The 1153433-nt window shown below is 46.8% G+C and overlaps 1 protein-coding gene across 2 annotated transcripts; it reads left to right on the plus strand.

Moving 5' to 3' along the window:
• Window positions 1-53199: 53199 nt before the first annotated feature.
• On the plus strand, window positions 53200-964033 carry POLA2 (DNA polymerase alpha 2, accessory subunit). 2 transcript variants are annotated; one of them, XM_069644974.1, is made up of 19 exons: window positions 53275-53425; window positions 70701-70953; window positions 120889-121010; window positions 204012-204103; window positions 215153-215210; window positions 249802-249911; window positions 254499-254692; window positions 367066-367154; window positions 459620-459775; window positions 589217-589279; window positions 665193-665235; window positions 766354-766478; window positions 782558-782596; window positions 850770-850843; window positions 851824-851932; window positions 897892-897998; window positions 928048-928107; window positions 932466-932592; window positions 962992-964033. In XM_069644974.1, the coding sequence occupies exons 2-19, from the start codon at window positions 70896-70898 to the stop codon at window positions 963139-963141; spliced, it is 1776 nt and encodes a 591-aa protein (XP_069501075.1). In that variant the 5' UTR covers window positions 53275-53425; window positions 70701-70895; the 3' UTR covers window positions 963142-964033. The 2 variants fall into 2 exon arrangements, with proteins under 2 accessions (XP_069501074.1, XP_069501075.1); XM_069644973.1 differs by lacking the exon at window positions 70701-70953 and having other exon boundaries at window positions 53200-53425.
• The last annotated feature ends 189400 nt before the right edge of the window (window positions 964034-1153433 follow it).

Raw genomic sequence — 1153433 nt, forward strand, 5'->3', positions numbered from 1 at the left:
ACATGCGATGGATGGAATGCATCGAACCGATAGAAGGCATGAAATGGACATTGTGCAAGGATGGTTGGAGTGCATTGAACGGTTGGAGTGCATAGAATGGTTGGAGTGCATGGAACCGTTGAAGTGCATGGAATGGTAGAAGTGCATGGAATGGTTGAAGTGCATGGAACGGTTGAAGCGCATGGAACGGATGAAGCGCATGGAACGGCTGAAGCGCAGGGAACTGTTGATGAGAATGGAATGGTTAGAGTGCATGGAATGGTTGGAGTGCATGGAATGCATGGAGCATGAAGGTGCTCGATCTCAAGCACCTACTGAAAACCACCATATCACATCACCATGCTTACTCTCTTCTATACACCACCACTCAACTAGAACACAGCGATACTATGACACATTCAGTATAGCTGTTCTCATACCAACACCTGCCACATACTAATCCTAACTAAACACAGCTGGCTGCACACCCGCCAGCCTAGGTGTTCTCCTCAGGCCTAACGCAGCCAGAATCTGTCTGGTATCACCCTGCTAGAACGAACACATACTCCTGATCTCCCAACCACCACACCTACCGCTAAGAAGCAGCTATCATAAGAGTGCCACTCCTGCTGCACACATATCCGGTGCACACACGCACCTTATGACTCTCTCTCTCTATTGACTTGAACTACGGTTTCCGAGGGCGTTCAACCTACCAGCACCCTGAGATCATACCAGTGGTACATAAGGCGCTATATAAATGCAAAGCAACATAACATAAGATATGGTGGCGATTCTCCCTTCTCACTATACGATCGTCCTTGGGTACCTTCTGGATACAGTGTGGCATATGGTGTCCTATCCTTAGGTAATTCCAAATCCGACCATCTTACTTCTTTATCTAATTGCAAGCTTCCTTCGGGGGTGCTCCTGCCTTGAGGATAGACTCCCTTTCTTCATCTGACTTTTCTCATCCCCCAACTAGTGTGACTATCCTCCCCTTCACCTTTGCCTAGATTCAGTCTGCTTAAAGACAATGCTCCATGTTCAAGACGGAACAGATTTTCTTCACTTCGTAACTGAAATGCTAGAGATTGATCTCTCTTCCCTTGACTTCCATAGTTACTGCCTTCCTTTAATTCTTGATAGACCGTATCGATCCTATTCCTGATGCTTCCCACATCAAAGTTTTCTTCTTCCACTATTACTCTAGATTTTATTTTATTTGATTTATTGATTTATAGAGCGCTTTACACCAAGGTGATGTACAGTGGAACAACATAATACATAACAACATCAACAAAATAACGGTGGAAGCAAAATTACATCATGAATAATTTGACAAAACAGTGAAAAGAGCAATTAACTAAAGGGGAGGCGGTAATAGGGGAGTGGGATCAGTGGGGTGGTGAAGAGTTGGAGGAGGGAAATGGGAGGGAGAGACAGGAGGGGTAGGATAGGGGAGAGAGAAAATCAAAGGGAAGAATGAGGGGGGAGGGGAAGCAGAGAGGGCAGAGGGGGAGGTTGGAGGAGGAGGGATTTAAGGGAAGTGCGAAATGAGGAGAAGGTCATGGTAGAGCGGATTGTGAGAGGGAGTGAGAGGGAGCAGAGGTGCAAGGAGTTGGAAGGACCAGAAACGGGAGGATGCACAGGGGGATGGAGGTACAGTGAGAAGGAAATCATCAGCGGAACGAAGGGAACGGGAGAGGGAGTAGAAGGAGAGAAGGGAGGAGAGATAAGGAGGAGCAAGACCATGGAGGGATTTGAAGACAAGGCAGAAAAAGTAACATTTTAGCTGTGATTGAAATGGTAGCCAGCCAAGGTAAGAGAGCAAAGTAGAGATGGAGTCACAGGAGGTAAGGAGACAAAGGGTACGAACAGCAGAGTGGTAGATGGATTTAAGGGGGGCAAGATGAGATGCAGGTAGTCCAAAGAGTAGAGAAGAGCAATAGAAGAGGCGGGAAAAGATGCCCCTGGCATTACTTCCTTTATTGGAAGGAACCCTTCTGTTCTATCCCATCGTATTTCTGGGCTTGGTCTTACTGATTCTTTACAAATAACACTGGCATCAAGACCCGCTGTCTTCTCCCTTGTTCTATTTCTTCATCCAGCTTGCTTTGTTTTCTCACCTCCCATCTAATTCTGTCGTCCTCTTGCCTTCGTTCTTCCCTCCTTACTCCTTGCCTTCGTTCCTCTTCTTCCCTTTGTCTCTGTATTCTTTTGTCCCTTAACGTCTGCACTTCCTCCTCTTCTCTCTTCCTTTCTCTTCTATCCCTGTCTTCCATTGCTCTCTGCCTATTGTCATACTTTCTTTGCTCTTCTGCCCTTTCCTTCTTTTCTGTTGCTCCTCTTGATCCATCTGTTCTTGTCTCTCCCTGTTCTTTCTTTTCTGCTCATCCTCCTTCAATCTTTTATCTCGTTCCTTGTCCCTTCAATCTAGCTCATCCTTATCTTCCGTTTGCCTAACTTCCTTGATGCTTTTGCCACTCAATTTTAAGTAATATTTGTCCACCCATCCATTCATTCTGCACGAGTGCTATCTTGTCAGCTTTATCCTTCTCTCCTTTCCATCTCCTGATTTCTCTTTCTATTTCTGTAGATATATTTGACCGCTCACTCTTTTCCTCTTTGTCTTGCATGATTTTATATATTTTTCTTTCCTCTTATTCTCCTCTGGGCTATCATCGCTGCTATAAGCGAACAGTTCGTATATTGGATTACTGTACCCTGTCGCTGCTTTCAACTCCTTTAAAGGATACAACCATATTTCTTTCATACTAACATGTCAAGCTCACCTGATTCCCACGGAGGCGCAGGTCTGGCTTCGAGTGCTGATGCTTCTTCAATGGTGAAGCGCAGGACTCTGATGATGGACAGGAAGGGCCCCTCTACTCTGGCTTTTCTGGCTCGCAGGAATATTCCCCTGTGCGTGAAAAGGGAGTATTACCTACTGATGGAATAATGCTCAAGCCTCCCACTCCCTTCCAACCCTCCTCGATACCCTTCCACGATTCCCCGTGAAGTCTCACCTTAGGGTCTGGAAGGATGAGTTCTCCATCCTGCTTCTGCTGCAGGGGCGCGTTGAAACCCAGTTACTTCACTGGATTGAGGTTTGATGGGAGTTCAAAATAAGCTTGACTATTCAGGTGAGGCGCTGTAAGAGTTCTGTTGCAAGTTCAAAAGTTCAAGCTTAATAATAATGTTCATTGTCTTATTGCAGCAAGCGCTAATGCTTATGTCTTTTTCCCCTTAGGGGCCGGGGTTCGGAATGCCGGAGATATGGCGCCGACCCGAAGTGTAAGTTCCGGATGAGCGTTCAGGTAATGTCTTTGCATTCGCTCATTCAATGTCTTTGTCTTTTTTCCCCATTGGGGCCGGGGTCCGGAATGCCAGGAAGCGGCAGGACCCGAAATGAAATGGGAATGACCCAACAGGTAAAGCCTAGAAGGAAACTGAGCTTTTCCTATTTCCCTTCCTTCTCTCACCTTGTTTTCTTGTCTTTTCTCTCTAGGCTCTGGGAAGTGGGTGCGGATCCGGATGATCGCTGCTGAAGATGGAGGCGCCCAGGAAAGGTGAGTGAAATGCAGCGCTGCAGCGATCGAAGCGAAATGCTTTTAAAATGATGTCTTCCCTTTCAGGATCGTCGGTGTGATGTCCCTGTGATGTAGCTTTAGCAGGTAAGGTCTTCTTTCTCTGCCAATTCTCTCTTTTCTCCCTTTGCAGGCGACCCAGGATGCTGACAGGCGTGGCTGAAGTCCAGATGCAGGAGCTGACACGGTGAGCGTCCAGCTGCGAGGAGCAGAACAACGCGAAGCATGAGTTGCTGATCGGGTGTGGTTTAAATAGCTTTGGAAGAAGTTCCAGGCATGTATCCTTCCACCGATCAGGTATGTATCCTTCCCCGACCACACCCAGGTGGAAAGTAGTCCCACAGGTAAAGTAGTTCCATTCAGGCCTCAAGAGGGCCTGGATGTAGCAGCATGGTCTGCATCAAGGAAGTGCACATTAAAACACTTGAACACATGTCTAGCTTTATGAGCCTGGCGCCTAAGGCGCCAGGACAGGGGTCTAACATGAGCCTGGCGCCTAAGGCGCCAGGACTGTGTCCAAAGGGCCCCAGCTTGGGCCCGCTGGCACTTCCCTGGGGGGAATGATGCCTGCCTCTGGGGTTGCTGGGTCTGACCTGGCTCCTTGGAGGTAGGCATCATGACAGTACCCCCCCTCAAGGCCCCTCCCAAGGTTGTTCCCTCCGGGGGTTTTGGCTTGTTCGGAAATCTCCGGTGGAACCTTTGTATTAATCGAGGTGCGTGAACATGGTTACTAGGCTCCCACGATCTCTCCTGAGGTCCATATCCCTTCCAGTCAACAAGATAGAAGAGTTTTGACTTTAACACCTTGGAGTCTAAAATGTCTTTAACTTCGAATTCTAATTCCCCTTCAATTTGAACTGGGTCTGGAGGCTTGGACAGTCGGGTCCCTGGTTGTACTGGCTTCAAAAGTGATGCATGAAAAACTGGATGAATACGCATGTTAGACGGTAAATCCAGTTTAAAGGCCACGGGATTGATTATAGCCTTGATGGGATAAGGTCCTATGAATCTGGGATTGAAGGTTTGCGGGCCCTTGAGGGGTAAATGTTTCGTTGCTAGCCATACCTGGTCTCCTACTTGGTATGGAGGAGTTTTACTTCGGTGCAAATCAGCATTTTATTTATACTTTTTCTTGGCTTGCTGTAAATGAGTTGCAGCTTCTTTGAAGGCCCGGATTATTGTGGAATGCAGATGATTTACTGCGGGCATTTCCAGGGTCAGAGGTGGATCTAGGTCAGAGGTCCGAGGATGGTGACCATACAAAGTATAAAAAGGAGTTTGTCCGGTTCCAGAATGCACTGAATTGTTGTATGCATATTCTGCGATCCAAAGGATGTCTTTCCAATTTAACTCGGATTGGTGTAACATGCACCGAAGATATTGCTCGAGAGTCTGATTGGTTCTCTCGGTTTGTCCGTCGGTCTGGGGGTGGTGGCTGGTGGATAACCGCACATCTATTTGTGCTAGTTGGTTACATTTCTTCCAAAAATGGGAGATAAATTGACTTCCACGATCCGAGACTAATATGGAAGGAAAACCATGTATGCGAACTATATTCTCCAGAAATTCCTTGGCCAAGGTGGAAGCTGAAGGCAAACCTTTCAAAGGGATAAAGTGGGCCATTTTGGAGAATAGATCCACAATTACAAGGTGGAATATCCAAGGGTTGAAGTAGGCCGGCTGGCCTTTTCTTTTGACCCTTGTTTTGGGCGCAAATTCCGCAAGACAATACGAAAGACTTTATGTCTTTTCTCCAAGAAGGCCACCAGAAGTGGCGTTTGATTTATTCCTCCGTTTTAGCGATACCAGGGTGTCCTTGCATTAATGATTCATTTTGATGGGCAATAACAAGTTCTTGCAATTCTTTACTTGGCAGAAACAACCGCTCCTGGAAGTAGGGTAAATCATCCTTAACGGTGTAATGAGGACCCTTTTTACTCCATTCCAGTAAGGCTGAAGAGTCTTGAAGTTGTTTTACTTGCGTTTGGATGTCCTCGATAGTTTGCAATTAAGTTAGGCCTAAGATTCTTTGTTCAGGTATGATTGGCACAGGTTCTAAACTCGAATTGGGTTCTTCCATGCCAATCCGGGATAAGGCGTCCGCTTTACCATTCTTGCAGCCAGGGCGATAGGTAATTACGAAATCAAATTCCGCAAAGAATAGAGCCCATCGGAGTTGTCGTGAAGATTGAGCTTTGGCCGTCTTTAAATATTGTAAATTTCTGTGGTCCGTAATTACGGTGATGGTGTGTCTTGCCCCGAGAAGGTAGTGACGCCAAGCCTTGAAAGCAGATTTAATAGCCAGTAACTCCTTGTCGGTAATTGCGTAGTTGATTTCAGGAGGAGAAAATTTCCTGGACCAAAAGGCCACAGGGTGTAGTTGGTTAGTTTCTGGGTCTCTTTGCGACAGGACAGCTCCAATGGCCAAACTGGATGTGTCGGTTTCCACAATGTAAGGGAGATCTGGGTGCGGGTGCCTCAATACAGGTGCAGAGGTGAATTTGGTTTTCAGGTCCTGAAAGGCTTGTTCGGCCTCAAGAGTCCATTCAAAGCATTTGTTTTTCTTTAGGAGAGCTGTGATGGGTTGGACTGTTCGGGAAAATTCCGGAATGAATCTTCGATAGAAATTGGCGAAGCCGAGCATGCTCTGAACTCCCTTCACCGAGCTAGGAGATGGCCATTTGAGGATGGCGTCCACCTTTCGCGAGTCCATTCGGACTCCTTGAGGTGTCAGGATGAATCCGAGAAACTCAACTTCTGTGGTATGAAAAACGCATTTTTCGAGCTTTGCAAATAGTCTGTGCTGGCGCAATTTCTCAAGAACTCCCCTAACATGTTTTCTGTGATCGGATTCTGAAGAAGAGTACACCAGGATGTCGTCAATGTAAACAATGACACAGTCATCGATAAGTTCCCGAAGAACATCATTCATAAAGTGCTGAAAGGTGGCAGGTGCATTGCACAAACCGAAGGGCATCACCTGATATTCGAAGAGCCCAAATTTGGTGCGGAATGCAGTCTTCCATTTGTCGCCTTCTTTTATACGCACCAGGTGATAAGCTCCTCGGAGATCTAACTTGGTGTACACACAAGCGTCTTTTACCTGGTCGATAAGCTCAGGGATCAGGGGCAGAGGATAACGATTCTTAATCGTTATTTGATTCAGGGCGCGATAGTCTATACATGTTCTAAGGTCGCCCTCTTTTTTCGGCACGAAGAACAGAGCTGAGGAGACAGGAGACTTGGACGGGCGAATAAAACCATTGGCTAGGTACTGATCTAAATACTGACGCAAATGCAGGTTCTCAGGTTCCGTAAGAGCATAAATCCTACTACAAGGTAGTTGAGCATTGGGTACCAGATCGATTTGGCAATCATAAGACCGATGGGGAGGTAACGTGTTGGCCTGTTCCTTCTGAAAAACGTCTTGGAATTCTTGGTATTCTGACGGTAGCTGTACAGGGGTGGAAGTTGCTGAGGCTAGACCCATAACTGGATTTCTTGGATAACAAGTTGGTTCACAATCAGGAAAACTTATCTTCTTTGCTCGCCAGTCGATTCTGGGATTATGTGTTTCTAACCAAGGAATTCCAAGAATTACTTGAAATTGTGGGGCCTTGATCACATCAAACACGATTGCTTCCCGATTCCATCCTGACCCACCAGTGTCATTTCAACAGTGGAATGCGTTACAGGCCCTGAGGCTATTTCGGTTCCATCTACTGTAGTAATGACATCTTGGGTTACTTTCGGGTGGAGAGGGAGCTTAATCCTGGAAGCCAATTCACAGTCTATGCAGTTTCCAATAGCTCCACTGTCGATGTATGCTTTTACAGCATGCAACTGCTGAGGCTGTTTTGGGTCCACGAGCACCATTGGCATGACAAAATGCGAGGTCAAAGAGTTTGTTTTCAAGCTTGGCAAGCGGACCCCTACGCTTGTCGGGCTAGGTCGTTCCCGAATCAGGTGTCAATAAATCGTTATTAGTGGCTCCAACCACCTTCTTAGGTGGTTTAACCGGACAATTTCGAAGAAAGTGACCGGAAGTCCCGCAATACAGACAAAGTTGCATTTGCCGCCTTCTCTCTCGTTCCTTCTGCGTTAAAGGTCCGTTAACACCGCCGATTTGCATAGGTTCGGATACGTCGGTACTCTTGGAGTTAGCGTGGGTTTTGATTGGTACTCGGGTTTCGTACTTGAACCGATCTGCTTTTCTATTTTGAAGTCTGTGATCAAGTTGAACCACCAAGTCTATGTAGTCTGCGCAGACCTGGAGTGGATCTACTATCTGAGCGAGAACATCCTTAAGCTCTCCGCGCAGGCCTCGATGAAACAATGTGATCCTTTTGTTTTCTGGCCATCCAGTTTCCACAACCAGTCTATTAAAGGTGGCAACGTAGGACAGGAGATCCTGATTACCTTGTCGTAAGGATAGCAGTTCGTTATTAAGGGCCTGTCCTTGAGAGTGTCGAGCAAACAATCTTTCCATGCTGGCCTGGAAGCCCTGAAAATCCTGGAGAATGGGATCATCCTGATTTACCAATGGAATAGACCAATCGGCAGCACTGCCACTGAGGTAAGATAGTATAAAGGCTACCTTGGTCTGGTTGTTAGGGAAGGCCCCGGGTCTGCATAGAAAGTGTAAACGACATTGGTTCATAAAGACGGCATATTTCTTGGGATCCCCCGCAAAACGTTCAGGCGGGGCCAAAGGCATGTGTCCAGGTAGATTGATTTGTACCGGGTTATTCAAACCCATTGATGTGGAAGTACCTCCGGAATTAGGTAAAGGAGTGTGCCCTGCCTGGGCCTGCAATAACCTTTTGGCTAGGTCATCAGTTCTTTCCTTGGATAGGATCAGTTCTCTTTTGAGAGCGTTAGTCTCCTGGCGGGCTGAGTGCACTTCTGCCCGTAATTCCCCCAAAAGCTGGGCCAGCTGATCTGTCTCGGAAGTCTCCATAGCGCCCGGGTGGGAAATTGTGGGTAGGCTTCGCGTTCTTTCAAGCTCACCTGATTCCCACGGAGGCGCAGGTCTGGCTTCGAGTGCTGATGCTTCTTCAATGGTGAAGCGCAGGACTCTGATGATGGACAGGAAGGGCCCCTCTACTCTGGCTTTTCTGGCTCGCAGGAATATTCCCCTGTGCGTGAAAAGGGAGTATTACCTACTGACGGAATAATGCTCAAGCCTCCCACTCCCTTCCAACCCTCCTCGATACCCTTCCACGATTCCCCGTGAAGTCTCACCTTAGGGTCTGGAAGGGTGAGTTCTCCATCCTGCTTCTGCTGCAGGGGCGCGTTGAAACCCAGTTACTTCACTGGATTGAGGTTTGATGGGAGTTCAAAATAAGCTTGACTATTCAGGTGAGGCGCTGTAAGAGTTCTGTTGCAAGTTCAAAAGTTCAAGCTTAATAATAATGTTCATTGTCTTATTGCAGCAAGCGCTAATGCTTATGTCTTTTTCCCCTTAGGGGCCGGGGTTCGGAATGCCGGAGATATGGCGCCGACCCGAAGTGTAAGTTCCGGATGAGCGTTCAGGTAATGTCTTTGCATTCGCTCATTCAATGTCTTTGTCTTTTTTCCCCATTGGGGCCGGGGTCCGGAATGCCAGGAAGCGGCAGGACCCGAAATGAAATGGGAATGACCCAACAGGTAAGTCCTAGAAGGAAACTGAGCTTTTCCTATTTCCCTTCCTTCTCTCAACTTGTTTTCTTGTCTTTTCTCTCTAGGCTCTGGGAAGTGGGTGCGGATCCGGATGATCCCTGCTGAAGATGGAGGCGCCCAGGAAAGGTGAGTGAAATGCAGCGTTGCAGCGATCGAAGCGAAATGCTTTTAAAATAATGTCTTCCCTTTCAGGATCGTCGGTGTGATGTCCCCGTGATGCAGCTTTAGCAGGTAAGGTCTTCTTTCTCTGCCAATTCTCTCTTTTCTCCCTTTGCAGGCGACCCAGGATGCTGGCAGGCGTGGCTGAAGTCCAGATGCAGGAGCTGACACAGTGAGCGTCCAGCTGCGAGGAGCAGAACAACGCAAAGCGTGAGTTGCTGATCGGGCGTGGTTTAAATAGCTTTGGAAGAAGTTCCAGGCATGTAACCTTCCACCGATCAGGTATGTATCCTTCCCCAACCATACCCAGGTGGAAAGTAGTCCCACAGGTAAAGTAGTTCCATTCAGGCCTCAAGAGGGCCTGGATGTAGCAGCATGGTCTGCATCAGGTAAGTGCACATTAAAACACTTGAACACATGTCTAGCTTTATGAGCCTGGCGCCTAAGGCGCCAGGACAGGGGTCCAACATGAGCCTGGCGCCTAAGGCGCCAGGACTGTGTCCAAAGGGCCCCAGCTTGGGCCCACTGGCACTTCCCTGGGGGGAATGATGCCTGCCTCTGGGGTTGCTGGGTCTGACCTGGCTCCTTGGAGGTAGGCATCATGACATAACATCTCTTACTTCAGGTGAGGTAAGTGGAGCTGAGGGCACAACACCTTCCTCCTTCCGCTGACTAAGCATCCACTCTTCAGGTGGTGGATCCTCTCTCTTTTCCTGGTACATTTTCCAGAGCTTTAGAATAGCTAACCTTTTCTCTAATTTCTTCCCTGTGTACGCAGCTTGCAAGTATATGGTCATGTGTTGCAATACTGCTTTTGACAGAAATCCCCCTTGTGGCCATAGCATGAACATTCTATCTGCTGTGCCTTTCACCCATTACGCCCTATACTGTTTGAGCTTGGGCATGTGGTTTGGCAGTGTCTTACATAAGTGCATCAAAGGAGTATCTCACATAATGACAAGTCTTAATTGACTGTCAATACTTACCAGATTTATAAGGCAACCTTTAAATCACCTTCCTTTCAATACCTCAAAACAACAAATATGAACGTGCACCATCAATCGCTGCTCAAGCCTCTAATTTCTAAATTTGATATCTCTATCTCTGGATCGGTACCAACATCTTCACTTAGGTAGTTACTATAGCTCCTCAACTTTTCTTAATGACTTCTTAATTTCTATCAATCTTCAATATTCATACTCAATAAACAAACAGACAAACTAATTGACTTTACACATTAAACACTGTGATCACACGTTTTCCTTTGTCTCACCTTTTCTTATACTGTGTACAGGGTTTGAGAGGTCACCTTACATGGACCTGTCCATGCGTTACATTTTTCTGCTCTATCCCCATTGGGATTTAAGACGTCTCCTTCTGAAACTCTCTTGAGTTTAGGACACTAGGCGCTCATCTCTTCTTCACACAATATTTCCTGTTGCTTAAAAATGATCACAATCCCATCCCCATAATTTGCCATTCCCCTTAGTCTACTCCCCATTCCTTTGTTAATCGACTCAAGGACTTCGGTGTCGATTCCTCCTCCAATCGACCACTTTGCCTTCTGTCCGCATAGCGCCTGTTGAAACCAGGCAGGGATTTTGTCAAAGGGGGACCTGCCCACCCTCTCGGTTCTTCTTGCAAGTTTATTTCTATTCAGCCGCTCTCCGCAGGAAACCCTGTGATCATCCGGCTAGATGGCAGAGGATACTCGATTGTCTGAAAGACTAGGGAAAGACTAGTTTGGATCTTTTAACCATCCACACTGCTACCACGTGGACTTTAGAGCCCTTTAGATAGCACACATGCAATGGATGGGATGCACAATAACTCTGGCACCAAATAATCGAACCAACTCAGGAAGATGGCAAAAGCTTTCTTTTTTATTATCAATTGTCTAAAACAGGGAGTTACAATGGACATCAACGGACGTTCACTCATTTCTCTCGTACATTTCATAAAAAGTCACAGTTATGTAGTACACATGTGTCATACGTGACATCATAGTATGTGGCAAATATGAAAAACCTACGAGGGATTATGATACGCTCAAGGGGAACAACTAAGTATACCTTCTCTACTGGGTGGGATTATGATTGGGTGCCTACTGTCAGGTGCACAACATGTGCCCACCACTAGTGCAAGTCATCTTCAACTTTATTAAGTACACGGTATATCATTGGCTCTCAAACTATAAGGCCCTTTGTTATATGGCCTTCTACAGTGGTTGTCATACTCATGCCATCATGCCATGTCTCGAACATTCAGTTCACTTAGCAGCACGTAAGCTCATACTCAGGTAGAAGGAGGTGGACATGACTTTACCTCCCCAACCAATTACCCCAACGTCTCTCATCACCCATGCCTTCTGCCATGAAGATCTTCTTTGAACTTGGCCTTGCAAAGTATCTTTGTCTGTGAGAATATATGGGAGTACAGGCTCTCACTATTGTTTTTCTAGGACTCCAAGCTCAACTCTATTTCCATCCTTGGCTCACGTGACAGGAGACCACAATATGGTCTATTCTGCGGCATTTGTCTTAAATGAATAACACTTGGCACTCTTGGTGTTCTTTCTTTGCTCCTTAATGAGGGATGATTCATCCTTCTAACATTTATTGCATTCAAGAATAGATAAACGACCTTGGCTGCTTCTGGTTTGATGCCAGGCCACAAAGCCTCGCCAGGCACTTCCATGATTTCAGCTTATTCTTGCTGCAACACAATTCTTGGTCTTTCTTCTCCATGGGTTCTGGCTTACTAACATTTATGACACTGATGTCCAGCCTCTGTACAATGATGGCTTTGCCTGCAGTCTACTCACTACATATAGCCAGCTTCTATGATGACTTGTGACATGGTCTGCTTGCGTTTCAGCGTCTGTACACTTTTTGAACAGTTGATTTTCTGTAGCACTTTGCACATGTGCAACCTTTTTCTCGCACATGAAAGTTTACTTTTTTCTTAACTTCGTCATCAGGTTTTGTAAGGTCTATGCATTCTCTTCAGCCAGTATTCTCGGGGCATCACCCTTGTCTCTTGTGATGTCACTAGCCTCTTCTTTTACTCCTTTTTATATTCCTTCAGGGAGTTCCTCCCTCAGATTGTCATCTCTTCGGAGATACATTCGATAGTGTTTCCTCAATGGATACCTTTTTTCAAAGATTTGCTGTTGTATTGGCACAACTGCTGGTGTCAAACATGGCACAGTCTCAGACTTCCAACATATAGGAGGTAGGGAGTGCTATTTCCTGCAGAGGCATTCAGCTGCTCCTCTACATTCTCCCCTCAAGTTGAGTCCTCGACCACCTCTTCAATGGTTTCTACATTTTGATATTTTCTCTTCAAGAAGTGCTTCTGCGGAGTCCAAATCTTCATCACCCCCCTCAGGGTGCCGGCTGACTTAACATGTTCATCTACACTCCAGGTTATATAGTTGCACTGTCCATTTGGATTACAGTAGACCCATTGTCCCACGTATGTCTTATGTTTCTTTGGATACAGTACAGGAACTTTGTTCGTTCAGGTGCTACAATGCTGGCCTTTATGTATTTTCAGACATATTTATCCTTCAATTCCTTCGGTCCAAATCCAGATTCGACATCGATCATGATCTTCATTCATACCGCTTTCTTCACTGTCTTCTTGCATTGGGCACTTATTATCCTGATCACACAGAATCCAAACATTACCATCACCAATATTGCTCCAACAATCTTAAATATGTTTGCCAACCACTGTGGAATCCACGAGAATATGGAAGTAAACCAACTGTCATCTGTAATGTCCTCTGTCTTGTCTTCCATCTTGTTATGCAGGTTTGTTAACAATGTTATGGCCTCTGTCAAGGTCCCATTCTCATCATTATAAGAAGGTACGAACGTGCAACATCAAGGCCCGGTTTTGGCGCAAACCTCTCCTTCCGTCGCTGTGATCATGTCAAGGACATATCTTTTCTGCAGGGTCATTAGTCGTATGGCCCTCAGCTCTTCCTTGAGAGCATTGAATCCCTTTATGGTGTTACTGATTGTCTGCAGGAGCTCCCATCTTGTAATCTGCAACCATTTGGCTTTGGCCATCGTTTGGATCCCAGGCATGAAAATAGTCATAAATATTGAAGCAGTCTTGCTGAACAACCTGTGTTCATAAGGAATGGCATCATATGTTTCTATTGATTTGGCTGAGGAGTAATTCTCTCTTCGGGTTCGATTGAGAAACTCAAACGATCTTCACTTTCTCAAATGGGCATCTGCTTTTTGAAATTCTCCATTGTTCAGGCCACTCTGAGGAATCACTAATGCTGGTACATGAATGAGCACCAAGGAGCATACTCCACCCCAATACTTTGGCAGCTTCATGTAAGCCCCTGATGCACAAGGACAATATCGATCCATCAGGACGGCTGTACCTTCTCCCATCCTGGAAATGTCGACTGTAGTTCTGCAGTCCTTGTTGTCTCCCACATGATTCTTTCCATGTTTCCAGAAGCACAATGTTGCATTAGCCAATAGGATTACAGCCATGGAGCCTGATTCATCTTCTACCCATGTCAGCAATTTGACATGCTTCCCCATGACTTCAAACACCCATTGTTTACTCTCTGTACCTCTTGTACCCATTCTGGCTTCAGTAGATGAGCTGCATAGAACATCAGTCCTTCCTTCCATCCCTTCTCGGACTAAGACTTGAGTTTACTCCCAACATCCAGGTCATCCAGCTATTTCTGTCACATCGGGACAATTCATTTTCTTAATTTTCTTCATCCGTACAATGTCCACCTCATCCTGTCCTGTTGCAGGATACACAATCATCTTGCTTTTCCATCCAGGTTCCTTTTCCATCTGTGTGGTCTTAATATGGTCATCCAGGTATGGTAACGACCATTTTGATCTCCATCGTAAAGTGGCCCAAATTCTTTGAAATTGTCCTCTGGTCGTACATGCTACAAGATGGCTGAGGCACCTATCTTTGTGTTCTGGAACTTCTCCGTCAATGAAAGTTCATACTGTATTCATGGCATAGGGTATGAGAGAGCAGACGTAGCAACTCTCCTTAGATGTTTATTCTCCCACTTTTCACATGTGCTGATACCACATGTTATTCCCCAAGTGTGCTGCATTATCTAGATATGTATTTATCCCCTCACTATCTTCCTCTGCATCTCTCTTGTGTTTTCCAAAGGTTGCATAATGATCATGAAACAAATCAAAAGTAGATATCATAGTGGGGAGAACTATAGGGACATATCCTTCAGTGGAAGTACTAACATTATAGAGAGTGTGAAAGATGAGGAACAGAAAGACAAAGAGAACAATGATGCAGGCATATATTATGCATAAGAACATAGGCATCCATCTTTCGCGCCATCCTACTATTCGTTGGACTCTTCTCCTAGAACCGTGCCATTTTCCTCTTTAATCATTTTTAAACCAATCATCAAAATTATTTTATACTTGTAACTGAAAAATCTGCTCGATGATGGCAATAAGGAGCCTCCTTATTAGTGGGCAATTTTTGGGATCCTGTAAGAAAGTGTGAACATCAATGTTTCTTCTCACAAGAGCAGTGTACGATTGAAGTATAAACACAAAGACAGCAAGCAAAAGTCGATGAACATCACTTTCGGTAAGCACCATGTGATTACCTGTTTAAAACAAGTATTCTCCACGAAATGAATCTGGATACTGCTCTTGTTTCTAATTTCTAATCAAGAACTGACATTTAGGCATAACTCTGAAGCTTCAATGTGTATTTCTGAAAGTACATTTTCAGCCTATTAGAATTCTCTGCAAGCCTTTTCACTCTCTGATAAAATATCTATAAGGAGTGCCCACTTGAATTTCAGTCCAACATAAATCAGTCCAACATAAATCTGTATTAACCGCTCATTGCTTTATCGTCCTTCTTCGTCATCATTCGAGACTGCAGACGCTGAAATTCTTCCTGTCTTGCTTCTGGATTGGCAACGGTGGGAGGGTGGGGCTCACCTTTATAGGCTTTATGTCACCCAGGTGAAGCCAAGCTCATCTCCCTTGGACCTTCACAGCTGAAGGGGTTAAATTCCCAATACAAAAGGGACCATTACAACATGGCTCATTCCACTTTCTACAAAAAATCTTGATTAGGACTAGGTCTCCAACATATAACGTAGGTGCCAATAGTAGTTTAATTGGGTCGGTTGATTTCACCCAGAAGTGACTTGGGAGGATAGCTCAGGGGCAACGCGCTCGCCTTGAAAGCAAGACGACACAGAGCAACACAAGTTCGATTCCCATCATATAAGTGGCATGAGCCACATTTTCATGGCCCCTTTTGCGTTGAAAATATAACCCCCTCAGCTGTAAAGGTCCAATGAAGACGAGCTTGGCTTCACTTGGGCAATGGGAAGGCATATAAAGGAGAGACCAACCCTCACCAACGTCTAAGGAGAGTTGCTACGTCTGCGCTCTCATGCCCTAAGCCATGAATGCAGCATGCACTTTCATTTCCACAGAGATTCCAGAACACAATGCCAGATGCCTTATTCATTTTGCAGCATATATGTTGCGAGGACAATTTCAGGGAAGTTGGGCTACACTGCGATGGAGATCGAAGTGGTAATTTTCATTTCAAGATGATTATACCAATACTTCTCAGATGGAGAAACAACCTGGATGGGAGAGCAAGATGCGTGTGTATCCTGCAAATGATATGATATGATATGGCATTTATAACGTGCCTATACACAAGTGTTTCAAAGCGCAAACCTGTGCATGAATGGGCAGGAACATGTAGTCATGAAAGAAATAAAGAGAATATAATACCCTGACATATCAGAGATAGTTGGATTGCCTGGATGTTGGGAACAAACTCACGTTTTAGTCTATGGGCAAGTGAAAACCAAGAAGGGATGGGAAGCAGGACTAATGTCCTGTGTAGCTCATCTACTGAAGTCAGAATATGTGCAAGAGGTACAAAGAGTAAACAATGGATGTTTGAAGTTATGGGCAAAGCATGCCAAACTGCTGACATGGGTAGAAAATGAATCAGGCCCAATGATTGTGATTCCATTGGCGAATGCAACATTGTGCTTCCGAAGAGAAGGAAGATTTGTGTGGGAAATAACATAGGCTGCAAGATTACAATCGGCGTGACCAGAATGGGAGCAGGGACAGCCGTCCCAGTGGATCAATATTGGGCTTGTGGGCCTAGAGCCTACATGAAAATGCCCAAGGATTGGGGAGGAACATGTTCCTTGGTGCTCACCCATGTTCCAGCATTAGTAATTCCTCAGAGTGACCTGAACATTGGAGAATTCCCAAAGGTGGATGCCCATTTGAGAAGGAGAAGATCGCTTGGCTTTCTCAATCGAACCAGATGAGAAAACTACTTCTCAGCTAAGTCAATAGAAGGCTTTGAGGCCATTCCTTATGAGCATAGGTTGTTCAGTCAGACTGCTTCGATATTCACAACTATTTTCATGCCTGGGATCCAGACGATGGCCAATGCTAAATGGCTGCAAATTACCAGATGGGACCTCCTGCAGACAATGAACACCACCATAAAGGTATTCAGTGCTATCAAAGAAGAGCTGAGGGTCATTCGACTGATGACCCTACAGAATAGATATGTCCTTGACATGATCACAGCAATGGAAGGAGGAGTTTGCGCCAAAATCAGGCCATCATGTTGCACGTTTGTACCTTCTCATGATGATGAGAGACAGAGGCCATAACTTTGTTGTTGAATCTGCACACCAATATGGAAGTCGAGACAGAGGACATTATAGGTGACAGGCTGTTTGCATCTATATTTTCATGGATTATGCAGTGGATGGCAACATCTTCAAGTTCCTTGGAGCACTATTGCTGATGGTGATGGTTGGATTCTGTATAATCAGATATTAATCGCCCAGTGCAAGAAAACAGAAAAGAAAGCAGTGTGAATGAAGATCATGATCGATGTTGAATAAGGATTCATACCCAAGGAATTGACTGATGAAGATGTCAGGAAGTACATAAAGGCCAGCATCAAAGTTCCTGTATCCGAAGAATCATAAGAAGAATGTGGGATGCTGGGTCTATTGTAATCCAAATGGATGGTGTAAGTACATGACCTCGAGTTTGGATAAGCATGTTAAATCAGCTGGCACCCTGAAGGGGGTGATGAAGCTCTGGACTCCAAAGAAGCACTTCTTCAAGAGAAAATATCAAGATGTGGAAACCGGTGAAGAGTTGCTCGATGGCTTGACCAGAGGGAAGAGTGAAGAGGAGCAGCTGAATGCCTCTGCAGGAAGTTCCACCCCCTACTTCTGGTATGTTGGGAGCCTGAGATTGTGCCATGCCGGACACCAGCAGTTGTGACCATACCACAGAGAATATTCAAAAGAAGATATTTTCTGAGAAAGCCTTATCAAATGTATTCCCAAAGAGATGATGATCTAAGAGAAGAACTCCCTGAAGGAATATGAGAAAGAGTGAAAGAGGGGCTAGTGACGTCACAATTGACGAGCGTGACGCACAGAGAAGTCCAGGCCCATGAAGAGGGAAGGCAGAGAATTGTGTTGCAGCAAAGAATTAGCTGAGATCACAGACTTGAATGGTGAAGCTGTCTGGCCTGGTATCAAAGTTGAAGCAAGCCAAGGCTATCTATTCTCAAGGCAGTGAACATGAAAAGCTGAATCATCTCTTGTTAAGGTAGGAAGAAAGAATGCAAGCATGCCAAGTTGTATCCATTCAAGATGTTTAATTACTGCAAAACATACCAAATCGTGGTCTCCTGCCACGTGAGCCAAGGATGGGAATAGAGTTGGGCTTGGAGTTCTAGAAAAAGCGATAGTGTGTGCCCACACTCCCTTATATTCTCACGGACAAAAATACACTGCAAGGCCAAGTTCAAAGATCTTTTTGGCAGAAGGATTGGGTGATGAGATACGTTGGGCTAATTGGATGGGGAGGTAAAGTCATGTCCACCTCCCGGTACCTGGGTATGAGCTTACGTGCTGCTAAGTGAACTGAATGTTCCAGGCATGGCATAAGTATGCCAACCAATTGTAGAAGGCCATATAACGAAAGGCCTTAACGTTTGAGACCCAATGATATGTTGCGTACTTAATAAAGTTGAAGATGACTTGCACTAGAGGTGGGCACAAGTTGTCCACCTGACAGTAGGCACACAATCACAAACCCACCCAGTATAGAAGGTATACTTAGATGTTCCCCTTGAGCGTATCACAATCCCTCATAGGTTTTTCTTATTTGCCACATAGTATGATGTCACGTATACTACATAAATTGATTTTTTATGAAATGTAGTAGAGACTTAAGCGAACGTCCATTGATTTCTGTTGTAACTCCTTGTTTTAGACAATTGATATTAAAACAGAAACCTTTTGCCATCTTCCTGAGTTGGTTTGATTATTTGGTGTTGGAGTTATTCTGCATCCCATCCATTGCATGCGTGCTATCTAATGGGCTCTAAAGTCCAATTTCCTAATGGGAGATTGATCACAGAAACTAAAAACACAGGATTCTTGGGCCTGTTCCCATCAATATATATCACAGATAATGTCAATATTATTATAATTATTATTAATGTGTGCAGTGAACCAGGATTAATGGCTAGAGCTCTGCCAAACAGTTTTTACAGTATAACTGTGCCCGTCAGGTATTGTTTTTATTTTGCACTTTGTCTACGGCCAGTGGCGATGTTTCACTCCACTGAACATTCGGACAGAAGCCTGAGGCTTCGTTATGCACACACGCTCTGCACGCGTTGGCCAACTCACTTATCTTGAACGAGGCACGCGCATCCCGTGATAACGATCAAAGTATCAAATTTTTCTTTATACCGCCACTTGGAGTTCTCTGACGTGTGCACCACTAACGTTCATGGAAGTCTGCACAGAGGCGCGTTGGAACTGCATTGCTCCTGACGCGCGTCCGACCTGTACTCCAGAGACCCCTGGCTGGCCCATAGAACCGAGGTTTGCTCCGAAGTACTTTAAGACGAAATAGCTGCATCCTTGAGATGGATGGGGGTGCAGATGTATTACTCCAACACCAATCAATAAGGACAACTCAATGGTTTGACAAAGGGAGTCCATTTAATGACAAGCACAAAAAACAGGGAGTCATGGAAATCAGCAGTGATGCGATCGTCCGTCTCGCTTCAAGTCCAACGAACTTCATAAAAGCGGTGACATTTATACTCAAAACTCGTCATAATTTACGTATAACACCCAAAAGTTAATATGCAATTCTATTGGTTAGGAAAAGGTATTTTTAATATAGGTATTATATCTGAATATGGTAACAGAGTGAGGGGATTGTGTAAAAACAGTCACTAAAAGTACGACGTCCCATTGGTTCTACTAACTATAGGACCCTAGATTATTTGGTCCATTGTGATTGGGTTGGCACCAACCCAATGCATGCATTTCCGCTTTGCTTAGCAGCACGCAGAATGGTCAGCCAGGTGCAGGGTGCCCCCTAGTTACCCGGTCTTCCTCCAATTAAGGTTACACTCAATCATCGCTTCAGCAACTATGTGTCAATTATTTCAATGTGGTTGGCCTTGAAACTGTATCTTCTGTCTGGAAAGGTTCTGATATCTCTGCCTGGGCGGATGCCAAGGGTAGGTGTGAACCCGTGCTCCTTCTCGCTCGGCTGGTCACGTGATTCCCACACCGTGAATTTGTCTAGTTTCTCTCAATTTGTGCATTTGATTCTTATTCAGCTTGCCACCTGCTTACGCCTCCTTATCTCGAACTTTCAGAGACAGGATATTCTGTCCTTAAGTTTCAATTATATGTAGCTACTGTTAGTTCCTTCTATTGGTAGGACCTTAGCTCTCCTGGCACAAGTTGCATCTGCCGAGTTTCGATTCAGCCATCTCTTCTCGTTTTGCTAGAATATGAATCTTTGCTCATGCAGCCTTTAGTAACCTGGGTTGATTCTGCTTTTCATGCAAAGTGGAATCGCACTTATAATACTGTGCTTTGTTTTGAGGTAGATTATGTATAATGGCGCTTGCCGCACTATTCTTCTACTTAGCATAGCAAGCTGTACTGTTTTCTTAGCCTTCTTGCAGTTCCAAGCATATGTACAGGTGTTAGCTGGTTGAATATTTTCATCCTGTTTACAGCTTAAGCTTCTTGGTATTTCAACATTGTTCTCCCTTTTAGGTTAACAATATCCTTATTCATGGAGTTTGGTCTCTTTGTGTCATTCTTGGGTCGTTATTTCTTCTATCTGTACGCCTGTCCGGGTCCCCATGACATCACCATTCGTCTTTCATTAAGACCTTTTTGGTTACTTGCGGGACTGTATTTAGGCGATCTTCATTTCATCTCATTTGCTTGTAGGGTTTTTTTAATGGATACCTTACTGTCCATGGTTATCTGGGTATCGGTACATCAATAGGTGTTGCTTTTCTGATAGGTACGGGGCAGAGTCCTACTGCGGCTCTCTGCTGATTTATTTGCTCATCATACGCCACATATCTTGGTGTGAACATTCCTGGTACTTCAAAATGGGCGACTGGAGTGCAGGCTTTATTCGCAACCTCCTCTACAATCCCCCCTCTGGGCGATTCATCGACCACTTTCAACTCTGTCTTTGGATTCAACTTACTTGATTCTTCTGTATTTATCTTCACTCCATCACCTGGGTTCATTCCTTCTTCATCTTCTGGGTCTATACATGATGGTTTGAAGAAGTGTCTCTTTGGAGTCCATATCTTTATTACTCCTTTCAGGCTTCCTCCCGTTCTTACATGTTCATCTTTATTCCATGTCATTAATTGACATTGTCAATTTGGGCCACAGTAAACCCATCTTCCCACATAATTTCTGTGCTTCCTGGGATAGAGAAACTTTGTTCCTTCTGGTGTGTGAATACTGGTCTTCACAAAGACTCTTATTTCTTCATCAGTCAGGTCTTTGGGCTTCCATCCTGGCCTCACGTCAATCATGATCTTCATCCCTATGGTTTTCTTCGCAGATTTCTGACACTGAGAGATTATTATTTTGATAACACCAAATCCTAGTAATATCATCACTAGCAGGGCTCCCAAAAACGTGAATATGTCTGCCATCCATTGTGGGACCGACGAGAATAGTGATCCAAACCAGCTATCATCATCAACTTCGTCGATCATCTGGTTCTGTAGCTTCATCAGCATACCTATGGCTTAGGTTAAAGTTCCATTTTCCTCGTCGTGAGAAGGTGTAAATGTGCAACATGATTCTCCAATTTTTGCACAAACTCCTCCATCCATATCTGTGATCATGTCAAGGACATATCTGTTCTGGAGAGTCATCAGTCAGATGGCTCTTAACTCTTCCTTAATCGCATTGAATCCGTTTATGGTCGTGTTGATGGTCTGCAGTAACTCCCATCTGGTTATCTGTAACCATTTAGTATTTACTCCAACTTGGATTCTTGGCATAAAAATCGTTGTGAACACTGATGAGGTGAGGATGAACAGCCTGTGTTCATATGGGATTGCATGAAATGCTTCTTCTGATTTAGCAGAGAAAGAATTTTCTCTCTTCATTCACGTCAACAGTTCCACTGATCTCTTCTTCCTCAGGTGAGCATCTGCTTTTGGGAAACTGTCAATATTCAGGTAACTTTTCGGGATCGCCAATGCTGGAACGTGGACGTTCACTATTGTGCATATGGCTCCCTAGTCTCTTGGCAGTCTAATGTATGCCTTGGATCCACATGCCCATTAATGATCCATAATTACTGCAGTTCTGTGCACCATCCCTGGAGCATCAAAGACTTGTCCACAGTTCTTATTCTCTCCTATCTTTCTAGTGCCATTATTCCTGAAGCAGAATTTTGGGCTTTCTAGTGGGACTATCTGCAAGGGTCCTCCTCTGTCTTCAACCCATGTCAATAGTTTTGCAAGTTTCGGCCACAATGGCTTGCAGCCATTCTGTATAATGTCAACAGTCTCTTTGTAGAGTCCAGTGATCACCCAAGCTCTGCAAATCACCACTCCTTTTTCTCACCCATCTGGTGAAAGCACTGTTTCCCAAATTTGCATTTGGGCTCTATTCTTCCACTTTCGAGCTTTCTCTGGTGTTTTACCTTGGACATTTAGTTTCAGTTTCACTTCCCATCTTATTCCTGCTCCTTTAACTCCAGGCTTCTCGTACCTGATCACATGATTCATAGTATGAGCTATGTTTCTTGTCTTAATGTCTTGAACATAATCATCTTCGTCGGGATAGGCTGTTTCAGTTGCCCATATTAATGAGGCATCACTACCCATGAACTGGCCTCTGGTCTTGCACATTGCTATGTGTGACAGACAGTGTGCTGTCTGGACAGTGATTTCTACAGCTACGAAGATCTTGGATTTCCCCATGCTATATGGTAGGAGTGCACAAACAAAGCATTCTTCTTCTGAATTTCGTCTTCCAACTTCCTTCATGTGCTGGTACCAAATATCATTTCCCAGATGTGTTGTGCTGTCCAGGTAGTCGTTGAGTTTGTTGTCATCTCCTCTTGTTCTTAGGGCCTCATCACACGTCTGGGGGGTAACCCTTAAATGCGGCGGTAGCGCTATTACTGCCGCGTTTAAGGGTCCGCCAGATCATGGGCTCGGCGCATTTGCCAACAGCTCTGAGCTGGGGGCAAATCTGCAGCAAATTTGCCCATCTCCGGTGCTTTAACCGCCGGCGGGAAATCTGCCGGCGGTAATAGCGCAAATATTCCCCATTGTGCCGAATGGGGAATGAGGAATTCCCAAATGGGCTCAATGGGGAATGGGAACCAACCGTTACGCCAAACCCGTGATCCGGCGGGGGTTTGGCAGTAGCGCTAATAGCCCCGGCGGTAATAGCATCGGGGCTACCGCCCCAACTCGTGATGAGGCCCTTAGTGTTTTCCTGTAGTTGGCTATGACTACATCCCTAAATGCATCTGTATGGCTTTTTCTTGCTGGAGGATTCTTAGGCATCTTGGTCCATGGAGCAGGCTTCCTCATCTGCGCCATTTGAGTGGACAAGCGTCTGGCAGCTCTTTCCCTCTCCTCATACATATTTCTCCTGCTGGTTACAAATGCCCATACCAACCACCCTGACACTGGTCCGGTGTATGGTTGTATTGTAGAACTGGTACTTGTCCCTTGTGTTGGAACATATGTGCTTGGCAATACAGTCTCTGCGGTTTTGTTTTTTAGTTCCTCTTGTATTTTCCTCGCTCTGGCTATGGACGGCCATAATGAGTCTACTATCAGTTGTGTCCGTGCAGAGAGTTTCTCCGAGTTGGTTCTTGATTTCTTAAGGGTTTCTGGTACGACTGCTTCTGTTGGGTTTCTTTTTAACTCTTCTTGTTTTCTCACAACATCTGCTGTGGAGTTTCTTATGGCAGGTAGTCTCTTCTTCTCTACTGCTTTGGTTTGTGGTTCTGCAGTTATTGACAGTAGGCCTGTTTCCTGTGCATTCAGTGTTTGCATGTGTGTAGTTGTCAGTAACCTTTCTTCATTCATTCCGTGACGACCCTGGCTTTTCTGTTTGTTTGTTAACACAAGTGTGTGTGTATCAATGCTAATCACATCCATTTCAAGTTCATTCATTCCTCCATCAGATCTTCTAGGGACTGGAATGACTGTGTAAGGTCTGGGTGATTTTGTGGGTTTCAAACGTGCATCATTAGGTGTGTGCACTGGAATTGGAACGCTATAAAAAAAGGCAGTTCTGATTAATGACAGTAAAACAATGATGGATATGATACATAGATACATTATGCCTCCGTATGTCAGGCGGCAGCATTTACTTCCAGAGAAGCGTGGTCGTCTCTCCTCCTGCTGGAGGACCAGATTGCTGGTCTGGACCCCGATCTCTATCATTTGCCAAATGTCAAATTTATTGTATTCCCTTAACCAATATCGCCTTTTGAGTTCTGTGTTTTAAGAGTGTCAGGTGTTCCACAAGTGTCCCCCCTCTTGCGGGTGATGGATTGTCTCTTATCTCAGGATACAGTTCCTTTGCTAGGCTATGGAAAAAATCAAATTAAATAACACTTCAGTAAGTCCTTTTACTGTGCATGTTCAAAAGTACATGTTCAAATGTAAGTAAGCTCCCAGTCCACTCCTCGGATTTGCTTCAGCCTTGAGGACATATTATGCACATATTATGCGCTGATCAGTATGAAGAAATTAGGACAAAATAATAACAAATGTAATAAGTGAAATTCTTGACACGGCTTCCTCGATCTGTCCCTCAGCGGAAGGCTTTTAGAATCTCCTCAGATAGCTCAGCTGATGGTTAGAGAGTTCCACTTGAAGCACGATTCCATGCAAGAGCATTCCCATCTGTGCAATATTGGCTGGATCTCTGATGAATGTGAGTACGTCAACATTGATTGGTTTCCCCACTAGCTCTGGAAAGTCAGTGACTAGGCGAAAGAGGACATTGTGGGCCAACCTGCTGTCTTCTGGTGACAGGGACATCTATACTGTCTTGCTGATGTTCAGGATTATATTTTTTCTCCTTAATGTAAACAATGTCTGCACTGTCCAGTCACGTGGAGTGCAACTAAGATTACCATTTTATTTAAAAGATGGCTTAAATGTTCTGTATTTGCTGGGTCTTGAAGAAGACAGTCTTCGATTAGGCGGAAGAACAGTCGGTTGATAAGCTCATTTATTTCTGACTGGGTTTGGGACTTTTGGTTCTTTCTCACGGAACTCAGGAAGTAGGAGAAATTGTTCAGCAAAGACAGTGAGCAGTTGTCTTATTGTCTTTTCGTTTTCAGGAACTTGAGGAAAGTCACTGACATTGGTAAGCATCCCTACCAATGACGGGTATGATCTTAGCACTAGATCACAATAGGTGACCACATCCTTGGCGATGTCGCAACTGCGGGACACCATAAGTGATTCCGAATAGGGTCTCAGTATGGAATGAGTCGGGATACTGTATTTGCTTCCAATGTAAGTGTCCTCGGTCAAAATTTGGCATATTCTTTTCTCATCAAGGCTTACGTGTGCCTCAGGCCAAAGTTCAAGTTTCACAGGCTATGCGTGCAATTCTTCTTCTTCACCCTGCAACTAGGATGCACAGAGTGTTTGTTTTTTATGTCCTTATCCCCTTTTTTGCTTAGAGGAGGTGTCCAATTTAAGCCACAACTTTGTCTGGCTGGTCATGCGTCCTTCTTCCTCAACATGGATCTCGTCTGCATGTGCTGTGGTTCTTCCCTATTGCTCGTCGATTCCTCTCATTGGGTGCAGGCAGTGGGCCTTCTCCAATGTAAGTTTTCATATCACCGAGAAAAATCTACGCTCTTCTACCTTGTAGTTTCACTGCGGGTGGAGTGCAGTCCTCCACTGTGAAAGGGCCGTTGAATCTTGGCTCATCGCACTTTTTCCTTGTATGATTCCTTACAAGGACGCTGTCTCCAGGGAAGATGGATGGAACACAAATTCCTTGAGCTGCGTCTGTAGTAGTATCTCCTTCTGTGTTCCGTGCTGCCCTGCACCCCTTTTCGTCGTCGCTGCAGCTGGTCTGAAATTACAGTAAGGCAAGATGTCATGCAGTTCAGATAGTTTTGTATCTCAGACCCTAATATTTCTCCTGTTGACTGGGCATCACGTCTAGCTCTATCTCGGGGTGTCAAAGGAGTTCTCATTCTTCTTCCTGTGGCTATCTCGTGTGGCGTAAGATGATGGTTGCAACCGGGTTGGTTCTGAAGTGCATATAGTGCCAAAGGAAGACAGTGCAACCATCCCTTTCTTAGAGTTAGCTTCAACTTGGCTATCCCTTCCTTTAACAAGCCATTGAGCTTCTCACAGATTCCGTTACCTTGCGGATGATAGGCTGATGAGAACTTGTGCTTTATACTAAGCAGCAAGCTAATCTGTTCAAATGTCTCATTGACAAAATGAGCTCTGTTATCTGATCTCATAACTTCGCACACCCCCCATCTGAGGAACACTTCTCTCACTAAAAATGTGGCCGCGCAGGTATAGTCTGGGTGTGTACATGGACCTGCCTCAATCCATCTAGAGAATGGACACACCACACCGATTAAGTATCTGTACCCGTTACATACTTGAATCATGTTGACCTTATCGACATACAAGTGCTGAAAAGGCCCATTTGGCCTGGGGATGACTCCTCTCATTATTTTTAATGTGTGCCCAGCTGTGAATTTCTGGCAAATTATACAGTTCACTATAAAGAATGCAACATGCTCAGCTAAATTCGGTATGAACCAGTCTTCTGCGAGCGTTGCTGCTAGATTCTCTTTTGTCATATGTGCCAGATAATGTAACTGTTCCAGCGCTATTTTTAATAGGGCTACAGGCATTACTGGTTTACCAGTGCTGTCTTGTCACCACAAGCTGTCAGAGGGGTTTAAAGAACACCCTCAATGTTTCCACAGGTTCTTCTCTTCCTGTGGTGCCTCCCCTTGGAGTTCCATTAGCTGCGTTTGCCCCAAATTACTGCAACTCTCAAGTGCAGTTCGTGTAACCATCATTCGCCCGTTGGCATGAATAACTTCAACTGCCATGATCATCTCACTTTTGGATGCCATGCCCTTGGCTTCCGTGTCTGCTGCTTGATTTCCGTGTGAGATAAAAATCTGTCCCTTTCGTGTGGGCGGCGCATTTCACGACCGCTATGCCCACTGGGAGCTGTAGTGCCTTGATTAGCCTGTCCAATAAGGCTGCATGCTGCACTGGCATGCCGTCCGCTCAGAGGTAGCCCCTCCTTTTCCAGCACGCTAAGCCTGCATACACTGTTGATGTCACATAGGCAGAGTCACTGTACACCGTTACTTCCTGGTCTGCGTGATTCTCAATGGCGAGTATCAACGCCAATAATTCTGCAGCCTGTGCTGAATAATGAGATGGTATTCATGCACTGAGAAGCACTAGAAATTCTCTTTTTGCTGTGTGTTTCATCACAGCAATGCCTGTGTATCTTTGCCCGTCATTTTGATCAAGGCCTTTTCTTTCACCCTGGGAATTTCATCATAGAATTCTTCATAATTTGCACAGTCATGTATCGGCTCTCCTTCAGTGACTGGCTCTGCTATAAACATAGCTGGGTTCACTATCTTAAATCGGACTATAAACAGAAGCTCTCTGAGATGTCAGTGTTCCCTTTGGTTTCTCTAGAATGGCAAATAGTGAGTGCTTGACGTACAACGTCATGTAGAATCCCATCACAATGGTTGTAGCCTTCTCTATGGCGAACGCTGCAGCAGCTGAACTTTTGTTCGCAAGGAAAATTACCTCTCATTACTGGGTCCAAATTCCCACTGTAGTATGCCAGGGGCTTGTACCCCAACGTGGTTCTCTGTGTGAGTACTGCTGTCATAACGCTGCCCTTTGTGTGCCAAAACAGGTAAAATTCCTCTGCATAATTGGGAATCCCGAGAACTGGTGCTGTGCAAATAGCTCTTTTGAGTTCAGCAAACCCTTTCTCCATGGTCTCAGACCATTCAATCTTTTCTTTCGTTACTTGGGCCTTCTTTAGGACCTGAAACAAAGGCTTAGTGTAAGAGCTATAGTCGAAGACACATGCCCTAATGTAGTTGCATAGGCCTAGAAAGCTCTGCATCTGTTTTATCGTGTGTGGGTTAGCCGGGTTAGCCGTGTTTAGTATGGCTTCAGCCCTTTCTGGGGTTACTCTCTTTCCTTCATGTGAGATCATCTGGCCTATGTACAGCACTTCTTATTGACAATATTGTAACTTTGCATTGTCAAATTTATATCCTTTCTCAGCCAGTATAGTCAATAGCTGAACAGAATCGTGCCTCCATTATTCTTCTGTTGTGCTACAAATTAGGATGTCATCCACATATCGCAGAACAACACTTTTTAGTGCAATATTGCTAAAGTCCATCTGCATGACTCTGATAAAAATAGACGGAGACTCACAATACCCCTGGGGTAGTCTCGTGCTTTTCAGACGCATCTGTCTGAATGTGAATGACGTCAGATCTTGTGAGTCACGGTGCAACGGGACTGAGAAAAATGCATTTTTCAAGTCAATCACCGTGAAATATTTTGCCTCAACAGGTATGTTACATAGAATTGTAGACGGGTTAGGGACTAGAGGGAACTTGGCCTCAACAATATCATTTATTGGGCTTAAATCCTGGATTATCCTCCAAGACCCCCCCTTTGATTTCTTGATTGGATAAACCGTAGTATTGCATGACGACTCATCATTGCAGAAATTGTCTTAAAAATCCCCTCATCTGCCTCTCTGGACATGGGATATTGTCGAGCTTTTGGTAGAATTGCTCCTGGTTTCAGTTTAATCTTCACTTCTCCAACCCCCTTCAAAGGGCCTACATCATATGGTCCTGTGGTCCACACTGAGACAGACACCTGGACCATGTCGTCATCAAAATATTCAGGACGGTTTCATGCCAACATCATTCTCTGAGGTACTTCTCTTTTGATCATTTTTACCCAAAAGGTAAGATTCACTTCCACCATTGTCTCTCCCATATCTGCTTGTTCTTCAAACAGATCGTTATCGGTGACGTCAGTCACTCGATATCCTTCTTCAATTGTAATTATTGCGCACCATTGTCGGCCCTCGTCATCGTAACTGTTTATCAAGGCCACCCTCCCTCGTACTGCAGCTGTGTGTATCATCAAGGGAAATACTTGTCCCTTCTCCTCGTGCATCGGTATTCTTGGTCTAAAAAAGAACTCATAAGGAGTTCACATGATTTGGTTCGCAAGGCCTGGCAATCCTGCCATAAGCACACGCATACCATATGCAATTATTTCTGGCTCTAATGGTATAGCCCTCATGGCTGTGTGTCCTGAGTATGCTTTGATCATTTCGGATACCTTTGAATAGTGCATTCCTAGAGTTGAACATAGTATGCCCTCATCCGTGAACGAGATTGTCATGTTTAACTTTGTCATTAAATCTCTACCCAAAATGTTTACTGGGGTCTGATGTGAATATAGTAAAGGCACATTCATTTCACATTCTCCTGTGGAGACTGGAAGTGCATTTGTGAAGGGAACACGACTTGTAGCTCCTGTAAAACTCTGAGTATTTATGGCCTTGCCGGACAAGGAAAACCTGCCTTCACGTATGCACGAGCGTGTTGCCCCCATGTCAACTAGGAAAGAATATTCTTTATCCCCTATAACGACATCCACCTTAGGTTCCCTGTGAGGGTTTGGTGTCACAGATAGGATAGAACACATCAGGGTTCCCAGTGAGCTGTCCTAGTCCATATACAAATTTGGCCCAATTGCGCTGATGGATTTCCCCCATTCCCATTGTTACCTCCAATTCCAAGGTTCGCGGTCTGCCCTGCGCTCATCATCTGTGATAATTGCAACGGTGCCTGTTGGGATTGTCCTTGTGGAAAATTCCCCATGTTCTTAGGTTGCAAGCCTTGTTGCACTCCTGGCGCTTGTTGTTGCACTGTGTGATTCTGTACAACACCCTGCTGTAAAACTACAGGTGGATTTGCCATGCCTGCTCCTGTCCCTTGGCCGTTCTGCATCATGCCTTGATTTCTGCATGTGCGAGCTAAGTACCCTGTCATTCCACACAACCAACATACTGGCAGTGGTCGGATCATTTGCCCGTTTGACATATCTTGATTACCTTTTTACGTATTCTGGAACCCTCCTTGATTATTTTGGAAACCTCCCTGATTACTCTGCCATCCTCTTCCCCTAAATCCTCCCCCCCGGGATAAAACCCAGTACTGCTTTGATTATTCTGCTGTGAAATAGTCACCTGCTGCATGCTCGATTCAGCTGTGCTAGTTATCATGGCTCCCTCAAGAGCATATTTTGACAATTTCTTTCGCACCAATTTCGCCTCCTCACCCTTACGCGCAGCTTCCTTATTTGTGAGTCTTTTCTTGTAGCAGTCTACAATAGTGTGCGATGGTCAACTGTATTTCGGCCCAAGGCTTGGCCTCAATTCCCATCAATTTCTTAAGATGTTTCTGGACCGGCTCTGGCAGCCCTTGGCATAATATATGGTAAAACACAGGTATAGATTTTGTCCAAGATTCATGAGTCTCGAGCACCGATGTGTCTTGAAAATTCTTTATGTAAATTAACGGCTCCTCAGACTCCTTCATTGTTCGTGTCATTATAGCTCCCATATCAGAAGTGTCTCGATACACCACTCGTAGCGCTTTCCATACTGCGGCTCTACAATTGTTAAATGGAACTCCGTCATGCGCGGTATTAATTGTGGTTACACCAGGGTCGCCTGCTCGTGCCCACACATCATCTGCTCTCTCACCAAGTATGGTGATTAGGAGACCCTTAATGTCCCCTATAGCTAACGTGTTTCCTCCTGTCATTTTTTCTAACTCATGTATCCAGTTTCCGGCTCCCGATGTCAGCATTGGAAGCTTGTTTTTCAAATGTTCTCGATCCATGTATGGCCATGGAATATATTGCGGTCTTACTTCCCCTTTCTCGAGCAATGGAAATTGGGATGCATAGCCCTCTCTCTCTTCTGTCATTGTTCTCCTGTCTATTGCAGGGGTAATATTCCCGCATCGCTGTCTGCCAGGCCATGTCCTGAGCCTGTCTACATAGGGCGGTGAAGACACCGTCCCCTGACCATGAGATACTTCTTCTTGTCGGTCAGACTGCGTGGCTGACTCTGATGCCCTCGGTTCAGACTCAGTAGTGTCTGACCATCTTATTCCCTTATCCCTTGGGAGTCATCTTTCGCTTTGCCTCCCTTCTTCATTTTCCTCACACTCCTCGCTTTCCGAGTCGGACATTGTCTGTCCTCAATTTGCGCAACTTCTTGTAGCTTCATTGTTTCTACTGATATCTAATCTATCCAGGGATAGTTCCCTATTCCCACTACTTCGGGTGACATCCTCAGTGTCGTAGAGCTGGGTGCTCTCTAGGCGCTCGTCATCCCCCTCCCCTTGGGGTTTTTGTTCCAGCCCCATTTCATCATATATTTTATCGATCGTTTCTCCGATGCTTCTGGTGTCGAAGTCATCTTCCATATTTCCCCCAGATGTGCCTGGTACTGAATCGTACGCAGGAAATAATTCTTCTATGTCTTCCCAATCTGTTACTGGAGCAGGTTTTCTAACCTCTCTCCCCAGATATTCAAGATCGCGTGCTCTCTGTCTCTGCTTACTTTCTATGTCGTCATCAAATTCTTTGTGCTTCCTCGACTCTTCCCTGACTCTTTCTTCTTCCTTTTTCTTTTCATTTCTATATTCATCTGCCCTTCGAATTCCCTCATCTCTTCGTCTCTTTATTCTTTTCTCTCGTATTCTTTGCTCTTCCTCTGACCTTAGCTGTTCCTGTCTGTCTTGATCATTGGCTGCACTTGGTTTGCGATCGTCTTTCTTGCTCTCAGTGATATAGCTGTTCTCGCCTTTGTCTTTCTTTCTTTCTTATCCTTTCGTCTCTCAATTCCTTCTCTTTTCCCTTTCTCTGTACACCCTCTATCCTTTCCTTTTGTTTCATGTCATCAATGCCTTTACCATCAAGTTTCAATAAAATGTGTCCTCCCATCCATTCGTTTTTTGCGAATGCTATCTCATCAGTTCTATCTTCGTTTCCCTTCCATCTCTTCCCTTCTCTCTGCTTGTTGAGAGATGCACTTGTCTGTGCCTGATCTCTTCTTTCGTCATCATGTCTCTCCTTGTCCCTTGGGACCGTGGAGGTGATTTCCTATCCCTATCTTTCCCTTGATTTTTGTCACTACTTTGAGTAGGTGACTCGTATGCTGGATTGATGTACCCCGTGGCTCCTTTAAACTCTCTCAGCGGGTATAATCCCTCGTCTTTATTTTCTTCAACCTTTGTTTCGCACGGGACGGGTGTGCGCGGTAGGCGTCTCACCCCCCCCCCCCGTGAGCATATATTAAGTATCCAATCTACTGGCGGCTCCTCTCCTTTCTCTTGTTCGAACATTTTCCAAAGCTCTAGCATAGCAAGGCGTGTTCCTAGCTTTTTGCCCTTGTATGTGGCATGCAAATTTGTCGTCATGTGTTGCAAAACTGCTTTAGATAAGGACCCACCCTGTGGCCATGCTATAAACATTTTGTGGGCGGTTCCCTTAACCCATTCTGTACTGTATTTCTTCACTTTGGGTGCGTGTTTCGGCAACTGTTTGCATAAGTGTGTCAATGGAGTTCTGTCCTCCATGCTCAAATCTGGTTCCTTTCCTCTTATATAACACTTGTCAATACTTTCATGTGACTTAAACAGTTCCAACAATATGAGCAAGCACCAAACACGCAAGCTTCAATCCCGATTTTTCACAAAATGTTATACCTTCTATTTTACTCCAAAAACATCAATTCGTATGCAATATTATCTCAGCTATTCAATCGCGTAAAATTTAAATCAGTTTTCTCCAAGAAAATGTTTTGATGTATGACGTCACAACAGAAAACTTGTAAAACAGACGCTTGACAGACTAGACGAACACCAGCTGGTCACAGATATGTCTGCCTCTAATCATTACCCCTTCATGGAGTCTAAACGTACCCCTTTCACAACGTCTTTAACCATCGTTCTAGTCTAATCGTTCCCCCTTTAGCTGGCACTCTGGGTACACGTTTCTTCTAGCCGCTTGTATTAAAAGCATAGGAATAAGGCGAATCCTCTCACTTCTCAGGCGTCCTCCCCGGTAACCTCTTTCTTCTCGGGTGTCCTCCCCAGCAACCTTTATTTACTTAATTATTATCGAGTCATTATCCCCATATATATATATATATATATATATATATATATATATATATATATATATATATATATATATATATATATATATATATACAGTCTTCTCTACCGCTAACTATATTTTGTTTTACCACCTCCCTCGGTTACCTTCCCTTACTTGTTCTAAGGCATGCACTTTTGCCAAAACACTAATCTTTTTCACTCACCGTTCCCATGGTTCCTCTCTGGACCCTCGGGATCACCGCCTTCGTTACCGCTTTCTTCAGCTTTTCACCCACTCAGCTATCCGTAGGAATGGGAAGGGATAGCGTGGGGAACACGGGTCCCTTCAGACCCTGGTCTGCAGTTTTTCTTACACTACCACTGTCTACGGGGAGCTTCACGGTCTACTCGGTCAACTGGCAAAGGACTTGTGATACTGCCGAAGGACTCATAGTTACTTTATGTCGACGGTCAATGGGTGTCTTATTCTAATCAATAATCGATAATCGATAAACCATCCTCTGCTACCAAGTGTACTCCAGAGACCCCTGGTCGAGCCATAGAGACGAGGTTTGCTCTGAAGTACTTTAAGACGAGATAGCTGCACCCTTGAGATGGATGGGGGTGCAGATTTATTACTACAACACCAATCAATAAGGACAACTCAATGGTTTGGCGAAGGGAGTCCGTTTAATGACAAGTACAAAAAACGAGAAGTCATGGAAATCAGTAGTGATGCGATCGTCCTTCTCACTTCAACTCCAGCGAACTTCATACAAGCGGTGACATTTATACCCAAAACTTGTCATAATTGACGTTTAACACCCAAAAGTTAATATGCAATTCTATTGGTTAGGAAAAGGTAACTTTAATATAGGTACTATATCTGTATATGGTAACGAGTGAGGGGATTGGGTAAACACTGTCAGGTGAGCGTCTAAGCCCTTCCTTCAAAATGACTACTATAGACCTCACTAAAAGTATGACGTCCCATTGGTTCTACTAACTATAGGATTCTAGATTATTTGGTCCATTGTGATTGGGTTGGCACCAACCACATACATACATTTCCATTTTGCTTAGCAGAACGCAGAATGGTCAGCCAGGTGCAGGGTGCCCCCTAGTTACCCGGCCTTCCTCCAATTAAGGTTACACTCAATCATCGCTTCAGCAACTATAATTATTTCAATGTGTTTGGCCTTGAAACTGCATCTTCTGTCTGGAAAGGTGCTGATATCTCTGCCTGGGTGGATGCCAAACATAGGTGTGAACCCGTGCTCCTTCTCGCTCGGCTGGTCACGTGATTCCCACACTGTGAATTTATCTAGTTTCTCTCAATTTGTGTATTTGATTCTTATTCAGCTTGCCACCTGCCTATGCCTCCTTATCTCGACTTTTCAGAGACAGGATATTCTGTTCTTAAGTTTAATTATATGTAGCTACTGTTCGTTCCTTCTATTGGTATGACCTTGGCTCTCCTGTCATGAGTTGGATCTGCCGAGTTTCGATTCAGCCGCCTCTTCTCGTTTTGCTAGAATATGAATCTCTGCTCATGTAGCCTTTAGTAACCTGGGTTGATTCTGTTTTTCCTGCTAAGTGGAATCACACTTATAATACTGTGCTTTGTTTTGAGGTAGATTATGTATGATGGCGCTTGCCGCACTATTTTTCTACTTAGCATAGCAAGCCGTACAGTTTTCTTAGCCTTCTTGCGGTTCCAAGCATATGTATAGGTATTAGCTGGTTGAATATGTTCATCCTGTTTACTGCTTAAGCTTCTTGGTATTTCAACATTGTTCTCCCTTTTAGGTTCACAATGTCCTTATTCATGGAGTTTCGTCTCTTTGTGTCATTCTTGGGTCGTTATTTCTTCTATCTATACACCTGTCCGGTTCCCCGTGACGTTACCATTCGTCTTTCATTAAGACCTTTTTGGTTTCTTCCGGGACTGTACTTAGGCGATCTTCATTTCGTCTCATTTGCTGGTAGGGTTTTCTTAATGGATACCTTACTGTCCATGGTTGTCTAGGTATCAGTACTTTTCTGATAGGTACCTGGAGGAGCCCTAATGTGGCTCTCTGCTGATTTATTTGCTCATCATACGTCCCATATATTGGTGTGAACGTTCCTGGTTCTTCAAAATGGGCGACTGGAGTGCAGGCTTTATTTGCGACCTCCTCTACAGACCGACTTTCGCTACCATAATGCCCTCTGCTTGTCGGCCTTGAGCTCTGCAGTCCTCGGAGCCTATGCTCCGATGGGACAATGTGAATAAAGTAAACAGACTGCAGATATGCTCTGCTAAAGCTAACAAAATCGCTGTGCTTGCGCTGAAACCCCAACGTTAGCGCAGCCACAGAATCACAATAAGCACAATGTTTCCTGCAAAATGAATACTGATAAGCGAAAGTGTATTTCACTCGCTACCCAAGCAGCAAAGACAAAGGATGAGTTAAGATGGTGGACAGTGTTTATAAGACTGTTTATGGACTATTGTTTAAAAAAGGTCACATGTTTTAAAGGACCAATAACAATATGAACTACCAAAGACTGAGACTACGTTAGGGATTGTAGTTTCATGCTTCCTTAATATATTGTTTATTTTTGAAGTTTTGCTGCTCGAGAAAGTAAAGAAGAGAGAAAGCACAATCTGAGCCTCCGAGTCTTGACATAGAACTCAGAACCATTTCAAAAAAGGTAGCAGGCGCTCCTCTTCAGAAAGAACATGGCATGATAACCTGTTCTGAGATGAGAGGTTGCAGCACTCGCTTTTTGCTCACTGTACCTTTCACAGATGGGAAATAACCATTTGCATATCAGTCTTTGTCCCGCCCACAAGGGCAGTCCAGCACCGAAATGCTATGGCAATTCCTCTCTGAACAAGAGTACCAACACCAACCCCATACACGTGTTGCAGCCTTGTTGGGCCTCATCAGTGAGGTGAAGCTGTGCCTCTCTGAGCACAGTGAGCAGGGAGTCCACGTCTGGTTGCCCCCAGGTAACTCAGGGTGACCAACCCCAAGTTCCTTGCAAAGATTTCAAAAACTCAGAACCATCCCTGTGATTTTATTGACTAAGTTACAACTGCAATTCAGATTTTCCGTACATACGTTACAGAAAGTCATACATCTTTAAAAGACACAGAGGCAAAGGATTACGGTTTCTTACAACTTTACTGTTCGAGCAGCATCATTAAAACACAATGGCCCTCATTACGACCCTGGCGGAAATCGAAAAACGATGGCGGAAATGCAATACCGCCATCGAATACCGCCCGTTGCGATTATGACCCGTCACCGTAAAGTACGATGCCATTAGCGACACCGTAGTGAACGCCAACGCTAACTGCACCAAGTACACGCATGCGCGCACTGCGAAATCGTAATTACCACCATGGCGCAACGGTACGGGAATTCTGACCCTAGCGGACATGTACCTAACGCCATCAAGCATGGCGGAAAGTACCATTCCGCCATGGTGAGAAGTACGGCATCGCAAACCAACCGTAAAAGGCCTTACTGAGTGCCTGTACACCACTCCCTGGCCACATTGCACAACTCCACGTAGGTGCAATGAAGTCAAACAATGCAACCAGTGAAATGTACAAGTCACCCATGCATGCCAACAAACAAATGAATGTAGGGGCTCCAAGTGCCTTGTGAGTGGCCATCCATATTAGCCATGGCACCATTGCCGTACTGATGCAGCACAGGCATGTGAAGCTCCAAGTACAGCAACATGAACTGAAAACTGAGACAAACAAAAACAGGCCCCCCATCGCTTGACACCAGTGCAAGGCAACATACAAAGCAGTATCCTGAGTGAGACTGCACCAGCCCTGTACTCCTGCCAGTAAACAAACCAACCAGCAGCATAAGCATGTACCACACAAGTTGGCAGAGTGACTGAGCAGCCAGGCACATCTCAAGAGGGGCCAATGGGAGCAGCAGGGCACAGATGGCACGAATACAGAAGCCATTCCAATGGACATGACCTCAGTCTCCCTCAAAGAAACGCACGCAAACACAGGCACCTGTGACCAGCCATATTCTGAAAATCACATCATTCCACCAATCCACCTGGCTGACCGGCATCTGTTACACAAAAGCCAATCCCCCTCCCATGAGCATGACATCATTAAAACAGTCATAATGGCAGCCCCTATCCCTGACCTTACTGGCCTTCGTAGGCAAACGCGCCCAGTACAGTACCACGCGACTATGCTCAGAAGGCCGAACCCAAAGCAGATCTCCTCACAATACATCGCTCCACAAATAGGAATATGCTACATAACTTGCAAAGAATAACGCTACAAGGTCAATATCATAATCAAAATTTAATGCACAACCAAATCACCCGGGCCATACAGCTATTAGGTCATGAACTCCAAATCATATCTCATAATTGTGGGCTGCATCCGCAATAAATGACCAGCTTCTTCTTGTGTGACGCCCTGTTCCTCCATGGTACACAGGGGCTAAATCCACGTTCAAAAAGGCAACATGGAAGCGCCTAGAACCGCAGGGCCGTCCCATTAGGTAGCCACTAGTCCAGCTGAAAGCTCGAAATGTTGCTCCTAGCCACTAGTACTGCGTAAAGGCATGTGGGCCATTGGCGATCGTCCCATAAGATCGTAATGGTGCTCCACTGATTAACACGAAGCAGCAGGTGTCGGGAGTAAAAGCCATCTGCAGGAGTGGCATACAGATGGCAGCGGCAAAAGGGGAGGAGATACCTGTCACCCAAATGAAACGAAAAAGAATAGTATGGGCATCTGAACTCCATTTGAATTACTCACTTCAAAGATCACACTAAATCCACAGCCATATGCATGCTAGCCCACTCAAAAGGATTATTCGCACCCAATAATCACTTGCGAATCATAACCATATAAATCGAGGTGAAAACACTATTACAAACGAGTGTTTGTGTGCATGCGTCTGTTAAAACAGAATCCATTAGATGGGATTAGTAACGTGCATAGACACAAGTGTTTGAAGGCGCGTCGAGACAGGGAGGGTTCAACAAGGACAGATAGACGATGGTCCCACTATGGCAGCCCTGCATCACATAGCGCAGAGGAAGTTGATAGATTCCAAAAAGCCATGTACATGGCAGACTCTCTATAAAATCATCTGTCCATGCATCCATACATCATTCCCTCATCCCGGTATAAAAACGCCTGATTATTTACTCACATAACATTAGAAATTTCCATTGATTCTGTGCTAAATGCAGTCTGCAAAATCCACTGTGCTCCAGGCCGGAATTCTAGTGTTGTGAAGTAACATGTATTTGGGAACGTCCTGCCTTATCCTCCACTACGCTATTGCGCATCCCATACTATTCATATCAATCATTGCATTCTCGGCATGGCCCCTGTCCCAAGGACATTAAACAATAGAACTTTCTATCTGCAGTCAGACCTGTGGGCGTCTCCTCGCCGCTAGCTGGAAACCGAAAGCGCTGTCCTTCGAATTCCTCATTTGCAACATCACGTCGAAAAGGCATCTGTGACCGTTAGAAATCACAAATCCATCCATTTAGTGCGGCACTGTGTGAAAATGGCAACTGGCTACACTCACAAATGGGACGCCCCGCCCGTCGGTGAACCGCGGTACAGCGCTGCATGAGGGTCTACCGTTAATCGAGTACTACATTCCACGGACCCTTCACAAGTATGTTCCCGACTGCAAAGATAGTATGTGAAACAATGGGAGCATAGCAGATTTAACATATGAAGCAAGATCTCACTGCCATCGGGATGAAATACATGATTGTAATAGCAAGATGCCATGCGTCGATTTGCAGCGTTGTGTGCGGGACGTGCTCGCCCAAAGGGGATTGCAGCTTGCACAGGTGGAATGAATCACCACAGGTGGAGGCTATACAGCTTGGAAACACATAAATTGCACACCCAACCCCCTCCCACAACCACACCCACTCCAAAATCCTACCGGCCGGACTTGCGGTGTTGGCCCTGGGGGACCTGATAGCACTGCAAGTACTCCAGCTACAAGAAGAAGACGAACACCAACTACTACAACAACCGCCCGCACAGAGGAGACGCAGGAGGAGGAGGGCAAGGCATGGCCAGCAAGGCCCACCAGCACAGCCACTACCACCACGCAGGCAGCCCGCAATCCCACGCCTCCGAGCACATCCGTTCAACCTCACTGATGAGAAGATCCACACCCTCTACCGTTTGGACCGGGACACCATAACCGCCATTGTGGACATGGCACACGCTGACCTTGTCAGCATGATAGATAGCCCAACCGCCATCCCACCCCTACTGAAGGTGGTGTCTGTACTCCACTTCCTGGCCACAGGCACCTACCAGCACACAGTCGGACAGTTGCATGACATTTCACAGCCACTGTTGTCACGGACACTATTGCAAGTGCTCGATGCCCTCCTGAAGCACGCAGACGACTACATCTCTCTACCACGCTCGGAGCAGGAAATTACGAACACAAAAGTGGGATTCCATGCACTTGCCGGCATACCGGGTTGCATTGGTGCCATCGACTGCACCCATGTGGAATTGGTTGTCCCACATGCCATGGAGGCCCAGTACCGCAACCGAAAACAATATCATTCTCTTAATGTACAAATGGTGTGTGACTCAAACAGGATCATTACACATTGTTGTGCCCGATTTCCTGGATCAACCCATGATTCCATGGTCTTACGGAACTCTACAATACCACGCTACATGGAGCGACATGCAGGGAACAGATCCTGGCTACTCGGTGAGTCTCATTTCATGCATGATAATGTGGGGTATGTGATGCGGCAATGACCTGCCAGGAAGGGGGGGGGGGTGCTTACGTAGCTATGTCATTCCTCAAACATCCTTTATTGTCCACATACAGGTGATGCCGGGTATCCACTGAAGAGATGGCTCCTTACACCACTCCGGAACCCACAGGACCAGCATGAGGAGGACTACAACCATGCCCACTCACGTACCCGTGTAGTCATAGAACAGGCATTCGGCCTACTGAAGGGTCGTTTCCGCTGCCTCAGCAGGTCTGGCGGTGCACTCCTGTACCGCCATGAGAAGGTTGCTAAGATGGTCATGGCATGTGTCATGCTACACAACATGTGCATACGTAGAAATGTGCCCATGCCCCCTGACGCAGAACTGCAAGCACCAGAATATGGTCATGATGTGGGTGGGGATGTGGCAGAACCTCAAGGAGTCCGCGAGGCACAGGAGGGCCGTGAAATTTGTCAGATTATCATAGATTCATGCTTCTAGCACTCACGCCTGGTGGTTGATACATGGACACGGGAGTTGTGGCACTGTGTGTGTCTGGAACATGCACAATATGAACTGTACGCCTATGATGGCCTCGTACACAAAGATCAATGTCCACACATCTCATTGGATGATTGTGAAATGTTTATAGCAAATGTGAAATTGTGTTACACACCCCATCGACCCGCCACCCAAGTAAGCCCAACACACCCCCTCCACCCTCCTACCTCCCCCCCGAACACCAGTGTCCAAGGATGCTCATTGTCAGTGGGCAGACGCTATTGCAAGCCCCCTCTCCGGGTATCAGAGGCACCCCTGCCTGTGGAGCGCAGGTTTCTCCCAGATCTACGTTGGGGGCTGCCCTGGACGGAACTTGCAACGGATGATGTCTCTGCCTGCTCACGTCCATGCATGTCCCTAAGGGTTTGTGAGAGCTCAGTGAGCACACGGCGCACAGCGGCAAGTTCAGCACATACGTCTTTGGACGTCGCATGCAGTTCCCCCCTCAGGCTCTCGGTGCTTCTCTCCATTTGTACTCTCAGGCTCTCGGTGCTTCTCTCCATTTGTTCTCTCAGGCTCTCGGTGCTTCTCTCCATTTGTTCTCTCAGGCTCTCGGTGCTTCTCTCCATTTCTGCCCTTAGTGTCTCTGTACATGTTTCTATGGCTGCCTTGGTACCCCCACATTCATCAGCATGGTCCTTGAGGAGCGTGGCCAGTTGCTGCTGTTGCACAATCACCTGGTCGAGGGACTGTTGCCTCTGCTGGGCCATGGCCATTTGCGGTGGTGTCACAGAGGGGCTGATCACCTCATGTTGGCTTGACACAGGGCTTGTGGGGGATGGCCAGTCGTCGTCTTGTGAGTGCCCCTGCGTGGTATCCTCATGTTGTACGGGATGAAACAAACAGGGGGATTGAGACAGGTCATGGATGGATCGTACATCGACATCACCGTTTTCTGTGTCGGAGCATGCTGCCATTAATGCAGTGTCACCTATGGTGCTGCTACCACCAGAAGCAGTGCCTTCTGTGGCATCCATTGGGGGGGCCTGTGGTGGTGGTGGTGTTGTGGCCATGCTGGCTGCTGGGGTGCCTGTTGAAGTTCCCTCCTGTGTGCTGCCACTTGATTTGTGCTGCTGCCGTGTCTTGATGCGTGCAGCTGAGGTGGAGGGTCTTTGCCCGTTGGTCTTGGCCCTCTTTGCAGGTGTGCTGGTAGGGGTGTCCTGGAGCTCGTCGTTTGAATCGGACCCTGTGGTGGAGTAAAGGAGGGCGAGCGTTATTAATGGGTCTGTGGAAATTGGAATGGCAATGTATCACATGCATTGGGGTGGTACCTGAGGGTGATTTGGGTCAGGGCCTTGGAGGTGGTTTCATTTTTGTGTGGATTGAGGGTGCAGTTGTATTGCAGCCTGCAGTTAGGGGGTGCCTGCTGCACGTGTAGAGGGTGTTTTTAGGAATTTTAATTATTTATTTATTTATTTTGACTTTTAATGTCCGCTATCAGGCCAATGTGAGTGGACGTTCTCCTGGACATGTGTTTCTGTTGCACTATGTGGACACATGGTACTTCACATGATTGAACATTGTGGTTTTAGCATAGTTTTATTTGGGCCACCTACCTGATTCTTCGGATGTCTGCACTCCTTTCTCCATCCCTCCGACTCCCTCTATGGTCTCCATTCCAATGGTGGAGGCACAGATTTCTTCCCAGGGGGTCAGCTTGATGGGTGATTCCGATCCTCCCCCGGTAGCTGTGGCAATGTTACGGTTGGCGGATAGTATGCTCCGTACGCGTATCCGCAAGTCGTCCCATCGCTTTCTGCATTGCTGTGGGTTGCGGGGTGCGGTCCCCACCGCACTTACCCGCTGTGCCACCAGGGCCCATATGGCCTTCTTGTTCGCAAGTGCCGTCCTGGTCATTTGCGTCGAGAAGACGACGGCAGCATTCTCCTGGAGGGTCTCTGTGAGCACCGTGAGTTCCTCACGTGAGAAGTGGACCTGCCGCTTGCGGTCGCACGCTTTTTTCGCTACTTTTCCCATTGTTTTGGTATCACTAGGGTGGATGACGGGTTGGGATGTCTCTCAGGGTAGTGTTTTTAATGGTTGTGTGAATGTTCTGGTTTTATAGGTGTACGGCGTGCTGTTTCCCGTTCCGGGACCATGTTTTTGCTTCCGTTTCCGTATATTTACGGTCACCGTATTTTCCGATTGCCGCTCTTTACGGTGACCGCTATGTCCGGTGGCGGAATTGCACCTAGGTCGCCGTACGACGGCGGTGAGGGGCGTTTTGGGGACTTTTCCGCCATCGCGGACTTTGCACTTCCGCCAAGGCGTAGTGCTCGTGCCCGATGGGTCAGAATTAGCCGCACTTTACTCTGTCGTGCCATGGCGGAAACGCTATTTACGCTATGGCGGTCAGGTCAGTTGCTTTCCGCCAGGGTCGTAATGAGGGCCCAATGACTGGCCCTCAAGACGAATTGGTCAATTTCTTTGACATGATGAATCGGATGAATCCACGCATTAGGTTTACTACAGAGACAAGTACAACAACCATACATTTCCTGGATGTGGAAATTTACGTGGCTGGAGCTAAATTGGAGACCAGGATTTACACTAAACCAACTGACAGGAATAGTCTATTACTCGCCACAAGTTTCCATCCTAAACGAACCATTGACAGTGTGCCACTGAGTCAATTTCTACGTTATAGGAGGAACATCTCAGAACCCACTGAATATGAACGTCAGGTGATTACACTGGGAAATAAATTCACAGCAAGAGGATACGACTCTACATTGATCTCAGATGTATCAGGAAAGGTCCGTGAGATAAACAGGGACTCACTACTAGTACCGAAGCCAACAAAATCTCGAGAAGCACTGACATATGTTACCACCTACTCGGTCCAGAGCACAAGAATTAAGAAAGCCATCAAAAAAAACTGGCCCATGCTACAATTGGACCCACAATTGCAACATCTTTTCCCTGATCCTCCAACGTTTGCCTATAGAAATAGCAGATCTATACGAAAGACCCTAGTGAAAGCTGAGATCCCAGTTGGGGGTCCGTCCACCCAACACAAAGGCACTATTCCATGCCACAATTGTCAACACTGTGGCAACATCTTAAAGGGCAATCACATTACACACCCCCATTCTGGCAAACCTTTACAATTAAAACACTCCTGTACCTGTGATGCTCAAAATGTGATATATGCACTGAAATGTCCATGTGGACTCTATTATGTAGGAATGACTACTCGGAAAGCGAAAATAAGATGGACTGAGCATAAGTCCAATATTCGGAACAAGAGTCCCAAATCACCTGTTTCATTGCATTTTACAGAGGCACGCCACACGGTGGCGCAGTTAAAATGTGTTATTTTAGAACAAGTGACATCAGGTACCAGGGGGGGAGATATACAACGGAAATTAGCACAACGTGAAATACTATGGATTGATCTTCTAGACTCACTGCACCCTCGGGGGATGAATGTTGAATTTGATTTAATGTGCTTTGTATAAATTAGCCTGAATCGCCACAATGTCCGCCCAGCTGCAAGGGTAACTGACATATGATTGTTTCATGGACTACAATGCCTCACCCCAAGCGGTAAATAGGGTTGTCCCCACGTCATTGTGACTCTGAGCTCATATTTCCACTCTCTTTATTCCTTATTAGGTTTTCGTTTTCAAATACCTAGAGCCTGTGTCCTTAACAACTAGATTGTGTGATATCACAGATTCCCCTCTTTGTCCACTCGATTCGTCACCATGGACTTGTCGATACATTTACTCTATGACTTTGTCATTTGGTGATTAGTAGATTACGAATGCACATAGCTATATTGGCTTGACTCGCCAGTTCAATACCTCTTTTTAGTACAGAGATGCGGCCACCTGAGATACCCCCCATGGAATTGTCATTTATATTGATGCGAGATGGGGGCACCCCGCGAATCCTATTGGTTTCGCGGTGGTGCCCCCACTCGCATCCCAGAGTAATCAATTTCTGTTTGAGCGCTTTCCTCTACATATTTAATATAGAGACCCCACTACATGGGTTATATTGATTCTAAGGTGCTCTTACCTATTACTCTATGGAGCTCCTCCCTCTGCGATGAGTGGCCCACACCAATATGGCGGATTTCCCGGCTGGCCCAACGCGCATGCGCGGGGTTACCGGGACACCAACTAATGCCTACCGTAGTGGAGCCGCTACGCTTACAGCGGTCGGCTCACTCGGTGTTTATCTGCAACCTAGGTAAGTCTTTGGACTCCGTTTGGACGGCGCACCTGCGTCTGCACTTGTTTGCACCCGCCTTTTTACACTTGGCGTGATGCTTTGAACTTTATGTATCTCGTAGCGAGATACCAGGCTGGCGCTCCTACATACATTTAATATCTGTTTCTATCCCCTCGGTAGATAGCTTAGACATAGCTCGTTGAGAAAACTTTGTTATGACCATCCAGATGACTCACGACTGTTTGGTCTGATCATTGCTCTGTCATTATTCCTTATAGGGTGTCCTGGCCGCATTCTGTCACTTCCCGGCCTCCGGCGCATTTCAGCTGTTGACTGGGTCTGAATTGGAACTTTATCAGCCTCTGATTGAGGTTAGTACCCATTATCTCTCTACTTATTTCGGCTTAAAATTATATCAGTTAACCTCACTGATTAGCTTAAATGGTAATGTTTATTCTTTTGAATTTCCCGCAGGAAAGGCTTTTAGAACGCATTTAACAATCACTACTCTACTACATACAGAAACCGTGAAGTCCCCACCCTGAAGATGGATCATTCGATCCGAAACGCGTTGGTTACCTATGTCACCTATTAAAAGGGGCTTCCCTGAATGGTGTTACTTCACAATACAAAAACCCTAAGAGTGAATTTATTGCTGTTTGTTAAATTTATATCGCTGGTTTACAATTTGTTAATGAAATGTATACATGTCCCTTTGAACATTTATAGGATGTGAATAATAAGGCTAAGCTTTGAGCTACTTGCTTTCTGCTTTTGTTACATTTATGTACCTTTACAAACCAGGTTATACTCTGTTTGTTAATTGGAATGAGAATTCCTGGATGCTTCACCATTGTCTGAATAATTCTTTTGTACATTGTTTATTTGTTTGAAAAAACAGACCCTGAGAGGTCTATTAAAAAGTATCAAAAAGTATTGGTCAGTACCAGATCTGTATAATTGGTTACATAAGTGATCTTACATGCCTGATTTATCCTTTATTGATGTTATCTATTTTCTATTTTGTAATATGTTAAAGTCAAGACTCAATTAACACTCTCTCCACATGAGAGTATTAATTGATCAACTAAGAGCCAACATTTAACTCCCGAACGAAGATTCGGTAGGAGTGCATTTGGGCTTACTGCCTAGCAATAGGTAGTTTAGGTTGTTTAGATATTTTGTCCCAAGTGGTCTTGTGACGTTAGCCCGCCTGCACCCGAAATTTTACCATAAAATTCATTGACATTATTTCTTTATTTAATAGTGTGAACTAACACCTTTGGTGTGCTTCTACTCCACATCAATTATCCTGATTTACATGAGCTGTGCATTCCCACCCCATAGTTCTTTTGTGTTTTCCTTCTCTGGCCAATAACAATAACTCACAAAGCTAAAAACTACAAGTCCCATCCGTTTATAGTCTTTTGTGGTTCATCTGTTATTGGACTTTAAACATGTGACTTGAATTACCAATCGCCATAGTTCATCCCTATAAATCCAGTCCACCATTTTGATTCCTCCTCTTTCTTTGTCTGGTCTCTTGTAAAATGTAGCGTCCCAACCGATCAATGCTCTAAAATGGTCCCTTAGGATGACATAATGATCCTGTTAATTTGTTATCTGCCATAGAACATGAAACACAAATCATATTTCAGGCTTCTGTCGCAAGGGTGGGTAATCGACATGAGTAAAAAAAAATCCATATTCATTTTGACAACATATCATTGTTACATTTTTATCATCAAAAGAAAACATCTCATTAACAATTTATGACAACGATTACTGGGTGGGATAATCCTTCACCTCTGTGTCTTTAATAGAATTAGGACTTTCTGTAACGTAAGTATGGAAAATCTGAATTTATGTCAAGACACAGAGGCTCGTATTATGCTTGTTCAAAGCTTACTTACCTCCAACGGTCCCACTTTTTCCACTGGATTGAAATAAAATGTTTTAAACGTTGATTCTTTTTACCAGTCTACTGCCTTCATGATGTCTTCTAGTATGGCCCCTGCCTGAAATGCCTTAGAGGCCATTGTTCCTCACACTGAGTGTGTCCCATAGCAATCTGTATCTATTCCTGCTGGGGCCATAACCCATCTAATCCATCTAGCTACCGTGGCTGACGCTACTGCCCGAAAGGTTTCCTTATGGCTATAAATAACTGATTCAACCTGGGGTTCTCATTTCTCTGGTCATGGACTCTTAGGTTGCAATGCATCTCACTGGACATAATTTAGGTTGATCTGGGAATGCTTGATAAAATATTGATCTCACCCAAGTTTTTGTCCTTTTTAGGATATCAAATGTCATTTCCTGAGGGTATAAGGTTTTCCTATTTAACTCTAGATCTCTGACGTCTGATACTCTATTGCACGACACAAAGCATAAAAGCATAGGCAATTTGGCTGATAACGCCTTCCTTGTCAGTTCGTCATTATCTGCCCTAAGATATGAACATTCTTAGGACTTTATCCACGTCCCATACATGATCATGTTTTTTGTCTTGGGGTCTAATTATTCTAACCCCTTTCAGAAGTCTGCAAATTAGAAATTTTCTCCCACGGATATCCCCTCTATTCTAGGATGTCCCGCAGAAATAGCTGAGCGGGCTGAGTTGATCGTCCTGTATGCTTTGCCCTGTGTTGTTAACTGTGCTAGAAAATTGGCTATGTGAACCACATCTGTTCCAGTGGGATGTATGTTCCTTTCCACACACCAAGTGTGCTAGCCTGATCAGGCTGTTCTGTATGCCTTCCTGGTCCCAGGCGCCCATGCTTCTTCGATGATCTGTTCAGCCTCATCCCATAATCCTGGCCTAGCCCAGGATCCCCTGAAATTGCCCACGTAATGGAGCTGAGGCTGCCAGTCCTCACCAGAGGATGACCCACAGTGTGGGGTCCCTCACTATTAGGTCTAACCTTGGTAGGGCTAATGGGTTGTCGTAAGCCATCTCTAGCAGGTCCGGGAACCATGCTTGACCCCTCTAATCTGGCGTAATCAGTACCATGGATCCCCACTGTCTCCTCACCTGCGCCAGAGTCCTTGTGATCATCGTGGATGGAGGCAAGGCACAATCCTTGGACAGACCCCACAGTTGCAGGAATGCGTCTATCGCTTCCGCCTCCGGGTCTGGTCTCCAACTTAAGAAACAAGCAGTTTGCCTGTTCAATCTCAATGCAAAGCGGTCTGTCCTGCTTGGACCCCATTTCTCCATCAGCGTCTGGAAGACCCTTTTGTCCAGCTTCCAATCGCTGGCGTCCCTAAGGAAACTGGAGTTCCAATATGCTACCTCGTTCTGACGGCCTGGTAAATATTCTGCCGTCAGTGATATCCCTCTCTGCAGGCAAAGGTGCCAACATTCTTTCGTTAGCACCTCTAACATTCCTAACTTTGTGCCTACTAGTCTGTTTATATGTCAGACTGCTGACACGTTGTCCATCTTGAGGAGCACACAGCATTGTGCATTCTCTTGTGTCCAACATTTCACCGCAAAGGATTCTGCGAGGAGTTCTAGGCAGTTTATGTGAAGATTCAATTCTTCTTCTGATCATCTGCCCCCTGTCGACAGATCTCTGCATCTGGCTCCCCATCCCCACCTGCTGGCATCGGATTCTATCACTAGGTCGGGGGATGAGCCAAATATGCCCTTCCATTCCAGGCATCCATGCAGTGTAACCACCATTCCAGTTCCTCCTTCGCTTCTTTAGAGACGGTGGTATACTTTGCTCGTAGGATGTGACCCTCCTGAGATGTTGGATTTTTTTTTATCTCTGAAGGGCCCTGTAGTATAGTGGACCCGGGAAGATTGCCTGAATTGATTATGTCAGGCGTCCCACTAGCCTTGCATTCTCAGAGATATCATCTCTGATGCTAATCTGCTCCTTATCACTTTCTTGATATCGTTCACTTTGTTCAGAGGGTGTCATGATGCCTACCTCCAAGGAGCCAGGTCCGACCCAGCAACCCCAGAGGCAGGCATCATTCCCCCCAGGGAAGTTCCAGCGGGCCCAAGCTGGGGCCCTTTGGACGCAGTCCTGGCGCCTTAGGCGCCAGGCTCATGTTGGACCCCAGTCCTGGCGCCTTAGGCGCCAGGCTCATAAAGCTGGACATGTGTTCAAGTGTTTTTATGTGCACTTACCTGATGCAGACCATGCTGCTACATCCAGGACCTCTTGATGCCTGAATGGGACTACTTTACCTGTGGGACTACTTTCCACCTGGGTGTGGTCGGGGAAGGATACATACCTGATCGGTGGAAGGATAAATACCTGGAACTTCTTCCAAAGCTATTTAAACCCCACCCGAACAGCCACACGTGCTTTGCGTTGTTCTGCACCTAGCAGCTGGACGCTCACCGTGTCTGCTCCTGCTTCTGGACTTCAGCCACGCCTGTCAGCATCCTGGGACACCTGCAAAGGGTGATAAGAAGAGAATTCGAGAGGAAGAAGGCCTTACCTGCTAAACCTGCATCACAGAGACATTTCACTGACGATCCTGAAAAGGAAGACATCATTTTTAAAAGCATTTCGCTCTGATCGCTGCAGCGCTGCATTTCACTCACCTTTCTTGGGCGCCTCCATCTTCAGCAGCGATCAACCGGATCCGCAGCCACTTCCCAGAGCCTAAAGAGAAAAAGACAAGAACACAAGGTGAGAGAAGGAAGGGAATAGGAAAAGCTCAGTTTTCTTCTAAGACTTACCTGTTGGGTCATTCCCATTTCATTTCGGGTCTTGCTGCTTCCAGGCATTTTCCGGACCCCGGCCCCTATGGGGAAAAAAGACAAAGACATTAGATGAGCGAATGCAAAAACATTACCTGAGCGCTCATCTAGGACTTACCTGATCTTTACTGGAACTGCACTTTTCACTTCGGGTCGGCGCCATATCTCCGGCATTCCAAACCCCAGCCCCTATGGGGAAAAGACATCAACATTAGCGCTTTGTTGCAAGAAGTCTCCAAAGGAATCTTCATTCATCACCTGAAAAAGACAATGAACATTATTATTTAAAGCTTGAACTTTTGAACTTGCAACAGAACTTTTACAGCGCCTTACCAGTATAATCAAGCTTACCTGAACTCCCACCCAACCTCAATCCAGTGAAGTAACTGGGTTTAACGCGCCCCTGCGTCAGAAGCAGGATGGAGAGCTTGTCCTTTCAGACCCTAAGGTGAGACTTCACGGGGGATCGTGGAAGGGTATCGAGGAGGGTTGGAAGGAAGTGGGAGGCTCGAGCATTATTCCGCCAGATTGTAATACTCCCTTTTCACGTACAGGAGGATATTCCTGCGAGCCAGTTTAGCCAGAGTAGAGGGGCCCGTCCTATCCATCTTCAGAGCCCTGCGCTTCACCATTGAAGAGGCATCAGCACTCGAAACCAGGCCAGCGCCCCCGTGGGAATCAGGTGAGCGTGACAGAGGGAGATTTAATGTTCCCCGTACTCTGTCTAACCTGAATGCCAGAAATGCCATGTTCTGTTCCACCTGTAGGCTTGATTTCTCCCAGTTTATTATAAACCCTAGTTGTTGAAGGAGGTCTAAAGTGACTTCCACCTGTTCCTTGATCAGCAATTTGTCTTGGCACATTATACAAATGTTGTCCAGATAAATGATCAGTCTGACTCCTCTTTCCCTGAGGAATGTCACTAATGGTTACATCACCTTCGTGAAACACCATGGGGCCGATGCTAGCCTAAAAGGTAGGCAAGTGAACTCCCAAATTTGACCTTGCCACAGAAACCTCAGAAATTGTTGCTGTTCTATTGCCATAGGTATGGTCAGGTAAGCATCTTTGATATCAATCCTTGCTAGCCAATCCCCTTGTTGTAATATGTCTCTCAGGAGGTGTATGCCCTCCATCTTGAAATTTCTGTATATTATAAAGGTCGTTTAGTTCTCTTAGATTTATTATCAGTCTCGTCTTGTGACGGCCTCTCACTAGTAACATGTTGCTTATAAAGCTGCCCCTCTTATCTGTTGCTTGCCTTATAGCGTCTTTCCTTACTAGTTCTCCTATTTCTGCATCTAGTAACTCTTTGTCTGCTGTGCCTAGTCACTACTGCCTTTGGCCATTTCTCGTGTCATGGTGAACTTTGCCAATCTATGTGAAAAACCTGTAAGGTGTCTAACACCCAAGCAACTGTAGAAATCATTCACCATTTTTCTACAAACTTTGCTACTCTCCCCCCTACTGTGGGAGTTTGCTTCTATGTTATCTGGGCTTGCACGCTCAATCTCACCTGCGTTGGGTTGATGTTGGTTATCTGTGTGTCTCCAACCTTGCCCCCTTCATCTACCTCTTAAAAGGAAGAACAGCTTAGGTTTCCTTTCCTCTTGCTTTCAATGGTATCTGTCGGCATGGGACCTGTTGTTTGTGAAACGGCTGGCAGGGAGGCCCCTGCCTCTTCCAGTCCTGCCAAATACCTTTCTTTCGAAAACTCTCTTTAAGGACGCCTGGGCCTTATCAATCACCGCATATGAATGCACACATTTTGTTAATTCTTTTATAAATGCATCTCCGAAGAGTTTCCCTTTGGAGGACGCTGCCGCCTCTGATGTGGCCAACTCGCTGAGCTTGGGATCGATCTTAACCAGAATTGATCTCCTTCTTTCTGCCATGATAGCACTATTGGCATTGCCCAGTAAACAGATTGCTCTCTGAGCCCAACCAGATAGTATTATTATTATTATTATAGCTGGGTCTATCGTCTCAATCTTTTCTTTAGCTTCGTCTGCCACCTCCATGATTTTTGTAAGGGGACCACTCACGTCTAGCATTTGTCCTGGCATGATCGCCAGGACCTGTATAGACCTTTTTTAATGTCTTTGACGTACCTCCCCATGAATGTGACCAAGCGGTAGTCAATGTCTGGGGTCTCTGCAATGCCTTCCGGCAGGTGTGGTCTTGGGCACTTTGCCCTCAGTTTATTTCTGGTTGCTTTTGCCAGCGGGGTTCTAAGCCTTTTCTTTATGTATGCCGCTATCTTAGTTGGTGGTTCTCATTCTGAGGAATGTGGATGTTTCAGGGGGTCTGGCTCAAACTCGTCCCCGGCTTCTTCTTCCTTTTCTTCCATTTTCTTTTTCTTGGAAGCTCTATTTGTTTCCTCTTCTTCCAAGGATATAATCTCGACTACTTCTTCTGAAGATTGACTCCCCTAATCATCCTCATCATATTCCTCTGAACTGTCAGAGGTTGCATCTCGCCATTTGCGCTCTTTGACTTTTCAGCTTGCCGCCTTTCTCTTGCCCTTTCTTTTCAGTAGCGAGCCTGGGGGCGGGGACTTTTTGGCCTTGCAGGCTTTCTTTGTTCCCCCTTTCTCGAATCCTTGAGGACCTGTCTCTCTAAGTTCTCCCATCCCTTTGGAGAACTTTATCCAGTCTTCCATGATCGCCATCTGCTGTGAGCTGTGTCCCATACTGTGACCCAGGGCTTGGTGTAATATTTCCCCCATGCTGGGTTGTATTCTTTTCTTGCTCACTTGAGCTCTTCCCTCTTCACTTCACCTGGACATTATTGTGTTTGGTTGGGGACAGATGTGCCACTGTTCAATAAACCAGGTATCATGAGCCTGTACCCATCTTTTATATATTTCTTAGGGCAGAATATGATTTATTTAGCGCTCTGGAGGCTCTGTATACAGTATGAAACTTTTTAGGCTGTTTTGCATTTTTTCAGCCACTAGGTGGCCCTGTTCTTGGTCCACTGTTACTGCTGGGATACCGCCCAGGCAAATAGCATTACCGCCAACTAGCGCTATTAGCGCCGGATCAAGGTTGGGCAGTAATGGGTATTCCCCATTAGAGAATTTTTCAGTGAAATAAGCGCGCCCTAATAGCGCTGCGCTAATTGCGCCTGGACATGGGCACTAAATTGGCGCATTTACCTCCAGCTTACAGCTGGGGGGTAAATGCTGCCAGACGCGTGATTGGACGGACCATTAAATGTGGCAGTAATACAGACATGCCAACATTCTGGAACCACTGAGAGGGAGATGTCACCACAGAAATCAGAAGAATTAATTTCCCCCATAGGATTGCATTGGGGATATTGTTATTTTAGGTGGGAGACAATAAAAAGAGCACTATTTTTTATGTAAAAATCGTGAGACTCCCGCCTAAAGCGGGAGGGTTGGCATGTATAGAAATACTGTTACCGCGCATTTAATTGCTGCACAACTCCTGATGAGGCCCATTGTCATTTTTTATTGATTGTTGGAATGTATTGCATATTTATAACCACTAGATGGACTCTTGGTTTCTAATACGAGCTTTTATATTAAGTACAGGGTTCTATATATTTAAATTCCCACTTGATTTTATATTTATTGTTATGAAGTTGAGTAATTTCCTTATTTTTTTAAGTTCATTGCCTTTTATTTACATTTTTTTCTACAATGTGTATACGGAATGAATGTAGTCCTAGTAACACGCATTACTTATCTGTATATCAATTGTTAAGCCGACTGCTTTATTTCATATGTATGTTGTTATATATTTGTTCTGCTGTTATGTTTATCGTATATTCAAACTAAAGCATGTTCATGTGAAAATAACTGTGTTTGTCTGTCTGTGTGGGGGCGGGGATTACTTGTCCATTCTCTGTGTTGACGTTTAACCCTTGTCCTTCCTCTGTGTCTATTGCTTTACTTTATTAGAACTTTGTGGTTTTACGAATAGATTTCTCTCTGTAAACAACACTCGCTTGTCCTTTCTTTGTGTCATTGACGCGCGGGAAGCTTGGAGTGTCTGCGGAGCCGGCTTTTAGGGGACTGGGCACGCAATGGCCGTAATCAGCGTTAGCAAAGAAAAGCTTGAGCAGGAGCTAGAGGTCTTCGGAGTGGAGTACAGCGACGATGGCGTACCCGAGAGAAGTAAGCTCTAGGCATTTATAACCGAAAATGAATAATGGTGACACACGACTGGCAAAGTAGAATCAGTGCTGATGCCCGCTAGAGCGCTGAACAAGTTGACACGAGTGTGCGGTTTTTACAGGGAGAGCAGTGACAAGCGGGAGTGTGCGAGGTTGAGTGGTCCAATGTCTGTCAGTTCAGTGCGTGAGGTTGTCATACCAGGGATCGATGACTGATTGGCTCTGACTCGAGTAAGAGGGATGCCAGGAATGAGTGGCCGATTGGGAAGGTGTAGTTAATGAACAGTGAGCTCCCAGGAATTATATGAGCCATAAAGGAAAATCGTGATCGCAGTGTTGCCAGAGCTGAAGTAAGACCACATGAGCCCTACGCCGCTGCGCGTCGTTGCCAGGTCGGAAAGGAAAAATAAAAAGCTCAATACCCTTAAAAACAAGCCCAAAACAAGTCTACTCCCATACAAATGAACAAATAAAACGATGCAAATGGATCTCAAAAGTAAGACACTTAAAATAATGACATAAAGAGGTCAAGTCCTACAAACAAATTGGGGGTGGGCGGATTCATTAACATTGATCGTTGGAATGTGACCTCACCAGAAACTAGCATATCCAGGTGAAATATGCAAATCTTATTCATTTGGTTTTGCATAACCATACAAACTGCACAGGACAAATGGGCGTTGTCGTTTATAAAATCAACATACACAAAAGAGGATATTTTCTTCTAATATGGCTTGAAACTGTTAAAGTGTGCATATTTTAAACCCCACGAATCAATGCCAATGTTTTCCCTAGAGAGTGCAGTCCCGAAATGTTACATTTCACCTTTTTTAGTTGTTTATTTTTCACCAGGTTATGTGGTGTGGTGCCTGACCTATGAACCTGGCAACTGTGGTCCGAATCCCCAGGTCGCACTTAAAATTGTTATTTCGAACAGAAGTCTTGTTTTTTTGTTTTATACAAGGCCTCTAAAATACCCTGGGCGTGTCTGGCATATTAAAAAGTGTGGGGGCAGCTCCGGCCATCCGTGTGCATCTTTTGATTAGAACCCTGCATACAGACCATACATGCTTATTAATGTTAATGAAGGCTTTTATCATAAATTGTGGCAATTTGTATCTTTGCTCAATTCTCGAAAATGCCCTGGGTAGTGGTTATGGCAGGTGGCCTTTTGACCACTGCACCTGATAAAAAGCACAGAAGTGACATTGCAGGAGTGAACAAAAACTGCAATTACCAAGATTGGTCAAATACAACGATTATTGAACCAGATAGTCTATTTCACCACACTTTTGGAAACCCTGCCTGCCGGGGGTGTATTCATAATATTCTTGGACAGGGCATTTATCTCCTGCATAGGGCTGAGAAGAGCCTGGTTAGCTTGACACCAACAGCCCTGTAGCTACATATAAGCCATTAACTTATACCCATCTGAAATGAACAAGGTGTGTGAATTTGCATAAGTTAGAATAATTACTGCTCTCAGACATGTAAAGCATGAATGGTAATGTGTACTAGACAGTTATAGTTGCATACTGTGAATTAGAACACCATTCTGCAGGAGAAAGTGTCAGCAGAAATAAAATGTGGCAGTAAAGAGACAGTAACAGTAATTCAGTTAAAAAAAAGGCAAAACAATTTAATGAGACATTAAAAAGCGAAGACCTGTAAAGCAACATGGTCAGAGGATAAAAAAACAGCAATAGAATACAGGACTTACCAACACCGCAATAGAAAGATGGGCACACGGAATGTGCATGTATGGGTGCATGCAACAGTTTGACAAAGGAGCTAACATTGCCATCTTTCAGACATACCGTTCACAAAGCTGGACTTTAGTAGCTCCTGGCTCATGATGAGTAACTCCTGGTCTGAGGAAAATCTGAAACTCAGAAGCTGCTTCCAGCGCCTGCACCATGAATTTCAATTTAAACCCCTCTAGTGTGAGCACACCTTAAGCTTAAGGGCATTCTTTTGTATTCTTGCCTGTGCAACTGGCTGCACAGAGATCCTTCCAGGACCCTGCTTTTGAAGCACGTTCAAAAGGTGTGTGTGTGTAGCTTTATCACTGAGCCAGAAAGTCACACTGGTCTCGGGTATTGATGATTCACCAGCCATCACATCTCGCGCTGCACCACCTGACTTGTTTGACGCCGTTTGCCCCTCTAATTCCCGCCACCCTGTACAGCTGTACCCCTCCTCTGTGTCCCCCTGTATGCTACCTACAGCTATACATATGTCCTGTTGTATACCTTTTGTAAAAGCGCTCCATTGCTTCTTAAAGCTAAATCCCCGCTCAGTAAATACCATAATAATAATATGTTAAGATTGCCCTGGGAGATTGTTGCTATCAGGGAGAGCAAAGGTTCATTCAGTACCTGTACAGCCCTGACAAAATAAACTCGCCCCCAGATTTCTTTGTCAACTCTTTAGTTTGGTAGAGTGGCCAACAACTGGGCTCTTGAGATAATTAATAATATTTTCATATAGTCTAAAGCTCTTTTAGATGGGACATATTTACATACGTCACTATTGTTACCCAATCGAAAATGGTGCTCAGCCAGAAAGATTTTCAGCCTTTGGTCTAAACTGGTAAGTAGCTGGACCTGGTATATTGTTGTAACTATTTCTTCATTTTGATTGCACCGTTTTGTTATTATTGTACAGCGCTTTGGTGACGGAGCTTTATAAATTCAATAACATCCAAGAGAAAAAGGGCACATGAATGTGTTGGAATTGAAGGCCATCATTTTGGCTGAACGCCTTGTCTGCCTGTTCTTTTGGGGGAAATGGTATCAGTTCACAGATCTGCAATGTTCTATCTGAACAAGTTGAGGCCCTCCCTCACCCACTGTCCACAATGGCAGTCCAGCTTTGACTTGACTCTATGGTTGCAGCAAATGTCATTTTTCCAGAGACTGTATGTGCGTCGGATAGATCAAGATGATTCCAGTCGCCATCCCTCTGCCCCTCCCCCCGCCCTCACTGGTTGGCACAGACCAGAATGTAGTTCTTAACAGTGTGGTGTCCTCAGAGTGCCTTTGTTTGCCGCAAAGCACAAGTGGTCTTAATTATCATGGAAGCGCGAAAGGTCAGAATTTCTTGGAGGATGCTGTCTCATTCTTTCAGTCCTGTGGTAATGCAAGAACATGTCAGTGATGTTGTGTAAAATGTTCTGTGGAACGTGGGTACATTTTCTGCCAGTGCCAGTTAGACTTGGAGTGGATGCTCTCCATCATGCCAGTTTTTCCTGTAACTGTAGACCTATACCTAAAGGCCTGCATGGAATTTACCTAGAAGGGTCATGAATACACGGACATCCCAACTCCCAAGATGAGCAGCCTCCAAAGATCGGGTGCTAGGGGTCTGCAGCAATCTCAAGGGATGGTCTAATCGATATAAAGGAGCAAGTGAGTCAAAGTGTTTTGCTACTTGGACGTTTGCCTCTGTCTCCTCATGGCTGCTGTGCCTTTAATGCACATTCCCAGAAGACGGTGCTGCGTTTAAATACTGGACTGTTGGTGAAAGCGCACTGAAAAGTGAGGCAAAGTGTTCAGCGGTATTCGGCGGGGCAGGCAGAGACTAGGCACAGGAGGATCGGATGAACACTCTACCCCATTTTGGAAGGCAAATCCTACAAGGCTCCAGGTAAGCACGGGGGGGCTAGGGAGTGAAAGGCAAGAAGTCTGCATAGGGATCCTGCAACCGAGAATTCCCATAGCCCCCTCCCTGTACTAACATGCTGTGAAGAGAGGTTGGTGTGTTTCCAACTGTTTTAATCAGCAAACTGGAATGATCTGTTCACGAGGTGATCGTAGCAAAGCTGGTTGCCGTTTGAAATAAGTGGCTATTCTAATTAAGACATGAAATTTAAGAAGTGAGGCCAAGAGAGGAATGCAATATGAGGACTTCCTTAACTGCCTACCTGAATCAGAGACCGAAAAAGCATGTCATGATTTTGACATACTGCACGATTGTGATCAAATGGCTGAGGCCAATCAACTGAGAATAGGGAAATGAATTGGCCCCGAGTATGCCCTGCAAAAACTCTGAATTTTGTTTTCACAATAAACAGCCTCTCGATTCACATGAAACTAAGGGAATGCTTTACAATAAATGCGGGCGTAGTACCTAAAATAGCTCCCCTACAAACCAAGGATGGGTTACTAACTTCGGAAGGTCTGAATGTCTTTTCTTCCTCTTCTACCCAGGGCAGGGAATACTTACCCAAGGTGAAGTGCCTTCTGAGGGCTACTCGGACAGAGACTGCCTGTCTAATACTCCCAAACTGTTTAATTTACCCCCATGGAGAAAGACCGTCCCGGTGACTGAGTCATCGGTTAACTCAAATTCCTCAGTGTGTGGCAATCCAATCGAATCCTGCACAAAACATCAATCTCTAGCTGCACTGAACTTTGTACTAATGTCACTGGTTAAAGTGTTTGACATTTTAAAACAAGCCAATAGCAACACAGAGCAAATAAAAAAAATTACCTCTATTTTACAATTATTACCAAGAAGAGATGAAGTATGAATTTAAAAATAATTGCCCTACCTAAACCTCGAGAATGGAAATCCTCTTCAAAACCCGAGTCGAAATATATGGCTGTTAGCTCTGCTGATTTTATCCTATAGAAGAACATGCATCCGTTGACCAATCTGCCTGGGTTTTGCAGATCTCTCGGCAGGATGGGGATTGAGGCCAGAACAAACAGAAGGGTGACCTGGCCACAGGTTAACGCCTCAAACGGCAAATTTATTGAAAAAATGGGAAGGAGAACTATTTAAGCTGTGGACTTTCCTTCGATTGGGGGTGAAGAATGATACTACATAAAAACCAGTAACAAGAAGGTTCTTCCTTAGCTAGACACACAAATGGCATCAATCCCCAGGGCCTTTCCACGAAACCTAATGAGCCTACTAAACAGGATTAATTGACAATGGAGAAACAAGCAAGCTGGAAGGAATCGGACATAAATAAATTGATGGCATCTGTAACATCTGAAATAAAGAGGGGTGAGCCAGCAGTCAGTGAGGTCCCATGTACACAAAGAATCCCATGGCAGACCCAAAAGAGGGCGGTGCGGACATATGGAAGAGAAACTTCCCACTGAACAACTCTGCCTCCCCTTAATGGAGACATGCAGCCTTGCAGGAACTTCAGGAATCTTTCATCGCGGAAGCTACCTTTGAGGACCAGGACCTAAAGTTCCTAAACACTCCTAGGATTTTGACAATCGGGCATGGCATTCCGTGTCCACAGACATTGACCGGGTGGAATTTTGTGACGCAGAAAGATGGGATGTTTCAAAAATCGCGGTCTTTTCTAGACTAATAAGAGAACTGTTGCATTACATTGACGAAATTTGCCTGTGAGGTTTCGACATTTGCATTGAATTCCTGGCAGTGCCTAGTGAAAGAGTTTTCTGCAAACGTCTGGGGAAACACACAATCTGGAAAGACGGGCTTATTGAGTCCCCAATGGAAAATAAAGGGGAGAGGGAGAACTCGGTACCAGATGCTAGAGACTGGCTGTGGTTGTCACAACCCTTGTGTTCCAAGAGGGGTATAACATTTAGCTTTGTGTCCTGGAATACGAGGGGCTTCTGCCACTTGATTAAGCAGGGAGGCTTCTCTAAAGATTTGTCCAAATAAGATATTGTGCTGTAACAATCCTTTCTGATGCAAAAGGTAATTTTTGATGGTTATTCTATCCTTCAACAAATGTCAGTAGGTGGTGCAGCCGACCAAAAGGTGGGAAGAGTTAGCTTATCGGGGTAAAAAACGGCATTATAGCGAAGATAGAAATAGTGGACAAGGCCATGCAAGGAATACTGTCGGTATGCTTCACTCTGAAGGGATGTGATTTGCAGATACTGTTGATAAATGTCTATTGCAACTATGGAGATCATGAACAAGTGCCTTTGATGGACAACATAAATGAGACACCGAGTGGGTGGAAAGAATCCAGACCAGAAACCCAAATTATAATAACAGTGGATTTTAATGCAAACTGTCTTGATGCAGAAAATTATTTGACATATTAACAAGGTCTCAAAGTAAAAAGTGCACTAGACAGTAAGGGGTCGAAATGGTATGATTTAGAGGGCTGGAACCGAACTAGCTTTAGAGAGAATAGTAACTTGAGGGCACCTCACTCCAATACCTACCTGGAATAGTGGTAAAAATACCTAGACTTTGCATTTTAGCAATTACTCTGTTGTGAAACAAATACAATTGTGTAGCAAATGGCACCCCAAGTGACCATGAGAGGTTATTGGTAACATTTTATGACATTCTGATTTTAGCCCATGCAACCTATGACTAATGTAAAAGTACCCGCGGGGGAGGGGCGTAATCCTCTCACACCGAGGATATCTGGGGGGGGGGGGGGACACCAGAAACCTAACTATCCAGTTAACTAAAAGGGAGTACAGGAAAGCATTCGTAAGGACGATTAAAATGGGAGGAGACACTCTCCAACCTAAAACGGGCCTATAAAAATGAGCTAAAATTAAAAGCAAAGTCCTACTAAAACAATAAATATGAAATGATTGTAAGTACTGGAATTGGATACAATTTAAAGGACAACTATCAGAACGAGATCCTACCCCATAAAGGAATAGAGTTGGATTTCTCATTTTTCTCAACTATATAATAAACCAGTATATTGCAAATAGCTGGGAAAGCCTTAAAAGGATAGATTGGGCTATCGTTTCTACAGCAGAATCTATTAAGAATATTATAACCACAAGAAGCAACTTGAGAGCCCCAGGACCAAATAGCCTCTGTAACAAGGTATAGTGCCTAGGGAGATGGAGAGGCACTGGAAATAATAGACCAGTTGCCTTATTGGATGCCGATGCCAACGTTTTCGGAGCCATGCTATCTTCATTTGAAGAATGGGCAAGTGAAAATAACATCTTCAAGCCAAACCAGCTGGGCTTTCGACTTGACGTGGGCACAAGTTTAGCAGGATGGGTCCTGAATTATGCACAATGTCTGGCATGGTAAGGCGTACACAAAGAAATATATGTGGCATCAGACGATTATCTCTAGCTTTCGATCGAGTAGTTAGAAAAAACTATGGGAAAACCTAGCTAGTTGGGGTCTCCCAAATGGCCTACTAGACCCTTTGATACATTTACATGATTACTGTCATCTGAACGTGCCTGTATCAAGAGGGACTTTTATCAAGTAAAATACGAACCAACAATGGCCTCCGCCAAGGCTGCATTTTGGCACCTTTCCTTTTTAATGGCAGACATGGGAAATCTGAAACGGGCTTCTTGTATTGGCCCTAAAATTCTGGGCACAGTCTTTTGGATTACCTATGCAGACAATATCATCTTGTTAGATTGCACTAAAGTAGGAATCCAAAGACTACTGAATAGCCTGACAGAATACTGCCTTGAAAATGCAGCAGGAAAACGAGTTAAAATGAGACCTGCCTGGCTTGGAGGAATACAGGTGAAACAGGGCAACAAAATGAAATATTTAAGATTTGACATTCTAAATACCCCCTCAAAGAAAAAAGTAATGGGGGCGGTTTCTATACAAAAGCTGTAAAAGCGGTAGTACAAATGAGTAATTTCAATAAAAAAATTTGGCAAATTCTCTATTCCGCTAGTCAAATTCTATAAAACGAATATCGTCACTATGGTGAGACACGGGTCCTAGATTCACCATATTCCTCTCCAAGAGGACTTCTGTCATCTCAAGGGTTTTATTTGGAAAAAGGTATTAAGGCTTCCAGGAGCTATACCTTTTAGCGTAATCCGATTTGAACTAGGATTGATTTCGTTGGAGGCCCATATATGGAAAATAATCAATTGTTATACATTTAAATATAGGCCGGAAAAAACAATGTTTGCAGTATTTAAAGCGAACCAAGCGCACCTTGGTAACAATTAAATTGAGTCTACCTTAAAATCGCTTGGGGACTGGAGGGTTCTTTGCTCAGGTCCTGGGGAGCTTAAACACAGATTCTGGCAAGCGGACTGGTGAAAAAACATGTGACGTAGCAGGGTGCTTTGAACAATAACAATGTGTCCTGCAACCATAAAATTGGGTGTTTGCTCACAGTACCTTTTTTATGAAATACCAGTCATGGAAAGTAGGATCTACTCTAATGAGATTTAAAATGAATATCCTACCAACAAGAATAAACTTGGTGAAATGGAGAAAGGGTGATTTGGAATGTTGTGGATTCTTCTTAGAATTAAGGGAGTCAATTGAACATTCCCTCTTAAGTTGAGGGATATATGTACTGTTTAAAAAGTGTATAGACCGATATGGGAGCAATACTGGGTCTATAAATTGGAATAGGTGCCGATCAGAAATACCTCATTGATTTAGTAAAGCACTGTTCTAATTTTTAACGATTGTCAAATTAGTAGAGTACCCAACTTGAAAAGTGGAACCCGTACGAGTACATTTAACATTGAAATATCAATCTGCACAATCTCCTTTTAATGATTTTAAATGTATGTATTTAGTACATTTGAATTGGGTTGAAACCTTTTTAAATGTAGGAGGGGAATACATTGCATGTGTTTAGTTTAATTTGGATGACTTTAATGTTTAAATTCTGAATTTTGAAAAATGTAAGGTTTTAATGTATTTTTAAAACAATATGCACAATAAAGAATTATATGAAGGAGCAAGTCAGAACCGTTGCTGCTCCTTAGAAGCCGACAATCCGGCCACAGGTTGACTGGTGCTTCCCTGCAGTGCCAGCAACTACTGGAAAAAGTCTGACCTGCAGTTGCAGCCCACTGTAACTCACAAAAATAGAATGAAATGCATTAAGTGGCCACATCCGTGGTCACCTATAAGCATGCGTGCACACTCCTGCACATTGCTATGCATACAGGTGAGCTGGAGTATCACAAGACGGGTTACCCCTGAGGGATCTATTTTCTCCTATCTTTGGCAATAGGCCCCACTGGAGATGACTACTCGGACCAAGCTTTACCTACGTGTTCTTGGCATTATCTTGCCGCACATAGCCTTGTAAGCCACGGACAACCCAAGGCCGTTTCACCACGTCTCCCTTGGTTTTCTGTGTGTCTCCAACTCTGTGCATGCTTTTGTTCCCCTCCTTGCATGGCGCTCCTGAATGGCTCCTCCTCCAAGCTTCCAGGTTCCCTCAGCCCTCTCTTGCAAAGTGCAAGGGCCCCTCCTACGAAGCTATGCAGATGTCAAACAGGTGGTGGAAAACTACAAATGCTGTCACTCTGGACATTGTATTACTCCTGTGGATTGCCTCGCCCCCAGTTTTCTGCACGTTGCATGCCATGTCCTTTTCTTCCACTTGGCCACAAATGATCTTTCCAAGCATTGTGATGAACATCTGAAACTCCATCGAGAGTATGGCATCCCCTCTTCTATCCCCATAGCCACTCGCACTGCAGTGATCGCGCTGTCTGGATCCCGAAACACGGCACTCCCCTCTGAAGGCCTGCAACAATTGAGCCTGCTTTGGTTTCTTGATGTTTGTATAGCTCCTACTGCCATTGGTGTGGCCTCGAAGCGCTGCAGTGGATGAACCCCCTCTGGAAGACCCTAGTCTGCGTAAATAAAAGGAGCAATACAATGCAAGCGAGCAGTAAATGACATTCTGTGATGAGCAGAGATGACTAGGTAGCAATATGCGCTGCATGATTTTAAAAGGCTTAAGGAAGACTGCTGTCAGTGGCCATTTGACAGCTGCGCTGAACTTTCCGTGGTGCAGTAGGGCTGCTGCTACAGGTTCTTGTGCCACGCAGTGCAGCATATACAGTTAAAATCTATTGGGGGTAAGATGTACCCTCCTCTCACTTCTCTGTCCACTTTAAGACCTTGCCTCCAGTGACACCATCAGATATGCAAGACGACCAGATTACCCCCAATAATGGACATCACTGTACTACTCGTGCAAGTTGTTTCCGTGTCTCTACCTGCACACTGTCTACCCAAAATGTTGGCACTCTGATGCACTTCCTTGTGGCTACATAATTTCTGATGCGATGGGGTGGAGGGTGAGGACTCCTGGACTGCTTTCTGTAACGCATGTTACTTTGATGGACAAGGTGACTGAGGCAAGTAGGCTGCTTTAAGCATTCACAGCTGTCCTTGGGGTGGTCTGAACCCCCACTTTACATTGTGACCCACCTAAAGTTCAAAAAACACTTGTTAGATCATGATGGATCAAGTGTTAGCCGCTTTGTAGATGAACAAACATAATTTTAATTGGTTTTCTCTATTAAGCGGGTACTAATGTTAAAAAAACAAGAGACAAGAAGAATAACTGGGTATTCTTCAGTTGATTTCTCAATTTTCTTTTTTCTCTCAATTTTTGTTAAAAATACACAAGGGATCCACAGAGATGATTGTATTGGGGATCCAAAGAACCAAATGCACTGACTCCAGGTAGTTTTGTTGTACTCTTGGGTCAGGTCATTTTATATTCGACCGGTTTCTGTGGTGAAAAGTGGTTAAACCACATTCATCAGGGCTCAAAGTGTGGGCCGGTAAGTAAATGCCCTCTCCATTACTGGTGCAGCATTTATCTGCATTAATAATGTTCCTCTACCTGTGGGATGACAGGAGGGGTGGGAAAAGAGAGACAGGGATGTTGCCCAGTTTGCACGCTCTAATGTAGTGATTGCATTACATATACATATAGCACATTGGGTAGATGAAGGAAGGGGAGTCTTACCCTGTCCATGTTGCTGATTTTGCACGTAGGGTAAATGGCGGCCTGAGACTTAAGGGCCACTGGGCAATATTTTAGTATCGTCATGTTATGTGCATAAACACAATTACTAGAAAACAAGCTGATATCTATATCGATTTTCAAAACCCAAGATCGCAGTAAGTAAACTGCTGGAGAGGCCGCCGGTGGCGTGCCCGCTCCTATTTACACATACACGTGTAACATTACTATTACACACAGTCGTTTTTCCAGTTCGTATACATGATCTGTGTTAGGCGAGACGTGTTTTGATGGGTCTCATTGTCATGCCCACATATCGTTTGTTGCAAGGACAGATGATGACATAAATGACATTGCTGCTGTTGCAATTTGTCAGGTTCTTCTGTGTCCATGGAAAATGCCAACCAATGTCTATGCTCGTTGATCTGGTGGTGCTGGAACAGGCGCTACATGACCCACATGGTGTGTGGCCAGTCGCTGGATTTTGGCCCCATAGGGTATTCAGTTTCGGTTCAATGTCTTTGTAAGAGTGTACCAAGGAGTCTCTCAGATTTTTGCATCTTTTTATAGCAAATCTAGGAGTGTCCAAACGTGAGTCGCCAACATTCAGTATAGGCCAGAGTTTTACGACTTCCTTCTTGATTTTGTTGGTCAGAGGTGAAAAACTGAGCACAGCCGTGAGCGCCAACAACTCGGCCCCAACAGGTCAATACATCAATCAGCACAATAAAAAACTGATCCAGAACAACAGAGCCAGACCCAACAATTGGTCGTTCTCAAGCGGAAGCTCAGGGAGTGGTTCAAACTCAGTCGGCCTGAATAGCTCCATGAATAACACAGGCCCAGCCAACACTGCTCACCCATCAAAACCTTTTTTTCAAGGAGGGCCGAAAAGAGGCAAGAACAAAGGCAGAGGCAACTGGCAGCCACAGGTCCACTGGCACAATCAGTCGCCAATTGTAACCCGCAGCAGAGGCCGCGGGCGAGGACAACAGGGACACCCAGGACCTCCAGGCGAGTAAATCCCACGATTTGAAGGCGAACTAGAGAGACATGACCAACAATAACAAAGTCTCGTCATGAACCTATCGAAATACACATTATTGCCAGACGAGAGAGATCTACTGGAGAAAGGCCTCTCGTTTGTACCATCGGCAGAGCATGACCCTTTCCAGGCTCGACTAGAAGTGGCCCAATTGGTGAGAAAAATCCGTCTTAAACAATATTATGGCTCCATCACTACCATCACAAGAGAGAAGGGTGCTACCAATCTACGAGGCAAGTCGACTTTCTATCCTCCACCTAATGGCATTTCCCCGGAATCCATCACATTTGAAAAGGCCCTACTAAAACGACTTGAAATACTGGAAGCAGATCTAGTCCCAGGTTACAAGAACTTCTCGAAGAACAACAGACGAGCACTTCAATCACTAACAACTAATGAATCTATAACCATAAAATCGGCAGACAAAGGTGGAGCCACTGTCATCATGGACACCTCAGCATATAACTCTATGGTCCAAAGTAGGGATGTAACGGTATACCGTTAAAGATACCGTGAACCACTCAATTGAACAATAATAACCGTCACATTGTTTATACCAGTATACCGTTTATACAGTTAAGTGTGCTTTTCAATCTGATTTGGAAAGCTGCAGTAAGCAAGTGCTGCGCAGTCTTGGTCTTGCACTGTTGGATGTGCCATCTGTCGAGTAGTTTCAGTTGGAGCAGTTTTTAATGCCATTCCATAAACCACACGTGCCTGACACAAAATCAATGTTAGCAATAGGAAGAATAAATACAGTGCCAAGAAGGAAAAGGGTTTACTTTGGGTTGGCGGCTTTTGGGTTTATATATTTATAATGTATAATGTGTGCTAAACATATGACAATGGAAGATTTCCCTGGTTCTATCATTGAATTAACATATAATAAGTCACACTGCAAAATTCAATCATATCCGTGGGTATTCCCTGCTGTCATACCAAAGGGTAATGTTCGTGATTACTGACCTTTTGGCTCACAAGTAAACTAAAGGCTGTAACGTAAAGAGTGTGCGTGTGCGAGTATGCGCACAAGCTTATTCTACAATCGGCCTCCATTGATCTGTGGCATGCAGGTTATAAATATGGCAACATGTTCATCTTCACCAGTAGCCGGTGGGGGAGCTAAAAGCCTAAATGACCACTTAAGAAAAGCTATTCAGTTTGCTTTGCCAGTCGCAGCAGGGCTCTCCCCCCTCCTCCTCTCCACACATGTTTGTGTTTGGTGGAAGCAAGGGGTTGCATTTCAGTGGAAAGTATGTTGAAAAGCCCAATTCTGGCCCTGGGTGCCTAGTTTTGTTTGTGATGATAAATCTGACAATTTATGACCTTTGTTAAGATTGGTTAACTCCACCTGCTATACCGCGATAACCATGATATACCGTCATTTGGCAAGAAGGTTATCGTACCGTCATAAAACTAATACCGTGACACCCCTAGTCCAAAGCCTCTTACAAGACACTGCTAGCTACAGACAACTCGGGTCATACCCAACAGAATCAATCAGACAACTAATATTGCCCATTCTGGAGGAAGCCAGTGCCGAAGAACTCGTCAGCACCAAAGAATGAGTTTCTCAACCCTAGGACTCCAAGGAAGCCAGCCCTTTATGCACTCCCCAAAGTACATAAAGGTATCACCCCTCCACCAGGAAGACCCATTGTCTCTGGAATAGGCTCCATTCTGGAACCTTTGTCCCAATTTGTGGATTTCTTTCTCAAGCCTGAAGTGACACAAATGAGATTGTATCTCAAACACACAACAGCAGTCATAGATCTCATACAAGAACGGCCCTTCGACTCATCCTGTGACACTTTAATGACCCTAGCCATCGAGTCACTTTACACTAGAATCCCTCAGACGGCCACTCTGAGAGTCATAGAAAAGGTCCTACAAGAAAGGGAACCACCAATTAGGATCCCGGTCACTTTTGTGATGCAACCTGCGGAGATTGCATTAACAAAACATCTATAACATGTACTATGAACAGATATCCGGAAAAGCAATGGGCGCCACGTTTGCTCCAAGCCTCGCTAACCTGTATGTGGCCAATTTTCGAGGAGGAGAAGATTTCCGACCCAAACAACCCTTGGCTGACCAAAATAAAACTCTGGTCGAGATATATTGATGACGTGCTTTTGATCTTCACAGGTAGCGAAATAAACCTCCGAGGGTTCATGACATGGCTCAACAGTCAAAATCCCTTTTTGAAATTCTCGGAAACTCATAGTAAAAACACAGTACACTTTTTGGACTTAACATTGGAAATCGGGAACGAGATGATCATGAACACTGTTTTCAATAAACCCACAGACAGAAACTCACTACTCACATATAAGAGTTATCATCCGGCTAGTCTGAAAAAGAACTTACCGTTTTGGCAGTTCCTTAGATATCGAAGAAACTGTTCACAACTAAGTGATTATAACCGCCAATCATCAGCCTTGGCGAACAAATTAAGATTGAGGGGTTATCCAAAACGTCTGGTAAAACAGACTCGGAAAAGAGCTATGAACATTCCCAGAGTACAAACTTTGGAACATCACGTCAAACAAAAAGAACCAGACTATCAAATCACGGCTGTGCTCAGTTTTTCACCTCTGACCAACAAAATCAAGAAGGAAGTCGTAAAACTCTGGCCTATACTGAATGTTGGCGACTCATGTTTGGACACTCCTAGATTTGCTATAAAAAGATCCAAAAATCTGAGAGATTCCTTGGTACACTCTTGCAAAGACATCGAACCGAAACTGAATACAATATGGGGCAAAAATCCAGCGACTGGCCACACACCATGTGGGTCATGTAGCGCATGTTCCAGCACCACCAGATCAACGAGCATAGACATTGGTTGGCATTTTCCATGGACACAGAAGAACCTGACAAATTGCAACAGCAGCAATGTCATTTATGTCATCATCTTTCCTTGCAACAAACGATGGGCATGACGATGAGACCCATCAAAACACGTCTCGCCAAACACAGATAATGTCTACGAACTGGAAAAACGACTGCCCCGATGGTGACACATTTTCTTCAACTCGAGGACAACCCTACGGACTTCACATGGTCCATCATTGAAGATGAAAGTACCCACGAGGGGTGGCAAAGTACATGACCTGCTCTTTAGAAGAGAGCAATTGTGGACTTTTCGCCTGAAAACTTATAAAACAGGTTTGAATGAGTCAACAAGCTGGCAAACTCTGGCCACACTTTGATCTGAGATGTGTGACTTTGTTAGTTTTCCATTTTCATGATCATTTTCAAGTGTTAGTTTTCTCATTTTTCACTTTCATTTTCAATTGTCATTGTCATTTCTTATAGCAATCTGTACTTGGAGGCCTCTGCCAATCACCATCCTGGATCCAGGCCAAGCGGGGCGGTCTCCACATACCCCCTTGAACGCCTTGCTCTCATAGCGGCGTTGCGCTACCTGAGTTCAGCCTGACCCCATAATGGAGGACCTACGGTCCATTTGGGGCGGCCATTTTGACAAACTCACGTGACGCACTTTGGCGCCATGGCAACAATATACAGAAGGGTCTGGCGAGCAGCAGTGTCGAGAATCCTCGCGTGCGGCTCGCCAGACCCTGACTCAAGCAGCAGGTGAGCCTTCGCTAACGCACCTGCCGATTCAGCAGACGCTGTCCCCACTTGGCGGGAGACGGCTCTTTTGAGATAAGCACACGGACGGGTCCGCGATGCCGGATCCGTCCGCGAAATGTATGTGTAAATGAGAGCGGGTACGCCACCGGCGGCCTCTCCCGCAGTTTACTTAACTGCGATCTTGTTTTTTGAAAATCGATATAGATATCAGCTTGTTTTCTAGCAATTGTGTTTATGCACATAACATGACGATACTAAAATATTGCCCATTGGCCCTTAAGTCTCAGGCCGCCATTTACCCTCCGTGCAAAATCAGCAACATGGACAGGGTAAGACTCCCCTTCCTTAATCTACCCAATGTGCTATATATATATATATATGTATATATATATATAATCACTACATTAGAGCGTGCAAACTGGGTAACATCCCTGTCTCTTTTCCCACCCCCTCCTGCCATCCCCACAGGTAGAGGAACATTATTAATGCAGACAAATGCTGCACCAGTAATGCAGAGGGCATTTACTTACCGGCCCACACTTTGAGCCCTGATGAATGTGGTTGAACCACTTTTCACCACAGAAACCGGTCGGCTATAAAAATGACCTGACCCAAGAGTACAACAAAACTACCTGGAGTCATTACATTTGGTTCGTTGGATCCCCAATACAATCATCTCTGTGGATCCCTTGTGTATTTTTAACAAAAATTGAGAAATCAACTGAAGAATACCGTTATTCTTGTTGTCTCTTGTTTGTTTTAACATTAGCACCCGCTTAATAGAGAGCCAATTAAAATGATGTTTCTGTTCATCTAAAAAGCAGCTAACACTTGATCCATCATGATCTAACAACTGTTTTTTAGCACGGCACAGTGCATTTACACATGCTTGTAAGTTCATTGAAGAGACCTGTTGCTCTTCCAAAACTTTTACTTCAATAAAGAAACTGTGTTTCTTAAGTGTGAATATCAAACTGGGTATCCCACAGTAGGCAATCCTGAAACAGTCCTCTTTGTTATATACACCACCTAGTCCAACCACTACACTGCCATGCCAAATTGCTTGGTTTACTATCCCCTTCTGCACATAGTTGCTCTTGACACTATGTACCTTCTGTGAGCATAGCTAGTGCACACATCTCTTGGCGCAACCTTTGAAGAGAAATCTGCTTTGCACACTATTTCCTTGCTCACAGCCATGGCTCCCGCTCTCCTTGTTCAACTGTGCAGTAGGTGTCTCTTCATTTTATATCCGTGCATGACCTTGTTTTCTGTAGCACCACTTTAGCAGTGGTCTACCCTCCTGTTTCCCTATTTTTGACGTGGGGCCACCCAATGTGCTACCCGTTTTGTGTGGGTTCTGTCTTCCTAGCATTCTTAAGTTAGATGGGATCCTACCCTTCTTATCACCCCGCCTGACTGAGGTCTACATGCAGAGAGTCCTTAATTGACCAGGCCTGCCTACGGATCACTCCTCTTCCCGGGATCTCCCCTGGCGTGTCCCTCTTGCAAAAGTGATCTACCTCTCTTAGCACCCTCTATACTGACGTCTACAGTCTTTTATTTTTTGTAAACTTTATACTTAAGTGCCATTGTACTGCGAACAGACAGTCATAAGATGCAACTTAACCCCTAACAAACAAGCTTGAAACTACGTCCACTCCCCTTTCCGCTATACTTGTGGGACATTCCGTCCTTCGGGGCGGGACCAGAGCCATTTGTAGCACCATACAAAAAATGTTGCCTAATTTTCTGTCCCAGGATCGAGCACATGCATGGCCACAGGCTTCACCTCCCCAAGCCAAGCCTCTGGGCCTCGCTCCTCGGTCCTTTTTCCCTGTTTGTCGGGAACGGACGCTTCAGCACCAGCAGGCACTTTTTTTTTTTTCCTGCCCTTTTTCTTATGTCACAATTTTGTTCCCATTTCAGGTTTCGCAGTGTTTCATCTGCTTATGCTGTGACTAAAGGGATTTGCCTCCTGCACTTTGTTTAATTGAAGTTACTTGGTGTCAGATCCTCACATGCTCTGCTTGGAGTGCCTCGGCCCGGATCGTGGGTGGGACGCATGCTTTGCCTGTGATGCACTTTCAGCACTGGCCCTAATTCGACGTCAACGCTGGGAAGATGTCTTCCGCCAGGAAGTGCCAGAGCGCATTCGGAGTTCGACTCTGTGAAGAGACTGGTAAGTGATTTTCGTTTTCAGGCTACCCTGGGCTGGTGGTTCCTCTTGCGAGGTCCCAGTCGCAGTAGGAGTCTGTCACAGCCTACCACTAACGGGACTCGTCCAGAGGCCCATGTGGCTAAAATGGATACCCAAGCTTGCTCCCAAGGATCCCCAAGTAAGGGACTCAAGCACATACTGGCAAAGCAGAGCTTTACCCCTTTTGTGGGCTAAGGTTACTGGGGTTCTCCCCTGAGGTTATCTTTAGAAGGGCTAATGTTATTAACCGAAAGGCTGAGTTTCCACTGTCACAGGTTAAATCTACCGTGGAATCCCCAGAGGTTCCCTGCAGCAGGGCTAAGCTTCTTCACAGCGCTGCTTTGGTTCCGCAGGCCGGGGCTAAATACACCAGGGTTCCCCAGAGTTTCTCTCACTGAGGGCTAAAACCGATACCAGCACCACTGAGGTTCCATGTTCGTGGGCAAGGCCCAAACCAGGACGACCCTTTTGGTTGTCACTTTACAAAATGGAACCGGCTCCTTCGGACACTCCACCCTCTGTGACTGACTTCTACAACATCTTCTGTGCCAAAGGAGCCGCCCAGATCCACTCCCAGTGATTTGTTTGGACGGGACCCTTCGGGGTCCTTTCATAGAGTGCCTTTAGAGGGTGTCCGCTTCACTCCAAGAGTAGAGTGGTCGGCACCTACATACTCTGCCCATCACCTCCTCTCCATTCTATTATGTGGACCCAGGCCTCCCGATCAGGTGTGTACCAGGCCTTTTTACGCATGAAAATCTTGTGAATACGAAGGCTTTATTATTTTCCTGTGTTCATTTACACAAGTTTATAGCAGAGGGAAGTGCAAAGGTCAGGTTACTTGACAGAAACCAGAAGGCTTCTTTTGATTTTTGTCTACATGAATGTAATTGCAAGCCCTGGATAAAAGCCAATGAAACAGAATACATTTTTCTGAAACCTTTTTTTAAAAAAAAAAAGAAACTGCACGCTATGATAAAAGGAATGGTTTATTTCCATTCAGCTTCTGCTGTGTTGCTGTTCGTGGAGCAAACAGAAGCACTGTGCTTATTTCTTTTGCTAGCATTTTAGGATTGTAAAATTAATAAGATGGAAAACTAAGTTGCTATTGAGAATTAATATTTTGCAACATATTATGCTTTTTTTTTCCCCAGTGAAAGCAAACCAGTATTGCGCAATTGTATTTTTCAGAGTTCCTGTGCTGTGCGCATAATCATGCGGAGGCAGATCATTTTTACACTTATAATTTAATTTACACTCCAGTTATAAAAACAGTGTAAAATGATGAGTATGCACAATTTAGTTAACATCCATTCAACCTTGCAGTCAATGGGCTACATTACTATAAATGGTAAGTTGCAGCAGAGTCTTTGCTCAAGGGTGAGTGATTTGTCATTACACCATCAGAGGTGTTCTAGCCTCTCAAATATTCAAGAATACAATTAAAACATCCAAAACCTAACTTTCCAGGAAGTGAAGCGCTGTGCAAAAATAAACAATTGAAAATTATATTTGTAATTGAAATGGAAACTCAGCAAAACCTGTCCCTGTTATAATCCAGATGGGTATTTAACTTTATGTAGCACTTCGTACATGGTTCGTCCAACATTTAGGCACTGTGATTATTCTACCTCATTCGATACTCGGTTAACTGACCTCTTAAGGATGTTAGCCAATAAGATAGCTGAGCCGGTTGAGCACTTGTTGCTGTGATCTGTAGATTGGAGGTGCGAATCCCGGCAAGGCCAAATCGGCCTTTTATCCTTTCGAGGTTGCTAAAGGAGTACAGACTTCGGTTTGGTGATAATTGCGATTAAATATGTTCTATGTACAGGGCTTTGTCAAAAGCGCTATACAAATAACCATTTGACCATGAGATTAGATATAGAATTTAGCATGGAGTCCTTGCCTCTCTGCACTGTTGTATCATAACATTGGCATACCATTAGGTAGTAATAGCTCCAGGAAATGAGGATTTTCATTGTACATTGAAAGACAATTCTGTTATTGAACCTCAAAAGACACAATACAACTCATGGTTGCTTTACTATGTAATTGGCTAGGTTTTTGTGTTTTCAACATTTAAATATATACGGGAGAGATCAAATGGCCAGACCTTAGAGAAATAATGAAAGGTGTATTCTGTGTCAATGCCGAAAGCTGATTTTTCTATATAGTTTTTGCACATGTCCGCTGGATGTCGCATACATTTTACTCTCCTGCAAATGAGAAGTCTCTTAAAATCACATTTACTCTGGAAGTTTAAAAATGGGGAGTAAAATACTACCACCTCAACTGGAGCACTGCACGGACCCATGGATGTCCAGACCAACTGGGCAACCTATTTTTACGTACTAATTGTCGAGGCCTAGTCCTCTGCAGCAGAGACCACATCAATCTGAGTATGCTTTCTTTCAGAGATTCCATACGCTAATGCATTCAAACCCTATGAGGGAGTACTTAAAGGGCATTTTCAAGGAAGAAATGAACCTGTAGAAATCCCTAATCCTCCTCCTTCCACCTGCGGTGGAGTCCGAGCCACCTCCATCACCTGAGCCTCCTACGGTCTTTCCATTCGAAGATCTGGTCCCAATGTTAGCTGACTTGAAAGTTCCAGCAGATCCTGATCTGACGGAGGAGAGGGAGGAGATCCCACTGTCGGCAACAGCCTTTCATTAAAGGCTTATGGACTCGATGGAATTCCTGGAAATCCTGGGCCTTGACCACCCACCCTTGGAGGGAGGAGTACTAGTAGGGGCCCAATCCATCAAGAGGTTGGAAAGAACGGGGATACTCTGTCAAAAGGATGTACTAGCAGAGGCGAAAAAGATCTGGGTTAAACCTCTATGGCACTCACTAACAAAATAATCTCTTTGCTATTGGCTTCTTCAAACGGAGGAAGTCTCGCTGTCGGCAGTCGTCTTGTCGGTGGTTGTAGCGGCCATTGTGTGCGAAATCAGCATTATCTACCTCAGCCGCATCACAATTGTTCAGCAAAGAGGATCGTGCTCTCAAAGCCCTGAGGGGGGCAGGGGGGGGGGAGGTCTTCACAAACTTTGCCCTTCATTTTAGACAAGCTAACACAGCTCTGTAGCACCTGCAAACCAAAGGCTGTGGAAGGTCCTTGTGAAGCTTGAGAAATTCATTCTGCCTGATTGGCAAGATGAGTTTAAAGGCAGCCTGGCAGATGCTAGAATGGTTGCACAAGATCTATTTGAGGCAGCGTCGCACCATGTTGGCAATTCAGCGAAGAGGGGTGGTGATGCGCAGATGTGTGCAGACAGGCGTGGCTTCATCTCACAAAACTGCGGTACCAGACAAAGTTCTAGACCTCCTGCTTAAAGGGCGAAGTTAGTTCCACAGCTCGACGGATGATGAGCTGGAGAAAAAGGCTAGTACGCTAACAGCAAAGTCACTATCTGTACTTGCGGGCACCAACGTTTAGGGCTGATGCGTACACCAGATCTTTCTCTGGTTTCAGGAGCGAAAGGTGAGACTACAGGACAGGTCGCCCATCACCCAAAGGAAGAAGCAGCAGAAGACCTCTACTAGAGGTTTCTTCTCACACCAGGCCCCTTCAACTAGTTCTTCTGCTGACAAAGCAACTAAATCATGTTCTGACTCTGTCCCACAGAACTTCATTGGGGGGGGAGAATTTCCCTACATTTGGATGCCTGGAGGACCATAACTTCAGACTCTGTTGTCAGTTACCAGTAGGGTTTCTTCTCCCATCTGTTAATAATGCCAATGTCCAGCCAGGCACCATTCTGGGTCTTGTAGACTTTTTTTTTTTAATTTTATCTTTTTTTTTTATTTTTTTTTTTTTTCTTCCCCCCCTCCCTGAAATGCAAGATGATTACCCCTGCACAAATCCGATCAGCCTTGCATCTGGAGTATTGGATCTATGCTGTAGATCTGAAGGATGCTTACCTACATATTTTTATATGGCCCACACACCACAAACCTCTATGGGGGAGTCCCAGTTCTGAGTCCTCTCTTTGGTCTCAATTCAGCACCCAAAGTGTTCCTGAAAATGATGGGCGCAGTGGCCTCCTTCCTCCGTCTCTAGGGTATACATGTCTACCCATACCTGGATACTGGTAACTGAAGGGATAGCCCGACTACGTCAGAACAATGGGCTAGAAATACTTGGTCAACAATGGGGGTCTGTTCTGACGTGTAGTGTTTTCTGGGGACTACTATTGTACTAGAGTAGACCTGGGTTATTTCTATTATGTCAAAACAGGTACATAAACACTTTAAATGTGAAAAATGCACAGGAAGGAATTTCAGACACAAATAGATATTGAGCCGTCAGCTTTTTAAATTTATTTTGCTGCTGGATGCATTTATTAATCATGCATCAGTATTTGTTGAGAAAAAAGGTATATTGTTAAAAAGAACAGTTGGGAACTGCAAGAGGTTCAATCACAAAAACAGAGTTTGCAGAACGATTAATTCTTAAAATTTCCTCAAACAGCTGTTTATGGCAAAACAAATTTGCAAGACAAAATAGTAAAGGAACACTGTGTAACCACCACCTAAAGTGACTAGTGATTAGTATGTAAAACATACATAACGTACATAACAACCAAAACAAAAGCAATAAATGGAAAAGCTTTGGGTTATGTGTATCCAGGCTGGAGGGTGACCTAACAGGTGGTCGACGTCTAGATATGGATCAGGGAAGATGTTGAGACCAGGCGAAGTATTGCGGTACTGGTCGAAGAGACGTTTCGGCTTGGAGCCTTCATCTAGGGCCTGGGGTAGGTCTCCCTAAAAATGGAGACAGGGGGACTCCATTAGTGTCTAAGTGGAAAGTTAAAAACTTTTGTTTAAAAAGAACAAGACATAATATTCTCCGTGAATGTGGTACACCACTGGCCCTAGATGGATTTCACGACCTCTATACAGTTTCTACAGGTCAGCAATACAGGGTGAGCCAACACTGAACACAACAGACCCCGGCTAACTTTTGACGGACTTGCCACTCCGTCCCATAATGGACATGCGCAAGAGACTAGTGTCTCGCATTGACATGCACCCACGGCAACGCTACTCTACAGCGGGCCGGCACATGCGCACTCGCCAGTTATAACAACACTACTCCAGATGCGCATGCGCACTCAGCACAGCCGTGCAGTGCTCGGCTCATTTCAGTTCGCCACCCTGTACGCAGCGATCCAGTCGCAAAAAGCATACGCGGACCCACACGCCAGCCTGCAGCAAGCCCGGGACCTAAATACCAGGTAAATCCTTTTCCTACTTGGTCACACAATACAGACCCTTTCCTCATAAATTATCTTAACTGGCGCATACATATCGTTTCCCCTCATAGGACGACTACAGACCAGAAACTATCACCCAGCCACCATTACGTGCTGGTCCACACTTTAATGATCAGTTGCTAAACCAACCGGCACCCTGCACACTTCCTGAGACTCTTCGCGCAGTTACAACCTAGTCAGGTGAGAACATGCCTTCTAGGTACACTTGGGTAAATATCTTTCTGTTATTGACCTCCACTAACAGTAATATTACCCAGAACTACATGTTCCTTGATTTTTGCAGCCATCCACAGCCGACTGCCAGAAGACTAAACTAACTAGCATCTCTTGCTATTCATGTGTCACATTAACTTCAGATCCTGACAGATCTGCACCCCCCAAGGTCAGTCCCGTGTCTTCCTTGTCCTTGATTTTAGAGTGGTGTACCACATTCACGGAGAATATTATGTCTTGTTCTTTTTAAACAAAAGTTTTTAACTTTCCACTTAGACACTAATGGAGTCCCCCTGTCTCTATTTTTAGGGAGACCTACCCCAGACCCTAGATGAAGGCTCCAAGCCGAAACGTCTCTTCGACCAGTACCTCAATACTTCGCCTGGTCTCAACATCTTCCCTGATCCATATCTAGACGTCGACCACCTGTTAGGTCACCCTCCAGCCTGGATACACATAACCCAAAGCTTTTCCATTTATTGCTTTTGTTTTGGTTGTTATGTATGTTATGTATGTTTTACATACTAATCACTAGTCACTTTAGGTGGTGGTTACACAGTGTTCCTTAATCAACACTATTTTGTCTTGCAAATTTGTTTTGCCATAAACAGCTGTTTGAGGAAATTTTAAGAATTAATCGTTTTGCAAACTGTTTTTGTGATTGAACCTCTTGCAGTTCCCAACTGTTCTTTTTAACAATATACCTTTTTTCTTAACAAATACTGATGCATGATTAATAAATGCATCCAGCAGCAAAATAAATTTAAAAAGCTGACAGCTCAATATCTATTTGTGTCTGAAATTCCTTCCTGTGCATTTTTCACATTTAAAGTGTTTATGTACCTGTTTTGACATAATAGAAATAACCCAGGTCTACTCTAGTACAATAGTAGTCCCCAGAAAACGCTACACGTCAGAACAGACCCCCCATTGTTGACCAACTACCCATACCTGGATGACTAGTTGGTAAAGGGTCAATCCCTGGAAAAAGTAGAAGCTCGTCTCCACTACCTCCTAGGCTTGCTTTACAACTTGTGCTGGACAGTCGACTGGAAGATGTCTAATTTGATGGCAAGTTAACGCTTGATTTTCATAGGTTTCCTCTGGGACACCCGACTGGCAAGTCTTTTCAACTACCTAGAGGAAACAGACATTCAGCAGACCTGCTCTGTTTCTTTCCTCTGACAACACCATGGCCTGGTGGTTCCAAAGGCTGCTGAGATTAATGGCGTCCTGTGTCCAATCTGTGTCTCTGGTCAGGTTGAAAATGCAGAGGCCCCAGCTAACGCCAAGACCCTCCTGGTCACAGGGTTTAGATTCTGCCGGAACTGATACAAATCCTCAAAACTTGACCCAGGCCTTGCTTTGATGGGCAGACCCTTGGGATCTAATACAGTGGGTTCCCTTCTGCAACCCTTCACCCCCAGTGATTTTTCACAACAAATTCTTTTCGCTCCTGGGCTCGGCAACATTTAAAAACCTTCATGTCTTCGACTTGCTGATGGGGGAAGACCGCTCCCAGAACATCAGCTACCAGAGACTGAAAGCCATTTTCCAGGTATTGAAACCCTTTCTTTCCAATTTTCATGGCAAGTCTGTTTGAACATCAACAAAACACGAGGACAAGACATTCATCTGACCTTACATTTGTGGGAATAGGCTGTTCATCACAACATATAGCTTCAGGAAGTCCACATACCATGTCCGTCAAGCACAGAATCGGATCAACTGAGCCGCCTTATGGAAGCCAACTACGGGTGACGACTCCACCCTCAAGTGGTGAAAGATCTGTTCACCGGTGAGGATTCCCCTACAAACTTTTTGCCACCAACCTGAACAACCACTGTCCTATATATGTGTTAAGGGGAGGACTGGGAAAGGATTCCATGGGAGGGGATGACGGCGTTTCTCCACCCCCCCACCCATCATCCTGTCTCCCTTTGCCTTTAATACACCGGGCTCTGTGGGCATTAAAGGAAGCAGATTGCTGTACATCCATAATATAGTTGCACCATGGTGGCCGGCCAGGTTCTGGTTCTCAGTTCTAGTGAACCTAGCCAACTGACACAATATATCTGCCATTTCGCCAGGACTTGCTGACTACGGAAGAGTAGATTCATCACCCCTCCCCACAATGGACGATGTCATTTCTTTTATCTCTCATCTGGCTGCTTCAGAAAATGAGCCTGCAACCTGCAGCACCTATTTGTCAGCACTGGCTACCTACCTAAACTTGGGCGATGAATGTTTCCGGGAACCCACTGGTTAAGCGGCACTCTGATGGTCTGTGCCATCTATTTCAGTCAAGCCTCCTCACCCCAAATCGGATTTAAATGTAGTCCTAAGCGTTGTTCCACAAGCCGTTTGAACCAATGGCCTCTGTACATCAGGCTGGTGTTCTGGAAGACTGCATTCCTAGGGACAATAACTTTGCCAAGGCGAATAAGTGAGATACAGGATCTAGCAGCTGACGAGCCTTTCATCGCGAGGTAGTGCTACGCACACATCTGTAATTTCTCACTAAAATAGTATAGGGGTTCCACATCAAGCAGATTTGCTTCCCAGTATTTTTTCCAAATCAATATCTGAATCGGAGAGTCCTCCACGTCTTGTATGTCGGGAGGGCCTTGAAGGTTTACCTAGACAGGAGCAGGCAATTGAGGAAATCCTCCCCATCGCCCCCCCACCCAGCTCGTTGTCACGTTTGGAGGTGCGAATAAGGGGTCCTCGCCCTCAAGTGACCATTACTAGATGGATTTTGGCAGCGATTTTGTAAAGTTGTAATCTACAGAAGCAGCCGCACCGAAGGGGCTTCACACCGACCTTGTCGGGGCAAAAGCAGCCTTGGTTGCTTTTCAGAGGCATGTTCCCTGTGACACTTATCGATCGCAAAAGCAGCGATTTTTGCCTCTCCTTTGGCCCTTTGCAGACACTGTTGACTGGGCATGAGTTTGAGAGCAAATGCTCAATTCGGTCGGCTCTGCTGAATAGCTGAAGAAGATTAAAGTTACAAATGGAACCTTTCACTCCTTGGGAGACAAGTGCTAGTGAATCGCCCACAAGTATGGAGGAAGGGGGATGGGACATAGGAGTGAGGTAAAGTTACTCACTGTAATGACTACTATACTCTGTCCATCGTCCCCTTTCCTCCTTGCATCCTCCCTCATCCCGCAAAATAATTCCTTAGTTTTATTAGTTTCAGCCTGACCTAGGCTAGTTGAAAAGGACTGAGGAGCGAGGCCCAGACGGAAGGGCTTGGGGAGGGTGATCTGTGGCCATGCATGCGTTTGGGCCAGCAACATAAAAATGACAGACCATTTTTTGGATGGTGCTACAAAAAGCTTTGGTTCCGTCCAGAAGTAATGTCCCACAAGTATTGAGGGAAGGGGACTATGTATTAGGAGTACAGTAGTCCCTACGAACGTTTCCGTACTGCGATATTGCACTGCTCAGAAATCTCGGGTGGTCATGAATTCATTGTCATTCAAAAGATGAATGTAAAACGTCAAACCATGTTTCAAGTAACAATTCCCAAACGTCCATTCCCCTCATTGTGGGTTTAGATGAGTGGTGATTGTTCACTTTCCCTTAAAAAGCAGGCTCCAAATAATGTACAGCATGTCTTTAGTCCTAGCTGCTTTTTTTTGTCCCTATTAACTCCTGATGGGATTCCTATTTTGTCAAGTACCCCCACCTCTGCACGGTAGGGCACGCTAGTTCTCTTCACCTCTCCCCCACCAAAATGGGCTACCTGCTTTGACCGTATTCATTTCTAAATTTAACGTTTTTGTTGGTCTTAAGGCATGTCATAATTGTACATCTATAGTCCAATTAGACATCAATAAGAGAAAAAAAGTATGCCGAGCAACAATACCTTTAAATACGACTGCTCCACAAGTTCCTAGGTAACTACAACATGTATTTTTATCGCCCTTCCCTTGATGCCCCAGATCCTCAGTATTTATTTTATGTTTCAGACCGAGCCTGCTCTGCCTTATCCAAACCCTCAACATAATGGTCCAACAACCCCTTACAGTCACCTCTATACTGACCCAGGCATGTTTTTTGTAATGAAGGGTATCCTTTCCTTGTGCATATTCTTCAAGTGTGTTAATGATTCCAGTAATGTATTTGGCCATGGCAACCCACGCCCTGGTGGTGGGGAATCCCCTCCTTCAGCCATGCTCTTGCAATAGCAATCCTTGCCGCCAATAATAGGTTGTGCACGTAGTTATGTACTGCTCGCTTTCCAATTCCAATCCAAGCTGATTCAGGCGGGGAATGGGAAGCTTTTTATACCATCCAGATTCCTATACATAAGAGCACCTCTCTCCAGTATACCTGGATCTGACTGCAGGACAAACACATTTTCCAGAAGGTCCCCTGAGCTCCATAGCCTCTCCCAACACCCTGGGTTCACATTGGGGTACATTCATGCCAGCCTCGTAGATGGTAGTTGACACCTGCATAGTATTTAATGGCGTGGTGAATATGTTGTGGCGATATAGAAACCGTTTTGGTCGAGCGACACATTTAACCAGGTGTCTTCCTTCAACCGATTACCCAAATCCCGTTCCCACTGCTCCCTGATCGCGAGTGGTTTTAAGGGTTTGGCTTTTAGTATTGCACAGTACAATCTAGAAATGTAGCTTTTGTCTGAACCTCCCCTGTATCGAGTCTCAAACCTGGTGAGATCCCTCGCCAAGTTGTCACCTACTCCCAACCCCATTTCCTGTCGTTGAGTGCTCCTTTAAGCCAGAGGTATAAAACCTGCTGAGAGATGCCCCATGTGGAGAAGATCTTCTAGCTGTTGGACTTTCCTAAAGTCCCAGTTGTCCTGCTCTACTTAGTCCTCCCTTGTACCACCTTTTTTGGTATGTGTTTGGATCCGGTGTATTGTCTCTGAGCGGTTTGGAGCCCATATAGCGCTCAAGGGCGATGGTCAGGGTGATGGTCACGATAACTGTCTAGTGCCTGCTTTATTTTCTCTATATAGTTTCCACTGGAACCTCAGGGCTTTGTGTTATTTGTTTGAGATACTAGCCTGTTGTACCTGTAACCACTCATGTAGGGGTATGGGGAAGAGGATCTAATTTTCCAGGGCAATCCATTGTGGAGTGGGGGGTCTATATTTTCCACTAACGCGGGGTCACGTTGGTATATCTTATGCTATTCTCAGTTTTGCACCCGTCCACATAGTATGTTAGTAATTGACCCAAAGAAGTTCTGCGCAGCCGGATAGCGAGCATCTGGAACAGGTACAGATATCTGGGCAAGATAGTCATCTTGATTATGTTGAGTCTGGCCACCCATGTCTGACCCATGACAGTAACATTCTCCCTCAACTCTTAATGTCGTTTTTCACTTCTTTCCATAGTGGTGGGTAGTTTGCTTGGTATAATTTGCATATTTATTGGCTATTTGTAAGGCGCCTATACAACAAGACAGCCGCCACAAGGCAAAAGGGAAGGCAGCGGGGAGTAAATGTAGCCATAACAATGAACACGAATGATTAATAAAACAATACTGGTCCTACTAGGCCTTGCGACATTCGGAACGTGCAAGTGCAGTGAAGGAGGGTGCAGGAGCGACGAGAAGGGGCTAGGGAGGACAGGATTGGGGATGTGCTGGCAGGGGCCCCCCCATAGGGGAAGTGCCAGATGGGTGCCCTTGGAGGAGGTGTAGATACTCTCAGTAAAAACATTAACAGGGACCAAGGATGGTTAAAAAGACAATATCAAATTTTAATAATAAACAATTCATTCAGATTAAAACCTCAATTAAATAAATAGGTTAGTAATACAGGCATTGTCAAATCCCATGTGCAAAGGCAAAAAATAGGGAATACATAACAGGCTCGGTGGCCAGTTAGAAAGATGTTGTAACAATCATACGAGCACTCGGGGGTACTTTTCAAAGTAACAGGGTACCCTATCCAGGTATGGATAAATGTGTCATCAAGGGGCAGAGGCCAACCTGTAAGACGGCAAAGTAATGGAGGTAGGAGACCTAATCAGGGTCGTTTTTTATACCAGGCCCAGAACAGAAACAATTGGAACGACGGTTCGAGACAAACCAGAAGCGGGAGTCGCTTCTAATTAACCTGTCGAACTATTCACCCACTATGACGGAACAACAAGTGCTTAATAAAGGCCTAAGTTATGTCATAACGAAAGAGCACGACCCTTTCGAATTCCAGATCGAATTCAAAAAATTGATGAGAAAAATCCATTTGAAGGAATTTTTTTCTTCCCCTGATGACACCACGGTTGAGGGCCCCATTAATTGTACTGGGCTACGTAATCCATCGACATTCTACCCTCCTCCCCAAAGCTTCTCTCCAGAGTCATTAGTATTTGAAAGGAAAGTTATTACTGAGGTCACGGCCCTTGAAGCTAAACGCCGTAGAACCTTTCACAATCTATCTAATCAGGAACGCAAAGCTCTTGATTCTCTATCCTCTAACCCTTCGATTGTCATTAAGAAGGCGGACAAAGGTGGAGGGATTGTCATTCTCAACCGCTCAGATTATATTGATGAATGTGAAAGACAACTAAGCAATACCTCTTACTACCACCTACTTACTCATGACCCTACACTTGAACTCCAACACCTCGTTGCTGACAAGGTGGGCAAAGCGAAAGATCGGGAATGGATCTCTAAACAGGAAGCAGACTTCCTTGTTAATAAGAAACCTAGCATTCCCACGTTCTACACCTAGCCTAAGGTCCATAAAACTCTTCTGAACCCTCCTGGTCGTCCCATTGTAGCTGGTATAGACTCTGTCTTGGAACCACTCTCTACCTTTGCGGACCATTATCTTAAAACACACGTACAAAAGATGCAATCTTATCTAAAAGACTCCAGAGATGTTATTAACAGCTATGAAAATCTCGAGTTTGACCCTCTATCCAACCTACTTATAGGTTTGGATATTGTTTCTCTCTATACCAACATACCTCAACAGGCGTCACTTGATACTATTGAAGAAATATTACTGACCCGAGAAGATAATGACCCAGTACCTACCTCATTTATCCTCTGGTGTGTAGAACTCGCTTTGAGACGTAACTACTTTGAGTTCAATGGGAAATTTTATCAACAAATTGAAGGCACAGCGATGGGGGCCACGATGGCCCCGAGTGTGGCTAACCTCTATGTCGAAACATTTGAGAAATTATATATCTACAACATCAATAATCCTTTCAACAACAATATTACCAAGTGGAGTCGTTACATTGACGATATCCTCGTATTGTGGAAAGGTTCACGGGATGATGCTAACAATTTCTTCACCTGGCTCAATGGTCTTAATCCCAATCTACAATTCACTATGACTTGTAGTAATGAGTTTACTAACTTTCTGGATTTAACCATCTACCCCCTAAATGGGATCTTAAAAATAAAACCTTATCACAAACCCACGGATAAGAACTCTCTCTTGGATTATTCTAGTCACCATATTAAACATCTACGCGACAACCTCCCTTTTGGACAATTTCTCCGTCTAAAGAGAAATAGCTCGGATAAAGACACCTATGAGGTTGAGGCGTCAGCCATCAGTAAGAAGCTTAGACAGAGAGGCTACCCCAAAAAACTAATAAACAAATCAGCTAAAAGGGCATTCAATAACAACCGTGAGGCGTTGCTAGAACCCAAACCCAAGAAACCTAAAGAGGATAGGATTGTCTGTGTGAACACTTTTACGAACCGGAGTTTTGAAATTACCAATATCATAAAGAAAAACTGGAAAATCTTCAGAACCTCAACTCAACCGATTCCTATGCCTATTTTCGCCTACAAAAGAAGTACCACTATTGGCAATATAGTGAGTAACAGTAAATTGAAATTGGTCAATACTTTGGAACCCAAATTAACCTCACTCTGGGGGCTCCCAGAAGCCACGGGACACTACCCTTGTGGCTCATGTGGCGTTTGCAAATTAACCATGAGAACGAAAGAAGTTGATGTTGGTCTTTCAAAACCCTGGACCCAAAAAAGTTTAACTAATTGTAACACTGACTTTGTTGTATACATGATACCTGTAGATGTGGATTGCACTATGTTGGCAAGACTATTAGAAAAGTAAAAACCCGCATAATGGAACATCGGAGCTGTTTGAAGAACAGAATTGAGAACGCCCCCCTTGTGAAACACTTCAACCTTTTGAAACACAAGTATGAGGATTTTACCTGGACGATCCTGTTGGTTGTGAAAGGACTTAAAAATACAGCACGAGAAAAGAAATTGTTGAAATTGGAACAAAAGATGATTTTCACACTACACAGTGATGTTATTGGACTCAACGAGTCGATTGATTGGCATAATATATAATGACCCTGCTATTGATCTGTGTATATATTGTTACAATTTTACTATCATTTTTTTGACACTAATGTTGGCACCTCTATCGTGTAACTCGTTGATTCCCTGTTCCCCCAGTGAGCCCACTACACTCTTGCCCCCAGTGATTCGTAGTAATCTTCGAAACGGGGTTGCACCACTAGTTTATTGGGACACGCTTTACACCTGGGGATTCAATTTTATATTCAGTTTGATGTTCCCCACTGGCACTTTCTGTGTCTATCATTCCCTTGCATGATGGCCGCCGTGTTCGACTTACTTACAATACTCGTCTCCAGATACATTAACATAATAGTAGGACTAAGCCGGAGTTTTCCTTGACTACGAACCTGCATCGGCAGCTACATGCAGATAGCGGACACTTAGTTTAGTTCCTCGCGAGCGAAATAACTGCTTGCCTCTCACTCCTCCGCGTGGGGTAAGTTACCGCACTGAGTATGGCTCAACAGTATGTGGCTCTCTATGACTCGTTTACCTACTAAAGATGTTGCGTAGTCTTCGCATCTCCGTATATCTTATCGCACGTCTCTATTGTATTTTATCTACAGTGCGGAGAGTAAGGAATCGCCCTCGACGACACTAGGTTGGTCGTCTTAAGGTATGATCCCTCGTTACATTCTTGTATCTATGGCTACAAGGGCACCCTGTTTATCACCGCGATCACGGTACTCTATGCTAGTCTGTTTTGATTCCTTTCTAGGGTCACTTTGATTCATAAACCCCAGTCTCATGGGTGTTTTCTCTATTCATTATCACATAGTGACATACATTCTTTCTAAATTGCTTTGCATGAATTTTTGGTCACTACCTGGACTCCTACACCGCCTTCCATCACGGGTTTATGTCCCTTTTACAGGGTGTTACTGGCGCCCACTGCTGGCATGGGGTTTTTTACCAGGGAAGTTTTCCCAATTCACGCTGTTACACTCATCTGGATACTTTGTGTCCTTCGCCATTCTGGCTGCTGTTGTTTGTTTTTGAGTACTACTAGGCTTGGTTATAGCTTATTTTACTGGCTATTATCCCTTTGTTGTTGTTTTAGGGTCGAGACTCGGACTACCCTATACCTACTAATGTTAGTAGAGAGCCCCCACAGGCACACTATAAGGTAATTATGTCCCCTTAATAGTTGCCCAGTTCATACTCTGAACTTTCCAAAATATACAACTATTTAATAGTGAATTTTTGATGATTGTTGTTCTTATTCTCTTGCAGGTGCTATGATACTGTAGTGGCATTTTTGCTCTCGATCCCAATTGTTAAATAGGCGATACTGTTATGTACTTCCTCCTGATGAATGTTCCACACTTTGCTCTTTAGGAACAGAAACATGTCGAGACATATCTCTGAACCCTAGACAGAGAGTATAATTGATGACACATTTATCCATACCTGGATAGGGTACCCTGTTACTTTGAAAAGTACCCCCGAGTGGTCGTATGATTGTTACAACATCTTTCTAACTGGCCACCGAGCCTGTTATGTATTCCCTATTTTTTGCCTTTGCACATGGGATTTGACAATGCCTGTATTACTAACCTATTTATTTAATTGAGGTTTTAATCTGAATGAATTGTTTATTATTAAAATTTGATATTGTCTTTTTAACCATCCTTGGTCCCTGTTAATGTTTTTACTGAGAGTATCTACACCACACACTTCTAATACCTGCTATATAACTTTGTCTCCTGATACCTTTATCATTATCCTCCCGGACATAGACAGAGTATACACTGCTAAATTTTTTTTATGAGTACAGTGGTATACCGGGCTTCCTTTCCTTGTAAGTAGCCCTTGGAGGAGGCCACAGGTTAATTGCTAGGGTGGAGGTGTCTGCTGCCCAGCAGTTCCAGTGTGGGCCTGGAGGGCAGTGCTGAGGGAGGTGCTGGTAGCAACTGGGCAGAGTGCCTGTTCATTTGTAAGGTTCATGAGCGACCAGGCCGCTAGTCTCAGCCGCAGTGGGGAGGTTAGCAGTGGAGGAGGGAGAAGGAAGGAGGTAGAGCAAATAAACATTTGAGAAGTTTCTGGAACTTGAGGTGGTCTGGTTCCAGACAGAAAGGGGGAGGAAGGATGTTCGAGAGGGTTTTGCCTCCAGCTCTCTACTTGGAGAAACGTTTGATCAGCAGAGAGCTGGAGCTTGAAGAGCCAAGGGATCTAGAAGGAGCATTCTGTCGGCTCCTTCATTATAACCGGTATGGTAACATGGCCAGATATATAGTGAAAGGTTATTGGCAAACTGGGCTAATTTGTACTGGTCTCCCCTGTCTTGAATGCCTTCTTTCTGTTCTCTCTTAGATGTACATCGAGCGGCTCCATCAACATGGCACAGAGAAAGGGCGAGGGATAGGCAGCCCTGGCCAGGATCCCTTCCAAGAGGAAAGGGTTTTGATAATGTGCCATTGACAAAAACCTTTGCTGTTGGAGTGGAATAGAGCTGTTTGAGCCAACTATGACATTGGTCTCCGAAGCCATATTTAACCATTACCTCAATTGACCATGACACAGGCCTTTTTGGTGCCCATGGTCCGCAGGGACGAACTGTTCTTGGGCTGGGCCATGAGATGAAGGGTCTTAAGGTTATCTGCCCCCCCCTGCCTGTTTTTAACAAAGCCCACCTGGTCTGGGTGGTTTGATTTGAGGAGGATGGACTCTAATGGAGAATGTTCACTAAGGTCCTAGCCTCTATATTCAATAAAGATATTGGCCTGTAGGTGAGGCAGTTGGGTGGGTCTTTGCCCTCTTTTGTTATCGTCACTATAATGATCTTGTGGAAAGAGGGCAGGAGTTGTCGGGCTTTATCAAAGCTATTGGAAGGGCAAGAGGGTTCCCAGGTAGGTTTTATAGGAGTGCATCGGAAAACCATCTACCCCGGGCGCTTTCTCCACTTTGAGGGTTTTTATAGCTGCACTGACATCTATTTGAGGAAATGGTTTATCCAAGTCCAGCGCCTCTCCTGAGTTAAGGCTTGGAGGGTTCTTGCGGGGAGACGGTATGAGAGTTTGGTTTCTTCAAAGAGGTCTTCCGGGGTGTATGACTCGTAGTATTCTGCAAAGCAATGGGCTATCACATTGGGTTCTTTGTGTGTATTACACCCCTGACCGGCTTCTTTCACCTATTCAGTGTGTGCTTCTTTATCCTGTTTGCTTGTAGTCCCTGCCTTGTTTCCTTGTTCATAATAATTCTGCTTTAGCCCTAACATTTTATGGATCTTGGCCATACCGATCTGTCGGCTCCTGTCTATTGGACAACAAACTCTTCTCCTCTGGGCCCTCTGTCCCCTCTAACCTCACCCTTCATCTTTATTTCATATGTGAGACTTGCTTCAGCCTTCTCCCTCCCTTTTTTTTAAATTTATTTTTTTTTTAATTTTTATTTATTTATTTTTGTTTTGTTTTCCTCATCTCTTTCTGCTATGGTCAGTCCCCTAAAGGTGGCTTTTCCCACTTCCACAGTGTACTTGGGGTCAGAGACCCTGGCGTCATTGGTCTTAAAGAAATGTTCTAATTCTTCTTATGCTAACCCCTGAAAACCTGTTCTGGAAATAGTTACACTGCCATATCGCCCCTGTCGAGCTGGGCCTTTCCCATAGCAATTCAATCTTTATTGCTTCGTGGTCTGACCAGCTGACCACCATTACCACCTTGTGCGTCACCAAATGTACCTCGCCCGGGTCCATGAGTATTCAGTTCTTATATAAGACCTGTGCTGGCTCGGGTTGGTGCATCCGATTTTATATTTCACATGGGGGGTAAAAGCCCCCCTCACCTGAGACGTTTGTGTCCTGTCCTGTATCTTGTTCTCTTCTCTTCTCTCCCCTATTTCGGACATCCAGTCCATTCGTGGGTCTCTGATGGCATTGAAACCCTACCTCCCCTTTCCCCCCGCCAGCTTGGGTTCTCAAACCCTCTCCCCATGTCTCCAATATCTGGAAGGCTTCCTCCGAGTTACAGGGTTTGTTAGGAGTGTATAACTTGGCTATGGGGACATTTCTTCCCTTTACTTTGCCCATCAACATCTGGAATCTCCATTCCCTGTCTCTTAACTTGAACCTTGGAAAGTACAGCCTCTTTGCTCAGAGGAATCCCCACTCCCCTTCTTTGCCAACGCCAATATCCAGAAGCATTGGCCAATGTGCTTACCGAAAATCTTTGCCTCGTCCCCTCTCCTGAAGTTGTTTCCAGAAACCTAGTCCCCTGCTCCCCTTCGGGGGGGGGGGGGGGAGGTTTTCAGTGTTGTGGGGGTGTCCCTTGCATGTTCAATGTAGTAATGTCCCTGAAAAACGTCAATGTTCTGGTGACTATCTTTTTGCCACATGCTTGTAGTGGTGTTATTGCATGGAACCCTCCTGGGGGGTCTTGGAATACCTGGAGCTTCACCCCTGCTCACCCCTATTTATATATACATTCCTCTACCCGGCCTTTGTTAGAATCTCTACCTTGTCATTGTAGTAGTGGCATTTGGCCTGGACAGACCAGGGCACTTCTATTGGGCCTCTGCCGCTGAAAGTGGTCATACTGCACCAGCTTTGGTGCTTCCTTTCCATAGAGCAAGGCGATGACCTCTGCCCACGTTATTTTCTAGGGCTTGCTGTGATTCCCTGTCACTGTAGCAAACACCACATTTGAATGTTATTCCTCCTCTCTCTGTCCTACACATCTTCGAGCTTGGAGGTGCAATCTCTGTCCCTACCCTCTGAACCCTTGAGCTAGGCTACCTAGATGTCATCTATCGAAGCTGGATTGTTTTCGAAGGCTTCCACTTTAGTAACTCTTCCCCCTTGAGTTCTGAGAGGGAGGATTGTTTGTCAGATCTCGGGGCCTTTCTTGTAGAATGCGAAGGATGACTGTTTCAGCGCCTCTTCGCCTCCCTGTTCGTTACTTCGCTGACCCTCGGCCACCAGTTCCCTGTCTTAACCCTGAGCCCTCGCGTCCCACTGCCACCTCTCCCTCCTCTCCCTCGTGATTTCTTTGCTTCTCTAGCCACCTTTCGTTTATTTTGGTCTCTTTTGGGGCAGGGGATGTTGGGTTGTGTGCAGCTCACCTCTCCCATGATCCCGAGGTAGCACTTTTTTTGATGGTCTTGTGCTTTAAGACTATGTAGGGGTTTATACAGGCTGCGTAAAGCCTTCTACTGCGCACCCTGTGTTTCTGGTGTTCTTGTTGGGTGTTCCCCATATATGCTTTGATTGGGAGTGGGCCCTTGGGGCTCCCTGACTTAAAGGTACCGCTGAATCCCGTTAGGAGGAATGGGGGGGGATGGTGACGGGAACCGTGGAACCCCTCCTAACCCCCAATGTGTCTGGACCTCTCTCGGCACCTCCTGGGTGCCCTGTCTCCTAGCAAGGGGACACCCACATCATTGTTGGTTGGAGGGCAGGGACACAGGCCTCAGCTCAGTCCTCAAGGGCTAAATGGGGCTGTGTCCCGACCTTTTCGTCAGGGACAGGATTGCCCCACCCTGTAGCCTGCCCTACCTTGGCACCGGAGCACAGTCTACAAGTCTGGCATCCTTGTTCCTGCTCCTTGAGCCGTGTGTGCCGGTCTATGCTGCCTTTCGTCACTTGGGTCCCAGTCCCTCGCCTTGCTCTGCGCTGGGGTGGCGACTGCCTTGATGCACGGGGAGTGTCACAGGTCTGCTCTCATCCCATCTCCGTCGTCAAGGTTTTCCTCCAGGTTCACCCCAGTAGGGGATGGGTGGGGGGGGTTCCTGGACGATCCAGGCCACCACCTGGACATCTGCTTCAGCAGAGGGTCCTCTTGCGCTAGGGTTGTTACTTGTCCGTTGTCCATCTTGTCCACATCTTCTGGTGGTCTCCTAAAGGTACATTTTTACTTTTGTCATTTCTGCTGTTTCCTCAGTGACACGAGTGTGGTACTGGGAAAGTGCGCACATTTTTTCTGTTAGCTGGTGGGTCTTAGAGGGCCATTCTTTCTACTGACTGTCCCTCCATCTTTTCATTGTGTCAGATGAATGTTCATCCCGAGAGGATTTGGTGAGAAATAATTTCTAATTTCTAATTTGGGATATGTGCCTTGTGTAAGTGAGCAGATGTTACCGGTGAATGTTATCCTGTTCTGTGGCTTTCTCACCTTTTCCTTTGTTCAAAAGGTAAAGTAGAAACCAGTGCCTCATTCTCTCTCCTCCCTGTGGCAGGTGAGAATATCCAAGCAGGTGTAAAAATGTCTTGTTGCAAGGAAATAGCTAGGCATAAAATCACTCAGTGTGCTCTGCATGCACCGCACACTGTTTCTTACCCACCAAGAGTCCATTATCACTTGCCAATGGCACATTTTGAGCCCTGGTTTTGTCATGTGCAGTGGTGTATGGAACCTGTGTGAATGATCGGTATCGGACCTAGAGATGCTGAGGAGGGGCTATGCCGATTGGTTCCCCTATCGTACGTGCCTAACTTGTTCCTTGAAGACCTGTACTGAACGTACCTGCAAAGGTACTCCATAAACCAGTATCCTACCAAACTGCAATTTGTCTCCAGGACCGGACTGCCTTCTTAGGTGCACTTCTGACAGGAGGGTGAGTGACTTTTGCAAGGGCTCCACACTGTTTCATTTTCATAAGATGGTTATAGGGATAGTTCTGTCCTTCAACACAATTTCTTGATCTTCATTTCAACCAGGAATTTAATTTACCTGTCTTCCACTCCTGTCTGCATGCTTCTTCCACAATTTGGATGTGAAAAGAACATGGAAGTTCTATTTGGACAGGACTGGATCACTTTATAAATTGATAATGTATCGTGATGGTTTTTCTCCCCTGGAGTCAAGTCAAGGCCACCGTGTACAGACTAGAATATCCGTAAGTCTATGCATGTGTATTATGATGTAGCAAAACCGAAATATTGGATTACTGAATGTATGTATTATGTGTAAAATATGTGCAGGCGTGTACATAACCTTGTATCATACATACTGTAACTGTGCCTTGAGAAAGCCCGGGTAAGGGCTAACAATCGCACGTGCCTCCAAATGGAGTATGTTGGCATCATCTAATTGAAATTGATCTTGGTTCAACACCAATAAAATATGTATACATTTCACGTGTAGCAAGTTTTGCTTTAACGAAAGGGTCGGGCTCAAGGAACCCAACATACCCACAATGTTTTGCAGTTCAAATGGGATGACCACTCTTCGGGTGAGGGCAGTAGTGCTCTAAATTTTCTTGGCATCACAGAACCCCATGCCCTGATTACAAGAATTTTGACCTTCAAAGGGTGCATCTCTACCCCTCCTCCCTGGACCCAACATTGCTTTCCCAGCTCCTCCAAGCTCTCCCAGCCCCTCAGAGCTCTGCAGCTGGACTCCATTATTAACACAGCGCAGCTGCTGTGATCTTGACATGACCTTTCTCTGGGGGTGGGAGGGGAACTTGTCTCAGGAATAACTGGACAGAACCGCAGCTCCAAGCTAGGCCTGTTTCTCATACTTTCATAACTGCATCCTGTAACATGCCTTAAAATCCAACATGGTGGAACTCCTGCTACCTTATCTCCTGGACGTCGCTTTTACCGCAACACTTCTGACTCCATCTTGTACTCCTACTACTCACGCAGCCCTTAAAACATCTGTACACCACCGCTAAACGTGCAATACATCACCCAAACTTTAAACTCTGTAATCTCAGCATGAATGCATTGTTGCTCTTTCTGTATATGGCGTTTCTAATATATGTTAGCTTTAACACAAATGAGTACATGCGCATTCTGCCGCGCCCAATGAGTACTGCTAGCCCTAGGTCGCCTGCTAATATATTTTTTGCAATCTGAATCTCTTCCCTGACTGGGATGTTGCACTTGCATCCCAACAATATTCCATTTAACAAATGCAGCCTCCCTTCTTCTATAATTGTCATCTTTGGGCATCCACACTTTGCATACGTGGCGCAAACCTTCCCCCATCCAGGCATATTCTTCTGGGGTATATGTCATAAAGCAACATCCTCCATCTCCTGCCAAAGCTACGCAATGCTCCACATCATTTTCTGGATCGGTGGCAGGGGGTGGGGTTGGTCCACCATCCCCAGTGGACCAACTGGTTGCTTTCCTCTTAACATCCTGTGCTCGATTTCACCATCTCACTGGTCGGTCTGTGTGTACATGTGTTTTGTGAGGGTAGCAGCTTTACCTGTTATGACCCCATCATTGCAATCTTAGGCAGTGTCTTGGAGCGGTACTGTAGAATCATTTAACACAAAGATTTTTAAGAAATACTGCAATGGGATCCAGCATGTTTACGGCTATCCCCACCAAGTCTGGGCACATAAACATTGAATCGGACTAGTCTTCAGCACTCAAGCCAGCTTCTTTTGGCATGCGGTCCATTGTCTGCATCATTTGGGGTTATGTATGCGCAGCAAGAAGAGCCTATCTTATTGCTCAAGCCCCTTTTCATTGCCATCAGTAAATGCAGAACATACTGGTTTTGAATGGTCATGAGACTAATAGCCTGCAATTCTGAATTGATGTGATAGGTTATTTATAACGCGCTTAATATCCAGAGGTTTCTAAGCGCGGACCCGGGGATCGAACCTGTGTTGCTGAGTGTCTTCTTGCTTCCAAGGCGAACATGTTGCACCTGATCTATCCTCCCGAGACAATATTTATTGAATTGAGACCCTGCTATGTCTGGTTTGCTATCTGGAACATCGGCCACCTTGTTATCTGCAACCACTTCACATTGGCTGCAGTCTGAATGCCGGGCACAAGGCGGGAAGTGCAAAATGGTTCTGTGTTTGTAAACAGACTGAATTGCTTTGGGATGGCTTTGAGCTTGTCAGAGGACTCTTGGGACCAATAATTTGCCCTCTTGTCGGCTGGCTCTTTGTGAGCGGTGAGCATGCTGATGGGGTACAGTTGCAACTGGGGGTGGCACTTTTGACAGTCAAATGCGAGTCTGGCACTATGAGAAAGGCCGAATGCAAGGTGGTGAGCGAGCAGACACTTCTCCAGGATGGGGTAAGGTGGAGATAAGTGTATTGTCTGCACACCCAGTAGCAATCCATGAATGCGGATGTGCCATTAGTCGGGTTGGGAATAAAGTCTGATTTGCACCTTTTTAATTTGTGCCTACAAAGTACAGTGCCATTTCCTCTGAAGCAAAAGAAGTGTGCCAGTATTGACAACTTGGCAGGCTTTTAGTTCAATTCGATCCAGGAGAGTTTTGACACATAGACGTTCCAAGTTTTCGAACATTTGTGATTGACTTGTGCCACTGTATCCTCTAAGAACCCCAGTAGCCTCCCACCCCCAAACCCTGCTGCACAGCTCATAGTCCTTTCACCCATCTCTTGTTGGAAAACGGCACACCTTCCAATTCCAGCAGTGGTCTTATGTGACAACGTGCTTGCTCTTTGTTTTTGGCACACTCGCTTTCATGTCTGTCCATTAGAACTGCAGGCTTTGTATTCTGCAAGGGCCAGGTTCCCTAAGCGAGGTGGCATTTCAAGCGGGATAAACAATTTGGGTGTGCCTGTCACATGGGTTATAACAGCGCAAATGTAGCAGCTCTCATTTGACTTTGCTCTTCCCACGTCCCTCATGTGGTTCGCTACTCCCTAACGTGGTTGTTCTACATATGTTTCAAGGTGGTGCGCATCTGCAACAGTAACCAAAATAACTGTTATATTCGTTATTTTATGCTTCCCCTTTATTTCGTGCCACCCCTATACTAAATATTTCTCATTGCTATACTCCCCTTTATTTGCACAAACATATATAAAATTACCTTCAAGAAAGCAAAGAAGACGGAAATAAAAGCATCCTACATATAACAATATATACATTTATCCTTTTATCTCTGGAAGCTGTGAGGAAGAAGAAAACTTGGTGTCATGGTCCCCGCAGGAGTGCATCTATTGCAAGAATGTCAATATAAAAGTCACCACATTCACTGTTTAATGTTAAAGTTCTTGCGGACCTGCAGGAGGTGGGGCTGTGCCAGTTCCTTTTAGAACATCTGATAAATGTACCCAATACTGCAGCTCTTTCACTCTTGCAGCAGACGGAGTGGCATGCACAGCCTTGAACGGTCCTTGGTACCAACAGTTGTTTCGCTTCTTCACGAAGGACTGCACATATATGAAATCTCTGGGGTAGAGCTGAGGCTCCTGTAGTTGGCTTGACTGTAGGTGTGGCAGCTGTTTCTTCTCTCCTAGGAGTGAGCTGTTGGATATTATGTTTATACATTTTTTTCAATCCCTTAAATACCCCTGAAACTCCTGCAAAATCTCAGCTGCCCTTGAGCATCTGATGCAGTGCATGCAGGTGTGAGTGGTGTGTGCACCCCCCAACCTCCTCCCACTATCTTGTGCTTGGACAAGTGGCGGTCCTTACCTGGCTGGAACAGAGCCAGAGGACGACCATGCAGCCAGTTCCTCCCTAACGTATGACACAATTTTGAGTTTTTGTTTCAGTAATCCATTGAGACGTTCCATGAACCCCTTTACTTGAGGTTGTTAAATCAAGCACAATGTAGGTTTTTAGTTTTTAATTTCTGCTTAGTTAAATTTTCAAGAAAAACACTTTACTTCACATACAAAGGATCCGCTAAACAGGGATAAGCAGTATTTCCACAAAAATGGCATTAAATGTCTTTCTACCTACTCTTCCCCCCCCCCCCAGCCCCCACCACCCTAAAGTCGACCCCCGCTCTAATAACATCTGTATGCACTCACGTGTTCATTCTCACTTGTCTACCTTTTTTAGGGGTTCATTGTTCTCTAAGATGAGCTGCATCTTCAGTTGGAGTATCATTTCGTAACCTATAAAGTACTTGAGTGTCGTGGCTCCCTCCTCTGCCAGAAGTCGGGTTGGGTTCCCTTCATCCCTGATGAATTTACAGCAAACGTCTGACCGTACCATAAACCGATCCAGGGTCTCTGTGCATTGCCGCTGTTAAGCGTTGCATTATATACTAGTTTCGGGCTGTGTTAATCCATTCTTTCTTTCTGGGCGGCAACTCTCTTCCAGTGTGCCGCCAGGAATGCCCTTCCCGCAAGAAGTAAGCCATGGACCATTTTCGGTAGTCTTTATTTTCCCTGAAGTTCTTGTAAACTAAACAAAACCAACATCTGAGTTTTCCCTCTCATGATCCCGTCCATGTCCCTAATCCAGTTTAAGACATCATCCCAGTAGGCTTGAACCGCAAGACATCCCCACCGCATGTGCCAATAGTCGGCCTTTGATCCACACTCATGCTAGCACATCGGACTCGCATTGATGCATTCTGGAGATCCTAACTGGGTCATATTGCCATTTGTGCAATAATCTAATGGCCTGTATTTTGTACTGACAAGAAATTGATGTCTGGATGTTACCCCTAAACATTCTTTGCCACGTTTGATGCTCAAGCTCCATCACCAGGTCTCCCTATCAGAGGAACCCCTTGTCGCCACTAGAGCCCCATATAATGCACCAATCAATCCCTTGAAATCAGACGCAGTATCTAAGATCTCTCAAGGGTGTGAGCTCCCTCTGTACCCTTTCTCTCCATGCCTCGCTCGTTAGTACCCCCTTTAACTTGTATGAAAAAACGAGAGCGTACCTATTCCCAGGGCCTCTTCTAGCTCTGTTACTGTGATGAACCTACAATCTCTCCACATTTGTCCAACCCTTTCTAGTCCTGCTTCAAACCAAGTTTGGAGCCGATCAGGATTCAGAATAGTGTCCTTGACTCCGGTACCCAGACGTCCCATTGGTGAAGGCCATGATGGAACGCCACCCAGCCCTGCTCCTTTCGCCAGATAATCAAGATGGTTCCCAGAATGCGGTGTTCCCATATCCTACATCGTAACCTTGCTCTAGGAACCCACAACCATTCTCCAGTGGCCGGTTGTAAATGAGTTGTCCAATCCCACCCATTGTAGGCCTCCTTGCAATCTAAGGTGTAGATCAGAATCCTAAACTGAGTGGCCTTATAAAACAAATGTACGCCTGGCAATCCCACTGTCCTTGGGAAGACCTTAAGAGTTCCATTAGTTACTTTGAAGTAGGAATCGGGAATCTGAATGGGCAGCATCTGGAACAAGTATACAATCTTGGGGAGAACCGCCATTTTAAGTGCATTCAAACACCCCAAGCAAGAAATTGTCAGCTTGTTCCATTTCTCTAGTTATTTATCCAAATCGGACATCAGCGGGGAAAAGATTTGCTTCATACAGTCGCCTTGTGACGTTAATACCCAAGTACTAGTGTTCCCAAGTTAACTTTCATGATAAGAAACACCCCATATCGTCATCCTTATTTCTGTCCAAGGGGAAAAGGACTGATTTGCACATGTTAATTTTAACCCTTGCCATGTGACCATCTTGTTCAAACTAACTGCAACCATGAACAGAAGTCTGCAGGTTCACCGCATGCAGGAGCATGTCGTCTGCATACAGTCCAATTTTGTATATAGTCCCTCCCACCCCAAATCCCTCTACTCGGCGATCTTCTCTCAACCAATGGGCCAGGGGTTCCAAGGAGAGCACAAATTGGGCCAGAGGAATCGGGCAGCCTTGCCTCATCCCTCTGCCCAGATCAAACCATTGTGAGTATCATCCTTCACCTCCACACATGCCCTTGGGGAGGAATAGATTGCCATTATATCACGTAGAAGTCTCTTGCCCAACCCAAATTTGGTAAGGACTGCCTCTAGGAAGTCCCACTCTATCCTATCAAAGGCCTTCTCGGCATCAACGGAGAGGAGTGGCATCGCCCGACCAACCTTGAGCCTCATTTATCAAATGCAATTTCTGCCTCCTGGCATCCCCTGGATAAATCCCACCTGGTCGGAATGCACCACTCTCAGTAAGTGTGCCTCCAACCTGGCCGCCAAGACCCTAGCATATGTCTTAGCATCTATAGTTAGGAGAGAAATTGGGCGGTAAGAGAACTGCAGGACGGAGGGCCTCTGCCCTCCTTTGGCATTACTGTAAGGAGGGGCTGGACAAATGAATCTGGGGATCTACCGGTCTCCGTAATATCGTTGAACAATTTTTGTCAGGAAGGGGAACCGGACCAATGAAGGATTTGTAAAATCCAATCCTGATGTGGTGAAAGTCTTCTCATGATGCTTTCCCCAGCTGGAGGCAGCCTATAGCATCCTTGATTTTCCTCTCCAGTGATTAGAGCATCCAAAGCAGATTCCTTTTCAGTTGGCAATGGGAGGCGCGACTCTTGTAAGTAATTCTTAATCGGCAGTCCCTTCGCTCTTATATAGAACTTTCATAAAACGTGGCAATTGCCCCCTGGATCCGTTTTACTAAAACATCTGTCCTCCTCCCCTGCCTCTATTTCACTGTAAGTAGTTGCGAACTATTTTCCCTTCTTCCAACAGTCTCTGTTCCTCTCTCGCTCCCCTAGTCTCCATAACGTGGTCCTCCCTTTCCCAGAGCTCCTATTTTATTCCGCAGCTCTTTCTTAATAAGGGTACGTTCCCTCTTTTTATCGGCCCCCTCTGATCAACATGCCTCTCCACGTGGCCTTTGCTGCATCCCATACATTTCCCTTTCTCACCTTGCCTGTCATTAATAATGAAACATTCTTTGATTCCATTTTCCATTTCTTTTTTAAACGCCAGGCCTTTCCACAGGGATTTATTACACCTCCATTAGATTTCCTAGGGCACAGACCACTCCCTCCAGTGTCGGCTGACACCATGTCATGGTCCGACCAACTAACTGGGTGAATCCCTGATTCCAATGCCAGGTCACTGAAGTCCCTCGCAATATAAAGATAGTCTATTCTTGCTGAGGTTCCATGTAGGGGAGAGTAGAAGGTAAAGCCCCTTTCTTGTGGGTGGAAGTAACACCATATGTCCCGCAACCCGTATAGTTCCATACCTCTACCGAACTCCATAACACCCTGTTTCTGGGATTCCTGTCCCTCCAAATGCTTGGTCTGCCTGTCCAAATTGACATCCACCAACTATGATGTCCCAGTCCCTCGTTCATTACTTTCTCTAGGGGTCTCTGTAAGAATCTCCGTTTTGACCCTGATTCGGGGTGTAAATTGTGGCAAATGTGATCAAACTTGAGATCAACACAGCCCTTCCCTCCGTGTCTGACCACACCTTAGTCATTTCCATCATGAGTTTTCTATGGACCAAAATCCAAACTCCTGCCTTTCTCGTTATCCCTGATCCCCAGTATTTGCATCCAATCATGCCACATGGGAAGTTGCGTTCCTTGCCCCTCAGATACATAGTCTCCTGAAGGAAAAGGACATCTATCGCAGACCTTCTAAATTCCTTGGCAACTAAAGACACCTTGGTAGGGGAGTTGAGCCACTTTACATTCAATGTACATACCTGCGAACTGTCTCCCCTGGTCCTATCCGAGTCAGCCATAACAAGATCTTTCTCCCAAACCGGGTCTCTGAATAAGTCACCCCCAACACAATATGCTGAATACGTCCATGAGTGAACATTGCAAGAGCCAGATCAGTTCTAGTCCCCTTGCCCCCCTGCCCCCCAGCCACATCCCAAGACACCTGGCCCCTCCCACTTACCATCACTAAGCGAGTGCCGAACCACCAGACGAGCCAGATATCCAGGCCCCAGCCCCTATCACTTCAATCTCTGAAGCCCCTACCCCAGCCCATACAAATGTAACCAATGCAATATCCACAACGCTTTTGTACATCTGAAGTCCCGCATTAACCAAACTAGTAATCAATTTCGCCCCCTCAACCAGTCACAATCCACCCCTCCCCTATGGATCCTACTAGTTATCTCAACCATAAAAAAAACTTGCATTGTGACCTTCACGTCCCCCTCCAGGAGTTCGTTCAAGATGTGTTGGCCGGGGACGTGTTCAGCTTCCTAAATTTCCTTGAGCCTGGGATTCTTCTCCTATCCGGGCCCTTAAGTCTCCATTGTCTATCTCCTCCGCTATCCTTGAGATCCCAAGGTCGATTCTTCACTCCCAAGTAGCTCTCCTGTGACTTTTATTTCTTCTTCTGTGACCAGCCTGCTGTACTTGTGTCCTTCCAACTCAAACGAGATTGAGAACAGGAATCCCCATCTAGATCGTACTCTTTTTCTTTCCCATTCAGCCATTTCGTCAGCGGCAGACACAACCGCCTCTTTGTGAGGGTGAGGGAGGATAGGTCCTGGTAGACTGTAATTCTCAATACCCAGCATCACTGGGCCCTTAGCCTTCTTCAAATCTTGAGCCTATCCAGGTAGCTGTGGAAACACGCAATAATCTAGGCTTCGACGCCTCTGATCGTAAAGCGAGCGCTCTCCACTCCTCCCTCACTGACCTGAACTTCACACAAATTGTGAATGCACCCACTCATGTCAAGGGCAGAACGCTAGATTGGATAGCCCCCAACCCCCCTCCACGTAAACCTAATAGACACTATCTCAGTCATTAATTGGTCTGATCATCTCATCTGTTTCCAAAACAGTAATACAGGATTTGACAACCCTCAGCTCCATCGAAATTAGAAACACGAAAAAGCTCTCAGCCAAAACCATCACCCCCGTTCTACTAGAGGCACTTGCCTCACAATCCTCCTTAGACACTGACCCTAGTTCCCTGGCAGATGCTTACCACACCTCACCATTACTATCAACGCACTTGCACCTGTCAAATCGAAAATCCCATGGCCTGCCAAACAGTCCAACTTTTGGTTTAACGAAAAAACTGGTCGTGTTAAGCCTTAACAAAAGGGTGCTGGAACATATCCATACCAAATCCAGAACGGTAAATTCGGCAGAAGCCTTCACCAAACCTAACAGAATCTACAAATCCACGTTAATTGAACAAAAAGCCAATGCCCTCAACACACACATTGCGTCAAACTCCAAAGTTCTCTTTGCCATTCTGAAAGAATTGGAAAACCCATATCCATCTCCACCCCCACAAACAGCAAAGCATGGTGCACTACCATACAAAATCCACTGGCATCTAAAATTGACACGCTCCTAAACAAAACTACAGCCAAAAAAACCCCGATATTGTCAACAAAAAACCTCCTGTCCTACCTCCGGACCCAGACAATCGGGCTTTCGGCCTAACCACAGCATTGAAACGGCACTCCTAGATTTAAAAATCCAAATGGATGTTATGAGACAGGAAACCTGAGTATCCTATTACTATTAGACGTATCTGCTGCATTCAATCTGGTGGACCATGACAAACTTTGTGATACACTGCTTAAGAATTTTAATTTCTCCCAAGAAGCCGCACTCTGGGTCAAGTCATTCTTATCTGACCGCACTTCCAGAGTCTGCATCGGAACGGAAGCAGCTGACCCCATCTGAGTCCCGATGGGAGTGCCACAAGGCTCCTGCCTCTCACCCACCTTCTATAATGCCTACACTAAGTTACCTTTCACAGCACTTGACGCCATGGGTGTCATCTACACAAATTTAGCTGATAAGCAGATCCTGATACCGATCACGGGCAACCATGAGCAAGACACAATTACAGTCAACAAAATGTATGCTATTGTCCAAAATTGGATGGCAAACAGTCTCTGCCTAAATGATGAAAAGACAGATTCTCGTAGTGGGGATTCTGGCTAAAATCGAAGCTTTACACCAAGACGATGAATCCATCACCATCGATGGCACACCTAGCCCCATTCTCCGCCATGCCAAAATGCTTGGGGTTCACCTTAACACTAACCTCACACTGAGCAAACATATCAACGCCCTATCAGCCACTTCCTACACTTCTTATCGCAGTCGAGGTTTTGGATTTTTTTTTTTCTTTTTCTTTTTTCCCCCTCCATTCCCCCCAAAACTTTATCACCCTAGACGGAGCTCTCATTTTGTCTCAGTTGGATTACTGCAACATATTAATGCTAGGTACCTCCGAAACCAATGTGGCTAAACTCCAACTCTTACTAAACAAAGCACTAAGAGCTGCACTAGGCATAAAACAAATCGGACCATATCTCTAGGGGAGGCCCTTTGGCTCCCCATCAAAGCTAGAATTTCCTTTTTAAAACACTGCATCACCCATAAGTGCTTTAATAAAGCTCCCACCTACCTCCAAGAATGCTAGATCCACCAAAAAAAAACCCATCAGATTCCTCAGATCCAGCAACAACCCAGTACTTCTAGTTCTGCGTTACCAGAGTTCTAGGCCAGGAGGACATAGTTTTACGGTTCTGGCCCCGAACTATGGAACACCTTCCCTCCCAACCTTAGAATTGAACCGTCCCACCATAAATCCAAGAAAATGTTAAAAACTTGGCTCTTCTATTTGTACAAATGAATTGAAATAACTACTCCCCTCAGGAACACTAGACCCACACCTCCCGAGGTGTCCCAATAACACTTACTCAAACATGATCATAAACCTTGTATTGTCCATACCTGTAATCTGAAAAGCAGATTTACTGCAAATGTTTTTGATTTATCTCCTATTGTAATCAGAACTGTAATATTCACACCTTGTAACCTGAAAGCTAACATCCTTCAATTCATGTATTAACCGTGTATTGTAACCAGAAAAGTAAGCATGCATATAATGACCCTACATTGTAACCAGAAAAGTAAGCCTTCTGTAACCTACGCCGTGATACCTCTTGGTCTGGGCATATAACAAATAAAAAAACGTTCTCTGGCCCCTGGCCGAACCTCCGGCCATGTGGACTCAATTTCCGTTTCATCAATCGAGTCGTCATCAAAGAGGAGTTTTTTAACTTCATGTAGTATTCTCCTGAGATCCCGTTCAGTCGCCCCTTGCTTCTCTGCTATCCCAAAGAATCTGAGGTGGTCCCTCCTTTTGAGGTTTTTAAAATCGTCCAGCACAATCTCCACTTCCCTCCTATTTCAACCATCCTCGCATCTATTTGGGTCTCCAAAATGTCCAGGGAGGATTAGTTATATTCCACCACCTGTAGTCTCGTCTTCATTTCATCAATTTACCACTAATATCAGCCCTTGTGCCCCAGATTTCTTCAAGAAATGAGGCTACATCCTTCTTAGTTGTCATAGTCCTCCTCACCAGTCGTCCGTGTCCTCCCTGTGTTATTGTCTGTCACTTCAGGCCTGCCTGGGTTTTCAAATTCAGCCAGCTTAGATGTAGACTCCATATAACACCGGGCCAAAGTGGAACAGTTCACATCAAGCAACCCCTGGCTCTTGCAATTCGGCTTGGCTCACAGGTGCCAGGCGTTCCACACAAGGCAGGTTCTTCCCCTCTTTATCACTCGTTTGGGGAAGACGACCCTCGTGACTTGTGAATGGCGGGTGGAGAGTAAGTCACAGCTTTACTCTATCGTGGGCTTCCGGGGCCCCTTCTGGTTAACTGGAGTGAGCGATTCTCTCCCGACTGTCTTCCTTCAAGTCTCCCTGTGAGCTGACGCCTTCAGGATGCCCTTCACGTGAACATTGCATCTATTTGTTTAGGATATAGTTGAGGTGGGCACACCACCCCTACAGCCCATTCTTATAGCGGGCCCAGTGTGGCGTCACCTGCCTATTCACGAGGGTTTCTGGGGACCCACTTTCCTCCTCACACCTACTAATCTCCAAATTGTTACTCCCGGACTCTCACGTTTTTAATAGGTCTGCCAGCGTAATATTCCACAGGCCCAGTCCTTCAACTCCCTCTCCAACTTGTATCCTTCAAGCTTCCCACAGCTGCCTATGTCTCCTGAGCTCCAACAACCGTGAGACGGGCCCACTCCCCAATTCTGGGGGCCCACACCTCCTCGGGTTGTTCCTCCTTGGTGCTTTCCAGTCAGCCTAGCCACATGGAGCAAGCTGTCTCCACCCTTCTCGACCTGGGCTCTACTCTGCAGCTACAACCCCTCACACCTTGTAGAGCGTTTGGTGTTCCTGCCCGGAAGTTTCCTCCAGCAAGGGCCCTGCCCAGACTGCACAATTCTCCCTGGCGCCACTTTGCTGCACGCCTCAGCAGGGGCCGGGCCTCACAATACCCTCAGCCTTTACCTTCCTGTTAAGCGCTCTTGCCCTTATCCTCTCCTTGCGTCCAACGGGCTCCGCAACCTGCCAGCGACACCCTCGTGGGGTTTCTTACAGGGGTGGGGTTGGTGACTCAGTTCCCTACAATCCCTGTGGGGCCCGGAATGACACGGATGTACTAGCTCATCTCTGCGCCCCCTGATGGCCACATAAGCACAGTGTATGGTATGGTAATGCTTATTTGTAAAGCGCTTGTACACAAGGTGCTCAAGAAGGGAGGGAAGGGGAGAAAAACAGTTATTCTGAGCCCTTGAGTTTCTGAATGATCAGTCTGCCCAGGCAGAGTAAGTGCATAAATACAGTTTAGATTACGACAATTTGGCAGTTTTTTGCAAGACCATAGAGGGGAGCAGGAGGGGAGAGCATGATGCATTCAGATCGTGCAAGTGCACAGATGGTACAAGAGGGGAAAGGGGGGGGGGGTCAAGTGAAGGGGTTGTGGGGGCAAGAATTCAGATGTGTCCAGTTGGTCAGAAACTTGGTAAGTGCTGAGAGATGCCATGCTCAATGGGTAACTGATCAAGTGCAGTAGCAATGAGACAAGTGCAGTCCCTGAAGCAAGTGTGGGAGGACTGGTGAGGGTGCCGGGTACCTGTGGGGGGTCTGAGATTTTTTTCGGCTGCCAGTCGGCATGCTGTGTGGAAAAGGAGGGGGATAGAGAGGAGGGAGGTTAGCAGGGTAAAGAGAGGGAAGGAAGAAGAGAAGAGAAATGTCTTAGGAGTTTCCAGAACTTAAGGAGATCAGGCTCAAGACGCAGGGTGCCAGGGAGGCTATTCCAGAGGCAGGCCCCTGCTGAGGATAAAGTTCTCCCTCCAAATCTCTGCTTGGAGAACCGGCTCACCTGTAGAAGGTTGGAGGTAGATGAGCGGAGGGCTCGGGAGGGACAGTATCTAGGAAGGCATCAGTAAAGCTAGTTGGGTCACAGGCCCCAGAAAGCCTTGTGGATAATGTAGAGGGTCTTGAATTTGATCCTTGCAGCCACGGGAACGAGTGGAGGGATTTTAGCACCAGAGATGCGGTCCCAGGGCTTGAGGCCAAGGAGAAGTCTTGCGATTCTGTTCTGGATGAGTTGCAGAGGCAGGGAGGTTGAGAGGCTGTTGCAGTAGTCAAGCCTTGAGAGAACCAGACCTCTGGAGACGGTGAGAAAAGGTAGAGTACCTCTGAAGAGGTGCAGCTGATGGTTGGACTTTTTACAGATGTCTGAAATGTGAGTGGAGCAGCAGAGAGGAGTCATAGATGACCCCAAGGTTTTTTGCCTCGCATGTTGGTGAGGGTGCAGGGCCAAGAGAGGCTGGCCAGACAGAGTGGAAGGCGGGAGCAGGCGTGCCAATGCAAACAATCTGTCTTACTGGCGTTGAGGCAGAGATTGTTTGCAGCACACCAAGACTGAATTGCAGACAGTCGGATATGAGCAAGGTAGAGGAGGTGGCTGAGGGTAGCTTAAAGAAGAGTTGTGTGTCATCTGCATAATACTGGAAATTAGAGGGGAAACTGGAAATCTTCCGTGCCAGGGCAGCCGTGTCAACATTGACTGAACCAGGGGGAAAGGTTAGAGCCCTGGGGCGCAACAGGTTGAAAGAGTGATAGTGGAGAGAAAGGGGCAAAGTTCCACCTGGGATGGGCGGTCAGACAGAAAGGAGGTTAACCACGCCAGAGCCTGACCAGTGATTCCCAGATTGTCACGGAGACATGCGATTAGGATGTTGCGGTTTACTGTGCCAAAGGCAGAGGAGAGGTCAAGAAGAATGAGGACAGAGGGAGCGTTGGTGTCAAGATTTGAGAGCCGGTCTTCACGGGCGTTCAGAAGAGCAGTTTGTGCCTCTGGATGCACTAAAGCCAGACTGATTGTTTTGGAGGCAACCAGCAAATTCAGTGTGGAGGGTGACCTGAGATGGCCAGCTTCTCCAGTAGTTTGCACAGGAAAGGGGTGATAGAGAGGGGGCGGTAGGTTGTCGGAATGGAAGGGTCGCAGAGGGTTTAAGAAGAGGGTGCACAAGGGAGTGCTTGAGAGAAGTTGGGAAAACTCCAGTGGCAAAAGAGAAATTGCAGAGATCAGCCAAGGCAGGAGCAAGAGAGTCAATGTTGTCCTTTAATGGTTTTGTAGGGGCAGCGGTCTACCTGTTTGGACAAGGCCTTCATGGACCGGACTTGTCTGACGACCTCATCAGGTGTGACTCGAGTGATAGGAGATGGGGGGGGGGGGTGGAGGGGTGGGAGTGGAGGAGGGTCCGAGTAAGGCTCCAGGGTCGTTGGTGTATAATGAGGTGTGGAAGTGAGGGAAGAGAGGATGTCATGGGTTTTTGCAGTGAAGTGAGAAGCCAGGGTCGAGCAAAGTTCCTGGGTGGGTGTGACAGAAGAGGCTGCAGCAGGGGTGGGTAGTTTCTGGCATACTTTCTAAAGTTTGGCCGTGTTTGATGCAGGCTTGAATAAACACACTTTTCTTGGTGTGGATGCAGAGTCGATATTGTCTTTGAAGGAGACGGCAGGCCAGTTTGTCAGATGGTCCGCCTGACTCATTCCATTTCCGTTCAGCTGCCCTACACTTGCTTTTAAGGGCAGCTAGATCAGAGTCTTACCAAGAGTTGTACTTTTTGGGAGGCTTCAGTTGGACCCTCGTGACTGGGGCAAGAATGTCATGTGTGTTGGCGATAAACAGATTGAGGTTAGCAAGGGCTGTGTCAGGGTGGGAGTAAGCCGCAGGAGGCGCAGAGTAGGTGGAGGCAAAGGCGGTGGCTGCCATTCTGTTCATGGGTCTAGTGACTTTGAATCAGGGTGGCTGCGCTGGGTGTGCCGATGCAAGAGGAGAGGATAGTTTTAAATGCAAAGAGAAGTGGTCCTCCAGGAGAGAAAGATTGTGGAAGGGGTAGAGTTAGGGATGAGAGCATCTAGAGTGTTGCGCACTGTTTGTGTGGCCAGAAGGTAAGCTAGAGAGGGAGAGGGAATCTCATGGGTTGTGTAAAGGTCCTGAGGAGTCAGTCCAGATGTATGTTGAGATCACAGCGCAGGAGGAGTTGAGGAGAGGCCAGGTCAGCCCATTCCTGGAGGAAGAGAGTGGACTCTCCTGGTGGCCGTTATGTTTAATCCCCCATAGGAATGGAATCTTTATTCCACATGTCTATGTGGAGCTCTGGAAAGGGTCCTGTTGGATGGGGCAGTGTGCCATGCAATGTCCTGAGGGTGTGTCCGGTGCTGTAGAGGTGTCTGGTAGTGCAATTTGCCACAAATGTCTCAATTTATTCTTGAAGTTTGGGGACAAACCCTTCCTCGGAATGCAACTACTGTTTAGACATATGTGTTTGGTAGTGCAGTTGCTCAGGAGCAACCAGAACCCATTACCGCTTCATTACTAAGATCCGTCTGACAGTGAGTGCCCACATTTAACCCCAAAATCCTTCTCTTCTTGGGGTGCCTGATCTTGCACTTATTCAATCAACCATTCATCCCTATATGTTTAATGCATGCATCCCAACACTATCATATGCCCTTAACTTTCATTCAGTCATCTTCTGACTCTTTAATCCCTACAGCACCATACCCTTACTCATTTATATGCATTCATGCGCCTCAACGGCAACCTCTGCCACTCTTGTCTACTTCCCCTGGACATATTCGCCATCTGCCTAAGTGTGTCTGTGTGCATGAACACAGAACATGTGTTCACATGCCACAGTAATAGCTATTGGCTTTGTCGATGCACGTTTACTTTTTGCTTGGTGACATGGGATATTGAACTATCTGCATGAAGCAGGACTGCTGTGCAAGGCACAGCTAGATGCAATTGTTGTGTGGCACCTCGGGATATGTACATAGGGTGCAAAAGTTCAAGTTTCAAGCTACTAGCCAACCATTTAAAGTCCCTTGCCACCTCAATTCTATGCATACACATCACACCATTTCCTACTTGCCAACTGTCAAATATCTCTAGCCAATAGCTAGTGGTGAGCGCAAATTTTGTACCCTGGCGTAATATGCTATGTTTTTAGCGGCCCCATCTGTGGCATTACCGAGTGAAACAGTCTGTGTCCCAGGTGCGGACGGTGCATTTCACCACCCCTACTACGGCGGGGCGGGATAAGGCATAAATTAATCATTCTAACAATGCTGTGTGCTGCACAGGTGTGCTGTCAGACTTCTTGAACTCTCTCCTTTGCCATCTGGACAACCCTGAATGTACTGTAGATGTGGCGCCTGTCAAATCCGAATATATCCTTACTAGACGCTCTTCTGATGCTTCTAGTGCTTTAATCTGTGCAATAGTTTTGCGTGTACAGAATGTGTTGATAACCTTTTTTAATTGTTGCTTTGTACAGTCTACAAGGTGCTCCACTGTATGCCTTTTGGCAGGTCTCCTGCTCAATCGTTGATGAACCATCAACAAAGAGCACCTCTGCCCTCTTCGAGAGCATCCTCCCTGAATTGGGTCATCCTCTGGACCTTTGTATGTAACAGTCATGCACCTCCGTCCCTGGCTCAGTGGGCACTGCAATGAATTTGGCAGGGTTTACTGTGCAACACCTTACAATATGAATGGAAGGATTGATAGTATGATGTCATAACCAGTCGCTCTCTGGGTAGTGAGGGTTGATTTGGACCTTTCCAGAATGGCAAAAACGGTGTGCTCAACAGATCATTTTACTGAGCACCCCATGGTTTTTGCGGACAATTTTTAAATTGCAGAAACTGCCGCTGCAAACGCCTGTTCGCAAGGGATGTCTAAGATCCCGCTGTAATAGGCCAAAGGCTTGTGCCCATAGATGTTCGGACGTCAATAATTCCCCATTAGAATGTGAGGACAAATGGAATTCCTTTGTGTAATCAGGGGTGGGTAACACTGGAGCGTTACTCATTACATTAATTTCTTGAAAATATCTGTTCATTTCCCTTGTCCATGTGGGTGACCCCTTAAGTTTCTGCTCCTTTGTCCTTGAAACAAGAGCTTTGTGTAGCTAAAGTAGTCGAAAATCCACGCTCTACAGTAGTTAAACAATCCTAGGACTGTTGCATCTCTTTCATGGTGGGAGGCTGTGGTGTTTTGTACTGCAGTTGCTCTGTCTGGGGTAACCCTTTTCCCTGATGAGGATATAATTTGCCCCAAGTATACCACTTCCGTCTGGCAATACTGCATTTTGTCCTTGTCCACTTTGTACCCATTTTCTGCAAGTAACGTCAACAGTGCCACGGAGTCCTCTACACTGCTCTTTGGTATTACTACATACTGAATGATGATGTTCTGAAAGTGTATGTTACCTAAATCCATATGCAGTACCCCTAAGGAATCCTTGTGTGTTGAAATTGCTGCCTGCTATACATAAACGCAATGAGCTACTGAGAATATGGGTGCAATGGGATGGTGACAAAAGCATTTTTCAGATTGATTACAGTAAAATGTGCAGTCCCAGAGGGTATGTCACAAAGGATCTTGGCTGGATTTGGTACTACCAGGAATTCTGTCTCTACAATATTATTCAGAGTGTGGAGGGCCTGTATCATTCTCCAACTTGAACACTTTGCTTTCTTGACAGGATATATAGCTGTGGTGCAGGGGGATTCTGATGTGATGCCATAATGCCATAATGCCACAATGGGGTCTCTGCCTCTCTGGATAATGGGTATTGTCGTACTGTAGGAAATACTGCATTTTGTTTCATCTTTATGTGAACGGCCCCTATGCTCTTCAGTAAACTTACATCTTGGGGGTTACTAGTCCACAAGTTGCTAGTTACTTTTGCCATATCTTCCTTAGGCAAGAGGTTACTAGTCTAGCAATAAGTGTAGTGCACCTTTAAGCAATTCCTCATCAGACAACCCCTTTAATGACTGGATGGGATCTATACACACATCTGTGCACCACTCGCGTCCTTCCTCGTCAGTCTCCAACAGTGCCTGCTTATCCTTTCTTGATTATTGCCGCCTCTAGATCTAGTGTGAGGATGGTACCTGGGGCATGTTGAGAGTGCCAGCAGAGTTTTTGTTTAGGCCAGCAGTCCCTCTACGTTTTGCCTTTCATTTCTGGCACCCATCCCACCAACACTGCTAATCCATATAGGAACAAATCCGGATCTATTGGCACCCCTCTGGTAGCAGCATCACTACTAAGTGTTTGTATTATCGCAGCGGTCCTAGCATGATATATTTGTGGGGCTGAGCATACTACACTGTCCTCAATAAATGCAATTGTCATATTTCGCTTCCTCAGGGGCTTCCTACCTAGCAATTTCACTGGGGTATCTTTTGAAAATAACTGGGCTACCACCTCTTGCATACCTACCTTGATGGGTAAGTCTTCTGTAAACTGAACCGACATTATTGCCCCAGAGATCCCCTGCATGTCTAGGACTTTTCCTGATAAGGGAAAGCGACTTTACTTAATACAGTATTTATTTAGCTCCATGAAGGTGAGTGTTTTACTACCCATCATCGCTCCTATCTGGGGTTCCTCTTCCAGGTCGGCAGTGACTGACAGAATGGGGTACGTCAGGGCTCTGTGCGCTTCTATTGGGGATAAGTGTTTGACCTTGGAAGTGGAAAACGCTTCCTCCTGTTAAGCTTGCTCCAGTGTAATGGGTTACTGTACCATGTGGCAGGAGTTCCTTGTCCCAGGGCTGAGGTGGGGGCGTGCTGCTGCATATACACTTGTGTGGTATTTGGACCTGGATCTGCATTTGCTGGTGTGGAGGTGTCGGATACTGTGGTGGTTGTCCAGGATTAGGCGCCTGTAGGGGGGCTTGGGGCAAATGGGGGCATCGTCTTTGATGGCGGGTGATATGTAAGCATAAACGCGGGTCCACTAGGACAAGCGCAGGGATCCAAAGACTATACTGGTCTGCTCCTACACTCTCATGTAAAGGGTCCTCTGTAAAATAATGGAATAATGCTCTTCGTACTAGCAACAGGTAAATGGTGAAATCGTAGCTTATTTTAGATTAATTTGTGTTGTGGAAAACTGTAATTGTTCTCTTTTTAGGTCGATTTTGTTATTTTGGTTTCCTTTGGGTTGTATAACTTGTGATCTCTTTTTGAGATTTTGTTTTTTCTTTGTAAAGGTTCATGGTAGAACCTTATACAAATAAAAATTGTAAAGTTTCCTGTCCTGCCACATGTTCAACACGGTGCTGGTACCCCAAACCCCAGCCTCACCCCCCTCCCCACCCCCCCGAACCTCTCTCCGGAGTACACCTCATCTTCTCCGATAATCTCCCATATCACTTATATTGTCTGAATACCCTTGGTAACTCTCCGTCCATTCTGGTGTTTGCCTTGTGTCCCTCTGTCCCTCGTTGGAGCTGGTAATCTGCTCTCCTTCTACACCTGACTTTGACAACTTCTTCTGTACTAACTGTGCTTCAGCCTTCTGTGCCTGCTCTGCTGTTTCCTTTTTCTTCTCCTAGAATGATGCACTGCGATTGCCTGGATCTCAGCCCATCCCTTCACTTCAATCCCTACTACCCTTTTCTCAATTTAGCACATCCTTGGTAGTCCCTTCTGTAGCATATGATAAAATATCGCTATGGGCTCCCCTGTCTCCACCCTTCGCATTTCTTGAATCTGGTTTGTATACAATAAGCGGTCTTTATCTAACTTCATGCTATGGGCCATAATCAAATTCCTGTCAAGTGTGTCTAGTGTGAGAAAGGCATGGTGCTCAGCATTAGACACAATTTACACATTTTGAAAACTTTTAAAATAGTGGGGTTTGAAAAATGCCTATCTTATCCTATTCCTAAATGGGAGTAGTCACGACTATAAAAATAAAGAAGGAATAGTCCAAAAGGTATGTCAAAATTAAAGAAACTGTCAAACCTGTGCTTGCCCTCACTCTCTAACTTAATAATGTGTAGGGTTTCAAATGAAGTATAGAAGTGCCTCAAAAGAATATCAGGATGACCAAGGAGCTTCTTTTTAACCATCTACCCCAAGTTGAAGTCACTTTGGATCTTCAAAAGTTCAGTTCATCCCAAACAGTTCACAAAAAGGCAGTTCAATAGTTTTTCTTGTACAGTACACTGTGTACCCATCTCTGGCTTCCCTCGCCTGATTCATGTTCTCCAATATAACAGTTCTGTTTTAGCAATGTTTTCTTCCTCGGCGTCCATTGCCTGTTTCAATGCTCTCTAGCACAACACTGTTCTGTTTTAATAATGTTATTGGTTAGATCTTTCAGGCCCTACTCACTGGAACTTAGATCCTCTTTATTTGATACTTTTCACTTCTAGCAATTCATATTACAACATAGCATCTTTATTTACAAGGTTCCCTTCCCCAATCTTCCTGCTTTCACCATGCGGCTCAGGTCAAAGACTTTCGAAGCAGCATAGACTTACTCATTCCTATGCCTACCACTCCGACACTGTTGCATTCTATTTGTTTTGTATTTCTTTTCCTTTATCATTCTTTTCTCAAGCATGCCTTAAGCACCAAGTTCCACTTGCTTGTCAGTTCAATTACACATTCAGTTCTGTTTCATCCGATCCCCCTTGGGATCCTGCTTCACTCAATATTCTTTTCAGTAGCATTTCCCATCGGCTTTCACTTTCATTAACTTTGCTTAATTTGCTTTTCACCTCAGCGATACTTTGGTTACATTCTTACATTTCACAAAGACATTCGACAGTGCAATATTCTACAGGACCACTCTGTTACTTGGTCTTATCAAAGTTCAAACAATCAAAGCTTTCTTTGAACACGTCTTGCTTCTTATGCATACTGCTGCTTGCAACTTGGTAATCTCTTGCATCTTTACAAACTGGACTCTCATCACCTTGAACTCGCTGGTTATACTTTCTTTAATGCATCCTTCATGGTTCTTTTATCCGAGATTAGGGTCTCTCCCACCTGCCATTCATTCAGACCTTCCTGGGCGGCTTTCCTGCCCCAGGGAAACGAGCAATCTCTTGGCACGTAGTTCAGAGAAATTAACCAACTCTGCGGCTTCCTTTTGATGAATCCTTTCGGCTTCTTGAAGACACTGCTCCCTCACCACACTCCTGCTTTTGCCTGCAGCCTTGCATTGTCTCTACGTCCTGCTCTCACAAGCCTGGTTCTCACTAGCCTCTGCTCAGTTGCTCACTTTGCTTCTCGGACTCGCTCTTGCCTTCCTGGCTTCTCCTTCTTGCGCTCCAGCTCGTTCGTCTTAAACGAGTCTGGGTTTTACCATTTTATGTTTAGTTTGGTTCTCAATTGGATTCAGGTGTTTGTGATTGTCGCTAAACGCCTGACCTTATTGGAGGGAGCTTCATGGAAGTTCCCTTGAGTGTAGTTGTTCTGTCGGGATATCGTGCCGTCGGGAGAAACATTGGGGAAACTGGGGGTCTGGCTTGCAGTAGGCTGAGGAAACGTCGGGTTGGGCGGTCATCTGAAAGGTAATCTCTCTCAAATCCCAAAGGACCCTCCACCCAGGTGATCCTCCCTCGCTTGTCCACCTCTAGGTCTGTTTCCAAAAGTGATGGCACTCCCCTGGCTACATGTTTGGAAGATCCCATAGGAGTGGGAAGGGAAAAACTCACAGGTTTTTCACACTAGGTATGCTAACCATAAAGCATTCGATACTCTCGCCCAGCAGTTATTAAACTGTGCTCCATTATGATTCATTATTTATTCCTATTCTCTAGCAGCGCAGCAAATACACTTTCATGTCTCCCACTTCTAATGTAATTCCTGCATCTGTTTTTCTAATGTACTATATCTATTTGCCTGCTCCCGCTGTAAGTGAGGGTAATGGGTTAATTGCATCGTCTGTCTCTATCCATGTGTGGCCAGGGCATGTATTGTGCCCTCCCATGTCATTTGTATAGTAACGGAAGCTATGTTCCTGACTATTTTTAATCTGTCCGGTACTCTTTCCTCTCTGGCCTTTTTGCTACTGCCATATGACCTGCTTGTGTCCGAAGCCTCGACTCTTCCTGCCCGAGCCCCCCCACCCGCCACCACACCCCAATAGGCTCTCTGCCCTCAGTGTTGGTACTGGCGGTTTTCTCCCAATGCACCTCATCTGACGTCCACTCCTCCTCTGCATCTCCGGCAGTTCGGATTGAGCCACAATCTACACTGACTCATGCAATGGACCCTCTGGATGCCACCGGCATTGGGGTCGACTTCGTTTGCAGCTACTTGCATGTCTCTAATCACCCTACTAGAAATTCGAAACAGAATTTCACCTGCTCTCCTAGTCTGCACCTATCGTCCCTTTCTGTCCTTTCCCCTGCGCTGCTCACGCCAGCTTTGTATGTGTCCAGTGGAGCGCTGTTTTGAATTCTCTCTGCGCCCTATTTTCTAATTCCATAACAATGGGTCTTGTGTAGAGCGGGAGCTTCCTTCTTTGGTGCAAGTTGGGGGTATATACTGGGTTTGGTATAACCTACGGTGGGTTGAAAGTGGAAACACTGGTATGGTGGTGGGGCTGTGGGGCTAACGCTAGGTGTAGGTATGGTCTCCTTTTTGTCCTTTTTTTATTTTAATTTTTTTTGTTCAAGGATACTCTGCCTACTTCTCAATTTTCAACCTTTATACTTTCCAGTCAGATACATATGTCCCCACACATCCCTGTTATTCTAGCCCTCTTCGGGCCACAGCTTGTACGTTCCCCCTTTTTTTTTTTTGTATCTGCGACACAGCCAAATGGTATTTGAGAATCTTTTCCTGGTACCGCGGAAGCACGGAACACATATACTTGAGTGGGGTACTTACTCATAACTCTTCCCACTTCTCTCCTTACCAAAAATACGGATTTCTCAGATGGCTGATCCAGTAGCACCATTCTCCCGCACACTCCCTGCGTCCCCTCCATTCAAACCACCCCCATTCTCTCCTCCTGTCCACAATCACCACTACACAGCCCTATTCATACAACTGGACAACCATCACTCCACACTGCCAAAAATTCTATATACACATTAAGCCACAACTAATACCAAAAACATCAAATAAAAACAACACTTATTTACACAATGGTTTGGACACTTCCTCTGTCTCCTTGCATCACGACTAGGGAATTTCCCCTCCTCACATCCCCTTGTGCCAAGCAGAGGGATCCCTGGCCTTATTTATAATGGACCACTAGTCTACTTGCAGCGCTGCCTTCCCCCTTGTATGCAGGATCCCGTTTCCTCTCTTCTTTTATGACTGTTATACTACTTAGGACACCCTCTTTCCTCTTGCCGGAGGAGATCCCTTTGGCCACTATTATAAAACTATGGTCTTCTCTCACCACACACTCTAACACTGAACTTTACATTCCCCCCGCCCCGTTATTTTCTCTTGCAAAGGTGCACTTAAGTCTCTGCGTTCTCCCAGGGACCTCCGATGCGGCGGGTCCCCTTAATTGTCCTGTACAGCTGGGCTCAGCACCCTGCTTGAAGGAACATGCAGGCGTTCTGGCAACATGGAACCTGCAGACAAGCACTGTGACCCAGGATGCGTGGCGGGCTGACCCTGCCTCACGGAGTCTGGGATCAAGTCTAGCTCACCAGTTTTGTAGGATGACTGACCCAAAACCCAAAGGATAAAAACCATCCCAAATGGGCCAGATAATCGATGCACCGTTTGCAAAAAAAACATATTGCATGCAAAAGTATCAGACCGTCCCGTAGAACCAAACTAACAGAGATCACTGCACCCAAAGAAGTGTATCTTTTATAGCAGGGGTGGGGGGTGGAAACAAACATAAAATGATGACATGATCCTGCACTCCCCATTGGCTAAAACCTATATGGAACTCTATTTATCCCTTATAGTCAATTACCCTATTGGTCACATATTGTCTAAACAGACTCTCCTAAACATGTGAACTACTACATCGTCACTAGGAATTGATAAACTACCAGGTAATATTCTTGACCATCCCATAATGTGCACCCCTCTGTTGGTTTCTGTGTGAATAGTGAGGCACGCTCTGATTTGATAATACAGTGGTCCTCATTATACCAGAAACTGTGGCACACACAAACGGCGCCCTGCCCTTGTAGATAAATGTATTGGCATCACCTCTGCTTCTCCCATCGCAAATCACAGTACAGCTCTAGCAAGTCTCCTCCCTTGTCTCTTTGGGAAACCAGGTGCCCATGCATGACGTGATCGGGGCACCACTCTGTTTGAATTTCACTTATTTATTGATCCATAGTGTGTGGTGCCTGCAGTTAAATAGGATGACCGCGCTTCGAATGAGGGCAGTAGTGCTCTAAATCGTCACACAGCCTCTTGACATCACAGAACCCCCATGCCCTCCTCACATGAATTTGACCTGCAGAGGCCACATCCCTACCCTTCCTCCCTGGACCCAACATTCCTTTCCCAGCTCCTCTGAGTCCTACAGCTGGACTCCATTAATTGTTAACATATGGCGCCTGCCTTTGACCTCAACATCATACATTTTCTCTGGGGGGGTGGAGAGGAGGGGAACATAACTGGGAAGAGCTGAAGCCCCACGTTGGGGCTTTTTCTCATACTTTACAGCAGACTCCTGTAACGTGCCCTAAAATCCCATGTGGCACAACTCTTACCTTAGCCCCCAGATCTCTCCTTTATTGCAACACTTTTCTGACTCGTCTCATATGCCTACCTATGTCCACTACCTACTAGCACATCCCTTAAAACATACCTCTGAACAGTACTGCTAAATACACAATACACCCTATATTTAACCTCTGCAACCACAATGTGAATACATTGTTGCTCTTTCTCTATGGCTCTTTCTGTATGGCTATATGGTGTTTCTAATATGTGTCGAATATAACTACAAATGAGTACATTCTGCCACGCCCAACGAACTGCTAGCACTAGGCTGCCTGCTAATATATTTTTCTGAATCTCTTCCCCTGACTGGGACTTTGCACTTGCATCCCAACATGCCCTCCTTTAGCTAAAAATTAATTTTACTAATGCAGCCTCCTTTCTTCTATAATGTAATCATTGGGGCGCCCACACTTTGCACATGTGGTGCAAACTTTACCCCATTGGGGCAACATCCCCCATCTCCTGCCAAATCTACCCAACGCTTTACATCATTTTCTGGATCAGATGGGGGAGAGGGGAGGGACAGCGTCCCCTCCTCTTACCATAGTGCTCTATTTCACCATTTCACTTGTCGGTCTGTGTACACGTGTCTTTGCCTTTTGCCTTTTGCCGTAGATTTCACCTAATACGATTTCACCTAAGGAGAAGTGAAAACATTTATTTGACTGAAATAGTAGGTAATGTGGTATATGTATAGTGCATAATGGGTGGGGTGTGGGGTAGGGGTGTAAGGCGGGGCTGCAAGGGGTCTCCCTGTATTATAAAACAAACGAAAAAAGTGAAAAGGGAATTTGTTTTTAGGTTAAACAAACCCGGTCACTTCTCCATTAGGTGAAATATTTTTGAAAAAATCACGGACATCCATTTTTGCCTGACTGGGACATAGCACATGCATCTCAACAGCTTAAATCCTTACAACATATGCTGAAACTCGTTAATGTTTTTCTGTGTGATCTTTTCCCATAAAGCCTAATGGATGAAGGAGTAACAAAATATTACTTTCACATGCTTGGCAACATTTTCCATTTGGGGACACTAGTCCAGTCCTGGTTTTAAATTTGCATTTTTGGACTTGCAGTGCTCCTTTTTTGAGGCAACCAAGATCTACAAGTGCTAGAATTCAAAGTTAATACCAGGGCTCGGAAGCATGATTTCCCAACAAGGGAATTACTGTGACAGATAGTGAGTCCCCCAGCAGCTTTTCTGGATTTTTGGGGTTTGTTTTTTTTTTCTCCTGCTAAGAGTGAGACTTTTTTACTCCCACTCTTAGGCCTGATTTGAGGTATGTCTCTGACTATTTGTAGGCTATAGGGTCCTTTACTCCATAGTCCCTCAGTGCAGTAACACAGGGGTGTCATAATGACCCCCAAACATAGACTCCATACCCTGGGACTGACTACTGTCTCCCAGGGCATGTAAAGTCACCATTGACTTTACTAGTCCTAAATTGTGAACAGAACAGTACAAACCATCATTGTGGAAGTACTGGAAGGGGTTAAGTATATTGCCCCTGGGTCTGTTTTCAAAGGGGCACTGTCCAGTCCCCCCTTGTCGAGTTTCTGGCTGCTGGCAGTGATTACCACGCAGAATATTCCACCGGAATATTTCCTATGGGATTTTCCCATTGATTTTAAACGCACGACTTTTTGGTGCAGTGTTAAAGATACCGCTGGTTTATTTATTTAATATTAAATCCACGGTTGGGTCTTTTTGCCAGAACTCTTTTCTAAAATGGCGTTCGTGTCCGTCTCTGTAACTCTGACCAAGGTCGAGCCCTTTGTTCCACTTTTTGGCGGGCTTCTCCACAGAAGCCCTCCAAATGGTGCCACTCTGTCTGGGTTCCACAGGATGTGTGGGGAGGAGGAATTGGCACCCTGGACTGCGTTGCCTTAGCAACTCAAGTTGCACTCTATTCTGATTGGCCCAGTGGTGAGCCACCCGTCTCACCACTTAGCATGTTTGAGAGAGAGCTAGGCTGTTGAATGGGGGTTTTTCTGCATAAAAGCAGGGCTTTTTGGACTGGAACTTGAGCAGTCGCCACAGGACCTAAGAATCCGAAGAGGGAAGAAGCTGAGCCATCTGCAACGACGACACCACCGGTGGAGCCCTGCTGCAACGACCTCACCACTTTCCCGACGACAGGAGATCTTCTGCTGGAAGAGTCTTCTCCTTCTGAGCTGGTAGGATCAACCAGTTCGCCACTTCGCCTTCCAAAGACGTCTCTTGGTCGACTCGCCCGTGCCAAGCACCCCGGCGGCCGGATAGCCAAGCTTCACCACTTTGACTGCGAATAAAAGGAACGCACCTTTTACCGACCAACTCCGCGGCTGGTCTCTTCCCTGGGCAGTGCAACGACTACAAGGTTCCTCCTCGACGAGATCTTCTCTTCCCCCTGGTCGAAACCACGACTTGCATCCACTGCCAGGAACAACTGCCGCCGCTGGAGCTTCCTCTCTTTATGGTACTGTGTTCCACCTGGCCTCCCTTTCTTCAGATTGCTGAAGGTGACCCTTGAATCCTTGGCTTTCCAACTGGGTTGGCTCCAGACCTTCTAACTTTACTTCTCGAATCACCCCAACCTCTTTGAACACTCTGCAAAGACTTTTAGTGCATTTTAAACTGTGTGATCCTGGGCACATTTCGCTTTGCTCCATTTAAAGTGGGCCTGGCCTATGAACTTTGGCTCTACAGTGTATACTGCCTTCACTGACTTGCTTTGGACTTAGAAAAGTGTTGAATTGTTTCATTTTTATGCTCTGCCTTTTTCTGTCCCTTTAACCTAATTATTGGAGTGCCATCTAAGTTACACGCTCACCTCTGTTTTGACAAAGTGGTGTTTTAACTTAGACTTGCTTAGTATTTGCTAGGGGAGGTGTACATACTTTTCTGATTGTGTTTTGAACTTGCTTTGACTTATAGTGCTAGTGTATTTTCTAAAGTGTGTTAAATAATTATATACTTTTGATACAAAGCTCTGGTCAGTGTTTGCTTGTTCCACTGTGTATTTGGCCCTATTGTGTATACTCTACATACTGCCTTAATCTTCTTGAAAGAAGTCCGACTGCTCAGCCACAGCTACCAGGTAAATCTGGGTGGTGCAGACTGCTACCAATTGGGTTTACTGCTTACTCCTGTAGTCTTAATCTTTTTGCAGTGTTCCCCAAGGGAACTGCACAGGATTCTGCCTAACAGGCATTTGTTTGTGTAGGTCACATAGAACAGGTGATGTACAGTATAACTAATTATGGTGAAGTGACAAGTTCCCTTCACTTAAAACGGGCAAATTGAGTGAATACAAGTTTTTTTAATTTTTTGATTTCTTTTTAAATGTATAATATTTGACAAACAATAGTGAACACAGGTGCGGGGTGGGGCAGAACTTGAGCATCTAGCCAGCCATCAAAAAGTCACTTGGCACCTCAATTCTATACATACACAGTACCTCATTTCTTACTCGCCAAAAGTCAAATTTCATTAGGCGATGGCTAGTGGTGAGTGCAAATTCTGCACCTTGGTGTGATTGCCACATTTATTGTGCTAACAAGTTTGCAGAATGCAGTTGGATATTTTGTGATAATACTTAATCGACTTTGAAGGCAGATATGGACTACCTGGACCAGACGATCTTGCTAATTTAAATCCTGGCTTCTACAGCATGTTGGACTCCAGTCTGTCTCCAGCCCGCTTTTGCTCTTGCATCGCAAACCACTGTCCTTCCTTTTTTAAATGTCTTTTGACACAACCATGGGCAAGACACATTCTCCTATTTTCATTGGCAAGTGTTAATTGGCTCGTGGCAAGTAAGAAATGGTTTGCTGTGTGTGGAATTAAGTGGACGAGTGGCTATTTTGGCCTGGATAGTTTATATCTTGAAATCTTAACCCTCTTGCAACAATACACTTCTTGGAACACTTTCTTGCTAAACATCGTTTTACACAATAGAAAAAACTTTGCTTTCTTTACACCTGCTCTATTATAAGATTGCCAATACTTTCGGCTTTGAGGGAAGGCTTTAATGGCGAGAGAAAATGTTTCTAAAGTATATGGTACTTTGTGAGCCATCCATAAGTGGCGTAGGTAACGCTCTTCCTAGTTTTTCCACTTTATCTGGGAGGTTTATGGAGGTGCTGCTGTCATCTGCAGACTCGAAATATGCTGGGATTTAACAAATTTGTCTTTCTAACCCTCGACCTGGAATCTATGGCACTCAGTTAATTTGTAAAATCTCTTCTGCAAAGGTGAATATCATGTGGTACAATATATGACCTGGCAAAAACGGGGTACCTGATTGCCTCTTGTGTAGAGATGGTAAATGGAAGCGGTCATTGAAATTTACAGACGTTTGACATTTGTGATGTGTTACGCTGCACACAACCTTGCTATTCACTTCAGTTTTGATTACTGCATATTCTGGTAGAGCAAGCTGCACATTTTTGTACATTTCTGAACTCCCGCAATTAACCCCAGTATTTCAACTGAATGGAGAGCTTGTCCATTTTGGACTCTGCCTTTCCCTCCTAGACGTGGTGGAACTTTGTTGCTGCACATTAGTTCTTACTTGGAGTTGTTGTGTGACTTTATATTTTTGTTTGTTTTTGCAGTGCTTGAGCTATGCGTGGCACACAGACTCAAGGAAGAGAAAATTGCCAATGAATGGGTCGCTTACAGCACCAGTAAAGGGTTGTCTCTCACTCTGGAACACTTGAACCTTCTTGAGCATGAAGTAAGAAGCCAGCTATCCATATAACATGGTGAAAAATAGAGTTGCAAGCTACTAGCTAGGCATAAGTCACTGTCACGCCTGGCATGAATGCCATAGCGCATCATTACTTTCTCACCAGAAGTTTAATTCTGATTTAGCTTGCAGCAAGTGGTGGGTCTATCATTTGTTTGTTTTTTAAATCTAGCCACAAGAAGTCTACGAAGGTTGGGAATACCAACATGAAGGATTTCCCTAATGCAGTCCATCACCAAAACGTAAACCTTAACTCTCACTACACCACTGTCCTATACAACTCTATAACATGTAGTTTACTGAATACTTGGTGTGTGTTGTGAAGTAGTGGTGTAGTGAGTTAAGGTGACGTGTCATGGACTTTGTATTGTACTTCTTATTATTCAGTGTTTCTACTTTAATGTTGCCATTACCACTATATTTAACCATACCTCTTTTAATCCCTTAACTGCCATGGGTTCCCCCCTCCCCCCTGCCAAGGCCTTTTTTGCTTATTTTGGTATGTCGCTGTTCAATGCCTTCTAACTTTTTTGTTACATGAGATATCTCGGCCAAATTTGGCCCCCTTTCCCCCCCCCCCCCCCCCACATGTAGGCGGTCGTAACTACCCAAGGAATCCTACTTTGGTGAGAGAAGATGATAAAAAAAAAAAGTGAGAAAATCGTGGTTTTTCTCAAATAATGCCAATAAAATGTACAACGAAACTTTTTCTTTTTTTTTTTCTTTTCTTTTCTTTTCTTTTCTTTTCTCCCTTGTAAGTACTAGGAACAGACGGTTTGCTGTGCTGAATTACCCATTTTCCAGGCTTTCAAGAACAGGTTGAGTGGAAACCAAAAACACTATTTTGATATGGTTATCAACCATTTTTTGAGAGGTAGGCTATTTGGCCTTTTTTCCAAAAGGGCATGCGTGGACGGAATGGAAGAAAAGGGTAGGAAAGCTGAATGGGAGGACAGAAAGGCATACATTTCTGAAAGGTAGACCAAATTCCAAGTTTAGGAAGGGGTGATTTGCTCAGGGCAGGCAACAACTATATAGGAAAAAATGTCAGTTTGGGGAAAATTACAGAGAAAAAGGTATGTGGTGGACATGGTTGGCCCGGTAAGGCAATGGCTTCTGTGATTTTTGAGGAAACCATGAATGCTCTGCTACATTTCCCCCCCCCGCCCCCCAGACTCTTCCAGTTAGAAAATCACACATTTTTCTAATGTTTCACAAAACAAGCAATACCACAAGTCAAACAGCCATGGTACACATGCTTACGGCCTAAACAGATATACTTGGATTTAGCATGTGTAAATAAGGAAAGCAAATGTGGTGAGGAAGGGCAAGCATACATTTTTTGAAAGCACAGGCAGACGTTTTGAAGGGTAGGTGACTTGTGCAGGTTTCAAGTGTATAGTGCCTAAACGTAGGTCACATTTGGGAAATGAAAGGGTTGTGTGACAAAGGGTGAGTCGAAATGTTATGAAAACCACGCAAACACAACAAATGTTGTGCCTTCCCACAGGTGTCCCAACGTGTGCAGTCCCTGCGTGTATTGTGTGGCGTTGTGTTTCAACTGTTAATGTTGTGTGTACAGTTTGTATCCGTGCATGTTACTTGGAGCTTGTTATTGTGCGGCTCATGTTTGTGTGATGGGTCCTGAAGCCTGGGGCGATTCTGCTCCATTGTGTGATTTCTACATGGTGCTAGCGTTTATCTATTGTGCTGGATTGCATTACGCACATGCTAGTTGGTGCATTTTGTCATGTGTGTTTGTAGCCACATGAATTTCAGGAAAAATACCATACAATTGGCACTTATGTGTTATGACGCTTGTCAAAAGAAATTGATGCATCCCATTTTGGAAAAAAGGGAATATCTTGACCCGATTTTTGAAATTTAAGTGGCACTCACCAGTCTAAGTTGATGGTTAGGGGTGCACCAAAAATGTCAAAGATCAAAGCAGGTAATTTCGAGAGTATGCTTTTGGAGTGTCTTTTTAAAAACCGGATGCAAAGAACGACCCTTATCAGCATTGTTGTGCATGAAAATGCTCCAGGGTGTCCAGTTGTGGTTAAATAAATAGCGTTGGTTGAAACAAAATCACGCTTTCGCCTGTCCCCCAATCTCGAAATTGTCTAGTTCATTTCCCCATGTTGGCGCACACCTATGCTTAATCCTGAAGTTGTGTATGCTGAAAAAAATATGAAAATCCAGGTTTACACAAAATTTTTAAGTAGTTTTTAAGCATAGGAATCTATAGCCATGCAATAGGTGCAAAGGGACCATGCACAAAGCCCCACACCACCCATTGTAAGGTGCAGTATTGTCAGAGCAACACAATGAAGTGAAACACAAGCTGATCAGCATTACCAAACATGCAGTTTACCACCTATGAAACGTTTGTCTGCAGACGTTGGAAATACAAAGTTCAAGTTTAACCTATTACACATTTGAACTTTGTTGCAATGTGACGCGCCCTCACAAATAGCAAGCCGAAAAGTAAGATCCAAGCATATGTAGATCTTTACAACAAATCAAGATGCAGGCCACATTCTAAAAACCTACATTAATATTTAACAAATAGGCCTGATTTACACATTAAATAATCCTACTCCCTCTTACCTAAAGAACTCACCACATACTCTTACCATCATCTTCATTTCACATCAAACGGTAACTAACATCCTCCTAAGTGTAAAGCAACACACATACCAACTACAGCATCATATACAAAAAAACTCAACACCAGTGGTCCAGATAGGATTTTGAAGTGAGAGTATTTTACTCACAATTTTTTTGAATTGGAGTAAATCCAATTTTAAGAGTAAAAGAGTTTCCTCCTTCGAAAGAGTAAACATTTTGTGTGTAAAATTTCAACTTTGTTCAGACATTCGTGACTAAACAGCTGTATTTCAAAGTGGTTCTAAATGTGTTGCGCCTGTGAAACATTTTCCTCACACGAAACTTGTAGGTGCATAATACCAGCTTCATGATACTTTGGCACAAACTCTGTTCAGTGCTACTACAGATGCCAGCTATTTACATCAGGTGATTCATAAATAAAGTCCCTCACTCTACCAGCATCACTTCTCTGCCTCTCGAGCCTACTGTTGCTGCCTGCTTGACAGCCACTCCATGTTTTCGATCCATCTCTCCTTCTCTTTTCTAATCTGTGTCCCTGTCTCTCACTTTCTGACGCTCTGCTTCTCACTCTTAAGTGTTGCGATGCCACATTTTGTGGTGTGTTTCTCTGTCACTCTTCCTCTCCCATCTCTGCATTCTATTGTTGCTGTTTCCCTCATAGCTCGCTTTATTGGTTTATATAACTCCTTCCTCTCATGTCATTACTCTGGCTACACCTGTTCTTGTTGTGGTTGCTACTCATTTCTTGCACTGTCTCTTATGTTATTGGCCTGCCCTTCTCTGGTCATGCTTTTCCATTTCCATCTCTCCCCACCTGCTGTTCTGTATCTTATTTTACTGTTGCTAAATGTCTCTTGCTTAGCTTCTATCCCTCACTCCTATTGTGTTTTTGTCCTATTAACTCTGTTTGCCTTCTCACTTTATTTGTTGCCCTATCATGTAGCTCATGGCACTCTTCCTGTTGCTCGAATTCCTGTTTTGGATTGTCTAGTATGTCCTCTGTCCACTAGCAACCTTCCTGACTTACTGCCCTCCCCCCCCCCTCACCCCCCCCACCCACACACACACACACCTTTGTTTTCCTGTATTGCTAAGTTTGAGTTTCTCTTCCTCTCCTATTTTTCTGTTTGTCTTTTAACATAGCACCAATAAATATCCCAAAAACTGAACAAGCCTTTTCTAATGGAGAATTAAGTGCAGCTTTACCACATGCTGCAGAACGACAAAGGGCAAAGAGGCTGTCCTCTTGAAAGGTGATTGCTCAGAGGAAGAGCACCCTGCCTGCATGAAGGTGTTGAGGAACGATGACATGAATATTGTTTTTTCGGAAGAATTACTACAAATCACAAAGTTGCAGACTGTTCTCCTTTGTAGATGTGGGCAACCCTTCCTTTGGCCATTAGGCTGGAAATTAGAGTTGGAGGTTTGTCTGACCAGATGCAGCAGTTGCCTGAATGCAGATTCTTTACCAACACTATATCAAATATAAGAGCCCACATGAGCGGTGCGCTCTGAGCCATTGCAAGTATAGCAGCCCAACTGAGCTGTCTATTCTGAGCCATTACAAGCAATGCAGCCCTGATGATTTGTGTTCTGAGCCATTAGACTTAGCAGTCCAATGACCTTTGTGTCTTCTGAATCACTAAACATTTAGTAGGCCTTTTGATAAGTCAAAAGTTAAGTCAACTCTGTTACAATTGGACATTACCTGCATCTTAAACGCACACCTCTGATGCAGACTCATTAACTCGCCTATCAACAGGATTTGAACTAACAGGTTACACAATTATCTCTGCAGCAGGGTTATTCACCCACTGAGCTCTTTCCCAACAGGCTGTTGACACAAAGGCCCATATGGGTGGGGGCACTGGCAGTTCCATGTGAGGCTTGTCAAAATCTCTAAGCCTGTTTGAACTATCCTACATGAGTCAGGAGATTCATAATGAGGCTTTGAAATGTGCTCGATTTTTGGCAGTGGGACTTGGTAATCGGACATGGGAGAAGCAGAACCTTTCAAAAGTGCAAGACTGAGTAGAAGGGATTGAAGAATGACAGCAAAGCCATCTTCTCACACTCTGCCAGTGTGCATCACACCAGCTCAAGAGATTGGTGGAAAAAGCTCAGACACTGTTCTTGCTCAGTACTTTAGCTTGCTGCAGAAAATGCCTACACATGTTTGTACTTTGTCATTACAACAGCTCTGGTAAGAAATTCAGGTACTGTTCCAAAATATAGCAGTCCTGCTAAGAAATGTGGGCATGATGCATCAGCCCTGCTATATTTGGTATTGTGCCATGACGTGTGTATAGCCTGAATATATAGCAGTCTCGTTGAGGTACCGGTACAATCTATGCCACGGAAAATATATACAGCACTGCTTCTATCTGTATCCATTATACCTGCTTGCGGTGGGTGGTCAGGAAGGGAGTTAATGTTCAGACCACATGCTTATCTATTTGTTGCGCTCTAAGAAAACAAACCGTCTAGTGCTGTTTCATGCATGCAAACACATGCAATCTTAAGAAAAAAAAAACGCCTTCATATAGAACACCCCAAAACATTTCCTTATCGCAAAAGCCAAACAACTTCTTGCTGGGAGGCTCTTTTAAAACTTCACAAGATCAAGAAGTCCAAGCCTTGAAATGCAATTGATGTGCTTCTGTCATGAAAAGAAAGCAACGTATGAAATGCCCATGCTGCTGCAACTGCACTGCCTCTATTAAAGCGGATTAAGACTGAGGACAATGAAGCAGAAATTCAGCCCTTATTTAAGACCATTTTCATTTTACATAATACTACGTGTCCTAAAGCAAAGTGAAAAGCATGTTCCTGATTCAAGATGCTTTAATAAAACTGTAACCTACAAAATGCAAGCAGTTGAACAAAGTGAACGAAACACACATTCCCTTTTACATTACTCAAAGTATTATCTTGATAGACTCATTCGTTTTTTTAACACTTTCCTCTGCTAAACAGACCAGGACTCCCAGTTGCTTCTTTGGATTGCTAAATTAAAGAGTGGATTTGCAAACTGCTGCTAGCCAGGCGGTCTCCAGTGATCTCCATGATTTATGGGGGTGCTGTCATAAATAGCCTGTGTAAGTGGTACGCAAGGAATCATTAAAAGGGCCGTATTGACAAGATTTCTGTGCGGAAAAAGGCCCAATATGCACCTTATCTGGCGGACTGCTCAACACAATATGAATCCTGAACCAAAGGTGCCAACAATGTTTGTTTAGTGTTTAAAATATGTTGGCCATGAAATGTTTTAATGTTGGAATTACCAATGTTTGTAGACTTTAACTTTTTTTATAGGTGGCAGCCTTAACATTTTTAACAGTTCTCAAACACCATTAGCATTATGGTGGGTTCATAAAATGCATTATAAAACCCTTGTACCTAAAATCTGATTAGAAAAGGCAATTTCTGCTAACAAACCAAACATGGTGGCTCCACCCATCGTCGCAATACATTGCTTTAGTGTCTCTAAACTGGAGGTGAATTTCAGGGATGGCTACCGGGTGGCACTGTCTGGATTTATAGCTGAAATTGCCATTTCTATATCATTTTCAGTGAAAAAACGAGTTGAAAGGATGTTTGAATTTTGCAAAATCCAGAGAACACTGAAATTTGCAAGTTATGGTTAGCAACACAACTAGAACGCCCCCCCTCTATCTGATGCTCAGGTGGCTGTGACGGCCCTTTTTCTCGTTCTGAGGTGCTCCGCTGGGATGGCCAGGGGGGCAGGGTGCCTCACCAAGCTTGTGGATGATGGGGCAGGGGTTGATATAAGGAGGATCCTGTGGTCACTCTACTTGGTCCCCATTTCAGGGCAGAGTACCGTCCCACAGGGTCCCTTTATGGGAAGCAAGGAATGGTGGTTTAGTGGACCGAGCTCTGCTTCCCTCCCGCAAGTACACGCCCATCTAAAGGAGGAGACCTGAACAATGGCAGAGACTTGGTCAGCTATCCTTCGCACAATACCTCCACTCTCCTACAGTTGGGAGCAAATAGGATGAGGAAATCTACACTGGGCAGGGTTAGAGTGTGACGACTGTAGGGAGGACGTCCAATAGGCCGGACTCGCCAGTTTGTAGTCCCATATCCTTAATGGTGTGGGCCCACCAACCAATCTACACCAGCTGTGAGGGGACTCGCTGAGGTCCCTTATCCCACAGAGGTTGAAAGGTGGGGACAAGGTGTGGGAGGGCAGAGAGTATATTGCCCAAGGTGAGGGATAGGCCAGTGCGTCCTCAGAGGGCAAAGTCCATCAGCCAGTCCCCACCCTAGCTTAACGGACCAGAAAATCATTTCTCCAGAGAGGCTGAAAGGCAGGAATACAGCATTATAACAGCACCTGGACAGTCTGCCAGTGTGGGTGTTTCGAGTAGGAGCTGTGTTTTTTGGCGGAGGAAGCAAAAGGACCTTGAGTTGGCGCAGAGTCTAGGAGGCTGGATAAGAGGACCAGAAGGCTGACCAACCGTGAAGTCTAGTAGCTGGAGTGGAGACCAAACTGAAGAGCCAAAAAAAACTGGAACTTCAGGTAAGGAAAAAGGAGAGTGGTGGCCAAACTGGGCGGAAGTAGTAAGGGTATGGAAGGTGATGTTCAGAGAAGCAAAGGGAATGCCCAAAGGGGTGGAAAGGTGGATACAGGAGGAGAGCTGGGGCACAGTTCTGGAAATCTCAATAGAATAGTGTGCCATTTGAAGAGTGTGAAGGAGAGCTGCAAGAGCGTGAAGGGCGGGGGAGGAAGCCTGGGAAATGGTGGCTTAAAGAAATTGAGAGCAAAAAGGAAGCCTTCTCAGTGGGAATTAGGGGTTCAACAGAAAAGGGAAGAGTAGTTGGCCACCTCCCCACCTTGCCCCGATCCCACCCATGCCTGTGGGACGTCCCCCTCTCTCCCTTGCCAGGGGAATCCAGTGCTTAATGGATGCCTACATCACTGAGCAACTGGTGAACACCACATGGTGGGGGAGGCGAGCAGACAGACAAAAGAATGCCATGGCCATAGCAGGCAGGTAGAGAAGAAAGGAACGGGAGAGTTCCCCAATCCCTATTAAACAGGTGCTGCCTAGGACTGTAAAAAAGTCTGGAGCAGGCATGCACTAGAAAACTGCAGCCTTTTCTTTAAGATACTTTGCAGCACTTTTTTGATCTGCAAAGGGGACCCTAGAGGCCGAGGATCCTGAAGAGAAACGACTTGATTGCCCTGCACATCTGGTCTCAAACTTGGAAGACTTATCATACCTTGTACACTTTCTGCCTACCCAATGTGGTAGTTTGCCCACACAGTAATAATTCCAAAATAAAAACTCTTGGCGTTCAAGCTACGGAGTTTGTTTGGTCAGTTGATCCCAGTCACTGACCTGACATGGACTGACCTGAATGTGTGCCCAAAATATATTTTTTTGCACTTCTATCGTTCCTTTTTGTTGGTTCATTTTTGCATATTGATGTGAAGGTGTTAAATATTGTCCATTAGATGACTGCCAAGTGTATTAATTCATTCTAGAGGGCTAGAAAATGTATCATTGTTGATGAACCATATGAATAACTGCAGGTGAGAGACCATGCCCTTCCCTCGCCCCACCTGTCCCGTTCTACGTGCTGGATGGACTGGAGCCTCCACTTCACTGTGTGGTTTTGTTTTTTCATTATTTTTTTCCTTGCACTTTTTCTTTTCTTTTTTCCCCCTCCGGTGCCCAGTGTTGCAGCAGTTCCCAGTCCATGCAGATTTACCCAGCAAAAGCACATTTCAATCCTGCATTAGATGCAACCTGAAAGTTTTCGCTGTGGACCCCACTCCCTGTCTCTGGAGTGCTTCAGGCCTGACGACGCTGCTGGTCCTGCAATGTTATTACGGTGCAGGCACACCAGTCTCGACACTCCTTTCAAGAGGTTGTTCAGACTGGTAGGGCCTCTGATGGTCCTTGGCACCTCCAAGATTTCCCCATGGGCTTAATCTGGAGTTGAGTTGGAGGTTCCCCGTAAAGGAGTTCATTCCTGGCTAAGGTAATTTCTTCCCAGCCTTGGCCTGAGGCTGAAGATCCTCAAAAAGGGGCAAAGGCAGGAATAGTTTGAGGTTCCTTTTTAAAAGGGGCTAATGCTGGTATTGGGCAAAAGGATCTGCATAAAGAGGGCTAAAACTGAGCAGGAGTCTGATGTTCCCCAGAAAGGGGCTAAATCTGGTCCTAAGGTTTGGCAGTGCCCCCAAAGGTTCCAGGCTCTGCACATCAAGCTCAGTTTGCTGCACGTTCCTCTTGGTGCCTAGAACCTCATCAGTGCGCTCTGGGTCCAAGGTGCTTGGCAAAGATGGTTGACAAAATTACCGAGCCTCAAACGAGATGGAAGGCCTGCTAGCCACTTCCTCTGCTCCTTTAATTTCATGGGAGCTTCCGGGGGCCTTTGAGAGTGTAGACAGTGAGGGATGTGTGTGTTGGCAACTATGGGGTGGGGCCCCTTTTCCCTGTCGGTTCAGTTGTCTGACCCAACCCATGATTTTTGTATTTTAACATTTGTTTGTTTTTTCATTTGGTCTTACAGCTGCAGATCTTCACATCTGGCATACTCGGACCACTGGCTGTCTAGTACACTGGGTCCCTGCCTTTGGCAGAAGGCTTCTTTACCAAATTTCTGGTGATCATGTAATTCCATGTATAAAGGAGTACTTCTGAAATTTCATCGGGGGGTATCCTACCCCAGGCTCCTGGTGAGTCTAGTCTCAACGGGCTCCTGTTCCTTCACCTTCCACAGCCCAGGAGGAGTTTGCCGTTTCCACCATTGGTTGTGGTATTGGCTTCTGCCCAGGGCTGCTTGTCCTTGCATTGATGTTTGCTCAGCAGGCCACTTTTGGCCCTTCTCTGCAATCGCTGACCACTGGATCTCTTCCCGTGCCCAACCCCAGTGGCTATGTCACCTGAACCTCTTCAGATTGAACCTGACCCAACAAATACAGGGGATAGAGATGACTGGACAACAGAAAGACTGGCCGTTGTATGTGCAGAGTGACAGACTGCTGGAATTTCTGGACAGGGAGGCTGTACATGGAGCAAGGTGTTTTATCTATGGTGTTGGCATTTGTGAGTTTGACTGCACTAGAATCCCCTTTCAGACTGATTTTGCTTGCAGAGGCACCGGAGTTGTGGCAGAAACTCCACTCTGTGCAGATGTCAGTTGGGTGGATGTTCATCATCGACAGAATCTTGGAAGATCGCATTGGTCTTGCACCCATGGCTCCTTTCGTCAGTGATGGCGGTTGCTAAACCTTTTTCAAAAGTTACTCTCAGGACTTCATCTTCCTCACCCTGAGGTAAGGTAGATCAGTACATGGAAGAAATAGAAGCAAGGGCCTACAAGTACTTGGCAGGTGAATACTTGCACTCTTTTAACTGCATTGAACAAGCGGGGCTCTGGTAGGAGGTGGCAGGGTTTGAGGAGTTCCTTCCTCAGGCAAGAGGACCAACTTCACTGCTGGGATTGCAGAGCCATGCCAGGGGCTGGGGATCTGATGCTGTCTGCAGTGGATCACATTGCCACCACAGTCCAATGTTTGCTGATTTGCATGGCTTATGAGGGCAGTGAAATCCAATGTGGCTGTAGAGGACAAGATAGGACATGTGACTATGGCCACAGAATGGTCCCTTGCAGTGTTGGTAAAGCTTCTGCAGTGTCCCGTTCTGTGCTTGCAAGTCCAGATCTAGATCAATTGGAGGATTTAAAGCAAGTCGGGCGAGAACCTAAATGGTCGGCGGCACAAAGAAGCAGCAGCGCTCCACCTTTTTGTGGCTTCTTTCAAGACAAAGCAATGAGGTTGGTGCCCACTCATGCCTTTTCATTGGCCGCGAGAATCTCGTTCCACCTGAAGTCTTGAAGGGCTAGCCCTATGAACCTCTGGATGTTAGAGGTGAGCTTTGCACCTCCCATGCTCCCCTATGCCAGTTCAGGTCCATGCTTCCACTGCAGGGGATCCATAGGTTGTTGGAGCTCCAAGAGGTTCGCCTACTTAACCTGGAGAAACTGTTCCATGTTTATTTACAGTGCCCCTGTCCAACCATGCAGGCTTGTGTACGCTCTTGGATCGTTGCACTTTGAACCTCTCTAAGGAAAGAGAGCAGTTGATCATGCCAGTGAAGATCTGGTCTGCCCTCAGGACGACTGGCTCTGCACAGTAGACTTGCAGGAACCATCTCCATGGTTTAATCTGGGAGCCTCCTCACTGATTCCTTCTGTAGCAGGGTAATATTTTCAATGCACTGGATGGGGATAGTGGTACAGGTGGGGACATCAATATGCTCTATTACTTTTAAATACTTAACCCACTTCCTACGTGGGTGCTGGATCCCTCTGTGGGGCTTGGACGTGCTAAGGAAAGGCAGTGGATGGGATTCCCCAAACTTCCAAGAAAAGAAACTGGGCCTTTCTGCTGCAGGTCTTGATTGTTGTGGCTCCTGGGTGTTCAGCAGCCAGGCAGTGCAGCAGCTGTCTGTGTTGGTGTGGGTGGTGCAATGTTCTACTAGGCTGGGCTGCGTATGTTGGGAGCAACCCATCACATTACCTGGAGCATGTGGTCCCTGTATTAAGGATATGCCGGGCTGCGTATTTAAGGTTCAGGCCGGTGTTGATGGCGGGGCGAGGCGGGGCGGCGTGGGGCGGCGTGGGGCGGGGTGGGGTGGGGTGTGGTGTGGTCTGGACGGGGGGGGGGGTTTCGGTACAGTCCTTTCTCTCAACCCGGGCTGCATCTGACTGCAGTGGCATGGGGACTTTTGGCAGGACTTCCTTGGCGGTGGCGGGCCTAGTACCAATCGCGTGGCGCTGCCCTTCCTGTTTAGGGAGAGCCACGTATGCAAGGAGTAGCCTGGGACGCAGCAGTGTCGTTGGGCACTCCCTGTCCCCATGAGTAGCACTCGTCAACGAGAGCTGGGCCGTGGCAGTGAAGGCTACTTGGCGCCGCCCATTCAACCTGGTGCCGTGAGTATGAAGAGCCTGGGCCGTGGCAGTGAACATGCAGGCAGGATGAACCAAGTTAACCCTTTGTGGTTCACAAAAAATATTTAATTTTTTTTTTTTTAAAGGTCGGGCTATCTAACACTTCAAGAGCGTGCCACTGCAAGTGTTTTATGTATTTTTCTCTTGTTTGAAGGGTACGCCGTGCACGGTGGTGGGGGTAGCCTTCACTTTTTTTATTCTTCCGCTACAAGCTCCCCCCCCCTTTTGATCTTCAGGCCACCATGTGCCACCTAGTTCACTGAATCTCAGGCAACAGGTATTACATTAATTGATATTTTCTGTCTGGAGTGAACCATTTAATACGGGAAATATATTTGTATTCTCTTTTACATATGAATTGTATTTGTAAAAATACAAATTGAATGCTTTAGATAATAATATTAATTGTCTTTTTGAATGAACAAAATGTTTTATTTCAATAATGGAATTGTTGTTGCATTGTCTCACATTTCCATAAGAAAATCTAAATGCATTATTTTTAGAGTTGCATTAGTTGAATGAATGTATGAATGCCTGTGATATAGGATGTTTTTTACAAAAATGAATTAAATAAAGATGTGTAAAATGATTTTTTTAGTTCAATTTATAATAAAAAGAAATTGATGATTTAATGTAATACCTCTTGCCTTATCCTTCAGTTGCTCTCTTAATTCTGGCACCATCACCTGTTTCATATGTATTGCTTTACCTCCAGGTGCCAGTTGTTGGAGGTTCCCACCATTTCTTGTTGATTCACTGAATCACAGGCACCTGCAACAGTACCTCCTTAACTCCCTGCTGTTCCCTGGGTTCCACTCGACCAATGTTCCCTGTAATTATTTGTGGATGTGTGCACCAAAGAATAGTTCTGTGCGGGCTATTTCAGTCATGTGCCCAACTGAGTGATGTGGTGTTGGTCGGCGACTGCAGGCCCGCCACAGCAAGTATTCAGTGATCCACTGTGCAAGCAAGGAATGTAAATTTGCGGCACAACCAGCTCTACTTAGTGACATTTGTGTGCTCTATTCTCCAAGACTTTCTTGTCTGAAATTATCTTTAAATCTCAAAACATTAGCAAGATTTTTTGTTGTATAATGGATTGGTACAAGAAGGGAGTCTGGTTCTTCTGGTGTAATAGATTCTGCCTAACAAATTAATATGGGCAGTAGCTCCTCCATTCTCATTTAACTAAACGTATGGAATATAAAGGAAATGCTTTTTATTGGTTAAATGAAATAAGCAATACATGAACATGATAAAGACTAAAGAGAGGATATGGATGGACGGTTAACTAAATGGCTAAATCATGTAATGTTGGATTGCACCGGAAGTAACTGCATTTTTTTTTTTTTTGAAGATCAAAAAGGGATGTTGACATGGGCGTGATTGTAACACTATCCCTAATGTGACGTGTAGTGTACCCATGATCCTTCGCGCATCGAGGTCCCACCAAATTGTTTTTTTCCACCAACCTAGTTGGTCGCAAAAATGCAGAGCTCAGTTATATATAATCTATCAAAATTGCTGTTAATTTCGGTTGTCATTCTCGGTCTAGACGCTTGATCTGCCGACGTTTCTTCCTGGGCTGTTCGGCCACTGTTCCTGCGTGACTTCTGCCCCCGGCCTAGCCTCCACAGTAGGGAGAGCCTTTCTCTTGCCCCTTCTCTTCTTTTTCTTTCTTTCAGTCTGGCTTCCGCTTCTCTCTTCTATGGAGTGGACGCCCTTTAAATTTTGCATATCTTGCAATGCAAAGTTCGCCTATGCAATCGGGTGTCTTCCTTGTGATCACAAGCACTTGTGCAAAGCCTGTAAACTCTTCAAACCGGCTCTGATTCGGAGGCCGTTGACCTTTCGGGGGAACATTTGCACTCCCACGTGTCTGTCCCTGGCTCAACAGGCATGCTGCCGGCAGTGCTATGGGGAAATCACACCCCAGCGACAAGGACTCGCACACCATATGTTTCTAAACACACAATCCCTAACCTTTCATTGATTCTACCGTTGAAGGTTTGCGTGCCCGCAGGCCGGTCCAAACTTTCGACTAAACCTTCAGAACCTTGCGGTTCGACGCCCTCTGCATTTCCGTAGTCGCGGTCTTTGCATGGTCGGAAACTTTACTGTTATAATCAGCGCCTCTTCTAAAATGATGAAAGACGTGACTGCGCCGAAAGACGCACCGAAAGGGGGCCAATCGATAATTGAGCTTCCAAAACTACGGGAGAAGCTTTTCGAGGCTAATCCGCATGTTTCAGACTCCGAACCCCTTTTTACCGGAATGCTATTCTGGTGCCCCCCTTCCTCTAAGGCCGTGCCTAAGGGCTCGATTTCCTTTTCACCTTCAGCCTCCAGAATGGACTAGGGACAGTTTTGAGGCCTGTAGGAATAGAATGGCAGAGTTCATCTAGTTCTCAGACCTGTTTGATACATCTGTTTAAAAGACGTAGTGAGGTGGACTCATGCCCCATCCCTTCTAAGTCCCAAAGGGTCTTTTCTCTAGGTGACCGGTTTCCCGACTTTGAGGAATCCAATTTAGACCCCCAAGTTAACGTTTTTGGTGCTGACCAGGATGAACTGGATAAAGATGTACACATCAAGCTATAACCAAGGAGGTCCTGTTCCCAGCTACCGGGACACAGACTGGAACCCTGTAAATGATCAGGGTACATGGCATCCCCACCCCATGATCCGGATACAGACCATATTTTCTTAATACTCAGTCCCCCAGCCAAGAGACACGTCACCTGTCAAATGAAATTCAACGCCTTCTTTAAGGGTGCTGATCACTTTAAAATCATTACACGAGAAACCGTCCCTGATTCAAACTTTGTAGAGGATATTCTTGAGGAAAAGGCCAGTGTCAGCCAGGCCATTACTCTATTGAACTCCATCAAAAAAACACCTGGCTCTATCGTTGCTTATTCCTTCACTTACAAGAGCAGTAATCCCAGCGTGGAAATTTTTTTTTTTTTCCTGCCGGCGCCTTCTGACCCACTGTATATCCGGGGCCACACCATACCATGACCTGGATGAGGGCAGGGGAGTACCACTGTCCTAGGTGGAATCTCCTACAGACAAAGATTGTAAAATGCTGTCCGCCCTCGGCAAGAGTTACTACCTCTGCGGTGTACTCTACCTGGATTGTGGCATACTCTACCAAGATTGCTAACACTACACTCCTCAAAAGCTATAGTGACGTCGAGGAGGGTCCTATCCAGGACGGCCTCCAAGAAGTCCCAGAACCTACTTGCACCTGCCTTCTGGCGGTAGTTGCAGAGGGAAGGCAAGTCACCCAAAACATTCTCAAGAGCACCTCGACTCTGACGAGACTGCAGTACACGTCCTTGCCCAGAGAACCCTGCTTAAATGCCACACTTGGTTAAAAGTAGGTTTCAAAGCAGAGACTCTGACTTCTTTAATGAATAAGCCGGTAGATGAAACCACCCTCTTCAGGAAAGCAGTCGATGAGGCTTTAGAGACCGCTAAAGAGCACGAGACCCTAAAATCACTCGACCAGATCTCGGGTATATCCTACATCCAGCACAGCAGTTCCAACACACGCTGGTCCTTTCGAGGACAGTATTTCTCGCTCTCTCCAGGCATAGTACGTCTCGTGGTGCTCCAAATGGACATCAGGCCAAGGTTCCTCTGGTAAATATCTGCCTCAGCATAGTGGTTCACGTCGGGGAAAGGGCATAGGCCGGAACTCTGCTTCCAGAGGCTCCCCGGCCTCTGCCTTCAAGTGACTAGCTGGTACAGGTCCCCTCCCATCCGTAGTTTAACATCTTTTGGCCACGCATGGGGCAAGTATGTGAAGCCTCAAAAGTTCAGAATGACAACTTCAGTAAGTAATCACTTTGCTACAGGGATTACATGGCCCCATTGGACATGAAGGATGCATACTTTCCTATTTGCAATGTTGCGCACAAGAAGTACCTCTGGTTCACGATCGCAAACACTCACTATCAGTTCAGCATCCCCTCAGCCCCAAGGGTGTTCACGAAAGTACTGGCAGTAGCGGCAGCTCACCTGCGCAGACAGTCAATTCCTGTGTATCCCTACCTCGACGACCGACTCATAACAGAGGACTCGTTGAGAACATGCCTAGTAAATACTGAGGCCACTGGATCGCCTATTCAGCCTGGGATTCTCGATTAACGTAAAGAAATCCAGCCTGGTCACCAGCCAAGTCAAAAAATGTCGGATTCAGACAGAAGATGGGCTTGTCTTCCCTCCTACCAGAGGGTTCAAAACCTGCTGTTCCAGATCCCTCACTATGTAGCCACTCATCTGGTTACCCATGCAGCTCTTGGGGATCATGGCTTTCTGCGTCTTCCTAGTTCCACAGGCTCGTTTGCGCATGCGCCCCATGCAGGAGTGGCTCTCGAGCCAATGGTGTCAGACCAGTGGGATGATCTAGTGGTTGTCTCAGCAGCCCTCGTTCAGTCTCTGCAGTGGTGGTCAAGGAAAAAGGAAAAACCACCTGCAGGGGAAAACCTTCACCTCTGCCGCAGTAGAAGCCACTCTAACCACAGACGCATCTGTCGTGGTGGTGGGGGGGGGTAGCTTACCTCCTTCAACAGACAGCGCACAGCACATGATCCGTAGCAAGAAGGTCCTGATCCTCAAAACAGCACTATGGCTATGTACTACCTGAACAAACGGGTGCACACTGTCTATGGGACTATCCAGACTGTCCAAGAGCATCTGGAAATAGGCACTCACACACAATGTTCCTCTCACCATGTTCTAGGGGAACTCCATCTTCTGGCAGACAGGCTCAGCAGGGATTTCCCCTTACCGGTAAAGCATGAGTGGCGGTTGCTAGAGCACATTGTACTCAACGTCTTTGCTGAATGAGGCTTCCCAGAGATCGACCTGTTCGCAACTCTGGAGAACGCCCGATGCCCAGACTACACCTCCAGGTACCCTCAGCCGTGCTCCAAGGGGAACAGTCTCTGGATAACATGGAAATGTGTCTATGCCCCCCCTCCCCCACACCCCTAATCAACAAGCTAGTGTACAAGAGGCACCAGGAACCAGCTACAATGATTGTGGTGGCACCAATGTGGGCCCGACAACCTTTGTCCTCCCGTCTGAGGATTTCCTCCAAGGAAACTGCCATGCCCTTAAAACGTGCTGTCTCAAGACCAGGGACAGACCTTTTGTAAAGAAGGCATAGCAACAGACTCACAAGTGATCACAGTTCAAGGGTGTTTATTGGACTTTAACAAGGGTGTGATAAACGCTTATTTAATCCTAAATCTACAAATGGGAGCAAGCTACGACAGTCCAATAATAATGCAGTCCTAGTGGAGTCTTGTCAAAATAAAAATCGACTTCTGTCAATTCAACATTGCATGCAGAAAGTTGTCATAAAAATCATGTAAAGGCTAACATTCCGAAAGGTGAGTTCATCCGCGCTAAGAGGAATTGCTCTAATCCCAAGGATTTTGACAATGAAAGTATCACCATTAAATCGCGCTTCCTTGAGAGAGGCTACCATCATAGCTGTCTCGATAAAGCATTCGCTTCAGTACGCCAGCTAAAGAGAGCAGACCTGCATGTTCCTAAAATTCATGACAAGTCTCCCGTCACTCAGAAAATTAGGTTAATCACGAAGTTCAATTCGGACAGTCACAAGATCCATAATGTGCTGAGGAAACACTGGCACCTGTAACACCTTGATTCTGACATTGTCAACTGGTTAGATCCGACTGCTAGTATAACATTTAGCAAAGGCAAATTGCTCAAAAATAAACTTTGTCCTTCATTTATGAGTATGCCCTCTACTAAATTGACTTGGCTACATTCAGCTCAGGCCACTGGGTTTCATAAATGTGGCTTTTGCAACATGTGTAAATTTACTTTGGAAACATCACCGGTCTCCTTTGGTACTAGAGTAAATCACACAATTGATTCTTACAACAAATTTAGAATTACAGTTGATGAGTTTTGAATAATCTGTACCTGTGGTCTGAAATATATTGGGAGCACTATTCGCCCCTTGAACATTCGCATCCGCAAGCACTTGGCTACAATTGGTAGTCAAGAGTCCAAATATCCTTTAGCCAACCACTGGCAAAAAACTCATCAACTAGACTGTAAGGATGACATACGTTTCGTTGGCCTATGCAAAGTGTCCTTACCTCCGAGAGGGGGCAACCTAACCTTGAAATTACGACAATTGGAAGCAAGACTAATCTGTAAATACGTACTGTCTTTAATGGATTAAATTCGGACCATGATTTTGCTACTTTCCTGTAACAGCAGGCTGTCCCTATTTTTGTCTCTGCCAATTTGGTGCCACTGCCCTCACTGTATTATGGAATTTTTGTTTCTTATGTGCCTAACCTCTTATTCTTTGGCACACATTTTTATTAACCTCTTTACCTATGGGGCCATTGTTTTATTGTAAATTGGTCTCCTTGTGCAACCTGTACATGTTCTTGCAGCAGCGCACTCGGACAGTACCTGTCCCTCTTAATTCATGATGTTCCCTCTGTTCATTTATCCAAAATTCTCCATTTCACTTATGGTACTCTCTTGATTTTTTACGCGCACACTTTTAATTTAGTAATGACCCACTTTGCCCTCACTTTCGCTTTCCACCTACTATTTTTTTAAAGAAAAAAAAAACAAAAAAAATATACTTTCTTTTTCATTCTTTAGTGGCTTTCTATTTCGCATTTTTCTCGTGTGTGCACTGAGCATTTTTTAGGCAATATTAGTTTCATTTAATATCCCTTACTTACCCATTGAATTGCCTTGTATTTTTAGGCAGTTCAAACATGGCAGCTCTGTTGGTTCCTTCCTTCTGCCATGTTTTTCTGAACTGATGCATTTATCTAGTCCTCTTTCTAGCTTCGCGACCAGCGCTTTGATTTTTTCAGTCTGTCTAAACAGCCGACCAGGTAAGACGGTTTTACATGGCGCCCCATTCACTTTGGAATTGTAATTCAGTGTTATTGCTCATTCGAGTGGGAGGTTTAACCTCTTCAAGCCCGCTCAGGTTAGTGCTACTAATGGGGAACCTCTTTTTGATAATCGCCTCAGGTGAAGAGCCGTGGAAGGCTCGAGACACGTGTTAGGCTGTTGCTTGTACTAAACCTTGGACTTTAAAGGCTGTTCTTTCATACAAATCACTTGGACTTCCAATTTTTATTTTGCTATACTTGGCGCAGTGAAACTGGGACTTGTTTGTGTTGCATAAAAAAAACTGTTGCCAATCCTTAACTCTAAATACACATAGTGTGTGGTAGTGCTTCTGAAAAAGAAAGGTGTTAACAAAAAAGATATGTCAGCATGTTCTGGCCGTTGGCCTCCCTTCCCCATGTTTTCAGCACAGGACCAGGCGGTTCACTGTAGCATAGCGCACTCTCTGCCTTTGTCGGCACAAGGATACAGTTCAATGGCCAATATCGGGGCCTTCTGTGCCCAAGTCTCTTTACTTACCAAAGGCTCTTGATTCAGAGGGCCTGATGTACCAAAATGTACAAAGTTCATTTCCTCTTATAAATACTCCATTCGGGTGATTCACTCTTCACCCTAGATCCCCCTCAGCCGGGCTCAGATCCTTCCTCTTACACACCTCAGGCTGTCCCTGATCAATTACAGTTCATATTAACTATCAAAGACTTTCGAATGTGCACAGGGTTTAGCTTGACCCGTTGCAGGACCACTTCCTTTCACAATTCCTTTTTACATTTGCCAACCTTCAGTTGGATACTTAACAGAAACCTTTGAAGGAGCACCCACGTGGTGCTGAACCAGTCTGTGTACGGTATTTATCTTGGCTTCAAAAGTTAAGCCATTCCTTTGCTGTTCAATTATATTTGCATCGCTCATCTCACACACTGTTCTCTTCAGATTTCTCCATACAATGTTGAAACTGCCACCGTGGTTCTAAACTGACCAGTCTGGTATCAGTCTCCCCGACTCACTGGCTGCTGACTTTCCTTGGCTCTTACAACAAAGCGGCGCTAGTACAGTACCATGGCAGCAAACGCTCCTCCCCGCCTTGGCTATTGACGCGGAAGTGCCTTCGGTACCTCTGACACACACTGCACAGTTCTTCAGCTTTAATTCCAGGTACTATGTTTCTTATTCCCAAAGGTTCATGAACCTTTTTCTCTGAAAAGGTCATGGGCACTTCCCTCCCTGCAACCCTCTGGTCTTGCCGTCTTCCTCCTTGTATTAAACTGCCGTCTTGGAACTGCTGCTTTCTTGTGTGCTTTGCCTTGCTCGGAGTGTGCTTTCGTGCTCTGCCTTTTATCCGTGTGGCGAAGTGTCAAGGAAGTCAGGTGTGTGTAATGTAATGATCAGTAATTGCCTGACTCTGCCTGACCATTGTGATGGGACATGTCAGGTATACGGCTCGGGTGTTAGTCCGTTTTCTCTCACAGTGAGCTGTCTGTGAGAAAGTGTTTGTCTGGGAAGTGGGGTTGAGTTCCTAAGTAAAAGGTGTTGCAGGGAAGGGGATACCGTGTCTCACCATCCACTGTCCCACTCCCCGAGACACCTCAAGGTGATCCTCCCACACTGGTCCACCCCTAGGAACTGGATCCAAAAGCGATTGGCCATCCCGGCCACCTGGATGACAGATCCCCGGGGACTAGCGGGTGAAACACCTTCAGGTTTCTCACACTTTGCACCCTTACCCCCAAACACTCCTTAGAAGCCTGGCTCCTGAAGTCTTAGTGCTTGGACACCTTCAACTCCCACAGAGATGTATGGACATACGCAGGGAAGCACGTAAACGCACCACTAGACATTGCTACTCCAACAAGTGGAAGCACTTTTTTATGTGGTGTAATTCTAACCGCGTCAATCCAATCGTCTGCTCCCCTAAAGATATTGCCCTCTATTCAACACACCTGTTTGACTCGGGACTTGTTTTCAACTCCCTAATCTTTTTTTTTTGTTTGTTTTTTTTTAACCGCTCTATCTGCGTATAGCACATCAGAGCAAGGTTTCATGGTTGAAGGTTCGTGTCATTATAGGCTTAATGGAGGGGGTGAAAAGACTCCATCCCCCAGTTTCCAACCCAACTCCTGGATGGGACTTGAATGTTCTTTCAAGGTTAATGGGACCTCCCTTTGAGCCCATGCACAAGGCTAGCCTTAAGGCCCTCACCTATTAGACTGCCTTCCCAGTGGCCATCACCTCCACAAGAAGAGTTGGCGAACTACATGCTCTTTTTGTTCAAGACCCCTTTGTTACTGTTCACAAGGACTCAGTAGTTTTGCGCACACACCCGTGCTTTGCGTCTACATTTATCTCAAAAGTTCCAAGTGCATCGATCGAAACTTCCCAACTTGTTCCAAAATCCGTTTGATAAACGCTCCACACACTAGATGTGAGGAGGGCAGTAATTTACTACCTCGAAAAAACAAAACCACTAAAAGACAAGACAATTCTTTGTTAGTGCGCGTATATAAATATCATTTAACCTTATCACCACCGTACTGGTCCCCTGGCGCTCTGGTGGGTCTGAAAGAAAGAGGGTGGTAGGGTAGGGGGCGTTAGTAGGATTTGTTTGGAGAGAGAGCAAGCAAAGGAGCTGTGATGTGCTGTTGGCAGCTTCAGTTCGGTTAACTGTTCGCTGAGCTTTTTGGTGTGCTCTTGTAAGGTTCCGTGTAGTGTTGTTGTGAAGTGCGTGTGGGTTGCTGTGGTTTAAGAGGTATGGTTGTATTTAGTTAAGGTTTGAGAGATGTGAGAAGAGGGATGAGGTTTTAGTAGGGTTTGTTATTAGAATTGTCTGGTGCAACGCATACTCGTATTGTGTCTTTCGAGATTGAGACAATTTCTTCCTTATAGTGATCTAGTTTCAGCATTCTCATCTCTGTCCATATGTTGTGTTTCTCTAGAATTCTATCTTTGTTTTTACTCGCACCGGCCCCTAACATCCCAGTCTGTGGTTGATGCAAACAGGCACCCGCAGATGTGTCTAGTAGCAACCCATGCCTATACTCATCGCTCTGAGTGCGAGGCAGTACAGTTCAGTCCTTACCAAGAAGTCTGGATTGGCGCAAGTGAATCACCATATCTAAGTTTCAGATTATTTTGTTGCGTGTGTGTTGGGTTAATTGTTAAGGAAGCAAGTACAGTTAAAATAATACTGCTCGGGTATTGTGTATGTCGGTGTAGTGCATTTTTATTTCTTCTATTTACTTGCATGGTTGTGGGTTTCTTAGTGTGGTGATAGTGGTCTCATTGGCTGGTGGCTTAGCTTATATGGAGGGTTAGTTTGAAGATGGTTATCTTGTGAGCGTGGAGTATTAGTTGGATAGTGCGGATGCACCATTGCGTTGGGACTTTACACATGGTTCATGTAGTTATGTCTGTCCGGGGATGCTCGGTAGTGTTTAAGGTCGATAGTTGTGCCTGTTTGTGTCAGGCTTGTTAGCTATTCTGCATTGTCTGTTCTTATGGGTGTTCCCCCCCCCCCACCCCACCCCCCTTCTTTCGCTTCTAGGTGTTATCTGTACCATCTCGGGTTCTGTCAACTAGTTCACTTTGTATTTTGGGTTTTATTGTTAAAGTTGTTTCCGTCTGGTTTGGAGGTGTTGAAGATGCAGGTTTTTCGTAGTTTTCAGAATTTTCGGTGGTCTGTGTTGTTTCTTATTCCTTTTGGGAGGTTGTTCCAGGTTTTTGCTTCCAGGTGGGAGAAACGGGGAGAACCCATGGTTTTTCCTGGCGTATGGCTTTGGCTCCAGGCGGATTTCATTGCTTGATCGAAGGAGACTTGTCGGTTTATAGATGTTTTTTTTTTTAAATATATTGTCCTCCAACATATTCCACATCTTTGACATGTAATGCCCCTTGCTGTATTACTCTGGACATTTTTTCGGCAGAGGGTGTCCATGGGGTTGGGTCAATGTCCCTTGAAGGCCTCTGTCGAGGGTGCCGTCGCCGGATGCTACAAATACGACGCACAGCACCCGTATCCTCAGTTCATTTTTTTCCACAAACGTGTTTGCTTCGAGAACTCGATGCGCCTCGTGAATGTCTTCTTCGACCCCTCCGACTCTGGTCTGGCTTTAAGACTTGCCGGGACTGCAAGTCTAAGATGTTGATTATGGACACGCACCGCATTTGTGTTTGGTGTCTGGGCAAGAGTCATGACACCGACGACTGTTTGAAATGCCAGTCGCTGACTGCTAAGGCCTTGCGTGAGCGTAAGGGGAAGTTGCAGGTTGGTAGGGGGTTCTAAACCCAGTAAGTCCTGTAAAGCTGCTAAGGGAATGTCAGCGACGATTCAAGGGGCTACACTCGTCGGGACCGAGATCCCCGGGACTCCTTCCGGAGTGGTTCCCATCATTCGTCGTCCTTGTCTCGGCATTCCCGGAAGCGCAGTCACCGGTCTCCTTCCCCGTCCTCAGAGGATGGCGCCGTGAGGAAAGTGGCTTGTCCCACTAAGTCCTCGACTCCGGAGAAATTGGCAGCCTTCAGGGAGCAGATGGCAATTTTTCAATCACAGGGCACAGTTCCGTCCGTGCCTTCAGAAGAAGCCGGCAGGGAACGGTCTCGGTCCGTGGCTCGTGCGCCTTAGGGCTTGGGGCCTCTGCACAATACTCATCGGCAACCTTCGAGGTCCCGATCGGACAAGGTTCAGGGTGATCGCCAGAGATGTGCTGCATCCAGGTGTCTGTCTTTGTCCCCGGCGAAACCGCAGAAATCTGGTAAGGGCTCAAGGTCAGCGCCGTGTCCGTTGGATACGGATGTCGAAGCTTTGCCTTCACACCATCCCTCAGCGCCGTTGTCGCCGAAGCAGTCGGGGCCTTTTGGCTGGAATTTACCGATGGAGGTCCCTGGTACTGTGGATCCTCCAAGGAAGGCTACTTCCAAGTTTGTGAGCCCTGTTAGGATTCCATACCCTCTTCTGTCCCTAGGCAGGTCTTTCATCCTCTGAATAATACCAATGAGGAGAGGTCAAATTTGGATTTTCGCCCTGATTTGGCTCTGTTCTTTTCCGGGGACAGTCAGTTGGAAGAATTACGCCAATCTCTTCATGATGCCAGTGCCTTGGACACTTCTCCTGAGGTGGAGTTTGGCAGGCCTGAGCCTGGGGCTCATGCAGAGTCCTCTTATAGGAGACTGATGGCTAGGGTCACTGAGTATCTTGGTTGGTCTAGTCCTCCGGAAGCATTAGTTCAGGATGACTTGATGGATATTTTGGATCATGGTCTGGCCTCTGACTGTTACCTTTTCATTTGACGTTGCAGAAAAGGGTGGTGGCTGCTTGGCAGACTCTGATCACTTCCGACGGTTAAGAAGTCGTTCACTAAATTCACTAAAAACATGCTGCCCTTCCAGTAGCGACCCCCAGCTACCCATCATCTCACCCCCACTCCTGAGAGTTTGGTGGTTCAGGTGGCTACGGCCACCTCGAGGCAGGTGGCATACCCTACCATCCATCCTGACGGTGACGACAAACACTTCGATGGTTGGGCACGCAAGGTCTCTTCTGCAGGGAGTATGGTGCTGAAGTCGGCCAACTCCACTTGTACCTTAGCAAGATTTTCACACACTCTGTGGAATTGTTTCTCTAGCGGCTGGGCATATTGCCGAGGGGGGAAGACTGGGATGGGTTCCTTGCTCTCGTGCAAGATGGCAAGGATGGCATGTGTGAATCTTTTCAGTCAGGATTGGATACGGCTGACCGTGTTAGCCGGTCCATGGCTGCGAGCACGTTCTACGCAGATTGCGTGGTTGCGGGAATCTGGTTTTGCGCCCGATGTACAAGCCCATCTTCTGAATATGCCCTTTGATGGCGCACATTTGTTTTGCAGCAAGGCTGATGAAAGCCTTGAGAGGTTGCAGACCTTAAAAGCTGCGGCTAAATCTTTGAGCGCAGCTGTGCGTCAACCTCTGCCTTTTCGTCCTAGGGGACAGCAGTGGAGGGGAGGTTCCTTTTGTTACTACTCTTTTGGTAGGACACGAGGAGCCGTTCGTCAAAGGGGCTAACGTAAAAGTACCCGTGGTGGTCTGGAAAACAGAGGTGCCAAAGCCGTTCAAGCAGCTAGGCCATGTTCCATTGTTCGCCGGTTGGGGGCAGACTGTCCCAGCATCTCTAAGAATGGCGAGCTATTACTTTGGATGCGTGGATTCTGGATACAATAGCCCATGGCTACTGCCTTCCCTTCCTAAAGTGGCCTCACGACAATCCAAGATGGTCACTCTTTCTCAGGTCCTCCAGGCCCTTTGACTTCAGAATTGGTTGGTGTCTCTGGACCTACAGGATGCTTACGTTCATGTGCCGATTCATCCAAAGCACAGAAACTACCTGAGGTTTGCGGCTGGCAGTTCGCACTTTCAGTTTTGGGTCCTGCCATTCGGATTGACCTCCGCCCGAGGGTCTTCACCAAGCTAATGGTGGCGGCTGTGTATCTCAGGCGAGAGGGGGATTCACGTCTACCCCTACCTGGACGACTGGCTGATCCATGCGTGTTTTCCCAAGCAAGCAATGGATCTCAGTCTCACCTGCCGCTCCCTCCACAAGCTGGGCGTCTCCCTTCCCACCAGCTCCAGTACATCGGGGCTGTGTTGGACACGTCCTTGGAAGTGCTCGCCTCCCAAGGTGAGGGCTCATCACATTGTGCAGATGGTGGACAGATTTCAACATGCCCAGCGTCTCCTGGCTTTCGAATTCTTAAGGTTGCTCAGCCTCATGGCATCCTGCATTTTTCTGGTGCCAGAGGCCAGGCTGCGGGTGAGATCCCTGCAATGGGTCCTCAAGATGCAGTGGTCACAATTCTCAGGCAAGATGTCGGATCCCGTCCGAATTCCACTCTGTCTCGCAGGATCTTCTGTGGTGGGCCAACGATGGGAACATGATGAAGGGGGAGTCGTTTTGGCAACCGTGGCCGGAGGTGACGGTAGTGACGGGACGCTTCCCTCACAGGATGGGGAGCTCATGTTGACGATCTGACGACCAGCGGTCGTTTCTCTCTGTCAGTCAAAGCTCCACATCAACCTGTTACAGCTGAGGGCCATCAAGCTGGACCTGAAGGCTTTTATGCCATCTGCGGCAAAGTTTGTCCTCATCATGACGGACAACACAGTGGCCATGCATTACCTCAACAAAAAAGGGTGGTAGGGTCACTCCTGTTGTGCAGAGTGGCGACGCAGCTCTGGTTCTTGGCAATCCAGCAGGGAATATCCCTCTCGGCAGTACATCTGTTCTCCATCCAGAGGTCAAGACTCCCAACCTTCATGCTTGGTAGCTGAAAGGTTGAGATACAAGGATTGGGACCTCCTGGATGACGTGATGGAGGTGTTGCTTTCGGCCAGGTGGCCGGCAACCAAATCCCTGTACCATTGCCGTTGGCGTAAGTTTTGCAACTGGTGCAGAGGACAAGATGTCTATCCTTTTCAGTGTTCCGTTCCCATGGTTCTGTGTCGCTTGCTTGCTTTGGCCCACAGGGGCCTTCAAGTAGGTACCATTAAAGGTTACTTTGCGGAGCTGTCTATCTTCAAGCGCTCGTCTGAAGAATGTTCTTATTTTAAGATTCCTTCGATTTCCCAATTTCTAAAAGGGCTCACTAATGTGTTCCACCGTCCCCAGTTCAGGTGCCGGTTTGGGATCTGAATTTGGTCTTGAAATTCCTGATGGGTGCTCCATTTGAACCTTTGCACTCTTGTCCTTTTTGAGACTGTTTTCTTTCAAGACGGTTTTTGTTGGTTGCGGTTACATCCACTTGCAGAGTGAATGAATTGCAGGCACTTTCATCTAAGCCGCCCTTTACTGTGTTCCACAAGGATAGGGTTGTACTGAAGGAACTTCCTTCCTTCCTTTCTACCTAAGGTAGTGGCTGAGTTTCATTTAAGCCAGAAATTGGTACTTCCTGCTTTCTATCCTCATCCTGGTAAGGAAGAGGAGTGACTCATAGATTGTACCCTAGGAGAGCTCTGAGCTTTTATATTTGTAGGATGTCCAGGGTCAGAGTGGATGATCAACTCTTTGTGGGGTACGCTGGACACTGATTGGGCCAGGCTGTTAACAAACAGACCTTGTCCACATTACTGAATGTTACAGATTGGTGGGCAAGGACCCTCCTGAAGGGTTGCGAGCTCATTCCACTACGGGCGTGGCTACTTCCACAGCCCTGCAGCGGGGAGTTCCTATTAGGAATATTTGTGACGCAGCGACATGGGCTTCTATCCACACCTTTGTCAAACATTACTCCCTGGATACGCTCCATGGTCAAGATATGGCCTTTGGTAAAGTGGTTCTTTATTCTGCCATCTGATTGTGTATTCTAAATACTGTTCCCTCCTCCATTTTCTGGTACTGCTTTGGGAGTCTGTGAAAGATGTGGAATACGTTGGAGGACACAATCCATTCGAAAAACAAGTTACTTACCAACTGGTAAAGTTCTTTCGAGTGGATGTTCCTCCACGTATTCCACATCGCCCTACCAGCCTGCCCCTCTGAAGAATTTCCTATGCTATTGCAGCTTGCTTTCCCTCAAGACTATGTGCAGTTAAGCAGGCATTGTGTATGAGCCTTTCACACGTTATGGAGGAAAAAACATAATCTGAGGCTACGGGTGCCATGCGTCCTATTTATAACATCCGGTGATGTCACCCTCGAGAGAGTTCTTTGAGGGACATCGACCCGACCCCATCGATGCAGGACGCCCTCTTACGAAAAAAATTACAAAGTAACACAGCTGTGGACTGCATGTGAAAGATGTGGAATACGTTGGAGGAACATCCAGTCGAAAGAACGTTACAAGTTGGTAAGTAACCTTTTTTTTATTTTTTGGAATTCTGCTCCCTGGCCGCTGATTGCCCTGTGTGTTATGCACATAGTTTTGAATGTGATACGTTGTTTGATTGGGAGGCAATGTAGCATTTTTAGCACTGGTGTGATGCAATCTCTTCTGGATAGTTTGAGGCACTATGACAGAATCACCAAAGCCACCAACACACAGAAAGAAATGTTCAACATCATAAACGAAATGAGAAACCCACCTGGTTGCGACAACAGTCACACAAACTATGCAACAACCTAGCAGACCATTAAAAAAATCAACATCTGACCAAAATCATACAAAACAGACCGACCAATCCTAACACACAACCAACTGGATCCAACAAGGAGCCAGAGCACAAACTCAAACTTGCAAATATCAGTGGAGACATTCATCAAGCTGGTAAAACGAAGCAAGAAAGCAGGCTTGCCGATGGATGCCCACCCCCTGCCCCCGAAACTCCCCCAGACATCTACAAATGAATCCTCACACAAGGAATGCCATCAGAATATTTCAGAAATGTTATCTGTTGCTCACGACAGGGACCGAACAACAATCCTTCAAATCAGCGTATATTAAACCACTACTTAAGGACACAGGTGGTGGCATGGAAGACCTATTCAACTACAGACTTATTTCAAACATCACCTACCCAGCAAAACTTCTAGAAACCTATGTATACAAACTAACCCAAGAGCACGTAGAAAAACACCAGTTGCTGGACCAAGCAAAAGTCTGTTTCAGACCTGCAAGAGGAACAGAATCGGCACTCCTATCCATCTGGGACGACCTAAAGACAAACGCTGATTCAACACCACCTCAGCCCTTATTCTGCTAGACCTCTAGGCAGCATTCGAAACAGTAAGCCATGACACCCTCCTCAAGAGATAGAGGATATAGGTATAACGGACTTAGCACTACTCTGGGTAAAATCATTCCTAACAAACAGAACAAACTCTGGATAAAGACCTTCAAATCTGCTCCACACGTTAATGACTGCGGTGGTACCACAAGGATCCTCACTATCACCACTTTACTTCAACATCTACCAGACTCTGCTAATAAAGATCTTCAAAAAATACAACCTTGCGTGCTACAACTACGCAGATGACACTCAAATCATCTACAAAATCGAAGATGCACAAGAACACTCAACTCTAGGAGAATGTCTCAGACATCTGACTGGATGAACGCCAACAACCTAAAAATCAACCCAGGAAATACAGAAATCCTGATTATATCCAAAAACCAAGAGAACACCTACATACCCTGGCTGATGGAACTAGGAAGCACGCCCAAACGATCTAACTTAGTCAAAAACATGGGAGTCCTAATGGACCACGTACTAACCTTAGAACCACAAGTAAATGCAATAATTCAGAAATGCTTCTTCCTCCTTCACTCAACAAAAAAGAATGCTACCCTACCTGTCCTTCACCCACAAAACACTGAAAATCATCGCCCTCCTGTCAAGAATAGACTACGCCAACTGCCTCTACCTCGGAATGCCGGAACACCTTTGTCTCTGTGGCAGCTGGTAGAGAAGGGGACCCTGTCTCTAAATTGGCTATTTCCAAATGGATTGTAAATTGCATCGGACTGTTAAACTCTTGCCTACAGCTCACTCTACTTGGGGCACAGGTTCTACCATAGCATTTATTGCGAGTTCCTCTAGATTATTTGCAAAGCAGCAACCTGGAATTCCATTCACACTTTCACCCAACATTACTGCTTACACAGTCTGATTCTCCGGTGGGACAACCAATAATACCTCTTTGCTACTGTTCCTTCACACCTCCCACCACCATCTCTGGGTACTGCTTGCTAGTCTATGCACAGCATGTAATTCTAAGCCGAACAGACATCAGAAGACCTACATTACTCAACATAACCGTATTTCTGATGTTTTTATCTGTTTGGATTCACATGCGCCCACACTTCTCCCATCTTGTAGTGGAAGGAACATAGACCTCTTAAACATTCTCTTTTCTGTAGTCGCTCACACATTCTGTAAGGCTCCCTCACGGCAGAACAACCACCGGTGGGACCTTAACGTGTGAGGGATCTTGGGTACACTACACGTCACATTAGAGTTAGTGTTACTCGCGCCCATGTCGACGTCCCTTTTCAATCTTCTTAAAAAAAGGTGCAATACTCTGCGATTGCCACTAGATGTCGAACTATATGCACAGCATTTGAATCTAAGCAGATACATTAGATTACGGTGAGTAATGTATGTCTTAATGTTTCATTCAACATAAACCTATTTCTCATCAGATAGGAGAGAAACAGGGCAGAGAGCACCACCAGTTTTGCCATATATTGTTACTTTAAACTGATGTTAATATTACCTACCTAGAACAAATATACACATTTTCATTTAAACAAAGGGATGTGTGAATGCCATGCATAATAAACAAACATGAAAAGTTTCAGTAACATTTTACCAGCATAAACAGGTTTACATTGAAAGCTTGTTTCTAATGAGCATTTGATTTTAAAAGGCAAAGTTCTTTCTGATGAGCAACCCATCAATAACCTCCAAGTCAGTATGTGAGAAGTCCGGCCAAGTGTCAGCATTGATGAGAAGTTAAGTGGTTAAGTTCTCACACTTCAGAGTTGCTACCACTACCATGGCTAGGCCAGTGGCACTGCTAAAACTTGTTGGAGCGCTCAGATTCTCCCTGATTTACATGCTTCTCTCACCTGTCATTGCTGTTCTTTCAATGCTGATGCGCATCAAGATTCACTTCATTATTTAACAGGTACACCTTTGTTCGCATGAGCATGTCAAGGTGACTTTCTTTCAGTCTATTCCTTGATTTGGTCTTAATGCTGTTAATGAGACTACATTGTACTCCATGGCGTTTGAAATTCACCATATCTTGAAAACATTTCAAAGAACCACACTTGTTGTTCTCTGCTACCACGTACCTCAAGGCATTACATTGCGTAACAATGGAATCCACCACAAGTATGCTAGGGCCTGATTCTAAACAGTCTTTGAAATCTAAAATGTCTTTGTATTTTTCAACAAGATGCTTAACATTTTCTATTCCAAACTCAAGTGCATTAGTGGCTAGTGAATCAAAACTGGCCCTGTCCTTCAGTTCATTTTCTGGAATCCTTTTCTCCATATGCTCACACACCAAGCCAATGAAACTCTGAATAGATGTAGTCCTTCTCGTTGTCAGTATGTTTTGATCAGATCTCTAACTGTGCTGCTCCAGAACACTTCCTGACCAAGGTACTGTTACCTAATTTGGTTGATCTTGCCTCGTGCAAACTGCATGGCTTCAATTGTGGTAAAAATGCTTTTTTTGTAGTAACTTGGACAAATCTGCTAGATTGCGAAGAATATCATTTAACACTGACAATGAAATGTGATAAATGGGGTCAGACAGTTTCTTTAAACAGTATTTCACTATAGGATAATTTTCCTTGTTCATTTCCTGATCAAAGTATTTTAGCAACACCTCATAATTGCGCATTAATGCATTCACTGCAAAATGTCTAGATAACCTTTACTGCATTGAGGGGTCGAAATGATAAAGCATCACGTTCATTGACTGATGCCATTTCTTCAAATTATGATTTTTCTCAAAGGAGATCTGTAAAATGCAGAATAAACTCTTATTAACAAGGTTTCTACTTCACTGATCATTGGCACCTTTTTCCTAGCATCCCCAAAGCCCAATTCCTCACAGTGAGCTACAGTGTTGCTCATTTTACTATGTAATAGAGGGTTTAAGCCTTGTAGCAACACTGTTGTTTAGCCAAGCATAACAGATGCACCATCTGATTATCCCCATTTTCAGCAGATTCAGACCATTCTCAGAGTAAAATTCAGTAATGGCAGAAGTGATAGCTTCCGAATTGCAAGACGTTAACGTGACAATTCTACCAACAGTTGTGTGCATTGAATGTGATGTTGCCGCAAGTTATGTGATATTAAAGTAAATAACATTTTAGGGACTGAAATGTCAGTGTTTTCATCAACAATCAGTGTGTGAAATGGAGCAGTCCCAATTTATGCTATGATTTCTGATCTGATTACTCCAGGAATTCAAAAGCCTAATTTTTACTTCTCTAGCTAACTGGTGTTCTGGTGTAGTGTGCTATGTGATTGTGGATTTCTTGCACAGCTAGCATGCAGTGTTTCATTTTACAGCTAGCAATACACATTGTGTAGTAGAACTTTGACCTCTTCAGGCTTGGACTGTTGCTCAACCATGACCAATCTATTAAGCTTCTCAGTAGAGGTTTGTACCACCATACTAAGCAATCCAAACCACAGTTTCGTAGCAGAATTATTGTGCTGGAGAACCTGTACAGCAGAGAAATTGGACTACACGAAACACCATTTACTTGGTAAAGTCAATTTCCAACATTGGCCTTTTTTTTTTTTTTTTTTTTTTTTTTTTCTTCCCTGAAGAAAATTCACCCGTAACTTTTTCTTCCACACATAATCTACAGATCAGGCCCCCATCAGCATTGTACTCCAAAATCTCTCTACCTTATCGTGTGATTTCTGGGACTCTGTTTCAACACTTTCCTTTAACCAATCCTCTTTGAAAGCAGCACAACATTTTTTCTTAGGTGGTGCTGTAGCATCACTCCATTCCTTTGAAGACTTGGATCTTCTGAAGTTGAAAAGTTTGTCCATAATCTGGTTAAAAAAGAAATGGCAATCATTTGCATGCAGATAAAGTGCTGACTATGTGCAACTGGAGAACTTGCGTTCAGGCCAGGAGCAGATGCCTTTTATGCCACGCTATTAGCTTGCGACTTGAAATGTTTACCCAACCCAGAATGCAAGACTACAGGTAGCAACATGCTTTTCTAATAGGAGCTACAGAACCCATGATGACTAAATGAATAGCTTACATCTCAGATGGACTCAACTGACTGCCCATAAACTGCAATGGGGATGCACAGTAGCATGTGTTCCAAGGCTGGCTAGAACTGCATATACTAATTATACTGTTAAAAACAAAGAGCACGTTGTGCTGTCGCTGTGCCTACCATTTGTGCAAATAGAATTGCACAGCACCCAGAGTCTTCTCTAGGGACAGAAATGAAAATCAGCCACGTGAAATCCCCCATAATGTATGGCCTCTTTTACGCTTACCTGGTACCCATGGGGATGCCACCCAGCCCTGGTTGGATGATTTGCACTCTCGAACCCTCTCCCGGTCCCTTGGTAAGGCCTTTTGGCAGGTGCGCGTAGATGTGGGGGGCGAGCAGCGACCAAGTTACTTCACTGGTGCAAGCCCCCCTGTGGGAATCCAGGCCTGCTGTGACTCCGTAGGTTTACAGTCTTTATATGCAGTTCTTATGTTTCCCTTAGTTTGAATAATGTCTTGCTTCTTTCCTTTTAGGTATGGAAAGGTATTTTGGTGTTATCATGCAGTTTGAAGATGAGCATGGTCCGGTAGGCGAAAGCGCAGTGTGAGCAATGCTGTCCGGTGAGTAATGCGCACCGCTGTTTTGCCTTTTATATTGCTAACCTGTGTCTTTTCTCTCCTTGTAGGTCGCGTTGTTCCTCGCCGAGCGCTGTAATGTTCCAGCAATGATACTGACCAGGAGATGACTACCCAGGTAAGAATTTAGTGGCTTTCTTCGATCGGGAGGAAACGTGAGTAAACTCTTGCTAATGCTGTATTTCTCCTCTTTCCAGGTTGTGGTATTCCAGGATGCATGCGGTGCCGGATGATGGAGTTCGTACCTTCAGGTGAGTGGAACTGAAGTCGGCGATGGATTGAAGACAGAATACTGTTACAGGTAAGTTTCGTAGTGTTCTCTCTCTGCAGGTCCTTGGTTTCAGGTAAACTGGCATCAAAGAACTGGACACGGTGAGCGTTACGCTGCCCACAGCAGAATAACGCAAAGCATGTTCTGCTGTTTGGGTGCGGTTTAGTCTTGGGTAAAGTAGTCCAGGTAAAATAGTCCCAGGCCTGCCACACCCAAAACACTAGACCGCATAGCTCAGTTCCTTGTAACTGAGCAATGTGTGTGCCTCCATGTTGGCTGAACTGCCTATACACCCCCCCCCCCCCCGGTACCCCCTTCCTCCCACGTTAAATAGTCCCAAGTAACTAGTCCCATTCTAATGTTACCATCTTAATGATAGTAATGAGCCTGGCGCCAAAGGCGCCAGGACTGACTCCAAGAGAGTCTTAGAGGAGGTTTTAAGGCCTTTGACCTGGCCCTCACTGGAAGGCTGACTTGCCAGTGAGGGCCAGGGGTAAGGGTCATGACACCACTGGCAGAATGTGGCAACAATTGAAAAGATACCAGCATACTCAATACATCTATTAAAATAAACCTTCCACCAACACTCTTGGATGCAAGCAGGCAGTACTGTTAACAATAGAATGATAACATTCAGCCACCTTCTATGCCCCGGACAAGCTTACAAACATGTATCCTAGTATCCTCAGCAACTCGGGTGCATGCTTGCTAAAAGAGCATTTACAGTGTGCAAAAAATGCAATACATTACATTTTATTTATTTTTAATCTTTCTGTATCTGCTTTGCGTGTAGAAATGCATGAGAAAAATGTATATGCTTAAAAGTTCATAGCAATGGATGGGTTGGGCAGGGCATCTGTGTTAATCAAATGCACTTGTACATTTCAGCAAATGTTATGTCATCATGATCATGTAGTAATGATATAGCACCTGCCTGCTGCCATTGGTATGGCCTTGAGCTGTGAAGATGAACACATTGTGGTGAGGCTCGGGCTCCGCTCTATTCTATGGGTGGTGGTATGACAGCCTGTGGACACGTACATAGCGCACTGCATCCCAAAAGGGTACTCGAGGCACCAGCGTTGGAAGCGGAGTAGGATTGTTAAATTGTGTTCGGTAGGAGGCAACGGAATAAGAAGAGGGTGGCCATGGGCAGCATAATAAGGTGTGCGATGGGGGCTGGGGGGATTGTATGAATTGTACATTGATGTGCAGTGTGCTCAAGTGAATTATGTTTCTACTTTTACAGAGCGCGCCACGGCTGCAACCAGCTTCATTAGTGTCGTTGTGATTCAAATGATCTTGCATACACTACTGAGGGAGGCTAGTATTACCACTCAACACTCTGCCCGGTGCCCACTCTCAAGGCCATGTCTGGTAATCTTTTCTACGTGGTGGGAGACATTGATGAGGAAGCATTGAATTACATCTGAAAACAATTGAGGTTTTAATTTTGAGGACTGTGGTCCTCCTGGTCTGATATTCTAACACATGGTCCAGGAGCAGTAGATTGGATAATCCAGCTAACCCTACTAAAGTTTGGTCAATATCGACCAAAGGCCATAATTCAGATTTTCCACACATTTGTTACAGAACGTCATAATTCTATTAAAGACACGGAGACTAAGGATTATGCTTTCTCCACAACTTTACTGTTCAGCAGCAAAGAAAAACAATACCAAATGAACATGAATACAAATCTAATAAAACTACAATAACCATGTTTTTTTGAGATTTCGTAGTCCATTTCAATTGGTCCTTGAACTGACCATGTGACAAGTCCATTAACCAATAAACACAGTCCTCAGTACACAAAACTCCTGTCCTCTTTCCCTTCCTCCTCTTTCTTTGTTCTTGCGAGGATGAGTTCTGAACATCTTTGGCTTTTCTCTCCTAGTTCATATTCTCGATTTTTGTCCGTCGCCATCCCTATAGAAATATAAATTAGAGAGGTGACTATAGACCGAAAATAGGGTGGGTCAATCGTAAAACTCAACTATATATTAAATAATTTGTATCCACATTGAGCATTAACAATATCTTCATAAATATTATATTAATATTATACATCCTGCATGTCTCCTTAAACATCAATATCAACAATACATGACATGTAAATATCTCATTCATACGATTGATCGGGTGGGATAATCCTTCGCCTCCGTGTCTTTAATAGAATTATGACTTTCTGTAACGAATGTGTGGAAAATCTGAATTCTATGTCAAGACCGGAGGCTCGGATTATGCTTGTTCAAAGCTTACTTACCATTAACGATGTTGCACTTTCCATGGGTTTAAAATAGAAAGTTCTGAAAGTCGATTCATTCGACCAGTCCACAGACCTCATAATGTCCTCTACTCTGGCCCCTATGTTATAAGCTTTAGTAGCCATCGCTCCTCTAGCTGAATGAGCGCCATATCTCTCAATATCGATGCCTGCTTGTACCATCACCCATCTAAGCCATCTAGCTATGGTAGCCGGCCTAACCGCTTTAAATGGTTTACAAATTGCTATTAGTAATTGTCTTACCCCCTGGGGCCTTACTTCCCTTGTTATATCTTCGTATGCCGTTAAGCATCTGACTGGACATAGTTTTGGTTGATTTGGAAAAAAACTCATAGGAAATCGATCTCAACCCTGTCTTGGTCCTCTTTGTTATAAGGAATGTCACTCCGTTAGGTGATATAATTTTCCTATTAATCTCCAGGGCTCTAACGTCGGAGTATCTCTTACATGCTAAAAGACATAAGAGCATGGCTAACTTGCCTGAAATTGCCTTACGTGTCAGATCCTGATTATCTGGCCACGATAAAAATAACCTCAAGACCTTGTCTACATCCCATAATTGACTATATTTCTCAGTAGGAGGTTTGATCATCTTTACCCCTCTTAGAAGTCTACAGATTAGTGGATGTTCCCCAATCGCGAAGCCTTCAACTCTAGGATATCCTGCCGATATCGCCGACCTGGCCGTGTTAATGGTTCTATACGCCTTTCCCTGGGCTGCCATCTGCGCTAAAATAATTTGCCACATTAACTACATCCGTTCCATCGGGATGAATGTTCCTCTCCAAACACCAGCTACTCCATCTAACCCAAGTGATCTATAAGCCTTGTGTGTCCCTGGGGCCCAGGATTCGTTAATGTTTTCAGCTTCATCCGATAGTCCTGGCCTAACCCAAGATCCCCTGAAATCGCCCACGTTAAGAGATTGAGTCCTCCTGACCCCACCAAGGGGTGACTGAGGCCTCTGGGGTCTCGAATGATTAATTCTATGTTGGGTAAAGCCACTGGGTTCTGATGAGTCAATTCCAGTAAACTGGGGAACCACACCTGACCTCTCCAATCCAGTGTTATTAGGATTAGAGATGCTCTGACGTCTCACTTGAGCTAGCGTCCTCGTTTTCGTGGAGAAGGGAGGAAACGCATAGTTCTTCTGTTGGCCCCATGACTGCAGAAATGCATCCGTCGCCTCTGCTTCTGGGTCCGGTCTCCAGCTGAAGAACCGGGGTAATTGCCTGTTCGATCTGTTTGCATCCAGACTGATCAGACATGGACCCCATCGAGACATCAGTTCCTGAAACACCCCTTCGTCCAGTTTCCAATCGCTGGCGTCTGTTATCTGGAGTTCCAATCGGCCACTTCGTTTTGTTGGCCTGGTAGATACTCCGCCCTCACTGAAACTCTTCTCTCCAGACAGAGTTCCCAGAATTCCTTAGCTAGTTCTGCTAGTATTCTGGATCTTGTCCCTCCCAGTCTGTTGATATATCTGACTGCTGAGACATTGTCCATTTTTAACAGAACGCAGCATTGAATCCTCTCCTGGGTCCAGCATTTCACTGCAAAGGACCCTGCCAGTAACTCCAGGCAGTTTATGTGGAGGCTCGTCTCCTGTTCCGACCACCTGCCCCCTGTCGACAGGTTCCCGCATAGGGCTCCCCAGCCCCATCTGCTGGCGTCGGATTCTATGATCGGGTCCGGGGATGAACCAAATATTGCTCTCCCGTTCCATGCATCCATATGAATGAGCCACCATTCTAACTCCTCTCTCACCTCTTGTGAGATAGTCACTCTTGACTCGTATGAAGCACCCCTCCTGGGGTGATATATCTTCAACCTCTGGAGTGCCCTGTAGTGTAGAGGTCCTGGGAAGATTGCTTGTATTGATGCCGCCAGTCGGCCCACCAGTCTCGCAATGTCCCTCAATGAGAGTTCTCCCTTCGCTAGAGTGTGCCTCAGTTGTTTGTTGATATCGTTCACCTTGTGTAGGGGTAGACTGAGAGTTCCCTGGATTGAGTCCACTATGAAACACAGGAATTCCATCGTTTGAGTAGGTACTACACTGGATTTCTCCCAATTTATCACAAAACCCAGACTCTCTAACAAGTATATCGTTACCTGTACCTGCGCTATCAGGGTCTCCTTCTCCTGGCACATCAGACATATGTCGTCCAGATATATTATAAGCCTTATCCCCTGCGCTCTGAGATGTGATACCACTGGTTTCATCATCTTGGTGAAGCACCATGGTGCCGATGCCAGGCCGAAAGGCAGGCATCGGAACTCCCATGTTGATTCTCCCCAGATGAATCTCAGAAATCTGCAGTGCTCTTCTGCTCTGGGAATAGTCAGATATGCGTCTTTTAGGTCTATCCTGGCTAACCAATCTCCCCGAATCAGGGTATCCCTTAACAGATGTATCCCTTCCATTTTCAAGTGTCTGTACATCACGTAACCATTTAAACCTCTCTGGTTTATGATGGGTCTTGTCTTGTGCTTCCCTCTTACTAGAAACATATTGCTTATGTAACCTCCAGTCTGACTTGATGCAGGTCGAATAGCTCCTTTGCTTTCCAGCCCTCTCAATTCTTTTTCCAGCAAGCTCTCGTCTTCCCTGTTCATCACTAACCTTTTTGGTGGTTTTACCTGATGTGGTCTATCTAGAAAATCTATATAAAAACCTTGAGCTGTCTGTATTACCCAGGAATCCCCAGATATGTTCAACCAATTTTGTAAAAATTGAGCCATCCTCCCCCCTACTTCTAGGGTATTTGTACGTGGGAATGTTATTCTCACCTGGGTTATTTTGCTGACGTTCCCCTCGCCAGATTCTGCCTCTTCCTCTACCCCTTGATGGGAAGAAAGGTGTCTGTTTACGGTCCTCTTGTTCTCTCCATTGAGCTCTGTCCTGGTAGGATCGATTGTATTGGAACCGGCCAGCCGAACGACCCCTTCCTCTTCTGGCCCGTACAAAAATCTGCCTCCCGAAAACCCTCTTAAGTGAGGCTTGCGCCTTATCCAAGGCAGCGTAGGAATTTACGAATTTGGTGAGCTCCTTGATAAAGGAGTCCCCGAATAGCTTTCCCTTCGCCGATGTGGCAGATTCAGAGGAGGCTAATTCGCTTAACTTAGGGTCGATCTTTGCTAACAAAGATCTCCTCCTTTCCGTGGTTATAGCATGATTAGCATTCCCCAAATATGCATATCGCCCTTTGGGCCCATCCGATAAGAATTGCCGGGTCTATCGGCTCCCCTTTTGTTTTCGCTTCTTCTCCCATCTGAAGAATCTTTGTGAGGGGTCCAGTCATATTAAGCATCTTATCCTGACCTGAGCGCCAGGATCTGTCAAGACCCTTCCTCACATCCTTTGTAAACTTGCTCATAAAAGTTATCATCTTCTCATCTATATCAGGTGTGTCTGCCGCACGTTTGGGGAGGAGTGGTCTGGGGCATTCCTCCCTCATCTTGCTTCTAGCCTCTTTGGCTAGAGGCACCCTCGGGCGCTTTCTTAAATATGTCGTAATTCTTTTGGGAGGTTCCCATTCTGACGATCTGGGATGTATTAGTGCTTCCGGATCGAAATCCTCCTCATCAGCACCATCTTCCTCCTACTTCCTTTTCTTTAACGCCTCATGGTTTTCATCCCCTGATGAGGATATTGATAACACTTCCTCATCTTCAGGGTATTCTTCCTCCCAATCTTTCTCATCCTCCTCTGATGTATAAGAAGATGACTTGTGTCCCCTGCTAGGCACCGCCTTACCCTTTCTCTTCCTTTTACCACCTTTCTTCTTCGGTGGGGAGCCCGGGGGGTGTGGGCTTCTTCCACCCTACGGGCTGATTTACTGCCCCCTTTAGATTTCATATGTGCCTTAAGGCCTTCGACATTCTCCAGACCCTGAGAGAATCGGAGCCAATCCTCCATCAGCGCTATTTGCTGAGGATTATGTCCCAGTGAAGCCCCCAGGGCTTTCTGGAAAACATCATTCATGTCTGAATGGTTCCTCTTTTGGCTAACACTAGCCTTCCCCTCATCACTGGAGGAGCTCATGATTCTCAGGCCCTGGGGAGTATTTATGTTATGAATAACAGTATTCAAATATATACCAGGGCTTCTCAGTTCGAGATTGTAGGTAATTTGATAATATCTCCCTGGCTCTGATTATATCGCGGATATAATGCTGATATTAACACAGGTTTTACCTGGGACTGTGCCCGTATGAGGTGCGGTATCAGCTGACAGCCTGCAGGGGCCCTGTTGAGTTCTTCCACCGGACGCTACGTTCGTACGATGCGTGCTGTGGCAACTCGTATTTTTAATATAAAGCTTTTGTTGGAGTAAATAATCTCTCGTGCGTATCACCCACAGATCGAAATCGCAATGAAAACGAAGGAGAGGGCGCCGGAACTACGAGGTCCCGTCGTACTCTCCCTTCCATTATACAGTGCCCTCTCTGACGGGTCGGAGGAGCTGCGGCCGCTGGTGCCCCAGCCCCGTCGCGGCCGCAACTCCTTGGAGCCGCCTGCACTTAGCGGATATGCTCCGCCAATCACATAAACAATGCGCGTGTCACTCGCGTGCTAAAAGTAGTCAAAATCACATTCACACACACACTATATAGAAATAACAAAATTGTACTTAACTCGTTGCCGAGCAGCAAAGAAAGAGGAGGAAGGGAAAGAGGACAGGAGTTTTGTGTACTGAGGACTGTGTTTATTGGTTAATGGACTTGTCACATGGTCAGTTCAAGGACCAATTGAAATGGACTACGAAATCTCAAAAAAACAGGGTGGTTGTAGTTTTATTAGATTTGTATTCATGTTCATTTGGTATTGTTTTTCTTTGCTGCTGAACAGTAAAGTGGTGGAGAAAGCATAATCCGAGCCTCCGGTCTTGACATAGAATTATAGCAAACTAATTGAAGTTGTGGTTTGACGCACTTTGCAATGAGGCCGGATGACCCATTCACAACATGGTTATTTCACAACTATGCATAAGCATTAGGCTAATAATTCTAATTTGCATTTCTAGCACGTTGGCGGCCAGTGGTGCAGCACCATTGAGCTGACTGGGCTTCAGCCCCACCCTGAAATGTTGGGCTATGTTGACTCGACCTGGCCGACATTCAGACCCGTTGCCGGACAGATCAGGACACAGAGGTTAAACGGTGCCTGGGCTTCCCTGTTAACAAAGTCCCTGCAAATATTAACATCACTGCTAGCACCTAATGCATACGTTTTTTTGCAATTGAAATCGTGATGTGGGATTAGTACTTGGATGCTAGTGGACTGATTGGAAGCGGTTCTCCCGACATTTGAAGTGTTTAGGCTCCCTGAAATTTTGATTTTGTTGCGCCCCTGTTAGTAGCACTCTTTACAACTTGCTCCTAGATTGAAGGGAGTCCACTGACTACTAACATCCATTCTTGCGAAGAAATGAATTTTATTAACCTATGCCAATAGCAGATTTTGCGATATACGGGACCCACGAGGAAAAAGTGACAGGGAAGATTAATCCAAACACTATTTACAAGACACAAAGCAGCCACAACTTCAAGCAACAGCCCCTTCAGCTGCCCTGAACATCTCAAATAGTGCAAATACCAACACTATTGTACTCATCTGTACTCACACCAACAACTTCCTAGACGGCACACAAGAAAGCATCCACATTCCTGAACAGATCACTGACTGCACTCCACCCATGATGATTTCACAGTGTCCTACATCATGGGCAGGTCTCCTTGGGTCTATATTTTGTTTTCAAGCAAGCTTTGTTCCTGAAAGCACTAGGTAATACTGATCATTTAGAGCCCAAACCCCTGACTTGGCCTGCGCACGGGGGGAGGGGAGGTCAGAGCAGAGACTCTGGGCACATGGAGGAAAAAAGGCTCGTCTTGATGAGTAAGCAGTGTTACCTGCTTAGCCTGGGATTATCTAGGAAATAATGCTATTGTGTGGCCAGGTGCTAGTTGCAGTGAGGCATGTGCAATCAAAAAGAGAAAATGACAGAGCAACATTGGGGGAGGACTGGTGACCAACCGATGCACGGCGACCTGGCTGTGCCATTCCCTTTGGATTGTGTTGGTGGCGTAGGACAAGCAGCGAGGGATGGCACACAGAGGAAGAGTATAGTTAAAGCACGTCAGTGCAAGTTGAGGGCTTGAGACTGCGGGCTGCAGAGAGGCAGTACACCAGAGAAGGGCGCTCGTAGGAGGGTAGTGGTGTGAAAAGGACATTAAGAGCAGAGATATCTGCACGCCGGCGACCAATGTGACACATGGCATCCTGGCTGCACAACTACATTACTGCCCAGAAGTAATGTATTCGGTTTGGCTCCTCCAGGATTTCAATGTTTCACCCAAGGCGGTAACAGAAATGAAATGATGGCGGCAAGCTTTGAGCTATATGCAAAGTTAAAAGTAGGCATTATCCTGCATTTGCACAATCTAACTTTCCCATTTTTTTTTTGTTTTTTTGTTTGTGTTTTAAATGCATTATTGTAGAGCGGAAACAAACCTTTGGAAAGCAGTGGGCGCTGTGCACAGGACACATACTAGGTGGGCTTGTGTGAGTACTTGGGGCATCTCTCCGAGAAGTGAGGGAGAAGGGTGTGGTAGGTGAGGTGAGACAGTCTCTAGTCGGGTTGGGTGTAGTGTAGTCGGTGTGTATGGTTCGGGTGCTGTAGCGGAGGACTGTCGGTGAGTGACTGTGACAATTGGCAGTCTTTTTGCTTTGTTCCTCGTCATCGCTGTGCAGGTTACAGCAGGGGCAGCCGGCAGGGAGGACTGGAGCTCTGGAGCTCTGGAGTGGGGCTTTGTGAGAGCCGGCGAGGGAGAAGTAAAGGTACAGGGTAGGGATTGCACAGTAAGAATCAAGCAAAAAGTTTAATTGTGGTCTCTCAGACATAGGATAGTCATGTAAAATGTCTCTATCAGTGCTTACGTTATATCGATGCACTTTTTTCCTAGGTGTTCTTTTTTTTCTTCTCCACTCTGGGCCCTGACCCTGGTCTCCCTTTTCTATATTTCCTTGTGCGTTGTATGGACTTGGAGTGGCAAGCTCTGACAGCTTCCAGTTCCTACTTCTTCCTACACTTTTACATTTAAAAGGAATCTGTTCCGAATGGTTTTTTTTCAATATAAAACTACAGCAAGGGTAAAACCTTTGTGCAAAGTAAAGCAGCATAGTAAATCCCAACTAAAGTCAATGGGTTAGCAATCCTGTCTTTGACCCATGCATTGTTATAACACAACAAAGACAGAATATATTTATTCCAATTATTCCCAAGACTTGGTTCCCTACAAATAGCTCACTGTTCCTCCAGAAAATCTCTTTATCCCTCAAGTGAATGTCCTCGCCCTAGTGGTGCGCTGGTGCATCGCCTACTAAGGTTAGGGGATGGAGAGATCTCGCCCTATCCTCTCTCAATACTTTGCTGATTTACTAAAAAAGGTGCACACTACTTCCGGAAGTCAATGTATAACATTTTAATGTTATTGCTTCAATTTCGTGTGGCTTATCACAAACTTTAAAAGGCTTATCCCATATGAATAGTCATTTTATTCCATATGTATCTCGATGTCAAATTCTTAGTACTCTGCCAATCAAGAATAAAATGACATGGTAGTTATACAGGCCCATTTTTTTGTATGGGTTCTGGGGGTTGGATCGTCAGGCTAGCCCACTTATAGTCTACCGGTTTCAGCGGATACAAATTCACACTCCGCTTTCTTCAGGACTTCCCTATGGCAGGTGTTAGCCCACGGCTAATCTTTCATACAACAGTACTCTTCTCAATTGTTGTCTTGTGCTCCTTTTACTTCGTGGAGAGCATCTCAATATGAATTTTGGGACTTCAAATTCTTCATTCTTCCTGTCCCTTGAAGGGAATATGTACCGAAGGGCAACTATCGATATTGTCTCCGTCTATAGATACCCGTGTTGGGGGAGATGCAAAATGAGGATGGCTTACCTCCTTAGATGTCAAAATAGAGGTGATGTGTCATTCCTCTTCGGTTCTATATTCTGTGCAATTCATTTATCCCCTCATGTGTATTACATCTGTAGATAAATAGTAGTTCTTAACTTTCTGGGTTGTACAACCTGTTTATGAACACATATAGACTCTAAATATAGTGCTGCCTGGTGGCATGCGCAGTACTCTACCCTAAGCGGTATTCTGATCTCATTTTTAATGTGATGTGGAACCCAATTTCTGGTAACGGTTTGCTGGTATGTCTCCAGAAAGGTGTTCTGTTCTGTGTTGCCTTGCAGCACCTAGTTATGAAGAATATTACATCAGTTTCACAACCACGCTATTTCAGTATGTACAGTGGTTGTCACAGATAATGCTGGCCAGAGTGGTATTGCTGGATGCATTAAAACTACAATGCCCATGATGCATCATCATTCTCTGACATTCGAATGTCTGTCATATCGGTTCGGGTGTTCTTTGCCTTGTGTGGATAATAAGTTTCACAGAAAGTGTGATCATCCTTTTTACCATTACTCAAATACATTCTGCATGTGACAGACCTTCTGTGTCTAAAAATCTGAGTGCGCTATATGGCGGTCAGTTCATGCAATCCAACTGTTCCCATAGGGTATGCTGGACTATACGGCTGTATGCGCGTAATCGGCCCTCTGTCTATTTAGCAGGCTATAGAGTGGTTTAGTATGCTCCGGATTAGGCGGGGCACATAGATGGTATTCTTTCGATTCTCACCTTTTGTTTTTTCGTGGTCCTGTCGCAGTCTGTCTCTCGGCCAGTGTATGCTGCGATTGATGTGACATCCGCCATCTTGGAGATGCCGGATTTATATTCATTGACGCTCGCGACATGCATACATCACTAAATTGGTCCTTTTGTTTAGTGTTTCTTAGTGGAGACGTTTGTTCTTCTCCAATCCGAGTGCTGTCTCGCGGCCAGTGTATGCTGCGATTATGGCGTTCGCCATCTTGGAGGTGCTGGATTGTTGTTTTATGGTACTAGCAACATCCCTACATTGCTAAATTGATCCTATTTTGCGGTGTTAGTAAGTAATACTGCAATACTGGATGTGTGTAGGTGTCTGATTACTGTGCTAAAGGCAGTCGTGTCTTACTCCCAGAGTAATACTGTTTTAAATAGACATGAGACTTATTAGACGTTAGTTCATGCAACAGATCTGTCCGTTTGTACCATTATATGGTTTTTTGTTCGTTTACATGTCCTTCACGTGCTTGTTTCCTTTATCCGGTTGATGTTATTTTAATATTCACTTATTTTGTACAACTGTCATAAGCGTGATGAGACATTGCTGGTTGGTTGCGTCTTAATTTGTGGTTTGACTTAAATTCCTTGTACGTTTTCAAGGCTGGAAATAACGTGTTAGCCAGGACACACTTTTTGGGCTCAGCAGAGTTGTTGCCACCTTATGATTTGGAAAACCTAGTCTGTGCCATTGTTCCCGAACCTCATGATTCCGCTGGGGAATAAATGCTCTTTGAGCTGCACAAGCAGGGATTTTCCAATGGGAGCTTGCTGTCCATACTTGGGCTGATTTGAAGTTTCTTTTATTCTGTTGTGCTATAACTGTGTAATCCAGGAATGTACTGTATGTCAAACATGGATTTCACTTTTGGATCCTACTAGTAATGTGAAGCTTACTGGGAATGCTGTATGTACTTTGGAATGTGAAGCTTACCAGGAATGTCATGGCAGGAGTGTGCAGATGTTCAGTGTACTCTTCCTATCTCCACAGATCTGACTGCTCCGGCCCCTTTAATAAAAAAACATTTGCACTTCTCATGATTGTTGACGGGCACACAATTTTCTTAATCCGTAAATTAATTTCAGCACACACCAGCACAGTAAGTCTTTTGGCGCCTAATGTTGTTCATTGGCTGCACCACGTTGCCATATGTGGTAAAGAAAAGGAGCGGTAGAAGCGTATATGCGACTCCCAGAAAATGTTCAGATTGTTTACTTTTTTGTGTGTATATCACACCACTGGGGACTGATTTGTGTTAACAAACTGTGCTGATTTTGTTGAATTTGTCGCATCAGTTTGGTAAGCCTGTTTGTAGTCATGGCTGGATATCTTGCACTTTGACAGTCTCTTTGCTTGTAAAGCGTGGATTTGGGCAGTAGATTCGTCTTGTAATAGATGTCCGGCCATGGGTAGAGGCATGGTGCGGAGGCAGGTTTTGTAGTCTTAAACACTGCTGTTCATGTTTGCTTTGTATGTGGTACATTTCACTTATGATTCGTTGTTAGTACCTGTCTAAAGCTTTCAAAGTGAGTGTTCTGTTTTCATACCTTCGATCAGTCTGGTTGCTTATCCGGTCCTTTTGGTGTCTCTGAACAGTTTTTGCTATGACCATGTACATGGTGTAAAATCATAAAACTAGGAGCGATTCAGCGCATGTTTAACTGCTGCTAGAATATGGCATCTGGTTCACCTTTTTGTTTTATGTATAGGGATCATCTTGGCCGTATAATGCATGTAGATGTTGGGGGATTCGTGGGAGCAAGTACTCTGATAACTTGCCATGGCTTCTCGCGGCAATTATCTTTTTGGTATTCTCACAGCTGATTAGCTAATGTTGCTTCCCCCTGAAATTACAGGGTGCCTTTTGTGCAACACAATTTCAATTTTAATGTGGCCTGGTATTAGGGCTCATAAGAGGAAAAGGTTGGTGAATCATTTCGGCATAGGCAAAAAGATCAGGAGGCTTTTGACATATCACTGACTTAAGAAAAGGAGGGTATGGAAGGCTTTTGGTCTGTGAGATGGCAGTTTCCTCTTTTACATTTACTAACACAATATCAGCCGTCTTCTAAAACAGAGCCACACACAGCACTGCCGATCAGAACGAAAGCACAGAGTGCAGTATGCAGCGAATCTGCATTTACATGGCAAACAATATTACAAATATGCCTTTTAAAAATAGGGAATTTCTAGGTAGGAATTATTTTCTGTTCCAGAATTACACTGTGAAGGGGGCGGGGGACATGTGGTCTAAGAGAATGATGCTTTGCAAATACATTTTACGTGGAATACACCTTTGAAAGACTCCAATCCCAGGCCATCTGATTAGTGGATGTGTGCGGATGGGCCTTTAATCACCTTAACCCAAAGCAGGCCAACCACTTAAAGAACGAGTGAACATTTGTATGTAAAGCAAGTTGTACAATAAACTGGGAGGGGCTAGATGACGCTGTACAGTCAAACTGGAGTCTCCAACTACACAAGTTGACGCATTATATAAATTTGTGCAACAGTTTAAACACTCCCATGTGTTTTGTTGCAAGCCACTACCCACATGTGATTGGTGAAGACCTATACAAAAGAAACTCAATCTTTCTCCTATTCCCTTGTTCTCATTAGTCACAATAATATAAACTACCATCTGCAGCTCATGTATACAAAACACCCTCTTTTAGGATTTGCAGTTTTCGGTCTTGACAGCATCAGTTTTACATACAACTAATTTATTACAAGTACCAGATGGCCTGAGACCGTCTAACGGTAAACGTAATTGCACACGGTTTACATAAATACTTGGGCAACATGAGGAGGGGAAGAATAACCAGGTTCTCTTTGAACTAGCGACACCCATCTCACCCACCCCCCGACTTGCTGGCGTCTTTGGAACACTTTAATCTGAACGACTACTAATTCAACACGCATTGCCTCTGGTCACGCATTGCCTTGAGCGTTACTTCACCCCAAGCGTAAATGGCTGGATCCCCTTGAACAATAAATATAAAGCTCTCATGCACTAAAAGATTACATCTTCCTTCTGCGATACTGCCAAGCCATAAAAACCCTGGGCCGACTTGTTGGCTGACAAACTGCTTAAGGTTACCGTTAATCATTACCTCTCCTTCAGCCTCCATCACTGCAAAACCATTTTTTCCTCAGTCACTCAGAATTCACCTTGCAACCCCTGAATGCAGAGTTTAACGAAATTATGAAAAGAGTATGGTGCATATAGATCTGTAAATTCCTCATGTACCCTGTACGTATATCGATGTGCAAGCATGTTAAAAAAAAAATTGTCTTCTTTACAGTGTTTGCTTCATAGCAAATCGGAAGCACATTATGAAACTCCTCGTTTTCCAGCTTCTATTCTCTTCGTAGCACCCCATATCTAGAATGGGTTTGTATTTCATTAGCAATCTTGCTGCGCACGTGCAATCTTAAATGTATTGACTTAAACACAAAGTAACACTTACAGTAACGCATATCCCATTCACATTAACTACGCTGGATTCATTTAAAATTGTGACAATGCACCAACTTCGCTGCTCCATTTTCACAAATATGCTGCGCACAACGTAAAACCTTTCCTGACCACCCCAACAGATGTCACTCTCCAAGGTACTAATTCCAATTGACATCTCAGAATGATACATTGGGAACCCCTGTGCTTGTATCACATTCCTATGTTTTCTTTTTTTTTTTTTTCACAGATCACCACAATGGAGTGGCCATATTGCCACTCCGTTTTAAAAAGAACATTGTAGAGGAGAACATTTGGACATGTGTGTTAACGCCCCTATAACATTGTAAAAGATTCTATGGCAAAACCGGTGGTGAGCATTATGCTAAACTCTTTTGGTGCTTACTCTTAAGTCCACTATGTTGTATAGTTTTGTCCCGTCTTTTCATCCACCAATCCTGACAAAGCTTTGCTTATGACTCATGTACTGCCTGGTTGCAGAAGGGATGTGACTTAGCAGTTCGGGCTTGACTGTCCCTTTTGGGGAGGGACCAAGCCTGATTTGCATATGGTTTTTCCCCTTCTGTAATGGCTTGGCATGCGAAGAACGATGGTCTGGAAGGTTGCCCAGAGCAACGCCAGTGACTAAGATTCAGTTTAAACCTTCCAGCCATCACTTCTTTGTTTTTGCTCTGCCTGGGTTCCTGACTTTCTTTTACTGCTCTTCAAGCAGTTATGTTCATGTTTGTTAGCTCGTGTGTTTAAATGTTTGTGTTAATATTCCAGTCTGTAACCAGGGTTGACTGTGTAAAGAGGATCATGCCAGTGTAGCGTGACGTTTGTTCAGCTGCTTTTAGTGTCTTTAGTACTCATTGGTGCGGGGTCTTTGCACAAGCCGAATAATGGTAGGGAAAGCACTCTCATTCAAGCATGCGCAGCTGCCCTGCTAATCAAGGCGGACCAGAGCTGTGAGCGATCGTGCTCACTCGAGGCAAATGGTTCACCTTATTTGGTAAGGACCGGACTGTTAAGGTAAGCGCTGCTAAAGAAGGATGCACGCAAGAGCGTGTGTACGTGTCACACCGTTGGCATGTATTTGGAGTAAAGGACCCTACATTTCGGAGATCGAGCGTGAGAAAGGCTTCTGTGCAATCTTCCAGTAATGCTCGCAGTTTGAGACAGTTGGAAAAGCAGACTGTCCTGGGCAGTCCACAGCTCTACTGAATTTTTTTTTTTTTTTTTTTTTAACTCTTTATTTATGAAACAGTGAAGATCAACTTCCACAATGCACACATGAGCAACATTATGTCATTAAGATATTGTCACAACATAAAGAAAAGCAAAGCATTAATAAAAATCAATGTCCATGGGTCACGATGATCACCATTGGGAATAGATAATACAAAATGGAATAATCAACTACATACACCACTAAACATTTAATCATGCAAATACTCTAAGAATGCCCCCCAGATGTTTTTACGTCTGCAGGATGGTGCAACTAATTAGATGTTTCTTCACATTCACAAACATGAGTCATTTCCTTCAGCCACAAATGAATCCCCAGTGCCCCCACAGACTTCCATTTCATCAGAATACATTTTTTGGCTATCGGCACCCAAGATTAAACAACTGCCTCTTTTGGGTTGATGCCTTTCCAATATCGCCAAATAAATACTTGGGAATCAGTAATACCGGAGATACACTGGTACATTCATGTAGAATCTTTGCCACCACCTCCCAAAACCATATAACCAGAGGGCAGTTCAGAACATATGTGCGCCAGCCTCCGCAGCCCCACATTTGACACAGCTGGAAGAGGCTGAAGGAGCAAACCTAGCGACCTTCACAGGTGTATAATGCAGCCTATTAAGCAGTTTAAATTGGATTAAACTGTGCCTCACATTCGAGACCTCCTTGGTTAGCTTGCACCACCGCGCCCATCTAGCGGACCATCCAAATGCTTCTCCCAGTAAAGCCTGGCAGTGCCAGGTGGTCCCGGCCCCTCCTGACATCTTTTATATAATGCGGAAATCAGACCACGGGTATAACCAGTAGTGATTACAGATTCCAAAGGCTGGCACTCAATGGGCTCCGTTGGAAATGATGTCCACTTAGATCTAACTGCAGCCCTAACTCTGTAGTATTGTAGTGTACGGGTGGGGCCTCCCCAAACTCTTTCCACATAATCCGGTAGAGCGATGAAACTGCCCCCAGGCAAGAGATCCCTTAAAGTCATCCCACCGTCCGGGTCCCAACCGTCCTTAATGGTTTTATCAAAGGAGGGAAGACCAGGGCATCGCCATAGGGGGATAGAGCCTGCATATGGCTCAGTGAAGTGCAACCTTTTAAATATACTAGCCCAGGCGTTGACAGTGCTACGAAACCAGGTCAAACGTGCAAGTATCTAAATGTTTATTGGCCAGAACAATGGTATGTAGACAAGTGGGGTCAGAACTGAATCTCTCCAATCCCGTGTGGACAGGGCGGGTGTTTAAAGCATACCGGTGGCCCGCGAAATGGGCCTGGGCCACTTCATAATATAGTTCAAAGTCAGGAGCCTGCAAACCGCCCTGCTCAACAGGCCTAGTCGTAGCCTCCCACTTCATGCGTGGCGTACCCAGCCCCCAACAAAAGCCTATTGCAAGTGTTTTAAGATTATCAAAAAATGTCCTACCCGGCCACAAAGGTATATTAACAAAATAGTAGAGTAACTTGGGGACCACAACCATCTTAAGGAGAGACAGCCGACCATATAGCGAAAGAGGCAACCTAGACCACAAATTCAGCCTGTCAGTAAGTGTAGATAAGTATTTCCAATGATTTTCAGTGAGCAATGATTGGTGCCGGCGTGAGACTATAATACCCAGATATTTCAATCCATCCTGTGCCCACTTAAAGCCGAGGAGATCCATCGGCGGAGTCGTAGATTCATTTAATGGGAATAACTGACTTCTTTTCATTAATGCGATACCCTGAAAATCTAGTGAACTTATGCACTTCGTCAAGTATAGGGGCCAAGTTTACAGACGGATCTCTGATAAACAATAGGGAATCATCCGCATATAAAGAAATGATATGAGAAAGGCCAGTCATGCGGAGACCACGATGTATATGTCTGGAGTGCATAATGCAAGCCAGAGGATCAATGGAGAGAGCAAAAAGGAGCGGGGATAGGGGGCATCCTTGCCTCGTGCCCCTGGCAAGTGTAAATAACGGAGATATTGTCGACCCGGTCCTGACCCTTGCCATCGGAGAGGAGTAAAGCAGTTATAACGCACAGAATAAAAAAAATTCGCCAAAGCTCATTCTCCTGAGGACCAAGAACAAAAATTGCCAGGGCACGTAATCTAACGCCTTTTCCGAATCTAACGACGCGGCCACAGCCTGCGCATCTGGGTTAATCTGGGCAAGTACTCCAAAGAGCCTACGCAGATTATATGCAGTAGTGCGCCCAGGGATGAATCCCGATTGGTCCGGGTGGACCAACTCAGTCATATGCGGGAGCAGCCGCAGCGCTAATATTTTGGCCAGGATCTTTGTGTCTGAATTGATCAAAGATAATGGACTATTATAGCCTATGTTTTCAGGAGGTCTATTAGGTTTCAGAAGCACTGTTGGTAGTGCTTCTGACATCGACGAGGGAAGAATGTGACCCTGCAAAGATTCCTCCCAAGTACTGAGCAGTTGAGGGGCCAAAAGAGAACTCGGTTCCTTAAATAATTAAATCCCAAGGCCATCAGGGCCAGGGGCCTTGCCTGAGGGAAGGGACTTGATGGCCTCTACAATTTCGTCAGTAGTGAGCAGGAACTCCAATCCCAGACGGGCCTCCTCAGAGTTTAGGGATCTGTATAGAGTCGAGGTAATGGTCCAATTCAACCTGGGAGCACTGGTCTACATTGGAATAAAGCGACTTACAGTACTTGCAGAATTCTGCGTTCACAGCCTCTGGCTTGCTAAGAACGTCACCCGACACTCCCTGAATACCTACAATGTGACACGATCTTGTGTCCCCCCGCACAGCGCGAGCCAGATGCCGCCCTGGTCTATCCGCATCTCCATATCTCCTAGCCTGAGTAGGGCGATGCAACAAACGGACCTCTAGGTCTGCAAGGTCATTATACCTCAAGAGTTTATCCTTAACCCTGCCAAGTAATACCCTGTCACCCGTACGAGCATATCCATCCTCCAAGTTCAACTCCACCTCAACCTCCGCGTTTCTCCCTAGTTTCACGCAGAAACCCAGAGGCCTTGGATATTATCTCCCCCCTGACCCAGACCTTATAAGACTCCCAAACTGTACCCACCAGGTCCTCAGACTCTAAGCGTAAACCTTCGGAGAACGCTGTATCTAATAGGCAACCCGGTGGCATGTGCCACAGAGGCCTTGGCCGCATCACATCAAACCAGGAGAGTGTCAAAGCGATGGGAGAATGGTCAGACAAGGTGCGTAGGTAAATTATGGAGTCAACCACCTGCCCCATAAGTGAATCAGGGATTAGCCACAGGTCAATTCTAGAATGAGCGTCATGTGCAGTGGAATTGAACATATATTCACGCTTCGATGGGCTGCAACTGCGCCAAGGATCAGCCAACCCCAAGTGGTTCATTATGTTCACTACCATTCGGCCTGCTGCAGTAAGCTCCCTCTGCATGCCTCGCGAACGATCAAGAGTGCAGTCTAGTGTAAGATTGAAATCGCCCCTCCCAAATAATATACGGGGATGGGTCCCTAATCAAAAGGCCTAGGATATTAGAGTAAAAATGAGGATCGTCTACATTAGGACCATAGGAGTTCACGAGCACAACACTAATCCCAAGCAATAAACCCCAAACCACCACATATCTCCCCAAATGATCCATCTCCCGCCTGTGCTCCTGAAATGGAATGAAGTATCCTGGTGAGCACCCCACGCGTCTGAGATGAGTAGCTAGTATAATATCGCTGGGAGACCCACGCTTTAGCAAAACCTTCATTAACAGGCCCGAGAGCATGTCTCCTGGAGCATGACTATTTTGGGGGAACAGCGGTTCATATAGGCAGACACCTTCCTGGCCTTAATGGGATGATTGAGGCCCCGCACATTCCATGAAAAAAGTTAAATTAACATGCACTGTACTCATTAACAAGGCAAAATATGTATCGCGACAGACAGCTCATGTGCAAATAAGAACCAAACCAACACATTGGGAGAGACCTTCACTCGTTTTCAAAACATAGAAAAACAAACCTGACAGCGGGCCATAGTGGCCCACAGAAGCCAGATTCACATTAGCTTCCAACATAGAAACCAAAGAAACAAACATTGCCCATCCCCACCCCCACCCACATCACCCAAACATTGATGATGAACCCCCCCAACACCAGAAAACCAAACAAACTCCATGGGGTGCACTGCGAGATCGCCTAAGAAATAGCCTACATGGCCAGACATAACAGCCTAGTCATCACGCCAAAGTAAATCGCACCATTTTTGAAAGTGCGATCCGGATTATGTTGCCAGCCGCCTCAATCTTTATCCATAGTGACAGGGGAACCATCCAGGGCGGGGGAGCCACCGCGTTCCCCGTGCGGCAGAGTGATGGGTATATTGACCTTGATGTATGCCAACGCTTTACTGGGCTCCTCAAAAAAAAAAAATAGCTCTGCCACCATGATGCACCCGGAGCTTAGCCGGGTACACCAGAGCGTACTGCACCTGTCGCATCCTCAACATTTTCTTAACGGGATCAAATGACTTCCATCGAGAGCACAGCCGTCGCGAAATCTGGATAAATGTCTCTGTCCCGATAATTTAACAACCTGGCAATAGTAGTGCAGGGAGGAGCGCCAGGCTTAGGAACCGGAGCAAGAACTCGATGCGCCCTTTCAATCAGAAAATGCTGCGAGAATCCAGCTGGATCAAACCGGGTCTTGAGCATGTTTTCAATATACTTCTCCATGGGGCCTTTACAGGCTGCCTCGGGAATCCCGACGATTCTGATGTTGCGTCGCGACCTCGATTCAAGATCGTCACACTTATTGCGGACTCTGTTGAACTCCTGCTGAAGATGGGCAATGTCGCAATCATGCTTTACCAATTGATCCTCCATAGCACCAACTCTGGATTCGACCTCAGTGATGCGAGTTCCCCCCTTTCTAATTTGGACTTCAAGGAGCTAATAGAGACAATATCATCCAGTTTAACATTTACGGCGAGAAAACTGTAGTCGTCAGCAGGTGGTCCTCCCACGACGCTGCAGGGGAGGAGGATTGATAATCGGCTGGAGGGTCCACCCCAGGGGCAGGGTATTTAGCAGGAGTATTCGCATAAGTATCCATTGGGCCCCTCTTCTTCGCAGCTGCCCCCTTAGTCATGATGCATAGGTTCAGTCATCAGGCCAGCAATGAACAGATGTGGGGGTAATATGTACACCAAAGAGCCAGTGCCTCCAAGACAGCAGCAGGGGAGCCAACTAGCCAGTCACACCAACACAGCGCACATGAGTGGCCACGCAAGCCCTAACGTCGGCGTGCGCCACAATTTAAGGACCAGCAGTGAGAGACCGACACACCAGGCACAGGACCGCGCCCATCAGCCACCAGAATATACAGAGCAGGTATCCAGAAGGGCAGACAATGCATCCGGGTGATCCACAGCAAATGTTCACCTAGTGCACGGGCACTAAAAGAGTAGATGTCGGTCCCGTCCCCACCAGCCCCAGACAACAGGCCTGGAGTCCCAGCTGCAGATCCTAGGCACAGTCTGCTCACACCAATCTGCTTCAAATATGCATGCAGTTACCAACCACCGGGTTGCCCCAATGCACCTGCCGTGGCCAGCTCTGTCATACGTCCATCCCCATCAGCTGCCACAACGTACAGGTGGACCACCAATCACCTTCAAAGTAAGAGGGCCACAGGACATCCACAGCTCCAACTAATATAGCACAGGCTCACCTCAGCGCCCCACCGGCACTGCCTCACGAGGCCCCATGATTGCAGCCATGGCGCACCGCACCAACGGGTCTCCTCCTCCAGGGCAGGCAGGCGATAGTCTGCAGTCAAGTCAAGCCTCCCGCGGCTCCGAAACCCAGCGGCCGACACTGACTAGAAGGGGCAGCACCTCCTCTCCTCCCGCCAGTCATGGGGCGGACAGCTCCAGCCCAGCCGCCCGCACAGAATGCCACGAAGCTCCCGGCTGCCCAAGCAAGCACCACGGACAGCGGCCCCTCCCGCTCGCCTCGCCGGGTGTTCAGTTTAGGCAGGATTCCCCACAGCAGGGGCCGTGTGAGTTCAGCTCCGAGAAAAATCCGCGCCAAATGGAGTACTCGTCACCTGCCTTCCACAACACTCTAGCGTCGCAGACAGGGCACAAACTCCAGCCTCGTACAAAATGCAGCATGCAGTGTCTACAGCCGCTCCCCCAACCAGCAAGAGCAAAACGAGACCGCAACTTTAGGTGTAAACGGATTTATCTTAAGACGGATTCTGCTCGGCGGGAGCTTACAGTTTAAGCGGCCATCTTGCTTGGCGGCTCAACAGCGCCCCCCGGCTCTACAGAATTTTGAAGCTTGCTGTGTTCATGCCAAGGCACACATCAAATTGATCTCAGCAGGCTGCTATCAATTGTCAAGAAGCCTCCATGGAGCCTGAAAGCACTTTACTAGAGTTGATTGAAGGGGACATTGAGGAAGAGATGCCTGATGTGGTTGGAGACTTGTTCCTTAGGAGAATCCAGAGTCCCTGTCGCAAGGGGTCAAGCCCTTACAGGACTGTTTAAAGATACTGGAATCTCTGATAGCTAAGAGAGGCTCAAGGGAGCCGGAGGGAACAAAAAGAAAAAGGAGAGCAAGCAGCCCAGGTGAGGTGACCTCTGCTGGACACCCTAAGAAAGGGGTTGAGAGTAAGTGGAGGATGAGCCCCAAGAGATAGCCGATGCTTTAAGTTAAAGAGCGCATTTCTATCTGCAGTGGCAACCCCTCCTCTTCCTCTCCCCTCTAACCCCCCCCCCGCATTCATCAGGGGCAAAAAATATAGCAAGGCAGGCAGAGACCCTACACCTGAAGAGTATGAAGATGATGGTAAAGAGGTTCAAAGAAGTACAGAAAGCTGCACAAGCAAACATCAAAAGAACCTAAACACTGCAAGCCTAGTGAATGTAGATGAGGGGGAGAACATCCATGACATGTTTGTCCCAGAATCCATTAGAGACCCCATATGGACTGACTGGTTTCCCTTGCCTAAAGCGGTGTTGCACATGGTACAGGGCAGTAGGAAGACAATACAGAAAAGTGAAGGTTTTGCGTGAGTCAGAACTTTTGAGACCGGAACTTCCTGGCAAAGTGACAGATACACCAGAGTTGGAGTCAAAGATGGTGATGTTTGTAACTAAGGCAACTAAAGGCATCAGGAAGGGAGTTGATCGATTCTGGATTCTGGAAGGGATGCCAGGACAAATTGCTGGACTTAGCTGGCCCAATTGCCAACATTATGGACCTGGCTGAGAGGTCCAGGGACACTGGTGAGCCTGTGGATGTGCAGAAATTAGCTAGCTGGGTCCAACGATCTGTGGGTCTCCTAGGGAATGTCCATGGCGCTCTCATCAGAAAGGAGACGTAGTTTACTGTTGAAATAGACAGGAAGTTAGATCTGTCAACGTGAAGCGGGTGAAACTGCAAACGGCATGCTCTTCGGAGATGCAATTGCCAAAGAAATGTTTGTGTGCACATACACAGCTTTAGAGAAGGCGTAATCATCAATTTTTTTTTTAAATTTTTTCAGAAGGGTTTTTGGCGGGAACGGTTGATGACAAGCCGCTCGGCCAGTCATTTCAGCTCACAGCAGAGGCGTCAAGGGCCCAGAGCCCAGTACTGGCAGTCCAGACAACAGGATGACTACTTCCTTGGCAGAAGATGGAATGTGAGCGGTCATAAAGGTCATGGTAGGTTCAGGCAGCAGAAGGCTGACTGTGGTAAGTGTGCAAAGCAAGGGTTCTCCTGCAGTGGGGTGCAGGACGAGACTATTCATAGAGAAGTGGCACGAACTGTCCAGCAACTCTTGGGTTTTGCAGGCTGTGACGGGGCTACAGCTGGATTTTGCGAGCAAACCCAAGCAGAAAAAGAACCCCATCCCATCCCATGCAGTTTGCATGAGGGAGGAGGGTCCATTGTAGGCAGAGCAATTGAAATTGCCAAGAAAAGGTGCGATAGAGCGCAGTACGCTATACAAACCCACATTTCTAAGCAACATGTTCCTAGTGCAAAGGAAGGAAAAGTCGAGCACAGTAATCAACTTGAAGGAGCTCAACGGATGGTTGTCTTGCGGCATTCCACGATGGAGTGGATTCATCTCCTCCGAGATTTACTCAGAGAATCAGACTGGCTAGTTCGATTAAACCTAAAAGATGCCTACGATACACATTGCAGCAGAGCATCGAAAGTTCCTGCGTTTTATGCTGTTAAGTTGGCAATTCAAATGTCTCCCTTTTGTCCTAGCCTCAAAGCGCCATGGGCTTTCACAAAGGTTGAGGCCAGTAGTGGCAGCGATAAGAGAAAGGTGCAGGTCGATCATAGTGATTCTGGACGACCTACTAATTCTAGCGCTGGACAAGGTAGCATTGTAGGAGCACGTGCGCTGGGTGAGTTCCCTGATTTGATCAATTGGGAGAAGTTGGCGCTCAGGCCAAATCGGCGGTTGGAGTTTCTAGGGTTTGTCATGATTACATCCAGGGTTCCTAGTCTAGATTCAAGAGATCAGGCCAGGTGGGATTCTTTGAATAGATCAATAGGCTTTAGGTGGGTGTTAGCTTCTTGAGCCCTGCGTCCGCAGTAACATGCTCTTCGTGTTGGGTCCGCTGACAGCAGTGTGACGCTACCGGCGCTTCTGCGCACAGAATCTGTGAAATCAGAGAAAAGTAATATTAATAACTTGAAAAGCTCTCAGAATATCTACCGACCACAGACCAGTATCACCTTTCTGAAGTTTCAGCTGCCGCAGTTTACCTGTAGAAGAAATGTCTTCCGTCCAGTGTAGTAACTTTGCTGAAAATGTTGGGGGGGACATGACCTCTGAAGAAAAGGTGCCCCAGCCAAATGAATGGGAACAAAATGGTGTGCCATGAAAGTTGGGGGGTGGGGGGGACAAACACCCCTGTCCCCCCCCCCTAAAATTACACCCATGCTTCCGTCACAGTTCCTCTTCAGTCATCAATCTTTGTTCGCAGCAACATTCCGAGGTTTATCTCCGCTTCCGAAGACCTGCAATACAAATGTACCTTAGTTAAAAAACAAACGTTACAGAATTTAGAGTGAAGATATTTCTACGCGCATACATACCTGGAGCTCCCATTGAGGTTTTCCTCACAGTTGAAAACCGTGCTTCACAGTGGGAGGCAGTACTTTTCGGACAAGACAAATTCACACTGTGCAGTGTGTGTTTCTGATTACGCTTGCATACTTAACACAGTAAAAGTCCCTTGTCGGGATACCAAAGTTTTGCGTGCCTCATCTATAGTAAGTGCGCCAACTTGCCTCAAGAAAAGGTTTTCATATTCATTCCTTGCAACCCCGAACTTATCAGTTAGTTTTTTTTCTTCAACAGAACCTACAAAATGAAATGAGAATAAATTGGTTAGTAAGATCTCTCCAACTTGGAGAACGTTTACTCCTCGGTGACATCTGTTATTTCTACTTGGTTCTGTCAAGATACTCATTTACATTTTAAGACACTTGCCTTCAGAGGTTTCCAAAGTTCAACAGCAACTTAGTCTTCAGAACCTCAACATCTACGCGCCTCTGTGTGATGGCAGGATGGAGAGATCCCTAAACACAAAACACAGGTGAGGAGAGTGGACGGGGAACTAAAAGGCGAGTTGTATCCGGGTGAAAGACAGAATAGTCCTAGTATTCACAGTCCATTAATCACAGCAACACCTTTTCTTTTTTCTCTTTCATGACAGGGAGAAACCCTTAAGGCATCAGTTTTAGCAGATCAACAGGCTCTGGGATAATTACGCTCCTGTGGAGTCCAGGCAAGCGTTACAGGTTGTGATACATGCCAGCTCAGAAGATGAGTGATCACAAAAGAGTTGTGGACGACTCTCATGGAGACTAGTATTGCCAAAATAGTGGGTTGTTGGCGTACTCCATTCAGGCAATCTTTCCAAGTCTTCTGTGTTACAGAGCGTTTCAAAGGCTAAAGATCAGGCATCAGCGAGGAGGAGTAAGGTACCACCAGTTGGTGCCGCTGAACGAGGAAGCGAAGGCAGAATTGCAATGGTATTTGCAGAACATGGAAGCCTGGAATGGGCATGCCATATTTGGAGATGTTCCGGAGCTAGTCATAGAGTCCCAATGCGAGCAGGACCGGTTGGGTTGCCATGTGCGGAGAGCTAGAGACGGGAGGCAAGTGGTCCGGAGAGGAATTGGAGCTTCACATAAATTGTTTTGGAGCTGCTAGCAGGGTCTTTCGCAGTGCAGATGTTAGCCTGGGACAGAGTCGGTTGTGGGTTGCTCAAAATGGACAACCTCTCAGCAGTTTGATCAAGCATCTGGGGAGAACAAAGTCAACAATGCTGGCAGAACTGACGAAAGACGGCAGGCATTGCTGTCTAGAGAAGATGGTGGTAGCAGCCGAGTACCTTCTGTGGGAGCAGAACGTCATGGAGGACTGGAACTTGCGCTTTCTGGTCGACTCCAGCGACTGGAAGTTGCAACCAGCAGTGTTTGAGATTCCAGGAGATATGGGGGCCACTGGACACACCTTTCTGCATCCAGATTGAACACTCAGACTCCCAGGTACTTCAGTTGGAGGCTGGATCTGGATGCCATTGAACATGGACGCTTTCCGGCACAATTAGGTAGGCGCTGTCCATTCCCTCCCCCCCATTCATTGTGCTGATTTGAGCACTAGCAAAAGGTTTACAGGAAGAGAGTGGAGATAGTAGTGCTGCTGTGGAAGTCCCAGCCCTGGTTTCAAGTTGTGATGGAACTTTCTCTGGATTTTTCGAGGATGGTTCAGTTACAACTGGACCTGCTACTGAACCTGGCGTGTTGGGAGAACCTTCTAGTGACATTTGTCAGCCTGCATTGTTTCAGGCAAAGATGGGATCTGCCTGGTATTTCAAGTGTCGCAAGTCCAGGTGAACCTGGAGGTCCATGAATAACTCCAAAACCACTTAAGTTTCACAGAAAGAGCTGATTGAACAAAGTCCTGGTGACTCTATCCTAGAGTCCCAGTAACTGGGAAAGCGGGAGACCCAGAAAGGGGACCAGAGAGCTAGCATACTCGTACTAGTCAAGGTCAAGTCTTCAGATTTTCTGAAGACTGAGAATCATTACTGGAAAGCTCCTACTCATCCCAGTCCGAATCGGATATCAATATTGTATGCAGAGAGTAAGAATCACACGTAACGCTTCTGCTCATCCTAGTCAATCATAAGGGTCAAGAGTATATGAAGAGATTAACAATTATAATTGTGACATGCAAACTGCTCCCAACTAAGATGAAGAAAGGGCATTGAGAATAAGAGAAATCTTGAGTCGCTGATAAAGAGGAAGATGGCAATTTATAAGAAAGTGGAAGAGAAGGGGTAACCCCTAATAAAGAGGAAGGAAAAGAGTAAAAAGGAAAGGGGCAGGAAACTAAAAAGACACTTGCTATCCTGAAGTATCCATTATCTGAACAGTATGATCTAATAGAACAGTTGTCAAGAACTATCTGGGGATATGCTTGAATTGAACGTGGTGGAAGACCGCCTTACAGAAGAAGAGAAGCATTCTCCTGTGCTTTAGTTCTAATAGTGGTAGGGTCCTTGCCCAAGGGTTTACCACAATGTAAAGATTTGATTTCATATAATTCAATAATATATACTGGAGATATTCCCTAAATGTCTGTCATCCTGATCTCCCTCCTATCCTCTGTGTACCTAAAAAGGACACAGGTGTAGGCCTCTGGGCACCAGCCATCTCCATGTACCCCTTTGTTTGTCGCCAGCCTCCACACCCACAGATATGGTTTTTCTGCCCACTTGGTGAGTCTGGATAGTCTGCTGTTCCACAACTCCTCCCTTTCTGTCTATTTTTTTTCTTTTTTTTTTAATTCTTGGTTTTCTTGTTCTTCCCATTTCAATTGTTTTTAGAACAATATGCTTTTATTATGCCCATCGCTGTGCTGGGCGAGGGTTGATTAACCCTAACCTGGCATTTTGAAGTCCTGTGCAAGTGACTTTGGAGCAGTGTATCGTTAGTGGGGCCCAGAACAATGGCCAGCATTTCATGCACAGTAATGAAGACTCTCCTACGAAAGGACAATCCTTTATGCTAGTGGGTCTCATTCCTCTCGGTTTGCCTTGCCTCAGTGTGTGCCACGGGTAGAGGGGGGCTGGGTCTATTTGGTACTTGCTCTAAATTCCTGCTCCTATGGCCCCCTTTATGAACTGCTGCGCTGCTTTTCTCTGTAAAAGTGTGCCGATCGAGATGTCCTACTCCATAGGGGCACACGCTTGAAGCTGGCATCACCCACGCCAGTGTCTCTATCCTTTATGAACTACTGAATCTCTCATACATGTCCGTAATCCAAGTATTTTTTTCCCCATTTGATCAGTGATAAAACTTGGGGTAATATTTGGGTGCAAAACTACACCTACTCGGGATGTACCACAAACGGCGAATGTATGTTTAAACTTTGATTCTGTTGACACCTGTCCCAGGTTAGGCTCAATATAATGACTAAAGTATTCCGCTAAGCCTTGTCGAGAATGTGAGGAGCAGGTTGACACGTTCAATATGGTGGACTTTTCACAAGGTTTGTGGGTTTTCGAAGGAGATGCTGGCCAGGATAAGGTTGCTCTGTGGAATTGTGTTGTCTGAAAACCCATGGTTTTATCCTTTTGGGGGTGGCAAGGAAGGATGTATAACCACATACTGGTGGCATGGCTACAGTTATCGCTCATCTTTTGGTTGCTGCCAGTATTGCCATTGCAAGATGTTGGAAGTACACAGATTGTCCCATACTGTGTGTGGTGGAGAAAGCTGTGGGACCCATTAGTGGCTGAGAAAGTTACTGCACTCCTACATGCTCATATCACACAATATTTTAAAAACTAGAGTACTGCCAAAAGAACCCTTTATCTACATTTAAACCATCTCCCCAATAAAATTTCACATTTATTTGACCCTCAGTATATTGATTGGTCACTATTTTGAATGCTGTTCTGTGGAAGGGGTATAGCTGAGTGGATGCATGTTGTATCATCAAGGGACCATCTCTGTTCATCAGCGACTGGGGAATGTTGTTTTTGTTTGCTCTACTACTGACTGTATAGTTCATTTTGTCACAAAGGCAAATATGTTTAAAAAACAAATTGTTGGTACCAACTAAGGTAAAAGCACTGGTTACTTTGTATCAGTACTTTGTCTCGGTACTGAATGTATTTATTTTATTTATTGTGCATTTATAAGGTGCTTATAATTTGTGTTTAAAGCGCCCACAGGGCAGCGGTGAGGCAACAGGGGAATGAAAGGTAAATACAACAATGAAAGATAAATACAACAATGAAAGAGGAAGACTGTCCTACTAGGCCTTGTGAGCATTCAGAACGTGCAAATGCAGAGGGAGAGGATGTGGGAGGGGCGGGTAAGTGCTAGGATTACCATGGAGGGAGCCAGCAGAGGAGATAGGCCACCAGCTTGCTGTTTAGCGAAGCGCTTGACACGCCTCCAATTAGTGTGCCTCCAATGATCTCTGCCTAAATGCCAGCAAAGACTGAGATCCTTCCCGTTGGGACGCCTGCTCCCCCCCTAACTCTGGCCACCCTCTATGGGTACATGCCACCCCCCCCCCCTTCATCTGAAGCAAAAAAAACTTGGAGCCACATTCGACTACTCTCTTTCCTTCCTCCCTCCCCATCCAGGACCTTGTGAAGGAAAATCACTTTGAACTGTACCCCCTCAAAGGAATACTTCCTTTCCTCACTTCCCTCAGAAGCTCAATGTCCTCTTCCTTAATCTACACTCTTCCTTTCTACATCCCCTTAAGCTAATTCTGAATAGGGCTGCAAGACTTATCCTTGGCCTCAAGCCCAGGTACTGCATCTCTCCAGCACTACAATCGCTCCACTGGCTCCCCGTCGCTGCACGGATCAAATAGACCCTCTGCATTGTCCAAGGCTTTCTGGGGCCTGGAACCTACTTACCTTCAACGTTGCCTTCCAAAATACTGTCCCTCTCGAGCCCTCTGCTCATCTACCTCCAACCTTCTGCAAGTGAGCCGGTTCTCCAATCCCCTCTGTCTTGAGCCTGAAATTCTTAAGTTCCGAAAACTCCCAAGACCTTCCGCTTCTCCTCTTCCTTCTCTCACCCTACTATGCTAACCTAGCTCTCTGCTCTTCCTTCTCTCCCTCCTTCCACACAGCTTATTGACTGGCTGCCTGGTGTACCTCAGTCTTACAGGTCCCAGGCATCCCAGTCCTTCTGCACTTGCTGCAAGACCCTGCACCCAATGCACTTGTAATAGAAACCATGAACTTCTTGCTCTGCACTTCACCAGTCTCTACTGAATGAGTGAACTTGGACCCCTGACCCTCCCGCACTTGTACAATCTGTGTACAGCCCTGCCTGAAGATCGTTCTGCCTGTTCTCCCTTGTCTCACACCTTAATGTGCACTTGGAAAAAACTGCAGAATTGCTGTCGGGCCTATTTGCTGTATCTAAATTGTCAAATGTATCCTATTCACTTTATCTGCTTGTGCAGACCTTTATCGTCTCCGAAATTCAAGGGCTCTGAGCGACTTGTTTTTCCCCCCATGTTCCTGCCCTCTTTTATTTTTTTTAAAAAAATGTATTGGCAGAGGTTTACAACAAACACACATGTCAGAGCACAAAATACAATCAATACACGCGAAGGACGCAATGCGCCCGCAAATGAAATGGTAAATCAACAGGAGGAAGAACAGTTAATTGTGGGACACCATGGCATTCGAGATCAATTCTGTGGGACTGGGGGTGAGTCCCTTTCAGATGTACTCTGCCTGGCTGATTAGGTAACTGTTGAAAGCAGACCATATGTTTTTGGGGCGAGAGTGAGCAGGGAGCATAGTGAGATTCTAATTCACAATTCCGGGACCAGGTAAGTGCGTTGAGCCACTTCTGAAAGGTCGGGGGACGGTGGGGTTGGGGGTGGGGGTTCGGGCTCTTCCAGAACATATGTAGATGGTCTGCCCTCTCTGACTTGCAGCGAGCACAGGTATGTGTGGTAGTGCGAGCAAACTTGCAGACTTTGAGAGGAGTGTAATACAACCTGTTCAGCAATTTAAACTGCATGACTCGTTAACGGATATTGAGGGATACTCTATTAGTGTGCAAGCACATCTTTTTCCATAATTGGTCAGAGACCTTGTGGGCCAGTTCATCAGCCCATTCGGTGCGTGCTTTGGAAGGCTGGGCTGGGGTACCCACTAATAGCATTTTATATAAAGGAGACCACGCCGCGGGGGCCGTTTGAATTAGCAATGTATGCAACCTGTGGGGTGTCAGGAGGCTCATCAGGAAAAATGGGCCATCTGGCACGGAAGGCAACACATAGCCTATAATACTGTAACATCTCAAGTACAGACCCAGAGTGGCCCTGTCTCCATGTCTGTGGATCAATGAACCTCCACTCAGGAAAATAAATCGGTCAATGCCTGATAACCTAGAGTACCCCAACTTCGGGCCAAGGCTGTGCCGTGTGTAGGTTCCAGCCCAGGCCTCCCCCATATGGGGAGCCATTTATAATGGGGGTAGGATACAGCAGTTGCGTTCAATAGACAGCCCCAGGCAAGCAGGATAGTTGCCACAGTGCCAAGGGGTGAATCTGGCACATAATCTCGATGTAGAAGGGACATAATGTTAACTTCAAGTGCCGCCAGGGTTTCCAGCTTTACATGCGGGCGAGTCAGAGAACTCGGGTACCAATGAGTGGCCTACTGGGCCTGTGCGGCCATCCAGTACAGTAGTAGGTCAGGAGCTGTGAATCGCCCCCTTCATATGGGAGAGTCCTATCTAGCCATTTCTTACGCACCGCACCTGAATGCCATAAGAACAGAGCACATGATTTGTGTAGTCTCGCAAAGTATTGTTTCCCGGGCCAGATGGGTACATTGCTAAAGATGTGCAGCTTGTTTGTTTTATTTATTTATAATGTGCTCCAGACCCTTAGGTTACCGGGCGCAGCAGCAAGTATATGCGAGACTTACAATGTTACATGAATGAATTTACAATATTACAAAATTACATGAATGTACAATTAGCAGTTGCAGTATTAACATGTATGTACAGTTAGCAATATACAGAGTTAGCAGTTATAAACATAAGGGTTACTAACGCATCTGAGTGCATTAAGTAGGGCTACACTTGTGAAGGTTCAGGTGTCTAGTCGTTGTTAGCGTTAATATGTTTGAAGTTCCTTCTGAAGTGTGGGAAGGGTTGGTCTACTCTTAGGTTGTGTGGCAAAGCGTTCCGCAAGTTGGCAGCTCTCACAGGGAAGCTTGCACCACCGATTTTAGCAAGTCTAAATCTGGGTACTACCAGGCGATTGGAGTTGGCGAGTCTCATGGGTCTATTAGATGTTTTTCTTTTTATTTTGTCCGTCGAGTAACTAGAAGCAGCATTGTTTAGGGCCTTATGGGTCAAGGAGATCATTTTTAGGTGGATTTTATTATCCATGGAGAGCCATTTGTGTTGCCGCCTAAGACGAGATATGCTCCCTCTTCTTTATGCCTAATGCGGCTCTAAGAGCATTGTTTTGTAGAGTTTGGAGTCTTTGGGTAGTGGCTTTATTGGCACCACTGTATAGGGCATTACAATAGTCGAGTCGGGAAAGTATTAAGGCTCTAGCCAAGATTAGACAACTGGTATTGGACAGGAAGGGCTTGCCTGCTCTTATCAATTTACAGGTGTAGGCAATAGTGGAAGCTAGGGAGTTGACCTGTTTAGTGAAAGACAAGGTAGAATCAAGGTAAAAACCGAGTGTTTTTACTTCCCTCGAGACTTTGATAACATTTCCATCTATGCTGAAAGCTGAGTAGTCTGGGCCCAATTTGTTAATATTGGCTTGTGTACCCAGAATGATCAACTGCCTTATCGTTCAGGCAGAGACCATGAGTAGCCATCCATGCCTGAATGATGAGATACTCTATTCACCAACTCCCTGTCCTTGCTATGATCCCCAGAAGGTGGGAGGAGAATCTGTGTATCATCTGCATAGTTGGTGTAGGTGATACCAAGATTGTCCAGATCATCGAACAGAGGTTTGGTGAATATATTGTATAGAGTCGGGGAGACGCAGGATCCCTGAGGGACTCCACAGGTGATGGGTATGGGGTCTGCTGCTGCCGTTTGGCAGGGGGGGGGACTCTTATAGTTCTAACTCAAAGGATTCTATCCAACTGATAGCTTGGGTGGAGAAGTGAGCGGCAGAGTCGAAGCGTCTGCAGAGGACCTTGTGGTCCACAAGGCCAAACGCAGCTGAGAGATCTAGTAGGAGGAGGGCTGTCTTACCTTGATCTCTCAATTCGTCTATTTGGGTCTTTAAATCAATAAGGGCTGTTTCCGTTCCATGTGGTGGGCGGAAGCCAGATTGTCTAGATCCTAGTAGTTTATGCAGTTCAAGGTATTTTTGAATCTGTATGTAGGCCACTTTGTCCAGGATTTTCAACAGAAATGGAACTGTAGTGATTTGACGGTAGTTAGTAGGGATGAGAGGGTCTAGAGTTTGCTTTTTGAGCAACGGGAGCACCCAGGATTGTTTTAAATTGGCTGGGATGATGCCTGTGGAGAAGGATGCGTTGACAAGTTTGGAAATAAAAGGTGATAAATCTCTGGCAGCGTCTTTTATTAACTGTGCTGGGCAGATGTCACCTTTGCAATTAGATGGTTTGAGGGTAAGGATGATTTTTTCTATCTCTAGTGTGGTGGTTTTGGTGAAAGAGAATTTGCTAGACTGGGGCATGTGGGTAGCCTTGGGTGGTGACAGAGTAGGAAGGGTAAGCAAATCTTTTTTCAGTTGGATTTTATTTTGGAGGGTGTTCATTTTATTGGTTAGAGCATGTTGGATGTCTGTGCACCAGGTCTGATCTTTAGTACAGGTGTCTGGTATGGCAATAGGTGACTCAAGTTCCTTCAGTATGGAAAAGAGTTCCTTCATACTTGAATTAGAGTTGGCGATACGAATATTGTATGAATGCCTCTTAGCCAGACAAACTGCATTTTTGTAGTGTCGTGAAATAGATGTTAGGTTGGCCTTGTTCTCAGCAGCCGGGCATAGTTTCCAGTTGGATTCATATTTTCTCTTGGTGAGGCGTAGGGCCTTGAGTTCAGGAGTAAACCATTTATTTAAATGGGCTTTAGGTTTACTTGTACGCATTTTAACTGGGGCAATTTTGTCCATAGTATCAGTCATGATTTTGTTATACTCGTGAACTAATATGCTGGGGTCTAAGTTGTCAGGCAGTGCATTTAATGTTGGAAGAATAGCGGGTATGACATTGTCTATTGTCATTCTTTTTGTTTCTTGTTGGGCATGAAATTGCCATGGGGACGACTGTAGAGGATGGTCGGGAGGTTAGGAGGTTGAAGGACACTAGTGAGTGGTCAGTCCATGATAATGCCGAGATAGATGAGAACTGCTGTACAGTTTGAGTCAGCGACCCAGTCTAGTATTCTACCTTTCAAATGGGTGGGGTTGTTGACTTTTTGGGAGAATCCTAGGGAGTTGATGGCGTGGGCAATAGTCACGGCGTGCGCATCTGCTTGGTCATTAAATCCTAGGTTAAAATCCCCTAGTACCAGCAGTTGTGAAGTGGTTTTAGCATTGAGGGTTAGTAGCTTGTGCAGATCCTCTTCGAAGGTCCCAAGCGGACCTGGAGGTCTATAGATTAGGTGAATGGTTAGGGATTGATTGTTTGAGGTGTTTTGCAGTGAGGGCTTCACAAGATTGTAGCGTTTGGGCGAGGGCTAGCCTTAGCGAAAGACTCTATTTGGAGATGGCAATTCCGCCTCCGCGGGTGCCCTCTCGGTCTTGCCTACATATAGTGTAACCGTCAGGGATGGCTAGCATAAGTGAAGGGCCTGCTGCTGTGTGTAGCCAGGTTTCGGTTATTGCAGTAAAGTCCAAATTCGCCTCAGTGATTAGATCAGCTATATCAAGGGCATGTGCAACTAATGACCTGGCATTGAGAAGCGCTCCTTTGTAGGAGTGAGCCTTGGTTTCCTCTTTAGGTTGTGTGAGATTAGGAGTATTTTTCGCACTAGATTTTATCAGTAACAGCAACTTGGGGACCAAAACCATCTTGATGAGGGAGAGTTTACCAGCGAGTGACAATGGGAGAGAGCGCCACTGTGCCATTTTCGATTCAGCAAGTTGTGTTACGGCCAAGTAGTTATCTGCTAGCAGGGTGGCTCTGGACAGAGACATCTGGACACCTAAATACCTGATTCCGCCAGGGAACCAGTGAAGTTGATACTCAGTCAGGCTGTTGGGTGGAATTGGTGAGTTGGAGAATCTCAGACTTGGAGTAGTTGATTGTAATACCCGAGAGGGTGCCCACACGTGTGATATCTCGTAGTATGGGGTCCAGGTGGGTGGCGGGGTCCCTGATGTATAATAACACCATCGGCATAGAAGGATATTATCTCAGGGGTGTCCTTCAATCGTACTCCCCTGTGGGAATGGCACGCTCTGATATGGTCCGCCATTGGTTCGATCACAAGTGTGAAGAGGATAGGGGAGAACGGGCAACCCTGTCGGGTACTTCTAAATTATTTACATTCTTCAGATGTTAGGGAATTGACCCGCACCCTTGCCATTGGTGGTGTGCACAGCAATTTAATGTATCCGATCGTATTGGGGCCAATCCCCATCGTCTCCAGGACCAGCCACATGTATTTCCACAAGACCATATTAAATGATTTTTGAGCATCAAGTGTAACCGCAAAGGCGCTCACGTCCTGGTCAATTCTGGCCATCACATTGAAAAGCCGCCGGATATTGTGAGAAGTGGATCTCCCGGGTACAAAGCCCCTTGGTTCTCGTGGACCAGGTGTGTCATGATCGGAAGGCAGCGGTTCGCTATAACCTTAGCAAAGATGTTGGTGTCTATGTTCATGAAGAGGGGCCTATACAAGCCGCATTCATCACTAGTTTTTGTCGGGTTTAAGCAACACCGTTAGGACGGCTTCACGGAGAGAGGGAGGGAGAACAGACACACTGAGCGATTCGTCGTAGACCTCCAATAGTTTGGGAGCAAGAATATCGACGTGTACCTGGTAAAACTTGGGGGTGAGTCCGTCAGGACCCGGTGCCCTGCCTTTCGGGAGGTCCGAAATGGCTTTGACTATTTCTTCCAGCTCGATCGGGCAATCCAATTGGTCCCTAGTCGAGGAGGAGATGCATGTTGTGGGGATCTGATCAAGTAGATCTCTCATGTGTTGTCCACTATGTTCAGGGGGTAAGTGTTGGTGTAAAACTCAGTAAAGATATCCAATATTTGCTGGTCCGACCATCGTGGAATGCCCTGCGCGTTCTTGAGACACAATCTGGGCCTGCCTCCATTCCCCCCTCTCATTAGTTTCGCCAGTGTTTTACCTGGTCTTTAACCCTCCCCATATTTCTGTGCAGCCTGTGGGCGACTAAAGTATCGAACCTCTCTCGTGGCGTGCGTTTCGAATGTTTTAAGTTCTTCACTGATTTGTGCGAGTTTGGCAGGGTCAGCTGCCGTCGAGCAATCTTGTTCCAACTCCCGCAGCTTGGGTTCGGAACGACTGAGGTAGTTTCATATAGTTTTTTTTTTTAGTACTCCCGCCTCCCTCGAGATGGACATCTCTCTGATATATACCTTCAAAGCATCTCAGCGGACCCCAGCAGTAGTAGCCTGTAGGGAGTTGCATTCAAAGAAGGTCTCAATATCCGCTGGTATGTTGGCCTTAAACTATGTCGAGGAGGGCAGCAGGCTTGAAGTGCCATGTGCTCAAAGTAGGCACGGGTGCACCAAACTCCGACAGAGTAATCGGGGCTTCGTCGGACAGCGTACGGGTAATTATCTGCGCCTTACCAATCCTTCCCATCAAGTCGCTAGATACCAAGAGAAGATCAATTCTGGAGGAACTATCGTGAACAGATGAATAATAAGTATATTCACATAGCTGAGGGTGGAGAGCCCTCCAAGCATCTCAGATGCCAAGTGATGTGCTGTGCATGTGTAGTCTGCGTGCTGCACGTGACTAGGTTCTGGGTGCAGTTCCTGTCCTATCCAAGCTGGCGTGCTCCTTCCCTCCTTGAAATGTGTATAGGCGCTGTATAAATAAACATCATATAGCACTGGAAGTAAGGGGGGGAAGGAGGAAATGAGGGGTGCAAGCAGAGCAAGATTGACGAGCCAGGGAGAAAGGTTGGAGCCCTGGGCAACGCCACAGGTGGAGATAGATGTGGAAGAGGAGAAAGAGCACGGGAAACCCTGGGGATGGACAGTCATTTAGGAAGGAGGTTAGCCAGTCCAGTGCCCGCTCTGAGATACATGGGGTATTGTGGAGCCATTTTATGGGGACAAAGTGTTTGACCGTGGAGAGATCAAGTAGAATGAGAGCGGCTGAAGAGTTATAATGAAAAGATGCAAGCGTGTTCTTCATGGGTGTTCAGAAGAGCAGTTCCCGTGCCTCTGGATGCTCGAAATCCAGATTAATGGTCGTGTAGGCAACCAACAAGTTCACTATGCTGGGTCAGTCGGGGCAAGACCAACTTCTCCAAGAGTTTTCCCAAGGAAGGGGGTGATGGAGATGGGGCGGTAGTTAGCCGGACCAGACATGTTTGCAGAAGGCTTTTTCAGGAGGGGGTGCACAAGAGTGCTTGAGGAAAGAGGGGTTGGACCCAGCATCAAGATAGTGATTGCAGAAATTGGTACAGGGGCAAGAGAGCCAATCTTGTCCTTAATAGTTCTGGAAGAACAGAGGAAGACCTGTGTGGATGAGACCTTCAAAGAGTGGACTACTCTAGTGACCTTGTCAGATGTGATGGGAGAGGAGGAGGAGAGATGGGCAGAGGGGCGGATGGGACACCATAGGTGGCAAGGGGGTCGGTGGGAAAGGTGAGGGGGAAAGGGAAGAGGGTGCTCAGGATGTTCTGAGTTTTTGCAGTGAAGTTGTGGCCATTGCATTGCAGAGGCCCTTTTAGGTGAACAGGTGAGGTGGAGACTACGGAAGGGTTGGCGAGTTCCTTGCAGAGTTTAAAGAGTACAACCGTGTGTTAGGATTGAGAGTCTTGGGAAGCACAGGTAAGGCAGAACGGATTACTTTATTTACTTACATCAATTGGGCACATAAGATGACAGAGCAAGTGTAGTAGCGGGGAGGAAGCCCACTGACTCCCACCACCCAGGCTACCTGGTTTCAACTGCCTTGGGTGGAACACTCGCACAAGACAACATTCCAACTCCTCCAACAGAACACACTCCAGTCCAGTCATAACACTGTGTTGTTGGATGCACCACAGACGTAAGCCTGGATGTGGGCCCTTTTCTTGCAGCGAATGTCGGTGTTGACTTTGGACATGGCGACATGCCAGTTTGTCAGAGGGTGAGCCTGAGGTCTGCCACTTCCGTTCCACAGTTCTGCACTTGCATTTCAGGGCTGCAAGGTCAGAGTCGTACTAGGGGTTGCGCAGGGAGGCATGTTTCATGACTGGGGCAACGATGTTCCAAGTATTAGTGATGGCAAGGTGGAGGTTGTCGAGAGCGGAGTCAGAGGTAGTCTGAGGGGCGGGGAAGAGGGTAAGATGAAGGTCGATGGAAAGCAGCAGCTGACACTCTTACGCTCACCTGGTCTCCACAGGGGCGCCAAACAGAGCTGGATGGTCCGGTGTTGAGTGGTTCCTTTTGTCCCCCTCTGATTCCCTTTTTCGTTACGAAAGCAGGTTGCCTAAAATGTTAAATCAAATGTTACCCAACCATAAAGACGAGGGCAACTCCCGCCTCCCGTGACCTCTTCCTGCACCCCTCTCTCACCTTTATGTTATGAATGGCGGACTGTCCACCCTGCGACTTTATGCAGGAGTGCCTAGTAGTTCAAGAATCCAGTTCCTTCACTGATCCTGCAGAGTTCCAGACAACAGTGACTCAATGGGTAAGTCTTTATTCCAAAGTATGGATTGCTTAAGAGTTCAAGTTGCCAAAAGTTCACTCCTGTGCCTCTTCCTTACAGCTTTCCCCTTGGTGCTTAATATGGAGCGGGGTCCCTTCCGGAAATGGTAGCTGGCTTCCAAGGTAGGTCTAGCGCCAGCGTTATGCAATAGTCTTTTCACACGGTATTGTTCTTTCCTCAACTAACCTGCTGTTCTTTGTATTCTGCAGGTGCGGTATATCCAAGACAGATTGCCTGGTGAAGTCTTGCGGGACCGCAAGGAAGTGCTGCCTTCAGGTGAGTAGCAGCGCTGCGCAAGATTTAAAAGTCTGAATGAGGCCTTTCCCCACTGCGCGGCTGACCTGATGTTTTCTTTTGTGTTCTACAGATGCGGCAGCTCCGGAGCGGTGATCGGGTGATGGTGCTTCGATGGATCGCTGGAATGAGCAGCCTTCTGGTAAGTATTAGCGTTTGTCAGAATTCCTCTTCACTGGTTGACCCCATAGTGTAGAAGAATTATTATTCCCACCAATGTACCCCTCTGAATGGTACAAGCACACATACAGAGGGATCAATTAATTGAAAGATGTTTGGATTTCCCTCCGAGACCAACGTAGCTGTTCAGTGAAAGAACTGATCCTAAGAAGATTTACCATGATCTGAGTACGGGCCGTATATAGTAGAAATATCCAGAGGGATTCCAAAATGGTGGAGCACGAAGTATAAATGGCAAATGTTATTGATGAAACGAGGAAACCAAACTTCCGTCTGATTTACAAGGAATACGTAAGCAAGAATATCCGCGGTATAGCAACAGTTGTTACAACTCCCGCGATGCAGCAGATGCTGTCCCACGGTGCAGCGGAGGCTTTGTCGCGGGGCGGCGGATGCTTTCCCACGGTGCAGCTGATGCTGTTAACCAGTAAAAGAACGTACGAACAGAAGAACAAGAGTTACGTGAAGTTAACGCTATCCAAAGAAATCCTTTAAGCAAAGCTGGGTCGGAAATCACATGGGCAAGACCAGACTGAGGAGCAGGCAAAACAGAATCCAGGGGCGGAAAGAGGAGGTTGAATACCAGAACAGCAGAGTTGCCTAAACACACTAGGAAGATCCAAAATCAAGGTCTGGTCCAAATCAGGGGGTCAAAGTTACCAGGTGGTCAAAGAACAAAGTCAAACGAGTAGCGCCACAAAATGCTTGATCAGAAGCACTGAGCAAGCAGGGAGGCGGGGTTAAGTATCCAGGATCACATGATCACCGCCGTGATCCAGCACGAACGTTGCGTCTCCTTAGCAACGTATTGCCTAACTTCCATGGCAACCTCCAGCCGCCTCGGAAAGCCGGGTTTGAAGTAATCTGCCCCGCCATCCACTGCCTGACTTTTGGTTGGTTCTCCTGTGTTTTTTGGTTACATGAAACGTACGTAGACGTTACGAAAATCTGTACGCATAACAGCGTTGCGCAGCTAACCTGGTGTCTTTTCCTTTGCAGCTAAGCAGAAGCGGAGACTCCAGAGTGACCGAGGTGGAGCATCTGGTAAGAGTCTTGTTCTGTTCTCTTCTCTCGCTTCCTTGCAGGTAGCTCAAGAGAACGGGACGGGCGTGGCTGAAGACAGGCCTGGAGTTTGCAGACACAGTGAGCGTTACGCTGCAGGAGTGCAGAATAACGCAAAGTGTGTTCTGTACTGAAGGCGTGGTTTATATAGCCTTCAAGTAGTAGTCCCCAGGTAAAGTAGTCCCTCCAACCACACCCTAGCAAGTAGTTCCTTGGTAAAGTAGTCCCTTCAGCCAGCCTCAGACTGGTCTGCACGTGGTTCTCTCCCTTTGAAACCTGCCTTACTTGAGATGGCAGCATGAGCCTGGCGCCAAACGTGCCAGGACAGAGTCCAGGAAGCCCTTGGGGAATCCTTTGTGGCCTTGAAGGTCCCCATGGGTGCCAATACCCTGGGCTGGTTGGTCTGTTCCTGATGTCTGGGGGCAGGTACCGTGACACTCGTTTTATTTAATGGATGTTTGTAAACGAGGTTGGGGGAGGTGCGTTGGGACGGCAAAGAGGAGCCAGGTGAGAGGAGAAGAATTGTCTGACTGGGCGACTGGGGTGGTGAGTGGGCAGGAGAGCAAAAGATCAGTGTGGATGATGGCATTGAGTGTCCAGCCGAGTGGGTAGGACCAGAGGGGAGAATGGAGAGGGAGTGCGAGGTGCAGAGGTCACGGAAGAGTGGATGCCATGATTGAAGAGCCAAGGTGGATGTTTAAAGCAGGAGAAGGAGATAGATATGAGGAGAAATCACCCCATTCAGAGAGGAACAGGTAATAGCCAGGTGACGAGATGACCAACTTGCAAACCGGGCTCTCGAAGGAAGGCTGGGTGGGTATGAGGGAAGAAGGGACCCACTCGGGGAAGATGATGGCAACCCCACTGCCTGCACGCTTAGGGCGAGGCTTGGAGATTATCTTGTAGCCATCATGAAGAAGGGAGTCAAAAGCAGTGACTGAACTGGCATTGAAATATGTCTCAGAGCGGGGATATCTAGGTCAAGGTCTTCAAGCAGGAGACTGACTGCAGAGTGCTTAATAGCAGAACGAGCATTAAGCGTGGCTTTCTGAGGAGGGGCACAGGGGTGTGGTACACCAGTTGGAAGGGGGGGGCAGAGAGCGAGAGGAGGAAGGAGCAACGGGTGTGGGAAGGAAGTTGATGAGGGACGGCAAGTGCTGGTCAAAGGAGGTTGAGTTGAGGACCCTGAGCCATGATAGGGACCTTACGATAGACCTTGATATGCCTGGATGATAAGCCTGCCAACAGTACTTCCCATCTAGTGCCACCATAAATGGGTGAAGATGTGCGAGAAGTAAGAGGCCATGGATCTGGAGAGGGGACCGAAAAGAGAGTATCTGAAAATCAGTCTGGAAGTTGCGCTGACGTAAGTGTCTGCAATGGGTAGGCGGGGGCTAGTGGTCAGGATTTTTATTTTTTTTTCTCTCTAAAGCTTTTTCTTCCAGACTTCGTGAGAGGGAGGATAGGTGATAGTATAGCAGTTAGAATAGGTAGGGGCGATGGTGAGTGTCATAGGGGCGGCAGAGGATAGGATGGAGAATGGAGGGACTGCACAGCACGCGCACAGACTCGACAAGGCAGCCTAGTAGCCAAGGGAAAGCAAGAAAACTGATGCAGTGGAAACACTTCAGTAACAAAAATGGAGCGAAGAGTTGTTAAATACACCAGGATTTGAGTTGCCAAAATCACAGAAATACAATGCAAGCCTTTGAAATTAAAGTCTAATAAACGCATGTATAGGAGCAAGAACCCGCCCTTTCTTTCCCAAATTTTCTCCCTGATATTGATCTAATCTGATTCCTACGCATTTGATTCCTCAAACTACTTTTCAGTGCCACCAGACAATCTTCAGATCATTGGCAATGTCCGCCATAATGTTTTTTTTCTTTACCGGATTAATCTCCTGGTGCCCCAAGTCCTGCTCAGGAGCCAACTTGGCAGTCTCCTCCTCCACTTTTCTTAACTAATGCAAGGTACACGGGCCTATAGTCATTAAACATCTATGATCAGATAACTGATTGTACACTTCCAGTGAAGTGCCTCACACTTCTGATACATCCACTTTGCCTATCCTTAGTCTTGCGCTCCCCAGATGGAATCTTCCCACAAACGCAATTACAAAATCTGTTCAATGTTATCTGAAACCTTTCCAGATGTTCCAGGAAGAGGTCTCATCCTTTGTTAAAGATGGCCTTAAGAATGCCAATACTCCAGAATATGGTTCAAGGTATTTATTGTACAGACCTCCCACAAATTAGACTGGCTGTTGGTTTCCCTTATATACTGCCTCTTGTGTGGTATTGCCTCCTTCAGTCGGCTGTTATGCTCACCTGGTTCCAGGGCCAATCTCTACCTGACTTTCCACAACGGCCCGGTTACTCGGGTTCATGCAGAGAGCCATCTCAAAAGGCACTGTTTCAGACCCTGCAGCAGGAACTAGCACTCTAGCCCAAACCAAATCCTGACGTCAGATCTGACCTCTACACCTGTGACTACTGGCTTAATCCCTTTTTGGGCAGCAAAGGTCCCGTTCCTGGTGGCTTCCGACTTCCAGTCAGTTGCAGCCATCCTCTCAAGCGTCTTGGTGCTTTGTTTGTAATCCTTCAAGGCCTTCTTGACTGCAACATTCAGTGCAACAGTGTTTGGCTCATCTCCTGCAATTCTTCTGTGGGCCTATGACATCGAATCTGGATCTTCTCTGGTGGCCTCTCCAGTCCTTGCCAGACAGAAGGCTGCCTCTTCTGCAGCTCCACTGGAATTCTTTTAACACTCACCATACATTTCAGCATAACTGCAGGCCTTCTACATAATTTTCCCATTAGGCTTTGGACATACTTTAAGCACTATCTAAGTACCTTCTTATAGTTTTACTCCTCTGTGAAATTGTACGGAGTGCTTGGAATCAGGGTAGCATATTTACAGACACTGTTCCAATTTTAACTATTTACCTTGATGGACTGTTTTATGTTTACACATTTTCTAAAACTTGAATCTATTAAAATAGCTTATTTATTGTACTTGTGTGTGCTACTGCTTTGACTGGCTTTAACTCGCGTTGGGTAGCTTTTCTTGACTCTTACTGTTTTTCTAATACCTGAGTATTTTTAAGCACTTACCTGCACTGTAATATTTCCTGATGCTCGACTCTTATTATAGAGTATGTGTTTCAGTAACTATTTGTAGAGTTACTTAAGTTCTGATTTGACTATACCTTACTACTAATTCCTCTATTCTGTGAGTGAAGTCAGCCTACTGAGTCACAATACCTTTATGATCTATAAAAGCCTGGCGAAAACCCTACATGTACTCCAAGTTGTTCTTCACAAGCCCTCCTTGGAAAAACCTCTCGCATAACCTCTTGAAGCATTGCAAATGGTAATGGTTATAGAGCCAAGGAAGGTTTATTAAAGGATATAAGGGAAACACAATTACCACTTAACCGCTTTCCTTCCTAGGGTAAGCAGAATTGTTATGCAAATGTATTAGATTGCCTATATTCCCCTTTAAGATGTTTGACTGGATAAAAAAAGGGTTCAAATGGGAATAGTTATGTTAATGTTGCGAGTAAAATAGTAGTAGACAACCCAGGCCAGGGCCCATATTTGGGCTGGTACAATGTTAGTCAACCATTTATTACAGTAAATGTCTGCACCAATTTATTACAGAAGGACAGACATGAGGCAAGACAAATTAATTATGCTGCTAGAGCAGTCGGATACTAATTCTAGGTACTCTCAATTGACGGCGAGATATTTGAATGTCGCTCTGGCACTGAACACTTTTGTACAGACAGTGCTAGAAGTGAACTATTAAAACAGATCACAAATCACTAGTAGAGGTATTGAGAGTGAAAGCAATGTTAAAAGTTGTCATTGAGAGCTATGTTAAGGGTACGGCTATAGGTCTAGGAGTATGATGTGGTGTATGTTGAAGGACAGGTGGATAATAAAGTTGTGTAGTAGCTGGAGTACTTATCAACATTTTTTATATTGGTGGACACATGATGAGCCCTTGGCTATCCTCACGCTTTGTCTCCCATGCTTCTCTGCCAAAATACTGAAGGGTGGAAAACAACTTGTTCGAGACTGGCAGCTATCCTGGAATGGTGATCACTGTTGGTACTGCATATGCCAAATCATTTACTTTATTCATTTGTTAATTCTCGACTGTGCATTTACAACTCCTTTTCTTGAACAATTGTAAGTGTTATAAGACCACAACAGTGATAATTTGCACAGTATACATGCTTTAGAAGTGAACATAGCATAAGCTCTCTTTTATGCGAGTTGGGTTTTATTTTAAAAATGATTTGAAAAAAAAAAAATTCGTATCTGCATTGGGTTGAAGTTGGAAAGTGCCATGGTGCATATCTTGTTAATTCAAATGTGACTATGCTCTGTTCTCATACTGAATATTTTATTAAATTTGTGAATCAACACATGAGTCCAGTATTGTGCTTCAGAAATAGAACTGGCATTGTATTCCTTTTTCGATTGCAACCGTTCAAATCGCAAGCACAGACAATAAGTGGCATTCCGTATTAACAGTTCACATGTTCAAGGTTGCCATATTTCCTAGGGATTTCTCCCATTGTTTTTTTGGGGACTCACATTTTGATCAAGTGAGGGAGCATGCACAGTAGCTTGGGACCAAACGTCCATGGAACAGGATGATCTGTTGCAAGTAGTAAATGCATGGATGAAAAAAAGATGACCAGAATGTTTTTTTTTTTTTCATAGCCTTCCTTCCTTTTTGAAGTTTGCACGCTTTGCAGTTTTGTTTGTCATGCATTCAATCTGTGTTTTTTTTTTGCTTTTTTTTTTCTCTCCAATTGGGTGTAGGGGTTTGGGGGAGTCCATGCTTCCACACCCTCTCCCTGCCTCATGCCCTAGCCTCCTACACCTCTAACCCCCACATACATATACATGTGCATGTAATTGGTTGAATTTGGGCCAAACCGCAGACTTTAAAAAACAACCCGTATTATGCTGAAAAAACATGTAGAAGAGAAGATGTTGAATTGTTGGGAGGATGCCGAGTGCTCCATAGTAAGGTTTGAAATTAGCAACTCATTCCCTAGAAATTGTATTCAGGGATATATTTACACAGACAACATGAGGGACATCTGGAAGCATGGCCATGAAGAGTAAAGTACGCAAACATTGTTGCCCAGGATAGACATTGGTTTGGAAAGGGCATTCTGAGATTGTTGTCCCAGTCTTGTGTCTCAGAAGTGTCCTCTTGCCTATACACGAAGGCCCATGGAAACCACTGGTTATTCTTTCAGGGTCCATAAAGTACCTTGGGACAAAAGAAAACGTGTGTGTGTGTGTGTGTGTGTGTGTGTGTGTGTGTGTGTGTGTCTCTCTCACAAATCCACTTCCGGGGCACCAGTGGTCCACTGATGAATACCTGTTTCTAAACTATCAATCCGCCCCATACCTCTAGTACACCAAAAGGGATCCAAACAGATTGGAAACGCAAGTTAGATTATAAACCTCCTTGTCCAATGTTGGTAATGTGGCTGGAAAGACATGCTGATCTCTGCAAGGTTGTAGATTGTTGGTTAGTTGCAACACCGCGAAAATACAATTTATTACCCAATGATAAAAGGAACTGTCCAGTCAAAGTTGTATAAGATTATCTACTTTACTATTATTTTAACAGACCGTTTTAGCACACTACAAAATACAACCCACCCTGTAAAGGAACACAAAGGACAGTTTCACGATGGAAAGGGATGCACTCTGGTTACTGACAGCAGGGTAGTCGATAAAGCAATCAGTCTTAACTGTTCAAGGTTATTTGGTGTCCGCACCAAGGGGGCAAGGGGTCGTAAATGTCACTAGGAGCCTTTGGAGAAGGACCAGGGGTACAGAACAACAGTGTCCCTGTAATTGGGATGATCTTGATGCTCAACAGCTTCAAGTCTGTTCCAGGACGCTTTGCAGCTCCTGCAAGAGTGTTCCAGATGGGAGACGGCTGCCAGTATCAGGCGGCGGGCAGTTCGGCAAGCGAGGCTTGACAGCCAGTTGCAGGCTGGCCTACACAGCTGCACGCGGTCAAGAATCAATGTTGCTATGCTGGTTGGATCTGGAGTGCAGGTCGAGGCGTTTCGGATGGCTTGAGTGACTGCAGCGTGACAAGTCAGTGGTGTTGCGGTTCGAGGACTTGACTGCCACAAATGTCCTTAAAAGATGGTTGATGCTTGTTGTGGCTTTCCTCCTAGCTTCTTCGCAGGGCTCGTCCTTTAAGACGGATGGCCCAAAGCTGAGGAGCGTGTTTGCAGAGAGCAACCTTGTCCTTTGTTCAGAGACTCTCTGCCACTTCCTACCTAGGAAGCTTGCTGGCAGAACCTAGCAGGGCATGCTGTGTGCTGGCTGGGTACTGGTTCTGCGGCTGCTGGACAGGTCCTCTGAGGTCGGTATCTTCCTTTGTTCCCTAGGAGATGTTTAGGGGAGGGATCTTGCTTCCCACTTAATCCTGACCTCCCTTCACTGGCGGAAGCTGTAAGACAGACTACCTTCAGCCAGGGTCCAAATGAGTCCGTGCTGCTTTTCAAAGTTGTCAGATGATCTCCGAAGAGGGGCTCAATCCTCATCTAAAGCCAAATGAACCAATCCTGGGTCCCTACCAACAATCTTCTGTTATGCGTGAGGTCATAATTTGAGTGCTTTGCAACAGTAAAGGTATGGGGTGACATGTACTAAGTCCCCACCCATCTTCCTATCTGCTGTGGATCAAATTGGCTCTCTGGTTAATCGAGCTTTCTGTGACTCATGATCAAAGCACATGTCTCCCTTGAAGTTTGTGGCTAGAACAGACTTTGTCTCCATCAAATCACATACTACTTCCCTCTGAAAGGGGGTTCCCTGTAGGGGTTGTCTACTGTAAACAGTTGTTACAGACCTGACATTCACTGCCCTTCATAGAGAAGGGTGGGGGCTAGCTTCAAGCTGACACATTGCATATCAAAGAGGTGTTGGTGTTTCCAGTCCATTTTGTTAGTTCTGTGACCAGTCCTCTTTGCAGGTCTGCCTCAACTCAAATTAGTAAGCGCTGCCACCACACAGAACTTTGACAATGGAGAAAGGCGGATACATGGAGCCTTATATATTTAATTAGGCTGCCCATGGCAGTAGGAAGGTGTTGCCTTCCCCCTTCCTGGAATGCTTTCATGTACTCCTGGTTGTCATATTCCAGCTAAATGTGACCGGGAGTACTGTGCATGTAGGCTGTGTCCCCCCCAGAGTACACTTGACTATGGGATTGTTGTGCTGCGAGCATAGGAAAATGTGTGCGGATTAGCCACACACATTTTCTGAGGTTCATCTCCCATCATTCTATTTCTTACAAAATGTCAAAGTCCAGGTGAGCGCTAGGGGTGTCACGGTATTAGTTTTATGACGGTACAATAACCTTCTTGCCAAATGACGGTATATCATGGTTATCGTGGTACAGCAGGTGGAGTTAACCAATCTTAATAAATATTTTCTAAAAGGTCATAAATTGTCTGATGTATCATCACAAACAAAACCAGGCACCCAGGGCCAGAATTGGGCTTTTCAATATACTTTCCACTGAAATGCCACCCCTTGCTTCCACCAAACACAAACACAGGTGTGGAGAGGAGGAGGAGGAGTAGGGGGGGGTGGGCCCTGCTGCGACTGGCAAAGCAAACTGAATAGCTTTTCTTAAGTGGTCATTTAGGCTTTTAGCTCCCCCACTGGGTACTGGTGAAGATGAACATGTTGCCATCTTTATAACCTGCATGCCACAGATCAATGGAGGCTGATGGTAGTATACGCTTGTGCGCATACACACACGCACGCTCGCTTTACTTTACAGCCTTTAGTTTACTTGCGGGCCAAAAGGTGTTCAGTAATCAAAGACATCTTACCCTTTGGTATGGCAGCAGGGAATACCCACAGAGATGAGTGCATTTCGCAGTGTGACTTATTATATGTAAATTCAATGATAGAACCAGGGAAGTCCCCCATTGTCATATGTTTAGCAAACATTATGCATTATAAATATATAAACCTCAAAGCCGCCAACCCAAAGTAAACCCTTTTCCTTCTTGGCACTGTATTTATTCTTCCTATTGCTAACATACTGATTTTGTGTCAGGCATGTGTGGTTTATGGAATGGCATTAAAAACTGCTCCAACTGAAACTACTTGGCAGATGGCACATCCAACAGTGCAAGACCAAGACTGCGCAGCACTTGCTTGCTGCAGCCTTTCCAAATCAGATTGAAAATCACACTTAACGGTACAAAACGGTATACCGGTATTAACAATGTGACGGTTATTATTGTTCAGTTAAGTGGTTCACGGTATCTTTAACGGTATACCGTTATACCGTTACATCCCTAGTGAGCGCACACTCGCCGTGCGGATGGTTGAATACCTCAGTGATAGTTATTTTAAATGTCCTAAGTAAAATTGGTAGACTAAGTGTCATGTTAAAACTGTTTCTAGAATGGATTTACAGGAGAGGATGATCAGAAGTGATACGAAGTGACAACGGACCACAGTTCACTGGAAATCGCATGAGGCAACATTAAGAGTAAAGGTTTATAACTTGAAATACATTTGAGTATCATCTTTTTCCTCTATTGAACCTCTCTCCTGTATCATAAGTGATAATCCGGATAATTGATCAAGATACATGGAATGGATAAATGGTGGTGAGAACGCGCCAATGGGTCAACATCAATGCGAGTTTCAGTTTTTGGGCAGTAATAAAAAAGAGAACCCCAAATTCACAATGCCAATAAAAGTGACTAAATATTTCCACAGAGTAGAATGGTGAGTTTTATGCAATGTTGAAGTGCAGAAGTGAAAAGACAGTATGCAAAAAAAGTAAAGGAAATGATGGAAAGGGTAAAAGAGAAAGCATGAAATTCTGATTGGGGCAAACATAAAGGGGAAAGGGACCTAATGATCATTCCTGAAGAGAGGAGGCTATATCCAAGATGAGGGAATTGAATGGCAGCCAATGCCATTTGAGATTAATGGAGACACAAACAACCAGGGCAGTGTAAATAGCAGTGTACATCGTAGTGATAATGGGAAGGGAGGGCAAAGGTTACAAGGCAAAACAGCATTGGAGTTAGGAACACCTTTACTAGCTTAAAAAACGAAAGTGTATTAAATCTTGATTTTGCAAGAAAGAGGTTGTAGCAACAGAAAGTTGAATCGCCCATCTTGGAATGTAATGGGGTTCAACCTTCTGGGCAGATCAACTCTACAATGTGAGATAGGAGAAACTGAGAAACACTTAAGTTGATCTTTCGGTCGAGGAGTGTTTCAGGCAGAGTCTTGACCAGATGCACTAATGGTTTATGTCCAGATAAACCAGATGGTTTAAGAGCAAGAGACGATGTATGGAGGTTGTGTTATCATGGAGAACACCACCTACCTCTTAAAATCATAAAGTGGTAACTGGTTGTTTTTTCTGTACTAATGTTGGCTGTTCAGCTTCACATATGTATCATTACTAAACCAGCCTTGCCCATTCGCCTTTCACTGGAAACCGGAGTCTGGCATCTGAATGGACTCAGGCTGACCTACTTCCTAGAAAGATCATTTGTGTTTTGTGCAGATTACTTTTTGTGTGTAATTATTCTCCAAGGTATGGCTCAGTCTCCCCATAAACCTCTTTTACATCCCTCAGGTACTCAACAAGAAAGCTGCTAAGGCACGTCAAAAGGTGATGAAGCGGGAGCAACATTCTGGGACCAGGGACATCCACTCCATCCAGGAACTGTATCCTCTACAAAGCTTTTTTTCAGGCCTTCAAAGGCCCAGTATTAGTTGAATGCGGTGAAGGGGCACTGGCCGCTGCTGGGTGAGGCTTAAAACTCGAAATATTTAATAAAAAATGTAACAGTCAAATGAGTAGCATAGAAAACCAATCCAATATCAAATTGCAGATTGATCTGTTGAATTCTGAAATGAACATGCAGAGGCTGCATTAAATGGGAAGGAATGGTGAAGCAACTAGATACAGTATTGTTTTGGAGCAGTTTACAAGGGGGATGCAGTGGGAGTGTGTGGGTTGGTTACCCCCAATTTTATGCCATTTGAGTAGTTAAGCAATCTAGGAGTTGGAATGAACCATTGTTTTAGATAACAATTGCATGAGAATGTATTTTAATTATTTTCTTGAAAACCCAAAATCTAATTTTCTTTAAACTATTCTATTCATATTTCGGCTTCTATTGTGCTTGGTAATCTCCAGTTTTTAGAATTTAAAATTGTTTTCTTTCAATGTACTCTATTGCATCTTTGCATCTTTTTTCAAGATTTTCATAGGGATCCTTTCAACGACATCTCAGTAGCACACAACCGCTTTCACCTCATCAGTACATCTCAAGTTGGCAAGAAACCTCGAAATTAAGGATGAAGTGGAAATGTAGTGTAAAGTTTCCCGATTTCCAATTGGGTGTGTTTGGCTTAGAGCATGATATTAGCAGTCCATATATCTTGTGGAGAGAAAAGGTTTCAACAATGAGCTTACCTTCAACAATTTTTACGTCTGCATACCCTTGCGGTGTCAAATGACAAACTGCATGAATGGTGGCGACATATTTTTTTCATTTCCACATTAGCTGTAAGCTTGACTGTTGCTAATGCATCCCGTAGGTTTGCCCACCACAATTGGCTTGGTAGCAGTTGTTACAAATCAAAAGGCTTTGTCCCTTTTTCCCTGGAGGAGCAAACTTCTTTGAGGCTAGGAATGTGAGCCAGCTAAGCAAAACCCTCTTGGGGTTTGGGAATTGGGACCTCACTGGGAGTGACTCCTGGGGCAGGTCGGAAGGACACTGACTCGATTGGACCTTTCACTGTTTTCTTTATTAAAGAAAGGGAATAAAGTCTGTATTTCCCTGTTCTACAAGCTGTCCCTACCTAACAAAACTAGCTTCGGTGCTCGTCGGTGAATGTCTATGAATGAAACCGCCCGACTCTAGCCTATCTGACCCTAGCACTATTTTTAGCAACTAAAAACCTGGAGAAGGGAGACATTTTGCTGGAGTTTACTGACTTTCCAATAGATTGTCTGTCTCTAGTGATTACTTTTTTATTTATTTTTTATTTATTTGTGTATAATTGCATTTGCAATTTTTACAAAACTGATGCTGGTCATCTTACAAGAGCCACACAATGAAAAGAATACAACAGTTGAAGATCTGACAGGGGAAAATTCCTCCCTGACTACCCGCTCTTCCCTGTTAAAGTGCTTGTTCCACATCAGGGACCTCATAGTCTGTCATCATCGTAGTCTTTGAGGCAATTAATTGAAATGCACTTTTCAGGATTTTTACAGTCGCTATGGTTCATTTTGTTTTCTCCCCCGACATCAGCCTGTTCCACCAAGTTATGTCTGCATCTTCTAATGTTCCCGAAAGATCTGTACACAGGCTAGTCGTGTATGTGGCTCTTGCTTTTTTTTATCTCTGGACAGTATAACAGCAGATGTTTTATCGTTTCTGGCTCATTTAGTTGGTTGCAGAGTCGACAGGCCTTCGCATTGGTTTGTCTCCTGGTAGCCTGAATTTCACGGGTCGGGAGGAGATTAAAGCGCGCTCTCATGAACAATTTTCTTAGTTGCTTATTTGGAAATTTAATACAGTATCCCATTGGTTCCTTTAGTTTGTTGAAGTTTGGTGGAAGATCTTTGGTCCATTTATTCACCTGGGCTTTTTCCAAAGTTTCTATCCAGTCCTGTGCTTCCAATTTTGATTTCACTCTCGTTGGGTTGTTTTTTAGATCCTCTTCAGTGCAAGCAATCTCAGTAAGCTTTTCTCTCAGTTTATCTGTCCATTTATTTAAGATATCTAGGTGACAGTTTATTTCATCAGCGACTATCTTATAGATAGGCAAGCTGTCCTGTATAAGAGTGTTCCTCCAGAGTTGCATAGCGTTTAGCCCCACTGTCTCTTCTAGGGAGAGTAGGCCCAAATCTCTTCTGATCAGCACCTTTGAGGTTGCGTTGGGCAGTCCTAGAACCGTTTTCCAAATATGGCTCTCTAGTTTCCGCCAGATGTCCTTTGGCATGCTCAGAGTAGCTCCCATGCCATAGGTCAAGGTTGGCACCACCTTCCCTTTATAGAACTCTATCGTAGGGACTAAGGAGTATTTGCCATATTTTCGGTCTACGGTTTTCATTTAGACCAAGATTTTTTGTTTTTTTCCCATTCTGCATTGTTACTTCCTTTGCCGAGTGATCAATGTGGACTCCTCTAAGTATTTAAAACTTTGGACCACTTCAATTTCTACTTTGTCCAACGTCCAATTGTAGCCAGCCTGGGGCGGCTTTGCACTTCCCAAAAATCAGTATTTTCGTTTTCGATTTATTTTTAGGTTGTTCCGCTCCATATATTGCGCCAGGTTGGCAAGTTGGCGTTGTAGGCTGATTGGGTTTGATCTAGTAATATTAAGTCATCTGCATACAGTAGGCGTGATATGTTGACCTTACCCAGCTTTGGTGGCAAGGCTCTTACTGCTTCTTCCGACTCTTTGAGGTCCCCCAAAAAAAGCAGTGAACAAAGCCGGGGCCAGAGGGCAGCCTTCTTTACTCCTTGCTCCACCGGTATCTCTTGCGACAGAAGGCCTTGATTGTTTAAACAAACTCTTAGTTTGGTGTTAGTATGTAGAGCCATCACAGGGTCCAACAGTTCCCCAGGGCAATTCCATTTTTCCAGTTGGATCCAGAGGATCCGCCTGCCAACTCTATCAAAAGCTTGTGACAGATCCACAAATGCCATGAACACAGTCGGCGACCCTTGCTTAACCTTAGCTTTTATCAGGTTGAGAATAAAGATGTTAACTGTTGTGCTTCCTTTCTTTAGGAAACCCATTTGGAAATCTGTTTTAAGTCAATATTGCTTAATCCGTCTGTACCCAGCGCTCTTGATTTCTTTAATTTCCTTATGACATTCTTTGTCATCAGTTGATGAGATGTCGATCCAAGGAGTTTTAACTGGATTTTCGGCCCTCGGTATTTGATGTGGTGGTGCTTTAAACAGATTTTCGAAGAATTTCACCCAGGCACTTTCACTCACTGCGTTTGCTATTTGATTTTCCATCTTCTGATCTGGTTTATTGATAAGTGCCCAGAAAGCGCCGTTTTTTTTTTTTGTGCTTAAGGTGCGCAGCATTTCCTCTGCATCTTTTTGATACATTTTGTATCTATGACCTTGTATCCAGGTTTTGTAGTTTGAGCTTTCCTGTTTCAATGTATTCCATGCTGTTGGCGAGTTCTCCTTGATGGTTTGTCTCTTTAGTTTTCTCAGGGTTATTTCTTTCTACGACCTCTTTGTCATATGTATGTATGTTTTGCCGTAGCTTATGGTTGTTTCCCTGCGGCTTCATCCTGTACTGCAGTAAGAGAGGTAAATAGTCCGGGCTTTGCTTCTTGTCTCCTCGTGACTGAATACCTGTTTTGTACTTTTTGGTGATGCATTCAATATTTGCTGCAGTGAGCCGAATGCGGGTTTGTTGGTTATTCAATTCGATTGAATTGCTGTACCTCTGGGGTACAGATCGTCGTGATTTCCATTTTATAACCACAAGATTGTGATCGCTTTCTTGCGTTTTGGTCACCGAGTAGTCTTCTATACTTGCCAGTAGACTATGGGAGATGAAAGGGTAGTCAATATCGGCTCTGGATACGCCCCTTTCCCATGTGGGAATCTTTAACTTCCAAGATTTCAATGCTGCCACATTGTGGAGGTTTCTCGATTTCATGAGCCTCAGCCAAGATGTTCCTCTTTCTTCGGCTGGGGATTCATCTTCTTTGGCGAAGTTATCACCCTATCCGTGCTGCAATTTGCATTTAGATCTCCACATGTTATATGTGCCAGAGGGTCTTCCACAATGATGTCATCGATTGTTTTTGCTATTTATCTGCAGTCGTGGTTCTTTCCGGGTTCCAATATGTTATAAGGGCAATTTTCGCTTTTTCAATTCCCTTTCCTCGAGTTTCTTCCTGGGCCCATATCGTTAAGTCTGCCAGTATGCCATATGTTTCCACTATGGTTTTTATACTTGATATTCCGACCCCCAACTTTATGGCTATCGGGACCCCTGAGGACGCCGTCTAAACAGGCCCTTCGATGCTGGCGAAAATGCAATTTCAAAGCCGTCCAATGCTGGTTTTTCTGTTAGCCAGTGTTCCTGAAGACATAAGATGTCATCCGCCCCTAGATCCTGATTCTCCTTCTCCTTTTCCTTTTCTGCCATCTTTTTCTGAAACTTCTTTGTCCGGGTCGCCTGGGGCTTGGTGGGAGATTCAGCTCTGTGTCGATCCCTTCTATCACGTGACTGACCTCCCCTCTCCAAGTGCTTTTTATTTTGATCTTCGGTGACTTTAGGGTCTCTCCGTCTGTCTCTCATTCCTTGGTTCTCGTTTTTCTTACTCAATGGCGATCGCTTTCATAGCCCGCGTGATTGATCGGTGCCTGTCTCTTACTGTTATATAGATCTTTCGTTTTGGATATGCAATGCACTTTGTGGTCGCCACTTTTCTTTGTGGGCTGTGCTTTTCGATCTGCCTTAGATGTAATTCTGTCAGGGTATACCCTGCTTGTTGTATCTCCTTGTATGCTTCATCCGGGACATCTTTTATTGCCTGGTTTTTAATGTGGAGGTACGTTTTTTGCCTTTTGGTCTCTGTGATGGGTTCTATTAGTATGACGTCTTCAGTCTTTAGATGCTGCAGACAGTGTATTTTACTTAATATAAATAGTACTGTTTTCCTGTTCAGCACAATATATTTGGTTTTACACAAAGTTTGCTCTAATTTGAATATGCTTGACTCCTTGTGAGGGCTATGCGAGATCTTGGATTTCTCTCCCTGTGGTTTGCAAGACTTTGCCCTGATCTCCCACTCATCTCTTCTCCTTAAATTTTCTTCATGATGACGCTGTGGTTGTTGCTTCGATGGAGTTGATCCATGAGCGGGATTCCTCTGGGTTTGTGGCGAGTCTTTCTCCTCAAAAGATGTTGGTCCTGTTTTTCCTGTCACCTTTTTGCCTCTAGTTTCCTTTCTACTATGAAGATCACAATGGAGTTCCTTTGTAGGTCCCTCTGGGCCCCTGGGATTTTCTCCTCCTACTTCCGTATCGAAGTGTACTGAAAGATCCATCAGTGGGCTTGTTCTCATAAATTCCTCCACCGTTTTCGGCGATTTTTCTGTCATTTGCTGACTTTTCGCTGTGACTTCGCTTGTGCAGGTTGGTATTGTGTGGCTTTGTATTAGATTATTTCCACTTCTTTTTTTGAATTGGAGATCTCACTTTTCTTATCTGTTTCACCTTTGTTGGTGTCACTTGCCAATCGTAACGTCAGTTTTTTCTTTTGATTTATCACTGCCGGTGAAGTTTTTGTTCCCAGATTGGTACTCTGGTTTTGTTGCTCAAGGAGCTCACTTGGGTTTGTCATTTTCTGTTTAGTAAAGATTGGTTCCATCTCTCCCATCTCCTTCTTTGGAGTTGTCTGGGATGCTCTGTCCATGGTCTTTTTTACCATCTGTTTTTCTCTTATAGCTTCTTTCCTTTCTGCCTCTAGAATGGCCAATTTCTCCGCCCATTTTGTATCCTGCTTACTAGTTTTAGCCTCTATGGCTGTGATATAGCCCTCTAAGAAATCCATCTTAGATTGGATCTTACATAGAATCGTTATCTTTTGTTGCGTCTCCGATAGTTTCATATAGTTTGCAAAATGGTGCAAGGGCAATTGTAAGTGCCGCCATAATTGGGGTCAAATCTTGTTTTTTGTTTGGTGATGGTCTTTGATGGTCAGGTGTAATTTCACTCTATCTCCTATGCTTACCCGGCGTGTTCTGAAATTCCCTACTGGGGCAGGTGTTGAATTGTTGTGTTAAAGTTACACCAAACGAACGCCCATTTATGACTTCTGATGTTTCAGAGCAATTGAGCGAGGTTCTGAAAGGATTAGAGTTGGATGTTATTCCCTCTTTGACTGTTTTTTTTCATCTTTTCACCTCTTTCTATAGGCTGCAGATGGGCTTCTGTCCACAATTGGTCACTCATTTGCGTCTTTGCACCTGAATCACGGTCGTGGGATCTCCATGGCTCTGTATTTATTCCACTTCCCGTCCGATTCTCAGGTCTCAAGTTGTGCCCTACACCAACGTCGGACTCGTATCTCCGTCTCTTCCATTCTGGGCGTCTTGTATGGGGAATGGGGCTGTTTATCATGGGTCTTCACACGTTTAGGTTGGGAGATCACCTCTTGCTGTGGCTGAGAGCAGGTTTCAACTGTTGCCTCGTTCCTTGATGAAGCCTCCGGACTTAGTCTCTGAGGCTGTATTTCGGACGTGGTTCCACTCCTAGACGTCTGACTCAGTTTGGGGGAGCTTCCCTGTAGCATTGGTATTTTCAATATTGACAGATTTCGGGCACGGGGCGGCCTCCTCTAGTCTCTGCTGGGGTTGACACTGCGTTTCATTAATTTTTCGGGGGGGGGGTCTTTGCGCACTCCTCAGTTTCCTTTGAAACTCCCATATTGATGTGCTTTTCTCTGACGTCTTTAGTCAGGTTTATCGAATCGATGACAACTGCTTTTTGTTCGATCTGTTTTGGACTCTGTCACTTTAAGCGTTATGTGGTTTCGCGTGGATATTTCAGCAGGGTTTGCTTCATGCAGTTTGTTTTTCCTTGGGCTTATTCCCAGCTTATCCACTGTTGGTGGCCCCCTCTCCTCATGTCTTGTTTCTTCAATATCTGTTTCCGTTTTTCTTGCTTTAATTGCCGGGAGCGATCCCTCAATCACCTCCAAAATGTCGGCGTCAGATATTTCATCATCTGGCTCTAATTTTCGTTTTTTCTGGTGGGTCTTGAAGTTGAATACAGCATTTGATAATATGGATTTCTGGAGCGTGCCTGTGCCCGCGACATGTTTTTTGACTACCACACAATTGATTTTTTTTTTATTTCTTTAGTGCTTGTGGTGTTCCCGTTCTGCTTCGATTCTCCTTCATCTTGACGATTTAGGTTTGCAGGGCACCTTTGGGTTATTTGCTTTCCGCTTTGTTTCTTGATATACTGTCGTTTTGTTGCACTTGTCTTATTGATCTTTTTTGGGCCTTTGGCAGTTTCGCCTACCGGGTGGCATAGATCCACCCAGTACCCCGGCTCTGAGTTCATTTCCATATTAGTGCTCTCTATAAACACAGCACTAGAGTCCATGCTCAGACTTTTTTCGATTGACCTCGTTCGCCCAGGTTTCGACTGATCCGTCTTTGATTGCCTGGGGCATGCTGCTCCCGACAGGGGATTTAAGTCTGGCTTCCACTTCTCAGTCTCTAGTATGGCCGTGTTTGTATGGATTAGTGCCCTAGTCATGGTCAGCGGTTTATCTGTCAACCCTGACGTCCCCAACGTGTGCGGCCCCAGCCCGTTTGCTCCAGCGCATTCTGTTATTTTAATGTCTATGCTTTGGGTCTGGCTGGGTTTGGACAGGTTCCCCTTTGTCTCCAGAGTTGTACTCATTTACGTTTGCCCTTTCTTGGTGGTTGCAAAAATCGATAGAGACGGCACCTCTATTATGTTGACTCCTAGATTTCCCGTATGGGTATTTTCTCTATGCTTCAGATCTTTATAAGCCTCCATGATCCCACAGCACTTGTTGGTACGCAGGGCAAGGTCCAGGTCAGTCCACCCTCCGGCAGGCTGAGCTGGAAGACCTCTCGCCCAAGCGGCGCTCTGGTCCTGTATTAGTTCCGCATCATCTGAGCGGTTGCGCCTGGGGGCGGCGGCAGTCTCCTGAAAGGGGGCCATATCGATCTCAGCCGGATTCTCGGCCGTGTCTCCACTCGGGAGTTGATTAACTCTGCTCCCTCCCCTTCCATTGTGGCCAGGGGATGTAACGGGTGCGGTGGCTGCCATGGGCTTAGGATCTAAGGCAGCAGTCTCGAGGTTCTTACCTCTTTTCAGCGGGGATCTTTGTTCACGTTGAGGAGCTGACTTGGAATTGCTCCGAAGAAATCTTGGAGTATACGACGGCTCCAGCGAGTCCAAACGTTCTAATTCAGGCTCACGATGCCAGTCATTTCTCCCGTTGTCTGGGACAGGCGGTCCTTCTCCCTGCATTGTCTGCAAGGACTGCAGGACTGCCAAACTTTTCAAACTTTGCGAGCTCTGCGTTCTGCTCCGCGGAGGTCTGCTGGGCTTTTGTGGATCCTCCCACAAACGAGCTGAAAGGCAGACTCAGCTGCAGGACTGCCAAACTTTGCGAACTTCGGGAGCTCTGTGTTTTGGACTTTTGATTCTGCACTTGTTGCCTTCTAGTGTTGATCCTGGTAAATCTATCTAAGAATTATCTTTTCCTTTTTGGGCTAATTTCTATTTTCCTGAATAGTTCATAATCTTTGATTTCCTTTTGCTCTTGATCTGTTTTTACAAATCCCAGCTTGTTCTCAGGTTTCCTGTTTATAACCGGATTCAAGATTGAGAGGGAAGGGACTGAATGATATGAACAGAGTGGTTGTAAATGGATCAGATAGGAGCCACACGCTATGCTAGGCCAACCAAATGGGAAGAGCACTAAGACGAGAAAACACGCGCAGAAACCATATTTTTTTGCAGAAGATCTGGAAGAAAACAGTCTGATTTTGCAAATGGTAAACAATTGAAAGCAGTAGTTCTGAGAAATAATGGCGATGTAGGCCGCAACGGTTAGGGTGGAATCCATGGTCACTCCGAGATTGGTGCAGTGTCAGGAAAAAGGGGGATTAACAGGACAAAAAAGTTGAGATGTAGAGCTAGAAGATGGAAAGAAAAACGTATTGTTTTAGAGGGGTTAAAGTGCAGGTAACTTGAGTGCATCCAATTTTGGATGTCAAATCGGCAGGTACAAAGAAGAATTATGGTTATCAGAGAAGTTCGAGATTGATAGGTGTTGTGAATCATCTGCATAAAAATTAAATGAAAAGCCATGTTTATCAATATTGGTAGATGGAGGTTGGGGGTTTGAGGGGTGGTGTAGGGAGTAGTCCAAGAACTGATCCCTGGGGAACACCGAAGTGAAGACTGGAGCGGAGTGAGTGCCCGACCAGTAGACCGAGAAAGGGCAATCTGAGAAATAAAAGGAAAACGAAGAAAGAGGGGTGATAGACTGTGTCAAAAGCTGCAGAAAGATCCAGAAGAAAAAGAGGAATGTTTAAGATGTTGTGCCGAGAGCAAAGAGTATGAGCTGTAGCGTAGACCTGTTTCTGTTGAGTGCGTAAGCCAGAGTAATAAACATCGATGTAGAAAATCAGTGTGAATAACCCCCTCTTTTAAGAAGTTGAGAAAGGAAGGAGGAGGCAAGTAGTATGGTAGTTTGAAGGGAGAGATCGGCCAAGAGTAGGCACTTTGAGAATTGGGATGATCTTGGCTTGTTTAAAGGCAGAGTGGAAAGGAAGGAGTTTGAGTGTATTAGAGAAGGGAGAACTTGGGGAAAAAGAGCAGAGGATCATCCGGAGAGGAAAAGGTTGGCTTGTGATTGAGCAAGGAAGAAGTGTTTGTGAATTGGGATGAAAAGATGAGCGTATTCAGACAGGAAAGGGAGACAAAAAAAGCAGAGGAAGTTGGTGCGGAGGACAAGGAAGAGCTGGAGGACGTTATTAGTGAAGTAGTGAGCAAGATCAGCTGAAGAGAGGTCGGGGGATGAAGGAGAAAGTAGGCAATTTTACTAATTGAAATAATCAGCAAGAGTGAGGCGAGTAAGATCTAAAAGTGTTTATTTATTTTAAGCAACAGTGTGGACCGTATCAAACAAAATGAATAGAGGAGCAAGAGGTGATCAGAGACAGATTGCGATTTCCTCTGTCTCAGTATGGCGGAGGGAGGGACTTGAGAGCTAGTTTCAGGTGACAGCCATGGTTGTGGTGGTTTACGAGAAGGTATAAATGGACAGAGAGGATAAGATGAGAAGTCAACAGTAGAGATAAGAGGGGAGTTTAAAGTAGTAAGAGCGTCATTAAGAGAAACTGCATCCCCCAACCCCTTTCGCTTGTCCTGCAAGGCTTCAGCTGGTACAGGCCTAACGCCTCCACAGGCAACACTCTGTTATTATGCCTGTGAGGGTCAGTTAAGCTTGTTGGCTTGGAGTTGGTGAAGCTTTCAAGGCCTTCTCATCAATGCACAGCTGACCCAACCCCCAGTTCCAACTTGCAAAGATTACTTTCCTCACCAGTGCGGCCACCATTTTGAATTGGGAGCATGGGGTCCAGCCACACCTCCGATTCCCTGCCATCATTTTTGGATCGTTCTTCACTACATTTTCAGCCACTGCTGGTGACCCAAGGGAGGGGATGGCGGGAGTCCTCCAATTGCCACCTGAGTTGACACGCTCTGGTTTGCTTTTTAGTCACTGCTCCACTGGCAGCTTCAATGGGTAGGTGCCAATTTAAGGGTCACTATGCCTGCCTCCCCAGGTTTAATTTTGTCTGACTGTAATGGGTGTGTCTGCAATGGGGTAAACTCTGCCGGACTCAAAAGGATCACATTACTTGTTAAGGAGTGGTGGCCCAAAGAAGGCTGCTGTACACTGAACACATTTCAACATGCCCCTATCCCAACATAGCATATGATTTTATTCCAAGTCGCAATTTCTGAAAATATTGCTAGCTACAACCTTCATCCAGTTAATTGTCCTTGTTATCTGCTTGCATTTCAGTCATTCCATACTGGGAAAAATAAAAATGTTCTGTTAAATGAGTGGTTGTGGGATGGTTTATTTGGCACTCACTCTCAGCCCTGTTTTGTTGGGCAGCAAGCATCATTTTTCCTTTATAAACTCCTTTAGCCTTGAAGTGGAAGTTGCTGAAGAGGATCTGTTGGACTCTTATGGAACCCCATCAAAGGTGAGTATGGTGCGAGTTTGTAGTCCGTATTGTCCAGTGCTCCAGAAAAGTGACAGTATTTTACTCCCTATTTTTTTTAAAGTTGGGAGTAAAATGATTTTTTTTAGGAAGTCCAATTCCCAATTTTAACTGGGAAACTAAAATGTTTTTGTAATGATTATTTCTTTGCATCTCGTTACTCATACACATTAAAAGATAAATGTTTACGTCTTTCAGGCAGTAATAGCAATGTCTTCCTGTGGGACTGCTGGTCCAAACCTATCCATGGAGCACAAGGCCATATGTGTCTGTTCTCCACATTTATTTTGTCAGTATTTGCCTATTTTTCGGGAGTAAAAGTGGCCGATACCCCCCTTATATGTAGAGCTGGGCTGGTCCAATGTACTATTTAAATCCTTGAGTGATTATGTAACTTCAATATTTACCTTGTATTTTCTTGTTTTAATGTTTTATTTGCATTTCAAATACATATACAATTTAACACCCTACTACCCCTCCCTAACCTCTACCCCTCTAAGCCCACCCCGTCCCCCTCTTTCCCATTTTAACTGATAATCGCACAAAGAAAGGTGAATGTACTTCCAACAAATATGCTTCACATTTACATAAGTAAATCGAAGCCTAATATGCACAGTTTTTGCGGGCAGTATATCACATTATAGTCCTGGTGTAGGAAATCCAGCACTTTGCGTCAGTCCTTTAAGAATGCATTCTGATCTCCCTGTATCGAGTAAGTTGTCCACTCCAGCGCCAAAAAGTTCCATACTTTGAACTATTTCGAAACATGCAGTGTTCTTGTTTCTTTCGAAAATAGTCTTCTAACAATATTAATAAACCTGTATGTTGCGATTTTGATCTATGTAGGGGGAACATCATGTGCTCGCTTACTGCTGCCCAATTTTTTGTCAGCTTAGGACAACTCCACCATATGTGTTCTCATTGCACCTCTCCTCCAGTCTCGGCAACAGTTAGCTGATGATTGGTTCAAATGAAACTATCGGCCTGGGGTGTAGTGCCATTACATCCGTTAATACCAACATTCTCAAATCTGTAGTGATCTGGTAAGCTTGGGGATCATTTTCCATAAATATGTCCCCCCTACCCTCCAAGGTCGTTTGCCAGCATTGTGCATAGCTAGGTGTACCATTGGCTTCCTCCTCCCACATCGACTTTGAATAATTTGGAAATAAGAGCTTTGTCCCCTGTATCTGATGTTACAAATGTTTCTAATGGCGTTGTTTCTCGAACGGCTGCCACGTGGACTGGTGGGGCAAGAATCCAATGTCTCACTTGAAAGTATTGGCATCTTGATTTTTTTTTAATCAACTTTATTTAATTTTAAACCATGAACAACATTAAAACATATTGGTGAGTAAAAAAAAGCAACGATATGCATAACCGTTCCTTTGACAATAACCATCAGTCAACAGCAATTCCTTATCTGAAAATCTCCCCTCCGACTCCAATGTGAACACAAACAACACTTATACACATACAAGACTAAAGGCAAAGACCCATTACATCATCCCCCACCCCACTCCAATAATCCACCAAGCATATTAATTCTACACCTTACTCAAACAATTCATCTTGATTTTTCTGATGATCCCAAGTCTATCTTGCATTGTATAAACGACTTAACTTCCTCCCCCTGAAACATATCTCTAAGCTTTACACATGCTTCCTTGTTATCATTTCCATAAATGCATTAGTTTCAAGACCTGGAGTAAATTGTGGGTTAAAGAAAATGGGGGGGTTGTAGGGGGGGGGGTAAGAGGAGAGGGGTATATTGTACTTTTTACAGCTATATCCCAAACCTCCCCTGTGACCCCTGGTCTAGTCGTCGCATGTGTATAGGGAGGCCTATCTTTTTTCGTGAGCCACAGTATTTCCCGGAGCCTGGCAACCCCCCACCTACCCCCACCGCTTGTTCCATCGGTATCCATCTTTTTTTCCGATTCGCCCATTGACCATACCTTAATCACCCTTATTTTGGCTGCACTGTAATATTTTTGAGAAGTTTGGGAGCCCCATCCCTCCCCTATCACTCGGAAGCATTAATGTAGTGCAATTCTCTGGGGTTTAATCTGCCAAATGAAAGCAGAAACAGCTTTAAGTATTCTATGAAAGAAGGACCTGGTTACCCTGACTGGAAGTGCTTGAAATAGATGTAACATTTTAGGAAGGGTCACCATTTTTATTGAATGTATTTTTCCCAGCCATGAGATGGTAAGTGGGTCCCACCTTTTTTTAGTTGTGCTTCTGTCGTCTTTAACAAAGTGGGATAGTTACCTATATTTTGTCAAGAATGGTTCTAGGTTGAGTGCATACAGCATTGGGGACAAAGGAAACCCTTGTTTGGTTCCACGTTGTAGATAGATGGGAGGAGAAATGTGACCGTTTATTGATGGGCATGCGGTTAGATTATTATAGTTGGCTTTAATCGTGTGTATACGTTTTGGGCCAAATCGCATACTATTTAGGGTTAGATAAAGATATGACCACTCTACTCTGTCAAAAGCCTTTTCGGCATCTATAGATACTAAAGCAGCTGGGATCTGTTTCTTTTCTACCTTTTCCAAAACATGGCATACCCTTCTAATGTTGTCATGTGTTTGCCTGTCTTTGATGAAACCCATTTGATCTGAGCTTATAAGAAAAGGCATATATGCCACTAATCGGTTGACCAGAACGAAAAGTTTTGCATCCACATTTATTAATGCTATGGGACGGTATGAACCGCAATTGGTGAAGTCTTTGCCTGGTTTTGGAAAGATGATTATTTTCGCTTCATCCATGGGGGAAGGGGGGCAGGGTGGGGGTAGATGTCTGGAGTCTAAGAAGGAATTGTACAGTGTGGTCCAGTATATTGCTGAATGTTTTATAAAAACTGTCTGGAAAGCCACCTGGGCCTGGTGACTTATTCAAGGGGAGATCACGGATAATGCGAAGTACCTCTTCTTGGGTAATTTGTGCTTCTAATTATTGGTTATCTGACGATAGTGGAGGACGAGTGGAAGACGCTAATAGTCGACTTGTGATTGAGCATCTGGGCCTTGTGATTGATATGGAGTAGAAGAGGTGGAATTGATGTAGTTTGAGGTAAATTCCCCTGAGGGCAATTTAATCTGTTGAATTATCCTTGAAGTCTCGTTTTAGCAAAGCTTTCTAGCTAGTAGCCGGTCTGTTTTATTAGCTTTTATGTAATATTTCTGTTTGAAGTACCAAAGGGCTTTATCAGCTTTTTTTAAAGTTGTATGCAAGTATAATTTCCCTGCAGCGGCTCTATAGTCTTTCTGTACTCGGGGATCTTAATTCCTCTCAATTTTCTTTACGATTTGCGCTACTTCCCGCTCCATTCTAGCTCTAGGGCAATGCTCCTCTTGCGTCTATTAGCCTCCGCTGCTAGTGACACTCTTAATATTGCTTTAAAGGCATCCCATATGGTATTCATTGAAGTTTCCCCCAATTGATTTAATGCGAAAAAGGATTTTATTTGCCGTGCTGTTTCATCTTGAACCACCTGATTGTGTAGTAAAGCTAGCAGGAATCTCCATGACCATAATTATTTATTTTTTGGGATTTTAAGATCGACCACAATTGGGGCGTGATCTGAGAGGGTGATTGTATGGGTCTGAAATCTCCGAAATTAGGCCCAGGGTTGGAACATAATCTATTCGAGAGAATGATTTATGTACATGTGAATAGATTGTGTATCCCTCGTACCCCCGCTTAGTTAACCAAGCGTCCAGTGAAGGCGTTCATTCCCCAAATACAAATCCCAAACTCGGAATAAATGGATACACCCCAGTAGGGAATGAGACCAGGAGAAAGATTGCAAGTTGATCAAAGTTTATATCCGGTAAAAGATGTATGCAGAGGACGCTGCTGCTCTGAGAGTGCTCTGCCAGATAATACATAAACGTTACATTATAAAGCGAAAAAACTTTGACATACAGTGGGAAGAAACAATGTTCATTGGTGGGCCCCTAAGGCTCAGTATGTAGCAATATACAGTGTCAGACTCCAATTGGTTGCCGTGGCACGGCTCATCTCTGCGGGGTGAAGGTCCGGTTGGGTCCACAAAATATAACTGTTCTAGCTAATCTACACAACAAATATTGGCATGCAAAGAGTAATGTTGGGCATAAAACGTATTCCAGAATGAGGGGTCACCTATAAATCGTGGGCAAACATAACACGTTCTTAACCTAAGCCTGTGATGGGGCACGGGTGCGGTGGTCCTTGCACATTCTTAACCTGGGTGTCCCCGCTGTGGGGTTTCGATCTGCGATTCATTCTCCCTGGTGCCTCATGGTTCAAACTAATGGATTCATGGGTGTTAGTCCATGGAGAATATATGATCACACAGGATTGGTTATATGGGGGGGAGGGGCAATCTAGGGTGGCCCGTGGGGAAGGGTCTCGCAAACAGTTGCATGAAAGGAGATTAGAGGAGCAAAATGTTGTGCAGGCAGTCATTTCTAAAGGTGGGGTCGATGGGGCAGGAGCAGGTTTGTGGAGATGGATGAATACACAAGTCAAGATATGCCCTGGTCACACACAGGGCAATGAGCTCAGAGGAAGAGAAGGAAAGCTGTATCTGTTTGCAACAATTTGCGCCTTGGCTTCCGTGAGGAAAGGGCCTGTGCGGCGCAGACCAGGAAGGAAGTGGTGGGGATTGTCAGAGCTGGCTGCGCTGGACGATGGGAGAGGAGGCTTTTTAGAGATCATTGTGTGGCCTAGTACAAAGATGGAATATGGGGTGACACAAAATGGAGTCAGAGTATATCGTCGAATGGCTTCCTTTCACTTTCGTCGGAGGAAAGACCAGGGGATGTCTTCCCGCGATGGTATGAGCAATATACTTCTTTCATGCAGAATGTGCGGGGGCAAAAAGACCCTTATTCCCTTACATTCCCCCCTTTCGTTACTCCTAAAGTAGCGGATAACCTTTGTTATTAGTGTGCCTACGTTCTTCTGCCTCAATTACCACTTCAACCCAAGCAGAAGTTCCCTTTATTGACATCCAAGCCGTGCATGCCGATCTTAAGCTTTGACCCCTTCTTGCATATTCATCAGGAGTGCAAGTCGTGTATATGCACCTACCATCCCCAGCGAGATATACCCACACCTGCTTATACCATTCTAGTTCATGGGGTTCTTTGATGGTTGTATGATATAAATTATCCAATCTGTCCCCTGTGTTGTACACTGATGTCATGTGGTATTTGGGCTCTTGGGTATCCCCTGTTTGAACCTGTGCATCTTTCACATCATGGGGTACCTTTGTAGGGCTGCCCTCTGTAACCATCATCATTGCACTACTACGCATGGATTTTGCACAGCATCAAACCCCTACCTTGCACACGCAAAAATACTATAATGGGGACAAGTAGCTTCATTACAGTGCCAAACCAGGAAGGAACCCAGTCAATTGTATCGAACCAGTCACTTAATTGTACACTGCTTGCCTTCAGTCTTTCTCTGAGGTTGTGAACCGCAGTTATTACTTTTGATAACGTCCTGTTGTCGGCATCTGCAGAAGGCACAAACGTGCAACATGCACTCACGTTTTATCGGCAAACACTGCCTTCGATTGCTGTGAGGAGGTCCAGGACATATCGGTTTTGCATGGTCATCAACAACAGGGCTCTAAGTTCTACCTTGATGACATTGAACCCCTCTTCAGTGTCATTTGCGAGTTGGATCAGCTCCCACCTCACAATTTGTATCCACTTGGCGTTTGCTCGTGTCTGGATGCTTGGTATGAATGGCAAAACATTTCTCAGCTGAGTTTAACAGCTTAAACTGGTCCCGTATCTGTGCCAAAAGTTCTGAAGAGAGTTTAGAGATATAGTTTGAGGCTCTCTTTTTGCGTGACACTCTTGTCTTGTAGCTTGTCTTCCGACATCACATCGTATGTCGGGGGTTCTTTGGTTGTTCACTGGGGTGCTGGGGACATTCTGGCAGGTACCCTATCCCCCTGGACATGACTCCGGAATCGCCATCAGGGACAAATGCATCATAGCCAGGGCACAAGTACCTCTCCATGACAGGGAGTGGGGGGTTAGGAGGTGCAAGTACTCCTGTTTGCCGCACACCCAATAATTGTCCATCAAGGCAGCTGTTCCTTTCTTCATGTCGGGGAGGATGAGTTTTGTTGCAATGTTTATTTGACCCTATGGGCATATTCCCTTCTCCGTGGAAACAGTTTATATTGCCCTTCACGTTCTATCTTGATCGGCTGTTCGAGAGCTGTCCCCATGTTAGTTTGGCAATGTGCTGAGACCATGTTGGAGTGTGAATTTTTCTTACGACAATCCTCATAGTACTTCTGCCTTACACATCACTGTTTCCTCCTGCCGTCTGTTTTCTGCAAACATTGTCCCTTTTATGACAAATGGTTCTTTTACACAAAGTACTCCTTGAGGCTTGCTGTGGCGGGTTTTCTCGTTCTAGATCAGTTGTAACGTTGGTGTGTGCCTGGAAGGTACTTTGAATTCTACAAAGTGCAAGATGAATGAGACACTGGGCATCCGCTAGAGGGGTTTCCTGGGGCAATAGAACCTTAGGTGTTCCTGATGCATGGGGTATCGCGGAGCACATAGCAACTTTAATTTGTTGCTTGTTTATCCATGGCACTCATATCAGAGTACCTTTTGTTAGACTGATAGGGTTTTCTACCGCATCCAACCCCAGGCCATGGTATGCATCATATCTTCTGTTCTGCTTCCCTTTTCCTTCTGTTAAAACCCCCCCCCCCCAACCCCACTTCATAATTCTTTGACAGATATATTTTCACTTTCACTTTGACCATAATTATGTTGCCAATACTGTGTAGTAGGCTGGGTACGTGGGGTGGAAGTTGGGGACATAAAGTGCATGTAATCGTCATTTGAAGTAGGTTCAACAGTTGTTTGTGTTTGAGCATATGACATTAATACATCAGAAATTGAATGGTCTTCATTGTAAGCATTTAGTACATTTTCATCACTATGATTTGTTGGGTACGTAAACAGTGGGGCTTTCATTGTACGATTTTCATTGTAAGGTTCTTGGAGACATTGTGGGCCCATATCAATTTTAACCCATCCCATACTAAGTGGGGTCCCTCCTGTACCTGTTCCCCCCCCCCCTTCTTTTTATACCTTCTAAAATACCTTCTAAAATAAAAGATGGGGTCCAATAGAGGCCTAAACACAGTAATATTGTTGAGAATACAATGGTCGCAAAGTATAGGCCACCCTCCTACGAATACGCTCTAGTACCGACAAAGCAGCCTCGAAGACCTCACAGGCTCCAACGGTCTCGAGAGCGTCGAGGGACCAGGACCTGGAACGGGCATGTATAGAGCGACCATCCTTGTCCGACCGGGACCTCAAAGGTGCCTGGTGATCGCGACGACTGCTCGAGGCGAAGGCGCGCGAGTGGTGTCTCTAGCACGGTCACGGCCGGCGTCTTTCGACGGCGCGGACGGAACAGAGCCCTGTGACTGAAAAATCACCAACATCTCCTGTCAGAATTAATCCCATTCTGCAGGGGTGAAGTGCTTGTTGGGACAAGCCACCCGCCGACGGGCGGAGTCCTCGGACGGGGAAGGCGACCGATGCCGGCGCTTCTGTGAATGCCTCGAAGAGGCAGAGGAATGGTGGGACCTACTCCTGGACCGAGACCCCCCCCGGACTTACGCTGACAATGCTGAGAGTCGCCCCTCGAATAGTCAGTCGAAAGCCCAGTGGATCGCGACTTCCGGGGCTTGGCCAACTTACCTACAGAAAGCTTCTTCTTACGCTCCCGTAAGGCCTTCGATGTAAGTGACTGGCAGTCTACACAGTCATCTGTGTCATGGTCTTCACCGAGGCACCAGAGGCAGGCGTTGTGCAAATCTGTCAACGACACCTTGGACCCACAGTCCCGACACTTCTTAAAACCCGGCCGCGGGGTGGAAGAAGACAAAGACATCATGGAAATATACACAACGAACCGGTTCGAAGAAACGAAAAAACGGAACTCTGAAGAACCGAGGCGCGCTAAGATCTCCGAAGCGAACTCGTTTACAGAAAAAACGGAACTGAGGCTACTGGCGTTGTGCGTCCTACTTATAACATCCGGTGACGTCGGCTTGACAGAGGTCCTCTAGGACAGCGTATCGATGTCGACGCAGGACGCAGATGCCAAACATTTTCCAAAGCAGCACAGCTGTGGTGATTACTGTCATAGATATGGAATACGTCGTCGGACCATCCCATCGAAAGAACGTTACCAGGTAAGAGTAACTTGTTCTTCATATTGAGAGAGAGAGGTAGCACTTGCAACATATTTATATACATTCCATTTTATTCACTTTCATCTCATCAATCACTTTGCTGCACCTATATTTACATTTCTACATCGTGCTGTCCCATTCAAGTATTTCATTTCACCTCAATTAACCTCATCAGGGTACAGCCACTTCTTGCTAATTTGGCTGTCCCCCTTCGGGCACTGTTCTGCCATGTGCTTTTCTAACGTCCGAGGTGTAGCCAATATTTCAGGCCCATAATCTTCACTGCGGAAGGGGTGCAATACATCACCTCGTAGGGGCTGTGAAAACTTGAAGAATTCCATCTCCTCACAAAACTTCGCACATACACCAATTCCCCGGTCATTAACTGTGTATCGGGGACGGACTGTTGCTGCAGTGCGTGTGTCAGTTTGACTTTCCCTCGTGAAGGGTGGGGCCCCTTGCTTAGCTATGCTCCCCACTGCTTGTGTAAGCTGTGTCAGATACTCCCTGAATTCCTCCCCCAGAATTGTGGCAGTCCTGTGAGTATCTGGTGCTCTTCTTATTGGGGATATTGGTGTTTGTATGTGTCTTCCTGTCACTATTTCGTGCAGGGGCAAGTGGTGGTCTTTGCTTGGTTGTGTTCGTAATTGAAATAATGCCAAGGGCAAGAAATATATGCAATTCTTTTTGAGGGTGTGGCATAATTTTGACAATATACTTTTGAGGAGACTGTTGATTTTCTCGACCACTCCGTTCTCTTGCAGGTGGTAAATGGAACATAGCTTGTCTAATTCCTAGAAGGGACGTAACCTCTTTAAAGAGGTTGTTAACAAAGTGTGTGCCGTTGTCGGAGCGTATGACATCGCAAATGCCCCAACGTGGGATCAATTCTCGTACAAAAAATGTGAAAAGGGGCAGATCACCTCTATTAAGTATCTTGCACCTTTCTCCCATATCTGCATAGTCGATGTGCAATTCCGGGAAGGTCCGATGGGGCGGAGCAGTGTCCCTCGCAGTGTTCTGAGGGTCATCCCAGAGTTGTATGTTTGACAAGTTACACATTCAATAGTCATTTTTGTGAGATGCTCGTGGAGACTTGGGACAAACCACTTATCCTGGATGTCAGCAGCAATATCTTTTGTTGTGTGCTGGAAAGTGTAGTTGTTGGAAGGCAAGGTGGGTGACTTTGTGCAACCCCTTTGACCATGTATTTTGTTCTTCAATTGGGGCTCTTTAGTAAGTCTATTTGTGTGATGGGTAGTGAATTATACTCCACTTCTTTTTTCCTCTTGCGTGTCACTTTTAGCAAATATTCTGTTGCTTGAGACTTTTGGAAGTATGCTGCTTGTTTTGCAGTGGCGTCTGCTGCTGCGTTCCGTAGTGAGATTACATCACTGTTATTCGTATGTGCCTGGCATTTTACCAACGCCCCTACGGAAGGTTCTGCGAGAGCTTCTATCAGTTCATTTAAAAGTTCTGCATGTTGTACTGGGGACCTGTCTGCCCTCCTGAAACCTCTCCTCCTCCATCTGGACAATCCAGCATGTACCATTGTGGTTACGTAAGCTAAATCTGAATAAGTTGTTACTGCACATCCTTTCGCTGCAGGCAATGCTTCAATTAGTGCTACTAGTTCTGCTGATTAATGCATAGGTAATCTTTTTTGCACAATGATCTCCTACTCCCCTTCCTTCAAACTTACTACCGCTGCACCCACATGCTTCTCTCCTGTATCTGGGCAAATGGATGTCGACCCATCCACAAAATACACTTCACCTTCCTCTAGGGCATTTTCATTTGCTTTGGGAATGTCATCTCCTCCCCCTCATATGTGGCACACAAGATTTTGCATGTCTTCCATTGTGCATGGCTCGGTGAGGAATGTAGCTGGATTTAGTTTTTCAATGTATAATGTGAATGTTTGAGCTAGAGAGTATTATCTCATAAGAAGTTGCTCTTTGCATGGTGAGGGTAGATTTGGATTGTTCGAGAATTGCAAACAAGGAGTGTTCAACAAATGTAACTGAGCACCCCATTACTATGGTGGTGCTTTTTTCAATTGCAAAGGCGGCGGCTGCAAGGGCTTGTTCGTATGCAAAGTGCCCTTCCATTACCGAGTCTCGGGAGCCACTGTAATAGGCAAGTTGCTTGTGCCCTTAATATGATTTCCGTGTTAGGACAGCTGTCATAAGTGTTTCATTGCAGTGTGAAAACAAGTAAATTCCCGTTCATAATCAGGGGTTGCTAGAATGGGGCTTGTTAGAGATCAGTTCTTTTAGTGTTGTGAAGGCTGTGTGCATGTCTTGTGTCCGTGTGATAGTTGTGCTTTCTTTTTGGGCTTCTTGTAGTGCTTGCAGGGGCCTTGTGTATGCTGCATAGTTGAGTATCCATGCTCGGCAATAATTACATATGCAAAGAAACTTTTACATGTCTTTCACTGTGTGGGGCCTGGCTGCAGCACGTACTACTGTTGCCCCGTCTGGGAGTATTCTTTTGCCGTCTTTGGATATCAGTTGTCCCAGATACAGTACTTCAGCTAGACAGTACTGCAACTTTCCTCGGTCTACCTTGAAACCCTTGTGTGCCAACAAATTCAGTAATGTTATGGAGTCAGCTCTGCACTGTTCCTCATTTTCACAGCAAACCAAAAGGTTGTCTATGTATTGAATCACTGTACTCTTTACATCAATATTGGCAAGATCTTGATGCAATATCCTGTTAAAAATGCATGGGATTTCGCAGTATCCCTGTGGTAATCTGCAATGTTCATATCTTTTCCCTCCCAGGGTAAATGCAGTCGGGTATTGCGAGGAGCTTGGATCGAGTGGTACCGAGGGGGGGGAAAAAAGCATTTTTCCAGTCTACCACTGGAAAGCATGTGGCTGTTTTTGGAATGCTGCACAAAATCGATGCAGGATTTGGGACGAGGGGAAATCTCTTGCTGTATGACGCCATTAAGTGGGCGTGAATCCTGTATCGTCCTCCAAGCCCCTCTTTGCTTTCTTAAATGGATAAATCGCAGTATTGCAAGGGGAATTGAATTTGATGGCACAATGATACCCTGCTGTAGCAATGCATGTTTAGTTTCTTTTATCCCCTCCTCTGCTCCCTTGACCAGGGATATTGTTTTACCCGGGGTAGCACCGCACCAGGCTTGAGTTTAATCTTAACTGGGGTTACCTCCTGCAGGAGCCCTATATCGTGGGGTTTGGTTGTTCCCCATTTTGTAGGTACTTGTTGCATGTCCTCATCAAAAAATGACGTTGGTGCACTGACAATGGCCATGAGGGGGTTCGTTACTCGTCTGTTTTGGACCATCATGTCACTGGGCATGCATAGTTCTATTATCTCCCAGTCATTGTCGGTGAACAGCTCCTTGACTGTCAGACCGCGGAGCTCTGTTTGGTTCTATGCATAACACTGTCCTCCATTCGCATCAGTGCATGTCCAGACCTATTGCCACACTACGTCCAGCTGATACTTGTACTCCCTGCAGATCTAGGGAGAGGATGGTACCCGGTAATATTTTATGGACGGCTATGGGGTGGAAAACAAAGTGAGGGGGTTTTCTCAAGTGTTTTTTTTTTTTTTTATTTTTTTTACATTTTTTTTTTTCTCGGGTACCACCCTTGCCAATACTTGTATCCATACACAAACATGTCTGCATTTGTGGGCACCCCTCAGACGGCGATTTCATTTGCTATTGTATTAATCAACAGCATTTCCCAGAGGGAGCATATTCCTGGAGTTGAGCATACTATGCCCCTTTCAGTAAAGGAAATGGTCATGATGAGCTTACTAAGGAGGTCCTTACCTAGCAGGTTTATCGGTCAGTATTCATGGTATAATTGGGGTGCTCGCACCGTTTTCCCCACTTCCGTTATAGCCGAATCTTTAGTGTATGGAAGCGTGACCACAGCCCCAGAAAATCCCTGCGTTTTCGCATTTTTTTTCCCAACCGTGGAAACCTGCCTTCTATTAGGCATGATTTCTCCCGAGTCCACCATGAACATTAACTGTCTCCTATCTCCGACCCCACCAATTTGTATTTATTTATATAGCGCACAAGCAGCCCAGGGGCATTGAGGCACTGTTACTTGCAAGAACTTAGTTACACAGGTACAGGCATGGTAGTGGTCGTTGACACATATGAATACTACAAAACATCATACTGTTAGATATTCCACATGGTCATTATATTACAAGTTATGCAACGGGTCATATGAGTATTCATGCTGATGTGAAGGGCCTTATGCGAAGAGGATGGTTTTCAAAGCTTTGCGGAAGGTGGTGAGGGAGGCCGCACCTCGGATAGTGGGAGGTACGGCATTCCAGTGAGTGGGTGCGAGATAAGGGAAGCTGGATCCGCCCGCTCTGGCTCTTTTTACTAGTGGCACAGAGAGCATGTTGGTATACGGTGATCTGATTGGCCTGGTAGTGGAGACTGGGTTGATCCTTTGTGAGAGGTAGGCAGGAGCAGTGAGGTAAATGCACTCAGGGCTTTGAAGACTATACTTTCCTTTATTGGGAGCCAGTGGGCTAATTTTCTGGCCTCAGAAATGTGTTCTCTTTTAGCAATGCCTTGGGCTGCCTGGAGAGCATTGTTCTGTATGGCTTCTCTCTAGGTTTTTATTGGAGGTTCCTAGAAAGAGTATATTGCAATAGTCTAGCCTAGAGCCAGTGATGGCTCTGGCTATGTTGGTGCAGTTCTCTTTGGAGAGAAAGGGTCTGACTGCGTTGATTAGCTTGGCATGATATGCAGCTGCGGAGGCTATTGCGTTGACTTGTCTATCTATGGGTTCTTCGTCTGGACGTAGGGTAGTTGATGGGACTAGACACGCGTGCTCTCTGTGGGCTGTCCTAGTCTGGGTATGTTTGTCACTGTGAAAGAATATGTTTCCCCCAACCATGGTTGTCCCCTGAAACGGCGATGATGGCAAAAGGATTTGTGTGCGTTCCCCATTTGACTTTGGCGTGTTAATCATTGGTGTGTCCCTTGTTGTGGTACCCTGGGGCCCTTGCGTGAACCGGGAGTCAGTTTGTTCTTCCTGTCCGTAACCCCCAAGGGCTTCCTCGGTTTGGATGGCCATATTGCTGTTCATTATTGAATCTGTGTTTTGGTAATATGCCATGGGAAGAGTACGACCTTCCCTTGCAAAATGGCCTCACCTCCCACATGACCAACATGCTCCTTGTCACCCTCCTCTGGGCCCTTGTTCTCCGTAGCCCCCTCTGTACCCACCTCTTCCTTGCCACTGAGGCCCTCCGTACTGCTTCTCTCCATCCCATTTTTTTTTTCTTGCCCATTTGCTGTCCAGGTCGCTGCCATTCTAGCCTGCAGTGCTATTGGCCTCTCCTCCCTGTCTGCTGTTCTGAGGGTAGGGCAGCTGTTACTGCTGCGACCTTCACCAGCTTATTTTGCACAAGTTTAGTTTTGTCTGCCAAACTTTTCTGTGTGATATTTTGTTTTAAAAAAATATTTTTAAATTTATTTTTTCTCCCTCTTTGATCCTTCTACAATGATGTACTATGATGCTTTGTATTTCTGGCCAACCCTTGGCTTCTATCCCAGCTATTTTATCTACCGCCTTCTGCACCTCCTTCGGGAGGCCTCTCGTGATAATGAAGTAAAAGAGGGAGGTTAACTGGTCCCAGGCTGCGCCCGTCTCCGCCCTCCCCATATCCTGCACCCGAAGAATGTACTGGGCAGCATCTCTCTATTTCCCCCCCATTGTGCATTACATCACTGGGTGTAAATATTGTGTGTCATGGAAGGTTTTCCGCAGTGCATTCCACAGCTGTGTGCTCACATTATTAAATGATGCCCCATCATAGCAGTCAGTCTATTTTCACTCCCGGGAACACCGCCTTCACCCACACCCAGTCTGCTTGATCACACACTGCAGGCACTAATAAGCTTGTGACATCCCCTATTGCTAACGGAACCCCTGCAGTATTTTTCCCAAAGGAATATATCCATTTACTCGCACCCCCGGAGAGCGTGAGTAGCCCCTTCAAGAAATTGGCTTTATCCATCAGCGCCCAAGGCACGTAGTGAGGCCTTCCTGCCCCTTTATGAATGAAAGGCATCTGTAGGTTTGCTCTCCCCTTCCTTTACTTACCTTTGTTCCTTTTTTTATTTGCCATTCTCCACATCCTGTTCCTTAGCCTTCCCTGCCACCCTTCTCCTCCCACCTGTGGAGTCGGATACTGTACTTGCAGACCCCCCTCCTGTCGCTCCTTCCTCGTGCTCCTCAATATCACTCCAACCCTCTTCTTTCCTGTCGGATGTCACACTACCTTGTCCTGTACTCAACTGCTGACCTTCCCACTTTACTCGTATTACCTTAACCGGTGCACTAGCAATGTGGAAGAGGAAGTCCCCGGACTTCCATTCATCCTCTGCTCTAATGGAGGAGTTTTTTGATGGTAGCAGGCGGGGTGTTGGCCCTCCCCTGGGCAGCAGTAGTGTATCTTCACACAGAGCTCTTAGTCGGCCCAGTTCCTCTTGGATATTGGTGATGTGATCTTCTATATTTCGGGTGATGCGTTCTGTGTGGGCTGGGTTTGTGCTTGTTGGACCATATAGACCCTTGGGGTCATAAGGGGGGAGGTGGTGGGGGGGTCTTTTGCCTGTGTAGTTGGTGCACTTGATCATGGTAAGTACAACGGATCACAATATCCCTCAGCAGGTTTTGTCAGTAATGGGTACAGCTTTTTAGGTCCCTCTCCTCTCTACACTCACCCCCCCCCCCCCCCGCCCGCCCACATCCTGGTTTGTGGCCACTGCAGATTATGACTCCCTTTCCTTATTATTCGCAGGAGCTGTTTCTTCAAACATCCTCCAAAGATCCAACACTTCCCTTCTATTCTGAAGCCGCTTCCCTTTATATTTGGCCATTAAATATGTTGCCACAAGGTCCAACACCGTTTTATCAAAATATCCTCCTTCTGGCCATTTTTGAGCTGACCCTTCCCTTTTAATCTCTGTTAACCATTGCCCATGGTACTTTTTTATTTTTTCTCTGTACAAGCGGAGGTGTTGGCATGGCGTTTCTGCTCCCATCATTTCTTCCCACTGTCTAGGTGCGTGCGTGTACGTGTCAGTTACCACGGTCAGTACTTCAACTATTTTATATCTTCTAGCATCTACTTTGCAAATTGCATTTCAAAACAATTTGCTTACACCTTACTTTCACTTTGACCACTTAACAAGAAACATAGAAACATAAACCACTTAACAGGCAGACCTGACAGACTGACGTACCTTACTGACAACAAAAAACATGAAACATGAAACTCTTTCAAGAATGCCAGATTTTCCCCTTCATTCTCTCCTCACATTCACCTCACCCTGGCCTGACCCAAAAAAAAAATAGTTTTTAATCCGTTTCAAAAGAAAGTATCACTACTATTTTCTGAGTCTACTCTATACACAAGACTTGTGCTTATTCCTTTTTCCTCACTTATATTCCTGCACTGGTCGAGACAGTACTATGCGGTGCCGCCTTCCACCTCCTTTCGGAGCTATGTTTTCGTACCTCCTCTTATTTTCTCACCTTATATAAAACCTAATGGCCAGAGACCACCAGGGGGCGCAGGCAGGATGGAAGCCTGAAAACCCAGCTCTCCACAAGTCTCCGTCCATAGGCGAATTTTACATGCCTAACCAGCCTGTATGTTAAAAGTTGCTGCTGAGCAAGAAGGGGTCGAGACCACCGGACCCAAGCTTCACTGGAAATTGAGTAATTTTACTGGATAAACGACCGTGCTGAGGCGGCACCCCCCCCCATCCAAACGGGCCTCTGACGTAAAGGAGTGGCGTCGGATAGTAAGGCACAGTAAAGCCGATCGCAGAACACATCGAGCCGCGGAGCAACTGGAGACACAGCAAAGTGGCCGTGCCTTGAGGGGGACTCCCGCTGGTGTTGCCATCCGGAAGCGAAAGTTGGAACCGCGTGGCGCTGGTGGGGGCAGGCTTCGGGCACACGGTGCCTTGCTGAGGGGTAGGAGGTGCAGCGCCCGCGGAGGAAGTGCCCTGAAAATAGATTCGGAGGTTGAGCCTTTCCCCGACCTCCGGGTCCTTGAGACTGGAGCCCCGCATTGGCAGCGAATAGGAGGCGCCAAGAGGAAGCGGCCCTCCGACTCATATAGCTGACTGCACACAACGCGGCTTTGCGTTTTCATCTGAGCAGTGAAGCGTAGATCGCGAGGACGCGGACGCCCTGTGCGGAGCAATCACCTTAGCATAGCTGGAGATGGGCTGGATCCGGTGAGACATCGAAGGGGCGGACAAGGGGCACAGAGTCCGGATGGCCCCTCTGGTGCCTCTCTAGCAGTGCTGATCCTTCATAGCAGTCCTCGGCCCGTGAGGAGACGGCCTAAGGTAAGGAGGGGGTGCGAGCTTGCGGGCCGCTTGAGGTATAGCGCTTGCTGAGGACTTTTGAAAAATCAAGGGTGCTGCCCTCCTCCACACATTCCATTGGCCACCAGCCTCTCTGGTGCTCTCCCAGTGTACAAAACTTGGAGCCGGATCTCCAATGTTGTGATGTGTGTGACGGCGATAAGGCCGTGGTAAGCGGAAACCACACAGAACGCTGGTAGATAAGCACATCTACTGCCCAATCACCCGCTTCTGCCTCGACAGGAAGGGGGCATGCCTCATATACCCATTCCGGGGGTGAACTGCTAGAACCCTCCCCTGGAGCAGCAAAATCGGGATTTGGAGGCAAAGGTCGACGACCTAGAAAACAGAACGCAGAGCAAATGTAAGGATTCAAGGCCTCAAGGAATCTCCAGGCGAAACACCGGCCTCCCTCGAAAGGAGAGTAAAAGACCTTATTGCGGCTATCCTCCCCACCCCGTTAGTACCCGGACTGGAATTTGAAAGAAAACAGAGCAGGAGGTCCACCAGGGGGCTCAAGGTCGTTACTGGTAAGGTGCCACCATTAAAAGCCACCATTAAAAGCACAAGACTGAGATCCTCCAGAAAGCAAGGGAACTGGACACCATTGAGTTCGAGGACTCTAGAGTAAACATTTTCCAGGACTTGTCAGCAGCTACCCTGGCAAAAAGAGCATGTCACCCCCTTACAGCTTGGTTACGAGACGAGGGGACTAGGTACCGGTGGAATCATCCGCTAGCACTGGTTTTTACCTACGACAATGAAAAATACAGGGCTACCTCGGGGAAGGAAGCAGAGGGGATTTTTGAATGGCTTGCAGACGAACCCGGACAGAGAGGAAGAGCAAGAAACACCGTCGTCCCAATCTGAGCAAGCACCAACTGACCCATGGCGACAAAAAAGCAAATCCAGAGACGGCAAAATTTAAGCGGCTGAATACCGCATGATTTGGAAGTAGATGACATGAAAGACATAGTGGAACATTCTGCGTCTCTGAAAAACAAAAGCCGGCTGCGCAATCACATCAGCAGACATTACGCATTTGCTAATTAGCAGCAGTATAGTTGAATAACAGCATAGGTTTTGTGGAGGGCACCCGTTGGTGGCCCTTTGTTTATACTTGGGACATCTCCGATGTTATGGAGGGAGTCTATTTATTCTTTTCAAATCTTCATTCTTTTCTATTTTTCAACTTTCTTAGTGGGGAGGGTAGGGGTGGGGTACACATAGCCGTTCTACTCAGGGGAATCAATGGGGTCGAACACTGTATTTTTAAATAGCATAACAGCATGGCTGCGGAAAAACATCAAAGATCCTGAAGTGACTTGCAACAACGACATCGATGGTGGATAAAACGATCAGAGTGGGATCATTGAATGCGAAAGGACTAAACTCACCGCAGAAAAGATCAATGCTGAGGCGGACATTTCACCAAGCTCACCTAGACATTCTATTTGTCCAGGAAACGAAGTATAAACATTCTGGGGAATTTGATATTAAGTGGAGTAACATAGGAGGGTCAATATGGGCCTCTGGAGCAGAGAAGAAGGGAGGAGTGGGTATATTGTACCGCTCCACTTTGGGTCTCCGAATCACACGCGTCCGGAGAGACCCAAACGGCGCATTTTTGATTATCCAAGGCGAGTTGGAATCCACCCTAGTAACATTGTGTTCGGCATATGCTCCAAATGTGCAAAAGCTTCTTGCAAAAATGTATCGGCGGTCTTGGAGGGTGAAAGAGTGGGCCCTCTCCTTTGCGGGGGAGATTTCAACCAAACAACACCTCCATCCCTAGACTGGCGGTCATTCCGCCTTGGCGCGCGTTCCCTCCCACCCCACCCCCCGACAACACAGTTTCAGTCATTAATCTCAGAGCACCACATTATAGATGCCTGGAGCGCCATACACCCCACCAAGAAAGCATACACTTTCTACTCGCATCAAACCTATACACATATTGATTATGTACTATAGGATTCTAGCTTGGAACACCTGATTAAGGAAGCTGATATTGCAATAGTAGGCTGATCCGATCACAATATGGTGGTCGTCGATTTGAGTATGAGGGGGGGTCAAAGGCCAATGGGGAGTCGATGGACGTGCAGTGATACTGTTCAAGGACACATTGTTCCGAGAAAGTTTAGATTAAGAAATAGATTTTTTTTTCATACGAAACACCGACGACATTCCTAGTCGCACGGTCTGGGAAGCAGCAAAAGCAACCATACGGGGACTTATAATAGCGCAGGGTGCCTCAGTTAAGAGACTACAATTGTTGGAAGAAACGCGGGTCACAAAATTAATAGACAAAAAAGAACGACACTTGATAGATGGGCAGGGGGATTCCCAGAAATTAAAGCTCTTAGGCAAGAATTGAAAGGCATATGGATGAGCAAAGACTTGGCTAGTCTAAGATTTGTTAAAAATATCTTGAAAGGGGGGGGGACAAGGCCCACACACTACTTGCAGCAAGACTAGGAAAGGAAAGAATGGAAAAAGCCATACTTAAGGTTAAGTCATCCTCAAATATGATCTTAACAAACCCGGCAGAAATCGCAACACGGTTTGCTCAATTCTACGAACAACTTTATGCTGCCGATACACCACCAGCTCTCGAAAGCACTGCAGAATTTATGTCAAAAATAGACTTTCCTCTGCTATTGAACGTGGATAGAGAGCTACTAAACGGCCCAATTACAGCAGAGGAAGACTGTGCCATTGGCGCCTTGAAGGCATGCTCGGCACCGGGCGCGGATGGCTTCACCCCAGTTTTTTATACAAAGGTTCAAGGGCGCTCTAACCCCGTTCCTTACTATGCTATTTAATGGCATCAGGGAGACTGGTATTGCTCCTCTGTCATTTACGGAAGCCAGAATAATAGTTCTCCCTAAGGAAGGGAAAGACAGGTTAGAATGCGGCTCCTATCGGCCGATTTCGCTCCTGAATGTTGACGCAAAGGTTTTTGCCAGTATTCTGGCCAAGCGACTGAGCAGGGTCTTGCCCCAACTGATCCATAGTGATCAGAATGGGATACGTGGTAAACCGCCAAGGGGCAGACAATGTCCGTAAAACGTTAGACCTCATGGCCCCTTCTCTCTCTCTCAAGAAATCGAACTCGTGTTGGTCTCGATCGATGCTGAAAAGGCATTTGACCGCGTGGAGTGGACATTTATGACAGACGTTCTGGAGAAAGCAGGCCTAGGCCCAGAGTGGATTCGAGGAGCCAAAGCATTCTATAAAAACACCAGAGCAAAAATAGTGGTGAATGGTATCGCATCACAGGAATTTGAGTTGACCAGAGGGACGAGGCAAGGCTGCCTCTCTCCCCTTTAGTGTATATCCTTGTCACGGAACCACTAGCTCAAAATGTTAGGCGGAATCCCAACATTCAAGGTTTCGTTGGATATGGAACTGAATATAAGCTTGCGTTGTTTGCAGATGACGTATTGGCATAGATCACCTCCCCAGACCATTCCATACCAGCACTCCTCCATGAGATAAAAGAATATGAGGCGCAATCTGGATTTGGCAAGTCATCCTTCCTCTCTACGAACTTGGCCCACTTGCCACAGCTACACCCCAGACATGGGGTTTTCAAATGGCACATGCAAACCTAAAATATTTAGGATTAACGATCACTAAAAATCTTCAAAACCTGTTTCAAGCAAACTACAAAACACAATGGGCCTGGGCAACTGGGACAAACTTAAGTTGTCATGGGCTGGAAAACACCAGCAATTAAAATGAATGTCCTACCACAACTTTTTCCTTTTTCAGTCATTGCCAATCATCCTCCCGCGTACATTTTTGAAGGAGATTAAAAACACTTTGCTATTGTTTCTCTGGGACAAAGGCAGACCCCATATTGCATATAAAACCCTAATTTTGCCTAAGCAGAAGGGAGGCCTTGCCTAGCCAGACATTTCTTCCTACTATGCGGCAACAGTGCTTTGTGTTTTGGTTGATCACATTAGAGAGTCAGTGGCACCCTACCCCCCACCGTATGGCTAAAATGTACCACGACGGAACCCCCTATTGTTGGCGTGGATGTGCACAAGTTTGTACATACTGGCATCAATGGTGGGCTTGCTCACAGATGCAGCTGTTCTGGAAGGAAATCCTGGGGTGGATTTATGAGATTGAGGGTATCCAAAGAGTCCTCACTCCTCTTGTGGTCCTTTTCGGAGTGGAGGAAGTTGAAGAGAGATACATGCTCCTACCACACATGCCAAGAAATCTCTTATTAGCTGCCCGTGTCTGTGTGACAATTAAATGGAAAGCATCCTCCCTCTTTAAAGGCAGAGTGGCTTCATAAAGCAAAATAAATGTATGAAATGGAGAGCCTCACAGCCATTGTGAAAGATATATGGACCAACAATGGTTCCTGTTTCTCCAATTCTAAAGGAAGAATCAGGCCACATAATGTATGTCAGCTTTGGGGCAGCGCTAGTTTCCTGGCCCACGCATAGAATGCAACGGGATGCGCTAGAAAACAAACCTTAGGGGCGGGAGTCTGGCACTGACCCATCTTGATGGGGTATTCCCCCAGGTGTTTACACCAGATCGATCCCTCACCACACATCATTACACAATGTTAATGTTCCCCATCGATGACGCAGCCACATACTATTGTTGTGTGACCGATTCCACCACATTCAGTGCTTTGACTGTTCATCTTTTTTATGAATGGCCCTGGGCAGGAAAGGGGAGGGGGCGGGAATGGGGAACGGGCTTTCTTCTTTATATTTGCTCTTTTACAACTGTTCTTCCTCGGTCCTCCCTTTACTTCTCTGTCAAAGCTATACGAAGGACAAGGGTTTTTCTTCAATACTTCTTTCACTATCTGTATTTTGAAAATTAGAAAATGTTCTTAAAGTGACTGCATTGGTCAATAGGTTAAGTTTGTTGTTTGACACTTTTTCGTTGGCCGATGTAACTCTCGGTCACAATAAAAATAGATTAAAAAAAAAGCCTAATGGTCATGTGAAGAAGAAACGCCTTAGTCAGCAATCACTCAATCCCACTCTCACCCAATCCAACCCGCAGGCTGTTCTCCTCCCCCCCCCCCCCAATGTTTAATCTGACCCTTCTCCCATTAATTGTCCCTCCTTTAATTCTTTGTGCAATCAATACTGGCATGTCTGTGGTGATCAGAGAGCCTCCATTTACGGTCTGTCCACAATTGGGGTGCCGCCTCAACCAAGCCGACACCGGCTTCGGTGAGCAGTTGGGTATTCGCAAAGCCAGCACCCACAGAAACTGCTCAGGAACGTACGCTTTTTGAACTACCGGTCGGCCGTAGGTGGCGTTCTTGATGGGGGTGCACCGGATCTCGCCGCAGAGTACGGGGGTCTTCCCAGACCAATCACGTAGTCTGGGTCAAGTAAAGGTGTTCATTCTCCAAATACAAATCACAAACTCAGAATAAATGGACACAAGGAGAAAGATTGCAAGTTGAAAAAAGTTTATCGGGTAAAAGATGCATACAGGACTCTGCTGCTCTGAGAGCGCTCTGTCAGATAATACATAAACGGTACATTATAAAGCGAAAAACGTCATGACATACAGTGAGAGGAAACAACGTTCATTGGTGGGCACCTATGGCTCAGCATGTAGCAATATACAGTGCCAGACTCCAATTGGTTGCTGTGGCCGGGCCGGTCTGCAGGCACGTGGGTCAGCTGGGCTCTTCTCCGTGGGGTGAAGGTCAGGTTGGGTCCACAAAATGTAACTTTTCTAGATAATCTAAACTGCACAATTATTGGCATGCAAAGAGTAATGTTGGCCATAAAACATATACCAGTATGAGGGGTCGCCTTTAAATCGTGGGCAAACATACACATGAGGGGCGAGGATTTGGTAGTCCTTGCACATTCTTAACCTGGATGTCCAGCTGTGGGTTTTTGATCTGTAATTCATTCTCCCTGGTGCCTCATGGTTCAAACGAATGGATTGATGGATGTTAGTCCATGGAGAGTATATGATCACACAGGATTAGGAATATGGGGGGCAATCTAGTGTGGCCCGGGGGGGAAGGGTCTCACAAACAGTTACATGAAAGGAGAGTAGAGGAGCAAAATGTTGTACAGGCAGTAATTTCTAAAGGTGGGGGTCGATGGGGCAGGAGCAGGTTTGTGGAGATGGGTGAATACACAAGGCAAGATATGCCCTGGTCACACACAGGGCATTGAGCTCAGAGGAAGAGGAGGAAAATGGTATCTGTTTGCAACAATTTGTGCCTGGGCTTCTGTGAGAAAAGGGCCTGTGCGGCGCAGACAGGGGAGGGGGTGGTGGGGGTTGTCGGAGCTGGCTGTGCACGGTGCTGGACAATGGGCAGAAGGCTTTTTAGTGATCATTGTGCGGCCTAGTACAAAGATGAGTCTGGGGTGACACAAAATGCAGTCAGTGTATCATCCAATGGCTTCCTTCCACTGTCGTCGGAGGAAAGACCAGGGGGACGTCTCCCCGTGAGCCTTCCTACCTTACACTACCAATGACAGATCTGCAAATTTCTTCTTCAGGGTTACCAAGGGGGAAGGTGTGCCAAATCTAGTTAACTTGCTGCAATCGCGATCTGTATCCCAGGCTATATTAAAGTCCCCCATCAATAACAATCCCCCCCCCCAACCCCTTCCATAAAAGCGTCTAATTGCTCAGCAAAATTTTTCAAAAAGCCCTCTTGGACAGTATTTGGGGCATATATGGTAGTTAACGTCATCTTCGTGGCCAACACTTTTAGTTTTGCAAATGCAAATCTTCCCTCTTAATGTCATTTGTGCTAACAACCTGCATCCCCCAGGCCTTGCTTTATTGCTATATGCACACCCGCCACTTTACGATCGGCTGACGCCTGCAATATAATCGTGTATTGCTGTAGGCAGTTTTCCCCTGTCCGCCTTCCTTATCTGGGTTTTTGGAGTGCCACCAAGTCAGGTTGTTGACCCCTCAAGAAGTGTTCCACTTTCCTGTGCTTCTGTGGGGTATTAAGTCCCCTCACATTCCAGGATAAACATTTGAATTGTGTTCTGCATGCATTTTAAGCATTCAGCATGATACACAACAATGTGTAGCTTTTGCAGTGTTCGCCAAGACGACCTGGTCTTCAATCACGTGTTGGGTTTATGAGGTGGGCCTCTTAGTGAAGCTCTCCTGTCTGCTTTTTGTATGCATCGACAGGACCTCTTTTGATTCATGGTGGTTCATTCACCTGCCTTAAGATTCAACGTTTGTGTCATTGAATTTTGCCTGAGCTCCTTCTCTGGGGTCGCCTTGAGTGTCCTCTTCGATATTTAGTAGCCCCATTCCCGATTCCCTTGTGGTAATCCCGAGTCTTCCTTCAAGGTTGAAAGTTAAGCCAATGGGAAAAGTCCACCTGTATCAGATTCTGCGTGTTTGGAGTTTCTGCCCTAGCTCGTACATGTCTCTGCAATTTTGTAGGGTCATCCTGGATAGGTCCTGGTATAGTTGAATCTCTGTGCCATTGTGCAATATTGTTACGGCCGTTCTTGCTTCTCTTAATAGTTGTTGTTTTTGTGGGTACCGGGCGCTTGCCGCCAGTACATCACAAGTCCGGGCACCTGGTTCTAAGGACCTAGGACCAATTCTATGAACCCTGTCTAGGAAGATATTTTAGGAATCATTTTCTGCAATTCTGACAGCAAATATTTTGATGACTTTCTTTCAGCTCTGGGTCCAGCACTGTTTCCAGGAGGTTTTTTATTCTAATGTTGGAACACCTTGAGCAGTTCTCCAGATCTTCTTGTTGAAGTTCCAGATTGTAAGTCTTGCAAATTCCTCTAAAGCTATGTTAGATTGTATATTCCCTTCAGTGAATTCTTGGGTAGCACGTTCATTGGTGTCCACTCTTTCTGACAAGAGCTGAGAGTTCCTTGGTGAAATCTGAGTGTCCGTCTAATTTCTGAAGTAAATGTGATAACTGTTGCTGAAAGGACAAGGTAAATTTATCTTGAAATTCTTGTAAACTTTTCAGGAAATTGTACTTGGATGCTGCCATGTCTTGCATTACATGTCGCGTTTCTTGCTGTACTTGATGTTTTGGTATTAATTTAATCCCAGTCTGGCTTTTATTTGTTGCCCAAAGTGTTTCCAGAGACTTGGTTGTTTTTGTGAGGAATCGGATTCTCCCAGTTGATTTTCTTCCTTGCTTCAGACATAGGACTGTTGTACCGGATTTCTGTGATGAGGCGGGTTGGGGGATGCAACCTACATAGCGTTGTTTATATTGCTTTATATGTGACTTCCGGAGGCCAACCTGCTAGAGTTCTATATGGCAAGTGCCCAAGTGGCTAGCGAGGCTTATATCTGGGAGCAAGTGTGGGTCTTTTGGCAGGGGCTCCGCGTCTCTTAGGCCAAACCCCAGGTAGTGGGGGAGAAAGAGCTAGTTGGCGATCTTATGTTTCTGCTCTAAAGCTTCCATCCGGGAACCTTCAGATGCAGTATTGTGTAGGTCGCTTTCTCACCACCTGCCCTTGTTCTTATATTCGTGGTGGATTCTATGAGGTTTCCCCTGGTTGCTGTGTCTGGATGACCGTGTCCAAGCCCTAGAAGCTAATCAAAACTCTGTGGACCTCCTCTAAACTCAATTCGATATGCACGAGAAAGTCGCCCTCAAGCTGGATGACTTGGAAAATAGAGCGGCGCTGAAACCTGAGATTCCTGGGCGTTGCTGAATCTACCCGGATCTCTCTGCCCTTATACTGGCGCGCAGGCGGCTCTGCTTTCCTTTATCGAAATGGCTCCAGTCCAGAGCTGTGAGATACAGGTCGGGTCATGCATTTTCGCTCCGTTTGAAGTGGAGGGCTATAAATATTCCCTTGTTACGGAGGATGACATACAGAGGGTGTCTGGGGAGCTCCGGGGGATCACCCCCTGAGTGATGGCGAAGAGAGGAAAGGAAGGGGTGGAACCCCGTAAGTCAAACGGATTTGCAGAGGGACGCTGCGTCCGGGGCCACAGAAAACATAGAGTGGCGCTGTCATCTCCCAAACAGCCGGCTACTTGACCTGGTCCTGTGTTTCTTTTGCTATGGAGGAACTTCAAAGGGAGCTCAGGGTGGGGGGGGGGGCCTCCCCAACGTGTCTTGGGGACACCCCTGTTGAAGAGACTCTATGATGGGGGGGGGGGGGTTGGTTTATGCATCCTGTTGTGATTCCGGGAGGGAGGGAGGGAGGGAGAGAGATGGAGGAAGCAGTTGGTGTTGCTTTGTAAACTGGGGGGGAGGGGGCTCGGAAAATGGTGTTCTTTTTGTGGTTAATCGCCCTGGTGGAGGCAGTCTTTGGTGGCCTGGCCGTGCGGCAGGTTCAATGTTGCAGGGAATCCAGGTGCACGGGGGGAGGGAGGGGGGGGACAAAGGTTTTTTTTTTTTTGTCTTCTTGGAATTGGGTTACAAATGTTTGCAACAACCATTAGGAGTTACAGTTTGCAGGGGTTTGTTCTGTGTAACAGGGGACCGGAGGGGAATCAGCCAGGGGGTTGCTTTGGTGGAGCCCACCCTCCTGTTGAATTAGAGCATACACAACAATCTCCGATGGTTGAATTTAGTCACTCGCTGATCTTGGGCTCTTTGAATGTGTGGGGGTCTCAACTCTCCATTTAAGAGGTCTCCAGTTGTGGAGTTCAATAGGTTGAAGCTTGATTTACTGTTTCTTCAAGAAACCCACTGGGTGCGGGGAGGTGAACCGACCCTTAAACCAAGGTTGATACAAAGTCTACCATGCTTCATGCCAAGCCAAGAAAATAGGGGTGGTGATAGTGGTTTCCTCGAATGCGCACTTTGTCCTGAAAGCCCAATGCAGGGATCCTGAGGGGCGTTATATAATGGTCAAGGGAGAGATTGGGGGGCACTAAAGGTGACCATGATTGCTATCTATGCCCCGAACGAAGCCCAGGACCGCTTCTGGGTTGAGATGAAGTCCAACATTATTACCTTCACTGAGGGTGCAATTGTGGTGGGAGGTGATTTCAATATTGTCCTGGACCCTGACCATGATAGAAAATCTGATCGCCCCTTTATGGACTCTCTTGCGCAGAGGCGAATGGCGACAGCCTTCCAGTGTACAAACGACGAGTTAGGGCTTAGAGATTCTCACTCAGCTCGAGAGGGCCAAGACCCGCTTATTTACCTTGTTCTCGGGAGCCCATACAGCGTTCTCTAGAATTATCTCCATCCTGGTGGATAAGTCTTTTTGAACTGATCTCAGCAGTGAGGGTGGAAGCAACTCCCTGGTAGGTCCACGACCTAGTTAAGATCCAATTGGGGTTCACCTTGAGAGCTCCTGGGCCTGGGAGGTGGACTTGTAATGATCTCCTCCTGAAGGATAAATAGCTGTCCCAGTCTCTCCTTGCTACCATTAAGGAGTACTTTGTAATGGGTGACGATGGGCAAGTGGGGGTGGCAGGGGTCTGGGAGGCATTTAAGACTACAATCGGGGGTGTCCTAATAGGGATGGGGGCAGGGAGGAGAAGCTTCTTGGGGACAAAATCAAGGCTATTCAACCAGGAGGCAAAATAAAGTCCCAGATGGCTCTGGGCAGGTGGGCTGAGCTCCAGCAACTAAAGGCGAAGCTTGCCGCTCTTTTAGTAGAGCAAACTGAGAGGAAACTGTCCTTTCTCAAGCAAAGAAACATGGAGAGGGGGAGAAAGCTGATAACATTTTAGCCTGGAGGCTGCCAGAGCTCGAATAGTAGGAGGGTGGATTCGCTGGTCCTTTCGGGCGGGGTGAGTTGTAGGGATGACCCCGGGATTGCGGAGAAATTTCGCTTATTACGAGCGCTTGTACAGGATAGAATACAGTGGGGATGGAGCGGATATAGATAGCATCCTGGACTCAGTGCCAATCCCTTTTCTCCCACCCGAGAAATCAGATTCTCTAGAGAGGCCCATTACCCCCAAGGAGGTGAGCGATACTATTGGCTCAATGAAGTCAGGCACGACCCCGGGGGATGGTGGGTTCTCGGTACTCTTTTATAAATCCTTCAGTTCCGCTCTTGCCACTTTCCTGTCCAAACTCTTTAATTCAATCGTGGACAATGGCTCCCTCCCGCAATCTATGCTATCTGCCCGTATTGTGGTTATCCCCAAGGAAGGAAAATATCCAAAATACTGTCATTCTTACCACCCGATCTCCCTTAACACGCACGTGAATGTCTTGGCCAAGCTACTGGCTAATAGACTGGCCCAGCATCTCCCCTCGTTGGTACATGGCGACCAAGTGGGTTTTATCCCTGGAAGGCAAGGGGGGGGATAATATCAGGAAATCGTTGGACTTGATGCATGAAGTAGGTATCACAAACGAGGAGGCCTACCTCCTATCATTGGACTCATAAAAGGCCTTCGACCGTGTTGAGTGGGCCTACATGAGCAAGTTCTTGCAGAAGATGGGGCTGTGGGTTAAACTCTGCAGGTGGATAGCAGCCCTATATAATGACCCAACGGCCAGAGTGGCAGTTAACGGGACGGTTTCAGCTACGCTCTCCCTCTCCAGGGGAACTTGGCAGGGCTGCCAGATTTCGCCCCTTCTCTACGCCCTGGCGATGGAGCCCCTGGCGATAACTATAAGGCATCAAGGGATTACGGAGGTCTGGTGTGGGGTCTCGACTTTAAGCTTTCACTATTTGCGGACGACATACTGGCATATATAACTAACCTTCAAAGCTCTCTCCCAAATCTACTAGATCTGATCGATTCTTATGGAGCCGTCTCTGGCTTGGAAATTAACTTTGGGAAATTTTGTTTGATGCCAATGGGTAGACCCGATGCTGGGATTGAGAGTAGAGACTCGGTGGGAGGGATCAGAATTGAGCGGAAGGTTGTCTTATCTGGGGGTTCTCCTACCTAGAGACCTGTCCCTCCTTTTCGAAGTAAACTATCCTCCTATCCTCGATAAGATTGTGTGATTTACTGCGGTGGGCTCCCTTGACGCTCTCCTGGTTTGGACGGATGGTTTCTGTCGAGATTAATATTCTTCCTCTGCTCCTCTACCTCTTTTCCTCCCTCCCGGTCGCAGTGCCTGACCTTCAATTCCCTTAATTCGATGGTTCAGCGCTTTGTTTGGAAGGGCAAGAAACCTGGGGTTATGCTGGCGACCCTGATGCTCCCGAGATCCTGTGGGGGGATTTGGCTTGCCTGGCTCCCGCCTTTATTATAAGGCTGCGCAATTAAGGGTAATGTTGGAACACTCTATGACATTGGTCCTATATCGAAGACGTCCACACCCATCCCAGAAAAGTGCTGGACCTCCTATGGGCCTCTAACAAGAGCATCCCAAGTAATGTCCGGCATCATCCCATCTTGTCGGTTTTATGGGCGCTATGGAGGGACGACAGGGAAAATCTTTCTCTTCTTGGCCTCCCCACCCCCCTTGCCCCTTATCTTCCCTGTAGGGTCCCCCTCTTGACCTTGGCAAAACAGGTTTTCGTGGAACGCAAGGGTGGTCGGATGCTGGCCTAGAGCGTGCGGCGCAGCTCTTTCGTCGCAGTGCATTCATTGATTATAACAACTTGGCGGAAGCCTTTGGGGACGCTCCGATGTCTGTTTGATTATCCCCCGGTGAACGGGATTCCGATACCCAATGGGTGGAAGACCTGGTTCGTCCTCTTACATCACTAGAAAAGGTCATTGTGGAGACCACATCAAGGAGAGGGTCCCTACCTAAATTCTACAACTTGTTAATCGCAGCAAACGTGGAGGGTAAGCAGAGTTTTAAGAAGCAGTGGGAGACTAGGGTTGGGAAGGAGGTGGATGAATCTATTTGGCTTACTATCTTTAAATCCCATTTTTCGGGTTCCCTATACACGGCGGCTATGGAGCACAACTTTAAGATACTTCACGCTTGGCACCTCACGCGAGAGAGGCTGGCGAAAATGTACCCTGGGGTGTCTCCACTTTGTCAGAGGCAATGTGGCCAGCGCAGAACGTGGTTTCATCTTTGGTGGGGGTGCCCAGAGATACAGGCGTATTGGTCAGAGGTGCTGGGCTGGATTAAGGAGATCACAGGTGCTTCCCTACCTATGCTACCCCTTGATCTTCTCTTTGGCGTCCTGGCTTCTGAAGAAGACGGAGTTCCTGCCGTGGGTGGTACAGGCAATGTTGCGGGCAGGGAGGATAGCCCTGGCTCAGAAGTGGAAATGCGATTCTGTGCCCTCCAAGGCAGATTGCCTAGCCAAACTATGGACAATATTTACTTACGAAAAACTCCCAGCCCCGACCCACGATACCATGAAGGCTTTTCTTCTAGATTGGACAGTAGTCTTGCTCCACGAAGTCTGTGAATCAATGAGACTCTGAAGTCTGCTGGAAGGGGGTGAACTATGCTTTGTGTATTCCTTCCAACAAATGGATTCTCTTATTTACTTGGGTTAAACCCAAGGTGTCAGCCCTTGGAAATTGCTTGGTCCCTCGTAGAGTTGTTACTGATTCTCCTGCTTCCTTAGGGGTTCGGTTATTGTGCAGGGGGTGGATGTGGGAGGAGGGAGGGGGGATTATTTGCTGTTCTTTTTGTGGTTGTTGAAATGCACTTATTTGGAAAATGCCTAATAATAAAATTGAAGTGGAAAAAAAAGAATGGTGGCACTAAGTGTCTCTACTATATTTCATGCATCCGAATACAGACCTGTGTTTCACTGGTTATTGAATCAACAGCTTTCTAATTTCTCCAAGTGATGAATGTATAGATCTGTTTTTATAGTAAGTGTGAGACAATATTTCACGAGAGGTTTTACTTGCTTAGTGTGTATTTTAAAGGCCTAATCAATCATTGTATGTTTGTCCTTACCTGGCTAACTTGAATTGGTGGTGTTCTGTGTGGACTCGTAGCGCTAGACTAATACCACAGCCCTCCTGAGACTAGTCTTTCCACACTGCTACCTTATCTTTGATTGGGTTTGGCTAGTCTGCAGTTTCCCCTGTTTACCATAATGGATCAGCCTCACAAAATCCTCACCATTGCTGATTTTGGAAACCCATCTTAATAATTAGCAATCACTGTCACCAACCCAAATCTGTGCAAACTATATTGGCGAGGTTACTACGCCAAGGAGATTAGGGGACACTTTTGCAGTGAACGCCTACGGTGAGGTCCATAAATGCTTCCTAGGATGCACAAACGGTCATGTCCATGACCGGAAAGGAACTTGTGGGGAGCAAAAAGGCATTGCATAAAAAGAGCCAACAAGTTTACGAGACTCGGATAGAGATGCATCATACTTAAGTTCTGGATCTGCCCAGCTGCAGTTAACCCCACTAGCAAACCAGTCCACTGACCTGCTGCTACTTTTAGGTACGCTGTGCAAGGGTTTGGGCCCAAAATTGCCTGTAATCTAGATCATTCACTGTCTTCCTACTGACCCAACTTAGTATTGTATTAGGTCTTGGAACTTTTTTGTTTTCCAGACTACCTGATGGGCTCCATCTCAGCACAAAGTAATATGTCAGTATTGAAGTGCATGCTACACATGTTTTTTTTAAAAAAAGTGATTGGGGAAATGCGGTCTTTTGTACTCGGACCAAATACATACCCAGGTGAACACTGCCATCTTTGCACACAGACCTTGCATGGTTAGGCCCCTGCTCTCGATCAGCCATGCACCTCATAATTGCATTGCGAAATAGAGGGAGACGGTGACTTTTCCCCCACCACCTTCCTACTTCGCTCACCCCACCTTCTAAAATTGAGGGTTATCCATTTCTGCTCCCAAGATATCCAATGAAATAAATGTCCCCTTGCCCTGCACTTCCCAGCATATGCCCCTCCACTGCAACTACCCCCAGCATTACCAGTGCAGTCACATCAAAGTCACAATAGGTGTAGGGGGACATTCTCAGGTTATTCCCCCTCTTGTCTGAAGGAAGGTACAACCTCCCTATGCTATAGAGGTAAGCACCTGACCTTTAAGCTTTAACTACAAGTTAGTAATATTACTAATGACAGTACTCTGCTAGTCCTACGGGCATGCATCCCACCTTACAGAAACGTAAAACCTCCCATTGCCTTAAACTGCTTCCCTGTGTTACTGATGGAAGGAGAGTGAGTTGAAGTGGGTATATTGCCAGGGAAAGAGGCCTCTGGCAGTGGTCTGCAATGATTGAGCCTCATATTCTGCTGTGCACTTGCTCTGGCATTGCTCAATAACATTGGTCTTCTGTGTATAACCGAAGAGGCTAAAGAACTAGCAGGCCTGTAGTTACTGTGTTGAGTAAATTGTACTCTATTTTCATTCACCATAGTTTTGTGTTGAAGCTTGACTTTCTTTTACATATCTTTTGACCTTCAGGCCTGTCCTATTTCTTATGTTGGCATTGGGCTATCCACGTATTGTGTACACATTTTGTCTCGTACCCGAATACAAGAAGTGGATATTTTGGTCACAGTAAATATTCCTAAATTGAGATGATGCGCATTTCTCATTTCTCATTTCATTGCACATCTGGTGCAATATATGCTGATCTACGCAAAACCAAGATGCTAACTCGATTATATCTAGTACCACTGAATTCTGTTAGGGGAAAACCTGTATCTTCTCCACAGTCGGCTAGCAGACCTTGAAAGGTGAGAGACAAATGACAAACCCAAGAGACTGCATTGCCAGGGATTCGGGCTACACTACCGGGACATCTTGGAGTGCTACTGTGAGGGCTGGGAAAATTGGCTGACCTCTCGAGCGAGAGGCTGTGGCTGCAAGAAACTTGCAAGTTGACGAACGGCAGAAAGAGCAAGTACAGAGAAAAGATGCAAATGCACGATAAACCAAACACAATGCGTTCTTCTGCCAATTCTGGAAAAAAGTAGCTAAGCATCCAAACGGCATGGTGTGACAGAGAAAGGCCCTTCTACTGTGACGGTCATATTGTGACTGAGCTTTCTGCTGAGGGAAGGGCTGGGAATGTCCACTAGCTTTTATGTGCTACCTGGAAGAGGTACAGGGAAATTTGCTTAGTTCCATGCCAATGCCCTAACTATCCTGCTTCCTACAATCCAGTGTAGTGTCTGCCCAATCTGAGCTCCACACGCAGGGAGATGGAGACGCGGGGTGGCGGGACCAAACCTGCTGCTCCCGAACCCCTAGACCCTTGCTAAGCCAAGACTACACTTGCCGATTCCCATGCTCCATGGGTATCCAGGGGAAGAATCAATGGATTCACCAATAGTGTCTGCCCTCCATTGTGGACCCTCTCTTTCTTTAAACCATCCAGAACTTTTTTTTTTTTACTAGCTAGGGGTAGAGAATGCAAATCAGGCTGCCTGCCATTGCGTGGAATTGTGCTGGCTCATTGGAGGGATTTCTCTTCCTCTCTGTGCCCACCAACAATAGTATGAAAACCCACTGGTGACAGTCCCTGACTCGCCTAGCACAGGCAAAGCCACAAAAAGGGGAGTGTCTTGCTTTGTTTAGACGTTTCTCTGAGGAGCCATGCAGGCCAGTGTCCCTTCTGCCGACTTCAAAATGGGTGTCCATGATAGAATGGTAATTGATAAAACAGAAGCGGGGATGATGAGGGCCAGCACATCTATAACATGGAGAAAAAGGACAGATCTGAAGTAAACAGGATGGGGGGGGGGAAATCAAAGCAGAGCTAATCCCAGGGGAAAATGAGGGTAGAGAGGAGCTGGTATTCTAAGGTATTTATCTATATGGTTCCTGATTATCCCGATTGAGAGGCACAGTTGGTGGAACGCATGGCCTGGTTGGGATGGTGTTTTTGGAAAGGGGAGGTGTGTACAAGAAGCTAGAGAAGGGGAGCCGTGATATTGGCAGAGACCAGATCCAGAGGGGGAAGAGAATTGAGGATCCTTATAGGAGTGTTTATCTCAGTCCCTGGCTGAGGGTAGAAACCATGGAGAACAAATAGCTGCAAGCCCTTTTGGTTACTGCAACCCAAAGCCTTGTAGAAGCCAGAGCACCAAAAAGAGAGCCAAGAATATTTGAAGGCAGGTAGACTTGGCTCATACGGGCGATCCCCATTTGGTGTGGGAATAATGTAGCCCATCGTTGACCATAGGCAAGGTGGGAAAATACTTACTGGTATGAGTGTGTTGAGATCACTCCAAGAAGTCTTGGAAGGGAGGCAAGAAGGAATCCTAACGTCTATACAGAAGTTAAGTGAGCTGTGTAGTAGATTAGAAACGCCTGGCAAGGACAGGCTGTCCTATAGATGGGCACTTAACCTGTTTAGTACTCAATCCTGGCCTCCCCTTAAATCTTAGTTGAAATCCCAGTCCTATAGGAGTGCACCCTAACCTAACCTTCTGCCTTGTATTTATGAAGGTTTTTAATGTAATATCTTGTGTATTATGTTAGTCCCTTCATCACACAATCACAGAATTGCTTTCTTGCACATTGAGAAATGTTTCCCCCAAGCACCAAGAGAGCTTTTATGACGAATACCATTCTCTTCTTCAAACATTAAAGATATTCTTTTTGGCAACTTAACTTGTTTATACACATACTTGAGATTCCCACACATGGTCGCAACAGTAGGTAGAGCCAGAGCAGGACTTTGCTATTTTAAGCTGAGGTTTTATTTGCTTGCTTAGTGCAGAAGGTTGGGACTGGCGTTTTGGTGTTTTGGGGTAGAGGTGGTGTGCTTTAGGTGAGAGGCCTGTTCTAGGATGTTTGTGATGGATGCTCTGGGGACTATTATGGGTGGTTTGGGGCTCTTGGTGATTCACTGGGGCTCAAATAATTTCGAGGTATTTGCAGTTTTAATCTTTTGGTGGGCTTAGGGTTTATGCTAGTTTATAATATGCAGACAAGGCTCTCCAAATGCACAATTAAAGGGAGATCAGCGGTTGGATTTTACAATGCTCTAAGCACGCATACATTTGAAACACTTTAGCAATTATCATAGGTCATTTGATATTCCAGGTGTTCAATAAGTTATGTTTGTGGTCTACTTTGCAGGGATCTCAAAAACGAAACCTCAGCACGCCAGAGAACCCCCAGTCCAAGAGGATCTCGTTGATTTCCAAGAGCCCACACCTGCTGTTCTCTCCCTCTAGCTTCTCGCCCAGGTACGCAGCATATTGAAAATTATAGCCCATGTTGCAGGGCAATTTCTTGGTTTCTTTGTTTAATCATGAACCTGTGGCAAATTTAAGCATCACCCATTTTAAACCACATTGCAGTGGGTTGGGTTGTGATGCCCTGCTGAATCTTCTACATTTGCGTCCAATTCCAGCTAGTGTTGAGGTTGCTGGGCTTTTCCAGCAGTTGATGCCTTGAAGCATGAGCGTACCGGCCTGTTTCCAAGCCTGCAACATCTGAAGTCAAATGATTCAGTTGTGTGTCCTGCAAACACTGTACTGGTGCTTGATGTTCTGCAAATATGTTCTCGCTCTGTCCTGTCATTTTCATTTGAAATCCATCTCCCGCTTGTTCTGCATTCTTTGGATAATATGCCTCTTAGACTAACCAGTTTATTCAGTTCTGGTCTTCTAGCTTTTCATAAATTCGTTTTTAGAAGCCGTATATTTAGCTTACTGGTGCAACGAATTGACCTCTAGAGACTTTGCTTTGTTGCGTTCTGTAGACCGTATAAAAGTACTATATGCAGCATCTATGTCTAAAATTACTTGAATTTGCACTCGAAGAGGCTCAAAGTCACACCTACAAAAGGGTAAAGGGAGCGAACCTGTGCACAGACTGTCTGGGGACCTGAAGTAAATCATAGGATTTTGAAAAAGGGCAGTGTATGTGTTGGGAGAAATCCAGACAAGGGCACGAGAGATGGTGCAAGCAGAAGACCCTGGAGCAGTGCTGAAACACTGTTGGGTACACAGCATATCACAAGCTGCTATACTGGTACTGAGACTGTGGGCGAGATGCTGTGAAACAGCAGCTGGTGGACTAGTTCTGAGATGCATGCAGAGGTGCTGCAATGCGCAGGCTGCTGGTAAAGAGGGAACCGTTTTGAGACTTAAGACTGTTGTGCCACCGGACAGCAAAAGTCCCAGGAAGTGGACCAGTTTGATCACTGGTGGGTGATCCAAAACACTTAGGTGCTCAAGTGAAGGCACAAAGCGTTCCAAAAATAAGTGACTTTAGCACAGAATTCTTTGAGTTGCAATACAATCCCAAAGCTTTCCATGCATTTGGTGGTGGGGTAAAACATCGAGAACTGGCCATAACTTGGAAACTTAGAACATAAAATTCCAACACATCTATCCAAACCTCTGACTCAAAACTGGTTAAATGGTTATTGCTAGTATGGCAAATAAAATAAGCCCAAATGGCATAGCATAACTGAATTGTGTACAAGTTCATCATACTGAGGAATTATCTACAATGTATTAGTTCTTATTTGTTTCCGAAATACTCTTTGCAAGTTCTCACCATACTGGGGAAATCCTTGCTTAACCATCTAGTATATTTATATTTCTTGCAGAATTGCTTGGTCTGCTGCCGCCAAATATCCAGGCCTCTCCTCTCTGAATCCACTTGCAGGACTTGTTTTTTTTCCTCTTTTAAAAAAACCTGTGCAAGCAAGAAATGTTTGGTAGCTTTTGAGGGTTGATGTGCTCCAGTAATTATGGCTATTGGTCAATGCAGCCTATTTTACTCTAATTTATAGTGAGTATTTTTCCCGGCTGGGTTTCATAACCTGAAGCTTTGCATTTTGCTGGTTAGGTTAATTAAATTATAGGTAACTATCAGTCTAACATTTATCATCTTCTGGTACTGTGCAAATTCATTTTGTAATGCTGAATAGTGTTGACAATGGGGAGTTTTACGTGGAATGTCTTTAGTAATGACTCTGCCTATAATTGGTAGTTGTGCTTCTTCAAAGTTGCACCTGTGATTTAGTAAAGAGGTCAGTGCTCTCTTAGGAATGTTGGACCGACCCAATGAAAGTTGTGAGAATTAGAATTGATGTAGAAGACTACTTTAAGTTAGTTCAATGCCTTCTCCCTAAGATCTTAATATTTCAAAAGGTCAGGGACTGCTTGGACTCCGATCAGGAAGGTAAACATGGGGGTGTTTGTTTACTGACTGGGGAGGGTTGCTGATCGTGGGGAGACAACGAAGTAAAATGTGAAATCTGTTATGTGCACACGGAAAGCACCCAATGTCTGTGTGCTAGTTAGATTCTAAATATGTTCGAGCACACAGGATCTGTGTTGCAATTTAGGAACTGCATGTGCTGTAATCCTGCTCAGTTTCTTGCTAACAAGCTCTGCCCTGGAGTGGGCTGCCTATGGAGGGTGGCGGATGAGATGTAGAGTTTGCTGGGTCTGGCAAGATTTGGGCGTGACCTGTGACTACAACTCTAGTATGGTGGTGGTTCAACTTGGCAGGAGTTGGACATGATGGTACATTAGACCCCTCTGCATATATGAAGAGTTGTAGGGCAGTGCTATAGACTAATAATTTGTATAAGGAGCAAAGTTTATTTAAAGTCTATAAAATGACAGATCTTTTTAGATCTCAAAATGAAGTCTGTATTTTTGTTGCTTCGTTAGTCTGCTCCTCTAAATTTGAAAGATACTTTAAACCCATGCCCTTCCCTCCCCTCTTTGCCCCATTGCCATCTCCCTTTTCCCTCTGTCAGCCAGCCCCTCCTCGCTCCCTCTCCTATTTCTTTCTCTGCTCATCCCTTCTCCTTTTCTGTGAGTTCACCTGCCTCCTCTCTCAACACTACCCTTCATGCCCCCCCCTCTCTCAGCATCACTTCATCCTTTCACATCTTCTCTTTTGGCCTCGGGTCATTCCTTGCCATATCCTTCCTCAGCCCCATCTGTTCCTGTTCCATCTCTTGGCTGACCTCTCCTCTTTTTGCCCCAATTAACCCTCCTTACGCCCATCTCCCTTTCCTTTCTTGGCCTACCCTCTTTTCCTTGCTCAGCCTCGCCCTCCTTTACCCTTCCTCGCCTGCCACTGTCCCATACCACCTCCTCTCCCCATCCGTCTCCCTCTCCTCAAACCTGTGCCCCTTTATTCTTTCTTGGCTCCCCGTTTCTTGGCCCTACCCCTTCTCGGCCCTACCCTCCCTCTCATTTCACAGCCTCGCCTCACCCTCCCTCCCTCATTTCGCAGCCTCGCCCACCCTACCTCCCTCCCTCTCATTTCGCAGCCTCGCCCACCCTCCCTCTCATTTCGCAGCCTCGCCCACCCTCCCTCCCTCTCATTTCGCAGCCTCGCCCACCCTCCCTCCCATTTCGCAGCCTCGCCCACCCTCCCTCCCTCTCATTGCGCCGCCTCGCCCACCCTCCCTCTCATTGCGCCGCCTCGCCCACCCTTCCTCCCTCTCATTGCGCCGCCTCGCCCACCCTCCCTCCCTCTCATTTCCCAGCCTCGCCCACCCTCCCTCCCTCTCATTTCCCAGCCTCGCCCACCCTCCCTCCCTCCCTCTCATTTCGCAGCCTCGCCCACCCTCCCTCCCTCCCATTTCACAGCCTCGCCCTCCCTCCCTCCCTCTCATTTCACAGCCTCTCCCTCCCCTCTCTTTTTGCAGGCTCGCCCTCCCTACCCTCTTTTTGCAGGCTCGCCCTCCCTACCCTCTTTTTGCAGGCTCGCCCTCCCTCCCCTCTCTTTTTGCAGGCTCGCCCTCCCTCCCCTCTCTTTTTGCAGGCTCGCCCACCCTCCCCTCCCTCCCCTCTCATTTTGCAGGCTCGCCCACCCTCCCCTCCCTCCCTCTGTTTTTGCAACCTCGCCCACCCTCCCCCGCTCATTTCGCAGCCTTGCCCACCGTCCTTCCCTTTAATTTGGCAGCCCCTCCCAGCCTCCTGATTTTTGCAGCATCCCTCTGATTTTGCAGCTGTGCCTCCCACCTCCCCATGTTTCAGCCCCACCCTCTCTCCCATTTCGCAGCTCCACCCACACTCCGTTCCTCTTTTCGTAGACAAATCCCCCTCACCCACTTCACGTGTAGCCTCATCTCACCCCTGCCCGTCTCTTGTGGTTGAATTCCAGGTCCTCTCCTCTCTTAGTGTCTTGTCACATTTCCTTATCGGATACCTCCCCTCTCCTCACTTGCCCCTACTTCACACCCTCTCCTGTCCATCCTTCTTGCCTTTTTAACTTTCTAACCCCACCACTGTTATGATCTATGCACCCAAGTGGATATATTGCCAGTGTGCAGGGCATACAGTCCTATTTATCTTCTGCTCCCACCACAGCAGGTCTGGAGTTGCTTGTGCTGCATGCAGCTTGGTCATGCCATTGTTTACCCACATGTGTACTTAGTGTGCGCAGAGCTAAAGGCCGCCTCTCCACTGTCTGCAATATGAATTCTTGCTTGACCGACCCAATAAATCTATCAAGTCGGAATGTAGGCTAATATGGGACCCCACGATATGACAATTCGGCTTTTATGTAGCAGAGAGCCAGTTAACACATCAAATAAGTTGCATGTCAAACATTTGTGCTGCATTTTATGTTTTGTCTACAGCATTGCAAAGGCTCTATCAGAGATAGCTGAGGTAAGTTGGTGACTACTTTGGGAGTGCATTGACCAGTACCACTTGGGTGAATCGCAGGGTTTATAACTTCCTTAGAAGACTTAAGTGAGTTAGGCCGAAAGCTTGTAAAGAGCATGGTAGTCACCGGCTCTCAAACCCTGAAGCCCCTTCTGTCATTGATTTTCCTCCCTACTCTTGCAGTGCTACTCCCTCTCAGAAGTATGGCACACGGGGCAGTCGTGGAGAAGTGGTCACATCATTTGGAGCGGTACATGGAATCTCATGGAGTGGGACCGGTGGCCGAAGTGCCCAAGTGAAGATGGTCATCCCTGATGAGGAACCCCTCACAAAAAGCTATAAGTTCATGTTCCAGAAGCTTCTAGACATACGAGAAGGTAATGATTATAGACGGAAAATCGTCAAAGTTGTCTAAAGAGAACATTCTAGTATACTCCTGACGTGCTTGGGACTTGATCTGTAGATAACAGGACTTTGCTTGTCTTTCTCTTTCTTCCTGGTTTTCTGAGAGTTAAGGAATGGAAGACCAGGACATTGGTCCTGTTACAGATTGCCTAGTCTCTGCAGTAGAACTTGTCAAATACAGGTGGTCTGTGGTGGAAAGGGTTTTTGTGATTATCCATGCGTCACGTTTTATTGAATGTCACAAACCGGGTGAGCTCAGTTCACCCAGCGAGCCAAATGGGGAGGCAGTGCATCCAAGAAATCTGGTTATAGATGAGTTTGTTAGTAGGCTCTGCTGAACTATGCTAGGGGTCTGGTTTGCAAGTTAATTTTTGTTGTGCGAGTCTTCTATAGTTCAAATAATACAATCTACTAAATGGCTTTGTAAATTGCACCGTGCGTTTTTACAAGTCGCCATTAGGAATGGGTTTCAACGACTACCTGCGATGTCATCCTGAGCCTCAATGGTCTACACGTTCAAGCTTTCAGATTTTTTTCCTTCATCGGTTTGATTCTCTAGGCTTAGGCTGTTGTAAAGAAGAGAAATAGACTGAAATAGACTCTTATTGGTAAGTGGAATTTTAATTTCCAGGTCTCAAATTCACTTTCAGTGATTGAGTACTATAATAACTTGTCATTTTATATAGCGCTTTTATCCAAAGCGTGAACATTTATATATACAATTACTCCTTTTATCGACCTCAGAAGGATGAAGGGCTGAGTCAACCTTGCTGGGATTTGGACCTGCAGATCTCGCACAGATTGCACTTGTTACAGGGAAAGCCTTACAATTGCGTATTCTATGAAACCAGAGGGCATGGAGGTCAACCAACATGATTCAAACCATAGACCCTCAAGCCCAGATCGAAGGATTAATTCAGTTGGAGGTATCTTGAGTCCCGATTCCAACTTGAAATAAACTGGGGTGATATACAGGACTCTCAATCTCAATGTGTTCTCCTGTACTAAATTTCACAGTGAAACCTAGGCCCCCATCCCCGCCTCAATACAGGATTCGCGAGTCTGGGTGGTCCCTCCTGTACCATTCTGCATTATAGAACCTAGGCCTCCGCCCCACAACGCAAAACTCGCATCTGGGTGTGTTCTCTTGTACCAAACTATACCTAGGTGTACTCCCCTGTGTCTGAACTGCATGGTGAAACCTGAAACTCTCTGCCTCTGCACACGAGAGCCAACTCTAGGTGTTCCCACCCTTGGCTTATATTGTTAAACCTGCTACACTGTGAGGCGGAAGCCTCCCCCCGCTGTCCGGGTGTTCTCGTCCATGTGTACAACTGCTGTCTAGATGTTCAATTACTGCCTGACACCGAGAGGCCTGGACCTTCCTCCTGATATCTAGGTGTCTTAAAATTGGGCGTTAATTACCACCTACCTCTCCCAACTAAACCTCCCTTGTCAACCAGGTGTCCCTAACCTGATACTTGATCACCGCCTGCCTTCTGCGAGGCCTAAAAACCTCTCCCGATAGCTAGGTGTCCCAATCTTGACCACTGCCTGCATTTGCAGAACCTGGTCCCACCTGCTGCTGTGCAAGGATCAGAAATCGAGCTTGTTTTGCTTACGCCAAAACCTACATCCCCTCGGACATCGGATATCCTACACCCAAGAGTACAACTCATTGTAAACCACCTGCAAAACCTAGGCTCTCCACCTCTTGCTTCCCAGACGTCTGGATATTATCAGTACCTGCCGTAATGGATCCGAAGACCCCGACATTCCTGAACGCCCAGTAACCACCAAAACCAGTAACTCCTACCATAATTCCCACGCTAATTTACTGCACCCATAACCAGCTCCGTCACCCTCCCATGTAGAACAGGACAGCCCTACCATTGTAAGAGGAACACACCTACCCAACCGACTGAACAAAGACACACACTCAAACTTCCAGATGCAACAACCGAAGCGGATTAAAATCAACACCAACTTGGCACAAGGAACAGTTGTACAACTGCCCCTATAAACCCAACACCCAGACCAACTCCCTCTCCAAGGACCCAAAATGCCCCGACGCAGAATTTTATGCCAACAAAGAGAAAAGGAATGCGGTACAAATATGGATGCACAAGCTCAACCACCCCCAACAGAAGACTCCTTCAATACAGAACACACCCCGCCAAACAATACCATTGACAGAACAAACATTGTAAGAGAAAAATCCTTATACCTTACACCATACCTCGCACAACCCAAAGAACCTAGATACCTCAACGACACCGACATTTCCAGACGGATAAAAAAAAAACCCTAACGGAACAATAGAAGAGTGGACCCAAGAAGAGAATGGGATGACGCTAACCCCTTACTCCTTACATCACGCGAACAGAAGGGCACTATTGATACCCACATCAAATGACAAGAGATGAGGAAGCAATAGAAGTGAGCAACCCAATTATCAATCTCTCAAACCGATTCAACGACCAAGCCGCCGTCACATAACCTCAGGAGTCAACATAAAATCACGCCAACTGATAGTCTACAAATCAAAACCGGAAACAACCAAATCTCACCTAAAAGATCCACTGCAATCTAACGCAAGGTCGATGTCCAAAAATGCCACCAAAATCTACGACCTCCTAAGTGACTGAGCCATCGACATCCTTTTCGTAATCGAAACATGGCTAGATGAAAACTACAAGATCACCCTCCATAACTGCCTGCCCGACACCTTTAAGTGCATCCAAGCAAACTGGAAAACCAAAAGAGGTGGTGGACTGGCAATCATCCACAAGAACACTTGTAAATCAAAGCGGAAGACCCATTAAACATCAATAAATGCAAATCCCTAATCAACAAATCCCAGAACAAACCTTAAATTCATACTGGTATACAGACCACCAACGTATGATGCGGGATTCGTAGACCCCTTCATAGAAGCAATCACCAACCTAGCTATTGAGCATAACCACCTCATTATCCTCGGAGACTTCAACATCTGGTTCGAGGAAGAAACCACAACCTCACAAAAAACTCTGACCAGCCAACTAACAATGGAACTACATTTGGTCAAAGGAGCAACCCACACAGCAGGACATACACTAGACGCAATCTTTGCCAAAAGAAAACTAATTGCTACAGCGCCACCGATTCAGATCCTCTGGAGCAACAACCTCATCATCCCCTTCGTACTCACACTGCCCTCGCCAATAACCAGGAAAAGCTACCAATCATCATGAAAAGAAACTGGTGAACCATAAAAAACTCCAACTTTACAGAACTACTGGAGATCACCAAACCTCAAGCAAAAACTGTGGATGAAGCTGACCTAGACCCTAACATAGATATACTTCACAACTGGATCACCACAACAATTGACAAGATTGCCAAATTCAGTTCAACCCATCCCGCAAAAGAGCAACAGCAAAATGGTTCACCCCACTACTAGGCGCTATTGAAGGAAAAAACGAAAACTAGAATGGAGGATCAATAAAGACTGCGGAAAACAATTCAAAATTCAACAACATACCTACAAAAGGGAAATATTACGACAACAGAATCCTCAAGGCACCAAACGCCCAAAAAGAAATATATTTAAAATCATAAAAGTAATTTTAAAAAAACCACCCAGCTGCAACAACTCTCCTATACCATCGAAGAAACTATGCAGCGATGTTGCAGACCACTTCAAAAATAAAGTCATGACCATACAAAACGGACCATGCAATCACAACCCTGAAGACACCCATCGATGCAAGCAACACCGGAACAAACTCCAAAACTTCACGCACATATCAGTGGAAATGTTCGTCAAACTGATAAATCAAAGCAACAAATCTGGCTCCCCTGTGGATCCCTGCCCCCAGCCCCTGACATCTACAAATCAATTCTCTCACAAGGAATACCAATGGAATATTACAGGAAGGTCCTCAACCAATCGATCGCAACAGGGAGAGTGCCACAATCAATCATACATCAAACCACTCCTCAAGGATACAGCAGGAAACGTAGAGGACCTCTCCAATTGCAGACCCATCCACAACATCTCCTACCCAGCTAAACACCTAGAAACTCATATATATATATATATATATATATATCAACCCTTGAATTCATAGAAGAACACCGCCTATTAAACCAGGCACAAGTAGGCTTCAGGCCGATGAGGGGAACAAACAGCACTTCTCTCAATCTGGGATGATCTAAAGGCAAATGCAGACTCACAGCACTGCTCTGATACTTTTAGACCTGATTTATTTATTTTTATATATTTATAACGCGCCGAAGCTCGCACCCATCAGTCCACGACACTGACCCGTGGCCAGAATGATTCACAGGACAACAAAAAAAGAACGACGGCTGTCGGATTATGAATTAGTATGGCATAGTTCAGAGGTTATCTAAAGAGTGGTTTTGAGTTGTTTCCTGAAAGTTTGATGATTTTTTTTTCCAAGTCTGAGATGATGAGGTAGCTCATTCCAGTTGGATATGGCTTTGGTAGAGAACGCTCTGCCTAAGCCTATAGCTTTTGGTTTTTAAGAGGGCCTGGCATTCTGTGGCATTCGACACAGTTAACCACGCCATCCTCATCATGAGACTTGAAGAATTCAGACTCATGACAATGCCTTACTATGGATCAAATCCTTCCTAACAAACATAACGGAAACAATATGGATGAAACCTTTCAAATCAAGCCCAGGAAAATCGTCATGCAGAGTCCCACACGGATCATCCCTCCCACTGCTGCTATTCAACATCTACATGTCCCAACTAATTAAAATCATTGAAAAACATGGCCTCACCTGTTGCGCTGACGATGCACAAATAGTGTATAAAATACAAGACTCACAAGAAGACAACTCAACACTAGAGAACAGCCTTCATGAAATATATTCAACTCAATGAACTTAAACTACCTCAAACTCAACTCAAACAAACAAATAATTATCACAGAAAACGGAGAAGACAAACCTCTACATCCCATGGCCAACAGAACTTGGTGAAACCCTAGCCCCATCATCGATTGCAAAAAAAAAAAAAACTGGGAGTCCTGATGGACAATGAACTCACTCTAGAGCCACAAGTTAACACCCTAATGCTGCTTTCTCCTGCAAGCGTCTAAAAGGATCCTACCATTTACCAACAACGCTCTCATATCCAGATTAGAATATACCAATAGCTTATATCTAGGCATGCCTGAACGACTCCTAAATAAACTCCAAAGCATACAAAATGCGGTGTCCAGACTGATCCTTAAACTACCTCGAAGAGAACACACCACACCAGTGCTGAAAACGCTACACTGGCTACCCATCAAACAGCGGATCAAGTTAAAATCAATGTGCATACGCACAGAGCAATCCACGACCAAGGCGCAGAGGTCCTTAGAAGAAAAATAAACATACATCACACTACAAGGCCACTCCGATCCAGTAGCGACATCGGTTTGGAAACGAAATCCTACATCAAAAGAGAACTTGGAGGATCCTCTTTCTCTCACCTCTCACCTTGCACCAAAAACCTGGAATGAACTACCAAAAGAACATACGGAACACAAGAGATCACTTACAATTCAGGAAACTCTAAAATCCTGTCTCTTCACCCCATCACTAGAAAGAATGCCCATAGGGGCATTCACAGCGGAACTAGGCTCAGAGGGGAACCTATTCCCCCCTATTCACTAAGCCTTCGACCCTTAATAGAAAGGATCTACTGATCTACAACATATACACTTATCAATTTGTTAGGCAGAATCCTGTGCAGTTCCCTTGGGGAACACTGCAAAAAGATTAAGACTACAGGAGTAAGCAGTAAATCCAATTGGTAGCAGTCCGCACCACCCAGATTTACCTGGTAGCTGTGGCCGAGCAGTCCGACTTCTCTCAAGAAGAGTAGGGCAGTATGCAGAGTATACACAATAGGGCCAAAACACAGTAGAGCAAACACACACTGACCAGAGCTTTGTATAAAAAGTATATAATTATTTATTTAAAACACACTTTATGGCATATACTAGCACTCTCAATCAAAAGCAAGTTAGAACACAGTCATGTAAAGTATACACACCTCCCTCAATAGTTATCAGACAAGTCGGGGTTAAAACACTACTATTTGTTAGAACATGTGAGCGCTTAACCAAGATGGCACTTTGATAATGTAGTTACAGGGAGAGAAAAAGACAGAGCATAAGAATAAAACAGTTCCCAACACTTAAGAGTGCAGAGCAAGGGGAGAAAGGCAGGTTATACTGTAGAGCCAAAGTTCATAGGCCAGGCCCACTTTAAATGGAGCAAAGCGAAATGTGCCCAGGATCACACGGTTTAAAGTGCACTGAAAGTCTTTGCAGAGTGTTCAACAGAGGTTGGGGTGATTCAAAAGATATCGTTAGAAGGCCTGGAGCCAACCCAGTTTAGAAGCCAAGGATTTAAGGGTCACTTTAGCAATCTGTAGAAAGGAAGGCTAGGCAGGACACAGTACCTTAATGAGAAAGGAAGCTCCAGCGGGGGCAATTGTTCCTGGCAGTTGTTGAAGTTCATGGTTCCGACCAGGGGAAGAGAAGATCTCGTCGAGGAGGGAATGTGGAGTCATTGCACTGCACAGGGATGAAACCAGCCGCGGAGTTCCCGATTTAAAAGGTGCAGTCCTTTTATCCGCGGTCAAAAGGGGTGAGCTTGGCGATCCGGCCGCCGGGGTGCTTGGCACAGGCAATTCGACCAAGAGACGTCTTTGGAAGGCGAAAAGGGCGAACTGGTTGATCCCACCAGCTATGGGGAAGAAGACTCGTCCAACAGAATATCTTCTCTTGTCGGGGAAAGTGGTGAGGTAGTTGCAGTAGGGCTTCACCGGTGGTGTCGTCGTTGCAGATGGCTCAGCTTCTTCCCTCTTCGGATTCTTAGGTCCTGTGGCGACTTCTGAAGTTCCAGTCCCAAAGGCCCTGCTTTTATGCAGGAAAAACCCCCATTCATCAGCCTAGCTGTCAATTGCACTGGGCCAATCAGAGTAGAGTGCGACTTGGCTTGCTAAGGCAACGCAGTCCAGGGTGCCAATTCCCTTCCCCCCCCCCCCTCCACTCTTCCTGTGGAACCCAGACAGAGTGGCACCATTTGGAGGGCTTCTGTGGAGAAGTCCGCCAAAATATTTGAACAAAGGGCTCGACCTTGTTCAGTTACAGAGACGGACACAAACGCCATTTTAGAATCGAGTTCTGGCAAAAAGACCCAACCGGTGATTTACCCAACTGGGAGACAGTAGTCAGTCCTAGGGTATGGAGTCTGTTTGGGGGTCACTGTGACACCCCTGTGGTACTGCACTGAGGGTGCTGTGTACCACACATACAGAAAAACAGATGATACCCTATGGAGTAAAAAGAGACCCCATAGCCCATAAGCACTAAACAAGTCAGACATACCTCAAATCATGTCTGAGTGGGAGTAAAAGTCTCACTCTTAGCAGGAGAAAAAAAACAAACCCCAAAAATCCAGCAAAGCTGCTGGGGGACTCACTACGTTTGGGAAATTAGCCTTATAAGAGAATACTCCCTAACACAATTGAAGATAGACTACCTACAATCGTACCAAGAACATACACTGATCAATCGGGAAGGAAGGCAAGGTATGACCTAGCACTAACACCTTGGCTCGCATTGTAATCACAGGCAGCAATGCCCCACTGACAGTAAATGGATAGGAAGGAGCGGGGATGATAATATAACACCACTGCCTAAGTAGGGATATTGCTTGCCCACCAAGGTCTACTAAGCTCAATAACATAGCGAGGGACCAGCCTCGCCAATGCCCTAGAAACTAGACAGTTGGGAAAGGGAAGAAAGAGAATATACCTACCCAATGGACCACCGACAGTAAATATATGGGAAGGAACATGGGAATGACAATATAACACCACTATCGAACTAGGGGATAATGCTCGCCGATCCGGGTGTACTAGGCTCAAATAATTTAGCTGGGAACGAGCCACACCATTGCCCTAGAAACTAGACAGTCAGGAAAGAAAGGAAGAATATACCTACCCAGTATGACAACGGATACATAAAACAAACTACAAGAATGAAGAGACCTATAACCCACTAACCAAAACCTCAAATGTCTGAATACTTCACTCTCTCAAAAACCCACACAACCACTTCTCTCACAGCAAACCGCACACACTTCACCACAACAATCAACACATAGATTGCAACAACAGAACACGAGGAGTCGCTTTAATCCTATATTCACATCCAAGCACAGCGCACTGTGAAAAACGAACTGAAGCTGCCAACAGGACACCACCTGTCACTTTCCTATGCCCTCTTCACCCACTAATCCAACCCCATCTCTTTGTTTACAGATCCACCTGAGTGCCTGGAGACCAATTCCGTTGGTGATCGTGCACTATATAAATACCTTTAACATTAACAAATAGTTCTGCGCTTGTGATGCAGCCAGTTGCTAAGTCTATGGTTATTGATTCTGTACTGACGCCATGTTTTAACCATATAGACATAGAAACCACAAGGCTACCATAGGTACTTCCAGAGTGCCCTGTTTTGTCCTTGGGTGAGCGTACTCTCGCACCGGCCCCCCACTACATCCAAATTATAGGGTCCTTCATAACCTTGGATCAGCTGTGGATATTTGCTTTGTTGCACTGTAGTGGTTTCATTTTTACTGCATTACAATTTACTGAATGAGGTCAGTTTAAACTGGGTGAGCATCTACCAGACATCTCAAACATGCCTGTGTACCCACGAAAATAGAAGTAAAGCTGGCCTCCACTGAAGGAGAGGCTGGCTACCTGATCCCTTGTTTGTTTTTGGACTGCACTATTGGACTCGATAGGCGCAGTAGCTGAGTGACCAAGATGACGCTGACAACTTCTTGCAGGAATTAGAAAAACAGGTTTGTTGCTCCCGGCTATCTTGCTTGTAGTTTGTGAAATGATTATTTCTGACACCTTGGTTAGTATGAATTAATTCGTTTATTGTTCGTTGTTTTTCTGGGTGATTATTTCCTTTAAATACATATCCATTGCCCATGTGTGGGCAAGGAAGCTTTGTGTCCCTAGGGTGGGCTGGGAGGCTTACCTCTATGTTCCGTCTGGCGTCCTAGGCGGTGCTCCGCTGCTTATGCACACCGCGCTGGGTGCCGCCATTAAGAGCGGTTCGTTTCCTGTTGACTCACGTCAGTCTCGGGTCGCGCATGCGCAGGATATAGTGTCTTAGCGCTAATCCCGGCGCATGCGTGTCTTGGTAGGCGACTTGCGCATGCGCCGCGGATCAGTGAAAGACACTCACCGGATGAACGCTTGTGAATTGGAAAGGGGATGGGTGGTCCTAGCCAATGGCTGCGAGGTAAAAGGGATCTAAGGGGAACCTGACTTAATGATGCAGTTATGTGTTATGTAGTCCGCGGGGATCAAGGGAGTACGAAGGTTGAGTCCAATTATGGGTTAGTTCATGAGGTGATATGAGTCAGTGAGACATGGGTGCGTGAATGTGGCATCACTTGCATTGTGCCCATAATAGGGTCAATTAAAAATAAATATAAAAGGTGTGTGTGATATGGTCTCTTGTTGGGCCATGTTATACCCAAACCTGAGGTCACGAATCCCTGTGGGGGTTGAGGAGGAGTAGGAGGAGAGGTAAAAAAAGGTAGAAAAATATAGAAAATTGTAGAAATAATAGAAGAAAGGGGAAGAGGAAGTTTACAGGAAGACATTTAAATCATGGTCTTTATTAAGGCCATTTGTCACACATCTGAAATGACAAATTAAACGTGCTTCCTCTTGTCTTAGTTTTCGGATTCTGTCTCCTCCTCTTGGGCCCAGTCGGACCGTCTTGAGTCCGATGAACCTTATATCACTCTTGTTTTCCATTTGGTGGTTCATCTGCCAGTAACAGTTTGGGGTCTTGTGAATGTATGCTGTTCATATGCTCTCTAATCCTGAAGCGTGTCTCACGGATGGTGCTGCCTATGTATATTTTATTGCAAACACAGATAATTGCATATATTACCAATTTGCTTCTACAATTAATGTGCTCAGTGATGTTGAAGATTGGGCAGCCTGAGAATTTGGCACATTTGGTCTGTGTTGCATGCTTGCACATTGAGCATGTCCCGCATTTCGTGAAACCAATTGGTGTCATTTTGCTGAGCCAGTCCTGTGCCACGATATGTTTGTCTGCAAGAAAGGAGGGGCTCAGTAGGGTCCTTAGGGTTGGTGCTCTGCTGTATGACATGCTGGGATATGTTTTTAGTTGCGGCTTGATATGTTCGTCCATGAGGAGAAGTCCCCAATGTTTACTCAAAATTTTTTGTAATGCATAACTGTCTTTGTTGTATCTCGTTACGAATCTTATTGTTGGATTGTCATCATGTCTTCTGGGTTTGGGGTAAAGCAATGTTGATCTCTCTGTTTGGCAGGCTTGTTTTCTTGCTTCTGCCAGGTTCACATGGGAATAGCCCCGACTACTGAATCTCTGATCCAGCAGGTTGCATTCTTCTATGAATGATTTATCTGTGTTGCAGTTCCTTCTTGCCCGAATGTATTCTCCTTTCGGAATGTTGCGAATGACACTTTTTCTGTGGCAACTTGTTGCATGCAGGGTGGAATTTACTTCAGTTGGTTTCCGGTAAGTACTGGTAATGATTTTGTTCTCTTTTATTTCAATCTTGAGGTCGAGGAAGTCAATTTGAACATTGCTGATGTGGCTGGTTAGTTCTATACCAAAGTCATTGGTATTGAGATAGCCCATATATTCATTCAGTTCATCTTTAGTTCCCTTCCAAATTAAGATAATATCATCTATGAATCTGGCCCAATTGACAATGAGCCTGGTGAATTTGTCTTTTCATTGCATGTTTGAGTTCATAGGAGTGCATGAAGCAGTTTGCTAGTGCAGGAGCATAGCTGGCTCCCATTGCGATCCCTTTGGTCTGCTTGAAATATTCTCCATTAAATATGAATATATTGTTCTTGAGAGAGAAGTTAACGAAGGCTTTGGTCATTTCCACTTGGTCTAGGTGTGAGGCTGATTCATGTTATGACCGTTGGTCATAAAAATACCGAGCTACCTGAGAGACACTATGCATACCTTGGAGATCCTTGCCAAAATCAAATGGGAACCGCATTTCCTAATGGCTACGCTAGATGTCAAAGCCCTGTACACATCAATAGACCATGAATTAGCCATAAACAGCATGGGGTTTCTACTCAAACATGAATCGGCCTCACACCTAGACCACTGATCACTGATCCGCGGCGCATGCGCAAGTCGCCTACCAAGACACGCATGCGCCGGGATTAGCGCTAAGACACTATACCCTGCGCATGCGCGACCCGAGACTGACGTGAGTCAACAGGAAACGAACAGCTCTTAATGGCGGCACCCAGCGCGGTGTGCAGAAGCAGCGGAGCACCGCCTAGGACGCCAGACGGAACATAGAGGTAAGCCTCCCAGCCCACCCTAGGGACACAAAGCTTCCTTGCCCACACATGGGCAATGGATATGTATTTAAAGGAAAAAATCACCCAGAAAAACAACGAACAATAAACGAATTAATTCATACTAACCAAGGTGTCAGAAATAATCATTTCACAAACTACAAGCAAGATAGCCGGGAGCAACAAACCTGTTTTTCTAATTTACCAAACTGGGGCTTAGGCTAAACCCCAAAACCGCTCCTGTGATCTTGCCTAAAATCGTAATCACAACATAATTGGAGCTTAGCACTGGCAGGTTCCATTCCTAGAGCCTAAAACTTCTTGCAGGAATCTGTGCTGCTTAAGTTTGATCCTTCCACCTGAAGGAAAAGCTCTGCAGCATTCCGACCAGCGGAACCAGGCTTCAGGCTACTCCTCCTTTTCATCAAGCAGAATTAGTTGGATCTTTTCATGTGCAGCCCTTGCATGGTTCCCCTGAAGCTCCTGCGCCGAGATCTGTGTTGAGCCCCTGCTGCACTGAGTGGGACCGGATGAAGATTTTTCTGGTGCCTAAAAGGTCTCCCCCACCCCCACCTCAAGACGATTCCGATACCTCTTAACCAGTTTCTTTCCTATGAGGAATCATTCCTTGCCCTACCTCCTGCGATCTGAGCCGAAGCTGACCAGTCCTCTTGCTTCTGCTGCTGTCTGGATCCACTGATTTCAGGTGCTTATCTGCCAGGGGTTAGTGATAGGGGGGGGGTCTTTCAACCTAGTTTCTATCTATTGTCCTGCCCTGATGCCAGAGGGGCTGCCTACAGTCTTTGTTGCTCTGGAGCTCTTGGTGCATATGTAAACGACACTAGATTAGAATTCTGCATCTGAGTCCCTGAGACACAACACACAGTAGCTGCCTGAACAAGTTCTTGGTGGGTATCTTCTTTCTCTTAAGTACTTCTTTTTCAGACCATACACCATTACTGAGACACTGATACTACCTCCACCGAAGTACAGCTCCCCTAATTCCCCAATCGTCATAACATGCCTACCAAATCCTACCCAACAAAACCCTCTCCCAGGGTCCCAACCTGCAAATTAGTGTTTCCCCACTACCCTCCCCACTTTCTGACCAGCCCTGGCAGCCCCCAATGTTAGGGGAGTTTTCCTAAAGTCCTACTGGTAGTATGACTTTAGTAAGCTAACCCAGTGGTTTGTAGATCTCCAACTCTTAGTATCAGTCTGTACTAACTCAGGACCTAGGCAGAGTGGCAGAGCAGTCGGGCTTATAATCAGAGGAAGATGTGAGCTGTAGGTGAGTACACTGAACCTTAGACATGTATTTGTATTTATTTATATTGCGCACCTAACCCAGAGGTAGCAAGGCGCAGAGGCATCAAGAGGATTGCAAAGCTTGGTTACATACAGAGGAATGAGGTCCAACTGTGGTTGCAGTGCTGGACGCGTCAAAAAGAAACCATGCACGCCAAAGAGGCATAAGTTACAGCGATAAACAATATAAGCAATATTATATACAAGATGCCGGTTGTCTCATGAAAGGTATCTATGCCGAACAGTTGACAGCCTAAATGTGCATATTTACAAACCTAGTGGTGTGGGACATCGGGGGAGCAAGAGAGCAAGCGGTCGTGAGCCTTGAGCCAATGCATGGTCTTAGATCTGAATTGGAGGTAGGGAAGGTCCTCCCTGCAAGTAGGTGGAAGGGAGTTCCAGAATTGTGCTGCTTTTACCGGGAAGCTATTCCCTCCACCCAGAAACTTACACTTATAATGTATATAAAATTTATATATGTATACACACCAGAATCACTTTAAATACTTTAGACGTTTACACTAGAACACTTCAAAATACTTGAATACACTTCAAAAGCGTAATTTCACTTTGTGTTTGTTCGTGGTTACATTTGTAGCAACGTTAGAAAGGAAAGAGACCATGTTATCATATTAGTGGTTATTACGCACACCTGCGGATTCTAATAGTTCATACAGTAATACATTTTATTCTCCACACATAAAGTCACTTAAAAGGGAGGAAAATGGTTAGTGTAACATTGGCCTGGTTGAAGGCTCTGGAGATGGTTTCTTCGCCCAGTAAGTCTTTTAAGGCCCAAAACGCAACCCAAGCTGAAGGCATTTCGACAAAGTCTTTACAAGCAGCAGAATACAAAGAGTTCCTGAGGATTTCTTCCAGTCTCTAGTGTTTTAGAAACAGCAAGTTAACAACTAACAAAGGATAACTGTTGAAGGACTCGAAGGGACACAAGCGGCGGCTTGAGTCAGAGGTGAGAGTGGGTGACACTGGACACCTCTAGGTGCACTCCAACGCTCTGGAGCGACTTCTTGGAATCTGGTACACAATACCTTTTTTTTTTTTCCCCCACAGAACCTTAGGTTAGAAGACAATGTTTGTGGTGGATGCTCCATGATGTTGCAGCTCTGGATCCAACCTACCGATTCCTTGTTCTGATGACTGAAGGCAGGACAATGGATGGGGTCTCTCGGCAGCAGTCTCGAGGGAGGACATGGGGCATGACTTTCAGCAACATCTTAGTTCACTCTGCGATTTTGGCACCTTTTCTGCAGCACCAAGAAAGGACACGGATTGTCCGGTCAATGTTCGCACTCTGAGGGGGTTTGGGTGAGATGGATCAGATCTCTGGAGTGTCCTTACCGGTTCAGCAAAGATTTGGACGGATTCGGCCTTTCCACAACAATGCACTAAAAATGGGCAGCAGGTCTCCTGGTATTGGGGTTCTGCAGCTCTGGAAACTCCTAGGACCTCGGGAGATGGCTCTATTCGAAGTTAGTCTTGGAACTGGTTGTTCCCATGAGCCAAAGGGAAGGAGACAACCTCTTTGGAGCTCCTGTCACACAGAAAGCAGGGTCAGGACAGCAGTGATCGCTTTAGTGTTGCAAAGGGTCTGCAGGCGTCTCTGGTCGTCTTCGGCTACTTCACCTTCTACTGGTCCACTTGCTTTTCACTCCAGAAGCCTCACCTTTTTATACAGTTCCAGCACACTCCCCAGCAATCTCTCAGCATTTTACAGAAAGCACTGGTTTCCCTCTGAACTCTGGCCCAGCCTCCTGCATGTCCAGCTGCCCTTGCACTGCCTCCAGACTCCCTCAGCACTTATGGTCTGTATGTGCATCCCTACAGTCCCTTCTCACTACACTTGAGAGCCACTCACTGGCTGCACTTATTGAGTTACCTGCGTTTCTCCCCTCCCCTCAGCACTTCTCCCCTTGCACTTCCCTGCACTTGCATGATCTGAATGACACAAGGCCTTGTAAAATTGTTGTTTTGTCCTCCCTTTGGTCCCCCCTCCTTGTCTTGTCACGCCCTGAAACACTTGGTACAGGCGCGTTTATAAAAGCGATATATCAATCAGGACAGCCAGACCCCCTTTGGAAGCTGGTCCTATTTAGGCACTCTGGCAGACAAAGGACGGGGGGGGGGTGGAACACTCCTCACCCCCACTCCCTCCCACTGCCTGCACGCCCAGACACTGGAGACTAGACGTGGACACCCAAGGGTTCCCACCAAAACACACACACCCAAGAGTAGTAGAAGGCTAACAAAGAAAAACCACGCTAGTAACGGTAAAAAAAAGAAGGGAGGTACTTGGGTGCGCCTATTGTGTAGTACCGAGGCTATGGACATAGCCTGCAGTATAAAAACTACACAATAGTTGGTAGAACATGCCCAATGCCACCAGCCATAAGCCGTAACTGCAGTAGTAAAAACACAGATGCCTTTAAGAGCTATACAGTTGACAAACTCCATAGTACAGATAGACTACAAAGAATAGAGTTCCAAAAGACAGAGCCCACAAGAATGAATGAGTGGGGAAAGGCTCTAGTCATTCAGGGTTGAAAGGAAAAAGGCCCAGACGTCCAGCAAAAAGTGCTGGGTGTCTCACTAGGAGAGGGGATGAATCTAGCCCCTCGCTCCTGGTGTTTCCCCCATTTACTGGTATAGTAAAGCGCTCCAGCGCTCTTCCCTGGTGCTCGAGTCCCTTCCTTGTTTCTCCCCGCCTCCGTCCCACCATAGCCCCTGATTGGCTGCCTGACATCCACACTCCAGCTGGGACCTAGTCCCACTGCGAGCCGCCTCTGCGCGCCACTTTTGCTCCAGGCTGCGCACAGGTGAGGCCCCCCATCTAGCCCCTCGCTCTTGGTGTTTCCCCATATACTTATACCTCCCAAATTGCCGCCCTCCCGTGTTTCCCTCTCCTAAACCAGCCTTTCAGCCCGCCCCTCTCCCTGATTGGTACCCCACCTAGGTCATAACTGACTCTCCCAGGGCAGCCCTCCTGCCCGTGCAGCCCTGCGGCTAAGTGCCCTAAGGCCAAGGGCAGCTCCAACAGAGGCGGCTCCAACAGAGGCGGCTCCAACAGAGGCGGCTCCAACAGAGGCGGCTCCAACAGAGGCGGCTCCAACAGAGGCGGCTCCAACAGTGGCGGCTCCAACAGTGGCGGCTCCAACAGTGGCGGCTCCAACAGTGGCGGCTCCAACAGTGGCGGCTCCAACAGTGGCGGCTCCAACAGTGGCGGCTCCAACAGTGGCGGCTCCAACAGTGGCGGCTCCAACAGTGGCGGCTCCAACAGTGGCGGCTCCAACAGTGGCGGCTCCAACAGAGGCGGCTCCAACAGAGGCGGCTCCAACAGAGGCGGCTCCAACAGAGGCGGCTCCAACAAGTGTCAGCCGGTGTCTGCAGGGGAAGCAGTGGCCGGCCGTCAACCATCTACAAGGACCAGTAAGGTAGGAGTGGCCTGGCCTGGTTCAGGAGTAGAGCAACTACTCTACCCCAGACTCCGAGCCACTTACCAAACCAAAAGTATAGAAGATGATTGCATTGAGTGATGTTTAGATTGCACTGATGGGTCTCTCTCCCACTATACAGGTCTCTCAAATTTAGCTGGGGTTCTGGCTCCAAATTGCATTGTATGAGGTTCTAGATTGCATTGATAGGCCTCTCTCCCACTATACAAGTCTATCAAATCTAGCAGGGGTTCTCTCAAAACTGCATTGTGTGACATTTAGATTGCACTAATAGGACTCCCTCCCACTATACAAGTCTCTCAAATAATCTAACTGCGCTTAGTTCAGTACTCTATCAATCCCAGAAACCCACCACAACCTAACTCAAGTTCCATTCCAGCAGACCGTTAACACTCTAACACCCCCTACCCCCCGACAGTGCACCCTTAGGAAACACACCCTACCCACCGACACAAAAGCAACACTGAGCCAGAGAACACCCCAGCGTAATCCAGAGAAGGAAAAAGCGAGGGCACTGCGACTGCACAACATAGCATAGAGGACCAACTACCTTACTACGCCTGCACCTAAACTGGAAAATGGCCCGACCCAGAAAAGGACACCAAGAAGGAGAACAAGACCGTGCAACAAGAGACGCGTACACACAACACCGACAGAACCCACAAGAAGCAGCCCCACTGGAAGGGAACACGCCCAGCACAGCCATAACTGGTACAAAATCTACAAGAGAAAAATACTTATACCTCACACCTTACCTTGGAACAACCACGGTACACCAACACGGAAACCTCGAAACATGCAAAGAATTTCCTGAAACACGCAGAAAAACGATGGGAGCACTCACCAAGAGAGTGGGAGGGCTCCAACCCATCACACCTTACATCACTAGAACAGAGGGGCAACATCGCTTTCCACTACATCCCGCACAATACGGCGAAGCACCGACAGCCAGCAATGCTACCTCCCACCCAACAATCTGACTCGATGAAGAAACCCCCGCTGATCTTCATCCGAACGGCATCACATCAGAAACACCAAGACTAATCAGCCCTGTTACCAACTTATTGGACCGCTTCAATGAAGATGCAGCCGTCGCCGTTCTTCATCCTACCAACATCAACGCAGAAACACCACGAACAATTACAAACTTGAACAACAAATAATCTCAAAACAAAATCTCACCCGTAGAATCCACTGTAACCTAATAAACGTAAGGTCAATGTCCAAACACTCAACTGAAATATACGACCTCCTTTCAGGAGTAGTCATAGACCTCCTATTTGTAACCGAAACATGGCTAGACAACTACAAGATCACCCTCAACAACTGCCTGCCTGAAGACTTCAAATGCATCCAAACAGAAAATCCAAAAGAGGGGGCGGGGGACTAGCGATCATCCACAAGGAACAACTGGCCATCAAAATGGAAGATCCTGTAAACATCGAGAAATGCAAATCCTTAATACGAAGACTTTCAGTAAACCCCAAAACTAACCTGAAATTCATACTGATATACAGACAACCAACCTACGATGCGACTTTCATAGACTCTTTCACGGAAGCAATCAATACCCTAGCCATCGAGTACAATCATCTGATCATCCTCTGAGATGTCAACATCTGGTTCGACGAAGAAACCACAACCACACAAAAATCCCTAACTGCCCAACTAGCAGCCATGAACCTACAACTAGTCAAAGAGCAACACACTCAGCAGGGCACACACTTGACGCAATCTTCGCCAACAAGGATCTCATCCCCACGGCACCCCCAATTCAAATACTTTGGAGCGACCACCTCATCATTCCATTCATAATCACAACGGCCGCTCCAACAAAAAAGCAACAAGAAAAACGACCCATCATGATGAAAAGAAACTGGAGAACCATAAACTCCAACCCAACCGAACTCCTAGAACTCAGCAAACCACAAGCATCAACCATGGAAGAAGTAGATCTAGACAAAAAAGTTGCCCTACTTCATACCTGGATCACAAAAACCCTAGACGACATCGCCAAAGAAAAGCCCTTCACCCCATCACGAAAACCACAGCAAAGTGGTTCACCCCACTACTCAACACCATGAAAAGAAAAAAACGAAAACTAGAATCTGAATGGAGGACCAACAACACCTCTGCAAACAAATTGAAATTCCTACAACAGATCCGCTCATATAAAAAGGAAATACAAAAAAGCGAAGAGGAAACCTTATGACAACAGAATCTCAGAGCACCAAACGCTCAAAGAACTATTCAAAATCAGAAACGAAATTTAAAAAAAAACACCGGGCTGCAACAACACGCCAATTCCATTGATTAAACTCTGCGAAGACCTTGGAGACCACTTAAAAAACAAAATAACCTCCATCCAGCACACCATACAAAACAGACCAAGCGATCACTGCTCAAACCCCACCGACACCGACGAGGAACACAAGCTACAAAACTTCCCAGAAATATCAGTTGAGGCTTTCGTCAAACTGGTAAACCAAAGCAACAAATCGGGCTCTCCTGAAGACCCCTGTCCCCCGGACATATACAAAACAATTCTCAAACAAGGAACCCCCATGGAAATACCACAGGAACCTCCTCAACCTCTCAATCTCAACGGGTAAAGTACCACAGGCCTTCAAATCAGCCTACATCAAGCCGTTACTCAAAGACACAAAAGGAAACGTAGAGGACCTATCTAACTATAGACCCATCTCCAACATACCCTACATAGCCAAACTGCTAGAAACGTACGTCTACCAAATAACCCAAGAATTCATAGAAGAGCATTGCCTACTAGACCAAGCACAATATGGGACGACCTAAAAACAAACGCAGACTCTGTCCTCAGTACCACCCCGATTCTCCTTGCTCTGTCTGCAGCTTTCGACACTGCCAACCATGCCATCCTCATAAAGAGATTAGAAGGACTAGGGATAATAGACACTGCCCTACTATGGATCAAATCCTTCCTAACAAATGGAACAGAAACCGTATGGATGAAACCTTTTAAATCCAAACCCAGAGACTCCACGTACGGAGTACCAAAAGGTTCATCCTTCTCCCTGCTTCTATTCAACATCTACATGTACCTATTAATCAAACAACACGGCCTCGCATGCTACAACTACACCGACGATACTCGAATAATCTTCAACATACAAGATACCCGAGAAGAAAACACCACACTAGAGAATTGCCTTTGTGACACATTCAACTGGATGAACCTCAACCATCTCAAAATCAACCCAGGCAAAACGGAGATAATGATTGTTTCAAAAAAGGGAGAAGACATCAACTACATCCCCTGGCCAAGAGAGCTCGGCACCACACCAGAACCATCAGCTGTAAAAAACCTAGGGGTCCTGATGGATAACAACCTCACTCTAGAGCCACAAGTGATCTTGGTAATCAAGAAATGTTTCTTCCTCCTGTGAGCAGCAAAAAGGATCCTACCGTTCCTGTTCGCCAACAAAACACTTAACATCATCGCTCTGATCATGTCTAGAGTAGACTATGCCAATAGCCTATACCTGGGCATGCCTGAACGACTTCTAAAAAAAACTACAACGCATACAAAATGCAGCAGCCAGGCTCCTCCTCAAGCTACCCCAAAGAGAACACATCACACCCGCGCTAAAAATACTACACTGGCTACCACTAAAACAGCTAATAAAGTTCAAGTCCACGTGCATCACACACAGAGCAATACACAAACATGGCGCAGAATTCCTAGGCGACAACCTACACCTACATCAACCGACGAGAACACTAAGATCAAGCGCCGACATACGCCTGGAACCAAAACCCTACAACAGGAAAAAAACTCTTGAGGATCCTCTTTCTCCCACCAGGCACCCAAAACCTGGAATGTCCTACCTAAGAATATACGGAACACAACAAACCACCTAGCATTCAGGAAACTCCTCAAATCATGGCTCTTCACAGGGTAACCACAACAGAGACGCACTAGAATGCGCAGACATTAAAACGATGAAAATAACTCCAATCCTGGCCACTCTCAATTTGGACATACACTCAAACCAAAGAACTAACCACTTGACTGAGCATAAGATATCATGGAAAATAGCCACAAAAGGAAGGCTCTAGAGACTGATCACATACTTTGACCAAGACGAAAGCCCTCAAGTGACTCACCCACTCGTACGTACCGGACAGACCATATCCAGACCGGCAGACGCATTTAGATAGAATTTTGAATATTTGCATGGCCACACTTGGATGGAATTGTGGACATTGACCTGCGTCGCATCAAGAGGGGACTTTGAATGCTAGCATGCCCGCCCTTAGAAAGAATTGTGAATATTAGCATGTCTACAGTTAGATAGAATTGAGAATATTAGCCTGCATCGCATCTAGATAGGACCATGAATGTTAGCATGCCCGCACCTATGCGAAACCTGAAGACTAGCACAGGCCACACTTATTATGGTAGATATTGACCTGTGTCGCATCGAGATGGGATTGATTGAAGGATAGCAAGCCCGCGCCTAGATGAAACTTGAATGATGGCGTGTGCCACACTTGGAATTGTGAACACCAGCCTGCGTAGCATCCAGATAGGGTTGTGAATGATGGCATGCCCACACATGGACAGATTTCTAGACGCTAGCCTGTGCCGCATCTGGATGGGACTGTGAATGTTGGCTTGCCCACACCCAGATAGTTCTATACATTGGCCTTCGCCGCATCCAGATAGCTGTGGGGGGTCGACGGGTGCCACACTTGGACAGAACTGTGAATGTTAGCATGCTAAAGGTCAAGTAACCCACTAACCAATATAAGCTCAAACTCTGCATACTTATCTCACTCAAAAACCTCACACAACCATCTCTCGCACAACAAGCCGCACGCACTTAACACTGCAACAACACATAAGCCGGACCAACAGCACACGCGGCCTGACACCGATCCAATACCCGCACCAAAGCTCAGCATCTGGTGTATACCGAGTTGAAGCTGTCAACAGAACACCACTCCTCTCAGTATCCTACTCCCTCTTCACCTTACTAACCCATCCCACCTTATTTACAGATCCGCCAGAGCGCCTGGGGACCAATTCCTTTGGTGACCGTGCGTGGTACAAATACCTTTATAATTTTTATGTAAATGTTAAATCTCCCTAACACCCAGTAACTAATGGGTGGTTTGCCTCCCATGTCGCCCTCTACACTCCTCCCAACCTGTGCCTCTAATGGAGGGTCCTTCCCCCACTGAGTCCCTGCATGCCCTATACTTTTTAACCCCACTATGTAATCTCCTTTTCAGTTTTTTCTCAGACACTGGATTTGGTCTGTCAGTTGTGGTGCTTTGGTATAGTTTCCAGATGCCTTCAAGCTGTACACCCAAACGAAGAAAAGGAGAAAACGTCTGCAGAGCAGGCGACCTCAGGATGCCTCTAGGATGCAAAGACTGATTGCAGCAGGGTCACCATGTTCAGGCGGCAACAGGCGATCTTCCAGGGACAAACCAAGGTGCAAGAAGGCTGAAAATGAATGATCAAGTATATCGTTGTATAAGTAGAAGGTCCTCAAGGTTCCTAGGATGCACTCAAAACTGCGATGGCTGCGGCGAGTTAGACCAGGAGAGAGCTGGTTGGTTTAGCGACACTTCAGAAGGCACGGATCCTTGAGCAGGGTCAATTCTGGTCATTCCCATTGAGCCAGTGGCCGAATGAACCAATGTGGGTCTTCTTGTGATGAAGCAGTGGAACAGGGCTTCAACAGGACGTCACTAGAGTTGGTACTGGCCAGCTGCAGGGTTCGTCCTTTGGTCAATGGGCTGATTTTCTTCAAAGAAGACTTGGCTCCAACTATGATCTGAAGAGAGGCAGCAGGAATCGTCCCTGTATCCAAGATTTGGACTGGAAGCTCCCCTAGTTCCACCAATGGTAAGGATCTGCACCATTTAAGCTGGCAGTGGCTATCCAATCCTGGATAGACACTTGCCACAACATCTGGCCAGAAACAACATTTAGGCACCAGGACGTGTTCTGGGACCGACAGTCCCACTGCCCACATACGGGCTCAACCACAAACTGCCTCTTTGCCTGGGAAAGCAACCGCATTCCAGACCAGAGGGCAGGTAGGACATAGAACAATATGGGCAAAGGACGACCAAAGACTGTGTCGTGACCATTTTAGGGTGCTAGCCACTGTGACGAATCAGAGGATGTCGTCCCTTCACCCCTAGGCGTAGACCTTTCCCATGGGGCCATGGTGGTGCGTCCACAGTACAATAGTCCCCCTGGGGGTAGTACATCGGGGAGGATAACATGGGAGAGGAAGCCCCCTTATGGCATTAGGGACTACCATTCCCAGAGAGTGCAGTATCTCACTGCCTTAGTAGATCCTCCCTCCTTCCCCAAATAAAGTTCTCTCTCACTTTCCACAGGCAGTATTACTATCGGTTATTATAAGGCTGAACTACTTAATATGATGGAGCTGACCAACAACCCTGGAAAGACCAAATGCTTTACCATTTACCTCTACCATGATTACAGTGACGAAAAAGAGGACCAGGAGTGTGATGTTTACTCCAGAGAACTGAAATGAGCTTTAGTCTTTAACCATGATTGGCCCAGAGAAATACAAAAAAGGTAGAGTGGGGGGGGAGGGGGGGGACGAGATGGAGAGCAGTCCTTGAGCGAGGAAGCTGGGTAGACAACCCGGCTTACTGGAACTGAAGTGGGAGCAGCCATGCACAGAGCTAAGCAGGAGTCTAGGAGGAGGAGCCTTGTTCTGCAAAAGTACAAGGGACTGGTGGCCAATGAGAATCCGAAGGGTAGCTGTCATGGCCACTGGACAAGGGTCCAGTCCTTCCTCACCCCCAGGGTCATGAGTGTGCCTTGCGCACACTGTGCCTAAGGCATGTGCATCAGGGCCGTGCGTGGCCATAGAACATCATTGGAAGGCACGTGCAGGAATCCCTGGGAGGGGCAAGGTGGAGCCACTAGGCGGGGCTAAAGGAGGGGCCAGGGCCAGCCTATATAAGGCCAACCCATCCACATGCCTCCGATTCGCGTTATGCTTTCTGCAGCATAATGCTTACCGCTGTCCTTACCTGTGCATCCACTTGATTCCAGCTACTCCATTGCTGAAGTAGTCTCTTACCTGAATCCAGCTACTCCACCGCTGAAGGCGCACCTTACCTACTTCCAGCCGCTCCATCGCTGTGCGCGCCTCCTACCTGCATCCCCCGACTATCGGAGTCGTAGCCTCCTTCTCACATGATCTGGGTGTCCAGCTACTCCGAGCTCCACTTTTCTTCTCCATCGCAGTACCTTCCTCCTACAACCGCGGAGCTGCACCAAGCATCCAGACTTCGCTCTACGCCGCCGGCCTTCTCCTGCAAGGGAAATGGAACAGGTTAGAAATAATATAAATAATTAACGCTTGGCCGCGCCATACCTGAGACTAGAGTCCCATTATAAAGGCCAACTTGCCAGCTAAATTGGGGAACTTCATCACCCTCATGGGAATCCACAGATTCACTCCACGACTCCGATCTGCATCTTCACACCTATTGGGAAGAGATGAGACATTGCAAGAATTACTATTAATGATCAACACCCAAAGACATTACAAACAAACTATATTCATAACCAAAAGACTTACCTTCTAAGTGGATTGGTCGCAGCCGGTCTGGATCAATACTTCCACGGACCAGTGAAGCAACTAGGTCCACTCTACGTGCCCCTGCTATAATAAGCAGGACAGATAGCTCAATGTTACAACACAACAGGTGAGCTTGCATGGGAAAACGCTTGCGCACTTCATTTTGGCACGAGAGGGTCGAGGGAAGTCACGACACCACCATGCCATTCTCATTGCCTCATCTTCTCTCAGGGGCAACACCAGCATCCAGAACAGCAGGCTGTGCGGCAACTGGGAGAGGGAGGCGATCCAGGGGCGTCCAGTTGAGGGAGGGCTCAAACCGTGCCCCAGCGCCCCCGCAGAGACCAGGTGAGCGTAACAGTAACTGATCGGCGGGGACGCCGCCAAACAAAACAAGCAACCCAACCCCAGAAGGAAGCACTGTTGCCCTGAAGGTGGGCACCAGTGAGACTGGTACATGGGTTGAGTTGAAAGTGCTGAAAGTCCGGGAGATGTCGCGGAACAGGAACAAGAGTGAGCAGTTGTGGGACCCTGAGAGAAGTGGAGAGCGCATAATAATTAATAATAATTTAGCATTTATATAGCGCTACAAACCCTCAGGCATCTGAGCGCTGCTTATTACCCACGGTGTGTGGTGCTCATTTATCACCTCGGAAGGATGAAAGGCTGAGTTTGGCCCTGCCGGGATTTGAACCTGTCGGCGGGCTCTGCACCGATGTCAAAGCGAGCGCTCTACTTGCTGTGCTATCTGACTGGCAGAAGGGGGCATATGCTTGGCAGGAGAGTGTTGCACCCATACAGTGCGAGTCTGGGACCCACACCCACATAAGAATAAGAGAAATGGGGTCTTGGACCCGGAATAAAGCAGATATGATACAGAAAGGAGCATATGCTTGACAAAGTAAGCCAAGCCATTGCAACAGGACATTGTATATGGGACCTTCACCCGTATGAAAGCCGAATTAGAAGTGGGTCTGGGACCCTGAGAGATACGAAGATAGTCCATGAGAGGACATACGCTTGATAGGAGAGTGAACCAAACTGGATATATATTTGTCACAGTGAACCAAGATATTATGTTCTGTCTGAGAATGAGAATAAGTGTTGAGGGCCCTGAAGACAAGAGGGGCTGTTTAGTTGAAAAAAACATGTTTGGTATGGAAATGCACCAAGCCGGTATTACAAAGAATTACTAGTCTGGGACTTGCACACTTACAAAGATATGCAATACAGTGACATTTACCTGAGAAGATACAGGGTCTTTAGGACCCAAAGAAAAGCAAAGTGGAACCAGAAGAAATCCAGGAAAAGGAGAAAACCCCTAAAACCTGGGACTTTAACCTGGTAAAACATTTTATATGTCTTATGGAACACCGGAGACATTTGTAACTTTTCTGTTCACAAGGGTATCATGAACACTTTTCTTTGGAAGAGACAATCCCTACACAATTGATTTAGGGACAGAAGTAGGGTTTTGGCACACAATGGTAACAGACTTTGTGTTTTGACATCCTGACTTCTTCTTTAGTTTCTTTTTGAGGCAGGGAAACGCCTCCTAGCATTTAGGGATGCAGAGGCATTTTTCCTACCCATTTATTGGTTGAAAAAAGTTTCTAGCCAAAAATGTATGCCACTTTTGTATCCGAGCCTTAATTCTGAACCCTTACACCACCTTTAGTAGCCTTTTGCAGTAAATTCAAAAGTGCGCGATTAAAAGGTATAAAATATGATGGAAAAATATCTGCTGCCGTTCTATGCACATTGTAAATGTAAGCAAAAGCCATTACAGAAAGTTGTAAGGATACAAAGTATCTCAACCACACTTCACTTTAGGGTGATGTGTGCAATTGTAACGATACAAGCAATTGTCTAAAACGGTCTCAGTGCTGATAGTCTTATGGACTAATCAGTTGCCCCATAAGAATGAGAAAAAAGATAGGGGAAGTAAAACAGAAGGATTTACTTGCCCCCAAAATTCAGGGAAGTATTGTAAACATAGCAAAAAGAGCGTGTTCGATAGAAGGAATGTGGCAACAATAAAATCTTTCCAGCAATTATGAAATCACTGAGTCTTGCTCAGGAAATAGACGTTTACTACATGTATTGCTCATCAATATGCCTTTAACAAGGAGTGCTTTTGATCCTCGGTGTGAACAGATAGTTCTAGTATACACACAGTTTGCCCAGCTTGTTGAAGGTCCGCCTTAGTCTATGCAAAGTCTCCTTGATTCTTTATTTTAGGATCCCATCTTTTTTTATGTCTCAATGGCGAGAGACTTGTTTGGGCCTTAACTTTTTTTAAAAAGTCGTTGCATATTAGACTAGGCCAATTGATGTTTGGTAACGTTGAGACCATGTTTTCCTGCACCTAATACAGTTTTATCTTGTTTCTTTTTATGTAAACTTAATTTAAGTTGAGATTGTATTCTTTTTGGATACAACTGTTTAAATGTAGATTTAACTTTGGATAATGTCTGTAAATATTCAAAATAAAGCTTATTCGTTATAGTATCCCTTAAACAGCCCAGGAAAATACTCTAAAACACTGCTGGTGTTGAGCATTTTGATGTTAACCATCTATTGCATGAATCACAAACTATTTTTCCAAATAGTTTTCCTCTTATGAAGCTGTTGGCACACAATGAATACCACTGGTTCACTTGATTTGCCACTGCACGTCACAATTTCCATTTCATGGTTGTCCCTTTTGACCTCAGATTTGCATCTGCAGTATTCTCCAGCATGGGGTCTGGCATGGATTCACATGCTCATGAATATTCCCCGTCGTCAGGCTGGGAATCCTCGGTAAAGAAAAAACCAGTATCAGTTTCGTTTCTGATCTGTCTTTCGTAGTAATAACCAATCACTGGTCTCTGCGTCATACTGACCACAGCCAATGACTGCCCTCTACCTAAGCACCGCCTCTGGCAGCCATCTTCAGATTTTTACCGCACGTTCATGTGTTGGGATCCTCGTGCTATTGCTCTCGAGCGTTAGTGCTATTTTTCGCGCTTTTTCACAAAAAAATTCGATTCTTTCGGTCAAAAGAGCCTCAAGCTCCACCGATCCTACATCTGATCAACGGGGACCCGTGTCGGATTCATCTGTGCCCCTCAAGGGTGAAGATTTTGTCGAGCTACACTTCGGAGGACTCCAGAAGCTTCTCAGGCCCGGTCTCGGAGATGGCCCAGGAGAAGGGAAGCTCGACGCCCGGAAAGCTGTTCAGGGTCTGCCCTGGATGCCAGCTGCAGAACGTCTTCAAGGAGGACGAACACTCTTTCTGCCTTTACTGCCTTCATGAGGACAAGACGCACGTGGAGAAGGACTGTGCGTTTTGCGGCAACATGTCGGAACGGACCATGAAGGACCGCCATCAACGTCTCGCCAACTGGCTGGAGGGTAAGAGCCCGTCTGGCGAGAAGAAGAAGAAATCCGAGCGGTCTTCTAAGACCTTTGAGGGCGCCCCGGCGACGGGGGCCCTACATAAGGCCAAGCACCGCGAGTCCGCTGGCACCGGGAGCGCCGAACGGTCGGGCTCTACGGGCGCCAGGCAGGGCGCACCCTCCCCGGCACCATCAACCACGAGCCAACGCTCTGGGTCGGGTAAGAGGAAGGCCGAGCACCCGGCGAAGCTCCTGGAGAGGCCCCGGTCGAGCTCTAAGGCAGAGGAGGAGCGTGGCAGTGCCCCCTCCCTCAAGGATAAGGCGGTGAGCGCACCTAAGGTGGTGAAGGCCTTGATCCACCCGACCAAGCCCTCTATCGAAACGGTCGCGGCGGCCCTGGCTCAGCCTGTGGTGGCTGCACCAGTGGTGGCGACCTCAGGGCCCAGAATCTCCCTGCCTCCTCGGAGGGAGTCTTCCTTTGTGCCCATCAATAGGACCCCCGTGAAACCCTCCGTGGGGAAGAAGGGGGGGCAGGGCGTCGTCGTAGATTCGGCCTCAACCTCAGAAGAGGAGCTGATCGAGGTCTTAAGCCACGGCCTAGGCGTGGAAGAAGGCCAGCCCGTCGGAATGGACCCCGACGCAGGTGACGACTACGACATCGTCGAGGATACCGACGGGGCCCCTGCTCGCCCGTCGGATTCCCCTCTGCCAGCGCCGCAAGACAACTCGGCGGCCATTTTGTTGGCCATACAGTCCTTATGCTCCGAGATAAGGACGAGGCTACCGTTACCGACGGAGGAACCTCTCCCGTCGGGGGATCCAGAACCGGGACCTTCTGGTGTTCCCCCTACCAAGAAAAGAAGGATCCATCCACCACCTCCTTTTCAACCGTCGCGCCCCGTCCAGCCCTCCTCCCCGTCCACCCGAGGGGATGATACGGGGACTGACACGGCAGCGACGGGTACGGACGACGAGGCATACGACGAGGATTTTCCGTCGTCGCCTCCCACCAGGGCTTCTCCGCCCGACGAGATCGGATCTTTCCACTCCATGATCTCCAGGGCTTCCGAGCTTTTCCAACTCTGCCCTGAGGAGAAGAAAAAGGAAGGCTTCCTTTATCAGCGGCGCGAGGCCAAGAGGAAGACGGTCCTCGCAGTGCCTCTGTTGGACGACATTTGGGATGAGGGCCTTTCCCTCCTCAAGAACCCTTCCACGACGCCAGCTAGAAGAGACCGGTACGAGAAAAAGTACCGGGTCCCGGACACGGCCCCCCTATGCCTCCGGGCGCAGCCTACCCCGGACTCCGTCGTCTCCGCGGCAGCCAGGAAGAAAGCGGGGGGGGGTGCGGCCTCCACATCGACTTCCCCGCCGGACGGCGAGGGAAAGAAATTGGATGCTATGGGACGTAGAGTCATCTCGTCGGCAGCGACGACGATTAAAGCGGCCAACGCCTTGGCTATCGTGGCCCGCTACGACAGGGAGCTCTGGTACAAGATAGCTCCCCTGCTGGATTTTCTGCCGGACGACAAGAGGGCGGAGGCCCTTGAGATCCTGCAGGAAGGTGAGGTGGCTTCGGACCACGCCATCACCGTGGCGACGGAAATCGCCGACACTGGGTTCCGCCAGCTGGGCATCGGCGTTTGCCTTCGACGTCGTGGATGGCTCAAAGCTACGGACTTTCGGCAGGACGTCCAGACCAGAGTCCTGGACATGCCCTTCGACGGGAACAACCTGTTTGGGAAGACAGTGGACGACTCCCTTCAGGCCATCAAGGCGGATACTGAGACGGCCCGGGCCCTTGGAGTCCTGCAGCAACGACGGACGCCCTTTCGGAGCGGCGGAGGCAAGGGCGCCTCCAAAGGTTCCGGCGGCGGTTTCGCTTCCTACCGTCAAGCGGCCCGCTCGTCGTCGCAAGAGGCCTACAGAGGACGAGGCAAGTCTAGCGGACCCCGCCGTCGTCGCCAAGGGGGTCAAGGCGGCAAGGCCGCGTCCGAGCAGGATTGAACCGGCCGTGGGGTCGGGCCCCCACCGAAGCACCCCGGTGGGAGGCCGGCTGGCGGGCTTCGTCAGCGTGTGGGAGTCCATCTCCACCGACCGTTGGGTGCTGGACGCCCTGGCCCGGGGCCACGCGCTCGAGTTTCAAAGAAGGTGCCCGCGCGTCCCCCCCATGGCCAGGAAAGAACTTCACGTCCCTCAACTTCTCCTGGAGGTAAAGGCGATGCTCAGAAAGGGCGCCATCGAACTCGTCCCAAAGAGGCTTCGGGGCTCCGGAGTCTACTCGCGGTACTTCCTCGTGAAGAAGAAGACGGGAGGATGGCGCCCCATCCTAGACCTGCGACGTCTGAACAAGTTCATCAAGGCGCAGAAGTTCCGGATGGTCACCCTCCAGCACGTCCTGGGTCAGCTGGAGGAAGGAGACTTCCTATCGTCGTTGGATTTGGAGGATGCCTACTTCCACATTCCCATCCTGAAGGGGCACCGAAAATTCCTCAGATTCGTGGTCCAAGGGCGTCATTACCAGTTCAAAGCCCTTCCCTTCGGACTACGGTCTGCACCCAGGGTATTCACCAAGTGCCTCGCACCGGTGGCGGCGCAGCTGCGCCGCGAGGGGATTCACGTCTACCCCTACCTGGACGACTGGCTCATCCGCGCCAAGACGAGGGAGCTCGCCGTGGTCCACACGGCAAGGACCGTCCAACTCCTCACGGACCTGGGATTCTCCGTGAACTATGCCAAATCCCACCTGGTGCCCGCGCAAGTCGCACTGTTTCTGGGAGCGAGGCTCGACACAGTGTCCCTTCTGGCCTCCCCGTCGGAGGAGAGGACCAGGACCATCTTGGGCAAGGTGCAACGGATGTTGGTGGCCGACGCGGCCAAAGTGAGGTCCATCAAGTCCCTCCTCGGGATGATGTCTTCCTGCATCTACCTCATTCCCATGTGCAGGCTCCGGATGCGCCCGTTGCAAGAATTCCTGGATGCGCGCTGGATCCAGACGACGGGCAGCTTCGAGGAAAGGATCAAGCTCGACGAGAGTTTCCGACGAGCGATACGGTGGTGGGGCACCCGCGCGCATCTGACGGCGGGCATGGACTTCCAGACCCCAGCCCACCAGGAGACTGTGACCACGGATGCCTCCCTGGAAGGGTGGGGAGCGCACACCGAAAATCTGCACGCAAGGGGACTCTGGCTCCCGACGGAGAAGTCCCTGCATATCAACGTCCTGGAGCTCCGTGCAGTGTTTTGGGCCCTCAGGTCCTTCCTTCCGTCCCTCAAGGGCAAGGTGGTGAGGATCTTCACCGACAACACCACCACCATGTTTTACATCAGGAAACAGGGCGGAACCAGGTCCCCAGCGCTGTCCAAGGAGGCGCAGGACCTGTGGCATTGGGCCGTCGCCCAAGGGATTTTTCTGGTGCCGTTTCATCTGGCAGGGATAAAAAAACACCATCGCCGACTCACTCAGCAGGGAGCTGCGCTCGTGCCACGAGTGGGAACTACGGCAGGATCTAGTGGATCGCCTCTTCCGACGGTGGGGCACACCCCAGATCGACCTGTTCGCGACGGCGACGAACACCAAGTGCCGGAGGTTCGCCAGCAGGTTTCCCCAGACGAGGAGCATGGGCGATGCTTTCTCGTTCCCCTGGGAGGGCCTGTTCCTCTACGCGTTCCCTCCCTTGCCTCTGCTAATCCGGCTCGTCAACCAGCTCAAGAGGTCACGGTGCAGGATGATCCTCGTCGCACCTGCGTGGCCGAGGCAGATATGGTTCCCGGACCTTCTGGACTAGTCAGCGTCCCCGCCGATCAAGCTGCCGGCGGACGCGGATCTACTCTCCAGGGAAGGAGGCGCCATCCTCCACCACGACCCGAAGTCGCTGAACTTGCAGGCCTGGCTCCTGCAGCGCTAGAGTTTGGAGGATACGACATACCGGCCGATTGCAGAGAGGTTCTTGCAAAGGCCAGGGCGTCCTCGACTCTTAAATGCTACGGACACAAATGGAAGAGGTTCTCTGTCTGGTGCCACGCACAGAAGATTAACCCTCTACGGATTACGGCTCCCCAAGTACTGCCGTACCTGCTGACGCTGGCCAAAGCTGGTCTGGCACACGCGTCCATCAAGATTCATCTTGCTGCGATCTCCCGATACACCAGAACCACGGGGCGGACGTCCTTGTGGTCTCATCGTCTGGTGAAAGAGTTCATGAAGGGACTGTTCAGATCGTTCCCGCCGGTGAAGGCTCCGGCCCCGGCGTGGGAGCTCAACGTGGTGCTGACCAAGCTCATGGGACCTCCGTTCGAGCCTCTGCACTCGGCCCCGTTGAAGTTTCTATCGTGGAAAACAGCTTTTCTTGTGGCCATCACCTCCGCACGACGAGTGGGAGAGATCCAGGCCCTTTCCTGCAAGGCCCCGTACTTGACTTTTCACGACACGAGGGTAGTGCTCAGGACGCACCCCTCCTTCATGCCCAAGGTACCGTCGGACTTCCATCTCAACGAACCCTTGGTGTTACCTGTGTTCTTCCCGTCGCCTTCATCGCCGGCTGAGAGGACTTTGCACTCGCTGGATGTAGCTAGAGCGCTGAAGTTCTACGTGGACCGCACGAAGGGTTTTCGGAAGACGTCACAACTCTTTGTGAACTTTGGACCTGTCAATCAGGGGAAGGCTCTCTCGAAGGCTTCCATCTCCAGATGGCTCTCCGGCTGTATCATGTGCTGTCACCGGTTGGCAAACCGACCGCTGCCTGGCCGTCCGAGAGCCCATTCCACCAGAGCGATCGCAGCTACCACGGCGTTCCTATCTGGTGTGCCCCTGCTGGACATATGCAGGGCTGCTACGTGGAGGTCGACGCACACCTTCACGAAATTCTACTGCGTCGACCGGGATTCCAGGGAGGAGTCCAGGGTCGGCCAAGCAGTGCTGCGCAACCTGTTCGCCTGAGGTGAGCCTGGTGAGGAGGTAAGATGCTTAATGTTGAGTTGATGTGATGCTTAATGTTGAGCCTTTGCCACCTCCCGTGGTTGTGCATGTGTGTACTGCTATGTATTCTTTATTCATGAGCATGTGAATCCATGCCAGACCCCATGCTGGAGAAGGAACAAGTTACTTACCTGTAACTGTTGTTCTCCAGCATGGGTCTGGCATGGATTCACATGCGAACCCTCCCGCCTACCCCTCTGCGGCTCTTCACTTGGTCATACTGCCACTTCACGTGCTTCCAAATCTGAAGATGGCTGCCAGAGGCGGTGCTTAGGTAGAGGGCAGTCATTGGCTGTGGTCAGTATGACGCAGAGACCAGTGATTGGTTATTACTACGAAAGACAGATCAGAAACGAAACTGATACTGGTTTTTTCTTTACCGAGGATTCCCAGTCTGACGACGGGGAATATTCATGAGCATGTGAATCCATGCCAGACCCATGCTGGAGAACAACAGTTACAGGTAAGTAACTTGTTCCTTAGTAACAGCCTACTTGCAGCAGGGAGGGATTTCAATTTACCTTTAAACAATGGATTGGCTCATCTGACCCAGAATCTGCTCTTGTGAAATCAGGTGACATTTTATTAGGAACTATTACTGTTAAGTTGATCCTGTGCTACAAACTAAAACCACCCACCGATAATGGTATCGGTGCATGGCGTCATCAGTCCCTGGCAGAACTACTACCCATGCAAGAACTTGATATTTGATTTTGTTGGTGTTAGGGAGAATGTTCATATCTGTGCTAATTCCCTTCAACCTTGGAGAACCCCAAGCTCTTTTGCTGGACTTTAGGACTCAATTTTAGCCCTTTCTCATTCTCTCGTGTTTTGGACTGATTTGAATTATGGGTTCCCTTAACTCGATAGGCATCTTCTTTTTGTATGGTGACACACAACACCTTCAGTGCAGTGTCGGAGAAATCCTTTAGATTTCTCCTAAGGTTTAAGTACCTTTTCCTGTGTGAACTACTGTTCCCAAGAAAATGAAATTGACTTTACTTACCTTTTCTCTTTTGTAGGTCCAGCACAAACCATCTTACATGGAATGCTAGGGGGGGGGTTACTTAGTAGCCCCTTATCCTACCTACTCCTGTAACATGTTTTGTTACCCTCACTAATTTAAGTGGCTGGTGGCAGTGGTTTCATTTTCCCACCATTGTGCTTTTCTACCGCAGGCTGAATCCTCAGCTGAAGTATAGCACCCATGGGTGCCCATTTTGTCAAAATCGCCTGGTCTTCCTTTTTGCCATTTTCTGTTTGAGGTCTTTCTTGGTTTTTACTCTGCGTGCTAAGCCAGGTTTGAACCCTTTGTTCATTTTACCTTCGGCAGGCTTAAGTACTGAAACCCGCCTCTGGCTCCCGTGTGTCTGGAAGGGCAGGAAGTGAGTGAGGTTCCCAAATGCACCCAGTCCTGATTGGCTGTCCTTTCAGGATAGCTACACTGCTGTTTGGGTGACAGCTAGGCTGTGCATGAATGGGAGAAACTTGCTTAAAAGGCAAGGGTTTTGGGACTGAAGACAGACGACCACTGGGAAGAACAACCCGACGAAGAAACCGTGAACAAAGCTTGCTGCATCCTCCTGAACCTTTGAATTGCCTGAAAAAGCCCTGCTGCTGTCCTGAAACTTTTTCTGATTGACAAGAGAAGCTCCGGAAGGGATGAATTCTTCCCTTGGGTTAGTGGGACCAACTAACACCGAAACAAACTCCACTGGACCATCTTTCCCGACTGGCCAGAAACTCCAGGAGTCTTCCAGTGACCGTCCAGAAGCAGAATGATCCAAGATAGTCACCTCACAAGAGTGCAGGGCTCAAGGAGTAAAGTAAGCCCAACCAGTATCTAAGACCTGCAGTTGTGCTGTTTACCACGCGCTGAAACCGTGAAGTGCTGCTGATCCAAAAAGAGCCCGTAGCTGCCGATCCAAAAAGAGCCCGTAGCTGCCCCTGACCTCCAAATTGCTGCCTCAGTAGTCCTCCAGACGTCCTGCCTCTTGTCCCCAGGACTGAGGGCCAGGGACCCAAGATCTGCATCACTGCAACCAGACAGAAGCTAGCTGGGCCACTCTTCTAACCAAAGGTACTGTTCTGACTTCAGTGTCTTTAGCTTTGCTCTTCTCAGACTTGCAGTAGCTGCTTTCCTAGAGTTGATTTCAGCTCTACCCTTCACAAGTGTAACGGCTTGTGACCCTACAGTGATTTTTCTTCAAACTCTCTAACGTTGTGCAAGACTTTGCTATCTAAGAAGGGCCTCTGCTTCATAGACTGTGCTCCAATTGCCTTTGACTGTTCTGGCTCCCTGCAGACTCTTCTTGTCCATTTGACTTTGATATTTACTGTCTCTCAGAGGTGATAACTTGGTTTTTAATTATTATTGCTGGCAAAGGTTTTTTGTCTAGATTTCATTGGAAGATTTAAGTGCTCACATGCCCTGAGAACCTGTTTAACCTTTTTCCTTCCCTTAACCTTTCATTTCTGCAAACTTCAGAATCTACAAAGTGTACTAGTCCTATATAAATACCATTTACTGTCCTTGTTAGTGACTTCACCTCGGGGTGTAGGAAGTGTGTAAAAAGCATCTCTAAAGAGTATCTACTAGCTTTGTGTTGTCTGGCAAAATATTTTAAAGTATATTTGATTGTTACATATAGTGCCCTTTTAAAGAATGCTTATTTAAAAACTGATGTATAAATAACTACTAAAACCTTGAGTAGATGTGTTACTTGGCTACTTGTATTTGTGGATTTCATTGCTACAGCTCACATTTACCCCTCTTGGGAGAAGCCTGGCTGCTCAGTCGCACTACCAACTTGTGTAGTACAGACCTATACAAGAGGACAAGTGTTGTGTAGTCTCCCGCAGGGTTACTGCATACATTCTTGCCTAACAGTTAGGCTCACATTTTCTGGGTTACAATAGGACAAATGGTCCATATTGAGCTTTGCCAAAAAGAACTTTAGAATAGTCTTTTGTTCAGATTTGACTCCTACAAGTAGACCTGATTCTGCTGCTTGAAATCTGTTTAGATTCACATGCTGTGCATAGTCTAGTGGTTGGTCCAGAGTGTTGGATGTTATTTTTTTAAGCTTTAGTTTCCACATTGAAAGGGATATCCCTGTAATAAGAATCTTGGTTGCTGCTACCTTCAATGCCGATACTTATCCCAAGTATGAGATGTGCACATAAGTGCCCAATATGCTCTTTTTGAGGTGGTCTTTCTTTTTTTAATTGATTTCTTTTTTTTCCATTCGTTTTTATAAATCCTGCATAGATCGAGGAACTGGCTTGAGTGTCATAGGAGGAAGGAAAACTTTACAAGGAATATAAATGAATAACCCAATTGTCAATTATTTAGTCTTATTTTTGACAAATAACTTGTGTATTATGAAGTAATGTAGAAGAACAGTGACAAATATTGTTCCAGTCTTGACTTGTCCATTGTGAAATTCCATTGATGCCTGGTGTGAAGATGAATTTTGAGAATATTCCCTGAGAGAGCAACAGACACTTTGGCATGCATGCTGACTGGGACCAGGCAGGCCCGACCCCATATTCGGCCACGCACACACAGCTGTTCTGCCTGGTAAAGGTCTTGTGACATATGGCAAATCCAGCACTGAGCGAGCAGGAAGATGGCCAAAATAAAAGATGGCCAGAGGACAAGCGAAAATCTCATGGCAGGCATGGCCATTTTATAGTATGTTATTCCAAAAGTCATTAAGTTGTAAGGTGCAAAAGTGAATGTTACAAGAGAAACGCAGTAGAAAAAGATATGCCACCAGCACATCTTGGCGGTGTCTGGTAAGTAACCACACAATTATGAAAAACACAATTATAGGGACTGTGTTGTGTCCCTACCGCACCTCACTGTTGGGTGAAGTGTGCAACATAAAATAACTGAGATCTCCTACACTCGTAGCCACATCAGATGAGCTTAGCCAGGCAAGTGAAGTAAAAAGGGCTTCACATGCCTTCTAAAATTGAGATGATCACAAAACAGTAGAAAGTTTGCGGGGAGGATGGGTTTTATCGAGGGAAAGTGGCAAAATTAACACCTTTCCTAACCTCTGGATGTCAGGTTCCTTCAAAACATGTGGCTTACTCCCATACTAAAGAAAGCCTCTCCATCCTTGTGATCCGACAAACTATTGACCCTTTGCTAATGGTCCTTTCCTATTGAATATTCTGGACAAGATTGCTACCTTGCAACCTAAAATTGATTTGGCACAGAATCTCTTTTGAGTGACTATCAATCGAGCTTTTAGTAAGAGTAGAAGTACAGAAACCACCCTGATTGCCGTTAGAGACCGTCTCCTATGTATTGTAGACAAAGGCTCAATAGAATGTTTAATGATGAAGCTCTTTTGTCAATGTTTGGTACTCTTAATCATGCTATAGTCCTAGCCAGGCTAAACAAAGTAGCAGGAACCTATCCAAATGTTTCTAAATGGATTCTACAGCTGCCTTGGCAACTTTGTTTCAAAAGTAGTCCATATTGAATGCAGTATTCCTCAGGGAGAATATCTTGCTCCTCTACTGTTCAGTGTGTATCTTAAGCCTTTACGTGACTGGTTGGTCTCACAGAACATTTCATTCCAGATATATGGATGATGCCCAGCACATTTTCCAATTAAAAAGGACCAGCATGAATTACTTGGCGAATATGATAGGTGTTTCAGTATATTGAGAAAAGGATGGACTGCAACTTGCTCAGCCTGAATGCTTCAAAGACCGAATGCCTTATGGTAGTCTTCAACTTGGCAGATCTGGGAAAAAATCTGTACCTTGTGACATAATCTCCCTTTCGACTGTTGTGTGACAAATCTGAGAAGTTTGTCCCCTCTCCCCAAAGGGAAGCCACCCCTTTGGTCCTAGGGAGACTAGCCTGCTATGCCGAACACCCGCTAAGGGGCAGGGGAAGTGGGATCCCACTGGGAGCGATTTACCCCTCACCCCGCCCTCTTAGGGGAGATGAAATCGGAGAAAGAGCTATTTTATGCTCCCTTCCCCCAAACCCTAATAACTTTGTTTGCTATGTGGGAGCTCAAAGGTTTGATCATTTAAAACTTCCTTTTTAGAACGTCTGGTTTGGTTTGTGACTGCAAGTATCTTCAGTCCTCGCCTAAAAGAGGAGCATCCCATAAAGGGCCAATCATAAGTAATGCGAGATGGAGAGAAGCCCACTGAGCTCCAGAGAGCCGAGATACTTGTGGGAGGTGTGGTGAGGCAGAGCGAGAGCATAACGGGTGTGGTGTTCCCGATGGCGGTAGGTGTTGCAGATAGGTCGCAGCACGCACCAAGCGAGCAGCAGAAGGGCTCAGCCCAGGGGAGTGGAGGAGAGAGCACCCCGCGCAAGCTGAGTTTGTCCCCCAGGGAAGCAGATGCCGGAGTCCCACCAGAAGCCAGTGGTAAACGAGAGCAAGCTGCATCCAATGCTGAACCCACTTTAGTTGTGTAAGCGGCTGTGCTTCAGACTTGCGCACTGCCCAGAAGTCGAAGGTACGCAATGTCTCTGGGGATCCGGGAGGAGTGTGGCATAGTCGGGGCGTGGTGCCCCAAGGTGGGGAGAGCACTGGACAGCCCCATAGAGGGGTGTATCTCCACAGTGGGGGTGAACCCATAGGGACCCCCCACTCCCACGCCACCAACCCCCTGCAGTGCAGGTGAGCCAGTTGACCCTAAGGTGTGGCGAGAAGCCCCAAGGTGGTGTGATGAATCTGATTTCATCACTCCTTTTCCCGAAGTAGCCGTCTCATGTGGCCAGGGGACGGCAGCCGCTACTTGATCATGACTCTGGCTGCGACCATGAGGGAGGACCACATTGTGGGTGAGGGGGTTGACAGTCTGGGGGATAAGATGGCATCATCAGAACCAGTCGTATGCACACCACCCGCCCCCATTTAGGGATGTTCCCTCTTTTTCTCATGCCTTGATGACCTAATTGTGGCACTCTACCTGAACCTCTAGCACAATCTGCTTACAGTATTCCACAATAACCCCTTAATACTAGGTTATTAACAACTGAGATGAGGACGAAGTGGGGAGCAGTGGTGATTACTCCCAGTGAAGTTCAATGTCGCCCATCTCAAAATTGCAACAGAAACACTGCAACAACTGAGGCGAGGAGTGATGATCACTGCCCATGAGAACCATGAACTGCGGACTAGTCGTTGGTAAAAGACCATTGGCCCGCCATGGTTGAAAACCATGCCGGGAAGAGAAGAATGGGCTTCTCAAGCTCACGGCAGAGCAAGATGACTGCGGCAGTACAGGAGTTCAGATAGGTGCGAGAAGGCAGCCCGGCGAGAAAGGCACGCTGGATAAAACTGCAGGGAGTGGAGCATGAGGAAGCAAGTCATGCTTTCTGATGGCTGCAGAGGCAGGTACGCCATACGGAGTGAAGACGCCACAGCAGCAGGCAGTCGCGAGAGCCGGAGAAACACCTGACGAGTCAGGAATGCTGAGAAACAGTACACGCAATGCCGGTGAGCCCAGGGAAAGGGTTGGGATGCTGAAGCACTGTTGGGCAGTGTCACAAATGCCCTAAACAGTGGACAGGTGTCTCGCAACCTTAATACAACCTTGGGAAAGACCAAGGAGAGAAACCAGAGGGACACATATGGTGAACCGTGATGAATTGGTCTACTGGGTATTTGTAATACAAGCTGAATGAACGGATGAAAAGTACCAAACAGACATGATAATATGAGCAAATGAGAAGAACAGATAGTGTTTAAAAGGAAATGGACACAAGTTTTGGTAGGGAAGTAAACCAGGAAAAACAAAGTATTGGAAATAAACAAGCAGTTTGGCATAGTCCAGAATGTGTGATAAACTGCTGTAGAAAGAAGGCAGAAGGAAGAATCGTACCTGTCAGACTTCGGGTTGTTGTAAAGGGAACCTGCCAGGGGAGTGTGCCGGGTGACCTGAGAGTCCGGGACCCACTCCCAATTTGGGAAATGGTAAAAGGAGAGTTCTAAGGAAGACCCATGCCCTTAGGATTGTAACCTGCTTTAGATTGTTTCACTGGAAGTGGATTGCAGTATGCAGAGGGGAAAAGGCAATCCTTCTGAACTTTAGGAAACGTGATTATTCTAGGTTTCAGCTTTTTGGTATTGATAAAAGGAACCTGGGGAAGGGACCCATCCCCTGGAACTGTGAGCACTAGCCATTTGGAAAATTTTGGTTTGGATGTATGCCTTTTTTGATGGATTGGAACATTATGAACACTTTTGAAAACGAGAGGCCCTGTCCTTTACACCTTGGAGATAGTTTTAGTGTGTGGTGGCCACAATAGCATTTTGTATACGGGACATATAGAGCTGGGTGAAATACTGAGAAATCCAGAGTGGTGGACAAGAGCGAGACATGCCCCAAAGTGTGGATATAATCAAGAGGTCCCCTAGTGGGAAAAGAGGAAAGCAACAGCACAGAATGTGGGAACAAGAGTCTGAGGTAAACTGCAGTGTTGTGAAGGAAAGACTGGAAAGACACTCTGTGCCTATTTGGGACTCTGCATTTAGGTGAGGAGCCTTTAGTAAAAAGGCACCAAGGTGGTGGTCAGAAACCAGCCCTTTATTCGGCCAACGTAACGTTTTTGTTGGTTTTGTCTGTTTTCTTTGTAGTTGTAGAATAAGAACTCTGGTTACAATAGGATTCTGACCGAGGGCTTCATTTATGTAAGACATCCTGACAAGCACCCAACTAAGTACTACTTTATAGAGTAGGACATAGAATCATAGGCTTGGACAGCTTGTGCCTTATTTTCGTTAAAGAATAAATAACTATTTGGGGACATTACTTCTTGTCAGTCTCCTGATTCTGACCTACCACAATTTGAATATATCAACTCATCTGGCCAATAACCTGGAAGTATATTTTGACTCCCCTATCCATGAATGAACATGAGTTATCAGTTATAGCAATTATTACCTTTGATCCTTGGGCATATCAGATTCTCCCTTTCAGAACCTTATGGTGCAACTGTGGCCAGAGCTGCTATTGGCTCACAGATTGATTATGGGAACACAGTGCTATTGGGTGCCCCATGATATGTTTTGGCCTATCGTCAACCTCTCAAACGCTGCTGCTAGCTGTTACTCGTATACCCACTAACCCCCCTGGTCTCCTCAGACAACATTTTCCCTGTTCTTAGTAACCTATATTGACTCCCAATTGCAACTAAAGTGAAATTGAAAGCTCTGGCTGTCGTTTTTCAAAGCAATTAATGGAACAGGACCACAATATCTTCAAAATAGGTTTCAATTTTACCACTGCTCAGAGCCCTCCGATCTTTGCACAGCAATAATAACTTAATGCCCAGTTCGATATGATACGTTGTCAGATAAGGCTCTCCTCCCCACCTGAGCCTTCCAAGGATAGGTCCTTGGGAGAATTTGCAGCAGGCTTCTTCTTAGACGTCTTGTGGTCCGATGTCGCCTTGTCTTTAATGGGTTTCTTCTTCTTTTCGCGTAAGTAGGGTCTGGCTTCCTCAGGGGCCACCTTGGCAGGAAGGGGGATACCTGCCTCAAGGAGCCAAACCCCAAATTCCAGGGAAAAAGCCTTAGCAGAAAAAACCCTGTTTGTCCAATGGAAATGGTCCTTGAGTGATGAATGCAGGAAGAATACTGTTCCTTATGTAGATTTCAAAGTCTCCCCTCTTGGTATGACGGATGAAGCAGGGGTTCTTTGGCAACAAGTTCAGCAAGTACGAAGAAGGTATAAACAAATGGAAGAATAAGATAAATGCGAGCGCACCTCCCGAGAAGAAGGAACTAAAGAAAGCAGAAGGTAAGTGTGGAAAGTGGAAACGGAAGAAAAGTATAATGGAAATGAAGTATTTAGAAAAGCTGCTTACCTAAAGTAAATGACACCCGGTATGTCGGAAGCCGAACCGCAATCACAGAGAATGTAAACGCGGCTCTGCGAGGGGAAAACGGATACAGGAAGCCGAGTAACCTTAGAAATCACCCAGGGTGTAGTTCGGAAGAAAGAGTAAGATTGAGGAAGGCGTATAAAGAGACAGAAAGGTAGAAGAAGAGGTAGTGACACGAAGGGCAGAGAAGGTAGATGGGCTGGAAGGGCAACAAAGATCCAAGGAGTGGAAACTGAGCTAAAGCACAGCAGCGTTGAACGAACTGGAAAACGGATACACCGCGCTGGGCTGTGTGCATGGCCTAGATTTAAAGTGTAAGCAGCCATCTTGAGTGAGGACTAGACTTAGGTTGGTTCAGCTACAACCGCCATGAACTCCATAATTTCCAGGGGCGAATCCTGACATACGTCCAGTCATGGGTTGCTTCTCTAAAGTCTTATCCACTGAGCTTTGGAACAATCTCCCCAAGGAACTACTTAATATTGATTAGCTCAGTTCCTAAACTGTAGTTGCAAACTTTAAACCAATCTGTTTTAACTTGGCCCTCCTTTTTTTGGGGGAGCCTTGGGTGGGTTGGTCCTTTTTTTCTTCAGTCCGAGCTTTCAGTCCATTGGGTAGCAGCATCTCTACAAATGTTTAAAAATGACTGTGTGGCAGGTAACCCATATTTTGCTTGACTGCTTCTAGGGCTGGACGATACAGACCAAAAGTCCTATCTTATTTGTGGGCTGAATGTTGATATACTATATATCTCAACATTGTTTGTGGGTTAAATGTTCACTTGCAAGCCAAATACATGTGAGATGCCAACAGTACTAATACTGAACGGTAAATGCAAAACACAACGCTTTAATTATGAGTTAACCTCATCCTAACATTGGAATTGATTCAAAAGGACAACATCTCAACAATGGCAATACTAACAATAACCTGCAAGTAGGATACAGATCCCTATATGCACTGAAGAAGGCATTAAGTGACATTTTGTCATATATATGGATTTGTCATCTTAATTTAATGGGTGGCAGATATATATATATATCTCGATATTGTCTAATCCTATATCCCTTTTGAAAATAGATTTATCGCCAAAAATAGATACATCGCCCAGCCCTGACTGCTCCTAGGACCCTACCAAAGCAAATGCCCTAGCCCTTTACAGAACAGCTCAGAAGCCTAAACGTGGATACCAAAGTGATGACTCCACCTAATCCCAGATTCCACCTACTGTTTTCCAGGGTTTGTCACGTCAGTCTTTATTTCTCACATGTGAAAAATTGTAGGGAACCTTGTCCGACTAAAGTCTGTTTCTCTCTCTTCTGCCGGTCTTCAGAAGCAGAACCTACCTTAAATGCTTATCAAACCAGAAAGAAAACCCAAAGCACACTGAAGAAAGTCTTGTTCGATGTGCAACACCAAAATCCCTTACAAGCAGTGAGGGTGAGAGCTGAACCTGATGTATGGTTTCAGACTGAGAGAAATTGCAGCTGTGAAAAAGGTGGGTCTGAATAAAGTCTAGCCTTACTGAGTACACTGAGCCTCCAAGGACTTGGTGAACCCAAGATCAGTGGAGTATATCTGAGCAGGAGTGGAGATGCCAAACATGGAGGTTAAGCTAGAACACTCACTGGACCAAAATTAATTGAGCTCCAACTCCAAAACGTGGGAAGAAGTGCAAACCCAGAGTTCAATCAAAGATCACTTGACAAATGAGGGGACATAACATTGGGTCAACAGACAGTAATGAACACCGCAAATATCTGAGTTGGGAGAAACAAGATGCCAGAAGAAGGAACCTGAAGAGCGAATATTCGGAGGATGCTACAACCAAGAGGAAACTGTTGCAAATTATAAATGCCTTGTTAACAATATGAAGACAACGGTAACCCTTTAGGAGAGGAGGGTAACACACATTTCCATAACAGAAGGAACAGTTGCAAGGTGAAATGTCATTTTAAAAAGACTGGATGTAACCTTAGTTTCAAACCGAGGAATAGTGCAAAGCTCAAAAGGCTGGATGGAACTTGATAGTTGTGCAAGGCATGTGGTGGCAATTCATTGAAATGGGGTTTCATGTATGCTGGGTGGATTATGTAGGGTATCTAATGATTCTCTGAAATGGAGAAGTTGAGACTGAAGCTCTGAAAGCTTGTCCCTGAATTGCTCCTTCTATTTTTCTGTATTGTAGACTATCACATGTTGAATAAGAAAAAAAGTATAATCATGTTAATGTTAAAGGATATTTGTACCACGGACTATCACCACTGGAGTGGTCCCCTGGCGGCTCTGAAAGAGGGAGGGTGGGTTATTGGTGGGAGGTTGAAAAAGTGCAAGAGTGAAGTGATGTGCTGTTGACGGCCTCAGCCCAGTGGGTCCATTGGCTGGGCCTAGGGTGTTTGCGGCCGGTATTTGTCGTGTACTGTTGTGTGACTGTGTTTTCTGTTTTGTTGTTGCAGTGTAGTGAAGTTTGTGCAGTTTGTTGTGCTGTAGGTTTGTGGTTGTTTGGTTTGGAGTTTGAGAGGTGTATGCAGAGGAGGAAAATTGTTGGTGGAATTGGTTAGTTGGCATCTCTATCCTGAATTGAAGTATTGGTCTTGCGTAATCTCTCACAGATGGGGTGCGTGTGCACCCTGTGCCTTTGGTTCGGTCTGTTGCCGTTCTGAATCGAGGCCCATTCACATTTCGCTGCCACCTCCACCAGCCTCCCAAACAACCCTGCATTTTCCTCACTCCCACTTATATGGCCAGTGCACCTGCCTGTGTCCGCACCTAAGTTAGTCTCGACAGCTCCACAACCCTGTGGTATCTAGTAGCAGCTAGGGGGCGGTTGAAGATGTCGGTTTAGGGTTGGCTGGAGATGTTGATTTCGTCTCCCTGGGTGTCGCTTGTGTTCCACTCTGCCCTGCGTCATCCGTCCAGGTGCCGTCGGTGCATCTCAGTCGGTTCTGGGGGCTTGTCTGTGTCCTTTCCGGTTTAGTCATTTCTTTCCTTTCTGCTGTTAACTTTTTCTTTTTTTGTTTTCTTTTTGTATTTAAAAAAAGTGTGGTATTGAAAAGCCAGGTTTTTAGTAGTTTCCTGAATTTTAGGTGATCTTTGGTGTTTCTTAATTCTTTTGGGATGTTCCAGGTTTTTGCGGCTAGGTGGTAGAAGGCGGTGCCTCCGAATCTTTTCTTGATGTATGGTTTTAGTTCCAGGTGGATTTCATTGCTTGACCTGAGGGGTCTCGTTGGCTTGTAGATTATCATGTTTTACAGTATACACTCCTTCTTTACAGTCGGGAGCTTTTCAGATCTTCCCAGCCTCTTACAATCCTATTCCAGCTTCTAAAGAACAAATAAATATGGCTTCCATGGTTGGGCCTTTCGTAACGCGACTTAAGGGGCCAACCAGATTTCTGCCCATAATTAAATATATTGACTACAGGTTTTTAAAAACATGATTTTAACATTCCGCCTCACTCTCCACAAGTTAAAGCTGAAGAGCGTCAGAGCCACTGTTGCACATGCACGTGCCTTTTTATTTTTTCTTCCTGCTTGTGCATCTTAAGGCAAAAGTGAATGGTGGATTTGCCACTGTGAAGCAATGGTAAACTGTCATGCACTGGCTATGTTCTGTACATACCACACTACTTTTAAATGCTTTTCTCGTGCCCTATCAAGGTGAGACCATGACCACCTAGTTCAATAATACATTTTTTTACCCCATTATTTTGTGAAATCCATTCAACTGTTCTCCCCTATGCCATGGTCCATTGCTCATGTTTGCAGAGAAGATCAAGTATTCTATAAACTGTTTCATAGGTGTGAGTGGTACATTTGTTTCCTTGCATGCTTGCTAGTTGAGCTTTTGCTCGTCTGAATCTAGTGTTGTATTTGGTATGGTATCATACAAGAAACTTGTTGTGTCAAAAGAAAGGATGGTGGAAATGCCAATTTCTTATCGGAACTGAATTGCTGGATGTAATGCAAGACAAGCCGTTTTCTGTGTTTTGATGTGTATCAAGTCTTCCTACAGGCAAGGGATGGACTAGGTTCAGGAAAGCGCTGGGTGGAATTATCTTCTGAAAGCTAGTTTGTACGTTTTCCTTTTGGATGCACTTAACGTTTGTGTATTTTTCTGCCTCCAAACTACAGTTGATAAAGAGACAGACTGCACCACAATTGAGCTCCAAACACCTAATTCGATGTTAGACAACACCAATGAGCGACATTGTACCGATTTGGAGTCTGATTGCATGACTGCAGAGCTCAAGTGCACTGATGAAGAGTTGGACTGCAACAACCTGCTACTAGACTGCACAGATAGAGAAGACTACACTGATGTGGAGCTGGACTGCTCCAGCACAGAGCTAGACTGCTCTGACACAGAGTTAGACCTGTCTGACACCGAGATAGACAACACCGACACAGACATAGATTGCTCGGATGTCTGGCTAGGAAGCTCTGACACATTGGACTGTACTGAAGCAGAGCAACATAACTCTGGCAGAGAGTTGGAATAAACCATGGTAGAGAAAGAAGGCCAACACCAGTATTAATGGGTTGTATCAATGCAAAACTGGAGTTGTCCGAAATTGCACTAGACTTTTCTGACAAGAGCATTGCATAATGATGCACTACGTTTGCTGCACATAATTGCCAATATTAAGAGCTAAATTAAATGTCAGATTATGATGTGTTTCTTTTTTTTTTTCAAAGTGTGATAATGGTTGTTCATATCCAACCTTACCCATACAAAAGTAATACAACATATACATTTAAAAATTTAAAAATGATAACGAATCGTAAACAAGAGAGGGGAAAAAAGAATAAAACTCAATGTAATTTCAGCTTTAGTACAAATCTAATCCTTAGCAACAGAATGTCCCCATTGTCACCACTTAAATCGAACCAGGCGTAAATATTGCAAGATTTTAACTACTGAGATAGTCGCTGCTGTTTCCTCCCCACTCGAAATTCGACAGCCACTCGAGACTAAATAATGTGTGGTGTACACAAACTGACCCAACCGCAATGTTCTGAGGTGGTTGGAAAAGGACGACTCACTAGAATGTGCTACCTGGTCTGTACCAGCTCGTTATTCTTAAACTACAGCTTCCCACGACTTCATCCACTGGAGACCTGACTGAACATATTTCTCCCGAGTAGAGCAAGTTTAGCCGATATCTCAGAAATTGGTGCCAATACCCGTTAGTACTTTGTGATTACCCTCAAACGCTCATCATGAGGAGTCCGAATCTTGCACAGTTTAGTAGACCTCCTTTTTCATATCGTAAGTATCCAATCCTAGTCAAACAGGTTAAACATCTGTTGGATTGTAAATCAGGTCATCCACTGTTGAGTCACAACTGCACAGCACGTATTCTAAAGTTGTTCAAAGATCTACCAGTTGCTTGTGCTTGTTTCATTATCTCAGCAAAGACCGAAAATGGAGAACCCACTTGAGGGACTAACAATTTCCTGTACAGCATCAGGATCCTCCATTCCAACTTGGAATCCAGCAATGTCAGGCCTAACTGAAACCGTAAGACTACCATCGGAGAACACAGGTAAAAATACAAGGATTCTTAATTACAAGGTGGAGTCTAGAGTGTGGAAGCAGGCCTTCAATTTGCCAAACTATTTCCATGCCATACAGCAGTTTTGGTGTGACCTTCAATTTTATTATAGTTTAACAGAGGACCTATCGAGAAGTGGCAGAGCTTAAAGTTGACTTTCTTAATTTCTGCTGATAATTGTATTGCCTTGGACATAATACGCTGCATTAAGATACCAACATTATCTGCACTGTCCAATCCGAAGCCCAAATAAGTGAAACCTTTTGACTGAATCACCCTCGAATTTGCCATATTCCATGTATAGCCCAATGCACTTTTTGGTTGAACCTGCTCATAAATGTTTTGTTTATGTTAACACAAAGTTCATTTTTAATTTTTAGCAGAATATTCCTATATTTGGTCCAACTGCCTTTGTAGGAGCACGGACTCTATCAAAGAGAATCACATCCTCTGCATAGGTAATACACAGACAAGGTAGATATCCTTGGTGGTGCATAAAGGATTTGGATACAAATTCTACCAAGTAAAGATTGAACAGGCAAACACGCTGCCAAACTGAGTCTCCTTTCAGTTTGAAAACGCTCTGTCAGTGCACCCTGCCTGGTCAACCGAACCAGAAGAAAGGTAGAGTCATATAGGTGGACTAAAATCGAAAGAGCAGGAGGAATCTGCCAATCCCTTAATTTCTACCACAGAAGATTACGATTGATGCAGTCAAACGCTTTGTAATAGTCCAATAGCTGCAATAAAAACTGGTGTGCGTCCGACCCTCGTTGACTTCCTTCAAACAATTGACCACAAAACACTTTAAATTGGTGTCCAGCTCCCTCCAGAAGCCAGTTTGATACTTTTGCAGGCGACTGGTAGGAGATGCCCAACTCTCCAGTTCCCTGAGTACCAAACCCGCAAATGTATACTCTTGCAGTGAATAAGGGAGATAGGACGGTAATTAGATTCTGTTCATATCCCACTTCTTGTATATGGGAACTTTCCCTGCGAGTTAGTATTATTTCTGAAAACAGAACAAATAGGATCTTTGCCCACAGCAAAGGATCTTCCTTTTTAAAGTAGCATTAGATAAGCAGTTGGGGCTTGGTGCCCTTGAATTAGAGTCTTTCTTAATTATAGCCACAATTGACTTTACTAATGGGACAACCCAAGGAATATCCTGGTTATCGAAAGGAATAATGTTCTCCGACTCCCTCTAGAGATGAGAAAAATGCTTTACCCATATATGTTTGGGAATAGGGTTATTTAATGCACATTCTAGGGGCGTGTTGATCCTTTTTATCACCTCCCAAAAGTGTTGGGAAAGTGAACATAGGGTAGCTCCGTACTCCAAGATGCTATTGTTCGTTGTAAATTTTGCATTGAGACCCTGTTTCCTTCGGTTCTGTGGCAGTCACTCACTACAACAGGTGTAGTTAACTGGTCTTCTAACAATGGAACCATTGTGGTGGTTGTAAAAGGAGGCTCTGTAACCATGGCCTGTAACTCAACAACATGGATAATTTCAAGTTGTGACTTGACTATCCAAAATCAGAGACTCTGCCAACCCCCCTCCCCCCAATCACCTGCCAGCACAGAAGATTCTTCCATCAGGTGACGATATCGAAGTAGTTTCCTAGAATTGGATCTACTGGCTTTTTTTTTTTTGTCTTTCTGGCTTTTCATGCTTTCTTAGTAGAAGGGCCATCACTAGGTAACGTTACCCCAGTAGCGTGTTCACTAGGGAGTTGATTTAAAGTTCTAACAGGAGCTGTGTTGTCAGGTTTTCCCCTGGCCCCTACGATGTCTGAAAGGTCTTCCACTGAATTATGAACCATTTCCAAGTTGACCTTATCGTCGCAGAGTATGCGTGGCTAATTCTAGTCTAATGTTATCATACAATGACGAAAATGAATGTTTGGAGCTGTTTTCTTGCGGGCTGTCAATCGAACCTGGTTATCCAGTTCTCAGAGTGTGTAATGTAAGGACTAATGTGGGACAGTTATGCTGGTCGCTGTGTCCTCCACAGATGGACAAGTCAAGCTATTTGGATGCTCCATGAGAAAAGAGGGAAAATCCTCAATCTCATTTGGAGTATTAAGGATCACTGGCCCTTCGTGGGACATTTCTTCATTAATACCCTGGCCGACCTGTAGAGCCAATTCCAGAAGGCTCTGATCACTTATGAGGTTCTCAAATGAGATGGCTCTTCCTTTCCCAATCCTTGCGGTTACAGGAAACCGAAGCACTACTTGTGGATGGTCCCTGTTTCTTAAAGTAATCTGGCGTAGCTTTTTTGATGGCATTTCAAAGAGGAGTGGATAAGAGCCTCCCTTGGTCCACTCATGTGAGCTCCTTCAACTCTGCCACTCCCTGAGACCATGTCTGGTGAGGAATTAGTTAAAGCAAACTTGGATGAGCTCCCTGCGGCCGGTGACCCCACACGACTCCTGCCTTTTCGACAGGAATGTTCAGTGTGCCCTCCTACAACAATCCTAGGTAAGCAGTCACGTTCACATCATGTAGTGTCACCCCCACATGGCCTCCAGTAATGTCTTCAGCACCATTCTCCTGGTTTCCTATTATAATGTCAGATTAGCAAACAGCTGGAACAGTGAGTGTGTACGTTCTCTTACCGAGGCAACCGTTGAACTGCACTCACGGCTGTTGCTTGTGGGTCAAGCATGACATCGGTAGCAGTTACTTGTGCCATCATAAACCATTCGAAAGTGGACACCAAGGAAGACGCACAAATGGTATCAACCAGCAACTCACCGCTGCTGTTAATAGGAGCCCCCTTTGTGGAAGCTGATATGGCTCCCTTTCCTTTGTGAGTTAGTCATTTCACTAAATGTCTGTGAGACTATTGGCAATCAACCCATTGGTAGGAACCAAATCATCCTTGTCCATGTGCAGTTGATCAGCGGTCAAACGGACTTCTCTGGAAGCGCTTACTCCTAGTAATGGGGGATGCGTAAATAGACCAACTAAGCCAAAGTCACTGGGCGGAGGTGTGGCAAGAGCACTGATGGATTGGGGCTGGAACCCTATCTCTGGCCCCCCAGCCTTGTCCCCCCACCCCCATTTTCCAGCATCTTTGATGGAACTTCCTCTACTCCCGAACCGTTTTCGTCAGTTATTGGATTGCTTCTTAAATTCCAGTCCCTTAACTTTATGCAAAGAGTAACACTTCCAACAAATCACAAAATAAGTTTAGACTAATTCAGGGAGAGTAACTCCTACAACCACGCTTAGCAGTACTTGCAGTCACCAGTGATTTTACAAAGGGTGATGTTTCCACAGACCGCCACGGATTGTCACACTCGAGTAGCACTCAGCCCAGCGCTCCTCGCACAGGTGCTGTTTATAAGCTGCACTGGCCAGAGAAGTGTGCGTGGTGTTGCACCCCAACGTGTCCTTCTCTACAACAAGATAACAAGTGGGAAGATTCCACCACCTTCAAAGCTATAGCACGCTGTTGCTGTAAATTCCACCATTCCAGGCCAGCTCCACAAACTAATGTTAATATCACTGCCACAGACAGCAGCACTCGGGTAGCACTTGTTTAGCTTTTTCCTGCATTTCTCTAGAGGAAGGTGTTCATTTGACAAAGATAATGGGGACCATTTATTGTTGCATAACCTGTTAATTGAAGTAGACCTCTGGCTTTGCCCCTCAATTTAGATGAAATCCTCAATCTGAAGCCGAAAATGAGGTCTTGTGGCCTTCTGCTCCATCTGCCAGAGTGCCAAATATTGGGGTGAGCCAGCATTTTGGGAGATGTTCATGATTCAGTGATTCTACAGTTTGTCCGATTCATCAGCTATGCTTGGTTTGAAATTCTATAGAATGGATAAGCGAGTGAGGTAATGAAGTATGTATTTTTGTCAGCAAAAGGTGGCAGAGGCCAGATGTTTTCAATGAACCTATATGACCAATGGCCTTCGAAAAAAACATTTTGATGTCCGTTAAGCAAGATGTTAAGCCAGTGACTTCAAGTTTAATAAGAAAACCACCAGGAATTGTCAGACTTTTTGGGGGTGGGGGGATAAACCACCATGCGTCTGGTGCTTTTATTTCTCCAGCACTGAATCGTTCTTAGTCACGTTTAATATTCACAAACGTCAGTGTGGGATGTCTTGGTACAGGTTTAATGGTACAGTTTTCAACCACTTTCAACGTCTCATTGGTACACTTTCCATTTGACAGGCTTGTTGGTGAAGTAAAAGTGTTCCCCTCGCTCCCCCCACAACCAACCACCCGTTCACCCACAGAGATGGCCCAGTAAGTCAATAAACCCCTGTAAGAAATGATCCTCGGCAGTGAATATGGCTGAAAAGATGCACCCTGTATACTCTGAAGCCTAAAATATTTCCTCAGGGTTTCCAGTTCTGAGCTAAAAAAAATGTATGTGATCGAATCGACGAGCAATGCAAGTGTTTATATTTGCCCTACGCTCACTGCATTGTAGAAGGGCTGTGAGCGCTGCCAGATTTCATTGCAAAAAGTTCAATAAAACATCTGCTGGTGTAGTGAGTGTCTTACCTGGGTTCTGAGGTTGAATCCACCAAGAGTTCTTGAAGTTTAAAGAAAAATCTACATGAAAGTGTTCACTGCTAGCTTACTGGACCCTGACACTAGAAGTACTGCAAGTCACATCTGCATATTTGGTACTTTAGGGGTAATTTAGGGGTTCACAGAACTACCCCCCCACTTCCTTTCCCCCCAGGATAAATTTGTGAAAGTTATGTTGACCTGGCACGTCCTGAGAAGGTTTTCAGGCCTCCTTTTTCACCACCTGTCCCATCTGTGATGCAGCTGTTTCTGAGAACCTTGTCGACTGGGCCAACCTCCATGTCCGCAACACCCACAAGTAACCAGTTAGTGATCACAATGGCCCTGAATGACCAATAGCCTCATTGGATGTCAGTTAAGCTCCATTTTAAGCATGCAACTTGGCTGCTGAGAATGCCACCAGCAATTTTAAGATTTTTTTTTTAATGGTAAACCACCATGCTTCTGGTGTTCTTATTTCTCCAGCACTGAATTGTTCAGTGTCCCTTGCTTCGAATGTTCACAAACATCAATGTGGAAATCATTGGTACAACTTTAACACAATTTTCCACAGCTTTCAAAAACCCAGTCGTACGTTTTTCATTTTACAGGATTTTGGTAGACAGTAAATTCTTTCATCTGCTATCGCAGGCCCCTGCTCCCCGCAGCTCAATCCCAAGTGGTGGTCCAGTCGGTCACTGCTAAGGGTAAACCATTTGAGAAGTGATCTTCGCCATGAATATGACTGAGTCAAACACCCTGCATACTTTAAGCCTAAGAAGTAATTTTTCAAGGATTGCAAGTCTGGGCTGAAAAACATGTATATGAACGATAGGAATGAAAAGTGCATACATACCTTCACTGTATTGTAGAAGGGCTATGAGATCTGCCAGAATTTCCTTGCAAAAACTTCGAGCAAAAGGATATTCGTCTGTTAGCATAGTGATGGTTTTTTTTCCAGGGTCTGGGGCAGAACCACGAAGAGTTCTCGAAGTTTATGAAGAAAAGGCTTCATGAAAGTGTTGGGGTTCTCGGGTGCACTGCTAGGCTACTGGAACATGACACCAGAACTACTGCAAATCATAACTGCATACTTGGTACTTTATGGGTTAACAGATGTACACTCTCTCCCTCCTCTCGGATAACATTAGAAAAAGTTCAGTATTGTCCAGAGTGCATTCCGGGATGGTTTTCAGCCCTCCTTTTTGCCATCCCTCCCATCTACGGCACCACTGTTTCTTAGAACCATGTCAACTGGACTAACATCCATGGCTGCAGTATGCACATATAACCAGTTAGTGAGCACACCGCCGTTGAATGGAACGTCGAACATGGGCCACGTTAGAATATTTCAGTCATCAGAAGGTTCATAGTCAAGGCAGTCATCAATTAATTCACGATCAACAGAAAATGTCTGATCCGTGCGGTGCCTAGACCAAAGGCCTACATGAACAGTCTACATGGCCATCATTGATGGCTCCATCATTCACTGATTCCATCCCCCTTCCTCCTCCATTGGCACTGTTTGTTTCTCACTGTCAATTATATGATAGGTTATTTATAAAGTGCTTAATACCTAGAGGTTTCTAAGCGCAGACCTGGGGATCGAACCTGTGTTGCTCCGTGTCTTGCTTCCAAGGCGAGCACGTTGCCGCTGAGCTATCCTCCCGAGATGAGAATGTCATGTCAATTTATTGATGGCATCGTCCACAGGCTCTGTATGCCCCCCAACTCCCCCCCGCCTTATCAATGGGAGAATTAACCTTTGCACACTCAGTAGCCCATTCTACAGTACTGATTTGTATGACCCCATCTAATGAAATCATACCGTTATGGTCTCACCGACCGTCAATAAATTAAGTTAAAATTAGAAAAGCAAGGTCACAATTGGCCAACGTTTGTACTTCCAAGAACTACTAGAGGTTCTGTCTCAAACCTTGGTTGGAGACGGGGACCCATTACTACACATGGCCCACTGGTGAACTGCTTACCTGAATACACTTTTGAATACCAGATAATGATTTAGATGCAAGAAGAATGGTCTTTGAGGGGACTTTGGGCCTTCAGATGATTCTGACATTCAGGGGCCTGGGTGAAGCTGAAACTAGCAGTGGGTGTTAGGCAGAAACCTGTGCAGTTCCCTTAGGGACCACTACAAAAAGTTTAAGACTACAGGTATTGGCAGTAAACCCAATTGATAGCAGTCTGCACCACCCAGATTTACCTGGTAGCTGTGGCTGAGCAGCCAGACTTCCCTCACGAAGTGTTAGGCAGTATATAGAGTATACACATTAGGTACAAAAATACAGTAGCACAAGCAAACACTGACCAGAGCTTGGGTATAAAAGTATATAATTATTTATTTAAAAACACACACTGGCGTTAATATGTCAAGCAAGTTCAAACAGTCACTAGAAATATATACACCTCCCTGATTAATTATTTGACAAGTCTTAGGAAAAGAACACCACTTATTATCAATACAGAGGTGAGCGCTTAACCAAGATGGCACTCCAATAATAATTTAAAAAGGGAAGGAAAAGGCAGAATTAGGAAAGCACACAATATCAACACTTTTAAATGAACCACAGCAAGTCGGGAAAGGCAGAATCTACTGTAGAGCAAGAAAGTTCATAGGCCAGGCCCACTCTTGGAGAGAGCCAGGCGGAATGTGCCCAAGATCACACAGTTGAAGTACACTTTAAAAGTCTTTGCAGATAGTTCAAAAAGGAGTTGGGTCAGTCAGAAAAGTTAGTTAACGGGTCCCAGGTCGCCCCAGGATAGAGAGTCCAGGATTTACGGGACACCTTGAACGGTCTGTTTCAAGGGAGACCAGGCGGACACAGTACCTGAAATGGTGAGAAGGCTCCAGCGGGGGCAGTTGTTCCTGGCAGCGGGTGCAAGTCGGTGCTTCGTCCAGGGGAAGACAAGATCCCGAAGTGGAGGAAAGCTGGAGGTCTTTGCATTGCTAGGGAAGAAGCCACCCGCAGAGTTTCCCGGTTAAAAGGTACTACCCTTTTATTCGCGGTAGTGGTGAAGCATGGCTATCTGGCTGCCGGGGTGCTTGGCATGGGCGATTCGCCCAAGAGACGATCCAGGAAGGCGAAAAGAGGGCGAACTGGTTAACCCCACCAGTTGAAAGGAAGAAGACTTTCCAGGATGAAGATCTTCTCTGTCGTCGGGAAGTGGTGAGGCAGTTCAGTACGGCTCCACCGGTGGTGTCATCGTTGGCAGGTCGGCTCAGCTTCTCCCTCTTCGGATTCTTTAGGTCATGTGGCGACTTCTGAAGTTCCAGTCCCCAAAGCCCTGCTTTTATGCAGAAAACCCCCATTCACCAGTCCTAGCTGTCACTCAAACATGCTAAGTGGTGAGCTTGGCGGCTCACCACTGGGCCAATCACACAAGAGTGCGACTTGAGTTGCTGAGGCAACTCGGTCCAGGGTGCCTATTCCCCTCTCCCACACATCCTGTAGACCCAGAGTGGCACCACTTTTGGAGGCTTCTGTGTAGAAGCCCGCCAAAAGTGGAACAAAGGGCTCGACTTGGGTTGGAGTTACAGAGGTGAAAACAAACGCCATTTTAAAACCGAGTCCTGGCAAAAAGACCCAACCGGGGAATAAATATTAAATAAATAACCCGGCGGTATCTTTAACATTGCACCAAAAAAGTGGTGCGTTTAAAATGAATGGGAAAATCCCATAGGAAATATTCCGGTGGAATATTTTGCCTGGTAACCACGGCCACCAGCCAGAAACTCGACGAGGGGGGGACTGCACAGTTCCCCCTTGAAAAACAGACCCAGGGGCAATCTAATTACTCCTACCAGTACTTCAACAATATGATGGTTTGTACTGGTTCGGTTCACAATTTAAGACTAGTGAAGTCAATGGTGACGTTGCATGCCCTGGGAGACAGTTGTCAGTCCCAGGGTATGGAGTCTATGTTTGGGGGTCACTATGACACCCCTGTGTTACTGCACTGAGGGTGCTGTGTAACACACATACCAAAAACACATGAAACCCTATGGAGTAAAAGACCCCATAGCCCATAAAACACATTACAAAGTCAAAGGACATTCTCAAATCCTGCTTAAGAGTGGGAGAAAAAGACCCCAAAAATCCAGTAAAGCTGCTGGGGGACTCACTAGGTTTGGGAAATTAGCCTATACAGAGAATTCTCCCTAACAGTGGGGTAGTTGACCATGTAGTCCATGCCTATACTATAGGAGATGTGAACCCGGCAGAAGGGACTGCAGAGCCGCTAAATTAAAGCGGATTCAAAGATTGCGATGCAAGCAGCGGGCTCTTAAACGGTATGGTGCCTAATAAAACCATTGCTCTACAAATCAATGTCATTAACTAATAATTATATATTAAGGGGTGTTAAGACTCCTGAAAGGAGTAACCAATCCAGGGGAAGGATAACAGAGCAACTGGGAATAGCAATCTGTCCGCCTTAGACTGTAAATCACAGCCTCATATGTATAAAAGGGCGTGGGAAAGAGCATTTGTTGGGCAGAATCCTGTGCAGTGCCCTTAGGGAGCACTACACACAATTAAGACTACAAGTGGTAATACAACTTCACCTTTGGTACAAGCCTGTACTACACTGTTAAAGTGGTAGCAGTAACGGAGCAGCCAGACTTATCTCAAGAGCAAATGAGCAGTAGTAGAGATTACACAAAGGACTACAATTACTGTGACTCAAGCAAACACTGACTCAAGGGTTTTGGTTGAAAAGTAAAAGTACATTTATTTCTAGACCATCTGTTCGCAAAACACTTCACTTCTATTAAATTAAAAGCACACGAAAAATACACTACACACAACCAATTCACTTAGTGCAGTACAATTCAAGGTAAGTACCTTTTGGTTTTGACAGACCGGTGTTATGAAACAAAGACGTTACCAGGGGGACAGATGCAATCACTTTTTGACAGTAATGACAGTTCAGTCTTACTAAAGATACCCGTACCCGCGGGAAGAAATGTTTCCAGAGTTAAAACAGACTTGGCACACGAATCAACACAAAAGTTGGGGATAAAAATCATAGGCAATACTTTTGTCAAGGCAGATAGAATCAGAGGATACTTTCCTACAAGTGAATAAAAGTCAATAGGCCTGCGCCAGTGTCAAGTGGAACAGGATTCCTGTTGCTGAGGATCAGTCAGCCAGTTCACGATTCAAGGTTGCCAGGAGTACTTGGATATTGTCAACAGAGGAAACAAAAGTTATAAGAGGGAAGGAAGACAAGGGCAAGCCTCGGATGAGGAGAAATGGGTTCACCCTAGTTCCTCGAAGCTGGACACAGTACCTTATTCTTTGAAGAAGCTGGTGCCACGGCAGTTGTTCCTGGTAGTTTTCTGCAGACTCACGGTTCCTGGAACTTCAGTCATGGGGACAAGGAGGACGTCTGGAGTGATCTGCACTACCCAAGGGATGAGGCCAGCAGCAGCGACTGTGAATAAAGGGTGTGCTCCTTTAAAACAGGAGAGGCTCTCCAGGTGGCTATCCGGACCACTACATCAGTGTGCAGCGATTTCGACCAAGAAGAGGATCTTCTGCCTGTGGAAGATGAGTTGGTTGATCCCACCAGGCTCAAGGGAAGAAGACTTCGGACTGGATCTTCTCTTGTCGTTGAAGGATAAATAGCTCAGGACTGCAGCAGGGCTTCACCGGAACTCAGTAGTTGCAGCAGCCGTCTTCTTCTCGGCTTCTCTTCGGTTCCTTGCAGTTTCAGTGGCGACTGACTTCCAGCCCAAGAGTCCTGCCTTTTAGGCGAAAATCCCCCATTCACACAGCCTGTCTGTCAATCACCCAGCAGGGGGGTTGTCAGGCACGGACCACCACCTCAGCCAATCATGACAAAGTGCGACTTGGGTTTCCTAGGATACCCTGTGCAGGGGGTGACTACACCTCTCCCTCACATACAGCCCACCTAGACACCCAGGCGCCAAGAGGAGGGCTTCTTGGCAGAAGCCCGCCAAGACGGTGAACAAAGAAGGCAAACATGGTTTGCCGCGCAAAGTAAAGCACCAGAAGGACTTTAACAAAAACAAATGGTGAATAAACCCGACCAGAGCCAAAAGAAAGAGTATTTGGTCAAGCGGGTTTATGTTCGAGGCTAATATAATAGCCTGGAACAATACCACGTTTTATATAGTATAATCGCGGTAGAAAAGTTAGGGTTGATACCACTGCCACCAGCCAAGTCTAAATGTTAAAAGAGCAAAACGAAGCTCAGAGAGGCACAGACAAAAAGGGATAGGAATTGACCCTTTTCAGTACTCCATGTAAGATGGGCTGTACTGGGTCTGTAGTTTTAATGACTACAGAAAGTAAATGTCAACTTTTACTTGTTTCTGGGGGACAGTAGTCAGCCCCAGAAAAATTGAGTCAGTGGGAAGTCTTAAAGACAACCCTGTGTTTCTACACTGAAGGTGCTGTGTAGTGCACAAAAAAAGTGGGGCTCATGGAGTGGTGTGCTCCAGAGCCCAAGATCACACAAACAGTAGAAATGCACATGGCAAAACACATGTAAGAGTGGGGAAAAAGGCTTACACTCTTACCAAGTGGAAAAAAAACTCCAGAAATCCAGCAAAGCTGCTGGGGGACTCACTAGGTGAGGGAAATTAGCCATGGAATGAGAATTCTCCCTAACAGCATTCACTGTCTTGGACCTGGCGGAAGCAGACATGTGTGCTGTGGCTCCCTTGATACAAGAGGAGATTGCTGATTAAAGGGGTGCTTGAAGGACTGCTGCCTGCCGGAAGACAGTGCATACTCCTACGCCCTGTCCCCTTTCCTCCATACTTTTTTTTTTGTCCTCCTTTTACACGGGGTACCGCACGCGGCTGTTACCCTGCCCTCCTGATCTCCGCATCTCCCTTTAGTCCTTTTCTCCGCACGGTTGGGGCTGGACACACCCCTCCCCACCCCCACACCCTCCAGTGCTGGCTCTGCCGAGGATCCTTGTGTCAAGGCTAAGGTGCTACTTAGGTCCCCTAACCAGCCTGAGGAGACTGTTGCCTCATCTGCACATGTGACGCAGATCTTTTCAGGCATCGACAAAATGGTGGCCTAACCCTCATGGTCCACGGTGGCCATTTTGGATTCTTCCCTTACACCTACGTTCTTGACAGGTGCTGGGAACCTTAATTCTGGGGTTGAGCAGCCGTTTCCACCTCCGGGGGAAGGTAAAAATCTGTTCCGCCCTTCTTATGACTTGCGTGCTCGGATGCCACTGCTTCATACTATCTCGCTTCCACCTGCTTCTGCTCCACTGGTCTATGCGGACACGATTGGTGGTGGGCCTTCCTGGCAACCATTCTCATTGCGTTTGTGGGGATATGCCCCTTAGAGGCCTCTGCCTACCCCAGCGCCTAAACCTTTATCAGAGGATGTATTTTTCGGGAAATTTCAGAGACACGTGCACTCTGACCCTAGGAAGGAGTATTTTAAGGGTCTTTTCAAGGAAATCTACCCATAGCCTCCGGCTCCACCTTCCACCCTGGCGGCTCCAGCGGCTGTGCCACCTCTTCCTATTGGTCCGCCTCCAGTACTTCCTCTCCTATCCCTGCTGTCTCCCATTGAGAAGACACTGGTAGAATGGGATAGCACTTTAAAACCTGTGACGGCCCAGCCGTCTGCTCCTGATTCGCTGGATGACCCTCAAGCAGATCAGGATGGCGATGAGCAGCCCCGCTCTGTCAGAGCATTCCATGACGGGTTCTGGCTACAATGGCCCTCCTCGATATTCCAGTACCTGAGGCCCCGGCTCCGCAGGAGAGGGTGATTTCGGGAGCCTTAACCTTGTAACCACACAAGCGTACCGGCCTGTTCCTCCAGAAGGATGTTTTAGCTGAGGCCCGTAAGGTCTGGGATAAACCCCACACCGGTCTGCATATCAAGAGAATTGATGCCCATTACAGGCTTCACACATCTGAGGAGATGGCCTTGGCGTCTTGTCAGCTCCCTTGCTCGACGGTGGTAGCCTTGGCCATGCTTCAATCCATCCCGGCCTCTGCGACCTCAACAGCGGCGGCGCAGATTCTGTCCAAGGAAGATAAGATTCTGGACTCCTTGGGCAAGAAAGTCTTAGCCAATTCGGCCCTCCAAGCGACCACCTAGCTCATCCTGGCTGCAGTTAATATGAGGCTGTGGAAGGAGTTGGCTGATTTCCAGGAGTGTATCCCTGCGGATAGGCTAGACGACTTCAAAGCTGGTCTGTCGGACGCCAGGGTGTTGGCACAGGATCTGCTGGAAGCTGCGGCACACCACGTAAATACCTCAGCTCGCGGCCTTATGGTGGGAATTGACACCTCCCGCCAGGCATGGCTCCATGCGATTGAAGTTCTTGAAGGAGGTGCAAGATAAAGTTCTGGACCTGCCCTTCGACGGCAAGGAATTTTTCATTCTTATATGATGAGGAACTTACAAAGATCGAGACGAACACCCAAAGCGCCAAATCTTTGTCGGTCCTGGCAAAGGCCCCTTATAAACAGAGATCGGGGTCTCGATCCTTCTCTGGCTTCAGAGGGTTTCAGGACAGCTCGGCGCGCAGAACTGAACCTCCGGTTGGCGGCACCCATCCAACAGGGTGGTTGTTTTTCCTCTCTGCCATCAGCCTCCTCTCCAGGAGCAGGTAGTCTCCCTGCCGACAAATCTGCAAAATTATATTTCGAGTGGATTGTGTCCTCGACCGTATTCCTCATTTTAGATGTATTCCATCCAGCTTTAGCTGCTTCGGAAAAATAAATTCGGCAGAGGGCGCCGTGTGTCGATCGAGTCGATGGTCCCTCGAAGGCCTCCGTCGAGGGTGACGTCATTGGGTGTGTAAGAAGCATGCACGGCGCCCGTTGGCCTCAGTTCCGTTTTTCCGCAGTTCAAGTTGCTTCGGAGATTCAGCGCGCCTTGAGTTCTGTGAAGAATAGCAAATACGAATATGTCCTTGCCATCGGCACCGACCACGACCCCGAGATCGGGTTTCAAAAAGTGCAAGTCGTGCGGTTCAAAAATGTCGATCACAGACCCGCACCAAGAGTGTTTGGGGTGCCTTGGAGAAAGCCATGACATGGAGGCCTATACGAAGTGTCAGACGATGACGGGGAAGGCCTTGCGAGAAAGGAGGGGAAAACTACAGGTAGGTCGTAAATTTGACCATAAAGCTTCTAGCGTTGAGTCGAGGTCCTGTGAGGAGAAATCTCCTCGACGCGATAGGCATCGGTCCAGGTCCCGGAGCGATTCCCATCGCTTGTCGTCTTCGATGAAAAAATCGAATAAACAACCCCACAGGTCCCCCTCCACCTCGTCCTCGGATGAATCTCCAAAAAGGATGAAATGTCCCACTAAACATTCATCATCCGAAGAATGGGAAGCATTCAGGGTCAAAATGATGGTGTTCGAGAAAGCGAAGTCTCGGTCCGCGCCTTCCTTGGAAGCTGGCCGGGAGCGTCATCGCTCTGACACTCGCACGCCCTCGAGCACGGGTGATCGAAAGAGGAAGGATAGAGAACCTTCTAGGATGCCGAGCGAGAAAAGCCGCTCGGTCGACTGCTCGGTCACTGATGCCATCCGAGACCGAACACACCTCGAAGGGCAAGTCTTCGAAGAGCGCCTCGAAGCTGTCGACGACGGTTATTGCGTCGACGCCATCAACGCCTTTGTCGACCCTGAAGCCCTCGACGCTGAAACCTCCAGTTCGGCAAAATGAGCCAGAAAAAGGGAAAGAGAAGGCTACAAGACCTGTAATGCCTTCAGGGCCCATTAATACGCCTCCTCCACTTCTCCCAGAAAAGGTTTTCAAACCTCTTCCTAGGAAAGAGTTCAAGTCCCTGACCTCCATTTTTGAGGAACAGGAGCAATCTGATGAGAATGTACCTTTTGGGCTAGAATATGGCACCCTAAATGTCCCAGAATGCATGATTCAGAAGAAAGTAGGATGAGGGATTTGGTTGAATCACTGCACAATGCAAGTGGTATTGTAACATCTCCTGAAAATGACTTTGGTAGGCCAGAACCAGGAGAACATCATACCGTCGGCTAATGACAAAGGTAATAGATTTAGGATGGGCCAGACCTCCAGCCCAATTCATCCAAGATCTAACAGACATATTGGATCATGATCCTACTGAAGACCCAATACTACCTTTTCACGTAGCCTTGCAAAATAGGGTGGCCAAAAATTGGGAGACTCCGGATTCTATTCTGCCAGTGAATAAATCCCTTACCTCACAATACCGCCCTGCCAGTAGCGACCCCGGCTATTTGTCTAAACATACCACTCCTGAGAGTTTGGTCATACAGGCAGCCACAGCTTCTAACAAACTGGCGTACCCTTCTATCCCTCCGGACAGGGACAATAAGCGTGTGGATGGCTGGGCACGGAAGGTATTTTCAGCTGGGAGTATGGCGTTAAAATCAGCCAGCTCCACATGTGCCTTGGCAAAGTTTTCGTACTCTGTGGTGGGAGTGCATTGGGTTGGCGGCTGAGCACATACCAGAAGGGGACGAAAGGGAAGGATTCCTAGCCATTGTTAGAGATGGAAAGGAGGCTATACAGGAATCCCTTGAATCTGGATTGGACACTGTAGATAGCATGAGCAGGTCCATGGGCACTAGCACGGTAATGCACAGATTTGCATGGTTACGGAAGTCTGGTTTCGCACCAGACGTGCAGAACAGTCTCCTGAACATGTCCTTTGACGGGTATAACCTTTTTGGCAGCAAGGCTGACGAGAGCCTTGAGAGCTTGCAGACCTCAAAGGCAGCTGCCAAGTCTTTGGGAGCTGCCATCAGGCAACCTCAGACTTTTCCTGCACCAGTTCAATCTTGGAGGGCACGATCCTATCGTTACTACTCCTCATATGGAAAGGTGAGAGGAGAATTTCCAGTCAAAGGGGGCAGAGAAAGGCCACTCGCGGTGGACGAGGAAAACGTGCAAAGCCAGCTCCAGCTACAGCCTCTCTGCCATCAGCAGCTGCAGCAACCGCCTCAAAACCACTTTGAGGACTTGCATCACATGACACCTGTAGGAGGCAGGTTGTCACAGCATCTGCAAGAATGGCAAGCCATTACTTCAGATGTTTGGGCTCTAGAAATAATAGCCCAAGGTTACTGACTTCCTTTTCTAATGCAACCTCAAAGCAATCCACCAAGGAGACACCCTTTGAAGTTTTCAGACCCGCTCCTACAGCAGGAAGTTTTAACCCTGCTGGAGAAAGGTGCAATAGAACTGGTACCTGCAGCGGAGAAGAACAAGGGATGGTACGCCCTGAATTTTTAGATCCCCAAAAGGGACGGAGGCCTTGGATCCATCCTGGACTTAAACTTGAACATGTTCCTCAGGAAGGACCAGTTCAAGATGGTTACTTTCTCAGATCCTTCAGGCCCTTCAACTCCAGGATTGGTTGGTGTCATTGGACCTCCAGGATGCTTATTTTCATGTGCCGGTTCATCTCAAGCACAGAAAATACCTGAGGTTCGTAGTTGACGACTCACACTATCAGTTTCGAGTCCTGCCATTCGGATTGACCTCCGCCCCGAGGGTCTTCATCAAACTGATGGTAGTGGTGGCAGCGCACCTCAGGAGTGGGGGATTCACGTCTACCCCTACCTGGACGATTGGCTGATCAGAGCACGTTCTGCCGAACAGGCACAAGATCACCTGAAAGTCACCTGCCACTTCCTCCACAGACTGGGCTTCTCCCTCAATTTCAAGAATTCACAAATGACACCTTCTCGACATCTCCAATATATAGGAGCCGTATTGGACACATCCCTGGGAAAGAGCTTGCCTCTCAGGTCGAGGGCTCAAGACATTCATCAGATGGTTTCCAAATTCCAAAATGCCCAAAATCTTCAGGCCTACGACTTCTTAAGGTTACTCGGCCTCATGGCATCCTGCATCTTTCTGGTGCCAGAGGCACGTCTGAGCATTAGATCCCTTCAATGGGCTCTAAAGACTCGATGGTCCCAGTTCTCAGGTCGGATCTTCTCCAGATTCAGAACAAGGTTCGTCAAGATCTTCTATGGTGGACTTGTTCAGAGAATATCATGAAAGGAGAACTTTTTTGGCAACCATGGCCGGAGATCACAGTAGTGACGGACGCCTCACTCAAGAGGTGGGGAGCTCATGCCAGCGATCTGACAATCAGCGGTCGTTGGTCTCCATCGGAGTCCAAACTATACATCAACCTTCTGGAGCTGAGAGCAATCAGACTAGCGCTGAAAGCTTTCCTGCCATCTGTCAGAGGAACAAATGTCCTGATAATGACGGTCAACACAGTGGCCATGCATTATCTAAACAAGAGGTGTAGGGTCACTAACTCTGTGCTGAGCGGCAATGTGGCTCTGGTATTGGGCAATTCAAGAAGGAATCGCTAATGGCAGTTCACCTAGCCGGGTAGGAGAATGACGGCAGATCCTCTGAGCAGGCAGAGCAGGAAGTCATTCAAGAGATCTTCGCCCTTTGGGGAACCCCTCAAGTGGACCTATTTGCTACCAGAATCAACCAGAAGTGCGAAAGGTATTGCTCAAGGGAATTTCCCCCGAGAGGAGCCCTGGGGGATGCGTTCGTGGTGGAGTGGAATTTCCCACTATTGTATGCGTTCCCTCCGATTCCCGTCATTCCTCAGGTCATCAGGAGACTGAGACGCTTTAGGAGCCGCATAATCCTAATTTCCCCGGATTGGGCCAGGAGAGCGTGGTACCCAGACCTTCTAGACATGTCCAACTGTCTCCCAGTACGTCTTCCTCAGAGAGAGAGAACCTTCTCTCTCAAATCGAGGGTTGGGTTCTCCATCCAGAGGTCAAAACGCTCAACCTTCATTCTTGGTATCTGAAAGGCTGAGATACAAGGATTGGAACCTTCCAGATGATGTCATGGAGGTGTTGCTTTCGGCAAGAAAGCCATCAACAAAGTCTATACCGTTGCCATTGGAAAAGGTTTTGCAACTGGTGTAGAGAAAAGAATGTCGATCCTTTTCTATGTTGTTTTCCGGAAGTACTGTCCTTCCTCCTGACCCTAGCACACAGAGGTCTAAATGTTGGAACCATTAAAGGTTATCTTGCGGCGCTTTCCGTCTTCAAGCGCTTGTCGGAAGAATGCTCCTATTTCAAAATTCCTTTGGTAGTGCAATTCTTAAAAGGACTCACTAATGTATTTCCGCTTTACCCATTTCAAGTGCCAATTTGGGATCTCAATCTGGTCCTAAAATTCTTAATGTGTGCTCCTTTTGAGCCTTTGCACACTTGTCCATTAAGATTACTGACATGGAAAACTGCTTTCCTAGTTGCTTTAACATCTGCAAGAAGAGTGAGCGAATTGCAGGCACTGTCTTCTGGGCCACCCTATACTGTGTTGCATAAGGACAGTTGTGTTGAGGGTTAAAGCCTCATTTTTACCAAAAGTGGTATCTGATTTTCATTTAAATCAGAGAATTGTTTTACCCGCATTCTATCCTCCACCTCATCCGAGTAAGGAGGAAGAAAGATTACACAGGATGGATCCGAAAACAGCTTAAAGCTTTTACATCTCTAGGCTTTCTAAGCTTAGCGTGAACAATCAACTGTTTATTGACTACACAGGAAAGAAATTGGGTCAGTCGGTGACAAAGCAAACAGTATCACGCTGGATTGTGGTTTGTATTTCAGAATGCTACAGATTAGCACAAAAAGACCCACCAGAAGGTCCAAGGGCTCATACCACCAGAGGCATCGCCTCTTCGACAGCCCTACAAAGAGGTGTTCCTATAAGGTCCATTTGTAAAGCAGCAACTTGGTCCTCGCTGCATACTTTTTCAAAATTCTATAGCCTGGATGCTTCCCAGTCTAAGGAGCTGAATTTTGGTAAAGGAGTACTATATTTAGCCATCTAAGGGTATTGAAGAAATCTAATCCCCCCTCCAGAGAAATTGTCCATGCTGCTTTGGGAGTCTATCTAAGATGAGGAATATGTTGGAGGACACAATCCACTCGAAGCACTAGTTACTTACAAACTGGTAACGTTCTTTCGATTGGATGTTCCTCCAACGTATTCCTCATCGCCCTCCCAACCTACCCCTCTGTAGATATTTCCGGGTTATTGCCACTCCAATTTTTGCAAGGCAAATGCCTGTCTGCTGGCACAGTCTACAATGAAAAATCAATAATGAAGGGTGAAAAACAGAACTGAGGCCAACGCGCGTTCTTATACACCCGATGACGTCACCCTTGACGGAGGCCTTCGAGGGACCATCGACTCGACGCACGGCGCCCTGACGAATTTTTTTTTCCGGAAGCACCTAATGTTGGATAGAATACATCTAAAATGAGGAATACGTTCGAGGAACATCCAATCGGAAGAACGTTACCAGTTGGTAAGTAACTTGTTCTTTTTGTCAGTCGCACGAGACTCTGGTGGGAGGATGCATCTCGTCTCATATGGAGGCGTGGCAGACCATCACCGAAGATAGGTGGATTTTGTCCTTCACTCGGGAGGGCTTTCTCTTGCCCCTCCCCTGCCTTTTACCCCTCCCTTCCAGCAGATCGGGACACCCTACCTCGGAGCCGAGGTGCAGAAGCTTCTAGACCTCAGGGCGGTTGAACCTGTTCCCCTTGGGGAACAAGGGGAGGGTGTCTGTTTAGTGCTAGTGCCCAAACCCAACCAGACTGGCCTGCACACCATCCTCAGCCTTTCCCAGTCTTTCTCTTCCCCAAGAGAAATTCAAGATGATCGCACCTTGCCAAATAAAGTCCTCTCTTCGGAAGGGCGACTGGCTCAGTGTAGTGAACCTTCAGGACACGTGTACATCCTGATATGGAGGCTGCATCGAAAATATCTGCGGTTCTCCCTGGGAGAGGAGCATTTCCAGTTCTGCATGCTCCCTTTTGGTCTCAGCTCGGCGCAGCATGTCTTTACGAAGAGGTCTGTCATTGCAGCTTTCCTTCGGCTACAGGGTGTTCATATATATCTGTATTTGGACGACTGGCTCCTGCTCAGCCCTTGTCCACTGACGAGCAATCTCCATTCTCTCCTCCAGCTCCTGTTCTATCTTGTGCTGTCGGTGAACTGGCAGAAACCTTAACCGACAGTCTCTCAAGACCTGATTTACGTTGGTTTCCACGATCGACACCAGGGTGTATTTGACAGCAGACAGGATTGCGGATCTATTCGCCACGTGTCAGCTCTTCATCCAGTCAGAGCACATGACGGCTTGGTGGTTCCAGAGACTTCTGGTCCTCATGGCCTTGTGTGTACTTGCTCTTCCTCTTGCGCGTCTCAAAATGAGGCCTACTCAGCTGGCTCTTCGGAGCTCTTTGTGTCAGGCTTCGGACTTGGATTCCGAGATGATCCCAGTTCCATCCTACATGATAGCAGACCTTCTATGGTGGTCTTTGACCAACCATTTTACAGTGGGGGCCTCCTTTCAGGAGCCCTGCCCACAAGTGACGATTACCCCAAACTCCTCCCTTTCCGGGTGGGGCGCGACGCTGGATCCTCTCCAGGTTTGTGATCTATGGATGCTGCAGGACAGGCAGTTTCATATAAATTATTTGGAACTCAAAGCTTTCAAACCATCCATCACGAACAAGGTGGTCCGCATCCGCACAGACAACTGTCGATGTTTTATATCCACAAGCAGGGTGGCACCAAATCGCCACCACTTGTGGACCTTGACATTCAGATTTGGGAATGGGCCATCCAGCAAGGCATTTGGCTATTGGCGGTACACATTCCAGGTCAATTCAATGTGACTGCAGACTCACTCAGCCGACAAACGGCGGCCAGCTATGAGTGGGAACTGAACACTGAGGTCCTCTCCACCATCTTTCGCCAATGGGGCACTCCAGAAGTGGACCTCTTTGTGACTTCTACAAACAGGAAACTTCCTCTTTATGCATTCAGGAACAAGCTTGGTGCCTCCTCTCTAGGGGATGCTCTCGGAATTCTGTGGCATACATGAAGGCCTATGCCTTCCCGCCTCTGATTCATCGGTCACTTTGCAAGTTCAGAATTGCATCGAATTGCACTCTCCTGTTCATAGCTCCTTGGTGGCCAGCCAGATTCTGGTTCTCGGAAATTCAGCATCTGTCGATTTTGTCCTCTGATCAGACTGCCATTGATTCCTGACCTGCTTCACCAGTGCGATCATCAGATGTGGCATCCCTCCCCACAATCATTCAGCTTGGCGACCTGGTGCCTGAATTCATAACCTTTGCGCGGTTTAACTTGTCTGAAGACAATATGCACATTATCCAAGTGGCCAGGAAACCTTCTACGAGGTCTCGGTACAGGAACAAGTGGCTCCGGTTTTGCTACTGGTGTTTAGCTAAGCAGCTTGACCCCAGATATGCTACGATTGACACTGTACTCTCGTTCATATCTCATCTGGCAGCTTCGGGCATTCATGTCTTGTCTTGTAGGACTTACTTGTCGGCTATTGCCGCCTACGTGTCCACTGACAACTGTTCCTTTTCTTTGACAAACCCAATCAGTAAAAGGCATTTCGCAGGTCTATTGCATCTTTTTCCACCTGTATGCACTACTCATCCAAAATGGGTTTTGAACATGGTCCTCCACGCCTTATGCCATACACCATTTGAACCCATGGCTACGGCGGATCAAACGTACCTTTCATGGAACGTTTCCTTTCTGATTGCAGTAACTTCGGCAAGGTGAGTAAGCGAGCTTCAAGCTTTGTCTGTGGAGCATCCGTTCCTCACCTTCCATAGGGACAAGGTTGTTATCCGCACTCCACTTTCCTTCCTAAAATAGTGACAGATTTTCATTTGAATCAATCTATATCATTACCTGTCTTTTTTCCGAACCCAGCCTCAGATGCAGAGTATTACACAATTTAGATGTCATACGAGCTCTGAAGTTGGAGCTCTGAAGTTCTATCTGGACAGAACTGAGCTGGGGGGGGCCCTCCTACCAAGTTTTTATTACGTTCGAAGACCCAAAAGGGAAACCCGCTTCAAAAGCTACAATCTCCGATGGATTGCCTCCTATAGCTCAGGCGTATACCATTCAGGGCCTTCAACCTCTGAAGGGAATTCATGCCCATGTTGTACGTGGCAAAGTGGCTGCTGTTGCCTTCCAAAAATATGTTCCCTGGGAAACCATTGCCAAAGCGGCTACGTGGGCATCCCCATCAGCATTTTGTAAGCATTACTGCTTGGACTTGAGCTCCAGGGCCGATGCTCAATTCAGCCAGGCTGTTCTTAAAAACCTTTTTCAGTAAGGAGTTTCCATCCACCCGTATTGCCTGTGAGGAGTGCTTGGGAATCTCCCATAAGCATGGAGGAAAGGGGACAAGACGTAGGAGTATAACAGTTACTCGCCGTAGTGACTACCTTACTCCGAGTCCATAGTCCCCTTTCCTCATACGCCTGCCGTCCCCTCAAATAAGTTTCATCTATTATTGCTTAAATGGTCGCGGACCTGGTGATGGAAAAGGACTGAAGGGCGATGCACAGGGCAGAGCTCAGGAGAGCAGGGTTACGGCCGCGTGCGTTACCCTGTGTAAAAAGAGGAGGACAAAGGTCATTTTTTTTTTTTAATTTTTGAAAGAAAGTGCTCCGGTCCCCTCCCGAAGGACAGAATGTCCCACAAGTATGGAGGAAAGGGGACTATGGACTAGGAGTAAGCTAGTCCCTACAGTGAGTAACTTTGTTAAACCCGCAGAGGCTGGAAAAAGAGCAGGAGAGAAGCTAATCCCTGAACTGGAAACCAAGTCTGACCAAGTGGGCACAAGAATACATCTCAAAGCCTTGGTGGAAACTGGAGAGCCAAATGCTGAAGCTTTCCACCAGGGACCTTAGGTGAAGGAAAGTAGAGGACACACGCCTGTGGCGGAAGGCAAGAGACCATCTGCTGCCTGAAAAGGAACCTGAGAGAGGGGTGGAGAAATACACATTACACCTAGGAAACCCAAGGTGTAGGAGAGACCAGTTTGTGAATCCTGAAAACCCAAGATCTGTGTGAATGACCTGTTTAACATTTGATGAAAACCAAGGACCAGAATGGATCTGTTGTGATTACTGAGAAGCGTATGGTCTAGGAGAGACCAAATCTTCCAAAAAGCAGGAAATCCTGAGGGCTTGGAGAAGCCTACTAATGGGATAATCAAGCTGGCCAAGCTTTGTGGGAAAGCTTAGGACCTCTCCCAGGCTATACGTGGGAGAAGTCATAAGAACCAGGGAGGCAGAAGAAAAGTCCAGGAACATTTCTCAGTGCGATTCCGGCCTCAAATTAAGTAATCAAATCAAACTGTTTGGCCACATCTTGGAACACTTGTTTGTATTAGCTTAGGGTTTTGTGCTGAGTCATCACTGAACCCCAGCCTAGAATCTCCTCCCATGTGGCGAGGGGAAGGCAGCCGCTACCTGATCCTGACTGTGGGGATGGCATCAGGGGGGGTATCACATGGGAGGAATGGCTGTCTGGGTGAAGTGGCGACTCCCTTCGAGCGAGACTGTCTTATGAGGATTTTACGATTACAAAATTTACAAAATGTTTAATGGCATGCTGTTACTGTCCTAATCCCTTCCATGAGAAAACCCAAAGAACCTTTTATGAAAAGTCATCCGGACAAATCTTTTTACTTTTAGGAACTCATGAATCAAATGTGACCTCCTTTTAATTATCAGGATACGGTTATAGGCAACAGGCTTAGTCTTATTTCCATAACATGTAACTCTGATAATCTGCATGTCACAAATCATTCAAAACTCGATAGCAATTGACCACTATGGACTGCAAGGACCATAATGCCTGCAATACTGAGACGAGGAAGAGGGACAAAGAGTTGATGAGAATCAATGGTGTTCCTAGAGAGACCAGCTGATCTAGTTTTGCTTAAAATCATCTGAGCAGGGACATTTAAATAGATTAAACATCCACAGGTGCGAGAAAGAAGCAGTCAGAAGCGAAGACGAAGCAGGTAAAACTGAAACTGCAACTGCAGTGTGGATGCCAGCAGAAGTCGATGCGGGAAAAGAAGGCGTGCAGTGCTGCAGATTCTGCGCATCAGGAAGCACAGCTTGGGAAGCCAGACGGAAGAGAAGCCCAGCTGCACTGGAGACATGCTCCCTACCCGACGTTGGTCTCGCCGGTGTGCTGAGGAGGGGCGGAGACCCAACAGAGCCTGCAGAGCTCCAGAGATGGACTGAGCAGACAGCGGCAGTCACAGGAGGTCTGGCAGACTGCAGAGCGTCTAATCCAGGGGCGACAGGCGCCTTAGAAAGTCGGGGAGTTGGCTTGAAGCAAGATGTGAACCCGGGGTGCTCTGATGCAAACTAATGGTGAGAGACCATTTTGAATGCCGAATGAATAGAAAAAAAGGCAACCCAGGCCCAATTCTCCTTTCAAACTTGGGGAAACCTGTAACCCACATTGTCAAGTGCCAAGAAACTATAAAGGAGATATGAGGGACACACAGGAGCAATTATCATTTCCTCAGATACCAGTTTGGAGAAACCTGTAACCCACATTGCCTACAGTCAAGAGACTTTAGAAACAAGCAGACATTGTGCAAACCTCCTCACATGTGTTATTGATGTGGAGAACATTGGATCACATATTGCCACTCCCTCACTGGAGCACACCCATCTTCTGAGCTTCAGGGAGCCTGTCGTCCCCTCACGGACACACACACTTTCTTGGCATTGAATAGTCTCTTCCCTACCCTCACTGGAGGGCACTGCTCTTCTCAGATTCTAAGGGCTATTTTCCCCATCAATGTAGAACACCCCGTGTTAGGGAGAATTCTCAGAAATGTGCTAATTCCCTTTTACCTTGGAGACCCCCAGCTCTTTTGCTGGACCTTAGGACTTTTATTTTTTATCCTGGAGAGTGACCTTTTTCCCACTCTCATGCATCTTTCTTTGATTTAAACTCTGTTTCTTTTGGTTTTGGAGTCTGACCAATTCCATAGGCATCATCATTTTACATTATGACACACAACACCTTCAGTGCAGTTGCGCAGGTAAGTCTTTTAGATTTCCCAAAGGTTTAAATACTGTTTTCAAGAGCAGTAAAGTGAAATTGACTTTACTTACCTTTTGTAACTTTGCAGACCCTGCCCACACTATCTTCCATAGAGTGCTGGAGGGGTTACTTAGTATCCCCTTTGTCTACTTTCTCATGTAACAAGTTTGTTACCATTTCTACAATTAATAGCTTGTGGTTGTGGTTCATTTTTCCTAACATTGTGTGTTTTTTACCACTGGCTGCAGTTGCAGCTGCAGTACAGCACCCATGGGTGTCCATTTTGGCAAAATGGCCCGGTCTTCTTTTTTCGCCATTTCTTGTTGGAAAGGTCCTTCTTGAGATTTACTCTGTGCGCCAAACCAGGTTTGGTCGTTTTCGCATTGGCAGGGTTCACTGGTGAAGCCCGTCTCTGGCTCCAGCGTGTCTGGCAGGGCAGGAAGCGAGGGATTTGTCCTGAGAGTGACAGGCTGCAAATGAATGGGAGAGACTTGCATAAAAGGCGAGGTCTTTTGGTAAAGGAAGGCTGAGTCGACCACTGGATGAAGGAATCCAAAGAAGAACTTGGAAGAGAAGCTTACTGCAACTCCTGCACCATTGGTTTGCCCATTGAAGCCCTGCCGCAATGCTGAAGCTCTAAAGTTTGACTCTACTAGAGGAGCCCTGCAATGGGTTGGTGGGACCAATCGACCCCAAGACAAACTCGTTTGGAAATCCTCTCGTTGCTGGCTGTACTTCCATTGCTGCTGCAGGAACAGGGTGCCAGGGAAGTAACACCAGAATTGAGCATCGTTTTTAAGCCAGACCCGATCTCCAGGAAGATCCTCTGGACTTCCTCGGATCAGGGCTGACCAAGCCTGAGTCACCTCAGCAGAGTGCTGGACCCCAGAAGCAAGGAAAGTCCACAAGGTGTGCAAGAACTGCTGTGGTGCTATTCATGAGAAGCTGAAACCACGAAGTGACGCTGATGTGAACTTTGCCCATTGCTGCCTCCGACCTTCGACATCCTCCCTCCTGTCCCCACGACTGTGGCCCAGGAACAGGATCTGCCTTAATACAACAGGAACAGAAGCCAGATGGAACCAATTTCTTCAGAACTAAGGTACTGTGACTAAGGGGTACTTACCTCTTGCTATGTAGCTTGCTTGCTCACAGTTGAGACTTGCATTGGCTGCCTTTTTGCAGATTTGCTTGCAGCTTTGCCCATCACAAGCCTCCAAGTTTGTGGCCCAACAGTGATTTTCATTTTCTACAAAACTCTCTTATTATGCAAGACTTTTCACTTACCTTCAAAAAGTGTCTCAGCTCCTCCAGACTTTGCCCAAATGACATTGGCTGTCCTGGCTCCCTGAAGACCCTTCTAACCTCGGACTATCCCTCCAACAAGCCATACATTCTTTGCTTGTATAGATGGGAAAGGGTTAATCTACATTGCATTGGGGGTTCAAAAGTGCTTACCTGTTTGAGAAACTTGTTAACCATTGTTTCCTTCCCTAACCTTTTCCTTTTGACACCTTACTCATTATTGCTCTAAATGTACCAGTGATATATCAATGTCCAGTGTCTTAACTTCGTCACCTCAGGGTGTAGAAAGTGTCTGTGTACCATCCCCAAAGGGTATCTACTGATTTATTGAAACTGAGTGTGTATTTTTAAGTATATTTAAGTGTTCCATATGTGCTCCCTTCTAAAGAAAGCTTATTCAAACTGACAGTTTAAATTAATAAATAACTATTTAATCAGGAAACCTTGAGGGTAAGTGTTATTTGGATACTGGTCACTGAAACTGTCACAACCCTACTGCTCACATTGACCCCTCTTGAGATGGGCCTGGCTGCTCACTCTACCAACTTGTGTAGTACATGCTTATACCATAGGTTGGGTTACCTATTGCCAAGAGGACTAGAAGGGTGCCTTCTCCCACAGGGTACAGCATACAATCTTGCTTAACACCCCGCTTCTGGGTTTACGGTGTTGCCCTTCTCGGCTGGTGCTGTCCATCTTTCTTAAACTATTTTTTTCAGCTCCCAGCTCATTTATTTATTTTATTTGTTTATTTATATAGCACTTATACACAGGTGAAGCGCTTCAAGTCGGGAAGGTAACTAAGGGAATACAGTAATCATTCTTGGGCCTTGAAGATTCCTGATGATCTAAACAGAAAAACTAGCATACTAGGCCTGACAACTTTTCTCCTAGTGCAAGTGCATGAAGTGGTACAGTTGAGATCAAGCTTGAGGGTGTGGGGGGAGCAGAAGGGGGGGGGGCAGGACAGACAAACTGATCCTAGTACATTTAGGTCATGCGTACGTACAGACAGAGGTGCAGATATGGAAGGGGAAGTCTGTGGGGGAGGGGGGGACATAGAGTCCGGTCCAGCAGGGCCCTGGGTTAAGTGCAGAGGTTGCCCAGCTCAAGGAGCGTAAGCTGAAAGTGCAGTAATGTTGAACAAAGTGCAGCAGCCCGAGGCAAATGCAAAAGTTGGTAGTTGACTTTTTGGAGATGTCTGAGATGTGAGAAGAGGAGAGTGTGGAGTCGAAGATGACCCCAAGATTTTTTGCCTCATTGGTAGGTGAGGGCGCAGAGCCAAGGGAGGCAGACCAGTGACAGTTGGAAAGCGGGAGCAAGGGTCCCACTGAGGATGTTCTGTCTTACTGGCATTCAAGCATAGATCGTTGGCAGCATACCAAGCCTGAATTGTGAATAGACAGTCCGGAATGAGGGAGGAGGAGGAGGCGGTCGCCGCAGAGGCTAGCCTGAAAGAGCTGCGTGTCATTGTGTAACACTGAAAGTTAGATGTAAAGATTGAGCTCTTGTGATCCAAGGGGGGCATGCAGATATTGAACGAGGGGGAAAGTTTAGATCCCTGGGGAACGCCACAAGTAGAGAGTGGTAGAGGAGACCGGACCTGCGGTTCAGACATAATCTGTGCATCTTAGCCTCCATTCAATAGCCCTTACCGCTCCCACCCCCCCTCCACTCCCTCCTGAGCGGTACCTGTTTGCCCATGGGCCTAAAGCACAATATCCATGAATAAATAAATGAGATAACCGTTCCAATGGATTGGTGAATTAGCTTCCTATTCCAAGCTAGGCAAGGGAAGCCTTTGAAATGATTGCCACCCTTTCGGTTTCTTTGTTTCCAGTGCAGAAGTGCATTCGTCTGCTGCTCCTCTTGCCTCTTACTCGCTCATTTCTCATCAGAGATGAGGATTCCAATCGGCGTCACACACTGGACCAGGACACTTGGTCTTGGCCTGGGATGTGGTGCTCAATAGGAATGCTTTTTCTTTAATTTCAATTAATTCTAATTGAGCCGATACCCGACCAGTCTCACACCCCCTTTTACAAATATCCTGGGTCACAATAGACCATGAACCAGGCTGGTTGGTGAAATACAATATTTATTCTTATAATTCACAAAATGTTAATATTGGGCAGCAATCACCATTGCAGTGATAATTGCAATGGAAATGGAAGCAATGCACTTGGTTAACCTAGTAAAACATATCCAAAGTACAATTTAATAGGAGCACTTTTTGCATTCGGATGGATGGCACCCAAGTTAAGGTTTCCACCTGCAATGTTCTCTCAACCCACAAACAGCGAACAGAATCAAAATCCGACCTTCCCTCACAAAATAAAAGGGAAAAACAGATTTTAAACCCTTTCTAATAGCATGAAATGACACTCGGAAATTGACAAATAATTAATGTGCGGTTAAATCTTTGAGACAAATGACTTCTCACAACAACAGTAATGCATGGTATCCCTACAGGGACGTTTGGTATCCCTACTCAACAACTGAAAACGCTCTGCTGGTCTGAAGTGTTCAATTCAAGCCTTTTTGTGGGTGCTGTGGCGGAGTCTCTCTTTTCTGATGTTGCATGCATGCTTTTACAGTTGAGGCTATGGTGGTGGAGGTAAGCTTGTCCTAAAATGTCCAAATATTAAATTTGGCCCCGAACACCACTGATCTGCACAGTGGCTTCACTGGCCGCCATTGGCCCCAACGTGTTCAATGGCCGCTGGCCAGGACATCCCTCAGCGTCGCCCGGATCCCAGCAGCGCCCGCAGCCTGTGATTGGCTGCATCCACCAATCTCCCGCCCTCCAGCTCACCGAGAGGCGGCAGTTGAAGGGCAAGCCTAAGGGCCTGTCTGGGCCTGTCCGCGTCGGGCAGCAAGGAGCCGAGGGGCCGGAAAGCTACTCTTGTAAGTACTCTTTTGCACAATATTCTGGCGTCACATAAACTACCTACCTCAACTCCTGTTTATCTGTGCACGAACGCCTACTCCGCAGAACTTTAGAAACTCGAGGCTTGCTAATATACACTTGCAGACCTGCCCACTAACTGCCAGCTTTATGTCCGCCTTGGCTTCCCATCCCTCAAGGAGGGATCTAGCACTGTATTGTTTCTCGCTAGCTTGATGTACTTCACAACACCCATATCAGAACTTTGCCACTGATATGTAGTATGCAACACATGCACATATCAAACTGTACTCTTGATGCCCATCTGTAACTATGATACTAATGTGATTTGCTTGCTTGTGCATATACCCAAATCTTAATTTAATAGCTTTGATTGTGATCCGTCCTGTCCACACAGTGCATCTCAGCCGACACTAGGATCTCTGTACCTTGACAGACCCTGTTGGTATAATTGCTTACGTCTGTCTATACACTGCATTTCAACCCATACTGTGATTTTTTTTTTTTTAAACTTGGATGGTTCCTGCTGTTGCTGCTATTAGCGCGCATGCCTCTTGTTAAGGGCAATTTAGCCTATAATGGGAACTTTGAACCTAGATAGTGTATGCATTGATCAACACGCCTAGTTATAATATCAAGTCGGATTATTCTGCATTGGCCATCTCAGCCTCAGCATGTACTGCTTAACATCTTCAGTCACTATGCCAAGCTTGTATATTCCTCGCTGGTCATTTTAGCTTTAGTATGTATTGCTATGCATTTTTTGTCACTGCGCCACTTATGTTGTTGTTGGACTTCAATGGTCACTACTAGTTAGGCATCTGCCTCTACCGTGTACATTGCTCACCGCTTGTAGTAACCACCTGGCACTTGTTGCCTCGTCGTGTCCAAGTCATTTTATGCCCAATACATAGACCCTCATCATGGTCCATTTGTCCCTCCTCATTACGCTTAGCTGCCAGTTATCTACAGTGGCACCCTCCCTTCACTAGGTCTCCTCGGCACATTGTGCTTCACTATTTTCAATAATGCATTGTACCCCGTCTACTTACCTGCAATGCCGATTACCAGGCCCCATCACCTCTAAGCCGGTCTATCTGCCCTCGCCACACTTAGTCCTCTACTTACTGTACACCACCTTGTACACCATTTTGGCCTTAACCACACCGCAACTTGGTCGCACTATGGCCATTCAACATAATCTGGTGACCACCACCTCTACAATTCTACCGCGCTCACCCCCATCCTACAACACGACAGCGCCAAACCCATATCTTAATGAGCCAGCCCTGTGGCTACAACACTTTACCTCCAAACCCATCCCTAACCAACCGTGCCATACGCGCATCAGGAATGCTAGGCTTGGCTCTCGCCTCCATTACACCCCAAGCACACATTCTACACCACGGAACTGCATCACCTCTTACGGATTCCCTTCATTCCTGCCTGCCACTAATATGCCTAAACCCACCGCAGATAAACCCTCACCGCCATGCCTACCTAGCTGTTTATCCCCAAGGCTACGTAGCAAACCTTGTGTCACCTCAATTCGTAACCAAAGGCTAGCAACCAGATGTCACCATTGGTCCTATCACATGAACACAGACGGTAGGGACAATCCGGCCAACTCCATCAAGAATAATACCCCTGCCCTAGCAGCCCCATTAACGGTAGAGGCCGCCCCAGCCAACACCCCAACTCCCAAGCTAAACTCAAAGGTGCGCTCATTAACACCCGCTCTGTCCCTGCTCATGCGCTAGACATCGCAGACTTCATTGTGACCGAAAACCTTGACTTTCTGCCAATCACTGAAACGTGGTTACATGCGGCTTCAGGTCCTGCCTTGATCCTCGCCATCCCCGACAGCTACTCTATCATTAGGTGCGACAGGGACACCAATCAAACCAAGGGGGGTGGATTAGCATTCATATCAAGAATTCTCTCAATCTGAGAGCCGTCAACGCCGACCAGTTGCCCTCCGCCGACATTACTTTCGATTAAACTCCCAATCTCACCTAATCACACCGCTTCAGTGCACCTCATCTACCGGCCACCTGGTCACACATCCCCATTCGTAGAGGATATCTATGCCATCCTGGCAGCTAGTACTAAGCCTAAATCCCAAATCATTATACTTGGTGACCTCAATTTGGGCTACCTGGATGCGAATAGTACCAAAGCTTGGGATTTAGCAAGTGTCCTATCCGACTTTGGCCTCACCCAACATGTCAATGAACCTACCCATATTAAGGGACGCACATTAGACTGGGTTTCAGACATGAATTGCGCATTAAATATAATCTCAGTGTCACCATGTGCATCGTCCGACCATCATAAAATAACATTCTCCATCAACTCCTGCCCACCCATAGACAAACCCTGTACCGTGCCACCTACCTTCACTCGCAACAAAAAGGACATCCCAACCGAGAAACTACTCCCACTCATCCTCCCTTTATTGAACTGTTTCCTCCACCTGCGCTGACCCTACCGTCCTTGTGGACACCTACAACCAAGCGATGTTGAAAGCCCTTAACTCCATTGCCCCAATCAAACAGCGCAAAGAAAAACCGTGCAACCACCTTAACTCTTGGTTCACCCCACACCTACGAGAAATTCGCAAAGATAAACGAAAAGCGGAGTCTCTCTGGAGAAGTTCTCCTACGCCAGTAAATAAAATTAACCTCCTATCCATCACCCTCTCGTACAAGGAAGCCATACTAACGGCTAAAAAAGAAGTGTACAACAACAGGATCATACAAGCACAATCCAACACTAAGGAACTCTTTAAAATCCTCAAGGAATTAGAGTCCCCAGTTGCTCCCCTCGATGTGTACCCCTGACGCCGAATGGTGCGGCAACATACAAAAAGCACTACTAAACAAAATCACTACACTCCAAGCTAAAATCAACGCCAAAAAAACCCATCTCTTGGACTCAGTAGGTAATCCCCAATCCTACAACATCCCATCCCCTAAACACTCCTTCAAACCTTTTAGCTGCTCACCTCTCACCATTAAGGAAGTGGAAAACATCATTATGAAGTTAAAACCATCCAATTGTCAAGGTGACGCCTGCCCAGCACCAGTCGTAAAGGAAGCAGCACATGACCTCGCTCCCTTCATCACTTCCTTCATCAACTCATCCTTTAAATCTGGCATAGTACCAAACAACCTCAAGGATGCTTGGGTAATCCCCTTGATCAAAAAACCCAACCTAGACCCTAGCAATCCCACCAGCTATAGGCCTATCACCACAGTGCCCTACCTCCTCAAAATCTTGGATCGTGCTGCGTACCTACAAATTCAAGATTATCTCGATATCAACAACCTATTAGGTCTCAGACAATCTGGCTTCCGCCCGAGACACGGCACAGAGACAGCTCTGATGGATCTAAAAACCCAAATTGAGGATCTGAAAGACAAGGGCAAACAAGCGCTCCTACTCCTACTGGATCTCTCTGCGGCCTTCGACTTGGTTGATCACCAAATCCTTTTACCAGCACCTCAAAATTGCCGCCCACAGGGGGGCGCTGTTGAGCAGCCGTCAAGATGGCTGCCTAGCTTGGTAGCTCCGTGTACGGCCGCTTCCTATCCGTATACATCTGCGGTTTGCTACTCTTACATGCCCTTATTCCTGCTCCTTTGCCTGGCTGACATCTGGGGCTACGTGTCAGTGTGATTTGAGCGCAAATCGGACCTCCGATGCCGAGATACGGCTTGCTTGGAAGGCCTCTGCGGTGAGCCGGCTTCCGAGGCCGAGAGTCGCGTGGCGTTCCGCCCTTTCATCCTGCCGGGGCCGCCTCACCATCGTGCTTGGGACGCCCGCCTGCTCCACCATACGGCGACTGCGGATCTGCCCTCCTGGTGTCAACGCCTCAACCGTCGCCTGTCCGGACCACCCGCGGGCAGCGCTGCACCTGCACGGGGCCGGCGTCAGGGACCCTGAGCTACTGGCGGCCCTGAACTGCACTGCTGGAAGCCGCTCGGCGGCGGCTCGCCCGCTCCTGCCTCCACCTTCACCTGGGGCCGAGTGCTGGCCCGGCTGCCCACATCCGCGACGCCGAGTTGCTGCTGGCCTGTCCCTCTGCGCCGGGCGGTGGCTCCCGTGGGCCGCCTGAAGACCCGGACACTTGCGGCCTGCGTCTCGGGCTGTGCGCCAGCTGGGGAGCCGAGTGGACGCTGGCTGACTGCTGCGCGCCATCTCCACGGGGCTTCACCTCGTCAGCGACGCGGAGTAGCGCCGGCCCGGCTGCCGCACTTACAATTTGGCTGGGTCACTGGCCCCCGCTCGTTCCCGGTGCTCCTGGGCGGCTCCTGGCGGTTTGCTGTGCCCCGCTGGGTGTGCTGTGGCCGCGGGGCGGATCGGGCTTTCTGGGACTCAGTGGATGCAGGTGAGGAGCGGGGGAGTGCTCTGATTGGGACCGCTGCTGCCTCGCTGCCCCCGCTTCCCCCCAGCGCTCCCTCATGGCCCTGGGCTGAGCTCACCGCGAATTATGCTTTGAACACCTTTTGATCTCTGCCACTGGGACGGATCTTCTCAGTGGTCTCTGGCTTCCCCCCCAGGCACTGTCTCCCCCCTAATCCCCCCAAACCCGACCCCAGGCACTAACATCTCCTGCCTGCTAATTTACCTTGAGCTGCACAGCAGTACTAAGACTTTTATCAAGATAGTGCTCACCTCTACTCCCGCGACACATCTGCGGGCATACCACTCATAGAGGTTATATGTATTTCTAGTGCCGTATCGCGCCATGCCCAATAGATCCAGGAATACTAGTAAGACCGGAGCCATGGACAGATTTGCGAGAGCCGCCCCGAGATCTGGCTCGGCCCATGCATCGGGGGACCGGGCGGACTCACTGCCGACCGCTGAAACACCTCCCACAGACCTACAATCTATGATGGAGTGAATGGCCAGGAATTTTGCTGCCTTCCATGAAAAGCTAGACGATATTAATGCAAGCTTAGCGTCTCTCAAAGCTACATTGGACCAGCATGGGTCAAGAATTGCAGAGGCCGAAAATAGGGTCAGCACTAATGAGGATAACATAGCCACGCTACAGGGCACAGTATCCACTTTGGTCATGGACATGAAGACAGTTAAGGCCAAATGCGACGATTTAGAATCCAGGTCGCGGAGGAACAATGTACGTATTGTTGGAGTCCCGGAAAATGCGCTTAAGGACCGACTCGAGCTGGCAGTTGAGAGCCTTTTGAAAGACCTCCTGGGCAACCCCGACATGTCCCCCTTCTTCACAGTTGAGAGAGCCCACAGGGCACTATCACCACGCCCTAAGCCTGGAGACTTCCCGAGACCCATTATTGCAAAGATCCTCAGTTTTAAAGACCGTGACCTGATTCTCCGGCTTGCACGCGAAAAAGGGGAGCTCAGAATGGAATCGCAAGTAATCCGGATTTTCCCTGACTTCTCAGTTGGTGTTCAGCAGGAACGCCGGCAATTTCTCGGTGTTAAGAAGCTGCTCAGAGAGAGGAATATCCCTTATGCCATACTGTTCCCAGCGAGATTGAAGTTCACATTCAACAACAAACTCTATTTTTTCACGGTCCCCTCGGAAGCAGTGAAATTCATAGAGGCACATGTTCCTCTTCATCCCCCTGCCGAAGATATCATGAACAATGACTGAAACTGGTTTGGGCCCTGCTCTCTAATTGTTCTGTTTACAGGGTATTGGGAGGGCTGCTGGCCGCCGACCGCATTGATGGTTCTCCTGTTATGCCATTTATCCGGGCATGCGGCTCCGACAGCTTACATGTCGGTCAGCGTCTCTGATACTTACTGCTAGTTTAATTGCATTATTGAGCTGTTAATCCTGAGTTTTCCTGGTGGTATGGATGTTCGGCTGCAATGTCCCAGAGCCTGGCAGGCAGGCCCTGCTGATGGTTAGATTTATATACTAGAACTATGATACCGCAGTTCACTGCTTGTTTTGTAACAGCCCTTTGGGTCCTAAGCGTGCCAGTGCACAGCAATGGCGCACCCCACTGCGATTGCATTGTTCTTTATAGTAGGGTTGTGTGTTAGCCCTGGTTGGGCCTTTGGACAGCTCGGGCCAAGTTGGGGATGGCCCAGCCGTTTACAGTTAAGGGCGGGTAATGAGCACACTGCTGCCTATGGGGCGGTAGTGAGGGAGGGGGGTGGGAATGGGGTGTTATTTAAAAAAGGCACACGAGGTTGCATGGCGCACACATTGTCTGGCTATGATTACACTCTCAGCACCACGGTTGGAAACCCATGCTATCGCTGGGTTTGGGAGGTACATTAACTGTGCATTGCGGGATTAGCTGTCTGACACTGTAATGACCACTCTCATTATGTCCTGGAACATCAGGGGGTTGAGCAACCACACTAAGGCCCGCAAGATTTTGGCCTATGCCAACAGGCATGCGTGGAAGATATTGTTTTTGCAGGAGACACACTCTGCGGGCCACATGCCAAGGACATAGCCCCGACATGGGGCCCCGCTAGATTCTTCACCGCTTATTCCACCCAGGCTAGGGGCGTTCTCACGCTGATTCACAAATCCATCAAGTTTATTTTACATAAAAACTACATTGACCCGGAGGGACGCTATGTCATACTCCACTGCACATTGGTAAACAGTGAATATCTGCTTGTTAATACCTACTGCCCTAACGTCGACTCTCCTGAATTCTTTGACACTATCACCTCTATATTGCTGGGTTATGTTGGCATTCAGATAATATGGGGTGGCGACCTGAATCTTATACTGGACACTGTCCTGGATAGAACTGGCACGGCTGTTCGGGCTCTGTCCAGAGCTGCCCGCAGACTGCAAGACCACATCGGGACGCTCAATGTTTGTGACGTCTGGAGGACACTAAACCCTCAGCAGAGGGAATACTTATTATTCGTCTGTGCATAACAGTTGGTCCAGAATAGACCTGTTACTGGTGTCAAGGGATACGATGGGCAGAATTGAGAGCTCCCGAGTTCTACCCCGCACACTCTCAGACCATGCTCCAATTACATTGACCGTTGGGCTAGGGATCCCTGTCCCCAAGTTTCCCACCTGGCACTTTAAATCCGAGGCCCTCAGGGACATTGTGTTCAGGGCTGAGATACTGGCCGATATCGAATCTTTCTTTGTCCATAACTCCCTCCAGGACACCTCGGCGGCGGTTAGATGGGACGCCTTCAAAGTATATATTAGAGGTATGTCTATCTCACGGGAGGCGGGGGTATTAAAATCAATCAGGGCCGCCCTTGGCCGCTCCGAAACCAAACTAAAGCAATTGGAACTGCGAGGCTCCACTGGGACAGATCCCACCATCCTCGCTCAGATTAGCGACGAGCTCCATACATACAATGCTCTTGCCACCAGTGAGGTCCGATATTTCAGCCGCCCACAAGCCGCCAGGAAATATGGTGAGGGGACACCCCTGGGAGAACGTTGGCCACACTCGTGAGGAGGGAGTCTGGCCGTACTCAGATCACCTCAGTCAAAGATAAACAAGGGAACATACTGTGGACTGACCAACAAATCCTAGATATTTTCACCGAATTTTACAGTTCCCTCTATACCCAGCCTGTAGAGCATACCGAGCAAAACACCTGCGACCTTCTTGACCAGATTCCCACTACGGAGATCTCCCCTTCCACCCGAGAGCAGCTAGATTCCCCAATCACCTTGGACGAAGTGGTGTCCGCCATCTCGGACCTGCCCAAAGGTAAGGCACCGGGTCCGGATGGACTTACTGCTGAATTTTATCAAGAGCACATCGCCATACTAGCCCCTAGGCTGCTCGAGGTCTGGACCGAATCACTACGGGTTTCGGCTCTTCCCCCCCCCCCCCCTCCCCCCCCCCTCCATGCGGGAAGCAGTCATAACGGTCCTGCTCAAACCTGGTAAGCCCGAAGATGAATGTGGATCCTATAGACCTCTCTCTCTCATGAACCTTGACACAAAAGTCTTTGCTAAAGTTATAGCGAATCGATTCCTACCCGTCATGACATATTTAGTTCATGAAGACCAGTCTGGCTTCGTCCCTGGGAGGGCTACCTCCCACAATATCAGGAGATTATTTAACGCTATGTCTCGTATGAACCAGGACGTGCAGGCTGTGGCAGTCACGCTCGATGCCCAGAAGGCCTGCGATATGGTCTCCTGGCGGTACATGTGGCTGGTACTGGAGACAATGGGTGTCGGCCCCAATATGATCAGGTTCATTAAGTTGCTGCACACCTCCCCTGTGGCGCGGGTACGGGGTCAACTCCCTAACCTCTGATCCCTTCACACTTTTTAAAGGCACCCGCCAGGCTTGTCCCTTCTCACCCATCCTATTTGCCCTAGTGATAGAGCCAATGGCAGACTGGGTCCTTGCTCGCCACGCTCACAGGGGGATCAGACTGAAAGGTAACCCTGAGATCATCTCCCTGTACGCAGATGATGTCCTACTGTATATTAGAGACCCCACAACTCACCTTGACCCCATCTTGAGGGACATTACTCGTATCGGCGCCCACTTGGCTTCACAATTAACTATTCCAAGTCCGAGATCTTTCCACTTACTAGTTCAACTAAACAACCCGCTACTGAATTCCCTCTCCGCTGGTCCCCGGATGGTATCAGATATTTGGGCGTCCATATCTCCCTGGCGAAGCCTGCTTTGCTGGCCGACAACTATACGGCTGTGGCGCAGACCGTTGAGTCTAAACTGTTGCGATGGCGCGTTCTCCCGCTATCTATAGCTGGTCGACTCTCCCTCATTAAAATGATTCTACTCCCCAAGCTCCTTTATGTTTTTACCAACATACCCGTATGGCCCGGGAAGGCCTACTTCACTCGCTCTGCGCACAGTTCTTGTGGCACTCCGGTGCTGTGCGCAAGAAGTGGACTGACATGGCACTCCCATACAAGCGTGGGGGTCTCACGGCTCCTAATCTGACCCTATATTGGACTGCGGCCCAAGCCCAACACGCCACGCATTGGTACCCAGGTTCTCAAGAGCGCCCGCATGTTAAGCTGGAGCGGCTAGCAGCCGCTGGTGTCAACATAATGTCCCTCATCCTCCACCGACAGTACACACCCGATTCCCCTATTGATCCACTCAATGCGACCCTCCGTGCCTGGACGCGCCTGCTTTACCCGACGCCTGAGTCCTCTCCATATTACAAATGGCTTCCTGCATGGTCCTTCCCCGGGCTGGAGCCCACACATGACACTGCCTTGGTTCGACACTGGAGCTCACTGGGCTATCTGGCTTTATCCGACTTTTACCCTGAGGGCAGGTTTATTGAACCCCAGACGTGGAAACCGGGGCGCACTGGTTCCGCAGTAGAAACTCTTCAATACTACAGACTCCGGGCAGCGTTTCGTGCCATGTGGCCCTCATTCCCAGACGAGCCCCCGGATGCCCCAGCAATTGCATACATCGCTAATTCTGGTGGCGCTGGCGGCGTTGTATCTTCTCTGTATAGGATCCTGCAGGACACTACCCCTAATCTGGCTCTTAAGGCACGTGATGAATGGGCAGACGAACTGGGTCTGGAGATTTCCGATGAGATTTGGGAGGGAATGTGTCTTCACACTCAGAGAGTCTCTCTAAACTTTCGGTATCGTGCCATGCAATACAAGCTTTTAAACAGGCTAGATTACACTCCACATCGCACCTCGGGGTTCACCCGTGCCACTGTGCACGCCTGCCCACGTTGCGGGGCCCAAAAAGCTGATCATTTACATATGTTTTGGTCCTGCGATAGATTGTCAGAATTCTGGAAGCGCATCCTAGAAACACTTGCTGCAATAACAGACACGGTGCTTGACCCTGATCCCTTGGCAGTCCTGTTTGGGGTGTGGGGGGGGTCTGCACCGGGAGCCTGGCTAAGTTTCTGAACATAGGCTGTATGGTAGCCAAGAAATGTGTACTCCAGGGTTGGAGGAGCTCCTCTCCTCCGGTCTTCCAGACTTGGCTGCGTCTGCTCACCTGGTCACGAAACTGCGAAGAGGAATATCTGACCATGCTCCCGGGCCATTCACGCCCCAAAAACATTTGGGTTGCATTCAATGCGTACCTCAGCAGCCAGTGTGATGGCGCGCCCGGGTCGGGCTCGTCCCCTACTCCAGCGGAATTTACTCCTGCACCGTGAACTCATTTTTTCATTTCTCCCATGTGAAGCTAAGTTGATTTGTTGTGACCACTGAGAGTTGCTTAACTTCTGTACCAAGTAATAATGCGACTGTACTGTTCACCTGCTGGATTGATGTGTGTGTCTAATGTATACCTCTGCCGCCAAAAATAAAAGTTTAAAAAAAATAAAAATGCCGCCCACTTTTCTGATGCAGCTACTTCATGGATCAGTTCCTTCCTTGCAAACAGATCCATGAGGGTCTTCTCACCACTTGCCGCCGCTGACCCAGCTCACGTCCCCTGCGGAGTCCCTCAAGGCTCATGTGCATCACCGACACTCTAAGGTATTTACTAAACCACTCTTTGATATTCTTGACCATCTGGGTGTCACCTACACAAATTATGCGGACGACACCCAGATACTCATCTCTATCACTGGTGATTATGTAACGGACGCCAAAACACTTAATGCAGTTTACACCGTCATCCAGGCGTGGATGGCCCACCACGGGCTCTGCCTAAACGATGAGAAAACTGAGTTACTCATCCTAGGTTCTCAGTCCAAACTCGCAAAACTTGACAGTAAATATGAGGCCTTCAACATTGATGACAACATTATCAAGGTTACCAATGTCACTAAAACCCTCAGTATTTACCTAGATTCCACCCTCTCTCTCAACAGACAAACCAACTCGGTAGTCTTCAGCATCCGCTTATACGTGTAAACTTATCACAGCTTGCTGTCCCTTCTTAACAATGGACAACTGCCTTCTCCTCGCCAGAACCCTCATCTTATCAAAAATTGACTACTGCAACGCTCTTTACCTCGGAACGAGCCAAAGAAACATTGATAAACTTCAGGTAACCCAGAATAACGCCATCAGGGCTGCTCTTAACATACCCAGGCGCGCCCACATCTCCTCCACCAGACGCAACATACACTGGCTTCCCATTGCACGGCGTATTGTCCTCAAAACACTTGTTCTTAGCCACAAAGCACAGAATAATGCTGCACCGGCATACCTGTCGGCACGCTTCACTCAACACACAGCCTCCAGACCTTTAAGATCTGCACAAGCGCACACACTCATCATTCCCAGTTTCAAGCTTCAAACTGCCAGAGGTTCGAGCTTCCCAGTACTGGCGGCGAAACTCTGGAACTCCCTACCTAATGAGCTCAGGAATGTCCCCTCCCTCCAATCCTTCAAAAGCAGAACAAAACACTGGCTCCACGAGCAAGACACTCTGACGACTACTCCTATGTAACACTGGCTGCATGTTGCACCTTCCCGGATACCGGGTATATACTGCATCTGTATTTTACCCTTGTAAATGCATGTATATATTTATATATGTTTATGCATATATAATTGTAACTTAACTGCCTTATGTAACACTTTTCTTGTAACTATCTTTCTAAACATACACCCTGATGCCCGTGGGCAGGCTGCGCAATATAAATAAATACAAATGCATAAACCCTAGCAATCACAAGTCAAGCGATCAAGAGGAAGCATACAATTCAAAAACAAGTGGAAAATGTGAACACATGCTGCAGCCGAATGACACGTTGGAAAGTTGCAATTTTCTCAATTCCTGTTTGAAATGACAAACGAATTTGAGGAAAAACAGGTGAAATACTTGAATTCTCAATTTTGGGCTGGGGATAGATATATATTACAGGGACAATATAGAGCTGAAAATAGGTCTCTAGATGGTGAATTGAGAGAGATTTGGAAGGAAGAGTGAGGTTCGTTTTTAGGAAAATATAGCAGTGAAAAAGAGAATCGGTTTTAAAATGAGACAAATTTTAAACTAGATTTAATGGCTAAGAAAAGAGGAACGCCACCCGTGAATGTTGCGCTGCAGTCAGTGTCCCCCTTTTCTTTAGGGAAAATTAATTAAAACACAATATTGCTAATGACTTATGATCTATGCAAGACAGAAATGTAGAGAAAAGTGGCGCTACCGCTTGGCGATCAAGGGCAAGAGGCACAGAGAATTCTGACAGTTGGACAAGTTATCAGGATATGGATAGGGTTGCTTAGCAGATGTTGGCAGTAATGGTGCCCGTGTTAAGTCGGCAGAGGTATAGAGAGCATCTGGGACTATTAAGTGTATCCTCCTCTAATGCAATGGTTTCTACTGAAAACAACATTGATGCTGAAAGTTTGTTAAATTTTGAGAGAAACGTAGGATCAAGGAAATTGATTTGAAGTACAATTTGGCTACAATGAGTCTGATAAAGTAGAGATGGACAGGTTTTTTTTTAGCTGGAGCTTGCAAGACTGAGTGGGGGTATAAACTCGTCCAGGTGGTTTGGGAGTGACTCCGGGGCCTCCTGTCATTCTAGGTTCCCTACATGTCTGCTTGCTGTGTATGATGAAAATAATTACACAATAGAATGGTTAGCTGCTTTTGAATTCGCTCGTGAGGTGCAAGCGGTTGAGTCTGATTAAAAAATTGCTTGATTGGTTAACGGGCTACCCCAGAGTGGATACAGTGTCATCATGGAATTGGCAAAGGATTTAAAGAAAATTAAAGCAGGCTCTGCTTCCCAGTACAGAGGTTTAGAAACCACAAAAAGGAGTCACTTGGGTAACCTATTCAAATGACACCCGCAAAAACCTATGTGGGCGGGTTGAAGGTCACAAAGTAACCACTTTTGAAGGTATGATAACTTGTCGTTCTTGAACATATTTTTGTTTCATATTCCCCAAAGTTTAAGCGACACTTGGCAGGTTCTAACAAGTTGCTGCTGACCTATGGCTGTATCAGATGTCCCATAAGGACAAAGCGTCTCCTCTTAAGCCTGAGAAAGGGAAGAAGCAGAAGGAAAAAGAGCGTGGTGTTACAACTGGATCGCATAGGTTCTGTACAATACATAACTGGGTACATGTAAAGTATCATGGTAAGATTAGTGGGTTCTCATCCAAACCAAAAGACCAGTCACAGTAAGCCACACTACTTTCACAGATCCACAGGATCTTTTGTCACATGTGGAGCAAGTGAAGAGGGGCCCTAGATGTAAGGGTAAGACCATGGGGGTCCATTCTGTGACTCTGGCCTACCCCTATGATGAATGAAGCATTCTCACAAGGGCATCCTTCTCTTCAGGCTCTTTACCCATCAGTATAAGTGCTGAGGTTACAGTACTGTCCCTTGGGCCTTGGGAGCCAAGAATTGCTGAACAATATGCTGCCATTCCACATTGATACCAAGTGTTATTTTGAGGATAGTGTACTGATAGATGGAAGAGATTAGATTCCTCTACCAGCAGGGGCGCTGGGGCCAGTTGAACTGTGTCCGATTCCAAATTGGTAAGCCAAAAACAGCTAGCCCGAGCTATTCGACCCACCACATTGGCTGATGGTCCCTTTCAGATGTTCACTGTAATGTCTGTAGCTTTATCTGTAAATGGAGGGATAGTCTGGATTCCTGTGGGAGTTCAGAGACCAATACTGGATTGGGTTCCGCTTGGAAATTACATGATGGACTAACACTTGTAGAAGAAACAGAAGAATGACCCAGTACCAGGTCTCAGGCTTAGACGGTTGCCTCTGCTAAGGCAAAGGCCTTGCCTAAGCCAAAGGGTAAGCCCAAGGCTACAGGGTTTGAAAATCCAAAGACGGTTAAGGAAACATCTAACCCTAAAGTACCTGCAAATGAAGTTTAGGTACATGACCCAGCACCAGAACCTTGCGAGGAGGTGTTGCCGCCTGAGATTCTGACCCAAGATGACCATCCTAAATTAGTTTACTTTCAGAAGGGGGTCCATCCAGGGAGTAACTCATTGAGGGTAAACGGGAGTATCCATCATCCCAGTTGGTATGTAAGCCTCCCTGGGAAACCTAGGATCCGTTTGGAGGTTTGTGGTGCTAAATATTGAACCTGGTCATCAGCAGATCATAAGAGGCTGTTATTTCTCCAGGCTCCGAGACCCTTCCTCTTGCAATTGGCACACCAGTCCACCTTGCAGGTCATCTTGGAACAAAGAGGACCAAGGAGTGGTTATCCATGTTTTGCTACTGGATTAAGATGGGGGTCCATGTTGAAAACAATTGCAAGAGTGGCACCACTTGTCAGTCTAGCAAAAGTGGAGCAAAGATGCAAGGTCCTTTGGTAGCACTCTGTAGGAATAACATTTGAGAGGGTAGTGTGGTGAACCAGAAGGGCAAGGAAAATTAGAGGTCAGTTTTGAGTTTTTTTTTTTTAAAATAAAAGAACCAAAATGCCGAACTAGCCCTATCGCCATAAGGGAAGTTCCCTACTTGATAAAACAAAGGGTGCACTTTAAAGTCCAAAATAAAGTTCTTTGGCCCAAATCCTATCTAACTAATTGGCCCTACCACTTTTAGAAAAATCATCTAAAATGGAAAGGGGAGGCTTTGTACGATAGCCTCTGCAGGGCATCTGCCTGGCCCAATGTAAGCATTGGTTTGATCTTGGGTTTCAAAGTTCCCTTTTACACAACAGGATATTCTTCCCAGTCATTGGTATGGGTTTGACTATGGGTTTTACTCTCCCCTGTTAATAAACAAAAATGGCTCTTGTTGTGAACATTTCCATTCCTCCAGGATTTCTTGCATAGCAGTTCCTTTTCCTCTGTAGGAGTTTACTCTTATACACGTCACAGGAATAAACGGAACAGTGTCCTTCACTGACCATGGCGTTCAGGGTGTGTTTAGCATTGCCTGTAGCCAAAACATGTAAAGAGGGATATTTGTAGAATATAGTTTTCACAGGCGATATTAGTCTTGTCCATCATATATGCAGGGAGGGTGGTTTGGACTGGGAGTTCTGCTCTGGAATGGGAGTCCTTGTCCCCAAGAGGCGAGTCGCTCCCAGTGAGGTCCCACCTTCACAGACCCCTAGAGTGGGTCTTACATAACAAGCTCTACATAACCGGCTCACCGCTCTAGTCTCAAAGGGGCTGGCTTCCCTGTGGGGAGAAGGGAGAAATTGTCCAGATTCATCAAAGTAGGGATGGGCATTGTTGGTCCCTTTTAGACCCTTGTGCATCCTCTGGCAGTATAATTTATCTTGCTGGTAATTGATCATGCCACTAGATACCCAGAATCCATCCCACTCAAGACAGTGACTGCCAATTCAGTTGCCAAAAGCCCTGCTAGGTATTTTTATTACCAGGGTTGGTTTTCCAAAAGTTGTCAGACAGAGGCACTAACCTCATGTCCAACAACTTGCAGGCAATGTGTGATTTCCTACACATTTTCCCCAGCATACCATCTACAAACTAAGGACCTGGTGGAGGGATTCAACAGGACATTAAAAACATGATTGGAACTCTTGAAGGGTCCCAGCGGAGGAGGTGGGTCTTCTCCTTCAATGTCTTATATTTGCTTAGAGTGGTGCCACACGAAGGGGTTGGCTTTACCCCCTTTGAACCTGTCCTTGGCCATCCAGTCAGACACATTGGTTCCGGTGAAGGAAGGTTGGGGAAACGCTGTACATTACCCCACACGCCTTAAATGTGGTGCTCTTTGTGTTCAGACAGGGGGTTGGCTCTCCTGGTGGCAGAGGCTACAGGCTGGTCAAGCATTGATGAAACATTGGTTTTATTTTATTTGTGTATTTGTTTATTTTATTTATTTCTTACTTGCCGAATATCCTGCAGGCGTCGGGTGCAACACAGACACAAAAGGATGAATAGGAGAAACTGGACAGGATCACTGATCGGTCGAGTGGGGCTTAGTCATAGATGTGTGGAGTGAATTCCAGAATTTTGCTGCTTAGTCCTTGAATGATCTGCCTAGGGTCATCTCTCGTTTTGAACCTGGGGCAAGCCATCTGTATTTTGTTAGAGGAAAATAGTGCTCTGGCAATACATTGAGACCAGCATTTTCAGGTAAGGGGGAGCTTCTCCATACACATTTGTGAATAATAGTACCCACTTTGAAGTTAATGCGGTCATTGATGGGTATCCAATGTAGCTCACTTGGAGTTGAAATGTGCTCCCGCCTGGTAAGGTTATTAACAGTGTGCACATCGCTATTTTGTAGCAGTTGACATTTTTGGATGAGGCTCCTAGAAGTAAGGCGTTATACTAGTCCAGTCATGTGAGAATTGTGGCTCGGGCAATGATTGCAGTGTTGTCTCTGGAAATTAATGGGCATGTTTTTTAGAAGATGGAGGGAGTGGTTACAATTTTCTGTCAAGGGGTTGTCGTGAGCATCAGAATTAAGGGAGGCCTCTAGGCAGATGCCCAAGGTTTTCACCTTGCTAAGGACAGGGATGCTACTTTAACACATTTGATAGTTGGAGTAGGCTGGGCTTAAATTGGCCCGTGCTGCCTTTGGGACACAAATGAGTATTTCGGTGTTAAAATTTAGGCAGAGCCAGTTGGATGACATCCAGTCATCGATATGGTGATAGATTGTAGACAGGGCTATGTAGTCGGCCAGGTAGTCTCCTGTAACCTCTAGGAACAGCTGGGTATTGTCTGCGTAGTTGGTTGTTTAGAAGGGTACAAAGAGGCTGGATGTACAGATTGAGCAGAATAGGCAACAGGCTAGCTTCCTGCAGTACTCCACACCAAGATATATTTGGTGGGTGAGCTTGCCTGTATAGGTGCATTATAAAGTGTTTCGAGGCGCAACCAGACAAAAGGGGGAGGGGGCAGGGAGGACACAAACCAAAAACGAACCTACTAGGCCTTGTGACATTAGGATTGTGCAAGTGCAGGGGAGAAGGTGGTTGTGGGCGAGTGCTGGTCAGGGTGGAAGGGCCCATGAGAAAATCACATGCCAGGGGAGCCCAGGTGGACAGTCGGGGGAAGTGGAGCGTGCAGGGTAAGGAAGAGCCACAAGCTAAATGCGAGGTAAGGGGTTGGAAAGACTGAAAGAGTGCAGGCCATCAAGGCTAGTGCGGGGTAAAAGGCCGGAAGGTAAGTGCAGGGGAGGGATTAAGGGGACCAAGTGCTGGGGTAGACTGGATTTAGGGGGGCGGAGCTGGTGCCCTGTAAGACTCTAAAGGACCCATCAAATCACTCAAGACGCAGGGGAGGGGGAGAAAGAATGGAGGAAGGAAGGAAGGAAGAAGAGAAAAGGAAAGTCTTGAGCAGCTTCTGGAACTTAGGGAGATCTGGCTCAAGTCTGAGAGGGGCAGGGAGGCCATTCCAGAGGGAGGCACCTGTGGAGGAGAGATATACCCCCACTCTCCGCTTGGAAAAGCGTCTGATATGCAGAGAGTTAGACGACCAAAGGGCTTTCTATTAGGGAGGTATTTGGGGAGAGAGTTGAATGTAGTGGGGTCCCAGGCCCCAGAAAGCCTTGTGGATGATGCAAAGGGTCTTGAACTTGGTCCTCGCAGCAACCCGGAGCCAATTGAAAGATTTTTGGGCTGGAGAGATGTGGTCCCTGGGCTTGAGACCAAGGATAAGTTGTGCATTCTTCTTCTGTATTAGTTGAAGGAGGTGACGGAAGGAATTGGGCAGATTGAGAAAGATGCTGTTGCCGTAGTCCAGCCTGGAGAGGACCAGAGCTCTGGAGAAATTGAGTTTCTGGGGGGGGGGGGGGGAGATGAGGAAAGGGAGAATGCCTCTGAGGAGGTGAAGCTGAAAGTGGGCCTTCTTGGCAAGGTCTGTGATGTGAGGAGAAAAGGGAGTTGAGGATGACACCACTTTTGTTTTTTTTTTGCCTCACAAGAGGGTGAGGGGAGGGGGGCCAGCATGAGTGGGAAAGAGCGAGCAGGGATCACAATGAGAAGGTTCTCTTTCTTAATGGCATTCAGGCAGAGATCGTTAGCAGTGCACCATGCCTGAATAGCAGACAGGCAGTCGGGAATGAGAGAGGAAAGGAAGAGAAGGGTAGGGGGAGGAAGCTTGAAGGAGAGCTGTTATCCGCAGAACACGAAGTTCGGAGGAAAGGTGGAGATCAAGTAGGCTAGAGGGGCCAGGTAGATTTTGAAAAGCCAAGGTGAGAGGATAGAGCCCTGAGGTACACCACAGGTGGCGAGTGAGATGGAGGAGAGAAGGTCCCAGTTGAACCTGAGAAGGTCTGTCTGAGCAGGTCAAGCATTCCTGACCCAGGTCCGTGATGCCAAGGATATTGGAGCCGATTTATCAGGGTGGTATGATTGACCGTATCAAAGGCAAAGGAAAGCTCAAGGAGGATGAGCATGGAAGTAGAGCTGGAATCGAGATTAGAGAGCAAGTCCTCTCGGGTGTTCAGGAGCGCAGTTTCCGTGCCTATGGCAGCTCTGAAGCCAGGCTGGTGGTTGTGGGGGACAATCAACAGATTCAGTGTAGTGGATAAGCTAAGAGATGGCCAGCGTCTCCAAAAATGTGCCTAGGATGGGGGGGGGGTGATGGAGATAGGGTGGTAGTTTGCCGAACAGGAAGGGTCGGCAGAAGACTTTTTTTTTTGTTTTTCTTTTTAGGAGAGGGTGCACAAGGGAGTGCTTGAGGAGTGAGGGGAAAGGATACAGTGGCAAAGGAGTGATTGCAGAAATCGGCTAAGGCTGGAGCAAGGGAGACAATGTTCTCCTTGATAGTTCTGGAGGAGCAAGGGAGCACCTGTTTGGATGAAACTTTCATAGAGCAGACTTGTCTAGAAACCTCATCAGAGGGCCAGGGAAGACAGATGTGTAGACTGCAGTAGGGTTGGTGAGTTCCTTGCAGATTTTGAAAAGTTAAGCTGTGTTGGTGGCTGCAGAGATGTGGGCTTGGGTATAGGCCCTCTTCTTCGAACAGATGGAGAATCTGTATTCCCTTTGGAGCAGGCGGCAGGCAAGTCTGTCGGAGGATGTGCTTGAAGCCTGCCACTTCAGCTCAGCTGCTATGCACTTGCGTTTCACAGCAGCCAGGTCGGAGTCATACCAGGAGTTGCACTTGGTGGCAGGTTTCATGCGGATCCTCATGACTGGGGCGAGGATGTCCAGAGTGTTGGTGATGGAGAGTTGAAGCTCAGTAAGGGCAGTGTTGGAGTGCGAGTCCGTGACAGGAGTAGGGGGGGTGGGGGGGAGTGAAGGTGGAGGCAAAAGTGTCAACTGACACACGCTTTATAGGTCGAATGATGAAGGATGCTGGCAGTGCGGGTGGGGGCTTAGCCAGGGGACCCAGGAGGTCCAAGTGAGAGGATAGCAGAGCATGATCAAACCAGGAGAGAGGAGTAATGAGAAGGTTGGAAATGGGGGTGGGGGGATGATATGAAAGCATCCAAGGTGTCTGGCTGAGTGTGTTGAACTGGAGGAAAGAATGGTGAGGGGAGGAAAGTCAGAGGTTGAGGAAGAGCCCTGAAGCTGCATCACAGGAGTCAAGGTGAATATTGAAGTCTCCGAGGATGTGGAGCTTTGAGGAGCAGGCCAGGATGGAATAGGTGGTCAGTCCATTCTGAGAGAAAGTGGGAGATCTGGCCAGGGGGCCTGTAGATGGTGTCCAGAGTCAGAGAGGCCAGGATAGACCCCAAGTCTACAGACAAGGCACTCAAAAGAGGAGTAGACGAGTGGGTATAATGGTAGCAGGGACCACCATCTGGGAAGATCAGGGCAACTCTGCCCCGGGCTGGTTAGGCCTGGGCTTAGCGAGTATCTTGTAACCCTCAGGGAGGAAAGTGTCGAAAAAAAAAAAAACTTGACAGCTGTCGGTGAACCATGTCTCGGTGAGAGCGAGTATGTCAAAGTCGAGATCTTAAAGGAGGTGGCAGATGCAGAGAAGTGTTTGACGGCAGAGCGAGAGTTGAGGGTAGCTAAGTGGAGCAGGTTGCCACTTTTGAAGGTCTTCCGAGGAGAGCTTCATGAGTGTGGTACACCCGTCTGAGGTGGCAGAAAGAAGAGTGGCAGGAGAGAGGAGGAAGTTGAGACGCAAGATGCCTATCGAAAAGGAGGAGGTTGGGTTGAGAGCTGTGGACCATGACGGTGTCATTTAGGTAGACATTAATCATGACTATAGAGGACAGGAAGCATGCCAAGAGGTAACTCCCAATGGGTGCCACCATTAATGGGAGCGGAAAAGAAAGGGGAGAGCACAGAGACCATAAGTAGAATCCAAAGGTCTGGAGAAGGAACAGAGGATGGAGGCGAAAGTCTGTCTGGAGGAAGCGTTGACATAGGTGTCAGCAATGGACATGCCTGGATTGGAGACCAGGAGATCCGTCTTGAACCTTTTCCTTCCAGACTTTGTCAGAGGGATAGGATAGGCGATTATTAGCAATTAGAGAAAATAGAGGAGAATTGAGAGCACCATTGAGGGAGAGTGCAGCAAGAAGGCAGGGCGGAGAGATGGAGAGGGGGCCGAACTGCAGAGCACGACACCAACTACAACCAACCACAATCTGGAGTCTGGTGCACAGGAAGGGAAAAGGCCTAGGTTGCATCATATAACGGAAAGCATGACACCTACAAACGAGTTATCAGGACAGAGGGAAGAACCTACATAGAGGGATAAGGGGGCAGGGGGAGGCCCAATTTTAAACGCAGCAGGAATGCAATAAAACACAGATTCGAATTTGCTAGAAGGGGGAAAGCCAACAGGCTAATTATGACAATTCACCAATGCCAGACAAGAATAACATACAACTGCCAAGTGCAGCAGACTGCAGAAGTAGATAATAGAGGTAATAGGAGAGGATGGACAGTTAAACAGGGAACAGTTCTGGTTGTTCCCTCTGTCTGCCCCTTACCATGTCAGTTGATGCTGATTGTCGGCTCCGCTGCATGCTCAAATGGTGAACACCAGCACACACCTTCAGGAGCTGCCCTTTGCCTTGGGCGGGTCCCTTCTCCACACGGGCTGCCTTGGGATGTGGACCAAAAAGGGGCCACATGCCCAATCAGAGCAAAGATGGGAGGGGAAGTCGGCACTGGGGAGGCAGGGACAGAGAAAAGCCCAGGTGTGGGCAGAATGAGAAAATGAGGCGTGCAAACTCAAATAAAACAAGGATGCAGTTACAGATAGTGAGCAGGCAGTAGTTTGAGCCCCAGAGCACTTACCCCACAGTAACAAGCAGATTTGTCCAAAAAGCCTCACTTTATTTTTCCTATGGCCAGGAAGTACAGATCATGAATTCTAAAAGGCCTAGAGCTTTCCAGGACCAATGGTCAGGACCTTTTAGAGTTGTAGGTCAACTAGGTGAGGTGAACTATTTAGAGGACCTAGGAAACCCCAAACAGGCTCAAGTGTTCAGTGTAAATAGGTTTGAGGCTTTTATCCCTAGGGAGGAAGTGGGAGCCCTGATGTTGGCTTCAGATAGGAGTCCGAACCTCTCATGACCTGTTCCAAAGATTGTTTTCGCTGGCTTCATTGAGGGTGTTCAGTTGTCCCCTCAACTGACATTGCAACAAGAGGAGGCCCAAACTTTGCTTAGTTGGTTTGCCTCCTTGTTTTCACCAACCGAGGACCTACATGTTGGCGTCAGCATGATATAAATACTGAAGGCTGTGTTCCTACCAAGTCTAGAGATCTGCAAGATGTTGGAACTTGGGGTGATCAAGCTCTCTTAGTCTTTGGTCCAGCCCAGTAATTTTGGATTGCAGAGCTCTTAATGCTGTCACCAAGACTGATGTTCATCCCTTACCACAAACTGATGAGTTGGTGGACAAGCTAGGTGCTACCAAGTACCTTGGCACATTTGACCTTACTTCAGGCTATTGGCAAATGGCTCTGGCAGAACATGCTGAGGAGAAGACTGCATTTTCCACACCTGATGAACTTTACCAGTTCGGGACAATGCCTGTTAGGTTAGAAATGCATCTGCTACTTCCCAGAGGCTGGTCAACCATGTCCTGAATGGGCTGGATGAAGTTTTGCATCGTATATCCTGATATTGCAGTAGTCTTTCTCATTTAGGAAAAACATGTTGGACATCTCTGGATTGAATTGCAGGCCCACATAGCCATGAAGGTGAACACACTCCAGATTGGACAAGGATCAGTTACTTACTGTGGTTACCTACATGAATTTGTTGGCAGCAAGATTCTGCATCTAACCAGTAAAGTGCAAGTTGTACACGATTGGCGGGGGGCCTCCCATAATTCAAACCCAAGTGAGGGCTTTTCTAGGCCTCACTGGGCACTGCAGGAACATTTCTCATTATAGAACTATAGAGCACTTTTGACTGACTGTTCTCACTACTTCAAAGAAACCTGAAAATGTCTTGTGGTCTTAAAAATTGTGAGAAAGCCTTCCAGGGTTGGGAGACTTATTTGTGCCAGGCCCCTGCCCTCCTGGCACTGGGCTATCCGGGACCCCTCATAGTACAAATGCCTCCAGCACTGGAATAGGAGCAGTCCTCACAGCTAGATGACAAAGGCAGGGAACACACTATTTGTTTAAAGAGTCGCTGATAACCCACTGAGAATTCAGGTGGACTACTGTGGAATAGATTTTTGCTATTGTGCGGACCCTCCGGAAGCTGAGACCTTACCATTTTGTAGCTCAGTACACCATGCGGACTGATTATAAGCCCTTAAAGTGGCTGAACATGAAGGGTGAGAATCCTAAACTGCTGAGGTGGTCCATAAACCTACACGGCATAGAATTCACCTTTGAGCATATGCCAGGTATCCAATATAGCATTCCTGATGATCTATCCCGGATGTTTTACCGACTGGAACAGGAAATCCAGCCACAGGTGGATTAGATCACCATGTCCTGAGTCTGCGACGTGGTAGGTGGAGCGATTATTGGGCAATATTTTACTTGTTGATGCTTTCCTTCATACACCATTAGGAACACTTTACTTTTTGCCATTGGTTTGAACCTTTCCTGACTTTTACCTTGCTAAGCTCATCCGTCTCATCTTGTCTTTTCAACTTCTTCCTGCCATGCGTTGAGTGGATTTTCCAATTATGGTACAGCCTTTCCCAGAGAAAGCTGCTGCTTTTGCAGGAAAAGTGGTCTATGTGTGTGGTTGACTGTTGTGGGCTGGATCTGTCTGGACCCACTTCACATATTGACCAGGTGTCTATTGCTAGCCAGATGCAGTGGCCAGAAACTATCCAGGAATGGACGGGCCCTGCCATTTTGAATGTGCAGATCCTTGCCATTAGTGGGCTGGAGCCAACTCCAGTCCAGATCCGGGATAAAAGGAGGACTTTTGAAATATTGGAAGATCGCCAGCAGCCCTTCTCAGACTTCAGAAAGATATTATTTCTTTTGCAGAGGAAGATGAGATTTCTCTGGAGTACTCTACCCACTCTTTTCTCCTCCTTTGCCCCCCTTTGCAGTTTTTATCTCTAACTTGTTGCACTCAACTGGTTCCCATCCTGAGGAATGCCCATCTGTCTTTAACCCGTTAACCAGTATGCTCCACAGTTGGTCCAAGTAATGAAGCCTCTTTATTTGCCCCTATGTCTATCTTATTTAATTTCTCAATTTCTCTGGGGTCTTTCCTGCCTGCATCAAGGTCATTACTGCCTGACTGGTACTCGAACCTTTCGGCCGACACCAGCAATCCTTTAAATGACCTCTATCTCTCCCCACTATTCAAAATCCTGGGGCGGTTGGTTTTGAACAGGAGCTCCACTTACCTTCACAATGAGCCCTGTGAACCTCTCCATTCTGGATTACAGGCTGATTCTATGGAGCCCATCCTTACTTAAGTCTCCAATTTTCTGATGTCTGATCACCATTGCAGACGCTCTTCTATCCTAATCCTTTTCGACACCAGCCTTTGATACTGTGGACCACGCCCACCCCTTCCAACCCGTGCCAACTTTGGAATTCAGGATACCACTATTCAAACATCTGTATGCATCCCCTATTACAGAGCTACCTTGTTATAAACCCGCCCCCCTCCCCCTGTCTAGTTCCCCGAAGGCTCTTCACCCTCTGTAGCTCCTCCCTAGTCAGCTCATCTTTCTTTGGGTTCTCTTGGCTATTTGCAAAAGGTACCCAAATCATCTTCCTTCCCACCACCATCCACTGCTTTGAATCTGAACTGATGCTCCACGTCTGGAGTCTGGAAGGAGCACCCTCAATATATTGACACATCACTCAGCTCTGTTGGTGGATTTTCTGAAGTCTTGGTGACAAAGGTTCAAGAATACCCCACCTATGTGAGTGAGTAGCATTTTCCACTGCGTTAGTTAAAACTCTCAGAATGATTGATGACCGAACATTCTGGCTTCTCTTAGGAGGTTAGAGGGCTAGTAAAAGGTAAGCGTTTTAATAATGGACCATATGTTTCATCTACTTAAGACTTCCACACATTTAAAACCAGTAAGTGAAAACTGTTACCATAGCTTTGACTACTTTTCATGCCTTAAGAGTGAAATGCAGTGATTTATCCTATAAAAAGGCACTTTAAAATGTCCGGAGGGGAACAAGGGTACATGGGCTATTTACAGGTAAATAAGTCAGTAGTATGTTAAGAAAGGTTTGCTCATAGTAACCAATAGTTGACTTGCAGCTACTCAGACATGGTCAGTATGTTGGACTTGCTGGTCCCAGGAGTGAAGAAGTCGGCAATTGTCTAGCTGGGCAGTCAGACGGATCCACCAGAAGAGATCAAGTAGGTGTGACAACCAAAGATCCGGGACCAGCTGCAGAGAAGACCACCAATCACCTAAAGAAAACTGGTGGGGGGGGGGGGAAAGGAACCGTGAAGACGGATTGCACACAACCCAGAGACCCAACAGAGAAGGATCAGTAATTGGAGGAGGGTCAAGCTTAAGGATGTTGAGGAAGCCCCAGAAAGCATGGTTACTGTCATGATTTCATCAAACCTGCTTGTCCGAGGCAGAAAATATGCCCTGCTGTAGCAGATTTTCCAGCAGAAAATAGCTTTCTTTTTGACACAAGGATCTGGAGAAAGTTGGATCTCTGTTCTTTGTACAAGAGGAGCTACATGGGCACCATACAGATTGATCATTGCCTACCCCCAGGACATATCGGAACCAACCAACTCTTATGTCCCTTGTTTAAATGATTAACCTGCGTAGTCCTCATAACATCAGCAAACTTCACTACACAGTTCTATTGCTAAAAGAAGCAGTTACACATGCAATTTAGTGCTTTCTTAATGCGCATACTTAGAAATCAAATGGAATACTCTCACCTTTTTAGTATTTTGTTATATGTATACTTTTGTAGAGATGAGCATTTAAGATTGCATAGTCAAACAATGGGTTTCCACCAATAATGGCAATAGTGTCGCGGAGTAAAATCCTAGCAACTCTCTTCTATTAATTTCTAGGAATCGAAATCCTATAGCCAACAAATGTGAAACGTCACCTACGATATGGCACAGTAAAACCTACATATATACTCACAGCAGTGCTGTCCGGGTTAGCAAGCGTGTGGGAAGCGGATGCTATTCAACCTCTGTAAACCCATTAAAGTAAAAGGGCTACAAAACTATCAAAAGCTCATGACTTCTAAGGGCAGTTATCTAAAATGTGAAGCCATGGATTAAAACTGAGTTGAACAGTTGAAATCCAGCAATAAAGTTGATACCATCCATCCACTAGTACATGTGTGCTTCCACTGGCATACCCACAAGCTGGGAATCATGATCAATGTTCCATCAAAACAGCTAAAACTCAGCACTATGCTGACCATATGCTTGAGGCTCTGTGCTCTTCTAAAGAGCTCTTTGCGGTTTCTAAAGAACGGTCTTCCCTGTCCATGGCCACCCGCACGCAATCCCACAGCGATCTTATTGCTTCTTTCTTTCAAAATAAAATGTGCATTATAAGAGAATATATGCGTCGAAAGAGCTACTCTACTACTAAACCTCTGGATTGTACGGTTGATGTCTCAGCACGTTTAATTTTGCTACTATCGCAGACAGATGCGCTTTTGAAGCTTAAATCTACTTCTCCTGCGGATCCTATCCCTCAATACATTCTGCAGGACCTGTCCATGAATTTGGTTCCTTCACTTACTGAGGCACTTCAATACTCATGCACTAGCGGATTCATTGCCCCTGCTTTCAAGCATGCTGTGGTCTCTCCGCTGCTTAAGAAGCCTCACTTGACCCCGCAGTGGTGGAAAATGACTGCCCTTTCTCGCTTCTCCCCGCCATGACTAAACTATTAGATTCGATTATTACTCCTCAGCTCGCAACCTACTTCGAGGCCAATAATATTCTTCATCCTTTCCAGGCTGGCTTTTGACCCGGGATGGGTACAGAATCCGTAATGATTGCCCTCCACGACAACCTTTCACAGGCACAAGTGCATGGAGAGACTAGTGTTCTTATTTTACTCGATCTCTCCACGGCCTTTGATACCATTGACCATCAGATTGTTACAGTGCTGAGGTACTGGTGATTGGTCAGACACCCAATAGCTGGTCTTCTAATTACTGGCCTGTCTGTATGGGACCCTGCCCTAAACCCTCTACGGTAGTTAAAAGCCTTGGAATTAAGATCATGACTTTGGGCTCTAAAGAGGCGCAAATCTCAGCGGTCTGCTGGAGTGGCGTTCTGAAACTTAGGGCTCTGAAGAAGGTGCTTCCATTTCTCCCCAATGAGGCCAAGAGTAAAAACGTCACTGCCTCCATTATGGATGCAATTGACCTCTGTAATGGCATGTATCTTGGTCAGCTGGAAGCACTGCTTCAACGACTGCAGATCCTCCAGAATGCGACAGCTAGGTTGGCTCTTGGTGCCCCTGGACTATCCCATTCTCTGGACCTTCTTCAGCGTCTTCACTGGCTGCCAGTCAGAACCTGGGTAAAGTTCAAGGTTTTATGTGTGGTAAATGGGCGCTAAATCCCTGAAGTCAAAGCTGTCTCTTTACCAGCCCAAGAGAATTCTACGCTCGGCTCATCGGTTTCTGTTGACTGTCCCCCGCTTTCGATGCTCTTGTGCGGGAGGCAGATCCTTTTCCGTACTGGCCCAGACTCTGGAATGCTTTGCCTTTCCATATCGGGAGCATTCATGCTCTATCCATCTTCCGCAAGCTGCTAAAACATTTGTTTTAATTGGGTTGCTCTTCTCTCCGGTGGTGCTTTTTCCCCCCAGCGCCTTGATGCCACAAGGTCTTTGTTGCGCTTTATAAATCCCCATGTAATCCAATACTGGCTAGGGGAACTGCAAGGAGGAGCAGAGGTTTTGAAATGTGCTTCATTCAGTCTTGCCTCACACTTTGGCTAAGTGTTTCTCCATATGCTAGAAAACCTTTAGGAGCTAGCTTATGTAAGGGATCAAGAGTAAGATTCGGACACCGTGGCATTATGGCGATTGTTAAAGACAGATGCTTCTACTTTTAGCAGTTGCATCTTATCCACTTTTGTTTAACTCAACGTAATTTTTTTTTTTTTTTTTTTTTTTTTTTGGAGCTGTAGCTGGCCCAAGTAGTTTACTTCTGAGTTGGCAGTAATTAAGACAACTACCAAACGTCTGTAACGGGCCTGGTATCAATATTACAAAGCTGAAGCTAAAACTGCTCATCATTCCCAGCTGTTTTGACAAAAGAGCTATTGCTGAAATGTATGTTTTATTCTTGTATTGAGCTTGGAAAAAGCTCCAAGGAACCTTATACCATCTTGAATGAACTCTTTCCGTTCCATGCATGATATTGCATGTATAACATGCCTATACACAAGTGTTTCAAGGCGCGACGAGGCAAGAGGGAGGGGAAACGGAGGGAAGATGGAGACCACAATCCTACTAGGCCAGGTGACATTAAGATTGCGCAAGTGCAGGGGTGAAGAGGGAAAAGTATGGGGGAAAGGGGAGGGGGCAGTGCAGTACATAGGATAACAGTAAAATAAATAAAGATGATAAAAGTGCGGCCAGCTGGTGGCAGTGCAAAGATAAGTGCAGACACCAAGTGTCAAGTACTAGTAAGGGCTGCCTAGGTACAGAAACAGTCCCAGAGTGCAAGGGTCGCAAGTGGGGCAGTGCAGGTTTAGAACTGGCGGGGTCGGGACCTGGGCCCAAGATCAGAAGGTAGCCAGGTAACCAGTGCAGTTTCAGATTCAGCCAGATCAGCAGGGGAAGGGGGATAGGGGAGAGAAAGCAGAGGCAAAGAGAAAGATCTTGAGGTGCTTCCGGAACTGGAGATGGTTCTCAAGTTTCAGAGAGGCGGGGAGGCTGTTCCAGAGGGACGCACCAGCAGAATAAAGAGATCTACTACCAACTCACTGCTTGGAGAAGTGACTAACTCTGAGGGAGTTGGAGGCAGATGAGCGAAGAGCTCGAGGGAAGATATTTAGGAAGAGAGTTGGCGTTATTGAGGTCCCAGGCCCCAGAAGGCCTTGTGGACAATGCAGAGGGTTTTGAACTTAATCCTTGCCGCCACTGGGAGCCAGTGCAGAGATTTCAGTCCTGGAGAGATACGATCCCTGGGCTTGAGGCCAAGGACAAGTCTCGTAGTCCTGTTTTGGATGAGTTGCAGAGGGTAGAAGCAGGCAGATTTAGAAAGAGGCTGTTGCAGTAGTCAAGCCTGGAGAGAACCAGAGCTCTGGAGACGGTGAGCTTCTGGGGGAAGGAGAGGAAAGGAAGAATACCTCTGGAGAGGTGCGGCTGGTAGTGTGACTTCTTGGAGACATCAGATGTGAGGATAGAAGGAAAGTGTGTAGTCAAAGATGACCCCAAGGTTTTTAGCCTCACAGGTGGGAGCAGGAAGAGGGCCAAGAGAGGCCGGCCAGAGAGTGACCGGAAAGGAGGGGGGTAGGTGTGCGGATGAGGAGAATCTGTCTTACTGGCATTAAGGCAGAGATCATTGACGGCACACCACTCCTAGATGGCAGACAGTCGGAGATGAGGGAAGGAGAAGATGTGGCAGGGTGGAGCCTGAAAATTGGTTGTCATCTGCATAGCACTGAAAGTTGGAGCAGAGAGCGGAAATGTGGTGGGAAAGAAGTGCCAGGTATTGGTTTAACAGCCAGGGAGAGAGTTTAGGCCCCTCAGTAACACCACAGGTAGAGATGGAGGAGAGTAAGGACACACGTTGGAACTGGGAGGGTCGAACAGAGAAGGTCAGTCAAGCCCGATCAGTGATACCCAGGTTATCACGGAGACAGTTGAGCAGAATGGTGTGGTAACCACTCCAGGAAGATTGGGGCTACACCCCCTTTAGAACGTTTGTACCTGGGCACGGAGAGGTTCTTTTAGCCATCCGGGAGGAGAGTGTCCAAGCTTGTGACTGAGCTGGCCGTGAAGCATGTCTCGGTGAGACTGAGGACATAGAGGTGAAGTTCCTCCAGGAGCTGGCAATGGGTTTGACAGCTGAGCAAGAGTTTAGCATGGCAATATGAAGGTTACCATCCTTGAAAGATTCCAGCTATTGTTCTGTTAGAAAATCTCCCTTTTTTGAGGACATATTGCTGATTTTTCGCTGTCTGCTTGTGTTGCCTTTCCCTGTGCCTTATCCCCCACGTTCTCTTCTCCAATCCCTTCCCCTTTGCTCTGAATTGTCTACTGTTGATTTTAGACTCTTTCTGGCAACATTCTCTGAAAGGAAATGGTCTCTTCGCTTGATCACTGTCCTTCAAAAATATTTAAACCCTTATCTAATGTGATTTGTGATGATGAATACCTTACCTTTGGCTCTTACCTGATTTTTATTTTTAAACGGCTGTTGTGTTCTCCCCCATCTACCCTATTGGAAAACCTTCACTTGACTTGGCCATCCCTTCCAGTTTTCGCCCCATTTCCCTTCTCCACTAATCTTGTGTGATCATGACCCAGGTTTTTGTTGAGGGTTGGGATATCCTTCACCCTTTTGCAGTCCAGGTTCTACACTGGTTGTGGGCAAGTGAACCCTGCATGCCATTTGAGTTGCTATCAGGATGGTTGCTGAATCGGGAGGAGTTAGTGGCTGTGAGGATGCTTATTGTATCTGCTGCTTTTGATATTGTTAGGAAAGACTTTCTTTTTGCTTCTTTCGCTGCATAGGAATCTATGGAAACCCCAACTTTTTGCTCTTTTGAACCTGACCTGACTTTTGAAGGTAAGTAAAGCCTTTTTGCTTTAAGTGCCTTGCTTAGCTCATCTGTTTTGGGGCCACTGGCCAGTCCTTATAGCTATCGCTGCACTGGGTCTCTGATATGTACAGTATAAGATAAACAAGGAATATCTCAATGGAGCACACTTTACAGTGAAATGCCTTAGGAATCCTTTGTCAATTGTAACTTTTGTGTTTTACGTGCATGATGTATCCAAGACTGGCAGTTAGCATTGGATGTTTATCATGTTTTTACATTCTCATGCACTTGTGTTTTATACCATAATGCCTCTTAGAGTACCATATGCTCTAAAATGGCCATGCCACAAGATTTTCGCCTGTCCTTTGGCCAGCTTGTCTTTTGCCCTTCTCTATGTGACAAGCCCTTTCCTGTGCAAAGCCTCAAAGAGGCAGTATGTTTTTTTGCATGATGTGGGGGCTGGGACTGTCTGGTCCCAGTCCACATCCTGGCCAAAGTCTGTTGCTGGGCATATGTCATGGCTAGAGGCATTCCACGATTTAGCAGCCCTGCCAGTTTAAAGGGTGCAGATACTTACCATTTGTGAGCGAGACTAGCTCAAATTTTGAATAAAAGGAGGACTCCTGAAGCAGTTCTTCAGGTGTTTAGTGCCAAGACATCTTAGAAGAGGAGCATCCTGCTGAAGACCGAAACTCATTGCAGCCATCCAGCATTACCTTCAACTGTCCTGCTCAAGCCCTGCTTCTTTGCTGATCTCCAGAAGGCCTTCATCGGTGCATCGACTCCTGGACCGATGCAAACAACCAGATTGAGGACCCTGCCCTGCCCAGCCTTCTGAAGTGTCCTGGAACCATCCTGTCGGCTGACCCGCTTCCTCGTAGACTATGGCGCTGCATCTGCTGTGAACCCGAGTTTGGACTTGGCAGACCCTCGACCTATGAAACGGAGGGCCTTACCCTGCACTTGCAGCTCTTTGGCATGAATAGGGCCTTGCGGGACCAGCTTTCTTTCCACCACAAAGGACGACTTCTGTTTGATCGTGGTGGCCATTGCGAATTTCTGCCTACACCGTGTCCTCTGCTCCTCCCTGAGGTCGTTGACAAAGTGGTGGTCCTTTCTTCATCGTGCAAGGGTCGCCCAGTGCCAGGAACCCTCTCGCCAGTGTGTATCCCTTTTAAAAATGAGGGTGTGTAGGGTTTAACTTGTTTGTTTTTACATATCTATTTTTGCCTTACTTTGCTACACTAGTATTCTATTACTGATCTTGCTGTTTACTAGTGTTGGTGCTCAGTAGCTAGAGCACCCCAAAAGTGAATGTGTATATATTAATGGTGATTTACTTTCCTAAGATTTTATTTATAAGGGTTGTCCAATGCCTAAATAAATATAATTGTTTTTTAATACATTCTGCCTAACTTGTGGTATTATGTTAAGACCTGCTTAACTGGACCCTTCACCGATCTCGCAAGTCTAAGCCTTACTGCGTCACACTACCTGGATAGTTTGGATAGATATTGGTGCATTTCCCTGTTCACCAGAATAGTGTTGTCTATCTGAATCTGCCCACAGGGCAGAGTCTGAAAATCCATTTTAACAGATAGCATAAACATTGACATCCCCTGGAGACTTGCCCGCTCTCAGGGATTTATTGCAACTGTTTTCTCCTGGCTGTTCTCTTTTCTAACTACTTCCAGGCGGTGTATTTACCTGCTTTTTCCTTCGGTGTATTTACCTGCTTTTTCCTTTTTGCCCTTTCACATTTGGTCCTGCTCATGAATACCATTTCCCATATCTTGTTTAATCATTCTATTCCGGCACTAGCCTCTCATACCATTATTTTACTTTTCTTTCTACACTTATGTCGATGACACCTGGCTCCTTGTTCATCTGGAGGCGGTTACTGCATGCAACAGTTTTACAGTTTCAATCCAGCATGACTACCATATCTTCCTGGATGAATCTCAACTCTCATGCTTAACACTGATAAAATGGAGGTGTTTGTATTTGCTAATCTGTGGTGCTCTCAATTCTGGCCTGCTTCTTTGGGGAACTGTTCTACTCCCATTCCCACTTAATAAAATAAAAATAACTTGGAGTCAAACTGGATGACTCTCCTTTCTTACACACCTTAGACGGGTGTCTTCGTCCTGTGGCTATTGTTTTTCTACTTCAGCAAATTGTACCGTTACTCTGCACAGATTTGTGCCTTTTCAGCTCCTTTAGTCAAGACTTTAGTCTTCAAATTCTCAGCGTCTCTGCCATTCTGTCCCTCACCTTAAACGCGGGTCTCCAGCTTTTTTACTTATTTACACTGGATTACTTTTTTAAAAGCGGTCTACTTTTTTCTGCCGCCTTTCAAGCGCTACTCTGTTTTGTCTAGGAAAGTTATTCTATACTTCCCTACCATAAATCTGTTCTTGGGGCCGAAGACTCCTTGCGGTGCCCATGTTCTATTTTTGTTCTAAGAGTAGTCATATTTTCTATCCTTGCCCCTGCCCCACCCCCCCATCCCCAGTACTCTTGATTTCTAGCCTTTTACTTTGGTTTCCCTTGTTTCGTTGTTGCGTCATGGCCGTTCTCTTTACACAGGTTATTCGATGTTAGTATTCTGTTTGTTCTTGGTGGTAGCCCTCTTTCACTACTATGCTGCCTACTGTCGCATCTACCCGGTTACACTTCCCACCGGCTGCTTTTTTTTGTTTTTTTGCACCAGGAAACGCACATTGTTGCCCTTGTGTGCGCTATCAATTTATGAAGATTGAATCTGTCAAATGCCCCATTCTCTACATAGTGTGTCTCTCTCTCACCAAGCCCGAGCCATCAACCTTGGGTTTATTGGCAGCCTCCCTATCAAGATTGTCCTGCCAAACTTAATTTATTCAGATCCACCCACACAGATGTGAATTCAGGTGCCAGGGTGATGCCTATCCAGCCTAAACCAATACCAGCCACACAAGACCCTACATAGACAGAATTGTGGAGGAGAGGGGGGTAGCTCAGGGGCAATGCGTTTGTCTTGAAAGCAAGACAAAACGGCGCAACACAGGTTTGAATCCCGATCCTGCGCTTTGAAACCAATCTCTGGACTGAATCGCGTCTATAAAAGAACAATAATACATTTTGGCCACTCCTCTTGGTTCTAACAAACCACAAAACTAAACGGCCCGGGTTTAGAGCAATTTTAATATATTTTTGTATTTTATTTAGAACCTCTATAAAGCTCAAACTTTATCAAAATGATTGTCTAAGCACTGTAACCCACTGAAACACTCAAGGCAATACATCTTCCCAGTTCTTAATGTGCAATGTAAAACTCCATATTTGGATTATAATATGCCTCTGTAGTCAAATAGCTACCATATAGGGGCACTTGGCCACCAGTGCAATGAAACATGGTGTAGCCAAAAATAAATGTAGTTGCCACCGGCCTACTACCATCACTTTCAGGGTCCGAAAACGCACCCAGAGCTAAAATGGGAACAGAACTGCCCTGGTAGCCATATTGGTTACTAAGGGCAACATACCATACAAGGGAACTTCAGTAGAAGTACCCCTTACAGTTTACAGTGAAAAGATAATCTTGAAAATCACAAAGCCAGCAACAAGGGGACTCCCTGTTATCAAAAGGTAACTAAAATGAATTAAATTTCTGAATTTAAATCCTTGACTAGTCTAACACCTATGTATATAGTAACATTCTCACTGTGTAAATACATACTCCTTCTGAATTATGGTCTGTCTGGTCCTAGCCCTGGTGTATGCATCAAGAGCTGGCCATTTGCTAATTACTTGTCCTTCTATTGTAAGGCACTTGTTGTAGCCCCCCAAGAATGTTACTACTACTGTGTTTCTGGTTGAAAAAGCTTTTTCTGTCTAAATTGTGACGATTCACAAGGTGTTACTTTTCTCCAAGGGAGAACCCTTTTCTATGAGGCAAGGGAGTTGCGGCCGCTACCCAATAGTCCCCCTAGAGGTGGGTTAATGGGGGAGGACCCCCCTCCTGGGGACAAGGACCATCTGCTGGGGTGCAGCCCATTGAATATTGTCACTCCCAATCATTCCTTAGCCTTCCCCACTGTTTTGAAGGTAAACCTATGTACTGCTGTAGTATAGTGGATCAAACTAAAGCCAAAAGTACTAGGACGAAGAAGAGCACAGGCGACACAAAGGTCATTGACTGCTAGTACAGGTATGAGGTGTCTGAGAGGAGGGATGAGGATTAGGATAATCAACAAGAAGGGACTTCTACAATTCGCCAGGGGGGAGACTGGCAACATTGTAGAAGTATGGACGACGGAATAACCAAGCTGTTAAACCCAGCCGGGAGAGGCAAGAGGCACAGAAACCAGCAGGAGTTTCAAACACTGGAGGTAGACCAGCACCAGAGGAGAGTGGAGGATGTGGGCAAGGAAGTTCTGCGTGGGTCCAGCTGATGCATATCGGAGCGAAGAGCCTAGCATCAGACCGGAGAGCGGAGCCCCTGCAGGGTTGTGCAAACCGAAGAGAGAAGACTGGTGCAGCGAAGAGAAAAACCCCAGTGCCAGCAAGTCCCAGTGGCATGCCAAAATCCCTTAGATTGTAACGAGAGGCACGAGAGACCCAGAGGGCAGACGGGGGTGGAAGATAGACTGGTCGGGGAACTTAACACGTACCTAACCAGCATCCAAGGAGAGCTTCCTCGTTACAGTGGCAGTAGTAAGCTCACTGACCACTAGAGAAGGGCCGGGGACTCCAACAAATGGTAACTGAGCAAGCAAGGAGAACTTACTCGTCGCAGTGGCGGCATTAGCTCAGTGATCAGCAAATAAAGATTTGTGACTTTGCTAACAACAAAACAGAGTGGCAAAGAGTACATCAAGTTGAGGATTGTGAGAAATAACTTTTGAGACGCCAGGAAAAGGAAGTCATTCTCTTGTAGAAGGGGCTAAAGTTCTTGGAACATACTCTAGATGCCAGGGGAAGGGAGTCATTCCCTCTGGTTTTATTGGAAACTGTATCGATCTACACCAGGAGAAGGGAGATATTCTCCTGGATTTGGAATTTTATAAAAGCTGTGTGAAACCTGCAAATTAGGGGAAGGGAGTCATTCCCTCTGGCATATTTGTGTTGCAAGAGAACATTCTTTTGAACACTATCCAAGCATCGGGAGAAGGGAGCCATTCTCCTGAAGAAGGAACTTTGTTAGATTATCCTTTAGTTGTAGTGAGAGGGATAGAAGTAGGTTGTGATACAGTGGTGTTGATTTGAAAGACATATTAAAGGGGCTGTCAGAATATGTTTTGAGGCAGGGAAACCCCTCTTAGAAAATAGGGATAGTGAGGGACTTTTTATACGCAAATAAGTTTATAACCAACACATGCCACCTGTGAGCTTCCTTCTAGACACCCTTACAAAATATTAATAACATTGCTCTAGTGTATTGTCCTGCCTCTGTTGCAGTAGTTAACTCCCACCCATCTAAAGAAAGGGTTGGAATGTACACATATAGGGTCTAGGGATTTATACACCACTCAAGTGACACAGCTACTATAAAAGGTTTCCGGACTGGATGTACTCAAAGGGCCTACCTGAAAGGCCTACTGTTCCGTGTGATAATTCCCTAATCTATATATTGCACCCCAGTCTTCTTCACTCAAAACTCCATCAGAGGGGTTATAACTCCCTGCTTGCTTATTGGCAGTCCTAGAGATTTAGCACTGTTCACTTCTTGCCCAGTTGTCTTCCTACATTTTACATTCCTCCCACCCAAGCTTCGGGTATTACCTTGGACACCCTCCTTCCTGCAAGCATTTCTTCTGCATTGCTTTGGGTTTTTGTCTGGTTGTGCTAGTCTCGCCCTCCAGTCACGGACATTCAGCCCTCAATAGGCTCTGCGTATTCTCCTTGGCTTCTGGCTCCTTCCACGGTCTAAGATAAAGCCCTCAGTAGGCTTGCAACTCACATATTCTGTTGCCCTGTTGTATTACATTTGCTGAAATATGGCCCTCGGCAAGATTGGAGCGGTCTTGCTTCCTTTAAGGTCTCTTCCAGAGTGTTGGATAAACCTCTCAGAAGTCATCCCACACCCTTTCCTGGCGCCTTGTTCACTTGTCCTCTGCATGTCTGTGGCCCCGGCTGTCCCTCTCCCTGCAGCAACCTGTGGCTTTATATAGCACATTTGGTTGTCCTGGTTAGTCATTGACGCCCCCAATATGTTTTCCTCTGGCCTTGTTATTAGCGGACCCTGAGATTGGTGTAGTTTCACTTCAGGATTGGTGATATCATGTGTTCTGGGTTTCCCCTTGTGTTTCACAGCTAGTGGGAACCATTCTGGTTTATGTGGTAATATGATCCAATTATCTTTTCTAGCGTGTCAGAGGGTTTAAACACCTGGGCTGCTATCTTGGTGTCAGGTGACAGTGGCATTGCATCAGTGTGGCTTTGTTGTGCAGGAATCTGTTGGCAGAGTTTCTCTCCTGCCCTCCACTGTTAATTTAAACTGATGAATGTTAAGCAGATGCCTGCAGTAGCTGCGTTGCTGGAATGTTAGATGCTTGCCATTGGCTTGGCAAGGGTCTGTGAAAGCTCTTGCTGCCTGCACTTCTGTCTCATGGTATCTGTAGAGCATATTGTGTGCGAGCAGAGAAGCGTTTGTTCCATGAATAGACACTGATTCTGCTGGGTAATTCTACTGAGCCATAGAAACAGGCTATGTAGGTGACACTTGAATGAGTCGGGGTAGGAAATGGAGCACCTTTCTTATGTGAAATCGAATTTGTGCAATATAACCACTGTGATCCATTTCTACAGCTTGACTCATCTATTTATTCTATCATTCTCTTCAGTGTATTTGTCATGAGGCACTGATCTGTCCTAAAACAATAGGTTCTTCTCTGATTTGGCATTGTGCTATATGGTTGCCCTGCCATTGCAATTTGGATTTAAAGTGGAATTAAGGTATCACTGTATCAGTCTACATTTATTCATCTGGGCCTTTCAAAAGTGCATTTTATTGATCTTTGTACAACAAAATCATTTTACATTCCTCTTTTTCATTTGCAGTGCTTTTGGGTAAAATCGAGGACCTTGGCTATGCCCTGAAGAAGCACTTCCACATAGAAGAGTTCTCTGCAGTCTCATTGCCGGCCCAGGTGAGCCGCTTTTGCAGCCTTTATTCTTTGTATGTGGTGCTATCGCTCCATCGCTATCGGAGCCTGCACAGTTTGTGCATGCAACGCATGATGTTTCAGTAATGGGACCTAAACCAGCGATGACTAAGTGATGCCATATCACTGAGATCCCTTTTACAGTCCTCAACTTTGCTTTGATACATTTTTTCTTTTTATTTGATGCTTATGCGTAACTTGTTCATTTGAAGTAAACCAAAACGGCACACATTTGGTTTGTTAAATTAAGGCCAAGGCCTGCAAAGGGTGGTGACCTGGTCACCCCGTTTTAGTAATCCTGAGTCGAGACTTAATTCCAGTTCAGACTTTAGACGACTAATTCAGAGGAAGCTCCCATCTCCCACGGCCACAATGTTCTGAATCTCTTGCTGAAGGGGCTGGTGGTAGGAGATTTATGTCTGCAATTTAGTCCTGGTCCTCTCTGTGAGGGTGAGCGAGTTCGAATTTAGGAATGTGAGCAGACCAACTCCATGTCAGTGCAGATGATAAAGCTTGTGCAAGGCTAAACTATCTTCTGCGTGGGAGAAGCCTAGCCTTTATTTAATTGAAAATCAATGCAAAAATGCATGTAGTGCACCACTTGCCCAGTATAGATTCACATACTTGGAATATTTCCATCGATCAGGCCGGGAGTGTTGGAAACTCTAAAACTATGTTTGTAAGTAAAAACATTCTCCATTGTGCGATCTTATTCATAAACACTGAATATCTCTGCCCAAGTGCAGATCTCGGAACATATTTTAAATAGAAAAGTATTTAACAAATATGTATATATTTCTGATGTTTGTTAATCTGCTTAGAATCACATGCTGTGCATAGTCCATCATCCAGTGGTCACTGCGGAGTATTGCATTTTGTTTTTTTCATATTCGAAAAGGGGACGTCGACAAGGCTTATCTGTAACACTATCCCTATATTGACGTGCAGTGTACCCACAACCCCTCACGCGTCGAGGTCCCTCAGATTGTTTTTTTACGCCCAGTTATTGGTCGCCTTTATGCGGAGCTCCTCGAGAGACATTGCAAAATCATTTCCTCGACCCTTGGTCGTTTATTATTATTAACTATCTCACAGATCCCTCCCTCGACGTAGCTGCCAAGCTGTTCTCCGCCGAGCAAGATCTTCGACGGAGGGATGAGCGGAGGAGATCCTTCGGCGCTGCCTAACACAGTAGGGAGAGTGGGGTTGTTGGTCATTTTTTTGTTTCACTCTGAGAATGCCTTTCTCTTTCCCCTCCCTCTCTTTCGAGGTCGTAATCACATTTCATGCCCTCAGCTATGGAGAGGACGCCCTTTAGGTTTTGCCCGCGTTGCAAGGGCAAGTTTACCTGGAAGAACAAGCATAAACGGTGTAACCGTTGCTTGCCCCTCGATCACAAAGAGGACGGCTGTGTGGCCTGTAAGTTACTTAAACCCAAAACTTTAAAGGACCGCAGGGTCAAAAGGTGGGCAGCCTATGCAATGTCTAGGTCTGACTCCTCGCCAGCTGTCGCCGCCAAATGTGGTGGACAGTGATTACACATCCTCCGCAACGGAGGATGTAGACCTCTCGAAGGAGGGTTCCCGCTCCTCGTCGTCCGGCCCCGACAGGCCCGGCTCACGCCCCGCTTATGGGGATGAACACCCCGGTGACGAGGACGAACACAGAAAAACACATAAGCACATACCCCACGGCACGCATTCGTCGAAGACGAAGGCAGCCATAGCGTCAACGGAGGCGTCTGGTCCACCGGCGTCTTCCGCCGACCATAAGGGTCGCAAGCCCTCCCCGCCACCGCTCCGGCGACTGGGCTTTCTGTAAATAAGGGCGCTAACCCCAAATCCTCAGGCGACGCGCCTCGCAAGAGTGCGTACGTTGCCAGTAAAGACTCGGCACTGCTTAGCGCGATGGCGAGCGATCCCTCGACGGAGAAGCTGATCGCAGAGAGCCTCGCGCGTATAGCTTCTAAAGACGGCCAGAGACGGACGGCGGGTGACACGTCGAAAACCGCTCACAAGGCCAAAGAAACGCCACGGACGCCAGAGGGGAGGCTGGGACAGCTCCCATCGTCGACAGAAGACCCTAGCCAGCGAGAAGGTTTCTCAGAAGGTGAAGGGACTATCTTCAACGCTATGGGACAGAACAAAGCAACTACAGGGAGAGGAAACTCCCTTTTCACTCCCAGACCGCTCTGGCTTACCTTACTGGACTGTAGAGAGGTTCCAGTCATGTATGGACAAGCTAGAAAGGTTCATGGCCATCCCAGAAAATAGGACACCCAAGAGGCCAAGGGAGGTACTCCAGGAGGGGCCATGGGCTAAATACCCGAAGCTCTTTAACCCCCTACAGGAAGACATTAACTCTTACGACCTCACTGAAGAGGACTCTCACTTCCAGGAAGAGGATGAGTTTGTGAATAATGAAGACCAACAAGAGGAAGAAGGTTTTCATGATGACACTAACATAGGTGAGGAGGGCTACGAGGTGGACCCAGGTGAAGGTGGCTCATAGCCCTGGCAGTCGCCATCAGGGTCTACAGACCCCGACATTATAGACATTTCTTCTCCTCAGACCACACCGGTCTGGAACCCATCTCCAGTAGACAATCAGCCTGCCTTCAATGCGCTACTGAGGAAGGCAGTAGCGCATTTTGAAGTTGAAACTGGGGAGGTCACCCCAGATACTGATTTCGTCGAAAGGATTATTAAAGAAAAACCTCCCACTAGTCAAACTATTCCTATCCTCGCCTCGGCTAAGAGACGACTCACCCCATCGCTGTCCACCCCAGCGCTGGTAAGAGGGGTCAATCCAAGAATCGAGAAATTGTTCTCACCCTCTCAGTCAGACCCATTATATATCAGGGGTCACTCAGTCCCGGACTCCTTAGTGGTGACTAACGCAAGGAAGAGGGCTGGGGTTCCACTGTCAACCAGCGAGGCACCCCCAGATAAAGAAGGGAAAAAACTTTACACCTTGGGCAAAAGAATTTCCGCCTCGGCAGCGTTTTCAATTAGGATTGCCAATAATAATACATTGTTGGCAAGCTATGCTGATGCTCAATGGGGAAAGCTTAAGCAGGACATCGAAGAAGCCCCTGAACCTCTAAGAACTCGCTTACTGGCTACAGTTACAGAAGGATCTCTGGTCAACCAGAGCATCATTAAGAACACTATTGATGCGGCAGAAACTGCTGGCCGTTCTTTGGTGCAGGGAATTCTGCTGAAGCATCACGTCTGGCTTCGCAATTCCGGTTTCAAGGCAGAAACGCAGGCGTCCCTCATTAATAAGCCAATAGAGTCAAATCTCTTTGGAAGGGCAGTGGACGACGCACTGGAAAATGCGAAGAAAGAATTCGACACCATAATGACCTTAGACCTAATCTCAAAGCCTCCAAACGGGCGGGGATTTGGGAACAAGCGCTTTTTTCGTGGCCAACGCCAACAGCAGCAGCAGCAGCAACAGCATTACACTGCGGGCAACTGGCCCTCTAATCAGGGTACCGGTAACCAGTATAACCAAAGAGGACAACGCTGTGGCAAAGGCAGAGGCCGGGGCTCCAGCCCCAGAGGCACCCCGGCAAGTAACACCAAATGACCCGAAGTTTGGGTCTCCGGTTGGGTCTCCGGTTGGGGGCCGGATAACATTGTTCCTATCAGCATGGGAGGGAATAACATCAGACCGGTGGGTATTGTCAACCGTAGCCCTGTACTGTATAGAGTTCAATCGGTCCCCCACCTACAGACCTCCAAGGGGACAACGCCTGTCACCAGAACACCTCGTCCTCCTCCTGCAAGAAGTAGAACAGCTGCTACAGAAAGGAGCAATAGAGGTCGTGCCCCTATCTCAGGTAATGGAAGGTATTTATTCAGTGTACTTCCTTGTACCCAAAAAGGACCTAACCATGGGCCCTGTCCTAGATCTGCGCCCAGCGAACACATTTCTAAAACCACAAACATTTTGTATGGTAACATTACAGGAGGTAATTCCCCTGCTATCTCAGGGGGGCTACATGACAACACTAGACATGAAAGATGCATACTTTCATATTTTGATGTTGCCAGCGCACAGAAAATACCTCAGGTTCATGATGGAGGGCAAACACTACCAGTTCAGAGTGCTACCCTTCGGCATAGAGTCTCCACTGAGGGTATTCACGAAGGTACTGGCAGTGGCAGCGGCCCACCTGCGCAGGTTGTCCATACCGGTATACCCTTACCTCGACGATTGGCTCATAACAGGGGAGTCCTACGAGACATGCTTCTCAAACACCCAGAAGACAGTAGACCTTTTGTTCCAACTGGGCTTCTCCATCAACGAGAAGAAGTCCAGCTTAGACCCCAGCCAAATCAAACAATTCCTAGGGGCTCTAATTCGAACAAAGGACGGCCTCGTCTTCCCCTCCAACAAGAGGGTCCAAAATATGCTGTTTCAGATCCCTCAATATGTGGCCGGTCGAGAGGTGACGGTACGCAAAGCAATGCGCTTGCTAGGAAAGATGGCGTCATGTATTTATTTGGTACCTCACGCGTGCCTGCGCCCAATGCAAGAGTGGCTCAACAGCCAGAGGTGTCAGGCCAGCGGACAATGGGACGAACTAGTGGTGGTCTCGCAGGCCTTGGTTCTCTCGCTACGGAGGTGGTCGAAGGAAAACCTGGTAATAGGGAAACCATTCTCCACCCCTGCAGTGGAAGCCACTCTAACCACAGACTCATCCCTCACAGGATGGGGGGGGGGCCTCACCTATCCCATCAGACTGCTCACGGATTTTGGACTCCGAGCGTAGCTTCCAAGCACATAAACTTATTAGAGCTACTTGCGGTGTTCAAGGCACTAAAAGCCTTCCAGATCCACCTACAAGGGAAGACAGTGATGGTCCTCACGGACAGCACCACAGCCATGTACTACCTGAACAAGCAAGGGGGCACTCGCTCTCCAGGACTGTCCAAGCTGTCCCAGAACATCTGGAAGTGGGCTCTCAGACACAACATGTTCCTATTGTCACAACATGTACCAGGGGAACTCAATCTGCTAGCAGACGAACTCAGCAGAGACTTCCCTCTGCCCTCAGAGTACGAATGGCGGTTACACGAAGACATCATCTTCAACGTCTTCACACGATGGGGCTTCCCAGAAATAGACCTGTTCGCAACTCTGGAGAACTCAGAATGCCTAGATTACGCTTCCAGATACCCACAGAACCGCTCCAAGGGGAACGGTCTCTGGATACCATGGTCAGGGAAATTTGTTTACGCTTTTGCCCCAGACTCCTCTGCTGAACAAGATAGTGCACAAGATGCACCAGGAACCAGTCACCATGATACTGATGGCCCCGATGTGGGCCCGCCAACCATGGTTTGCGCACCTGATGGAGATGTCCTTGTCCCCACCAGTGAAACTACCCTGCCCGTACAACTTGCTGTCACAGGACAAGGGCAAGACACTACACCCATGCCCACAGAACATGAATTTAGCAGCCTGGCTCCTGAGGTCATAGAATTTGGCCATTTTCAACTCCCTCAGAGATGCATGGACATTCTCAGAGAAGCAAGAAAACCCAACACTCGCCACTGCTATTCTAGCAAGTGGAAGAGATTTGTCATCTGGTGTAGAGGTAAGAGCATCAACCCAGTCCACTGCTCTCCCACACAAATTGTCCTTTACCTGACCCATTTACTGGACTTGGGTCTAGTGTTCAATTCTATTAAAGTCCAACAAGCGGCACTGTCTGCATACACCACCTCTCAACTTAAGGTGTCATGGTGGAAAGTCCCAGTTATCAAAGCCTTCATGGGGGGGGTAAAGAGAATACACCCTCCGATAGCAAACCCAGCTCCCGGCTGGGACCTTAATGTGGTACTTACCAGGCTCATGGGTTCACCCTTTGAACCCATGCACAAGTCAACTCTTAAGGACCTCACTCTTAAGACTGCTTTCCTTATAGCTATCACCTCCATTAGGAGAGTAAGTTAACTACAGGCTCTTTCTATTCTAGACCCCTTTGTAACAGTTCACAAAGATAAGGTGGTTCTACGCACACACCCAAGGTTTGCACTGAAATTCATATCGAAATTCCATGTCAACCAGTCAATAGAACTACCAACGTTCTTTCAAAACCCTTCCAATTTGGGAGAAAAGAGCCTGCATACACTTGATGTGCGCAGAGCTGTCGTTTTATATGGAAAGAACTAGGCCACTGAGAAAGACTAATCAGTTCTTTGTCTTGGTGGCAGCAGGAAGAGAAGGAGATGCAGTCTCAAAGTCCACTATATCTACATGGATTGTTCAATGCATCACTTTGTTACACTCTTGCTAAGAGAGAACTACCCTTCAAGCCAAGAGCACACTCTGCTCGAGGCACTGGGGCATCCATAGCATTTATTGCAAAAGTTCCCCTTGAGTCCATTTGCAAAGCGGCAACCTGGAGTTCTGTACACACCTTTACAAAACACTACTGTCCAGATGCTCAATCTAGATCTGATTCCCAGGTGGGACAAGCAGTATTAAGACATCTTTTCTCTGTTCCTTCTCACAACCCACCTCCAACTCCGGGTACTGCTCGCTAGTCTATGCACAGCATGTGATTCTAAGCAGATTAACAAACATCAGAAAACAATGCATTACTTACCGTAAAAGAATTTCTGATGGTTGTATCTGCTTAGATTCACATGCGCCCACCCTTCCTCCCCGCTCGGATGGAAGGAACATAGACATCTTGCTACATCTCTCTCTTTTCTGTACTCACTCGTGTATAGAAGGCTCCCTCAGGGCAGAACAAATACAGAGGGACCTCGACGCGTGAGGGGTTGTGGGTACACTGCACGTCACTATAGGGATAGTGTTACAGACACGCCTTGTCGACCTCCCCTTTTCGACTACGAAAAACAAAATGCAATACTCCGCAGTGACCACTGGATGTCGGACTATGCACAGCATGTGAATCTAAGCAGATATAACCATCAGAAATGCTTTTACGGTAAGTAATGCATTGAGATATATATTTTTCTTGGGACTTGTGAAGATTCACATGCTTTGCATTGCCCAGTATCTATTGGAACCTGTCCTCTTCCTAAATCTACCAGCCTCTACTTTCCGCCCTCTGCAACTAATCCAGAACAGACTGCGAGACTTGTCCTTGGCCTCAAGCCCTTAGATCGGATCTCTCCAGCTCTGAAATATCTCCATTGGCTCCCAGTGGATGCAAGGATTAAATTCAAAGCCCTCTGCATTGTCCCCAAGGCCTTTTGCAGCCTGGGTCCAAAATACCTTCAGCTAGCCTTCTGCAAATACCTCCCCTCTCGAGCTCTTCGCTCCTCTATCTCCCTCAGGGTCAGTCGTTTCTCAAAGAAACAAGCTGCGGGTAGATCTGTCTTTGACTGGGGCCTCCCTGCCCTGCCACTCAAACTTGAGAACCATCTCCGTTTCAGGAAGAACCTCAACACCTTCCTCTTTGCTTCTGCCTTCGCCTCCCCCTCTCCCCTGCTGATCTGTTTTCTCTCTGAACTGTGCACCTGGCCACCCTCTGTCCTCCGGGCCCAGGTACCTGCTCACCCTGCCACCCGCCCGCACTGCCTCAGGGCCACCCCCTGCACTGGGGTCTGCATCTGTACCCATACAGTCCCCCACCCCTTTTTTTCTTCCTGCTCTTATCAGACCTACCCTGTCTGCTGCCTTAAACCCAGCATTTGCTGGCTGCATTACCATTGTTGCCTTTATTTATTAATTTATTATTTCTTTCTCCTTTGCTCGGCACTCTCCATTTCTCCCCCCTTCCATGCACTTTTCCCCTCCCCCTCACCTATGCACTTACACGTTCTCAATGTCACTGGCCCTAGTAAAATCGTTCTTTTGTTCTCCCCTTCCCTTGCCGCGCTCCTAAACACTTGTGTCTGAGCACAATAGAAATCTAATATCAATAACCTCCTTCCCCCTTGAAGCACTCTGTTTTGCACCCTCTTGTCAAGAAACCCCCAGCCGACCCCCTCCTGTCCGGGCTAACTATCGCCCGATCTCCATCACTCTTTTCCTGGGCAAACTCCTGGAAAAGCTGGCTATCTCCCAGCTTAATCTTCACACTGAATCTGTTGGTTGTCTCCATGACCATCTCTGAAGCCAGAAGCATGGAAACTGCTCTCCTGAACATCTGAAGACCTGCTCTCTAACCTTGATTCTAATCTCCCCTCTGTCCTCATCTTACCTATCTGCCTTTGACGTGGTGAACCATGTGATCCTGCTCAACCGGCTCCGTGATAACCTGGCGATCACTGATCATTCTCTGTCCTGGCTGACTTATTTCATCTCCGGCCAACCCTCCCAGGTCCAACTTTGGTCCTTCCTTCCTCCCCTAGCTCTCTCTCTACCTGTGGCGTTCCCCAGGGGATAGCCTTTCTCCTAGGTTGTTCAACCAATACCTGGCACCGCTCACCCACCGCATTGCTGCTCTCTGCACTAACTTTCTGTGCTATGCTGACCACACTCTGCTCGCTTTCAGGCTCCCCCCCGCTGCCTCTTCTCATCCTGGATAGTCTGTCTGCAATCCAGGAGTGGTGTGCCGCCAATTATCTCTGCCTGAATGCCAGTAAGACGGAGATCCTCCCCGGCACACCTGCACCTTTTTCCTGCCACTCTCTGGCCGGCCTTCCTTGGCTGCCTTCCTGCTACCACCAGTGAGTCTAAGAACCTCAGGGTCATATTCAACTCCACACTACTTCTCTCCTCACATCTCTCAACTGCATCTCCTCAGGGGTATTCTAGCTTTCCTCTCCGCACCACCAGTAGCTGTCTCCAGAGCTCTGGTTCTCTCTAGACTTGGCTACTGTAACAGCCTCTTTTTAAATCTGTCTGCTCCTACACTCTGCCCTCTACAACTCATCAAGCACAGGACTGCCAGACTTGTTTTTGGCCGCAGGCCCAGGGATCGTATCCAGCCCTGAAATCTCTCCATTGGCTGCAAGGATCAAGTTCAAGACCCTTTGCATTGTCCACAAGGCCTTCTGGGGCCTGGGAATGTAACGCCTCCAACTTTCTTCGGAAATATCTTCCTACTCGAGTTCTTCGCTCCTCCAACTCCTCTGCGTCAAGCACTTCTCCAAGCAACGAGTTGGGGGCAGATCTCTCTTCGGCTGCCGCCTCCCTCTGGAACAGCTTCCCTGCCTCTCTGAAACTTGAGCAGAACCATCTCCGTTCCCGGAAGCATCTCTGGACTTTCCTCTTTGCTTCTGCCTTCTCTTCCCTGCTGATCACCTGTCTGATACTGCACTGGTTACCTGGCTACCCTCAGAACTTCGCGGCCAAGTCCCTGCCTGCCCAGCTGGACACCCGCACTGCCACCTAGCAACGCTTCCACTTGGGTCTATCTGCAACCCTACAGTCCCTTAGCTGCACTTACCCGACACTTGTTGTCTGCATTTAACCCTTACATTGCCACCTGCTGGCAGCACTACTTGTTTTATTTTTTTTTTTTAAATTTGAGTTTATTGAAATTTTCAAGGTCATGAAAAGGGGGCATTACAGAACATTGTTCAAAAACAGATACAGTGGATCACATACGTGTGATGCATTTTCACCCCCAGATAAGAAAGCGTTTTCTTTATTCAAAATAGCTTTCCCTCCTCCCACTGCTCCCCCCTCCCCGGAACATTTTTTTTCCTCCGTAATCTATGATCATATATATTCTTGAGCAGAGGCGTTGCTAGGGGGGGGCTGAGGGGGCTATAGCCCCAGGTCTTTTGGCTGTAGCCCCGGATAGAAGCTCAGGGGCTACAACCAAAAGAGCTAGCTAGCCCCGAATCCCACCATTCCCGACATTAGCCTACCGCCTGATCTTTTGCAGACCTAGCAACACCCCTGTTCTTGAGATAGAGAGTAGAGACTTGTTTGGAACACATTATGACATATCTGGTAATCACACTGACAGCTTGTTTGGACATGGAGTTCTCTGGGTCATGATGCATTTCTTTTCCAAGGAAATGGGTTTGAATATTCTCCTCAGGGGGGAGGGTACAATCTTTCAATTTCACTTCGCATTTCACTGATTGGTTCCCGGCATGTACTTACAAAGTCTCCCCACAATGTCACAGTGGGCTGATTTTCCATGCAGGGTTGCAGTGATTTTTTTTTTTCTTTTTCCCCATAACACATGTTTCTTGATACATTTATCCATTCGACCTTGCCTAGTATGTGTTTGGACTTCCATTTGATAACTAAAGTAGCACGGGCTGCCAATAAAAGGTGGGCTGCTAGGCCCTTGATACTCTTTCTTTAGTCTTCGCACTGCTCAAAACCAAAGAGAATGAAAAAGGGATCTGTAGACCTCGGGACTCCATCCAAGTCCTTGATCCACCCCAAGACTTCATTCCAGTAGACCTTAATTCTGGGGCTGTCCCACCACATGTGCCAGTAGTCAACTATCCCACTGCACCTGTGCCAACATAGTGTGCTTAGTGACTGAAACATTCTAAAGAGTTTGAGGGTGTCATATTGCCACCTGTGTAGCAGTTTAATCGCATGAAGTTTGTATTGGCTAGCTATAGAGACCTGAGGGGCAGCCCTGCACATCCTATCCAAAATGATTGGGTCAATCTCTTCACCAAGATCTTTCTTCCATCTATTCTTCAGGTGCAACGTGGAACCTTCTCCTGCTTCAACCAATTAATTTCCTGTACATGGCGGATATTATACTTTTCATTTCCGTTCTGGAATTCAACAGTTTCTAAAAGGGGGTGAGGTCCCTATCCACTTTATCTTTCCATTAAACCCTTGTCAGAACTCCCTTAATCTGCAAGAAGTGGAAGACCGGGAGGGGGCCCAGCCTGAGGTTCTCCCCTAGCTCCACAATTGTAACTGTAACAAAGGACCTGTTTTTCCAGACCTGTCCCACACTCTCTAAGCCTGCTTCAAACCAAGGTTGGAATCTAGCCAGGTTAGGAATGTTCTCCCTGATGCCAGGAGCCAATGGATGTCTCAGGGGGGGCGCCATGAAGCAATTTTCTGCATATCCCTTCTCTCCTTCCATATTTCCCAAATGGTTCCCAGTATCGGGTGATCTCTCAATCTCCATAATAGTTTATTTTTCGGGACCCATAGCCACTCCAACTGTTGCTAGGGAATGATAGTGATTGTCCATCGCAACCCATTGAGGTTCTTTACAGTTTTGTAGGTGGGGGGTCAGAATTCGGAGCTGCGGACCCTCATAGTATTTCTCCAGGTCTGGCAGTCCATCCCTCCCTTATCTTTAGGCAATGTTAAAGTGTCATAGGCTACTCTCACTCTTTTACCCTCCCAAAGGAACTTCACAATGGTCCTTTGGCCTCATCAAAAAAGGACTTTGGTATTTGTATGGTGAGCATCTGGAAGGGATAAAGGAAGCGGGGGAGACATACCATTTTGATCGCATTAAGTCTACCCATCCACGATATTGTGAGTTTCTTCCATTTGGCTAGGTCCGCATGAAACTTTTGGAGGAGGGGTGGGAAATTGGCTTCATTGAGTTTGGTAATGTCTCTCGTGACCTTTATGCCTAAGTATTTAAGCGTGACATTTTCCAAGATGAGGCCCAGAGGAGAGAGTCTATCCATGTCTGCTTGTGTGGTCTCATACAGGGGAAATAAGATTGATTTGGCCTCATTGATTTTGAAGCCTGAGAGGGCACCATATTCCTTAATCAGCTGGATTGCTCTGGGGATGGAGGCTATGGGATTCGAGATGTGCAAGAGCAGGTCGTCTGCATATAGGGCTACTTTATATTCTGTGGCTCCCAGTCTGAGTCCTTCAACCTGAAGGCTAGGGTTTCTACAAACTGCACAGAGTATTGCAGAGAGAGGGCATCCCTGTCGTGTCCCTCTACCTAATTCGAACCAGCTGGAGTATTCACTGTTGACGGAGACTGAGGACTTGGGTGATGTGTAAACTGCCTGACCCCCCTCCCCCCCAGGCCTATGCCCACCTTGTAGAGGACTGTCTTCAAAAATCCCCATTCAACCCTGTTGAAAGCCTTCTCCGGGTCGCCGAGAGAGCTGGTTCGTTCCCCATGGTTCGAGATGCATTAATTATGTGTAGGGTCTTCCTCATGGTGTCGGCTCCTGGTCTGCCCAGTATGAAGCCGACCTGGTCAGTACGTATTAGTCGTGGCATATACGTCTCCAGTCGGGCTGCTAAGATTCTAGTGTATATTTTTGCATCGATGCTTAGTAAGTATATGGGGTTATACGAGCCGCACTGCCTAGGATCTCAACCTTCTTTGGGGATCACCGAAACAAGGGCTCAGGCAAGAGTCTGGTGCTCTTCCAGTGTTTAGGATCTCAGAGTTCTACCATGAGAGGGAGGAGGGAAGAGAAATGATTTATAGAATCTGGCTGTGTAGCAGTCTTCCCCAGGGGATTTGCCCAAAGACAATCTCTTAACCGCATTCTTGACCTTCTTCCATTATCGGACCCTCTAATGCATGGCTTTCATCATACGTTATCTGCAAGATTTTTTACAGAGGATAAGTATTGATCTGTCTCCGACTCCGTGTTGGGCTTCCGATCTATATAGGGTCTCATAAAATGTGGCAAAGGCCTCGGGAATGTCTGCGTTTGTCACGACGTGGGAGGTGTCCTGGTTTTCTATTTCCAGTACGTTCTGCTCTATCCTTTGGGCACATAACCTGGCAGCCACCAAGGAATCTGCCTTGTCCCCCTTCTCATATAACTTCTGTTTTAGGAGTTGCAATTTACGGGCTATCAGTCTGTGTTCAAGAAGACAAAGGTCTTCTCTCTTCCTTTTTGCCTCCAAATTCTTGTCTGCTTTCCTAGTTTTGTCTTTCCTCGCTTCCTCATCTAGATGACAAATCTTATTTCTGAGTTTGTTTTCGACCAGGTTCCTTTCTCTATTCTTGCTAGCCCCCTCTCTAATCGGGACTCCTCGCCAAGTTGCTTTCCCCGCTTCCCACACGATTAGTTTGGAAACTTCCCCGGTGGTGGTGGTCTTAATATATTGTTATCTCAGCTTCCATCTTCGTTTTGAAAACTGGATCTTCCCAGAGTGTCTCATTACACCACCAGCTGCCTCCTTGCCTAGGTAGGCTATCCCAGTCAATGTCAGCTGTGACCATATCGTGATCCGACTAGGTGATCTGGACGATATCCAACCTTATTGTAACATTGTGCATTTCTTCCGATGGGTATATGTAATCCATCCTAGTAAAAGTGTTATGTGGGGCGGAGTAGAAGGTGTACCCCTGAACTTCTGGGTGGAGGTGCCGCCATGTGTGTCTCAAGCCATATATATCGACCATATTTGAGACCTCACTGCGCCCTCCTTCGGTGGGGTCCCTCATTTCAATTTTACCATATTTCCTTTTCCTGTCCACCCACAGATTGAAGTCACCTGTGAGGAGGACGTGTCTGGTGGCTTCTAACATAAATTTGGGTACTGTCTTGGCCAGGAATCTAGCTTGTTCCGTATTAGGGTTGTATATGGTTGAGAATGTGATCCTTGCCTTTCCCAAAGTGGCTGAAACAAGTAAGGCACGCCCTTCAATATCCCTCCATGTCTTCCATATCATGAAGCCTAGTCCCTTTCTAAAGAGTATTCCCCATTCCTGCCCTTCTCAGAGGCCCGGATCCCCAGAATTCGAGCCCCACTCGCGGCCCCAGGAGCTTCCGTTCTTCTCCCCAGGCATATTTTGTTTCCTGTAGAAAGAGGATGTCCAGTTTCCCCCTTGTGGAATTCTCGGTGTACTAAGGATCTCTTTGTCAGGGAGTTAAGACCTTTAACATTAAATGTTCCCACCCTGAGGCGTTCTCCTATCAACTGCCATTTGTCATCATACATTTTAGAGGAACCTTCAGCAGTAAATGACACCTTAGTGTGATGTCGGTCAACCGTGTGTGCACCCTTACAAGTCTCAATGAGGATTCTGTTCCAAACCTCCCTCCTACTCTACATCCTCCATGCCCGGTTGATGGCGTCCGATCGGGATCGGTTGGAAATGTTGTTCCGACGTCGGACCACCAGTGGAAACCGTTACCTCACGGTCCCTCTTCAAAAAAATATTCTCAATAACATTTGAGCCCCCTTCCGGTACCCTTTTTCCCCAAACAAAACACTCTTTAGAAGGATATGTGGTATCCCCTGTGACATCGCCGCTTGTTGTCAACCGGCCGTTCATTCTCTCTTCAAGGAGAAGCATTCAAATAGTATATGTTCCATCTGTAGTCGAGCTACAAGCAGCTCGGGTCACTTAGTGCTTCTCGACCCGTCCATCTTTGTATATCAGTAACCGATGTGTAGAGTTCCCATCAGCCGATCACCTCCTTCATTCATCTCCTTCGGGTGTGACATTGCCTCGCCTGTATTTCCTCGATCCCTTGACTCTTTTCCTTTGTGGCCCTTGGAGTTCCCAATGTCTTCCACTCTGTCCCGCCCCCTCCTGGTCTCCACCTTTTGTAAACATGTCCAGAAGTTCAGTGGTGCAATTGCAAATCTCCCTTTCTGATTTCAATCGTATTTTCCTGTCTTTGTGTTCAAAAGCGGGAGAAAGGGTAACCCCACCTGTATCGAGTTCCTTGTTCCTTGAGCCATTTCATAAGGTCTGCACATTCGCCTTAGGGCCAGGGTCAATGACGATCGGTCCTGGAAGATAGTGATCTGTGCTCCTCCAAGGGTGATTGAGCCCTTTCTCGAGGATCCTGGCTTTATCCTAGTACTTGTGAAACCTGATAAGAACGTATCTTGGACCACCGGCTCCATGTATCCGCTCTGTTTTGGGCTCATCAATGTCCTCGTCCGCTACCAATATCTTGATAATATCATGGGTCTGTTTCCTGAGGTCCCCTTCTGTTTTGCCTTGGTTTTCGGGGATGCCAAAGAAGCATAGGCTATTTCTCCTTTCGATTTTCCAAATTGTCCATTTTCAGTCGGAATTCCTCCTCCCTTTGCTCTATCTCCGTTAATCGCAGGTCCATCTGGGTTTCGAGGGTGTCTAGGGCAGCTTGATTGTTTTCAATACCTCTGAGTCTCTCTTCAATCTCGTCCATTTGCTGTCTTATCTTATCTATTTTTCCGCCTATGTTGGCTTTGTATCTGTGCTGTTTATGGAAGGTGATGGTGGGGAGTAGGCGTACTTGGACAATTTCAGTTTAATATCCATATAGTGTCTGCTCCATTAGAGGAGGCACTTTCCCCGCTGCCAGGGGCCCTACCGATGGCCCCAGAAAGGTTCCAGGAGTGTTTTGGTGTTCAAAGCGTCTATGTGGACCAGAGGCCAATTAGCAGTATGTAAGTTTCTTCGGTTCACTTTGCACAACCCGTACTCCGCCAATAGTGTGGGGTTACTGTTTTGTTCCTCTTTACAGTAGCGGATCACTGCATGCTCTCCTGCTGGGGATCGAAGAAATTCCTCTTTGTTACAATAGATGTAGTCTCATGACTCCATAAGGTATAAAGGTCTTTGGATCAACTCTTTTTTTCATAAGTGGGTGACTTGGGGAGGACTGTTATGTTCTACTTATATGAGGGTCGTCGCTTATAGCGCTGCTTCCATTGAGAAATATATTTGAGCGCCTCCATACTGATTCCATTAATAAGGGTCCCTGAGTGTAGGACAGTCGCAGAGATGTGGCATCATGAGGACCGAAAGGGGGCTGGGGGGGTGATGGTCTCTTCCGGTTTCAAATAGTTATAAGTTCAATTAGGGCAGTGGAAAATATTAGCGGATTGGGGTGGTCTTCCTAACTCTTGCGCGTCGTGGTTTCTCCAGAGGAAGATCACTGTGCTGCCTTGATTATCTCAGAAATACACTGCTCTGTACCTGTACCTGGATCTAGGCCAACATTTGAGAACCACCAGAGTGGTGTACTTGCACATGGAGTGTGGTTGTGAACGCCTCTGCTTTTCTACTACGGCGAGAGAGCAGGGATCCGCATGTGTCCTTCTCACCAGAGCCAGCGGTATGCCAGCGAACAAGAACCTGGTCTGCAGAATGTTAGTCTAATGTCGGCGGGCTAAACGTGCACCTCTTGTGTGTTTTCTGGGTGGGGTGCATGAGACCAGCAATTGTAGTATGAGGTACTGGGAGGAACCATGCATTGGTAAAAACTGGTCTTGGTAACTCTTATCAGCGTAATACGGCGCACTTAGTATGGCCGGGGCCATTGCGGGGATGTAAGTGAACAACTGCTTGAGTTGTGATGTGTAGCTCAACTTGAGTCCGTGCACAGCTGAGAGCTTTTTTCCCCTTGACCCAGGCGGCCTTGTTAACCGGAGTTTCGCGGCTGAATAAGGTTTCAGCTCTGCTTGGGTGGTGCGGCACTGAGTGACAGGAGGCCACACGTTGCAATAATTGGGGGCCCAACCTTCTATCGCGATCTTGTGCGTGCGTTTGTGTTCATGCTTCCGGTTTCACTTTTCAGCACTTGAGTATCAGTTTATGCTTATGTAATGTTCGGGGTAGTGCAACCTTCTCATGTGTAGTGGAAGTCTTGTAAAGTGAGGCCATACACGGGCGCCGCTGCTTTTATCTGTGGAGTGATCTCAGTAGGTTTTAACATGGGCTCCACTCTGTTGGTGGTTTGTCACTGCAGCAGGTGTGGTTAATGCTCAGCGTGCACTGAACACTATTTCATGTGTCTTTAGAGTGATTCCAGGAAGGAGGTCCCTGTAGCTCGGAGCCTCTGCCCCAGTTTTCTGTGTGTACTTTCCAGTTTCTAACGGTTTGCCGCCTCCTCCCAGCTTTTTGGGTGGGTACTGATCAGGTCTCCGCACAGATCATTTCCAGAGTGGTGCGAGGGTCAGGAAGTGGGCTGCGTCCTCTGGGGAGATCTGTAATTTCCTGTTCTCGATCGGGCCACCGCACCACTGCTATGTTGGTGATAAAGGGGCAGCCGGTGGACCTTACCTCAGGCAGGTCGGCTGTGACACGCGGTATCTATGCATGTCTACTCAATGCATCCATTAAGTGACCCATTGCAGGAGTGGGTCACAGCTGGTCGTCTTCCTGTCAAGATTCGGTCCGCGATGTCCTCATCTGGCACTCACCCCCAAGAGGCTCAGTCCATTCACCGCAGGTACTGGGGTGTCTCGTGGTGTGGATGGGCCAAGTTCCAACTAGACGATCCTCACTGCGAGAGGAGCTGCTTCTTTGTTGCGTGTCACATGGCCTCCTGTGTCACAGGCTCGAACGTCGTGGTCTGCGCTCAGGCCCGAGTTCTGCTCCAGGGAGTGGGAGGCCTGTCCAATCAGCGCCCTCTAATCGGTTACCCAGCTGAAGCCTGCACCACGAGAGAGGGGTCACGTGGTTTCGTGCTGCTCTTCTTTTGAGTTCACCGCCGTCCGTTTCCTCAGCACAAGGCTCATGGGAGGGGGTCTCATGGACAGCTAACTGGAAGTCTTTGGTCCATCGGAGGGGCCCTGATCGGATCTCCAGTGAGACCCCGGGTAGATTCACATGTGCAGCACGTTGAATTCTGCTTTCGTTTTCAGCCGCACGATCCGCGAGGAGTCGCTGTGTTTTTAGGCAAATTCCATTGCGATTATCCTCTGGATTTCGCTCCTCCACAGAAGGGCGTCTTCACATCAGTGGATCACCATAGTATTCCAGGGTGGGGGGGCATATAGTGGGGGCTCAAGCCACTATTCGGACCAGTGGAGACGGAGCTCACACAGAGTTGCGACTCATCCGTGCGCCCCCTGGTGGCCAGTGCACTACTTGTGTTTGATCCTGTGTCCTGCACTTGCTCCTCCTCCTCTTCCCCTGGCACTTTTCACCTTCCCTCTACCTTGAACTTGGGTGATCTAAATGTCACTTGGCCTAGTAAGATCATTGTCTTGTCCTCCTTTTGTTTCCCCTCCCTTATCGCGCCTTGAAACACTTGCGTTATAAATGACCAATCATATCATATTGGTTGGTCTTGCAGGGGTATGCAACATGTGGCTCTCCGTATGTTTTGGACTACAACTCCCATAAACCCTCACCATTAGTGCTGGCTAGAGCTGAAGTCCAAAACTATCTGGAGAGCCAAACAGTGCAGATCCCTGGCTAGAGGATTACAAGTTGTTTACTGCAAAGTAAAAGATGGATGTTTAAAAGGGCGCTCCTGTCATAGTAGCCCTATCCCACATGTACTGGTACCCACAATGACTCATCGAGGTCCTTGGATTTCTTTTCTGCAATCAGTGTGATCAGAGAGAAAAGAAACTTCGGGAAGGCCTTTAGAGCATACTATGCAATACCTAGATTTGGTGTAGAAAAAGTCCGAAAAAGGAAATGCAACCTCTTATAATTTATGGTCTCAAGCCTCCCTGGTGCTGATTTCCACCTGGAGAAGTCTCCATTTCAATTCTACCTAACTTGTAAGACACAGTTGTTGTGGCTCAATACCCACCGGGTCTGCAACTGTTTGCCCGAGGACCAGGTTGAAGATACTTGTCAAGCTTTCCAAAATTTAAGTTTTAAAAAGCCGAAGGCTATAATGCTGGATTGATTACGTTATTGAAGCTGCTAGTTTGGATACCACAGATCAAGGGAATCCCTTTTTGCAATTTTCCTTCCGTTGACATCAGTGTGGCCCACAGCTACTTGCTTTGGTTGAACCCTCTTTTTGCTTTTGGAGGCAAGTAAGGTCTTTTTGCTTTACTTCCCTTGCTCAACTCCCCTATTGGGGGCAGTGGTCCGCCCTTATAGTTATCAGTGCAAAGAGACTGTATACTCAATGGCTGGGCCAGGTGGCTTTAGCCATGTCCTTTGACCATCTTGTTATTTGCCCTTCTTAATGCTCGTTGAAAAAGGTGATTGGGCAAACTGCATAGCTAATAGGGCAGTGAGTTCCAGAGCAATGAGGCTGCAACCGAGAAAGCCCGACCACCAATCCGGCTAAGTCTGTACCTAGGAACTAATAACGGACCAGCATCAGCGGACCGGAGTGCATGGCCCGGTACATGAGGGTGGAACTTCTACAGATAATCCGCCCCCTGGCCATAAATTGCACGATGCACCAAGTAGGCCGCTTTGAATTTAATGCGCTGAGCCACCGGCAGCCAATGAAGATGGCGAAGTATTGGCAAGATGTTAATAAATCGGGAGGAGGATGTAGCAAGACTGGCTGCAGAGTTCTGAAGAACCTAGAGTAGTTGCAGAAGGTAGGCCAGTTGCGCCTGTGATAGAGTTACAGTAATCCAGAGAAGTGATCACCAAAGCCGATGTTTCTGGGGCTCGAAGCAAAACCGGAATAAAGGGGGGGGGGGGAAACCTTCCGGAGGAGTTTCAGCTGTAAATGGCATTGTTGACATATAGCCCCAATCTGAGGCTCCATGGACAGGGAAGCAGAAAGTTCCACACCTAGATCTTTAACAGTGGTGGAAGGACTAGGCAAAGTGCCGAAAGAAGTCAGCCAGAAAGCAGTAGTCCAGAAGGAAGAAGCAGTAGGGGGACCTACCACCAGGACCTCAGTCTTAGCGACATTCAGCTTGAGCCACTTAGTGCCCATCCAATTCCCTTCGCCCCCCCCCCACGGCCTGAAGGCAGGCCCTAAACCTGGTTGTAGACTCATCTGCCATGAGATGAAACATTAAAATGAAGCTAAAACCACCTACTAATACAACAATGAATAATTCACTGTACAATTAGATATTAGTTATTGGAGCTGTGAGAATTGAGTGTAAACTAAAGTAGAATCAAAGATCGCTATTGTGATGACCTACGTCTACCTACCATTGACGTAATTCACAATTTACTTTTTAATACAGACAGATATATTATCTCACTCTCTCGGTTATTGGCATTCTCGCCCTATTGGTTATTAGCCTTCTCACAGGGATGAGTATGATGAACCCAATCATGATTCTTAATCTTGATTATTGGTTCTCACTGGGAGCAGTATGAGGCTCACTGAAATTATTCTCCTGGTTACTGGTACTCTCACTGGGATGAGTATATCAACAGTACCTATTCTCCCACTCCTTGTTACTGGGCCAAGTATGATTTAGTCCAGTAGTTATTCTCACTCTCCTTGTTACTGGGACGAGTAAGATTACTTGAATCGCTCCATTTGGTTTTGTTACTGGGCCAAGTTGGATTATACCAATCGTTATCACTGCCTCGCTCACTCCAGATCTCACGCTATGGGCCTTGTTAGGGGTTGGCCTTCTGTGCTTCTGTCGCGTTTGTTATGATGGCTCTTGTGCTAGCATCTGTTTCTTTTCTGGCTACGCTTCGGTGTATTGCTTGCTCTGTGGTATCTGCACTGAGGAGTTCCCTCTCTCCTCCTGTCTTGGCCACAATGGTTCCCTCCACTCCTCCATTGGGCACGCTCCGATGTGCCTTCTGCGATGTGGTATTGTCTCGGAGGGGGGCTTCCTCTCCCACTGATGTGACCCTCCTGGGACTAAACTCCACCTCAGTCTCTCATCAGGCTGTCTGGGGAACGGTGCTCGTTGGGCATCTGTTGCTTCGTGCGTTTGCTTGTCTGGAACTCTGGGTTTTTCTCCAGCTCACCAGCATCTCTCCTGGTGCTGGTTTCAAACTATCAAGACTGCAGTCTGCTTTACAGCTCTTCTCGCTCTTTCACTAGGACGAGTATGATGTGCAGCCAGGTCATTTTTTTCGTTCTTCAGACTGCAGTGACTATTGTCATGCCGTTCTTTTAGTTTGTCTCTCACTGAGACAAAGGAGGTAACCCCAATCGTTAGGAGTTTTTGGTAGTTAGGCAATTATCAATTTTCTTTCAGTAATGAGTGCCTCTCTCCTCCGGGCGGCTCTCCCGCTCTTCGCTTTACTTGTAGTGTAACAGGGCCGCTCCACTGGATTGGCCTTCTCCTTTTTTTGCCGAGTCTCTGTCTTCCAGGACGGCTCGGGATCTCCTCTCCTCTCCTTTCCTTTACTGGCTCAGCTATGCACTGATGGTGACTCGGTCACGGTAGCGACAAAGCTGGGGTTTTCGTCTCTTTGCAACCTTGCTACTTTTCTCTTCAGGTTTTTTCCTCTGATCTGTGTTCAGCAGTTCCCCTCTCCGCTACATAGCAGCATGTGGAGCCTGGTTGCCAACTTTGCACAGCTCCCCTCAGGTACCTGCTTCAAACTTACCTGATGCAGACCATGCTGCAAGAGCTCCAAGCCAAAAGAGGCTTGGAAGGGACTACTTTACCAAGAGACTATTTTTTTTACTCGGGTGGGGCTGGGGAGGAATACTTACCTGGGACTACTTTGGAGGCTATTTAAATCATGCCCGAAGAGCAGCACACGCTTTGCGTTATTCTGCATCCAGCAGCGTAATGCTCACTGTGCCTGCAAGTCTGCATCCTGTCTTCTGCCATGCCTGCCTCGAGTCTGGAGCTCCTAGAAAAACCGAGAAAGAAGGAGAAAAGGTTAGAACAAGAGCAATACCTTTGATCCTTACCTGAATTCCCGATCCATCGCGCCTTCGAGCTGGAAGAAAGGTTATTTTATGCGCGTCGCCTCGCCTGCTGCAGCGCCACGCTGAACTCACCGGCCTTCGCAGCATCTTCACATTCCACCGCATCCTTCTGCATGTTCCGGCTGCACTCCGGCACCTAAGGGGAAGACGAGAACAGCAAGGTGAGCCAAGGGAATACAAAGAGGCAATATTAGTTACCCCCCATAGACTTACCTGATTTTACCTTCACGGGTCGGCGCAGCTTCCACTGCATCCTCGCCGAACCCCGGCCCCTAAGGGGAAACAAAAGGACAGCAAGGCGAAACAAAGAGACAAACAAGGGGTAACCTCCTCACCACAATAGACTTACCTGATTTTACCGCCGGAGGCAATATTCCCCGAGACTTCATACTTTCTCTCAGCGCCTGAATAAAGGAGAAAGCAACAGGTTACCTATTGACATTATTTTATCGAACTGTTGGATAATACAAATCCTTACCTGAATATTACCGGTTGCCACGAGGAACTCTTCGCTAGGGTCAAGCTGCAACCTGCAAGGAATCCGACAGAGTGAAAGTCAGACATTTGAACTCTTACGAACTACATACTTACGGCATCTTGCCGGGAATCTGAGTCAATATTGTTCTGGAACACACCAATTCCATCGAGCCAGTGAAGCAACTGGTTATCTACGCGCCCCTGCGCTCAATGCAGGATGGAGAGCTCATCTTTCCAAACCATCAGGTGAGACTATAAGAGGGGACATCAAAGGTGATCAGTGGGGAGAACAGTGGGGGGGGGGGTTAACGCTCCACTCCACGGGTGGTTCATTCCCTTTCTCCATTTGCAGAAGAATATTCCTACAGGCCAAGCAAACGGAGCTTGGTGGGCCAGTCCAGTCCGTCATCTCGGCACTACGCGTCACATTGGTGGAGACCGCAGCTGCCCAGTTCAGATAGACGCCCCTTTGGGAGCCAGGTGAGTGTAACAGAATTTCTCCCAACATAGTTTAAATGGTTGGGTTGCTGAGTGAGATGGGAAGGGAGTGTGTCTACCCCTAGGGAGGATATCTTGTAACGGGCTCTCCTCCCTAGGCTCGCAAGGAAATGCTTTCCCTTGTGGAGAGGTGACTAAATCCAACAATCCACCACAGTTGCTTGTTGCTTTAAAATTCAGCCCAATAAATGAATGCATAATATATACTTTGAAGGGCCTTTAGTCAATCTGCTGCATAAATCTTAGTGCAAGACAAATTAGAACTTGGATTGTTAGATAAGCATGCAAAAAATGTACTGGACACTAATACAATGTTGACTCATGTGGATAAAACCCTACTGGTCCATGGCTGGATAAGAAAACGGATTGTATCTGCTCTAATCCTTTAGTTGAAAGGTTGTTACCTTTCATCATGCAGAGGTTTTAGTGGGAAGGTCCACCCTGTTATCTGTATGGTGGAAGTGAGGAAATGGGTTGGTGTGAAGCATTGTGTGGGACCTTAAAGTTTGCTACTGCAATTCCTTTGCTACAAGCTAGAGCATTTTACAGACCTCAACGGTGGTGAAGTGGCGAAGTTTACACGTGCTAGTAATGTGGAGGGTAGGGAGAGTAGTAGTAGCTTGGGCAAGGGAAAGTAGTAATAGCGTGGGCAAGGGAGAGTAGTAGTAGCGTGGAGAGGGGAGAGTAGTAGAAGGTATGAGTGTGCGAAATGCGAGCTAGAATAACATGGCGTCGTTGCGCAGCCATTTTGGACACTCATCTACCATCACAGTAAGAAATCCTGCGTCTCCACAGGCCTTGCAGAATAAACCAGCATTATAGTAGCGAAAAAAGAGCAAGGTCACATAGATACATAAATATTGTTGCTGAGTGGACTTGTTGTGGAGAATAGTTATTGTATTGTCCACTGAAGGATGAATACGGGGAGGGAGTCGTAGTGTCCTGCAGGTGCATAAGGGGTTCTGGGAAGGAATGCGAGGAGAGGGACGCTGGTTTTTTCCACCCTCTGTCCCTTCGACTTGTGAAATGCTCTTCGGCAGATGGCGAACACAACTGAGAAGAGCAGGGAAATGCTCCCCTAAAGGAGAGCGCATTGCGTGGAAAAAGTTAGTTGGAATGTGGACCCCTGGGTGATGCAGTCTCGCTGAGAGGGATGACGCTCCATTTCAGACCTCATTCAGGATCTGCCCTGGATGTGGACTACAGAACCTTTTCCTGGACGATGGGCACTCTATGTGCCTTTACTGCTTACATTCCGACCAAACGCACGTGGAGGAGACCTGTGCGTTCTGCAAGGATATGGCACCCTGCTCCATGAATGACCGTTGCAAGCGGCTCTCCGAGTGACTTCAGACGAATATCCCGGCTGCGGATTAGCCCTGAGCCTCACCCAGCAAGAGGAAATCTGAGCAGTCTTCTAAGAACTTTGAGGGCGCTCCGGTGACGGGGGCCCAACATAAGGCAAAGCACTGCGAGCCCGCAGGCACCGGGAGCGCCGTTGGGACGGGCTCCTCAGTGGCCAGGTCGGGAACAGCATCCCTGGCACCTTCAACCACGAGCCAACGCTCCGGGTCAGAGACTAGGAGGAAGTCGGATAATCCGGATAAACTTCTGGAGAAGTCCCAGTCGATTCCGATGGAGAAAGCCAAGGGGAGCGGGGGAGCGGGGGCGCTGACCCGAAACCCACCCACAAACCCCACCCCAACAGTGGAGGCCTCAAGCGCACCCAAGATCGTGAAGGACCAGGTTCACCAGGCAAAATCCTCCCTTGGAGTGGTGGCGTCCCAGGCGAAGGCCGCGGATGCAGGGCCGCAGGAGGCAGCTCCTAAAACGAGAGTTTCACTGCCTGCGCAGAGGGAATCGTCTTTTCTACTCATCGAGAAGACACCGGTGAAGACGATGCTGATCAGCTCCCCTAGACCGTCCCCGCTGGTTGAGCAGAAGGGGGGTGGGTCGGCTGTAGTCCTGCAGGGCTCGGACATCACCGAGAAGGAGTTTGCTGGCCTGAAGGCCGTGCTGGACAAAAGGTTTGTCGAGGCCAGGTCCTATGGGAAGGACCCCAGCGAAGCGGATGTAGAGAGTGGCGAGGATACAGACTAGGATCAGCAGGGTGGTGAGGAGCCAGAGGACACCATGCCGCTGCCATCGCTCCCGTTGCAGCCACAGCAACTGCCACCACCACGTGTGGATGTGTCGGCGGACATCCTGCAGTCACTGCACACCTTATGTTCAGAGATCTGGGCAGGATGCCCCTGTCACCGGCAGGAGATCCTGCAGCACCTAGCCTGTCGGGGGAACTCCCCCTGTAAGAGAAGGAGAGTCCACCCTCCACCTCGTTGCCATCCTTCACCATCCCCCTCCTCCGAGGGACGATATGGTGACGACTGGCATGGACGACGGAGAAGACTTCCTGTCTCCGGTGCCCAGGGCCTCGCCACCAAACGAGATTGTCTCCTTCAACGCCATGATCGCTAGGGCCTTGGAGATGTTTCAACTGGCCCCTGAGTAGAAGGAAGGCTTCCTGTACCAGCGCCGGGAGGTCAAGAGGAAGACCGTACTGTCTATCCCTCTGTTGGACAACATTTGGGACGAGGGGCTGTCCCTCATGAAGAACCCGACTCTGCACCCAAGTGTCTCAGATCCAAAACGTCCCCGGACGGGGACAACTTATTCGGCAAGGCAGTGGCCGAGTCGCTTCAGGCCATCAAGGCGGATACCGAGACGGCCCGGGTGTTAGGCACGCTCCAGCAGCGACTGCCATCCTTTTGGGCCTCCGGAGGAAAGGCCCAGGGATACTCCAAAGGGTTCGGTGGCGGCTCAGCATCCTACCGTCAACCATCCCGCTCTTCGACCCAGGAAGCCTGCAGGGGCTGCAGCAAGTCGTTGTTGCCAAGGTCCCCAAGGTGGCACCCCCACGCGAAGCAGGACTGAAACGGCCCCAACGTCAGGCCCCCAACCGCGCACCCGGGTGGGAAACCGGCTGGCGAATTTCATCAGCGTGTGGAAGTCCATCTCCGACCGTTGGGTGCTGGACGCCCTGGCCCACAGGCACACCCTGGAATTTCAACGGAAGTGTCAGCGCATTCCACCAGTGGCTATGAAGGAAAACCACGTCCCTCAACTTCTGCTGAAGGTATGTGCCATGTTGAAGAATGGCGCAATAGAACTAGTCCCAAAAAGGCTCCGGGGCTCCGTCGTGTACTCCAGCTACTTCCTAGTCAGGAAGAAGACATGCGGTTGGAGACCCAACTAGACCTCCGCCGCCTCAACAAGTAAATCAGGTCCCAGCAGTTTTGGATGGACACCCTGCAGCACATGCTGGGACAACTGGAAGAAGGGGATTTCCTGACGTCAATGGACCTGGAGGATGCCCATTTCCACATCCCCATTCATAAGGAGCACCGCAAGTCGTCTGCTTCATGTCCAACGATGACATCCCTTATATCTGTATCTTTAGTGTATGTTTATACATGCCAATATCATATATACATATAACCTAACGTGAATAAAAGACCTGTAACAAGCCATTTCTTTTATGATAACGAGTTGTTTGTGGTCTTTTGCTTGTCCAAGTCCAATAACTTGTTTTGCCAGGGGTGCCGGGGAGATGCACGTTTAAGTACTCCCCTGATGTGGCCAAGCAGATGCAAAGCAAGAGGGGAGAGTGGTGTAGTTGGAAGGATTGGAGGGTAGAGTTAGGTAGTAGTGAGAGGAACACTGGAGGGAGATGGGAGAGAAGGTGGGTGGAGTAACAGGGAGAAGAGTAGGAGGAATGGGAGAGACGGAGCCACAGGGAGAGGAATAACAGAGTGTGAAAGGAAAGGACTAAGTTGGGCCTGCATATCTGAAATGTGCCAAGACTTATGCTGCACTGCATTGGGAAAAGTAGATCAAGGTACCACCTCTATAGTCATCGAGAAAAGGTTTGTGTTTAGGTCGTCATGACCAGTCCGACATTATTTCTTTTTTAACTCTTAATTGGTTTTCTATACAACACGTAACCAACATACAACAATAACTTAACATATAACATTGTGTACTGTGCCGGGGTTCTTTGCAACTTCAATGTCTTGGCGCACGTTCCTGTGCTTCAATGTGCAAATCTGTTTCTTGTGAGCATCTTAATGTCTCCATCCTGAGGGTTCCTTAGTCACTTCATTCGTTTTCTTCTGCTCAGGCCATATCTTGATGTTGCTCTCCCCTTATTCCCATGTCCATGCCTGCGTTTTCTTGTTCACTGGAGCTCTCCAATTTGTTACCCGCAAATACTTCCTGTACAAGTGGGTTCCATGCTATTATCTTGTCACTGCTCTCATGTGCCCCTCTCTGCAGTGCCGTGGTCCATACTGTTTCCGCCAGCGACCATCTTTTCAAGTCTGCCCACCATGCCTCCGTTGTCGGGCCAGTGTTTGATTTCCAAGCCATCGCTATGCAGTGCTTTGCCAGAATACTCATCGGGTGTTTCATTTTGGCTAGATGTTCCCTTGGCTTGCCTCCTCTCAGGAACAGACCCAGCAGGTAGGTTTCTGATGCCCATGTCTGCATGTGGACTCCTCCCTCTTCTGCCCGTGCCATGATGCCGTCCCATAATTTCGTTATTACTGGGCAGGCCCAGAACATGTGCAGCATGTCTGCATTATCTGTTGTGCATCTAGGGCAGGTCTACATTGTTTTGCTCCCCATTCTTGATAGTCTGCTATGTGTGAGGTATGCTCTCTACGTGACATAGAGCTATATATCGTATCGGAGGTTGTTGACCTCTCTAAGGAGCGCTCCCGCTCCTCCGCGTCTGTCCCCGGGCCCGACAAGTTCAGCTCACGCCCTACTTATGGGGATGTACACCCCGGCGACGCTGATGCACATAAAAAACATAAAGATAAACCCACAACCCACGGCACTCCTTCGTCTAAGCCGAAGAAAGCCCTAGTGCCAACGGAGACCCCGGGCCTAGCGGCAGCCACCGCCGACCGTAAGGGTCGCAAGCACTACCCGCAAAAGCATCTGCGATTAGCGACTGGGCCACCCACAAATAAGGGCGCTACCACCAAAATGCCAGACGCGCCTCGTAAGAGCGCCCGTATGCGAAGATGTCTCGGCACCGCCTAACACCGTGCGAGACAAACCCTCGACGGAGAGTTTAGTTGTCGAGAGCTTGGCTCGAATAGTCTCCACTGACGCTCAGAGATGGATGGCGAAAGAGTCGCCGAGCCCTGCTCACAAGTCCAGGGAGACGCCGAAGCAGACGGAAGGCAGGCAGGAACCTTCCACTCCATCGAAACAAAGACCTAGCCCACGAGAAGGTTTCGCAGAGGGCGAAGGGAGTATATCCTCCACGCTATGGGAGAGATCTCGACGGCTACAGGCGGAAGAGCTTCCCTTTACGCCTCCAGACCGTTCTGGGTTACCCCAATGGACATTAGAAAGATTTCAATCATGTATGGACAAACTAGATAGGTTTATGTCCACCCCTGAACAGGCAACACCCAAGAGATCAAGAGTTACTTCAGGAACACCCCAGGGCCAAATACCCAAGACTATTTGACCCACTTTGAAGAAGACTCTCACTTTCAAGAGGATGAAGAGTTCCTAAATATTGAGGATCAACAAAACTCTGAAGAAGGTTTTGAGGAATACCCAGACATGGGTGGAGGGGGCTTCGAAGAAGACCCAGACGGAGGTGGCTCACAGCCTTGGCATTCTCCAGGAGCGTCAACAGACCCTGACGTTCTGGATCTGTCCTCTCCTCAAACCACACCAGTCAGAAACCCGTCGCCTATAGGCGACCAACCCACTTTCAATGCGCTACTGCGTAAAGCGTCATGTATATATTTGGTACCTCACGCGCGATTGCGTCCAATGCAAGTGTGGCTCAACAGCCAGTGGTGTCAGGCCAGCGGACAATGGGACGATCTAGTGGTGGTTTCGCAGGCCTTGGTTCTCTTGCTGCGGTGGTGGTCGAAGGAAAACCTTGTAATAGGGGAAACAATTTGCCACCCCCGCAGTGGAAGCCACTCTAACCACAGGCGCATCCCTCACAGGATGGGGTTGGGGGCTCACCTATCCCATCAGACTGCACATAGAGTTTGGACTCGGAGTGTAGAGTCCAAACACATACATTTGCTGGAACTACTGGTGGTCTTCAAGGCACTGAAGGCTTTCCAGGCGCACCTTCAAGGGAAGACAGTGCTGGTCCTCACAGACGGCACCACAGCCATGTACTACCTAAACAAGCAAGGGGGCACTCGCTCTCCAGGACTGTCCAAGCTGTCCCAGAACATCTGGAAGTGGGCTCTCAGACACATGTTCCTGTTATCACAACATGTATCAGGGGAACTCAATCTGCTGGCAGACAAACTCAGCAGAGACTTCCCTCTGCCCGCATTACGAGAAGACCGTCTCCGATGTTTTCATACAATGGGGCTTCCCAGAAATGGATCTGTTCACAACTCTGGAGAACACCCAATGCCAAGATTACACCTCCGGGTACCACCAGAACCGCTCCAAGGGGAACGGTCTCTGGATAACATGGTCAGGGAAATTTGTTTAGGCTAACCCCTGTTACCCCCGCCCCTCCCGACTCCGTTGCTCAACAAGATAGTGCACAAGATGCACCAGGAACCAGTTACCATGATACTAGTGGCCCCTTTTTGGACCCGACAACCCTGGTTCGCTCACCTAATGGAGATGTCACTGTCTCCACTGGTGAAACTTCCCTGCCTGTACAACATGCTGTCACAGGACAGGGCCAGGACACTGCACCCATGCCCACAGACACTCAACTTAGCAGCTTGGCTCCTGAGGTCATAGAATTCGGACATTTGCAACTCCCTCAAAGATGCATGAGCATCCTTAAAGAGGCAAGGAAACTGAAAACTTGTTACTGCTACTCTAGCAAGTGGAAACGGTTCGTCATCTGGTGTAGGGCAAAAAGCATCAACCCCGTTGACTGCTCTCCCACACATTCTTTACCTAACTCACTTATTAGACTCAGGGTTAGTCTTTAATTCTATTAAAGTTCATCTAGCTGCACTTTCCGCTTGAACCACGTCTCAACATAGTGTCATGGTGGAAAGTTCCAGTTATCAAACTTTCATGGAGGGAGTAAAAAGGATCCACCCTCCTGTAACTAACCCAGCTCCCAGATGGGACCTAAATGTGGTACTAACCATGCTCATGGGCTCCCCCTTCGAACCCATGCACAAAGCAACACTTGAGAACCTCACTCTTAAAACTGCTTTCTTAATAGCTATCACCTCCATTAGGACAGTAAGTGAACTACAAGCGCTCTCTATACTAGACCCCTTTGTAACAGTTCACAAGGATAAGGTGGTTCTATGCACGCATCCTAGGTTTGCACCTAAATTCATTTCTAAATTCCATGTCAACCAGTCTATAGAACTATAAACGTTCTTTCAAAACCCATCAAACTTGGGAGAAAAAAGCCTGCATACACTTGATGTGCGCAGAGCTGTCCTGTTTTATATGGAAAGAAATAGACCACTGAGAAAGACTAATCAGTTCTTTGTCTCGGTGGCGGCAGGAAGAGAAGGAGATGCAGTTTCAAAATCCACTATATCTAGATGGATTGTCCAATGCATCATTCTCTGTTACACTCTTGCAAGAGCACATTCTACTCGATGCACTGGGGCTTCCATAGCATTCATTGCAAATGTCCCTCTTGAGTCCATTTGCAAAGCGGCAACCTGGAGTTCTGTACACACCTTTACAAAACACTACTGTCTAGATGCCCATTCTAGATCTGATTCCCAGGTGGGACAAGCAGTATTAAGACATCTTTTCTCTACTGTTCCTTCTCACAACCCACCTCCAACTCCGGGTACTGCTCGCTAGTCTATGCACAGCATGTGATTCTAAGCAGATTAACAAGCATCAGAAGACATGCATTACTTACCGTAAAAGCATTTCTGATGATTGTATCTGCTTAGATTCACATGCGCCCACCCTTTCTCCCCGCTCGGATGGAAGGAACATAGACATCTTATTACTTTCTCTCTTTTCTGTACTCACGTCTAAGAAGGCTCCCTCGGGGCAGAAAAATACAGAGGGACCTCGACGCGTGAGGGATTTTGGGTACACTGCACGTCACTATAGGGATAGTATTACAGACACGCCTATGTCGACGTCCCCATTTTGACTACAAAAAACAAAATGCAATACTCCGCAGTGACCACTGGATGTCGGACTATGCACAGCATGTGAATCTAAGCAGATACTCATCAGAAATGCTTTTACGGTAAGTAATCCATGTCATATATCTATTCCCAGATAACGGAAGGTGCTTGGCGCCCATGTTGGACTCAGATCAGTCTGTACTGATACATCTTCGTCCCGCCAGGGGGTATAAGGATGATTTCGCTTTATTAATGGATATGCCTGACAGCCTAGCATATGCCCCTACCACCTCTAACCAGTGCGGTAAGCTATCTTGTGGGTCGTTAACATACATGAGCATATCATCTGCATATAGTGACACTAGATGGATGGCATTGTCTGTTTATCCCAGCCCCACCGTACTCCGCTCTCAGGAAGTCTAACGGTTCTAGGGCTAATATGTAGAGCATCTGCGACAACGGGCAGCCCTGTTTCGTGCCTCTGTGTATCCTCCATGCTGCTTAGATGGGTCTACCCGTCTTAACCCTTGCTCTGGGGTCTTTATATAACCGCTTAATCAATTTCAGGAAACCCTCCCCCATCCCGAAGTGTTAAAGTGCATGTAATAGCGGTTAGGCAGAATCCTATGCAGTTCCCTTAGGGAGCACTACTGAAGATTAGAACTACAGGTATACGCAATAAATCCCCTTTGGTATCAGTCTGTACCACAAAGATTTAGTTGGTAGCTGTGGCTAAGCAGTCAGACTTATCTCAAGAGGGAGATGAGCAGTATTCAGGGTTTACACAATAGGACTACAGTATTATGGAACAAGGAAACACTGACCAAAGCTTTGTATCAAAAAGAATATATATATATTTATTTTACACTCTTAAATCAATACACATCACTATCATTAAAGCAAGTTAAAACAGTCAAGAAAAGAGGTGGATTCTAATTATGTATATCTAGGCCTCATATTTGATGGTCCACCATCGCACCACTCCCAACTAGCCAAAATTGAAGATAAATTAATTGCTGCAATACGCTGAACAAGACTAATTGTGTTCAAGTATGGTAAATTCTCCATTCAATCATTTTGGACACAGAATGTAGTACCAACCATACTGTATGGTCTAGAGATGTACAGTGTTATTCAGTCAGCCTTTTTGAAAGTATTGGAAGCAAAGTTTTGGCGTGCGATTCTTCCTCTCCCGCAATGCATCCCAGGGGCCATGATTCGTTATGAACTAGGGTTAACATCTCTTAACTGCTATGTATAACTGGCGCTTGTGTAGCTTATTTAGGAAATGTCTACTGTCCACTCTGAATGACTCCACCCTAGCCACAGTGTCCAGTTATCTACTGTCATCAGCTCGTGAGTTCCCTAAGAAATGGTCCAAAAACATCATGCCCATAATGTTAAATGCTGAAATTTCAATTGATACTCTCGCGACTAACCCTGACCTAGCAAAGAAAAAGCTTTACATGATGGGCTGGATCGATACCAGGACTACTTGTCTAAAATATAAAGACTTTGATACTTCTGTGTTTGGCCCTAAGCGATACAGAGAAATAGCTTCCCATCTCTGTAAAGCACCATCTCCTGCCATCAGAAATGCAATATTACGTTTTCGTTTTAACTTATGCTCCACTCGTGAAGTTCAAGCACGAAGGAAACAGATTGTCCCTGAAGCTAAAGGGTGTCGCTATTGCAAAAACCCTGCAATTGTATAGAGCACGTAATTGCAGATTGTCCAGATCTTATGTATTTAAGACAAATCCATTTCATTAAACATCTGGCATATTTCGCTCAAATGAAACATGAAAATAGATGGGTCGCAATAGCAGCCACTAATAACATGAGTATAAGAATAGCAACAATTAACTTCCTGCATGCATTAAAAATGAAATAAATGTTTCAAAACACCGTGAGAAATTCCAAAAGAAATTTCATGTGAACTATGATTGTAGTTCATCTGATAAGATTCACGTTTTGAGCTTATCTAATCATTTTGTGTTATGCTGTTTCTGTGCGCAAATTGCAGTTGTGAACCTCAAAAATGTCAATTGTTAATGAAATCAATTAGTTCTGTCGATGTCCGTTATTTCTGGTCCCTAGTTTTATCGTGTTGTATAAATGAATTTTTAGTATACACAATTCCCTATTTAAATTGTAAACCAGTTTCAGCAACAGTGAGAACTGAGCAAAACGGCACAGTGTAAACCAAGCAGAAATGGCACTGTAGCAATTTCTCAAAAGGGAGGGAAAGGACAAGTTATACAGGTTTAGACTCAAAAACACACCAGCAACACTTTCCAAGTGGATTGTGAACAAGTTAGGCAAAGCAGTACTTTAGTATAAGCAATACTTCGAATGGATTGTGTCCTCCCACGTATTCCTCATCTTGTGATAAATCGTTTTCTCCAGCTTCGCTGCTTCGGAAAAAAAAATTCTCGGCAGAGGGTGCTGTGCTCGAGGTCGTGGCGTCGATTGTCCCTCGACGTACTCTGTCGATGTCACCGATGGTATAAATGGCTCGAGCCGCGCCCGTTGCTTCAGTTCCGTTTTTCCGATCGCTTCGCTATCGAGAAAGGCGCGCTTCTATTTTCTGTGAAGAAAATGTCATCATCTTCGACACCCAGAACTGGGTTTAAAAAGTGTGCAGATTGTGGATCTAAGATGTCGATCACCGATTCCCCACCGGATTTGTCTCTGGTGTCTCCGTTCCAGTCACCGAACCGACAACTGCGGGTCCTGCCAATCGATGACCGAAAAAGCTCTTTGTGAGAGGAGAGGTAAACTGTCGGTGGGCAGGGAGGCCTCAAAAAAGGTTTCGTCAAAAAAGACACAAGAAAGCGACTGATTCTAAGGAATCGGATCGCCATAGGCACTCGAAGAGATCTCGATCTAGGAGTAGATTGAGACGCTCTTCGTTGTCATCGAAAAAAATGAAGAGGAGACATAGATCTCCCTCATCTTTTTCTTCAGAGTCGTCCGAAGAAATTCGTTGTCTGACTAAATCGGATTCTCCCAGTAAGTGGGAAGAATTCTGCAAAAAGATGGAGGTTTTCGAGAATGCGGCCTCGACCCCCTCAAAAGAACCTCGAAAAAGCCATACCCCTAAAGTCGCTCCATTGGACGACAAACGGAAGTCCAAGGCTACTATGGCCAAGACCAGTAACCTCGAGGAATACAAAAAACCTTGAGTCGACGTAAAACCGTCGAAGAATCCTTGAGAGTCGAGCACCTCTCCAGTGCCGGCCAAGAAACACAAGTCATCAGACTTCGACTTCGACTACGCCCTTTACGTCGATAATTTCGACGCCAAAGCCAAATGCGTCATCGACGCCATTATCGAAGTCCTCTTCGAAAACTTCGAAGACACCCTCAAACTTCGAGGGATTTGCCATTTCCTTCGAAGCAGATGGAAGAGGAAGAAAGAAGATTCACTCCTTTGCCCAGATCAGACTTTTTCAAATCTATGTCAGCAATCTATGAAGAGTCTGCTTCAGAAGAAGACGAGGTTACTCCTTTGGGAGTTAATTATGGTACAAGACAAGTTCCTGAGGAACTTATTGACCAGGAATCTAGAATGGGAGACCTGAGTGATACTCTACATTCTGCCAGTGGAGTTGACACATCCCCCAGAATTAGAGTTCGCCAAACCTGATCCTGCAGAGCATGAAGATGCTGGGTACCGGAGTCTTATGACCAGGGTAGTTGAATATATGGGTTGGGGTAATGCTTCACCCATTTTTGAACAAGATGACATGACGGATACTATAGTCAGGGGACCTCAGAAAGATCCTGTTCTCCCTTTTCACAGGGCCCTTCAAAGGACTGTGGAGAAAAACTGGGAGAAACCAGAAACTATTGCTGCTGCAGATAGCACTTTTCCAAGAAAATATAGACCAGCTGGAACGGATCCTGAATATTTGAATAAACATCCGACTCCAGAGAGTTTAGTCATTCAGGCAGCATCTACTTCAAAACAAACTGCTTATCCAACTATCCCTTCAGATAGAGAGGATAAAAAAATTGACGCCAGGGCACGTAAAGTTTTCACGTCAGGCAGTATGGCACTTAAGTCGGCAAATGTCACCTGTACCCTAGCCAGGTTTACGCATGCCGTGTGGGACTGTATTTAGCGGCGGCTGATCATATTCCGGAAGGCGAGGAAAGGTAAGGCTTCCTGAATATAGTCTAAAACGGGAAGGAGGCAATGGGGAATGCCTCCAGTCTGGACTGGATACTGCTGATAGTATCAGCAGATCCATGGCTGCAAGTGTTGTGCTACGCAGATTTGCCTGGTTGAGGAAGTCGGGATTTGCACCGGACGTGCAAGCTAGACTCCGCAACATGCCCTTTGATGGCTCGAGGCTCTTTGGCAGAAAGGCTGATGAAAGCCTAGAAAAACTTCAGACCTCGAAAGCGGCAGCTAAATCACTTAGCGCCTCTTTGCGCCAGCCTCTAAAACCCTGTTCCGGCTCATCTTCCTGGAGGGGTTGTTCTTTTCGATACTACTCCTCTTTTGGTAGAGGAAGACGACAGGCTTCTCAAAGGGGCAAAAGAAACTTCCCTCGTGGAGCACGAGGAAGAGGTGCAAAATCAGCCTCAGGAGCGGCATCTGTACCCTCAGCCACTCCTGCAGCCGCCTCCAAATCCCTCTGAGACCTTGTTACACAAAACACCAGTGGGAGGCAGGATCTGTCAACATCTGAAGGAATGGCGAGGCATTACCTCAGATGCTTGGGCACTGGAAACAGTAGTCCAAGGTTACTGTCTCCCCTTTCTAAAAAGGCCTCAGAATCATCCACCGGGCGCCAACTCTGCCAAAATTCCGGATTCGCTCCTGTTGCAGGAAATTTTAACCCTGCTGGAGAAAGGTGCCATAGAACTGGTGCCTGTAGCGGAGAGGAACAGGGGTTGGTACTCCCCATATTTTCTCCTCCCAAAAAAGGACGGAGGACTGAGACCCATCTTGGATTTGAGAAACTTGAACAAGTTCCTCAGGAAGGACAAGTTCAAGATGGTGACTCTTTCTCAGATCCTTCAGGCTCTCCAACTCCATGATCGGTTGGTATCATTGGACCTTCAGGATGCTTACTTTCATGTGCCAATCCATCCAAAGCACAGAAAGTACCTGAGGTTCGCGATTGGCAATTCTCATTATCGGTTTTGAGTAATGCCATTCGGGTTGACCTCCGCCCAAGGGTTTTCACCAAACTGTTGGCGGTTGTGGCAGCAAGTCTCAGGAGAGGAGGTATTCACATATATCCCTACATGGACGACTGGTTGATCAGAGCAAGTTCTCCAGAACAAGCTCAGGAACATCTTTCGATCACCTGCCACTTCCTCCACAAACTGGGCTTCTCCCTCAATTTCAAGAAGTCCCACATGATACCATCCCAGAAGCTCCAGTTTATCGGAGCAGTCTTGGACACTTCATCGGGAAAAGCCTCGCTTCCCGAAGTGAGAGCTCTCCACATCCAGCAGATGGTAACGAAGTTTCAGAATGCCCAACATCTACCGGCCTTGGATTTTCTCAGGTTGCTCGGCCTCATGGCATCCTGCATTTTCCTAGTACTAGAGGCCAGGTTGAGAATGAGATCCCTTCAATGGGCACTCAGAACTCAGTGGTCCCAGTTCTCAGGGAATATGTCGGATCTTCTGCAAGTCCCGAGCGCAGTTGCTCAGGATCTTCTATGGTGGGCTTGCAACGACAACATTCTCAAGGGAGAGTCTTTCTTTTTGGCAACCGTGGCCAGAGATAACGGTAGTGACGGACGCCTCACTCACGGGGTGGGGAGCACACACCAACGATCTGACAATCAGCGGTCGTTGGTCTCCATCGGAGTCCAAACTACACATCAACCTATTAGAGCTGAGGGCAATCAGACTAGCTCTGAAGGCCTTTCTGCCCTCTGTACAGGGAAAGAATATCCTGATAATGTCAGGCAATACAGTGGCCATGTACTATCTCAACAAGAGAGGAGGTGTGGGGGGTCACTGCCTCTGTGCAGAGAGGCAATGCAGCTCTGGTTCTGGGCAATACGAGAAGGAATCTGTCGGCAATTCACCTAGCCGGAGAGAACACGGCGGCAGACGCTCTGAGCAGGCAGAGCACGGTCTCTCACGAGTGGGAGCTGGCTCAGGAAGTCCTTCTGGAGATCTTCGCCCTTTGGGGAACTCCTCAAGTGGATCTGTTCGCCACCGCGATCAACCGGAAGTGCGATCAGTACTGCTCAGGGGAATTTCCTCAAAGAGGAGCTCTGGGAGACGCATTCGTAGTGGAGTGGAAGTTTCCACTGCTGTACGCGTTTCCCCCAGTCCCTTGATTCCTCAAGTAATCAGGAGGTTGAGAAAGTTCAGGAAAAGCATGATCCTAATTGCCCCGGATTGGGCCAGGAGAATGTGGTACCCGGACCTTCTAGACATGCCCATCTGCCCTCCAATATGTCTTCCGCAAAGAGAGGATCTTCTCTCGCAAGAGGAAGGTCGGGTTCTCCATCCAGAGGTCAAGACACTAAACCTTCACGCATGGTTTCTGAGAGGTTGAGTTACAAGGATTGGGATCTTCCGGATGACGTAATGGAAATCTTACTTTCGGCCAGAAGACCAGCAACAAAGTCTTTGTACCGATGTCGCTGGAATAGGTTTAGTAACTGATGCAAAGACAAGGATGTGGACCCTTTTCAGTGTGGCACCCCAATGGTGCTTTCCTTTCTGCTACATCTAGCTAATCTGGGGCTCCAGATAGGAACAATCAAAGGATACCTTGCTGCGCTGTCCATTTTCAAGCGCTCCTCGGAAGAGGTTTAATATTTCAAAATACCGTTAATAATTCAATTCTTAAAGGGGCTCACTAATGTATACCCTCCAGTACCTTTTCATATACCAACCTGGAGCTTAAATTTAGTATTAAAATTCTTGACTTGCATACCCTTTGAGCCTCTGCACTCCTGTCCATTGAGGCTTTTGACTCTTAAAAACTGTCCTCCTTGTGGCCCTATCATCAACCCGCAGGGTTAGCGAACTTCAGGCTCTCTCATGCAAACCACCATATACTATTTTTTATAAGATAAGGTAGTCCTTAAAGTTAAACATTCGTTTTTGCCAAAAGTAGTCTCGGACTTCCATTTGTCACAAAAAATAGTGCTACCTACTTTTTATCCTCCTCCTCATCTGGGCAAAGAGGAGAGATTACACAGATTAGATCCCAAGAGGGCTCTTAGTTTTTACATCTCTAAGATGGCTAAATTGAGACAAGATGACCAACTGTTTGTGGGTTATACTGGTGAAAAATTAGGCTTATCTGTAACAAAACAGACCATTTTCCGCTGGATCATATTAGCCATAGTTAATGCTACAGATTAGCGGGAAAGGAACCACCAGATGGGCTTCGTGCCCATTCTACAAGGGGAATGGCTACTTCTGTGGCTCTAAAGAGGGGAGTCCCGGCAGCAGACATTTGTGCAGCTGCAACCTGGAAAACAATGCATACTTTTGTTAAACATTATTGTTTGGACACTGCCTCCTCTAACGAGGGTTTATTTGCAAAGACAGTTCTGCATTCTGTCCACGAAAACTGAAATTGGTACTCCCACCTCCAAAAATTGATACTGCTATGGGAGCCTATCACAAGATGAGGAATACATGGGAGGACACAATCCATTCGAAGAACACTGTAACGTTCTTTCGACTGGATGTTCCTCCCACGTATTACTAATCGACCCTCTCATCCTACCCCACAGTACAGTTTACATTTTCTTACACTTTCCTCTCACGAAGAATGTATCGTCATGGGACACGCCTGGGCGTTCCTCCTATATATCTATATCATCGAAAAAACAGAACTGAAGCAACGGGCTATTTATACCATCGGTGACGTCGACTGAGTACGTCGAGGGACAATCGACGCCACGACCTCGAGCACCGCGCCCTCTGCCGAGGAATTTTTTTTTTTCCGAAGCAGCGAAGCTGGAGATACCGATTTATCACAAGATGAGGAATACGTGGGAGGAACATCCAGTCGAAAGAACGTTACAGTTGGTAAGTAACTTGTTCTTTGGTGAAAACCGAGCAAAATGGCACTTCAGCAATACTTACAAAGGGAAGGAAAGGTGGTTTTAAGAGTTTAGGTGCACCAACACATTTCTTGAGGAAAAGCAATCTAGAGAAGGCAGTTGTAACAGATTTAGCCAGAGTCAATAGGCCTGTGCCAGTGTCAATGGTGCAGGCAATATGCCCAGGGTCAAACTGTTCTAGTTGCTGCAGGCAAGTCTTTGTTTAACGATGTGAAAAGGCGGTTGCAGATATGAAAAGACAATGTTAGACGATAGGGGCGGCCAACCCAGAAGGTAAGAAGTAAAGGATTTAAAACGCCTTTAGCAGTACCCAGCGAAACGGGAGGCCTGGCGGAACAATGTACCTTTTTAAAGTGGAAGAGGCTCCTGCGGTGGCGGTAGTTCCTGGCAGTTCCCTCAGTTCGGGAGATCCAGCAGAGGAAGAGAGGCTCTAGTCGTGGAGGAAGGTTTGAATTACTGCACTGTCCACGGATGAAGCCAGCCGTGGTGATGCCAAAACCAAAATAAAAGGTACGCTCCTTTAAATCGTGGTCGTGGTGGATGGGTGGGTGCCTGGCTATCCGGTCTCCTAGTGCGGGGCACTGGCGATTCGACCAAGGCAGGCTTGGATTGCGATTGATGAACTGGTTGGCCCCACCAGCTCAAGGGAAGAAGACTCTTGCAGGTGAAGATCTTCTCGGGTCGTTGGAGAAAAGTGGTGAGGATCTGCAGCAGGGCTTCACCGGTGGTTCAGTCGTTGCAGATGTCTTCAGCTTCTCTCCTCTTTGGGTTTTTTAGTTCCAGTGGCGACGTCTTGTCCTCCAGTCCTCGGAGCCCTGCTTTTATGCAGAAAGACCCCCATTCATACAGCCTAGGTGTCACTCACACAGTGGGGTGGCTATCCTGGCAGGATAACCCCCCAGCCTATCAGGGCAGAGTGACTTGGGTTGCCTAGGTAACCCTGTCTAGGGTGCCTATTCCACCCTCCCTCCTCCCTCCCCCCACCCCCCCCCCAAAACATCCTGTCTACCCCAGACTCAGTGGTGCCAAGAGGAGGGCTTCTGTGCAGAAGCCCGCCAAAAGGACGAACAAAGGATCCCCAACCTGGGTTAGGATTTCAGAGAAAGACTTGAGAAAGAAATGCTATCAAAGATCTGGCAATAAAAACCTACCAGAGTAAAGTTAATATTAAAATAAACCGGCGGTATGTTAGAGGCTCAGTAAAAGTGGTAGCTTCGAACAATGGGAAAATCCCATAGGGAAATATTTGTGGTCGAATATTTATGGTAGTAACCACTGCCACCAGCAAGAAACTTTGGAGAGGGGACTGTACGGTACTCTCTCGCAAATGAACACCAGGGAAAAACTATTCACCCTTGCCAGTACTTCCATAGTAAGATGGGTTGTAATGGTTTTGTTCATAATTATTGACTAGTAAAGTCAATGGGGACTTTACGTGCCCTGGGAGACAGTAGCCAGTCCCAGGGTACAGAGTCTGTTTGGGAGTCACTGTGACACCCCTGTGTTATTGCACTGAGGGTGCTGTGTAACACACATGTAAAAAGATACCTATGAGGGTGAGAAAAACCCCATAGACCATAAGCACAATAAATAGCCTAAAACACACATCAGCAATATGTCTAAGAGTGGGGAAAAGTCTCACTCTTAGCAGGAGTAAGAAATAAACCCTTCAAATCCAGCAAAGCTGCTGGGGGACTCTATAGGTAAGGGAAATTAGCCTTGGAAAAGAATTCTCCATAACAGTAGACTGTCCCAGTTTAGAGTCTGGGTGCTACTGCGCTTTCTTCTCGTCTGTGATTAGTTTTGTATATAATGTGGTGCAATCTTCGCTGGTTCCACATGGTGTTCCACCCCAGGACGTTTCCTGTTTGGTCCGTATGCACCAGGGTGTGTATGACCTGCTTAAGCCTGTTAGCGAGGGCAGCTGTCAGGATCTCACAATCCTGGTTTATCCTGGAAAGTGGTCTGTACAAGCCACAGTCTAGGGGTAATTTCCCTGGCTTTAGTATGTGTATTATTGATTGTCATACTGTCTGGTAGCTGGCCTTGTGCGTGCACTTCTTCATTGACTCCTAGCAGTATAGGTGTTATCGCCTGCTTGTATTTCTTGTAGAACTCCCCGGGTGGCCCGTCCGGTCCCAGGGTCTTGGCCGATGGGAGGTTATCTATGACGGCTTCAAGTTCTTCCACAGTTAGCAGGTATCTGTTCCCCAGTTCATTTTGGTAGTGCTATTTTTGTCAGGGCTTCCCTCATTTCCCAGGTGTTTGCCTCCTGTCTATGCAAGTACAGAGTTTTGTTGAATTGCGAGAATACCTGATTGATACCTTCTTGGGCCCTCACTACTTCCCCAGTCTTGTTTTTAATTGCATTAATCTGTTCTTTTTTGTTTCCTGCTTGGTCAGCCAGGCAAGGCGGGTGCCCGGTTTATCGCCCCCTGCTTGTAATTTTTGTGCATTTCCTGTAGTCTAGTTTTCTCAGCCTTCCCCAGATCGTACTGCATTTTAGCCTTGGCGATAATAGTTCAGCCGACTCTTCCGCCAAGAGACCTGCCTGCCTCTCTGCCTTCGGTATGTCATTTTGTATGTCTCTGAGCTCTTAGGCTGCTTCCTTTTAGTCCCCCGGTTTTCCCTATCACTGTTCCCCTGTCCACTACCTTGAAAGCATTCCACAAGGTCCCTGGTGTGTCCACAGTGTCTGTATTGTGGTGGAAGTATTCTATTGTTTCCTGCATGTGTTCTTGGAACTCGCTGTCTAACAGTGCTTGCGCCCTACGTCGCCACGTTGGTATGGGAGCTTTTCTATTTGTGTATCTCCATGTCTCTGAGTGAGGGCATGATCTGAGTGTGTTCTTGCTCTAAAGCCTATGTCTGTGAATTCTCCCAGGGGTTTGGTGCCAGTGAAGATGTAATCTATTCTTGTATGGGTTCCATGCGGGGCACTGTCGTGAGAATACCCTCGGGCTTAGTTATGCATTTTCCTCTAGCTATTTTCTAGTCTCTGTTGTGTTAAGAGCGTCTGCAGGGCTTTTGCTGGTGGTGCCGGTTTTCTGTTTGTTGTCTGACCTGTCCAGCATCGGGTTCAGTGTACAGTTGAAGTCCCCGGCCCAGATGTACGTCACCTCCCTATATGGGGCCAGTGTAGGTGCGAGCAGTTTGAACGCTTTTGCATCATGCTTTGGGGCGTATGTATTCACCAGGCACACTTCTTTGTTTTCTAATAGTCCATGCACTATGACCAGCCTGCCCGCCTTGTCTTGTTCCAGCGTTATGAGTTGAAAGGGGACGTTGGGGGCTATCCACGTTAGTACACCTCTGGCGTAGTTCGAGTAGATCGATCCATACAGTTGCCCTACCCGCATTCTTGCTTTCTTGGACAGTTGTTCTCTCGTCGGATTTCTGCAGCAATGCCACTTTCACTTTTGATTTGTTTAATCCTGCATAAACTCAGTCTCTTAATCGTTCAGTCCGCGTACATTCCATGTGGCTATGCTTATTTCTTCAGGGCTCCCTATGGGGGTTTGTGCTTTGGCCTGACTTTTCCCAGGGGCCTCTACGTTTCACCTGTTCATGCTTCTCGCCGTCTTTTCCTGGGGTTTTGTTTTTGCGTCTCTTGTAATTGCTCCTATTTCTTGTTCTAACTTTACTCAGGGTGGGGTCTTCTAAGTCCCCTCGTCCCTCTGGTGTCACATTGTACTCTTCTTCCTCACGTGCAGGTGTCTTTGTCTCGTGCACCGCCATGTGTTTTTTTGTCTTGCGTGTTCTCCCGGTCTTGCTCAAACTTTCAACCAACAAACTAACTGTTCACAAACGCCCAGCCTCCCTCCCCTTGCTCAGGCTCCACTGCTTTCCTTGCGCGGTCTCAGTTCCCAGATTCTGGCCCACCGCAGCGTGATGCCTTAGAACTGGCATCTCAAAACTTTTGGGTTTGATGGGCTCACGTGTCGTGGGTGTCCACTGGGGCAGCCTTTGGGTCTCTTTCCTCCATTTCCTGTTATATATTCCTTCTGGTCTTGTGTTTCATATTTTGGGTCTGCTGCATTCTTTCTGGCCCCACCCGTTGCTGTCGCCAGCATCTTACAGAGGTGCATTCCTGTCGTTGCGCTTGTTCCTGGCATTGGGATATGCGTGGCTGATCCATCCACTCATGGGCTTCCTCCGTGGTTTCGAAGAGATGGGTCCTGCCGTTTTGTAGCACTTTTAGTTTGGTGGGGTATAATAGCATATATCTGAGATTTGCATTGCTGAGGCGATACTTTGTTGGTCCAAATCGTGCTCTTTGTCTTTGCACAAGTACTTTATAATCTGGGAAGATTGCTATTTTGGACGAGTTTCTGGTGATCGCCCCTCCTTACCTCGAAAATGTGAATATCTTTTCTCGGCCTTCCGGCAGTCCAACAATACGTATGTTTCTTCAAGCCCTCCCTTCTGCATCTTCCACCCTCTGCTCGAGAGTTTGTATTTAAACAAGCAGGTCTGTCATGTGAGATTGGGTGGTTGTGATGTTGGTGGTGTTCTGCACTTGTAGCTCCGCTGTGCTCACTTGGTTTGCCAGGGCTCGGACGTCTTGCCTTAGCAGCCCCACGTCCACTATTACTGCATCTAATTTGTGCTCAAGTGTCTTCAGCGCTGCTATTGCCTCAAGGATGGGGCTGTCTTCTTGTCGCCCTATTTGCTGCTCAGCTCCTGCTGTGCTCATGCTTGTATTTTTCGGGGGTGTTGACTGGTATCATTCTTGTGGGCATAGGAGTCCATGCTGGTCTGCTTACCCTTGTCCCCACGTTGTTCTTCCGGCCTGTCCTGCTCTGTTTCCCTTTATCCACTGCTTCCCTTCCTTGAGTGGTGGGTATGTGTTGCTGTTCCGGCTGCTCAGATGCGTGACGGTACTGTGTTATTTCTGGGCCTTCTGCAGTCTCCTTGCTGTTCAGGGGGCTTCGCTGCCCAGTGGTATATCTTAAGCCCAGGCTTACTTCTGCCTTCCTGCCTTTTCCAGCCTCTGCGCCCCTGGCTCCAATTCCCCGTTGCCCTTCTGCTTCTCTTTGCCCCTTGGGGTGGTGACCTGTGTGGGGAGTACGAGGAATTTTGCACTGTCCCCTCGCTTTCTCACCCTGTCAATTTTGTATCGGAATAGTTTAGTTGCTGTTACGCTCACCTGGCTCCCACAGGGGTGTCTGTCGGACCCGGACTGCTGCGGCCTCCACCCACGTGATGCGTAGTGCAGCGATGACTGACTGGATCTGCCCTCCTAATCTTGTCCGCTTGACCCATAGAAATATTCTCCTGCAAGCGGAGAGATGGATTTAGCCACTTGTGGATTCAAGTGATGGCACCCCCACTGTCCTCCCCACTAATCACCTCTGAAGTGCCCTCTCAGCAATCTCACCTTATATTCTTGACGGATGAGCCCGCCATCCTGCGAAGTACGCAGTGGGGCGTTGATGACCAGTTACTTCACTGGCCTGAAGATATTGGAAGAGTTGTAGATGAATCCTGACTCCAAAAGGTCCTGACGAAGAACCGTAAGTATATAGTTCGTAAGAGTTCAAAATGTCTGGAATTCACTCCTGTCCAATTCTCTTCTTATCTTGCAGACTTGACCCAATAAGATTTACAGTTGAAAGCGCGCCGGTAAAAGTCTGTTACCCAACACTGTCCGGTAAATAATGCCAAGGGTTAAACTTGCTGCTTTCTCCTTTTCTTACAGGTGTGGCATAAGATGTGGCGTGCTGATGAATACTACCTCCGGCAGTAAAATCGGGTAAGCACATGGCGGCTAAAGAGATTGTCTGTCTGTTCTCTCTGCTCACCTTGTTGTTTCTTTTCCCCCTTAGGTGCCGGGATTAGGCGATGTAAAGATGGAGACAGCGCCGGATCGAAGAGATGCTGGGTGGAACGGTGAGTATGGCACGGCGCTGCTGCTGGCGATGCGACGCGTTTAAAACAAAGTCTTTCCTCTGGTTTGAAGATGCGATGAATCCAGGATCAGGTAAGAAATCGGGTAATACTCTTGTTCTAACCTTTGCTTCTTTCCTTCTTCCTAGGTGTTCCAGATTCGAGGCAGGCGTGGCAGAAGGCTGGATGCTGCTGCTGGCACGGTGAACGTTACGCTGCTGGATGCAGAATAACGCGAAGCGTGTGCTGCTCTTCGGGCGTGGATTAAATAGCCTCCAAAGTAGTCCCAGGTAGGTATTCCTCCCTGACCACACCCGAGTAACAAAATAGTCCCTAAGGTAAAGTAGTCCCTTCCAGGCCTCACATGGGCTTGGATCTCTTGCAGCATGGTCTGCATCAGGTAAGTGTGCACCTATGAGCCTGGCGCCTAGGGTGCCAGGACTGATGTCCCACATGCTGGTGCCAGGACTGAACCCAGAGAGCCCCTAGCAGGGGTTGCTGGGTTTTCTCAAGGCAACATGATGCCTACTGTTGGGCTGATGGACGTGGTCTGGATGCCCGGGGGTATGCATCATGACAGCTGCCACCTTGGTTGCGTGGGTGCAGTTACCCTCTTTCTTCTCCTCCCTTGGTGTGGCTGAGAGTCTTTGCTGTGCAGCTTATGCTTCCTCCACTGTTGCTTAAGCAGAGCGTTGGTTGCTCATCAGTGGTTGCCCCCTTCCTTTTTGCCATGTGTGCGGCCCGCTTGGCCTTCTGTAGATCGACTGGATGGATAAGGTGTCTGGGAATGGTGTTTTGCCATCTCTGCTCTGTCCCTCTCAGGGTATGCACTGGCTGCTCTCTTCTGCCGTGCTCGGTTTGCTTTATTGCTAGATTTCAGTGAGTTCTGTCCTCCCACGCAAACTGCTCGTCTCAAGGCATAGCCGGGCCTTCTCTGCCCTCGCTGGTTGCTCGTAAGCGAGGGTTAGCTTATGCTCCCTGATGGATTCAGTTTATAAGGGTGCGTTGCGTCCGTGGGCCCCCTTGCTTGCCATTCCCTTTCGCATCGTGAAGATGATCATGAGATGTGGGGGACGTGGAGGTTTGTTACTTATGTTCTTTCTGCTCCTCCCCCCCAACCCCCCCTTTTGGGCCGTTCTCCAGCTACCCGTTCTCTCCGCCCAGGCTCAACTGCTTACCGGCGTCGCTGCTTTCTGCAGTGCTTTTGCTTTGCCGCGTTGCGCCTCCCGTCTCCTGCTTTTTTCTGGAGCCGGTCCCTTTCAGTGATGTCTCCGGCCATCGGACCTCTGCACACCCCAGATATGCAAACTGCTTGGTGTGCTCTCGTAGGGCTTCCCCCTTGTTGGAAATCTCCTCTCGGCAGTCTGCTTCACAGCTTCTTGTTACGCGCCTGCTGTCCCGCGCCTCTTCAGTGAGCCGGTGGGCTCCCATCTGCCATCTTGCATCGTCTGTACTGTTTCGTTTTGGTGCACCGTGTGTTGGCCTATCGCCTTCCGTTTGCAGCAGAATTGCTCTTGGATGCTCTTGCCACCTTCATACACCATCTCTTATGTTTTCATGGTGAATCGGACCAGTTTAACGTATTTGTCTGCAGGATCTCGTAGGAGCTCAGAGGTGCTGCTTCCTATCGCATGGCCGCCAAACCACGCCCCCCGACCAGGAGGTTCGAACAAGATGAGAGGATGGCCCTTATTAAGCCCCTTTACCATTCTAAAAATAAAAGCGCTTGAACGGTCTTGAGAGTTCGTTCTTTAGCCCACCACGTCTGTCAAATGGCATTTTGTGGGACTTTTCCACTTGTTTCCAACTACAACCCATGTGCCAGTCCTGTGGTACAGGTACCTAAAAAGTCTAGTATTGTGAAGACCAAAGTCTGCTTTTATGTGTACTACAGGGGGCTCAATTCTGTTGTCAAGATGGATGCACACCCCACACCAAGGGCAAATGAATTTTTTGACAGTTAAGGTTCTGCCAAGTTCATGAGTACCTTTTTGACTGCACTGCACGGGAGCGCACTGGCAGGTCTGTCTAACAAAGCAGAGGAGTGGTCTGCGGTTTTCATTCCAGAAGCGCACTACCAGTTCACTGTGATGGCCATTGGGTTTGAAAATGCCACCTTCCAGAGGGTGGTGAATCCTGTTCCATCTGGGTTTGAGGACTTCAGTATTGCTTATTAAGATGACGTTGCTGTCTTCTGCCATACGTGAGAAGACCTTCTATCACACCTGAAACAGGTGCTAGAAGGCTGGCTTCACTATCAAGTCATCCAAATGCCAGAAGGCGCAGGGTACTGTTACTTATCTAGGTCACCAAGTTGGTAGTGGTAAGAAACCACCTCTGCAAGTCAAACTGCAGGCAGTGATGGATATCCTCACTCCCCAGACACATGAGAGCCACCTTGGGCCACACCAGTTACTACCAGCCTTTTTATCAAGGGGCATGAGCCACTTGCTCTTACCCCTCAATGATGTTACCTCTAAGAAGTTGCCAAAGAAGGTTTCTGGATCAACAATCGACAACATAGATCAATTAGCACCCAGGCAGATGCAAATCTTCCAATATGTGATCAAGATACCCAGAGAAGAAGCCCACACTATAGAATGAGAGCCAACTCTACCAAACATCCCATACGGCGAGAATATGATGGAAACCGAACAAACAGGACTCATAACATGAATTGCAATTCATAACCATCAAAACTTACTACTGAAGCTAGCTGGTCTTTGCTCTTGGAATACCAGAGGGCTTACCCATCTGTTTGACCAACCAGCTCCTGAACTCAAACCATTTAAAATGTTATGTTTCCAAGCAACATGGATGACCAACACACCATGTTGCAACAGATTTCTAACCTTTCTGAATCCAGCTATCCAAAGAAAGCAAGGAAGAGCGTCCCCTGGAGTCTAGTTGATGCCGTGAACATAAAACTATGGATCCAAAATACGATCATAAAGATCCAGGACGAAGCCGGCCATCGAAACCAAATCTTTTCCAGCGGATTTCAATACAGATTCTTATCGATTATGAATCTTTACTGGAACCCGGTGGCCATCAACGATTACTATTTTCTCGACAGCGTCTTCATGACTATTGAGGACTTGGTCGCCAAATATCAAAATATAGAACTCATCATTTGTGGGGATCTGAATATCCATTTGTTCGCTCCAAACGGGCGACCTTTCAGTACGATCTCGACGATGGATCAAAAATAAATATTCGAAACTTGATCCTCACAGGTCAAACCATAGACTATCAAAATAAAATCATACCTACTTGGGTCCTTGGGAACTAGTGCAATAATCGACTACATTTACCTGTCTCCTGGACTTAACAATTCAGTAGTGAAAACGGAAATCATTTAAACTCTGAAGAGCGATCACTATATACTTACAGTACATGGTTCAGGTTTGACTCGCCATAGAAATAAACCACCCCCTCCACAACTTAAATTACATTCAAGACTGAGAATAAGCCAAACTCAAGCTACCAAATTACTTGATCTCTTTCAAAACTCAAACATGGAATACCTAGAAAAATTGAACTGTGAATGGCTCCTGATTCCATTCCGGAAAAAGGGGTCCATGGCAGGAAAAAAGATGCACAAACACCACTACAATCCTGAATTGGTGGCCAAAAACAAAGCACTGCAGAAAACTCTACGATTGTTGAGAAAAAACAATAGACAATATTCAAAAAATAAAAACAGCTTAACAATAGTACTCAAATTGGAGAAAAAAATCTGTACAATAGTGGACTGTAGTCTGATGCAGGGTTAACAATTCAAGTTTGATTGCAGTGATAAACTTTCCAACAGCCCCTCAATTTAAACAGCAACACCTACTTTGTTTTACTTGGCTCGGGTTTCTGTGAAAGGGTTAAGCAAATTCAGAGTTCCAAAAGAAGTCACCTCTCAGCTTCTCGCCTGGTTTAAATGAGTAAATAATAATGTCCAATTTATTCTTTTCACGGGCACTTAGTTTTCAGTCCTTCCGTCCGCCTTTCAACTGGGTTGCAAATAAACCAAAAAAAAATCGGCTTACGGCAAGCGTTGTTCCTCAGTGACTCCGCCTCCGATAAGGATCTTTGCTGTGCCTCTCTGTGAGCCTTTTAATACACCCAGTGCAATATCACTCGTGGATTCTTCCCAGTCCGCTCGGGTCTCTGTCTCAGCTCCAGGCTGTAATCAGAAACACTTGGTGAGACCTCAGCTGCCGCCATTAACCCATACCGTGCTCCTCCCTTCCATTCAGCTTCCACACATGTTCCCGCCCACTTCCTCCACCTGCAGTGCGTTTTCTTTCCCCCCTGCCACCTAGTTTCATGCACTTTGACCTTCCCACCCTGTACGTTTCTGTGTGTACCTATCTTTGTATGTCACGACTGGACTGTACCTATACCATTTTCCCTTGTTATTCCTGTCCCTGCCCCCTCCTGGGTTCCGTTTCTCGTGGTTGTTTATGGGACATGTAGTTTTACTTATAACTGCTGTTTTAATCTTTTGGTGGCTGGGTCTACATATTAACATAGGGTTCTCCTTTGGCTCTGCTGCCTCTTTGACACCTCACAAACTCATACAATGACATAACAACAAAGGGATGCAGAAGCCATCCTGCCAACATTTAGAAACCGCATTCTGAGAGCGCTCTGGAATCTGCTTAGCAACTCAGTATCAGAATCGACTCATGTCAAATGTCGCAGAAAATACATGGATCCAACACTTTTCTACCCATTATGAAGCACGACCTTCGGATTACCGTACTACTGAAATATCCCAGATGAAGAAATGGAATATATCTTGGGGAAAAACAAGACATATTGGAGATGATCAACCTTAATGCCACCCGTGCTCCCGGCCTGGATGGCCTTTCTAAGGCCATCATTAAACAAGCCCCTGTGTACTGGGCGAACCTGACGGACCAACTATTCGCCCTAATTGACAAATTAAATTAGATCCTTACCTCCGGGAGAATGCATACACTTGATTTCTATCTTTAAACAGGATGACAGAGATGAACCATTTATCAACCCATAGCTCTCCTCGACCCCTTGGGCAAACTGTTTGCTACTTTTCTTCTAAAAAAAACTCAGAGTGGGCCAAACAGATTTGCAACGAGACAAACCGGATTTGTGGCCAATGCCGGTTCCAACGTGAATCTCTTGATCTTAAATCTTATCAAGCATGAAGCTTTACGGAATAATACCACCGTATATGTAGCCTTTGTTGATCTACAAATGGCTTTTGACGCCATAAACAAACTATGGAACAAATTAATGGCCTGGCAGTGCCCTATGGAGATTATGGAACCGATCAAACCTTTGTATTCCAACACATCAATTACCATCAGACTTTCAAAGAAGGAGATACTGCTCCTATAAAGACATGGAATGGATTGAAACAGGGTTATCCCCTCGCTGCAACCCTGTACAATCTTTTTGCAGCAGATTTCGAAGATGATCTCAAAGACCACTCTCTCAATCCTCAAAATGAATTGCGTCCCTATCCCTTCAATGATGTACGCAGATGATAGTGTTAGACAAAACAGCTGGCCTACAAAATAAACTGCAGATGGGTGAATATACGGAACTCAACGAACTGCAAATCAATGTTAAAAAAACTAAATTCGTGACCCTAACGAACTAACCGACTAAGAAAAATCGATGACTCAAGCTCTTATTAGATGGCAAAGAATTGCTAGAAGTGACCACCTTTTTTAAATACCTAAGGATAATAATCAACCAATCCGGGTCCGAAAAAGAATGGGTAACCAACTAAGAGAAAATGTAGTCCCTTGCCAGACAAGGCTGTCTCCTCAATTGAAAATATGGAAAGTTCTCCAGCATGGGGTCTGGCATGGATTCACATGCTCATGAATATTGCCTGTCAGGCTGAGAATCCTCGGTAAAAGAAAAAATCAGTTTGTTTCCTTTCTGAACTGTCTTTCTACCAATAACCAATCACTGGTCTCTGGGTCCTACTGCCCCCAGCCAATGACTGCCCTCTACCTAAGCCCCTGCTCTGGCAGCCATCTTCAGATTTTTACTGCACGTTCAAGTGTTGGGAGTCCTCGTGCTATAGCTCTCAAGCTTTTACTGCATTTTGCGTTTTTTCGAAGAGTTTACGGTCAGTCGAGCATCATGATCCGCCGATTCTACTTCTGAAACGTGTCCCCTTTGATCAGAATTTTTCTACGCCCCCTCAAGGGTGAATTTTCGTTGAGTTTTCACTTCTTGGAGGATTCCGGAAGATCTTCGAGGCCTACCCCGCGTGGTCATGGCCCAGGACAAAGGAAACACGAAGCCTGTTGGATCCAAGCTGTTCAGGAGCTGGCTGGGATGTGCATTGCAGAATGTCTTCAAGGTAGATGAGCACTCCCGGTGCCTCTACTGCCTTCACGACGACAAATCGCACGTGGAGAAGGAATGTGCGTTTTGTAAGAACATGTCCGAACAGACAATGAAGGATCGTCGCGTTCGACTCACCAGCTGGCTGGAGGGGAAGAGCCCAGCAGCAGGTGACAAGAGGAAGAAGTATGAGCAGTCTTCTAAAACCTTTGAGGGCGCTCTGGCGACGGGGGCCCAAGAAAAGGCAAAGCACCGTGAGTCCACGGACACCGGGAGTCCGATGGTTCGGGCTCCTTGGCTGCCAGGCAGGGCGCGATCTCACCGCCATCAACCACGAGCCAACGCTCTGGCTCGGTGAAGAGGAAGTCTGAGCCCCCGGGTAAGCTTCGGGAGAAGCCCTGGTCGATCCCGAAGCCCACCGAACAAGAGGAGCGAATCCATCCCCGCCCCCCCCCACCCACCCTGCTTTCCAGCCTTCACCTCCTTCTCATCCACCGAGGGATGAGACTGGAACGGAGACGGCGACGATGGGGACGGACAATGACGGTGGTGATGACGGGACGGATCTCCCATCACCCCCTGCCTGGGCCTCCCCTCCTGACGAAATTGGCTCCTTTCACGCCATGATCGCCAGGGCATCTGAACTTTTCCAACTTTGCCCCGAAGAGCAGAAGGAGGGTTTCCTCTACCAATGGCGGGAGGCCAAGAGGAAGACGATCCTCTCAGTACCGTTACTGGATGACATTTGGGATGAAGGACTGTTGCTGCTCAAGAACCCGTCCACGGCTCCTGCGAAGAGGGACCGATATGAGAAGTACCGGGTCCCGGATTCCACCCTGATGTGCCTTAGAGCTCAGCCATCCCCGGATTCAGTGGTCTCCGCAGCGGCCAAGAATAAATCGGCAGGGGCGATGGGGGATCATCTTCCACTTCCCCACCGGATGGTGAGGGGGACGAAGCTGGACGCCATGGGATGACGAGTCATCTCGTCGCCAGTGAGAACCATCAAAGCGGCCAACGCCCTTGCGATCGTAGTGCGCTATGACAGGGAGCTGCGGTTTAAGATCACTGCCCTCCTGGATTTTCTGCCAGACTAGAGGGCGGAGGCCCTTGAAATCCTACAGGAAGGCGAGGTGGCGTCGGACCACACCATCACGGTGGCCACGGACATCGCTGACACCGGTTTTCGAAAGATGGTCAGTGGCGTTTGCCTTCACCGACGCAGTTGGCTCAAGGCCACCGATTTCCATCGGGACGTTCAGACCAGGGTACTAGACATGCCCTCTGACGGGTACAACCTGTTCGGCAAGGCAGTGGACGAGTCACTGCAGGCCATCAAGGCGGACACCGAGACGGCCTGGGACTTGGGTTCTCTCCATGAACGACAGCCGTCCTTTCGGACCCCCGGAGGCAAGTCTCAAGGTGCCTCCAAAGGATTTGGTGGTGGTTCCTCATCGTTCCGCCAAGTGGCCCGCTCATCGCAAGATGCCTACAGAGGCCGCAGCAAAGCCGGAAGACATCGTTGCCAAGGCGGTAAGGCCTCAGCGAAGCAAGATTGAACCGGCTGTGACGTCGGGCCCCCCCACCCAAGCACCCTGGTGGGAGGCCGGCTGGCAAAATTAGTCAGCGCGTGAGCATCCATCTCCAACGACCATTGGGTGCTGGACGTGCTGGCCCACGGGCACACTCTGGAATTCCAAAGAAAGTGTCCCAGTCTACACCTGTGGCCAGGATGGAAAACCACGTGCCACAGCTACTTCTGGAGGTACGAGCAATGCTGAAAAAGGGCGCGATAGAACTCGTCCCGAAGAGGCTGCGGGGCTCTGGAGTATACTCGCTGTACTTTCTCGTTCGAAAGAAGGCCGGCGGTTGGCAACCCATTCTGGACTTTCGTCATCTAAACAAATACAGTCCTAGAAATTCCAGATGGTCACCCTGGGACAGCTAAAGGAGGGCGACTTCCTATTGTCGCTGGACTTGGAGGACGCCTGCTTCCACATCCCCATACTCAAAGGACATCGAAAGTTCCTACGATTCGTATGTCCAAGGGCGACACTACCAGTTCAAGGCCCTACCCTTCGGATTGTAGTCAGCACCCAGGTTCTTCACAAAGTGCTTGGCACCGGTGGCGGCATGGCTGCGCCTGCATGGGATCCACGTATACCCCTACCTGGACGATTGGCTCATCCGAGCAAAGTCAAGGGAACTTGCCGTTGATCACACAGCGAAGACCGTCCAATTTCTCACGGATCTGGGATTCTTGATCAACTTCGCGAAATCCCACTTGGTGCTGTCGCGAGACGCCCTGTTCCTGGGAGCCAGACTCGACACAGTGGCGCGATTGACATCGCCGTCGGAGGAAAGGACGAAGGCCATCCTGGGCAAGGTACAACGGCTGTTGACTATGGACACGGCCAGGGTGAGGTCCATCAAGTCCCTACTCGCCACGTCATCGTGCATCTACCTTGTGTGCCTATGCAGGTTGTGGATGCGACCACTGCAGGAGTTCCTCAACGCCCGTTGGATGCAAGCAGCGGGCAGCTTCGAAGACCAGATCTCCCTCAACGAGACGTTCCGCCAAGCAATCCAGTGGTGGGGCAACTGTGCGCATCTAGCAGCGGGTATGGACATCCAGACCCCGACACATCGGGAGACAGTGACGACGGACGCCTCCCTGGAAGGATGGGGAGCGCACACCGGAGATCTCCACGCAAGAGGCCTTTGGCTCCCGGAGGAGAGGTCACTACACATCAACTTCCTGGAGCTCTGGGCCCTCGGGTCGTTCCTCCCGTCCCTCAAGGGCAAGGTGGTGAGGGTCTTCACTGACAACACCACCACAATGTTCTACATCCGGAAGCAAGGGGGCACCAGATCCCCAGCCCTATCCAAGGAAGTGCAGGATCTGTGGCACTGGGCCGTTGCCCACTGGGATGTTCCTGGTACCCTTTCACCTGACAGGAGTAAAGAACACTGTCGCCGACTCGCTCAGCAGGGAGCTGCACTCGTGCCATGAGTGGGAACTCCGGCAGGATCAAGTGGATCTGCTATTCCGACGATGGGGCAATCCCCAGATAGACCTATTCGCGACGGCGATGAACTCCAATTGCTGGACGTTCGCCAGCAGGTTTCCCCAGCCGGGGAGCATGGGTGATGCATTCTCCTTCCCCTGGGACGGCCTGTTACTGTATGCGTTCCCACTGTTGCCGTTGCTTCTGCGACTCATCAGTCAACTCAGACTGTCCCGGTGCAAGATGATTCTCGTCGCACCGGCGTGGCCGAGGCAGATATGGTTCCCGGACCTTCTGGACTTGTCAGTGTCCCCCCAGTCAAACTGCCGACAGACACGGATCTTCTCGCCAGGGAAGGAGGAGCCATCCTGCATCACGACCCGGGATCGCTGAACCTGCAGGCCTGGCTCCTGCAGCACTAGAGTTCGGAGGCTACGATATCCCAGCGAACTGCAAGGAGGTCCTTGCAAAGGCCAGGGCTGTCATGACCCTTGCCCCTGGCCCTCACTGGCAAGTCAGCCTTCCAGTTAGGGCTAGGTCAAAGGCCTTAAAACCTCATCCAAGACTCTCTTGGAGTCAGTCCTGGTGCCTTTGGCGAAGGATGGCCTTTGGCGCCAGGATCATAACCATCATGAAGACCAACATTAGAATGGGACTATTTACTTGGGACTATTTAACTTGGGGGGGGGGGGGGGGTAGATTTCAGACAACATGGGGGCACACACATAGCTCAGTTACAAGAAACTGAGCTATGCGGTCTAGTCTTTTGGGTGTGGCAGGCCTGGAACTATTTTACCTGGACTATTTAAACTGCACCCAAACAGCAAAACATGCTTTGTGTTATTCTGAGAGGGAGGGAGGGAGGGAGGGAGGGAGGGAGCGATTCAATCCATCGCAGACTTCAGTTCCACTCACCTGAAGGCACGAACTCCATCATCCGGCACCGCATGCATCCTGGAATACCATAACCTGGAAGGAGGAGAAAGAAAGACGGCATTAGTAAGCATTAACTCACGTTTCCTCCCGAATGAAGAAAGCCACACGATTCTTACCTGGGCAGTCATCTCCTGGTCAGTATCATTGCTGGAACATTACAGCGCTCGGCGAGGAACATCGCAACCTGCAAAGAGAGAAAAGACACAGGTTAGCAATATAAAAGGCGAAACAGCGCTGCACATCGTACATTACTCACCGGACAGCATCGTGCGCACTGCACTTTCGCCTACTGGCCCATGCTCCCCTTCAAACTGCATGACAACACCAAAATACCTTTCCATACCTAAAAGGAAAGAAGCAAGACATTAGTCGAACTAAGACGAACATAAGAACTGCACATAAAGACTGTAAAGCAGCAAACCTACAGAGTTGCAGCAGACCTGGATTCCCACAGGAGTGGCTTGCACCAGTGAGATAACTTGGTCGATGCTCGCCCCCCACATCTACGCGCCCCTGCTAGGAGGAGCAGGAAGGAGAATCCACCTTTTACAATATTAAGACCCATCTTTAACCAGAGGCCTTACCAAGGGACCAAGGGAGAGGGTTCGAGAGTGCAAATTATCCAACCAGGGCTGGGTGGCATCCCCGTGGATACCAGGTGAGCGTAACAAGGGCGTCCTCGACTCTTAAGTGCTACGGGCATAAATGGAAGAGGTTCACTGCCTGGTGCCGTGCACAGAAGATCAACCCTCTACGGATTACGGCCCCTCAAGTGCTGCCGTACTTGCTATCGCTGTCCAAGGCGCAGCTGGTGCATGCCTCCATCAAGATCCATCTGGCGGTTATCTCCCGCTAGACCAGAACTCTGTGGTCTCACCGCCTTGTGAAGGACTTCATGAAAGGACTGTTCCGCTCGTTCCCGCCGGTGAAGGCCCCGGTGTGGGACATTAACGTGGTGCTGACGAGACACATGGGCCTGCCATTCGGGCCTCTGCATTCGGCACCGTTGAAATTCCTGTCGTGGAAAACAGTGTTTCTTGTGGCCATCACCTCCGCACGACGAGTGGGAGAGATCCAGGCCCTCTCCTGTAAACCTCCATACCTGCCATTCCACGAGAAGAGGGTAGTGCTGAGGATGCACCCCTCCTTCATGCCCAAGGTGCCGTCGGACTTCCATCTCAACGAGCCCTTGGTGTTACCTGTTTTCTTCCTGTTGCCTTCGTCGCCGGCTGAGAGGACTTTGCACTCGCTGGATGTTGCTAGAAAGCTGAAGTTCTACGTGGACCGCACAAAGAGTTTTCGGAAGACATCACAGCTGTTTTTTTCACTTTGGACCTGTGTACCAAGGGAAGGCCCTCTCGAAGGCTTCCATTTCCAGCTGGGTCTCCGGCTGCATCATGCACTGTCACCGGTTGGCAAACCGACCGTTGCCCAGCCGTCTGAGGCCATTCAACAAGAGCGATTGCTGCTACCGCGGCATTCCTGTCTGGTGTGCCCCTGCTGGACATCTGCAGGGCTGCTACGTGGAGGTCGACTAACACCTTCACGAGATTCTACTGCGTCGACCGGGATTCCAGGGAGGGGTCCAGAGTCGGCCAAGGAGTGCTGCGCAACCTGTTCGCTTGAAGGTGAGCCTGATGTTGAGTTGTTGAAATGCTTAATGTTGAGCCTTTCCACCTCCCGTGGTTGTTCATGTGTGTACTGCTATGTATTCTTGTATTCATGAGCATGTGAATCCATGCCAGATCCCATGCTGCAGAAGGAACAAGTTACTTACCTGTAACTGTTGTTCTCCAGCATGGGTCTGGCATGGATTCACATGCAAACCCTCCCTCCAACCCCTCTGCGGCTCTTCTCTTGGTCCTACTGCTACTTTACGTGCTACCAAATCTGAAGATGGCTGCCAGAGGAGGGGCTTAGGTAGAGGGCAGTCATTGGCTGAGGGAAGTATGACCCAGAGACCAGTGATTGCTTATTAGTAGAAAGACAGTTCAGAAACGAAACTGAAACTGATTTTTTTTTCTTTACTGAGGATTCCCTGCCTGCGACGGGGAATATTCATGACCATGTGAATCCATGCCAGACCCATGCTGGAGAACAGTTACAAGTAAGTAACTTGTTCCTTCTCACTAAAACCCATAATCGCTTACTAGAGACAGTAATTCCCATCATAACCTATGGGAGCGAATCAATGATCATTGCAGCTAACATAATTTGCAAAGGCTTGAAGCTTCTTTTTGGCGGAAAATCTTGAGACTGCAGAACAATTTTCCAATGGCTAGAATAAAATACGAAGTAGCAACACAGTCATTAGTATCCATTGTTGTATGGAAACAACTAGACTGACTTCGTAAATTGATGTCCGACAAAAAAACGCCAGCCATTCAAATACTTTGATCCATTCCTAACGCAATGAACAATACTGTGTTGAAAGCTTGGAAACATAAGTTAAAACAGCAACTGATAAATGAAGACATTTCTTTTGAAATGCTGGTTCTGCGAACACAACACGCCAAAATCAAGTTCCAGCAGAATGAATGGATAAAGACAATCGAGGCAAAACCAAAGTACCTCATGAATCTTCAATGTGAAGGCGACATACGCGCTATCAATGAACTCCCTCGATACCTAACTCTTTCCAGAACAAATAATCTGTTACCTGTTCATGAAAATCCGTTTGAATATCATTCCGACCCGATACAGACTAGCTAAAACCAGACAAATAGATATGTCTGATTAATTTTGCCTCTTCTGTCTGGATCCGAAAGCACCGGAAACATTGAATCATCTGATCATGGTCTGTCCTGCATTTGCCCAAGAGAGGTCTCTTTGGAGACCTTTTCAAGATCTCTGCACAGCAATTAGACCCTGAAACCAGATGGGTAAGGATCATGAGCGGACACGACAAAAAATGAATCTATACAATGTCTGTTTCTTTCTAACATACTAGAACTTGATGAACCGATTAATGTATTTTTTTTCTTTCCTCTCCTGTTGCAATCATGAAACACTTATTTGTTTCTTTTTTATGACGCAGTTACCCTTCTCTATGTAAATTTGTAACATAATAAGTCTTTTGCAAATGAAGTTTATAAACTATATCATTTTTAAATTTAAAAAAAGCTTTTTGTCCTTTGCCTGCCAGACAACCTTCCAGAGCTTGAAGGATGGCTTGTGCAAGGCCCCACCTCCTAAAGATCCTGAAATATGGGTAGGAATTCATTCAAACCTTTGAATTCAGAATTGGCACGGTAATGCAGCTCAACTCTGAGAAGGTTGTTATAGCATTTGTATAGCCTCTAATGCCATTCATATGGCCTCAAATCGCTGTTGGTGAATGCCCTTGAGGACCCAAGGTATGAGAATTAAGGATTTACATTGCGTGTGGGCGTTTTAGCCAGAACGAAGGTCTGTAGGGGCAACCAAGTCCCTGCTAGCAACCCATGGATCTTGTGCTGAACTTGTGCTGTGATAGGCTGTCTGTAGAGTATGTAAGTGAAAGACTGATTATGTGCCCAGCTGGATTGCATTTCTTCGTGGGACTCTGCTGCAGTCTAGTGGCAGAGGTGATGTACATTATGAGGTCAAATAGTGAATTATTGCAGGTGTATGCAGGTGGGTGGCTCACGGAAGGGATAAGGCAATGTTCCATTGAGATGGATTGCTAAATGTGCCAGTGTGTCATGGCTGATATTTAGTTGCGATGAGGGTGTGCAGATTGTATCCTATGGATTGAGTGGAATCCTTTCTGTACATGCTAGGTACAGTTTTGTCTCCTCATTCAACTCACAGATGCCCCCACCATCCTGTCTGGAGAGATGGTTCACCCAGGAGGTGGACTAGGTCAGTTAAGATGCAGAAGGGAAGAGCCAGTACTTGAGTGCCTTCCGGATGGTGAGGTGATCCTCAATGCGGCAGATGCTAAACAAGATTGAGTTCCAGATGGTGGGAGCTTGGACGGAGAAATAAGATCTCGCTATTCTGGTCGGTTTAGCGACTGGTATGGCACGGAGAGCTGTGCCTGATCTCTGGTGGGCCTGTAGGGCGTGAGCTTGTGTTGTAGATATTCTGGGCCTGCGTTGTACAGCGCACGTTGTGTGATGCACATTGCCTTGAATGTGGATTGCCACCCAATCAGCAGCCAGTGAAGGAAACAGAGGTCGAGTGTGATGTGTTTTCTGGGGCCTAGGGCAAGAAGGAGCCTTGCTGCAATGTTTTGAACCCGTTGTAGTGTTTTAAATTGTGATGGAGGGTTGCCTAGGCATAGGGTGTTGGCGTAGTCTAGGTCAGAGAGGACGATTGCTTTGATTGCAGTGACTGTGTGGGAAGGTTGGGTACGGAAAGTTGCTTCCGAGAATCCCGCCATGAAATTAAGAATATTAAAGGTCGAGGGAAGATTGATAGCTGCTGAAGGGGGGTTTCCCAGAAACGCGTAGAGCTAACCAAAATCGAATTATATGTATTTTGATTTAATGTGAAATTGTAATCTCATATGCTGGAATGTTTTATTATGAGTTTATGAACTATACTTAAAAAGAATAGTGACAGTGTGTGTTTTTTGCACTCTAGAAGATGATTTTCTTGAGGTTTCTTTCCAGGGTTATGGTGTGGAAGTGGTCAGCGAGATTGTCATGGAGTGTTGGGAAGTGGGATGGGTAGGAGGAGGTGCTAAGAGGGGCATTTAATTCAGAGATAATCTTGTTGTGTTCCCTAAAGCTGATTGTGGCATTGGTGATTCTATTCCAGTACGTTTTCTTTTGGCTTTGCATATTTCTGCCCTTTAGGCTTTGAGCTGCTGGGTGTAAGCGGTTCTATGGCGCTGCGATCTGTCTGCCAGTCATCTGCGTTCCAGGATTTGGTTCTGGGTTTTGAGAGATTTGCAGACTGAGGTGAACCATCGGGGGAGATGCCGGTCTGTTGGAAATGGGTTCGCTAGGGGTGAGCAAGTTAAGAGCTTCAGAGAGCCATTGGTTAAAATGGCTGATGAAGAGCTGACCCGAATGGAGTAGACGGGAGGGTAGAAAGGCAAGTAGGGAATCCGTCAGATCAGGGTTAACTTTGACCTTGTTCCATAGAGGGCAGCAGGTGAGGGTTCCTGGGGCTGTCTGGGATGATGTTGACTCAACGGTCGAGAGAGTGAAGAAAATGGCTGCATGGTCCGTCCAGACTAGTGGCTGAGGCTGGAGTGCGGTGATCAGTTCAGGAGAGTTGAAGATTGGATCTATGGTGTGGCCTGCTTTGTGTATGGGGGGGGGGTGGCCTGATACAAGTTGTCAGATGAAGGGATTCTAGGTTGTCTAGAATGAGATTATGCGGGAATGTGGAACCAGATATTGAACTCCCCCTAGCATAATGAGCTAAGGAGTCGCATGGTTTTTCTGCAAAGTTTCTTTTGTAGCGCAGGGATCTGTATGAGTAAGAATCTGTGATTGTGTGTGGGTGACGAGAAATGTTACTAGGTGGGATTCGCGGTCATAGTCGCAAGCTTGTTCCTCAGTGTGTGAAGTGGAGAGGAGGGATTTGTATAGTACAGCAATGCCGCCTGCTCTGCTGGAAGGAAGGCCTCGTGCAATGGGCCGGAAGTCTTGGGAGAACTAGGTTTCTGTGATAAAGAGTATGCCTGGGCTGTCGTAGGAAATTAAGTCGTAAGTGTAGTGCCATTTTTAGAAAATTTTTTTTGCAATCTATCTACCTTTGATCCGGATGCATGTTCGTCCATTGCTAGGTTGGGTGTTTTCTGCAGGGAAGGTGGAATCTGGGGGCGTGGGTGGCTGCCACCGGGTCAGGGGTGAAAAGGTGGAATGCACGTAACGGTATGGGAGGACTGGAGCTGAGAAAGTTGCTGTGAAGGGGGGCCATGGGAGACAGGGCTGTTGTGTCGAAGGGTGTGAGGGAGCAGAATGGTGTTGTTGCCGGTACTTATTAGAAGGTGAGAGGTTTCTAGGGGCGGGCCTATGGTCTCCATTCTGGGGAGTAGTGAGTGTATTGCTAGTGTGTGTTTAAGTGAAAATGCGAGGTTAGGGTCCTTTGGTTATTGGTGGGTGTAGTGGTTAATGGAGGTGGGAGTGTGTGTGTGTGGGGGGTAAGGGGAGGAAGCCCTGTTCTGAGGAGTGAAGGGGGAAGTGGATACTGAGGTGGGCAGGGAGGGTGGGAGTGTGTAGGGCTGCTGCAATGGGGTTTGTGCTAGTTTCCTGTTGGGGGGGGGGGGGCGTCAGGAAGTAGTCTTCTGAGGTTGGTGACTGAGTCGGGAGACGAGCGGAGGTAGTGATGTCTGGTGTGAGTGCAAGGTGTGGTATTTGGTTGGGTGAAGAGATTTCACATGGTTGGGTGGCTTGGGGGAGGCTGTAAGGATGCATGTGAGGGGGAAGTCAAGGGTCTGGAAGAGAGGATGAGGTGTGTAGTAAAGAATTTGTCAGGTAGTGCGGTATGTTTTTTGTTGATTTCTGGGGGTCTTGGGGGGCTGTGTGAGGGTTGGGGGCGGGGGGTTCAGCAGAGTCGGGGGGGGTTTTGGCTAAGTTTGCACGGACAGAGTTTAGGGATGCAAAGAGTGGGTCACAGCGGTTTGGATGAGAGGAGGGATTGTGGGGGGGGCTGGAGGTAGGGGGTTCGGAATGGGTTTGGTTGAGGGCAGGGAGAAGTGCAGGTGGCCTGTGAAAGTCAGGTTGGAGGCTTCAGTGGAAGAGGTGGGAAGGTGGGTTTGGGAAAGCTGGGGGTGTGTTCTCTTGGGGGGTGTGGTTGAGGAGGGTGGGGTCGTGATGACGCTGTCGAGGAGTTTCTTGCAGCTGCTGGGCATGGTGGGGTACCTGCAGCCTTAGCTCTAGGGAAAGGAGAGAACAGAGGCGAGGGCAGCCGTAGTCAAGTGAGAGGTCTGCGCTATCGGAATTGGAGGGCAGGCGGATCTCTTATAGGAAGCACTATGTAGGCAGGAGTGAGGTGGGAATGTGGGTTAAGGTACCAGCTTCTAAGTCCTACGAAACAAAATGCGATCACAAAATGCAATCCTATAATGCTAACCCTGTGCAAAATGATACAAAGTAGTGCCACAAAACAGCAGCTAGATTGGAAATGCAATCTTACGAAACTATACCTGTGACTTGGGAAATAACGATGTCTCCTACCTGAATTGTTGCAGCAGAAGGGGGGTGGGGGGGTACAAGGCTTGCCTTAGTAGTACCTCATAAAATACTTGGTTCTGGGGTTGCCTGACACAATGCAGTGTTGGGACGGATTTTCTATACTCTGGCTTGGTGGAGAGATGTATAGAAGGCCAACCTATATTGTGACGGGGACAACTCTGGGAAGCTGTAGCAGTGACAGACGGTCTAGGCTAAGTTCTTCAGAGGTGGTGAGCTTGTAAAAGGTCCCCAATGAGGTCACACAATGGGAGTCACAAATTACACTTAGACAGGATGTATGAAAATAGTTATTTAATTATGGCTAAAACACATTATAGAAAAATGAATACAAGCAGGTAGACTCATCACACAATACTATCAAACTAAATACATCTATACGTTCACTGGGGTGTAAAGCATAATACAAATCAAATACTCCTGTAAAGGATTGGATAGACAAGTAATCTACACAAAAAGGTCCACAGAGATTGCTTATTATAATGGGAGTATAGGGGTAGGTTAAAAGCTCTAACTTACCCCCCTTACTCCGAATCTTCCCCAGTCTTGGTAGAACAATATGTTGCTTTTCCTGCCGAAATTCGCAGTCCTAGATTTTCAAGGGTTGCAGGTTCGAGCTTCACTCCGGTTGGTGTCTTTTGCTGGTGCTAGGACTCTCGGTCGAGGAATGCAAAAACAAACGATGCAGCACCCCTCTCAGGACTGGACTCGTTGTCACGTAAGCAGGTTTCAGACAGTGCACTCCACGCACTCAGTAGCCGCGGTCAGGCTTTCCTGTCTATCATGGGTCCCTTTTGTGCTAGCAAGCTGAAATTTCGCAGGATGGAGCCTTGCTAGGACAGCTGAGGGTGCACCAAATTTCAGACGGAAACCCAGAACGGCAACGGAGTTAGCACGGTAGCCCAAAAACGAATCTGGTCAGCCACAGGGACGGTTCCAGGGCACTTCAAAAGCGTTTTGTTTGTGCTGGGCACCGAGCAGACGTTGGGAATGGATGGTCCCTCCACTCCAAGCGTCGTAGCACCTTCGCAGGCCTACTGAAGATCACAAGCAAGACGGCTCACCACCAGGGCTGCAGCAGAAGTTGGTTGCCAGGCCTACTTCAGTCAGGTTTCTTCCTGCGTCTCGCAGCTGGACAGGATAGTTGGCTTCTCTAGGTTTCTCCAGGATCTCTGAAGAATGGGTGCAGGCGTCCCCTTTTTATTCTAAAAGCCAGGTGGGAGCTGAACTCCCACTAACCAATATCAGGACCAGCCCACACACCCTACAGTGGTCCAATAAGGACCACTGGCGGGGACACTCATGCATACCACTCAGACACACAGAAACCAGGATGTGGATTAGAGTCAGACTGACCCAGCCCACATCCTGCCTGCAAATACACATAGCACTCCCGTAGCCCGCCAAAAGCTGCTGCTTTGCCGGGCACTGGAAGTCCTTATAAGGATCTTCCTGGACTCTGAGGCCAGCAAGAAGGCTAAACAACAAGATGGAAAAAGAACAGGCGAACAATCTTGTGACATGGCCATGTTTGACCGGTAGCCACAGACAGCCAAATGCGGTAAAGCTAAAAAGAAATTCCCCAAAAAGTGGGCAAAAGTCACTGCTGCCACCAGCCCATATTTTTTACACACATCTAGAGTAATGAAAAATCCTCTGAGTCAGTCTAGGGCAAAACAAAAATGCACCCCATTGCACTGCTGTGTAAGCTGCTTTGTGCAATGATAAAGTTACCACAAGTGATACAAAAGTAACCAAGTTGCAACATAGTAACACGACAAAGGGAAACACTGTTTCCCAGTACTGATAGCCTTAAGGACATATCAGTTTCCCCATAACATGTGAGCAAACACCAGTGCAGTGAACCTTAAGCCTTCACTGTACTGCAAAAAGTACAGGTCTGATTAAAAAATAAAAGCAAAATGTTTGGGGGTTCCATAAAGATGGAAGGAAAGGTGCAGTAAAGAGAATCTTAACATGCGGGCAACAATCCGGTGTCGGGAGGGCAGGCAGGGATTGGGAGGAAAGGGGTCTGAGGGAGGGGAGGTATTTCCTGGGTCACAGAGCCCAGGGAGCGGAGCTTGACAAGTGGGGCAAGTGGAAGGTGGATAATAGGCACAAGGCACTGCTTAGGAGAATCCCGACAATACTTCTAGAATTTCTTGCAGTGAAGTGTCCTCAAGGCCCACGCAACCTTATGCTTATTTTTAGTAGGGTCTTGACCAAGCAAGAGTGCAACCAGGCCATGATTGAATAAGAGGTTTCTTTGGTTGTTTGGTAGGATGCAAGCTGAAACCCTACATATTTGTCTCCCGTAAAACCACAGACCTCTTAAGTGGCGTATGGCCATGCATGGAGAAAATCTCAGGTTGTTGCCTTGGACGGTATCCCTACGAGGACTAGACATGGATTTTCAAAACAAACGTGGGTTGCCGCACTCAAAATGCTGATACTTTCGCCTTCAGGATGAGCCAGACTCTTCAAGGTGTGAGTCTCAACCTTTTTGGCTGGGGACGTGTAAGGAATTGCCATATAGCAATGGTGTAGAAGGCCTGGCCTTTTGGATTTTTATTAAATTAAAATGTGGGCGATTCTGTCTCCGAAAGTGCGGTCTGCTGTTCAGTGCCCCCTTGCCTTAAAACTCCATGCCAAAAGGATAATATTGCATGTGCCCTGCTGCATCAGTCTCCTGATCCGCATCACCTGCTCTTCAGTTGCAAAGAGCAGGTTGAGGGGTCACAGGTGCCATTTTATTCTGCTAATGTGACAGACATATTATTGCACTGAAGAGACCCTTAAACTATGCACCTCTGTTACAAAACTACACACTTGGAGGGATTGTGCTTCTGGCATTTATCATTAAACATAAAACCATACCGGAGTTGGCGGTATGGTGGCTGGTAATTTACGTAATTGTTAAAGCCCCATCTGATTTTTGAATCACGATTGGACCTCTTAAAGCAGCTTTTTTTCTTCTTTTTTTTATTAAAATGCTATAGTTTACATATAAACCTTTCATAAATATCTAGAAAAAAAACATAACTAATCGAAATTTATTCAAATCATTCTGGTTCTTAATGTCAGTCCACATCACTTGCTGTCGTCTTTTGGAGTCTTTCTTATATCATTGTCATGATATTGTTCCAGGATTGAATGATCGTGATCACAACATTTTTGTTGCACAGAAGAATCTGCGCCCAACATTCCTTTGGATCCAGGTCGGTGTTGGCTCTCATATACATCTCCCCAAATAACTTTCTCTTCTCCATCAGAGCCGTTCAATTTATTATTAGATGGTATAGCGATTTGACATTTTCCGTCTGTTGGCAGAAGCGACAGAATCATAAGGTAGTCGAGATTAGCCTTGATTTTACTAAAACTTTGCGTGTCGGCAGCAGGTTAAGGCGCAGCCTCAAAAATGTGCCTCGTATGGGTTGTGCTGGAAAAATTGGTTAATCGTTTTTATGTCCTGTTCGCAGTTTAGATCCAATTGATATTGTGCTTTGAGGTAGATTGTCTGGATCCAGTCGTTTTTAACAATTCTTTTTTGCTTTTTGTGGATGCTCTACTAGCATTTCAATATAAATATCAACCTCTTGTCGTTTGGTCTCTGCTTGTCTTTTCCATTTATTTAGGACTGTCATTGGTGGAAGTGAGTCTAGATCGCAATATCTCGATTGCTGGTATGCACTCATCGGTAATCGTTTTCCCTATAGAGATCAAGTTGTTTCCAGGTTATGATGGACTCTAATGACTGAAGGGCAATTTCATGACGAATGCAAGGCATGGGATATGATGCAGGTAATGTCAGGACTTTTAGCTAGGATATTACTTCAAGTTGTTGCCATATTGACCTTTCCAGGTCATTTATTGCTTCGCATCCATAAGTCAAGATTGCGACCACTTTCTGTCTATAGAATATTACAGGGTTAATGGAGTACTTCCCAAATTTGTGATGTAGAAATAATCCTTGTTGCGCTAAGGCGTGGGCCTTGGATTTAAGGTGGTCTGCCCATTCTTTTTCTACTTTTGACCAATTAAGACTGATGTCTAGGTATTTAATTGTTTTTACTTGTGCTCGTTTTTTACCTTCAAGAAAGCAGGCCAGATTTGTCATTTTTTGGCAGTGACTTGTGTTGGTCATGATTTTTGTTTTTTATGTTCATCTTCAGCTAATTAATTTTCATGTACTCTTCCGTCTTTGTTAGCCTTATTTGGAGGCCCCTCTGTGTTTTGTCCAGTATCACAGGGGAGAAGAGGGACAGCGTTAAGTTTCGGAGGATTCGCTGTCACTAGTAGGATGGACTCTTCAAAGTCTGACGTATAAAGATTAAACAAGGTGGCCACAAGTGGGAATCCCTGTTTCAGGCCATTCTATGTTTCCATTGGTGCTGTTAGAATTCCCTCCTTTGGCATTCTGATTTTTATAGTTGTATTAGTATAAAGCTGTTTTATTGGTGCCAGAATGTCATGTGGGCATCTCTGCTGCGTCAATTTGTCCCACAGTTTGTGCATGTTGACCATGTCAAAGGCTAACTGCAGGTTGATGAAGGTAGCATATACTTGGCATCTCTTCATGTTTCACTAGATTAAGAAGGATAAGGTTTTAGTACTGACCTTGTTCACAAACCCTGTTTTTCCAACTGCTTGTCTTTGGGTTTTCATGGCCCAAGCAGTTCGTTTTTCCAACAGAAATGTCGCAAATATCTTACCAAGTGGATCGAAGAGAGCAATAGGTCGATAATTGCAGGGATTCTTCCGATCACCCTGCTTGTGAATGGGTACAAGGATTGCCACTATCCATGTCCTAGGGATGTTATTTGTTTCTGCAATGAGTGCAAATAATTGTGCACAGATCTCTGCCCATAGCTCCGGGTTACGTTTTATGATAGCGTTGCATAACCCATCCGGACCCGGGATCCGCGACGCATTGAGATTGTTGATCAATATCAGAATGTCCTTTGTCTCATCGATTGTCCATTTCTTTGCATCCTTGATCAATGGGGCATCGCTCATTTGGATCCTTTTCTTATATAACTCGGTGACATGTTCAATCCAGAGTATTTCAGGAACATCTGGGATCAGTTGGTCTTGTCGATTTTGTTTGCGGATTTATTAAATTCCATAATTTTCTTGAATTACTATTTTTTTAAGGCTGTTAGTATTTTTTCAACGTCAAGTTGTTTTAGCATCATTCTTGTTTTCAGCCAGTTTTTATATCGCTGCTTTTCCAGTTTCCTGATTAGATATTGATCTTCTCCGTTCCATTTGGTTAACCTTATCTTCTTACGAAGTTTCTTCTTTTTTTTTCCCACTGATTTGTGAACTATAGCAATGCACGTGTTTCTTACTTTATTTTTTTAGAGTGATTTATTGGGTGGTTGAACAGACGCAGCATCCAGTCATTATTCATTTTTGCGATCCCTTTGAGGTGTGTGTTAAACATTTCTGTTAAATTTTCCATTTGCTGCTGGTTGATTCGCAGTCTATTCAAGCCATTATTGATTTCCAAATGCGGAAGAGTAATTTTGTCTTTTATTGGGCCTAAAGAAGACCGCGAAATTGACAGCATGTGGTGATCACTTGTCTGAGTGCATATTACCAATTTTCTGAATGGGTTTCTTTTATTCCATTAGTGTAAATATAATCTATTATGGCCGTCAAATTACCTCGTGACCATGCCGGTTTGTATCGGTAACTGGACTATCTATTAGTTCCTTTCATACACTGTTGGGCTCTTGCGGGTTAGTTACTGGGGTGAAGTGTTACGCCATTAGGGTCAAAGAGATGGAAGTTCAGATCGCCACATATAATAAATTCAATAGAGTATTTCTCGCATGCTTGAGTGCATGGCAGAAAATAAGATGTCTATAAATGTTTCGTCGTTGATTGCGGTTGGGTTCCAATAGAGATTCATAACTACTAAGTTTTTCATCGTTGGTATAATCTCTTGCTCATTTTGAATTTCGAGGGTATTGTAGGGTATTGTATTGTACAATGGTCAGTTGGGCCCATGTATTCAGGTTGGTTCATTGTACAATTTCAAGACACCCATCTACTTTGATCATCATAAGCATCCCGGTCGATGGCCGTCATTTTGCACGTTGGATCGCTGGGTTCATGTACGTGATGTATCCTTCGCACACTGGTTGGTAGAAATCCACGTCTCTTGGAGACAAATTATCGGAAACTTGGAAAAATCGTGGATATTCGGCTGAAAGAGGTGGGAATATCCTTTAATTACATGGGCATAAGGCGGTAAGCACCATCTCATGTCAAAGTAGTTGTTAACATTGCTGGGTTTTTTGGTCTTCCTCTGGGTGGTCATGTTTTCTGTGTCCCTCCAAAAAAAGTTGTTTGTGATATTTGATCGTGCCGTATTGTGTGCCTGTCGTTTCTCTTATTTCTTGGCAAAGAGCATCGCTTTTCTAGTAACCTGCTTTTTGATGAGTTTGTATGGTCAGCGATCAGTGTCGTTATGTTCGCTTGATATTCTGGTTCTTGATTTAATTCTTGAAGTTTCCAATCTCCTGTTGAGGTTCTACTGCACATGTAAATCCGTGGTTGGCGCAATTGTGTCTCCATTTCAAGTTTCATAGTTTTACTGGAATAAATTCGATCGATACGCTGTCCAAAGTTTGCTCGTCTAGGAAGTGGACCAACTTTAAGGCTTGTGAGCGTATGGACTTAAAATGGTGAATTGCATGGAACAGACATAAGATGTTGGTTTTGTTTAGTATGAGACCATAATTTTGAGGTTCGATTCTTTCCAATTTCATTCCATTTATATGGGTCTGTCTGCGAGGGTCAAACACTGGCAATTTCAGGTCAGTCTCTTGCCTTCTGTTTCTGTTGATAATTTCCTCAGTTCTTTGGTGTCTGTGGGTACTAAGCATGTTGATAACTGAGACCTCACTGTCAGTTGTTAGATCTATGACTAGCGTCTGATCATATGTAGTGAAGTCCAAATTGGTATCAGAAATGGCCTTACACGAGAGGTCGTTTGTAACATGTGACCCTCCACATATTGGTCGATGATTATTAAAGTGGAGTCATTCACATCTGAAGATATCTGGCAGACTGTCTCTTGTTCATCACCCATATGTACCGACAGATCCATCATATCAAACTGGGCTTGTTCATCTGTTCGAGTCCATTCAAGTTGTTGATCAGTTGATTATGAATATTAGTATTTGGCTTTGCCTCTTTTTTTATTTGCTCCGCAAATATTCTTTGGGCGAAAATCTCTCTCCAACCCTTTTGGAGTATTCACGGTTGTATGGGACTTCTTCGGATCTTTATTTCCCCCTTGTAGCATTGATACATTAGTCTTAGGCAGGCATTCATCACAGGATTCGTTGTTCAGTTGAATTACATCTCTGGCTTTAGTTTGGGGTCTTGGTTTCTCTGGCGTTTTTGCGTTATAGGGCGCCATGCTAGTTTTTGGGCGATCCTTTACCACTTGACCTGAGTTTGTTTTTCGTTATTTTCACTTCTCTTCATTTTCCGTGGATCTTATAATGCATTGGCTGCAGTCAACACAGTTATGAGAGCAGAAGTCATCTGTGTTTTATCAGCCCGGTCATTCCTGTCTATTTCGAATAATCTCATTTGCCACATGAAGCTTGCTTCTGCTTCGATGTTTAGTCGATCTTGGATTTTACTTATGAATGCTTCAAGATGAATTTGCTTAGTGAATGAGCGCCAACAAGGTTGCTTGGTCCTTAAGTGTCTCTATATTCGATTCTTGTAACTTCAGGAACGGAATCAGTTCCTGTGTTGAAGTTACGATAAGGATATTCTGCAAATCTATCATTGTTGTCGGGATAGGATCTTGTTGACATCCTCGAGGGTATATCATAATGACCTTTGTTATCGGGCATCTCATCAGCTTTTCTTCCCACGTCCGTATGTCCCATTGCTCAACATTCGTTGACTTGATAGCAGGACCCTGGCCTCAGCATGAGGCAAGATGTTATGCAAATCCATCTTCTACATGAGTTGGTCTTGTGGTTAATGGTGTTGAGGTGGTATGCATCTCCTTTTTTTATACCATGAGGCTGTCTGAAGACAGCGCTCCTTTTCCCATGGTAATTCATAAGTGTCCATTTCCGTAATATCTAATGATAATCTCTCAGTTCGTGGAGTATGTAGCTGATTGGATGGTGAGATTATATCTTCAGATTTAATTCCCCGTCCATACCATCTGTTTGAAATAGCTTGGGCTGTAGAGAAGTGTACTGGGGTTATATGCTTGGTGTCTTGATCATTTTTATTGGTTGTTGTGGGTTCATCAGTTTTGCTGGTTTGGTGACCTTTGAATATATGGATTGGGTTGGGTATCCAGAGGGGGCTGAAAGTGTTCTTCTAATCATATCTCCTCATCTGAAACCATGGCATTCTGGGACCTGTTTCGTTTCCCACATGCTGACTATTATCCAAATCCACGTGCACCGCCTCCACTCCAAGAACCATCAAGTCCCCCTCCACCCTGTGGCTATCATGCTCCACCATATCTCCAATTGATTCCTGGCAAGGTGCATGGGTCACTCACCTTCACTGGTGTTCGAATAGAACGCTTCTTTGAGGTCCCAAGCCGGGGGTGCATGCAACGGGGAGATTTTGGGTCCAAGATTGATGTCAATGGGGATGGAGGCATCCAGGGTTGAAAATGTTTTTTTCCGTTGTTGTGTACGCGGACCGGTAGATGCGACCATGCTGGCAGACTCGAGCAGGTTTCACCAGTGGTGCTGGAAGGTGTTACACCGGAAGTAAACGGATCGCAGAGCCCTGGACCTTCCCTCTGTTCAGTCGTCTCGACACATTCTTTTCAGGATACGCCCCTATTTTTCAATTCAGCGAGAGAACAAACTCAGTCCAGATGGTAATCTTCTGTAATTCGCTAGAATGTTTCAGCCTCAATACTTTGGTCTGTTAATCAGTGTCATGGGACAATGATATCCGATGAAACACAATGTTGCCACTCCACTGCAGCTTTTAACCCCAGACACTTAATCGACACAGACTCTGCATCCGGACTCCGGCTGCTCCGCAGAGTCTTGCAGTTTTTGAAGGTCGTGGGGGGGGGGTATGGCAAACAGCAAAAGAGGACTGATCACATAGCTCAGCATGCAGTACACTAGCAGAATCTCGTCGCAAAGACTCTGCGTCCTGACTCCACATTGCTTTTGTCTAAAAAAGAGGGTCTTCTACTCCTTTTTTGAATTATTCCTGCACTGCAAAAAGAATTCAATTGGACATCTTTTGTTGACCATTTCCAGAGCCCTCTACCAGGGATGCAAAGAAGACAGTATTCAAAGGCAGAGGCAAGCTCTGTTTCCTTCACACTCTTTGGGGGGGTGAACTGCTACTGGAGGAAGAACTGCTTCTTTGCCCGCTACACTGCAAATCGGGACCACACTGGAGTGAAGGACATCTACAGATGTTGGCTAGCTTCCCCCGTGTTGGGAGAAAACGAGGACTCCTTGTGTTCCTGTCCCCTTTGAATGGGATTCACAGCAATTGAAGAAGCAAAGCTGCTGGTTTCCTGTATTTGTACCACATCAAACTTTGTCGACCGCATTCATATCCACAGAACCTGTGGTGCTTGTTTAGGCACTTCAAACTCTTTAAACCTCTATTGCTGTATCCTCAAACCAGTTCGCTGCCGCACTGCACCCGCTGTGTTTCATTTGCTCTGCTTGAACCAGAAGCCTGTTGCACGTGGTAGAATTAGCACTGCTGCATCTTGACTAAGCAACTTGAGCCCCCAGCATCTTGGTCTTTGACCTGGGACCGAACATCGACCCAACCCTGGTGATCCCATCGACCTGCTTCATTAGAAGTGCATCAAAACCGCCACAAGCCTGACTTAGATGCCGGCTCTACACGCCTCAATGCATCTAAACTGCTTGCTCAACGGCAAACCTGGTTTGACGTCAAAGCGCAAACAACTGATTAAGGTACTGTTGGATTCCATTTGTTGGGACCCTAGAGACTGGTTAACCCCCTCCGCCGGCCCAGCATCTTGCACCTTTTCACTCAGTAGCATATCCTTTTTCAACATTTTGGTATTTTCTTGCCTTTTTCTCGCTCCTAAATATCCAGTGCTTGCATCTTTACTTTCTTCATCTGTCTTCCTTCACAGGGGTGGGTTTTTGATAGTGTTTTTAATAGTTTAGTTAGTGTGTTTAAAATGTGGGTGTATAGAACCTTGATTGGACTTTCTTTATTTTGGACATTTGTACTATTGCAGTTTGGGTTCCTACTGTTCCTACGGACAGATGGGTGCTCAATGCAGTCCAGTACGGCCACTCGTTAGAGTTCGTGTCCGCCACTCCCTATTCCACCGGTAAAGAGCTCAGCCACACCTGCAAGTCTTGCATCAGGAGGTGGGTCTGATGCTGCAAAAGGGGGCTATCGAAAAGGTTCCAGCGTCGGAAAGAGGAACATACTCCTGGTTTTTTGTCTTCAAAAAGCAGAACGGAAAATGTCTCCCCATTCTGGACCTGCGGCCGCTCAATCTCCTCCCAGGGGGTCATCCCGGTCCGGCCTCCTCCAGTCCCCCAGAGTTCAGCCTGCCTCAAAGGGATCAGGAAAAAGAACTAGTGGAGTCTGAGGCAGAGAGCGTTCCGCAACACACTCTCTCGATGGTCTCATCGTCGCCCCAATGGGCGGATACCTGGGACACTGATACAGATCTGGATGCTCCGAGTAGCCCAGCCATTTCCGCCGGATGATATTGGAGCCTTTCATGCAATGATGGCGAAGGCCTGTAATGAGTTTGGCCTCATCCCAGAGGAGGGGAGGAAAGACTGTCTTTTGTTTGACCATAAGGGGAAGAGGCAAAAGGCAGTCTTCTCAATCCCCATATTGGACCACGTGTGGCAGGAAGGCCTTCAGACAATGCGCCACCTGTTTTCCAAAGTGCCTGATGTCGCAGCCCACTCCAGAGTCAGTGATTTCGGCTTCTGCAAGTAGAAAGGCTTGTTCCCAGCACAAGTGTGCGACGTCCCCCGAACATGAAGGCCGTAAACTGGATGCTTTTGGAAAAAGGTCCTCCCGTTGGGTGCTACTACGGTCAAGGCGGCGAACGCCTTGCCTATCAAGGCGCGGTTTGACCGCGAGATGTGGCAGAGATTGGCTCCTCTGTTGGGCCACCTGCTGGAGCAGCAACAGTAGGATGCAATGCATTTGGTTCGTGAGGGGGAGGAAGCGTTGAATCATAGTATCAATATTGCGGTCGACCTGGCGGAGTCTGGTTTTAAACAGATTAATAATGGAGTGGTGCTCCGGCGGCAGGCCTGGCTGTGCTTTAGAGGTTCAGCACAAGGTGGTGGCCATGCCTTGCGAAGGGGAACATCTTTTTGGTGAGAAGATTGACAACGCGTTCAAGAACATGGAGGACACCGATACTACGAGGTCCTTGACTGCCCTGCAGGGCAGACTGTCTTTTTGCCCCTTTCTTGGGGTCTCTGGGAACGTCAGGTTTGCAGGCTCCTGCGATAAGGGGTACGGTAGATCTACATATTTCTTCCAGTCCACGCAGCATAGCAAGGAGTATCAAGGACAGAGAAAGAGGGGGTCCTCCTCCTCGCAAAGTGGCCAGCAGTCCAAGCCTCAACAATGACTGCCACAAGGGCAGTCGACTAGGAGGGAGGGTGGCGCACCAGGTCATTGAGTGGCGTTTGATCACGACGGACAGATGGGTGCTCGATGCAGTCCAGTACGGCCACTCGTTAGTTTGTGTCCGCCACTCCCTATTCCACCGGTAAAGAGCTCAGCCACACCTGCAGGTCTTGCATCAGGAGGTGGGTCTGATGCTGCAAAAGGGGGCTATCGAAAAGGTTCCAGCGTCGGAAAGAGGAACATACTCCTGGTTTTTTGTCTTCAAAAAGCAGAACGGAAAATGTCTCCCCGTTCTGGACCTGCGGCCGCTCAACAAAAAATGTAAAATGCCAAAAGTTCACTATGCTAACATTGCAAGACTTAATTCGCTTGGTTCAACCCGTGATTGGATCTCGGATGCATATTTTCACATCCCCCATGCACCCTAAGCATCAAAAGTTTCTATGTTTCATGGTCGGCGACAAACATTACCAGTTCTGGGTTCTTCCCATTTGGCCTGAAGTCCGCTCCCAGGACTTTCACCAAGTGCCTGGCGCCGGTGGTGGCTTACCTCCCCAGAGAAGGACACAATGTGTATCCGTACCTGAACGACTGGTTGGTCAGGGGGGGCAACTCATCAGCGGATGTCAGAATTACTCGGCGCAGCTATGCTCCTCTTACAGCGTCTGGGCTTTGCAGTCAACTTCAGCATACTGTCTGAGGCACTCAAGGGAGTTGGTTTTTCTGGGGGCTCATTTCCAAATGGCGCTCAATCGAGTCATACCGACCTAGGAAAGGATAGAGAAGCTGCTGTCCCTAGCGGGCTCGTTTGTACCAGGAACTTCAGTCACGGTCCGCGTGTACATGTCTCTACTTGGCATCATGACATCCTGCATCCCACTCATCGCGAATTGTCATCTTTTCATGCGACCTGTACAGGAGTTTCTCGCTTCACGGTGGTCAGAGATTCACAGCTCCCTTGTCCGACAGGGTGATCCTCTCCCGGTCTCTGGCGAATGCCCTGTGGTGGTGGACTCACTCCGGCAACCTCATAAAGACCAGATTTTCGGTATAAGATTGTCACTAATGCCTCCAAGGTCGGGTGGGGTGCTCACCTGAACCTGTTCCAAGTAAAAGGCCTGTGGTCCCCCAAGGAGGTCTTGTTGCATATCAACTGTCTGGAATTGTGGGCGGTTCACTGGGCACTGAAATCTTTTCTTCCCCTCATTCAGGACTCAGTGGTTTGAATTCTCATCAACACCACGACTATGTTCTATCTATGCTAACAGGGGGGCACGCATTTGCAGCCCCTGTCCCGGAAGGCTCAGGCCATCGGGCACTGGGCCATGGCACACAGGGTTCAACTCCTGGCATTCTACTTGCCAGGGATTCAAAACATTCAATCAGATGCTCTCAGCAGGGAGTCCGCTTAGATGCACGGATGGCGGCTGAAGGACGACCAGGTGGCGAGGATATTCGGAAAGTGGGGGGACTCCTCTGGACTCCTTCACCAGCCCCGAAAACGAGCAATGCCGTCTCTTCGCCAGCAGAGTGTCTTATCTGGACTCAATGGGGGGGGCCATTCTCGTTCCCGTGGGCGGACCTGTTCACCTACGACTTCCCTCCGTTACCGCTTATCAGTAGGACGATTCAGATAATTTGCAAGGTTCCATGCAGATCATCCTGGTGGCCCCGTTCTGGCCTAGGTAGACCTGGTTTTCAGACCTACTTCACCTAGCGAGGGTTCAGAGCCCGATCTTCTTTCACAGAACCAAGGGATGGTGTGGCATCACAACCCGGGCTCACGCCTCCTAGCAACGTGGCTCCTGACCACTCTGAATTCGTTAATCTGAAGATTCCTCTGGAATGTCGCTGCAGCAAGGGCGCCATCTACCAATGTGTCTTACGCCCGTAAGTGGAAAAGATTCTGTACCTGGTGTTCTCTGCAGCCGGATTTGCAGCCGTTGCGAGTCTCGCCTCCACAACTCCTTCCTTACCTTCTCATGTTGGGAAAGAAGGGTCTGGCATTGTCATCTATGAAGGTGCACTTGGCAGCCATTTCAAGGTTCACGAGACAGCGCATCTCTATGCCTCAGGTCGGTGACAGATTGATAAAACATTTCCTCAAGGGCCTTTTCAGGACTCCAACCCCCACCCGACCCCACCCCAAGAGGTTTTCTCCCATCTGGAGTCTCAACTTGGTGCATGCAGCCCTGATGAAACCACTGTTTGAGCCTATGTCAACAGCTGCCATCAAATTTCTCACATGGAATGTCGTTTTTCTGGTGGCTATTTACCTCTTCCAGGCGGGTTTCAGAACTGCAGGCTCTGGTCATTTATCCTCCATACCTGCGTTTTCATGAAGGACAAGGTTCTCCTTTCTACGAATCCCCATTTTATTCATAAGATTCCGTTGGACTTTCACAAATATGCTAAGATAGCTTTACCAACATTTTTCTTTAAAGTTTCCACTCCAGTGGAGAAAGCCTTGCATTCCATGGATGTCAAGATGGCTTTGAAGTGATATCTGGACGGGACTAAGTCGTTCAGTTGATCTAATCAACTCTTTGTGGCTTTCGGCCCCTTCAACAAGGGGAAGTCTATTTCGAAGCAAGGCCTTACAAGATGGGTGTCGACTAGATCATTCTGCCACGAAAGATCCAACAAGCCTTTAAAGTCGACTCCCAAGGCTAATTTTACAAGGTCCTCGGTGTCGACGGCCCTTTGGGCGGGCATACCGCTCAGTGACATTTGCCAGGTAGCGCCATGGGCAGTACCGCACACGTTCACCAGATGCTACTGCCTGAATCAACATGCTGAGGATGTGCAGGTTGGGCATGTTGTGCTTCAACGCCGGAGGTATATCCCTTACCTGCACCCGTTTCTCCTTTGACTGTGATCATTTTTGTATCGTAGAAGTGTGGGTGTAGGCAATTTAGCCACTACTCATTGTTGCACTCCTGCAGGACAGTAGTCCTTTTGTCACACTACTTTCCTAGTCCAAAATCCCCTTTCCTCGATAACGGCCGCCGTTCATCCCCAATAAGTGTAGCTAGACTGTCCTGTTTCCGGATAAAGGAACTGCGATTTTGGAGCATCTGGTGCGACAAGTCAAGAGTGTTCCCACATCCTACCCTTGTGTACAAATTTGTAAAAGGGAAGCGCACCTTGCTGTGCTTAAGCTCTGGGCCCATTCCCCCTCCATGGGGTTTTTCATAAGTAAGACGAAAGAGATCTTTGGACTTGGCGTACAGTAGACACCATTGTGAGTAACTCTTTAACGTATGTTGGAATCATGATTGTGCCAAGCGGTGTTGGGAGAAGTCAGATGCCCAAAATGCTTTTGTGGTTTTGAAGGATGGGATGTGTTGGCAAGTCATGTTTTCCTCAGTCATGTGCCCCTGTATTGTTTTACTGTAGCACCACCACCTTACAGTGCAGTACTCTAGGGACACTTAGTACAATTTATTTTCCCCTTTGTCTGGTAACATTCTTTCTGATGCTTGTGAATCTGCTTAGAATCACATGCTGCGCATATAGTCAGATATCTAGTGATAATCGCATCTTTTTTCAGATATCGAAAGGGACGTCGACATGGGCGTTACTGTAACACTATGATCCTGGTGACACAAATGTGGGCCTGACAGCCTTGGGTCTCCCATCTCATGGAAATGTCAGTCTGCCCTCCCAGGAAGCTGCCATGCCCGTACAGCATGCTGTCTCAAGACCAGAGAGATACTGCATTCGTGCCCCCAAACACTCAATTTAGCAGCTTGGCTCCTGGAGTCATAGTTTGGACACCTTCAACTCGCTCAGAAATGCATGGACGTACTCGGATTGGACATGAATGTTGTCCTTACCAGATTCATGAGGCCTCCTTTTGAGCCCATGTACAAGGCTAACCTTAAGGCCCTCACCTATAAGACTGCCTTCCAAGTGGCCATTACTTCAATAAGTAGTGTTAGTGAACTGCAGGCCCTTTCAGTTCAAGATCCCTTTGTGACTATTCACAAAGCCAAGGTGGTTTTTGTGCCTAAATCCATTTCGAAGTTCGATGGAAATCAGTCAATCGAACTTAAAGCTTTCTTCCAAAGCTCCACTAACTTGCCAGAAAGAAGCCTCCACACACTGGATGTGATGTTATTTATAACACGCTTAATACCCAGAGGTTTCTATTTGCAGACCCGGGGATCAAACCTGTGTTGCTCCGTGTCTCGCTTCAAAGGCGAGCACGTTGCCCCTGAGCTATCGATGTGAAGAGGACAGTAATTTACTACCTCGTAAAAACAAAGCCACTGAGAAAGACAAACCAATTCTTTGTCTCTGTGGCAGCTAGTAGAGAAGGCGACCCGGTCTCTAAATAGTCGATTTCCAAATGGCTTGTGATCTACCCTTTACGCCTAGAGAACACACTACTCGGGGCAGAAGGGCTACCATAGCATTCATTGCAAATGTTCCTCTAGATTCCATTTGCAAAGCAGAAACCTGGAGCTCTGTTCACACTTTCACCCAACACTGCTGCTTAGACACAGACTCCTATCTCTGATTCTCAAGTGGGACAAGCAGCGCGAAGACATGCCTTTACTACTGTTCCTTCACACATCCCACCACCATCTCTGGGTACTGCTTGCTGTCTATACATAGCATGTGATTCTAAGCAGATTCATAAGCATCAGAAGGCAAACATTACTCACCGTAATCACATTTCTGATAGCTGTATCTGCTTAGTTTCACATGTGCCCACCCTTCCTCCCCTCTTGAAGAAGAAGGAACATAGACATCTTATGCCTTCTCTCTTCTGTACTCGCGCATTCTCACAGCAGAAGAAAAACAACTGGTGGGACCTCGGCGCACAAAGGATTTTGGGTACACTACAAGTCACGCCCATGTCTACGTCTGTTAGGGAGAATTCTCTGTTTAGGCTGAATTTCCCTCCCTAGTGAGTCCCCCAGCAGCTTTGCTGGATTTCTGGGGTTTAATTTTTTCTCCTGCCAAGAGTGAGACTCTTTTACCCTCACTCTTGGACATGTTGAACTGTGTTATCTTGGACAAACCTTGTGTTGAATGGGCTATGGGGTCTTTTTACTCCATAGGGCCCCATGTATTTTTGTGATGTGGGTTACACAGCACCCTCTGTGCCGTGACCCAGGGGTGTCCTAGGGACTCCCCAACATAGACTCCATACCCTGGGACTGACTACTGTCTCCCAGGGCATGTAAAGTCACCAAAGACTTTGCTAGTCTTGAATCCTGAACAGAACCAGTACAAACCATCATATTGTGGACGTACTGGCTGGGGCAATTCGATTGCCCCAGGGTCTGTTAGTCGAGGGGGCACGTCTCCGTCCCCCCTGATCGAGTTTTGGCTGGTGGCAGTGGAAACTACGTTTTATATTCAACCGCGAATATTTTCCTATGGGATTTCCCATTGTTTTAGGCTAACACATTTAATTATTTATTTACGGTAGCCTTAAACATACCACCGGTTTATATATTTATTTTTATAACTCCGGTTGGGACTTTTTGCCAAAACTTGATTCTAAAATGGCGTTGGTGTTCGCCTCTGTAACTCTGACCCAAAGTGGAGCCCTTTGTTCCACTTTTGGCGGGCTTCTCCACAGAAGCCCTCCAAAGTGGTGCCACTCTGTCTGGGGTACTTAGGAGGGGTGGAGGGGGGTTTAGGCACCCTGGACTGAGTTACCTAGGTAACTCAAGTCGCACTCCGTCCTGATTGGCCCAAGTGGTGAGCCGGCCGGCTCACCACTTAGCATGTTTGAGTGACAGCTAGGCTGGGTGAATGGGGGTTTGCTGCATAAAAGCAGGGCTTTGGGGACTGGGACTTCAGAAGTCGCCACAGGACCAAGAATCCGACGAGGGGAGAGCTGAGCCGACCTGCTTCGACGACACCACCCGGTGGAGCCCTGCTGAACCGTCTCACCACTTTTCCCGACGACCGAGGAGAACTCTTAACGGAGTGGCTCCTTCCCTTGACTGGTGGGGACAACCAGTTTTCGCCTTCTTTTCGCTTCTCGAGGTATCTCGTGGCCGCCTTGCCAGTGCCAAGCACCCCGGCAACCGGAACCCCACCACTTTTACCCCAAACCACGAAAGTCGGTACAACCCTTCAACCGGAGGACCCCCGCGGCTGGTTTCTTCCCGGGCAGTGCAACGACCCTCTTCTTCTGCTCTTCAGCGAGAACTTCTTCTCCCCTGACCGACGTCGAGCCCTGCTGCCACTGCCTGGAACAACTGCCACCGCTGGAGGATCCTTTCCGCTTAAGGTACCGTGTTCCGCCTGGCTTCCCTTGCCACCGACTGTACGGGGTAGATTTAGCCCCCGGCTTTCGAACCTGGGAGTGCCTGGAATACCCTGGCTAAACTTTCTAAGCCACTCTACACTCTTTCTAACTCTTTGCAAGACTTTGAATCCCTAATAACAGTGTGATCTTGGGCACATTTTCGCTCCGGCTACTCTAAGAGTGGGCCCTGCCTAGTGACTTTTGCTCACCTGTGACTTTGTGCTTCTTTGAGCCTATTGCAAGTGTTCTGGATCTTAGAGTGGTGTGTTTAACCCATTTCTGTTTCTTTTTACCCCTTTCCTTAACCTACTAGAGTGTCATCTAACGTTAAGCGCTCACCTCTGTTTTAATTATGTGGTGTTAACTTAGAGTTGTCTAGATAGGAGTAAGGGTTGGAACTGCTTGCATTATAACTGTGTTTGAAGTGTTTTTACTATATTTTGCTAGAGTGTTTTTATCTGATGTGTATTTTAAAATAAATAACTATATACTTTTGAAACCAAGCTCTGGTCAGTGTTTGCTTGTGCTATTGTGTCTGAGTACATATTGTGTATACTTTGCATACTGCCTAACTCTTCTTGAGAGAAGTCTGACTGCTCAGCCACAGCTACCAGGTAAATCTGGGTGGTACAGGCTGCTACCAAAGGGGTTTACTGCTCTACCTGTAGTCTTAAATCTTTTGCAGTGTTCCCCAAGGGAACTGCACAGGTTTCTGCCTAACACTGGTGTACAGCGGTGGGATTTGTATTGAGTATACATTTTATTGTGCTTTAGATACCTTAGTGCAACTAACCACAAAGCTTAGCACTGAAAAAGTAAAACCTCTAACATGTCAGTTATAGAAAGCTATAGTCAAGAGTCCCTTGCAGCCAAAACTGCTGATTGTTTAAGAGTGCTCTGTAAACATAAGGATCTCCTGACTAAGGGCAAGAAAATGGAGCTGATTGAAAGATTGTTAGCTAACCAAAGTCTGGGTGATGGTTCAGAGGAACCTACCACTCCAGCCACTGTAGATGACAGTATTGAAGTTAACATGGAGCAAAATGTTGATGATTCTGAGGAAGAGTCAGAAGAGGAGGGTGAGGCTGTTGTAACTGTCCCCCCTAGGCCTCTGCCTGCTCTACCTGCTGTACCTACTGGACCTTTACCAGGTCCCACATTTAGTCCTCAGTACTTTGAACTGGAGAAAATGAAACTAGAATTGGAGTATAAGAAACTTAATGCTCAAACTGACAAAGAACTAAGGCTAAGGGAAATGGAGCTCAAGTATGACTTAGAAATGAAGAAATTATCTGTTGAGAATGTTTCTCTCTCTGGCTCCTCTAGAAGTTCCAGTCCTAAAAGACCCCGGATGCCTAAAGAATTGGTTGGTATGTATGAGCCTAAGTTGGATGTGTTGGATTGGTTGTCTCTGTTTGAATATAATCATGGGCTCCAGAACATCACAGGAAATGACTTACTCACCTGGTTGTTCTCTAGGCTTCCCCCTGTTGCAACTGATGTGGTAATGGAGATGGGGGAGGAGGATAGGAAGGACTATGAATGTGTGAAACTAGCTTTGATAGCTAGGTTTGGGAAGACCCCTTCCCAGTATCTTAAGAGGTTTAGGAACCTCAAAAAGCATGATGGTACCCCTTGGGCTACCTGGGTGAGTGAATGTTTGAAAAACTTAGAGGGATGGATTAAGGGTTACAAGGTGAACACTTATGAAGGTATGAAGAATTTGTTTATGTTGGAGACTATTTATGATGCCTGCTCTCCTGAGCTCAGACAACACTTGGCTGATTCCAGGGAATTGGTTTCCCGGAGGCTAGCTAAGGCTGCTGACTTGTGGGTTGCCAACAGGGCCACTCACAAGGATTCTGGGGTAACTCAGAAGAAGGATGGGGAGAAACAGTCTAAAAAGGACTCCAAAGAGAATTCTAATACTACAAATTCCAAAGAGGGCCCCAAACAAAACTATAAGGGTAAGCCCCAAGGGAAACCAAATCAGGCTAGTGTACCTTCTGGTCCCAGACCAGAAGGAGGTCAGAACAAGCCTCCATTCCAGCGAGCCTTTGGCTCATGCTTTGTTTGTAAGGCTACTGACCATGTGAAAGGAGATCCCAGATGTAAGGGTAAACCTTCAGGGGTCCAGCTTGCCTCCTTAGCCTTCGCTCCAGAAGAGGAAGTACATATGGCAAGTGGAAACTTTCTATTACTAGCTGATGAACCCACTGGAGTCTCAGCTAGTGTTTCTTTAGTCTCTCTGGGGTTGTGGGAGCAACAGAATTTAGATGTCTATAACTCTATCCCAGATAATACTAAAGAGTATTATAAGGACAGTGTCCAGGTGAATGGTCAGGAGACTCCTGCCATTAGGGACACTGGAGCCAGCATAACTGTGGTGGATGAATCATTTTTCAAGGCAGAGGATGTTGCTAAGGCACCCAAATGCCTCACCAAGTTAGCTGGTGGGCCTGTGCAGATGTGTCCCCAGTTACCAGTTCTCATCCAATGTAATGATATGGCTGTAAAAATACCTGTCAGTGTACAATGTGAAGTGCCAGGTAGGGTTCTGTTGGGTAATGACCTCAAAGCTCTTGGAGTTGTATCTCATACCCCCAGACCTCCTAGCAAAAGGTTCCAGGAACTCACAAAACCTGCAAGGGAGAAAACCCTGAGAGGGTTATCTCAGGAGATGATGACAGAAATCACTCCTCTCCCACTGGAGCAACTTACTGCAGTAACTACCAGATCAAGAGCAAAGGGGCAACCCAAGACTCCTAGGAAAAAGCCAGCAGCAAGCCCTCCAGTGCTTCCAACAAGGACTTCCCCTAGGTTGTCCAAAGTTACACCTGTAACTCCACCTCCAGCTGAGGCTGAGAGGGAGGTACAACCCTGTGTGGTTGAGCTAGACTCTGAGGAAGAGCTAGAAGGAGGCCCCAACCTTATTGGAGATTTGGACCCTGAGGACCATCCTGAGCTGCAGTCGTTACTGGCAGAAGGTGGGCCTAGCAGGGCAGCTTTTCGTAAGGGGCAAAGAGAATGTCCAACTCTGGAAGGTCTCCGCCACCAGGCAGCTTCTCAAGCTGATGGGCAAGAGCCTGGGAAGTATAGGTTGCACTGGGAAGATGGCCTCTTCTACAGTGAACCCACTGAGTCTGAACCTGGAGACTACAAACGCCTTGTAGTCCCACAAGAGAACAGACAACAGTTCTTACAACTAGCCCATGAGATACCTTTGGCTGGTCACTTGAGTTTCAAGAAGACCAAGGAAAGGCTCTCACTCTACTTTTATTGGCCAAAGATGGGGGCTGAAGTAGATAGATATTGTAAGAGCTGCCATACCTGCCAGACTTCTGGTAAGGTTGGTTCCAAGAATGTGGCACCTTTAGTGCCTCTCCCAGTTGTGGGAGTCCCATTTGAGAGGGTAGGGATTGACATTGTTGGTCCCCTTGATCCTCCAACCTCCTCAGGCAACAGGTTTATCCTTGTTGTAGTAGACCATGCTACTAGGTACCCTGAGGCAATTCCTATGAGGACTGTTACAGCTCCGGCTGTGGCTAAGGCCCTCCTTGGTATTTTTACCAGGGTTGGGTTTCCTAAGGAGGTAATCTCTGACAGGGGGTCAAACTTTATGTCCCACTACATGAAAGCCATGTGGAAAACCTGTGGAGTTACCTACAAGTTCTCAACCGCATACCACCCTCAGACAAACGGGTTGGTTGAAAGGTTTAACAGAACCATGAAGAGCATGATAGGTGCTTTAGAAGAACCCCTTAAGAAAAAGTGGGACCTTCTACTGCCATGCCTTCTCTTTGCTTATAGAGAAGTCCCTCAGGAGGGAGTAGGTTATTCTCCCTTTGAGCTTCTCTATGGCCATCCAGTCAGAGGTCCATTGGCCCTGATTAAGGAGGGATTGGAAGGTGCTCCTCCCCTCAAGCCAGTCAGAGTGACTGACTATGTGATAGGTCTCCGGAGGAGAATGTCACACATGATGGCAGAAGCAAGTGACAACTTGAAAGCTGGTCAAGCCCTGGTCAAACATTGGCACGACCAGAAGGCTAACATGGTTGAGTTTACTCAAGACCAGCTAGTTCTAGTTATGCTCCCAACAAGGCAGAGGGCCTTGCAAGACAAATGGATGGGACCCTTCAAGGTTGTGGGAAAACTTGGAGAGGTCAACTATCTGGTGGATCTGGGCAGACCCAGGGAAGCTCCTAGAGTCTTCCACACCAACCGACTAAAAGCATACATCTCCAGACCTGATGTAGGAGCCTTGCTTCTAGCGTCAGCTGCAGAGGAAGAAGAGAGTGAATCTCTCCCTGATCTCCTCAGAGGTGTGCCTTTAGATGAGAAAGTTGAAGGAGTCAACCTCTCTTCAGACCTGACACCTGAGCAACAAGAGGAGTGCAAATCTATGTTAAATCAGTTTGCCTCCCTGTTCTCACTGTCACCAGGCTTGACCCCTTGGGGCCAGCATGAGATACTCACTGGTGACTGTCTGCCAGTCAAAAGCAGAGGATACAGAATGTCAGAACATATCAGAGCCCACATCAAAGGAGAGGTCAAGAAGATGCTTGATCTCGGGGTAATAGAGCCCTCTACTAGTCCATGGTCTAGCCCAGTTGTGTTAGTACCAAAGGCAGGATCCAAAGATTTGAGATTCTGTGTGGACTATAGAGCTCTAAATGCAGTCACCAAGACTGATGCCCACCCTTTGCCCAGGACAGATGAGTTGGTGGATAAACTTGGTGCAGCCAAGTACCTCAGCACGTTTGACCTGACGTCAGGCTATTGGCAAATAGCCCTGACAGACCATGCCAAGGAGAAAACTGCATTTTCGACCCCAGTTGGCTTGTACCAGTTTAAGGTCATGCCTTTTGGACTAAAAAATGCACCTGCCACATTCCAAAGGATGGTGAACCAAGTTCTGGCTGGGATGGAAGATTTCTGCATGGCATACTTGGATGACATTGCAGTCTTCAGCCACTCCTGGGAAGAACATATGAACCACCTAGGACATGTGTTGCAGGCTCTGGAACAGGCCCATTTGACAATCAAAGCCAGTAAGTGCCAGATTGGTCAAAGTAAAGTGGTCTACCTTGGACATGAGGTAGGAGGTGGAGAAATAAGGCCTTTGCCCAGCAAGATTGAAGCTGTGCAAAATTGGACAACACCAACTACTCAAACCCAAGTGAGAGCTTTTCTAGGCCTCACTGGATATTACAGGAATTTCATTGAGAACTATGGGACCATAGCTTCTCCACTGAATGTAATCTCCTCTCCCAAATTCCCTAAAAAGGTAAAATGGAATGAGGAGTGCAATCAGGCCTTTGAAAAACTGAAGAGAGCTCTTTGCCAAGCTCCAGTATTGAGAGCTCCTGACTACCACCAACCTTTCATTGTACAAACTGATGCTTCCAATGTAGGTATAGGTGCAGTTCTAAGCCAACTGGATGAGAAGGGTAGGGAGCACCCCATTTGCTTCATCAGTAGGAAACTGAAGGATCCTGAGACAAGGTGGGCAACTATCGAAAGAGAATGCTTTGCCATTGTGTGGGCACTGAAGAAGTTTAGGCCATACTTGTATGGTTCTACTTTTGTTATTCAGACTGACCACCAACCCTTGAGATGGTTAATGCAAATGAAAGGGGAAAATCCAAAACTATTGAGATGGTCAATCTGCCTGCAAGGGTTTGATTTCACCATTGAGCACAGGTCAGGGTGTCACCATCAAAATGCTGATGGACTCTCTAGGATGTATATCATCGACTAGAGGTATGAGGTTCATCCAGGAGTGGATTAAATCCTCCTGTCCCTTAGTCTGGGGGGGGCGAGTGTTAGGGAGAATTCTCTGTTTAGGCTGAATTTCCCTCCCTAGTGAGTCCCCCAGCAGCTTTGCTGGATTTCTGGGGTTTAATTTTTTCTCCTGCCAAGAGTGAGACTCTTTTACCCTCACTCTTGGACATGTTGAACTGTGTTATCTTGGACAAACCTTGTGTTGAATGGGCTATGGGGTCTTTTTACTCCATAGGGCCCCATGTATTTTTGTGATGTGGGTTACACAGCACCCTCTGTGCCGTGACCCAGGGGTGTCCTAGGGACTCCCCAACATAGACTCCATACCCTGGGACTGACTACTGTCTCCCAGGGCATGTAAAGTCACCAAAGACTTTGCTAGTCTTGAATCCTGAACAGAACCAGTACAAACCATCATATTGTGGACGTACTGGCTGGGGCAATTCGATTGCCCCAGGGTCTGTTAGTCGAGGGGGCACGTCTCCGTCCCCCCTGATCGAGTTTTGGCTGGTGGCAGTGGAAACTACGTTTTATATTCAACCGCGAATATTTTCCTATGGGATTTCCCATTGTTTTAGGCTAACACATTTAATTATTTATTTACGGTAGCCTTAAACATACCACCGGTTTATATATTTATTTTTATAACTCCGGTTGGGACTTTTTGCCAAAACTTGATTCTAAAATGGCGTTGGTGTTCGCCTCTGTAACTCTGACCCAAAGTGGAGCCCTTTGTTCCACTTTTGGCGGGCTTCTCCACAGAAGCCCTCCAAAGTGGTGCCACTCTGTCTGGGGTACTTAGGAGGGGTGGAGGGGGGTTTAGGCACCCTGGACTGAGTTACCTAGGTAACTCAAGTCGCACTCCGTCCTGATTGGCCCAAGTGGTGAGCCGGCCGGCTCACCACTTAGCATGTTTGAGTGACAGCTAGGCTGGGTGAATGGGGGTTTGCTGCATAAAAGCAGGGCTTTGGGGACTGGGACTTCAGAAGTCGCCACAGGACCAAGAATCCGACGAGGGGAGAGCTGAGCCGACCTGCTTCGACGACACCACCCGGTGGAGCCCTGCTGAACCGTCTCACCACTTTTCCCGACGACCGAGGAGAACTCTTAACGGAGTGGCTCCTTCCCTTGACTGGTGGGGACAACCAGTTTTCGCCTTCTTTTCGCTTCTCGAGGTATCTCGTGGCCGCCTTGCCAGTGCCAAGCACCCCGGCAACCGGAACCCCACCACTTTTACCCCAAACCACGAAAGTCGGTACAACCCTTCAACCGGAGGACCCCCGCGGCTGGTTTCTTCCCGGGCAGTGCAACGACCCTCTTCTTCTGCTCTTCAGCGAGAACTTCTTCTCCCCTGACCGACGTCGAGCCCTGCTGCCACTGCCTGGAACAACTGCCACCGCTGGAGGATCCTTTCCGCTTAAGGTACCGTGTTCCGCCTGGCTTCCCTTGCCACCGACTGTACGGGGTAGATTTAGCCCCCGGCTTTCGAACCTGGGAGTGCCTGGAATACCCTGGCTAAACTTTCTAAGCCACTCTACACTCTTTCTAACTCTTTGCAAGACTTTGAATCCCTAATAACAGTGTGATCTTGGGCACATTTTCGCTCCGGCTACTCTAAGAGTGGGCCCTGCCTAGTGACTTTTGCTCACCTGTGACTTTGTGCTTCTTTGAGCCTATTGCAAGTGTTCTGGATCTTAGAGTGGTGTGTTTAACCCATTTCTGTTTCTTTTTACCCCTTTCCTTAACCTACTAGAGTGTCATCTAACGTTAAGCGCTCACCTCTGTTTTAATTATGTGGTGTTAACTTAGAGTTGTCTAGATAGGAGTAAGGGTTGGAACTGCTTGCATTATAACTGTGTTTGAAGTGTTTTTACTATATTTTGCTAGAGTGTTTTTATCTGATGTGTATTTTAAAATAAATAACTATATACTTTTGAAACCAAGCTCTGGTCAGTGTTTGCTTGTGCTATTGTGTCTGAGTACATATTGTGTATACTTTGCATACTGCCTAACTCTTCTTGAGAGAAGTCTGACTGCTCAGCCACAGCTACCAGGTAAATCTGGGTGGTACAGGCTGCTACCAAAGGGGTTTACTGCTCTACCTGTAGTCTTAAATCTTTTGCAGTGTTCCCCAAGGGAACTGCACAGGTTTCTGCCTAACAACGTCCCTTTTCGATCTTCGAAAAAAAGATGCAATACTACTCGATTCTGACTAGATGTCAGACTATATGCACAGCATGTGAATCTAAGCAGATTCAACCATCGGAAATAAGATTATGGTGAGTAATGTATGTCATATGCCTTTATGATGTCCCTAGAGCAGACTGCTGGCAGTGAACTTTTTTTTTTTTTTTTTCCCTCACCTTTCCCGTCCACTTCCATTGCAGTCTTTTTTGTATTTTTATTGGATGATATTTTATTTGTTGTATTTATTTTGGTTTATATAGCGCTTTACACCAAAGCACTGCACACTTTAACAGGATACATATGACAATAACATTATAACAGTAACAGTAGAAGCAATTCACAATTGAGAATCATACCAACAAAACAATGAGGGCAATTAACTGGAGGGGAGAAGGAGAGTAGTGCAATAGAACGGGGAGGGAGGAGGAGGAGGAGGAGGAGGAGGAGGAGGGAAACGGATGAGGTGAAGGGTGAGAATGGGGGGGTAAGGAGATGATCAAGAAGATAAGGCAAGGTGGGAGGGGAGCAGGGGGGGGGTTCATGGCGGGGAATGGAGAAGGAGAGATTTGAGGGAAGTTCGGAATGAGGAAAAGGTAGAAATGGAGCAGAGTGAGAAAGGTAAGGAGTTCCAGTGTAGGGGGGCTAGGCGATGGAAGGAGCGGAAACGGGATGTGGCACAAGGGGAAGGAGGAACAGTGAGAAGGAAGTGGTCGGCAGACCGAAGGGAGCGGGAGGGAGTGTAGAACGAGAAGAGGGATATACTAAAAATGACTGCTCCCTGCGGTCTAAGCGCTGGCCTTTGGCATCTTTTTGGCTGTCTGCATGCACTGAGGTTAGGAAATTCCATATAAGGGAATGCACTTTAACTGGGTAGCCCTGCCCTCGCGGGTAAGCACCTTTGTGACTGTACCAGTTACCAACTGGGTTTGGGACTTTCTAGTCCCGATGTACAGCCTTCCCCGGAATTTGCTGTTGCTGTGCAGATGCGGGGTTTGTGGCTATCCATGAGTGGGCAGCCCTTACCTGTTTGAATAGTCCAGATATTTGCCATCGGTAGGCTAGAGTACACCACAGCCTGGAATGTGGATAAGAGGAGCCTCACAGCCATATGAGAGGTCGCTGTCATGGGAACTAGCATAGGGGCCCATTCCTCACTAGCACACACATGAGGGAACGTGTAAAGCACAAATAGGGGCTAAATGGTTAAAGGCCTGGCAAGCAAAACGTCATTTATGCAATCATAGAAGTGCATCTCCCTCACATAACCTTATTCTGGCATAGCCTTTATTTCCAGCTACTTCTTGTATCTTCAACATGGATGCCTGTGTAACAGCCAGGAACTGTATGGAACTGTGTAGCGTGCTCTAGTGTCTGGGCGTGGCTGCCTATACAAGCCACGCCTAGGGACTAGCCCGTGCTTCGTGTGCTTTCTGTAGCCTTGAGCACACATTCACCGCAGCCCGGACTGCCATTGGATTCCTCACCTGTCGGTTCTCCGTGATAGAAGCAGGCACCTCTCATCTGCTAGTCACGCCAACGCTCCAGACCCGATCTGCAAAAGAAAAGGAACAAGTTGGAATCAGTAAGCTCTCGCATTGAACTAATTCCTGTCTCCCACATGACCAAAAGGGGAATTCCTTACCTCTGTGTGCAAGCTGAGCGGAATACTCCTCACTGCGGCCTCATCCAGTCAGCTGTTTCTCTCCAGACGCATCTTCCGACTCCACAGTGGCTTTAGTAAACGTGCATTGTATTTTCAGTCAACTCACTCTTCGCTCCACGACACGCACGCATAGCCAGTGAAGTAACTGGCCATCACAGAACTTACTTTCAGCCCACAGTTGAACTTACCTGCATTTGCAGCTACGTGATCTCCAGGAATCAAACATGTTAACAGAACTTGCAAACAATTCTCAGTGCAGTAACTGGGCAACTACTGCGAAGAGCGTGTTTCATCAGGTCAGCTGTCGCTCTCCAACAACCAGGACCTAGTGAAGCAACTAGCCCCGGACCCCCAGACTACTGCGCCCCTGCAGAGACAGGATGGAGAGCGCGCCACACTAAACCAAAAGGTGGGCCACGTCCAAAGCAAGGGTATACACTTCACTTGGGACACAGGGAGGGCGGAGGGAGGGTTGGAGCACCTTCTTCACATAAACCCTCTAAACACCCGTTCTCTTGGCAGGTCAGCTTCCCAGCCTCGGGGTAACGAAAGGAAGAGACCGGAGGGATCCATTGCTCACGTAGAGACCCAGGTGAGCGTGACAGACGCCAACTGGTACCAAGGGTGTGAAGACAACAAGACTGCCACAGAAAAATCTGAATTGCCCGAGTCATCGGCAGTGTCTGCTGCTGCCGCCTCTCCTGTGGTCAGGGAAGACCTTCGAAGGTGCCTTCCTCTTGGAGCAGTGCAAACTGGCCCTGTGCTCTGCATCAGTGTCATTCTGTGGGTGGGCTTCCGAAATGTTCCTGGATCGTCAGTGGCTGACCATTCGCTGACCAATCCCCTCTTCTGCTTCTGTCTCCATTCTTAGCTAGATCTTGGGACTCTGTAGATCTTAATTTGTGGCCCAGCAGCATTGCTGTTGCTCTCATCTGTAATGGGGGGCCTTCCTGGAACCTGTTTCTTGCCACCATGAGTTGTGCCTGCTGACCCGTGATCAGGGTTTCTTCAGTACACTTCGTCTGCTGGGTCCTGTAGGTCCATCGTCCTTATGGGAATTGCTGTGGCTGCTGTCCTTGGGTGTTCCAGTCTGTCAAGCTGCAAGTATTATAATTGGTTTTGATACGGTGCTTAATACCAAAGAGGTTTCTAAGCACAGACCCGGGATTTGGACCTGTGTTGCTCTGCTCTTCCAACACGAGCGCATTGCCACTGAGCTATACTACCCATGCCTGTATGTAGGACCTGCCCCAAGCGGGCGATCAGAACTGCCTTGCAGCTGGTCCCAATCCAGACATTGACTTAAGCTATTGCACCTCAGCACCAGTCCACACCCCCTCGTGCCCCCCCACCCCCGCCCCCCGAACAATGGAACCAGCGACTGAAGTGTGCTCTGCAGCTCTGGCTGCCCCAGGGGTTGTCACTTCGAAAATCTGAGTACAGGGTGCATGTTTACTGACCACTTTCAATGCCCTTGTCACCCCACAGGGATTGCATGAAGACACAACCACTTCCTAGCTATTCCATTACCTGACTCTGGTCGGTAGATTTCTAGTCTAGCAATCATCCCTGGGTAACCCCTGGTATTGGGGTTTACCCCCAACTTGCTTACCTACCAGATTTCCTAAGGGGGGGGGGCGTTAAGAATTGTATTACTACTCAGTTTGCTTTGGCAATGCTTGTGCAGGGAAAATTATGACTTTATCCCCACTAAGTAGGTACTTGAACATTGATTCTTTTGAGACATTGAACGTTTGTTTATCTAAGGCAGTGTCATATTTTGCTTTTTATCCTCCTCTCTTGCCACTTTAATCTTGCTTGGCTTGATCGGCTCAATCAAAAGCAATTAGAAGGCTCAAATGTTTAGTCACTTTTAGAGATTGCTAAGTGTGTGTGGATATATGTGTAGTTTCTAGTGAATGGTATCTGGGCAAAAATGCAAGCTACTAGCCAGCCATAAAAAGTGTCTCCGCTTCAATTCTATACATATATAGACAGCACACCATTTCTTACTCTCCAAGAGTCCAATATCACTAGCCAAAAGCCCATAGCCCTAATAGTATGCTTTTGTACCAGCATGTGTGGTTAAGGCCAAATACACATTGTATACTTGTGCTGCTTCATTACTCGTCTGTATGTGTTAACTGTATTTACACAGAAGACCCTGTCCTCTTGAAGTGTGTGCTACTGCTCTGCTTTCGTTATCTTGTGAGAGTTTGATAAGACCCAGCGTCTATAACCTTGTTCGCGAATGGGTTGGAGATGATAATCACTCCTAACAGGCTGCTTGACAGGAACCAACTGGCCACTTCTTGAATAATTATCTGCAGTGCCATGCATCCCAAGTGAGGGGCCTGTCAGGGTTGTGAGATGTGGGCAGGCCTGATATTTAGGATTCCCTTTCCATATTCCGTATATTTGTGTCATAAATAGTTTTCTGTTTGCACCCATTGTCATAAATGTGTTCATCTCTCTAAAAGTTTTGATGGGATTGGTTATGGTCTTCTTACCTACCGAATGTCTGGTTGCGTACAGAGACGGTATTTAGATTAGTTTGGTGTAGACACATCTGTATGAACATTCCAGGACCGAATCATTTTGTAGGGAAATGTACCTGGACATTCATAAATAAACCCAAAGAATGGAATGATACTGCACTGAACTATTATTTAAAGAGAGCTGTTGGACAAAGAGGTGAGCACCTAGCTCAATGTATGTGGTATTTCTTATTGCTCAGTGTTTCCTAGAGCTATGCTTTCAGTTGCAAATTTAGCAGCAAGCGCCTGTTGAAGGTATAGTCCATCTGGTTTCATAGGCAGGGTAGTGGTGTAGCCAGTAAGGCAACCCATCTTGCTGCTAGACCAATTCAAGTTCTGCATGTTCTATAACTTGTGTTATACCATCCGACTTGGAATGTTTGGTAACAGGGTACTTTATTTTATTAAGGATGTTTAGGGAACCTTAATGTGGTTAACCAAAATTGGTTAATTTGTGTTTCTCCCTAAGGTTTCAGCTAAAACTGCCCCTCTCTCTTGTAGGAGCCTGTCACACTGCTCGGTCAGATTGGCTGTGACAGCAACGGGAAGCTCAATGCCAAGTCTGTGGTCTTGGAGGGTGACCTGGAGCACTCCTCAGGCATGCAAGTGCCTGTAGATCTTTCTGAGCTGAAAGAGTACTCCCTCTTCCCAGGACAGGTAAGCCACTAGCTGGCCTTGAGATCCCCAGAGTAACTTCTAAAGCTCCTATTGTCATTTTGTTGTGTGAAATGTCTTTTCAGGGAGGAGGAGGGGGAGGCGGCAAAAAAGGTTGGGCTGTTGAATAAATGCATGTAAATTATAATGTGGCAGTGGTATGTCATGACAAAAAAGCAGCGCTCGGCTCTGCACTGCGCCGGGCCTGCTGCTTCACGCTCCCCAAGTTCTCGCGCTGCTCCTGTTGGGTAACTGTTGAAGCATGTGGGGGGTTATACTACAGACCACGTTGCCCCCCGAATTGCAGAGTTACGGGCCTCCGACCACAGAGTGCCGACGTGGCAAATCAAATATGGTGCCTGCAATCTATGTCCTGGGCGTGCGGCCGGCCTGGATCAGAACGCAGGCAACTGGGTGAGCTCTGACCCGGGACTTGCATCTGGACCCCCCTCCTTGGGCCTACCTTATTGGACAGCTTATCGTGCGCCCTGGACGACTTTTGCCTGCTGATCCATGGGCTGGCGAGTCCCTGTGCGCTGGAGTGCAGCGTTCCCGCCGTCTGGAGGAGTTTGTGCTTCGCCGGGGTCTGAATTCTCAAGACTGCTGCTTTTAGATCTTCACGTAGGGGTGTACTGTGCACACCCTCTAAGGCCATAGTCTGACCATCTGTGTTGTACCACAGGGTAGTGTGGTCTCTGCAACGGTGGCGCTGACTGCAAGCTCAGGGGGATGTACCTGGTGTCTGCTGACTCCTATGGGGATTGGAGTTCCTGTGGTCCCCTTCCTGGATCTATTTGCTTGGTGCTGGAATGGCAAAGCAAGGGAAGACCCCTAGAAGCGGTGACATTGCATCTCTGCTCCATTCTGAGGGGGAGCCTAAAACCGACACTGCAGTGGCATTGGTGCACTGTCCTCAGGATAGGGAAGAGGATATGGCTCTGCCTGCTACCAAACTAGACTTGGCTAACCTAATGGGGTTGAAGTGAGAATTCCAGAATAGCGTACCTGATCTGATCTCGAAAGTAGTTAGTCTTGATTGAGGGGGTGTTGGAAGCAAAACAGCGTATTGGGGAGATTGAAGACTCCATCCGCAAGCAGACCCTAGAATCGACCGACTCATCCCAGCGCCTTCTGAATCAGGAGAGGTGTGAGGAGGAGGATATTGAGAACCGTTAATGTCAGACTGTGCAGCATTCCCAGCTCTGTTGATGATGCTGATCGTGCTGCTTCTGGTTTCTTCTGAGATTGCCTGACGACGCAGTGGTGTAATTGGATCAAACCCATTGTCTTCATGGGACTCTGGGGGAGGGCTCGAGTCTACTGCCTGGCAATCTCAGCAGAGTTCATTTCTTCTCTTTTTGTAACAAATCCTGGATGCAGCGTGTACTAAATCGGCTGTGACGTTTTGGGGTGCGGATCTTCAGCTATTTCAGGACCTGACAGCCGCCATGATTCAAAAATGTAGGGCACTCTGCCTGCTTACCATGCGGCTCAGGGAGAAGGGCATTTGTTACATATGAGGATTCCCTACTTCCTTATTCCTCACTATTGAGGGGAAGCAGTGGTCAATAGCATCACTTCAGGAGGCCGAGTACTTGCTGTCATCGTGGGTTGCCAACCCTCCTGCTGATGGGATGTCTCGCCTGCCCTACCGAAGCAAAGTGTCCCTGAGCCACAGAGGAGATTGTGGTCGAGGGCTGGTAAAGCGAGTAAGCCTGTTGGACGCTTGGGGCTTAAGTGAAGGAAACCTGCCTGCAGTAGTTGGTGGCTTTTGGTTTCTCTTGTGTTCTGTCGTCGAAAAGCCTGGTCTCCAGTCTATGCGCCTATATTTAAGCAAACGGGTGGACTAAGCAGCCGCATGAATGTGTTTATTTATTTTTTTCCTTTTTTGTTTGTCTGGGATGGGGGAGGGAGTTTGTTATAAGTTGGCTGAAATTGGATGCGGGACAGTACAGTGGGGGCTGTATTATGCCTGGTGTTGGTAGGGTGCTGGCAGCTATTCAGGTTGGGGTTTGTTTTAATGTCCCCCCACCCAAATATCCAGGTTCAAGGTGCTCACTCAAAGTATCAAAGTGCAAGGGCTGAACTCATGTAGCAAGTGTAAGTCGGCCCAGCAGAGGCTCCAGGAGAAGAGCTGTTCCATTGCCATGCTACAGGAGATATGCCTGTGTCCCTCCGATTTGTATATACTGGGCAGCTGACATTTTCCTGGGCATATTTTCGCCTCTTGCGGCACCAAGAAGGGTGGGGGACTGAGCCACCAAGCAGGGTGGGACAGATCTTGTTTGCTCTGGATGTTTCCTTTGTTGAGTTGGAGGCCAAAAGCAACCCAAGGGGCAGATTTGTAGGAGTCAAAGACTTGCTATTTGGTCACCTGTTGACAATTATAGCGCTTTATGCCCTTATTGATAAACGGGATGAGTTTTTGGCTGACTTCTTGGAGGAGATTGTCCCTTTGACTGAAGAACAGCCCATAGTGGGGGGTGAGAGGGGGGGGGGTTTACCTCGTACCTGACCTAAGAGTGGACAAATCGCACCTGCTCTCTTCTACGGATTTCAAATTGGTCCTATTCTTTTTGAAAGTTCTGAGGGCAATAATCTAATCTGGTTGCTTTGTGGAGGCTTTTACACGAGGGGGAACATAACTATACACATTTTTTGCATGTACATGGAACCTTTTTGAGGATTGATTTGTTGCTAATCTCATTTCCCAGTTCCCTATATCCCGGCGGTATGCATCGCCACTCATGTTCTCTTGGACCATGACCCTGTAGAGCTTGAGCTCTTGTTGGATGGGCTGTCACCAGCACATAGGCCTCTGTGGAACCCTCCCCCTCTTCAATGACCTTGATGATCATGGCATAGCGTATACAAATTACGCTGACGATGCACAAATTCTTCTCCCACTCACTGGTTCCTACCATCAAGATGCAGCCACATTCAATCAGACCTATGCCATCATCCAGGCTTGGATGGCGGCGAATGGCTCATGCCTCAATGGAGACAAGACCGAAATACTACTGGTAGGTCCCAAACAAATTCTTCAGAAAATGGATGGTAAATGCACATCCTTCAAAATTGACAACACAACCATTACTACCGCTGTGGCAGCCAAAACATTAGGGGTATACCTAGACTCCACACTCTCTGGTCAAGTGAACGCTATCACCTCTTCTGCTGCTTTAAATACAAAGATAATTAACGCTGTTAAACCCTACCTTTCCCCAAAAAACTGCCCATCTATAGCCTGAGCTACGGTGAGTGCAAAGTTAGACTATTGCAACATCCTATTCCTAGGCACATCAGCTAAAAACATGAAGAAACTATAAACCACACAAAACAACGCACTCCAAGCAGTCCTCAGCATCCCTAAGAAAGAGCAGATCTCCGAAGCTAGACTGGATGCCCACTGGCTCCCTGTAAGAGAACGCATTCTCTTTAAAACGCGCTCTATCACACACTCCTGCCTGTCCCAAACAGCACCTCCCTACCTATCCGAAGTTATTCACTGAGCCACCTCAAATGGACCCAAGCGGACCCAACACTGCAACCAACTTGCAGTCCATACCTTAAAACGACAAAGCGGGAGGCTCCAGCTTTCCTGTCCTAGCTCCCAAAAACTGGAACGTGCTACCACCCGCCATCCCTCACTTCATTCCGCAAGGCCCTCAAAAACAACTTTTCCGCCAAGCCTCCCCACCTAATGCTTACATTATTTTCACTGCTACTACTATATCACACTATTGTACTACTCTCAGTTGCTCGCCATGCACTACTATTTTGTTAATATGTAAACTATTATTCTGTGAGCTGATATACTGCTGTTATGTAAATTGGTAAACTGTTTATTCTGTGAGCTCAATGTTTAATTTTGTTCTTTTAAGCAAGTATTCTGTAACGGCGCCACGATGCCCCAGGGGTCCGTTTGGTGCTTTATAAATTCAAATGAATAAAAATAAATAAATATGTCCCAGCCCTATCAGATATCATCTTAAGAGACACTATTTCCAAGGCCATAATTGCTATCTGGCTCTGTGAAAGCCAGAAGGCCATTGCAGGTGGCGCAAAATAAATTGGAAGTGCCCCTGTCTGGCCTTATGACTCATGTGATTATTCGCCCCAAACAATCGTACTATGCAAAAGCTAACAAAGCAAATGCATTTCTGGTTCACAAATTGAAGGCCATACACACAAGAAATACCATTGCGGCACGGGCGGACGAAGAGGGGACTAGTCATTACACAAAACCGGGGAAGGTGGACATTATTGAAAGATATTTTGCTAAAGAACTGGTAGCAGGCAGTTTTTGCCCAGCTCCTGAATCTCCCCAAGCTCTAACCGCGAGATTCTAGATGCCCCCTGTAACCAATGAAGAGGTTGCGATCAATTAGTCCTGCCAGCTACCATCTTTGCACTTCGAAGACCATTCAAAGCTCCCACGAACTGTCACGCTTCTGAACTCGACTAGGGTTTCATGGTTTTACTGGTGCAAAGCTCTCAGGAAGCAGAGGGTGAGCTCTGGTCTGGGCACGGGCGCTCCAGTTCTTGGTAATCCAGAGTTCCCCCTGGGAAATGCAGGCAGGTAATATTTTCACATTGCTGCAGCAAGGGCCTTCATAGCTTATCCCTGTTGTATCAAGATGTGTCTCCAATCATTTTCTGAGTGCAAGACCCGATTCTCGCTGGGTGAAATTGAGCATTTCAGATATGCCCAGATTAGACAGAGCCGCAACATAGACAACACATCACTAAATACAACTTTTGATTTACATATGCATATTTCACAATATACACAACAGGTTAGGGTGACGCCAGAGGCGTAGTGTCATCGTCCGATAGCATATCACATAGTCGGAATGGAGCCTAAATGTCTTTGGGTCGACAGGATGGTGGTTAGGTTAATACAAATTGTTCCTCACATTCATTCACCATAGAGAGGTCCTTAAGGAAATCTTCCCTGCGAGGTGCACTAACGGATTTCCAGCACTTCAAGATGCAACGTTTTGCGATAACACATGTAATATTAAACCATCTCCTAGTGGTCTCTGCCACCTTACCAATGTCCCCAAACTGGTATTTCAACGGGTTAGGGGGATGCAGGAACTGTTGCGATTTCCTCAGATTTCTGCAACCTCACCCCAAAATCCCGCCACTGAGGGGCATGACCAGTACATGTGGTATGCATCCGCATTTGGTGAAACGCATTTTCCCGTGCAGCCGTCCACAAATTTGTCCAACTTTGCCGGGGTATAGTGCAGTTGGTGGAGTATTTTAAATTGAATTAGTCGCAGTCCAGAATTCATGGAAATAGTTCTAGTGAGTTGACAACATCTATGCCATGGAGCTTCATTTAATTCAATGTCGAAGTCCTGTTCCCAGACCTCCTTAATGGTGTTACATGAGCTAGAATGTGACTGAACCAGGGCATATAACACAGAGACCCCTTTCTTTTGCCCTCCGGCTGTTATGGCCCTTATACATTCGTGGGTAGAGGGTTCCAAAGGGAATTTTAGCCATTTAGAAGCAAATGCGTCCTTCATTCGGTGGAACTGAAATCGTTTGAGTTGCCCATCTCCCACCGTCTCGACAAAGTCCCCCAGTCACAGTATGTACCCCTCAAGGACATATCACACGTTTTTTGTTTATTCGCCCACATCTGCAGGGCTTTGTCAAACGTGGGGGCGATGTTGGGGAAGTTCCATAGAGGGATTTCCGGGTCATATGGGGTCGTCCATCCAATCCTCTTGTATTTCTTGGACCATGCATGTGTGGTGGGGCTTACCGGGTCAAATTCACAAGAGTCTTTGTGCTTAGGGCAAAAGATGACTGATCGTACATCGGCAGGGGAAGCAGCATATTTCTCTAAAGGAAGATGTGTAGTTGTGTCGTTGGGATCAAACCAGTGTTTAGCGAATTGTGCCTGGGACACTAATATAATTCGAAGTCGGGAGCTGAAATGCTGCCCTTCGAGAATGGTTCCACCAGTTTGGCCCATTTCAGTCTGGCTGTCTTTCTGCCCCACACAAGAGGTGGCAAGTGTCTGAAGCTTTGCAAAGGTCTTTCCAGGCCAAATTGGAATGTTGCCAAAACAGTACAGCAGTTTGGGGAGGGCTACCATTTTAAGAAGTGCTACTCAGCCATATAGAGGGATAGGGAGCTTAGACCACAGTTGTAGTTTAGTGGTTCGAGTCTGCAAGAGTTCCCCATGGTTTCCCGTGTATAGCGTGTGTTTGTCTCTGGTTACAACTATTCCCAGGTAGCGGACACATGCAGGGGACCATTTAAACCCGTTTCTATCAAATGGATCTCCGGTACTGGGGGTTAATGGGAAAAGTTCAGATTTTGAGAAATTGATCTTATACCCGGAGTATTGATCAGGGAGAGGGGCCCTATATGAGGCCATATCGTGTGCGGGGTGTCTTGGCTTAAGGAGGACTGTAATAACCTCCTTGCGCATAGATTCTGGAGAGTGTGCCCCGATACACTGCCTCCTCCCAAACCCTCAGCAGTACGGGGGCCAACTTGTCATGGAACTCCTTGTATAGCTCGGCTCCCAGGCCATCCGAGCCAGGGGCTCTGCCAGAGGTTAGTACTTTTATTGCAGTGGTAATTTCTTCAAGCATGATGGGTACATCTAGTGCACTACGTGTGTCGGGGGTTAAGGTCGGGAGGTCAAGCTCATGTAAGTAGGTAGTTGTCTCCTCCTTAGATTTAATATTGTGGTTTGAATATAGGGATTTGTAAAAGTCGGCAAATGTGGCGTTGATATCTTGTTCCCGGTTCACCGTTGTGCCTTCCGAATGCTGGCAATGGGACTATGGTAACCCTCTGCTTTAAGCATCCTGGCTAGGAATTTACCAGCTTTGTTACTTTCCCCATATCTGCAGGCCGGGTTGGGGTGGTCATATGCAGGATTTCTGTCTGCAAGCTTATTAAACTCGTTCAATGCTATATGCATATTGGAAAAGGTTTCCTTACTGTGTGTAGTGCTGTATTCAATTTCAAGCATATCTAATTTCGCTTCTGCTATACTCTGTTCCCTCCTGACAGTTTTCAGCAACCCAGTGGACTTTGCCATAATGACACCCCGCACCCACAACTTGAACGTCTCCCATAGAGTAGCGTGATTATTTACTGATCCCTCATTCAATAATAAAAATTCTATCTCGATGTGGAGTGATTCACATGCATGGGGGTCTCTAAGTATGGTGGGGGGCATCCTCCAGCGTCTGACATGCAGTGTCTCGCAGGGTAAGGGATATTGGAGAGTGGTCCGAAAGGGTGCAGGGATGAATCTGACAGCTAGACGTTGCATCTGAGAGGGACGAGCTAATGAGCCAGTAGGCTATACGTGACTGAGTCATGTACCAATGAGTATTATGTAAACCGTTTTTCTTGCGGGTGTAGTACACGCCATATGTCGACTAGGGATGTTTGTTACATTATTTGACTTAGGGAAAATGCGGCCTTTGTGAGCCCCCGGGGGACGACTGAGGAGCGGTCCAAGGACACCAAGGATTGTGTTAAAATCTCCCCCCTTCCCACCCACAACACCAGCGCATCATCGGATGTGACCGGCATGTCCAATATTGTACTGTAAAAATCTGGATCGTCAATATTGGGTCCATAGGTATTGATTATCACCATCGGACGACCCACCACTTCCCCGCAGACCAGCACATATCTGCCTTCAGCGTCTATCTTACTGTCCAGGTATCGGAAACCCAGTTTTGGATGAATCAACATGAGAACTCCTCCGGACTGGGCACAGTACTCCTTATAGTACCGAAGAAGTCCCCAACGTGAGTGAAAGCTAGTGTTGACATTTCTGAGCGCATGGGTCTTCTGTAGGAGAAGGATCTGAGGGCTATGCCTAGTTACGTAGGCTGCAATTTTCCTAGCTTTGCCTGGGTTGTTGAGCCCCCGGATATTCCATGAGTAACTTAATCACCAACCCCTTATCAACCTGTGTCGTGGTTGTCATTGATCTTGGTTCTGCTCCTTGCGGCTCTTGCAGCAGTGCAACTCTCTGGTTTTAACCCCTTAAGTGCCAAGGGCGAGGTATCTCGTCTTTGGGATTACCTCCCCAGTGCCAAGGATGAGATGGCTCGTCCTTGGCACTTAAGGGGCTAATGAAGGAGAAAATGACGACCTCATCAAACCTTAGAACATCCCCAACATACATCAGCCTAACGCCGTGGGTAAAACTTCCCTCAATTTTCCCCCAACCTGATGATGATGATACCCATTAAACAACTTCTGGAATTCTCCAGAGGTGCGAATGTCACGGCTCACATATGCCACAGTAGGGCATCACTCATCCGGTTAACAAACCAAATATCTGTCGGTGCCACCCAGATACTGACATTATTATGCAATCACAAAAAGGATATTTGGACCAACGTGACTAGTCTGCCGTGCCCCCACTGTGGAGTCCATTTTGGTCCGGTCTCTCTCTGTGGCGGCAATGGGATTGTAGCTTCTGTGTAATCCATGGCTGCTGCAGGGTGTTCAAAAAAGTGTGCTCGACCTCCGTGCTGTATACGCAGCTTCGTTGGAAAAATCAATGCATACGAGACCTGCCGCAGGCAGAGTTGTTTTTTTACCTGGTCATATGATCTTCTCTGGGCCTGTTCTACAGCCGCAAAATCCGGATAGATGTGGATGATGTCTCCTTCATGTCGGAGAGGCCCTATTTCTCTTGCCATGCGAAGAGCAGTGTCTATGTGCCTGTAGTTCAGTAGTCTGGCAAGGATAGTATGGGGTGGGGCTCCGGGTTTGGGCACTGGAGCTAACGTGCGGTGGGCCCTCTCAACCAACAAGTACTCAGAGTAGGCATCACCGAACAGAGACTTCAACAGTGACTCCACAGGTGTCTCCATGGGTGTCACAACCCTTAACCAAAACCCCCACTGGTATGTCCACATGCCAGGTAAGGTCAGGGTTTGGGGTTCCATTAGGGCCTCAGAGGCCTTGCACCCTCTTCCAAGACACTCTTGGAGTCAGTCCTGGCGCCTTTGGCACCAGGCTCGTATTCAGTATGAGGAACATCTTTAAATGGGACTACTTTTCCTTGGGCCTGCAGTCAACATGGAGGCACTCACATAGTCTACTTCCTAAAACTAGACTATGCAGTATAGTGTTTTGGGTGTGGTAGCCTGGGACTACTTTACCTGGACTACTTTGCTGGGAGACTATTTAAACCACACCCAAGCAGCAGAACACGCTTCGTGTTATTCTGCAGCCTGCAGGGAAACGCTCACCGTTTCCAGTTTCCTTGGTACCGGCTTCATTGGAGCAAGGAGCCTGCAAACTCCATCCTGTTATCTGCCCAACGCTTGTCCCTGATTCTGCTTACTTGAAGGTCGACCATCCAGCAAACTGTATCTTCTGGACACTGCCTACTCACAGGAACGAAACAACCTGAAAGGAGAGGGAGAAAGACAACATTAAGAAAAGGTTTACTCACGGCATAAGCCACGAGCATCTCGAGAACCTCACCTGGCTGGTCACCTCTTGGCCGGCATCATTCCGGAATACCATGCCCACCGGAGAAGACCATCGCAACCTGTGAGGAGAGAAGAAATACAGGTTAGCAAATACAAGGCGAGCCTCGCCGCGCATAGAGCGTTACTTAGCAAACTGCAGTGCGCTTCTTGCGCCATCCGTTACCGTCAGGTGCTCGATCCAACCAGGACGACACGCCGAATCTCTGCTCACTTAGGGAGAAAGAAAAGCCATTAACCACGAAAGAAAGTAAGGCAAGAACAGTATAATACAAAGACTGCTGCAGTAAGACCTACCTTAAAGACACTTGAATGGGCTCGCACCAGTGAAGTAACTCAGTCACCCTATCCCACTGGAGACTAGGCACCCCTGAAGGGTGACAGAGAGCATGCCGAATACTACAATAAGGTGAGGAGAGGGACTAAGTCAAACCCAGGGGAGGTGGGAGAGGACCTTACCTGAGCTGATCAGTCTGGAACCCAGTCCTCCTGTGCTTTCAGGCCCGACGTCTATCGAAGTCACCACCGGGAATTGGGAAGAGGGTTCCAGGCGCAAATCAATCAACCAGGGCTGAGTGGCATCCCTGTGGATACCAGGTGAGCGTAACAATGGGGCCCTTGCAGAAAGATTCTGCCACGCCTACAATTCGGATATTGTTCCACCAGGACCTAGACTCTAAATCATTGAATTTTCCAAGTAGTTTGTCCATCTCGCCTTTTAACAGGGCAGTTTCCCGAGTATTCTGGCCGATGGAGTCCTCATTATTGCTGATTCTTGCTTCTGCCTCCGTCACTTGCGCACTTCCCTTCTCCACGCAGGCTTTCAGTGAGCCAATAGTGGCTACAGTGTTGTCTAATTTCACGTTGACCGACATAATCCCACTCTGTACCGTGGTGAGGAGCTGTTCATATCTGGCATTTTCAGATGACGCTGTAAGTGGTCAGCTGGTGGTGGAGGCATGGCGGATGGGAACCGGCGGCTTGTAAAGGAGTCCATAGGTCCTGTCTTGTTTTTCTTGGAGCTGGCTCCTTTCGTTATCTCCGAGGGGTGTTTTAATCGTGAGTGTCTATCTGCCTCCTCATGGCTGGCACACAGGTCACTCAGCAATCTGGGCAGATCAGTGCAGGCCCCAGTAACGGCTATTTAGCAAACCATGATGCGTCTAGCCTCTGTACTACAACCAAGTCTTAAGATGATATTGTAATAATGTATTCCCATCGAACTTTGGTCCCGCGGCAGCCCTGTTTCGGGGCGAGGCAGGACTTCAGGAGGAGTTCACGATATGGGTCGAGTCCAGGTATGACCTCAGCTGGCCCCCGACCGGGCATATGCTGACACCAGGCGACTGAGGATATATTGCGTGAAGGACTGTAGTCTTTCGGGATTGTTTAGCAGGCCCTTATGTATGTCTCTGCAGTATCCCTGGACGCCCTGCTCCTGTGGTGGCGTATTGCTTGAATGGGCTGTGTTCTCCCACGTAACCACAACCATACGCTTGTCTTAAGTTGGTTTATCTACTCAGCCTCCAAAGGTTTCGTTTCACGTATTGCCCCAGCAGTGATCTGTGGTGTGGTTTGTCTAATCTATTATTGTCTTTGATCAGACTCGGCCCAATCTGTGTGCATCTCCAAGTGGCTACTCTCTGATCTCAAGCTCCATAGGCATACATCGGATCATTAATGTTCTTCTCTTGTGAGGCCCCAGCTCTTAGCCAGATTCCATCTTGTACTGGGGTATTCGATCACAAGGCTATTGTCTCCGTATTGCCAGGTTCACATTGCGCACTGTAGAGGTTCTCCACTCGGCTTGCCTGCATTGTTTCAGGGTCATTCACAGGGTGTCAACGTACACCGACAGCTGAGTTCGCAGATGGGAATGGGGTCATTGAGGAATGCCCTGCTTTATGACAATAGTTGCCAGCGAGGCTCGCGCTATTCCCCTTGTTTGCCATCTCTGCCGCCTTGCACCAGGCAGTATCAGGGTCATGATAGTGAAAGCCCCTCAGCTGTATACTTGGTGTATATTCTCTCCTCCTCTGCTGTTTCTCCATGAGTGGGCGTCCCGGGGCACTGCTGGTAGTTGGGTCCCAATACCCCTATTCCCCTTCAGCACGGATGGCGGGACGGTTCACTCATCTTATGTCCGTGCGGGGTCTCTCGCGCACTCGGGGGTAGGTGGCAGACTGCCCACACTACACAGGCTGCACTGGGTCGAATGTTCGGGTACTGTCGCAGGGCCAGTTCGCCGTTGTCACCAGCCGTCTCCTGTGATGTGCAACGGCTGTTTGTCGTCTGATCCCGGTTGCATGCTTAATTCCCCATGGATTTCGGCTTCGTCCGGGGTCTGAGCCTGGGGCGGGTTGATCAGATTCTCCTTTATGTCCTCTAGGCATGTGGGATGCCTGCAGGGGGCTGTAGGGCATCCATCAGTCCCAGCTTTCGCTGAATATGTACGCCGGGTTGCCCACGTTTCAGCCAGTGGATTAGCCGAGTGGACAGGGCTAGGGTCGCCGCCTGGGGGGTGTAGGTTAGTGGTCCCGTTATCGGACTGCCTTCCTGGGTACTGTTCGTAGTGTATACAGTGTGCCGCTGCTCATGGCGCAGGAGAGCCCATACTATGTCTGTGAGGGACCCCGCCCTCAGCGTGGCCTGGGGGCGTTTCCCAGCTGGCGGGCTAAGGTAGTCTCACTGCAAAGCCCCTCCATGGCCTCCACTTCCCGCCTCACACGCCAGAGTCTGCAATATCGATTTCCAGGGCAAATCTCGTCGGATTCAGTCTGGATTTTTACCAGTAGGGACACAGACCTCGGACACAGCCTCACGTCTGTTGGGTCGCTCAGATGGCACCGAAAAGGATGTGAAAAAGGCTCAGGATTTCTGCAGGAGAGGAGCCTAACGCTCAGGCAGCCATCTCGTATGCGCGCAACAGCGCCCCCGAAGTGGTTGCATTTTGTAGGAAGGAGATGCAGAAAGCCATAGAGAATGCAAAGTGGGAGATGGGCTCTGCAGCAGAGTCCCAGTAGCAAGCTGGGCTGGAGAAGGAGGCTCACAAACATCTGCCTGGAGGCATCACGTACCAAAGGAAGTATTCACTGGGGAAAGTCAGAGGCTGCCGGACCAGGTGACATGGTTGCGCAGAACAATAAAGTTCATTACTCAAGCGGCAGAGACCGCTGCTGAATTAGGAGACACTGTGGGTGAGCTGGGAAACCGATCGACGGTTCTTTAACACGCACGTTAAGCCGGTGAGTCAGCCAAAAGAATTCGGCGGGGTGGGGGGGGGGGCTGGGGCTGGGGCAGGACGTGGTATAAAGTTAAAGGGCACTTGAGCATGCAATTTGAATACCGACCCAGCATAATGGAAGGGCAACAAGGGTACAATTTCCCCTCACATGGGACGTCAGTTTTGGGAAACATGGAACCTACATTGCCATCAGCCAAGAGTCTTTAAAGAAGAGAAAGGGAAAGAAGGGCACAATCTCCTCGCATGGATGTCAATTTTGGGGAAACCTGTAATCTGCATTGCCACCAGCCAAAAGACTTTAAAGAAGAGAAAGAAGGGCAAACATTGTGCAAATCTCCAGATCTGGAATGTCAATGTAGAGAAACCTGCAACAAAGATTGCCACAAGCATAGCGAGAGTAGAAACCTGACAGGCGAGTAAACCAGGAGAGAAGTAGTTGTGTAGAGTGGGAACCATTCCTGGCACGAGAATAAACCAGGAATTAAAGTGTTGGAAATTGAACATTTGCTTTATTAAAAGGAAAAACTATTGTACAGTAAGACATGTGTTATGCCATTCTGAAAAATGTATTCTATGAGAAAAATACATTTTGACCACCAAAGGAAAACCTATGAAAAATACTTGTGTTAAGTAATCATCCTTGACATCTGGAGAAGAATAGTTTATAAGTGAGTTTTTGTATTCTGTGGAAGAGACCTTTTCTTTGGCCATTTGAGGGAAGTGTTTGATGGAAGAAATTTTTCATTGAGCTGAATAGAATATTGTTGGAACAGGACTTGTCCAAATGTCTTTGATCCAGGGGAAGGGAGACAAACTCTGGACGCAAGGATTGCTTTGTTGGATTCATACTTGTGAACATTTGTACATTGTTGTTGAACTGAAAACGGACACATTTACCATACACATTTTGATTGTATATGTTAGTGTGAGAGTCGGATATGTTTGGACACAAGGTCAATTTTCTTTAGCTTTAGTTTGACAGGCAGGGACATTTTTGTTAGAAGAGGGATAGATAGGCCTTTATCGCATTCCCCCTTAAACATGACTAAAATGAGAGCTTTGTGTCCCCCTCGTTTCTGACCCCTCATATGTCACCAATTGGGAAACCGACGTGGGGCATCCCGTAGAGGATGACACTTAGCAGGAAATCTGGCCCACACATCTTGCATCTTCTAAATGTGAAACTAACAGAGAATGCATGTATAAATTGTTATAGATGGCATCTTTCACCACTAACTCTACATAAGATGGATCTGAACCTAGATTCGGTGTGTTTGAGGCAGTGTGGTCTCCAGGGGAGCTACTTTCATGTTTGTTGGTCCTGCCCTGTGATTCATACTTTCTGGGTAGCCATACTGGCTCTTGTCAGGGAGATTTCTATAGTGGAATTGCCAATGGATAGTCTAGTTGTTTTGTTGGGATGTTCAGTAGAAGATGTATATCCCAAATCTGGTTGCCGGGCCCAACTGTTGGCACAACTATTAGCTGTTCGAATTACTATTGCACAATTTTGGAAATGCTGCTATGGGTCTCTGCTGGTGCAATGGTGGATCAAAGTGTGGGTTATCCTGGTTGCCCTGAAGTTACAGCTTGTATAAAAAATAGTTTGACAAAATATCTCAGTATGACTCCCATTTGTAGGTTATTGCCAGAGTTTTCCATCCCCAACCTTTAAACCGTCCCTATTGTCAAATGGAGGGAATGTTATTATTGCAGTTTTCATGGTTTGGGTGAGTAATACCAGTATTTGCTCAACCCCCGGTTTAGTTAGTTTGGTACTCTTTATAACTGACCTGTCCCCATTAATTAGGGGTCAGTGGCTGCATGGCTCAATAGGGACCGATATTCACCATTCAGTCTGATTGTTACAAAGGATGAAGTTTGTCTATTGAGCCTTTGCTTATCTGTTCTGATAAGCAATGAGTCTGCACATCAGAAGTTCCCCCTCACCTAGAACGGGTTCAACATATTCTTCAGGACCGCATGCTCTCCTCACATACAACTGGAACATTGTGCATCTGAATAGTGCCAGACTGCCACACATCCACACATCCACTGGCAGAGAGCAGGAACTGCATGGGATGAAGCAGTGGAAGCTCCCCCACATTAAACAGGTAAATGAAGGGCCTCAGCAATGCAATCTAGACTTGCATAGAACGTGAACAGTATATGACTCAGCAGTCGAAATCCCCCCCCCCCCCCACAAAGAACATGCCCAGAATGGATCTCGATCCAATCTCCCCTCACATAGAAACAGTACAGCATAACCACAGTAGTTGGAGCACCACCCACATCAGGAACAATTAATTGCATCTTAAGTGCAAGTACCTCACAGATGGAACTAATAAAGCATTAATATTGAAAAGTCTAATACGTAGCCGAACTCTGCTTCGGTAGTCTGAAAAGCTACACGTAGTAGGAATTTAGTAAACCATACTTGATAGGCATTCAACCTTACAAGACCTTACATTTTCTTTTAACCAATTCCCAGCCACGTTGTAGCTTCACTTTCCAAGAAAGATCCAGAAGAAGGATGTTAATATTACAGGAGGATAAGTCGCTCAATTTGCATTTCGTTATTCCTTTACAGCCTTCTGCACATTTGATATCTTATGTAAATATTTAAATTTTTAAAACAAAATCAAGCCTGACCAATTACACAGTAAAAGAAACATGACTTGTTATGGTTTCATGGCAGAATTGCCTTTTGATGATTCAAGTCCTCATTGCTTGAAACTAGTACAATTTAATGATATGCCAGTGTTGTGATACAATAGTGCAGAGGTGCAAGTGCTCAATGCTAAAATCTGTATCTAATTTGAACATCTAGATGCAAAACTAGCAGAAGGTAAACCGAAAGGAACCCTTACCTAGCTCTGTGCCATTTCTTTATGACCCGCTCAGCGTACAATGCACAGAGAGCAAATGGTTCCTCTGTGGCCTGAAATTTCATCCAAGCAGATTATTAAAATCAAAAGATGTTTTCTGGTTTCTAAGTCACCTGTCCTTTGCGCTGTCCTCTGCTCTGAACTTGTGCTTACATAATATGCATGGAAAGTTACAAGTTATCATATTTATAATATTGAAATGCGTAAAAAGGCCTGGTACGGCACTTATCTGGAGGCCTGACTCCGTTGATCTCTCACCATTGGCCTTCATGTCTAGGGCTGATGGGGAATTGTACTCCAAAACATCTGGAGAGGCAAAGGTTGCAGACTAGGCGGTGTGTGGGAGAGCGAGGGGGGTCACCAGTTATTCACTTTGAAGTGCCTGTTGACCATTGGGATGGGTTGGGGTAGGGTGGTGGTGTGAGGGAACCAGATGTAGTACTTTGTGTGTGTGTGTGTGTGTTAGTTACATAAAGAAACAAACTTTGCATGGAAGAGCAAATGGAGCCAAAAGGAACACCGGAGGAGGTCTGACAGCCGACAGTATGAACCGAGATTGCTGCAGTAAATGGGTAAATATTGATGTTAGTAGGAGGAACTGTGGGAACCGAACGTGGTGAGTGATAGAGGTTTACTCAGTGGTGGCTGATGAATTTTCTTTAATTGGAGCAGTGTAAATATTTCCCCAAAATATGGCAGCGTGACCAAGCATAGAGGGAAGCCCGAATCAATGAAGGGTTTGGGGGGGGGGGGGCACCTGTCCCAAGAAAGGTTTTTGATTGATGTGTTAAAATGGTACGTTTAACAGCACACTTTAAGTAAAAATTAGGTATAGTTGGACAGTTTTCAATTTAGTTTTGTAGGGTAACTCCTGAACATATTCAATAGATGCAAGTCACCAATAGTGTACAGGAGCATTCTCCAACACATTTTCAGGCTGCTTTTGCCCACAATATCTATCGGTATATAAAAAAGTTCACGCTGGCTGTTCTCGTACATTTCTATGCTGTTTGCTTTGCGCAGAATGCCAGTCCTGATACTGCAAGAAGACTTGCCCATACTGGTCCTGCCAATATATGGCTGTATCCCCACATAAGAATATACTGCAATTGGCTTTGCCATTACAAATGACAAGCCACAGTATGAACACTTATAAACTTGCTGCACTAAAATGCCAGTCTAGCAATGTAAAAACACACCATGCTTGCTTTATCAAAGATGCTCAGTCAAAAATGTCATGCCGAGGAGAAATGGCTAGCCTCACTGCACCGAAATGTCAGACTAGCCAGGTGATAACACTTCTGCTTGCTTTATTAAAGATGGTCATTAGCCAATTATGCTGTCATGGCTTCTTTCTTAACTGGGCATCTTTGATTTTGCTGTTGCGTTGTCCCCTCTGCCCCAAAATGGCATCACGGCCCAAAAAACACAAGCACACTCATCCACGCAACATTCACTTGCTCATTCAAATATCCCATCGCCCCCAGAGAAACGTTTTCTATAACAGGCCAATAAAATCATCCACAACCATAAACCAGCCCTCCCTGCTACATCCCCCAGAGCCCTACCTACTATTCCTCCCCCGGGGAAAGTTTGCCGCTCTGCATCCTCCCTGTCCTGAATTCTTGTTCCAGTTGAGTGGAGCCAAGACAACGAACAGTTAGTGTAGGAGTGAGCAAGCCAGAAAACTAAATCTGAGCACTTCATGTTTTCAAAAATAAGTATGTTCATTTACAGACTGGGTCAAATAGTAAGCGATTATGATGGTCCAAATTAAGTCAGGCTTATATCTCTGTAGTGTAGAATAAATTACTAGCAATACCTCTTGAATATTGTGTACTCTGCCCAGCCCCAAAGCCTTTAGATTTCCATATGAAACGTTCTTGTGTTTGAAATGTGTCACCCAATCTGTGGGGGTGTGTGCTGCCAACAGTGCGACATAAAATAAAATTATGGTTTGATTTGGAATGCAGGCTGGTCAAAAATGAAACTGCAAGCTGAATTGAAGCTGATCGGGGTAAGGGGAAAAGATGGACCGGCGTTGTTATAAAAAAGAAAATATAGATGGGCCACCAGGGGGCGCACGGGTGATGTTGTGCTCCGTCTGAGCTCACTCCTCAATGGTCCCATAAGAGATCTGAGCCCCCACTTTTAGGACCCCCATCCTCCCCCACGGCTGAGACTTGATACAGAGCTTTGTGAAGGTGCCCCCCGCCAGTGGCAGAAAATCCGGAGCAAAACAGTGGAGTTTTCACCCCGAACGAACCAACTGAAGTGGTCCCCTGTCTCCGCGCCTAAAACGAAAGCATCGAGCTCGGCTCAGGCCCCGCCTAGCCGGAGCACCACGGAGGCCCTGCATCGGGACGCAGGCGGCCTCGCGCGGCTGCGAGGTGCTGCGGAGCGGCGCACATCTCGTGCCCCCCCCCTCCTGCATAACCCTGGACATCGGATCAGCAGGGGAGGCCTCAAGGCATCGGAGCATTGACAGTGTGCAGAGGCGCACTCGTGGCCTGCGGAGAGGCCCTGTGTGCACACGGCCTGTGAGGGCAGCGTCAGGAGAAGGACATCCGAACATGCGACGGGACATCTCTCGTCCCCGGCGGCCGATCCTCGTGCAGTCTCGTGGGCTGGGACCCTGGAGGGACCGCCGGAGCGGGGCCGCCCTGCGCACATCTGATGCACTGGTGCAGACGGCCGCCTCCACACAGTAGAACACATTAGCACCGCAGAGCCTCATAACCCCCCCCACCCCCCCCCACCCAGGTCACGACATAAAGCAAGGCACCCACATCTTTCTGGGACCACAGGTTATATCGGTGAGTACACTGCACCACATCCCCACCAGAGGGCTGTGGGCCCAGCGGACAGCTGATCCCTCTAGAACTGCGCCACAAGTCGCAAGGCCCGGGATAAGGCCTTTGGCAGACATTTCTGGAACATCTGAGGCGCCCTGATCCATCGCTCCCTGGGCCTGATCACGGAATAGAAACCCAGACCTTTGGGATCGACCCCCTTCACTTGGCCGCATAGTACAGTGGTTTTTGCCCAATCAACGTGCCGGACATTTGGCAGCCGGAGGGTTGGGCCCCCAAACCTTGGTGCGGGTGCCCTCAGTCGCGCCAGGCATCCTGCTTCACCCACTACCTACAAGCGAAATCCTCCTCGCAACGGTGAGTGGACCCCCTACATACTCCTCATGGTCATTCCTACCCTTGCTGAATGGGCTAGCCACTCTTTGTGCATGCAGTGAACAAGACTAGGATTCGTAAGCCTAGTGCCCAAAAGGTCCCCACTGCGACCTAGATTTTCTTCCGGCTTACCACAGACCTGTCTGGGAGCTACTGGGGTCCCGCCTACCAGATCACTGGTCCACCTCGGATCTATGGACATTAAACAGAAATTGGCCAAGTTTAAGTTTAATCTGGTCCTGGAAGCGCCGCCCCTGCTCGAACCCTCGACCACGGCTTCCAAGAATGCTGAGGCGGCACTGACCAGGGGTGATATTGCCGACCTTTCTGATGATGAAAGGGATGATAGCGGACATGGGGAACAAGATTGACAAGGTCACGAACAGAATTGATGAAATGGAGGAAAGGCTTGAGGAGGTTGAGCACAATCACACCTCAAGTACACTTGAAATGCAGATTGACCACCGCCTTGTGGAAATTGAGAACAAAGAAGAGGAACTCTGACTAAAAGTCGATGATTTGGAAAATAGAGAGCGTCGAAACAATATACGTGTCTTTGGTGTTCCTGAGAGGGATGGAGAATTGGAAACGCACCTCAAAAAAATCTGACATGATATCCTGAGACTATTGTTCGAAGATGATGGAATAGATGAGCCAAAAATCAACAGGATCCACAGAGCCGGGGGCAAACCAGGTGGCCCGAGATTTATCCTGGCCCGGTTTCACAATTACGCAGATAGGGCCCGGATTATAGAAAAGGCCAGACTTACACCGCAGATCTCCCTGGTAGGGTCGCCCATTACCATCTTCCAGGACCTATCCTCTCTTACATTGGCGTTGCGAAGGAAGTGCCTACCGATCACTAAATGTCTCGAGGATAAAGGCACCAGATACCGATGGGGCTACCCATTCTCACTGACATTCGAATGGGAGGGCACAATGATGAAACTAACTTCTGAAAGAGACCTCCAACGCCATTGCAGAACTACTGGGCCCCCAAGCAGGCGGAGCTCTCGTTCCGACACAAAGACGCCGAAGGCCCTTGGCAAACTAAAGGCCCTCGAAGACGGAGAATGCAAGGTTCCAGGAAATTCAGGAGGATGAATGCCTCCTCGGACATGGAACACTGACTCTTCCACTCTCTGGATCACCCACCATGAGGTGGCATTTCAAATGACGGAACCATAGTGGGTGGCACTTCTGCTGTGGTGACTTCTAGACTGGACTTACGAACGAGGTTCAATGGCTGATTCATGAGAACTGAGGTACAGGTTAAGGTCAAGGGGGGGGGGGGGGGAATGTTTATGAACTCGATTACACCTGGACAGGAGGCCACTTCCGAGATTACGTTGGCCGGTGACGAGGAAGGCCTTTTTGCTCCCAGTTTTCGAGTGACATGATTGGGGGGCTCAAAAGTTAGTTATGTTTTTTTACGAAGACGGGACCGATTATTGTGCAGTTCATACTGGTGGTTCGATAGCGGTTGGGTGATGTTAACCCAGCTGAATCGGACGCCGCAGAAGGGGAAGGCTGTGGGTGACCCTACATTGGGCCACTCTGTTCTTGGAGGGTGGGGAGGGGGGTATTTGGGGCGAAAAAAGTTGGACTTTTACAGGTTCCTTTTGCGGAACGCAGGACACACTTGCAAATAGGTGTTGAACTGATCTCGCTTTCTCCCAATGGCAAGAGATGCACCTTGATCATATGGCTACGAGAGTTCGCAGAGACATCACGACAGGCACAGAGAATAGTGAAATCTTCGTGAGAAATCTCCGATGGCAATCATACATAACAATGATCATCTACGCATATGCACACTCAACGTTAAGGGCTTAAACTCCCCCATGAAGCGTTCCTTGGTGGCCAGAGAATGTAAGCGCTCCAAGATTGACATTTTATTCATTCAAGAGATGCACTACCTCAGGGGAAAAGAAAGATCAATCCCGGGCGGAGCTATTGGCTATTCCCTATGGAGCTCCGGAATAGCAAAAAAGGCAGGAGTGGGGATACTAATATGAAAGAGCCTCCGTATGTTGGTCCAAAGCACCTGGGTCGACACAGAGGGAAGAACTGCGGTTATAACGGGGCACATACAGGATACGCCTGTCACTCTAGCCACGGTCTATCCTCCCAACCAAGGCAAAAAAAGGTTCCTTCACAAAGCAATTGAAAGCACAAGGACATACAGTCCTTGGAGGAGACTTCAACATGTGGATGGACAGTTCCCTAGACAGACAAAGTAAAACGGCCGCACTCAAACCGCCACAGCCAGGCGAGGTAACCAACATGAAAGTAGCCCTCAACATTCGGCTTAACTGACAGCTGGCGTCATCTCCACCCCGCAGACAGCGGTTTCACCTTCCGCTCCATCCCACATGAAACCCTCACATGAATTGACTATTTTTATCCGAGGGCCTCCTGCGAGAAACCCTGGCTGCAGGCATATACCCGATTTCTTGGTCGGACCACGATATGGTCATGGCAGAGATACGGTGGGTGAGGCAAATTCCCCAAAATACAAAGTGGAGGTGCAATGATTCTTTATGGAAAGACACGGCGTTCAGAGACGACTTCGAGAACGAAATCAAACAATTCTTCATCTCAAACGATACTGGGGAGGTTGCAAGGACTTCAGTGTGGGAGGCAGCCAAAGCAACATGGAGGGGCGTACTTATCAGAGAGGGAGCCTGCAAAAAGAGAGCGAACCCTGATCGAAAACAAACACCAGAGAAACTGAGCACGGTAGCGAAGCAAGCCCAATACTGGAAGTTGGTAAAATAACCCAAACCCTACAGTATTTAAAGCAAAAATTCAACGAAAAAGGTGATAAGGCGGACGCCCTTCTAGCGGCAAGATTACGTGCACAGAGAGCCGAAAGATGGGTGGATGTCATAGAGAGGACAGACTGCACTCTCTTGGATGCCACAGAAACCTCTCCCAAGGTATTCAGGAGGAGTTTGCTTTCTTCTACGAAGATTTGTACACCTTTCTTCTACGAGGATTTGTACACCTGTGACCCGCCTTCCCCGCCAAGTGCCATAGAAGAATACCTCAAAGACATCAAACTACCATCGTTGACACGCGCAGAATCTGAAGCTCTCGACGTCCCTGTGAGGAGGAAGTCGCCGACGCTATCAAGCGGCTCAAAGCGGGGAAGTCTCCCGGAGACGACGGATTCACTCCTGGCTTCTATAAATCATTTGCTGCGTACGTTGTTCCCTTCCTAACAACGCTCTTTAATGAAATCTTTGAAACAGGCAAAGCGCCGCCTTCCTTCCCACAGGCCCTGCTCACGGTCATTCCAAAGGAAGGCAGAGACCCGAAACTATGCGGATCATATCGCTTCTCAATATAGACGCCAATATATACGCAAGGGTTGTAGCAGCTTGTATGGAGGCCCACTTAACACGACTGGTGAATCCGGACCAAGTTGGCTTTGTGATCGGAAGACAAGGGGCGGACACCATGAGGAAAACACTCCACCTGATACACGAAGCACAGGGCATGCCGGAGGACCCTGCCCTCCTGTCGTTGGACGCGGAGAAGGCCTTCGACGGGGTGGACTGGGACTTCCTGGAAAAGGTTCTTGTCGAGGTGGGCCTTGGCCCAAAGCTTTGCCTTGCCATAAAGGCACTATACACATCTCTGCGAACATCAGTCTCTGTCAATGGTGGTACTCTAGCTGGTTCCCCCTGGAAAGAGGAACAAGACCGGGATGCCCGCTGTCTGCCATCTTGTTTGTTCTGTCTCTCGAGCCTCTGGTACAGTGGCTGAGATTGGACGCCAGGGTCTGGGGGGGTGATCAGAGTCGGAGACAAGGAATGCAAATTGGGCCTCTATGCTGACGATATATTGCTTCATCCTACTGATCCACTCGAGTCCATCCCGGCAGCTCTGAAAATTATTGAATAATACAGACAGATGGCAGGCCTGAAAATCAACACTGGGAAATCAATCCTGCTCCCGCTTGACATGAGCAGAGACAAAGTGGAGAGATTCGCCCCACTAGGGATGAAAGCGAGTCTGACCACCCTGCGATATTTGGGCATCAACGTCGCCCGGGATCTCGACACTTTGTATCAAGCTAACTTCCCTCCCATGTCACTAACACTGCGAAACGATATGAAGAACTGGGCTAAACTCACAATCTCATGGATGGGGCACCTAAACGCCATTAAAATGGTGATTCTCCCTAAGATCCTGTACTTGTTTCAGATGCTCCCCATAAGGATGCCTAAAGAATTCTTTGCCGAAATAACAAAGTCCCTGTTGGCTTTCCTGTGGCAAGGCAAAAAACCTAGAGTCCCCAAATCCCTTCTGTATCAAGAAAGACGATGCGGGAGTGGGCCTCCCGAATCTGGAATCATATTACAAAGCGGCTCAGCTGTGAATAATAATCCCACACCTGAGACAGCAAACGTACTTACAATGGATAGCCTTAGACAATTTGCATCTTTGTCCGTACACTGTTGGTGAAGGGCTATGGGTCCCTGGATCCCAACTGCAGACCAGCATCAAGAATCACGCTATACTCAGGACCATATGGGCAATCTGAAAAGCGAATAAGGATATGAAAGGGATCACTACCTGGCCTTCTCCCCTAGGGCATCTTTGGGTCCCGGGAATACGTGATGACATACCCGAACCATTAAGCTACCAGTCTTGGTATGAGGCCGGTCTGGAACGAGCTGGACAATTATGGAGAAATAAGGCCTTTATAACTATACAAGAACTCGAGGACACACTCAATATAGGTCCACTATCTGTCTTCCAATATTTTAAAACTAAAGGGGGTAATGTCTCGGGAGAAATGGAAGGACCAAAGGACCAGCTACAGAGGGACCTCACCCCCTTTGAAAACATTTTGGACACCTGTGCGGGTTCCAGCAGTCTGATAAGCGCCATGTATAATGCCTTGATGACTACCAATATAGCCCCCTCAACCAAACTGAGGAACAAATGGGAAGCTGATTTGTGTAGACCCCTACATGACGAGTGTTAGGCAGAAACCTGTGCAGTTCCCTCTGGGACCACTGCAAAAGATTTAAGTCTACAGGTGTTTGGCAGTAAACCCACTTGGTAGCAGTCTGTACCACACAGATTCACTTGGTAGCTGTGGCTGAGCAGTCAGACTTCCCTCAAGAAGAGTTAGGCAGTATACAGAGTATTCACAATAGGTCAAAAGAACACAGTAGAAAAAGTAAACACTGACCAGAGCTTGGTGTAAAAGAGAGAATTATTTATTTAAAACCACATCTAGAAAAACACACAGGCACTAATGTTAAGCAGTTAAAAACACGGTCACTAAAAGATATACACTCCCTTAGAAGAATATAAGTCAAGTCGTAAGTAAAGCCCCACTTATTTTCAGACAGCGGTAAGCGCTTAACGCAGATGGCACTCTAATAATTTGTTTTAAAAGGGAGAGAAAAGCAGAGTATAATTTGAAACAGATACCAACACTTTCATAAGAACACAACAAGAGAGGAAGGCAAGTAAAACCGTGAAGTTAGAGTTCAGAAGGCCGGATCCACTTTAAGAGGATCAGAACGAAATGTGTCCAAGGTCACACGGTTGAAGTGCACAAAAGTCTTGCAAAGGTTCAGAAAGAGTTGGACCAAAAGAAAGGGACCAGTTAGAGGGTCAAGGCGGCCAGCCCAGTCCAGAAGGCTAAGGGATTATTATTACCTTGTAGCAATCTTTAGAAAGGGAGGCCTGGCAGACACAGTACCTAAAAGTGGTGAGAATACTCCAGCGGGGGCAGTTGTTCCTGGCAGCGGATGCAAGTCGGTGCTTCGTCCGGGGGAAGAGAGGATCTCGTCGGGGAGGAAGGTAGGAGTCCGTTTCACTGCGGAGTTCTCGGGTAAAAGGAGCGGTCCTTTCATTCGCGGTCCAGTGGTAAGTGGCTATCCGGTTGCCGGGGTGCTTGGCAGGGGCAATTCGACCACAAGACGTCCTGGGATGCGAGGAAAAGAAGGTAAACTGGTTGTGCCCACCAGTTAGGGGAAGAAGCCTCTCCAGCCGGGAGATCTTCTCTGTCGTCGGCAAGTGGTGAGTCGGTTCCGCAGGGCTCCACCGGTGGTGTCGTGGTAGGTTGGCTCAGCTTCTCCCTCGTCGGATACTCCGGTCCTGTGGCGACTTCTGAAGTTCCAGTCCCCAAAGCCCTGCTTTTATGCAGCACACCCCCATTCACTCAGCCTAGCTGTCAATCAAACATGGTAAGTGGTGAGCCGGCCGGTTCACCACTTGGGCCAATCACACAAGAGTGTGACTTTAGTTACCAAGGTAACTCAGTCCAGGGTGCCTAAACCCCCTCCCACACCCCCTGTGGTACCCAGACAGAGTGGCACCACTTTTGGAGGCTTCTGTGGAGAAGCCCGCCAAAAGTGGAACAAAGGGCTCGACTTGGGTTGGAGTCACAGAAGAGAACACAAACGCCATTTTAGAATAGAGTCCTGGCAAAAAATACCAACCGGCGAATTAATATTAAATAAATAAACCAGCGGTATGTTCGAGGCTATGACAATTAAATAATTAAAGTTGGTAGCCTCGAACAATGGGAAAACCCATAGGGATATATTCGCGGTCGAATATAAAAGGTAGAATCCACTGCCACCAGTCAAAACTCGATCAGGGGAGACGGAGATGTGCACAGACCCCAGGGCAATCAAATTGCCCCGACCAGTATGTCCACAATATGATGGTTTGTACCGGTTTCTGTTAATAATTTGGGACTAGTAAAGCCAATGGTGACTTTACATGTCCTGGGAGACAGTAGTCAGTCCCAGGGTATGGAGTCTATGGTGGGGTGTCACTATGACGCCCCTGTGTCACTGCACGGAGGGTGCTGTGTAACACACATAGTAAAAACACAAGAACCCCTGTTGGGCAGAAACCTGTGCAGTTCCCTCTGGGACCACTGCAAAAGATTTAAGACTACAGGTGTTGGCAGTAAACCCACTTGGTAGCAGTCTGCACCACACAGATTCACTGTGGTAGCTGTGGCTGAGCAGTCAGACTTCTCTCAAGAAGAGTTAGACAGTATACAGAGGATACACAATAGGTACAGAGGCACAGTAGTACAAGCAAACACTGACCAGAGCTAGGTGTAAAAGTATATAAACTTATTTATTAAAGGCACACTCATAAATTACACTAGCCCAGAAAAAGGTAAGAAAGTCAAAACACAGTTACTATTACTCATATGTACATCCCTAATCATTTGTTGGACAATTCTAAGTTAACACCACTTATTTCCAACCAGAGGTGAGCGCTTAACGTTAGATGATACTCCAACTTGTTAAAAAGGGGGGGGAAAGGCAGGAATAAAGAGAGCAGTAAGGTAAAACACTTTTCCCATAAGGTTAGAAAAGGCAGTCAATTGTGGAACAAGGAGAATTAGTTCGGGGCCCGCTTTAGAGGGAGCCAGGCGAAAATATGCCCAAGATCACACAATGTCACAAGTCTTTGCAGGTGAGTAGAAAAGGTTTTACTAAGTTTCCGAAAAGTTTAGTTAGGGTGTCCCAGACCTACCCATGTTCGAGAGCCGAGGGCTAAATCTACCCCGTACAATCGGTGGCAAGGGAGGCCGGGCAGAACACAGTACCTTTTAAAAGTGGAAAGGATCCCCCAGCGGTGGTAGACGTTCCTGGTAGTGGGTGCAAGTCGCGGCGTCGTCCAGAGGAAGAGGTGATCTCGACGTGGAGGAAAGCTGAAGGTCGTTGCACTACCAGGGATGAGGCCAGCCGTGGAGTTTTCCGCACACAAAGGGTTTTACCCCTCTTTCGCGGTTGAGGTAAAAAGTGGTATCCCGGTTGCCGGGGTGCTTGGCACAGGCAAGGCTGCCACGAGATGCTTCGGGACGGCGAAAAGAAGGCAGCAACTGGTTGTCCCCACCAGTTAAGGGAAGAAGACTCTCCGGCGGGAGATCTCCTCTGTCGTCGGGAAAAGTGGTGAGACGGTTCCGCAGAGCTCCACCGGTGGTGTTGTCTTGGCAGGTCGGCTCGGCTTCTCCCTCTTCGGCTTCTTAGGTCCTGTGGCGACTTCTGAAGAACCAGTCCCAAAAACCCTGCTTTTATGCAGCAAACCCCCATTCATGCAGCCTAGCTGTCACTCAAACATGCTAAGTGGTGAGCGGGGTGGCTCACCACTTGGGCCAATCACACTAGAGTGCGACATGAGTTGGCAAGGCAACTCAGTCCAGGGTGCCTAAACCCCCTCCACACCCCCTGTGGTACCCAGACAGAATGGCACCACTTTGGAGGGCTTCTGTGCAGAAGCCCGCCAAGAGTGGAACAAAGGCTCGACTTGGGTTCAGGGTTACTGAAGTGAACCTAGACGCCATTTTGGCGGTGAGTTCTGACAAAAAATCCCAACCGGTGAATTTATTTTAAATAAATAAACCGGCGGTATCTTTAACATTGCACCAAAAAGTGGTGCATCAAAAACAATGGGAAATTCCATTGGGAAATATTCTGGTGGAATATTTCCGTGGTATCCACTGCCACCAGCCAGAACTCGGCGAGGGGGGATGGGACAGTACCCCCTCGACAACAGACCCAGGGGCAATCTAATTGCCCCTACCAGTACTTCCACAGTAAGATGGTTTGTACTGGTCAAGTTCCTAAGTTAAGACTAGTAAAGCCAATGGTGACTTTACAGACCCAGGGAGACAGTAGTCAGTCCCAGGGTGTGGAGTCTATGTTTGGGGGTCTCTGACACCCCTGTGTTACTGCACTGAGGGTGCTGTGTAACACACATTCCAAAAACCAATGATGGCCTATGGGGAAAATTACCCCCTAGCCCATAAGCACATAGCAAGTCACAGAAAACACTCTCAAGTCATGTCCAGGAGTGAGGGTAAAAGAGTCTCACTCCTGGCAGGAGAAAAAAATAAACCCCAAAAATCCAGCAACCCCATAGCCCATAAAACACATTAACAGTCAAAGGAAAATCATAAATCATGTCCAAGGGTGGGAGAAAGAGTCACTCTTGGCAGGAGAAAAAAACAAACTCCAGAAATCCAGCAAAGCTGCTGGGGGACTCACTAGGTTAGGAAATTCAGCCTAAAGAGAGAATTCTCCCTAACAACGAGATGTGGCTGTGCATGTGTAGACAGACTGCCAAATCATCGCTATCATGTCAGTATAAACTCCATGCACTCAACTCCTCTACAGGTGGCAGTACGACCCGCTCAGACTTGCAAGAATGTATGAAGGTGCCAATCCGCAATGCTGGAGGGGCTGTGGTCAAGACGCGAATTATTGGCACATGTGATGGGGCTGCAATAAGGTCCAGGCATACTGGGATGAGGTTCTCAGTTGGATCAAGGATCTAGATGACGAGGAAAGGGAGAAACATCCCCTACTGATCCTCTTCGGTCTATTTGAAGAAGACGAAAACGATTCTAAAAGCCCCCAAGATGATTCTGGGCCTCCTGCTGGCTGCAAGAGCTTGCCTTACAATGGCCTGGAAGAGATCATCCCTCCCCACTAAGGTGGAGTGGGTGAGTGTCGCGCGAAACATCTTCAGAATGGAGAGCCTGACCGCTGCTCTACACGCACATGGTGCCTCTGTAGAAACCGAATGGGCAGACTTCTGCGCAAAATACGTCACATGAGAGCCTGTGTGCATAATGCCTCCGTATGATCCCACAATTTACTTGATGCCTGTACAAATGATACGTTGTTTTCATCTTTCTCGAACACTCGTGCCTACTGTTGCCATTCGAACTCTGTAAAGGACTATAACATGAATCAGGAGAGCTGTTCTTGTTCTCATCTTGGACACAAATCGAAGGTAGGGGGTTTGTCTTTTGTGATTTTCTTATCAGTAGATTTCATGTCGTACTCCTGTGTTGCTCCTTTCTTGTTACATGTTCTTCCTTTGCGTTCATGCTCGCATAAAAGTTGTCACTTTCATCTGTAAAACCAATAAAATTGAAATTTCAAAAAAAAAATATACAAGGTTATATTGGAGAAGAAAACGTTTTGTCATGGGCAATGTCTGGCTTTAATGAAAACTACCACCCATTGCAACCATGGAGAGTTTGGTTGTCTAACTCCAGGCCTCGAGGGCCTGATCCATGTTGGATTTTCAGGATACTCCTCATTCAGCCCTACAGATAAGGGGTGTATCGGCCACTTTAAAAAAAAAAAAAAATTGAGTAAAAATACTCCCAACAAAAAAATAGGAAATGGACACACAGAACTGTATGCCCCAGCTTTCACCCACAATGATCCATGGATATGTTTGGACCAGTATTGCAGGTAGTTGCACAGGAATAATCTACTGTTATATGCCTGATCGGAAGAAGTGAACATGCATATTTAAAAGTGCATGAATGACTAGGTGAAAAGAAATAATTATTCATTAAACATTTCTGTTTTCTAGTTAATACAGATTTTCTTTTTTGTGAATTAGTTTATAACAAACCTTTTACACGCTAAATCATCCAATTTCTTCTATCTTTACATCTTAAACAAAGTTTATATATTTAACAGGTCCATATGAGCAACCTTTCAGCTCAGTGTTGTAGGCTGCTCATTTTATCTAAAAAAAATAATTTAAAAAAAAACCTGCGCATACTAATGCTGGTTAGTAGGTTTCCCACTGAAGAGAAAAAGTTCCACAATTCATCTGTTAGAGCTTGGGTTCTTGACCTGTTTCAGACGAAATGGCGATCTTTCGGCAATCACTGCGGGACCCATCCTTACAGATGTTTCACTGTCTTCATATTCTGAGATATTGCAAAATCGACACACACTTCTCTAATCTTGTACGTAGGAACTGATTATGGTGGTAGTTGCTCAGAAATTTTCTGTAGCTATTGTGGAATTGTATTTAGGGCCTGCAGATCATGAGCCGAATTCTTAAGAAATTTGTATTGTGCTCTTAATTCAAGAGTCTGGATCCAATCTACGTATTTTTACTTGCTTATAAAATACTCTCATTGGGAATTCGACTTACATTTTACTCCCAACTTTCAAAAATATACAGTAAAATACTCCCACTTCCAAATCTTATTTGGAAGTGTGAGTATTTCACTAGATAGATTTGCATACAATGATTCTAAATGTGTGCAATTTTTTTCTCCTCAGTATTAATGAGGGATATCTTGCAAACCCACCAGGTATCCGGCCCTTGAGGTCTGGAGCTGGCCAACCTAAGGGTTCTCTGAGGGATACTTCTCAATCTGAGAATAGCATAACAGAAGACCAATGGCTAAAATACTTGATCCCTAGGTGCATATTGAGGTCAAAATCCTTTCCCTCTCCCACCTGTGCCTCCATAACACACCCGCCCCCCCATGTCTCCTGTAGCATCGCTAGAAAGTCCAACTCAGCATCCTGCAATCCCGAACTACCCCGAGATTCAACAGAAAAAGAGCCAGAGGAACATGTTTCACTGGCATGGCCCCCACTCTGGAACATCTTCCCCCCCACCCACCCCAATACCCAAGATGAACCCTCTTATCTGATCTTCCGCAAAAATCAAAAACTGCATTGTTTAAAAATGTGCCTAACTATCTCTTCCTTAACAGACATGTTTTGCCTGCAACTAAAATTCTCTTTTGTGACCATAGTGTCTCTTTGCTGGCCTAAGTCTGTAATTTTGACTGTCCTGGTCTGTGACCACAGTTTTACCTCGCTGTCACAATGCCTGTAACATTTTATCCTTTTCTATGACCACAATATAACCTCTCTGGCCCATTTGCATTAATTGTACTGTAACCTCTACTAGTGCAGTGAAATCTCCGGGTCTGGGCGCTATCAACAAATAAAATAAATAAAATGTTTTGATTGTTTAACCAATTGGATAGCAAAGCTGGACAAGTTACCTCGCACTCGCTCGAAAAGAGAAGTCGTGGTAAACTTTTACATGTTTTGGTGGCACAGCGATACCCAATACCATCGATATTTATCATTGCCTATCTTTACCAGTGGCATTATATGGCACTGAGTTATGGCGATATTGTGAAAGGAAATTGTTGGAGCACTCAAATTCAAGTTTTCAATGTGTACTTCAATAGTTATTCGCAAAAAAGGTGCGGGGAGGAAAAGTGGACCTGGCACAGGACCACTAACACAAATATGTAGTGAAGAGAAGAGTATCCAAAATAGAAACCCTTCTATCCCCTGCACACTGTTACTGTTCCGTCATAAGACTGTTAACCATACTTTTGCTCAAAATAATTATTATTCTCATAAATTATAAATTCAACACACTTTTTATTCATTTGATAAACACAGTAATTTAATGTGATAACAATGTTTTTTCAATGCAGATACAAAGTCCAAAATAAACGGCTTGTTGTGGACAATTTCATCAATGCATGTATGAAGTTCAAATTATACGGCTGACGCGTTTCGAGATAACATCTCTTCTTCTTGAGCCAAAGTTGAACTGTAAAACAGCAATGTAAACTAAAATTCTATAAGCATTTTGCCTTGCAAATCACAGCTTGGAGATTAGAAAAGGCACAATCTGACATTAGAAACCCTAGGTAAATCATTCAATCAAAGAAATGCAGCAGATTTTGAAAAAAATGCGAGCGCATTAACTGGTGTGCGAGGTTAATGAGTACAATGTCTATTCTTGCATCAAAGAAAGTCATCTGTGTGGGGCTAATCACTCTACTTCATACCAGTATCCTACCATCAAAAGTGAAAATCCCTTATGGTTAAGACAAAACATCTTAAATTACACTGAGTGCAAAAGTTATTCCTTTGTCCCAGTACTCGGTATCTGGTATCACTTCTTATTGATGTATTGTTGTGACCCTGTATCTAAACAACTCAAGGCATAGTGTTAAAGACTCCAATCAAGCAGTTCCACTAAGTCAGTGCCTTGTCTGGGATTGCTCAAGGGAAGCCCTGATTTATATATTTGTATGTCCAGTTCGTGTAATCTGGATGACAACCCTTATATAACGCCCCTCTCTTAGAATCCCCCTGAACCCACTGAGCCAAGAAGTAAGTTTGTTAATTTAAAAGGTTTATTTGAGAATTAAACTATATATATATATATATATATATTTCTGAGGCTTGTGGAATCTGCTTAGATCACATGCTGTGCATAGGCCGACATCTAGTGGAAGCTGCGGAGTATTACAGTTTGTTTTTCGAAACTCGAAAATGGGCGTCGACACAGGCGTGCCAGTAATACTATCCCTAGTGTGACGTCCACTGTACCCAAGATCCCTCACGCGTCTAGGATCCTCAGATTGTTTTTTTCCGCCATACTGGTCGGAAGCATCTTGCGGAGTCCCCTGGCCTCAGCCATACTTTTGCTAATAATTGTAATTTATAATTTTTTATTGACATCCTTCCCAACCCCAACGTCGACCCTCGACGATGACTGGAGAAGACATCGACCGTCGGCTGCTGCACGACGGATCTGGGCCTCGGAAGGCTGCTGGCCTCGGCCCGGGCCTGGTAGGCTGCTGGCCTCGGCCCGGGCCTGGTAGGCTGCTGGCCTCGGCCCTGCAAGTAGGGAGAGTGGGGGGTGGTACATACTCTTCACTCTTGGTATATAGGTACACCTTATATATTTCCTACACTTACCAGCCCGCTGCCTCAAGGTGCGTATGGAGGGTACCCCTTTCCAATTCTGCCCCAAGTGCAACCGCAAATACCCTTGGGTCGACAGGCACGCCACGTGCAATCTCTGCTTGCCGAGGGACCACCCCGAAGCGAATTGCAGAGCGTGTAGTAGGTTTAAACCTAAGACACTTAAGGACCGTTAGACAAAGCGTTGGGCCCACCACGCCAGCCAGGCGGCCATGGCAGCGGAGGGCGCCTTCAGCAATGGCAGCGACGCTGTACTTTCGGACGGCGAGGGCATTACGGCGTCGAAAGACAGCCGAGCGCAGGTCCCCGACCTCGGAAGGTCGTCCGGTAGGGCGGCTATGGGGAAGACCCCCGGCGACGCAAGCGCTACACACCCTACACACACTAAGCACACTAAGTCCAACCGAACCTCGTCGACTTCTCGGAAAGAGGCACAGATAGAACGGTCCGACTCGGTGTCCTCTGGGCGCTCTCGATCGAGATCGCCTCATGACGCAAGGCAATCATCCACTCTTGCCAAGAGTGCCTCGCTCCCTAGACTAACGGAAGTTCGATCGTCGGAGGACGAAGACGACGACTTCCACCCCCAGGCCGCGCTCCAAGACACGGAGCCCGCAGTTAACACCAGCGAGGCCCCACGGTCGAAAAACAAAGATACCTCTCCCGATCCTCGACGCCAGGCGTCGAAAGTCTCCGGGGCCTCCAAGGGACAGGGAAAACATTTTTCCACGCACAGGGAGGGGGGGAAACAGCGGAAAGCACTACCTGCACATTCTTCCACTCCTGTAAGACCATCCTTCCCCCCCCTAAGCAGACAGACAAATACAAGTCTACTGATAGATCAACATCCAGCAAAGGTACCCTCGATAAGTCCCCTAAATTGCCTACTAAAGTCATCCCCTGTTCCAAAGAATGGTCCAGTGAAGACATAGACAGTCATGTCAAGGATGTCTTCCTTGGCTGATTTTTACGACAAGAATCCAGAGCATTTCCTCTCGTATGACCCACAGGGGGCCACACCCTCAGGTTCCACTGATCCTATCCCCCTAAGTAAGAAGGCCCGGTTCGAAAGACCTGAACCCTTCGAGGTGCAGCCTTACTCTACTCCATACTCTACTCCACACCCCAGGTACCAAGGAGAGCCTTTCCTTGGGGGGGGACCAGGAGTTTGAAATTATGGAGGAACAAACCGGGACGGAATACTATGCAGATGATGAGGACCAGGAAGAGGGAGAAGATGAGCAGGAAATTTACAGGGTAGATTCCCCGGTAGAGGACGAAGCCCCAGTTACCGACTCGCCAGTCGATAACCAGCCCCTCCTTAATGAGGTTCTCGATCGCGCAGCAGAACATTTTCACATCGACACCCACGGTGTACAGGAGGAAAGGGACTTCGCAGAAGAGTTGGTGGGAGAGAGGAGGCCGGTCGCTCAGACCATCCCTATCCTTAAATCCATCCAGCGAAGAATAGATCCGTCCCTGGTGAACCCAAACCTCACCAGAGCAGTCAACCCCAGGGTCGAAAAACTTTTCAGGGCAGCCCAGTCTGACCCTCTCTATATAAGAGGACATCTTAAACCAGACTCCCTAGTTGTTACCAACACTCGGAAGAGGGCTGGAACACCCTTGTCTTCGTCAGAAGCGCCTCCCGACAAGGAGAGCAAGAAACTTTACGGTTTTGGCAGGAAGGTAGCCTCAACGTCCGCCTACCAAGCAAGGATTGCTAACTCCACCACTCTGTTGGCCAGCTACAACTGCCATCAATGGGAAGAAGTCGCGGCACTCATAGCCTCTGCTCCTGAACCGTTGGCTCGGATCTCGGCAGAAGGAAGAGCCGTGTCTGGTTGCATATTGAAAGCAACTTTCGACGCCGCGGACAACGCAGGGAGATTGATAGCAGAAGGTACTGTTATCAAAAGACATGCGTGGTTACGGCAGTCGGGGTTCAAAACAGAAACTCAGGCTTCATTAATGGACAAACCGGTGGAACCCGATCTATTGTTTGGGAAAGCGGTCGAAGACGCACTGAAAAACGCCAAGGACGAATACGAAACACTGAAATCCCTTGGCCAACTAACCAACAATCCCCCTAACCAGAGGGGGAATAGTAATTTTCGTCGCCCACGCGGCCAAAATTCACAAAGAGGCAACTATGCCCAGGGACAGGGTACACAGTGGAACAACAGCCAGCAGTCTACCCAGAGTTACGGCAGGGGTAACAAAAGAGGTCGTGGAAGAGGCAGAGGCAGCCCCAACAAGGGAGGCGGCACGCCTCCACCAAAGCAGTGACGCTCAGTTCAGGGTCCCTTCTCACGCAACCCCAGTAGGGGGACGCATTTCCAACTTCACCCAGGCTTGGGAAGGGATCACCTCAGACAGATGGGTGCTGTCAACAGTGTCCACAGGATATTGTATAGAACTACTGCAGCGTCCCCGGAACCATCCTCCACGACAAAGAGTACACTCCTTAGAACATCAGAAGATCCTTCTCGAGGAGATCGCCATTCTGCTAGAAAAGGACGCGATAGAACTCGTCCCAGGACACCAGGTAAACAAGGGTATCTATTCAACTTACTTCCTTGTGCCAAAGAAAGATTTGACAATGCGCCCAGTATTGGACTTACGGCCTGCCAACAAGTATGTCAAGCCCCAAAAATTCCGTATGACCACGCTACAAGAGGTAATCCCCCTCCTAAAAAAGGGGGATTACATGGCAACCTTGGATATGAAAGATGCTTATTTTCATATTTCCATGCTCCCGGCGCACAGAAAGTACTTGCGCTTCAAGGTGGACAGTCGCCACTACCAATTCAAGGTACTGCCCTTCGGGATAGCTTCAGCACCAAGGGTATTCACCAAGGTACTGGCGGTAGCAGCTGCACACCTACGCAGGGAGGCAATCCCAGTGTACCCTTATCTGGACGACGGCTCAGAACGGGGGAAACCCCAGGAATTTGCAGGACAAACATTCAAAGGACTATCGACCTCCTCCACGAATTAGGCTTCTCAATCAACAAAAAGAAGTCAAATCTAGTGCCAAGCACCTCAAAACAGTTCCTAGGAGCAATCCTAGATACTCAGAAAGGGTTGACCTTCCCTTCGGAAGAGAGAATTCGGAATATACTTCTGCAAATTCCACATTATCAGCCCGGTCAACAAATAACGGTACGCAAAGCAATGCGGTTACTGGGCACGATGGCGTCATGCATTTACCTGGTCCCCCACGCGTGCCTGCGCATGCGTCCCATGCAGGAATGGTTGGCGAAACAGTGGTCTCAGGCAAGTGGTTAGTGGGACGATCTAGTGGTCGTTTCGCCAACACTTATACAGAGCCCACACTGGTGGACAAGAGAGAATCTCGCAAAGGGAAAACCCTTTTACGATCCCAAAGTACAGGCAGTGGTGACTACAGATGCATGCCTGACGGGGTGGGGAGCTCACCTTCTCCACCACACAGCTCAGGGTCTCTGGTCTCACTCAGTAGCCAAGAACCACATCAACCTGCTAGAGCTTCTGGCAGTATTCAGAGCGCTTCAGGCGTTAGAGCCCCATCTACTAAACTTGTCGGTGCAGATCCGGACGGACAGCACGACAGCCATGTTCTACCTGAACAAGCAAGGAGGGACTCGTTCGCCAAATCTGTCCAAACTTGCCCAGAAAATCTGGATATGGGCACTCAGACGGAACATCTTCCTGTCATCGCAACATGTTCCAGGGGAACTTAATTCCCTAGCGGATGCTCTAAGCAGAGACTCCCTCCCAGAGGAACACGAATGGGTTCTTCACAGAGAGGTCGTAGAAGATCTCTTCTCTCAGTGGGGTTTCCCCGCTATAGACTTATTCGCCACAAGCGAAAACAAACAATGCCCAGGATTTGCATCCAGGTTCCCACAACCAGACTCCCAGGGGAACGCCCTTTGGATGAACTGGTCAGGGATGTTTACGTACGCTTTTCCACCAACTCCTCTCATCAGGAAAGTGGTGAACAAGATGAACAGGGAGGCAATGACGCTCATCTTAGTTGCTCCTATGTGGGCGAGGCAACCGTGGTTCCCACACCTACGCAGGATGGCGGTGTGCGAGCCCATCAAACTTCCAGCCTGGTACAACCTACTGTCCCAGCAACAAGGTCAAACAGTGCACCAACAACCCAACTCAATGAACCTGGCAGCATGGCTCCTGAGGTCATAGAGTTTGGACATCTCAATCTGCCGCAGAGGTGTATGGACATCCTAAAGGAATCTAGTAAACCAAACACAAGACACTGTTACTTTGACAAGTGGAAGAGGTTTGTCATCTGGTGCCAGAGTAAACAAATCAACCCGGTTGATTGCACTCCTTCCAACATTGTGACTTACATGCTCCACCTGCTGGATGCAGGATTGGTTTTTAACTCTCTGAAAGTACACCTGGCAGCCCTCACGGCTTACACCACATCCCATTGCAAGGTGTTGTGGTGGAAAGTACCAGTAGTTAAAGCCTTCATGGAATGAGTAAAGAGACTTCACCCTCCTATTTCTAACCCACCGCCCGGATGGGACCTTAATGTGGTGCTAGCTAAGCTCATGGGCCCCCCTTTCAAACCCATGCATAAAAGTAGTCTCAAACACCTGACTTATAAAACGGCCTTCTTAGTAGCCATTACCTCTTTAAGAAGGGTCAGTGAAATTCAGGCTCTGTCAGTGCAGGATCCTTTCTTTACTATCCACAAAGACAAACTGGTTTTACACACACACCCAAGGTTCTCACCTAAATTTATATCAAAATTCCATGTAAACCAGTCCATCGAGCTTCCGGCTTTCTTCCAGAACCCGCAAAGCTCGGCTGAGGTGAAACTACACCCCCTAGATGTGCGTAGGGCGGTCCTCTACTATGTAAATAAAACCAGACCGCTAAGGAAAACAGATCAACTGTTTGTCTCCGTAGCTACAGGCAGAGAGGGAGATCGCGTCTCTAAAGGCGCTATCTCGAAGTGGATTATCAACTGTATACAGCTGTGTTACTCTTGCCTTTTACGCCAAGGGCCCACTCTGCTAGAGGCATTGTGGCCACTCTGGCTTTCATTGCAAATGTTCCCCTCAACACCATTTGCAAAGCAGCTACTTGGAGCTCTATTCACACTTTTACTCAGCATTACTGCATTGACACTCATTCCAAGACAGATACACAAGTGGGACAAGCGGTTCTAAGACACCTGTTTGCTCATGACCCTTCTTACATCCCACCTCCTTCTTCTGGTACTGCTCGCTAATCTATGCACAGCATGTGATCTAAGCAGATTCCACAAGCCTCAGAAGGGATACATTACTCACCGTAATCGTATTTCTGATGCTTGTAGCTGCTTAGATTCACATGCGACCCACCCTTCCTCTCTTCCGAGAGAAGGCGCATGATTGCTTGTTGTCTTACCTTTCTATCTGCTTGGATTATCTGTACTCGCGCTACTCCTCATGCTTCCTCATGTCATGAAAAAAAAATACAATCTGAGGATCCTAGACGCGTGAGGGATCTTGGGTACAGTGGACGTCACACTAGGGATAGTATTACTGGCACGCCTGTGTCGACGCCCATTTTCGAGTTTCGAAAAACAAACTAATACTCCGCAGCTTCCACTAGATGTCGGCCTATGCACAGCATGTGAATCTAAGCAGATACAAGCATCAGAAATACGATTACGGTGAGTAATGTATCATATATATATCTATCACACTTTTATGATAAATTAATAACTGATATCACACTTGTGAATGAGCAGTAATCAGCATTAGGTAATCCTACAATAGCACAGTTCTGGTGACTTATGACTAGGAACAGGGGAATAAGGTATCAGAGAATGCTTTATGGTTTCAAGGAGATGCAAAGATGAATAAGAGGTAGTACAGAAATAAACTTGATATGATTTCAGCAAAAGATAATATAATCACTTTTCCCCTTTTGGCAATTCACCCCCGCCCCCCCCCCCTCTATGCAATGTAAGGAGGTGGAAGTGACACACTCAATCTTCAGGAATACAATCACAGTACAATCCCAATTCAGTTCCCCCCCTAGCAAGCTTAGATCAACAGGGATGATTTTAAACACAGGCAAAGTACTTTAAAGGTGGTATGCAAAGAAGTGAAAAATATGCAAAACATTATTTTAATTCCCTCTAGAGGTTCAGGGTGGGTGACAGCTACTTTGTATTAGTTCAGGATCACTTTAGCAATGCTCTATGAATGATTGTCAGGTGGCAAATGAATTTCAGCAAAGGAAAGCAAGGAGCTGCTATTTTGCCAAGTGAAGAAATTGAGCCAAATCGCAATTTGTGGCAATTTTTCCGAGTGCGTCGAGCGCGATTGCGGCAAAGGTATAATGAATAGAAAGTTCTGGGATCGTTGGAAAGCCCAGAATCTTAGCTTTAAGATCAAATTTCGTTCCTAGGACAAACGGTTCCGGAGATACGGACGATTTCATGAAGGCAGATTCTCAAAAGAAAAGTCAAGCTCAGAATGACAGATGAGTTTTCAGGTTTGAGATCACAGAAGGAACACAAGATTTCTAGGATGCAGTTCTCAATAGGTTAAAATAGTTTGAATTAGATTATTTTAAACTAAGAGATTGGGTTTTGCACAGATCTGGTGGTACTCGCACTATATTTTGGACAGGAATGCGACTTCGCCACGGATCGGGTCAGGATTGGACTGTGGTTCCCTCGCCACGGACGATCTCTGCCTGGTTCTGCTCACTGGATAATTCTGCCTTCTGGGTCTGTTAGGCACCGGTTCTGCTCACAGCGGTCTGGTCTGGGTACAGCTCTGCTTTCTGGTCTAGTCTGTGGTTCTGGATTCAGCACTGCTTTCTGGGTACTGGAACAGGGTACTAGCCAGAATCAGACAGCTCAGCCCGGCTGTCTGAATAGTTTGGTTTGGTTGCTAGGTTTTGAAGGCCTGCTGATAGGAGTTCAGCTCTTGGGTTCTAGAGTTCTTGGAGTTTTGTTCTGGAGTCAGGATTCTCTGGATGTGAAGTCTGAAGTCTGGATGTGGAGTTGTCTGTCAAAATGCTCTGCAGAAAGTGAAAAAGAAAGCCCCTAGCTGGCTTCCAGTGGCTCTCTTTATGTGTTTAGAAAGTGGGTGGGTTGGCTAATTCTGCATGCCCAACCCTCTCAAGATGTGATAGGCCAAAGGATTCTTTGGTCCCTGATTTGAGAAAGGATAGTGTGTCAGAGTGATGTCCGCCATTTACGATCTATTGAAGAAACGCCCCTTTGCTTTTACCTTTAGAAATCATTTTTCATAACTACACATATTTCCCAGATACAGTTGTTTGACATTACATGTACATATTACAGATTACTTAAGGTCCATGCTTGTTCAACTCTGATCTTCCTAAGAGCTTGCATTCAAAAATGACAACTTATTTTTGTTTTTAGTTGATTTACCAATATCGGACGTTTACCAAAAATGGCACACATGTTCACCGCCTTTCTACCCATATTCCATTAATTTACTAGGTCTCTAGCATAAACAGTGTCTGTAGTATTAATAATTAGCGGGGTTTTGGCTCAGAACATCAGAGCGACCAGCCTAGTTTTGAACTGGGAGTGAATGTGTCAATTTAAAGATCCCAAAGTTGTACATTTCTGTCATCTGGTTACAATTAGTTATCAGTGTTTTTATAAAACATATATTTGCCTTCAATTCACTTCAGCGTTTGGGTCCGCCCCCAGAAACTTGGGAGTCAGGGACCACATGTCTCTTCTGCCAGGCAGAGCTCTGTTTACAGTCCACGCCCAAATTAACATACCCCATTCAGTTGCAAGAGTCTACTGTGTCGGCTGAGGTCAGCAGGCCAGGGGGCCATTCTGCATTTGGTTAGCATGTCCATGTGATCTCCTGGCTTCTTGTGTGTAGTTCTGGGTGAGAAGGTTTCCCAGCCTCTTGCAATGTTAATTGAATCACCCTGTCTTCAGGGAACAGCAGGTGTTTAACATTTTCTTAATTAACCAAAAAGGCTTTGAAGTTTCCAGCTGTCTCAGGAGGCTTATTAGCTTCTGAAGCAGCAGTTCTCCTGTCAGAGTTTAGACCGCTAGCGCCGGCTTGTGGAAAATGCTGGTACTGCACCCATATTTGGGATCTGTCTTCAATTAATGCACTTCAAAAAGGGGATTTTTCTTGATAATATATAATCCTTGCTTTAAATTATTTTGATGCAAGTCCTTACAGTAGAGTGGTGATGTGGAACCCCCCCACAGGAAGGTTGAATCTTTAGAGTGGTCTTGTGCCCATGATTTTAGCAACTTTTTGACATCAAGAAAATGAATTCCCAACAGCTCTGGGTTGCTTTTGGCAATCAGCCTTGCCATTCCCAATTGTTTCAGGCTACTGTGCGTGTAGCCCAATGGTGGTTTTCGGCAGTGCCCTCCTGTGCTCACAACATAAGCAAAAATGGGTGGCAGCCTATTCATGTTTTCCCTGTGCATTTTCTGGGGAGTTCTGGCCATCATGATGTTTTCAATGCCAGTAATGCACAGGTTTTGTGGTAGGGCTCGGTTGCATGAGTAAAACATCCCACAAGCCCCCCTCTTGCGATGGCCATTCTGATCTTTCACTGATGGAACTCGCAAGATCTGGGATGTTCGCCTCATCTTCTTCCGGTAGATGGCACAGTTCTGTATCTTTTCCTCCATCAGGTGGATCGATCGGTTCTCCTCACCGGTCCTGATGGGAACATTGGGCAGTACCCCGGGCCCCTCGGATCTCTGCTCCCGGTCCCCGGATCGTTCTCCTTGGTCAGTCTCCATGCTTTCATCTCTCCTAGGATGATAAAGCATCCCCACTATTGATATGGTAGGGCGGCATATACATTTTATAGCAAAAAAACATGAACATATACATTTTTTTTAACTCAGGAGGCAAGAACATATTCAAGAATCATAGAATTTTATAGGCTATATGCGGAATATTTTAGGGTGGAACTGAATTAATCTGGAGCGGTCCCCTCTGGTATTGCGGAGGACTCCTCCAGTTGCTGCAGAGTGTGCCTGGGATGGCAACACTTTAGCTGATTTATATGGACCCACTTGTCTTCCCCTTCCGCCAGACTACCTTTGGGGATGCGGATCTTATAAGCTACTGGGGAGACCTTGTCTATAATTTCAAACGGTCCCTTCCATGTAGGCAAAATTTTTCGCTGTTTGGCCTGGTTTCTTTGGAAATTGTATAGATAAACCCGGTCTCCCACATTATATTCCTTCCTGGTGGTCTTCAGGTCGTAGTGGGTCTTCATGCTATCAGCTGATCTTTCTAGATTCCGCTGAGCATAGGCAAAAGCATGTTGGAGGTGTTGCCTTAAATTCTCCATATACTCATGAGTTGTGGAGGCATTTATCAACGTCTGCTCTTGGGTACTGTAGAGAAAATGCTTGGGAAGCACCATCTTGCGTCCAGTCATCAGCTCAAATGGTGACATTTTAGTTGCAGATGACGGGGTAGATCTGATGGCCATTAGGACCAGAGGTAATCGGATATCCCAACTTGGCCCAGAATCTGCCACAAACTTTTTTAAGATGCTCACAATGGTCCGGTTGTAGCGTTCTACTGCCCCAGAAGAAGCTGGCCGGTAAGCAATATGTAACTTCCTTTTGACCCCCAGTATCTCCCACATCTTTGTCATTACCTCGCTAGTAAAATGGCTACCTCTGTCTGACTCATTCCTTTGAGGTAGACCAAAACGGGAAAATATGTGGTTAATCATCAGGGCAGCTGCTGTTTCTGCCTTGCAGTTTGGGTCCGGGAGACATTCCACCTACTTGGTAAACAAGCATGTAACCGTCAACATGTACTTGTTTCCTCTAGACGAGCGAATCACAGGGCCTACAAAGTCAATTTGCAAATCTGACTATGGCAGTGTCATCCCCCTCTTTTGGAGAGGCGCCCGGTGTGTGAGGGATGTTGGCTGAAATTGTGCACACACAAGACACCCATTCAAGTATTGGTCGAGGTCCTACCCCATGTGTGGCCAGTATGCAACCTCTCAAGATTTCCAGTGTTGTGTGAAACCCCCTATGACCGGCGGTGGCTGCATCATGGGCGTGACTTAACATCAGGCTTCGGAATGAGGTAGGGACCACCCACTGATCATGGCCAGCTTGGGATTTCCTTACCAACAAGCTGTCTTGGATTCGGAACATCTTTGGACATTTCATCAACACTCTAAGGTCCTCCTTCCCAATGTAATCTGTATCCGTCAGTGGAAGTTCTCAGGGTCCTCAATGTGTTGGTAAAACTTACCAATTATTGGATCCCCCTTTTGAGCCGTAGTTAAATCAGCATCAGGGGTCTCCTTACTCCATTGTGCAGTTGAAAGATCATTGTGAGCATTTGTCTGGGACATAGTGATAGCAGTGACCTGGATTCCCCCCAACAGGGACTCTATTTATATTAGATCCCCTTGGATGGCCCCGGTTTTGGCCAGCTGATCAGCTAAGTCATTTCCAGTTTTGTATGGTCCCTCTACTTTGGAATGACCCTTGATCTTTTTCCAGTAGATGGTCATCCCATTCGATGTGACAGATCATCAATATTTTGGATCAACTTCCCATGTTTCAGGGGTTTGTTATTAGCACCTAACATGCCTCTGGTTTTCCAATTAACCAGGTGCTCCACGAACCCGTTCCGTACATAATCTGAATCTGTGATTATGACCAGTTCGTGGAGTTGATGTTGGACAGCAGTGAGGATGGCTTGATGCACAGCCATCAACTCTGCTACCTGACTACTTTGGGGACCAATTTTGTACCCAGCTGAGGGTTCTGGGGACTCATTCACCCATGCATTCCCTACGCCGGCCACCAGTTCTTTTTCCCCGTTGTTAACATGGTAAGAGCATCCATCCACATAGACAGTGGGCATTCCCTCACACTGGTATTCTTCAGACTTTGTGTGGGGAATTAAGGTATGCCTCCATGTTGTCCTTGAGTTTTAGACTTTCGTCCTCGAGACAGTTTTCTCTGGCACAATCATGCAAGTCAGCCAGACCTTGCGCGAGGGGACTCTTCTTGTTTTGGCCATATCTGACCTCCACAGGAAAGCCTTGCATTGACAGAATCCAGGAAGTAATTTGGGAATTACTCACATTTCCGGCCCGGATTCTGTCACTTTGGAGGTATTGCAGAGGCTGGTGTGGAGTCTCCACTATGATGTGTTCCCCCTGGATGAACGGGCGGTAATTCTTCAGTGCCCACACCCTTGCCAGGAGTACCTTCTCACAATCGTTGAATTTTTCCTCCACAGAGGATAGTTTTGCTCGCATAGGAGATTACTTTATTGACCTTGTCATGCTTTTGGTATAATACTGCCGTCAAGCACGTATTAGAGAACCCTGTCTCCAGGAAGAACTCCTTGTTTCTGACAGGGTAAGCTAGGCAAGGCGCTTGTGAGAGGCTTCTTTTGAGTTGTCTTACTGCCTCGGATTGTTCTGGACCCCATTCCCCCTTGACCCCCCCCCCCCCCTTTCAAGAGATGAATCAGGGGTCTGGTGATCTCTGCGTAGCCCTCAATGAACTTTCTGCTGTAATTAGTCAGTCCAAGGAGGCTCCTTAGTTCCCGCAGAGTGGTGGGGTCTTTCAGTTTCTGAAGTGCTTCCACTTTCTTTTCCTGGGGACAGAGACCCTGAGGAGTAATCTCATGCCCCAAGAAATTAACATGTGTTCTACACCACTGTGCTTTCTGAAAGGAAAGTTTTGCTCCGGTGGCCCTCAACTGTGTCAGAACATAACGGATCTCCGCTATGTGTTACTCCACAGATGAACTTTTGATGAGGACATCATCTACATAAGCCAGGGTACCCCTCGCACCCAGGTTGGGCAAGGCCTTGTGTAGGAAAATGTTGAATTCATTGCCGGAGTTGAGGTATCGGAAGGACGAAGTGAGTCCGGGTCCATGTGTACTGCTGGCCCCCAAAGGTAAAAGCCAGTTTGTATTGGTCCTCCCTACTGACAGGCACGGTCCAGTATCCATTGGTCAGGTCTATTGCAGTGAATACCTGTGACCCCTGAATCTGGGCCAGCCCTTGGTCAATGTAGGGCAGAGGCCATCGGGAAGTATGGACCCGTTAGTTGAGCTCCCTAAGGTCGGCACAGAGTCTCCACTGGCCGTTTGCCTTCAATATTCCCAGCACCGGATTATTGAAGGACGGATTATTCCCCGGGACTCGAGGTTCTTAATTATTTCAGTAGGGGACTCCATGGATGCGAGAGGCAAACAATATTGCTTCACAAACACTGGAGTCATTCCAGGGACCGTGGGAATGGTTGTTGTGTGGATGTCGGTGCGACCACAGTCATATGAGTCTACCGCAAAGAGATCTTGGAAATCCAAGAAAACTTGTTTCAACTTTTGCTTCTGTTCCAGAGTCAAACAGGCATCAGCCAGGTGACTCTCTTCCACCATCTGTCTGAAGCCTGGAAAGACTTCTGGTTTTGCTATCTCAGCGGCCTCCTCCAGCTGGGTGGAGAAGTCCCTGGTCAGAGTGCTGATTTGGACTGGAGGCTTCAGGTGGGAAAGGCAGCCCTCATGGACCTGGAAAATCACCTCATCCCTTCTGAAGTCACAAGTCACGTCTTCCTGGTGTACACTTCTTGCCCTTATGGTAAGGAAGTCCTCCCCCCCCCCCCCCCATGCCGGGTAAAGATCCTGTCTGGTGTTGTATTGTCATCACTGTCAAAACAGGCCTTGGGGATTGGTCCTAACAGTTCATTTCCTAAATCAATGGAGAAATGTCGGTCATCAACCGCCATTCCAATAATGGTGCCTGCGGCTAGAGTAATACACTTTAAGTCGCTGTTATCCACCTCTATTGGAATGGTGTCATGTTCTATGTTGACTAATGGTGTTGGGTTTACCCCTAACCCTTGTTGTTGGAGAGAAGCATTTAGATGAATATAAGCATCAGGGTTTTTCAATTTTTGTCCTCTTAACTTTTACTTCCAGGGAGAATTGTCGGGTCCTTTCTGGGATGGTGACTTCCTCTTTAATCTGAATTTCAACTGCATAAGGTAGCAATTGAGCTGACCTAAATGCTTTTTCTTGATCATCAAATCCCATGGGATTATCTGCTAATCGGGACCAAGCTTTGAAGTTTATTAGATCCAAACTAATGGCAAAGCAATTGAGAATGTCACTGCCTAAGTAAAAGGCGGCAGTGACGTCATGCACGACCCAACAATTCTGGACTATGCTCTTGTTGCCAATGGAGATTTTGAGCATACACCTGCTTGGCAGGAGATGTTTGGAGTTAGGTGCTTCCAGGTCCATTTCCCATTTGTCTATCAGTTTGAATGTGGGAATGGCTGGATCTTTTGGGAGTTGGCGGAACATGGCTTTGCTGATGAAGCTCTTACCGTTGTTCACACACACTTGAGCGAGAACCGAGTCCTTCCCATCATTTAACTGAACAGGGATGAACAACTGCTCTCCAATTTGCTGAATATCAGCCAGGCTCTGAGCTAATTTCACATCTTTCTGGACTATAGGAGTGGGAGTGTCTGATTGTGGATTGGTAAAGAATTTCAGAGTGTTTCCTTCCAGTGTGGAATACCACCTTAAACTGGAAGGAAGGTTGATTTTCAGAAATAGAGAGGACCCCCCATCACCAGTCTGTTGCCCTACTGCTATTACTGTCACGTCTGGAATTTGGTTGTTCTGGAAGTGAAATTCTACTTGGTCAGATTTTTGTTAAACCACGTGGCAGGTGCCGTTTAAACTAACATGGTTGACACTCTGTTTTAATTTTATTGGTCGGCTAGTCTGGGTCCAGAGGACCTTGTTTACGCAATCTATTAGGGGTGACAGCCTTCTCAGGAGGTCATTCCCTAGTAAACAAGGGGTGCCCTCTGGAGTCACTACTATGACCGGGTGTTTCACCTTGTCACCCAATTTTAATGTCCAAGTCTGCAGTCCCCTCGACGGGAATTTCCTTCCTGTCAAAGTTCTGCAGTTGTCCAGGAAGAGAGGTGAGAGGAATGCAGTAATTCTCCCCCCTTCCTGCATTTAGTTCATCAAAGGCCCTTTTGGACAAAAGGGTAGCTTGGGATCCAGTGTCCACCAGTGCCAAAATTGTACCCTGCCGCTTTACTTGTACCGGGGCATAGTATCTTCCCTCTTTCTCCTCAAGGGGGCACAGATAATGCACATTTTTGGACAACTGGTGGGCTAACTTTCTGGTTTTGGACATTGAGAGAGAAGAGATTTGGGCAGAATTCTGTGAAGAGCCTGGGGAATCTGAAAGAAAAAGTTGGCAACTGGAAATGGTTTCGGGTGCTGGGCCGCCCCCCCCCTTTTTTTGGAGGCAGTCATCCGGATGGGTTTGACCCATGGGATTTTGGTTTTGTTGGTTCTGGGATAGAATGATGGGCGGTGACAGCTCAATCCCCACATCTACCCAGTCTATTGATTCGGTTTTAGGTTCCCCTGGTTCCGATTCTGGGCCGCCCCCCCCCCTCTTTGGAGGCAGTCATCCGGATGGGTTTGAACCAGGGAAGTTTAGTTTTGTTGGTTCTGGGATAGGATGATGGGCGGCGACAGCTCAATCCCCACAGCTACCCAGTCTGGATTGGAATCTCTTGGGACCCATTTTTCCTTGGGAGGAGTTCCCCCACCCATCTCTGAAGGAGAAGATCCTTTTCCCAGGATCCTCTGAGGATCCCTCTCCCTCAAATCGGAAGACCTGTACCTCCTCCACAAAGTGGGTCTGTTTGGGTCCTTTGTTTCTCCTACCTCCTCTCTGCTCCTTGGGTGGCAGACTTTCAGCGCTAGAAGATTTTGTTTCCGGTTCCTGGGCTTCCAGGGGCTGTTTGCAAGCGGGGAAGGCAGCTTCCTCCAAGGCTTGACACCCCCCTTCCTCTTGTGCCTCCTCCCTGGGAACCGGTGGGTTATCTGGGTGCTGCCCTGTCATTGTTCTGGAGCACCAGGCCCAGAGTTTCGGGTATTCTGCGCTGGCATGCTCATCTGAGGGTTCTGTTGCGCCCTCAGCATGTGACTCGGATCCCGTGCCATGTTTTGGACCTGGCGCTCAAGTTGGGAAACCTGCTCAGGCTGATACGGGGTTCTGTTTTCTCCCCTGGGCTGATCCCGGGAAGGGTAGCTATCCCTTCTCTGGTAATACCCTGGGTTGGGAAGATTTGGGTACCCCTCCACCCTTGGCCTCCCCTCTCCCGGATTAGGTTGTCTGGGCTCAGGGAATTGGAGAAAGAAGGATGGATGGTTTTGGGGTTGGAAATTGGGTGGATACCTGGGAAAAAAGTTATGCCCAGTGTTTGGGGAATTTCTGCCCTCCTGTGGGAAGTTAGGAGGGAAGTTCCCTGGGTCAGGTGCTTGGCTGGATCCCCCCCTTGGGCTGGAGGAGTCCACACAACCCAGGATTGGTCTGTTTCCCTTGTAGTGGGGACCTACATAGTCAGGGGAGCGGGGGACCCCATTTGTGGGACTACTTCCTCGACTCCCTGTCTGTGACGGGCCCGAGGGCCTTCTGGGCTGTGAATTATTTGGTGCAGGCAGGTTTTTAGGCCCCCCATCTCCAAATCTAAAACGGGGGCAACCTTTACCTCTGCCACCTTGGCAGCAGCAGGGGTGCTGTTGGTTTTGGGGTTTTTGGGCTGATTCTAATTTTCCACCGGTTTCTGCACCTCATAGATGCGGGTGGCTTGCTCAATGACCCAGTCTAAAGATTTCTTCTCTTGAAAATCTCTCACAAGCTGGGTCATTATGTATTTGGGGATAGCATGGAAAAATGTGTTGACGAATTCTCTGCTGTCCGTGCGCACCCTTCTGGTGGTCTGCGCAAAGGCACGCTTCAATTCTTGCACAAATTCTTTTGTAGGCTGCCTTGCAAGCCTCTTGGGGATTTCTATGCACAGAAAAGTGTTTCAAGATGGCCGCCCTATAGGTGGACCATCTTGAATGATTTTTGTCCTCCAGCCCCGCAAAGAAACTGGAGTATTCCGGGGAGAATGTCCATTTGACGTAGTGGATGCAGCTACTGCTGTCCTTCAAATGGAAGGTCTCCATCATTTGCTCAAAGAGCTCCAAGTGTTCCCACACAGAATTGTGATAAGGCGTGATGACACTCCTGATTGCCTTCATCTGTTTCAAGGGGTCCTAAAGCAAGGCCCTTTTTGCCTTATTGGCTTTTTTGGTTCGGGTAACCCTGGTCCATTCATCCTCCGACTCAGAAGCACTGCTCCCAGAGGTGCCCGTCTGATCTTCCAGGTTTTCCCGGATTCTGCGAGCCTGGGAATGGCTGGCAGAATGTGGGGACCTGGTCTCCTGTGTCCTGTGATGCTCGGAGGAGTCTTCAGAGATCCCTCCTTGCTACCAGGATTTGCTGGGTTCCCCTTTCCCCCCACTGACCTAACTGGGCAGAGGTTTTCAGGATGCCCTTAGTGGGCCCACTCTCCTGGGGTTCCCCACAAAATTGCACTGTGCTTGGGTGCCCATACCCGGATACCCGCCCATCCATTCCTGGGTGGTACTGGCCTATGAGCCCCATCCTTTTGGCTGGATAGTAATCTGCCATCCCTGTGGCCCTGTGCTCATGTGCGCCAGGGGACATGAGGGTCGCAGATTCCAGCGACTGGGAGAGATGGAGGCCTCTGGTACTAGGGCTCCTGAGGTTATGCTCAGGTGTTTCCCCTTCCCAGCGAACTTCATCTCTATCAGCCCCTGCTCCTGGTTGCAATGCAAGAGCCTGGGCTTTCAGTTCCTCAGTTAAGGCCTTACTAGACTCTATCAGTCTCTCCTGCATGGCTACCTGTTGCTGTAGCCTATCATTGTGCTGACAGAGAGCCTCATTCTCTCTCTGCGCCTCCTGATTGGTCCTGGAGTACTGGGCCAGTCTTTGCTGCAGGAGGGTTACTTCCTGAGTCCCATCCCTACTGGCCTGCTCCTTTCTTGCCAGAGCATCTTCCACCCTCCTGGTGTGCTCTAACAAGTTCTGATGCTCTTTTTGGAGGTCGCCCAGCCCCTGGAGGGCCGGTTGATTTTCTTCCATTTTCCTTTTTAAGTGGCAGACTTCCTGGCCTAAGGTATCCCTTTCCTGAGTAAGAGCCTGCATCTGTGCTGCCAGGTCGTCGCTCTGCCGTTGAAGGGCGCCAGCTTTCTGGCGCTCTTCATCAAACTCTGCCTGGGTATCCAGGTCTTTCAAAATCATTTTGTTTGCCTCTTTCTCTCTGTCTAGTTGGATTTGCAGGGTGGCTACCTGCTCTGTGCATGCCCTGTTGAAATTGATTTGTTGCTCCAGCTTTTTCTGGCACTGCAGTAAGGAGTCCAAACTGTCTTGGTGCTCCTTCTGCAAAGCCAGAAATCTGGTATCCTGGTCAGACTTTTCCTGTTGCAGGATACCCATAGCCTCCTTTTATTATAATGATAAACTGCCTACTATCATTTTCTGACTCCTGGCTCCTCTGCTCGGAAGAGACCAGGTCAGATTGGGACTTCTCTAATGCCATCTGTTGCCTATTTGCCAGATCTTGGCCTTCAGCACATTTGTCCTGCATGGCTCCCATATATAAATACAAATATGCCGCTATCCTGACAATCTTATTGTGTTCATCTTTGGCCTTAGGAGTCCTATATAGTTCACTCTCCAGATATCTGACCCAGTTGTAGTGACCTGTTGTGTGATGGCCTGCAATCATACATTTTGGTCCTGTTCAGACCATTCACCTCTCACAAACAGTTTATGTAAGAGGTGCTTCCTAGCTATCTTCATATCTACCAAGGTCGTAATTCTGGAACTTGATTTCCTTCCTGACTTACAGAAGTTTGTATTTTATTTTTGCAAAACAAACCGTTTCCTTAGAGCGTTCCTTTGAGGAGTGCTTTACAGCGTAACACAGCGTGGTGATCTAACCGGATATGTATCCTGTCAGCTGGCACACTGTATTAATCGGCACAAGTGATAGATCTAATCCAGAATCCCCGGCTACGAGCCCCCACTTTGTTAAAGACTCCAATCAAGCAGTCCCACTAAGTCAGTGCCTTGCCTAGGATTGCTCAAGGGAAGCCCTTATTTATATATTTTTATGTCCAGTTTGTGTACTCTCGATGACAACCCTTATATAACACCCCTCTCTTAGAATCCCCCTGACCCCACTGAGCCAAGAAGTAAGTTTGTTTTGCAAATTTAAAAGGTTTATTTGAGAATTAAACAATATATATATATATATATATCACACTTTTATGATAAATTAATAACTGATATCACACTTGTGAATATGAGCAGTAATCAGCAATAGGTAATCCTACAATAGCACAGTTCTGGTAACTTATGACTAGGAACAGGTGAAAACAGAATGCTTTATGGTTTCAAGGAGATGCAAAGATGAATAAGAGGCAGTACAGAAATAAACTTGATATGATTTCAGCAAAAGACAATATAATCACTTTTCCCCTTTTGGCAATTCACCCCCCCCCCTCTATGAAATGTGAGGAGGTGGAAGTGACACACTCAATCTTCAGGAATACAATCACAGTACAATCCCAATTCAGTTCCCCCCTAGCAAGCTTAGATCAACAGGGATGATTTTAAACACAGTCAAAGTACTTTAAAGGTGGTATGCAAAGAAGTGAAAAATATGCAAAACATTTTTTTAATTCCCTCTAGAGGTTCAGGGTGGGTGACAGCTACTTTGTATTAGTTCAGGATCACTTTAGCAATGCTCTATGAATGATTGTCAGGTGGCAAACGAATTTCAGCAAAGAAAAGCAAGGAGCTGCTATTTTGCCAAGTGGAGAAATTGAGCCAAATCGCAATTCGCAGCAATTATTCCGAGTGCGTCAAGCGATTACGGAAAAAGTACAATGAATAGAAAGTCTGTTCTGGGTTCGTTGGAAAGCCCGGAATCTTAGCTTACATTTCGTTCCTAGGACAAACGGTTCTGGAGATACGGACGATTTCGTGAAGGTAGATTCTCAAAAGAAAAGTCAAGCTCAGAATGACAGATGAGTTTTCAGGTTTGAGATCACAGAAGGAACACAAGATTTCTAGGATGCAGTTCTCAATAGGTTAAAATAGTTTTTTAAACTAGGATTGGGTTTTGCACAGTTCTGGTGGTACTCGTACTATATTTTGGACAGGAATGCGACTTCGCCGCGGATCGGGTCAGGATTGGACTGCGGTCCCTTCGCCACGGACAGTCTCTGCCTGGTTCTGGTCACTGGATAATTCTGCCTTCTGGGTCTGTCAGGCACCGGTTCTGCTCACAGCGTTCTGGTCTGGGTACAGCTCTGCTTTCTGGTCTAGTCTGTGGTTCTGGATTCAGCACTGCTTTCTGGGTACTGGCACAGGGTACTAGCCAGAATCAGACAGCTCAGCCCGGCTGTCTGAATAGTTTGGTTTGGTTGCTAGGTTTTAAAGGCCTGCTGATAGCAGTTCAGCTCTTGGGTTCTAGAGTTCTTGGAGTTTTGTTCTGGAGTCGTGAGTCTCTGGATGTGAAGTCTGGATGTGGAGTTGTCTGTCAAAATGCTCCACAGAAAGTGAAAAAGAAAGCCCCTATCTGGCTTCCAGTGGCTCTTTTTGTGTTTAGAAAGTGGGTGGGTCGGCTAATTCTGCATGCCCAACCCTCTCAAGATTTGATAGGCCAAAGGATTCTTTGGTCCCTGGTTTGAGAAAGGATAGTGTGTCAGAGTGATGTCAGCCATTTACGATCTATTGAAGAAACACCCCTTTGCTTTTACCTTAGAAATCATTTTTCATAACTACACATTTCCCAGATACAGTTGTTTGACATTACATGTACATATTACAGATTACTTAAGGTCCATGCTTGTTCAACTCTGATCTTCCTAAGAGCTTGCATTCAAAAATGACAACTTATTTTCGTTTTTAGTTGATTTACCAATATCGGACGTTTACCAAAAATGGCACACATGTACACTGCCTTTCTACCCATATTGCATTAATTTACTAGGTCTCTAGCATAAACACAGTGTCTGTAGTATTAATAATTAGCGGGTTTTGGCTCGGAACATCACAGAGCGACCAGCCTGGTTTTGAACTGGGAGTGAATGTGTCAATTTAAAGATCCCAAAGTTGTACATTTCTGTCATCTGGTTACAATTAGTTATCAGTGGTTTTATAAAACATATATTTGCCTTCAATTCACTTCAGTGTTTGGGTCCGCCCCCAGAAACTTGGGAATCAGGGACCACTTGTCTCTTCTGCCAGGCAGAGCTCTGTTTACAGCCCACGCCCAAATTAACATACCCCATTCAATTGCAAGAGTCTATTGTGTCGGCTGAGGTCAGCAGGCCAGGGGGCAACTCTGCATTTGGTTAGCATGTCCATGTGATCTCCTGGCTTCTTGTGTGTAGTTCTGGGTGAGGAGGTTTCCCAGCCTCTTGCAATGTTAATTGAATCAGCCTGTCTTCAGGGAACAGCAGGTGTTTAAAACATTTTTAATTAACCAAAAAGGCTTTGAAGTTTCCAGCTGTCTCAGGAGGCTGATTAGCTTCTGAAGTAGCAGTTCTCCTGTCAGAGTTTAGACCGCTAGCGCCGGCTTGTGGAAAATGCTGGTACTGCACCCATTTTTGGGATCTGTCTTGAATTAATGGACTTCAAAAAGGGGATTTTACTTGCTAATATATAATCCTTGCTTAAAATTATTTTAATGGGAGTCCTTACAGTAGAGTGGTGATGTGGAACCCCCCACAGGAAGGTTGAATCTTTAGAGTGGTCTTGTGCCCATGATTTTAGCAACTTTTTGACATCAAGAAAATGAATTCCCAACAGCTCTGGGTTGCTTTTGGCAATCAGCCTTGCCATTCCCAATGGTTTCAGGCTACTGTGTGTGTAGCCCAATGGTGGTTTTAGGCAGTGTCCTCCTGTGCTCACAACATAGGCAAAAATGGGTGGCAGCCTATTCTTTTTTTCCCCTGTGCATTTTCTGGGGAGTTCTGGCCATCATGTTTTCAATGCCAGTAATGCACAGTTTTTGTGGTAGGGCTCGGTTGCATGGGTGAAACATCCCACAATAGTTTCACAGAGTAGTCAGCGTACCTTAATTTGAGTGCCTGAAGATGCTTCTTCTAGGGGTGTGTAAATTCTGTGTTCTGATACTCTGTTCACAAAACCGGATAACTATTCTGTCCTGAGATGGAAGCCCTTACTGGAACTAGAGCGTTTAGATATATTTCAGTAGGGAACTCTTTATATAAACACGATATACATATCTCAAAGATCAACATTTTGAGTCTCACCAGCTAAAGGAAGAGCATCTTCTATTCCAAAGATGCCATTTTCAAAACTGCTTACGGCTGTATTTCACCCGGATACCCTTCACACCAGTTCCTACGTATCGCTCGCATCAGCGAAGCAACATGCTCATGGTCTGTAGAAAATAATGGTGATGTTGATCACATGTTCCCCACTTATACCTTTACTCAGAATATTTTGTAAGCTAAATTAAAAGGAGTAAGGAACCTAATTGTTGAATCATTAACACAAACTCACCTCTAATGCAATGAGGATGGTGTAAGGAGTTAGTTTCAATGTGGTGCATGCCCTTTTATTCTAATGCTTATATCGTACGTCCATCTCCGGTGAATGCACGGCAGAGATCTAGGGTGAAAGTCTACAAAAAGCACATCAAAGATGCCATCACTAAATGTTCTGCTATTCTAAGGAAACGCTCACAAGACTGCTGTGCTTTAACACAGCATATCTCTCACCTGTAATGCCAACTGCATCTCCTCGGGGACGGAATGTATATCCAGCATCCGTAGTCCATATCTTGTTCATTCGCGCTGGAAAGGTTGTGGGCACTCGATCTTGGTGGGAAGCTGCATCCCTTGCACGCTCCCTAGTGGGTTTCTCTGTCGGGGGAACCCGCAGGACGCTAGGACGGCGCGTGCACCTGTCCCTCAAACGCAGAGTGCAGGTCGTGAAAACTGAAGGACTGAACACAGTCCGAATGAGACTGTTGATTGACTGGTCCTTGGTCTAACTGGGTGTGTAATGGACACCATCTTGAAATGTATGGTGGTCAGCGTGGTCTAATTTGAATATAGATGCCGGTGCAATCTATTTCAAAACTCCGATAGTGCGAACACATGGTGCTTCAATGATTGTGTTTAATACCAACAGTCTAAACTTACAATTCAAGTAATCTTTTCTTACTTAATAAATGTTGCGTACAGACATATATCCATGTTACCAGTAGCATACGCTACGTGGGTGTTAGTATATCCCTAATGTAGCACTGAAACAATTGCATTATTGTCTCGACAGCAAAAAACGCTGCCAACAGGTGAATTTATATCAACAATCTCTCCTCATGTGCTCAATGTTTGTCATGACCCTTGCCCTCACTGGCAAGTCAGCCTTCCAGTTAGGTTAACAAGAGAGAAAAAGGGGTCACGTGAATCCAACCATTGAAGGATCAAGCGGGATACATTGCTCTCAAAGTAGGAGCTCAATGAGGGGATGGGCCAGGCCAAGGATCATATAAAATCAGTCAATATTTATTATATATATACATATATATCTAATAACATTAAACATAATGCTGAAGTCATGATAAAACAGCATAAAATCAAACAATCAATCTTGGATCTCTCCAGTTAAAGTGCATATTGATCTAGTAAACATACTATAAGATAAAGTGAACATGAATATTATACATTCCAACAAACTTATACAACCAAGAGAAAGAAAAAAAGAAAGCCAAAAGAAAATAAAAGAAAATGAAAAAAAGATTAAGAAAAAGGTAGGAGACACCACATCACAGGAATAAGGACAGTCAATATTTCCTGTGAAATTGAATGGTTGTCCCCAATTGCAAATTAAATTTACAATGATATAACAAGCTAAAAGTGCATCAATGAAAACAAATTAAATGCACTGCTTGTTGCCAATCCGACCTAAATAGTCAACACCCAGTACCTAGTGCAGCTCCCATCAATCTCATGGGCTGCGTTGGTATCTAAGAAAAGGTAGTTTCGACGACCTACAAAAGTTGTCTAAGGCGTCTATCTTTTTACCTGAAAAGAGAGAGAGGACTTGACAGTCGTCTTCCTCGGGACAGAATTGGTAATCCGTTATAAAGAACGTATACAATTTTTTCACAGTTTTTGACAGACAATGATGGATGTCTTGATGTTTTTCCATATGTCCTTTCTTCGTGTGAGTCTTCCTCCCTTTGTATGGATGGTCAATACGTTCCATCTTGGTTCAATTCACAACTGAATTTGTATCAACCAGGAAAAAAGACAACAAAGAAGAAAGAAAAAAAGAAAAAAGTGTGAACCCATGTGTCTATAGAAGCTAAAAACATTTAAATAAAAAATCCTTGACCTGAACTAGCAGCCCCACAGTTGCTCCAACCAAGCAAAATTGTTGTTGTTCTAAACTTTAATTAATGAAGAACATGCACACAGTATGCTTGAACCAAGTCATGGTGTGAAGTCCTAGATAGGAAGATGTAAGGGAACATTTACGTCCCTAAACCCATGTCGCGGATGTACAAATAAATGGATCCGACCAGGCAGGAGGGGAGAGGAAGGCCTAACAAAATCATGGCATTCACTACAATCCCAGTGGTAAGTAAATACTACGGAGCATGGAACATCCTAACAGTTCAACGTTCAACAAAGGGGAGAACCATACCTTCAGATTGGAGAAAATCACTCTTCCTGAGTGAAACCGATGAGAAAAGGAGCAAAGAAGAGAGAGCAAATCTCTGTAGTGGAACAGTGATGTCTTGATGGGATACAGTTCGAATTTAGGTGTACTTGCTCTGGGGCCCACCTATACAGTGTATTTCACTGTCAGAACTGCAAATCATCCAAAAAAAAACAAAGAAAAAGAAAAAAGGAGAGAAAGTCAGCAATCAGCGAGAAAGGGAATTGTCAACTTCAAAAACAATTCCGATCACGAGTTCTAGCCAATCTGATACGGATAAATCTAATCTGCCTCAGTTCATCAAAGTTCTTGTTGGCTATTTTGTGCTGCCCAATCGAAGCATCTGGTTATAATGTTGGCAAAACTAGCCTGAATATTAGACATTGTGTTGCTGGTATAATATGGTCCCCAACATAAGGGGGAAGGAACCATTAAATACTATGGCGTGAGTCAGAGAGATACTCCTTATCATTTTGAGACTCTATATATCAAGAATTGTTAAGTTCATGCACAAACTCTCATGAACATCCCATGCCGTATTCCATTGACACTATAAATCATAGCCATGGAATACGGCAATGATGTCGGAGGAGTTTCCTGCAGTACACTAAAACAATAAATTGGTCTGGTCTGTGGTCTAATCTTCCAGCTTCAAAGTCGAAAAGCAATTTCAAAGAGCCCAGAATCATTAGCCCGGCAAAGACAAGGAGAGGAGTTACTCAAAGGGAACAGAGTGGCCTCGGTCTTACCTGCGTGTCCAGAGACCTATGCCTGCTGAACGTGTAACGCGCAGAATTGTGTCAAAAGGCAGCCGCAGTCCCGTGTAGCTCGCGCCCGAGAGTCCGGCCGTGTGCCTGCAGTCCTCGTATGGCCCCGAAATAAATTGGTCGTCCGAACGAGTGCCGCATCCACTTCCTCAAATACCGGGTCCGCTCCCCACGCGACTGTCAATTAGTCACGTAACGTCGAGTGAAGCCTGGCTCTTAAAGAGCCACGGTCTTCATATCGAAGAAGCGTAGGTATTGGAAAACAATGTCTTGCCCGCCTGCATGAAAGGAGGAACAAAGGAGGAAAGGATGCCTCTCCATGCTCCCCCGCCCCCCCCCCTACTGGATGGGTCAGTCCAAGCCAACAGCATGTATTATAGATCTTTGCACAAAAATGGTGAATCAACCAGTATCTTAACCGTATGCAAAAGGCAGAAGAAAGGAAGGGAAAGTTCATCCCCAAGCAAAAGCAAAACCCACAGGGAGGGTCAGTAAAAAGTATGTGTTCCATTCCTATGTAGATGGGTATGAATATTCTACATATATATCCCAATCCACGTGAGACAATGAGAAGAGAAAGGCCACACAGGGCCCACCTCCTCAAGAATATGTATCAAAAATGTGGATCAAAAATGTATCATCCTGGAGTACAGTGTAGCTAGAAATAACAGGGTATGGAACAGGGGCCATGCACATACTAACAAGGATGTAGTGCGTATGGATAGATGGTATGTTCAATTGGTGCATTAAAAGGGTTTGTTCGTCAAAGGGGTGATAGTACCATACTTACAAATGGCCTTCAGGTGATAGAGTGAAGCCATTCTTCTTGATGGTTTATGCCACCATGGTAACTGTCGGTTTGGATCATCTACCACTGTTCCCTTTGCGATAATCTGGCTGCTGTATTAAGTCGGTCTGTCCCCAGCACTCGTTTCAATGCCCACCATTTAAAATCATCCGTTGTGCCCTAGTTCCAAAAAATGGGCCACTAGCAGGGCATTATTGGTATTGGTCCGTATTCTTGATTTATGTTCCGAGATTCTGGTTTTAATAGATCTCACTGTCTTGCTTATGTAGGATTTATTGCATGGACAGATAATGACATAGATCACTTTAGTTGAATTGCACGTAGTGTGTTGTTTGAGGGACCATACTCTCTCATTAATAGACACTGTAGAGCAAGCCGTGGTAGATTTGCAAACATTACAGAACCCGCATGGGAAATGTCCCACGATAGGTTGAAAACCCTATTGTGAATGTAAAGTAGGTTGTCGCGGGGCAGGTTTGGCTCGATCTGCTTGTGAAAGACAATTTTTAAGGTTTTTACCCTTTTTGAAAGCAAACAGTGGCCGTTCCAATTCAGGGTTGTTTAGTTGGAGATGTCAATGTTTATGGATCATTTTTTTGATCTTTGTGATGGGAATTGAAGGTAGTTACACATACAATATGTTGGTGACATCAGGTCTATTCTGCCTGGTAAGTAGTATGTCGCGATGTTGATTTCTGGCTCTTCCGTGCCTGTTTGAGTAGGTATGGGGGATAACCTCTAGCAGTTAATCTAGTAGTGATAATTCATGCTTGAGTGGAATAATCACTAATTTTCGTGCAGTTTCGTCTTGTTCTCAAAAATTGCCCGTAGGGAATACTTTCCCTAAGGGCCTGGGGGTGAAAGCTATCGAATCGGAGAATGGTATTACGATCTGTATCTTTGCGGAATAAATCTACAAAGATGTGATCCCTGTCAATTTTAACGGCTAGGTCCAAAAATGGAAGCATGATGTTGCTAGTAGCCATAGTAAATTTAAGATGGGGATTTAAAGAATTGATCCAAGGCAGGAACGTAGTGTAATCACCTTTAGTTGGATCCCAGACCATAATTATATCATCTATATATCTCTTGTATAGACGTATGGCCGCAAAATGGGGATTAGAATCCTGTAGTATAAGGGATTTCTCAAACTGCCACATATACAAAATAGCATAATTAGGGGCAAAAGATGACCCCATTGCCGTGCCCTTTACCTGTAAGTAGTAGGAATTCTTAAATCTAAAGTAATTCTTAGTAAGGGCTAATTCCAATAGCTGGATCAAGAATTCACTGGGCATATGTAGGGTCTCTGGGTCATTGCCCAGAAAGTGTTTGATGACTTGTAGAGACGCTGCTTGTGGTATGTTAGAGTAGAGCGACTCTACATCCAGGGTAATTAACATCTCGTGGTCCGGATTGAAAGGTACATTTTCGAGATGTTTGATGGCATCCGTAGTGTCTGATACATAAGTGGCAGTGTTAGATGCCAAAGGTTTCAGGAACTAGTCCAAAAAATGGCCCAAAGGTTCTAATATAGAACTACATAGCGAGACTATAGGGCGGCCCGGAGGGTTGAGCGGATCTTTATGTATTTTAGGTAATACATAAAACAATGGGAAACTAGTCCCTTTGGCCGTAAGAAATAGCAGTTCCTTTTCGCTGATTATGTCCGCCTCACGGGCTACCGTACAAATAGTATTGATTTCCTTACTGATCCCTTCAGTCGGATCTCCGCTCAATTTGTGGTAAACCAGGGGGTTATCAGGTTGGCCCATCACTTCCTGGTCATACTGGACGGCATCAAGAACAACGATGCCACCCCCTTTATCTTCCTGCTTCATTACAATAGAGGAGGAGTCTTTGAGTTTCCCGAGACAATCCCATTCTGGTTTGGAGAAATTAAAACTAGGTGTACAGGGATAGCTATCAATGCGTTTGTGTAGTAAATTGAAATCTCTGAGCACAGCCTTATCAAAGATCGCTGTTTCCTCCGAAACCATATTGAGACTAGGCGTAAAAGTGGACTTGCATCTAAATGGGGTATTAGAATTCGCATCAGTAGATTCTTTCATGGGATCCGAAAAAATCTCGCAATCTAATTTTACGGAATAAACTGCATTTTAGAGGGGTTTTGCATGGGTACAAACGAGAACCCTCTCTCGTATAGAAATTTCGAGTGGGTTTAGGATCCTATGGGAAATATTATATACTGCTGACTTGGATATTACCTCCGGTAGGACCATCTCCTGGTGTGAAATTGATTGTCTAATGGTGGTGGTCCTGGTTCTGGGAGAGGAAAAGGGAGATTCGGAGTCGGAAACGGAGTACTCTGGCCATATTGTACAAAGGGAGGCGGGGGGCCATATTGAGGATATTGCCAGTAGTGTCTGCCTCCTCTCCCTCTATGCTGTCCTCTATTCCTTCTGTTTCCTCTATTGTATCTCCCTCTGTTAGGGTATGACGTACTGCCATCAGAAGATGTGTCTGAGAAAGTAACCCTTTTATTATTAGGTGTAGGACCCATTTGTGAGTAAGGATTTGGCCAGTGCTCTGGTTCTTTGTATTCAGCGTTAAGATAAGGAAATGTGCTTTCCTTAGTGAAGGCCAGAATATCTTTCTTGAGTTTATCCATTTTTTTGTTAGTTGTTATATTGATAAACTCCTTTTTTGATTTTCAATAAGATCCAATTTTTCTTTAATATTGGTCATTGAAGTATCTAAAGAAAATGCAGTTTCTGCTTTTTCAATCTCTTCCCCGATTATCGCACTCTTCATGAGTGCTGTGTTAATCGTTAGAAGCATTAGGTTGCGACTACATTTAATCGCTACGCCAGAGAAGGCATGTTTGTATTCTATGTCGTCAATAAATAAACAGGGTTCTAGGCGTACCACTAGGCCCTGAGGGATGATGTTCTTTTTCAAATATTCCACAAGTAGATGACTGTGCATTTCCATACTGAATTTTTTTCTTCCTAAGTTTTAAGAGAGTTTAACTGGTAATGTTAGGATTGTCACCAGTTCCTATAGTAGCATCTATATTATCAAAAAGAAAGGTATCTCTATTGCCACAGCTAATTGTTCCTCCAAGAAGAAGACTGAATCTGCTGCCGCCATTAGGTGTAATCGCTCAAGGAACAGAGCAATAGCAAAAAGAAATAATGAACTGTCAAGATGCTCCGTTCCGTAGTAACAAGCCACAGATTCTCAAGTGAGAATTTAGCAAACAATATGGCCCATGCAACAAAGTGTTGTACTGACATGTAAACAAGAATAGGCGTCCCTAACCACGTAGACCCAGGGGAGTAACAGAACCATTAACGAGAGAAAAAGGGGTCACGTGAATCCAACCGCTGAAGGATCAAGCGGGATACATTGCTCTCAAAGTAGGAGCTCAATGAGGGCATAGGCCAGGCCAAGGATCATATAAAATCAGTCAATCTTTATTATATATATATATATATATATATATATATATCTAATAACATTAAACATAATGCTGAAGTCATGATAAAACAGCATAAAATCGAACAATCAATCTATGATCCCTCCAGTTAAAGTGCATATTGATCTAGTAAACATACTATAAGATAAAGTGAACATGAAGTGCATAATACAATTGTAAATCACAAACATATTGCACAAAACCAAATTCCAGTCTCAAAAGTAATGGAAATTATTATACATTCCAACAAACTTGTACAACCAAGAGAAAGGAAAAAAGAAAACCAAAATAAAATGAAAAAAAATTAAGAAAATCTATCGATACGCACTACATCCTGGTTAGTATGGGCATGGCCCCTGTTCCATACCCTGTTATTTCTAGCTAAACTGTACTCCAGGATGAGACATTTTTGAACCACATTTTTTATACATATTCTTGAGGAGGTGGGCCCTGTGTGGCCTTTCTCTTCTCATTGTCTCACGTAGATTGGGATATATATGTAGAATCTTCATACCCATCTACATAGGAATGGAATACATATACTTTTTACTGACCCTCCCTGTGGGTTTTGCTTTTGCTTGGGGATGAACTTTCCCTTCCCTTCCTTTTGCCTTTTGCAGACGGTTAAGATACTGGTTGATTCACCATTTTTGTGCAAAGATCTATAATACATGCTGTTGGCTTGGACTGACCCATCCAGTGGGGAGAGCATGGAGAGGCGCCCCTTCTTTCCATGGAGAGGCGTCCTTTCCTCCTTTCATGCAGGCGGGCAAGACATTTGTTTTCCAATACCTACGCTTCTTCGATATGAAGACCGTGTCTCTTTAAGAGCCAGGCTTCACTCGATGTTACGTGACTAATTGACAGTCACGTGGGGAGCGGACCCGGTATTTGAGGAAGTGGATGCGGCACTCGTTCGGACGACCAATTTATTTTGGGGCCATACGAGGACCGCAGGCACACGACTGGACTCTCGGGAGCGGGCTACACGGGACTGCAGCTGCCTTTTGACACAATTCTGCGCGTTACGCGTTCAGCAGGCATATGTCTCCGGACACGCAGGTAAGACCGGAGCCACTTAACTGTTCCCTTTGAGTAACTTCTCTCCTTGTCTTTGCCGGGCTAATGATTTTGGGCTCTTTGAAATTGCTTTTCGACTTTGAAGCTGGAAGATTAGACCACAGACCAGACAAATTTATTGTTTTAGTGTACTGCAGGAAACTCCTCCGACTCCATTGCCGTATTCCATGGCTATGATTTATAGTGCCAATGGAATACGGCATGGGATGTTCATGAGAGTTTGTGCATGAACTTAACAATTCTTGATAAATAGGGTCTCAAAATGGTAGGGAGTATCTCTCTGACTCGCGCCATAGTATTTAATGGTTCCTTCCCCCTTATGTTGGGGACCATAATATACCAGCAACACACTGTCTAATCTTCAGGCTAGTTTTGCCTACATTATAACCAGATGTTTCGATTGGGCAGCACAAAATAGCCAACAAGAACTTTATGATGAACTGAGGCAGATTAGATTTATCCATATCAGATTGGCTAGAACTCGTGATCGGAATTGTTTTTGAAGTTGACAATTCCCTTTCTCGCTGATTGCTGACTTTCTCTCCTTTTTTTCTTTTTTCTTTTTCTTTGGTTTTTTTTGGATGATTTGCGGTTCTGACAGTGAAATACACTGTATAGGTGGGCCCCAGAGCACACCTAAATTTAAAATGTACCCCATCAAGACATCACTGTTCCACTACAGAGATTTGCGAGATTTGCTCTCTTTTTTGCTCCTTTTCTCATCGGTTTCACTCAGGAAGAGTGATGTTCTCCAATCTGAAGGTATGCTGCTCCCCTTTGTTGAATGTTGAACTGTTAGGATGTTCCATCCTCCGTAGTATTTACTTGCCACTGGGATTGTAGTGAATGCCATGATTTTGTTAGGCCTTCCTCTCCCCTCCTCGTGCCTGGTCGGATCCATTTATTTGTACATCCGCGGCATGGGTTTAGGGACGTAAATGTTCCCTTACATCTTCCTATCTATCTAGGACTTCACACCATGACTTGGTTCGAGCATACTGTGTGCATGTTCTTCATTAATTAAAGTTTAGAACAACAATGTTGCTTGGTTGGAGCAACTGTGGGCTGCTAGTTCAGATCAAGGATTTTTTATTTAAATGTTTTTAGCTTCTATAGACACATGGGATCGCACTTTTTTCTTTTTTTTTTCTTCCTTTCTTCTTTGTCTTTTTTTCCTGGTTGATATAAATTCAGTTGTGAATTGAACTAAGATGGAACGTATTGACCATCCATACAAAGGGAGGAAGAATCATACGAAGAAAGGACATATGGAATAACATCAAGACATCCATCATCGTCTGTCAAAAACTGAGTGAAAAAATTGTATGCAAAGAAATTGTGTGCGTTCTTTATAACTGATTACCAATTCTGTCCTGTCCTGAGGAAGACTGTCAAGTACTCTCTCTTTTCAGGTAAAGAGATGGACACCTTAGACAACTTTTGTAGGTCGTCGAAACTACCTTTTCTTAGATACCAACGCAGCCCATGAGATTGATGGGAGCTGCACTAGGTACTGGGTGTTGACTATTTAGGTCGGATTGGCAACAAGCAGTGCATTTCATTTGATTTTCATTGATGCACTTTTAGCTTGTTATATCATTGTAAATTTAATTTGCAATTGGGGACAACCATTCAATTTCACAGGAAATATTGACTGTCCTTATTCCTGTGATGTGGTGTCTCCTACCTTTTTTCTCAATCTTTTTTTCATTTTCTTTTATTTTCTTTTGGTTTTCTTTTTTCCTTTCTCTTGGTTGTATAGGTTTGTTGTAATGTATAATAATTTCCATTACTTTTGAGATTGGAATTTGGTTTTGTGCAATATGTTCGTGATTTATAATTGTATTATGCACTTCATGTTCACTTTATCTTATAGTATGTTTACTAGATCAATATGCACTTTAACTGGAGAGATCCAAGATTGATTGTTTGATTTTATGCTGTTTTATCATGACTTCAGCATTATGTTATTAGATATATATAATAAAGATTGACTGATTTTTATATGATCCTTGGCCTGGCCTATCCCCTCATTGAGCTCTGACTTTGAGAGCAATGTATCCCGCTTGCTCCTTCAGCGGTTGGATTCACATGACCCCTTTTTTTCTCTTGTTAATGGTTCTGTTCCTCCCCTGGGTCTATGTGGTTGGGGACGCCTATTCTTGTTTACAAGCCTTCCAGTTAGGGCCAGGTCAAAGGCCTTAACACCTCATCCAAGACTCTCTTTGAGTCAGTCTGGCTCATAACCATCAAGATGACCAACATTAGAATGGGACTATTTACTTGGGACTATAACTTGGGGGCGGGGGGTTGTGGGGATTCAGCCAACATGGAGACATACACATAGCTCAGTTACAAGGAACTGAGCTATGCTGTCTAGTCTTTTCGGTGTGGCAGGCCTGGGACTACTTTACCTGGACTACTTTACCTGAGACTGTTTAAACCACACCCAAACAAAACATGCTTTGTGTTATTCTGCAGTGGGCAGCATAACGCTCACCGTGTCCAGTTCTTTGATGCCAGTTTACCTGAAACAAAGGACCGGCAGAGAGAGAAGGAACACTACGAAACTTACCTGTTACAGTATCCTGTCTTCAATCCATCGCCGACTTCAGTTCCACTCGCCTGAAGGTACGAACTCCATCATCCGGCACCGCATGCATCCTGGAATACCATAACCTGGAAAGACGGCATTAGTAAGCGTTTACTCATGTTTCCTTCCGAATGAAGAAAGCCACACAATTCTTACCTGGGTAGTCCTCTCTTGGTCAGTATCATTGCTGGAACATTACGGCGCTCGGTGAGGAACATTGCAACCTGCGAGGAGAGAAGACACAGGTTAGCAATTAAAAGGTGAAACAGCGCCGCGCATTACTCACCGGACAGCATTGCGCACACCGCGCTTTCACCTAACGGCCCATGCTCATCTTCAAACTGCATGACAACACCAAAATACCTTTCCATACCTAAAAGGAAAGAAGCAAGACATTATTATTCGAACTAAGAGGAACATAAGAACTGCATATAAAGACTGTAAAGCAGCAAACCTACGGAGTCGCAGCAGGCCTGGGTTCCCACAGGGGGGCTTGCACCAGTGAAGTAACTTGGTCGCTACCCGCCCCCCACATCTACGCGCCCCTGCCACGAGGAGCAGGACGGAGAATCCACCTCTTACATTATTAAGGTGAGGAGGCCCAAGGGGGAGGAAGGAGTTGAGGCCAAGGGAGGTGGGAAAACATAGACAATCTGGTATTGAATCCAGCTCTGCTATATTGCAGACCCATCTTTAACCATAGGCCTTACCAAGGGACCGGGAGAGGGTTTGAGAGTGCAAATCATCCAACCAGGGGTGGGGGCGTCACCGTAGATACCAGGTGAGCGTAACAATGTTCTAATGTTGATCAATTATACTATTGTTACTGGTGGGCCGTTCAGTCCCCGGACTGATACTATTTTAACAGATGTTCCACTAGGTCTGTTTCTAGTATCCTATACAGTACTCATCATAACTTCCTTGTCAGTATACTCTAGAATAATCTTCTCATCAACACCAATCTCTCCTGTATGTATTTCAATGTTCGGATCATTCTGATGAAGCACCTAAGCGAGAACTCTTCAGTTCCTTCGGGTTCATGGTATCTAGGAGGTGTATCGAGAACTTTTCTCTGTGGGAGAGGATGGACTGATAACCCGAAGGGACTCCATGAAGAGTACTCGCTTAGGTGCTTCATCTGAGAATGATCGAATGCGCACAGCCTTTCCAGTGCATATGTACAAGATATTGACTACGACACTGGATATACATTCCGTCCCTGAGTAGATTCAGTTGGCATTACAGGTGAGAGATACGCTGTGTTAAAACACTGCGTTCTTGTGAGTTTCCGTAGAATAGCAGAACATGTGCTTTTTGTAGACTTTCACACTAGATCTCTGCTGGGCATTCACCAGAGATGGACGTACGATATAAGCATTAGAATGAAAGGGCATGCAGCGCATTGAAACGCCTTACACCATCCTCATTGCATTAGAGGTGAATCTGCGTTAATGATTCAACAATTAGGTTCCTTACTCCTTTTCGTTTAGCTTACAAAATATTCTGAGTAATAGTATAAATGGGGAGAGTGTGTTCAACATCACCATTATTTTCTACAGACCATGAGCACGTTGCTTCGCTGATGCGAGCGATGCATAACTGGTGTGAAGGGTACCTGGGTGAAATACAGCCATAAGCAGTTTCGAAAATGGCCTTTTTGGAATAGAAGATTGCTCTACCTTTAGCTGGTGAGACTCAAAATGTTGATCTTTTGAGATAATGTGTGTATCCTGTTTATATAAAGAACTCCTTACCGAAATGTATCTAAACTCTCTAGTTCCAATAAGGTCTTCCGTCTCAGGGCAGAATAGTTATTCGGTTTTGTGAACAGAGTATCTGAACACAGAATTTACACACTCCCAGAAGAAGCATCTTCAGGCACTCAAATTAAGGTACGCTGACTACTCTGAAACTATGCCTTCAGTTGTTTAGATACAGGGTCAGAGCAATACATCAGTAAGAAGTGATACCACTTACTGAGTACTGGGACAAAGGAATAACATTTGGACTCTGTGTCATTTAAGCTGTTTTGTCTTAACCATATAAGGGATTTGCACTTTTGATGGTAGGATACTGGTATGAAGTAGAGTGATTAGCCCCACACAGATGACGTTCCTTGATGCAAGAATAGACATTGTACTAATTAATCTCGCACACCCGTTAATGCTCTCTAGCATTTTTTTCAAAATCTGCTGTTTTTCTTTGAATGTGATTTACCTAGAGTTTCTAATGTCAGATTGTGCCTTTTCTAATCTCTACGCTCTGACTTGCAAGGCAAAATGCTTAGACTTTTCATTTACATTGTTTTTACAGTTCAACTTTGGCTCAAGAAGGAGAGATGCTTATCTCGTATAATTTGAACTTCATACATGCATTGATGAAATTCTCCACAACATGCCGTTTATTTTGGACTTTGTATCTGCATTGAAAGCGTTTTACTCACATTATGGGGATATTGTAACACTTGACCATTAGAGCAAAAGGAAAATATAATTTTAAACCGGCTGCTGGGCCTCGCAGCTGATGCCCCTTCTATATGGACTAAAAATGAAACTGGGTTTAGGGCTATCACCTATGTCCTGAATTTTAAATCCTACTACATTGTGTCAAATTTGGAACGGTCAATACATGTCCCTTGATCATAAAGCCCTACAAGACATTTTGTCATCTCTGGGGTGCACCAATTGCCATGGTTCCACTATATTAAATGTTAGCAAAGTTCCACTTTACTCAAACTCTGGTCGAACACATGTAGACCTGGCATGCAAACAAAAAGGAGTATCAAAGATGCATATCGAGACTGATTTGTGTGCGAAATCTTTGTTTCCGGCTACATAATGTTTTTTTTTATTTTTTATTGAGGCAATATTTACAGAATTAAAATGCACCTAATATTCTAAAACCAACCTGTGCAGAAACTTTTGTTAAAACTGAGATTCGAGATTATACCTCTGTTGGCTTTTACATCCGCATGGAAAACGGGATCTTTTCCCTTGTCAGCCTTGTTTATTGTACAGTGCAACTGTTTTGTCTGCTCTACGAGAGGTTTAGAGGCTATGGCTTAAACATCTATTGTGATCACTTGGAATAAGAGTGCATTGTGTTTGCATAGCTACAAATGATAACGGATTAATATGAGCAATATTGTTTTACCATGCAAGTGCCTGAAAAGTTGTTCAAGGTTACATGTCACTTGCATCTTGGGTCTTACCTTTGTCTGTGATTTAATGGCCCAGTTAGTTTCATCTTTATGGTATATTTCATTCAACGTGTTTGTATTAACTTGGATGAAATTTGATTTTAATGTATTTATTGTGCTTTTATGCCGGAAGCCATCAGGAAGGTAGCTTTAAAGTAGTTGTGAGTCTAATGTTCCCATAAAAAACAAAAATACTTGCAAAAAACCTGATCTGGTGGCTAGCTCAGACGACCCAAGAGTTCAGAGTTAAACACGTTGACCAAGAAATGAGATCCTGAATGCTCCCCATCGCCCTGAGCATCCCAAATGTTCCTAAACATGACTCTTGCCATCCCCTTTACCTTCATATAAACCCTTAACCTGAACTCCCTATGCCTCTGTAATGGACCCTAGTCCCCACGCCCAAGTCGTAGTAATTGAGGAGGTTGTGGGCCAGCATGTTGCCTATAGACTGCCATCCCAATTAATCTTTGTTGACCAGATAATGTCGACAGGTGCTGTGGCTAATAGTCCTTCTTTTCCCAAACACAAGCTGTATATTGATGCCTTAATAAACCAAATGGAAGTGTTGAGGACTTTATTGCTCTCCCAAAAAGAAGCACACGCTCTTTATTGTAAAGTATGAAGTCCCAAACACGTCCTATGCACTGCCTGAGAAGTCTGTGAAATGGCCTCTGAAGTGTGATCTCTTCCAGCATCGAGAGCAGAGCCAAAGCTAAGTACATTTGTGTGAGGAAAAGGATGAGGGCAAACATGCAACCAGGACCAGGTTGCTCAATCGGAGGGAAGCTTCTCATGCAGCATGGGGTCACAAATCTTAAGCAACTGCTGCTTGGCCTTTAGATGATTAGGACTGGTTGCTCAGAGGGAGGCTGGCTGCAGTGTATGGGCTTTTAAATGGGCATGCACATTTTTTCAAGCTTACATAGAAAATAGGAGAAAGTTCCTATATTTTTTTTTTCTTTTACGATCTCAGGCTTTCCTGTCTGAGAGGTGTGAATATTCATATGTGAATAGCTAAAAGACCAAAATTTATGAAGTAAACCTATAGATAAGTAACATAGTCAACCCTGTCCTTCCCATTCCCAGTCTATGGAGTACTGTGACGAATCTGGGCAATATGTCCCTTCTCCCAGAGGGGAGCCACCCCCCTGTGAGGCTAGGGAGGTGAGCCTGTTACGCAAGGCCCACCCTAGTGGTCTAGGCAAGTGGGACCTCACTGGGAGTGACTCCCCTCTGGGGGACAAGGACTCCCATTCCAGCAAGGAACACCCAATCCAAACCACCCTTTCTGCATATATGCATATTAGAAAGACTTGGGCATTTGCTGTTACAGGCATAATTAACAAAGAACTTTCTCCAACTCTATTGGCTTCAGGTAATGATGAACATCGCCTAAATGTCATGATCACGGAAGATGGACACAATTCCGTTCAATCCACTGATGTGTATGAGAGTAGTTAAACTGCCTACTCAGCCTTGCACTACTACATGCCACAATGATCCCAATCCTAAACTTGAAATGGGCAGAGCAAAGACTGATACCTCCCTCGCCTTTTGTGGTAACCTGGGCTGAGGGCATGCTATACTCTTTGACAAATTCAGGGTATTCGTCCCCTCTCCCCAAGGGGAGCCACCCTCTTTGAGACTAGAGAGGTGTGCCCCTAAGCATAACGCCCGATTGGTGACACAGCAATCGGGGTGACCACCTCTGGGGGATAGGAGTTTCCCCGATGGGGACATTAATTTTCCCTATTCCCTATTCCCAAATAAGTTTCCTCCCTATATGGGTTGGAAATTGTGTAATGATTTAAAACTTCCTTTTGGACTGGCTGGACTGGCTCTGACCCTCTGTGTAAAGGGGGACTCGCTTGGAATGAAATGCTGGAGCGGCCCATCCTCGTTTAAAGGGAGAAATGGAGGCAGTCTGCAGTATACTAGGAGAGACTCCTCCTGGGACGTGTAGCAGGACGACCGTACACGAGGCATGGCAAGGTGAGCCACTGTAGTTACCATGGAGTGCACGCAACCCTGCCAGCCAGGAGGAGGTGCTCTGCCCAAACGAGCAACCTAGGGTCCTGCAGGAGGTCCGATGAAAAAAAGGGGCAAGCTCTGGGCTGTACGCAACCCTGGAGGAAACTGGCGCGGACTGCCCGTCAAACGCCAACCAAGGAACGAAGGTTGGTAGTGGCTATAGGGGACTAGGAGAGGGGGAGGACTGGCCCAACGAAACCCTGAGACTCAAGGGTTGGGAAGAAGAGATGACACCCCAAGGTGTGATAGAAGAAACAAAACCCTGGTGCTGGGTGAGAGATCGAGACAACAGGGGTTGGGAAGAGACAAAACCGCCAAGGTGTGGTGGGTAACCTGAAACCCCCAAGGTGGAGTGAGAGACATGAGCCCCCAAGGCTGGATAAAAGAAACTAAATCTCATGGTGGGGGTGAGGGATCGGAGACCCCAAAAGGGATTGCGCAAAACCAGGCCCCAGGACAGTAAGACTTTTATTGGACTGACTTGAACCATACAGGAGAGAAACACTGGTAAAGTCCATCAACCTCTTGGCTCACCCTTTACAGTAGGGCGAGGAACCTCTTTTGAAAATCGTATACAACACTGGCGGTCAAAAGCCAACAACCAGTCGCTTATTTGGGGTCTATGCCGAAGTGTATTTTTGTTGAGTTTGTGATTCTTTTCTAAGTGGTAGGGACAGGCCGCAGGTAGCTTAGGATTCTTGACAGGGGACTTTATTATCCTGACAAGCCCCCGTTTACATTTTGTTTACAGAATAGGGCCAGGCACCTTGGAGATGGGGACAGAATAGGTTTCTGATTTTAAAATAAAGTTTTGAACACCTTGTCTGTCTCCTGGTTCTGATCTAGCACAACTCTTGTGAATGTGGTGACAATAGAGACCTAAACAGCATTGGTACAAAGATTTAAAAATGTCAAATCAAGGTTGTGTACAAATATATATACTTCAATTAATCAAACCAATATGCAATTAACCATCTAGAAAAACACTAACCTGTGGAAAGAACACTGAAAATGCAGAACATGTTTGTGATAGTACTTGGGGTAAAGGGGCAAGCAATAGCAACGTGTCACTTGAAACAACTGCAAGAGGGTGGCTTATCAGTCATTATGGTCCTAAAAGTGCACCAGGTGGTCTGGGCATCTTCCGACTTGATTTTGTTTTGGATCGTTCGACAGCATCGGGTGGGTCTGGTTTAAAGTGCACCAGTTTGAGTCCCGTTGATCGTGGTTGTAAGTCTGCGTTGTCTGGTTCAAAGATGAGATCTGTGCAGTTCGATGCAGCATTCGAGTGGTGCAGTTCAATGAGGCCAACTGGGTCGGTTCAACGGTCAAGCTGGGGTTGATGCGAAGATGCAGCAGATTTGATTCATGGCTTAAAGAGCCAAGTAATAATGAGCACTGGAAGTGTGATGCAGTAGCAAACCAGTTCGCTGGATGCAAGTAGTGGTTTGAAAATTGGCGAGTGTGCAAAGGCAGCACCATGGGTCGTGAGGAGTTTGATTGCTAATAGCTTGGTTGAATTCAGTTAGACTGAAGAGTTGAAAACAAGGGTTCAGCTGCTTTGGGCTTCTCAGGGTGCTGTGAATCCCACTCAAGGGGGTTGGAGATTAGGTGAATCCTTTTTACTGTTCATTCCCAGTCCGGGGAGCTTGGCTGGCACCTACATGGTTCCTTCACCTTCAGTGATTAGTGTGGTTCCAGTGCATCTGGTAGAGTGGCAGGTGTTGGTCCAAACAGCAGTTCACTCCCAATGTTCCGATGGGATGGTTTGGGAACAGAGCTCTCCCCTGTCTTGAATTCACCAGCCTTCTCCTCTGCAGAGGACTTTGGACTGCACTCCTAACAGGGTCCAACATATTCTTTGAGTCCAGCATGACACAGAGGAGTGGGAGACACCTTCCTTTATAAAGGTAAATGTGTACAGGGATTGGACACATGAGCCTGCTGGAAGGGGTCGATCCCTGTTGAGACAATTGACTCTTGCCTTCTTTCATCGTACCCAGAGTGCCAAGTTATCTAGGAAGAGAAGGCAATAAGAAGGAAGGAGTTCCACAGAAAAGCTTTTTGGTGACACCCTTCTTCTTTCCCTTTCCCCTCTCCGACTACTACATATATCCTCCCACTTTCCAAACCTGCAGCTTCAAAGGCTCTATGGTGAGAGGCAGGCCTTGGTGTGATTGCCCCTTTTGAGGTATGGATCCCAGGAGAGATTCTGGCATTGAGGGGGGGTGTGATCCTTCTCTGCAGAGAATCAAAAGGTGGTGGGCATCCTGCCCTTCATCCTAGTCTCTGGAGTGGAGACAGCCAGGTGCCATCAATTCACATTTCCCTCATACAAGATCCTCTTGGCTCACGGGGTTTACACATTGTGTGATACCAATTTGATGTGACTTTTAATAGTTGTGTGCACTAACAGCATTCCAAAACCGTGTATGGCTTATTTTTAGAGTTCACCTTACAACCAGATGGATAGGGACACAATTCTGTTGGGAACTCACAAGTTGGCATTCCTTTTCACATGCCCTAATCAAACGCAGGGTCCAGTAGCTACACGTGCACTTCCCTACCTTCCAATATTTTGCAGGTATTCAACAGGGTTAGAAAAGGATGAAGGAATCCTCCAAGGCAGACCTCTCCAGTTTTCAATTTTTCATGTGGTGAGAGTCCAGAGTGAACATTCCTTACAATGTGGCTCCTTCAAATGGTGTGAGCCATAGTGTCTGCTTTTGCGCAACTATCAAACATGTTCCATCAATGGATTGTTGCTCTACTTCCTTGGTAACATACGCACATTGCATGGAAATGTTTTCCGATGTGCTGTGCAGCCTGATGGGGAGATGTGCTTGAACATCTGGTGCACGATTTCTCCCAAAACAAAGGTTTGGAACTCGCCTTGTGGTTAGAATGGGCCGTACTTTGCAACAAGCAGTCTAAATTAATCAGATATATCTGCTGCCAGAGGAAAAATACCCCATCTCTCAGCCTTGCTTGGGGTTTCGGTTAGTTTACGAGACTCAATACTAATGTTTTTTTTTTTTTTAAACACCGTCCAGTGTTTTGTGAAATATGATCCCCTGGATAAGCCATACACTGAAACCATTGCGCCCAGGTCACACGAGAAGAATGAGGGAATGCAAATGAAAACTGTTCCCCAGACTTTTAATGCAGTATCTCTGCTGGTCACCTGTTGCACTTGTACTTCCCAAAAGTCCTGGTTTCATCTTTGAGCTTTGCAACCAAGCTCAGCAGACAAACCGCAAAATAAAACTGCTAGAAAAAGCATATGCTGAGTCAGACATAACGTACATTTTAAAATGCAAGCTAAGCAGTTTCCATTCCTTACCCCTTGATGAGAAAAACTGGGATCTGTGAGCAGCCATGCAGGGGTACAATGTGTGCTCATGTAATGACTGTGAAATAAAAAGTACTCTGGGAAGCACCAGTACCGTGTGCGCCCAACCCTAACCCAGACTGCGATCAATCAAAACAATGGGTCAGGTTGTTGGGGAACTTTCCTCAGGGGCCATTTATTAGTCACTCATGTATAGATAAAAATTGGTGTTGAGAAGTTTTTATGTAAATATATTTTTTTAGACCACGTGGAGGGCCTTTTCCTCTGCCAAAACACATGCGGTTCTCAAAACTGCAAAATAACCAATATAAAAAGTAGATATTAATATCACACGTGTCTGATGCAATTTAAAGCTTGTGTAATGATTCATAGAGCATGAACTGTAGTGACGTGTGCCCAGCATAAATAACTTTAAATTTTTCCCCTTTGTCATTACGTGGAAGGGCTGTTCCACTTTGGGAATGGGAAAGAGTTGTGATGGAGTATGCGTGACACTTATTGAAAGATCACATGAACATAAAAGACCTCAAACGCTGGAGGAAATAGTCTATGGACTTGGAACTACAGTTTTCCCAGGTAAATATCATACAAAGATTCACATATCCCCTATACTCCAGGCAGGGCCTGACCAATATAACCTTACCTTTTCATTGTGCGGTTCATCCAGCTTTTGGCTGTGCACATAATGCCAAAAGGATTGCATGGACTGCTAAATGAAAACTGCTGTATTAATTCGTTTTCATCATTTGTATAGCGCCTTTCGACATAATTATGGTCCAAGCGCACTGGTGGTTGAACGCCCTCACAGGGACCAAAGTCCAGAATATGGGAAAATTGTGAGATGCTATTATGCGTGTGTGCATTTTGGCCATTAAAGTTATGAGGGTGGCCAGGGCCCTGCTAGTCGCCCATGTCTGAATGGTATGTGGATAGGTGGAAGGAGGTATACTAGGAACTGAGCAGGAGGGGTGGGCGTGGTGTAAGAGGATAGACAGTTGTGTGCAGCTACAGTTTGAATGTTTTGTCGTGAACTGTAGCTGCATTCTTATGGCAGGGGTGTTGTGCAAATTGTTACAGGTGAAGACAGATGTGTGTTTGAGTGAGGCCGTGCCTTCGGCTGAGTTCAGAAAGGTGCGGAGTTCGAAAGGAATATATGGGCTAGCTATTCATTCAACTCTGTCTACCCACTTGGATTCCATCTAGGTGCAAAGAGCTGTACTTGATGTTGCACACAATCTAAGTGTCATAAAATACCCACCATCTGTGTGGCTTAGTGATACACTGCCCATCCCCAGGCCCTTCAAGTGCGATAAAGTTTCACCTTAAATGCTTAGGTGCAGTGACAATGCCCACCCTTGTGCTACCACCCAATTCCTTCTAGAGCAGTACATATGCTAGCCTTCACAGTTCCTCGCATGCAATACATTTGCTGACCTACAAAGGTTCTTCTAATTGCGATACATGTACTACCCTTCAGTTTCTTCTAAGATAACTGTTATGAATCTGGCTATTTCATCACTCCTTTCCCGAGAAAGTCTCTCCTCTTGTGGCCAGGGAAAGGCAGAAGCTACCTGATACTGACCCTCGGGGTGGCTATCTGAGGGGGCACCACATGTGGAGAGATGGCCCTCATGGGGGTGGAATGACATGGCCGAATGAGACATGGTATCTCCCTGTCGCCTTTAACACTGATTACCCCACATGCTCTAACAGCTATTCTGCCTCTCATTTTAATACTCCTAATTCTGGAATTGGGGAACCCTGTATAGTGAACGGGAGGTAAAGGCACCCATCCATACCTGAAAAGCCTAAACTAATGAGATCTGAAACTGCTCAAATATAATCATGTGATGTCCTCTCCGCTAAATATATCAGTCATAATTCTGTTAAGAAGGCTCAACTTAACCAAGCAGCTAACTATAGGGTTTCTCCCAACAGTACTGAGTCAAGGAAGAGGAGTGGTGTAAGGTAGTTTACTAGAAGCGGGAAGCCAATGTTATCTTCTAGTGTTTGGAGAAGATTAACAGGTGCAGGGAGATTCAAAAGGGACACACCTGAACCCAGCGAGAGACACTAGCACGACAGCGTTGGTTGGGACACAGGAGTAAGAGAAGCTGAACAGAACACGTGTATGAGAGAAGCAGAGTAGAAGCTGTTTGCAACGTTCTGACACCGGTTGGCATGTCAGAGATGAGGTGATTGTAAAAAGCAGCACAGAGGCTGACATGAATGGTGTGCAGGGAGACCGAGCTGAAAGAAGCTTGCCTCTTAATGGCGGTGGGCAGCTGGAGCCGCCCGGAGCGAAGGAAAGTAAAGTGGGAGCTGACGGGACGCACGCCAAGTCGGCAGTCCAAGAGAAGCAGTAGAAGAGCTGTGAGGACCGCAAAAGCTGCCCGGTAAGCCCAGGGAGAACGAATGGGTTCCCAGGGCGCAGGAAGGCAAATGCTGCGTCAGTGATAATGCGGGCGGGCCCAATTGAACATATTAAAGAAACCGATACGGATGAAAACACTATTAAAAAAGCGGTGGTTACTCAGTATTTCAAAGAAGGAATTAATACATATGCAAACAATCGGAGACCAAGTGCTTGAGAGGAAAATGTGATACACGTGTGAATATTTTGGAGAGAGGGTCCGAGACCTAACACTTTGAAAAGAGGACTTAAAACAGAATGTCAAGAGGGTCAGTAACCCAATATTGGAAAAACATTGTCACATGGATGAAAGAGTGAATTGAGAAAGGAAAAGCCCTGGCAGGTTAGTGAACCAGGCAGACAGTGAGTCTGGGACTCGCACCCAAGAGATGAAGACGAAAGGAAGTGAAGTGAAATCCTGGCAGGAGAGTTAACCAAGGGTGAGCAGAAAAGTGAAGGGCTATCCTTGCAGGAGAAATGAACCCGGAGTGAGCTGTGAAGTGAACTTGAAATTGTGACTACAAGAGGGAGGATTCATACCCATTTCAAGGATCAATAAGAAAGCCTCAAATACCCTGGCAGGAGAGTCTACCAGGGATAGAAAGAGGACAGTGTGAGAAAGTGAACTGTGATATTTGCCAGAAAGATTCTAAGGGCAGGGGAGCGCCTTTCCTTGGGGGAACTTTATTTCTTTTCTGTTTTTGCACCTTAAGAACTTTACGTTGAGAACTTTGCAAGAAGGTTAAAATTACTAGAATCCTCTTGTGCATATTAATCTGAGTTTAGAGTGTAAGGGTCTATTTAGGATTTCTGGACACAAGGCAGATGCTCTTTTGTTTAGTATCCGGAAACAGGCGCCCCTTAATTTTGTTGAGGCAGGGAAACCGCCTATTAGGATTAGGGATCATTCCAACCCTTTTTAATTATTTTTTGAAAGTAAGTCTGTAACCCAAAATTAACATGCCACTGTATCCAAGTCTTATGCTTGGTCCCTTACATAACTTACCCAATTTAATTCTATGAGAAATACATGTGTTACCTCTGAGTGGTCAGTAATGCAAGGCAGACAACTGCTTGCGTTTTTCTCAATTGGACCATTTTATTAAAAGAAAAATGTGCAAATAAATCCTTGCTAAACCTACTCTATCAGGGAGTTCCCCACCTATTCTAAGAACTAAGGGGTTGACTCCTAACATAAACTGAACTGGCCCTCACACTAAACAACAAAAACATTCAAAACAAATCCTAAACAGAAATGAGTGAATAACCAACAAGCAGTAATTCGGGTGACCTTCACCTGTCCCGGATAAATCCCTTCCCCAGTGTTAAAAGTCAATTTCCCCAAATGTTCAAAAGGAAAGTCTTAAACCAGTTCTTATAAGCTCCAAATTAAACAAAAGTTCATCAAACAAAAGTCCACTGGTTACACTTCTTCAGCTTTCTGTCGAAATGCTCCCCTTGCAGTTCCAGTCAAGAAAACAGCACCAATGGTAATCCTGCATGTTCTCTTTCCAAGATTGTTTTGCCACAGCTCAGAGAATAAATGAACAATTTCTTCAACTTTCCAAGGATTTATGATCTCTGCAATGTCTTTGGTATAGTTATCAGGATGCTTTTTCTTAGGGTGTTGCTTCCTCTCGACAACCACAATTCTGCTACTGTTACTGTGGGAACAGATGCCCTTGTTCCACAGTATGCCTCTACTTCACCTTTAATGTAGCATCCCTTGACAGTATTATACAAAACCAAAGTTCCGGTATCTCTACTTAAACTTGGTACTGTATGACTGATCGACATTTTAAAGACAAGATTCACTGCCACAGCTAGGCAAGACACTCTTCTTTCCTATGCTATCAGAAAAGGGCAGCCTCTTTGTCTTTTCTAGATGTCTTACTGCCACCAGTATAATCTGCCTTTCCTTCCAGACTGTCTTTCTCTCAACTTCAACAGTCTCAGCATTAGATTGTTGACTTAAAGCACCCAGCCCCCTTCCCCAGTTCATTCACACCTTCTTTGTTCCAGTAGCTTCCCTGAAGCTTTATTGGCACATTTCCAGCTTTGGATAACAATGTCACACTTGTATCATAGGTCTTAACAACCTCAGAGTTCAGGTGGATGGATTTCAACAGGGCAAGTGTCATAATGCCTACCCCCGGGGACCCAGACCAAGTCCAGCAACCCCGGAAACAGGCATCAAGTTATCCTAAGCAAGCCCAACAACCCCTGCTAGGGGCTATTTGGGTGCAGTCCTGGCGCCTATGGCGCCAGGCTCATATGGAGAGTCAGTCCTGGCGCCATAGGCGCCAGACTCGTAGATTAAAACTTACCTGATGCAGACCATGCTGCAAGAGCTCCAAGCCAAAAGAGGCTTGGAAGGGACTACTTTACTTGGGGACTATTATTTTACTCGGGCGGGGCTGGGGAGGAATACTTACCTGGGACTACTTTGGAGGCTATTTAAACCACGCCAGAAGAGCAGCACACGCTTCGCGTTATTCTGCATCCAGCAGCGTAACGCTCATCGTGCCTGCAAGTCTGCATCCAGCCTTCTGCCACGCCCGCCTCGAGTTTGGAGCTCCTAGAAAAAGGGAGAAAGAAGGAGAAAAGGTTAGAACAAGAGCAATACCTTTGATCCTTACCTGAATTCCCGCTCCATCGCGCCTTCGAGCTGGAAGAAAGCAGTTATTTCATGCGCACCGCATTGCCTGCTGCAGCGCCACGCTGAACTCACCGGCCTTCGCAGCATCTTCATATTCCACCGCATCCTCCTGCATGTTCCGACGCACTCTGGCACCTAAGGAGAAGACCAGAACAGCAAGGTGAGCCAAGGGAATACACAGAGGAATATTAGTTACCCCACCCCCCGCCCCATAGACTTACCTGATTTTACCACCGGGGGTACTATTCCTCTTCACGGGTCGGCGCAGCTTCCACTGCATCTTCGCCGAACCCCGGCCCCTAAAGGGAAACAAAAGGACAGCAAGGTGAAACAAAAGGACTAACAAGGGGAACCCTCCTCGCCACAATAGTCTTACCTGATTTTACCGCCGTATTAATCCCCGAGACTTCATACTTTCCCTCAGCGCCTGAATAAGGGAGAAAGCAACAGGTTACATATTGACATTATTTTGTTGAACTGTGTTGGAAAATACAAATCCTTACCAGAATACTACCGGTTGCCACGAGGAACTCTTCATTAGGGTCAAGCTGCAACCTGCAAGGAATCGGACAAGAGTGAAAGTCAGGCATTTGAACTCTTACGAACTTTATAATTACGGCGTCTTGCCGGGAATCTGAGTCAATATTGTTCTGGAACTCACCGATTCCTTCGAGCCAGTGAAGCAACTGGTTATCAATGCGGCCCTGCACTTGATGCAGGATGGAGAGCTCATCTTTTCAAACCATCAGGTGAGACTATAAGAGGGGACATCAAAGGTGATCTGTGGGGAGAACAGCGGGGGAGGGGGATTTACGCTCAACTCCACGGGTGGTTAATTCCCTTTCTCCATTTGCAGAAGAATATTCCTACGGGCCAAGCAAATGAAGCTAGGTGGGCCAGTCCAGTCCATCATCTCGGCCCTACGCGTCACATTGGTGGAGACCGCAGCTGTCCAGTTCCGATCGACGCCTCTGTGGGAGCCAGGTGAGCGTAACCGCAAGTTTCACTATGGAAAGAGTTTGCCACTTGGCTTGGGTACTGCTTGTCCTTCTCGTCCGTTTTATCATTTCTATATCTACAGAATACTTGTACTTGATGTTACAAGGTTCACGCTGCAAAAGGAGAATCGGATTTGGGTGCATGCGATCATTCTTTAGAGATCTTTAACAAACCGTAAGTAGTTGTATTCCCACTTGTCAACACAGATTCTTTTCCTCTTGACGTGAACTAAAATTGTTCACACGCAATCTCTCTTTGATGTAATAATTCTTGTAGCAATAAAGTCAGCTTTAGGGTTTCGGAATGGTTTGAAAAGCGTCCCCCTTCTTAATTGGAGACACACGACCACTCTGGTAACATTAAACGTTTTAACAATGGAAAAATAAAACCTTTCCGTTATAAGCGAGCACTTCAACTTGTACTCGTAGACGTGCACATGTTACATTTCATTGTTAGCAGGTCTCTTCACAATGATAAACAACTTCTACTCACACCCAATCTTACGCAAGTTAAATTAGAGCTAGTAACAGTTAACCGTCAAGGTTTTCAGAGTGAACCTGAACACAGGGCTTCACTCACTGGCTCCAGAAACAATGCGGTTGCTGGCTGCTTCCACTTTAGGACTTCTCCTTCTTCCACCCCTTTAAGCACACTTGGACCCACACCCCTCTCCAACATGGGTGTCTCTGGTCCGGCCTGGTCAACAAGGTGTATCCTTCACTCGTCTGTCCCTTGCCTTGCTTCTTCACACGGGCCTCTGGTTGCAGCACGATCATGGCTCTACATTCACAGCCACTAGGCGTACCTGACTTGGGAAGACAATCCATTTTGTCATGACTCGCTCAGTGCAGCCACGGTAAGGCAGGGTTCGTGAACACAGGACTCTTTCAGAACTTGCAGGTTAAATCTGCTCTCCTCATATCCCGGCGTCCCTTAAGTGATCACACTTCCTCATGACCGGCCAGCCTCGTGCTCTTCAAGGTTTGCCTCTTCTGCCAGCCTTGCAGCTCCTGCTCCAGCTCAATCTATCTTCCCCCTTTCTGCTGCAGTCTTTTATGCCTCTTAGGTGGGGAAATTGATTTCATGTGCACGCCCTTGATAATTGCCTGACCCTGGTGATCCTCCTGCAGTACACCACACCCAGGTTTGGGATCAGGAAGCCTCTGCACCCCCCTGGCCACCTGGGAGGAGACTTTAGGTGGGATTTGGTGAGGGATTCTTCCTATGAAAAACATTTGCATACATCTATGTAAAAACAAGCCGTTCATACAAGAATGTGCATAATATTTAGAGCGTCTGTTCCTGTGCCCATGCGCAGTGATGCAAGGCGGCTCAAGCCACAAGAAAGAGATGAACGCATGTCCGAATAAACAGGCTTATATTGTAGAGGGAGTGGCTGCCACAGTGAGAAGCTCTGTGCCCAGTCCTGCTCCTAACAGACCTCTACAGCTGTAAGTAATAAAACCTCATTAATCATAGTTATTGTGCCTGCCATCTCTGCTCCAGAGTGAGGGTGGGTGTGTTAGGGATACCTACCACCACAAATTGGTGATGGAGGACTGGACAAGACCTTCAGTCACCACGTACACACTAGGCAGGAAGTCACCCCCCCATCCCCCGCTACCCTCTTTCCTGCAGCTGCTGGGAGACCCATCCTTCCTGTGTAAGAAATGGCTGCCACAGTTTGACATACAACCTTGTTATTGAAGCTCCATAGTTTGTACCACAGTTTATAAAAGAAAGTGGGTTCTCCACATGATAGAATTTTACTGTATGATTCAAGCACCCATTGAATCTGTAGATGACCATGTGATGAAACTGTCACTATACTGCAACTTTAGCGACAGATCTTGCGAAGTGATGAGGGAAATGCTTCTCATGCATGTGTACAACAAAGACTCAAAAATATTTCGAATGGATTGTGTCCTCCAACGTAGTCCTCATCTTGGATGTATTCCATCCAGCTTTAGCTGCTTCACATTTTTTTTCTCTGCAGAGTGCGTCGTGCATTGATGTCGAGTCGAAGGCCTCCGTCGTGGGTGACGTCATTGGATATACAAGTAGCACGCGCAGCTCCTGTTGACCTCAGTTCAATTTTTCCGCAGTACGTGTTGCTTCAGAGACTCGGCGCACCTTGATTAGTTCTGTGACGCAGTTATTCGATAATGTCCTTGTCGTCGACCCTGGCTACCCCGCGTTCGGGGTTCAAAAAGTGTAAATCCTGTGGTTCGAATGTCAGACTTCCTTCTTCTCAACGCAGAGGCAGCACAAACGCGGCTAGAACACCTCCCTCCCCGTCGGGTCTTGGTACCTGGGAGCAAGTAACACAGGCCACCTTGACCCTTGGGGGAAAGAGGGTTAGGGTCCGATGGTTGGATGGGTAGAGGTTGTTTAGGAACACCGGAAAGAGGGAAAGGGAGAGGTTATGGATGGGGACGGGGAAGAACAGGGTAACATGCTCCTCAGCTCCGGCTCCTGTATCTGGAGTTCTCCGCCCTGGCGCTTTTGCATTCACTAGCAATCTTACTTATGCCAGATGAAATGGGCCTTTGTACTGGAGCCCCAGACCAGTTACTGTACTTGTTCTTCTATCTCTATCCTCACATTACTTCATGGAGGAAAACACTGTCTGCATTACCATCATACAGAATGAAAGCACTGTCTGCATTAACATCATTCAGAATGTAAAACTCAATACCCAGTTTCTAAACGTGCCCTAAAATAAACAAATGAAGTTGCACTTAGCTTCGGCACTGCTGTGTAGTCTTCTGGTCTCTTTGTGCTGCAAGACCCCTATGGCGTTCTGTACCTCACATGCACTGCAAGAGGCAAGAATAAAGTCAGAATAGAAGCGTACATATAAGCGGAGTCGCTGTTTAGGGATTAATAGTTCTGAGTTAGCAATTCTGCTCTACAGTCTTTTCAGTCTAAACACATGTAGGAAGCATGCTTCGTCTAGGAACACAATCACGTGTTAATGGTGTCTCATGCTGGGTTATTGGACGGAGCGCCATGCATTCCTAAACCGCTTTGGGCGCGGTTACAGTTCGGAAATCCAAGCGCGACTTCCTCTAGATAAACTGTCTTAAGAATGCTGCCGGAACGTGCGCGCTTGGCTCAGCACTTATCTTTTCTCACGCGGGGCCTGGGGTGGGCTAACGGGCGGCGGAGTGCCCCGCGTAGGCTTGCTGTCAGCTCTGGCTCCACACGTCCTTCCTCTCTGCTGGCCGGAATCGCAAGCGTGGGGCTTTGGGCGCAGTTCGCGCATGCGCACTCGCGCGGGCGTGGCTGACTCCATCCCAGCAGGCCTGTGCCACGCTCGGCCTGCTGGGAAACGTAGTTCCTGGGCTGTCCTTCGTCCCGGAAGCTGTTTCCTGAAAAAGGGATGAAGGACACGCCTGGGGAATAATATAGGATGAATCTTACGCACCATTAGGGCACCTACCACACTGCCAGAGCCCACACCAGCCTCAATCCTGACATCGAAAATGTCCATAACGCACCCGCACCGAGAATGTCTGTGGTGCCTCGGTGAAGGCCACGACATGGAGGCCTGTACGAAGTGTCGGGCAATGACGAGGAAGGCCTTGCGAGAGAGGAAGGGAAAACTGTAGGTATGTCAAAAACCCAACCGAAAAGCCTCTAGCATAGAGTTGAGGTCCCGTCAGGAGAAAGCTCAACGCGAAAGGCGAATGCATCGGTCCTGAACTGGTTCACAACACTCTTCGTCAAAGTCCAAGAAAAGATGCCACCGGTCCCCTTCCACCTCATCCTCGGACGAATCCCCCAAAAGATTGAAATGCCCCACAAAACATTCTTCCTCTGAAGAATGGGAGGCATTTAGAATAAAAATGATGGAGGTGTTTGAAAAGGCTAAGCCTCGGTCCGCGCCATCTTTGGAAGCCGGCCGGGAGCGTTACTGTTCCGACAATCGCGCGCCCTCGAGCCCGGGTGATCGAAGGAGAAAGGATCAGGAACCCTCTAGGACGCCGAGTGAAAAAGACTGCTCGAATCAACCGTTCAAGGTCACAGACACCGTCCAGAACCCGACGCACCTCGAAGCGTGAGCATTCGAAGAGCGCCTCAACACCCTCGAAGCCCACTCAGTCGACCGCTATTTCGTCGGCGCCATTGACACCTTTGTCGATGTCGACCCCGAAGCCTTCAACGCCAAATGTCCCAAAGGCTCCAGTTCAGCCAGAAGCTGTCAAAATAACAGCGAAAGAAAAGGCTGCAAAGGCTGTAAAGCCTTCAGACTCCTCTGATACACCTCTACCAGAAAAGGTTTTTAAACCTCTTCCAAGGAAAGAATATTTCAAATCCTTAACTTCAATTTTTGAAGAACATGAGCGGTCTGAGGAGGAGAATGTTCCTTTTGGACTGGAATATGCCACCCCAAATGTCCCAGAATGCCTGATTTCTGAGGAAAGCGGGATGAGAGATCTGGTGGAAATCTTGCATAATGCAAGTGGAATTCATACTTCACCTGAAACAGAGTTTGGAAGGCCAGAACCAGCGGAACTTGCCAATCCCTCATACAGGTAATTAATGACCAAGGTGGTTGAATATTTAGGATGGGCTAGGCCACCAACTCAGTACATCCAAGATGATTTGACCGATATATTGGATCATGGTCCCACCGAAGATCCAATTTTACCCTTCCATGTAGCCTTACAAAATAGGGTGGGCAAAAATTGGGAGCCCCTGGACTCTATTTCTCTGACTAAGTCCCTCACTTAAAAATTCCGCCCTTCCAGTAGCGACCCTGGCCATCTGTCCAAACGCCCTACTCCCGAGAGTCTTGTGGTACAGGCAGCCACAGCTTCAAATAAGGTGGCGTACCCTTCCATGCCTCCGGATAGGGACGACAAGGGTGTGGATGGTTGGGCGCCCAAGGTATGGCGTTAAAGTCGGCCAACTCCACATGTGCCATGGCAACATTTCGTACACTCTGTGGGAGAGCATTGCAATGGCGGTGGAGCACATACCAGAAGGAGAAGAAAGGGAAGGATTCCTAGCCATTGTTAGAGCTGGAAAAGAGGCCATGGAGGAATCCCTTCAGTCTGGTTTGGACACTGCAGATAGTTAGAGCAGGTCCATGGCCACTAGCACAGTAATGCACAGATTTGCGTGGTTGCGAAAGTCTGGTTTTGCACCGGACGTGCAAAACTGTCTTTTGAACATGCCCTTTGATGGGTCTCACCTTTTTGGAAACAAGGCTGACGAGAACTTTGAGAGGTTGCAGACCTCAAAAGCAGCTGCCAAATCTTTAGGGGCTGCTATTAGGCAACCTCAGCCTTTTCGTGCATCAGGTCAACCTTGGAGGGGACAATCCTATCGTTATTACTCCTCATATGGAAAGGTGAGAGGAATGGCCAGCCACTCGTGGTGGACGAGAAAAACATGGAAAACATGCAAAGCCAGCCCCAGCTGCAGCCTCTTTACCATCAGTGGCTGCAGCAACTGCCACAAAACCACTTAGAGGACTTGCATCACAAGACGCCTGTGGGAGGCAGGCTGTCGCAGCATCAGCAAGAATGGCGAGCCATTACTTCAGATGTTTGGGCTCTAGAAATAATAGCCCATGGTTACTGCCTTCCTTTTCTAACGCAACCTCAAAGCAATCCACCAGGGTGACACTCTTTGAAGTTTCCAGATCCGCTCCTACAGCAGGAAGTTTTTACTCTGCTGCAGAAAGGTGCTATAGAACAAGTACCTATAACGGAAAGGAACAAGGGATGGTACTACCCGTATTTTTTGATTCCCAAAAAGGACAGAGGACTGAGACCCATCTTGGACTTAAGAAGCTTGAACAAGTTCCTCAGGAAGGACAAGTTCTGTAACGCTCACCTGATTCCCACGGAGGTGCAGGTCTGGCTTCGAGTGCTGATGCTTCTTCAATGGTGAAGCGCAGCACTCTGAAGATGGACAGGAAGGGCCCTCTACTCTGGCTTCTCCGGCTCGCAGGAATATTCCCCTGTGCGTGAAAAGGGATTATTACCTACTGACTGAGTTATGCTCAAGCCTCCCACTCTCTTCCAACCCTCCACGACACCCTTCCACGATTCCCCGTGAAGTCTCACCTTAGGGTCTGAAAGGACAAGCTCTCCATCCTACTTCTGACGCAGGGGCGCGTTGAACCCAGTTACTTCACTGGATTGAGGTTGGATGGGAGTTCAGGTAAGCTTGATTATACTGGTAAGGCGCTGTAAAAGTTCTGTTGCAAGTTCAAAAGTTCAAGCTTTAAATAATAATGTTCATTGTCTTTTTTCAGGTGATGAATGAAGATTCCTTTGGAGACTTCTTGCAACAAAGCGCTGATGTTGATGTCTTTTCACCATAGGGGCCGGGGTTCGGAATGCCGGAGATATGGCGCCGACCCGAAGTGAAACGTGCAGTTCCAGTAAAGATCTCCTAGATGAGCGCTCAGGTAATGTTTTTGCATTTGCGCATCTAATGTCTGTCTTTTTTCCCCATAGGGGCCGGGGTCCTGCTTGGAAGCAGCAAGACCCGAAATGAAATGGGAATGACCCAACAGGTAAGTCTTAGAAGGAAACTGAGCTTTTCCTATTCCCTTCCTTCTCTCACCTCTTATTCTTGTCTTTTTCTCTAGGCTCTGGGAAGTGGCTGTATATCCGGATGATCGCTGCTGAAGATGGAGGAACCCAGGAAAGGTGAGTGAAATGCAGCGTTGCAGCGATCGTAACGAAATGCTTTTAAAAATGATGTCTTCCCTTTCAGGATCGTCAGTGATGTCTCCGTGGTGCAGATTAGCTGGTAGGTCTCTTGTCTCGCTTTACAGGTGACCCAGGATGCTGACAGGCGTGGCTGAAGTCCAGATGCAGGAGCTGACACGGTGAGCGTCCAGCTGCGAGGAGCAGAACAACGCGAAGCGTGAGTTGCTGATCGGGTGTGGTTTAAATAGCTTTGGAAGAAGTTCCAAGTGTGTATCCTTCCTCCGATCAGGTATTTATCCTTCCCCGACCACACCCGGGTGGAAAGTATTCCCACAGGTAAAGTAGTTCCTATTCAGGCCTCAAGAGGGTCTGGATGTGGCAGCATGGTCTGCATCAGGTAAGTGCACATTAAAACACTTGAACACATGTCTAGCTTTATAAGCCTGGCGCCTAAGGCACGTGGACAGAGGTCCAACATGAGCCTGGCGCCTAAGGCGCCAGGACTGCGTCCAAAGGGCCCCAGCTTGGGCCCGCTGGCACATCCCTGGGGGAAATGATGCCTGCCTCTGGGGTTGCTGGGTCCGACCTGGCTCCTTGGAGGTAGGCATCATGACAGTACCCCCCCCCCCCCCCCAAGGTTCTTCCCTCCGGGGGTTTGGGCTTGTTCGGAAATCTCCGGTGAAACCTTTGTACTAATCGAGGTGGGTGGACATGGTTATTAGGCTCCCACGATCTCTCCTGAGGTCCATATCCCTTCCAGTCAACAAGATAGAGTTTTGACTTTACCACCTTGGAGTCTAAAATGTCTTTAACTTCGAATTCTAATTCCCCTTCAATTTGAACTGGATCTGGAGGCTTGGACAATCGGGTTCCTGGTTGTACTGGCTTCAAAAGTGATGCATGAAAAACTGGATGAATACGCATGTTGGATGGTAGATCCAGTTTAAAGGCCACTGGGTTGATTATAGCTTTGATGGGATAAGGTCCTATGAATCTGGGATTGAAGGATCGCGGGCCCTTGAGGGATAAATGTTTAGTTGCTAGCCATACCTGGTCTCCTACTTGGTAAGGAGGAGTTTTACTTCGGTGCAAATCAGCGTTTTCTTTATACTTTTTCTTGACTTGCTGTAAATGAGTTGCAGCTTCTTTGAAGGCTCGGGTTATTGTGGAATGCAGATGATTTACTGCGGGCATTTCCAGGGTCAGAGGTAGATCTAGATCAGAGGTCCGAGGATGGTGACCATACAAAGTATAAAAGGGGGTTTGTCGGGTTCCAGAATGCACTGAATTGTTGTATGCATATTCTGCGATCCAAAGGATGTCTTTCCAATTTAACTCGGATTGGTGTAACATGCACCGAAGATATTGCTCGAGAGTCTGATTGGTTCTCTCGGTTTGTCCGTCGGTCTGGGGGTGGTGGCTGGTGGATAACCGCACATCTATTTGTGCTAGTTGGCAACACTGTAACGCTCACCTGATTCCCGTAGAGGCGCCGGTCTTGACTGGGCGTATACCGTATCTTCAAAGGTGATGTGTAACACACGGCTGGCTCTTTGGGCTGGACCTCTGTGCACTGTATGTCTGACTCGAAGGGTAAGGTGTCTGCAGATAGAAAATATGAGATTAATGAACTGGGTTATTGAATGTCTCTCTTCTTCCCTTTCTCTTCTCCTGTAGAACCCCAAAGGTTAACGCGCTCACCTTAGGTAAGTGAACGCCGTGCTCTCCATCTGCTTCTGGGCAGGGTGCTGTAACCAGTTTCTTCACTGGATAAGGGGAGCAGGCCTCTTGACTTCAGAGGACTGCTGTCCGTCGTTTACTACACGAACGGTAAGTTTCGAGTAATTCTAATGTCTTTAAAAGTCTTTAGTAATGATGTCTCTTGTTTTGCAGGGTTCCGGCGATGGCGGATGACGGGCTGAAGTGAGTTGAAGATGGAGCCCGTGTGATGAATAGAAGCGCCTGGAAGCACGCAAGTAAGTGCTTGTTGCCTGCTTCACGATGCGCTCTAACTGTCTTTTTATTTTGCAGGTACAAGTTCGGAGCGGCTGCAGGGTGCCGGAATACCCACTGGGTTAGATGTGGAAAGGAGTAATGGCACGTGAGTATTAAAGTTCCCCAATGTCTTTAAACGCACCTTGTTTTGTCTTTCAGATGCGGGATGCAGCGCCGAAGGCCTCCGGAGCGCACGAAGAGTAGGTAAGCCTTTGTCTTTCAGATGCCGGAATGCAGCGCGAGGCGTTGGTGACAGCCGATGGACCAGGTAAGTGAAGCGCTGTCACTGAAGACCGTAATGCTTACCTGTTCTTTCTTGTCTTTATAGGTGTTGCTGAAGACTGGATTCAGGATGGTAAGCCTTTTTCCTTAGGACCAGGATCAGATGCAGAAGACACGATGAGCGTTCTGCTGCAGAGGATGCAGAATAACGCAAAGCAAGATTCATCCATCGGGTGTGGTTTAAATAGCCTCCTGTAGTGCTTAGGTGTCTCCTTCCACAGCCACGCCTAGGTAAGAAAAGAGTTCCTGCTTTCCCGAAGAGTTCCAGTGTTCTGAACCTAGGGAGTGGCTCCTGCCCCACCCAACAGGAAAAGTAGTTCCAAAAAGAAGAGGATCAGAGGCTCAACTGGCAGGCAAGTAAGCAGCATGGTCTGCTGCAGGTAAGTCCACCCAAGCATTATGAGCCCGGCGCTTCCAGCGCTGGGACTGGGCATATTTATGAGCCTGGTGCCACTGGCGCCAGGACTGGGTCCAAAAGGTCCCAATTGGGACTGGTTGGCACTCGGAACCTGGGTTATGGATCTGCTTCCAAGGGAGTTGGGAAAACCCTGACCTTTTGGAAGCAGAGATCATGACAAACACTTCTTCCAAAAATGTGAGATAAATTGACTTCCACGATCCGAGACTAAAATGGAATGAATTCCTTGGCCAAGGTGGAAGCTGAAGGCAAACCCTTTAAAGGGATAAAGTGGGCCATTTGGAGAATAGGTCCACAATTACAAGGATTGTGTTGTAACCAGCACAAGGAGGCAGATCTGTTATAAAGTCCATTGACAGGGTGTGCCATGGTGCCGGTGGAATATCCAAGGGTTGAAGTAGGCTGGCTGGCCTTTTCTTTTGAGCCTTGTTTTGGGCGCAAATTCCACAAGACAGTACAAAGACTGTCTTTTCTCCAAAAAGGCCACCAGAAGTGGCGTTTGATTTTTTTCCTCCGTTTTAGCGATACCAGGGTGTCCTTCCATTAAAGATTCATGATGATGGGCAATAACAAGTTCTTGCAATTCTTTACTTGGCAGAAACAACCGCTCCTGGAAGTAGGGTAATTCATCCTTAATGGTGTAATGAGGACCCTTTTGACTCCATTCCAGTAAGGTTGAAGAGTCTAGAAGTTGTTTTACTTGCGTTTGGATATCCTCAATAGATTGCAATGAAGTTGAGCCTAAGATTTTTTGCTCAGGTATGATGGGCACAGGTTCTAAGCTCGAATTAGGTTCTTCCATGCCAATCCGGGATAAGGCATCTGCTTTTCCATTCTTGCAGCCAGGGCGATAGGTAATTACAAAATCAAATTCCGCAAAGAATAGAGCCCATCGGAGTTGTCATGAAGATTGAGCTTTGGCCGTCTTTAAATACTGTAAGTTTCTGTGGTCCGTGATTACGGTGATGGTGTGTCTTGCCCCGAGAAGGTAGTGACGCCAAGCCTTGAAAGCAGATTTCAAGATGGTCACTCTTTCTCAGATCCTTCAGGCCCTTCAGCTTCAGGATTGGTTGCTGTCATTGGACCTTCAGGATGTTTATTTTCATGTGCCAATCCATCTCAAGCACAGAAAATACCTGAGCTTCGTAGTTGGCGTCTCATACTATCAGTTTCGAGTCCTACCATTCGGGTTGACCTCTGCCCCGAGGGTCTTCACCAAGTTAATGGTAGTGGTGGCAGCGCACCTCAGGGGGGATTCACATCTACCCCTGCCTGGACGATTAGTTGATCAGAGCACATTCTGCCGAACAAGCCCTGGATCAGCTGAAAGTCACCTGCCACAGGCTGGGCTTCTCCCTCAATTTCATGAAGTCACAAATGACACCTTCCCAACAGCTCCAGTTCATAGGGGCTGTATTAGACACATCCTTGGTAAAGAGATTGCCTCCCAAGTTGAGGGCTCAAGACATTCTTCAGATGGTTTCCAAATTGCCCAAAATCTCCAGGCCTACGACTTAATGTTGCTTGGACTCATGGCATCCTGCATTTTCCTAGTGCCAGAGGCACGCCTGAGGATGAGATCCCGTCAATGGGCTATAAAGACTCGATGGTCCCAGTTCTCGGGTCAAATGACAGATCGCCTTCAGATGCCAAACAAGGTTTGGCAGGATCTTCTGTGGTGGACTTGCACAGAGAACATCCTAAAAGAACATTTTTGGCAACCAAGGCCCGAGATTACAGTAGTGACGGATGCTTCACTCATGGGGTGGGGAGCTCATGCCAACGATCTGACAATCAGCGGTCGTTGGTCTCCATCGGAGTCCAAACTACACATCAACCTTTTAGAGCTGAGAGCAATCAGGATGGCACTGAAGGCTTTTCTGCCATCTATCATGGGGGTGTGGGGTGTAAAATGTCCTGATAATGACGGACAACACAGTGGCCATGCATTATTTAAGCAAAAGAGGAGGTGTACGGTTACTACCGCTGTGCAGAGAGGCAATGCGGCTCTGGTAATGGGCAATTTAAGAAGGAATCTCCTTAACGGCAGTTCATCTAGCTGGGGAGGAGAATATGACGGTGGACGCTCTGTGCAGGCAGAGCACGGTGTCCCACGAGTGGGAACTGACTCAGGAAGTCCTTCAGGAGATCTTCACCCTTTGCGGAACCACTCAAGTAGACTTGTTTGAGACCGGAATCAACCGAAAGCGCGAAAAGTATTGTTCAAGGGAATTTCCCCCGAGAGGAGCCCTAGGGGATGCTTTTGTGGTGGAGTGGAACTTCCCACTACTACACGTGTTCCCTCCGATTCCCGTCATTCCTCAGGTCATCAGGAGATTGAGACAGTTCGGGAACAGCATGATCCTAATTGCCCCGGATTGGGCCAGGAGAATGTGGTACCCGGACCTTCTAGACATGTCCATCTGCCCTCCGTTGCGTCTTCCTCAGAGAGAGGACCTTCTCTCACAAATGGAGGGTCAGGTTCTCCATCCAGAGGTCAAGACTCTCAACCTTCATGCTTGGTATCTGAAAGGCTGAGATACAAGGATTGGGACCTCCCAGATGACGTCATGGAGGTGTTGCTTTCGGCATGAAGGCCAGCAACAAAATCTCTGTGCCGTTGTAAAATGTTTTGCAACTGGTGCAGAGAAAAGAATGTTGATCCTTTTCTGTGTTCTTTCCCGGAAGTGTTGTCCTTCCTCTTGTCCCTGGCTCATAGAGGCCTAAATGTTGGGACCTTTAAAGGTTATCTTGCAAGGCTTTCCATTTTCAAGCGCTCTTCGGAAGAATGTTCCTACTTTAAAATTCCTTTGATAATACAATTCTTAAAGGGACTCAACAATGTGTTCCCTCCTCACCCTTTCCAAGTCCCAGTTTGGGACCTTAATCTGGTTCTGAGGTTTTTAATGTGTGCCCCTTTTGAACCCTTGCACACTTGTCCATTAAGATTACTAACATTGAAAACCACTTTCCTGGTTGCTTTAACATCTGCAAGAAGAGTGAGCAAATTGCAGGCACTGTCTTCTGGGCCACCCTATACTGTGTTCCACAGGGACAGAGTGGTATTGAGAGTTAAACCCTCATTTTTACCTAAAGTTGTGTCCGATTTCCATATAAATCAGAAGATTATTCTACCTGCGTTCTACCCTCCACCTCATCCCAGTAAGGAGGAGGAAAGATTGCACAGGCTGGACCCGAGAAGTGCTCTAAGCTTTTACATTTCTAGGCTTTCCAAGCTTAGAGTGGATAATCAACTTTTCATTGGCTACACCGGAAGGAAATTGGGTCAATCAGTGTCAAAACAAACCATATCACATTGGATTGTGCTTTGCATTTCAGAATGCTACAGATTGGTGGGAAAAGACGCACCAGAAAGCTTAAGGGCCCATTCCACCAGAGACATAGCCTCTTAGACAGCCCTTCAAAGAGGTGTTACCATAAAATCTATTTGTGAAGCAGAAACTTTGTCATCGCTGCACACTATTTCTAAATTCTATAGCCTGGATGCTTCCCATTCTAAAGAGCTTGCTTTTGGTAAAGCAGTGCTATATTCGGCCATATAATGGTACTAAAAATCTACTCCCTCCTCCAGAGTTTTTCTACACTGCTTTGGGAGTCTATCTAAGATGAGGAATACGTTAGAGGACCCAATCCATTCGAAGAACAAGTTACTTACCAACTGGTAACGTTCTTTCGATTGGATGTTCCTCCAACGTATTCCTCATCGCCCTCCCATTCTACCCCTCTATAGATTTTCGGGTTATTGCCACTTCAACTCTCGCAAGGCTGAGACCTGGTTACCTACACTACCTTTAACAGAGCAAGAGGGGTGTAAAAGAGAACTGAGGCCAACGGGCACTGCGCCTGCCACTTGTATACCGATGACATCACCCTCGATGGAGGCCTTTCGAAGGACTTTGACTCGACGACATAGACACACAGCGCCCTCTGCCTAGAAAAAACTTCCGAAGCAGCTAAAGCTGGATGGGATACATCTAAAAATAGTAATATGTTGGAGGAACATCCAATCGAAAGAACGTTACCAGTTGGTAAGTAACTTGTTCATCTCAAAAATAGGTGTTGCAGAAGACAGAAATTAAACTATCTCCAAGTCGTCCGATCCACTGAGCATGTCAAAACACTCAAGAAGGGTGCAGGTTTCGGGAAATCTAAGGCACCATGCAGAGCCAACCTGTCATGTCACAAATGTCAATGATCGCTATGTTGGGAACGATTGCATGTGTCTGGGGAAGAATGAAGCATGTGCAGCATGAGGCCACATGGGTCTTGTTACTAAAAGTATGCAAAAGGCTTCTAGCTGTGGTAAAAAATTAACAGCTATGGAGCTGACTTGGTAAGGAGGAGATTACTATTTTAGCATTGGACACTGAAACTCAAAATAAATGCAAGCCCCACTTTACATAAATGAGAATACAGTGAATCCCACCATTACACAGGTCAAAATCGGAAGAAAATTGTGGACCGAGAGTTAATTAAAAATGGACATCAATCCCGCAGCATATGTTGGCCATGCTGTCTACTTTTTAGGATACAAGAAATGTCTATCAGAGTTCAAAGGTTCACTGAACGTGGACTGGCAGTCCTCGGTTGGCATGACCGACCAAAGTTAGATATCCTTGGATATCATGTTATACCCCAACTGCAAAGAATAAGTGTTGTGCATTGAGGACTGACTGGTAACCGATCAGATGGGACACTGACACAAGGACCTTTCCAGCACGAGATTAGGATGTGTGAAGAATTATGCTCCTGATAGTAGAGGAGCAGTCCCGAAGGAGTGCAGAGTTAGACCAGCAAATGTCACGACAAGACACACCCTCCAAGAGCTGCTCCAGAAATTCCAAGCTGGTAGGACAATGTAACCCATTGGGGCAACGGAGTGGCTGAGCCTGTAGTTCTTCTCGAAGAACCCCCGCACCAACAAGAATCTGCTCTGTGTAGATCTCCGGGGCCAAGCATCAGAGTTAATATTCATACTAAAACACTGGCATCTTCTCTAAACAAAATGTGAGGGACACATCAAATAAAGCTCCAGACTCATCAAATGAAGCCCAACAGACTTGAAAGTCCCTTCTGTCCTACAAAAACCTTTCTGGCAGCTTTTGCTACATGGGAATGCCCTCTACCCGGTCATCAAAGAATGATGGAAGCATCCATACTTTCAAAACGATTTATATATTTGTGGAGACAAAGTTCTGCAAAACTACAAGCTTAAAGCAGAACACTATACAAGGGGAAATGTGTATTCCACACACACTGGAGTGTCAACTACACTACGAAAGGGGCTTTCAGGAATTTGGTGTGGGGGCGGGTGGGGAAGTGGCTATCTTTTGGTTCCTGTTTTAAAGTTAATTGACTGTGAGCTATGATCCTAAGGTCTGGGACTGAGGCCTTTTGAAGACATCACAACTTCTGTATAACACCATGTCTCAAACTCTTTGATCTAAAAAAAATGGAGGCGACCATCACTGTTGATCCCAGCGCCTATGGACCAACGGCTACTTTACACAAAAAGGCATTGAAGAACTGCTAGTTACCTTTGCCTCCAATTCATTATCAACTCAGAAAATAACTATTTGGTTATTGAAAGGGCAATGCTAGCCTACGTGTAGGTTTCAGAACCTTTCCACATGTAGTTTTTGGGCAACACATTGTTTCTGTATATGGACCACAAGCCCCCCTAGTTCATATGCTTAGTCCTGGAGGAACCAAATTGTCCACCCTGAGACAAGCCGCAAAACGTCATTGGTATACCTTCACCTTCCATGATCTCTTTGGGTGGTGTGAGGAACCTGAGGTCATCCTCACTTCTACTCCCCCTGGAATCTCTTCTCAGGTGGACTTGGAAATGCCATTGCCCTTGGATTACGACCCTAGGAGTGGGTATGGGAGGGAGGATCCCCTGAGTGGAGGGCCCTTGGGAAGTGGGGAGAGGTCTTTGGGTGAGACATGGTATCCCGCGTTCCCTTATCAGAATGAACCCTCACCCCTGCCTTTGTAGGTTCAGTCTTTACCTCTTTCTTACACACCAAATTTCCCTCAGCCCTTTTCACTTTAAGACTGGGACGAGGAGGCAACTGAGAGTTATGCACACTTCCATTCATTTACACCACTTTGGTATTAGGAAGAAGACTGGAGGAGTACCATTTGCAATAGCCAGGCATGTCCAGGACAACTATGGTCAGGCACCTAAAGTAATGGACTTGCACCTGCAACCATTGAACAGGCCAAAGGTGTATAAAGAGATGGCCACCTGGCTAGATGGACACGGCTGGCAGCCGAGGGAGTAGGCTGGAGAGGGGCTGGTGGGAAAGGACGCTCTGTGCAGCAGAAGGGTGAAAGACGCTGGGGCCCAAGCGTGCCGCAAGAGGGTACAGACACCAGCAGTTCCCTTTTTGCCATTGTGTACACAGTCAGAGCTGTGGGGCACAGATCTCCCAATCGCTGAAGGCCACTGCAGCAAGGTTCGAGGACGAGTGCTGCTCACTGGGGCTCCCGAGAAGCACATGCAGAGCGAAGGGAAGCCGGCGGCGAGAAACAAGACACTTGAAGGAGCGGCTGCATACCGGTGAGTGTAAAGAAGGGAACACTCGCACCGGGGCACTCCAGCGCCTAGAAGCAGGCATATATAAATGCCCAACAAACTGAAAACTATATTAAGTTTTGGAGACCAAGTTGAGGGTTTTTGAATGCCGAACAAGCTGCAAAGTAGTATCGGTACTTTTAAGAATGCAACACGTGGTATTGAATACCAAACCGAAGAAAAGATGTGATGGACAGAATCAAGTGAAAGGCATGTGATGAGCACTTATGAAGAATGTGAAAGTAAGGTGGTGGAAAAGGATGAGCACCACAGAGTGAATTGTGTGAAATACACGTTGTGTCAAAGCCAAAAGACTGCCAAGGATAATCAGAATTGAGTGTTGACTAATGACAGTTTCACAGAGAGAGAACCTGTGTTGGCAAGAAAGACTGAAGAATACAGAAGTATAAAGTGCCAAGCGTTGGCGGTTGCGTGAACTGTAATGGGAGGGACCCCTGCTTGAAAAGAGCCAAGGAATGCCAAGATAAAGAAACTTTATTGTATAACAAGTTGTTAAAGTGAATGAGAAAGGGAGCAATATGTGAACTATAAAAACCAGGATCATTAAAAAGTTGATCTTAGTCAAGAGATTTGAATTGATTGTTTTGAAGCTGGAAGAGCCGACTTCTTTGGGAAGGGATCCCCGAGGCCTGTTGTAGCTGTTTCTCCTTTGGAGAAGGGGATGCTGGAAAGTAAGTCAGGAGGTGAAAGAATCTCTGAACTTTATTTACAAAACTGTTCATTGCTTACATCCCTATGCATTGTATCTTTAGTTGTGAGGGCAAATCTAGGTTTTGGACACAGACTTTTGAGTTAAACTTATTGACCTGGACAATGCTTAATTTCTGGTATGGAAATCCCACCTTAGCATAGGGTAAGTTAGGCCTTACTCCATCCTGACATTTTAAGAAAAATAAACAATTTTATTTAGAATCTGTTGTCTGTCTTACTTCATGATGCCTTCACAGTGGAAGAAAATTCTGGCAGAATGCGTGTCTAGACTCCCCATAAAATCCTCGACTTTATAAATGTTCCTACAGGACAAGTGCACAGTAGCCACCATAATGGATGTTTGTGCAGTAAATACTCCAGCCATCAATGCAGAAGAATGGCACAGCACAATAAAATCAGACACTACTCTAGAGAAAGTAATGCACGATGTGGAACATGGTTTGCCAAATGAGAGGACATTGACACCAAACCTTTGGCTATGTAGGCAAATCTCATTTGAACTTTCCACATCACAGGAGGTCTTGTTGAAAGGGGACAAGTCCGCTCACTTCACCCCATCCTCCGATCACAAAACCAGCAGTCTGGTGGCATCAGGTGGATGTTGAAAGAGAAGAATTGGAGAATTTTCATGAGCAAATCCACAATAACACTTAATTTTAGGGACGCTGCTGATAAATGTGAATACCCTCCCTCCAGGAAAAGCTGGAACTTTTTTCCCTAGACCACATAGGCCCTGAGGCCCGTCGTTATGGCTTCTTGATGGTTGACTATCAAAGTGGAAAGAGGCATACTTTGTCCCCAACATCACGGCAAGCACAGTGAAAGACACTCAAGGAAATATTTGATTGTAAAGGTTTGCCTTGATTTTTTTTCTAGTGGCTGATAATTGGATACATCTGGAATCTGGAGAAATTGAGGATTTGTTACAGAAGCATTACTTAATTTAAGGCTGCTTTGTACCACCCAATGCCAGTCGTTGGGTGGAAAGGATCAAGAGATTCATTAAAGGGGAGTCTGCAGTTGGCGATGGCATCAAGCAAAACCCCACATGCCATCATGAATGACGCATTTGTAGCACACAGGCTTAACACGAACAATATCACAGGAGCATCTCCCTTAAAACTAGTGCAAGATCACAGGGCATGCTACTTGCTGATGCCACATTGGCACGCAGACATCCAGGAGGACCCCTGTATTAGACATGTTGTGGCTGAGTAAGAAAAATCAAAATCTATGAAAAGATCAGTACCATATGTGCAAAGCAACCTAAGCCTCTTAAAATACAGGAAGGAGAGTGGGTTAAAATAAATAAATCATAACCATAGCTAAACACTTCAAATTCAGTCACCCCAGATAAGTGTAAAGATGGGGAAATTGGCTGTGTCCTCCTGGAATATAGTAGGTTGGGGAATATAGAGAAAGACCTGTACAGGAAAAGAAGTTCCTATCTGGAAGATATTATTTTGGACGAAAAGAATTGCCCAGGAAACCCATCTCAGAGCTGCAAGAATTACTCCCTGGATGGAAATGGGGAGCTGAGTTATGGATGGAGAATGAAAATTATTAGTACAATGGTATTTCCCTCCCTTTCGGAGGAGAAATAGTTCTCTAAGAGAGCCAGATCTAGAAGGAAGCGAAAATTACCTAACTGGTTTGTAACTTTGAAATTAACATTCTATCTTAAAACCTTCTCTTTTGTTGAGAAAGAGAGATGTCGTACTGACGCCTCACCGAGTGACACAAGGGGACTTGAACAAGTGGAGGGTGCATTGTGGTGGTGCAGGTGAAAAGCTCCAGGCCGACTCCATAAAGCATGCAGACATTTATATTTTTTTAAATTTAATAAAGCATCATTAATCTTACTTATCACGTCTTTCATCTCTGCTGTAGAAGGAGGGAGCGATTGCTGCGAAAGCCCTCTACCACTTAGCAGTTCATGATACCCATTATGGAGAATTATATTTTCAGTCTTTTTACTACATATCCACATAATAAACCATACACAATGGGCAATTCAGGAAGATGGCTGCAGTATATATATATTTAATAACATAACTACCTGAATCAGACCGACATGCATCCTTTGAAGTCTCTATAGAAAAGTAGAATCAAAGTGACTGGGCATTGTGGGGAGCTTGCTGTGCTCCCCCAAAAGCCATGTTTGAGTTGTAGATGAACGTGCACTGTAGCAGGTCGGAAAAAGAGTCTGTCACTCGGAATACCAGATTCTGGTTTTTAATGAAACTAAGTAGAAGGCCTAAATGTCCCTATCACTAAAGGGAATACCCTACCAATCTTAAAAAATAAAAAGGGTGCTCGTCTGTTGCCATAAAGTCAAAACAAAATACGTCGTCCGTCCAACAAACTACCCAATCTGGCCCTGCCACTTATGTTAAGTAACTTAAATCAAGGAAATGACTTGTCTTCGCCTGGTCTCCCCTCCAGGTCATTCAATAGGCTTGAATTATTTTATTTTTTATATTTATTTGCTTTTTGACAAAGAAAAACCTATGCGAAATGATAGGATATGAAATAATTAAGCAATTGCATCAATGCAAAATTACTTCATGAGTTAATAACACATCTAAGTACACCAATATAAAGCAGAATACCAATAAAAGAGAGAAACACGTATGGTCCTATAACAGAAGGAAAACAAATTACATTACATAAAGAAAAAGAAAACCTAATTACATTGCAATACCTCCCCATAATACAAAAACAGCATTCAATAAGAATACCTCCACAGTACAGTTTAAAACACAAAACATTACTGAGGGACCATATACCATCTCAACATCAACAACGTTAATGTATTCATTTTATACATAAAATCAAGTGGCTCCATTTTTAACTGTGTGGGAGTTTCAACTGCACAAGCCCACATACTTCAGATAAGAATCTTACAATTTCAATCTCAAGCCCATTTGATGGCCCATGTAGCATTTCCAACCAAACAGCATCCAAAAGACTCTCCCCAATTAGATTTTGCAAAACTTGCAGCACGATGAGATCTAATAGAGACACATTCTAAGAAAAGATGTTTGAGAGTTTTTACTTTCTCATTTTTGCAAAATCTACACACAAAGGGTCCCACCTCTCTCCAAGCTCTGACCCCCATTATTTCTCCAGTCAATAAAACATTGAAGCAGAATCTCATATATGCATTCCTCCACAGTAAATTCGGAAAACGTACTAAAGATTCTGGGGTGCCTAGTCTCTTGAAATGAGACACCAACTGATTGTAGAATTTTTTCTTAACTACTAGTGCCATGGTCTTTGCCCAATCTGAATATTGCATTAATTGCTTTGCACGCATGGGGTTTTGCTCAAGACCAGCCCTATTTAGCCCAATTTCCACAAGACTTATAGAGCAATTTTCACTCAAGTGGGAAATAAGTTTTGTCTCCTGGTTGCCAAGTCTCAAATTGTTGCCAAATTTTTGTATAGCTAGTGTACCCAGTCTCTAGTAAGTGTTTCCTATACAGGGACATACTTTTCGAGTCCAACACACTAGCTAGGGATTGGAGACCCAGCGCATATCTTAAGGACGCTAGTTGGACCCACTTTGGAAGACATACCAGAACTGCTCTTTAAATTCTTGACTCCACCTTATTCATATCAATCTGCATAATTGCAGCAAATAATTCCAAGCCGTAGCAGAGTTTTGGTGTCACTGTTAGCTTGTAAAAGGATATATGGGGAGATGGAGTTTCTACGGTACTTCCCTGCAACTTTCCTCATCTGTGATGTAAGATGTCCTGCCTACTCCAATTTATAGTAAAATAGGAGCATTTCCTGGGATTCTCAAACAGGGAAGCCCAGGTATCGCATTGACAATCGAATTTCTAATTTAACCTTGTTCAAAAACCAGCTATATACTATTGTTTTTTTGCGATGGGTCAGACGCATGACCACTGATTTTTCTATTATTTTTTTTTGCATTTATCGCCAGGCCTATCGAAGACCTATAACTGGAGAAAGCCGTGAAGAGTAGTTGAAGGCCAAGAGGGGGGTACAATCCATTAACAAAAAATAATCTGCATAGGCACGCCAGCATATTTGCAAACCCTCCTATTTTCAATGAGATGAAAGCAACATTTTCCAAATTTAAGAGCACACCTGAAACATAAAGATTGAATAAAGTGGGGGCGAATATACAACCCTGACGCAATCCATTAAACATTTCAATTGGGCAGGATAAAAGTCCCACTCTATTGAGGCGTACTTGTATTTTCAAGCCTTTGTGCAAGTGAATCAAGATAGTCAGAATGTCGCCCGGCTATCCCCATGATAATTTATTTCATACCAGTGAGCGATCAACAAAGTCGAATGCCAGAGAGGGATCCACGGCCGTTATGTATATCGGGGTAGCATTTTTTAGACCATGCTTTCTCCTGCATTAGGGAGACGATTAGTTCTCCCAATACTGTTCCTACTTCTTTACAAAAACCAAATTGTTTGATCATATTGAGTTCTTATACACCCACTCATTAAGTTTCTCCAGAAGGCCAGCAAAGATTTTAGAATCTGCATCTAATAGTGCAATGGGCCGATAGTTTAGTGGCGAGGACCTATTGGGGAACTATGAGACGGGTGCCATGTGAATGGAATACATTTGGTCTTTACAATATCTGAAAATAACATAGCCCAGATTTCCGGATTAGCCTTCAATGTTGCATTGGCTAACTGATTAGGGCAAGCAGCTCTCGATGGATTTGATTTTAGGGTTAATGTTGTGATACATGCATTGTAAAATCACATTTCCACTCATGATTTATGACTCATTCTGCGCATAAATCGTATTTTGTGGTGCATACAAATTAGTGAAATGTCCGGGCCAAATTTCCTCTGCTATGGAATTAGATCGTTCTATAGTTTGAGGTGATTCAATGGTGTTAATCAATTGCCAGAATTGACGTGAAGAGCCCTCCTTCAAAGATGACCACGTTGCTTCATTATCTGCCTGGAGCATATGGGCCATATGTCGTTTGTTTTTGAATGGCTGTCCTTTTCTGGGACTCTGGGAGACTGCACTTCGACAATCTTCTTATCTGCCTTTTGGCTTAATTTTTATGATATTTGACACGAACATCATAAATTTGTTTGCGAGGGGCCCTCCAAAACTTATTATTTTTTTTTTATATCAGATACTCAACAAAGACACATTTATGTGAGTAAAGGTAGTCCTTTTAGATCCTATAGAATTTTGATGGATTATTTACTTTTTGTATGTTATCGTTATGCCAAATGATGCGCATCTTTGTTGCATTTAACTCAAAATTCCCTGGGGTTAATGAGCACGACGGAAGATTCATGTTGATAGAACCACTTCAAGAAGGTGGTGATCACTCAAGGCGGAGGGCTGAATATTGAAAGAATGACTACATTGAAAGAGACTGAGACATAAAAATATAATCAATAATTGAGACATGATGTCCATCAGACCACATATTTGGATCCAGATGTGATTCTAAGATGGACTTCACTGAGAGAAGACCCCAATTTGTAAAGGTAGAATGCCAAATCTGGCCCTATAGTGATTTTTCTAGAGCCTCCTCTTATGCACAAAGTTCCCTCATCCATGTAGGGCATGAGAATTCCAAGATCCGAGGTGTTCTGTTTATCACAGTTAGTGGTAATGGGGATGCCCACGTTTAGATCTCGTAATATCTCGATCTGTAGGCCGTTATGTTTTAGCATTTCACCAGTAATTAGTTCATTGATATTTCCAATCAGGGCTTGTAAATTCAAGAACAGCCTCCAATGAATAATTACAAGGAGGATAACGAAACGTCTATGGGCTGCATTAACAATTACACTTACTGCCAACGCACTTGGAGGGAACAGAAGTGTCTATAATTTGATATTCCTATTCCACTCTTAATAGTTGTCAGGAGACCCCCCCACGCGGCCGTTCTGTTTTTACCATTTTGGCAAGCAATTGGCGGGACTGAAAGCTGTCCAAACGGAAGGCTGTAGTCATCCAGGTTTCTTGTATACAGAGAATGCTACGGCTATTTAATCTTGCACAAAGAGTTGGAGATGAGGAAAGGTGGGCACGACCACGCAGGTTTTGTGTTGGTATTGGAATATCCAAGGGTTGGTTAAAGATTTTGTTGGAAAGCATTCAGCTGGGCGATGGAGTTGCACAAGGATAGCGCCAACCAACTCCAGCTACTCTGGTCTTCCACTTCTGTTAGAGCCACAGATGAGGGCATCCTGAACTCCTTCCTACCTGGTGCGTCAGTTGGTGACCCTATTACCCATTCCTGATTATCTGACCTCACTCCCGTGTTAAAAATGAGGACGTCGTACCCCGACCGATTCAATTGTGGGATTTCTGATATAATTACTTCATAAACTGCTCTGGTGTGAATACCAATCTTGCATGGTCATATCAGTCAGGGTGAATGAAGTCCACTAATTTTAGGTCCGCAGATAAGTCTTGGAACAGGAATCTCATTTAACAGGGCAAGGACCCTTGTTCGATTTAAGGAAGATGGACCACCATAATCAAACAAATATAGTAGGACGCTAGGGTAATCAGGAAGAATAGGGGCCCTCCAATGGACATTCCTTAAATCGCTCTGAGATGCTGAGTTTGGGGTAATTCTAGGCTGAACATTGTTGTTTGGAAAGCTGGTAGGACCAGCCAATGAGTTGCTCTCTGGATAGGTAATACCCGGTTTGTCTTCAGGTGATGCAAACAACTCCACTTTTACTGATGTTTTAGCCTTACATGCGTCAGTCATTACAGGCTGTGAGGTAGAAGACCTCTGCAGTATTTCAGTTGATTGAATTTAGGAATAGCCTAAAACCTGCTGTCCGCCTCAGCACCTTAGCTTGAATACTTTTTCCTCTTAGTATTGTCACAGATGGCCGAAAGAACACACTAACTCCCAGAGATGGTTGAAAAGGATTTTAATGTAAATCTTTGGGAGGGCAATAATTACTGTCCCTTTCTTCTAAAGTAAGCAGTTTCCAGGCGTCCCTACTTACCTGGTTAACATATAGCACGTATTAATGTTCTGTTAAGTGAACTTATTCAGCGCACGGTCACCAGAAGGTATCATGGCGCTGGAGGAGAGGAAAAAAGCAGGATTCCAAAGCGGACAGATTTTCACTCAAACAAATGTGTTTTTAAGGCTCTTCTGAAAGCCCAGTGAGTCGAAAGGTTTTTCAAGGTAAAAGGAAGACTGTTCCACAGTTGAGCCGGGGCGACCGAGAAGACCTGCCCTCCAATGCGGCAGCAGCGATACGAGGGAACTGCAGGTAGACCCACAGTCACAGATCTCAATGGCTGCATGGGAGAATAACTGGTAAACCCCTTGCAGGTATTCCGCCCCTTGATCATGCAGGGCACGATGCACCAAGCACAGGGCCATAAAAACAATGCGCTGCTTGACAGGCAGCCAGTGTAAAGAGCGCAGAACCAGAGAGATGTGAGCCCTGTATGGAGAGCCAGTAGCCACCTGTGCAGCCATATTCTGAAGACGCTGAAGCTGCTGGACTAGATCCTTAGGCTGGGCCAGATATAATTAATTAAAATAGTCCAGACGACTTAGTACTAGGGCTGCAACTACCGTGGGGGTGGGGGGGGGGGTGAAGATGAGAGGGTATGAATGGGAGAACCTTCAGGATTTTTAGGTGAAAATGGCCTGCCTGGCAGACTGCCGCAACATGTGCCTCCATAAAGTGACACGGAAGCCGCCACTCCAGTTCTTCACCTTAACAGTCTGGAACGGTTGTGGGCCAAGAGAGGAAGGCCAAATAGACCCCTACTATCTAAATATTACCTGTCTGGTAGTTAGGGCCTAAAGGCAATCACTTGTCTAAACTCCCTCAATGATTTTCCATGCCAGACCATCTCCAACATTCAGGTTCTTTCTAATGGATTTGTATGGATGCGTCTTACAGACACTCAAGCCGCACGTGGACCACCTTTCTTTCATGCCATGCTGTTCCTCTCCCCAAGTGTCTCTATTTTCCTCCCTTCTTCCAGCGTCTCTTGCCTCCAATACCTTGTGTCCCCCTCCATCTTTCTTTCGGATGTCGCTCCAACAACCTATCCCTACTGTTCAAAGTTACCTCCTCCTACCATTCTTCCCTCTACTACTACTACTCCCTTCTCTGCACACTACTGCTACTCTTAATTCTCCATCCCACCTTCTGCTCGGTCAATCTCCATTCACGCTCTCTAACAATGTCCACTCGCTCTGCACTCCCTCTAAGCCTCCCTCTCACCTACAGTCACAACACAGTACCACTTGCTTTCACCAACAAAACCCCCACCTTTTCTTTAAAATACCTCCACACTCCTGTCTGTCATCTCTCTCGTTGGTCTCTTGGTCTGCTACCTCCTGCTTCTGACTTCACTTGATAACCCACACCCTTCCTGTTTCCTGTCCTCTTTAGCCTCGCCCCTCCTTTGGACCTCCGGCCCTAACCATCTGGTTCCATCTACCCCACCATGAGGTTAGAAATGTTAGCTTATATAAAAAGGGGGATAAGCCACATCCATTTCTTCTGCACTGGGCCAACGTGCTGCAGCAAATGCAGGCTGCACTGCCCATTGTCAGTCTGTGTTAGAGGGTCCTGCACCGGCTATTATCCAGGTAAGAATTGGGGACTTGTAAGCATTGTAGCAAGACGCTCTGCGCCACAGTGATGCAAGTAATCGCTGGAGGAAGCTCTGGTGCTGCTTCCGGAGCACAGCATACGCTGATGACACTTGGAAGTGTGCCACGTTCCTCGTAGTGGTGTTTATCCTCTCTCTGCTTGCCTGTTCCGTTCTTCGCGCTGCTTGGAGAACTCTGCTGACTGAAAGGTTCGATCTGCAGTTTCATGGGTTATGCCCCTACAGGGAGTCTGCCTGGATTTCTGGGTTGCCTGCAATGATAAAAACAGGACTGGCAAGCATTTTTCTCCAGAGGTGTGGTGTGATACTAAGTGGTACTATTCACATACAAACAGGCACTTGTTGTGGGGGCAGGAATTGGGGCCCTCTCAACTGCCTCCGTCCCCCTTTGGAGTAGGACTGGCTCTAGTTTTCACACAGTCGGTCCACACACCCAAGGCCCAGAGGAGTTGCCGTCCCCTTGTGACAAGGCCAGATTGCAGACTTTGTCACAGTATTTATCTCCAAGTCAGTAAGACTGAAGAAACATCAATTAATGGTGCCAATTTTAGATTCCATGCAGTATGAACTTGACTAGTTCAATAACCATGATTAGCACCTGGAGTGGAACATTAGAATCTTAAGAGCCAAAATAAGAGCCGTTATTACCTGGTGTAGCCAAGTTTCCAGATGGGTGTAAGTATGTCAAAACCATGCTCAGTGCCATCCATTGTCTACGCTCGCTATAACTTCCCCCTTTTTAAGTTGCACTGCTTTTTGAGAGTCCCTGCTGCTGCCTGCCTCAGTCCCCGCTGGTACTCACTTCTATCCACTTGGTTCAGCTGGTCTCACCACACATGTGCTTCCACAGTGCATATGAGAGAAGTCTTGGCTGCAGGGCCATGTTCATACCACCCAGTGGCAATGTAGGCGTTTAAATAACGGATTCCGTGACCCTGGATGGTAATGTTGGCGCCACTTCTCCCCATGCACCATTGATCTGTTAGAATCCACAGCAGCTCATTCTGACGCTTACTTGCCAAGGAAGTAAGGGTCCATATTTTATTAGTTTGTCCTAGGTTTGCTTCTGTACACATGTTTTCACTATGTCTGATGCATTGCTTGATCACCAGTGTGTTAACACAAAAAGGTTTAATAGCATCCATGTATGCTTTTGGAAATGTTTGTGGTACTTAATTTTGGACACGCGTAAGAAAACACAGAAATGTAATATTCAGGCATTAATTATTAGAGTACAAACAGTGCCAAGGCCTTTTTGGGGATTTCAGTATTTCGCCATTCAATGCCTTCTTTTCTCCTTCATTAACCCCTTACGTGCCAAGGACGAGCTATCTTGTCCTTGGCAACAGGGAGGTAATCAAGGATGAGCTACCTCGTCCATGGCACTTAAGGGGTTAATACCCAGAGGTTTCTAAGCGCATACCTGGGGATCAAAGCTGTGTTGCTCTGGGTAATCTTGCTTTCAAGGCGAGCACGTTGCCCCTGAGCTATCCTCACTCCCTGTAGCCCTTGAGCCATCTTTGCCAGCCCCTGAGGGCCATTCAGAGTTTGGCTAATTTTTGGATACTGCTGGCAGGTTACCACATCCGCCAGTGGCATTTCTGAAAATGCACCCTACTCGGTTTGCCATTGCAGAGATCGTATTTCTGGAATTCCTGCTTTTCAGAAATACCACCCCTGATGGCGGTAATGTGTAAAGGCAATTTTCAGCATCAATTAGAAGGGAGAAATGGGTTATCTACATTAATGGCTAATATCAATACTGTAAATATGGCCCTTTTATAAAAACGTCTGTATGAAATACCACCAATAGTATTTGATAAGACCCTGAATTGGGTGAACAGCAAAGTCCACAGTATTTGCCATTTATTGACAATTTTACTGTAACGGCCAACTCTCGAACTTTCATTGTTTTCCATTGTCTTGTCCAGAACACTTATTTATGTGATCAACAAAAGCCACACATGCAAATCAACGCCAGATTCAGATGTATAGATACAAAGTTACATGAGCACAGATGGAACTTTCCACCTACACTTTACACTGTTACAAAACACTCCAACACATTACCCCAGTCACAGAAACTGAACACACATAAATATAATAAGCTGCTCTTGATCCCTCTCGATCCCCAGGTCCAAGGTGTTGTCCCCTTGCAGTTCTCTGCTTCTGTATGCAGCGGACATTCTAAAAAAGTACAACTTGGCAGGACGTCCCTCATCGTCTAGCTCTGCATTGCCAAGTGCTGACCCGATAGCCACAATTACCAGCAAGACCACAACCACAGCTTCAGAGTCTGACTGACAAATCAAGGTGGTCTACTGTCTAACTGTAAACCCGGGCAACGGAAGGTGGTGAGGGGTAACGAATAGGCTTTGTGTAATGGGCAATTAAAGTGCGCGAGTGGCAAGGAATGGTGACTGAGAAATGTGGGCAAGGGAAGGAGGTTTGTGCAAGGTAAGGGGATTGAGTTGAGATAGGATGGAGCAAAAGAGGAATGGAGGTCAGAGTTAACTGCGAGAAACGGGGGCATTGAGAATGTAGTGTAAGGGAAGGCCATCTGAAGGATGATAAATGAGGAACATAGGGTAAATTATACGGAGGTACACATCTGGAACAGTAGGTCAGCAGGTTGACTTGCTGAGATCTGTCTGACCTGCTTGCCACTGCACTTGATTGTGAGACTGGCTTGACCCACTTACTTTTTTCTGACTAAGTGATACGTACTTGTTTAAGAACATGTGTTTGAATTACTACTTATTTTTTTCAGGTTACTACACCTTGTGACTTGTTGCTTTGAAAGTACACATAATTGTATAGACTAAGATTACAATTCTAGAACATTTTCATTATGATAATCTTAGTCTGTTCCTCAGATGTATTTGCATCAGGATACTGAAGATTAATATGCTTCCCCCCTTTTAGATACATTGGTGCTTTTGAAAACCAAGTTTGTTGAGCACTAAACTAGTTTAGCCCTTGAATAACAACTTTGCAGAAAGCTTTTTTTTACTTTTTTTTTTTATATAATATTGAAGATGGAGTACTAGAAGAAGACGCCTCCCCATCATTCTGAATTTGAAGCTGTGGAACCAGGAAGATGGGGTTTGAATCCCCACCTCTCACTTCAAACATTGTGATTCTGAGCAAATCCCTTTTTATCACTCTGCCCTATTTTCCTGAACTATCTGTAGAGAAAGCCTCACTTAAATGGATTTATAGTATGTAGTGTTATTATATACATATTTATTATTTAAACAATTCATGTTGAGCATACTGGAGAAGAAGCGGGATGGCAAGTGAGGGTCTTATGCTATGGAAGGTAGGTACACAGGGTGTAGGTATGGGTTTTGTGGTCTGGGGAGGCAGGAAGCCAGGTATGAGTATTTTGCCAATGTCAGCTCATGTTTTGCTCAGAGCAAACCCAGACCCCCTGGTTCAGCAATGGCTCTGCTCCACCGAGTTCTCTAGCTTTGTTACCTGTTTACATGTTTCTAAAACTAAAGATGGAATTGTTTGGGAGGAGAGCTAGCCTGCTGTGAAATTACAAACAGCAACACAATGAAAACTAGGTTCAAATCTAAGCTTTCCCATTTAACCAATTCTATTATCATGGTGAAATAATTTTACTATGTTAAGTTGGGGAATTTCCAGGGGTCTCTTAACACATTTTTCACTGAATTACAAGAGTTTTGTTTTACTTTCTTCCAGGCCTACTAGCAAAACGAGCAGAACGTAAACCGAAAGGAACCCTTAGCCGTTTCGCTGACCCGCTCAGCGCACAATGCACAGAGCAAATGGTTCCTTTGTGGTCTGAAATGTCATCCAAGCAGATGATTAAAATCAAAAGATGTTTTCTGGTTTCTTATAAGTGCCCTGCCCTTTGCTCTGAACTGGTGCTTACATAATATGCATGGAAAGTTACAAGTTATCATATTTACAATATTTAAATTCGCAAAAAGGCCTGGTAAGGCATTTATCTGAAGGCCTGACTCCCATGATACCTCACCATTGACCTTCCTGGCTAGGGCTGATGGGAATTGTACTGCAAAACATCTGGAGAGGCAAAGGTTTCAGACCCCTGCACTAGGCAGTGTGTGTGGTGGAGCAATGGGGGCCACCAGTTATTCACTAGGGTGGCGGTGTGAGGGAACCATAGGTAGTACTTGCAATTGCTGGGTGTGTGTTACATAAGGAAACCAACTTTGAATGGAGGAGCAAATGGAGCCAAAAGGAACACAGGAGGAGGTCTGACAGCTGACAGTATGAACCAGGATTACTGCAGTATATGGGTAAATACTGATGCTACAGGGTTGCCCGTGACACTTTATTTTTGGACATTGTATTCAAAATCCACCCAGCGAGTCAAGTTATTAGCAATAGAATTTTGCAAAACGTGTCTGTACAATGGTTTGACCTGAACTATAGCATACAACAGCGAGCTCAGAGGAGAGCCATATGATGGGAGAACAATCAATAGGTTTAATCCTCTTTGGCAATGTACACAAACATGTAGATCTCCAGAGATCTTTGTTGAACATACCTGTGTTTATTCTGGCAGAGTATTTTCAGCCTTTCAGTACTTGGTTGAAATGATGTCTTTTATCAGCACTTTTCTGGCTAACATTTGGGAAAAACACCATACGATGTACAAGCGATTCTCTAAGGTAACACATGGAAAAATCCAATAGATGCCTGGTCACCATCACTAAATGGGCGCCTTTCACATGTTTTATGATGCCTTTGCACACAATGTGCTGGCACTGCCACTTTAAAAAACACATGTCGATGTCAGTGCCCATCATTGTATTTTTAAATCATTTGTGTGATGCTGGTGCCCCCAATTTGTCCGAGAGCTGTACATGCAAGCCAAGTTTCGGCCATTGGTCTTGCAACAGAATGCACAATTGCTGCAGGCAGAGGTAGCGCTACTGTTTTTCTCTGCGATACTACTTTCTTGATAAAGGGTAGATGGGTGGCAAGCTGCCACCCATTATGAATAAGTTGCCGATTGTCGCTCAAAAAAACCTTTTCCCCCTAACATATTAATATAATCATTCATATTTTGTCTGGTTGGGCTGTTGTGATTTTTGCATATTTCATGTCATTTCTATAAAACGGAATGGTATTTTTGCCCAGCAATTTGCACTTTTTTGCATATAGAGGGATACATTGATCACATGGCTTCCACATATTCATTTTTCCAATTGTGCCCTTTATTTTGACCTACAAGCTTTTAAGGTTGGTCAACAAATTTGGCTTTGGCTTATTTTTCCTTCACTGAATTTTGTGACCTGTCATATGAGCAATATATATGAATTGGAGATGTGCTAAAGTGGCAGTTCATTTTGTTTTTTGAGAAAGCGGAACGTTGTGTATGCTGAATGATTTAAAAGCAGTAATGACATTCATTGGAATCCTCATAATATTGTTTGTACTTGTGCAGTCCTAAAGGAAGTGTATGAAGTACCTTGTCTGCCTATGCAAGTGTCCTGTCAGTTCGTCAGGAAACGCTGCTTCAGAACTTTGTCAGCAAAAGCTTATCCTTTCATTGTGGAGCCGCGGTCATGCCTACAACTCACCTGCTGTTAATAAGTTCAACTGTGCAAGTGTCTGCAAGCACTGTCCATTTGGCTGGGAGGAGCAAGAGGCGTAAGCTGAAGGAGTTTTCCCATCGGAAGCTGAAAGCGCTGAGGTTGGTAGCGCAGCCTGAGATACGAATATCAGAAACTAACTGCAGTAAAAGGTTCGAGTGGACAAGATTTTCATTTTCAGGCAGTGATTATTGGACATTACTTGCTCTGAGCTTTTTTAGTTTGTACCCAACACTGTTAATTGTTTCTGCCTCGTTCCTCTCTTTCGTCCACTAAGGCTTATTTGCATGTCAAAATTACCATAGCTGTTATGCCGTTCACTTTGAGAAGCAAAGCTTACATTGAAGAGGCTACACCCTCTGTAATAACACCAAAAGAGAACAGAAAAATAACGGAAAATCAGCTTGCGGATCATGTAACTAAGACCTCACGGTGCCCAGCCGGCCAGCGAGAACCGAGGATTTCGTTTAAGACAGGGATACAAGTCAGTCTAACCCTCGATTCAAGGAGGCAGACTGGTGGAAAAAATCAATAGAATGAGGCCACATCTGCAGTCAGTCACAAATGTAGACAAGTCTCGATCGGAATCCGTTCAGCTAGTAAGTGCTCGTTCAACACCTAGACACTTGAGGTAGAAAAGCTTGGAAAATGCAGAAGACCTGAGGCCAATTGATCTTGACCAAGGAGACCTTATCAGTGTTAACAAGATAACCATGAATGATCAAGTGGTATCAATGGTGTAAGGAAGGCATGGTATCAAAGTAAGACCGACATAAGTGACCACAGCTAAAGGGTGTTTATTGAACTTTATCAAGGGTGTGATAAACGCCTATCTAAATCTAAGATGGGAGCAAGCTACGACCATCAAATAATAATGCAATCCTAGTGAGTCTCGTCAAATAAAAAAGGCCCATACTAATAAACTATCGGCAATCCTTACCGCTAAGCTACAAATGGTGTGGGGGTAATTTTCATGAAAGTGTTCACCTTTGGCCACCCTCCCCTGCACCCCACTTTTTTAGCAGGGGACAAGCCAGTTCACTTGAGCATAGCTCACTCTTGTGCTCCTTCGGCACGAGGACACAGTTCCTTTTACCAACATCATGGCCTTCTGTGCCCAAGTCTCTTACATTCATAGTATCTGGACTCATAGGGCCTGATGTACCAAAAACAACGAACAAGTTCCTTTCCAAATATTCAAGTCGGGCAAGTCCCTTTTCACCCTGGATCCCCCTCAGCCAGGATCAGATCTTTCTTTATACAATTACCCTCCCTCGGTCGGGCTCAGACCAATTTTAGTTTGTATGCATCCCTGTCGGCTTCACATTTGTCACAGCAATATCCTCTTGGGTGACTCACCGTTCACCCTAGATTCCCCCCCCCCCCTCTTCTGGGCTCAGATACTCTTTTATACAATTGGTCTATCTCAGTCGGGCTCATGTCAGGTCTTGGAAACCTTGTCCGCAGGAGCTGCAGAAATCTGCAGACCCGTAAGTGTTCAGTCAACTACTGATCTAGCCGGTCAAGTGGCACAGCGAGTAGAGCGCTCGCTTTGATACCCGTGCAGAGCCTGCTGATGCAGGTTCGCATCCCGGCAGGGCCAAACTCAGCCTTTCATCCTTCTGAGGTCGATAAATGAGCACCACACACCGTGGGTAATAATAAGCAGCGCTCAGATATCTGAGGGTTTGTAGCGCTATATAAATGCTAAATTATTATTATCTAAGAAATAGCAGAGGTCCCAACACCCCCCAAGGGATCGGGGAAGTGGATAAAATAAAGAACTCGCACTTCAATCTTCAACCTTAGTTCAGAATGGAGGATGAGAAAACAAAATAAAGTCTACTTCTATGATTCTTCCTGCCAATTCACCCCAAGTATTTCCTGTATCTGTTCTACCTTCTTGGATAGCCAGGGGGTGTTGAAATATACTCCAGAACAAGAGGTGCACTCTTTACTTCTTATTGTCTTTGCTGGATTTTTACTTCTGAGATAATGGGCTTCATAAGTTTGCCGCTCTGGGAACTATGGTACCGGTAAGCTTGCCGGTACTGTAGTTCCCGGACCGGCAAACTACGAGTTGTGCCGGTGCATCAGACCTCCCCATTCCCATTCAGCCTTATGGGGCCGAATGGGAATGGGGAGCTATTATTATTATTATTTTTGGGGTTTTTTTGGGGCGCCTGCAAATGGCCAATTACTGGGTCCGGCAGGGCAGTAATTACCAGGTAACTGCCCATTCGCGGGTGCTGGGAAAAAGAGGACACCAGCAGCAGCCGTGCCTGTATTACAGGCACGACTACCGTTGATGTCACAATGAGGCCCAATGTTTTTTAAGAAGTCTGAGTACTGGTATATTTCATCAAACTGATATGTTCCTTAAAACTCCTAATTATCACTTGCACTTGCATGTAACTCATTTGATAGAAAAACTGAAGTGAAAACAAAAATGTCTCTTGTTAATTTTCAATGCTCTTTTCATTTCCTTCGAAAGATTCTCTGCAAATATAGCAGTGACTTTAAATTAGGTGACTTTTATTCATTCACGTAGCATGGAGCTCGAAGCCTTAAAGAGTTTGCGATCTCCTTATGCATCAGTTCCATAGCTTTAAGGCATGACTCTGCTGCATCCAGAAGCAGAGACTATCTCTGTATGTGCACAAAGAATTCCCTGAACGTCTGTTTCAGCTCCTGGCTTAAACGTTGCTCAACACTACTTCCCATCCGACATAAGGGAAATAGCCTCAAATTACATGCACACTAAAAGGACCGTGTTCGCAGGCTCAGAAAAGCATCGTAACGGGATGCTAATCCAATGAACATGCGCACTTAAGGATCATTGTCCTCTGACCAGCATCAAAACAAGACGCTAACCCAACGGTCCTGCACGGTTGTATTCAGAATTATCTGAAGTACGGCGCTTGCGCGCGCTTGTAATTGAGGTTTTTAAAACTTGTCCCCTTCAAATTTCAAAAATGAATGTTGCGTGCAACATCACTAAATATTCCCTGCTAAATAACTAAACTTATTTTAACTTTGTAAGAATAATATTTAAAATGTCCACCTTGCATTAAAGCCGGACTAAAGTCTTTGTCACAAAATAGAGCGCTGCACTCCCACCAAATATTCAGGTTGTCTTGTCCCACGTCACTGTGATCTTCCTGTGACTTCTTCTTGAAACTGTCTGCCAATTCTTCCTGAATGGGGCCTAATTACCAGACCTTTACCAAAACAGGACCTTCTTCTAGAGGATGAACAATGAAAGACAGTTTAGAATGTCTACCACAGTTCTAGGTTTACATGAACACCAATCGGCAAACTTGTTCAATCCTTGCCAATTAACTACTTGCTTCCTCACTGCCATGATGGTTTGGGAAAGGCTCCCTCTGAAAGTGAATAGTTAAGGACCAAACCAATGGAGACAACCGGAAACTAACATGTCCCAATTGTGCAATAATGAAATCAAATCGTCAGAAATCAACTCCCCCCATGCACAGACCCCATCCACAGACCTGACAGCTCAGACCGATTTCACTTTATAGGCATCCCTAAGTTGCGTTCGTGTTTGCCACATCAATATGTTCTCGGGGGACTCGCGTTTCACCCGGATCACCATCTTCTGGGCTCAGATCCCCTTCTATACAACTGGTCTCCCTCAGCTGGGCTCAGCCCAATTTCAATTAATTGGCTATGAAAGACTTTCAAATGTGCACGGTTTAACTTGACGCATTGCAGGACCACTTTGATTTCATCGTTCAATCATGCTTGCATGCTCTATGGGATACCAAACGGAGACATTTGAATGAGCACCCACGTAAGGCTGGACCACTCTGTAAATGGTACCCATAAAGTTCAACCACATAGTCATCTTTCCTCCTACAATGTTGCTGGTTGCAACCTTGATCGCCACACAGTCCGGTCTGCTATCCGTCTGACTCACCGGCTGGGCTGAATTCACTTGCGCTGCTTTGTCAGAGCCAAGGACAGTACCACGCCAGCAATCTCTTCTCTCTGCCTTGACTATCAATACGAGAGCGCACCGTGTAACTTTGACACACACTGCATTGTTCTTCAGCTGCAAATCCTGATTTTATGTTTCTTTTCCTTGGGGCCTCTTGAAAGTCGCGGTTATTCTCCGAAAATGTCAAGGGTAGTTCCCTCTCTGGTCTTGCCGTCTTTCTCCTTGGTTTAAACTGCCATCTCGGAATTGCTGCTTCCTTGTGCGTTCTGCCTTCCTCAATGTGCTTTCGCGCTCTGCCTTTTATCCGTATGCGAATGTGTGATGGAAGTCTGGTGTTTAAATGTAGTTATTGCCTGACCCCTGTGTTGGGACATGTCAGGTATACGGCTCTGCTGTTAATCCATTCACTAACAGTGAACTGTCAGTTTGAAGGTTTGTGTCAGAAAAGGGGGTGTTGAGTTCCTAAGTATTCTACCTGGTAGGATGGGGAAAAGGTGCTATAAGGAAGGGGGTACCATGTCTCACCCTTTGGTGTCCCACTTCTACTCCCGAAGGCCCCCACATCCAGGTGATCCTACCGCACTGGTCCACCCCCAGTAACTGAATCCAATAGCGATGGCCGTATCCTGGCCACGTGGATGACAGATCCCTGGGGGCTAACGGGTGAGACAACTTCAGGGTTCTTGCAATGGGATTTGATGAGACCTCACATGGATTAGAAGTCTCTATCGTGTATCCCTTATTCCAGGCCCAAATAAGGGGTAGACCTAATCAGAACCGAAGAAAGGCAGGGCTGAAGGACAAAAAGGCAAAAAAAAGATGAGGGACAGGACCGGCAACACAAAAAGCAGAAGCAATTATGCCAACAAACGGTAACGCAAAATAGACCTAGTCTCGATTCCCCGTTCCCCCCCCCCCCCCCAACAGAGGAGACCGTGTAGATTCAGATTTAATAAAAGTATCGACTTATTCAAATTATGAACAGTCTGAAGTTGAACGATGGGACGATTGCAAGAAGCTTTAAGATCAACCTATGAGCGGTTGAATATAGTGGAACTGTTGCAACCTGCTATGATCCTGCCGAGTCAAAGGTTAAACATCAAACGGGCTAACGGAAAGGAAGAGAGAAGTCTGGAATCGCCCTTTTATACTTTAGAACAAAGCAGACAATATTTGAATCGAACAGAAAATGATGCGCCATACTCTTACCTTTCCGATTGCCCAAAAGAAGCTGGTTTATTAATAGAATGTTCGCCACGTTTTAAGGACCCGGTTGTACTGAACAGATCGTATCTGCTGAGGCTGCTAGATTTAAATCCCCATTACAATGGATTCAATCCAGAGATATCCAGCAGGTGGAATTTGTGGATAAGAAACATTTGGATAAACTTTTTGTCACCTTGCACCTGATCAAGAATATCCATTTTAGAAAGCTATGGCTTATTACACCCTATGGGTTTTGATATATTGCAAAAAAAATTCTTATGTCAACAGCTTAGAAACACATTGAAAAAGGCCCCCCCTTTTGAGTGCTACAGTATATCCATCTTTAAAAGTCACTTGTTCTACCGGAGTCCTTGAAAGCCGTACAGATTTGACTAAATAAATTCAGATGTTGAGCGATATATGGATCCGTCCTGGTTGCCATGTGTTTTGGCTAAAAGACACCCGAAATTAACTGAATACAGATGGAGCGAGGGCATAACCATTTGTATGAATCAGAAAATAACTTGTTAAATGTGACCTAATAGCTTTGCAGGAAACTTGGTGCCTGGAGACGCCTCTCTGATGGTTTTAATATTTTACTAGTTCAAGCAGTGAAGGGGGTTAAAGGAAGACCAATGACCGACATACTCCTTATAACTAGATCTGACTGTGATTTTTCATTGAAACATTGGAAATCCCCAAATTTCTTTCAGGCTGTTAATGATTTGGAATAGTAAAACTTTCCCTTCTCTTGGTTCGTTTACTGAATATAATCCGTGAAGACCAACATGCTGTTTGCTGCTGAGGTGGATGTACGCGTTACGTCCAGGTGCTGAGGTAGAATATGGAATGATTTAATGCATGAAGAGGCTATTCCCAGCAAAATCTACATGGTCCAGGTTAAAACCAAAGTTAATACTAGATTGTTTCAGATTTTATGATCTCTATATCATAAATTGAAATAATATCGAACTGGAACAGTGATCATGATCTGCTATTGGTTAGCTTGAATCTTCCAAGTGTCAAGGCAAGAATCATTGGGACATCCAATTTTAGAAATAACAGGGGGAAGAAATACAATTACGTGGACAGAAGACCTTGCAATAAAACTGAATCGGAAAATTCTGGAGAAGTTGAATGACCATTATATTCAGTGGAATTGTACGTACAGCATTTAAATTCCTTAAGGAGGGTGGGGGTATTCAATCAAAATAGATGTATACTCCTAGACATTGGTTTGGTCCGATTGCGCAATAAAAGGAACTAAGGGCAGCTATGTGTAATGAACAATCTTTTTTGAAAAAGGCTATAGAGATGCAGGGAAAAGAAATGACCATTGAGATTGCGTTTCAGAAATTGGATGAGGTCTCATAGAGTTCTCCTATTCTAACAGGATTCTGAAAGTATACTGAAAACCTTAGCCTCTAAGGACGCAGTCCGACTGTGGAAGCTGTTGAAAAATCTCGACACACCACTGCTAGCTCTGGAAGCAAACCCAATAACAGAAGAAACAATTCTAAAGAAATACCTGGATATCTGGGCCAATAAACTAACATCTATAGTTAAAGCAATTCTAAAGGCAAGAATGATCCCTTGTTGGTGGTCATCCATAATTATCCCAGTTTTAAAAAAGGGATGAGAACTAAAATACCATCCTACAGTGCTCCTGGGCGCCCCGGGTAAGATTTTTGCATCCCTCTTGTTAAAGGAGTTGAACATCTGGATACGCTCTGTGAGATCCTTTGACAGGAACCAGGCAGGCTTTGCCAAAGGTGTGGGGACACCTTTGAATGGGTTCCTGATAAACTATCTGAAAAGTACGGCCTTGACTGAGAAGCTCCCACTATACCTCACACTTATAGTTTTTGCTATAGCCTTTGGCAGTATTGATCTCGATTGTGGGCTAAAATGGGGGTGTCCGGAGGGATTAACACAGATAATAAAGCTATACTCAAACACTTCCTGTATGTAAGGCTAAATCGGCAAGGAAAACATTCTAAAATGGTAACACATAGAGGATTAAAGCAGGGATGCATTCTGCCCCAGCCTTATTTAGCCTAAATGTGTAGGATTTTGGGAAGTCAATGGTTGCAGCAAAAGCTAATCCACTGCAAATTGGGGCCCAGGCAATCCACTGGCTGTTATATGCTGATGACCTAGTTTTGATTGATGGAACACCAGGGGGTTTGCAAAGATCCTTGAATGCCCTTCAAGTATGTTCCACAGAAAATAACTTGATGATCAATGCAATAAATATAATGTAATGGTCTAGACCTCCAAACACTGCCAGAAAAGCAGAAAGAGAACTGGTATGTCTCGGAAAGAATGTTGACCAAGGTTGACAAGTATTTAGGATTTAATTTCAATACTGATTCAAAAGGTGATATAAATGTCAGTCTACTTAGGCTTAAGGTGGAGTCCATAGCTTATCAGGGGTTGCTTATTTTTCAGAAATATGGCAAATGTACCATTTTTACATTGTTGAAATGTTATAAGGTGAAAGTTGCGCCAGTAACAACCTATGTGTGACGCTCACCTGGCTCCCACGGAGGCGCTGGTCTGGGTTGCTGTGGCCTCTTCAAGCGTGATGCGCAGAGTTCGGACCACCGATTGAACAGGACCCTCAAATCTTGCTTGTCTGGCCCGTAGGAATATCCTTCTGCAGATGAGAAAGGGGATTAACTGTCTGCTGAATAGTGTGCTTGCTTCACCCTTCCCCCTTCATTCTCCTCTGACTTCCTCCAAACCCCACCCCCCCGGTTTAAGCTCACCTTATGGTTTGGAAGGATGAACTCTCCATCCTGCGTCTGGTGCAGGGGCGCGCGTTCGTCCAGTTACTTCACTGGTTTTCAGAATGGCGCTGGCAAATCCACTTGACTTTTCTGAGCGATACACCGTAAGTATGAAGATGCTAAAGTTCAAGTGTGAGCCTCCTTTTATGTTGTTTCTCCTAACCTGTGATCTGTCCTTTATTTCAGGTGCAGAACCAAGGCGATGCGTTGAGGGGTTAAATTGCCGGTGGTAAAATCAGGTAAGTTAGTAATGAGGGCAACCCCTCTAAATGTCTTTATAATTCCCCAGTAATGTCTTTTGTCCTTTCCCCATAGGGGCCGGGGTGCGGTACCTGCCAAAGATGCAGCGCCGACCCGAGATGTGGAATGGTTCACCAAGAAAAGCCGGTAAGTAATATGGCTGAAAATTCGGCCTTCCTCTTGTGTTCCCTTGCTCACCTTTTGTCTCTTCTTCTCTCCCCTAGGTGCAGAGATGTGGCGACTGGTGCTGAGAGCCGCGATGGAGCCGGGCGGCGTCTCGGGAACAGGTGAGTGAAGCGCGGCGCTGCCGCGAGCAACGCAGTGCTTTTAAATGGAAGTCCTCCTTCAGGAATGCAGGTGTGAAGATTCCGGATGCAGGTAAAAAGGTTGAATAAGTTCTTGGTTTTCACCTTTCTCTTCTCTTCTTTCCTTACAGGTGTTCCAGGTTCGAGGCGGGCGTGGCTGGCGTCCAGGTGCAGGAGCTGACACGGTGAGCGTTCAGCTGCTGGGATGCAGAACAACGTGAACGTGGTTTAAATAGCCTTGGAAGAAGTTCCAGGTGAGTATTCTTCCACAGCCCCACCCAAGTAACAAAATAGTTCCCTCAGAAAAATAGTCCCTCCTAAGCCTCATTTGGCTTGGTTCTTCATGCAGCATGGTCTGCATCAGGTGAGTGTGCAGCATGGTCTGCTTCAGGTAAGTGCACCAAAAACTTCCCCTTAAGAGCATGGCGCCAGGACTGATGTCCAACATGAGCCTGGCGCCAACGGCGCCAGGACAGAGTCCAAAGAGCCCTTATAAAGGGCCGCTGGGCTTTTACCCGGGGGCGTGATGCCTGCTCCCGGGGGTGCTGGGCCTGGCCTGGTACTCCGGGGGTAGGCATCATGACACTATGGTGCAGAGGTTTACATGGCAGTCATGAATTGGAATCTTTTGGGAGGCCTTCATTGGATAAAGTGTTGGGCCTCCCTAAGAGTACCCAGAGTCAATAGACTATGAACCGGGCTTACTTTCTTTGAAAGCCATGGTTCAATGGAAAAAAACTCTCCTTTTTCAGAAAATGCCTGACAGCTGAGGACTCTTACAGAAATGATGATTTCTATAAAAGAGGGGTCACATTCTGGCCTTTGGTTTCACTTGCTCAAGGCAATACAAGCTTCAGTAATGATTGGTTGTGAATTTCATGCACTTTGAACACTATGGCTCTGTGTGCAACTACAAAGCAGCTGGATCTTTAGTAAAGAGTAAAATTTCAGGGAACAGTCATCTTTTTACTAATACTGAGCTAGACTTAACTTTATTATGCCATAGCATTATTCTATTGCAAGAAACATGGTTGAGGAGGCGACCCCTCTTGAATGGATATACTGTTTTCTTTCAAGCTGGCGAACAAAGCCTATGAGGTAGTCTCATTTAGTAGGGACAGTTAGTAACGGTCTTAATATCCAGAGCGGTGCTTTGTGCGCCGTTCTAGATCTATTGGTGGATGTTGAATCCATCAAATTACTAATAGTTAAAATGTATTGGCATTTAGAGATTTGTAATCTTAAGGTGATTTAACCACATTTGGTGAATTCCATAGGAAAAGGTGAGAGAACGCAAAATTGTTAAATTATTATAGCCGGGGATATTGATTCTACTTTCTCTGACCTCAAGGAAGACGATTGCAAATTTGATTCTTGTTTCCATGACTGTTACAGTGAAGGATTTACAAGGGAGCACAGTGGTCTTCCAGCTTCACTGCCTTGGGCCTAAGAATGCTAAATTAAAACGTACGTTTGTTTTTATTTATTTCTATAGCGCACCTTACCCGGAGGTATCTGGGTGCATTTGACAGTTACAGAAGTTAGATATGCAGGTCATGGAATGCAGAATTGCAAGGATATACAGACAGTAATCAGGGCAATTAGTTTGGAGCCGGCTACAGACATCGTATTGCAATTGGAGGTTCAGGGATCGGTAGTAGGCAGTGAAGGAACAAGACGATAATGGGTTTTTCTTTTCATGTTAGTCCTTTTCGGTAAGCCATTTCATAGAGTTACTTTTGAAGTTCAGGAATGGCTTCGTCGTTTTTAATGTGAGGACGCAAATTCCATAGCTATGCAGCCATGACTGGAAAGCTAGTTCCCCCTGACTTTTGTATTTTGTATCTTGGGACTGTCGGGCCTAAGGTGTTAGATTACCTGGTGACCCATGTTGATCTGAGGTCCCATTTTCCCGTTCAGTATAAAGGGTCTGCATGGTTCAGAGATGTATACGTGAGGGACATAGTTTTGAGTTGGATCTTATCCTTGATCACCAGCCATTTATGCTGTCTCCTTGTTTCGGATATGCAAGCTCTACTTGAGATGCTCGGAGCAGTCTTGAAGGCGTTGTTTTGCAGAGTTTGTAATTTATTGAGCATGTATTTGCTTGCTCCTAAGTAAAGTCTGTTACAGTAGTCCAACTTGGACAATATTAATGCTCTGGCAAGAGTAATGCAGCTCTCTGTAGAAAGCAGCGGTTTGCAAGTCCTGATCAGCTCCCTGTATAGGCAGTAGCCGAGGCCGTAGCGTTCACTTGTTTATGCAGGTTCAGTGTGGCGTCAAGATAAAAGCCTAATGTAACATTCGAGGGAGGAGGATCTGGGTGTCATCTGCATAGTTAGTGTATGTGACACCCAGATGTTCCAGATCATCTCATAAGGGCTTAGTGAATTGTTATACATAGTGGGTGATGCACAAGATCCTTGGGGTACTCCACATGTAATGGGAATAGGGTCAGCTGCTGCTGATGGAGAGAAGACTCTCATTGTCCTATTATTTAGAAATGATTGTATCCAAATAATGGCGTTCTGGGAGAAATGGGCTGCTGAAACAAGGTGATTGCATAGTACTCTATGTCAACCAGATCGAACGCAGCCGAGAGCTCCAGCAATGGTAATAGGGCAATTTTCCCATTGTCCTTGTTCGTCAATTTCTGCTTTAATATCAATCAGCGCTGTTTCTGTCGTGTGTTTGGGTCCAAACCCAGATTGGCGAGTCCCTAGAGGTGGTTGGTCTCTTAAATATCCCTGGATTTATAGGTAGCTACTCTGTCCAGTATCTTTAGTAAGAATGGCCCTGTGGTAATTGGCCTGTAGTTGGTAGGGATGGTGGGGTCCAAGGATTGTTTTTTAAGGAGGGGTAGAACCCATGATTCCTTTAGGTTGCTGGGAACTATACCTGTGGTGAAAGATGCGTTGATTTGTTTGGATGTGAATGGTGCCAAGTCTCTAGCGGCATCTTTGATTATTTGCACCGGGCAGCTATCGCCTTGGCATCTTGTTGGTTTAAGGGAAGCAATTATTTGTTTGTACCTCCAAGACATACTTTGGTAAATTTAAAGCATTGGGTTGGTTTAGTAGGAGGCTTTGTGTTGTAGTGGATGTTGCCTGAGTTTTTCAGGTTAAGGTGCTTTTTCTGAAATTTTGGTTTGCAATGTGGCTATTTTATTGGTGAGAGCATTCTGAATGTTCGTGCACCAGAGTTTGTCCTTAACGCATGGATCCGTGGGGGTGATGGGCGTCTCCATCTCTGAGGATTACGAAGAGCTCTTTAGTACTAGAACTGGTTTGGTTTATTCTGTTGTACGACTCACGTTTAGTGCAAAGTATTTCTTCCTTGTATTTTGTAGAGAGGTTCATTAGGTTGGTTTTGTTCTCAGCGGGAGGGAGGTGTTTCCATAGAGCCTCAAGTTTTCTTTTTTTCAGCGCATAGTTTTTAATTCTGGGGTGAAACAAGAATTCAAGTGAGTTTTTTTGTTTGCCTTTACGTAATTTGAGGGGGGCAATGATGTCCAATGCATTAGTCATAGAGGAGTTATAGATTTCTACCAGTTTGTTGGGGGTCAGTGATTTCCTCTAAGGAATTAAGCGTTGGAATCACATGTGGCAGGATGGCTTCCACCGTCATGTTTTGTTTGTTCCTTGTAGGACATGGGGGTGCTGTCAGTGTATCTTTAGTTTTTTTGAGTGTCTACTGCCTGGGTAAACGACACTAGGTAATGATCTGTCCACAGTTGGGGAGGGGTGGCAGTTATGGCCGGCTACCCAATCAAGGGTCCTGCCTTTGTCATGAGTGGGTTGGGTCACTTTTAGGTTGAAGCCTTGTTCTGTAAGAGTGTTGGCCACTGTTAGTGCTTGGTGGTCATTCGGGTCGTTCAGTCCTAGATTGAAATCGCCTAGTACTAATATTTGGGAGGATCTTTTAGTGTTATCTGTCAGTAATAACACTAAATCTTCCTTGAAGATGCCAATAGGCCCTGGTGGTCTGTATAGTATTTGGACGGTTATGGTAGGGGAGTTGGCAATTGGCATTTTGGCTGTCAGTAGTTCGCAAAATGATAGGTTAGGCGTAGTGGCTAATCTAAGGTCTAGGTTTGATGTTGCTATGATGGCGATACCGCCTCCTCCGGCATCTGCTCGGTCAGCTCTTAAGATTGAATATTTGTCAGGTACAGTGACTTGAGTGATGGTCCTGCTATCGTATGCAGCCAGGTTTCTGTAATGGCCACGAAGTCTACATCGGCTGTGATTAAATCGGCAATGTCAGTGGCGTGCGCTACCAAAGATCTGGCATTAATTAGAGTGCCCTTAATCGTCTGTGTAGAGTTTTTGGTTGGGGTGGTTCTTGGTCTGTTCTGTTTTGTTGTCTCCTTAAGGTTAGTCCTATTTTTAACAAAGGTAGCGGGCGCCCCTCTCTCGCAAGAACAGACATAACCTGTTCGGTGGTTATTAACCACTTGAGAGTTCGCAGCCACTGCTTTTACCCACTGTGCCTTTCACAGATGGGAAATATCCATTTGCATATCATGGCAATGGCAATTCCAATCTGAACGAGAGTACCACCAGCAACCCCATAGACGTGTTTCACAAGTAAAAGCAGTGGCTGCGAACTCTCAAGTGGTTAATAACCACTGAGCAGGTTGTCATGTCTGTTCTTGCGAGAGAGGGGCGCCCGCTACCTTTGTAAAACTAGTCCTATTTTTAGTTATGGCTTTCCTGGGTACAGGAATGTTTTTTGGATGTTTGGCTGAGGATTGTCCTGGTGCGTGTTGGGAAGGAGTCTGGTACAGAGTCTGGTATTTCTGTCTGTGGTTGGACAAGGGTAACTTGGGGGCACGGGATTGATGAGGGATCCATTTGTGAAAAGGTTGGGTAAGGGTGAGGGCATATTTGCGCCGCTCGGGAGACCTGTATATTGAGCATTGATGTCTAAGTTTAGCATAGGTAAGAAGAGCGTTGGCCTGACGGTTGTGTCCAGGAAGTTGTGGTTGAGCAGAGGTAAGAAGGGTGTGGGATTTCCTGAGAGTATCGATTCCTAGTTGGATGCGAGTTGTGCAAGTGCAGTGGTATGGAACTGGTTAGGGGCAATGAATATGCCTGCCAGTGATAGGATCAAGGCAAACATAATGGTTAACGATAGCTAGAGTGTATTGGTATGCGTGTGGTAAAGAGTAAGATTAGCACTTGGTGCACCTTTAGCGATGGCTCACTGTGGTGCTTCTAGCGTGAGGTTGTGATAAGCTGCTGGCAGTGCATGACTTGGAGAGACTGGGTGCTGGGAGTTTGGTGTGGTGCGGCTAGAAGCATGGTGGTGGCGTTCTGAGGCTATTACAGCAGTAATCAACCGTACAGAGGTAGAGTGGCCTTCTTTAATCCAGGATATGCAATACCGTTCTGCTAAGTTCATAGATGTGCAGCTACAACGTGCGGATCAGCGATTAGATGCAGTGCAGTACATTTCATATATTCGCAGGTATACAGTACGGGTCAGTGATTAGATGCAGTGCTGTACAGTTCATATATTCGCAAGTATATGGTACAGATCAGTGAATTAAATACAGCACAGATCAGTGAGCGGGGAATTCATAAGAGTGGTGGGCATGGACAGAGTTGCAGCAAGTGAGGCCTGAATGCCGCTAAGTCGATGTCGTGGAGGGGTCGTGCAGCGACTGATGTCGCTAGGTGGATATACAGTGCGGTGAGGAATGGTATGTAGCGTGCAGTGAGGTGCTACTGGATGGACCTCCAAGATAGAAGGGCGAGCAGGTGGCGTATCGGGAGCGGCAATTGGGCTGGCGCTATAATTGCGAAGACCCAGTACAATAGTCTAATACATTTCAAGGTGCAAGACGGGCATGTTTTACGACAATAGGCATGATGCAGATCAGGCGTACCTTAGGCTGGCAAGGTTGCATGCGTGGTCGTTCCAGCATCGCTGACTGCTATGGCACCAGAATTCAAATGCTCCTCCGTGGTCTCACTCAGGGGGTGGGGGAGGCAGTGTACAGTTGCAATGTCCTGGCGGTTTAGGGGGTGTGACAGGATGGTGTGTGAGGAGCATGTTCAATAGACGAGTAGGCGCCATGAGGCCACACGGAGAGGAGTGTGTAAGTTAGGGCAGTGGGTCTGGCTGACAGCCGGTACGGCCCTAGACCGGCAACAGCTAGGCTGAGCCTTACTCTCTGGGGGCCTTAGGTGAGGGGGGCTGGCTTACGCCTACCGGCAGCCCTTTGCACAAATAAGGAGTGTGGAGCAGTGGTTGCTAAGCAACTAGATAAACAATTATTCGCTTGCTCCGGCGGCCATTTTTAGGAGCGGCGAAAGGGCTTGTGGAGCCTCGTCACATCGAGAAATTGAAGAATAATGCTGCCACAGTTTGTGAAACCTTAATACAGGTCTGGTGCTTTGGGGGCATATATTCCAGCACACAGGGCTGTGGCTGTGAGGAGATGGATCGCACTGCTCCTGCAGCATTCTGGTCGGTGAAAGATTTCGATCCTAGCTACTCCTGCGGCAGCACGTGGCCGATGGCGTATTGGGTGGGGGGGGACTGGTCCTGCAACAACTGAAGAGGGTGCGGGCTCCTGCCCGTGTAGTGGCAAGTGGGGTTATGCAGTCCACCTGGAAGAGGGTGAAAGTTTGAATCTATTCTTGACTGTTTTTATAGATTATTAAGTCCATCGCTGTAATTATTTTGAGATCATTAATACCTCCTTCAGTGACCTCAACAAATTGAAGGCAAAGTTTGTTGTGGGTGCTGAGAAGCGGGATACTATGGCCAGGGTACTATTGGTTGTCAACAATGGTGAACACCGAAGAAAATGGTCTACTCGTTGCATAGGTGACTTCAATGATTTAGTAAATCAAATCTGGAATGAAAGCTCTTATGAGTGGAAATTATTTACTTTTAATCATGAAACATTGCACCTGTTTATTGTGGGGGACTCTTGATCAGATGTTACCCCCAAAAATAGCATGCTCTTCCTGTATCGGCAACCACACTAAAAATGTGCATCAATGTGATCCACTTGTTGCTTATAGGAAGAACGGTTGAGATGGGTGGCCAGGGAGATGGAAAAAAGCAACTTGAATCTCAATGCAAAGTCCTAGGCATTAAGAAAAGAGAAATAGTCCTATAAGAACTGGATTAAAAGTCATTGTAGCATTCTATTTCAAAAGGATGGATGAGTGATTGTAATCCTTGGTCAAAGGAATACTTCAAATGTGTTGCAAGTTAATGGTATGAAAATTGCCATAACTGAGGCTATCTGTGTGCATCATTTTGAGGTGATTCATAAGGGGATTGCCAATCAGGCTTAATTCTATAAACTAACATCGATATGTCTGGGTGGCTTGTGAGTATTACTCATGAGGCCATTCTCAATTTAATTTTAACAGTGAGTTCCGCTAGAGCTGCGGGCCCCAACAAAAGATCAAATTAGATTTTCAAGGCTGCGCCTGACAAATGGGTGGACATTTTAATGATTTGGTTTAGACGATCTGTGATATTCAAGAAATTCCCGATATCCTGGCAGACATAATTTGTAATTGCCACATATAAACGAGGTGACCGAATTAACCCTAATATTTATAGATCAATAATGAGTATGAATGTTGACAGTAAGATATTTGCACCCTTATTGCTGAAACATTTAGACGTGTGGTCAGTAGAAGCTGGTAGACCTAAAAAAAATGCCTGGATTTATAAAACAACAAGGTGCGTACTTCTATTTGTTTTATCTTGATGTTTACAGGAGCTTGCATGGTGTAAACGCTATAATCATGTCGTAGCATCCATTGAAATTTTTTAGCAGCATTTAACCTAGTGAACAGAGATTTGCTATGGCATAAATAAGCAAAGTGGGTTATCCTGGCTGATCTACAGAGTCTCCTGATTAAATTAGAAAAGTCAAATATACAGGTTAGACTCGATTATAAAGGCACTTTATCTGGAACGATCTACAGTAATACAGGTTTGAGGCAGGGTTGCGTTTTGGCACCCTGCCTATTTAATTTGTATGTGTCCGATATTTAGGAAGACCTGGTTACTGCCATGGTGGTTTCTCCTAAGTTAGTTACATATTCATATATCATACACAGATGATTTTCTCTTGTTTGCCTGCACCCAGCGTGGGATACAAAGTTTAATGAATGCATTTGCACATTATTCTGAGAACGGTTTTCTCAAAATTAACCCTGCCAAAACTAGTCTCATGCACTTTACCTCTACTAGATGTCGTAGGAGTTTTTAAATAATGAAAAATTGAAAGTAACTGATACAAAGCTAAAAAATGTGGCCGGGCAAATGTGTGCAATTAATACATTTGGCACATTTTCAATTTTACGATTGATCCAATTGTATGAAGGTAAAGTCCATAATCAAGTTCCGGTACAGTGAGGTACTGCAAACCTGGGTAGGAGATAAATAGGGCTTCCTAATTGCATACCTGTAGTAGCAATTATATTTAAACTGGGTTTTAAGTTTTTAGTGGAAAGGGCTAACTTGGAAGTATTTGTCCTTATTTTGTAAATTCACGAGTCCCCCTAAAAATGTGTTGTATTGCGATATGGAACAGCTGGTTAGAGACAAAGTGAAAACTGTTTCTAACTTTGTTGTCCTTTGCACCAATATATTGCAGGAATTGGACTTTAAATTGGAAGACCTTAATTGGAATATGGCAAATATCAAGCACTCGCTCTATAAGGACGACTGGAAGTTGACTTTGGATGAATTGCATAGTTATGATTCCTTAGCATATAAACTGAGAACACAAGATGCTGGGTTGTCTACTGCCGTTTTTGAACCCATTTAGTAAACGGGGTTGCATTAACTTCATGTGAGTGCACTTTAATTTGTGGCCAACTCAAGAGATGTTGGCTAGAAGAGATGCATGCACTAAAGAATGTCTTTTGTAGGTTCTGTACAGGTGGGAACACTAATGAAACTCAAACACAAGTCTGGCATTGAGATATAAACACGTTTTATATTTTAACGTTTTAATTACAGAACTGATTTTATCGATTATAAAAATCTTTGAAAATGTTTATTGAATGGTTATTCTACATCTGCTGCAATCTTTTTTTTTCTTTTGAGTAGCCCAGTCATTAATTCAGATTGCAACTAAACAAATGGATAACGGCAATTGTTTTGTTAAACTGTCTTGTTTATAATCTGGTTCTTTAATGAGGATTAACTTGCTTAGTTTTATACTGTTTTATATTTTGTATTTTACAAGTTTTGTATTTGTAAGAAACTTGCCAATCTGAGAATTATTGGTGTATATATATTGTAAAGATTATTGAACCATAAACTATATAACAATTTAAAAAAAAACACATCTGACGGTATCTGAGTTGCTGTTTCAAGCTACTCACCAGATTACAAAGCACTGTTGAATAGCATGCAGTGTCAGCCTTCACACTGAATGTCCTGATGAGTTTCCTACATTCTGATATGCTTGTTTTTTTATCTGATGGCTACTTATAATAATCAACTGAAGTATTTTTGGTATTCTCACGAACATCACGCCAGTAGCTCATGCCGATTGGCCATTAACTAAAGGTAGCTCTTGCTAACTAAAAGGTTGAAGATCCCTGCTAGTATTTAGTGGAATACAGAACAATGGTGCTAATTTAGTGGAAAGAACACAGCATTGATGAATGACATTTGATTTTAGTGAATGGTCATATTTAGACTTCAAAGTTGAACTAAACTCTTTTTAAATTTAAAAATCTCAATTGTTTTATTGAAACCCTCATGACGTGACAGAGTTGAATACATATTACTTGTTAAGCAATAACCTATACATAAAAATGTTCGCATTGGAAGACTGATTAAGCCCCTCTTACCCCATTCATTCAAACATGCTGATATGCGGACTAGCGTGTAGTAAAGCATCCTTTGAGGGAAAAGTGGATAGAAAATGTGATCACCTACACCATTTCTCTTTTTTGGCAATTGGATTAGCCGAGCTTTGTATTTTAATCCTTGAAGACTTTTCCTATAAACTGAATTCTCAGAATAGCCAGGTAGGATGAAGTTCCGAATAAGAAGCCATTGGTAATTAAGTATTTGGAATTGTCAAACTGAAGATTAAGGTGTTCAATATCGCCAAGGTTAAAAGTCACCTCAGTGACTAGACTTGTTCAATGCTTGCATGTGCCAGAATGGTGAGTTACTTTTTGGCTCATATTAAAGTGACCGATGGATATTTGATGGGTTAAAGTAATGCAATGAATTGTAAAATAAAAAGATGTATTGTATAGAAGATAGAACTTGAAACACATGCTCATTAGAATTTGTGCGCAGAATAGGTAGAGGGGAATAGTGATTTGTTTGCATCCGTATGTGATTGTGCCCGCATGTTTTTCTGAATAGAGGCCATCATCTCATTTCACATAGTCCAAAGGACAGCTGTTGGACAAAGAAAGCTTCTGTCTCAAATGGTCGCCCTAGAGACCCAAGTCTCCAACAAAATTCCAGAGCTATCTGCACCTGCATTTATGTTAAACTTTAGCCATGAAAGTTGAATGTGATGTAGAAGTAACCTTTTTTGGTGATCAAACTTTGTAAACTGATAATACAACCGTTTCTTTTCAGGTAGTGATTCTAGAGGGAACGAATAGCACTGGTCGTAAGCTGGTTGCCTCCAAACTGTATGAGGTAAGCAGGAACAACTCCCTTCCCTGAAAATACCCAAAACATATTGGAGGATTGAAGTGCAATCTTAAACCTGCTTAAGATTTGTCAGTATTACATTTGTGTTGGTTCCCTGGGCTGTTGGGAGACCCTTATTTTATGTTCTGCATTGCAAGACAAAATATTTCTATGTTTTACTGTTCTGTTCTTTCAGCATGGTGCGTCTTGTAGATACAAATGTAGCTCCACATCTCCCCTTTCTACGTGCTTGGTTGCCCTTTTTTCCTGCACTAATCTCTATGATGCGAGGAAATACGAAAGGCTAAAAAAGCTGCCAACATACGAGTGTTTGAGCCTTGCGGTCCTTCAGGTTTTTGAATTCATGCAAGATACCCAATTTATACAACAGGAAATGTTGCTCCCCTGCAAATTTGTCTTGCATTAGTTCTGATGACCTCCCACTCGCCAGCAATCGGGCCTTAGACCTGGTTAGTTTAGATGATTTGATGTTCCTTTCACCAAGAATCTGTTCTCACAAAGTGTAATAGCATGTATTCTGGTTTCCTGCTCTCCCGCCGTCTTCCCAAAGTTTGGGACTTGCATGGACTGCCAGGCCTGCAAAATGCAAAACAAATAGTTGTCTCGCTGTAAAGTTTAATAAATGGAACCCTACACATGCCCCATCCCTTGTTCACCAGCCCCACCACTGAGTGTTTCATTAAGGCATATGGTTTCTGTTTGTTTTTTCAGCCTGTTGACTTCTTCGTTTCTCTCAGGGGACCCTGTCCACCTTCCATTTTACTATTCGTAATTGTGTTGTTGCTTATGTTTGTTCATTTGAATACTTTCAAGTCTTTATTCGCTTCTTCGCCTTCAGTGGATTCCAAACCTCATCAACAGAAGATGTATCTGGTGTGGCTCACACATCTATAAAGCTTACTTGCTTTACTTTTGTCAAGGTGGGACTCCTTGGCATGCATTTTGTAATGGCAGTTGGCAGGAAGTGAACTTTTAATGGATATCCAGCTGATTTCCATCCTTGCAACCATGCCTATGAGGTGGCTAGGCCAGACCTCCTCAGGAGGCTTAAGATGTCCTCACTGCTCTTCGAGCAACCGAGTCCTCTACCTTATCACTGGAATTACATTGTTTACAATTTACTTTGTTTTGCAAATGTTCAGGCTTTTTTTCTGTTTTGGTCTGCTTTTAAGATCTAATCTTGCCTGTTGAACTCTTTAGCTTTTGGCATTTTATCTTCAAGAAACCTCTGTTGGGTCCTGGAAACTGGTCTCCAAAGGCAAAACGTTTATTTTCAAAGACTACAAGACCTGTCCTAAGAAAGGTAACATTGTGAAGAGCCAATATAAAGAGTGTGATTATTGCCTTGATCTGACCATGTTTACAAGTAGCTTGGATGTGTCAGTCCTTTCCACAAAAGACCCTCAGGCGAGGCAGAGGTGGCTTCTATTATAGTAGTTGATGCTGTTGTGGGGACTACTCGGCTTAATCAGGACCGTGCTTGCTACGTTTGGCAATTCAGAGCAATGACTTCTTCCAGAAAGGGGGCAACCAGGGAGGAGACACCAGAGACAAATGGGTTAAACAGGATGGCCCTCACAATGCTCAAAGGATCCGATAAAAGTTAAACTCATGTTGTGGTTAAAATCCCATTACTTAAACAATCTTCTGTTGACAGATGGATGCCTAGTTGGCAGTGAGTTATCACCTGTCTGCCACAAAGAAGTTAGATTGTCTGGCTCCATGAATATTCATTCATTAAGGGATGAACTGTCAAGTTCAGGTCGTCATCAAAGTTACAATATTCCTGGAGAATAATGTTCTACCAAGTTTTTACTGGGAAGGCCAGATAATCAATGATTTGATTTCCTTCAAGCAAGGGAGTCACTTCGGTGCGGTCAGTCAGTGGACAAAGAATCACACACCAGTCCATCTTCGTGACAGGAATTCCACTTTTGGTGATTTTGACCTGCCCTGAAAGGGGCATTCTTATTCAAGAGTAACATTACAAAATCGTTATCAAAAACCAAAAGCGCTTTCCATTTTTCAGTTCTTCTGCTTGACTTCTGTGCTTGGGGAAATGTCATCTACAGTCCAAATGTAAAATGTAGCTGTTATTTAAAAAAAAATAGACTGACGTGATTCTAGTAGTCTCTTGTGTCGCTACTTCTAGTCTATACATTTTATTCCATGCCTCTCTTCAGGCTTTCCCTCTAATGCTGGGAAGAAGGGGCTTGTCCTGGGATATTTGTGTATAGAATATTGACAACCAACTTATCAGTTTTACCTCGGGCACTGATTTTCATTTTTGAAGAGTTCCAATAATACCAAGTTGGTATTGTGGTAAGTCAGACATGGGCGACAGACTAGAGGACATATTTTGTTAATTTGGTATATTAAAGAAATCAAAGAAAACCTCCTCTAATCCTGATCTCTATGAAGGATTTCCTATGCTAGAAAACAGATCGGTGCTTGCCAGGATGTCCCAAATATTCTGTCCTCCATCCAAATGTATGCTACCCTACCATCTGTCTAATCTCAACTTCAGCTTAGTGTAGGGTTACTCCCCCTTTGTGCTGGCTGGTTTTCTGATCTCCACCAAAGAGCTCCTAGTCTCTTTCAGTTCTGGGCTCCATAGAGTGCTTTCAACAAAAAACAAAATGTCTCTAAACTGTACCTTTTGGGTCAGATAACAGTCTCGTAGGATAGGGCCTCATGACCTGTATAGGTTGGTATTCACACCAGAAAGTTCACTCATTGTCCCTTCCAGTCAGTCGTGGCCTTGTGTAGGTCCCAACGCTGTTCTGCTCCGTCTGAATGTCTCGCTTCTGTCACCCCCTCATGGTTTCTCCAGGCCTGCTCGGCCATCCTGTGGTTATTGCTTTTTTTTGGAGTATTTGTATTCTCAATGCAGTGTCAGTTATGAGCCTGCTTAGCCCAGTTTGGTCTGTTGCTTCTCTCACCCCTCCCTGAGGTTTCGAATCGTTTGCCCTGTGCGGGGTACGTGCCTGCACTGCACCGTTTTAGTTTGTTCCCTCGCCCCCTTCACACGTATTGGTATTCTCAGTCCACTTTGGGCTCAGTTGCGGCCCAAGCACCTTCCACCCGCTCCTCTGATGCTGCTGCATACCTTCTCTACAGCGCACCACTCTGTAGGGAAGGCAGTCCCTCTGGCCCATGCGTATCTGCATTCTTGTCTTTGCTCTAGTCTGTGGTCTGCTGTTTCTCCTTGCTGGTCCCTTCTCTGGGATTTTGGCATCAGTGGGACAAGACGCTGTAATGTCTTGTTTCCTTCCGTTCTGCTTCCTTCCTCAGCAGTGCCCAGCACGTCCGTGTTTCTGCCTTCTTTGATGCGCAGCACTCTGCATGCTGCCCTCTGTCTCCACCCTTCATGCCAACTGCATGCCTCTCAGCCCCTCCTGTGAGGGAGCGACTCCCTCTTCTGCGGGTCTGTACATGCCATTGTTTCTCGCTCTGCAGTAGATTCTCCCTTCCTCGTTTGGGGTCTGGCTGTATTTAGGTTGCTCCCTGGACTGGGGGAGAAGATTCCATTGGTCTTCATCAAGAGGCTGGAAGAAAAACAGGTTAGAAACCTAGCCACCATCTGTACCCGATTGCCATGTTTCATTCCCATATAACAAACATTGGGGAATTTGAAGTGAAGAAAGGTCGGATGGAATCCTTACTTGGGCATTCCTTGTGCCCAGAAGTGTCTCCTGCAGTGGAATCCCACTTGCCATGACCCCTAGAGGATATTGCAAAGTAGTCTCACCTCCCTAGTCCCAAAGGGGGGTGGCTCCCTGGGGAGAAGGGACAAATTCGCAGGATTTGTCACAGTACATTATAAAAGGTATTTATTAAATTACGATCGTCATGGTTCTGATAATCATCTTAATCAACATAAAACAAAACACATTAGGTTGATTCTCCAGCATGGTGTCTGGCGTGGATTCACATGCTCATGAATATTCCCCGTCGTCAGGCCGGGAATCCTCGGTATAGAAATAATTAGTATCAGTTTCGTTTCTGATCTGTCTTTCTTAGTAGTAGCCAATCACTGGTTTCTGGGTCATACTGCCCCCAGCCAATGACTGCCCTCTCCCTAAGCCCCGCCTCTGGCAGCCATCCTCAGATTTTTAGTGCACGTTCAAGTGTTGGGAGTCCTCGTGCTGTAGCTCTCGAGCTTTTCCTGCGTTTGCGTGCTTTTTCAGGAGATTTTTTCTCATTTTTCGGTTAAAAAGAGCGTCAAGCTCCACCGTTTCTACATCCGATCAACGGGGACCTGTTTCGGAGTTTTCTGCGCCCCTCAAGGGTGAAGATTTCATCGAGTTACGCTTTTGGAGGATTCCAGAAGTTACGAGGCCTACACCGGACATGGCCCAGGAGAAAGGAAGCTCGACGCCCGGGAAGCTGTTTAGGACCTGCCCTGGATGCCAGTTTCAGAATGTGTTCAAGGAGGACGAGCATTCGTTATGCCTCTGTCTCCATTAGGACAAGGCGCACGTGGAGAAGGACTGTGCGTTTTGTGGGAACATGTTGGAGCGGACCATGAAGGATCGCCACCTCCGTCTCGCCAACTGGCTGGAAGGTAGGAGCCCGTCGGGCGAGAAGAAGTCCGTGCGGTCTTCTAAGTCCTGTGAGGGCGCCCCGGCGACGGGGGCCCAACAAAAGGCCAAGCACCGCGGGCACCGGGAGCGCCGAACGGTCGGGCTCCCTGGCTGCCAGGCAGGGCGCATCCTCCCCGGCGCCATCCACCACGAGCCAATGCTCTGGCTCGGGTAAGAGGAAGTCCGAGAACGCGGCGAAGCTTCTGGAGAGGCCCTGGTCTATCTCAAAGATTCCGGCAGAGGGGGAGTGAGGCTCGGACCCTCCCCCCAAGGTGAAGGCCTCAGGCGTACAGAAGGTGACGATGGCCTTAATTCACCCTGCTAAGACCTCGATTGAGGATGTTGCAGCGGCCCTGGCTCAGCCTGTGGAGGCTACGCTAGTGGAGGCGACCTCGGGATCCAGAGTCTCCCTCCCACCGCGAAGGGAGTCATCTTTCAGGCCCATCGAGAAGACCCCCACGAAGTCCCCGCTGGACAAGGAGGGGGAGGGGAGGGGGCAGGTGGCCATCGTGGATACAGTCACGACCTCTGAAGAAGAGCTCATCAAAGTCGTGGAGGAGGCCCAGCCCATCGGGAGGGATCCCGACGAGGGCGACGAGAGCGACGGTGTCGCCGACGAGGTTCCTCAAGAGCCCTCGCGCCTGTCGTTTCCGGTGCCGCAGGATACTTCGGCGGCCATTTTGTCAGCAATTCAGTCCTTATGCTCGGAGATAAGGACAAGGTTGCCCCTCCCCCCGACAGAGGTACCTGAGCCAGACCCGACGGGGGAACCGGAGCCGGGACCTTCGGAAAGTCCACTGCATAAGAAGAGGACGCATCCTCCGCCACCTCTCCCACCCGCTCTGCCTTCCCCCTGGTCAACTACCCACAGGGATGACACAGGCACGGACACGGCTACGACAGGTACAGATGACGACCGAGGCAACAACGGGACATGTCCCCCGTCGCCCCTTGCTCAGGCGTCCCCGTCTGACGAGATTGGATCCTTCCATGCCATGATTTCCAGGGCATCCAAGCTCTTCCAGCTCTGCCCCGAAGAGAAGAAAAAGGAAGGGTTGCTTTACCAACGGTGCGAGGCTAAAAGGAAGACGGTCCTCGCTGTACCGCTTCTGGATGACATCTGGGATGAGGGGCTCTCCCTCCTCGAGCCCTGCCACAGCGCCTGCAAAGAAGGACTGGTGCAATAAGAAGTACCGGGTCCCCGGCGCTGCCCATTGTGCCTTCGGGCACAACCTACCCCGGATTCGGTCGTCTCGGCAGCGGCAAAGAAGAAAGCTGGGGGGCATCGGCCTCGACATCAACTTCCCCGCCGGACGGCGAGGGCAGGAAGCTGGAAACAATGGGACGACGGGTCATCTCATCCGCAGCGACGACTATCAAGGCGGCCAACGCCCTGGCTATCGTAGTCCGCTACGACAGGGAGTTGTGGTTCGAAATCGCCCCTCTATTGGACTTCCTTCCGGACGCCAAACGGGCTGAGGCCCTTGAAAGGACATCGCCATTTCCGTCAGTTGGGCAACAGCGTTTGCCTGAAACGTTGAGGAAGGCTCAAGGCGACCAAAGTTTTGGACATGCCCTTCGACGGGAATAACCTGTTTGGAAAGGTGGTTGATGAGTCCCTTCAGGCTATCAAGACAGACACGGAGACTGCCCGGGCACTGGGAGTGCTCCAACAACGACTGCCGTCCTTTCGGAGCGCCGGAGGCAGACAAGGTGCCTCCAAGGGATCCGGCAGTGGCTCCTTGACGTACCGCCAAGTGGCAAGATCTTCGTCTCAGGAGGCCTACAGAGGACGCGGCAAGTCAGGTGGTGCCCGTCGTTGTCGACGGGGAGGTCAAGGAGGCAAGGCGGCCTCCAAACAGGATTGAACCGACCGTGGAGTCGGGCCCCCGCCGAAGCACCCGGTGGGAGGCCGGCTGACGAGGTTGGACAGCGTGTGGGAGTCCATCTCCACCGACCGTTGGGTGCTGGACGCCCTGGCCCAAGGGCATGCCCTCGAGTTCCAGAAGAAGTGCCCTCGCTTTCCACCCGTGGCCAGGAAGGAAAATCACGTCCCTCAACTACTGTTGGAAGTAAGGGCGATGCTCAAGAAAGGTGCCATCGAGCTCGTCCCAAAGAGGCTTCAGGGTTCCGAAGTTTACTCCAGGTACTTCCTCGTAAAGAAGAAGGCAGGAGGATGGCGTCCCATCCTGGACCTGCGACGACTGAACAAGTACATCTAGGCTCAGAAGTTCCGGATGGTCCCCCTCCAGCACGTGCTGGGACAACTGGAGGAGGGCGATTTCCTGTCGTCGTTGGACTTGGAGGATGTGTACTTCCACATCCCCATTCTAAAAAGACACCAAAGGTTCCTCCGGTTCGTGGTCCAAGGGCAGCACTACCAGTTCAAGGCCCTCCCGTTCGGAATGAAGTCGGCACCCAGGGTGTTCACCAAGTGCCTTGCACCGGTGGTGGTGCGGCTGCGACTGCAGGGGATCCACGTCTACCCCTACCTGGACGACTGGCTCATCCGGGCAAAGGCAAGGGAGCTCGCCATGGAGCCCACTGCGAAGACCGTCCAGCTGCTCACGGACCTGGGGTTCTCCATCAACTTTCCAAAATCCCACCTGGTGCCGTTGCAAGTCGCCCTGTTTCTGGGAGCCAAGCTCGGCACAGTGGCGGGGCTGGCCTCGCTGTCGGAGGAAAGGACCAGGACCATCCTGGGCAAGGAACAGCGTCTGCTGGCCCCGGACATGACCAGGTTAAGATCTATCAAGTCCCTCCTTGGGATGATGTCCTTCTGCATTTATCTGGTGCGCCTTTGCAGGCTTCGGATGCGCCCCATACAAGAATTCCTCGACGCCGCTGGGTCCAGTCGACGGGCAGCTACGAGGACAGGATCCCACTCAACGAGACGTTCCGTCAGGCGATCCGGTGGTGGGGTACCTGCTCTCATATGTCGGCGGGCACGGACTTTCAGACCCCAGCTCACCAGGTGACAGTGACGACGGATGCCTCCCTGGAAGGTTGGGGAGCGAACTCCGGAGATCTTCACGCGATGGGCCTTTGGCTCCCAGAGGAGAAGTCACTCCACATCAACATCTTGGAGCTCAGCGCAGTGTTTTGGGCCCTCGTGTCTTTCCTTCCGTCCCTCAAGGGCAAGGTGGTGAGGATCTTCACCGACAACACCACCACGATGTTCTACATCCGGAAGCAGGGCGGAACCAGATCCCCTGCCCTATCCAAGGAAGCCCAGGATCTGTAGCATTGGGCAGTCGCCCAAGGGATGTTTCTGGTGCCTTTTCATCTGGCAGGAATAAAAAAACACCATTGCCGACTCACTCAGCAGGGAGCTGCGCTCGTGCCACGAGTGGGAACGACGCCAGGATCAAGTGGATCGACTCTTCCGTCGATGGGGCGAACCCCAGATCGATCTCTTCGCGACGGCGACTAACTCCAAGTGCCGGAGGTTCGCCAGCAGTTTCCCCCAGCCGAGGAGCATGGGCGATGCTTTCTCGTTCCCCTGGGAAGCCCTATTTCTTTATGCGTTCCCTCCATTGCCGTTGCTGCTCCGGCTCATCAACCTGCTCAAGAGGTCCTGGTGCCGGATGATCCTCGTCGCACCGGCGTGGCCGAGACAGATCTGGTTCCCGGACCTTCTGGACTTGTCAGCGTCCACACCAGTCAAGCTGCCGACGGACGCGGATCTTCTCTTCAGAGAAGGAGGTGCCATTCTTCATCACAACCCAGTCGCTGAACTTGCAGGCCTGGCTCCTGGCCAAGGCTGGACTAGCTCACGCTTCCATCAAAATACATCTGGCCGCTATCTCACGATACACCAGGACTACGGGACGGGCGTCCCTGTGGTCTCATCAGCTGGTGAAGGAATTCATGAAAGGATTGTTCCGATCATTCCCACCGGTGAAGGCCCCTGCCCCGGCGTGGGAGCTCAACGTGGTGCTGACCAGGCTCATCGGGGGGCCCCATTTGAGCCTATGCATTTGGCACCGTTGAGGTTTGTCGTGGAAGACTTGGCTTTTCTCGTGGCCATCACCTCCGCACGAGTGGGAGAGATCCAGGCCCTATCTTGCAAGCCACCATACTTGACTTTTCACGACACGAGGGTGGTGCTGAGGACGCACCCCTCCTTCATGCCCAAGGTGCCGTCGGACTTCCACCTCAACGAACCCTTGGTGTTACCAGTTTTCTTCCCCTCGCCTTCGTCGCCGGCTGAGAGGACTCTGCACTCGCTGGATGTAGCTAGAGCGCTGAAGTTCTACGTGGACCGCACAAAGAGTTTTCGGAAGACAGCACAGCAGTTTGTAAACTTTGGACCTGTGAATCAAGGGAACGCTCTCTCGAAAGCTTCCATTTCCAGATGGCTCTCCGGCTGCATCATGCACTGTCACCGGTTGGCAAACCGACTGCTGCCCGGCCGTCCGAGAGCCCACTCGACCAGTGCGATCGCTGCTACCACAGCGTTCCTTTCTGGCGTGCCCCTGCTTGACATCTGCAGGGCTGCGACGTGGAGGTCGACACACACCTTCACAAGATTCTACTGCGACGATCGGGACTCCAGGGTCGGCCAAGCGGTGCTGCGCAACCTGTTCGATTAAGGTGAGCAGGTAAGAGATGCTTAATGTTGAGTGTTTTGGTATTGCTTAATGTTGAGCCTGTTGCCACCTCCCGTGGTTGTGCATGTGTATACTGCTATGTATTCTTATATTCAGGAGCATGTGAATCCATGCTAGACCCCATGCTGGAGAAGGAACAAGTTACTTACCTGTAACTGTTCTCCAGCATGGGTCTGGCATGGATTCACATGCGAATCCTCCCGCCTACCCCTCTGCGGCTCTTCACTTGGTCATACTGCCACTTTGCGTGCTACCAAATCTGAGGATGGCTGCCAGAGGCGGGGCTTAGGGAGAGGGCAGTCATTGGCGGGGGGCAGTATGACCCAGAGACCAGTGATTGGTCACTACTAAGACAGATCAGAAACAAAACTGATACTGATTTTTTCTATACCGAGGATTCCTGGCCTGACAACGGGAAATATTCATGAGCATGTGAATCCATGCCACACCCATGCTGAAGAACAGTTACAGGTAAGTAACTTGTTCCTTCACCTTCTTATAAAAGATAGAATACCCTTCATGAATTACTTCACAAATAAAAATAGTATAAAATAGTTGCAATCGTATTTTACTCTTCTAAAACATCTGTCTGTTACTTGGAATACTTAAGTGTGGTGCTGCACAATAATGTGCTGTTACGTATTGTCTCCACACCAAGTCATGCTTAGTGTCTCGGGAGGATATCTCAGGTGCTGCTAGGCCATAAAGACCCCTCATATGGAAACTAAGGCACAATCACCATATGTTAGTGACACGACACACAGGAGGTTCGCTTTTCCAAAGAAGTCTGGTTTATTTCAAAGTATTCTCAGTCGGCCGACTGGGATCTAACTTCTCGCAACGTGTGAACCCAGACCTCGTGAGACGCAAGAGCGACCAATGCTCAAGCGACAATATTTATACATAACATGCAATCTTTAGAAGGCAATTCAAACCACCCATAATGTATCTTTTAGCTAGGGTTCGGTGATTGACAATCATGACAAGGCCCTATTCAGTCTAAATGTACTTATTCTAGCAATAGTAGCAGAGACAGTTCTTTGTTATGGAGAACATAGAGCTCTTAGTACAGCAAGGATATTATGTTTGTAGGAGAGAAACATTCCTTGGTACGTTATCTGTGCGTTTCTATTCATGTACCAAGGGTCAGACAGTTCTGAGGCAGAAAATACCATTCCAAGGGATTGCCCTCCGATGTATTCCTTATCGTTGATAGATCATCTCCCAGCTTGCTGGCCTCTGAAATTTTTTTTCAGTAGAGGGCGCTGCGCGCCGATGTCCCTCGAGCCGATGTCCCTCGATGGCCTCCGTATCGGCGCCAACGTCATCACGCGGATAAATACTCACGCAGCGTCCGTTGCTCAGTTCGGTTTTTCCACGCTTCGTGGGGCCTCGGAACATCTTTGCTCAGTTCTTCAGTCAAATATATCGATATATTCCTTGTGAATACCGACTCGTACTCGATGGCTTCCTCACCCGAACCGACGACTCCACGGTCCGGCTTCAAAAAATGTCGAGACTGTGGAAAGAAAATGTCGTTGATGGATCCTCACAGGATCCGTTTGTGGTGCCTGGGAATCAAGCACCATTGTTCGGAGTGCGAGGACTGCATGTCCATGACGGCGAAAGCCTTGAAGGAGCGTAAGGGGAAGCTCGAGAGAGGTAAGGCAGTTAAAACTTCTTCGAAAGTTTCCTCGGCACAGTCGAGACATTTGTCTCCTCGCCATCATAAGACATTCTCGTTCTAGGTCTCGAAGCAGTTCCCATCACTTTTCGAGATCTCAGCATTCAAAAAAGAGACGTTGAAGATCCCCTTCCCAATCTTCGTCTTCCGTTTCCCCAAAAAGGGTCTCCTGCCCCACAAAACATAGCTCTCAGGCTGAGTGGGAGGAATTCAGGAAAAAGATGCTAAGCGTCTTTGGGAAAGCGGCCTCTACCCCCTCAAAGGGGTGAGGGGTGATACCCTGGGTGAAAGACCCGAAAAATGAAAAAGCCGCGAGTCGCAGTACCCGGCGAAAGAAGCCACTCGAGAGCGTCACAAACCTTGGAGTAAAGGCAAAATTGCATCTTCTACGCCGTCATCGAAGATCCCTTCGACACATATATCGGCGGCGTCGACGCCGTTATCGAAGGGTTCTTCGACGCACAGGTCAGTCGAGTCGACGCCATCTTCGACGCCGAGAAAGGATAAACCCACGGCCACCTCACAGCCAGTGGCCATACCCAGAGCCTCGAGCACGAGAATCTCGACAACCTCGAGTAGAATCCCAATATTCTCAAGTTCATCGAGGCCTCTACCACCTTTCTCGATGCCTTTTTCGATGGCTTTGAAGCCTTTAACGTCTGTGTCGACGACGTCGACATTTTCTCAGCCAATCATGACAAATTTGGCTCCTTCTGCTCTGGAAATGGGATTTATACCATTTTCAAGACCTGACCATTCCAGGGTTGTCTTTTCTATTTATGAAGAAGGGGAGGATTCAGATCAGGAAAGACCTTTTGAGTTGCAGGGATCTGTAACTCCTGCACCAGAGGAATTTACCTCTGAGGAAGGTAGGTTGAAAGACCTCCATGAAACCCTACAGGAAGCAAGTGGGTTGGACACTTCCCCAGAAGTGGAATTTGCCACACCAGACCCAGGGGAACATGCTAAAACCCCTTATAGAACCTTGATGGCAAGGATAATAGTTTATGGGATGGTCCACACCCTCTCCTGCTTTTCAGCAAGACGACCTCAGACATCTTGGTCAAAGGTCCACAGGAGGATCCTTTGGTGCCATTTTCATGCGGCATTACAAAGGAGAATATTGGCAAACTGGGGAACACCTGAGGTAATCCCAGCAGTTAACTATCAGCTAAAATATCGGGTGTCTTCTGCTGACCCTGAATATTTATCCAAACACCCAACTCCGGAGAGTCTGGTTGTTCAGGCAACTACTTCAGCAGGTAGTAAATAGGCTTACCCTACTGTTCCACAGGACAGGGATAAGAGATATGACTCTATGGCCAAAAAAGTATTTTCCGCATGTAGCATGGTGTTGAAATCCATCAATGCTACTTGTACGCTCGCAAGGTTCAGCCACACACTTTGGGAGTGTACTTAATCGGCGGCTGACTGCCTCCCGCAGGGAGAAGAAAGGGAAGCGTTTCTCAACATCATTTAGGATGGTAAGGACGCAATGTGCGAATCCCTTCAGACTGGCATCGATTCTGCTGACAGTATCAGCAGGGCCATGGCGGCAAGTACAACCACCATGAGATTTGCTTGGTTGCGAAAGTCTGGTTTTCCTCCAGATGTGCAAAGCAGACTCTTGAATATGCCCTTTGACGGCTCTTCTTTGTTTGGTAAGAAGGCGGATGACAGTTTAGAAAAACTACAAACATCAAAGGCAGCAGCAAAATCCTTAGGAGCTGCAATCCGTCAGACACCATATTGCCCCTCAGGAACCTCTTGGAGAGGTAAGTCCTTTCGCTTCTATTCCACATTCGGAAAGGGCAGAGGACAGCCGGTTCAATGGGGTCAGAAGAAATTCACCCGAGGTGGACGGGGTAAAAACACAAAAGCCGCAGATGCCTCTTTACCCTCGGCATCTGCATCAGTCGCCTCCAAACCGCTCTGAGGACTCTCTTCACAAAACACCAGTAGGGGGCAGGCTAACTCAACATCTGACGGAATGGCAGGCTATTACGTCAGATGCTTGGGCATTGGAGACAGTTGCCCAAGGTTAATGCCTGCCTTTTCTACGCATCCCTCAGTCGTCCACCGGGGAACAGCTCTCTGAGAGTTCCAGATCCGCTCCTCTTGCAGGAAATTGTAGACCTGCTAGACAAAGGTGCCATAGAACCGGTACCTGTAGCAGAGAGGAACAAGGGCTGGTACTCCACCCTACTTCCTCATACCGAAGGACAACTGAGGACTGAGACCTATCTTGGACTTACGAGAATGGAACAAGTTCCTCAGGAAGGACAAGTTCAAGATGGTAACTCTCTCTCAGATCCTTCAGGCCCTCCAGCTTCAGGACTGGCTGGTGTCTCTGGACCTCCAGGATGCTTATTTCTCCAGCATTGGATCTTTCATGGATTCACATGCTTAGAATATTCCCCGTCGTCAGACTGGGAACCCTCGGTACACATATATATAGTCATTTCCAATAGGAAAAACTTCTGCCCTATCCCCGTCTGCGTCCTCTACGGGGCCGCCCACGTACGCCCCGTTGGACGTGATGGTATATAAGCCCCGCCCCCGCGGGTCCCTTCAGATTTCAACCGTCTCCAAAGATAGTGGGATCTCCTCGTGTATTTTCTTCAAATACTTATCGATTGTTTCTAACTCCTGCGAGTTTGTCTGTTTGGTCCGCTTCCAACTCCTACGAGTTTTGTTAGTTGGTCTGGCAATAATGTCGGGTAAGCCTCTTTTCCGCCCGTGTGCCACGTGCGGTCTAAAGAAGGTTTATGAAGGGGATGGCCATCTTGACTGCATCTACTGCCTTCACCCCCACCACTCGGCGGACCAATGTGATATCTGCAAGGGGTTTTCCCAAAAAACCCTGAAGGACCGGAATCGGCGACTGGTCTCGTGGCTGAACGACGGCGCTGGAGCGTACCCTCAGTCGGAGGTAGGATCGGTGCGCAGTATCGCCTCAGCGAAAACATCAGAAGCCTCCCGACGCTCACATCCGTCGGAACCTCCGGCCAAAAAATCACGACCTACGGAGAAGGACGTGCCTCAAAGTCATTCCTCTAAGGCCTCATCGAAAGAATCGACGAAGAAATCATCTTCCTCTTCTTCTTCGTCGAAGAAAGATAAGGACAGGCCAAAATCCTCCTCGAGCGATCAGAAAAGATCAGCTACGAGTAGAGAGGCGGATAAACGCAGGGAGAGCTCCGCGAAGGCGGGACCGCCTAAGCCACCTGCAGGCCCTCCGTCGACGACGACGACGGCGACGATCCAAGTGCCCACTCCGTCACAGTCCCCCGCCTTTCAAATGGGCTCATCGTCGACGACGATTCCCTCGTCGACGGAGTTCCAGGCCTGGAGGCCAGAAACGTTCGACATGGGGCTACCCGACACACTGCTACAAGAACAGGCAGTTTCGATCGCCTCCAAAGAAGACGACGGCTTCAGAATAGTGAGCCCGGAAGACCTGGGGCTACGGCCCAGATTTCCTTCTGGTGCAACCTGCTCTCAAGTTTTCACCCAGCCTCCAAACGCCCAGGCTACTCTCTCCATGGAGGTACTTTCCTCCTTACACTCGCTCTTGAAGTCCCTGGACGAAAGGCTCCCGCCTGTTCCGACGACTCCCCTCGTCGACGAGCCCGGACCTTCACACCGCCCGACTAGATCGGTCGTGGGCCCAACTGCTCCAACAGTCCAGGAAGAAGGTGAGCTCTCGGACTCCCTCTCTGAACAGGGGTCAGCTTCTGATATCTCCCTCTCGCCGTCGAGAGACCCGTCATGGGTTTCGGATGTGGAGGTGGATCCTCCGAAAAGTCCCATTCACCCATCTCCACCGGATGACATAGGGGCCTTCCATTCCATGATGGAAAAAGCCTGCAAGGAGTTCGGTTTGACCCAACAAGAAGAAAAGAAGGACTGCTTCCTCTTTGACCACATGGGCAAGAATAGGCGTTCCGTTTTTTCGATACCGATACTGGACCACGTATGGAAAGAGGGTGTCCAAACCATGCGGCATCCATTCTCGGAACCTGCGGTCAAAGGCCGCGTAGAGAAAAAATTTAAAGTTCCAGATTCGACGCCAAAATGCCTCTCTGCGCAACCCACGCCTGACTCGGTGGTATCAGCGGCGGCGACGAGAAAGGCAAAGGCCCAGCATAAGTGCTCTACCCCGCCGGACTCCGAAGCTAGACGCCAAGACGCTTTCGGTAAGAAGATCCTGTCAGTGGGAGCGTCAACAGTGAAAGCTGCGAACTCCCTGGCAATCATGGCCAGGTATGACAGGGAGATGTGGCACAGACTGGCACCCATTTTGGACCACCTCCCAGAAGAACACAGAAAATCAGCTATGTCCCTGGTTCGTGAAGGAGAAGAAGCCTCGAACCATGCTATCAATATAGCGGTGGACCTGGCAGACTCGGGGTTCAAACAAATTAACAACGGAGTGGTTCTACGACGCCAGGCCTGGCTCAAGTGCACCAACTTCAGACCCGAGGTGCAATATAAGGTCGTCGACATGCCTTTCGAAGGTGACCACCTGTTTGGCGAAAAGGTGGATGAGGCCTTGAAAGGAATGAAGGAGGACTCTGAGACGGCGCGCTCGCTGGGCTCTCTCCAAAGCGGTAAGCCCTTTCGTTCCTTTCGCCCCTTTAGAGGAGCTACGGGAAACGCACGATTTGCGGGATCCAGGGATAGAGCATTCGGGAGGTCTTCATATCCGTCCCAAGGCTATAGACGCGCCTCACAGTCCTCGACCCGACGCAGAAATTTCCAGGCCTCTAAGAGACGTCCCACTTACTCGTCGTCGACGGGAAAACAAAAAGATCAACAATGACGTTCTAGGAGGGAGAGTGTCAAGTTGCGTCGAGGAATGGGAGTCAATTACGACAGATCGGTGGGTTCTGGACACGGTGAGACTGGGACATTCCCTAAGATTCAAATCCAGACCTCCAAGACGTCCACCGATACGCCTGTCTCAACCACACCTAAGCGTCTTGCGTCGAGAGGTTGCGCTCATGCTAAAAAAAGGCGCCATCGAGTTAGTCCCTGCTTCACAGAGAGGCTTAGGGGTTTACTCACGCTGCTTCGTAGTAAAGAAACCAAACGGGAAGTGGCGCCCCATCCTCGACCTACGGGACCTCAACAAAACCCTGCTGAGTCAAAAGTTCAAGATGCTTACTCTACAGGAGGTAATCAGATCGGTCCAAAAGAACGATTTCCTGGCGTCTCTGGACCTCCAAGATGCGTATTTTCACATTCCGGTGCGCACTCACCACAGGAGGTTCCTGAGGTTCCTAGTCGGCCAAACACACTACCAATTTACTGTGCTCCCTTTCGGCCTGAAGTCCTCCCCAAGAACCTTTACAAAGTGCCGAGCACCCGTAGCAGCCTGGCTGCGGAAGGAAGGGCATCACGTTTACCCGTACCTCGACGACTGGCTCGTGAGGGGATCCTCCCCAGCGTCGACCAACGACAGCCTATTGACCACCTTGCGACTGCTACAGCGTCTGGGATTTGCAGTGAACTACGAAAAGTCTTCACTAAAGCCCTCGAAGAGCTTGAAGTTCCTAGGTGCTCAATTCGACACCCACACGGGACTAGTGAAACCATCCCTGGAAAGGTTGTTGAAGATCAAACACCTGATAAGCCAACTTCGTTTACAGAGAAGGTTGTCAGTAAGAAAATATGCGGCTCTCCTCGGCTCCATGGCATCGTATATCCACCTAGTCGCGAACTGCCGGTTGTTCATGAGACCTCTACAGGAGTTCCTATCAGACAAATGGAAGCAGGCCACAGGCCGCTGGTCAGACAAGATAATAGTCGACGACGAACGAGTTATCAAAGCCATCCGATGGTGGAAAGTGGCGCGCAACCTGGACAGAGGGGTCCCCCTGCAGGAGCCGGAATTTCAGAACACCATCATTACAGACGCCTCTCTGTCGGGCTGGGGAGCACACATGTCACGCCACCAAACCCAAGGCAGGTGGTCGTCGACCGAATCTCGCCTACATATCAACGTCCTGGAGCTAAGGGCGGTGAGATGGGCCCTGAAATCTTTCCTCCCACACATCAAGGGGTCAAAAGTAAGAGTGCTCACGGACAATACGACAGCTATGTTCTACCTGATAAAACAGGGTGGCACCAGATCCAGGACCCTCTCGAAGGAAGCTCAAAAGATCTGGCATTGGGCTTTAAAACACCACATCTCCCTAGTGGCATACCACCTACCGGGAGCGAAGAACTTACAGGCGGATTCCCTGAGCAGGACTATGTCACAAATACACGAGTGGGAGCTGGACTCCACTCAACTCGGGGAAATCTTCGAAAGATGGGGGACCCCGTCGATCGATCTCTTCGCCACGGAAAGAAACCGAAAATGTGCTCAGTTCGCGAGCAGATGGCCCCAAACAGGCTCCCTGGGGGAAGCGTTCTCGTTTCCGTGGACAGGCAAGTTCCTCTACGCCTTCCCTCCATTTCCCCTCATACGGAGGACGATCCAGGGGATCCACAGGTACAATTGCCGGGTCATCCTAGTGGCCCCGCGCTGGCCGAGGCAACCATGGTTCTCAGACCTCCTTCATCTGTCGCTGGAATAGCCGATACCATTCAGGAAAGTACCGAACCTCCTGTCCAGGGACGAGGGGACCGTGTGGCACCACAATCCGGACAGCCTGAACTTAACTGCATGGCTCCTGACTTCTCGGAGTTCGGGAACCTAAAAGTCTCGACTGATTGCCGAAGGATTCTGCAGGCGGCCAGAGCCCCGTCCACTAACAAATCATATGTAAGCAAATGGAAAAGGTTCTGTATATGGTGTCAAACACAACAAAATATACAACCTTTGGAAGTAACTCCGGAGCAAATCCTCCCGTATCTTCTTCATCTTGCGGAAAGCGGACTGTCATCATCGTCAATCAAAGTACACCTGGCGGCTGTTTCGAGATTTACCAGAAGAAGACAGTCCCCTCCACTATTCAGTGACAGGCTAGTGAAGCATTTCATGAAGGGCCTGTTTAGAACCTTCCCTCCGGAAAAACGGTTCCCACCGTCGTGGAGTCTGAACACGGTTCTAGCTGCCTTAATGAAGCCTCCCTTTGAGCCAATGGCCTCCTCATCTCTACAATTTCTATCTTGGAAACTCGCGTTCCTAGTTGCCATCACTTCGGCTAGAAGAATGTCGGAACTACAGGCACTGGTCATAGACCCTCCATATCTGAGGTTCTTTAAGGACAAAGTTATTTTATCAACTAACCCTTCATTCATCCCAAAAGTACCGTCGGTCTATCATAAGCACTCGACCCTGGTACTCCCTACTTTCTTTGCATCTCCTTCGTCGACGGCGGAGAAGGCTCTTCACACTCTGGACGTCAAAAGGGCGCTAAAATTTTACCTGCAAAAAACGCAAGATATCAGAGCCACCAGACAGCTATTCGTCGCCTACGGCCCCTCGGCTAGGGGTAAGGCTATCTCCAAACAAGGTCTGGCTCGCTGGGTCTCCTCGGCGATTACCCTGTGTCATTCCAAGGCCGGGAGACCCCTACTACATCGTCCCAGAGCCCATTCCACGAGATCGACATCTTCCTCCGTGGCTCTATGGGCAGGAATTCCGCTGACGGACATCTGCCAGGCGGCGGCATGGTCTGTTCCGCACACGTTTACGCGCCACTACTGCCTGGAAAAGCAGCACGCGGATGAGGTACAAATGGGAAGGGCAGTGCTTCGCCACCTTTTTCAATGAGGTAAGCCAAAGTTTCAAGAAGAATGCTGCCTATTATTATTTGGCCTCAGCTGGTTTTTCAGAGTGTATACATGAATGTGCATAGTTTATTGACCTAAACATAAGTGGTTGGGTAGATATGTGCGCAAGGGGTGCATACTGAGTCATATGACATAGCATTGTATGGCGGAAATCCGTTTCGTATCAGTATAATAAGTTGTTGCTTACATACATGGTGTAAACGGTAGTGTTTGGGGGTGTCTCTACGAATGTAAGTTACATTGCACTCTCACCTCCTTCTTAATGTTACTGCTTTACAATCTATTCTAAGCATGTGAATCCATGAAAGATCCAATGCTGGAGAAGGGAGTAGTTTCTTACCTGTAACTCCATTTCTCCAGCATTGGTATCTTTCATGGATTCACATGCGCCCTCCGGCCTCCCCGGACTGCAATGTGGAAGATTGGTATGTAAGCAAGTTTTCCCCCCGTTATCTTGGAGGGGTCGAAATCTGAAGGGACCCGCGGGGGCGGGGCTTATATACCATCACGTCCAACGGGGCGTACGTGGGCGGCCCCGTAGAGGACGCAGACGGGGATAGGGCAGAAGTTTTTCCTATTGGAAATGACTATATATATGTGTACCGAGGGTTCCCAGTCTGACGACGGGGAATATTCTAAGCATGTGAATCCATGAAAGATACCAATGCTGGAGAAATGGAGTTACAGGTAAGAAACTACTCCCTTCCATGTGCCAATCCATCTCAAACACAGGAAATACCTGGGGTTCGCAATTGGCGGCTCTCATTATCAATTTCGAGTTCTGCCATTTGGGCTGACCTCCGCCCCAAGGGTCTTCACCAAGCTAATGTCGGTAGTGGCTGCAAGTCTAAGGAGGGAAGGGATCCACGTCTACCCCTACCTGGACGATTGGCTGATCAGAGCTGTATCTTCGGAACAAGCTCAGATCCAGCTAGATTATGTCTGCCACTTCCTTCACAAACTGGGCTTCTCCCTCAATTTAAAGAAGTCACAGATGATACCATCACAGAGACTCCAGTTCATTGGAGCGGTCCTGGACACTTCCCTGGGAAAAGCCTCGCCGCCAGAGGTGAGGGCTCAAGATATTCTGCAGATGGTCCACCAAGTTTCAAAATGCCCAACGTCTCCCAGCCTTCGACTTTTTGAGGTTGCTAGGCCTCATGGCATCCTGCATCTTCCTTGTGCCAGAGGCTCGCCTGAGAATGAGATCTCTTCAGTGGGCACTAAGAACTCAGTGGTCACAATTCTCAGGGAGAATGACAGATCTCCTTCAGGTTCCGGACAAGGTGGCTCGAGACCTTCAGTGGTGGGCCTGTCAGGAGAACATTTTGAAAGGAGAACTGTTTTGGCAACAATGCAGCTCTGGTTCTGTGCAATCCAAGAAGGAATCTCTCTATCTGCAGTTCACTTAGCCGGAGAGAAACACTTGACGGCAGACGCTCTGAGCAGGCAGAGTACAGTCTCCCACGAGTGGGAACTAGCTCAGGAAGTCCTTCAACAGATCTTCACCCTTTGGGAAACCCCTCAAGTGGATCTGTTCGCCACCAGCATCAACAGGAATTGCGATCAGTTTTGTTCAAGGGAATTTCCCCCGAGAGGAGCTCTAGGGGACGCGTTCGTAGTGGACTGGGAGTTTCCACTGCTGTGCGCGTTTCCTCCAGTCCGTCATTCCTCAAATGATCAGGAGGTTGAGAAGGTTCCGGAAAGCCATGATCCTAATTGCCCCGGAATGGGCCAGGAGAACGTGGTACCTGGACCTTCTGGACATGTCCATCTGCCCTCCAATTCGTCTTCCACTCAAGGAGAATCTTTTCTCGCAGAAGGGAGGTCAGGTTCTCCATCCAGATATCGGAACCCTCAACCTTCACGCTTGGTATATGAAAGGTTGAGATACAAGGGATGGGACCTCCCAGATGACGTCATGGAGGTGTTGCTTTCGCCAAGAAGGCCAGCAACAAAGACTTTATACCGCTGCCGTTGGAACAAATTTTGCAGCTGGTGTAGAGTAAAGAATATCGACCCCTTTTCATGTGGTATACCAACGGTGTTATCTTTTCTACTCTATTTGGCAAATTCGGGCCTTCAGGTTGGCACTGTCAAGGGCTATCTCGCAGCGCTATCGATCTTCAAACGCACTGCAGAGGAACCATCGTATTTCAAGTTACCCTTAGTAATACAATTTCTGAAGGGATTAACCAATGTCTATCCTCCAAGACCATTCCAAGTTCCTTTATGGGACTTAAATTTAGTCTTACATTTCCTGATGGGTACTCCTTTTGAACCACTCCACTCTTGTTCGCTAAGGTTTCTCACCCTTAAAACTGTCTTATTAGTGGCATTGACATCTACTAGGAGGGTGAGTGAATTACAAGCTCTCTTGTAAACCCCCTCATACAATCTTTCATAAAGACAAAGTTGTCCTACAACTGAAGCCTAATTTCCTCCCAAAGGTGGTTTCTGAATTCCACATCACTCAGATTACCTTACCTTCATTCTATCCCCCTCCCCATCCGGGGAAAGAGGAAGAAAGGCTACATAGGCTAGACCCAAGGCGGGCTTTGAGCTTTTACATCAGCAGACTTGCTAGGATTAGGCAAGCAGACCAACTGTTCGTAGGTTACTCAGGGCACAAATTGGGATTACCGATAACAAAACAGACCATTTCCAGATGGATTATTTTGGCCATTCTGGAATGTTACAAACTGGCAGGGAAAGAGCCTCCTCAAAATCTTAGGGCTCATTCAACCAGGGGTATCGCAGCCTCTTCGGCCCTCCAAAGAGGGGTACCGATTCGAGATATATGTACGGCTGCCACATGGTCGTCTGCACATACCTTCACAAGATTTTACAACCTGGATTCCTCCTCTAGCCAAGAGACTAGATTTGGCAAGGCTGTGTTGCACTCTGTTCATTCTTGAAGGGAAACATGGCAATTTTACTCCCACCTCCAGTTACACACCACTATGTGAGTCTATCAAGATAAGGAATACGTCGGAGGACACAATCCCTTCGAAGAACAAGTTACTTCTTACCTGGTAACGTTCTTTCGATGGGATGTTCCTCCGACGTATTTCTTATCGCCCCTCCCATCCATCCCCTCAGTAAAACTTCCCTTGTGGTTACAGCTTACGCTCCTTCAGGGTCAATAACCAAGTCATGTAAAACCGTTAACGTCAAAACGGAACTGAGCAACGGACGATTCTGTATCTGCGGGCACTGTGCTCGCCAATGGCCTTCTTGTCTACAGTAGGCACATTGATTAATCCCTATTGGACCACTTTGCATATTGGAAAATTGGGCTCTGGCTTGTGCGTTTCCCACCACCTCTATCATTGTTCGCTACTTGCTGCATCAATACTCTCGTTTTCAAATTACCTTAGTCCCTTATTTCTTTGTCCTTCTCTGCATTTACTCTGTTCTCATAATACTGGGCCATATGCAATACTTCACTTTGTGTTTTTGCTTGCCATGCACTTTCAGATGTCATTAAATTTTGAATTTTTGGTAACAACCCTCGCACAAACTTAACAATCTTTTCCCGGGTTCAGTACTCAAGCCTCGACCACTAAAATCTGCAAATACTACTTCAAATTGATTAAAATAATCAGTTGCTCCTTCATCCTTGCCCTGTCAACAAGCAGTCAATTTATCCCAAACTTTTCTTTTCGGGTACCAAAGTTTTCAATTTCTCTACTATTCGCGCGGGTAAAGCCAACATTACTTGAAGTGATTTTTCTCCCGCCTTTCTCTCACCATCAATTTTAATTCAGTTTTCCCATGTGTCGCCTAATATCGTCGGATCATTTATATTTCTAACCTGTTTCCGTATGTCTACAGGAAGAATCACAAGGAACAATAAATCAATGTGAAAATAGATTAATTCAAAACAGATTCAATTTCTTCATAGAATCCTGACAGATTTTTCCTAATTTCAGGGACCGTCTGCCTGATGTTGTTTACCTCTTGTCTAGAAAAAGGGACATGTACAAACTGTGCAGTATAATGGTCTTCTAGCGTGTGCGCTGTAATCGCTCCAGTGGCAGCAACTTCTACTTTCGGGACAAACGTGGTAGGCACTTCCCTCATGGCTAACTGCAAACTAGGTGTTTCTACATTTGATAGTTTACTTACCAGCAAAGCTAAATCAAGAGAAAAGGCTGTCACCCCAGTTTCAGACAAAAATGCTCTTTTGTAAATTGTCATTAAATCAGGGGGACAACATGTCTTATTCTTCATATATTCATCTTGCAAATACTCAACCATCACCTGTAATACCTTTCTCTGCATTCCTGGTGTATACTGGCTAAATATCATGCGCATCTTGCGTACAAATTCTAATTTCTTCACTAACAGGCTTTAACGGTGGAAGAAATCGTCGCTGAACATATGATATATGCGATTTAACTTTTTTCATTATTTCTTTATGCAGTTGATCAAGCTCGTGCTTAAACACAAATAATAGACCTATGTGGTCCCGTACTTTCAATGCATTATCCGGCAAATCAGAAAGAACAGTCAAATCACGCAACCCTTGCGGTGCCACTGTCAGTCAAATCACTCCATATTTTCACAAGAAAATTCCCCATGCACTCCAACAATACCTGCTGTTCACCAAGGCCTCTATGATCAGATATGGAACTTTTTTTACCACTAAATGAACAAATGTTTTCACATGCAATAGTGTGTCCTTTATACTCTATTGCGTTCACACTATTGGTTAGCCTTTATGTATATTTCTCATATATGAGCATTAAAGAATGGTCAAACAGTTCGTAATATTGGCAACAAAATGAGTAGGTTCCAAGTATCCATTTCTTCTATTCACTTCTAAAATGTTAATACAACAAACAACCGAGTGTGTGTGGCTATGTAAAACAGTCATTCTCACAATTGTGATGCTGTGGATTGGCATGCCACGGTACCAGTGAGGTTATACAGGCAAATCTCTGGTTAACCGATTAGGTGGATGGTTTCGGACACTATCGAATAGTCCATGTCATCAGTGGGCAGTTAACGAACAACCTATAAGCGATCTACACCCATGGCTCATAATATAGATTACAGATAAAGCAGTTTCAACCCCCCCACCCCCTTGCAAAGGGTTCCTCTCACTCGTCCTCTGTGCAAAAGTTGGAAGAATAACAAAATGCATCATTGTGTCTCTTAATGGGTTTCCCACAGAAAAAATATACATATGTCGAAAAAACAGAGGTAAAGAATGGACTATGAGCCACCAGGGGGCACAGATGTGCTGACCCATCTCCGTTGGTCTCCTCCTCTGTGGCTGAATAAGGAATTGAGCCCTCCCTTTGCCCCCCAGCAGTGACCACCTGATTTCCTCCCCCCCTCCTTTGGCACCCCAAGAGTCTCCTGAGCCTCTGGAGCAGCGAATGGAAACCAACTCTAATTCTCTACCACACGCATAACTCGAGATCTACGCCTGCACAAAGGGGCCGCAGCTCACGGATCTCGAAGGCCGCTCCGCAGCTCCATGACAAACTGCCATGAACAGCGGTGTGGTTGAGGCCTGACTGCTGTGGGCCGTGAAAAGCCTGGTATATCCTTCAGTCATCCCCCCACGTCTCACCTGCTTGTCTTGGTTCCAGATCTGGTGACAATCAGGTGCCCTCAGCGCACCACCTGGTCCCGGGGAGCGTGGTAGGGCCCCTCCTGCCCCGCCTTGACTGGCAGGTGCCTTGCTATCCACTTTGCCCAATCCTGGACCCGGCACCCTGAACTGGGGTTGCTGAGCCCTCATAAACTCACCTCAATCTCAGCTGACCGTATCCTGAAAAACCTGAATGTTCACCTCCGACGGGCACGGGCACTCTCCAGCGGTCTGCTTTAAAGCTCCCCCCTGACTGGTGACCCGCCCAACCTAGCCCTTCCCCGGAGTCCTGGAGGGACCAGTAATTGCGGGCCCAATCCATCCGACCAAGCTGTCTCTTCTCAGCCTAAGAGGGAGAAAGAGATGGCAACGACGCATGCAATACGGGTAACCACTCCGTGCAACTTCAACATGCTAGCAACTTCAACATGCTAGCAACAGCAGCAACAATCCATACAAGCATGCAGTAATCTCCAGACCAGCAACTTGCTAGCCAACTCTACGCTCTGGCAACCCAGACCGAGGCAGAACTCGGCACCCAGCAGATGCCTAACCACCATTGCAGACTCACATATGTGACCGGAACGGACTGCAAACAGCTGATGTCACTGCACCTCATCTGTGGTTTGCACCCCATGTTGTAGACATATGCGCCTCCCCACCATGTGTGGTTTTCCCAGGGCGGGGTCGTCGCCTTGTCCTGAAAAGCAGACTAGCGTGGAAAGAGTGAGGTATTCCCCACAACTCCATGCACCTGTAACAAGCCCACACCTCGGTCTCATGAACATTACCGGATCACTAGGCACTTAAAAGCCGACCCACAACTACAGCCGGTCTTACCAAGGGTACTGGAGAAGGAACCACTGCGTTCCCGCGCCAGAAAGCTTCATGGTTGCCCCATATAGAACGCCATCCCTCAGCAGCTGGCAACAAGGTTGAGCCCTGACCACCATACTCTCTCAGGTGCAATCACCAGTTTTCTCCCCGGATGGGAGAGGAGGTGTCTTTAGGCAGCCCTAAGAACATTAACGCACAATTCCCCCCCTAAAAGAAACACCACGCGCCACTGAGGGAGTCTTTCAGGCTACTGACGACTTTCCTGATACCCTGGTCACCGTTGGGCCTCCCACATTCTCCTGGATTTCTCCTGTGTCCCCTTCCTTCAGGCTACAGGGCTCCCGCTTGGACGGGACTCTCACCTTGGCTGGAGTAGACTGCCTATCCTGTAATTGATGAGCTGGGCCGAGTCTCTACAAACATTTTGCCACACCCCAGCCTCCCCACTGAGGATCACAGACATGCCCTCCTCCCCACAGGCCGAAGCAGAAGCCCAATCAGTGAGTAAGGGCATAGCAGCCCTGCTAGACGAAATTCAGGGCTTTCGTGCAGACACTGGCAAAATGCTGGACAAAAAAGTGGACACCATGGATGACTGTGTTCAAGCCCTGGAAGCAAATGGAACCTCGGTCGACCTCCTGGAGCCCCAGATATATATGTGCCTCTCTGAATTGGAATGGAGGGAGGATAAATGTACCCTCAAGTTGGATGATTTAGAAAACCGACAGTCTTGCAGTAACTTGAGGTTCCTGAGCTTCCCGGAGCAGAAAGGTGAAAGGCAATTGGACGTCATAAGAGCTGTCAGCGCAGTGATCAGAAAACCTTTTGATAAAGGCAACACCAATGAACCAACAATCGATAGAGCTCACAGGGCTGTGGCCAGCACCAGGGGCCCAGGTCGATACTGGTGAGATCCCACTACTTCTCAGAGAAGAGCAAATCTCTGTGCTAGCTCCAAGAAAGGGCCCGATCGAATGGGAAAATGCTCAGATCACGATATATCAAGATCTCTCAGCTTTTACCCTGGCAAGTTGAAGGCTGTGTGGTCCTCTAACAAAATGGCTTCAGACCAAGGCGGTGAGGTACAGATGGGGGGGTTCCCTTTCTCCCTCTTTTGTACGAAGGGTTCAAATACCCAGGAACTTTTGGGCCAGTCCTGAAAGGCAACCACGAGGGCCGGGGGAAAAGAGTTAACTGAATCCCAGAAAACCAACAGTTTTACTGAAAGACGCCGGGTATGTGGCAACAGGAAATTCAGGAGGGTAACTCCAGCATTCCCCCCCACGGCCTCCAGTGACTGCGCCTTTTTCATAGCTGGTTCTTATTTCCTTTTCTGGAACAGTGTGCTGTCGGGGTTGAGCCCGGAAGACCCGGGTGGAACTTTAGACCCGGAGAGTGGTTTTGCCTTTTGGAGGAGTAGATTTGATTAGCTGTTTGATATGTGGGGGGGGACCATTCATAACCTTTTGATTGAGCAAATAGAGGGGCGGGGCCTTCAGGAGTTGTTTTTTATTACAAGCCCGGAGGAGTGATATCACGAAGTGTCAGCCTAATAAACTATTGTTGTTGTCCAAGCTTAGGACCCTTCATATAATCATCTTTGACAGCAACATTTATAATTCTTCCACTAAACCTAGGAGGAGCACGGTTTTGCGTGTCACACAATCTTATAGTATCTACAGTACCAGGCATTAGTGGGTATGCCTGGCTTTGACATGTGCAGCGCAGCTCATACCCATTATTAATGTGAGGTGTGCAGAGCACATGCACAGGCCCTTTACCCACTCCATTTGTAATTGGTTCTAACACAGGCCGGTCTAGTATCAGTTTCCCTGACTCACCAGCTATGCTGACTTTAATGGCGCTGCTTTGTTGTAGGAGCCAAGGACAGCACCACAACAGCAACTGCTGCTCCCCACCTTTTCGACACGGGAGAGCTCCGGGTACCTCCGAATCTCAATGCATGTTTCTTTAAGTTTGATTCCAGGTCTTAGGTTTCCTAATTTACAAGGCACATGAAAGTAACGGTCTGAAAAGGTCAAGGGCCCTTCCCTCCTCGCAACCCTCTCTGAACTCGCCGTATTTCTCTTTGTATTAAACTACCATCTTGGAACTGCTGCTTCCTCGTGTGCTTTGCCTTGCTCAGAGTGTGCTGAAGTGCTCCCTCTTTTATCCGTGTGGGGAAGTGTGATGGAAGTCCAGTGTGTGTAATGATTAGTAATTGCCTAACCATTGTATTCCAACATGCTGGGTATACGTCTCTGGTGTTAGTCCGTTTTGGCTCACGGTGAGCTGTCCGTGAGAAAGTGTTCATGTTGTGAGGGGTGGGGTGGAGTGAGTGAGGGGGGGGGGGGTTGAGCTCCAAAGTGTCCTACCGGGTGGGACGTGTAAAAGGTGTTGCAGGGAAGGGGATACCCTGCCTCACCATCCGGTGTCCCACTTCCACTCCCCGAAGACCCCTCATACAGGTCATCGCCCGCACTGGTCCACCCCCAGGAACTAGATCCAAAAGCGATGGCTGTGTCCTGGCCACGTGGATGACAGATCCCTGGGGACTAGCTGGTGAGACATTTTCAGGTTTCTCCGTTGATACATTTTCGTCCTGATTAAGGCACCTATATTAATATGATCTGCCGAAATGTATAGTATGTCATAGGACTAATGAAGTTTTTCCACACGTACTGCATACTTGTGAAGTGGCCCCTTTAGAGTAGGTGCAGCTGGTCTATTATTTAATGCAGGGTTGGCGTTGTAGAATTTGTAGCTGGTTTCTTAGTCATATCAGTAATTCTCTATGGTTTTAACCTGTCTTTTTCCATTGAAACATTTTTGTTCAATATATCTGTTGTGATCTTATTTTACAATCCCAGATTAATTCTTGTGCATTATATTTTATTTATTAATAGTCAATAAATAACTCCTTTTTTAAATTTATTGTGATCAAAATGTCTCTAATTTGTACATCGGAGATTGCATGCGAAATGAAATGCTAGACTGGTGGCTTACTCACTTGCTAGGGTTGCTAAGTGTAACCCTACGGGGTACACAGTAGCTAGATTCATTGGGCCTCATCACTAGTTTGGTGGTTTAGCGCTACCGCCAAACCCACCGGCGCTATTGGCGCCGGATCACGGGTTTTGCGGAACGGTTGGTTCCCATTCCCCATTGGGCCAATTCTGGAATTCCCCATTCGCCATTGGGCCTAATGGGGAATTTTCGCGCTATCACAGCCAGCGGATTTCCTGCCGGCGGTAATAGCGCCAAAAATCGGCAAATGTGTGGCGGATTTGCCCCCATCTGAGAGCTAATGGCACTACCGCTGCATTTGAGGGTTACCGCCAGACTCGTGATGAGGCCCATTGTCTAGATTCATAGACATCAAGAAATTATTTGTGGTGGGAACATCCTTTCTTTTGTTTTCACAAAAACATTGTACTGCGGAGCAGCACCCTCGTCGAATGGGCGTTGTCCACCAGCCCGTAAGGACTCTCACGAATAGAGACTTTTGCTGGCTGCCGTTGCTAGAGATGGACTGACCCACATACAAAAATGGGGTGGGACTTTAGAGCCTTTTGAAATATTCATATGCGTGTAACACCTCCCCTGGGGAAAGAACAGGCAGCAGTTGGCACGTGGAACCACCTGAGGCTGAATGCAAATGGAAGGGTAGGAAAAAAGGGAGGCCCCGGAGTGTGTTCAGGTGAGGTCCAGGAAAGAGCAGGATGGGTAGAGGAAGGACGTTGCAGAGGAACGTGGAGATTATGAGTATGCAAGTTGGGTTGTTGGTTGGTGGGAAAGAGTGGTACTTCTGTTTGAGTGAATGCGAGAGGGCTGTGTGCGTGATTGAGAGGGGAAGAGTAGAGAGTAGGGTGTGATTGACAAGGTGACTGTGGGAGTGAAAGGAGAGTGACGTGTAGATGTGAATAGTAGTGTGGGGAGGAGAGTATCAGTGTTGGGCAGTAGACTAGTAACAACTCACCTTGCATACTGGAGTAGTGCTGGAGGAGAGTAGTATTGCGGAGTAGGATGGAGGAGAAAAGGAAGAGTGACAAAGATGGCCAGGGAGAGGTTTGGAAGAGCATGTAAGGATAACAAGTGGGGGACTGGAGTGTCTCAATGTTACTAAACCCTTACATTGCATCTTGGCAATCTTAGAGCAGGGATCCGGTAGATTGTTTGCCACTGAGGATGTTTAGCTAGAAAAGGCAAATGGCTTTAGGCCATAATCTTGAGTTAGCCAGTTTAGAGGTATCGGGAGTTATGGGTTTCTATTGACTAGCCCAGGGTTGAGGAATGTCTCTCTAGACGAGGGACAGGGGGTGGTGCTTAGAGAGCCCCTTGATTGGGAAACTGAACTGTCTTCAGGAGTTGTGCTCATGAGCCCATCTGTGACAAGGGGCGTCATAATTGGATCCTGCAGACCCTGTTACAAAGGTTGCCCACAGCCGAGAGAGATGTTGAGAATTGTACGCTTGGCTACGATGGCCCGAATCCCCAATGGGGCCACGCCCAATGCTTCAGAATGTGCTCTTTAAGGAGACTCAGAGGTGGTAGTGTCACCTCGAGGCAAGGTAGTAGTCACGACTGGCTTGAAGAGGGAGTGGAGTGCCAAAAGAAATTTATGGATGGAGTGCACCAAAATCCGGATTGGTCCATAAACACTCCATAGATGTTGGCACTAGGGGGTGTTAGAGAGAAGTCTCTGTTTAGGCTGAATTTCCTAACCTAGAGAGTCCCCCAGCAGCTTTGCTGGATTTTTGGGGTTTATTTTTTTCTCCTGCCAAGAGTGAGACTCTTTTTACCCTCACTCTTGGACATGATTTGAGTGTGTTTCTTTGAATCTAGAAGTGTTTAATGGGCTATGGGGTATTTTACTCCATAGGGCTTCATGTATTTTTGTGATGTGTGTTACACAGCACCCTCAGTGCAGTGACACAGGGGTGTCATAGTGACCCCCCAGTATAGACTCCATACCCTGGGACTGACTACTGTCTCCCAGGGCATGTAAAGTCACCATTGACTTTACTAGTCTCAAATTTTGAACAGAACCAGTAAAAACCATCATAATGTGGACGTACTGGCTGGGGCAATTCGATTGCCCCAGGGTCTGTTAGTCGAGGGGGCACGTCTCCGTCCCCCCTGATCGAGTTTTGGCTGGTGGCAGTGGATACTACTTTTTATATTCAACCGCGAATATTTTCCTATGGGATTTCCCATTGTTTTAGGCTACTATCTTTATTTAATTATTTACGGTAGCCTCGAACATACAGCCGGTTTATTTAATTAATATTAATTCTCCGGTTGGTATTTTTTGCCAAAACTTGATTCTAAAATGGCGTTTGTGTTCTCTTCTGTGTCTCCAACCCACGTCGTGCCCTTTGTTCCACTTTTTGGTGGGCTTCTCCACAGAAGCCCTCCAAAGTGGTGCCACTCTGCGTGGGGTACTTAGGAGGGGTGGTGGGAAATGTAGGCACCCTGGACTGAGTTGCCTAGGCAACTCAAGTCGCACTCCATCCTGATTGGCCGGCTCACCACTTAGCATGTTTGAGTGACAGCTAGGCTGAGTGAATGGGGGTTTGCTGCATAAAAGCAGGGCTTTGGGGACTGGAACTTCAGAAGTCACCACAGGACCTAAGAATCCGACGAGGGAGAAGCTGAGCTGACCTGCCACGACACCACCCCTGGTGGAGCCCTGCTGGACCGCCTCACCACTTTTCCCAACGACAGAGGAGATCTCCCGCCGGAGAGTCTTCTTCCTTTGACTGGTGGGGATAACCAGTTTCACCGTCTTTTCGCCTTCCCGACATACCTTGTGGCCGCCTTGCCTGTGCCAAGCACCCCGGCAACCGGGATACCACGTTTTACCACGACCGCGAATACAGGTACCACCTTTAACCGGAAAACTCTGCGGCTGGTTTCTGCCCTGGTAGTGCAAAGACTTTCATCTTTCCTCCAAGTCGAGATCTTCTCTTCCCCTGGACGACGACGCAACTTGCACCCACTACCAGGAACAACTGCCACCGCTGGAGGATCCTTCCCACTTAAGGTACCGTGTCCCGCCTGGCTTCCCTTGCTACCGACTGTACGGGGTAGATTTAGCCCCCGGCTTTCGAATCTGGGTTAGCCTGGGACACCCTGGCTAAACTTTCCTAAGCCTCTCGACTCTTTTTGAACCCTCTGCAATACTTTCTAAGCCTAGTGTAACTGGGTGATCTTGGGCGCATTTGTGCTCTGCTCTCTCTAAGAGTGGGCCCAGCCTTTGGACTTTGGATCACCAGTGACTTTTTGCTCTGCTGCCTTGCTAAGTGTTCCTGAATCTTAGAGTGGTGTACCTTTCCATATTCTGTCTTTTTCCCTCCCTTTCTCACAAACTTATTGGAGTGCCATCTAGTTAAGCGCTCACCTCTGTATGAAAATAAGTGGTGTTTTACAGTGATTTATCTGATAAGGAAAAAGGGGTGTATATATTACAATAGTTAACTGTGTTTAGAATATTTTACAATAAGAGTGCTGGAGTGTTTTCAACAGTGTGTTTTTAAATAAATAATTATATACTTTGATACCAAAGCTCTGGTCAGTGTTTGCTTGTATTGTTGTATCCGAGTGCCTATTGTGTATACTTTGCATACTGCCTAACTCTTCTTGAGGGAAGTCTGACTGCTCAGCCACAGCTACCAGGTAAATCTGGGTGGTACAGGCTGCTATCAAGTGGGTTTACTGCCAACACCTGTAGTCTTAAATCTTTTGCAGTGGTCCCTAAGGGAACTGCACAGGTTTCTGCCTAACAGGGGGTCATCGATGGAGACTACCTTGAGGGAAATAAAGTTGGTCCTCTTTAACCTGGGGAGACTTGTGTATGTCATAAAAGCCAGCCATCCAAATTCTCAGGTAGTCTGCAAGAAGATCTTAGTACCAGAAATCGAGGATGTGGAAAACCTAGCTGGACTGAACAAGCAAAATTTCTATTTAGGGAAATAGCAGAGACCCAACAAGATAACTCACAGATTCAAGGAGTTACCAGGGCCTCATCAAGAAAATGTGCTAAAGCAAAGAGAACTGTTTCTGCAACAGGCCCGCCATACTATAGTATCAGAATCTGCGAAGCAAACTCTGAAGGACTCCCCCACCCCCTCCCTTTAATTGACAGGGAGGGGCTTCTGTACAGAGTGGATGTAAACCCGAGGGGAGTTGATACTAACCATGACTCCTAGTTATAAAGCAATTGCAAAAAGCAATGATGGAATTGGCTTATGCCAACCCGGAGGCTGGACGCCTGGGACAGGAGAAGACGCAGAAGACCTCCTCTGCTGCTTTTAAGGAAAATGGTTAAGGAATCTGCGGAAATGGTAACACATAGTCCTACAAACACGGTCAGGCCATTTCCTGAACCCCTTTTGGCACAGTTTAAGGATCTTTTAGTTCTAGCAAATCCTCCACAGGTTCAAACTCCAAATTCAGTTCTAGTGGCCATGTAAGCTACAATACCTTGTAAGCTACAATACCGGTACTAATCTCAATGTATTTGCTCACACCAGTGCCTCACCATAATTACTAGACTCTCAAGAGGGTCTGTCTATAAAGGCTAAAAAACAAACTTAAAAATAGCTTTCACACAAACTCTAGTCAAGGGGAAGCAATTTGACCGAACCCCCACTCTCACTCTACAACAGGATGATATTGGCAAAAGCCCTGCAGGGTGTGGACATTCGGTGAAATGTTCTTGACTTTCCTCCTCAAAACAGGGGAAACGTTTTACTCTGGATTCTACCCTGCTTGAACTCCTGCTCATCTGGCAAAATCTGTATAGATATGCTCATAAATTGTATTCTTTGCATGTAAAATGCAGAACTCCAAAGGATAAACCGGTTATTGTTGTCTGTCGATTTGTCCTTGAAATAAATCTGCATTAGCGATTGCAGCTCCTGTCAAAGGCAGGTGCCCTGTGTCTCAACTTCCTCCTTTCGTTAGAAAGAGGCAAGCATGGGGAAATGAAGAAATAAATCCTACCAGAACACACCCCATCCATGTGATTGATCAGTGCTTCTACATTTGTGGTTTGCTACAGAATAAAGAACTGGGGTGATCCACCAATGTATTACCTGCTGGCCAGTTTATCTTTGGCTATTTTAACTCCACATGAACAAAGATGACACATAAGTGAGGATGTAGACCTGAAAATACTCTCCTGTCGTACCATGTTGTCCATGCATCCTCCTAAATGAATCAGTCAGGGTGCCGCCCAAAGTGTAGCATCGAGACAGCCACCATCCAGGTGGTGGATGATGCTTTCCAAATCATGGATGTGGGTGACTCATGACTCCTCCTCATCCTTGACCTCTTGGCCGCATTCCACACGATTGACCACCGCATCCTTCTCCCCCCTCCTTGACCACAGGATGGGATTCTCTAGCACTGCCCTGAATTGGATTACCTTCTACCTCTCAGGCAGACACCAGGCTGTCCAGATGAATTTACTGCATTCTTACCGACTCGGTCTCCTGCGAGTCCTCAAGCCTCCATCCTCTCACCAATCCTTTTTAACTTTTACATGGAGCCTCTGGACACTCCTCGAAGATCCCAATATAGCAATCTACCAAATATGCAGACGATACTCTGGTGTACATGAGTAAATAGCGTGCAGGACATAATTTGTCTGTGTGTTTTCCTAGCCATCATCCAGTCCTAGATGTTGACTGCCTACCTTAAACGAAACCCATCCAAGACTGAATTCATCCTCATTGTTCCGCCCCCTAAAAAACTTCTCCAACAATGGCTTAATGATAAGATATGCACCTACAAGAATTTGATCCACAACTCATCAAAATCCCTAGGCTTCACCATTGACAGTAATCTGTCCTTCCAGAAATGCACAGCCAAGAAGGACCAAATAGCCTGGATCAGAATCTCTACCCTTTGAAAAATCAAACTCTTCATCCTGCCGAAGGACTTCGCACCGTAGTGCAGACCCTTTTGGTCACTCACATCGATGGGTGAAATGCTCTCCTGACAGGGCTCCAGCTGCTCACTTGGCTCCCCGAAAAGCAGTCCATCACGCTGCAGCACATCTTATTACAGGAGCAAGGACATTTGACCAAATTACCCCATCCTACGCAAACTACATTGGCGTCCACTGCATCTATCATCTATAAAGCAGTCACAAGTAGTAGAGGCGTGCAGAAGTGGCTGCTAAAACCCACGGTGCAGTCACCAAAGCACTATCAAAGAAACCATAGCCGTTTTCCCAAGCATTTAAGCCATGGCGGATTGCTAGATTGAAGTCTCAAGCCAGCAGTGGCAAAGCTGCACAGGTTGCGTTCCAAACCAAAACCTGCTACACTGACTGCTCAAACGCCTTTTAAGAAATGTGACTTTCAGAAGGAAATGGATTGGTTCATTTTTATCAAGGAGCATTCATTCCTGGCCTGTAGCAGTTTCCTCGAAATTACCATTAGGGCCCACGATCATTGAATATGGTTAATATCCTCGTGCTGCCAAAAGGCCCTTGGGCTTCACTTCCATAATTTCAAAGTAAGTCTCGAACTGTTGAACGAGATTAGAGGACTTTTCCAATTCAGTGAAATACAGCGAGTGTTGGGAGTGTCAAAACGCTTTGTTCCCAAGAAGAAAAGGTGACACAACCCACTGTGCATGTTTAAGATCTCAATCTTTTAATTTTAATTTATTTTTTTACAAAACCGTGGATCCTTTCATATGCTATTTGGAAAGGTTGCTGCCTGAGGGCTGGATGCTTTCTGGATCTTAAAGGTACTTATTTTCACATTTGAATTTTGGAACAGCACAGTATGTATCAAGGCCTTGCGATGGACCTAATTCATTTCCAATTTAAGTGTCCGTTAGGAACAACGGACTCACCATGCCTCGCACAGGAAGAGATGATTGCACAGCCCAGACCCCCAAGCAGGACCACAAACCTCTCAGGAATCAGGATGATGGTCCATGAGTGGGTCGGGACTACCAACCAGATTGCCTGGTCAGGACTGGATAAACTGAGTGGACTGGTTGTAGTGGTGACTCTGGGAGGTCAGTCATCATGTTCGTGGGGCTTAAACGGCAAACGAAGGAATGGAAGAATTAGAGAAATGAGCATCTAGATTCCCCTATCTACTATGGCACTGGGGAAATGTAGTGAGTAGCAATACTCTGGCTGCTTAACCCATGGGCAAAGGGAGAGCGAGAGAGAGAGAGAAAGGTACACTAACAGATATTCTCCACAGTTATACCCTATTAGGTGCTGCAATGTGTGAAGATGCCTGGTGGGCAGGTGAGTGAGACCAAAAGCAGTCCCCCGGGAGATGGTGGGCTGCGTGTCCCAGCAGCAGTCCTGCCTCACACCAAACACATGTACCTTGGGAGTCATTGGAGTTGGAGCGAGAAGAGCGGGCACCCGTAAATGTGACTGTTTTTTTTTTTGTGTGCCAGGAGCGGTCACACCTGGTTGTAGTGAAAGGGAGAGACAGCAAACACACTGGAGCCAGTGGCTGCAAGTGTTGAAACTTGAAGAGGGCAACAGCTGTGTGGAAACAAAGGGTGGGAGGGAAGATTGCCCTGACCGGACAGTGAACTCTGTTCTGACACTGGGTTCCTCAACCAACAGTGGCAGCACACGTTTGCCAGAAGTGTCCAATGTTTGCGGTTACTTGGGGGCGACTGCTGATTTGCGCCCCAACCTTAGATCCGGCTCATTTAAGTGTACAGCACTAGAGCAGCCATGTGATTTTCATGGAATCCACCACCATCCACACTCTCCCCAACAAAGATATGTTGTCAGTGGTCCTTTTCTCTGCAATAAAAGGCTTTTCTTCAGGACCAGATAAAATCTCCCAGATTTCTGTTCATTGTTTAAATAGCTCATCTTTCAGTTTGATGGGTTTCACAGGTGTCTGGGACTCCGGGTTTTGTGTATATATGTCCCCTCTGGCAAGATTAAACATTACTTACAATGACACCTCATTTTGAACTCGAATTTAATGTCAGCAGCTCAATTTAGAGGTATTGATTACTCCTAGTCTTGTAGAGTACATCCAACAGGGTTTTGAAAATGTGCATCAATGGAAAGGAACCTCTCTTTATGCCCCCATTCATCACATTTCCAATAAGAAAGTCTAAATTTGAATGCACGGTCCATTATCCCAAAACATATCATTAGGACCCTCAAGGTAGCCTTCCCTTTGACAGTGTCAATATGTTGAAGACTATCTTCCTAAACTGGATTCCTTTCTGCTTCTTGAATCCTTTGATTTAACTTCCAGGAAAGTCAAGACACCCCAAATGCAATGCTCTTTCAGGAGTCTGCAACCTGTGGCTCTCCAAATGTTTTGGACTTTGGCTCCCATGATACTTCTTATTTATGCTGGCTAGGGCTTAAGAGATTTGAGGCCAAAATGGAGAGCGAGGTTTGCAAAACCATGCTTTGTATGCGCAAGGAGGTACTCTGTCCTATTGTATTTCCAAATTTGGAATTTAGGATTGATGGCTTCTACATCAAAGGACTTCACTGGATGTGCATCTGCAAGAAACGTGCAAGGTTAAATCAGATGTTATCAAAAACCATGCTTTTCCACATGGGTGGACTATAAATTCCTCAGTTGCCCGCAGCAACTGCTGGTGCCATTCATGAGAATACGTCATGTAGCCATTTTGCACTCTTCGTCGGTCTCATCTTCACCTCTGTTCATGATGGTCTTCTCCTTAACTAGTAATGCAAGAACCTTTGTCGCCCTGATCCTTCTGGACCTCTTTTGCATTCGACACCATGGACCATGGCATCCTGATAGAGAGGTCATCAGCTGGCATTTCGGGCCAGGTTCTCTCCCTTCCCCTTTGGCGGCCCAGCCCCTCACATTTGGTGTCCGAAAGGTTCTGCTCGTTCCCCTCTTCTCTTCAATCTTTATATTCAGCCTCTTGCTATACTGATTCACTCTTTTGGTTTCATTGTTTCTCCTAAGCAGATGATACACAGATCCTGGTGCGGCTCGATATTTTTCTGTTGAACGGTGCCGCTTCTGTCTCTTGGCGGTCCATCAGTGGATGGGTAAGAATTGGCTCTGCCTTAACGGACAAAGAATTGAGGTGCTTATAGTCTCTTCCATGCCGGAATCCCCTTGGCAGACCTCTGCGTTTTGGCCCACCGAACTTGGCCCTTTGCCGTCACTTTCCCCACTTGTTAAGAACCTGGGCGTAATGTTTTCAGAATCCCTGTCCATGCAGAACCAGATTAGCGCTGTAAGTCAGTACATTTTAAATTGTGCATACTTTGGAAAGTTCTAACCTATCTTGCCTCTCCTCTCCACCCCCTGGTTGTGTCCTCTTACGTCCAGCTCGTTGGACTATTGCAACACGCTATATCTTGCTCAGCCGGCTTTTCTCCTCCAGAGCTTGCAAGTACTTCAAAACTCAGCCGCCAGGCTGGCTGTTGGGGCTTCCCATTTTTGCTCCACCTGCCTGATCTTGAAGAGTCTGCATTGGCTGCCGGTGGCCCAGCGAGTTAAATTCAAGGCCTTATGTATGGTCCATCGGGCGTTGTTTTAATGGGAAAGGGACTGAATACCTTCAATCCAAATTCTGTCATTACATTCCCTCACGTTCTTTGCGCTCTTCACTTCTCTGCAGATGATTATCCCCGGTTTCAAATTCACTTGTGTTGGTGACCGCTTGTTCTCGGTAACGGTGGCCCAGTTATGGAATTCTACCACTCTCTCTTCGAGTGACGGTTGACCATCTCTCCTTCAGGCGGGCCCTGAAGACTTTCAGTGCCTGGCCATTCCCCTGACTTTTTTTTTGTTTTCGGTTCTTCTGGGTTTTTGTTGTAAGGAGACTCGGGAAGCTTCAGGGAGGTGACTTAAGAGTTCCTTTATTGCGGTTACATCAAGTGTCTTAAATTACGAGAGGGACCCACTGGTTCCCATCCCCCTGGCCCCCAGGCTACATCTTCCAACTGCCTGGGTTGGGACACCAGCACAATAGCATTCCCTCACTCATACACCAACATTGTCACCTTCCAACATTATCTCTGACCTCATGCATTCCAGACTAGCTTGCATCCATCCAGCAAAGCACTTCACAGCAGTTTTTTGTTTCCCTAGGTAGTAATTTCAGGACAGGCTGGTGGCAGTGCTAACGTTTTTAAGGTGGCACTATTGTGTGCCTTTACAGTGAAGTTACCTTATGTGGTTGTGTAGTCATTAAAATGTCTGCCTTGTTTTTTTAAGCCCTCCTTTTCCAAACCACTGACTTTTGTAGCCTTCTCACATGTTGAGGCAGGAATGACTGACTTTTTATGTCCATATCTATTTGCATACACTGTGCAGAGCTATTAAAGGGTAGCTGAATTAATGGGAACCAGTTTCACGTGGTTACTGGTCTATCGGACACACTAATCCACCTTCTTCCAAAGTTCTGTCATAAATGGGGTTTGGTTGGCCATCAAGGATTTAATGGCCGGATAAACTTTGTATGCTGCTTCAAGGCATAAAATAAGCAGTGTCGCCGAGCAATTTGCTATGCAATTCTGTAGGTTTGCTAATTAAATTGGCACTTGTGTAGCAAAGTTAGCCATTTAAGTTACCCTGTTCAATGAAAGCACAGTCTTGCCTTCAGAGCTCTTTCCACCCTCTTCTGTTCACAGCAAGTTCAAAGGGGCTAATGGAGAGAGAGTACAGCAGTAATCATCCCCTTCACTCATGTGCCAAAAAGGCCTGTGTGGGAGTGCCACGCACCTTTTTATTTTTCAAATAATTGCAATCCAGAAGTAAATCGTGATGATACTGTTATTAAGCGAACTGTATCCTGCCTGCCAAAGACCATTATGTGTTGGTGGTTTTAAAAAAAGCTTTCAATACTGTTTCTAAAAATGTGATGGGTTACATAATGCATAATTACAGTATTGCTACTGTAAAACACTGCATTGTCTCCATGCTTTACAGTGACGTGTCTCTAAATCTCAGTGTCAACTAGATTTCATTTTGTTGGGGAAAACTGTTCATATGAGAGAACACTGTGGAAAATATACAGGAACACACGGCCAAATGCTTTGATAGCAAACAGTCCTGTGGCCTGCTGGTTATATAGAGCTTGCAACTGGTGCTCAACCCATGAGCTGATCCGATACTCCTCGACATTCTATCTTACCATGTTGGTTTATACCCGCTACCCTGAAAGTGAGATGGCCACAAACTACAATATTCTGCCTAGTTTGCCCAGTTCTCTGCCTGCTATGCCATTCACTATGCTTAGTCAGTTTACATAATGAATACACAAAGCTAACTTGATATTTACTTAAAGTAGCAATCAATAGTTTCATACAGTCTGTACATCTACAGAAATACTGCTAAAATGTACACTGTAGTTGGCCTCCAGAGCTAACTTTGATCTATGATTGTATTATATATTTGCCCCCTGCAGTAGATGGAGCTGGCCAAACTGTTTTGAGAGCCTTTTTATTATATCTATTTGTGTCCATTCATGCAGCTAACCTTTTTACAGACCCTCATCCAGGGCTTGCAAAGTATTTTCACCCACTCGCATAATAGAGTAGATTTTAAGAAGGGCCATTACCCTTTGCAGAGGATGTTTGAAACTTGTATTTAAACTTTACTTTTACTTTACTTTGTTTAAAGTAAATGTCAAATAAAAGTTTCACTGTGCATGGCTGGCCTCTGGGTGGCAGCAGTGTGCCAAACTAAAGTGGGTTTGTGGTGACATGCACCATTTTACAGAAAAAATTTGCAAGGCCTGACTTACCTCACTAATGTCTTATCTCAGCTGTATACAAAACGGCTGTATCGTTGCTCATTTTCTATCTTGGGTACAAGTATCTTCTGGTGGCATTAAAAACATTAGTGCAAAATTGCTAATCAAATGTGTTTGCTAATTCAATTTTTTTGATTAGCAAACTCTGCTAATCAATTTTTGAAAACTAATTTATGCCTTGTGCTTGCCCGGTGATGGGAAGATTGGGGTAGTCCCCAATCCTGCTCTTTTGTAGATCTGGCTACATTCCTCAGTTGGCCACTAGATCTTGAATCCAAAGGAACAGAGGCCTCCTCTCCATCAAAGGAAACCTGTTGAAGTGCCTCCCTTAAGTCTGCAGGAACAGTTGGCTCACCATTCTTTGCTGTATCGGGTGCCTCCCCTGAATCTCTACACTAAGTCTTTTGGGAGGGCCACCTGTGACTGGACTCCTAGCTGCTGCTCATTGCTACACATACTTTGCCAATTTCGTTATGAAACATTACTGCTCATGGCCCTGTTTCTGCTCTTCGATGTTGGACAGAGGTTGCAATAGCGGCTGTGTCCTTTTGTCTTTCCTGCTCTGCTGCTGCATCTTCTGTGACATTCTTCCTCGTGGGTTGCTAGAATGGGTTTGTCCTACACTGAGTCCTTGGGTTCTGTCTTGATGTTTTCTATAATCATGAGTCCATCACCATAAGCAAGAACAGACGCTAGCCAGACTCGCAAGAACCTCCTTCTCTACCAGTCACCCCTGGGCCTGATCCCCAGCATCCATCTGAGTGAGACTCCTGGGTCCTTGGATGTACCTTGAGTTCTTATCTTCACCAGATTTGCCTGTGGGGCTTGTTTGCATACCCCTTTTTGTGTCCCTTTGGGCCTCTTCACTGTTTTTATCTGTACCTAGTACATTTTACATGCCTGTTTCGGAGTAAATAAATCTAACTAGGTTAATGTTCAGATCTTTTTCAGTACCTTGTATGGACAATCTTTTATTTGGTGTTTGTGTGTGATTTGTGCCTTTCTGATACAAGATCAATTCAAAATTCATTGAAACGTAAATCTTTAAAAATACATTACTCTCCAGGAAACTAGTTTAATAAAAAATCCCAAACTTTTCTTTTCTGTGACAACCGGTCAGTCATCCCTGCTGGGTTGTATGTTCATGACGTCCTGAACTTGGAATGCAAGCTGTGCGATGCTGTGACCAGAACTTCTCAATGACCGGACACTGGATATTACATGTTGCAGTTTTCTAATGTAATTCTTTAATGATCTGTTGTGGTCTTTCAGCATTCCAGTTGTTTCACCCACACAAACATAGCAACAGGCTTTTTATGATATATAAATGACAATCTCAGTTTGGCAAGTTGCAGCATGTCTAATTTGGTTTCCTGATTTGTGATGTGTTAGGGGAGTTTTGCTAAAGTCTACCAACAGATGAGACGATAAGACGATAAAACTATCCCTTGGTATACAGGCGCCAACTCTTAGCACAAGTCTGTACTATCCAAAGGTTTGGTAGAATGGCAGAGCAGCCAGGCTTACCTTAGGAGGAAGATTGGAGCTGTAGGCAAGTACAAAGAACTCTGTAAATACATGTGACTGAAGAAACACTCAGAATTGTAGTTATAATAAAATATGCATTTATTTTATATACACAAGGCATAGTTATTCAGGTAAGTATTATTTCAACAAATCCACACACTAGAATATATAGTTCAATGGTAAGTGAAATCACTTGTTGTAGTCACTCAAGAGAGAGTTCTGTTGTGGAAATAAAAATGTTTATTCAGTAATAGCAGTTGAATAATTTCAAAGAATTGTTTTACTTTTCAATGGCCTCAAGGCTTCAGTTGTCCATCACTATCTAATTAAGAGTTTGTCAGAGTCAGATTGGAGGGGCAACGGAGAAGGCAAAGTTCCAAAGGATTACTTGATTACAAGTATGATGATTGTGATGGTCAAAAAGGTTTCAGGGACCTTGGAAAAGTCTCCTTAAAGGCACACAAGCATTAGGCCTGGGTATGAGTGAACGCCCAAGCACCGGAATAGGCACTCCAGCAACACAGGAAAGACAAAATGGCTTTAGGTAATTGCTACCGGAGTCCCATAGTACCCGAGGAGTGATGAAGAAAATGCAGCTGGAATGTTTTCAGGGTATTCCTTGGTCGTGGTGACAAATAGTACGGGCTCTGGAAGGCATGTCGCAGCAGCAGTCGAGAGAAAGGACTCTCGGCACAGAATTCTTCATGCTCTCAACATCGGTCTGCAGTTTTGGCGCCTTTTCACAGGCTCCAAGGATGAACATTTGCCGCCTGGTCAATCCTCAATTCTTTGGTCCTGCACTTTGGTGAGGGGACTTTGAGGAGGAGTAGCCTGCCTCTGGAGGTCCAACTGGAGCTCACCAAAGTTCTGGGAGGATTTGTTCACGGGAAGACAATGCACTGCAATTGGGTCAGAGGTCCCCTGGTGTTGGCGGTTTGCATCCCAGGAAAGTCACAGAACATCGGGGGATGGCTCATTATGCGGATCGTATGGCTAGTTGGTCCCACCAGCCAAAGGTAAGGAGTTGACCTCTTCGGAGCTCCTCTGTTCATTCGAAAACAGTGTCAGGACAGCAAGGGTCTCTTCGTGGTTGCTGGAAGGGGCTGCAGGCGTCTCTGATCGTCTTCTGAAATTCTGTTCCAGCGGCCGACTTGCCATCTGCCTCAGGAACCTGACCTTTTATTAGGATTTCACACTCGCCCTCTACAAATTCTCCCTGCAGTTTACAGAAAGGGGCTGGTGGCTGTCCATTCAAGACAGCCAGCCCCTCAGTTGCAACTGGTTCCTTTCAGGTACACCAGAAGACAAAGATAAATGTTTTGGGATTCTCTCATGCTTCCTGCCCTCGCAGACACACTGGAGCCTCAGCATGCTACACAAAGGCTTCCCGCTGAAGACAGAACTCAATTCAGGACCTTGTCCTTGCAGGATGGTAGGACCAAGAAACAATACCCACACACGATATGGCAAAAAAAGGAAGAAGCCACCATGTTGGAACAAAGGTGACCCGTATGTGCATAGCCACAACTGTGAAGACAATCTGCAATTAAAAATAGCACAAGTCAGAAGACCATGTCCACTACCACCAGCCATAAATAAAGGGTTGTTACTGTAACAGAAATGTCACAGGAGCTGAGGGAAAAGGTATACTAGGTTTCCCTCTATGCACTCCACATAGGGTGGTGTGTGCTAATCTCTTCAAAGGAAAAGCTAAGAAGGATAAAAAGTATCCTTGATAAGTCGTTCTTGAGGAAAGAATATAAAAAGGGGCTCCCAGCAACACTGCACATAGGATGCTGTGTGCTGCAAAAGTGAAACACAGATGCCTTTCTAAAAGGTATGGAGGAAAGCATGATGTCATACAATAAAGTAAAAACACAATGAACAGAGTATCCGTGGTGCGAAGAGGAAGAATGGATGAGGGGGAAAAGACTCATCTCAGGAAAAAGGTCCAGCAGTCCAGCAGAAAGTTCTAGGGCTCTCACAAGGAGAGGTTATTAAGCATACAACTATTCCTTTGAATGCCTGGTCTACAGACTCTTTATCTCTCCTGGCCTCTGACTGTGGCCAATATTTACAAGCCTCTTGGCCTGGTCACCCTCTTCCTCTGAGTGTTCTGGCCTCTCCTCTTCTCCCCTTGCCTTGAACTCTCAACTTCTCCTCGGAGACATCAACATCCACCTGGATGCTTCTAATCCCTCCACAGGGCTCTTCCCCAACCTTTATGACACACTTTCCATTCACCAGCCGCCGGAAGCAAGGGCAGGAGCCCTCTCCTGCTGATGATCCGATGTTTCCAGGGTGCACTCGACCTTTCATCTACCGTTCCCTGCATCTCCCCTAGCACAGGGTAAGATCCACTGCAGCCTACAGCCCATCTGCCTGAGAGTGCCTCTAATCGTTTTTCAGCAACAATCCGATCAGCTGTGGCCTGAGCGCCACCTCGTTTGAAATTTCCCGCTCTAAAATGGCACTGAGCCATATTGTTTCAACATTGCTAAGCAACAAATGCAGCCATGAGCAGGCTGTGTCGCCTTGAAATACCGGATGCCCATCACCGATAGGCGACAGCCAGCCATCGATCAAAGGCCAGCTATACAAGGCCACTTCCTGTCTGGGCCTGTCCGAGTCGCAGGGGCGTGGGCCTTCCCTCTTCGTCCGCTAACAGCGAGGCGGTGCCAACATTTCAACCTAAGTTCGGTCATATTGTAATGCGAGTACAATTATACAGCTTATATTCAAGTATTGCTCTGCCCACATGCCGTAAACTCCCTCCCCCGAAAGCATTGCTGATGATTACACTAGCGCTACGCAACCGAACACCCGTGATACCACTCTACCGCCGCTTATCTAACCGAGGTACACTAAAGCAACCAGGACTCACCTAGCCACATCGCAGATTAGAGGCATGTGACTCTCTGCTACAAACTTACCACAGCCCCTCTTACTTCCTACCACCTCTTAGACTGCCAACTCGAGGGATTGAAGTGTTTAACTTGTACTCCTGATCAACGCCCATGATACAATACACCTCTATGATGACCGTTATACCCGTTAATCAATTATGTTGACTATGTAAGGTGCGCTACATTCTATTCTCTGTATTCGCCACAGTACTACAACTTATACCCTGTTTTTGCACTCGCTCAGTCCAGGCCAGAACGGGCTTGCTACATACCATATATACTCTTGTAGGAAGGTGACCTCATTAGAAGTCGCTAAAACGTCTAAGGACTATATATACTCGGGCATCGCATGCACTATCAAATTGTAACCTCCTGATCCAAGAAATGTTTGTTATAACAATTGAGAATTAATATTGATGCATATTGGCAATTGTTACACCGCCCTAGTACATATCACTGCCTATATATTATTGCATATTAACTGTCGTAATTGATCCGACTAGCTGTGTCCATGTTACAGAAACGTATCCAAGCCTAGCTGATGTTCTATGACCGCATTCAGTTGCAGATTTCTTTGTATGCGGTATAAGCCCACTCAAGTAATTGCTTTAATGTGTCTATAATACTGATTAATACCATTTAGGAAGATTATTAATGAGCCAGGTGTATCTTCATAGTAGGACACTATCATATATGTGCGTTAAAAGCACTTGTATACCTGAATACCTGCCTTTTAGAATTGCTCACCTAAAGACTCAGTTGGTTTTAATCTCAACACTATTAGCCCAGACACCTATGGTCACAATGACGCAGCATACCATCTTACCTGCGGATTTACAACACATTAATTGACCTCAGCACAGAATGTATGTCACTAATGTCCTACACCTATTCCTGTTGCATATCTCTCTGGTATTAGCTCAATTGACCAGCATTATAGGACACAGCGCTTTAATTGATTCTTGCCTTTCTAGAGCCAAGTTCATGTCAACCATCGGGAATGCCACTACTCTACCCCAATTTAAACTTAACTCCTACCTTGGTACATCCATCATAGCTACTAAAGGGATTATGCCAGCTGAAAAATCTCACCATCGTAGCAACCTAAACCAAATACTGAATGGTAACCACAATTTTACCACCGGATTAACTAAGACCAACTTACCTTGCCACACGTTACTCCGAAATATCAGACTCCGATCTAGACTAACCAAACTCCATGAACCCACCAGCCACTAATACCAACCTAGGACAAAGGAAAGAATGCCTACTCAGTATGTATAAAGACAAATCTAATCACAATCCTGGTACTATCTTATTGGCTCCAAACACTGTTGATCAGACCTCTATAAAATATCCTCAGAATAAATCTTCTACTGCATCACCTAATGAAGCAGTAAGTAAGTACACCTTACCTTGCACCAGAAAACCACGTCCCAGACTTAAAAGGCGCCAGATCCTTAGTGGCGCATGCCATTGAGATAGCTGATTTAATCCGATCAGAAGATTGACTTTCTAGCCATAATAGGATCTTGGTTTCATGCTGCAGCAGGCCAAGCCCTTATGCTCGCATTGCCAGGTAACTACTCCATTCTCAGGGCAGATAGAGCGGATGCTCGTAGTGGAGGCATAGCTATTATAGCCAAAGCTAACCTAAACATAAGATTAGCCCCTTTAATTGACGCCAGATCTTGTGAGTCCCTTACAGCGAAAATACCCATATCCGACTCTCAAGCGCTCACGATACATCTTATCTACAGACCTCCAGGCCCCATTGGTACATTTGAGGAGGATATTTCCACTGTTTTATCGGACAACCTGAAAAACACCTCTCAAAGACTCTTGCTGGGGGCTCTGAACTTGGGATTTAACGACCCTAAAGACCAACAAGCCAGAGCCACGGCAAATGTGCTAAAGGAACTTGCCTTTATCCAAATAGTATCCCTCCCCACTCATAACAAAGGGTGAATATTAGATTGGGTGGCTGACTTGAACTGTAATACCTCAATTACCACCATTATTCCTCAGCTATGGACTCATCACCACCTAATAGCATTCTCTCTGGCAGTCAAAACCCCACTACCTAAAAAGAACACACTAACGCTGTCGATCTTAACTAGGAATAAAAAGAACATCACGGTAGATAAGCTCATCCCTATTCTGACACCCACCCTCAACTCACTGGCTGAGATTAATGACCCCTTCACACTAGGAGACACCTTTAATACAACTGTCTAAAATCTTAGATACCTTTGCCCCATTAAAAATGAGAAAAAGCAAACTTCGAGCTCGCCTAAACTCCTGGTTCACTCCTCACCTCAAATTTCTAAGAGCTAAAAAAAGAATATGTGGTAGAATGGAGATACCTACCCTCAGACAGAAACAAATCACATCTGATCAACCTCTCGTCGCTTTACAAGAAAGAAATACTACTTACTAAAAAGGAAACCTATAACAATAGAATCCTCCATGCCAACTCAAGTACAAAGGAACTCTTTGTAATCCTAAAAGAACTAGAAACTCTGGTCCCAGTGCCAGATAACTGTGTTAAAGACAAACTATGGTGCTCTAATATTCAGAGGGCCTTTACTAACAAAGTCACGTTACTTTGTAAAACCTGATAGTATGTAGAAGCCTGGTTTGTTATTACAGAATCATTACCCTTTATTACAGAAACATTACCCATTTAGGGATCCAGTTATCCATCATACATTCTGATTAGTAGTAACATTAGACTATGCACATTATTCTGCCACTTTGTATGCCTTTGTAATTAGCAATAGAATGAGGCCTGTTATATTTGAAGTGCCATTTAGAGACACATGTAGATACGTTATGTATTATGTATGCATGTAGAGAGACACGCATTGAGTGTGCACTTAGAATATGCATGAAGTTTGCATTATAGATGGCGCTTGGGTTTGCGAGAGAGAGGTTAGGCATTCCATTCGTGAATAGAGAAAGCATGAAGCCATTCCACTGAATGAGACACACAGAAGCACTGCGGAGTGCAGAGAGATTGTTCTGAGTTAGTGTACAGAAATGCGTAAACAGTTTGGTTGATAAGAGGTCGCCTTTGCCTTAGCAGAGACATGGAGAAGGAGGCTTTATCAGCCTTGCCTGATGCTTCACAGACAGAGAAGGTGGGGGTAGGCAGTGCCATTGAGGGAGAGGAGCTTTGCGAGGAAAGACATGCAAAAGGAGGATAGAGGGATTTGAATGGAGAAATATGAGGAGATGGCAGGCAGACAGAAGAAGGCCATGGTATAGATATTTAGAAAATGCCATGTAGACCAGAACACGCAGTGATTGAAACGTACAAGACATGCATCAGACATTTAGGCACTGCTCATATTTAGAAATGCTGACACAGAGAGGCATTTTAGCTTAGAGAATGAGCGTAACCATGGATATGTATAAGTCATTGAACAGTATGAGAGGTGAGGCTCTGAGGTAGTGGCTGCTCTCTGCTGGTCTGCTCTCTCTGAGGAGAGAGAGAGAGTTGGTAGTTCGAGATTCTAGTTGTTGGAGATGGAACTGCTCTCTGAGAAATTGAGAGATTGAGAGACGTTTGGATGACTGAGATCGAGGGAGCATTGGGGAAGCATTCTGAGCAAAGCTGATGAGATCTAGCAGGGATCTGGCAGAGAGGCCTGGCCCTGACTGGCTGGTTGCAGAGTTAGCGGGAGAGGAGAGACCGAGCAAAACAAAGAGAAAAGGGGAGTATTGCTGAATAAGACACGTGCATGGGGAATTGGAACAGGCTCTCACACAGAGCTTTGGCTGACCTGATACATGGGGTAATCAGACAGTTTGTCTTAGAGAGTGTGAAGTATGGTGTGGCAATTAGATTGCTTGCATTAGAAGCCTGAAAGGCTTATAGTTCTTGCATTGCTGGTAGATTTGCACCAAAATCATAAAAGGTGCAAATTCGAGATTTGCATTATAGTAGTGTTTGCATCATGCATTGCTATGTATGAATAAGTGTTTCTGTTGTTGAATCGATTCATGTGTTTGTTTTCTTTATATCTTGTGTTAATGTGTCCATTGAAGTAAGATGGGAGTAATCTAGGAGTAACACAGTGCACAAAGGCCCTGATATACAAGAGCAGGGGGGGCATAGTGATCCACAACCCCCCCCTCCCTAGGAGATTGTCGAAGACTGATATAGGCCAAAGGTAGATTTGTAGTACTGTCTCCACAACGTCAATACAAAAATTGCCAACAAAAAAGCCAACATACGCAATAAGGTCAATCCGTCCGATACACCGCCTCAATTAACCAAACGAGAATAACGATTCAACTTCAATAAAGTCTCCATTCTCAAGCATGGGGTCTGGCATGGATTCACATGCTCATGAATATTCCCCGTCGTCCGGCTGGGAATCCTCGGTAAAGAAAAAAAAAACAGTATCAGTTTCGTTTCTGATCTGTCTTTCGTAGTAATAACCAATCACTGATCTCTGCGTCATACTGACCACAGCCAATGACTGCCCTCTACCTAAGCACCGCCTCTGGCAGCCATCTTCAGATTTTTACCGCACGTTCATGTGTTGGGATCCTCGTGCTATTGCTCTCGAGCGTTAGTGCTATTTTTTTCACGTTTTTTCTCAAAAACTTCGTTTTTTCGGTCAAAAGAGCCTCAAGCTCCACCGACTCTCCATCCGATCAACGGGGACCCGTGTCGGATTCGTCTGTGCCCCTCAAGGGTGAAGATTTCGTCGAGCTACGCTTTTGGAGGACTCCAGAAGTTTCTCAGGCCCGGTCATGGCCCAGGAGAAGGGAAGCTCGACGCCCGGAAAGCTGTTCAGGGTCTGCCCTGGATGCCAGCTGCAGAACGTCTTCAAGGAGGACGAACACTCTTTTTGTCTTTACTGCCTACATGAGGACAAGACGCACGTGGAGAAGGACTGTGCGTTTTGCGGCAACATGTCGGAGCGGACCATGAAGGACCGCCATCAACGTCTCGCCAACTGGCTAGAAGGGAAGAGCCCGTCCGGCGAGAAGAAGAGGAAGAAATCCGAGCGGTCTTCTAAGACCTTTGAGGACGCCCCGGCGATGGGGGTCCAACATAAGGCCAAGCACCGCGAGTCCGCTGGCACCGGGAGCGCCGAACGGTCGGGCTCTACGGGCGCCAGGCAGGGCGCACCCTCCCCGGCACCATCTACCACGAGCCAACGCTCTGGGTCGGGTAAGAGGAAGGCTGAGCTCAGAGTCTCCCTGCCACCTCGGAGGGAGTCCTCTTTTGTGCCCATCGATAGGACCCCCGTGAAATCCCCCGTGGGGAAGAAAAAGGGGGGGCAGGGCGTCGTCGTAGATTCGGCCTCAACCTCGGAGGAGGAGCTGGTCGAGGTCTTAAGCCACGGCCTCGGCGTGGAAGAAGACCGGCCCGTCGGGATGGATCCCGACGCAGGTGACGACGACATCGTCGAGGGTACCGACGGGGCCCCTGATCGCCCGTCGGATTCCCCTCTGCCAGCGCCAAGAGACAACTCGGCGGCCATTTTGTTGGCTATACAGTCCTTATGCTCAGAGATAAGGACGAGACTACCGTTGCCGACGGAACCTCTCCCGTCGGGGGCCCCAGAACCGGGACCTTCTGGTGTTCCCCCTACCAAGAAAAGAAGGATCCACCCTCCACCTCCTTTTCAGCCGTCGCGCCCCTTCCAGCCCTCCTCCCCGTCCACCCGAGGGGATGATACGGGGACTGACACGGCAGCGACGGGTACGGACGACGAGGTATACGACAAGGATTTACCGTCGTCGCCTCCCACCAGGGCTTCTCCGCCCGACGAGATTGGATCGTTCCACTCCATGATCACCAGGGTATCCGAGCTTTTCCAACTCTGCCCTGAGGAGAAGGAGGAAGGTTTCCTTTATCAGCGGCGCGAGGCCAAGAGGAAGACTGTCCTCGCAGTGCCTCTATTGGACGACATTTGGGATGAGGGCCTCACCCTCTTCAAGAACCCTTCCACGACGCCAGCTAGAAGAGACCGGTACGAGAAGAAGTACCGGGTCCCGGACACGGCCCCCCTGTGCCTCTGGGCGCAGCCTACCCCGGACTCCATCGTCTCCGCGGCGGCCAGGAAGAAAGCAGGGGGGGGGGTGCGGCCTCCACATCGACTTCCCCACCGGACGGCGAGGGAAAGAAATTGGACGCTATGGGACGCAGAGTCATCTCGTCTGCAGCGACGACGATTAAAGCGGCCAACGCCTTGGCTATCGTGGCCCGCTACGACAGGGAGCTCTGGTACAAACTGGCTCCCCTGCTGGACTTCTTGCCGGACGACAAGAGGGCAGAGGCCCTGGAGATCCTGCAGGAAGGTGAGGTGGCTTCGGACCACGCCATTACCGTTGCGACGGACATCGCCGACACTGGGTTCCGCCAGTTGGGCAACGGCGTTTGCCTTAGGCGGCGTGGATGGCTCAAGGCTACGCACTTCCGTCAAGACGTTCAGACCAGAGTCCTGGACATGCCCTTCGATGGGAACAACCTGTTTGGGAAAACAGTGGACGATTCCCTTCAGGCCATTAAAGCGGACACCGAGACAGCCCGGGCCCTTGGAGTTCTGCAACGACGACGGACGCCCTTTCGGAGCAGCGGAGGCAAGGGCGCCTCCAAAGGTTCCGGCGGCGGTTTCTCCACCTACCGTCAAGCGGCCCGCTCGTCGTCTCAGAAGGCCTACAGAGGACGAGGCAAGTCTGGCGGACCCCGCCGTCGTCGCCAAGGAGGTCAAGGCGGCAAAGCCTCGTCGAAGCAGGATTGAACCGGCCGTGGGGTCGGGCCCCCACCGAAGCACCCCGGTGGGAGGCCAGCTGGCGAGCTTCGTCAGCGTGTGGGAGTCCATCTCCACCGACCGTTGGGTGCTGGACGCCTTGGCCCGGGGCCACGCGCTCGAGTTTCAAATAAGGTGTCCGCGCGTCCCCCCCGTGGCCAGGAAAGAACTTCACGTCCCTCAACTTCTCCTGGAGGTAAAGGCGATGCTCAGGAAGGGCGCCATCGAACTCGTCCCAAAGAGGCTTCGGGGCTCCGGAGTTTACTCGAGATACTTCCTCGTGAAGAAGAAGACGGGGGGATGGCGCCCCATCCTCGACCTGCGACGTCTGAACAAGTTCATCAAGGCGCAGAAGTTCCGGATGGTCACCCTCCAGCACGTCCTGGGTCAGCTGGAGGAAGGAGACTGCCTGTCGTCGTTGGATTTGGAGGATGCCTACTTCCATATTCCCATCCTAAAGGGGCACCGAAAATTCCTCAGGTTTGTGGTCCAAGGGCGTCATTACCAGTTCAAAGCCCTCCCCTTCGGACTACGGTCGGCACCCAGGGTGTTCACCAAGTGCCTCGCACCGGTGGCGGCACAGCTGCGCCGCGAGGGGATCCACGTCTACCCCTACCTGGACGACTGGCTCATCCGAGCCAAGACGAGGGAGCTCGCCGTGGTTCACACGGCAAGGACCGTCCAACTTCTCACGGACCTGGGATTCTCCGTGAACTACGCCAAATCCCACCTGGTACCCGCGCAAGACGCTCTGTTTCTGGGAGCGAGGCTCAACACAGTGTCCCTTCTGGCCTCCCCGTCGGAGGAGAGGACCAGGACCATCCTGGGCAAGGTGCAGCGGATGTTGGTGGCCGACGCGGCCAAGGTGAGGTCCATCAAGTCCCTCCTCGGAATGATGTCTTCCTGCATCTACCTCATTCCCATGTGCAGGCTCCGGATGCGCCCGTTGCAGGAGTTCCTGGACGCGCGCTGGATCCAAACGACTGGCAGCTTCGAGGAAAGGATCACACTCGACGAGAGTTTCCGACGAGCGATCCGGTGGTGGGGCACCCGCGCGCATCTGACGGCGGGCATGGACTTCCAGACCCCAGCCCACCAGGAGACAGTGAGCACGGATGCCTCCCTGGAAGGGTGGGGAGCGCACACCGAAAATCTGCACGCAAGAGGCCTTTGGCTCCCGACGGAGAAATCCCTACATAGCAACGTCCTGGAGCTCCGTGCAGTGTTTTGGGCCCTCAGGTCCTTCCTTCCGTCCCTCAAGGGCAAGGTGGTGAGGATCTTCACCGACAACACCATCACCATGTTTTACATCAGGAAACGGCGGAACCAGGTCCCCAGCACTGTCCAAGGAGGCGCAGGACCTGTGGCATTGGGCCATCGCCCAAAGGATATTTCTGGTGCCGTTTCATCTGGCAGGGATAAAAAACACCATCGCCGACTCACTCAGCAGGGAGCTGCGCTCGTGCCACGAGTGGGAGCTAGGGCAGGATCTAGTGGATCGCCTCTTCCGACGGTGGGGCACACCCCAGATCGACCTGTTTGCGACGGCGACGAACTCCAAGTGCCTGAGGTTCGCCAGCAGGTTTCCCCAGGCGAGGAGCATGGGCGATGCTTTCTCGTTCCCCTGGGAGGGCCTTTTCCTCTACGCGTTCCCTCCTTTGCCACTGCTAATCCGGCTCGTCAACCAGCTCAAGAGGTCACGGTGCAGGATGATCCTCGTCGCACCTGCGTGGCCGAGGCAGATATGGTTCCCGGACCTTCTGGACTTGTCAGCGTCCCCGCCAATCAAGCTGCCGGTGGACGCGGATCTACTCTCCAGGGAAGGAGGCGCCATCCTCCACCACGACCCGAAATCGCTGAACTTGCAGGCCTGGCTCCTGCAGCGCTAGAGTTTGGAGAATACGACATACCGGCCGACTGCAGAGAGGTTCTTGCAAAGGCCAGGGCGTCCTCGACTCTTAAATGCTACGGACACAAATGGAAGAGGTTCTCTGTCTGGTGCCACGCACAGAAGATTAACCCTCTAAGGATTACGGCTCCCCAAGTACTGCCGTACCTGCTGACGCTGGCCAAAGCTGGACTGGCACACGCGTCCATCAAGATTCATCTTGCTGCGATCTCCCGATACACCAGAACCACGGGGCGGACGTCCTTGTGGTCTCATCGTCTGGTGAAAGAGTTCATGAAGGGACTGTTCAGATCGTTCCCGCCGGTGAAGGCTCCGGCCCCGGCGTGGGAGCTCAACGTGGTGCTGACCAAGCTCATGGGACCTCCGTTCGAGCCTCTGCACTCGGCTCCGTTGAAATTTCTGTCGTGGAAAACAGCGTTTCTTGTGGCCATCACCTCCGCACGACGAGTGGGAGAGATCCAGGCCCTTTCCTGCAAGGCCCCGTACTTGACTTTTCACGACACAAGGGTAGTGCTCAGGACGCACCCCTCCTTCATGCCCAAGGTACCGTCGGACTTCCATCTCAACGAACCCTTGGTGTTGCCTGTGTTCTTCCCGTCGCCTTCGTCGCCGGCTGAAAGGACTTTGCACTCGCTGGATGTGGCTAGAGCGCTGAAGTTCTACGTAGAACGCATAAAGTGTTTTCGGAAGACGTCACAACTCTTTGTGAACTTTGGACCTGTCAATCAGGGGAAGGCTCTCTCGAAGGCTTCCATTTCCAGATGGCTCTCCGGCTGTATCATGTACTGTCACCGGTTGGCAAACCGACCGCTGCCTGGCCGTCCGAGAGCCCATTCCACCAGAGCGATCGCAGCTACCACGGCGTTCCTATCTGGTGTGCCCCTGCTGGACATATGCAGGGCTGCTACGTGGAGGTCGACGCACACCTTCACGAAATTCTACTGCGTCGACCGGGATTCCAGGGAGGAGTCCAGGGTCGGCCAAGCAGTGCTGCGCAACCTGTTCGCCTGAGGTGAGCCTGGTGAGGAGGTAAGATGCTTAATGTTGAGTTTGATGTAATGCTTAATGTTGAGCCTTTGCCACCTCCCGTGGTTGTGCATGTGTGTACTGCTATGTATTCTTTATTCATGAGCATGTGAATCCATGCCAGACCCCATGCTGGAGAAGGAACAAGTTACTTACCTGTAACTGTTGTTCTCCAGCATGGGTCTGGCATGGATTCACATGCGAACCCTCCCCCCTACCCCTCTGCGGCTCTTCACTTGGTCATACTGCCACTTCACGTGCTTCCAAATCTGAAGATGGCTGCCAGAGGCGGGGCTTAGGTAGAGGGCAGTCATTGGCTGTGGTCAGTATGACGCAGAGATCAGTGATTGGTTATTACTACGAAAGATAGATCAGAAACGAAACTGATACTGTTTTTTTTTTTTTCTTTACCGAGGATTCCCAGCCTGACGACGGGGAATATTCATGAGCATGTGAATCCATGCCAGACCCATGCTGGAGAACAACAGTTACAGGTAAGTAACTTGTTCCATCCTTGAGGTTGAAAAAATTATACTCTCCCTTAAACCATCTGTCAGGGAGACATATGTCCTGCCCAAATCATTAAAGGTGCCGCAAGACACCTAGCACCTTTCATAACTAAGCTTATTAATGCTTCCTTCAATTCGGGTACCATCCCAAATAACCTAAAGGAATCCTGGGTCCTACCTCACCTCGAAAAACAATCGCTATATCTCTCTATACCCACTAATCATAGACCAATTATGACCATGCCTTTCTTACTTAAAATCTTAGACCGGGTGGCGCATCTCCAGATACAGGAGTACCAGAGTCCAACCATCTCCTTGGAGTTCGCCAATCGGGCTTCAGGCCTCAAATTATCACTGAAACCACCCTGATTGACCTCAAAGCGCATAGGGACCACAGCCCTGCTGGTTCTAGTGGATCTCTCGGCTGCCTTTGATTTGTTGGACCACAAGGTCTTATGTAACCATCTTGACTCTGCAGCCCACTTTTCTCAGGAAGCTACAGCTTGGATCCAGTCCTTTCTGGGGAATAGGACCATGAGGATCTTCTTGCCATCAGCGGCACCATACTGTATTCTCTTCACATGTGGGGTGCCACGGGGCTGCTGTTTCTCCCCCACAATGTACAATATATTCACTAAGCCCCTTTTTGATGATCTGGATAATCTCGGTGTCACCTACAATAACTACGCAGATCACACACAGATTCTTATACTTCTTACCGGGGATTGTGATGGATTTTGTTCACCAAGGCCAACTCCTTATCATCCAGGCATGGATGGCCAACCATGGACTATGCCTGAATGATGACAAAACCAAGCTTATTATACCTGGGACTGCTTTCAACCTTAATAAACTCAGTGGGAAATACCGCTTTCAACATTGATGGCAACATAAAGTAGCCAAAGAGGTAAAAACCTTATGTTTTTACCTCAACTCCACCCTCATTAGTGAAACAGGTCAATGTTATGGCATCCGCTTCAACATACACATGTAAGCTGATCAGAGCTGGCAAGCCAGTCCGATCTAAGACTAGCGGTACCACTCTGGCAGGAGCATTAATTTTGTCCAAATTGAACTACTGTAACACCCTAAACCTGGGTGCTAACAACCGTATTGTTAACAAGATACAAATCCTACAGAATGATGCCTTAAGAGCAGCTCAGAGTATTGTTAGAAGAGAGCCTATTTCAGTCATAAGGAAACAAAACAAATGGTTGTCCACAAGTGACAAAATATTACTTAAATCTGTGTTAATCCACAAATGCCTTAACAACGCGGGACCCCTCTAAATGATCGAGAGATTTAGCAGAAAATATGTATCGCCCCACTAGGTCAGCTAACACTAACTGCCTAGTTATTCCCAGGTTTAAACTGACCAAAACTGGAGGGAGCAGCTTCCCAGTTAAAGCAGCTCAACTATGGAACTCCCTCCCCCCCACCCTGAGGGCAGACCAAACCTTCATGAACTTCACACAATACCACAAAATGCCTCTGAGGAAAAAGACCATTAAAGCTATCGAAGAGACCTCCATGCACTACTGAATTTATCCTACTGTAACATAGATACCATAAGGCGTATTCCCTGCTGTACTCTAGCTGTTAATTTGTAATTATTAGGAAGATTTTTCACATCAGTATATACTTGCTACACGGACCATGACTGTGTATCTGTAAATGCTGTCAATTTGTGAGGCTATTGCCTATGTTTACATATAACCATGAATATTTAACACTGTATGACAGACATGTAACTGCGTAACCCTAAGCTGAAAGTATTCTTAGATCTGCGCCCTGATACCCTTGGGTCTGGCGCACATTACAAATAAACTAACAAACCATCTGGTCCCACACACTCTGCTGGGCACACCTTGGATGTTCTCATCTCCTCAGACATTCCCCCCCCCCCTCTCGAACACTCGCACCACTCCCCTCTCTTGGACTGACCACTTTCTGCTCTCCTCTGACCTGAAGCTCTGTCCCCCAGGCAAAGCCCACTCCAGCACTGCCACCTACCTTCTCGGTCATTTGGCTCATGAAGCGTGTGTCAGTGGAAGCCTTTGGTGCTAATTTCTCTGCTCCTCCTATGCCTGACACACTGACACAGCCCTCTCTAACATGCATCTTTCTATCTCCAACACTGTGTATATCCTTACCGCTGTCATGAGAATCCACCTCAAGCCTACCTCCAAGTGCAACTCTTGGTATGACTCCGACCTAGCCACCCTGAAACACAAGTGTAGGGTGGCTGAGAGGACATGGAGGGCATTAGGCACAACCTCTGACAAACTGGCCTGCCGCCTGCTCTAAAGGCAATGCAGACTGTCCTATCCAAGAAAAGATCCCACATCTAAGCCTGTCTCTGCAACCTCGAATATGGCCAAACTCTTTCACATCTACAAGAAGCTGGATAATCCTTCTGCGGTCTCCCTCTCCTGTTCCCTCCCAGGCCGTCTGTCTCTGGCTTCTCACTTCACCACTAAAACTCAGGTCATCATGTCCTCTCTCACCTCTTCATCTCCAAGCAACCCCCCCCCCCCCCAATCCTCCTTGGCCGCCTCTCCCTCTCCTACTCCCGTCTCCTCTTTCCCTCCAATCACACCTGACAATGTTTCTAGACAAGTCCGATCTATGAAAGTGTCCTCCAAACAGGTGCTCCCCTGCTCCTCCAGAACCATCAAGGACCACATTGACTCCCTTGCTCCATCCTTGGCTGATTTATGCAATCACTCTTGCCAGTGGAACCTTCCCCTCTCCCATCAAGCACTCAATTGTGCACCCTCTCCAGAAAAAGCCTTCTGCCGATCCTACATGTCTGGCAATCTCTCGCTCCTTTCCCGGCAAACTCTGGGAAAGATGCGCATCTCCCAGCTTACTCTCTACACTGAATCGGTTGGTTGTCTCCATGGCCACCAGTCTGGCTTCAGAGCAGCCAGAGGTATGGAAACTGCTGCCCCGAACACCTGTGAATATCTGCTCACTAATCTCGATTCTAGACTTCCTTCTGTCCTCATCCTCCTTGATCTTTCCTCTGCTTTTGATGCAGTGAATCACGCCATCCTGATCATTTGTCTCTGTGAGAAGCTGAGCATAATGGATCCGTCTTGGTTGACCTCCTTCCTATTGGTCCAACTTTAGTCCTTTCTCTCCACATGTGGTGTTGCTCAGGGCTGTAACCGCTCACCCTGGCTCTTTAATCTCTTCTTGGCCATTTTGGCCCACCTTATTTCTACCTTCTCCTCTAACTTTGTTATGCGGATGACACTCTGCTCTCTTTCAGGCTCCCCTCAGCCTCTTCTCCTCTCTCGCTTATTTCTGACGGTCTATCCGCAATTTAGGAGTGGTGCGGTTCAAATGATCTCTGCCTTAATGCTAGCAAGACTGCGACCCTCCTCATTGGGACCCCTGCTCCTGCTTTTCTGATCTCTGGCTGCCCTCTTTGGGCCATCTTCATTCACCTTCCTGTGAGGCAAAAATACCTTGGTGTCATCTTAGACTCCCCTCCCTCCTCACACCATGAACCTTGCCAAGGCAGCCCACTGCCAGCTGCACCACCTCAGGTATTTTTCCTTTTTTCACTTTCCTTCAGAAGCTCACTGTCTCCAGAGCCATAGTTCTCTCTAGGCTGGACTAATGCAACAGCCTCTTTTCAATCTCCCTTCCTCTACTGTGCGCCCTCTGCAACTAATCCAGAACAGGACTGTGAGACTTGTCCTTGGCCTGAAGCTCAGGGTTATATTTCCCAAGCCCTGAAATCTCTGCACTGCCTCCTGGTGGCTGCAAGGATCAAGTTCAAGACCCTCTGCATCGTCCACAAGGCTTTTTGGGGCAGAAGTCCACACTACATCCAACTCTTCCTAAACACTTTCCTTCTCGTGCCCTTCGCTCAGACACTTCTCCAGACAGAGAGTGGGGGGGAAGGAGTTAGATTTCTCTCCTCTGCAGGTGCCTCCATCTGGAACAACCTCTGCGTTCTCGTTCTTTCACCCCCCACCGCACTGACTGCTTCCTGAGACTCACAGGGTACCAAATTCCTCCCAACTAGTAGCCCCTACGCTGCCCCCGGGCCTACCACGCACATAGGGCTGTAACTGGAACCCCTGCAGCCTCCTTGCACTTACCCAGAGACACGCTGCCTTGGCTACACTTACTCGGAGCAAAGCTGCCCTAATTGTACCTCCCCCTCCCTTCCCCCCTCGCACTGCCCTTCTCCCTCACCCCTGCATTTTGCATTACTGCACTTGCACAATCTGAATGACACAAGGACTAGTAAGATTGTTTGTTTTGTCTCCCCCCCCTTTCATCTTGTGGCGCCTAGAAACACTTTGTACATGCGCGTTATAAATAACTTATCATATCATAAATCTCCCTAAAACACGTCCCCTGCAGACTAAGTGACAGGAGACTCTAATCCACTCCTGACTGGATCTCTAGTTCCAGTCAGTCATACTTTCTGCAATCTAATGTTTGGTACCTGACCGATGCTCTACGGTGAAGTCAAAGCCGTGAAGGCTAATGGACCACCTGAGCAACTTTAGATGCTCCCCTTTCATCTGCATTAACCATCTCACGGGATGGTGGTCAGTTTGAATTCTGAAAGTAGATCCATACAAGTATGGTCTAAACGTCTTCAATGCCCACACTATTGCAAAACATTCACGTTCAATGGTTGCCCACCTTGTCTCTTTGAGTTTTCTACTGATCAAGCAGATGGTGTGCTCCCTGCCTTTGCTATCCATTTGACTCAAAACTACCCCAATTCCTTTATTGGATGCATCTGCACTAAGAAGGCCCGAGTGTAATCTGGAGCGCTCAACACAGGAACTTTAAAGAGGGCATCTGTCAGCCCTTGAAATGCTTTCACAGTCTTGATTCCACTTTACCCTCTTGGGGTATTTTGGAGAAGACACTGTATTGAAAGGAGAAGCTATGGTCCCATAGTTGACATGTCTGTAGAAGCCAGTGAGTCCTAGGAAGGCTCTCACTTGTTTGATTGGTAGGGGTGTCCCAGTCCTGTTTAGCTTGTATTTTGCTAGGCAAGGGCTTTATTTCACTCTCTCCTGCCTCATGCCCAAGGTAGGCCACTTTACTTTGACCCACTTGACAAATGGCTTGCCTTTATGGCCTGATTGACCTGTTGAATAGCCTGAAAACAGGGGACAGGCTACCCCTCCCTTGAACACACAGGCGGGTGCTTAGGAAGACCTACTATGAGCTAGTAAATTAATTGGACTAGCTGTGGATGATCACACTGGGAACGTAGAAACATGCAGATAAATTTGGAATTTGTTACAGCACGTTGATTAACATTGTATTTAATACTTGTGATGTTCGAAGCACACATATGTTGACATTGCCTGACAAAGGTGTACCCATGTCCTTTTGTATTTTAACATGTTTATTTCTTAATTAAACTTTGTTTTATCTCTATGTTTCTACATTGCCAGTGTGATCATCCACATCTAGTCTAATTTACTAGCTCATGGTAGGTCTTTCTAAGCACCCCCTGTGCGTTCAAGGGAGGGGTAGCCTGTCCTCTGTTTTCCTGTTTTCATATATAACTGCCCTCTAGATCCAGACCCCCACCACCATCAACAAAAAAGAGGGTTTCTGCCCTATCCTTGTTTTTCTGTTGAGTAGCCTGCAACACTTGCTCAAGATGGAGACGATAGTCATCCCAAGTGGGGATGAACACTGCTAATCCAAGCATGCAATGCAGAAGTTCTCTAACCCATTCAGAACATGTTTACCAGTCTCTGGAAAGTGGCAGGTTCATTTGTCAGGCCATAAGGCATGACCTTAAATTGATACAGGCCTTCTGGGATAGAAAAGCAGTTTTTTCCTTGGTATGGATAGGCATGGCAATCTGTCAAAAACCATTTGTCTAGTCAAATACACTGAGGAATTTAGCTTTTCCAAGCGTATCTACCAGTTCATCAGTCCATGGCAAAGGATGTGAGTTGTGTTAACTAAATTCAAGGACCTATAGTCCATGCAGAACCTGTCATGACCATGCCCATGGTAACACCATCCACCCAGAGTTCAAAGCTGCAGGGGCCCAGGATCCAACCAGAATTCTAACCAAATGTCGCCCCCCATGGTCCAGTCTGATAACTCCGACTAAAGCAAACCATTCCAACATGGCTTCCTGCTCACAGAAACCAGTCCCCTCCAATATGGCCGCAGAGGGAAATGCTTTAACCTGAATGCAGGAGGCAGTTTTGTGTCGCACAGACCCAGAGCTATATAAACCCTGCTGTGAGTCGCGCCCATGCTACACGTTGCTTTGCGAGCACCTTGAACTAACAGAATACTTACTGAAGACTTGTTTGAAGGATCACCTGCATGGAAACACTTTGCCGTTCCCAATCTGCCTCCTGAGAGTGCAGCTGCCATCTGGTCGTCCCAGTAACCTGCGAGGAGGAGCGGGAGAACAAAGAATAAAAAATGAACGCCCTGGTTGGACAAGTGTGGACAATGTTTATATCTAAAACACACACCTGGCAGCGGACAACACTTATAACCATACATGCAAACCACAAGCCTACCCTTATTATGTGGCTGCAGACCGTGCGCGTACATAAGCAAGTCCATGGCTGTAACGCAGCTTTGTGGAACTCTATAAACGTGGCACATGCGTTTACCCATCGCTGCACACCACGCTGTGATAACTCAAAGGTGTTACGCAGCTTATGTCGAGCAAAGCCCTAGTTTGGCCATTCTGTTGCAAAAAAGGAAAGGGGAAATGAACATGAAGAGTTTTGAGACTTGTCATTATAGAACATTCTAATACAATGTGTTGTGGACTCAAGCAGGGAGAGGCCACAGCCGGTCTGGGTCTCCCACCCAGTGAAGTAAATGGAAGACATCCCAGGTGAGCTGATTTTAGGAGCATCTCTTGTTTGGTTAGTGCATGTTTTTTACACCCCCCCTAATTTCTGCTCAGTTTCTTGTAGGAACCCATTCTATGAACATCAAACCAGAAATTCACATCACTAAACAACGATCCTGGGATCCACAATGCCCTAAAACATCCCACCTCTTGCTGCAAACGCGTGAGAGCGCCTTTTGAGCGCAGCCCGCAGTCGTGCCAAGGAGGGGTGTGGACATAGCCACATTAGTCATCTGGGTCACCATCCATCCTTGCAGCACCTGTTAAGCATTACAGAACCTTAATTCTTTGGTCTCTGCTTTTGGCACTAGTAAAACTGTGCTAGCCCGTGGACTGGTGAAGTATTCAATAACTCGAAGGGCGAGCATTTTGTTGACCTTTGTGATTCCTCTCATGGTCTGACATTCTTTAGCCCCTGCTTTTCACAGGGACACTGTCACCAGTGTCAGTCATGCTGACCCCAATGGGTCAAGCCTGTTGTCAATGAGAACAGAGGGGCAAACTGACTTAACAGACTTGCGTTCCTGCTTTTGCTGCAGTGTCAGATTAGAAGAGTTTAACTCCTTCTATAGATCATCTGAAGGGTGTCCTTTTGTCATGACCATTGCCCCTGTCCCTGGTACTCGGGACCTCTGGGCCGCATCAGTGTCCCTGCGTGGCCCCAAGGGCCCAATCATGACCCCCAAGACTCTCTTGGAGTCAGTCCAGCTCATATGGCATAGGGGTGCTGGAGCTCTCAATGGCAAAAGCACAACATGGACGCCCCCACATGGTTCAGTTCCAGAACTGAACCATGCGGTCTAGCATTTAGGGTGTGTCGGGTCTGAAGGCACCTGGGATACCTGCAGACTATATATAAGCCACGCCCGAGCTGCAGAACACGCTTCGCGTTGCTCTGCACTCGCAGCGTCACGTTCACCGCGATCTGTCCTCTGCATTCCAGGCCTGCACCTGCAAGAAGAGCAACATCATTAGCCATCCTTACCTGCTAGTTATTCCAGCTCCTGTCGATCGCTCCAGTGTCCCGAACATCCAGCATCTCAGCGGATGCTCACTCTCTCATGGAAGCCGCAACCTAGGGGAGGAAATAGAAAGACAGCATTAGTATACGTTCGCATGTCGCATTTGAACAACAGTCGGAAGCATGCTTACCTGAGCGGACCTCGCTGTTGGTTTATTCCCGTTCTGGCCTTCCATCAACCTGCAAGAGAAAGGCAAGGCTGGTTAACGCGCATACTTACTTGACGGCGATTCGGACAACATATACTTATCGCTCCACATCCTTTCGGCAGCTTACCATCCGGAACATCACGGCGGCCTGCAAGAGAAGGATAACACAGGTTAGCACCGCAAAAGCGCACATAGCGCCGCGCTCCACGCTCCGCGCATTCACTTACCATCTCGAGCACAGCCCCCAGCCAGCTCGGCGTCTTCATCATTCCTTCCGCACCTAAGAGACAAGGAAAGACATTAACGGGGGCAATTACAAGTACGGACAAATTAGCAAAACAATAGACTTACCTGAAGAACTGAGTCTGACTCACGGGCCTGCGCCAGTGAAGCAAACTCGTCTCGAAGCGCCCCATCCACGACGCACCCCTGCACAGAACTGCAGGACGGAGAGCGCGCCATATCAAAATCCCAGTTGAGGAACGCTCTAAGGGGGTTATTGGGTTCACAAGGGAGGTGGGCCAGAGAGGAAGAGATTGTGGGCTAAATCAAAACTCCTGTATTCCAGACTAGATCCTCGGCAGAACGAGAACCCGGGGGAGGTGGATGCAGGTCGGAAGCAGTCCAACCAGATCTGGTGGTGTCCCTGTGGATACCAGGTGAGCGTTGCACCTTTTAGAAGATTTGGGAGGGGTTCACTCTCCTCTTCTTGATCAGAAGCTAGAAGCAAAGTTCCTATCTCTGATCTGGGCACGTAAACCTTAAGGCAGTTGGTGTGAAAGACCCTAGGGGCCTCCTTGCGGTTGCCCTTGTCCACCAGATAATTGACCTCTCCAAGCCTGACTACAATCTTAAAGCGTCCTGTCCACTTGTCCTGTAAAATGGATTTTATTGGAACCATAACTAGAACTAGCTGGTCTGGAGTTAACTCCACCATGTTAGCTTTCTGATCATGCCAATGCTTGACCAGGGCTTGACCAGCCTTCAAGTTTCAGAAGCTTCAGTCATCATGCGTGCTATCCTCTGTCTGAGGCCTAGCACATAGTAATTTGTACTGGTTTTGAGGGTGGAGCACTGTCCAGCCCTTCCTGACCATCGAGGAACTCAAAGGGACTTGAGGCACCCCTTCCTGACCATCGAGGAACTCAAAGGGACTTGAGGCACCTCTTTGTAAGCAAAAAAAAAGGAATGGCAGTAGAAGGTCCCACTTTCTTCTAAGGTACTTCTGAAGCACCTATCATGCACGTCATGGTTCTGTCAAACCTCTCCACCAACCCATTAGTTTGGGGATGGTAGGATGTTGAAAATGTGTAGATGACCCAACAGGTTTTCCACATGGCTTGCATGTAGTGGGATAGAACACCTGACCTCCTGTTGGACATTACCTCCTTAAGAAAACCTACTCTGCTAAAAAATACTAAGTAGGGCCTTAGCAACTGCCTTGGCAGTAACAGTTCTCATAGGTATGTTCTCAGGGTATCTAGTTGCATGGCCCAAAACAGCCAGGATGAAACGGTTGCCTGAGTAAGTTGGAGGGTCAAGGGGGAACCAACAATGTCAATTCCGACCCTCTTAAAAGGGACTCCCACAACTGGGAGGGGCTCCTAAAGGTTCCACTCTTGCCAGGCAATTGGTAAGTGTGACCGCTTCTGCAATGCTTTTCTACTTCCGCGCCCATCTTAGGTCAGTAGAAATACAGCGAGAGTCTCTTTGGTCCTTTTGGTACTCAAATGACCAACCAGAGGGACCTCATGGGCTAATGGCAGAAATTTCGTTCTCATTTTATGGGGTACCACCAGTCTCCTGAGGTCCCCTGGTGTAGATTTCATAGGCTCACTGTAGATGAGCTCATCCTCCCAGTGGAGTCTTATGTTTTCCTGGCTCTTGCCCTTTATGCTGGGAAGCTGCCTGCTGACGCAGACCTTCAACAGAGGGTCACTCTCTCTTTACCCCCTGCTAAAGTCTGTCTTAGAATGTCCACTTTCTGCAGCTTAGGATGATCTCTAGGTTCCAGATCCTCTAGACTGGGTTGAATCTCCTACACATTGGTTTCACCAGTAGGTGGATTGTCAGGGGATTCTTCCACCAACGCAGCCTCAACTGGAGGTGGGGGGGGTTCACTTGAGTTTTTCTCTCATTGAAACGCTTTTCGGGGCGTAGGTTTGGGCTAGAGTCCCTTCTTTCCTTTGAGACTCTAGATTCTTTCTTGGTCTCAGTGGGGGAGGTCTCTTAAGGTTGCCTCCCTGGGTTTTCCAATAAGCTGCCTCTTATTCTTAGAATGGGGCTTAGGGGTGCTGGAGACTATACCCCGGGCCTTCAAGTAGTTTCCCAACAGTGACTTACAAGGAACTTCAGACTGAACACTAACACTTATCCTGGCAGTCATATAATTTTTCTTAATGGTAGCTGGCATTATAAAACTGATTTGGACAGGGCATCCTGCTAAATTGGCGAGCCTTTTGGATGCCTTTGCTACATCCTCAGGTTTGGAAAAAAAGTAATCCACTGAAGTTAGGCTAACCACAGTGTCTCTGGCAGTGGTGTCCTGAACAAATTGTGTTGGTCCTCCATACACAATGGAGGACATAACAAATGCACACCCTTGTGCTGTATATACCAGCCAAATAAATAAAGTTATACATGTCTCAAACTCAATCTTTGCATTGTGAATTTATTCCTTCATGAAAAAAGTTTGTACAATCCAATTTCTTTCATTTGCTTAACATCAAAAATAATCATCATTCATCTGTATATACCCCTATTTCTTGTATACATCAATTTACATAATCCTTACTTAAACATACTGTATCATAAAAATTCATTAATTTTCTGAATTTCTCAATTTGAGTCCTCAGATCCTTGTATGGAGGTAATGTGAACTTCCAATGAATTGTTATCCTTAATTTGTTTGTTTGTGCTCCCAGTGTGAGCTACTAGGATTTTAACCTAGATCTTCCACTACGCGTTTCGGGCGATTTGTCCGCCCTTCTTCAGGTAGTTATCAATTTTTCCTTTTCTTAATTCTACAAATTAAGTATATGTATAAATTACTCCATTCATTTATAAATACTTCTGACGCATTACTTTTCACATAGTTCATACTCAATACACTGTACTAACCTTGAGAGAGTAAATCCAGTGGCAACCTTTTGCACATTTCTATATTATTGCAACTTTTTTTCTTATGTGTCCTTTGCTGAGATGTTTGAAACTGTTAAAAACAAAATGTCACTTTAGTTATCTGTCATCAGTCCTGTCACTTCACAACACTATTTACAACTTTAAAAAATGTGGTTCGATCGCGAGTGGGATCAGACGCTAAGCAGCGCTGGGCCCCACCTCTGCGATCAAAATTTTAGGAAGAAATCACTTCATTTGCGACACTTACCTCGCGGTAAAGTCACTGTTAATTCTGATTTTGGAAGCCTGTTCTCCGTATTTTAACATATTAGGTATCCAATGGGGGAGCTCAATTCTCCATGTTGCTGTAATTCTTGATAATTCTGCAATCAATATTTCAACCATATGGGTTACTCTCCCATACCTTATTCCATATACTTAAATAACTCTTTAGTAACAGACATCTTACTAATTCCTACCTGTTTTCTGTGCTCTTAGATTGATGGATGGAATTTGCGTACCGCTCTGTTAATGCGCCATGTTCTGTTGCTGACTCTTATTCGGAAAGACGACTCGCTTTCCGTGAAGCGTAATTCCTTAATATCGCTGTTTCTATAAATAGTACGCGTGTTACTCGAGTTACCCTGAACACTCCTGACTACAGTCATGGAATAACATGCGCTCGTTAGTTACCTTATTGTTTTTTCGATCCTTCCAAACGCTGCCTGCCCTCGTGTTCACTCTGTGTCCTGGGTCCTGCATCCAATGGTTGCTAAGCAACCAGGCTCAACTGAGGTCTCCTATATTGCCTGTTTACTAATTCCCACAGACCTTTACAGCCACCATGTTGGGTGTGTAGTTCAACCTCACGCTAATGTTATTCCCAGTTCAGATTGGGAAATCTTTTCTGTTTGTAAACAAGTTTCTAATCATTTATCATGTAAATTTTCATAGGAAACCTGGGTCAAATATCCTCGCACACTTAACCTTCCGAGAGTTCATAGCAATCGTGCTCTAAATACGTTCATTTCATAGATAAAACATTTCAGAATATATCTTTACAGTTAATTAATGTTCATTACCCATTCACATATGCTTTCTTCCATATTTTTCAAAAACAGAATTAATCGTGTGATATTAGTACAATTCGTCCTTCCACATCTTTAGTGTTTACAATACAAATTTGAAAGTTATACTTGTGTATTCACAGCTTCATAGTCCATATCTGCTCTCTCTATATATATATATATATATATATATATATTTTTTTTTTTTTTTTTTTTTCACATAGTATATAGATGTTAATACAACAATTCTCATAGAAATGTCTTAAGGGCAGACTTAATATATAAATGTTGATGTCACAGTTCTCACATTAATGTCTTAAAGGCAGAATTTATTGTACATCTCACTGTTTTTCTTCTTGGGCACTTTTTTTTTCTTCTCTACATATCTCATCCTCTGCATTATCTGTAATTTTAAAAAGAATTCCAAGTTGAAAGATCTGCCTTCTCTTGGTTTATAAAAAACAGTTTAGATCCCATTCGATGTTCATGCCTCTCGGATACATTCTGTCCAGCTTTTCTATCCAGAAAATCTCCCTTTGTTGCAACATTTTATTCAAATTGCCTCCTCTTCGTGGTAGTGTCACATGTTCCAGTATTACAAATTTCATTTGTGCTATCGTGTGCTTCATTTTCACAAAGTGTTGCGCCACTGGTTGCTGTCTTACATTTGACTTGTGTTCACACCATCGTGTTTTAGCCTTGCGTCCTGTCAGTCCCACGTAATAGAGTCCACAAGGACACTTAATTCCATATATTACATTGCTGGTGTCGCACGTTGAGGTGTGCAACAATTGTTTTCTTTTTCCATTATAAGGATGGTTTATTGTATTTCCTTTAAGTTGTTATTACAATTATTACACGCAATAGTGCCTTTGTATGTCAGATTTCATTAAATTGTCTCGAATTGATGGACTTTTAGCGTATGCAAATAATGGTGGCTTTGGGAACAACGCTGATAGTGTTGGATCAGTTTCAAGGAGTTTCCAATTTTTCTTAATTATTCTTCTGATTGAATTGCTTTGGTGCGAATATGTAGTCACATAGACCAATTCAGTTTGTTCTTTTTTGTCGGCGTCATTGTTTCTGACCTTGGAATTCCCTTGACTTTGACAGAATGTTTAGATACTGAATCTGGACTGTATCCTCTTGCCAAAACTTTTTTGCCGAGATTGCTCACTTTCATGTCATAATCTTCTTCTTTTGATATAATTCTTCTGTATCTTATAAATTGACTTAAATGGGGTGCTTTCTGTTCTTTTTGGATGAAAGCTTGATGCGAGTAATAAACTATATCTGTCTGTTTTCGTGAATACTGTTGTCTCCAGTTTGTCGGTGTTGAGAATAAACCATTACATCCAAGAATTCAATTGATGTTTTGCTCATTTTGTGAGTAAATTTAATTCTTGGGGTAATTGAGTTCATAAATGAAAAGAATTCATTTAGTTCTTCCTCTGTCCATTCCAAATTCCAAAAAGGTCATCTATGAAGCAGGCATTTTAGTTTGTTCTTCCATCTTGGGTTTTGTAGAACATGTGTTTCTTCCAAATAAGTCATGTAAGTGTTGGCATAACTCGGGGCCATAGCCGCACCCATGGACGTTCCAGAGATCTGGATAAAATATCGATCCTCAAACATGAAGAAATTATTGTTCAATATGATGGTAAGTAATTTCAATATGAATAGGCGATCACTGTTTACCACTTCTCTTGTGTTTAGTAGAAGCCATTCCATCGCCTCAAGTCCTGCTTGATGATTGTTTGTATACAGACTCGTCACGTCCATTGTGAACATGTTGTCCGTGCTCTCTTCAAACTTAATAGATTCCAGTGTTTTCAAGAAATGATTAGTATCCTTGATGTATGTCGTGGACTTTTGTGTCAGGGGTTGAATCACTTTATCAACATATTGTGCCAATGGTTCTAGTAGACTATTCTTGGCTGCAATTATTGGTTGTCCTGGTGGATTATCACAGTTCTTGTGGATCTTAGGTAATATGTATATTACAGGCATTATTGGAGGTGTCTTCATTAAAAACTGCTTTGTTTTATTCGTGATAATCTCATCTGTTTCTGCTTCAAGTGTTTTATTGATTATCTCACATTCTCTCTGTTGGATCATGTGGTACTTCCATATAGGTGTCTCGATCATTCAATTGCCGTTCGACCTCTGCTTTTACTTCAAAATATCCATAATCACGAATGCCCCACTTTTATCCGCAGGTTTCAGTATGATATTCAGATTTTGCCACAGTCTAGTGAGAACTTGTTTCGCTCTATTTGTTAGGTTGGAATTCCTTTTGTCTTTGAATCTTACTGTCTGTAGATCTTTCAATACGATTTTTTGAAAAGCCTCCATCACTGGATTCTGTATTTGTGGATTGAAAGTGCTCTTTAATTTCATTTCCAAGTTTTCATTACTGGGTGTTTTTTCTTGCAATTCTAATGAATCAAAAAATATTTTTAATCATTTTCCTGGTTAGCTTAAAGAAATCAATCTTTTCTTTGAGTAACGTGCTATTGTAAGATGGAACAAATGAAATTCCCTTTCGCAATGTCTTTTTTTCAAAATTTGTAAGATAATTAGATATGTTTATCACTAAGTTTTCTTCTGTTGCAAGTTGGCTTTTCTTAATGGATTTTTTTCTTTTTCCCTCTTCGGCACGGATTCAGTCTAAAAAAAAGAGTATATAGGTGTCTGAGTTTCAACAATTGGTTTCGATGTTTTTCGTACTTGACTACTTCCTGACTTCCTCGTTCTCTGTTTGTTCTTTCCTCCCTTCGGATTGTGGGCGTTCAGTCTCTCCACTGAATGCGTCCGATGATTGAGTGGTTTGATTTGGATCTTTTCTATTTCTATTATTCCAACCAGGTCTTGTCCCTCTAGTGTTGTCTTTTTGTTGATGGTATTCTTTCCACGTGTACACTATATGCAATTTATAATCTAGGGTATCCCTCCAGAACTTTCTAATCATTTTAGATTCAATTTCCTTCTTATAATTGTCCAATTTGTTTATCTCCTCCAGTAATGCTGATATTTCGTCCTTTGTCATCAATGATGCCAATGATTTCTTGGTTGTTTCCAGATCTACTTCAATCGTTGTTAAAGATTTAGATAGTTCCTCTATCGTGAGGAGTATCAAGTCAAGCGAACACTTATTCAGTATGAGTCTCCAACGTTTAACAAACTCAGGATTTTCCTTACATAAGGTCGGTTCCAGATCTATTCTTAGGCCCCTTGGAATTCTCTGTGCCTTAAAGTATTGAGATAATGTGGTTGCATGTAGTCTTTGACTTATCTCTCTGCGTATCAGGCGCTCAAGTTGGTTTACTAGTTCTTCAGGTCTTGAGTCAGTTGACCCTGGTTGCTTAGCAACCATTGGATGCAGGACCCAGGGCACAGAGTGAACACGAGAGCGGGCAACGTTTGAAAGGATCGAAAAAACAATAAGGTAACTAACGAGCGCACGTTATTCCGTGACTGTAGTCAGGAGTGTTCAGGGTTACTCGAGTAACACGCGTACTTACAACTATTTATAGAAACGGCAATATTAAGGAATTACGCTTCACGGAAAGTGAGTTGTCTTTCCGAATAAGAGTCAGCAACAGAACATGGCGCATTAACAGAGCGGTATGCAAATTCCATCCATCAATCTAAGAGCACAGAAAACAGGTAGGAACTAGTAAGAATGTCCGTTACTAAAGAATTATTTAAGTATATGGAATAAGGTATGGGAGAGTAACCCATATGGTTGAAATATTGATTGCAGAATTATCAAGAATTACAGCAACATGGAGAATTGAGCTCCCCCATTGGATACCTAATATGTTAAAATACGGAGAACAGGCTTCCCAAATCAGAATTGAGGTGTCGCAAATAAAGTGATTTCTTCCTAAAATTTTGATCGCGGGGACCAGCGCTGTTTTTTAGCGACTGATGCCACTCGCGATCGAACCACATTTTCTAAAGTTGTAAATAGTGTTGTGAAGTGACAGGACTTTGAGGACAGATAACTAAAGTGAAATTATTTTGTTTTTAACAGTTTCAAACATCTCCGCAAAGGACACACAAGAAAAAAAGTTGCAATAATATAGAAACGTGCAAAAGGTTGCCACACTTGGGTTTACTCTCTCAAGGTTAGTACAGTGTACTGAGTATGAACTATGTGAAAAGTAATACGTCAGAAGTATTTATAAATGTATGGAGTAATTTATACATATACATTCTTTGTAGAATTAAGAAAAGGAAAAATTGATGTCCCCACCTGAAGAAGGGCAGACAAATCGCCCGGAACGCGTAGTGGAAGATCTAGGTTAAAATCCTAGTAGCTCACACTGGGAGCACAAACAAACAACAAATTAAGGATATCAATTCATTGGAAGTTCACATTACCTCCATACAAGGATCTATGAGGACTAAATTGAGAAATTCAGAAAATTAATGAATTTTCGTTTTTATGAAACAGTATGTTTAAGTAGGGATTATGTAAATTGATGTATACAAGAAATAGGGTATATACAGATGAATGATGATTATTTTTGATAGGCAAATGAAATTGGATTGTGCAAACTTTTTTCATGAAGGAATAAATTCACAATGCAAAGATTGAGTTTGAGACGTTTATAAAGTATAACTTTATTTATTTGGCTGGTATATACAGCACCAGGGTGTGCATTTATGTCCCCCATTGTGTATGGAGGACCACCACAATTTGTTTAGATTTTCAGTCTGGTAGCACAGACTTAACAAATTGCACCTAAGATTTTAGGTTAACGCAGATTGTTTATATTCATTATCATAGAATTAACACAAGATACAGTGTGCAATTCCACAACCAAATTTTCGGCAGTGGTGTCCTGGCCATTTACAAGTACGCTGTGCTTATAACATTCTTTAGTTTTATCGGGGTTGGAGTTAGACATCTAGGTTCGGTTGTTCCCACAGTCCCAGGGGCACTAAAGTAAGTATCTCTAGCTTCAACACCAATGGGTTCTTCAGCTTGTGGGTGAAAGGTGGCACCTGTCATTGGAGCTTCTCCCTCTGAGTGAAGGTTAAGGAGACTAATGGGAACCCTGAAGGTTTACCCTTGCATGTGGGATCTCCTTTCACATGGTCACCCAACCCACAAACCACACATTTGACAAAGGTTCTTTGGAATGGGGGTTTCTGGTAACCACCTCTGGTTTGGCCCCAGAAGTTTCACTAACACTATGAGGTTTATGGTGGAATTTACCCTTATGTTTGTGGCCCTCTTTTGGTGGTGGATTTGTGGAATGATCTTTCCCTTCTTTCTTATGCTTGCTTATGCTTTTTCCCCCCTCCTCCTTCGCATGAGAAGCTCCAGGATCGTTGCGAGTATCCCTGTGGGCTAGCCACAAGTAAGTAGATGGTGCTAACCTCTTAGGATCAAGTTTTTTTTAAAGTTGGACAGGTGCAGCCTCAGCTCTGGGGAAAGGGCATCAAAAATTCTTTCTAGCATGACAAGACATCTCAAACCATCATATGTGCTCACTCTATGCCCCTTAATCCTCTTATCCAAGTTTTTCAGGCTCTCGCACACCAAGGCTGCCCATAATGCACCATCTTTCTTCTTATGGCTTCTAAACCTTTTCAGGTATTGGGAAGGGTTTCCCAAACCTGGCTATGAGAGCTAACTTAACCAACTGGTAATCCTCTCTATTCGCATAATTCATCTCCACCACAGCCACTCTGGTGGTGCCTAGAGATGACCCAAAAACTACCTTAAAAGTAAATTCAAAAGTTCCCAACCAATCCAGAATCTTTCTTCACATCATACACCCATGTCACATGCCAAATCCTTGGAGACGAGGCTTCTTGAACTTGGAGGCATCAGGCAAAGAGGAGTCTGACAGGGAAGATGAGTCAAGAGACAACTTTTCTTTTCTTGTTCATGCCGCATTGCCTTATCTCGGAGTTGCAGATCTTAATTTTTTTGACCCTCATTTCTGATTGCATTTCCAGCTTTCTGAATCCTAGTTGGATTTTCATCTCTTCTATTTCGAGGAGAACTTCCAGTTTAATGTCAGCAGAAAGTAGGGGTAAGGCTAGAAGAGCTGGAGGTGGCCTGCTGGACCTTCTTATGTCCTCCTCTACTTCAGACTCTTCACCTCTTAGGAGATGAGGACTAAGGGTTCGACTTTGTCTCATATATTCTCTTCACACACATCTATATCAGGAGTAGGGGTTTCAGGCCTACTCGCAATAAGTTGGTGATCAAGAAGCATTGAATCAATTCACTTGTCTTTCCTTTATAATGGAGGCCTCCTGTCTCTACACCTATCTTTAAATAGATCTACTGTAAGATCGATCAGGACCTCTGCTTTGAAGTTGTCCATGTTAGTTATTTAGTGGTCACTGGTTAGGTAGAACCAGCCTTGTGGATGGATTCTCTGGACACGAGTACAACCGAGACTCCATGTAATCAGACTACTCAATCCCAATGCTGCCACCAGTGTTAGGGGAGTTTTCCTAAAGTCTACCAACAGGTGAGACTCTATAAGATTATCCCTTGGTATAAAGGTCCCAACTCTTAGTATATGCATTTACTACCGAAAGGTTTGGTAGAATGGCAGAGCAGCCAGCCTTATCTTAGGAGGAGGATGTGAGCGTAGTTAAGTACAAAGAACTCAGTAAATACATGGGCCCAAAGAAACTCACACACTTGTAGTTGTAGTAAATTAGACATGTATTTTATATACACAAGGCAATTTCCAACTACTCCACACACTCGAAAGCGTGAGCAATACTTCAGGTGAGTAAACCAATACTTTGGGGGGGGGGGAGAAATGGAGTTCGTGAACACAGTTCAGTGGTATGTAAAAATACTTGTTATAGTCACTCAGATCATGTTCTGTTATATGAATAAAAAGGGTTATTCAGCAATAGCAGTTAAATACTTTCAAAGTACATACCTATCTGGTTATGTGTTCTTAAAAGTCAGATTGGAGGGGACCACATGTAAAGCACAGCAACAGAAAAGGCGAAGTTCCGAAGGATTACTTGATTACAAGTATCATGCGTTCGATGGTCAAAAAGGTTTCAGTGACCTTGGTAAAGGCTCCCTTAAGGCGCACAGGCATTTTAGCCTGGGCGATCTGTATGGGTGAACTGCCTTCATTTTTCGGTCCTATGCTCTGGTTAGGAGACTTTGAGTAGGCAGATATTGACGTTGGAGGTCCAAGTGGAGCTCATCAAAGATCTGGGATGATTGGTTCACGGGAAGACGATGCACTGCATTTGGGTCCGAGGTCCACTGGTAGTGGCGGTTTGCAGCCCAGGAAGGTTGCAGCACGTCGGATGATGGCTCGGTCTGCAGGTTGTCTTATGGCTAGTTGGTCCCACCAGCCAAGGGGAAGGAGTCCTCTTTGGAGCTCCTCTGTAGATTTGAATACAGGGTCAGGACAGCAGTAGTCTCTTCACGTTTGCTGGAAGGGGCTGCAGGTGTCTCTGGTAGTAGTCTTCGGATCTTCTGTTCCAGTGATTTGACTTACTTTCCTGCACCTCCATCTTTTTTTAGGATTTTACCCTCATCCTCTTCAAACTCTCCCGGCATTTTACAGAAATAGGTGGGTGGCTGTGCAATCAGGACAGCCAGCCGCCCAGCGGGAACTTGTTCCTTTCAGGCACGCCAGAAGACAATGGATGATAGAGTTTCGGGATCCTCCCATGCTTCCTGTCCTCGCAGACGGTACACCGTTCATCGCCCGTTTTTTCTTTTCGCTGCAGTTTTTGCTGAACATTCTTTTGCTGAAACAAATCGGCGAAAATTATGCAGGGGGGGTAAGGACATAAGGGGAAGGGCAGGGTAGGGGTGTAGGGAATAAATAGGGGATTGGGGGATTGAATGACCCGACCCACCTCCAAATAAGTGTTTTTTTTTTCCAGCAAATAATTTTCAGCTAAAAAAAGCTGAGAAAAAACATAGAACCCTCGCAGACACATCTGACCCTTGGCGGGCTACACAAAGGGTTCCCGCCGAAGACCAAACTCATTTCACAACCACCCCATCCAAGGATGACAAAAGTAAGGCCAAGAAAGAACCACACAAGAAATGGCAAGGAAGAAACCACCATGTTGGAACAAATGTGACCCTTCTGTGCATAGCAGCAGCTGTGAAAACAGACTGCGAACAAAAATAGCACAAAAGCCGGTAGACCGTGTCCACTGCCACCAGCCATAACTTTAGGGTTGTTACTGTAACAAATGTCACAGGCGCTGAGAGAAAGGGGGATACTAGGTATACCCTCAGCACTCCACATAGGGTGGTGTGTGCTGATATCTCCAAAGGGAAAGCTGAGAAGGATAACAAGTATCCTCCTGTCCTTGAAAATTAGTTCTTAAGGAAAATGAAAGCATAAAAAGAGCCCAAAGGGCTCATAGGCAACACTGCATATAGGGTGCTGTGTGCTGCAAAAGTGAAAGACGGATGCCTTTTTAAAAAGGTATGGAGGAAAGCATGACTCCATAAAATAAAAATACAATGAACATGGTTCCCATGGTCAGAGCAGAAAGAATGCTTGAGGGGGGAAAAAGACGTCCCTCATTCAGGAGAAAAGGAAAAAGGTCCAGAAGTCCAGCACAAAGTGTTGGGGTGGGGGGGCTCTCAAGGTGAGGGGATTAAGCATAAAACTGAAAAATCTCGCTAACAATACGTCACCTTTGATATTATGACAAATAGACTTGAAAAATATGGAACCGTACCCTTTTTGTTTAACATTCGGTTTTCTGAAGCGCGCTGCTCACATCTGCACGAGTAAGTAGGTACTTCACATTTGTATTCTCTTACAGAGCAAATAATGGGGGAGGAGGGATAGGGGTGTGTGTGTGTCAAGTTAATTCATCTTGGCTGTTTTTCTCAATTTCTGTCAGCATCTCGTGACCTGGAGTGCGGTCTGTCTGTTTTCTGCAGGTTCCCGTTTGCTCTTATATAGATGGCCTTGTCTTACTTAGTGATATCCTTATCTGCTAACTTGGATGCTAATTCCATATAGTACTCGGAGTCAATTCAAATTTCTTGTACAGTCTGCAATCCATGTCCAACTGGTTCTAATTCGTTTCGGAATTTTTGAGTGACTTGTGTTTTGCATTCCATCCTATTTTCTTTAATATACTTGCATGTGTTTCTTTTCTTGTCAGGGTGTGCCCCTTCCTTTCCACAAACCTACAGAGTCTCTACAAGGCAAGTATAAGAAAGCAATGTGTTTCCCTCTTTGATTAATGTAGTGTCTACTTGAATGCATCTTGGAGTGCTTACAGCGTATTGAAGCGGTTTTGATTGTGTTCATACGTGCTTCTTTAGGACAAAATATGAGCGAAAACGTTCGACTTGGCAGTATAGGAAAGAATGGGGGATGACATGAGAGGATGGGTGGCAAAGTCTGCAGACGTTTGACAGTGCCCTCGCACCCATTCCACTACTACACTCTGCCCAACCCACGTGTCATTTCTTTTAATTAGCCATCGAGGCATGCAACCAGGGTGACCATCTTGGAAATCGTTTTGCTTCTTTCCAAAGTGAACGGATTGGGCAGTATATAATGTGCATGTTTTTTTACTTTTTTAAAAAAATATTTACAATTTATTATGGGTTTTTTAAGTGTCAATGTATATTTTATTTACTAAAGGAAAGTTCGATTTTGAATAAAAACAGATATAAATGATTAACAATTATGACGTTTGTTTACAATGGGAACCAATAACTAAGTATAATGAAAAGAAATGTTCAAATTGAATTTGTTTTGTCCAACATATACCTTAAAATGCACGTGCATGTTATCGTCACCAAGCAAGTTCCTTTTTACTGGAGTAGATTTAAAAAAATGTCCTTGTGACCACTTTGCTTTTGCTGTGTTATTGGGGAGGCGTATTCTTTCACAGTTGTGTAGGCAACTGTGCCCAGGCATTCGAATGGATACATTCCTCATCTTAAAAATTCCCTTTCAGGCACAGACTGGACTTTTTAAATAGCCGCCAAGTGACACCGTTTCGACCCAGACCTTTTCTGCATCACGGCTCTTTAGCTCCCTTTTCGTCAGAAAGTGATGCCACCTGTACCTCCTGATTTTTCTTTTTCTTCCGAGATCAACTCAGGAATGTTTCTGTAGAACCAGTCACTTGTTTTAAGTCATAGCTCTTAAATTGTACATTAAGACCAGTAAAGGAGTGTTACTGTACCATGTCTTTCGGACCCTCCCCTCTCGTATCTCTTGACTTGGGAAGGGCCATGAGACAAGAACATGTGCCGTGTAAATTGCTGCATTCAAAGGCAGTGAGGGAAAGGGTGGCAAAGCTGTTATTGGCTTCAGAATAAAAAACTCTGTAGAAACCTGCTCCAGGGGGCCCAAGACTTGAGGGCCACTCCTGAGATGCTGGCTTCAGAGTCCTCCATTCGAGGTAAAGAGCAGGAGAAGAAAAGTGAGTTGCCTTCTTATAGGAACGCAATCCTTATCGTAGAGTAAGTGGTACTGGAGAGTAAGTGGTACTGCCAATCCTCTGCTTGTATGCACCCCCCCATCTCAGTGGTCTTTTCACTCTTCTTTAAAAGCTCATCTAGCTGCCTCCTGAATAAAATTGTAGTTGCATTATACACTATAATTTTGGTACCATTGTTGGAAGCGTGTTTGTTCAGCACTATATACATTAAATTAAATACATCTCTGCAACAGACTAAATTGGATGATACTGCACCTTTTGTACAATTTGGTTTGAACCCAGGCCATCATTCCCTACGTCTGCCTCTACCCCGAATAGTAGAAGGCCTTTTGCTCCACCAGGTTAAGTGTTCATGCAAGCCTCTCTCAAATCTCCACCACATCCTACTAGTCCCTAAAAGGACAGCTCTGGACATAAGTGTTACATCTACATGCTAAGAGCTTGGATCCATGCACAACGATGAGCAATCCGGTGCCTAAAGCCCAGCACTGCGCACCAGCTACTTTTCCACAGGCATTGTTAGACATGCGCTGCAGAACCCCCCACCCCCACTCCTCTCTTTGGATACAGTGCTATTCATACAGTGGGTTCAATGGAGCAAGCTGGCCTGCCTTTTGTAGAGTCCCCACAGGGTTGCCATGATAGGCATAACAAATGTATGATGTTTAGAGACATCTTTGAGGAGGGGAGGACAGTGAGCCTTTGTTTTCAGTCCAGCTTTGCTCGTAGAGCACCAGATATGTAGGAATTTGACATTGATGATCAGTCGGAGGAATCCCTGGTACAACTGGCTTAGTATTTGCATGAGCTAAGTGGGCTTGATGCACCCCTTCATCCACAATATCTGCTGTACAGTGGAGGGCTGTTATAGAAAGGGCAGTGCGCGTATATGATCTGGCAACACCATCTGAGGAGGTCAAAACCCCTGCTCTGAGGTATATATTTTAACCAACAGTTAGCATGGTGCCATTGTGCCCATTTAGTTGCACTAACATAGGTTTCACCCGTGATCAAGGAACCAATACCATATTTCAGAATGCACTAATTTTATTAAGCAATTGGTTACAAAGTTGGCCAACGCAATAAAAATGGGCTTCTTCCCCAGTGGGGCTGAAGTCTCTTAAAACACAGAAACCTCCCATTACCCTATGTCTCTTGCACAGACCTAAACCCTTAAAAGCCTCAGCTAGATGGAGGTTTTCCGGGGGGGTCCCATACAAGATGACTTTTCATTGTGAAGGCTTGTGAACAGAGAGGTCAATGGACGCACCCAGAAGGGAAATCGTGAGGAGGGGTTCTTGGAGTCTGATCTTAAACTCATGCAGACCTGCTCCTGTCTAATGCTGACCAAGTCTCTTGGAACTTGCCTGCTTTTACTAATTCGCTGTTGATCCTCTGTCCTATTCGACTATGTCCTCTCAACATCATGTTCTTATCTCAGCCTTCTCTTCCTGATTTTCTCTTTAGTGACATCTGTACCGCCTGGACTACCACTATTCCTGCCACCCCCTTCTTTTGGTGTTCAACATCTCTTCAGTCTATCCCACTTATTTCACTTTTTCATGTTGCCTCCTCCTTTCTCTTCAATTTCACCACTTCCAGCTGCACCCGCGCTTCTCCCCAGATGTATACATCTCTTCTCTTAGTTACCACCTCCTCTTTGACTGCCACTTCCTCATTTCCACTCGCACACTATAGTTATACCTCCTCCTTGACCCTCTTGGCTCTCACCACCTCCTCCTGTTCTCCACTCTCCTCCATCTCTTTAGCTTCTGCTTATTCCATGGCTTTCCAGTCTTCAGCCAACTCCAAGCACAAGATCCTGGCTCCAGCAGCCCTTACTATCTGACTAGAGCGGGTTGTTGTGGGTGCCTTCTTTCACCTTGCAGGGTCTTTAATGGGGGTCTGCATCTAGGGGGGGTGTTACCTTGTGAGGGCTGTGTCTGGCTGTTTGTTCCCGAATGCACATCAGGCTGCACTGTGCTTAGGGATTTGAAACACGTTTTTAAATGGCCTGTTTGGCATCTTGGGTTTTAATCCTTCTGCCCTAAACCTCCAAGATGGTGCTTGTGTTGTGCTGATCCCTCTGTTTTCAGCATGTGATTTACTTGTTGGGAAAACGGTTGGTAAGCTTGTGTCCTACATTTTCACTAAGCGGGCGAGAAAATAGAAACCTCAAATCCCTTTCTAGCCACGGACAATGTCCTTGTAGCTCTTTCTGTGCTGAACTTTGAGCATTCACAAAAGTCGGGTACTGGCAACATTGTGTCTGCAGAGCTGCGGAATTCACAGCAGGTTCAGAAACCTGCTGAAAAAGGTCTTTTTTGTGTCTAGTAAGGCAGCAACAGTATGTAAAAAAAAAAAAAACGTGCCACTATGCGAGTTCAGACTATTTTAAAGTGGAAGATTTCTTTCACTGCTTTGGATTTTTGGGTCTGCTTAATGGACGCTTCAGGCTACCTCAACAAGAAAGGGATGGGGGGAGCGGGGCATGGATGTGGTGCTACCAGCATATGCTTGCAGTGTCTTGCAAAGGGTTTGTGCAGGGACCAAGTTTGCTGTTCTAGCCTGTGATGCAGCAGTGATATTGGCCCCTGCCATGTGACTGGGACCAAGATGAGGTGATTCTGGATTCCTCCCCATGTCACACCCAGGTTCAGCATCTACTGGCTCGAGGTGGCATCTGGTTCCCAAAGCCAGACTGGGGACTTCATCATGGGATGTTAACAGACCTTCAAGTCTCAGCCTGAAACAGACCTGCCCCTACTTCATCAGTATATTAAGATCTAGCTCAGAAGCAGAGCTGAACTGACTTTTTTTTTTTCTTTTAATGACCCATGGTACACCAGAGTGGTTGGTGGTATAAGTAGCTGTGGACAGCTCTAGACTGATTTCCCTTCAAATAGAGAGTCAAAACAAGTTGCTGCTTGGGGAAGGAAGATATTCACACAAGGCACACTGGCCTTGCGCACCATTGATGCTTTCTAGCAGATGGTACATGACTGAAACGAAACTGCTAAGTATATACTACAAACCGGGTTGGTTCACTACTGATTTTGTTGAGACTACCATGGGCACAAGTGCAGCCCTGAGGAGACATTCCTGGTTGCGCACAGCAGTTCTCACCCATGAAGATCTACCAAAATTGTTGGGCATGCTGTTGTATGTCGGGCGCCCCCCTCCCCCATCTTATGTTCTTCCCACAAGAAGGTAGTATCTCCCATACGGTAAAGCCAACTAGTGGGTTCTACAGATTATCGAATGTCACTGCCTTACTTTTCCAATGAAACCATCCAAAGACCACTGAACCCTGCCTTCACCTTCTCCCGAATGGCTTCTTCAAAAGATCTGTCAGCTTGGGTTCAGTGGAGCTTCTTTAATCAGCAGGAGTCAAAGGTTAATATTGGTGTTACTTACTGGTTGCCAAGAAAGACGGGGGGGAGGGGGAGGGTCAGAATCATCCTAGATTTGAGAACCCCCTCAACAAGCTCCTCCAAAAGGATCAGGTGAAGATTCTAAAACTGGTACATAACTTCCAGACGTTAGAATTGCACTTCTGTGACTTCTCTTTAGATCTGCAGGAAGCCTCATTTCACGTCCCTATGCAGCCCTACCATTGAAACATTGACATTTCCTTTGTTTTGTGGTGGAAAGTGCTCCTCAATTTGCATTGCTCGGTGATGAATCCAGGGATTGTCCCTTCTCCCCAAAGGGGAACCACCCCCTTTGATACTAAGGAGGCGAGCCCGTTACACAATACCCTCTCTAGTGGGCAGGGCAAGTGGGATTCCACTGGGGCATTCTGGGGGGGAAACCCCTCCTCTAGGGACAAGGAATGCCCAAGTAAGGATTCCATTCCACCTCCCTTTACTTCTAAATTCTCAATGTTTGTTGGTTACGTGGGGGTTGAACTGGTTAATCATATATAGGGTCCCTTTTAAAGTGGATGGCTTGGTTTCTGACCTGTATTTTTTACCACCTTCTTGTGAGGACCAGGATCCATGTCCTCTTCCCTTTCCATCGAGGGAGAAACCCAAATACACCTTTACACCCACAGCACAAGGGCGGCTGCTGGAGATTGATGCTGGCATGTGCAAATGTGCAGATGAGGGTGCCCCTCCCTCACAGGGAGAAGCAGAACGAAGAACCACGTTTTTAACATGGTTTGTGCCGAGTTTGGAAACCTAGTGGAACGCTGCCGCTTGGTGTAAGACAGAGAGCCCGGGACAGCTGAAGCATCAGGAAGCATATCCATACCAGGATTTCCAGGAAATCCGCCGAAGCAGGTGAGTCCAGAGCATCTCAGTTCTGAAATTGAGAAGCCCCTGAGAGAAACAAAACCGCACAGACCAAAGCCAGGTCTGGGGCACTGAAGCCCCTGTTGGGCCCCATTGCTGTAATAAAGGTACGAGGCCTCGTACCAAGAGCAGGTGGAGGCAGTGAGGCCAGAGCAAAGCCTGCACTGGGCAAAGAATATGTATAACCCACAAGGGTGTTAACGGGCTGGGCATGCCACAAGCCCACACAGGACTGCAAGACAAAATATCCCACAAAATGGGTGAAGAAATCAAGAGAAGAGAGGCAGAGAAAGTCACCAGCTCGTGCAGGGCTTAGTACCCGAACACCACAGGAGGGGGTGAGAGAAGCAAGCATCAAACATGCTGGGCTGATATTAGGAGTACCCCATCAGGGGGTGAGTGAAGTGACTACAGTGCTAGTGCTGAACATGCCCATTGCCCACCCAGGGCAGAGAAACCAGTTACTCCATGAGGGAGTGAGCGAAAGGATAAAGCAGTGAGGGCTAGCTAACAAGTAGAACACATTCCAAAAGAACAAAGGGTGAACATTTTTGCTATTGTGAATACCTACCTCTCCTGGTCCAGAGATTTCCCAGGAGACTGCGTAAAGGAGAAACTGTTTGGACTATCTCAAGAGGACCTTGTTGCAACCAGAAACAGATAGCCGAGAGACATTTTTCTTTTAAAACTTTGATACTTTACTAAAAACTGAAAGATACCTGAAGAACTCTTTGGTGGGGTTCAGAAAACCAGCCACTACTAAATTATCGGAAAAAGGTGAATTGACTCCATCCAAAGCTCAAGCTTAGATTCTTTCATTTCTTTCTTTGTTATAGTTATAGGGCAGATGGCAGATTAGAATAGATTTGGACAGAGGACCGTGTTTATTTGTGAGACACCCTGATGAGCACCAGTTTGTTTTTAGGAGTAGGCACCCCATCCTAGAAATCTGATTAGAGGAGGGTTTCTTTAATTTCTTACACCCAATTGTTGAACCATGTCCTCTGGACCGTATCCTATGTCTGATTTACCACAGCGCCCCTTTGGCCTCAGAGCGTTTTCACAGGGGAGGGTGCTTATCTTTTCATACCTTAACATCTACCTCAACCTGTCAAGAGTCTGTGCTCGAGGACAACATGTAAACTTCTCTGCATGTTCCATTTTTTTCATGTACCTATGAAGTCCTTTGACTCACGTCAAAAGTGTCAGTACAGCCTTGGATGCAGAGCAGGCCATTGCTTTCCCTCCCCCAGAATTAAATGTGCCCAGACCACAGGAGCCCTCTTCCAACTGAACAGAGGACTGAGATTCCTACTGATTGCCACTATACAATCTGTCACTACTTCTTTTTTTTTTTTTTTGTCTGTTAAATTGGAATTCATTTTGGGGATTTGCTATGGAAGCGCAAGTGCTGAATTTCAATCTTCACTGCTTCAAGGTGAGACATCTCCCATTTTAATGAGACCAATCAGCCCCCTTAGGGTGGATCTCAGCCCACACAACTGTCCAAAAGGGAGATTGATTGGAGGAGACCCAATAGATGGAAGATCAGATATTTGATTTATTGAGCAGAGTGACAGTTGAAGTAGCTGACCGTTTCCAGCACAGATGAAAAACTGCTGACACTGAGAAGTGTACTCCATAGAGTGAAGGGTACCCTCAGTGGATGATAATATTGCTGCAGTGTTAGGGCAGATGAAAGAGTTTATTTTCAGAATGAGAAATTCATTGCAAAACTGTCAGAGCAGGAACATTTCCCCAAAAATAGATTAAGGGCAAAGAAATCTCATACAGGGTAGTGAGATCAGGACCTCGAATTGTGAAATTTGAGATTCCCCATTAAGGAGATGATTTTAAAGAAGGTCCAGGAGCTGAAAGATTTGATTTGGGTTGCCCACAAAATGGCGCTGTTTGGTGACAAATCGGGGACATGGTGGAAAGACGCACACTGTTCCCAAAAGCACAGGAAATAGCAAGGTCAAAGACTCTGAAATACTACACAACTTATCCAGCCACTTTAAGGGTGATATTGGATGAGCATAAAAGGGCAGATGCTTTCCTGACTGACCTGGACACTCACCCCGTGGTGGAGACTCTCCCCCAAGCACTCCCCACCCTCCCATCAGCTTAGATGTCCCTGAAATGCTGCATGGTGGTGCAAGAAGAGGAGGAAATTACTTGCTACCCTTGTGGGGCTGTAAGTGCCCGGCAGTTGTGGGACTGTTTTGCTCTATCTGTTTTAGTAGTTACTGTTGGATTTTGCTGAGTGTCTTTATTTGAAATTGCAGTTAAAGATGATTTATCCAAACTAAACTGGTATAAAAAAGATTAGGCTAATCTACCAAAACAAAGGGCAATCATTAAAACACTGTCACGTGATAGAAAATGGGTTATTAAACCATTTGATAAAGGGGGTAATGTACTGTAGAGTCATCAAAAATAAATAGCATGAACAACCGAGGATGCGTCATGTTACACCAAATGTAAATTTGATCCTACTGAATATTATAACAAATATTTAATATCTGAGTCTGCTGGTAGGGGCTGTGAACTACCGGCAGGCCTGACCTGCCGGTAGTTCAGGCCCCAACCGGCAGATAAATCACTGAAGCACTGGCATGTTAACTGTGCCGGTGCGCCACTGGTTTGCCACTTCCATGGAGTGCTATGGGACTCCACGGGAATGGGAACTTACAGTTGCGCCCCCGCCTGTAATAACCCAGTAATACCAGGCAGCAGAAACTGTAAGCCAATGTTGCTGGTAAGCCACTGGTACCCTCGTAATGAGGCTCATAGTCATTTAACACACATTTTTAGATTCAGGACATATTAGGTCCATTTTGCTGCCCTCTCTGCACGCACCACATATCAGATCAAGGTTTCCTGTTGGAAAATGCCAGTGATAACGGCGTTCATGGAAGGGGTAAAAAGACGTCATCCTCCTATTTCAAACCCAACTCCCGGCGGGAACTTGAATGTTTTTCTTAGAAGACTAATGGGACCTCCTTTTGAGCCAATGCATAAGGCTAGTCTAAAGGCTGTCAACTGAGACTGCCTTTGTGGTGGCTATTACTTCTATCAGGAAAGTTGGTGAACTGCAGGTTCTCATTTCAAGACCAATTTGTTACAATTCATAAAGACAGTGGTACTGCGCACGCGCCCATGATTTGCGCCTAAATTAATTTCTAAGTTCCATATGAACTAATCCATGGAACTTCCAACTTTTTTTCAGCATCCCACTAACTCAGCTGAAAGAAGCCTCCATACGCTAGATGTTAGCAGAGCAGTGGTATATTACCTTGACAAAACAAAAGCAGCAAGAAAGACAGACTAATTCTTTGTCACTGTTGCCGCTGTTAGAGAATGGGACCCTGTTTCTGTCTGCCATATCGAGATGAATTATTAAATGCAAAAGGAATTGCTGTAAAGAAAGCAACTTTTATTTCCACCTGTGCAGACATGAGTTCCTTCCTTTTAAATAGAGGGTATACCAAGCAGGTTTTGCATAAAGCTTTTCATAAAACAAAAAACCAAATAAGGTTGGAACCGCTTGGTTCCCAATGAAAATTCACTAATGGATCTTTCCGATACATCAACACCTATATATTACAAACTAATGACATTTGAAGAATCATTATGAAACATTGTCATCTAATTTAAAAGGATCCTAAATTTAAACCCATTATAAGTGATGTTTGAGACGTGGCAAAAATGTAGGAGATTGTTTAACTCTGTTTTTATTCTCCTCCTACTGGCCAGAATTGGCTAAAACCATCTTCTGGTTCTTTCCCCTGTGGTTCATGTTCCATTTGCAGGAAAATTATTGCTACTAAAAAAATGTGCAACTAGTGATACAAACTGGATTAATTACATTAGTGACCACATGAATTACAATTCCAATCATGTAATGTATGGCTTGATTTGCCATTGTCCCAAGTTATACATCGGAAGCACCATTAGAAAGTAGAAGGTGCAAATCCTGGAACATACTTTTTGCGCAATAAAGAAAGCAGATGAACGATACCCAGTGGTAAAACTTTTTCTTGGAAGCCTGCAATAGCAATTTGCTAAAATAGATGGGCCTCAGTACTGTAATAATACACCCTCATGGAGGCCAAAGGGAAACAACGCTCAGAAAACTGGAAACCAGACTGATTATAATTTTCAATAGTCAAACTCCACATGGACTTTATATCAAAGATTATTCAGTTTTTCTTTTAAAAACATGCACATCAGTTTACATGTTAGTCGAACAGTAAGAGCTTACCTGTTTTGAAGATTGATACAAGTAGAATGAGGGTTCATTTGTAGTCTTTCAAGTTCAACAGTTCATTTATCATCTTTGTTACCATTATCAGTGTTGGTAGAATTATGGCAGAACAATCACATTTCTCCTTTGCTGTCTTAACTTGACCATGAATTGTATTTTAGACTGGTGTTTAGAGTTTTAAGACACATTGCACCTTTAGGATAGTCTCAAAGACAATATCCAGGGTTTTTCTATCTGATTATTGGATTAATGTAATTATACATTTGGATACATATAAATCCAATTTCTATGTCCTTTTCCAGAATGCTTGAAAATAGATGAGAATTGTTAAATCCTTCTTCCACATCTTATGATCTTGAACATTTGACACAAAGTTGGGGGATTGAACATTATTGAACTTCTTCTAGAGAATGCCTCTTTTCACTTCTCCTTTTGTTGCTGTTGTCTAGCTGCCTATCCCTTTACACTTAAGTATGGAAAGAACTTCATTTAAGTTCTGTCCTTCCTGCATTCGAAAATGTCAGTGGAAAGACACACTACGTGTGTAACCTCAGTATTCCCCTTGACTACTCTGAGAAGCTTTGCGTGGCGTGCAATATTTCGGCCCAAAGCGCTCAGATGCACTACACCATGCAGGCAGTCCATTTGACCCACTGACGTTTTGTAATCCAATGAGGAAGACCTAGGCAGCTACTGCTCCCTTTCGGATACCAAAGACATTCAAGAGGAATTGGCAGAATGTAGTCGGCAGTCACTGGGCCTGTCCTGTAAGACACGCCCAGTGTTCTGCTATGGGGACAACACCTGGCAACAAAGGCATGCACAAGCACACTCTTCATGGGGGGCACACACACTGTAAGCACACATCCCCCTAGCCATTCTTCGATGGATCAGTTGATAAAAGGCCACACAGCAACAGAAGGCACTTTGGGGTCTTCTGGCTTGATTCGTCTGAAGCCTGCTGCACTTATGATCTCGCATCCAGCGCATGGCGATAAAGAGGAACGGACGCCGACTGCGTGCATAAAACCTCGACTGACCTCATGCTCAACCAATGAAGCCCCTTTGTTAGCTCCTGGTCAGGCTTTACATCAGAAATGACTCTAGATGGTAATTCATGTTCTTGAGCCATTCTACAAGGCAAACAAAATACAGTTACCTTATTGCTGGATGTACAAACCAGAGGTTCTGTTTTAGAGTCTCTGGAAGGAAAAGGGCATCCTGAGGACCGAGAACTTTTCACGGTCGCCCTCATCTGAACCAGTGTCAAAACATACGTCAAGGAACTTCAAGCCACACTAAAAGGCCTACAGGCCCTACAAAAACATCAAATCAAGCCTCTCAGTACATTAAGGCTACTTCTCTTTTGTCTTTTTCACTTCAAAAGGAGCAGCATACTGCTTACCTAGAGGAAATCGTTTTTCCACTTCCAGTAACAGTCAACACTGGAACATGGACAGAGTTGAGGAGTCAATGGATAGTTTCCTCCTTTATGGAATGTTACCCTGAAAAACAAGTCTATTTACAACAGAAGGGGAACCACCAGCTAAGTCCCCTAGAATACACACAATGTATACATCGCCATCTCGCAACATCATTGATGTGACTGAGGATGCACAACATGACTCCTTTCAGGATGATCAAAATGATCAGGGCACTGATGACCATGGTACATGGCATGATGAGCCTAGTGATCAGACTATGACCCAGCTGACCTTGCCACTGGTATCTTGCAGTCTCACAATGTCAGAGGATCCTGGAATCAGTTCGCCTATTGACAACCAACTTTGATTTAATTTTAATTAAATGCTCAGGATTCTGCAGATCATTTCAAAATTCTAACTCAAGTCTGTGTAAGACTGACTTTGTAGGTAATATTCTGAATGAAAAATAAATCAGCTAGCCAATCAATACCATTGCTACAATCTATATAAAAGCATAACCAACCTTCCTTGACTTCAACCCTTACAAGGGCAGTAAATCCTAGATTGCAAAATGTTTTTTTTAAACCTTCGCCTACTGACCCACTTGATATTAGAGGTCACTACTAGAATAAGAGCAGGGGTCTCCTTGTCTAATGCTGAAGCGCCCCCAGACCGAGTGTAAAAGAAGAAAAAAAACTCTGCCCTTGGGACAAGAGTAGCTACGTCAGCAGCCTATTCTAAATGCATAGCTAATAACTGAGTGCCTAATTCATAAAAGCATTTTATAATTGCAAAATCCCAGGATAACACTCTGTGAATTAGGCCCTATTTTGCTTGCAAGCTACAATTGCGCTCACTGGGACTCGGTGCAAGACCAATTGGGTTCTGTTCAATAACTGCTTAAGTCACAATTACTTAAAACTGTTAATTAGGGGAAACGGGTAGCTCATACTATTCTTAAAAACACACTAGATGCTGCAGAAACTGCAGGCAGAATAGTAACAGAGGTAAAAGAAGACTGGGTTTGCTCTCACACTGCGCACACAATATCAAATAGAAAGCACAATTTGCTGATTATATTGAGTGATTTTAATCGACAACGTTGCAGCCTGACACGTGTTTCAAGCTTCATGCTCTTCTACTGAGGCTGCTTGGACAACATTTTGGTGAAAATAAATATTACAAAATTCCAAAATCAATAGTAAAAATAGAACAAAAACACCCAGAACCAAAACACATGGAACAGGTAGGGTGTACCAACCAAAATAAAAGTCGAAACAACTACAATGCCATAGTAATTGAATAGAAAGTTAGCAGAAAATACATTTGAATTAAACATAAAGTAAAAAACATATTACCAATGGAGTGCGGCATTGTTCGTCAAAGGATATCAGGTTGATAAAGAGAAATAAGAAAATAAATAAAGAACATTAATTGAGGAAAAAGGGTTGCAATGGTGATCAGCCAAAAAGTACATGGGTAAAGCCCAAATTGTATAGGGGTACCTTAATCTTGGTCAATCTGCAAATCTCGTGCTAATGGAAATAATTAGGCAATGAATTAAATTAAAGATGATTCAAGGAATAACGAAAATGTATGTCAAGCGAAAAGGGCTTACCAGGTATTGAACCTTAAATAGAATTGAAAAGTAATACGTGGGCTCCCTATAAAGCAAGAAGAATATAAGAAAAAATGTATTTTAAAAAAAGGAAAACTTTGAGAGCCTATTGGCAGACAGAACAAGCAAAAGTAGCACATAATTGAAAACTAATGGCAACATTCCAATAACTTGCAGTTGCACAGAGAGTGTATTTGGTCAATCAGAGCAATGCTGAAATGTAGCCAAAGTCCCAGTGGTAAACAACCCGTAGAGAGAAGAAGAGCAAAAGAGAAGCATCAATTAGCAAATTGGATGTTGCCTCCGGCGGTCGTCTAGACTAACACGGAATTGATTTAGGTCCCCGTATAGGTTAGGGTTCATCTACAAACTAACTGAGCGATAACTTACCAGCGCGTCCGCTGCTAAATGAAATGAATGGAGCCCCCTGTTCCGGATGTCCTAGCTGCCACTTTAATATGTGCATTTTACGGGCCTGTTTACTTTCAGCCCTTAAATTATAATTTCTATACGCATATGATGCTTTTAATTACCCATCCATCCAAATGGGTTCCTCTTTTGGCTGGTTGATTATACTTCTAAAGATTATTAGTGGCTATTGCCAGTCTCTCACATACTAGATTTTCCACTGCTTCTCTTCTGCACAATTGCAGAGCACAATACTAGTTCAACATGGTGGCCCTTCTGCCATACTGGTTGTGTCGGCATTCGGCCTTTTTCGCTGTTGCCGCCCCTTTCTGTTCCATTCAATTATGTACACAGAACCTCACGCGAGCGGCTCCATTTGTTTCATTTAGCAGCGGACGCGCTGGTAAGTCATTGCTCAGTTATTTTGTAGATGAACCCTAACCTATAAGGGGACCTAAATCAATTCCGTGTTAGTCTAGACGACCGCCGGAGGCAACATCCAATTTGCTAATTGATGCTTCTCTTTTGCTCTTCTCTCTATGGGTTGTTTACCACTTGGACTTTGGCTACATTTCAGCATTGCTCTGATTGACCAAATACGCTCTCCGTGCAACTGCAAGTTATTGGTATGTTGCCATTATTTTTCCAATTTCAATTATGTGCTACTTTTGCTCGTTATGTCTGCCAATAGGCGCTCAAAATGTTCCTTTTTTTTAAATACATTTTTTCTTATATTCTTGCTTTATAGGGAGCCCACGTATTACTTTTCAATTCTATTTAAGGTTCAATACCTGGTAAGCCCTTTTCGCTTGACATAAATTTTCGTTATCCCTTGAATCATCTTTAATTTAAGTCATTGCGTAATTATTTCCATTAGCACGAGATTTGCAGATTGACCAAGATTAAGTTACCCCTATACAATTTGGGCTTTACCCATGTACTTTTTGGCTGATCACCATTGCAACCCTTTTCCCTCAATTAATGTTCTTTATTTATTTTCTTATTTATCTTTATCAACCTGATATCCTTTAACAAACAATGCCGCACTCCATTGGTAATATGTTTTTTACCTTATGTTTAATTCAAATGTATTTTCTGCTAACTTTCTATTCAATTACTATAGCATTGTGGTTTTGGCATTTATTTTGGTTGGTACACCCTACCTGTTGCATGTGTTTTGGTTCTGGGTGTTTTTGTTCTATTTTTACTATTGATTTTGGAATTGTGTAATATTTATTTTTCACCAAAATTTTGTCTAAGCAGCCTCAGTAGAAGAGCATGAAGCTCGAAACACGTGTCAGGCTGCAACGTTGTTGATTAAAATCACTCAATATAATCAGCAAATTGTGCTTTCTATTTGATATTGTATGCGCAGTGTGAGAGCAAACCCAGTCTTCTTTTATCCTTTACTCTGTGGGTAATTTGGCAGGTTCCCACTATCGCTCTCATCCGCAGCCCACCAGCAAGCACCCAAACTTGCCATCCATGTGCTGCACCGTTTAGGGTCCTTTCTCTGCCAATTTTCTAGTAACAGAGGTACCCTACTAAAACATCACTCCTGGCTGTGCAATTCCTGCATTTAGCCAGACACAAGCCACCCTAATTAACATGCAAATAGTGGAAAGTGTCCTGTTTGGAAAAGCAGTTGATGTGCTTGAAACTGCGAAAAGGATCCCGAGAACTTTAAACCGCTAGGGCAAATATCCAATAAACCGTACGTCCAACGCAGTGTATTTAATACCCGTCGTTCCTTTCGAGGCCAAGGTTATTCAAGGTCGAAGCAGTCAGGGTTTGGAGAGCAGCCTCCTCCCTTTTGTACTCCGCTCAATGACAATTAACCACCTTTCAAACCTCCCGTCAAAGTGGATTTCAGCACAGAAAAGGTTGGGGCGGAAGTGCAGCCTAAAGAGGCTCCTTGGCCCCCTCCTAAAGAGAGGTTCCTTTGAACCCTCCAACAAATGACACATTCATTCAGTTCCACTCACAGTATGCCAAGTAGAGATTTGCATTACAGTTTTTACCCCACGCATTGGAGGGCGTAACATCAGACCAGTGGTGTTGTCAACAGTGGGCAATGGATATTCCATCAAATTACTAGAAAAACCTTGCCAATATTCGCCAAGATCAAGAAGAATGTTGCAAGAACATCACTTGATACTACAAGCAGAGATTCATACACTTCTACAGAAAGGAGCACAATAAAGCTGGTTCCCCTTGTAGAGGTAAATTAAGGTATTTATTCAATATACTTCCTGGTTCCAAAAAATGATTTAACTATGCATCCTGTGTTAGGCCTGCGTCCTGCAAACACTTATGTCAAACTGCACCAATTCAGGATGACAACACAACAAGAAGTAATCCCACTTCTTAAAAAAAATAAGGGATTACATGGCAACATTGGACATGAAAGATGCATACTTTCATATGTCAATGTTGTCAGTGCAAAGGAAATACCCAAGTTCCAAGGTTGGGTCAGTTCACTACCAATTCAAAGTTCTTCCCTTCGGCATAGCCTCAGCACCAAGAGTATTTGCAAAGGTGCTCGCAGTAGTTGCAGCCCACCTGCGCAGACAGTCCACCATTTCAGTGTACTCTTATTTAGACTGCCTGATAACAGATGACACACCTCAAATGTGTCAATGGAACACTCCATCAACCTGCTTTTTCAGTTGAGTTTCTCAATGAACGAGAACAAATGTCTTTTTCCCAGTCAAGTAAAACAGTTTCTGGGTGCAGTAATTCAAACCGAACCCACCCTAGTCTTCTGTTCCAACGAGAGGTTTCAATGCATGCTATTTCAAGTTCCACAGTGTTGAGTATCTGATGTCATCACTCCTTTCCCAGAGGTTCCCTCTCATGTGGCCTGGGGACGGCAGCTGTTACCTGATCCTGACCCTGGATGTGGCTATTTGAGAGAGGATCACATGAGGGGAGACAACCCTCAGGGCGAGGGACAGGCATCATCTGATGAGACATTGTATGCCCCTTTCCCTTTTAGGGATATCCCCCTCCATTCCTCATCCCTTGATGGCATACTCTAATAATGCTCTTCAAGAACCCACAAAGTCTGCTGACCATATCCTTCAATATTCTGTAGCAAACAGAATGACAAAGACTGAACCAGAAGGAGCAGTCCAGTGTTAGGAGGAAGCTGATTGGCTCTGAGCAACTCCCTTCCTTGAAGCGAGCAGGCGAGCCAAAAGACGCAGGAGAACCGTGGAGAAGATTTCCCAGCTTCGGCTGGGAATCCAGAAAGCGGGGAGCGAGGCAGAGAAGCAGCATGGAGAAGGGGGGAGGCGGTGTATAGACCAGAGGTGTATTCCCGCTGGCAGGAGAGACGCCAAAGAGGGACATGAGGCAAAGGAGCTTAGCGGTAGAAAGTGAAGCTGGAGAGACTTCAGATTGCCACCAGCTGCAGAGACGTGCCACCTGAAGCGGAGAGGGAGCGGAAGCTGTCAGGGACCCAAGCAGGGTAGACTAAGCCAAGGGAGTCGTCCTAAAGCTGGTGAGCCCACAGTGGACGGTCGGGGGCACCAGGATGGATTTGGAGGCATGCCTGGTCCCTAACTGGAACAGGAGGCAAATTCCGTATTACAAACTGATGTACATAGTCCTAGTATTTGGGGAGATACAAATACACCAGTGATAAGAGGAACTTGGAGTGGGGGATCTGTCCTGTGAGGGGTCAGAAATGCAATACCGACACAAAGGTATAGTGTTCTCAAGGTTTGAAATATATTAAATGAAAAGTCGTGAGATAAATGCCTCTTTCCCTATCCTAACAAGGATGTCCCTGCCTAGCAAACTAAAGAAAATGAACTAGTGTCCAAAACGTCTGACCCTCAAATACATACAAATGAAATATACATATTGGGTTTAGAAAGTACTCCTTTTGACCAGGGTTGGGCTCCCTTCCCATGGATCAATTCAGGAATACTCTTCTTAAGTTATGATTCAACAAAGTTCTAATCCGTGAAAGCAAGCGTCCCCCATAAGGCAGTAACCTCCCCACAATGAGAGGCAATAAAGGACACACCCCAGGAGGGAATGAGACCAGGACCAAGTGCGGGTGATGCGAAAAGGGTTTTTATATAATCAATATAGGGCATGCATGGGGGCCGCTGACGAGCCACGAGCCGCACGGAGGTAGGGAATGTTGGGGAGGGGGTCCTAAAGACCTGTCTTCCCATACAATTCCCCCTTTTGTTACTTAAGTAATGAATACTGCAACTCACCCAACCTCTGGCGTTCTTTCTCATTAGCAACTGCTTCATCCCAAGCCGGCGTACCCTTTATTGGCATCCAGGCTCTACATATCCCTCGTAGCCCCCCCCCCCCATAAGGCAGTAACCTAGCATATTCCTCAGGTGTGCAGGTCATATATATACATCCCCCATCTCCTTCCAGGTCCACCCATACCTGTGTACCATTCCTGTTCTCGGGGCTCCTGTATTGTGGTATGATATAACCTGTCCACTATGTCCCCATCATAGTATAATGGCACCATTCTATACTTGGGCTCAGGGTCCTCACCTGTTTGTACTTGTGCTTCTTGCATGAGCTGTGCTGCTCCTCTATTGTTGCCCATTGTCACCATCATCCTTGCGCCATTCGGCACTGCATTTGCGCAGCATCGAAGACCCAACTGGCACATGCAGAAAATCAGGAGTAAAAATACCACAATGGGCATCAACATTTTTACCGTCAGCCCCAGCCAGGAAGGTACCCAAGAAAAAATTTTGTCGAACCAACTGCTGGCATCTGCTCCACCTTTTTTCCTCATTTTTTCCCCCAGGTTGTGCACTGCTGCAATAACATGTGATAACGTTCCATTGCCTGCATCTTCAGAAGGTACAAATGTGCAGCACGCGCTCCCGATTTTTCGGCAAACTCCTCCATCCATCGCCGTTAACAGGTCTAAAACATACCTGTTCTGCATAGTCATTAACCGTAGGGCCCTTAGCTCCATCTTGATCACATTGAACCCTTCTTCAGTGTTGTTGGCCCGCTGGATCAGCTCCAGCGTGTGATCTGGAGCTATTTTGCATTAGCTCGCTCCTGGATACTCTGGATAAGGGAGGCAAAAAACGTCTCCGCGGAATTGAACAACCGGTACTTGTCAGGAATCTGTGCCAACAGGTCTGAGGAGGCTTTGGCTATGTAGTTTGATGATCGCCGCCGCCTTCATATCACATCTTGCGCATTGCCCGAGGACAGGGCATACAATGGCGGTTCTCCTGTTGGTTGCATAATTTGTTCACGATGGGCAGCTGGCGCTCCTTTTCCTCTATCAATGTGGCTCTCTGGGATCACCATCAGAGCCGAATACAACGTTGCCAGAGAGCAGGTTCACCTCCAGGACTGTGGGAGGTGCAAGTTCGCCTGCTTGCAGCAGACCCAGTAAGTGTCCATGAGTGCTGCTGTCCCTTTTTTCATGTCTGGGATAATGAGTGTCCGATTGCAGTTCTTGTTTGCACCCATGATGTTTTTCCCCTCGCCATGGAAGCACAGTTCGTATGAAATTTCTTTTTGCAATTTAAATGGTTTTTCTATGGCGGTCACCCAGGTCAGCTTTGTGATGTGTTCCTTCCAAACTGGGGTACAGGTTTTCTCGATCCATTTTAGTTTTTCTCCCGGCAGTCCTCGTAGCGCTTCAGCTTTACACAATATTACTTCATCTTTCCACTCATTGTCCAAAAACAATGTCCCATCACGAAAAAAGGTTCTTTTAAACATATCACTCCTTTAGCTCTTGAATAGCAGGTTTTTTCGTTTTGCAGCATTTCAAAAGAAACATAGTGTGCCTAGAAGGTGTTCTTAATTCTGCACAGAGTGAGATGAAGGAGACACTGGGCATCTTCAAGAGGCAGTTCTTTAGGCAGCAAGACCTTAGGTGTGCCTGAGGTTTGGGGAATCAAGGAACAGACATAACGAGACTCGTTGGTTGTCTGTTTTGCAGTAGAGCTCATGTCTGCATAAAATTTATTTGACTGATGTGGATGTCTAGAGTCTTCTATGGTGTCTAAACCCAGGCCAGAATATTCGTCATATTTCTTCCTCCCCGCCACCCTCCTTCTACTGCTTTTAAGGTAGTTTTTCGCTTTTCCTGCTGCTTGTAACATCGCCCCCTCTTTTCCCGCACCCCCCTTTTCCCATTCATCATATAAGGTCAAAAATCTCTCTGCCATCTCTGCATTTTCTTCTTTCCTACTCACGGGGGCCAGTTTCTGCAGGTGGGCTAACTTCTGGTGTGGGCATTGTGGGAGTAGTGTCATACAACCATGATATCACAGAAGGATTACGATCATTTAAACCATAGACATTGTATTCTGAGACATTTGAGGGGGAAGCTGGACTTGTGTTTGGTATCATTTGGGGGTTGTACATGAGTAGTGTCTGTATCATACCCCCATATGAGCTGAAATCCATCCTATATCAAATAGGCCCCCTCCTTAACCATTTTGGTTCCATTCCCCATATTGGATCCATTCCTTCCCCCCTCATTCATCTCAATAGAGATGAATGTAATGAACCAGTAGATGACCAGACCAAAAATCATGGTAAAAAATAGAACAGCGCACACAAACAATCCACATTCATACGAATATCTGCGTAAATCAAAGACATCATTTACATTTCTAACTGCTCTAATATTATTCGTTGTGGGTTGCCCGTTCATTGCCATGGTTATTCCTATGTTAAAATATAAAAGTGCATTAAGCATACTCAGTTATATTTATCATTTTCATTAGAGAGAGAGATTTTGATTCAATATTATCTACACTTTTGGTCTCTGAAAATAATTTATTTCAGTACATTTTTTTTATCATGCATTATCCTGTACCCATATAGGAGATATCTTGGTTCTCTCTTTCTATTGCACACTTCTGCTGTGCCTTGTACTTCCTCTTGTTCTTCTCGAACACTATCATAGGCTTTTCGTACATCTATTAAATGTATCCAATATTTCAGGCCCCTTACTTTTACCGCTGTTGGTGTGCAATACACTACCTCATAGGGGACATGAAATCTTGGAGCATTCCACCTACGCACGAAGCTCCCAACGTACACCATCTCTCCTGGAATTAACTGTCCTTTAGGGTCTTCTATCAATTTTATGCCTCATTTCCTTCCTCTCGTGTAAATGGTGATGCAAGCTGTCTTGATATCATGGGGGCTGCTCTGGTGAGTTTTGTTAGGTAATCGTTGAACTCTTCACCTAATATAGTGGTGCTTTTGTGGGCGTCTGAAAGTCTGTGGAGTGTGCTATGTGCATGCGCCTTCCTGTCACTATTTTGTGCGGTGACAGATGGTGGTCCTTGCTGGGTTGATTTCTCAGCTCGAACAAGGCCAAAGGCAGACAATGCACCCAATTTCTTTTAAGGGAAAAGCACAATTTTGATAGCCTCCCCTTCAGGAGGCCGTTGATCTTCTCAACTACGCCATTGCTTTGTGGATGATAAATTGAGCACAGCTTGTTTCATTCCTAGCAGAGCTGTAACTTCCTTGAAGAGGTCATTGACAAAATGCGTGCCATTGTCCGAGCGAATCCCATCGCAAATTCCCCAGCATGGGAATACTTCCCTCACTAAGAACTTTGCAGCGCATTTGGCATCTTGACGTGCACAGGGCCCTGCTTAGACCCACCTGGAAAATGGACAAACTACCACTATCATGTACCGTGCACCATTGCATCTTTCTCCCATATCTGCATAATCCATATGCAGCTCTCTGAAGGGACCTGTTGGTTTTGGTATTGTTCCCCACATGTCATTCCTGAATTGTATATCTGCCATGTTGTACATTCCATTGCTAATTTTGATATCTGCCCCTGTAGCCCTGGGACAAACCAATCTTCTTGTATATCTGCAGCAATATATTTTGCATTGTGTGCTGGAAAGTGTAATTGTTGGAATGCTATTTCTAAGAGTTTGACTGGCATTACCACTTTTCCTGTGTTATTTTGATGCCATAAAAGATCAGTTGCTGATTGGCTACATCCCCTCTTTTCCCACAACTTTCTCTTCTTCACTTTCGCCTTCCTGTAACTCTACTATTTGTGACACGGGCATGGCGTTATAGCCATCCGGGAGATCTTACTCTACCTGTGTGTGTACTAGGTACTCACCTGGCAGCTCTTTCACTAGATAAGAGGCTTCCTTGGCTGCAGCATCCGTGGCAGCGTTTCCCAAAGAGATAACATCTGTGTTGGTGGTGTGGGCCTGGCACTTTTATGGCTACCATGGTGGGGCCTTTCAGTGCTTCAATAAGGTCTTTCAGGAGTTCTGCGTGTTGTACAGGCGACCCATTAGCCCTGTGGAACCCCCTCCGTCCCCACCTTGCCAGCCCGCAATGTACGATAGTAGTCATATATGCTGAGTCTGTGTAAATTGTGACTGCACACCCTTTTGCAGCATGCAATGCTTCAAAACAGGGAGTGCTCCACGAACAGGTTAACGGAGCACCCCATCACTATTGTTGCACTTTTTTCAATGGCGAACGCTGCGGCTGCAAGAGATTGCTCGCAAGCGAAGTGTCCTTGCATTACTGTGTCAAGTGTGCCACTGTAGTAGGCGAGGGGCTTGTGTCCCAGGGTTGACTTTTGTGTTAGTACTGCTGTCATGAGTCCCTTTACAGTGGAGAACAGGTAGAACTCCCGCTCGTAATCTGGGTTCGCAAGCACTGGTGCGCTCGATCAGTTCCTTAAGTGACTTGAACACGTCACTTATTTCTGCAGACCATTGTATTTGTGTTCTCTCGTTGGGCCTCCTTAAGTGCCTGCAATAATGGTCTTGTAAATGCTGCGTAATCTAGTATCCATGCTCGGCAGTAATTACACATGCTGAGGAATTTTTGCATTTTTTACTGTTTTTGGTCTTCCCACCGCTGTAATGACAGCTACTTTGTCTGGTATTTATTTTCTTGCCATCCTGTGAGATCAGTTGTCCCAAATACAACACTTCTCATTGACAGTACTGCAGCTTCCCTCTGTCAACCTTGTACATTTGTGGGCCAACAATGTCAAGAGAGCAATGGAGTCTTTTCTGCATTCTTCCTCATTTTTTGCACAGATGAGTAAATTGTCTACATATTGAATAATCGTACTCGCTGCTGTCCTATTCCTTAAATCTTCATGTAGGATGCGGTTGAATATACTGGGGCTTTCGCAGTACCCCTGGGGTAACCTGCAGTGCTCGTATCTCTTCCCCCCCCAATGTAAATGCTGTTAAATATCTGCACTCTTCTGCAAGTGGTATTGAGAGAAAAAAGCATTTTTCAAATCCACTAATGTGAAATGTGACACATTTTTTGGGATGCTGCACAGGATGGATGCCGGGTTAGGGACTAAAGGGAATTCCTTTTGAATGACGTCATTGAGGGGGCGCAGGTCTTGGATCATCCTCCATGCCCCACCTTTTGCTTTTTTAATCTGGTAAATACAAGTGTTACATGGCGAGTTTGAGGGCACTATTATTCCTTGAGCCAGTAATGCACTTATCGTCTCTTATCCCTTCTTCCGCTTCCCGGGACAGGGGGTACTGTTTTACCCGGGGTAATATGGCTCCAGGTTTGAGTTTTATTTTAACTGGTGTGACCCCATGCAGTAGTCCCACATCATGAGGGCCTGTGGTCCACAGGTTAATGGGCACTCATTTCATGTCATCATCGAAGAAGGAAGGAGGGGCTTCTACCACTGCCATTAGCTGTACAGGCACTTGTCTTTCCTGTGTCATGATATCACAAGGTATTGCTATTTCCATTATTATTTCACAATCACTGAGTCTGAAAAAAGGTCTTCATCTGATAGATCTCGCAATGCAATGCAATGTCTACGTTGATGCACAATACCTTGCGCCATTCACAGCCATGTATGTCCATTGCAATGACGGCTATTCTTTTGGCTGAGATCTAGACTGCATGCAGATCTAGTGACATCACTGTCCCGGGCACAATCTCTGGGTGTGCTATTGGTTGGAAGATGAACTCCGCGGGTACTCTCCATTCTAAATTTTTCAATTCTGGGACTACCCGTGCTGATGTTTAGCCCTTGAATTAACACATCAGGGTCCATCGGTATGCTGCACACTTCTGGTGCTGTTGCTCGCGCATGCACTACCAGCATTACGCGCATTAGGCAAATCCTTGGAGTTGAACCCACTATACCTCTTTCTGTGAAGGAGATAGTCATATTAAGTTTACTGAGAAGATCCCTTCCCAGTAGATTAATTGGCAAATGTTCGTAGTATAATAGGGGTGCCCTTACTGTTTTTTCCCCCCCTACGGTGACATCCAAATCTTCTGTATAAGGAACTTCGACAACAGCCCCAGAGAACCCCTGCATCTCCAATTTACGATTAGATAGCGGACACCGGCCTTCACGCAAACATGATTTCTCAGCTCCTGAATCCACCATAAATATGAACTGTGTATTCCCTATCTGCGCCCCATCAATGGTTCCTCTGCTGCATCGTAGGTCGTAGATAGTGCAGGACATGCAAGTGCTCACTGTGGGCTGTCCTATGCTGGTTGTCTTGTGTCGACCCCCACCCCCCCTTGGCTGAAGATGTTACCTGATACCACTGCCACTCCACCGTACGGGGCAGGTGCACCGTTAGCTGTTGTGGCGAAAGGGTTGCCCTGCGTGTATGGCATATGCTCATGGCTCTGCGAGTGCTGTTGTACTTTATGGGGTTGTTCCCTTCGTTCTAGGTACCCTTGCTCTTGTTGCCCTTGTACCCCTCCCATGGGTAATCCATATGGTTTTGCCGTATGTGGGAGACCATAAGGTTGGTCATCTTGGTACATGTTATTTGGCCTGCTTCTGCATTCTCGTCAGAGGTGTCCCCATCTCCCACAATTCCCATGTCCTTCTCTAGGTCCTTGCCCTCCATACCTGCCATTTCCCCTGTACCACCCCTCTGCGTCCCCTGTACCCACCTTGTCCTCCGCGGGGGGCCCACACTTGCCACTGCAGTCCTCCGTACTGCTCCTGTCCATTCCACTGTCTGCCCGCTGCCTGCCCAATTTGCTGCCATCCTCCCTTGTATCGCTACCATTCCCTCCGCCACTTCTGCCCCCTATCTTGGTGGAGTGCTGCTACGGCTGCAGCGACCCTCGCCAGTTTCATTTGTACTAACTTCACCTCGTCTGCCAACCTTTTTTGTACAATTTCCTTCTCTTTCCTTTATTCATTTGCAGTGGTGAACTATTGTGCTTTGAATTTCTGGCCGCCCCTTCGCTTCGATCCCTGCTATTTTGTCGAGTGCTTTCTGCACTTCTTTTGGGAGCCCCCTCTTTATTATCAAGTAGAATAGGGACGTTGACTGTTCCCAGGCCGTACCCGTCTCGGCTCTCCACATCTCCTGCACCCAAAAAATGAAATCCATAGCATCCTCTCCATCATTCATGGTGCATTGCATCACTGACTGTAAATCTCAGGTGTCTGGGAATGTTTCTTTTAACGCATTCCATACCCTGGCTCGCACTGTATTAAAAGAAGCTTCATCATGGCGGTCACAATCCAATGTTACCCCCGGGAAACCAGCCTTTGCCCATACTCTATCTGCTTGGTCACCTACTGCCGATACCAACAAACTCTTAACATCACCTACCGCTAATGGAACTCCCGCGGTATGTTTCTCGAATGCATGTATTCACTTACTTGCCCCTCCTGATGGCGGGGGCAGGGACTTCAGCAAATTTGCTTTGTCCATCTGGGCCCAGGGTATGTAATTTGGCCTCCCACCTCCTCTATGTATCAACGGGAGCTGTAGCTTGCTCTTTGTTATGTTACCTGTACTCACCTTTGATCCTTTCCTTCTCAATCTGGCCATTCTTCTCATTCTATTCCTTAACCTCCCTGTCCATTCTTCTTCCATTGCTCTTCCCAGGGGTGTCTCATCCAATCTTCCTGACCTACCTCCTGCTGCAGCCCCCAGCCTTCCATTTTCCTGCTCTTCATCCTCAATATCGCACCACAGCGCTTCCATCCACCCAGTGGCCATCCCCTCCTCTTCTGTGTTTTCTTAGCGTTCATGTGGTCCCAGTTCTATTATTCGAGTAGGTTCTTCCTGGATTCTAAATGGTATTTCCCCCTTCAGTAGACCTGTCAAGCGGTTGTGCCCTAGGCGTGCGTTCTGATCTTGCAATGCTCGTTCCACTTTGCTCACATATATTCCTTATCCTAGACAGCTCCTCTCTGGCCATTAAGAGCCTAGAGTCTAAATCCTCTTGTTAGTTTTTCAATGTCTACTGTGGGGGTACTTACCTGTCCACTCTGTCTGGGGCACTCGTATGGTGGTACAGTTGGTCGTGGGGCAGCTGCAGGGGCAGTGGTGGGCACGTACGTGGGATCGCTATACGCTTCTGCTGGCACTGGTTTGTTTAGGAGGGGGTATTTCCGAGCTACCTCTACTGATCCCTCTGTTCCCCCCCCCTTCACCTTTACTTTCAGTTGCCATCACAGGGGTGCTAGTAGTGGTGGGTTGATCGAGTACTATCTTTCTTTTTGAGTGGTGGCACTTCTTCGAACAGTCTCCACAAATCCGATATTTCCCTTCTATTGTGAAACTGCTCTCCCGTTTATTTTATAAATATACATGTGGCTACCATGTCCAAAACACTTTTATCAAAGGACCCTCCTTGTGGCCATACCTGGGGCAACCCCTCTCCTTTTAGTTCTGTGACCCATTGGTCATGGTACTTGTTTATACGTTCTGCGTAACCGGCAGATTTTTGCAGATATGTGCCAGGGGTGTTTCCGCCCCCATGTTATACTCTTGTTGCTCACCTTCTTGTGTTATGTGCAACTGTCACTGTCCTCGTGTGTGTGTATATCTCTTGTCTCTAACAGTTCTTGGCTGTTAATAGTTGCTCGTTCACAATATTACTGTGTTAAGATCTTACTGGGTCACACTTACAATGACCATACCACGAAAATATCTAGTATCACTAATTCAACATCATTCCTTTACAATACAATTCTCTGAAACATGAATAGCTTAGCATATGTAACACAAAACCGACATTTAACAAACCTTTAACATACAACACAACAATGACCCTCCCTTTTCTTGCCCTACACTGACATTTTTTACAAGGCCCCCTGACCCATACCCAATTTCTCCCTCTTCACCCTTAGAAGTTATAACACTTTTTTTCTAGTATCGATCTACCCAGAATAAAGAAGTCTAATGTATATACCGTGTCTCCCTATTATTCAGAAACCCTGATTTTATTTTCCACTATTCAACTTATTCCCAGTACTAGTCAAGATGGCACTATGCGGCGCCGCCTTCTACCCCTTTGAAGAGCTAGGTTCCCGTCTTTATCTTCCCTTATTTCACCTTATTATCCTAATGGCCATATGCAGAGAAAGAAAATAGTATTAATAGTCGAAAGTACCCATTGACTGACCTTGTATAATCTGCCTCCCTCCCCCTTCTCCTTTTATGATCACTCGCACTTAATACTCACGTGCCCGTCTTGATCCGAGGTTCTCCGGACTGGGTCCGTCCAGGCGGCACTGCCTCACACTCAATGGATGTCCCCTGGCAAGCGGTACTAAAGTTTTTTTTTTTTTAACGGGACCCGTACCCTTTGGCCTACTGCATGCGCACGTCTAAGCGTACCAGTTGCCGTAGGCGGGCAGCTCTCTTGAGCGGGCGCACTATGCGGCTCCACTGCCTCCCGGAATTTCTCATGTCAAAAGAGGACAATACGAAACAAAATCACGCCTTCGGAGTCACCACTGAAAGCAAGCGTCCCCCCATAAGGCAGTAACCTCCCCACAATGAGAGGCAATAAAGGACACACCCCAGGAGGGAATGAGACCAATACCAAGTGCGGGTGATGTGAAAAGGGTTTTTATATAATCAATATAGGGCATGCAAAGGACTCTGCAAGCTCAGAGCGCTCTGTCTGACAATGGCAGACAGTCATATTACAAAACTACGTCATAAATCCTGTAAGCTATAGGGGGCACAAAAGTCTATGGGATTGGGTGGCGTTGACTAAACTATAGGTGGTGCATCGATGAGCTGCTCCAGGATTGGTGGACATCTGCGTGCTGCCAATGTGGGGTGGATGGGTCAGCTGGGCTCGTCGGGGTGGAGCTGCCAGGCCGGACGCGGTCTGTGTCGATGATTGGTGGCTGCACTAACACTTTGCCCTTGTGGCCACACACACTCATCACATTATATGACTCCAGTTGTCCTGCAAATCCTACAATAGGTTAATCTACGATCACATGAGACAGGCGAAGCAACATGAAACTTCACCAATACATCAGTGTACAGTTGCTTTTGACCTATCGACCGAGTGTCATAAATCCAGGTGTCTTGACAGAGGGCACGGGGTGAGCTGCCTTGTCATTTTATTCTGTTAGATGTGGTGAGAGATTACTTTACGATATGTTAGTACAGGGGTGAATAACTGTCTCTATGGCCCATTAACTTGGGGTGAACTGGAGTACTATTGGATCATTAGGGCACATTTCTGGCCCCTCGAGGCGGTGGAACTTAGGACCAGGTTGTACATAATTCACTTGGCCAAGCTATGGCGGCCTCTGACATGGGGGAGGTAAATACTTGAAGCAGGGTCCAGCAGGAATGTGGGGAGGTGAGGATGTCGTTCGAACACCAGCAAGCCCTGGCGGGAGGAGGGGGGAGATGGCCTTGTAGCTCTAAGCGATTCTCTGTTCCTGGACTACACAATATACCATAAGGGGAGACAGTTACTACAGTTAGCATTAGGATGATTACATGTTTCTATCGTTTACTGTGTGTGTACTTTAGTGTGTTTACTGCTTCATACGTAACAGTGGGGGTCGGGCAGAGACACATGTATTACATAACGTTAGTTGAACACATATTGATAATTCATAGGACATACAAACGAATAACAACGGGAGGTAGCGTCAGGTTGGATTGTATACGCAGGATCAGAGAAGAAATCCGTTAGTTTACATTCTTGTTCATAGCAAAAACCGGCTCAATGCCCTTGACGGCTGTTACACTTTTTAAACCGTGTTTCACTACATTACACACAAGTATTCTCTGTAACGCTTTTCGCTTTATCCTTTGTACATTAGCAGCAATCATTAGGCAGCATAAGGCGGAATCTATCAAGCCCTTTCATTAAACCTTCAAGGCACATGATATTTTGCAGTGGGCATGGGTTCATGGAGGAAGGTTATTGACACCATATATTTTAAATGTTGGGGGTTAGATGCAGAGTCAAGACATGTTTGATCGGGATGGTTCTTATTTTCCAGACTCGAGCTGCAAGTCGGGTCATTTCTAGGGCAGTGATATACTGCGGAAGGTAAATGATAGTGTTTGTTCTGATACTTGTTCGTGCCTGGTTGCTCGTGAGAACGGGCCTTCAGCAGATCTGCCATGGGGTGGAGGAGTGGGGGAAGTGCATGGCTTCCTGTGCGCGGTGAGCGGAGGCACAGCTACAGCTTTCGCATGTAGGCTATGTCGCTTGGGGTTTGGTTTGTACAACTAAAATGGAGTCTTGGAGTTTTCAAAATGGTGTCTATGGTATGTTACAGTACGGGTTGTGTGGCCTCCTGTGTCGATCAGCAGCCATCCTGCATCCCGGGCCAAATGCATGGGGGCAGCTGACGAGCGACGAGCCTCACGGAGGTGGGGAATATTGGGGAGGGGGTCCTAAAGACCTGTCTTCCCATACATCAGTGTAACACGAAATGTATTTTCTTTCCACTGCATCCTTCCACTTGATAAAGTAAATGTCTTTCTTTGTTCAAAAAATCTCAGCAAAAATCAAAGCAGTTGATGTTTCCCGAAAGATCCTTCTTGATAAGGCAAATGTCTCTCTCAAAACACTCTCTAAATCAAGGCAATTGTTCTCCTCTGGATATAACGCAATTATCAGCATATGACACTTATTCTTCCAATGGAATACTTTTGTCCGGATAGCACAGCTCTACCTTGGTGATGCAAAGTTTATTTATTTTTGTTTTATTGTTTAAACAAGTCAACCTTTAACATATTTCAAAACAATAAAAGAGGACGAAAGAAAAAAACCTTAATTCATCAAGCATATATACAAAAGCAAGTTCAAAAAAAGAAAATTCAAATCGTTAAATTATTACACTACAGAATAAATCTTAAACAGAAAAAAGAGCAAAAATAAAAAAAATCCTTCAAAGGTACCTTTTCAGCATCTATTTTACATTTAGAACACCCTTGAGACCGAGGGATTTCAAAAATGCCTAGGAAGGCTGCAATGTTTGTCCTCACAGCTTCTTTATATGGTCCGGTTTGTTCCAAGTACTTGTGTTTTGAAATGTATGAAAGGTTTGCCATAAATGTTAATGCGGGTCAGTGTGTTGTATCGTTGACTAACAGCGTGCAACTTGAATATTTGTCCCGTATTGATTTCCAGCATCTCGAGCGCACAAGCACGCAGCTGTCAAATACGATGTAGTTTTGTTCCCACAAAACCCACTCGTTGGGCCAATTACTTTTTTTCTACTTCAAATATGGTGGTTATTTGATATGTTCTAGTTGGTGCATTTGTCCTCGTTATTGGTTATTTCCAAGGTTGTTTCGGTGGTTTCCAGAAGGGAGAAATCATGTGACTGGTTCAATTAGCGGATTAGGTAAACCACCACAGAATCTTGCAATAAGCCTTTTAATTGGTATTGTGTTGGCTGCTGCATTCTTTTTCCTCTAGGTTCCGTTGGTTGTCTGCTCTGCCTCTGTGGTGTCCCTTGGTAGTCTGTTGTGTCTTGAGTTTTTTTACTTCCATGGTTGCCTGCTTACATTGTACTGCCTGCGTCCCTACTGTTGTTCCCTGGTTGGTTGTTCTGTTTTTGACGTTTGTTTCTCCTGGTTTGCTTACATTGTATTGCCCTGCACCCTTGCTGTTTATTCCTTTTTTCTAGGTTCTCTGGTCCATTGTTGTGATTTTGGTCTCCTTGGTTGTCTGCTTTCATTGTATAGCTGGAATCCCTGCTGTATCCATTCTTTACTTCTAGGTTGTTTCAACTGACTGGTCTATATAATGCATCTGAGTTTAGCTCATTGTTCTGTCCGCTGTGTGCCCGTCCTCCTGTCTCTCCCCCGTCCCCCTGGTTCTAGTGTTTTACCCTCCCCCTGCCTGCCCCCTCGCTCACCCCCCCCCCCCTTAAGTCCCCCCTACACTGCCCTCTGCACCCTCTATGGTGCCATCTCTCCTATCTTCTCTAACTGCTTTTATATCGACTATTCTATCTTTCTCACCAAGTCTGGTAGAAAGAAGTTCAAAAGGGATATCCTGGTCTCCAACCCAGGCCGCCCCATTGCTGATGCCTACACCAGTGCTTCCTCTAGACAGACCCTTACCGACATCCTCTTTGTCGTTCCCTCTCCACGCCTATGGACCTCCCATATGGCCTCTGTTCTCTCTCCTTTTTCCTCTTCATCCATTAATGGTGGCACCCAATGGGAGGCCCTCCTGGCCCCTTCCACTCCTCTAAGACCATCATTAATGTTTACCTAACTGGCACCGTCTTGTTTCAAGGCCCTCAGGCCAACCTACTCCTTTTTTATAGACTTCCAGCGCCTTATCAACTTCCTTTCTTCTACTGCTGTCCCTTCTTTCCCCTCTCTGCCTCCTCCATCCTCTGCCATCTCTATGGCAGCCTTTACTGCTTCCTCAGCCACCATGTTGCCTCGTTCCTCCGCCACCTCTCTGGCTCCCTCCTCCTCTCTGGCTACCTTGCCCTCTCCTCATCCGCCTGCCCATCCCAGGGCACCTTCAACACTTCCACAGGGTGTACCTCTGAACTGTATCCAAACACAGAGGTCCTTCAAAGTGGTCGTCCTGCTCCACATTGCCACTCAACTCTTACTCAGCTGTCAAACGCTCCTCTGTATGGTCTCCTGGAAGAACTCGATCTGGATGTTCTCGGTCTGACCGAGACATGGTTCACGGCCAGCTTTGTCACAAACTTTGACACACTCCTTCCTGATGGCTACAAGATCTTCTCTGTGCCCAGAATCAACCGTCCCGTTGAGGGTGTAGCCTTGATCTTCCCAGAGTGGATGCCTACTTCTATCATTCCTATGCAGGACTACTCCACCTTTGAAAGCCTGGTCTGCAGTCTCTCTCCTGGCCTTTCTCTCACTGTGGCCACTATCTACCGGCCGCCAGGACAAGTAGCAGCCTTCCTTTGTGAGTTGACAGATTTCTCCTCCCTCCTCTCCCCTCCTGTCCTCTCCTCCTCAGAGACCTTAACATCCACTTGATGCCTCCTGTCCTTCTGCAGGACTCTTTCGCAAACCTCTGCAACTCCTTCTCTCTCTATTCTTCCCTCTGGACCGACTGACTCTGCAGGGCACACCCTCGATGTTCTGATCGCCTCAGACCTCCCCTCTCCAACCCTCTACCAATGGGCTCTCCTGGAATAATCACTTTCTCCTTTCCTCCCATCTCTCTCTACCCCTCAAGCCAAACCGTCTCCAGCATTGCCATCTAATGCTCTGGTCTTTCGACCCATGAAGCGTGTCAGTGGAGGATTTCACTGCAACGTTCTCTCCTCCTTCTGCACCTTTGGCTGACTCACCCTGATACAGCCCTTTCCAACCTTCATCTTTCTATCTCTGACACTCTTCATGTACTTGCCCCTGTCATGAGGATCCGCTTGAAGCCCAAATCCAAGTGCAACTCCTGGTATGCCTCCGACCTAGTCACCCTTAAACGCAAGTACAGGGTGGCAGAGAGGAAGTGTAGGGCAACAGGTGCACCCTCTGACATAATGGCCTGTCACCTGCTCCAAATGCAGTACAGATTTGCCAAGAAGAGAGCTCCTATTCAAGCCTGCGTCTCTGCAGCATCTATCAACTCGGCCGAGCTCTTCAAAATCTGCAAGGAGCTGGTCAATCCTGTTGCAGTCTCTTCCTCGCCTGTTCCCTCCCAGGCCATTTGTATGGCCTTGGCTTCTCATTTTATCACTAAAACTCAGGACGTCCTGTGCACCCTCTCTTCCTCCTCCACTCCTGGCCTTCTTGTGCCCATCTCTCCTCCTCCCTTGTCTTCCTTTCCCCTGCTCACCCCTGATGAGGTTTCTAGACCAGACCAATATATGAAAGTCTCGTCAAAACCGGTTCTTCCTTGTTCCTCCAGAACCATCAAGGACCACATTGACACCCTTCCTCCAGCCTTGGCCGATTTCTGCAATCACTTTCCCTCCCCACTAAAGCACTCCCTTGTGCACCCCCTCTTACAGAAACCCTCTGCCGATCCTTCCTCTCCAGCTAACTATTGCCCCATCTCTATCGCTCCTTTCCTGGGCAAACTCTTGGAGAAGCTGGCCATATCCCAGCTTACCCTCCACACTGAATCTGTTGGTTTTCTCCATGATCAGTCTGGTTTCAGAGCGGCCAGAAGCATGGAAACTGCTCTCCTGAACATCTATGAAGACCTGCACTCCAACCTTGACTCTAACCATCCTTCTGTCCTCATTTGCATCGATCCTTCTGCTTTCAACACGGTTAACCATGCCATCCTTCTCAAGTGCCTCCGTGATGACCTGGGTATCACTGATCAGGCCCTGGCCTGTTTGACATCTTTTCTCACTGACTGACCCTCTCCTGTCCAACTGGGGTCCTTCCTCTCTACTATGGTGTTCCCCACGGTCTAATTTCTCTCCCTGGCTGTTCGACCAATACCTGGCACCTCTTGCCCACTGCATCGCTGCTCTCTGTTCCAGCTTTCAGTGTTATGCGGATGAGAGCCAGCTCTTTCAGGCTCCCCTCTTCCGCCTCTACTCCTCGCATTCCTGACTGTCTGTCAGCAATTCAGGAGTGTTTGTTTATAACTTTGTTCGGCAGGCAGGCCTCCATCAAAGTACGGTTTAAAATACAAAACATAAAAACACAATATTGCATTCATATCTACATTAATCTCAGTAGATGAGAACTTTTTTTTTTTGTTTAAAATAGGCATGTGATAATAAAACCAATGTCCATTTGTAAAAACCACAGCGTGGGCACGTCCCACCCGGGATACTGCTTTCCCATTTTTGCGCTCATAATAGACCCCAGCGTTCTCTTAAGTGCGGATCTCAAAAATGTTGAGACTAATAACGCATGTTCAGGCAGGGTACAACATTTCAGGGCCTGGATGGCTAAAGGAGTTGGAAAGTGCAGTAGGTGGCTCCAGACCAGGGTGAGCCAACGCCTCCTTACCAGAGTGGTGTGCACTGATGATCTCTGCCTTAATGCCAGTCAGACGGAGATCCTCCTCATCGGAACACCAGCTCTCCTTTCCTCTCTGGCCGCCCACTCTGGGTCCTCTTCCTGCTCCTACCTGTGAGGCTAAGAAACTTGGGGGTCATCTTTGACTGCAAACTCATTCTCTCCTCACATCTGACGTCTCTAAGAAGTCAAACTATCAGCTGCACCTCCTCGGAGGTATTCTTCCTTAGCTCCCTTTCCCCGAGAACCTCACGGTTTACAGAGCTCTGGTCCTCTCAAGGCTGGACGACTATAAAAGCCTTTTTCTAGATCTTCCTGCCTCTGCAACTTATCCAGAACAAATCTGCAAGACTTATCCTTGGCCTCAAGCCCAGGGATTGTATCGCTCCAGCCCTGAAATCTCTTCATTGGCTCCCAGTGGCGGCAAGGATCAAGTTCAAGACCGTCTGCATTGTCCATAGGGCTTTCTGGGGCCTGGGACCGCACAACCTCCAACTCTCTTCCTAGGTATCTTCCTTCTTGAGCGCTCTGCTCATCTACCGCCAATTCTGAGGGTCTGTCCCTTTTCGAAGCATAGTTGGGGACAGATCTTTCTTCAGCTGGGACCTCGGACCTCCACATGGAACAGCCTCCCTGCCTCTCTCAAACTTGAGCAGAACCATCTATGGTTCCGGAAGCAACTCAAGACATTCCTCTTCACTTCCACTTTTTCTTCCTGTCCATTGCAGATGACCCCTCTATTCCATGCACTGGTTCACCTGGTCACCCTACTAACCTGGCACCAGGTCCCTGCCTGTCCAGTTGCACCTTGCACTGCCTCTTGCCTCGCCCATCACTTGTGGTCTGTATCTGTAGCACTGCAGTCCCCTCTCCCTGCACTTATTTGCCACCCGTTGGCTGCACTTTCTGATTACCTGCACTGAGCCACATGCTGGCTGTACATTTGAATTGCCTGCACTTCTCCAGTCTCCCCTACCCCCATTTTCACTTCTCCCCTTCCCTGTGCAATCTGAATGAGACAAGGCCTATTAAGATTGTTGTTTTGTCCTCCATCTTTTCCCCCTCTTTGCCTTGTGGCGCCTAGAAACACTTGTGTACAAGCGCGTTATAAATGCCATATGATACATAAACTGCACAGAATGTCGTTGGCTCTTCTGTTTATTGGCAGGTGAGGATGACCAGGTACAAAGAAGCAATGATAATTCATTACTTAACACGGCTCACTTGTGCTATTAAACTCCAACTCCAGATATTCCTTATGGTCATTCTTGACAACATTGAGGCAGCATTCAGAAATCTGCACCAACAGTTATTCCCAAGTCACCATCGTTTGACTTTCCACATATCTTGTGGTCGGGTCTGGGGTTTCCTGTTCTTCTTTGTCCTTGGCCTCTATTTTAAGGAATAAAAAGTATAAGAATTATGTCTGTGCAACATACAAAAGGCAACTCCACTGCACTTAACACTTTGTCAGCCTGAACATTCACCTCCTATTCTGTTGCGGCCCCAGCACCCTTGCCGCGGGCCTACCACCATGTAACCCTGTTCTGTTTTTGTGATCTAATACACTTCTTTTGTAACTAACTTGTACTGTTATTCAGTCCATATTGCCTTGCATCCTGACATGCCCCCAGCACCCCTGGAGCGGCCTTACCGACATCTGTCTTTGCTCTTTTATTGATCTGACTTAACCTTCTGTAACTACAATCAATGTATTGGGATAAGCCTGACTGAGTACCCATTCACATTTTTGTCTTTTGCGTGTCTGTGCTCCTGCAGTAGTCCACCGTACCATGAGGTGTGGCTCTGCCAGCTTGTGCGCACACACCTATATTGTCTTTAATGCTCACCTGTAAATCTGAAGTAGCCCCCATACCTTGAGGTGTGGCTCTGAATTTACCTTATTTTTGTCTCTCGTATCTGTATACCTGATGTAGCCCCCATACCATGAGACGTGACTTTGCCAGATTATGATAATTACAACCCCTTGTTGTAACCTACAAATGTGATTTTGCGCTGTGAAGAATTCCACCGCGCACTTACTGTAGCTGGCTCCCTGCTATAAATGCAAAAATAAATACCTAAAAGTAAAAAAACACTGGAAATCTGGTACAGATAATAACTCTTATATGTAAACTATGCGATATAAAAGACAAACGTGTGGCCATTGCAATCACCAGAGAGAGGCAGACTAGTGCAAGGAGCCAGGAATGAGACACAGACACATAGCTCATAGTTTTGTTAATAAACCTTTATCCGAAATAAAAGGTGGTTGGAAAATGCCTTGCTGTCCCTATTCTAGGAGGTGTTTACCTACCGCAACCAAATCTAAAAGTCTGTCCATTGTCTAGATGTCCAAAGCAAAAATGTCCTGTGTCAGAAATACTATTCTGGCCATCACATTCTAAAAGGAACTCTGGTGAAAAGGGTAATGTCTTTGGCCTTGAAAGTGCACAAATATTCAAGTTCAAAGAAAAGGCGTAATTCCAGCCCAAAATTCCTAATGGATAAAGTTCACAGTTGCAGGGGATTGCTCCCTTCCCCATGTTTTCTCTTTAAGATACTTTAAACTACTAAGAAACGAGATGGGGGGATGAGGGGGGTTAGATCTGGCTTCGGCTGGGGCCTTCCTCTGGAACAGCCTCCCTGCCACTCTAAAACCTGGAGAACCATCTCCGGAAGCACCTCAAGACCTTCCTCTTTTCTTCTGCCTTCGCTCCCCCTCTCCCCTGCTGCTCTGTTCTCTCTTGGCACTGTGCACCTGGCCACCCTGTGTCCTCCGTGCCCAGGTACCTGCTCACCCTTCCACCCTCCCGCACTGCCTCTGGGCCACCCCTTGCACTGGGGTCTGTATCTGTACCCATACCGCCCCTTCCCCTTTTTCTTCCTGCACTTATCAGACCTACCCTGTCTGCTGCCTTAAACCTAGCACTTGCAAATTGCTACCTTCACTACCAGTTTGCCTATTATTTATTGTTATTTATCTTTCTCCTCTGCTTCGCACTTTCCACTTCTCCCCCCCCTTCCATGCACTTTTCCCCTCCCGCTCTCCAATGCACTTGCGCATTCTCAATGTCACTGGGCCTAGTAAGATCGCTGTTTTGTTCTCCCCTGTTCCCCTCCCTTGCCTTGTCGCGCTCTGAAACAGTTGTGTACAAGCGCGATAGAAATAAAATATCAATATCAAGGGTATGAGTCTTCCTTGAAATTCTCTGATCAGCAAAAAATCTACTTGTATATAAAACACCATGTCTGTTGGTCCCAATTTCATAGGATACCTGGTGTATGCCCCTTCCAGGTTTCTTTTCCACTTTAATTTAACCGTTTCTCACAATCTTGTCTTTGACTGGTGTCATCTCCTCCTACCGGGACTTCCTCATGTGCTTCACTTGCAAACTTTACTTTGCCTGGTATACTCTCCCGCCAGTGCTTTCTCATGTTTTTTTTTTCTTTTTTTCTTTATAAAGTTTCACAAGTAGATGAACGATAAATCAGTCAGAACAAATAGTACAGTAAAAATGTACAGAACAGCAGAACATTATATATTCATAACCAGCAATAAATTAGTAGATATTCAGGAAGTCATCCCAAATTTTCCCATACACTCAACTTCCTTTGTCTCTTAAAAACCATTTTTTCCATGGAAGCCAGGGCAGACATTCCCTCAATCCAATCATCAAGAGTTGGAGCATTCCGTGACTTCCAGCCCCTCAAAAACAGCTTTTTGCCCATACTAGCACCACGGAGCAGAAATTTCTTTCGAGACATAGAGAGATCCTCCATCAACTCTCCTCCTCCCAAAATCATAGTCATAAAATCCAATTCAACATTCAGATTCAAGACACGCAGACAGGCACAACAAACATCATGCCAGAATCCCTTTACACGTACACATTCCCATAGTAGATGTTCCAAACTTCCCTGTCCATTCCCACAACACCAGCAATAGTCCGAGTCCATCAAACACCCTCTTAAACATCCGTTCCGGACTCCAAAACACCCTATTGAGTATCTTTATCTGTCTCGATCGTTCCACCAGATCAATAGCACAATGTTTAATATTCGTACACATCAGCCACATCTCGGGCGAAACCTCACACCCCAATCTCCTTCCCCATTCCTCTCTCAACATCAAACTTGTGTGTGTGTGTGTATATATATTCACATTTATATCCCCCTTTTGAAACATTGGGTTTCATATTCCCTTTTATGCACTTTCTTTATCTTTGTCCTTGGTAAGGGTGCCGAAGTGTACCAGCTTGCTTCCTAAGGACTCGCTGGCTTTCTGTGGTGTCCTTCGGTTCTCCCGCGGTGAGCGTGAAGTGGCTCTTCCGTGTCCCGACCCTCACCTCCTGGGTTCACTGACTTAGCTTGTCAGCTCCCGTGTCCTTCACAGCTCCGGCCTGCTGTGTGCTTCTCCCTGTTCACGTGGCTTGGATACTGCTCTCTGGTTGCCCCAAACGCCAGGAAGTCTTCCTCTCGTGGCTTCTACATGGCAGACTGGCTCCTGCAGTCTTCTTTTTCTGACCGGTTGGCTCCACGGTCTTCCTTGCGGCACAGTAATCACTCAATCAGCATCGAGAGGTTGAGGCTTCACCAGGCAGTCTCACCTCATCTGGTTAGGGTTTTTAAATGTCCCGGGACCTATTATGCACTCACAAACACTAGCGCGCATCTTGTGCTTCTCGACTTTACTGGCTTTCTCGTTGCAGTACTTTCACATGCAGGGAAATGATAGTCCGTTCTTGGTAACTTATGTATAGAACATTGGAAGGTATTCTCAGCTTCCATTGATGGTTGAAGGGAGTCATGACAATATGCCATTAAGGCATGGGGAATGGAAGGGTATCCCTGAAAAGAAAAGGAAAACCATGTCTCATCCAATAAGGTCGTATCCCCCCTTGGAGAGTCACCTCCCCCCTGTGGTCCTCCCTCATATAATGGCCCCTAGGGTCAGGATTCGGTAGCGGCTGCCGTCCACTGGCCACAAGGGGAGAGACCACGTCTGGGAAAGGAGTGAGAAAATCCTCCGATTCATCACACTAGGAATACATTATACAGAAAATATATTTATTTTTGGGTTTTATTGTAATACATATTGTGCCTGTATTGTAAAATAAAAACTAACATGCACGATAATTTGTTGACAGTGTAAACACACCACAAATATTACAAACGGCAGATGGAAAACAGATATTGTGGAACATGGTGTTAGTATAGTAATTGTTTAGAGCTTTCAGATTGGTTAATTTGTAAAATAAATATATATGTGTTCACTCATTACTGGAAACCTGTGGACAAACTGTGCCACGAAGCTTGTGCACAGGCTCCATCAGCATTCGAAGAACCAAACTTGTTAGGCATGCTTCCTGGAAGTCCCCTTGCTTTGTTATGGATAGTGGCCGAGGATCACCTTCATATAGATCGAATACTCCACCTCCAGGGCCTATTAACATCTATTTTCTTCAAATGTTGGCATCAGTTGACAATAACGGCAGTGACACCAAGTGGGAAACATCTTCCATTCTACTAGGTTCTGGAACAGGAAAATAATCCTCACTGTCTGTGATCTCCTCTGTTCTTTCCAGGCATTGCCTTGATTCCATTTTGTGAAAATCAGCCATGCCTGTTGAACACCAAAAATAAGACCTGTTGAAAAAGAAAGAAAAAACAGTATTACATTTGTACTTCGCAATCTAATTACAATAAAATGTAGTTAGGATAACCATGCGTTTTCAGAAAAGCTAGACTTTGAAAGGGACAAGGGAGGAAAATGGATTTAAGAGATTTTGAGAACAAAAAATTTGAATTTTGTGATGGATTCATGGGTCATGAAGACCTCGGAAGAGACACTGCAATACATTTCAATATATATCCATAGAGACAACCATGCTTTTAGATGTAAATCTAGACGTTTTGCTGGAGAAGAAAGAAATGAACCTAGTTATTCTAATTTAGCGGGTATTTGAGTTAATAGGAGTTAAACCACATTTCAGTTCTGGTTATGCCAGAAATAAATGCACCGAACACTCAGAGCTGTCACTTGAATACTGGGATCTGAATTTTATTTTAGTCTATATCGAACGCTAAAGCCTATTGTGCATTTCCATGGAGACATGTGATTGCATTGCGTAGTGAGAGTATGTTTTTACTTCTGTCAACCGCTTAGTCACAACCATCACGACAAGGGGTGTAATTTTGCAGCCGACGTGTGCTATGGTTTGTCACTAGGGCACTTGACCGCAGGTTGATCACGCTGAACATTACCTTATCACAAGATGGCAGATTAAGTTTAATACATCCTTATTTTGTGCGTTTCAGATGTCATTACGATTGGTCCACTTAAACACGTAGGTGGACCTTTCTTTTAGGAGTAAAATGTTTGTGCTCCAAGAGTACCCCATAGTGAATGTATAGATGTGCATATTGTGGATTTAGTGGTATCGCGTACCTATTAGTTTCATTCCAAAGTGTGTTCAGGCCTAATAAATATTTTATTTTTATTTAACTTGAATTATTGGAGTGTTCAGACACCTACCTTGGTACACTTTGGCTAGACTTTAGTGTCTTTTCCCTGATCACTATAATACAATGGCTGTTACGCTCACCTGGTATCCACGGGGACGCCACCCAGCCAGTTGGTCGTTGGTGCCCTTCCCAATGATTCCCTGGTGTGGTGTTGATGGGATTCCGCCTGGAAATGAAGACTATATTAGGACTGGGCGACCAAGGTAAGTTTTCCCCCACCTCCCTTGTGTTTCCAGACCCTCCTGGTTCTCTTCTCACCTTGTCGGAACGGTGGGCTCCGTCCTGCTCTCTGGGCAGAGGCCCGTTCTCTTTTTTGGGCGCGGGCGGTCAAGTTAATTCACTGACTGCTGCCCTTGTAGTGTCTTTCAGGTAGGTCTTATTGCAATTGATGGCGTCGTAATTCTTGCATGCCTTTTCTCTGTTCTAAATATCTTTTTTTTTATCATCTCCCTAGGAGTGCGGAATGTCCGCTTGGAGAACTGGATATGCTGGTTCTCACTGGGAGATGATGGCGCGCTATAGCGCTATGATGCGGTAAGGAGGCGCTTTGCGTAGCGCAGCGATGTCTTGTCCTCACTGACCTGTGCTTTTCTCCTTTCGTAAATCCTGGTGAGTTCCCTGCGCAGATGGAGTTCCGGAGCTATGCCGGCCGAAAAGCAACCAACCAGGTAAGTCTTTAAGCGCTTTGTGGTTGTAATGTCTCCACTAACTCCTTTTAGTGATGTTTTTCTCCTTTTCTCAAGTCCTTCGATCCGGCGGTGAACTCCACCAACAGAGCTGCACAGGAGCTGCGAGCAGTGAAGGATGATGAATGCAGGATATTCTGCTGCTAACGATGTTCTTGGTTTTTCTGCAGTTCCGGAATTCACCAGGCTCGTGAGAAAGCTGGACACGGTGAGCATCACGTTGCTAGAAGCAAAGTAACGTGAAGCGTGTTGTCTTGTTCGGGTGTGGTTTAAATAGCCACTATAAAGTAGTCCCTAGGCCACCACACCCAAAACACTAGACCGCATATCTTGGTTCTAGGAATCAAGCTATGTGGATGCCTCCATGTTGGCTGAAAGCCTAAATAAAGTAGTTCCTCAAGCAGATGTCTTTCCTTACTGATGAGCCTGGCGCCTAAGGTGCCAGGACTGGCCCCAAGAGGGCCTGAGAAGTGGATGCCAGGCCTTATTAGTGATCCGAGCCCTGATTCCACCTGGCCAATGGGCTTGCCAGTGGAGATCAGGGCTGAGGGTCGTGACAATGGCCTCTCAATCTTTCCACAAGTTTGATTCTGAAAATCCATCTTAACAATTGGTGCTCAGTGGTGGGATAAGGTATTTGGTACTTAGTGAGGGTTCCCTGGAGTTATGATACTTCATGTTACACAGAACTCTAAGCATTCAATGTTTTAGGCTTGCAAAAAATACTCCAGTCTCTATCATGGAAGCATACACTACTGAAATCCTTTCTATGAACAAAGTTGATTTGAAAAATGTTTTCTGAAAAGGGTTGACCTGTTTCTGGTACCAAAACTGAATTATTTCAGTAGTGATCATTAGGTGTGGAGGTAGGAGAGTTGCTCTGCATGTCAATGTTGAACCGAAGGCTGGTGTAGGCCCTAGTAGCAGTACGTGTGTACATATTTCCCCGGTTGATAAGGATGATGATACTGATGGGGATGACACTTCTAACTCAACTTCTAATACTGCTGATGCTGAGGTTTTTCTCTAGAAAGCCTTCCAGTTGTAGTTGGTAAAACTTTGTGGCCCAATAAGCTACCCCAAAGGGTCTGAAAATGGGTCTGGGTCCTCCTCTCATCCTAGATTTCCTATGGAGTGTATATGATGAGAAGAATGATATACGTGAATGGTTGACTGCACTTGAGCTTGCATGTGAGGTACAGGAAGTGGATAAGTCTGACAGTTTGGTTTCTCTGTAGGCCTCCGCCGAGTGGATAAAGTACTGTCTGGAGTTGCCAGTACTGTAGAGAAGATATTGAGACAATTAAACAGGTTCTGCTCTTTCCAAAGTTTGGGAAGAATCCAGTCCAATATGTGAAGGTTTAGAGAACACCAAAAGAAGGGAGATTATTTATCACTTGCGTCATTTCTGAATGACTCCCTCAAAAACATGAGCGAGTTAGTTGAAGACCATAAAGTGACCACATCTGATGAGGTGCTGAATTAAGTCCTGCTGGAGCACAGTTTTGCTTCTTGTTACGCTGAGCTTAAGCAACCCTACGCTGATTCTGAGGAGTTGGATCCCAAAATGTTAGCTATCGCTCTAGACCTGTGGGTTGTCCACGGGTGTTCTATAAAGGATGGGGTGCTTCTCGTAAGCTTGAGGAGGGCGAGACCGCTGAAAGAACTGGACCCTGCAAGGCCCACTAAAAGAAAAGGCAGGGGGTTGGGGGGTGATGAGTCACATGGAGGTCATGGAAAGGCTAGTGAGACTCATGATGCCGAACAAGACCCTTTCATAGTCTTGTTTGCGGAAGAGAAGCCATGTGAAGGGGGACCAGATTTAAGGGTAAGAACTTGGATGTCCTCTGTGAATCTGGCTTTCCCGTATGAAGAAGGTATACTCACAGGGGCAGCCTGCCCAAACTCGCAAGACCAGATGTTACACTAGTGTGCTTTGGGCCCAGGTAGCAACACTCTGCTGAAGAGTATGCTGCTATTCCTGATAGCAGCAAGTGCTACTTCAATAATAGTGTTTTAGTAGATGTAACAGATTCCATAGCTATAACTTGGAGCTTTCCAAAGCTGCCCTGAGGCACAATAAGTTGGCTGATGGTCACCTTAAAGGTTTGTCTGACACTCTAGCAGTAAATGGAGGAATGGTTTGGATTGCAGAGACAGGTTACATGTAGGGCTCTGCAGGGAAATTATCTCAGAGTTGGGTCTTGTTTGTGATACGGCAGAATGGTTCAGTATAAGTGTTCAAGCAAAGAAGGCTCCGTAAGCCAAAGGGAAGCCCACGGCCAAGGAGTGAAAGGTTCCTAAAAATGGGAAGAAATCTTCTCCCCCTCCCTAAAGTACATGCAACTACTGTTGAGGTCCCTGGCCCAGCACCTAAACCTGAGAAGGAAGAGTTGTCGCCCTAGGCTCCTAACCCTAATGGGCACCCAGAACTGCAAAGATTTGCTTGCAGAAGGGGGGGGGTGGGGCCTCAAGTGAAGAACGCAACAAAGGCCAAAGTGAATGTCCATCTTTGGAAGGCCTAAGGAGCTGTGCCTGTTCCCATACTGGGGAATGAGCCCCCTGGGAACCATAGGAGTTTTGGGGAAGATGTACTACTTTATATTGGAGCCATAGAGTCCTCAGCTGAAGACCATAAGAGGTTGGTGGCCCCTCCCCAGTCTGTGCGACCCTAACCCTACAGTTGGCACTCAAGGTCCAACTTGCAGGCTATCTTGGAACAAAGGGCACCAAGGAGAGGTTAAACATGTTTTTCTTCTGGCCTAAGACAGATGTCTAGATGGAGAACCGCTGTAAGAGTTGACCCACTTGTCAGTTATCTGGAAAAAGTGGAGAAATTATCCAAGCTCTTTTAGTGCCACGAACGGTAGTGGGTGTACAATTTGAGAGGGTAGTGTCACAGATGGCCTCAGTAGCACATCAACTCACATAGAAGGTTCAAGTGTTCTTATTGTAGATTTTGTTAAGGGCCCTCCTCGTCTCTCTAGTCTCTCTATCCAAGGCATCCCTAAACCCCTAGTGTGTCACTACGGATTGGTATCCACAACTATCGAATTGACTGCCTGGTAAATAACCCATGTCTCTCTTCCTCTTGGACCACTTTTCCACCTGTTAAGTGCCTTTCAAATGCCCAAGTTCCACTGGCACCTTCCTCCCATGCACTTACATCCCACTTCCTGAGTCTCTCTCCCTTTCTTGGTCCGATGCTCCTCCACCAGTCTCCTCTTGCCCTCCCTTTTCTGCCCTTCCAATGTTCCTCTTTCCCCCTCTCTACTACCTACTTCCATACTCAGATGTTACTCTACTGCACACCACTACTCTCCCCTTCTGCTATCCACTACTACCCTCTAATCCCACTCCACTGCTTCCCTACAAAACTCTCTCCTTCCACGTTACTTTCTACTTCTCCCACTCTACAACTTCTCACCCCTACACACTTTTCACACTACACTCAAAACGACTACGCTCCCCTCCCACTGCACTATACTCCCCCCACACCTTTTTGCCAGTCGCCTTCCTTTCTCTGTCACCCTTCTGAATCACCCCAGTCTCGCATCCCTACTCCCACCCTTAACCACCATCCCTCTCCCTCCATGCCCTCACACCCAAGTACCACTCTTAGCAAACATCATCACACCTTGCATACGCTCTTGATAATTCTTCTCCATGCTTCAATACACGTCCTTCCTCTGCCTGGTCTCTTGGTCCTCCTGCTCCTCCCTTGGCATCACCTGAACTCACAATGACCTGCCAGTAGTACCTGCTTTTATTTCCCCCCCCCCCCACCCTTGTCTCTGCCATTGGCCCCCATGTAGATTGTTCCCAGGGCCAACCACTGGCTTGCTTTTCCTCAGGGGCTAGGTTACAATCCGCAGAAAACGTACAAATCGGCTATAAGGCAGGCCAAGGCAGGGTGACAACAGTACAATATGAACAAGGCATGTAAGGCAAATCCAGAACTCCCCTCCAATTCCGCCTCCCCCCATGGCTCTTGCTCAGGGGACGCTTCCTGCTAGTTGGTATTTTCTGTGCCTGCTTCGGCTATGTTCCCCTTTCAGGGAGCGCCTTGGACTCTCAAGGCCCGCCAGATATTGGTAGGCTTGTGGGTTAATGTGGGAAATTTCTGGTCATACTCCAGCACTTGGGCCCAAATGTTCTGTAAGCGGTTGAGAAATCCGGCCCTTGCCGCTGTTACCTTCTCTGCGATTAGTATGTCCCATATTTTCCCCCACCATTGGTATATATGGGGGCCGTCCGGGGCTTTCCAATAGCGGACAATCACTATTTTCCCAGCCAAGAGGCATTGAGTCAGGAGTTTATCTCTGTTTCCAGACCCGGGAACGGGGGCCCCTAGGAGGATGGGCTCAGGCTCCAGGGGGAGAGCTGTCTGGGTGACATGTTCAATAGTGGCTAAACATAGTTTCCAGAATTGTTGGATCTTTGGGCATGTCCACCACAAAGGAGCATGGTCGGCCGCACCCTCTCCAGCAAGCGTGGTCGAAAGACTGGTTCATGTGATGGAGCCTCAGGGGAGAGTAGTACCAGCGCAGCAGAATTTTGTACGCACATTCCCTGTTGGTGACGCAGGCGGATGACTTGTGTGTTTGGGTCCAAATATCTACCCAGGCCTGGTCCTCAACCGGGTGTCCAAAGTCAGCCTCCCACTGGGCCATACATTGGGTTTTTGAGGCCAGAAAGTCCTCTAGAAATCGTCTCTATAGGGTGGAAATCCTGTCCCGGGCTGGGAGGTCCTTGAGAGTTAGTTCGAGGGGGGTGAGCGGGCGCGTGGCTGCCTGGAGAGTTTGGGGCTGGGAGCACCAGTGACGTAGCTGAACGTACGTGAACCTGTCTTTCTTGGAGTCAAAACCTTTCCTTACATTGTTCAGAGGTGCGAGGTAGGTCTCCATCATACAGCTGATCTAAGGTTTCGGGGCCTCCCGCTATCCAGTTTTGGAAGTTTCGGGGGTTCTTCCCGGGCGAGAAAGTCAGATTGTGAAAGATTGGGGATAGGGGGCTCAGTCCCCTCCGGATTCCCTTATGTTTCAGTGCCCAATCCCAGGAGTTCAGAGTGTGCTTAGTCGCCAGCAAGAGTCCTTCCACACATCCCGTCCTCTCTCGGAGAACGATGGGAAGAAACCGCAGGGGGAGCGGGAGCTGTGATTGTTCTAATTCCACCCATCTAGGGCGGTCTGTGGTTATTTGCCACGCTCGAATGTGCGCTAGTTTTGCTGCCACCCTGTAGGATTGCAAATCGGGGACCCCCAGTCTGCCCATTCTTGCGTCCACTAGCATTGACTTCTGGGGATCCTGGCTTTCTTAACTCTCCAGATGAACCAAAGCATTTTCCTCTGCAGGTCGCGAAGGGCGGGTGCTGGGATTGCAACCGGGAGGGAAGAGCAAGCGTAGAGGAATCTTGGGAGTAAGTTCATTTTGCAGGCTGTTATGCGTCCCATCAGTGAGATTTCTTGGGTCGCCCAGCGTTTCAAGTCGCCTTCTAATTCCTTGAAGAGTCGGGGAGAGTTGACCTGATGTGTCCTTTGGGTTTGCGGGTACATGGACCCCTAAATAGGGAATGGCCCTCCCCTTCCATGCAATTGGACACATCGGGACAAGTGCTTCCAGGTCCTCTAGAGAGAGACCCACTCCCAGGGCAACCGATTGTTGAAGTTGATGGAGAAGCCGTGACCTCCCCATAGCTGGTTATTTCAGACGGGGCGTGTGCTAGTGAGGAGCGGGCCTCCGAGATCGTGAACACGTCATCTGCGTAAAGGGCAATTTTGTGCTGAGATGGACCGACCTGGGGGCCCTTAATGTAGCTATTCAGTCGGATCTTCTGGGTGAAGGGTTCCATGATAAGTGCGAATAGCAATGGAGATAGTGGGCAGCCCAATCTGGTTCCGCAGGTGAGGTGGATCGGGGCAGAGAGTGAGCCATTCATCCTGAGGAATGTTTTTGGTGATTTCTAATTAGCCAGGACAATTGCTTGGAACGCCGGGCGAAACCCAAAGGCCTCCAGTGTAAGGCTCATGAAGGACCAGTCCACCCTATAAAATGCTTTGGTGGCGTCTAGGGCCATCAACACCAGCCACTGTAAGCTTCGGGATAGGTCCGCCCCTTTTCATATGCAGCTTCGCTGGCGTTTTGCCCTGTAGTTCCTCATCCGTTCTCTCCCGATTGGGCTGCTCACTCTCTTCCATGGGTGTGCCTTCTGGATGATGGAGTTCTCGGGAACAGAAAGAAAGAAACTGGTCACATTATGCATAGCAAGTACAGGGCAAGGAAGGTGATGCTTGTTTCCTTTAGACAGGCACATGTAGATGGAACAGAGTGTGGGGCCCTCCAAACTCCCAGTCTCTGGCACGGGCCTGGTTCTGGTTAATACCCTGGTTGTCCTCCCACCCTAGAATGAGAGGGGGTCCCCATCACCTTTTGACTTTGTTGGTCCCCTTGACACACCTACGTCATCTAGCAGCAAGTTTATTCTGGTAGTTGTTGATCATGACACTAGGTATCTTGAAATTATCCTGCATAGGACAGTAAAGGCCAAGTCTGTTGCCAGGGCTTTGCTTGGTATTTTTGCCAGAGTTGGTTTTTCTGAAGTAGGGTCAGATAGAGGAACCAACGTTATGCCCAACTAAATGCAGACCATTTGGAAGGAATGTGGGGTTTCCTACGGGTTTTTGTCTGCATGTCATCCACAAACCAATGGATCTGAGAAATTCAATAGGACATTGACGAGCATGAATGGAGCTTTTGAGGAGCCCGAGGGAGTGAGGGAGGACTGTGACTCTAGCCACAAAGCCCATGGTTGGACTAGGAGACAGCTCGACTTTACTCCCTTGCTAGCAGTCGATACTAGAAGAAAGCCTCTGGGTGTACGGCGCGACTAGGCAATGTATGAGATGCAAACACAGCCCATTGAGACTTGAACTGTTAAAGGCGAGACTAGGTGGTGGACTAATCCCATTAAACAACTGGCTCACTGGAGGGGATTGGAGAGCCTGAAGCCTGAGTGTTCCACCCGTAGAAGGCAGGTTCTGTTTTACAATACATATTGGGTGGAAGAAGAGGAGAGAATACTCCCAGGCGAGCTGTTAAACGTGACCTTGAAGTCAGTTGGGGGTGAACCCATCGGCATCACTGGCGGGCATTGGAGAACCTGGAGTTTGGGCTGTTCAGTTAATCCTTATGGGAAGAGAAAATGACATGACTTGTGGCAGGTGGGTAAAATCTCTACCTCACAAGAACCAACAGGAGAGGGGCAAAGAATAATGTTCTGCCTGCATACCTCAGTAGTTGTGTGGGCAGATTGCCTACTCAAGGTGGGTGGAGGAGGGAGGGGGGGGTCATACCCATCGATACATTGTGAAGAGCATTAAATTCCTGTTGACCTAAATACGCAGAATACTGAAGCAGGCGGAACCCTGGATTCTGCATGTGCTCTCAGGGGCTCCCGTACCAGAAGGAACATATGTGATTTTGTTTCACACTAAGGCTTGGCTTCTTTAAATTAGGTTTGGAAAGGGTTTTGTTGGCCAAATTATTATGGACATTTTGTTTTGGGCTAGTGTCGCCTGGAGTCTGAGATGTCATACGTTTAGGATTGGATTTTTTTTGTTGGCCATTGTTGAATTTATTTTGATTCGTTTAGGACATCTCCAGCGGAACAGACTAGTAAAAACTAGGATTTTGCATTTTGTGTTGCAACCAAGAGAGCATCCTTAGGTGTGAGGACATCTACCAACTTCACTTTTTTTTCATCCTTGCCTTGCAATTTGTTTAAGTGCTCCCTCATTTCCAGATTTAATCTCTATGCCCTTTTAACATGTATTCATCCTGACACTGGTTTAGCAAATCTTCACAATAAGCCTGACTTGCACAGAATAGTGCACCCCCTTAAGATATTTGCTGGCTCTGTTTGTTTTCGTTGTATGTCCAAAGGGACTTCCTTAGAAGCCCCCTTGTCACAAACTTTTTCATGTACTGTTTTATGGTAGCCCAAATGGCCACCAGGAAAGAAGTACCCTGTTTTTGTTTGTGGGTTACATGCTGTATGCCTGCGATTTGTGCTTTTCAGTGAGAGGCCCTGTGCATTCCCCAGATAGGTTTGTGAACGTAACTGAAGACTGCTGATGTGATGGTCTGCTGCTAATGATTTTGTCATGGCTGCACTTCTCCTGGTCCTTTGTTCCTTACATCCCTGCTTCTCCATGTTGGTCGACTCCCTTGCTGGACTTTTCCTTTGCTTCAGCTTCCCTTGCTGGATTGTCTGGCCGTCCATGCTGGACCCCTCCTTGCCTGCTGCTCCTGTGAAATGCTTTTGGCACGGGTGCCCAAAGGAGGAAGCCCCTTTGTTGTGCTGGCCTGGAAACTGTTGGCTGCCTGCTACTGCTCATCAGCTCTCTGTGGTGGGTCCACTCCAGTAGTTGTCCTCATTGTTCCTGCTGTCTGGTTTGACCCATGCTAAGTCCTCTTGAGTGCTCCTCCTGCTGCCATGTCCTCTACCTCATAGGGTGCCTTTACAAGTATCTTCATCGCCAATGTGCCTTATATGGGTCCTGCCTGCAACTGGGGTTCAAGTTACCTGAGACGCCAGCTGCCACTTGGTCAAACCTAATCGCCACACCGAAACTCACCTGTGCACCCACCATTACTAGATGGTTTCTGCGATCGCCAGCACAGTGAGCCTCGGAACCTTGAATCCTGATTCTGTAGTTTGCAGCTCCCCTGAGCCTCGCGCGGCTTCTGGTTCGCTCCTTGTTCCAGGTGCTGCAGGTGTTTGTCTACCCTCTTGCACAACCATACTATGCACCTATGAGCCTGAGGCTACCCTCTGCCTGCTGGTAGCCAAACCTTTGGCTGGAACTCTTCTTTGAGTCCTTCAGATTCCCCCGCCTGCTGGTTGCCACTCCTGCTGCTATTGATTCAACTTGTGGCAGGCCTGTATATCCCATTTTTCCCTATGGTAGTACCTTTGGGAAATTAGAAAGCTCTTCAAAAATAACTAATGCAGGGACTTGCCTAGACTCTGTGTTCCTGGCCTCCCTTGGCACTCTTGAGTTTTCTCGACAATTGGTGTATTTTTTAAATGTTTCTAGTGAATGTAAATGCAGCATGCTGCCTTGATAGCTGTCTGCTTTGTATAAAATAGCAGGGTCCTGGAAAACAAGAGATGTTCTCGTGCTGAAGGGTTGCATCCGTTCTAATTTCCAAACCCACAATGCTTTGCTCTTGTGGCTCTGAACTGAAGGTTAACTTCCAATGATGGCTTCTGGGCGGTGCTGTGACATATGCCATGGCTCTATATTAATTTTAAAATCCTAAATCACTACATCGCGCTCTTTGTACATTGTCTACAATAGCTCAACAATCCAATTGTTACTGCTACTTTCTGCAGGGTTTTGTGAGTTACCTAGGTTCTGCCTTAATCCATTACTGTACTAACTTTTATTGTTTACCAGTTCCCTGACTGAGATATTGTCTGCCGATTTGTTAAACGGTTTCCCTTACACCTTTTATCTGTAATGTATATTACTTCACTGTTAAGATTTGTCTGGAGGTACTAGTGTATAGTAGGGAAAAGCTGCATGCCTTCGTTTTCTATATTCTTACTGTGAGCTTGATCCATTTCTCTGTCACAATTTTTAACCTTTTTTACCATACTTAATAAATGCTATACATTTTCACTATTGTGTGGTTAATTGTGTCTACAGGCCTAGTTGTACTATTCAGTCCATCCCCTCCTGGAAGTGAAGCCTGGTTACTTGGTCACGCTACCTGTAGAAAATATTTGGACTGTCTACAACCTGCTCAGAAAGTCCACTACATTTGAGCTGCTTTACACAAGGAACGCAAGTGTTTTAAATTGTGTGCAAAGACTAAATTCTGTCCAGCAGAATTGTACTCCTCTCCACCGAAATGCTCAATCACCATACTCTGTCAACAGCCATGCCACTCCGCATTCCTGGGTGTGATAGCATCATCCATCTAAGGAATTCTGCATGTAGGTCTGGTCGTAAGACTCATGCATGCATGCCTTGATGAGAAGCTGCCACATTTACAACAGAAGCGCAACCATTTTGTTTCTGGAGTCAAGAAGGAAACCTGTTGAAAAAAGATGCAAACAGCTCTTATGCTTTTCCTGGTGACCAATACGTTTATGGAGGGATGGGATCTCACATGGCGCACTTTGGCAATGCAGATGACCTTTTCAGAAAAGTAAGATTTCTGATGCTTGTTTATCTGCTTAGAATCACATGCTGTGCATATGGTCCGACATCCAGTGGTAACCGCAGAGTATTGCATCTTGTCTTTCGGGGACCGAGAGGGGACGTCAGCATAGGCGTGTCTGAAACACTATCCCTATCGTGACGTGTTTAGTACCCAAAATCCCTCACGCGCCGAGGTCCCTCAGATTGTTTTTTTCCACCCAGATAACTGGTCGCCCTATAGCGGAGCTCTTCATGAGACATTGTTTATCTTACCGAATTGTCGGTTTAATCCCCGTTAAGTCACTTCGCCTATCAAGAACATCTTCGACGAAGACTACGGGGGAATCGTCTACAGCTGTGGGTTCTGGCGCCTAAGATCCGGCGTTTGGACTTCCACGTGGTCGGGCCTTCTGGCCGGCCTACACAGTAGGGAGAGTGGGCTCGGGGTTTGCCATACTGTTAGGTCTTTCCTCTTTTCCACTGCTTTCCTTTTTGGTCTGGTCACCCTTCCCTTCTGCTATGGAAAGGACTCCATTTAGATTCTGCCCTGTGTGTAGGGTCGGATATCTGTGGAAAGACAAGCACACGTTGTGTAACGCTTGTCTCCCCCTAGAGCACGACGAAAAGCGGTGTTCGCAGTGTAAACGCCTTAAACCTAAAACCCTTAAGGAGCGCCGGTTGAAGCGGTGGGCCGCGTACGGAATGTCACGTGTGGAGCCTCCCTCCCCTGCCGCGACACCAGCCGAAAGTGACGGGGGTACATCGGATGACGAAACGTCCAACGCGGATGTTATAAACCTTGAGGCGGACTATTATAGGGCCGCCACGTCCGTCCCCGACCCTTCCAGGCTCGACTCCGGTCTTGCTACAGGGACCACACCCGGTGACAGGGCCGTACAATCGCACCGCACAAAGCGCACAACCACAGCGCCCTCCTCGACGACTTCATCGAAGAAGGCGAAAGCACCAACGGGTCCTCCCACGGATCGGTCTGATCCGAAGCCTTCCCCGCATCCGCAGCAGCGCATGACGACTGGGCATAAAGAAACATAACAAGGGTGCTACTCCCCAAACTACACACGCCGAAGTTTCAGAACAAGAAATTTCAACGGATTCCAAGGTTTCCAAAACGACAAGTAGGCCTCTACCCGAGAAGCCATCCGCTGGCCCTTCTGGAGCCACAGAAGACATTTTCACTGCCGACACATCATCGGAGGCGTTGTCTCCCAAAGATTCGGTGACTATCCGTAAGAGCATCAATAGTATTGCTACGGCGGTGGGCCTAGTACTGGTTCCGCCCAGAGTTATGGGTCAATCCGCCGAAAGGTTTTCCACGGATTTGGAAGACGATGCCGAAGACACTTACAAAGACAGCCAGGTACCCCTCTCAAGCACCCTGAGGAGATCCTCTCAACGCCTTAGGGCGGAGAACACGGTTCCTACTCGGCTAGGTCCATTTGGGTCATCCAAGTGGACCACGGAGCAATTCGAGGGGTGTATGGATCGGCTGGAGCAGTTTTTCAGGACTTCTGATCAACCTCCGCCGAAAGAATCTCGGGTAGACCCTAACCCCCAAATACAAGATGTCCAACACCACGTTGACTATCAAGATGTCCAGATGGACACGTATAGAGACATCTATACAGAAGAAGAGGAGTCTTCTTCTTTTCTGGACAACTATGGGGAAGATCAAGGAGCAACGGGCAACTGGGAGGACACCCAGCAGGACGATCACAACTCTGATATTGTTTGCCCCGATTCTTCCCCCATCCACCCCGATTCGACGAGCTTCCCCAGTGGATGATCAAATGGCTTTCAACAACATGTTGAAAAAAGCAGCGCAATTCTTTAAAATTGCCACGCTTTAAGCCTTGCCCGAACAGGATTTCGCGGAGGACATTATTAATGAAAAGCCTCCGGCAAGCCAGTCTATCCCTCTCTTGAGCTCTGTAAAGAGACGACTGGCCCCTTCCTTACTCACACCCTCCCCCACCGACCCGCTTTATATCAAAGGACACGCAATCCCTGACTCGCTGGTGGTGACCAACACTCGCAAGAGAGCAGGGGTTCCCCTTGCCACGGGAGAGTCACCCCCGGACAAGCAGTCCAAAAGGTTGTATGCCTTAGGCAAACAGGTTATGTCGGCGGCGGCCTATACCGTCCGAATTGCCAATAACACGACGTTACTGGCAAGCTACGTCGATGCCCAATGGAACCTACTCCAGGAAGGCCTTCAAGAGGTTCCGGAACCAACCAGAGCCAAGCTTCTTGCCATTGTCTCGGGGGGCAAACTTTCCAATCAGAATGTTGTAAAGAATACCGTGGACACCGCAGAGACAGCAGGCAGGTCTCTCGCACAGGGTACTCTCCTAAAGAGGCACGCGTGGCTGCGCACGTCGGGCTTCAGGCCTGAGACCCAGGCATCCATCATCAACAAATTGTTGAGAGTGCGTTCAGCCTGAACAGCTGTTGCGAGCTACCTTGATGCTGTTTTGTGAGAGGTCACTGCACTGATATTGTGCTATTTGTTTGCTGCATGTGGAGCTTGGGACATTGCGGCTGCCCAATGTCATGAATGCATTTCTTGGAAAAATACCAGACTTCCACTTTTGCGCTCCAAATATAAATTTTATTTGATTACACAGTTGATTCAATACATTGTTTCTCAGTTGATTCAATACAGTTGTGAGGGTTATAAGGTTCACCCTCAGTTGATTCAATACATTGTTTCTCAGTTGTGAGGGTTATAAGGTTCACCCTCTACACGTGTTTCACCTTGCTTGTGTTGGCAAGGATCTTCAGGAGGGATTTTTAACGTATAGTTATGCTGGTTGGAGATAGATTGGGATTTCCTTGTTAGTGCTAGCTTCTGATATTACATCAATTTCCTTCATCGTCTCTCTATATCCAAAGTTTTTTTGAACAATCTGGAAGTGTTTGGTCTTAGATCATCTTGGCGGTCGCTTTCGAGGGTGATCCATCATCAACAAACCCATCGAAGAGGCCAACGTCTTTGGGAAGGCGGTAGACGATGCGTTGGAGACAGCCAAGAAGGAGCACGAGACTATTAAGTCGCTGCACCAGATTTCCCAGAAACCCTCTTCACAGAGGGGCAGTAATTCTCGGCAGTGCTTTCGAGGACAAGCCCGCGCCGCTCAAATCAATTTTGGCACGGGCAACATCAACTCCTGCTGCAAGCCCCACTTACTACCCCCAGAGGGGTCCGAAGCGCGGAAAGAATAGAGGCAGAGGCTCCAATTCCAGAAGAGCGTCAACTTCGGGTCAGAAATGACCACCAGGTCCAGATCCCCTCCCATGTCTCCCCGGTCGGGGAGCAATTAACATCTTTCCTCAAGGCATGGGAGGGGATAACTTAAGACCAGTGGGTCTTAAAGACGGTCACCCACGGTTACTGCGTGGAATTCGCCCAACCTCCACAGTTCAGACCGCCGGAACATCTGCAGATCCTGATCCAAAAGGTGGAAGCGCTGCTGGGAAAGGACGCCATAGAAGTCCCGATTCTTCAGGTAAACGAGGGTATCTATTCAGTGTACTTCCTTGTACCCAAAAAGGATCTCACCATGCGTCCTGTTCTAGACCTGCGCCCAGCGAACAAGTTCATAAAGCCCCAGGAGTTTCGCATGGTAACACTGCAAGAGGTGATCCCATTGCTAAAACAGGGGGACTTCATGACAACATTGGATATGAAAGATGCATACTTTCATATTTCAATGCTGCCAGCGGACAGAAAATTCCTAAGGTTCGTGATTCAGGACAAACGATACCAGTTCAAGGTACTCCACTTCGGCATAACCTCGGCGCCAAGGGTGTTTACCAAGGTCCTGGCAGCGGCACACCTGCGCAGACTTTCAGTTCCAGTTTACCCTTACCTCGACGATTGGCTCATCACGGGGGACTCGTTCGACGTTTGTTTTTCGAACACCCAAAAAACAGTAGACCTAATGTTCAGCCTGGGATTTTCTATCAACGAAAAGAAATCCAGCTTAGTCCCCAGCCAAGTAAAACAGTTCCTGGGGGCTCTAATTCGTACGGAAGACTGTCTAGTCTTCCCTTCCCTCGAGAGGGTTCAGAACATGCTCTCTCAGGTTCCTCAGTATGTAGCCAGTCGAGAGGTGACGGTACACAAAGCTATGCGTTTGCTAGGGATGATGGCGTCATGCATATACTTGGTTCCCCACGTGCGGCTGCGCATGCGTCCCATGCAAGAGTGGCTCAACAGCCAGTGGTGTCAGGCCAGCGGACAATGGGAAGATCTGTTAGTTGTCTCGACAGCCGTCGTTCTCTCTGCAGTGGTGGTCGAGGGAGAACCTCTTGAAGGGGAAAACCTTCACCACCCCTGCAGTGGAAGCCACTCTCACGACAGACGCATCTCTCACAGGGTGGGGGGCTCGCCTGCTTCAACAGACAGCGCACGGAGTGTGGTCCCCTCAGGGAGCGTCCAACCATATAAACCTACTGGAGCTACTAGCAGTGTTCAAAGCATTGAAGGCCTTTCAGGAGCAACTGCAAGGGAAGACAGTGCTGGTCCTAACCGACAGCACAACAGCAATGTATTACCTGAACAAACAGGGGTGCACTCACTCTCCAGGGCTATCCAAGCTGTCCCAAAACATCTGGATATGGGCTCTCAAACACAAGATGTTCCTGATATCCCAACATGTTCCAGGGGAACTCAATCTTCTGGCAGACGTACTCAGCAGAGATTTTCCTCTGCCAGAATAGTACGAATGGCGACTGCACAAAGACATTGTATCCAACGTCTTCGCAGAATGGGGGTTTCCAGTGATCAACCTGTTCGCTACTCGGGAGAACGTCCAATGCCAAGATTACGCCTCCAGGTACCCCCAGCACCGATCCAAGGGGAACGGCCTCTGGATAACTTGGTCGGGGAAATGTGTCTATGCTTCCCGCCCCTATCCCCCGACACCCCTTCTGAAAAAGATGGTACACAAGATGCACCAGGAACCATGTCACCATGATTCTGGTGGCTCCCATGTGGGCCCGCCAACCTTGGCTTGCGCACCTGTTGGAAATGTCCCTCTCCCCACCAGTCAAGCTGCCCTGCCCGTACAACATGTTGTCTCAGGACAGGGGGGAGACTCTGCACCCATGCCCACAAACTCTGAATTTAGCAGCCTGGCTCCTGAGGTCAGAGTTTGGACATCTGCAACTCCCTCAAAGATGTATCGACATACTGAGGGAGGCAAGAAAGCCTAACACACGTTATTGCTATGCCAGCAAATGGAAACGTTTTGTCATCTGGTGCAGTTCCAAAGGCGGCAATCCCGTCAGCCTACACCACGTCACAGCAGACGGTCTCGTGGTGGAAAATACCTGTGATTAAAGCCTTTATGGAAGGGGTTAAAAGAATGTATCCCCCCATCACTCACCCAGCCCCTGGGTGGGATCTAAATGTGGTTTTAACTAGGCTCATGGGACCCCCTTTTGAGCCTATGCATAAAGCTAGTCTGAAAGACCGGACTTACAAGACAGCCTTTCTAGTAGCTATCACTTCTATCAGAAGAGTTAGCGAACTACAGGCCCTCTTGGTTTTGGACCCCTTTGTTACAGTCCACAAAGATAAGGTAGTTCTGCGCACACATCCCATATTTGCGCCAAAATGTATTTCGAAGTTCCATGTGAACCAGTCAATAGAACTACCCACGTTCTTCCAGAGACCTACTAACATGGCCGAAAGAAGCCTTCACACACTAGATGTGCACAGGGCAGTCATGTTCTACATGGATAGAACTAAACCACTGAGGAAAACTAATAAATTCTTTGTTTCAGTGGCAGCTGGTAGAGAAGGGGATCCTGTCTCTAAATCGGCAATATCAAGGTGGATTGTCAAATGCATCACACTGTTGCACTCTTGCACAGGGAGAACTGCCCTTCAAGCCTAGAGCACATTCTGCTCGAGGCACTGGGGCATCCATAGCATTCATTGCAAATGTTCCCCTAGAGTCCATTTGCAAAGCAGCAACCTGGAGTTCTGTACACACCTTTACAAAACACTATTGCCTAGACACTCCTTCTAGGTCTGATTCTCAGGTGGGACAAGCAGTACTAAGACATCTTTTTTCTACTGTTCCTTCTCACAACCCACCTCCAACTCCGGGTACTGCTCGCTAGTCTATGCACAGCATGTGATTCGAAGCAGATTAACAACCATCAGAAGACATGCATTACTTACCGTAAAAGCATTTCTGATTGTATCTGCTTAGATTCACATGCGCCCTCCCTGCCTCCCCGCTCGGGGTGGAAGGAACATAGACTTCTTACTACTTTCTCTCTTCATGTACTCACTCACTATAGTCTTGGGCTCCCTCATGGCAGAAAAAATACAATCGGAGGGACCTCGGTGCGTGAGGGATTTTGGGTACTACACACGTCACGATAGGGATAGTGTTTCAGACACTCCTATGCCGACGTCCCCTTTCGGTCCCCGAAAGACAAGATGCAATACTCTGCAGTTACCACTGGATGTCAGACCATATGCACAGCATGTGAATCTAAGCAGATACAATCATCAGAAATGCTTTTACGGTAAGTAATGCATGTCTTATCATATGTCCTCAAAATGAGGACATTTCATCTGTCCCTAAAGCTCTTTGGCCCATGAATAACATCACGCAATACTGCCATGTACTTCCTGAACAAGCAGGGTGGTTCAAAATAGAGGGTCCTCCAAAGTAAGCTAATTATTTGGCACAGGCTTCTAACTTGGAATCTAACAACCACTGCAGTGCACCTTTGTAGTCTGGAAAACTGCTGCAAAACCTGTATGTTACAACTTTAGAATTACCGTCCCAGTCCTATCACGTTTGCCACTACTTGCTCTTAGCACTGCAAGACAATCCATGCTGCAATGAAGGGGTCCATGCTGCAATGAAGGGGTTAAGGTGATCTTTCACACAAGATCACAAATGTTCATGTACTTGATGTCTCTACGCACTGTGAAGGCCTATGTTGGACCCCTTTAAACAGCAGATAAAGCAACAACCTGAGCATTTGCACTGTGGTATCTGGAAACAAACTCGAAGGGTGACTACTGTTAGGTCTGATTTTCTATACTCCGGCCTGGTGGACAGATGTATAGAAGGCCAACCTATATTGTGACGGGGACAACTCTGGGGAGCGTAGCCAAACCAGTTAAAGGTAGCAGTGATGAGGGTCTAGGCTAAGTCTCAAGCAGTGGTGAGTTTGTAAAGGGTCCACAACGAGTACACACAATGGGAGTCAGATTAGTTATTTATGGCCAAGCAACACTATGAAAAATGACTCCTGACAGGTAGAAATATTACACAACACTAATAATAGATTACATATATACAGTCACTGGTTGAGGGCATAATACAAATCAAACCCCTGTAAAAGAGTACAGATTAGATCATGCACCAATAGTCCAGAGTTAACCCTAACTTCAATTGCCCCCCCCCCCTGGTTTTTTGGGGCTTTATGCCCAAAAGGTCAGGAAAGTTCCAACAAAGTTTATGAAGCTGGAAAAATTCAAGGTAGTGTCTCTGGGGTCCAGTGCAGTTTCAAAGGTTAGAGGACAAGGTATTCTAACTAATACTAGTGTCCCCAACTTTCGGAAGGCTTGCGCCAGCAAGCTATGGTAAAACCAAAGTATAGTGAGTTTTGTACAATTTTTAAAGCGAGTATAAGGGCCAGTAAGAACCACTGTAACTTACCCCCGTACTCGGATTCTTCCCCATACTTGCCAGGTCGATGGAAGAGGGTCTGAGGTTGCTTTTCCCACCGTTAGTCGCAGTCCTTGATTCACAGGGGTTGCAGGTTCTAGCTGATCTCCGGTTGGTGTCTTTCGCTAGTTCAAGGACTTTCGGATGAAGAATTCAGCAAAACCCGATGTAGGACCCCTCTCGGGACTGCACTTAGGTCAGGTAAGCTGTTTTGGACGGTGGTCACTGCAGCACGGCGACGCAAAGGGCCTCACTTGTCGCGGTCAGACTTTCCCTCCTATCTCGGGTCCCCTTGAAGCTAGGACACCGACATTTCAGTGAGGTGAGTCTTGTAGGACAAGCTGAGGATCCCCCAAGTTCCAGGTCGAAACTTCTAACGTTGGCAGCCCAAACGCGGAACAAGATGGCCAAAGGACAAGCGAAAAACCATGTGGCAAAGCCATGTTTGGACACTAGCCACAGTTGGCCAAATGCGGGAAGGCTAAAACGAAAAGCCCCAAAAAAATGGTAAGTTACTACTACCACCAGCTTGTCCATTTAGCACACCTAGAGTAAACAAAAATGCTTTGAGTGTTAGACTAGGGCAAAACAAAGTGTATCCCATTGTGCTGCATTGTAACATGCACTGTATAATGATTAAAGTTACCACAAGTGGTAAAGTCTCAAGACTAGGGGAAACCATGTTTCCCAGTACTGACAGCCTGAAGGACATGTCAGTTTCCCCATAACAGATTAGCAAAAGACAGTGTAGTGAAGTTTAAGGCTTCACTGCACTGTAAAAAGTCAGAATCAAAAATAAAATCAAAGTTTGCAGGTCCATTAAAATGGAAGGAAAAGTGCAGTAAAGAGAAATCTTGCCTAACAAAATAACCTTTTGCTCATCTTTTGTGTTTCCTGTGGCTTTATTGCCCATAGAAATTTGCTATCAATGACAGAGCCTTAAATTGAATTATTTCAATCTTTTGAGGCTCACCATTATCGCTTGCTTCACCTACTAGAGGCGCTAAATAAGACGCTACACCTTGCTTACGTTATTTGAAACCACAGAGTAGTATGCACTAAGTTAACCTCTTATTGTGGTGTGATTATCCACCGTGAGCGCTTGACTGAGACTATTTGCTTATTATTGGACTGTATGTTTTTTATGGAAAATGTGAACTCTGAATAGCACAAGTGTGCATGTTCAGAAGTACGTATACTGGCTGAGATGTGATATTGAGTCCAAACTTGGAATTGCTTCTTTTCCCTACCTTTCTGACCCAGACTGGATAAGATTCAGCCTTGTTTTATTTTTCATGTGGACTCCTTGGATGAGGGCGCCGTTTTGCTGTCTTTTACCCCAGTAGAGGGGACTCTGGGCTTTGCCTTTGAACCTACAGTCATATGCTTCCTTGAGAATCTATTGGCAATTGACTGCAGACTGTGCCTCAAGCTCACTTCAAGCACTTTGAACTACTAAATTAAGCCTGCTGTAGAAGGGAGCTGCTGTTAGTGCTGTTGGCTCCCGATCATCCTTCTGTGTGTTGCTTTTCCTTGGAGCACCACCCACACTGGAGAGGAAGAGGAGGCTCTCAAACCCCAACTAGACGCCCTTGCGGCCAAGCCTGCTGCAGAAGAGCGCTTCTGTTTGGGGTGGGGCGGGGGGGTGAGAAAGGTGGACAAACTGGTATTTTCTTTACAACATTGCTACTTCAAGCGACCACACTTTGAAGAATAAGTCAAGGGAAGTACGTTGAATCCTGCGGAATCATCACTAACTCCTCATTGTCAATCTCCTCCCCCATGGCCAAGGAAAGGCAGCTGCTGCCTGATCCTTGGTGTGGTGTCACTAGGAAGGATCATGGAGGAGGAGATAAATACCATGGAGGGTGGTGGCTCCAACATGAGAGACACCATATTCTCCACCTTTTGAGGAGGAGGAAACCTTAAGTTCACAATCTTTGGCATATTGTTGTGAAACATCTGAGGTTCATGGTAATTCTAATATTAGTGCAATTGTCCAACCATGTAATGTGAAATCCATTGAAACGTCTCTGGACTCAGTTCCAAAATTCCTCAAGCACTGTGAGAAGGAGTAAGGAGTTGTTGTGGAGCAAATGTGACTTTTAAGAATACTGTGCAGTCTAGTTGTCAACTCTAATCGGCTGTGTGGGACTTTTTAATCATCTGCAGCTGGGATAACATGGAAAAAGAGCAAAGGCAGGTTGCTGAAGGTGCAGATCGGTTAAGCGTGATGCTTGCTAGAAGTCAGCTGGTGGCATGTGACAGGAGAAGGGAAGCTCTGGGCGAGAGAAAGCAGAAGGTGCCCAGCGGAGCTGTGGTCCTGCAAAGCTGCGTTGGTCTTTGCTGCCAAGACTGGAGAAGCGGACGCCGAGACCCAGCGGGACTCTGTCACTAAAGGGGATCTGGCTCCTCGCAAGCATCTCTCAACCGCTGCATAAAGAGCCGGTGAGCCATCCTTAGAGAAGGGGCCCTGGGGTGTGTAGATATGCTGAAAAGCCTATTAAAAGTATAAACGTATTTTTGAAAACTGACTTAATAGCAATAGATGGAAAATGCAAATGTGGTGTAATTCTCCTGACTTAAGAGGTCAGTTGGGGGAAACCTGGGACCTGCATTGCCTAAGCCAAGAGACATGGCCAAAGAACAGAGGCAGATATAGTGCAATTCTCCTCACTTAAGGGGTCAGTTGGGAGAAATCTGGAACCAGCATTGTCAAGAGGTATTAAGGTATTATTGAACAGAAAACCTTGAACAAGCCCTCAGACATTAGGTGTCAGTTTGGTACAAGTAACAGTTGAAGTCAACAGAAGCGTGCTGGTGAAGAAGCACAGTTGTGATACTTGAGAAAGTGAATGTGAAGAGAAGCCTGATAAAGATATCGGCTAGTGAAACCTTTTTGAACAAGGATACCTGGCAGGGGAGTGCACCAGGGGATCTGAGTGAGCCAAAGGGGAAGATATTCCTGGCAGGAGAGTAAACCAGAACATCAAGTATTTTCAGTTGATGCATTTCCTGGCAGGCAAACTCACTTTGCATTTCCTGGCGGCAAACTCACTTTGTTTTGTCATGTTGGAAAGACTTGCTCATATTGAGTTGTTTTCTTTGAACATTTTGTTAACCAGCTACTTTGAAAACATGTGCTTTTTGCCATACTTAAAATCTTTGTTTTGAAAGACCTTTCTTTTGCACTGCTTTAAAGTATTAAAGACTTTCCTTTACCTTATCCAAACCAACATGGTGGAAAAGCTACTTAGTTTGGCCATTCTGAAAGACTAGTACAGGCTTCTTCTTTTCCAAATCAGTCTCATGGAAGGAACCTGTGTTCTGTCATCTTGAGAGTGTTCGGTAAAAGACATTTGTAAGGCTAAAATGAAGGACACAACAATCGCACAGAAGTTAGTAGAAAGAACAGGGAGAGTTGTGCGCAAGCCAGAGTTTAAAATATCCCAACTGGCAGACCTCACTCACCTGAGCCTTGACGGATAGAAAGGAGAGCTTGAAGCCAAGATCTTTAAAAACGGTGGCTGGCTTGGGCGAAGTCCTAGGAGAAAAAGGCCAGAAAGCTGGGGTCCATATTGCGGCAGCTGAGGGGGGACCGACCACCAGCACCTCCAGTTTAATCACCATTAAGATGTAACAAGTTAACACTCAATCATAATCCGCTTGCAAACATGTGTGGCAATGCTCTGCAAAAGAGCAACATGCATGATGATTTCGGTATCAGCGTATGAATAACAGCCACAACCAAAAGATTGAATAAGAGGAGCCAAAGGCAGAATGTAGACATTGAACAGCAGAGGAGAAAGAGCAGAACCCTGGGGGACCGCACAGGTGATGGTGTTAGGCAGAAACCTGTGCAGTTCCCTTGGGGAACACTGCAAAAGATTTAAGACTACAGGTAGAGCAGTAAACCCCTTTGGTAGCAGTCTGTACCACCCAGATTTACCTGGTAGCTGTGGCTGAGCAGTCAGACTTCCCTCAAGAAGAGTTAGGCAGTATGCAAAGTATACACAATATGTACTCAGACACAATAGCACAAGCAAACACTGACCAGAGCTTGGTTTCAAAAGTATATAGTTATTTATTTAAAATACACATAAGATAAAAACACTCTAGCAAAATATAGTAAAAACACTTCAAACACAGTGATAATGCAAGCAGTTCCAACCCTTACTCCTATCTAGACAACTCTAAGTTAACACCACATAATTAAAACAGAGGTGAGCGCTTAACGTTAGATGACACTCTAGTAGGTTCAAGAAAGGGGTAAAAAGAAACAGGAATGGGTTAAACACACCACTCTAAGGTCCAGAACACTGGCAATAGACTCACAGAAGCACAAAGTCACAGGTGAACAAAAGTCACTAGGCAGGGCCCACTCTTAGAGTAGTCGGAGCGAAAATGTGCCCAAGATCACACTGTTGTTAAGGATTCAAAGTCTTGCAAAGAGTTAGAAAGAGTTTAGAGTGGCTTAGAAAGTTTAGCCAGGGTGTCCCAGGCACTCCCAGGTTCGAAAGCCGGGGGCTAAATCTACCCCGTACAGTCGGTGGCAAGGGAAGCCAGGCGGAACACGGTACCTTAAGTGGAAAGGATCCTCCAGCGGTGGCAGTTGTTCCAGGCAGTGGCAGCAAGGCTCGACGTCGGTCAGGGGAGAAGAAGTTCTCGCTGAAGAGCAGAAGAAGAAGGTCGTTGCACTGCCCGGGAAGAAACCAGCCGCGGAGTCCTCCGGGTAAAGGGTTGTACCGACTTTCGTGGTTTGAGGTAAAAGTGGTGGGGTTCCGGTTGCCGGGGTGCTTGGCACTGGCAAGGCGGCCACGAGATACCTCGGGAAGCGAAAAGAAGGCGAAAACTGGTTGTCCCCACCAGTCAAGGGAAGGAGCCACTCCGTTAAGAGTTCTCCTCGGTCGTCGGGAAAAGTGGTGAGACGGTTCAGCAGGGCTCCACCGGGTGGTGTCGTCGAAGCAGGTCGGCTCAGCTCTTCCCTCGTCGGATTCTTGGTCCTGTGGCGACTTCTGAAGTTCCAGTCCCCAAAGCCCTGCTTTTATGCAGCAAACCCCCATTCACCCAGCCTAGCTGTCACTCAAACATGCTAAGTGGTGAGCCGGCCGGCTCACCACTTGGGCCAATCAGGACGGAGTGCGACTTGAGTTACCTAGGTAACTCAGTCCAGGGTGCCTAAACCCCCCTCCACCCCTCCTAAGTACCCCAGACAGAGTGGCACCACTTTGGAGGGCTTCTGTGGAGAAGCCCGCCAAAAGTGGAACAAAGGGCTCCACTTTGGGTCAGAGTTACAGAGGCGAACACCAACGCCATTTTAGAATCAAGTTTTGGCAAAAAGTCCCAACCGGAGTTATAAAAATAAATATATAAACCGGTGGTATGTTTAAGGCTACCGTAAATAAATAATTAAATGTGTTAGCCTAAAACAATGGGAAATCCCATAGGAAAATATTCGCGGTCGAATATAAAACGTAGTTTCCACTGCCACCAGCCAAAACTCGATCAGGGGGGACGGAGACGTGCCCCCTCGACTAACAGACCCTGGGGCAATCGAATTGCCCCAGCCAGTACGTCCACAATATGATGGTTTGTACTGGTTCTGTTCAGGATTCAAGACTAGCAAAGTCTTTGGTGACTTTACATGCCCTGGGAGACAGTAGTCAGTCCCAGGGTATGGAGTCTATGCTGGGGAGTCCCTAGGACACCCCTGGGTCACGGCACAGAGGGTGCTGTGTAACCCACATCACAAAAATATATGAAGCCCTATGGAGCAAAAGACCCCATAGCCCATTCAACACAAGGTTTGTCCAAGATAACACAGTTCAACATGTCCAAGAGTGAGGGTAAAAGAGTCCCACTCTTGGCAGGAGAAAAAATTAAACCCCAGAAATCCAGCAAAGCTGCTGGGGGACTCACTAGGGAGGGAAATTCAGCCTAAACAGAGAATTCTCCCTAACAGATGGGGACCGTAGAAGAAAGATGGGGGCAGGGGAGAGAGCTTGGGAATGGTAAGAAAGAGTGAATCCAGGCCAGGACCTGGTCTGATATACCAGCTGAGGATAGCCTGCTGAGCAGCATGGAATGATCAATTGTGTTGAAGACAGCAGACGGATCTAACAAAATCAGCGTTCGGACACCACCTTGATCAGCAAGCCACACCTGGTCATCTAGGGCAGAAACCAATATAGTTTTGGTGGTACCCCAACCGGGTCGAAAGCCAGAGTGAAATGGGTCAAATTCATGGGAGTTCTCGAAAAGAATTAAGCAGAGAATTGAGCAAAGATTCAAGCAGTTTCATAAGGAAAGGGAGAAATTAGGCTTTAACTGTGTATATATATATGTATGTATATATATGTATGTATATATAGATGTATGTGTATATATATATATATATATATATAGTACCCTTTGCTAATCAATAGTCGTCCACTTGATAAGAACAGGCAGAGGATGTTGCTCTTTCATACGTAACATCATAGACTGTACAGTTTGAAGCAGTGGAATTGATTGCGTTAGGATCAAGCTCATAATCGACTGCTAGACTGCCTGCTCTCAATTGAATACAGTACAGATCTTACCCCTAAAGCCCCCAAACATCAATATACTAAGACCTAATCCCCTGCCAGTAGTAACCAATCTTAAACAACAATGAGAGCACATTTGTTAATTTGACAGCAGACCATGGAGCCACGATTATGGAGCTAGGGGATGAGGGCCAAGATCAACCCCCGAATTAGTTGCCAACTAAAATACACTTTAGTGGAGGCAAGGCAACTTTGTCTGAGACACGTAGTAACGGAGATGTTGCAGTCAGGACAGAGGAACTGACCGGAAGCACACCACGAGAGCAAGAATGATATCTTGACTGCAACTTGAGACTCCAGCAGATCTAGCCCCTCGTGAGGCGCTGTTAATATTATGGAACATCGCTGGCTTTAAAAATAACTTAAATGGTACTGTTTGGTGCAATCTTATAAGAATGCACCATATAGTGGGGTTCCAGGAAACGTGTGCAACCGCGAAGATAGATCTACGTATGAGATTCCGGCAGGGAAACGCCAAGGTGGTAGACCCAGCAGAGGGTTAATAAGTGGGTTGATCAATGATGGTCTCTGTGGTAGAGTCGGTAGACAGTGGGTGTCCAGATTTGCAGGAAATCCATATGAAAGTAAAAAGTGGGAAAACCATATTAGTATTGTCAATAATCGACAGGCATCTGGGGCGGGAATGAAGATCGCTCATATAATGAGCGATCGTATTGAGCGATGGAAGATTGCCTTTGAATCTAATTGCCATATAATAGTGACTTGTGATCTAAATATACAATGCGAGTAAATGGACATAATGAAAGGCCTCATGGATGAAGACGAGATATGGGACAACCAAACCCAAGAGGCAACATACAAATTCACTGGAAATGGCTCAATGCTGGTCTAACCAACAGATGAAAACATGTAATATCAAGATAATGGGTGTTAAACACACGAAAGTAACGTTTGGAAGCGGGATCCACACTAGCTGAAGCGACTACTTATTGAATTTGGAGGCATGCGGTCACATTAGGAACTTTGACGTCTTAAATAGACAGGAAAGTAACCACCTGGTTTTACACCTAGATCTGAGCAACTTGTGCCGTTTTCCTCCCTGAAGGGAAATAACGAATGTCCCAATAAATATACATAGGCAAGCCAGATGCAAAGTAAAGTGGGTGGAAATTAATAAACAAGAAGTGCTGATTAAAATCTATTCAGAATCCCTACCAGCCTGTGGTGGGGGAGAAATAACTGGAGAGAGAATTGAAACGTACGCTAAAACAATTGAGAAAATCTACCCACTTGTAACTAAACCGAGGAAGGACATCAAATTGGTAACTATAAAAATAGCCCTTGGTTTCAAAAAAACAGCGAGAGGCCTAACTTGAACTAATCACATGTACAAAGGGCCCTATAGAGGGGAGACTCTTCAGCACTGGAAAGAAAAGAATACAAACATTTTTAATAATAAAAAGAGAGCATATTCAGAAAAAATTTGGGACAATTTACTTGATGCGATCATTAAGAAAGACGATAGAAGTTTTGATGAGCTCATGCAAGAAGGAAGATAACTGTCCAGCCTTGTAATATTCCAGAAGAGGCGTGGATTAATCATTTTGGTAAACTTTATAGGTTTATGGCACTAATAATGAATTTTGTGAATACACGCAACCTAGAATCTTATCAGAACAACTGACTTTCGCAGTTGAAGTATGCAAAGCGATCAGTGTCCAGAAATCCAATAAAGCTCCCGGTGCGGATAAGGTTCCTATGAATCTATTCATTTCAAAACCCATAGTTTGAGTGCCCTTTCTGGGAAAGCGGTTTAATGCAGTAACCCAATGTGACAGAATTCCAACGTCCTGGATAAATTCTGAAAAGTCCCAATCTATTAAAAAGACGGCGTGAGGATCTTCCAATTATTGCCCAATTTCGCTTTTAGACCCGGGTGGAAAAATATTTGCAAAGGCAACATTGGCCAAGTTGGAAGCCTGGATTGCAGAGAAAGGCCTGATTATAACCATATGCAGTCAGACTTCCAAAGTGGGGTGAGTACAGTTGACTAATGCTTGAGCCTAGGAAAATGAACCTCTGTGATGTTCATTGACATAAAGACTGCATTTGACTATACTCCGGGCTAAGCTATGGAATCACTTAAATGCTTAAATTCCTTCATCGCTACTTTTGGCCATCCCATTATTATAAAGTGTGAACGAAGCGACTGGAAGATGGGAACTTGGTGGAGAAACTACTGATGTTGACTATCCAAAAAGGAGTGCACCACGGGTTACTGGTCTTACCTTCTGATGCCCCGGCCCTGAATAGGGATAAATACCCAGTTTTAATGCTTGCTGATACAGTACCATTATGATTAACCCCTGCTGTTTTTGGAAAACTATTTCTTGCCTTTAAGCAGTTTTGCCTGGATAATGGTCTGCAAATTAATAGCTCAAAGACCAAGGTTATGCTGATCACAAGGAAAAGGAAAAAGAAACCCACCATTGTAATAGAATTAAATGGCAAAAAATAGAACAGGTTAATGCCTTTTGATTGCTTGGGCTTGAGCGTGACCACAAATGCAATGTGGAGAAAGCAGGGGCGTTTTTAGCTAGACATAATGGTGTTATCGCTAGGCATGCCAAATCATATGGGGGGGCCTGAATTTATCGATGGAGGCCTATAGTGTTCAAGTCAGACAGGTAGCCCTTTGTGGACAGAGCTATGGGGCCAAAGCAACTGCAAGGAACTAGCAGTGATAGAAAATAGATTTATAAAAAGCATTGTAGGGTTGCCATCGTCCACCATGATGATGCCTCTACTTTTAGAAGTCGATTTACAGAGCATCTGTCGTACAATCAATATGAAACCTTTATTATATTGGGTTAGGCTGTGGAGCACTCTGAACCTCACTGTATACATATACAGGAAAGCTGTTAAAGACGTTTTGATGCAGGAAGGAGGGACGGAAATGCCTTGGTGCACACACAAAAACTATATTGAACATATGGGGCCATGGCGAGTACTGGCAAAACCCGGAACGGATAATGCAAGCATCAAAACTTTAAGGCCAAAGTAATGCCTTAAAAGATTAGTTATTGCAAGCAAAATCCAGAATACGATATCCCTTATCATATATTGGCATAAAAAACAGGATTTATTTTATTATGAAGCTACCTGGATGTGTTGAAACCCAAATGTGAGGTCATATCGGAAATTTACGTTTGGGTTACTACCATTATCTGACTGACGGACAACATAAGTGATGAATGCTGCCAATGTAAAACTTTGAGAGAAAGAGAGATGCATTTTGTTTTAATGTCCGTTCTATCTTAAGTATAGAAGGGCATGTTTAATATTGAGGTTCTTAGCAAATTGGATTAGAAGCACTGAAGTTGTGCAGTCCTACAGGAGATGAGGCTACCATGTTTGCTGTGGCCAAATATTGATATAGGGCTGAGTTGAAAAGAACTAAACTAATGTATTTCCCATTGATCATTTGTATAATTGGTTAATGAAGCACTGGTTGAAAATCAGTAGTTTTCTGATGTGACATGTAATAATGTTATATTGTTTTCTAAAGTTTTTGACATTGCACTTCACATGTTTTATTATCCATGACGTACTGTCAATGTAATAATAAAGTAAGAAAAGAGGCTATAATGCAGGTTCAATCTCCTATCCAGGATGACGGTTAACTGTCGCAACCTAGCATTGCCGAACTTGGCTGCATGACCTCTGAGTACTTTAAGTTCAAACCCTTGAAATTGAAGCATATGTCAAGAACATCATAAAGACACTAACGTAAACAATCATAAAGATTTTCCTATGGCTTCAAATGACAAATTCGATGTCTCCTGTCTAGACTAGGGTTGTCATTCAGCAACATGGCTGGAAGAAATGGTTTTTGAGATCCGTGTCCAGATTAGATTTTGCTGGGCCTAATTCTGAAGTATTGTGGGCCACTCAGAGAGCAAAGGCAATTGCCTATAAGAAATATGACTGGTTCTACTTAATGGGGAATTCGGGGATACCCCAACTTCAGTTTCTAAATGGTGTTTCAAAGCAAGGTATTGGAGGGTTATAGGTAATAGTTTCGAATGCATTAGATCGAATGCCAAAAGGGTCGAATCATTTATTTTGGGGAGGTCCTCCCAATCCCCCTTTTTTGTGGTAAACCCACTTTTTTTTTATTCAAAAACGGAAACCCCAAAAAATATATATTTAAAAAAAAATAATAATTCAACCCTTTGGTTTTAGGTCAAATTGAGTCGACCCTTTGGCATTCGATCCTTTTGTATTAAGTACTTTAACTGGACAGCGTATTTTGGAGAACTGAGCAGTGATTCTTTTGTTCCATTAATTGTTAAATGGATTTTCAGAACCATCCCTTGGGTAGTGTTCTTAGAGGCTGCCTTAGTTGAAGAGCAGTGTAATCTGCACTTGGGTCTTGCCGAACTCTAAGAAGGTAGCATAGCAGAGCAGTAAGGCAAGACTTTTGAAGATAAGAGGTTGGTTAATAGTAGAGTAAGTCGTACAAATAAACCAAATCCGACAAAAGTGCAAACTTTAGACATGTAAAATCAAGGGTAAGTAACTATACCTAAAACCCCCCTAAAACATATTACTACAAAGTCCTGCCCTCTTTCCATACTATATGGGGTGTCCCCGAATGGCGAAGGGATTGAGACCTTTAGCACTGTGTGCATTCACCCATACATTTTTAGGGAATGCATGCATTGATGTTTCTTTCACATTAATCGGCTGGTTTCGTTCCTGCATTCTTTCCATATACTTTAAAGGCGGAGGATCCCTTTCACTGTCTTTACATCTGTAGGGGGCTAAAAGTTTTCCTTTCACGTACCAAGTCATTTCGAAAGTCTGAAGCTCTTTTTGTGACATTCAGTGGCTTGTCACCTGGCCATCAAATTTCTAAAGCTTCTATTACTCATTGGATGGTGGCACCAATTCTGGAAACATAAACAAAATCCTAAAGATACTTCTTCCCAGAGGCTTGCATGCTCCTGCTATGAGGGCTAAAGCTACTGCTGTGGCCTTCCCAAATCAGGTGTCTTGGATGTGATTAATAAAGCAGCCCCCTGCACTCTGCTTTCTAGAGCTTTGGCATTCTCATAGCATTACTGCTTGTACATTAGCTTGCGCACTTATGCAGCTTCCAGCCAAACAGTCTTGTGGAAACATTTCTCTTAGATCACACCAGGTTTCTCCTCCCAGACTATGTATGTGCTGTATAATTGCACGTACAGTATGAAGGAAAGGGAACGGGATGTTGAGTAAGAAAGTCACTCACAGTAGTGACTTCTCTACTACCAGTCCCCTTTTCTCCATAAACACCACACTCCATTCCTTTCAAATCAGGTAGCTCAGGCCTTCAGAGCAGACATGCAAAAATGTGGTACTGATAGCTGGCGTCCGAGGGTGAGGCTCTGAAAAGATTACAGCCCAAAAACAATTGAATAAAAACAATCAGCAGACAAAATAATCAATGCTCCTCTTTGCAAGGGGTAACCAGATTTATTACATGCAAAAAAGGTCTTGGATGGCCCTGTAGAACCAAACTGATACAGAGCTCATCTTATCTCAGAGTTGCAGTTTATATAGCAGAGAGTTCCACAAATTAACAATGCTATGCATAATGAGTACAGCATAATCCCACCACCCTCATTGGCTACCACCTATGACATGCTAATCCCCCCCCTCTATAGTCCCTCGAACGATTGGCCACATCTGCGCTACCCCCATTCCCCTAGACAGGTGGCCCTCTACATTGTCACTGTCAAACCCAGGTATATTATTGGTGGGTTCTTATCCATGGGTTTGTAAATTTGGGACTGTCACGTGATGTGCACCCTCCTGTTCTAGATGCGATCAAAGAAACCTGACGAGGACAACTGTGCTTTGATAAAACAATAGACTTCCTCATTAACCCAGATGCCATGGCACACGCCAGCTGCACCCCCAACCTTGTGCTAAATCTATTGGCATCACCTCCGCTCCTTCTGTCCCAAATCTCAGGACATTCCAGACACAGCTCCCCCTCATCTCCCAACCCCAGGTGCCTAGGGATAATCTAGTCTGAATTTCAAGGATTTGTTTGCTTGAGTTGTGTGTTTAGATGTAATTCATATGGGGTGTTCGCCCCTGGGAGAGGGCAGTAATGTTCTAAATCTTCACCCGGTTCTTTTGCATCACATATCTTGGGAGGATAGCTCAGGGCCAACGTGCTTGCCTTGGTAGTAAGACGACACGAAGCACCACTTGTTCGATCCTCGGGTCCGTGCTTAGAAACCTCTGGTTATTAAGCGCGTTATAAATAACCTATCGTATCACAGAGCCTTGTGCCCTATTCTCATGACTTTCTCCTTCAAAGGGTGCATCCCTCCTGCTCTTCTAACTTAACATTCCATTCCCACCACATTCAGACCCCGCAGCGGGATACAATTAGTGCATACCTCTGCACCATGGGTGCCTCTGACCTTGTTTTTACTCCTGGGGAACGGGAAAGGGGATTTGTTTTTGGAGCTAAACTACCAAAGCCTGTGTTTTCTTCTGACCGTGTGCTAGGCCTCAACATCAAATGGCAACACTTTTGCCAAGTTAACACACTGACCTCACTTGTACAACACTGCCTTGCTGACTCCACCTTCCGCTCATTTCAGTCCTTCCTGCACATCACAATACGCTGTGTTTCATGAACAAACTCTGGGCCTATAATGCTGCCCTATTTATGATCTCTGCAACCACATTTTACATTTGTTGCACTTTGTGTTGCTATGTGTGTATAACTAGCATGTATCAGATCTACCCAAGACAATGTTTGCGCTGTCCAGGCCACAACCTTCACACTGCTCCCACTATGTTGCACTCTAATAGATTTTCCTCAACCTGAGCCTTTTTTCCCAAGCTGGGACGCTGTACGTGCATCCCAACAGCTCATTGGTGGGCGCCACACCTCGTGCACCATAAAAATGTAAAGGATAAGGAACGCTTGCAGTGCTAAAGGCTCCATTCCCTTACACATTGGTGGGGGGACGTAGGGGGTGCCCCATGTAGTATGGAGAAAAGGGAATACAGAAGTCACTTGGGCAAGTTACTTGTTCTATATACACAGTTGATCTCGAATGGAGATTACATGTCACTAATAAATGCTGAAATATTTCAGCAATGTGAAACTGTAGGCTGTAAAGTGAAATAAAACCTAAAGCAAAACAATTAAAACCTATACCTGACCTTACAATTGGGGCCCATCACTTAAGAAGTCCTTCCCTGCCTCGGAAAATGTCTCATTTCCAGGTAAATGCCTATTTCAGAAAGTTGGAGTGAGTATTAGCAATGCCAACGGGTGAGTAAATGTTGCAGAAACACAGCACCGAAGATGATATGAAGTAACACATTTTAGGATTACTCTTCCAGTCCCGCAGCCCCGGGAGGGTAGAGGATCCATGGCCAGAATTCCACTGATCAAGATCAGGCAAGTGTTAGGGAGGTGGACTTTATGCTCATACTATTCATATGGCAGGTGGTGGAAACAGCTATACCAGTTTCTGCACCATACTCTGATTTTATGAGGGACCACTGTGATGAATCACCAGGTCTCGTCACTTCGCCCCAGAAGGGGGAGCCCTTTTCTGTGAGGCTAGGTAAGTGTGGCCGCTACATGATAGTCTTCCTAGGGGTGGTAATATTCAGGAGGACATCCTAGGGAGGGACTCCCCTCCTGCGGATAATGAAATCCACCTGGGGAAAAACCTCCCTAAAACCTTGTCAAATATCCTCCTAACCTCAAAGTCACCCATTTCTCCCACCATTGATAGTGGAACCATGTTATTGTAAAGCCATGACACTGACAAATCTAAAACCTACTGGGACGAAGGACATGAGAAGGGAGTCTGTCGAAATTACTGAGTTACATTTGACCTACCTCACCAAAAGACCGAAAATGCATACCACCAAAAGTTTGAACTACAAAAGTTCAAACCTTTTGTGGTATGTATATTTTGGTGGGGTAGGTTAAAAAAAGAAAAACAAAGGCTGCAGGGGTGTGCCCCGCAACAGCCTGCTCACTATACTATATAGTATAGGGAGCGGGGTTTGCGGGGCACACACCTGCAGCTGACCCGCAGGTCCCATGCCTTTTTAATATCTGTGCAAAAATATGGCGATATTTCTGTGGGGGATATTAACACATGGAACCTCCTCATTCATGCATGGATGGCATCCCATGGCCTCTGCCTGAATGACAGAACTGAGATGCCTATCCTTGGTTCGGCTGCCAATCTAAAAAAAAAGTGAACTCCAACTACTCTGCCCTCAATATAGACGGAAATACAATCAAGGTAGTCAAAGAAGTAACAACCCTAGGTTTTTACCTTGACTCCAACTTAACCCTAAGGAAGCAAGTAAACTGTCATCGTCCACTGCCTACACCTGCAAGCTCATCAGAGCCTGCAGACCATTTTTATCCAAAGCAAGCTGCTTTATCCTTGCCAACGCATTACTAATATCAAAATTGGATTACTGTAACGCCCTATACCTAGGGGCCAACAAATATATTCTAGATAAAATCCAAATTTTGCAGAACAATGCTCTCAGAACGGCACTGAATATACCCAACAAAGAACACGTTTCAAAAATAAGGGGAGAAGAGAAGACCACTGGCTAAAGATAAATGACAGGATCCTACTCAAAACAGTCTCGCTGACATTCAAATGCCTTAACAACGCAGCACCCCCATACCTAACGGAGAATGGTCAGAATATCTATCCATCCCACCAGAGCGGCTAACTCCTGTCTGGAGATACCCAGATGCAAGCTAAAAAAATCTGGAGGAAATGGCTTCCCAGTGAAAGCTGCCCAGTCCTTGAATACACTACCCCTAGCTCTCGGAGCTGACCAGTCCTACCTCCGCTTTAGGTGCAATACCCTCAATTGGCTAAGCTCCAATGACATATGACCCCCGCTGAACCACATCTAATGTGTATATACCTATGTATCTGCTTTATGTAACCTTCTGTACCTTTTGACTGTATCTCCTTTGTAGTTTTCCTGTCACCTTACTGTATTGATTTCGTTGTGTAACCTGTGTAACCTAAGCTTTAAGTCTTCTTGTATCTTTGTGCGCCCTACAAAATAAACCAACAGCCCGTTCCCCATACTATACAGTATGGTGGGCAGGGGTTCCGGGGGAAGCCCCCACAGCTGACCCGTTAAAAGAAATTTAAAGGACCTTACAGTGCCGGTTTCCGATCACGGAAGTGGAAGGTAACCAGCGTTGCAGGGAAACAGCGCATCAAGGTGAAAGGTAAGTAGGTGGGTGGGGGTGTGGGCAGGGGTTAGGTTTTGGGGTTGTTTTACAATGGTTGTCCTCATGAGAAATGTACGAACATTTATGTATCTCGGACATTTCTAAGGCAGTCATTTCCGTCGCTGACCTTTCCTCGATGGTAAAACAACCCCAACTCCATGAGAAGCATATGGAATAGCCAAAAGCAAAGTCAGCCAATTATCGTAACGAGGTGGCACATGGGAGGCATGAAGGATACTAAAGAGACTTTAGTGAATGATTTTGACTTTACGCAACGGCAGAGTCAACCATATAAAGCAGAAAACAAAAAAACACTAGTAGAGTAATCGCGGAAGCCTGCAGTAAGTAAACCAAACCCAGGAAGTACAAACTGGGAAGAATGATGCTGAATCGTCGAGACAGCGGGGATCCCACTCACTTGGTGGCATGACCGCAGAGAGGTGGTCCGTCGGGGTCCGGAAAGGACGCCGAGATGGCCAGCTTGTCGCGGAGCCACGCGGTAGAGGGAAGAGAGGCGCCTGTGACCCTGTGGAAAAACTGAAACGTGTCCCAAGGATACCGCAGGTAACGGACGGTGGGAAGACCAAGTGGGGTCTGGGAAGTGGCCCGACAAGAACAGATTGCATCGAGAGTTGGCTCCCTCGTCACAGTAGTTGATGATATGGCATTTATAACACACCTGTAAACACGTGTTTCTACTGTTTGTCAAATACCACTGATAAAGCTGGGTGCATTGGGGGGGAGTCCCCCCCCCCCTCGTTGCAGTGGTCCATCTAATACCACTAATAAGACAGAGTGTAATGGGAGCCCGCTCTCTCCTGGTACTGGTACATCAAAGACAGCTGGAAAACCAGAATGCTTCGGGAGACATCTCCCTCATCAAAATACTACTTTTGGAGAAACCAGTAAGGCGATATATGGGAGAAATGCAGAGAACCCTGGAAATAGTATCCCTCACCAGAATGTCAAGTTTAAGCCAACTACGTCTGTGAGCTTCTGTACTTCATGGAAGGAATTGGAGACCAATTCAAGTGCTTAAAGAACACTGTGGAGCTTTTACAGAAGGACCAGGAGAAGGGAGCCATTCCCCTAGTCCATTGTAGTTGAACATTGAAGGAATTACTCCTACATTGCAATAAGACTGAAGTGTTACCTAGTAGAAGGGAGTCATTCTCTTGGTGAAGGAAACACAAACTTTATTTTAGTTGTAAGCTTATGTTTCCAGTGCTAGGGTAAGATTAGATGGTTTTCTGTCTGAGGATGAGAAAAACATTTCTTTTGACTGACATTCTGACGGATCACAAAGTTTTCTTAGGTTGAGGGAGGAAAGCCCCTTAGACATAGGGAAAGATGGGTGTCTTTATTTATATAATGGGGTTATAGCCCACACCATGACCCCTTCTTGTCAGTTTCCTTCTACACCCTGACACCACCCCTACAGTCCTCAGAATTGTAGGGCACACTTACTACTGCCATTGGTCTAGGTTCAGGGGGCCATTATGCCGCTGGTGCCTTGGCAGTTTTCAGCAACTGGGTTGGGTCTGGCTGGACTATGAATTGGGACAAGAGGTCCAGCCCCCATATCCGGCCATAATCCCAGGAAAAGGCTCACCAAATTTGGAATTTCATGACTCGAGAAGGCAGGAAGAATGATAAAGGTCAGGGTGAAACGTGTGGCAATGCCATTTGAGTATATGGGACTTAAAATGGCATTATGCAGTAAAGCATTACAATGCATATGTAGAATAATATCCGCCGACCAGCCTGTCTTTGACATTTCTAAGGCAGTCATTTCCGTCGCTGACCTTTCCTCGATGGTAAAACAACCCCAACTCCATGAGAAGCATATGGAATAGCCAAAAGCAAAGTCAGCCAATTATCGTAATTATCATAATGTTGACACATTAAAACATGCAACAAGTGTTACAAAAGCAAAACGGGATACATAGTCCCCCTGCAGCCCTTCACTGAAAGGAGGTGTGTGCTACTGTAAAACAACAAAGGAACCTCACAAAGGGGACAGGGTCCCCCTCACTGGTAGCCATATTGGCTGACCAGTACCCCCATTACAGATGAGTAAAGCAAGGGAAGTAAAACAAAAAGATGTTAGTTACCAAGAAAAATCAGGTCGGGGTTCAAGCACTAACAAAAGGTTGGGGGTGGGGTAGGGAGTTCTATTAATCTAAATGCAGGGAAAGATGGAAAAGGAACGTTAACAATTATGCATGCAGGATTCTTTTAGGGTTGGTCACACATGTGAAATGCATTTGATGGACATTAGACAAGATAATACTTTTTATTGTGATATAATCCAACATTTGGACTTTACACAACATATACAAATTTTAGTATACAGAACACAAGTACAGTTGTATAGAGTGCTGTGATGCTGGAAATGCATCAGTTGTATAGAGTGCTGTGATGCTGGAAAGCCATTGGAGGGACAGGGCCTCCATATCCTTGTCCTTTACTGCCTTTTATTGTGTGTTCTGTCATGATTTCCGTGCAGGAGTTCATGTGGGACTCCTGGCGGTGCAGCTCTTTTGGTTTGGTGTACAGACCCATGGGATACCCTTATGGCACCCATGGGTGTGGGTACAACCCTGTGCCCCGTGTGTTTTGGGCACCTGTGTGTGGCCCAGAGAGCAGGGTATGGGCTGGTGGCAGCTCCATGCTGAATTTGACAGGTGCTCTGAGTATCCTCCATTTTGGGATACCCAGGCCCTGCCATTGGAATCAGTTGATTCCTGATGGGAAACAAGATGGCCCCTGTGGCCTCTTGCTTTCTATTGCCTGTTACCTTGTTTTCTCAAAGTCCTGGGAAGCCCTGACTCTGTCCCTTCCCCCTGACTGGCTGTTGGGTGGAAGTTCCATATGTGGTGTTGTGAAGTCCAGACCAGACTGGCTGGAGCCTTCCCAGTGACCTGTATGTTGTGGGTACACCCTGTGGGTGGGAACTGGGTGAATGGAGTGTGTGACGAATACGCATTCTGTGTTGTGTATGTCTAGTATCTGTGTTTGACACAATGACTGAGACAGCCCTGCCTGAAACAGGTATGAATGCCGTGTGGAGTGTTGAATGGCTGGGTACTTGTCCAAATACACATACATTGTTGAGTGTCTGGAGAGAAGTGAATGGCCTGAATGCACTATGCACCTGATTGGATGCCTGCCTGCATGAATGCCCTTCTGACCGATTGGTTGCCTGAGTGTGACCCAGCAGAATGAATGGGAAATCAATTGGTATATCTGGGGGCCTCTCACGGCTAGAATTGGTGTCCAGAAGCTGAAGAGAAACTGGAGTTGAAACTGAAGTTTAACCTTGAAGTCCTGCTGGAAGAGAATTCTTGATGCTGCTCTACTAAATCAATCTGAAAGCTGCTGTGTCTCGAAGGACTGCCCCAGAGAGGACCTGGTAAGGCGCCCTCTTCCTGATCTACGAGGGACCGTCGTGAACCAGCTGATCTTTGCCAAAGCTCCCTGGTAGACAGACCTACGACTGGCTGCCAACCGGAGACTGGGACCGCCGCGAAATCACAAGAAGCGCCCGGACACTGTTGTCCATCATAGTCGACGACCGCCGTCGCCGTGCTCCCTTTCCCTAAGTAACATTTGATCCAAGGACGCTCTCGCCTGCTCCGTCGACCGCTTCGTCCCACTGGAGAAAGTAGAGGCCGCTGAGGAGCATCCGCTGTTGGGTTTCCTGCCACCTGACGATCTTTGCGGTCCTGAACTATCGTCATCTAGGTGCCCCGCACGCCTCTTCCTTGCAGGACGCCAACGCTCCGTCGCCGAGCACCGCTAGGAACGAAGCTGCCGCCTCACCATCGTCGTTCACCCCTTTTTCCTTGTGGGATCTCCATGATCCGTGGCTCCTTCCTTAAAGGGAGGCGCTCAAGAAGGATCCGCCGACTAACTCTGCTATTCCAGGTACATTGGGGTTGTAGAACTATTTTAGAAGGAAATAACTCTTTTCAACAATATATGGACTGGGCTTGTACGATATATATTTATCTGCAGGTTGCCCAGGTTGGGAGGCGGGGGTGGGTGGGGAATAGCCACACAGAATTGTGCCCATTTGGTAGTGGTCAATATTCTGCCAATTGTTCTAACCAACTGCTTTCCTCCTATATCTATTGTTGGTTACTTTTATTCCTTGTTCTGTGTGACATGTGACCAGAGTATAGTTGATGCACTTTAATGAGATCTGATAATTGTGGTACCACTTTAGAACTGTATATATTTGCCATTGTAGATTTTCTGAGCACAAAGTGAGTGATTGTGATAGTGAACATAACCTTGAATATTAATTATATAAAGAATGTGTTTTAACTAATAGTGTGTGGACATTCCTTTGTGGGGGCTTGGGGACTACACTGTACGTAAGGCCTAGCTTCTCAGGAGGTGATGCAGGCTGGTTCTCGATTGCTTGTACATTGCTACCTTCTAGAGAATCTTGGCTGGGGTCCTCTGTGCCTCTCCTCTACCATATAGAGAGCAGAAGTACAGACCCCACATCCAGTCTTTACAAGTGCATTACAGTATGACACAGTGTAATACCATGTAAATCAATTGTGCTTACAGTGCTCAATTCGCCATACCATAACAAAATGGGTAGGACTATGGTTAATAAAATAAATGCTTAAATGAATCAAATATGATGCACTACAGTGTACTTAAATTCAACGACCGAATTCATCAGACAATTCATAACAATTCATTAACAATAGAAAACGTACAAACATGACCAGGTTCAAATGATCCCAGTAGTGATAATTAAGCAGGGTCTGTAGATTCCATAATAACACTGGATCAAAAGATACCAGGAAGAGATACCAACAAAGGAAAAGGAAAATGCCCTCAGATACAGTGGTCAGTTTTATTAGTCAGGTAATAAAGGTTTAATGTGCTGCCAAACTATGAATAGGCCATGCTGCACTGAGATGGAATATGAATTTAAACAGTAGTCCCAAAAAGAGTCTGCAGTAATTGCCTCAGAAGAGTGGACCAATCTGCCTAGCATACACATATGAGAGCCGTAGTTCTGCACATTGAGTGAGGACGTGTCTGGCTGATTCCAATTGGCCGAGTTTGCCACATATTCAGCAGGTCCTGAGTTTCGTGGGTACCTTCAAGGCGGGGACCCAACACGGCCATTACCGCCAGTTGATTTATGCGCAGCCTTAAAATAAACTGCCTAACTTCAGGGGCCGGGAAGAGCTGCAGGTAAGGTTGGATCTTTCGATAGCAATGTACAGCATCTGACACTGCCTCATATCCTTTTAGCTTTGCCAAGTGGGTGTAATTCTCACACCTACCCCATCTGTTAAATGTATGTTCAAAAGATTTTTTTCAAATGGCCAGTCAATCTTTGAAAATAGGGTTTTGTTCAAGGTTTTATAATTAGACCCTCGTAGGACCCGCTCTGAATCATAGTTGTCCCCAACCAATGCAAGTAACTTAAAGTGGGGTCAGCACAAGATTTTTGATAAAAGGACCCCCTGGCTTGAAGGGCCATACCCCTTAATGAGGATAAGCCTAATTCTAGGTGAAGATATTCCATGGGGCACGAGGGACCTAATCCCAGCACCGTTTTTGTTCAACCAGGCCAGATCCTGAATGGCCAGTGCTTCTAGGCCATAGAGAATGGCTGGGACAAAGCATTGTTGGTAAAGCTTAACTGTTCCGGTCACACTATAGCCTGCCGAGCCCTTAACAAACTTACAGGCTTGCAAAGCAAGTGTTTGGCACGTCTTTTAGTTGGCAATTATCAAATCGTAGCTGGACCAGGCATCAAACCCCAGACCTAAGTAGGGATTAGATTGAGTATAATCTATAGTGCCAAGGAAGTGTTGATTCTAGTCTGACTGATCTTATTTCTAGTAACCAATATGATGTTGGTTTTTTCCAGGTTGGTCAAACCCTGCTGAGATGCGTAGCAGGCCAGCTCATTAAGCATACTCTTTATCACAGATATGGTCCTATCGAACAGTATCAAACCATCGGCATAGAGCATGCCCTCTCTTAGGGGGCAATTTGATTTTATAGCCATACGGTGGAGGAGATGAGCAATATATAGGTTGTAGAGCATGGGGGCTGCCACACACCCCTGCCTTAACCCCAGATTTATATTTATAGGGTCAGATACTTCCCCCTCGTTATTCAATCTAACCCTGGCCAAGTTGCTACTGCAATAGATGAAGAATATGCAAGAGCCAACTGGGGCAGTTCAAAGCTCTAAGTTTAGCCCACAGCATCTGCCTGTTCAACTTGTCAGAGGCACTACGGAAATCGATACGCATGGTATTGATCAACTAGTCCAGCACTCTGATATTATGTGTGGTACCGGAGACAGGTCTAAAACCAGTTTGTGCAAAGCTGAGCACCTGGTTAGTCGTGGCCCAGGTTCCCAGCAAGTGTCATAAAGATCTTGTTCGTAACATCCAACATGGACAGCAGTCGGTAGTTGGACACATTACCCCGTCTGCCCCTTTTTATACATGGGTATAAGTACCGACTGCTGCCATGTCGACGGCACAGAGCAAGACCTACAGATCCGGCAGAAGAGTTGCAAATAAAGAAAGAAGAGAGTTAATAGCACCTGAGCCCAGCAGTTGGGCTCCCTCGTTAGAACTGTATTTGCCAGGCCATTCGTGCCCGGGGCGTTAGATGACTTAAGTTTCAAGATGACCTGCTTCGCAATGCTGTGGCTCAGTGGCAGGGGCCAGGGCTCTAACGGGATTAATCATGGGCAGACCAAGTACAGCACTAGAGAATTTAGCCGTTATGTGCTTAACCCATTGGTCCCCGGATATAGGGTTGAAGATTCTCAGCATCTGTTGCTCCCCTAGCTTGAGACTATAGGCGCCACATTTTACAACTGTCCTTGTTGCACATTACCTCTACGAACCGCTGCCAAGACGCTCTTTGTTGAAACTGCCAATAATAGCGTAACCTGGTACGAAATTTCAGCTTTGCAGATTTCATATTAGCAAGAGTGTTAGGCATGTCAACAGTGAATGGCAGCCAGCTTGTGCGCTCTAATAGCATGTCTAGTAGCGTGTTTTTGGTCTCAGATGGTTAATATCAACGGTGTTATCGCCCCCGCCTTCCATCTTATGCTGGGGCCGGGCCTTCTCATAAAGACTGTCTGGGTTAGATGTTGTATCCATTCCTGAATTGCTTCAGGGTTTTTAACCCTCAGTTCTCCAGCATGGGGTCTGGCATGGATTCACATGCTCATGAATATTCCCCGTTGTCAGGCTGGGAATCCTCGGTAAAGAAAAAACCAGTATCAGTTTCGTTTCTGATCTGTCTTTCGTAGTAATAACCAATCACTGGTCTCTGCGTCATACTGACCACAGCCAATGACTGCCCTCTACCTAAGCACCGCCTCTGGCAGCCATCTTCAGATTTTTACCGCACGTTCATGTGTTGGGATCCTCGTGCTATTGCTCTCGAGCGTTAGTGCTATATTTTCACGTTTTTTCTCAAAAACTTCGTTTTTTCGGTCAAAAGAGCCTCAAGCTCCACCGACTCTCCATCCGATCAACGGGGATCCGTTTCGGATTCGTCTGCGCCCCTCAAGGGTGAAGATTTCGTCGAGCTACGCTTTTGGAGGACTCCAGAAGTTTCTCAGGCCCGGCCATGGCCCAGGAGAAGGGAAGCTTGACGCCCGGAAAGCTGTTCAGGGTCTGCCCTGGATGCCAGCTGCAGAACGTCTTCAAGGAGGACGAACACTCTTTTTGTCTTTACTGCCTACATGAGGACAAGACGCACGTGGAGAAGAACTGTGCGTTTTGCGGCAACATGTCGGAGCGGACCATGAAGGACCGCCATCAACGTCTCGCCAACTGGCTAGAAGGGAAGAGCCCGTCCGGCGAGAAGAAGAGGAAGAAATCCGAGCGGTCTTCTAAGACCTTTGAGGACGCCCCGGCGACGGGGGTCCAACATAAGGCCAAGCACCGCGAGTCCACTGGCTCCGGGAGCGCTGAACGGTCGGGCTCTACGGGCGCCAGGCAGGGCGCACCCTCCGCGGCACCATCAACCACGAGCCAACGCTCTGGGTCGGGTAAGAGGAAGGCCGAGCACCCGGCAAAGCTCCTGGAGAGGCCCCGGTCGAGCTCGAAGGCGGAGGGGGAGCGAGGCAGTGTCCCCCCCCTCAAGGATAAGGCGGTGAGCGCACCTAAGGTGGTGAAGGCCTTAATCCATCCGGCCAAGCCCTCTATCGAAACTGTCGCGGCGGCCCTGGCTCAGCCTGTGGAGGCTACACCAGTGGTGGCGACCTCGGGGCTCAGAGTCTCCCTGCCATCTCGGAGGGAGTCCTCTTTTGTGCCCATCGATAGGACCCCTGTGAAATCCCCCGTGGGGAAGAAAAAGGGGGGGGCAGGGCGTCGTCGTAGATTCGGCCTCAACCTCGGAGGAGGAGCTGGTCGAGGTCTTAAGCCACGGCCTCGGCGTGGAAGAAGACCGGCCCGTCGGGATTAATCCCGACGCAGGTGACGACGAGGGTACCGACGGGGCCCCTGATCGCCCGTCGGATTCCCCTCTGCCAGCGCCGCGAGACAACTCGGCGGCCATTTTGTTGGCTATACAGTCCTTATGCTCTGAGATAAGGACGAGACTACCGTTGCCGACGGAACCTCTCCTGTCGGGGGACCCAGAACCGGACCTTCTGGTGTTCCCCCTACCAAGAAAAGAAGGTTCCACCCTCCACCTCCTTTTCAGCCGTCGCGCCCCTTCCAGCCCTCCTCCCCGTCCACCCGAGAGGATGATACGGGGACTGACACGGCAGCGACGGGTACGGACGACGAGGTATACGACGAGGATGTACCGTCGTCGCCTCCCACCAGGGCTTCTCCGCCCGACGAGATTGGATCGTTCCACTCAATGATCGCCAGGGCATCCGAGCTTTTCCAACTCGGCCCTGAGGAGAAGAAGGAAGGTTTCCTTTATCAGCGGCGCGAGGCCAAGAGGAAGACGGTCCTCGCGGTGCCTCTATTGGACGACATTTGGGATGAGGGCCTCACCCTCCTCAAGAACCCGTCCACGACGCCAGCTAGAAGAGACCGGTACGAGAAAAAGTACCGGGTCCCGGACACGGCCCCCCTGTGCCTCCGGGCGCAGCCTACTCCGGACTCCGTCGTCTCCGCGGCGGCCAGTAAAAAAGCGGGGGGGTGCGGCCTCCACATCGACTTCCCCACCGGACGGCGAGGGAAAGAAATTGGACGCTATGGGACGCAGAGTCATCTCGTCTGCAGCGACGACGATTAAAGCTGCCAACGCCTTGGCTATCGTGGCCCGATACGACAGGGAGCTCTGGTACAAACTGGCTCCCCTGCTGGACTTCTTGCCGGACGACAAGAGGGCAGAGGCCCTGGAGATCCTGCAGGAAGGTGAGGTGGCTTCGGACCACGCCATTACCGTTGCGACGGACATCGCCGACACTGGGTTCCGCCAGTTGGGCAACGGCGTTTGCCTTAGGCGGCGTGGATGGCTCAAGGCTACGGACTTCCGTCAAGACGTTCAGACCAGAGTCCTGGACATGCCCTTCCTGAACAACCTGTTTGGGAAGACGGTGGACGATTCCCTTCAGGCCATTAAAGCGGACACCGAGACGGCCCGGGCCCTTGGAGTTCTGCAACAGCGACGGACGCCCTTTCGGAGCAGCGGAGGCAAGGGCGCCTCCAAAGGTTCCGGCGGCGGTTTCTCCTCCTACCGTCAAGCGGCCCGCTCGTCATCTCAGGAGGCCTACAGAGGACGAGGCAAGCCTGGCGGACCCCGCCGTCGTCGCCAAGGACAAGGCGCTAAAGCCTCGTCGAAGCAGGATTGAACCGGCCGGGGGGTAGGGCCCCCACCGAAGCACCCCGGTGGGAGGCCGGCTGGCGAGCTTCGTCAGCGTGTGGGAGTCCATCTCCACCGACCGTTGGGTGCTGGACGCCTTGGCCCGGGGCCACGCGCTCGAGTTTCAAAGAAAGTGTCCGCGCGTCCCCCCGTGGCCAGGAAAGAACTTCACGTCCCTCAACTTCTCCTGGAGGTGAAGGCGATGCTCAAGAAGGGCGCCATCGAACTCGTCCCAAAGAGGCTTCGGGGCTCCGGAGTCTACTCGAGATACTTCCTCGTGAAGAAGAAGACGGGGGGATGGCGCCCCATCCTGGACCTGCGACGTCTGAACAAGTTCATCAAGGCGCAAAAGTTCCGGATGGTCACCCTCCAGCACGTCCTGGGTCAGCTGGAGGAAGGAGACTTCCTGTCGTCGTTGGATTTGGAGGATGCCTACTTCCATATTCCCATCTTGAAGGGGCACTGAAAATTCCTCAGGTTTGTGGTCCAAGGGCGGCATTACCAGTTCAAAGCCCTCCCCTTCGGTCTACGGTCGGCACCCAGGGTGTTCACCAAGTGCCTCGCACCGGTGGCGGCTCAGCTGCGCCGCGAAGGGATCCACGTCTACCCCTACCTGGACGACTGGCTCATCCGAGCCAAGACAAGGGAGCTCGCCGTGGTTCACACGGCAAGGACCGTCCAACTTCTCACGGACCTGGGATTCTCCGTGAACTACGCCAAATCCCACCTGGTACCCGCGCAAGACACTCTGTTTCTGGGAGCGAGGCTCAACACAGTGTCCCTTCTGGCCTCCCCGTCGGAGGAGAGGACCAGGACCATCCTGGGCAAGGTGCAGCGGATGTTGGTGGCCGACGCGGCCAAGGTGAGGTCCATCAAGTCCCTCCTCGGAATGATGTCTTCCTGCATCTACCTCATTCCCATGTGCAGGCTCCGGATGCGCCCGTTGCAGGAGTTCCTGGACGCGCGCTGGATCCAAACGACGGGCAGCTTCGAGGAACGGATCACACTCGACGAGAGTTTCCGACGAGAGTTTCCGACGAGCGATCCGGTGGTGGGGCACCCGTGCGCATCTGACGGCGGGCATGGACTTCCAGACCCCAGCCCACCAGGAGACAGTGACCACGGATGCCTCCCTGGAAGGGTGGGGAGCGCACACCGAAAATCTGCACGCAAGGGGCCTTTGGCTCCCGACGGAGAAATCCTTACATATCAACGTCCTGGAGCTCCGTGCAATGTTTTGGGCCCTCCGGTCCTTCCTTCCGTCCCTCAAGGGCAAGGTGGTGAGGATCTTCACCGACAACACCACCACCATGTTTTACATCAGAAAACAGGGCGGAACCAGGTCCCCAGCACTGTCCAAGGAGGCGCAGGACCTGTGGCATTGGGCAGTCGCCCAAGGGATGTTTCTGGTGCCGTTTCATCTGGCAGGGATAAAAAACACCATCGCCGACTCACTCAGCAGGGAGCTGCGCTCGTGCCACGAGTGGGAACTACAGCAGGATCTAGTGGATCGCCTCTTCCGACGGTGGGGGCACACCCCAGATCGACCTGTTCGCGACGGCGACGAACTCCAAGTGCCGGAGGTTCGCCAGCAGGTTTCCCCAGGCGAGGAGCATGGGCGATGCTTTCTCGTTCCCCTGGGAGGGCCTGTTCCTCTACGCGTTCCCTCCTTTGCCACTGCTAATCCGGCTCGTCAACCAGCTCAAGAGGTCACGGTGCAGGATGATCCTCGTCGCACCTGCGTGGCCGAGGCAGATATGGTTCCCGGACCTTCTGGACTTGTCAGCGTCCCCGCCAATCAAGCTGCCGGTGGACGCGGATCTGCTCTCCAGGGAAGGAGGCGCCATCCTCCACCACGACCCGAAATCGATGAACTTGCAGGCCTGGCTCCTGCAGCGCTAGAGTTTGGAGGATACGACATACCGGCCGACTGCAGAGAGGTTCTTGCAAAGGCCAGGGCGTCCTCGACTCTTAAATGCTACGGACACAAATGGAAGAGGTTCTCTGTCTGGTGCCACGCACAGAAGATTAACCCTCTACGGATTACGGCTCCCCAAGTTCTGCCGTACCTGCTGACGCTGGCCAAAGCTGGACTGGCACACGCGTCCATCAAGATTCATCTTGCTGCGATCTCCCGATACACCAGAACCACGGGACGGACGTCCTTGTGGTCTCATCGTCTGGTGAAAGAGTTCATGAAGGGACTGTTCAGATCGTTCCCGCCGGTGAAGGGTCCGGCCCCGGCGTGGGAGCTCAACGTGGTGCTGACCAAGCTCATGGGACCTCAGTTCGAGCCTCTGCACTCGGCCCCGTTGAAGTTTCTGTCGTGGAAAACAGCGTTTCTTGTGGCCATCACCTCCGCACGACGGGTGGGAGAGATCCAGGCCCTTTCCTGCAAGGCCCCGTACTTGACTTTTCACGACACAAGGGTAGTGCTCAGGACGCACCCCTCCTTCATGCCCAAGGTACCGTCGGACTTCCATCTCAACGAACCCTTGGTGTTGCCTGTATTCTTCCCGTCGCCTTCGTCGCCGGCTGAGAGGACTTTGCACTCGCTGGATGTGGCTAGAGCGCTGAAGTTCTACGTGGACCGCACGAAGTGTTTTCGGAAGACGTCACAACTCTTTGTGAACTTTGGACCTGTCAATCAGGGGAAGGCTCTCTCGAAGGCTTCCATTTCCAGATGGCTCTCCGGCTGTATCATGTACTGTCATCGGTTGGCAAACCGACCGCTGCCCGGCCGTCCGAGAGCCCATTCCACCAGAGCGATCGCAGCTACCACGGCGTTCCTTTCTGGTGTGCCCCTGCTGGACATATGCAGGGCTGCTACGTGGAGGTCGACGCACACCTTCACGAAGTTCTACTGCGTCGATCGGGATTCCAGGGAGGAGTCCAGGGTCGGCCAAGCAGTGCTGCGCAACCTGTTCGCCTGAGGTGAGCCTGGTGAGGAGGTAAGATGCTTAATGTTGAGTTTGATGCAATGCTTAATGTTGAGCCTTTGCCACCTCCCGTGGTTGTGCATGTGTGTACTGCTATGTATTCTTTATTCATGAGCATGTGAATCCATGCCAGACCCCATGCTGGAGAAGGAACAAGTTACTTACCTGTAACTGTTGTTCTCCAGCATGGGTCTGGCATGGATTCACATGCGAACCCTCCCGCCTACCCCTCTGCGGCTCTTCACTTGGTCATACTGCCACTTCACGTGCTTCCAAATCTGAAGATGGCTGCCAGAGGCGGTGCTTAGGTAGAGGGCAGTCATTGGCTGTGGTCAGTATGATGCAGAGACCAGTGATTGGTTATTACTACGAAAGACAGATCAGAAACGAAACTGATACTGGTTTTTTCTTTACCGAGGATTCCCAGCCTGACGACGGGGAATATTCATGAGCATGTGAATCCATGCCAGACCCATGCTGGAGAACAGTTACAGGTAAGTAACTTGTTCCTTCCTGGTCTGCCCTGAAGTCCACCTGGAAGGTGATAGAGATCATTCTTTCGATGTTTTTCTTGGTCTGTCGGATCCTATTCCCTGAATGACTAGGTATCACCTCTAAGCGAGCCCTGGGCCTATCGCCCACCCCTGCCCTGCCAATCGTCAGAGTAAGGGTGGCGTGGTCACTAAGTGTTCAGGGAGACCAACCACAGCCTCCCCTTACCATTTAGATTTACCCATATGCATAGTACAGTGGTCAATGAAATTGTCATATGACCCACACGCAGCCAAGTCCATGCATTTGGCATTCCAGTCCCCACAAAGGATTACAGGTGTGCCCTAAACTCCTGTGTACCGTGTAGAGAGAACGGAGTCCAATTGATCACTTATAGTCTCAGTGAAAGTGCTGCCAAGAGGATCATAGACATTGATTAACAAAATATCATTATGACCACCCCAACCACCAGGTGGAGAGTTCTATAGCTAATATATTGCCTCCAGAATCGCCCTGATAAATTATTCTAGGGTTAAAGCAAGACTTAACACCAATCACTAGTCCCCCATGGCAGGGCGACCACACTCACCCTTGGTGGCCATAGCTTGAAATATGACACAGCCATCGAGTTTGATGTCAAATGTGATACAAGTCTCTTGAAGTGCAAAAATGTCACTTGGTGTTATCACTTCATGAGAGCCTCCCTTGTTAAGCCAATGGTTGAAACCCCTCGTATTCCAGCTGAAAATAGTTACGATGCACTCTGAGGGATTCCTTTGTGGGATCCTTCGTCATCACTGAGTTTGGCCTTAGATGATACTGGTTTCTGCGTTGAAGCCCTAGCCTGGAGACAGTTACACTTATTGCAGCCATCTGGGCTGATCTTTGTAAGCAGAGGAACATCCAAGGCGTAGCCCAGGTGAGACAGCGAGGGCTGGTGCTGTCTCTTATTAGTCGCTGTTTCCGGTAGGCAACAATGAATTTTCGTGATTTTGGATCCAAGAGGACATAATGGTTCAATAAAATCAAAATCTGACGAGTTCAAGATCCAGAGAGAAGGAATCTTACAGAACAGTGCCAAAAGTGATGCACGGTTCAATGGGCGGTTAGATTTAATACCAATATGGGGAGCTTTTTCTCATCTAAATCATGACAGAACCACCCTTGGGTTAGAGACTAGTAGAGGGACTGGTGGGTCATATTGCGATTGATTACCCACCTGCTGTGCAATCACCTGTTCTAACGGAGAGGCAGGAGTTGTAATCCCTTTGGTAGGCCTGTTCCGTTCAGCCACTGGAAGATGTTCAGTGACCGGGGGGTTCTTCCAGCAGCCAGCTAGTCAAAGTGCCTACCATCTGCGCTGACCTTCTTTTGCGACGGGCAGCTCGTTTACGTTGTTTCTCGGATAGGTTGTTGCTGCCTGGTTGCAAGGTAGAATTCAAAGGTTGGCTTATAGCAGGGAGATTATCCTCCAAACATGGCAGGCCAGGTTTAGGCCGATTGACAGCCTTTAACTGCATTCTTTTTTATGAGTCTGTCTCCTAGATAGATGGCCCATGGCTGGGGTCGCCTCAACATCGACATTATTCAGAGGGCTACTCTCCCTAGTCCTGCCCACATCTTTATTTGAGGGTTTGTGAGCTGGTACTTTCCATGATGCATGGCTTTTTGAGTCGGCTCGTCCCGTAGGTCAATTATAGGGGTAGGATCAGTTGGTTTTGAGGTACTCAGGATTTTGTATATGGCAGCTATGGTGGCAGCCAGGATCTTTAAGTCTTTGTGTATCACACAACACATAGCTTCAACAGAAGTTTTACTGGTTGAATTGAAGCAAAGGTATGATTTGTGGGCTGCAAGGCCAGCAAGGCTTCAACCTGAGTTACATTGAAAAGTAGAATGAGGGGGTTTGATGGCAAATTTTACTAAAATGTTTAAGCGCCAATATATTTGCAAAAAAGCAAGAGGACTGTTTCTGGGTGACTCGGAGCCTGGAAGTTAAACAGAACAGGAGTGTATAGAACTCCCAAAGGAGCGGAATTTTCTTTTTTTTAAAACCACTTGTCTTTTGCTTTTGCTGCGTTTGTTCTATTGTACATTATCGTATGATGCCTCCATATGGAACACTCGGCATGTTAATCACAAAAAGGGATGAATTCCAAAACGTCAACATTTAAATTGACCGCTCGGTGTACAAAGTACGCAGTTTTATTCCTAAATGTTGACATTACAAAAGTTCCTGTCCTGACACAGTGATGGCTCATGGCTCTTGGCCGGTGCTTGGGGAATTTCAGGGACCCCTTGAGCAGAACGCATTTTTGCCTATCAGTTTATCATTCAAATGTGAAAGTCATTTGCTGGGTATTAGATCAATTACTTAATCAACACATTTTCAAAAAAGCAAAGGAAGACTTCTCTGTATATTTCAATAGCACTTCACTGTCCTCCTGGATCAGGGTGACAGAGCTTGAAAGTTAATCAGAATAGGCTTGCAGGGGGAGGGTGGGAGGGTTGATTTAGTTCCCAAAGGAATGGAATTTACTTTACATTCAAATGTACTTATGTTTGCATATGCTTCAGCTATAGGAGTGGCTGACGTGTTTTTTATAAGCATTAATTTCCCCTCCATCCTCATCTTGTCTTTCATTCCTAACTCATCCTACTTTGTGATAAATCCAGTCCCTGGTGGGGTGGTGGGGGGGTTGGTAGTTCATTAACAATGCAGAGTAATACAGTTGGACCTTTTGATTATTCACACATCCATGACCTGAGTGTTCGCTCTTATCAGAGGGTGAGAGATTGACATCAACGCTCATGTCAGTGTTTTACTGGTAAAGGCTTCACCACCATAGACTTCTCTAGCCCACTTTTCCAAAGTAATGAATATCCTTTTTACGCTAGATCTGTGTATGTGGCCATGTCTTCACGGATAATAACAGGTGGTTGGGCATGGCCACTAACTGTACCACTCTCAGCACTGGGGTTGGCAGAAAGCTTGCAGTTGCTTTCTCTTCTAAAAGCTCTGACTTGATAGGCAAATAAAGTAAATCTACTAAGGTCAATTCAGTTTCTGCCTTTCATACTGAGCAGTAACATAACTGATTCCTTGAAGTACCTACTGTGTGCCAGCTACCTTAGATATAAAGGGCCGCTGGACCTCATTGAATGCTCTGACATTTTACTGGTTTTGAAAGTCTTTCGGCCCATTTTTGGCCAAAGGAGTGTCTTGATATACAGAATAAATGAGTCTGCTGTGTTTTACTTCCCAATTTTGGGGGAAGGGGACACTTAGGAAATCAGTGACTGATGGCTGACAGTGGTGAGCGAGGAATGTGGTTAGTAGTGATGGGTGTGTCTCTCTAGCAACCGTTCAGATTGTTTTTAAGCTCAGGATGGTGGAAAACAAACTGCTTTCAGTTTAGCACAAAGAATTATCCACTAGCAAGCATCATGTAAAATCTTCAGCTGATGGTCGCATGCTCCAAAGAAAGTCCAAATGGTCTACCTATGCATCCTGGATCAGGAAAGATGCTCTTTCAAATGGAGTTTTTTGTTACGGTGAAAGTGGTAGCTCCTGAATTTTGCTCCCCCACCCGCTAATTCATATAGTGAATGGGTTTCATATGGCATTCCACTGGCCAAAGAGAATTTGGTTCTCCAGAGTCACATACTTGGTTAAGGAGTCCCACTGAGTCACCCAGTCTGGCAGGATCACTGTTTCCATATCAATTCTGAAATGTCCACCCAACCCATGGATGCCAAATTTAAGAGCCCGATTCCTGAGATTCTGCATTATCAACCTATACACATCTCAAGTGAAGCTGGCCGGTTTTACAAGTGGTTGGGAGCACCACTACTTGAAACCCATAAGAATGCAGGTGGGTGTGTTCATGCTACTCACCTCTAAGAGGTTTGGCCCTCTTGAGTTTTCAGTTGACAGTTATTACATTTTCATCTTCTTCATTTTACATTTGGGCATCCATACATTGAATTGTTTGTGTACTTGACTGCCATTTGCCTTGCTGCAACAGAACGGCTGTATAATTTAAGACTTTGGTTATTGAATCATCTTCACCTAAATGGGCTGTGGAATTACATTTTTTGAGTAAATAAGCAATTTTCTTGTTTGCCCTTTATGAATCATTAGTATTAAGCAAAAGTAAAATATGGACACAAGGTTTTGCTGAAATAAACTGGTTCTAACAGCGAACTAATTATTTGATGTGAGAAAGGGTTGATGAGAACTAGGAGATTCCAATTCGTTTTCTGTGTAATGTAAAGATAACTCCATACTCTGAGGAAGCAGCAATATTAAAGGTTACTTTTTCAGGTCCAATGAAAAGAGCAAGAATGCCATGCTCTGCTTGAGCTGAGACTGATAAAAGTAGTGTCATCAGCATTCCATTGAAAAAGAATCTAGTTGTGAATGTTATCAATCAAGTTGCTTATCCAGAAAGTTTACAACAGAAAAAGCTGGTGATGGCGATATGAAGAAGGCAGCTGAATAGAATGCGTCTTATGATCCACAGGAGTTGAACAGTTAGAGCGCGGATTCCGGCATTTGTAATGGGCTTGTCCCCCAGATAATTTGTGTCGGGATGTGAAGTAAATGGGAGTAGAACTGTCAAAGCTGTCTGTGCAGGGCATATAGTTTTAAATTTATGGGTGATACCCATAGTTGAGAACCATTGGAAGCTAAGATAGGGAGGCATGCTTTTTATAATGCACAGCAAGGGTTGCCATGGTACTGCAGTGGAATTTCAGAGGCCCTTTGGGGGTGGGGAGGGTGGGGTGAGATTCACTGTTCCTGTGTAGTGGAGTAACCTGCTCACTCAGTGCTACTCTTGCATGATTTATTTTCATTGCTGTCTGACTGAATTGATGCTATGAGCTGTTGTTGTGGGTTTTGTTTCTGGAGTGCTACTTTTGTGACTTTTTTTATAGAAGTGTAATTAAAGTGTATAAAAGAGTTTTAAGGGGAAGGTCAGTGGTTCCTTTTGGAGATCTCACTTCACATTCTAATATCTACATTCACTCCGTCAACTGAAGTCTCTTAGCAACTGGGTACCAGCATGAGGGGATAAGTAAAGCTGTGGTCAAAAAAGCAAAGAGAAAGGCAGCAGCACTTTGTACCCATGCACTCTAGATGGTAGAAAATCAGATGCTGGGGTAAAAAAGGGCATGCGTTACAAAATCCTTGTCATGTTCTGAACCCTCAAAATGCATATATGAAGTCTTATTTGGTGTCCCATCTAGTTATTTAAAAAGAATGGCACCAATACTGTATGTATACAATCTCGTCCTACTAGCTCTCCATTGCCTTTGACACAGTGGACAACTCTTTTCTCCTTCTGATCCTCTCTAATCTTGGGATCCAGGATACTACACTTGCTTGGCCTGCCTCCTACCTCATTTGTAAATCTCTCTCCAGATTGTGCCACATTAGTACATCTTCTGATTTCATGAGCACACTGAAGTAGTCAACAGTGTTATCTACAAAAGGTCTGTTTCCAAAAATGAGTCATTTCTGACCCTGCGTTCCAAGGAAACTTTACACTCATTGCTTTCCTTAATGTATCAACTATTACTGCACCTCAATCTGCTGGCCAGTAGCAGTTTATAGTAGTTCTTTAGAGTGTACCTAGTGTGGTAAATCAGACCTAGGAGATGGACAAGAAGAAATGTTTTCAAGGGTCTCAAGTTTATTGTAAAGAAAAACCGCTCCACTATCCTCACCCCTTTTTGATTGATCAACATGATCTTCTACAATTTACATAAAACCAATATTTAATACAAATCCTAACATAAAGAATTTCACAAAAAATACACATTCATTAGTTGTCACTAAACATTCGATAAACATAGACCGGCTGCTACAATATATTAGACAGGCCAATTTTTTTAATTATTGCATGCCAAATTTGTATTGCAGCTTTAATTACTGTTATCACCCTTTATCACCCTTTATCAACCCTTTTCATAGTGCTGCTTTGTTGGAGAAAGTCCTGCATGGATATTCACCCAAGTACCGATTCCTCTCAATCTCATTTTACAATCTGATCTTAAGTGCCTGGTTGTTTCAAAAGCGCTTGCACACAATTGACAAATTTGTTCATTGCACAGCATTCTTATCCATGCTCCAGGGTTTTCCATAGCAGGTAATAAGTTACATTTCATAAATAAATAAGATCTTCGTATATGTGGACAAGGAAGTTCATCTGCATATTTTGGTAGCTCACTCAGGGTGGTGCTGGCTGGTATGTGACCACCTCCTTGATGTCTCTCAAATTCTCCTCTGGATCCTTCAGGTTGTTACCTGCACGTGCTATTCAAAGGTTCTTGTGTTTCTATACAAAAGGTGCCTCCTGACCACCTCAACATAGTCTTACTTAGCTGGGAAAGTTCATTCCTTAAATGTAACACTTGAACATTTAGATCCTTCACTGTTGTAGCTAGTGTGTCTGACTAACCCCTCCAGGGCGATTCAACTCCTTTGAAGCAATGGATTTTCTTGGTCCTGCTTGGACTTGAGTACTTAGCAAAGACCCAGGGCCAGATTCTTAAGACCTATTGGTTCACTGGTGGCTCTTGCCCCCTCGCGGGACCTTTTGGTTCAGATGTTTCTTTCTCCCAAGTTTCTGGTTCCCACTCGTGGGGTTTTTATTTCTGGTTCACCCCTACCGGATGTTCTATATCTCTCTGGTCTCAGGCATCCGCTCGGAGGGTCTTTATTTCAAGCCCCCCTTCGACCCCTCCTGTTAGGGAGAATTCTCTGTTTAGGCTGAATTTCCTAACCTAGTGAGTCCCCCAGCAGCTTTGCTGGATTCTTGGGGTTTATTTTTTTCTCCTGCCAAGAGTGAGACTTTTACCCTCACTCTTGGGCATGATTTGAGTGTGTTCCTTTGAATCTAGATGTGTTTAATGGGCTATGGGGTCTTTTACGCCATAGGGCTTCATGTGTTTTTGTGATGTGTGTTACACTGCACCCTACGTGCAGTAACACAGGGGTGTCATAGTGACCCCCCAGTATAGACTCCATACCCTGGGACTGACTGTCTCTCAGGGCATGTAAAGTCACCATTGACTTTACTAGTCTTAAATTCTGAACAGAACCAGTACAAACCATCATATTGTGGACGTACTGGCTGGGGCAATTCAATTGCCCCGGGGTCTGTTAGTTGAGGGGGCACGTCTCCGTCCCCCCTGATTGAGTTTTGGCTGGTGGCAATGGATACTACTTTTTATATTCAACCGCAAATATTTTTCTATGGGATTTCCCATTGTTTTAGGCTACTATCTTTATTTAATTATTTACGGTAGCCTCGAACATACCGCCGGTTTATTTAATTAATATTAATTCTCCGGTTGGTATTTTTTACCAAAACTTGATTCTAAAATGGCGTTTGTGTTCTCTTCTGTGTCTCCAACCCAAGTCGAGCCCTTTGTTCCACTTTTTGGTGGGCTTCTCCACAGAAGCCCTCCAAAGTGGTGCCACTCTGCGTGGGGTACTTAGGAGGGGTGGTGGGAAATTTAGGCACCCTGGACTGAGTTGCCTAGGCAACTCAAGTCGCACTCCATCCTGATTGGCCGGCTCACCACTTAGCATGTTTGAGTGACAGCTAGGCTGAGTGAATGGGGGTTTGCTGCATAAAAGCAGGGCTTTGGGGACTGGAACTTCAGAAGTCACCACAGGACCTAAGAATCCGACGAGGGAGAAGCTGAGCCGACCTGCCACGACACCACCACCGGTGGGGCCCTGCTGGACCACCTCACCACTTTTCCCAACGACAGAGGAGATCTCCCGCCGGAGAGTCTTCTTCCTTTGACTGGTGGGGATAACCAGTTTCACCGTCTTTTCGCTTTCCCGACGTACCTCGTGGCCGCCTTCCCCGTGCCAAGCACCCCGGCAACCAGGATACCACGTTTTACCACGACCGCGAAACAAAGGTACCACCTTTAACAGGAAAACTCTGCGGCTGGTTTCTGCCCTGGTAGTGCAACAACCTTCATCTTTCCTCCAAGTCGAGATCTTCTCTTCCCCTGGACGATGACGCAACTTGCACCCACTACCAGGAACAACTGCCACCGCTGGAGGATCCTTCCCACTTAAGGTACCATGTCCCGCCTGACTTCCCTTGCTACCGACTGTACGGGGTAGATTTAGCCCCTGGCTTTCGAACCTGGGTTAGCCTGGGACACCCTGGCTAAACTTTCCTAAGCCTCTCTAAACTCTTTTTGAACCCTCTGCAAGACTTTCTAAGCCTAGTGTAACTGTGTGATCTTGGGCGCATTTGTGCTCTGCTCTCTCTAAAAGTGGGCCCAGCCTTTGGACTTTGGCTCACCAGTGACTTTTGCTTTTCTGCCTTGCTAATAGTGTTCCTGAATCTTAGAGTGGTGTACCTTTCCATATTCTGTCTCCCCCCCCCTCCTTTCTCACAAACTTATTGGAGTGCAATCTAGTTAAGCGCTCACCTCTGTATGAAAATAAGTGGTGTTTTACTGTGACTCATCTGATAAGGAAAAAGGGGTGTATATATTACAATAGTAACTGTGTTTAGAATATTTTACAATAAGAGTGCTTGAGTGTTTCAAACTGTGTTTTTAAATAAATAATTATATACGTTGATACCAAAGCTCTGGTCAGTGTTTGCTTGTATTATTGTATCTGAGTGCCTATTCTGTATACTTTGCATACTGCCTAACTCTTCTTGAGGGAAGTCGGACTGCTCAGCCACAGCTACCAGGTAAATCTGGGTGGTGCAGACTGCTACCAAGTGGGTTTACTGCCAACACCTGTAGTCTTAAATCTTTTGCAGTGGTCCCTAAGGGAACTGCACAGGTTTCTGCCTAACACTCCCCCTGGATGTTTTTTATTCCTCTTGGGTATCTGGTAGCCCAATATGGGCCCTCCAACTCTTTTATCTGCCTCGTATTGTCTTCACACCCATGTGGAGTGCCTTGGAGCACTGCCCCCATCCTTTCTCGCTTCTGTGCTATCCACATAGCTGCTCTTCATGTGGCTTTCTTTGTTGGGAGAGGGGGCTGCTCCAGTAATTGCGTAACCGTGCTTCTCGGGTGGTCGGTTCTCCCACTGCAGTGCATCATTCATTTGTCTTGCTTTGTGTATGTAGGCTCTCCACCAACTCCAGCATTCATCTGCCCACCACATCGGTGAAGTGCCCCTACCTCCAGGCTAGTTTGTCTCTGCAACAGTGAGATCCTGCTTGCACTGTCCCCTAGGAAAGGTTTTGTCGTAGTGGGCTCACCTCCCTAGTGTCGAAGGGGGTGGCTGCCCCTGGAGAAGGGGCAAATTCCCTGGATTTGTCACACTACCCATCAATTGCACAATTTCTACACTTATCTACAATAACCAGCTACAAGAGGAAATCGGTTGATTATTTGTAAATGCAAGATAACCTCTACATTTCATGTTAAAAAGATGGCTTTGCTATCCAATTCCAACCACGCTTGCAGACATGCATGTACTTTGAATGGCAGAACAACACTTTAGTATTTTAAAGGTGAAAGATGCAGGCATCCTTTTCTGAAAAATAGGGCAGAGGTGTAATTTAGGAACTGATATTCTAGTTTCAGTATTTTCTTTTTTCAGGAAACCCATTTGAAGTGTTGAGATTTTTTAAGGGCTGGGTTTGTTCGGAACTGTCATGCGAGACGCTTTGTGGTAACCTATCCAGACTTTTAAGAAAAACCTTGCCTATTGTTTCAAAACATTATAGCAAAGTGTTACAAAACATTTACGAATATTGTGTGGAGGCAGACAACATTGTGTTGGTAACTGAGACACAAACTACTGCACTTCTACACATGATTTCCAGCAACTCCTTTAAGGGACCTGATGAGCACTTTTATGCAGGAACCACATCGGGAATCCTGTAACAGCAGCAGCTAAGAGGATCGGGGGAGAGGTAGTAGCTTATGTCCATCTCGGAATATAAAACATGTATTTCACACACTGAATTCCAATATATGTTTAGATCTAATTTTAAGTATGAAAGGATTTTGCATAGCTCTTCAGGTTGGACCGTTTTTCTCCTGAACTTTGTTTTTTGAGCCTGCAACAATTTGGATGGAATTAAAGCTCCGAGTTGGATAGGAAGTTTGATTAAACCATGTATGGTCAGAAATTAAAAATATCAGGTATCTGAAAGGAATATCAAGTCCAGGTGTACATTTTCAATGGGCAGTGTTGGGACTGATTTTCTATACTCTGGCCTGGTGGGCAGATGTATAGAAGGCCAACCTACTATTGCGACAGGGACAACTCTGGGAGCTTTAGCCAAACTAGTTTAGGGTAGTAAGACAAGTGTCCTACTCTAAGTTTCAAGAGGTGGTGACCTTGTAAGGGGTCCACAATGAGCGCACACAGTGAAACAGCCAAGGAACACACTTCGACAAACAGATATAAAAATACTTCATTACTTATGGCAAAATAATACAGTGAAAAATGACAGGTAATATCACACAACACTAAAAATGTGTTACATATACACAATCGCTTCTGTAGGGCAAAATACATATCACACCCGTGAAAAGAAAGGTACAGATTAGTATCAGCACTAAAAGCCCACGGAGATTCAATCCTAACTTCAGAGGTCCATCCCTAAAATGTATGGGGCCTTGTGGCCAAACGTTCAGCAAAGTTCCATACAGTTTGTGAAGCTGGAAAACATGAAGGTAGGGTCTCTGGGGTCTAGTGAACAGTTCCAAGGATTAGGGGACAAGTTCATCTGATGAACAAATGTGTTGTCAAATTTCGGACTGCTTGTTTGAACAAGCAAAGGCAAAGCCAAAGTAATACAAAATGTTTCTAAAAGTTACCAAAACTTTTTAAAGGGAGTTAGGAATTCCTTTAAGGATGATTATACTCGTCCTTTTTACATAGATTTCAATAATAACCTGGCACTTAAGGGGTTAAGAATTGATACAACTCACCCCCATACTACGATTCTTCACAGGACTTGCCAGGTTGGTTGAAGAGGGTCCAATGTCGCTTTTCCTGCCGGCAGCCTCAGCCGTTGGTCCCTATGGGTTGCAGGTTTGAGCAGTTCTCCAGTTGATGTCTATCCTCGTCTGGGGAGGATAGCTCACCGGCAACTTGCTCGCTTTGGGAGTCCGCGCTTTGAAACCTCCGGGTATTAAGCATGTTATAGCCTATCATATCAATGCTGGTGCACGGTCTTCCAGTTGAAGAATGCAGCAGAACCAAATGCAGGTCTCATCTCAAGACAGGGATGGACGCAGGTCAGCAGTTTTAGACGACGGCCACCGATGCACGTCGACACAAACGGATTCACTTGCCGCAGTAGTCAGACTTTCCCTCCTATCTGGGGGCCCCTTTGTGCTAGGACCACGACATTTTGCAGAGGTATATCTCATTGCACAAGAAGAACACCCCATCCCCCACGTCCCCTGTTCCAGGCCTCAACCCGGAACGGCAACATTTGCAGCACGGTAGCCCAAACTTGGAGCTAGTCAGCCACTGGGTGGTCCAGGGGCACTTCCAAAGGCTCTTGTTTGTAGGTCTTTGAGCTGACGTCGAATGGATGTGCCCTCCACTCCAAGGGTTGCAGCTCCTTCACAGGACTGCTGGAGATCTTGCACAGGACAGGGCTCTACCAGCAGCAGAAGTTGGTCGCCAGGCCTTCTTCCAATGGGTTCACGGTCTCCTCGCAAGTCTTGCAGCTCGACGGGATTCTTAGCTCCTTTAATTTCTTCCAGGATCTCTCCAGAGTGGCTCCAGGCATCCTCGTCTTATGCTAAAAGACAGGTAAAAGCTGAAAGACTCACTAGCCAATTACCGATCTGGCCCACACGCACCCCAGCACACCCACTGGTGGCAAAACCCATGTATACCACTCAAACATGCTGGCAGCCATTTGTGGATTGGGACCAGGCAGTCCCAGCCCACTTCCTGGCAGCAAACACACCTACCTCTCCAGTCACCTGCCAAGTCTCTGCTTTCCTGGGTCCTGGAAGTTCATATAAGGATTTTCCTGGCCTTATGGGCCAGGAAGAAGGCTAAAAGACAAGGTGACCAAAGGACAAGTGAAAAACCTTGTGGCATGGCCATGTCCGACCACTAGCCACAGTTAGTACCCAAACGTGGTAAACGCATTAAGGCTAAAACGAAATGCACCAAAAAATAGTCGCTGCTGCCATCAGCTGATCTATTTAGCACACCTAGAGTAACCAAAAAATTCTGAGTGTTGGTCTAGGGTAAAACAAAAAGTGTACCCCTTTGTACTGCATTGTAAGATGCATTGTACAATGATATAAATTAAATTACCACAAATGCTAAGTTACTAAAGGTAGTAACATAGCCACAAGACTAAGGGGAACAGTTTCCCAGTACTGACAGCCTGAAGGACATGTCTGTTTCCCCATAACAAATGAGAAAAAAAGCCAGTGTAGTGAAGCTTAAGGCTGTGCTGCTCTAAAAAAAAAAAAGAGCAGATCAGATAGAAAAATAAAAGCAAATTTTAGGGGTCCATAGAAATGGAAGGAAAGGTGCAGTAAAGAAAAACGGTCATGGAACAGTTGGACATGGACAACAGCAGATGTGGAAGATCTGTAATTATGGATGCAGTTTTCGGGCACTCCCTTTGACTTATTTGCTGTTACAAAGCAGGGTATGAAATTGAGAGGAGCTGGGAGCTATGTAGCTCCTGCTTGTAGCCCAGATGAGCCTGGTTAGCTTGACACCAGCAGCTACCAGGAGCTATTTTTGGCTCCTCTGGCCAACCTATGCTGAACAAACATACCTAGATGACATGAACGAACATAAGGGGTCATAGATAATGGAAAAAATGTTAAGCTTGTATCTTAAATGGAAGTCGGACCAAATAAACACAGGATGATGTGTAATAAGTTTAAGTCGGAGATTCCATCCTTCACTTTTTTTGTGTTCATTTGACATTTTTCAAATCGGCCTTAATGTTACTTAATGTTTTTTTTTTGCTCTAGATTTTCCCTGCATTTGCGTAATGTGTACATTTTTCAGTTGGAGCATCAGAAGTGGATACCACTTTAAAATGCCAAGCCTGGCTGTTTTGTTGGCGCCTCTAACTGCAATGCTCAAAGCAAGGATGAGAAGAGCACTGCCCTTACCACTTGAATGATCTTTGTTTGCAGCTGGCAGGATATTTGTAAGCATGTCTGGGGACACTGCATCTAACAAGGGGGGAGGGACAGTGTAAGGCATATGGCTGCACCAGAGACTGCCTATTATTGCCCAAGCTTTTAGAATACTTCTAGTTGACATAGCAAGCTTCTGTGAGTGAAGTCTAATGGTTAAATAGGCAGTGTCTTCAGCTAAGCTAATTCTTGGTTTCCTTTTAGATTGGGAGCAGCAGATGATTCTGATCGCATGCGGGCCCTACACTACCTCAGACAGCATCACCTTTGACCCCATGATGGATCTTATTGATATTGTCAACCGGGACAAGCCAGACGTCTGTATTCTGGTAAGTGAGGGACATAATGGTCTTCCTGCCCCAGTGCAATATATAACTTTTGAAAACCCTTGATCTCTGGCTAACTTTTGCTACCCGACCTCCTTGGAATTGGTTCCAAAAAGACCATTTATGCAACTAACAGTCATTCTCTCTAATGGTATATTTTTTATATCCTTCATACATTCTATATTCCATTGGTCAGAAGACTCCCCAGAACACTTTTCAAACTTTAGCATGTTTTTGATTTTTCTTTGTATTTGAAGTCATGCTGATTTTCAAAGGCAACTTTTTTTTTCTTCAAAGTCTGTTCTTTTGGCATCCTATGTTTTCTTTTACCTTTATAGCACAGCTGTTTCAAATGCATTCTAAATGTGATGGTGATGCCAATGTCACACGGAAACCTAAGTACGTCAGGGATAGCCATGGCCTAGATCAGGGGTCTGCAACATGAGGCCCTCCACATGTTGTAGAACACAATTCCTGTGATCCCTTTCCATTGACTGTTTTAGTTAAGAATTGGTGTAGTCGCACTGTGTGAGACTACACTACACAACACTTATCTGCTTTGTATTAGGTAACCAACCTTTTCGTATAGGTCTGTACTACACTAGTTGGTGATGTGACTGAGCAGCCAGGTCTATCTCAAGAGGGGTAAATGTGAGCTGTAGAGCTGTAGCAATGACATCCATATTTATAAGTAACCAAGCAACACTTATACTCAAGGTTGCTGCTATAAATATTTATTAAACATCAATTTTTAAATAAGCATTCTTTAAAAGAGCAATTTATGTAACCATCAAATATACTAATACTTTTCAGGATCGGCACAAGTTAGTAGATACTCTTTGGATATGCTTTTTACACAATTCCTACACCCGGAGGTGACTTCATTCACAAGGACAGTAATTGCATTTATATATCACTAGTTGTACTTTGCAGATTCTGAGGTTGCAGAAAAGAAAGGTTAAAGGAAGGAAACGGGTTAAACAGGATCTTGGGGCGTGCAAGTATATTTAAATCTGCCAATGAAGTCTGGACAAGCTTTTCCCAGCAGTAATAGTTTAAAACCAGTTACCATCTATGAGGGACAGACATATCAAAGTCAATGGACTAGAAGAGGCTGCAGGGAGCCAGGACAGCCAAAGTCAATTGGAGCATAGTATATGGAGCTGAGTAACTTCTTAGATAATAAGTCTTGACAAAATCAGCGTTTGTATAAATCACTTGTAGAGGCACAATCTGTGATGCCTACGAAAAGCAGAGTTAGAACCAACTCTAAAAAGTAAGCCAATGCAAGTCTAAACTGAGAAGAACACAGCTAATGAGACAATGAGGTAAGTACCCCAAGTCTCAACAGTACTTCTTGTTTGAAGAAAAGTAGTGCAGCTGGATTCTGTTCTGTTGCAGCAGTGCAAACCCTGGGTTCCTGAGCCTCAGTCGTGGGGACAAGAGGGAGGACGTCTGGATGGCTCCTGTGGTAGCAATTTGGAGGTGTCGGCAGCTATGGGCTCTTTTCGCTTCAGCAGCACTTCACGGTTTCAGTGCTCTGTAAACTGCACCACCAAGGATCTCTGATACCTTCCTTTACTCCTTGGGTCCGGCACTGTGGTGAGGGGACTCAAGCCCAGGTTGTCCTGCTTCTGCAGGATCCTTAGGAGATGCCTGGAGCTTTTGGCCGGATTTCAGATGTTGCACTAGACTACGTATTTCTTGACCCTTGGCAATCAGTTCCTGAAGCAGCAACGAATTACAGCCAGTCTGGGGAGATGGTCCAGTGGGGTTCGTCTCAGGGTTAGTTGGTCCCACTAACCCAAGGGAAGTAGTCCCTTCCTGAGCTTCTCTTGTCGATTAGAAAAAGGAGTTTCAGCAGGGCTTCTCCAGGCAATTCAAGAGTCCAGGAGGATGCAATAAGCTTCATTCCCGGTTTCTTCGTCTGGTGTGTCTCCCAGTGGTCGACTCTGCCTCTAGTCCCCAAACCCTCACCTTTTAAGCAGGTTTCTCCATGCATGGACAGCCTAGGCTGTCGCTCACACCACAGGGTGGCTGTCCTGAAGGGCCAGCCAGCCAATCAGGACTGGTTGCTTTTATGCACTCTAGAGACAAAGAGAGGAGTTTCGGGAACCTCCCTCACATCTTGCTTTTCCAGACACACTGGAGCCAGAGGTGGGCTTCAGTGCTGAAGCCCGCCAAAGGCAAAACGAACAAAGTGCTCAAACCTGGCTCGACACGCAGAGTAAAATCCAAGAAAGACCTCACAGACCGAAAATGGCGAAAAAAAGAAGACTGGGCCATTTTGACAAAATGGTCACCCATGCGTGCTATACTGCAGCTAAGGATTCAGCCTGTGGTAGAAAAGCACAATGGTAGGAAAATGTAAACCACTGCCACCAGCCATTTAAAGTAGTGAGGGTAACCTAAAATATGTTACATCGGAGAGTAGGATAAGGGATACCAAGTAACCCCCCCAGCACTCTACATAAGAGATGGTGTGTGCTGGACCTATTAAGAGAAAAGGTAAGTAAAGTCGATTTCACTTTACTATTCTTGGGAGCAGTAGTTCACACAAGGAAAGGTATCTAAACCTTATGAGAAATCTAAAAGGATTTCTGTGACACTGCACTGAAGGTGCTGTCACCATACAAAAAGTAGATGCCTATGGAGTTTCAGACTGAAAAACAGAGGAAACGCATAATCCAAGTTGGGTCAAAACACATGAGAGAGTGAGAAAAGTCCCACTCACTCCAGGTTAAACATTTTAAAAAGTCCAGTAAAAGAGCTGTGGGTGACTTTAAGGTTGAAGGGAATTAGCACAGAAATGAGAATTCTTCATAATGCTATGCTGGCTAGCGCTGTTGGGAGTTGTAGTCCAAAACACCTGGAGAGCTAAAGGTTGCAGCCCCCTGGCCTAGATGCTTGCCATTACTGCCATGTCATGTCAGAGTGAACCTTAAGCCGTCAAGCTAGCTTAGCTAGTGCACACTGATTAAGTCTTACTGTAGGTGTTACATGTATGTTACCCACTAAAAGTGAAGTTATGACTTAACAGAATAGACTCTATACCCACCTAACACAGAAACACAGGTTTGACTGTCAAGGTGCCGACTGACAACAGTTGGGTGGGGTCGCTCAAATTGTGCAGGGATGCCATGCTCCTTTTGGTTTTGGATAATTGTGATCAAGGTGACAGGCACACCTTGCCAGCAGTCTGAGCACTCAGGCAGACAAATTGAGCCTTTTCTCAGGGATCTTCCATGTGTGGAAGCTGAATGGGAATATTGTGTAGTGGATTGTCTCCATGTGGAGGCTTCCAACGATTAACCTGTTTTGCTTCAAACTTGAAAAAGGGGTGTTCGGCCTTCTCCAGGGACATTTCCTGCAGGTGGATCCCTAAACGATGCATTGGTAATTCCTTGGAAGTTTGACATGGTTTACGCAAAGCAGAGGAGAAAAATTATGAACTTGATTACTCCGAGCTGGTTAGAGGAGCTGTCTGTTCTCAGCACACATTCCAGCTGAGCAGTTGCAGGGGCTGCTGTTTCTCCAGCATGGGGTCTGGCATGGATCTAAATGCTCATGAATATTTCACTTTAAAACTGTATTTCTACTCTAAACCAATCACTGTACTCTCGGTCATACTGCCCCCATCCAATGACGGTCCTCTCCCTAAGCCCTGCCTCTGGCAACCAGCTTGAGATTTTTGCCACACGCCTCAGTGTTGGTAGTCCAAGAGTTGCTCTCTGAGCTATTTTGTACTTTTTCACAAAGTTTTTCAGAGTTCTATTTTTGTTCCATCAGAGCCCTTGTGCTCCTATCTTCATCGGCCGGCAACGGAGATCCGTTGTCGGTGAAGGAAGTTGCGCGCCCCTCAAGGGTGTTTGTTCATCAAAGTTTCTGGAAGGCCGTTTTGGGCCTACTTCAAGCCCTCCGACCATGACAGAGGAGAAAAAGGAGGGAAAGACCCTTTGCAGGCCCTGCAACCAAGGCGGGCCAAGGAATATCTTTGTGGAGGACACACATCAAAAGTGTCTGTACTGCCTGCACTCGGACTGCAACGAGGATGGGTGCGAGATATGCCTAGGCTTCTCGAAGAGAACGAAGAAAGACTGGCGTAGCAGGTTGGCGGCATGGCTGAGGTCGAGCAAGGCCCCTGACCCTTCCTTCAAGCAGGTTCATGCCTCACCCAGGAACTGTCTGTTTTAGGAGCGGTCTCCCTTCGGGGGAGGTCAGTCCTTTGACTCCCCATCCATGGGAGGGGTCCAAGATGAGGCCAAGAACCACAAGGCTGATTCTGCCGGGTTCGCCGCTGAAGCGAGGTCCCAGGTTGGATAGATCGCCATCACTGTCCGCCTCCTCAATCAGCCTGCCATCGGGTTCCTCCTCAAAGAGGAAGTCCTCCACCCCAGCCAAGTTAAGGGATAATTCCGAGAAACAAAGGCCAGAGGGAAGAGAAGAAGGCCTCAAAGCAGGCACACCAGCACAGCCAAAGACTGTCAACTGCTTCCTCGACATCCTCTGGGGGCGACCGCTATGGGGGGTACCACCGACCCGACAAGGGTGGTCCCTACAGCACAGTGTATCCCTGCCTCCCAGGCAAGACACAGCTGCCGAGGCAGCAGCGAAGGCTGCGGGCGCCCCTGGGGGGGAGAGCAACAGTTCACATCCCAGTGCGCTGCCCTCAGGAGTGAAAAGAGGTGTGGCGGAAGGCCCCAAAGCAGCCCTCAAAGGTTTAAGATCAATCAATGGACATCTTCTCAGCAACCAATCGTCCGTCCATACAGTCCACTAGAAAGATGCCAGCGCAGGACCTAGCGCTCCATTCCCTCCACAGCTGAGGGACATATCCATGGACATCCTGTCAACTCTCCACACCATAGTGATGGTGATCCAGCAAAGGTTGCCTCGAACACCAGCACCTGTTGTACCGCAGGGCTTTGACCAGCCTCCAAGTAAAGAGAAAGCCTTGTTCAATGCTGCCACATCAGCACGGCGGGACCCGACTCCACCAGCGGACCCAGAATCACACACTGACATGACGGCCGCAGGAACCTATGAAGATGAGGACCTTGTCCCGCCGAACAAAAAATCACTGCACCTGGACGCCCCTCATAAAGGCTCTCCACCAGACGAGGTGGGATCATTCCACTCACTCTCCAGGGCATCTGAGCTATTCCAGCTGATGCCTGAGGAAACCAAAAAGTAGGGCTTCCTATACCAGCGACGGGAGTCCAAGAGGAAGACTATCATGTTGGTACCTGTTTTGGAGGACATTTGGGAGGAAGGCCTGGTTCTCATGAAAACTGCTCCACCCAAACGAGACAGGTTGGAGAAGGGTGCATTTTTGCACGCCGCCGCCGCATGAATATTGAAGTTCATAATTCTAAATTTACTTTATTGGAAGACCGCTTTGTGATCCCTGCAATTTTTGCCTAGAACTAGGTGTTTTGCATCAGAATTTGACTAATTTGGGCATTTCGCAAATGGCACATCAAGTGAGTTCTCGGCCTTCCAACATGGCCGCAACAGGATAATTGTGAGCCTTCCTCACTGTCCTGGACCAGCTCCCCTCTCATTGGTTTCCCTCGGCTTGATTAGCCAATAGCAGCAACCGGGAGGCAGGAGCTGGCCCACTACGAAGGCCCCTGTCTGCTACTTGGGGTACCTTTCTGCTCCCTTTCCATGATGCTGCAGCCTGACTCTGCAGGAACTCTGGACTAGCATGCATTCACACCACCCTATGCATGGGTTGTTCCTCCCATCTGGACAAACTCCTTCGCCCCTTTCATCTGACTTCAATGTCCTGCCTTGCTTCTTCCTCCGATGCTTTCATACTAATTTGTGGAGTGTGTCCTACACCCTCTGATAGCATCTGAATCCCCAATTGTAATTTCAGATCCTGCTGTGTTTTGCATTTGGTTAGGATTTCAAATCCCGCTGTCTTGCTAAAACTTGCTCTGCACTTTGCTTGTTTTTTTTACCTTCTGTAACTTGGAGGCCCAGTGACTTCACCGCACTCTTCGTTTTCCATCTGCTTCTGCCCCCTCTCCTCCTCTGTCGCTACCACTCACATGGCGCTTTCTGTCTCTCCCATCTTCTCCAACTGCTTCTCCATTGACTAGCCCTCCCTTCTCATTAAGTCTAGTAGGAAGAAGTTCAAAAAGGTCATCCTATTCTCCAACCCTCGTCTCCCCATCGCTGACACCTACTCCAGCGCTTTCTCCAGACAGACCCTCACCAACATCCTCTTTGTCGATCCCTCGCCAGATCTATGGACTCTACATATGATCTCTGTACTCTTCCGTCTCCTCCTCTCCCATTAATGCTGGCATTAATGGGAGGGGAGGAAGCTCTTCGACTCTTTTAAAGTCATCATTAATGTCTACTTTAACAGCAGTCATGGTCCAAGGCCCTCAGGCCAATCGCCTCCTCTTTGATAAGCGCTTCCCTCGCCTCAATTGCCTTTAATCTCCTGCTGTCCTCTCCTACCCCTCCCTGGCTTCCTTGCCCACTCCTCCCTCCTTCTGCCCCTCTCAAGCTTCTTCACCTCCGCAGGGCGTACCTCTGATTTGTACCCCTCCCCGGAAGGCCTTTAAGGCTGGCAACCTTCATCTTCCCACTCTCAACTCTTGCTCTGCTGTCACATTCCTCTGACATCTGCCACCTCCTTGAAGAACTTCACCTCTGTCTCACTGAGACATGTTTCAAGGCCAGCTCTGTCACAAGCTTTGACACTTTACTGCCTGATGGCTACAAGATCCTCTCCGCACCCAGATCCACCCGGCCTGGAGGCAGTGTAGCCCTAATCTTTCCTGAGTAGATTCCTGCTTCTATCATTCTCACTCAGACATACTCTTTCGAATGCTTTGTCTGCAGGCATTCTCTCTCTCTCTCATAGTCACTCCCGTTACCATGGCTATCATCTACCGGCCCAATGGTCCAATCACCTTTTTTCTCTCGGAGTGGGAAAACCTCTCGTCCTCAACCTCTCAACTCCTCCTTGGAGACTTCAATATCCATCTAGACTCTCCTTCTTCCTCCTCAGTACTCTTCCGTGACCTTGGTGATTCCCTCTCCATTTCTATCCTCCCCCTCTCCATCCCTCTGACTACCCCTCCTGGAGCGATCACTCCCTGCTCTCCTCTCTCCCCCCCAGCTTATGCCTACCCCCAACACTGCCACCTACCTTCTCGGACATCTGGCCTATGAAGAGTGTCAGTTGAGGCTTTTGCGCCGACACCACCTCCCCCAATTTCCCCCACTCTCCAACTGACTGACATCCTGACACAGCCCTGTCTAAGCTCTACTCCTCCATTTCCAATACCCTTGATGTTCTTGCCCCTGTCATGCGGATCCGCTTGAAGTCCAAAGCCAAGTGCAATTCTTGGTATGAATCAGACCTAGCCACACTTTAACATATGCTTATCAATTAAGGCGTGAACCTCTTGTGCATTCCCCGATTGCCAGAACAACTTTACATTCACATGAGGCCCGTCTGTCTACCTTAATTTGAGCAGCTGCCACCAGAGTTTGACCACAATCCTATTCATGTTTTGAGTGCGTATATTTGGATTCAGTCTCCAACATCACACACACTTTTCTGCGAATCAGCATAGGTCGGTTAATATGGTAAAGGTGTTCCCATCCTCAGGCGGAGCAGAAGGGAACTGGCACCGTTTGGCTTATTCACTTCTTGCCTCTTCAGTTGTTTGTAGCGTTCTTTTCCTTCGAGCACTCGCTTTTTATATAGCTGATGCATTTTTCAGGTCTCAATTCCATCAATATCCTCTTGTGGCACGCCATCTTGTAGTAACGCCAAAAACGTATCCTTTCTGGATACACGAGAATCTAGACTATCGAATCTCTTCACAGGGCTTCGTCTGTCGATGCGCCCCTCTCTAACACAGGGTGTCTCTTCCGTCATGTCCCATTTGCCTAAATCTGTCAGCTGTCTGATTGCATCTACCACCTCATGTTATCTTACGAGTCATCCCCACCAGCATAATCATAATGACATTTTTGTATGCCGGGGGAGCGGTTTGAATAATGGTATTTCTGGCTGAAACTGATAATGCCACTACCCCCATATGTGCAAGATCCTCGATATGGATGGCTTCTTTCATGGCATGCTCCCTAAGCCTTTGAATCGCCTGTGTGTACCATTTCTTCTCCTCGCTAGGCCAGTCAGACATAATTGGATACTTGCGATTACACCCTTGAGCAGCTAACTGCAATAATAGTTGCGGCACCCTCGCCTGGTCATCAGCAGGTGGCCCTTAGCGCTTTACCTCTTGAGTATGAGTTTCATGGGACAACGGCGGGAACCTTGAGGCGTCAGTTGTGTCCACCGAAAGACCCGCTGCACCTCATCAAACAATCTAACCATCATGTCAATAGTGATTCACCAATCCTTTGTTTCAATTGATTATTTCCCCAACCTCTTGTTGAGAATAGTCCTCCAACATGGTCAAATCCCCTAACCCACCTCCAGGATTATTCGCATGTGGTCCAGGTCGCCTACGCATGACCGGTTTTGCAGTCACTTTCTTTTTATCGGGCTCGGGTCTGGAACATACTTTTAAACCACTTCTGAACTAGTACTGTCAAATACCTCCATCCCATTGGTCGGGGTCTGAATCAACCCCAGCAGAGGCCATCAATGTTGCGACCTTACAGGTTTTCACCCTCCCTCGCTCTTTCCGCTACTGCTTGATATTTATCCTCCTTGTCATGATATAATTTCATTTGAAGCTGCTGCATTAAAGCAATCTGTTTCTAGGTGGCCAGCTCCTTTTCCAATCTTGGGACACTTGCCTGCAATTCTACATTCTGTTGATGCACCCTTCTGAATGCATGTAACAAAATCCAACCTAGTCTACCCAAAGCTGAACACTCATTCCCCTTTTCCAGTCACCTGTTGCAGGCAATCTGCCACCTTGGCCGGACTCGCCTCTCCTATACCCACATCCCTGATCTCATTCAAACTTGCGCCACACGCCCAAGTCTGTGCCAATTTGTCATATGGACTTTGCATCCACGCTGGGATTGTCACCTCGGGACAGTCTCCACCTGCAGAGCTTCTTTTATTTCTAAATGGGGAACACATGGGGTCTATGAACGGCTCACGGCCCTATCCCCAATACATCACGCACACTGATACACATCACGAATGTAAGAGAAAAGATTGCCTTTCCGTGTCAGATTTGTTCGGTCTCAGGCATTCAATTACAGCACAAAGATCCTGCTTACAGCGCCACTGTTTTGCTTTTCTGACCCTGGCAATTACTATAGGACCAATCGCTGTTATACGGATCAAAACGTTTTTGGACTCAGGAAGGCAATAATACACACCTAGACAAACAATTGAAATATACTTAGCTCTTAACAGGCACTTTATTCACACATTATAGGAAAACAAATGACCAATAGAATACATGCGGTTAATCATACATATAAGTGGTTATACAGAGACACACAAGCAAGGATATTTACAACAGGTCTAATTCACTATTAGTGTAGTGACGGGAGAAAACTTCATTGCGGCCACAACACAACCCAGTCCCGAGGCGGGTAGGCAGAGAAATCGCACGTACTAACGGGGTCTGGAGCGGAGCGTCCTCCCTCTCAGCAAGACTATCACCCGGGTTCCAATTCTCTGTTGACCACCAGGATCCCTCTCCTCTTATGAGGTAAAAATCCCTGCCCCTCTTAGGTTGCCACCCGTCCTCGGCCAAAGGACAGACAGCAAAGATGGGGGACAGAGTGGAAAAATCCAGTTAATAGTGGAAAAACCCAGTTTGTCTCTTGCATGCTCGTTCCCAGCACCCCTTATCACTGCACCTGTACATCTCCAACTTCCTTCTCAGCTCGTCCTTGCACGAACAATACAACTACTATCCTTCATAATGAGCTCATCTTGTTTTATAAAATAATCTTTCCACCGTTGCAGAATTCATGTCTGCCTTCTAACTGAGCTTACAGCAACATAGACTTTCATTGTGGTTTGGAAGTGAATGTCCAAAATGGCCGCGCACTGGTGCCATGTTTTTCAGCTCATTTTCGCACACGCATTACAGCCATCTACAGGACACGCTGGTGTCTGTGAACCGTGTTTTACATTTTCTCCTGTGCACTACTGAGCACCACCTGATTTACCTCAATAGTTTCATTTTTAGTACCATTTACTTGCATTCCTTGAAGCACAAGTCCTACATTTTTACCATCTTACTTTTTGGGCAGCTTCCTGGCCACAGAGGCCAGAAGTGCCTAAATCGGTTAATGTGCTTTCCTGGGACCCATCTTTGGATTTCCAGTCAATGTTTCGTCTGTCTACAACGGATTGAAACTGGGATTTGGTCTGTTTGATCATAATTCACTTTTTCATGCAAAGGATATCTGGTGATGGGCAGATGTGGAGCAACTTACTATCCACAATTGCAGACTGTCTGTTTTTGAATGGTGCAGATCCTTCCTATTGATGGACTGGGGCAGCCTTCAGCCCAGATTTTGCGAAAGAGGAGAGCATCTGGAGCCATGCTGCTGAGCACCCACTGGAAGCAAGATTCCAAGCAGAGAAGATATTGCCAAGAAGAGCCAATGGACTGCTGCTGTGGCAATCAGTATTGACAAAGCCAGCCATTGGGGATCCTGTGCATCACCATAGGGAAGGCCTTTGTGTCTTTCTTATCTAGATTGAACCAGTCCTGTGTTCTGCAACCCTATTCTGCCCTCACTGGACTTTCGAAGTGTTACTGGAGTATCCTGGATGCTGACTCTCCATTGAAAGGGTATCATCACTGTACCAGACACCATCCCAACTTGAAGCATGAGACTTGACAGATCCTCCAGTTGGGCAATGGAAACCTGTTCCCTGTAGCAGCTACTCTGTACTATGAAGAGGTGCCTGTCTGGAACTTGCATTGCACCGGAACCAAAATCCAACCCTACCTGAGCCAGACCAGGGTTACTTCGCCAATTCATCACACCTACAGTATCTGGGGGGGGTCCTTTGCCCTAGCTGCAGCAGTGGTCATTGTCCAAGGTCTTCTGTCCTGCCCAGCTGGGGCAACCCTGGAACCGTGTCTGCTTCGGAAGATCAGAACTTCTGCTAGCGGGACCCAAATACAACACCAGCTTGATCCACTGTACCTGTGACCCCTTGACAACCTGCAACAGATTCAATGGCATGAACTATTGGCTTCAGCGATTGTTGCTTACCTGGGGGTGATGGTTTTCAGAATCTGAAAGTATATTACACGTCCACCCCTTAGTCCCATGGGGATTCAATGTGCACGAAGTCCAATCCCAAACACTGCCCTTAACTGGGAATGGGTGGTGGTGTTCTGGTCAGGAATACATTCTTTGGGAACCTGCAGTGTGTTGGAATTGGGAATGACCCTTTCCTGTTGGAGAAATTGATTTACTCCGTGTTCTGTGCTAAATCAAGAGTATTCGTCCCTTCTCCCCAGGAGGAGCCCCACTATTGTGAGGCTAGGGAGAGCCCACTTAGCAAGACCCTCCCTAGGGGTTTGCAAGTGGGACCTCACTGGGCGTGACTCCCCTCTAGGGGACAAGGCCTCTCGTTACCACATGGAACTCGCTACACATGCAACACTATCTTCTTATATGGGATTGCCTGCAATAACAAGTAATGTGCCTTCCTCTCCATTTGCTTTAGGCAATACTGGATCAAATACAACACCTGAAAGAAAACAGAACGCCCCTTTGAATAGGGACTTGTATCTAACAGCGACGAGCCGATCGAGAAAAGGGAGAGCAATATGCAGGGGAAACCCTCTGACGTAGTCCAGGCTTGGAGGGGCAGAGCAGTGTGGAGCTGGGAAGCACGCGGCAATGCACAATGGAGAGAACGCCAGAGAAGGATGCTGGCGGTCTGCGGTCTGGCGTACGGCTGTCAGGACTGGGTCCTGTCCTGCAGACCTTCATAGGTGGGGTCGTCACCACGGGAAAGCTGTGGTGGGCTGGGGCCCTGATAAACAATGCTGATACCTGAAGGAATTGGAGGAACGAAACCTACCATCCGCAGACATAATGCAGTGCCGAGGTGGACTCTGTGCTGGAGCTGGGAAAGCGTAGACCGAGACTAGAGGAAGCAAATCCGTCCTGAAGGCAAGCCTTGTGAATCCACCCACGTCAAGTGAATGTACCGGGGTGGATAAGGAGAGGGGGCAGCAACAGGGATTTTATTTACTACGTGAAAGGAACTGCAATATTAACTGTGGGTCGTGGAGAAAGCCCAAACCTGTATATTGTGAAGCACCAAGAAAGTTGCCAAGTGTAACTGGTGATGAACTCTCAAATCTATTGAGAGACTTTAAGAACCACTCTGAATTGAGCAGAAGTACCAATCCCAGAGAAAGCAAATGGACAACAGGAGAGGCCCCAGAAGTAGTGGTACTACATCTTATGAACACTGGAATCTATTACTAAGACTTTTGAGCAACCCTCTGAATTAAGCGCAAGCACCAATTCCAGAGAAAGTGAGGGGAAACCTAGGAGGAAGCCCCAGGTGTGGTAGTGCTACAACATTAACAAGGGTATAATGAACCCCAACAGACAGTTGAATGGAAAGTCTGAAGGACTCAAATTAAACGGAAGAACTGTAAGATTAAATACAGAAAGACTATCGGAAGGACACTGAGGATATTGATGGGTCTCTCAAACTCTGGGATTTGCGACCTATGAATATGTACCATGAGTTGCAAAAGCTCATGAAGGAGAATTTGTAAACCCGGATTAAATATATGCTACTGAGTTGCTTGAATTTCCAGAACTGGTTGCAATTAGAAGAACCTGAAAAAAGCCAAGGAAAAACTGCTAAAGGGAAGGAGCCAGAAGATCTATATTCCGGCCATCTCTCGTTATTAGTTCTAGTGGTAGGGTCAGGAAGAAGTAGGGTTAGGTCTGTGGACATTTGATTTGGACTTTTGATGAGACCAGCATCCTTGGTTTGGTTAGGTAGGGATCATTCCCTTAGCAATAGGGTATTTTCTTATGAAAAATCCCAAGAAATGTCTGTGTCTGGCTCCTACTTCTGGTCCGCCACAGTACTTTTAATCTAACTTACCAGTTGGTTTGGCCAAGTGTGGTTGAAAGGGGATTTATCGATTTTACTAAATCCTATTTCGGTACTTGCCTATGAAATAATCCTCAAACACTTTTCTCCTCCCCTCTTTACTTAAAACAATTGTGCTACTGCTTAAAGCTGCGTGACATAACTGGTTGTGTGGACCTCTTTGGGATGCCTATTTTTTGTGTATTTGTATATTTAGTATCCTTACTTTTGAACTGTTTTGTCCTAAAAGTATGCTTTTTACATGTGTGGTCCTCTATTACTTGACCATGTCGAAGTGTTGTTAATTGTAGTAATGAGGTTTTGATGATGCAGTACTCATGTGGTGAGTCTTCCGGTTAAGTTCCTGTATTCACATTGCTGTTAATACATCCATCTTGGGTAGATCAGGAGATAGACCCACCGGCTCCCACCACCCTGGTCACCAGCTCAGATTGTCCGGAGACCCTGGGCAGGGAGCACTCTGGGTGGCCTCAGTACTATGTCACATGACTCCGTTTCAGCACAGAGACACACACCAGCAGGTTTAAAGAGAAAGGAGGTAAAATACTACAGTACCTATATACCAAACACCTGAGTGAAAAGCCGTTGCTTTTCCAAAAGTTTGGCATTCCAACCCCCCCACCAGTGTTCTGAAAATTCCTCAGAAGTCATGTTATGGGCAGGGCCGTTCTTCTTTGGGCAACACTCATCACATGGGACAATCTAAGCCTGCATTCCTTCCCTCCTGTTGTGGTGATTCCTAGAGTAATTCATACATTTATAAGGAGCTGTGATTGCACCATAATCTTCATAGCACCTCATAGCCATTTCCTGATGTTTCAACCTATGAGCCTCTTGTCTTATCTTCACGTTTCTCTCCCCAACTATGGGATCTCTTCAAGCAGAGTGTGATGCTTTTACCCCCTCTCCAATCATTTAGGTTGGCAGCCTGTCTCCTGAGCAAGTGGCCATGGCTAACCTGGTCTTACTCTCACCATACCGGGGTTCTGATGCCTGCATAACTGACATACTGGAAGAGATGGCAAAAATGCTGAAGCTTGGAGTCATGGCAAGATCCTCTGGGAAATGGTTATCCCTGCCGTCCTTGTTCCAAAACCTGATTGGTGTTGGAGGATTTGCATAGACTAGAAAGGTAAAAACTCTCACTGAGTGAACATATGGGAAATTCCAAATGGATCACACCTTTATGGTATTGACCATTACTGCTACGTCCTCAAAAAAATGGGAGAATCACATTTGCCACCTCACAAACTCTTTAAAGTTGTTGTTCTGTGCTTTTGTACTGCATGAAGCTTCTGCTTTGTTCCAAATACTGATGGAGCATCTCTTGCTCTTGTTCCAGCATAGAGATTATGCAGGTGCCTACCTGGATGATGTGGTTATCCATAGTTCCACCAGGGAAAAATATCGGAAACACCAGAGACTGTTATGTTCCACAGTCTGAGACGCTGGACTTGCAGATAATCTGGCATAGTGTGTGCTTAATACATCGTCTATTGAGTACCAGTGACACCCCATTGGCAATGGTGTGACAACCTCTATTACCAAAATGCATGCAATTCAAAATGTCCCCTACCCAAAGAAAGATACTTTTGCTCTTATAGACCTATTTGCCTATGACAGAAGATTTATTCTTAGGTTCCTCCCAACCCCTGGCCTAGCCTATTAACGACTAACAACCGTTCCAACCCTGTAAGATGGTGAGAACCAGCTTTGAAGGTGTTTCAGGACCTCAAAAGGTCTCCGGTCACTTGGTTTTAACAAACCATTAATCTTTCAGACCAATCCTTCCAAAATAGGATTTGGTACCATCCTGCCAATGAAAAGTGACAGCAAAAACCCCATCTTGTATGTCAGTTGGAAGCTGTACCTTGGGAGACCAGTTATTTCCCCAGGAGAGACTTCATTCTTTTGACAGACCATTACTCACACATCTTGTTATCCCTGAACAAAATTACAAATGGCCACATCACGAGAGAGTTCCTGAAACATCATTGTTTTCAACTTGGATGCTCCATGGAGAAACAAAATGGTTGGCAAGTGTTATTTCGCTTCCCCACTCCCTTTGAGTTTCAAGAATAGATGTGGAAGTTGTGTGCAGGTTTTTGTGTGTATGTGTGTATGTATGTGTGTGATGTGTCCTTGACAAGATGGAAAACATTACCAATTCAAAGTATTGCAAGTATGTCTGCTCTTTCGTTGGACAAATGACTCATGTGATTTAGAACTATTGCAAGTAAGGGAGAGGAGTTGTGTTCCTCGACGTGAAGCAGAACACTAGTGGAGAAGTCTTGATAATGCTACCCTGTGGATTGTGAGTAACAGGTGGAAAAATACTGGAGCTTTGGCACTGAACCCTTTGCCCATAGCGAGGATGGGTTTTGTAGCCACCGCAAGGAAGGGGATAATGTGATGCTACAGAGGAAAATCGAACAAGAGGAGACTACACTTGACCCACCGAGAACAAACGAGACTGAGGTAAGCAACAGATTAAGAGGGAGAAAAGCTTGTGGATGCCAAATGACCGAGGAAGACCTGGTGGAGAGGCTCCAACACTGGGGATAATACCAAAGACGAAACACTGATGAACTTCACTGTTGAGCGCAACAGGGAGCGCAATGAGTTGGAACTTTGCAAGGTTCCTTTAGCCCTTAAGTGAGCAGAGTGAGTACCCAGAAAACATTGACCAGTGGGATTTGAAGTCCAAAGCTCTACAGGACATTGTGTTTGAAAAGCCCTGAGGCAGCACACACACATTCATGACTTTTAAAAAAAAAAATGTTTGAACTTTATCCCATGGTTTATGTAATTCTAAAGTCACATCTCTATTAAATGAGTTATAAAACTGACCAATGCACGCCAATAGCATAGGGGACAGTAATGACATGGATGTAAATAGATCCCTTATTGCCAGAATATAATTTGCTGTTCATGTAGGATTAAGTGCTCTTTGCCTAGAAGTGAGGGACCATTCCAATGTTCACTTTTTGTCTTTCAGCTCGGACCTTTCCTGGATGCCCGACATGAGCAAGTTGAGGTAAGACTTACAGCATTGTTGGTTCAAAGATGGAAGGCATGCCTAATCTGACCATTTTCTTTGTCAATCATGCTCAAACCAAAGTATGTTTGTAGCGTAGGTATGTTTTACCTGTTTCTCCCCACCTTCAACGATCAAACCATACAAACCATGTACAAGCAATTTAGGGAATTTTAGTAACAAACTCTGCATTTGAAAGCAAGCTTTAATACCATTTCCATTGGTCAGTTCTGGATGAGATTGATGGAACTGCGTGAGGGAGCTGATTGTGATCTCCCACAAGGAGGTTTCAAGAATACGTGTAGTCAGTGGTGCATTTTAAAGCAGACTGAGGCCCAATCAAACTAAAGCGCATATGTTTACCAGTTTGAAAGGGTTCATGTAGCTCTGAACCTACCAAAGTTGTAATGAGGGTCCTCTGACCTAGAAACACTACTCAAGCTTGAATTTTCATTGAAGATGGCAGTGAGTGAGTTTTCACGATTGCTTACGCCACCTCTAATGTCCATGGATTCCTTAGTGAAGACAATTGGCTGTTTACATTTTTAGGAACTACTTACCAGTGCCTAATGTGTTTTAAAACAGCAAAAGAATATTTGGGACAATCTATAACAACATGAGCAACTAGCTAAAATGGAGAAACAAGACTCCATTTGTCTCCATCATCCAGAATCTGTCTTCTTGCCACACTTTCCAGGAATCGACCAGATGACTAAAGCTCTTTCAGTGGCACACTCCAGATGGTTTTATTTTATTTAAATATAGCGTCAGACAGTTAATAAGCTTTCTACACTATGGTATAACAATATCCTGGAAATAACCTCAAATCCAATCCTAAAATTGCGGTAAACTGACAATATCGATAATATACAAATAATGAAAATAAAGAAAAATGTGAACACTTTTTTTAAAGCACACATCTACAATTTATGCCCAATCATCCATAAGTTAGTTATTGTTGATGCTTTGTCTACCCAGTAGGTAGCTGTGGCCGAATTGGGTTGATTTTATTATAAATTCTGCATAATTAACTAAACTACTTAAATGCCATACATGCAGCACATTTAGTTCTTCACAGGAAGTGAGGAAATATCTCGTATCTTCTGAGTTTGCTACACGTACGGCAGACTCTTCTACCAATCTCAGTACTCATTCTTGCACCTACCACCATTAACGTTGGTAACCGGTGTAATCTAAGCAACATAACTATTCTACAGTTCCTAACCGATGGAAACAGAGTTGCGTGCTTGTGGCATAAAGTATAAAAAATGTGGTCACTGAAAAGGGTGATGAAGATTTTAACTTGGATACATACATATGGTTGTTAGTCCAGTCAGATTGTCTGACCCTCTTCATGAATTCACATTTTAAAGTACTAAATTCACAACCCCAGTCTACCTGCAACCCAGAAAAAGGTTTTTTTTCTTTCTCTAAAAGACTTGACAGCACCTGGATTACCCAGCTTCGTGGCTGAACTCAATCTTCAACAAAGGGCAATCCATAGATTTGCATGCCTTTCATAACACTTCTCGTTTAAGGTCTGCAGCCGTTTCCAGCAATATCAAACCTATCTCCAAGCATAGTGCCTGTATCCGGGTCCATTGGGGCAAGCACAAAGTTTGACGCCAAATCTTACCTTCTAAGATGCTCAGCCACCTGTTACTTTTTCCATGTACTCTTCCAGTCATATATAATCATGGGAGTAACACTATAAGCCAGTAATAGGTCCTGCACACTATACCAAACAGTATTACTAACAAAGTTCTAATCGTAATTAATGAGTAGATTGCTTTAGACTTCCTTTGCCACTTCAGTTTGTTAGTTTTCTTAATGGTTATGGGAACTCGTAAATATAGGACTGTACTTGCTCCACTGGTGCTAGTTCGAGCATCCAGGTTTTGGTTCTAGTAGCTGTTTTCCCCCCAAAACCCAGTATCTTAGTTTTACTTATTTTACATGCATATGATTCTTTGCGGCATATACCAATTGATTGCATTAATTCTTTTGGCCATGCCAATCACCGTATGATCTTACAAGACCACGTCATCTGTGTAAGCCAGCCAGAAGATGACAATCCTCTGTTGGGAAAAAAATTATTAATTGCAACTAAGTCATTTGGTAAATCTGCAGTATATAGGTTTAACAACAAGGGTGCTAACATGCAGCCCTGTTTAAAGCCATGCTCTCTGCAAATCGATGAAGTAAATATACCCCTGATGTCAAGCCTAACTTGCATTGATGTACATTTGTATTGACATGTTTAGTAACCCTGATGGTATGTTCCACTGGTGGAATTACTTCCACAATAAGGCATTATCCACAGAATTGAATGCTCCATTAAAGTCTTTAAACAGAATGCACAAAGGCGGGCTTTCATTTCCTTCCGCGCTTCGATAATCCGCGTGTTCAAAGCCAAGATGTGAATCCTGAAAGAGCCTTTACGAAATTCTGTTTTATACGGGCTAATTAAGTTATTTATTTTTACTCAGACCAGCCATTCTCTTAACAGAATAGGTGCCCATATCTTACTGTGTTAATCGAGCAGTTCTAGTATTCTAGTATCCTGTAATTTTACTGATTTAGCTGGTCACCTTTTTTAAATACAGGTATCGGCAGTGCCCGTTTCCACACCTGGGGGATGTTCCCTGTACGTAATATAGCCTCAAACAGCAGCAACAGTAGGCGGGGCAAACCTCCAGGATTTCTTTGAGGATTAAGTTTGCCAGCACTGTGTGAGGGTTCTGAAAGGCCAACTTAGGTGATGAGCTAGGATTTTCACATGGTCTTGACAAACTCACTTAAGGTAACATGGGCTGAGCAGCAAATCAGACTTTGGAGAACAGGGTTTTGTTGTACATTTAACACTTATGTAGATATCTAGTACTTTTCTCCAAGTATAAAATTATACTATTCATGCAAGCAATACTTAACTATACACTACAGCACATACGGGTATACATACATTTCAATGGATTACATTCTCCCGCAGATTTCTCATCTGATACATAACCTTCCAGCGTCATCTGCTCAAACTTCAACAGGGGGCACAGTAGGGCGCCACATTGACCGTAGACTCCTCTTGACTCAGCCATGCCACCTCCTGTCTGGAGACGGATCATTTTGTTGAGCAGTGCGGTTCGTGTCCTCGGATGAACCTGAAGTTTATTAGACAGTGGTTGGCGAAGTTGCCGATCAGGTGGTCTCCATCGAAGTGCCCAGAGCGTTCGCCCGTCTGGTTAAGACACTAAAAGCCCCACAACCAAAAAGGACCGGCCGGGGAAGGCTAAGAAGTGCTCTCAATCCCGAAGCGGTTCACGCTGTTCGTCGCCCTCATCCTCCCACAAAAAGAAAATACGCCATCGGCACAAACACGATTCCGACTCGTTGGAGGAGCAAGGTAAAGGAAAGAGTGGGAGGCGTAAAGGAGCAAATGATCCTGCTTTTTCAATAAGTCATGTTGGCTATGGCTCCATTCTCGATGCCGCAGGCGAGTAAGGCACCAGTTGCACCCAGAGGTTCCGGTGCCACAGTGACCATGTCTGATCCTACACCCTTGTGCTCGACCACAACTCCGGCGCGACTCTCGAGGCACCGGCACGGAGCCGAGGAGTCTTTGGACTACAAATTAGCTGCCAAGTCACTAGGTCTAACTCAGTAGCAGCCTGCCAAGCAGACATGCAGCATTTTCTTTAGGGATAGAGGGCTACAGACGGTATGTCCAGTTTGGTGGAAAGGCACAGTCCCTGCAGCCAAGCGCAGATGGGTTTCTCACATCCCGTATGGGGCAGAGGGGCCAGCAGGCCTACTATGCCTCTTTGATCTTCCCACATGTTTCTCCGGTTGGCGGAAGAGTACTGGTAAAGGTGGAAGGAGATAACCTCCGAACCCTGGGCACTGCAGCTCGTCAGATGGGGTCACTGTCTACTGTTCCTAAGGATACCACCAGACAGACCACCATCACCACCATGCCCCCCTCCAACAACTGGAACAGAAGTTACAGGAGGAACTGAGGGCCCTGTTATTGAAGGGTGCCGTGGAAGAAGTGCCACCGGAGTATAGGGGATCGGGCTGTTACACTTGTTACTTTCTGGTACCCCAGAAAGGAGGACGACTCTGTCCCATCCTGGACCTCATGGCCTTGAAAAATGTCCTGGAGAAGGATAGGTTTTGGATGGTGACATTGAAAGGCATTCTCCAGTTTCTTCAACTCCAGGACTGGTTGGTGTCACTGGACCTTCAGGGTACTTATTTCCATGTGCTAATCCATCTGAAGCTCAGGCAGTTCCTGAGATTTGTCGGGTCAAGGCGCTCCCCTTTGGCTTAACCTCTGCGCTGAGGGTTGTCACCAAGCTGATGGCAGTGGGCTCCACATATTCCCATACTGGTTGATCTGAGGAAGGACTCCAGAGCAGATATGCTCTGTGCTCAAGGAAACCACATCTCTGCTTCACGTTTTGGGCTTCTCCCTGAATTTCCAATAGTCCCACATAACACCAATGCATACGCTCCAGTGCATCAGAGCAGTCCTGGGCACACGGGTGGGAAAGGCTTTTTCCCTCCGAATAAAGAGTTAACAATGTCAGGCAAATGGTCAAGCCTTTCTAGAGCCACAATAGTCTACCCGCGGCTTCCTTCCTCCACCTCTTGGATCTCATGACTTGCTGCATTTTTCTGGTGCCAGGGGCTAGGCCGTGGATGCAATCTCTGCAGTGCCTGCTGAGGGGTCAGTGGTCATAATACTTTGATGCCATGAAGGGCATTCTCAAGGTGACTAGGTTGGTGGCCAACAACCTTTCTTGGTGGGCCAGCATGGAGAGCATGATGGCGGGAAAACCCTTTTGGCCGCCTTAGCCTCTGGCCCAGGTTATCACGGATGCATCCTTGATGGGTGGGGGTGCTCACTGCGCGGATCTGCAGGCGAGTGGCATTTGGTTGCCAATGGAATGCCAGTGTCATATCAACAGGCTGGACTTGCGGGGTAATCTGGTTTGACCTGATGGCCTTTAAGCCTTCCCTCAAGGAGAAACACGTCCTCAATCTGACAACACAGTGGCCATGCACTGCCTCGACCAGCAGGGGGTTGCTGTTCCTATCCCTACCCGTATGCAGGGAAGCGGCACAGCTATGCTTCTGGTTACTGGAAAACCGGATCTCCGCTTCAGTTTCTCACCTAGAAGTACACTCTCAAATGAGTGGGACGTGTGCTAGGAAGTTCGGAGAGCTCTTCGCCCGTTGGGCAGAGGCGTAGCCAAGATTGTCTAACATGTGGGCCTAAAGCTAATGTAGTTGGGCCCACTGCAGTGTAACATCTGTAAATGCCCACAAAGCGCTGCTGAGTGTGCATTTACAGATTTTGTGTGGGCCTTGCCCTGACTAAGCCACTGCTGGTGGGGACACCAAACAGTGGAGTGCAGAATGACCTCACTCGAGGGAATTCCCAGCCAAGGGTTGTAAGGAACTCATGGTGGCAACAGTAAATACAGACTCAAGTCATCACAGTTCAAGGGTGTTTATTAAACTGTATAAATGGGTTCGAAAAAACGCATAATAACCTACATCTAAGATGGGGGCAAGCTACAACCATCAAATAATAAGGCGTCTTGTCAAATAAAAAGGGCCTATACATAAAAAAGCTATTGCCAATCCTTACCGCTAAGTTATAAAATAGTGTGGGATAATATTCACCAGAAAAGGAAAGTGTTCACAAAATAAGTCTGGATGGAATAGCTGGCGTTTCCCTTCCTCACATTTTTAGCACAGGACAAGGCGTGACTTCTGAGCACAATATACAACTGGTCTTCTCCAGCACGAGGTTACAGTTCTTTTCAGCGATATCCGGACCTTCGGTGGCCAAGTCTTTCATACAAAGTCTCTAGACTCCGAGAGTCTGATGTGTCAAAAATAACAAAACAAAAGTTCCTTTCCGTAATCTTTTATGTTGGGTGATCTCTTCACCCTGGGATCGCCCCAATCCTTCTTGAATATTAGCCTCCCTCAGTTGAGTTCACTACAGCCTTTTACTAAAAACATCTTTCCCTGTTTTTATGTGTCTCAAAACAACCTTTCACTCTGGGCATCCCTCAGCCGGGTTCACTCTTGCCAACACAACATTCACAGGGTTATGCTTCACCCCACCTTGCAGGCATCCCTCAGCCGGGTTTACCTTTGGCAGATACAGTTTACTTTGCTTTATCACAAATGTGGGATCACTTTCCTTTGTTTTTCCCTTGGCATCCCTCCGGTGGGTTTACATAGCCATTCCAACACAGTTCATGATTCTATCAGCTCATCAGAATAGCGATGTTCCCTTCCCCTAGCTTTCTTTCGGCATCCCTCTGTCGGGGTCACACTTGCCACAGTTCAGTAGACTCCTTAGGTTCTTTTATTACCGAAGTCCGGGTCTCAGCCCCCAGTCAGGCTTCACATACTTCTATTCACACAATGTTCTCTGAGTTGTTACTGGTCATTCCAATTTGTAGGCATCCCTCAGTAGAGTTCATATTTGCCGCCAGTAACCAACGTTTACTTTGTTTCCTCAGCGTGCAAGTCTTTCGATTGTACAGGGGCTTTTCACTCAGCCTTTCTATGACCACTTTAACCTCTTGTGTCGGGTTCTGCAGCTGGTCTTTCCCTGGTACTTTAAAAGTTCAGTAACACACAAGTTCTTTGAATTCTTATCTTGATGCCGTTTGCAACCTTTGCTCAACACAGTTCGGTTTACTATTGTTTCTCCCTCCGACTCAATGGCTGTGATGAACCGCTTGGCATTTCTTGTCTTTGGAGTCAAGGACGGTACCACAGTAGCAATAGTCTTCTCTTGCCTTGGTTATCAGTGTGGGAGGGCCCCGTGCACTGTTGACATCTGTTAGACCACACGCTAGCTGTAGTTCCTGGCAAGCCTCCAGAAAAGGTGCATTACAGGCCTTTTTACGCATGAAAATCTTTTAAATACGACCCCTTTATTATTTTCCTGTGTACATTTACAGACCAGTTTAGAGCAGAGGGCAGTGCACAGGTCAGGTTACTTTACAGAACCAGGAGGCTTCTTTTCATTTTTAATCTACATGTTTTTAATTGCAAGCTTTCTCTGAAACCTTTCAAAAAAAGAAACTGCACACTGTGATATATGGAATGGTTTCTTTCCATTCAGCTTCTGCTGCGTTGATGCTCATGGACCAAACGGAAGCACTGTGCATATTTATTAGCCTAGAATTTTAGGATTGTATAATTAATGAGATGCGAAACTAGTTGCAATTGTGTATTAATATTTTGTTACAAATTATGCTTCCCCGCCCCCACAATGAAAGCAAACCAGTATTGCACAGTGAGTTCCGCTGCTGTGTGCATAATCATGCAGAGGCTCATTTCATCATTTTTTTACTTATAATTTAATGTGCACTCTAATTATAAAAACAGTGTGTAACTAGACTATGCACAGTCTAGTTTACATCCATTCACCTTGCAGTCAATGGGGAACATTACTATAAATGGTCAGTGGCAGCAGAATATTTGCGCAAGGGTGAGTCATTACACCAATCACAGGTGTTCTAGCCTCTCAAATCTTCAAGACTACAAATCAAACATCCAAAACCTGACTCTCCAGGAAGTGCAAGCGCTGTTCAAAAACAAAGAAAGGAAAGTTACATTGGTAATTGAAATGGAAACTCAGCAAAACCTGTCCCTGTGGGATTATACCTCGTTGATACTCTGTTAACTGACCTCTGTAGGATGTTAGCCAGTAGGATAGCTCAGCCGGTTGATCACTCACTGCTGCAATCTGCGCTTGATCTGTAGGTTGGAATCCTGGCAAGGCCAACTCAGCCTTTCATCCTTTCGAGGTTGATAAAGGAGTACCGACTTTGGTTTGGTGATAATTGTGATGAATATTTTCTGTGTACAGCGCTTTGCCAAAAGCGCTATATAAATAACCATTTGAGCATTAGATTAGATATAGAATTTAGCATGGAGTTCTTGCCTTTTTTTACTGTTGTATCATAACATTGGCATACCATTAAATAGTAATAGCTCCAGGAAATGAGGATTTTCATTAAACATCAAAAGACAATTCTTCTATCGAACCTCAAAACACACAATATAATTCATGTTTGCTTTAATACATGATTGCCTTGGTTTTTGTGTTTTCAACATTTAAATAATATACATGAGAGATCAAATGGTGAGACCTTGGAGAAATAATGAAAAGGGTATTCTGGGTCAGTGCAGAAAGCAGCAGCATAGTAATGATTTCCATACAGTTTTTGGACACATACATTTTTACTCTCTTGCAAAGGAGAAAAGTCATTTTTAATCTTAAAATCACATTTACTCTCAAAGTTTAAAAATAGGGAGTAAAATACTCCCACTTCAAAAATCTTATCTGGAGCACTGGTCCCTGGTCTTAATTTCACAGAGGCTTTGCGAGTCTGTGTCGAAAAGGGCAAGAGCACTTGCCACCATCCCCCCCCCCACCCCCTCACATGTCGTCCGTTCGGTTCCCGCCACCTTTCTCCTACGTTTGAGCTGCTGTCCTGGAATAGCTGCCTCCTCGTGCAGTTTGACTTGCTCAATGTGTGCCCTTGTGCTATGCATTCTATCCCTGTGGAGAAGGGAAAGGGCCGTCGGGTGTGTGCAGTTATTGTCAATTGCCTGACCCTTGTGTTGGGACATGTCAGGTAAACGGCTCTGGTGTTAGTCTGTTTTCTTACACCATGAAACAGTGTTTGAGTTGGAAAGGTAGGGTGGGGTTCGAGCTTCTAAATATCCCCCAAGCATAACCCCGGGCTCCACTACCCAGATGATCCTCGCTCGTTGTAAAGCACCGGAGGGGGGTGTCTGTACTCGAGCCCAGAGCACCCCAGCCAAGGTTCTCTATTTGGACAAGCGACCAAGGCTTGAGCTCTCAGGAGGTGATGCAGGCTGGTTCTTAAGTACAGTGTAGCCCCAAGCACCCACAAAGGAATGTCCACACACTGTTAGTGCAAACAGAGTTCTTTATATAAATAGGCTCAAGTTATGTACACAATCACATACTATGTGCTCATGTCAATCTAAAATGGAAAATATATACAGTTATATATACAGTTTCTAGGTGGTACCACAATTATTCTTTGATTCCATTAAAATGCATCAACTGTACTCAGTTCAAATGTCATATAAATCAGTTAATAAGGTGAATCAACAATAGAAATGGGAGGAAAGCAGGTTGGTTAAAACAATAGGCAGAATACTGGCCCCTACCGATAGACACAGTTCTGTGTGAGGATTCCCCCAACTGGGCAACATGTAAATAAAAATATAATACAAGCCCAGTTCATATATTGTTTCTATGAGTCTTATTCCCTTCTGAATAGTTCTACCACCCCAAATGTACCTGAAATGGTAGAGTTCCTTGATAAGGTGTCGATGGATCCTTCTTGAGTGAACCCCCTTTAAGGCAGGAGTCACAGATCGTCGATGGTCCTCGAGGAAGGTGAACCTTGGTGTCGAGAGTCGTCGATGAAAAGGTTTGATTGCGCCGAGGTAGCAGCTTCGGTCCTGGTGGTGCTCATCGATCCGTCAGGGACGTCCTCCGAGGACGAGGCAAGCGGTGCACTTTGGCATCGATAGTTGGTTGCCGCAAAGAGTCACTGAAGAACTTTGGCCCAGCAAGGGTGTCTGGTCGTCAGCGTCTTTGTGGTCTTCGGGTGGCAGGAATCCCACCGGCGGATTCTCCTCGCATTTCTCCGGGGGGGACAAAGCGGTCTGCAGTGCTGGCGAGTGTGTCCTTGGATTCAAAGTGTCTTAATAGAGCGTTACGGCTCCAGTAGTCAGCGGCACTGCATCAAGTGGTCCCCGCTTCTGGGCAACACAGCTTCGACGGGCCTCCCGCGGTTATAGCAAACGTGCAAACCCTGGTCAACGACGATGGACAGATGTCCGGTGCTTCTCTTCGATCTCCTCAGCTGTCTGTCTCCAGTCGGCAGCCTGTCGAGGGTCTGACTTCCAGGTAGCGTGGCGAAGGTTAGCGGTGCACGAGGTTCCCTCGTAGCTCGGGAAGAGGTCTCCTAGCCAGGTCCTATCTCGGATCAGTCCTCGACAAACTCAACAGCTTTCAGATCGGGTCGAAGCAAATGCAGCAGCAAGTCGTCTTCCAGCTTGGCTTAAAGAATAAGCATCAAGTATCAACTTCAGCTTCTGAACGATTTCTAGCAGTGATAGGCCCCCAGATATACTGTTCTGTCTCTCATTCACTCTGCTGGGTCACACTCAGGCAACCAATCACTCAGAAGGGCGTTCAGCAGGCAGAAAGACAATCGGGCTCGCAGTGCATTCAGGCCATTCTCCTCCCTCTCAGACATCAAACAAGTGATGTGTATTGGGACAAGTACCCAGCCATTCAGCACTCCACACTGCATTAATACTAGTTTCGGACATGGCTGTCTCAGTCTTAGTCTCACATACCAGAAACTAGACCCACATAACAAGTGCATATTGGTCACACATTCCATTCACCCAGGCCCCACTACAAGGGTGTACCCACAACATAGTTACTGGGAAGGCTCCAGCCAGTCTGGCCTGGACCCCCCCCACCCCCACAATACCATATATGGAACTTCCACCCAACAGCCAGTCAGGGGGAAGGGACAGAGTCTGGGCTTCCCAGGACTTTGGGAAAAACAAGGTAACGGGTAAAGGAAAGCAAGAGGCCACAGGGGCCATCTTGTCTCCTATCAGGAATCCACTGATTCCAATGGCAGGGCCTGGGAATCCCAAAATGGAGGATACTCGGAGCACCTCTCAAATTCAGCATGGAGCTGTCACCAGCCCATACCCTGCTCTGTGGGCCACACAGAGGTGCCCAAAAACATACACTAGGGGTACAGGATTGTACCCCCACGCAGGGGTGCCATAAGGGTATCTCAAGGGTCTGTACACCAAACCAAAAAGAGCAAGAGCTGCACTGAGAGGAGTCCCACGTGGACTCCTTTGCAGAAAACAATACAGAACGTACACGAAACAGGACTACAGAATAAGGACGGGGAGACCCTGTCCCTCCAATGCATTGCCAGCATCACACTCGTTCACCCCCAGGGTTGGGATCGGAGAGCGCCAGCCCTTCCCTGGTCACCTGAGTAAGGGATTCTTGTGGTGGTCTTGGGCGAATACCCTCCGGTTTCTCACATGGTGCACTAGGGAAGTGTTCCCGGTGGAGCGGGGTCTTCAACCTCTACTATTCGTTTCCTCTTTCTTCTCTCTTGCCACTTGACGCTCTGTCGCCCAGGTGAAGCCGACCCCAGTACTGCCACCCACTTTCTCAACCATCTGGCCTATGAAGCGTGTCATTTTGCCGATTCCTTCTCGCCGCCTCCTCCTGCGACTGACTCACACATTGACACAGCCCTCTCTAGCCTGTATCTCTCTCACTAACACTCTTGATGTCCTTGCCCCTGTCATGAGGAGCTGTTTGAAGCCCACCTCCAAGTGCAACTCTTGGTCTGGTGCCAACCTTGCCACCCTCAAACGCAAGTGCCGGATGGCCGAGAGGAAGTGGAGGGCATCAGGCACATCCTCTGACAAAAAGGCCTGTCGCCTGCTCCAAGGACAATACAGACTGTCTATTACAAGAAGAGAGCCTACATCCAAGCCTGCGTCTCTGCGGCCTCTAACACGACCAAACTCTTCATTGCAAGGAGCTGGCCAATCCTGCTGCAGTCTTCACCACTCCTGTTCCTTTCCAGGCCCTGTTTGCGGCACTGGCTTCTCACTCCACCACTAAAACTCAGGACATCCTGTTCTCTCTCCTCTGCCTCTCCCTCTCTCAGCCCACTCTGGCCGCCTCTCCCTCTCCTCCTCTGTTCTCCTCTTTCCCCGTGTTCACCCCTGACAACGTTTCTAGACAAGTCTGATCTATGAAAGTATCATCGAAGCAGGTGCTCCCCTTCTGCTCCAGAACCATCAAGGACCACATCGACACCCTTGCTCCAGCCTTGGCCAATTTCTGCAATCAGTCTTTTGCCATTGGAACTTCCCCTCCCCCTAAAGCATTCCCTTGTGCACCTCCTGAAGAAGCCTTCTGCCGATCCTGTCTGGCAAACTACCGCTCGATCTCTCACTCCTATTCTGGGAAAACTCCTGGAAAAGCTGGCCATCTCACAGCATACTCTCCATACCAAATCTGTTGGTTGTCTCCATGACCATTATTCTGGCATTAGAGCAGCCAGAAACACTGAAACTTCTCTCATGAACACCCATGAAGACCTGCTCTCAAATCGCGACTCTAGCCTTCCTTCTGTCCTCGTTATCCTTGATCTTTCCTCTCCTTTCGACAGTCATCCTCACCATTCTGATCAACCGTCTCCATGGCAACCTGGGCATCACGGGCCAGGCCCTAGCCTGGTTTACCTCTTTCCTCTCCGATCGACCCTTCCAGGTCCAACTGGGTTCCTTTCCCTCCTCCACCTCTCTCCCCGTGGTGTTCCCCAAGGCTTTAACCCATTACCCTGGCTCTTCAACCTTTACTTGGTACCTATGGCCCATCTCTATCTTCTCTCCTAACTTTCAGTGTAATGCGGATGACACTCGGCTCCCCGTCAGGGTGCCCTCAGCCTCCTCTCTTGCTGATTTCTGATAGTCTATCCGTGATTCGAGAATGGTGTGCCTCTAATCATCTCTGCCTGAATGCCAGTAAGACTTGAGATCCTTCTCCCTCTTTCACTCTGGCTGCCCTCCTTGGGCACTCTACCTTCCTGTGAGGCAAAAAAACCTTGGTGTCATCTTCGACTCCACCCTCTCCTCTCCTGACATCACGGATACCTCGAAGTCCCACTATCATCTGCACCTCAGAGGTATTTTTCCTTTTTTTATTTTCCCCCAGAAGCTCACTGTCTCCAGAGCCCTGGTTCTCTCTAGGCTGGACTACTGCAACAGCCTTTCTAAATCTGCCTGCCTCTACTATTCGCCCTCTTCAACTAATCCAGAACAGGACTGCGAGACTTGTCCTTGTCCTCAAGCCCAGGGATCGCATTTCTCCAGCCCTGAAATCTCTACATTGGCTCCTGGTGGCTGCAAGGATCAGTTTAAGGCCCTCTGCACTATCCACAAAGCTTTCTGGGACTGGGATCCGTACTACATCCAACTCTCTCCCTAAGCACTTTCCTGCTCCAGCCCTGCGCTCGTCCACCTCCAACTCTGAGGGTCCGCCGCTTCTCCAAGCAGAGAGTGGGGTGTAGATCTCGCTCCTCGGCTGGTGCCTCCCTCTGGAACAGCCTCCCTGCTTCTCTCAAACTTGAGCAGGACCACCTCAGGTTCCTGAAGCAGCTCAAGACATTCTCTCTCCCACCTTTCTCTCTTTCTCTTTCTCAACTAACTGGTTACCTGGCCTCCCTCTGAACCTTATGGTGGTCAGGCTCCTTCACAACCAGTAGCCCCATGCACTGACCCCAGACCTACCGCGATCTAGGAACTTTCTGCAACCCTACAGTGCCTGCTTCCTTGCACTTAATTGGAATCGGCCACCCCAGCAGCACTTGAGATTTGCTTTTGCACTCTCCCTTTCCCCTCCCCCTGGCACTTCTCCTCTCCCTTGCGCTTCATCTGAATGACACAACGCCTAGTAAGATAGTTAGTTTTGTTCCCTTTCCTTGTCTTGTTGCGTCTAGAAACACTTCTGTACTGGTTGGGACCAGTCATCCCGTTGGTTCTCATGAGGTTTCGAGCCACCATGATCTTGAGTGCCCCGCGCTGGGTGAGAACATTTTACTCTGAGCTCCTGGACATGACCAATTGCTGTCCTTTGAACCAATTTCTGAATGGCCACATTCCCGCCTACTCAATTCTTGTTCCACTGGGAACTCAATTTGGTTCCAACCTTTTTTTATGGCTGCTCGTTTTCTATCAGGTTACTTACCCTGAAAACAGCTTTCCTGGTGGCAATCACGTCAGACACACGTGTGAGGTGAGCTTCAGGCCCCATCATACAGGCCTCCCTTCCTGCACTTTTTCAAGGCGAATACCTCTATCAAGGTGCTCCCTAAATTCCTACCGAAAGGGGTTTGAGTTCCACATGTCCCAGAGCATGGATTTGCCAGTTTTATATCCTCCACTTCACTCTAAGGCTCAGTACCTACGTAGCTAGGATGGCTTAATTTAGGCGTGATTACCAGCTCTTTGTGGCTTTCGCTCTGTCCGGGAAGGGTTTGGCTGTGTCCAAACAGACAATCTCTCATTGGATAATTCCCTGCATTGCATACTGTTGTCAGATAGCAGGAAAAGATCTGCCACCAAGCATCAGAGCTCTTTCTACCAGGGGCGTGGTGCCATCATCTGCCTTGCAAAGGGGTGGGCCAGTAAAGGAGATTTGTCGAGCGTTACTGCTTGGATGTGGAACGTGGTTCTGATGCTTGTTTCGGTAGAGCAGTGTTCCAGAGCTTCCTGTTTGAGGGCTTTCATCCGCTCTGCACTGCTTTGGGGGTCTATCAGATGAGGAATCTGCAGGAGAATGCAAGCCATTGAAGGAAAAATTACTTGCTGGTAATGTTGCTTCCATGGATTCTTCTCCTGCAGATTTCTCATTGCCCTCTCATTCTACCCCACTATGAAAGTGGTATGTTGCCATTTTCTGGTTGTTCTCTTCTGAAGGGTGAGAACTGGAGATGATTTGGTGTTGGGCAGGTTTGGTGCCTTTTGCATTGAGTACTGTCAGTCGGGTGCTTTCAGTACTGTCTGTTCCTCACACACAAATAAAACAATCAGTTTTTTTTCTGTCTATAAGGTGAATACTATGGATTCTTCCCTCGCAGCTGCTGAGCTCGGAGGGGGGTGCACTGAGGTACGGGAGCACAGTGACGTAACATATGTACTAGCCAACGTCCTGTCCGCAGTCTAGGAGTGGCACGGAAGAGTCAAGAGGAGTCTATGTTGAGTTGTACTGCACCCTCTTTCGAAATTGATCCATACAAAGAACATTACTGGTAAGTAATTTCTCCATCTCCACAGTATGTAATCCCAGCGACTGCACATCACTTTACCATTCATACAGTAATAAGCAATTCAACAATGGCAAAGCAAAACTGTGACAAATGGGAGAGACATTTGGTAAAACATTGTCTAATGCAACCAGTTTTAGAATTCTAAGGCAGGCGCCCAGCTTGCAGTCATTCATTTAAGTAAATCCAAGATCCCAAAGTGTTCAGTCATCACCGGAGTACCTGGAAAGGGCGGTTAGGTAATCTTAAAGTTCACCAGCACAAGTTCTGGCCTCAGCCAACGGGTAAGTCAAATGTTTTTTAAACATACACTTTTAGGAAAAAGGGTTTAGAGTCGGTGTAGGTGTTTACACTTGTTGTTCCACCACTCTACAGGTTTCTCAGAGGACAATTCTAGGCCAGAACTCCACTGCCCATGGCCTGGAAAGGTTAGTGTTACAGATTGGAATTTATGCTAATGCACTCTGTGTGGCGTGAAGGAGACAACAATAGTGGTATGTACACTTGCACCCTGAAGTCCAATTTGTAAAATAACCACTACATGAGTTTTCAAAATTGTTGGGGCCACTTGTCCCATTTCAGGGGTTCGATGTACAGTTGCTGAAAACGGTGTTGAGTTTAGGTCCGCCTAATGGCGGCTCAGATCTCAGTGCATATGCAGTTCCAGCAAACTTGCAGGAAGCTGATCCAGACAACCTGGGACATACTGTGACTACTACGATGAGTACACAGCACACAAAGAGAAGCAGCAAAGAATCCCCAGTCAGGTCGGCAGGCTCTGGTTAAGATAACAGACTCCAGACGGTCCCTCCTCGGAGTGGGGAGCACCTAATGCAGGCCACGGTCTGCCTGGGGCACAAGCTGAAGATACATGTTTCAACTCAGGATGGTGGGTTTTGCAACAGAGGCCAGGACGGTGAATGGTCAACCCACAGGCTGGTGCTAGGATACTTACCCAGTTTTTCCCCACCTCTCCCCCCGCCACCATAAAAGCAGGATGATGATGCTGGACAAGTTGATGCCAGGAGTCCAGTGGACAGTGCACAGAAGAATGTTTTGCCTAGTGGCAGGAGATGAACAAGAGGCTGCCATGTGATTGCTTTGCTGCAATCCTCTGAGTCTTCTCGTCCTTACATTTTTGGCTCCAGTCGGCGACCTTCAGAATATCTGTAGACCCTCTCCTTATACCCAAACTACACGTGACCCCCACCAGTAGGGTGGACCTGCACCGTTGACACTGCAGTGGCTGTCCAATCACGGACTTTGCTATGAAAGATGTTCTTTTTACAGCTTTCTCTTGTGGCGAATCCAGGAAGTACATCCCTTTTACCCAAGGGGAGCCACCCTCTTTGGGACTGGGGGAGGTGAGCCTCTTGGAACAAGGCATGCCCTAATGACAGCAACATCCCCTTTCCCCTTTCCTTATAGTCCAACATGTTTGTAGGATTTGAGAACTAAGAACAACCATTATGTACAGGGTCCCTTTAAGGTGAGAGGCTGGGTTTCTGACCTGGATATGGTGCTGCATTTCATTGAACACCTGGACAAACCGGGTTGTTTGTTCCAATCCACGGACAAACTAAAATAAGGCACAGAGCTAAAGAGTATGAGAATATCCACTAAGCTGTGGCAGGGAGCACTGCCCTCAGCACCAACTAAGATAAAGTCTCTGGAAATTGTAAGGCCGCCAATTCCCACGCAGGGAAATTAAACCAGGCCAAAGCCCAGGATAGGCAACCCAAAGAACTACTGGGTCCAGAGGAGTGCATAGCCTGAGAAGGGCCAACCGTGGAACTGCAGGTGCCCGACACCCCAATAGCCCGTGAGGGGCAAGTCAGGAAATCTGCCGGGGATAGAAGAGCCCATAGACCGATAGGGACCAAACGAGGAACCGAAGAGGTGAGGGATGTCCATCGTCCACGACTAACAAACCACTAACGCCCGTAGCCTGCGAAAGGCTAATCAAGCAACCACAACGGTTGGGAAGACCAGGACCCTGCAAAGCTCCAACTGGGGAGCTGAAGGGGCGAGTGGCACCCCTAACCTCCGAAAAACCACGACAAACTGTCCCGAACAAGCCTACTCAAGCCAAAAAGATAAGCATGCAACCAGCAATAACTGAACCAAGAAAGCGCAACGACTGCAGACAGATGTAGCCTGCAAGGGCTTAGCCAAGAAACCAGTATGGGCGAGACACCCATATCCTAAGAGGTAATAACTTGAGTGGGGCTGTCAAAACCCACTGCCAACCTGAGGCTGGAGACCCACAACGGCCAGGAAACCGGAGATCCGCATTCTTGAAAGCTGTCTTTCCAAGAAAAAAAAACCTCTAGTTTCCCCAGACAGGATAAATAAACACAGGTACCTAGAACAGTCCTTATTGAACTAACTTGTTTGTGACATTTAGTTAATTTGAAAGATGCTTTCCTTCAAAGTTCATCGCACAGAGACACTAAAGAGTCATGTACCAGTGCATCATCTTTCTTTCTAGAGTAGGTTAATGATTGCTCAGTTTAAGACCGAGGACTTTACTTGTGACAATCTAACAAACACCCTTTTTTGTTTTGTAGCGTAGGAATTTCATCTTACTGATTGGGAATCGGGCAGTTTGTTCTTTAAGCCTTCTAATAAAGGTCTTTTTGAATTCAGTCTTCGTGTCCGACTTCTATATCTGGCTTACCACACCCTCCATCGAGATCAATGGAACCACACACTTTTTTGTTATGGTTTGAACCCTGCCCTGACTTTTGGTGTCAAGTAAAGACTTTTTTATTTTCTTTCCATGCCTCGCTCCTCTCTTTTGGTTGCACTTTTGCCCATATGACTAGCAGATCAGGGGGACCCTGACCACTTTTTGAACTTCCTTTGCAGTTTTACTGCAGCACACAACCCCTTTCAGTGAAGTGCTCTTTTTTTGATGTGTCCGAGACAGACTGGTTGTTCTGCAAAATGTTGCTGCCATGTTTTGTTTTTGCTGCGTGTACTTTTATGCTTTACCGCATATTGCCGATTTGAGAGCCATATAGTCAAAATGTCTATGCAACGCATTTTGTCCTGTCCTTTGGCCTTCCTCCTGCTTTCATGCGTCACAAAACCCCTATACAGTAAGCTTTTTTCCAGCTTGGACTCAAGTTCCCCAGACAAAGTGGCAGTGTGTGCATCCTGGCTGGATGTGGGGGTTGGGACTGTGTTGCCTCATCCACATTCTATTTTAATTGTTTGTTTATAACGCGTTTAATACCCAGAGGTTTCTAAGCGCGGACGTGTGGATCGAACCTGTTGCATCGCATTGTTTTGTTTCCAAGGCGAGTGCGTTGCCCCTGAGCTATCCTCCCAAGACCATCCCGGGGATGTCTGTTGCTGGACAGATGTAGGGCAAGAGGCTGTTCATGATTGGCTAGTGTGAATGGTGCAGATCCTTTCCATTGTTGAACTGGGGCAGACGCCAGCCTGAATATGGGATGAAAGGAGTCCTGCAGCTGTTTCCTAGGCTTTTTGGCACAAGAACCCTATGAAAGGGAGTAGCTTGTTGAAAAACCAAAGACTGCCACTGACAACCAGCTTTGCCAACAGCCATGTCCCTCTGCATCCTCCCACAGAGCCCCCCCCACCCCCTCTCGTTGGTGGTTGGACTAACGATTCTGAACCCCAGCATGATCACCCCACCTTCGTAAGTGTCCTGGAACCATTCTGTGTACTGAACAGTTTTGTCCGACATCTCCTTTGCATCTGTCCCTGTCCCGCGTTGCATCTTTAACTTGGCAAGCCATTGACTTGTGGCCTGTGACCAGTCCTCTTGCGGCTCTCCTGCATGAAGAGGGGTCTTCCTCGAGCTGTGTCTTCGTCACCATGTCACCTTCCCCCCTCTAATCAGGATGATCTTCAATGCTGTTCACCACTTTCATGTCCAGGACAGGATGGTTGGGGGTGAGGTGGGTTTTTATCCTCCCGTCGAAAGACCTGCTGTGGCCATTGTTCTGTGGTGCTTGAAGACATTTGGGATGGTCTCGCTGAGCACAGATCCACTGTTTTGCTCGATCTAATCCCGATTGCAAAATCTTCCTTGTGGACGATGCAGAGGGTCTTGGACGTGATCCTTGCAGCTATCAGGAGCTAGTCGAGCGATTTCAGGGCTGGAGAGTGTTAAGGGACTTCAATTCAGCACTCCAACTAAGTCAATGCCGAGTCTGGGATGCCCAAGGGAAGCCCTTAATTATATATTTTTATGACAAGTTCATGGATCTGGATGATAAACCCTTGTATAACGCCCCTCTCTTTGAATCCCCCTGACCTCACTGAGCCAAGAAGGTGGTTTGTTTTGCAAATTAAAGGATTTATTGAACAATTAAACAAGATATATATCACACTTTTATAAATTAATATTTGATAGCACACTTATGAATATGACAGTGATCAACAATGGATAATATTACACTAGCACACTTTCGTAATCACTTAGGAGTTGGTATCGAAAGGATAAGGTAGCTGAGCATGCTTTTATGGTTTCAAGAAAAACAATGATGGAAAGAATGCAGCACAGGGATAAACTGATATGGTTTCAACAAGAGATAATGTAATCACTTTTCCCCTTGTGGCAATTCACTCCCCCCCCCCCCCCCCTATGTAATGTAAAGAGATGGAAGGAGAGCACACAGTTTTCAGGAATACAATCAAAATGCAATTCAATGTTCAATTCCCTCCAGCAAGCCTAGAACAACTGGTATGCTTTTAAATACAGGCAAAAATACTTTTCATGGGATTTGCAATGGAGTGAAAATATGCTAAAAATGATTTTAATTCCCTATAGGCGGTTCAGGGTAGGTGACAGCTACTTTGAATTAGGTCAACACCATCCGTGATTCATGGGGGATTATAAGGTTGAAAACGGATTTCAGCAATGCAAAGCAAAAGCAGCTATTTTTCTACAAGTGGTGAAGTGAGCTGGTTGCAATTCGCAGCACTTTTTCCGAGTGCATCGAGCGCGATTACGGAAAAACTATAATCTCGTTCCTAGCACATACGGATCAAAAGATCGGACGTTTTTTGTGGAGGTGGTTTCTCGAAATTAAAGTAAACTTCAGAATGACAAAATGCCACTTTTACAGGTTTAAAATCCCACAAGGGACACACAATTTCTATGATGCAGTTCTAAATAGGTGGAAATGGTTTGAATTAGATTATTTTAAACTAAGAGATGGGTTTTGCACAGGTCTCACTCCTAATTTTGGGAGGAATGGGCCTTGTCACAGATCTGGTGAACAGGTTTAGCTGCAGTTCTCTTGCCACGGGACGGTCTCTGGCACTGGTTCTGGCAAAAGTTCTTGGCACTGCACAGCGGTCTGGTCTCTGGTTCTGGCAAAAGTTCTTGGCACTGCACAGCGGTCTGGTCTCTGGTTCTGGCAGAAGTTCTGGATACAGCACTGCTTTCTGGGTTCTGGCATAGGATTCTAGCCAGAAGCAAACAGCACAGCCCGGCTGTTGAAGAGTCAGGTTGCAAAAGATTTTGAGGCCTGCTGAAAAGGATTCAGCTTGTAGTTCAGACCCCTCTGCTTTAAAGTTCTGGAGTCTAAGTTCTGGATGGTCCTTCTTGATATTGTCTGGTCCGGCAGAGTGCTTCGCAAGAAATCAGTTTGAAATGGAAAATGAATGTGTCCTGCCTGTCCAAAGCAGTCTCTTTTTATGTGTTTTAAAAGTGGGTGGGTCGGCTGATTTTCTATGCCCAACCCTCTGAGGATCCTGATAGGCTATCGAATTTTCTGTCCTCTGACTGGAGAATGGAGTAGTGAGTCAGGATGGGTTAGAGTGATGCTATTTGTATGGCTGGCTGAAGTCCCTCCCTTTTGCATTTACTTAGAAAAACGATTTTTCATAACCACACATGCTTCCCAGATACACAAGTTGTTGAAATTACATGTACACATTGCAGATGAATTAAGGTACATTCTTGCCCAACTCTGATCTTCCTAAGAGCTTGGGTTCAGAAATGACAACTTATTTAAATTTTTAGTGGGTTTTGCCATATTGGACTTTTACCCAAATTTATACAGAGGTACACCCCGTCTCTGGGCATATTACAGTAAATTACTATGTCTCTAGCATAAACAGTGTCTACAATATTCATAATTCCTGGGGTTTTGCCTCAGAACATCAGAGCGACCAGCTGAGTCTTGAACCATGAGTAAAATTGTCATTTTAAGAATCTCAAAAGTTGTACATTTCTGTCATCTGGTTACAATTAGTTATCAGTATTCTTATAAAACATATATTTGCCTTCAATTCACAAAAGTGTCTGGGTCCGCCCCCAGAAGCTTGGCGAGTCAGATGGTCACATGGCCTGTTTCCTGCCAGAGCACATTTTACAGTTGCACCTCAAATCAGCATATTCTATTCAATTGAGTCTATTGTGTTGTGTCCTGCAGGCTGCAGGGAAGTCCCCTCCCTCCCAATCAACAGGGCCATGTGATCTCCTGGGCTGTTGCTGGGAAGGGCAGGTGTGAATGTTTCCCATGGACAGGCAAGTCTTTTGAACTTTTAATTACATAAGACCACCTTCTGATCAATGCACAGTTCTGCAAGACGGCTCTCCTGTCAGGATTTATAGAGCACCAGCGCTGGTCAGTGGCGTGCAATGGTACTGCACCCATTTTCTTTTTGACAGCTGTTTTTAAATTTAAAAGGGGAATTTGGCTTGATAGTTATGATCCTTGCTGACAATGTTTTGATGGGGTTCCTTGCAGTAGAGTGATGTGGAACACCCCACAAGAAGGTTGAATCTTTATAGTGGTCTTGTGGGCCATGATTTCATCAAATTTTGACACCAATGAAATGAATTTTTGAACAGCTCTGTGTGCAACCAAAGGATGGGTCTGGGAATTGTCAAAAGTGGATGGTGGCTTATCCGTCAGGTTTTCACTGCGCTTTTTCTGGTGGGCAGCATTTCTTTTTATGCTATCAGCAACGCACAGTGATGTTGTAGGGCTCGGATGCATGGGTGAAAACATCCCACAAGAGATACAGTCCCTGGGCTTGAGGCCAAGGACAAGTCTTGCAGTCCTGTTCTGGATTAGTTGCAGAGTGCGAAAAGTAGAGGCTGTTGCAGTAGTCCAGCCTAGAGAGAACAGGGCTCTGGAGACAGAGAGCTTCTGGGGTAAAATGAGAAAAGGAAGAATACCTCTGAGGAGGTGCAGCTGGTAGTGGACCTTCTTGGCAAGATCTGTGTTGTGAGCAGAGAAGGATAGAGTGGAGTCAAAGATGACACCAAGGTTTTTTGCTTCTCAGGAAGAGGGCCCAAGGAGGGCGGCCAGAGTGAGAGGGAAAGTGGGAGCAGGGGTCCCAATGAGAAGGATCAGTCTTACTGGCTTTAAGGTAGAGATTGTTGGAAGTGCACCAATCCTGAATTGCGGATAGACAGTTGGGAATAAGCGAGAGAGGAAAGGGGGCTGAGAGGAGCATGAAAGAGCCTAGTGTCATAACACTGAAAATTAGAGAAGGTAGAGATCAGGTGGGCCAAAGGGGCCAAGTATACAATGAAGAGCCAGGGTGAGATTCTGGAATGCTGGGGAACCCCACGTGTGGAAAGAGGTGGTGGAGAGAAAGGACCCAAGTTGGACCTGGGAGGATTGGTCTCAGTCGGTTGATCAGGATGGTGTGACTGACTGTTTCAAAAGCAGAGGAACGGTCAAGGGGGATGAGTACTGAAGGAAGGCTGGAATTAAGATTAGTGAGCAGATTGTCCTAGGTGTTCAGGAGAGCAGTTTCCGTCCCTCTGGCTGCTCTGAAGCCAGACTGATGGTCATGGAGGCAGCCAACAGATTCAGCATGGAGAGTAAGCTTGGAGATTACCAGCTTTTCCAGGGGTTTGCCCAGGAAAGGGGTGATGGAGATCAGGCGATAGTTTGCTGGACAGGTAAGATTGGTGGGAGAAGGCTTTTTAAGGATGGGGTGCACAAGGGAGTGCTTGAGGAGAGAGCAGAAAGATCCAGTGGCAAGTGATTGCAAAAATGGGCCAAGGCTGGAGCAAGGGTGTCAATATGGTCCTTGATGCTTCTGGAGGAGCTGGGGAGCACCAGTTTGGATGCCACTTTCATAGATGGGACTTGTCTAGAAACCTCATCAGGTGAAGTCTGAGAGAAAGGAGGTGGTGAGGGAGAGGCAGCCATGGGGGACCAAGAGGAGGAGGAGGAGGAAAGAGGACAGGATGTTCTGAGTTTTAGTGGTGGAGTGAGAAGCCAGAGCCGTACAGAGGGCCTGGGAGTGAACAGGAGAGGTGGAGACTACAGAAGGATTGGCCAACTCCTTGCAGATTTTAAAACGTTTGGCTGTGTTAATGCAGCGACGCAGTCTTGGATGTGGACTCTCTTCTTGGACAGGACAGAGAGACTGTATTACCTTTGGAGCAGGCGGCAGGCCAGTTTTTCGGAGGATGTGCCAGAAGCCCTCCACTTCTCCTCAGCCCCCCTGCACGTGTTTCAGGGTGGCGAGGTCGGTGTCATACCAAGAGATGCACTTAGGAGTAGGCTTCAGGTGGATTCTCATGACGGGGGCAAGGACGTCCAAAGTGTAGGAAATAGAAAGATGCAGGTTAGAGAGTGCTGTGTCAGAGTGTCCGCTGCAGGCGTTTGAGCAGCAGAGAAAGTAGCGGCAAAAGCATCCACTGACTCGCGCTTCATGGGCCGAATGACCCAGAAGGTAGGTGGCAGTGCTTGGGAGGGCTTAGCCTGAGGGACAGAGTTTCAAGTGAGAGGAGAGCAGAAAGTGGTCCGTCCAAGAGAGGAGTGTTAAGAGTGTTAGAGAGGGGGGGGGTGTCTGAGAAGATGAGAACATCCAAGTTGTGTCTGGCATAGTGTCGCAGATGTCAGTGGAGTGTTTGACAGCAGAGCCAGAGTTGAGAAGTAGGGACATGGAGCAGGTTGCCACATTTGCAAGACTTCAGGGCTAGGCTACAGCCTTGAGGTACGCCCAGTGGAAGTGGTAGAAGGGCCCGAGAGTGGGAAAAGGTGGTAGCAGGAGGTGGCACAGTAGCCAGAGAGGCGGCAGAAGACCGTGGCAGAGGAACCCGAGAGGTGCCCCTGTAAAACTCCATTGGTTTTGTGTTAGAGAATAAAAACACAGGAAAACCTAAATAGGAGAAAGTCTCCCTGCTTTGCCATCCTTGGGGATTGACCAGTGCCACCAAAATAAATGTTAAGCAGGTGAGTGAAGGTAGAAAAGGCTTTGCTTCCCTCAAGGGTTAAAGAAAATAGAAAAATATGCTGTGGGTCCCATTTGAAATCAAGGTGGGGATATCCACAAAAAGAATATTTCCCTTATGTTTAGCAAACACCATCATTGTAAGGGTGGGTTAGAAATGTACGAAAACACTTCTACTTGAAATGGGAGAGCAGAAGAGACCATTTCAGATTTTTATTTGGTAAACCTACCCTAATGTTGCAATTAAAAGGATGTCAGACTACATTCTTGTTTTTTAGTGAGGGTGAAACGCATATGTGCTTGTCTGTATTCTTGGCTGTCTGTTTTGGGTTGATATAGGTATGTTTCGAGGGGATTGGGTCCTCCGACGTATTCCTTATCTGACATGTAATCACCACAGCTGTGCTGCTTCGGAAACTTTTTTCGGCGTCTGCGTCCTGCGTCGATGCGCCGTCGTCGAGGACCTCGTCCGATGTCATCCGATGTGATAAGTAGGACGCACGACGCCCGTAGCCAAAGTTCTGTTTTTTCCGCGAACGTGTTGCTTCGTGATTCTCGGTTCACGCCTCGACTCTTTGGAGTTCTGTCCTTCTCGGTTCTTCAAACCTGTTCGTTTTGTGAAAATCCTTCGTGTGAAGATGTCTTCTACTTCGTCTTCGACCCCGCGTCCGGGTTTCAAGAAGTGCGGGGAGTGTGGGTCCAAGATGTCGGTGACGGACTCGCATGACGCCTGCCTCTGGTGCCTCGGGGAGGCCCACGACAGGGATGACTGTATCGACTGCCAGTCGCTCATGTCCAAAGCCTTACGCGAACGTAAGAAGAAATTGTCGGTAGGTCGGGTATCCAAGCCCCGGAAGTCGAAGTCTGCAGGGCTTTCGATGGATGATTCGAGGGGTGACTCTCCGCGTCATCGTCTGAAGTCTCGTGGGTCTCCTTCTAGGAGTCGGTCTCACCACTCCTCAGCCTCTTCGAGGCATTCACGGAAGCGCCGACACCGGTCGTCTTCCAGGTCCTCTTCGGAGGACTCTGCCCGGCACGTCACTTACCCCACCAGCTGTGCGACGCCAGAGGAATGGGCTTCCTTCGGGAAGAAATTGCTGGCGATTCTTGAGTCGCAGGGTACTAAGCCGTCCGCGCCCCCGAGTGGGGTCGGTCGTGAGCGGTCGAGAGACACCGCTCGCAAGAGTGCTCGGCACGAGTCACGGGAGAGGTCCCGTTCGGACAAGGAGACTCGTTCTCGACGTACCCGTTCCAGGTCCAGGTCCTCGACGCGTTCGAGACCGTGTGCACCTGTGAGGTCTTCGAGGAAGACATCGACGTCTGAGGCGTCGAGGGCGTCGACAGGCTTTCTCGAGGCTCCGGCTCCAGGGAAGTCGTCGCCCTCGACACTTCGAGGCGCTGGCGGCGCTGCATCTCGACGTCTGCGCCGATTCGCTCGACGCCATCAACACCTTTCGTGTCGGAGGTACCCCGTGGCACGGGGGACCCCCTAGGAGGGCTCTGGTTAAGAGCAGGCACTCTCGGGTGCCTTCTTTTCGCCACCTGGAATATATTTCAGAGGCGGATGAGGATTCTGATGGTCAGGTTCCAGATGAAATTGTCTCGGTCCATAGTCAGTTTGACGATTTGAGGCAGTCACTGCATGATGCCAGTGGACTGGACACCTCTCCGGAGGTGGAGTTTTGTAGGCCTGAGCCTGGCTCTCATGCCGATTCCTCGTACCGGCGCCTTATGGCTAGGGTTTCTGAGTACTTGGGATGGTCTGCTCCCCCAGGGGAGTTTGTGCAGGATGATCTGACGGACATCCTTGATGTTGGTCCCCCAACTGACCCGGTACTGCCGTTCCATATGGCTTTACAGAGAAGGGTGGCGGCGGCTTGGACTGCTCCGGAGAGTCTCCCGGCGGTGGGCAGATCCTTGTCGCGAAAATACCGTCCAGCCAGTAGCGACCCCTGCTACTTGACCAGGCACCCCACTCCGGAGAGTTTGGTGGTGCAGGCGGCCACGGCCCCGGCAAAGCAGGCGTCGTACCCTACCATCCCTCCTGATAGGGAGGACAAACGTTTTGATGGCTGGGCGAAGAAAGTGTTTTCTTCTGGTGGTATGGCACTTCAGGCGGCCAACTCCATTTGTGCCTTGTCTCGTTTCACACACACTCTGTGGAACTGTGTTGCGTTAGTGGCTGAACATATTCCCGAAGGGGACGAACGGGATGGTTTCCTTGCTATGGTCCAGGATGGTAAGGATGCCATGTGTGAGTCCGTTCAGTCGGGTTTGGACTTAGCTGAATGCGTCAGTAGGTCCATGGCGGCGAGCACCGTGATACGCAGGTTTGCGTGGTTGCGGAAGTCGGGGTTTGCTCCTGATGTGCAGTCCCGGCTCCTCAACATGCCCTTTGACGGTGAACACCTTTTTGGCAGCAAGGCTGACGAGAGCCTTGAGAGGTTGCAGACCTCAAAAGCTGCAGCGAAGTCGTTGGGCGCTGCAGTTCGCCAACCTCCGCCTTTTCGTCCTAGGGGACAGCAGTGGAGGGGTGGTTCCTTTCGCCATTACTCGTCCTTCAGTAAAGCGAGAGGAGCTGGCAGTCAAAGAGGCCAACGCAGGGGTACCAGAGGTGGACGGCAGGGTACCCGTGGTGCCAAGGCCGCTCGGGCAGTTGCCTCTTTGCCCTCAGGTAACGCCGCAGCCGCTCCCACTCAGTCATGAGGCCATGTCCCATGGTTCACCGGTTGGGGGAGGGCTGGCGCAGCATCTTGTAGAGTGGCAAGCCATTACTTCAGATGTGTGGGTTCTGGAGATCATAACCCACGGCTACTGTCTTCCTTTTCGGCAGAGGCCTCACGACAATCCACCGGGGAACCTCTCTTTGCAGAGTCCGGGTCCGCTCCTTGCGCAGGAAGTTCAAGCCCTGCTGGAGAAAGGCGCCATAGAACTGGTGCCTGTAGCGGAGAGGAACAAGGGATGGTATTCCCCTTATTTTTTGATTTCGAAGAAAGACTGGGGATTGAGACCCATCATGGACTTGCGCGGTTTGAACAAACTCCTCAGGAAGGACAAGTTCAAGATGGTTACTCTCTCTCAAGTCCTCCAGGCCCTTCAGCTTCAGGACTGGTTGGTGTCACTCGACCTCAAGGATGCTTACTTCCATGTGCCGATCCATCCCAAGCACAAGAAGTACCTGAGGTTCGCGGTTGGCGACTCGCACTTTCAGTTTCGGGTCCTGCCGTTCGGATTGACCTCCGCCCCGAGGGTTTTCACCAAGCTCATGGTGCTGGTGGCAGCGCATCTCAGGCAAGGGGGGATTCACGTCTACCCCTACCTGGACGATTGGTTGATCAGGGGGAGCTCTCCCGAGCAAGTCCTGGATCATCTGTCCGTCACCTGCCACTCCCTTCACAGGCTGGGCTTCTCCCTCAATTTAAAGAAGTCCCATTTGACGCCAACACAGCGGCTCCAGTACATCGGAGCAGTGCTCGACACTTCCCTGGGGCAGTGTTTTCCTCCCCAGGTGATGGCTCTTCACATTCAGCAGATGGTGCACAAGTTTCAGCATGCCCAGACGCTCCCGGCGTTCGAGTTCTTGAGGTTGCTCGGCCTCATGGCATCCTGCATTCATCTGGTGCCAGAGGCTCGCCTGCGGATGAGATCTTTGCAGTGGGCACTCACGACGCAATGGTCGCAGTCCTCCGGCAGGATGTCGGACCCGGTTCAGGTGCCGCCCTCGGTCGCCCGGGACCTTCTGTGGTGGGCCGTCGAAGGCAACTTGATGAAGGGGGCTCCATTTTGGCTTCCCTGGCCGGAGGTGACGGTCGTGACGGATGCATCCCTCACGGGATGGGGAGCTCATGCCAACGGGCTGACAGTCAGCGGTCGTTGGTCTCCGTCGGAGTCCAGACTCCATATCAATCTGTTGGAGCTGAGGGCCGTCAGGCTTGCCCTGAAGGCTTTTCTGCCGACTGTGCGACGAAAGAGTGTCCTGGTCCTGAGGGACAACACTGTGGCCATGCACTACCTCAACAAAAGGGGGGGGGGGGCAGGGTCACTTCCTCTGTGCAGGGAGGCGATGCAGCTCGAGTTCTGGGCCATCCAGCAGGAAGTTTCAATCTCGGCAGTTCATCTGGCCGGAGACGAAAACGTGACGGCGGACGCTCTGAGCAGGCAGAGCGCGATCTCTCACGAGTGGGAGTTGGCTCAGGAGATTCTCCTGGAGGTCTTCGCCCTTTGGGGGACCCCTCAAGTGGATGTCTTCGCCTCCAGTGTCAACCGGAAGTGCGAAAGGTTTTGCTCGCGGGAATTTCCTCCAAACGGAGCCTTAGGAGACGCGTTCGTGGTGGAGTGCTCATTCCCGCTGCTGTACGCGTTTCCTCCAGTCCCCGTCCTCCCGCAAGTGCTGCGGAGGTTACGGAAGTTCGGTTCCCGGATGATCCTCATTGCTCCGGCGTGGGCTCGGAGGACGTGGTACCCGGACCTTCTCGACTTGTCCATCTGCCCTCCATGTCGTCTTCCCTACCGAGACGATCTGCTCTCACGGGAGGGGGGTCAGGTTCTCCATCCAGAGGTCAGATCCCTCAACCTTCACGCTTGGCTTCTGAAAGGTTGAGGTATAAGGATTGGGACCTCCCTGAAGACGTGATGGAGGTGTTGCTTTCGGCCCGAAGGCCAGCAACAAAGGCTCTGTACCGTTGCCGTTGGCGTAAGTTCTGCGACTAGTGCAGAGTTCGGAATGTGGATCCTTTTGCATGTGACATCCCCATGGTTCTGTCCTTTTTACTCTCTTTGGCCCACAGGGGCTTGCAAGTGGGTACCATTAAAGGTTACCTGGCGGCGCTGTCCATCTTAAAGCGCTCGTCTGAAGAGTGTTCTTACTTTAAAATCCCTTTTAAAATCACAGTTTCTGAAAAGGCTCGCTAATGTGTTCCTTCCGTCACCTTTCCTGGTGCCCGGTTGGGATTTAAACCTTGTTTTTAGGTTTCTTATGGGTGCTCCGTTTGAGCCTTTACATTCTTGCCCTTTGAGGCTGTTAACTCTGGAAACTGTGTTTTTGGTTGCGGTTACTTCCGCTCGCAGAGTGAGTGAGTTACAGGCACTTTCAGTTAAGCCACCCTTCACTGTATTTCACCAGGACAGGGTTGTCCTTCGAGTTTGTCCTTCTTTTCTTCCGAAGGTAGTGATGGAATTTCATTTGGCCCAGAAGGTTGTTCTTCCGGCATTCTATCCTCCTCCGCATCCTGGTAAGGAAGAGGAGAGGCTCCATAGGCTTGATCCTAGGAGAGCTTTAAGCTTTTATGTTTCACGCATGTCCCGGGTCAGAGTGGACGATCAACTCTTTATTGGTTACGCTGGTAAGCGTTTGGGGCAAGCTGTGACGAAACAGACTTTGTCTCGCTGGATTATTTTAGCCATCTCGGAGTGTTACCGCTTGGCGGGTAAGGACACACCGGCTGGCTTGCGGGCCCATTCTACCAGGGGTGTGGCTGCATCTACTGCCCTGCAGAGGGGTGTTCCTATTCGCAACTTCTGTGATGCAGCCACCTGGGCTTCAGTACATACATTTGTACGTCACTATTCCCTCAATTCCATCCGAGGACAGGATCTGGCCTTTGGCAAAGCGGTCCTTTGCTCTGCTATTTGATTGGCTATTCTAAATTTTGATTCTAAATTCTTTCCCTCCTCCTTGCTCTGGTACTGCTTTGGGAGTCTGTCATAGATATGGAATACGTCGGAGGACCCAATCTCCTCGAAGAACAAGTTACTTTCTTACCTGGTAACGTTCTTTCGATGGGATGGTCCGACGACGTATTCCATATCGCTCCCGCCCTGCCTTCCCCGCTGCAGAATTTCTTTTGCGATTGCAGCTTCCGTTCTGCAAGGCTTTGTGTCTGACTGGCATTTGACTGATGTCACACGTTCTGGGGGAAAAAACTACAACTGAGGCTACGGGCGTCGTGCGTCCTACTTACCACATCGGAGGAGGTCCTCGACGACGGCGCATCGACGTCATCGACGCAGGACGCAGAAAAAAGTTTCCGAAGCAGCACAGCTGTGGTGATTACATGTCATAGATATGGAATAAGTCGTCAGACCATCCCATCGAAAGAAAGTTACCAGGTAAGAAAGTAACTTGTTCATTTCCGCTCATTTGTATACGCACAATGTATTTCTAAGTGACTTGACCATAGGTATCTACTTCGTGGAGCTATGGTATGTGCGACTTAGCTGAATTTGCCTAGTCTATGTACAGACTAGATTTTATGTACATTAGAGATGTGTATGGCATTATAGGTTGACGCTGGTCGCCCTATAGTTAAGGTGAAATGTAAGCTTGATTGACTTTGTGAAATTTCTATTGCTAAGCTTTTTCTTGTGAGATAGCTGTATGACACTTTTCAAAGATGTTTTCTGTCCCGGATTCCCCGCATCCAAGCCCGCGTCTCTGTGGCATCCAACAATACGGCCAAACTCTTTCAAATCTGCAAGGAGCTGGTCAATCCTGCTGCAGTCTCTACCTCTTCTGTCCCATCCCAGACCCTCTGCACGGCCCTGGCTTCACATTTCATTTCTAAAACTCAGGACATCCTGTCCACACTCTCGTCCACTCCTCCTCCTCTCGCTGCTCTACCTCTGGCCTCCCTTTTGACCACCTCTCCTTCCTCCTTCTGTCTTTCCTCTGTTCTCCCCCGACAAGGTTTCTAGACAAGTTTGATCTATGAAAGTCTTGTTAAAACAGGTTTTCCCCTGTTCTTACAAAACCTTCAAGGACCACATTGACACCCTTGCTCCTGCCCTGGTTGACTTCTGCAACCACTCCTTCACCACTGGAGCCTTCCCTTAACCCCTGAAGCACTCTTGTGCACCCTCTTCTCAAGAAACCCTCAGCCGCCCCCTCCCTGCCAACGATCGCCTGATCTGCATCACTCCTTTCCTGGGCAAACACCTGGAAAATCTGGCCATCACTCACCTTAATCTTCATACTGAATCTGTTGGTTGTCTCCATGACCATCAGTCTGGCTTCAGAGCAGCCAGAAGCACGGAAACTGCTCTCCTGAATATCTGTGAAGACCTGCTCTCCAACCTCTATTCTAATCTGCCCTCATCTTACTCGACCTCTCTTCTCTCTTTGACACAGTCAACCATGCCATCCTGCTCAACCGGCTCCGTGATAACCTGGGTGTCACCGTTCAGGCCCTGGCCTGGCTGACCACTTTCCTCTCCGATCGACCCAAGTCCAACTTGGGTCCTTCCTATCTCACTCTCTACCTGTGGTGTTCCCCACTGGTCTAACCGCTCTCCCTGGCTGTTTAACCAGTACCTGGCACCTCTTGCCCACCGCATTGCCGCGCTCTGCCCCAACTTTCAGTGCTTTGCGGATGACGGTCAGCTTGTATTCAGACTCCCTTCTGCCACCTTCTCCTTCTCTCATCTCTGACCATCTGCTATCCAGGAGTGGTGTGCCGTCAATTATCTCTGCCTTAATGCCAGTAAGATGGACATGCTCCTCATCAGCACACCTGCACCCTCCTTTCCTGTCCCTCTCTGGCTAGCCTCCCTGGGTCCTCTTCCTGCTCCCACCTCTGAGTCATCTTCAACTCCACACTCTCCTTTTCTCCTCACATCGGACGTCTCTAAGAAGTCGCTCTACCAACTGTACCTCCTCAGAGGTATTCTTCCTTTCCTCTCCTTCCCGCAGAAGCTCACTGTCTCCAGAGCTCTGTTTCTCTCTAAGCTGGATTACTGCAACAGCCTCTTTCTAAATATGCCTGCTTCTACTCTCCGCCCTCTGCAACTCATCCAGAACAGGACTGTGTGACTTATCCTTGGCATCAAGCCCAGGGATCATCTCTCTCCAGCACTGAAATCTCAGTACTGGCTCCATGTGGCTGCAAGGATTAAGTTCAAGACCCTATGCGTTGTCCACAAGGCCTTTTGGAGCCTCAATATCTCCAGCTCTCTACGTAAATACCTTCCTTCTCGAGCTCTTCGCTCGTCCAACTCCCTCGGGGTCAGCCGCTTGTCCAAGCAACGAGTTGGTGGTAGAGCTTTCGTCAGCTGGGGCCTCCCTCTGGAACACCCTTCCTGCCTCTTTGAAACTTGAGGCGAACCATCTCTGGTTCCGGAAGCACCTTAAGACTTTTCTGTTTCTGCCTTCTCTCTTCCTATCCTGTGCTGAATGCCTGGCTGAAACTACTGGTCACCTGGCTACCCTCTGATCTCGGGCCCAGGTCCCCTTCCCGCCGAGTTGCACACCTGCACTGTCCCTCCCCCCCGGCAACCCTTGCACTTGGGTCTGTATCTGTAACCCTACAGTCACCCTACCTGCACTTGGACGCCTGCTGTCTGCAGTTACCCTTACACTTCCCACCTGTTGGCCACACTTCTTATTGTTAGAGTCCATGTACTGCACTGCCCCCTCCCCTCACACTTTTCCCCACCGATCTCAATGTCTCTTGGCTGAGTAAGATCATTGTCTTTGGCTTCCCTTTGTCCCCCTCCCTTGCCTCATCACGCTTTGAAACACTTGTGTATAGGCGCATTATAAATGCTGTATATCATATCATATATACAGCGATGTACCCCATGTACCAAAATCTTAACGATCTACCATGCTGATCGCAACAAGCATGGCTTTTCAGAAATGAAAAGCAGTCATTTATTTTCCCTCTGATGCAACGTGTTCTTGTGGGACCTAATAAAACAACTCGCTTGAATTATTAGGAGGTGAATGAGACCCTGGTCTTCTCCAGCATGGGGTCTTGCATGGATTCACATGCTCATGAATATTCCCCGTCGTCAGGCCGGGAATCCTCCGTAAATAAATCAGTATCTGTTTTGTTTCTGATCTGTCTTTCTCAGTAGTAACCAATCACTGGTCTGTGGGTCATACTGCCCCCAGCCAATGACTGCCCTCTCCCTAAACCCCGCATCTGGCAGCTATCTTCAGATTTTTACCGCACGCTCAAGTGTTGGGAGTCCTCGTGTTTAGCTCTCGAGCTTTTGCTGCGTTTTCGTGCTTTTTCAAAGCGAATTTCTCATTTTTCAGTCAAATGGAGCCTCAAGCCCCACCGTCTCTACATCCGATTAACGGGGATCCGTGTTGCATCTTTCTACGCCCCTCAAGGGTGAAGATTTAGTCAAGTTGCGCTTCTTGGAGGATTCCAGAAGTTTCTGCGGCCTACCCGAACATAGCCCAGGAGAAAGGAAGCTCGACGCCTGGAAAGCTGTTCAGGGTTTGCCCTGGATGCCAGCTGCAGAAAATGTGTTCAAGGAGGACGAGCACTCGAAATGTCTCTACTGCCTTCATGAGAACAAAACGCACATGGAGAAGGCCTGTGCGTTTTGCAGGAGCATGTCGAAACGGACCATCAGGGACCGACACCTTTGTCTCTCCAACTGGCTGGAAGGAAAGAGCCCGTCAGGTGAGAAGAAGTCCGAGCGGTCTTCTAAGTCCTGTGAGGGTGCCCCGGCGACAGGGGCCCAACAGAAGGCAAAGCACCGCGAGTCCGCGGGCACCGGGAGCGCCGAACGGTCAGGCTCTTCGGCTGCCAGGCAGGGCGCACCTTCCCCGGCACCATCAACCACGAGCCAACGCTCTGGTTCGGGGAAGAGGAAATCCGAGAAACCAGGTATGCTTCTGGAGAGGCCCCGGTCGATCTCGAAGGATTCAGCCCCCCTCTCCCCACAAGGTGAAGGCCTCAAGCACGCCCAAGGTGGTGAAGGCCTTGATTCACCCGGCCAAGGTCTGTGGAGGCTACACCAGTGGAGGCGACCTCGGGGCCCAGAGTGTCCCTGCCTCCGTGGAGGGAAGCCTCTTTCAGGCCCATCGAAAAGACCCCCGTGAAGACCCCGGCGGAAAAAGAGGGGGGGGCGGTGGCCATTGTGGACACGGACACAGCATCCGAGGAGGAGCTGGTAGAAGTCTTAGAGGGCCTCGACGAGGGCGTCGAAGAAGCCCGTCCCCACGGGAGGGATCCCGACGAAGGCGGCACCGGCGTGGGTCCTAGTCACCCGTCACTTCCGGAGCCGCAGGATAACTCGGCAGCCATTTTGTTGGCAATACAATCCTTATGTTCGGAGATGAGGACGAGATTGCCCTTACCACTGATGGAGGATCCAGAACCAGGCTCGACGGAGGAGCCAGAGCCGGACCCAGGCCCGGCGGGAAGCCCCCCGAACAAGGGAAGACTGATCCATCCAGCCCCGCCTTTTCTGCCCTCGCAGCCTGCTCAGCCTTTACCCACGTCCCCGTCCCTGGGAATGACACGGGAACGGACACGGCCACGACGGGTACCGACGACGGCAGTGAAGGGACGGAGCTCCAATCGCCAGCCCGGGGCTCCCCGCCCGACGAAATCGGATCTTTCCATGCAGTGATCGCCAGGGCAAGCTTTTTCAGCTCTGCCCCGAAGAGAAGGAAGGTTTCCTTTACCAACGGCGCAAGGCCAAGAGGAAGACAGTCCTCGCCGTGCCTCTACTAGAGGACATCTGGGACGAGGGTCTCACCCTTCTCAAGAATCCGTCTACGACGCCTGCCAAGAGGGATCGGTACGAGAAGTAGTACCGGGTCCCCGACGCGGCCCCTTTGTGCCTTAGGGCACAACCGAGCCCTGACTCGGTCGTCTCAGCGGCGGCCAAGAAGAAAGCGGGGAGGGGCATCGGCCTCAATGTCAACTTCCCCGCCGGACGGCAAAGGAAAGAAGCTGGACGCAATGGGACGAGTTATCTCGTCGGCGGCAACGATTAAGGCGGCCAACGCCCTCGCGATCGTGGCCCGCTACGGCGGGGAGTTATGGTACAAGACCACCCCATGTTGGACTTCCTACCGGATGACAAGAGGGCCGAGGCCCTGGAGATCTTGAAAGAAGGCGAAGTGGCGTCGGACCACGCCATTACGGTGGCAACGGACATTGCCGACACTGGTTTCCTCCAGCTAGGCAACGGCGTTTGCCTTAGATGAGGGTGGCCCAAGGCGACGGATTTCTGCCAGGACGTACAAGCCAAGGTTTTGGGCATGCCGTTCGACAGGAACAATCTGTTTGGGAAAACAGTGGATGAGTCCCTCCAAGCCATCAAGGCGGACACGGAGACAGCTAAGGTCCTAGGCGTTCTCCGGCAATGAAGGCCGTCCTTTAGGAGCACCAGAGGCAAGCAGAGGGATTCGGCGGTGGCTCCTCTATGTACCGCCAAGTGGCCCGCTCCTCGTCGCAGGAAGCCTATAGAGGACAAGGCAAGTCGGGTGGGCCCCGCCGTCGTCGCCAGGGAGGCCAAGGCGGAAATGCGTCCTCCAAGCAAGATTGAACCAACAGCGGTGTCGGGCCCCCACCGAAGCACCCCGGTGGAAGGCCGGCTGGCGAAGTTAGTCATTGTGTGGGAGTCCATCTCCACTGACTGTTGGGTGCTGGAAGCCATGGCCCAGGGGCACACCCTCAAATTTCTAAAAAAAGTGCCCCCCGCATTCCACCCGTGGCCAGGAAGGAAAATCACGTCACTCAACTGCTATTGGAGGTAAGGGCGATGCTCAAAAAAGGTGCCATTGAGCTCGTCCCGAAGATGCTCTGGAGTATAATCAAGGTACTTCCTCGTGAAAAAGAAGACTGGAGGATGGCGCCCCAACCTGGACCTGCGACGACTGAACAAGTACATCAAGGCACAGAAGTTCCGGATGGTCACCCTCCAGCACGTGCTGGGACAGCTGGAGGAGGGCGATTTCCTGTTGTGGGATTTGGAGGATGCGTACTTCTACATCCCCATTCTGAAAGGACACTGAAGGTTCCTCAGGTTTGTGGTCCAAGGACGGCACTACCAGTTGAAGAGTTCAAGGCCCTCCCGTTCGGATTGAAGTCGGCACCCAGGGTGTTCACCAAGTGCCTTGCACCGGTGGCCACGCGGCTGTGTCTGCAGGGGATCCATGTCTACCCCTACCTGGACGACTGGCTCATCCGAGCAAGGACAGTGGAGCTCGCCGTAGATCGCACAGCGAAGACCGTCCAGCTGTTCACGGACCTGGGATTCTCCATCTACTTTCCCAAATCCCACCTGGTCCCGTCACAAGTCGCACTGTTTGTGGGAGCCAAGCTCGACACAGTGGCGCGTCTGGCCTCACCGTCGGAGGAAAGGACGAAGGCCATCCTGGGCAAGGTGCAGCGTCTGCTGGCCACGGACGTGGCCAGGGTGAGGTCCATCAAGTCCCTCCTCGGGATGATGTCGTCTGCATATATCTTGTGCGCCTGTGCAGGCTTCGGATGCGCCCTCTGCAAGAGTTCCTCGACGCCTGCTGGATCCAAGCGACAGGCAGCTTCGAGGACAGGATCCCGCTCAACGAGACCTTCGACGAACGTTGCGGTGGTGGGGCACCCGCGCTCATCTGACGGCGGGCACAGACTTTCAGACCCCATCCCACCAGATAACGGTGACGACAGATACCTCCCTGGAAGGGTGGGGAGCGCACACCGGAGAACTTCACGCGAGATGCCTTTGGCTCCCGGAGGAGAAGACGCTCCACATCAACATCCTGGAGCTCCGTGCAGTGTTCTGGGCCCTCAGGTCCTTTCTCCCGTCCCTCAAGGGCAAGGTGGTGAGAATCATAACCGACAACGGCACCACGATGTTCTACATCCAGAAGCAGGGAGGAACCAGATCCCCAGCCCTCCCCAAGGAAGCCCAGGTTCTGTGGCATTGGGCCGTCGCCCAAGGGATGTTTCTGGTGCCCTTTCATCTGGCAGGGATAAAGAACACAATAACTGACTCACTCAGCAGGGAGCTGCGCTCGTGCCACGAGTGGGAACAACGTCAGGATCAAGTCGATTGACTCTTCCGACGATGGGGAAAACCGCAGATCGACCTGTTCGCGACGGCGACGAACTCCAAGTGCCAGAGGTTCGCCAGCAGGCTTCCCCAGCCGAGGAGCATGGGCGATGCTTTCTCGTTCCCCTGGGACGGCCTGTTCCTATATGCGTTCCCTCCGTTGCCGTTGCTGCTCCGACTCGTCAACCAGCTCATGAGGTCCCGGGGCAGGATGATCCTTGTTGCACCGGCGTGGCCGAGGCAGATCTGGTTCCCGGACCTTCTGGACTTGTCAGCGTCCCCACCAGTTAAACTGCCGACGGACGCGGATCTTCTCTCCAGAGAAGGAGGCGCCATACTTCATCACGACCCGGAGTCGCTGAACTTGCAGGCCTGGCTCCTGCTGCACTAGAGTTTGGAGGGTACGATATCCCGGCTGACTGCAGAGGGGTCCTTGCAAAGGCCAGGGCGTCCTCAACTCTCAAGTGCTACTGATATAAGTGGAAGACATTTTATGTCTGGTGCCGTGCACAGATTAACCTTCTACGGATTACGGCCCCTCAAGTGCTGCCGTACCTACTGTCGCTGGCCAAGTCTGGACTGGCTCACGCCTCCATCAAGATACATCTGGCTGCGATCTCCCGATACACCAGAACCACAGGACCGGTGTCCTTGTGGTCCCATCGCCTGGTGAAGGAATTTATGAAGGGACTGTTTCGATCGTTCCCGCCGGTGAAGGCCCCGGTGTGGGAACTCAACGTGGTGCTGACCAGGCTCATGGGGGCGCCATTCGTGCCCCTGCATTCGGCACCGTTGAAGTTCCTGTCGTGGAAGACTGCGTTTCTTGTGGCCATCACCTCCGCACGGTGAGTGGGAGGGATCCAGGCCCTATCCTGCAAGCCTCAATACTTGACTTTTCACGACGCAAGGGTGGTTCTGAGGACAAACCCCTCTTTTATGCCCAAGGTGCCGTCGGACTTCCACCTCAACGAGCCCTTGGTGTTACCTGTTTTTTTTCCCGTCGCCTTCGTTACCGGCCGAGAGGACTCTGCGCTCGCTGGATGTGGCTAGAGCGCTGAAGTTCTACGTGGACCGCACAAAGAGTTTTCGGAAGACATCACAGCTATTTGTGAACTTTGGACCTGTGAACCAGGGGAAGGCTCTCTCGAAGGCTTCCATTTCCAGATGGCTCTCCGGCTGCATCACGCACTGTCATCGGTTGGCAAACCAACCGTTGCCTGGCCGTCCGAGAGCCCATTCGACCAGAGCTATCGCTGCTACCACGGCGTTCTTGTCTGGTGTGCCCCTGCTGGACCTCTGCAGGGCTGCTACGTGGAGGTCGACGCATACCTTCACGAGATTTTACTGCGTTGACCGGGATTCCAGGGAGGAGTCCAGGGTCGGCCAAGCCGTGCTGCGCAACCTGTTCGCCTAAGGTGAGTCTGGTGAGGAGGTAAGAATTGCTTAATGTTGAGTTTTTGATGTAATGCTTAATGTTGAGCATTTTCCACCTCCCGTTGTGCATGTGTGTACTACTATGTATTCTTATATTCATGAGCATGTGAATCCATGCCAGACCCATGCTGGAGAACAACAGTTCGAGGTAAGTAACTTGTTCCTTCCTAGACCTCACTATACTCTAGACTACTCAATGTCACCTGGTTTTACACATTCGACCTGAAGACAATTTCTTTTCATTTTCGTCTTTTTCTGGAGAAATGTTACGTTCTCGCAATCTGTTCATAACCTTCCCATCGGAATTCAAATGAACACTGGAAGTGTATCGCGGGAATCGCCTTGTTAAAATATTAGGAGGGGACTTTGGCTTTGGGTGGATATGGAGAGACAGAAAATGCAGGACATGTGCTCATTTAATGTTTGAGGAGCCTTTGGAAAATGGTATATTTGACTTTTACTGCATTTTCGTCTTCTCACGAGAATCATTGACTAAGTTGCGGGAAGTTTCAGTTCAGGGGTCTCGTGCAGCCTGCCCGCTGATTACTTGCGATCACGTTCTTGGGATATTTTCTAATGGGAAAATCTTGTGGACTAAAACCCTTTTTAAAATGTCTTCTAAAACCCTGCAAATAGCACACGGTTTTCGTCACAGTCCATAATCACAAAATGCCCATTTTCCATGACCAGTGTGCCGTGCTATTGTAATGTGAAAACATACTCTGATGTGTAGCATAAGAATCTGCGAAAATAATAAGTTTAGTGCTAAAAGTGGGCTGAGAAATAGCTTTACAAAACCCTTGAAATGCAGTGAAAAAAACTTTAAAGGGATGCTTTAACACAACAAAACATTGACATGAAATAAATATTCAATTTAAGCCTGCTTGTTGTGCAGCCCCTGAGCACCTTGATGACATCACTTGTTAAATCTACATGAACATTTCCAAAATGTTTTTTCAGTCCAATTGTAAAGAAACTAGAAAGCTTGTTGCAAATCCGGTCTACCATTGAAAAGTAAGTCAAATAAAAGTTGTTCTTTTAGGGTTTTGCTTTGATTTTTCCTGTATCGAGAAACAGAATATTCACCTCCTTCTGACATTCCAACCCCCTCGACAAATTATTGCAAGTTTATTTGGGGTAGGCTATATGGAAAGTGTGCTCTTGCTGGTTTGGGGGTAATCTATCCCGTAGTTTGTTTTTATCAACCTGCTAGCAAAAACCTGCATCTCCCATTGTTCAGTGCAAGGCTGAGGCAATTCAGAAATGAAAATCCACCATTCTATGTTGGCATGAATGAAACGAATATTTCTGAATTTTTCCCATTAATACATTCTTAACATTTATTGGGATCAAGGTAAGGGATGTTTGATCCCAGAGTGTATGTGGTCAGGACAGGGGGCAAAGCTGAATTATGCCAATCCGTAGGTAAACCTAATTGGAAATCAGCACATCAGATAATATAACACAGGTGCACGAATCATATAATTCTTTAAACATGCCCCACATCTTCTTATTCATTTGCCATGTGCATTTCATACCTGGCCAATAGAGCCATGCTCCATGCACAGTCTTCCACATTAGGTCTGCTGGACGATTTTCGCAGCTCCAAAATGTATTTATGCATGTATTTATTAAGTGCAAAAAACCCGATGGGCATCAGGGCGCGATAGAAACACACTGGACAAAACATAAAGCGCAGGCGAGAGATGTCTATTCAAACAGCTTAGTTTTTCATCACTTGCAGAAGGGCAAGAAGTTATTTTCCATTAGTAGAGCCAGAGGAAGTAACTTCCAAGCAGAGGCTGCTAGAAAAGGGAAGGATTGGCCATTAACCGTAACTCGGTTTGGCTTTGGGCAGACAAGCAGTTGACTATTGCTTGATCGCAAAACTCTTTTTGGCTGGTAGTTGGCTTTTCTTTCAAATGTGCTGGACCTTTTCCGTGAACGTACTTGTGTGCCAGAGTAAGAATTTTAAATTGCACTCTAGATTTAATCGGAAGCCAATTATCTTTTATCTACTCTGAGATGTGGTCTCTTCGGGACACGCTTTTAATTATACAGATACCATCATTTTGAACTCCTGGAAGTTTACAGAGGCGTCCCTTAGCCGTGCCCACTATGAGAGCATTCCAATAATCAATTATAGATAGAATCGTTGCTCTGGGTAAGGTTTCTCAGTTCCTCTCAGAGATAAATGGTTTAATTTGCCTGAAAAGCTTCAAGTGATATTGTGTGGCGTTTACTAAGTTAATAACTTGAGTATCAGAACTCCGGGAGGAGTCAAGATAAATTCCTATTGTTTTAACCTTCTTCTGTCAAGATATTAGTTATCAATGAGGAAGCTTGCATAGCGGGGGTCCAACTTGGATCAGGTGTGAGGCCCAAAACGCAAAAGGTCGGTTTGAGCTAAGGCACATCTGGTGTGCAGTCATCCACTGCTGACGTTTTTAAAGACGGAGTTAAGTTTTGTTGAATCAAAATCGCCTTCTAGGTTAAGCAAAAGCTGCATGTTATCTGCATAATTCCAGATTTCACCGGAAGTCAATGAAGATCTTTTTTATACTCTGTGGTCCCATTTGCATAATTTGAAAATCGGACACCCATTTCATGTAACAAGTAATTCTCCTATTCCGATCCGGCCCCTATTTGCTCTGGCGTACCCCAGGGCCGGAGATACAGTCCGCCCCGCCTCCATCCCCCCAGGGTACTCCACAGCAAATAGGGGCAGGATTGGAACAGGAGTCGGACCAGTGTACCGCAGAAACCCCACAAGATATAGAAAGGAGTGAATCCACGTAATGGCTCTGCTGGAGCACCTACCAAGTCTATCCAAAGTAAGAGACTATAATGATCTAAGAGATCAAACACCGCCGATATATCCAGCAACCTCAACAATACACACCTGCTTTTATCAACAATATCAGCATGTCAGTCTAAGTCAAGTAACACACTCTCAGTGCTTTGGTTAGCCCTGAAGCGAAAGGCCTTGGATGCAAAATTGAGTTTTGATCAAGAAGCTCTGGTGGCTACTTTATCCAATATCTTCAAAAGAAAGAATGAGTTGGTAATGGGCCTAAGGTTAGCAGGTTAGCAAAATGTGATACTTAGCACAGGTCACTGCCCTAAACATCTAGCCCCAAACATAGAGACCAAGTTAAGTAATTGAGGATAGCTATAGCTGATGTGTAGATTACAACTGTACTTGTAAAAAGTGCTGAACTCTGACTTCCCAGGCCCTTGGATAGTAACAAAACAAATGCCCAATACTGGTGCCACCTCAGGGCATGCCTGGAATCGCACAGAGCTATGCAGCCTCTGCTGTGGCAGTTAGTCATTCAAGAGGTCACGCTGCTTGTTGTAGCTTAGATTTTTAATATTTGCTGCCCTTCTGCACTCCACTCACATGTCCATATTTCATACAAAATAGCCATCGACTCATCTGTTCTCCAGACCTTAACAATGTTAACCTCCCATTCTAGTGACTCCTGTGCATCAGACAGCATGAGCTGAAGAGCAGTAGCCTGTCCGGCATCTGATATAAGCACTTACGCCACTTGGTGGATGTAACCAATCTCATGCGAAGTAATTTCATTCATTAAACAATGGAAGTCCTCTAATTGTTGGCACCGACTTTACTATGTTGCATAGCTTGTATTTGAATTTTAGATAATTTTTGCATGTAGTTCATAATTGGAACCCAACAAGGTCAGCAATCTGGCATGTACTGTCAAAAGAAACCTGTTTCGATTTAGGAAAGGTTCCATAGACATTAGGTTGTCCAGCCCATAGGGGTGAGCATATTCTTTCCCGGTCTAGCCAATCTGTTATATTCTTCTGTATTGTATTTTATTAGTCATTTATATAGCACCCTTTCCCATTTGTATGGCCTCAAAGTGCCTTGTGATATGAACTCCCTTGGGGACCAAAGTCCAGCTATGGGATCATCCTCGGAGGCTTAAGATGTGTGCTTGCATTTGGCGAAGATTACAATTTAGGATGGCTGGCTAGGCTCCAGTATGCAACCCATGAGGTCAGGCATGTGGGTGCATGCTGAGGGAGGTCACGACAGAAGCTAGTACAGGAGACTTGATACGTACTCATCTAGACCAATTGTCATAGGTTGTCGCTCTACTCTAATGGCAAAGGTGTTGAGGCAAGTCTGTTGCTTCAGTGCGAAGCGGTTATGTGACCAGCTAGACTGAATTTGTCATAGTCATAGCTGCACTCGTGCGCGGATGGATAGCTGTGCCTGCGGCAGATGTCCACCGAAGTGGTGCGTTTATGCATACCTTAAACTCAAATTGAGTTTATCTTTGATGTTGCTGTGTCATCCGATCTTTGACTGCCCCTAATCCAGCATCTAGAAGCATGCAAGAAGAAGGCTTTGTGATAGTTCCTCAACACCGGTAGACCAAAAGACACTTTTTTTTTGTACACTCCCAGTGGAGGACCCATCAGCCAAACCTTGACCTCTTCCCTGCAGCCCACACAAAAGCTCAAGTGGCTTCATAAGTCAACTTTAGTTCTGCTTATCAGAGAAGAGGTAATTGAAGATATGGCACAACCTAGAAAGGATTACCATCTGAATCATTTTGATTTTGCTCCACATCAGATGTTAGTGGTACCATTTCAGATACCGTCCCTCACTCCATTCAGCACTCTAAAAATATTAAATTACATGAGCTTAGGTATGTCCTTTACTATCCTTACACCCAAGTATTGCACAGCACCCTCTAATGTTTTTACTTGCTCCCTGTGGACACTGAAGCCCGGCCTGCATTGTGAGAAGTCTTTGCTCTTTGCCCCATTTACTATGAGTAGAGGTCTACCCAAAAGCCTTTAATATGCCCAACTCGGTTTCCAAGTTGTCTAGAAAGTCCTCAAAATCAACACGTCATCCGCTTAGGCCAATATCTTGACCTTTGCTGTTCCATAAAAGACCATTGGTCTCCTGAGCCCGTAAATAATTAAGGTGGGGCTCTTGGTGGCCCCACCCCGGCACAACAGTTATTTTTAAAAGAATGTGCTGAAATTCTGCATTTTGCATCACGATTCCTAAGAAAAATTGGATGAAAAGCCATAAAATTTATAGTTTCTCTACGAGAACAACAAAGATTACATTACATTTCATAATTCATGGGCAGTCATGCTTGATGACTATTTTGGGTGCAGGCGCCTAAATATTGTCATTTAAACTGTGCACGACATGTCTGAATTTAAATTGTGTGATCTGAATGCTATCAACGTGTGACTGCTCCCGACTTGACTTGTGCATGTTTTGTTTTGCTTATCTTAACATCGAATTGCTGCCAATTCTATGACAAGACAGGAGGCTTGCATTATGCTTCATCTTTCTTTAATACTGCCACAACAGCTTTTCAACTTATACTTTTAAACATCTACATTAGTGCTTTTTTTTTCTGACACAAAATAAAAAATAGCCAATCTGAAGTTTAAAAGTTTCAAACCAGAGTCTTGCATCTCGAAAAAAAAACTCTCAAACTCCAACTCCCATGCACCTCCAGGAGTGCAGTAGTCCTGACCCTATCCCATGCTCCAATGCAGTGATGGGTCATCCTATAAGAACCCTACTGGTCGAGGTCCTTTCATCTTTCTTTTTGCTGCCATGAGACGAGTACATCATAATTCACTCTCTTGTTTAAGATAATAGCTATATCAGCGTAGTATAGAACTTTGCAAGAGAAACGCGTAAGCTGCGCGATTGTAAGCTATTTATCAGAAGGTAAATACAATTCTTACGGTGAACTTTATCGAAAGAGTGCTTCAGTGTGTTCGTTTCGTTTTCTCTCACACGTTCGCGTTGGGCGCTGAGATATTTCTGTGAAGAGGAGGTGGGGCTGGCGCCGGTTCCGTGCCGTCGAACACGACGTGCGGCAGGACTCAGGGGAGCGGGAGGAGCTGAATTCCTGTCATCCCCTGGGAGGTCCTCCGCCGGCAGCGCAAAAGTTTTTCATTGTGTTGCGTATGCCGAGAGAGGAGAAAAGCGGAGTGACAGTGTCTTAAAAAACGGTTTTCCACCGGCGCAAAAAGGGATTCCTACTAGACTGCCTCTTATATCTAAAGAGCCTGCAAGTGAGGAAAGGCAGAATTGTCAAAGGTGACTAACATTAATCCCTTGCTGACAGCACAGCAGTTAGCCTTGCTAACACTATGGCTCATTACAAAAGTCCCGGTGCCACTCCTTCTACCTCACCAGAATGGTCAGAGGAGGAGTGGAAAAAAAGTCCTTACCAACAGGACACAGATCTGTCAGAGCTTCAAGCAAGTACTAGGAGATTCCTTGACCAGAGCAGTGTCTCAAGGAGTGCAGCCTATTACCCAAAGGCTGGATATACTGGAAGCTGTTTTTAACAAACAGCAAGCTCTGCTTGCAAAAAAGAGAAAGGCAGAATGCCAAGATAAAGAGCTGTCAGCCAGACAACCCCGAAGATGGGGTTGAACCCAGGGGGAAGAAAGCGGCTTGCAAGAGTAAACACTCTATGACCCCTCCCCACCCCCGAGCAATCTGGATAGGGAGGATTCCACTCCCCAAGAGAATAGCGATCCTGTCGCCAGGCTTAAAAGAGCCTTCCTGGAGAAGAAAAGCCAGGACAGACCCCCCCCACCCCAGGGGTGAGTAATCCAGGGGACAATGATGGCGGCTACATGCCGGATGATGAGGGTGATGAGGTAGAGGAGGATCACCTTTACGAAGAGGCGATGGATCCTCAAGAACCTGAGAGTTCGACCCGGAGGCTATCGGACACCCTAAGTCATCAGAGTGGGTCCCATCGCCCAGAGTGGCAGCCTACATGGCTCAACGTATACGCAAGCCACTGGATAGAGAAATAAGATTGCGGATGCGTTCAGAATGCCCTAGACCGGAGTTGCCAGGCAAACTGGCCGACACTCCTGAACTGGACCCCAAAATGGTCACCTTCGTTACAAAGACGGCGAAAGACATACGGAAGGGCGTAGACCGAGCCTGGCGAAGGTGCCAAGATAAGCTCCTCGACGTAGCCGGCCCATTGGCAAAAATAATGGATCTCGCAGAGAAAGCGAAGGACACAGGTACCCCTGTAGATGCTTCCGTATTAGCCAGTTGAGCTCAGAGAGCTGTATGCATCTTGGGAAATGCGAATTGCGCACTGTCAGCCGAGAGAAGAGGTGTTCTTCTTAAGATCGACAGTAAGCTGAGCGACTTAGCGTCGTACGAGGCATGTGAAGGAGCAAGAGGCCTACTATTCGGCGAGGCATTCGCTAAAGAAATGGCGCAGTTCGTGGGAACTTATTCAGCTCTTGAACGAGCACAAAGCTCAATCAAAAAGATTTTCCCGACTCGAGTTTTTTCCGGGACCGGACGTTACAGGGGTCGTACGTCCGGTCGGTTTAACAATCAACGCAGACCCCAGGGGCCGCGCGCCCAATATTGGGGAAGGAAAACAACAAGACATATTCTTTCCGTCCAGGTCCAGATTTCCCAGAGGACTAAGAGGGAGAGGTGCATACCGGCAACCAAATGCCTCAGGAGGTGAGTGCAGTGAGAACCCTCCAGTTTCTAAGCGCATGGCAAGCATTATCACGCGATGCATGGGTGCTGCAGGACTACAGCTAGAATTTGTGGGGAACCCAGTTCAGAGATCAGAACCCCATTTTATTCAGATGCCTCGAAGAGGCGATTGTTGAACAGCAAAATTCTCCAATTAGCCGACAAAAATGCTATAGAAAAAGATACGGAAGGAGGGCCAGGCTTCCTCAGAAATTTGTTTCTTGTTCACAGGGGGGGACAAAGTACGCCCTGTCATAAATCTGAAGAGGCTGAACGAATGGGTTGTTTACAACCATTTCAAGATGGAGGGCATTCATCTACTTCGAGATCTCCTCCGGACGGGGGACTGGTTAGCGCGATTAGACCTCAAAGACGCTTATCTAACGATTCCGATAGCTCAAGAGTTTCGGAAATATCTAAGGTTTCGGTGGGAAGGGGAGACCTGGCACTTCACGTGTCTTCCGTTCGGACTAGCATCTGCGCCTTGGGCATTCACCAAGCTGATGAAACCAGTAGCAGCAGCCATAAGAGAGCGAGGCATTTGCATAATCATTTACCTAGACGACATTCTCGTCATGGGTACAGACAGTCACGCTTTCCAAGAACGTGCAATGGATATTCACGCTCTTTACCTCGCTAGGATTCCTAGTAAATTTAGACAAATCCCAGCTAGGGCCGGTGAGGAGCATAGAATTCCTGGGTTTCAGTATAGACACAAACAAAGCAACCCTAGAGCTACCACATCACAAAGTGAAGGTGATAAAGAAAGAGCTCAGAACAGTTATAGCAAAGAAAGTCATATCTCTTCGAGCTCTCGCAAGGGTAGTTGGCCTGCTAGCGGCTTCAATCCAAGCAATTCTTTTTCCGGGTCCGCTCCATTATCGAGCTCTACAAAGGTTCAAGATAAGACACCTACAAGAGGGGGTAGGATATCACCAGCTAGTGACCCTAGACCCAGAAGCGATCTCAGAACTCCACTGGTGGCTCGCCAACATGGAGGCCTGGAATGGCTGTGCGATTTTCGGAGATTCACCGGACATCGTCATAGAATCAGATGCAAGCAGGTCCGGATGGGGCGCCAGATGCGAGAACTTAGAGACAGGGGGGAAGTGGTCAGAACAGGAACTAGAAATGCACATAAACTGTATCGAACTCTTAGCAGGGTCCTTTGCAGTGCGAGCATTTACAAAGGACAAAGTTCGATGCTGCGTTCTGCTCAAAATGGACAACATTTCAGCAGTGCGTTATGTCAACAAGCTGGGAGGAACGAGATTGAGGATGCTAGCAGAACTAGCAAAAGACTTTTGGCACTACTGCCTTCAGAATCAAGTAGCAGTCACAGCATAGTATCTGCCAGGGACACTCCATGAGAGAGCGGACTGGAATTCACGATATCTTGTAGATTCAAGCGATTGGAAACTACACCCGAATGTGTTCAACAGATTACAGAACCTCTGGGGTCCCGTTCATATAGATCTATTTGCGTCCAGACTGAACGCACAGACGCAGACTTATTTCAGTTGGAGATTAGACCCGGGGGCAGCGGGCAGAGACGCCTTCCTCCAACCTTGGAACGGAACACTGAATTATGCCTTCCCTCCGTTTCTCATGATCTCGAGAGCACTAGCGAAAGTGCGCAGGGAGCGAGCAGACCTATTAATAGTCCTCCCCCTCTGGAGATCACAGCCTTGGTTTCCAGTAGCGATGGAACTTTCTACGGATTTTCTGAGGATAGTTCCACAGCAGCAGGACCTTCTACTAGACCCAATCGGGAGAGGGAGAATTCATCCCCTAGTATCAACAGGCACCCTGTGATTGATAGCTTGCAAAGTTTCAGGAGAAAGTGGGAATTGCCAGGAATTTCGCGACTCGCTGCAGACTGCATCAGAGATTCATGGGCACCTTCCACCGTCAGGAGCTATAACACGGCTTAGAAGAGTTGGGCTTACTGGTGCACAAAGCATGGTTTGGATCCCGTTTCTGCCCCTGTAGTTCAATAATTGAACTTCCTAGCAATAAAATTCCAAGAAGGTAGTGCTTTCAGGACGATAGGTGTACTGCGGTCCGCGATCTCTGCAGGTCATGACATGGTAGATGGTAAAGCTATAGGAGAACATCCGTCAGTTTTGCGTCTTTTGCGAGGAATGAAATTAAGAAGGCCCCCAGATGTCAGGGAAGTTTTTCAGCTGTTTCTGGCATGGCCAGACAATAAAGATTTATCTCAATTGCAACTCTGGCAAGCTGGCAATGTTGTTGTGTCTCACAGCATGCCGAAGAGTTTCCAATGTGAGAGCGCTAGAGATAAACAGGAAAATATTCTATCCAGAGGGAGTAGCATTTTCCATAGCTAAAAGAACAAAAACAGACACTAGAGTGATTTCATACCCCTATTTTACAGAAAATAAGAAACTGTGTGTAGCTCAATGTATTAAAGATTATGAAACAGCCACAGTAATGCTGAGACCATGAGGCGTAACACAGCTGTTAATAGCACGTAGAAAACCTTTTCATGCAGTAGCAACAGCGACAATTGCGAAATGGGTGCGTGAAATAATGCAATGGGCAGGCATAGACTTGTCACAGTTTGGGGCGCATTCAGCTAGAGGGGCGATGGCATCTAGAGCATTTGCAGCGGGAGTGCCAAGATATAATGAAAGCGGCCGACTGGTCCTTCCAGTCTACCTTTTAAGACTTTTTTTTATTTCAAGCCAGTGTCGGATTTGGCAAATAGGGTGGTGGCTAGCTTTGAAGAAGCATAATGCGAGCCTCCTGTCTTGTCATAGAATAAAGATTGCCAACGCTGACAGCTCAGGAAGTCTTCATTCTATTAAAGACAAGGAGGCGAGCATTATATCCCACCCGGAAAGACTCGAAAGTTGATGTTATAATGTTGATATCACATGTTCAACTTTGTCTTATCACCCGCCCTTAAAAATAATGTTTCTGTATTTTCTAGGAGATGATCAGAAATCAGCATGATCTCAATCACTGTACCGGCCAAGTACTCTGTCGTCTGAGAAGCAAGGCTGTTTGGTTCCAAGAACACTGTTTCGGTTAGAAGTTGGAAGTTGGTTGTTGACGGTTCATAACAGAGTTGGATTCGTTTCAGAGGATTTCCAAGGCAAGAAAGAAAGAGGAAAGGACCTGGGACAGCAGGGTTCTTATAGGATGACCCATCACCGCATTGGAGCATGGGATAGGGTCAGGACTACTGCACTCCTGGGGGTGCATGGGAGTCGGAGAGTTTTTTCGAGATGTAAGACTCTGGTTTGAAACTTTTAAACTTCGGATTGGCTATTTTTTATTTTGTGTCAGAAAAACAAAAAGCACAAATGTAGATGTTTAAAAGTAAAAGTTGAAAAGCTGTTGTGGCAGTTTTAAAGAAAGATAAAGCATAATGCTCGCTTCCTTGTCTTTAATCGAATGAAGACTTCCTGAGCTGCCAGCGCTGGCAATCTTTATTAATGCGCAGAGTGAAAAACACACTCCTTGTTTGAATTGGGCATTGGAGCTGAATGCTCTGTTAGGACCATATTTCCCAGGTGCCCCTGAGCCTCATATCAAGAAAAGTCGGGTGCTTCAGCGCTTCTAAGCCAAGCCAGTCTTCGCTGGGCATCGACGGTACGATGAGGAAGGCTGCTCCTCTCCTGGCCATACGGAAGTCCACCTTTGGAGCAGAACTTTCTGCTCTTGACCTCCCACCTGCTGTACTGTCATCTTCCCTTCTCCTTTGCGCAAAACCTGATCTTCTATTCCATCCTGGTGGGCTTTGACAGGTTCCCATTGGAGGGGACTTGAAGACTGCTCTGTCATCATCTCACACCAAGCATTTACATTGAACTAATGTGGACTACCCAGCAGATATTAACCTACGTATGGTGACGCAAAAAGCAGTGCGCCTCCATCGTTCACAAATAATTAAGACTAAAGACTGAGGAAGCTCTTCCTACCGCAATAAATATCATGACTTACCATTAAGCACAAACTCCCAACCACCCAGGTCTGGCCACTGTCCGCACCGAAGGCACATGAAAATTATCGAATTGACAAGCACGGACCGGCTGAGATTGTCTCCGCTGATTTTGCGCCGTTAATGTTGGCTAGCTCACTGCCCCAAATGGATGCCTGTACAAACGCAACTAAAACTCTCAGCGACATTCAGCAAATCGCAGGCTGCCCTAAAAATCTAATTGATGGCCTGGACATTAAAATTGCCCTACTGAACACAAGGTATTTATGTAAACATGCCTTGGATTTTTATGACCACATTATGCGTCAGGATTTGGATACCTCATGTCTCACTGAGACATGGTTAACAGATGCAAGTGGCCGAATGATAGATTTGGCAGTTCCACCAAGCTACTTACTTTGCAAAATTTGCATCTTGGGTCATAGTGGCGGGGGGAGTCGTGGTTGTCGCTAAACTCAGCTTCCAATTTATTGACAGCCAAATATCACTTGACAACTGGGAAATACTGCATCTTAAATTAAAGCCAACCCTGTGCAGCTGCCTTGATCTCATTTTGATTCATCGCCCACCAAGTGAGGTGGGAAACTTCAATGAGAACCCAATTCAGCAGCTAAAAACCATAAATGGTCCTAATTGCTCGGCCTTAGTGGTGAGTTATCTCAACTGGTGGCTCCATGATCTTAGGGACAAGGAAGGAACTTTACTTGAAGAAGCACTGTTGGAAATTGACTTCAGGGTCAAAAATAATGAACCCACAGCTAAATAGTCACACTTTGGGTTGGGTGGTTTCTCAAAATCTGAAGCTAGAAATGAAAAACACCTCCCCATGTATATGTTCTGTTATTTGGCATTTATATAGCGCTCTATATATCATTGGTATGACCTCAAAGCGCTGGTAGGTTGAACGCCCTCGGAACCGTCGTCCAGGTCTGTTGATAGTGTTGGAGGGTGCTTGGGTGCACCAGTTAAGCGTGCAGCTGATGTAATTGCTTGTCGGACCATTACATTGTAGACTTCACTATTCTCTTTAGTGTCTCAAAAGAAACTCCCAATCCTGTAGCAATATACAATCGTAATTTTTAAAAAATCAAGACCTTATCTCCAAAGCGGTTTCCTTGATATTATGTCCACTACATGCGAGCCGATCCTCCTCAAACCTTGGTTGAGATCTATAACAACGTCTTGATTAAGATTTTGAATATAGTAGCTCTGATAAGGATGAAATTGGTGAGGGAAAATTCCGTTAGTCAGAACTGGAACACCCCCAACCTTTCAATTCTAAAAAAAAAAAGAAAAAGCAGAGAAGTACTGAGCAAACATGGCTAAAGCATCCTACCATTGCAAATAAGGCAAAATGGAAATCCCTGGAACTGGCCTATACGCTTAAAATCATTGAAGCCAAAAGAAACTTCTTCAATGAAGAAATTATAGGGGCCAAAAATAATTCTAAGATATTATTTGAGATCTTAAAACCTTGGTCCAACCAATTCATCCTACAGACCAGGGCTGTGAAGAGGTCCAGCTGGCCTAGCAAATAAACTTAAAACGGTCCATGACAAGAACAAAAAGGCCCGAATCATGAAGCTGTATCTTACCCCTAGTCACCCTCCATTTCTCAACAAATCAAAGGTCAATGCAAATTTTCCTTCAAACATATCTCAGACCGAGATATGGACCAAATCCTGTCCTCCATGAATCCAACATCCTGTAGAGAGAATATTCTCCCAACAAAACTAGTCTTGAATAACAAAGACCTCTTTATCCCCTTCTCCACTCACTTTGTCAATTTCTCCTTTGATTATCTATCTGTTCCAGAGGTAATTCAGGTTGTTACATCACCCCCAAGGTAAAGAAAACCTGGTTAAAAAAAAGGCCAGCCTTATTGCAAAAAACGCCAAAAACCTAGCGCCAATCACAAAATCCAATCCCTTATTGAAAGTCCTGGTTAAGGTATCCACAAATCCATTGCAAGCCCACTGTGAATCAGAATCCACTCTTCACAGTAAACAATCTGGGTTTCGGGGAGACCATAGCGCACAGACTGCCCTAATAGACCTGCAGACTATGGGCCAGCGGAAAATTGGACTCCTGGTCCTCCATCTCTCTGCAGTTTTTGATCTGCTGGATCATAAATGTCAGCTCAACACTCTGATATCTGGAGTTTCACAATTGAAGCTGTAAGCTAGATAAAATCGTACTTATCTGAAAGACCTTCTGCTGTATGTTTGGGAAATGCTTCTGCAAGACTCTTCCCAATCATCTGCAGGGTTCCGCAGGGGGCTTGTATTTCGGCCACATTATTTCATCTTTATATCCGACCTCTCTGCAGTGTATTGGGAGAGAAGGGGATCTTTTTCGCAAACAACGAAGATGACACCAAGCCGATTCTTGAAATCAGTGGTGGTCATGATCTAGACACTTTAAACCTGAATGCGATCTATGACACTGAGCGTTGGATGACCAACAATTGGCTCTGCCTCAATGAAGCAAAAACCAGGATACTTTTGTTGGGAAACACTGCAGCCAGAGCCAAATTCGGAAATGAATACATAGGTTTGAATCTTAAGGATTGTTCTATCCAAATTGTCAGTAAAGTCAAGACATTGAAGCGTTCCTTAATTTGTCTCTATATGCGGAGACTCACTAGTTACATCTCAACAAATTGCACCCATTTCCCAATCTTATGAACATCAAGCCCGTCATCTCAGAGGCAATGTGTGCCTCAATTGCCCGAGCAATTATTCTATCCCGCCTGGACTATTGCAATGCTCTGTTGTTGGGGGCCAGCAAAAAGTACCTGCTAAAACTTCAAATTCTTTAAAAAGATGTTGTTCTGATCATTAAAGGCATCTCCAGACGTGAGATTTCTTTGGGCAGAAAATCCTTACTGGCTCTACATTATGGATCGGATCCAGTTTAAGACTGCGGTTCCCGTTGTCGAAGAAGCGGGATCCTCGCGGGGCAATAACCAACTGGGGTCTGGTATTTGCCCATTTAACTCCCCTCCCTTTATCGACCCCTTTCGGCTGGGCGAGATGCTGTGTGAGAACCAAGACAGGTAAGCGTATTTAATAAATAAAAGCTCAGGTTTCTTGCAGGGAACTGGCCTATAAAATCGGAGTGCAGGAGCAGTCACAGGGTTTGTTTCATGGGACGTAGTCTTGGCTGCGAAATCGTCAGTGAACGCAAGGCCGTGATCGATGGAGTAGGGTTGATGTGAGCAGACAGTTGATGTAACTATGGTTCGGCCGACGAGGAATTATTGGCCCGTTGAGATGGCACCATGCATGCGTCCCAAAAAGAGATCTGGGAGCGCATTAGTTAATAGTTTGAGGCCTTTCTAGTGGTAGTAGAAGCTGGGGTGGTCTTTGGGGCTGGGGCTGGAGCTGGCCTTTTTTTGTATACGGTAATGTGTCTTGGGCTGATTAAATTAAGATAATGGGATGTTAGTGCGAGTTAAGCAAAGGGCAAGTCTGAAATATATACCCATCTATAGAGGAGCTCTCAAAGTAGTATAGTTACAATGTGCCTCAGAGTTGGGTGTGTGACAGATCTAAGACGAGAATACCTTGCATGTGTGCACCACCCTTTCCAAGTCTGATTTGTTTTGAATGTGTGCGGCAAGAACTGTGGTGCCAAGTAAGATTGAATAGTGCGTACACCTAAATTTAGCCAAACAATCTTAATTGTCAAGTTCATAGTCTGCAATTCACCTGTATTCTTTGTTGCCTTGGTGTCTTGTTGGATATGCTCAGACAGGCCACATCTTCATGCTTTGTAGCTTCAAAGCTTTTATGTTGCCTTATACTGCACACGGCTACCATCTGCATGGTCTCCAGGCACTTATGTGGCTCTATAAAAAAGAGGGTGGGGTGGGTTAGTGGGGGGAAGAGGGATAGGATAGAGATTGTGATCCTCTGTTTACAGAGCCAGAAAAAACTGGCATCTGTATGTGTCAAACTTTATAAGTGAGTTTGTGTGCACTGGCTTGTTGTATTCGGATGGGTAAGGCCCAGTCTGGGATTGTTTGTTGGACATGAGTTTAGTGTGTAGTGTGGCTGGTCTTTAGGGCATGTGTGGTACATAGGGAGGTATGTGGTAGTTGAGTTGCGGAGGGGTGAGTTAGTACACTGGCTACCATCAAAGTTGTTCTAAGTTTGTTAGGTTGGCTATTGTCCAGATTCTTTTAAGCACAGTACACTGGCTACCCTCAAATTCTTCAAGGTTGCAATGCATTGGCTACCTTCAAAATTCATCTGACTGCAATACATTGGCTACTCTCCCAATTCATCAAAGTGGAATTCATTGGCTAGCTTTGGAGTGCAACAGGAATAGGGGCTATGCTTAAAATGTGCAGTGTATTAAATCAGTGGCTATAAACTAGATGGGTGCCTATGTTCAGGACAGTGGCTATCCTCTAGATATGCACCTCACTGCAATACAGTGAGTATACTTTAACCTGCACCGATTTCGAAACACCCAACTTCAGCTATGTAAATACCATCACAAAAAAGAAACAAATGTGGTTGTCTCTTACCTGAAGGTTGCTGAAGACCGTTTTGGGGCTTGGTGGGGGATTCCAGGGGGGATGGGGCCTGCCCTGTGAGGTGCACTGAAATAGTGTTTTCGATCACCTGCTTTGCTCACAGACCAATCAGTTACTGGATGATTGGGCAGGGGAGAGGGGGAAGGCGGACCAAAGTAGGGGCTGGAGAATCATAGGAACAATGAAGCTGGGGTGAAATGAATGGCCTAAAAGCAGTTCAGATCAAGCTCATCAGGGAGAGCGGTCAGTTCTCCAGAGAAAATGATTGGCGCGGGGAAAGGGTTCTGTTGGTGTTCCAGTCACCTGCTTTGCTCACAGACCTATCCTTTTACTGAGTAGAGGTGACATAGCCTGTTCACAAACACTGTGTTCCTCACTATTTTCCATTTTGTCATTGAGTTTCTCAAATTCGTTTTATGATGGCTTTGCTCTTTTTAGGTTCTATCCCTGTGTCTCATGTCAGATTAATTGCTTATTCCACCCTCCCCCTTCTGTGCCGAGGACCCTGTCAATCCCATGGGGACTTGCAGTAGTTGACTACGTTCTTGTGGCTGGGCTTTGCTTGATCCAGTCACTTGGGTGTATGTCTTGGGTCGTTGCTTTGTTTTGGCCAACTTTATCTTCACGCACCTGATTCGTCTCATTGGGATCCCTGCTCCCGCTTTCCCTCTCACTCTGGCCGCTCTCCTTGACCTTCATGTGAGGCTAAAATCATTGTCATCTTCAACTTTCCTCTCTCCTCTCCTCACATCACAGACCTTGCCAAGAAGGCCCACTACCAGCTGTACGCCCTCAGAGGTATTCTTCCTTTTCTCACTTTCCCCAGTAGCTCACTGCCTCCAGAGCCCTTGTTCTCTTGAGGCTGGACTACTGCAACAGCCTCTTTCTCAATCTCCCTCCCTCTGCCTGCCCTGTGCAACTAATCCAGAACAGGACAGCAAGACTTGTCTTTGGCCTCCCAAGTACTGTATCTTTCCAACCCTGAAAACTCTCCACTGGCTCCCGGTGGCTGCAAGCATCTAGTTCAATATGCTCTTAATCGTCCACAAGGCTTTCTGTGGCTTGTCCCGCACTACATCCAACTCTATACCAAAATACCTTCCTTCTCAAGCCCTTTGCTCTGCTACCTCAGGTCAGACATTTCTCCAGGCAGAGAATGGGGGGTAGATCTCTCTCCTGCGGGTGCCTCCCTCCTCCACCCTGACCATTGCCACAGTTTACCACCTCCAGACTCTACCACCCTGTTCCACTCTGAATGGGCAGATTTCTGGTCTTCCTTACTTTCATCCACCTCCAATCTACTCCTTTTGGTTGACTTCAACATTCAATTAGTCTCCCCTGTCACTGCTTCCTCTCTCTTCATTGACCTGCAACGCTCTTTCACTCTGCATTCTCACCTTCGGTTCAACCCACTCGGCTGGTCACACTCCTGATGCCCTCATCCCCACTAACCTCCCTCTCTTCCCCACTGGTTACCCCTCTATCCTGGTCTGACTATTCTCTCCTTCCTCACACTTAGGCCCCTGGGGCCCTCTGATTGCACCTCCTAAAGCCCTGCCAACCTTGTTCATCAACATCCGCCCAATGAAACGAGCATCGGCTGCAGCCGTTGCCTTCACTTTGATCCCCCCCTTGCCCTACTACCTCTGACTCTACCACTGGTTCAGCAACCTCCACCTTGCCATCACCAATACTCTCGATACCCTTGCCCCAGTCATGAAAATCCGCCTGAAACTTGCCTCTAAGCGTGACACCTGGTATGACTCCGATATTGCAGCCATAAAACAAAAGTGCAGTGCGGCTGAACGGAAGTGGCAAACCTCGGGCTCATCCTCTTACAAACTGGCCTGCCGTTTGCTACAAAGGCAATACAGACTGCTCTGTGCCAAGAAAAAAGCCCACATACAGGCATGGGTCTCGGTGCGTCCAACCACACTGCTGAACTTTTCAAGATCTGCAGGGAACTAGCCAAACCTTCTACAGTTTTCTCCTCCCCGTCCTCCCCCCCCCCCCCCACCTCCCTCCCCAAGACCCTCTGGAACTCATTGGCCACTCACTTTGCCACCAAAACTCAGGACATCATTAATTTGTCGCTCTTCCCTCCCAAACCCTTCCCACACCCCCTTGCCTCCCCTGGCCCTTCTCACTCCACCTTCTACCCTCTCCTCCTTCTCACCCATCACACCTGATGAAGTTACCAGAGTTGTCCGTTCCATGAAGGTCTCTTCCAAACAAGTCTCCCCTTGCTCATCCAGAACCATCAAGGACAACATTGACTCTCTTGCTCACTCACTCGCTGATTTCTGCAATCACTTCCTTTGCCACTAGATCGTTCCCCTCCCCACCCTCAAGCACTCCCTTGTGCACCCCCTCCTGAAAAAAAACTTCAGCAGTCCCCACCTGTCCTGCCAACTACCCCCGATCTCCATCACCCCCTTCCTAGGGAAACTGCTGGCGAAGCTGGCCTTGTCCCAACTCGACTCCCACAACAAACTCTCTTGACTCCAACTCCCCAGCTGTCCTCCTCCTACTTAATCTCTCCTCTGCATTTGACACGGTCAACCATTCCATCCTCCTACAAAGACCCCACGATAGCTAGGGTTTCTCAGATCGGGCACTGGACTGGCTGACATCCTTCCTAACTGACCGCTCATCCCAAGTCATCCTGGGCACCTTTTCCTCTCCTACGTCCTTCCCCACCCATGGTGTCCCCCAAGGTTCGATCCTCTCCCCTTGGCATCTAGCTTGCTCTGTTGGCACGCCTCATCTTTTCCTTTTCCCCAACTTCCAGTGTTATGCAGACGACACATAACTTTCTCAAACTTCCTTCTGACCCCATTGCACATTCAATCATCCCTGACTGCCTATCTGCCATCCAGTCCTGGTGCACCTCCAACTATCTCTGCCTCAACGCCTGTAAAACTGAGATCCTTCACCCCTCCACCTTCTTTCTTACCGCTGGCCTTCCTCCATGTGCTCTCCCCCTGCTCCTTCTTCTGAAGCCAGAACCCTTGATGTCCTCTTGGAGTCCCCTCTCTCTCCCCCCTTCCTCCCTCACACCCAGGACATTGCCAAGAAGTCTCACTTTCAGCTATTGCTTCTCAAAGAAATTCTCCCTTTTTTCACTTTCTCCCAGAGGCTCAATGTTACCCGAGCCTGGTTCTCTCTAGGCTTGACTATTGCAATATCCTCTTCCTGAATCTACCTTTCCACTATGCAACCTCTCCAGCTAATCCAGAATAGGGAAGCAATACTTTTCCTTGGCCTTAAGCCCATGGACTGCATCTCTCCTGCCCTAAAAAGTCTTCACTGGCTCCCGGTTGCTGCACGGACTAAATTCACATCCGTCTGCATCATCCACAAGGCTGTCAGTGCCCGGGCTCCTTACGATCTTCAACTTTATCTCACTAAATACTCCCCCTCCAGACCTCTACATTCCTCTGGCACCAACTCTGTGTGTAAAGCGCTTGGCTAAACACAGGGCAGGAGATTGATCGTTTTCCTCAGCTGGTTCCCTACTATGGAACGGCCTCCCCCTCCCTCTACGCCTTGAATAGGACTTGCTTAAATTCCGGAAGCTCCTTAAGACCCTCCTCCTTCCCATCTCCTCTCCTCTCTGCTAATCTCACGGTTGCTGTGATTGGTGTCCTGGGCTCTTATGCATCCTCGGTGCCCCGGAGCACCCACACCCAATCGCCACAGCTTCTCTCTTCACTCAGCACTTGCCCTGGCACTCCCTCTGCCTAGAGGCTCACACTTGGACCCAACACGGCTCCTGGCTGTGTAGCACTTAACTCTCCATGCACTTAATCTGTTGTTCATTCACTAGCATGGACACTCCAGCACCTTCCCCCTTTGCCCTTTCCTTGATGCACTTGCGTGTTATGAATTACTCACAAGGCATAGTAGGTTAGTCTTTTTTCCTTTCCCTCCTCTGTTGTGTATTCAATATGCCCTGTGGACACTTTGAAACAGTATGTACTTGCTGTATAAGCGCCTAACAAGCGAACAATTAAATTAAAAAATGGCCTCCCTGGCCCTCTCAAACTTGAGTCGGACCACCTGAAGTTCCGAAAGCAGCTCAATACCTTCCTTTTCTCCTCTGCTTGCGCGCTCTACCTCCTGCTGACCTACCTGTCTCGTGCGCCAACTGGTTGCTTGGCTTCCCTCAGACTTCTGGGTACCAGGTTCCTACATGATCAATCTTCCCTGCACTGCCTCCAGGCCAACTGCGCACTTAGGTGCTGAAACGGTTACCCACAGTCCCCTGCCTCCTTGCACTTAATCAGAGCCGCGCTGCCCTGGCTGCACTTACTCGGCTCAATGCCTGCCCTGATTGCAATGGAGTCCCTCTTCCTGGCACTTTTCCCCTTCTCCGTCCCTTCCGCACTTTGCGTTGTTGCACTTGCACGATCTGAATGACACAAGGCCTAGTAAGATTGTGTCTTATCCCTCTGTCCACCCTCCCTTGTTGCACCTAGAAACACTTGTGTACAGGCGAGTTTTAAATGACTTATCTCATACCATAGTGCATAAATGCCTCTTTGCCTACCTGAAGTCCCGTATTGCAATATGTCAACCAGGATGCACTTTACACTCCACCAACCACGGACTTGTCAATGTTCATACATTCAAAAGGGCTAAGTGTCTAGGGAGAGCTTTCCCCACATTGGCAGCACAGACATGGAACTCCCTGCCTATGAGCGTACTCATGAATACAAATGAGAACCTTTTGAACCTCTCTGAAGACCATCCTTTCCAGATAATTAGTGTTAAGCACAGTCCACAGTGATTCTGATTACCTGTACATGATTTGTGTCTGAGACTTGTCTTTTATGTTCGTCCTGCGTGTTCATGTGCACCCAGATGACTGCAGACTTCCGGCGCAATACAAATAATAAATGTTTCCACAAATTAACATGAGGGACAAAACATTGCGGGGGAGCACAGAATAATTCAGTGGGGAACATTTTTTAAATGTGGTGAAATAAATCATTTTGCAGCTCATTCGTTGACAAAAACAGTAAGCCATAAAATGTACAGTCCACATGAAAAAATCCAGGAAATGCCATGTCACCAACAGTACACTACATAGGAGCACTTTAAATTATTTTCATGAGGCTGCTGCCTCAAACTATCTATTCCAGTAATGGTCACTTTAAATCATGCGCATAAGGCTGCTACCACAGCTCATCTATGCCAGATAGTCATTTAAAATCACATACATGAAGCTCTTCATGTATATGATTTAAAGTGGCCATTACTGGCATAGATGTGGCTCTGCCAATATGTGGCATTATCACCACAAAAGAACGTAGTCCTGTTGGCTTTGCCTTTTAAAAATGTTATGTCACAATGAAATGTCCAAACTGGCTGCACAATATAATCCAGTCTAGACACGTACTAACACTTGTCATGTTGGCTATATCCTTGATGCCCAGGAACAAATGCCATGCCACAGTAAGAGATGGCTAGACTGGCTGCACCAAAATGCCAGTCTAGCTATGTGATAACTTATCATGCATACTTTATCATAGCTGCCCAGTAAAACATGTCATGTCGCATTAAGAAAGGGCTAGACTAAATGCCCCAAAAGGTCAGTCTTGCCAACTAATAACATACCGTGCTTGTCAGAGCCTTTCCTTCACCCCAAAGGGAGTGTGCTAGTCCGCCGGATACCGGTCACTGCATCAAATAGAGAGCGGACAATAAACCCCTGCAGTGGGCTAGCAACTGACTAATTGTGGGATTCAGTCACATCTCCCCAAAGGGGAGCCTTTCCTGGGTGAGGCTAGGGAGGTAAGCACCCTGCCTGGTCCCCCGTGCAATACCCTCCCTAGGGGTAGAGGCAAGCGGGACCTCACTGGGAGAGACTACCTGCTTGCGGACAATGATTCTTGTTCTGGAGAAGAACTCCCTAAGCCACGTTCCAGCAAACATCCTTCCAGAAAATGACATCAAGAACTCCCTAAGCCTAGATTCCCCTCCCTTCCCCCAACCCTCCTGCTATGGCATACTCAGAAGAAAGAAGAATTCAGTGAAAATCTGTTGCTGTCATTATGCTGCTGTACTGATGTCTGAAGAAGAAAACTCATATAGTCGGAGGATGAGGATTACTGGAGAAATCCAGATCATGCATGTGAGCCAGAAGGACTTTGGCAGTGGAATCCGCTTAACCAAATCATAAAAGAGGCAAAGATCCTGGGAAGAGACCCTGGGCTGAAGGAACTGTGGACACAATGCATCAGAGGTTGAAAGGCTGCTTGGGAACAGCTCCCAAAGCACCATGGAGAGAAGCTCAGGAGTTTCAAGTCTGTTTTGTGAAGAGAGCTGAAGGAGACCGCGATGTGCAGTTTCAAACCTGGAGGGAAGCTGGCGTGTAAAGCCTACACGAGGGAATCCCGAAGCGATAGAAATTGAAGGATGGAAGCTTCAAACGAGCAACCGAATCCAAAGTCGTGGTGTGACCGAGAGTCGGTGGACTGGGTCGTCCAATAACGACGCCAAGACCACTTACCCAACCACAGCATGGAGTGGGTACAGCAAAGAAGAGAAGGAAACTGAGAATCGAGAAGCCAACCTGACAAACTGAGGAAAAGATCCCCTCATGAACGCAGGCCCGGAGACACTAACCCTGAGAGCAAAGGTTAACAGGGAAGGCCGGAGACCGGGAGGGATATAGCAAAGGGAATAAATCATACTATTCCCAGTGGGGACTTAATGTTGAAGTTACCGAAGAAGAATGGGAATCTATACAAGAGCACTCGTACTCGTCTCATTATAGATGGAATAACAGAAAAAATTAAGGATCATTATTTGAACACAGATTCTCATCCCAGTAAAGAACGAGTAGTCGAGAATCATTACTGGAACCCTCTTACTTGTCCCAATAACTCAAGTGGTGGAGAAGAGTGAGAATCATTATGGGAACAGTCCTACCTGGCCCAGTCAGGGAAAAGAATGGACATGGAGTAGAGAAAATGTTGCAAGTTTAATGAACAAGGAAAGGGAGAACAATAATATTGGAAGGGGGAAACGAAGTGTAAATGAAACCGTAGAGAAATTGAAGAACCCCCATATCTGAACTATGACTTGATCAAAGTAGTTGCAAGAACTACCTACTAAAGTGAACTTTCTGAAAAGCAGACCACAGGAGAAGGGAGTCATTCTCCTGTGCCTAAGTTGGCTTTGATAGTGGCACAGACAGGTTATATTTGATTTCAACAGAGAACAGATCTTCGTTTTGGACTCTCTAATGACAAGCTCCCGAGTTTATTTGTGTTAAAGGGGTGGTCTAGTAAAAAATTTTATTTCAAAAATAGATAGGCCACATTAAAAAAAAATACTAGCATCCTCAGTTTTAAAACTTCCTATGTAAAATTTTGAGCTATTCAAGCTCAAAAATCGAAAAAGCAAGCACAGGGGCGCCGCCATTTTGTGAAATGGAGGCCCTCCTGTGCTGGCTTTTGCGGCACTAATGAAGGAAAAGCCAGCCAGCTGTAGTAAACAAAGTCTACCGCTGGGTGGCTTTCCCTTCATTAGTGCCGGGACTCGGAGGACGCGGACCGGAGACCAGAGCAGGAAAGCTGCAGCTGAATCTCGGTAAGTGCTATTTATTTTTTTTACAAAAAATAAGCACTAGCTGCGTTTCTTTTCTAAGTTTTCCGGGCTGGAGGAGCCCGGAAAACTTAGAAATAAAACCGCAGCTTTAAAAACATTGTATTTATGTTTGCGGTCGCTTTTGAAGCGACCGCAAACATAAATACAATGTTATTGTGTCGGAAAACGCAAACATAAATACAATGTTATTTCGTATCAGCTGCTGTTATGGCTGTTTTATTTGCTCATATATGTCACATATTTTGGCGAGTATGCTTCTGGCATCTCAAAATGGGTGGCTGGAGTGCAGGCCAAATTTGGGACCTCCTCTACAGCACGGTTTGTGAAAATGCTTCTATCTCATGAGTGTATTTTCTTACAGTTCAGCTAAAATACATGACACTCTTCATGAGTAGTGGAACAAGCCGTGGACGATGTCCAAGAATGACGAGTCAAAAGAATAAAATTTTCAATATTGAACTAGTTGCTGATGTTCATTCCAGAGCTGCACTGGTGCCTAAAACAAAAATTAAACCTAACCTTAACTGAGAAGAGCTGGCTCTGGCATCTGCAAGTCTGCAGACCGATGCAAGGATGTATACTGCTTCCCGTTGATGATGCAAGTTTATTCACTGATGCAGTCAATGTAAAATCAATGAAGATTATAAAGTTGTCTTGAATCATTTACCACAGTTCTTAAATGTTTGCAGAGATGTGTAGATGTATTGCTTGCTTCAAATGATCCAAACGGTTCTTTTGTCATTCGGGTTCAGAGTGTTGGTACGTAGATTTCCTTATATTTTGTTATTTGTGAACAAACCGAAAAAATGATCAGAATCCGGATGAACCCAGCTGTAAGGGTATATGAGATTGGAGATATTCCTGTGCCCATTTTCCCAATTCCTTCTTGCACGTCAATGAATTTAAGAAGACGGATTGCATCAGCCAGTCCATAATGCTTCCTAGTTTTGAACTCCCATTTGATGGGGAGGAACTTTCCAGTAGGGGTTGTACTGCTTTTGGCCAACCAGGTGATTTATCCATCAGGGCTTTGGCCACATAAATTGCTCTATTTGGTGCTTCTGCAAATGTTTCTGTAGTGCTGTTAATCTGCATGCTCAGGAGGTATGCCAGTTTCAGTAAGGACTACCGGAACTGAACAGGACTTGGCTTACCTTCAGGCCAGTTCAATAGCATGGGTTCAGACTGTACTGGTGGATGAAGGAGGATTTCACAGCATGTAACCAGCTCCAATTGATCCAGCTGCCAACTCCCACAGGCACACTACAGCATGAAGATGAACTTCACAATGTAGGAACCATTGGGTAGCAGCAAGGCTTTACTGTTGAAGCTTTCCATTTACCTTGCACGCAGTGTACACTATTGAACACTGCTCAGATGATAAAACGTTTGAGATTTCGTGGCATCTTACTTGGAGTTTGCATAAAGAGATTGTGGGCCCCTTACAATCTCCACCTCACTGAGGCCCCACAAGTCAGAAACATGTATTTGTGGTTGCAGTTGGTACTCTTGTTCAAAGGAAGTTGCCTGGCATTTCGGTGATGGACCACCCTTGTGGGCGGGACAAAGACTGATATGCAAATAGATATTCCTCCTTTGTGAAAAGCACAGTAAGCAAAAAGCGATGGCTGCGGACTCTGAGGGTAAAAACCACTGAACAGGTTATGCCATGTTCTTTCTAGAGCGGGGCGCCTGTTAAATTTTTGTCTCTTATAAGGAGTGTTCGAACACAGTCCTTTAAGACCTACTGGTGAAAAGTAGTGTCTCCCTGTGTTAGGCAAGCATGGGTGTATGGTACCTCATACAGTTTTTACCCAGCAATCTTCCACCTGATGCTGGGTACTACAAGACTAATGTTGCCAACATTAATGTTGGCACTGGAATGTTTAAAATCCAATGGATTGTTCAATGACAAAGTCTTTTTCCCACGCTGATGATCCATAGAGGGTCTTTTTGAAGACGCTCTGCATAGTATATGTCAGCTCGGAGATGGCTTGTCAGTGAGCCTGTTTGGACAAGTTAATTTCCATCAGCTACACAGGCCATGTTAAGGTAATCCAATCTGAAACGTCTAATCTTTAGAAGCTTGTTAGTAGCTTGGTGATCTTCTTGAAGGGTTTCCAAGTCTCTCTGGGTTATGTGCACCATGTCAACTAACAAATCTTAGATTGTCCATTCCTCGCTGCAGTGCAATGAAGTTGTCCGCTGCATAGAAGCTCTTCTCTATCGAATGATCTGGCAGGTGTTGGATTTCTTGTACTGCTACCTTGCAGGTGTATGATAAATCAGCACTTTTTATTTGTCTTAGTCCTACCCTTTTCTAGGGGGTGGATCTTGTCTAGTATTGCTAACCATCCACCTCCTTTATGCCCTATGTCTTTCTCACTAATATGCTAATTTAATTGTGCTTGCTTTGCCGTTAGTTGCCATGCTTTGCCTGTGGAAATGGCATAGGTGTGCAAATTGTTGTATGTAGTCCATGCTCTAGAACGGCCTGCACCTGCACATGTGTCTTATAGCACTCCCTTGTCTGGATAGTGATTGCTGTTTTATAGCACTCACTTGTCTGGGTAGTGATGCCTGAAGCATCTGTAATGTGTGTTTCTGTTTTCCCACACTGCTTTTTTAAGTCGATCAGTTGTCGAGCAGAATTTACTCTTTGGCTTTCCAATTTGGATATAAGGATGTATCATATGAGCTACAGGTAGTTTGGAAATGGTGTAGTTAAAAAGGAAACATTTCATGTGGATGTTTACAAGCTAAGTTGTCAATTGCATGCAACTTCTAAGATTCTCTCCCACCTCCATGTTGTGCTAAGAGGGACTGATTCTTGCTAACATTTTCTGTCATTGTGGCAAAGTGTTATTTACTATTGTCTGGAGGCAGAGGGAACATATACTGGTTCCTTACTGTGTCTTCCCTGCTCTGTTAAATAAGCTCTGGCTCTTGTTTGTAAAACAGGAAGGTGTCAAAATACTTCACAAAACAAAAATGATCAGACAAGTCATCTAAATGATCCAAATCATCATCAGGATCTAACAGTGCTCCTTGAGCAAATGCCTCCATCCTAGACCGCAACATGTTACTAAAGGTGTCAGAAACATGAGGTGTAGGGGACACTATCCTAGATTCATGTATCACTGATAGTGTATGTACCTGGTGTTGCATACTAGGCTCACTGTTTCCTACTGGCGCATCTAAACCTGACCTAACTCATGGATATTTGGTCCTTTTGTGTAGAGACCCCACCCACTTCAGAATGCATCTCTCACTTGTGTGGTGTATATGCTAAGGCTAACGTTTGCATGTTGATCTGTTTGCTGGTTGTATGGCTCTACTGGAGTCAAAGATCCTGTGGTTGATAAGTCAAAACAGGTGAGAAGACTTATCCACAGCAAAATGTAGAACAAAATTACTATTCCAACGATTATCTTGCATTCCTTGGAGCACTATGGGCGTTTTGAAATTTTCAGGATTGATCTTGCGCTTTGCTTTTTCTGGCTTATCTGTTCTTGAGAAATCAGTTGTGAGGTATAGGAGGATTATTGATTGATTGTTACCATAGTGATTTCTTCTTTTCTTGCCTGTTTAGGGCAGTGTCTCTTCTCCCTCAGGAACAGGGAGGTAACCATCTGGAGCTGGCTTCAAGTGGTCTGCTGACACTTGACAGGTGCCTTTTTAGGGCGCAGCACAGCTTTTCTTGAGCCAACGAGGTCCAGTACCTTTGCAGGGCATCTATAGCTCGGTCCAAGTGCTTCTCTCGTGCATTTCCTCAAGCACCCAGTCTCCAGGCTACAAGGTGATGTGTGAGTTGCCTTTTTGATGTGGATGTGGATGTGGTTAGTCTCCCTCACATCGTATTGCCTCCCTCAGGAGATGTTAGAAGCAACTGGTCAAATCTGGTGAGAGACCTTGGAGGGATTGTAGAGGTCCAGCTGTAGAAGTCCGGCATAAACATAGGAATGCCAAACGGCAACTCATAGGGTGGGGGTTACCATCGCATTAAGAAAGGCAAGTTAAGTAATTAATGCTACAGAGCACTAGTGGTACATGATTAACCCAGTTACCTCCAGAAGATATGATGAATTTAATCCAGGCTTGATATCCCATTTGCTCCCTCTACCACCCCATTGGAATGGGGCCTCCACAGGTTTGAGAAGCACAGGGTGCATTCCCCAGCTTGAGTGGCCTTCTCTTAAGGCTTTGCCAGAAAAAGATTTGCCCTTTGTCAGCTTAGAGTAATTTTGGTGCTGCCATAGCTACTGAGGACAGCAATCCTTTTGATATCTTGGTCATCTTTGTTCTGGAGAATTAACCAGGTAAGTCTGGGGCACAAGTACACCACTACTTACAAATATATTTAACTGGTGTTACTTGACCTTACTGATTAATATACATGTATTCAAATGGCACTGTCGCCCTTATTAGTGTAACCTCTCGTTTTTCGGAAATTGTCCACTGTTTGCAACCCTATGGAGAAATGTGCTATGTACTGCTGTACATCCTTCCTAACCTCTGGCCACCAGTATCAGTCCTGCAAGAGCTGTGTTGTAGCTGCCACCCTAAGTGGGTTGTGGATACATTTGAATGTGCTGCAGAAACTAGTGTATACCCATCAATATGACCTCCCTTTCACCTTGGTATAGTGACTGTAACTGTGTTCTTTTACGCTGCGTGTGTATGACTTGAGTAGCCCCTGTGGGTGAGTACCATCTGCTTTCAAGCATGCTTTTATGTCCTCATCTATGTGTGTAGCTCAGCGTGTCCACGCTGCTACCAAAGCTTTTGCAGTCTGCTGTCTCGGAGACTGATCAGCACGCGCATTGCCTGCACTGTGCACAGAATTCTGTTTGTGGGGTTTTTAGTATAACCCTTTTAAGAGGATATGTCTCTTTGATGTCCCAAGTGTTTTGCAATGCCTCATAAAAAGCGTTCGTTATACAACAGCCAACACGATCGGCTTCGTCAGTGAGTCTTTCCTCGCTTTACATGGCTTTGAAAGTAGGCACAACAATTCCATCCAAAAAAGGAGAATGAATGCCATTTTAGTTTGACTAATTGTGTCTTTGCTGTTTTTCACATTTACTCGTAAGTATTTTGAATTTTGTTTGTGGCTTGTGTCCCGTTCATGCATAAAAACTATTATTTTATGATGGTTTTTAATGAAGGTCCCATGTTGAAGCAATTTAGTACACTGTCAGACCACGGTCTCTATATATCCCAGATCAGTGCAATTCTGCAGTTGGACATAGCGAAGCCACTACGACGCCAATGCAGATTTGAGCATTTCAAATCACTCGTAAGTCTTTCCTTTCATATGAATGATATCCAAACGTATCTGGCGAATATGTGCAGTCATGCGGACTCAATGCGCAGGTTCGCTTGCATTTGTCTGGGCCTACATTTTTAGTTTTGGCTAGAACTATAAGCTTAAACTAATGCATTTTTGAGTACAACTAGGGAGAGAAGGCATATGAGTAGGGATGCAATGCTTTAGGTGTTTAGTTATTTGCCCACCTATTAACTTCCGATGGCCATGCTAATCCCCAAGGCCATTCCCACCCACTTCCTGCCCTCCCCACCCAAAACACACCCTCCTGGGATCTCTTTGAGATAGCTTTATCAAGCCTTAAAATCATACTTTGCACTCGAAGTGCCTACCAGGGTTTTTCAAAGCAGTCTTCAGAGAGCTAGTGGTTTAATTGCCACTGTAAACACGCTACTGGTGTAATAATGTCTTAACCAGGTCTGACTTTGGTTAGTTGGTTTATAAGCAGTACAAGTGTACTTTACTGAAGTACTGTTAACAAAAAGAAGCATTAGCAAAGCCGTATTAGCAATGCCAACAGTTCCAGTTTATGTACATTTGCGAGGCACTGCTATCCTATGCCCAGGTCACGCACCATTTTCAAGCTGCTACCATTAATGGCCAGTTACTACCATTACAGCAATGCCTGCCAAATAACTTTACCATATCTACACAACAGCCCAAACTGTTGCCATTGCCAGTACTTGTTCTCGTATGGTTTTTAGTCTTTGCTCATAGTACCGTACATGGGTTTTGTTTATTTAACATGACTTATCTTACTGTATTTGCTTTGTAGAACTGTCAGCTCACTGTGTCGTTTGAAGACGTCTTTAATAGGTGTTTGAAGCTGATTATTGAAATGACGAGAAGGTACAGTAACCATTGAGACGTGTACGTTAAACTGTTAATGAACAATGAAAGGAAGAGATGTAGTGTCTCAAGGGCAATTATTTTAACCGCACCAACCACAGAGCAAACGTTGTGTACTTTTTCGCCCAGAGCGTTTTTTGGGATTCGTTTTTGGAGTGCATAGTACAAATAACTGCAACAATGTGAACTTCCAATGGTTTTGGAGCAGGTAGGCATGGTTGGAATGGTGCTTCTTTTTGAAACTATACCTTCACAGATGGAAATAGATGATGGCAAATCATGGGGTGCCGAGTAGATCTGGTGAGGGTTTTTTTCCACTTACTGTATTTAAAGAGTCCAATATTGCATATTTAAATCAATACGTATATTTGGACAGAATTTCCTTTTTTGTAATAAAACATAAAAATACATTTATTTTTACTTTCATTTAACAGCTTTAGTTTTACTGTTGTCATCACTTTACATGAAATATTCGTTTTTTTTTCTTCTGCATGTTTAGTATGGGTTTCTTCCCAGGATAAAGACTCCCAATTATGTCCCGGATTGCTCATCCTCCATTGTGGCTCCTTTTCCCTAAAAAGCACCCATAGACACTTATAAAGTAGTAAATAAAGGAAAGACGATCTTGAAGTCTCAACTAGCCTCTTCACCCCCCAAATGTAGGAATGCCTTTCGTATCCTCTGGTCCGGCTCGTCATTTCCACCCTTAAAGCAAATGCTGTGCCATTCACTGTGGGAGGGACAGTGGGTAAACCAATCATGTAATGCTGTCTGGGGTATGTCACCCTTTCTGGCACTGTCCCTATTTGCATGCTCATGTTACCTTTATAAGGATTTGAAATGCAGTGGTCCTAGGTGCCTCCTCCCCCTTATCCAGAAGGCACATTCACTATCTTCTGGCGTTGCATCCCTGCTGTAATAGGATTCATTGTGACTTCTCTTTGTTAATGTGAGTGTGACTTTCTTCTTCCCTCTCCCAGTTCTGGTTCTCAGTTGGTGTTTGTGCCTTCACTCCGAGATGTGCATCATGAGTTTGTGTACCCACAACCTCCTTTCAGTTCTTACGACCTCGCCAAAGATGACAAACTGGTATGTCGCTAAATTATTTTGAGACTTTTGCGTCTTTGTTTTGCACGCACTGAAAGCTGCTTTCCCTCTCAGTTGACTTTAGCTGTCCTAAAGCGTGCTGAAATGTTACCTATAGTGAACTACTAATGGTCAGAATGTAAACTTACAAGACAAAGAGGAATAGAAAGCGCACACTCTCAAATTTATGATTTAGAGGTTTTAAGGAAAAAGAACGGAAACTTATGGGTGCGGGGGAGGAAAAGCAGTCCTGGCACAGGGCCACCTGAATATACAAACACAGAGAAAAGACGATCCAAAACAGAACCCTCTGCACACCTTTATATTGCGTCAATAAGACGCATAAATATAAATTCAAGGAAACTTCTTGGAAATTCAAATAGAAATCTTCAGTTATAAAGCAGATTTAACCAATTATTGTAGTACAGTCCATTGTTTGTGTACAAAAATCAAGTTTTGTTTATTCCAAAACGCAAATAGCAGAGAAGGTTCAGTTCATTGAGGACGGCTGACGCGTTTCGAGAACCAAATTCTCTTCTTCATGAGCCAAAGCTCTTGCAAAAGAACTAAATGTAGAGGATGTAAAAAAATAAGGGAAGATAATCAGAATTGTGTAGCTATCAAGCAAATTCAACAGAATGAGTTATACCCATACTAGCACAGTTGCATTTAATCATTATAGTCTATATCACAATCTGTCCAAAGTCACAAAAAACATAATTGAACTTCATTTTTACAGTGTATATTACATTATATCTAAAGCCACAGGCAACCCAATCTGCAATAGCATCAGCAGTCAATGACGAGGGGAATTTAAATGGCGAAGTTCAGTGGAGAAAACAACTGTGTAAGGGAGATGAGGGCTAAACATTCACTCACCATGACCAAAAGGTCCTTTGATGCTGCTGCGTTTAGTGATTTCTTTAAGAAGAAGAGTTCGATAAAACATGGGTCACTTAGTTAATCAGGAATTCAACTATGCAGGGGCCCAGCGCCCTGCAATTGACAATGCAGGTAGTTAATTAGATGTAAGTGAACACGAAGTGGCAACGGACTGAAGTAGGTCACAAAAAGGCAGGGACACTCACCCTGGCGTAGTACATAGCCGTCAAGGTACAATGGAGTCCTGGAGTCTTAAGTGCTGAAATAGCATACAGTCTCTGGTCAAGGCTGGCTGTATCATGGTGGTGGAGTCTGTGGATGGCCCAAGAAAGATTTGTCAGTATAGGTGAACGGTTGCTAGGGCGAACAGAATTTAGAAAAAACAGCTTGTGTTTGAGCATTTCATGAAACAGAAGAGGCTTACTGTAATAAAATGGTTGCGCGGTCTCCAGTAGCAGAAATCTATACTCAGCGTGGAGTTAATCTTCAATGCGGATCGCGCATCCAGGCAGAGGGTACTCGTGCGTGGATGGAGACTGTTGCTAAGCGAGAGTCGCTCTGAGTGGAGCGAAGGACCCTCTTGTGTGGATTTGGCTGTACGTGTGCTGCGTAGTCCATGAAGACAAATGGCGGACTACCGCTGCAACTAGTGTAAGGTGTATAACTCACGGGAACAAGAAAATGGCGGCGTCCATGTTGGAACGTATTCTTAATGCTACAGGCAGATGGGGATCACTAAGGTGAACCGGGTAAAAGCTTACAGTGGCAAGGGGTCAATGAAGACCTGACTGCCTAATGGTTGAAACCAGGTCATTGAGATTGTAGTTGGGTGGTTTTGGATTTACAGCATGAAAAAAAAGTAACGAAGGGGAAACATAGTTGTTACAACAGATCTATATACACTGTGCGTACGTGTCTCACGGGGTACTAAGTTTTTGTATGAAGAGACAGATAATCACTGTCTGTTTGGTTACGTGATTATGCACCGCATCCCAGTTTATACAATTTATAAAGAAGAACCCGACATTCTCATTCATGGTATATAATAGGAAGATAGACTACACAGTGATTACATAATTTGAGAGAAATGAGACTAATTGCTCATGCCTCTTTAGATGAAGCATTTCAGCGAGAATTCATCGTTGAGGCCTCTAGGGAGTAGTGTGTTCAGTGTATGAATCCTGTATTTCTCTCTACGTGAGAGTATTGTTTGATAATCACCACCTCTATAAGGTTTTTTGACTACTTCTAAGACCTGAAATTTAACTTGGGCCACAGTGTGGTTGTTCTCCGTGAAATGTCTTGAGAGAGGTGACTTTGTTTTTACACCCGATATTAGATTTGTGCTCTGTGAGCCTATCTTTGACAGGTCTTGTAGTTTGCCCCACGTAGAGTTTGCCGGATGGGCATTTAATCGCATAGATCACACCAGTGGACATACAAGTAGCATAGTCACGAAGTTTATTTATTTTTTGCCCGTGTATGGATGGGTGATACTGTCACCTTTAGTGACATTGTTGCAGTGTGAGCAGCAGAGACAGGGTAATGTTCCCATTTTTTTCGTTTGTAGAACCATTTGTTTGTCTTTTGTGGTATTTCTGCTCTAACAAGTTAGTCTCTAAGGTTCTTGCCCCGCCTAAAGGCCATCATGGGTGCTTTAAGAAATAACTCCTTGAGTGTTTGGTCATTGTGAAGAATATTCCAGTGTTTTCTGATGGTTTTCCCTACTTGGAAACTCTGTCTTGAGTATTTGGTAATATGTAGAAGTGGTGTTTCTTTGGTTTTTGTCCTTGGAGTGAGGATATGTTCTTTGCTAATACATTCTGATCTTTCTTTGGCTTCCTCGATTTGTATCTGGATATCCTCTGGCTTCAAATTTTTCCAATAATTTAGTACTCTGTGTCGAGACCTGCAGGGACCGAGATTATGCGTTTAAGTCTCAAAATTTGACTAAATGGCAAGCTTTTCAACATAGATTTTGGATGATGACTCGTAAAGTGTAGCAAAGTATTGGCATCAGTTGGTTTATGGTACACGGTGGTACTAATGCGATTATCTTTGATTTCCATATCAACGTCCAGAAAATGTAAATGCGGTGTTCCTACCTCCATAGTGAATTTAATGTTGTCAAAGATAGTATTCATGTAGCTAAAGAAAGAGTCCAGTTCTTCTCGTGTCCCACACCAAATACTGAAGATGTCATCAATGTATCGTTTCCACATTAGGATCTTGTATGACCATTCAGGGTGGTCCAATACATGTTGATGATCCAATTTATACATGAATGTATTGGCGTACAGCGGGGCCATAGAGGAGCCCATAGATGTGCCAGTAGTTTGTAGATAGAATTTGCCCTGAAACCTAAAATAGCTATTGAAGAGTATGAGGTCCAACAATTTCAAAATCAGATTGGTGTTGCCCGTGGTGGTGGAAGTATTGGAGATTAGCCATTGTACTGCTCTTATACCTTCTTCGTGGGGGATGGATGTGTATAAGCTACACACGTCCATACTGAAGATTATGCACTCGGGACTCAATGCTGAGATGTCTTGAATACAGTTTAGAAAATCTGCTGTGTCTGAAGGTAGCACCTGTTCATATGTACTTTGATGAATGTCTTTTTCACGCATCAATGACCTAACCGATAAACGCGCCACTACACTTGCTTTAGATGCGTCTGAAGCCAAACGCATACTGTCCTTGATTAAGGACACAGAGAAATCGTTACAATGCAGAGCTAATCCAGAGAGACTAATATTTCAGTTGGAGAAACTTATCCGACGTGAAATTGCTCAAACTACATGCCACCACACTAGTAGAGTACTATAAATCGCAGAAAGTACCTCGAGGACGAAGAGTTTATCTACGCCCAACTCTATGTAGTGAAAACAAATTGTTAGTTGAAAAATGGGATCAAATCCTAAATAAGTGTTCGCTCGACTTGATACTCCTGACAATTGAAGAACTGTCAATCTTTGACATCAATTGACAGAAATAACGACATTGAAAACCCAATTAAGTGAGTTGAAAACCTCTGAAGAACTCTCTGAACTTTTAACTGACATCAACTCTAAACTTTCTGGGTACAAACAAGATATAGAACAGCGTAAACTCAGGAAATTCAAGAGAGACACTTTTGATTACCTTAACGAAATTGTATATACATGGCAAGAATATCACCACCACCGTGACCAACAGCGTAAACCCCATCACCCGAATAAAACCAAATCCGGCAGTGACAGCAGCAGTAGCAGCATTGGGGACCCGATTCAACCTCCAGATAGACGACGTCCCACTGATAGGGATACTGACAACACTGACGCTGAACCTAGAGACTCTGTTCCCGCAAGCTCAGTAACTCCTCCCAACACCCGCTAGCCCAGGGGCCTCCAGTGTGTTTTTAGGAACAAGAGACAAACCAAGAGAAAAATGAGGAGGGGGGAAAGGTCCAAACAAAAGAAAAAACAAATGATTGAAAACTTGGTGGTCAATATATCCAGTAAAAATCTGACTAGTGGCCAATTAGATATGTTAAACCGTGGACTATCATTTGTACCAACGAGTAAGACCACACTCTTTGAGGAAAAGGTGTGTTTTCATAGACTATTGTGGAAACTGAGACTCAAACTCTTTTTCAAGACAGATATGGATGTGGAACAACCCACCGTAGAAACTGACACTCTTGAATTTCGTCCAAAGAGCAATTTTGATCCCTATACACAAAACTCAATGCTCAATCTGTTCGAGAAAATGGTGATCAACGACCTAGAGAGAATCAATTACCAGAAGACCACTCCATTTAACATCGAAGAATGCCAACTTGAGCACATTGAAGCATTAGCCAAGGACGAAGAAGTTATTATCAAACCTGCTGACAAAGGGAAGCAATCGTAATCATGGACACAAAGGACTATACAACTAAATGTCTAACCCTCCTTAATGACGACAACACCTATACCAAATTAGATGGAGATCCCATACACAAAATCAAGCTACTCATTAAGAACACGATTGAAGAGGCGTTAGAACACAACTGGATAAATGTTAAAACAGGTGAATTCTTAATAAACCAGCATCCCATCACACCAGTATTTTATGGTCTGCCCAAGATTCACAAGAATCCAACTAACCTAGTAGGTGGATCAGACAGCATCTTCGATCCTTTGACTATATATGTGGACAGATCACTCCAACAACTGGTCCAAGAGATTCCTACATATCTTAGAGACGCGACAGATTTCCTAAACTGTATTCAAGACATTGCAGCATTGAGTCCCGAGTGCATAATCTTCAGTATGGACGTGTGCAGCTTATACACATCCATCCCTCACAAAGAAGGTATAAGAGCAGTACAATGGCTAATCTCCAGTACTTCCACCACCACGGGCAACACCAATCTGATTTTGAAATTTTTGGACCTCATACTCTTCAATAGCTATTTTAGATTTCAGGACAAATTCTATCTACAAACTTCTGGCACATCTATGGGCTCCTCTATGACCCCGGTGTACGCCAATACATTCATGTATAAATTGGAACATCAACATGTATTGGACCACCCTGAATGGTCATTCAAGATCCTAATATGGAAACGATACATTGATGACATCTTCCGTATTTGGTGTGGGACACGAGAAGAACTGGACTCTTTCTTTAGCTACATGATTACTATCTATGACAACATTAAATTCACTATGGAGGTAGGAACACCGCATTTACTTTTTCTGGACGTTGATATGGAAATCAAAGATGATAGCATTAGTACCACCATGTACCATAAACCAACTGATGCCAATAATTTGCTACACGTTACGAGTCATCATCCAAAATCTATGTTGAAAAGCTTGCCATTTAGTCAAATTTTAAGACTTAACCGGATAATCTCGGACCCTGCAGGTCTCGACACAGAGAGTATTAAATTATTGGAAAAATTTGAAGCCAGAGGATATCCAGATAAAATTCTCGAGGAAGCCAAAGAAAGATCAGAACTTATTAGCAAAGAACACCTCCTCACTCCAAGGACAAAAACCAAAGAAACGCCACTTCTACATATTACCAAATACTCAAGACAGAGTTTCCAAGTAGGGAAAACCATCAGGAAACACTGGAATATTCTTCACAATGACCAAACACTCCAGGAGTTCTTTCCTAAAGCACCCATGATGGCGTTTAGGCGGGGCAAGAACCTTGGAGACAAACCTGTTGGAGCAGAAATACCACCAAAAGACAAACAAATGGTTCTACAAATGAAAAAAATGGGAATATTCCCCTGTCTCTGCTGCTCACACTGCAACAATGTCACTAAAGGTGACAGTATCACCCATCCATACACGGGCAAAAGAATCAAACTTCGTGACTATGCTACTTGTATGTCCACTGGTGTGATCTATGCGATTAAATGCCCATGCAGCATACTCTACGTGGGGCAAACTACAAGACCTGTCAAAAATAGGCTCACAGAGCTCAAATCTGAAGTCCCCTCTCTCAAGACATTTCATGGAGAACAACCACACTGTGGCCCAAGTTAAATTTCAGGTCTTAGAAGTAGTCAAAAAACCTTATAGAGGTGGTGATTATCAAACAATACTCTCACGTAGAGAGAAATACTGGATTCATACACTGAACACACTACTCCCTAGAGGCCTCAACAATGATTTCTCGCTGAAATGCTTCATCTAAAGAGGCATGAGCAATTAGTCTTATTTCTCTCAAATTATGTAATAATTGTGTAGTCTATCTGCCTATTATATACCATCAATGAGAATGTCGCGTTCTTCTTTATAAATTGTATAAACTGGGATGTGCTGTATAATCACCTAATCATACAGTGATTATCTGTCTCTGCATACAAAAACTTAGCACCCTGTGAGACACGCACGCACAGTGTGTATATATATCTGTTGTAACAACTATGTTTCCTCTTTGTTTTTTTTCTGCTGTAAATCCAAAGCCACCCAACTACAATCTCCATGACCTGATTTCAACCATTAGGCCGTCAGGTTTTCATGGACCCCTTGCCACTGTAAGCTTTTACCCAGTTTCGCCTTAGTGATCTCTATCTACCTGTAGCATTTAAGAATACGTTCCAACATGGACGTCGCCGTTTTCATGTTCCCGCAAGTTATACACCTTACACTAGTTGCAGCGGTAGTCCGTCATTTGTCTTCATGGACTAAGCAGCACACGTACAACCGAATCCACACAGGAGGGTCCTTCGCTCCACTCAGAGCGTCCCTCGCTTAGCAACAGTCTCCATCCACGCATGAGTACCCTCTGCCTGGATGCACGATCCGCATTGAAGATTAACTCCGCGCCGAGTATACATTTCTGCTACTGGAGACCGCGCACCCATGTTATTACAGTAAGCCTCTTCCGTTTCATGAAACGCTCAAACACAAGCCGTTTTCTCTAAATTCTTTTTGCCCTAGCAACCGTTCACCTATACTGACTTAAATCTTTCTTGGGCCATCCACAGACTCCGCCACGGTGATACAGCCAGCCTTGGCCAGAAACTGTACGCTATTTCTGCACTTAGCCGTCAAGGTACAATGGAGTCCTGGAGTCTATGTACTACGCCAGGGTGAGTCCCTGCCTTTTTGTGACCTACGTCAGTCCGTGGTCACTTTGTTGCCACTTCGTGTTCACTTACATCTAATTAACTACCTGCATTGTCAATTGCAGGGCGCTGGGCCCCTGCATAGTTGAATTCCTGATTAACTATATGACCCGTGTTTTATCGAACTCTACTTCTTAAAGAAATCACTAAACGCAGCAGCACCAAGGGACCTTTTGGTCATGGTGAGTGAATGTTTAGCTCTCATCTCCCTTACACACTTGTTTTCTCCACGGAACTTTGCCGTTTAAATTCCCCTTGTCATTGACTGCTGAGGGTATTGCAGATTGGGTTGCCTGTGGCTTTGGATATAATGTAATATACGCTGTAAAAATGAAGTTCAATTATGTTTTTTGTGACTTTGGACAGACTGTGATATACACTATAATGATGAAATGCAACTGTGCTAGTATGGGTATAACGCATTCTGTTGAATTCGCTTGATGGCTACACAATTCTGATTATCTTCCCTTATTTTTTATTTACATCCTCTACATTTAGTCCTTTTGCACGATCTTTGGCTCATGAAGAAGAGAATTTGCTTCTCGAAACGCGTCAGCCATCCTCAATGAACTGAACCTTCTCTGCGATTTGCGTTTTGGAATAAACAAAACTTGATTTTTAATTGGTTAAACCTTCTTTATAACTGAATATTTCGAGGGGAATGGGTCCTCCAACGTATTCCATATCTGACAGTAATCGCCACAGCTGTGCTGCTTCGGAAAATCTTTCTGCGTCCTGCGTCGATGACGTCAATACGCCGCCCTTGAGGACCTCCTCCGACGGCCGACGCCACTGGATGTTATAAGTAGGACGCACGACACCCGTAGCCTCAGTTCTGTTTTTTCCGCGAACGTGTTCGCTTCGGGAATCTTGCGCGCCTCGACTCTTTGGAGTTTGTTTCTCGGTTCTTCGAACCTGTTAGTTTTGTGAAGTTTCTTCTTCGTGACGGATGTCTACCTCGTCTTCCACCCCGCGTCCGGGACTTAAGAAGTGTGGGGACTGTGGGTCCAAGATGTCGGTTACGGACTCGCACGACGCCTACCTCTGGTGCCTCGGGGAGGCCCATGACACGGATGGCTGTCGACTGCCAGTCGCTTACGTCTAAAGCCTTGCGGGAGCGCAAGAAGTTATCGGTAGGTAAGGTGTCTAAGCCACGGAAGTCGAGGTCTGCGGGGCTTTCGACGGACGATTCGAGAGGCGACTCTCCGCGTCGTCGTCGGAAGTCCAGTGGGTCTCGGTCCCGGAGTCGGTCCCGCCACTCCTCTGCCTCTTCGAGGCACTCCCGGAAGCGCTGTCATCGGTCGCCTTCCCCGTCCTCTTCCGAGGACTCCGCCTGTCGGTAGGTCGCTTACCCTACCAAGCAGGTGACGCCGGAGGAATGGGCTTCCTTCGGGAAGAAAATGTTAGCGATTCTCGAATCGCAGGGCACCGGTCCGTCCACGCCTCCGAGTGGGGTTGGTCGTGATCGGTCGAGAGACGCCACTCGCACGCCTTCGGGCTCGGGTGGTCGGCACAATTAGCGGGAGAGGTCCCTTCTCGGACAAGGGGAATCATTCTCGTCATGCCCGGTCCAGGTCCCGGTCTTCGACGCGCTCGAGACCGTGTGAACCTGTGATGTCTTCGAGGTCGTCGACGGACTCTTTCGAGGCCCCGCCTCTGAAGAAGTCGTCGGCGCCCAGGCTGTCGATGGACATGCTCGGGGCTCTGGCCTGGAGACCTGTGTCGACGCCATCGATGCTGTCGGCGCTGCATTCGGTGTAAACGCTGATTCACTCGATGCCCTTGACACCTTTCGAGGCTGTGTCGACGGGGGTACCCCGAGGATCGGTGGAACCCCCTAGAAAGGCTCTGGCCAAGGTCAAGCATGGCTTTGGTTCATATTCTGTGCCTTCTTACCGTCATCTTGAGTTTATTTCAGAGGTGGATGAGGGCTCTGATGATGGCATGGTTCCTAATACGGTGCCAGACGAGATTCTCTCGGGCCATAGCCAATTTGAGGACCTGAGGCAGTCCCTGCACGATGCTAGTGGACTGGACACCTCTCCGGAGGTGGAGTTTTGTAGGCCTGAGCCTGGCACTCATGCCGACTCCTCGTACAGGCGCCTTATGTCGAGGGTCATTGAGTACTTGGGATGGTCTGCTCCCCCGGGGGAGTTTCTTCAGGATGACCTTACGAATATCGTCGACCTTGGTCCACCAACTGACCCGGTAGTGCCGTTTCATATGGCTCTACAGAGGGTGGCAGCGGCTTGGACTGCTCCGGAGAGTCTCCTGGCAGTGGGCAAGTCTTTGCTGCAAAAATACCGCCCAGCCAGTAGCGACCCCTGCTACTTGTCCAAGCACCCCACTCCGGGGAGTTTGGTGGTGCAGGCGGCTACAGCCCCGGCAAAGCAGGCGTCCTATCCTACCATCCCTCCTGATGGGGACGACAAGCGTTTTGACGGCTGGGCGAAGAAAGCGTTTTTTTCACGGGGTATGGCGCTTCAGGCGGCCAACTCCGTATGTGCCTTGTCACGTTTCACGCACACTCTGTGGAACTGTTTCCTCAGCGGCTGAACATATTCTCGCAGGGGACGAACGGGATGGTTTCCTTGCCATGGTTCAGGATGGCAAGGATGCCATGTGTGAGGCCGTTCAGTCGGGTTTGGACATGGCAGATTGCGTCAGCCGGTCCAATGGCAGCAAGCACCGTGATACGCAGGTTTGGCAGCAAGGCTGACGAGAGCCTTGAGAGGTTGCAGACCTCAAAAGCTGCAGCGAAGTTGTTGGGCGCTGCAGTTCGACAACCTCCGCCTTTCAGTCCTAGGATACAGAAATGGAGGGGAGGTTCCTTTCGTTATTACTAATCCTTTGGTAAAGCGAGAGGAGCTGCCAGTCCAAGGGGCCACCGTAGTAGTGCCAGAGGTGGAAAACAAGGTACTCGAGGTGCCAAGGCCGCTCGGGCTGTTGCCTCTTTGCCCTCCAGGCAACGCCGCAGCCGCTTCAGCTCAGTCATGAGGCCATGTCCCATGGTTCGCCGGTTGGTGGAAGGGTGGTGCAGCATCTTGCAGAGTGGCGCGCCAATACTTCAGATGTGTGGGTTCTGGAGATCATTACCCACGGCTACTGTCTTCCTTTCCGGCAGAGGCCTCAAGACAATCCACCGGTAAATCTCTTTGAAGAGTCCGTATCCGTTCCTTGCGCAGGAAATTCAATCCCTGCTGGAGAAAGGGGCCATAGAACTGGTGCCTGTAGCGTTGAGGAACAAGGGATGGCATTCCCCTTATTTTTTGATTTCCAAGAAAGACGGGGGATTGAGAACCATCATGGACTTGCGCGGTTTGAACAAACTCCTCAGGAAGGACAAGTTTAAGATGGTTACTCTCAAGTCCTCCAGGCCCTTCAACTTCAGGACTGGTTGGTGTCTCTCAACCTCAAGGACGCTTATTTTCATGTGCTGATACATCCAAAGCACAAGAAGTACCTGAGGTTCGCAGTTGGCGACTTGCACTTTCAGTTTCGGGTCCTGCCATTCGGTTTGACCTCTGCCCCGAGGGTCTTCACCAAGCTCATGGTAGTGGTGGCACAGCACCTCAGGAAAGGGGGGGATTCACGTCTACCCCTCCTGGACGATTAGTTGATCAGGGCGCGCTCTCCCAAGCAAGTCTTGTATCATCTGTCAGTCACCTGCCACTCCCTCCACAAGCTGTGCTTCTCCCTCAACTTGAAGTCCCATTGGACACCAACTCAGAGGCTCCAGTACATCGGAGCAGTGCTAGACACGTCCCTGGGGCAGTGTTTTCCTCCCCAGGTGAGAGCTCATCACATTCAGCAGATGGTGCACAAGTTTCAGCTTGCCCAGAGTCTCCCAGCGTTCGAGTTCATGAGATTGCTCGGCCTCTTGGCATGCTGCATTCTTCTGGTGCCAGAGGCCAGGTTGCGGATGAGATCTTTGCAATGGGCACTCAAGCTCCAGTGGTCTGTCCTCTGGCAGGATGTCAGACCCTGTTCAGATGCCGTCCTCGCTCGCCCTGGACCTTCTGTGTTGGGCCGTCGAAGACAATCTGATGAAGGGGGCTCCATTTTGGCCGGAGGTGACTATCGTGACGGACGCATCCTTCACAGGATGGGGAGCTCATGCCAACAAGTTGACAGCGGTCGTTGGTCTCCGTCGGAGTCCAGATTCCATATCAATCTGTTGGAGCTGAGGGCCGTCAAGCTAGCCCTGAAAGCTTTTCTGCCGACTGTGCGAGGGAAGAATGTCTGATCCTGACGGACAACACAGTGGCCATGCACTAACAAAAAGGGGTGGGGCAGGGTCACTTCCTCTGTGAGGGAGGCGATGCAGCTCTGGTTCTGGGCTATCCAGCAGGAAGTTTCGATCTCAGCAGTTCATCTGGCCGGAGATGAAAACGAGACGGCGGACGCTGTGAGCAGGCAGAGCGCAATCTCTCACGAGTGGGAGTTGGCTCAGGAGATTCTCCTGGAGATCTTTGCCTTTTGGGGGACCCCTCAATTGGATCTCTTCGCCTCCAGTGTCAACCGGAAATGCGAGAGGTTCTGCTCATGGGAATTTCCTCCGAAAGGAGCCTTAGACGCGTTCGTGGTGGAGTGGTCATTCCCACTGCTGTACGCGTTTCCTCCAGTCCCCGTCATCCCGCAAGTACTACGGAGGTTCGGTTCCCGGATGATCCTCATTGCTCTGGCGTGGGCCCGGAGGACGCGGTACCTGCACCTTCTCGACTTGTCCATCTGCCCTCCACGTCGTCTTCCCTACCGAGATGATCTGCTCTCACGGGAGGGGGGGGGGTCAGGGTCTCCATCCAGAGGTCAGATCCCTCAACCTTCACGCTTGGTTTCTGAAAGGTTGAGGTATAAGGATTGGGACCTCCTTGAAGACGTGATGGAGGTGTTGCTCTCGGCCAGACGGCCCGCAACAAAGTCCCTGTACCGTTGCCGTATGTTCTGCGACTGGTGCAGGGTTAAGAATGTGGATCCTTTTGCATGTGACATTCCCATGGTACAGGCCTTTTTATGCTTTCTTTGGCCCACAGGGGCCTTCAAGTGGGTACCATTAAAGGTTACCTGGCGGCGCTGTCCATATTTAAGCGCTCGTCTGAAGTGTTCCTATTTTAAAATTCCTTTAATTTCTCAGTTTCTGAAAGGGCTCACTAATGTGTTCCCTCTGTCATCTTTCCAGGTGCCCGGTTGGGATTTGAACCTTGTTCTCAAGTTTCTGATGGGTGCTGCATTTGAGCCTTTGCATTCATGCCCTTCGAGACTGTTAACTCTTAAAACTGTATTTTCGGTTGCGGTCACTTCTGCTCGCAGAGTGAGTGAGTTACAGGCACTTTCAGTTAAGCCACCCTTCACTGTGTTTCATAAGAACAGGGTTGTCCTTAGAGTTCGTCCTTCCTTTCTTCCGAAGGTGGTGTCAGAATTTCATTTAGGTCAGAAGGTTGTTCTTCTGGCGTTTTATCCTCCTCCACATCCTGGTAAGGAAGAGGAGAGGCTCCATAGGCTTTATCCTAGGAGAGCGTTAAGCATTTCACGCATGTCCCGGGTCAGAGTGGACGATCAGCTCTTCATTGGTTACGCTGGAAAGCGTTTGGGACAAGCTGTGACGAAACAGACTTTGTCTCGCTGGATTATTTTAGCCATCTCTGAGTGTTACCGCTTGGCGGGTAAGGACCCGCCGGTCGGCTTACGGGCCCATTCTACCAGGGGTATGTCTGCCTCTACTGCCCTACAGAGGGGTGTTCCTATTTGTAACATCTGTGATGCAGCCACCTGGGCTTCGGTACATACTTTTGTACATCACTACTCCCTCGATTCCATCCGGGGGCAGGATCTGGCCTTTGGCAAGGCGGTCCTTTACGCCGCAATTTGATTAGGCATTCTAAATTTCTGTTTTCGAAATTCTTTTCCCACCTCCTTGCATTGGTACTGCTTTGGGAGTCTGTCATAGATATAGAATACATTGGAGGACCCAATCCCCTCGAAGAACAAGTTACTCTCTTACCTGGTAACTTTCTTTCGATGGGATGGTCCGACGACGTATTCCTTATCGCTCCAGCGCTGCCTTCCCCGCTACAGAATTTCTTATGCGATTGCAGCTTACGTTTCCGCAAGGCTTTGTGTGGTCAGACTGGCAGAAGACTGGTGCCACACGTTCTGGGAAAAAACTACAACTGAGGCTACGTGCGTCCTACAACATCCAGTGACGTCGGAGGAGGTCCTTGAGGGCGGCGTATCGACGCAGGACGCAGATGCCGAAAGATTTTCCTAAGCAGTGCAGCTGTGGTGATTACTGTCATAGATATGGAATACGTCGTCGGACCATCCCATCGAAAGAACGTTACCAGGTAAGGGTAACTTGTTCTATTTCAATTTCCAAGAAGTTTCCTTGAATTGATACTTATGGGTCTTATTGACTCAATATAAAGGTGTGCAGGGGACGGGAGGGTTCAGTTTTGGATCCTCTTTTCTCCGTGTCAGAATGTAAACTTGGGCTACTCCCTCTACCCCAATGACCCATAGAAGCCCCAGCGATGATCTGTTAAGACGGATTTCTGAACTCTGTCCTGGTGGCGCAGAAGGCCAACCTAATTACTTGGAACAGGGTAACCTCTGGACGAGCCAGACCAATCAAGGTAGCGATCGCGGCGGTCAAGACTAGGTCTCAAGAGGGGTGAGGGTGACTGAAAGCCCGCAATGAGCACACAAAGCAAGATCACTTACAAACTACTCCAAACAGGTGTTATATCAAAAATATATACACATTTATTTTAAGGCCTTTAAAACAACGACCGTAGCGAGAAAATCACAATATCACAATATTAAACCAACACATACCATATCATCACAATATATATACAAATACGACAGTCGCAAGAGTTATATGCACGAAATGTGTAGTCCACCTGAAAGGGAAGGAAAACAGGCAGTGCGATAATGCTTTAGACTCAGTTCGCCTTCAGAGGCACCTAACTAGATGCAAGTCCGAGCCCTGCGAAGAGTGGAGCCTTGTGCTCAAAGTACCTGCACGCGCTGGTGCCAACGGGCAAAAGGAGAAGCTCTTCGGAGGAAGTCAGGCAGTTCGGGTTAGTGCACAACAGAAGAAGAACAGGTTCCGCGACTCAAGCGCAGCCTCCACAGAGAGCAGAAGCAGAGCGCGAGTACGGACAAAAGGGTGCTGTTTTACACAGCGGGGAAAAGCAATGGGCTACTGCAGGAGGGCGACCAGATCCTAGCTATGCTACTCACCGGTCCCCGATGCAAGCAGACCCAGGCTTCTCCACGTCAGTTTCAGCAGCTGGCAGGTTCAGAAGAGCCGGGAATGCCTCGTCGTCGTCGTGTAGAGCAAAAAGACGTCCCCATCGAAGAAACCTGCACAGTTTGTTGCCGCAGCAGGGCAACGTAGCGGCCGTGTGTATCTGAGCCAAATGTACACTCCTCCCTTCAGACCTGGGAACGCCAAGTGTACGAAGCGTGGGAGAGTGACAAGGACTCGAGATACTACACAACCTGGCGGCGGTCACAGAGCAGGACTCCCGTGTAAGCTGGTCAGTCAACTGGATGGCCCAGAGACGCTTCCGAAGGCTTACTGGCAGGAGATGATGAAGTTGCCGAGAATAGCTGTTCCTGCTATTCCAAAGGTCGAAGCACCAGTACAGGCCTTCTGGTTCGATCAAAGGAGGAAAGAGTTTCACAGGACGACAGCAGTGCAAAGGAGGAGTCCTTCAGCGGGTCACCAGCGATTCCTCGGTCCAGCCTCTTGGTTGCAGGATACTTGGCTCCTGTATTCCTTCGTTCGTGAGAACTCAGGAGATCGACATGGTAGTGGTGTTTCCAGCCCCCTCTTATCCATGGTTCCCTTCGCGCCAAAACGGAGGGGAGCCAATGGGAGATCCGCTCATCAACACACACACCATTCGTGGACCAATCACGGACCACGGTGGTCCCAGGCATTCACACTACCCTAGACTCTCTGGCACCCAGGATGTGTATTGGGACCAGACATCCCAGCCCACACCCTGGAGGCACACACAAGACATGTAGAAGCCCGCGAAAGCATCTGTGTTTCGCGGGAAAGTACATGCCCAAATAAGGAAGGCCCTGGGTCAGTTCGACCTGGGGAAGGTGAAGGGAGCAAGACGGTCAGCGGACAGGACAAAGGAGCCTCGTGGTCTGGCCATTTTGGGAGCCAGGCCACCATTTTGGGTTAAGCAAAGAAAACGTGCTTAGAACGCCAAAAGGAGCTCAAAATACAAAGAAACGATCGCTGCCACCATTCCCGTCCCTGAATTATTTGCACCGATCAAATACAATCCTAAACGAGTATCTAGGGCCTGTAGAAGGCTAGAGACCCAAGAGAGCTGTAACTTAGCTTACAGTGCCCTCTTGTGTCATGTTGCACTAAAGCCGCAACATGATAAAAGAAACTACGGGAAACAGCGTTCCCCGGTACTGACTGTCTTAAGGGCATGTCAGTTTCCCCGTAAGAAAGGAGCGAAAGCCCAGAGGAGTGCGGCAAAAGGCTACACTTCTCTGGCAAAGTCAAGAACAAGGTGAAAAACAACAGCAAAAAGTTTAGGGGTTGCCACATCGAAGGAAAATTACCTACAATTACGAAATCTTTCCTAACAATCTGGAAATGGAGACAAAAAAAAATAGAAAGAGAACGCAGTCCTACTCTAGGAGCTCTGACTCATCCAGTCACTGCTCTTCATCCTCCCAGTGGTGTAAATAACTCTCCACTCTGGAATCAGATCCAGAGGAATCGGCACTAACCTAGTTCTAGCACAGGCACCCTTCTCAACTTCCTTAGCCACACTGGGGTAGGGGGGACGAATTCCGGCAGAAGATGGCTAGATATCCTTGCCAAGGTGCTGGTAGCTTCTCTGCTAGTAGTTAAGCCAGGGTCAACTGAACCCTCTCAGGCTGTTCGTAGTCCTCCTGCATCCCACCACTAGTGCTACCTTCCAGTGCCACTACTTCAGCACCAAACATGTCAGCCTCGCACTGGTCTGTGCTTACTTAGTTAAGAGTCAGAAGGCCTCAAAATGGTCTTGGCTTCCAGGTGAAGGTTTACAAAATTTTAGGAGAATCTTTTCATGTAACGCTCCAGATTAATGAAGATTACCCAGGCTTACAGCTCAGGGGAGACTTGGTTCTATTAAAGACACAAAGGCAAGCATTATGATTAACTTTCTTTTAATTCTGCTTTTCAAAACGTAGACTTCGTGTAGTCCTGTATACGCCAAATATACACCAACAATTTCTCAATACATGACACTGTGTAGTAACAAATAGCAAACCACCCAGCATATTGAGGGTGGGGATAATACTCGCTTCTGTGTCTTTAATAGAATCAAGACTCCCCTGAGCTGTAAGCTTGGGTAATCTTCATTCTGTGTCAAAACCAGAGGCGAGCATTAAGCTTGTTCAAAGCTACCTATGACTGTTGCAGCAATCTCGGATACTGGCTTAAAATAAAAGGTTTAAAATGTTGTATCAGAAGAAAAGTCGGCTGATTTCATAATATTCTGTGAAGACGCACCTGCTGTAAACGCTCTAGACGCCATTGCGCCTCTAGCTGAATGTGCACCAAACCCACTCAAATCAATGTCTGCCAATTGCATGACCTCCCTGACCCACCTAGCTATCGTTGCCATACCCACTGCATGATAAGGATTCCTACGTGCTATTAGCAACTGGGTCACTCCTGCTGGCCTGACGCTTGCTAAAGCTTTCTCAGTCTTTGATACATTGCGCTACGCAGAGCCTAGGGTTATCGTCAAGATCAGGATAGATTATTTTGGAAGCATTCTCTGTGCCTACTGAACGCTATGCCCTCCAGATTGTAAATCAATCTAGTTCAGCGCCTTGACATCTGACACTCTTCTACAGGCCACTAAACAGAGCAATATTGCCAGTTTCCCTGATAACTTAGACACTGGCAATTGACTATTTTCTGGCCAGCTCAGAAATAATCAAAACAATTCCTCCATGTTCCAGAGTACAGTGTATCTGGGCGGGTACGGAAGTTATGCACAATTTTACACCTCGCAACAGACATACAACCGCTGGGTGCTTCCCTACTGGCAGTCCATCCACCTTCTCATGACCGGCTGATATGGCTGAGCTGTAAAGCCCGAAGGTCCTGAACGCGTGCCTGTCCTGAGACAGGCCTGCTAGGAAATTGAGAACTTGGACTACAGGTGCAGAAACTGGATGAAAACCCTGTTGGCTGCACCAGCTTTCCCATTTGTCCCATGCAAAGCTGTAGCTCCTAAGCATAGAAGGGGGCCAATAAGTCTGTGACAATTCCCATCTCTGCCTGGAACCCTGCACGCTAACAAATGCAGACTCTGAGTCCACTAATGGGTGTGTCGGGGTGGCCAGATTGCACAGTAAATCTGGCCTGCACGGAATCTTCCGCAGAAAATCAGAGAAGTCCATCGCTACTGGAAACCATGCTTGGGACTTCCATAACAGCACTTCTAGCACTACTTCTGCCGCTTCCCTTCATACTTTCACCAAGATTCTCGTCAACATGATGAATGGGGCTATGGCGGAATGGACTGCTCCTGACCAATTGTGCGGAAAGGCGCCCTTTCCCAGAGCTACCGGATCCAGTCTTGAACTGAAAAACCTGGGAGTCTGCACGTTCAATCTGGACGCAAAGAAAACAATGTCTCCTACAGCTTTGTAAAGACTACTTGGATGCAACTTCCCATCGCTGGAATCTACCAGGTAACACGGGTTCCAGTCCGCTACCACATTTTGTTCCCCTGGCAGGTACTCCGCTGTCACTATGATGTTCCTTTCTAGGCATTGGTGCCAAAAGTCTTTCGCCGACTTGGCCAACCTTCTGGACTTCGTGCGCCGCTCCCCCCCACCCCCACATTCTTTTTATGTACTGGACTGCCTAGATGTTGTCCATCTTCAGCAGAAGGCAGCAGTTGACTGTCTCTGGCGAATGGTCGCACTGCGAAGGAGCATGCCAGCAATTCAAGACAATTTATGTGTAACTTGAACTCCTGCTTTGGACCATTTGCCCCGGCCTCTATATTTCTGCACCTGGCGCCCCAACCAGCTCTGCTGGCGACGCCAGGTGCAGAAATATTCTATTTCTTGCGTCCTGGCGCCTGATTCTATCACTAGCTCTGGAACTTCGGCAAAGATAGCTCTGCCATTTCCACGCTTCCATATTTTGCAAAGACCAAGTCGGTTATGGCCTTGCTACTTCATCTAACGGTACTGTCTGATGGTAACCTACACACCCTTGAAGATGTTTTATCTTTAATCTTTGCAGGGCTCTGTAATGCAAAGGCATGGGTAAATTGCCTGGATTGTTGCTGCCAGGAGGCCCACTACTCTGGCTAGATTGCAAAGCGAAATGCTCTGCTTCTTGATCACTGATCTCAGCTGCTCCTTGATGGCTCATCTTCTGTGAGGGCAGATTGAGGGATGTTTTATTGGTGTTGACCATATACCCTAAGAACTCTAATCTTTGCATGGGTATCAGCTCTGATTCGTCTAGGTTTATTAGAAACCCCAGGGAGGTAATCAAAGCATTGCGCTTTCCTACACTAGAATCAGAATGTCATCCAGGTATGCGAAAATTTGGATTCCTCTGTCCCTGATTGCTGCCGCTACTGGCCTCATCTCTTTCGTGAAAGCCCAAGGCGCTGAGGCCAAGCCAAAGGGGTAGGCATTTGAATTTCCAACTCTCCTCATTCCAGCGGAAGCATAGGAACCTCTGTTGCTCCATTGATATTGTAACAGTGAGGAAGGCCTCCTTTAAATCCAACCTTGTGATCTCGGAGGAGATTAATGCCCTCCGTCCTGAAATGTCTGTAAGGGAGCCATCCGTTCAACTTTTTCAAATGTATAACTTCTCTTCACTTTCCTTTTCTGTGCCGTAAAACTCTGGTTCCTCCAGCGTACTGCGCTCTATCGCTCCCTTGCTCACTAGACTGCATAATTGTTTGCAGCAGAAGCATCTCCTCTTGAGCAATGTGGATGGGCTGGGAAACAACTCTCTGTATGGGCATCTCGGTAAATTCTAGCCATAAGCCTACTACTGCGTGTAGCACCCAGGAGTCTCTTGACGATACCTGCCATTTGCTTAAAAACAATTCTGTCCTGCTCTCTTTGCGCACTTACTGCCTGAGCTATTCTGCTGTCTATAGGCACCTCTCCCTCTGCGACCTCTGGAGTGGCTGTTTCTTGTAAGGAAGAAGGCATCATGCCGTCTACCTTCTCAACACTGTTCCCGGGGACCTCAAGGCCTTCTCTGCATGCCGAAACGACCGGTTGATCGGCCCCGATTTCGACCGGTCCCTGCTAAAACTCGTCCCGGGAAGATCTTCCTAATTGAAGATTGTCCTTTTTCTAAGATGGTATAGGTACCGACAAATCATGACCTCTCTTGCTAAGGCGCCCCCAAAAAGCATGCCTTGTGCACCCTCTCGTTCCTCGAAAGCGGTTAAGCTTAGAATCTATTTAATAGAAGGCTGCTTCTCTTCTCCGAAGAGAATGCGCAGTTAGCGTTACTGAGAAGGCAAACTGCGCACTGCGCCCAATTGACAAGGGTTTTGGCATCCATGGCTCCTCCCGTATCTTTGGCCCTTTCAGCCAAGTCCATAATTTTTGCTAATGGCCCTGCCATGTTTAGGACCGTATCCTGGCATCCCTTCCAGGCTCGATCAACGCCCTTCGTTATGTCTGTGGACATCTTTGTGCCAAAAGTCCCCTTCAATGGATTGCTTTTCTTCCGCAGATTCCTCATCCGATAGATATTCCTTCCAGCTTCGGTGCTTCAGAATGTTTTCGACGGGTGGCGGAGTGGACCTCGACCTGGCTGTAAACCATTGATCCGTCTTGCTCGGCGTCTGGTTGTCGGCTCCGGACGTGACATCAGGCTTCGTGTAAGTACCACGTCACTACGCCCCAAACGCGTTCCTTTTTTCTGTGCGCTAACATGCTGCTTAGGGACACAGAGCTTCGACTTTTGAGGGGGTTTTTTGTCATAAAACCTTGTATTTTTCTGCTAATGCCTCGACACGAGATATCGGTCACCCAGGTGTCTGGTTCAAACGTTCCGATTGTGGCACCAAGATGTCGCTCACCGACCCACACCAGTTGTCTCTGGTGCCTCAGCACAGGTCATGAGACTGACTGGTGTCTGTCGTGTGCCAAAATGCAATAGAAATCCTTTTGCGACCGAGCTGCTAAACTCATGCTTCGTCGACCACCCTCAAAATCTCTGGCGCGGTTGACGGTTCGGTCTTCGGAGGTCGAAACTAAGGGGCATACACCTGATAAACACCGGCAGAAGAAGAAAAGGTCCCACTCGAAGAGTCACTCTTCCTTGTCCCGGGGGGTAAAAAAAAAAGCGCCACCGCCATTGTCGGGATTTGGAGTCGTCGACAGAACAAGGTAAACTGTCGGCTGTGCCTAGCACCCGCCAGGAGAGGGAGGATTTCAAATCCTCCATGCTTTCAATGTTCAAGCAGCAGGCTGCAGTCGGCGCACCCCTTAGCCCCACGCAGCATGCCTCAGAACTAAACGCAGCGCTCTATGAACCCAAACCCTCTAGTGCCCCGGGGCCGACTATGTTGGTGCCGATATTTCATTCGATGTCGCAAGAAATGCAATGGGAGTCGGATTACCCCTGTGCGTCAAAGGATGCCGATGCTACGGCATCTTGATCTCGGTCGACACCAATATCCACTATGCCGGCGCCGAAAGACAAACAGTTGACGGTTGTTGAGAAAGTCTTTACACCACAGCCCTGGGCCAAATGTTTCAAGACCATGACTGGTATCTTCGGCGATCACGAGCCCAATGACCAAGATATTGACCCGATGTTCTTGGGTTTAGGAGGGGTCGACTATTTTGCCGACCAGAACAAGCTGCTACAACTAGCTCAAGGCCTCCAAGACGCCAGTGGTCTGGACAATTTGCCTGACCTAGAGTTACAGCAGTCCCAGCCCTATCTTCAAAATATATCTAAATACAGGGCTCTGGTAGAAAGGGTTATTGACACCCTGGGACTACTCATCAGTTGTGCATGCGCAAGGTTATGACCTTACCGACATCCTAGAGGAAGGTCTTGCCAGTGAACGTAACATGCCTCTGAACCTGGCCATTGCCGATCCTTTGACAGCTCTTTGGCAAAACCCATGCTCCATTCCTCCCATCAGGTCCACCATTTCCAGGAAGTACGGGCCCGCTAGAGGAGACCCCTCATACCTCTCCTCTCAACCTTCCCCGCAGGGGCTTATTATGCAGGCTGCTACGGTCTCTTCTAGACCTGCATCTTCTACATCCACTCTGCCCCCAGACAGCGAAACAAAACAAGTAGATGCCTTTGCAAAGAAGGCATTCTCCTCAAGTAGCATGGTGCTAAAAGCTACAAATGTGGCAAGCAGTTTTGCCAAATACTACTTCGGTCTAGGGACAGCAGTGGAAACTGCTGCCCAGTATGTCCCGGAAGGAGAGATGCACAAGGGCTTTTTACAGCTAGTGGAGGGTGTGAAGGAGGTGGCCAAGCAGTCGCTGCGAACGGACCTGGACATCACTGACTTTGTGGGCCAATCAATGGCTTCGGCCATAACATTGAGAAGGCAGGCCTACTTGAAAACTCACGTCCAAGTAAAACCTTTGGACATGCCCTTCGAGCGCAATCTTCTTTTCGGCCACAAAGCTGATTCCTTAGAAAAAATCAAGGAATCAAAACTCGCTGACAAATCCTTGGGCCTAGCTGCGCAGCCGGCCAAACCTGCTTTTAGCGTTGCCTCTAAGGCACAAGGCTACAGGAGATATGCTCCTTATGGCAGAAGAGCGTAGCTCCCGCCAGCCAGGCAGAAACGTTTCTTGTGCTCCAGAAGGGTCAGATGGGCTTCTAGAGGTCAACGGGCAGCGGCAGGCATGACCCAGCCTCCAAAGCCGCTTTGATTTCCCCTCTTACGGTGCGCCTCTTGGAGGGTGGTTGACGGAGCACTTGCTCCAGTGGCATGGAATTACTTCTGAGGCGTGGGCTCTAGACCTCATTCAATGGGGTTATTGTCTGCCATTTCTAAGAAAGCCACTGGACAGACTGCCCTCACATTCAATCCAACCGAGACAGGCGCTCCAGGAAGAACTGAGAGCCCTGTTGCTGATGGGTGCAAGGGAAGAGGTACTTCCCGAACAGAGGATTGGGTAGGTATTCCTGGTGCCCAAGAAGGGAGGTCTCCGGTCCATCCTGGACCTCAGGGCCTTGAACAAGTTCTTGAGGAAAGACCCATTCAGGATGGTGACATTGAGAGAGATTCTCCACGCTCTCAAACTTCAGGACTGGCTGGTGTCCATAGACCTGCAGGACACTTATTTGCATCTGCCGATCCATCAAAAGCACAGGCGCTTCCTAAGGTTCACCATAGGAGATATGCACTATCAGTTCAAGGGGCTTCCCTTTGGTCTTGCCCCAAGGGTCTCCACCAAGCTCATGGCGATAGTTCCCATATCTGGACGACTGGCTGATCCGGGCGAAGTCTGTAGTGCAGGTCTTGTCCCATCTGCAGGACACCTGCTCGCTGCTGCACAGGCTGGGCTTCTCCCTAACGTAACTAAGTCCCACGTGACACCAGTCCAAAGGCTGCAGTTCATTGGAGCAGCCCTAGATACCCGGGTGGGGAAGGCGTTCCCTCCCGAAAAGAGAGTCTGCTTGACACAGGTGGTGGACTTATTCCAGAACAATGCCACACTACCAGCGGCTTCCTTCCTCCACCTTCTAGGCCTCATGGCTTCCTGCATTTTTCTAGTGCCAGAGGCCAGGTTGCGCATGAGATCCCTGCAATGGTTACTGAGGGATCCGTGGTCTCAGTACCGCAGCACTCTCTCGGATCGCCTCAGAGTGTCCGTGTCAGTGGTCAATGACCTGTCCAGGTGGGCAGACCGCAACAGTCTTTTTGACAGGGTAACTCTTCTGGCCTCCTTGGCCTCAAGAGAAAATACAAAGATTGAGAACTGGTTACCCCTTTCTCTGTGCTCCCAAATTAGGCCGGGTGAGCTACAGTATCATATTGAGCAACAAAGTTCACTTACCAATTAGTGAGCTATGTACATACACAAAGGAAAGAGCAGAAGAGAATAGAACCATCTTATTCATAACTTAAAAAGCAAGCACAAAATGACATCTTTTCTATTAATTTATTCAGTATAAAGACCAATCAAACACAGTTAAAAACAGAAAAAAGATCAGGAAGTACAACAAAGAAATGCAGTCGTAAATATGATGCATCAATGACTTCTTCTCGCTGACTTATTAAAAAACAGAGTAATTCATATGGGGTTTGTCATCTTAGTCGGGACCACTCTGTTAATTTGAGCGGTTTTCAGATACAAGACTATGTACTTTAGCACGACTGCATTTCTTTGTTGTACTTCCTGATCTTCTTTCTATTTTTAGAATAGAATTGCTTTGTGTATGTACATAGCTCACTAATTGGTAAGTGAACTTTGTTGCTCAATATGATACTGTAGCTCACCCGGCCTAATTTGGTAGCACAGAGAAAGGGGTAGCCAGTTCTCAATCTTTGTATTTTCTCTTGAGTATGTCTCCCGTTTTGTGAGACTGGCCCCCCGACAACAAAAAACCATGGGAGATTACCTTTGTAGATATAACTCCTTGGCCTCAGACACGAGTGGTCACGGATGCATCCTTGAAGGGTTGGGGCACTCACTGCGAGGATCTGCAGGTGAACAGGCTCTGGTCAATGACAAAAGCCAGGTGGCACAACCAACAGGCTGGAATTGCGAGCGATCAGGCTAGCCCTGAAACCATTTGCCCCGTCTCTGCGGGAAAGCCATGTCCTCGTCCTGACGGACAACACAGTGGCGATGCACTACCTCAACAAGCAAGGTGGTGTGCACTCCTGCCCCCTCTGCGCAGAGGTGATGATGCTTTGGTTCTGGTTGCTGGAGAACAAAATCTTGGTCTCGGCAGTTCATCTGGCGGGCACAGAGAACAACTTGGCGGATGCTCTGAGCAGGCAGAGCACGGTCTTGCGCGAGTGGCAAGTGTGCCAGGAAGTCCTAGAAGAGGTCTCCACTCTCTGGGGTGCCAGAGCAGTGGATCTATTCGCAACTGAGTTCAACAGGAAATGCAAATTAATCTGCTCGAGGGAATTCCTAGCGAACGGTGCACTGGGGGGATGCGTTTCTGGTGGATTGAACCTTCCCTCTTTTACGCATTCCCTCCGATTCCCGTCATTCCATGGGTTCTCCGGAGGTTGAAGAGGTTTCGAGCGACCATGATCTTGATCGCCCCGGACTGGGCGAGGAGAACGTGGTACTCCGACCTCTTGGATCTGTCCACCTCACTGATTGCCTCGGCATCCGTATCTCCTAACCCAGTCGGAAGGCAAGATACTCCATCCGACCCCAGAATCCCTCAACCTACATGCGTGGCTTGAGAGGATGAGATGACTGGGACCTCTCCAAAGAAGTACTTGAGGTTTTGCTGGCTGCTCGCAGACCAGCTACAAGATCTTTGTATGCGTGCAGATGGAGAAGATTTGAGGCGTTCCTTCCGTCACTGGCCTCTGCAGGTCTTCAGGGCAACACAGTCAAAGGATATTTGGCTGCCTTGTCTGTGTTCAAGAGATTCCCCCGGATCAAGGTTTGTTTTTTACTATCCCAGTAATGGCACAATTCCTGAAATGCCTTGTAAATGGGTTTCCACCAGCTCCCTTTGTTGTCCCAGATTGGGCTCTTAATCTGGTTAAGTTTCTGATAGTGGCTCCTTTTGAGCCTATGTACTCTTGTCCTTTATGCTTCTTGGTGGCTATTACATCCGCTAGTCAGGTGAGTGAGCTACAGGCCTCGTGCTGTAAACCACCCTTCCTGTGCTTTTTCCGGGAGAAAGTTTCACTCCGGGTAAGGCCTGGCTTCCTCCCTACGGTTGTATCAGAAGTTCACTAGTCAGTCCATCGACCTTCTGGTAGTCTTCTATCCTCCTTCTCATCCTTCTCAGAAGGAGGAACAATTCCATCGTCTAGACCCTAAGAGGGTGTTGAGTTACTATGTTGCCAGAAGAGCAAATTTCAGTAGAGCTGACCAGCTCTTCATGGCTTTTTCCTTAGCCTGTAAGGGCCTCCCCATTACAAAACAGACTTTATCCTGTTAGATAATTCTCTGCATCGATGAATGTTACCAGGCCGCTGGGAAAAAATTACCAGCAGGTATCCGGGCCCATTCCACAAGGGAGGGGTCTCTGCATCCACTGCATTGCAGAGGGGGTTCCTGTCCGGGAGATTTGTCGTGCTGCGACATGGTAATCTTTGCAAAGCACTATATCCTGGATGTGATTTGTGCTTCTGGTACACGTTTTTGCAGGGCAGTACTACAAAATGTTTTGATATAACTTTCTGCCTGCCTCCTTCATTAGTGCTTTGGGAGTCTATCAGTTGAGGAATCTGCGGGAGAAAAGCATTCCATTGAAGGAGAAATTACCTTACCGTAATGTTCTTTCTATGGATTCTTCTCCGTCAGATTCCTTATCTCCTGTCCCATCCTTCCCCGCTCAGTGTCTGTGGTTGGTCTGCATCTTTCTATTTCACATTGACTTGGTGATGGTCCTCTTTGTCCATTTTCTGTCTTCCTGCCACAGTCTTAAAACAAATATTTTTCGAACACTACCTTTAGTGTTTTTTTTTCAATTGTTCCTCCTTCTGAGGTATATAGTTCTTTCTTTTTAAAGGGCTCATTAGCTCGTTTGTTCTGTTTTCCTATGCAGTGTGTGGTGCTCTGGAAACAAGGGTGACCTAAGGTTGGGGCGTAGTGACGTGGTGCTTATACAATGCCTGACGTCCCATCCAGAGCCAACGACCAGACGCCGAGCAAGTCGGATCAATGGCCAAGTCGAGGTCCACTACGCCCCCTGTCTAAAATGTTCCGAAAGCCGCAAAGCTGGAAGGAATATCTATCGGATGAGGAATCTGCAGGAGAAGATTCCCTAGAAGGAACATTACGGTAAGGGAATTTCTTCATCTTGGAATCCAGCTCTGGGGTAGCCGTGACTTTGCCTGGCAGGTCATGCTCTCATGCAGAACCGTACCTCGTTGTAGTGGCTTTCTAATCCGCTGCGCTATGTACAAAGCCACTTTGGGTGAAGGTACCCACACGGTTGACTTGGGATGCCTGATGGCTTCCGGGTCAAACATACCGACCGCATTGTCCTCCTCGTCGCCCTGTTCTGAGGTGGTCAACCTCTGTGGGACCTAACCACTGGGACGCACGTCCTTGTCATCAGGCATGTGTAACCACTGTTGTCATCCCTTGTAATCGCACTTGGGGTAGGGGGTAAGAGGTGTGGCACTGTTAACTTCTGTAAAAATGCCTCCTTCAATTGAGTGAAGGTGTTGACCACCTCACAGGACCCTTTGTCATCCCCTTCCTTATGGCTCGCGGAGGAGCGAAGGGCAAAAGGCTTTGTCTTCCAAGCCTTTTTACTCCCCACATGTTCAACCCCCAGACTGGGGTGTCCAGCAGATGTACCCTCTGCAGGGCTGTCCACCCTCTTTTTCCTGTGCACTCCATCTCCTACTGTACCCTTAGTGGCTAAGATGAACTCTAAAGCCTCTATTCGCTCCTTAATGGGCTTCACCTGTACCCTTAGCGGCTAAGATGAACTCTAAAGCCTCTAGTCGCTCCTTAATGGGCTTCACCCCTTGGCAAACTGTCATAACTAGGGAATCCCCTAGGACTCTCTTAAAGCTTAGGGACAAGTCCATGGCTGCATCAAGGATATCCTCTGTCCACTCCTCCTCACTCCATTCTGGGGAAGTGCTCCCGGATTCCATCGAGAATGTAGGGTACAACTCTGAAGTAATGTTCCTTGGGCTTGAACTCAGCAAACTGCAAAAGTATCATATGGAAGCTACTGGGCATATCGGGTGCCGTGTACTGGTCAAATATAGTAACATGCAAACCTTTTGCTTGAACAGGGCAAGCTGCTATAGAGGGTGATCTGCTCCTCCAGTACCATATGAGTAAATATGTATATATATATTCAATGAAATGGTTATGGTTTCAAGTAAAACCGAAAAACCTCAGAAATTCGCCAGTTATGGTAAAATAAGCAACCATAACTCGCGCCACCACCGTGCACTGCGAAGACTAACACCCAGGACATCAAAGATTCCCAAGGCGGCAACTTGACCATAACTACAGGGCCGCTAGCGCAGGCCCTTGAATATACTGCAATGTTGGATGTGCTTTCAAAAGAGCTGGAACACACCTGGGGCTGTAAAATGCTGTGAAACTGTCTGCAGTAATTTGTTAGTACAAAATCAGGCCGGGAAACATGTGCAGCCTGTCCCTCAGTCCGCAAAGAAATGCCGGTATTAAAAACGAAATGACGCAGACTGCGTTGTCGTCGTAAAACGAGTTGGACTTGTTACAACAGCCATCGTGGTATCCGAGCCTTGCCCAGAGCGCTTCTCGCACTTTCCGCAGAGGCTTCCAATGCCTCACTGCAGCCCTTGTGATCTGCACGCAAGAGCGGGACCAGATGCCTTAAGAGCACGTTTGCTCACGGCTCCGGTCTGTTCTGCGTGCTGAAAAAAGGCAATAAGCGCAAATGTGTAATTAAATAACCAAAATCAGTACCAAACAAAGATGAACGTCATGCTATTATAATGCATATCTAACCGTAGTAATGGCAAGGAGTACTTCGCGCTTAACACGCAGCTTTGGCAATGCAATTACAGTGCAGAAAACACATACGAAAATATCGAAAAAACACAGGGCCCCAATATCCCAACTTATCTGCTGAGTGAGCAGCAAAAGAAAGCGGAAGGGACCTAGGCAGGATGTGGGTCATAGGAGGCAGGCGCTGAGCCATGATTGGTGGACTTTGGTGGACACAGGACTACAGTGAACAAGGGACATATGGGGAATTGTAGTCCCTTGAAGAGTGTTTTGTTTAAAATATATATATCAAAATATATATATATCAAAAGTTAACCCAGTACACAGACAACCACAGATCGATTACATCTTATGGCAATTTTTCCGAGAGAGGCTGGTGAAAAAATGCAGTCTGCTGAGGAGTCTTTTTGGCAAACTCGCTTTTCGTGTTAATTCTTGCCACTAGTGCAGAACAGCGAAGGCTACAGTTTTGGAAACGTTTCCGTATTAGGGAATGCAAGGGCCTTAAACCTCCTCATACAGTTATGAGACTGCTCATAATCAAGTCTCTATGCTCACTTTAATATATATATTTACACCCAGGATGAAGATATTGGGCGTTTCTGTATGCTAGCTTTCCCACTGCTTCCTGCTGTCTGAAATCATTGCTACTGCCTGCACTCCGATCACCCTCCACAGCATGGTCCCCCCAGTGCAGGCATTTCTACATAAATGGCACAGACCTCTGTCAGGTCTTAACCATTTTGGTTAAAATATTAGGAGGGATTCCTGATCTTGAAATGCCCTTTACTTCAACCCTGCTTCCCCAAGTGCCTCTTGACATGCAATTTCTGACCACTGATGCACCTTTCCTTATGGTCCTTGCCGGTTCTTTGACCCAGTTTAAAAGTTGAACACTTGATGTCCCCCCGTCCACACAGTCCCCATGGCATTCCAGCATGCTGTACTTCAACATTGAAATGATTCTGACCCTGGACGAAGTATGGGCTGTGCGCACCTGTGTATAAGCCTTGCTGTTACTGGTGTGGTCTGCATATAACACTTTTGGGGTTTTATGGTAATGAAGAGCATTGTTTCTTGTTCACTGTTGTAAGCAGCATTATTTTGTGAAGCTCAATATTGCTAAAGTGGCTGCTGACCTCCAAGTGCACTGGGTTCGATACTTCGCCAGAGTTGGACTGTGTATGGCAGCATTTTGCTTTGGGACTATGAGATGAGCCTTGAGGCCAAGACCGTGAAATAACAAGGCATTGAGGACCCTTCCTTAAACTAGCGGAGTATGGTTTTCCAAGGGACGCCATGCTCCCTTTCAGCTCTACTTCAGATCCAATTATGGTCTTTTGGAAGAATCCAGCTTCTGTTTCTACCATTTGCAACAAACTTGCCGAGAAGCACAGGTTGGCTCTGGTCGACCTACACCACTTCTCAAGAGCCTTGTGTTTTTTGGGCCTCCCCAGCTGGGCAAGACCTACTGTTTTCTTTCCCTCCACTTAAGAGGCCGCTCAAGAAATTGAACACACTTGGCAGAATAATTTTTGCATCAGGGTTCCTTGCACTGAGGACAGGTAAGCTAGCCTCCTACTGGCACACGCTTTGGGACATGGTAAAGAAAACATCCACAACATGCCCTTGGAGATGCAAAGGCCCCTTTTCAGAACTAGTGGCTGATGGTAAAGTGCTGACTAATTGGGTCCTGCAGGCGGAGTCTGACGCAGCTGACTGCTTGGCCAGATTCATGGACACTGGGACAGTATTGCAGAGACACACTTGAATTCAGACCTCAGCGGTACTTGTAAAGTACTGACAACATACACAAGAGTTTGTCGATTGTCCACGCAAGTAACACTTATATATTGAACAACACAGATGCATTAGGTAGAGTACTATAAGTAAATAATAAACATACATATAGTCAGATGTCCAATTTGGGGTGACACCACAATTTTGAATGAACACAGTCCTAGGTAAATACTGTAGCAATGACCTAACTGGGGATCAGGGGGCTTGCTAAAACCAGTCATCGGATGCCTCATGAAATTGTAAGGCAACACCAGTGCACAGTAGCTAAACTTAGCAAGTCTAATCATAACCATGTTTTGGCTCTATTTTTTATATTTTTATTTTTTATTGCATTTTTTAGTAAACTTGTTACCTTGTATATACAACATGAAAAATATAAAAAAAATGGAAAGGTCACAAATCTATCACAAATATTAGCGAAGCACCACACCTTCAAGACATGAGGTGTTTTAGTGTTTTTTAATCAATAGTGTTAAAATCACATTACACTTCATGTGTAGCAGCATCCTTCAGCCTTGAAAAAAACATTAAAACAGCTCTACTGTAAAACCTAATTACCCTGCTTGATAACATTTGATAATTCTTCCACAATTACGAATACATTTTACCTATGATAAAATTAGGGAAACTTGACTTCTGGTCATTAGTCTCTCCCAAAAGTGCTTACTAATAACATTAGCAATTGAGTTGACATGCAATTCAAAGAGCACAATTCTGTCCCTCGATAATGTTGGGCAGTCCATAACCAAATGCTAAAGTGTCTCCGTGCTCTTGTCTTTACACAATCTGCACGTTCTAAGTTCCTGTGATATCTGGAGCCTGGGACCTATGACCCCTAAAGGTCAGCAAACAATTCTGGTGACATTTTAAGTGACCGTCTCGAAATCCTGCAGAAGGAAATGTTCTTCAGTAGATCTCAGTTGTATTGATGGTACATGAAACAAACCGACATTTTTATAGGTAGATAGTCTCTGTAGATCGTCTACATCCCAAATCTTGTCCCAACTTTTGATGGCCTTTTTCAAAGCCCGTTGAAATTGATTTGTTAAAATCCATATCAGTCATAAATTGAACACACCTTTGAAAAAATGCACATGTCCCCCGTTTAAAAATCTATTATGACCCTGTGTATTCCACAATAATCCTCCATTCTCTATTAGCTTCTGGTAATTTACTTGGAAGGGATGCATTAGTAGAGGTTGCCAAACTGTCCCCATTGGCAGCAATAGTCTAAATGCAGTTGTTTGTGCTTTAGTCAGTGACGGTCTGTAAGATTTTAAAAGTAGATTTCCTGCAAAGGAAGGAGACTGCTTCCAACCCTGGTCCTCTAGGGGACATCAAGACAGCATTCCTGTGCCCATGTCCAACCAATAAGGGCAAGGGTAGCTGCGGGGGAGGAAGTTACACCCAGTGTTGTGGAATGGGGAAAATGGGACTTCCTCTGATACCCCATTGGACCAACAGCCTTGGGTAACTCTTGGCTGTTGGGGACCTCTCTCATTTCAGGTTCCAGCTTTGGAGGTCCATGGGTCGCAAGTGCAATGCTCTTCATTTCACAGCGCTTTGAGATCATACCAGTGATATATAAGATGCTATACAAATGCACAATAACATAACTTTGAAAACTGGATGTGCCACTTTAAACCTAAAGATCATCAGACTGGTGTCAGGATTAAGATGGAGAGTGTCTGCTTCTGATCTCACAATGTTGGAGGACCAACACAATGGTACAGATGTGATGAGCCTGTGATGGGGCCTGCACAGGGTCGGTCTGCAGGGTCAAAGACACAGGACTCCGACTCCATCAGGGCTCCTTGTCCCAGCAGACAGCCTAGATATCCAGGACCAGAGCCCCGCATATTGCACAGCAGAAGGATTCACAAGGTCCAGGCAACAGAAGTCCCCTCTTTGGGTGGTGTATGCCATCTACAAGACCACAACTCTTCAGTCTTCTAGGACAACCATGGCGATGCCAGACTCTGAACTGGTTAGTCCCACCAGATCAAGGGAGGGGTGGCACTGTGGAAGATCGCCCCTGTGGCTAAAAGAAAAACTTTGCCTTGCAGTACACTACTTGGGAAATAGTTTTCCCAGCCCCAGTCTTGTAGGAACTTTCTTAAACCACTCGTGTTTCAGACCCTTTGCTCCAGCGCTGAACTGAAGAACGGCTCTGGAACCTCTCCTGAGCTATCAATTCCTTGGTTAATGGGACCTCGGGCAACCTATCAGGGCAGGTATCGTGAGGGAAGGTGAGAGGTGGTGCTCAGTTGCATTCAAATTCTGGATCGCTGTCCCCCGCTCAAGTACAGCCGTGACATTGTGCAAGGTTTTGGATGTGAATTAGTCTATAGCCTCATACTCATCCCAAACCTGTTCCATGCGCACAGAATCTACTTCCCAGGCATTGCTCAATGCCTGCATAGATGACCATATATGACCACATCCTGACCCTGCCTGGGAGCAAGCCTACCAAAATGACAGTGAAACACAGCGACAGGACATAAACATGGGCAGACATTTTAGACACTGAAGTGAACAAAAAGCTGTCATGCAGTAAACAAAATGGTGCACAGGAGTTGACTCAAGAAGTGTAAAATAAAGGTACATCTCCCACTAGCCTGGCTGGCCTTCACTAATTAGGTTAACAATGGCTTTGCTGGCAAACGAAATTGGAAAAGTGGTTCCCCAGAACTCTTCAATAGGGAGGTAGTAATGTTATATCATTGATTTAAATGGGGGATAGAGCCTCCTGTACTGGTAGCCTTAAGGACTCACCAGTAACGCAATATCAAATGAGTTAAGCGAGGGAGTTGGGTCAAAAAGGACCTCCCTCATGTCGAGGTCTCAAGAGTGCGGTGGTAGTTCGAGACAAGGCAGAGAGTGGACCGTGGAGTGGGATGGTGTGATGTGGAGATTGCAGCAGTATTCGGAGAGACCGACACCGGTTGTATGTAGTGAAGGGGATGTAAAAGCTGAATGAAATAAAAGTGAAAGATAGATAGGTGACTAAGTATAGGGGATTTTGCGAATGTGTTAAAGTGAGAGTAAGTGACAGGAGTCCATTGGAGAGTGTGGAAGGGTGAAAGGTGGCAGTAGGGGTAGCAGTGGAGAGAGGAGGAGATTTGCTGGGAGAGACAGGCTCAATGTGTGTGGAAGATCAAGAGACAGAGGTACATGGGGTTACTGAGGGAGAAGGTGACGGGAGGGGGGGAAGGGAGAGACTTGAGAGAAGACCGAAAGTTACAGGTAGAGAGATAGACTAGGTGGATCAGAGGGCGGAGAGTGAAGGTAAAGGGAGAGATGGAGGCTGAGAGTAAGAAGGGAAGAGACTGGAAAAGAAACACTGGTGATATTGGGCAGTCCGCAAGACCAGAAGTATGCTTTAGAAAGTTCCAGAGGGAGATGGGTGGAAAAGGCCCTATCCTTTGGACTTAAATAGTTAGGGTTACCTTGCTTTAGAGCATGTTGGGAGATTCTGGGAGTTAGCGATGCCTATGCTAGGTTAGAGGGAGGCAACCGGAGGTCTTTGCTGACATCCAATGTTTCACAGACTCATAGATACTTAAGATCCTGTAAGCATCATTAGTATAATAATCGCTCAGTTCGATCAGCAACTGGGTGTTGTCAGCGTTTGCGCCCCCGTTTTTTCAAGTAAGTCGCAAAGATGTTGAATACTAACATTAGAGGGCTGGTTATAGGCATGCACCTTGTGGAACTCCACAAGTAACTTGTGCTCAGTTGGAGGTAGCATTACCCCCGCAAATTTGAGATTTCCTGTTAGTAAGAAATGAACTATTCCTGTCAATGGCCTCCTTGGAGCAGCCTCCTATAAGGGATAAAGTTCTCAGAAGCCTCTCATGATCAAGAAGCTCAAAAGCTGCTGATCAAGTAACATCAACAGCCCAGTCTTATTTCTGTCAATGATGCCCAACATCTGAGTATGAAGGTCCAACAAAGCACTCTGCCATAATCGGGCTGAATCCCAGACTGCCTATGATGCTAAATATCAGAATGCTCCTGGAATTGAATAGTGGCAATTTTGCCTACAATTTTTAATACATAAGGAACATTTGTAATGGGTCTCAAGTTGATAGCTACTTTGGGGTTCTGGCCGGATTATTGTAGCAATGGAGTTACCACGACATTTGCTTGCATTAGTAAATCGCGAAAGAAAAGAGGCAAATGATTTAATGTTACTCAGAATAAACTTGGATGAGATGATCTCTCCAGGACAAGTTGTGGGATGCATTTTCTTGAGCATGCTTTTTACACAGAGATGAAGTTCAAAAGTAGGTTGCAGAGGAGCGTGGCTTGAGGCACAGACGATGCGGATGCCTCTCTAAGAGATCCGTGGGACGCCTGGCTTTCGGCCACAAAATGACCAGTTTTTAGCCCTACTCCCGGCATGGAGGCGGCCCAGGGCAGGGCAATTTTAACTGCACCAACCAGGGAGGGTGGGCTGGCACTCCCTCACTTGGCTGGGCGACAATACGCATCCGATCTGGGCAACACAAGACAGAGCAGTAGCAAGAACCCCGCTAGATGAGCTACTCTGGAAACAGAAACACAGACATCCCAACATAGTGATTAGTGAAATATTGAAAACAACTATGGAGGCGTGGGATATCCAAACACGAAAAGGTTTAATGACCACCACGCTAGGCCCATTCACCCCCATATGTAGGAATCCGCAGTTCCCACCGGGGATGGAGCAGGGGGCATATGAAATTTGTGAGGAGGCAGGAATAACAGAAATTGGGGAAATGTTCATTAACAATGAAATTAGTCCTTACAAATCCTGCCACCCATGCTCATCACTGTCCAAACGGGATAAATTTAGACACTAACAACTCAAACACTGGCTGAAATCCCCAGAAATTGCGAAGGCAGCAACGAGAACCCTCACTCCGTTTGAGAAATATGTTACAACCAACTCAGGGGCAAAGAAATGGGTATCGACTCTATATTCCTTTATCAACACACAGGAGGAGGAAATTAAGTGGACATACATGACCAAATGGAGCAGAACTCTGGGGGAGGAACCGACAAGAAAACAGTGGGTGGACTAATGGACATTGATCCCCAAAACGACCAGATCAGCACAAATGAGAGCAATGTGGATTAAAATAGTTAAACAGTGGCACTATACCCCTGAAAGACTCCACACAATGTTCCCAAAAACGTCAAATCTATGCTGGAGGGAATTCGGAGAGGTGGGGACGTGGAAACACACCTGGTGGGCCTGCAGAGGAATACAGCCGTTTTGGGAAGAAGTTAAGGGAGAGATGAGGAAAATATTTCCAGATGTGGGACAAATGGGGAGAGGGTGTTTGGATGTGTGGAATAAGAGATGAAACAGCTAGAAGATAGAAAAAAGCACAATGGAGAAGCTTTATGGGACTACTCATTGCGGCATGGACAATAGCCCAGAATTGAAAAAGAAAGATACCCCACTGATTTTCACGTTGCTACAAAAAGTTTGGGCGCAGCTGGCGATGGAAAAAGTCACTCACACAATCCAAGGAACGAGGGACAGGTTTGCAAAGGAATGGGGAGGAGTTCTAGAGTATCTCCAGTCAGACTTTATGGAACAATGGTGCCCACACAACATTAAAGTAACGGACATTTTTAGTGCATAATGTAATCCCCGAAATTAAATTGCGTGTGCTCCCGGAGGGAGTTGGTGGGGGGTGGAGGGAGTTGTTACAATGTTTGGTGAATGTTGATATCTGAAAACTAATAAAGACAAGTTTTAAAAAAGAGTTCCGCAACTGTATTGCAGAAGTCACAGCCAAGATAGAGGGCCTGGACGGCCGAGTGGAGGAGATGGAACATAGGGTGGGGGACACAGAAAACCAAATCATGGAGCACTCGCCCCAGATCACGGAACTGCAACGGAAACTCCAATCCCTGAAGGACAATGCTTAAAGCATTCACCGCAAACCGGAAGACTTGGAAAACAGGGCCTGCACAAATAATATCCGCATCAGGGGGGTCCCTGCTGCAATAACGGACCAAGCTCTCCCTGCCTACATCAGGGACCTCTTCCAAACCTTCCTCCCAGACTGATAAATCACTGCTCCTCCTGGATCGCAGCCACAGACTGCGAGGCCACAGGAACACCCCGACTTCCGCTGCCCCTGAGGTGATCACCAGAGTTCACTTCTTCAGCACGAAGCAAGAAATAATGATGGCCAGCCGCTCACAGGGGGGGACCTTACATACCAGGGGCCACTATACAACTTTACCAAGACCTAGCTGCCTCACCCGTCCAACGTTGGCGAGCCCTACGACCACCAACGGCCTTCTTGCAGGAGCGGAAGATCAAATATCGTTGGCTCTACCCGGCCTAACTCCAGTTCACATTCGAAGCTCAGGCAAGGGTGATCCAGGCTCTCGAAGGCTGTGGCATCATGGAGGGTGAGCCCTCGACCCCTGAAGACCTGATAACCTCCCCGACGGACAAACCACGCAGCTCAACCACAAGGTCACAGCGCAGTCGCTGGAGGAAAGTCCTGAAGAACGGGAAGCTCCATGCCACACATGACTAATAATCAACTGCCGTTCTCCATGCCGGAAGCTATACTCTCGGCTCCCGGGCGCCCCACGTAATACCCCAGCCGAGTGGATGGACAGTCACTCTGGCACGAGGCCCCCTGTGCCCAGTTTGGTTTATTTTGTATTTTTACCTTTTTGTTGGGCTGGGCTCCCTGCCGGCCACCATGGTTATTTGGCCGCGTTTGGCCCTGGTCGGGTTAATGTTAAAACCCGTTTGCAGCTGACTCACATCTACCACCCTCCACTGGAGAACTGCCACCAGCTATCTGCCCCCTCCCACCACTCGCCTAACCACTGAAGGCGACCAGCAAACCTTGCCCCTCCACACACTAAGCTACGCTATGTCTCACTGAATGTATGGGGCCTGAACTCTCCTGCAAAACGCAAGTCCACCCTCCGCCACTTACAAGACCTCCAAGCATCGGTAGCGTTCCTCCAGGAAACGCATCTTCTAGCAGAAGATTTCTCCAGGCTGCGGTGCCGGGCTTTCCCGACCCAGTACCTGGCCTCGGGAGCTAGCAAAAAAGGAGGCACAGCGATCTTGCTGGCAAAAGGCACACCCTTTAAGGAGAAAGGGACCCTGCAGAGCCCAGATGGCAGATTTGTGACGGTTAAGGGGGACCTATATGGCCAACTCCATACGCTGATCGCGGTCTACGCACCAAACGACGGCCAAGAGACCTTCACCGAGTCATCTCTTTCCCTTTCTCGAGGGCCAAGTGGTCCTGGGCGGGGATTTCAATGGGGTCCCCAACCCCTTGCTGGACAGAACAGGTCCACCATCACCCAGAGACTTCAAGATTGCGCTGGGCCTTTGCCACCTGTTCAGAACCCTGAGGGTCCTCCATCCGGCCACAGCAGATTACTCATTCACCCTTGTCCACCGCTCCTCATCCTGAATCGACCTGATCCTAGCTAGCCCACAGGTCCTGCAGTTCACGGACGAAGTCAAAATCGGCACAAGGGCTCTATCTGACCACTCCTGATCCTCCTCATCGCAAGGATCTTTGACCCAGACCCCCCCTGAAAGACGCCAATGGGCCTTATATGAACCAATGTTACATGACATGGCGGTCCGTGACGCTATAATCAAAGCGATTAAGAACTACTTTAAGGAAAACCCCCCTGACCTCACCTCAACAGCTACGAGATGGGAGGCCATGAAAGCTGTAATCAGAGGGGAACTAATAGCCCAAGCCGCCCATACAGGAGGATGGGAGCGCTGTGGAAGGGTCAACTGGAGGAGGAAATGGCTGAGGCAGACTCGATCCTGAAGAAGAAATGGTCACCTAAGGCAGCCAAACGGGAGAGATTAGCCTGCATGAAACTGGAGGCCCACTATGCGGAGGACACAGCTTTGTCCCTGATCAGGACAAAGCAGAGCTATTATGTAAACGGGAATAACGCCAACAGATACCTGGTAAGCAAACTAGCCAGAACCCGCAGACGAAACCACATCATCGCCCTGAAGGACCCGGAGGGTAGAACCCGGTATGGTGAAGAAGCTAAACTGCAAATAGCGGCATTGCATCTGGCCAACACCCTGACCTCAGCCCCCCACCCGCAGGCTCTCCAGGAACAATTTGTAGCGGGTGCTCGGCTACAGCAGCTCTCGGAAGCTGACAAAACCGCCTGAAAGGCCCCAATTACCACTGACTAGGTGGAGGAAACACTCAAAGCCTTGAAACCCAGGGCCCCTGCTCCAGACTGCTTCCAGGCCAAGTTCTATAAACTTTCGCCGCCTGCTTCTGAACCCGCTGACAGAGCTTTTCAACTCCTTCCGAGAAACGGGCTCTGTAGCCCCATCTATGCAGGAGTCAACGACAATCATGCTCCTGAAGCCAGGCAAGGACCCAAAAGAATGCTCATCGTACACACCGATATCGCTTCTTAATGTGGACACAAACGCTTACTCAAAAGTATTGGCGAACAGGCTGGCCCATGTCCTGACATCTATCATAGACCAAGACCAGGCGGGATTCATCAAAGGCAGAAACACTGTGGACAGCATCCGCCGAGCACTCGACCTCATCGAAGTGGCGTCCCGAGACCGAGACCTGGCAGTCCTGACCTTAGATGCCACCAAACTCTTCGACAGGGTAGACTGGAACTTCATGCAGCTCACTTTAGAGCCATTCTGGTTTGGCCCCGCATTCCAAAGGATGTTGTTGGCCAATTACATAGTTGCTCAACCAAAAGACCTCCACCTCGATCCCGCTCTCATGCGGAACAAGGCAGGGCTGCCCGCTCTCACTGCTGATTTTTGCCCTGGTCATGGAACCATTCGCCCAAAGGACACGATCCAACGACAAAATTACTGGACTGAAGATAAACTGGGAACAGTTCAAGATCTCTGTATGCAGATGATTTAATGATCTCCGTCACCAACTGTCTGGCCTCATTACCCACCGTCCTAAAAGAACTAAAGGAATTTGAACAAGTAGCGGGATTTCAGGTGAATTACTCCAAATCGGAGGCACTGAGCTTCAACCTAGACGCCCCCCTCTTAACCACCCTTCAAGCACTCTGCCCATTCACATGGAGCTCCAACTCAACAGCATACTTAGGGATACGCCTCACTGCGGACCCGAAAAAGCTATATGCAGCAAACTCTTCCCTCCCCCCATTCAAGGAATCGGAAAACGACCTGCAACGCTGGGACAGCCAATAAATCTCCCCTCTGGGACGGGTCACAGCATGCAAGATGAACTTCCTCCCCAGATTGCTGTACCTATGCTCCACTCTACCAGTCTCTCGTCCGAAACAAGCCCTGGAGCAACTACAAAAGAAACTTGCTAAATTTGTTTGGAAGGGTCGTAGGGCCAGAATACCATTAAAAGTCATGACAGGGGCTGCTAAATGGGGCGGACTAGAGCTACCCAACATCACAACATCACAAACTGCTTCCTGGCAGCTCAACTAGCGAACGCCTCTGCCTGTATGGCACAAGAATCCCCCCCCCCCCAAATGGGCCTGGATCGGAAAAGCCAACTGTCAACCGCTGCTACGGTCCCTACTACACACCCCTAGGGCCCTTCGGAGTCGCGGACCACAGATGCTAACATCTACCAGAGCAACCCTGGAAGCATGGCCGGAGGAAGAAGCTGCACAAGGGCCTGGGCCCGCTTTCCCCGATCATCTGGAACCCAGACTTCTCCCCAGGGATGGCGGCGCCAAACTTAAGCTGATGGACCGCTGGAGGTCTCCGCTCCCTCTCGCAACTCTACGAGGGCAATTCCCCACTTAGTTTCGAACAATGCAAGGACCGCCTCAAGGTAACGGAGAGGGAGAGGTTCACATACGCTTAACTACCGCATTGGATCTCACAACCGGCAGTCCGTCAGGGGGCAACCCGCGACCTGCACCCCCTGGAGCGCGCACTGGAGGAAGACATACCGAGGGCGGATCACTAAGATGCATTGCCTCCTCTAGGAGGATATATTGGAGATCAGGCCCCCATACATGGCCGGATGGGAGACGGATCTGGAATATCCCATTGAGGACCAGACGTGGGTGGAAATATGGACAAGGATCAACTCATCCTCCAGATGCATTACGAACAAAGAATGCGCACTCAAACTCCTCCATCGCTGCTACCTCTCCCCGGTCCGCCTACACCACTGCAATGCATCTCTTGACCCAGGCTGTTGGTGACGCTGTGGCGAGCGGGGGACCTTCTTCCATATGTGGTGGGGCTGCCCAACGGTGCAGGCCTTCTGGAGGGAGATCATACAAATCGAGGACATTACCCATCGCAGACTGCCGTTGACTGCAGAGGTGATTCTCCTAGGAGTAGCAAGCCCAGACTGCTTCCTGAGAAACAGGACGCTCTGCTAAATTGCTAACGCAACTATTACTAGCAGCCAAGATCACAGTGGTCCGCAAGTGGAAAACGCAAGAGGGCCCCATACTGCCCCTCTGGTGGTTAAAAGTCTGGGAAATACGAGTGGCTGAGAAAGTCACAGCAGCGAAAGAGGGGGCCCTCCACCACTTCACCGATTGCTGGGCGCCAGTGTTGGACTACCATAGCAAATTCCCAGGGTTGACTTTTTTAACCGCGCCTGGTAACAAACTTTCTAGGGCCTTGGAGCCCAGACGGACCCCCACATCACCAGAACTCCGCGGACATAGGGGAGACCGCAATGGGGTCCGCCGAGGGGAGGGAATTAACAAATTGCATGCATGTCGCTATTGTTGGAAGTTGTACCACTGTGGTTAATCTACCTGTTATGCTGTAACTGAAATAAAGTTGTTAAAAAAAAAAAAAAATAGGATACAAATTGTTTCTCGGAGCATCAAGCAAATTGGGCGGCAAATCCAAAACATTGTTAGAAATCCTAGAGCTTGGTTTTATCTGCAAAGGCCTGCTGTACTCTAACACAGTCTTCATTAGTGGGAACAAAGGACTGAGGTTGTGTGTGAGGTTTCTCCAGTTTTTTGAACATTTTGAAAGGTTTTAGTATTCTCAGAATTCTCCATTTATTTGTTAGTAGTTCTTCTTGGCTTTGTATATTTCCATCTGTAGGTCTTTTCCATAGATTTTCAGGCAGCCCTATTTTCATCAGTTATACTTGGAGCCCAGTTTTTGGATGAACGCACCTGTGTGCGGGACCTTTTTAAAAATGTGAACTGCATGGTCCGAAGCAGCTCGGGATAAGACGTGACTGCTTCAGCGAATGCAGATTATTTTAAGTGTGAAGGTCCGGATAGGTTGTTTGTACACAATATTTTTTTTATCCATGCCATCCTGGCAAAGCCAGATCCTTAGTTTTGGGTTTTAGGTAGGGAACTCCTCTTTAGAAAAGGGCCAGAGAAGCATGTTCCCAACCCATTTAAGTTGAATAAGTCTATAACCCACACATTACAACTTTGTGTCCGGCTTTCATTTGTGACCTCTTACATAGGTCACGGATGTGTCCTCGAGGGTTGGTGCGCTCACTGCGGGGATCTGCAGGTGAGTGGCCTTTGGTCGCCAGTGGCATATTAACAGGCTGGAATTGCGGGCAATAAGGTTGGCCCCAATGACCTTTGTGCCTTCCCTCAGGGGGAAACATGCCCTTGCTAACAAATTGGTGCCATGCACTACCTAAACGAGCAGTGGAGTGTACGGTCCCGACCCCTATTCAGGAAGGAGCTGCAGCTATGGTTCTGGGTAGTGGAGAACTGGATTTCTGGTTTGGCAGTCCATCTAGCAGGAGCAGAGAATGGGCAGGCGGATGCTCTCAGCATGCAGAGCACAGTCTCACAAGAGTGGGCAAGTTCTTAAAGAAATATTTGCCCGGTTGGGTGCCCTGACAGTGGATCTGTTTGGCACGAGGGCCAATGCGAAGTACAGACAGTTTTGATGGAGGGAATTCCCAGCAAAGGGTGCACTAGGGGGACGTGTTGCTGGTGGAGTGGCTCTTCGACCTCCCCTATGCGTTTCCTCCGATACCTGTCTTCCCATGGGTTCTAAGGAGTTTGAGGAGGTTTCGAGCCACCATGACCTTGATCGCCCTAGACTGGGTGAGGAGAACATGGTTCTCTGGGCTCCTAGATTTGACCATCTGCCCACCTCTCTGGTTGCGACAACCTCCTATCCCAGTCAAGGTTTTGTGCTCCACCCAAACTCTGAATCCCTCTGCTTACATGCGCGGCTCTTGAGAGGATGAGGTATGATGATTGGGACCTCTCAGAAGAGGTTCTTGAGGTGCTACTGGCTGCATGCAGACCACCCAGGAGATCATTGTATGCATGCAGGTGGAGAAAATTGAGGTGTGGTGTAGGGAACGTAATAGACCCGAACCATTGTCCCACCACTACAGTGATGGCGTTTCTTCTGTCACTGGCCCGATCAGGCCTTCAGATAGGCACAGTCAAGGGCTACCTGGTGGCTTTGTCTGTGTTCAAGAAATCACTGGATTAAGGATCCTTCTTCAGGGTTCCGGTAATGACCCAATTCCTGAAGGGCCTTGCAAATAGGTTCCCGCCTATGCTGTATTTGGCTCCAGACTGAGACCTAAATTTGGTTTTAACATTTCTGATGGCTGCTCGGTTTGAGCCCATGCATTCATGTCCTATCAGGCTACTCGCCCTGAAAATAGCTTTCCTGGTGGCAATCACCTCAGCGAGATGTGAAAGTGAGCTACAGACCCTATCTTGCAAGCTTCCTATCCTATGATTTTTCAAGGAGAAGGCTTCACTCAAGGTACATCCTAAATTCATGCAAAAAGTGGTTTCTGAATCCACATGTACCAGAGCATTTATTTGGTAGTTTTTCGATCCTAAGAGGGTGCTCCTTTTCTAGCTACGGCGGCAGAATATAGGTGACACAACCAGCTCTTTGTGGCTTTCTCTCTGTCCAGGAAGGGTTTGGCGGTGTCCAAACAGACAATCTCTCACTGGATAATTCTCTGCAGAGTTATCAAAAAGCAGGAAAGGCTCTGCCACCAGACATCAGGGCACATTCGACCAGGGGTGTGGTGCTATCATCCACCTTGCAAAGGGGTGTGCTGGTGAAGGAAATATGTCACGGAGCAACATGGTTGTTGCTGCACACGTTCACAAAGCATCACTGCTTAGATGTGGCAGGTGGTTTGGATGCTCGATTTGGCAGAGCGCTGTTGTAGAGCTTTCTTGTCTTGTCTGAGGGCTTTCATCCCTCCTCTGAAATCTGTACTGCTTTGGGAGTCTTATCTGATGAGGAGTCTGAGGAAGAATGCAATTCACTGAAGGAGAAATTGCTTACCGGTAATGTTCATTCTATGGATTCTTCTCCCACATACTCGTCACCCCCCCCTCATACCCTGCTATGAAAGTGGTCTTCTGCTATAATCTGGTTGTTCTCTTCTAATTGGATGATGTTATGATGATTAGTACTGTCAGTGGCTTCCAATATGGTTCTGTTCCTCAGGAATCAGGGTTTTGTTTTTAGCTGTCTTTAAACTGAATCATAAGACTTTTTCCTCCATATCTGCTGAGCTAGGGGTGGGTGAGAGTGAAGAACCGAGGTACAGGGTGTGGTGACGTAATACATATACGGCTGAAGTGCCATCCGGAATCTACGAGTGGCATGGTCGAGTCAAGATGAGTCCATGTCCCGTCATACTACACCCTTGTCGAATGTTTCTGAGCAGCCGACGCTGGATGGATAACTATCTGATGAGGAATCAACGAGCGAAGAATCGATAGAAAGAATATTACCAGTAAGTAATTTCTCCATTTCAATGGCAAGCTTGGAATATAGCCTTTGAAACCGTTTGAACCACTATTCCAAGGTTGCTGATTTGCTAGAGTGCTGAAACAGTGAGGAGAAGCTTGAAATGAAGCCTTCTATTAGTGGTGAGGGCCTGCATGCTGCACTTTGTCCGACTTCACTGATACCCGATCTATCACTTGTCATGTCATCCACTCTTTAGGAGGCAAAGATTGCATCTTACTACACATTATTTTTATCAACCATCCTCTATCTGTCCCTGCTGCACCTCCCACACACACATCGACAGACTTGTCCGAAAGACATTTCAGACTCGTACTTGCAGATGAGGAGGAAGGTTAGGTGCACAAGGAACTTGGAAGGGAGCTGCTTAGGGTAGTGTTGACTTGAGCACCACTGAGAAAGATAGTTGCATATAGAATTTGTCAAAATAATGAATTTGGAAAATAGAGGGGGGCAAGGGATGTGTTGAAACTAAGGAACCAGTAGGAGACATAATTCGGACCAGCAATCTAAGTTAAGACTGGCAGGTTCTTAAGCAAGATTCTGGTGAAATAATGGGGCACTGGAGAAAGGGAGGTACTCGTGGGAAGTTGAGTCTAAATACTCCATGAGCTGCAGAGCTACAGGGATAAAGGAGGTGCTGTGCTATGGCTGGCAATGGAGGACTTCAGAATAGCAATGCTAGGGACAAGTAAACAGAAGCCAACTATAGGAACAAAGGAGTTGTGATGAGGTTTGGGCAAAGAGACAGTAGTGGCAAGCTAAGGTAACCTCTTAAAGGGGTGGTCTTTGTGCTCTTTGTACTCTTTGCTCTCCTTTAGTCCTCTGATGCGTGCTGCCCATGCAGCACCAAGAGTCTCCATACACAGAGCATGCCCGGAAAACCTGCAGCGTACTAGCGCCACAAGTCCTTGCGTTATCATGGACCAGTCGTGTCCTGACATTGCAAATTTGATTTAAGGACTTCTTTTGTGTTCTGCTTCAGGAGTTCTTGGCCATTTCATGCTACTTACCAGATGTATGTGGGGTTTAGCAAGAACACATCCACAAACGCCCCTGATAGAAATATGCTTGCCAGATAGATGAGGATATTTGAAAATGCTATGAAATGCAAAAACTGGGCCATGAACTTTAAGAATAGATACCACGACAGCAAAGTTGGCTTCTGTAGCCTTGCTCAGTAATTCTCCTTACATTCGAGATCTGTGGATCTTTCAAATAGTCTTTTATTCAAACATTCATGAATTATGTTGGGGGTTTTGATACTACTGCGCGCACAGTTTACAAAGCATCTCTACACATACCTTTAAAGTTGTTATTTTTTAATCGCAGAAGTTACAGCTACAGAATTGCCCAGTTCCCATCTCCACAGCCCCATTTTAAAACGAAACTCGCTGACCATGGAACATGTTGGGGTCAAGATAAGCCAATGTAGCTGTTATCACACCTTCATGGCCTTGTAAGAAAGCAAGTGTTTTATAGCTAACTTTAATGACTTCCTCTCCACGATTTAAAAAAGTATGATTCTTTGATTTCAGAGAGGAGTACTTAAAGTTGGTGTACCTAGATAGCTACCAAGGTGTTTTAAAGCATTGCACCTTTTACATCATGGAGCCATAAACCAGTAGTATTGCAGCTATGTGAAACTTAATAGTTGGGGTCTCTGCATGACTGGCATCTCCAGTTAAATGCTGTCAATGCAGATGAACTGTAAATTGTACAACCTTTTCTATGTACCTTCAGACCAGCCGATTACTTAAATGTGCTCTTTTCTTTTCTTAATATGAAGTGTCCTTTGGCTACTTTATGGGACCTATGGCAAGTTTCTGGAGTGATATCTCCACCGTTGCTCTGGTTTTCTTTACTTAATCATGATATCACTGTCGTGTCTTCCCCCTGCCCCTAAGACCGCTGTAACACACTCCTTGGTCTGCACTCAAAAAAGAAAATATATTGCTAATATTCTTAACATTTTCTATATCAAAATGATTGCGATGGATTACAATTGGGTATCATTCACTCATGCTTTTAGTATTTCTCATTTTAAGTGGATTACTTCCTGAGCAGCACATTTCGAGTTCTCGGGGAAGGGGATATGTTGCTTCGCTAGTTCTCCTTTATAATGATTGGTTAAACACCTCGTCTTTTTTATCTGTTTAGTTGAAGTTTTTAGTGTGAAAGACTTGACACTGTGCCTTTATCTGTCTTTTTGCAATGCAGCGGGTGCATTTCGTTTCTGATCCCTGTACCTTAGAAATCAACGGTGTGGTGTTTGGTATAACGTCCACTGACCTGCTTTTTCACATGGGTGCAGAGGAAATCAGCAGGTATGTGCATTTTACTTCCTTTTCCCCCACTTTGTTCCCAGGATCAAGAATGGCCAAGGCAGGTGAACATTTCTGAAACTGATTGTGAAGGCAGGTGGCAGCAGCTTTGGAGGAAGACCAGTTAGAAGAAACCATGCACAGCACTGCAACAGATCTACTGCATTTGTTTCACATTCTAGAAAGGAGGGGAGCGGCTGTAGATTTTAATTAATGCTGCCACTAGTTTAGAGAAATAGTGCATTGTTGAAAATTGTCCAATATTCATTGCGAAATATACGGAAAAAATAACTATTTCTGCTCATAGGTGTTGCATTGTGTGGTGTGAACCATATTTACGCATTAATACATTTTGCTTGGTTGATGAAGATATAATGCATTTGAGGCAGTATTATTGGTTTCAGCCAAGCATGGAGTTGCTGAAAAGCAGTGGTATAGTCCATTGCTAGTTAAACCCACAAACGGAAGTTGAATGTCGAAAAATCTTCCGGTTGCAACTAACCAGAGCTTCAAGTTTCAGATCTTCAACATCAGCTGACCTCAACGAGCATGTGTAGCAGGGCTCCTGTATGCTAAGCACAAGGGACCTGGTGCACTCAAGAGCCTAACGGATGTGAACAGTTGCATGTAAAGAGCTGTGCCGTTAGTAATTTGACTGGTCTGTGAAGGCATATAACGGTGTGAAAGGAGTCCAGACACTCAGAATATGGGCCTCCTCTTCATTGCCCAAGACCAATTTTGGCACCCACCCGTCTGATGGGAGACAATCTCAGGTAAGCAGGACCACTGCGTTTGACACTGGTCTATGCTGCACTATTGACTTGTAATGGTCAAATCTGTGTGTTACTCGTAACCGATATGAGGAGGTGAAAGGAGCATTATTTTCTTCGATAAAAATCTAAATTCGAAGGTTCTGTGTAATCCTCTGACCTGATGATACAACGTGGAGTCACCCAAAAGCGAAGACCAGACTCTCCAGCTGTAAGATTAGCAGAGCAGTCAGGCTTAACTTCAGGAGAGAGGAAGGCTAACAGGGATGCACAATCCATCCCAGCAGACCCCACAAAAGAATACACCACACTTGTAAAGCTAAAACATGTATACTTTACTTCTGAAGTCTCTCTCAAAATATTCAAAATAAGTGCTTACATTGATATAAAACACAGCAAGCATAGTGTATATAAAAACAGTAAATAGCCAGTTAAGGCCTTACTGACTCCTTTGATAAATGAAAAGCCCTATACCTGGTGGTAGAAACTAAATATATGGGCTATCCAGAGGTAAAATAACAAAAGATCCCTAAACAATATAACACAGTAAAAATTACACAGCCCCTTTTTCAGATCCGCCAGAGCGCCAGGGGACCACTCCGGTGGTGATAGTGTCCGGTACAAATATCTTTTCACATTAACATAACAGTCAGGATCCAAAGGTACCACACAGAATGTAGCACAGGTTTCCTATACACTATAAATGAAGTATTATACCATACAAGATAGGCACATAAGTTATTGCACAAATATGTAGTGAACAGCAACCAGGCGGGCTTCCCAAGTCAAGGATATATTTTAGTCACAGCTCCTAGACCTTCAAGGGCATATTAGACACCACAGAAGGAAACTGCAGCCCAGTGAAACATTAAATGACCTAAGACCAGAGTGCAGTACACATTTATAAATTCCTCGTAAATCGGGGAAAGTATCTTCAAATCCAGGGTGACGGCCACATTCCATTTAACTACCTTGCAGTGTCACTTGTAGGAGTTTGTGTTGAGAAAACTGCCCCACAGGACAAAATATGTAGGCTGACAAGTGGCTTTGATGAGAAGCCACGCGCATCTCAGTTCCTTCCCATTGGTGCGCAGAAGAAAACATTTGACTACAGGCGACACCAGTCCTAGAAGAATAGATTCTTTAGAGGGTTCTGAGACCCAGCTGAACAAGGAGTAAGCAGAAAAGCCCCAAATGTTATCTAATGGAGAAATGTGGTTTTAGGTGCCCTGCCGGACCGCACTACCGTGGACAATGAGGACCTCAGAGGGTACATTACTTGAATAACCTGCCAACTCCTGGCTCAGCGGTAAGTACTTACATTATTGATTCCTGAAAGCACCATTCCAGGAAATCCCAAAATCCTGAACCCAGAGCCAACAGCCGCCATGCCAACCCAAAAGCACAACAATTGTCCTTCAAAGGATTGGGACCCACCCTCCAGAATTGAAATCAGCAATGGAGATTGCGCCAGGAGGACAGAGGAAGCTGCCCATTTTGTGACCCTGGCTGCTAAGCAGGCAAACGTGGATGGCTCAACAGGAAAAATAGCTGTGCAGCAGGACAAAGTTGGTAGCGACCAAGGATGGCTCAGACAAGCAGATTTGGCAATGTATTTGGAGGGGCGTGGTGGGTCTCAACACCCTTCCAGACGCCAGTAGCTTCCGAAACTACATGGAAGAACCTGGCAGTAAAATGCTGTAAGCGGTTGTAACATGGCTTGGAAAACTGTACCAAAGTAGGAGGCCTGGCCCCAGCAAATGAAGAGGACCTGCAGTTCGGTATGGACACCTAGGAACCAGAAACCCAAATCTGAGATCTGTCCAGTACACTGCAGCCAGCCATTCTAGCCAGATGAGGCCCTGAAAGTGCAACAGCAGCTGGAAACTGTGAAAAAAACTGTTGTAGATTAGCTTAGCTGTTCACCTTCCAGACCTTCAGCACCACAGACTTCAGGAACAGGGGTTCCATTGTATGAACCTTCACTTACAGGGGCTGGCATCTGCCAACCCACCAATCCCATTAAAGGATTTATAAAAATGGTTTTTGTGGCCAGCCAATCGGGTTGGCCCCAAAAATCACCAAACACCCAGGCCCGTTTTCACAGGAAGTGTAGTGGCCTACCCAGGGCCAGGGACTTGTCTAAACCATTTAAAACCCCTATGGAGGGTAACATGTAACAGCACAGTTGGGAAAGTATTCCACCTTGTTTTTCTCTGCACCTCTCCTTCCTTCCCTTCTCCCACACTTCCTTTAGCACAAAGCATGTTGGGTATGCTGCAACCAGGGAAAGACCATTTGTCGCAAGGACAGGGACTGGACCCCTTGAAGTAGGCTTGCTTTCCTCCAATACTGTGGGGCCTTTTAGCAATAAACGAGGGGGTTCTCCCGCCACTTTTTAATTCATGTTTGGACCATCCAGAACTTGAAGTATTAATTTGGACCTCTTTTGGGAGATTTGAGCGTTCCAAAGCCCTCAGCTAGTGTTTCAAGGCAGAGGAAGACTACGCACTATGCACTCCCAGGGCACATTGGGGGTGAGTCTTGCTAAGGACCAGGACCTGCTGCTCTGGTCCAAAACTTCCATAGGCTGGGTCAGCAGTACCTGAAAGGGCTCCTCTTGTCCCAGAGTCCCTGCAGGTTGTTTCTCAACTTTTGGAGAGCCAGGACAGCCAGGATCCTTATTCCACTGCATCAAACTGTGTTCATAGCACTCGAACCAGGGGGAGCCGATTGAACTTAAAACCACTGCGGTTTTGCATCAGTGGAACCATCTCGCCATCACATCGTGCCAATTAAAGCCCATAGCATGTATGACAAAAAAAGCAGTTCGCCTCTGCGTACAAACTCAAAGTGCCACCTCTTCGAACCCTGCATCAGATCCTCAAGGTCACAGCTTTGAACTGATAGACCCCATATCGAATCAACCGACCCTGGTAGGCCATCCAATCTGTACAACCAGAATGCTGCACACAAACCACATAGAGCTCGCTGCTTGGACCATCAAGCGCTGCACTCCAACCTGCTTTGATCTGCACCACAGTACAGCTTGAAGCCACAGAACATTGGAATAAGGTACCTGAACTGGCTCTCTCCCCCTGGCCCACCTTCTGAAGCCCAAAAGACTGGTTAGGTCATTTAGTCACACACTCTTATGCTGTGTGTTTTTAAGTCTTTAAGGCGCGTTTACAAAATCCAGAATCCTTTTGTTAGGCTTACACACTCCTCCACATTCTGGCACTTTTAGCTTCCATTGAAAATGGGAAAAACTTAAGCTGCAATCAAACATGTATTTTTATGAAGTATTAGAATGGGAGAACCTTTCAAGTCATATATATATATCTCTATCAAAGTATTTTTGAAAGCCAAACAGCACATATGTATGCCAAGCATAGCTGGAATGATGTCTGTGCCTAAATTTCAGGCTGCCCTCATATCCTAACTTAACTACTTCTCCAGCATGGGGTCTGGCATGGATTTACATGCTCATGATTATTTCCCCGTCAGGCTGGGAATCCTCGGTAAAAGAAATGTTTCTTTCTAATCTGTCGTTCTCCTATAAACCATTCACTGAGCTCTGGGTCATACTGCCCCCTGCCAATGACTGCCCTCTACCTAAGCCCCTCCTCTGGTAGCCATCTTCAGATTTTTACCACACGTTCAAGTGTTGGGAGTCCTCGTGCTTCACTCTTTGAGCTTTTTGCTGCGTTTTTCGCTTTGAGAGTTAAACTATTTTTTGGTCAATCAAGCCCTTGTGCTCCATCGATCATCTTTCCGACCAAAGGGTATCAGTCTTTCGGCTTTTTCAGTGCCCCTCAACGGCTGTTTTCGTTGAGTGTTCTTCTTGGAGGCTTCCAAAAGAATCTTCAGCCTACACTGCGTGGATCATGTCGGACGAGAAGGACAGTGCTTCACTCTTCAAGCTTTGCTCTGACTGCGGTTTGCGAATTTGTACATGGAAGACAAGCATTCCCAGTGCCTGTACTGCTTGCTTCCGACGCATAAGTGTCATGATCACTGCTTCCAAGGAGCCAGGACCAGCCCAACGTCCTTGGAAGCAGGCCACTAACCCTAATTCCAGGCACCAGCCGGTCCCCACTGGGACCTTTTGGACCTTGTCCTGGCGCCGGTGGCACCAGGCTCATCAAAACCGTTGGTTCCGGCACTGGAAGCGCCAGGCTCATAATAGGTGTGAGAGTGCTTGGGTGGACTTACCTGCAGCAGACCATGCTGCTTACTTACCAGCCTCTTAGAAGTCATCTGTGAACAGGAACTACTTTCTTACCTGGGTGGGGCAGCTCCACTCCCTGGATACAGCACTGGAACTCTTCTGGAAACTGGAACTCTTTTCTTATCTAGGCGGGGCCGGGGAAGAAGATGCCTCATCACTCCTAGGCTATTTAAACCACACCCGATAGATGAAGCGTGCTTCGCGTTATTCTGCATCTGCAGCAGAACGCTCACCGAGTCTGCTCCGGCCCTTCATCTTCCGATCCTGAACCTGCAAGAATTCTACTTACCATTTTGGAATCCAGCCAACATCAGCATCTGTAAAGAACAGAAACAGGTTAGCAAGACGAACTTAACACACAGTGCTTACTTACCTGATTCATCGGCGGCGGCCGCTTCTTCACGCCACATCTCCACCTGCAAAGACAAAAGCATTGTCATACTCACCGGCACGCTGGAAATTCCGGATTTCTTCGTTCGGCATCGTCACCTGCGAAAACAAAGCTTCGTTAACAACTTACTGGTATTCCGCGAACTCCGGCGCTGCAAATCAACATCTGCAAGACAAAAGAAAGACATTAAACAGGTATTTACTTACGTCCATCATGCTCTTCGCAATAAAACGCCTGCGAATGCTCCGGCGTAACACGAACTAAGCTGCAAGGAAAAAGACAGTTAAAGCGCTTGCCATACTTACGAACTTCTAGGCGCTTCAATTCATTCTCCATCTCTGGAGCCCTGCAATACATAAGGGGAAAAAGCATTAAAGACTATAAGGACAAAAGGTGTCCAGAAACTCACCGCTCGTGAAGATAACGACGGTAACCATCCTCTGAACTCAAGAGGCCTATGTTACACCAGTGAAGAAACTGGCAACGGCACCCTGCACCAGACGCAGATGGAGAGCCCAGCATTCACCTATATAAGGTGAGCACGTTAACCCGGGGGGGGGCTCTACGAAAAAGCTGGGAAGCGAGAGAGAGAGAGAGGGACATCCGACAACCCTGACCATTAACCCCCATATTCTTTCGCCTGCAGAAATCTCACTCTTCGAGTCCGCCACACAGTGCGAAGAGGTTCGACCCCAGAAACCAATCGAGTCCTACACATCACTTTTCGAGTCACAGACCGCTTCGGGCCCCAGACCGCTTCCGGCCCAGGTGAGCGTTACAGAACGCGAAACACACCACAAAACTCCTACCCAGGCGCAATGGAAACCTCAGACACCGATCAGCTAGCCCAGTTGCTTGGGGAATTAAGAGCAGAGGTGCATGCAGCTCGTCAGGAAACTAACTCTCTAAGAAGAGAATTGATAATTTCCAAGGAGCGAACAGAGGACCTTGCTAGGCAGTTGTTACAAACGCAGGCAGGACAGACACCTTTGCCTGTTCCAGGAGGAAGTTATCCTTCTGCATCATCTTCAAATCCAGTGCAAATCAATCTGCCTGGTAATGTACCCTTGGCTCCGCCCGAACGTTTTTCTGGTGACCCAAAGAAATTCGCAGTATTCATCAACCAGTGCCGCCTACACTTCTTATGTCGGCCAGCAGCATTTCCAACAGACCAGACCAAGGTGGCTTTTGTACTTTCTTATCTCAGCGGTAGCGCCGCAGATTGGTCGATACCTTTAGTCACCCAGGATGATCCGGTGTTGCATGATTTTCAGGCCTTCCAATCCAGCATGGAGAAACTGTTTGCTAGACATGCACAGGGGCAGGCCTTGGAAAACAAACTTCTTTCATTACGACAGGGCAATCAAGATCTCTTGACTTATATAGCCTCCTTCAATAGACTCATAGTGGAAACACAATGGCCCGAGGACAAGAGAATAACACTTTTCTATAGAGGCCTGTGTGGAGAGCTCAAGGATGTGTTAGCGCAAGTTGTGAATCCTCCACAAGAATGTTCTGACTATATTGATTTAGTTGTCCAATTGGACCATAGACTGCAGAACAGGAAGGCAGATCGTTCTAAATTTGATACCCGAGTGTTTTCCAAACCACAGACCTTAAATAAGGGAGCTGACACTGTAGAACCCATGCAAATAGGGGGGAAGAAAGGACCTTTAACCCAGAAAGAGCGAGAAAGAAGAAGACAGCTGCAATTATGCCTCTATTGCGGAAACTCAGGACATTTTCTTCGGGACTGTCCAGTGAAGCCAGCTAAGAAGACTGTAGGAGCCGCGGATACCTGTACTACAAATCCTGAGCAGGGATACAACCTCGTCCGACAAGAGTAGAGGTCCTCTTGCCGAGCGTTAAGATCTGTCCCGTGACCTCGCATTTCGTCATACCCATGGTCCTCATTAGTCCTGAACGTCCGGATCGTTTGCATGCAATTGAAGCTTACATCGACAGCGGAGCAATCGGTAACTATGTGGACCATGAAATGGTATCAAGGATGAATCTACCCCTTGTCCCTAAGGCAATAAAAGACGTCATAACTACTGTGGATGGCACAGAGATAGCCTCCGGACCAGTAACGCATGCCACCCAAGAAGTGACGTTAGTGAGTCAAGATGGACACCGGGAGAAGATCGTGTTCGATGTGATCAAGGCCCCTCAGTTCCAGATCATTCTGGGAAACCCTTGGTTAGAGAAGCACAATCCTCAGATCGATTGGCGAGCAAAGACGGTTCAGTTTCCAGAGTGTTCAACCACTTGTTATCCTAGGCCTGATGTTTCTCTGGCTGCAATCTCTTCTGAGGAAGTTCCCAAATTACCTCCCGAATACCAGGAATTCCAAGACGTCTTCCGGAAGGATCAAGCTAACACCCTGCCTCCTCATAGGTCCTATGAATGTCAAATAGATCTGATACCTGGAACAACTCCTCCTTGCAGCAGGATTTATGCCCTCACCAAACCGGAGAATCTTCATCTCAGACAATACCTGGACCAATACCTAGCTAACGGGTTTATCCGTCCTTCGAAATCACCAGCTTCATCGGCTTTGTTCTTCGTTCCGAAAAAGGAAGGAGACCTTAGAACTTGCATAGATTACCGCGCCCTGAATCAGATCACCGTTAAAAATAGATACCCGTTACCTTTGATCCCTGAACTCCTGGACCAAGTCAAAGACGCATGTATATACACCAAGTTGGATCTCAGAGGAGCCTACCACTTGGTACGGATAAAAGAGGGCGATGAATGGAAAACGGCCTTCCGCACCAAGTACGGGCTATTCGAATATCAAGTGATGCCCTTTGGACTGTGCAATGCTCCTGCTGCCTTCCAATATTTTATGAACGATGTCCTTAGAGAACTCATAGATGTGCGTGTTGTTGTCTACATTGATGACATCCTCGTCTATTCATCATCTGAAGAGGAACATCGGAGACACGTTAAAAAGGTTCTCGAGAGGTTGCGACAACATAATCTTTTCGCTAAGCTTGAGAAATGCGTTTTCAACGTAACGGAAGTCGAGTTCCTAGGATTCATATTGTCACCTAACGGAGTCCACATGGATTCAAAGAAAGTTGATGCAATCAAGTGGCCCTCACCAACCTCTGTAAAAGGAGTGCAGAGCAGGTTAGGTTTCGCTAACTTTTACCGCAGATTCATTCCTGAATTTTCTCGCATAGTCCAGCCCATCACCGCCCTGTTGAAAAAGAACAAACGTTTTGAGTGGTCTTCTGAAGCAGAACAGGCTTTTCAGGACTTAAAAGCTAAATTCATTTCTGCACCTGTTTTAAAACAGCCTCGCCCAGAACTCCCCTACATCGTGGAAACGGATGCTTCTAGTCTTGCTATGGGGGGCAGTTTTATCACAAAGAGATCCGGACACACACCAACTTCATCCTGTTGCCTTTTGGTCCCGCAAGTTCTCGCCTCCCGAGATCAACTATTCAATTACAGACAAGGAACTTTTGGCTATCAGATCGGCCTTTAAAGCCTGGCGGCATTATCTCCTAGGAGCCAGACACACAGTCACTGTAATGACTGATCACCGCAACTTACAATATTTAAAGACCGCCAAAGCTCAGTCCTCCAGACAGCTTCGCTGGGCTCTGTTTCTAGCAGAATTTGACTTTATAATTACTTATCGACCAGGCAGTAAGAACGGAAAAGCAGATGCCCTTTCCCGGATGGGAGTAGATGAACATTTAATCAATCCAGAACCAATACCCATAATTCCTGAACAAAGAATTTTGGGTTTGGTCAATGTTCAATCTTTTGAAGACATCAAGACCATGGTTAAGTCACTCCTAAATCCGGGCGATTTGCAAGATTGGCAATTAAAAGGGAAAGAATTCTCAGTGGAGCAAGACCTACCTTATTTCCGAGGACGACTGCATTTACCCTGTGAGAAAATACAAAAACAAGTCATCTCCTGTTACCACGACTCTCTAATGGAGGGTCACCCTGGCATTACCAAGACCATGGAAAAGATTAAAAGACATTTCTGGTGGCCGTCATGGAAAAAAGATGTTAGAGACTTTGTAATTTCCTGCGGTGTGTGTGTGTGCCCAGAATAAAAGCCAGAAAGAGAAACCAGCCGGCCTATTACAGCCACTAGACATCCCTCCCTGTCCATGACATACCCTGTCCATGGATTTCATCACGGACTTACCTCCATGCTCGGGGTATACTACCATTTTAGTAGTTGTGGATCTATTCTCCAAGATGGCTCACTTCATTCCCCTAAAGGGTCTACCATCAGCCTCAATATTGGCCCGAGAATTCTTAGAAAACATTGTTCGACTACACGGTTTTCCCTCGGTTTTAGTCTCCGATAGAGGAAGTCAATTCATCTCCCACTTCTGGCGCAGTTGCTGTCGTCTAGCCCAAATTGATGTAAGACTTTCAACTAGTCACCATCCCCAAACTGATGGACAAACCGAGAGGACAAATCAAACTCTAGAACGATATCTACGTTGCATGCTCCAACAAACTGAAAACGCCTGGAAGGATATTCTTTGGATCGCTGAGTACGCTTACAATAATTCGATTCATTCTGGAACAGGGAAGACTCCCTGCTTTCTGTTATACGGACACCATCCCAGAACCTCTAACCTGGATCCACCCCAAGAATTAGAAGCACCTGCTGTGGATCACTTGCACTCGGAGATCACCCGTGCTCTTAAAGAAGCCTCTGCCCATCTGCAAAGAGCTAAAGCTCAATTCAAAAAAGGAGCAGATCGACACCGTAAAGAGGCTCCTCACTACGCTGTAGGAGATCAGGTTTGGCTATCCACTAAGCACCTGCCTCTAAAAGGACCCCGCACCTTCATCCCAAGATACCTTGGACCCTATCGCATATCTGCCATAATTAATCCGGTGGCTGTCAAATTGGAGTTACCTACGCATATGAAAATACACCCAGTATTCCATGTCTCCTTATTAAAACCAGTACAACCTGAAACCCGATTGACTGAACTCCCAGAACCAGTTTTAGTGGATGGAGAACTTGAATTCGAAGTAAAGAACATCCTAAACTCCAAAATCTCAGTTGTATTATTTGGTTGACTGGAAAGGTTACGGCCCCCAGGAAAGGTCTTGGGAACCTTCAGAATATGTCCAAGCACCTCGTCTGGTCAAGAAATTCCATCTGAATCACCCCGACAAGCCAAAACCCCCGGAGAAGACACACTTAGGAGGGGCCTTGAGGGGGGGGTACTGTCATGATCACTGCTTCCAAGCACCAGGACCAGCCCAACGTCCTTGGAAGCAGGCCACTAACCCTAATTCCAGGCACCAGCCGGTCCCCACTGGGACCTTTTGGACCTTGTCCTGGCGCCGGTGGCACCAGGCTAATCAAAACCGTTGGTCCTGGCACTGGAAGCGCCGGGCTCATAATAGGTGTGAGAGTGCTTGGGTGGACTTACCTGCAGCAGACCATGCTGCTTACTTACCAGCCTCTTAGAAGTCATCTGTGAACAGGAACTACTTTCTTACCTGGGTGGGGCAGCTCCACTCCCTGGATACAGCACTGGAACTCTTCTGGAAACTGGAACTCTTTTCTTACCTAGGCGGGGCCGGGGAAGAAAAGACGCCTCATCACTCCTAGGCTATTTAAACCACACCCGATAGATGAAGCGTGCTTCGCGTTATTCTGCATCTGCAGCAGAACGCTCACCGAGTCTGCTCCGGCCCTTCATCTTCCGATCCTGAACCTGCAAGAATTCTACTTACCATTTTGGAATCCAGCCAACATCAGCATCTGTAAAGAACAGAAACCGGTTAGCAAGACGAACTTAACACACAGTGCTTACTTACCTGATTCCTCAGCGGCGGCCGCTTCTTCACGCCGCATCTCCACCTGCAAAGACAAAAGCATTCATACTCACCGGCACGCTGGAAATTCCGGATTTCTTCGTTCCGCATCGTCACCTGTGAAGACAAAGCTTCATTAACAACTTACTGGTATTCCGCAAACTCCGGCGCTGCAAATCAACATCTGCAAGACAAAAGAAAGACATTAAACAGGTATTTACTTACGTCCATCACGCTCTTCGCAATAAAACGCCTGCGAATGCTCCGGCGTAACACGAACTAAGCTGCAAGGAAAAAGACAGTTAAAGCGCTTGCCATACTTACGAACTTCTAGGCGCTTCAATTCATTCCCCATCTCTGGAGCCCTGCAATACATAAGGGGAAAAAGCATTAAAGACTATAAGGACAAAAGGTGTCCAGAAACTCACCGCTCGTGAAGATAACGACGGTAACCATCCTCTGAACTCAAGAGGCCTATGTTACACCAGTGAAGAAACTGGCAACGGCACCCTGCACCAGACGCAGATGGAGAGCCCAGCATTCACCTATATAAGGTGAGCACGTTAACCCCGGGGGGGGGGGGGCTCTACGAAAAAGCTGGGAAGCGAGAGAGAGAGAGGGACATCCGACAACCCTGACCATTAACCCCCATATTCTTTCGCCTGCAGAAATCTCACTCTTCGAGTCCGCCACACAGTGCGAAGAGGTTCGACCCCAGAAGCCAATCGAGTCCTACACATCACTTTTCGAGTCGCAGACAGCTTCCGGCCCAGACCCGCGCCTCCGTGGGAATCAGGTGAGCGTTACAATAAGGAGGAGGTTTGCAAGTTTTTCTGTGACTTCTCGAAGCGCACGTTGAAGGTACGACACCAACTGTTGGAAGCGTGGCTGCAGTCCGAGGCCTCTACGCCGGTTGCTACCCAGGGCTATGCATCTCCCAACACAAGGCCAAGCACCACTTTCTTCAGGGTCACCACTGATGCGGGTCCCGCAACAGTCAGGGTGCGATCGTCATTTGCATCCATCTCCAGCCACCACTCTGGATCATCGTCTAAGAGCAAGTCAACTACCCCGGGGAAGTTGAGCGAGAATCCAGAGAAGGCCAAGCAGGAGAAGGCCAGGCAGGATGCAATGTCCGACCCACCCGCAACGGAGAAGGCCAAGGTAGATGAGGGGTCTGACAAGGCCCCGAAGGAGAAGGCCAAGCAGAAGGAAAAGGCCAAACCGGACATGGGGACCAGCCTTTCTGTGAAGGCCCAAGTGCGCCATGCGAAACAGTCGCCCTCCCTCTAGGTGGTGGCATGTTCGCTGGCCGTAGAAGCGGACCCACAGGGTACCCTGACGGCCAGGGTGTCTCTTCCTCCAGGTAGGGAAGCTTCTCGCAAGCCTGCTGAGAAAACCCTGGAGAAGAGGATGCTGGACTTCAGCCCGAGAACGACCCCACTGGACCTGAAAAAAGGGGGGTGGGCGTTGAAGGCCTCCAAGGTACGGACATTTCTTTGGCTGATAAGGATGAGATAATTTCCATCCACACAGTCCATGAGGGCGATCACGATGAGGGAAACGCCGGAGGCTCACCCCACTACGGGGGCGATGACGACAGGGCTACCATCGATGGAGGCGATGACGAGGGGCCCCAGGAAAACGGGTCACAGAACCCAACGCTCCTACACTCCAGGTACTGCCTAGAGACCTTTCACTGGACATCCTCTCAACTCTACACACACTGGTGTCTGAGATACTGAGGAGGATGCTGGTGACCCCACCGCCCGCAACTGCTGCTGCGCCAGTACCTGCCGCCCGTTGACACCTGGGGAACCGCTGGCCAAGAAGAGGGAGGCACCTTACGCCTCCATGCCACTCTTCGCCCCTCTCTCCACCGCCCTTCTCCCCGATTCTTCATTAGGTAATCTTGTTTATTCTACTGATCAGAATTATATTTCTGTTTTAATTTGAAAGGAAACCCGATCTGGTCACGTGGTTACAGAAATTACTGGTTTAGGAAACCACACCAATCACTCTATGAAACAGCTAAAAATGAGCATCTGCCCTCGGCGTGCAGACAGCAATGTTGCACCCGCACATTACTAAATGCTTCAATATAACTCTGCAAAGCTCGACGGTTAAGCAGAGCGTGCTAGCATTAACTAAGCCGCATAAGCAGCAGATCACACCTACCTGCATGCTCAAAATGTGAAATTAACACCTTAAAGACAGTACTGTTTGTCATTCGAAAGCAGGCTGTGCTCCATTTCTATTGCTGCGCCATCATTACAGTACACGTAGTACGACGTGAGTGCCATTTCACTTTCTACACGACAGCTCAAATTGTACAGTGCATGCTCATTATGCATCTCTTTTGCACACGTTTGGATCACCTCCTTAAAAGTAAGACCTGCTGCTGGAGTTAAAATGGCATTGACTGCAGCCAATAAAATGAATTAATCAGGTGTCTGATTAATGCCACATTCTTGCTCAAGCTATTTTATGGCTCCTTCAATCCCTTTTACATTAATTTAAAACGACCTAATGAAACATCACATAATATGTCATATAACATGACTTAAACCAGCTTACATAACCGGAATCTGCATAATTGAGCCAAAACTGAAGCGGTGAATACAAATCTAAAAATGAAACTGAAAAAATCAAATTTGGTCACACGATTGCAGTTGGGAAGAGAGTATTTAAAGAAAAGGAATAAAGGGAGACTGGTTGAGTTTAGATGCAGCAAGGGAGGAAGTGGAACTCCAAACAAGGATTGGTGTGTTTGTGTGTATTGGAACAGGGTGCACCCACCTAAAATAAGGATGGCGTAAATCAAAAGAATATATTCAAGTTGGCATACACTTAGTTATGGGAACACAACCTTACACCTGAACCAAAAAAAATGGCATAATCGCACTGTAATCAAACCTTTCAGACAGGATGGTGATAAATGGAGTGCGTTCTAAGAAGGTTACATTGTCTAGAGGTATGAGGCATGGAGCCCTTTGCAGAAGCCATTGGAAGCAAACCATCTATAAAGGGCTTTCAGGTGGGGGGGTTGAGAGAATAGGCTTATTTGCAGATGAATTCCTGCTATACTTATGGGATCTTTTGCAGTTTATTCCACAACTGCTTAAAGAGATTGAGACATATGGGACTGCTGGACTTTAAAAGTGAAATTCCTCAATTCCACCATTATGCCTTTAGATTTGAGGTTAGGGGCAAAGAAATATCATCATGTTCCCCTTTGTGGTCCAGTGGGATTCTATTAGGTACTTGGGGGGTACAGTGGCCTAGAGCACTGGGGGATCTCCATGAAGTTCCCGCCTTTATGGGCTGAAAGGGGGAAAGACCTTGAAGTCAACTAAAAGGACTCTTTCATGGATTGGTAGACTATATTACATTAAAATTAACGTATTTCAATTTATTAAATATATATACATATAGCGACAGGCTTTGTATAACATACAAAACATATAAAATGCATTCAGCTTTACACATGATAATCTAATAAAAACAATTCTGCTCATTGAAGCCATTTAAAAATCTCTACCAGATACAAATAAAAACTGAAAATGAAGTATACTAAATTAATATCATTGCCTTGCATAAAATCCAACCATAAAGAAGGCATGACCGTCACCTTTACTGCATTATTATATCCTTTAAAATATTTCATGCGTACAGAATCAAGACTTTCACATTCTGTAATCGGGTGAAACACTGTTTCGTCACTAAGATTGCCACATAAACGACAATATGTATGTTGATAAGCAAATTTGTTCCTATTTTTTGGTGACAAAGCTACTGATGCATTAAACTTGAGTAATAGGTATGTACGAAAAATAATCTGACTAGGGTATGCAGTAATATATTTAGGGGTGGACATTCTGGACCCTCTCTGCTTACAAAAGTCTTTAGTAGATGAGAAGTTTTCAAGATGAAGCATATTATCTAGAAATGCAAACTTGCATATTTTGCTCTTCAGCCAATATTTTGTTGCGGGAGCGAAATGTATTGCTACCATCATATAGCCATTTCTTGTGTCTGCTTCAAGACCCCAATTGTGCCTATCGGTATAGTATCATCAAGGCTTAAAAAGGCCTTCATATAAGGAACAAAGATTGTATCTGTAGACATTGTGAGTAGACGTTGGTAGAATAATACACATTGGGTTATGTAGACATTCCAAATACCTTTGTAAATTCAAGAAAAAGATATTCTACGCTTATACATTGGGGAAGATGAAATAACCTCCTCAGAAGTTTTGCTTCAAACATCATACGTTTTTTGAACTTTTGGCCCCAAATTGCCACAGCATAGGACAACATTGCCAAGATCTTGGTGTTACATATAGACAAAACAGCTGATGCACAATAGCCATTATTTCGACCAATAAATGCACTGAATGCATTGAGTGATATCTCCCATTTCTGTTTCAAATCAGCCCAGTGTACGTCCCATGTTAGTTTGTCATCAACAATTACATCTAAATATTTGTAGGATGTAACTTGCTCAAGTGGTTCACTAGATGGTGTCTAATGTAGTCTCTTGGGCCTCAATTTCTGTGTAAAGACCATCGTTTTGCTTTTAGCAGTATTGATCTTAAGGCCGTTAGCATTTGCATACAAAACAAAGGCATTCAACATTAATTGCAAACCAATCCAGGAGTAGGTTGTCTGCATATGCGAGCCAACCCAGAGTCACATTCTTGATCTTTATGGGTTGACGGCATGAATATTAAAAGATGCAAACATATCTGCTAGATATAAATTAAATAATATAGCCGCGATCATACACCCCTGTTTTACGCCACATTGGGTCAGCACGGATTTAGATAGTTTGCCCACTGCATTAAGGCGGACACAAACTGTTGTCAGCATGCAGTAGCATTAACATACGAAGCAGACCAGATGGAATCCCCCATTCATCTAATTTGTGCCACAACCGATTCCTGCAGACCGTATCGAATGCGGCGGAAATGTCGATGAATGCACAATATGCATCCAGTTTACACCGCTGCCAACAATATTCAATCGCAGAGCTTAAAATGAGGTGGTTGTGAGAGGTGCTTGATTTCACTCTAAATCCTGGTTGATTAATCTTTTTTGCATCAATCCATGTATTCAATTCATGTAAAAGGACTTGGGTGAATATTTTAGATGTGGAGTCCAACATTCGGAAGTTCGATGGATCATCCCAAGCCCCCTTCTTGTGAAAAGTCAAGATGTTACTAGATTTCCAAGATGGGGGAAGTATTCCATGTATTCCAATGTGACAAAATAATGCATGAAGAGCAGCGTCCCATGATGATGCATCACTTTTAATTACAAGGTTTGATATGCCGTCCGTTTTATAGTCATTTGGTCGAAAACAAAAATGTCGAAAGTCAAAATGTCGAGAACAAAGTCGAAAAAAAAGTCAAATTTCTTTTTCAATACGTTTTTTTTTTCGAAATGGGGGGTTCTATATATAGTTGGAGTCTGAACAAGAATCGCCAGTTCACCCTGTCAAAGGCTTTTTCAGCTTCCAATGAAAGAACTGCCGAGTCCGCAGTAGACTCAGCAGCCACAGAAATAGTGCATAACAATTTCTTGCCGATATTTTGTTATCAACATTGAGCAGACTAATAGTTCTATAACTGGACTGCAAAGTCTCATCCTTCCCTTTTTTCAAGTAAACTGATAACATTGCATGTCGTGTTGTAAATGGGAGTATGTTACTCGAGTGGGACGATTTATACATGTCTAACAAGAGGGTCAGCGCAGAATTAGATAGCCATATGTAAAATTCAACAGATAGACCATCAGGTCCAGGAGACCTACCGGTATTCAGTCTACAGATTGCGCTTTTCACCTAATCCAGCGTTATATCTTCTTCCAAAGAATCCGCTTCCACTCCCGAGATCTTTGGAAATGTTAATCCCGCCAGGAATTCATCATCCTCTGAAACATTTGTTTCATTTTTGTATAAGTCTGAGTAAAAAGTCTGAAAAACCTTATTAATTTCTTTCGGTTTGAAAGTAATTTGTAATTCCTGTCCACGGACGGCAGTACTAGTTCTTTCCGATTCTCTTTTCCTCAATCGAAATGCCAACCAACAATCGCATTTTTCCCCTTTCTCAAAATATGTACATTTCTGTTGGAAGAACTTTTTATCTTTATCTAAAATTAGGTTTGTCAATTCCAGTCGCAGGTGTTTAAGTTTCTGAATCAAAACTGAACTTCCAGGATTAGACACAATCATTTGAGACAACTTTAATACTCGATTCCAACTCCTGATGTCTATGGTCAGATTTTTTCTTCATTTAAAAGCTTCCCAAACCATGCCAGGACTAATTTCTCCAGTACAATTTTCCTTCACAAAGTAATTATTTCTCTGGCAATCTTCTCCATATCATCCTAGTGTTCAACCTCCATGTATTAAGTCTTCACCAAAGCAAAATCAAGTTTCATATCCATGGTAACATGAGCATGGTCCGACAATACTATATTTCCAATGTTGGATGTTAAATAATTCTCGGAAACCCTGCCTGATTTTAGTAACATATCCAACCTCGAATATGTTATATGTGCCCCTGAAAAAAAGGTGTATTCTTTGGCCATCGGATACTCCAATCTCCACCCATCCATTAAACTATGTTCTTCCAAAAGATCTCTGAGCCCTGGAGTGCAGATCAGTAGGTCTGCCAAATCTTGACCCTGACCTATCCATATCATGGTCTAGAACTGTATTAAAATCCCCACCCAGAACAATATTTCTTGACCCCAGATCCTCTATCTTGAGCCACCCTCCTGAAAAAGAATCCATCATCTACATTGGGTGAATATACACTACAAAAAATGACCTCCGTTCCTTGAATATTTGTCAGAATAGCAACAATTCTACCGTCAACAATAAATCTTTTTAAAACTTTGATGGGGCGTTTTTTCTAATCAAGATCACTACACCCCTAGATCTTGAGTTTAAACGCTGACCCATACTCTTCCAACCCATCCTTTCTTCAGAACATCAAAGTCTTCCTTAACGAGATGTGTTTCTTGCAGCAGACGCACATCACCTTTCAGATCATTCAGGTAAGACATGACTTTCTTTCTTTTCAGCACATTGTTTAACCCATTCACATTCCAAGTGATGGTGGTGTCCAGGCACCAAATTTAGCAATTACTTTTCACCTGACCCTAAGACCACAACAGTATAATTAGACGTGAACCCCAACCCCAAAGTAGAAGCAAACAGCAAAGACCAGTACAAAATAAATGTTCGTGTACCACATAACAAGATGTCCGGCGCCCTGGACACCCCTCCTTAACTAAACTGAACTCTTAAACAAAAAATGGTAAACAATTAATAAAAATTAGTATCCCAAACCTACGTCTAAAATCATTCCAAAAACAAAAACCATGTCATCCCTTAAACTTACTCAAAACAAAACATCCACATATTCTCAAATGACCCTGTATTGACATAAACAAAGGCGTTCCCATGATGACAAATAGAAATGCCCCTTTAAGCAGCGCAATACCATTTGTAAACTATAAAGGTCATCACCCACCCAAATACTGGTCACATATCAAGGCTCCCGTATAAGCAAATGTTAAAATCCCAATAACCGCACTCAACTCCCCCATAGTGAGTGGAAGGTCTTTTGATAGATTAGAACCATTAGCAACTGGACGCACGGCATCTGTACCCGACGCCTCAATCGCACGTGTCTGTACCGATACCGTGTGCGCAGTTTTTGCTAGGGTATTAGATCCATAATAGGGTACAAGACGAAGCTTTTTAGTCAGTTGAGATGCTCTAATACGAGACTCATCCAAACACCGTCGTCAGTAGGGATTTCCACTTTTTGGGCAATATAGCCCAGTTGGAGAAGATGCTCTTCAAAGACCAAAACATAGTTAAGAGTGCCATCATTTTTGAAACACACATTCGATGTGTAATGATTGCTCAACTCAATTTGGTCAACTAGATATATATCATTTGTTATTACTCACAATGGAACTATTTCATGAAATATCTTGAGTATAGTTGATCTGTTTAGTGGGCCTTGAACTTGGACGACAGGGACTTGGGTCAGTTGTAGAGCTGCCATTACAGTTGTTTTTTTTTTTATGGTTGATGTATTTGGACTAAAGCGAGGATTGTCCTTCATTGCTGGGTTACTTGTTATCCATTCCTTCGGCAATGTCATTTGCCGTTGTTCAACGAGGCCAACGGCTTGAGGCTTTACCTGCTGTTTGGTTCGAGTTTTCCTTTTCTTTCCCAGTTTTAGAATCAGCTAGAGAGCCTATTGGCATACCAGACTGGATAGGATTGGTTACAATCAAAATAGGATCAATATGGGCAGAAACACCTGGAGTTATTGGTGACGTAGGTTTTGTAGGGGGGGATCCTTGGGTTGCATTACATTTTTTCCTTTTCGTTGGTCGATTTACATACATAAAATCCTGAAAGACACGATTTGTTCTGCAGGACTTACATTTAGGTGGATGTACACAAGGTACATCTGATCGAATCTTTGCGCAGGTCTGAGGTATAGGAGGAAGAGGTACAACCGGCACAGGGATAGATTGCACCGGTCATTGTACACCACATTTTCTCCTTAGACTAGAGTGTATCAGCAAAGATTGGATATCGATTATAGATTCCAAAAGACTACATTTTGCCAATAGATTAGACAATAGATTTTCTAAGGCCTCAAATTTGTCATCAGAGGTCCTACTCTGATCATAATCACTGTCATCTAGTTTAGGGTCTCGGTTGGTTGTAATGCTCTTAGTCAATGAGATATGGGTGGGATAAGGTGTCTTAGCAGAGGATTTGAACATGAACAAGGGCATAGTATACGAAATTGACTCAACATGATGGAATCGCCTAAGGATAAAGCTTCTGAACCGGGAGGCTTATTAGTTTAGATGGTGGGGTAAAAAATAGAGGGGTAGTGATAGGCTCACCAATAGAATGGTCAAGGTCTTGACCTAAATATCCCAGCTCCATCTCTTCGAGCTTAGAGTTTGATAGGTCAATAGCATGGTTAGTTACGAGATCATGAGGCGCAGATGAAGGCACCATGACAGGCATAGCCAGAACAGCTTGGGGTGGAACATTGGCACTATCGATGATCATACCAGACTCTGGGTTCAGATCTATTTTAGGTGAGGGGTCGATATCCTCAATCAAATCGGGATCATGCTTAAGAGCCAACGACCCCCCTAGTACATCATTTATTAGTTTAGAACGTACACAACCCAGCTCACTGGAGAATTCCATTATCAAGTCATCAGTAGATTCAGTTAACAGGTCATTTGTCGCTGGAATTTTACTATCTTTAGACAGACATGCATGATTGTTGAGTGGTGCAGTTTTGGAAAAATAGGCGTAATATGATTATCTTGGGTAGAAAGGCATGTGATGACCTTAGGTATACATATGTCTATTTCTAAATGTTTTATGCATTTCAAGTTCACGTAGGTGATCAGCCATAACGTTATATAGGATATATAAAATATAACAATAACTGATTGTTTATTTAATAGTATGTTCCCATACAACTCAGAAGTGGTTCACAAGGGCTAGGTAGATAGTGTATATAAACCAAAATACACCAGTACACAGAGGTAGGTATGACAATACGTGTGTGCAATCCTGTATCAAGCTAATGGCGCTTAACAGCAAAATAGAACAGTGATGTGAATAACCACTGATTTATCACCAACGATTCAGCACTTATTGTCACTTATCAAAAAAAAGCAGGATCTATTTAAAAGACATCATAAATGGTACATTTAGGTTAAAAGATATAGCAGTATGCTCGAGCAGAAAAAGGTGCACAATGTGTTAAAAATGTAAGCCATACGAAACGCTCTTGCCCGATGCGTTTCAACCGTAGGAATAGCGTATAGCGTATCATGGTTTCCTTTAGTGAGTTACTGATTTTGCCAGCTGACGACCACCTTTTCCGTCTGTCAGTCGGGAAAATTACCAATTCACAAGTGGGATACGTAAATAACGCTATAGACAATGTAGCAATCTACTGCAATAGTGAAAAAGTTCACAAGAGAATATACACAAAGCATGCAACAGCACTCGACTTTCAGCACTGCATGGAATATGACATGACTATTATAGTTCATGTATTATTACTCACTGTGGCGTCGACACAAGTTCTAATAAGCTCATATTACCGCTAAATGAGTATTTAGAAAGGTGCCCCTGAAGTAGCATAAGGGTTGTCCCGCTGTTCCGCTGCTCGCAGCGAACAGCTACTTCTGGAGCGCGCGGGGGCTCGTCTTTATTACATAGCAATAAGTGGTAGGGGCCAATTTCCTAAAGTGGGTAAAAAGGAGCATTTCAGTGAATATAATTTGCTGCAAACACAGATAATTATATTAGCAGCAGTAAAAGTCCATCAAAGTCCAATATAGTTCATTAGTTAGTGGCGCATCTGTAATCTGTGATGTGACGCATACCAGGATCAGCACGAGAGAATCCTCCAGCGAACAGCTACTTCGGAGCTACTTCTGAAGCACTAAGGGGCTCATCTTTATTACGTAGTAATAAGTGGGAGGGGCCAATTTCCAGGATCAGCACGAGAGAATCCTCCACGAACAGCTACTTTGGAGCTACCCATGTTCTATTAGAGTTTAGATGCTGCCAGTTTTGTTTATGGATAGTGCCTTCTGTGTCCTAAATAGACTGGCTTTGCAATTTTTGTGGCATGGTTAAAAAGCCAATGGTCGCCTATCGTGCATTGTTGCTTGCCAGTGAAGAAGGGGTGGGGGGGAGGGGGGCTCACACTAAGAGTACTAAATGGCATCTCAGTTGAGTAGCAGCTTATTTGAGGAATGAGGGAAAGCACTGGTTTTCTTGGATACTCGGATTTTGGTCCGGTAACTTTGGGGGGCTGATTCTGGGTCTCTTGTGAGGCTTACAGGGAAAGTTAGATGGCACCCTGTGCTGTGTGTTATGGGAATTGTGGAAAAAGACAAGAAGCACTCTGTACCTCTCCACTTGGCCTTTGCTATTGCGTTGTATATGGGCTCCCCCGCTAAGAGATTTTTGATCCCACCAGATTCCAACTTTGAATCGCAGCGGGCTCAAAAGAGCGGGCCAATTATGAACCGATGGCCATTTTGTTACCCTAACCCATATTCTGAGCTGCAGTTGGGTTGGCTGTCAGTATTTCACTTTCTTCAGCTTAAAAGGAAAAGGTGTATTGTGTGCACCGAATTGGGTTGGGAATATTGGGAGGTAGTTAACAGCCTTTGAGAAAGTGTTGGATAATAATGTTAGTTCAAGAGGCATGATATCCAAGATCTATGAGGCTCTGAATGTGGTGGATAAGAAAGGGTTCTCCCGTGCAACAAAGACCTCCGAGGGATACTATTGGATGGGGTATGATCGGTAATGTGTTCCAGTGACTTAGACTTCAGCGTCTTGCCAATATAAGATGCATGGAATTAAATTGCTCCACTGATGGCAATATGCTTCCCTTGCTCTATCGAATACGTTCCCTAATGTTAGCACCCAGTGCTCAAGGGGTTGAAAAGAGACTGGCACATTTGGGTATGTTTGGTGGGGGGGGATGTAGGAAAATCCAGATACTTTGGAAGGAGGTGCTAGGCTGGATTGTGGAGGTGGAGGAGATGAGTAGAGAATTGGAACCCATGCTGTGTTTGTGCTCCCCTCAGAGGACACTGGTTTTGTAGGAACCCCCCTCTTTAAGCAGCTAGAGTATGTGTAGCAGCTGTGTGGGAAAATGCCCTGCACTTATCAAAAAGTAGTTACCTAAAATGTGGGGATTGTGCAGGCTAGACAAATTTAACTCCCACTCCTGAATATCTGAAATGGATATATATATATATATATATATATATATATATATATATATATATATATATATATAATTTTCACAGTCCTCCTGAAGTCAATTAGTATACATCCTTATACTGTGGTTGGAATCAGGAGACCAACAAATTGTGTTTTGTACTGAAAGGTTTTTATTTTGGTGAAAAAACTGTTGCCCCTATGCTGAAAGATACAGTTCAAAGGGTGCACGTCAGGATGTCCTACAAACTAAAGCTGCCCTCCGTCTAGAATCCCAACTGGCCTGATCCTAACCCTACCACTAGAAATTAACAAGAACTACAAGGGTCTCTTGCCCAATTGGCTGGTTTTTGACCCGCATTGTACATCATGGCTTGTCACCAACCAATGACTTTATTGCTTCTGCCGTCTTACAGTGCCAACACAAAGGTTTCCTTGGGGCCTCCTGTCCATGCTGTAAGGGAAAAGTGAATGTCTCTAAGCCTCTGGGCCTGTTACTTAGTTCTGTACAAAAGTCTCTTCAAGTGTGCTTGGATAGCCAGGCCTCTCCTGGATTGGCTCGGAACCCCTTTGGTTCCTTCCCCTCCCGGGGGTCGCTAGCTTCACTCCCCCTGGTGGGGTATCCACTCTCTCCGCCTCGCTTTGGCTCTTCAGACTCTAAGCCCCACTCATGCTTTCTAGTCTTATCCTGGCATGTTACCCATTGGTTCCTGACAGGACTTCGGTATCGGATCCCGCACACACCTGTCAACCACATTTCTGGTTTTTGTTTTGTCGATTCTCAGTGTGGCGGGCTGTGCTTCTCCACCTCTCGGCCTGCTTGCATAGTGCTTTCATAGTGCCGTGCTCTGCGGGCTTCCTCACTCCTCCTTGCATGGGACTGACTCTGCCTTGAAGGGGGCGAGGCCTCCTCTACGTTTTTGCTCTTTAGACATGCATGGCGCACCTCAGCTTGCTCTCTGGTTCTCCTTGTTGGTCTCACAGGGCCTTTATATTCATCTCTGAAAGGAGATGGAGCACACAATTGGTTTTGTGACGGCAACAGTACAGGGTCAGAAACTAAACCAGACAAAACATTCCCACAGTGTTGGCGCAATTCCCAATAACCAATGAAGATCTTGTCTTCCTGAAAAAAGGGTTGATGGCAAATATCCATGCTAAGGGATGGCTAGTCATCTAAGGGAGGCTTCGCCCTCAGTGGGGTGCCACTTTTCTTTTCCACTAAGACGTTCTAAGAATAGCAAAGGCACACCTCCCTAGTCCCAAAGGGGGTGGATCCCCTTTGGGAAGAAGGGACGAATTCCCTGGATTCGTCAGAACACACACGGTTGGCGATTTGAAAGTGAAATCACCTACACTTTAAACAGTAGCAGTCATTCAAGAATATTGAAACCGGTAAAACTGTAGGCAATAAAGGGAAGAAATGGTGGTGCAAATAAAACCTACATTTAGCCTTTAAGGCACCTATCACTTAAGTCCTACTCTAAAATGTAAGTAGGCTTAGTACCGCTGAAAGAATCAATGTCCCGGGTGTAAGTACCTATGAGGAGGAGTTGGAAATCTCAAGTTATGGAATAAGACAAGTAGTGGCAAAACGAACAGGTGAGAAGTTGGTTGAAAAGAAATTCACTTTAGGATTGAATGTTCGTCACCATAGTAAGGGTTAGCTGGGGGCGTCCTTGGCCAGAAATCCACTGATTACAAACGGGCAAGACAGAGTTAAGGAGTGGACTTTACATCCATGTCATCCCTATGGTCAGAGGTGGGGTAAAAACAAGTATGCAAGCTCCTCTTCTGAACTCTAATTTTTCTGAGGCAGTTCCCCTAAAGTCCACAGAATTGCTGGGCCCACTTCTGTCATTGGACCAGTTTCAAGGGGCCGAGGGTCCACGGGTGTAGTGGCTGCTTTTGGCATCAGGATTAGGTCTGGCCAGATGGGGATTATACGCTCGATCAAGACAGTTTCAGCTGTTTCATGAAGAATGGCCCAGACGCCTCAAGATGGTAAACCAAAGCAGGGCGCACAACGGCAGGAAACCCCCAGGCAGCAGCGAAAATCACCCGATCAGGGGGCGCAGGTGACACTTGTGGCAATGAATAGGACGCAGCTCCAGGAAAGCCCCTCTTCATGCAGAAGAGCAGCATCTTCAGGAGGACTGGTCTTAGGCCACAAGTCCAGGTCCTGCGCAGTCCCAAATTGCAACTCTGGGGTTGTACCCAATGCACAGGAGATGGACCCGGGACACTTACGAATGCTTCTGGTTGCAGGCTTCTCATGCAGGTGACAGATTGGTCCTGCCTGCTCAAGGGTCAAAACATTGACAATGGCCTTCTGTGGATTGTTGCAGAGAGGCAAGGCATCACTGGTGCTTGGCTGGAGGAAATGCTAGTCAGCAGCTGCAGTGTTCGGCACATGCTCCTCTTCTTTGGGGGTTTGTTTTATTCACTTATAATGCGCACCAAACACGAAGGTAGCCGGGCGCAGCAGTAGAGTATGCAAGGCTTGAGGATACATGGTTACAGATTACATACACAACAGAATAAATACAGGTAGACAACAGTTAATTATGGATTACACGCAAAGCAAAATATATACGGGCCATAGAGGTCAGTTACAGATTACAATCAAAATAGACTATATACAGGCACTAGCAGGTCGTCGAATCACTAGCCAGGAAGGGTAGATGCACAGATGGGCCGCAGGATGGTGAGTAAATGTATATACAGTAGGAGGTATCATGAGTTTAGTAAAAGCTAGTGACCAACTAGTCATTGGCAGTCTTCAGCAGATTGAAATAGTTGGTCTTAAATTTCCGAAAAGGCTGCTCCTCACATAGAGGATGTGGTAGGGAGTTCCATAGTTGGGCCGCTCGGACCTGGTAGTTGCCTCCCCCAGCCTTATCCAGCCTGAATCTCTGTATGATGAGGCTATTGGCATTGAAGGTTCTTGCTGGTTGGGTTAACTTCTCTTTAGGAATTTGTCTGCAAGATAGCTAGGTGCGGCATTGTTCAAAGTTTTGTGAACAAGGGATGCACCTTTTAGATAGATTTTATTTTGGGTAGACAGCCAGTTGTTTTGGTGCCTAATTTTAGATGTGTGTTCTTTAGGACACACCCGGAACTGCTCTCATGGCATTATTTTATAGGATTTGAATTCTGTGGATGATGGATTTGTTAGTGCCAATGTATAGGGCATTGCAATAGTCGAGCCTAGACAGAATCAAGGCTCTAGCTAAGATAATGCAGTTGTTATCTGTGAGAAAGTGTTTACCTGATCTGATGAGCTTACAAGTGTAAGCTGTGGCAGAAGCCATGGATTTCACCTGTTTGTCTAAGGAGAGGATGTAGTCCAGATAGAAGCCAAGTGACACCTTGATGATATTACATCAATCTCAAATGAGGCATAGTCTTGGCCTAGTTTTTTTAGATTAGGATGGGTCCCCAGGATGATATGCTCTGTTTTATCATCATTCAGGCATAGACCATGGGATGCCATCCATGCCTGGATGATGAGATGCACCCTATTCATCAAGGCCAAATCCTTGTTGTAATCCCCAGAAAGTATGAGGAGAATCTGAGTATCATCTGCATAATTCGTGTAGGTGATACCAAGAAGGTCCAGATCATCAAAAAAGGGCTTAGTAAATATGTTGTATAGGGTTGGGGAGACGCATGAGCCCTGAGGAACTCCGCACAGTATGGGGATCGGGTCAACAGCAGCCGTGGGGGAGAACACCCTCATAGTCCTGTCGCTAAGGAAAGACTTGATCCAAGTTACAGCTTCTTTGGAAAGTGTGCGGCTGAATCTAGATTGCTGCAAAGGGCCTTGTGGTCGACAAGGTCGAATGCAGCCGAAAGGTCCCACAGCAGGAGAAGAGCCGTTTTACCTTCATCTCGTAGTTCATCTATTTGTGCCTTCAAATCGATGAGGGCAGTCTCTGTAGCATGTTGGTGTCGGAATACTGATTGACGTGCTCCTTAGAGCTTATATTGTTCCAAGAATTTTTGAATTCTGGGGTCTTTGCTCCAGTCAATGATCTGAGGAATAGCTGCTGGTTTGGCGGCTCCCCAATGCTAAGGATTTGCACCATTCAAACATGTAAGGGCTGCCCAATCTTGGACAGCAGCTTGCCATATTTCTGCCCAGTAACACATCCCCTGGCTGGAATGCGCATTGGGAAAAGACAGTCTCAACCCCCACATCTACTTCCCCGGAACTGAGCTAGAGCTTGGTAAAGGGATTATCATATATGGGCCCTCATAACAAGTAAGGCGGTATAAATGGCGGTATTTCTGATACCACCAATGTGTCCAGCGGAATTTCTGCCACATTAAAAGTGAGTGTGTGCGCTCCAGCCATCATCGGTAACGGTAATTCTGGTGGATTTACTGCCAAAATGCGCTACTGATTTGTAATTCGGAATATATCTGGCAGAATTACTGTTACCACCAAAGAAGTTGGTGGAATTTGCGCTGGCAGGAATAGTGTCTTTAAAGGAACTGAAAGCTGCATGGGAGGCCACCTTCAAAAACTCAATCCATTCAAAATCATCTATTTCCTGCATCCATCCGAGGGTGAAACGCTGTAGAAAATGTCTGGGGAAAAGGGAAGGAGCAAAGTCCCAGAAATGCGCTTTGGGAAGCCCAAATATATTGAGGCAGAGCGGACTGTTCTGGCAGAGGAGGTTGTGGTCCACTCTGGCGAGTTGTATGGTGTTCAGAGTTGAGGACATTAAAAAAAACAGAACGACTCTGAGGCCAGTTTAGGGTCGCTGACGGGGCAACATCACTGTGCCACAGGGGCAGGCACTATTGAGCCCCCTAAACTCAACCCATGGTGAGATGCAGTGAGCTCGATGCTCATTATGGCTGGCCTGGAATGCGTTGGTGTGGCTGAGGTCGGTGGTGGAACACCTGCAGACCATGGTGAGTAAATGTTCAACATACTGTGAAGTATCTAACCCATCTATAATGGGAACCCATATATTGTTGCTGCTGAAGCACTTGCACAATATCTGCCATCAATCTTGCGGCCCAAGCCATTAGTGCACATTACAGGCCATAGCTATAAACCTTGACATGCAGTCACAAATGTCAGCAAATTCCCTAAAGCAATATTTCACAGGTGTACCATTTGACATGGTGTGAATGAGACCCTTGGTACCTCCCAGTAACCATGGCCAAACTCCCCCTTCCAGATCCTTGATGACCACATGTGGGGAGACAGCCATGTGATGCACAACTTAAATAACATATGTTAGATGCACAATGCCACTGGCAACAACCAGGTGCCACAAGGACAATGCAACATGAAACACATTAATCGGAGGTCCCAGCACGACAAGTTCCTAGAAAAGTCTTGTGCAACAATCCACCACCCACATGTGGCCAACGGGTTCCCCACATGCATTGTGTACACAAAGACCATGACCCAGTCAACATTTGCACAGGTCCACCTGCTAATGAAATGCAAATGGCAAACCCTATGGCGTTATACCGCAGCAAGGTGAATGGTCATGCAGGGCTGGATGCCACTCAGGCAGCCCATGTGTAACAGCAACACACTGTATCAAATCGGTGACACACCGCATCTGACAATGAGGCACAATGCATTGAATAGACAGTACATGCATATAAAAGAGAAGGAACAGTATCTCACATCTTTCAGGCACAGAAGCAGGCAAGCAGGAGATGAGGGGCCCCTTACATCCGCCGGCCAAACATCAAAGGACACAGGCCGGGGATCTGCCATTAGGGGGACATTAGCTGGCAAGTCCTCCACAGCCATCCCCTTGCCGGTGCCCACCACGGCACAGACCACCCCTGAACCCCATAGACTTGAGTGTCAAACATGGGGACACCACTGCGATGGCCACTAGCACTACTGGGCAGCAAGTGGCTATTTCTATCTCCACCACTGCACCCACTACCTCGGCACAGCCTGCACCTACCACCATCACAAGTGCTGCTGTAACGGTCAGTGGGGGTATCAACCAGCCAGACTCCTCTCCCCTTCCCAACACACCCTGGGCACATCTGTGGCACCCTGAAGAGGAAGCAGACACTGGCAGTGATGGCAATGGCACACCTGTGCACAGCCTTCAAGGAGGGAGCAGAGCCCCACCAAGTCTTCCCCATTACCACAGATCAAACTGACAGTGATTTGGGAGAGTTTCAGTTCCATGGAGCAGCGGCAGGAGCGAGTGAAGCAAATTGCTGAGGAACAACTGGGCCATTCCCCAGCCATGAGGGATGCTGTGCAGGGGGCATCGGGCAGATGGCCACCGCAGTGGACAGGCAGAGCAGGAGCATAGAGGATGGCAAAGCTGCTATCACCGTGGTTGTGCAGAGAATGTGGGAGCTGGCTGAGGCCATGTCAACCTGTAATGACTGTCCATCACCCTCAAACTGCAACACATCAGGAGGGATAGTGGCTTCTCCATTTCTGCTGTGCCCACTGAGAGCGCCAGCATTCCGGTACAGAGATCTGAGATTACTGCCACACACCCCACCACCTGCGGCGGGCCATAGCAAGCGCATGGAAGAAGTAGACCAGGACATGTCAATGTACTTCTGTTTGGGGGTGGGGTGATGAAAGGGTATTGGTGTTGAGGATGGGGGTGATATAAGGGCATTGGTGTTGTGGGTGATGTGTGTATATATGTTCAATAAATCAGTTAGAACTACAGGCAATGCGTCCAGTGATGATTTTAATTACTGTGATACATGTGAGTACAGTGTAGGTAGAGCGCACAGTAACAGGTGCATTTGTTTGGTGCCACATTCAGAGTCATGGGCATCAATAACGTTGAGCTAAGTCATAGTGCACCAACATTCAGGATGCCAGTCTTGCAGGAAATCTGTGAGAGCAAGAACTTAGCAACCAAAAAACATTACCAAAGGTAAGTAGTTTGTTCATTTCCATACCGATGTGGAGGGTCGTGTATCTTGTAGTTAGCCTTTACCTGATGCAATATCACCTATCATACTTTAGATCACATGTTTTACTTTCTATTGCAGCTCTTCAGGTGCCTCAGACAGATTTAGCAGAATCCTTAAGCATGTTCTGACGCAGAGAAGGTGAGCATCTCGAGGGATCTGTTGTCCCCTGCGGTTCTTGTCAGTCACATTTGTAATATTGACGAACATGTGATGTATCCTTTTCTGCAGTGCAATAGCCTATATCGGCAAGTCACCTCCCACATTTATTTCCTTTTCCTCATTGCTGATACCCTTAAAATGGACAAACTGTGAAGCTGTTCACCTTCTGTCTGGAGCTGTGCACAAGTAATAGAGTTAATGTGCAAGATTTTATGCAAACCCAACAGTTCCCCTCTTGTCTCCTGTATGGTAGGCATTCAGTGCTTTCACCAAGATGAAACTTGGCGTATAGTGTTCTATTGTGTGGTTTTTAGGCTTCTATGTGCTACTTGTACATGCTTTTCTACCAGAGCATCGCTAGTGGAGATGATCTGACACAACTTTGTAAAGACGGAGCAGCCATGTAAGATGGGTTCTAGCTTGTCAGTGTTCTACCTTTCTTCTATACGTACTGTTACTACCTTTCTTCTATACGTACTGTTTATGTAAAATGGCCTACAGCTAACGCACATATTGGAATATGAGCTGTTGGAATATAAAAATGGCGGGAGCACAAAATAAAAATATAGAATAAGGTTTCACATACAGGCAAGCTCTAGGAGAAAGCAGCAATGTGACCATCCCCAGCTCTCCAGCCGTTGCCAAAACATTGGTATCCAAAGCTACAGGGTCCTGTAAAGAATGTATTTTTAATAATAGATTTAATAAAGTGATGTTGTAAAATGGTATGATCACCTATAATTTTACAACTCCTTAATCCAAATAGTCAACCACATGCTTTGCCTCTGTCTGATTCTTAGGAAAGGTAGCAGCCCTGTCTCACACTGAAAAACATTGATCAGACTTCACTACAAATAAATAAGACCCTTTTCTAAAAACGAGTCTGGGAGTGCAATGCCGCCCCAGTCTTTTTCCATTGAGCACATCATGTGCCGACATACTCTTCTGTGTTTAAGCTTGTATGTACTTGTACATGCTTCATGTGTATGGCATTGGTAGTGTAGCAGATCAAACCCTCAAGTTTTAAACAAAGGAGCCACCTTGTGAGTAGAGTTTGAACCTCTCCATCAGTACTTTGTGAACTGCAATGACCTAAAATGGCCGAACGTTAAAACCAAGCAGTATGAACTTATATTTTACATCTTATTCAATGGAGGAAAACGGGAACTTTGAAAACAAAGGAAACCGCCATGGTAGAGGTGAGGAGTGACTTTTACTGAAGGTGCCGTTAGCCAGGGGAGTTGCTAGGTCTGGAAAAGACCCGGGGCTATGCTGGAGTCGGAACTGTTGGGACTGAGGGCTAGCTAATCTTTTGGCTGTAGCTCCTGAGATTCTATCCGGGGCTACAACCAAAAGATCAGGGGCTATAGCCCCTTTAGCCCCCCCCTTAGCAACGTCCCTGCCGTTAGCAAATGATTATGCAACGCACATCCAGTGGTGTCATGCTATTGGTGAGGATGGGATGGGCAGGGTTCACATTGAACACCTTGGTAACACCTTTAGGGCAGCCATTTCCATTTATTTGGGATGCATTGCAATGTCCAAATACCTCTAATGGTGACTAATGGGCAGGGTGTGGGTGCGGAAGGGAGGCACTGGAGAGAAGGAACTGGGGAAAAGACAAAAAAAATTAAATTAAGAGATTGGAAGTTATTTTACAGGTGCCAATAGAAACATGTCCTGTACATAAAGTATTCTTATTATTACTAGGCAGAGAGGCAAGGTTGCTGTTAGAGATTTCTTTGCACTTCTCTGATGAGGGATGTGAAAGGTCAATCCTATTTGAGCCTGTATCCACCAAATTAGACCAAAGCGCTCTGAATGGGTAACCTAGTGGAGCAGTCGGCTTTACCTTTGTGGGGGTTTGGCCAGCAGCGAGGGGCAGTAAAGCACAATAGATTCCATGAGGCAAAACACTGCAAAGATATACAGAAAAATACATGAATGCTTTATTATCATATTACACAAATATAAGTAGTTTGAAAAAAGTAATACGCAAGAGGGAGCCAATATATTATAAAAACAGTGAAAAGCGCCTTTCGATAGAATCCCTCATCATTAAAGCCCAGATCGTGTACTAAGTGGCAGACTACTGTACACCTTACTATGTCAAAGAAGGGGGAGAGAAGTGGATTCCTAGACAAGACAAGTTGATCCGCATATAGCCATGGAATCAAAATACCAGAACATTAGTTGAAGTGTTTTTACTATTTCAGTATGGTGAAATGTGGTAGTCCTAACTCAGGAGTATTAAATACATAGTCATACCTGGAGGGAGGAAAATGGTTAAAACACATGTGCATATGATAATAGTCACTGTCAAAACGGTAGATAAAAGTAGTCCGCACAGTCCTGAGCCAATACAAGCCCCAGAACACTCAAAACCCCGATCTGAAGCAATTGCGATACACTAGCTAAAATAGATGCAAACTCTTCAGTTATTGAGTACAGTGATTTCAAAATAGATAATAAATGGCTAATTATAAACAGCTCATTGGAACCTCCTAAAATCACATAGCTCACAAAACTAAAGGGCCCCTGGGAGACTGCAGAAAAATGTCACTGTCCAGGCAAGTTCCAGCTTGTCACTTTTACAGAGTTTTAGAAGTTCCATTAAACGGGACAAATCCATGTAGGTCAGGTGTCTGCATCCTGCAGCTCTCCAGATGTTTTGTCCTATAACTCATGATGCTTCACCCTATTAAATGCTTGCTCGGACTGATTGGAGTCATAGTCCAAAACATCTGGAGAGCCAAAGGTTGCAGACCCAGATCTAGGCTTACCCCGATTTAGGGGAAAAGGTGGGTAAGTTCTTCTTTCACCCCACAGGTGCAGTAGAAGAGGCAACCAACGCAATTGGACGTCAGAGGAGACGTGCAAGAAGAGATCCACCCCAAGGTGCACGTTTTGAAAACCAGCAGGCCAGAGGGAGGTGAAGCCAACTCTAGATAATAGAAAATCCAGTAGATCTGGAACCTCAGAACCCCACTACTCTCAGACCCAAGGGCCCACTGATGAATAATCTAAAGAATTTGCAGAGACTGCTGGATCCGGGAATAAAAACATTATTGGTGAAGGAAGATTTGGCCCAAGAACAGCAGCGGACTAAGATTGGTCACCACAATTCTAGGTCAGGCTGGTTGCAGTTGGCCACCACTGACTTGAAGAAACTGTCCCACCACTCAAGAGAAATAAACAGGATACCTACGAGGTTGAACCACAAGTTAGAAGCACCAGCAAAGAAAGCAACTGCGACAGAACGACGTCTCACCCTGACCAAGGGCTCACTTAATATAGCTCTCCAATCCCATCACAAGCAGGTATACAGTGATTGTGCAGCCAGCCAACACAAAAACAGCCACACTGGTCTTTCTATGCAGGATGTAGACTGAGAAGTCTAGTGGACTTTAACACGGTCTACACCAATGTAACCCAAAGCAGATGGTGTCTTTCAATGGATACCTTGCTCCACATGTTGCTAGTCTCTTTTAAATATGTTCACAAGCGCAGACCGGGGGCAATATTTTAAGAGCTGCAGAATCTGTGGGGAAGCAGGACTTCACCTTCAGAAAGAACATTACCAAATTTGAGTGACTTGTTCTTTATATTTGTAAATGTTGTTTAGTTACTCACCAATCTCATGTCTGCCATCATTTTAGGAAATGCTGCCTCCAGCGTAGTGTGTTCGATTAGAATGGAATACCTTTAGTGTCCTGCCTTGGTCCATTCTCCACATGGGACAGTCTCGAAACTCCTCACATGTGGCCCATTTCTCATACTATGCACCTTGTAAGGCTCTTCAACAACCTTCCCTTGTACTCTGCGTGCATAGCTAACATTTTCTTATTGTGGCAGAATATTTGTGTTGGTTTTCTTTTTTAGTTTAAACCATATCAGAATTGCTTTTCATTTTGCTGTTATTGTTTGAGTAAATGTGGATAACGCAACCAGCATCACTAAGAATTATTTTGAAAATAACCATAGCTTATGTACCATATCTTATTTGGCATCTTGGGGAAACTGCTCATATATGGATGTCACGCAGAGCAGGCAGAGAGTTGGGTCTTTAACAGAAAACCTCATATATCAAGAAGGGTCTTTGACAAGATATTTGTAAATATGGACCTTTTTCTTTTATCTTCCTTTTTTCCACGGACTGTTTGTTTTTGAACCAACTGCAAAATAGTTGCCTAGATTTGAATGTTGATGTTTCCAGCACATGGCAAGACTGCCGGCACAAATATCCATCAAGCATGTGTAATTATGTCTGCTTTCTTTGAATATTCCTTGTGACAAATAAGTAACTCTTGTATTGGCATTATCCTTTGTTCTTTCAGCTACTATCCACTGTACCCACCCTCAGAAGAGATCAACATTGACTACGAAGCTTTCTACAACTATGCCCAGATGCATGTTACACCAGATGTGTTCATTGTGCCTTCTGAGCTACGCTACTTCATAAAGGTAAGAAAATACTTTCATGGTTTACCTATTGGAGCACCAGGAGATTCGGAGCGTACCTGGAAACAGTTATCCGGCAGCATCACCCTGGTGGTGTACTGTTGGAACTGTGTCAAATGGATTGATCTTTTGAGCTACAGTAGTTTCATTTTCCTAAATCTTTTTCAGATTTTCACTATTATTTTTATCTTTTTACCTTAAACTATTTCAGTGTAGCATTATTAGCAAGAGAAGCAGTTCATCTGAACTTCCCCACCTGTCTTTTTAATTAAAAAAAAAGTCTGTGCCATCCTGGATCCTGACATACTGCAACTTCAGTTGCAATGCTGAGCAACTCTCCAAAAGCTTTGATTATTCCTCATCGGGCTGGCAATTTTGGTAATCTTCTATCATCACTTAGAACTATAATTTTCAGCCATTGGCCCCTGTGAGAAACCAGAGGGTATCTCACCCGCTAGTCCCTGGGGATCTCTCTCAGGTGGCCAGGGCACAGCCATTGCCTTTGGATCCAGACCCTGGGAGTGGACCAGTCCGGGTGGATCACCTGGGTGAGGGGTCTTCAGGGAGTGGGGGTGAGATAGCCGATTACGAGACGTGGTATTCCCCCTTTTTGATCTACCCCATCCAATTTTTTTTTTAGAATTTTCTGAAATCCCAACTCCGTCGCCCCTCCTCCCCCGCCACCCCCCTTCAACCCTTTTTACACAAACGCTGGGCCGAGGAAGAGGGTGACTGAGAGTAATCAGACTAACCCTCATATTGTACTGGACATGTCCTGTTAATCGGGTCGGGCACTTTACCCTAAGTGCATACACCTGATACCAATTAGCTCTCCTCACACAAATAAAAGGCAACACCTAAAGATACACTCTGAGCAAGGCGGAACATGAAAAAGCAGAAATTTCTGGGACGAAGGAACACCTACTGGCGCAGAGCAACAGACCAAGGGATGAGAATTAGCAGGCCGGAAACCCCAAGGCGTCCCTACTGGAGGTTGTTGCCTCTGACAGACCACAAAAGATGGTTGGAGAAAGCCGGATTCCACAAGTGAAGATTGCATTGTGTTTTAAGGATGCCAGCGACCATCCCGGGTGAACGGCAGAGTTGAGGAGGCAAGGCCAAGCCTGTAGTATTAACCTTGACTCGAAAATCGGAAAACGCAAAACAAGAAAGAAGCGCACACAGCCAGTGAGTTGGCAAGCGACCTGAGAGTGGTGTGTGTTAAAGTGAATGAAGTAGCAACATCATATCACAAGTGAAGGCTGCACGCATGTGGATGAGACTCGAAGAAAGGCAGACCTGTAAATGAACTTTAAAGTAAAATGCAGCTGCAAATCAGCAATACTAAGTAACGGAGTGGTCCGGTGAAAGGAAGGAGCCCATTCGAGAGTCTCTGTGAAAAGTGCGTTGTGTGAAGCAAAAGGGCGAACAAACCGCATGAGTGAAAGTAAATGGTGAAGGTTGAGTCGAAGTGGTCCTGCGGTGGTTTGTAAAGAAAGCCGCTCACATTCAAAAGACTTAGACATCCAAAAGTAGTCTGTGCCTTGGAGGGAGACTCAAAGTATGTTGAGCTTGGAGAAGGGAGCCCCCTTGCAACTTTGTGTGAACTGTATCATGAGAGGTCTGAGCCCGGCATGGGGGGACCTTTGTGAACGTTTTGAGAAAGGAACTTTAAACTTGGAAGGCCAAGCGGGCCTCGACCCACGGTTTTGAACTGTGTACTGTGTTGGAAGCTGAGCCAGAGTGTCCTCCTGCCAACAAGGATCGCCTTACCTAGAGCTGGTTCAGCAACATAATCATTTGAACACTGACTTTTCCTTTTGCATACATTTTCTCCTTTTACACTTTTTGTACAAGAGGTAGGGCAGGCATTAGGTTTTTGTTAGTATAGGCCATTTTGATTTGACAAACTCCACTAGGACTGTTTTGTTAATCGTTTGATTGTCGAGACTACTCCCATCTTAGTTATAGGGCAGAAAAGGTTTTACAAATTGAATCCATTGTGTCAGTGTCAAACCTGTGATAGCATACCTTCCCTACAACCCTTAGCCAGTGAGGTGACAAGGTCTTAAGTTCCACCCTGAAGGCCATCTTCAGAATCTTAACCTCGCATAGTGCTGAAGGGTGTCCTTAAGTTTAACTAATTTTGTCATGTTAATTACTCTTTTTGTGAATTTCTGTTTTTAAATTTCAGCTGTAAAGTAAGTTACCAGACAACTTTCACCTTTTTATATCTTTGTTGCTTTACTGGCCCTTGCAGCTCCCTGGCATGGGGCGCCTGATCCTGTCTGGGTCTCTCAACCATATCAGCTGCTATGTTCCGCTTCATCTTGAATAGGCTTAATCTTCTCAAAAACTGTTTCATACGAGGAAAGGAAGACTCTTTTGCCCTAAGGAATATGTTTTCAGAAGACTAACACAAAAAGTATATTGATTACCTTAATCTTCACCATATTGTGGAAGACTGCCAAATCTGCCAAGGATCTGTAAAGCCTTCTGAATGCTGGATAAATGGCCGTACATTACCCGCATAAAAAGCAGTCATCAAAGAGGTTGCCATCTACCCTAAGTAAGAAACGTCTGCAAGACAAATCTCTCAGATAAGGTTGAGATTTGAAATGTTGGTGTTACATGGATGATTGGCTTTTTCCTGACCTGGGCTGTACCAGAAAATGTTTGAGGCCATCTCAGGGGCTTGCACAGTCAGCGTACATCTACACATCGTCTGCCTGCAAAGCGTTCACTGACAAGGAAAATGTCAGTGCTCTCGGACTGTGCAATCTACATCAGCGCAGCTTTCATTAATGGAGCCCCCACCACTGAAGTACTCTGATGGCCTCTCCATCAGCACGTCCTTCAGAAATTCCATCAGCAAGCCACCTGCTGGTCCTCCTCATTAGTGGTACTTCAACCTCAGTTATCTGCACAAATAACATCAAGTTGCACCTTAATTCCTTCCTCGCCATAGTAAATTCTACCAAGGGGGCAGCTTGGCAGCACAGTTTCGCCAGGCCAAATTTTGGCGTCTATGCAAAAAGATGAAAAACAATGGAGAATGGCAAACTCAGGATTTGTGCATGGAACATTTGCCTATACTAGCTGTTGTAACAGTCTTCCCTATTAAACATTTATAAGGTTTGCTTGATGAGATCCTGGCACATTTGAGATCATTCATGACAGGAGATCACATTTTTGAGGATTATAATTTAGAAGAGATTGGGAACCTTCATAATTAATTCTCTTGCCCCGCTCAGTGAAAGGTAATCATCTCAGTACTTAGGAGACAAAAAGGCTTAATTAAATCTACTACTGTCAGTGCTTTAAGTGGACCGGGCCCCGGCAGTCTCCAGAAAGTGGAGGCACCGTGATCTCACCATGCCACGGTGGGACACATTATCCCTCCACGGCCGAAGCCGCGACGGGAGATGCGCCCGCCATGATCAAGTCAGGCAAGCTATGACTGACAGAAGTGCCAGCCAGCAGGCTGTCGGTCACACTAACTTCCTCTTGACCCCACACAAGGCTTACAACCCTCGCTGAGGGTCACGCCAGGAACTTGCGAGTGTTGTTCATTAGCAGCAGGTGTCCTATGCGGCGCTGCAGTGATTGTGAGCCAGATCTTAATCCATGGGAAAGTAAACTCCCATTTCAATCATGATTGAATTTGGCATTTAGTCCCCCTGGCTTATTGTTTACATAATGTGCCTGGCCCATGAGCAAAATATTCATGTGCCCTGTGAGCATGTCAGCTCGTCAAGCATTCCTGAAGCTCTCCAACTTGTGACAGTGAAGGAAGACAAATGGATAATGATTTCCACAGTCCTAAAAAGATGGGCAGTTTGCAAGTGTTGCTCTGTCAATACTCAATTGTTTCATGTCCATTCCGGGCGAGTGCCCAACTTCCCCATGCTCAAATCCAAGGCAGCTGCTTAACTGTGGGGGGGGGGTGGACAAAACATCCACACTGTGCAAAGAGGCCAGGACCGAGTGCCAGAGACGAGGGATCTGCAGGGATCACAAATTGGGGCCTACAGAGCATTCACTCAATGCAATCGGCCGAGGCTCTTGTGCCAGCGGAAGGGGCTCAGGAGGGGATTACAAACCAGGGTCCACTGACAATCTCCTCGACTATAGTGCCAGGGCCAAAGAAAGAGCTGAGCAGTAGTGCTAGATGGGGCACACAACATCCACTCCGCAATGCTGAAGTCTCAGAGCGCCCGCTATCGCTACAGTGGGGCCAGTGTCCAAATGAGAGGCTCAGCAGCGATTATAAACTGGAGAGAACAGAATATCTACTCAATGCAATTATAGGCCAGGATCCAGTGACCTAGAAGGGGGAGCACCATACAAACTGCATCCCAAAAAACCTACAATCTAATATAGGCCAATGTCACGGAGGGGGTTAGCTGTGGTATAATCAGAGAACACCCCCTGCAACAGTGAAGGGGCCAAGTCAGTTCCAGAAAAACAGGACAGGGATCTCAAACTGAGGAATACAGAACATCCACTCAATGCATCAGGGCCGGGTTCCAGTACCAAGGAAGATGTTGTGGGGGCAGGAGACTAGGAAAAGAAGCCATAGCAGTGGTAAAATCGGGGACTCTCAGAATGTTCAATCTGCAATATTGCCAGGGCCAAGTGCCGGCAGAGGACCAAAGAATATCCACTGTACTTTTATTAAAGTGTCCAGACATGGAGAGTTTGCATTGGTACAAACTGGGCTCCAGTTGGCATCCACTCATTACAATGGGGCATCACCTACTGCCAGGGAAGGATGGCTCAACAGGTATTACAAGATGGCGACCACGCATCCTCAACTTTGTGTACTAGGCCAGGATCCAGTGCCAGGTAAGTGAGGCTCAGGAGGGGTTACAGAGGTCCACAAACATCCACTCTCACTGCAATAGAGCCAGTGTCCCATGACAGGGAAGGTGGCGGGGTCAGTAAGAATTGCAAACTGTGGCATTCAGAACACCCGTTCAGTACAAAGTGCCAGGTGCCAGTTTCAGGAAAGGCAGCTCAGCAGAGATTTTAAACAGGAGCACAAAGAGCATGTGCTCCAATAACACAGTGCTCAGCAGGATCACAAGCTGGACTCACATAATAACCAATCAACTATAGATCCAAGGCAAAGGTCCAAGAAAGAAGTCTGCAACAACGTTACAAACTGGGCTGCACAGACCACCAGCCCCTCCAAACAGATTGTAATGCACAAATGATTGCCCACAGTCTGATGGGAGGGGGGATGGTGTAGTCTGGTCAGGTGGGTTGGGCCAATTGATGTGCACAGGTGTAACTAAGTTTCTCTTGTGCTGTCAATCAGTGCCCAAACTCTTATGACAAAAGAAGCCATTAGACCCACTGCACATTGTCTTTGTCACAAAGACATCCACGTTTATTCGACCTTGGAGTATATTGATGTTAGAAGGCAAAAATCAGGACCTGTTCACTGTTGAGTGCAAGTGAGTCATGAATATTTGGCCAGGATGTCATGTGGCAAGAGTTCTCGCAGTCCTGGAGACTGCACCTCATCAAATGATGGGACAGCAAAGTGATTTTAAAGTGACAATAACAACATATCTTTGGGTACACCGCTGCCATGGAAGGGGTTTCAAGTGGAATTGATATACAGTGTGGAGTTTGGAAAAAGAAACCGCATGAAAGAAATTGCACCATTTAAAAACTATTTTGAACATTTCCTTTTTAGCGGAGTTTAAATGCCAGCTCTGCCCCCTCAGAACTCTGCCTCCCTCTTTAGTCCATCCCCATCAGCTATAAGACCACATCTATCATGCAAGCCATGCCCTCAAACAAGCCTCCATCCCCCTACCCCCTCAATTTCTTATCCAACTTAAAGCACTGGCTACTGTTGATAAAGTTACTGATCAATTTGCAAATGTTGGCATTCAAACTTAACAAGCATCTGCTCCCTCTTTTCCTCTCTGGCCGCCCAGACTGTGCCCTCTTCCTTCTCCTTCATGTGAGGCTAAGAATCTTGGTGTCATTTTAGACTCCTCCCTCTCCTTCTCTGCTCGTATATCTGTCTCTAAGAAGTCCAACTATCAGCTGCACCTCCTCAGAGGTATTCATCCTTTTCTCACTTTCCCCCAGAAGCTCACTGTCTCCAGAGCCTTGGTCCTCTGAGCTATTGCACCAGCTTCTTTCTAGATCTGCCTGTCTCTACTCTTCAACCTTCACAACTTATCAAGAACATGACTGCAAGACTTGCCCTTGGCCTCAGGCCCAGGGATCATATCTCTGCAGCTCTGAAATTTCTCCATTGGCTCCCTGTGGCTGCAAGGATCAAGTTTAAGACCCTTTGCATCGTCCATAAGGCTTTCTCGGGCCTGGTACCGCTCTACCTCCAACTTCCTAAACATCTTCCAGCTCGAGCCCTCCGCTCAGCCACCTCCAACTATCTGTGGGTCAGATGCTTATCTAAGCAGAGGGTGGGGGCGTCGATCTTTCCTCAGCTGGTGCCTCCCTCTGGAACAGCCTCCCTGCCTCTCAAACTTGAGCAGAACCATTGCCGGTTCTGGAAGAAACACAAGACCTTCCTTCTCACTTCTGCTTTCTCTCTTACTCTCCCTTGCTGATGTCCCTGACTCCTGCACACTGGTCACCTGGCCCCAGTTGCCTTTGCACTGCCTCCGGTTGCCCCCAGCACTTAAGGGTATGTATCTGCAACCCTACAGTCCCCTGTCCCTCTGCACTTATGAGCCATCCTCCATCAGCACTTAGTTACCTGCACTTGTGGATGAGGGGGAATGTTTGTGGTCGGGAAGGAAAGGGGCAGGGGTGTTGGTAAGTGTGTGTGTGTGTGTGTGTGTGTGTGTGTGTGTGTGTGTGTGTGTGTGTGTGTGTGTGTGTATGTGGGTCTGTGGGGATCGGCAACCAAGGGCCTACAGGCTGTGAAGCCCCCCTGAAATCATGATAATCCCAGAGTTGAAGGGATTATTACATGGAACCAAATATAGCACATGATGGAATCAATGTATGTATAAAAAACAGTAGTGGTCAGTTAGGAATCTGTGCAGCTGAAGCTCTGGCAGTTAGAAGCTAAGGCAGATTTTGTGGTAGGTACAAGAGTAGGCAAAGAGGCTGCTCTTTCTTGTAATAGTGGAAAGAGTGCCTTGCCAACCCGTATAGTTTGAAGAGTCTTGTTTAAGTTGCCTAACACATTTCCACAATATCAAGTTGCAGCAGAAGTAGAACTGTGGTTGTTCAGAAGCAGTCTGTGAGGCATGGACTCATACTTTCGCAGTGACATTGGCACAAGGAAGTTGCCACAGAGAGAGCAAATCCCCTAAGATGCGCATCCTAACAAATGGCATTCAAGACGCTTCAGAAGTTAGAAAAGTAAAGTTAGCAAAGTGGAAGTGGTATCTTTTGTTTGAATATTATCCAGGTTACCATTGGTGCTGTTTTCTTTGTGGAACTTTGGAAGGGAAGCTTTTCATCCAAAGAAGAAACTGTTACCCATAGATTTCTGTTTGAGTGACTTTGTTTCTTTGGAACTTTTCAAGAACTGATTTAAGACCATTTTTTTGGGGGGGGGAATTGACTTTGGACATTTATGTGGGAGCACAATCTGCCCAGAACAAGTAGAAGTCATCCAAGACATTGGTTATTTGCCCACCTTTAGTGTGAGGGTTAGTTTTGTGTATGCTAGGTTTTCCCTTTAGATCCTAGACTAGGTAGGGAATCCCTTGGTAGAGTAGGTTTAGTTTGGGTTTATTTATTTTTGTTTAAAATAAAATGTGAAACAGTGAGAAAACTAAACAGGGTTGTGTACCTTGCATTTCTGACCCTCAGAGGCCATGCATCTATGGTTCTGGATGAGGAACAATCATCTCAGCCTCTACAGCTCGTCTTGCAGGGGTGGCGGACGGTCTGAGCAGGCAGAGCTCGGTCTTTACCCGGAGGTCACTCTGGAGATCACCCAGTGGGGAGCCCTACGGTGGATCTGTTTGGGACGGTGGACAATGAAGTGTAATAAGTTCTGTTCCAGGGAATTTCACCCAAGGGGGGCATTAAGGGATGCATTTTTAGCCGGAGTGGGTCGTTGACCTCCATTATGCGTCCCTCTTCCCTCCCCCACACACCCCCAATACCTATCATCCATTGTGCTCTCAGGAGATTGCATAGATGTAGGGCTCACTTAATCCTGATTGGTCCGGACTGGGTGAGGAGGAAGTAGTACCAGGATCTCCTAGAACTGGCTGTATGCAGATATAGAGAAGGTTTGTGACTTGGTGCAAGGCTAAAGGAGTAACTGCATGTCATATCCCACCTCCTTCGCAAAGTTTTTGTTGGCCCTAGCCAAATCAGGCCTGCAAATGGACACAGTGAAGTGGTATCTAGTGGCTCTTTTGTTTTTTAAATGACACCAAGGTTCCTTTGTTTTACCATTTCGGTGGTGGCCCTGTTCTTGAAGGTCCTGGTTAATTCTTTCCCTTCTTCACATTTTGCGTTCCCTGATTGGGATCTGAACTTGGTTCTAACCTTTCGGATGGTAGCCCCATTTCAGCCTTTGCATTCAGCTTCCATCAGACTTGTCACATTGAAGACTGCATTTTTGGTGGCAATTACTGTGAATTGCAGGCACTCTCTGGTAAAGCCCAAAAGTGGTGTCCGTTTCACCTGAGCCAGTGCATCGACCTACCAGAGTTTTACCCTCCACCCCATCCTTCAAAGGATGAAGAGTGGTTTCTACCTGGATAGAGGGCGCTGAGTTTCTACCTGGATAGAAGGAAGGATGACCAGTTTGTTACTTATTTCACAATCCAGGTTGTGGTAAGCAGTTATTAAATAAGCAATCTCTTGCTGGATAGTGCTTTGCCTTTGTGAGTTCTACCAGACGGCAGGTAAGGAGGTTCCAGCAGGGTTTGGGGCCCTGCATTCTAGCAGAGGGGTCGTGGCTTCCTCAGCGGGGAGTGCCAGTTAGAGACATTTGTTGCGCTGCAAAGTGGTCTTCTATGCACACGTTTGCCAAGCATTACCGCTTGGACTTGGCTTGTGGGGGAGACGCATGCTTTGGTAGGACGGTCCTCCCAAGCTTTTTTGGTGTGACCTCATAAGAAAATGCTGGGTGAATGTTAGAATGTTTGTGCATGAAGAGGCTTCCTTAGTCAGGAAGTTGAAGGGAGAGGGCCTGGGTGGTGGGAGCCAGTGAGTCTGCGTTGAATATCTATGGAACTTACATGAGATCTCACACGAGATCTTACCTATGTAACTGAATAAAGGAACTTCATACCACCTTACCTGATCTCCCAAGCACCCTTCATTATAACACTGGCGACGAGATGAAGAAACTGGACCCAGGAGTGCTGAAACATGGAGTTGAAGGAGAGAAAAGAGGTTTCTGATGCTTGTTAATCTGCTTAGAATCACATGCTGTGCATATGGTCCGACATCCAGTGGTAACCGCGGAGTATTGCATCTTGTCTTTCGGGGGACCGAAAGGGGACGTCTGCATAGGCGTGTCTGAAACACTATCCCTATCGTGACGTGTGTAGCACCCAAAATCCCCCACGCGCCGAGGTCCCTCAGATTGTTTTTTTCCGCCCAGATAACTGGTCGCCCTATAGCGGAGCTCTTCATGAGACATTGTTTATCTTACCGAATTGTCGGTTTAATCCCCGTTAAGTCACTTCGCCTATCAAGAACATCTTCGATGAAGACTACGGGGGAATCGTCTACGGCTGTGGGTTCCGGTGCCTAAGATCCGGCGTTCGGACCTCCACGTGGTCGGGCCTTCTGGCCGGCCTACACAGTAGGGAGAGTGGGCTCGAGGTTTGCCATACTGCTATGATGTCTTTCCTCTTTTCCACTTCTTTCCTTTTTGGTCTGGTCACCCTTCCCTTCTGCTATGTAAAGGACTCCATTTAGATTCTGCCCTGTGTGTTAAGGTCAGATATCCGTGGAAAGACGGCACACGTCGTGTAACGCTCGTCTCCCTCTAGAGCACTAAAGCGGTGTTCGGCGTGTAAACACCTAAACCCTTAAGGAGCGCCGGTTGAAGCGGTGGGCCGCTTACGGAATGTCACACGTGGAGCCTCTCTCCCTTGCCGCGACACCAGCCGAAAGTGACGGGGGTACATCGGATGACCAAAGGTCCAACGCGGACGTTATAGACCTGGAGGTGGACTATTCTAGAGCCGCCATGCCCGTCCCCGACCCTTCCAGGCTCAACTCCGGTCCCGCTACAGGGACCACACCCGGTGACGGGGCGTGCAATCGCACCGCACAAAGCACACAACCCAAGCGCCCTCCTCGACGACTTCGTCGAAGAAGGCGAAAGCGCCATCGGATCGATCTGATCCGAAGCCTTTCCTGCATCCGCAGCAGCGCATGACAACTGGGCTTAACAAATATAACAAGGGCGCTACTCCCCAAACTACACACGCTGAAGTTTCTGAACAAGAAACTTTGACAGGTTCCAAGGTTTCCAAGGCCCGTGCAGGCCCGAAAACTACAAGTAGGCCTCTACCCGAGAAGCCATCATCGGAGGCGTTGTCTCCCGAAGATTTGGTGGCCATTTGTAAGAGCATCAATAGGATTGCTACGGCGGTGGGCCTAGTACCGGTTCTGCCCACAGTTATGGGCCAATCCGCCGAAAGGTTTTCCACGGTTTTGGAAGACGACCACGAAGAAAGCCAGGTACCCCTCTCAAGCACCCTGAGGAGATCCTCTCAACGCCTTGGGGCGGAGGACCCGGTTCCTACTCAGCTGGGTCCATTTGGGTCATCCAAGTGGAGCACAGAGCAATTCGAGGGGTGTATGGATCGGAATTAGCAGTTTTTCAGGGCTTCTGATCAACCTCCGCCGAAAAAAGCTCGGGTAGACCCTAACCCTCAAACACAAGTTGCCCATCACCTAGATGTCCAACACTATGTCGACTATCAAGATGATGTCCAGAAAGACATGTATAGAGACATCTATACAGAAGAAGAGGAGGCTTGTTTTCTGGACAATTATGGGGAAGATCAAGGCGCAACGGACTACTGGGAGGACACCCAGCAGGATGATCACAATTCTGATATCGTTTGCCTCGACTCTCCCCCATCCACCCTGGTTCGACAAGCTCCCCCGGTGGATGATCAAATGGCTTTCAACAACAAGTTGAAAAAAGCAGCGGAATTCTTTAAAATTGCCACGCTTGAAGCCTTGCCCGAACAAGATTTCGCGGAGGACATTATTAATGACAAGCCTCCGGCAAGCCAGTCTATCCCTCTATTGAGCTCTGTAAAGAGACGGCTGGGCCCCTTCCTTACTCACACCCGCTCAGACTAGGGCTGTGAACCCAAGGGTCGAAAATCTTTTCCGGCCCTCCTCCACCGACCCGCTTTATATCAAAGGGCACGCAATCCCAGACTCGCTGGTGGTGACCAACACTCGCAAGAGAGCAGGGGTTCCCCTTGCCACGGGAAAGTCACCCCCGGACAAGGAATGCAAAAGGTTGTATGCCCTAGGCAAACGGGTCACGTCGGCGGCGGCTTATACCGTCCGGATTGCCAATAACACGGCGTTACTGGCAAGCTACGTCGACGCCCAAGTGAACCTACTCCAGGAAGGCCTTCAGGAGGTTCCGGAACCAACCAGAGCCAAGCTTCTCGCCATTGTCTCGGAGGGCACAATTGCCAATCAGAATGTTGTAAAGAATACCCTTAACTCCGCAGAGACAGCAGGCAGGTCTCTCGCACAGGGTACTCTCCTAAAGAGACACGCATGGCTGCGCACGTCGGGCTTCAGGCCTGAGACCCAGGCATACATCATCAACCAACCCATCGAAGAGGCCAACCTCTTCGGGAAGGTGGTAGACGATGCATTGGAGACACCCAAGAAGGAGCACAAGACTATTGAGTCCCTGCACCAGATTTCCCAAAAACCCTCTTCACAGAAGGGCAGTAATTCTCGGCGGTCCTTTCGAGGACAAGTCCGCGCCGCTCAAAATAATATTGGGCGGGGGCAATTTCAACTCAAGTCAACCTGCTGCAAGCCCCACTTACTACCCCCAGAGGGGTCAGAAGCGTGGAAAGAATAGAGGCAGAGGCTCCAATTCCAGAGGAGCGTAAACTTCGGGTCAGAAATGACCACCAAGTTCGGGTCACCTCCCATGTCTCCCCAGTCGGGGGTGCGATTAACATCTTTCCTCAAGGCATGGAGGGGATAACTTCAGACCAGTGGGTCTTAAAGACGGTCGCCCACGGTTACTGCGTGGAATCGCCCGACCTCCACAGTTAAGAACGCCGAAACATTGACGCCTTTCACCGGAACATCTGCAGATCCTGATCAGAGGTTGAAGCGCTGCTGGGAAAGGACGCCATAGAAGCCATCCCGATTCTTCAGGTAAACGAGGGTATCTATTCAGTGTACTTCCTTGTACCCAAAAAAGATCTCACCATGCATCATGTTCTAGACCTGCGCCCAGCGAACAAGTTCATAAAGCCCCAGAAGTTTTGCATGGTAACACTGCAAGAGTTGATCCCATTGCTAAAACAGGGGGACTTCATGACAACATTGGATATGAAAGATGCATACTTTCATATTTCAATGCATTCAGCGCACAGAAAATTCCTAAGGTTCGTGATTCAGGACAAACACTACCAGTTCAAAGTACTCCCCTTCAGCATAGCATCGGCGCCAAGGGTGTTTACCAAGGTCCTGGCAGTGGCAGCGGCACACCTGCGCAGACTTTCAGTTCCAGTTTACCCTTACCTCGACGATTGGCTCATCACGGGGGACTCGTTCGACGTTTGTTTTTCGAACACCCAAAAGACAGTAGACCTACTGTTCAGCCTGGGATTTTCTATCAACGAAAAGAAATCCAGCTTAGTCCCCAGCCAAGTAAAACAGTTCCTGGGGGCTCTAATTCGTACGGAAGACGGTCTACTCTTCCCTTCCAGCGAGAGGGTTCAGAACATGCTCTCTCAGGTTCCTCAGTATGTAGCTAGTCGAGAGGTGACGGTACGCAAAGCTATGCATTTGCTAGGGATGATGGCGTCATGCATATACTTTGTTCCCCACGCGCAGCTGCGCATGCGTCCCATGCAAGAGTGGCTCAACAGCCAGTGGTGTCAGGCCAGCGCACAATGGGAAGATCTGTTAGTTGTCTCACCAGCCCTCGTTCTCTCTCTGCAGTGGTGGTCGAGGGAGAACCTCTTGAAGGGGAAAACCTTCACCACCCCTGCAGTGGAAGCCACTCTCACGACAGACTCATCTCTCACAGGGTGGGGGGGCTCACCTGCTTCAACAGACAGCGCACGGAGTGTAGTCCCCTCAGGTAGCGTCCAACCATATAAACCTACTGGAGCTACTAGCAGTGTTCAAAGCATTGAAGGCCTTTCAGGAGCAACTGCAAGGGAAGACAGTGCTGGTCCTAACCGACAGCACAACAGCAATGTATTACCTGAACAAACGGGGGCACTCACTCTCCAGGGCTATCCAAGCTGTCCCAAAACATCTGGATATGGGCTCTCAAACACAAGATGTTCCTGATATCCCAACATGTTCCAGGGGAACTCAATCTGCTGGCAGACGTACTCAGCAGAGATTTTCCTCTGCCAGAAGAGTACGAATGGCGACTGCACGAAGACACTGTATCCAGCGTCTTCACAGAATGGGGGTTTCCAGAGATCGACCTGTTTGCTACTCAGGAGAACGCCCAATGCCAAGATTACGCGTCCAGGTACCCCCAGAACCGATCCAAGGGGAACGGTCTCTGGATAACTTGGTCGGGGAAATTTGTCTACGCTTCCCCCTCATCCCCCCACCCCCCCCGACTCCCGTTCTGAACAAGATATTACACAAGATGCACCAGGAACCAGTCACCATGATTCTGGTGGCTCCCATGTGGGCCCGCCAACCTTGGTTCGCGCACCTGATGGAAATGTCCCTCTCCCCATCAGTCAAGCTGCCCTGCCCGTACAACATGTCTCAGGACAGGGGGGAGACTCTGCACCCATGCCCACAAACTCTGAATTTAGCATCCTGGCTCCTGAGGTCATAGAGTTTGGACATCTGCAACTCCCTCAAAGATGCATGGACATACTGAGGGAGGCAAGAAAGCCTAACCCACGTTATTGCTATGCCAGCAAATGTAAACGTTTTGTCTTCTGGCGCCGTTCCAAAGGCGTCCATCCCATCGATTGCTCGCCTTCACACATTGTGTTATATGTAACCCATCTGTTGGACTGTGGGTTAGTCTTCAATTCCTTAAAGGTTCACCTAGCGGCGTTGTCAGCCTACACCACGTCACAGCAGAAGGTGTTGTGGTGGAAAATACCTGTGATTTAAAGCCTTTATGGAAGGGGTTAAAAGAATGTATCCCCCCCCCCCCCATCACTCACCCAGCCCCTGGGTGGGGATCTAAATGTGGTTTTAACTAGGCGCATGGGACCTCCTTTTCTGCCTATGCATAAAGCTAGTCTGAAAGACCTGATTTACAAGACAGCCTTTCTAGTAGCTATCACTTCCATCAGAAGAGTTAGCGAACTACAGGCCCTCTCGGTCTTGGACCCACTCATCCCAGATTTGCGCCGAAATTTAGTTCAAAGTTCCATGTGAACCAGACAATCGAACTACCCACGTTCTTCCAGAGACCTACTAACATGGCCGAAAGAAGCCTTCACACACTAGATGTGCGCAGGGCAGTCATGTTCTACATGGATAGAACTAAACCACTGAGGAAAACTAAAAAATTCTTTGTTTTAGTGGCAGCTGGTAGAGAAGGGGATCCTGTCTCTAAATCAGCAATATCGAGGTGGATTGTCAAATGCATTACACTATGTTACACTCTTGCAAAGAGAGAACTGCCCTTCAAGCTTAGAGCACATTCTACTCGAGGCACTGGGGCATCCATAGCATTCATTGCAAATGTTCCCCTAGAGTCCATTTGGAAAGCGGCAACCTGGAGTTCTGTACACACCTTTACAAAACACTATTACCTAGACACTCATTCTAGGTCTGATTCTCAGGTGGGACAAGCAGTACTAAGACATCTTTTTTTGTACTGTTCCTTCTCACAACCCACCTCCAACTCCAGGTACTGCTCGCTAGTCTATGCACAGCATGTGATTCTAAGCATATTAACAAGCATCAGAAGACATGCATTACTTACTGTAAAAGCATTTCTGATGATTGTATCTGCTTAGATTCACATGCGCCCTCCATGCCTCCCCGCTCAGGGTGGAAGGAACATAGACTTCTTACTACTTTCTCTCTTCGTGTACTCACTCACTATAGCCTTGGGCTCCCTCATGGCAGAAAAAATACAATCGGAGGGACCTCGGTGCGTGAGGTATTTTGGGAACTACACACGTCACGATGGGGATAGTTTTTCAGACACGCCTATGCCGACGTCCCCTTTCGGTCCCCCAAAAGACAAGATGTAATACTCCCCGGTTACCACTGGATGTCGGACCATATACACAGCATGTGAATCTAAGCAGATACAATCATCAGAAATGCTTTTACGGTAAGTAATGCATGGCTACCTTCTGCAAGGGGCGGTCCGAGTCTGTCCCATGGACCAGCAAAGGACTGTGCTGGCTGAAGAAACTGGGACAAAAGCACAGAGCACCCGCATTGCTGAAGAACTTCTGGCAGGAGTGGTGCTAGCACAGGAACGAGGGCATAGGTATACCTGGGACACCCACAGGGCGGAAAAGTTGCTGGCTGGAGTGGTGCTGACCAAAGGTGCCCAGAGCGAAGAACCCAGGGCGCAAAGCACAGCTGCGCTTTAAGAGTGCCCTATGGATTGTCCTGGCTGAATTACCAGAGGCAGAACACCCAGGCCACCTGCATTATAGAAGGGCTCCTTGCTGTAAGGGTGCCAGCCAGAGATTAAGCTGCCCACTTAAACCAGGGCTCAGGATAAAGGTATTTACTGGGCAAAAAAATCTGTTAACTTGTGAGGTGCTAACCTGAGCTGCCCAGCCCAAATGTCCTGCACTCGGAGGGTTCCCTGTCTGCCCTAGAAACACCCAGGGTTAAGATCCAACTGCCTGCTGGCATCTGGGCTAAGTAGGAGTGCCTGCTGTAACCAGGGCGTAGATGAAAAGTGCCTAGCAGATTGGGAGGGCCTTTGAACAAAGAACTGTCTGCAGCTGCCCCAGCAGCTCCTGATTGGTGCCAAGATTAAAGGCCCTGTATGGTTCCAGGGTGTTTCTCCAGCAGAGAAATTAACTGTCATCAGAGGCAGCGTTCAATAAGCTACTGCCAAGTTATTGATCAAGTAAAGGTGTTTGAGCATTCGGGAGTGAACAGCAGTGCTTTTTCATGTGATACTGCCTGTCTGCTGTGGGATTTAAAAAGGTAACTACACGAAACCCACTTCAAATATGAGTTTATCTGAAAGAAACGTTCAGCTGCGTATGAGAGTTTAGTAAGGAAGTTGTCTGTAAGAGTGATTCAGCATTTCTGCTTGGGCAGTTCAGATTCAGTGTTCTAACCCTTAAGTGCCAAGCGTGAGGTATCTCGTCCTTGGGATTACCTCCCTGTTGCCAAGGACGACATACCTCATCCTTGGCACTTAAGCGGTTAATGAAATAGAAAATGTTAGAAAGCATTGAATGGCGAAATACCAAAATCACCAAAAAAAGGCCTTGGCACCGGGGGGTGGGGGACCCATAGCAGTTAAAAGGTTAAAGGATAGTTCCGGGACTTTTTTTTTATTGTCCCTACGGTTCGGCCATGTGTTTTTAAGCATAAATCGGTAGATCGTAGAAAACTTTCCTATGGACCTTACCCGACTTTTCGTCCATTAACACACTCGAAAACATCCGCCATTTTATGATAATCCTATCATTTCCCCCCATCGCCCTAGCTCACCTGCTTTTGCGGCACTAAATCAAATCCCCCGCCCCTGAAACAGACTTGATCAAAACATTCATATTCCCCGCCTCTATCCGTGACGTGACTGTGCTGCGTAGGCAAACGCGCCCAGGCGTCTTCTACGCGACTCCACACAGAACCAGGAAATCAACACAGATGAGCTCACACAACACAGCGCGCCACAATTGGGAATATGAAACTGTACTTTTAAATTAAACCGCAAGATTGTAAATTTGGTAAAGTACATTTATTTGACATCAAATGTTTTGAGAATATTCAGCGATTTGCATTTTTATTTGCTCACGTTCCAAAAAGTTCATTTCGAGGCACACGATGTTCCTTTGCTGTACACAGGGTCTTAGATCATCTCACAATACAGCGCCACAATTCGGAATATGAAACTGTGGTTTAAAAGCAAACGGCAAGATTGTACATTTGGCAAAGTACATTTATTTGACATCAAATGTTTTGAGAATATTCAGCGATTTGCATTTTTATTTGCTCACGTTCTGAAAAGTTCGTTTCGAGGCACACGATGTTCCTTTGCTGTACACAGGGTCTTAGATCAATGAATTTTTATTTGCTCTCGATCCAAAATATTTCGTCTTGAGGCAAGCGATGTTCGTGTGCAGTAGACAGGGTGTTGGTTTACGATAAAATAAGCTCTTCGGTCGCACTGATAATCGCATGGCTGTTCCAACAACAAGGCACTAGGCCACCACAACGGTCTGTATGTTGCATCTAGCCGTTAGTACCGCATAAGGGCATACTTGTACTTGGCGATCGTCCCACAAAATGGTCAGGGTGCTAACGTTGTTCACGCGGAGAAGCAACTGGCGGTTAAAAAACCCATCCGCCGGTGTCTGGTACTCGTGACACAGACAATAATGGACGATGTATCTATTTGAAAAACATAAAAAAAGGAAATTAGTCTCACCATCAGATCTTTATTAAAATTATTCATTTTATATATTAGGTCTGGAAATTATTTCATAGCTAGGACAGTGCAACTGGGTTTTATACGTCAAGGGGGGGCTGTAGGATACTGAGACAGTCCCCCAGTGCAGGGGTTGACAGGGAGTGCAGGTGGAGAGTGGAAGGGCCCAGGACCGAGGTCGCAGACAGTAGACCAGTTGTAGCAGGGTAGAGGGAGAGAGAAAGCAGAAGCAAAGAGGAAGGTTTTGAGGTGCTTCCGTAAAAGGAGACGGTTCTCCCCAAGATAGTGCGCGGTACAAAACAATATGCCACATAGAATGAACAAGTACAACTTAACCCGTCTTTAAAGCTACTGTATAGTAATTAAATTGCGGTATAAACTCATCTAAAGAGTTACTTACATTATATTTGCATTTTCCATTGTGTCTGTGCGTAGGGCAGCCCCGAAATACCACTCCTTCTATGCCGACGTTTTATTTCTTCTAATGAACGAACATGAAATGGCTTTCGTTTCTGAAATTATATTCATTATCGTTTCTTACGTGGTCCCGGCCTGTCAAGGTCAAATAACAATAGAACCTTATACTGAGTCGTGGGCCATTCTGGCACCCGAGAAAAAATCAAAGCAGCTAACCTTCACTTTGAACGAACACACATTCCTAGTTAGCTACATTCAGTGTAAGGCCGTTTTACAGGACTTGAAATTTACACTCCATCTTTGCATTTTGTCTGCGTGCTTTGCAGCCCCACAGAACCATAAATACGGAGACATTCTATATTTTTGGAAAAATCATTTATATTACTGTTTGGTTTCATTTAATGCGCAAATGAACAAGGTTGGATAGATAAACCTATTCAATGGGCCTGCGACATGAGGAGACTCGAGAGAACAGACAATCAAATTACAATCATTTAAACCGTGATGTGTATTTCTCAATGAGCTCTTCTTTAGGTGGACATGGAACAGAGGCAATGTTGGGTGGCAATGCAGTTGTCACCTGCACAGGTTCGTTCACAACTCCATTTATGTGCCTATCTAGGACGTCAACAATAAGTCTCTCAATAAACTCATATTGCATATCCTCAAACACTGGTTTGATCACCCATTGTTTACTTCTTTTAGTGAAGGCCTTATTGTAGCGAAGCGTCCCTAAGGTTCCGGTCGTCCTACTTTGTTGACGGCCGACATTATGGTTATGTGCCAAGACCGCTAAAAGAGTCCGATTTATCATGCCCTCCATGCCAAAATGCAATCATTTTGGCCTGTACTTTAGGCACATATTGTGGAACACCTCCAAATCTCCTGTGTGGCAGAATTCCGTGAGTCCCCTCAAAGCTTTTGTTATAGTTTTATCAAATACAATCTTTTCAATGGCTTTGTGAGTGGGTGATGAAGGAATCAACCACTTCTTCTTCCGTGCCTCCTCTGTGGACAAATGGCCATGTTCACAATTGTGGAAATGTTGGTTCGTGTTCCAGCTGTGCACGTTTGTACAGTGTAGCATTACTGACCGCCATTTTTCCAGTAGAATTTCCAACGACCCTCCACATGTTTTTGAGCTCCACCAAAGATGGTTGCTGATTGACTTGGACCACTGTGAAATACCTTGCATATCTTTTTTTTTACCTGCAGCCGACAATTTTTTATTGATTGTTTTTGCAAGATGCCAAACGTCAAATTGGTGATTTATATTTTTGTACTCTTCTCTCATTGTCTTGGCAATTGAAACGTGTCTGTCCGTGGCTATCAGGTCGATCACCATTCCCCGCGATTGTAGTTCTTGCAATGATGCTACAAAGCCAACTTTCTCCATGGCCACTGAGGATGTACTTTGTGACACCTGCACGACCACCAAACTCACAATTTTCTTACTTTCCATGTCCTGAAAGTGGTAGGTGCAGTACTTGGCTGAAAATCCTGGGCTGTCGCACTGTCCATCACAGGCTAGCCTGAACCGTTTGCCCGCGAATGTACTATCAATAGACATTTTTTCCATTCTCCAAGCTTCGCTAATGGCTGGAAATAGATAATCGGTTTGGTATTTGTAGAACTGAGTTTTCGCAATGAAATGGATTCCCACAAACTGAAAGAAAGACTCTAATTTTTTAAAACTTGAACCACTAAAAAGTGCAGCCGCTGCACAAAGTAGATTGCCTGCTGGCAGTTGTCCCAGCATGGGTTGTGCAGACCACGAGAAAGGATGATATTTTGTACAGGTGGCATGTATTTTAAGGTTAGTGCCTCGAATTGCACGAGTCACATTAATCAATGGCTCCCCACATACTTCCCCACCTACCGAATGCCCACATTTCAACCGAATAATAATATCAATCAAACAACTATCGAATACAATGAATTTGGCCTCTTTCCTTATACTGTCACTCTGCATCCCAGCTGGTTCGGCCTGTAACGTTGAGGACATGTCACTCACATGAAAGGTAGAATCTATGATATTGTCTTCCGCTATGTTCAGTGATATTGAAGGTGTTTCATTGTAGTCCACTTCATTCTCTTCCATTGCAACATCTGTTCCTTCTCCGGCAATGGGTGAATAGGACAATTTCTTCAACTTTCTCGCTGTCATAGTTTTTGCGGGTGTGGATTCTGTGAATTTATCTCCAACTGCATCCGAACTACCAGGAGGACATTCGCTATCAATGGCTGCATGTGGTATAGCTCCGTTGTCAATCACTTCATATTCTTCCCATTGGCACGATGCATCTCCAGTCTCAAGTCCCTGCCAAAAGGTTTGACAAGCAACATCTCTCGTTCGCTTCACTGTCTGTGTAGATCTAGTTCGTACACCCACTCGCAACTAGAGGACAGATTGGAAAAGGGATGTTCAGTTTAAACACAACTTACAGTATTGAACTATTAACAGTGAAAAGCAACATAATATAGTGACCAGGACACTAACCTTCTTTTGCTTTCTTTTCTTTGAAACTTTCTTGCCTCGAACTTCAACATCAGGACGCTGTTGCTCCGACTCGTGTGTGCATGTCTCCACTTCCTCTTGCGCTGCAACGACTACATTTTCATGATAAGCACATCCATCACGCACTGACGCTCCATCGACTCCCTGAAACATAGAACTTTCATTAGTATGTATAATAATATCGAAAACACAAAATGTACTTGGGGACCAATACCCACGTACATCTCAATAGCAAAACACGAATGAACGCTTTGTGTAGAACATTCAAACGACAATTATTCACGCATTGTTGATCTAGTTAGATGGAACTGTCAAGATCCATACCTCGGGCTCCTCATAGACTTCCATTGATGATGATATTGAAGATGATGCTTCAGTGACTCCCTGAAACACAGTAATTGCATTAGTATGGTTTTCTATTTTGATAAAAAGAACAGAAACTTTGTGCAGGCGTGAACGGCTCATCTAAATAGACCTGCACAAATGATCAGTTGTCTAAAATAAATAATGGATATGTAAATATGATTCGATTTGCTTGATCGTTGGAAGTGTCACCACCCAGAGATCTGCATCAACTACTAGGGGTGATGTTCTTGTAGAAGAAGCTCCGTCATCTCCCTGAAACATAGTACTTGCGTTAATAAAGAAGGAAGTATAGCGGATGTAATCACGTCATATGATTTCGCTTGATCGAACTGTCAGTATCCATACCTCGAAATGCATAAGAACATCAAGGGACGATGTAACTGCGGTGCACACTTCTGCAAGCTGTTGCGCCGACCCGTAACTGCATGCTCCCCCTTCTTCTTGGACTAATGCTCCATCGACTCCCTGAAACATAGGACTTTCATTAGTAATGAACACAAAATTGAAAAAATAAGACACATAGGAGGGCGACGGAACTGTCCTGAAACGTACCTCGAGCATCTGAGTGACATCAACGGTAGTCGTCAATACGTTGGACTCCTCAGCATCTCCCTGAAAGACAGTACTTGCATTATTTTGGATAACAATAATTATAACTGAAAACAAAGACTAGAGGACGAGTACAAGGGTGTACCATTAGGTAACATAATTACACGATAAATTAAAACTATTGATTTACATGCCTAAAACAAGTCAGTGGCAGAATAGCCAAGTAAGATTACCCGATAGGCGCTTGAAGTGGCTGATGACTGCAATAACGACACGGATGGAGAATCTTCCGCCTTCATATTGAGTGGATACATAAATGGGGAAATTATTGTTAGCTAATGCTACACACTACCGCAAGGCCAAGAGATAAATACGTAAACTTGACTCACCAGTGGAGGGATGTGGACGAATAGAGTGGGAATAGCGGTTGAGAGCAATTTTCGCCTCGCTCGCGGTGTTTTCTTCTTTATTAGCAATGATGTGGAGTACATGTCAGAGGTAAAGTGCCTGCTGCAGATGCGGTATCGATCACCCCTCTTGTCCGCAAAGACCTCTAGGACTCTACTTTCAAGCTCAGACGGTGGATATCCGCAATATCGGACCCATTCTCTTATCTGATCTATTGTCTTAGGGAAAACATGCATTATAGTACCTCCAGATTTATTATGGGTCTTCGAAGGGCAACCGCCAATGGAACAGGCAGGCATTGTGGAAAGTTCTGAAAAGTAAAGATCAACAATTCTCTATGAATACCAATGTAAACTCAGAACATGTGACTAGTTCCTTGCATGTACTGTCTTGAACGAAAAGAAATTGGACGCAAAATGATTATGGTACATGGCCTTACCTTGACAAACAAACAGTTAGATGCAGGGATCAGAGTAGTTTCTTGTCGTAGAACAGGGAGCAGTTCACAGGTTGCAAACTGACGAGTTTCCTCGAAGTGGTCACGGAAGTTCACAGAGACGAAGAGCAGATAACCAGCACCTTCACGGGTTGACTAGCAAAGCGCAAAGAAGTGCTCATTAGAAATATGAAGTGGGTTATAAAGAATTCGAAACAGGGGTGTGTTTGTGAATGAATGACGTGTATATGTCGTGGCATTATGTGGATTGCAGGGCCGTCCAGCGTGAGGGGGGATGCTTGGCAGGAGACACGGGGTCTGGAGGTAGACATGGGAACAACAACCCATGCTCTATAGACCACTTTGAAGTGTACATGGTCTTTGGCACCTCTTGGCCTTTATCGCTCCCCGACTGCTCCAGTTGCCAGCACAAGTACCCCGGTGCGAACTGCCTTTGATAGGGCGGGGGGTGGATTGGGGGGGTGGTCGTGCAGACAAGACACAGGAAGACTCGTGAATGGAGACACACTTATGTGGATTGCAGGGGGCAGTCCAGCGTGAGGGGGGATGCTTGGCAGGAGACACGGGGTCTGGAGGTAGACATGGGAACAACAACCCATGCTCTATAGACCACTTTGAAGTGTACATGGTCTTTGGCACCTCTTGGCCTTTATCGCTCCCTGACTGCTCCAGTTGCCAGCACAAGTACCCCGGTGCCTTTGATAGGGCGGGGGGTGGATTGGGGCGGTGGTCGTGCAGACAAGACTCGTTTGCCGCAGGGCCTCACCAAGGAGAGGCCATCTAACTGCATGTAAGAGGCTGGCTGCAGGATCTAGTACATGGAAGGCAGGGGGGTGAGTTTATAAATACCTCACCCTCCCAGGAGAATATATGGGTGCAGTTCACCCTGGAGACCCTGGATGCCTAGGCAGTTAGTCAGCAGCAGGCTGGCCTGTGGTGGCAAGGCGGCACGGGCCAGAGGTGGTCATCTCTGTACCCGGTGCCCAAAAGGATGATTTATTATGATCAACCATATTTACCTATAACCATGTTTTGTATCAATAAAATACAACGGCCTTCCTTTTATTGCCAACGCTTGAACAAATCAAAAAAACCATTGTTAAAATATATATTGGGTTTTATTTTGGATCTTAATTTCAATTGAACATAAATAAACATTACACATTGTAAATTTGCGGTTGCAGCACATCCAGGGAAAATCCGCGGTATTGTCCACTGTCGCTGGGGAAATGTTGTCTAATGGCAAGTACCGCACAGGCAGGTATTACTCTCCGAACGCGGTGTCCGAGCCTCCCGTGAAGCCACCAAGTGAAGCAACGATAGGCCACCAGCCTGTACCACCTGTGAAAATGAAAGATGCAAACTGTATTAAAATGACAAAACTTTCTTATCACTGTCGATTCAGGTAAAAAATGTCATTCTGCTTTGAAAAAAATTCTATCTAGAAAATGCACAATATGGAACCAATTTACATGCATTCGAATGATATGTAGATGTAATTTTATATGTGGGAGACGACCATGACATAGTAGTGGCATCACTGACATCACAACCAGAGTATACTTACTCGTTACTCGGATTACGCGGACGAACAGTGCCGCGAAGTTCGTGCATAAGCACCATCATCATCCTCAACACGGTCCGTGAGAGGCAGGCTTCCCTGAACTCTGGCAGCTCAGTGATGCATTGCAGACTTGGCTCGCCTTCCGAAATGTAGGCCAGGCATCCCGAGTTTTCTCGGCAGCAGCAGTTCTCCTCCTCAGTTGGCATTAGCTTGCTCCGATTGCACGTGCACCAGGTGGAGACGCCGTCCATGCGACATGTTGACTGGTCCTCCCAACTGCCGTCCGAATCCCCATCGTTTTCGCGTGCTTGCCTTTCCAGTAGTTCTTCCTCGGTTTACTCGGGCTCGTACATATACGGCATTATTGTAGCCATTGTGTGGTAAAGAAAGTAAAATAATTTATAGCGGTGGTACTGGTATCTGTTCACACGGGCTACAATCAACGAAGGTAGCTGACCAGAGCACAGAAACGAGTCACAGAATACTCAAAAGTAACACAGAGAGAGGAATGGATTCGAAAATCTGCTGCTGTGTGTTGTGAAACGGTCTGTTTATACTTATTGAGGAAAGAGGCGTCCTGCCATTTCCATGGCGACACTTCATTAGCTGAGGCGCAGCGATTGTTGACACGAAACGGGAAATGGGCGGTACGCGTCTGCTGATGTCAGGCTCAGGGGCGGGGGATTTGATTTAGTGCCGCAAAAGCAGGTGAGCCAGGGCGATGGGGGGAAATGATAGGATTATCATAAAATGGCGGATGTTTTCGAGTGAGTTAATGGACGAAAAGTCGGGTAAGGTCCATAGGAAAGTTTTCTACGATCTACCGATTTATGCTTAAAAACACATGGCCGAACCGTAGGGACAATAAAAAAAAGTCCCGGAACTATCCTTTAATAATTTCTGTTTACTGGGCTTGCATCCGTTAACATATTTAAAGTTGAAGTTGTGTTTTCACCTGGCTATGCAAGCACTCAGCCAAGTAATATTGTATCTTGCCTCCAAAGAACCAGTTCATCTGGATTTTTGAATGTTGTGTCACATCTCAGCCTCTTTGCGTTTTCAGGTGCACATGCACGTTTGTGGAGGTATTTACCAGTATGAATGCTCCAGCTTTTACTGTGGTTAGTTGCTCCCATTGCATTAGTGTTTAACCTCTTCAAGGCATTGCAGCTTTAAAGTTGCCACGTGTGACAAGGGCTTTTAGTACTCCCTCATCTATCACAATTCTATGTTATAGTTACATGCATGCTTGGCTGCAGTGCAAGTGCCATGTTAGCATGTGATGTTTCTAAGCAGTCATAACATTCTGCGGATATTCAGATTTTAGCACTGCTTAATGCAGCAAGGACTTTTAGGGACTAAAACTCATACATTGAATTTAAATGCTCATTGAACTCTTATACGTGGAAGTAAATGAAGATATTGCAAGAATGGTTGTGTGGAGAATAGTTTGAGTGGTATTGCTTTATCGCTCCTTATGGTTTTTGGCCATGGCCCTATGACAATACACATTGCATTTTACATCCGTTTTTTGGGGGGCGGGGGGTGAATGTTTTTTAAGCCTCTTGACCCACATTCTCTCAGGACACAGACACGACAGGCATCCAGCAACCAGGGGAATGAGATGTAATAAACAATATAAAGCGCTTCCCCTTATTTGGTAAACAAAGGACGATGAACGTTCACTCATACCACAAACAACCCACACTCAAAATCACCCGTGCTTCCCTCTATGGTCGGAGTATCTTCTGCTGTAGAGGATGTTCCTACTGGAGAGTCCCTGCTGTATTTCCATCCCGAGTTTAGTTGCAATGTAACTATGGAACATAGTGTCTACACCCATCTTGTACTGGGACTTCACCTTATTTCTGGTTGACCAGGTTTTACTGGCCATCATTTTAGGACTGGTTATTCTGTTTTGCTTTCCCTCTGGGAGTAGTTGGTTGTATTGTTTGGTGTGTTTCCATCTGCCTGATTTATTTAATTTTTTTAAAATATTTTTTAAGTGCATTTTATTTTTTATGTTGGGCAATCCCGACTTGAAAATATTTTTTTTCATGGGGGGGGGGGGGGGAGAGTGTGGGTGATGAGTGGGGAACATTTGTTTGTGTTGCTGGTTTGTGGTATGAGTGAGCGTACATTGTCCATTGTTTTCCACAGAAGCGGCAGTGTGTTACATTGTGTATTACATCTCATTCCCCTGGTTGCTGGTTACATGGTATGTGTGTATGACCGCATGAGCGAATGTTGGGTATATGTTAGAATGTTTGTGCATGAAGAGGCTTCCTTAGCCAGGGTGTTCAAGGGAGAGAGCCTGGGTGGTGGGAGCCAGTGAGTCTGCTGTGAGTCTCTATGGAGCTTGCGTAAGATCTTACCTATGTAACTGAATAAAGGAACTTCATACCACCTTACCTGATCTCCCGAGCATCCTTCATTACAACAGAGTTCCAACCCTCCTCCAGCACAGTTACTGCTTTGAGAGTCTATCAAGATAAGGAATCTGTGAGGGAATGCAATCCATTGAAGGAAAAATTAGAACATTACTGGAAAATAATTTTATTTGTTTTCATGTATTAAGCGCTCTCGGCCTGGGGGCATCAGGCCCCCTTGCTCATAATGCAACAGGGATGAAGGCAGTGGGTGGCTCGCCTTTGGAAACATGTCAATGTCTAGCTTAGGTACATGTAAAAGCCACTTCAGAGGGGTTTTGGGTACGTTTTAAGTTCCCTATAGGAATGACGGGGCACAGTCAGTAGGCAGATCTGCGATTGTGGTGAAAAGCTAGGTAAGTTCCAGTTCACCCAACAGGTAAAGCATAGCACAAAAAGACCACAGGGGACTCCAAGAGATGCCGTGCCAGATTCGAGACCCAGCAGCCCCATGCAGAAGAAATGTAGCGAAGAATTCGCGCCAGTACAATTGAATCGCAAAGCCCCATTGAAAGCGGCCAGCTGACCCCCAATGATCATGGACCACGAGGACCCTTGTGGGTTAGTTTCCTGTATAACCTACTAATCACGCACCATCATGGTGGCAGTTCCCGTGAACTTGTACCAGAACATTTCTTAAAACCCAAAGAGTAAAGTGTCTTACTTTACAGGCAAAAAACAGGATCCTGCCACCCATAGACTTGAACCCCGAACCAACAACAACCCAGACGGCCCAAAAGAACAATCTGCCTTCCTAGGAGTAAGACCTACCAGTCAGAAGCGATGGCGTAGATGGTTCCAGAAGGATGGAAGACACCAGACAAGCCGGCTCCAGTGACTGAATGGACAAAGAGGGCAGTACACCAGCGACGGTCCCACAAGAACAATGGAGCCATCGAAAAGGGCTTAGCCAAAGATGAGGAGAGTAGTAGGGTCCACAAACCCTACTTGGTGATGGTAGCTTCCAACACCTCTGCGCAAGACCCAGGAAGCCAATTTGGCAGATAAGGGGAAAGGACGAAGACAGCCCAAGAAAACCACCCAGCTTAAATTCTAAACTAGAGCTAAGCCCAGGAGACACGGACCAGCCAGTATGGCCAGATCTGGCTCTCAGAATGCAGCAGTGGCCACTTTAAGCCAGTAATCTTCCAGCAGGTAAGGAAAGTTGCTGCAAAAATCGGAACAGAATTGTGTGGGGCAGGGTCTACCTTAGATATCCCATACACACAAGGCCTGGCCGAAGCCATCTCACCCGTCATTCAGAGGCTTTAAATAAATGTTTGGGTGGCCAGACAGGTTGCCCCCTAAAGGTCACCAGCAAACCAGTACACAGCATATTTAATGGCCATGCGCGAGGCCACGGACTAGTCTAAACCAGCCAAACCATTCTAGAGAATGTAGGGCTGGGGTCCGAGGAAGCCCATGTTAACAGACATTCCTAGGCCTGCCTTTTATTTTCCCTATACAAGGGAATCCCCAATAAACAAAATGGCTAAGGGCAGTACTGATAAAAATACCTTTGTACCCCAATAGCTACTGTGACAAATTGAGAGATTTCGTCCCTTCTCCCTAAGGGGGAGGCCCTCGCTGTGAGGCTAGGGAGGTGAGCCCGTTTTGCAATACCCTCTGTAGGATCCAAGGCAAGAGAGACCCCCCCACCCCTTTGAGGACAAGGACTCCTGTGCCTGTGAGTAACTCCCTAATGCCCTCCACGTGGTGGCTTATATGCAACTGTCTGAACCACCAGAACATTAGAAGTACCATGATTTGAACAAGGATAAAATGAACCAATATAATTGTCAAGATGAAATTGAAGCAGTCCCTTTAAATGGGAACTCTCAAAGGACTGGGAGAAGTGAACTGTGGAGCAGCCAAGAAGCAAAGGAAGACAAACACCTACAGATACCGTAGACATTACCACACAGTGCAGGAAGTAGTAAGGGGAACGGGTATTCCGGAGAAATTAGATAGTTATTATAAATCGAGAGAAGCTTGTCTCGGTGCCCATGAGAGGAGAGTGAAGAACGAGTTAAGTAAAAACTGTCAGCGGAGTACAGAGAAATATTAAAACCACAGCGAGTGAGAGAAATCGAACTGCACTTCTATTACAGTAAGAAAAGGAAAAGCTTACCCAAGAAATAAACAGAAGGGAGATACCAGTGAGACATGTGTGAGCCAAGACCCAGGAGTAGCATGGATAAGAACCTTTTGGGAAGAGGTGACGAATGAGTGTTTGAGAATCAATCGCAAATCAAGAGAGAAGGATAAATATACAAGAGAACTAGAAGACTGAGGGAAGGAATCTTACTACGACCAAGAAGCCACCTGGGAAGATGGTTAAGAAGAAACAATCTCCTGAGGTAGTTACAGAAATGAATTCAAGTTACAAGAGACTATTTATGTATGATGTACTAAATAGAAAATTAAAATCCAGAAAGCATCTGGGCCAAGGCACAGCATTCAGCAGAAGGGCGTCATTCGCCTGACCTTAGTTGGTTATTACAGTGGTATGGTCAGCTAGGTTAGATTTGGACAGCGGACTGATTTTGTTTGGACTATTACTCGCTAGCACCTAAATAAAGTAGGCAGCAAACGCCCCTTAGCGATGGGGATAGATGGGCCTTATTCTATTCTTTAATACAATACTTGGTAAAATGCCTTTTACAGTGTCTGCGTCCTTCTTCTGGCTCGCCACACTACCTTAGTTACATTGGGCAACTAATGAGGTAAACCTGCTTACACTCCTTCAGAATCCAAAACAAAATTACAGCTGCCAACATCCTACTTGTATAACCAATGTAGGGTGGTGGTAAAGTCACCACATAGCAAGAATGGGATGCTTAAAAACACACCTCTGTCCCAGGCGTCATAAGGGTTACTGTGGTAAACCATGTACAAAAAAAGTATTGCAGTGAAATACTTAGTACTTTGACCACAAATAGAAGTAAAAGATGTCAACTGAAAGGGGAGGGGAAGGGGGGGAGGCAACCGGTTTAGGGTTGCATACAATGGGGTGGCATAACCTCCAAAATATGTAATTCTGCCCTAACCAGAACAATGTTTGCAAATTTAATGTTGTATTGCCTCCAGGCATAAAGCCAGCTTTGTTATTATGAGACAAACGTACTATCACACCAGATGATCTTTCAGCTTGTATTTTGTACATGATTTTAACATCCGCATTTAATGTGCAGCAGTAGACTGTACAATTTGCATGCAATGTCCTGCTTCCCAAGTTCAGCAATAAAACCATCTGCACCACGCTCATCATCTGTGTCAAAGTTCCTTCCTTTAGTGCTTGTCCATACCTGTAGCAAATTAGGGGGGTGGGGGGGGGGCTAATGGAGCCATATATTATGCATCAAATTCAATTGGTAGCCCATCCTCATCGGTTTTGGCTGTAGCCAGGTGCACAGTAGCTCATTTCACCACTTGCAACTCTATAGGAGAGTTAAACACCAGGCTTTTTGTATCAGTGAACTGAAACTGTTGGGCATCCTTCTATATGTTAACACCTGTGAACAGCTACATCATAGAATGGAAGTACTAATTATCCAACTTAGGTGCCCAAGATCGCAGCCAACTTGCCAGAGCCAACTCTACCCGTTCCCACGGGATTCTGCTGGTGCTACTTTCCACTTGATAGCCTGTCTGATCCTACGCATGACTAATCTACTGTTTTCATGGACTGTACACGGGCACATTTGTGCATTAGAGATGTTGGTTTGGTTAAGTCAAATGAGCATTTTATCTCCCCTAATAAACCATTTGTCTAATCTTTACATGGTTTTCAATTTGTGAGAGTGAAAATGTTTGTGTGATTTGTATGTTAAATGAATGCCTTTTAGATTCATGAGGTCCAGTTTTGAACCAAACATACCTCCATCTAGCATACTTCACCCTGTGTTTTCTCTCCCGCAGGATGTCCTTGGCTGCGTTTGTGTGAACCCTGGAAGGCTGACCAAAGGCCAAGTGGGTGGAACATATGGACGTCTGTTTATTAAGAGGGAAGACACAGGGGTAGAGAAGCGGACAAGCCCATGCGTTTCAGCCCAAGTGGTGAAAATCTAATTCTCCTCCCACTGCGGTTGAGTAAGACTTTCTTTATGGAAGACTGACGAAAGTAATTTGCCCAAATCAGCCAGGATTTGGAATCTGTTTCAAGAATCAAAGTAACTGGAGGATGGTGTGCTCAAACCAATTACATCAAGGAATTATTTTTCGGAGAATACCTGAACCTTGGTATAAAGCATCTTCAGAGGTGCAAGAGATGTTTGCTTTGGTGCTTGGGCTCCAGGTTGCGTTATCAAGGACATATAGTAACTATAACTTTGCGACATTACTGCCTACGTTTCGGGATTACATTGTGATATTTTTTACCTTTTTCTAATGTAAGCCTGCTTGTACAATGAAGAACGAATTAACCCATTGAGTGCTTGTCTAAGACCTCCTTGTGTTATGCACTGGATGTGGACTTTGGAGCATGTTGCACATTCCCATTAGCGGAAGCTCTGCAAGCTTTCACCTGCCACTACTGAAACCTAATTGACATTCATGACGTTGCCTATTTTGAAGTACATCAATGATTCAGGGTTGTCCATTGCCTTGTCATGTCTTGCAGGTTCCAAAGAATTCTTTTTGTAGCATGTAAAGGTGTAGCACAGCCAAGAAACGTCAATCTTGTCAACCCCACAGAAACACTTAATTCCCAAATGGCCAGTGCATGAAGTTCCTGTTGCTGCCTGCAACAATGGGTACTTTAGGATCTGACGTCTACCACCAACATCCCAGACTTTAGTCAAGACAAGGCAAAGGGGGAATGTACTAAAAGCACTGTAGTTTATAGACTTGCTCAGTCAGAACTTGATTGGAACGCGTCTCATTTTTCTATCCTTTTTTTGAAATGCTCCTATTTTGGTTTACTTAAAAAATGCATTTGTTGTCAATAAAATGTTGTTTGTAATTTTCTCTCAAATTGCGAAATTTGTGACTTCTGGCATTTACAGGGATTTGAGGATGAGTGAAATAACCAATTTGAATGCTTAAATTATCTTTTCCTGTATTGTGCGTGCAGTGGAATAATGGCTTGTCTGCCATCATTACCAAAAGGCCTTGTTTGGAAGCATGAATGAAAGCCCTAATATAGGATTGCATTGCACTACTAATGTTGGCAAAGTACATTGAGCCTCTGCTTCCTTCAGTGCATATTCTGGCTAGAGTGATATGGTTTGCGGGGGTAGGAAGTGGTTAGGCATCGATTTAGGTGTCTGATTTGAGTTGGATACTGAATTGGGTGGTGGAAAGTTGCTCACATACTTAACCCTGTTTACTCACATCTACAAAGCTATAAATCTGCTTCAAATTCAACCGCGTTGGTGCTGTTTCACCTTCATTTCTTCTTGCTAAGTGTCCAAGGCTTCTGCCATACTTTGTGCTTGCCAAGCCTGAGAGCAAGAGCTGCTCCAGACCCAGCTTCAGCAAGTGATTGTGCTTTGGACAACGGAAAAGGCAGCAGCGAGAAGCCACACAGCGACAAGTAGGTATTCAGCGATGTTTGGTTTTGGCGCACACAGTGCCGCATTGTGGCCAAAACCGTGCTACATAGTGCTGAGAAGCCAAATAGTTGCTTAACATGGTTACTGACAGTTATTAACTGCATCATAATTATGGTTGGTCTCCCTCCACTCACCTTTCTTTCTTCTAGTCCTTTGTCTTAGTCCTTAGCATTCATCAGTCCTCCTTTACCGTAGTGCTTTGTCATAGTCCTTCACCTTGGCCGTAATTCTCCATCATAGTCTTTCACCTTCATCAAAGTCCTACTTAATCAAAGTCCTTTGTCAAAACTCTTCATCACAGTACTTTGTCATTGTCCTTCACTGTGATCCATGACCTAGTACTTCAATCTGTTTCCATAGTTTGCCTGTTGTGTCTCCCCTTACCAACCAGGCTTACCCTGGAACAGTAGGCAGGGCATATATTTTACGTTTTATGCCTTCTTTTTTTTTTTTAAACTGTTTTTATTAACTTTTACAATACAATCCATACAACTCAACAGAGCCCCACCTCATGGGGCATAACACCTTTTATGCCTTCTTTTAAAAAAGCAAATCTGATTGTTGTTGGTTGATGGAAACTGCTTGAACAATGCATCTCACAGCCGCCTGACGTCTTTACAACTATTATTTCTGTAACATATTTGCACATCTGATGTAGCCTCCCGTACCATGAGGGGAGGCTTTTCCAGATAGTGAAGCCACACCAATGCTGTTTTTCGTGCTTACTTGCACACCTGACATAGCCCACTCTGCCATGAGGTGCGGCTTTACCCGATGGTGCACCCACACAAATGTTTCATGCTAACTTGCACACCTGGCATAGGCCCCTGTACAACGAGGTGAGGCTTCATTGGAGTGTGCTTCCAATCTACCCTTATGAGTAACTTAAATGGATTTCTCCCGCAGATTACTCATCTAATAGATATTCCCTCCAGCTCTGCTGCTTTGGAACATTTTCCGACAGGGGGTGTAGTGGACCTCGACCCGACCGTCGATCCGTCATGCTGGCTTCTGGTCATCGGTTCCGGACAGGACTGCGGTTGTTATATAAATACCATGTCCTTATGCCCATCCTAAGTTCCTTTTTTCCACGCGCTAACACGCTGCTTGGGAACACATGTGAGTCTTAGACGTTCCCGACTTTCATCGGAAAACATTTGTACTTTTTCAATTCCTCGATGCAAGATGTCGGTCGCTCGGGTATCTGGTTTCAAGTGGCCCAATTGTGGCACCAAGATGTCCATCACTGACTGACGCACACAAGTTGGCTCTGTTGCCTCAGCACGGGTCACGGGACTGACGGGTGTCCATTGTGCGCCAAAATGCAACCCAAATCCCTACTCTATTGAGCTGCAAACTCGCTCTGGGTCGACCGCCCTCAAACTCACTGACCCAGTCGACGGTTCGGTCTTCGGAGGCCGACACGGAGGGGTACACCCCCGAAAAAGAACATAGGTGGAAGAAGAAACTGTGCCACTCGAGCCACTCTTCCTGAAAGAAGAAAAGGCATCACCGCCACCATCAGGACTCTGATTTGTTGATGGATAAAGGTAAGCCACATGCTGGGCCTACCACCCACTAAGAGTGGAAGGATTTCAAAGCTTCCATGCTCAACCCGATCGACATCCACTATATCGGCACCGAGAGACAAACCCTTGATTGTCAAACATTCACCCCCCATTTTTCGACACTATGGCAGGTATCGTCGGCGGTAAAGACACAGCTGATCAGGGGGATGTCAACCCTATTTACTTGGGTTCAGAAGAGGTTGATTATTTTGATGACTAAAATCAGCTTTTGCAGCTGCTCAAGGCCTCGACACCAGCAGTCTGGACACCTTTCCAGACCTTGAGTTTCAGCAAACCCAGCCCTATGTTCATAGTACTTCTAAATTCAGGGCTTTAGTTGAAAGGGTTTGTGACACCCTGAGATTGCATTCATCGGCGGCGCCCATGCAAGGAAGGTTGTCATTTGCCTGACACTAGTATGTCTAATCTGGAGTATGTATTGTGTGCGTTGCAAAAGAAACTGTATTCTTTCGTCGATGGATGTTCCGGTCTCCAGGTGTCCACCAAATTATGTTAATCAAGGCATGTAAGGACGCAGAATGTTTATTCTTTAGTAGAGTCATAGCACTTACTTTTTTCCATCAACAGGTCTAGCACCTCGTTGAAATCTCCTCTGAGTATTATATTTATGGTATTCATATCTAATAGTGTCTCGGCAATATATTTATAGAATGATCCATCATCCACCATTGGTGCATCTGTTTTCTTGAAACGCCCGCCATCTTGGATTCACAGACCTTTTTGGGGTCCGCGAACAGCGCAGTGAATTTTTTTTTTTAAAAAAACAGCATTTCACTTTTCTAACTCAACAAACATTTAAAATTTCACCTTGGATATTCATTAAGAATGCATTCATTTTACCCTCCTTGTCCGAATAATGCTCCAATACTTGAACTGAAGAATATTTGTGAATTAAAATTGCCACACTGCTTGACCTTGAACTCTAGGACGAGCCAAATACACTCCCTACGCATCCCTTCTTCAGTCTGTTCACCTCCTCTTGTAACAAATGTGTTTCCTGAAATAAACGTATATCCGCTTTAAGGTCATTCAAATGGTTTAATTTATTTTTCTCCTTTTTAGCGGGTTAATAACATTCCCATTCCAAGAATTAACATTATTCACCTCCGACCCTAGTCACCATTCTTTTCTCAGCTATTCTGTCGAAACTAGACCACAGTGCCATGTTAAAGAAATGCAAAAAAAGGGGGGAAAACCCACCCGCTTAAGGTAATGTTACTTCGAAGATGCAACTGCTTCAGTTTTAGAAAAAACATTACAAAGAACCCCATTCTCCTGTCCCCCCGGCCTAATCTAGAACACTTCAGTGTTTTGTATTATAGGTACTCTATGCTCCGGTACAACCACCACCTCTCCCCCTAAACTACCAACTCCACCATCCCTCCAAGTGACTAAATACATTCCATGCAATTTGCTGACCTGTAAACAAGATTATTCACACCATACATTGAAATTAACCTCTTAATGAATGAAAAACTGAAATAATAAAACAGCTGAAAATTACACAAGTGGTGCGATTTGGAATTTACACTTGTTTGATCATGCACCAGTGGAAATGTGCCTGGCATTACGTTTTAATATAAACAGGACTTGTTTATGGAAGATGAGTACATTACTACTGGAAGATGAATTTCTTGAGAAGATTAGTGAGGCTAATCATTTCATTGAATAAAACCACACAGAACTACATGCGAGAACATTCTGGGAAGCCCTCAAATGCTGTGAGGGGCTTATTGATCAGTTTCATGTTTGTTTTTCCGACCACTCGATAAACGGAAGTTTTTACCCTGGATAAGAAGATGACTGGATAAGATAAGAAATGACGTAATTCGATGAGTAAATTAAGGAGCTAGGCCATATGAAAAGTGATTATAACAAGAAAATGTATGAAAAGGCTGAAGAAACATTCCATATCAAATGCACATATTTTGAAAATGGTAAAAAATGTGACCGCTGGTTAGCCCATCATTTAAGAAGTCAAGAGGCAGACAGGGCTATTCCGTCTATCACTAAACTGGATGCATCCATTACTTTCAACCCTAAAGCGATTAATAAAGTATTCAAGGATTATAATGAGCAACTGTACGTAAATTAAACTAATATATCCAGTGACTTGAGAGTAGATTTGCAGATGCTGAAATTAACAATGGAGAAGAAGAACAATTTGCATGCCGAATTGGCTGTTGGCGAACTAAGGAAATCAATTGCATCTTTGAATTCTGAGAGGTCACCTGGACCAGATGGTCGACCTGCTGAATTCTATAAGATTATGCCAGATTCTGTAATTGAGCTCTTACGTGACATGTATGGGACTTCTTGTTCTACTGGGATGTTACCCCAAACAACCTTCCACGCAACTATTTCACTTCTCAAAAAGAAAGATAAGGACCTGACATTACCTTCGGACTATCGCCCAATCAGCCTACCAAATACAGACAATAAAATTCTGTTAAGCATTGGCAAGAAGACTGGAATTGTTGCTACCTAAGCTATTCATGAAAACCAATCCGGATTTGTCAAGACTTGCTGCTAATAATATGAGAAGACTCTTACAAACCTTATCCCAGACAAGTGTCTTCTCATTGGACGTGGAGAAAGCCTTTGACCGAGTGAATTGGAATTACTTGTATGGTGTACTAGAGGAAATGGGTCTTGGAGAATGCTTTATACATTGGGTTAAGCTATTATACTCGGGCCCGATAGCAGTTGTTGGAACCAATGGCATGAGATCGGAAAGCTTTGAGCTGGAACGTGGTACTAGACGGGGGTGTCCTTTTATTTCCGCTTTTATTTGTAATTGCAATTGAACCCCTGGTAGCTGTAATTCGAAAAGAACGTATACAAGGAGTAAGTTACGGCAGAGTTGGTCAGAAATTGTGGCTTTATGTAGACAACCTATTACTAGTGCTGAGGGACTTAGGGAATTCACTGCCAACACTTATGGGGCTTATATTAGATTTTAATGTATGCTCGGGCTATAAAATAAACTGGGCAGAGTCAGAGCCAATGCCACTAACTAGCAGTTAAAATAAACTACTGGTTACAAATCTGGGATTCAAATAGTGCCCAGAGAAACTTGAATACTTAGGAGTCTGGATGACCAATAGATTGGAAGGAATGGAACAGGACAATATAAAGGTTCTGAATGTTGGGCTTAAACAGGATTTGGAGTGATGCAAACTGCTGAATCTCTCTTTATAGGGTAAAATCAACGCACTTAAAATGATCTCGACACCAAAAAGAACTTATGTACTGAGCATGCTACCATTGTATGTTGGGAAGAAATTCTGGAAAGAATTTGATGCTCTTATACAGAAATATCTTTGGGACAAGCCTCCAAGGTTGAAACTATGGAAATTGCAATTGCCTCAGGAGGGAAGTGGATTACGGGTCCCCAATTTGTATGCCTATTGTCTGGCATTTATGGCCAGATGCTATGTACCATTCTTGGAAAAGGATCTAGATATTTGGACCAAGACGGAAGCAGGTCTATTATGGCCTCTAGCCCTGTTGGCTATCCTAACATCCTCATTGGGACAAACAACTAAAGTGGAGCCCACAATGCAATTTTTGAGAAGCTCTTGGAAGGAGTTAATGAAGCTTCTGGGGGAAAATGCCTTTAAGAGACTTGACTTATCCATGTGGTACAACCTCAAAATAAAGGAAAATGGTACACCTTTTTTTTGGCCATCTTGGTTCTTGGGAGGCGTCTAGGGGATTGGGGACCTGAGAAGTAATGGCAGATGGCTGACCCTGAATCAAGTGAAGGTGACATGGCAAATACAAAACTTCTCACAACGTGATTACCAAATGCTTAAAAAGGCAATTGGGGACATTGAGTCTGAGGAAGGAACTGATTTCAGAGCCCTAAATGCTAGTGGCAAGATGGAAGGTGGGCTAGCGAGTAAATACTATAAACTGATTCTGTCCAGATCAATCGACAAAAGATCTCGAATGGAAGATTGGACAAGAAGAATGACCTGTGAGAGGACTCCGAAACGATGAGAGGTTGTCTGTAGAAATGTTCGCCTATCTTCTGTAAGCCTGGGCGAGAGATCGTGTCAGATTAAGATCCTGAGTAGGGTGCATTGGACGCCTGAGAGATTACATAAGAGGTCTCTCTGATATGATTAACTGTTGGGGATGTGTTGACAGAGTGGGCGCCTTAGAACACATGCTTTGGGAGTGTGTGAGAGTGAGATTTCTGGAGAAGACTGCATCATTTTTAAAAATGTGTTAGGACAGACCTTGGATTACGATTTGATTTTAATACATTAATTCTTGTTGATGCCTTATTACTGAATGATCTATGCACTTTGCAAAGAAAATGGGCCTCGTATGTTTGGTGGTAGCCTTTCTGGTAAAACCGGCAAGCTGCCACCAAACTTCCAAAAATTTCCGGTGCCTGTGAATGGGCAATTACTGGGTCATTGCGGCCCTGCCGGACCTGGTAATTGCCCATTCGTGGGTGCTGGAATTAAATGCTCCCCATTCCCATTTGAGCCCCATAGGGTTCAATGGGAATGGGGAGGTCTGATGCACCATTCACAATGGTGCCGGTGCATCCAACCTGCTCTGCTTGCGGGTGCCGTTCCTCCCGCTAGGTCAAACCTGGCGGGAGAAAAGGCACCTGGGAGCAGAACTTGTGGTTTTCCGGTCTGGCAACTACGGTACCAGCAAGGGTACCAGTACCATAGTTAACGGACCGGCAAACCTATAATGAGGACCAATGGCTATTTAGAGGTGCCTTAGTGGCTCAAAAATAGATATTAAGAGGCTGGAAATCGAGACCATCTCCTGAAGTGAACGTTTGGATGGACGAAATGTTAAAATTGGCTGGCATCGAAAGATTGATTTATCGCCAATGTTTTGTGAAAGATGGGTGGATTCCTAGACGTGTACTAGCTCTGTGATACTGTTTCTTTTATTGGGGGAGGGATACGGCTTATTTAGAAATGTGGACTGTATATTGTATCTTTAATGTCTTATAAACTGTATAAATTGCTAATAAAAAAGTTTTATGACCTTACTGACATTTTAGATGAAGGCCTCACGATAGAACGCAATGTGCCTTTAAACCCTGACATTGCCGATCCTTTAATGACTGTGGCAAATCACTTGTTCCATTCCTCCCGTCGGTTCCACCATTTCCGGGAAATACAGGCTGGCTAGAGGAGACCCTCATACCTCTCCTCTCACCCTTCCTTTGAGGGGCTTATTATGCTGGCTTCTACTGTCTCGTCTAGACCTGCATCTTCCACATCCACTCTGCCTCCTGACAGGCAAGCAAAATAAGTTGCTCCCTGGGTGAAGGAAGCATTTACTTTAAAACTACAAATGTGGCAAGCAGTTTTTCCAAGTATTCCTTTGGTCTATGGACAGCAGTTAAAAATGCTGCTCATTATGTCCCAGGACAATTGCGCGAGGGCTTCCTACAGCTAGTGGAGCATGGGCAAGAGGTTGCCAGATGGTCGCTCAAATGAGCCTGGACAAATCACTGACACTGTGGGCCGATCTATGACGTCAGCCATAACACTAAGAAGACAGGCCTATTTCAAAACTTCTGTTTTTTCACCTAATGTCCAAGTAAAGCTTCTGGATATGCTCTTCGAGGACAATATTCTATTCGGCCAGAAAGCCCACGATTCATAAGAAAAATTTAAGGAATCCAAAATCTCTGCTAAGTCCTTAGACCTAGCTGTGCAGCTGGACAAACCTGCATTTAGCTTTGCCTCTAGGGCACGGGGCTTCAAGCGATATGCTCCTTATGGCAGGAGAGCACAGCTCCCACCGGACAGGCAAGGGCAGAAGTGTTTCTCGCACTGGAAGGGGCTTCTAGAGGCCAACGGGCAGTGGCTGGGGCAACCCAGTCTCTGAAGCCACTTTGATTTTCCCCTCACAGCGCACCGGTTGGAGGGCGGTTTATCCTGCACTTCCCAAATAGTCATGGATGTCCCTGAACATCTCAGATGTTCGTGTACATCACAGTGCTGCCCTAGACTTCGGAGATGAAAAAACACCTATTTTTTGGCTTTTTATCCCATCCCAACCTCCTATCACCCTTCACCTCCCCAGAGATTGTTAGTACAATGTTGTGTTTTTCAACATGTTTTTACTGCGATGTTCACAGACCAAAACCAGATATCACACATTTTTTTTAACCTACTTTTTGCCTGTTTTTGAAAAAACTCCTGGATGGATTTACACCAAATTTACAAAAGCACGCTTTCGGGACCAAGCTGCTACTCCTGCTGCAAATTTGGTGCAAATCCGTTGAGCGGTTTAGGCTGTAGGAGTGAGCAAAATATTTTTTCCATTATGTCTATCAGAAAAGCACACATTTTGGGACCCCCCCCCACCCTCCCCTGTAACTTTGCCCACCTGGACGAAATGTCACCAAACCTCTCAGAATCAATCTGACGGGGCCATATACTCGTTTTGCAAAGTTTGGTGAAGATTACAAGCTGACCAAAAAGTGCTTTTTATATGGGTTGAGCAACTTAACAATAACTAAACTGCTGCACTACCCTGACAGGAACAGATTGACAATAAAAAGAAATAATTTCAAAGGTCAATTACTCTTCCCGAATTTGGAAAGCTCTGTGACCTTGAAAACACCAGCTGCTGCACTGCTTCCCTTTAGACACTAATCTACAGATTCCCACCACAGTGAGAAAGCTCAGGAGGTTAATGTGCCGGCTGCAGAGAAGGTACTGTACGTAACACACTTAGAACAGCTCAGTGTGCTACGTTGTCTGATGTCCAGACGGCCCATTTCTACCAGATGCTCCGATGAAAGTCCAGAGTCTACATTGGCAACTCAGCTGCCCCCCGCTTGGAAAGCCCTCTGTTTTTACCTATGCTCCCCTTTCAATGTTCAAAGTTTGACTAACTTCACCAAATCACGAAAATGTGTGAGCAGCAGAATGATTTTATCAATAAACTTCAGGGGAAATAAATTAAACAAATGTTGCTGAGTGGGTCCCACATACAATGTGCCCGATTCATGGAATCATTTGCGAGTACAGTTGGGAACTTGCGCGTCAAACTACGTGTAAAACACTGCTCGTCAATTCATGGAACCAACTGCGCGGGACTTGTGTAGAGTTTGCGCAGGCACAGCTCTGCAAGTGGCCGAGTGCCTTGCATGAGACTCCAAGCAGGAGAGTGGACGTAGCCTACATAGGGGCTGAACATGCAAAATGGGGAAGAACAAGCCAGAAAGTGGGTGTTATGAGTGACTGAATGCAGGCAGTCCATAGCACGCCCACAAAGGCGCACAACAAAGCGTATTCATGGATGTGACGGCACACCCTCTCGCCTGCCAAATGTCCACGCAGTGCCCTCAAAATCTCTGCCACCTGGAAGCAAGCATACAGATTTGCGCAGAGGAATCACAACTCTGGAGGGGAGTGTACATGCCACATTTAGGGGTGCGTGCACAAAGAGGGGGTTCCATTTGTGCTTCGGGGTCTGCGTATGCAGAATAGTGGGATGCAGGGACTGTTTACGGGGGTTGCACGCAGTTTGGCCGGAAAACTAAATTCTTTCTGGGAACTATACGCATGTCCCAGAGGTGCCGGTTACTGTTACAGGGGACCCTGCGCAGTGGTGGTAATGTGCAGGCTTGATTTGGGGCACCCCATGCACTGTACATGAGGCTCGTGTGGTTGCGCCCTGGGAGCCTGCAAGTGTAAGTGAATGTGGCTGTTTTGGCTTTGCGTGGGGGTGTGTCGGGGGCATACCAGACGCAACTTGCATATAGACTGGAACTATTCCATGAATACGCCGGGCGTGCAATTTTTATTATGCGGGCTGGCTGGCACTGTCTTTCTCGGCACGCAGGCACTGCGGGATGAATGCCTGTTTGTTAGGTATGAATTGGTGCACTCACACTGTGTGAGACTACACAACACGAATCTGCTTGGTATTATGTAATCCACCTTTTGGTATAGGTCTGTACTACACAAGTTGGTATTGTGACTGAGCAGCCTGGCCTATCTCAAGAGGGGTAAATGTGAGCTTTAGAGCTGTAGCAATGACATTGGAAATACAGGTAACCAATTAACACTTACACCAAAGGTTTCTGTTATAGTTACTTAAAAAAATGATTTTAAATAAATAAGTTAAAAAGGGCAATTCATGGGGTTGTGGCTTGGTGCTGCCACGAGTGGTATGGCTCCATATGAGATCTTGGCATGCTCTGACCACAGAGAGATCCTGCTGGCGTAACGCTTTTTTAACCCACAAGAATCTGCAGAAAGAGCAAGGAATGGGTGGAGCATGAACGGACCAAGAATCGAGGCGACAACATGCAGGCATCGAAGCCAAAAGCTTGGTGAAAGTTTCCAAACGGCTGGTAGTCCGAGAAGAAAATGGCGGCCTCTCCGTCCCGGAGCTCTTCACTAACAGCAAAAAGGAGGAGCCGCGAACCAAAGAAAGACAACGACTAACAAGGTCCCGGCTTGTAACGAACCTGACCATTAACCTTACAACTTGCCCCATAAACACCAAATGTGCCCCTGCCACCCCCCCCGGTTGTGTTTCAGGAACCGGGGCTGACTGGTAGAACTCTGTCTGCGTCAGAGCTGACCACCTTTTGCAGATCTGCCCCGCAGTGCCTGATGCAGGCGCTGCAATCCCGGGGAGTCTGAGGAGCACGGCCGTACTGGCCTGGACCTGTCACGGTGCCCCACAGACGATAGGGGACCCAAAAGCAGCCCGCACCAAAGGCGGAATGTAACCACCCAATGAGAAGCCTGTCTGGGGATGGAGGATCCCGGGGTGAGGCAACCCGACCGTCCACAAAAATCAGAGGCCCGGGCCTCGCTCCACTGAGGTGAGAAGAGGGCTGCGGGAGCCCCAGAAGGAGAACCAGTTGCCTGCCCACTCTAGAAGGCCACTGGACTCAATGGAAGGGGCACAGAAGGGTAGTCCCACAGGATACACTGAGGAGGGCTGTCCGGATGCTCCAGAGGACTATACAGCCTACAAGGAAGCTACCTCGCAGGCGGCAACGGTGAGTGGGGGGGCGCCCAATAAATAGATGAAGCAGCATTCTGCTGGAAATACGCTGATGCCCCCCCCCTCCCACACCACCCAACCTACCCTAAAGGAGAACTGGACACCAGAGAGCCGGGCAGCCTGGTGCTTAAGCAGCGATCACAAAATACACACGGGGGCCTGGAGGAGACTTCAGACTCACTACATAAAGCTCTCTGAGCCCTCAGAGCACACGGGACACCCCTGAGAGAGCCATGACCTTGAGGAGCCGCTGAAGCTCCCCCTCAAGAGGAATATGGTACTGGGCTAGTCCCTGGTAACAAACGGGCCCAGAATTATTGAGAGCACTCTGGGAGAACAGCCCGCACCTATCAACAGGAACTAAGGGCCAATACGCAGTGCAGAAGAGAATCACCACTCAGGCGGCCACCCACAACCATAGGTGGGGGTGGGGCGGAGGAGTGGAGCTGCAACACAGAACTATACTACCAAACAGGGTGCACTCTACAGAGCCAGGAACCTGTGCAACGCCAAGCACCCAAAAAGCCCACTGTACCCTAAACACTCACTCTGAAGGCCTTAAGAAGCAGCACAATGGAGATCAGACACACCGAGAGAGTTTGCAACCGATCTCCGTTTCCCCAAGCCCGGTGCCAAATAACAGCAAACTATGGCTAAGAGTGGGAAAGCGTCCAAAAAGGTGGACATTTCGACCCTAATGAGTAGCTCCAACCCAGAGAAACAAAAGAAAGGCGACTAGCCAGGAGGGGCAAAACAAGGAAACAGGCCCAGCTCGAACCACCCAGATCTTGCTCAATCCGCAACTAAGTCTGACCTAAAATACTTATTGGCAGCCCTGACAAAGGAGATCCAAAGGGGGACAGATGAAGTGACAAAGAAGATCGCTACCCTAGACAAGAGAGTGGAAGCGGTAGAAGCCCGAATGGTAGATATCGAAAACAACTTGTGCGACCAGGCTTTTTAAGTGGAAAAAGGGCTGGACAGGATGGCAGCCTTGGAGGCGAGATTCAAGGCTCTAGAAGCAAAACAGGAAGACGCTGAAAATCGCTTTAGGTGCGATAAAATCCACCTTCGAGGTGTCCCCACTTCAATCCCAGACTCGGACCTGGAGAGATATGCAGCCAACCTGTTCAGATTTATTCTGACCCTGCCAGACAGTTCACTGTTGGAAACTGACCGGGTGCATAGAACGGTCCCAAAGAAGTTGTCTTCTTCCACTCCGGATGTCTAAGCAAGGATTCACTTTTACAGGGTGAAGGAAGAAATCATGAAAGAGGCAAGATCAACACAACAGATCTCGTTCAGAAATGCCACCATCCAACTATATCAAGACTAGGCAAACGCGACCCTTCAAAAAAGGAAATCGCTCAGACCTCTCACGGAGTGGTTAAGGGAAAGAAAGATCCCGTACCGATGGGGCTACCGAACATCTCTGACGTTCACCTGGGCAGGAGCCCAGAAGCAGATCCACTCCCTAAAAGAAGCAGAAAAGTTCCTGGGAATAGGGCCGGAAAGTGGCAAATCAGAAATAAGTCTCCACACAAGACCAGGTCAAAAAACAACCAACAACGACCTGAACAAGAGTCAACGGAAGTAGGATCCAAGGTCCTCCACAGAAGAACCCTAAAACAGACTGAGCCGGATAAATGGTACATGCCTACTGAAGGTCAGTGGACTTACCCCGGGGAAGCCCATCCAAGAGGGGTCTGTAAAATCCAACACATGGGACATCCTGGGGAACGGGGACAAACTATGTAAGCTGCTGAGCAGGCTAAGGAAAGGAACGTGGGTTCCGCTAACGACCCTTCCGGGGGCGTGGGGGGACGAAGACGAGTCACTCATTTATAAAAGAGAACAAACGGTAAGAGATCTGCTACAGCACCCAGCTGACGACACGTTAGGCCCAGTTGGCCTTAATAGATCGGTGAGGAGGAGCAGCCAGTTACCCCCTTCGGTGAGGCTAGTCTCTACCCTAGGAGTACAAGTGAGGGGGTTGGAGGAGGGAGGGGAGGGAGACGAAGGGGGGGCAGGGTTGGGAGTTATTATCCTGAACCCCCGCAAAACTAGAATTAGTACCACAATGACATCCAGAAACACTGCAGTCACACACATCCTTAACAAGACGATTGAGGACTCTCAAAGCGGGTACAGCATGTGCTTGCTCAACACGAAATCCGTTAGGAAACGCCATGGGGTCAGATAACTAGACAGAAATATGAATGGTCACATGGAACGTCCAGGATTTCCCGGGGAAATATAGATCGATGGAGCATAGACTCGACCAACTGGAGGGGTACGTAGTACTTCTAAAGGAGACCCACTTGATGCTAGCTGACGAACGACGAATCAGATTCAAAAGATTAAAAAAATATTTTTTTGCTACATCGGGGGAGAAAAAGAGGTGGGTGGCAATACTATTGAGTGACAAAATCCCACTGATGAATATCACGGTAAAAAGAGACCCAGGGGGCAAATACCTCCTAATGAAAGGGCAACTGCCAGAACAGCCGATCACCGTCGCTGCCATACACAGCCCCAACGATGCCCCAGACAAATTCATAGTAGACCTGATCCCGATCTTGCTATCGATCTCAGATGGATTCCTCCTCATAGGGGGAGATTTTGACTTGGTCCCAGACCCAGAGAAAGACAAGACATTACCCCCATCCAGGATTGATTACACCCGAGCGTTGGCTCTAGCCAAGCTCCTCAGGGAAACCAAAACGGTGGACTAATGGAGATTAGCCAACAAGAGTTCTAGCAACTACACCCACTACTGTCATGCACACAAGGGTTTTTCAAGAATCAACTTAATACTGTCACAGGCGCTCTATTATCGTGTCTGGGAAAGGTGGAAATACTCACACGAATGATATCGAACCACATTCCGGTCTCAGCAAACCTGCACATCAGCGGATCCCCTCGCCCCCGCAGATACTGGAAGCTTAGGGACTTCCTCGTTTTGAACGTAGCCATCAAAAGGGAAACGGATGAAACACTAGCTAATTACTTCATGGAAAATACCACAGGAAACACTTCCATAGACCTAATCTGGGACGCCATGAAGCCGGTAGTGAGGGGAGTGCAGAATCCAGACATCCAAACTAGAGGCTAGGGTAACAGTGCCAGAGAGAGAATTAAAAAAACGCTGAGCCAGGCAATCCGAAAGGGAATTGAAAAAAGCCAAAATAGCATTAGGAATGCACTGTCCGGACCATCTGCTAAATCGCTGGCATACACAAAACAATTTTACTATAGCAAAAGTAATCAAGCGAACTGCATACTGGCATATAAGCTACAGAAGGTGCACAGGAGAAATAATATATTAAGATTGATAGGAGAGGACGGCAAAGCACTATATACTGATGAAGAAAAAATGGAAGCTCTAGAAACACACCATAGGGGAATGTCAGGACCCCCAAAACCTTCTGAACCCCAGACACAGTATCTGGGAACTACCACTCCCCTTCCATGCAAGATCAATTAAAATCCCTAGAAGCCTGATTCACTGTGGAAGAAGTAGGGGAGGCTATAAAAACTCTGAAGAACACAGCCCCAGGCCCAGACGGTTCTACAAAACGTACTCTCACATCCTAGCCCCACACATCACCACGCTGTTTAACTTCTTCTTGACCATGTGGAGTTTCACATAAACAATGGCCGAATCACAAATAATACTGGCCCACATACCTGGGAAAGACCCGGAACAGATGGCCTTATATAGACCAATAACGTTGATGAACAACAATGGGAAAATATTCTCCAAAGTGCTGGCAGCCAGATTGAAGCTGTACCTTCCAGACTTAATAGCCTGTGATTAGAGAGGACTTATCCCAGGTAGGGGGACTCATGATAACATCAGGCGTACAATCGATCTAATAGAAAGTGACAGACTGGGGGAAGAAATGTTGGTAATCTCACTAGACACCCATAAGGCATTTGATCTCGTAGACTGGGGATACATCAGGAACACACTCATACACTTAGGATTAGGCCCCAACTTTGTAACCTGGACGATGGCTAACTATCAAACCCCATCGACACAACTTCGGGCTAATGGGATTAGGACAGAAAAAATAAACATCACAAGAGGAATAAGGCAGGGCTGCCCCTTATCCCCCCCAGTGTTCGCCTTGTCCATGGAGCCATTTGCAGATAGGCTACGACAAAACCCTAACATAAAGGGACTTGCAGTAGGAGGACAGGAGTATAAAGCTGCACTATACGCAGACGACGTGCTTCTAATGATAACCCATCCGGACACCTCTCTGGGCCCCCTGTGGGAAGAAATTGAGGCATTCGGCAGGGTCTCTGGATTTACTGTAAATTACGATAAATCCTCAGCACTAGCGATCAACCTGTCGAGAACCCAAAGGGCAGACCTTGATCAACTGCTCCCGGTCCCATGGGCGAAAGCCACGATTGGATCTACCAGAGCAATTTCCCTCAGTTGTTCGGTGAATTCCAGAAAGACTTAGAACACTGGAAAAAGCAAGAGATCTCCTGGCTCGGAAAAATAGCTGCAGTAAAAATGAACTTAATCCCCCGACTGATTTCAGTGCACCGCGCTCCCGGTAGACATCCCAGAAAACTAAATGAACTCCCTGCAGAGAAATATACTTAAATTTATATGGGTAGGGAAGAAACCATGATTACCTAAGAAAATTATGCTCTGCGGATGTATGTTAGGGGGACTGGGAGTCCCGGAGGTGTCCAGGTACAAGCAGGCAGCGCAACTGTCACATGCATTCACATGGGCACAGAACACAGACCAGCCCTACTGGAAACAGATAGAAGAAGCATGGACCGGCCACTCCCTGGCTGACCTTCCACACATTCCGACCATGAAACTCGAGACAAATCTAGGTACCCTCACTGCAATGAAAAACACGGTGGTAAATTGGAAGTTGGCAGCACGAAAATGGGGTTGTTCAGGTACTCTGGGCCCACTCATGCCAATCTGGAATAACCCAGACTTCTCTGCAGAACTTCACCCCCAAAGTTTCTCGGCCTGGAAGGCCGGGAGGTTTGCAGAAGATTCCAGATTTCTTAGAAAGGGGAATCTCACTCACTTTCAAGGAATGGAAGGCCAATTTAACGTAACGGAGATGGAGCGGTTTCACTATGCCCAGCTCCGACAGTGGATATCGGAGTAGTCGGAGGGGGAGGGGGGGAGCGAGGGACCCGACCGCACTAGAGCGAACTTTAACATCAGCAACCCCATGGGGAAAATCTCTACGCTCTATCGCCTATTAGACAAAACAGACCCAACCACAAAAGAAAGACATTCTCAGCTGGTAAAGAGATCTGGGACGTGCAATAAACATAGAAGAGCGGGGTAGAATCTGGACTAGATTGCACAAAAGCACCCAATGCATCACAAATAGAGAGGGGGGGGGTATAAAGTCTGCTACAGATACTATGTTACCCGGAACAACTAAACAAATCCAATCCAGACATCCCACCGGGATGTTGGAGGGGCTCTGCAGAGGGGGCCACTTACTATGGGCCTGCCCAAAAGCAGGGACCTACTGGAGGGGGGCTGGAACAGATCAAAAGGATGACGGGGCTATCAATCCCATGGGGCCCAGGAATAATTCTGCTGGGAGAAACTGGGGTGGAGGGGGTGGGGAATACCCGCTCACAGAATACCCACTAACTGGACAGATGGCTCACTTTGTGTACACACCTACTAACAGCTGCCAAAATAGCACTGGCCCTTCAATACCGATCTGGTGGTCCAAATGTTGGGAAATCGTGGCAGGGGAAAAAATATTGGCGATTCGAACAGGAAACTTGACCGCTTTCCAAAACACATGGGCACTGTTTATGGACTATGCAGAGAAATATCTGGGTATAAACAGGAGACCCCCACTGACACAATGGCTCCAATGAGGATCTGATGAAGGGGAAGAGAGAAAACCCCATCCATGGCTCCAGGAGATTACAAACGGGTTATGACCCCAGCAACAAATACTGTAAGGAGACCCGCCTTTACAGAACATGTCTTGTGAGATATATGAGCTGCAAATGCTGATAAAATGTCATTGTAAACATCATTTGAAAATGCTGCTTTAAAATATATGGTAGGAAAAAAAAAGGCAATTCATGTAACAAGGTAAATATACTTTAAAATACTTTTCAGGATCAGCACAAGTTAGTGGATACTCTTTGGTGATACTTCTTACACACTTCCCATACCATGAGATGACTTCATTCACAAGGACAGTAATGGCATGTAAATATCACACTGATTACACTTTGCAGATTCTGGGGTTTCGGAAAGGAAAGGTTTAAGGAAGGAAAGGGTTAAAAAGGTTCTCAGTATGTGTGAGGACACTTAAATCTTCCAATGAACTCTAGACAAGCCTTTCCCAGCAATAACAGGCTGAAACAAGTTACCACCTATGAGGGACAGAAATATCACAGTCAATGGGCTACAAGAGTCTGCAGGGAGCCAGGACACCCAAAGTCAATTGGAACACAGTCTGTGGAGCTGAGGTACTTCTTAGATAAAAAGTATTGCACAAAGTTAGAGAGTTTGTAGAAATCACGTATATGGTCACAAGCTGTGAGGCCTGTGAAAAGCAGAGTTGGAATCAATTCTAAAGGTAAGCCGGTGCAATTTCCAACTGAGAAGAACACAGCTAAAAAGACACTGAGGTAAGTACCTGTTTTAGTGGTGCTTGCTGGATGGAGTGCAGTGATGTTGCATGGAGTGTATGATGTGTATAGGTTCCTAGAATGTTAGCTCGTTTACTTTTGTTGGGATTCTATGTTGCAGCAGTTGTAGAATAACAGCCTTACTGTTGGCTGTGTTTGCTGTGCTGGGGGTCCTTTTATTCATTAAGATAATCAATAAATCCTTGAAGATACAGCGTGTGTTTGGACCCCCAGCCAGAGGTATAAGCTGTCGTGCTTTCTACAGTATTGCTGCTCTGTGTCCACGTAGCAGCGGCTCATGAGGGAGCGGATGCCCAGCTCATCATATTCTCTGTCCCCGAGTAAGTACTGCCCAAGGTTGGGTGTGTCCCAGCGCTGCATCACCCGCGACTCTGCCCAAATCTGTTTACTGCAAGCGTATTTCGCCTGAAATGCCCTGTGCTCCTTGTAGACAGTACTCCCTGTGCCTCCGCCTGCATTATCGCCCTTACGTGACCTCCGCGTGAGTGCCCAACCCACTCACCTATCGAGGTGCAGCCCAAGGACACACTCGTCCACCAGCTCACCAGCCCTAACCGTCTGTCCAAAGAGGGCAAGATGTACGAAGCTTTACTCGCATAGAGTGGATGAGCTGTGCAAAGGTGCTGCGTCTAATGGTATCACCGGCTTTGGACATCCAATTTCGCAGCACTCTGTGCCTTGCGGATCTGCGAGTTCTTGCGCACACGTCTCATCTGATTAGTACCATTTAACACGGTATAGAGGCGCACCTGAAGGAGAGAGTTGCCGCCAGCATGAAATAGAGGCGCATGGGAAGAATAGTACTTACAGTGAAGATTGTAGAGCGTGAATCCGAAGATTTGAAGCAACGTGGCTCTATGGATTCTGCACAAGCCGTGCCACAACCATAGTGCGGGCCAGGGTGTACATTCACATGGTGTGAAGGCGAAAAAAGGTGAGCACAGCAAAAAGGGGCAGCCAGATAACACAGCAAAGTGGACCAAGGAGAGTAGTGGACAGAGAGTGCAGGGAGAGCAGGCAAGGCAGCATTCAAGCTCTTAGTGAGCACAAATATGTCAAGCAGCACACGCACGGCCTGATCACTTGCTAATCGAAGTGCAGCCCACGCCAGTGTGTGAAGAGAAATTACCTGAGGTGGCGAGAGAAGGAAGGCATTTGAAGGTACAGCGGAGACCATCGCATTCATCCTCCACACCAGAAGGGTTCACTTCTAACAAAGCACAGATCTGAACTGAGGATGGCAATGCAGGGAGTAACTGGTCCGCGCCTTTAGTTGTGGCCCAAAAGGGACCAGGAGAATTAAGACTGTGCATAGACCTACATGAGCTGAACAAATGTGTGTTGGTGGATTGGCATCCCCTTCCTAATATGGGAGTAATTCTATCTAGAGTGGGTCAATACAAAGTTGTCTCAAAACTTGACATGGCCTCAGCCTACCAGAAGATTGAGTTAGAGGAAGGGTGTCGAAAATTAACTGTGTTTATTACTCACAAAGGGGTTTTTCAGTTCAGAAGGATGCCTTTCAGATTAGTAACAGCCTCATCTGTGTTTCAAAAAGTTAAGGACAGGTTGTTTGGTGGAATGAAGGGCGTCTTTTGCTTTCAAGACGATATACTTGTTTGTGGTGAATCAGAAGAAGAGAATGATAGGGTGTTGGACAAGGTATTGAAGATATTTGAAGAGAAGGGAATTACCTTGAGGGAAGGGAAATGTAGGTTTAGAGTTAATAAAGTGGAATACTTAGGACATGAAGTATCCAGGAGTGGTGTGAGGCTGAAGGAGTGTTTGGTTAATGCCATCAAGGAGGTGAAGTGGCCAGTGAACAAAGCTGAGTTAAGGTCATTCTTGGGGATGATGCAATTTTATCAGAACTTTGTTAAAAACGATGCTGTTAAGGTGGTCGAGATGAGGAAGCTGCTGAAGAAAGGGGAGGAATTCATCTGGAGTCAGAAATTCACCAGGATAAAAGAAGAGATTGACTTGGCGCACCCTTTGGGTTGTTTTGATACCTGTCGAACAAGTGTTATTACTGTGGACGCCAGTGAACGGGGAATTGGCACGGTTTTGTCTCAGTTGTGTGATGGTGAAAGTGATGAAATTATTGCATATGTTTCTCGAGGTTTAAGAGGTGCTGAAGCAAAGTATTCTGTTCTTGAGAAGGAAGCGCTGGCATGCTATTGGGCTGTGGAGTGGTTTAAGAATTTCTTATGGGGGCAGACTTTATCATTAGAACGGATCATAAGCTACTAATTTTTGAGAATTAGGGGTTGGATAAGGTTTACAGGAGAGTGGCCGGATGGGTCACGAGGATGCAGTGTCATTGTATCAGAATGAAGGTTATTCCAGAAAGGGATAACATGTTGGCAGAGTTTGTCAAGATTGAGTGTGGTGACTGGTGCAGGTGAGGAGGATGGGAATATGGAGATGGGGTTTTGCCAACAATGAGGCTATTGTATCCAGGAAAGAGTGGATGGAAGAAGCAGGTAAAGGTGGCACTCTTGTGAAGGTGTTGACATATGTAGAGTCATCCGTGTGGCCCCGGAAGGCAGATGTAGAGCAATGCGAAAAACGGTACTGGGAGGTGAAGGATGAGTTGAGTGTGGTTGATGGTGTTCTTTTCAGGTGGGAGTGTTCCCTGGTCCCAGAGGGTATCCGAAATAGAGTCATTGATTTGGCTCATTGTGGGCATATAGGTGTTACCAAGACGAAATGTGTACTGAGAAATGATTACTGGTGGCCAGGATTCGACAAAGACATTGAGAGAAGACTGAGGAAGTGTCAGTTTTGTGTCAGTTCAGGGAAGGGGCTAGAGGCAAAGAAGCAACCCCTTGTGGAATTTGATGTCCAGGCCAGTGTGTGGACAGATTTAGCAATGGATATCATGGGCCCTGTCAATCTGGGGTATGGAAGGGGGAAGTATATTGTATTGTTCACTGATTTATTTTCTAGGTGTTCGTATTGTTAAGGATATCACTGGTGAAAGCATAGTGAAGGTCATTCAGGATGTGTTTGCAAGGGAAGGTGTGCCAGAAAGCATACTTGCCGATAATGGCATGCAATTTGCAGGAGGGTATTTTGTGAAGTATCTCAAGGAATGTGGAGTAAAGCATAAGAAATCAGCGTTATATCATCCTGAAACCAATGGCATGGTAGAGAGGATTAATAGGTACATGATTCACAGTATACACATGGCAGATGCTTGTGGTTGTGGTAAGAAGGTGGCTGTCCAGGAAAGGTTATTTGCCATGCGTATGTCGCCTCATTCTACAACTGGAATTTGTTCCTTTGAGCCATTGGTGCACAACATACGGCCCGCGGGCCAGTTGCGGCCCGCCATGCTCTTTTGTCCGGCCCACGAGGCACAAAGACTTTCCTAATGGAGGGTGGCCCGGGCCGGACAAAACACTTGCCCTCATTGGCTCAGCACACACGCATCCCGTCGCTCCTACGAGCCACGTAATGCGTGTGTGCTGCACCAATGGAGGGCCAGCACTACGGCTGGCGTGGTCTATAAGGCTTGATGCCGGAAGGCATTTCAGCCTTGGACCACGCCAGCCATAGTATGATTCCAGCGTTCCATCTTACCTGCCTTCCAGCCTTCCAGCACGTCTCCAGTAAGTGCTCTGTTTGTGTTTGTGTGTCGGGTTTGTTTTGCTTTGTTTGTGCGTGTATGTTGAGATGCGGGGGTGGGGAGGTGTCGGATGTGTATGAATGTTTGTATTTGAATGTATTTTGTGTGTATGTTGAGATGCGGGGGTGGGGGGGTGTGTCGGATGTGTATGAATGTTTGTATTTGAATGTATTTTGTGTGCATGTTGAGATGCGGGGGTGGGGAGGTGTCGGATGTGTATGAATGTTTGTATTTTGTGTGTATGTTGAGATGCGGGGTGGGGGGGTGTCGGATGTGTATGAATGTTTGTATTTGTATGTATTTTGTGTGTATGTTGAGATGCGGGGGTGGGGGGTGTGTCGGATGTATATGAATGTTTGTATTTGAATGTATTTTGTGTGTATGTTGAGATGCGGGGGTGGGGGGGTGTGTCGGATGTGTATGAATGTTTGTATTTGAATGTATTTTGTGTGTATGTTGAGATGCGGGGGTGGGGGGGTGTATTGGATGTGTATGAATGTTTTGATTTGAATGTTTTTTGTGTGCTGAGTTGGGGGGTGGGGGTTCGGGTCTGTATGGGTGCATGTTTGTGTGTGTGCTGAATTTGGGGGTGGGGGTTCGGGTCTGTATGGGTGCATGCTTGAGAGTGTGCTGAGTTGGGGGGTTTGGAGTTGGGGGGTCTGGGTCTTTATGGGTGCATGTTTGTGTGTGTGCTGATTTGGGGGGCTGGGGGTTCAGGTCTGTATGGGTGCATGTTTGTGTGTGTGCTGAGTTGGGGGGTTTGGGTCTGTATGGGTGCATGCTTGAGAGTGTGTGTGCTGAGTTGGGGGGTGGGGGGTTTGGAGTTGGGGGGGTGGGGTATTCGGGTCTTTATGGGTGCATGTTTGTGTGGGTGTGCTGAGTTGGGGGGTGGGGGTTCGGGTCTGTATTGGTGCTGGTTTGTGTGTGCTGATTTGGGGGGGTGGGGGGGTTTGGTTGGGGTGAGGGGGCCATGGGGTGGGGGGGTTTGGTTGGGGGTGAGGAGGCCATGGGGCATAGTGTTTGGTTGGGGGTGAGGGACATGGGGTATAGTGTTTGGTTGGGGGTGAGGGGGCCATGGGGCATTGTGTTTGGTTTGGGAGTAAGGGGGCCATGGGGCATTGTGTTTGGTTTGGGAGTAAGTGGGCCATGGGGCATAGTGTTTGGTTAGGGGTGAGGGGCATGGGGCATTGTGTTTGGTTGGATGTAAGGGGGCCATGGGGCATAGTGTTTGGTTGGGGATGAGGGACATGGGGCATAGTGTTTGGTTGGGGGTGAGGGGGCCATGGGGCATAGTGTTTGGTTGGGGGTGAGGGACATGGGGTATAGTGTTTGGTTGGGGGTGAGGGGGCCATGGGGCATAGTGTTTGGTTGGGGGTGAGGGGGCCATGGGGCATTGTGTTTGGTTTGGGAGTAAGGGGGCCATGGGGCATTGTGTTTGGTTTGGGAGTAAGTGGGCCATGGGGCATAGTGTTTGGTTAGGGGTGAGGGGCATGGGGCATTGTGTTTGGTTGGATGTAAGGGGGCCATGGGGCATAGTGTTTGGTTGGGGATGAGGGACATGGGGCATAGTGTTTGGTTGGGGGTGAGGGACATGGGGCATAGTGTTTGGTTGGGGGTGAGGGGGCCATGGGGCATAGTGTTTGGTTGGGGGTGAGGGGGCCATGGGGCATTGTGTTTGGTTTGGGAATAAGGGGGCCGTGGGGCATAGTATTTGGTTAGGGGTGAGGGACATGGGGCATTGTGTTTGGTTGGGTGTAAGGGGGGCATGGGGCATAGTGTTTGGTTGGGGGTGAGGGAGACATGGGGCATAATGTTTGGTTGGGGGTGAGGGGTCCATGGGGCATAGTGTTGCACTCCAAGAGTGAACCCAATAATAAAGCTAAAACAGGCACAGTTAGGAGATGTTCATCTTTGGCTTTTTGAGGAAACCTGACTCAACGAAGGCCATACTCCTCTTGGGCAACCCAAATAGCAAACTGTAGCAGTCCAAAATAAAGGCATGTTCAATCTAGGGTCAATAAAATATATATAAGTTAATTAAACAGGCGAGATACAATAACTAAATAGAAATAAATTATAACAATGGAAAATGTGTAGTACAAAATGTAAGTTTGAAATGCAAATAAAAATCGTTACCCCTCAAAAACATTCTTTTTCCATGTGTTTAGTACAACTTGGGGGGTTTAAAAAGCCTCCTGCCACGCCCCGCCTACTGCCCCGCCCACATTTACTTTTCGGCCCACTATAGCCCTCGTGTAAGGTACTTTCGGCCCTCTGTCAAAATCAGTTGTGCACCCCTGCTTTGAGCTGATGAGAGGACGCAAACCCCACACCTCGGTGTGTCCGCCGTGGTTAGGCAGAAGTATAGAATCTGATTACACTGTGGATGGGGTGAGAAGGATGTTGAGGAAGAGGAAGGAGGAATGGGTGATGAGAGAGAACAGAAGGAGGGGTAAAAAGGAGTTGAGAATTGAGTGTGGAGACATTGTGAGGATAAAGAAGGGTGTGGTCAAAAGGAAAGGGGAACCTCTGTACTCCGATCCCATCAAAGTAATAGCTGTGCTAAAAGGGGCAGTTCGTTTGAACGGAGGTCATGTATGGCACAAAGACAGACTTGCTGTTGCGAAGAGAGGTAGTGTGTAAAAGGGATATGTAACGGAGGGAGATGTGTTATAGTGGTGCTTGCTAGATGGAATGCAGTGATGTTGCATGGAGTGTATGATGTGTATGGGTACCTAGAATGTTAGCTTGTTTACTTTTGTTGGGATTCTATGTTGCAGCAGTTGGAGAATAGCAGCCTTACTGTTGGCTGTGTTTGCTGTGCTGGGGCTCCTTTTATTCATTAAGCTCATCAATAAATCCTTCAAGAAGATACGGCATGTTTCCTTCAGCAGCTTAACAGTACCCCAAGTCTAAACAGTACCTCTGGTTAGAAGAGTGGTCCAGCGGGTTTCTGTCTTGTTGCAGCAATGCAGACCCTGGGTTCCTGAGCCTCAGTCATAGGGACAAGAGGGAGGACGTCTGGAGGGCTCCTGCTGCGGCAATTCAGAGGTTTGCAGCTACGGGCTCTTTTCGGTTCAGCAGCACTTCGCGGTTTCAGCGCTCGGTAAACAGCACTGTCGCCGATATCTGTTGTGCTTCCTTCAGCCTTTGGGTCCTGCACTCTGGTGAGGGGACCCAAGCTCTGGTTGCCCTGCTTCTGGAGGGTCCTTAAGAGACTCCTGGAGCTTCTGTCCAGATTTCAGACGTTGCACTCGACTGCAGTTTTCTCGACTCCTGCCACTCGGTTCTTGCGGCAGCGAAGAAGTAGAGCCAATCAGGGAAGATGGTCCAGTGGAGTTCGTTTCAGGGTTAGTTGGTCCCACTAACCCAAGGGAAGAAGTCGTCCCTTCCGAAGCTTCTCTGTCGAATTGAAAAAGGAGTTTCTGCACAGCAGCAGCTTCACTGGGCAATTCAAAGGTCCATGAGGATGCAGCAAGCTTTGCTCACGGTTTCTTCGTCGGATGTTTCTCCCAGTGGTCGACTCTGCCTCTAATCCCAAATCTCTCGCCTTTTAAGCAGGTTTCTCCCATTCATGCACAGCCTATGCTGTCAATCACACAACGGGGTGGCTATCCTGAAAGGACAGCCAGCCAGCCAATCAATCTGGACTGGTTGCATTCATACACTCCTAGAGACAAAGGACAGGGGAGTTTTGAGGAACCTCCCTCGCATTGTCTTTCCAGACACACTGGAGCCAGAGGCGGGCTTCACGGCTGTAGCACTCGGTAGGCAAAAAGAACAAAGGGCTCAAACCTAGCTCAACACACAGAGTAAAACCCAAAAAAGACCTCCCGAAAATAAAATGGCGAAAAAAGAAGACCGGGGCCATTTTGACAAAAATGGTCACCCATCAGTGCTGTACTGCAGCTGAGGTTTCAGCCTGCGGTAGAAAAGCACAACGGTAGGACAATTAAACCACTGCCACCAGCCATTTAAAGTAGTGAGGTAACATAAAAATGGTTACTTGAGAATGTAGGATAAGTAACCCCTAGGTAACCACTCAGCACTCCACATAAGGTAAAGTCAATTTCACTTTTTATTATTCTTGGGAACAGTAGTTCACACTAGAAAAGGTATTTAAACCTTATGAGAAATCTAAAGGATGTATCTGTGACACTGCACTGAGGGTGCTGTGTGTCACCACACAAGAGGTAGATGCCTATGGAGTTTGTCAGACTCCAAAAACAGAGTAAACGCATAATCCAACTCAGATCAAAATACATGAGAGAGTGAGAAAAAGGTCTCACTCACTCCAGGGTTAAAAAGAAAAAGTCCAGCAAAAGAGCTGGGGGTCTCTAAGGTGAAGGGAATTAGCACAGAAATGAGAATTCTTGCTAACAGTGCTTTACCATGAATCAGGCTCAATGTCTATGAAGGTGGTGTACCTATAGCACACATGGAAGAAAGCACTCAGGCGTTCAGAGATTGGACTGATTACACTACAGACCTGTGATCTAGGGTAAAACCATGGGGCTGATTTCAGAGTTCCCTTTCATGTTGACACCCAGAGTTTGACTAGATATTTTACTACTACTGCCAAACGCATATGTTTGTTGTTCTCTGTAGACCTGTATTCCTTTGCCAATTAAAAAAATCATCCTGCTTATTTACAATTTGATACAGAAACCAGAATTTCCAGGTTGTTTATCAAATTTCATGTAATGGCCTACGCTGTAAACTCGATGCTCCCTCCTTCCTTTGGCTTATTTTCAAAATGAATAATACGTTTAATGTGCGGCCCATCCATCATTATAGGCAAATGTGAGTTCTAAAACTTTGACTCCTAGACATACCTTTTGTTTGTTGCTGAAGGCACTTGGTGGTGAGAGTTAAAAGTAGTAGGGCCAGTCCTTGCACAAGCCGTTGTTCATGAGACACATTACAGGCTGTCCAGGCATGGTGAATGATGATCCTGGGGTCACTAGAGGTTAGAAAGCCAGGACGCGTTAAAAATGTGTACCAACTGCTAATCGAACGTGGCTGAGCTGGTGATTACACTCCTTGCAATCCCCTTTTCTGTGATTTTACTTCTGAAGATGTTAGTTTAGAGACATGGATGTCTTAGTACCTCAGAAATCTTAGGACGCGCCCGGAGAGAAATCTGAGAGGTCAGTGCCCTGAATGCATAACAGTCCTTCAGTTTTGGTTTTGTTTAGAGCTGTAGATGTGTGCGTGTGCGGGTGTAAATGCCATTTGCTACTAACATTACGAAAAAGACGCCTTAGTGGGAAAAGGGGCCGCGCGATTGATGCCGTGCAGAACCGCAAGCACCACATACTGCTTCTGTTACATTTCCACGTGCAAAGTGCCCTGCATAAGCAACAATGTTGTAGATGTGGACGCCCTGCAGGTAAGCTTTTTATGGCCCGAGGCTATCAAACGGAAAATTGGCTTCTCCCTGGATTACTTTGTGCACCCCATACATACTACATGAAGCTTACAGTCAGGGGTCAAGTCCTAAACCTGTAAGTGGGGGGGACTCATCAACAAATGCAATGGGATGTGACATTGCCAGAAATTAGCATATCAAAGTGAAATATGCACGTTTCATTGAATTGGCTTTGCATAACCACCCAAATTGAACAGGACGAATCGCATTTGCCTTTCATAAAATCAACACACACGCACAAACCCAAGAGAGGATATTTTCTTCTAATAGTGTTTTTGAAATCGTTAAAAGGTGTGCAGGTTTTAAACTCCAAGAAACAATACAAATGTTTACCCTGGGACTTGCAGTACCGAAATGGGACATTCCACCTTTAGTTTTGTTATTTTTCATCAGGTTACAGAGTGCAGTGGTGAAGTGTCCAGCCTACAAAGTTGATGATTGTGGTTTGATCCTCGAGTTCTGCTTTAATGCAAAAATTCAAAGAGGACTTCAAAGTTTCTCATTTTAGCTGGGGGGGGACTGATTCTACCCCCTGAAAAAAGTGGGTGGACTCCGTCCCCCGCGTGTACCCTCGACTTCAGCCCTGCTTACGGTACCCATTCCTCCTGAAAATGCCCATGTGCTCTGCTCAAGAGAAGAGCTAAATGAGCATTAATTGGGGCCTTCGACAAATGCCTCTGTCTGTGACTGATATTCATTGTCCAGGGCTCTTTCTAATGCACAGCCACCGCCTGATATCCGCTCGGGAATCGAATTATACATCTAGGTTTGGCAAAGATACCGCATCACGGGTGATCACGCGACTTTCCCGCCAAGTATGAGCGATAACCATGAGCCACGAACTATTCAATTGTTGGCTGGCTGCCTAAAACCTTTATTAAGCGGCTATGAACGCAGTTTCTCGTCCCTGTCACTAGGTGGCAGCGCTTCCCGACTTTCTGAATAAAAACGCGACAGGAACTAGGAGAACAGGAGGCATCATAAAGGTAACTACATTTTCTAAAATGCACTCTTAAAACACAAGGCCAAGGCCTCCGCGTTGCTAGGTAACTACGGAACATACGCCTCAAGAATCAGCAATCTGACCCCAAACGAATATCGTGGCAACATAAAATACCCATAGAAAAGCCTACAGCCTCACAAAGGCAAAACCACGAGAAGCATTCTTAAATAACACCCACCAAATCCTCACAGGCTAAACTTCCCACAGCTCTGACATCGGCTCTTGGAGAATAAAGGGTCAGACTAAAACGCTGACAAAATATTGGAAAACTATAGTAAACGCGGAGAGCTGCTGAGTGGCAGTAAGAGTGGTCTGTTGTGTTCCATCGGGGGCCAGTGGGCCACTCGTCTCGGCTTTCTGCTACTTCTGCCAAGGTAAGCCTTTTTGGCGGTTACTTGCCCCTCTCAGCCTAATCTCGGCCACTGGCGGTGTACATCTAGCTGTCCAGGAATCCCGGTGAAATATGCCAGGCAAAGCCGCCAGTAAGGCCCGAAACCACAATTTGACGAAGCCTAAACCCTATGGGAAATCTAACGACTACAAATAGCCTTCCCATCTGGATATGGACTTAACAAGGAAATTTCTATGGAACAATCTGCGACTTATCCTTCTCTTTCAGTCTTCCCTGCCAAGGGAGGAATTATAAGGTACTGTCAAGCAGGTATAATTACCCCGCATAATTCGACGACAGCAGCGGTTGTGCATGTGGAAATCGCAGCGAAGGGGAGGGTTAGCTACAGTCCAGCCGCTCGCCACCAACAGGAGTCGCTGCGCGACATTGATAATAACTCGCTTTTAGAATTGTGCTACTCCATCTGCAATAGGGGCAATCGAGGGGCGGGGGTGTATGGTGGGTGGAGGGTGCTCCTTCATTGGCTTGTAGGTGAAGCATGCGACTGGTCTTAAATACTTTTCATTGGTGTGGGGCCAGTAGAGGGAGGCAGCAAAGGGGAGTGCGCGGGACAGAGGCTGTAGTGCTCAGAGCGCAGGTAGGAGAATGGGATCAGCTACGCAGTGTTGGGGCGGTTGGGGGCGGAGGGGGTTGTGCCATGGAAAGACTTTAAGGCAAGGAAGATCATTTTGCAGAGCCTGTAAATCAGTACAAGTGCATTCAACTTTAATTGACACTTTTCCAGATCCGCAAGACTTTCTTTATTCATTCAGTGGAGTTGTGAAGCTGGACAGACTTCACACGTCCGCCAGCTTTTGCAGTAACCTGCCAAATCCGCCAGCACGAGATATCCATGCTGGCGGTCAAGCAATGGATTCCTATGGTAGAAAGCATTGCACATTTCTCCCATAATTGTACGTTGTAGGAGGCATTCCACTTTTTCTGAAAAGGCATGCAAAAAATGTTTCGCCCACTCCATTTCAGAAATGAATAATATTGCATGCGGAGGTAACGTCGCACTAAGGTGCAATGTCCACTTTGAGGAAAAGGAGCCCTAAGGGTTAAAAACATGAACAGGGATGGATTTTTGCATAGAGCAACGCCCTAATGTGGTGACATGTGAAGGTGGGAAACGCTAGAGGTAGGTTGAAGGGGGTGCCTGTGGCAAAACTGAGTACTGTGTCAAGTTGGGTGTGGGGGGGGGGTGAAACAGAAGAGGGGGCGCCCCAGGAGGAGTTTGGAGCAGTAGATGAGTTTACTGCGGTAACCAGGGTGGTGATCAGTTGTGGGTGAGGTGGGGACGAATCTTCCTGGGGTGTCGCTTGATACTAGCCGCAGTGGCAGTGATGGAATCCTTTACTTTAGGGGCACTGCCAAAGAGGACCCCAAGGTTGCGAGCTTGGGGGATGGCGTGAGGAGGTTTTAGAGGAGTTTAGCATCAGGCAGGGAAGCAGCATCCCGTGGGAAATGACGGAGAGGTTGGTGGTGTACTTCTAGATGTCAGGAGTGAACGAGGAGAGTGAGGATAAATACAGAGTGGCTGCGGTGGATGTTTAAAACGTGCTGATAGGTGAGTGTGACAGATATGGATTCAAAATGCATGACGGGACAAAACCTCAGGGCCCCGCAAAACCCTGCGTTCCCGCTCCCCCACTCCCCCACTGTGCTCCTGAAAAAAGCGGCAGAAAGGCCAGAATTAAACGCTGAACATTTCGATGTGATTGGTCACAGACTCTCCTGAGCTATCGTCTGGAAGTGTGCGCGCGTTCTAGGGAGATATCCCAGCGTTTGGCTCCCTGACTTTAAACATGTAGAGTTAATCAGTGTTGCATACAATGTATGTGCTACCAATGTGCGGTGTGCCAGAAAGAGACAGAAGTGTTCAGGGTTCCTGAGACAGGCTAAACACGTGTTTATTGTTAGAAGGCATGAGTGTCGGTGTGCTGCTGAACATATTGTGGAGGGAATGTTTCATTGATGGCCGGATTGTGTAATGTATGCCCTGGCATGCTGCTGCCTGTGCTGTAACTGTTCTGGGGGGGAGGGGGGGTTAGCACATCAATGTGGAACATGGCACAGCAGATGTCTGGGGTCTATGCGGAAATGGGCATATCGAGGTGTGCTCATCTGCGCATGTGAGGCTAAACCTTAGCATATGAAACCATTACTGGAATGAAAGTCCATGCTTGCACATGTCTGCCCATGCATGTGACCTTGTAGTTGTGCATTTAAAGCTGTCCCAAGTATATAAAGCCATATGCAGGCATGTGCCAGGGAAAATCTTAATGAGACTGTTGAACCCCACGGCATCATGCCGAATAGATCAGGTGCCCACCTGGCGTGGCCAGCTGTGGGTCTGGGAGAGAGTGTGTGAGAGCCATCTGCCCAGCAGCACCCCAAAACCTGGCATGACATCGAAAATGGCGACGAGCCTGAAATTTGTGTTGGGACGCACCACGTCATACTTCAGGGGAGGCGCATTACAAGCAGGCGAAGTCAATGCAGGGGTCTTCATTCCCGAGTAAGACGGGCCAAGGGGAGAGGATCGATCTAATAGAAAGTGACAGACTGGGGGAAGAAATGTTGGTAATCTCACTAGACACCCATAAGGCATTTGATCTCGTAGACTGGGGATACATCAGGAACACACTCATACACTTAGGATTAGGCCCCAACTTTGTAACCTGGACGATGGCTAACTATCAAACCCCATCGACACAACTTCGGGCTAATGGGATTAGGACAGAAAAAATAAACATCACAAGAGGAATAAGGCAGGGCTGCCCCTTATCCCCCCCAGTGTTCGCCTTGTCCATGGAGCCATTTGCGGATAGGCTACGACAAAACCCTAACATAAAGGGACTTGCAGTAGGAGGACAGGAGTATAAAGCTGCACTATACGCAGACGACGTGCTTCTAATGATAACCCATCCGGACACCTCTCTGGGCCCCCTGTGGGAAGAAATTGAGGCATTCGGCAGGGTCTCTGGATTTACTGTAAATTACGATAAATCCTCAGCACTAGCGATCAACCTGTCGAGGACCCAAAGGGCAGACCTTGATCAACTGCTCCCGGTCCCATGGGCGAAAGCCACGATTGGATCTACCAGAGCAATTTCCCTCAGTTGTTCGGTGAATTCCAGAAAGACTTAGAACACTGGAAAAAGCAAGAGATCTCCTGGCTCGGAAAAATAGCTGCAGTAAAAATGAACTTAATCCCCCGACTGATTTCAGTGCACCGCGCTCCCGGTAGACATCCCAGAAAACTAAATGAACTCCCTGCAGAGAAATATACTTAAATTTATATGGGTAGGGAAGAAACCATGATTACCTAAGAAAATTATGCTCTGCGGATGTATGTTAGGGGGACTGGGAGTCCCGGAGGTGTCCAGGTACAAGCAGGCAGCGCAACTGTCACATGCATTCACATGGGCACAGAACACAGACCAGCCCTACTGGAAACAGATAGAAGAAGCATGGACCGGCCACTCCCTGGCTGACCTTCCACACATTCCGACCATGAAACCCGAGACAAATCTAGGTACCCTCACTGCAATGAAAAACACGGTGGTAAATTGGAAGTTGGCAGCACGAAAATGGGGTTGTTCAGGTACTCTGGGCCCACTCATGCCAATCTGGAATAACCCAGACTTCTCTGCAGAACTTCACCCCCAAAGTTTCTCGGCCTGGAAGGCCGGGAGGTTTGCAGAAGATTCCAGATTTCTTAGAAAGGGGAATCTCACTCACTTTCAAGGAATGGAAGGCCAATTTAACGTAACGGAGATGGAGCGGTTTCACTATGCCCAGCTCCGACAGTGGATATCGGAGTAGTCGGAGGGGGAGGGGGGGAGCGAGGGACCCGACCGCACTAGAGCGAACTTTAACATCAGCAACCCCATGGGGAAAATCTCTACGCTCTATCGCCTATTAGACAAAACAGACCCAACCACAAAAGAAAGACATTCTCAGCTGGTAAAGAGATCTGGGACGTGCAATAAACATAGAAGAGCGGGGTAGAATCTGGACTAGATTGCACAAAAGCACCCAATGCATCACAAATAGAGAGGGGGGGGTATAAAGTCTGCTACAGATACTATGTTACCCGGAACAACTAAACAAATCCAATCCAGACATCCCACCGGGATGTTGGAGGGGCTCTGCAGAGGGGGCCACTTACTATGGGCCTGCCCAAAAGCAGGGACCTACTGGAGGGGGGCTGGAACAGATCAAAAGGATGACGGGGCTATCAATCCCATGGGGCCCAGGAATAATTCTGCTGGGAGAAACTGGGGTGGAGGGGGTGGGGAATACCCGCTCACAGAATACCCACTAACTGGACAGATGGCTCACTTGTGTACACACCTACTAACAGCTGCCAAAATAGCACTGGCCCTTCAATACCGATCTGGTGGTCCAAATGTTGGGAAATCGTGGCAGGGGAAAAAATATTGGCGATTCGAACAGGAAACTTGACCGCTTTCCAAAACACATGGGCACTGTTTATGGACTATGCAGAGAAATATCTGGGTATAAACAGGAGACCCCCACTGACACAATGGCTCCAATGAGGATCTGATGAAGGGGAAGAGAGAAAACCCCATACATGGCTCCAGGAGATTACAAACGGGTTATGACCCCAGCAACAAATACTGTAAGGAGACCCGCCTTTACAGAACATGTCTTGTGAGATATATGAGCTGCAAATGCTGATAAAATGTCATTGTAAACATCATTTGAAAATGCTGCTTTAAAATATATGGTAGGAAAAAAAAAGGCAATTCATGTAACAAGGTAAATATACTTTAAAATACTTTTCAGGATCAGCACAAGTTAGTGGATACTCTTTGGTGATACTTCTTACACACTTCCCATACCATGAGATGACTTCATTCACAAGGACAGTAATGGCATGTATATATCACACTGATTACACTTTGCAGATTCTGGGGTTTCGGAAAGGAAAGGTTTAAGGAAGGAAAGGGTTAAAAAGGTTCTCAGTATGTGTGAGGACACTTAAATCTTCCAATGAACTCTAGACAAGCCTTTCCCAGCAATAACAGGCTGAAACAAGTTACCACCTATGAGGGACAGAAATATCACAGTCAATGGGCTACAAGAGTCTGCAGGGAGCCAGGACACCCAAAGTCAATTGGAACACAGTCTGTGGAGCTGAGGTACTTCTTAGATAAAAAGTATTGCACAAAGTTAGAGAGTTTGTAGAAATCACGTATATGGTCACAAGCTGTGAGGCCTGTGAAAAGCAGAGTTGGAATCAATTCTAAAGGTAAGCCGGTGCAATTTCCAACTGAGAAGAACACAGCTAAAAAGACACTGAGGTAAGTACCTGTTTTAGTGGTGCTTGCTGGATGGAGTGCAGTGATGTTGCATGGAGTGTATGATGTGTATAGGTTCCTAGAATGTTAGCTCGTTTACTTTTGTTGGGATTCTATGTTGCAGCAGTTGGAGAATAACAGCCTTACTGTTGGCTGTGTTTGCTGTGCTGGGGGTCCTTTTATTCATTAAGATAATCAATAAATCCTTGAAGATACAGCGTGTGTTTGGACCCCCAGCCAGAGGTATAAGCTGTCGTGCTTTCTACAGTATTGCTGCTCTGTGTCCACGTAGCAGTGGCTCATGAGGGAGCGGATGCCCAGCTCATCATATTCTCTGTCCCCGAGTAAGTACTGCCCAAGGTTGGGTGTGTCCCAGCGCTGCATCACCCGCGACTCTGCCCAAATCTGTTTACTGCAAGCGTATTTCGCCTGAAATGCCCTGTGCTCCTTGTAGACAGTACTCCCTGTGCCTCCGCCTGCATTATCGCCCTTACGTGACCTCCGCGTGAGTGCCCAACCCACTCACCTATCGAGGTGCAGCCCAAGGACACACTCGTCCACCAGCTCACCAGCCCTAACCGTCTGTCCAAAGAGGGCAAGATGTACGAAGCTTTACTCGCATAGAGTGGATGAGCTGTGCAAAGGTGCTGCGTCTAATGGTATCACCGGCTTTGGACATCCAATTTCGCAGCACTCTGTGCCTTGCGGATCTGCGAGTTCTTGCGCACACGTCTCATCTGATTAGTACCATTTAACACGGTATAGAGGCGCACCTGAAGGAGAGAGTTGCCGCCAGCATGAAATAGAGGCGCATGGGAAGAATAGTACTTACAGTGAAGATTGTAGAGCGTGAATCCGAAGATTTGAAGCAACGTGGCTCTATGGATTCTGCACAAGCCGTGCCACAACCATAGTGCGGGCCAGGGTGTACATTCACATGGTGTGAAGGCGAAAAAAGGTGAGCACAGCAAAAAGGGGCAGCCAGATAACACAGCAAAGTGGACCAAGGAGAGTAGTGGACAGAGAGTGCAGGGAGAGCAGGCAAGGCAGCATTCAAGCTCGTAGTGAGCACAAATATGTCAAGCAGCACACGCACGGCCTGATCACTTGCTAATCGAAGTGCAGCCCACGCCAGTGTGTGAAGAGAAATTACCTGAGGTGGCGAGAGAAGGAAGGCATTTGAAGGTACAGCGGAGACCATCGCATTCATCCTCCACACCAGAAGGGTTCACTTCTAACAAAGCACAGATCTGAACTGAGGATGGCAATGCAGGGAGTAACTGGTCCGCGCCTTTAGTTGTGGCCCAAAAGGGACCAGGAGAATTAAGACTGTGCATAGACCTACATGAGCTGAACAAATGTGTGTTGGTGGATTGGCATCCCCTTCCTAATATGGGAGTAATTCTATCTAGAGTGGGTCAATACAAAGTTGTCTCAAAACTTGACATGGCCTCAGCCTACCAGAAGATTGAGTTAGAGGAAGGGTGTCGAAAATTAACTGTGTTTATTACTCACAAAGGGGTTTTTCAGTTCAGAAGGATGCCTTTCAGATTAGTAACAGCCTCATCTGTGTTTCAAAAAGTTAAGGACAGGTTGTTTGGTGGAATGAAGGGCGTCTTTTGCTTTCAAGACGATATACTTGTTTGTGGTGAATCAGAAGAAGAGAATGATAGGGTGTTGGACAAGGTATTGAAGATATTTGAAGAGAAGGGAATTACCTTGAGGGAAGGGAAATGTAGGTTTAGAGTTAATAAAGTGGAATACTTAGGACATGAAGTATCCAGGAGTGGTGTGAGGCTGAAGGAGTGTTTGGTTAATGCCATCAAGGAGGTGAAGTGGCCAGTGAACAAAGCTGAGTTAAGGTCATTCTTGGGGATGATGCAATTTTATCAGAACTTTGTTAAAAACGATGCTGTTAAGGTGGTCGAGATGAGGAAGCTGCTGAAGAAAGGGGAGGAATTCATCTGGAGTCAGAAATTCACCAGGATAAAAGAAGAGATTGACTTGGCGCACCCTTTGGGTTGTTTTGATACCTGTCGAACAAGTGTTATTACTGTGGACGCCAGTGAACGGGGAATTGGCACGGTTTTGTCTCAGTTGTGTGATGGTGAAAGTGATGAAATTATTGCATATGTTTCTCGAGGTTTAAGAGGTGCTGAAGCAAAGTATTCTGTTCTTGAGAAGGAAGCGCTGGCATGCTATTGGGCTGTGGAGTGGTTTAAGAATTTCTTATGGGGGCAGACTTTATCATTAGAACGGATCATAAGCTACTAATTTTTGAGAATTAGGGGTTGGATAAGGTTTACAGGAGAGTGGCCGGATGGGTCACGAGGATGCAGTGTCATTGTATCAGAATGAAGGTTATTCCAGAAAGGGATAACATGTTGGCAGAGTTTGTCAAGATTGAGTGTGGTGACTGGTGCAGGTGAGGAGGATGGGAATATGGAGATGGGGTTTTGCCAACAATGAGGCTATTGTATCCAAGAAAGAGTGGATGGAAGAAGCAGGTAAAGGTGGCACTCTTGTGAAGGTGTTGACATATGTAGAGTCATCCGTGTGGCCCCGGAAGGCAGATGTAGAGCAATGCGAAAAACGGTACTGGGAGGTGAAGGATGAGTTGAGTGTGGTTGATGGTGTTCTTTTCAGGTGGGAGTGTTCCCTGGTCCCAGAGGGTATCCGAAATAGAGTCATTGATTTGGCTCATTGTGGGCATATAGGTGTTACCAAGACGAAATGTGTACTGAGAAATGATTACTGGTGGCCAGGATTCGACAAAGACATTGAGAGAAGACTGAGGAAGTGTCAGTTTTGTGTCAGTTCAGGGAAGGGGCTAGAGGCAAAGAAGCAACCCCTTGTGGAATTTGATGTCCAGGCCAGTGTGTGGACAGATTTAGCAATGGATATCATGGGCCCTGTCAATCTGGGGTATGGAAGGGGGAAGTATATTGTATTGTTCACTGATTTATTTTCTAGGTGTTCGTATTGTTAAGGATATCACTGGTGAAAGCATAGTGAAGGTCATTCAGGATGTGTTTGCAAGGGAAGGTGTGCCAGAAAGCATACTTGCCGATAATGGCATGCAATTTGCAGGAGGGTATTTTGTGAAGTATCTCAAGGAATGTGGAGTAAAGCATAAGAAATCAGCGTTATATCATCCTGAAACCAATGGCATGGTAGAGAGGATTAATAGGTACATGATTCACAGTATACACATGGCAGATGCTTGTGGTTGTGGTAAGAAGGTGGCTGTCCAGGAAAGGTTATTTGCCATGCGTATGTCGCCTCATTCTACAACTGGAATTTGTTCCTTTGAGCCATTGGTGCACAACATACGGCCCGCGGGCCAGTTGCGGCCCGCCATGCTCTTTTGTCCGGCCCACGAGGCACAAAGACTTTCCTAATGGAGGGTGGCCCGGGCCGGACAAAACACTTGCCCTCATTGGCTCAGCACACACGCATCCCGTCGCTCCTACGAGCCACGTAATGCGTGTGTGCTGCACCAATGGAGGGCCAGCACTACGGCTGGCGTGGTCTATAAGGCTTGATGCCGGAAGGCATTTCAGCCTTGGACCACGCCAGCCATAGTATGATTCCAGCGTTCCATCTTACCTGCCTTCCAGCCTTCCAGCACGTCTCCAGTAAGTGCTCTGTTTGTGTTTGTGTGTCGGGTTTGTTTTGCTTTGTTTGTGCGTGTATGTTGAGATGCGGGGGTGGGGAGGTGTCGGATGTGTATGAATGTTTGTATTTGAATGTATTTTGTGTGTATGTTGAGATGCGGGGGTGGGGGGGTGTGTCGGATGTGTATGAATGTTTGTATTTGAATGTATTTTGTGTGCATGTTGAGATGCGGGGGTGGGGAGGTGTCGGATGTGTATGAATGTTTGTATTTTGTGTGTATGTTGAGATGCGGGGTGGGGGGGTGTCGGATGTGTATGAATGTTTGTATTTGTATGTATTTTGTGTGTATGTTGAGATGCGGGGGTGGGGGGTGTGTCGGATGTATATGAATGTTTGTATTTGAATGTATTTTGTGTGTATGTTGAGATGCGGGGGTGGGGGGGTGTGTCGGATGTGTATGAATGTTTGTATTTGAATGTATTTTGTGTGTATGTTGAGATGCGGGGGTGGGGGGGTGTATTGGATGTGTATGAATGTTTTGATTTGAATGTTTTTTGTGTGCTGAGTTGGGGGGTGGGGGTTCGGGTCTGTATGGGTGCATGTTTGTGTGTGTGCTGAATTTGGGGGTGGGGGTTCGGGTCTGTATGGGTGCATGCTTGAGAGTGTGCTGAGTTGGGGGGTTTGGAGTTGGGGGGTCTGGGTCTTTATGGGTGCATGTTTGTGTGTGTGCTGATTTGGGGGGCTGGGGGTTCAGGTCTGTATGGGTGCATGTTTGTGTGTGTGCTGAGTTGGGGGGTTTGGGTCTGTATGGGTGCATGCTTGAGAGTGTGTGTGCTGAGTTGGGGGGTGGGGGGTTTGGAGTTGGGGGGGTGGGGTATTCGGGTCTTTATGGGTGCATGTTTGTGTGGGTGTGCTGAGTTGGGGGGTGGGGGTTCGGGTCTGTATTGGTGCTGGTTTGTGTGTGCTGATTTGGGGGGGTGGGGGGGTTTGGTTGGGGTGAGGGGGCCATGGGGTGGGGGGGTTTGGTTGGGGGTGAGGAGGCCATGGGGCATAGTGTTTGGTTGGGGGTGAGGGACATGGGGTATAGTGTTTGGTTGGGGGTGAGGGGGCCATGGGGCATTGTGTTTGGTTTGGGAGTAAGGGGGCCATGGGGCATTGTGTTTGGTTTGGGAGTAAGTGGGCCATGGGGCATAGTGTTTGGTTAGGGGTGAGGGGCATGGGGCATTGTGTTTGGTTGGATGTAAGGGGGCCATGGGGCATAGTGTTTGGTTGGGGATGAGGGACATGGGGCATAGTGTTTGGTTGGGGGTGAGGGGGCCATGGGGCATAGTGTTTGGTTGGGGGTGAGGGACATGGGGTATAGTGTTTGGTTGGGGGTGAGGGGGCCATGGGGCATAGTGTTTGGTTGGGGGTGAGGGGGCCATGGGGCATTGTGTTTGGTTTGGGAGTAAGGGGGCCATGGGGCATTGTGTTTGGTTTGGGAGTAAGTGGGCCATGGGGCATAGTGTTTGGTTAGGGGTGAGGGGCATGGGGCATTGTGTTTGGTTGGATGTAAGGGGGCCATGGGGCATAGTGTTTGGTTGGGGATGAGGGACATGGGGCATAGTGTTTGGTTGGGGGTGAGGGACATGGGGCATAGTGTTTGGTTGGGGGTGAGGGGGCCATGGGGCATAGTGTTTGGTTGGGGGTGAGGGGGCCATGGGGCATTGTGTTTGGTTTGGGAATAAGGGGGCCGTGGGGCATAGTATTTGGTTAGGGGTGAGGGACGTGGGGCATTGTGTTTGGTTGGGTGTAAGGGGGGCATGGGGCATAGTGTTTGGTTGGGGGTGAGGGAGACATGGGGCATAATGTTTGGTTGGGGGTGAGGGGTCCATGGGGCATAGTGTTGCACTCCAAGAGTGAACCCAATAATAAAGCTAAAACAGGCACAGTTAGGAGATGTTCATCTTTGGCTTTTTGAGGAAACCTGACTCAACGAAGGCCATACTCCTCTTGGGCAACCCAAATAGCAAACTGTAGCAGTCCAAAATAACGGCATGTTCAATCTAGGGTCAATAAAATATATATAAGTTAATTAAACAGGCGAGATACAATAACTAAATAGAAATAAATTATAACAATGGAAAATGTGTAGTACAAAATGTAAGTTTGAAATGCAAATAAAAATCGTTACCCCTCAAAAACATTCTTTTTCCATGTGTTTAGTACAACTTGGGGGGTTTAAAAAGCCTCCTGCCACGCCCCGCCTACTGCCCCGCCCACATTTACTTTTCGGCCCACTATAGCCCTCGTGTAAGGTACTTTCGGCCCTCTGTCAAAATCAGTTGTGCACCCCTGCTTTGAGCTGATGAGAGGACGCAAACCCAACACCTCGGTGTGTCCGCCGTGGTTAGGCAGAAGTATAGAATCTGATTACACTGTGGATGGGGTGAGAAGGATGTTGAGGAAGAGGAAGGAGGAATGGGTGATGAGAGAGAACAGAAGGAGGGGTAAAAAGGAGTTGAGAATTGAGTGTGGAGACATTGTGAGGATAAAGAAGGGTGTGGTCAAAAGGAAAGGGGAACCTCTGTACTCCGATCCCATCAAAGTAATAGCTGTGCTAAAAGGGGCAGTTCGTTTGAACGGAGGTCATGTATGGCACAAAGACAGACTTGCTGTTGCGAAGAGAGGTAGTGTGTAAAAGGGATATGTAACGGAGGGAGATGTGTTATAGTGGTGCTTGCTAGATGGAATGCAGTGATGTTGCATGGAGTGTATGATGTGTATGGGTACCTAGAATGTTAGCTTGTTTACTTTTGTTGGGATTCTATGTTGCAGCAGTTGGAGAATAGCAGCCTTACTGTTGGCTGTGTTTGCTGTGCTGGGGCTCCTTTTATTCATTAAGCTCATCAATAAATCCTTCAAGAAGATACGGCATGTTTCCTTCAGCAGCTTAACAGTACCCCAAGTCTAAACAGTACCTCTGGTTAGAAGAGTGGTCCAGCGGGTTTCTGTCTTGTTGCAGCAATGCAGACCCTGGGTTCCTGAGCCTCAGTCATAGGGACAAGAGGGAGGACGTCTGGAGGGCTCCTGCTGCGGCAATTCAGAGGTTTGCAGCTACGGGCTCTTTTCGGTTCAGCAGCACTTCGCGGTTTCAGCGCTCGGTAAACAGCACTGTCGCCGATATCTGTTGTGCTTCCTTCAGCCTTTGGGTCCTGCACTCTGGTGAGGGGACCCAAGCTCTGGTTGCCCTGCTTCTGGAGGGTCCTTAAGAGACTCCTGGAGCTTCTGTCCAGATTTCAGACGTTGCACTCGACTGCAGTTTTCTCGACTCCTGCACTCGGTTCTTGCGGCAGCGAAGAAGTACAGCCAATCAGGGAAGATGGTCCAGTGGAGTTCGTTTCAGGGTTAGTTGGTCCCACTAACCCAAGGGAAGAAGTCGTCCCTTCCGAAGCTTCTCTGTCGAATTGAAAAAGGAGTTTCTGCACAGCAGCAGCTTCACTGGGCAATTCAAAGGTCCATGAGGATGCAGCAAGCTTTGCTCACGGTTTCTTCGTCGGATGTTTCTCCCAGTGGTCGACTCTGCCTCTAATCCCAAATCTCTCGCCTTTTAAGCAGGTTTCTCCCATTCATGCACAGCCTATGCTGTCAATCACACAACGGGGTGGCTATCCTGAAAGGACAGCCAGCCAGCCAATCAATCTGGACTGGTTGCATTCATACACTCCTAGAGACAAAGGACAGGGGAGTTTTGAGGAACCTCCCTCGCATTGTCTTTCCAGACACACTGGAGCCAGAGGCGGGCTTCACGGCTGTAGCACTCGGTAGGCAAAAAGAACAAAGGGCTCAAACCTAGCTCAACACACAGAGTAAAACCCAAAAAAGACCTCCCGAAAATAAAATGGCGAAAAAAGAAGACCGGGGCCATTTTGACAAAAATGGTCACCCATCAGTGCTGTACTGCAGCTGAGGTTTCAGCCTGCGGTAGAAAAGCACAACGGTAGGACAATTAAACCACTGCCACCAGCCATTTAAAGTAGTGAGGTAACATAAAAATGGTTACTTGAGAATGTAGGATAAGTAACCCCTAGGTAACCACTCAGCACTCCACATAAGGTAAAGTCAATTTCACTTTTTATTATTCTTGGGAACAGTAGTTCACACTAGAAAAGGTATTTAAACCTTATGAGAAATCTAAAGGATGTATCTGTGACACTGCACTGAGGGTGCTGTGTGTCACCACACAAGAGGTAGATGCCTATGGAGTTTGTCAGACTCCAAAAACAGAGTAAACGCATAATCCAACTCAGATCAAAATACATGAGAGAGTGAGAAAAAGGTCTCACTCACTCCAGGGTTAAAAAGAAAAAGTCCAGCAAAAGAGCTGGGGGTCTCTAAGGTGAAGGGAATTAGCACAGAAATGAGAATTCTTGCTAACAGTGCTTTACCATGAATCAGGCTCAATGTCTATGAAGGTGGTGTACCTATAGCACACATGGAAGAAAGCACTCAGGCGTTCAGAGATTGGACTGATTACACTACAGACCTGTGATCTAGGGTAAAACCATGGGGCTGATTTCAGAGTTCCCTTTCATGTTGACACCCAGAGTTTGACTAGATATTTTACTACTACTGCCAAACGCATATGTTTGTTGTTCTCTGTAGACCTGTATTCCTTTGCCAATTAAAAAAATCATCCTGCTTATTTACAATTTGATACAGAAACCAGAATTTCCAGGTTGTTTATCAAATTTCATGTAATGGCCTACGCTGTAAACTCGATGCTCCCTCCTTCCTTTGGCTTATTTTCAAAATGAATAATACGTTTAATGTGCGGCCCATCCATCATTATAGGCAAATGTGAGTTCTAAAACTTTGACTCCTAGACATACCTTTTGTTTGTTGCTGAAGGCACTTGGTGGTGAGAGTTAAAAGTAGTAGGGCCAGTCCTTGCACAAGCCGTTGTTCATGAGACACATTACAGACTGTCCAGGCATGGTGAATGATGATCCCGGGGTCACTAGAGGTTAGAAAGCCAGGACGCGTTAAAAATGTGTACCAACTGCTAATCGAACGTGGCTGAGCTGGTGATTACACTCCTTGCAATCCCCTTTTCTGTGATTTTACTTCTGAAGATGTTAGTTTAGAGACATGGATGTCTTAGTACCTCAGAAATCTTAGGACGCGCCCGGAGAGAAATCTGAGAGGTCAGTGCCCTGAATGCATAACAGTCCTTCAGTTTTGGTTTTGTTTAGAGCTGTAGATGTGTGCGTGTGCGGGTGTAAATGCCATTTGCTACTAACATTACGAAAAAGACGCCTTAGTGGGAAAAGGGGCCGCGCGATTGATGCCGTGCAGAACCGCAAGCACCACATACTGCTTCTGTTACATTTCCACGTGCAAAGTGCCCTGCATAAGCAACAATGTTGTAGATGTGGACGCCCTGCAGGTAAGCTTTTTATGGCCCGAGGCTATCAAACGGAAAATTGGCTTCTCCCTGGATTACTTTGTGCACCCCATACATACTACATGAAGCTTACAGTCAGGGGTCAAGTCCTAAACCTGTAAGTGGGGGGGACTCATCAACAAATGCAATGGGATGTGACATTGCCAGAAATTAGCATATCAAAGTGAAATATGCACGTTTCATTGAATTGGCTTTGCATAACCACCCAAATTGAACAGGACGAATGGCATTTGCCTTTCATAAAATCAACACACACGCACAAACCCAAGAGAGGATATTTTCTTCTAATAGTGTTTTTGAAATCGTTAAAAGGTGTGCAGGTTTTAAACTCCAAGAAACAATACAAATGTTTACCCTGGGACTTGCAGTACCGAAATGGGACATTCCACCTTTAGTTTTGTTATTTTTCATCAGGTTACAGAGTGCAGTGGTGAAGTGTCCAGCCTACAAAGTTGATGATTGTGGTTTGATCCTCGAGTTCTGCTTTAATGCAAAAATTCAAAGAGGACTTCAAAGTTTCTCATTTTAGCTGGGGGGGGACTGATTCTACCCCCTGAAAAAAGTGGGTGGACTCCGTCCCCCGCGTGTACCCTCGACTTCAGCCCTGCTTACGGTACCCATTCCTCCTGAAAATGCCCATGTGCTCTGCTCAAGAGAAGAGCTAAATGAGCATTAATTGGGGCCTTCGACAAATGCCTCTGTCTGTGACTGATATTCATTGTCCAGGGCTCTTTCTAATGCACAGCCACCGCCTGATATCCGCTCGGGAATCGAATTATACATCTAGGTTTGGCAAAGATACCGCATCACGGGTGATCACGCGACTTTCCCGCCAAGTATGAGCGATAACCATGAGCCACGAACTATTCAATTGTTGGCTGGCTGCCTAAAACCTTTATTAAGCGGCTATGAACGCAGTTTCTCGTCCCTGTCACTAGGTGGCAGCGCTTCCCGACTTTCTGAATAAAAACGCGACAGGAACTAGGAGAACAGGAGGCATCATAAAGGTAACTACATTTTCTAAAATGCACTCTTAAAACACAAGGCCAAGGCCTCCGCGTTGCTAGGTAACTACGGAACATACGCCTCAAGAATCAGCAATCTGACCCCAAACGAATATCGTGGCAACATAAAATACCCATAGAAAAGCCTACAGCCTCACAAAGGCAAAACCACGAGAAGCATTCTTAAATAACATCCACCAAATCCTCACAGGCTAAACTTCCCACAGCTCTGACATCGGCTCTTGGAGAATAAAGGGTCAGACTAAAACGCTGACAAAATATTGGAAAACTATAGTAAACGCGGAGAGCTGCTGAGTGGCAGTAAGAGTGGTCTGTTGTGTTCCATCGGGGGCCAGTGGGCCACTCGTCTCGGCTTTCTGCTACTTCTGCCAAGGTAAGCCTTTTTGGCGGTTACTTGCCCCTCTCAGCCTAATCTCGGCCACTGGCGGTGTACATCTAGCTGTCCAGGAATCCCGGTGAAATATGCCAGGCAAAGCCGCCAGTAAGGCCCGAAACCACAATTTGACGAAGCCTAAACCCTATGGGAAATCTAACGACTACAAATAGCCTTCCCATCTGGATATGGACTTAACAAGGAAATTTCTATGGAACAATCTGCGACTTATCCTTCTCTTTCAGTCTTCCCTGCCAAGGGAGGAATTATAAGGTACTGTCAAGCAGGTATAATTACCCCGCATAATTCGACGACAGCAGCGGTTGTGCATGTGGAAATCGCAGCGAAGGGGAGGGTTAGCTACAGTCCAGCCGCTCGCCACCAACAGGAGTCGCTGCGCGACATTGATAATAACTCGCTTTTAGAATTGTGCTACTCCATCTGCAATAGGGGCAATCGAGGGGCGGGGGTGTATGGTGGGTGGAGGGTGCTCCTTCATTGGCTTGTAGGTGAAGCATGCGACTGGTCTTAAATACTTTTCATTGGTGTGGGGCCAGTAGAGGGAGGCAGCAAAGGGGAGTGCGCGGGACAGAGGCTGTAGTGCTCAGAGCGCAGGTAGGAGAATGGGATCAGCTACGCAGTGTTGGGGCGGTTGGGGGCGGAGGGGGTTGTGCCATGGAAAGACTTTAAGGCAAGGAAGATCATTTTGCAGAGCCTGTAAATCAGTACAAGTGCATTCAACTTTAATTGACACTTTTCCAGATCCGCAAGACTTTCTTTATTCATTCAGTGGAGTTGTGAAGCTGGACAGACTTCACACGTCCGCCAGCTTTTGCAGTAACCTGCCAAATCCGCCAGCACGAGATATCCATGCTGGCGGTCAAGCAATGGATTCCTATGGTAGAAAGCATTGCACATTTCTCCCATAATTGTACGTTGTAGGAGGCATTCCACTTTTTCTGAAAAGGCATGCAAAAAATGTTTCGCCCACTCCATTTCAGAAATGAATAATATTGCATGCGGAGGTAACGTCGCACTAAGGTGCAATGTCCACTTTGAGGAAAAGGAGCCCTAAGGGTTAAAAACATGAACAGGGATGGATTTTTGCATAGAGCAACGCCCTAATGTGGTGACATGTGAAGGTGGGAAACGCTAGAGGTAGGTTGAAGGGGGTGCCTGTGGCAAAACTGAGTACTGTGTCAAGTTGGGTGTGGGGGGGGGGTGAAACAGAAGAGGGGGCGCCCCAGGAGGAGTTTGGAGCAGTAGATGAGTTTACTGCGGTAACCAGGGTGGTGATCAGTTGTGGGTGAGGTGGGGACGAATCTTCCTGGGGTGTCGCTTGATACTAGCCGCAGTGGCAGTGATGGAATCCTTTACTTTAGGGGCACTGCCAAAGAGGACCCCAAGGTTGCGAGCTTGGGGGATGGCGTGAGGAGGTTTTAGAGGAGTTTAGCATCAGGCAGGGAAGCAGCATCCCGTGGGAAATGACGGAGAGGTTGGTGGTGTACTTCTAGATGTCAGGAGTGAACGAGGAGAGTGAGGATAAATACAGAGTGGCTGCGGTGGATGTTTAAAACGTGCTGATAGGTGAGTGTGACAGATATGGATTCAAAATGCATGACGGGACAAAACCTCAGGGCCCCGCAAAACCCTGCGTTCCCGCTCCCCCACTCCCCCACTGTGCTCCTGAAAAAAGCGGCAGAAAGGCCAGAATTAAACGCTGAACATTTCGATGTGATTGGTCACAGACTCTCCTGAGCTATCGTCTGGAAGTGTGCGCGCGTTCTAGGGAGATATCCCAGCGTTTGGCTCCCTGACTTTAAACATGTAGAGTTAATCAGTGTTGCATACAATGTATGTGCTACCAATGTGCGGTGTGCCAGAAAGAGACAGAAGTGTTCAGGGTTCCTGAGACAGGCTAAACACGTGTTTATTGTTAGAAGGCATGAGTGTCGGTGTGCTGCTGAACATATTGTGGAGGGAATGTTTCATTGATGGCCGGATTGTGTAATGTATGCCCTGGCATGGGAGCTGGCACTGCTGCTGCCTGTGCTGTAACTGTTCTGGGGGGGAGGGGGGGGTTAGCACATCAATGTGGAACATGGCACAGCAGATGTCTGGGGTCTATGCGGAAATGGGCATATCGAGGTGTGCTCATCTGCGCATGTGAGGCTAAACCTTAGCATATGAAACCATTACTGGAATGAAAGTCCATGCTTGCACATGTCTGCCCATGCATGTGACCTTGTAGTTGTGCATTTAAAACTGTCCCAAGTATATAAAGCCATATGCAGGCATGTGCCAGGGAAAATCTTAATGAGACTGTTGAACCCCACGGCATCATGCCGAATAGATCAGGTGCCCACCTGGCGTGGCCAGCTGTGGGTCTGGGAGAGAGTGTGTGAGAGCCATCTGCCCAGCAGCACCCCAAAACCTGGCATGACATCGAAAATGGCGACGAGCCTGAAATTTGTGTTGGGACGCACCACGTCATACTTCAGGGGAGGCGCATTACAAGCAGGCGAAGTCAATGCAGGGGTCTTCATTCCCGAGTAAGACGGGCCAAGGGGAGAGGATCTACGTTCTAACCACGTCTTTTTTACAGTTCGATTTTTCACACATTTCCTCAAATAAAATGCGGGGAAGACTCCCCCTGCAGCCCTATTCCACATCCCCCCACTTTAAATATTACCCCCAACCCAACCCCCCTCCTATTTTTTTTAATGGCGATAAGTGTAAATTAGATTTTAAAAACGTGTCGTTTTCTGCATCGCAGGGTTTGTGTTCGATATTTTCGTGCAATACCGGGGAGATCCCAGGCAAGTGGGGAGTTTGAACATTGGCGTGGGACTGATGAGTTGGCAAGCAAGGTGCGGAGGTTGCTACGGGTGGAGAGATGGTCGGTGCAGAGAGGGATGGAGGAAAGAGCATAGACAGAGGTGGCTGGAGGCAGGAGAGGAAGAAGGGAAGAGTATTTTATGGGAGGTGGGAAGGAAAACCACCGCGGTAGGTTGCAGGGGACAGAAGAAGGAAGCTGGAAGGAGGCACTAGGTGCATATTGGAGAAGATACTCTTGGTAGGAGGAGATACTGGTGGAGTGTGGTGAAGAGTGTGGTCAGCAGTGGAGCAGTTTAGGAGAGAACGCTCGTTATTTTCCTGGCAGTATTTCCTCAGTGGCTGTTTTACCTGGGGAGGAGCCTCCAACGTCCTGCAGTTAAACTACTCTCCCAGCACGGAGTGTGGTCAGCAGTGGTCCACGGTGGGACCAGAGGGAGCAGGAGCTGGTCCATGTAAGTTTGCAACTGGAGTTGTAATTTGGGTAAAAACTGGTTGCATCAGTTAAATACAAGAATAAATGAATTGGAACTGCCGCATTCATTGCATTCATCGCTTCCTTGTTTTCACATAACATTAAACTGAGCGGTTGCATTGCAAAGACGCATTTATTTATCTCTGTTATAAACATGTATTGACTCAGAGGCGCTGTCAAGCCATTATGCTGTGGCAATTTTTATTTTTATTCTCGAAGTGCTAATTGAGACGTTGCTGAGTTTTGTAACATTGGGTCTTTTAGGTGTGACTGCACTTAAAAGTAGCTGCCAATTAGAAGCTTTTTAGAAATATTTTAACTGGTCCTTTGCGAAATGTGATCAAGTTTCATAAGAAAGAGGACTAATATTTATAATCTGAGAACTGGATTTCTACGGGACGAGTTAAGCACTCCGGAATTTGATGATCCATTTCTGTTGGGAGCTTGGTAAATCGTCCTGTAAAAATGCAGACAAAGACCCAGGCCCAACCATGCACTGAAAAGGCACAAATAATTAGTGGAAATCAAGAAGTGCCAGGAACAACAGTGAATAAAAGCTTGAGAGTGCTCATTAGCTCCCCCAAAGTGGGTCAAGATTTGAGTTTGGGCGACGTGGATTGTTACGATTAAAAGGAAGGGGCAGATCCATCAAGCATAGCCCCGTTCGAGAATCGAGGTTTGCCAGATTCTCCCAATGATGAAATATTGGGTGTCAGTTCACAAGTTCCTCCAATAAGTCCTTCTGCACAATCTTTCGTAACAAGCCCTATCCTTTCTCCAGTTGTACAATCGTCGACAAACGAGCGTTTATTACAGCAAATGCCAGACAACAGTTCAAACGTTCATCAAAAGTTGTGAGTGGCAATTTAAAAGATACGACTGGAGACCGCTAGGGGGCGTGTACCAGGATGGACGTGCAAGGACGCTGCTCCTCTCTGAGCGGCTGGGCCTAGTGAATCCAGTTCTCCTCATGGTAGAGATTGGCCAGCTTGGGATCGCCCATGGACTGCCCCCCTGGCGTTTGAGTGGCTGCGGACTGTGCTCCCACCGGCCTGATTGAGTGGCAGTGACCCGGAGGAGTTGACAGACCTGCAGGCCCGGAGAGCTGGGTGCTCCGCGGTCCCCGCACTGGGGATAGAGAAAGCGCCATCATCCCGCCCAGCATTGAATCTGGCAGAGAAGGTGTGAGCCTTCGGGGAGCCGGAACAGACACTGTGAGACCCTCCCAGGCACCAGGCGCCCCCGACCATCAGAGGGCTCAAAACCCTAAGTGCGACACCCAGACCAGGGTGGAGCTGTGAGCTGCAGGGACAAGACGGTGACTCCTGACCAAACAGTGTACCCGTGGGACATGGGAAATCAGATCCCCTACTTGAGGGCTCACGGTGGGAGCAGAGGTTCTGAGCCGACCTCATCCAACAAGGGAAAGTGACCTGTGCCATTGTCTGAGCGGTTCCAGTAGGGCCGCGGATGACGCCTCCTCCCGGCTGGGGCCTCCTTGGAGAGAAGCCGCACCCCAGCGAAGCAGCGGCTGACGTCCAGGAGGCAGGTGCCCCGCAAATAAGGTGAGGAGACCCACAGAAGAAGCGAGATGGCCCAGCAGCGGAGAGGCATAGATTGAATATGAGGGAGCGGCCGGATCGCAGTACAACAATGGGGGGCCAAACAGACTCAAACCATTACGGGCAAAGCCCAGCGTGAGCTCATTCAAATCCGGGGAATACCACAAGAACAGAATTCGGGCCCAGGGGGTGAAAGAGGAGCCTTGCAGGGAGGCATAGACATAGAACACGACGTTGGGTGGTGGAAGCGGGCCTGAGGGATCAGTGAAACACTGCCGAATTCCAGGGAGGTCTTAAGAGAATGGCAGGGAGACAGGCACAAAAGGCCAGGTGATGACGCCCAGCTTCACAATCAACTGATTTCGCCTACAAAAGCAAGGAGGGTGTACACCAGAGGAGGATGGGCTCCAGCCTCAAGGAAGGCCCCCACAGGGGTCCTGTTTCTACAAAATGTCCCTAGATCCTCGGGAAGCCCCTGAGAGATGACCCCCCCACCCCAACTATCAAAAAATGGCATCCAGGGAGGACTCACGCCCCCGCTCTGACCTGGAACGATTTGAAGGACATATTGCATGAGATCACATGAATTAGAACGGGCATACAAGCATCCATCTGTGATCTCAAGGGCAGGTTAGACAAATTGGAGGATACAATGGAGGGGCTGGAGAATAACCATCTACAGGTGGATGCCCCTGATATGAAATAGGAAGTGCACATAGCTGACTTAGAAATGAGAGAAGAAGAAATACTGCTGAAGCTGGACGATTTAGAGAACAGAGAGAGGCGCAACAACCTACAAATTCTCAGAATGAGTGAACAGAAAGGGCAATCAGCAATTGAAGTTGGTCCGAAGGTCCAGGGCTTGACAAACCAACTGTTCACCCTCAAAAGAGGCAAGGAGGTGCAGCTGGAAAGGGCTCACAGAAGCGGCGGCGGCGACAAGGGCTCGAGATCCATAGTGGTCTGCTTCCTTAGATACAGGGAAAAGATGAAAGTTCTAGAAAAAGCAAAGCGCCTGGGGAGCTTCCTTTATGAAGGGGACACGTTCAGGGTGTTTCAGGATCTTTCGGCCCGACGCTGGCATGTCGCAGAGACTGCACTCACTCACACAAAGGCTCTCCGACAAAGGCATTAGGTATAGGTGGTCCTTTCCCTTTGCTTTAACATTCGAGCAAGGAGAGGTGGACTACCGAGTAACCAGTGGACAGGAGGCTCTTCAGGTGCTCCAGGTCATTAAGAGTGAAGAGGGAACGGAGGGCCTGGGGGGAGCGGGGGCACCACCCTTGGAACAGCGGCAGAGACCCGACGGCCCAAGAGCTTCAAAGAAGAAGATGCAAGGTGGCAGAAAATTCAGGAAGTTGAATACACCTCCTTATAAAGAGACTGGAGACAAGAGTTAAGGAGCGGGAGGCTGCAGACGCCCTGGCAGTGGTAGTATACGAGCATTGAATCCCCACCGGGGGAGGTGAGGTGGTAGTGGGGATTACGGAGGAGTCGCGTTTTCTTCCTTAGTGGCACACCTTAGGGTGGGCGTCTCGGGTAGCGTATTGTCCAGGGGGTAAGGAGGGAGGGGGCCAAGGTGGACTTAAGGATTCTCAAAGGGATGGACAGATCTAATGTACATAGGAATGCTGTAGTTCTTTATTGCATCGAGTGGACAAGAGGGGAATTCATGACCTCCATTGGTGCACCCTGAGATTACAGGCCGGATGGAGGTCCTCAAGATAAGTTCCCTGAACGTAAAGGGTCTCAACTAACCCCACAAAATGCTCTCTACTGGGAAAAGAAATGAAAATCTCTGATCTAGATGTTCTCCTGATACAGGAAACCCGGATGTTACTTGGGGAGGAGAGGCGTATCCCAGGGGCACATGTGGGTCAAGCATTCTGGGCATCCGGGTCCCATAAAAAGGGTGACGTGGGTATCCTACTTAACAGAAGGCTCAGGCTCTCGGAGCCGGTGGTCTGGAGCCGAACACTTGGGATGGCCCTGGTGGTATCAGGGACCATAGAAAACACGATGGTTACCATAGTGTCAGTGTACTGCCCAAATGTTGGTCAAATGCAGTTTCTATGGGAGACCATGGGAGAGGTCCTGGTTAGAATGGAGGGCCTCTTCATGGTGGGTGAGACTTTAACTTGTGGGCGGACAGGGAAATGGACCATAGTGGTGGACAGATCCGTTCGGGGAGCAGGGAAGGAACCGCAAACAGGGGGTTTGGTGATTACATGTGGGACCACGGGCAAATTGATGTGTGGAGGGACTCCCACCCGACAGAGAGGGGTTATATCTTCTACTCACTCATCCACGGTCCTAGAACGAGGATAGATTACCTTTTCATGGAGCAACAGCACATTAACAGGGTGGGCACCTGCAAGCTTTCCCCGATTAGTTGGTCGGACCACGACCTGGAGGAAACGGAGATGGTCCTGTCGGGTCTGAAATCCAGGGAATCTCTCTGGCGATGTAACAACCTCCTCCTCAGAGATACCATTCTTGTAGAAGAATTGAGGAAGGCTATTGGGGAATTTTTCCAATTCAATGACACGGGAGAAGTAGATAGGGGTAGGGTTTGGGACGCTGCAAAGGCAACATGCAGGGGCCTCCTCATAAGGGAAGGTGCTGCCATGAAAAGAAATAGGTGCTTGCTATCCCAGAACCTCTGTAGTGAGATCCGCCTCCTTGAAAGTGTCGAGGGTAAGGGAGAGAAGGAGAGGGAGGAAGACCTTGAGATGGCAAGAGGTAAGCGCCAGGAACTGATGGATATAGAGATGGGAAAAATAGTATGCAGCCTGAACTACCTGAAACAGCGAAACTACGAGAAGGGGGACAAAGCAGACATATTACTTGCAGCCAATTTCCGAGGCCTGAGGGCAGAGAGGTGGATGACAAGAATTTGGGGAGAAGGGGGTCAACAACAAGCCCATTACACAGGAGGAAGTGTTGAAAACCATAGCGGGTCTAAAGCTGGGGGAGCACCGGGGGAGGATGGATATACAGCTGGTTTTTACAAGACTTTCGCAGGATCCCTGTCCCGGTATCTCGGTGGAAAATAACAAAGTGAAAGGGTTAAGTGCTCAATCCCCTCACTGCTCATTCACCATTTTCATTTCATATTGAAAAAAAAGCACCACTTCTCATTGTTTGTAAGGTACTTCTATTGATATGTGAAAATATTCAATTACTGGTGGTTTTTTGGGTTGAACATCATTTGTTTATGAAGTAAAGCAAATCTATTTGCACAAAAACATAAAGTGAAACAAGTGCACATCTTTGCATATACAATTATACACATTACAAAATGCTGTTGCAGTTCTATGGGCTGTCTAAGCTGTGTTTTTCTGGCCTTCGTCAGGACGGGGTGGACAATGTTGTCAAGATTTTCAAGTCAAGCTGTGGGTCTTATTAGCCACAAGTATCCCCAACAACAAAAGGGGAGGATTATGGGTCTCATAGTGTCTTGAGTTCATGAGTTGTAGTTGGGTACCTGTGTACAGGTAGCGCTAAACAAACGATCTCGCTCGGCATATGACTCGCCTCATTTTGTGGATCGCCTAGTTAAAGAAGGTGTTTATCCCAGCTGATGTACTATTTCATCTGTCTGGGGCGAGTGCCATAAATTCCCTCGAAGTACTGAGGCTTGGCGGTGAGCCAGATCTGCTGTGTGTCAGTAAGGCAAACCCCTCACGCACCAGAATCGAAAGCACGGCCGAGTCACGGTATCTCGCTGGCCTATTTGCTGGCATCATGGCTACTGGGAGGGAGGGCCCCCCTGCCCCTGCCCCTGTCTTTCGGGAGAGCCTTGATTACTGTCATCCCAAAGGAGGATAAAGACCCCGAGGATTGCAAGTGATACCTTCCCATCTCCCTACTCAATGTGGACACCAAAATCTTCACCAAAATACTGGCCACAAGAATGGAGGGCCTCATGCCGAGACTCATACACTCAGATCAAGTGGGCTTCATTCAGGGTGGACAGAGGGCAGACACAATACTTAAGACACTACACCTCATGGATGTTGCTGCAGGAGGAGAGGGATTCCTGGTGCTAGTATCCATTGACGCAGAGAAGGCCTTTGACCAGGTAGACTGGGGCTTTCTCAATGGGGCACTCCGGAAATGTGGCTTCGGTAGAGGGATTCTAAAGGGCATCCAGGCCCTATACGAAAGTCCATCGGTCAGGGTCACAGTCAATGAGTGGTTGTCCCGGACCTTCAGCTTACAACGGGTCACCAGACGGGGTGTCCACTATCGCCCCTGCTGTTCGCCCTAACGATGGAAATACTGGCAGAGTATCTGAGGAGAGCGCCAGAGGTAGAGGTTATCAGGGTTGGGGATAAAGAATTCGAACTAGGGCTCTACGCAGATGACCTCATGCTGCATCTGAAGCACCCCACCCGCTCCATCCATGCAGGTAATCAGAGAGTTTGGGAGGTTCTCAGGGTTTAAGGTGAATGTTGGAAAATCGCTGGTCTTCCCCTTTGTCCCTGATTCCGCTAGAAATATTTAAGAACTGGAACCACTGGGATTGCGGATTCCGTTGGACGAGGTGAGGTATCTCGGGATCAGCCTTGTCTGCCCGGACAGGAACTGGGCCGGGCCAATTACCCTCCCTTTTTTGACAAATTACTTTCTGAGATGGAGGGGTGGGGGAAGGGCAGCTGTCGCGTATGGAGGGGCTCAAGGCAATACAAATGAACCTGCTACTGAGAGTTCTGTACTTATTCCAAATGCTCCCAATCCGGACCCCAGTGTAACATCTGAAAGAAGCTAAGCAGTGCATTATGAGATTCCTACGGCAGGGCCAAAAGCCCAGGGTGGGATATGGGACGCTCATTCTCCCATAGGAGAGGGGAGGGGTAGGCCTCCCTGACCTGTTCTTGTATTATAGGGCGGCTCAACTTAGGGCATTGGTCCCACACCTGAGGGAGGATCCCGATAAACAGTGGGTGTTTCTGGAAAATCAACACCTGCTCCCAGCAACGGTGGGGGAATGTCTTTGGGTCCCGAGGAGCAGCATCCCAAGACGTATTAGATACCACCCAATCCTGGGGGGTCTATGGGAAGTCCTAACCATGGGGGGAAAGGCGGAGAAATTTACCACCTGGCCATCTCTCCCATGTCATACCTGGGCGCTGCTGGTTAGGGATGAAATACCGGATGTTGAACACTATCAGTCCTAGTTTGAGGCAGGTCTCAATAGGGTGCGTCAACTGGTACAAAAGGAGGAATTCATAAGCATTCAGAAGCTTGAGGAGACGCTTGCTATTGGGGGGTTGTCTGTGCTGCTATACCTTAGGCTAAAAGGAATATTTATGTCTGGAAAATGGAATAAGTGCATTCAAAGGGATCTCACTCCAGTCGGGAAGGTTCTAGAAGGGTATGCAGATATGAAAAGCCTCATTTCACGCCTCTCTTGGGCACTGTTAGAACTCGAGGAGGGGGTCACTTGAGGGTTCCGAGGACGATGGGAGAGGGACTTGGAGATGAAAACAGGAGACGAGCTATGGCACCGCCTGTGTAAACGAGCCTTCACGACCTCTATATCATGCCAATACAAGTTACATGCAGTGAAACTGCTTCATCGTTGGCAGTACGATCCGGTGCGCTTGTCCAGAATGTTCCCAACCGTGGATTCGCACTGTTGGCATGGGTGCAGAGACAGAGCCGACTATTGGCACATGTGGTGGGCGTGTCCCAGGGTGCAGGTGTTCTGCCTGAGGTTTTGGGGTGGATCACGACACGGGAGGGGGGAGCACAATTTGGACCCCTTGTTTGTCCTGTTTTGGTTGGAGCGGAGTGACGTCAGGTGGGATGCATCTTCATCCCTTGTACATTTTCTTCTATTAGCGGCACAAGCATGCCATGCCAGACATTAGAAAAGGGGGCACTTCCCCACACGGCAGGAGTGGTCTAAAATAGCCAAAGATATATATCTCATGGAAAAGATCTCTGCAGCAATTCACAGAGGTAGTTCATCGGTGGAAAATGAATGGTTACAATTCCATGATAAGTTTCAGTGAAGGAAAAAAGGGCAGGTGATTATCTAGGAGGTATCTGCCCGGCCTCCCAATGCTCTAAAAGTGGAGCTCAGCATCATGGACTCCATGGGGGCAAGGAAAATACGGTTGCAGCACACTCAGCTAAGAACTTACACTTGAGAACCCAGTTCAAACCTATATCTGCCTTAAAAGGTGAATCCACTTGCATAAGGGAGGAGGGAGGCAGAGGGGGGGATAAGAGGGAAGTATGACATGTTGACCGTTGTTTTGCTAGAGGGTTTCGCCCTCATGTTGTAAAAATGCAATAAAAAGAAATTTACAAAAAAAAAAGATATGACTGATTCAACACTTACTTACTCATTGGTAAACATGTTTGAGCTATTAAACGGTAAAGTCCAGACACATTCTGGAATTTTGTTGGAAATAACTAAAGAAGTTGGTGGATGTGATTCCTCTTTAGAAGGTCCTAAAACAGTGATGAACTCTACAGTGACAGATTCCTTAAAGGAATAAAAAATGGAAGATATAGGTATACATCCATTTTGCCAAATGGCAACTTCACCCAAATCGTTATTGACACATTTTTTGGGTGCTTTTTTTAAATACCATAAACAGGTAGATGGTAAATTGGGGCAAGGTATATAATGGGGGGGGTGGGTGGCGGTGGGAAGCAGCGGGTTTCCTCTGGCTGTTTGTGGTTTAAAAAAAAAAGGCAATATCGGCCACACACAAAAGATCAGCGAATTTGCAATTTGCAGAAAAAAAACTGCAAACATTAATGAAACTGAGGTATAAGCATGTGGCTAAGCCTCGTGGAGGTATGAGAGGAGAGACAGATTGGAGCGGAGATAGTAGAATGTGCGGGGTAGGTTCCCTGAGGCACAAGACTGTTGCTAACTTTCAAGGAGGGAAGTGAGGAAGGTCCTTGGGAATAAAGACAGGAGGTGGCGAGAAAGCATAAATTGAGCTACTATGTCATTTTAGTTTAGCAGCCTCTTTGTGGAAGCTCTGGGGTTTTGCCTACAATATACTGCTGCAGCGTCTACTCTCCTGTGGGCACAGGCATGGTCGGATTCGGCCATCGGACATTCGGTCACAGGCCGAATGACTTGGAGGATCTGGGGGCCGGTGTCATAAAAACAAGCCACCCTGGGATGTTTTTTTGAGGTTTACATTTTTTTTCCTTTAGGTAATGTAATGCTCTCCAATGAAATTGTCAGGTCACGACTCGAGTGTGGGGTGGGTGATGGGCACACGTGCAGCAGCGCCACCTTCTAACTTCACCTTCTCTCTCCCCCAGATAGCAACAGCCTGTTGTGAGCCAGCCTGCTGCTTCCAGTGGTGCCGGGCCTCGTTGCTCAAGTTGCTTGCCAAGTTGCTGCCTGAGTTAACTTGAGACTGTAGTTGTGTTTGAGGCCTGCCTGTCTCTGGCTCACCATCCGCCACGTGTGTCGTCGACGGGTAACTGCTGTTGTGTGTGTGTGTGTATAGTGTGGGACCCCCTATATTACCCTCATTAGACCCACACACCTGTGCGTCCCTCAGAGATCACAGGATCCCCCTCCCCTATATAACGCTACTTAATGTTTTTTGCTGCTGCTTCACCCGCCTGATAAATAATTCTTGATTTTATTTGTAAAGTTCCCTTTTATGATTATCCTTGCCAATGTAGAGTAACTTGACCGTCCTCGCCCTAAGTGGATGGTATATTTTGGGCGTGGGGGGAACCAGGAGCAAATTAATCTTTAAAAAAAGGATGACTATTTTTTTAAATTGCACTGAATGACACAAGGCCTAGTAGTAACATTGTTTGTTTTGTTTTCTCGGTCTTCCCTCCCCTCCTTTGTCTTGTTGCACCTAGAAACACTTGTGTGCAGGTGCGTTATAAATGCCTCATCATATCACTCTGCAAACGGAGTCACCCCCCATGGCCGGTTTTATTCTGGCCCCACTCAACATTGCTCCTTATCCCTTTTCTCTAGTTGAAGGTAGAGCCGCCCCTGCTGGAACACAATCCATTGAAGTATCGGAGCAGTGCTGCGAGGTGTCAGGGTTGTTAATGAGTAATCCCAATACTATTATGTTCTTACATAGTGCTTGTGGCGCACAACCTCTCCAACTTCGAAGCACTATATTAGCCGTTCTTTTTGCCAAAGCTTTAGCACTCTTAAAACAGGCGTTATTATTACTGTATTTTGAAGGGTACTTGATGTATCGACCTCACAGGGGTGACGGGGTAAGGCCCAGCGACTGAATTCTACCAGCGAAGGGGTGCATAGAAGAGCGTCTAGCAGAGAATAGCGCTTTAGGTGGGGGCTACTGGCTAGAAGGTACTTTTTACTTTTGTATTCTGAACGACATTCAATGGGAAGTGTGGAAATTGACAGATAGGATGACATAGAAATGGCGACACAAGGAGAGTAAAACATGGCTTGGGCAAAATGGAGAATTTACAGGCAACGAGGTTGCGTTAAAACTGAAAGGAAAAAAAAGAAAACATCAGGGCAAGAGAGAAACGAGGACAAGTTGGACAACCCGACAAAGAACACAAAACAGAAACAGAAAGAAAGAAAAACGGAGTGATAAGGGGGAAAGTAATGGAGAAAGGCAAAGAGCAACGAGAAAGAGCAATAGCTAACATGTAAGAAATAGGACGGGCGGGAAACCAGGGACTCAAAAGCGAAGAACAAAGAACGTCTGAAAGAAAAAAAGAGACCTCCAACTGGGTTGAATAAGGAGGAGAACCAATGCGTTGAAAGGAGTGAAGGTAAAATGAGGAGAAGGGGACTAAAAGGCGAGAGAAAGGAGGAGGAACAGAAACACGCAGAGATATCACGTTCGGGAGAAATGTGTCAATATTAATATTAATGGGAACGTAAGTATAGGACAGGGAAATCCAAAATAATGTGGCACGGGGTAGGATAGAAATAGGGACATTTTAAACAGGTGTTCAGAAGTGGAACCAATGATTTATGTGCAGAGAAAAGAAAGTGTGGCTGAAAAACGCAAATCACGTGTGTGAAAGTGCTGTGAAGGACCACAGAGGGGGAGGGGAAGAGGCATGGGACACACACCACGCACAGAAAGAAGTACGCAGCCAGGGACACGTAAAGAGGCCTCTAATATGCATGTCCCCGAAAGGGAGAAGAGGAGCACCCCCTGATGGCATGCCTCGCCCCTGGGGCTTTGAAAGGAGGGAGAACAGAGCATGTCAGCCTCAAGCACTCCAACACAGGACCATGAGTGGCTGAGTGCTTAAAAGGTGGGTTAGTCCGTGTTGCTTATTCTGAAGCTGTAATGTTCCCACTTGTCCCGTTTATGCCCCCACATGTGCACCGCGGTTCTATTGGCACAGTCCAATTCAGCGCACTCGTATTGGAATTCTTGACCCCTCCATCATTTTCACCTGTGCAGGTTGCCCCGAGATTTTGCCAGCAGGTGCATAGCCCACTGAGCTATAGTGCTGGCGGTCTCTGCATCAGGACACGAGGAAGTCTTAGACGAGGGAGGTTGAGTGTTGTGTGTACTGGGTTGGATCACAGACACCTTGGCCAGCAGGGTCCGGCAGGCACGGCTCCGTTCCCCTGGCTGCCGTCTCAGACATGCCTCGAGTCTGGTTCTGTATAATAAGTATTTAGCTATGTGATGATGATTTTTTTTTTAAAGAACAAAAGGAATGTTATCAATTTCTCAAGCGTTTACACAAAACTTAACATATAACAAACACATTAACCCTCCATAACTGGCATTTTCTGTAAAGTCGTGATTTGTTGCGATTCACGGATGATGGTTTGAGGGTCACTTTTTTGAGGCGAGGGATGGGCCCATTTTTTTTTTGGGTGTCTGGGCCTATTTCTTGTCCCACTCCGACCCTGGGCACAACAGGGCAGGGAGTGAGTGCATGTGGCCTAGAAACACCGGGGCAGGAGTTTTCCCGGCCCTTGGAACAAGAAGTGGACAACCAGAGAGACAAGGAAGAAGTGCGGGGGTGGTGGGGCATTCAAACCCCCCCCCTCCCCCCCCAGCGTGGTAAGTGACTGAATTCATCCTCTACACGGGAATGAAACCTGGATTGGGATTTACAAGTGATGACTTGAAACCCAAGGTGAGGTTAACATTTTATTTTGCATTCGTCTAGTGCAGCCCAAATCTGTAACTAGCCCACATAAACCTTTGTTTGAAAATATACGACCCAGTGTTGATCAGTTTTTTGGCACAAATACTCACAGTACGTGGGCATGCAAGAATGAACCTTGGCATACAAAAGGTGTTCACATGAAGGTGTTCTTGGCATATGTTAACACCTCTCCAGCATATATGATGGTGGACGGGATTTTGAAACATTAGTAACTGAGAATAATTAATGAAACAGTTAAGCTCATGTCTGTGGACATTTCTAAGGGGCACTGGGGGTGATCACTCGGAACGCTGTTTAAAAACTCATTTAAATGGTCCACTAAGCCCTCGCCCTCGACCCCCAGAAATTGGTGACTGGCTCCACTCCTGGATTTTACACAACTCAAATTCAAGATTCCACAGAATAAAGGGAGGGGCTTCTCACAGGTCCAACTCCATCTATGCCATGGGAAACAATAATATTGGCATAAACCATTGATGACCGATACATGGATGAGGGACAGCATTTGGAACCTGGCATAAGCAAGGCTGCACCCTCAATAGAGAGTCCCCAATGCCGAGGAGAATTCTGTATGGACCCTTGCTACTATACGAAACTAGCAGTTCAAAACCCCTGATAACAATGACAACCTACTAAAGAAATCGTCCTACTTCAGTATGTCATGTCACCTCTCCCCACCCCCAGGCCAGGGCCCGGTCTCCTCACTTAGGACTGTCTGCCTCCCTTCTCAGACCTTCTGATTCCTACAGCCGCCTGCGCTTTGAGAGGCCCCTAAAGTGAGCTAGCATTGGCTCCACAGGCAGTCCCCTGCGCATGCTCCAGATCCCGCTCCTGGGGCACTCTGCCGTGTAAGGTCTAGTGAATTGGGAAGGCGTGAAGGGGGTATCCCGATCCTCCCCTATGTCAACAATACAGAGATATTTGTAATTGCCTGTGATTTCAAAATGTTGACCTCCACTGCGACCAGGTTGGAAATCTGCTGCAGAACTTGAAAATGTCCCATTCGCGTCGAGCATTACAGTCAGGGAAGCCGACTTATGAATTTCGGGGGGGGGGGGGGGGGGGCAAATACAGGAAGTGACATCACTGGCAGTTATATGGCCGCAAATTTGCATGTAGTTGTGTAGTTGCCAACTTGGTACAACGGCGCGGGGGGGGGGGCGGTGTTGGCGTGCGCAGCGCAGAACAGTGGAAACATTGGCTAGCATGCACTGCATATACTAAAGTCAAGAAAGAAGGAGATTTAAGCCTTCGAGTTGCATTCCAGTAAGACATCACTGCCCCTACTCCACCGCTCTATAATCGTCCAGCAACACAACTGGGATGGGAGAATGAAATGCTTGCTAAACAGAAGGGACAGCTGCAAGGTGGAGTTCCACCACCACCACCAAAAAAAAAGTTCCCAATTCGAGGGAAACGAGAAGTAAAGACGTTTCCCAATTAAAAACTACCAAGCAAGACGTGTGTGGTGCCATAGTTCAGTAAGACATCAACAATTCAAACTTACAATAGTGCTGCTGTAGATTGGCCAGCCACAAGAGACATTTGCTAAGATGTTACCTCTGGGTAACCAGATAGAGTTAGGGATGTAGCTTAATCTTAAACCTTTCAGTAGACACATCAGATGTGCTGCTGAAGTATAATGCATTCCTGGCTGAAGTATAATTCAATCCTGGCTGAAGTATAATTCAATCCTGGCTGAAGTACAATGCAATCACGTGTGGTTTCAGACTTGGGGGAGAGAGTGTTAACTGCTTTTAACATTGTAGTTTACCAGAAATTCTGGTAAAGTAGTGTACAATGTTAAAAAGCAGTTACCCAGGCTCACCCTGCACCCAGGTGATGTTTGGGACTGATGGAAGCACTCGCGTCTAAATGTTGTAGCAATGGTTGTCTCCATGTTTTAAAAACTCCCACTTTCCAGGTTTTCAACATTCATTTGAAACACCCCTTATTCAAAAAATGAAGGAGTCAGTAAAAAAGCCAATGCTGAAAAGCCTATTTCGCACAAGTAGTAAGACCCAAAGGGTAATAGCGACTGTATAGCATACCATGCCAATGTAGGATACTCCAGGATTACCTTGAGTCAAAATTCACCCACTGCAATGTTTCTAAATTCAGATTGCAGAGTAGTGTCCGACTGAACCTCAATCAGCTCTTCCTGGGCATCAAATGGATGATGCACCACCTCCCCTGCCAGAAACGTCTGCATCACCCAGTCATTAATCCCAGCATTTACTTCAGGGAAGTATTCATCAAAGCTGGACCTTAATGTTGTTAGGTGGCTTGTCCAGCTCCAACTGCTCTTTTGCAAGGGTCTAGCTTCCTCTTGAAGGCAAATATGTTTTTATTCATTCTTTCCTCTGTGTTCCCATGTCCACAGGAATGCCCCCAAAGGTGGGATTGGGAGTTTCTGGGGTGGTGAGTTCTAGTGGTCTTAGTTTCCTTTATAAAATACACAAATCACATAGTATGTCAACCAGACAATATATCATTGTGTACCTCTTAAAGGGGGCCACCTGACCCAAAGCAGAACACTAAGAGATGTATTTTGGAACAATCAACATTGTAAACACACCTCTAGTTTAGATTGTAAAGAGTGCTTGTGCTGCAATTACAAGCACCCAGTTAATAAAGTCCAGACTTAAAACACTTAATCAGCATTCAGTGAGTAAAATAACCTTATAAAAATAAAATGCAGCTTTGCATAAAATTACAGAGAATTTTGGGATTATCAGGCACTGGCAAGCGGGCTCTGCTGTTGCTGTGGGAGAAGTGAGACTTGCAATGGCGACAAATTTAAGGTTAATAGCTGCCGTTTATCACAAGATGGCAGGCCAGCATAGATCTTAACCACTGAATGCCCACTGAACAGCTGTAAACCCTTCTATGTCAGCAAGAGGCTGATGTAGAGGAACCAGTGATAGAAAGCAATAAGGTAATTATACTGTACCATATCCCGTGGGAGGTGATGCCCCCCCAAGACTCAGTGAAGGCCCCTCATGTCAAAAGGTTGAAAAGTCCTGCCGTCTCAGTCCCCACAGTCCTAACTTCTCCCCCGCTTAGAGTGAAAGCAGTCTGCGGCACACAGCTTGTAATGCAAATCGCACATTTTAAGCGTCAGGACAAAAAACAGAGAACTGAATACATTGCTGAGGTAAATGAGTTCTGACTGGCAACACTGGTAATACCGTATAGAGCCACATTATCGCACCGCCCAACTATGAGTTTGAGGGCAAAGGTGGAGGAAAAACCTCCAGCAAGAAGCTGGAGGTATTTCCTCCACCATACCGCCCAAAATAGAACAATTTGGGATATTACCACCAGCAAAATTACTACCAGCAATAATACAGCTGAAATCCACCATGGAGTCCAATTAATGGGGACTAACACTGCCTACCACCACTTGTAATCTGCCAGTAATACTGCCAGACCAAGTGGCAGTAATGTTAGTACAGTTTGGTGGTATCTCGGCAGATTTACAGGCCACACAGAGACATCACTCTCTCCATGTTGTCTTTTATTGTAAAGTGGATTACCAGGTTTCAGACCTGTAAGATACCCCTGTCTCCTCAGGTGACTCATACCCCCACCATTCCAACCTACATAAACTTGATGCCCCCAGGCTGTTCTTCTAGTCTACTTTTATTCTACCCATGTAGATCCAGGAACGTCATAATCCTGTTACTTTCATGGATTATTTTACTTCCTGTTCCTTAAAGCCAGGGGTCTTAAATATGTGGCTCTCCAGATGTTTTGGACTACGACTCCTATGATCCATCACCATTGACTATGCTGGCGAGGGCTGATGAGCATTGTAGTCCAACACATCTGCAGAGCTAAAGGTTGCAGAACCCGGCGTCCAAGCAGAGGCCTGGAACTCCATACTGCCACAAGCACCTTATCATTTGACTCTGAAATAGAGACTTTATCCCGGCCCTTTACCCACAAACACTGGTTGTTAATATTATACCTTGGAGCTGCACGCGTTAATAGCACTAGTGCAAGAAACGTTCAGGACGGGCAGTAAAAAGACTTCTGTGGGTCTTATGCGGCCTATGAGTTCACAGGGTTTGGTTGACCAGGGAATAGCACACGAGGCATGGAGTTGGGACAGGATGGCAGGTTAGCTGCTGGCAACCTTTCAGATGGCAACCGTAAACCCATGAAGAGGGAGCGGAGATGTGCAGTGCTTCTTTGCCCCCCTGATTCTCTGATTTGTCAGAGCTACATTTTCAAAGCCTCTCTCTGAATGGAGCATGAGTGCATTCATCTCTCAGTTGACTCACACAGTTATTGTTCTGTCTGCGTCTTTCATTTGTTATAAAACAGCACCCAAGGTTGGTGGCTCTCAGGGGGTAGGGAGCCTGGGACGCTCCAAGGACAATGAACTGGCAGCCAGGGAGTTTTAGCAATGCGCTACTTTTGTAAACAAAATGAACCCCCAAAAAATCTTTTTTTTGTGACTGCACCAGTAAATAATCAAGAATCGATGACTGGGAGAAAGGCTGCAGGAGAGCGATCCCCCTTATTTGTATGGTACAGTAGGACAGATAGGAGAAAGCGGTTGGTTGGCTCTCGACTTACATCTACCTGTTCAGTAGCACACCTGGGAGTGGGGAGTTTAACTGGCTTTGGGGTCCCAGTTTCTCTGTGATAGCATACTCTTGAGGGCATACTTTTTTTAATGAACATTTAATTGAAACTGCATGTGTATACCAAGTGCTTAATTTGTAAAACAGTAGGTGCCTGTGCCCAAATATGTTCTAGCACTTCTGTGACACTTGGCCAGTTCCACACCACTGCTGCCACCCAGGGTCGGACTGGGACAAGAAATAGGCCCGGTCACCCAAAAAAAAAGTGGCCCACCCCTCGCCTCAAAAAAGTGGCCCACCCCTCGCCTCACGACACTTGACCTCTGATGATATCACCAGAAGTGATGTACTTTGACCCTACACCAAAGTGACATCCCGGGAAGCGATGAAACACAACCTTTCACCCCTTGACAAAATAGGAATGGGGAACAAATAGCATTGTTCCTAAGTAAACTACACTACGAAAAATATGGTCATGATTTCACTAAGGTGATATACATTTCATACAAGAATGGATCACCATATGTATTATTAATATCTGTGTGTGTATAGATCCATATTGTCAAAATACTGTGACTCCAAGCAGACGTCCAAGGCCACATGATAATATGGTATTATATAGCACTTACCCTTACGCTCTCTTTTATAGAACAAATATGCATACAATATCACCCAACCTGTGTTGGTACTCATATCGACCCAAGAAGGATGAAAGGTTTTTGAAGAATAAAAAATGAAAAAATAAATTTGGAAAAAAATGAATTTTTCCGAATTTATTTTTTCAAACGGGCCCAAGCATGGCCTGAAACCGGCTCTTACTTCCCAGGGACGATTTCGGCCCGGCCAGGGGCCAATCCAACCCTGCTGCCACCACCCATAGTGAGAAAGAGGCCGGGCCTTTGTGGGGCCTCAGGCTCCATTAGGAGCCTAATCATGAAGACAAAAGAAGCACACACCTTCTTTTGCCGCGATGACCATCATCAAGGCAAAAGAAGGTGTGCGCTTTTTCTTTTGTCTTTATAAATAGGCTCCTAATGGAGCCTGAGGCCTCACAAAGGCCCGGCCCCTGTCGCACTAAGCATGCGTGGCAGGGGCCGTGGATCGTGCTGCTGCTTGTTAATGAAGAAACAGCCCGACCCTTTGGTCATTTATCCTCTTTTTTTTTTTCTTCAAACTGTGGATGCGCGCCCTCCCTGGGCATGAGGCTGCGGCCCACCAGAGGGGCGCGCCCCACAGTCTGAATACCGCTGCGCCTAAGCCCTCCCCTCTAGGACCATACACCAATATGAGTCCTAGAGGGGAGGCCTTAATCGCACATTTTCGCGATTATACCCGGCCGGAGAGAAGTGATGCAGTATCGATGGAAAGGGGGGGGGTCAGCCCCAACTTGGTTTTGCCTGGGGGTGGGAGGGGGCTCGGGCCCCCTGATTACAGTCAACCCTCTCCCACCATAAGGTCAGTTTGTTTTAGGCATCCACTTAACCCCCTCCCGGGTAATTTGCATTTGTGGGCCTAATACCTGCTTTGTTTACACCTTGAAGCCTCTTCAGAGTCGATAGGGAGCGCTACAGAAGTCATAGTTTGATCACTCCCACGTTCACGACTCGCTAAAAGTAAACAGTGTCGGGGGTTGGGGGCAGGGGGATTTTGTGCCCAACCAACCTACCTGGCGCAAAGAGAAGAGTAAGTACCGACCCGCTTGATCTGGGAAAAGATCTGGGGAAATGCTGCTGTCCTCTCCTCGCAGACCAGACCATTTTCCCTTGGAGAGACCAGGAGGAAGGATTGAAGTAGCAGAACATTCCATTTGCCTATAATCGAATGGTATGTCCTCCCTGGTGTATTTATTGTGCTGCTTTGTTTAAGGCGCTCAGTGTCACTAAAAGGATGCTTCTGAGTGCCTTTGTGAATGTAACATGGGGAAGAAGGACAGGAGGTGCTCGAGTTTATTCAACGACAATGAAACAAATCAATCGAGTACAGCTGGGTCAACTGCAGTAGCCACTGTATGATTGGCTGTCAATGATTTCTCAGTGTACAACAACGGGGACAAAATGGAAAAGACTGAGGAAAACTTCACAGCCCATGCGCTATGCAGTCACATTGGACAGGTGGACGGCTGATCATCATCGGGCCTCACCCTCCCTAACAAAAGATAAACTACTGCACCTAAGCCTCTTCAGTGTATGGCAGCAGCATCCTACCGCTTTAAGGGCCTCCAAGCCCCACTTTCACCATGTACCTGCCTAGTTCTGCAGTGCAGCCCCATGCTGGGGTCACTCTTAAACTCCAGCGACCCATAGTGTGAAGTCCAGCGCACGATCTCCCAGGCCAGACTCAAAATGGAGGATATCCCTTTTCTCACCATCCTAGCCATTCCCACGAGCTCGCAAGTGGACAGCCCGTTGACAACTGTCAATATTGCCTGATCCGATCACCATGCCATCCCATTCCACCCCTTTATGCCACCTTCAGCCCACCGCCTAATTCTCCATTCATAAAAACACAACCTCGAAAACATAAAATACCTGATCAATCTTTTCATGAAAAACAACTTTTCCGTCCAGTACAGTCAGCCACACTGCTTCATTTGAGCCTCTCTATGCCTGACTGACTTCTGTCCTTGGTGAACTTCCGCCCAATAATATAGGCCGGGAACAGCTAGCTCTTCTGGCAAAATGCTTTCATCCTGACCTTCAATTTGTAAATAAAAGGGTCTGTGATCTTGAGAAAACAGCTCCTTTCTGACGGTAAAACGACAACATCTGCACGAAGGCACATGTATTGTGAAGCTCCCCTGAGCCGCCTCTACTCCTTCTCTCATTCCTGATCGTCTTTCCGCAATTCAGGAGTGGTGTGCCACCAATGATCTCTGCCTTAATGCCAGTAAGACTGAGATCCTCCTCATCGGAACACCAGCTCCCTCCTTTCCTCTCACTCTTTAGCCGCCCACCCTGGGCTCTCTTCCTGCTGCTACCTGTGAGACTAAAAACCTCGGGGTCATCCTCGACGCCACACTCTCCTTCTTGCCTCACATCTCTGACGTCTCTAAGAAATCAAACTACCAGCTGCACCTTCTCAGAGGTATTCTTCCCTTCCTCACTTTCCCCCAGAAGGTCACTGTCTCCAGAGCTCTGGTCCTTTCTAGGCTGCACTACTGCCAAAGCCTCTTTCTAAATCTCCTGCCTCTTCTCTCCATCCTCTACAACTCATCCAGGAGAGGACTGCAAGACTTGTCCTTGGCTTCAAGCCCAGGGTTCGTATCTCTTCAGCTCTGAAATTTCTTCACTGGCTCCCAGTGGCGGCAAGGATCAAGTTCAAGACCCTCTGCATTGGCCACAAGGCTTGCTGGGGCCTGGGACCATACTACCTCCAACTTTCTCTTCCTAAATATCTGCCTTATTGAGCTCTCAGCTCCTCCACCTCCAACTCTCTGAGGGTCAGACGCTTTTCAAAGCAATGAAAGAGTGATGAAGGTGTTCTCTGATTCCTCTGGTGGCAACCCTAGTCCAATTAAAGGTGGGGTACCTCAAGGGTCCTGCATAGCACCAACTCTCTACCACCTCTTTACCAGGCCACTGTTCCAAATCCTCGACGCCATGGACATCTCATATATCAACTATGCAGATGACACCCAGGTGCTCATCCCACTGACATGTGACTATCCTACTGATATGAACACCCTCAACCTCATCTACTCCACAATTCAATCCTGGATGGCTGAAAACTGGCTTTGTCTCAACAGTGAGAAAACTGAACTCTTGCTAATTGGATCCACAGCCACACTGGGTAAATTGGGCATGCAGTACGGCTCATTCACAATAGATAATATTCCCATCACAGTGTCTCAAGTAATCAAGACATTGGGTGTGTATCTTGAACCTAGCATGACCATGGATAGGCAGGTTAATGCCATCACATCCTCAGCTGCCTAACACTCCAAACTGATCAATGCAGTCATGCCATTCCTATCACAAGAGAACTGCATCACCATTGCTAGGGCCATCATCGGGTCTAGGCTGGATTATTGCAATGATCTCCTTGCTGGAACGTCCCAACAGAATATGGCTGAACTCCAATTAGCTCAGAATAACGCCTTGAGGGCCGCAACTGGTATCTCACGTAGGGATCACATTTCTGGGGTCAGAAGGCAGGTGCACTGGCTACCTGTCAAAGAAAGGATTCTTTTTAAAACGCTGGCTATCGCACACAAATGTCTCCATGGATTAGCGCCAATATAGCTAGCTCAAAGGATCATCAAAAAAACATCTTCTAGACCTTCTTGAAATGCATATGCCAATCGCCTCACTGTTCCAGCTACACGAAGAGTGTGAGCCAGTGGTTCCAGTTTCACAACCCTGGCGGCAACCTGCTGGAACACCCGCCCAGCCCAATTCAGAATGATCGAATCTCATAAAGCCTTCCGTAAGGCTTTAAAAACGAGGCTTTTTATTTGATCCACCTCCCCCTTCAAGCTTGTGCTGTATCCTTATTGCCATCATGTGACTTTCATGCTATGTACTGTATCCTGATATGCTACCCTCTTCATGTACTTCAACGCACTGTAAACTAAGAAAACTGTATTAATCCATCGTACTGGGCTGCTCTCCTGTAACCCTAAAGCAAGCTTGCATACATATTCTTACAGCGCCTTGATGCCTGTGGGCTGCAGTGCGCTATACAAATCCCAAAATAAATAAATAAATACTGGGGGCAGATCTCTGTCTTCAGATGGGACCTCCCTGTGGAACAGCCTCCCTGCCTGCCTCTCTGAAACTTGAGCAGAACCATCTACGGTTCCGGAAACAACTCAAGACCTTTCTCTTTGCTTCTCTCTTCCTCTCCCTTGATGATCACCTGCCTGTTCCATGCACTGGTCACCTGGTCAACCTCTGAATTTGGGCACAGGTCCATGACTGTACAGCTGCAATCCCGACCTGCCTCTTGGCTCCCCTGCACTTGTGGTCTGTATCTGTAACCCTACAGTCCCCTCTTTTGCCACCCGTTCGCTGCACTTATGAGTACCCGCACTTGCCATCCGTTGGCTGCACTCTTGTTTTTCTCCTTTGTCCGCACTTCTCCATCCTCCCCCCACCCTTGGCACTTCTCCCCTCACCCCTTCCCTGCTCTTGCGCGATCTGAATGACACAAGGCCTAGTAAGATCGTTATGAATGCCATATCATATCATACAGCAACCAAAAAAGGCCTGCTGCTTCTTCAGAATATAATGTACAGAACCTACAGTCAGAGCTTAAGTTGCTTGTTGAATTCTCTAAAACCTCAGCTGCTCACATCATATACACCCTAACCCAGGCACTGCACGACCCCGCCATCTTCTTCCAGACTAAGACTTCAACACTAAACCTTGGAGTCACACGGTTTCCTCATAAACACCAAAACCCTTTCTAAGCCCATGCGTAATATGAGGCTAGTGGTTAGCGCTGGTTTGTCTTGTCTTCGAATGTGCTTTTCCCTTGGGAGCTTCCTGGTTTCGTTATGAATGATCTCAGCCAGCAGCTGTGACAGCAGGACAGACAGAGCTCTGCACAGCAGGGGGTGCAGTTGTCCCAAGTTAAAGTTACATCAATCCAAGCCGATGGTAAGGACATTGCTGAAATGACAGATAACAAACAATTGGTTATGAAGAAATGGTGATTGCCTAGACCTTACTTTACTGTCAGAGAACTGTAAGAGGTAAGTTCAGATTGTGGTGTTTTAATGGCATTCTTAGGGGAAGTAATCCTTTGGGCTTAACATGTTCCTCTCTACATGTTTGCAGTCTTAAAGCCTATGCAGGCGGATCTCAACAGGCACCACGTTGTTGCATGTTGGCAAACATAGACGTTAGTCAGGTTAGGAATCTAGCGGCTTGATTTGTGAGTGTCTGACTTTTAGTTGTTCATTCAGTAGCCTTAGAAGCCGCCCTGTTTAATTGTAGAGCTTACCTTTACCCGTTTTATCAGTATGTCATGCAGCATGCCTTAACAGGTGCTCTATTGCGTATTCTGTGCTTCCCATCAAAGCGCTATATCGTTGCTCTTCTGGAGAGAAAGCAGGGACGTCATTTCACCAAAATGCCAGGGGTAGCGGAAGTGACATCACAAGACCCTTGACCTCTAATTTGATCACAGGAAGTGATGTCATTTGGCCCTCCACAAGAGACGTCACAGAACGTGATGGCACACAACCTTTCATCCCTTGACAAAACAGGAAGTGGCATCACATAGCATTGTTCCTCAGTACACTAAGAAAAATATGGTTATGATATCACTGTAATATGATATACATTTCATGCAAGAATGGATCACCAGATTTAGTGTTAATATCATTGTGCATGTATGAATCACTGTGAACGTAAGCAGATGTCCAACATATCAACATGGACTATTGTACATCACACTGGCTAAACTGTAAACAGGGCATCTCGAAGAGGCCTGAACCCCAAATCACAGACATCCAGTGCCTGCCACATGTCTGGCCACAGACTGGAAACAGCAACTGACCAACACAATTCCAACCAGAAAAATGATGGTCTGGAGGGTTTCCCAGAGCTGTACCAGTGGTTAGGAATGATTTGAAACCTTCCAGCCATCACCTTTCTGTTTTGCTTATTTGGTAAGTAATCCACAGTTTTCTCTGTCAGATGGGAGCTAGAGGGGAATTATGTGTTGCAGTTCACAGTTATTGCAGGTTGTTTACATGTTTTAATGTAAACAGCAGCAGCTCCATGTCATCATCCCTAGAAAAGGTGCATTTTATTATTTCCTTTGGTCCTTTCTAGCTTGCTTAATGCCAGCCTTCTCCAGGTTCTAAGTACTGGAACAGGCACTGAACCTGTGTTGCACTGCATCCTCTTATTCCCAAAGCAAGTGCATTGTCCCTGAGCTATCTTTCCAAATATATATTTGTTTTGCTTGAAGCAACAGATGGTTTACTTCAAAGGCGGAGGGAAACTTCATGTACATTTATTATCTCACCTTGCATCTATGATGCAGGTCTGGTAGATCTGGGTCAGGTCACACAGTGCCCAGGCAGGATTAATGGCAAATGCCACTGGGGCACACCCCTCTCATCATAGGCCATGTGGCTCACTGGATGCAAAGCAGACAACGAGAAACACTGATGACATTTGTATTCATGCTGTGCTGTCACTGAGCACTGCAGGCTACTCTTACCCATTCCCAGCTAACTAGACCTAGCCTCCTTACCTTACCTGTTGCTGCGGTACTGTGTATGAGCTGCACAGATGGCCCCGCCTCTGAACCCAACCATTCAGGCGTTCTTCATGAATGAACTGCCAACCTGTTAGTGATGGCGGCTTCATGGTTTTTCCTGCATCCCTGTTATTTCCCCAGCTAACCAGATCTAGATTCCAGGTGAAAAAAGCGGTGGCACATTTAGCTGCATTTACAACCGCCTTTTTCAGGTGCAACACAGCTATCTGCTCTTAGCACTGCCTCTTTATGCAGTGGCCCAGGGGTTGCAAGGACAGATCTAGGGGTAGCAGAGGGGGATCCATCCAGGGGTAGCTACTGCTACCCCTGGCAACCCTCAAATGACGTCCCTGAGAGGGAGCTGCTTGGGGTTCTGCCTTCTTGGAGTTTGTGGTGTGATCAGTGGTGGACTGGGAACCAAAAGAGGCCCAGGGTGCAGAGGCCTAGCGGGAAATCTCCAGAATGTTCCCTACAGGCCAGTCCACCCGTGGGCGTGATAGCGCTAGTCCGGTGCTTTACTCCAGGTCTGCTTCAATAGTTACTCTGTGGAGTGGTTTCTCTGGAGTGCTATTCAGGTGCTTCAAATTCCTGAGGACACCAGGGTTGCTCCATTTTCGTGTGGTCTATGAGATTTCCTTAATTTTTCTGGCATATGAGCTTCATGACAGGATTACGCAAGGTGCATGACTGGGCATGCGCAGAAAGTATGACTTTTATCGGTACCCTTCAGGTTGCCCGCCTGAGGGAACAAATCCTCCTCAACACGCTCTTACAAATGAAATGCAGGAGTAATGAAGCCTGTACCTTTACTGTGCTAACAAGGATCCACATTGGGTTCTTGCTTGCAGGGCACATATATGTATGAGCTTGCTTCCTATGTGTTATCCTCATTAATATATTAAACACAATGGCCCTCATTACGAGTCTGATGGTAGCCCTGCCGGTAAAACTGGCAGGCTGCCGCCGGACTTGTGGGGATTTACCGGTGCTGGACTTGCTGTAATTACTGGGGCATTACAGCCCCGGTAGTCCGGTAATTCCGGCACTGGCATTTCGTTACTCTATAGGACTCCACAGGAATGGGGGGCGCAGAAACAGCGGCACCATGCGGTAATGGTGCCAGAGTTTCCGTGTCCGACTGCGGCCGGTGGCGTTACACCCACCAGGTCAGACCTGGCGGGTCTAATGCCACACAGCCACAGAACTCGTAGTTAGCCGGGCCGGAAAATGGTGCCGGTACGGTTTTACCGGCACCGTTAAATCCAGACCGGCTAACATGTAATGAGGCCCAATGTCCTATTAAGAGATCAGCCATCAATGTTCTGATATACAGTGCATACCCAGAGATTAGGAAGTACTCACCAGACCCCCCTGGAAATAAGGTACTTTTGGTATGAAGAAGCATGCATGTTCATATGCAGATCGGATTTTCAACTGGCCACTACCTATTGCAAATGTGGTCTTTTTTTATACTCCTGTTCCGTAAGTCCTCACTGACGAGTCATTGTTCACATGTCCACTAGACTCTATTTGGGTGTGTGTTTGTGATCGAGGTGATCGAGAGAAATGGGGTTGCACCTCCAAATACTTTGGGAATCTACCCCCCGACCCCTGCACAGCCATCAGCCTGTCTCAGTTTATCCCACGTCTGCCACCCAATTTGAGACCCTGTTTTCTAAACGACAGGCCACCAGATCACTGCTCAACCGCTGTTCAGTGAAAATATCAAAGGCTGCCAGCATATGATTTCTTACAGCATGCTAGAGATTGTGAAACATTCAGCAGCACCGGTGTCATACCACCCTGCCCTGAAGGAAGCATTTAGTTCTAGAGGAAATCCTGCCCTGGAACACTCAGGCCTTGCCAAATACAGGCCCACCCCAACCCTCAATGACCATGCTAAATTATTCAACCAGGCTGGCTGCGGATGACTACTGAACCACCCTGGGAGCAACTTCATCATCGGCGTCATTCAGTCAGGCTCCCAACCTCGGAAGGGAAATTAGTGTGTACCCGTCTCCTTGGTGGATAGTGATCCCTTGATTCTACTTGATCTCTCAACTGCGGTGGGCACTGTTTACCACCGAATCCTGCTGGAACACACTCAGTCTGTAGTCAGTATCTAGGGAAGAGATGATGTGTCATTTATAATGCGCCTGTACTCAAGTGTTTTGAAATAACGTGGTAATAGAAGTAACACCCAGACCAGCAGGTAAGTTATCTATAGGTTTATTAGTAAGTATATGCCAGGAAGACACCGGCACGTCCCTTCATGCCAGCTTAGATCTCCAACTGTAACTGTTAGAACAGTACTTCAGAACATAATACCTCAGCACTCCACACTCACTGACATCACCACATTCCACCATCAGTGATGTCACCCACACTCAGAGACACACAACATGTTTCAAGGCGCAACAAGAAAGGAGGGGGGAAGAGAGAGCAAGGAACGATTTTACTAGGCCTTGTGTCATTCAGATCGCGCAAGTGCAAAAGTGCAGAGGGGAGGGAGAGAGCAGAAGTGCCAGGGTGAGGGAAGGGGAAGTGCAATCAGGACAGCAATGCTGTGAGTGAGTGCAGCCATGGGAGTGCAGTTATTGATAAGTGCAAGGAGGTAGGGGGCTGTAGAGGTTAGAGTTACACCCCCTAAGTGCATGGTAGGCCAGAATGTAGTGCAGGGGAGACTGATCCTGGAGGAGCCTGGTGCCCAGTGAGACTCTGGGGGGGAGAGTGGGGAGAGAGAGAAAGAGAGAAAGAGAGAGAGAAAGAAAAGAAAGGAAGGTCTTGAGTAGCTTACGGAACTTCAGGTCGTCTGGCTCAAGTTTCAGAGGGTCAGGGAGAACATTCCAGTGGGAGGCACCTACAGAGGAGAGAGATCTACCCCCCACTCTCTGCCTTGAGGAGCATCTGTCCCTCAGAGAGTTGGAGGTAGCCAATCAGTATTTTGGAAGAGAGAGTTGGATGTAGTGCAGCCCAGGCCTCAGAAAGCCTTGTGGACGATGCAGAGGGTCTTGAACTAGATCCTTGCAGCCACCAGGCAACAGTGGAGAGATTACAGGGCTGAATAGATATGGTCCCTGGGCTTGAGGCAAAGAATGTTTTGCAGACCTGTTCTGGATTAGTTGCGGAAGGTGGAGAGTAGAGGAAGGCACATTGAGAAAAAGGCTGTTGCAGTAGTCCAGCCTAGAGAGAACCAGAGCTCTGGAGACAGTGAGCTTCTTGGGGAAAGTAAGAAAAGGAACAATACAGCTGAGGTGGTGCAGCTGGTAGTGGGCCTTCTTGGTAAGGTCCATGATGTGAGGAGAGAAGGAGACAGTGGAATCGAAGATGACACCAAGTATGTTTTCCACCTAGGAAGGCGAAGGAAGAATGCCCAGGGAGGGCGGCCAGAGTGAGAGAGGGAAAGCGGGAGCAGGGGTCCTAATGAGAAGGATCTCTGTCTTACTGCCGTTAAGGCAGAGATCGTTTGAGGCGCACCAATCCTGAATCTCGGATAGACAGTCAGGAATGAGCGAGAGAGGAGAGATGGCTGAGAGCAACCTGAAAGAGAGCTGAGTGTCATCCGCATAACACTGAAAGTTAGAGAAGGTAGAGAGCAGGCAGGCCAAAGGGGCAAGGTAAACATTGAAGAGCCAGGGTGAGCGAATAGAGCCTTGGGGAACACCACATGAGGGGAGAGAGGTGGTGGATACAAAGGACCCAAGTTGTACCTGGGAGGGTCCGTCCAGGAGGAAGGAGGTCAACAACTCCAAGGCCTGACCCATGATGCCCTGGTTCTCGCAGAGTTGATTGATCAGGATGGCGTGATTGACCGTGTGAAAAGCAGAGGAAAGGTCAAGGAGGATGAGAACAGAAGGAAGGTTGAAATGAAGATTAGAGAGTAGATCCTCACTGGTGTTCAGGAAAGCAGTTTCCGTGCCTCTGGCTGCTCTGAAGCCAGACTGATGGTCATGGAGACAACCAACAGATTCAGTGTGGAGAGTAAGCTGGGAGATGGCCAGCTTTTCCAGGAGTTTGCCCAGAAAGGGAGTGATAGAGGTCAGGCGATAGTTTGCCGGACAGGTAGGATCGGCAGAAGTCTTTCAGGAGGGGATGCACAAGGGAGTGCTTGAGGAGAGAGGGGAAGGATCTAGTGGTGAAAGAGTGATTTCAGAAATCAGCCAAGGCTGGAGCGAGGGTGTTAATGTAGTCCTTGATGGTTCTGGAGGAGCAGGGGAGCACCTTTTTTGGACGACACTTTCATAGATCAGACTTGTCTACAAACATCATCAGGTGTTGTCAGCGAGAAAGAGGAGAAAGGTGGAGGAGAGGGGGAAGCAGCAAGAGGGAGTCCGGGAGAGGTAGAGGGAGAAGAAGAGGAGAGCGAGGACAGGATGTCCTGGTTGTTAGAGGTGAGGTGACAAGCCAGAGCCGTACAGAGGGCCTGGGAGCGGACAGGAGAGGTAGAGACTGCAGAGGGATTGACCAGCTCCTTGCAGATTTTAAAGAGTTTGGCCATGTTAGAGGCTGTAGAGACACAGGCTTGGATATGGGCTCTCTTCCTGGACAGGACAGAGTCTGTATTGCCTTTGTACCAGGCAGCAGGCCAGTTTGTCAGATGATGCACCTGAAGCCCTCGACTTCCTTTCAGCCATCCTGCACTTGCGTTTCAAGGCGGCGAGGTCGGAGTCATACCAAAAGTTACACTTGAAGGTAGGCTTCAGACGGATTCTCTTGATAGGGGCAAGGATGTCCTGAGCGTTGAAGATAGAAGATGCAGGTTAGAGAGGACTGTGTCAAAGTGTGAGTCAGCTGTAGGAGTAGGAGGAGCAGAGAAAGTTGAGGCAAAGGCATCCACTGACACATGCTTCATTGGCCGAATGACTGAGAAGGTATGTGGCAGTGCTGGAGCGTGCTTTGCCTGAGAGACAGAGTTTCAGGTGAGAGGAAAGTAAAAAGTGTTCCGTCCAAGAGAGAGGAGTGATGAGAGGGTTAGCGAGGGGGATGTCTGAAGAGATGAGAGCGTCCAAGGTGTGTTCGGATTAGAAGCATTCAGGTGGATGTTGAGGTCTCTGAGAAGGAGAAGTTGAGAAGTAGAAGCAAGGAGAGGAGGAGAGGCCAGCCCACTCTGAAAGGAAGAGGGAAACCTGGCCAGGAGGCCTGTATATGGTGGCCACAGTCGGAGAGAGGCCAGGAGAGACAGAGAGCCTGCAGACCAGACATTCAAAGGAGGAGTAAGCCTGTATAGAAATGACAGGAGCAGGGACCCACTCCAGAAGATCAGAGCTCCTCCACCTCCAGGTCAGTTGGTTCTGGGCTTGGAGAGGATCTTGTAGCCATCAGGGAGGAGAGCGTCAAAACTCATGACAGAGCTGCCCATGAACCACGTCTCGGTGAGATCGAGGACTTCCAGGTCAGGTTCTTCGAGGAGGTGGCAGATGTCAGAGGAGTGTTTGACAGCAGAGCGAGAGTTGAGAGTAGCGCATGGAGCAGGTTGCCACATTTGAAAGTCTTCTGGGCTGGGGTACAGGCTTGAGGTACACCCAGTGGAAGTGGTAGAGGAGCCTGACAGTAGGTAGAGTTGGTAGCAGGAGGTGGGATATTAGCCAGAGAGAAGGAGGGAGAGGCCAGAGAGGCGGTGGGGGCAGGAAGTGGCCGAGGAGCCAGAGAGCTGCTAGTAGGAATAGCATCAGAGGGAAGAAAGTTGATAAGACGTGGGAAACACCTATCGAAAAGGAGGAAATTGGGCTGAGGGCCCTAAACCAAGACGGTGCTATTCAGATAGACATTGATGATGGTCTTGGAAGAGTGGAAGGAGATCAAAAGGAACTCCCACCGAGTGCCACCATTACTTTGAGAGGAAAAGATTCGAGAGAGAATTGAGACCATATGAGTGGTCTATAGGTCTGGTAACCCGCTTAAGACCCCCCCAACCGTGTCAGGTAACCAAGAGAATAGTAAGACTGACAGATTCTGGCCCCGGGAGTGAGGCTGCGAAGGGGTACTACTGGGATGGCGAGGGTCTTAGAAAAATGGAAGTGGGATGCCCAAAGATGAGATCTGGCATCCCTTTTTTCTAAATCCGATCTATCCTACCTCCCCTCTACTGTCATAGGATATCATCATGCATGTCCTACCCTACCCCAAGCGCTTTCATTGAACACTCACACTCAGAGGAAAGCAAGACAATTTAAAACACCTTTTAGAACTATAACCCAGACTTATCCTCCCGTCCCTCTAATATCATAAACTACTGTGAGAACCAATCTTTTCCTTCCCTGTTAACCTAATTTACTGAGAGTCCCAGAGTAAAAGAACCAATATCAATTTCCCATCCTAAGAACAACCCTAGACCAGAAACATGGTATCCCCCATTTCCTGACAGTGATCTACCCAACCCCCTCAGCCTTCATAGGATGTACTAATACACACAATCTTCTTTTCCCCCCAAGTATCACTCAAGTACTGTGACAAAGAGGAGGAAATCCAGGGGAGTACAGATTTCCTATGAGAAACACCACTATGGTAGTGGGACGAAGAAGATGCACATGGAGGCACATCAACATCTTTATAGGCCATGTCCGACTAACAAGGCCAGACAGGGTCAGCCAACTCAAATCAACCATGCCCATATGCAGCCTATCAATTCTTCAGGAGAGTATAAAAGGAACACAACAATCAGCAAAGAGAGCGAGTTGGGAGGATAGCTTAGGAGCTGTGGCTGGCCAGGACCAGCTGGAAGAAAAAGGGATGCAGAGACGCAGAGGGGTCTGTGTGAGGAAGCAACCAGGAGAGGCATGGCCACAGACCCATTTCCAGCAAAGAAGAGAAGTCCAAAGAAGGGAGCCGAGTGGTGTGTTGATCATTGTCACATTGGTAAAATGAAATGCTCATTCCCCTGGGCCAGGACCGGAACACAGGAGTGTCTCAGGGGCAGGTGGGGCGACCATGACCTCAGAAAACAAAGATGTTAACCCAAGAATGAAGAAAACACCACCGGTGAGTGAAGCGCAGTGAGAACCCAGTGTGTATTGACGTAAGCGAGCAAGATACAACGTTGTGCCCGAACGCATAAGACTGAGGAGGTGTCAAGTGAAATTGACAAATGGAATTACAAGGATATAAAGTGGCAGAGTGGTCATGTGTATGACTACATGTTCTCGAATTACTCTGTGTAAAGAAAGGAAGTGTCTGCAAAGAGGGGAGCTGTGTGCGGACATGAAAACTGAGCAAAATAGGGATCCTAAAAAGGGGGAGCTGTGCGAGAAATGAAGTGGGATCAAAATCCCCAAAACTGATAGAAAAGTGCTGACAACAAACAAAAGTATTTTGAAAAAGCATTGGGGTGGGCACCAGGCAGGAGATGGATCCAGGCTGGCCGCAGAGATCCCAGAATAAGTAAGGAGTGTTGGAAAAACATTGGGGTGGCCGCAAGGTGGGAGATTGGTCCAGGTTGGCCGCAGAGACCCCAGTATAAGGAAAAAATAACTCTATTAAGGATAAAGCACCTGGTTTGCGTGAACTGAAATGGGAGGACCATGCGGTCTGACAAATGTGCCATGACCAGGGGAGCCCAATTGAAAGCAAGGAACTGCATGATAGTGTGAAGTAGGGGGCTTCTGGGTTCATGGAAAGCAGACCCAGAGAAGCCTGAAGAACTTACCAGGAAAAGGTACAGTGAACTTCTTTTGTCAAGTGAACTTTTCTTTTCCAAGTGACACATGAGAGACTTGTGGAACTTTCTAATCATGAGTGCCTTAAACCTGGGGAAGGGAGCTGCAGAAAGGCTCCATTGTCACATTAATTTTACTTTGAACACTACTGAGTTGGCCAAATCCTATTCAACCTATTATTCTGAAGAAGTCAGGACAAGCATAGGTTTTGACACAGACAGTATTTTGTTTTGGACTGACAGACTTAGACTTCCCTTGGTTTTCTTTCCGTTGGGGAACATTCCCATCTTAGAGTTAGGGAAAGTTATGCGTTGCACCATCCTGACCATTCAGAATAAAGGTTTTCAAACTGTGTTTCACTTGTCTGTGTCGTCTCTTGATACCATGCCTGTCTCACAGTGGTGTAGTGTGTTCCTGTTTCTACCAGCAAACTTTGTCCTGCAACATCCCCACCGTTTCTCTGCCAACCAGGCAGAACATCATCAAGTAAACCATTTTATATCTTCATTCATAGAGTATGGAAGCAGCATCTACATGCATCACCAACTTATCAACTTAATGTTTTTAACGCTTCCAAATGCATTTGCAAGTCTTCTCATTTTTCTTTGAGTGAGGAATTGCCTCCTGACAAGTGTGTAGAAGCACTGGCTTTTTTTTATTTTTTTATTAATTAATACAATTATGCGGGCAATTCCATCCCAGAAACGGTACCTGCTAATCTGACCTCTCTTTCATAAGCTCCATGACAAAAGCATAACATACAACTGTGCTTTGCTGCATCAATCTCCTGATCTGCAGCCCCTGCACTCCAGTGGCGCAGGGCAGGTTCGGAGGTCACAAGTGCCCAGTTTTACAGCTGCTGTGACAGCCAAGTCACTGCATTGCAGAGGTTGCATTCAAGTCTGCACGTCTGTTCCTCGTAACTATGTGGTTTTGAAATTACTATTTTGGTGGCAGTTTAATCTTTCAACATCACCATACCAGAGTTTAGGTCATGGTGAATAGTAATTAACATAATTATATGAAGCCACATCTGATTTGTATCATACAAGTGTCAACACTGTGAGCACAGGCGAGGTGTGGAACGATTGTGTTTATTCAGGTCAGACAACCTGGCCCTGCCAGCCTGCAGGACAATAGACTGAAAGTATGTGCCTCTCCTTTGATCCTTTGTGAGGTCGGGTAACACCTATATCCAGCAAGATAGCCCCCCAGCAGAGGCTGTCCTGGGAATTCAGAATCATGGTGTTACATACCAAAGGGCCTTTGATACTAAGCGTCTGGCTGGGAAGAGGGCAAAGTGTAGCCAAGGAGAGCTTAGCACAAGTGGGGAAGGGTTTCTCTCTATACCTCCGCTTTCCTTCCCGTCTCCTTCACTTAATTTAGCACAAAGCACACAAGAATAGAGATTAGACCCCTTTAAGCAGGATTGCTTTTGTCCAATTACCTGTGAAGGGGGGTCTCCCAATCTTTCTCCAATTCATCTTTGGACTTCAAGCCAAATTTGGTTTGTCCCTACTGGGAGAGCAGTACTTTCCAGAGTGCCCCAGCTGAGAGGTGAAGGCAGGTGATCCGAGGCACAGGCAAGCTCTGCTCCCTAGCCTTCCCAAGGGCACATCTACCAACTACACCGGCTTCGCCCCCCCAAATCCCCTCTTACTTAAATAAACATACCCCAAACCGCACCAAACACCCCCCCCCATAAAAAAGTTTTTTAAAAAAAAAAGTTTTTGGCGATGAAAGGGTTGGTGATGAAAAGTCCCACGTTGTAAAATTCTTCGACGAAATGCGTGTATACCCTACACCGGTACTCACAACCTCACTGAAAGTGAAGGTTCCTTGCCAGCCTATCCCCTGAACAAGAACAAGGATACCCCTTGTCCCTAAGCCCATGAATTGAGACTCACAGCAACCTGAGAGCCAAATCAGCCAGAATCCCTGTCTTTCACAGTTGAACTGCTTCAAGCTGTATTATTTTGAGCCAGTTTGACAGATTCAAACCAACAGGACACTGCGGTGCGGCCTTTGGCACTCTCCCGATCTTCGAACCTCTGTTTCACATTCGAACCAGTGCCCTGCCGCACCACACCAGCTGAGCACTTCATTGCCTCAGTCCGAACATGAAGGTGGCCTTTAAAACCGCCAGCATCTTTGTCGCCAATCCAGTTGGCAGTTAAGCCGACCCTGTTGTTCTCAGCAAACAGCACCCCTCAAACACATCAGACCTCCTTGTCTCAAACTGCGCATCCAGTCACCAGCATCTTTGCCATCAAACCATCTGTGGACTGCCGAACCGACCCAGTGGACCTCACAATCCTCCTTCTTCGAACGCCACTTCGAACCGCAGTGAACTTCAGCTCAATCTCGACTCGATACTTGCTCCTTGTTTGGAATGCTGCTACTGCCCCATTAGAGCTTGGTTCTAACTGCTCACACAACGCCCAGAAGGCTGGTTCAATGATTTCAAACTACCAAGTACAGCAAAAAGGTATTATTGACTGCTAACGGACCCCGGTACGTGTTTGGGCCTAAAAGACTAGTTATGTCACTTTTAATCTCTTTTCTCACACAAGAACATATCCTTTTACAATGTGGTTATTGATTGCCTTTCACCCCTTTTTCATTACCAGAGTGCTTTATCTCTCTATTGTATATTTTGTGTTCTTTGCACAGAGGTGTGTTTCGTAGTGTTTTTCTATTGAGTACTTTTTGCAATGCTGTGCTTAATAAAAGTACATTAATTTATTGATTTTTTAAAAACATTTTATTTATTGATCTGGCTGTTTTTAAACAACCTTTCAATTCATTATCACTAAACATAAAAACACTTTTCACATTTGGCAAGTTACAAAATTACAATGAGATAAAACATACAGATTGATGATATTCATACTGCAATATAAAACAAATAATTTGTGTATCACAGCATGGCACCTAAACATCATTTAAAACATATAAATCATACAATATAAAACAATACAATTTGTCATGTGTAATAAAACGACTGTTAAGACAAAGAGACAAGAATTAAGCAAACAAATTACGAAACCAGGCCAATTGTAACTGCATGATAAAGTAACAAATGTACAATGCTTCTTTCGTCGACAGTCATTATTCAAAAATTCAAATGCCAAGTTATACAACTTCACACATATTTTTACTTTAAGTCTATCACAGTGGTGATTTACAGATTTCATGTATTTTCTAAAACCTATATTTATTTTAGAGTTGCTTTAAGGGCATTCTGTTCTTTTCTCTTAGGTTAGTTCAAGAGAATTCAGGAATTGAACTATGGCTATTCGTACTGTAGTGATCTTCGAAGAAAAGATATATTTCCATAATGCCTCAGGTGTCATGATTTGAAATTGGTTAAACAGTCGTTGAAAATAAAGGCAACGACTGTATGTTAAATTTGGACATTCTGCTATGAAATGTTGAAGCGTTTGTCTCTGACCTTCATAATTGCAAAAGCGGCATAGGTTTTCATGTTTGGGAATGATGCCTCGTCAGGCTAAAATATCTTTTGTGTGCCACAAACGGAATCTAAAGCGAAGATATAGATTTCTCATTTGTGCAGACGGGGATCTAATTAGATACTTTTCTATCACACGAAATATTTTGTGTCCAAAAGGATTGGATGTAAAATCCACACATGTATTGCATTTTGCCAGGGTTAGTATCCAATCAGCCTGGTATAATTTTCTTTGGGCCCATGTTGGATTTTGTATAAGACGTTCAATGGAAATGTCTGCACTAGCCAGGGTGTCAAGATGAAGTTCTTCCATTTGCATGGAAAGTTATGTTCAGATGTCAGAAGGTAAGACACCAGTGTGCATAGTAGACTGTCTGTGTTCCCAGCCATCATGCACTTCCTCAAGGGGGCGCAGAGTTTCCATGCGTATGTTATGTATACAGAGAGAGCTCCCAATTCGAAGCATATCATTGATATTGGTACACAGGTTGAGGACTTTCTGCCAAAAATGTACTCTCTATCTTATCCCAAACAGTTTGTTTCAGGGGTAGTTTCATCTCAGCATCATAGACCAGTATGGGTATTGCTTTTTTTATTGTAGTAAGAGAGCACTGGGCTGCAGGTGAATTAGCCATATTTATACAATATTGCTCTTGCTTGCGATATTAGTGAGGTTAGTTTGTTTCTAATGGTAATTAAATATGATTTGTCATTATGTTGATTCCTAAATATTTATAATGGTGAACATTCTCTAGCTTATTTCCTTGTAATGTCCACACAGGGTGCTTCCGTTTACTCGAGTATCCCTTTACGCACTGCATAGTTTGAGTTTTGTCCAAGTTAATTTTCATATGATTTTTTTCTGCATTGTGGCCCAATATGTCTAGCAGTCTTTGAAGAGCTCCCAGAGTTTTTGACAATATGACGAGATCATCGCCAAATAATATTCATGCGACAGGTTGGGTTCCCAGCTTTGGTGCGTGAGATATAGTAGAAAGGAAGTCATCTTTCATATCAAGAATACAAAAGTTAAAAAGAACAGAAGCCAGAATACACCCCAGTTTAAGCCCTCTAAGGGTAGCGAAGGATGGAGTCAGGAGGCCATCAAGGGTCATTCTGACTTTTATAGAAGTAGATGAATGCAGCAATTCGATGAGAGACAGTAAAGAAGTTGGGCATTGCTTTTTTCTTAATTTCTCAAACAAATGGTGTCTGTCTCTTGAATCAAACGCTGTCTGAAAGTCTACAAAAGCAAAATATAATCCTTGTTTTTGAGTTATACAGTGTGGTTTGAGTGCATGCAGAGCTAAGGTGTTTATAGCTGTGCCTAGACCTGCCACAAAACCAGTCTGATGTGGATCACAAGTATTAGAGCGTAGAGGCCAGTCAATCAGATCGCGAAGAATTAGTCTCGCAAAGATCTTACCCGGAGCATCAAGGAGGACGATAGGTCTATAGTTCGAGGGATTTTGCCAATCACTCTTCTTGAACAGGGGGATACTTATCGAGTGTGTCCAGGATTTTGGTATAGTATTTGTGTAATTTATATAAGTAAACAAGTTAAACAAAATCCATGCTTTAGGGGGTTGTTTAAGTATGGAGTTAGACAGGCCATCAGGGCCTGGGGCACGAGACTGACTAGCTTTGTTTATAAAATGCACAATTCATCCTTGTCAAAATGTAGCTGTATACATTTTAGAACCTTGATTGAACATTACTTTAATTTGGACTGTTGTACTGTGCTGTTTCGGCCGCTACTGTTTCACTTCCACACCCCTCTTAAAAGTATATCTTGCCCTCTGCCCACATTGCCACAAAAGGCAAAGGAGGTACATCGCTTTCCTGTGCCTGTTTCACCTTTATGATTGGGATAACGTCTGATTTGTGAAAGTGTGAGGCCGAGTAAGCGGTTTAGCCACTACTCATCCTTGTACTTCTTTGGGGCAGAAATCATTTCCTCCCAATTTGTGACAAAGAACACCTTTTGCTGACCTTGATTTCAGTCTATTGTGTCGATTGTGTGTTGCAAAAAGAATCCTTTATAAAGCGGCCTCCAATCAACATAGGACCATACACAACGTAGGCCATGAATTACTAATCTCTAAATCATGGATTCTACAACCTTTGGCTCGCCAGAATTTTTTGGACTACAACACCCATCAGCCCTAGCCATCACAGTCATACACGAGGCATTGTGGGAGTTGTAGTCCAAAACATTTGAAAAGCCAAAGGGTGAAGACTGCTGGCCTAATTTGGCACCTTACTCATCCTAGAGAAAATGATGTTCAGCTGTTGTGGGATCTTTGGCATCCCTCAAAGTGGGAAGAAAACAAAAGGAAAAAATTGAGAAAAGGTGGGCACCACTGTTGGTTCAGTTTGTCTTAAAGAAAGACTGATTCTTCTTATTCTTTTAATGGGTTCTTGATTGTATATGGAGCTTACCGGGTTGAAAAAAGCCCAATGACACTCAGGCTCTATGACAAATACAACAACAAGAAAAACAGTGGAAACCACCCTGTAAAGCCCAGTGCTCCTTATTGCTTCCTACTAAGAAGCTAAATTCATTCCTTTGTATTTTGTAACTATATCAATATTATTAGTTTGTAGATTTGTCCCAGTATTGTAAAAATTGTAGTCATTCTAAAGTTCAAAAAATGAGATTTAAGCCACGGCTTTTCAAATTTTTACTAATATGATTGTGTTTGAATCACACAATGGTTGGGTTGCTCAAACATTTAACCTACGAGTAGACGGGGATTGATGTCTGTAACATGCCTCTAGCCAGCGGTAACACACAATAAGTATACGAGCGGTTGCCGAGGGGATACACAGTCCCGCCCTCCCACTCACATGGGCAGCGAGACTGTAGGCACGTCTGCCCCGTCCTATCCTGGACGGCTGGCATTGCCGCGATCTCCATGGCATGAACTTAACGAAGCCCCGCACAGGGATGCGTAGTCGAGACTCGGATGACGATTAATTCTGATCTAGCTAGTGGTAACACACAACCAGTACAGGAGCGGTTGCTGAGGTGATACTGTCCCGCCCTCCTACTCACGTGGGGAGCGGGACGGGAGGCACGTCCTCCCCGTCCAATCCTGGATGGTGGGCATTGCCGCGATCACCATGGCAATAACTAAACTAAGCCTCGCACGGGCACGCGCAGACGCGACTCGGTTGACGAGGAGTTCGGATCCAAGCACTGTGGAGGTAAGGAACTCTGCTTGGGAATAGCGATTGCATTAAGACATGTTTCATTTAGGATTATAGTAAGCTCATTACCACTCTCTGAACAGGAATACTCCAGTGATGTGTGTGCATATATAGGAGGCGAAAACAATCTTGTAAGTGAGCTAAGGTAAAAGTGTGTACTTACTTTTAAGTGCGAACACAGAGATATTTAAAATTATGTTTTTTGGATACTAATGGACGTACTGTGACTTTTTTCCTTTTGTTTATGTAACTACATGATGGGATTTATTCACGTGATGGTATGTACATTTATAATTTACACAATTTTGTTTGAGATATGGATTATGTTAAAATGTAGCCCTGAAGATGGTGCTATGCACCGAAATGCATTGGCAAAAGCTTTGACTTTAAGTAGAGGAATTGTGTATTCGCCCAACCATTGTGTGATTCAAACACAATCATATTAGTAAAAATTTGAAAAGCCGTGGCTGAAATCTAATTTTTTGAACTTTCGAATGACTACAATTTTTACAATATTGGGAAAAAATCTACGAACGAATAATATTGATATAAAGTTACAAAATACAAAGGAATGAATTTAGCTTCTTAGTAGGGAGCAATAAGGAGCACAAGAAAACAAAAGGAGCCAGACCTTTCTTGTGTATTGACGCCAAGCTTTGGAACTCACTACTGGCTCCACTTCTTCATAACCCTACACCTCCCAGATTTTGTGAGAAACCAACGACCTAACTTGGTTTTCCCACCTTAATGCTATTCTTTACTTGTAGCATGTTACAATAATGAAAATAAGTAAATATGTAGTCCCCTATCCCCCTCTGATTTGCAGATGTTTGTAAAATGTGTACCAACCTTTACTTTAAATAGTGCTTCATGTCTTGGTGTAGATTGCCAAGTACTTTTTCTAGGCACAATAGTTATTCCCCAATGAAATTGGTACTCTATTTATCAACCGTGGAAGGATGTAAGGCTGAGTAGACAATGGGTGGAGATTAAACTCTGCTTAAGGTTAGAGAACTAAGTTTGCTGGTCCAGCCCTTTCACAAATGAGCTAGCCTCTAAGTCCTAATTCTATTGAGTTGTTTTGTCAGAGTGTTAAGATGGATTTCTGAACTCTGTCCTAGAGGGGCAGAGGTTCAGAAGGCCAGACTAGTTTCTTCGAACAGGTTAACCTCTGGACAAGCCAGACCAATAAGGGTAGCGATGGCGGCGGTCAAGACTAGGTCTCAAGAGAGGTGAGGGTGACTGAAAGCCCGCAATGGGCACACAAAGCAAGGACGGTTACAAATTACTCCAGACAGGTGTTATATTAAAAATATAGACACATTTATTACAAGGCCTTTGTAACATCGACCATAGTAAAGAATCCCGATAAAACTCAAGTAAACCAACACATCACAATCAATGCAATATATATACAAGACCAAGGGGTCTAAAGAGTTAGAAGCACGAAATATGCAGACCACCTAGATGGGGAGGGAAACAGGAAGTGCAAGTAATCGTTAGACCCAGTTCGACATCATAGGCCACCTAACTAGAAGGAAATCCGAGCCCTACGAACAGTGGAGCCTTGTGCTCAAAAGTACCTGCACACGTGGGTGCCAACGGGCGAAGGAGAGTCTCTTCAGGGAGATCAGGCAGTTCAGAGAGGTGAACAAAACGATGATGAACAGTTCCCCGCTACTCAAGCGCGGCCTCCACTTGTGGGCAGAAGCAGGGCGCGAGTGCGGAAAAGGGTTGCTGTTTACGACAGCGGTGGAGAGCCACAGGCTCCTGCGGGAGTGCGACCGGTTAGGGTGTTGACTACTCACCGGTCCCCGATGAAGGCAGACCCAGGCTTCTCTGGTTCCGTTTCGGTTCTGGCAGGTACAGATGCGATCAGCAGGATGTCTCGACGCCGTGTAGATTCCGCGACAGCAGGAGTCAGGGTCGAGGGTGTCCCAGATGCAGCGAACACGCACAGGTTTGTTACCACAGCAGGGTAACTCGGCAACCGCAGGTATTCCTGTCCTAAAGCACACGTCTCACTTCAGACCTGGGAATGCCAAGTGTACGAATCTTGTGAGAGTGCCGAGGACACGGGATTAGCAGTAAGCCAGATGGCGGTGACAGAGCAAGGTTCCTGTGTAGGCTGGTCAGTCCACTGGATGGCCCAGGGACGCTTCCGAAGGCTTACGTACAGGATTTGGTGAAGATGCCGAGAATAGTTGTTCCCACTATTCTAAAGGGTCGAAGCGCCAGTACAGGCCTTCTCGTTCGATCAGAGGCAGAGGGGTCTCACAGGATGACAGCAGTGCAGGGCGCCAAACCTTCAGTGGGTCACCAGCAATTCCTCGACTCAGCTTCTTAGTTGCAGGATACTTGGCTCCTTATCCTTCGTTCGTGAGAACTCAGGAGATCGACATGGTAGTGGTGTTTCCAGCCTCCTCTTATCCAGAGTTCCCTTCGCGCCAAAACGGAGAGGACCCAATGGGAGATCTGCTCACAAAACACTCACACCATACGTGGACCTATCGCGGACCACGGTGGTCCCAGGCATTCAAGACACTCTAGACTCTCTAGCACCCAGGATGTGTATTGGGAACAGACATCTCAGCCCACATCCTGGAGGCACACACAAGGCATGCAGAAGCCCGCGAAAGCGTTGTGTTTCGCGGGAAAGTGCATGACCAAATAAGGACTGCCCCGGGTCGGCTCGACCTGGGGGAAGGTGAAGGGGCAAGATGGTCAGCGGACAGGACAAAGAACCTCGCGACATGGCCATTTTGGAGGCCAGGCCACCCATTTGGGCCAAACGCGGGAAGCGAGGTTAACATGGCAAAAATGGGTTAAAAACACAAAGAAACGATAGCTGCCACCAGTCCCGTCCGTGACACACTTGCACATTTCATGATAAGTCCAGCGAGAGTTTCTAGGGCCATTGGAATGACTAGAGACCCAAGAGCGCGGTAATGTAAGTTACGGTGCACTCTTGTTTCATGTTGCTCAAAAGCTGCAACATGAGGAAAGGACTAAGGGAAACTAAGTCTCCCGGTACTGACTGTCTTAAGGGCATGTCAGTTTCCCCGTAAGAATGGAGCGAAAGCCCAGCCGAGTGCGGCGGAAGGCTACGCTTCTCTGGCAAAGTCTGGATCAGGGTGTAAAATAACAGCAAAAGGTTTGGGGGTTGCCACATGGAAGGAAAATTACCTAAAATCATGAAATCTTTCCTAACACTCGCCCCTCCCAGACTAAGGACAGGGGGAACTAATCCACCCCTGGATGAGTTTCTTGTTCAGGTCGGTTAAACATTCTGGACAACCCATCAGCATTGCTATGTTGGACACCTGGCCTATGCTCAATAGTGAAGTCAAAACCTTGCAGATTTATGGACCACCTAACCAACTTTGGATTCTATCCCTTCATGTTCATCAGCCACTTTAAGGGCTTATGATCAGTTTGCACAGTGAAGTGGGTCCCATAGAGGTAGGGCCTCAGCTTCCGTAGGGCCCACACAACAGAGAAGCATTCTTTCTCTACTGTGGACCATCTGAGCTCTCTGTCCTTAAACTGGCGACTTATGAAAACAATAGGGTGTTCCTTACCCTTCTCATCTACTTGCGATAGTACAGCTCCTATCCCAGTGTCAGAGGTGTCTGTCTGCACAATAAAAGGTCTTTGATAATCAGGGGCCCTGAGGACAGGGGCCTGGCACAAGGAGTCTTTTAAGCCGTTGAAGGCCTTCTCACACTCGTCGGTCCAAGTTACCTTCTTGGGTTTCTTCGGAGTAGTTATGGCAGTCAGAGGGGCAGCTATGGTGCCATAGTCTGCCATGAAGTTGCGGTAATACCCGGTGAGTCCTAAGAAGGTTCTCACTTGGGTCTGTGTAGTGGGGGTAGGCCAGTCTTGTACTGCTTGTACTTTACTGGGAAGAGGCTGTATCTTCCCTCCACCTACTTCATGTCCAAGGTAAACCACTGAGCCTTGTCCAATCTGGCATTTACTAGCCTTTATGGTCAAGTGTGCTTTCTGAAGAGCCTGTAGCACAATCCCGAGGTGTTTCACATGGTCTTCCCAGGTGGCACTGAAAACTGCTATATCATCCAGATATGCGAGACAGAATTCATCCAACCCATTCAACACATGATTCACAAGCCTCTGGAAAGTGGCAGGTGCATTCTTCAACCCGAACGGCATTACCCTGAATTGATAAAGACCAGCTGGAGTGGAAAACGCTGGTTTCTCCTTGGCATGCCAATAGCCCGCAGTGAGGACAAACGTGCTGAGGTACTTGGAGGCACCCAAGGTATACACCAGCTCATCTGTTTGAGGCAAGGGGTGTGCATCTGTCTTGGTGACAGCATTCAGAGCCCTGTAATCCAGGCAGAACCTCAATTCAGAAGTGCCTGCTTTTGGAACCAAAACCACAGGGCTGGACCAAGGACTACTAGAGGGTTCAATCACCCCAAGGTCTAACATTTTGTTGACCTCTGTCTTAATGTAAGACCGTACTTTGTCTGACATCCTGTACCTCTACTTTTGGTAGGAACGCTGTCTCCTGTGTCTGTTATGTTTGCACCAAGGTGTCAAACCAGGGGACTGCGAAAACAGGGGGGAAAATTGCCTAAGCAAACTTTTCACCTCAGCCTGCTGATCAGAAGTCAGGTGAGGGGCCACTCGGACACCCTCAAAAGAGCTATCTGAAGGACCGCTTTGGAACAGGTCGGGGAGAGGTTCATACTCCTCTTCCTCAACATCTGAAGCCAGTAGCAGTGTTGCGATTTCGACTCTTGGGACGAAAGCCTTCATCCTATTTACATGGAACACTTTTGGAGCCTGTCCAGGCCTTCCAAGGTCCACTAAATAGTTGACCACACCCAGGGGCTCCACCGCTGTGTAAGGGCCTGACCATTTGTCCTGTAAAGCTCTAGGCCTTATGGGATTCATGATTAGGACTTGCTGACCAGGTGTAAAGTTGATGAGGGAAGCTTTTTGGTCATACCAATGTTTCACCAGCGCTTGTCCTGCCTTCAACTTGTCACTAGCCAGACCCATCAGGAGTACCATCTGTTTTCTGAGCCCTAACACATAGTCTACTATGTTGGTAGTAATAGGGGGAGTGGGCATCTCCCATCCCTCCTTGACTATGGCTAAGGGTCCCCACACAGGGTGACCGAACGGAAGGTCGAAGGGGCTGAAGCCAACACCCTCCCGTGGTACCTCTCGGTAGGCAAACAGTAAGCATGGTAAAAGAAGATCCCATTTTCTTCTTTGAGGTTCTTCCAGAGCCCCAATCATACTCTTTAACGTTCTGTTGAACCGTTCCACCGGACCAGTGGTCTGGGGGTGGTATGTGGAAGAGAACTTGTAGGTGACCCCACATTCCTTCCACATTGCCTGCATATACTTTGACATAAAGTTGCTGCCTCTGTCAGACACAACTTCTTTAGGGAAGCCAACCCTAGTAAAGATGCCAAGTAACGCTTTTGCAACTGACTTGGCAGTTACAGTTTTCAATAGGATGGCCTCAGGATATCTGGTAGCATAGTCGACCAGCACCAGGATAAACCTATTGCCTGAGGATGTTTGCGGGTCAAGGGGACCAACAATGTCGATCCCTACTCTTTCGAATGGTATTCCCACAACTGGGAGTGGTACCAATGGAGCTTGGATTGTTGAGCCACTCTTACCAGATAACTGGCAGGAGGCACAACTCCTGCAGTGACTTTCTACTTGCACCCCCATCTTGGGCCAGTAGAAGTGCATGGATAACCTTTCCTTGGTCCTCTTAATACCAAGGTGACCAGCAAGGGGCACTTCATGCGCCAACTGCAGGAGGAAGGATCTTACAGCAAGGGGAACCACCACCCTCCTATGGTCTCCTTCTGTAGACTGTGTGGGCTCACTATACAGGAGTCCACCTTCCCAATAAATCCGATGCTTCCCAGGAGGTTCACCCTCAAGCTGGGAGCAGGCCTGTCTCCTTAGGCCTTCTAGAGATGGGCACTCACGTTGGCCTTTACTGAATTCTTCCCTGTCAAGACCACCTTCTACTAACAAGTCGTTTAGTTCAGATGGTCATTAGGGTCAAATACTTCAGGTATCGCCGCCTTCTCGTCAGGTCCGGGCGATTGACCAACTTCCTCCACCCTTTGAGAATTAAGCTGCGGCCTGCAGCCCGATATCAAGGACTAAGTCAAGGCTTCAACGTCCAACCTACATGGCAATAGCAATGCTTTAGTGGAAGACATGGGGGTTTTTACACAGATTTTGCCCTTTGCGGAAGGGAGTAGTCACTCTCCCTAGCCAGGTCAAGCCTGCACACCAGTACTACCTCATTGCAGGCCCTCATTACAAATTGGGCCACTGGTAAAATGCGCCAGTATTACCATGTACCTTTGCATTACTGCACCACCCAACCATACCTTTGGTGGAAAGTTTAAGGTAAATCTGCCAGCTTTCTGACACATTTCAGCGGAAATTACAGCTTTGGAATTACCACTGCAAAGTTACCACTGCAGTAATTCTGCCGAAAATGACCCATTGAGTCCAAGGGATGCAAAAAAGGGGATTAACACCGCCACTTGTAATCCGGCGGTAATATCGCCAGACCAAGTAACGGTAGTGCAGTTTTGTAATGAGGCCCATGTGTTTTATGCTAAAAGCCTTATTTAAACTATGTGACAACATATCGATTGCGATCAATGAGCAAAGAAATAGGTTAACTGAGCTTCATACCAGGTTGTCTCCCACTCCTGCTCTGAGCAGGGCTGGACTGGCCTATGGGGAACTCTGGAGATTTCCCTGTAGGCCCTTGCACCCTGGGCCTCTTTTGTGTGGTATTTCAAAATGTTTTTGGTTCCCAGTCCACCCCATGGCCGAGAGCCCTGGGCAATCTGCTAGAAGCTTACCTGATCAGTTGGTACGTGTTGTTACCATTCCGGAGATGACTGGGGTAACTAACAGCTGCACTATGGATAACTCACTATGGATAACTCACTGTGTATAATGGAAGATATTCCTACCTTGTTTACTTCGGAAGAGGCTGACTTGCCAGTTCGGCCCGAAGATGGACAAACAAAGAAAAAGTGGAAAAATATAAAGTGATGGCTATTCCATCACAAAAATCAAAGGGGCAAAATCAGTTGAGGGCAATTGACTTGACTAATCATGTGACAACTGAGACTGAAGGGCTACTCGATTTGACAAACTTACCTGGTTAAAAGAAAGCAAAAATGAAAGGCTTGCGAAAAACAGCTAAAACGGATTCCAAGATGGCCGCCTGCTGAAGTGGACGCACGTCCCCTGTGCTCCGCACCGGCAATCAACAAAAGGTGTTGAAAACGTCAGATCCTAACTAGCAGTGGCCCCAAACGAACAAGTGAGTGAAGAAGGGGAAATCTCCCTCGTCCGAACACAGGGACCCTGGGAGATGAGAGCTGCGTAGGAGCTCGTCGGCGGTGAGTGTTGAGAGCAGGTGGCAGAGACCAGCCCTTGCAGCTCGGCCAGACCTGGTGAAGCAGGGAGACAACCCGACGGGAGGACCACGCAAAAACAGGGAGACCAAGTGGACTCCAGCAATGACATTTCGCGGCGCACCCCCCCCACAGTGAAAGCAGTCTAGCAGCGGGCAATGGCGGATGGAGGCAGGACAGACGAACTGTTGGCCTCCGTGACCGGCGTTGGGAAGAGAAGGCGCTCAACACAGGGAGCATAGCCCAGGAGGCCCAGTGTGCCGCGCAGAAGAGACAGCGGCTCCCACTCAGGGAAAGAGGAAATGGAAGCTACAGGCACCCGCCGAGGCCAGTGCCACAGCTGAAGCAGAGCAAGGAAGGTGAGCGCAGAGACCCCCACCGTTGAGCCCAAATTCCAGCAGACCACACAGGTCTATATTGAGCGCGGAATGATCAGACGTGTGGGAGGCGGGAGAGGTGAGCGCCCCTGCGGGAGACGGAGGGAAACTGTCGGGACCAGAATAGGCCCCCCCGGTGACCCACCCAGCCCCCGACCCAGAGAAACACTGCAGGCAGTGGCGGGGAGAGACTTCCATGCCCCAACGCACAGTTGTCGGACTCTGCCATCAGGAATAACTTCTACTCGATGGAGGAGGAGGAATAGGAGCACCTGACAGGTGAGCAGCGGCAAACGTGAATCCAGGTGAAGCTGTGGCAAGCAATAAGGTGAGGAGCGTGCTCTTTGGCGCAAACACCAAGTTTGGGGGTGGTCCCTCTTTCCCCTTCTCACAAGCGTAAACACCAGAAGGGCTGCAGACAAAGGGGAAGTCATATAAAGCGACCCCACGGCCCACACTCTCCAAGGGAGAGAAGGAAAGACACTGCCAAGCTACAATCACAGCAGTGTGGGGTGTGAAACTCAGTGGGTCAAAGAGGGGAGCGGGCCATTGGGGATCTGGCACCTCATCCCGCCCCAAGCACAACCAAACGTCACTTACCCTGAAATTGTGGCAATTATAGACACCCTATACACTCACTCCACTGGAGATCCAGGAACGCAAAATGGCTGGAGGAACCCGAGCAGAGACCGAGAAAATAACTCACGGTTTTAGCTGACCCAGGAAGCAAACTGCCGGCGAGAATAAAGAATATTGCGCTCACAATCGGCCTAGCTCCCCCTAGCCCAGCAACCTAAAGACATACATTAAAGTGGGCCTGCTTACTGTAAGTACCCAGGAGGGGACCAACTGAACAGGGGTAACGAAGAGCCAGTCTAGATGCCAGGCGCCAGAACTAAAAGTGCCCCCCCCCAAGAGTGAAAGGTTCACAGAGAAAACAGGAGAATCAGCTAGCCAATTGTTGGGGACAATCGAAGCCACAGGAGTCGAACACCCCGCTCTCACAGCAGGAGCCAACGGAAATAGCCCCAGACTCTCCCCGTAGAGCTATGGAAACCGATAAGGAAGAACTGTTGACCTGTCTAAAGGGGATGGAGACAAGAATGACGAATGCATTTCAGGCCAAAATAGGTCAGCTGAGGGAGGACCTAAAGGTCTCCCTCCAAGAGGTCCGTAAAGTGGTAAACAAATTGGGAGACCGGGTGGACACGGTGGAAAGTAGTCTCTCCAATTTAACAGAGGAATCCAAGCAGACTAGCCTCTTATTGGACCAAATAGCAGCAGCCACAAACAACCTCGAATTACAGCCTGAGGACCTTGGAAATAGGTTGAGACGGTCCAACATACGAGTTAAAGGGTTGTCCAAATCGATCCAGGATAGGGACCTCCGTGAGACGCTCCAACAGGCCTTTAGCAACATCCTACATGACATTGTGCCTGAATCAATTTGGTTCGACAGGATACATCGAGTTGGCCCCATAAGAAATGACCCAGGCGCCCGCCCCAGAGACCTGTTGGTGGCACTCTCCTCCTATACGACGAAAGAAAACATTCTAAGAGTGGCCAGATCCATTACCGACCTGACGATCAACGGCAATGCGATCCAATTGTTCCAAGATTTAGCGCTCTCTACCCTCCACAAACGAAGACTCATGCGTCCGGTAACAAGGGCCCTTCGGGAAAAACAAATTTCCTACAGCTGGTCGTACCCTTTTGGCCTAATGTTCAGCTGGGAGGGCAAACAGAGACGAATTGACACATGCAAGGAAGGCCTGTCCTTGCTGAATTTGGAGGAGAACCAGAAAAGCCCTGGCACAGGCACAGCACGAAACCCCCAGACTTCAGGAACCAACCCCTGGGAATGGTCCACAGCACGAAGAAGTAGGCCCAGGAGTGAACCAAAACTAAGGGGCCCACAAACTAGCCAATCGCAACAGGAGGACTAGCGGCGACTAACCATATCTCCATACACATCCCTTCAAAGGAGGGATAAGTCATAACTTGCATTGCACACATAAACCTAAAGGAAGCCTGTGCGGAGACAGGCAATGCCAACCCTTGGAATCCATTCTGAGTCACAGAACTTTCTGGTTACTCACAACTTGTGAATTGTCTGGTGACCCGACACCCCTGGATGTTAGCAGGGGGATTCAAGGGAATCCTGGTCACGGTGGTCACAAAGGGGAGTTGTTGGGGGGATGGGGAGGCGGGGGATTATGGGAGCGGGGAACGGAATCGGAACTCAACATATGAAAGAGCAACTAAGAAATTGGGAGGGGACAAACGGGATAGGCGATGGAGGCACCATAGCGCCCCACTATATTGTTAAAATAGTGAGCAACCTTCCTCTACACAGAAATAGCTGAGTCAAAGATAGTTTCCCTGAATGTACAGGGACTGAACTCGCCAATAAAATGTCAGGTCATCCTGGACAGGCTGAAAGCAATGCAGACAGCGATAGGGATCCTACAGGAGAGGCACCTCCTCCCTAAAGATGAGAAGAGAATGGCCCATCAAGCCTTTCCACAGCAATACTTTGCATCTAGCGGGGGGGATATAGAGGGGGGTTGCCAAACTAATAGGGAGGGCTCTAGACTTCAAAAAATTACAACTCCGCAGAGACAGAGAGGGAAGATTTGTTGGGCTTAAGGGGTTGATAAAGGGTAGAATATACACAATCCTGGCCATCTATGCCCCTAATCAATGACAGGATGTGTTCATAACAGACTTACTGGGCAAACTGGGCAGCTGGTGTGAGGGCCAACTGATTATAGGTGGGGACTTTAATTGTGTTATGGACCCATTGTTGGATAAAACACTCCCTCCCACAACAGCCAACCAGAAAAATAGACAGGCACTGGGTCGCTTCTTTGGAGAATTGGGGGTCATTGAAACTTGGCGATTCTTTCAAGGGGACAACAGAGAGTACACCCACTACTCGGCAGTCCACCTCGGATACTCCAGAATAGATATGATCCTAGCCTCTGCTACATTAATCCCACAAATTAGTAGGGTAGAAATAGGAGTGGAATATCACTCGGACCATGCGCCGGTGTCGGTGGGAGTAGACTGGGGGAAGAGGGGCGCAAGGAAAAACCACCCTGGAGCCTACATGAAATTCTCCTGAAGGACATAGCACAAAGAGCCCACATGGAGACCTCTATCGACAATTTCTTTAAAGAAAACGACAATGGGGAAACAGGCTGGGGGGTGATATGGGATGTGGGGAAGGCGGTGATCAGGGGAGAATTTATGTCACAGGCAGCAACATGCTACAGGGAAAGGGCATTGGTGATACACCAGCTGGTGAAGGAAGCTGAAGTCCAACACAAATCCAGCCGCTCAAGAAAGTCCCTACGAGTGCTCCGGAAAATCAGAGCCCAACTGGAGAACCATACTGCGGACCGGATTGCCCAGTCATTGCTACACACAAAACAATCCTACAACAGCCATGGGGGTAAGGTGAATAGATTCCTTGCCGCAAAATTGAGATAACGAAAAGCCCGGAATTACATAGCACAATTGAACGATGAGCATGGAAAACCACACACAGCGGTGCTGGACAAAAAAGAAATAATGAAACGTTTCCATGAGGAACTCCTAAGTAGCGAAAACCTTGACCCTGCACTGCAACTCTCTTATATCAGCTCTCTCCCCTTGTCCCTTATTGCAGAACAAGACAGAACAAGTCTTGGGGGCACGATCTCAGCACAAGTGGTCAGCGATGCCATTTCATCACTGCCGGCAAATAAGGCTCCTGGTCCAGATGGCCATGGCAATAGTTACTACAAGACGTTCTGCACTCAGTTACTTGGTCCGCTGACGAGGCTATATAACTCAATTGGAGAAGGGCGAGGGTAACGCCTGATATGGGAAGATCCATAACCATACTGCCCTTGAAGCCGGGAAAGGATCCCCACAACTGCGCGAGCTATCGCCCTATTGCGTTGCTGAACACTGACGCAAACATTTATGTGAAGATCCTTGCCACTCGATTGATGAAAATACTCCCGAACATAATACATGATGACCAGGCGGGGTTCATCACAGACCGGCACACACAGTTTAATGTAAGGAGAGCATTAGACGTGATAGACGTGGGCCGACGGACACAAGCGTTTGCAGTGGCCGCCCTAGATGCCACCCGGGCATTTGATAGCATGGACTGGCGATACCTGAAACTGATCTTGGAACGCTTTGGTTGCCTGCCCAGATTTCACTAAGATGGTGCTTGCCAACTACCAAACCCTGTTGCCAAACTTCACAATCAACGGTCAGAGCACGGAGTTCATCAAGATTAGAAGAGGCACGTGATGGGGGTGCCCACTCTCCCCCCTGATCTTCGCGATGGCAATGGAACCATGCCCAATGCAGTTCCGACAAGTTGTCAGCATCAAGGGTGTGACGTACGGTCCGGAGACCCATAAAATCGCGCTATACGCGGACGATATCATGCTCTTCATGGGAGATCCAGAAGACACGATGCCCAGAGCAATGGCACGGCTGGAGGAATTCAGACAGGTCTCGGGATTCACCATTAACTTCTCTAAATCAAAAATTATGAATATCAAGGCAAGGAGGGAAGTGATCGAGATGCTGGAGAGGGCATTCCCGGTGATCTGGGTGGGGGAATAACTGGAATATCTGGGGATACATCTCACCAGGGAACTAAACAAGCTATATCAGACAAACATAATACCTCTATGGAAACAGCTACAGGATGACATGCTCAGATGGGAGTCTCGAGAACTGTAGTGGTTTGCCTGCATCACAGCAGTAAAAATTACCTTCCTCCCCGTCTCCTCTATGTGATAGGATCAATCCCGGTGCCCATCCCTCCATCCAAGACCAGAGAGTTGCAAAACGCAATATTCAAATTCATATGACTAGGTAAGAAACCCAGGATCCAAAAACGAATCCTAATGCGTCCCCCACTCTAAGGTGGTTTGGGACTTCCAGAAATGGACAGGTATATCTTAACAGCACAGCTAGCACCAATGCTGAGATGGGCGAGACCTGAGAATCACAAAGGATGGTGTAGAATTGAACAGTCAGCTTCGTCGAATCCCCTAATAACCTTGTTGAGCCTGAAAGCAGAAAACCGAGAGAGAGGGGGAGCGCTACTGGAATCGACTAAATGGTCCCTTCAAAGCTGGGACGAGGCCCGTAAAAGGAAACGCATCCCACAAGGTCTGAGCCCATGCACACCGCTGATGCACAACACCGGGTCTCCAGAGAAAGTACTGGGAGGGCTGGTCGGGTGCCAAGACCCTGGCCCTGAGGGACATGTACAAAGATGGCTCCCCATTACTCTTGAGACTGTCAGCAGAAATTCAACATTGGGGAAAAGGAGCACTACAGATACGCACAAATAAGGCACTGGATAACCCACCCAACAGTGAAGAGGGCGGGCACAAGGTTGCTGTCAGGTCTAGAGCTGACCCTGCAGGAGGGTCAGACAACAAAGGGGGTAACCAGACTACAGACTGCTCTCCAACGCTCAACTGACTGACAGTCTCCCATATAAAGTGAACTGGGAAAGAGACATACAAGAGATGCTAACAGAGGAGGAATGGAGTAAAATATGAGCACAAGCTCATGGTACTTCCAGATGCACCACGATTAAAGAATCGGCTTACAAACTGTGCCTTAGATGGTATATGTCCCCATACCGCATACACAAGATCACAAAGACGTACTCGCCAAGCTGCTGGAGGAATTGCGGTGAGACGGGAGACCTATTCCACATGTGGTGGACATGTCCCAAAGCCGTGGCTTATTGAAAGGAAATACTAGGCCACATTAAAGACCTCTCTGGAGTCGAGCTACCGATGTCCCTGAAAACAATTCTCTTAGGTGTCCCCATAGAGGGAATATATGCAATGTCGGGAGCGAAAGCCATCCTCATCACTCACATGTTATCAGCGGCGAGAATGACCCTTGCGCAGAATTGGAAAAACAAAGCGGGCCCGATATCAGCATGGTGGTGGGTCAAGGTTTGGGGAGCGATGGCCATGGAGAAGATATGCGCACTCAGTACCTAAAATTCTTGACCGTCTGGAACCCCTTCCATGAACTGGTGCAGGACAAAGAAGCCCAATACTTCAAACTTCGTCTTCGTAAGAACACACATGTCATATGAGCCCCACTAAATGAAAGATGAATTGGACTCAACCTACAGCGAAAGAACTCATAACTGTTGAACTCCGTATCCCAAAGTTGTAGTTGAAGCTGACGGGGGGGGGAATGGGGTGAGGGGAAAAATTGAAAACACTCCAAGGCAAAGGGAATCTCAACGAACTGAACGGTACAAACACAAGAAAGGTTCAGAACATTATTAATAACCTATTGAAAGTGTTATGTCTTGTTGAACTTGTAAGCCCTCGATCCAAACATGAAGTTGTTTTTTAAAAAAACAGCTAAAACGACTAAGGGGGTTTTGGATGAATGGCCGACTAAAAGAAAAGCAATAGGGCCTGATTCATGGAACATTTTCCTATGGGATTGCGCCAGTATAAAGCACTTCCATGAATCAGACCCATAGACTCTATGCGTGAAGCTCATATCCCTGACAGAGTAGTTGTGGAGGCACAGGCACTACCGCTCCACATGACTTTATTTTCCAACCCTCATTCAATTATAAAAGAGGACACGCATCACAATTGTTGCTGTGCATCAAGTTGGAGTGCAAAGCGAAGGATCAACTGTTGTATGATGGTATGATGGGGAAACCATTAATGACTGTCATCCAGATTCAGGAGTGTCAAATCTGAGAATGTTTTATATTATTAACAAATATTTCTTAATAATGATGCTCAAGTGTTCTGTACCTCATTTCGTTAAGTTTGCCATTACGTGTGATCAATACAGGGATATTGAAATTGGCGAGGGCAATATGTGCAACATGATCAAATTTTGATGCACAGTGCATGATTCGTTATTGATCACATAGCTGATTTTCTCAAAATGGGTTATGACATTAGTACTTATGCAAATTCTCCCAACAGAGATATAAGGGACTGTGAGGAGTTCGAAATTGTACATTCAAACACTGGCTGGATGGTAATGATCAGTACTAACAAGAAGGCAGGAAATGCAGAACAGGAATTGGTTTGAGGATGATCCTAGCTCCTAGGTGTACTGAAAGCCAATAATTGATGTATTCATTTAATGTCACTGAGCACCACATTTATATGGGCAAGGAAAACTGGCTAACTGAAAAAATTAGTGTTGACGGATATAACATTATAGAAAATTGGTCGCCAAGGATAATTGTTGTCGACCTAAAGGTGCCCTACTTATTGGAGCCAGGAATGAAATATTATTGAAGAGAATGTGTGTGGCTTGTGATTGCCATTATTACCAGCTGAGATAGATGCAGTCGGCCCTCCAGATAAGGTGCGTATTAGAACTTTTTACACACCCAAACCTTGGGAAAAATGACAAACTTCTTTTTTCATGCATAAAAGTTACATGGGCTATTCTTGGCAGCACCCCCACAAATCATGGGTCCACTATTGACAGCAAATGGGGATGAGTCATGCTCTGTTTAACATTCTGCTCTGTTGATAATTCTACATAGAAAATACTTTTAGTGTTGGTAGAATGTGTATACACGGATTCTGTGTTGGACTTTGGAGTGAATTAATGTTTATTATTCACTCTGGAAGCATTTTGCACATGAATGTGCTGTGCCCGTGCTTCAGAACACTTTGGGAAATATTATTATAATTGATATTTTTATTGAGCCTGATTTGGAAGACTGGAGCATAGAGGCTGCTCAATTGCAGCTGAATCGTTTGTCAAAGTTTACAAAGTTGATCCAGACTCTGAGTTTAGCAGAGAACTGCATGGGCATTTGATTCTGTGGTTTCCCTTTTTTTCAGAACCTAATTAGTCTTTTAATGGCGATTTTGATGTGTTAATGTTTTGAGAGCTTTCCAGCAAGCAGTCATGTTTGGCAGTTATGATTAGGAAAGGCTTTTGATGTTAAATACAAAGATGAGTTTCCTTTATATTTTTTAGATTGCTTGTGTTGCTTTATGCCTGCACGAAAGGGCCCAGTTAATATTGTTAGTAGTCTCAGCAGAGACAGAACAAGGCATGGCTGGGAATGTGATCTGAACTTTACCTTTAATCTCCCCCAGTGAAGATACAATGCCTATGGATAGGAAGTATGAACATTTACCAGCATTTATTTGAACCATTACTGTCCTCAGTAGAGAGACTCCCACGCTCTTGTTTAATTTGAAAATCTGCCAGCACTTCTCTGATGGAATGGTATACTTATAATGGAACAGTATAAATCCCTGATTTTAAATGGTCAGGAGCAACACTTCTCAGTAATGTTGTATATACCTTTAGTGTGAATGATTGTACCCATACTTCTTAACAGTTGTGCTATATAGTTAGGCACACTATGTCAATTTCTGAGCTAAGCTGCTGTACCCTTTTTCATGGGACAGTGTCAACTATCCCTGTTTTTATCTTTGCACACTCTTCTTCCATCCTATCACTCTTTGTTCCGGGCGTTTCATTCTACTGAAACCACACTTCTTGCCGTGTCTGACACCCTTTTCTCTGCCCATTACTCAAAGCAGTCGCACTGTTCTACTTGATTGATCTATTCACTGCTTTTGATATGGTTTATCACTCTATTCTTCTCTCTTCTCTTTCTCATCTTGGTTTGCGTTCTTCTGTTCTTGACTGGTTTAGTTCTTATCTGTCTGATCGCTCCTGCTCAGTTTCCTGTAGTGAGCTCTCCTCTTCTACCCATCCTCACTTGCTGGGGGTCCCTCAAGGTTCTGTTTTGGGTCCTCTACTTTTTTCTTTATATACAATTCCTCTTTCTTCTATTATCTCTTAATTTGGGCTTTTCTATCATCTCTATGCAGATGACACACAGCTTCTTTCTTTTTCAACCTTTTTTCTACCTTTTCCGACGCTATTCACCCCACCCTTTCTAATTGAATGCTTTCCCCCCAATCTTGGATGTCATCACACTATCTTCACCTTAATCCGTCTAAAATGGAAGTTCTTTTCTTCCCAGCTTCCAGTATTCCTTCTCCACCTGTATCTTTTCCCCCTCTTCTCTTCCTAGTTCTGTCCCGGCCCGCAATCTGGGTGTTCTCTTTGATACTTTTCTTTCCTTTATACTCATATTGCTCTTACTTGTAAATCATGTTGCTTTCAGCTCTTTAATATCCGTAAGACCCGTTGCTTTCTTACTTTTGAGGCCACTAAACTCCCTGTTACTACTTTGTTTTTTTCTCACCTTTTTTTATTGTTCTTCCTTACTGCTTGGTCTTGCTGCGTCTCATCTTGTTCCCCTTCGCTCTATCTATCATGCTTCTACTCGTGTTTTGGCTCTCTCTGACAGCAATTCTATTTCTGCTGCCTTGCAGCACCTTCATTGGTTGTCCTTTGAAGCTTGTCTTCTCTTTAATTTTATTTGCATCATCTTTAATACTCTCTACAGTATTGGTCCCCCATATCTCTCTTCTCTTATCTCTTTCTATGCTCCTTCTTGCCCTCTCCGCTCTCAATCACTTTTTCTCTTATATGTTCCTCGCCAGCCCGGTGCTTCTTCACACCTTTGTTCTCTTTTGTTGTTAGCTCCTAAACATTGGAATGCTCACGCTCTTTCTCTTTGCTCTATTTCCTCTTTTCCTCTCTTTAAAACTCTCCTCGCCTCTTCTTAACCCTTTTGTATCTGGGTACCTTTCATTGTATTGCATTTTAGTGTACTGATTATTTAGCAATATGACCCGAGCGGCGGGGGCATTTCCGACTCAGGTAATGCCCCGGGGCCCATAGTTATAGGCCCGAGCGAAGCGAGGGCCTTAACGAAGGCCCCGGGGCATTACCTGAGTCGGGAATGCCCCCGCCGCTCGGGTCATATTGCTATTAGTACCCTGGCCTGCATTATATGCGTGACCGGGGCACTAAAAGCATTTTTTTCTGTCCTGAAAAGCCGCGCCCACCCACAAGTATACACTTTACCGTTGGGAACTTCTGAGTTTTTTCCCAAGCAAGTGTCAGGCTGCAGGAATCAACCAATCCCTCAATTAAACGAAGTGACAGCGCAGGGGTCTGCAGCTCCTCTAAACTCTAGATTACATTCTTACTTTGAGTCAAAACATTGTACTTTGATAAAAACCATTTCAACTTATGTGGCGACCAGCCGACTGAGTCCAATTTTACTTCCCTTTGAAACCACATCCATCTTTATTTAGACCAAAGCTCCTCAACCGGAAGTCTCAACGGACTGCATGCCCTTGCAGGAGATCCTGGACTGAGGGAGCACCGTTCATGACAGGGGGAAGCTGAGCTGTTCTTCTTTCATTTAAGCCTCTCTCACCAACTGGCCACAGAGGGCGGCTTACCGCGAGAGGGGCAAACACCCCTCCTGATTATCACCCACTCGCTTCTTAAGTCATTCTAGTCCAACTGGTCGCTTGCATACCGCCACACCACACAACGCCATTCTTTGACTCCCCCCTGGTGCTCCTCAATCACATCTCCATCATTCTAGCAGTTAGGTTCCAAAAAGTGTGGTGCATTCCCGTCTCTGACAGATGCCCACCATCTACAGCATAGTATTCTGGTGCCCCCAAACTCGTCCACCCGTGGCGTACCTGCGTGAAACTCATTCCCTTGCATGATTCGCCATCGCTTTATTAAGCCTTTTCCTGCTTTTTTCTACTGCCTGGTGCAATTCGACCCCTCTACATTCAAATCTAGGTATTATTCCCCACCAGGCAGTCTGCCATTTTCTGCAACATGCCCATTATTTCTCTCAGCAACTTCCCCCTTCCTATACTTGTTAGGTTGTTGCCGCCGAGGTGAATTACCAGGACCTCAGGTTTGTGACACATCTGTAAGTGCGCCTCAATCCTACCATCAGCAGATATCCCGCTAACCCTGCTTTTCCTGTTCATATTACATATGGCTAAAAAAGGGCCACCGGTTTATTACCTGTACACACCAATCAAACTATATTTAGTTCTGCTTCATGATTGTCAAATGTGCAAAATCACACTTTGGCACACCATTACTGCTTGGTTCAAACATTATACTTGCAATAAAACCATTCCCCCTATGCGCCAAGAAGCCTACCAACTCAAAATGTCCTCCTTCCCCCTCGAATCATCTCCATATTTTATTAGGCCAAAGCTCTATACAAACGCCGTCTGACAGCGCGCCATTCGCAAACTCCTCTCTAACAGCACGCTTGTTGCACCCTTGAACTGCAAAAATGTTTTCCTTTCTTCCTAATGAACAGTGCACTGTGACCATTAGCGTATTATTGGCCAGTGTGTGGCCGTGGGCCCTGGTGGCCCATGGTCTGACCAATCGGATTGAGGGCCTCCCTGAAGTACACCACCTGCTTGTGCTTGTCTGAAGCATGAAGGTCCCTGCAAAACCATGACACCGACTGTACATGAAAGGATTGATTTCAAGACCCTGGCCCAGCCTTTACATGAAAGGGCGGACAAAAGAGTCAGGTGGTGCTCTCCTGCAACCATTAGACGAGAGGCCCCCATCGGGCCCTTCTTACCAAACGTTACTAAAAGCGCATGGTAAAGGGATAGATCAGAAGACGGCGTTCTTAAGCAACCAGTGCCTGCGCGGCTCCCACTGCGCCACTGTGATACATGCTGCATTATTTCGTAAAATCTTTCGTCCAATGTTGCTGTGGTTCGGGTCCTAACTCTGGCCGCGCAAGGACTTTATTCTCACCAACTTTGTCTCAGTCTTACCCAATGTGCCCTTGTCGTTGGGTTACAGAAAAACACTAAAGGGTGAGGTGCACTACTAACTTATTAGTCGTAATTAGGTCTAATCATACATACACTTTATTTAATCACTAGTTTAATCAATTTCAGGTGCAATTGGGTAAGGTCCCCGACCAAATGGAACCTAATAAACACAATGACAAAAAAAAGCCCTGTCGCGGGTTACGCCAGCAAAGCACAGTCCCAAGATCCATTCCCTCTGCACCTTGTGCATCGCTTCTGATCTCGCACCGTGCTAGTTTGGCATCACCATTGCCACTCCGGCAGTCCCTGGAACCCTAATCTGTTTATGTTTAAAAAAGGGTCTCTGATAATCTGAACTGCATTCCCCCATAACAGAATGCGAGAAGGCTAACTGCTATTTCACCATTGAACTTGCGCACACCGAGTGCTGGGCATGAAAGCCGTGCCCGAGCATGCAATCCCAGCCGCAGTGTGACCCGACAGCCTCTAACATTCCACCTAATTCCAAATCTCTTCCCTCGTGAACCTTAAATATGGGATAAAACAAAAACCATTGCCAAAAAGGGCAGCAAAGCTTCGACTGCAGTCACTCATAGGTGTCTCCCATCCTAATCGATCCCATCAGCCAGGCTGGGAGACGAACCTTTCATCCTTACTATGAAGCTGCATTTGACTGAGCAGGGAAGCCATACATTCAGCAGGCCTTTACTCGATGGATGTAAAACGTGACAGTAGAGAAGACACGCTACTGTAATGGAATAGCCATATTATGGTAGGATTTGCTCCTGAAAGGGTACAGTTGTGTTGCCCCCAAGGGAAAAAAATGTCAAGTTACACTATTCCCACTTTTACAGACAGCATGGCCAGCGGCCAGACTTCCGTTCTTGGTGGCATCACAGTATCCAAATGCCTTGCCCTTTGCCATGGCATTTCACTAAAATTAATATAGCCCAGTTACTTCCGTTCATGGTCACGTCACACTGTCGGAGTGCCCTGCCATTGCTTGAATAACATGAAAAGGGACCAGTCTTCAAGCGGGCATTCGAACACCGTGAAACTGAACGTTTTCTTGCTTTCGAGAGACACGTGTTGCTCCTGTGCTATCTTCCTGAAGGTGCTTAAAATTGGGTGCATGTCCACATGCAAACATGCCACGCTACACGAACGTGGCAGCCCGACCCGTTCACAAAGGAAAATGGCGGCTCCGAGAGAAGTTCATCAATTATCGAACAGTACCACTGCTGCTTGGATCCAAGGGAATGACTAACTCTCCTCCTTTAAATATTGGAACGAAGATCATGGTAATTCGCAATGCTTGTACATAAGTAACATCCTCTTCTGGAATTGCTGTGTATTACATGAGCCGCTACCCCATTGCTGCCCTCCCACCAGTCCACCAAGTGCAGCAGACAGATGCAGCTGTAAGGTACATATATCATAATGGGGACCAAGAAATACACCAGGTTAAGGCTGCAGATTGTCCTGGGATGGGCAACCAAACTGGAGCTCAAACAAACATGTCGCTCCTGCCCTATCCTCCCAACAGTGCTTAAAATGTGAGCATGCAGGGTTGTGTGAAAACCTGCCATGCTGCTCAAAAATGTATATGAGGTACATACAAAAATGCCCGCTCCTGCAGAAGCAAGGGAACCAACTCATGAATTTCACAGGGTGTGCCAGATAGAAGGAAGTGACATCTCCGGCAGAGATATCACAACATTTGTACTTAGTCGCCAACTTGGCAAAAGGGAGGGGCGCAGAACAGTGCAAACATTGGCAAGCATGTTCTGCATATGCTGAAGTCAAGACTGGAGACAGCTGCGGGTGTCAGGCGTCAGGCAGTTCGGCGAGCAAGGCTGGATGGACAGCGGCAGGGTGGCCTACACGGCAGCTTACACGGCAGCTCAGGGTCAGGAATCATTGTCTCAGTGCTGGTCGGCAAGTCTGAAGCACTGGTCGAGGTGTCTCGTGAGCAACTGCAGCGTAACAACAGTCAGCTGTGCAGTCAGTTGCAGCTCGAGGGGCTCAACTGGCTCAAAAATGTCCTTTAAGGCAGACGTCAGTAGATGCTTGTCGATGCACTCCTCCTAGCTTCTTCACTGGGCTTGTGTAGGCCTTTATGGCGGACGACCCAAAGTGTTGAAGGCAGTTGTCTTGTCCTTGGTTTGGTTCAGCGACTCTCTGGCACTTCCCACCTAGGAAGCTTGATGCAGAGCCTATCGGGGCGCGCTGTGTGCTGGCTGGGTACTGGTTCTGGAGCTGCTGGAGGGTCCTCTGGATTCAGTATCGCCCTCTGTTCCCTGGGAGATGTTTAGGGGAGGGAACTTAATTCCCTCTTTGAGGTCCTGGTCTATCTTCACTGGTGGAAGCTGTAAGGCAGAATTTACCCTCAGCCAGGGTCCAATGCGGAGTTCTACTTGCTTCTCCATGCAAAGTCTTCAGATCATCTGCCCAAAAGAGGGGCTCAGCCACTTTTAAAGCCAAATGTGCCACATTGATTGGTGTAGGCTAAGCCTACCTTAATTAACCAATCATGGGTCCCCACTAACAATCTACTGTATGCCTGAGGTCATAACCAGAGTGCTGTGCAAAAGAAAAGGTAAAGGGGTGAAAACATGTAATACTAAGTCCCACCGATCTTTCTGTCTGTTGGAGATCAAAGGGTATCTCTGGTTAATTGAGCTCTCTGTAGTTCCTGATTAAAGTGGCGGGTCTCCCTCGAAGCTGTGGCGAGAACATACTTTCTGTCTCCATCAATCCACATACGCGTACCTTCTGAATGTGCTCCCCCTGCGGGCAGGACTACTCTAAATACATAGTTCCAGACATGACAGGTCACTGCCCTTGATACCGAGAGGCAGGAGCTGGCTTCAGGTTGACACAGTGCATATAAACGGCTGGTGGTGTTTTCCTGTCCTTTTTTAGTCCTGCGACCAGGCCTCCCATGGGCCTGTTTGAATTAACTCTGATTAGCATGCAAGGCTGCCACCAGCAGCTAACAAAGAAAAGGGTGGAGCCATGGAGCCTTTGTTAGTTAATTAGGCTGGCCATGGCAGGAGGAAGGTTTTGCCTTCCCCCTTCTGAGATGCCTTGATGTACTTTGGCTGTCATATTACAACTAAATATGACAGAGGGGACGGTGCCTTTAGGCTGTGTCTACCCAGAGTGCATGGGGGTATGTGTATGTCGTGCGGTGAGCATCGGAAAATGTATGCAGATTAACCCCAAACATTTTCCGGAGGTTGATCTACCATCAGTCCATGTCATTTAAAATTTCAAAAAAGCCCAGGTGAACACACACCCACTGTGTGGATGGTCTGATTCCTCACACTCAATGTCTTCAGAGCTATGGTCCTCTGTAGGCTGGACCAGATCCTCACTTCGCCCCCTTTAACTAATCCGGAATGGGCCTGCCAGGTTTATCATTGGCCTCAAGCCCAGGGACTGCATCTTTCCAGCCCCAAAATCGCACTACTGGCTCCCGGTTGCTGCTAGGATCAAGTCTAAGACCCTCTGCATCATCCACAAGGCTTTCTGGGGCCTGGGACCCCACAACATCTAACATCTCTCCCTAAAAACCTCCCTACTAGAGCCCTTCTGTCTTCTAGCTCCAACTCTGTGCAGATCAGACACTTCTCTAAGCAGAGAGTAAGGTGGTAGATCCCTCCCCTCCACACGAGCCTTCCTCTGGAATGGTCTCCTTGCCCCCCTCAGATTTCATCCGGATCATCTTAAGTTCCAGAAGCTCCGCAAGACCCTCCTTTTCTCTTCCTTCCCTCTCCCCTGCTAGAGCCCCCATCTGCCGCAATGACTGGCTGCCTGGTTTCCCTCCGAGTTCTACAAGGCACCAGCCCGCCACCCCCCAGCCCAGTCCACCCCCTTTCTTGCACTTTGTATGGGGTGCAGAGGGTTAGGGTCCACATCCAATCACTGGCATTTGTCCGCCTGTCCTCCCCTTAGCACTCGCCTAGCCCCTGTGGCCCTCCTCCACCCCTCCCTTTTTAACTTTTACTCTCTCCTCTTTGCCCTGCACTCCCCTTCCCACCCTAGCATCTCTGCGCATCTTAAAGGCCCTTCCCAGTTCAATAGTAGAGTTCCTTCCGCAGGGCGGCACGTGCTTTGGATGAGCACATCGACACACCTGCGTAAGGGACAGACACCTGCTCATCTGTTACTCCTCATTTTAAATTTGGAGTATTTGTCTAATTCTAGGAAATAAAACCAGCAGGTACGCCACTTCTCTGGTGGGATGGAAGAGGCAAAAGCATGCACTAGCTGCCACCATGGAAACCTTCTAACACGGGCACTCCTCACTGAACAACAATGGACATTTTTACCCGGATTGGGAAGTATCAGAAAAGCAGAGACAGCTACAGAATGCCTGTGCCATGCGCAGAAGCGGTAGTGTACAGAAAATGCAACAACGTCCCTAAAACTCTGCAGAAACAAGGGACACACTGCGTCTTTTCTCGGGGCTCAGCCCCGAATGAATTCTCCCGGCGGGTGACCCGGCCCCAGAGCACCCGCGTAGTCGACGCTTCTGTGCAGAAGTTAGTTAACACTCGAGCAATACCTGCGCTGCCAGAAGCCAATGGAACTACTGTCTTTCATGTTTCCTAGGCATGGCGATCCTGGTACTTTACAGTACTTGTAAATAATTAACATCCCCTTACCGCATTGCGTTGCATTACCAGTACCGTTACGCTATAGGCTGCCACATGCAACAAGACAGATGGGCCTCGAATGTGCATACATCATAGAGAAGACCAAAATCTAAAGACGGGGCTAAAGCCGCCAATTATCCATCTTCTTTTTGCTTGGTTTGCTTAGAAATGAGGTGATGGAAAAACAGCGAGGATCCCTATGTTGCTGGTGGGGATGACACTTTGCCCTGTTTGGTTCGAAACCCAATTGGAAGCACATGGTGCAGCCATGAAGGGGCTAACCGTGCCAAGGCATAACAGGGTGGAGGGTGCAAGCATCCCCCCACCCGGCCTCCTCCCTCAAGAATAAGGCACAGCAGGAAATAGTACGTTTTATGGCCCCTATATCTAGTGCCCACGCAGGCAGAGCAGTCTATTTGCACACCCGCTCCCCCTGCAGCAGGTCAGCGTTGGTCAGGGCAAAGATCGGGAACAGGCTGCGTATCCAGCAACAACCACGTGTGCCATCCAGGGTGCCTCCGTAAAGCGGCGACAGGCGTGTGTGCCAGCATGGGTGCCGGAGCTGAGTGAGAAGCAGCAACCTGCAACACGTCCCTCAACTGGTGCAGGGACAGAGGAAGCAGCAGTGAGCGGCATGTGTCTTAGCAGGGTGCCGGAGCGGAGAGTGCAACCGGCAGCAAGACCAGAAGGCCTGGAACCCAAACCCCAGCCAAACCACCAACCCAAGCATGCCCAATGAGCCCACCCACTGCATATCCTCCGCAGGGACCGGGGAGGCAGAAGCCAGCAGGCGAAGCACTACTTCACGGCGAAGACCAGCAAGTGGTGGTGGTTAAGTCGAGCAGGCACGTGGGGTTAGAGGAAAGGCTCCAAAAACGTAGTGGCCATTTTGGCAAGTTGCTATAGAGCAGGTCTTGCTCACAGGGGCACCTGAAATAAAAGAAGGACAAAAAAGCTTGGCAGCCATCTTGGGGGTGGGGGACTGATGAGTTGGCCCAGCATACAGGGGCAGCTGAAATAATAGAAGGACCGTGCCACAAGGGGATTGAGCAGTGGCTATTTTGGGTGAGGAAAAAGACAAAAGGATTTGGCAAGAAGTGGTCAGGAAATAACTGACACACAGAGTTGGATCCATGGAATGAATTAGTGACTCATCTTTCACGTCACTCTTCTTCGTCACAGTACAACAACAAAAAAAATAGAAAACAAAAAAGAAAAAGTACATTTCTGGCCTGCGAAGCCCTGCAGCTGGAACCATAATGAACGCAAGGAAGAATGGAAAGTCCAGAGGAACAGGCCGACCTACTGAAGAGAATCTGAGCAGCCACAAGAGCCAAAGGCGTGGACTGGCTCATAGCACAGGCAACAGCGAAGGAAGAGAAGAAGCCAGAGGGAGTGGGCGGACAGAGCACAGGGAGACGGAGAGGAAGACTTTGGGGGAATACATCGAAGCGCCAGAGAGAATGGATGCAGCACTAAAAAGGAAAAGCATGGAAGAGGAGAGCGACCCACCAAGAGATCGCAAAGAGCCAGGAAGGTGTCACGGAAGGCAGCAGAGGCTAATGGGGAGACGAAGTCGCCGAAGAAGAAGCCACAGGCGAATGCCAGGGCAAACAAGTCGCTAGGAGCCTTAACGGCGGCAGCAGACCAGGACGCATTGGGTGAGACGATTGCAAAGATGGCAGAGGTGCATGTTGAAAGAGCGCTAAAAGGTTTGCATGGCAGCGGGTGGGTTGATCATGTGAATTCTTGCAGGGATAACTATGGGTTGCAGGCCGGATCAAATGTGGAAGGGAGCACAAACGCAGCGCTGGTGGAACAAAGCAGGCCGTGCTAGGGGGAAATGACATAGCCATTGCGGGCGGGGGAGCGCAGGCGAGGGGTGAAACGGCACCCAGTCAGATACCGCAGGGGAGGGGTACAGCTCCAGAACTAAGCAGGGGAAATCAAGGAGGAAAGGCGGGAGCCGGTCCCCTACCAGAGGGCTTTCCGGGGGAAGCATGGGGGCACAAAAAGAGGTGCATCCAAGGGGCAGAAAGGATAGTAGACATGCTCTCTTCAGCGATGGGGGTCAGGAGTGGCCCAGGGTGCACACCCATGACCACAAGGGTTGCGGGCCTAGTGTGGCACGTGCCCTTGGAAATCAAGGAGAAAATATGTAGCAAGGTGATTATCGACATTTTTACTTTACTTGATCTGGGGCAGGTGGGGTTGGACATAGTAAAGGAGGCCAAGAAGTACTACAGGAGGAATAGCAGGAAGAGAGTGAGGAAGGAAAGGAACACTGAACTGGCTATATGCCTTCAGGAGGTACATCTCCACGATGGTGGAGAAGTACTCGGGTGATACAGCTGCGCTCATCACATACAAGCAGTGCATCCACGAGGCCCATGAGCAGTATGGCGGGGATGCTCTGCTTAGATATGAGGAGGGTTTTAGGTTGAAGATGCAAAGGTTTCCCAGCATGAACTGGGATGACGAGGACGTGTCTGGATACATCCATAAGATGATATCTAGCAAGGGGCACAAGAGCATGCCAATGGGGGAGCAGCAGCAAGGGAGGAGTCAATAGGCCTCATTACAAGTGTGGCAGTGCCAGTAAACTCACCGGCACCCTTGTTTCCGGACCGCGACACTACGAGTCTGCCTGCTGGGGCCACTGCGCCCGGCTGGTCTGACCCTGGCGGGCGCAACAACCCCGGTAGGCAGATTTGTCACGGAAGCACCATCTCCCCACTCTCATAGTCCTATCTGACTCTATGCGAAGGGGGACTTACAAAATCCGGTGCCTGACTTCCCGCGCCGCCAGGATTTGTAATGTCCCGGTGGCCCCGGGAAGTCAGGCGCTGGATTTGGTGTTACAGGGTTGGCAGCGGCAACCCGCCGACCAACCTCGTAATGAGGCCCAATATCCAGATTGGGGGACTGAAGTTATCAGAATAGCAAGAGGGGAAGGCGCCCCCTCCAGGGTGGGGGAGGTGCCTGGCCTAGGGACAGCGGATCTGGGACAGACACCTCCTGCTGGGAATTCGAAAAGAGAACTGCACATGGAGAGCCAAGTGCAAGTTCAGGCACCCATGCAGCATATGCGTCAGAGACCACATGGCTTCCCGATGTAGAAGTAAGGAGCAACATGTCCCGAAGCAGAGGGAGAAAGTTAAGGAGAAGGGAGGTGGAACTTAGGGCGAGGGAAACAGTCCAAATCCTCAGCAGGTTCGGGACACAGCGCCCTCTGCTGAACTCTTGTTACGACAGAGTAGCATCCGAGATACTCTTGAGGGGCAGCTTCAGGGAGGACGACGTAAAGCGGCAGGGGCAGGGAGAGACCATCTTGCTAGGGGGAAAAGAAGGATCAGGGAGAAAAGGGGCAATGGGTCAGGGGGAGTGGAAGGAAGAGGGCCTTGGGTAAGACCAACATCCTTTTGTTTGGTAAGGAAGGAATGAGAGGGGAGGAGCTGGAGAAAACAGGGGTGGAATTGATCAAAGAATAGGTCTCGCTCCCCCGACATAGTAAGGATCTGACTAGGGGGAATGTCCAGGCCCGACTGGGCAGAAGGCAACTGATGCACGATATGTGTGGCACGAAGTGGGCACTGAGCAAGGTCTTTGGGCGCTTGCAAGTTGACATGGTCAAGAAGAAGGGGTTCACCTGTCGGGCATGGGTTGGTACCTTTTTTTGCTGAAATTGGAGGACGCCCTGAGAGGGCGAGGGTGTGAATAGTGGGCCAGTTTTCTGCAGGATTGGAGCCGGCAAAGGGGCAGTGCCTAAACTAACCTCCTCCCCGGTCGCCTAGCATGGCGGGGGAACAAAAAGAGGAGGGGCACCGCCAATGATCATCTGTTTCCAACTTGGGCTGATGGAAAAAGAAAAGCATAATGGCACTCCCTGCAGCCGATCAGCGGCGGCTGCCAATGTGTTTTGCCCAGACTGAGAGGCTCTGGGAGGTTCTGGGAGTGGTGGCCTAAGTATGCTGGAAAGGAATGGATAAGTAAAAGAGAGCTGACTGGAAACAAATAAAGGAACAAAGAAAGGTGAAAGCGGGGTGCCAAGGAATGTGTAAACAAACAGGTGCTGCCGATCATCTGGGATTGTAATAATGTATTGAATATGTTATTGTTTGGCTTACAGTGACATGTGCGATAATAAAACTGCAGGATTGTTATGCCACAAATGTGAAAAGTTGGTCTGGCCTCAGTTATTTAAATAAGGTGGGCTACAGCAGGATAGTATGGAGCTTACCGGAAGGGGGCGGGGTGAGCAGTACCCGACGGCCAATCTTAAAACATGGCACAGCCCCAAAGGTGCTAACGGCGCCAAAGCATAACAGGGCGGAGGGGGCAAGCAGCCCTCACCCACCTGCTGCCCAAGAATGAGGCACAGGCAGGAAATAGGAAGTGGGGCCATAAACATGGCCCCTATATCTAGTACCCACGCCGAGGGAGCAGTCTGTTTGAGGGTGAGGTAACCGATGGTGAGATGTAGTATTCCCCTCGTTTGTTTATCCGACCCATCCTATTTTTTAGGATTTATCCGAAGTACCAAACCCTGCGCCCTTTTTACACAAACACTGGGCCGAGAAAGAGGGTGACTGAGAGTAACCAGATTAACTCTCCCACATCATACTGGACATGTCCCGTTAATCGGATCAGGCAAAGTCAGGCACTTTACTCTAAGTGCACACACTGTGAGAAACCAGAAGGTGTCTCACCCGCTAGTCCCCGGGGATCTGTCATCCAGGTAGCCAGGACACGCCCATCGCTTTTGGATCCAGTTCCTGGGGGTGGACCAGTGCGGGAGGATCACCTGGATGGGGGGTCTTTGTGGAGTGGTACACTGGATGGTGAGACGCGATATCCCCTTCCCTGTAACACCTTTTCCCTATCCTACCAGGTAGGATACCTAGGAACTCAACCTCGCCCCCTTTCCTGACACAAACACTTCTCACAGACCGCTCACCGTGGAAACGGACTAACAACAGAGCCGTATACCTGACTTGTCCCAATACCATGGTCAGGCAAGGTTAGACAATTACTGATCATTACACACACCTGACTTCCATCACACTTCCCCACAAGGATAAAAGGCGGAGCACGAAAGCACTCTCTGAGCAAGGCAAAGCACATGAGGAAGCAGCAGTTCCAGGATGGCAGTTTAATACGAAGAGAAAGGCAGCGAAACCAGAGAGAGTTGCAAGGAGGGAAGTGCCCTTGACCTTTTTAGACCGTTGCTTTCGTGAACCTTGGACAATTAGAAACCTAAGACCGGGACTAATGCTGAAGACACCTGCATTGTGTGTGGGAGGTACCCGGGGCTCTCCTGCATCGATAACCAAGGCGTGGAGGGGCGTTTGCTGCCGTGGTACTGTCCTTGGCTCCTACAACAAAGCAGAGCCAGTAAAGACAGTACATCCGGTGAGTCAGAGAGACTGATATCAGACCAGCCTGTGTTAGAACCAATGATGCAAGCGGCAACATTTTTCGAAGAAATCTAAACAGAACAGTGTGTGAAACGTATGTGATGAGTGACATGAATATAATTGAAAACCAGAGGAGTGACTGAACTTTGGAGTCCAAGAAAGATACCGTAGACAGAGTGGTCCGGTGCCACATGGGTGCTCATTCGAAGGTCGCTGTTAGGTATCTAACTGGTTGGCAATTGTGAAAAGGGAATTTTGAGATTGAAGTGGTCCTGCAATGGGTCAAGCTAAACCCTGTGCACATTCGAAAGATTTTGATAGTTTAATGAGAACTCTAATTGGTCCGAGCCCGTCTCAGGGAGACTAATTGTGTAAGAGGAAGGATCTGAGCCTGGCTGAGGGGGATCCGGGGTGAACCGTGAGTCACCAAAAAAGGAATATTCTCTGAACATTGTAAAAAGGGGGATCTGAGTCCGGAAGAGGGTGATCCACAGTAACGATCGTGATATAAAGGGGATCTGAGCCTGGTTGAGGGGGATCCAGTTTGAATCATCTGATTTGAGTACTTATAAGAGGAAAGAAACTTTGAGTTTTGTATTTGTACATCATGCCCTCTGAATCAAGAGACTTTTGAGAAATAAAGAGACTTGGACACATAAGTCCTTGATATTGGTAATGGAACTGTATCTTCGTGCCGCAGAAGCCAGAGTGTGTGCTTTGCTTGAGTGAACCACCTTGTCCCGTGCTGAAAACGTGGGGAATGGAGGCCATTTGGCTGACATCCTGACATATCATTTTGTGAACACTTCTTTCGTTTTCATTTACACTACCCCACACTATTTGTAATTAACAGTAAGGATTGGCAATAGGTTTATTTTAGTATAGGCCCTTTTATTTTGATGAGACGCCAATAAGACTGCATTATTATTATTATTTGATGGTCATAGCTTGCTCCCATCTGTAGATTTAGGATTAGATAGATGTTTATCACACCTTTGTTGAAGTTCAATAAACACCCTTGAACTGTGGTTACTTGTGTCTGTCTTACTCTTGATACCATGCCTTCCTTACATGTGCTGTCAGGTGTGGGATGTGTCTCAATTGAAACAAATTGGGGTACCCTACACTTCCAGAAGCTTAGTCATAGAGCCTCCAACTCCTCTAATGCCACAAAAGAATCAATTGGCTTTGATATCTGTAGCAGTATAGAGGCTACTATCCCTCCTGGCAAAAGAGGAATGGACATGGGGCCTCATTATAACTCGCCCGGTATGGAAACAACGGTGGCGGTAAACCCGCCGCCACTGTTGTTTCCATGCCGGGCGATCACAACTCCTGCAGGCGGAGGCGTCAAACCCACCAGGTCTCACCTGGCGGGTTTAACACCGCCCGCCTGCAGGCGGACGAGGAAACACCGGCACAATCACAAAATGGTGCTGGTGTTTCCATGATCCCCATCCCCATTGGGTCCTATTGGACTCAATGGGAATGGGGATTAACACCATTCCGCCTCCGGAATTCCCGGGACACCGGGGTTGTAATGCCCCAGTAATTCCGGGAGTCACGGAGGCGGAATGGTAATACGAGTCTGGCGGTAACCAGACAGTTTTACTGCCTCGGTTACCGCCGGACTCGTAATGAGGCCCTTAGTTTTGATACTCCCTCCTAGGCGTTATATAAGATTGACCCCAAAAGCTGGCCTGGCTTGGAAGTTCGATATAGACGTTCTAACAGGCGTCATTGATCCCGACTTCCGGGTAGACATAAAGGTTCTCTTACAGAACCATGGTGAAATCCCATTTGAAGTACATTGTGGGGACAAAATTACCCAAGGGATTCTTGAAAAGGCTCTATTTCCTCGAAAGAAAGTGAACCAGAAGAAACAGAGAGAGGTACCTTACGCTTTGGGGAAGCTGATGAACCATCTACCACTGAAGAGAAAAAGGTGAAAGAGCTTACCATCTATTCCGATTTACCATCTATCCCGGCTTACCATCTATCCCGACATGGCCTTCGCTGAAGCAAAATCACTCAGCCCTCGCTGAGGCTTTCTTAGAAGCAATTCCTGTAGAAGAGGGAGTCTTTTTTTCTTCTTAAAGCAAGGATTGCTGTATAGAAAAGAAACATTCACAGAAGGCTTAAGTAAAACTCAGTAAGTAATCCCCAAAATCCACCGGAAGATAGTACTAGAGATTGCACATTCCCATCTGACAGGGGGACATTGAAGACAATCCAAATCCCAGGCACACATCAGTGGGAAGGTTTACTGGCCAGGTATCTATGATGATATAAAAACCTTTATTCAGACTTGTGAAATATGTCACAAAACCAGTACTCACATCCCATTGCCTGCCCCTCTGCATCCTTTACCAATAATAGAAATCCCTTTCTCAAGAATTGGGATGGACATCCTTGGACCTTTAGAAACATCTATACTGGATAACAAGTATATCCTCGGGATTGTCGACTACGCAACCAGATGCTCCCAGGCATTCCCTATGCTGAACAACACCACCCAGCAAATTCTAAAACACCTCCTACCATATTTTTCCAGGGTTGGCTTTCTTAAGGAAATCCTGACAGATCAAGGATCTAATTTTATGAGCAAGCTCATGGGTGAAGTGATGGAGCTGCTCCATATTACCACCTTACGAACGTCAGTTTACCATCCCCAAACAGATGGTTTGGTAGAGAGATTCATTCAGCCCAGACCGGAGGAGTGGAAGCCTCCCTCAACACTGCAGGAGCAGTGCACCGCCCAGGAGCGAAGTCGGAGCTTTCTCCCTCATCTAGGTAGGCCTATGGGCATATTCTACCTTTGATAAGGAATCAATATTAATTTACTTCGTGAAGCGCTATTGAAAGCGCAATGCCGCCGCACCACTCCCGAGACACCTGATGTAGCTACGTGACCATCGTTTTTGCTGCATTATCTGTACCAATTTGATACGATCCAATATACATCGCAATGGGCGCCCGTTCCAAGATGGCCACCCAGCAACTATAGGCACCTCTCCACTGTGCCTGGACCCTTCCCAATCTGCCTGCGCTCCCCATTGGCCACCCTTGTCTTCTAATGGGCCAATAGCCAACCGGGAGGCGTAAGCCGGCCTCTGCACTAAGGCCTGCACGAAGACTGACTTCCTGTCCCAGCCTGTCCACGCCTTCCCAGCCGATGGCCAGAAACTCTGCTCTGCACCTGACCCTGCGGACCATACCTTGTGACTTCTTGTATAGGGTATTTTGCTGATCATATTTGTAGCACATTCACTGTATTTGCTTACAGGTACATTCAGCCACGCCCCACGATTGCAACGTTTCTTCTGGCTAGCACTTTTCTCAGCATTTTTTAAAGTTTGGGCTCTGCCTTCACCTTTGTCTGGTCGAGGCCAAGTTATCACTTAACACTACCTGCACAATGCTCATATATGGCATCTATGCGTTTTGGCGGTTTCGCCTGTAAGTGCCCCCACCTACTTTACTCCCAACCTATTATTTTTTAGCGCGCGTCCTGTATTTGCCTTATCAGTGGCATCAACACCCTCTACACATTTAGCTTTTGTTGCTGCTCTTGTCAACTCCACCACCTGCCATTTATGTGCAATAACCTCACGTAATCCCTCTATTCTAGGCTTTGTGTGGCTTATAATGAAACTGCTGTAAACGGTTACTGCTTGTTTATACTACTTCCGTTAACCTCTGCCTTATGGATTAAGTCTGTGCCCTCCTTTTATGTGCTACAGATAGTATCACTGCATAGTCCAGATTGCTATCCACCACGATCAATTCATTGCCGGTGACCTACTCTGCATGACCAATCATATTCTTGAACTGCCCCGCTGGGGAATTACATATTTTTTTACTACAATTTGATTATCGATTCATCCTGACTCTGACATGTTCTTGCATTTACTATGTAGATTATGTTGTGCTGACCACTTGATGTTATTTCTCCTCCGGTCCGGTGCACCTGATGATATCTCGGTCTGATATCGCTATTCCATAAACCCACCTGTACTAGTTATAGGGTTTTCACCATGCTATTAACTTCTGTGACCCCTCATTAGCGAACTACCCCCTCAACCCAGCCTGACATAGTCCTACATGCCCACTAGTCACTCCTGTGTGGGAGGTGAAAATGCTGCGGACTCTAGACTCAACTTGCCTCCTGCCTTGGTCTCTCCATTTGCAGCCCACTTATTGGCACTCACTTCACATTAGATCCTTTCTGGTCCTGATTTGGACTTCAGGCACTACTACTGCACAGCATTACCTCCTATCTTCTTCTGCTACCCTCTCATACTCGCATAATCTTCAAACCCTCTCCATCATGACTGTACCTAACCCGTACTTGAACGACCCAGCCCTCTTGCTCCAACACTTTGCATCTAAACCCACATCTAATCGACCTTGTACTACCCACATTAGAAACCTGAGACTCAGCTCAAGACGCTGTGATGCAAGTTCTAATCAGTCACCCATCACAGACAGCAAAGTCCCATTACCGACTCAGCCCACCTCCATCTACACCCGAATCTGAGACTAGGCACGAGATTCCACCTGACTTTTACACGTGTGTAATCTCATGCTTTTGACTTGGTTGATCATAAAATTCTTTGTCACCACCTCAAAATTGCTGCTCACTTTTGAGATTAAGCGTCATCTTGGATTAGCTCATTTTTGACTAACAGAACTATGAGGGCCTTCTCTCCTTTAGCCTCTGCTGAACTTGCCCCTGTCCCATGTGGAGTCCCATAAGGGTCTTGTGTCTCTCCCACATTATACAATGTGTTTACCAAGCCACTCTTTGACATACATGACTATCTGGGTGTCTCTTACACCAATTACGCTGACGACACCCAGATACTCATCCCCATCACTGGTGACTATGCCTCCGACGCTAAGGCACTTAATGAAGTCTACTCAGTCATCCAGGCATGGATGGCGCATCATGGGCTCTGCCTCAATGATGAAAAAACAGAGCTACTTGTCCTCGGATCGCACACCAAACTCGCCAAACTTAACCCTGCCTACAACTCATTTACCATAGACGAAAACATCATTAAAATGTCTAACGTAACAAAAACTCTAGGTATTTATCTTGACTCAACTCTATCTCTCTCTAGACAAACAAATGCTGTGGTGTCTGCCTCGGCCTACACATGCAAACTCATTACAGCCTGCAGACCCTTCGTGAGGATTGAGAATTGCATTATCCTCGCTAGAACTGTAATCATCGCAAAAATGGACTACTGCAACGCACTTTACCTAGGGACCAGCCAAAGAAACATCGACAAGTGACAAGTTACCCAAAACAATGCCATTAGGGCTGTCCTCAAAATCCCTAGGAGATCTCACATTTAAGATACTAGATGCAACCCACACTGGCTCCCCGTCACGCAGAAAATATCGATCAAAGCCTTAGCCTTAGTTTACAAGGCACAGAACAATCTGGCACCAGATTATCTGAATAATCGATACACGCGTCACTCTGCTAATAGACCTCTGAGAACAGCCTATGTCAGTACACTCTCTATACCCAGCTTCAAGCTTCAGACTGCTGGGGGAACAAGCTTCCCAGTCCTTGCAGCAACACTACACCCACCACACTCAGAACAGAACTGACGTTCCACTCCTTCAAGAACAAAATCAAACTCTGACTCTTCAAGCTCGATGAGCCCACCACATCCTTATAATAGGCTTTCATTTTATTTCCACAAGTGTCACTTGTGTCACACACCATTCTGCATCTCTGTATTGTTTCTCATCAATCTCTCACTTTTTTAGCACTTCCTACGGTCTGGTTTACTTGTAATGTCTATAGTAATATCTGTAATTCTGTACTGCTATGTAACCTGTGTGAAGCCTTAATGTATTCATGTTGCTAAGATTGTCTCCATTGGGGAACCTGCTAAGCCTGTTTGTAACCATTTCCTTGTAAATTATGCACCCAGATGCCTCAGGGCAAGGTGCGCACTACAAATAAAATAAATATGAATAGAAATAGAAATAGAAATAGATTCAATAAAACGCTTAAAATGAGCCTAAGAAAGTTGGTAGATAAGGACAGGAAGCACTGGGACTGTATGATCTCCTGGGCCCTATTTGCATTTACAAGAAACCCTCAGGCATCTACTGGATTCTATCCTTTTGAACTACTTCATGGTAGAGAACCTAAAGATGTCCTGGACATGCTCCGGGAGACCTGGGAAGAAAGAGAAGAGGCACCTATTCCCCTTTTGTAAACTGCTACCAGATTGCGAGAGTATATGAGACTTGTTCGAAATGTAGTCTATACTCATATGGAAAAGGCCCAAATCCAAAGTAAGTCCACCTATGACAAAAAGGTAAACTTAAGATTGTTTTCCGTAGGACAAAAAGTATTGGTCCTCTTGCCTACCTCGAAAACAAGCTTGTATCTAAGAGGCATGGGCCATATGCAATACTGGAACAAACAGGAACCTGTACTTATAAGGTAGCACAAACTGACAGGAAATAGAAGGTCCATCTATATCACGTAAATCTCTTAAAAGAATGGAAGGAAAACCTGTCTGCCATCAATGCCACGATACTATCCTGTTTGGTGCCAGAAGAAATAGACAACTTTGAATTAATTCCTTCAGAGCTATCTAATCAACAAGAAGATTTAAAGGATTTCATTGTATCGTTTCCCGATGTATTCTAGGAGAAACCAGGAAGAGTGAAAGGCACCATCACTACATTAGAACACCCAAGTGAAAAGTGGTTAATCTGAAACCATATAGACTCCTGGAAGCCCGTACACAGATAGTGGTTGAGGAAGTGAATAAAATGGTAAGAGCAAATATTATCAAACTCTCTTCAAGCCCATGGTCCTCCCCTATCGTATTGGTCACCAAACCTGACCATGCTTGGAGGTTTTGCAAATATTTCCGCCATGTTAATGCCATTTCCGACTTCAATGCCTATCCCATGCCACACATCGATGACCTAATTGATAAACTCGGAAAAACCACTTTTCTATCAACCCTAGACTTAACAAAAGGGTACTGGCAGGTCCCAGTATATGGACTTGATGAGGAAAAGACAGCTTTCTCGACGTCCATGGGACTGTTCCAGTTCAAAGTCCTCCTTTTTGGCTTACAGCGGGCTCCAGCCACTTTGCAACAACTTATCGACAAAATATTACAGCACTACTCTGATTTCTGTGGAGCTTATGTTGACAATATTGTCATTTATGGTAAAACTTGGGAAGACCATCTTTTCCATCTCTTTACTGTTATGAGAGCGCTCGGAGAAGCTGGCCTAACTGCCAATCCATCCAAATGCAGACTGGCCCAATCAGCTGTGAAATACCTTGGCTTCTTTGTAGGTAATGGTAGTGTACAACTTCAACGTGAGAAAGTGAAGGCTGTCCTTGATACCCCTACACCTAAAACTAAAAGAGATCTCAGAGCATTCCTAGAGTTAATCGGTTATTACCGTAGCTTTATCCCAAACATCTCAGACAGGACAGCTAGGCTGACAGACAAATTAAACAACACCGTACACCAGAAAATTCATTGGACAGACAAGGATGATATATGTTACAACAACCTAAAACAAACCCTGTGCCAGAACCCAATCCTAAAGGTATTGCATTCTTGGTGAGGGACTGTTTGTGATGACACCTGCTGCAGTACCTACGCGCCCCGTTAAATTAAAAGGGTTTGTCCATGAGAGTTGAGGTGATGTTAAAGATCTTGCGTCGCACCAGGTTTAGCTACTACGGAGACTTAGAGTCCCTCCACTCCGTTTGTGACAATATATAATGGTTGTGTTGAGCTATCCCTTGATAGTGCGCCGAAAAATAATGGAATGGCAAGTAGTGATGATTAATCAATTCCTGTTTATTTTTGTGATGTTAGAGCCTTTGTGGATGACACGTGTTTCGGCAGAGCTGCCTTTATCGAATCCAGGCTTATTAAATGAAAAGAAAATGAAAAGAAAATGCCATAAGGGAATTTGAAAACACACTAAGAAGAAAAAATATATACATATGTACGTATAGTCATCTGGCTGAGAAATACTACATACAGAAATATCTAAATTGAAATAGTGTAAAACATTGCTGAATTTATTGAAGAGACCCACTGCCTTTACAGGAGTATAATCACCTATTGCACCATTTGTAAAACGAATAAAAGAAGAAATTAACAGAAGGAAAATAAGCGTAAGCGATGAGTCTTGTGGTACATTATGTGAAAAGTTCAAAGCAAAAAAAGAGGGAGTTTAAGATCAGATAGTGCCCGAAGGGGACATAGGTCTACCTCTAAATGTGAGAGGAGTGAACAGGTTGGGAAAGAGTAGATAAACATGCACATGGCAGCTATTTAGTGACAGTGCAGGCGCTTTTTCTTACCTATATAGATAGCTCATAAGTCACTGCATAATGCATAAAGGTGCTGAAGTTCACAGGGATGAATCCCTCCTAAGTATAAAACATATAAACAAGTTGTTGGAAATGGATTCCAGGGATGTAGTGGCAACTTATTTGAACAAGTGTTTAAGTTTAAGTAAAAAAAAAAAAAAAAAAAAAAAAAAAAAAAAAACCCCTACGTAGTGCGCAGGCACGCAATATGTAAGAGTAAAACTAGGTCAGTCATATGTTATGTTTCAACAATATACATAATAGCTAACTGATGGTTCATAAAAACAACCCGTGGTGACATAAATTGTAACGGCTTCAAAATGCTAACCGTGAAAAAAAAAAAAAAAAAAAAAAAAAAAAAAAAACGAACGAAAATACATAGTTCTGGAACACGTGCATTTTGGTAAAGCACACATGTGAGGTTTAAGGAAAGCATCAAGTCTCAGAGGGAAGCCCCTGTGCTTGCCCACACAAAAGAAAGGGTCCTACCTGATACAAAGAAGTCCTCCGTATGTCTGAGTGTCCTGTGTTTACCACATTGGGTGTAATGAATAAAAGGCAGAAAAGTCCTATGTCTGTTACTATTACTGGCGGCCATATTTTGGGAATGGGAAGCGTACTTGGGCTGCGCATAGTGGTTTATGTCCCATTTTGTGATGGGGTTGCTGCATTTTGAACTTGGAAACATATACTTAAGGTGTGGGATTAAGCATGAATATAGTCCTATAGGTGCCTATATTGATGTTAGAGAAATACATACAGAACACGAATTTGGTGCAAGTACAATATATTGGATGTAGCATGATGAGATGAATTCGTGGCTGATCAAAACGAAAATGGGGTATTATGGGAAACGTAGTATGCAACTGTTGGTGGTGTTTCCCGCATGAGAAAAGGGGGATTATGGGAGATGTAGTCAGACTTCAATGTTTAGAATTGAAGAATCATGGGCGAATACGTGACTGATCAAAACGAAATAGGGTATTATGGGAAACGTAGTGTGCAACTGTTGTTGGAGTTTTCTGCATGAAAAAAAAAAAAAAAAAAAAAAGGGGATTATGGGAAATGTAATCAGACTTCAATATTTAAATTGAAGGATAGTGGGAGAAAGGAAGGCAGTTTTAACAAGAGAAATAAGTGAGAAATCAAAGACGTATCAAGTTACATGATTAACACAACAAAGTAAATTACATATCGTAGTATGTCAGAAGTAATTATAAAGTAATGCATATAGCAAATATAACAAGTTGCATAATTTTATACAAAATGTATCATTTCATTGTCGGAGTTTAAACCCCACTCCACTCCCCAACCCCACTCCACTGCTCGATGATGCCAAATCAGTCTTGCTTCGGCTCTTCTGAGAAAGAGTTCCTGGTTGCCTCCTCTTGTGGTAGTCTTGATTTTTTGTAGACCAATAAACTGAATGTCCAATTTATTGTCCATTGGATATGCATTACTTTATAATTACTTCTGACATACTACGATATGTAATTTACTTTGTTGTGTTAATCATGTAACTTGATACGTCTTTGATTTCTCACTTATTTCTCTTGTTAAAACTGCCTTCCTTTCTCCCACTATCCTTCAATTTAAATATTGAAGTCTGACTACATTTCCCATAATCCCCTTTTTTTTTTTTTTTTTTTTTTTTTCATGCAGAAAACTCCAACAACAGTTGCACACTACGTTTCCCATAATACCCTATTTCGTTTTGATCAGTCACGTATTCGCCCATGATTCTTCAATTCTAAACATTGAAGTCTGACTACATCTCCCATAATCCCCCTTTTCTCATGCGGGAAACACCACCAACAGTTGCATACTACGTTTCCCATAATACCCCATTTTCGTTTTGATCAGCCACGAATTCATCTCATCATGCTACATCCAATATATTGTACTTGCACCAAATTCGTGTTCTGTATGTATTTCTCTAACATCAATATAGGCACCTATAGGACTATATTCATGCTTAATCCCACACCTTAAGTATATGTTTCCAAGTTCAAAATGCAGCAACCCCATCACAAAATGGGACATAAACCACTATGCGCAGCCCAAGTACGCTTCCCATTCCCAAAATATGGCCGCCAGTAATAGTAACAGACATAGGACTTTTCTGCCTTTTATTCATTACACCCAATGTGGTAAACACAGGACACTCGGACATACGGAGGACTTCTTTGTATCAGGTAGGACCCTTTCTTTTGTGTGGGCAAGCACAGGGGCTTCCCTCTGAGACTTGATGCTTTCCTTAAACCTCACATGTGTGCTTTACCAAAATGCACGTGTTCCAGAACTATGTATTTTCGTTCGTTTTTTTTTTTTTTTTTTTTTTTTTTTCACGGTTAGCATTTTGAAGCCGTTACAATTTATGTCACCACGGGTTGTTTTTATGAACCATCAGTTAGCTATTATGTATATTGTTGAAACATAACATATGACTGACCTAGTTTTACTCTTACATATTGCGTGCCTGCGCACTACGTAGGGGTTTTTTTTTTTTTTTTTTTTTTTTTTTTTTTTACTTAAACTTAAACACTTGTTCAAATAAGTTGCCACTACATCCCTGGAATCCATTTCCAACAACTTGTTTATATGTTTTATACTTAGGAGGGATTCATCCCTGTGAACTTCAGCACCTTTATGCATTATGCAGTGACTTATGAGCTATCTATATAGGTAAGAAAAAGCGCCTGCACTGTCACTAAATAGCTGCCATGTGCATGTTTATCTACTCTTTCCCAACCTGTTCACTCCTCTCACATTTAGAGGTAGACCTATGTCCCCTTCGGGCACTATCTGATCTTAAACTCCCTCTTTTTTCGCTTTGAACTTTTCACATAATGTACCACAAGACTCATCGCTTACGCTTATTTTCCTTCTGTTAATTTCTTCTTTTATTCGTTTTACAAATGGTGCAATAGGTGATTATACTCCTGTAAAGGCAGTGGGTCTCTTCAATAAATTCAGCAATGTTTTACACTATTTCAATTTAGATATTTCTGTATGTAGTATTTCTCAGCCAGATGACTATACGTACATATGTATATATTTTTTCTTCTTAGTGTGTTTTCAAATTCCCTTATGGCATTTTCTTTTCATTTTCTTTTCATTTAATAAGCCTGGATTCGATAAAGGCAGCTCTGCCGAAACACGTGTCATCCACAAAGGCTCTAACATCACAAAAATAAACAGGAATTGATTAATCATCACTACTTGCCATTCCATTATTTTTCGGCGCACTATCAAGGGATAGCTCAACACAACCATTATATACAATCCTAAAGGTAGTAGATTTATCAAAGGAATTTGTATTACAAACAGACGCCTCCCTTACAGGGCTAGAAGCAGTCTTGTCACAAATTTGCAACAGATTGGAACATCCAATCCTATTTACGAGTCACAAACTTTTCCCACGTGAAAATAATTACTCTGTGATGGAATTGGAGGCCCTTGCCACCAAGTGGGCCATTATCTACCTTAGATACTACCTCCTAGAAAGAATGTTCACATTTGTCACTCACCATTCTCCACTAGTTTGATTAGCCAGCGAAAAAAGATTCTAACCCTCGAGTCATGCAATGGTTCTTAGACCTGCAACCCTACTGTTTCACTGTGGAGCACCGAAAAGGCAAAGACCAAGGGAACACAGATTTCCTCTCTTGGTTCCCCTGTGAAAGGATATGTGAGAAACCTAAAGCTGTCTCACCAGCTAGTGTTCTGGGATCTGTCATCCAGGTGGCCAGGACATGGCCATCGCTTTTGGATCCAGTTCCTGGAAGTGGACCAGTGCGGGAGGATCACCTGGATGAGGGGTCTTCGGGGAGTGGGAGTGGGTCACCGGATGGTGAGACGTGGTATCCCCTTCTCTGTAACACCTTTTCCCCATCCTACCAGGTAGGATACCTAGGAACTCCACCCCCCCCTTTCCCAGCACGAACAGATCAGGCAATTAATGATTATTACACACACCTGACTTACATCACACTTCCCCACACAGATAAAAGGCAGAGCACGAAATCACACTCTGAGCAAGGCAAAGCACACGAGGTAGCAGCAGTGTCAAGATGGCAGTTTATTACGAGGAGAAAGACAGTGCGACCATAGGGAAGTGCCCTTGACCTTTTCAGACCGTTACTTTCGTGAACCTTGGAAAATAAGAAAATGAAGACCAGGGACTAAAGCTAAAGAAGCCTGCATTGTGTGTCAGAGGTACCCGGGGCTCTCCTGTGTCGATAACCAAGACAGGGAGGAGCATTTGCCGCTGTGGTACTTTCATTGGCTCCTGCAACAAAGCAGAGCCAGTAAAGATAGCACAGTCAGTGAGTCAAAGAGACTGATATCAGACCAGCCTGTGTTAGAACCAAGGTTGCAAGCGGCAACATTGTATGAAGAAATCTGAAGAGAACAAGTGTGTACAACGTATGTGACGAGCGACACAAATATAGTTGAAAACCAAAGGAGTGACTGAACTTTAAAGGGCAAGAAAGATACAGTAGATAGAGTGGTCCGGTGCCACGTGGGTGCTCAGCCGAAGGTATCTGTTAGGTATCTAACTGGTTGGCAATTGTGAACAGGGAATTTTGAGATCGAATTGGTCCTGCAACCCTGTGCACATTTGAAATTCTTCGATTGTTTAATGAGAACTGAAATTGGTCCGCGCCCGGCTGAGGGAGACTAATTGTGTAAGAGGAAGGATCTGAGCCCGGCTGAGGACGATCCGGGGTGAACCGTGATTCACCCGAAAAAGAATATTCTCTGAACATTGTAAAAAGGGGGATGTGAGCCCAGAAGAGGGGGATCCACAGTAACGATTGTGATATAAAAGGGATCTGAGCCTGGCTGAGGGGGATCAAGGGTGAATCACCTGAATTGAGTAATTATAAGAGGAAAGGAACTTTAAGTTTTGTTTTTGTACATCAAGAGAATTTGGAGAAATAAAGAGACTTGGGCACAGAAGGCCCTGATGCTGGTAATGGAACTGTATCCTCGTGCCGCAGAAGCCAGTGTGTGCTTTGCTCGAGTGAACAGCCTTGTACTGGGCTGAAAACGTGGGGAAGAGAGGCCTACGGCCTGAGCATCCTGACATATCATTTTGTGAACACTTCTTTCTTTTTCATGAACACTACCCCACACTATTTGTAATTAGCGGTAAGGATAGGCAAAGTATAGGCCCTTTTATTTTGACAAGACTCCACTAGGACTGCATTATTATTATTTGATGGTTGTAGCTTGCTCTCAGCTGTAGATTTAGGATTAGATAGGGGTTCATCACACCCTGTTGAAGTTCAATAAACACCCTTGAACTGTGGTCACTTGTGTCTGTCTTACTGTTGATACCATGCCTTCCTTACAACACATAATACCAATTAGCTGTCCTCACATGAATAAGAGGCAGAACCCAGAGACACACTCTGAGCAAAGCGGAACACGAGTACGAGCAGAACTTCCATTCCAGGATGAAGGCACACCTGCTGGAGCAGAGCGACGGACCAGGGATGAGAGCAGCGTGTCAAAACCCCCAACAGTTCACTACTGGAGGTCGTTGTAACACTCACCAGGTATCCACGGGGACGTCACTCAGCCTGTTCTGACCTCTTATGACCTCAAACCCTTCCCTGGAGTCTACTCGACTGGAGACTGGGCCTTGTTTTCTTGGAAAGTGTGCTCTCCGTCCTGCTTTCAGCGCAGGGGTGCGTTCATTGATGCGGGCTCGTTGCTGCCTAGTTACTTCACTGGTAAGAGTCTGACAGTCTTTGAGTCTAATGAGTCTTTTGAACAGTTCTCTAACTTCGTTCCTTTCCTTCCTTAGATGATGGCTGGCGTCCGGGGATGGCGAGGTGCTGCTGAGATGAATAGCGCTGAAGGTGAGTGAGAGCGCGATGCGCAATGCGACCCTTTCGTATTTGTATTGAACTGAGTTCTTTTTCTGTGTCTTTTAGGTGCTGCAACGTTTTCAGCGTGGATGCCGGTTATGAAGAAGAAATGCAGTGAATAAACACGGTATGCGGCGCCTCTAGATGTTTCCACGTTAACCTGGAGTGTCTTTTCCTTCTTGCAGATGGATGAGAAGTTCCGGAGACAGAATTCCCCCAGAGCGGCTGGGATTCAGGTAAGCGTTTGAAGCTCGTACAGTCTTTAAAAATAAGCAAAGATTTGCTGAATGCTTACTAATGCCTTTTTTCTGTTCTTTTCCCTTTTCCTTAGGAAGCGGCGTGCCGGGATGGGAATGAGACCACCGAAGATGCCCGCAGAACAGAAGAAGCGATGAATGATGTGCAGAAGCGCAGCAAGGTAAGGCTGTTCCTAACGGTGTTCTTGTTCTTGCAGGAGCTGAGCGCAGAACAAAGATGCAGGCCTACTGGACACCGATCCGAACATGGTGAGTGTCACGCTGCAGGTGCAGAAAACACAAAGCATGTTTCTCAGCCTGGGCGTGGCTTAAATAGTCTCTGGGTATCCTAGGTGTCTCTGGGCTGAACCACACCCAAATGACTAGACTACACATGCAGTTCTGGGAACCAAAATATGTGGGGGCATCCATCTTGTCCCGATCAAAGCACTACAAGTCCAATCCCCAATGGTATCCTATGGGAGTAAGTGAGTCTGGTGCCACAAGCGCCAAGTCTGACTCCAAGTGGGTCTTTGGAGGGATGGAGAGGCCCTTGAGGGCCAGGTATGTGATCGTGGCCTGGCTTCAGCCTGACATCTTGGAGGGCTGGGGACATGAGGGGCAGGAATCATGACAGCACTCCCCCCCCAAGGCCCCTCTCAAGGTGGCTCTTCTGTCTGGTCCTGGTTTGTTTGGATGGTTTTGATGAAATCGTCTAAGCAAGCGAGGTGCATGGATGTACTCACAAAGCTCCCATGTCCTGTCTTGTGGACCATACCCCTTCCAGTCTACTAAGTAGTATAATTTGGTTCTGACGTACTTTGAATCCAGGATGTCCTTGACTTCGGATTCTGGCTCCGCGGCGACTACTACTGGCTGCAGTGGCGTTGCTACCCGGGTCCCAGGTTGAACAGGTTTAAGGAGAGACACGTGTAACACAGGATGAATCTGCATGTTTGAGAGCAAAGCTAGTCTGACCGCCACAGGATTTATCACGGAGGTGATGGTGAATGAACCCAGGTATCTTGGACGGAAAGTTCGGGTTCGTTTAATGGACACGTGTTTAGACGCCAGCCAGACTTTGTTTCCCACTTGGTAGTTGGGGGCCTTTGCTCGGTGTTGATCAGCAAACTTCTTTTGCCGATTCTTAGCTTGAAGTAGGTGTTCAGCTGCCCTTTTAAAGGTGTGAGAATTGGTCATGTGCAAGGTTTTGACTGCTGGCATTTCCAGGGTTGTAGGAACGTCCAACTCAGAAGTACGTGGGTGCCTGCCATACATGGTATAAAAGGGTGTCTGCCCAGTGCTGGTGTGTAGGGAATTATTGTAAGCATATTCAGCTATCCATAATAGGTCGAACCAGCTTCCTTCAGCTTAGTGTAACATGCAACGCAGATACTGCTCGAGCGTCTGATTTGTCCTCTCAGTTTGACCATCTGTTTGCAGCATTTTCTCCAGAAGTTAGATATGAATTGAGTACCTCGGTTTGAGACTAAAACTGAAGGAAACCCATGGAGCCGTACAATGCTTTCAAGAAATACCTTTGCCAGAGTGGAAGCATTTGGGAGCCCCTTAAGAGGAAAGAAATGTGCCATTTTTGAAAATAGGTCCATGACCACAAAAATAGTGTTAAAACCTGACTAGGTGGTAAATCAGTAATAAAATCGAGGGACAACGTGTGCCTGGGTGCTCGTGGGATTTCCAATGGTTGTAATAGCCCAGCCAGTTTCTGCTTGGATGACTTGTTTTGAGCACGCACTCCACAAGATAGGATGAATTGGATAATGTCTTTACGCCACGTGGGCCACCAATAATATCGTTTTACCTTGGCTAGGGTTTTAGCGATTCCGGGGTGGCCCTCGATATAGGAATCATGATAACCGGACATCACTTGTTCTAGTAGTTCTTGGTTTGGTAAGAATAAACGATTCCTGAAGTAGGGCAACTGATCTTTTATCATGTAATGTTCTCCTTGTGCGCTCCACGCTTGTAATTGCTCCGGACTCATCAGATTTTGGATTTCTTCATGTAATTCTTTCAGAGTTATGGTTGCTGTGATTCCTAGGAGCTTGTCACTCGGGATGATTGCTATTGGGTCAGGGGTCTGATACCCTTGCTCTTCCAGCCCCATACGGGAAAAGGCATCGACCTTCCCGTTTTTTACCCCAGGTCAAAATGTAATCATGTAGTCATATTCAGCAAAAAAAGAGCCCAACTTAGTTGTCGTGAGGATTGGGCCTTTACCGTTTTTAGGTACTGGAGGTTCCGGTGGTCAGTTATTACGGTGATTGTGTGTCTGGCGCCCAAGAGGTAGTGCCGCCATGCCTTAAAGGCTGACTTAATGGCCAGGAGTTTTTTGTCTGTGATAGCGTAATTGAGTTCAGGGGGTGTGAATTTATGCGACCAGAAGGCAACAGGGTGTAACTGTAACGCTCACCTGATTCCCGCAGAGGCGCCGGTCTTGACTGGGTGAATGCCGTATCTTCAAAGGTGATGTGTAACACACGGTTGGCTCTTTGGGCTGGACCTCTGTGCACTGTATGTCTGACTCGAAGAGTAAAATGTCTTAGGTAAGTGAACGCCGAGCTCTCCATCTGCCTCGGGGCAGGGTGCCGTAACCAGTTTCTTCACTGGATAAGGGTGCAGGCCTCTTGACCTCAGAGGACTGCTGTCCGTCGTTAACTGCACGAACGGTAAGTTCTGGGCACTTCAAATGTCTTAAAAGTCTTTTGTAATGATATCTCTTGTTTTGCAGGGTTCCGGCGATGGCGGATGGCGGGCTGATGAGAGTTGAGGATCGAACCCGCGTGAGGAATAGAAGCGCCTGGAAGCACGTAAGTAAGCGCTTGTAGCCTGCTTCACGATGCGCACTAACTGTCCCTTTTATCTTGCAGGTACAAGTTCGGAGCTTTAGAGAAGCTGAAGGGTGCTGGAATACCCACTGGATTCGGCGTGGGAAGGAGTAATGGCACGTGAGTAATAAAGTTGCCCAATGTCTTTAAACGCACCTTCTTTTGTCTTTCAGATGCGGGATGCAGCGCCGAAGGCCTCCGGAGCGTGCGAAGAGCTGGTAAGCTTTTGTCTTTCAGATGCCGGAATGCAGTGCGAAGACCTCCGGAGCATGCGAAGAGTAGGTAAGCCTTTGTCTTTCAGATGCCGGAATGCAGCGCGAGGCGTTGGTGACAGCCGATGGACCAGGTAAGAGATGCGCTGCCACTGAAGACCGTAGTGCTAACCTGTTCTTTCTTTGTCTTTACAGGTGCTGCTGAAGACTGGATTCCAGGATGGTAAGCCTTTGTTCCCTTAGGCCCAGGATCAGAAGCAGAAGACACGATGAGCGTTCTGCTGCAGAGAATGCAGAATAACACAAAGCAAGATTCATCCATCGGGTGTGGTTTAAATAGCCTCCTGTAGTGCTTAGGTGTCTCCTTCCACAGCCACGCCTAGGTAAGAAAAGAGTTCCTGCTTTCCAGAAGGGTTCCAGTATTCTGAACCTAGGGAGTGGCTCCTGCCCCACCCAACAGGAAAAGTAGTCCCAAACAGAAGAGGATCAGGGGTTCAACTGGCAGGTAAGTAAGCAGCATGGTCTGCTGCAGGTAAGTCCTCCCAAGCATTATGAGCCCGGCGCTTCCAGCGCTGGGACTGGGCATCTTTATGAGCCTGGTGCCACTGGCGCCAGGACAGGGTCCAAAAGGTCCCAATTGGGACTGGCTGGCACTCGGAACCGGGGTTATGGGTCTGCTTCCAAGGGATTCGGGCAAGTCCTGATCTTTTGGAAGCAGAGATCATGACAGCACCCCCCCCCTCAAGGCCCCTCCCAAACCGGGCTTCTCCGGGGGTTTGGGCTTGTTAGGAAATGTTTGATGAAATCTTTTGATTAGACGAGGCGCATGGACATATTCTGCAGGTTCCCAGGATCTTTCTTGGGGACCATAGCCTTTCCAGTCAATCAGGTAAAATAGTTTAGATTTGGAGATCTTGGAATCCAGGATGCTTTTGACTTCAAACTCGAGTTCTCCATCAACTAGAATAGGTTTTGGAGATGTAGTTAGTCGGGTTTGAGGTTGCACGGGTTTTAATAGAGAGACGTGGAAGACCGGATGTATCTTCATGTGAGGGGGCAAGTCCAACTTGACCGCTACTGGATTTACTATGGTAGTGATGGAATAGGGACCAAGGTATCTTGGGTTGAATGTGCGTGGTCCTTTTAGAGGTAGATATTTGGTGGATAACCAGACTTGATCTCCTACTTGATATTGGGGGGCTTCCTTCCGATGTTGGTCTGCTCCTTTCTTGTATTGTTCTTTAGCCCTTTGAAGGTGAGAAACGGCTTCCTTAAAGGCTTGGGTGATTGTAGAATGCAGGTGGTCTACTGCTGGTGTTCCAAGATCTTGGAGTGGATCCAACTCCGAGGTTCGAGGGTGACTACCGTATAAAAGAAAAAACGGGGTCTTCCCAGTTCCCGAGTGGACAGAGTTATTGTAGGCATATTCGGCTATCCAAAGGATATCTTTCCAAGTTTTTTCAGTTTGTTGTAGCATACAGCGCAAATACTGTTCCAGAGTTTGATTGGTCCTCTTGGTTTGTCCGTCGGTTTGAGGGTGGTGGCTGGTCGAAAGTCTCACATCAATTTGAGCCGACCGACAGCAACTTCGCCAAAAATGAGAAATAAATTGACTACCTCGATCCGAAATTAGAACTGAAGGAAAACCGTGCAGTCGGACGATGTTTTCGAGAAATTCTCGGGCCAGAGTTGCTGCTGTTGGTAAGCCTTTGAGTGGAATGAAATGCGCCATCTTGGAGAATAGGTCCACGATTACTAGGATCGTATTGTATCCGGAGCATGGAGGTAGATCGGTGATGAAGTCCATAGAAAGCGTATGCCAAGGGCGAGGCGGGATGTCAATAGGGCGTAAGAGGTCGGCTGGTTTTTCCTTTTGACTCTTGTTTTGGGCGCATACTCCACAGGACATTATAAAGTCTCTGATATCTTTTTTCCAAGACGGCCACCAGAAGTAGCGCTTGATCTTTTCCGAGGTCTTGGTCATACCGGGATGTCCTTCCATTAAAGAATCGTGATAACAAGAGATTACCTTTTTCTGTAAATCTGTGCTGGGCAGGTATAACCGTTCTTGGAAATACAATAAGTTGTCCTTCACCGTAAAGTCCTTTCCCTGCAGATGCCAATTCTGTATGTCTGCTGGAGTTACCAGTAGCCTGGCTTTATCCTTAACTTCCTCTATGGATTGTGTGGCGATTACACCTAGAATTCTTTGTTCGGGAATGATAGGTACAGGTTTAGGATTGATCAAATGTTCTTCCACTCCCATCCGAGAAAGGGCATCAGCTTTACCGTTTTTTGTACCAGGTCGATAGGTAATTATGAAGTCAAACTCGGCAAAGAATAGTGCCCAACGGAGTTGCCTAGAGGATTGAGCTTTTGCGGTTTTCAAATATTGCAGGTTTCGGTGATCTGTAATCACAGTAACGGTGTGTCGGGCCCCCAGAAGATAATGCCGCCAAGCCTTAAAGGCGGACTTGATAGCTAGAAGTTCCTTATCAGTAATAGTGTAATTGATTTCAGGAGGCGAGAATTTGCGGGACCAAAATGCCACGGGATGCAACTGATTGGTTACTGGGTCCTTTTGTGATAGAACTGCCCCCATGGCAAGGCTCGAAGCATCAGTTTCAACGATGTAGGGGAGTTCTGGGCGAGGATGTTTTAAGATCGGTGCAGAGATAAATCTAGTCTTCAAATTCTGGAAAGCTTGTTCCGCCTCGGTAGACCATTCAAAACGTTTGTTTTTCTTTAACAAGGCGGTGATGGGCTGGACTATTCGAGAGAATTCGGGGATAAACCTGCGGTAAAAGTTAGCGAAGCCTAACATGCTTTGAACACCTTTTACGGAGGATGGCGATGGCCATTTGAGAATTGCATCGACCTTCTTTGAATCCATACGCACTCCGCTAGGTGATAATATGAATCCCAAGAATTCAACTTCAGTCACGTTGAAAACACATTTTTCCAACTTAGCGAAAAGTTTGTGTTGACGCAATCTCTCGAGGACCATTTTCACGTGTTTCCGATGTTCAGTTTCCGATGAAGAATAAACGAGGATGTCGTCAATGTAAACAACAACACAAACATCTATGAGCTCTCTGAGGACATCGTTCATAAAATATTGAAAGGCGGCCGGGGCATTGCAAAGTCCGAAGGGCATGACCTGATATTCAAATAGCCCATACTTGGTGCGGAAGGCCGTCTTCCATTCATCGCCCTCTTTTACTCGTACCAAGTGGTAGGCTCCTCTAAGATCCAGCTTTGTATATATGCATGCTTTTCTGACTTGGTCCAGGAGTTCAGGGATCAAAGGTAACGGATATCTATTCTTAACGGTGATCTGGTTCAGGGCGCGATAATCTATACAAGTTCTAAGGTCCCCTTCTTTTTTTGGAACGAAGAACAAAGCTGAGGAAGCAGGGGACTTGGAAGGACGAATAAACCCATTCGCTAGGTATTGATCCAGGTATTGTCGGAGGTGAAGATTCTCAGGCTCGGTGGGGGCATAAATTCTACTACAAGGAGGAGTAGATCCAGGTATCAGGTCTATCTAGCAGTCATGAGACCTATGAGGAGGTAGAGAGTTAGCCTGATCCTTCCGGAAAACATCTTGGAATTCTAGGTATTCAGGAGGTAACTGGGGAGCCTCCGAGGAAATTGCTGCCAGTGCAACACCAGGTCGAGGGTGACAAGTAGAGACACATTCTGGAAACTGAACCGTTCTTGCTCGCCAATCGATCTGAGGATTGTGCTTCTCTAACCAAGGAATTCCTAGAATAATCTGGAACTGAGGGGCCTTGATCACATCGAACACGATCTTCTCATGGTGTCCATCTTGACTTACTAGCGTCACTTCTTGGGTGGTATGCGTTACTGGTCCGGAGGCTATCTCCGTACCATCCACCGTAGTAATGACGTCCTTTACAGCCTTTGGACAAAGAGTCAGATTCATCCTCAAAACCATTTCATGATCCACATAATTGCCGATGGCACCGCTGTCGACGTAAGCTTCAATCGCATGTAATCGATCCGGATGTTCAGGGCTAATGAGGACCATAGGTATCACGAAATGCGAGGTCACTGAACTGGTTTTAACGCTCGGCAAGAGGACCTCTATTCTTGTCGGGCGAGGTCGTTTCCCTGCTCAGAGTTTGTGACCCTGGTAACTGCAGCTCCTACTGCCTTCTTGGCTGGTTTCACCGGACAGTCTCGAAGAAAGTCCCCTGAGTTTCCGCAATAGAGGCATAATTGCAGCTGTTTTCTCCTTTCCCGCTCCTTTTGTGTTAGTGGTCCTTTCAGGCCCCCTATTTGCATGGGTTCCCCGGAGTCTACTCCTTTGGTAGGAGTTGGTGGTTTGGAAAATACTCGAGCATCAAACTTGGAACGATCGGCCTTCCTGTTCTGCAGTCTGTGGTCAATTTGAATGACTAAGTCAATATAGTCCGAACAGTCTTGCGGGGGATTCACTACTTGGCCTAACACATCTTTGAGCTCTCCACGTAGACCTCTATAAAACAGCGTAATCCTTTTGTCCTCAGGCCATTGAGTTTCCACTATCAGTCTGTTGAAAGACGCAATGTAAGCCAAAAGGTCTTGATTACCTTGTCGCAACGAAAGAAGCTCATTGTCCAAGGCCTGCCCCTGTGAATGTCTTGCAAACAGTTTTTCCATACTGAGCTGAAAAGCTTGAAAATCATGGAGGACCGGATCATCTTGATTTACTAGAGGGATCGACCAGTCTGCCGCATTGCCACTAAGGTACGAAAGCACGAAAGCTACCTTAGCTTGATCAGTTGGAAAGGCTGCTGGCCGGCATAAGAAATGCAACCGGCACTGATTGATAAATACTGCAAACCTCTTTGGGTCACCAGAAAATCGTTCGGGCGGAGCCAGAGGTACATTCCCAGGTAGGTTGATCTGCACTGGATTCATAGAGGATGTAGAAGGAAGATTTCCCCCAGATGCGGGTAACGGGGTCTGTCCGGCTTGTGACTGTAGCAATTGTCTAGCGAGATCATCTGTTCGCTCCTTGGAAATAATCAGTTCCCTTCTTAGAGCGTTCGTTTCCTGACGGGCTGCATGCACTTCTGCCCTTAGTTCCCCAAGTAACTGGGCTAGCTGGTCGGTATCCGAGGTTTCCATGGCGCCTGGACGGGAGTTTTGCGGTAGGCTTTGCGTTCTGTAACGCTCACCTGATTCCCGTAGAGGCGCCGGTCTTGACTGGGCGTATACCGTATCTTCAAAGGTGATGTGTAACACACGGCTGGCTCTTTGGGCTGGACCTCTGTGCACTGTATGTCTGACTCGAAGGGTAAGATGTCTGCAGATAGAAAATATGGGATTAATGAACTGGGTTATTGAATGTCTCTCTCTTCTTCCCTTTCTCTTCTCCTGTAGAACCCCAAAGGTTAACGCTCTCACCTTAGGTAAGTGAACGCCGTGCTCTCCATCTGCCTCGGGGCAGGGTGCTGTAACCAGTTTCTTCACTGGATAAGGGGAGCAGGCCTCTTGACTTCAGAGGACTGCTGTCCGTCGTTTACTGCACGAACGGTAAGTTTCGAGTAATTCTAATGTCTTTAAAAGTCTTTAGTAATGATGTCTCTTGTTTTGCAGGGTTCCGGCGATGGCGGATGACGGGCTGAAGTGAGTTGAAGATGGAGCCCGTGTGATGAATAGAAGCGCCTGGAAGCACGTAAGTAAGCGCTTGTTGCCTGCTTCACGATGCGCTCTAACTGTCTTTTTATTTTGCAGATACAAGTTCGGAGCGGCTGCAGGGTGCCGGAATACCCACTGGGTTAGATGTGGATAGGAGTAATGGCACGTGAGTATTAAAGTTCCCCAATGTCTTTAAACGCACCTTGTTTTGTCTTTCAGATGCGGGATGCAGCGCCGAAGGCCTCCGGAGCGTGCGAAGAGTTGGTAAGCTTTTGTCTTTCAGATGCCGGAATGCAGTGCGAAGACCTCCGGAGCGCACGAAGAGTAGGTAAGCCTTTGTCTTTCAGATGCCGGAATGCAGCGCGAGGCGTTGGTGACAGCCGATGGACCAGGTAAGTGAAGCGCTGTCACTGAAGACCGTAATGCTAACCTGTTCTTTCTTGTCTTTATAGGTGTTGCTGAAGACTGGATTCAGGATGGTTAGCCTTTTTCCTTAGGCCCAGGATCAGATGCAGAAGACACGATGAGCGTTCTGCTGCAGAGGATGCAGAATAACGCAAAGCAAGATTCATCCATCGGGTGTGGTTTAAATAGCCTCCTGTAGTGCTTAGGTGTCTCCTTCCACAGCCACGCCTAGGTAAGAAAAGAGTTCCTGCTTTCCAGAAGAGTTCCAGTGTTCTGAACCTAGGGAGTGGCTCCTGCCCCACCCAACAGGAAAAGTAGTTCCAAACAGAAGAGGATCAGAGGCTCAACTGGCAGGCAAGTAAGCAGCATGGTCTGCTGCAGGTAAGTCCACCCAAGCATTATGAGCCCGGCGCTTCCAGCGCTGGGACTGGGCATATTTATGAGCCTGGTGCCACTGGCGCCAGGACTGGGTCCAAAAGGTCCCAATTGGGACTGGTTGGCACTCGGAACCTGGGTTATGGATCTGCTTCCAAGGGAGTTGGGAAAACCCTGACCTTTTGGAAGCAGAGATCATGACACTCCGTGAGGTCTAACGTGGGAAGGAGAGCTGGTTCAACTACATGTATTCTTTTGAACACTAAGTTTACCTTTGCATACATTTCTCCTTTTTTCACTTTTTTGTACACAAGATAGGGCAGCATTAGGTTTTTGTTAGTATAGGCCATTCTTTTTTTAATATTACATTTTATTGGTTTTGTAACATACAAACTTTGGTCCTCACCGGGCCAAGACACAAAACAAACTAAAACAATAGTACCGTACAATGGAATACTCAAACAAGCAAATCATACAAAGTCGCATTAAAGTTGTTGTGGTAGTGTGAAGGATCCCCTACTGCCCTGCACATTCTACGTTCAGGAGTGTCATATCAAGTCTGGTTGCAGAGTTCACACCTCGTCTTCCCATCGGTGCCATATCTTGTCCGCCTTTTCGGGACATCCTCTGGCTTTATACACTCTCCTTTCTATGGCAATGCAAATCTGTACATCAGTGATCCACTGGCTAATTTGCGGCGTCTCTGCAGCACCCCATAGTTGTGCTATATTCCTTTTAGCAATTGCAGTTGTTGTCATGAAGCAGAGCTTTTCGTACCTTGACAAGTCTATTTCACTGTCCGCTCCAAGGAGTAGCAATTTCGGGTCGCTGGGGATCGTAGCACTCTAGTAAGGATGTCACAGCATTGCCGCCAATAATCGCGGATGTTTGGGCATTCCCACAGCGTGTGAAAGAAAGTTCCTTCTTCTCTTTGGCAGCGTAGGCAGTTGGGTTCCGCTATCTTACCCCAGCGGTATAAGGCTACCCTCGGGTAATAGATTCTATGTAATATTTTTAGCTGTACCAATCGCAGTCTAGTCGATATGGCCACCTCCCGGGGGAACATTAATATCTGAACCCAGTCTTCCGGTAATATCTCCCCAACTTCGGCTTCCCATTTTGTCTTGAGCCGCACCAGCTCCGTTGTAGCGAAGGAGGTGATGACGTTGTACATTACTGTGGTGACTTTAGCCTGAATGCAGTCTGTTATTATATTGCGTTCTATTGGCGTGGTATCTGGCATGTCAGCTAGTGTAGGGAGATGCTGCTGAAGTGCGTGTCGGAGCTGTGTGTAATGGTACCGTTCTGTCTCTGGGAGGTTAAAGGATATAGCCAGTTCTTCATAGGATCTGATGGCGCCATTTGTTACAATGTCGCCCACCTTCTCTATACCACACCCCGTCCATACTGGCCATCTCGGTAATTTGGTTACCTCGTAGAGGTTTCCATTATTCCATAATAGTTGGATTGGCGTGACTCTGTCTCCCCATCCCATGAAGGTATGTGATTCTGCCCAAATACGGGGCGTCTGTGCCGCTATGTTTCGGGGGTCGCTCTGGGCATTGCCTTGTACAGTTCCAGGGGGGGCGATGCCCGTACATGTGGCAGTGTTGGGTCTGCGTTCATTGCATCGTTTACTAGCGACATCTGACTGGCCCAGTAGTATGTCTGTAGCCTTAGTAGGCCAATTCCACCCTCCCATATTGACCTTTGTAGTGTTCGTAGGGCAATTATCGGGCGTCCACCCCCCCATAAGAGCTTTCTGAGTATATTGTCTATGTTCCGGAATTCTTTCACGGGTATGTGTAGGGGGCATTTTTGAGCACATACAGGTAGCGGGGAAGTGTCAGCATTTTGAACAGTGCGGCTCGGCCTAACAGGGTCAAGGGCAGGGTCATCCAGTGCTGCACATCCCCTGTAAATCGCTCCATAATGGGTTGTAAATTGTTCAGTATGTAATCATCTAGATTCCTCGTGATCTTAATTCCTAGATGTAGGAAGTGATCAGGGGCTATTCTGTATGGGCAGGGCTCGGGAACCCCACTACCTAGAGCATTTAGTGCAAATAACGTGGATTTGGACCAGTTTACTTTCAGGCCGCTAAAAGCACCATATTTCTGGAGTAACTGTGTCACCACGGGCACGTCGTCTTGGGATCCCTCAAATATAGCAATAGGTCGTCTGCATATAATGAGACTCTGTCTTCCCATTCTGAACCCCCCGGGATGCCACTCCATGTGGGTGCCTCTCTCAGCAACTGGGCCAGTGGTTCCATGGCCAGCGCAAAGAGTAGAGCTGATAGTGGGCAGCCTTGTCGGGTCCCTTTTCCCAATGCAAAGGAGCGTGAAGTCCAGCCGTTCACTCGGACTTCAGCCCTTGGTGCCTCATATAGGAGTTGGACCCAAGAGAGAAACTGTTCCTGAAACCCCATTTTTCGCATGATAGCCCATAGAGCCTCCCACCGGATGGAGTCAAACGCCTTTTCAAAATCTATTGCAAGTACACCCAGGGGGATGTTGAGGGCCTGGGCCCGCTCAAGGGCCAAGTGTATTCTTCTTATGTTCATTCTCGTGGATCTGCCTGGCATGAAGCCACATTGGTCCGGGTGGACTAGGGATGTTATGACTTGCTGTAGGCGTATCGCTAGGAGTTTGGCCAGAATCTTGGTTTCACCGTTAATGAGGGAGATGGGCCTATATGAACTGCATTGATCCGGGGGCTTATTCACTTTGGGTATAACAATAGTATATAGCTTTCCTCAGGTCCGCCAGGAGGCGTCCCATTGTTCGGGCCTGTTGGAACATGTTGAGTAGGTGGGGATCTAGGTTGTTACAGCCTATCTTCTTCCAGGGTTCTATAGGAAAGCCGTTCGGTCCAGGGGTCTTCCCAGACTGGAGCTGCATCATGGCCATTGCAATTTCTTCTTCCGTGATGTCTCCTTCTAGACCAGCAATCTGGGTCTCATTGAGAGTCGGGAGGGTGATACCATCTAATATAGAGGTACCAGGGGTAGTTGCAGGTGCCTTATATAGTGTCTCGTAAAACTTTGCGAATTCCTCAGCTATGTCCTGGTCCGTGAGGCAGGGTTCCACGTTTTGGGACACAATTGCTCTCACATGGCTGTGCCCTTCGTCTCTGCGTTCAAGCCAGGCTAGGACCTTCCCCGCTTTGTCCCCAGTATCATATATTCTGGCTTGCATAGCACTATGTGCCTGCTTGGCATTGTCCAATGCGATGTTTTGCAGTTTCTTTTGGGCTAGCATCAGTGCTCTGTTAGTATCTGGACAGTCGTTGATAAGATGTGTTTCTTCTGCTTGTTTTACGTTTGTTTCTGCCTCTCTCAGTGATTCCGAATGTATTTTCTTTTGGGCCGTCGTCCAGGAGATGATTTCTCCTCGTAGGACTGGTTTGTATGCCTCCCAGAGTATAGAGGGACTTTCTACTGATCCTTCATTGGTCTCAAAGTACTCTGTAGTGACCTTTTGTATGCGTTCAATCAGCTCAGGAGAACCTAGGTAGTAGTTATTCAATCTCCACACCGGTGGAGGAGCTGGTTTGCACGTCATGAGTGATATGAGTAGAGGGGAGTGATCTGAGATGCCCCGTGGAAAGTATTCGGCTTGCGTTACTGTGTGTGTTAATGTCGCGGGCATGAAGAAATAATCCAAGCGTGATAGCGATGCGTGTACTCCAGAGTGGAAGGAGTACCCCTTTTCTTCCGGGTGCAGGTCGCGCCACACATCCTTAATACCAAACGCTTCCGCAAATGTAGCCAGGTTGGTTCGACGGTTAGGGTCTCTGTTACGTAGATGCGTACGGTCTTGTACATTGTTCATGACGTCATTGAAATCTCCTCCTAGGACCAAAATATCCGAGGTGTCGCTGGTTAGCAAGGGCGTTACATCGTCCATAAGTCTGGATTGGAGAGCCAGTGGAGCATAGATCGCCATAAGGGATATCGTTTTGTTCCAGAGCGTGCCCGTGGCATATGTGAACCTGCCCCCAGTGTCCTGTATTGTTTTGGTGACGGTGAGCGGTAGTCTTTTGCGGATTAATATCAATACTTCTCTGGCTCCCATCGTGAAACCAGCTTGTATGGTTGTGCGATAGTTCGAGTGCTTAAATAGTGCGTTGGATGTACCCGCCAGATGGGTCTCTGTTAGGGAGACTATATCCGGACTGTGCCTGTTCAGGAACTGTCTCACCAGCCTCCTTTGCAGGCTGTTTCCTAGGCCATTTACGTTCCAGCTGAGTAGTTTTAAAGTTTTGTTCTTATTGTCTTGTAGATTTGCGTTCATGTGTATGGTTCCAGCTGGCAATGGAGCCTCCTATAGTGGGGGCGTTGGACGCGTGTGACTCGCAGCAGGGAACAGTAATTGCCAGTCGATTAATCACTGTTTTATGTAATATGTAGTGCTTCATTAAGTATTTCCAACTTGTAAACTTTTGCCAAACTCCCCCATCCCCATACTTCATCCCCAACCGAAGCATCTGTCGCCCCTTAACTTTACTCAGACAGTATATCTAGGCAGGTCTAGAGGTCTGCCTATCGTTGTACGTTCGTTTCTTGCTAAAAGGGGGGGGGCAGGACGGTTCCAGTCGCCAGCCATTACTTACTGTCTGCCATATGAATCAGCTGGTTTCATTTCTCTTTCGTGTTTCGTGGTTTCACTTGCCTTTTCTGTTGCCGTTTCCTTCATGCGTTTTCCTGTTGTGGCGCATCTTCCTGCCGCTGTGGTGGATTGTTGTCCAGTGGTCTTTCTGGATGTGGTCTATTACGGTCGTTTCCAACCTTCTTCTTTCCGTTCCAATCGCCTTCGATGTGCCTTTCTGCCCAATTCCATGCTTCTCTGGGATCCGTAAAGTGTACTGTTGTGCCCTTGTAGTATATCTTGAGTTGAGCAGGGAAAATCAGACCATATTTGATTCCAAGCGATTGGAGGCGTTTTCTAAGTGGGTCAAAGGATTGGCGCGCTTTTTGGACTTCTCTAGTGAAGTCAGGGAAGAAGGAGATTTTTGAGCCGTTATAGGTGATGGACCCTTTCGTTCTTGCCATTTGTAGTATGGCATCCCAGTCTCTATAGTTCAGAAGTCTTGCTATGTCGGCACGCGGTGGCGCACCAGGGGTGACCCTGCCCTTTGGGATGCGGTGGGCTCTTTCGATAGAAAAGAATTTGGAGAAGGATTCAGTATCATATATGTCCAATAGCCATCTTTCAAGGAACAGTTCCATGCATTCTCCTTCCGCTTTTTCGGGAAGGCCTAGGATGCAGACGTTATTACGCCTTGATCGACCTTCACTTTCGTCCACTCTTCCCTCTAGGGATTTCATTCGTTGTAGCATGCCAGTTATCTGGCGGTTGACACCTTGTAGATTGTCCTCGGTCACCGATATGCGTGCTTCCACCTCTCCAGTGCGTGCGGTCAGCTTCTGCAAGTCATGTCTCAGCAGGGATACCTCAGCTCCAATGGCATCCATTTTCTTTTCCATTGATGTCCTGGAGCTGGCAATCACATCCCTGAGGGAAAAGTCCTCCTCCAAGATGTCAGGTTCAGTCGATGCTGACCTCTCTGGTGATCTAGACAGCGGAGTGGTTGCATACTGTTCTATCCTGCTTTGGGTGGAGGTTTTTCTAGGCTTGTCCTTCCCCATATTGCGAAGCAGGCCTTGCGTTTTCTTGGGCTCTTGATCAATAGGTGATAAGCAGCAGTTATTCTAATTTGGTAGGCCACCATTCTTCGCCCTGTTCACCCAGCGCTCACTGCCTTCATCCACGCAGGGGCAAGAACTCGAGCAGTGGAGGTTTGTTAGGCTACACTTCTCAGGTCACTATGGGTTGGGAGAAACTGTTGCCGGGGGCCTGTGTTTGCATTTATGCGCCAGTATTTCAGAGCCTGCGCTGGGAAAGCAAACGGATCTCAGTTCAGCTCCTGGGTCGCGGAGCACTCGCACGGCAGTCTCTCAGGGTGTTGCTCTACCCCAGGCAGGCAGATAGATTTCAAGGCCCACTCCCGCCTCTCCTTACCGGGTCTCGTGGATTGCACACCGCAGGCCGGCAGAGCAGCAGGTAAGCAGCAGGCTGGCGGGCGCTCAACGATGTACGGAGCGCCTCCGTCCACTCGGGAGGCCGGGGGGGCAGGAATTCCGGGGCAGATCCCCACACGTAGCCGGTCCCCCCTCTCCGGCAATATGTTGGTCCGGTTAGGGTGGATTGGGGGAAAGGCAGTCCCCTCCCTCTGAAGCAGCGACCGTCTCTGCGCAGACACTCTTCCAGGGGTACCAGGATTTGCAGCGTCGCTGGGTTCGCGCTCAGCAGCGCCCGGTGGCCATTTTGGAAACTTCCCAAACGTCGTCACTCTGACTTTTACCAGCTTATTTCTCTGAAACTGGCAGCCAATTTCACACTTGGACCAACGGACATGAGAAACGTTATGTTCCGATACCCGAAAACACCTTTTACTTCACATGGGCAGTCGCTTTTCTAGCAGGATATTGCAGGATACGGCTGACTGCCTCAGGAGCACCGAGAGCTCACGTCTTCATGCCTCGTCCGTTGGCCACGCCTCCAGTATAGGCCATTTTGATTTGACGGACTCCACTAGGACTGTTTTGTTTATCGTTTGATGGTTGAGACTACTCCCTTCTTAGTTATAGGGCAAAGTAGGAGTTTCTTCAACCCCAACATCTTCAATAAAGGTTTTCCAAATTGTATCCATTGTGTCAGTGTCATACTTGTGATACCATGCCTCCCCCTACAGGTAACTCAGGTGATCGAGCAGTGCCTAAACTAACCTCCTCCCTGGTAGCCTAGCACAGCGTAGGGCGGCACAGTATAAAGAGGAGGGGCACACTCGTGGTCGTCAGCTTCCAGCTTGGGCTGGTGGAAAAAGAAAAGCATAACAGCACTCCCTTCAGCCCATCAGCGGCGGCTGTCAATGTGTTTTGCCCAGACTGAGAGGCTCTGGGAGGTTCTGGGAGTGGTGGCCTAAGTATGCTGGAAAGGAATGGATAAGTAAAAGAGAGCTGACTGGAAATGAATAAAGGAACAAAGAAAGGTAAAAGGGGGGTGCAAAGGAATGTGTAGACAAAAAGGTGCTGCCGATCGTCTGCGATTGTAATAATGTATTGAAGATGTTATTGTTTGGTTTGCAGTGACAGTGTGAAATGTGTGATAAAATAACTGCGGCCTTGTTATGCTACAAATGTGAAAAGTTGGTCTGGCCTCAGGTATTTAGACAAGGTGGGCTACAGCAGGATGGTATGTAGCTTACTGGAAAGGGGGGGGGGTAGAGCACTACCCGACTGCCCATCTTAGTTATTTCCCTGTACTGAACAAGTTATGCATAATTAAAGGAATGGTTCAGTCAAAAATCTGTATTGTCCCTACGGATCGGCCATGTGTTAGAAAAATTTCCTATGGACCTTACCCGAGTTTTCGTCCATTAAACGCACGCGAAAACAGGCACCAGGGCGCTGCCATTTTGTGATAATCCTATCACTTGTCCCATCGCCCTGGCTGACCTTCTTTTGTGGCACTAAATCATATCCCCCGCCTCTGAGTCTGTCATCAGCAGACGCGTACCGCCCATTTCACAACGCCAAAGCACGTCTCGTGTCAACAATCGCTGCGCTTCAGCTAATGACGTGTCGCCATGGAAATGGCAAGACGCCTCTTTCCTCAATAAGTATAAACAGACCGTTTCACAACACAAAGCAGCAGATTTTCGATTCCATTCCTCTTTCAGTGTTACTTTGAGAATTCTGTAACTCGTTTCTGTGCTCTGGTCAGCTACCTTTGCCACTTGTAGCCCGTGGGAACACCTGTACCATTGCTATAAATTATTTTAGTTTGTTTACCACACAATGGCTACAATAATTCCCTACATGTACGAGCCCAAGTATACCGAGGAGGAACTACTGGAAAGGGAAACACGCGAAAACGATGGGGCTTTGGACGGCAGTTGGCAAGACAAATCAACGGATGAAGACACTGGACCTAGTCGCATGGATGGTGTTTCCACCTGGTGCACATGCAATCGGTGCAAGCTAATGCCAACCGAGGAGGAGAACTGCTGCTGCTGTGAAAACTCGGGATGCGTGGCCTACATTTCGGAAGGCAAGCCACGACCGCAATGCATCACTGAGCTGCCAGACTTCAGGGCAGCCTGCCTCACACGGTCCGTGTTGAGGATAATGATGGTGCTTATGCACGAACTTCGCACAACTGTTCGTCCTCGTAATCCGAGTAACAAGTAAGTATAATCTGCTTGTGATGCCACTACTATTTCATGGTCGTCTCCTATATTCAAAATTACATCTACATATCATTGTAACTCATGAAAGTTGTTCAATAGTGTGCAGTGTCTAGATAGCATTTGTCCGAGCAGAATGTCATTAGTTACAAGAATTGTAATTGACAACAAACGTTTAATCAACTTATCTTGGTCATTTAAAAACAGTTTGTATCATTATTTTTCACAGGTAGTACCGGCTGGTGGCCTATCGTTCCTTTACATGGTGGCTTCACTGGAGGCTTGGACACCGCGTTCCAAGAGTAATACCCGCCTGTGTCGTTCGTGCCATAAGAGAAATTTTCCCGAATTACAGTGGTCCGTACAGGGGATTTTCCCTCGCTGTGCTGCAACCTGACCTGTACAATGTGTAAAGTTTTGTATTTTTGTGCCATCAAAAAAAGAAACAAATAAAACACCACATATATTTTAACAACGGTTGTTTCGATTTTTTAAATGAATCAAGCGTGTCTCCATTCAGCAGTCTTCCTGTGTCTTGTCTGCACGCCCACCGGCCCATCCATCCATCCACCCCCCTCCCCTATCAAAGGTGAAGTATAACTATATAAAGTATAAAAAAGTGGTTAGTTTAACAAAAACAAAAGTCCATAACAACAAGTCCAGTGGATGCGCGCTGCCATGGGGGGCTGTTAGGGGCGCGAACGGCCAAGGTGCCAAACAGCATGTACACTTCAAAAGGTATCCCACGCCAAGGGCCCATCGCTCACATGGCCTCCTCAGACTCTTTGTCTCCAGGCAGGGCTCCCCCTTGAAGCAGGCCACCCCCTGTAATCCACATAAGTGTGTCTCCATTCAGCAGTCTTCCTGTGCCTTATCTGCATGCCCCAGGCCCATCCATCCCACCCCCCTCTATCAAAGGCGGTTCGCGCCAGTGGATGCGCGCTGCCATGGGAGGCTTTCGGGGGGCTGTCAGTGGCGCGAACAGCCAAGGTGCCAAACAGTATGTACACTTCAAAAGGTATCCCACGCCAAGGGCCCATCGCTCACATGGCCTCCTCAGATCCCGTGTGTCTGGCCAGGACCCCCCCTCACGCTGGCCGGCGCCCGGCAAACCACATAATACCACGACATACACACGTCATTCATTCATAAACACACCCCTGTTTGTAATACTTTATAAACCACTTGATATGTCTCATGAGAACATCTTTGTGCTTTGCAAGTCAACTCCTGAACGTGCTAACTGAGAACCACTGAGATCTATGCTAATCTGCTCGTCGTCGCGCTATCCGTGAATTTCTGTGACCGCTTCGAGCAAACTCGTCAGCGTGCTACCTGTGGCCATCTACCTGTTCTCCTGCAACATACAGCTCTGCTTGCTGAATCCAACTGTTTGTTGGTCAAGGTAAGGCCATGTATCCTAGTCATATTTCGCTGATTTTTAAATTTCTATCTATTTGCGAGTAGAGTACTCAATAGTGCTGTGTTCATTGGTCTCATTGATATTGACTTGAGTTTCCATTGTTATGCTATCAATAGATCTATTTATTTCCATCTGTGTCAATTGTCATTGAATTGCATCCTTCGGGGGTCCAGTCTATAATGTAAGCATGTTTCCTTCTCATGCAAGACAGAACATCCAAGGGACGAGTCACATGTTCAGAGTTTAGTCACATCATTTATACATTTCTGCAATTTATGCAAATACTAAGCCGCACATGATGAACTGGTATAGTTCCTGCGACCAAAACAAACCTTGCATTGAACATCGTATGGTTCATTTACTTTTGCATCACATTTTTATTCATCAAGATTGTATAATAATGTAAATATTTACTTTTCAGAATTTTCAACAATGCCTGCCTGTTTGATTAGCGGTTGCCCTTCGAAGACCCATGCTAAATCTGAAGGCACTACAATGCATGTATTCCCGAAAACTGTTGATCGAATAAGAGAATGGGTCAGGCATTGCGGATATCCAATGGATGAGCTGGAAAGTAGAGTCCAACAAGTCTTAGAGGACAAGAGGGGTGATCAATACCGCATCTGCAGCCGGCACTTTTCCACAAACATGTACACAACATCTTGGGTAACAAAGAAGAATAAATGGCGAACGACACGAAAATTGCTCAGAACACTATTCCCACTCTATTCGTCCACATTCCGCCACTGGTGAGCCAAGTGTCCGGATTTAGCTTTAGGCCTTGCGGTAGTGTGTAGGTAGCCGAATGGATTAATTGATATTTTAGGTGTTGTGTCCCTTGTAATACTTTTGACATTGATATGAGTGTATAGCTTTTTGAATAATGACATTAATCAATATATTCTTTTTCGATTTCATAACCCACAAACGAAATCTATATATGGGCACAGGGAACTGTGCTATATTGCGCATTTTCAATAGCATTACTCTCAAGTATTCTGTCTCCTTACATGGCAATTTTTAATATTGGCATTTCATTATCAATCAATAATTTACCTTTACAACTGCTTGACTATCCCTTGAATCTGAAGCAAGAACATTCTACATCCGTGACGTGCTCGCAGTTATCAACCACTTCTAGTGCATCTCAGGTAATCTTACTTGGCTATTCCGCTACAGACTTGTTTTATGCATGTCAAGTAATATTTTTATTGTATCGTGTAATTATTTTACTGAATGTTTGGTTAGTGCTTTCCAATTGATATACACCTTAGTTATCGTCCACTGGTGTTTGTTTTCAGTAATGATTAGTGTTATCCATAGTAATGCAAGTACTGTCTTTCAGGGAGATGCTGAAGCATCCACCACATTGACAACATCCCTAGATGTTCTTCAGCAGCACGAGATATGGATACTGACAGCTCCATTGAACTAGATCATCAGAGCTGGAATACTTGTCGTTTGATTGTTCTACACAATGTTTCATTCGTGGTTAGCCATTATTATGTACCTGTGCGGTCGACCCCAAGTGTGAGTTATGTTTTCAATATTGTAATCCTTACTAATGCAAGTACTATCTTTCAGGCAGTTGATGGAACGTCAACCCCTGCACTTGATGGGGAGCCTGACATTCAAGTAATTCCAGGGGAAGTGGAAGCAGGACCTTGCGTATACGAATCGGCGCAACAGCTTTTGGAAGTACGCACTACATTTAGAACATCCCTACATATTCTTCGGCAGCACGAGGTATGGATACTGACAGCTCCCTCGAGCGTCATCATATAACGTGATTCCATTTGCTATACTTTCTTCCCTATTAACGCAAGTACTGTGTTTCAGGGAGACGACGGAGCTTCCACTACAATAACAACATCCCATTTAGATGATGCAGATGTAAATAAATCGGAGAAATAAGTCGATGAAATCTGATCATATTTAGATATTCCTTGATTCTTTTAGACAATGCATCATTTGTGGTTATCTCTTTATATGTACCTGTGCCGTCGACCCCAAGTGTGTGTTATGTTTACAATATTGAAAACCATACTAATGCAAGTACTGTGCTTCAGGGAGACGACGGAGCTTCCTCTACAATTACAACATCCCTTGTAGGTGATGCAGATGTAAAGAAATCGGAGAAATAAGTCGATGAAATCGGATCATATTTAGATATTCCTTGATTCTTTTAGACAATGCATCATTTGTGGTTATCTCTTTATATGTACCTGTGCCGTCGACCCCAAGTGTGTGTTATGTTTCCAATATTGAAAACCGTACTAATGCAAGTACTGTGTTTCAAGGAGTTGCTGATGCCTCCTCTCCAATACAACCATTCATGGCAGTCCATGCGGAGCCAGAAGTATGGATACTGACAGTTCCATCAAACTAGATCATCAGAGCTCGAATACTTGTCGTTTGATTGTTCTACAGAATGTTTAATTTGTGTTTAGCTATTGAGATGTACCTGTGTGTTCGTCCTCACGTATGTTTTATGTTTTCAATATTGTGATACATAGTATAGAAACTACTATGTTTCAGGGAGTCGATGGAGCGCCATTCTGTGCTGTCTGTGCGAATCCAGAAAATATAGTCGTTGCAGCGCAAGAGGAAGGGAAGACATGCGGAAACGAATCGGAGCAACAGCGTGCAGATGTTGAAGTTCGAGTCAAGAAAGTTGCAAAGAAAAGAAACAAAAATAAGGTTAGTTACAAACCGTTCATAATTTTAGGAATTGTTTTGTGTTGGGGACTATATTATGGTTTTTTTTCCTGTCAATTGTACTATACTTTATATTGTGTTTAAAATGAACATTCCTTTTCCAATCTGTCCTCTAGTTACCCGTGGGAGTACGAACCATACATACACAGACAGTGAAGCAAATGAGAGATGTTGCTTGCCAGACCATTTACACTATGGAGGAACTATTAATTCAGACACAGCGTGTTGGGACTCGGGATGCTCATGTCCAATGGCCAGAACATGAATTGAATGTGTCTGGAGAATCCAGTAAAGTTGTATTGGACCATTGCTACAGTTTGACCGCACCACCAAAAGAAGATGATACTGAATGTATTGAAGATAGCTCTGAAGTAGTCGCAGATCAATTCACACAATCTACACCCGCCAAAAAAATGCCACCCAAAAAGCTGTCGACAATGTTGTGTTCTCCCATCAATGCTGAAGTAACAGATGTTGAAATTACAGAGAATGAACCAGCAGCAGCACCCGATGCATCAGAACTTGATATTAGCGATATTTCTTTCGAATTTGTTGATATGTCCTCAACGGCACAGTCCGAAACAACTTTCACGCCGGATGACAGTCTAATGAAAGAGGGCAAATACATAGTATTCGACAGTTGTTTGATGGATATTATAAATATGCTGAAATGTGGGCATTCAGTTGGAGGGGAAGTATGTGGGGAGCCATTGATTCATGTGACTCGTCAAAAACAAGGCAGTAACGTCAAAATACATGCCGCCTGTAGATTAAATCATGCGTTCTTATGGTCTGCACAACCGATGCTGGGGAAGCTGCCAGTAGGCAATCTACTGTGTGCAGCTGCCTCACTTTTTAGTGGGTCCAGTTTTAGAAAGTGAGTCTTTCTTTCAGGTTGTGGGACTCCATTTCATTTCTAAAATGCAGTACTACAAATACCAACATGATTATCTGTTTCCGGCCATTAGTGATGCTTGGAAAATTGAACAATTGTCTCTAGCTAGTACATTCGAAGGGAAACGATTCAGTCTAGCCGGCGATGGACAGTGCGCCAGCCCTAGATTTTCTGCCAAGTACTGCACCTACCACTTTCAGGACATGCATAGTAAGAACATTTTGAGTTCGGTGGTCGTGCAGGTGTCCCAATGTAAATCCTCAGTGGCCATGGAGAAACTAGGATTTATAAAATCATTGCAATATCTACAATCAAGTGGAATGCACATCAACCTCATAGACACGGACAGACACGTTTCAATTGCCAAGACAATGAGAGAGCAGTTCCCACATATTAAACATCAATTTGACGTATGGCATCTTGCTAAATCAATCGATAAGAAAATCTCGGCTGCAGGGAAAAAAAAGGTTTTGAGAGTATTTCATAGTGGTCCCAGTCTATCAGCAACCATCTTTGGTGGAGCTCCGAAACTTGTGAAGGGTCAGTGGAAATCCTACTTGAAAAATGGCGGTCACTGATGCACCATTGTACCAATGTTCACCGCTGGACAGAAAACCAACATTTCCACCAATGTGAACATGGCCCCTTGTCCACAGAGGAGGCACGGAAGAAGAAGTGGTTGATTGCATCTTCACCTACACACAAAGCCATTGAGAAGATTGTTTTCGATAAAACTCTATCAAGATTTGAGGGGACTGACAAAATTCTGTCACACAGGAGAATTGGAGGTGTTCCCCAATATGTGCCTAAAGTACAGGCCAAAGCGATTGCATTTCAGCTTACAGGGCATGAAACATAGGACTCTACTAGCGGTCTTGGCCCATAACGAGAATGTGGGCCGTGAACAGTCTAGGACTACGGGAAATGTAGGGATGCCTCACTACACTACGACCTTTGGAAAAAGAACTAAGAAATGGGGGGTAAAACCAGTATATGAGGAAATGGAGTTCGACTTTGTTAAAGGCCTTATTGTTAGTGTACTAGAGAAGCACAGATCTGTGCAGAGCACTGATGCATTGCCACCAAACATTGCCACTGTGCCATGTCCACCCAAAGCAGAGCCCGTTGAGAAGTTCAAATCCGGGTTTAAATAAATCATTGTAATCTGATCGTCTTTTTGAAAATAATTTTATTGTACAGTGTGCATACAAAGTATGCTAACCCTAAACCCTCCATTCACCATCCTGGGTGGCGAACAACATGGGTGTCATCTTTGACTTCTCTCTCTATTCACCTCATATCGCTGACCTTGTGAATGTGTATGTATATATTTTTGTTGCTGTAACTAAGTTTTGCAATCTCATGTAAATGCTGCACACTGTTTACCGAGGGGAGGCTTGCGTATTGCAAATAATAAAACAAATAAACAATAAATCTCACTTTCAACTCAACTCCTCGGGTACTTTATACTTTCCCTGACCTTCCCCCAAAAAGTCAATGTCTCCATAGTTATGGTTCTCTAGGGCTGCAAAGCTTGTGGACAACGAGGACACAATTGGGGGCCTTAGAACGCGCCAAGCGAGGCGTTGCAGATGGGAGAGAAGCCAGTTCGCATTTGCACATTGAGGCCTAGTACAAACATGGAGTCGAAAATTAAAGTTCTCACAGATGGCTTTAGACGGGATGTTGCAAAGTAAGAATGTACGCTCATGCAGAGTGAAGGTCAGCGGCTTTGATTTTTTGCTCGCGGGCTGAAGAGGCTCGCGAATCCCACTGGCAGTATAAGATTCTATTGTTTTTTGACCTTGAGAGACAGGGACCATGCTGAAAGGACTTCATTTGAAGGAGGGGGGCAATAACGTAAGAGGCGATAAGGCTGAAATTTCTGAAACTAGACCGAGTTTCATGTTAGTTCAGTATATGAAAAATCATTGGCACGAGCACAGTGGGATTTACGGACTGCATTACGCAGAGATACAATGGAAATGGCAAATATAATGTAAGTAACTCTTTAGATGCTTTTATACCGGAATGAATGAATGAATGAATGAATAGCAAGTACAACATTTGTGGGATCGTCTTTCTACCGGGCACATGGGCATGCATGTGCCCATTCGACACGCATGTAGACAAACAGTCGTTTCTCAGTGGTTCAACGATAAAAAAAAATCATTAGTTTGTGTGTTTCCCTCGATTTATTTCGTTAGTTTTCGCATTGCTTTTAGAGCCTAATATACTCCATTGCACTAACCTCGCAAGCAAATAGTTTCAGCTCGCCCGTAATTAATAAAATGAATAATAGTAATAAAGATCAGCTGGTGGGACTAATTTCAATTTTTATGTTTTCTAAATAGGTACATCCTACTGTATTCCCACCGCCACCTATTCCAGACCCCGGCAGACAGATTTTTCAACCGCCAGCTGCAGCTTCTTGTAAACTACTGCACTACATTGACCATTTTATGGGACGATCGCCAAGGAGCCATATGCCCTTACGCGGTACTAGCGGCTAGAAGCAACATATCGACCTTTACGGTGGCCTAGTGCCTAGTTGGTGGAACAGCCTTGCGGTTCACCGTGCGTCCAAAGTGCTTCTTTTAACGAAAACCAGCACCCTGTGTACCATAAAGGAACAGCGCGTGACTCACGATAAACTTTTCCGGATTTGCGGATCGAGAGAAAAGAAAAAAAATTCCATTCCGATTTAATATGCCAATTGCTGAATATTCTCTAAACATTTATTGTCAAATAAATGTACTTTACCAAATGTACTGTATTGCTGTTTAATTTTAAAGTACAGTTTCATATTCCGAATTGTGGCGCGCTGTGTTGTGAGTTGATCTGTGTTGGTTTCCGGGTTCTGTGTGAAGTTGCGTAGAAGACTGGGCGCTTTTGCCTACGCAGCACAGTAACGTCACGAAGAGAGGCAGGGAATATGAATGTTTTGATAATGTCAGGCTCAGGGGTGGGGGATATGATTTAGTGCCGCAAAAGCAGGTCAGCCAGGGCGATGGGGCAAGTGATAGGATTATCACAAAATGGCAGAGCCCTGGTGCCTGTTTTTGCGTGCGTTTAATGGACGAAAACTCGGGTAAGGTCCATAGGAAATTTTTCTAAAATCGAGCGACTTAAGCTTAAAAACACATGGCCGACCCGTAGGGACAATAACAGTTTTTGACCAAACCATTCCTTTAATATTGAACATTTGGACTGGTGCTTTAAACATGAACCCTTAATGAGAGATATAGGGTCTCATTACGAGTTTGGAGGCAGCCATGGAGCTACTAGCTCCATGGCTGCCTCCAAACCGGGCTCCATTACCGGGTTCCTGCAATGAGGAATAACCGGGTCATTCCGACATAGGAGGACCCGGTAATTCCTCCTTGCAGGAACCATTCCCCATTCCCATTTAGCCCCCATAGGGCTCAATGGGAATGGGGATGGAGGTAACAACGGGCACATTACAAGTGTCCCGTTGTTACCTCCCTCTTCCCCTCGCGGGACCCGAAAAAGACACCTGGTTTTACCAGACGTCTGATCCGGGTCCCGCAAAGGGAACCTCGTAATCGGCCCTGACGGAATGAAGGGGGCCGGTCCCGTACTGGCCCCCTTCATTCCGTCAGCGACAGGGTCGTAATGAAGCCCATAGAGTGTGTAATTCATAAATGCCTCTTTGTGGTTATGCTCTCCGGAATCCCTTGTAAAATATATTCGGCCTATTGTGTCAACTCATTACAACAAGGTAGAGTGCTAAACATGTCATGACGAAGTGTATGACCCTGGGGTACATATTATCTGTGTATTTTAGGCACATTTGTTCATCAGTACGATAGTTTAAAAGGGAATTAATTCTGGCAATATTACTGTGTGTGGCAGCTGGTTTCTGAGCGTCTTGGAAAACTAAGAAAGTAATAATGTCGGCTGTCGAATATCTTTTTGTGAAAATGTTCAATTATTTAAAGATTTTATTGTGAGTAACATTTCATTGGCTACTTATTTGTAATGAAAGTGCTCTTTTGAACTTGTGAAAAAATGAACTGATAACATTGTTAATGCACATAGGCAAATTCACACCTATATTACAATATTACTGTGAAAAGTGGGAGTGTGTCGCCAACAATCATAAACAAAATCATACTTTTACTGCCTGCGCCACAGGCTGGCTGGATTTGTTTTTATCTATTCTACAGGCGGAAAAGCCCAGGAAGAAATCTATTAAGAGATACACATCGAAAAGTACACCACTCTATGCTGGAGAAACCGACGTGTGCCGAGGTCCCCAGATCAGAAAGGAACAGTGATACGGGGAGAACTGGCGAGGCATAAGAACGGAAACATGTTCACACAATTCCTAGTTGTTATTATTTAGTCAGGCGAGAAAGAAGAGGGCAAAAAGCCAAGATTAGTGATGTAGTCAAACGTGAGGCAGGAACGTGCAAGAGCGGCAGTGTGTCACTAAAAGAAAGATCGACATGGGAGCGTGCGATGCAGGAATTCCCTCCTCATTCGTGACAAGACTCCGCTTGCAGTCCCTGGAGGAAAACACGAAGGCCTTGCGCCGAGGCCCTGCCTCGTTCAGTACCGTCAAAAATGCCGCGGTTTAGCCTGTTCCAAAAAGGCTCTTGGCTGCGCCTTGCTGCAGGCTTTTTACGTTAATCGCAAACTATATATACACACAATGCAGGACCTTGCCAAAAAAGCGACATCTAGGGCATCAATCGGGAACTGTTGCTTTTTAAATATCAACGGAAACATTGTTTATCAGTCAAGCAGCAAATCCTCCCCTTGCACGTTTCCGCTGGGAGCTAAAAGAAATGCCGCACCCTCTTCCAGCAAGCTGTCATGCCCTAACTTTTGACATGCCCTGTCCAGTAAATGGAAACACTGGGGGCACGATTCTGAGGTCTGTGTACAAATAGAAATGTGTTGTTCCACTGGAAAACAACACCATTTTCTGAACAGGAAAGAATGGGGTGCAGGGACTGCAAGCTTCGGCTTTTGCATGTGCCTGATTTACAGCTTGACAACGGCACTAACAATCATGAATGCACGGCAGCCACATGGAGGGGATTCTCCTCCCAGCAGCACTGGTTTAGCACAACAAAAATAGGAGTTAAAATACTGCCCTTTAAGGTGCCATTAACCTCCTCTGTACACTACACTGCACTGCCTCTGCTTTGCGTTAGCCGGGAACACTTTATTGCCTTCCTGGATGTCAGTATGCTGCTGGTCAGTGATTGGATTGCTGGCACTGACCGTGTGGGCGGCATAGCGTGGGAGGGTGCTCCCTCGCATGTGTGCCTATTAGCAAAGGGGCCACATGCTTCCTTTTAATGGCTTCTGCAGGCAACATGGGTACATTCAGTCCTTCTTCCCCGCACTGGCTTCTTCTATTGGGGTTTGTTGAGCGGCGTGGCACCCCTGCGTGAGGGTGCTTCCTCTCTTGGGTATCTGGCAGTGGTGGGGATGCCGCCTTCTCCTTTACTTGAATGCTCTGACCTGAGCACCGCAGCAACTCTGCCACGCGGAGCACTTTTAACACCTTGCTGCAGGCACCTGGTTGAGGATCAGCTTTGGCTGCGTTGCTCCCCGTCTGCTGGGGGGGGACGCACCTCCAGTGATTTGCAGCACCGACATGGCTGGAGCTCTTCGTCACCGCTGTACCCGGAATCACCGTGGGGGTCCATGTGGTTCCTTTCTCCGGTGCGGAGGATGCCACAGGGAGTGTAGGCTGGATCCTCCCCCAGCCGCACGAGCACCCTCAACATGGAGCGAGCCACAGCCGGGGAGGACCCACAGCAAGAGGTTCCTATTCTTCCTACTTCTCGCCTGGGGGACGAAGAAACACCACTCTCCCCTCCGGCGGGAGGTTCTCACCTCAATGGCGTCGGGTGCCACAGGGGTGCTGCCGGCTAGCTCCCGCCACTGTATGACAGCGGGGCTGCCTCCTCACCTCTTCTTTCTGGGGGGAAAGAAAACCACAGGTTTTTTTTTCTGTTGCGCCCACGGCACTTCCTCGCTTCTTCGTTGGGGGAAACAGCAACACCTCTCTCCCTCAGCGAGAGACATCTTCTCCTCGCGGCTTCTCCAGCGTTTTTGTTTTCCAACCACAAGCCACCGTCGCACCTCACCGCAGGGTGGCCCGGGCCTTCACCGCGGCTGTGAGGAGAAGGCCAATCCAGACATGCGGTGGGGGTCGGGGCTCATCTTCACACTCTCTTTCACCTTCCTCACACCTTCCTCACACCGGCACATGCGAGGGGTGCGACCAGTGCCTCAAGGAGCCCGTCGTCATCTCTTTTTTTCTTCAGGTGACAACTTCCTCGTCACCAATGTTGTGGGGGGTAAACTGGCCATGGACATTGCACCAGCCCCACCCAGATGTGCTATAGGACACTGTTGAGTTCGCGGCCCGCGGTCTATGCGCAGGGGCTGGCAGTGAACAGATAGGCCGCGCGGCCTGCGGCGCAGCTCCAGCTGGAGCTTGAAATAATGTACACCCACGCTGGTGCTGGGTCTGCCCCGGAACTGCCTCCCGAACGCGGGGGCGGGGCTTTTATTAGAACGCCCTGCGTCACCGCGCAGCGGGACGCAGGGCGGAACGTAACATTCCTCCTTTATTATAAAACAAAACAAAACACATAGCTGTAACTGCCAAAACCAACTGCGAGGTCCAAACAACAACTGTCTGTCTTCAACACTCAGCCGCCCTGCTATTAGGGTTCAGGGTGCCAACGCACCGGCTACCACACATAGTCACTTAGCTTAGCTGGGGGCCTTGTTGTTGTCCTCGGTCCGTATCGTCCTTCGCGGGGGTCACTCCCCCTTGCTTCCGGCTCTGTTCCATCTTCGCGGTTCAGGTCCTCGCGGCCGGGTCCATTCACCGGCTCCCAGTCTCCATCCCTCGCTCCGTCGTTCTCAGGGACGGCCTCCGGCTCTTCTTCACTGGGAGGAGTGTCCTCGCCTTCACAAGGGCCCTCCTTGTCGGTCCACAGTGTACGTGGTACGGCCTTGAACCAGGACGCATTCCTCGTCACTTGACGGTTTCCCCGTGCCACCGTCACCATGGTTCCATGCCGGTTGCTGACGGTCCATGGAAGTTCTTCGTACCTGGTGTCCAGTTTAGACTTGGAGGGGTTTCGTAGCATGATGACCTGGTCACCCACTTGATAATGGGACGGCCTCGCTCTCCGCTTGCCACTCATGTGTTCGTTGGCATCCCTTCTCCTTCTCTCTGTGCGTTCCTCGTTCACTGTGTCCGGGGTTCTGCTTGGGTGATGCGGGATTGAGGATCTGATTACGGTGCCGAACATGAGGTCCGCTGGCGGAATGCCGGTTGTGCTGTGAGGCGTGACCCGGTAATTTCGGAGGAATCGGAAAAGGTCAACCTTCCAAGGGCTGGCGTTAGCCTTAGATACTCTGAGCACCTTATTTATAGTCCTCATAAATCGCTCCACATCCCCGTTTGCCTGGGGGTGTCTTGGAGTGATGTGGTGATACTTGACATTGAGTTCCTGTAGATACTTTTTGAACTCCTCCCCTGTAAACGGTGGCCCATTGTCGCTCTTGATTGAGACAGGTAGTCCGTGAGTCGCGAACATTTTCTCAAGTGCCGGAATTACCACTTCTGCTGCTGTGGACTCAACTACCTCGACTTCCGGGTATCGAGAGTGATCATCAACCGCCACCAACAGGTGGAGACCTTCTCGGAGCTTGCAGAAGTCAATGCTGATGGCCTCCCATCGAGAGCGGCCCCGTTCTGCTGATATGATAGGTTCCGGGTTTGGCGGGGCCCCCGTGATTTGACAGGGTAGGCACGTGGCAACGAGTGTCTCGACCCGCTCTTCGATCTGGGGAAACCATACTCGGTGCCGAATGCGGGCTTTCGTCCTCACCAGTCCTTGGTGTCCTTCATGTGCTAGGGCCACTATCCTGTCTTGTAGTTTGAGGGGTATCACGATGCGGTTTCCCCGTAGCAACAATCCACCTTCCGTGACTGACAGGTCTTGCCGCACTGTGAATATGCCAGACAGAAAACCTTTGGCTTCGGCTGTTCTGTTGTGGGTGTGTCTCATGAAAGTCTTCCAATCACCGGAAAGGATGGCATTTTTCACTAAGTCACAACACGGGTCCTGGTGTGTTTCCGCCTCTATCTCCTCGATGCTCACCGCCTTGGGTCTCATTGCGCGCACTACTTGGCATATGTGTTCCTCTGTCTCTGCCGCCACTTGGATCTCTTGTTGAGTGGCCTCTCGCGGATGCCTGGAGAGATAGTCCGCAGGGTTTCCGCTGCCTGGTTGATATACGAGATCAAAGTCATACTGCTGGAGGTGCAGTAACCACTTGGTTATTCGGGCCGGAGGGTGTGCAGATGTTCCCATGAATATTGGTAGCAGGGGCTTGTGGTCCGTGATTGTTGTGAAATGGCGCCCATAAAGATAGAGGTGAAAGTGTCGGCACCCCCACAGCACGGCAATGGCCTCCTTTTCGATGTGTGAGTACCTTTGTTCAGTCTCTGTGAGGGCTCTCGACGCATATGCAATCGGTCTCTTCTCCCCTTCTCTCGTGACTTGCATCAAGATGGCTCCGAGCCCTACGGGGCTGGCATCTACAAACAGCTCTGTGGGCAGTTCAGTGTTGTAGTAGGCCATCTTGGTGTCAGCTGAGAGGGAGTTCTTGATGCTCTCGAACGCGTCCTGGCACGTTGACCCCCATTCCCACTTGACGTTGGCCTTCGTGAGTTCCCGCAGCGGCTCAGATAGCGTGGCCAGGTTTCGGATGAACCTCCCGCAGTAGGTGGCCATTCCTAAGAAACTGCGCACTTCCGTGGGGGTCATCGGTGGGCTTGCCGCCTGGATGTCTGCGACCTTCTGCGGGTCAGGTGAGATGCCTGTGCTGCCAAACTTGTAGCCGAAAAAAGTGATCTCGGATTTAAGGAACTCGCACTTTTCCCTGTGTATTGTGAGCCCAACCTCTTGTAGACGGCCCAGTAGGGCGTGAAGCCTCTTGACGTGTGTTTCTTTGTCGGGGGCGTGAATCAGAATGTCATCGCTCACGTTGAGGACACCGGGGATGCCCCTGATGACCTCCTGGATGGTTTGCTGGAACACCTCCGCGGCAGATGATATTCCAAAACTCAGGCGTTTGTATCTCCGTAGCCCCAAATGTGTAGAGAACGTTGTTATGTATCGAGAGTCTCTGTGGAGTTTGAGTTGGTGATACCCCGCCTTTAGATCAATTTTTGAAAATATGCTCGACCCTGTGAGGTCAGCCACAATCTCGTCGATTGTTGGGGTTATGTGGCGTTCCCTTTTGATGGCGGTGTTGGGGAGGCGCATGTCTATGCAGATCCGTACCTTCCCAGGCTGCTTGGGCTTCCGGGTTACCACCATGGGAGAGACCCAGGGTGTGGGTCCTGTGACTTCCTCAATGATACCTGCTTCTTCCAGGGCCTTGAGTTCCTGCTCCACTTGTTCTCTCATGTGGAAAGGCGTTCTCCGGTGCCGGACGGCTTTCGGCTGCACTGTCTCATCAATGTGAAGTTTGATGGTTTTGCCTTTCAGACAGCCTATGCCTTCTTGCAGGTCAGGGTACTGGTTCAGCATGTGCTCCACTTCCTTGTCCTCATTGACATGGCAGATAAATTGGACCACCCCCAAGTCCTCCGCTGCGTCCCCGCTCAGGAGGCTCTCAACACCTGCCTTCACCACATAGACTTTGGACCATAGTCTGTTTTTTCCGTGTTCCAGCATGGTGCGGAACCTGCCAATGACCGGCAGGGGCTTTCGACAGCCGTATGCATATAACAGAGTGTCGGTGCTTTTGAGCTCTGGTGTAGGACTTAAGGTCAGGAAAATGTTTTCAGGCATGACGTTCACCGAGGCACCTGTGTCGATGGTCATCAGAATGCACTGGTTTTGGATGGATACCATGCATTTGCGCCTTCGGGCGGCTTTTCTGCGAGGTCCTCGGTCTTGGCATAGTGCAGACACCATGTACACCTTCCTTCCTTTCCTGTCTGTGTCCTTGGAGGGGGCCTGCAGCATCGCCGAGATATCATCCCCTTCATCCTCCGTGGAAGAGCTGGCCACTGCGACCCTTCTAGCACTGGCTTGCTTCTTTTTCTTTGTCGCCGACTTCTCCGACTGGTTCTGCGGAGGTTGTATGGGGGTGTCCGTCGATCGGCATACCTTCGCGTAATGGTCCTTCCGGCCACATGCTCCACATGTGGTGCCTTGCGCAGGACAGTTGCGACGGCCATGTCGTGGGCCACCGCACCAGCCACACTCAGTGGGTCCCGGAGCGCGCGGTTGCCATCTGTTTTGGCCGTATCCACCACTGTTGTCATCTCTCGATGTTTGTTTGTTGGTGACGCGGGCCACCATGGCTGTGTTCAGAGCAGGTTGCAACCTGTGTAATGTGGCCTCCATGTTGGCCGCTCTGGTGTGTGCCAGTTCCCTCTGACGTCCTAGTTCAAGGATCCGCTGTAGGGGAATACCCTTCTCACTGAGTATTAGGCGCCTCAATTTTTCCGAATGAATCCCGTTGATGATCTGCCTCCTGATTTCCTTCTCCACGTTCGTGAATTCACAGGACATGGCTAGCTTTCTCAGGCGGGTGTGGTATGCATCAAGGGTTTCCTCCGCTGCCTGTAGGGTGGTGCAGAAGAGAAACGTCTCATAGTCTGGGTTTAGTTGAGGGAGGAAGTGATCGGTGAGGGCGTCTTTCGCGCTTCGGTACCCATCCTGGCCATCCGCAACGTTGAGGGAATTGAAAATGCGCAGTACTTCGTCACCCACGCTGAGTAGAAGGTGTGCCTTCAGTTTCCTGGGCGCGGTGATCTCTTTGCACTCCATCGCCATCTCGAACTTCTGGATCCACAGCTGCCATCTGGGTCCGCATGACGACGGGTCCGTGAACGGGTCAAACGGCTGGACCAGTGTCGACGAAGTGCCTTGCGTTCGAGGTGGAGGTGGCGTCATGGACAGGTTTGCTGCAATTCTGGACGGCGTGGAGGGCCCAGGCGTGGATGTGCCGGCCGCCATGTTGGCGTGGACCTGATCCGTGATGTCGTAGTTGTCACTGACGGCCACCCATGCAGCGACGTAAGGCCTACCTTGGAGGTGTCACCGTATCCAGGCGCCGTGGTACGACTCCGGGCCTGGCCTTCCCTGCACGCCGTGATGCTGCTCCCTTGTGTTGGATGTTCGATGCCACCTGGATTTCTTGTTTCAGGAGTGAAGAAAAATTGACTTGGTGGCAGAGAGCATGCTGGATTTGGTAGGGAAGACGAAAGGAAAAAAAAAATTTTTTTTTTTTTTTTTTTTTTTTTTTTGGGTGGGGGGGGGTCACGTGTGTGATGGCACCCCCACCGGGTGTCCAAAAATTTCGCCGATGGCTGTGTGGCGTTATTGTGCTCTCCGAGCACCGAGCCTTTCGTGATGTTCGTCTCTCCTCGTCGCCATTGTTGAGTTCGCGGCCCGCGGTCTATGCGCAGGGGCTGGCAGTGAACAGATAGGCCGCGCGGCCTGCGGCGCAGCTCCAGCTGGAGCTTGAAATAATGTACACCCACGCTGGTGCTGGGTCTGCCCCGGAACTGCCTCCCGAACGCGGGGGCGGGGCTTTTATTAGAACGCCCTGCGTCACCGCGCAGCGGGACGCAGGGCGGAACGTAACAGACACCAGCACATAGGAGGATTCTGTACCTCGATGGGTGTCGGGTCTGGCCCTGCCAGCTCAGGCGGACCCCGGCTGCCTGCTGGGCAGAGGGCCCCATGACAATGTGGCCTGCAGGCCCTGCTAAGAGACACACACTCAGTACATGTCATTATGGAGTCTGCAGCCGTAATCCCTAACGTACCGGCCGGGCTCCCTTTTATTAACTTGGGCCATGACGCAGTCATGGCCCATCTTAAAAGGGCAACACAGTTGAAAGGGACACACCCCCTTGAAGGGGCAACACATATAGGAGGTCCACTCCATAACAGGAAACAACACCATTTCCTGAACAGTAAATAATGGGGTGCAGGGACTGCAAGCTTCGGCTTTTGTGCCTGATTTACAGCACAAACCCCCCATCCAGCGCTACATGCTGCCACCAGCATTTTGGGTTGCAGCTCCTCTGCGGAGTGCCTGTGTGCCCTGGTGAATCACCACCGCCCAGGAGGCCAACAGTGGGCAGGGTTTCAGCTCCTTAGGTGAGTGCTTGTTTGCCCTGGTCCCATATTTGACTTTGCTGGTGTATCCCTCGCCAGGCAAACCCTGGTCCTGTTTCTATGAAGGACCGCCACAGCAGTGAAGCATGGGGAAGGAGAATGAGGCACCGCTAGCTGCCAAAATACAGTGCTCATCAGTGCACCTCATACCTTTACAAGAATTTGATATTACGGGAGCCCCATCGTCGATGGTCCCCATATGGATCGCATGCTTGAAGAGGCTGGACATGTTTTTCAAGGCAACAGGAGAGGATGACGATGAGACTATGAAGTCCCTAATCAGGGCTGGACTGGGAACCAAAAGTGGCCCTGGAAATGTTTTTCAAAGTGGCCCCATATTAACATGAACTGAATGATTTGTAAGAAATTCTGTATTCACTCAAAAGAGGCCAACCAGAAAATCTCCAGAGTTCCCTGTAGGTAGGGTCGGACTGGGACAAGAAATAGGCCCATACACCCAAAAAGAAGTGACCCTATTACATCATCCGTGAATCGCGTCAATTCACGATTTTACAGAAAATGCTACTTATGGAGGGTTCATGTGTCTGTTACATTACAACACAACTCATAAAATAACATAACTTTGCATACAGTTCTGTGACAGGGTCTACGGCTCCGGGGCTCCTCCCCGTGCAAAACACTGTACTGGGAATTCTTTAAGCTTCCTTTATTCAAGCCTTACCATCAAACTTTGCAGTGTTTTCTCAGCCTTCAAGAGTTAAGGACTTAATTGAAGCTGTAAACCCGCTAATGGTGTAATAAAAATGTCTTGGACAGGTCTGCCTTCAGCCCCTATGTGTGTCCTTCACTAAAGTCCTGTTAAAAACAGGCACTGGGAAAGCCAACAGTTTTGGCTTATGTATAAGTGTTAGGCATTTGCCACTGCTTTATATGCCCATGCTGTGTCGCCATCATGTTAAGCACAGCAGTGACTTTCATGAAGTTTGGTTACATAAATAACAAATGTCCCATGAACCTGTTTGGGCGGTTTTGCCAGCCCAGCAATTCGTAAGCTTCCACGTTGTAGCTATTTACTATGACTGCAGAACTCAGAGTGCGTCTGCTTGATTATGGCTGGGAAAAGACCATTAACGCATGAAGAAATATCGTATGTATGAATGCGGAACAGAAAGTGATGAGGTGGTCATTTTTAAATTAGAATCCATTCGGAGTCTTACATTTGGAGCAACCACTCATGAAAAACAAGCATTGGCAATGCCAATTGTTTGGGCTTTAGTGGGGGCATGGAATAATCATTTACGAGTCACTGCTGTGATGGTATTAACTGGCGATTAATGGTAGCAGCTGTAAAATAGTGCAAGTACCTGAACATACAATAGCAGTGTTAGGCAAATGCCTATCTAATACCTATACACAGACCAATACGGTTGGCTTTGCCAATGCTTAAAGCTTTGTTGTCCCACCCGCACATACACGGATGCTGCCACATGGTGCTCTTGTTTCTTGCCCCCTCCTTGCCTCTTGGCTGCTGGTTCCATGTGGTCATGTGTGTGAGAAAAAGCCCCCCGCACACCCATCCTGCATCTCCCTCACACAATGCACGTCAAGTACAGGGTTTTCTATAGCCCTTTTTCCATATATGATTTTAGTCTCTGGATTTTCCCAAGGAGAGATGTTAAAAGGTTTGGAGGGAGGGAGGGTGTGGGCGGGGAAAGTTGGCTACGTTGATGAATATAACGGTGCCTTCTCACATTTCCCAGCTGGAAAGAACGCACCCTGCATTCCTACACGGAATTAAACATCCCCGGCAGAGCCAGTCCTTTAGGCTGCCAGCTCACTGCCATCATGTGACCAGGTACTCACAGCATTTCCGAGGCCTTGCCACGTGACCTCTGGCTGAGGGAAAGAATGGCCATTTTGCTCTTGTCAAACTATGTGAATTATTTCCCAGTTGATAAAAGGCTTGGCAGTGTACAAACATGTGGATGGTGCACACGCGTGCGTGGCTGCAGTGCCCAAGAGCCAGTCTCCAATTTAAGTGTGAGGGTATATGGAGATGAGGATCTCAAGCAGGGTCTCATGCTGAGGCCCAATTACTTGGTCTCAAAACGTCACAGTTTGTTTTGAGCCTTGTTTGTTATCAATGCACTTAAAAACGAAAACCCATATGTCAAACTTTCCACGTATGGCCTATCAGACACTCAACACACCGGCACAATGATGAAAACCACCCGCTGACATGACTTTGCATTCAAGCAAGCAACATAACCATAAAATAGGAAAGCGGAAACAAAATATCTGAAGAAAGAATAAACCGGAGGCCATTTTCCCCCAAGAACTTGGAAGTCGTGACAGGCAAACCGAACAACCAGGCTGTCCTACGCTCTCAAAACCACCCATTGCCAAACAAACACACGATTCAAAGCTAAGCTCCATGCCTCTGATTATTGACAAAAACATTCAATGTATGTAACTTGCATAAAGTCAATCTCCTAAAACAAAGCTCAATAGTAAGGATGTTGGAAGAAAATGGTAGCTCTAATACTTTTAAAGCAGCCTTTTTAGGCATGACTTATAATTAACCGTGTTTTAAAAATGCACATCAAGCTGCTCTCTGGCCTCACAGAGAAAGTGGTGAACCAAACCTAACGAGTATGGGAGACCAACCAAGACCAAACACTGAGGACCACTGACCAGCAACACCGGCCTAAACCAATCAGGCAGGAGGATTGACAGGGACCAACATCCCTGCAGCACCCCCACTCACCTGTGAAAGGGAAAATGATGACTTGGGAGGCATCCTCCTTAATGGACTCTACTCACCCTCTCATGCTGGTCTCCGGGGCCGGCACATCCCTCTGCATGCCTCGGAGTAGGGTGCTCGCCCAACCAGGGTCCAGGCCAGGGGCTGGGCCCAAGGCGTCCAGCACATGTTCCCGCACGTTGGCCGTGGGTGGAGACAGCCTGTATCATGACTGAGTGGAAGCGTATAGCTTGTTGCACTCACCTACTTCTCTCCTGACAAGAGTGTTGGCATGCCCACCATCCAGGATATTGGTCAGGGTCTCCACGGGGAATGGGGGTGATTCCCTCTCCTTGGCCAGGATTCACATCCATTGATGTAATGTTACTGGAGTCCCTATGCACAGACAACCAGGCCATTTCACACAATGGTGTAGGAGCTCAGATCCCTGCGTTCTGAATAAGTCCACAGGGAATGCGCGTAGAATACTGACCTCTGAAAGTCCCAGAGCGGCTTGAAAAAAATACACTGTGCCACAAGCCTGCCTCCCAAATGTTCACTAGGGATCAGCACAGAAGACTCAATAGGGTGGGGTAAGCAGGGCTCAAGTCACGGGTACACGCGGGGGACGCAGTCCCCCCACTTTATTCAGAGGGTGGACTCAGTTCCCCCAGCTAAAATGAGAAACATTGAATGTGCTCTTTGAATTTAAGCCAAACTCGGGGATCAAACCGCAGTAGTCCGGACACTTTACCACTGCACTATGTAACCTGATGAAGAATAGGAAACAACTTAAGGTGAAATGTCCCATTTTGGTCCTGCAAGTACCAGGGAAAACATTTGTATTGGTTTTTGGAGTTTAAAACATGGACATGTTAACGATTTCAAAAACACTATTAGAAGAAAATATCCTCTCTTGGTTTTGTGTGTGTGTTGCTTTTATTAATGGCAAATGCCATTCGTCCTGTGCAATTTGGGTAGTTATGCAAAACCAATTTAATGAAATGTATATTATTTTACCTTGATATGATAATTTCTGGCTACGTCACATCCCATTCGTTTTTTGATGTGGACTTTACGCCTGGGGGTAAACTTAGGAAACGCGCAGCTCCCAAAGGGCCAAAGGACACAAATCTGTTGCTTTCCGAGTCGCTGACAAACCAGTTCCCAAAAAAGGATCGAGGAGTTCAGCAAATGGCATTGAACTCTGCCGCTGCAAAAGACGGATGAGCAATAAACTGACACCATCAGGTGCAACTTTAAGCCACCATTAAGAGCACTGACAGGCTGTGGCACAGGGAGCATAGCAAGGGCACTGAACTAGTGCAAATTGCCGGTTAGACTAGCAGAGCAAATTTGCAGAGCCGACCCCGAAAAAGACTCACTGTGGAAAGTGCATTAGCCCCTGCTGCTGTCTAACAGGAACCCCGAGGCACGGAAGGCGCCTGTACACCCAGGTAATGGGAAGACGTTACTGGCTCCAGTGCAATGGGACACTCCAGCTGTGGCGTGCTCCCGTACCCAGTGCCACAGCTAAGTGCCCAGGCCAGGTGGGTAGGTGGGGGGAGGGACGGGTGCTGTGGGGTGCTCTGGCCTGTCGAGACGGCATTCCCAGGCAGGTAGAGTTTAGGGATTCCAGGTTCCTTTGCTGGATTGGGTGCTATTTAAATGCCATTGGCCCTCATTACGACCCTGGCGGAAATCGAAAAACAATGGCGGAAATGCAATACCGCCATCGAATAGCGCTCGGTGCGATTATGACCCGTCACCGTAAAGTACGATGCCATTAGCGACACCGTAGTGAACGCCCACGCTAACTGCACCAAGTACGCGCACGCGCGCCATGCAAAACCGTAATTACCACCATGGCGCAACGGTACGCGAATTCTGACCCTAGCGGACATTTACCTAACGCCATCAAGCATGGCGGAAAGTACCATTCCGCCATGGTGAGAAGTACGGCATCGCGAACCAACCGTAAATGGCCCTACTGAGTGCCTGTACACCACTCCCTGGCCACATTGCACAACTCCTCGTAGGTGCAATGAAGTCACACAATGCAACCAGTGAAATGTACAAGTCACCCATGCATGCCAACGAACAAATGAATGTAGGGGCTCCAAGTGCCTTGTGAGTGGCCATCCATATTTGCCATGTCACCATTGCCGTACTGATGCAGCACAGGCATGTGAAGGTTCAAGTACAGCAACATGAACTGAAATATGAGACAAACAAAAACAGGCCCCCCATCGCTTGACACCAGTGTAAGGCAACATTCAAAGCAGTATCCTGAGTGAGACTGCACCAGCCCTGTACTCCTGCCAGTAAACAAACCAACCATCAGCATAAGCATGTACCACACAAGTTGGCAGAGTGACTGAGCAGCCAGGCTCATCTCAAGAGGGGCCAATGGGAGCTGCAGGGCACAGATGGCACGAATACAGAAGCTATTCCAATGGACATGACCTCAGTCTCCCTCCAAGAAACGCACGCAAACACAGGCACCTGTGACCAGCCATATTCTGATAATCACATCATTCCACCAATCCACCTGGCTGACCGGCATCTGTTACACAAAAGCTAATCCCCCGCCCCTGAGCATGACATCATTAAAACAGTCATAATGGCAGCCCCTATCCCTGACCTCACTGGGCTTCGTAGGCAAACGCGCCCAGTACAGTACCACGCAACTATACTCAGAAGCCGGAACCCAATGCAGATCTTCTCACAATACATCGCCCCACAAATAGGAATATGCTACATTACTTGCAAAGAAGAACGCTACACGGTTAATATCAGAATAGAAATTTAATGCACAACAAAATCACCAAGCCCATACAGCTATTAGGTCATGAACTCCAAAATATATTTCATTATTGTGGGCTGCATCCGCAATAAATGACCAGCTTCTTCTTGTGTGACGCCCTGTACCTTCATGGTACACAGGGGCTACATTCACGTTCAAAAAGGCAACATGGAAGCGCCTAGAACCGCAGGGCCGTCCCATTAGGTAGGCACTAGTCCAGCTGAAAGGTCGATATGTTGCTCCTAGCCACTAGTACTGCGTAAGGGCATGTGGCCCATTGGCGATCGTCCCATAAGATCGTAATGGTGCTCCACTGATTAACACGAAGCAGCAGGTGTCGGGAGTAAAAGCCATCTGCAGGAGTGGCATACAGATGGCAGCGGCAAAAGGGGAGGAGATACCTGTCACCCAAATGAAATGAATAAGAATAGTATGGGCATCAGAACTTCATTTGATTTACTCACTTCAATGATCACACTAAATCCACAGCCATATGCATGCTAGCCCACTCAAAAGGATTATTCCCACCCAAAAATCACTTGCGAATCATAACTATATAAATCGAGGTGAAAACACTATTACAAACGAGTGTTTGTGTGCATGCGTCTGTTAAAACAGAATCCATTAGATGGGATTAGTAACGTGCATAGACACAAGTGTTTGAATGCGCGTCGAGACAGGGAGGGTTCAACAAGGGCAGATAGACGATGGTCCCACTATGGCAGCCCTGCATCACATAGCGCAGGGGAAGTGGATAGATTCCAAAAAGCCATGTACATGGCAAACTCTCCATTAAATCATCTGTCCATGCATCCATACATCATTCCCTCATCCCGGTATGAAAACGCCTGATTATTTACTCACATAACATGTGAAATTTCCATTGAGTCTGTGCGCAATGCAGTCTGCAAAATCCACTGTGCTCCAGCCCGGAATTCCAGTGTTGTGAAGTAACATGTATTTGGGAACGTCCGGCCTTATCGTCCACTACGCTATTGCGCATCCCATACTATTCATATCAATCATTGCATTCTCGCCATGGCCCCTGTCCGAAGGACATTAAACAATAGAACTTTATATCTGCAGTCAGACCTGTGGGCGTCTCCTCGCCGCTAGCTGAAAACCGAAAGCGCTGTCCTTCGAATTCCTCATTTGCAACATCACGTCGAAAAGGCATCTGTGACCGCTCGAAATCACAAATTCATCCATGTAGTGCGGCAGTGTGTGAAAATGGCAACTGGCTTCACTCACAAATGGGACGCCCCGCCCGTCGGTGAACCTCGGTACAGTGCTGCATGAGGGTCCACCGTTAATCGAGTACTACATTCCACTGACCCTTCACAAGTTTGTTCGCGACTGCAAATATAGTATGTGAAACAATGGGACCATAGCAGAATGAACATATAAACCAATATTTCACTGCCATCGGGATTAAATACATGATTGTAATAGCAAGATGCCATGCGTCAAATTGCAGCGTTGTGTGCGGGACGTGCTCGCCCAAAGGGGATTGCAGCTTGCACAGGTGGAATGAATCACCACAGGTGGAGGCTATACTGCCTGAAAACACATAAATTGCACACCCAACCCCCTCCCACAACCACACCCACTCCAAAATGCTACCGACAGGACTAGCGATGTTGGCCCTGAGGGACCTGATAGCACTGCAAGTACTCCAACTTCAAGAAGAAGACGAACACCAACTACTACAACAACCGGCCGCACAGAGGAGACGCAGGAGGAGGAGGAGGGCAAGGCAGGGCCAGCAAGGCCCACCAGCACAGCCACTACCACCACGCAGGCAGCCCGCAATCCCACGCCTCCGAGCTCATCCGTTCAACCTCACTGATGAGCAGATCCACACCCTCTACCGTTTGGACCGGGACACCATAACCGCCATTGTGGACATGACACACGCTGACCTTGTCAGCATGATAGATAGCCCAACCGCCATCCCACCCCTACTGAAGGTGGTGTCTGTACTACACTTCCTGGCCACAGGCACCTACCAGCACACAGTCGGACAGTTGCATGGCATTTCACAGCCACTGTTGTCACGGACACTATTGCAAGTGCTCGATGCCCTCCTGAAGCACGCAGACGACTACATCTCTCTACCACGCTCGGAGCAGGAAATTACGAACACAAAAGTGGGATTCCATGCACTTGCCGGCATACCGGGTTGCATTGGTGCCATCGACTGCACCCATGTGGAATTGGTTGTCCCACATGCCATGGAGGCCCAGTACCGCAACCGAAAACAATATCATTCTCTTAATGTACAAATGGTGTGTGACTCCAACAGGATCATTACACATTGTTGTGCCCGATTTCCTGGATCAACCCATGATTCTATGGTCTTGAGGAACTCTACAATACCACGCTACATGGAACGACACGCAGGGAACAGATCCTGGCTACTCGGTGAGTCTCATTTCATGCATGATAATGTGGGGTATGTGATGCGGCAATGACCTGGCAGGAAGGGGGGGGGATGCGTACGTAGCAATGTCATTCCACAAACATCCTTTATTGTCCACATACAGGTGATGCCGGGTATCCACTGAAGAGATGGCTCCTTACACCACTCCGGAACCCACAGAACCAGCATGAGGAGGACTACAACCATGCCCACTCACGTACCCGTGTAGTCATAGAACAGGCATTCGGCCTACTGAAGGGTCGTTTCCGCTGCCTCAGCAGGTCTGGCGGGGCACTCCTGTACCGCCATGAGAAGGTTGCAAAGATGGTCATGGCATGTGTCATGCTACACAACATGTGCGTACATAGAAATGTGCCCATGCCCCCTGACGCAGAACTGCAAGCACCTGAAGATGGTCATGATGAGGGTGGGGATGTGGCAGCACCTCAAGGAGTCCGCGAGGCACAGGAGGGCCGTGAAATTCGTCAGATTATCATAAATTCATGCTTCTAGCACTCACGCCTGGTGGCTGATACATGGACACGGGACTTGTGGCACTGTGTGTGTCTGGAACATGCACAATATGGACTGTACGCCTATAAAGGCCTCGTACACAAAGATCAATGTCCACACATCTCATTGGATGATTGTGAAATGTTTATAGCATATGTGAAATTATGTTACACACCCCATCGACCCGCCACCCAAGTAAGCCCAACACACCCCCTCCACCCTCCTACCTCCCCCCTGAACACCAGTGTCCAAAGATGCTCATTGTCAGTGGGCAGACGCTATTGCAAGCCCCCTCTCCGGGTATCAGGGGCACCCCTGCCTGTGGAGCGCAGGTTCCTCCCAGATGTACGTTGGGGGCTGCCCTGGACGGAACTTGCAACGGATGATGTCTCTGCCTGCTCACGTCCATGCATGTCCCTAAGGGTTTGTGAGAGCTCAGTGAGCACACGGCGCACAGCGGCAAGTTCAGCACATACGTCTTTGGACGTCGCATGCAGTTCCCCCCTCAGGCTCTCGGTGCTTCTCTCCATTTGTACTCTCAGGCTCTCGGTGCTTCTCTCCATTTGTACCCTCAGGCTCTCGGTGCTTCTCTCCATTTGTGCCCTTAGTGTCTCTGTACTTCTCTCAATTTCTGCCCTAAGTGTCTCAGTAGATGTTTCTATGGCTGCCTTAGTACCCCCACATTCATCAGCATGCTCCTTGAGGAGCGTGGCCAGTTGCTGCTGTTGCACGATCACCTGGTCGAGGGACTGTTGCCTCTGCTGGGCCATGCCCATTTGCGGTGGTGTCACAGAGGGGCTGATCACCTCATGTTGCCTTGCCACAGGGCTTGTGTGGGATGGCCAGTCGTCGTCTTGTGGGTGCCCCTGCGTGGTATCCTCATGGTGTACGGGATGGAACAAACAGGGGGATTGAGACAGGTCATGGATGGATCCTACATCGACAGCACCGTTTTCTGTGTCGGAGCATGCTGCCATTAATGCAGTGTCACCTATGGTGCTGCTGCCACCAGAAGCAGTGCCTTCTGTGGCATCCATTGGGGGGACCTGTGGTGGTGCTGTTGTGGGCATGCTGGCTGCTGGGGTGCCTGTTGAAGTCCCCTCCTGTGTGCTGCCACTTGATTTGTGCTGCTGCCGTGTCTTGATCCGTGCAGCTGAGGTGGAGGGTCTTTGGCCGTTGGTCTTGGCCCTCTTTGCAGGTGTGCTGGTAGGGGTGTCCTGGAGCTCGTCGTTTGAATCGGACCATGTGGTGGAGTAAAGGAGGGCGAGCGTTATTAATGGGTCTGTGGAAATTGGAATGGCAATGTATCACATGCATTGGGGTGGTACCTGAGGGTGATTTGGGTCAGGGCCTTGGAGGTGGTTTCATTTTTGTGTGGATTGAGGATGCAGTTGTTTTGCAGCCTGCAGTTAGGGTGTGCATGCTGCACGTGTAGAGGGTGTTTTTAGGATTTTTAATTATTTATGTATTTATTGTGACTTTTAAAGTGCGCTATCAGGCCAATGTATGTGGACGTTGTCCTGGACATGTGTTTCTGTTGCACTATGTGGACACATGGTACTTCACATGATTGGACATTGTGGATTTAGCATTGTTTTATTTGGCCCACCTACCTGATTCTTCGGATGTCTGCACTCCTTTCTCCATCCCTCCGACTCCCTCTATACTCTCCATTCCAATGGTGGAGGCACAGATTTCTTCCCAGGGGGTCAACTTGATGGGTGATTCCGATCCTCCCCCGGTAGCTGTGGCAATGTTACGGTTGGCTGATAGTATGCTCCGTACGCGTATCCGCAAGTCGTCCCATCGCTTTCTGCATTGCTGTGAGTTGCGGGGTGCGGTCCCCACCGCACTTACCCGCTGTGCCACCAGGGCCCATATGGCCTTCTTGTTCGCAAGTGCCGTCCTGGTCATTTGCGTCGAGAAGACGACGGCAGCATTCTCCTGGAGGGTCTCTGTGAGCACGGTGAGTTCCTCATGGGAGAAGTGGACCTGCCGCTTGCGGTCGCACGCTTTTTTCGCTACTTTTCCCATTTTTGTTGTTTTCACTAGGGTGGATTTCGGGTTGGGATGTGTCTCAGGGTAGGATTTTTAATGGTTGTGTGGGAATTCTGATTTTATAGGTGTACGGCGTGCTGTTTCCCGTTCCGGGACCATGTTTTTACTTCCGTTTCCGTATATTTACGGTCACCGTATTTTCCGATTGCCGCTCATTACGGTGACCGCTATGATGGGTGGCGGAATTGCACCTAGGGCGCCGTACGACGGCGGTGAGGGGCGTTTTGGGGACATTTCCGCCATCACGGACTTTGCACTTCCGCCATGGCGTAGTGCTCGTGCCCGATGGGTCAGAATTAGCCGCACTTTACTCCGTCGTGCAATGGCGGAAACGCTATTTACGCTATGGCGGTCAGGTCAGTTACTTTCCGCCAGGGTCGTAATGAGGGCCATTGTCTTGAAGTGGATGTTTGTAGAGCGCCTCGTGCCGCCCTGTGCAGGCTTCAAGGCTCTTGCCCGCCTTGTGGATGGGCATCACGGAGAAATGTGCACCACACCCCCTCTTTGATAAATCCCCCTGCCCGCCTGATCGGCTAATTCACCTAAAGTAGAGAGGGGTGCGGCTGGTGGAATATGTTTAAATATGGGGGTCGGGGGGCAGTCCCTCAGGGGAAGGGGTTGTGGTCTGTGTTTGTCTGAGGCAAAAGCAACGTCTTGAGCCCCCTGTCTTTAAAACTGGGGGCACCTGAACATCACAACACTAGATAACATAGCGACATAACAGAACATAGCCCACTGCTTAGCACAACTCGGTAAACATTACTCCAGTACTTAGCATAGCATAGAATACTAAGGAACGCGGAATAACACCACCTATAGTGCAATGCAACACAGCACACCACAGCACTGTATGACACGAGCGGCCGTCGGAGCCAGCTGCCGCCACATGTGCACACTTGCCTGCAGAGACGAGGGCAGGGGCGCTGAACCCCAGACAGGACAGTGACAGAAACATGAATATTGCAGTTACACGGCACACATAGCACCCCGAATGCTCTCCTGGAGCTATATAACACAGGCCATTATTAGCCGTTCATTTTTATTGAGATGGAGACAATTCTGAGTCAGTGACACCAGGAAAGAAGCGAGTAGATTTGCGCAGCAGGTGCATTAACTTAGTCGTCAGTCTGAGCAGCTAAATATTAGTGCCCCATTCGCCAACGTAACGCGTGTGGGCATTTTTTTTTAAACTACACATGCACCTGTGCCAATTGATATAGCCAACCTGGGCAGCGGACGTCGCAGTTACTATTTTGCCAAACAGGTGCTCAGTTTACATTCCCAAATCTCTGCGCTGGACCCAAATCCTGTCCTTCACAGGCACACGCGAGTTTTGGGAATTGTAAGTGCGCAGCCGCAGCAACACTTAACACTGCACAACATACCATACCATACCATAACAAAACAGCACAAGACAACATACAATAACAGCATACCGCAGAAAAACGCCACACACTTCATACCATAACACAACACAACAAAACAAGACACAACACAAGAGATCATATCACAACACAAAACAGCACTTATCTAAACTAAATTTATCTAAAGTGCTTTAGATTAAGGCGCTATATAAATAACACATCATTATCATTAAACGCGCGACACATTTGATCATTTTGTTCGCTTAAAAGAAACTGACAATGTGAATACAAATGCCGTGTCGGGCCGCTCAGGTTATGGTGTGCTCACCTGTGTGCAGCAGCTCACACGGCTTGTCAGCAGAGCATGGACTTGCGCCGGGACCTTCCTGGGGCGCTCAGGAACACAGGCACGCAGCGGGAGAGAGCAGGCAGGAACACCCCCAGAGAACGCAGGGACTTTCCTGGAGTGCGCAAGCAGATGCGGTGTGGTGGAATCAAGGCACCTGCATTCCAATGCTTTTATACAGACCGGTCTGGAGGCTCTGTACCGAGACCGAACACAGCCTGGGAACCTGTTCTAATGCGTAGGTTCCCACTCGGGAGCGTCTACACCTTTCTAATGCCGGCGTGCACAGTTTAGCCACATTGAGTGTTCCTGGGCAGCTCAGCCCACCTTCGTTTGTTTCGGTATTTTTTGGTTCGACAGCACTTAGAACAGCGCCACATAACATACAGCCCAGGACCCCCACGATCACCCACAGGATGCACCGTCACCGTGCACGGAAACGCATGAGTCAGGACAGAAATAAGTCAGGCAAAGCAAAATACATTTCACTGGGAGGGCCGGGCTGAAGCAGCCCCTTGACCGTCCCAGCCCGGCCGCTTCCAGTGTTTTGTAACAAAAACTAACACTGCTCGGCTGGCTGGCGCCATGGTGTTGCTTGATGCAGCAGCAGCAGGCACTCTGAGCTGAGCACAGTTGGCCGGGCCCGGACCCTGGGCCTCTCTGCAGTTGGAGACAATGCAAATGCATTCCTCAAATACACTGCAAATTCCGCAAAGGAAATAACCGGCCCCCAGGGCCTCGTAAAATCAGTCCAGGCGTGGGTTGGGATGATTTAGCTTCATCGGCCACGGGCTGAAAGGCCAATGGGCCAATCCAGCCCTGCCTTCCCCCAAGAAAAGAGGCCCTGTGTGCCCAGGCCCACCGGGGAAACTCCCGGTGTCCCGGTGGGCCAGTCCAGACCTGTCCCTAATGCATTTCTCGGCCGGCCCGGGTGAACACAACATCGTTGAGACCCTGCAACCCGTGGAAATTTTTTTTGCTGCGGCCAAAGCAGCTCTGTTAGAATACTTTGCACTCATGTCGATCGTGGACTATGAGAGAACTTTCATGAGGACTGCTGTACAGAAGGAAGGGGAATCTCTCGACGCCTTCCACAGCAGGCTACGGCGCATGTTATTGGCATGTGCTTGGCCTGACGTGGTGCATAAGGTGCGCCAACAAGTCATACAGGGCTGCCTCAGGGTCAAGTTGTGGCGCCAGATACTGCATGAGCCCAGAATCACGCTCATGCGCATTCTGGAACTAGGGATATCCCCCAAGCTAGCGGATGTCCGGGCGAACAAGATGTGCTCAGCAATTAAAGCCCACAAGCTGGAGGACGCATGTGCAATATTGCGGAGGCAGTTTCAAAGAGGGGACAGGCACCAGCAGTACAACAGGAAAGAAGGACAGTCCGGTGAAGGGCAATGTGTACGGTCGCTGTGGCATAACAAACCATTTCACATGCGTCTGCAAAGCACCAGCACCATCGACACACTCAAGAGGTCGGGTGTTCACGAGGCTGGTGATGCAGAGATCGCAGCGCAAGGTGGCCCAAGTGGAACAAACAACGATGGAAGAGGATGAGCCCAAGGAGCAGGAGGAGGATGTGTTCTTCATCTTGAGCATTTCGGTGCTGCAAATGTCGAAACAGCGCCAGCCCAAGTGTGTAATCTGCATTTGTGACTCCCTGATCCCTGTACTTGTTAGACCAGAAATTACCCTAAAGTATGTATAGTATGTTGGCCAGAAACCAATCGCATCATGTGACAAACATCGCAAACACAGAATCGTCGATGTAACCAGAGGGTGTCCATTTTGTGAAATGTCAGCTATTTGCCTTTTTCCTTTCTGTCAAAACGCTTCGCAAAATGTATTCTATGCTTTCGAATTCATACACTGTGCAAGGCCTCGGCCTGAACGCTGAAAGACTATAACACAGACAGGAATGTAAAACGATACAGAAATACATTGTTTTCCTTTCCTCCCTCATGAAGTCCTCGAAGGCAAGCAGAAGCCGCATCTAATCAGCAGACCAGGTGCCGGCCTGTCTTGCAAACGCTGTAGTAAAAGGCAGTTAAAGCATGAATTATATTCTTTTAGTGGTACTCCTTCGCGGAGACTGGTATTTTCATCCACAGAACTGTCTGACCCTTGGTTCATGAATAGAAAAACATAGATAACGTGCTAAGGAATGTTTCTCTCCTACAAACATGATATCCTTGCTGAACTAAGAGCTTTATGTTCTCCATAACAAAAAGCTGTCTCTGCTACTGTTGCTAGAATAACGATATTTAGACTGAATAGAGACTTGTCATAACGTGTCATAATTGTCATGATTGTCAATCACCGAACCCTAGCCTGAACGATACATTTATGGGCGGTTTGAATTGCCTTCAAAGATTGCATGTTATGTATATATATTGCTGCTTGAATGTTGCTCGCTCTCTTGCGTCTCACGAGGTCTGGGTACACACGTTGCGAGACGTTGAAACCCCAGTCGGCCGACTGAGGATACTTTGAAATAAACCAGACTTGTTTGGAAATTGAACCTCGTGCCTGTCGTGTCACTAGAGTATATGGTTATTGCGCCTCAGTTTCCAATGCAGTCTTTATGGCCTAGCATACTGATTGACACCGGCGCCTCCGTGAGCATCATGGCGGAGGACCAATACCGAGAGCTTAACAACACACCACTCCTAAGCAAGACAAACGTGAATATTCACGCTCTGAGGAAAACACCATTTGCCCATGGAGGGCACGTTCGTGGCCCATGTCCGTCATGAAGACACGTCCATCAGAGCCTGTTTTTTTGTCACCAAGGTGAGCGAAGTGACACTAATGGGGTGCGCAAACGCTGAGGTGTTGTGCATTGTAAACTTAGCGTTTGGGGTATACCTCGAGAACATCCAGAGCATGCTCGCCAGATATGCAAGTGTCTCCACCAGCTTTGGAAGCTGGTGGGAGACCCGGTGTGATTGCACTTTGACAACACAGTCTAACATGTCACGCTGAAGCATCACAGGGTGCCATTTCATCTGAGGGACCGCGTGGGAGAACAGCTCGGCAATCTGATCAGACTAGATATCATTGAGAAGGTGGAGGGACCAACCCTGTAGGTCTAACCGATCGTAATTGCAAGGAAGTCAAAACAACCAGAGGCCATACGCATTGGCGTGGAAATGCGTCTCCCAAACAGAGCGATCCATCGGGAGCTACACATCACGCCCACCCTGTATGACATCCTGGCAAACCTCCAGGATGCACATTATGTTTCCAAGTTGGACCTCCGTGCCAGATACCACTAGCTCGTCTCAATCCGGAATCAAGCTCAATCACTACCTTCAGCACACACAAAGGCCTGTACAAGTACGCTGACCTGAAAGGGGCGATAAACATCAGCGACAACATCATGATCTAAGCGAAGTCTGAGCAGGATCATCTAGAGAGACTGGAGTGTCCTGCAGTGCATCCTACACCTAGGTCTCACCCTGCACCAGCACAAGTGTGCACTCATGCAGAGGAAGATTTTTTGGATTTGTGTTGCAGGAGGGTGGCATCTCTCGAGACCCTGGCAAAAGTGAAGGACATAAGGGAAGCCTGTGCCCCGGTGAACGTGTCGGAGGTGCGTAGCTTCCTGGGGATGGCCACATCTCCCACAGTCTCTTAAGTTACCCTATCTCCCCAAATTTGAAGGGTAGCCCCCCAAAAAATGTTAGCCTAGTTGAAACCCTGACCCACTGCCCCAACACATATTCAGTCTCCGGAGCCCACACATTATCCTGCAACAGGCTCAGTACTACCTAACGACTACTCCTGGCTATTAATGACATTGGATACCTCTAGAGCTCTGGGCTTTCTAAAATAGCTTTAAAAAACTGCTTAACTGCTCAGGACGTGAGGTCCATGTCTTGAGCTATCTCCCTTTTTTTCAACGGAATGCTGCTGCCAACATCCTTGCCGAACCCACTATTATTGTGGCCATTTTCTTTCACGGAATTTCTTGCCACGATTACAATTGTGGTTGATAAGCAGCAACTTTGTTTCACAGAGCAGTGTTGTGATGTGTCCCGTCACGTAGTGCACATGATGACGCACATGTGTTGAAGAATAAAAAGAGGCCACGCCCAGGCACGGGCAGGGATTCCTCGATAGTAACGGCACCCGGCTGTGTGTCGTTCTTGTGCTCTATGAGCACGTTAATAACTGGCAGGAGCAGGCCCACAACCCTGCCTGACGTGCTCCACAGCGGGAGCAGGGAAGGTGGCGGATGTCCGCCGGCACCACAGAGGAGCCCACTGTGACAGAGTGGACACACCCATTTCTGTGGCTCGAGCGAGGCAGCCAAGTGCAGCGTGCACACCATGGGGTGCCACAGTGCATATTAGGAGCACCGCAGGTCACGCTGCTGGCAGGAGGCCCGCAACACTTCCAACACCAAGGAGCAATGTGAGAATAAAAAGAGAGAAACACTGTTTTACAGTCTCACAGCATTGTGGAACCAGCGATATCAGGCAAGCCACACCTACTCCTCAGACCCTACCCACACAGACTCCCTGGCCATACTAGTGTACCCCAGTTGGTGGGAGAGCGGGGGACAACCTGTCCCAGATAATTAGGACCCACAGGGGGCCTGTACTGCCTGTAGCTTGCAGCTCTCACTGGGTGCTTGTGCGGCTAGCAGCACTACCTGTAGCTTTCAGCCCTAACTGGGTGCTCGTGGGGCTGCCAGTGTCACGGTCTGTGTTCACATGTCCAGCACGAGGTGACGCCAGGGGGCCTAACCAGCCAAGGAAGACGACTGGGAGGATGATGGGGCACCCACAACCCATGCTACCCCGGTGGCAAGCACACATAGAGATGTGTCCAGGAATTAATGGAGGGTGCAGGGGTCACTGAGGGGTTTTGCAGATGCCTCTGTCCCTGAGTTTGATGTCATGGGAGCACCAGCGATGCTAGGACCCAGGTGGGATCTGTGGGTTGAGAGAATAGAGATGTTTTTTGCAACATCTGGGGAGGACGACAATCAGAAAATGAAGGCAATGCTATTTTTCTATGCTGGGAGTGAAGTACACCAAATATTCAAGTCCCTACGACCAGTTGATAATTTGTACGCAGAAGCAAAAACTGCGCTTCAGGCCTACTTCAGACCCATGGTCAATCGAGACTATGAGCGGTTCAGGTTACAACAGGTGCACCAGGACCCAACGGAATCACTGGACGCCTGCCATGCACGACTCCAACTCCTAGCAATGTCCTGCCGTCTCAACGACGAAACATATGAGATCTGTGTCCAAATAATACAACACTGCGCATCGTCGGCAGTACGGCAACAGATCCTGAATTAACCCGATGTCCCACTACAGCGCAGCCTGGAGCTAGGCCGGGCACAGGAGCTATCATTGTCCTGTGCTGTGCAGATGGAAGAGGCCTCAAAGGTTGGTTGGGTTGAGATTGTGTGTGCTGTGAGAGCGAGCGGCGGACCAAAGCCGAGGAGGCAAACCTCACGGGGAGCGAGAAAAACGAGTGGACCGGCTGAAGGTTGTGAGCAGTAGCAGTGTGACAACTGTGGTGGTCCAACACCCCACGAGTGGGAGTGCCTGGCGGTGGGCCAGAGCTGCGGAAGGTGAGGCAAGCCTAACCACTTTGCAAGGATGTGCTTGGCACCATGGCTGGCCAGCAAGCTGCAAGACCACCTCCCACTCCGCCCAAGCCACGCCAAAGGAGAGTGGCCGCAGTCGCAGAGGAACAGGCGTTGTAACTCTCTTGCCTGGAAGGCTCAGTTGACATTGGGGACGGCTTCATCGTGTCGGCAATCTGCTTGGGGGACGTGAGATCCCCATTGCAAGCCGCAATGTATGGTGTCGGTGCTCGGGATGGACATGTCGGTGCTCATCGACACGGGAGTGTTGGTCAACGTGATGCCGGCAGCGCAATTCAAGAAATTGCACCACTCCCCGTAATGCACCGCCCCAGGATTCGGATCTTTACCTATGGGGGCACATCAGCCCTGCCACTGGATTGCCCATTCCGCACCTCAGTGCTACACTACTATCTTTCAGGCTACCCTCAGCCACCTCTTCCTCTTGGCTCAAATCTGACTTAATGTCCGCTATTCAGTCTTGGTGTGATGCAAGCAAGCTCTGCTTCAAAACCACTAAGACTGAGATTGTTCGCATTGGGAACCCTGCTCCCGCTTTGTCATTCTTGCTCTGGCCGGCCTCTCTTGGCCCTGGGCCTGCACCCGCCTATGAAACAAGAAACCTGGGGGTCATCTTTGACTCCACTCTCTCCTTCTCCTCTCACATGTCAGACATCTCTATAAAGTCTATCAGCTACACCTCCTCAGAGGTATTCTACCTTTTCTCACTTTCCCCCAGACGCTCACTGTCTCCAGAGCCCTGTTTCTCTCCAGGCTGGACTATTGCAACAGCCTCTTCCTCAACCTCCTTCCTTCTGCCCTGCGCCTGCTGCAACTCATCCAGAACAGAACCGCGAGAGTTATCCTTGGCCTCAAGCCCAGGCACCACAACTCTACCATGCTGAAATCCCTCCACTGCCTCCCTGTGGCTGCAAGGATCAAATTCAAGACCCTTTGCATTGTCCACAAGGCTTTCTGAGGCCTGGGGCCTACCTACCTGCAATGCGGCCTACCTAAATACTGTCCCTCACGAGCTCTCCGCTCATCTACCTCCGACCTTCTGCAAATGAGCCGGTTCTCCAAGCAGTGATTTGGAGTGAGATCCTTATCCTCAGCAGGTGCCTCCCTGCTGCCCTCTGTCTTGAGCTGGATCTCATTCAATTCTGGAAGCTCCTCAAGACTTTCCTCGTCGCCTCTTCCTTCTCTCTATCTCTACGCTGCTAACCTATCCTTCTGCCCTTTCCCTCTTTTTCCTTAAAGCACGCTGACTGGCCACCAGCTGTACCTCAGAGCCTCACTGGTCCCCGGCACACCCGTCAGTCCTTTCGCACTTGCCACAGGGCCCTACACCGCACCCACACTTAATGTACTTGTTTAATTAACCCTAGAGAGTGTCTCTCTCTGCACTTACCCCAGTCTCAACCGACCGGGTGCACTTGATTCCCCCTCCCCTCCCTGTGACCCTCTTTGCACTTGCTCGATCGTTACGTACCACGCCTGAAGATCGTATGTCTGTTCTCCGTCTTCACCCCTTAATTGCACTGTTAAAACTGCAGAATTGCCACCAGGCCTATTTGCTGTCTCCCAAACTGTTAAATGTATTTTTTACTCACTCTGCCTGTGCAGACTATTATCATCTCAGAATTTCAAGGGCTCTGTTTTTTCCCCCATGTTCCCACCCTGCCTGAGCACTTTGAAACACTTGCCTGTGTATAGGCGCTATATAAATAAACAATACCAATACCAAACAATACCAATACACAACAACGGGTTGATGGAGACCACATTTTATGTCACTCCCATTGCAAAAGACACACTTCTGAGCTGTGCATCGGCCGTGGACCTTTGCCTGGTGCTATTTGCGTTCCAGGTATACGCAGGTGACACAGACTACCTGCTGGAGAGATTTGCGCACCTATTCAATGGTTTTGGGTGTCTGAAAAACCAGGAGGTGAGGCTTCATATCGACCCCTCTGTGCAGCCAGTGTCCCTGCAACACCGCCGTATACCTCTACATCTGCGGCAGAAAGTAGAAGCGAAACTGGAAAAGCTCGAGAGGGTTGACATCATTGAACAGGTGGTTGGCCCCACGCCATGGGTGTTCCCAATCGTGGTAGTGGCTAAACCCAAAGCCCTGGAAGAGGTGAGAATGTGTGTCGACATGTGGATGACTAAAAGGGAAAATCTGCAGGGAGCGCCAAACCACACCAACCCTCAACAACATTCTTGTTGATCTCCAAGGGTCCAAGGCCTTCTTCAACTTCAACCTCAAGGCCGGGTACCACTAGGTGCCCCTGTACGTGAACTCCAGGCCCATCATGACTTTTTCCTCCCACATCGGGCTGTTCAGGTACAAAAGACTGAGCTTCGGAGTGTCCTCGGCGGCAGAAGTATTTCAGCACACCATCAGGGGTGTTCTGACGGGGCTCCCCGGAGTCCTGAATGTTAGCAACAATGTGCTTGTCTTCTCCAAGTCACACAAAGACCACCTTCTGCAACTGGAAGGGGTACCAGCACACCTTGCTAGTCACAGTCTGACGTTCAACAAATGAAAATGCAAGATCATGCAGCCCAAGGTGGACTTCTTTGGCTTTGTTTTCCACGACGGAGGGTTATCCACAGACCCCAAAAACATTAAATGACATCAAGACGGTATCTCCCCCGACTCACCCTCAGCGGTGCAGAGCTTCCTGGGGGTGGTGAGCCTTTACAGGCGATTCATACCTAATTTAGTGACCATCACGGAACCTCTGCAGGTGTTAACTAAAAGGGATCAGGATTGGCGATGGGGGCAGACAGAGGACGAACCATTCCGGGAGGTGAAGGCAGCGCTGGTCACTGACACGGCCATGGCCTACTTCGACCCAGCCCGCACCACGGAGATCGTCGTGGATGCCAGCCCCGTCGGGCTTGGTGTGGTCTTTCTGCAGATCAACAACCAAGGAGTGAGAAAACCGGTGGTATATGCCAGCAAGGCCCTGTCCGACACAGAACACTGCTACTCTCAGATCGAGCGGAAAGCACTAGCAGTCCTGTGGGGCTGTAAACATTTCCACCTCTACATCTTTGGTCACCCTGTAACAATCTACACCGAACATAAACCCCTCATCCCAATCATGACAGGGTCGGCTCCGAGGCCACTGATACATCTGAAGCAATGGCCCCTCCAACTGCAGGAGTACGGGGTGACTCTGCTGTTCAGCGACGAGGTAGATAACCCTGCAGACTACCTTTCATGACATCCTGCATGTGTGGACATTCGTCTCGATGATAACGAGGGCAGCAGTCCCCAACGCGATGTTGCTGGAGGACATCGCCAATGTTACCAAGAGTGACTTGGATCTACAGGATCTAATGGCTCAACTGCAGGCTGGCCGGTGGAAGTCCTTCTTGTCGGTGCCCAACATCGTACGCCGGAAGCTCAGTCGTTTCTGCAGGGTCTGTGGAGGGTACGCCTGTGATGCTGGAAAGGCATCGAGGGACAGGGCCTCTGTATCCTTGTCCTTTACTGCTTTTTATTGTGTGTTCTGTCGTGTTTTCCACGTAGGAGTTCATGTGGGACTCCTGGTGGTGCAGCTGTCTCCTTTGTTGAACGGACCCCATGGGATACCCTTATGGCACCCATGGGTGGGGGTACAACCCTGTGCCCCTAGTGTATGTTTTTGGGCACCTATGTGTGGCGCACAGAGCAGGATACGGGCTGGTGGCAGCTCTGTGCTGAATTGACTGGTGCCCTGAGCGTCCTCCATTTTGGGATGCCCAGGCCCTGTCATTGGAATCGGTAGATGGAGTCAAGATGGCCCCCCTGGTCTCTCGCCTTCCATCGCCTGTTACCTTGATCTTCCCGAAGTCCCAGGAAGCCCTGACTCTGTCCCTTCCCCCTGACTGGCTGTTGGGGGGGAAGTTCCATATATGGTAGTGTGAGGAAGTGCCGACCAGACTGGCTGGAGCCTTCCCAACGACCGTATGTTGTTGGTACGCCTGTGGGTGGGACCTGGGTGAATAGAGTGTGTGACGAATATGCATTCTGTGTTGTGGATGTCTAGTATCTGGTGTTTGACACAATGACTGAGACAGCCCTGCCCGAAACTGGTATGAATGCAGTGTGGAGTGTTGAATTAACTTGTTGTGAGTGTCTGGAGAGAAGTGAATGGCCTGAATGCACTATGCACCTGATTGGCTGCCTGCACAAATGCCCTTCGCCGTGATTGGATGCTTGGTTATGACCCAGCGGAAGGAATGGGAGATCAACAGTATATCTGGGGACCTCTGACTGCTAGGAATCGTGTTCAGAGGCTGAAGTCCACTACGACGAGTAACTGGAGTGAAACTGAATCTTGACCTTGAAGCCCTTCTGGAAGAGAAAAATTGCTGTGGCTCTCCTTCATCAATCTGGAAGCTGCTTTGTCTCCAAGGACTGACCCAGAGAGGACCTGGTAAGGCGCTCTCTTCCCGAGCTACGAGGGACCATCGTGCACCAGCTGATGTTTGCCAAAGCTCCCTGGTGGACAGACCTACGACAGGCTGCCGACCGGGGACGGGGACTGCCGCGGAATCCCAAAGAGAAGCGCCGGGACTGTTGTCCACCACCGTCGATGACCGCTGTTGCCGACCGGAGCCACCGTGCTCCCGTTGCCTAAGAGCTCTTGATCCAAGGACGCTCTTGTCTGCATCATTGCCCGTCTGATTAAGCTAGGAGAAGGCCAGGCCATCGACGCGCCGAGGAGCATCCGCCGGTGGGTTTCCCACCACCCAAAGACCACAGAGACGCCGAGGACTTGACGCCCTTGCTGGGCCACAGTTCTTCAAACTCTTTGCGGTCCAGAACTATCGACATCGAGGTGCCCCGCACGCCTCTTCCTTGCAGGACGTTTACGCTTCCCCGTCAACGAGCACCGCTAGGAAAGAAGCTGCCACTTAACCGCTGTAGTTCACACTGTTCTCCGTCGAACGTTCGACGACCCGTGACTCCTGCCTTAAAGGGAGGACACTCAAGAAAGGCTGTCGATTTCCCGACGAGGAACGCTACAATGCCAGGTACTTTGGGGTTGCAGAACTATTGGAAAGTCTCTTGTGAACAATATATGGACTGGGCTTGTGATCTATCTTTATTTTACAGGTTGCCATGGTGGGGGGGATCTCCACACAGAACTGTGCCTAGTAGCAGGGCCAGTATTCTGCCAATTGTTCTAACCAACTGCTTTCCTCTTATATCTATTGTAGGTTTCCTTTACAAACTGATTTGTGTGACATTTAACCGTACTGTTGATGCACTTTAAAGAGATCTAATAGTAATTGTGGTACCATGGAGAACTGTATATTTGCCATTATAGATAACCGAGTACAAAGTGAGTTATTGTGATATTGTACATAACCTTGAATATTAATTATATAAAGACTGTGTTTTAATGAATACAGTGTGTGGACATTCATTTGTGGGTGCTTGGGGACTACACTGTACTTAAGAACCAGCCTGCATCACCTCCTGAGAAGCTAGGCCTTGAGTGCTCGACCACGTACCAATATTGAGAATCTTGGCAGGTGTCCTATGTGTCTCTCCTCTACCAAATAGAGAGCGGAAGCACAGACCCCCCCTCCGGTCCTTCACAACGCCCAGAGTTGTCAGTGGGACACAGGTGTGTCCTGTTGTGAGGGAGGCAGCTGGTCATCCCACTGGCACTACAAGAGAAAATTCTTGCGCTGGCACACATAGGATACCAAGGGGCAAGCAAGACCAAGGCACAACTCCAGGAGAAGGTGTGGTTCCCTGACCTGGAACGCAAGGTGGACAACACCCTGGCCAGGTGCACCTGGTGTCAAGTGGCAAAGCCGGCGGCCAAGGAACCACCCATCAAGTCACCGGCAAGGGCTACGGCACTGTGGAAGGTGCAGAGCATGGACTTTGGGACAATACTGCAGACTGAGCACTTTCTAGTGGTGCCCAATGAGTTTTCAAGATACCCATTTGTCCAGTTTGTCGAGTCGACAGCTGCCACTGATGTAATTCTGGTGCTCGAAGACCTCTTCATGGCCAATGGAATTCCGGACTCCCTAAGGTCAGACAATGGGCCATCCTTCCAAGGGGCTGTGTTATTTAATGGAATTACGACAGTAATGTCGATACTGTTTCCCACAATAATTAGCAAAACGTGAAAAATCTCACCTTGACAGATCGAGTAGACCGCCAGGAAACAACCAAGTGCAGCTGTGAAAGCTACCCTAGGACAGCCCTGTCCTCTCCGACCCGGAGTGGGATTAACCAGGGGAGAGAACAGGGTAGCCAGGGAAACCCTCGATGGGGAAGAAAACCCTGGTAGAATCCGGAAGTGTTGTGGATCAGGATGGTTGATGAATGTCTTCTACGAGTGGCTGTGGGCAGGAAGGCTTCGTCTGGATGAATGAAAGGAAAATTATCAGAGTAGTAGCGTAAATAAGGGAATAGGAAGTGGAAAGTACATGGCACAGTAAAAGGGTTCTCACCAGCGGAGTGAAGGAGAGGATGATTGATTTAGGGCTTCGAAGGAGAAGAGATCGGGAGATGAGAGCTCTAAAAGAAATAATACTTGGGTCAGAATCTGAATCGGGAGCGACGGAACGGAGTTCCGAGTGTATGGCACTTACAGCTATTAGGTGTTTCAGCAAGGATGAAAGCAGGGCTGGCGTAATCGTGACGCCGATGGATATCTGGGCTTGATGAGAAATCCCGAGAGATAGCGAGACCGGAATGGGAGCGAGAGTCTGGAGATGAGAGCTTGAGAGACAAAAAAGGTTACAGGGTTAGTCGAAAGGCAAATGGTAGAGGCAGAGATGTTGAAATCCCTAGAGGCGAACTCACGGAGCGTCTGTAGAAACAGAAGCGACGCGAGGAGTTGCCGGCTTCCGTGTTTGATAAAGGATCACGTGAGCAGGCCGGAAGGTCTCAGAGAAACGTGAAGAGTCTAGACCGCTACTTTCAGAACAGAAGTCATCTTGAGAAGGATTCTCGGGAGTCACGCAGAGAAGAGTACCACACAATCGATTGCGAGCCCATAGTGACCACCTCCCACAATGTGTAACAGTATACCCCCTCCTCCTGGGGGGAGAACCGGGTTTA

The sequence above is a fragment of the Ambystoma mexicanum genome, chromosome 2p (assembly GCF_040938575.1).
Source record: "Ambystoma mexicanum isolate Mex_15411 chromosome 2p, UKY_AmexF1_1, whole genome shotgun sequence".
NCBI lineage: Eukaryota > Metazoa > Chordata > Amphibia > Caudata > Ambystomatidae > Ambystoma > Ambystoma mexicanum.

Coding starts and splice junctions, on each gene's coding strand:
- POLA2 (XM_069644973.1), top strand. CDS start 53,335: ATGGCCGTAATCAGCGTTAGCAAAGAAAAGCTTGAGCAGGAGCTAGAG. Junction 254,693..367,065: donor GCTTCTAGACATACGAGAAG/GTAATGATTATA, acceptor TTTCATTTGCAG/TGCTTTTGGGTAAAATCGAG. Junction 589,280..665,192: donor TTGCCTCCAAACTGTATGAG/GTAAGCAGGAAC, acceptor TTTTCTTGTCAG/GGTGTGCCCCTTCCTTTCCA.